This window comes from Lampetra planeri, chromosome 19 (assembly GCF_965212315.1).
Source record: "Lampetra planeri chromosome 19, kcLamPlan1.2.h2, whole genome shotgun sequence".
Classification (NCBI taxonomy): domain Eukaryota; kingdom Metazoa; phylum Chordata; class Hyperoartia; order Petromyzontiformes; family Petromyzontidae; genus Lampetra; species Lampetra planeri.
This window is the reverse complement of record NC_136125.1, coordinates 3,292,091-4,445,523: the sequence shown is the minus strand read 5'-3', so window position 1 is coordinate 4,445,523 and position 1,153,433 is coordinate 3,292,091. Positions and strand designations below refer to the sequence as shown.

The following is a 1,153,433-nucleotide window of genomic DNA, read 5'->3' as shown; positions in this document are numbered from 1 at the left end:
AGAGCAAGAATAATACAAAAAGAAACCCATCTCGACCTCGGCATCTAACACCGACTGAGCAAAATAAATTGCAATCGCGCGCAAAATAAGGTGCAACCATGCGCAATGAATAGCATAAGAAAAGTGAGTATTACATCAAATAAATAATAGGTAAAGAAACAAAGTTTTTACCACTCCCCCCCCCCCCCCCTTCATATTATATTTTTTTTCTTTTATAGGAAGGCAAAATGTTACAAGAAGCTGAGTAAGCAGGGACTCCCTTTTTATATTCCTCTTAGGCTGCAGTGCCTCGTCCCGTCACCCACCCTGCGTTTGAATTACAAATGCAGCAATGCTCTGTTCCCTCTGCCATGATATGAGCTGATACGATCATTGTTATGTTGTTTTGCGAAGTCAGTGGTGCATTACATATTTAATGTATTTCAAAAAGAAGTGCAACCGTGGATACCACTTTGACAGATGTGGGTGTTGTTGTATTTAATAAAATAAAAAACGAGTACCCAAACATCAATGTTGTCATACACGCCTGCCTCAGTACTTGCATAATCTATGCATTTTCTACACATAGCTTTTAAAGCTTTGTATAAGTTCAACAGGGTGATGATGTCTGGTCTGCGTCAACTCGCTTCTGTCTGCCCTAGATTGGTTTCATCAACTTGCACACTGACTGTGTACAAGTCGGTGAAACAATTCAAATTCATTGCAGTGACTTTTACGGCAGGCACAACATTGAATAAAAAAAATAGAGCGGACAGCATTGTCTCCTCAAAATGGATTCATGCCTAATGTCTTGAGATGGCCGGCACCGTGGCAGAACGCTTGACACCCAACTGGAAGGTTGTGAGTTCAAATCCCCGTGTAGGGGCCGATTCAGCCCACCCAGTGGTTGTCCGAGGAGAGACTGGCCCCTGCCTTAGAAATGAGGAATTTCCACCACTGGCTCAGTCCTGAAATGGAGACGAGCAGTACCCCAACGCTCGTTTAATTTCTTGGACATTTTCTTTTTAATTAAAATGGCGTCATACAAGTGAGGAATAAAATATACGCGTATCTTCACAGCAAACTGAGATTCGCACGTAAAAAAAAAAGAGTTACGCTGCAGTTAACTTTCGCCAATTTTTACACCAGCACTGCGGTCGTGTCCACACGTTGACTGGAATACGTGCTCGCCACTTGTCGTGCGCACGAGCAGCTGAACGTGGCGAGTCTGGGCTCGTGGGTCATGATGATGCCGTCCCTGCTGACCCTCTTCGCCGTGTGGCCGGTCTCCATGCTGTACTCCCACGTCCGCGATCAGCTCGCCCACACGCACATCCTGCCCAAGTTCATCATCAATCAGGTGCCTGCGGTTTATGCATTTTATTTTGTTTCCTCGAACCTTTTGCCTTCAGATTAGCATGGTTGGCGACGTACGGTGCGAAAGATGTTCGACATACATACATACAGATAATTATCGGCTCAGACCACCCTGTGGGAAGGGCTTAGCGGAGAGACTTCTCGCTGCTTGACTTTCATGCCGCGGTAGTGAGATGTTAACTACCTCGCCTGGTATGCAGGAGGTCGTGGGTTCAATCCCGATCCTGATGCCTGTATATTTGGAGTTTGCGTGTCTCTCCCCATGGTCGTATGGATTTTTCTCCGGGTCCTCCAGTTTTTCCCTCCACATTTAGAAACACGCGTTTAGATGTTTTTTGCTGCTATAAATGTCCACATGATAAGCCACTTCGTTGCGCTATCATTTGTGGTCAGGTCGCTTCTGAAAAAAAACTATATAGCTCAGTGGGCCTTACCAGGTACAATAAAAAGAATTTAGTTTACTTTTGATGCTGTGAATATACGACTCTATATCAGAGCTACCGATCAAGATAGGAGCCGCCCTTACTACTCGTTCGGGCAGAGATACGCTGATCTTTTGAGAACTATGCCTAAGAGCTCCGCAGTTCAGAGCCTCCTCCATGTCAGCTCTCACGGCTCGGCGCAGTCCATTTCGCCACCTTTTATACTCATTTGATGCTGAAAAGTGTTCAATCTTACTTTGCTTTTCTTTGAAATGTTGGTAAGTCTAAAGCGGTGGACTGCAGTGGCACATGAAGACTAGTGCATGGGAAATCTTGCTCGAGCATGCCGAGATCTTCTTAAAGGATTCACAATTTGCTTCACGATTAAATCACCCACATGCCAAATACCCATTCATGGCAATGACCAAATAATCCAATGCGGGATTCTCATGAAAAAGAGTCTTGAGATGCAATTACGCTTTCATAGGTGAAGGGCATTAATATTGGATTTGGTCAAATGTCCCTATTTAGGACAAATTGGGATGTTTGGATATTCTTTGGTTCTTTCGGTAAAGTCACGTTCTACCTACGTGACTTACCAAGAGAACGAACCAAAGAGTATGTCACGTAGATAGGTTCAAAGAAAATAACAAAAAACTACAAGTCAAGATTGGGATGTTTGGAGCTTGCCAAAAATCCAATTATAGGACCACTGACCGTGGGCAATTGTTATCACTGGCTCTGGCTGCTTTTACGCTTGCCTGTGGTTTACCACACCTCTGTCCGAAAAGTATGCATGTTGCAAATTCGACGATAGTGTTTTGAAATGCAACTTGCATATATGATGCTATATATATGTGTGTATAACGTTATATTATTTCTGGGTTTGATTCCTGATCTAAACCTTTGGTCTGTTTGCTTTCTGGTGTCCCTGTGTGTGCGGCGTACAGGCTGTCCTCATCATCACCACACTGCAGAGCTCCTGCTTAAACTTTGCGGTGCTGTTCGGTGGCATCAAATGTGACGAGTTTCTTCCAGCTCGCAACAAAGGACTCAGTACGTTAACACACGCGCGTGTGAAGACAATAAGGCAGAAAGACGGCTGTTACCTATGTCGTCTTTTCTACATTTAGAGAGCCAAATAATAGTAATTGGGTTACACTACTGTCTTGCCACTGCTGTGTTTATGATAATTAAATTAGTTTGATGACTAAAACTATAGTTTAACTCTTGATGGATTGTTTAAAGAGGTCACCATGGCCAATGCAATTGATGCCGCCATCCTCGCAATTGCTTACTTTCTTCCACACGTGGCCCTCCAAGGTGTACGCTTAGAGCACACCGTGACTAGCTTCAATGTCTTCCCCTTGATCACCAACCTGTGAGTGCCACTCCAATCGTACTACGATTCAAAATCTATGCCTTGAGTTTCCTGGCTGGCTGCTGGCTGGGCTCCTTTCGACCCCAACAAAAACTATGTTGTTGTTGTTAGTGGCTGTGGGCTGTTGCCACTGAAGCTAGCTGGGTAACTGGCTAAATAGGATTTTCCGCGTGACAAATAAGCTTTGAAGTGAATTCAAATGGCAGAAGAAGTGCAGAAGACTTAAAATAATAATAATCTGGATAGCGACACCCAAAAGGTGGGGGTAACGAATACTGGCCACGGTTCATTAAAAATTGCTCTTAACTTTTAAATTTGTGCTTCTCTTGTAATTATTTTGCTAAAATATAATTTAATTCCTAGGGAATATAGAAAAAAACCTCACAATGCATTTGATGAAAAAGAACAAATTCCATTCGGGGGCAAAATATATATTCCCAAACATCACACAATCATAGATTTTTCTTTTAAAGTGGACTTTTTTTTTTATTCCACAAACTTTGTTTTGCCTCGATTACAATGTCTGGGCTGCCTTCCTCCCACAAATGGTCCTTTACTGGCCATGTTCATAAAGATTGTTATCTTTATGAGCTGAGAGAATGTTTAAAGAGTTCTGGCCATATAATAGTCCCGATTGAGAAACGTCTATTTTTGTACCACACTTAGTTATAGATACCTGTTGATGTACGCGCCGACACCTTGCAGATTGAGTCCTGTATATATAGTAATGTAGGCTTTCTTGTGTGTCCTTGAATATATTTTCTTAAGGTGCCAAAATTACGTATCAGAATCCTGCGACATGCAGATAAATTCTCTGCTGTGTCAATAATATTTAGTATATTCTACAATCCTTTGTAGATCTAATTATATACATTGTTTATCTAAGATTATTTTCCATTATCGATTCGCTTCATTGTTGTACTTTTATTTATTTTATTTGTTTTTCTTTTGTCATTTTGCTGATCCTGGTCACTGTCGCAAGTGAGATTTCTCTTGGTCTCCGGAGTTCTCACTTGGTTTAACAAATGAGCTTTACTTTACTTGACTTCATTTTTGTTTGCCTGGGATATCTATTGCAGGCCATCCTTGTGAAAAACTCCGAATGTAATTCACAAATGTTACAATAAAGTAAATACATAGAGAAACAAGAACAATTGTAGTGGCAACTGCACCACTCATTGTGTACACGAAACCTCTCCTCTTTGAAGTCCCTGAATGTCCTGACACTGTTACGAGAGTGCAGTGTTTACTAGGTACCGTAGGCCATTTGAAATGTTAATGAGGCCCTATTTGTCATGTGAATATCAGACAGCCTGTGTTATTTGTTGGTAAGCCTATAGAGTCGATGGCGATTTGGATTGTATAGAGCTTCTAAACGAGGCCTCATCTGAAAGGATCTCCCTGCTCAGATGAGCGACATCTGTTAGTGGCCCTAAGCCAGTTGTACAAATCTCACAACGCATTGTGATGGGTCATTTTCTTTTTAGGATGACAATGCTGGAGGGATAAAGAGCTGAATCGATCGCCCCGTACTGAGATGTGAACTTAAAACCGTCTGATTGTGAGCCAAGCACTCTAACCATAGAGCCACTCGGTCATATTTTTCAATTTTTTTTTTACGTTATTCAGTAAAAGTAATGGGTGTTAATTTCGTTTTTCTGGCTACAATGTCCTTGCAGGGCATCATACATTTCTGGCCAAAACAATACTGCCTAATTGACTATGTATTACATAAATACTTGATTTGGGATGGTGGCTTTTTCACATGAATCCAGCCAGTTGCCCGTATAGATAGATGCTGATATGCTTTGATGCCCTTTGTAGTGGCGATTGTGGAGTTGATGACGATGTATACAATCCAGTGGACCTCACTGCATCGATTGCATTGTCGTTACAGTACTGCACCAGCACCTAATGATCCTGGAGATGTTCATGTTGGCGTTGGTGGCCCGCTTCTACTACAGCAAGACCATTTTAGAGACCACCACAGAAGACGACGCCTGTAAAGTAATTACGCCCTCCCAGCAAATGGAGAAGATGGACGTGTGAGAGGCAATCGGACGTACGTCGAGAGGAAGTCACGTGACATGGTTGGCTTTGGCCCTGGTTGGTGTCCACCTTCTACCCCCACCCCCAGTACCCATTTTGCGGCCCGTTGCCTGGGCCCCTCTGGGGTAGTAGTCCTCGAGTCGGAGTGCAATTGTAGCACCTTCCCACTCGATATATCCGGCACTAATGTCTCGATGCACAGTGGAGTTTTGAATCTGTGTCCGCTGCATTGTAGTTTGGGTAGGCAGACGATCGCCATCTGTAAAATGTAAACTGCTCAGCCTACAATTGTTGGACCAGCCTACCTGACTGCCTTTTCAGATGTATAATCATCTAGATTTGCCATTGCCATAGAACCTCTTCGGAATGTAATTTTACTTGTATGATAAACCAATTATGCAATAAGTCGAACATTCTTGGCCACTTTGTGCAGTTTTATGTAGCATTTTTATATTTGTTCAACTTCTTTTTTTCCCACGGCCATATCACGAAACTGTTTATAAACAAATGACTGCACCTTAAGTATGGTAGATTGTGTGGAATTGGTACAAGTTGGGTCTCGAACTAGAATAGATAATGGAGTTTTTAGAAGTAAGAATTAATAAGCAATTTAAAACATGAACTATGTAATGAATATGTTGGCATTATATTTTGCCCAAGATCTAAATGAGTTATTTATATGGGCCTTTGAAATACAGACATTTAATTGCTCTGTCAATAAAATGTAAAATGCCGTCGAATTAACACATGGGCAGTTTGAGTTCACGATTTACTAAACTTGTCTTATTTAATTCATATTCATGCCATTAATCACTTAAAATGTTTTATGTGATTGATAATATAATGTGAAAACATTTGTATATGCTGTACATAGTAGTTAGGGAAATTATGTGATAATGTAAATGATGTATTAAAAGCAATAAAAGATTGTGTATATTTACCAAAAATTGTGAGACGTATTCCTACTCTTCCCTGTTGCATGTCTACAATAATATTAATGAGTGACCAAATAAATAAAATGCAACATTTGAGTTGAAATTATGCACGCTGGAATTTATAATAGTATAATGTATTGTGTAAATATTTCAATTTATATACTGACCTTATATTGTGCTTTAATTTGTTTGGTATATTTGTAGAGGAGTGAAATGGGGACGTGACGTCAGGTGTGCCGTTCAGTGTGATGACGTCACGTCTCCTAGAGTACTTAAGGGAGACCCCGTGACGAAGGCGGGGTCACTGTGGGAACGGGGAATGGTAGAAGGGTAGAGAGAGAACCAGGGGTAGAGGGATCAAGTGGTGAGTCTGAAGAGAAGCCGGTGGTAGCCGTAGAGGTGCTTCTCTCTCCGGTCGGTGGAGTTGGCAGGGTCCCCGATCCGACACGAGAGAGAGAGACCGGAGCTATCCGGGCTGGGACCAGACAGAGCCAGGGTCGTGTGGCGGGACTCAGTGTAGGACCCCTAACCCGTGGGAAGTTGTATACCCTGGTGTGTGTTGTTGTTATATCCTTGATAAACCTTTGGCGGAAGCCTCTCAACTTACCTGCGTCTCCGAGTGCGTCCGTGGGCACTCCTCAACATATTTAAGATTTTTTTTAATAAATGCGTCAACATGTATTCTATGAAGGCCAGGATAAACAAATGCACACTTGATGATAACGGGTGATGGGTCACTTTAAACAGATGTTTTCTGTTCCTGAAAACTACCGATAGCCAAACACTGACATACACAGCACATTTATAAGCATACAACTCCAAAGATGTGTTCTTCATTATATTTAATGCTGGTCATGCCTGCCGCTGCTTGCCCTGTACTGGGACACTGGTTTTAGTATTTATTTAAAGAGGGCACAAAAAGCGCACCGTGTGAACGTCAAGCATATCAAAAGCCAAAGTGTCCCATGCTCAACTGCGTGCTAAGCAGTGCTGCCAGAGGTGTGGACTCGAGTCATGTGACTTGGACTCGAGTCAGACTCGAGTCATGAATTTGATGACTTGCGACTCGACTTGGACTTGCATAACAATGACTTTGTCCCACCTCTGAGTGCTGCTATCTCTCGGTGACACTGAGCCAGTGGTGGTAATTCCACATTCCGAAGGCAGAGGCCGGTCTGTCCGTGGAACAAGCAACTGCTGACTTCTCACAAAGTGGTCATTTATTTTCTCGACTTCAGAGGGATAATGAGTTCAAATGAGTTCAACTTCTGGTCCTCCAACGATAATGGCTTGAACTCACGACGGGTTTTTTTTCAATCTTTGTGAGTTCGGCGGCACAAACAAAGGGCCACCCTCCCGGATGCCCCAAGGACACGGCCGCTGTAAATCGAGCGCGGTGTCATTCGGACGGGTTATTACAAGGCAAGCGTTAACAGCAAGCGTGACAGTCGCTTGCTTGCACTCATCACGAGCGGAGCGGGTTGGCGGTGGGGTTCACCGTCCTCGGTTTGCATGATGGGGGGGGGAAAGGCGAGGACTTCCGTTTGGTTCTTTGAACAACACGTGTGGACACCACCGCCGATTTGCGTGGTGTGCTGCCGCGTGCCATGCTGCCCGACGAGCCAATAAAAAAAAGTGCCACCACGCTCCTCCAGCGAGTGTGTAGCGCCACCTCGAGGAGGCATGGAGCCTGCAGTGGTAATTCCACATTGCTACTGCGCAGGCCGATCGTTCCAGACGATAGCCACTATTGGTTTCCAACAGAGTAGTGCATTTTTATACAAAAAAAATACAAGTTCCTATCCACAAATGACTCTACAGTAAGATCACTGGACTTATCTTAATAGCAAAGTACAATGAATACATACATTAAGCTAACTTGTAATAGCTGATAATTGGTTTTTTACCCTTTTATCTGGCAACAAAACTGACACCTTTTTTTACAAGGAGTCATGTTTGCATAGACCACAATACCTGCAGTCATAATGCAAACAAAAACATAACTATGATAATGTATGCACTGTCCTTGAAGTTGATTGGTCCATACCCGAGACAGCTTTCCTTAGAGCCTAGTCTCACATGGTGTTAGATCAGATGACGCCAAAAGGCGTCATCTGGTCCAACACCATGTTTATAACTGTAACAGTCAACCCTCTATGCGCAAGTTCTGGAATTGCGAATTTCGCACATTTGCCAGTTACTAAATGTATCTCAATTCCCTATTCGCGACCCGCCGGACTCCATTGTTCGTGAAAGTACGCAGTGCCTACAGACCGCCGACACGGGGGTGGTGCGTGCAGAATGTTGTTACATTTGAAACGGTCTGCGAAGATTCGGCAAGGCCCCGCGCGGCTTCCCGCTGAGTCCTCAGTCTCGCTGTAAATCCGCTCTGAACTTGCTATTACATGTTGGTATAAACTAGTCGACTGCGAGGCTCATTAAAGAGAACGCGGTTTGCATACAGGGAAAGTGTTGCGGCTGGCGCTCTCCAGAGTGCTAGAATAATGATAACAAATGTGCGTTGTTATCAACACCTGCATGTCCCGAGAAGTCATCCTCCGTTACCACCGCCTCAATCGTCGTCAAATCATCATCATCAAAGGTAATACAAAATACACATTGTTATTTATAATGTATTTATTGTAGTAATTTGATTCAACATTTACCATTTCTCCACTATGTTCACTCGTATAAGGAACGTAACCCCATTTTCCGATTGAAGTGAGGTTTCTCCATTCGCGAATTCTGCATTCGTGGAGCATTTTCAAGAACCTAACCCTCGCGCGGATACAGAGGGTTTACTGTAATTGCAATTTGTATTACACAATGTAAACATTGGTTTAACTCTGGTTTGTGTTATTGATTGCTGTAATGTATTTACAGCCATACACGTCATGTGATCTTGAACGACAGGTATATCAATGTACCTTAGGTGATGACATGAATCAGAAACATGTAATACTGACAAAATGAGGAGAAAATACGAAAAGTGTAGCACGAATGGATATATATGCTTGGAATTACACTGGGAGATGGAAGGAACTCTGGGATCAGTGAACAAATATAAATTAGAGACATCATATTGACCGAAATAAGGAAAGTAACCGGGCTTGGATAGGACACATTTCTAGAAAGGATGATAGCCAACTGATGAGACTGGTGACAGAAGGGTAACCGTCGGATCGAGCCTGCCTGAGAGGACAACCAGTTCTTGCGCAATAGCGAAATGGATTGTGACAAATCCGGATCATGAAGGAAAGATGATGATGATTTGAGGTTGCCTTCATCCAGCAGTGGATAGAAATTAACTGATGAAAATAATTATTCAAACTAGGTGGAAGCACATTGAAAGAATTGATCTCTTGTTCGAGGAAGACCGCGGGAAATGGACCAGCGATTATGGATATCGTGACACATCAACACAACAAGAACACGTTACACAATTTACAGGAATGTGAAATTTGCCTATCTAAGGCCATGTAAAGCCAGAATGTAAAGTAAGACTATGTACGTTGTATATATTTACTGGCAGACAGATACATGAACTCAGGAAGGTTAAGAGGACACGGCGTGGTTGGTAATGACTACAATAAAGTTATTGCATTATCTTTGCCCTGATGCTCCACATAGATGCAACATGATTTATGCCACTAGTAGTGGAAATGGGGGCTGTAAAGGGGCAGATTAAATGCAATGATAAAGGTGATTGTGATAAGAAACTGATAAGTGATAAGTCTATCCTTACAACCCATTATTAGCACCATAACGCCAAGGCACCTAAAGTCATGGTTTGAACTTTAATCCCACCCGGTGGTCAGAGGTAAAGCTCGTTGCATAAGTGGCGTGGGCATTTAAACTCAGCAGACAACACTTTTACCAAAGTAAACAAGAAGGGGTGAAAGTCACATCATCGACGTGGTCATCATGTGGACGGTACCACTGTCGTACAACAACATATATGCCAGGGGAATGTGGAATTTACGCCAATGGCTCAGGTCCACCAATAGGGATGAGCACCAATCCATGTCTGGAGCAGGAAAATAGGGTGATATTCGTTTTCTTTAAGTTATGTTGTTTTTTTAGTTGTCTTCACGTGCTTTACGTGACTATTTTTTGCTAATATTTATCTTAACCTTGCAGCCTTCTTGCGTCAATCATTATCTGTGCTTTGTTTCTATTGGTTGGTATAATGACTATGTTACCTGCAAATCTGAGATTGTGAATATTTTTGGTTTACACGTGTTTATGCCTTTAATTCTCAAATCCAATTTTTTTAAAAGACCCCTCCAAATGCCGCTGTGAATAACTTCTGTGAAAGAGTGTCCGATTGTCCAACGAGGCTTCTCAATCTGTGTCGGTGTATTCTTCACACTTTCTCAGTGTAGCTGTTATTTTTTTCTAAATGGTTATTATCCCCATGGTTGTTTTACGTAGTCCGCAATTGGCGAGGGCTTGCATAATTACATCTATTTCCACGACGAAAAATGGCTTTTTTGTGGGCAGCAAGGCTGGCGCTAGGGTGACACTGGGCTACGTCCTGCACCACCAAATGCCCTTTTGGGCCAACAAATCCCTTTTTGGGCCACAAAATGCCCTTTTGGGCCACCCATGTTCACTTTCCTTCGCTGTAACGTCACTGCCTTTTTGGTTTGCATATTGACCACAAGTATTGTGGTTAATGCAGACATGATTCCTTGTAAAAGGTTTCAGTTTGGTGTTTTAACAACTTAACACCTGTTTTGTTGCCAGATAAAAGGGGAAAAACCTATTCTCATATTTTGATACTGGCAAAGGAGGTCCCATGATGTAACGTCACCGTTTATGGTCGTGGCCCAGACAACAGCTGTCCTGGACTAAAATGCCCCGTCCGAAAGGAGCTGCAGTGGAGCCTGCTGGGCAATAGAGGGCAGTGTAGTGAAACCAATTTCTGTTCACTGCTCCCACCTTTACCAACCCGCAATGGTCAGCGTGGTGAAGTATGGTTATTTATGAATGTTCAACTTATTTCGCAGCGTACGCAGCTAACCGCGCCAAGACAATAAACTGAACACAAAAAGTAGTTCTGAAGAAATTAGTTTTTAATTTAAATGTCAAAGTACATCGCTGCAGTGGCTTCCTAATATCGTAAGGAAGAGCGTTCCAGACGGCCGCAGAAGTGCATCTGAAAGTGCGCGATGCGGTGACCGTCTTTGCGAGGATGATCGGAGTTCGCGTGATGGTTTATGCTCCTTGACAAGATAACCGAGGTTAAATGTCCCTCATGGCCCCGGAAGGCATCGGGGAGGCCGTCATCAAGCAGTGGATTGCCAAATGGACCGTACGTGTATAGCGCCTACGCAATATGGTATTTGATGTTCATCGGAATTTTTATTTAAAATATCCTAGGGATTATGAAACTGGAAAACACAATAGATGATGTATCCCTCGGGCAGCTATGGAAGGCAGACTGGGATCAATATAATGAAACTTATAGCTAAATGAGAGCTGGCTGGAGTTCATTTGGATAACAGGCCTGAATAATTATAACAATAATGCTGCTACGGCGAAGATGCGAGCCACCAGCCGCCACTGCACAATTCATGTCCAACGATTCGGCCTCTCAATCGGGCAGCGTTCCCCCTCGAGACGGAGTGACAGGGGTGGCCGCCCCATCCTTGCACCTTGATCGCGAGTGGTTGGCGATGAACGCTCTAAATAAGTGGTGGTTCTCAACCGTGTGTTGGCTATTGCATCTCCCTTGTTGAATTTTGTTTCAACCGAGTACCCCCTCCCCTTGCCTAACCCAACTTGGTTCTGAGAAATACGTGTGAATAAATGAACATCGATATTTGAACCTATTGTCAATTTTCGGAGGTATTCTAACTTGCTAGTAAGTGCAAGCGAATAAAAAGACAAATTCAACGGATGCTCTGCCTCGCATGACCGAATTTGTTCACGCTCGCTGGTCACTCTTGGAAATATTGTTTACGAGCAATGAGTTTAGTAAGGTCTTTTATATCTTTCTAGGTTACCATATGGATGAAACATTTACCGTTGTTATTTTATATTGGCAAATTCATACGTGATTATTTACAAATGGCTCCCGTGTATGATATAATTTCACACATGTATGAAATCACCTCACGTACCCCCAGGGGTCCACGTTACCCCCTTTAGTGTGGTCCCTGATGTACGGCCCCCGACAATACACAACGTGTGAAAACACCTTCCATCATCATCGTGCTGTCAAACCCCAATGGTTTCAAATGTGTGGCGGCCCTCACAATGGTGAAAGTGGACCCCCTCTGAACTTGTGTGAACACGGAACTAAATAAAAAAGTACGAATAAATGTCAACAGGGGGCAGCTGAGGCTTGCACAAAGGGTCATTTCATCGGGTTAAGCGTTTCATAGTCAAAACCCTGCATGAAATAAATTTTTTTTTAAACTATTGCTTAATCATTTTGTTTAAAGGTACAGCTAACAATCGTTATGAACAGAAAAGTTCACCCTTTTGAATCCTATAAGATACTGTCATGAATCCTAATTGCTTGATATTGGTTTATTCTTTACCAAGCCAATATAGCTTCCATTGCATTGGGTGTGTACACAATTGAACACATGAAATGAAAACTCGTGTAACGCCGCTTGTCCAAATATTCCATGCTCTTTCAGGAACAACCTCCTTCTTATGTTACTACTGTCCAGGTCAGTACGTCATCATGTTCAGCACTGTACCACTAATGCCACAACACCTCACATTTGCCTCTTGTATGTACATTATATTGAACTTCTTTCGCACCGTACGTAGCCAACCTCCCCTGGCTGTTACAGAGTGAATATCTTATCTTCGTCATCTGTTCTTACAGTGTCCCACCATCGGGATTCGTGGTCTCTCCCTTGGTCAACAACCTCTGGGTGCAATTCCAAAGCCTGTCTCTGTAACCTGCCCTCCTCCGCCCAGAATATCTCATCCTCCAACTGATTACATCTGCGGCAACAATGTAAGCGTGTTTCCCCGCTTAAAATGAGCCATGAGACAAGCAACGTCCATATCCATTGATGGCAGCGATCCATTGGTGTAAATCCCACATTCTCGTGGCTGGAAACAAAAACATTCCTTGCTGTGGTTGTCACACCTGATGATGATTGCTTGTGTTGCAATCGAAACGTCGTGTTTTATTTATTTCTATTTTTTCACCTACGTGACTTTACCGAAAGAACCAAAGAGTATGGATGCTTGCAGTCACGAAAACTTCAAATCTAGAATGAAAAAAACTCTCTCCCCCATTGAACAGCAACCGTTGAATTCCCAGAACGTAGTAGTAGTGTAAGCGTACTCACTTGCTTTGATCTTGGAGGAATGATCGACTTCGTAGCCCCCCCAAATCCAGGATTTCGAACTCGCCACTTTCTGATTATAAGTCAAAAACGACGATCATGACCATGCCAGCTGGCGATATATAACGATGGGTGTGATAGCAGCAGCAACAACAACCCCATACGTACTTCGCATTTCACGGGGAACTTTACCTATTTATAGCGAAATACCCAAGCATTGGAATCGTACCTCATTCAACGCTCTGAAAGGTAAACAGTTTAGAGTGGGGCTGTGCGGCAGTGCTAATAAAGTGTCACGCTTATCAATGATCGGTTTATATTGGCAGTGTGATTTGTGAGCGCCGTGCCAGCCCTCATTTAAGTTGGGTCTATAAAACTCCCGGCGGTGTATACACGAGCACTGCGAGCGGCACGCTGTTTACACAACCGTATGTAACCGGCCTGAGATGTATATATGTTGAAAGGGAAATTATGTTTTGTTTAAAAGACATAACTGTACCCCAGGGGCCGTATTAATAGCCACGGTGTCTAATGCACGCACATCACGGGCAAGCTGAGCACATTTTAGAGCAAAAATTTCTCTCCCATTTTTGCATAAGACATAAATAAACGTGTCATTAAAACAATTCACGAAATCTGAGCACTTCATGTGATGGCAGACGTCACACGCGCAGTGGACGTGTGACGTCACCGTTGGAGTTCGGAGGATTATGGATCCCGAAAAACATTCCATTCGAAATGAATCCGTGGTGATAAGGCAGCTTTAGTGATATCCCTGTATGTGTGTGTGAGTTTTGGTGAATTCTTAATTTTGGAGCTTTCGTGACTGCAGGAATTATTCTTTGGTTCTTTCGGTAAAGTCACGTATAAAGATAAAATAAGAAATTAAATAATAGCATACTACGACGTTCCTTTAAAAATTACAACATCGTCCTTATTTAAAGGTTATTTTTTTTACTTTGTGAGCATTCATCCCCGTCTTTACTTGGCCGCTACATTTGTAGTTGTGGTTATTGCGCCCTGGTCATGTATGAGTAAAGCTACTGGAGTCAAAAATCTTGCAAACATGATACCCCGAATTTGGCCCAGGATGACGTAGCTCTCCTGGGCGTTTGCCAAATGGAATAGTTTATAACATTATAGTTTATAACATTTATAAACTATGAACGATGTGTGACATTGCATCTTTCACTCTCACAAGGTACACCTCTTCAGGTATCTGCCCGTGTAGATATGTTAAAGTGTGGTGGTGGATCCCTGGTGTGTCTCTACTGAAATGTATGCCGCTGTTTTTTTGTATATGTCAGTGCTCAGAGTCCATTTCTATATATAAAAAAATACGTGCTTAAACAGATAAACTCTTTGACATATATCTGTTTTAGCTGACAGGCATTTACATCGTCTGCAAGTTGATTAAAAAAACATTCGCTTTCTGGTTTATTTTGATCATTAAGGATTGGAATGTACACACATTTTATTCTGACTTTGATTGTAATTGGTTTGATGGCTTTGTTATCGACACCATCTTAGGAGGGTTTATGTCCAAATGCACTCAAACCTCCTCTCTCTCGCCGGCGTCCTTATTTGATCCCGGTCCACCTTTACTACAGTAACGTCCCGAGGTACACGAACTCTGATGGGGGTTACAGCTGCGATACTCCACGTACGGTGCGAAAGAAGTTCCACATAATGCAACGGGTGGTATCTGCCTTCAATTATTTTGCAAATACAATTGAGCCTGCTACCCGTGTCGTGGGTGGAGTTGGCAGAGGAGTGTGTTGGGGCCTTTAAGCAGCAAGAGGGGCCCACGTCCAAAGGATCTCGGAGGCCGCTTACGGCAGCACTGTGCACTGCGTGGGTAGGGATAGCGGTTTCCTAGACGGGGCTGATTGAGGGAATGGCTACCCAGCTCACCATGTGTCCTGGAAAAGCCTCCTTTAAATTTGAGTTCGTGTAATATTAAGTGTTGCATTGAAGAAAACAATTCCAATTCACATATTAAACTTAGCAAGACCCAACATGTCAATAAATGGAAATGATCCATTTGTAGGCAATTTCGTTGAAAGTGTTTGAAAATAAATCAACACGCTGAAAGTAACCAGGCCCAAATTGCGAATAAATGTAAATCACGTATTTGGGCCAGGTGACTATTCCTTGGCAGTTGTCGATGTCACTGCGGGTGTATAAGGCGCAGAGTCAGCTGATGTGGCCCAATCGATTCCGAGTTCAATAACCGAAACATCTCAAAACATTTTAAGTGAAACGTTGTACGTGAATTCAGTCATGGAAGTGTGAAGCCACCGGTGAGGAGCTTTGTCGGTCGTAATTTGATCAATATCGCCTCCATATATATCTACGATAATCACCCAGGAATGTCTGTCCTTAACGCACGTGACGTCATTCCACAACGACCAGCCCCCTCATTAATATTCATGAGCAGGTGGCGTGCTCCAAATGGACACCCCCCCCACCCCCCCCATTATTATTACCTGCTATAATGAGCCAAGAATGTCTGTGTAAAGCTCGTGACGTCACTCCACGTCGACCAGCCCGCCTCATTAATAATCATGAACAGGTTACGTCATCCATATGGACCCCCCTCATTAATAACATTAATAATCATGAGCCGATGACGTCACTACACATGGAGCACCCTCCCCCCCTCAATAATCATGAGCAGGTCTTGACTTAAAGCTTTCGTGACTGCAGGAAGACAGGTTCAGAACCTATCTACGTGACTTTACCGAAAGACCCAAAGAATAATCATGAGCAGGTGACGTCACTCCACATCGAACAGCCCCCCTCATTAATAATTATCATCATTATAAGGTGACGTTCTCCAAATGGACCCCTTCCCCCCATTCATAATAATTAGCGGGTGACGTCACTCCACATGGGGGGCCGAGGCGCCTCCAACCCCCTCCTCGGCGTCAACTCACAACCCTCACGACAAAGGCAGAACCCTGACGTCACGCGATCTCCGTAACGCTGTTGAGACATATAAGTAAAAAGGACGTCATGATGAACAAGGGATTATAACCTTAAAATGAAATAGGTCTGTGTCACCGCGCCCTTACAAATTGCACATGAATGAATGCAATGAATATCACGTCGCGGTCTGCTTTTTGCTTGTACGTTTCAGATTTACTGCAATACACCCGTCCTTGGACGGGCAAAAGGATAGTAAATACTATCTGTGTAAACGTGGAGGGTATTTCATGGGACCTCGCTTTCCAGTATCAAAATATAAGAATATGTTTTACCCTTTCTGGCAATAAAACATGTGTTAAGATGTTAAAACACCAAACAGAAATATTTTGCAAGGAATCATGTCCGCATTAACCACACATACTTGTGTTGAACATGCAAACAAAACGCATGCTCTGCTAGTATATGCATTGTCTTTGAAACTAATTGGTCAACACCAGAGACAGCTTTCTTCAGAGGCTAGTCTCAAACAGCATTAGACCAGAGGACGCCAAAAGGCGAACAGCACAAAGACAATGCAGGAGGGTATGACCTGAATTTTGGCGTAAAACTACCACGTGGCTTAACTCAACAACATATATGTAGATCAAAGGGTATTGGCTACGCAAACTCACGTTTTACATGAAGTGTTGCTTGTTTGTGTTTGCAAAGCAAGATCTCGCGAGTTATCGCCACTAAATTTGATATAAAATGAACGGGGAAGCCAGACACAAGTGGGAACCGAGTAAATATTTGAGAAAAGAGAGAGGGGGGGGGAGCCGAAACACAATTTTTACGGGCTTGTAGCTATATAGTGTTCGTCAATGTCTCATCCATCCCAGAATATATATAATCGGACAGCAGTTTGATCGATGTTGATACAACTAAAAACACACACAGATTTAGAATCAGAATCTTTATTCATCCTGGAGGAATCCGATGAGCTGCGGAGCTCTTTGTCGCAGATGGGCAGGTGAGCAACTTAAAACAGCACACACGCTGGCGTCTACGAACGTCATATTCTTTGGGTCTTTCGGTAAAGTCACATAGATGGTTCAAGAAAATAACAAAAAACTACGACGTTTCGATCACAACACAAGCGGTCTTTCCTCCTAATGACGATCGCTTGTGTTGTGATCGAAACGTCGTAGTTTTTTGTTATTTTCTTTGAACCATCTACGTGACTTTACCAAAAGACCCAAATAAAATGTCCTGCAGTCACGAAAGATTGGAGTCAAAATCTACGAACGTCCAATGGGATTTGTCTCGAAGCCACCGCATGTCCGTCATGGCGTTGATGACGCACATCTTGGTGAGAACTGAACCCCAGGCGTTCGCCAACTTCGTGGCCACGATCGTTGCAATCACTCAGGCTTCTCGGTTTAATAACAATAAAACAAACACACACACAGCTATGGCAGGACTATGTTGCCAACATTGCAACCATGCAGAAAACTGCTGTCTATAATTATTTAATAATATAATGCATGGCCCCTTAATGGACACCTGGTGTTCCTGATATTGGTACTGTATCTAGCTAAAGGTGAAAGTGCTACATCAGCAAAATATGTATGTTGAACTTCTTGCTCACCGTACGTAGCCAACCGTGCTAATCGGAGGTGGTGCAGTGAACATATGTATTACACACTGCAATGCCTCTGCATAGCCCACGAAGCTTCAGTGCACTGTGGAGTGAGCTTAGTAAACGCAACATGTTGATGATGGAGGGGGGGGAAAAATTTAATCTGTGAAAGTAATGCGGTGGTTTTGTTCGCACGCGGATTCAGCTGTTGTGCAACATTGCAAAAGCTTAATTTAAATACGTTTTTATGCCATTTTCAACATGCCCGATAAATCCGGCACTTTGGAGCCGTGGTGTTGGCGCAGCACAATTCTGTCGTGCGCGTGGCACGACCACCACCTGCAGAGCAGCGACACGTGCCAGTACGTGGCAGCACAGCAAGTAGGTCGTCGGGTGACCTGTTCCTGCAGATTTCACGATATCTCTTCCTGTGCGTGAATGTCCCTCTCGGCACTACGGGTTACCTCCGCATGTGCTTTGCAAAAACACGTGAAGATAAATTGCCCGAAATACCCCCAATTACTAATATAATAAGCCAAGAATGTGTGTGTCCCGCGCGTTACGTCACTCCACATGAGACCCCACCTTCATTAATAATCATGAGCGGATGACGTCACTCCACATGCAGCTCCCCCCCTCACCGATAATCATGAGCTGATGAAGTCACTCATGTGGACCCAACCCCCTCATTAATAATCATGAGCGGGTCATTATTTTCGATTGAATATTTCAGATTAAATGCTATACACCCGTCCTTGCACGCGCTATCGGCCAGTAAAAATTAACCCATGAAAACAAAGTTTTCACTATAAATCTTTTATATGCGTGGCATCGGTTTTATTTTATTATTCATTTCTGTTTTTCTTGAGTAAGAGTTTCATTTTTATCACATTGGTATTTTAAATTCAATATGAAATACATTTTTTCCTAAAAAGTGTAACATTTTGGAAAACATTTTTCACGAAAATAAATTGTTACGCACAACGAGTCTGTGTGCAAAATGTCAGCTCGATTGGATCACGGGAAGTGGGTTAAAACACGACCGAAAGATTTGCACGGTCGTAAGCACGCAAGCAAGTGAACTTAATATAAATGATTTTAAAAATTAACCCGTAAAAAAAAGTTTTTCGCTATAAATCCTTTATATGCGTGGCGGCTAGAGTCCTCTCGTCCTCTGGCTTGAGATGGCTGCCACCTATGGGTCAGATGATTGTCTGCCAGCATTAAGCAATTGGTAATTAAATATTTTTAAAAAATTCCCTAAACAGTGTAAAATTTTGGAAACATTTTTTCAGGAAAATTAATTGTCACGCACAACGAGTCTGTGTGGAAAATGTCAGCTTGATTGGATCACGGGAAGTGGGTTAAAAAACGACCGAAAGATTTGCACGGTCGTAAGCAAGCAAGCACGCAAGCACACAAGCAAGCAAGCGAACTTAATATAAAGGATTTAAAAATAGAAACCTCCCGACAATGAGCGTTGACACCCATGACGCTTTCTCTGTTGAAACTAAGAGTTATTATTTTAGTTTTGACCATTATTTTTTTACATGCGTCAAGTTAATTTTCTGCATCATATACACTGACACGAACCCATCCAGACCGTGCCTAACGTAAGCCACGTGGCCTCGCGGTGGGGCTCCTGTAATGAGAGGGCAAGCAAGTATCCATGAAGGCAAAGCAATTCCTTTCAACCGTCTGTGCCTGTCACTGTGCACTCACGCTTCCGAACGCAAATGCAATGCTGCGCGGAGTCTCTGCACTGCGATGCGTCGCTGGAAATATTCACAAACACCCTGGCAATAGGGCGCAACCACCGACGTGGCCGTAAATATACGACGCATGTAAACTTGTTCCAGTCGTCCTATTTCAAAAAGAAAAATCCTTTGGACAAGGCCCCTTTAGTGGCCTGGAAGATTGCTCGCACACCTGTTAAGTCAGACGCCTTGGTGTGTTCAAGAATGTTTCATATCCATTACATCAGTGGCAGAATGATGCACCCATGACAATATACATTACATCAGTGGCAGAATGATGCACCCCATGACAATATACATTACATCAGGGCCAAAATGAAGGACCCATAACAATATACATTACACCAGTGGCAGAATGATGGACCCATGACAATATACATTACATCAGTGGAAGAATGATACACCCATGACAATATACATTACATCAGGGCCAGAATCATGGACTGATGCATGATAGACTGATAAATCTAGATTGAAACTCATTTCTTGAAAACTGCTTTTTTGTGTTTAGTTTGTTGTCCTTCCCCCGCACCCCCCGATTAGCATGGCATGGTCAGCTACACACGGTGCGAAATAAGTCCAACATACATACATACATGGCAATTGATTCTTGAACCAAATCATAAATGCTTTGAATCCCTTCGCATTAACAATCACTCGTTTCCTATTTAATTATCTTTATTTTCGTATAATTTTGACACAGTACGTCAAACGGCCAACAACAAGCAACAGTTTTGAAGGGGATTTTCTCCACAACTCTGGCTGTCGCCTGATGATGCTAGTTGTAATCACCGGTGAATTGTCGTTCTCGAATAGTAAATGTTGTGGGTTTACTCTCCAACACATTGGTGTGCTGAACTAGTAACAAATTGGCGTGCTTGGTTTACGTGACAAACCTTACTAATTGGCTGTGTATGGTGTTGGTGGGTTTAAAGACACATTTATATTTACGCGATCTAACTCAAAACACATCTATTATGGCGTATTTAAGGGTAAATAGAGACACGTTAATACGTTAGTCGAAGTGAGAGAGGTTATAAGAGCTTGAGTCATTAAGCCCTGGTTAAATTTACAATGGAAAGCAAGGCACAACTTCTTCACAGCATTTCATTTCACTGCTCGTTTCACAATTGCTTTATCCCTCGCCCGTTAACAAATACAATGTATCTGCTTATTATTTCCAGTCTTTACCCATCCATGGATCTTTACTTAGTTCTCAGGCATAAATGTGAACATTATAATTACCGTATAATATGATTTTGTATATGAACGGTGGCAATACATTCACGTTGATGCAGATGATGGCGTCTAATTATATGTATATAACATTGACGTACAGTACAATGGCAATGATGAGGATCATTGTTTATGATTATGCCTGGCTTTAAACTGTTGCTCATTGATGTCAGCAGTTGACGTAAATGTCCGTCACCCATGACAAACTGCTCTTGTATTCTTGTTGCTGGATATGCACTCTGCACTGCTATGCACAAGGGATAAAGGCTGCGCGTACGCCATGAAATCTTCCCAACCGCGTGGAATGGTTCTTACACATCCAGCACAACGTTTATATGCACGCCCTAACAAACACACTTCACTAGAAACAAACTTCCCCTCCACATTAAACAGTCACCTTCGCTCACGAGTTTCCCCTCCGCACTCAAAACTCACTTAGTTACCCTGGCTCACCCCACGACCCCTTAACCCCCCTTCCTCCTCATAATCGCCAACATTCCTGTTGCCTCTTCACATTCTCATTATACGACTTTTACTAATTCCCCATTCATTCAATCAAATCATCATCATCATGAACCTTAATCAATTTTGCTTTCACCGAATTCACGCATCGCCACAGATGTGCTCCATTGCTTCCCTTTATCTATTTCAGTCACAAAATCCCCACCATTACATTCACACCTGTAGTGTAATAGCGCCGGCTGGTGGACAACAGCGGCAGCTGTGGTGGACAGACAGCACACACGCCGGTGAGGGTGTGCACGGTGTGTTGGCAGGGCGGAGGAACTACAACAAGGGTCACGGAGGACCCTGTCTGGAGGCCCCTGGAACCTACTGGCCGGTTCTAGAAGGGAGGCGCGGTCAGGGCGGAGCCAGGCGGCGCTGGGGAGCATAAAAGGAGCCGAGAACGGGGGGCTCGAGGCTGCCGGTTCTGGGAATGGACTCGTCCCGTCGTCGCTAAACATCTCCGCTAGATATTGCGCTACGAAGGCTAGTAGTTGGCTATCTCAGTCAGCGCCGTGAATGTTAGACGGCTAGTGTTTTGTACAGGCGAGGTTGAGCTACTGTGGAGAGTGTGTGGGCGAGACCGTGGAAGTTGTTAATAAAAAAAAGTGCCTCCTAGAAACTCTGTCTCTGAATCGTTGACACTACACACGTACGTACCGTTGTTAATTGTAAAGGCTGCACGTACGCTATGAAATCTTCCCAACCGCGTGGAATGTTTCTTAAACATCCATGACAACGTTTATATGCACACCCTTACAACACGCACTTCATAAATCCTTCATAAATCATTTTTAAGATAAGAAGATACGACGGCCTCACTCGCCGCACTACTTTCTTCCTTCAGCCACCACTCACAATCAATCGCCGCGGGGATCCACGCTTCCCCTCTGCATCCCAGCTCGCATCCCACCCCCCGCCGCCCCTACCACATCCACCCCCAACACGCCAAGCACGGCACACGGATGTCACGGCTCATAAATCCCATTTCCCAACGAGTCCAAGGCGAGCTGCTGTTGCCTCTCCAAAGCTGCCTCCCGCGTGATCACAAAGCACCAGCCATGTCGTCTCCATACCTGTCAACCTCTTATCAGTGCCCTACCTTATTACAGACCAATTCAGACTTTATTGGTCACCCCGTGCCCTTATACATCTCAACGTTCATCCTACAGTCCCATCACAAGGGAGAAACACAAACAAATAAAAAATATTTGCCCGTATTGAAACGGCTGTACGCCGTATGGACCTAAAAACTCTATTTCCCTGTACAATAATACAAGTAAACCGGATGGGTTGACAGGGCATGCGTTTTGTGCCTCTGGGTTCAACGAGGGATGGGCCACTTAACGTCGGACATGAAAAGAGTGTGTGTGGCAAGGCGGCGTTACACGAGTACAAACCGATGCACACAAACGCAGAGTTCCCAGTAATGCCATGGAAATAGGAGGAATGTTGGAAGATTTGGTTGCGCAATATCCAAACGTTTTTATGGAAGCGTTGGAAGTGTCAGTGATGTGCACGCGCACATGCAGTTTGTGTGTGTTGCCTGCTACGTGCGTTTGTGTAACGTGGAGATAGAGTGGTGACAGCAACGGTTCGCGCACGACATCGCGATCCAAGGGATGTGAATTCAATTCCTGGCAGTTGCGCAACATCTATCCGAGCGCTATTCTGAGCTTTTGCAAAGTTTACGCAAAGCCGTACTCAGCTCCAAGAGAGTAGCTGGGCGGTGTGTGTGTGCGAACATAAGGATCGGTGAGACAAAGGCGACTGAGCTTGGTGCTGGCCCCACCAACCACTTGTGGATGTGTGCCCTTCCAGGCTCACTTGATGCCAACAACATTTTGGGTAGAGTGGAGGAGCAGTGGTTAGCACACTGTGCTGTGTACCTGGCGACCTGAGATCCATTCCTGGCTACGGCTAATATCAGTGGCAATTGATATGTCAACCGGTCCTGCACACCTCCACACCAAGCACCCACCCCCTCCCTCCCCCAACTGCCACTGATCATCGTGGTGAAGTATGGTCAAACATCTAGAACTTGGGGGAGGCCTTCATCCAGCAGAGGATTGATCAAAGGGGCTGTCAAATGTGGTTACTGCTGTCTTGAAGTTTCAGTGTGACGAGTACCAATGTGTGTATGCATGTGTAGTGTAATAGCGCCGGCTGGTGGACAGCGGCGGCAACTGTGGTGGACAGACAGCGCACACGCCGGTGAGGGTGTGCACGGTGTGTGTTGGCAGGGCGGAGGAACTAGGACAAGGGTCACGGAGGACCCCGTCAGGAGGCCCCTGGAACCTGCTGGCAGGTTCGAGAAGGGAGGCGCGGTCAGGGCGGAGCCAGGCTGCGCTGGGAGCATAAAAGGAGCCGAGAGCGGGAGGTCGAGGCTGCCGGTTCTGGCAATGGACTCTCCGCTAGATATTGCGCTACGAAGGGTAGCAGTCTCAGTCAGCGCCGTCAGTGTAAGACGGCTGGTGTTGTGTACAGGCTGGGCTAAGCTACTGTGGAGAGTGTGTGGACGAGACTCTGGTAGTTGTTAATAAAGAAGGTGCCTCCTATAAACTCTGTCTCTGAATGGTTGACACTACACACGTACGTTGAACTTCTTTCGCACCGCACGTAGCCCAACCGTTTTGCTCGGAGGTGCGGGGCAAGGACTTACGACTTTGGAGCACTTTGCAAACCGAACGCACCGGCTCTGCTTTGGCGTCCCACGAACTTCCCGGCTTATTGCTGAAGGCACGTGGGATGATTCGAGGATCGCTCGCGGATTCTCTCGCGCGCTGCCTGGTAGGGGGGGGTCGGGGGTCTCTCCAAGCCGGTCGGCTCGCCGTGCGGTCGAACATCTGTGGGGCGTTTGCTTGGGCAAGAGCGTTCACGCGACATGTCCATTGCGCCGTGGCTGTCGGAGCGAGTTGCATGGGCGCGCCGAGGAATGGGCTTTGACGTCTCTCGACAAGCGCGCCGCGTATCGCACACTAACGACACTCGATTCGCTAAAGTATTGGCAGCTGCATTTGGCCGGAGCTGTAGCGAAACGCGTCAAGGAAAATTCATACAAATGAGGATTGCGTGTTTCGCATAAATGTGCACGGGTCTCCATGGGTTGCATTGTCCACGTCTAATACAGCACCAGGAGGCCCCCTTTAATAACGTTCGGAAATCGCCTCATAGTGTTACGTTACGACATACTTTTGCGGAAAAGAAGTCAAACAAAGTCAATATGCTTTTTTTTTACGATGCAGATTCTTTGTTTACCGAGGATATCCTCCCCATGTCTCTAAACTTCCTCTGCAGGAGGATCTTGCACGGGACGTTCGATGCTTCCTCTTTTGAGCAAGTATACTACTACTGTAGGCGCACAATTTAAGTGATCGGTAAGTCGCGTGTGATGATGTAAACTCAAGCAGGGGTGGGGAACGTCCGGCCCGCGGGCTGTATAAGGCCCACGAAATCATTTGGTCTGGCCCTGCCAAGGCAACCGCAGGCGGGACTCGAAATTCAATAAATCTAGGAGCAAACCTGGAAAAGCAGTTGCGAGTAGCAACATCAATACCAGCTAACATCACACGCCTCACCAAAGAAAAGCAGTTCCAGCCACCACATTAGGGGTGAGTTAATTAAATGTTTGACCAAATATAACAGGCTAATTTGTATGTTGATAATTTTGTATGGCCCGCGAATCATGTTATAAATATCCAAATGGCCCTTGGCAGAAAAAAGGTTCCCCACCCTTGATATAAAGTGTGGGTACTCCCAATTCTTCTGAGACGTCTTGCCAGTGTGGAAGAGTAGGCCAAATTCTCTTTCTTGAGCCCTCTCCCGTGGAGGCCCATGCGAGATGTTAGCTACCTCACCTGGTATACAGGAGGTCGTGGGTTTATCCCGACTCTTACTCCTGTATATGTGGAGTTTGCATGTTCTCCCTCCCCGTGGTTGTGTGGATTTTTCTCTGGGGTTCTCCGGTTTCCCCCTCCACATTTAGAATCAACGTGCGTTTAGAGTATTTTGGCTGCTGTACATTTCCACATGATAAGCCACTTCGTTAAGCTTTCATTTGTGACCAAGTCGCTTCTGAAAATGAGCTATTTAGCTTAGTGGGCCTTACATGGTAAAATTAAACCAAGTTTAGTTTTTTAGCGACACGACTGATTCTTTTTTAGGCCTGCACCCTACCCTTGTGTACACGTATACGAAGGAAGAATATACAGGCTCTGCACAAATATTTTAGCCATCTATTTTCTGTACTGTCTCCAATGGTACACTCATTGCCCCTAGATGACAGACCTGTGCCACCACACTCGGCATGATTACGGTGGCTGAAACAGTCGCGTAAAATATTGTACTATTATATACCGAGTAAATCAGTGGGGTTTGCAAAGTATTTCGCTTCATCATTGTGTTTACATATATGTAGACTGTGATGTCAAAACAAGTCAATGTGCCTCCATGCTCAAAAGAGTGATTGGGAAGGAGGGTGTGCTGATCTCATTGGTGGAAACCCCACATAGTGATGGCCCTCAATCAGCCTCCCTGTCGGAGGAAACGTGTTGTGTGCTGTCCGAGACAACTGTGGGTTAATAAATAAATAAAAAGCTGACAGAATGTCAATTTCCCTATTTAAAACATGTTCACTTCATTGGCCTGTGGGCTATTCGGCCCATTTTTTTTAAACCAAACTTAATTTGTTGAAGGAGTCAAAATCTGGACCGATTTCAACTTTCTGAGTCGCATCAGCAGCCAACAAATGCTGGTGGGTTCGCCAGATGCTGTAGACAAGCTCACTCCATTTTCGACTATGGGGCCCAGTTTGCCCATGAAACAATCGGCTGATGGAAGTCAGTGGTGGTTCTTCTATAGAGAGACTGACCACTATCATCGAAATAAAACATTATACCAACACAGGCCAAGGGCTACAAGTAGACATGAGAAACTGTGTCTTGACTCGTGATTGTAGCAAACACCATCTAGTTAACGAGGGCACTGCATAAACTTGTCCTGTTTAGGTTCCTACAGCTTACACACAAACCAGCCTGTCGACACCCAACATCCGACACCATTGACCCTGCCCCCTAACACGTCTTTGCCTCTCTTAAATTGGGACGTTCTGAAAGGTTGACAGGTCTTGCCATGGGCAGATTAACTGCCGAGCCACTGACACACATCGTCATGCTGTGAGGGGACCTTTCAGTTTGAAGAGTTATCGTACGATTGCATGCAGGCATTCAAGTAGGAAGAGGCTGAAAACATGTCACCACCATCATCACAGCATTGAGCGTACACATATGATCGAGTTGGCTTGCATTTTGGCAATAACCTCTCTCAATTAAATGTTCAGAGCTGAAAGGATCTCTTCCAGTCTACAAATGTACAAAACTGACAACACATTCCTTAAGGTTTGGTCTATAAATAATGTTGGTACCACAACACATTAACCGTATGATAGAACTACACTCGCCCGCTAGATTACAAGGTTTTCCAATTAGCATACTTTTATTTTTATTTATTCATTCATGCACTATATTTATGTTTTCCAATGCTATGTTCAGCCTATAAAAATAATACATCCAGTTATGATATTCGTCCTGCTATCTGGCCCTGCCAGTTTAACCAATTAATATTTTCAAAGAGAATGCGTGAGAATGATTACCACCAATAACAAAATTAAGTCGTGCTATATTGCGTCCGAGCTGCAGATGCCATTAATTAACTTGGACACTGGCATTGTATTGGACACCACGTGATGTAATGCCGTGCTTGTTATAGTTAACATAGTACATGCACCCACACAATGCTCTTTGAGGAACAATGGAACGTTCTGCGGGAGCAACTTGCACAATGTGGCACACGAAACAATGCGGTCACTACGTCCTGTTATCATGGAAATTTTAAAACGAATTTAATTAATGTTTATCATTATTTAAGCAGGGCGGCCAAACAGCAGTAAACTAACCTCGATATGATGTGCAGGACTTGCAACTTATTTTACCGTTAAGGTTTGTCCAAATTCTGGCACACAATGACCTCCTCTTGTAGCCAATGTCATAGAGTCTTAAGCTGATGGTATACTTTGGCAATTCCACACAGACATTTAAGATAATTCAAAGTGAAAGTAATATCTCAATCAAACAAGCATTGGACATGCCCTTCTCCAATTCACAGTACTGAGCCCAAAAAAATCCACATTTTTGTGGCAAGGGTGAGTTAATCAAAGGGACGACCATTGCTTACATCTCACAAAGTGGTACTCATTTTTACACCTTTGAGAGATTAAGGAGTTGAGTCGACTTCCAAGCGGGATTTGAACTTGCGATGCTGTGATTGCGAGCCGCATGCTTTAACAACTGCCCACCTATTTCACACGCAAGAGTCTCATTTACTATTACAGAAGACCATTGTCAGGAACGTTTCGATGCGTCAATGCTAATGTTATTGTCATGCCTCGACCAATAACGGCACGAGAAGATGGGCAACGTGATAGATAAACAATGAGATGTGGAAACTCGGACAAAAACCACAGGACGTAGTCACTTCATAGAACACTCACTGTTGATTGTTGACATTTAAAACCATGCGTTTAGAGTATTCGGCTGCGATACATTTTCACGTGATGAGCGAATTCGTTAAGCTATCATTTTTTAGCGAGGCTGCTTCTGAAAAATAGCTATACAGGTCAATGGGCCTTAGCTGCTAAAAAAATAATTGTAAAAAAAGCTTAGTTTAGCCTTCCCCACAAAGCAGTAATTATTTTATCAATCCCAGAGGGATGATGGGCCGAGCGAACTCCCAACCAGGCTTTGAACTCACATCCTTCCGCGTGCGAGCTATTCGCTCTGCCTCTGGGCCACCTGGCCGGTTTTGAGGTTGCTAATGAGAAAACACAAATTCTTTACACAGCTGCGCTGACAAGTACGCATTCTGTGGTGCTCAGCCATTATGTTGTGATCCACGCGTGATGGAATGTCTGAAAACAATGCCAAGCAATATTAAAAACGGAAGGCAGCATTAATTAAGCTAGCCGGTGTTGCATGGACAACAACACAAAAGAATAGGGAAACAAGTTAGCAAACTAACCATGCAATCTCTTTAAACAAGCAAACAGCTCGCTTGGAGCATGCTAATACAGCAAGCTGTGTGTTTCAACGCTGTAATTTTATATTTATCGAAGGAACTTCACGTAATATGTCCATACATTATTTAACTTAAGTGCAAAATTGTAACTGAAATGTTATACATGTGTAATGCGAGCGCAAGCGGGGTTCGCTGCTGGCCTTTGGGCCAATCACATGGGCAGGGTTTTGGGGGGCGGAGCCAGTATGGGGGTGTATGTGAAGGTCCCCGCTCACCTCGGGGCCAATCGGAAGCGAGGTGAGTGGGGGCGGAACCTAGGGGCGGAGCCAGCAGGGCGCGATGGAGAGGCGAGATCTGGAAGGTTCGAAGGCACGTGGTGTGAGGGAGGAGACAGGGTCACGTGGTGAAGGGGATATAGGGGGGAGTCCGGAAGGGCTCCGGGTCAGTTGTTGTTGGAGTGAAGAAGCGGGACCACGTTGGGTGGCCGCCGCACCATCAGCCACGTGGCTGATGGGGCTTCGGCACACCGTCGGCCAGCGGTGTGCGGAGCGGGGAGGAGCGGAGCGACTGACAGGAAAGCGCGTGCGGGGCGCGCGTGAGAAGCAGCTGGTCCGCTGTCGGGACCAGCGGGGTGCGAGCAAGGAGCTAATTAAAGACTGACGGAGACCAAGCAGTGCGTGGCGAAGTCCGTTATTACACATGTTTAGTGACATTGAATGAGTCACTGTAGCGCATGCTGCTGGGAGATTGGTAGACAACGGAATTAGGGGTAGCAGCCCATTCTACCAGTTGGACCTGTGAGCAAGGCACGGGGCCCTCTGAGGGATCCAGAGGGGTGCGGGACCGAGGGCCGAGCCTGGCCACGCTGGGCAGGATAAAAGGCGAGCTCCCACTCACAGTCAGGGCTGCTGCGATCTAGAATGGAACGCATTGTGCCGTCGGCGTCGTCATGATCTTCGCCCTCTTCAAGCTGTGGGTCTGGCAGCATGTTGGCTGTCCCGACCCGGTATGTAGTTATCCCCTAAGGTTGTGAGGGTTGGAATAAAAGAGAGTACCTCCTACAAGTGTCTGTGAATTAGTACACTACACATGTGTAGTGGATTCAACTGAGTCGCAGACGTACTTCTTAGAGGCAACACATTTATTTGTACCAACACATTAACAGAAAGGGGTAACTGCCCCTTTACTAGATAACAGCCTATGGTGGTGGGAGTCCAACCCCGCATGGTCCATTTTAGGGTACGCAGCTTGGCCCAGCGACATCAGCGTGCTGCGGAAAGTGAGGGGCGTCTCGGCCTCCCCCTGTCTCCACGTGGCAAACTTGTGTCGCACGTTGGATGGCGGGTCAAAAATAGATGCCATCTGCGCGCTCACAGTCGCCAACATTGTCCTGTTCATTGGGGGAATCGCGTAAAAAGCTCCAAAGGCGTCGTCATCCAAGGTCGTAGGCAGCGCTCGCAGCACCTTGGCGTCAGTCCATATCGCCAACTCGCATGTTGCAAAAAATGTGCCTTTGAAAGGCCGCCCAATCACCCCCAGCAGCCGCGAACTCCCTTGCAAATGGCAGCCACTTCCCCATGGTGGGCACCTCCGAGTACAAAGTCGTGGCACGTCAAATTTGGCGGGAGCGGTTTCCTGCCCCGCCGACAAAATGGCGGCCGCCCAAGTGGGCTGTGGCTCTGCTGCTTCCTGCGCGCGCCAAATGGCAGCGGCGGCGGCCGGGCTGTCCTCACGCCTCTTCCGCCCCGCCGCTTCTTCATCCAGCTCTTCCATTTAAATTTCAGCCACGAGCGCCGCCGCCGTAGACAGCAGGTCCGTGAGGTGCATGCTCCTGATCCAGCGTCACCCTCCGGGCGGCCGCAGCATCGAAGTGCAGTCCTCCTCACGCTGCTCCGCCAGGAGCGCCTCGGCAGGATTAGTCTCCGGGGCTTCCGGTCCCTGGGGCTGTCTGGGGAATCACCTCCCCGCCGTCTTCATCATCCGAAGACACCACGGTGAGTGTCTTCCTCCGCGGCGACATAGACATATTTATTTAACTAATCTTTCCTGACTACTTACTTAAAATGTATCGTTAATACTTCCGACCCCAAATGTGGTGAGTCACTTCGGAACTACTATTTTAGGAGGCAACAACGTTTATTCTACATTGCATAACACCGTTATACACGAGACTACAATACAACTGTCTCTTGCACTTGTTACACACGGGACTATAACACGCCTATCTCTTGCGCATACGGGATATCTATAAACGGGTCAGACCCACGACGATGGAGATGAAGACGAAGACATAGCACTTTTTCCACTTCACCTGCAGACAGCCCCGATATTTTATCGGAGCTCCCCTTTTATCCCTCTCGGCGCGGCTTGGCTGCACCCTCGGCCGCGCCCCCCTCTGGAATATTCCCGAAGGTTCCAGACTACCTTGCACATGCCACCTGCCCGGCTCCGCCCTTAACCACGCCCCCTTCAAGAACTCTCCAGAAGATTCCTGGCTACACTTTCCGTGTCCCCTTAGTCACCTTTTCCCCCCACTCCTCACCCTGGCCCATCACGTGCTTCACCTGATGCCAGGGTGACTCATCCTCACATGCCCCCCTCCACCAGCAGCCCTCACCATGCTCCCCCATGAGTAAGTATATAGCAATTACTCGCTGCGCTGGCGGAGTGGCTGCTATTCCCTATTCTGTTGGTAGGACTCATTTGCCTCTCTCTGCTAGCACCTGGTACCACGCCCCTAGTGAGCCACTGTGTGGTACTGCACAGTGTGCTAGCCTCTGCACCCATATTCCCTTGTTTTACAGCACTTAGCGTTACGCGCCGTAGTGATCCATTGTACATCACTACACATGTATGATGTGAGGATATATCCGGGTCGTCGACGGATCACAACTCGTCACGATGATTTGCTCTGCCGTTCCTGGTCCATAGCCAATGGGGGGAAGCCTAGGGGCGTGGCCCTGACGTAATGGAAAGGTGACGGCTGTAAGTAGAGGATTGGTTCTGCTGGCTTTAGCCACAGCCAATGGGGAGACGAGTCAGGGGCGTGGTCCCGGGAGCCTACGGTGGAGTCTGGAAGATTCCATAGAGGCTAACCAGGATTGGTGGAAACGTACCACGTGGCCCCGGTATTAAATAGGGGTGGAGACGAACAACACGTGGTCAGAACTGGAACGAACGAAGGGAAGGGGCCACGCGAGAGCGGGGGTCCAGGCTGCCACGTGGCTGCGCACGTCTCTCTCTTTCTATCCCTCTCACGCTGTCTCTCTCACGCTGTCTCTCTCATGCTGTCTCTCTCACGCTGTCTCTCTCACGCTGTCTCTCTCACGCTGTCTCTCTCACGCTGTCTCTCTCACGCTGTCTGTCAGCAGCGTGAAGGAGTGTTGTAATGAAAGACGAATAAAGACCGGATTCCAGAAGTCGCTTCAACGACCTTTATTACACATGTATAATAGCTTAAGTTAAATACATGTAGTTATTTCAATGTACAGCTCTTATTCGTATCATTGTTTGCTCATCTTGCCGAGCCAGGCGACAGCCACTGTCAATGTCAAGTCCAGTTAGGGGCCACTTGTCGATACGTGTGACGGGGTCTGTTGCTGACCGCATCCTCAGAATGAATGGGCCATGGTCACGTTGGCCCCAGACGAAGAGATTTGGTTGCACACAGACTCGTGACCAGCGTGGCAGGTGGGAGGCAGAAAGACGAACGATGGGGTCGGCGATGAGGCATTGGTCCTCACTGTCTTGGGTGAGACCATTCCTCATTACGCCACCTTGACACCATTCGCGAGCGGGCTCGTGGACGGTCCAAACATGTCTCGGTGTAGATGGTAAAATTGTATCTGCACGAATCTTCTCGGCCATCCTGGCCGTTGCCACCTTACAAAAGAATGCCAAGAGCAGTGACGTTGCTCGGCACCGGCAGCCAAGGCAGTGGGGTGGGTCCCAGAGTCATCCCTGTGACGGTGCGAGTGATCCGATTCTGGTCCACAGTTAACATCACCTCTTGGCAAACAGTACTACTCACATGGGATGTTTGACGTAAGCAATGCACGTCAATCTATCTTGACAAAAACAGGACTTGTGCACCTCACATCAGCCTATTATTTAATAAAAGAATGTTTGCATTAGCTTCTCCTGGGTATTTCAACTTTTATTTAAGTGCCCAGCCTTGATGCTAATGATTGGTTTGACTCTACTGCTTTAGGGAAAAAAGGGTGGCGACAATGTTTTAAACACACCAGCATGACAACTTTAGGAGAGTGCCTTGTTGGTACTTGGGCCTGCATTACATGAATTGCCACTTGTCTGAATAAATGCTGCCCCATTACAAACATTTTTGCCAAGGTTTCCAACATTTAAAATTGCATATTTATGCACACCTCTTAACATACACTGTACATTAGTAATAACTTGATAAGCAATGGACTAAACTGCAATATTAACTTTCCAAAAAAAATCACCCATATTTAGCAGTCGTACAGTAAGTTGCCTGCTGCACTATAAACCCAGTGACTCAAATTCGATTCCTGGTCACGGTTAACATCAGTGGCAAGTGATGTCAGAACTGGTGCTGCCCTCCCTAACATGGCATGGGGAAACCTTCATCTATCGGTGGATTGAGAATGGCTGGAATTTTTTTTGCAAATGAAACTTTATCTCCAGTGCTAGGAAATGAAAGCTCTCCCCGATGTGTTGGTTTAAGAACAAAATGCATACCACAGGAGCCGGCATCTCATTACAGTGGAGCCTCATAGTCCACTGCTCTTTGTCCTTGAATAACTTAGGTGAATGTGTACTCTTAAAACACAACGAAGCATAATAACACCCTACTGTTTGTGGCTCACTGCCAAACAAGCCCAGTGATTATTACAGGGAAGAAATATTTCCCCCTTTGCACAATCGAACGGAGCACCGCGTGTTGTTGCGCATCACGGTTAGCGCGAATGCACGACACGTCAGCTATTAATGCCATTCGAGAATATTCACACGGATACAGCTCTTTTTTTTTTATTGCCGTATGGCTTTGAACCGTACCCCGTTGACATCACGATTACTGACACTTTACGGGCAGCCAACAACCGAGGGTGCACACACGTTATTCACCTGTGCACACTTCCTTATGCAGTCAATATTGGCGTGGATTGTCGTGGGGTGGGTTTACCGTGCGAACGAATGGTGGAGTTGGGCTGGTTAGCTTATCAGCAGCTGGGTAGCTTAATGGTGGTCCAGGACGCACTTCATTGGAGCAGTGTCCAGGGTGGTCCAGATGTCTTCTGACCCCCAATTAATTGCCGCCTGAATTTGTTTTTTCTTTTCATGTTCATTTCTGTTTGGAATAAACCTAACTTGAAAAAATATAAAGTTTTCGAGAATTAAATGGTGGGCCACACGACATCTAGACCACCTTGCAGATGGAACTCTGTTTCATTACCGCAAACCTCTAGGAAATTTACATGAAAAATTGTAAATTGGACAGAGGACCCCAATCCACTTCATATGGCACACTGCTCCAACGGCACAGTTTTCACCTTAAAATGAACCACCGAAAATGAATGGCATCGTTTAGACTGTTAATAAGGGTAAGTGGGCTTGTTCAGCACATGTTCGCTCGAAAGGGGGTAATTATGGCTCTTGGTCAAGTATCCTGACGGAGCAGCACCCAGGAAAATGGCCCGCGTCCGAGGTTCATCTGCCGGGGAGATGGAGCGATGAACCGAGCTCGCGTGCAGGCACCAGGTGGATTGTGGCAGAGATGGCAGCGGCTTGTGGAGGCCCTTACCCATGCAGCAGATTGACCAATGCTGATGACAAGGAATTGTAAAGGCTGTGTAAGAAACTTCATTTGGAGCTTTCGTGACTGCAGGAATTACTCTTTGGTTCTTTCGGTAAAGTCACGTATAAAGATAAAATAATAAATTAAATAATAGCATACGACGTTTCGATTGCAACACAAGCAATCATCATCAGGTATAAATGAAATAGAAAACAAACCTAGTATACTTAGAAATATAATGTAATACAACACAGTCGGCTAACATAGCAGTCAACACCCGACCTGGTTGATTACGTTCTTCCAGAGAATGCTAAATTTGAGAGAGAGATAAAACACAGAACCGGAAACATATAGACAGACATATAGGCAGAGAGAGATAACACAGAGATACATAGAGAGAGACGCATACATAGGCACACAGAGAAACCACGCCTCTGTGTCGAGGCCTTAAATAGAGAGAGGGGGGGGGGCTGTGTCGACTGCATCAAGGTCTCCCTTGCAACGTAGCGATGTCATGAATCTCTGGTCGCTCACACCTGGTTGGTTAAGCGCATAACGTAAAAAATGCTCCCCGCTATCGTGAGTTTTATTATTGGTGAAACGGGTTGAGAGTTAAAATACTTTTCAGTGGTAAGAGGTTGAACTCGGCCAATTCTGGCGTTTGTGAACGTGTATGCCACTTTGCGGGGACAAGTCAGTAGTATTCCTGGGAATGTAATGTTCCCCTGCCATAAGAATGTGGAATTTCCGCAACTGCTCATGGTCACCAATGGAGAAGAGTGCTCATGGTCGCGTCAGGCCGTGACACTGCGTGAACCCAACAGGACACGTGACCAGAGAAAGGGGGGCGAGGGGCCCCAGGGGGGAGCTTGGGGGTCACGTGGTTGGGGGCCCGGACCTTCCCGAAGGATCGAGAAGGGGGGCGTGGCCTGGGGCGGATCCGGCCACGCCACGGGAGTAATAAGCGAGGCGTGAACAGAGCGCTGGGCTTTCGATTTAAAGCTTTCGTGACTGCAGGGATTCATCTTCTTGGTTCTTTCGGTAAAGTCACGTAGAAGGGAAGTAATACAATAATAAAAATAAAACATAATAAAATAATTATCACGACGTTTCGGCCACAACGCAAGCAGCCGTCCTCAGGTGAAGAACAGGTCTGTCGGGGAGACAGCTGATGCTGACGGTGTTTCCCCGACAGACCTGGTCTTCACCTGAGGACGGCTGCTTGCGTTGTGGCCGAAACGTCGTGAGAATTATTTTATTATGTTTTATTTTTATTATTTTATTACTTCCCTTCTACGTGACTTTACCGAAAGAACCAAGAAGAAGAGCGCTGGGCTGTTCAACCCTGGGATGAAGACGCCATCAGCGGTCCTCGAGTTTCCGATCGTCGTTCGTGACCAGGCAGCCTGTCACCTGCCCTGGTCACGCTGTGTAGTACTCCCCGAGTGTTAGTGAGATTAGGAACGGTGGTCACCACCCTGTATATAATGTTCACGTTGGTTGTTATGCGTTAATAAATAGTGTAGCCTCCAAGTTGAGTGTGCGCCTCAATTGAACCCACTACATCCGTAACACTATTGAGACATATAAGTAAAAAGGACGTCATGATGAACAAGGGATTTTCATCTTTAAATTAAATAAGTCTGTGTCACCGCGCTCTTACAAATTGCACACGGATGGATGCAATGCATATCACGTCGCGGTCTGCCTTCCACTTGCGCGTTTCAGATTTACTGCAAAACACCCGTCCTTGGACGGACAAAAACACATTCCTGCGGAGGGAGCTGGTAGGAACGTTGGGTTGCTCGGTCAATGGCCAGGGTCAACGGCGGCGTGGTGTATTCCGCAAATATGCCCGACTGTGAGGGCGGGCACAAGCCGGCGTGAGGAGGTTAAACGTTGAGTTTTATAAGGGCACCACGGGGTGACCAGCCCCTCCCCACCCAGCCCCTCCCCACCATCCCCACCCAGCCCCTCCCCACCCAGCCCCTCCCTGCAAGACGGACGGACACAATAATCCCCTAAGGGCTGGTGTAACCAGGAGGTTCCTACCAGTATGCTGGTGATCTACAGTATATCACCACACTCACGGACACTTATTAATCATCATCAATAATAACTGTCATCACAATTATTGATCATCATCATCAAAGACTGTATCAGTAACCACAGCTGATAATAAAATCATCACCAAAAATCAAAATTCACAACTATTGCCATAACCGACCCCGATCGTTAAAACTTATCAAAACATCATCACCATTATACGCATCATTACTGACGGAGCACCATCACGAACTGCAGGACCACGCTAATCATCAATTATGGGGCAGACGTCATTCGCTTGGTATCCGAAGTGTGGGGAGAGGGGGGCGAGGGTGGAGGGAGGAAGGTGGGGGGAGGGGGAAAGGGTGGGGGGAGGAGGGCGAGGGTGGGGGGAGGAGGGCGAGGGTGGGGGGAGGAGGGCGAGGGTGGGGGGAGGGGGAAAGGGTGGGGGGAGGAGGGCGAGGGTGGGGGAAGGGGGTGAGGGTGGGGGGAGGAGGGCGAGGGTGGGGGGAGGAGGGCGAGGGTGGGGGGAGGAGGGCGAGGGTGGGGGAAGGGGGTGAGGGTGGGGGGAGGAGGGCGAGGGTGGGGGGAGGAGGCGAGGGTGGGGGGAGGGGTGAGGGTGGGGGGAGGCAGGGCGAGGTGCAGCTCGGCGCGCATGCGTCTGGCAGCGCCGCTTCAGAGAAACTTGGAGAGACGCAGAGGGGAGGCGAAGGGAGTGGAGGAGGATCTCCGCGCTCCGTGCGTGTGTCCCTACAGCTCCCCCCACTCACTCGCCCATCCACTCCACCCACCCACCCCTCCCCACCCCTCCACCCCTCCCCACCCCTCCTCTCAGCGCTGTCTGTCCGGGTTGACAATCCTGCTCTCTCCTTTCCTGCCATTGTAGCGGGACAGAGGCACAGAGCCACCGCGTGCCGAAGGAAACGCAGAGAGAGAGCCAAGGGTGGCAAGACGCTGGAAGGCGCACAAGAAGCATCGGCTTTCTTATTTGCTTCTAAGCACGCGGCAACGCAGAGGAAGGCCACGTGCGAGACGCCGTCAACTTTGACGCCGTTCGAGGAGGAGGAGAAAGTGGCTTATTCGGGTTAGAGTGTCAGAAGGCGCAGGCAGGCAGTCGGTCATCAATCGCAGCAGAGGAGGCATCGCGTCCCGTGGGTGGTGGTGGTGTGTGGGTGGTGTGAGTGGTGTGTGGGTGGTGGTGGTGGGGTGGGTGGTGTGTGTGGTGGTGGTGTGTGAGTGGTGGTGGGTGTGTGGGTGGTGGTGGGTGTGTGGGGGTGGGTGGTGTGTGGGTGGAGTGGTGTGTGGTGTGTGGGTGGTGGTGTGGGTGGTGGTGGTGTGGGTGGTGGTGTGTGGGTGGTGGTGTGTGGGTGGTGGTGTGTGGGTGGTGGTGTGTGGGTGGTGGTGTGTGGGTGGTGGTGTGTGGGTGGTGGTGTGTGGGTGGTGGTGTGTGGGGATGGCTGCCCCCTGTCTCGACATTAGCGAGCCGCGCATCGCCTCTTGCCCCCCCCTCGTGGCCGCGTCGAACGCGTCCACTGCGCGCGTGCCCGTGCGCGCGCGTGCCCGTGCATAAAACAAACAAACAACAAACAAACAACAACAGCAACAACAACAGCAGCAGCAGCGACGGTGTTTGCCGCGGGATTAATGCCACCGGTGGATGCTGTGCTGCGGGAGGGCCCTTCGACTAGCGGCGGTCCCACATCATCGTCGTCTGCAGCGGACACTTGTGGAAGAGAGAGAGAGAGCGGAGACTGAATGAGGAGGCGCCTCGCAGGTTCATAGCGACATCGTCAGTCCGACAGCAATAGGGGACCCGCTGGGTGGAAGTGGGCACTCGCTACAGCCCAGGCTGTGTCATCCAAGCCGTGCCCCCAGCTCCTGCCCTGCTCAGCTCTGCGCCTCTTCATGGAGCCCGGAGGAGCGGGGAGCCCCGAGGGGCTGGCAGAGGTGGCTCTGTTCGGGGGGGCCCCCTGGGGCTTCACCCTCAAGGGGGGGCTGGAGCACGGGGAGGCGCTCACCATCTCCAAGGTGCGGCGCGTGGAGTGTGTGTGGTGTGTGTGGGGGGGGGTTACGGTGGCGTGGTGTGTGTGGTGTGTGTTACTGTGTTACTGTGTGTGTGGTGTGTGTGTTACTATGTGTGTGGTGTGTGTGTTACTGTGTGTGTGGTGTGTGTGTTACTGTGTGTGTGGTGTGTGTGTTACTGTGTGTGTGGTGTGTGTTACTGTGTGTGTGCTCCTGTGTGTGTGTGTTACTGTGTGTGTGTGGTGTGTGTGTTACTGTGTGCGTGGTGTGTGTGTTACTGTGTGTGTGTGTGTGTTACTGTGTGCGTGGTGTGTGTGTTACTGTGTGCGTGGTGTGTGTGTTACTGTGTGTGTGTGTTACTGTGTGCGTGGTATGTGTGTTACTGTGTGTGTGTGTGTTACTGTGTGCGTGGTGTGCATGGAGTGTGCGCCGTCGAGGCTGTATAGTAGACACATGTTGCTGTGTGTAGCACTTGTCTATACTGGATACATAATTAATCATACATGAAAGGTAATAGCGTTCGTCGTTAGGTAACTTCTCACGAACAATACTTCTCACCCTTTGATCAATAGATCCTCGCAGAGATCCTCTATTTATAGAACTACAATGCATCGCTTGCCGTGTTGCTTCAGAACACATTTCAGGCTACAGCGCAACACATCGTTGACAGAAACCAGCCACAGAACAATCCATCACGGTCTAATTCAATAGACTTCTTTTAACACGTCCACATAGCTGCTGTTGGGGTTTGCACTGTTTCTCTATACCTCTGATGCTGTCTGCCGAGGTTAGATTCCATTTAAATGGAACATATATAACACTTGTCTCACGACTGCCCGTCATGCTGTCACATTTGCTGCAATATTTGATGGTGGCCTAAGACCAGATGACCCACAATGCAGAACTACATGAGCTGCTGTGGTTGATTTTTTTGCATAAAATGCACAACGGTCGAGTGCTTTATGTCCACGTTTCTGTGTGTTGTTTGAGACTCGTGTTTTTTTTGCCAGCCTGGGCTATTACTCTGTTTTAGATTGATATTTACGGAGTCTTTTCGGCGACCGAATGGATATATACCATAAAACGGACTATGGTGTGACTTCTGTTTAGATTGAGAAACTGCTTCTTCCTTTGTCTCTTGTATTAAGTGCCAGTACTTCGCTCCCCGAGCCACCAGGCTATTCCTATTTCTTGAGGAATACTCGTCCATCCTCTTGCCAGGCAGGCAAATACATCTGGTGAATTAATGGATGCCTTTACAAGTGCCAATACTGCATCGAATACACGTTTAGCCTCAAAGTGGCTCCTTGAAGAATGCAGCAACCGCTCTTGCATTCCTGCCTCGGTGTTAATATTCTGGCCATCTCCCTCGGCATTCCAGCCATCCCACTGACATCACATCGATCCCTTTCACATTCCAGCCACCCCTTTCACACACTGGCCACTCCATTCAACGCTTTAGCCATCTGCCTGGCTCCCAATTTCTTTTGTTTATGATCGGTCCTCTAACCATGAGCAAGAGCCCTGGTTTTATGATAAGTGTATTAGTGTATTGTTGGTGAATGGTGGCACAGCGGCGTGTGTGCAGTAATTTACGAACCAGCCACCTGAGCTTGATTGCTGGTCATGGCTAACATCTGGTGGTGAAGTCACACACGCAGTCATACCAGATACATTTAAAACATGAATGATAATGATCCAAATTGCTATTTGTCAACTTGTAAGCGAGAAAATCATACATGCCCACTGGAAAAAAACTTGCATATGCTTGCATTTCACATCTAAAATGTTATTACAAATGAGTGACGTTGAGGTTTATTATACATGTGGCCACAAAATCCATTAAATTTACTTCTGCCATCACTGTGCCAAAGGAACACATGCATTGTAGACGCTCATAACACCGTGTCTCATCAATCCCACTCTGGAGAGAGCAAATCGCATAATAATGTTTCTCGGTGCCAAATTTACAGGTGTGCTTAATTTCAAGGTAATGGAATGATTGATAGTTTTTCCTTTTCTGAATTGCCGCAGTAAATTATCACATTTTCTGGAGTTCGCAGTGAAGCAACTGGAGGCACGTAACAAATCCGAGCTTGCCTGGTTATACAAGTGAATTTTATTTACAAGGTGTACATTTTTAAGTGGCACATCCAATGAATTGCCATATATATGAACCCATTTATCTCCATAATGAAGCCTTTAAGGCACTTTATTCAGTTGAGCAGTGATGTGCCAGTTGATTTATATTTTAGTCATTAGTATTTATCATAATGGACATTCAGTGTATTCATGAACTGCATAATTTGAAGGATTCCATTTGTCTGCTGATACAATCTATACTTGAATAATATATATTCAAATGTTTTATTGCAGTTGAGCTGCCTGAATTCGTAGTCTAGCTGATCTCAGCGTTATTGTGTGCATGCTTGTGTCTTAGTGTGGATGTGCTTCCTTGTCTGGGGAGTGGTGGTGTAGTGGCTAGCGCTCTGTGGCACAAGCACAGCGACCTGCATTTAATTATTGGTCACAATTATGATTAATGGAGAGTGATAGCTGCAGTAGGTCTCTGGGCCTCCCTGAGGTCAACTCATATTCAACAAATTAACCTTATGGTGGTATCCGGGGTAACCAAATAATATAAAATGGCCAATGCAAATAAATATGTTATTTATGGGACACAATTTTTTCCAGGGATTTACTTAACTCCGTGACTGGGGTACCAATCAATCCGAAATCAGTGCCACTACGCGATGTCGAAACGCCAAACATGAGCATAAAAAAATCTGTTATCGAAAAATTCCACTTTGAAAAGTGCATCGTGTACAGCTCGTCGAGATGAGTCGATTGCCGCATCGCCGCCCATCAACAGACTAAAAATAAGTAACATTAAAAAATACTTTTTTTTAAACACGCTTTAATGAAATGTACCGTACGAGTAATGGCAGAACTCCACGACTCCAGGAAGTGGCCCCGAAGCGTGCCATAACGTAAGGTGCCGTGGTGATTTACAGCCAACGTGAGTTGAGCGTGGACAATTAGACCCAAGGCGAAACATAACATATAAAAAAAGATGGTTTAAATTTTTATTTTTTATTTTTAATGATAGAATATAGTCTTGTCATCAGTATGACATAAGTATACCAAGTTTGCAGTCGATACCACATTGGGAAGTCGGTTAAAATTGAGTTACAAGATTTGAGGATACGACAACAACAGAGTGAGTTAAATAAAAGCGTGTAATAATAATGAGTGCATCACGGACATTATGCGAGAGCCGGGATACTATGTTTCAAATGAGTACAGGCGGTCCCCGACTTATGAACTCCCGACTTAAGAACATCTGCACTTACGAACGAACTTCCATGAGATATGTATTTCCTGACAATCCGACTTGCTAACTCGCGAACCGAACCGCCAAATTATTTACAGCGCTACATTAAAATTTGCAATATTTATTATTTATGAGTTTAACAATAATTCATTTTGTTCAACCACAACACATCTTATACCATTGAGTGTTTGTCAATTTTAACATAGTACATTGTTGTATTCCGACTGCGGAGGGAGCTGGTAGGAACGTTGGGTTGCTCGGTCAATGGCCAGGGTCAACGGCGGCGTGGTGTATTCCGCAAATATGCCCGACTGTGAGGGCGGGCACAAGCCGGCGTGAGTAGGTTAAACGTTGAGTTTTATAAGGGCACCACGGGGTGACCAGCCCCTCCATACCCAGCCCCACCCCTCCCACCCCCCACCCAGCCCCTCCCTGCACGACGGACACAATAATCCCCTGTGGGCTGGTGCAACCAGGAGGTTTCTACCAGTAACATCAGCACGTGGATAGATAGAGGTGGCCTTGTGTAGTCCTCTCCGTACCGCTCCCTCGTGTGCTGTACTGGTCTTAATAGGTGCTCGCTGACAGTCGTACTTGACGCAGAAATCTATGCAGGCTGCACTCGGGGAACCTTTTGTACACGTGCGAGGAGGATTTATAGCTCTGTTGTTTTTGGCGTGCACGTACGCTGCAAATGTGCAAACCACGTCGGTGTAATTTAATTTTGAGCGAGTGTGTGTCTATAGGCTCTTTCAGTCGGGTTGTCTTTAACACTCTTGTCAAAATATACTGCATACAACCCTACCCATCATAATGATGATTGCTTGTGTTGCGATCGAAACGTCGTGATCTATTATTTTTCTACCCACGTGACTTTACTGAAAGAACCAAAGAGTATGAAGAATTGGGATTAATAATATTCAGAAACTGTTTGCCTTCCCATACTGTGTACCCTTGGGCATAGATGCTGCCTTGTCTGTGTGTAATGATGTCAATATTCCTTATCCGTAGCCAATTGGTTTTCATAGGCATGCGCTGGATTTAATAGGTACGCTCTGACAAAACTCACAAAAAATATACATTTCAGCACTGGGACTACAACTGTGTGAAGCATCGCAGGCAACATGTAAATGAATACTTGTTAGATCCCAAATGACGACACGAAGGTTGATTGGCAGAGGAATTTGCACGTATGCAGCAAGTACTTATGCGAAGTGACGTGAATGTATTGATGTTTCCCGCAGCCTCATGGTGACACGTTGTTGAAGCACGTTGAACAGGTGTGTGGACATTATCGTAAATTAAGTCAGACACAGTTGAGCACAAACACCAGCAGTTGCGTGCGTGTTATTTTTTTAAACAAATTAAATATTTGCTTTCCGTGTGTGTGTGTGAACTCCTTGACGTCCCTGTAGTCCACTGGCTCTTACAAGCAATGAAGAAATTCTAATTTCTAATATTATCTGTAAATTATGAGAGAAACATTGGAGTAATAATTAAGGTGTTGATTTAGACAGTAACAGGGGTAATTGAGACCACTGGATAATTCCTCCCATCATGCCTTGCGTGTCACGTGACATCACCAAACAGCCTCGTTTTAGGCCACCAACTCAAAAGAGTCAAAATTATTGCCATATTATTCTATACTGCAGCAGGGCAATGAAACGACTACATAATTTTGATTTCATCTTTGTTAGGAATCGTCAAGATGGGGTAGCCATTGTTGCCTACTACTGCCTTATGCCTCAAGGCATAAGTCCTCAAGGCACTATGGGGATAGTTTTGCACTGTCTAATGGCGACTGTAACCCAGTTCCAATATATTCTGTAAACGATGAGGAACTCGTCGTACAAAAGAGTGTGTGCAGGCTAGAGACGTAAAAAGAGTAAATATTACCCGCAATTAGGTAATTTAGAGGCAGAAAATGACACAATTGTGACCATCGGATGTGTCGTCCCATCATGCCTTGCGCGTCACGTGACATTACCAATAAGGCCGACTTCCTACATTTGAAGACCAAAATTGCAGTATTTTTTCATCACAGGTTGTTATTACAATTTGTTTATTGTTTTGGATAATGGCTTGATGCTTCAGGTGGCTAAGTGTGTTTTAAAGCAAGAAGGCATCACAGCCATTGCCACTGATGACATCGCTCCCTCCTTTCTGCTAGATCTGCTAGATTCCTCCGATCTGTGACCTACAAGCTCTGATCTTGCATCACCGCACCATCTAGATCGACATTAATGTCCTTGTTGGTACCCTGCCCTCTGTCCTGCACACATTCCCCATCCATCACAACCTCTTCTTTCTGATAATATCCACAATGTTTACGTTGTGTTCATAACTTCCAAGTTGTTTACCCTACCCCTCCATGACAATCCTCACATCTCCCACGTGCACAATTATTCAAAGGGCAGATGCTTATTTTCAAGTTGGTTTGTTGAAGTCCCACTCTCCGACCTGGACAATAACACAGCCATAACTCCATGTATATGCGTCTATAAAGTACGGAGGAAATTCATCATTAACCTTAGTTGGCTATGACTTGTTGAACTAAGGCCAAGTGTGGGCTAGCGACTCATCATGACGAACACGTGTTGAATAATGCAGTAACGCACCATGCCTCTGTTGGCCAGGAATTATATTTAACGTGAATTGTGCATGGCAGGGCGTATCTTTGCACCATATCGTCAGGCAGGGCGTGCACAAGTGAGTGTGAGGGGGGGGTGAGTTTCCCTATGGAAAATCCTCGTCCTCCTTTGCTATTCTTTCCGACCGCCAACTGACAAGACGGATTACAGCGCTCATTATTTGCTACAAATGTAACTATTCGCTTCCCCTAGCGACTCGATAGAATTGTCACGATTTCTGGGTTGTCATGCGATTTAGAGAATCGACTCCTTCGTCTCGTTCTGCAGCCAGGTGCTGGTGGACGGCACAAATGTCACGAAATTGTGACCGACGAAGGTGGCGTAAATTCTAGATTTGAAGTTTTCGTGACTGCAAGGATTCATGCTTTTTGTTTTTTTCGGTGAAGTCACGTAGGTAAAAAATTAAAATAAATTAAATCACGACGTCTAGGAGGCAACACAAGACGGAAGCTTGTGTTGCCTCCGAAACGTCGTGACTTTACCGAAAAAAACAAAAACAAAGAGTTTGAAGGTGGCGTACCCTGGCACCGCGGTGGAAATCGGCCGAGGCTACTCTCAGTGGTGTTTTCCAGAGGTGGGACAAAGTCATTGTTATGCAAGTCCAAGTCGAGTCGCAAGTCATCAAATTCATGACTCGAGTCTGACTCGAGTCCAAGTCACATGACTCGAGTCCACATCTCATAGGTGGGACAAAGTCATTGTTATGCAAGTCCAAGTCGAGTCGCAAGTCATCAAATTCATGACTCGAGTCTGACTCGAGTCCAAGTCACATGACTCGAGTCCACACCTCTGGTGTTTTCAGACACCGCCAGCAGACACACGCACGCTTACAACGTGCAACTAATTCTACTCAAGGGACATTCATTCAGCACAGAGCTGGTACGGTCGAGTGCTTTATTCACATGCCATTTGGGACTTTGCCATGCTGTTATGTAAAAGGGTGGGTCTCTGCTGTGGTACATGACAACTCAAAAGCCATTTCTCGGCAGGGGAGAATGAATTTGATATGATAGTGAAGCGATAACAATTGTTTCTATAAATACATTATTGTTTTGGCTTCAGTGCACTCGTGGTCAGAGAGCGGAAGTGTTATCCCACTCTGAGGGTAGGGTGGTGCTCAGACCTGCGTATGGCCATAACGTTTACATATATAGTACAGTAATTGCTGGAGTCACTAATTGCACAGCCCTTATCGTCATAGACTCATGTATTACAACAGAGGGTTTGTAATGTTTTCAGTCCAGTGTTGGGCTACCTCTTCATTCAAATTTGGAGTGACTTCCCTCTCAAACAAGCGATGGAGTAAGAGCTCATCTCAGTTGGGAACTCTTGAGCCAGTGGTGGAAATGCCCCATTCTGCATTGTGGCCTCTGGAGGAAAACCATTGTTGACCTCCCACAATATGGTATACATTTTATCGACCTCAATAGGGGTGAATGGTGTCGAATTCCGGCAGTCAAAAGGAGGCGACTTCCGGGTGGCATTTGCATTTGACACGTTCTGATCGAGAGTCATGCTTTCTAATTGTAGCTCTGCCCAGCCAGTTCCAATGGATTATAGTCAAATACAGGAGTGTATAACACCGTGAACATTTAACCCTTCTTAAAGTGCTTTACAAAATAGTATCTCAGATTTCCTTTCTCGTAAAACGTGTATACTCCATACGGGATTGTATTTACTAAAATTGTGCAATGAAAAAAAATGCTGACAATATGAAATAGGTATCAGTGTAAGTGTAATGACGGCTTAACACACTTCTCTTGAGATGGCACTTTATTGAAGACACGTTCACTTGACATCAGGCAGAGACCCCCACTGCAACAGCCCCGAGTCTCCCGCGCATCTCCCCCTTATATACCAACACGAGGCCACACCCCCCTTCTCGATCATTCTCGCTGACTCTGGACGTTCCCTCTAGCGGCAGACTCCACCGTCCTCTTCCGTCACCTGACCACGCTCCCTTCTCGAACATTTCTGTAGCCATCAGTCCCTTCACACTCACAACTGATACCCCTGCTGTCATTACCTCCCTTGGCCACTAGTCCCCTCCCACCGCATGCAGGCTCTATTGTCATTACATAAGGATAACTAATTAATAAAAGCATTTTTTATTGATGCTGTTACAAGAATCCATACACGGGGTGCCGAGAAAAAAAATTCACGCAGCCACCTTTGTGTAGCTGTGTGCAGTTTCGATTCGTGGATGCATCCAAAAGGTAGAACTGAACATCACTTGTCCTTTCGAAGCGGTCATCCATCTTTCAAGTTTGTTTTGTTGAACCAAATGAGAACTCAATCGACCAGGATGTAGGGGGTGATGGATTTTTTTGGTCCATTGTCCTTCCCCGAACCTCCGATAAGCACGGTTGGCTATGTACGGTGCGCAAGGAGTTCGACGTACATATGTGAATTGCTCTAAAATCTCAACTGGATAATTTGTGGGTCATTTTTAAGTTTGCCAAATATGGACCCGATGTATGTATGTTGGACTTCTTTTGCACAGCACGTAGCCAACCGGTGCCAGTCCGCAATGGCCTTCTCTCGTGAATGACGTCGGTGGATCGTTAACGTTCACTGTGAAGCGGACGGTGCGTGCTATTATCGTGGTTAGTACACAGCGCAGTAATAACCAGGGTGGCAGGCCGGACTCTGCAACGAGCGGCGATCGCGCTACCTCGAGGCCCTGTCACCACCCAAGAGCCGAGATGTTGGGGCCGGGTCACCAGCTCGCGCATGCAGCGCTCGCGCATAGATTGGCATTTCCTGACCTTCAAATCTAGATTAGATTTACTGACCTGTCCGACAATAAGTTGTGGCGTTTATTTACGAGCCCCAAAAAAGACTGTATCGAGGCTCGCCTACATCTTCGAGGTTGATGGTCGAGTAAGTAGGTGGGTGGCATTTAATTCACTTTGACTTACGGTGCAGAAAGTCCTTTCGGAATCCGTTCGTTGAGTGCCCCTCAGATCGCCACTCAATGGAAGGTCCATTTCGGGCTGCACGCCCACAGCGGTGGTATTGGCGGCGTGTTGAAAGCACTTCCCACACGCTTCTCTCTGGCAGGGTGCGAAGTGTAGTGGGGGGGGGGCTGCTAACTTAGCTCCTGCGTCCCCCACCACCCGGTGGAATGCCTCGCCCCCCCCACCCACGCCTGCTTGATGCCCAATTCAGGCTGATGCTGCTTAATCTAATTTCCTTAATCGGACGATGCGGTGGGTGGGGGAGCATGTAAGCTCTCCCACTGTATCTTGAACTTTGCATTTGCATCGTGCCAAGCGTCAGGCACACACCTCGCTCGCCGCACAGGAGGATGGGTCAGCGTGATTGGGGTCGCCACCTCTTGGGGTACAAAAAACTCAGAACGTACCTTGGGAAGACAAATATCTCACAACGCCGGAAGAGGGAACTACACGTCAATGCGTCGTCTTGCGGTGGCGCATTATTACCCAACTTACCTAAACTGGGACTTTTAACGTCCCGGGGCAGACGCGCAGGTTTCCCAGCAGGACAATAGATTCCTAAAAAAAACTACAGTCTCCTGGGAAAGTCGGGACAGTTGGCAACCGTAGAGGAAACTTGGCACTATGTGCCTATTATAAAGAACAAGAGGGCTCCGAGGCTGTACTGAGACACCGGCCTTGTCCCTGGAGCGTGCGGTGCTGAGCGTGCGGTGCTGAGCTTGCCAGCCTACGGAATATTTGTCGCATGCTCTCTCTCTCTCTGCCTCGTGTACAGCACAAAGGCGTGCTGGGTGATTCCAACAATAACACTCACCTTTGGCATGCACCCTGTGGTTGACGTGGTTCTGGATTGATGTTTACAGAGAACGATGATGCAGCATAATGCTCTAGTTGTATTAAAAGTCAAAGTCGTATTGGCTGCAGTGCAATCCTTTATTCTTAGATACCTACACAACGTTTGTACTGTTCTCTGCATGAGTGTACATTTCCAAAACAAAAAAAATCCAAACTCAAATGGTCTCTCTGCTCAAAAAAGCGATGGGCATTGCTCCTCCGTTTTGGTGGTCTTGAGCCATTTGTTGAAAGTCCACATTTCCACGGTAGAAGTCGGTCTTCTCTAAATACTCTTCGTGACAATGCCCTTCATTTATACAGAAATGGCTCGGCGAATCTCAAGACCCCCTCTTGTGAGGGGTGTACCGTGTTGAGATGCACCGCACACTTTCAGGTGCGTTTCTGCGGCCGTCTGGAAAGCTCTTCCTTTCGACATTAGGATGCCATTGGAGCTATGCACATTTAAATTTAGATTGAAAACGAATTTTTTTCGAACTACTTTTTGTGTTAAGTTTTTTGTTCTTCCACCGCACCTCCGATTAGCACGGTTGGCTACGTATAGTGCAAAATAAGTTTAATACATTGTCCAACTCCATTTTAAATGAATCTTTGGCATGACCATTACTGTTGATTTTCAACAGCGTTACCTATTTTATTGACCTCGAATAAATCATGGGATATCCAACTGGTAGTTGAACTTTCCATCATCCAATTGTGAATTTATTGCCATGGTGACATCTGGCCAAATATAAATATATATCGTTACTCTCATGAAATAATATAAATCAGCATGATGGCGATGATGGATTAGTAGTTAAGTGTTTTTCCTTTTTAATCCGGAGGTCATTCCGTTTGAATCCTGCCGTGTGCTTTTGTGGTTCTGGTGCCAGGGCTGTGGTCTAGAGCTGCGGTCTAGAGCTGGTGTTCTTGCAGGAAAAATAATTAGCAAATATTTAATATATTTAAGAACCTTTGATAGATATTTTTGGCGAGAATACCAATAAGTGATGAATGGTGCTGTGGATGTTGCCATGGTGTAATGGTTAGTAGCATAACGAGCAAGTTTCTTACATTCTCCTGCCTCTGTCCACCCAGCGGACACACCGCAGTTAGTCCATCAGCAGGTCGCGTGTGGTAAAGTGTGGGTACTCCCCACCCTTCGAAGCCATCTGGCCAGCGTTAAAGAGTAAGTCAACACACTCTCCAGCCGGGCTCTCTAAAGCTCCCTCAAGTGGAGGATCTTCCACCAGCAGTGTGCTTGAGTGAGTCAATGAAGGGCTGCACCTTTACCATAACCCGCTTCTAATTTCCACCTTGGCTAGCCTTGTCGAGTTTTTTTCCGCCCAACGTAATAACAGGTATTCAACTGTACTGTGCCCTTGTAAGATTATATCCCACTTGCTGTTCATGCAAAGCGTAGTTTTTCGGAGAGCTTTCACTTACCGGATCCCCTTGTCTCTCGAGTTTCCCCACCTTCTCTCCACCTCTCTTTGATAGAGTTCACGGTCGTGACCTTTCCCGCATTCCAGTCGCTCACTCCAGGGTCCTCCAGAGGACTGGGGACTCCGGGAGGCTGGGAATGGGGGGTTGTAAATTGTCCGTTGTCCACGCTGTTTAATTTTTTGAACTGAGGCCCAGAGCTGAGTGCGCTGGTGGCGTATCAAGCCCTTGCACTCGGCACCACCACCTCCACCCACGGGGCAAACGCCACCGGTGGCATTGCCAAAGGGAGACGCCCTCACCAGCACCTCTTCCATTGGGGGGAATTCCTGAACACTCAATGTCACGTTGTCAGCGGGGGGGGGGGGGGGCACCATGGCGAAACCGTAGAAAGAAATTATTTTCTATTGATAGTAACTTTCCGTACCGTGCAAAGAATAACTTGGGTGACCTCGGTGGGTAAATGTCACTTTGCGAGTGCGACGGTATGTGCACATGGTGCACGTGATAAAATATGTTTTCTAGGTCAGGTCTTATGAACCTGAGACGCGCGCATGCCATATTAGCGTTAAATATTTACAGCAGGTTACATTAACTGCAATATTGACGAGTTAAAACACTTTTTCTGTAGCTCAACAGTGGCATGTGTAATTGTGATATAAAAAAAATCAACACAAATCCAGTCCATTTATTATCCTCTTATCTGGCGCCGTTCTCGCAAATTGCATCTCAAAACGCTGAATATGGCGAACCACATTTTAACATCAATAAGGGGATGTGAACACCACATCCCTTTATTGATGTGAAGGGTACAGAGGTGAAACGCAACACGAACCAGAGAGAACACCACAGAGACACAACGCGAACACGATCACGGTTACGGAGGTGAAGGCAACACGAACCAGAGAGAGCACCACAGAGACACAGCGCAAACCGGGTGGGGGTGACGCTAAACGCTTAAGTGCCCCGGCATCGGGGAGAGTCCAGAGAATGAGCACACACACACTGTAGTGTCCAGTGCACCAGCCCAGAGGCCACTTCCAGGAAGCAACTATAACTCATGGATCCTCCCAGCACCACAGTCCTGCCAGATCGGCACTAAGTCAGATCCTCCAGCACTTGCGAATGTAGCCTCCTGCCAACCCACCCCCCTCCCCCCAAATCTGGTCCATTCGAGTTCAAAATTCTTCCTCTATGTATCATTGACAGTAGACGTTTTGTAATTGTTCCACGTGTCGCCGTGTTCCTCAGATTAGGAGCACTGCAGCATTACGCATCTTTTGGTTCCTCATTCGTGCCGATTTCAGAGGCTTGGGCTGCCGTGGCCCATGCTTGGCCAGATAACCGAGCTTGTTTTACCGCGTAAAACTGGTAATGGATAATCCTGTGGCTACAATGGCAACCAGCACCCCCAGATCCACGGCGCAGTGGGATGTGCACGTGGACGTGGGCGTGACCAGGAGGAGGATCGCAGGTAACAAAGCAGTGTCTCGGCCGTAGAACGGCGATTTGGATCTTGAATGATAGCGCTCCGCTCCAATAGGAAGGACGCGAGCTCGAAATCCCAGTTGGGGTCGACTTGGTGTGACGAGTACGAATTCAGTGGAAGTCGGCAGCGGTTCTATGGAGGAATATGGGAATAATGTGGAATTTCCATCAGTTCAGAGTATCCACTGGAAAAAAATACCACCCCAGTGTTTACATGAGCGGCGGTTTATTTATGTGCCTACTATTGCACGCTGGTGCTGGGTCCAGCAGCTAAGGCCTTATGTCAAAGCTCTCACTCAGTCTTTGCTTGACACGAGGTCACTCTTTCAGTTTTACGTCAGGCTTGTCAATGCTGTGGGTTTACTCTCCAATACGCCGCTGTGCTGAAGTAGTAACTAGTTGGCACTTTTGTTTACGTGACAAACCTTACCAATTGGCTGTGTCGCGTGGTGGTGGCGGGTTAACGACACCTTTATATTTATGCGATCTAACCCAAAAAAAGCCCCAAACCTTTTTAGCGGAGGTCTCTGCTGTTCTTTTACACTGTTTTGGAAGTCTCCCCCTTTTGACCACTGACACTGCCGAGGCCCTCCCATCTGTGCAAGTCGAGGCTCTCAATGCTTTTCGTTTCTGGCTGTGACGAACTCTATATAGTGTGTCTTCATATGCACTCGTGTCATAATGTGACCTTGATTCCCTCCCTTATCTGTGAAAGTCTACCCCGCTGTAAGACAAACCATTTCTCGGGGTTATGTTTACGCTTTTTTTATTTCTTCACGGTCCATTGAGATGCAGGCTCATTTGACAATTTATACATCAAACTTGTGTAATCCACCACATAAGGCAGCAATCAAATTATGAACTGGGACCTATCAAGGACAAAATTGCATCCATTTCCACGAAGCGTTGGTGTATAATCAGTTTTTCATCTTAAATGTATTAAGTCCACGGAAGAAAGATGTTGTGACTATGCATGTGTTCCATAAGATTGTTCAGGTTGGCTCAAGAGTGGTCATTTTCGAAGTAATATTGTCTATTTCTGTTCCATGGTTCCAAGCCCTGTATGCAGACCCGCTGTATTAACAGCTCTCTGTACGTAGCGCGGTGCATGTGCGATTTTCACGTGTGCCTCTGCCGGCGGCGACGGTGGGCCATCCTTTAACGTCCCCTGGAAAATCTGATTCGACATTCCGGTGCGATGTTTTTCTTCGCTAAGTTTATCCTCGCGGTTGGAAGAATCTCCGCGCTTTGCAGGCACGTGTTAAAACATTGCAGGGCAACGTACACAAATGTTTCGAGCGCAGCGGCGATGGAGGGTATACTCGGGCCCGTGCAGGTTTCCAAAGAGTTCGCTCGGTGTTAGCAAAGAGGTAGAAATAACGGTTTGCGTTGAATGAAGTCGGCTTACTTGCACGTCGAATGTTGCTGCTCTCTTCTCTGCAATACCGCCTGCCAGCCCCGCGTCTGGGAGAGGGATGAAGAGGGGAGGGGCATTCCGCCCCCGCGCCCACCTACGGCTTGCCGTGTCATCATCGTCGACGGCTTTGTGCCGCGCAATTCGCAACACGGGTCATGGTGTGCAACCATCGTTGACGCACGTCAACGATGGTTGCACACGCGAGCTGCACGTGATGCTGCTCCGCAAGAGAAACAATGAATTGAATGTAAGATACTGGAGCGAGTTATAGAGTATAAAATCGGTTTATGCAAAAAAAAATTATTCTGTTGGGTTAAAGGCAAAATAAGACGAAGTGAAAAACGGTTAATGTCAAAGGGATTGGCCATTAATGTTCAGGAATAAACATGCATGTATGTTGGACTTCTTTCGCACCGTACGTAGCCAACCGTACTTATCGGAGGTGCGGGAATTCGGAGGTGCAAAAAACACCTATGCCGTTCATGTGCTTGCCGCATTCCCCGCCCTTCCCTCCACGCAACATTTATTTTCACTGCCTCTTCCCGGAAGAAGCCGATGAGCTATGAAGCACTTTATCACAGGTGTCCAGACAAAGCTGGTTGGCAAAAGCATAAAACTAGAGAAAGTTACGTAGATATTTAAGCGTAGCATGGCCCAGTACAGTGTGGTGTTCATAGGAATGCAGGGGTCATGTTCAAGAGTGTTAAATAATGTTGGGAGAAATCGCCTACATTTTCTTCGCAAAACTTACGAAATGTTATACTTTTCGCGTAACCTCTTTGTGATTTTTTACTCCAAATAATGGGAGTTGTCCCTTTTATGCAACCACTGCCATTTTACATTTGAGAAACTTGGAAATCGAGTTTCAAAGTTTTCTTTTCATGGATTCTAAGAATCGTATTGAACCAAGTACCGTATATTGAATTGAGTGAATGGTGTCCAATGTGTAGATGAGCGGTTTTTGTGAAACTCAGGACCTTGTATTCGCCCCTCCCCCCCCGAGCGTGTGGCAGCCTGATTTGTATGTGAATAGAAATAATCAGTAAACGTGAAAGAGCAGAGTGTGGGGTGGTCAAGAGTACTGGAGTTTTGAAATATGTTGCCATAGAAAGACCCGTCTTACCCGTGGGAATGTGGAATGTCCACTGCTGTCTCCGCAGCGATGAGTGCTGCTCCATTGCATCTTTGACTTGACACAAATGCACAATGCTGCAATTTTTTCGCGGTTTCTTACATTATTGCTACGGCCATCTGCACGGACCATAACGTTTGGATTTTATACAGAGAGAGAGAGCAAAGGTCCCTTGTCAGTGCGGTGATGGAAACGAACGTTCAGCAGCGTACAGCGTCGCCGCCGCCAAGTGCCAATCCGGCATTAGACCGTGACGAATGTGGGGACCCTACGTACTTATTCTCAGTGAAAAGAAATCCAATATAATTTGTTATACAGAGACGCTCACTGCTTCGGTGAGTTGCTACTGTGGCTTCGTTGTGAGGGACGAGCTGCGTTGATGTTAACTGAATTTTCACTTGGGATTTCATGCTGTTCCTGTGAGGGTGTGTGTGTGGGTTGTGCTGTGTTTATTGCATTACAATCCCAGTACAACTCTTGACTGCTACCTGTCCTGCACCTCTCCAAGGGCAATTGAGCTCTGTCAAATAACTGGTACCGTGTGAAAACGTGTGCGAGTGTTCGGATTTCAAAGGTGACCAGGTACAGGACCTGGCTAAGCAACACCTATGTGTGCTAATAGCTTCATGCGTTTGGCTGTACCATTGTTACTGCTAAATGAAAGATCTCGGTTTCAGTGCCTGCGAGTAGGTGTCTGTATGCACGCGCGCGCATGTGTGTTTGTGAGACCATAGGTGCTCGCTTAGCAGCACTTGCTCCTACAGTCTGTTAAGGCTATACGGGGTATCTTTGTTTGTGAGACCAAGGTAAGTGGAGCATGACTGCTCTGAGCATCAAAAGATGCTCTGCACACCGGCCAGCATTGTTCGGCGAATAATGGCTGGTGAGGTTTTTCCAGCCTTCACGTGACAGCCGGTCACAGCATCACCCGGACACCACATCGTCCAGACACCCCATCACCCGCTGGGTGCCCACTCGTGCACTCCCGGCGCTCTGTGCTTCTGTCGAGAGAGAGAAGGTTCAGCACTTCTGTGGAGTGTTCAGCGATGATGTTGCTGCCTCTTGCTGCATTGACTGGTATGGCTCCAATTTACCAACTGCAGAAATTGCCCACCATTACCCAATTATGAAAACCTAATAAATACAGTACTTTCATATAATGCTAAAAAGCCCTGCTAATATTTTAAGAGGGTTTCCCCCTTTGGCCAAAATTGGACACAATGTCTTGCAGATGATATAATGATGATGATTATAATAATAATATACTCAATAGTAATTGAATTATTCCTTTTCAACAAGTTCTCGTGATAAAAATGGTTCAACCGAAAATAAAAAAAAGTTTGCTTTTATTTGAAAAGTTAGTGCGTCTCATCTCAAATGACCAATGGGTTGGCACTTATCTTCACTGGCATTCATTCCTAAGTCAGTGATGACAATTCCTACATTCCCGTGGGAAGGACCGGTCTCTCCAGACGACAACCACTGTTACTTCCCACAATATGGTATTTATTTTGTGGTCTGCCTTGGAAATGTGATGGACCAAGTTGACACCTACCCAGGATTTTTTTAACTCACGATTTTTATGTTCTGTTGAAGAGCTCAAAACTTTCCTACGCCCCATTCACAAATGGCTCTGAGCCAGTGGTGAGCCAGTGGTGAGCCAGTGGTGAGCCAGTGCCATTCCTTTCCTAGGGTGGCCACTGTTTAATTTTTTTCCCACCAACTGATACTTATTTCATCAAGCCTGTGAAGATCATAGGATTAATCGACATCCAACTGGGACTTGAACTCGTGACCCCGCACTTTGTGACGCAGGCCGCTTGTCACGTTGCCATCTAGCTGGATATTAACACTAAACCCCATTATGTAATGGGAAAAAGTAATTGTCTTTAACACTGAAAGATGTACGTTGTATTTAAATAAATAAAAACATTTTAATTAAAAGTGCTTGTTGTAAACAGCCCCAAGGTTTATTTTATAATGGCTGAAATTCTTCAATTTCCACTCCAGTGCTCTCTTAAGACTTGAGCTTCTCATGCTCGCTGCTAGAATGGCATTATTCCTTCACCAGTAGTTTGTGGAATACAGTAGCAGCACTGTCATAGACTGCCTAACGCCTTGCCTCGTCACATCAGTGCAAGCGCTACCATAAGCACATTGGCCACCGCCAGACACGATTTCTATACTGGAACATCCACGGATGGTTGTTGGGGGGGGGGGGGCACTGGGGTGCAACGCTTTATTGTTGTAAGATCTGTCGAGAGTCCGTTTTGTCTTCTGCACTAGGCCACCATTGTCTGCTTGCTCAAACGAGCAGTGGGACATCGCTCATCTCTGTAGGCAGCAATTCGTCACTGGTGGACATTGGACGTTCCCACAGTGGTGAGCGTTGTTGACAAACGGAGAGAGTGACCTTTATTTATCCAAGAAAGCCTCACTGAATCCCAAGACTATTTGAGGCGGGTGCTGCGTTTGGGGTGTTCTGCTAATTCCTTTGACGAGTGATTGGCATGTGTGGGATCCCTTGTTAGAAAAACCACGCACGCTCAAGGGCGATTTGGTCATCGCAGGCCATAGTTTGAGTTTTAATGAAGTCGTACTAAATTATCGATCCCAGATGCGTGATGCATTGATTTAACAAGCGACTGGTACTTTTGGTTCTTTCGGTAAAGTCACGTAGGTGAAAATAAAAAATAAAAGATAAGAATAAAAAAATAATAATTAATAAAAAATGTATTTGTATTATTTTGTATTCTTATCTTTTATTTTTTGTTTTCACCTACGTGACTTTACCAAAAGAACCAAAGAGTATGGATCCTTGAAGTCACGAAAACTTCAAATCTAAAGCGACTGGTATTTGAGCTCCCGCATTTCAGATTTTTTTTATTCCGGAATTACAAGCATCGGTGTCTCCCGGCCAGGATTTTTGTGTGCAACATTGTTCCTCTTTGTGCTGCAAATTCGATGCAGCATGATTTTCCATGATTTGCCACGCTGTGCGTGCTGCGTCTCGCCATGCCCTGTGTGTGTGTGGGCGCGCATGCACCACCGTTTTTTTTTACCCACACTGCTCCTGGCAGCCCAGAGCGTCCCTAATCAAATCGACTCTGCGGGGATTGTGGAGGTATGCGGAGTGTCCCGGGATGCTCATGAGCATAGGCCGGGTGCCCAGCCCACACATGTCAAAGATCAGCTTTCAATACCGTGGCGCAAACTCCAACCGGTGTCTGACACGGGCCGCTGAACACACGTCTCCGAAAGAAGTGCGGCAAATTAGTTGCGAGTCACTTGAAAGATGAGTCGCCCAGCTTCCAGTGTAAATATACAGAGTTGTCAAACTCTAAGTTAATTTACATTTTTTTCCCTAGACGTATTTATAACCGTGCGATAGCTTGCTCCAGTGCAGTCTCGCGTGTACGGGACGAATCTGAATGCCCAAACAAGGCAGGTGTCTACCGTTCTTGTTAATTTTTTCTTAATTGAGTTGTGGCCTGTTTTCCTATTTAAAATTTGGATGAAGATACCGGCACAGAATGTTCTGTTGATGCAAATGATTGCACGAATTATTTGTTGATGGTGCGTTGGCAGTGGTCACACAAGCGCAATTAACAAAAACACGCAACGCATCGTCAATAGCGCTTTGACCTTCAAATAAGAAAAATATGCGAAGTATTTTTTGTCAGTATATTTTTTTGTTCTTTTAAGGTCACAGTGTGATGGACAATGTGATTCAACAGCGACGGACAATGCCCAGTTGGCAACACTTAAGCACTGCCCGGCAGAATGCGTGACAGGGCAGTTGTGAAGGGTCGTGCCAATGACCCCTTTAACGTTGGCCAAGTGGCCAAGCGTTGAGGCATTGTGGCGTGTTAAATGAACGTGGAGTGCAGTTGTGTAAACGTTGTATTAGCTATACGTGCGAGTGTGTGTACGGATGTACGTGTGTTGAACTTTTTTCGCACAGTACGTGGCCAACCGTGCACATCAGAGGTGCGGGGGGAAGGACAACAAACTAAACACAAAAAGCGGTTCGAAATAAATTAGTCGTGAGTAGAGAGAGCTACAGTAATTTTGCTGTGGCTGTTCCACCTGATGACGGAAGCTTGTGTTGCCTCCGAAACGTTGTGATTTAATTTAGTTATTTTCATTTTATTATTATTATTTTTCATGTACGTGACTTTACCGAAAGAACGAAAGAGTATGGATCCTTGCAGTCTCAAAAAACTTAAAATCTAGAACATTAATTGTGGCGACATCAAAGTGTGGTTTCCGTACTCAAAAGTAAAAACGGGACAGTGCTCATTTCATCTGGTGGTCCTGAGTCCATGGCGTAAATTCCATGCGTGGTACACATTTTTAACCAATGATATCAACTCCCATCATCCCATGCCAGTATAGTATTGTACCTAACTTACATAGGCAATTTCTACGTAGGGTGTTAGCCTAATTTACACAAATAGAAGTCACGGGTCAGACCAGCTCGTGTAAGCACCCCGAAGCTCCGCCGTGCACGCGCAAACCTTGGGATTGCATTGAACGGCGTGGACCAAAAGAACGCCGTTTAGCAAGAGATGTCTTGGGCGTTACGTCCAATGGCCATGTGGTGCGTGAACAAAGCAGCATCTGGTTCCTTTTTTAAATTCTGGTTAATCCACGTGAAAACAAAACGCAGGCACGCGAGAGCCGGTGCCAGCGCGGGCTTTTGACGAGCTACGCGCAGCGGGAACTAACGAGCGGACGGTCAAACCCGGCGCAAGTGAAATTCAAGAACTCTGCGCCGGGACCACGTGTTTGACAATTGATGTACATCGTTACAATGCGCAGTCTCTTTTCAAATACATCGGTTCACAATCACCTTGTACTGAGTGCAGTGAATTATCTGCGCAATGCGCATTGCGACGACGACAGCAGTTAAAGGTCAAGGCGAATATACAACATCATGTCCATCTTCGTTGATGCCCTTGAGCCATCAATGACTCCACATTATCATGGTCGGGGAAAGTCTGTCCATAGGACAATTGCAACAAGGCAATTTGTTCCAAGTGTTCCAAGTAAATAAACTTAATGGCACTTTATTTTCCATCTCATGTAAATATATACACCACACATTGGACGCCTGCCATGGGAATGTGGAATTTCCCACCGTCAATGTTCTTTTGAACAAGCAGGTAATTTGACTGACTTTTGAAGTATGGCAGTTTTGTTTTGGGGTGGCATGGTAGTGAAATGTTAACTATGTAGGCTGGTATACAGGAGGTCGTGGGAGTCTGCATGTCTCCTTGTGTTCGCATGGATTATTTTCCGTGACCTCCGATTTTTCTCTCCACATTTAGAAACATGCGTTTAGAGTATTTGGCTGCTGTACATTTCCACAAGATAAGCCACTTCGTTCAGCTATCATTTGTGGCCAGGTCACTTAATGAAAGAGAGCTATATTGCTCAGTGGGCCTTACCTGGTAAAATAAAAATAGTAATACAGTAATCCCTCGGTTCAAGTGTTTAATCCGTCCCACGACAACTACTGTTAACCGAAATAACTGTTAACCAAATATAAAAATTACAGAGCTGTTTCAACTGCCAAGAGGGAGAACACAATGTAAACAAAGCCAGTCTCGGTCTAACCGCTAGTAAATGGGCGTTGCTGATTGGCTGAGGGCACAGCTCAGCCCGCTTACGCGCGCTCCTATTGGACGAAATTGGCGCCCGCGTGCATAATGTAAACGTTACCATTGATCAACATTGTTACGTTAGTCGAAACTACAGGGTCCTATAGGAGGCGAAACGTTAACCGAAAAACCGTGAACCGATGTCAACGGTGACTGAGGAACTACTATAATAGTAAATTGTTTACGTTAATTTGCACTCAATTCACGGTTAAAATCAAATTGTGGCCCTCTTCTCAGCCATCTCGAGTAGCCCTGATCCACTGGAGCAGAGCGTACATTACCATGATGGGGGGGGGGGGGGAGGCGCTTTTTCGATGGATACCTCTTTGTTTTTCATGACAATACCAGAGGCGTGCCTCTTCTTCTTGTCTCATCTCACACTTTAGGCAGGAACAGAAACAATAAAATAGAACTTGAACATTGAACCGGATGATAGAACAATGAACAAACAGCGCTTGTACGTAAGCCATAGTAGTCACGACAGGAGTGGAGGGCAAAACCCAAGGACCTGGAGAAAAATCCACGCCATCACGGGGAGAACATGCAAACTCCAAATATACAGCAGGCGTCAGGGTCAGGATCGAACCCACGACCTCCTATATACCAGTCGAGGTAGTTAACATCTCCTAGCCACCGTGGTGCCCCAGTACCGTTGCATCGGTAGCTAATAGCGGTTGTCTTGGAGATAGTCTGCTCCCCGTCATGAGAATGTGGATAATACATTTTTTTACCCACAGCTTGTCAGAGCCACTGCTCACTGAGACACTTTTACGGTTTGACTTTATTCCAATTTTGCTGTAACTTTGCATATGTGACAATGCAACTCCTCGTCATACTGTAGCCATAAAGTTGAAGCGGGCTGCTGGATATGCATGCCGCCTTCAGTTCAAAGGTGGCTGTCGGTGGAGGCAGCGGGGGCTTATCATCGACTCCCTTTGGTGGCCCTAGAGGCCCTGAGACGCTTGCGATGGTGACAACGGACGGCACAACTACGGCCCCCGCCGCTGCTTCTGAGAATTTTCTCAGTGCTGGCGCAGCTGTAGAAATGATCTGCAGACAGCGGCCAGGGTTAGACGTGTAATTAGAAACCCTATCCGGAGCTAACTAGTTCAGTAAATTACTGCGGTCAATCTAATTCTAAGTATTATTTATACACGAGGACATTTGAGAATTAACAGTTTGTGTTCGGGTCCATGAGGTAGCTGCCATTTGTTGGTTGTGCTTCTGGTTAGCTTTTCAAAGGGATTTTGTTTCCTTGAAATTCCTAGTGAACAATGTGAGGGAATTGACACTCGGATAGGATATGACCAGGTCTGGGTACAGTTAAATATCTGAAGGGCATTGGTAGGAAACATAAAACCACTACATACCGATTACCCAGATATTGTTTTTATCTGGTAATTCCGAGTTTACTGTAACTCAAAGGGATTTCTGTTTTTCCAGCACTGTGCTGTGATGTTATAAATTTTGACATATTTGATGTTTTTTTTACTCTGGAAAATCTGCATTGCTTCAAGTTGGATTAATTGTGAGCAGAGCTCTTTCTGCAAGGCTTCATCAGCCGTGCTCGTCAAGTCGAGGCTATTATTAAAAACTGTAATACTGTACTGTGAGACCGACTGCAAAATGTATTCATTGTTCCGGGTTTCTTATTTACACGGATTATTTTATACAGCTGGGTTTGCGCTGCTTCGAATCGCTCGCAGGACGATGGTTTTTTAAACGGGAAAAGCGAGCGTGACGCGGTGCGTCAAAGTCGGCCAGAATGTAGAGGCACAAAGAGCTCGCAACCAATTCGCGTGAAGATGCGCCTGATCTCATCAGATCTACGAAGCTAAGCAGGGTTTTTGAGCCTGCAGAGTGCTCGGAGGGACGGCCACCGCTGCGCCAAAGATGGGTGGGTGGCGGCAACAGGAGCTGCGGGCAGCGCAGAAAAATCCATTGTTTTGGGCTCCCCCCGCGCCTTCAGCAACCGGCACTGACCGACGTGGTGAAGTATGGTCAAATAGGCCACACGCCCTGCAAGGTGTGGGAAGACATTCGTTCAGCAGTGGATTGACAAACCGGGCTGTGTCTGTAAACTGTATTTACAAGGATAAACAGCTCTGTTTGATGAAAGCAATGACAACGTACATATAAAAACATATCATACAAAGCCAGAGTATTAATCAATAATACTGCCTAAGAATGGGAAACTTTCTCTTAGCCTAGCCACGTGGACCATGGAGAAATGTTTTATTTTGGAGTTGGAGACGGAATATTGATGGTTCCAGCTTAGTGCTCTGACACGTTGACACAGCATTGCTCTCACGAGTCACCAAGCCACCGGATTGTAATACTCTTATTTATGTAGACGGTAAAGCTGCAATGTCACTTTGCGCGCTTTTTATATTAAAAATCCATCCTGCAACGCCATTCAATGCTCTGAGACAACACACCCATGTGTCGGTGGTGCGCTGAGAGCACTATGAACGCTGGTAAAAATAAAAAATAATGTGCATTTTGGATGTGATGTGAGTGATGCACCATCAACCTTAATGGTTTCCAGCTTCGTGATGCACCATCACTCACACATCACTCACACTTGTCAACAGTGGCATATGACTGAGACGCAACGTTGACAGACAACGGAGCTGCATGGGGGGCGAGGGAGACCCTAGCCAGGGCCTTCGCACGAGAATTATCCATCCAGGTGGCACGCAATCGAGTTCTCGATTCGGAACACGAGGTCTGCGTGTCGCAATGGTCTATAATATTAAAATATTGAATCTACTTTTATTTTACCAGGTAAAACTGACTGAGCTATGTAGCTCTTTTGCAGAAGCCACCCGGCCACAAATGATAGCTCAACGAAGTGGCTTATTACATAGTAATTTATAGCAGCCAAATACTTTAAATGCACGTTGATTCTAAATGTGTGGAGGGCAAAACCCGAGGACCCGGAGAAAAATCCACGCCATCACGGGAAGAACACGCAAACTCCAAATATACAGCAGGCGTCAGGGTCAGGATCGAACCCACGACCTCCTGTGTACCAGTCGAGGTAGTTAACATCTCACCACCGTGGTGCCCCAGTACGGTTGCATGAGTAGCTAATAGCGGTTGTCTTGGAGATAGTCTGCTCCCCGTCATGTGAATGTGGATTTTTTTTTACCCACAGCTTGTCAGAGCCGCTGCTCATTGAGACTCTTTTACGGTTTGACTTGATTCCAATTTTGGCCGTAACTTTGCATATGTGACAATGCAACTCCTCGTCATACTGCAGCCGTAAAGTTGAAGTGCAATTAAACTCGCACCTTTCCTGTTGGCGTGAGGATTGGCTGTATAATTTAATACCTTGTTTTTTTGTAAGTTTAGCTCATTGGAGCAAGGAGGATATTTAACTTCAATTCGACTGAGAATTTAAACACTTTTGGCGTCCGATTTTTCTTTTAAAATGTATATTTATATATTTCTCACCGCCAGCTTGGCTCTATCGCTCTCTCAACGTTCATTAGAGCTCCCAGCGGGGCGCACATACCCCGGGTGCCAGAGACCCACTGCAGTGGGTCATCTCTGTGCGAGACCTTCCCCGTCCAGCGGCCGTTGTGTCTTCCTCCCAGTAAGTCGATGTACGCACGCGTCTGTGCGTCCTCCCCACCACGCTCGCGTCCAATTGGGCTATTTTCAAACAATCCTCGGTCGTGATGCGATGCTTTATTCGGAGTGGGCCACGGGCGGTCTCGGACGATTGCTGTACTTGGAGAAGCCGTAAAAGCTCATGGTTTGTAAAAGAACTCCCTGTCGACGTTTGCAATGCATTGTTGTTGTGCAATCCCCTTTTGCCTAACCGGGGACCCAAATTGAGGATTTTGGCAGCTTTGCACTTGTTTTTATTTCAGCACTAAAGCAAAGAAAACCAGACAAATGTGTACCCCTGTACTCAGGGGATACTTCGTTGTTGTCACCCATGCTTTTTTGCGTGGATAATTTTGCCCAGGGGGGTTCAAGACTTTCAGAAGTCGCAGCGTCTACCAAGGGCTAGAAAAGGTGGGACGGTGCTCCTCTCCACTGGGTGAGCCAGTGGTGGAATTTCCCCATTCCTGTGCAGGTGCTCAATCTCTCTATTTCACTATCAATGCATACATCATACTTGTCGTCTGACACGTGCCTGTATTAGCTGTTTTCATATGACATTTGTTTGCTTTTTTTCTTGAGCGCTTATGAATGGCGTCTGAGGCTTTTCTTGAGACTAGTCCTGAAGCATTGCAGCATTTGAGCAGAGGGACTCGTTGACTTGACACTCCTGCCGCTGAGGGACCATACATAGTTGTGTAATGAAGATAAGACGGATCTGTAAAGGATATTGGGCACATTGAAGTAATATCACCCCAGGGTGACCCCCGATTGCGATCACATGTTTGCTGGTATTTTGCCCCTCCTCACTGAGAGCGCATACTTGGGGTGAACTGCAGTTGGTACGAATGAGGAAGATCCTCAACGTCTCGCCTTCGATCGGCCTCTCAGATCATTCCCCGTTTGTTTGAAATGCGACAGTTTTGTTGGTTTGTCGTGGCAGGATGACCGATTGCATCGGCAGTTAAGAATCAATGTTATTCAAATCATATATGTGGCATGTAATGGGTTCATGTCACCCTTGTAGGCACTAGAGGTGCTTTCATTCACCAGTGTTACAAAAAGAAAATTGATTCTACAATAAAATTGGGTCCTTGCATTGGTCATTCAAAAAGTTTGAAATCATTATCAGCCTTATTCAATCCGCTCGTAATTGGGATTATTTTTAAAACCAGAAAGATATATTCTACAAAAACAGAGCAATAGTCTTGAAGTAACACTCATTGTTGTATCCTTAATAGGCATAGTTATTCTGTTAATGGAACATTGGTCAGCGTACGGCTGAATAGTAAACACTGCGTGCACTGGTGGAGTGGAGTGCCAACCACGGAACGGCCTTATGTGGCAGCAGGGACATTCTCACAGGGCTAGGATTCCAATAAAATGCGGACTCGTTGTTTTGACCCAAGTTTTACAATGACGTTAAAGACGGAGACATATCCTTGCCAGCTGTGAGCACATAGTTGAAATTATTGCTCTGATAAACATTCTCATTTATGCCCAATGGCCTGTGCACATCCAAAAGATGAAATTTTGTAGCTGGTCCAGGAGAAAATGGTTTCGTGAAAAGTTCTGACCTTGTATGGTTCTGGATTTAGCAGCTGAGCCTCCAATAGTTATTGTTTTAAGATGTGTGTGTGTGTGCGAGTGTGCGTGTGTTTCCACAGCTACATTATATCACATTCAAAAGATGTGACCAAAGTATGTAAACTGCGTATATGTGGAAATACTTTCAACCCACAATCTAAAAGGTGTCCATAAAGAAGTATAATTCGACAGCTGTGTCTGATATGTTGATGAAACTATCGGTATGATGATGGTATCGTTGGGGCTTCATCTCTCTGAGCCTCCACTTGTCCGCCTTGGTATTGGCGACACATTGAGAATTACGGGAATCCCAGGTGTCTTTCATTGTTCTTTAGGAGCGACTGTTTCTAATGTTTATAATATTTGCTCTTGAATATCATCCCAGCTATTCGGTTTAAAAACTTAAGTATACATGTTACCCAGAATTCCACCTCACAGTTTTGAGTGCAGTCGATAATTCTTTAATAACGGACGAGGCATTTTGTGGAAACCCCATGCAACGTAAAGTTCAAACCCTTCTAATAACTTTGGAAAAACTATTCCAGGTGCCTTCGAATAACATCCTTCGTAATTATCAGAATAAGCAACGGATGCAATCCAATGTCAGCTGGGAAGAGCGTTTTTTTTTATCACAGCATAATGCTTTACACAGTGTGTGTGTGCTTGCTGTGTGAGCTTGTGGTTACCCCGTTCTGGAACGTTGTAGATTGCTGCTGCTGTGTGATGTTTATTGCAGACATTAGCCCTACGGCGTTCTCAAGCAACGCCATGCAAAGCGGTGGTACTGGACAAATGCACAGGGCGTGTGCGGGGAGCTGTTAATGTAATAATGCACAATTGTCAGTCGTGGTATTTGGCATCACGTCCCTTTTTATCCAACATTTAAAATGTATCCACAACTCATTATAAATAATAGACCCTTTTTTTGGATTCCAAGTCGCTAATAATAACAATGCGGCACCATGACGTTAGGACTTATTCTGCGGCCAGAATCATGGCATGGCAGGGGGAACATGACTGCCGTTGACAATTTTTGAGGGTGAGGGGGGGGGATCTTGCCATATGCTGAGCCCCCCCTCGATGAACATCTTTCATGATCGTTCCCACGTGTCCGCTCGGTCAGAGTACAACTGCCGACACAACACCTCGGATTTCCAGCGTTCTGAACCGATGGTCCACGTGTACGGTTGCTGGTGGCAGCCAGTCTGAATTCCGCAAGACCCGCTCGTGCGAGCACGGGCACCGTTTACAGCGCCGCGGCATAGAGCCAAGCTCCGCCAAGTGTTTTTAACTTCGCGTGCCGTGGAAACAAACGTCAAGTCTGACCGCTCTGCGAAGGCCACAGCGGAGGGAGCCCACACCGTTTCGGGTGATTTGCCGTGGTGGGGTGCATAAACTAAAACTAAACTATATATTTATTTTACCAGGTAAAGCCCACCGAGCTACATCACTCTTTTTGAGAAGCGACCTGGCCACTAATGGTAGCTCAACTACGCGGAGGGAAAAACCGGAGGACCCCGAGAAAAATCGACGTGAGCACGGGGAGTAAATACAAAGTCTAAAATATACAGGCGTCAGGACCGGGATCGAATCGACGAGCTCCTGCATACCAGGCGACGAAGTTAACATCTCGCCATCGTGGCACGTCGTCCCCCGGGGTCTCAGATGTAACGCAGGCGGCTCTGAACTGCACCCACCCCGGGGATGGCTCCTGCGGTTTCCTGCGATTGGAGCGTTTCAATAACAGCCCCACGGGAAGGACGCGAGACGTAACCGCAGCGGCGGTCGCTGGGTTTTGCTCCCAGGGCGGCTTTTGCCGAGGAGACGTTGACTCCAGGCTGGAATTCTTTCTCGATGTCAACGCTTCCGCGACTTCTCTGTGCGCAGTTTACAAGAACAAACCCCAAAATGATCAAGTTTGTGTTCAGTTCGTGGTCCATCCAAGGTTATTAAAGCGTGGAAAAGTTGTGTTGATTTATTTCCTTTATACACTTGAATACATTTTTATCGGGTTTTGGTTCATGACCAAACTTTGCAAGTGTTTTGTGCATTCGGACTTGGGTGAGACAGAAGTAGCTTAGTTTCTTACAATTACGTCTTTTTTTACATTCCTAGCCTCGTGGTCAGTGCTTGCCTCGCATCCAGAATGGTTTTGGATCAAAACTAAAAAAAATCAAGAGCTTATAAATTTAGTTTTTATTTTGCCAGGCAAGGCCCACTGAGCTATGCAGCTCTTTTTCAGAAGCCACCTGACCTCCTGCATAACAGGCGAGGGAGTTCACATCTCGCCACCCCGCAGCGCTGACTTTGCCTATCATCCTTGATGAACTGTGCTCAACTTGACCTAGCATCCTTGTGTGGTCTATACATTCGGTACCGCTTTGTGTGAAGTTAACGTTGGTTGTCCTCTAGATGAACAGATCCCTGCCATAGGAATGAGTAATTTCCATTGGTGGCCCAGGGCCACCAGCAGAGGTGAATACCAGGGAGACTTTTGACTATTACAACAAAGTATGTTTTCATAGAACAAACATTATCTGTTAAAACGATGACCATTATGTATTTCAAGCTGATTTTGTACAACATTTGTGTCCGCTTTAGACTACCCCCTACACTCAGTTGGGAGGCTACATCAACTTTGGATTGCATATGCCTCACGTGCATTGTCTTCCCCATCAAAAACAGACTTGCTGGGCAGAAGAAATAATAATTGCTGCCAAAACCTATAGGTTCCTGCATAATACAACCTCAGCGTTAAATTGAGCACGCGCGCACGTGTGAATGATTCCACTGATTGCTCAGCTGCCTCGATTCACCGTTATCTCTTTTTCGCCGTCTCTTAATAGGTCAACTGTGAAGTTAATGTTTTTCTTAGGACCATCACGTCCACGCGTGTCATACCCACCATTTAAACGTGCTTTTTTTCTCATGCAGATTCTAAAAAAAAGGCCATAAGTTGAAAACAAAGGCAGCTATACAGAATAGGATTTTCAGGGCATCAAGTCTGCATTAACCACACGTACTTGTGGCAACACATGCAAACAGATATCCTTTGTCTTGGAAACTGATTGTCCTACACCAGAGACAACCTTCTTTTAGGGCCTTGTCTCACCAGTGTCAAACCAGAGAACGTCAGAAGGCGAACAATACAAAGACAATGAAAGTATCAGAGCATCTCGTGATCGGGTTGAGCAGTTCTATTTATGGGACCTCTTTTTTTCTTCCATTGATGATGTCCTGAACCCACCATAACTGTCGACGTATTTTTGACCAGGTGGAGTTTTTGTAGAATCATCTCTATTTTGTAGAATTATCTCTATTCGTCCTATGGCCCCTCATTCTGACCTCCCCTCTTCAACAAAACACCCACCTTTTAATGTAAGTAACGCGTTTTTTTTTATCTATCGGCCAAGAAATGCTGCAAATGTATACAGAGAATATATTCGAAATGTATAGGAAACCCTGAATTTAATTGTCATGTTTTTTTTGTGGGATGAGGTACAACAAAGTTCTAGAGCAGATCTTGTCGATTAAATTCAAACTTCCCACTGTTGTCAGTTGAGTCAACACCCCACCTCGATCATTGAACACCACCGCCATCACCACCTTCACCATCAACTTTACCACTGGCTCTACAATCATGTGCGTGTGTATATGTTGGACTTTTTTCGCACCGTATGTAGACAACCAAGCCAATCGGAGGTGCGGGGGAAGGACAACAAACAAAACACAAAAAGCAATTCTAAAGAAATTAGTTTTCAATTTAGATTTAAAAGTGCATAGTTCCTGTGGCTTCCTAATATAGGAAGGAAGAGCATTCCAGACAGCGGCAGAAGTGCATCTGAACTCTGTGCGATGCAGTGACCGTCTTTGTTCAATGTACTGGCGGAGCCAGTGGGGGGGGGGGGGGGGGGTGGCACGTGCCCCCCCAATGATCCGATCGAAATCCCTAATTTCGATCGGATCATTGGGGTTTATTAGTAATAAATCGGCATTTTGCGACCCCCACTGCCACTGTGTAGCATATTATTACATGCCAGGGACTGAGATGATAGGACAATAGTCTGAGTCCATAATTGGCAATAAGTAACGGCAAGGCAGTTATAGAGTGACTCAGAAGTGTGCGCAGTTGCGTGTCCAGTACACGACTTCCCTGAAGGCATTCACCTTCAGCAAGCGCGATGCCGATCACACAACGCGGTTCGAATTCGACCCTTCATCGATGGCTGCGCCATCGCCGCACACGCGTCGAATAAAAAGAAAGGGACAAGTCCTTACTTACTAACAACTCCTTACTTACTAACAACTCCTTACTTACTTTTTTTTTGATACAGCTAATCTGGCTGTGACGGTCCCACCTGATGACGGAGACTTGTGTTGCCTCCGAACCGTCGTGATTTTTGTTTTTATTTTTTATTTTATTTTACTTTCTACGTGACTTTACCGGAAAAAACCTAAGAAGATGATTCCTTGCAGTCACGAAAGCTTCAAATCTAGAATCCTTACTTACTAACAACTCCTATCATTTTTCATTGGCGTAGGGGTTGCCCCCCCCTACCTGAAAATCCTGGCTCCGCCATTTGTTCGATGGCTATCCAAAAGCCGCTGCGAGGATGACCGGAGTTTGCGTGATGGTTTATGCTCCTTGACGGGATCCGCAAGGTATTGTCGTTCGTTTGTGGCGAGCACTTTGTGTGTGATGAGCGCGACCGTGCGCGTGGTTTAAGCGCCGCAGTAAATACGAGGGTGTTGCTCCGGGAATGAATAACGGCACGGAACTCCTGCTGTGCTCACGTGTGTTGACGACTGACCAAGCTGACCCACATTGAGAACCTTGCAGTGCTGGCCTGAACAAATCCTCATTCTGTGACATAGAAAAATCCTTAATGAAAATGAATGTATTTTGAGGTCTGGAAGGGCCACATGTAGCTTTCAGCGCTAATTTGAGAGGTTTTATTATTTTATTTCGTGTGGCAGGGTGGTGTAGTGGTAACGCTTGTGCCTCACAGCAATAATTTCCTGGGTTCAATTCCTGACTCGGGCGCCTTTGTGGAGTTTGTATGTTCTTCCGCTGTTCTGAGTTGGTTTCCTCCTGGGTTCTCCGATTTTCACCCATAGCTTAAACAAGCACCCAGCGTAACTGGCATTGGCCAGTCACTCCAATGCTGAACATTCCCTACAACGTACTCAACTGGGACTACACAAAGCACTCCGGTGAAATTTTGGCCAGGCCCTCTTAAAACAAAATACTCATGGATGCTCTCCTGAGTAAGCAAGCGCACATAACAAAACGATAATAGCAGCACGCCTTATTCTCCGGCGCCTTCTGAATTATTTTTTGACAACTGTGCTTCCGTCTTTTTTTGTCAATAAGAGAAGTTCTGCCCTGTCTCTGACACCCCGTGCTCACAGCGGAGACACTCAGCCTGGCAGTGGGGTGGCTGCGAACTCGCAACATCCTGGACCAGTTCGAAGAGCTCCACGTTCCTGACAATCATGTCACGTAGCTTTGCAGGAGATAGTTTTTTTGTAAACGTTACAGGATATGACAAAATCAAAGTGTTGCTGTGGTCCCCGTCGTTTAATTTGTCTATGCCGTTGATTTTACTCAGACTGTATTTGAGTTTTTTAAGCAAAGTTTTGCGAGGCACCTTGAGTGTCGCTAACCATTTAGACACTGTATACTTTTAAATTGTATTGTCTTGCAATTACCAATTTGTAATGGATTATTTGCGCCATGTATCTGGCCCGTTAAATGCTTAACTCGACCTGTAATGATTTTGCGGGACGATACTTTGAGTCACCGATTTGCTGAAATCCACAGTGGTAGGTGCTATGGATGTAGACCCATCCCTCCATCGGGGGAGCGTGGGATTCATGCCGCTGGCGCACATCTCCACATTACGGAAGCGATCTACGTTTCGGTTCATGTTCGAATCGGGAGACGATCCGTCTTCGACTCGAATCGCCCGCGGCTGTAATTACGACAAGCCCTTGATTCCCCCCTGCCACGTATTAACCCGGGGCTTAAGGCCAGAACCTCGCGGGTGCCGTCTCGCTACCGTGATATGGGCATTATCCCACTTGAGCCACTTCTAGCCCACCTTTACTTCCATCCATTAAACTCCACCTGTTTGTTCCGCATTATCGCTTGAAATCTTAAGTGGTCCTAAATGGTGACCCCGTTACATTACGTACGACCTCAGAGGGTGGAATGGCTGTTGGGACAACACTTGGCTCTGATTTAAAAATGCCGTGGCTTAACATTCCTTGTAATCTGGCTTTGTGTGGATGCCGTGCCATCTGGGCCTGTTTTTTCCCCCATCATTTCGGCGCCGAGCATAACAACTTGGCAGAAACTGCAAAACATTTTTTTTAAGCATAGTCTTGTTCGTTGTCTTGCAATTGCAACTTACGTGCCCCCCCCCCCCCCCCCCATTGGTATAAATGCGCGTTTATTACTGTGTAGTGGGCTCAAACGGAGACTCAGACGTACTGTTTGGAGGCACATTTATTAATACTAACACCTAACACAAAGGGGTAACTGCCCCTTTACCAGATAATAACCTATGGTGGTGGTCCACCAGGCTAACTACACTACCTACACTGGGAGTAGCTACGATGGACGGGATCCCAGCTTGGATCCAGGTCCCGTGTTGGTCTTGTCTTCGGACGTAGGCGTAGAATGTAGATTCTTGAGGATGACAACAGCAGCCGGTCCCACTGGGGGACCCGGCTTTTATTCTGTGTGGCGGGGCTCGCTCCGCCCTTAGCCACGACCACCTTCTCGAATGCTCCAGGATGATCTCCACTCCACACGTGGTCCCCCCAGCCCCCCCTTTGGCTGGTCCCCGGGCAGACGCCTCCGGTCACGTGTCCTCCGGGGTCAACCAGAGTGCCATGGCCCCTTGAAACCCCGTTCCGGGGCCGGCAACCCCCGCACCCTATCCTGTAGGGGCTGGCACTGCACGCAGCGCGTGGTGCCACTGGTTGCCGTCAGTCCGTGCACCTCGAGCCCCGCTAGGGCCGGCACTGCATCCGCCTTCGGTGGTGTTGGCGATGTCGATTCATCGCACGCCGTGCCGGCTTCACACAGTGACATGCAATGATGTCACTACACCTATACTGTGTTAGCTTCACAAGCGTTCATTTACCTAACGTATTGCCGGCTGTGTATAAGATCAGTGTATTGATTTAGTTGACTCGTGGAGACTTGGGCAGCGGGAATTGAATGTCCAATCCTGCTTTTTAAATGACTTCACTTCCTCGGCAGTTGTAATTAAACTGCGGTGATGCAACGGAGTAGCCCTAACGACGTCCCCTTACAACGGGACACGCATACGCTTGTTTTTCGTAATAATAAGCAAGTTATTTTATATTAAATGAACACCTAATGTGGAGTTGTGGTTATTGTGGTTATGTGCTGGAACATTTTTTTTACCTTCAATTGACAGCAAGCCAGATGGAGTGCAGAGGGTGTTCCAAATATTTTTATACATTGCCATAAAACTGGTTAAACTTTCCAACCGTTTGTTCCAGTTCAATGTGAAACCAATATATGTGTATATCGAGTACTGCCTTACTCAAGTAATTTATTTACAGATTATAATTACATTTGAGGAATAATGCAAATGTATCCATAATAGGTTTTTTTGGGGGGGGGGGGTTAGATCGCGTAAATATAAATGTGTCGTTAAACCCGCCACCACCCGACACAGACAATTAGTAAGGTTTGTCACGTAAACAGAACATGCAAATTCGTTACTAGTTCAGCAAACGGGTGTGTTGGAAAGTAAATCCACAACATTTACAATTCTAATTGTAAATGTTGAGGGTTTACATTTATACGCGATCTAACCCAAAAAGCAATATTATGACTAATATTGGTCGCGAAAGCCTACATGTTCAAATGTAAATATATAGCATATCACAGCAAGAACATCTAATGATAAGTGTTCACACAAAACCGATAGATTCCTTTACACAGCTTCACCCTTGCGTGTGTATAATGATTAGCCAAGCCAGCATTAAACTTGTTTGTCCCGTAGTTGCTGAACGAAGGCATTTTAAGTGTCCAGTTAAGCTTTAATTAATGTCAAAACGGCTGGGTAGTACAATAGCATTCAAGTCTGCAGTGTTTGTTATAAGCAAAGTTATTTTTTTGTTAATGTGGAACAAAAGAAAAGTGCCTGCTACCACATACCATACAACACTTTTAATTAATCATTACACCGTGACATAGAAATTATAATGAGAATGGTTTCTGGTAAACTCTGTCTTACTTTTTTGACAGCGGTTTGGGTTTTCATTCTTTCCACCAGGCCACCTGTGGCTGTGTAAGTTTGAAAACATTTTTGCTGGTTTGATTTTGTTTCTGTCCATCAGCCATTCATCAAACCCATGCAATACCAAACGCAAATGCTGACAGCGGTAGAGCGGCAGTGGCAGATTTCGATGAAAGCGATTTTATTTAAATGTCCTCAATTGTGTGTTTTCATGGTCCATTGAACATTTTCATACACCTTGCGGACAAAATGTTTGATATCTATACTCAAGTGAGATTGTATAACAGGGGATCCATATGCATTATAAAGTGTTGCATATCACAAGCAAGAAATGTCAGCTGTTCCAAAGCCAAAAAGCCACTCATGGGCGTCGAGTGTTACTTCTTGAATTATTGTCATATTTTATTATTACTTTTATCATGGTTTATTATTATGATAAAAGTGGTGACATGGCCAAGTGAGAGCTCACTCGCCGCTCGTTGCAGAGGAACACGGTTCAAATCCAGCAGCCACCCCCGGTTAATACTGTGGTGTGTATTAACCAATACAATACGACTGGTCCATCCACTTCACAGTGGACGCTAAAGAGATCCCCCCCCCAACGTCATTCGCAATACGAGACCATCGTGCGCCCGCGTCTGGATCCAAATTTGGCAAATTCGAATATGATACCTAAAATTGCTCCATTGGGATTGTATAGTACTGTACTAAAACTATTAAACTATTTTTTGTTATTTTACCAGGTAAGGCCCACTGCGCTTTATGGCTCTTTTTCAGCAGTGACCTGTGGCCACAAATGATAGCTCAACGAAGTGGCTTATCATCATGTGGAAATTTATAGCAACCAAATACTCTTAAAAGCATGTTTCTAAATGTGGAGGGAATAATCGGAGGACCCGGAGAAAAATCCACGTGACCACGGGGAGAACATGCAAACTCCAAATATACAGGGGTCAGGGTAGGGATTGACCCCACGACCTCCTGTATACCAGGCGAGGTAGTTAACATCTCCCCCCTACTGGCAGACTTAATGCCCCAGTTCATTGTTGCAACTTTCCTGCTCTCTTGAGTTCTCACCACCTGGTTAAACAAAATGAACTTGAAGTTTGAGATGCATTTGAACTATAAACCACTGGCTCATGTTCACCGTTGACGGCTGTGGATAGAAACAGTGGCCCACGGTCATGCGATGCAAGCATAATTTTTCCATTTACAAGGTCCCTGGCTGCTGCCAGACCACGGGGGGTCGGGGTTTGGGTCCCACGCTACATGATCCTGCCACAAGGTCACACCTGCAGAAGTGCGTGCCTTCCTTGGAACGACACGCTCGAGTTCTTGTTGCAGAGGGCGTTCCCTCTGAGACAAAACGGAGGCGTTAGTGGTATATCTCACGGGTGGGGTAAAGTGTGGGTACTTCCACCACTTCCAAGATGTGTACAGCCAGTGTAGAATAGTCGGCCAAATACCCTCCAGAGGGGCTTCTCTCTCGAGGTCCCTCTAGTGTGTGTATGTTGAACTTCTTTCGCACCATACGTAGCCAACCGTGCTAATCGGCGGTGCAGGGGAGGGAAGGACAACAAACTAAACAGGAAAAGGAGTTCGATCTCGATTTAAAAGTGCCGTAGCTCCAGTGGTTTCATAATATTGGAAGGAAGAGCACTTGGCTGAAAACAACTTACAAATAGTGGAGGTCCTTCTCCCGGCAGTGGCGTGGACATGGAATTGCAGGGCTGCACCTTTACCTTTTTTCAATGTTGCTGATGAGTGGGGGATATGACATCTGCATGCTCTGCTGTACCCAACAGTTTTGGATGGATCCCCCTTATAATGTTCATAGCCTCTAGTCCCAGCGGGTATGGTTTAGTCGCAGAATACGTTTGTGCAACGAAACAACAACACAAAAATCCGTGGCAAGTGATCGGGATTCCTGCGTCAATGAGGTTTTTGCCGTTGGTTTACACGCATCGCTGCATCGCCAGGCTTTCCCCCCTTTTATGTAATACATGCTGCAAGCGCGCTTGGCATCACGTGGCCTCTTAATTGTTTTTTGAAAAATCACGAGGCTTACGTGATCATTGATGTGACTTCTGCTCCGTGACCTACTTTGGGACACCTGATTGTTGCACTTTGCAAGAATTCAACTGGGCCACTGCTGATTGTGAAATAAACTGAGCTTCCTCAGGGGCATTTCAGATATTTTGTAATTGTTTTTTGTGCTCTGTGGGATGGAGCAGTGGTGAATTGGGTATAGCACTGTGCTATGAACCCAGCCACATAAGTTTGATTCCCTGGCATGGCTAACTTCATCAGCGAGTGATATTCGAACCGGTAATGGTGACCAACCTGCTACTGACCAGCATGGTGAGGTACGGTCAAACAACTCCAAAGACTGGCAAGGGACGGGGTGGCCTTCATCCTGCAGTGGATTGACACGTCGCAGTAAATTATTATTATTTAGATGGCTCGGCGGGAGAGCGAGCAGCTCGCAAGGGGAAGGTGGCAAGTTAAAAATCTGGTTGGGGGTTGACTCGGCCCATCATCATTGTGGGGTCAGTTAAATGAGTATCAGCGGTTGGTCACTGGTAGCTCCACCATAGGAACGTGAATTTCTCTGAGAGATAAGCACCACCGCAACGCTCATTTCAGCGGAAAAATAATGTTGCCTTTTTTAATATACATAACTACACTAATTTGACTTTGCAAACATTTTCTGCAAGAAGTCACTTCAGCAAGCGTGCCTGCTGGGCAACGGGTTAAGCTGGGATTTTGTTTCCTGCTATAAAAGTTCTGTTTTCCTGCCGAACGTCTCGGAGCGATTGAGCCAGCGCGGTGAAAAAAACCCAGCCCCGTGAATGAGGCCCCAGCTGGCCCCGTGCGGCACCACGTGGCACCACGTTTCCTGCATAAACTAAACACCTTGCCTGTCAAGCTGTTCATTGGCTTGTTGAGGAGCAATTTAAACAAAAAGTACCTACGTGAGTCATTGCTTTCCTCGTTAAATGAGATTTACACAACCGTAATACCTTTTTATTCGGGCCTTTACACCGAGATTTTTCAGGGTTTAAAAACGAGTAAAAAAAATTAAGAGGCTGACCTTTTTTGACTTTGGACACAGGATATACTCCTGTCAGATGGTACGTCTCTCAACGTTTGCTCTGGCGTTCTGTTAGACGGTGAGCGCCCCAACGTGTAACTTCAGTTGTTGCTTTTTGAAGTGCATCCCCTCCCATTTGTTCCAGATGTGTGTTAGCCACAGAGTAATTACCGACGCCTTGACCCAGTAGATTTGGCAAAGCAGTGCTCGGTTGCAATCTTGGGGGGATTATGGGAATGGGGGCATGGAATTTGGCCTCAGAAACGGATCGTGTTTTTCCTGATCGTGTGGCTTTGGGCTTCAATCGCTCACGCAGAGGTGTTTTTTTTTGTTACACAGGGATGGCCGTGTTAGCTTCGTGAAAATCAAAACAATAAAATAAAATAAACATCTGGGCTCCATTGCCCCACAGGCATTGTGGTCCACAGCGGCAAGATGTTTCTAAATTATTTGCCGATGCCTGATTTATTTGGCATCCTTTAAATGTACAATTCGTAATGAAAAACAGTGGGAAAGCTGCAATTGGCAGCTATTTGACGGTGGGGAAATGATGGTCACGCGCGATGCCAAGAGATTTGGGGAACATTTGAACCGCTAAATAATCTTCATTATCCTCTGACACCCCCACCTTCATTTTCGTACTCCTTCATCAGTACACCTCTAAATGTCAAAGCTCCAAAACAATTGCACGCTATTTTTTGCGTGGAACATGCCAGAGACATACTGCAGCAGTGAACACCGACGACTTTACTGTACCGATGAGTCCATATGAGGGTAAAACCAGTGTACAGTTGTCTCTGGTTCGCTGCTGCTTATTGATTGGTCACATATTAACCAACTTTTGAGTGTGTGGTCTAAACGACAAAATGGCCACACACTCGGTTATTTTAAGCCGATGGTCTGGACAAGGCTGTTGCACATACAACGTTGCGCACCTATGTGTGTTGCTAAATCTGAAGGGCACATTTCGGTGTGATTTCAATCAGATTGAAATCTTTGGCAGCTACTGTGGAATCAGCACACCTTTGACGTACACTATATATGAGGACTGATGTTGGCAATGCCGCTCGCATCACATCCTTCGTCAGCACTTCCTTCCTTCTGCCAGATCTCTCTGAAGCATTGGCACCTGACCTCCAGGGTCAGTCAGCTCTGAACAGTTTCTCACTGTCTGGCTCTCAGTCCTTTCCTGTTCTCGCACACCCATGGGTGCCAATCCAACACACGACCTGGGCGTGTTCACTTAGCAGAGGTTGTGAGCTCCCAATGGGCCACCGAGCTCCCATCTTGTCCCCCTGCCGCTCAGTGCTTCGTAATAATTTGGAGAAGATAAAGGAGCTAAATAATTTTAAAAACCCTAAACTATACACTTTTTATTTTACCAGGTAAGGCCCACTGAGCTGTACAGCTCTTTTTCAGAAGTGATCTGGTCAACGAAGTGGCTTATCATGTGGAAATTTATAGCAGCCAAACAATTTAAACGCACATTGATTCTAAATGTGGAGGGACAAAACCGGAGGACCCGGAGAAAAATCCACGTGACCACGGGGAGAGAGAGACACACACGCAAACTCCAAATATACAGCAGGCGTCAAGGTCGGCATCAAACCCACGACCTCCTGTACATCTCCTAGCCACCGTGATGATGATGTGAGAGAGGCACGCAAACTCCAAATATACAGCAGGCGTCAGGGTCGGGATCGAACCCACGACCTCCTGCAAAACCAGGCAAGGTAGTTAACATCTCCTAGCCACCGTGATGATGATGTGAGAGAGGCACGCAAACTCCAAATATACAGCAGGCGTCAGGGTCGGGATCGAACCCACGACCTCCTGCAAAACCAGGCGAGCGAGCCACAGAGACACCCATAACAACAATACATTGGAAGAGTGTCTTGGAGAGCACAATAAACACTCGGTCTGTAACAGTGAATCGATTCATCGCTTAATATTGTTTCTTAATCTTATAATGCACACGTATAACAATCAACGGTTTCAAATGTCCATGCTGCATGTAATGAGTGAATATGACCCTCCAGCCACGAGTGGCTGACGATGTTAAACATGATAATCAGTTTATTGAATGACCATGCCGATCAAGGCACCCCGAGGGACAGGTGAATCGTTACGCCCCTACTAATCACCGATCTCTACTCGCTCACACGCTGATTCTATTTAAATTCTCCTCTGAGTGATTGAATACAGACTAAGAACTTGTCAGCAAACCTGCAGGATGTTTGGAGCCTGCGAAGCTCACCACCACCACCGCCACCACCGCCATGTGTCTGGATGATTGGGATTCCTGCGTAAAGCCAGCCAGGTCGTTACCCAGCGCTCGTGTGCGCTCCGTAACCGTGCGCACGCCTGCATGGCGGCAACTTGCCGTGCGTTCTCATTGAAGAATGCCAATACTATTCACATGCATAAAAATGCGTGTTAAAACGTCCCATTTTTTTGTTGCGATGGAGATTCCTCCTACATTTTTGTGATTCCATCTCTACGCTGAGTTATAGTTTCCAGCTCTCTGTCTCTAGGGGCCATCGATTTTTGTTAATTTGCGATCGTCAACCTCTGTGTTGCTGCTCATGTGCTTCTGACGCTTGCTACGATGTTTACGCTCGCTTTTGTGTTCTGTTCTCTGATTTCCCAAGTTTATCTTGATCGTGTTATCGGCGCCGTGTAATGAAACGCAGATTTCCGTTCATATCTCCCGGAGAGCAGTGGCAGCCCCTTGTTGTGATAGAACAGCACACAGGAGCCGACATCACAGAGCTATCTAGAGATCCCTTCCAGAAACTTCTGGTAACAACTGGCAAGACTTACATTAATCGATCGTTCAACTTTGAGATCCCCGATTTAAGAATCCTTCGCAAAAGTGCTACGGCATTTTTTTGCGAACAAATTTTTTTATTTTCTTTCGCATGGCTGATATCGATTCAGAGCAACAACTACAATTTCACATTCAGGTGGTAAAAAATGCATGAAATAAACCGAGACGTTTTAGAGAATGATTAAGTGGTAAATAGACGTTCATAAAATTTTACTAGGTTTCGTCATTAAGACCGTCTTACCACAAAACAATCTTTCATGGACTGAGACTTTTGGCAGTGGCCCACCTTTAGCGTACTATCATTTAATAGATTCCCGTTAAAACAAAAATCACCAACATTTACTGAGCAGTTGGGGAAGAGATGATGGAAGATGCGATCTTGAGTTTGCACGACTTTTACTATTACTGGTACACCGTGACATTGGCAATGGCCCGTGGAATTACAATGCGAATATCCCGCACCTCCGATGAGCACGGTTGGCTACGTAGGGTGTGAAAGAAGTTCTGCCTGGGTTGTCTGGTGTGGTGGGATGATTCAGTCGCCCTTGTAATTCGATTAACTGGAGCGATTCATGGTCACGATTGAATACATTTAAGATATTATTCTTGTTTAATTTTTATTTTACAAGAGCCCGTTAAATGGCAAGGACCGTGATAAGGGCGGGGGGTACAGATATCTATTCTTGTTTTTAACATTGCAGGGAATGGTTGCACCTCCAGCGGCTGCGAGGGTGACGTGAACCCATTACATACAACGTGCATGAACCGAAAAGCATGGATCCTTTTGCACAGTATTCAACGTATATACCGTGAGCTTTAGGAGTCGTGATAAAACTACAAATTCATATATTCTTGGTTATTTCGGTAAAGTCACGTAGATAGAAAATAAAAGTAAAGATATAAAATACAAATTACATATTTTTAATAATAAATTGGAAATAATAAAGGGGTTTTTGCTTTATTATTTTGAATTTATTATTTAAATTTTTATTTTAGTTAATTTTATTACCTTTTATTTTCTATCTACGTGACTTTACCGAAAGAACCAAGAATATGAATTCCTGCGGTCACGAAAGTTTTACATCAAAATACAAATTCATACATGGTACCACAGTTATTTCCTGGTCTGAGATGTCGTTACCAAAGTATTATCACTTGTATTATAATTTCTATAATAACTCAACATTTTTTATTTTATTTTCGATGTACATTAAAGTGTATTTAGGAACCAAAGTGAAATTAATTGAAATAGATTGAATAGATATGCGACCACATTGACTGTTCACAGCATGTTGAATACATCTGTTCATAATTAGTTATTACATATTTTCATAACGATGGCTTAAGAATGGTGCAACCAGTTAAATGAAATTGCACCGCAACTATTACATGCAGTACGCTGCTGTACCACATTTCCTCTTTCAGACTGGCCCCTGTCATAGAAATGTGGAATTTCCACCGTTGTCTTAGTGCCATTTGATTTAATTTCTACCGGAGCGCTGCTTGAACGATCATGTAACCCCACCGCTGGTACTGCAGGCCTGCCATGCAATCCAGAAGGAGGAAACCACAGCGTGTCTCTTGTCTTGAGGTTTGGCCGGAATGTTCAAAACCTCATTTTGTTGCACGTGATTCAATTTAAATTCACGTCGGTGGTTGACGCAGCAAGACAGCTGCAAATGATACATTCCATGGGCTATTCCCGAGGCCCGCTGGTGTGGTTTTGGTGTGTTTTGGAAACATCGATGATCGGCGTTAGCTTATAGCTGCGTCGGGGTGGCTCTTAGTCCGTCTCCTGTGTGCGTGTGTCTGTCTCCACGTGTCCATGCATCTGCGGGTGTGCCCACGTGAGAATACCACCAAGTTCTATAACTGCAACGGGCTGTGCATGTGTGCGGTTTGACCTGTTCCATCTGAATTTAGCTAAGGCCGCAGTTCTCCGGTAAAGCCAATCGCAATTTGGATAGAATTTCAGTTGCATTTATCTCTGCTAAAGTGGGTTATTTTTTCTAGATTTGAAGCTTTCATGACTGCAAGGATTCATACTCTTAGGTTTTTTTTCGGTAAAGTCACGTAGGTAAAAAATAAAAATAAAAGAAAAATAAATCACGACGTTTCGGAGGCAATACAAGTCTCCGTCTTGAGGTGGGACCGTCACAGCTAAATTTACTGTATCCCTCCCCTCCCCTTAACTAGTATTTAAGATCTTGTCTTTTGGATTTCTTCTCACTTGATACAGTAAATTTAGCTGTGACGGTCCCACCTGAAGACGGAGACTTGTGTTGACTCCGAAACGTCGTGATTTATTATTATTATTTTATTTTGTTATTATTTTTTACCTACGTGACTTTACCGAAAAAAACCTAAGAGTATGGGTTATTTTTTAATTGTAATACATTATTTATACAGTATTTAAAAAGTAAATAAGCATTGTGAGTCGATCTCACGCATTGTTTCTGAGCAATGTGCGTGATGGAACGATTCTCGTCTCTTGAGTTCTCGCCTGAAGTGTGAAAGAAACCGATCAGACCTCTTGGTTCTTTCGGTAAAGTCTCGTAGAAAGGAAATAATAAAATAATAAAAATAAAACATTACTTTTTTATTTTGATTTTATTATGTTTTAGTTTTATTATTTTTTATTATTTCCCTTCTACGTGATTTTACCAAAAGAACCAAGAAGATGAATCCCTGCAGTCACGAAAGCTTTAAATCAAAATTAAACCGATCAGAATTCAACAGCAGTTTGATTGACTCGGAGCCTCCGAGCCAGTCACGTGAAAAAAAATGGCTTTCATCCTCATGTTTGTTTTGTCAGCACAGTAATAGTTTAGTTTGTCTTCTTGTTATTTGGCATGTCCTGGCGAATACCACATGTTTTTCTTAAGTGTGAGGGTGACGTCAGACTGTTTTTTGTCCTCTAATCAGTGTGTTCCTCATTACGTTTTTACAAATCAGAATTCCTTATCTCAGAATGGATGGTGCTATCTCAGTGCACTTCACCCACCAATGTTATTTAATATCCAATGTATGCATTACGATTCCACTTGGGATGCAACTCCACGGTCATCATTAATCTTGGGGGTAAATACAACCAGCGCCACTTTGTGCACAGTCGACGGAGGTCGCGGGAAAGTGGAACGTCGAAATTCTGCTGCTGAATCAGGAGTGCCACGGTGGCGAGATGTTGACTACCTCGCCTGGTATGCAGGACGTCATTGGTTGGATCCCGACTTTGACGCCTGTATATTTGGAGTTTGCATGTTCTCCCTGTGGCCGTGTGGATATTTATCCGGGTGCTCCAGTTTTTCCCTTCACATTTAGAATCAACGTCACACGTTTAGCGTATTTGGCTGCTATACGTCTCAAAATGAATAGCCACTTCGTTGAGCTATCATTTGTGGCCAGGTCACTTCTGAATCAGAGTTACACGGCTCTGTGGGCCTTACCTGGTAAAATTATTTTAAAAAGTTCAGTTTAGTTTTTAGTTCATGAACGCCGACAGAGATGTGCATTGCCCCCACACTCATTTGATTTGAGGGGCGGGGGGGGGTACCATTTTACTTGTGTATGCCCGACCATTGTGAGCCATCGTTTAATCTTCGTGGGGTGACGATGGCGCGGGGAGGGAGCCGCCCCCCCGGTCGAGCTCCGGGCTGGCGGCTCGCGGCTCTCATTTCTACCGCCGGGCTGCCTGCACCATCACTGCCACCGCCACCACCGCTTGTTTTCTCGCGAGCTTCCCCCGCGCACAGAGCGGGCGACAATCGCTCCTCCGTGCCAAGCGAAGCGCAAACATCCTCCAGAAAAACAACGCCTCGCGATTTCCTGCGGCGCCGCCTCCGTCTCCTCCTCCACCCGACCCCGTGTACTACCCGCATTGTTGGTCATATTGGTGGTCGTAGTAATATTAATAATGACGCGATAATCACACGGCGTGCGAGCACGCACTGACAACTATTATTGCCGTAAAGTTGTGGCGGTGTTGTTCCGAGCAGCTGCTCTTGGGATAATCGTTGGTGTTATCGGCATTCTGATAAAGCTGCTTTGGTTATGACTCGTTTAGAGCTCTTAAGAATGTAATACGAGGCCTAAATCCTTGATGGACATTACAAAACAACGCACAGTCTTCAGGGCCTGTGTTTCATTCTGCATTGCTTGTGGATTCAAACACTGCAATTAATGAACGTGCACAATTTATTTATTCATCGGCCACGCGCTATCCGCTGCTGGATGAAGGCATACGTAAGCCATCGCCACCCTTCATGGCCCTGCGATGTGACAAGCCACCTTGGCACGTGCACACCAACTCATTTCACCCATTCCGATGACGTACATGTACGCCGTCAGTTTTTCTTCCATTTCTGTTCCGATGACGTACACGTACTTAATAAAATAACTTTATCGGTACGTCTTCAGGTCGGAAGACGTCTTCAGGTCGGAAGACGTACCGAGGCTCCCACAAGGCCATGCGGGAGGAAGTGTGGCGCAGTTTGGCGCCAGCTATCATAGAGTGCGATCGTGTCCCCACAGTTATCTGCGGTGAATACAATGTCTTTAAAAACAACGGCGATATGCCTCCAGCAACTTGCAGATGCCTCGGAATGGGAAAGGGTTCATTACCACTTCTTATTCTTTCCTTTGGTAGTGCATTCGCCGCTTGCTGCAGAGATTCACGGTTCGATAGTAGCAGCTGCCCTGGTTAATACCGGTGGGTGTAATAACCGTAAAAAAAATACTACGTGCCATCTGCTTCACAGTGGATGTTAAAGTTCCTGTGATGTTCTTAGCAGGAATAGGCCATTGTGTTCCACCGTCGTGGTCCAAATTTCCCCACACTTGAAAATTTTCCACAAATTATTCAGTTGGGATTATGCATCTTATTTTATATGAGTTTACAAAGCCTGTCTTTGCCACGAAAAACGTTTTTTTATATAAATATAATGATATTTTTTTACATTTTATCTATGATCAGACACTAACAACGACTCCAAAAATGTATCTTTTTCTACAAAAAAAACACGAAAATTGTTGATGACTTGATTCAACTTATATTTAAACACGTACCCATTGGAAACTGCTCAAATGAAAGATTCTGTTCTTTTTTTTATTAGAAAGAACAAAAATGTATGAACGCAATACTTTGTGAGGGGAGTTTAACACATATGCTTGAGGGGAAGCTTCTATCTTTTACCGTTTTCAAATTATTCAGATTTGAACATCATAAAATGCGTATTTTTTCGTTCAAACCTACTTTAATCCGAAATATCTGAAAAACAAAGATAGAACAATGGTTCTCGCTTTCATTTTATTTTCTGTGTAACACTCTATCAAACGAAAAACCCCGCAATCTTATATTTTAAACTGTTTCTGAACGACACATCACAAACATGTTTATGGGGCACATAAAATCGGGATTTGGGTGCTTTAAAATGAAAATTTTCGGATTTACAGATTTTTCTTGTTTCATCCTAAAAGTTACCTATATGCCAAATTTCAGCTTTCTACCTTGTTGGGAAGCACCCCAGATATTTTTGAGACATACAGATTAAGGTCTTTATTTATGTAGATCGATTATTTAGATTTATAGAGAGCCTGAGCTCAAGGCAACCATTGCCCATTGCTGTGAAACTTGGAAGGACAACACCCCCCCCCCCATGCAAAACAATCTTAAAACTCAGTGAGGCTTTCCTGGGGAAAAAAAAAACATCATCATAATCATCATAATATACAGTATTGACATTCAAATCAGTGGCACAGCGTTGTCATTTTTGTGGTGATCAACTGGAACACATTGCCATTACACACTTCCGAGGTTGACGGTGGGGTATAATGTTTCTCAAGTATCGCGTATCCCGTAATTATTTTAAAATCCTGTGCTGAATCCACAAGGGCACGGCATTGGTGCCCTCAGGTGATGAAATGGGCCAGCACTTATGATATTGACGTGATTTAGAATGACGCAACATCAGAGGAATCGTTAAATGGGAGTCATCACGGCGAGTGCGATGAAGAGGGAGGCTTACTCTAATGCACGCGACTTGGCAATGCCTCAAATGCCTCAATGGCCCAGGGGAATTGGAGGAGCAAACAAACACAATTTGGGGTTTTACACTCCGTTAAAATACCGTGGCAGTTGCGGATTCAGAGGCATATTTTTTTATTTTTATTTTAATACAACTTTGGGGTATTTTAAATAGCTTAGAGTGAATATATAAGGTCTATAAACTAATGCTTTTGCCAATAAAATGTGAGTAAAATCACCCGGAATGCCCCGGATCTCGTGGGATTTAAGAATCTCCGTGGGTTTGAGCCAGGATAGCGTTTGGATGGGCGACCACCGTGCATGGGAAGAGGAGTTGTAGGCTGCTGCTATTGCTGCTGCTGCTGCTGTTTCTTCTGATGTTGCTGTTGTTGCTGTTGTTGCTGCGGCTGGTGGTGCTAATGCTGCTACTTTTGTTGTGGCTGTTGTTGCTGCTATTGTTGTTGCTGCTGCCACTGGTGCAGCTTCTGCTGCTGATGCTGTGGGGCTACGTTGTCAGCAGAGGGCAAGGAAGAGAACCCCATAGTTGTGCTGTACTCTGATCCAATGTCTATGCTCCCCACCTTCACTAAAGCCACACTGAACAGCGTGTTGAAGCCTGCTGAAATTAACCTTCATGGCTGCCGTAGGTGGGTTGACAAAGGGTAGTGGATTGAGGAAAGGGCTGTACATGTACAATGTGAAACTATTAAACAAATAGGAAACAACTATTGTTTTCTCTGTGTGAACACCAAGGTATCCAAGTCTCATTGTGCTAAGATAAATTGACTCACAAAAAGAAGGTTTCTAGTTCAACTCTTGAGCGTGACACATCCATTGCTTTGGAGGCAAGGTTTGGTGGATCATGCAGGTTTGTGAAACACCATTGGAACCTCCTTTGCCAGTAGCAAAATATGATAATTTTTGCGTCTTTTGGCGTTATCTGGTCCAACACCATGTGAGACTAGGCTCTAAGAAAAGCTGTCTCGGGTGTGGACCAATCAATTTCAAGGACAGTGCATACATTATCAGAGTTGTGTTTTTTTGTTTGCATTCCGACCGCAGGTCAGATAAAAAGGTAAAAAAACTATTCTCAGGTTTGTGAAACTCTGAAATCTGCTGCGCTGGGGTGGCTAGTAGATGACGGGTACAGTGAGTGTGTGTTTGTAACGTTTTTACCCGCCCCTACTGGACATATGTGAAAAAAGAGCTTTACAGCTCATCGGATTCCTCTAGTATAAAGACATTTTCTGATTCTGTTTGTGAACCCAGCTTCAAGGATTTCATGTTTACTGTTTTCTCCTTGTAATGGCTGGATATTCTCCGGGCTCTCCGCTTTCCTCGCACACGCAAAACGTTCCATTGAAAGGAATCCGAAACACAGACGTTGTAATATCATTAAATCCCGTGCCATGGCCAAGTGAACCATTCCCGCAAGTTGGACGAAATGCATATGAATAAAAGGAAATTTCAGGAAATTACAATTATATTAGTATGACTACAGTATTAATCAATGGGCGATACTATCTGCCACCGAGCGAAAGTAGAATTTCCACGTCTGGCTGAATGTGGAGGAGTCTCCCTCCCCATTACCCTCTTGCACACGGATAGTTTGGAGGACCATTTCTGTTTGTGGAATGAAAGTATATTTAAACGAAATCGCATGGATGTGTTTATTTTTTCTTACTTGACCCGTCGTCTGGTAGCTGTGACACTTGCACCCCCCCCCCTTGTCGCGAGGCAGATGCCCGACAAGGGGGGGGGCTCCATCCGCAGGGGGCTCTGCAAGGGGTTGGGCTTTCATCTCGGTCTATTGATTTGTCTTCTCGCTCACAAGAGCGCAGTTTGGAGCTCTGTAACCCTCTCTCTTGTTCATTCACATTTTCCTTTTCTTTTTAGTAATTATTTTAATGTATTTATCACCCAGCAATAGTCTGTATGATTCGTTTTTTTACATTTTATTTTATACAATCCTGATGTTGGGTTGTCCTTTGGGCGGACTGGTCCCTGCCAGGTGAATGTGGAAGTTCCATCACTTGATCAGGAATGCCAGTAGAAATAAGTATTGCCCGATGCTCATTTAGCATTTGCAGTGTCTTGACTGTGAGATAGTATTCACGTGCTGGCAATGCTATTTTCAACAGCTTTCTGTCTCGGTTGCGTTATAGCCTGTTTTATTTTCCTGTATATTTGTTTACATAGTATTTTTAAAATGATGTATGTGCATATGGGGCCAGTGCTTCCAGAGGACAACCACTTTAGATTTCTCATAAAATAATACTTGTAACCTTGCAATTGTAAACTATAACCAGGTAAGGCCCACTGAGCTATATAGCTCTTTTTCAGAAACGACCGGGCCACAAATGATAGCCCAATGAAGTGGCTTATCATGTGCACATTTATTGCAGCCAAATACTCTCAACACATGTTTCTACATTTGGAGGGAAACACCGGAGAACCTCGAGAAAAATCCACGCGACCACGGGGAGAGGGACGCGCAAACTCCAAATATATAGCAGGCGTCAGGGTCTGAATCAAAACCACGACCTCCTGCATACTAGGCGAGGTAGTTAACATCTCGCCACCGTGGCGCCCCCTATTGTGAGTAGAGCTCTCAAATCGTAAACTCGCCAGAGAGAAGCGAACACCGGACATGAGTTTTTCGAGATGTTTTCAATGCAACATTAGCAAATAAACATCTTCAAATTGTGTTTTTTCGCACGCAATCAAAGCAAGTGACAGCTGCGGTAGTAATAATAGTATCAATGGGCAGCAGCAGCAGTAATCAACTGTAGAAAGTCATCAGTGAATGCCAACAAAAAGCAGAATTGGCCAGGGCGCACAAGCACCCGAATCCGGGCAATGCACTTGCTGCTGCCCGTCTGCTGGCTGCGTTAGTAACCCAGCCCTGGGGTTTGGGAGCGCCACACATGAAGGCAGAGTTTAGACTTCTGTATTTTGGGAGGGATGGTAAATGTATTTGTTCTTAGTGGTAAACTACTGAAGGTAAATTCATTAAGGTGTCTGCCCATGGCCATACGTAACCCATGCGATGCAAAAACCCCTGGCACTGGATTTACAGTCATTTGCCTAGAAAATGAGGATTATAAATCATGGCTCCGAACAGCGGCATTTCACGTCATTCATTCTCTCCTTTACTACTCACATATTAAGTGTAGACTAATTTACATTATATATATATTTGTCGTCACGTTACAAGGGGCTGAGCCATTTCTCTTCCCGCCTTTTTTTTTTGTTTGGGACAGCGAGGAAAGTTGGAGGAGCCTCAAGAACCGAGTCGGGAGTCAGGGCCACGGCTGTTGATATTATTAAAGAGTGTTTTGTATTGTTGTTTGTTATGAAGGAGCATCCTGAGTGCGGTCTTCTTCGCCTCCGCCAAGTTAGTAAGGTGCTGAATTTAGGATGTGAAACGACAGATAATGAGCCCTCAGGCAGCTGATTTGCATTGAGGCCCCTGACTGGGCCTCACCCCCCCGACTCTCACGGCTGCCGAGGCTGAAACGCGGTCGGCACTTTTTTCGTTGTTTCTTTTTTCCACTCCTAGCTCCTAGGGGCTTACAAAAATTACTGTAATTATAATCGTGTAGTTGCGCTGCGCTATAAGGGGGCTTTCGCTGCGATCGGCTTTATTGTCCACTGCAAACGGTTTTTGAGGGGGCGGCGGCGGCGGGAATGAAAATAAAGGCTGCAACGCACGTTGTGTAGACAGGGTTATTGTTACTCTTTGGTTCTTTCCGTCATCAGGTGACGGACGCTTGTGTTGCGCCCGAAACGTCGTGATTTAATTTATTTTATACCTACAAATCTAAAGGGTTATTGTTGTTGTTGTCATCTCGCCCAATTGTGAAACAAGTCAAAAGTGTTTCAAGTGAGCAATTTGGATGGCACTCGCTGCTGCTGCTGCTGCTACCGGTGTCACTTGAGCCAAGTTGTGACAATTTCACATTCGGCATTGGAGGCCGGTGTCTCCACAGGCCCCAATCACCACCGTTGATGTCTCGCAAAGCAAATTCCGAGTATCGCGCTCCAATTCCACAAGCATTGTCTGAAAGTCACTCCCCCCATGAGATGTTGTTGGCGCCCCACCTAACGCGATGCTATCAAGGTCGGCATCATTGTCGATGGCATTTGGGAATAGTTTTGTATATCTCGCATTCAAATTTAATATCCAGATGGCCATGTGGACTGATCAAATGTACAATATATCTTAAAGTATCGCTTCACTTGTGGATATATTCGAACAGAGTAGGGTGGCACTAAATTAATGCCGTTCACAACCCACGATTCTTGAGGTTGTGAGTTCAATGCCTTCTCACACCATTCTTTCCGGGTTGATGTCTCAGGGACAATCTGAATATCTGGCCACTGCCTAGGGAATTTGGAGTTCCTACAGCCGGATTTGGGCCTGCAGTGGAGAAGCGTGCTCACCCAATTGCGTGAGCACGGTGGATTTAACTTTGATAATCGTCTTCCAAAATAATTAAAAACTACTGTTGTAACGGGCCATAAAAGAATGTCCAACAGGATGAATGACTCAGACGTCATAACAATAAAAAAAACCACCCTGTCTCGGGTCACTCGCTGTTATTGTTCCCCTCTTGAGTTTTATTGTTGCAGTCATAAACAACACAATCGTGGAAATACAATATAGCCACTGGCTTATGGAGAACATTACCGACTATGACCCATCCCCCATTATTTCCCCCCAACCTACCTCTCAACCCCTCCCCTCCCCCCCCGGGTGACCGGCTATTTGTACTTGAGTGGACCCTAATAACAGAAAATCTCTGGGGCTGACCTGCTGCTTCCTGCTGTTTTTCAATTCCCCTCCTGGAGTCGCAGACGCATGTTTGCGACTTTGTGTTTCCAGACGGGCGCTTAATTACTGTGCGAGAGCAACTCTGGCTGGAGACAGAAACGAGCTGATTCCAGCAGTAAACCTTAAAGGTCAAGAGGTCGTCATGGCTTATGTGATTGATGCCACCACACCACGCAATCGCTTCCACGAGGCTGCTAGGTCTCTTCACCTGTTGCGTTGACGATATATCTGGGCCTCCAAGGTTTGCGCTTGAAGTCCTTCGGCCTTCACCTTAACGGTCTTCCTCTGTGTTCTGCCCTCTCTGTTTTCTGCTGATAAAAGACAGCGCACAGCGCTTGACTATCAAGTGTCACTCAAGCTGGGCATTGGTTAGTCAACCATCCTCAAAGTGTTTTATGCATGATGAGTATCATCTAGCATTTCCACCAATTCTGCGGATTGTGGGCCACTGGCAGCATTTGAGCACGTGTTGTTATATTTGCCTGTGAAGTCCATGCCATCTGCAAGGATGCCTGCCTGTGCACATTCCCACCACTTTGCCTGTCCTCTGTTTTTATCAATACTGCACCGGTCATCTACCTACCGTGCACTGGCATGCCTGCCAGTCGGCTGCCTGCCTAACCACCGTACATTAGCCACCTTTCTGCCTTGCTTGCAGTACCAACTAATAAATACAGTCAAACATACTAATTGTACAGCTCTTTGTACATTGCAGGGAAGGTTCGACTATACTTCATCGTACTTCGCAGTGAAGGTGTGGAGCCTAGGGTTCCCTCTGATGTTAACCATGGCTGAGTTTAACAGTGCAGTGTGGTAAGCAAGTCGCCAAGCCTCCACGCGGAGAGAACACAGTGTATTCTCATTAATGCATTCCACAGATTGTCGTGTTTGGTAATTGTGAAATGCTGTTAAAGACTCGGCGTGTCTGTACACTGTGTCTGGTTGAGGTTTGCTTTCCACTTGGCTATCACATTCATGTCACTGCTGTGTTCTTATTAATACGCGAATGCTATTATTCAAATGCAATTTAAGACATTCAAATTAAAGTACATTCCTGGACATATGCGCAAAGGAATGGCGATTTTATGCTTTGGCATTACTGATGCAATTATAGAAATTCTATATTCTCAATGTGGGGGTGAGTCTGTATATGGAGACCACGTCTTTTTAAAAATGAAATTCATGTATTTGCTCATGTGCCAGCCCGTCCACCAGCCATCATTTATTCATCCAACGACCCATCTCTATTATTGCTTCCCATTCCAGTCACTCTGCATGCCCACTGTGACTTTGTCTCCCACACGTATGTATGTATGTTGAACTTCTTTCGAACTATACGTAGCCAACCGTACGAAGTGGAGGTGAGGGGGAAAACAAGTTAAACACAAAAAAGCATTTCTGCCGTTCCATATTTTTTCTCTCTTTCCCTCCAACACATGCCCATCCTTCCCCAAACCTATCCTTGCACTTCTGCACCATTCAGTTCCTCCTCCCCATTGAACCGAGAAATCTCGCCCACCAAGCCCCCCCCACCCCGTCCCCTTTGCATTGTTTCTCTGTCCACAATTGAATCGGCTGACTTGGTTAACCGCAGAAGCGCGCTCGCTACACAAAGCTGCCATTGTCTTCCCAAGACCGAGGCAACTGGCCGAGGGGGGCTATGTGGGTGTACGGCGTAGCAGACCCACTTAGTCAGGATACACGCACGCTGCTGGAATGCGTCGGTGTTAGATATACTGCTGTTGCAAGCCTCTTCCGACGTGACCTTTTGAGTCTGCTTTTGTTTCGAGTGAAACTGACGTGGCCTTGTATGCCTTTTTTTATTAGCCCGCCAGGTTTGTATAGTTCACGCTTTTCAAACTTATTAATTTATTGACATTGCTGAAATGCCTTGATATTTAGACGTGTGCACAATTGTGCAAAATGGAAATGAAATTCAAGAAAACATTGCCTGTGTGTGAGCGGAGCGGTGGCCCGATGGTTGACAACAACCGCCGTTCACCACGAAGTGGCGGTGACGTCACCACGGCGCTTGTGCCATGCTAGGTGCACTTTGAGGCGACGTGAAGTGTTGAAGGTCCGTTGGCAGGAGGTCACGGAACAGACTCAAGTGCCATGAGTTGACTGACTGAAATGACTGGCATGACTGGCAGATGCACCAGTTGTGCCGCCTACTGTGCTAACTCTCTCCATTTTAACTGCCGGGCACTCCGCTTGTTGTTGTGAGCGTCGCTCCTCTGCCTTCCGTTGCTGCTGTAAGGCGAATGCCTCCAACTTCCCAGCAGCGTCCTTCACGTACCTCCTCCACAGAGGCCGATCTTGACACTGCTGGTACCAGTCATCGGCAAGTCCAATCAGCTTCACATCGTTCTGTACCACATCAGTCTATTTCTTCTCTCACCCGTGCTGCGCACATTTAGCCCCATTTATCCAGCCGAACAGAAGCTGCTTTGGTTATGCCTTGGCTGGGCATTATGGCTACATGATCCAGCCAAGCAGCCTCGCATGCCGGGGGAGCTCACTGTTGGGACTGTGTCCAGATCTTTCAAGGATCAGTGAGCTCATCCAGTCCAGGATGGATCGTAGGTAGGCTCGCCTGAATGTTTCAAATCGGCAAAGATGTTCCTTTAGAGGGCTCAGCGTTTCGCAAGCATTGAGAAGGGAGGGGCATAACTGTGGCCAAGAAGACCTGGAGCTTTGTATGGAGCGACATCCAAACCAATCTCTCCCATCGCTCCCGGTGTTTAACACACTGCACCACATGCAATCCTGGCCACCTGAACATCATCACTGGGACGTGGCATCTTGAACCTATCAGTGCCTCTGATATGTCCACTCAGCCTTAATTAAATGAGCACCGCACTTGGACATCTGCCTTTGGGAGATGTCCAAGTGCAGTGAGATAAATGAGGTTCTACCCACACCACTCTTTTATGTACCACGCCTGACGTGGGAACCCTTGTGCGTGTGTGTGTATCTGGCACGTATCGTGACGGGTACGGCAAGATCCGACCTTGTCTGTCCAGTGCTTGCCGAGCTGCATTGGCTTCTGGTTGCCGAATGAATACATTGTGAGGTCGCACTCATTACACGCAAAGTGGTTGCTGCAACTGAACCACAATACCTTGCTGATCTCGTCAAGGAGCATAAACCATCACGTGAACTCCGGTCATCCTCGCAGCAGCTTTTGGCTAATCATTGAACAAAGACGGCCACTTTCAGGTGCACTTCTGCGGCCGTCTGGAACGCTCCTCCTTCCAATAAAAGGAAGCCACTGCAACTATGCACTATTCAATCCACATTGAAAACTCATTTCTTTAGAACTGCATTTGGTGTTTGGTTTGTTGTCCTTCCCCACATGTCCGATTAGCAGGGTTGGCTACATACGGTGCGAAAGAAGGTCAAAATACATGCATACATCTGTGGGCCTAGGCGTACTGCGTAGTGTCTATCTAGATATAAATTCAAAACCGTTTTGCACGCTCATTACACACAGATAGAAGGCAGACGGTGAAATGCACGCACGGTGTCGTGTTGTCGAGGAATTTGAGACTTCTTGGAAGTGAGCTCGCGTGGACCTTGACAAGGAAGTATTGAATGATGAATGCGTTTGGCCCGTTAGCGCTCCCTAATCGCCCTCGGTGGGCACGGTGCTCACCACTCTGCTTTTATGTCGTGCCAGCAATGCCCAGACCACCTGGACTACCTGGCTGCGTTCTCATCTCTGCTTCAGTTCCATAGCCAAAGGATATCTTTTTCTTCTTCTTGCACAAAGAACAAAATATCTCCGTTGGCTGCTCGGAGCCAGTGGTGAACATTCCACATTTTCATGACAGAAGACTCCGCCCATAGGATGAATGCTGTCGATTTTCAGAGTGGCCTTGGTTGTAGTTCACAAGAGCCGAATGGCTCACAGTGTAAATCCTAATAAACGAAACTGAAACTGATAACGCTGGTGTGATGTTTGGCTGAATCCACCCACCCACCCTACCCCTCTCACTCCACCCTTCCACGACTCGATTTGAGGTTGCATACTTCCAATTGTGAGTCGAACGCTCTTCACTACAGTGCCAAATCGATTAGTCACGTTTTTTGGGACACACACTTAGACTGAGAGACAGAGAGGGTAACGCACGTATGGATGTATGTTGAACTTCTTCCGCGCCGTACGTAGCCAACTGCTAATCGGAGATGCAGGGGAAGGACAACAAGCTAAACACGACAAGCAGTTTTAAAGAAATTACTTTTCATTCGAGATTTAAAAGTGCACAGCTCCAGTGGCTTCCTAACATCGGAAGGAAGAGCGTTCGATACGGCCACAAAAAGCGCGTCTCAAAGCGTGCGATGCAGTGACCATCTTTGTTCAACGGTTCGCCAAAAGCCACTGCTGCTGCAAGGATGACTGGCGTTCGCGTGATAATTAATGGTTTATCACGCCTTGACGAGATCAGCGAGGCGTTGTGGTTCATTTATGGCAAGGATGGGAGAACGTACGCAAGGCAAGATACCAGCTTCGATTGCGTGCGTCCGGCGTGGCCACGTGTTGCTTGAAGGGGCACTGCCCTTCACGCTTTTTTTTTTATACATTTGTTGTTAATACACTCTGAATATTGTCCGTGTGTGCAGAAAGCATGTTCTACGCACCTCCGATTAGCATGGTTGGCTGCGTATTGTTCGAAAAAAATCTACATAAATACACACATGATAGCATGTTAGGACACTTTTTTAAGCTTGCCAGTTCTCCGCTGGTGGGCAAACTTTGTATCTATTTATAAATGTCAGTACCACAGTTATTTAGTAATCGCCGATAAACGATCAAGCAACGTGACAAAAAGTGGCTGCAGCATTCACACGCCCATGATAAGTTCAGCAGGTTCTGTGCCTCGAAGTAAGATGTTGATTAAACCCACAAGCGTTTTGTGTTGCCTGAGGAATGGTGTATTAAGACCGGGTTATATATATAGTGGAATCCACTCCTGGCCCAGTGCCATCAACGGAAACAGGTATCGTCCGGCTGGTCACTTGAGCAGGGGGAGTGCATTGACTTGACTTCAAATTCTAAACTTTGTTTTATATTACCATGTAAGAGCCACTGAGCTATGTAGCTCATTTTCAGAAGCCACCTGGTTACAAATGATAGCCCAACAAAGTGGCTTATCACGTGGAAATGTATATCAGCCGAATAATCTAAACGCATTTTTATTCTAATTGTGGAGGGACAAACCGGAGGACCTGGAGAATAATCCACGTGACCACGTGGAGAGAGAGAGAGACACCACAAACTCCAAATATACAACAGGCGTCAGGGTCGGGATGGAACCCACGACCTCCTGCCTACCAGGCGAGGGAGTTAACATCTTGCCGCCGCCACGGCCCCGACTTTCGTTCGGCAACAAGAAAATCGCGTGGATTAATGCGCGTTGTCCCACCACGGGAGGAATCAATCATCTCGTGCGCAGGTGTTGGGTGGATTTCTCCATCGCTGAATTGTAAGGGATGCCTGCGGCAGCAAATGAGAGGGGGAGGGGAGAAGCCTTCATCCAGCAGTGGATTGATCATGGCTAGTGCTGATGATGGTGAGCGGAAATGGTGCGTGTTAGCCTCGTTTAAGGGGGGCGGTGCGTGCGGTGTGAGGGTGAGATCGGTGAGAGAGAGCATGCGCACACAGAGGGGCACGAGTGTTTCGATTGGAGTTCGCTGAACGAAGCGTTTTGTTTCTTTTGTTTCGGAGTTTTCACGAGAGTTGTAAAAGTGAAATGGAGGGTGGGGTCTAAAGCCGCTAAAGCAAGGGACCTCTGATGCTTTTGTGCAAAGTGGCCGCTGCAACTCCTTTCCTTGGCAGCGGTGACAAAGAGAGCCTGTTTGCACGCACATTTGCGTGTTTTTTTTCGCGAATATTTGTTTTAATTGATATAAATTTATACCGGTGTGCCCGGCTTGCTCGTTGAATGAGTTAACATAGGTCATTTACAAGATTGATATATATTTGTTTGAACCTCTTTTGAAATACTAATTGGACAATTTTGGTTGAGGACCAAAGACGAAACATTCCGACCTTAATTGAGATGCTGATGAGAGACCACAAATCCCATTGAACATGTACTGCTGCTCTATTATTTTATTACCAGGGAATCATAAGCATTTAAAAAAAAGAGAACACCACAAAAGTGAAAACTGATTAATTTAACTGCACAAAGGTTCCTTGTGTCATGGTTGGAGTTCACTTGCATCTTTTGAGTACACCTAAGCTAACTTGTTTCCTAGAAATATATCAAGTTAATTGCATATGCCCGTATTTTCTTCTTTCAGGGTGTCCTAGGCGCTTTGAACTTTAGCCAGTTTCTCTAAATGTTGGGGACACTACAGAAGAGCCATGCACATTTGTTAGGCAGCCCCAAGCAAAGGCGTTTAATTAGTGGACAGGCACAGTCTATATCTTTAAAAATACGGGATTTGGAATTGTAAAGATGGGATGATTGAACTGAATCGGCTTTTTATATTCCTGATGTGCGAGAGTACATAGTTTGAAGATGCATTTGAAATGTGAGTAGCTGTTGCAAATATCTTCTTCGGAAAGCATTGTACCGTGGGTTCTGCTATATCATGCACACCTCCGCTATCACAAAGGTGAGCTCTATTCTTTTGTCCAACGGGGGACCCATGTTGACTTCTGTTGTTCGGCCAGGAGATGGGCTGTTCCAATTAACATCATATCATTGGTGGATTTTTACTCTTAACTACTGCCAGGTCCATTGGATAAGAGAGACAAATTTGGAGCCATTAAAAGATGTGTCCATTTCCCAGATGTTACTAATGCAATGCATTTAAATCCGTTACATACCCTGGCTCTCCCAGTACTATTATCAGATAATTGGGAACGGACTTTTGCACACTTAACTGCATAATGACACTTATTGGTCTCAACCTCCCAGGCAGAATCTTAATTATGAGTGCTTGCATGTGTGAGTGAGCTGTGTGTGTCTATTGTCTATGTTTTTGTGGTGCAGTAGTTGGTGTAAGCGCAGGGAGCGGTAGTGTAGCGGTTAGCGCGCTGCGCGATGAACCCAGCAACCCGAGTTTCGATTCCCACTCATGGCCAACACCAGCGACGATTATATAAACTGGTCATGGGCCTCCACTAGGTCGATTCGGCCTCAAATGAGTACCTGGTGTGGTGTGTAAACGTCACCACTAGGGAGACAATTGCGACCGGGCGTGGTGTTGGCCACCCACCCACTCGTGTGCCGTGCCGGCCTTCATTGGTGCTGGCTAACACCACTTGCCCCCAACAGCCTGTTCAGGCTATACGGGGGATCTTTGTTTTTGGTGTAACCGCACTAAAATCCCTTTGACATAGGTTACATTCTTAGGCCATGCACAACCACAGTGGCAATGGGTATCTGGAGCTGGCTTCTAATTTGCGAGGTTAGTCTTAAGCGAGTACTTGGTGTAATGTATGAAAATTGCATAGTTGCTGATCACCACTGTCCGGGTGCTCACCTAACAGCCCCTGCTCTGTGGCCTGGCTGGATGCACGTGTGTGTGTGTGTGTACTAGGTGCTCGCAAGCAGTATTTTAATGCTATACGGGAGATCTTTGTATATATCTTCATGTACTAGATATGTACTGATTCACCCTCCCAGTGATTTAGTACATGGTCAAGATTCAGAGCCATGAGTCAATTGGAGAATTTTTAAAAAATGCATCTAATTTTTATCATCTCCTTTGCATTGTTTATTTGGGGGTTTTTTTGGTCCCGTTTCGTTTCATTTTATTTCCTCCATTAGCCCAAATGCAAAATCTACGTATCACATGCGTATCATTTTCAGACATTAAATTATTGATTCTCATGCTTGTTTTTCAATGCATGCGTCGAGAGAATTAGAATCCGTTTTCATTTGCCTGTTTGCCTGTATTCTGTATTTAACTGGGAGATTCAAATGATTTGGTGGCAATGCAATGGCAGTGGTGTTCAAGCACAAACAACAACAACAAAAACCACACACTTGTCTGTTATTGTTGAATGACGCATCATTACATGCCTGGTGCGTACATTGATATGTGTGTGTGTGTATTGTGTGTGCGTGCTACACTGCGGCGTTGTCATTTGGTGCAAATTTTTACCCCCGAAGAAATGCATTTGCTGTGACCCCCTTATTTCACTTTGTTGTTGTAACTGCCTGGTGGCTTGAAAAAAACAAACCTGTGGGTGGCTAACAGAATTGATTGTCTGGCAAAATGAGGAAGGGGAGAAATTGCCGGCCTTGTTTGTTTACCCCAAGCGAAAACAACTTCACTGTGGGTGGTGAGGCTGGGCACAGACGTTCTTCTCTCACGGAACGATCATGTGTGTGGCTCTGCTCATGCTCTGTCCCAAAGAGGGTCACGCAAGTGATGGGAGAACGGTGAATATATCACGAGCGATTGTGCAAACGTCCGGAGAGATTGTCTTCATTCCCGCGTCCCTACGCGGTTACGCCAATGTGCGTGCAATTAATCGAAACGCAATATAGCGTCCCACGAGATGGATTTTAAGTCGTGGTTGCTCATTTCCCATGGAGGAACCATCGTGCCACAGAATTCTGGGTGCAAGTGCAGCGACATTCCTTGATTGTGTCTGAAGGAGTCTTGGTAGCCTCTCTCTGGTGGGCCTCGCCGTGTTAAGTTGAGTGCACTGCGATGTCAAAAATGACACACCGACTCAAATTGCCTCCGTCAATCACACACTCCCTTCATAATTAATATATAAAAATACGTGCGTGTTTGCAAGGCCTCTTGTTGCGTTCGCATGCCCATTGGCGAGTGCGCTCAGTGGCCCCAGGAATAGGCACCGGGGCCTTTGCGGGAGGCTCAGATCCTGTTCCCACACTCGGTGAGTCACGTGACTCCGTGGGCTGGGTTCCTCCAACTCCTCGAACTCGGTATCCCGTACTCCTTCAGAATCGGAATCTTGATTTAGCCGGGAGAAATCCGATGAGCTATGGAGCTCTTATTCACAGATGTCCAGTTGGCGCGGGTCAGAAAGGTACAACAGCAAGCAATACAAAACACACGATCGGAGTGCAATGTATCGGAAAGGTAGGCACATCACTAAACATAAATGAACTAAAACTCGGCAATTATTTTTTATTTGACCACGTAAAGCCCACTGAGCTATTGGTTCTTTTTCAAAAGCGACATGGCTATCAGAAATGATCACTCAACGAAGTGGCTTACGGTGTGAACATTTTTAGCGGCCAAATAATCTAAACGCCTGTTTCTAAACGTGGAGGGGAAAAAAACGACTGCAGGGAATACATTGTGCATATATACACATATACTACTTTAAGTTAACTTTGGGTAAGATTAGTCTATCACAAGGAAAACCTTTTATTGTTCTGTTGGTCCTGATGAACTAAGCTACAGGTGCCCCCCTACTTGCCCATATTAGGTGGTATTCCCCCCCCCCCCCCCCCGATTCTTTTGACTGTGTTCTTGAATGTGACTGACCTTTTGGAAGGATGGCATTCCCCCAACTGGGATCTGATCTCTCGAAAAAATTGCAATTGTGAGACAGTGCCATCATCGCGGCACCTATAAAATAAGACGTGCAGTGAGACGCACCGATAAAATGGAATGCTACAGGGCAGGGAAACCTTTGAACAGCTGTCTGAACAAAAGCATCGCACGGCACATCCAGCCAAAGCTGTAACATACATTAGGCAGGGGAAGGGGATGTGTTCTGGCTGGGTGTGCCGTGAATTGCGAGGCATGAACTTGGTTGTGATTACAGTACATACTGCAACGTTTTGCCATTCCTTATCATCTCATAATTAAGTGGCCGGATAGCCGGCGCTTGAGCCAATGTGCATTTGGGGTCAACAGTTCAATTCGCACGCTAGTTTGGAAATTACTAAAGCGTGCTGTTTTACGCAAAGCTGGTGTATAATGCCCCATGATGAGGTGGAAGTTTTCAGCCCAAATTCGTGTTGCTAGCCCTCCACCACCCAACGAGATTTCAAACGTTTACAGCTGTGTTAAATTCAGTCATGAAGAGTCTTTATCCACCGCTGAGCAGCTTTATCAGTCGGAATTTGATCGATACATCGGCCACGTATAATTAATATCTATCTAAACATGACAATCCAAACCAAATATCGACCGTTTTATCAGCGAAGAAAAACCCACGTTTTAAGTGCACACTGTGACAGTTTCCACAAGAGTGCCCTGGTCGCTTTGTAAATCCTAGGCTGAAACAAACCCCACAAATGAAATTCTTTGTATGTTGTGCTTAACGATTTTGATCTGGGGAGAAGTCGATCAATGAAGACATGATCGATGACAGGGTATTGGCTGCCACTTGGTACACCTGTGTGTGGGAGGGGGAAACGAAACATTTCCCACGAAATTTGGAAGGGATGGAGTGAGTGGCTGCAATGGTTTACGTCTGTAGCCGGGTCGCATGTACGCTGCAGACTGATTGTAACCTTTCCAATCGCCAACAACAGCAGCAGCAGCACCGCGTACAAATTAAAGTCATATTACCTTGGCCACACATTAAGCAACAACCTTGGCAACCAGACTCCGAGGCTTAACAGCTGCCACTGCTAAACAGCAAAACCTAAAAAAAAATACCTTCGTGATTGTTCATTTTATCCCGGTATTAAGAGGATTATATTATACAAAGAATGAAGCGTGTGTGTTTATTTTGCTCTCTGGGTTGCCCGGTACCACTGCTGGCTGTGTGATAAAGGCAGCGAGACGCAGAGCAAAAGTAACAAAGAATAACAGTTTGGCAGCATCAGCGGAGGAGAGTGAGTGCTTGGATTCTTGTTGGAGCTGCCTATGGATATACTGCTCTCTGCATCACCCTTTTACAGGCTCGTAAACACGTTGAGTAGCTTCAGGTCCTTTCATGCACAAAGCAGAGGGAGTGAATGCCTGTCCAGTCGGAGAGACAAACTGGGGCCTTCGATTTCACTGAGGGCAAACAAAAGGGATGTTTAGCAGCGATGTGTATGTGTGTGGTTGAGCCGCATTGCATGAGACCATTGCACCCTTTGCTGTCCGTATTGTCCCCTACATCTGGGCCAGCCCTTGCACGTTAGATCCCACATACCCACAGTACATCCCTCTTTTGAACTAATTAAACAGGTGAATTAAATGTTAATTTCGTTTTGCCTAGGGATGTAGTCTACCAAATTGCCTCAACACTCCCATGTTTGACCTCTGGTCCATATGGTTGAAACCTTGAACGTGACACTTCATCTGCTGGAGTTCCTGGTAAAGTTTTTCCCTGCTCAGGAAAGCAATTGGGGTGGTGCTCACTCCTGTTTGTGCCCCTGCAAGAATGATGGATATTCCACATTCTTATCGTGGGAACCAGTCTCTCTAGAAGACAACCAATGTTGATTTCATACAACATGATACGCAACTTATGAACCCAGGACAAGGATGGATGAGTTGATACCTAGACTAGGATTTGAATTCACAACTTTCCAGTGCCACCCAGGCGCGGATAAGTGTGGTACTTATCATAAATTGTCGTTCGCAAAAGAGAACAATTTAAATATAGGGTCATCTTTGTGAGTGAATGGCACTGAAATTGCAGTGTGCTACGAGGGAAGGGACATGCGAGTGTAGGGCGTGGGCAGAGCAAGAGAGCCAGGGAGAGACAGGAGTTTGGAACTGGTTTTGAGCTCGCTGTTGGGCTGAGCCAAAATACTGCGGTGGGAAGCAGCTTTTTCACCTATCTCGATTTTTGAAAAGGAAGCCGTTCCTCGGCAAGGTGAACATTTACAAAACGGGTCGGAAATGTTTATGGAAGCGGCGACGGATGTGTTGTTGGTTCGAAGCTGATTGATGCGTCCTGCATTTCGCACGTGGCTTGAGGCCACGCTTGTGTGCTGACCGGTCGACAGTTGTACCCAGACCTGTTGTGAGATTTTTCACGGGACACACTGCCCCATTGCACCCCGGCTCTTGTTAAAACATGCAACCTTTTTTTTTAAGCAATAATACATTTAAATGTGCACACCCACACACTGGGCTGTTTAGCAGTCTCTCACTAAATGTGCGTCTTTCCCTTAACGTGAGGCGTTGTATGCAGTCGGGTCACAGCCTCCCTGCTGCTATAAGCGTTGCACAGGTCTCAACGTTGTGGCGATAGCCACATTCGTTTTGATGTGGCCCAGCCCATCAACTACCATAGAACCACCATAGTTAACTTCCCACAAAGTGGTACTCGTTGACTTTAGAGGCACGATGGGCTCTGAAGCCCAATCAGGGGTGGAACTTTTGACCTCTCCTGTTATTTGACGGGTGAGCTCACGGCTGTGCCACCCAGTATTAACATAATCGCCTGTCACTATTATACGTCATTGTTGAGTCCTTTATGTCCTTTACTTGACGTGAAGAAGCAAGGAGAATCTGTCGAGATTAGTTCATGTTTCTGAGAATTTGAAGCCATATTTTTTCATCTGTAATTTCACAAGATAAACTTTTCATATCCAGGTTGAAAGGATTTTTTTGGTTTAAAGTGTCAGTTACTGAGATTTTATTTTAGAGAAAAAAGAGCGTGCCAAATGCGATGAATTTATTTAATGATGTCCATGACTCATCATAAATCTGATAGTCGTGTTGCCTCATGAGTCTTTGCCTTTATTTTAAATTGTAACATTTAGTTACATTTAACATTGTTGAAATGGATCACTAACTGTACAAATATATTTGTATAAATTAGCATATTTTTGTCCATTGTTATACATATATACTGTGTTTATATATATTGGGAATGTGTATTATATTCCTTTATGTATTCCCCGCACCTCCAGTTAGCATGGTTGGATTCGTATGGTGCAAAAGAAGTTCAACATGCAATCATTTATAAATCAAGTTCATTTATTAGGTATAGCCCTGTGAGCCGTTCGGCTCTTGAATCGGGTGCAACCGCAACAAACAAAAAAACTAAAACATGAACAAGAAAACATCTTAAAGTGACTATGTGCAAACAGTAAATCCAAAAAAAGACAGCAAAATATTGCAGAAAAAGCACCTTACACCAACACTGTGTGCAAAAATCCCAGTGGGATGTTAAGGAGAGCCTCTCTCACTCTGGACTTTCCTCAGGAGGGTTTGTCTTGTATGGATGTTATACCAATTCCCGAGTGAGTCTTTCGCAAAAAAGATGCTGCTTTTGAACAGAAAAACAATGGACAATGCTCTTGTTTATTTCATTATCGATGACAAAATTGCCCAATTAAAATTGCTACCCATCACAAAGGTTGTGTGTTTTAAATGCATCTCCAACCATGACGGATTTTTCAGTGTTGAGGTTCAAATGAAAAAATGGAGTTTCAATAAACTTTATTAAATAATGTACGTTTTATATATATAGTTATTATGAGAAATCAGATTTTTTAAATAAATAGCGTTGCTTTTCCTCGGTTCCTTCCAGTTTGGCGAGTAGCAGAGATGAGAAGGAAACTCCATTATTATTGCGTGCTTGGTGTGCTCAAGGATCCAAGTCAAACAAACAACAACAACTGTGTTATTAAAGCACTCTATTGTCAAATGTCTGCCAAAACTGCATTGCTGCAATGTTCATAACATACAAAAAATTCACTTCTACTGGCCACAGTGCTAACGGTTGTCATCCGCTGCTACTGCTTGTACTCTCAGACAACAACAAAAATACACCAAACGAAGTGAAAATTTAAGTTCCTAATGTTTGCGTCAATTTTTTGGTGTCTGGACTCAGCGATTCAAACTCGCTACAAAATAATAATATTAAGGCAATTCACTTTACTATTTATCCACCACCGTGGGTCAACTCCAGTACTTTAGAATTCACCAGTTGTTATTCTGGCATTTGTGTTGATCCGTTGAGTGGAAATCCAGAACTTCCTTCTTAATATGTATTATTCTTGTGTCTACTGTTTGAAGATATCTTTTATACAGTCAGGGTGATGATTATTATTTTACTGAATATTGAGGACAGGTGTTCTAGTATCTGGTTGGGTGAGCGTTCTGGAGAACTAACTTCACAGTCTGACAACGAGTTAATATCCTGGCTGGGTGTCCACTTAAATGATCACCTCTCCAAGGTATATAAAATAAGTACTATTTCGTGCGTGACATTAAAGGTCCTCTTCATTTGAACGCACCAGACCCCACCATCATCATGTGTATTTTTCATCACCATTTCAGAACTGCATAGGGCATCTACCAATACTCAATTAAGCACCAAGTCACTTTGGGCCTAATTCATGAAGAGTGTATTTCCACATGTTTATACAATTTGTCCACTAAATTCTGCAAAGTTTATTTCCGCCTAATTCACGCGGCAGTTATTTGGGATGGTTCGTCAAAAATACCGCATCAGCTCGCTCCGCTGACGTACCGAGCCAACCAATCGGGCGCTCTCATTCATCTGGCACATGCACACTCATATGTTGCCACCCACTCGACACGGCTGGTGGTATGGAAGATGTCCTGTGGACGGCGACACCGACTGTGAAAACAAGTTTTTGACTGCGATACGAAACCTCAGTTTGAGAGTTGCTTTGCTTTTGGGATTCTGCGCTAAGCCAAAGACGGCTTAGCGGTACAAACCGATGACGATGATGATGAAGTCAAAGTTGATGATGACGATAATAATTGCAATGATGGTGACAGCAATGAAGAGAGTGATTATGATGCATGTAGAACACAATGGTAGTAATAGGTGAATATAATAATGATGATAATGAATAATGATGGGGCTGCTGTCACTAATGTTGATTCACCAATCTACAACAATCCCTATCCACTGACCCTCACCTCTTAAAGAACAAACTGAACCAGGCACCCATTTAAGGCTGAGTTACCAAAGGTGAGGCATCAATTATCATCATTTACATCATCACACCATTATCGTAATCATCTTCATGTGCCTGTGGGGAGGAGGGGGGGGCACAGTTCTAAAGTTTCTGTAGAAATTAAGAAGAGAGTTGGGGAATTGAAACAATACAAATTATCGTGGATTTGTGAGTAAGGGGCCACCACGCTGCCTGCAACCTGCAATCGGTGCAATGCCGCACGCTCGCAGATCGTCAGCTCTGCCCTAAACCTCTTCTTCTTGGTTGTTTCGGTAAAGTCACGTAGAATTGAAATTATAAAATAATAAAAATAAAACATAATAAAATAATTCTCACGATATTTCACCCACAACGCAAGTAGCCGTCCTCAGGTGGAGAACAGGTCTGTCGAGGAGTCATTCAGACTGTCATTCAGACTGTCTCCTCGACAGACCTGTTCTCCACCTGAGGACGGCTACTTGCGTTGTGGCCGAAACGTCGTGAGAATTATTTTATTAAGTTTTATTTTTATTATTTTATTATTTCCATTCTACGTGACTTTACCGAAAGAACCAAGAAGATGAATCCCTGCAGTCACGAAATGCCCTAAACCTCTCCCACTTATGGCCATTCAGCGAACGTGCCCATGGGCAGTGACAACAATGGTTGTGTGGAATCGCCCCTTCCGTCAAGTGCGCATTGCAGAAGGGTTTCTTACTTTATGGGGAATTGTCCATCGGCAGAATGATAGCTAAAATAGCTATGACTTTCAGGCATTAGTTCTTGTTTGGGGTCTCAGATATCGATTTAGGCAAGTAAAATTTTCTTATTTCTTTTTTTTTCTCTCTATGGCATGTCCGGATGGAAAACATTTTTGAGTTTAACTGCTGCGTGCCTCTGCGCCCGTGGTGCGAGAGGAATTTTAGCCGATCGGCGGCCACGAAGAGAAATCTGCTGTTCGGTTTATTTTTGAAAAAGTGTGATATAGTCACTTGGGAAAATTACAGGAAAGGAATTTACTTTGCTTCTTTTCAAATCTTTAAATCCCATGTGTGTAGTTCCCATGAAGACGCCACAACTTGGATTCGTTTATTGGTAATAAAAGCGTATTAAAAATAGCTTGTGTATCTAATGTGCAATCTGTACAATTTGTGACATGAGAATTATGCAGTGGCAAAACACATTTTTATTTATGTAAATAAATTAATATGTTGGTAGTTAAATTTGGTAATGTTCCGTTTATGTTGTCAGCATTAATAAACAAACTTCTGCTACTTTGGCATTGACTAATTCCACGAAACATTTCCCGTAACTTGGCTCATCGGCGTTTTTGTTACAAAATCGTGAGAGGCAATGCATTGGAACCGATCGCAAGTTTGGGAGTGTTTCGTCTTGTTGTTTATCAGAACTGACGGTCGGAAATTGTATTGGATGTTGGTTGTGCTACACACTTATGGCCCTGCCAGTTTTTTGGCAGCATTAAATAGCCTGGTTTACGGTTACCATCGACTAATTTGCACGTCTGTCAGTCTTTTGTAGTTAAGCAAATATTCGTTTTCTGGCAACTGTAACTTTAGAATCGTCAAATGAATCGCTGTCAAATTTGAAATCCATTATTACAAAGTTCCATGTGCAGATAAGTAAGTATGGTCTTTAAAACAATAGTGACATACAAGCTCTGACGCAAGTAGAACTGGATTTATGGTCACCAAGAAATAAATAAAATGGCACAAACGCTCTGAACTTTAGAGCACGGGATTAAATGAAAGTATTCTAAAAGTGTGTGGATTGAGGGGACAGGATGAAAGCAGGCAGTCGTGTCTCACAGAAAATTAAATACCTCAAATCATGGAATGATGTCTCAAAGATTTTAGTTAAAAAATGCAGAAATCATTTATAGGATTTGGGTAACAGAAGGATGACCAGTTGTTGTGGAAAAATCTTGTGATTGAGGACAAAACTTCGATTATGTATGCAATTTCAGCCAAAAAAGGGTACATTTTCAGAGGTGCTTGTTGAAGGGCTTGATGGAGTGATGACATCAGGGGTCGTGAGGTGTATTGTTATCTTGCAGGATCGGATGTTGATACGTCCAGCCATTATTGAGTGGTGGATGGAGACCGACAGATGCTAAAGAAGACACAATAGTAATCAATGATACGACTGGATTTGTAGTATTGATCATTGATAATGATTAGTGATGCTGTCACTGGTATCATGGTCAGCACACTGGATGTGGAATCAAGAGGTCGCCGCTTCGATTTCCCTGGCACGGCAGTTGAAACAATGAGGCAAGTTTCTTAAATCCCACGAACACCTCTGTTCACCCAGGAGTATTAATGGGTGCTCTAAAGTTCGTCGATCGGCAGGTCACATCGGGTGAGGCAAAGTAAGAGTACTCCTACCTCTTCCAAGATGGGTGTGGAAGAGTAGGCCAAAAATACCTCCTCTGGAGGAGACCTTTCAAGCCCCCTCTGAACAGAAGCCTTTTCGCCTGCAGAGGCCACGAGCAAGCGATTGCAGGGACACACCTTTGTACTTTCATGGCCGTATTTATTACGAGCCACATTTCACACGCAGGCGGTGGGTGGATATTTGGGCCAACGAAGACGGGTCGCCGTTGTCTGACAGCGCCCAGCAATACGCGTACGGCGCGAGGCGGCAGAGGGGAAGTGGCGGTGGCGGCACGCTCCAAACGTGTCGCGACCTCAAGCCAGGCGCGGCGCGGCGCGTACTTTGCAACTGGCACACCGCTTTTCCACGTCGCTGCGCGGACACTGTTTGCATGCACACAAGGAAATCGGGGAAAATAAAAACAATTGCTTGGCTTCTTCCCTGGAGCACTTACGCTGCCGCGACAAGGTTCGGGGCTTCTCTGCCCGACGGCTCGCCGACGCGTGCGTGATGATTGTGCTGCAATTGTCCACCCACTGCTGGATGAGGTCCTCCCCATATCGCATCTTCCATAGGGGGGTCATACTTCACCACGCTGGTCAGTGCGGGTTGGGGAAGGTGGTGGGGGGTGGAGGTGGTGAGTGCCTGGGTCCACAATCAGCTGTTACTCGCCACAAATGTGTGCCATGGCTGGGACTCGAACTTGGGACATTGGGTTATTTATCCCGCACCTCCAATAAGCACAGTTGGCTACATATGGTGTGAAAGAAGTTCAGCATGCATACACACCAGTGACGTGCGGTGAGGTCAATGGCTGGGGGAGGCACTGGCGAGTGTCGAGCCAGATTCACACACTGAGGGGGGCGTGGCCTCACAAGAGGGGGGCGTGGCCTAATGGAGTGAGGCAGATGTGATTGCTGCCTCCCCTGGTGCTTTTTCATTGCAGTTTCACGACGAGACCAGCGAGCCTCAATATCTTTATACACATACGTGAAATAAGTTACCTGGAGTATGGAAGGCGAGGACATGAAATAAAGGGGTCTACAAACATTAAATTGGTGACATACTGAGATAGTAACAGGCACGCGCTTATTGCCCGCGCTCCATCCAGTTTCTGAGGGGTTGCGCAATCAGAGGGGAGGCTGAGCTCGTCACTGCCTCACCTCTCGTCTCTTCCTGTATTTGCAACGGAGCTCCGCAAAGTGGGCGATTTTGACTATAAAAATTATTGGAATCGTACAGAACTGACATTTATAACACAGATCAGTGTAAAAATCTTAATATTGATTTGATTTGATTATTCTTTTATTTTTTACTTCTCGTAACAGCTATTTTCATTGGAGTATGATATGATAGGTGAGGCTCTGCCTCCCCTGCCTTCCCTGACCGCATGTCCCTGATACACACATACGTAGCACGGCTTGCGAACCACTGCCCGACCTGTCCGCTCGGTGTGTATCCAATAATTCGCTTGAACGGAATTAACAGCCGATAACTGTTGCATGAATCCGTTTTCTTGATGTTATTTATGGAAACGGGCGGTGCTTATTGGGCCAGCAGGAAAAACAGCAGTGCAGCGGTGCAGTTTGGCTGGGCCACGCTTGACACAGCTGTTTGGACGTTTTAAAAAAGAAAACGCAACAACCCCACTTTTTTTTATTGCACACTGATGTGGAAACAACATCGGCATATAGAGCAGCGTTGCCAGGGCAACCATTGCAAGAGTCGTGGTAGCTGTAGGGCCTTTAAAACAAAAGTGGCGTATACAGTGGAGCAATTGAAAAGATCATCTCCATCGCTTCGAGTGGCAGAGACCCATGAAGGATGGGGACTGGGCCCCTGTCATTGTTGGCGTTTTGTGGGCTGTCTGGGAGGAGGCATGACCCTTTTATTTTGTCCAACCCAAGGGGTGGGTGCGGGGGGGTGAGAAATTACTCTGGTTCTTTCGGTAAAGTCACGTAAAGATAAAATAATAAATTAAATACTAGCATACGACGTTTTGATTGCAACACAAGCAATCATCATCAGGTATAAATGAAATAGAAACACAAATCTAGTATACTTAGAAATGTAATGTAATACAACAGAGAGTCGGATAACATAACAGTCAACACCCTACCTGGTTGATTACTTTCTTCCTGAGAATGCTAAATTTGAGAGAGAGATAAAACACAGAACCAGAGACATATAGACAGACATATAAGCAGACAGATATCACAGAGATACACAGAGAGAGAGAAATGCCATCGCATGGAACGAGCGCACGGGAGATTTGAGGGCATCGGCTCGAAGTTGGTGCTGTGGTTCGAGAGCTCAACTTCGCGAAATGGGCTCACTCTGACCTAGGGCTGAACGATTTGGGGAAAATATCTAATTGCGATTTTTGCTGACAGATATTGCGATTGCGATTTTATTTGCGATAATAAAAATGTAAGCCAAGCTTCAGTTCAATATTCAATGTATATAGATTTAAAAGAATGTGATGGAGCATTAGCACATGATACCATTAAAATTGGAACTGCTCAATAGATTATAATGCAAGGATGATAACTTAAAATATATGAATTGCTTCCAACATGTATTTATTAAAATGCTTTAATTGAAATGGAACAGTCAAACATAGAACAATTGTTAAGGTAAATATATAAAGTTATAATAATACAAAAATAAAACAATTCCAATAAGAAAGTAATAGGACTTTTCAAATCGCAAAAAATCGCAGCCTTTGCGATTTGCTAATCGCATTGTTTAAAATTGCGATTTGAAATCGATTAATCGTTCAGCCCTACTCTTACCCCGTCATCTGCCCGCGAGCCCGTCAAACTGCCTGCCACTCTTTGCGAGAGGTCAGAGGCGGTTGTTGTGTATTGAGATCGTCCCCCCGCCCTTGCATGGGTCACACTTCCACGGCTGGACCGGGGATTCCCAATGAAGACGAGCGCGGCTCGATTTGACCTCGAGAAACACTTTCATGATGTCGTTTACTTCATTACGTGTGATCGTCGGCACAGTTACACATTTAGAAACGGTTCCTTAAATGTATTTCTTTTTTTACAAATCCTTGCCTCCAATTGTGATGCTTGCGGCTCATTGATATCGCTCTCTGTGACATGGCTTAATACTCTCCGTCCGTAGCCTGAGACGGTTTAAAGCCTTTGTACTTTCTCTTTGACCTTAACGCTGACCAGTGATCCATTTGCATGTTGGCACAAAGGAGCACTGTGTTCAAAATTGGTGTTGTTGTTGCAGTGTTATGCAAGTAGATATAGTGTCTTTGAGCATGGCACTGTAGTGTTGCATTTCACAGCAGTTAGCAGGCTGGACTCTCGCTAACAAAACTCTGCGCCCACCCTGGAATCATTAAAGAGTTTTACAGCTTTCTCTCATGCCTTGGCAATGATCGGCTACCTCGGTGCTTGGCACTTGTATTTTGCCAGTGACGTCCGTTCATTCCGTACCGTTGCGGCTGCTGACCTAGCAGCCGCAACGATAGGGAATGGACGGAGTTGTTCTGGATAATGAAAGTCAGTGATTTAAAAGCATATCCTTTTTTTATTTCATACATGTAATTTCTGTCGTGGTTAGCACACTGCACTTGCAATCCAGAGGTCGCCGCTTCGATTCAATATCACGGCACAGCAGTTGAAACGACGGGGCAAGTTTCTTAAATCTCCCCACTGCCTCTGTCCTCCCAGGAGCAGAACAAATACGTGCACCGCAGGTTGTTGATCGGCAGGTCGCAATGCTCGTGGTGGGGTAAAGTGTGGGTATTGCCATCTCTTCCAGGGTTGTCTGACCGGTGTGGGAGAGTACACTGAATCAGAACGAGAATCCGTATTTATCCCGGAGAAATCCGATGAGCTATGAAGCCCTGTTTCAACGTTGTCCAGTAGGGGTGGGTCAGAAAGTTTCCTTCTGAAGGGGATCTCCAGAGCTCCCTCTTATGGGTGCCCCTCCACCAGCAGTGGCGTTCGCCAGCAATTGCAGGGCTGCAGCTTTACCGCCTCATTACATTTTGTAGGAAGCTGAGTTGTGGTAACTAGTAGATTGGTGACATAAATTCGTGTTGGTTTTTTCAGTTGGTACGCGTGGGTTTTCTGCAAGTATTCAAGTTTCCTCATACATACACACCAAGCCAATAACGAAATGGCCAGACTACCTGGAAAAATTTAAAGTGGCGTCCCTTACAAAAACGTAGGGGATACACAACAACAATAGCAATGAAATGTGTCAAATATACCGTATCGTGAAGTATATTTTACGACATCTTCACCGCAGCATGAATGTAATGGAAGAACACGCTGAGTGTGGCGAGTCGATGGGAAAAAAAAGCGTTGACCTTGTTTCAGTGCGAAGTCAGCGTTTGGGCAGATTGCGCCTGGGTGCTGCTGGATTCTAGTGAATGATCAACTCTTGTGCAGCATCAAGACCACCGCTCCCCCTTCGCGTGGGGTCCTCGCCTAAACCCTGTTCACACATCGCTAATCTAAGTCACAGCCCCTCCTCTGTGGCATTGGTTCCTCTTGTTCTTTCGTACAACACTTTTGGGGATCGCAACGAATTACAAATTGATGCCGAGATTTGATATCCATTCGACTGCTTCGGGAGTAGCCGCGTGTATTTTTTTGGATCGCCGTTGAATGATCCGATTGGGGCAGTCGTCCACGACACCTTGCACGGCCTGATTTTCCAATCATGGAGAAAGTGTTCACATCTTCCAGGGAGGGTCTGGATCCAATTCAAGGAGGACCAGATCTTAGATCCGGGTTGGAGGATTGTGAGGTCGCTGGTGGTGGCATTAGTGTGAACGTTGCATGATAGTGACGCAAGCACTGACCGTCAGATCGCCGACACTATGCAGGAGGCAGAGCTTGTGGGTCATGTAGATGTGACCATTTGCTCCCAAACCTACGACTAGGCTGCAAGGTGGCATCCCAGCAGTACAGCAAGTAGGATTCTGACCTATCTGCATGTGTTTAAATACTTAAAATTTTTTAAAAAGTGGATTGACAGATATATGAAGGGGACATTGCCTATTATATAAGAATAATCATGAGCTGCCTGGATACTAAGATTAGTAATGCGGCTGCCGTGGGCTCATTATTAAGTTTCACTATTAATGGCGCCGTGGTGGTGAGATGTTAGCTCGCTCGCCTGGTATGGAGGAGGGCGTGGGTTTGATCCAGACCCTGACGCCTGCTGTATATTTGGAGTTTGCATGTTCTCCCCGTGGTCGTGTGGAATTTTTATCAATGTCTTCCAGTTTTCCCTCCACATTTATAAACGTGCATTTAGAGTATTTTTGACTGATATAAATTCTCCGCATAAGCCACTTCGTTGAGCTATCATTTGATTTGTGGCCAGTTCGCTTCTAATAAAAGAGCTATTTAGCTCAGTGGGCCAAGCCAGGTAAAATAAAAATAGTAGTAAAATAAATAGTAAAAACCCGTACCCATAGGGACATCTTGGAACCTTTCTCTCATTATGCATGAACCCCATGGAGAGCTGAGACCTATGCCAATGTGTACGAGGTTTTATGGCTTGTAGAGGCTGGGGTCAGTTGCATAAGGTGGTGGATTTGTCTTTCGGTTCCATTTCTGAAAGGTCGCAGCCCTTCGGAGGTTTTACAGCCATGTCACGAGCAGGCCCTCTAGAGAAGCTCTTTACAGGCTCCGGAGGTTCTCCCTCTCAGAGGAGCTTTTACCAGCAGTGGCGTGAGCCAATTATTGCAGTGCGGCAACTTAACCACCTCCTACATTGCTAGATAATTATCTTGGCATGACCGGTGCTTGCCGTACTAATGTCGAAGTCAACCGCTCACTTGTGGCCATAATTGGAGATGAGCATCTCCCCATGGAGTCACTTAGAAATTGTGACGTCTTGTGTATTTTGTAGCATTTTCACAATGATTCAATGTAATGGGTTGCAAGTGTAGTCTATTTCGTAATTTGGCAGCTTACTAATTACTGTAGTCAAGGATGATCGCACTCAAGATGGCCTTTTAAGAAATAACCTCTTTAATAATGATGAAAAACGCGAACAGCCATAAAGCACGGTCTCACTCCGGCTCGCAGCATATCTCTGTCGCACAGTCCCAAAACGGCCGTAAGAGAATGGCTCTGCCACCTTTAACATGACGACGAAATGTAAGTTGTCTACATCATTAAGTAAAGTAAAACTCAGTTTTATACAGCGACGTTCACACGAGGCCTCTCGGCGCTTTACGACAGATTCTCAGTAAAAAAAAAACTCTTAACATTAAAACTAAGAGGCAAACAACCCTACACGGACGGACACGCGAGAGAAAATAAACGTGGTTTTCAGACGAGCCGTGAAAACCTCGACTGACGGAGCGTCCCCCGCGGTCTGGGACCAGGCATTCCACGAACGAGGCGCCTGGCGACTGGGGGAATACTCGCATGCAACATTGCAGGGCAGCTCCTCTTCAGGGACATCAAAAATGCAATTCTGCACAAGTTGCATGTGGGGGGACTTTTTTTCCGGGGGCACTTGAAGCACGCACTGCCCGTTTACATCACAAGCCCCTGCGGTGCATTCAAGCACCGCCAGCCACACGGTGGAGAACACCCGGCCCAATGGCAGTGGCAGATTCTTTTTGATAGACCCCGATGTGGGCCATGCGACCTTGCCTCAAATGGGCGACGCACGCGACAGCTCTTGAGCGTAACGTTACCAACGGTGTCATCGGAACGCCGCGTGTTTAGTGGATGATGTGCACAATGTGCACCGCTGCGGAATTGTTTCACCGCGTTGCTTTCGTGTCAGCGCTCCGAACGAAGTTCCGTGCATTCACGTGGTGAACGTGGCTCATGGAGGCACTCTGCTGAATGCTGTGCGACCCTGCAATGCTGTTGGTTTGGCAACCCGAAGCCAAGGCGCAGTGGTGTCGTGGCAGTGTGCACCAGTGCACCGCTGCTGCGTGGTACTCAGGAGCACGTGACCATGGCAGTTTCACGGCTTATCTGTCGACAACGGATGCGTGTTCTCTAGTCGTGAATTATTCCACCAATTTTTTCCGGATGTTGTTGCATCTCTTGTTTAATATAATGAAGCAGCGGCACGATTGGCTATTGCCGATTCGTATGAGTTTAGCACGGTGATGCTGTGTAGATGTATTTCTTTGGCCAAGAAAATAATTGTCTGACGTTTTGTGAAGCTGTTGCTGCACTGCTTACTACCCTAAAAGGGGACCTGTGAGTGAAACAAAAAAATGGACTGACACGGCGAGAGAGAAATGATCAAGACGCGCTCGCATTCCGTGCAGTGCCATGGCAAAATGATGTGCTCTTCTTAAAATAACGAAGCTTACCCTGCTGTGTACGGGGTGGGGGGGGGGGTTAATAGTGTGGGCTGGACACAGTCATTTCAGGAAGGGACGTCGGGTGCCGGTATTAACGAGTTTTGGTGTCCTCGCATAACCGCTTGCCCAGTGGTGTGTGACGGGGTGAGCGGGCCCCAGGATATTGGAAAAATTGGCTGCGAGAGACACGAGAATAAAAGTCAATTCGTACGTGTTGGCGCAGGATGTCGCCACGGTGTAAAGGGGTCAGCACCACCGGCCTTGCAAGTCGCCGGTTGGATCTCCCGGCGTGGCAGTTCAAAGGATGAGCACGTTTTTAACAAAAAAGTCCCGTTCTTCTGTCCACCCTGCCGAGTCGATCGGCAGGTTACGTGTGACAGAGTCGAGTGTGGGTGTTCCCACCTCTTTCAATGTGTCTGGCCAGTGTGGAAGAGTAGGCCAAATTCCATCTAGATGGACTCTCTAGAGCTCCCTCTAATGGAGGCCCTGCTGAGAAAAAAATCTACGCGACCACGGGGAGGGAGGCATGCAAACTCCAAATATACAGGTGTCAGGGTCGGGATCGAATCCATGGCCTCCTGTATACCAGGCGATGAAGATAGCATCACGCCGCTGCGGAAAAAGTGTTTCCCTGCTCAAAGGTGCATTGAGCTGTCGTAGAAATTCTAAATTCCCACAGCAGTTGCCAGTCTCTCCATAGGACTGCTCTTTGCACTGAATTTCGTTTTTGCCCTTGAAAGCCAACCTTAATATCCATACTTTTTTTCAGGCCGGTCCTACATCCTGAAATCTTTGGCCAACTCTTTAATTCAGCAGTTTTTTCTTGCTATGGTTGTCCCACCTGATGACGATTGCTTGTGTTGCGATCGAAACATCGTGATCTATTATTTTTATACCTACGTGACTTTACCGAAAGAACCAAAGAGTATGGATTCCTGCAGTCACGAAAGCTTCAAATCAAGATTGAACTCTTGAATGATTTTTTTCTACATGTGGAAGGAAACCACAGAACCCGGAGAGAAAACCCCTCAAGTTCCGTGAGAAAACGCTGCTATCTCTGTGTGGATATGTGGGCCACCTTTACCTTACCACGCTCTCTCGCGGCATGCTGCGTGCTTGAGTTCCTTGCTGGGGGGGGAGAGGGGGACGGGGAAGGTGCCCCCCTAGCGGGCGAACCGCGTCATGCCCCCACTAACAGCAGCAGCAGCAACAGCTCATATTCTTAGGTCTTTCGGTAAAGTCATGTAGATAGGTTCAAAGAAAATAATAAAAAATAACAAAAAACTACGATGTTTTGATCGCAACGCAAGCGGTCGTCGCCCGCTTTTCTGTTATTTTTTATTATTTTCTTTGAACCTGACTTTACCGAAAGACCCAATAATATGAATTCCTGCAGTCACGAAAGCTTTAAGTCAAGCAGCAGCTCAGTGAAAATGTAGACCGGGTTAACCAAACCTCCCTGAGCCTCTGAAGGTTGCGTGAAGCCATCCTCAAATATAGAGTAGTTTTATCGATGGGATATTATTTGCCAGCATCAAAGTATGAAGAATAAGAATAGGTTGTACCCTTTCTGGCGATAAAACAGTTGTTAAGATGTTCAAACACCAAATATATATATATCTTTTGCAAGGAATTAAGTATGCATTCACCACACGTACTTGTGGCAAGGCATGCAAACAAACATGCTGCAATAATAATAATAATATCTGCATTGTCTTTGAAACGTATTGGCCTATACCAGAGGCAGCAGCCTTCTTTATGGCCTCTCCTCACCAGTGTCAGACCAGAGAACACCAAAAGGCGAACAGCACAAAGACACTGCCACACGTATCAGAGCATTCATAGTTCGGGCTGAGCAGCTATATCTACGGGACCTTTTTTGCCAGTATCACAAAGTCTGAAGCACAAGAATAGGTTTTATCCTTTCTGCCAATATTTGCTGTTTGAACATCTTAACATCTCTTTTTTATTTCCATAAAGGGCAACACATTCCTGCGGAGGGAGCTGGTAGGAACGTTGGGTTGCTCGGTCAATGGCCAGGGTCAACGGCGGCGTGGTGTATTCCGCAAATATGCCCAACTGTGAGGGCGGGCACAAGCCGGCGTGAGTAGGTTAAACGTTGAATTTTATAAGGGCACCACGGGGTGACCAGCCCCTCCCCACCCAGTCCCTCCCTCCCCACCCTCCCCACCCAGCCCCTCTCCACCCTCCCCTCTCCACCCAGCCCCTCCCCACCCAGCCCCTCCCCACCCTCCCCTCTCCACCCAGCCCCACCCCTCCCATTTTTGGATGCACGATGGATGGACGGACATAATAATCCCCTGTGGGCTGGTGTAACCAGGAGGTTCCTACCAGTAAAACCTATTCTTATTTTTCACACAGAGTAGTTCAATTGCTGAACTGGCAGAGCTGCCACTGTCTTGACTAAGAGTCCCGTCGTGTCCTAATGCTCATGAGAGCAGCGGTTACAGCACTGCTCCTTGTTGGCAGCAGTGAGAGGTGGACATTTCACATTCGTGTTGCCAGAGGTCAGTCTTTCTGTAAGGTTATCACCGAGTACAATGGATTCGTAAATATGCCAAAGGTACTGCAATCGTAGCACAGTACGTTGTTGCATACAATCTCATCGAATGTGTGTGGTGTTGAACGGAGGTGTAATGATATCTGCCGCATGGCTCGATTGCTGTCGTTTGGCATTGTAATTAAATGCAAGAACGCGTTATATATATTGTTTTACATTGTCGTGAATGTTGCAGCTTGCAGTGTCTGCAGGGGTTATTTGAACCCATTACATGCAACACTTACGAACTGAAAAAATCATCTATTTTTACACTTGATTCGATCGATATATCATGATCTTAAGGATCATTATTGATCGATCAATTGATGTGTAGTTACTCCAATAGTCAATCATCTTTATTTATGTGGGAAAGCCTCACTTAATATCCAGACTTACACAAGGGAGTCCTGCTTGCGGAGGAAGCGGGGAGTCAACGAGGAGAAAACCATCAATGTTCATGGCTGCCGCGTACACATTTACACACTCCCATTTGCTGTGCTGTCATCTGCTGGCCATGAGTACTATCGCGGCGAGATGTTAACTACCTTGTCCGGTACACAGGAGGTCGTAGGTTCCATCCCGACCCTGACGCTTGCTGTATATTTAGGGTCTGCGTGTCTCACTCCCCTTGATCGCGTGGATTTTTCTCCAAGTCCACCGGTTTTTTCCTACACATTTTCAATTAACTTCACGCGGTTAGAGTATATCGGCTGGTGTATATTTCCACGTGATAAGCCACTTCGTTGAGCTATCATTTGTGATAGCAAGGTCGCTTCTGAAAAATAGCTATTTAGCTCAGTGGGCCTTACCTGGTCTGATGTTATGATACAATTTTTTTATGTTAATTAATTTACTGTCGTGCGAAGAACATTACACCAATGCGCTTGTGCAGGTGGGAAACTGCTTCCCTCTACTGTGTGGACCAGAGGTAACTTTGAAGGGATCTCATAGGAAGTTCTCTGATATCTGCTTCCGCGGGATGTTCTCGAACGTGAAGGCGTTGCGCCGCTTTGCGATGGATCCGAATGGGTTCTCTGTCTCGCGACATGACGCCAAGAGCACAATTGGGGGTGGAGGGGGAGAAAAAACACCAAGAGGCCCCTTTAATGTGAGGGCTCTGTTTGGGGGGTGTGGATGATGTCATAGGTCAGAGGTGGTAGCGACATAAAGGCATCTTGCCACCAGCCGCATTTGCTTAGACACTCTCACAAAGATGAGAGCACTTACACATGATGATTAAGCTGTTTTAGGCGCCACAGTGGGGAAGGCTTTTAACATTGTTTACCGTTACAGTTCTTCTCAAACGTGTGGCCCAATGGTGCTGCTTCATTGCATTAACTCAAAATTGTCTCCTTGTTTGTTTTTTGTAATCAAACTTCGTGTCCCCTTTATAGTACGGCACATACTGCGATAGGGTGGAGTGGCGGCGCAGTGTTGCCTGCGCTACGATACACCTGAGTGGTGCCCCTTACCTGAGTTTGATTGCCAACCAGGGCTAACCGCGGTAGGCGAACGCTCCCTCGACTGGTGCTGGCCAATCTCCCCTTTCGCCGATCGGTACTGACCAGCACGGCGAAGTGTTCCGTCAAACACCCTCCATCATAGAGAGGCCGACATTCAGCAGCGCCTCTACAGACGGCTGTCCATTCATCATGCACGCAGCAGCGAGCACTTGGGAAGGATGAACCTGGCCCTTGTCATGACAGTATAACGCGATCAATGTTGGTCACGTGATTTTGTTTGGTCGTTTGATAAAACCACTCCAGACTACACGTGTGAAATGCATAATGATGAAGAGAAATCAGCATAGGCAATACAACAGGAGGTGGTAAGATATTCAAACACCAAATGGATATCTATTGCAAGGTATCAAAGTCTGCGTTAGCCACACATACTTGTGGCAAACATAAACATACTCTGATAATATATGCATTGTCTTTAAAACTGATTGGTCCACACCAGAGATAGCTTTCTTTCGAGCCTCGTCTCAAACGGTGTTAGACCAGAGGACGCCAAAAGAAGTACACCGTTTGAGACTAGGCTCAAAAGAAAGCTGTCTCTGGTGTGGACCAATCAGTTTCAAAGACAATGCATATATTATCAGTGTTTTTGTTTGCATTCTGACCACAAGCAGTGTGGTTAATGCAGGCATGATTCCTTGTAAAAGGTTTCAGTTTGATGTTTTAACATCTTTACACCTGTTTTGTTGCCAGAAAAAAAGGGAAAACCTATTTTCATATAAATCAGTTCAACACTTAGGTTTTCGCGACCAATATGATTAATAATAAAGGTTTTTGGGTTAGATCGCACAAGTATAAATGCATCGTAACCCTCCACCACCCGACACAGCCAGTAAGGTTTGTCATGTAAACAAGAGACAGCCTTCTTTATGTCCTAGCCTCACCAGTGTCAGACCAGAGAACACCAAAAGGCGAACAGCAGTTACGACTTCAGCCCACCAGAGTGTTGGAGAGTAAATCCACAACATTTAAATTTGAGTAGTACGACGTTTCGCCGGTCATTACATCCGGCATCATCGGGCGATTTGCCAGAATAGCGAATCAGTAAAGCCATCAAAAAAATAATACATTCCAAATAAATGAGCAGTGTGTGAGCGCACACTCGGTGGATGTGAAGAAGGACATTCCGTACGATTGTGCACGTCGAAGCCTGTAACCGCATTCGCGAAAGGGAGGAGCGGTGGTGGCACAGCGATGCACGTTCAACAAATGGTAAACAAATAAGTAATAATTAAAAATACTTTTTTTTAAACATGCTTTTATGAAATGTACTTGTAATGGAAGAACTCCACGACTCCAGTAAGTGGCCCCGAAGCTTGCCATAACGTAAGGGACCGTGGCCAATTACAGCCAACGTCAGTTGAGCGTGGACAATTAGACCCAAGCTGAAACATAACATAGAAAAAATATTCTTTCAAAATATATATTTAAATTTTAATGATATAATATAGTATTGTCATCAGTATGACATAAGTATACCAAGTTTGCAGTCGATACCACATTGGGAAGTGGGAAAAATTTGAGTTGCAAGATTTGAAGATACAACAGACAGAGTTAATAAAAAGCGTGTAATAAAATGCAAATTAAAGGTCAGGGTTTGTTAGGAGTCGGCCGCATTTACCGTGCGGACAGCGACGGTACGGGTGTGCCCAGCTCGACGGCACGGCGTCTGACGTCTGCTCCGCACGGTGAAACGTAGCTTACACCGTGCCGGTGTAACAGGCCAATTTATACTCTGGGGTATATTATGGCCTAGGCCAAATTATGCCCCTCTAGGCCAAATCATACCCTCATGATAGTAATAGTGTTGAGCGATATACACATGAATTACTAAATTTTTGCAACATTTTATTTAAAACTGTAAACACATAGACTTTGATTACTTCAACCAGAAAAAACTTTAATAATAACCCTAACCCTAAAAATGCTTCAATTGATCAAATTGAGATTTTTACTTCCATTTGTACGCTTTATAGATATCGATTGAAGTTCGTTGTCGGCTGTTCTCTGTATGGTCTGGCCCAGTCTAGTTTAAACCCCCGGGGGGTATAGTTTAGCCGAGGGCACTTTATCTCCCCGGGTATACTCTGGCCTGGGCCAAACTATACCCGGGTTTAATCGGGACAGGGGTTATTTTATCCTGTTACACCGGACAACGCGGCAGTTCAACCCGAAAAACGTAGCGGAGAGCCGTGCGGCACAACCGTGGAAACCTACGCCTAAGCTATATAGTTCTTGGGTAGCTGCCAAGTGCAGATGCCACTAAATCGTCTGGCATTTGGGACCAAATGTCTTTCATTTTCCAATATTTTAATTACAGGAATCTTCCCTCAACACGTAATATGAGCTGTTCCCAACTCCGCTGCATCAGTGGTTTTTAAATATATTGGGGAAATACAACAGGATTGAAACAACACGAATGGGACGGAAAAAAATGAACGGGTGCACTGTTTCGGCCAAGAAGACCATGACAACTCACTCAACCAGCCTTTATTTAAGCAGGTGAATAAAATACAAAGATGCTGTGTCTGCATTATGATTAAGGAATGTGAGTTTTATTTTTTAAAGAACTTGGTATGCTGTATCATTTAATTGCTTCTCATGTTTTATTTTATTTTATGCAATGCAACGTTTATATGTGTGTGTGTGCTCGATGAGCATGGCTTAGCTCCATGGGTGTCCCAAGGAGATGGTGTTAATTCCACTTGCCCACGGCAAGGTCACTCTATTCATATGATACCTATTAATAATTCCAACACAATCAGTGCGCACATGATCGGATAATATATTTTCTTAAGTCAAAGAGAATGCCGATTCTAATATGTCCAGTTTGTATTTTTTTCAATGCAGTCTGACCTCCACACAGATGTTGTTTAACATTTAGAAGGCCGTCAGTACGCTGGTGCGTTGAGAAGTATTATCTTTGCTCAGAAGTGTAAGGCACACTGTGGCATACGCGGGGACTAATTTCAAAGGAGCCGGAGATTGATTGAAACATAGTGGGTGGTTAATGTTTTAGACGCACACATTGATGACAAGGGCTAGAGGGTTACATCAAGGCTGTGAACCAAGCCTTTGGAAAAAAGCCTCCAGCAGAAGGGAAAAGTCAAGGTCAAGCACCTCTAAGAGAATGAGGCAGTGACACGCGGCCTGGCGGAAGTGCGTTCACCGCTTGTTACAGAGGTTCATTGTTCGAATCCAGCGGGCTGCCCTGCACAATATCGGGAGTGTATTCACCACAATACTACGAAAATAGTACATGCCGTTTGCTTAACAGCGGACCTTAAAGATCACGTTCCGTAATTCGCCATGCTAGGCTCATGGTCCAAATTTGAATAATTACCCGCTAATGATTCATTCGGATAGTCATGTGACTCTGAGGCTTTTATGGGTAAATGGGCGTAATAATAGTAACGCCACAGGAAATAAACAATCGGAGATTTGATCCATATTTGAAAATGAGCGTGTGTTTCAAACACAGACTTACATTTTTACTGCAACACAGAATTAAATTAACTTATTTAATGTTTGACTCTCATGCCTGGAATATAATGTTTTCAAACTGAGTAAAGAAATGGTGTCTTTGCCAACAAGAAAGAACACTCTTGCTGGAAAACCTGTGACTTGGCCAAAACAATTTGGTTAAACGACAATTTGTTTATGGCATTAGGTTACAGTGTTGGCAAAATGAGGGTGACGTTATAAACCCAAATGCGATTGTATTTAATGCATAAAAAGAAAACAAGAAACGTGTTGTACTAACCACTTGTAAATGAAGACATTTACAAACAGAGGTCGATTACGTGAATATACATACACGACTTTGTGTAGAATTGTGAAGGTAGGGGAGGTATCTCGGCCACTAGTTGCATTTGGTACACTGCTGCCACTTAAACCCAGTGGCCCGAGATGGATGTGACTTCATTTATAACTGTTGTTTGTTCGGGGCAGTCACATGTGGCATGTTTCATAACAGATTAGCCCCCAAGCCCCCTTTAGTTCTGCGAGTTTGACCCATTGTTCCAACAATGAATGTGGCAAAAAAAATGTTTAAATACTTTATTTTTTCAAGGCCCTCTACAGCACAGAAAAAAACAACCCATTAGTTAAAAATTCAGGAATGCTGGCTCGGCAAGCGGACCTTGGATCCCTGTGCTCAGGGCGTATGGCGTGTTTGCAAAAAAAGAAAAGCAGCTGGATGTTTGCCCGGCTCTGGCATCCAACTTTCTCTGCCAGAACACTGACCAGTGTGGTGACAGAGGAGCACGGGGCAAGGAGAGAAGGGGGAGGGAGGTGGGGGGCAATATCGTGGGGGTCGGGGAGCTACCCCAATGATATTGTGAGCCTTTAGAACCTGAGCAATGAGCTGGAACAATCTGCAATTATAATACGATGGAAGAATTCCATTTACAGAATCCGCATCACATCGAGCGAGGATTATCTAACACCATTTTTTACTGCTCTGTCTCACCTGTAGCCTCGGTCAATTTTGCCATGTGGGCTGTAGCAGGGAGCCACGTACACGAACGCTATTAAAAACGATTAAAATGTTTTTTTTTATTTTACTAGCTAAGTCCCACTGAGCTATACAGCTCTTTTTCATTAGCGACCTGGACACACATGATAGTTCAATGAAGTGGCTCATCATGTGGATATTTATAGCAGCCAAATACTCTAAATGCATGTTTCTAAATGTGAAGGAAAAGAAACGGATGACCCGAAGAAAAAGCCACGTGACCACGGGGAGAACATGCAAACTCCAGACATATAGGCGTCACAGGGTCAGGATGAAACCCATGACCTCCTGCATACCAGGCGAGGGAGTTAACATCTCGCCACCGCGGCTGGGTGATTACTGCAGGAATCTCAATTCTTCAATGGATTATTTTAATGCAAAATATTCCATTCCTTGAAATAGGGTTCTGCCATGGAAAATTCTACTACAATTATGCTGTGCATCTAGTTTAGCTGGGCTTCGGATACGCATAGCTTAGCTAATTATGCCATTTACAGCTAGTCAGAATGGCCAATGTTAGCATAAACATTTACATATACGTGTCATAAGTCACATTGGATTTTCACATATTTCGATGTATTTATAGTGAACTTTATACAGCGATACCGTGACTTTCGTCCACTTGACTTTCGTCGCTTCGCTCTTTCGGCCGTTTTCAACTATAACCACATTTCAAATTTCATCCACGTCCATTCTTCCTTCGTCCGATTTCATCCCAAACCTTCCACAGCGTTCGCGCCACGCGCCGTCTTTTTCGTTCAGTCTTTGAATAGTAGCTGTTCAGTGAGCATCTCTTATATTTGTGTTCATTAATACTGTACTCATTTCTGTGATTATACTGTAAACAATTCAAATAAAGTCCCTGCTTTGACATTCGTCCATGCTCTGGTCCCTAACCAGACGAAAGTGTTTCTGTTGTCAAACATCCCATGATGATGAATAGGCGTGCCACTACTACATGCCCAATGCCTACACACTGAGAATAAGATTCTTTGGTACATTGTTACAAAGGATCATTGGTAATGACCAGCAGGTTGGACTGAATATCAAGACTCAGAAACGGATGTTGTCTACTGATGTGAGGTCTACAGATAAAATCATTATTATTTACATCCCTTTGTAAAATCATTGTTTAGTCAGGCTGCCATACGTCGTGTCAGCAATGGGGTTGTTTCTTCATACTTCACCACCCTTGTCAGTGCAGGTTTATGAACTGGGTTACAGTGGATTTTATCAAGATATCAATCACCACTCATGTATATCTGCAGCTGGGAATCTAATTGAGGTTATTGGGCTCATCGATCATTGGGACTAATCACTGTCGATCAGCAATATTTATGTCCACATCGCAGTTGGTGAGCCAATAGATGGCATCATGAGTTACCTGGTGAATAGTTTTTGTACGAAGCTGATCCTGGTTTTAGCCTTTCGCTTGACTTTTTAAAGTGGCCTTTAAAGGTCAAGGTCCTGTCTAAGGTCACGCCCAGGTATTTCAGCTTTGTCTCTATTGTTACCTGTTGGTCACAAAAGTTGACATCGGGTGGCTCTTTGATGGCATTGCTGTGAAGGTGGTGCTGATTGTGGCGAAACTTGTCGTCAGCGTACATACGAACCTGTTGGAAATTGTGTTCGGTATATCGCTCATGTAGATGTATGAGAGTAAAGAGGCCATTATGGAAGAACCTTGTGGAAGGTCGCCGATTATGGTCAATGCTCGACCAACGTGAACCTATTCCTTAGACTATGTTGCACACTTACCTTTGTGAGAACGTGAAGATATTGAACGTCCATATTCTAAAACGTTGTCCTTGCAATCACTTGGTAGAGGTCCTTTTCCAGTATGATAATGGCAGACAGCACGTGAGCCTGACAACCTCAGAGGTACATTTTTTAATATTTTGGATGAGAAGTGAGCACAGGCTAAGTGTTTCTACTTTAAATTTAGCAATAACATATTTAAGAATCACCGTTTCCGGACACACATATATACTCTTAAAAATAAGAATTAAAATAACGTGCTATTTTATTTAAAATCTCATTAATGGTCCATGCGCTGTAAAGCCAAGATCTGTCACCTTCAATGTTTTCATTCTTTATCTAGGTCCGCCCTTTGAATCACAGCGTATGTGGGCAAAATGTTGATACTGACAGTGTGGAGGTGGCTGGATGGCTCAGGAGTCAGAGCACTGAGCTGCAACATTGGGATCCTGGGTTTAATCCGAGCAAGCTGATGGTCTCAATCCGGCCGCCAGTGCGCTTTGAGTGACAGGCGAGAAAATACTTGTTGTCGGATATACTCTGCGAGTGGTCTTCGGTGTGGATTAAAAGGGGTCTATTGAAGTGACCTCAGAAGTGGTTCCATGACGTCATCTCTTGGGGTTGTTCTGGCACATCCTGGTGCATCTCATCACATCACGCAGGTGGCATCTTCTCTTCCTCAAGATGTATCTCTTGTCAACAAAAGCATATCCCGCCGCTGGATAGGAAGCGCAGTGTAGTTAAGACTTCCCTTTTTTTCTTCAACAAAATATATATATTCGCGCCATCACAATGCCAAATGAATTATTTGTTTCCGCAATGTATTCAAATGTTCGTATCAAGACATGGAGGCTGTTGTTGGTTGCTTGAGGAATGCTGGAATTGTGGCACAATGGGGTAATTACTTTACCACCATTCCCCCTTGCCCGACACACGCACACTCGCACATTCTGAGTTTATTATTACTACAAAATAGTTTCCCCCTCCTGACACAGCCCACATAAAACTTTGAGTTTGACGAGACAAAAGCACAGAGGGAAGTGATCATAAATCCAGCATCCTTTCCATGTTTGTTCCCCATGGGATCATGTTCGATATTTCGCGTATTTCCAGCATATACCAGTATCACTCAGAATTGCAACAATTTTTTTTATTCAACCAGAAAAAAATGTGCTTTTAGGGGATAATAACACTTTTGGCTGCGATTGCAAAACTGCTGATTGTGGATCAACGTGCAGCAGCGATTTGGAGGAAGCTTATTTTTTTGTGGACTTGGATTCTACTGATTTCTCACGTGATTAATGGCACTGAAATGACCGCAGGACATTTACGGCACATTGTAGAACGCTTCAAGTCAATGTGTCATCACGCTCTGCTTGCTTTCCTCCTCTTTTCCACATATTTAAATTCCCCTTGTGTCAGATTTGTCTGCGGCTCGTTACATGGTAGTCATTACTCTGTCGATCATTAAAAGTGGTTATTGTTGGCAACAACATTGTGTCGAAACAAATAATTGTTCGGTACTCTCCAATCAGTGTCTGCAATGTGGCGACTCTCAACATCCCCAAGCAGCCCAAAGTATTGGCGGTGCGATATTCAACTCCAATGGCATTCTACCTTCAAAGTTCTCAGAACACTTATAAACGTGAAAAAAAAAGTTTAGTGTTAAACATTGATCAGCATTGACTGTTGTGCCCTCTCTGGGTTTTTGCATGCGATCCCCTTGAAACAAGGTCATGCTATAGAGGGTTGTCCAGTAAAGACCTTCATGAAGTCAGGTGATTGACCGTTGTTTTGCTGCTTGACATCAGACTCATTGGCATACTGGACTACACTGCAGTGGAGACGACTTTCGGATTAAAAACACCGGAGTTGGGATTATAAGGAAATGTTCACATCTTTCTTGGCCTTTTCATCGTTTGCATTGTGTGTTAACTTAAAATGTCTTTGTCCTCACCTTCGTGGTGTCACCTAATGCCACTTTTGGCAGAGGAGACAACGCAGACGTGACGTCGTATGAGTGATGTCAATTCTGAAACAATTATCTTTGCTTCGAAATTTTGTATCAAGGCCTGTTTTTTTGTTACGTTTTGGGATCAATCTGAACGCGTCCGTACACATTGTATATCAATGATCACGTGGCCCATCTATCGTTTAAATGCTCTTGTGAGTCATTGCAGTCCTGGTTCATGTGTGTGGGGCTGCATTCATCTCCGTTGGTAGAACTGCACCAGCAATGGTTCATTATTCCATCCTTGGAACTCGTCATTTCCTGCAAAGCGGTATTCATTTCAACAACCCTGAAAGCATGATGAACTCATTTGACACGTGACTAGGATTTGAAATTGCAGCCTTTTGATCGTGAGTCGAGCTCAGTGCCACGTGGCCTAATGTTGAGGTGAGATGAGGTTCACGTGACTGCAAAAGCCCAGTAGGATGGGACTGCAGCGGATTTTGGCTCACCATCGAACAAAGACAGTCACTGCATCCTCTTAGGTTTTTCGGTAAAGTCACGTAGGTAAAAAATAAAAAATTATAGAAATAATAAAAGAAATAAAATAATAAATCACAACGTTTCGGAGGCAACACAAGTCTCTGTCATCAGGTGGGACCGTCACAGCTCGATTTACTGTCTCAAGTGAGACAGTAAATCTATTATTTCTATTATTTTTTTTATTTTTTACCTACGTGACTTTACCGAAAAACCTAAGAGTATGAATCCTTGCAGTCACAAAAGCTTCAAATCTAGAAAGTCACTGCATCGCACGCTTTCAGATGCGCTTCTCCGGCCGTCTGGAACGCTCTTCCTTCCGATATTAGGAAGCCGCTGGAGCTATGCACTTTCAAATCTAAATTGAAAACTCACGTCTTTGGAACTGTTTTTTATGTTTAGTTGACTTCCACACCTCCGATGAGCACGGTTGACTAAGTACATTGCGAAATACGTTCAACATACATGCATACATGAAGTGAGCAATGAGCAATGAAACAGCCTTGTTCGTGACTTCAGGGTCAAAAGGTTAGGCGCTGGGACGGGCTATGCCCGAGGTTGAAGAACAACGTTAACGGAGGCTTCAGCATTAATCAGCGTGCGTGCATTCAATGTTTAGTCCATTTCAATGCTGTGTCAGCACAAGCGTGCGCCCTACTGCAGTTGGTTAACATTGCCAAGTTTTAGATCGTGCACATGCATACATTGTTCCTTTAATGCAAACAGTACACTGTAAGGGAATATGTAGATGCTGAGATACACTTGGGGTGCTGCCGTAGTCTAATGTTTAGCACACTGGACTTGCAATGCAGTTTATTGATATAGAGCTGGACATGCACACTTAAGAAAATGGAGCAACAAGAGTGGTGAATTAATGTTTCATAACACGAGTGTGGAAAACGTATGGTGTCCACCTCTTGTCCACTCCCATCTCGTGAAATGCAACGTCGTCCAAAATTGCTACGCATAGCCGATTGCTTGCGAAGATGAAGTCTCGTACGTGCTGTGACACCTGCTTGTGCCAGATTTGAGCACTTCGACAAATGTGGCAGTGTTGAACTAGAAATACTCTCATCTATAATCGCACTAGTTTCATGATGTAATGAAGTGAGCTGCAATTGTACATTCACATACTATGCGACTGCTAGTTGCATTGTTATTTTTCTTATTTTACATACTTGCACATGTACATAACTTTTTTTATTATTACACGCTTTTTATTTAACTCACTCCGTCTGTTGTCGTGTCCTTAAAAAATCTTGTAACTCAATTTTTACCCACTTCCCAATGTGCTATCGGCTGCAAACTTGGTATACTTATGTCATACTGATGACAAGACTATATTCTATCATAAAAAAAATCCAAAACGTATCTTTTTTTACATTTTACACGCTTTTATTTAACTCACTCTGTATGTTGTCGTATCCTCAAATCTTGTAACTCAATTTCAACCGTCTTCTTAATGTCGTATAGACAGCAAACTTGGTATAGGTATGTCATACTGATGACAATACTATATTCTATCATTAAAAATAAAAAATATATATTTTTAAACGATCTTTTTTACCGGTCTAATTGTCCACGCTCAACTCACATTGCCTGTAAATCACCACGGCCACTTACGCTGTGGCAAGCTGCAGGGCCACTTCCTGGAGTCGTGGAGTTCTGCCATTACGAGTACGGTACATTTCATTAAAGCGTGTTTGAAAAAAAAGTATTTTTAAATCTTTTATTCTGGTGCCTCTTGCTCTCATATTATGTTTGGACGGTCTTGTTTTGATTTACGTGTGTTTATGTCTCTATTAGAATACAATATAGAGTTTACTTGGATCTGCACTTAACTTGTTTCTGGATCCTATTGTCCTCATGTTACGTTTGCACTTTTTTATTTGCATGTGTCATTTATGACCGTTAAATAGCTCCTTTGTTGTGCAATATTTCTTAAGGATTCTGTACACTGCTTTAATAAATATTCCACTTCGTTGAGCTATTATTTGTGACCAGGTCGCTTCTGAAAAAAGAGTTATATAGCTGAGTGGGCTTTACCTGGTAAAAAAAAATAAATGCATTGGCAAGGCATAGCAATATAAAATAAATTCTGCATAAATAATTGCACAGAATTAAATCCCAGTCATTTTAACGATAACGAGCACAAAATCGAGCAACTATTTACATCGAGCTGACCAAATTGGTGTGCAAGCCCTGCGGCAGTTATATTGCGAGAGTTTACAGGGGGAGTAATTTTAGCAATGAAGACGAGCAGTGTTTGGGTCTCCAGGATTTGTAGTTATTGGTAGAAGCCATTTCCAGGCAGCTAATAACTTGCGGAATGCTACACACAGACCGTGCCTTGTATTTCACAACGCTCTTTAGAGAGAGTTGCTTCCTAACAAGAGATCTTGTCTGTGCCGTGCGTTCATGCGCCATCAAAATATATTTGTTTATGCTGGAGCACACATATATCTTTAAATTGGCAGCCTGGCCAGTGGCAGGCTCATAAATAGGGCAGTTTGTACACAGTTTGGAGTGTCTGTGTCAGAAAATGATTGCTTTGATAACATTTCCTTTTAAAAAAAAATCTGGAAAACATTACATGAAAGTTGTAAACAGGATGCATGAATGGCAAGTTCATTTCAAGAGATGTTGAGTTCCTTTTAGGGAACACATTTTATGAAAATTCGTCATCGTTCACATATATAAATCTGGGTGCGGCAGCAGGATTTCACGCGACGCGTCCATTAAAAGTGAATCAGTTGAGGTTGCCCCCGATGCTAACATCATGCACGAGATTTCCATCCTCGAATACTCAAAGTCACGAAGTGATCATGGCCAGTGCTGTTGATATCATCAAACTTCCTTTACAGATCCATAACTACCTCCAACGTCTGCTCGTACCCACCATCGAGCTTCATGTCATTGTCCCAGGAACCACTAAGCCGTATCTCATAAGGAGTATTCAACTGTGTTGTGGATTCTTGCTGAAATAGCAACCTCATAACTTTATGACAAAGATTCCTTATTAATAAGCTACACTCTATATTGACGACTGGGGGCCGCGGTGGCAAGATGTTAACTACCTCGCCTGGGTTTGATCCCGATCTTGACACCTGTATATTTGGAGATTGCATGTTTTCCCCGTGGTAGTGTGGGTTTTTCTCCGGATTCTCCGGTTTTTCCCTCCACATTTAGAAAAGTGCATTAAGAGTATTTGGCTGATGATTGGGCCACTTCGTTGAGCTATCATTTGTGGCCAGGCCACTTCTGAAAAAGAGCGATATAGCTCAGTGGGATCTTACCTGGTTAAATAAAAAAAATAGTTTAATATAGTTGTAATATGCCCAGAAAAGCCTCACTGAGTTTCAACTCTTTTCAGGAGGGTCCTGCCAGGTTTTGCCACTAAGGGGGCGATGTTGCTGCTATGTAGTCCCAATTGAGTAATGTGCAAGTTATTTTTCAGTTGGGATGTTTGCTTGGCCAATGCTCGTCACATTGTATGGGGGTTCTTTTTAGTGCTGGGAGGAAATCGGAGAACCCAGAGGAGAACAGGAGGTGAACATACAAGCTCAACGCAGACAGGCACCTGAGTTGGGAATTGGACCCAGGCCCTTCTTGCTGTGTTAGCGCTGTGCCACCCTGCCACCCATATGCCGAGCTCTTGGCAAAACGCAGCTACCCTCTTATTTCGTAAGCATCGTGTTATTTAAATAGATTTGGAATTCGTAAACAAAGTTATGCAATACTTTGGGCGTCGTTAATGAAATGCTAGGAAGGTATTTTAATTTAAAAAAATGTAAGCTCCTCATTCATCATTGATATGTCCAATAAACACAGCAAATTATCAAAGTTGCAAGAAACTATTATTGGGAGAAGGGAACTAACTTTTTTTTGTAGCACCATTATCCTTTACAGGCTCCAGATATCTCCATAATGCTTTGAGTTTAAATAGCTTTGGTATTTAAAGTCCCATTTGCAAAGTGTCTCCATGCTCAAGCGTGCAGTAGGGTGTCGCCGTTCCCCATTGGTGGTCCTGGAGGAGCAGCACCTGCAGCAGCAGCGGCAGTGCAATGCCACATTCACGTTCACGAGGGCCAATCCCATCCATAGGGCGACCACTGCAGTGTTTGGCGATAAAACAATGCAGTGCCTGCTCTCCCGGACTATTACAATAGCTTTGGAGGGGGGGGGGGAAGGATCATTTGACTGGTAGATACCAAAAACGAATATCTCACAAATATTTACGCTTTACCATCGTCGCCTGCGCTACCGGTAAACGGCACGCCATGCACAATGTATAATCACTGAATGTGGTGGTTATTCTATTGCCCCCCCCCCCCTCCATTGACCGTACACAGCTAAACTTGCTTTGTGTGGCCCTCGCTCAAGGACATTGCCCTCCTTAGTCATTAGGCTCGTCACGCCACCTTGGCGGCCAGAGAGCCCTGGGTCGGCTTTCACGGCAGCGTTCCCGGGAAGGCGACGACGAGTGCGGGCACCTCTCTCGTGTTGACAGTTTTACCGAAAAGACGCCGAGCGATGGAACCGATGACATTCAAGGGGTTTCGGAGCTGAGAGCCTCCATTGGCAGGCACTCGGTTTGTTGAACGATCGAGGGCTGTGTACAGGGGACTCTCTGAAGTGGTCTCCCTGCTAATTTGAGTGCAGGGCAACAATCCTCCGTTTTAAAAGCCCCGAGTCGGCGGTGGAAAATCCACATTCCTTCAGTGGGGGTGACGGACGGAGTCTTTCCATAGAACGACCACGATTGACTTTGCTACAAAGTGGTCCTAAATTTAGTGACCCACCCCCCGCAAAGGGATGGAGGTTGAATCGACCTCCAAAATGTGATTTTTTTTTTTACTTATAACACTCCATATGCAAGTAAAGTTCTTCGTAGTCAGATGGGGGGGGGTGCTCACCCCCCCCCACTCCACCCCACTCAGACCGCGGGTGGTCCAGGTCCAGCTCTCCAATTCTGTGCACGAAAGCCTTGTGGGGGGGGGACGGTCAACGTTCGTGAGGTGTGGGGCCCCTCACTGTGCAGAGAGGGAGATTCTCGCCTCCACAAGAGGGCACTCGCACGCTGTCAGACTTGTCCACGTGGTGCTGCCGTAGTTCGCCGTGACTCGTTCTGAACCCTGTCCCCGTGTCGGGGACGAGCGAAGCAGGAGTTGCTTATTTACAGTTGTTCGGTAAACGATCCGTTTTGTCGTGTTTTGCTACAAACTGAGATATATTTCATTGTTTGTTGATGGGACGTGGGGTGGGGTTTCGGCCTGGCAGTGGACAGTCGTAAATCAACGATTGGGAAGATATTTCCACCAACTTGCTGAGGCATGTTCGGTATTCTGGAAAGGAGAACGGGGGATGGTTCTGCACATGTTTACAACATTTGTCATTGAAACGAATCTGCTGATGGGTCGCAATAAATGCAAACACATTAAGTCACGCATGTTTCTCTCATCCTTCTGCAAGAATCTGGTCTGGTGGTGGTGCTGCGGTTTGAGAACGTTACCTATCATTAGAAGGTTATTAGTTAAAATCGCTGGTGGATGTCAGCTCAGCCCGTCGTCCCTACTTCGTTTGTGCCATCATTTGGAGAATCCTAGGAATGTGAAATTGTAATCACTGGCCTCCGGGCCACGGCAAGGGATGAGTTGCTACCCCATTAAACTAAACTCAACTTTTTATTTTACCAGAAAAGCACCACTGAGCTCTGTAGCTCTCTTTCAGAAGTGACCTGGCCACAAACTATAGCTCAACAAAGTAGCGTATATCGTGTGGAAATGTATAGCAGCAAAATGCTCTACACGCATGTTTCTAAATGTGGAGGAAAAAAAGCAGAGTACCTGGAGAAAAACCCACACGACCACGGGGAGAGAGAGAACATGCAAACTCAAAATATACAGCAGGCGTCACAGGGTCAGGATTGAACCTATGACCTCCTGCATACCAGGCGAGGTAGTAAACATCTCGCCACTGCGGCGCCTAATTGCTCGGATAGGGGGAACACTTTGGATTTTCATTGCAGCAGCCTTGTCTTATAGAGCGTGATGAACCAGTAATTCATAATACAGTAGAGTACAGCGTCGCATTCCCGACCGGCACATATCCGCCCTCACCAATCAAACACATTCCTCCTGCGGAGGGAGCTGGTAGGAACGTTGGGTTGCTCGGTCAATGGCCTGCAGGGTCAACGGTGGCGTGGTGTATTCCGCAAATATGCCCGACTGTGAGGGCGGGCACAAGCCGGCGTGAGTAGTTTAAACGTTGAGTTTTATAAGGGCACCACGGGGTGACCAGATTCCCTCCCCACCCAGCCCCACCCCTCCCTCCCCCACCCAGCCCCACCTCCTCACCCATTCCCTCCCCACCCAGCCCCTCCCTCCCCACCCAGCCCCTCCCTCCCCACCCAGCCCCTCCCTCCCCACCCAGCCCCTCCCTGCACGACGGACGGACGGACACAATAATCCCGTGTGGGCTGGTGTAACCAGGAGGTTCCTACCAGTACCACCCACACCCAACGCACTACGTCTCACTCGTGTGCAGTCAGAGTCGCGTTCTATGGATGTTCACAAGTCGCCTTTAAGACCTTTGACTGGGAGTTGGGGCATTTTGGGGAGATGGATTTACTCGGGGAATGTGGATATTAATCATTGACGCACAAATTACGCCTGGAGGCTTTGCACAGATTCAGTTGTTTTCATGGAATTTTAATTGTTTTAAGACTCCCACGTATGTCGTGGAACTCGGAACAAGGAGTCACGGGACAATTGCCTCGTCATTTCTTGCACAGACACGCACTTCATAAAAAGCGAGTGCACCCCGCAAGAGTCTCGTGCAGCGACAAGGGGAATCGCGTGCTCGCTCTTCCTCATCCTTGCAGCCTTCTCAGGAAATGTGGGCTGCTCGTGTTTTAACCGCAACTATGGCGAGTGTAACGCAAACCCTCGTTCTTTACCCCCTTAATGAGAGGCGGCGATAAGTGAAAGCACACTGTCCAAGATGTTACCTTGGTAGTCTCAGCCATGAAGCAGCTTTGAGTTTAATTTGATATGCGGTGCGGTGTATAATTCACGATGCCCTCGTTTAAAAACGGTGTCCTGCATGGTTGATGAGGGAAAAAAAATAACTGTTCCTTATTTTTAAAGCGTAAAGGTTGTTGCGTTATATTGTTTTATATCGCACACTTTTGCCGAGTCATTAAACAGAATAGAAGGTACCCTCTCCACCGGAAAATCAAATCAAAGTTCAAAGCAAAGGGAGCAGCCCATGGACCTCCTGGGCAAATGTTTACCATGTGCATTTGCTTGACTGCTGATGAGACTTAAAGTTTAAACCAGACCAGGGTTTCTTGCTGAAACTCAATTTTCTCTTCCCTGTTTCATTTTATACGTGGAAAATGTGACTTTTGCTTGTGTATTATGTATTACCCACAATCCTCTGTGGCGGCACATAACAACATTTCGTACACATTTCTGTGCAAACATGTTACTTATTTATTTATACCTTGCTACCTTTCCCATAGTTTCGTGCTACAATGTACGGTATTGATAATTACATTAAATTGACACATCTTCCAAATATATATAATCTGTGCCATCAGCCACAATCTATCCCCTGCTGGATGAACGCCTCCCTACGCAAATGCCATCCCTCAGGCCTGCAACGCCACAATCCATTTGGCTCCCACACGTGAGGTGAGGTGATCTCATCGCTCCGTCTCCATGGTGGCCGTTCTGTTGGGCACGTTCTCTCCTTTGCTTGCCAGGCCATCACCTGAATGGGTCATCATCCCCTCTGGGAGTGTGTTCCGTCCAAGGACACTTATCTTTTCGTGAAAGTCAAGATGTTGCCGATAATTTCCGTGCATTCTCTGATACAAAGATTTCTCTTTTCACCTCCGAAGTGTAAATTCCTCCCCACGTCTCTTCCCATTCACTTGCGTACTTTTGCATAAATCATTTCATTTCCTTCATCTGGGTCCATGTCTCTGCTCCACATTCATAGCAGGTAGCATGCATGAATTGAAGATGCATTGCATTTAAAACACAATTTTGTCTACAATTATAACCTCAAAGCAATAGTCACGGCAGAAGGATATTAAACTTTACAATTTGCATTTCTACATGATGAGACCATATTCTGTATTTCCATCTGCATTGAAACTCCAATTGTGTGCTTTGATGTAACACGATGATTTTTCGCCATGGTCGGTTTGAGTCGGCGTTATTTTTGTCCCGAAGCAGACTTGGCGATGTTTGCTGGCAGGAATTTATCCATGATACATGTTTTTGGGTTATATCGCGTAAATGTACGTGTCGTTAAACCCGCCACCACCCGACACAGCCAACTAGTAAGGTTTGTCACGTAAACAGAACATGCCAATTCGTTACTAGTACAGCACATCGGTGTGTTGCAGAGCCAAGCCACAACATTTACAATATGAGTACGATGTTTTTCCAGTCATTACAACTAGCTTCATCGGGCGACAGCCAGATTTGTGGAGAAGTCCTCCTGTTTCATTCCTTAAATAGAAGCATAGATGGCAGTAATGTATTTGATTCGTTGTGGTTTTACGCAACTAGGTAGGCAATGGGCACTGCTGTGCGTTCAGGAGCCCACAAAATTCTTGGTGTCCCAAGACCAGAGCCATAAAAATACCAATCGTGGTACCACGTGAAATGTTAGGGATAATAGTGCAGAACTTTCCCACAGCATTAAAAAATCCCCCGTTCACAATGGAGCATTAAAGACAAATAAATGTTGTGGTTAGATTTAATGAAGACATTATGTTAGTAGCTGTTTATAATAATGATGAGTGTTGTATTTTGGTGATCCAAAGCTGAGCAAAAATGCAGAGCTCCTTAAGTCGGCAAGGATTTCCCAAGTGGTCTCAAATATCTGGGTGAAAGGTACCTGTGATTTCCATTATACTTCATGCCTATAAACATGTACGATAATAAACTAACTTTTAACCCTGAGGCATGTTTTTACTTTATTTGAATGTATCCAGCCAGGAGTCGCTGTGCTAGCTAGCACACTCGACTCAGACGTAATATTTAACTTAAAAGTTAACTTGTGCCATCCCATCATTTCGCCAGGGTTGATAAATCATTTATAACTTTTTGTAAAATCGTCAGCAACTGTCTCATAGAGATACTTGGGCCCCACCATGACAATGTGGAATTTCAGGCCACTGGCTTCAAACCATTGTTTGAACATGGCAACACTTTGACTTGACTTAAACTTTAGAAGGCGCGCAAATAATCCTGTCTTAACCCAAATTTCAAACAACAATAATCTCTTACAGTAAAAAAAGAGCTTCCACCAATCAGGTGAGTATTGGGAATTTGAAAATGACATTTTACTGTTATCCATCATTTGAATTCTGGTCTCACGGTGGCTGCCTGGTGGACTCTGACAGGTACAGTCATCCCGGGGAATATCTACTTGGTAGAACGATGGGCTATTTTTTGGACTTAACTTACAATTTCGCGGCATTGCACCAATCTCAACAATGAGGCGCAAGTTCATGGTTGTCGCAGCTACGTTTGGTGGGCTGCATAAGAGGGAGGTTGTCTCCACCGGGCCCAACACATTTCTCCCCCTTCTTTGTCGGTCCTCACCTCCCCTTGGGGTAAAAAGAAAAAAAGCGCTCTTTTGTTCTGCACTCAAAACCAGGTGCGAGGCAACGGTGCAGCTGCCCGGCAAAGCGAGCGGATTAAGCCACCAACACTGCGGAGGATTAGCAAGCAATGCCAACGGTGAAAAGTGTAAAGCGGGGGGGGGGGGGTAGAAAAGAAAATAAGGCTGCCCATGGCTGACCGCTGACACCGTACAGAACCGGTGAGGAGGTGGGCTGTTGAGACGTAGGAATTTGGCCTCATTAGAAGAATTTTGGGACGGGGAAATAAAAACGCATCAATGCTTACGAATACATACACACGTGCGCATGTTCACGTACACATGCATTGAACTGTAATCCTGTCTGCACCGCAAGATTTAATTTCCTGTCTCTCTGCTGATAGTTCATCCAGACTAACATGGCCTTTGCGAGTGCACTTCCGTTTTAGTTTCATCGCACGTTAAGACGCAGCTTGCCTTCTTGAGAATGAGTTACTGTTCCATATAAACTTTACACCGGTGATGTGGGCATAGAATACGTCAAATGTGTTCACTCTCGGCCGAAATATTGTGTTATTATTTTCGCTTCCCAGCTGTCAGCGTTTTGCCACTCGGTCAATAAGTGCGTAAAAAATATCCGCTCTACGCTCGCGTCGATCGTCATGGTTAATAAAGTGAACGGACTTCTGTTTTTTATTTTTTGTCACGCAAAAAAAATACAATTTACAGGGTTAATTTTTGTAGCAACCAAATGCAATCCCATTTGTATGTGTGTGTGTTGAACTTCTTTCGCACCGTACATAGCCAAGCTGTGCTAATCGGAGGTGCGGGGGAAGGACAGCAGACGACAAATAATAACACTGCGGGCACGTTGACTTTGGAAAGGAGAGAGGCAGCCAGCCGGAGGCAAAGGGGGAAGTCTTGAACGTGGACTTGAACATGGGCTGGAATGGCGGGGGGGGGGTCACACGATGGTGGAGGCAGCCAAGAAGGAGTAACTCCCCCCCCCCCCCCTATTAAGCAACGGTTGACATTTGGTCTTTGGGTTTCGAATCGGGTTATTCATTGGGTTCAGAGGTGAGTGGGGTGGAGCAGTGGTGCTGGAATGATGATGCTGAAACCAGGTGACCCGAGTTCGGTTTTTGCCCACAGCTAACCCGTCCTGAGCTCCCCACTTCACCAGCCTGCATTGAGCAGCTTGGCATGTATGCACGGTGAAGTTCTTTCACACAGTATGTAGCCAACTATGCTAAATCGGAGGTGCGGGGAAGGACAACAAACTAAACACAATAAGTAATTCTAAAGAAATTAGTTTTCGATCTCGATTTAAAAGTGCATAGCTCAAGTGGAATTTCTAATATCGGAAAGGAAGAGCGTTCCAGATGGCCACAGAAGCGCATCCGAAGGCGTGCGATGTAGTGACCATCTTTGGTCGATGACTAGCCAAACGCCGCTGTGAGGATGACCAGAGTTTGCGTGATGGTTTATGCTATTTGACGTGAGTATGATAATAAAAATAAAAATACCTCGACTGGTATGGCATGGGGCAATGCCTTTGTCCAGTGGTGGATTGACAAAGTCCTGAACATTATTTTAAATATTTTAAAATCAGAGTTGAGTGCACGCTCCTAGAGTTTACGCTTCTATCTCCTAGTTTGTGCTTTGACTCCCGCACCGCCGGGTTTTTTCTGGCCAAGCCTTGTGTAACTTGGACCAACACCAAGCGCACTGGAGGTCCAAAAGGTCACTGTAATGCCATTTCCCAAGTCAAAAGCTGTCCAGGGAAGTAGTTTGAGATGGATAAATGAGTTAAATGATTGCAATAATGTCTTTGGAAAACAACTCCAGCTGGCTGTAGCCGGCATAATAGTTGGACCGTAACTCTGTGCTAGCCACACGTCCTTCCAGGCATGATAAAGAGCTTTTAAATAACATTTGCAATCGCTGCCGCTACCATAAAGAGGCGTTTTTAATCACACAAGCAAGGTTTGTTTTTAAGTGTATTTCAACATTTCCTTCCAACCACTGCAGAAGTAATTTATAAGGTTCATAATCCATGCCACTGAAATAATATCATTGTGTCAAGATGCCTGGGGTGCCGTATGTTTAAACACGTGTATTAAGCATGTCAGCATTTTTAGATTTACATGTATGTAAAGCTTTCCTGTAAAGAAATGTAGTTTTATATAACGTGAAGCTATTGAACAATTGTCATATAGAAGAATGGTTCTAAAAAGGGGAAGGGTCCTGTGGTAGCTGAATGAATGTGATGTCAGGTACATTGCCGTGGGGGGTGGGTCAGTGTCCCAGCGGGGCTCACACCACGGCGGAGTCCTGAGCCGGCGCCGGTGCCGGTGAGATTCTGACTTTCGAATGGACAGCTGCCACCAATGAGATTGATTCTCAAGGGCACCCGAGATCACAGCAGAACCGGAGATCAGAATCTTTGTTTATCCTGGAGGATATCCGATAAGCTATAAAGCTCTTCTTCACAGATGTCCGGTAGTACAGCAATGCATGTACCAGCACAACAAACAGACTTATCGCGTGAACGTTAGTTTGTCACATAATTCAAAGGATTCCAGATCTGAGGATTAAACATTTTGTTTCGATCGCCATGTGACAAACACTGTTTGAAGGGTATTTGAAAATGTGTGTTTACCTAATATGGAGAAGAGTTGTTGAGAAGTGCCATAGTTCTGAAACGTCACCTTTCCGGCAGCTGATTTTTTTTACGTTAGAATGGCTGGGTTGGCATTGCAAGAACTTTATAGGAGTACAATGATTGTCCTTGCATCTTTACAGCAAGTGTAATGCACATTCCGAAATAAACCCCATAGGACTTTTCACTTTGTTAGCCTGGAGACTAGCCAAAGCCCAGAGAAGTTTGCCGGGACATTCAGGTTCTGCTTGTTTTTGACTTTGGCAGTATCCAGCACCACCCCTGCTATGGAATAAGAGAGCCTGCAGATTTGGGCCAAGAACGAGCGGGCGGCCCTTCTGTGTGCCGGAGAGGATTTATGGGCATTTGGGAGACACTGTCATTTATCGAGGTCTGGCCACACAGCACACAGAGGCAGAGGAGCGGCCTGCTGGGAAAATAAACCAGCTTTTTATGAGCGCCATGAGGACTCTCTAACAGATACTATATATATAAAAGAGCCTTCAAATCATGAAAAATTACTGCTGGGCCCGTGGCTATGGAGGGTTCTGTGCAAGGATTGCCTTTGGCGAGTTGTTTCTCAGTGGTTGTTATTATTCAGATGTTAGCCCGGCAAGAGATTAAACAGATCAGGGTGGTTGGTGGAAAATAAAATGTAGGTCGTAGGTGGTAGGTGGTGGGGATTAAATACCAGTCTCCAGTGAGGCTCTCAACAGATTTCTCTATTTAAGATGGAATTTTTCTAAAATAATTACACGAGTAAATTACTGATTTTTTCTGTGATCAGCCTTTTTCCTGGTTAACTCTTGTGTATGTATTTATATATATATTTAGAAAATATTTTTGATTAGCATTACTGCAAATTGTTATTTTTACTGATTTTACTCGGGGTTGTAAAAAATTAAAGTTTGGCACGGTGAAAAAATATATTCAGGAAATGTTAAAACTTTTAAAGCTTATTTTTGGATATTTTTTTAAGTAACTGAAAAAATCATTTGCACCCTATTTTCAATCCACTGCTGGATGAAGGTCTCCCCATGCTGTGTTTGTCCTGGGGCTGGTTTTGCCCGTACTGCACAATGCTGGTCAGTGTGGGTTGGTGATGGAAGGTGGAAGCCCAAATCTTTGCTACAGATAATGTTGTTACCGATGGATAATAATTATTAAACTCAGACATTTGTTTCAAGCCATCATTTTTCTTTCATATTCGGGTATTGCCAAATTTTATATAAAATTGTGAATGTGAGTCTCTACAAAATAGTATTGGGAATTATTTTAATCTTTGGGAGCTCTGAACCAGGGGCTGAAATCCCGCATTTCTATGTTGGAGGTCAGCACAGCCAGGCGATGGTGGCTATGCATGCCTTGTAATCCAGGAATGCGGAGGTGAGAGCTGGTAGATTGCACGAATGTTGCAAAACTCCTTTCCCGTGGAAATCGAGGAGCCATAAGTACTCTGGTTCGCGAGGTGAAGGCAGAATAGCAAAATGCAGCCGAATATCATCTGTCCCTTCTGTATGGGATATAGCGTTGCCCCCTTACATAGTTCTTTTGCTGGTGCTTCAGTTTCCTGCCATATGTGCAGTGGTGTTCACAGAGCCACACACTTAAATTTGGAGGCACTATGTTGATTACAACCCCAACAGGGTAACTACATAAATGTAAACTTTATCCACTTTAACGGGGTAACTTGATAACCGGGTCAGGCCAGCGATGCCTGCCTGACCCACGACGCCGAGCGTGACAACAACCGAAGACCGACGAGATGCGGGACCCAGGCTTGATTCCACAGACGAGCCAAGAATGCTCTCGAGTGTGGCCTCGCTCCGCCTTCGGCCAATGCCCCCTTCGAGACCTTTCCCGAAGGATCTCAACCGAGCATCACGTGCCCCTCAAGCCCCCCTCGGGCCCCCCTCACTACCCTGTCCCGGTCACGTGCCCTCTCGGGTTCACTCGGGCTACCACGTCCTCACTTGCCCTCTTCTCAGGCCATCACCAGGACTATGCCCCCTGGGGCTGGCTGACATGCCGCACTTACTCTGGTGCTAGAGAGATGCTCCAGACGCACAGTTGCACTCCTGTAACAGTAGCTGGTGTGAACACCCCAGTGACACCATCAGTGACACCATTTACGTCACTACACATATATAAACACCCATAAAATGTTCATAATCAACGTTTTTGGGTTTAGATCGCGTTATTTATAAATGTGTCGTAACCCTCCACCACCCGACACGGCCAATCAGTAAAAAAGTGTCACGTTGACAAAAGACAAATAACGCGATCTAAACCCAAAAACGTTGATTATGAATAATATTGGTCGCGAAAGCCTACGTGTTAAACCCATAAAATGGCTGAAAACATCCTAATATATTGAGGACCACAGAGCTTGGGCAATTGTTTTGGTGCTTTCCAACTTTCCTGGCTGCCTTCTGATTTGCACGAACGACATGAAACTTAAAAACACCGTTATGAGTAGTAGTAGTTTATTTTCCCAATTAAACGGATGATTTGCATTTTATACAAAGTGAAACTTCTTTTCCTCCAACCCTGGAGGAACGCTGGGCTGAGTCGATCTGCCAGTGTATATGCTAGGGATTCGAAGTATCGTTGAATCGCGTGCTCTGAAGGATGTTATGTTCATTAGTTTTGTTTTCTGTATATTCATACCAAGATTTCATTTTTTGAGCAAAGCGCATCTCACTGTTCTCTCACAATGGCTCGTGATTTATGAAGACTTCTGGCTGGAAAGCTATGATCTCAGGCGAGTGGGCACCCTTCTATCGAAGCCTGCTCTACCACGCTTCTCTAATTTGGCGTCCAATTTACCCTCCATTGTGGACGTAATTACTCGCGACATGTCCGAGTCCGTTCCCTTGTGCATCTGGTGTGCCTATACAATTACTGTTTTCTCCCAAAAAAATACATTCCAATTAAGCAGCTCTCTCTCTCTCTGTTTAGCCTAATTGTGGTGTCCGATGATTGCCTGGCAGTCCTGTTTCACTCTCAGAGAATTTCCAACCACGGATGCATTGCATAACCTTCCATTCAAGTGGCCAGTGTGCATTGTACTGCTTGCCTCTCAGGGGAGCCGGCAATAGCCCCTCATCATATGAGAATGCAGCCCCAGTAGTTGGACGAGCAGTTCAGGCTGGATTCCGAGTGTATTTATGCTCAATCTAGATTTGAAGCTTTCGTGACTGCAGGGATCCATACTCTTTGGTTCTTTCGGTAAAGTCACGTAGGTAGAAAAAATAATACATCGAAACGTCGTGATCTATTATTTTTTCTACCTACGTCACTTTACCGAAAAAACCAAAGAGTATGTATTTATGCTATTCCATTACATTGAATGGCCTCACGTTCTATTCGGCGTTGTGTGGCTTTTCGCGCCATCGTATCAACCGTTTGCGCTTGGAGCTCAGACCGCCACCTACGTCTGGATTGTAAGTCCAGCGTGATAATCATTACAACACAGTAGCATCCCCCCCTTTTTGTCGTTTTAGAAAGTGCGGCGCTCTAAAACACTCAGGATGCGCGTGTGCGCAAAAAATCTGCAGCGGAGCGGTTTCTCCGTCGTTTTAGCGCGAGTGAGAGCCCACGCGTGCCTCCAGGGAGGGGCCCTGGTGATGAGGATGTGGCCTGGCGGCGCTCGTTGGCTTGCCGACCCATGGTAATCCGCCTCGTGGCTCTGCGGAGACGAGACTCTGCCAGAAATAACCTGTCCAAGGAAAAGATTGAACAAGGAAGTTTTTGCGTGTTTTTTTCACTCCACGCAATTGAGCAGACAGCAGCATTTGCTACGAGGTGTTATTGAGCAGACCTCGGTTAACCTTGAGTGGACTGGAAGGACTGCTACTGCTATCAACTAACTATTCACTATTTTTATTTTACCAGGTATGGCTCACTACGCTGTATAGCTCTTTTGTCAGAAGCAACCTGGCCACAAGTGATGGCTCCAAAAGGTGGCTTATCATTGGAAATGTGTGGCAGCCAAATGCTGGCGATCACGAGACTCCAGCCTTGTGGCACAGCCATTAGTTAGTGGTCTGGTCGACAGCCGTGTATTGACAAAGGGTTTGATTGCGATTATGTGTGTATGTATGTATGTTGAACGTCTTTTGCACCGTACATACCCAACCTTGCTAATCTGAGGTGCAGGGGAAGGACCACAATCTAAACACAAAAAGCAGTTCGCAAAGGAATGAGTTTTCAATCTAGATTTAAAAGTGCATAGCTCCATTGGCTTCCTAATATTGGAAGGAAGAGCATTTCAGACGGCCGCAGAAGCGCAAATGAAATTGCGCGATGCAGTAACCATCTTTCTTCGATGGCTAGCCAAAACCGCTGCAAGGATGACCAGAGTTTGCTTGACGATTTATGCTCGTTGATGAGATCGGAAAAGTATTGTGCTTCATTTGTGGGGCTAAATAATGTGAATTTTACTTTTCACATTCTCTGAACTATCATTGTCAGGAAGACATTTGGCCCATGGCAAGTAATAATAATAGTGATAACAATGGTGTGTGTGACAATGTGAATCAGTAGGCATGTAAAAATTAATTGAGCAATATTATTCATAATGAAAGTTTTTGGGTTAGATCGCTTAAGTATAAACGTGTCTTAACCCTTCTAGATTTGAAGTTTTCGTGACTGCAAGGATCCATACTCGTTGGTTCTTTCGGTAAAGTCACGTAGGTGAAAAATAAAAATAAAAGATAACAATATAAAAATAAAAAAATCACAACGTTTCGATTGCAACACAAGCAATCATCATCAGGTGTGAAAATCTATTTTCTAGCTGTGATTTTCACTACTGATGATGATTGCTTGTGTTGCAATCGAAACGTCGTGATTTAATTTAGTTATTTTTATTTTTTTTATATTTATTCTTATTTTTTATTCTTATCTTTTATTTTTTGTGTTCACCTACGTGACTTTACCGAAAGAACCAAAGAGTATGTGTCGTAACCCGCCACTACCCGACACAGCCAACCAGTTAGGTTTGTCACGTCAACAAAACGTGCTAATTGGTTACTATTTCTGCCCACCAGTGCGTTGGAGAGTAAACCCACAACATTTACAATCTGAGTACGACGTTTCGCTGGTGTTTGCATCGAGCATCATCGGGCGATTTACCAGAATTGTGAATGAACGAAAACCGATTCTTGCCCTTGAGGTTGAGGTAGACGCTTGTGTGCGTGAGAATGTTCGCTTGACAACTTGGCGGATACCTGTGAATTCGATGCAAGTGGAATCAATAGGAGGGACCAACCAGGAGACAACAAATTAGATAATACAGATGAATCAAACAATACGAGATTCTTGAATCGAATTGTGACCAAAATTGTGATATAAAAACTATTGGTCATTATTGTGACTTAAAATTGTGAAATTGCACAAAATCTCGGTGGGTGCGTGATTCTCGACGTGCTGACTAACTAGGAATCTTTGTGCGGTCAGAACATGACCCAAATGCAACAACTAATGAAATTCAGTGCAAATGAGCATCTTTTAGCCCTTCCTGTTTCATTATTTTCCCTTAGAATGGCTTTTCATGACTCTCGAGGATAAATGAATAGTCAGAAAAAGAGCCTTGACATTTCAAGGTAATGTTCACCTCCCAGGAATGTGATTGTGTAGATAATTGAGTGAAATGCACAAAAAACGGTCCCACTGCATTCCTGAAATGTCAAGAGTGGCTGAAGGCTTTGCAATGTGTTCTAGATTAGCTTGGAACAATGCACACAGTTGTGAAGGCTTAGTTGGGGATCTCTGCATGCACAGCATTTCCACTGATCTCGTTATTAAATGTGAACCAGGTGCCACAGTGGTTAGAGCACCCATCGCACCATCCTAACATTGCAATCTCAAATGCCGGTCAGAGGTCAACTCAGCCCACCATCCCTCTGGGGCCGTTAAATGATTTCTGCTTTTTGGGAAGTCAAAAGTGGTTGTCCTGTAGAGAACCTGGCCCTTCCTGTGGGAATGTGGAATTTACATCACCAGCTCAAAGCTGCCAATGGAAATAAACCCAATCCTTGCATGGAGACTCTTGACTTTTTGCAATTGTATTCCACAGAGTATATACATTCATATATAGACACATGTTAAAGTTTACAACATCCCTGTGAACTATAAGACCCATTTTTGAAAATAATCATCATCACATTAATCATCATCATCATCAGCAGCTATCGTTGTCCATCGCCTGCTGTATGAAGGCTTTCGTTCACCCTGATGCTATATCAACGCGAAAAATATGCAAAGCACGGAATACAGCTGTGTTGCAATTGCCCATTGTTGTACTGCACTGTAATTCTATGCGCCCACTTGCATGCCTCCCGCCTTCCCTAACCCGCACTGACCAGTGTGGTGTAGTCTGCTCAAATGACCCCCACGGTCCGCACGGCGTGGGGAGGCTGTCGTGCTGCAGTGGATCGTCAAGAGGGCCGCCGCGCGTTTACGCACCGATGCGTACGATGCATGGTCGGCATGCGGCGCTTGAATCCCCTGCTGCCTGATTGCGCACTGCAGGTGGAGGAGGGTGGCAAGGCGGACCTTGCGAGCGCTCTGTGCGTTGGGGACGAGGTGGTCGTCATCAACGGCATTCGGCTGAGCGGTTTGCGGCAGGAGGCCATCTGCCTCGTCAAGGGGTCCCACAAGACCCTGCGGCTCTCCGTGCGCAGGTAACACGTGTCACACACACAGGTAACACGTGTCACACACACAGTAACACGTGTCACACACACAGTAACACGTGTCACACACACAGTAACACGTGTCACACACACAGTAACACGTGACACACACACAGTAACACGTGACACACAGTAACACGTGACACACACACAGTAACACGTGTCACACACACGGGTAACACGTGTCACACACACAGTAACACGTGTCACACACACAGTAACACGTGTCACACACACAGTAACACGTGACACACAGTAACACGTGTCACACACACAGTAACACGTGTCACACACACAGTAACACGTGTCACACACACAGTAACACGTGTCACACAGTAACACGTGACACACACACAGTAACACGTGTCACACACACACAGTAACACGTGTCACACACACAGTAACACGTGTCACACACACAGTAACACGTGACACACACACAGTAACACGTGTCACACACACAGTAACACGTGTCACACACAGTAACACGTGTCACACACACAGTAACACGTGTCACACACAGTAACACGTGTCACACACACAGTAACACGTGTCACACACACAGTAACACGTGACACACACACAGTAACACGTGTCACACACACAGTAACACGTGTCACACACACAGTAACACGTGACACACACAGTAACACGTGTCACACACACAGTAACACGTGTCACACACACAGTAACACGTGTCACACACAGTAACACGTGTCACACACACAGTAACACGTGTCACACACACAGTAACACGTGTCACACACAGTAACACGTGTCACACACAGTAACACGTCTCACACACACAGTAACACGTGACACACACAGGCCGCCTATGCCGCACGTGGGTAACCTATTTTGTCCACAGGTAAGGTACACTATGCACAGGTAAGGGGTGCCATGCACAGGTAAGGCATGTGGTTATATGCATGAATGCGTATTGTTCAGTGTGTAGTCGACTGCATACTCGGTTTACGTTTCAAATGAATCTTTGCAAGAATTAAAACATTCTCAAGCGGATTGTTTCGTAGTTCACATGAACAGCTGTTAAACTTCCCGTGGAATGAAACAAAAAGAAGGTCTTCGTCTGAGTGGTATACTAACAACTGTTAAAATAACTAACAAACGTAACATTAGTGAGCTACAGCTCTGTTTCTCTGAATCAGCCTTGCACCTGTGAGCGTGTTCTTTGTTCCCTTTGTGAGTGTCCTCGTGCTTGTGGGCATGGGATGTCTTCCGTGAAGAACAAAAAAAACCGCCTTACACATTTGCTCGTGAAATAATAATGAAGATGGCAGGTTTGAGGAAAATGGGAAAAGGCAGTGCCAGGCCTGAAACAAAAAGAAAAACGTTATCTGGCAGATGCGTGTCTGGGGCAGTGCATGATATGATGGTTGTTAGGCCTGCACAGTCGCATAGCGCATCCTACTATGGGTTATATTCCTGAAATAAATAAAAGTTAATTTCTTATCAATCCGTTTTTCTGAAGGTGGTTGCAGGCACTTCGTGACATTGTGACCCGCACCCAGTCACAACACTTCTCTCTTTCCACGATCAATTCACCTTCTATGTTGGCTTGCTCAATATGACAGGTGGGCATAATAACACTTTGCTACAAACCATCCTCGAATTGACTTGTTACCATGTGCCATTACTTCCACTGGATAAATTTAGTTTTGTTTTCATACACACACACGTAAATTAAATTTGGGCCAGAGACGTATACAAATTGGCAGTACAAAGTGTGAGAATGGAGTATAATTGTGGAAAGTGAACAGTATTTGTCTTCTGGAGAGATTGGATCGTGCTAGAGGAATGTGGAATTTCCACAAATAGCTCGAGGCCAGCAATGGAGGGAGGCACCACTCTTATTACTTTGATTCAGCATATTACAACCTCAGCGAACCTCAAGACTACTTCTCGAAGGTCCCGCTTGGGACAGGCTATCTAATTCCTTGGTGTGTGCACGTGGTCTGGGAGGAGACCAGTGTAGCGGTGAGCGCGCTGCGCTACAAACCCGGCGGCCCGGGTTCGATTCCCGCTCTGGGTTAACGCCGGTGACGATAATCTCGACCGGTCCTGGGCCTCTCCTAGGTGGACTCAGTCTCGGTGCGGCGTGTAACCATCTCCACTGGGGAGACAAAGGCGGTCGACCATAGTGCTGGCCACCCTCCCCCCACCCCCACTTGTGTACCTTTCCGGCCTTCATATGCGTTTGCTAACAGCACTTGCCTCAAAGTCTGTTAAGGCTATATGGGGGATCTTTGTCTGACTTTTGGGCGACCTGAGTCCCTTTAAAACACTTGAAATCCATGCAGACAGATCAGAAGCGTACTCTCTGCACAGTCCTCTATGGGATTCTTGTTGTTGGTTTAACACTGCATTAGCGATGGTGCAATGAGTGATTAGTGCACCACACTATGAATCTGGTAAGCGGAGTTCGATTCCCAACCATGGGTAACATGAGTGACGTGCGATATCGGAGCCGGTTATGGGTTTCTTCTTCTTCACCAATTTACCCAGACCAGAATGGTGAAGTATGGTCAAACAACCACCATGAGTGACAGTTGGCTTGGAGAGGCTTCGTGATGTGGCCGAGGGCTGTGCACAGATTAAGTATTGACTATTTTACTACTCTGCGTTAGGAAAAAAAAATATTGGTTTAAATGGTCAACTTAGATTGTAAATGACATTTTACTCTATTAAGATAACAGAGGGAAAATTACAGTTAACAGGTACAGACCCCATTTGTTATACATTAGTTGGCAGGATTACATTTTATTTTGGGGATGCGACGGTGGTGAGATGTTAACTACCCCGCCTGGTATACAGGAGATCGTGGGTTTGATCCCCGACCCTGTATATTTGGAGTTTGCACGTTCTACCCGTATTTGCTTGGATTTTTCTCTGGGTCCTCCAGTTTTTCCCTCCACATTTAGAATAGACATACATTTAGAGTATTTGGCTGCTATACATTTCCACACGATAAGCGACTTAGTTGAGCCATCACTTGTGGGCAGGTAAAATAAAAAATGCAATTTTTTTATTAGAATTTTTTTTATTACATCCTTGCGTTTTTCAAGCCAGGCAAAGAGGAAATCTGGCCACATTTCAAGCATTTTCTGCACGGAACCCACCCTAGGGATGGAACATTTCTAGGAAAAGACCACTGTTTTTTTTACAACAAAAAATGTACCCCATTTTTCCCCCTCTCCTCCCTGTCGAATTTTGATGATTTATTTTTAGAAAACAAATTCCACACCTTATTTTGATTTTGAACCCTGTGGATGAAAATGACAAAGTGTGGATTTTTTGGTTTGTGGTCCAACGATGTCGCGACGACGTTCATTGGGTGCAGGGGGAGGCTGAAGGACAGCGTAGACAACTCGGAGTTGCTGTGTCAAGCGTGGTGGTCACCATTAACATTTAACAACATGACTATTTGGAAACTACCGCCTCAAAGCTCTTCACTCAAAATGCTTCCACCTTCACCCGTGTCTCTTGCCATGTTAAGTGGCTGGCACATCTAGTGTGTGTGTGTCCTTTATGCATATTATTATTATTATTATTCTAACAATATGACCCCTGTCATAGGAACGTGGAATTTACACCACTGGTTCAAAACCGCAAATGGGGAGGAGGGGGCGGGGTGATCACGTCCACCGCAGTCTTTGTCTGTGACTTGCAAACGATGAACACTTTTACACCATTGGTACCTCATTTGGCAGTAAAAAATATGATAATAGTTTTTTTACCCTTTTATCTGGCAACAAAAAAATCTGGCAAAAAAGGTGTCAGTTTTGTTGCCAGATAAAAGGGTAAAAAACCAATTATCATGAACACTTTTGTTTTTTATCTGAATAAGGAGGACACACGCACGCACACTCGGGGCATGGGTGTGGCACCCGTAAGCCAGACACCTTCCCTTCCACTGCCCCCTCTCCAATGCTGGCGCAAAGGGGGGGGCGGGCAGTGCAGCAGGGAGCATCGCGGGGGCCCCATTAAAAAACACAGTGGCTATTGTAACGTGAAGTGCGACGGAAAATCCATTAGTGTGCGCGTGTGCCTCCCTCCACGCCCCCCCCCCCAAGCCACACTTGGTCAATGGCTTCTTCCCTTTTATGAACAGCACTTTTGTCAGCCGTTCGTATCGTGCGCCGAGGTAGCCCCAGATGTGTTTGCTCTTTGCGATTCTGCCGGATCTTAGTGGGCATAATGCCCGTGGCACAGGACGTCCGAAGTTAAAGGAGGCTCGACAGGTTCGCGTTTACATTTTCTATTTAAAATGGCAAGCACATTAAACGGTGACGGTGGCCATTCGCTGATCTCCCAACGCGAAATTGGGCACGGGCTAAACCTTTTGATTTCACTTGGTGAGTGTCGGCTTGTGTGGTTGTGGGCAATGCAGATGCTTACGCACGCGTGAGCTTGCGAAACTAACTCAAATTGTGTTGTCATATATTTATTTTCCATTGACTGCACCTGGGGTCTTCAAATTATCCAAGACTACGGAGTCCCTCCACGCGCAGTGAACATCCGTTTTGAAGCATAATAATTCTACATACTATAGCGACAGCATTCACATTTTCACCACATATAAATAGTATTAATCACCTGTACAGTATTGCCATAATTATGAAGGAAGGTGTGGATACTCCCACCTCTTCCAAGATGTCTGACCGATATGGAAGAGTAGGCCAAGTACCCTCTAGAGGGGCTCTCTAGAGCTCCCTCGATTCCACCAGCAGTGGTGTGACCGAGCGACTGCAGGACTGCGCAGTGACTTTTCTCCGTGTGGATGTAGCCCCGATGTGTCCGTTTAGTATTTACCTCGCTGATCTCGTCAAGGAGCGTAAACCGTAACGCGAACTCCGGTAATCCTCGCAGCAGCGGCTGTGGGCGAGCCATCGAACAAAGACGGTCACCGCATCGCGCGCTTTCAGATGCGCTTCTGCGGCCGTCTGGAACGCTCTTCCTTCCGATATTAGGAATCCACTGGAGCTACGCAATTTTAAATCAAGGTTTAAAACTACTTTTTAAGGGCTTCTTTGTTGTCCTTTCCTCGCACCTCCAATGAACATGGTTGGCTATGTACGGTGCGAAAGCAGTTCAACATAAATACATAGTATCAGCTAACAGGATACATAGCATTTTCAACAGATTTAAATGCAATCGATGTGCCTATAGCAAACCACTGATTATGCTGTATTCGCAATGAATTCAGTAATTAGTCTACGTCACTAATTAAGAGCCAATTCTTGGCTTTATCTTGATCATCGGTGACCTACACCGGCTGCCAGTCTGGGATGGCAGGGCCATGGTCGGCGAGCGTTTGAAGGACGTTGATTTTCGAAAACTCGGCCAAATATTCGGCGCAAACATTGTCGCGAGAGCGGTTCTCGCGGCTATAATGGGAAACGTTTGTTGAGCGAATGGCTCCGACAGACTTTGGATTTGCCACAGTGTAGCCTTATCAGCTGGGAACACACTTGGCCAGGCAGCATTTCATCATTGGCCGGCTTTACAAAACTGTGCCGTGTTTTCTCTGTACATATTATTCTATTCCGGCTGGCCTGGCCAGCTACCTCCGGGCCACAGTAGATTTATTAGTTTGTGGGGTGGCCAAAGAGAAGCAATACCGTGGCATTGAAATATCACTCTCCTTTCGAGTCATTCAATGTTGGAGAATGTGCTTCGGCATTGGAGAGTGCACTCAATACTTGGGAGCTTTGTCTGTTTCGATTTAAAGCTTTCGTGACTGCAGGGATTCATCTTCTTGGTTCTTTCGGTAAAGTCACGTAGAAGGGAAGTAATAAAATAATAAAAATAAAACATAATAAAACAATTCTCACGACGTTTCGGCCACAACGCAAGCAGCCGTCCTCAGGCGAAGAAGTTCTTCTTCAGGCGAAGAAGTTCTTCTTCGCCTGAGGACGGCTGCTTGCGTTGTGGCCGAAACGTCGTGAGAATTGTTTTAATATGTTTTATTTTTATTATTTTATTACTTCCCTTCTACGTGACTTTACCGAAAGAACCAAGAAGAAGAAAAAAAGCTTTGTCTGTTGGTGAGCTGCATGCGCAATGCTGTGAGATCTCGTAAAGGGAAGGAAGCAACGGTGATGTGCATTTGCATCAACTACATTTACCACGATGACCAGCCTGAGAATGCGTCCACTCGTGCCCACGCACAAGCTGATGACATCGCTCCATCTCCCAAGGTTTATGTAACTCAAGCGTGCGTTACCTCCTTTGGCTGCCACTTCATGGTGCAGTTTGTAAACGTCGCCATTCGATGACACAAAGGGGGCCGGGCGTGGTGCTGGCCACCCACCCCCTCGTGTGCTGTGCCGGCCTTCATAGAGGTTCGCGAGCGGCACCTGCCCCAACAGTCTGTTCATAGGACATTCGATTATCACTGTTGGCTATGTACGGCTGGAAGGAAGTTCAACATACATACATACGTAGTGCCGACCCCTGGATATCATCCCCTGTAGCAAAAGTCCACTTTTATTCACAGTCAATATAATATTTATCGTTTGCATTTTTGTTCTCTAATCCATGTGTTCATGGTTCTGTTTCTCGATGTCATTCCAAACCAATACTTCTCCAAGCGTTTTGTACACTTTACATTTTTTGTTCCATTTTCTTTGCCGCAGTCTTCATATTTCTGATCCAGATGTTATAGTAGCACACACACACACACAGCCATTCACGTAGCCTTATAGGCGGGCGGTAGAGGAGGAGGCAGCACTGTGATGACCTGAGTTCGATTCCTGGCCACAGCTAAAGACAGTCAGTGGCGAGTGATCAGAATCAGAATCTTTAATTATTCTGGAGGAATCCCATGAGCTATGAAGCTCTTTTTCACAGATGTCAGGGCGGGGCGGGTCAGAACGTTACAACAACAAACAGTACGAAACATCGATAGGAGTGCAAATGATACGAAAGGTAAGCAAATCACTAAACATAAATGAACTAAAACTCAAATATTTAATTTTACCAGGTAAAGCCCACTGAGCTATTAGTTATTTTTCAGAAGCGACCTGGCCACAAATGACAGCTCAACGAAGCGGCATATCACGTGGAAATGTATCGCAGCCAAATAATAATCTAAATACCCTGAACCCCCTTCACTCGCCCGCATTGACCAGTGTGATGAGGAATGGTCGACAACCCTCATGGAGTGGATTGCAAAACAAATCCGTAAACTATATACAGTAAAACCTTGGATTGCGAGCATAATTCGTTCCGAAAACGTGTTTATAATCCAAAGCACTCGTATACCAGTTGTGATCACGTGACGCTCGGCAGACATAGTGTATACGTACTACTCGTATTGCAAGACCTCGCTCGTTTATCAAATAAATATTTATTTAAAAAATGTCCTCGTCTTGCAAAACACATGCGCAGACCAAGTTACTCGCAATCCAAGGTTTTACTGTATCGTTATTATTACCAAAGGAGTAAGGTAGCCTTTCACTGTCTGCGCTTTGACAAGCGATCTCGGCATGGCTGTTATTCAGGCATGTTGTCTTCGGCTCCTTTCATCATTCGCTGATATACTATTGCTCTAAATTTACAGCCCTTACTTAATCCACTGCTGGTGATCTATGCGCATATATTTTTTGTGGGGAGAGAAGGTGTCAGAGTGGTTCGAGCAAAGTACGTCCGATTGCTGGCCTTGGCACACACATCAGTGGTGGCCCTGCTGAGTCTGCCCTGGGGAGACTTTGCCTGTTACCAACATCTCACTAGGGTTGGTGGACCATCACATGATAAGCATTCTTGTGGATTAGTTGAAACGGTGCTGTTTTTTTTGTCGGAATTATGTTAATTTGTTTTACACATTTATCACTCTCATCATCTTCATTGATTATTACCATCATCCCCATCATATTCATTCCCATTCGAACTATGGTCACCATTGTCATTATCCATCGTGAAAATCATCATCTTCCACAGCATCCACAACATCCACATCATCCATCATCATCGACATTGTTTTTCAGTGCCGCTAAGCGTTAGCGGGGCTAAGCAAAGGTCATGTGCACATTAACGCGTGCGCGTGTGTGCGTGTGTGCGTGCGTGTGTGTGCGTATGTGTGTGCGCTGATGTGACCAAGAAAGTCAAAACTGGTTCAGTCGTCTGCTTAAATAATAATAATGATGCTGCAATTAAATATAGATTAAACTGATGATTTTATTTGAATGTGCAGAGCTGGACTTTTATTTTACTCATTAATATACGCTTTATAACTTCCACCGCAGTTTCATATCACGGCACTCGTGCCGTTGTCAGATGCCAAACGCCCTTTGTGAATTCTCAAAATCTACACGTGGCACTTGGATCAAAGTAACGTGTATGGGCCAGGTTCTGTTATCCATTCAAAATGGCAAAATCCGTCAGGACAGGTTGGAATCAAAGCGGATTTTCCCCCCTTGAGTCTACCCGCATGCTTTTTTAACCCTTGATATTTAACCCCTAAAATTCCCTAAAGCTCACACGCCAAGATTCCTGGTATGGTTTTGCTCCTTCCCCTATTAGCCACTGACTCGCCTGAGTAAAGCTAGCCAGGGAGTTGTGGGGGTGGCTTTGCAAGAGGTATCTATTCTTTTTAAAGGAGAAATGCTGTTTTAGGTTAAATAATGGAAATTAAACATTTAATTGTCCAGACTTGTCCCCATTATTGGAATGTGGAATTTCTACCCCTGGCTCAAACTGAAGCACACCGAACATGCATTTGAGCATGAGGACAAGACACTTGTTAAAGCATTGGTCATGATGGAAATAATGTTAGAGTTAGTGGAAGAGGCATGGCGAGACATTGAATATTTAGTGGGGACTGCAAAAAAAATGAAGACGTTTTCACTTAAGTGGGGCTGAGAGGTAACTGATGCTGCCAGAGGGTATTGAGTATCTGTGGCTTAGTCCAAGAGATAAGCTGGTGCTGACTTGTGCCCTTTCATTCCATTAAACGGGTTTTTCTCTCTCTCTCTCTTCTTCTGTCCTTTGCCATTGTGTTGTCGTAGAGCATCAGATCTTGGCGCGCAGTGCATTGAAGTTCCACAGCTGAGTGGCGCAGTTCAGTTGAAGTGGAGTGCGGCAAGACTTTGTTTTACAGCTCACGAGCGCATGGCCTACAATTGTGAAGTTGCAGATTTAGTTCACATTTGGGGGCGGGGGGAGGGATTGACTCAGCCCCAAGCCTCTCTCCTGTTTGGGTTCGCAGTGATTTCCTTATGCAAGTGCTGGCACCTGCAATGTGGAATTTCCACCGATGGCTTCGGAACGACAGACTGATACGAGTACTGCCCTCTTGTTTGTTTGATTAGGGGAACTCTCGTCGGCATCTGAATGTTTAACATATTGACGAGAGGCATGGAGTGAGGGAAAGGAGAGTGCGTGAAGGCGTTGAGGGATACCGACACCTTGTCCTGCAGAGCAGCCTTGTGGTCCGGAACACAATACAAAAATTCAGCAAACTGTGTTCAATTTAACTTCCAAATTTGGTTTCAAAGTTACTATCATGAGCATTTTTGTAATTAGGTAACAGTGATTGATTTAAAACGAGGTTTGTAAGTGATAAATGTGCTGGGGTTGTCAGATGATCGGTAATCTGACACACCGTCATTTTGAGGCCCTAATATGTGGTTGTCTCGGCTGCCTTTCCACTCTGCCAAGTCCTGCCGGTGATTTACACAAAGCCGCTTTCAAACAGTGACTTGTGGAAATTAATTTGGTCAAACAACCCACTTATTAACGTCCATTCTGCTAAATTAAAAATACCATTTAACCGTTTCCTTTTTTTTAATGTACATGTCATACGCACATCTCAATGACACCGAGTGTAGCTCCGTAGTAAAGGACAAACTGATGTGGCTTGGTGGCTCGGTGTATCGCGGAGATCCCAGCCACCTGTGATTAAATGAGTTCTCAAGTGTAGTGAGTTTATGGTCTCAGCCTTGTCACCAATGGCTGCACAAAAGTCGGCACGTTAAATTTGGGATTTTACTTAATTTGGCTAAATATCTGCTCTGAGAATTGAATTTTTTAAAAATAAATTTGACTGCCATGCGATGAACATTCCTTCGTAGCTGGCAGTGTGGAAAAGTGCATTCTCTGGTCTGTGGATAAAAAGACATTTGGTAAAAAAATAACCTCCGAAGTAGTTTTCTGATATCTTCTTCTGCAGGCCACTATCTAGCACACACGGTATGCACTGGCCGACGAAAATTCCCAAATTGACACTTCATTTCGTAACATTACACTTACTGTACATTTGGAGTAATGAAATACATTTGAGAGCAAGAAATGAAAACTAAATCTAAGTGTGACGACTTATCACTATGTCTGGTCCTGAGCCAGTGGTGGGAATTCCACATTGATATGGGGTGAGGCCAGACCATGCAATGAGTGTACACTACAAAGTATGGTCTTTGAACCTTAATTGGTATAGCTCAGTGTCTTGACAAGCTTGTGGGAATACAATCCAGACACTGACACGCAAGTACACAATTGTGAACCCATGTCAAGTCAGAGCATCTCCCTGGGGTGGTACTCTTTCATCTCTGTTGATGGCACCAAGCCACTGATGAAGTTTATATCCCACAGGACAGCCACTGTTGGCCTCCTATGCAGCGATGCAGTGTCCTTCATTTATCACCGCAGACGTGCCGTTGCGCTGGGTTGTCCCCCGAACAAGGATTTGAACTCGCAATCCTCTGACTTTGAGACAATTGCTCTAACCACAGCGCCACCTGGCCAACCGTTAAACAACAACACCAACAGCGTTGGACTCTGGTGACATTTGCAGTGCGTGCGTTGATGGGGCCAAACTGCTCGTCGTACCGGAACATCCATTCTGTATGATGACAATTGCTGGGATGATTTTCTTAACAACACTGTAGCAATTGGGCACGGTAGGGTTCTTCGGGGCCTGTGACACGTGTGCAACCAGGCTCACCATGTTATGTCTGAGCCAGCATGATAGCGAACTTTTATAAATGTGTCTGTCATTCACATAAACCGCTTGCTGTTTGATGATCGGCATGCAGTAATGCGTTGCAGGCTTCTTCCCTGCTATGTGCAGGAAGACACATGGACGCAATTGTTGCAAATACACTGCTCGACTCTGCTTTCCATCAGTTGTACTTTAGCCTGTAAATTAGTATCTGTTCATCATATAGGGTCTGGCCAAGTGGTGCCATTGGCAGTATACTTGACTTATTGTCAGACGGATGCGAGTTCAAAGCCCATTTTGGAGTTTAACGAATCTGTCATTCTTCCCATGGCAATAAATTGAGTGCCACTCTGTGGGAAGTCGACATTGCTTATTTTCCTGCGCATAGACTGGCTCCTGCCATGGCAATGCCACATTTCCGCCACTTTGACTCGAGGCCATCTACGAAGATGAGTGCCTACTAATTTCTCCTTTGAGCCGGGAGATACTTTGACTCTGCGACATCACGTACTATGCATTCGTTGAGCATGAAACATTTCCCCAACTTGGCTCAACGCAACTTATTCACGCATCGATTCTTTGTGCCGTTTCAAGCGGCGACTCCTCTAATTTATCGCTCGCCCAGGCTAACATTGTCAATGCGCATCACAGGCACATTGTTTGAAGTTGACAAATAAATTAGTTCTCTTGCGTTTACGCCTTTGCTTGCGCTTTTTTTCCCCCGCAGTGTTTTGTGCTCGTAATGAGCCTTTCTAAGTTGTAAAGCATCGGCGGTGCATGTTTTGGCTGCCTTTTCTAAAAAGGCCCCTTCTCTCTCTCTCTCTCCACCCTCCTGCCTTAGCTTGGCTCTCGGATCACGGGAGCTCGGGGAGCTCTGGGTTGAAAAGTTCAGTGCTGTGCCTTGGTATGCGCTGCATTATCTGCCCGTGACCTCAGTTCCTCCCTGTGTGGCAGGCCGCCTCCGAATGGCACCCACGATCTTACAAAAAAAAGAAAATTCCCAACAAAAACATTATTTTCAATAAGAAAGGGCAACCCCGTTTTTTATTATTATTATAAACGTCCATTTAATTTACAACGAAGAGATTCACCTCTGTTTTATGTAACCGTAAAAAAGCACAAATGTGGTGGCGATTGAAAATGAAGTTTAAATGTAATTGTTGTATTATAAGGAGCGCTTTAGGTTTTTTTTGCTACCTCAGAAACAAAAATATCTATTTCAGCAGTCATTAATGCTGTCCGGCATGACCACCCCAGACACATTCAGGCAAACGCAGACTCCGCTTTGGGCCACTTTCGTGGGGCGCTTTTTTTTGTCGCAGGCGACCCAGAATCTGTTGACCTCGAGAAAACAAATAATAATGGCTGTGACCCAGGGAGAAAGACGATGTCGCGAGCCGCTTGTTTTGCAGAAGAAAAATGGCTCCTTCACAGCGGCTGACTTTCCCCCGGTTCGGTTCGGTGCAGTGCGTAAAGAGGTAAGGGGGCGGCCGCATTGAGATTTTTTTTCTTTGCCCCGTGTTTTCACAGCATGTTTGACTTCCCGAGGCCGGGACAAACATCCCGAACAGACGGGAATGCGGTGGCCAGTCTAAACAAGCCCTCGCCCGCTCGCTTGGTCGCATGGAGGGGAGCGCGTCTGTTGTACAAACACTTAAAAGTGGACCACTACGTTTTACATTGTTGAGTATAATTAATACAGTGCTTCCGCTTTTAAATACACCTCTCGGAAAAGAGTTGAGAATTATTGTTTTCGAGGTGTTCTTTATGTGGCTGTCAGTGCTCTTTCCGCAAGGAACTCGCTCAAGATTGCAAACTCTTTGTAGAAAATAAACTTCGTGCGTCCACTTTGCAGATATAATAAGAAAACACGAAGCTAATGTTATTTGTGTTGGCTGCCTGACATCTGCGCATTTGTTAACTTGTGTAGGCCTTTGACTCTATCAGAGCTGCCATGTCCAGATGTACACTTGGTACTTTCACAACAAACTGGCCTGCACCTTTCCTGGAAACAAAAACGATTTAATTCAAAACACTTTTCCTGTGCTCGTTGGTTTCAGACAGCTGTACATTCACATTTTTTTGCACGTGGAGGAAACCTTATTGTCTTGTTTCAGTCAGTCGGTAAACAAGAAAAGCGCCAGACTGTGGGTTATGTGACATGTAGACGAGACTTGTATAATAAATGGCAGTACGTAATTATCCAACAGGGTGGTACTGTGGTCAGACTGACTCACATTTGAAAGGTTGTAAGTTCAAATCCCGGTCAACTCAGCTCATCAACCCTCAAAATCTCCAAAGGCGTTCTGTTGGTTAATCTGCTCCCCTCATGGAAATGTGGAATTTCCATAACCGGCTTCGGCACTGTCAAGGGAGATGACCACGACAGTGTTTTTTTTTCTCACTTGAGAAGCGAGAAACTTTTGTGGCCTTCCAAGTGACCGGATCACACAGACAGGAGGCGCTTGTTGTACACACGTCGCCACACTGTTTACTTTAGCGTTTGCTGTCATTTCTCCGTGTTCGCACCCCCCGCCGCCCAGGCTGCCGAAGGCGAGAGCTGCCCCCTGTGACTGCGTTCGTCCTCGCAGAGGCGCGCCCCTCCCTGTCTGTCTGGCTCTGAAGGGGGCCTCAGTCCGAGACCCCGAAGCAACAAACCTTGACCTGTAAAGCAGTCTCGAGGGTCGTGTCCCGGCAGACCTCGTGCCCGCGCTGCTGCTGTGACGACAGGGCTCTCCCGTCTTATTAACGGCTCACGAAGGCTGGCCGGGTCTCGGCTTTCAAATGGAAGGTGTCTGCTGGAAGGTCTGAAATCTCTCGCTGCGTGGTCTGCAGCTTTCAAATTGCTGTCAAATGTAAATTTGCCACGTTGGTGCCAAGTGTATTGAGCGATTAAATGTGTCCTCGCGTGGCTAGGCAGTGCGGTGGTTCGCAATTTTGTGGTTGTGAGCTCAAAGCCCTGTCGGGGATCGACTCGGCTAATCATCCGACTGAGGTTGAGAAAATGAGTACCGTTTTGTAGGAAGCAAAACAGTGGTCAGCTTTGCTGCGGCTGAGTCCACCATGGGAATATGGATACGAAAAAAATCATTGGCTCCTGGCTGCCGACAGAGATGATCGCTGCCCAACGGTCATTTGATAATATATAGACTCTTTAACTTTAATTATAGGCTCCTACACGACCCAAAGGTCAGTTTTGACTTAAAGAGAATTGATTAACTGATGATTGAACGTGTACTGCTTGCTTTAAAATTATATACCGGGTGCAAGCGACGGAGGATATCCATCATCTTTATAAACTCATGCGAGCGCACGTTTAAGCTGGCAAATATTGATGAGCGACAGTAAAATGAAAGAGACTCGCACCTGAACCGTATTTTCTTTCGGTGCGATTAAACCGGTTGACAAAACTCCTCTGCGCGAAGCCTCAAACGTTCCTGTAGAAGTCTCAAAACCTCTCGTGTGGTCGTGATGTATAGTGGCTTATACCTCGAGGATTACTTTGAAATTGCCTTTTGCGTTTAAAGAACAAACCTCAGCAGGCACCGTGAAAAGGAAACGGACTGCAATTGCAACTTCAAGTGTATGCAAGTGTTCCTGCGCATTGTAGCTGGCAATCACACATGTCAGATGCCTCACCTTTTCCACCCAAGGGACTAAGTGGGATTATTTTGCAAATTGTGCACAGATTTATGATTCCACACTTGCGCGAAATTCCAATGGAATATATGTACATTCCCGCAACGAAAGTACGGTAATGCTCCGCTGAAATTTACTTCGTAGTTGGAGGCCTCATTCCAAAAGAATCCTACAGCCAATCGGTAGGCTGGGGAGCGCCCCGGGGAATCCTAGAACGTCCGCACGCTCCCTCCACCGACGGACCGAGTCGACCAATCGGGCTCCATCCGTCTCGCGCACGAACACCCGCACACACACACGCGCGGCAAACACGAAGGCAAATATACCCCGTATAGCTGTGACAGACCGTCAGGGCAAGTGCTGTTAACGAGCACCTACGAAGGCACTGCACACGAGGGGGCGGGTTGTCAACACCACGCCCGCCCGCCTTTGTCTTCCTAGTGCCGATGTTTGCAAATTGCACGAAGTACTCATTTGGGGTTGAGACGACCTAGGGAAGGTCCAGGACTGGTTCAGATAATTGTCACTGGTGTTGGCGATTAGTGGGAAGCAAACTCGGGTCGCCGGCTTCATAGCGGGGCGCACTAACCGTTTCCCACACACACACGCACGCATGCACATGGTCGTGTAATAATTCTGGCATTTGGCGGGAAGGTTGGAGCACCAATATCTTTGTCAATTTCCTCGAGAGAATATGGATCAAAAGTTGCCAAACATAAACACGAATGCATTTTGTAGGGGCCGCCACATCCCTCCCAGCGCTGCCTGAACAAGATGCACCTCCAAAATTGTGATTTATGCAAATGTGTATAATTTTGACCCTAACCCTGGCCACTTTGCTCCATTCCACAGTTTGTGCCAGCAGTCGCGGCACATTGATTGGTGCTGTCCTTTGGCAGAATCGGCCACGTGGCCATTGGAGGTTGAGAGATATGTTTTTGTCTCCCAATATTTAAGGCGGAATCGACCATCGGTGTGCCGTGAAGCGACAGAATGAAGGTCAAAATACCGATGTGAATCGGACCCTGTGTGCTGTGTGCACTGTCTGTACCGGGCTTGATTACATGAAAGCAGAGCCGGCTTTGGCCGTGAACAAAGCATGGATTTCAGTGGTAAGGTTTTTAAAACGAAATTATTTTTTCTTTTATCAGATAAGGCTCACTGAGCTATTATATAGCTCTTTTTCAGAAGCGACCTGGCTATCACAAATGATAGGTCACGGGGAAATGTATAGCAGCCAATTACTCTGAACGCATGTAGATTCTAATTGTGGAGGAAAAAAAACGGAGCACCCGGAGAAAAATCCACGCGTCCACGGAGAGAGAGAGAGAGACATCCAATATACAGGCGTCACGGTCGGGATCGAACCCACAACCTCCTGTATCCCAGGCGATGTAGTTAACATTTAACCACCACGGCACCCCATTCGACACATTCGAGATAAAACCGAGAGGTTGTGATGGCAGACTATACCGTTGATACAGCCATCGCGATGCCTCTTTTTTTGCTAGAATTAATGACTAATTATTGCACAGTCAATACTCGGCATCTCCCACCATCCGATTTTAGCTCTTTCCCCTCTGTCATAAACCTCTGCGTGACCTCCTAGTGCTAAATAAAGACAGACCAGCCTCCAGTGGGTCAATGGTATCCAGGAATATTGTGAGTAGAGTGGCTACAGTTCCAGAGCTACTTGCCACCCACCACCAGACTGGGCAAGTGGCACTTATTATTTTTAATTTGTTTTGTGCTGATCGCTAAATATGTGAGTTTCATGTTTATTAACTTAACTTTGATCACCACGCGGCTCAGCGGAAGAGCAAGTGGCTCGCAATCGGAAGGTTGCGAGTTCAAATCCAGGTTGGGGAAGGTCTCGGCCCATCGTCTGTCTAGGATCGATCAGATGAGTTCCACTTTGTGGAAAAGTCATGTAAATTGTGGTTGTCCTATGCAAGAGACTTGCCCCTGCCATAGGATTGAGGAATTGCCACTACTGCCTCAGGCTAAACAGAATATGAGTACCGCGTGGATGCTCATTTGAGCAGGAAACCACTGTCTTTTGGTTTTTTTTTGCCACCACACCCTGACCTGAGAAATACATCGGGCGAAATAGATAATTGAGGCTTTGTTTTATGGGTAGTGTTACATGAACACATCCTGTCACGTCACTTATTGCTTTAGCGTGAAACCGGCATTCGGTAATTACTTTTACGGGTTTATTGTTTAAACAATTACATTGTGCAAAGTGGGTTGTTTTCTTTTCTCATGCAAACCAGCCCGATCCTATTCTCAGGACAACGTAAACAATGCCCTCTAGAGATGCAAGTTTTGATCGGCAGATACACATTTGTTTTTTGAAGTTTTATTGCAGAATTCTCTTGAGTTGCACCACAATGTTTTTTTTTCTTCCATCACGTCAAAAAATGACGGTTGAGTTATTCAAGCGTCTTACGTTTGTGCGAATAACTCATGTTATGGTGTTTGCCTTTCTTGTGTGCGTGCGTTCTGACAAGTTTGAATGCACGGCTGAAATAAAACAATAGTCCTTCATTTTACGTGCCAGCCAACCCTCCCGAGTCGCTCTTTCAACAGGCAAGATGGTGTTGTTTACTCTGGCCAAAGTTTCACTTTGCTGTTCATGTTTAATGCAAAAAACTCATTGCCAGTCCTGGGATGTGCTCACAATCCAAACAGCAGTACACTCCATCAAAATAATTTAACTTCAGAAGCATTAATTATCATTACCTCGGGCTCCTTTCTCATACAGCCTTTGGGGTGGCGGGGGGGTGGAGATTACTATGGGCAAGTTTTCAACCTTTGATATCAAGAAATGGAAAGTACTATTGTTGTAGACTTTAGCATGCTCTCTATGATGTTTTTTCCTGCTGTGCGGTCATCATTTCCCCCTTGAGTAATTTTTTTTATCAAAAAGGTAAAAAAGAAAGTTACATTTTAACTTAAAACGTTTCGTGACTGCAGGAACTCATATTCTTTGGTTCTTTCGGTAAAGTCACGTAGATAGAAACATTTAAAGTAAATAAAAACGCTTGCGTGAAACGTCGTGGTTTTTATTTTAATTTAAAATAAAAACTTATTTTAAAATGTGTTTATTTTAAAATAAAAACGCTTGTGTTGTGATCGAAACGTCGTAGTTTTTATTTATTTAATTTACTTTCATTTTTCCTATCTACGCGAACCAAAGAATATAAAATGAAAGTTATTTATTCCTCAAATGAGCATTGTCACGGTGCTCATCTCCTGTTTATAGGCTTGAGCCAGTGGTGGAAACTCCACATTCCTATGGTAGGGGTGAGTATTTCCACAGAGCAATCAATGTTGTCTTCCCTACAAAGTGGTATTCTATCATCACCCCTCAACCAGGCTTTGAACTCGCAACCTTCCGATTGCGAGTCGCCTGCTCTATCACTGACACGTGGCTATTTACTGCACGTTTGTAATCTGAATAACAACTTAAAATGGAGTAATTAAATGGGATTACTTGGTACCTGCCTTGGATAAGCCGATTACATGAATGCTTTACTCCCTGACACTGAATCCACACTCTTCGTATTAATCCTTTAACGATGCACACTCTAACCCTTGCCCCACCGAGGAACACGTCCAACATCTTGATTTTGAGCAGAACTGAATGTTTCTGAAAACATTTCTCAGACAAATAAACTGCTTCTCATCCACTTCGTTTCGGCCAAATGATCCCCACGGTGCGCTTGGGAGCACTGACAGGATCGTTAAAGCCGCAGAGTTTTAACGTGAGCCGTCAGATTTGACGAACGCCTCCAGGCTTCATGTACTTTGGCTCCGGACCCCCTGATTCTTTGAGCAGCTTTGTCTTGACTGCAGATGCGTCTTCCAGAAAAGGCCCACCCATCTTCTCTCCCACTGTGGTGGCATGGTCTGAAATGTGTTTTTTTTTTGCCAAAATGGTCCAGGGGGCAGGTACGGTGGTTTGGAATTCAAAAAGCCCACGGTTAATCCATTCCGAACTCCATCACAGTCTAATTTTTACGTCTGCGTCACACTCCGTTTAAAATGCATGATGTCTTTCACGGGAGCAATTGCAATGGTTGAGAAATTGTCCTGTTGAGTTTTTGCCGGTTCCCCATTGCACATCACCAAGGGAAGTAAATTCAGTCGTGTGCCACGCATGCCAGTACAGTTTAATATCGCTTCTCTACTAAGTCTTTGTATCCATGACACTCATTTAACAGGGGAGCTCTGAAAGCAAGTTACGTCCTTACTTGTTGTTTGTGTCTTTATACAGCGGCACGGTGGTTAGCGATCTAAGTTCAGTTCCTGACCATAGCTAACGTCAGTGTTGGAGTGTCATGGTGGGGAGATCTTAACTACCTCGCCTGGTAAACGGGAGGTTGTGGTGGGCTCGATCCCGACCCTGACAGCTGCATATTTTTAGTTTTCATGTTCTCCAACGTAGTCGCGTGGATTCTTCTCCGGGTTCCTCGTTTTTTTTCCCCTTCTACGTTGAAAATCAATATGCGTTTAGAGTCTTTGGCAGCTATACATTTTCACGTTATAAGCCACTTGGTTGAGCTATCATTTGTGTCCAGGTCGCTTCTTTGAAAAACAGATAAAAAGCTCAGTGAGCCTTACTTGGTAAAATAGAAAGAGTTATTAGTTAACAGTGGCGAGGTATATCTTAAATGGTTCTGGGGACACTGCCTCTTCCTCCTCCTTTTCCAGTCCACACGAAGGCATTGGGAGACCTTCATTCAATGACCACAAAGGGCTTTATATTATGATTAACAAAGAGGCATATGTGACCAATTTGTGTACAATATTGACCACAAAAAATTTCACTTGGCATTGTAAAGTGTGAGATCTGGTTGATCGGCACGATGTGTGCTCGAATTGCGATTGGGAGGTTGCGATTTCAAACGCCAATTAGGGGGCCGACTCGGTCCACCCGGGGTTCAATCAAATTCGCACCGCTTTGTGAGACATCAATAGTGGTCCTCCTGCAGGGAGACACGTCCCTGTCCAGTCAAAGGAATGTGGAATTTCCACCACTGCCTCTCGGTTGCAAGTGGAGGTGAGTCCCCCCCCCTCTCCCCGACTCTCGTGTTTCATGTAAATATGGCCTATAAATATGCTGCGACTTACCATACGTTTCCTGCAGCATATGGAACTTGTTCCAGACATTTTAATTATTATCAACCATAAGTCAAACTGCCTTTACTCCCAGTGTGGAAAGAGGTCTATGGAAGAAAAATGCATAAATGAGCATCCCTTACATGCACCACTGAGCAAATTTTTCTCTGTGCCAATTAATCACGCCCGTCGCCACATTAGTTTACGACTCTCCTGCTCTCTAGACTCTCTCTCTCCCGTTGCTTTTGTGAAACGGGAAACCGATGCTGCTGTGCCCTACGTCACTTGGCGATGAGATCGCGTGTCAAGCGAAAATTATATTTAATTGCGGAGATGGGCCAATATAGCTTGTGTACACTGCCGAATTAAATTCAACGTAAGCCCACCGTGGAGGCAGCAGCAGCAGCTTGCAATAAATCTATTCTTAGTAGCTGCGTGGCCTGCGCGCACACGCGAGAGAATGCTAGCGCAGCAAAAGTGGTAAATATTTGCAAGTGATGTTTTATCACAGTTGACTGTGTTTCAACACGCCCTCGTCATTCAGAGACAAACAATCGACTTAAACATAGAACAGGTAAAGCTGGGCCATGAGGATCCAGAATGCACTCAGAAAATAACTCTTCTTCCTCTTGTGTTGAGCTAGGTGGGTTGTTTATGCATGATTTACTGCAGAGGGCACTGCGTGGATTCACTCTCACATGAATGGCAAGTAGTGGTAATAACGATTATCGTTAGTTTTAGTTTGAGCCTTGGCCAATATGTTATAGACTAGAAATGAGTCAGATGTAATAAGCACTGGCTGATCATGTAAAAAAAAAAAATCAGATTTCGGATCATATCTCGAGAGTGTACAGAGAGTACAGTAATTGTTCTGTCTTTAGTTTGTTGCTCTTCCCCAGTACTGCCGATTAACTATCACGGTTCACTTCATGCGGTGCGAAATATGCTCAACATACATATATACATGTGTAAATAATCATTCACTAACGCCAGTGTCTCCTTGCTCAAACTAGCAGTGGGCAAGGCTTTCGCCCACATTGGCAGCCCTGGGTCTCTGGTGGAAATTCCACATTGCTATGGTGGGATTTAGTCTGCTCCTTAAACGACTGTTAAACCCACACGACATTTTGCTCTTTTTGTTGATGCCAGAGGAATGACGGACTGAGTGAACATTAGAGGGTAATATGGACCCACAGACTTCAGTGTCTGTGATGTTTCATGTAGAGTGATAAACTATGGTGTATGTTTAATCTCTATGTCTAGATGACGAATAACTTTGGTTCATATCGTTTATAAGAATACAAGCCACTGCTTGCTCAAATTGGGTCATCAGCATCATCATCAGCTATGGTCAATCCACTGCTGGAAGACGGCCTCCCCAAGCTGATGCCGCATCGCACGATCCTGCGATGGAATAATATTCCACTTGCACGCAAACTAATTTCATCACTCCATTTCCTCGGATAACGAACGCGTTCCATTCCTTGGCTGCCGCTCCGTTATTATCGTTGATCGTCGTCCCTTCCAGCAACGTGCCTTGCCCAAGCCCCGCTCACTCCTTCCTTATACTTTTGATGATGTCAATGGAGTGAGAGGTAGTGCTGATTTATAGTTCACGGTCCAATGGTGAAAATTCCGCAGGGGCAATCCCTGGCGAGCAGTGAACTGACTTTGTAACGTGAACACTTTGATTTGTGCCATATTGGTCACACTGTCGGTGTTAGGGGTGAGGCGGCGAGGAACGCGGAGTATGCGGATCACAATTAAACCCCCAGAGCTTGCTTGTAAACTGAGCGGGCAGCCAACCACAAGCGAGCGTGTTCCACCGCGTGCCACGTGAACCGTTCTGGCGTTCGTGGCGGCGGAGAAGAGAGATGTAGAAATCCCAGGTGATCAAACATACCTGTTTGCGTTGAGTCACGTATCTCTCGCATACACGGCTCAATTGTTTACAGTTGAATAAAAAAACATATCCAAAGGTACTGAGCCCTAGGCATGAGTTAATGGCCCACATTCTTGTGGCCAGGTTGCTTCTGTATTCATCTACTTGCACAGTCAGCCGACAAAACACGCCCAAGGTTATATCGTCAGCAGAAGGAGCGGTTGTTGTTGTGTTTCAGAAAGATATTTCCAATGTTTTTATGACGCTTGATGTTGGTTGTTTTTCAAAGCCCTTTTGTTATCCAGCTGACTCTGCCTGGAGGTTATTTTTAGGAGACTGGGGGGGGGGGAAATTCCAGTTGTTCATTGAGATGTTTTATAGCCGAGTGAGTGGCCAGTCCCCCACCAGGTCGTCATTCACCACTAAGGCGGAGATGCTTTGCTTAGGGTTTTTATGGCATGGATAATAAAGATGACCGATTATGTACACACGGAGAGAGGCTCAGCCATATCTTGTACTGTTAATATCGAACACTTTCTTGGTATTTCAAGTGAACTTAAATCCATAACATAAAAAGTACTCTCTAGCTATATTTTTCAATGACATGTGATATTGTCAAGGCAACATTTTTTCCCCCCACTGAAATAAGCATGGGGCTGTGCACATCTGGGTTTATACCCCAGAGGCAGGACATGTAAATTCCACATTCGTATGACAGGGGCAGGTTACGCTCAAGGGAAATTATCATTGACTGCTTACAAAGTGGCACTTATTTTATCATTCGCAGTGTCGGCCTCTGGCACCGATTTCAACTCGCAACCCTCCAAATATGAGTTGTGCGCTCAAAGCGCACCACCTCTTGGCGTCTTACATTTATGTATGTATATATATAAAATTATCTAAATTAAGCTTTAACTGAAATAAGGCTGGGCAGTGCGGGAGCACTGGGGCGCCGCGGTGATGTGATGTTAATTACCTTGCCTGGTATACAGGAGGTTGTGGGTTCGACCCCAAACCATGACACCTGTGTATTTAGAGTTTGTTTGTTCTCCCCGTGGTCACATGCATTTTTCTCTGGATCCTCCGGTTTGTACTCTCCACATTTAGAATAAAAATGCGTTTTACAGTATTTGGATGCGACAGATTTCCACAAGCCACTTCGTTGAGCTATCATTTGTGGCCCTGTCGCTTCTGGAAAATATCTAGATAGCTCAGTTGGCCTTACCTGATCAAATAAAAAAAATCTTAGAATTTTTGTTTGGTTTAGCACACCTGTAATCCAGCACATTGGAGGAGAGCACTGGCAGAGCCAGTGGGGGGCGGGGTGGGGTGATACGTGCCCCCCAATGATCCAATCGAAATCCCTAATTTCGATCAGATTATTGGGGTTTATTAGTAATAAATGGGCATTTTGCGAGCCCCACTGCCACTATGTAGCATATTATTACGTGCCAGGGACTCTATGAGATGATAGGACAATAGTCTGAGTCCATATTGGCAATAAGTAACGGCAAAGTGACTCAGAATTGTGCGCAGTTGCGTATAGAGTCCACTACTTCCCTGAAGGCAAACACCTTCAGCGAGCGCGATGCCGATCACACAACGCGGTTCGAATTCGACCCTCGATCGAAGGCTGCGCCATCGCCGCACACGCGTCTAATAAAAAGCAAGGAACAAGTCATTACTTACTAACAACTCCTATCATTGGAGGAGAGGGTTGGTGGATTGCATGAATGTTGCGAAACTCCCTTCCCATGGGCGTTGAGGTGCCATACCTTGGCTCGCCAAAAGAAATATGGACTGGCATTTGTTCCATCTGTTTATCCCCCCCCTCCCTCTGGTATGCATGGGTTTTCTCCAGATGCAGGGCTTTCCTACCACATTGATGGAGTTGGGCAAACATCTCAATATAGAACCACAGAGCTTGGGAAATTGTTGACGCCGCTTCTGGCTGCCTTCCCGCTTGTCCGTGGTTTTCCGCGCCTCTGAATCTACCGAAACTGTACAGTGCGTTACACATGTGTAACTTGTTTGTTTTCGCCACTAGCTTTTAACTTTCAAATACGTGTACATATTAAAATGACAGTTCTGTGGTTAAAGCTACGAGTCACGCAATGTGAGTTTGATTTCTGGCCACGGCTGACATCAGTGGTGAGCGATATCTGAACCGGTCCTGGTCCTCCCCTCTCACCATCCCCCACACGGACCAGCGTGGGGAAGTATAGTCAAACAACCTCCACGCCGAGCACAGCATGAGGAAGCCTTCATCCAGCAGTGGATTGACAAAGGGAATATTTTTTTTTATTGTTCTTATTAATTTACGTTGTTCTGTTAGGTTGTTCAGTTCATATAAAACCTCTACTGGTAGTTTAAGCAGTCTTCATTAAAAATTGTACCCCTATATTATGACTATTTTGTACCTATCTGATAAACGAAGCTAAGCTGAAAAAGAAAAAAAAAATTAAGTTAAGTGAGAATAAATTACATGGTGCTTGTACATGTAACATGTTGGCCCTTGCCATAATAACGTGGAATTTCCACAACGGACTCGTGGCCATTCGAGACGAACACTGTCGTAAGCCCGTGGGGGCGTGGGGACGCTTTGCAAAATTTGACGTCGAACGTTTGTGAAGTTAAAATTAGAAATGCGCTCATGTGCATTTGTCTTAGCAAGCAAGCAGGGCAGGCGATTGTTGGCTATTTCCATTCTACTGTTGGTAACTTGGGGCCTCGGGGGATTTCCACTTGCTTTGCTCCCGTTACCCAGGCTGTGTGTGTGTGTGCTGTGCAGAAGTGGGGAGCTGTAGGGTCGCGGTTAGCTCGCTGCGCTACGAACCCGGCGACCCGAGTTTGATTCCTGCTCACGGCCAACATCAGTGACGATTATTTGAACCGGTGCTGGGCTTCTCCTTGGCCGACTCAGCCTCAAATGAGTACCTGGTGCGGTGCGTATACGTCGCCACTGGGGAGACGAGGGTGGTTGGGTGTGGTGCTGGCCACCCACCCCCTCATGTGCCGTGCCGGCCTTCATAGAGTGCTCGCTAACAGCACTTGCCTCAACAGTCTGTTGCAGGCTATACGGGGGATCTCTGTAGAAGGCCACTCACTGGGATTCCCCGCATTCCCCCTTCTCGCTTTAACAACACAGAGATGTGCAGCACTGCACGTGCAAAAGGCTCTCAGCCCTGTCCAGACCACCAGCACAAAAATAACTGTGTGTGTGGACATTTTGTCGTTTAGAACCACCGACTGAAAGAGTTGCAAAAATGTGGCCATCTCAACAACAGGCAGTGGTGAAACGGAGATGCAGTTGTAGACCGATTTCATCCTCATTAGGACTCATCAATACAGTCCAGTCATCAGTGTTCACTGCTGCCATATACCTTTGGGAGCCCCGTATACGGAGAGGCCTTGTACCTACCGGACCATTCGGAAGCCGACTGTCGATCACGAGACCTGGATGCTCGCTTGTTCAGTAATGTTTACGGTGACCCTGGGCAGAGTATCAAAGTTCAAAATAGCTAAGTTTGTTGTGACCATGCAAAACGTAGTCAGTAACGTGGAAAGCCCGTCATTTTATCATAATCATCATCTACAAACTATCAGATACATCTGCATGCGATGTGCTATCCTCACTCCATCTCCTCTTGCGTCGTCTCCTTGCTTAGATTTCCCATTTTGGCTTTTCATCTTTCACTTGCCTAGGTCTCCATTTAAATGGACAGTAAACAATTTTTGTCTCGTCAAAGGCATACACATCTTAAAACAGTGTGGGTGAATGAGTGACATACAAGACAAGTGTGTACCATCGGAATAATTTACGTAAAATCCCCTCCACTAATTTGCATGGAGGGAGGGGGGGGGGCAATGGAAGAGGGCTTCCTGCACTCTGCTATGAACCTTGGATACCCGAGTTCAACTCAGATTGGGAATTGGGACATATTTCATCATACCCAGTGATGGCCTCTGACACTGATTACAAACCGCAACCCTCCAATTATATTATGAGGTGTGTGCTCTAAACACGTCACCCTTTGTCCCCTTACATTTACGTGTATATAATGATCCAAGTGAAGCTTTAACTGAAATAAGGCTGGGCAGTGCTGGTGCACTGGGGGGCAGCAGTGGCGAGATGTTAACTACCTCGCCTCGTATGCAGGAGGACGTGGGTTCGATCCCGAACCTGATGCCTGTATATTTGGAGTTTGTATGTTCTCCCCCTGGTCGTGTGCTTTTTTTCATCTGGGTCCTCCGGTTTTATCCCTCCAAATTTAGAAACATGCTTTTACAGTATTTGGCTGCTACACTTCCATATGATAAATCACTTGGCTGAGCTATCATTTATGGCCAGGTCACTTCTGAAAAATTAGCTATATAGCTCAGTGGGCCTTACCTGGTAAAATAGAAAGTTTAGTTTAGTTAAATTCTCAGCCATGGCTAACAGCAATGGTAGATAATAGCTGCACCGGTCCTGGGCTCCCCCTTGCCCAGCCCGCACCGAACAGCATGGTGAAGAATCGTCAAGAATGCCACATGACCAACAGGGTATGGCAAAAAAAAACGATTTAATATACACAAGTTTAAATAGTTATCGGTGGTCGCCTTAGTCCTTCTATCCTGCTGTAATCAATAAACCGACCACTGTGGGAAACGAACAGCAGTTGTCCTATGAATAGACTGGCCCCCGCCATAGAAATGTCCAATCTCCACTACTGAGTCAGGGCTGCCATTGAATGTGGGTATAACCCTTTCGCGAAATTGACTTTTGAATTTGTGCAATATCAATTGAATTAGTCGGCCTAAGAAGTGCCCGTCGCCAAATCGTCAGCAATGCGCCTGACCCCATCAGATTCCAGAAGTTCAAGCGGGTTGAGCCTGTGCCGTGCGCCTGCTGGTGACCACCATGTGTTAGAGCCAGGTGCGGTAGGCATTGCGAGCAGCAGAGGGCAGTGGAACAAAATACATTGTTCTGCACCCCCCCTCCCCCACCTTCATTAACCTGTACTAACCAGCTTGGTGAAGTATGGTCAGACATCATCAATGGCCCGCAAGGCATGGGTGGGGTGGGGCCTCATCCAGCAGCGGATTGAAAAGCAACCCGTACGTGTACGTACAATGCCCGACGAGGCGCTGCCCTCTTCACACACAAAAGAAACCCACTGCTCAGGGCAGGTGAGCGTCACTTCTGTTTCCTGCTGTCAACCAACTCGCCAGCTGGCGGGAGGAGGGAGTGTGTGTTGACAGAGAACGAGCGAAAACAATTAGCGCCTGTAGCCAGCGGCGGGGTTTGAACCGTCACCTTAGGGGGAAGGAAGCCCTGTGCCTCCAGGCCCGCCTGCTCGCACCGTGGACTCTGCACCGCCCGGCGGTGACATGCCTGAGCCTAATGACATCGCATTCCTGTCTGGGGGGGGGGTCTCCGCACCCCGGGACCGCACGAGTTCGCTCGCTCCCAATTGGTCACAGCGCAGGCAGCAGCGAAGGGGACGGCAGGGGAGGAGGAGGGGTGTCGTTGTGTTTTTTTTACGGTGAGAAAAAGGTAGCGACCGCGGGGAAGACGGCAGCGCGGCGCGATCGGCACCACTACACCCCACGCTGACCTACACACCCCCACCCAGACCTACACACCCCAACCCCGACCTACACACCCCGACCTACACACCCCAACCCCGACCTACACACCCCGACCTACACACCCCGACCCCGACCTACACACCCCACGCCGACCTACACATCCCAACCCCGACCTACACACCCCACGCCGACCTACACACCCCAACCCCGACCTACACACCCCAACCCCAACCTACACACCCCCACCCCGACCTACACACCCCAACCCCGACCTACACACCCCAACCCCGACCTACACACCCCGACCTACACACCCCAACCCCGACCTACACACCCCACGCCGACCTACACACCCCAACCCCGACCTACACACCCCAACCCCGACCTACACACCCCACCCCGACCTACACACCCCGACCTACACACCCCAACCCCGACCTACACATCCCAACCCCGACCTACACACCCCAACCCCGACCTACACACCCCACGCCGACCTACACACCCCAACCCCGACCTACACATCCCAACCCCGACCTACACATCCCAACCCCGACCTACACATCCCAACCCCGACCTACACACCCCACGCTGACCTACACGCCCCAACCCCGACCTACACACCCCACGCCGACCTACACACCCCAACCCCGACCTACACACCCCACCCCGACCGACACACCCCACCCCGACCGACACACCCCACCCCGTAGCGCCACCTCCGTTTCGCGAGCCGAGCAGGCGAGGCGCGCCGCGTCCGCCTACGGGAGACTGAAGGTCCTCAACGAGCTGCGGCAGCGCCGTGATGAGAAGGTTCTGCGGAGGTGAGTTTTGTGTAGTAGTTTTTGTTTTAAAGAGCAATATTTTTTTTAAAAGGTTGTCTTTGGCTGTTCCATGCTAGTGCCGCGCTCCGTACGGAGTGCCCGCTTGCGTTTGACAGGTTGATTGTGTTTGGTAATTTTTTATTTTTATGTCCGCACGTGCATTTTCACGGACGGGAATTGTTTTTGGTACGAAGCGTATGTTTCGTACTAAATAAAACAAGAGAAAACATGAATGTTAATGCGCGCATCCCGACAGCACTGTGACTGAGTGCTCGAACACATGGCTCGAAGTTTGTGAGTTCAAATCCTGCCCCAGCATCGACTCGTCCCATCATCCCTCTGTGGTAGATAAAATAGCTACCGCTTCATGTAAAGTAAACAACCGTCATCATTAGACTTTGTCCCCCCCCCCCCCCCCTGGAGTGGCATTAGGAATTACCAATCACTGGCTCAGGGCAACCAAAGTAAAGCTATGACCACCGCTCCCGGCGTACTTTTTGCGAGCACAGAGAGGCAACTTTGACTTTCTCACGCGCGGAATAAAGAGAAGCCCTTTGCTCGCAGTGGGACGAGCGCACCGGTGACGAATGCCCTCGTAGTAAACCGCCGCGCAGAGCACTGCTGTGGACATGTCGTATGTGTGAGTGTCGCGGTGCCGACGGCCAAGACACAGGACAGGTGGCACTGTCTGTAGCCCCTGTGACCGTGGCATTGCCTTCGAGTTGGTGGGCGGGTGGTTGGTGGGCGGGTGATTGGTGGGTGGGTGGTTGGTGGGTGGGTGATTGGTGGGTGGGTGATTGGTGGGTGGGTGGGTGGTGGTTGGTTGGTGGGTGGTTGGTAGGTGGGTGGGTGATTGGTGGGTGGTGGGTGGTTGGTGGGTGATTGGTGGATGGGTGGGTGATTGGTGGGTGGTTGGTGGGTGGATGATTGGTGGGTGGGTGATTGGTGGGTGGTTGGTGGGTGGTTGGTGGGTGGTTGGTGGGTGGGTGATTGGTGGGTGGGTGATTGGTGGGTGGGTGGTTGGTGGGTGGGTGATTGGTGGGTGCGTGATTGGTGGGTGGGTGGTTGGTGGGTGGGTGATTGGTGGGTGGTTGGTTGGTGGGTGATTGGTGGGTGGATGGGTGGTTGGTGGATGGCATTCGGTTTTTTTGCGTTGCTAGGGGGGGGGGCTGACTGGCAAGATTGATGTTTTCTCTCGAGCAGACGACCCTGAGACAGACGGGGGTGGAATGAGGGGGGGGGGGCACCTGAGCCCATGAACTTCTGCAATTCGCCACTGTGCAACAGGTGCGCCCACTTCCCGGTGCGCGGCATCCGTGTAAATGGCAACACAAATGGCACGGGATGGGATGGTATTTGCATCTGCGAGAGCGCGCGTGCCTAAACGCATTGCAAACGCACGCCTTGTGTTTTATATAACAAACATAGACAGAGAGACACGTACACACTCCAAGGCCGTCTTCGAATATTGATACTGTATCACAGAGCTGTCACCGCCTCTGGCGAGACTGTAAGGGAAGTGCTGACGAGGGGGCACCTGTTATTAACACTGGCGCAGCGTCCATTGAGATTCGATGACCAGCACCGCACCCAAACAGCAAATTCGGTACTCATTTAAGGCTGACTTGACGCCCACAGAAGCCCAGTACGAGTTCAAGTACCACTTGCCAAGAGCCGAACTTTGTTTTCTGGAATCGTAGCAGAATACACACCAGGTACTCATTTGAGGCTGAGTCGACCTAGAGGAGGCCTACAAATTGGTTCAGATAATCGTCACCGGTGTTGGCCGTGAGCCGGAATAAAACACAGGTTGCGGGGGTTCGTAGCACAGCACGCTAACCGCTGCACTACCGCTCCAAAGACAGCCAAAAATCCCCCGTATAGCCTCAAAAGGCTGTTGGGGCAAGTGCTGTTAGCGAGCACCTATGAAGGCCGGCACGGTTTACGAGGGGGTGGGTGCCCAGCACCACCCCCGGCCACCTTTGTCTCCCAATATTGACACACTGACTAGGTACTCGTTTGAGGCTGAGTCGATCTAGGGGAGGCCAAGGACGGGTTCACATAAAAATCACTGGTGTTGGCCGTGAGCGGGAATCAAACTCGGGTCACTGGATTTATAGCACAGTGCGCTAACACACATATAGGCAGGCACATGCAGGCATGCTTGTACGTACCGTAGTCACTTTTTCACATATCCTTTAACACGCACATGCTGCCAGGTCCAATCTCCGAGAATTTAACCTCGGAGATTGTCTGGACAAATGCTGTTAGCGAGCACCTATCAAGCCTGGCACAACACAATAGGAGAGTAGCAAAGCCAATGCCACACACATCTTCTTTTCTCTCACATGATGTGGTGTTGATGCGGTGCGTGTTTTTTGCTGATAAAAATAATCACTTGCAATGAAATACACGATGTCTTGTGGATAGCGCAGTGTGCCGTAAACCCGGGCAACTAGTTCAATTCCTTGCCACAGCTTACACCAGTGGTGAGTGATACCCAAATCGGTGCTGTGTCTTCCACGGTCGCCAACACGAACTGACTTGCATGGTGAGATACGGTCAGACAACGTGGCATGGGAAGGCCCTCTTGCAACAATGAATTTCCAGAGGGACTGCCTATTATTATTATTCGACCATCAAGCTTGGTATAATGCACGGAGCCCAGTCTGAGAACGCTAAAGTATGAATCGCATAACATTTGTCCGAATTGGGTTGCGTTTTTAAGATGCCTAGAAGCCATTACGTCAGCCTCTTGTGTTGGACGGCAAGTAATGCCACTGCTTGAGCCGGCGCTGAAAAGAGAAGAATGCAAATATTTGAAAACGCATTTTCCCAAATGCAACCTTTATTTTGGCGCTTTAGTCATTTGAATAACCGCGTGCCCATAATTTACACAAGGGGGGGAAAGAGTGGGCGGTAGTGTTTGTCTCTTGTGCCGAGACACTGCGCTCATAAAGGTCGGTCATTTTTCTCGCCCGCTTTACTTTATTGTCCGCCGATCGGGCCCGTTACCAATGCCGCGGCGCGCGGACGTCTAGCCACGCGGTGTGACTCATCGCGAGCGTGTGCTGGACTTGGAACTCGTTGTCCAGGTGACCACCAAGGCGTTGGGTGACCACCGAGGTGACGTCGGGGAATTCGTCGTTGCCTTTTGATTCATCACTTGGCCACAGTAATCTCTAATAATAACGTTTTTTGGGTTAGATCGCGTTATTATAAATGTGTGGAATCACTCTACAAACACACCGGTGGGCTGAAGAAGTAATTAATTGGCGTTTTGTTAACGTGACACTTTTTTTTACTGATTGGCCGTGTCGGGTGGTGGAGGGTTGCGACACATTTATAAATAACGCGATCTAACCCAAAAATCTTTATTATGAATAATACTGGTGGCGAAAGCCTACGTGTTAAACACACTAATCTCGCTCTCACGCCTATAGTTTTAATTTAATACGTAGGCCTGCACAACCAATGTTACAATTCAAACAATTATATTTTTTGGGGGTGGGGGTTCGATCGTGTAGTTTTGACTAAATACAAAGGAAAGTCTCACTCAATCTCAAGACTTTTTCAGGAGGTTTCTGCTGGAAATGTTTACGACCAGTTTTTACGTGGAACAAAGCCAGAATAGCAATACACATTTACACAGACTTGTTGGCAACCTACTTGTTGTACTTTCTCCAACAACCAACCACCTGGTCATCCTACAGGTGGGTATCTCAAAAAGGCTTCATCTCTGTGTCATCCACCAGCCCCACATCTGTGGATTACAGGTGTGTACCACCGCACACGGCCTATTCCCTATCCTGAAATTCAGATTTATACACACTTTTGAAACCATGCTTATGCCAATTTTTTTTGAAATCCATATTTTTCGTTGCATCTTTTGGTTCCGCACACAATGGGAGCCTCTCCGTTGTCAGGAGAGAGCGGGAAGCACCTTCCTGTCAGACGAGCTCAGCTTCACACGAAACCTTGGCTGTTCTCGTAAAGGTGCCGTAACATTCAGTGCCTTGCTATGTACGTACGTATGTTGAACTTCGTTCACACCGTATGTTGCCAATCGTGCTAATTTGAGGTGCTATTTATGTACTGTATGTGGAACTTCTTTCGCACCATACGTAGCCAACCGTGCTAATCGGAGGGGCGATTAGCACGGTTGTTCTACATCACACTTCGTGAAGTTGTCAGTGAACATGTATCTGGCCTTGTGGCACTGGGGCAGACTCCTTGACTCGTAATCAGAAGGTTACGAGTTAAAACCCTGAAGCGGGCGGCCAACTGCAACCCATCATCCATAACGCGTCAATAAAATGTTTACCACTCTGGGAAGTCAACAGTGACCACATCTTGTGGAGAGACGACACCCCAACGGTAGGAAGGAGGTGTGGACCTGCTGTCACTGGTTGGTGGCCATCGGCAGAAAGGAGCACTGCCCGAGAATGAATGCGGGCATGGCGGACACTTTGACTTTGGAAATCTTTTAAGCAAAACTGCTACGTAAATAGTTTATTACCTCTCCGTGGTATGCCACACACAGTAAACTATAAAGACATCCAAAAAAACTCATAATTTTCCACTGGCATTGCACAATACGGAAACGAAAGCAATGAAATGCAAATAATGGGCTGCTTTTACCAGTTCTTGCGCTTCATTGCTGCGGGATGCGGTGTGGCGTGGTGTCTTACTCGTAGAGGTTACATAAAGCACTGCGGGCTCACACACATTGCTGAAACATTAGCCCACTGGGATCATACACAGTTTAACTGTATTGTAGTTTAATTGACTATTTTACTATTTATTTTACCAGGCCCACTGAGCTGTAGAGCTCTTTTTCAGAGGCGACCTGGTCACAAATGATAGCTCACGTGGAAAATTATAGCAGCCCAATACTCTAAATGCGTGTTTATAAATGTGAAGGGAAAAACCGGAACACCCGGAGAAAAATCCACGTGACCACGGGGAGAGAGACACGCAAACTCCAAATATACAGCAGGCATCAGGGTCGGGATCGAACCCACGACCTCCTGTATACCAGGCGAGGTAGTTAACATCTCACTACTGTGGTGCCCCTTAGCAACAGCGATATCACCATCATGAAAAAGAGTCTTGAGACTTAGTGAGGCTCTCCTGGGTAAACAAATGTAATCATAATTATAATAAAATAATAAATCAAAAGGTTGGCATTGCACCGCGTTGCATTCTGTTAACATGCACACATCCTTCAGGACACAGTTATGGAGTTCATTTTGCTCAGTTGATCAGTTGATCATGGAACACGTGTGCCTGTCCGTGTGGGCCCGGTTTGTTTGTAATTGCTAACCTTGCTCACAGTGAGCACGCGCGGGGAAGTATGGACAAGCGTTGACACACGCACGCGCGTGCAAGAAAGCTGACCATAGCGTCCCAGAAGCCGAGTGCCTCCAGCACCCGTGTGCTTTCTCAGGACGCAGGGCGGCAGGCAGTCTGGCGTGGGTGAAGCGGGGTGGGCGGGTTGGGTGCCCTGGCCGCCATCCTCGGAACGTCAGGAATGCCTACAGTGGGAGAGGTGTTTGGACCAGGGCTCTCTCTCTCTGTGCCACTTCTCCAATGCTCCTGACTTTGTCAGTCGCTCTTCAGAAGGGCTTCTTTCCACTGCAGGAACATTCACCGCTCGACAAGTCGTAGGTGCCCGCACGCGCGCCTGCTTCAATGCGGCCTGGTGTTTGCGCACCCACTCCACGCACGCACTGCACTGCGCTGGCTGCTGCGTGGGGAGCGGTGGCGCCGTGGTTCGTAGCGCCGAGTGAGGGCGATTGCCACTGACCCGGCTTGCTCTGCTGTCCGTGCACAGCGGTCGTCTGAAGCTATCTTTGGGCCTTGGGTTGGCTCGGTCTAAAGCGAGGGCCTGACGCAGCATGTCACTGTCAATACCGAGCAAGACGAATGTTGTCGTCGTGCGTGTGGCGTCAGCCACACCGACCGCTCCGTTATTGTGCCAGCTTTAGACCGTGGTCGCTGACGGCACTTGCACTTGGAAACTCTCGCGGCTAAAATTGGAAGCTCTCTCTATTTCTGTGAGCAAGGGCACTCTTCTCTGCTTCTCCATCAACAATTATCTATGTGTTGAGTGAGCTGGAATATGGTACGTGGTGTAAATGCATTGTGTGGAACATGAGCTCTTATTCGTTATTTGGGTTTTTTTTTACACGGAATGAATTCTAACTGTGGCATTTAAGATTGCCTGGTATACATCACGGCTCTGCCACTCGTCTAGGACGCTCGCAAGGTCTCGGATGCGCGTGGGCTAATTCACCACGAAGCTGTATAACATCACATTTGGAATTTCCATTGCATGTCCATCGGGCAAATGTGCCAGCCCTTCCCGTTCCTCTGCTCTCAATGTGCCTGCGATAGCAGTAGAAGTCGCTTATAAAGTGCGCGTGCACGTGTGCCAAAATCAGAAAAAAATGGACCCATATGTTCTGGATGCTGACCGTGACATATCTTGGGTATGACTCTGGATTGTAGCCACAGATTACAGGGTAAACATCCTGCTCTGTTGCTGCTGCTTGTTGAGTCTCGCATGGCTCGTGCCTTGGAATGTGTTTGGCATAAAATGTCAACATTCCAGCAGGGTATTTTTATACCTGCAGTGTGCAGAGCAGGAGATTAGCACATGGCTGGCATGCAGACCTTGCAATTTGCTCTTTTAGATGCCACTGTCATAATGATTCCAACTTTCATCCTTCCAGATGTGTATGTACCGTATTGAATATGCAACGTGCTTCTTTGTTGAACTGTGTTTATGAAGTCAAATTGTCAAAGTAAAATTCCCTGTTCAATTGAGCAATGGGGTGACCATGATCTCCATTGGCAGTTCTGAGCTGATGGTGGAAATTCCACATGGCCGTGGTGGTGCCAGTGTTACCATGGAACGCCAGGATCGCGAGATGTTAACGACCTCGCCTGGTATACAGGAGGTCGTGGGTTCGATCCCGACCCTGACGCCTGGATATATTTGCAGTTTGCATGTTCTCCCCGTGGTCGCGTGGATTTTCTCTCGGTCCTCTGGTTTTTCCCTCCACATTTAGAAACGTGCATTTAGAGTATTTGGCTGCTAGAAATTTCTACACGATAAGCCACTTTGCTGAGCTGTCATTTGTGGCAAGGTCACTTCTGAACAAGAGTTACATCGCTCAGTGGACCTCACCTGGTAAAATAAAAATTGTTTATCTGAAAGGATAATTACTTTTGACGTCCTACAAACTTGTACTAATTGTTTAGCACCCAGAGGGATGATGGACTGCATCAAGTACATCATGGCGTTTTTTATTATGGCACATTTTACATAATGAAAAAGCTGTGTTTATATATATGTGTGTACCAAGTCATGGGGAGTGGTAGTGCAACGGTTAGCGCGCTGCGCTACGAACCTCGTGACCCGAGTTCGAATCCCGCTGACAGTCAACACCAGTGACGATTACCTGACCCAGTCCTGGGCCTCCCTTAGATTGACTCAGCCTCAAATGAGTACCTGGTGCAGCATATTAGAACATTGCCACTAGGGAGACAAAGGCGGCCGGCCGTGGTGCTGGTCACCCACCCCCTTGTCTGCCGTGCCGGCCTTCATAGGTGCTCGCTAACAGCACTTGCCCCAACATTCTGTAAAGGCTATACGGGGATCTTTGTCTTTACAGCCAGTGATGGACATTTCACATTCCCATGGTGGTGTCGAGTGTATCCCATAGGCCAACCACATTGACTTTCCCATAGAGTTGTACTCATTTTATCGACCCTGCAGTGATGATGAGCCAAGTCAACCCCCAGACAGGATTTGAACTCGCAACCTTCCGATCGGCAGTGAAGAGACCAGGGCAACCGGGTATAGTGCTGGTCATTCTCCACCCTCGTGTGCCTTACCGACCTTAATCATACTCACAAATATCATTTACCCTATGGTCTATGAGGCTAAATGGGGATCTTTGTTTTGTCTTTGTGTGTATGTGTGTGTGGGCGCATGTGTGTACATTGGTATGTTTGCGTGGGGAGGGGTAGCGTTGCGGTTGGCGTGCTGCACTACGAACCTGGCGACTCGAATTCGATTCCCGCTCACGGCCAACACCAGTGACGATTTTCTGAACCGGTCTTGGGCCTCCCCTAGGTCGACTCAGCCTCAAATGAGTACCTGGCGCAGTGTGTTAAACTTCGCCACTGGGGAGACAAAGGCGGTCGGGCGTGGTGCTGGCCACCCACCCCCTCGTATGCCGTGCCGGCCTTCATAGGTGCTCGCTAACAGCACTTTCCCGAGCAGTCTATTTAGGCTATAGGGGGATCTTTGTATTTTGGCGCATGTGTGCACATTGGTATGTTTGTGTGCAAATCAGGCTAAGTGGGTAGTGCCTCCAATGTTATTTAAGCTAATTGCCAGCAGATAAGAACTCACTCCAGACTGACTTCTCTAGGATTTTGTATCCTCTGCTTCAGACCCAGCGCTCCACAAACCCCCACCTCCCACATGCCCCCCCCTCCCTTGCCGGCTTGAAGAATTCCCAGCTATTTAAAGTATGCGGCCAAGGGTTTTGCAATCCCATCTATAAGTGTCACCTTTGTAGCCACTCCGAGAGTTCATGCAGTCAGAAGGGGAGGCTTAATCCCCGCCGGTAGAAATCTGCAGAAGTACCAACAAAAACATTCCTAGCCAGGGTTGCAAGCTCCCACAGAACCGTTATTGAATTGTAAATGCAGTTGCCGTTGGCCTAAATCGGAATTAAACTAAGTGTTTGGTGATATTAGATTGGCGGTGGTGTGCAAGCACAAATGGCAAAATCACCACATTTCTCAACAACACTGCCTCGAAGTTAAATTAAACATGAAGAAGGGGTTATTTTCCAACATGCCATCTCATATATGTGATTTTTATATTCATGTTTTTGTTGTTAAAAGTGAAATACGTCACTTAAACAACTTCACTTAAACTGATTGATAATGGCAGCCGATTAACAATGATGGTCTGTCTTAAGTAAAATGAACGCTTCTGCCAATATTTTCCTGGCTTAAAAGTCTAGGAATGTCACGGTGTGTGTGTGTGTTTAAGGGATATTTGTAAGAACTACCTAGTCCTAAGTCTGCAGCGCATCAGCTCTGGAAAAGTTATATTTAAAGTGAAATTGGGCGCCCAACTGGATTAGGGATGTCAGGCTTCACGGCGAGTGCAATCTTTTAAAGAAGCCAGGGCACTTGGGCTGCAGTGTTCCGCCTTCAGGGTTAACCGTGACGGTGCCAGTGCCGTCCTCGCAAAGAAAACCGCCACCTAAATCCTTGCACTGGAATCATGGATTCAACGCAACTTTAACGCATGGAATGTTTGTACACGCTTACCATTTTTCATTTACGTTTAATGAAAAAAACCCTTTGTGTTCTAGTTGGGTCCATTTGGGACGGAAGTATTTCTGAAAACAAAGGTAGCCAGTGCCTGACAGAACGAGATAAGATGCAACGGCAATTTGACGCGAAAGATTTAGCAGCCATTTGCATCGTTGAAAAAAATCTGCCACTTTTGTTTCAAGAACGGCGCTCTCTCTGAATGACACGAACATAATTAAGTGTAAACCAGTTACACCACGATAAGCGGTAAAAACGAGTAAAGAACGTTTGAGGTGTACTGTCGAGGACGGAAAAGGTGAATGCAAGATTTATTATCGCCTGGCTTAGGTAAGGATTGGGCAGTGCTCATCTCTGTTGGTGGCCTGTGGTGGGAAATCCTACATTCCAATGACAAGGGCAAATAATTCCATAGGACAACCACAATTGATGATGGGTTGAGTTGAGTCCCAAGCAGGGCTTGAATGCGGGGCCCTACCAATGTGTGAGTTGAGTGCTCTAACCACAGCAACACCCAACCAGATAAGCCAAGTGGTGGGCAGTAGATTACAATTGGACAAATAAGTGGGGCATAACAACTGTACAATCATCAACCAGTGTGTGTTTAGCCTGCGGCAAGTTACACACATTAAGTTTATCTTCCCATAGGCGTGGGTGTCAGGCAGCTTGCCAGCCTTCTCAAACTTAAATCAACGTTAACATACCAAGGACACAGCCTGGCTAAGGCTTTCCTGCGTTGGCTCGTAATAAAAGGCGAATGTGTGTTTTTTCACGTTTTTATCTCAATGGGTTGTGCAACGCGTTGCAAAAAGTCAACTACGGCAACCACAATGCAGTTTATATCTCGAGTCCTACTCAAAATGATTAAAGTTGGCAGTCACATGGTTTGTGTGAACAACTGTAACACAGGGCACGTCCTCCGCAGTGCCTTGCATGCATGATGTAATGAGAACACCGGGAGACGAACTTTACAATTACTTGAAATGTAGCTCAGGTTGTTTAATGGCCTTGTTTGATGGTGGTAAATTTCATCCAGTATAAACATGATTGGTTTGCTCTTAAGAGATCTATAAAGATAGGTGACGTATAATGTATTCATATATGACCTGATTTGGTAGAATAATGCCTCATCGTTGGTGTCTCCGCTCGAGTGAGATTTGCGAGCGACATTTATTTTTGCTGGCAACCCCTAAGGCAGTGCTGGACATTCTCCATTCGTGTGGCAGAAAAATAATGACTTGGCCAATTAAACACGTGATCAATTAATGCGTGGCTTTTCGTGCTTATATAAAGTCTTAAAAACATCACCCTAACTGGTGATAGAAAGTCACCATTTATAATGCATTTGTATTGTGAGGTGGCATGGTTTTACTTTGTGAGCGTAAACCATTGGCGCTGATGCAATACTTCTCATGGCCACGAGGACTGATTGCCCCACATGGAAACCCAATTCTTAATTTCTCCGGCACGGTGCATCAACCCAACACAAGAAGGCAGACTCACCCCTACGCAATGACACGGTCTTGCGATAGCTGCCGTTTAATATTGCGCTCCGATGTCGGAGTGGAATGTGATGATGTTGAGGGCACACTGGCCATGTGCCCCTCGAGTGATGTATTGTGCCTGCGATTATCTTAAGCAAGAAATACAGCCACTTCAGAGCCTTAGAAGCCACGAGTGTAATGTGGCGGGCAGCCTACATGAATGTTATCTGGAATTACTTGCGGCACAAAGCGAGAATGTTTGGCACGCTGCGTTTTTTGTATTCACGAAGGCCAAATAACCCTTCTCTCGTTTCATTTTCTGACTTAATGAGAAAACTTAGTGACCTCATCAGTCTGTTTTGTTTTTGTTATCTTCGATAACGTCAGAATATCTCTTGAGCCCGTGATGAAAAATCCATATCTCTGTTGCTGGCATCAGTATGTGCATAGGATATGATCATAGTCTTTGGTTCTTTCGGTAAAGTCACGTGACTTTACCGAAAGAACCAAAGAATATGGATTCCTGCAGTCACGAAAGCTTCAAATCAGGATATGATCACTTTACCTCCCACAAAGTTGTTCTCATTTTATCAACGCCAGAGGGTATGATAGGCTCAGTGAATCCCCAGCCACTATTCAAAATCACAACCTTCCATGTGCTTGTACAGTGATACCTCGGTATACGACCACTTTGGAATACGTCGAATTTGGTATACGTCATGTTTTGACGAGAAAAACATTTCTTGGGATACGACGTCTTGCTTGGGATACGATGCGCTTGCTAGAACTTGTATGGGTCGGGATGAGTCACCGCGTACCCGCGTAGACCCCGTTCACGACTCCTCCCCTTCCTCACCACCATCCTCGTAGGCTATCATTTCCTCTCACCAAGGTAAAGTGATGTTACATTTTATTTTTATTTAAATCTATTTTAATTTATGTATGCATTTTTGTAATAAGTAGTGTCTAAATTATTTTATACAACCCCATTAATGTATAATATGCCATATAAAATATAATTTCCTATACTCTGGAACGGATTATTTCCTTTCCCTTTATTTGTTATGGGAAAAATTTGTTTGGTATACGTCATTTTCGGTATAAGTCATACCTTGTGGAACGAATTAACGACGTATACCGAGGTACCACTGTATAGCCATAGTTTTACAGTACAGCCATTTTGCCCATGGCGACCACTGTGGGAGGTGGTTGTCTTTTAGGGAGAGACCGTTCTCCAAAACGGCAACGTGGAATGTCCACCGCTGGCTTGAGGCTGCCAAGGGAGATGCGTGCCGACGCCGTTGCTTGTTCAGGCATGGGGACAATTTGACTCCTGGTCACCCCGTCACAATGACGGGCTTGTGAGAGGCTCCCTTTGTCAAGCGTTCTTCGTGACTATGCGGGGGTAGGTTTATCGGTCGCAGAGACAGAGACCCGAGGCTATCATTCTGTAAGTTATACTCAAACATCCCCAAAACAGCTTAATATTATTTTAATGCGCAAAAATCGCAGGTACATTATGCGTGTAATAATGTTGAGCGTGCAGCATGTTATTTTAGGACTTTCCTCTTAAATGTACGTTACGTTGATAAATTCGTTTCTAATACAAAAGGGAACAAACAATTGGTTGTTTCCTTTTGGCCATGCATGTGCATTATTGCGTCGCATTCATAGAAGTTATTATTTAAAAAATATATCCAGAGGCTTCAATAACCACAGAAGCGTGTAAGCATGTAATGATGCATCATCAGATGGTTTCTTACCCCCATGATATTTGCATTGAATCACTCGCTTGAATCATCGTCATGCAACTTGCATACGCATCGTATGCAAGTTGCATAACGATGGCATGCTAATGTTACTTTTAGGCCAATGCTATGAACAGTCAAAAGTTAATGCTCAAATCAGCATTGAGGGTGTGCTTATCTCCCGTTTACAGCCCTGAGCCTGGAGGGGAATTCCACATTGCTATGGCAGGGGAGAAGGCAATCACTGCTGATTTCTACAAGGGATAATGGGCCGAGTCCAATCCCCCCAACCAGCATTTGAACTTCCAACCTTCCGAACGCAAGCCACTCGACTTGCCGAGCCGACGTGTCCAATGCAGTCTAGGCAATTATACAACAAGAGTCGGAATAGAGCGCATCAATGAGATGGTCGCAAAGAGACGCAACATTATTTATACTCTGAATTGTATCACGACTCCAAATCATAACAGTTTGTCAAATCGCGAGGGTGGTTAATAGTTACATACCGAGGGACGAGGATCCTTCACCTAAGCTTAAAAGTCAACAAGAAAATGGATTTCAGGGCTACGGAATGTGTCTGCGCCCGACATAGACTCTTAAGAAATTCTGCACTGCGGTATAAATACATTCTCACGACCTGCTATTGATGTTTCCGCTTGTGGTGTGGAGCGCTTAGCACCTGCTAATGTCAACGACAAGGTGGCATTTTCCCGAGCGCCAATCCTTCATCTGGTTTAAACTTGTAGTTGATCAGTTCGGAGGCTTTAAGACCACGGCGTGCAACACAGCATGAGAGCAGGTGCCCATAGTAAGCTACCAAACCTGATCTCAGCTCATTGAATATGCGGCAAAGATGAGTAAATTATGCGATTGCCTGTGGCTATCTAACCCACAATGTACTCAGTCCCATCAGATCTCAGAAGCTCAGCAGGGATTTTTTTGAAGCCTGGATGGTGCTTTGATGGGTGACCGCAATGCACAGTCGATCGAGGGCGCTGTAGCGAAATCCATTGTTGTACAGGGTGCTTAAAAAAAAATGTTCACACTTCTGAGAATTTGCAATAATACCACAAGAAATGTGCCTCCGGGCTCTGGAGACCACCTGGAGAAGATTCCAGGCACGCGTTGACAATGATGGCGAACAAGTGGAGGCTCTTTGAGTTTTTGAAGCTATGAACATACATTTGTTATCATGTTACGGTGTATTATCCGTTCTTTCTCCATTGTTGTTGAAGCACCCTGTACTGTACCTGTGTACTCTGGTGGCCGCACTGCACGTGGCCTGTACAATAACCCCGCACTGTGGAGGCAGCGAGGGTCGGTGGATCGGAAGGACGAATGGCACACAATGTTGGGAGGCTCCCTCCCCGTGCGCCTCGAGGTGCAATCCCCTCCTGGCTCGCCAGCCGAACGGCAGTACAGCAAAGTGTCATCTGTCCCTTCTGTACGGGATAGAGCGTGTGCCCCCTCGTATGCCGCCTGGGGTTTCTCCCGGTGTTCAGGTGTTCTCCCACGCGTACAAACAACGTTCACTCATCGGCTGAAAACATCTTAATATATAGAGAACCGCAGAGCAATCGTTGCCGCCGGCATCGCAGTCTGTCAGCCTCCCAGCTCGTGTCCGTGGTTCCTACTCGGCAACTGTGAGATGAATTTTTGCATAAAAGAGGCGATTTAAAATGACTCGTCAGACTTTGAGCTAATTATTGCTCTCGTGTCTATGCTCCCCACCTACACCAACCCTAATTTACCAGGATGGTGAGGTATGGTCAAACAACCACAATGACCCGCACAGTGTGCGGATGCCCTCATCCAGCAGCCGATTGACAAATGGCTGTATATTTGCGGTTCTGAATTAGGGTTAACGTGTTTGTGTTTTGATTATCATCATCATCATCATCAAAAACACCCTGTTGTTAGCCAGTATCTAAATGTGTTGCGGTGTTCATTGAAAGCTGACACTTTTGAGTGGCCCAATATGTAAACTGCCGTTGCTTCCAGCGAGTTCTGTTTAGCTCAACGGACGGGTTCGACCGGGTTCGGCGTGACGAACTCGCGTCACCGGGGACGTCATCATCGGCCCGAGCGGTGAATTTCCACGGTCTCTCGATCGGTGCCCGTGGTGTTGCAGTCGACAAGAATGCGAGGAAATGAAAACAAACACTTATCAAGATAACTTTGAAAAAAACACGCACACAATCTCGGACTCGAAGCCTGCAGGACTGGTTGCCGCAGATATAAATACTTTCCCGTACAATACTTTCTAAATCTTCCCGGCGTCAACATTTCGTTGCGGTTTGTGTCGACAATGGAGAACACGCTGAACACTGCGGGTCTTTGTTCTTTAACAGCAATTGTTACCCATTAATCCTTATCTAATGTAGCCACCTCTGAGTGTTTACTCTGAGAAGAAAGTCATTTGTCTGTGTCATTTATAGTATTTTTTGTGTTGTGTGTGTAGTTACCCAGAAGGGCCTGAGTCCCATGTCTCATTCAGGAGGGTCCATCATTGGGATGTTTCGTCATTTCTATGAATGAGTGTTGGCTGATGTGCCGCTTTGTCGCTAGAGCCAGGTCCACCCATAAACCATGGCAGATGTGGATACCTGATACACAAATTTAACATTAAAACCTCTCCAGTGTGCGACTGTGGTCATCCAGAATAGACCGCATAACGACGCAATGCTCCGATCCACAAATACAGTGATACACACACCACTGCTCCTGACGCGGTTATCTGGCTTGACCACCTGAATGTGAAATTGTCATTGTCGGTCTGCGTCAACATCAGCCGCACGAAACCAGACGACCGCCAGAGCCCTAATAGTTCCCAATCCAACCACCCCAAGATTCTGAGAATTTCCACAATTCAGTTTTGCGACAAAATTCACGCATCTCTGGTATCGGTTCTCTTTTTAAGATTGTGATAAAAAAAAATTTGGACACTTGTTGGTGTAGGGGTCACATGGGAACCCATTTCACGCAACATTTATTCTTACGCACCCAGTTCGATGCACGTACGGTCAGTTCTCGCTTGACGAATGTTCACACAACGCGTTTTCGCTGTAGTGCGGTTCTTTCATTCGGGAACACTTCGTGCAATGTGCCCGTTATGACGCGGGGCGCACGCGTTATGACTTGGTAGGAGCCCGTTATGACGCGTTTTTTGAGCGGTCGACAACGAACAACTTTAAGCTGCGTGGCTGAGCGGGATGGGGATTCTGTGTCTACACACGGAATGAGGCAGTACGCAGAATGATAGAGTGCACCGTGGCGTACCCTCATCTCAGTTCTTTGTCCCACCATCTTACCGCATGTGCGATTCACCTTGTCTTGCCAAACTTGCCATACTTTATCATTACATTATTGCTTAGTATAAGAATAGGTTTTACCCTTTCTGGCAATAAAACAGTTGTGTTAAGATGTTAAAACACCAAACTGAAACCTTTGCAAGGAATCATGTCTGCATTAACCACATATACATGCAAACAAAAAAACGCATGCTCTGACAGTGTGTGCGTTGTCTTTAAAACTGATTGGTCCACACCAAAGACAGCTTTCTTTAGAGCCTCGTCTCAAACAGTGTTAGACCAGAGGACGCCAAAATACGAACAGCACAAAGACAATGCATATACTGTCAGAGGATGCTTTTTTTTGTATTTTCATCACAAGTATATGTGGTTACTGCAGACATGATTCCTTGCAAAAGGTTTCAGTTTGGTGTTTTAACATCTTAACACAGCTGTTTAATTGCCAGAAAGGGTAAAACCTATTCTTATATCTTGATACTGGCAAGGGAGGTCCCATGATGGCTTGGTGTCCCACTCAGGAGTGACACGTACCACACGTACCACGCGGCCGGATGCAGCTGCAGTGTCCCGTCGATGATTGCATTGCACTTTGTTGTCGATCGGCGCACGACGACAATGTATTTCATGAATGTTTCGACATTCCCAAGGTGACGTGTATTAGACAGCTTGTGCGTATGTTTGTTGAACTTCTTTCGCATCGTACGTAGCCAACCATGCAAATCGGATGTGCGAGCAGGTGTTCGATAAAGTAACAAAATATTCCACATTCATCTTTGTGTCTCAATACTGTATGGATTTTTAGTTGCGTTTCACATTCACAGCGTATATGTGCCGGGGTGTCGGCATTTATTGACCCTCCTCCCCCACTACTTCGACTGCCACCCCCACCAAGCGGTTTTCATAAGACACGGACCGGTGAGCGGCCATAGTGGGAGTGATAAGAGAGGGCCCTCTGACTCTCTCTCCCCCGGTGTAATTGCAGGCTCAGCTCCTGCAGTCAGCACTCAGATCCCCGGGGGCAGATTACATTCATTCCCGTGGTGTTCCTTATAAGAGCGATGAAAAAGTGAAAACTTTGATGTTGTCTATTCTCATGACCCTTGACCTGCCCCTCTATAGGAGTCATCAGGGCACAATTTGCCTGTCTTTTTGGGATGCTCTCCAGCGTTCTGGCTAATTGTTCATTCTCTCCGTGGGGGAGGAGAGTCTCACCCAGGGAGTCTCTTACACACGTCCAGTGACACAGAGGAGGGGGATTTCCCATTATTTCGTAACTCAGGTCAATAACTGCCATTTCAGGTGTAATGAAGCTGAAAGTGCCTGCCTCAAGGCAACCCGAGAACACTTTGGACCCTGTCTGCGTGAGCACACCATTTGGTGGTGTTGGTTACAATTATAATTATAATGAGTTCTGTTATATAACGGTCATTTATACAGGAAATTCCGGCCAATTGCCAATGGTCAACTCAAAATGTGAAAGTTGTAAGTTAAAATCCCAGGCGGAGGTTTACTGAGCTCATCACTCCTTGGTGGGGGAGGGGGGCGGCTAAAATGAGAAAGACTTTGTATTAAGTCGGCTATGGATCTCGAATGGGAAGACCTCCACCAGTAGAAGATGGATTTTCTACCGCTGGCTTGGAGTCACCGATGGCAATGAGAACATCTCAATAACTCAGTCCAGCAGAGTTAGACGCTGACCTTTTCTTTTCTCCCAGGTAAACGTCACTAAATTTCATGCATTGCGAACGTTTTTACTAATTCGACGTCAAGTAGTTTGGTGTAAGAAAGGAGACTTCAGTGATCCACAAAGTTTTACTCAAAATGAGCGCATAATGCTCAATAATCCGCAGATCGGTTGCAAACCTACTTTCTATACCCCCATCAACTTTTCCAACATATGGCAGTAGTAGCACAGTGGGATGCTCATAATAGAGGTTTTTAAAAATAATTTAGTTGACAACATCAATTAACCCTCAGTTTAACAGCATTAAGTGCACATTTGCGCGTAATGTTTCACGAGTAAAGTTTTGCGTTTTATGCTCGCGAGCCACAATTTTTATCAGTTTCCCAGCCACGTCGCTCTATCGCCACAGTCAAAAGTGGCCTGGAATGACTCCGTCATTTCCGTGGCGGTTGCTGCCACTCACGCTAATGCCCCCTCACTCTAGACAAACAAGCAACTTGGGGGATCCCAAGACCGCGTATTTGGCAGCAGAGATATGGCGGTGACAAATCGAGCAGACCTTTGCTTCCATTTGGAGATATTTCTGGGGATATTCCGTAAAAGTGAAGGTCGGCCGATCAGTGTCACTTCTGTGTTTGTTTGCTTTCTTTCTCCATGGGCTGCTGGGATTCACGTGTCAGACATTGATTGATTGAGATCCTACACATTTCCAATGATACTTTTTGTTCAACATTGTACCTTTAATGCGGGAGCTGGGGGCTGATTTCGATGTATTGTATTCCCCACTGTGTACCATTCTCTTGATTTTTATGTTTTCACATCGTCCCATGCAGCCCTCAAAGAGCCCCACGCAAAGCTGCCGCTGCCGCGGTGTGGCACTGGCAATCCGAGACGTAAGGAATGTCGTGATGGTTGGGATGAGGGCCAGGCAGGCAATGCAGAGGAAAACCTACAGTATTTTTCAGCCCAGACAAATACAACCGCCTGATTCAACTTGCAAGCTTGGCCTGCGTTATTCCTCAAATGGGTTCTGTATGGATTGGGCGCTGTGGTGTCTCTATTTTTTTTCTTTCCCCAACATTCCAAAAGCTTCGTGTGAGTTTTGACTGGCGGAGGCGAGCCACTGGCTATCGATTGCAGCACGATCTTTCATTGGCGTGGCATCATCGGCTACTATGCGTCACCGCGAGCACATCGGCTTAGGATAATCCTGACAAGCGTTTGCGAAACACCTGACGCGTGGCTTTTGATTTGGGTGCCCAAGAATGTGTTGTTTTATATAACCGTCTTAGAAATGTGCTGCAGAGTAATCCATGGCTTGCTTGAAATACACGCAGCAGTACTTGTTTTATAATGTCTATTAAGTACGAGGTTTTTTATTGCTTTTTGGATCAGGGACACACATTTGTTAATGCGTAAATACAGTGTTCGCTGGTCAGCAACCCCATCCCCCGGGTTCACTGGTTTATCCGCAGCGGTGTGCGAGTGAGATTGAGTCGGGGTGAGTGCCGGTGTGGGTTGAGCAGAAACGGGGGGGGGGGGCACAATGGTGCCCCCCACAGAGGACCAGCCGTGCTGATTGCTTGACGTGACGGTGGTTCACAGCGGCCTTCTCATACCCGAAGGTGACCTCACTTCATCAGAATCTGTATTTGTGCTGGAGGAATCCGAAGAGCTATAAAGCTCTTCTTCACAGATGTCCAGTAGGGGAGGGTCAGAAAGTAACGACAACAAAGAATACAGAAACACGATAGCAGTGCATATTATCGGAAAGGTAAGAAAATCACTGAAATATATAGGTTTATTTTATTCATAATATAGGTTTTTGGGTCAGATCGCGTTATTTATAAAGGTGTCGTAACCCTCCACCACCCGACACGGCCAAACAGTAAAAAATGTGTTACGTTTTTCAAAGGACAAAATAATTAACTATTTTTAGCCCACCGGTGTGCTGTAGAGAGAATCAACAGCATTTAAAAATGTTAGTACGACGTTTCGCTGTTAATTACAATCAGCGATCTGACCCAAAAACCTATATTATGAATAATATTGGTCGCGAAAGCCTACGTGTTAGGTTTATTTTAGCAGGTAAAGCCCACTGAGCTATGCAGCCATTTTTCAGAAGCTTAACAAGGTGGCTTATCACGTGGAGATGTTTCACAGCCAAATAATCTTACCGCATGTTTCACCAGATGAGTGAGGATGGCGTTTTAGAATATCAATTTTGAGCGAGTCAAATTCAGCACGTGTCCTCTTTAAATTGTAAATTGAGGATTACAGCGGGCTGTTTGGTTGCCATGGATGCACTGTCCTTGACGCCCTGTTTGCTCTATGTCGATAAGAGCTTACGGGGGCAGTACTGCATAGGTTTGATTACTTTTAAGTTGACGCATTTTAACAAACATGTTGCTGCGGTGGCGAGATGTTAACTACCTCGCCTCTTATACAGGAGGTCCTGGATTCGATCCTGATCCTGACCCTGACGCCTGTATATTTGGAATTTGAAAATCGCGTGGATTTTTCTCCGGGTCCTCTGGTTTTTCCCCTCGATATTTAGAAACATGCGTTTAGAGTATTTGGCTGCTGTACATTTCGACATGATAAGCCATATTTGCACAAACGTACATGCAACCCTTGCTCGAAATGCCTGCCCAGTGACGTTGAGCGCCGTATTACTCTCTCAATTTTCAAATGATTGAGTTCCCCACCACCCCCCCACCCATTTGTTTTGTAGTCTTCCAAATGTTGGTGCCATCCCTCCCTGCGAAGGATGTGTCCGGACAGACAGGGCTATTTTGGGGCGTCGCTGCCAGACAATCTCGAGACACGGCGAAGCGGGTCTCGTTCCAACGCCCGCCTCGTTCCGCAGCCGCCGATCCGGCTTTGTGAACCTCGTAAACCCCTAAATCCTGATTGACGTCGCGCTTGTTTGCAAGGAGCGCCGATCCACTTTCACCCTGCGACGCACCGAACACATGGGCCCTTTATCACGGGGACGCAATTCCTGTCTCTCCCAACCAAGATCCCGGCGGATCTTAACCTCGCCCACCCCCCAACCCAGCCTCCCCCCACGTTCGCCCCTTTGCCCCCCGTCCTCCTCGAGAAACACGGAAGGGTAGGGAGAGGGTAATTGTCCCATGTGCCAATTAAAAGTGCATTAGCCTGGATTAGAACCCTGTTTTAAGAGGGCACCGGCGTCATGGTTCATTGCCGCAAATGGCCGCAGCTCTGTGCGTGGATGGGTGAACAATGAATGAGGTTTCGTGCATTCGCCCGCCACCGCGTTGGTAATGGACATCGCGATAAACAAGCGGACAACCCCGACGACTCCGCCAAGCACAGATTTACAGCTTACAGCAGCCACAGTTTGACCTCGGTTTCAAGTTTGCGTTATATGATTGTTTGTATGTATGTATGTTTATCCATTTGGGTTTGCATTTGCCTATTCCTGCTTATGTGAATACAAATATGTTTTTACGTATATTTACTATGTGTCCGTGTAATAATGTACCATACAACAAACTAAACACTGCTTTTTGTGTTTAGTTTGTTGTCCTTCCCCCGCACCTCCATTTATCGGTTGGCTACGTACGGTGGGAAATAAGTTAAACATACGCTTGATGTGTTTTCTCACTCAAATAGGCGTGTGGCAGGACTCGTATAGCCATTGGTGTCTCTAAACTACATCTTTTTCAGGCACCAACTCACTTCAGATAACATGTAACCTGTAGATTGCATTGATTCATTGTCAACACATAGTTGACTCTAAGCGTACGAGTTGTTTGACGTGCTGCTTTCTACATTGGTCCATTGGTGATGAGTTCACTCTGCGTAAGCGATGAGCCCTCTGGCTAACGCCGCGAATTATGACTCGTGCAAATGTCATATTTTCGTTATGACTATGGAACGCAAATCTAGCCACATTACCTTCTCAGAGTCATGCGGCATTGCAAATGCCTGAGTCACCTGAGCTCTGTCTCAAGACTGTTGTGGTGCAGGAGGCTGCATCGTGAGACTCATTAAGAGGCAGGTGGCTACTTGGCAGACTGGATCTTCTGTGTTGCTGTAACTTAATATCCATTGCTTAGATTCAAAGTTTTCATCTTTATTTCCGTGGCAGCTGCCTATTGTTAGGTTTCCCGATTTACTGTTTTGTTCAAGTAATGTTTATTTGTTAAAACACAGTTTGATAATTCTACAACATGAAAGGAAAATGTATACTTCCTTTTAACAAACAACATAGCCTAACAAACAAACAAACAGGATACCATGTACGATATATTTTTTGTCCAATAAATGCATCTGGGACACCTGCATGGATCAAGAACATGAAGCAGGAAGCTTGGAGGCTTACGTGCTTTTAATGACACTGATAGACAATTAGAGGAACACATGGATTAAGAGACACATGCAAATTAGAGACGCCAATGTTGACTGTTAAAAGCGCGTGGGCTTGAGCAGGTCACGTGGCTGGAAGGGACGGTGACCAATGGCCGACACGCTTGACAGTCGCAGCCGCAGTGCTGCAGATTCTCTTTGAGAAACTCGATTAACTTTTTTTTGGTATATTTGGGATTGCCCAAGCAACCCGTGCAATGCAGACCTCATTATCCCAGCAAAGTCAAGTTGTCTTCCTGCAGCGGAGAGCTGATTTTGCTGCCGACCTCTTGTCTCACAAGGAGTGCCGTTCGCTTGTTGACTTTGTTTGAGGACTCGCTGAAGCAGAATGTTCCCTTCCTTTTTTTCTTCTTCTCTTTCTCCTCTCTCCTTCACCCTGGCTTTGATCTCCGCTGGCCGGCTCTGGCTTTGAACTTCCACGCCTTTCCGCTTTAGTCGCGTTTAAGAGCGCACTCATCATTCACGTCGGGATGATTTTTAAGAGGGCCCATACGTGAAGAGAACAGCATGAAGGGGACGTCAGCGCTGTGCGCAGAGCAAGATTCCATACCGCAATTTGTTCAGTAAGACAGAAATCCCATGACAAGTTCACTTCCGAGCGGAGTTCACCTGGCGATGACTAAAGCTTACTCGTGCCCCACAGCAAGCAGGACCTGGGTTTCACTGCCTGCCTTGGGCACCTTTCTGTATGTACAGTATGTTGAACTTCTTTTGCACCGTACGTATCCAACCGTGCTAACCGGAGGTGCGGGGGAAGGACAACAAGCTCCAGTGGCTTCCTAATGTTGGAAGGAGGAGCGTTCCAGTTGGTCGCAGAAGGGCATCTGAAAGCGCGCGATACGGGGGCTGTCTTTGTTCAATGGCTAGCCAGAAGTTTGATGGCTGGCCATCTTTGTGCTCTCCCCCTGTTTTGCATGGGTTTCCTCTGGGTTCTCTGGTTTCCTCCCATTTGCTCAAACAAAATTATGCAACCTAACTGGTATTGGCCAAACATCCCAATGCTCAAAATTTACGTGCAAATTACTCCGCTTGGATTATACATAGCAACGTCCCTGCGAACGCTTGGCAGTGCCTTCCTGGAAAGTTGGTGAGGCTCTGTGAGGGTTTCCTGTGTAAACAAGCGTAATAATAAGAGTGGAGTCTGAGCTGGTGAATGTGTACTAAGTCTTTAACATGTAATGACATCAACGCGGTGTTTTGTTTTCTGAGAAATACCTATTGGATTGCGTTATTGTGTGATTTATTGCTCTGTCCATGACCACATCACGTGGAATGCCCTCCGATCCCTTCAGATCTCTGAAGCTAAGCTGCTTTGAGCCTGGATAGTGTTTGAATGGGCGACGACCACCACACGTACAGCAGGTACGTGTGGTGGTCGTCGCGTGGCTACGCGGTGGGCAGCAGATGGCAGCAAAGTCCATTGTTGTATTCTACTGCGCTTCTACGTCTATGCTGCCCGCCTTCACCGACCCACAATAGCCAGAGTGGTGAAGTATGGCCAAATAGACCCCCCCCCCTTTCCACAATCTGGACGGTTATGGGTATGCCCTCAAGCCCCAGTTGATTGACACGTACATTCTCGTTACGGACCTTCATATTAAATGTGTTTGTTGTGATTACAGATCCACGTTGTTATTGAATTCTAAACGCAGTAGAGCTTCACAAACAACAAACCAAGGCTGTCTTGGTTCAGTGGCTCCTCGTGAGTGGGGATTCATCTGCACGAAAACAACAATGCACTGCTGGTGCATGAGGGCCATGTGCATGGTTTTCAAAATCAATTGCCTCCTCCAAGGTTTTTAGAAATCGCCAGATTGTGAACACTCCGGTTTCACCGGTCGATATTATGCTGCATAAAAGATATAATGTTATTATTATTATTCTTCCTTGCAGGTCCGTTCGTGATTAATAATGCATGTGAAACCGCAAGGAGATTGCACATTGTATTTTACTGCGGCAAAATAAATGTTTCGTAGAAGCGTGTGCAGCATTATCAAGTGTGCACATCGTGACTAGGATTACGTGATGCAAACATGCAAAATGGGATCATCCACTGAAAGACATCGCACAGATTTCTGCCGATTGACTGCTGGGAAAAGCCTGTGTCTTACAGAGGAGTGTGAAAATATTTGTAAAGTGATATTAAGGTATTTGAGAGTCGTGCACAAAATAGGCCTTTTCTAAATATGTCGTTTTTTCTATAAAAAAAATAATTCTCTCTTATTTTAGTGGGGTATCCATACATTGCAAACTCTGTACTTGTGCACTGGTTTAATGCTTGTTTTGCGCAGTATATGCATTGTGGCAGAAGTCGAATGGAGATCAAATAATGGACAAGCATGAATGTGTATTCTGCATAGGAAATGGGCTCGTAATCTTCATAATGGCGTCGATGATGCAGTTGCTATGGAACGGGGACATGCCTTGCGTATCCAGGCAACGGGGCCGCCTAAATAAACGTTTTGTGCTGAAAGGTCCAGATGTGTCAATTTAAACGAAGCAAGAACTGTTTGGAGAACTGTGACTGTCACTTAATTATTCACAGCACGGCGTGGCCCCCGAGCGATTCAAAATATCTGCAAAATGCCAGTAGTTTGCACGACAGTAATTGTGCATTCAAATTGCAGCTTCACCATTCAGCGGATGCAGCACTCGGCTACATCACGGCAGCTATACACAGCTGCGTGCAATTTGTTATAATATTTCACCTCGGAGGAGGACAAGGAGGGTTCGCGATGCATCTTCGCTCCGCGCAGAGGAATTCAAGCCGACGTGGTGCGTGGAGTGCGGGGGGGGAGCTGTTTCACATCACAGATTGTCGCTTGCCATCACAAGACTGCGTCTGGATTGTGTGCAAAAAGAAAACTGACGAGGCCAGACCTTTCTGAACATCAATTTTAGTTTGTTTGTTCTTATCAGCGAGTTAAAAATCATTGCCCACACTGTAGCTGATGTAAATAACTATTTATAATGTAAAATTGAATTTAACTCCTGACTGTGGTAGATACAATTTTAAGGCTTTTGCAACAACAACAACAAACACGTAACAGATCTGTTAGCCTTACATTCAATATAAGTGGATCAAATTGAGCCGATAGCTCAGAGTACACTCAACGCAAAATACACCGTATGTAAAGATTGTGTTTGAAGTTTTTGTGCATGGTAAATGCATTTCTGTTGACTTCTTGGGTAAGAACGGTATATATATATTTTTAATGCGCTGATTTATGCTCTTGAAGCTCGGCGAGTTCATTGATCCTTCATGGGTTTTTTTATACGGTCCTACACACTGCCCCCATGTGGTACTGGTGGTGGTCCTTTGCCATTAGCGGCCTTGAGCCAATGGGGGAAATTCCACATTCCCTCTCTTCTCCATAAGACGAATCGTTTTAACTTATTTTGATTGACCCTGATGGTATAATGGGTTGAGTTGTCCCCTAACCTTCGACTTGCCTCTGACACTTCCACTCTGGTATATTAAATGGTGATTAATACTATTTGTTATTACAGTGTTACTGGGATGGAGTGGTAATGCAGTGGTTAGCACACACTGCTGCATAGTTAACCACAGTCGTGAGTCATATCTAAACCAGCACTGGGCCCGTCTTTACCAGCCCACACTGACACTGACCAGCGTGGTGAAGTTTGGTAAGATAAACTCCACGCGACTGACAGGGCTAACGGGAGGTCTTCATCTAGCAGTGGATAGATTAGGAGCTGAAATGTATTATTATTTTATGATAGTATCTTTAATTTGGAGCTTTCGTGACTGCAGGAATTACTCTTTGGTTCTTTCGGTAAAGTCACGTATAAAGAGAAAATAATAAATAAAATAATAGCACACGACGTTTCGATTGCAACACAAGCAATCATCATCAGGTATAAATGAAAGAGAAGACAAACATAGTATTCTTAGAAATATGTGTGTGTCTCTCTCTCTCTATGTGTCTTTGTGTTATCTCTCTCTGCTTATATGTCTGTCTATGTGTCTCCGGTTCTGTGTTTTATCTCTCTCTCAAATTTAGCATTCTCTGGAAGAACGTAATCAACCAGGTGGGGTGTTGACTGCTATGTTAGCCGACTCTCTGTATTGTATTGCATTATATTTATAAGTATACTGGGTTTGTTTTCTCATTCATTCTTACCTGATGAAGGTTGCTTGTGTTGCAATCGAAACGTCGTATGCTATTAGTTAATTTATTATTTTCTCTTTATACGTGTCTTTACCGAAAGAACCAAAGAGTGACAGTATCTTTGTTTTGTAACCATGTTTACAATGGTGTTTTTTTTAATTCCCTGTGGTGTGCACGACGCAGTGTAAATGCGGATGGTGAGTCATGTTTTTCCCGGTACAATAGACACGGCCAAGTCTACAAACTCATTCCAAGTTTCGCATGAATGATTTAGCAAGTACCCACACCCGCTACTCATGGACGCGAAGCTGACACTGATGACAGTACTGTATCTGTGCATTATTCACTCGATTTTATTCCCTGCTGGCTGCTAATTAAATTCACTAACTCAAATGTTTTCGTTTGAAACACTCGAAAACATTTCTGTTTTACAATGTGCAAAGCTCGGAAGTCATGCACTGTTATTGTTTTTTTTAAAGCTCCAAAACATTGCCATTTAATCAAATATACCAGATGGTGCTTGGGGCAAAGATGAGTGATCTCAATGCCTTTAAGTAGAGCTTATCTGGAAAATGTGTGTTTTCCAGGAAAATCAATTACTGTACTGAAGTGATAAACATATTTCATTAGAGTACTTGCCATGGAAATGCTGCCGTAAGAAAGGAGCTTTTAGTTCCTCTCACTACTCCAGGGCTGCAGTGCTTATGTTCACAGTTGAATGTGATTGTTTTGATGCCTGTTGTGGTGGTTTCAACTGTGTAGAAGCTTGCTGCATCTGCAACCTTACTTTGAGACTCATGTACGTGTGTATGTATGTTGAACTTCTTTCGCACCGTCCGTAACCAACCGTGCTAATCGGAGGTGTGGGGAAGGATAACAAACTAAACACAAGAAGCAGTTTTCAATCTAGATTTAAAATTTGCTTGCTCCAGTGGCTTCCATGATTGTGACCTTTAACAGCTTTTGCTCAGCCCCATACTCTCTGACATAGTGTCCAGCTCTTAAAGACAAGTCTGACCTTTACGGTCTTTGCGAGGCTTGGGGTCAAAGGGTGGTGCCATGGGGTCAAGGGTGCGAAAGCTCGCACCTCTGACTTTTTGAAGGAAGTCTGCTCCCAAGGGGTATCGCACACCACCCACGGTCCACTGCCCTGACCCAGGTTCCATTCCACCCTCTGGAGGCCAACATTTGGCAAGAAATTGGAGTGACCTCCGAACCACGGTGAGGCCCTCTCCAGAGCCGACTTCAAAACCGGCAACCGCGTATGCCACAGTTCACAAATGTCCGGCAAGGAATGAAAGCGACTGGACGTTGCATTGTTAGCCACCATCTTCCTCCCATGTGCATTGGGCCATGGAGCAAGTTGTGGAAGCCTTTTCGACCGCAGCAGTCAAATTGCGACCGCTAATGGCAGCACTTCCGTGCACGGGAGCCAATTCTTGTGAGCCTACAATCTTTCTATTGTGAATCGAATGAAAATATACACACTGGTTTAGACCAGAACCGCTATGGATCTGAGTGCAGTCCCATTATGGGGTGCACGCACAGAACGAGTGAGTCTCAGCTTACCTGCACCTTTGCCCTCACTCCAGCTTTCCAATAGAACTTACGTGTCCGTGTCACTGCACGCACATGCCCATTATGTTTTTAAATGGCGTGAACAAAAGTTTTCCTCATTCATTGCTTTCAGTTGTTCTTTTTTGTGTGATTTTACTACAAACATGTAGATGTGTATTTAAAATATAATCGTCAGCCATCCTCAATTCAAAACTAATAGTGAGCCCTTTGTTGACCCACTGATTGATTGAAGTCTTCTCCATGTTCTATTGGTTATGGAGATTTTTTTTACCATTCCTACACCACGCTCGTTAGTAAAGGGCGGGGGGGGGACTGACCTTAGTCTTGGCCAGGAATAAAATTAAGATGGTTGGGTCTGGAGTTGTGTGCTAACAACTGTGTCACCACTCCACCCACCATAGTCTACTGCTGGGAGCTGTTAATAGGATGTTTATTCTTCGTATTTTTTTATTTATTTTACCAGGTAAGGCCCACTGAGCCGTACAGCTCTTTTTCAGAAGCGACCTGTCCACGAAGATCGCTCAAAGATGTGGCTTATCACGTGGACATTTAAACCAACCAAATACTCTACACGCACGTTGATTCTAAATGTGGAGGGAAAAAGCGGAGGACGCGGAGAAAAATCCACGCGACCACGGGGAGAACATGCAAACTCCAAATATACAGGTGTCAGGGTCAGGGTCGAACCCGCGACCTCCTGCATACCTGGTGAAGGAGTTAACATCTCGCCACCACAACGCCCCTTCTGGCTACTGTGGTGACCCAAATGCAGCAACAATCATCTCACTCGTACATATCGCTGCCCCCGTTTGGTCATCAATGCATGCTGTGTAAAGGTCGATTGCCTCACACTTATCCAAGTGTCAAACTTTCAGTTACGTTGAGTAAACACAATCGTAAAACAGACCCGCTTATCACTGGAGCAGGGGACCGGTAATGCATTGCATTGATCCGTGACACCATCATGAGGTTTGTGACTAGCCAAGATTGGTTCTTTCGGTAAAGTCAAGTAGAAGGGAAATAACAAAATAAGATAATTGTATTGTTTTATTTTTATTACTTTGTTATTTCCCTTCTACGTGACTTTACCGAAAGAACCAAGAATATGAATCCCTGCAGTCACAAAAGCTTTAAATCGAAATTTAGCCAGTTACAGTTATAATAAATCATTACTTATATTTGCACAGGTTTTCAGTCATTTAACACAATTCCTTGGAGGTAGCGATGCTTGCCTTGAGACTAAAATAAGAAAACAGTTATAAAATGGTGTGGAAGCACAAACAAAGTTTGGCTGAGCACTATTGTGTGCATTTCTTCCAAGTAAAATTTAAATAATGACCATATTAACGTAAACCCCTTTGTTAATTCACTGCTGGATTAAGGTCAATATCAGTTTTGGGGGTTGTTTGACCATACTTTACCACGCTGGTCAGTACGGATTGGTGAAGGAGTGGCAGGATGTGCGAATCTAGGACCTTTGCAGTCAGATTTATCACTTGCCACTTTGTTAGCCATAGCTGGGATTGAACCAATTATATTATAACACCCTCATGGCATAACTTGCCTTCGCGTGACGGTGCAAACAGACAGTGGCTCAGCGCGGCAACTTGCCAAAGCCCAGTAGCAGCAGCAGCCCACCTAGAGCACAGACGCTGAGCGCAGGCGCTTGGCAACAGATTCAGTAGCGAGCAGATTTACGCCTCCCGGAGGACCGGCGCTCCGCCGCCCGGGCATTGTGCAGCCTAATCCCCATTGTTCCTCCGCATCCTACCCGCTTCGCGAGGGTTTCCTGTAACGTCAAAGGGCAGCATTGTGGTGCCCGGCTGGACTCCACGCGACGCTTACAGTGGGGCGCGTGCACCCTGCCGCGCCGGCAGCCCGGCCACGCACCCGCACGTTCGCTCGCTCGGCCTCGCGCATTTGCACTTGGAAGTTGTTCGTGTCCCTCCTTGCTCGTGCAGGCCCGCCCAGTACGCCCGCAACACCGAAAGTTCGTAGGTGCGCACGTGTGCACGTGTGGTGGTACGCGCGGTCGTGCACAAGGACAGCGATCGCATGCGTGGCCATGCAGACCGTTGAGCAATTATTAAATGCGCGCACGACACACAAGTGCACCTGCCTGATTTGGTCTGTGTATGTATGTACGTTGAAGTTCTTTCCTACCGTATGTAGCCAACCGTGCTAATCGGAGGTGCAGGAGAAGGACAGCGAACTGATATATCACACCAGCTATTTGTTTAAAGTTGAGTGAACCTAACATAGGCCTAGGACAGGTAATGACATCACTGACATGTCATTTGTGGCTGGGAATTAAACAAAGGTTTATGGGTTCTGTGAGCACAGTGCGCTTACCAATGCACCACCACGTGCACACGCGCACAAATATCAAAGTGCCTCCGCTGAAACGATAAAGGAGGCAACGCCCATCTCTGAAACCGTCAGTGGAAATCCCACATCCTCATAGCGGTGGCAAATATCTCCAGAAGAAAACCGCTGTTTACGTCCCACAGAGTGGTTATTATTTTATTGACCCCCCCCCCCCCTTAGAGATGATGGGCTGAGCTGACCCACGGCTGTGATTTGAACTCACAACCTTCTAATTGTGAGCCAAGCCCTCGGGCAGGCACACCTGTGGCATAGCCTGCAGGTGCCGCGTGGCTGGCTGAGACAAGGCTTTGATGAAAGATGCAGTGTGCGGAGGATTACATTTCCTCACAATAGTGTTTGAACAATGGAGACGTCTTTTCAGCAAGCCCAGCTGTTCGCTCCTCCGGCCAAATGACTACATGACATTTGATGTCATTACCTTACCATTCCGTGGGTATAATTTAAAAAAATGTGAACTGCATTTTCCGTTGGCGAGTTAAAGTTGTCGACCGCATGCCCGGAGCAATTATGTCGCTCCCTTTTAGATCATGGGTAGGCATTTGGGCTCAGTGGAAACTGATGCAGTCATCCAAGTTGTCAAAAAATTCGAAGGCCTGAATTAACAAATATATATATGTACATTTTGAAATAAAAGATTACATTCACAAACATAGAATGGCTAAAAGTGAGATTGTATGAAGAAATTAACAAACTCGTATTAGAAATCGAGTCAGACAAGGAGACACAATAAACTATTTGTTTTATTTTACCAGGTAAGGTCTACTGAGCTATACAGCTCTTTATCAGAAGCGACCTGGCCACAAATGATAGCCAAATGAAGTGGCTTATCAAGTGGAAATGTATAGCAGTCAAATACTCTAAATGCGTGTTTCTAAATGTGAAGGCAAAAACTGGAGGCCCAGGAGAAAAATCCACGCGACCACGGGGAGAGGGAGAAATGCAATCTTCAACTATACAGCAGGCGTCAGGGTCGGGATCGGACCCACAACCACCTGTATACCAGGCGAGGTAGTTAACATCTCGCCACCGTGGTGCCATTTTCGACACGTTTTTGCCAAAGTAATTCACAGTGACATCAAAAGCTGTTTTCTGAAAATTGAACTGGATAAATCAAGACTTTCAGGGAAACACATTTTTGTTGTTCAAGAACACAACAAACGAACACCCGCGAGTGAAACACTGGTCATGAACGCGTCACATTTTAGGGTGAAACCCCCTCAGAAGGGGACCTGCTGGAAGCACTTGGGGCTCACAGCCCGACCATCATGGGGATGGCGATCGGGAGTGGCAAATTTAATTGATACAATGTTAACCATCTCAGATTTCACCGACGATATCGTCACAACGACCTACGGTAATTAAGCACATTAGATTATTGAAGTTCTTTATGAATGAGGCTGTAAAGTTGGGGCCAAGATACATGTGGGCAAAAAAAAACTGAATTCACGCGCAAGTTTGCTGAAGAAGTACGTACGCATGTAGAACTTCTTTCGCGCCGTACGTAGCCAACCGTGCTGATCGAAGGTGCGGGAAACTAAGTGAAGGTGTCTGTCGCAGAGACAAAATCCGAGATGGGAACCAATCCAACGCGGATCCCGTGACATGGAGACTTAATCGCGTTGACTTTTCCTGGGCAATTAAATACATCACCTGTGTTTGTGCTCGGCACCTTTGATCGTCGTAAACACCAGAATGTTGACGTCTCTACACGAAATAGTTGTAAGGCTGTGTTTTTTTCTTCCTTTCCCATCACTGCAGGCTACGTTGGGGCACCGACTCGCGCACATCTTTATTGACCTCCCTGCCCAACCCGCGTCAAACCTGCACATATTTGTCCCGCTGTGTAGGAGGTCGGTCCTATGTGACTCATTCCGCAGGTACGAGCTATTGATAGAAGATGACGTGAGCGCCCGAGCGAGCGAGGAGCGCGGCTTGTTTGACTTGAGTGAGGTGTGCACGTCGGCACGTGAATGCGCTTCGTCACCTTCGTCACCCCAGCGAGTGGTAAGGCAGGCTCGTGTGCTGCACTGGCTGGCTCGTGTTGTTTGTATACTCGAGTGAAGTTGTAAAGTTTTACGTTTAGGGGGGGGTTCACGGGTTCCACGACGATTTAGTGTTCAGATATTGTAGAACATCGCTGGCGAGGTGGACAAGCTGGGCTCTCTGTTATTGGGATACTGCAGCGGGAATTTATGTATAGACCACCTTTCTCACGTTTTGGCCTGTTCAACGTCCAATACAGAACCGCTCGCACACATTAAACCCGGGCGTGGGAATGACCTTTTGAAGTACCTGACGTAAAATGCGTGACACCCGATATCGAAGACCAACTTTCTGATCCGTCGTATGATCTTCCAAAGTCATCGTTAGAGCATCAAAATTACAGGCGAGCACCAAGACCAACGTTCTGATCCGTCATATGATCTTCAAAGTCATCGTTAGAGCATAAAAATTACAGGTGAGCACAATGACCAACTTTCTGATCCGTCATATGATCTTCCGAAGTCATCGTTAGAGCATCAAATTCACAGTTGAGCACCAAGCCCCGTGATTAAATCCTCCCCCCCCCACTATTCAGTGAGCTCCACACACAGAGGTAATGTTTACCTTTTTCATACAAAGTAGATAAAGTTGTTCTCACACCTGATTAAATAACGAGTTAAGACAACATGATCCAGCGAGGCGATGCCATTGTTCGAGCGTGTGACTCAATTACCAGTTAAATGCAGGTCATGGGGTCAACTCAGCGCATCATCCAGATGATATTAATAAAGTTGGGTACAACTTTGCAATTCAGCAGTGTTCCTTTTTAAGGCGTGACCAGTTCCAGGCGTACAAATGTGAAATGCTCAGCACGAAGTCAGGGCAGCCGGTAAATGAGTGCCTTCTCCACCCTTTGCTTGAACCAGAAAGCACTCTGATGGAACAATAGATTGATGAGATAAAAGGCACGAATCTACTGGTTTTTCGTAAAATGTCACTCACTATACTATATATTTTCCTTTTAAGGCCACAGTGTAATTGATGAGCTTAATAATAAGGGGTTCCCCTTTTTTCTGGCAACAAAACTGAAACCTTTTCATAAATCATGTGTGCATTAACTACAATACTTGTGGTCAAAATGCAAACAAAAAACACACCAGAGACGGCTTTCTTCGTTGAGTTTTATGTTATTACTGTTCTATGCAGCTTTGTATATTCATTTTATGCCGAGTCCTCGGGGAGTGGTGTGCAATTGAATTAAGATGTGGACCTTCAGTGCACTAGCTTCGTTGCCGTTTGGACGCTGGGTTGATGGAGCGGAACGAAAAAGATGTCGATTGCTTCAGTCTCCCGTGGGCACCCCGAGTGACTCACCCTCACACGTGAACACGCGGGCACGCGCGCTCATTCACACGGCCACACGAACGCGCGCGGAGTCAAAGTAGACAAAGCTGCCCTTGCGAGACCTGCAATAATGTCACTTGAAAGAAGTGTAAGTGCTGTGCCCATAGTTGGGCCGCTCAGCAACACACCCAGCCACCTTTGTCTTCCCAGCATTGGTGGAAAACACTTCTCAGCAGATGCAGTTACCGCTTCCGGGCTCATTTGACCTCAGGGAAGGCCGTGCCGGTCACACGTGCCGATCCCCTGCTGTAGTGGACAGCCGATGTCTCAACGTGTGGGAGCCGTCGTGGGGATGAGTTGGGCTGAAGAGTTCGTGTCCTCACGGGATCCGTTCCAGCAGCACGGTTCCCGTCTACTTCCTTCAGCCGTGCCCCTGGGGGGGGGCTCCCTTGTCTAACCGTAGCCCCCCACTGTCGCCTGGACCAGCCGTGACGTCACACCGTCAACGCAGAATCCAGATGGGTGCGATGTTGGTGTCACTGGCTTAGTTTAAATGACGGGTCATCTTCGTGTTTAAAAAAAAAAAACGTGGGCTGAAGAAAAAATCTGAATGTAATTTGTTATGATATTACTGCCATTCATTTTGTTTCCCAAACTCCAACTGTTCACCTGTAACTGGTAGAGAACGATTGGGGTCAGGGATGATGGAGCAGGAGAGCCGAAGCTCAAGGAGACTCATTGCTCATGAAGCGTGGGAACACAAAACCTGAGCTGTTCCTGGGCCAGCATGGCTTGACTCCCAGTGGTTGTGGCAACAAGGCATTGGAACACACCAAGACATAGAATTTAGAGACTGTTGGAGAAAGTGTTGATCGTGAGCACCAATCTGGGCTAGCGTGGCATGCAAGCGAGTAGCCTGGCTCGCAACAAACTCGGTCACCACTGATATTCACGCACCACAGTTGGTATATTTATTTCGGCTCAATTGACCATTGGGAGGCCCGACCCCAGACCAGGTTCAAATGTCAATGTGGCTGTGGTTGTGCATGGCCAACAGATTTGGCCATGGAATTGTGGCACTGTGTGACAGCAACTGACACCACGATGCACACAGACGCGCTTGGTCGTCGCACTTTCCCTGTCTCAACACGGGACTTTAAGCAGGACCCCCCCCCCCCCCCCCTGTTGTATTGAAGTCGAAATCTGCCACTGTTACAGTCGCTCTATAGTGAGGATCACACCTACTATACCTTTGCTGTCCTAACAAATTGTCATATTGTGGAATTGTAAACATACACTCAAAGGCTATCAAAACAAGTTTAAAATCAACTGTAATTTGTACTCTGCAATTAAAAGTAAACTTTAATCGGTGAGAAAATGCAACATTTCTTTGCTGAAATAACGTTTAAAGCATGCTTAAGCATGTGAGCTTTCTTATCTCGGTCAGCAGTAAGAAATTCGTGAGTGTTACTTTTATGACAGTAACTGAAATGCAATGAATGCATTCATAACCCTGTAGCTAATTGTAAGGCAGTCTTTAATGTGCTGTTGAAGGCATTGTGTTGCTGTGCAACGGTGAAGAGAATATCAATTAAGGCACTGGTATATGTCAACTTTACATCTTACATGACATGTTAAATGAAGCAATTTACCGAATAAACACACACAGGCAAGTCAGACGCATAGAGCAACTCTTTAACCATAGAGCAATTGCAAATCTATGATAAAACAAGAATAGGCAATATCTGTAATTCCAGTATTCCGCTTACAAAATGCATTTGCCCATGAAAATAGCAAAAGAGCGAATAATTACTTATATAACAAAGCATGGCTCTTCCTGCAAACAACGCCGGAGACCTTTGATAATATTTGTAGGAAATAAACAGTGTTGGTTTTGTCCTGCGGAAAGGATTTAAGCCTCCGGTATGCGGAGTTTACAGGATTTCCAAGTTTCCTCGCCGTGGACAATGTCACAGTGCACTCTTATCCAAAGGAGCATTATTATGTTCATAGCATTTGCGTGTGAGTTGTGGCAGGTAAACTGCCCCATTACCGTATCCAAGTGACAAAATCTGTCACTGATCTTGGAGGGGCAGTCAAAAGGTATCGAGACTGGGATTTTGGAAGTGCTCTCGATAGGATGGCCACTGGAAGCTGTCCACAGCGGTACTTTTTTTAGTCTCTCCCAAGGGTTCATGGGCAGTCAACCCCCAATCTAGATTTAATTTCACAGCCTTCCAATTTTGAGTTGGGCTCTCTAACCACAATGCCATCCGGCCAGATTTCATAATCAGTCCATCGACATGTACGTGGCTTAAACACAGTCATCTTCTGAGTTTGCGCGATGAGTAAAGGTTCGAGGCATTCTAACCACTTTAACGCAACAGGCGTTTGCGTTGATATTTCCGCGCGGAAACCTGACGACGCGTTGTGAAGCGCAAGGACACTTGCGTACTGCGGTCGATCGCGGTGGACGGAGTGGCGTGAGCTTCACACACAACCCACCACTTGTTTTGTGCATGACTTTTGCTCATTTACATCCTCCCCATTGGGGGGGCGAGGTTGGTGGTGGTGGCTGCTCTCACGCGCCATTGCAGTACGGAGCCTGCACGGGGTGCATGCAAAGTTTGGCCATCCATCGCGGGCGAAAAAAAGCGCAGCGCGATGTTCAAAACAGCAACTCCTTTTCCTTATGCCGTGCGCGTCAAAGATAAGGCTGCTTGGGAACAAAGCGCTGCCAAAAGAAATATCCAACTCGGAGCAAGGAAAACTAGGGTAAAAAGCTTTTGATAAATTATTTATACAAGAAGCCACTCTCGTTGTGTTTTCGTTACGGATGATTGCACTGTACAACGATGCATTGCAAGGGACGAAAAAATTAGCTTATTACATTTTTTAAATGTTGCTTTCCAAAAATAATCCTTGAAAATTTCTTGTGTTTTGCCATTGTGTTAAAAAAATACGGTAAGGTTTTTATTAGTCAATGAGCCTCTCTGGTTTTATTTAAACAAGTCAAGAATTATATGTTTTTTTAAAGACTGCATTTTGTATTATAGTGTACAACTTTAAACTTCCTGCATTTATTGAGTTACATGTGATTTTAAGTTTTGACCCCCCATTAAAATCAGTTCTTACTCAGCAGGCAGTTATGAATGATTTCTATTCAAGCGAGTTTGACTTTTAGTACTTACAGGGCACAACATCATCTGTGAATTATGTTGAACGCTGCCAATGGGGAAGGGAATTATGGGTGATTGCCAGCTCATGGTAAATTCTTGCTGACCACATCGGTCCATCTTTGAATATAAAACTAAACTAGTTTTATATTTTTGTTTAACCAGGTAAGCCCACTGAGCTATGTAGCTATTTTTGAAAATGCGGCCAGGCCACTAGTGATGGCTTAACGGAGTGGCTTATCACGTGGAAATTCATAGCAGCCAAATATTCTAAACGCATGTTTCTAAATGTGGAGGGAAAAACCCGGAGGACCCGGAGAGAAATCCACACGACCACAGGGAGAACGTGCAAACTCCAAATATACAGGCGTCAGGGTCGGAACGCACAACCTCCTATGCACCAGGCGAGGTAGTTAACAGCAGGAGGGAGCACAGGTTTAAAGTGCCATAGAAGAGCCGTGCACTTGTTTTGCACGTTCTGCATCAGGCTCCCAACATGCTCAATCGAGGATCCACGCCCCCACAAACCTTTGGACTCGCTCGCTCCTGGCTTGCAAGCAAAAGCAATAAAGGCATTCTAACAGGGTATCTCCATTCCGCTCAATCACACCACCTCGTGCCAGGAGTTCTGCGCTTGATTAAGGCTGCAAAGGGCAGGAATTGTCAAATTCGTTTGCAGCAGCAGCTACAACTGCGTGTTTGCTTGGTGCGACGGAGTGGAAACAAAGTGCCTTGGCAGTTAAGGTGGGGCCTCTACTCTTGCGCGATCCAGGGCTGCTGGATGTAAAAACATTTTTTTTCTCTCGCAGGAAGCCACAGCGTGGGTTGTAAGGCCCACCCTCTAGAGCTGCCGGAGGTGCGTTTATAAAAAAAAATGTTATAAGAAAAAAAAATCTACGCTGGCTGGTCGTGTGACTCGTGCCTTCCTTGTCTGGGTTTGAGCTCCACGCTCAAGGGGAGCCGTTAGCACCGAGCCCTTAGTGATTGCACTCGGAGAGAACGTAACGTGCTGAAATACGCAGCGGTCGACATGGAGGCTCGTGTGAAGAGGTGCTCCTCCGTCGTGTGTGTCGCACACTTCAGTGTACTGTAGTAAATACGGCATGTGTTTCGGTGCTCCCGTAGCCGCGACACCATGAAGAACAGTAAAAAGCAGAGGTAAGTTCTGAAGCTTTGCTACAAGCGTGTGTGCGTGTGAAAGAACGGATGGGGAAATGTGATTTCACAGTAACAGCGAAATGTCGATACGACAAGTGTTAAACTTAGAGCTTGCACATAAAGTACTGCGCTGAATTGTTCTATGGTCGGTGAATTCCACAGCCCGAATTCCAATTTTTGTTTGCGCAGTTGAATTGTAATTCATAGCTTTTTTTTTGATGTACAAGGCTTAGCTTATTAGATTGTTTTGAAAATGTAATTTATATATGCTGTAATTTATTCTTCTTTCTGACTGAATTTATTATCTTTTAATCTATTTTGATAAATGGCAAGTATGCATTTGTTTTTCTGTTTTTAGTTTCATATATCAGGGAGTACGTGCATGCAACTTATCACTGAGTTTACTATAAAAACATTTAGAAAATTGGCTTGTTGACATTTGCCCAATAAAACTGCTGAGTTATTTCTTTTCAATCATAAAACGTCTTCACATTTGAATATATATTTGCCATTCCATCATTTGGAATGCGCGTAAGAATGTTGCTGGCTTTCAACCCAGCCCAAGATTCAAGTTTGTGTTGAGACACAGATGGAACTACTGCTGAAACATCAATAAGCAAAGAGGCATTTGTTTCGTCACTGAATTAAATAACCAACATTTATATATGTCGACCAGTAGGGTTTCCTGACCAGTTTTCTTTTTTTATATCGTAGCATTTGTTTAATAAAAGCAAGTCCTGGATAATGTTTTACTTTTCTGAATCTCATCAGCTAGGGTGTGTGACCAATAAAAAAAACGGCTCCTAGATTTGCAGTCGTTGCAGGGGAGAGCTATCTTCAAGCTCCGTGGTGCCGCAATTCGCTTTCAACAAAATGCAACAAAACTGTATAAAAAATACTTTGTGGCAGTGAATCAACACTTCAGCCGAGTCTAGGTCATTGTTGCCGGGAAGGTCATGAATCCCCCAGCCCAGTTACTTTCGCCTGAGTTCATAAAAGCTTAGCGTGAAAAGAGGGGCACTGGAATTCGTGAAAATGGGTTATTTCTTCTGGGTGTTTAACGTTGCCCAAATCTTAAATGTTATTGTTACCGAGTCTGCATAATGTCCCAGGCTAATCTGGAGGCGTACGAATGGAAAAAAAACATTTTTTATTGTTTAACCTTGCTCTTTTCACGGCAGCATCTTGGAGAAGGGGGTCTCATGGTGGGTAATCTCGCGTTTATTGTTTGGTTGCAGGCGAGTTTAAATGTGCAGCCAGAAAATCCGTGCGCTGCTTCAGTGACATTCGCTAATCAGTCCACTGGAGAAATCAGAATATTGAAACAGGAGGAATCCGATGAGCTATAAAGCTCTTTTACCACAGATGTCCAAATGATTAGCGAACGTCACTGAAGAAGTGCACAGCTATAACTGAGCATTGCCCACTGCCAATCCGAGGAAACTCGATGGAGCAAATGTGGCCATTTTCAAAGATCAAGGGGAGACAACTGCTGGAGTGACAACTATTCCGGTTCACTGTGATGGCATTGTGAGGATTACATTGTCTCAGCTTCGATTAACATAAATGAGACGCAAGATGGGTGACTAGGATGCTTTTTTTCTTCTCAAAAGGAATGCTGAATAAAAAACGAAAAACCCCCAAAATCCTTTTGCATGAGAGTGGCACAAAAGTGGCTTTGTAGTGAGGGCGAATTAACGGTACGGTGGGCTGCAGAAAGATTGCAGCTCTGATCTCGTGGGCCTCGGCAACGGAGAGCGGGTGTTTAATAACGTTACAGCGCGGCGATTCTGCGTGTGCGGCCGAGCGTGCCAAAGCCACGAGGCCATGCGAATCGCAGAGAACACCACGCAGCCTCCCTGAGGCTTGAGGGCATTTCAGGAATCCGGACCCCCTGCTGAGATGCTTCTCTGTCCTTCCAGCTATCGCATTATCGCCCCGCTGTGGCCTTCTCAGTCTAGCCCAGGGTGTAAGTATTGAGCGGGGCTAGGGGGGAGGGCTATAGAACTTGTCTGACCCATTTCTGTAGTTTTCCCGAAATTTCATTCATTTTGCATTGAAGGGCATAGCAGCAGCAAAGCAGATGTTAATTAGGGCACGTTTTAGTTTACAGTACAGTATTTTGGTTTCCTAATTTCACAACCAGAAGTCCAACATTTTATGAATAGGAAGCTTTTTTGGGCACTGTTTGGCCCTCTATATTTTTGAAATGGTTTCTAGTGCTAGATCTCGGCCAACACTGCAATTAATTATTCAAACGTGAAAAATTATCCATCAGAAAAAGGTTATTTATATTTGGCAAACTGACTGCTGTATTGTGGATTGTGGGTCGGGAGGAAATCTCTGAAAAATAACAAAAAATGTCCAGCCAGGTGTTATTTTCCGAGCGTAATGTTATATGTCCATATTTGTTTAATTGGCAATGACTTATGAAATGAAACGTAAGTTGTAGGCATGTTGGGACCGAAACATTCATTGATTTAGGACTGAGCCAAATCCTAATGTACAATATTATGATAACACTCCACTCATTGTGTGCAATACATTGATGGGGTATTGCAGACACAACCCGTAACCACGTTATCGCTATCTAATTTCCACTTAAAACAATCAAGACGAGCTAGATAGAGACAAACGATTGCATTTGGGCATTTATGTGCATTCAGACCCCTCACCCGGGGAGAGCTTTGTTGTGGATATACGTTCCCATTACTCGACTGTTGTGCATTCTGTCGGCGGGGCCATTGTGTTTCAAGCGTGGCCCTCCAGTCGTCCAGGTCGCCTCTGGTGCTGTACCACGACACTGTACAGCTGTTGCCGTGGCACCAGCCACTGGCCCTTTTACAAGCAGGGCTGGGACGAGGGGGTTGAAGGGGTTGGGGAAGCACAGTTGGGATTGTCCCCCCCAACATTTTTTTGTGTCCATGGTGTTAGGGTTGCACGCTGTTGTTTGCACAGGTGCGGAACACTGACCTTACATTTGTGCCCGGTAATTCAAAACCAACGCTAGCGCTTTACAATTGCAGGAAATTGTTTCCTGGGTTAATAAAGTCCCCTGGCTGCCTGTCCTAGGTCAGCCTCTCTCCTCTCCTCGCTCTTACCCTGGCATTTTTAACCGGCCCCTAATGCGGCCTGTCCACTGTGGGGTGTAACCCAACGCTCAAAGGGGATCTGCTCGATGTTGACTCGGCATTAGGGCCAGCTGTCCTTTGTGTTATTTCTATTCATCTCCTGTTAGTGCTGTACATGTGGTAATTGGGACATTCTCAAGATTCTGGGGAAATTCTTGTGGCTTGGGAAAACAAAAACATGGTCATTAAAATTAAAAATACTTTACTGTATGCACACGGTGTCATTGAAGAGACGGGCAGACGCCGATGAACTAAATTCGCTATTTAAAGCTTGAAGATGTTTAGGATTAGCAGGAAACACTTGTGGATTAAAATGTTCAACATACTATAGTTAGCTCACAGTTGTTTTTACAATGTCATAAAATGGACACTCTGCTTGCTCTTTGACTGCGCCATTTTATTGCATCTGTTTATTATTGTGTACCGTGGCCTGTGCGTTTAACTACAGCAACATACGATGAATTATATTCTTTGGGTCTTTCGGTAAAGTCACGTAGATAGGTTAAAAGAAAATCAAAAATAACTACGTGACTTTACCGACAAAGAATATGAATTCCTGCAGTCACGAAAGCTTTAAGTCAAGATTTATACAATGAATTAATAACATTTGAAGTATCGTGCAGAATAAATCTTATGATGAAAAAACAAACTCAACACACTTGTCAATAACAGTGTGGTATAAAAAAAATATATTCAATTTTGAACAGTGGCCTCAAAAGGGCTACTGCGATGATGTTTCATCACCGGTTTTATATATATGTGTGTTTTCTTTTAAGGCAGTGATGTTGAGTTTTTTGGTGTTGATACACAATTACGCAACGGATGCCTCCTCCTGTGCGTGCACATGTTTGTGCTATTGTTTCATATTGGCACGTTTACACGTGCATATGTTCACGTGGGAATGGCTGTGTTGTGATACTGCGAGTGTTGATTCCAATGTTGGCATTGGACAGCTACCCCATGGCCCAGGCCCTCCCGGTGAGGCGTACTTGTTTTTCCAGTGTGTTAGAACTGGAGGGAGCCTCCCAATTGAATGCCTCCCACTGCGCCCACTGAACCCTCTCGAGTGCTACTCGATGGGTGCAAATCAAATTTAAAACATCTGTTTCCCACGCTATATTTGAATGCGTTCATCAAAATGTACAATTGCAATGCGAGTGATTGCCTCTCAAACCCTCTGTGGTTGATAAAATACTGCAAGTGCCATCACTCGTAAGTCAACAGTGGTCATTCTATTGAGAGGCTAGCATCAGCTGTGAAAATGTAGCATATTCACTACATATTAGCTTCTGGTCACCAATCAAAATGTTTACCATCCAAGTTTATTGGAGAAGGGAGAATATTTCCCCTTGTGCCAGCATTGTGCAAGTATATTTCTTTAGACATTTGAATTCTCTATATTCTAAATGTTGGTTGCTGGTAGAATATTGATAATCTTTTAAAACTCCCATGCATTGATTATTAAGCTGCACTGCTATAATCACTCTTTTGAAATGTAGCTGCATTTAGATGCTTGTATAATGAAATTTTGTTATGTGGGTGGGTATTTACAGTGGCCGCACATGTCACAAACATGAGGTTACAATTGAATTTGATAATTACCACCCTCACAAGGTCTGCTTCATTGACATTTGACGCATTCAAATGTCGGTTTGGATTTTGTAAATACATTTTAGGCTATTTCAAGTCAAGTTCTTTTCCCCTAGACATATTCCAAGCATGTATGTTTGTTCTCTCTTCCTAATGCCCCATAGTTCAAATGTGTAAAAGATCCAATAATTTTTTTCTTTTGGAATTTAAAACAGTAACCTTTTTTAATACTTTTTAAATGTCATGTTTAAGATCAATTAACCAAGGAATGTAAATAATATTGCAGTATTTTGTATTGGAATGTATTAAAAACAAAGATTATGATACTACTGCAGGATACAGTAGTTTTAATTTGAGCTTAGAACATGTATTTTACCTGCAGTATGAAGATATTGATTCTGCCACGTGAATATAGATTTTAAATTGGCTCCGTGACCCCGATAAAAACAAATGCATAACTATTTAGTTCACCATTGAGAACCTTTTTTTGTTTTACCGGGACATGTCGATAAATTTAAAATAAAAATAATTTTCTTAATAGATTTGGTGGTCGATATTTTGTAAACCCAGGTGAAATCGTGTGTGTGTGTCATGTATTAGAGCAAACAATCCAAGCCAATGCATTTTTGGTCACCTTGGCCACTCTGACACCCAACACACTCCATTCAAATGCGAACCGCCCTCTGGCATTCCTCGCGCATTTCGTCTGAAGGGAAGAGCCGCCGGTCCATTGTCATGTTAAACTTGAGGCGAGCCGAGGGATACAGCCAATCAACAACATGGGCCACGCCACCTGAAGCTCACAGGGGGTGGAACATGTTTTAGAAAGTGAAACCTTTTTTTTCGTTATTTTAAAACAAAACTTATTCCATAAGCTTTATTTATTGACTTGTGCAATTTGTTCCAACCAGTAGATTATTTATTTTTAAAATGCTAAGCTTATCCCAATTGCAATGCAATGTTGGGTTTACAGTTTTTTTCTCCAGCATACCGCACAACCCACCCCACTCCTTACCCACTCCCCCCATGGCTGCCGGCTGTGTTGGTAGCTCCTAGTGGCAAGCTTTACCCATGTGCTTCTCTCGTCCTAGAGCCCTTTGTTTGTTCCAGTAACCACCACGTTTCCTCGCTGGCGATCTACACCATCCACAGCTGCCTGCCAGCCAGCCAACATGTTCTCCTGAAGGCCGTGTGATTTGTATTTAGAAAATTTTTGGTTTGCCATTAGTTTTTGTTCACTCAAATGTAACTCAGGAGTGGCGATGTACCTGCAAGCTGATCCTTTTTGGTGAGTCCTGTTACACGCAGTGCTTTGTTTTCAGACGCTCTCACTGGTTGTGCCATGTGGTGGTGAACACTTTCTATGATGTGGTACAGGAGCATGGCTTTTCCTTTGCTTTCACACCCAGCATCTCTATTGGTTAATGCAGTTAAAGAATACTTGCGTTTATGTTTGTGGTCTTTTGTGACAAGTGCTTCTGATTTCCACAATTGTTTTTACTTTGGTGTGGCATTGTATGTGATGTGCAGTACTGTACATAGTTCTGGTTATGGGGCCAAGCACCTTCTTGATGTGCTAATAATCCCATTTAGTGTGCTTCTATGAATACGTTTATTGATGTGAGGAGTTACCACTGGGTATGTGCGACTTCTTTTACAATGCCATTGTGAAAAGAGTTTGTCTATGGTAAACTTTACATGAAACTTCGAACATGTGGCTTTTAGTTAGAATGGTGGGATAAAATGAGTTTGCCTCAGCTTAATTATAGCAGCAGTTTGTAGGATGTGCTGAACAATTAAAGCTAAGAATGTGGTTTCCTGTTGGAGAATAATTCTTTCATTGTGATGTTGCAGTTCTTACGTGGTAGCTGGCAAAATATCGCGTCGTAATTTGACAATGATCAGTTCTACTGCCGTGTTTATGATTCTTAGTCTTCATCCACTTCTAGATGAAGTCCACCCCACGTTGTGTTATTTGTAGGGCTATTTTTCTTCTGGTCAGTGCCGATTGAATGGGGGTGGGGGGTGCCCAGGTCTGGTTTAAATATTATTGATATCTGATATCTGAAGGAGATATCAATCACCCCCCCCCACAGCTCCAATTTCCCGCACCTCCGATTAGCACGGTCGGCGATGTAGGGTGCGAAAGAAGTTCAACACAAATATTGATTTTAGACTTGATCGGAAAATCAAACTCAGGTCTCGGGTTTCGTAGCCGAATACGGCAAAGCACTGCTACGCCCACAATGATTTAATGAATTTCAAATATCTAGAGTGCATTGCAGTGTGGTGCATCATCACCTTTTCAAGTATAATCTCACCACCCTGATAATTTGATAGCACTCGGCTGCCAATGAGTCACAGAAATCTCCACATTTTTGTCAATGCATTTGCCCAGTATGTGGGCACGCTTTTGGTGGGTGTGTTGTGTGTGGGGTTATAAGGCGCAGTGTTTGTTACACTTCGTTGCTGAATGTAGACGTGATGCTGTGCCTGCTTCGAAACATCTTGTCACGGGTCACTGCGAACCATGGCAGTGCAATTCTGGTGCCACATCGGCAGGGAAAAGGGGCACACATACTCACTGCCCATCCCTTGAGGTGTCATAGTCGGAGAACATACCAAATCGTGGAGGAGTTTGAAATTACCAAACAAAAAACCTCGTAAGAAGACTAGCTTTTTCGTGGAGCGGGGAGTCTCCCCATAGCCAAAACTCCCAATCGTCCGTGATTTTTACCTGATTCTTCGTAGAGAGCAGTTCTCAGCCTAAATTTGCGAACTTCTAGCAAACGTTTTGAGTTTTTATGAAGCACGCAGGCATCGTGAAGTCGCAGACAAGGGAGTTGCACTGCATGTGCTGCACACACACAGTATTAAGGATTTTTTAAGCAAAGGAAGTACAATCTTGATTTGAAGCTTTCGTGACTGCAGGAATCCATACTCTTTGGTTCTTTCGGTAAAGTCACGTAGATAGGAAATTCCTGCCGTGTTTGTTTCACCTTGCTTGTGTTGCGATCACCTGATCACGGTTGCTTGTGTTGCGATCGAAACGTCGTGATCTAATAATTTTCTGTCTTCGTGACTTTACCGAAAGAACCAGAGTAAAGAAAGCATAGGTAAGTGCAGGTAACGGGTCGGTTGAAGCAAAGGAACTCGAGATGCACATCTCAATGACACTATCAAAGCGAGCAGGTTGCTCTGTGGTTTTTAAAAGTTGGGAGTTTAAAACAGTTAAGCAAAGGGGGCTCAAGAACAGCAGATCAGAAGGCATGAACGGACCCTGTCCACCCCACACCTCCACTCCTCCCCCCTGTTCGCACACGTGTGTTTATATTGCAACGGGGTGTGTGAGATATCAGAAGCTTTGATACATTACCGTGTTTGCCCTCAAGTATATTAGGGTATATATTGTATATATAAAAGTGTGTATACGTTATTACTGCGCAAACATGATTACACTGATTTTAAGATTGTGTGTTTATATGTCTCCATCGTGAGTTATGGTTGCATCTCTCTCCCACGGCGGTGACCTCTCTGTGAATTTGCCCATCATCAGCCTCTTTTGCTGCCTTCATAGGGGGCAGGTTATCTCCACGTTGTTTAAGGGCTGGGAGTGTTTAAATACTTCCATTGCACGCGTGTGTTTATATTGCCAAGAGTTTATAACATATCAGTAGCTTGCATTCATTCATTCACTGTTTGCAATCAAGCACACTAGAATATATATGCACTCGTGTATTATCACTGTATAGGCTGTGTGTACACGGGTAATGTGGTGTTTTTGCAGGGAACGTGTTACTGATAACTTACAAAGTACCACATTGTGCCGTTTCTGCATTAAAAATTGTTAGTTTTAGCCACGAGTGGCACAAGTATCACTTTGCTTGGAAAGGCGCTGGTGTTTAATATGTGTGGCTTTTTGTGTGCGCTGGCACTAATGAAACGTGTTTGGTGTCTAAAATGCCTTTTCCCACATGCATTGAGAGCCCCACACAATCCCTGGGTCAGTGCTCACACGGGCACACTGGAAATGGCACTCCCTAGTTTTTAATACTTTCTTATTAAGACCGCTCGCCTAATTAAAATTCAGAAAATATTAAATTGAGCCACGTGAATTAAACCTTAGTGCGAGATCCCGCGAATATCTAAGCCCCCTCCACCATTGACAGAGATTTTAACCAGAGGCAAAAAAAGTTCTAATTTTCGTCTCTTTGAAGGAAGTAGTTTTTCTGCCATTGGCCAGTGCTGTGTAATTGGTTATGCAATTTCTGGCCCCTAGCAATTTATTTATCCTGCTCTGAAAGAACGTTGTCCTTCATAAGGTTCCATAAAGAGGCAAAACGAATCCATTTTGCCAGTTGAAACTGGAGGCTTGAATTGCAGCACGTTTTAGCATTGAACAATGTTTGAAGGCGAATGATTGGCCAATAGATGGAAAGTGTACCTTTTGATAATGCAGGCAAGATACGGATTTGTCATCACTGCTTTACAAAAGTCATCCAGCTGTACTTGTAAAGTACTCTCATGTGTTTGATATTTGTTTACATGGACTTAAATATTCTCACAATGTGCATTTTTATGTGAGTGTGTGTCCATTTACTACTAGGGCTTGTGTCGTCAAGTACAGAATAGCATTGTCATCGGACATTAGATGCACACTGAAGCCAGATTGTATTGAACACCTGCACCATGCAATTTGTTTGAACTGGGTTACATTTTAACTCTGATTCCTAGGGAAAAGAAAACATTGTTATTCTGAATAAAAAAAACAAGTCACAAGGAACTACTGTGCTGTCATGGCCAGCTTTTGTATGTGACAGCTATTGTACAGTACTGCAAAAGAGTAACTCTACTCTACTCAAGCAATGGACTCTAAATATAGAACCAGAATCAGATACATTGCTGTTCAACATTAAGGGATGCTGTAGAATCAGATGCCTGGTATTTAATGAGGCAATTGACTATATATAGTAACTCGTGTGGCTTGTCCTAAGGGGTCTTCAGCCATGGAAATGTGGAATCTTACCACTGATTCAGATTGTAGCATTTTCAAAATCACGATCGACGCATTCACCGTTGAAGGAAAAATAAAGGCTGACAATGTAAATATCCGATTACAGTTGTTACACGACCCATAGTTGCTGAAATTATTTGAAGGATGACATGTGGTGTGAACGTGTAACTTGATCTCGGTAGGTTGATATGGAGTTTTAATACCTTTAGTCCAGCTGTTGGTGCCCAGGTCTTATCATCAGAATAGGCAACTCATCATTGCCCAGAGGCTGGATTATTTCCCCTTTGTATTGGTGATATGCTATGGGATTAAATTAATGTCACGGGACATTGTGACTCGTGCAAACAGCACTTCAGCCATTCACGTAAATTGACAGCTAATGTATAACACACTAAGTATACTGTATTTACGTAGTACTCTAACATATAACACTGGCGAGAGAGACTCGTTGGAGGCCTTCATCCAGCATGGATAGATCCGGCTGATGTCTTGTACTGTAAACTATGCATAGTGAAGTGTACACATGTGATTGCAACCTGGTCGTGATATATGGGTCCCCCCCCCCCTCCTTGTTTGGTACATTGGAAGGCTGTTGGAAATACCAGGCATGGTTGGGGTGCTGCGGGTCCAGATTTTGTTGGTTTACAGGTTACGTCAATTATAATGGGGGGGCATGTTTGTGATTTTCTGAGCGAACGAATGCAGTACCTCCACCCTAGGAACTACAAAAACGCAATCCTACGTGAATGCAAGCGCATGCTTGTTCACTGCCAAAGCAAAATGGTGATTTAAAACAGGCCTGCAGTGCCCAACCACTTTGGGTGACTTGCCGTGTTTACCTTTTTTGAGAGTGCAGACGGCCCCCTCGGGCGGGCGGGCAGGCGGGCGCTGGGGGAGTGCTTTTTTTAGTCGTCACGTTAAACTCCTTTGCTTATTTGGGTGCCGGCTCCAAAAGGGGGCACACCACACGGGTCGGTGGAGGCACAGGGCACGGGGGGCAATCCCGGCCAGGAGCTGCTCCCCTTCCCAATTGACCTGGCTGCCTGTTCGCTTTCAAAGGAGGCTAATGTTTCACGGTCGCAAATGGCTCCTCGCGCTGGCACATGTGCCACACCACCGCCGCCGCACAGACAGGCACGTTGCGGAAATATTGCTTTCTACCGTCGTTGGTAAATGCTGCGTCGGCCATGAGAAATGGTGGCCTCTTGCCTTTATCGTCGTGGTTATGTAGCGATTGCTTTAGATGCCCATCTCTCGTTTGCCTGAGATGTGCGAAAAGTGCAACTATCAACTGCGGTGTATGTTTGAGCTATAAAGCCATTCCATAAGTACATTGTGATTCAAAAGGATTGGGATTGAGCACAGCAGTAATGCTGGCTCAGGAAAGATAACCGCGGTTATATTCATTTGGCCCCATCGTCGCTCATGAGCTGGCGTAAGGGTGCAGATGATGACAGTGATTTGTTTTTGATATTGTGCCCTCCTATACACCGGGATGTCTCAAAGTACTATGCATCACATTGCATCTCAACCCATTTGAAAGGGTACCCCCAGTGGCAGGTGTCACTGGGCACAAGGTAACTCAGCACCTGGCTTTCAAATGGGCATTAATCTGCCAGTAGGAGGTGACCATTGATACAATAATCCCAATTGAGTTATCTGATGATGATAAAGAAGCATGACCTCAATGCTTTTCAAAAGAAACATGGTAACGTTTGCTCATTGATTTCTGCTGTCTTTTAGAGATTGATACATCGTCACTTGAATTATTTTATAATTTATAACATGCTTGTAACATTGGTGAATAACGCGATCTAACTCAAAAACCTTTATTATGAATAGTATTGGTAACGAAAGCCTACGTGTTAAACTGACATTGTCATTTTAATCAATGAAGCATTTGCTGAAGAACAACAAGCACTTGCCTCTAATCCAGCGCATTGGAGGCGGAGTTGGGCTATTGTGCAGATCGTATCGTGTGGGGTGAGACTCCCAAAGCTGTCAGGAGATGGCAGTACAGCAAATGGGTTCATGCCTCGTTTGTGTGGACCACAATAATTTGGCCAAACATTCCATTGCAGCTAATTTCTAAAAGAAATTAGGCTTTCCCGGATACATATATTATATTGTATGCATTGTTAGGCATATGATACCCATCATGGATAATTGCGTGTAATATTTGCTCGGCTATGCAGGCACGTGGCGTATTACAAAAAATAATAATCCTCTGTTGCTTGGTTTTATAAAATGCTTAACGTTCACTCTGCAAGATGAAATTGTTCCACTGGGTTGGGGGTAGTGTGCTTATCCCCGTGCCTCCCACCACTGCGCCATGCTTGTGTCTCTCAGCGCTGGCAGCGGACTCTTCTGGCAGAGGAAATGAACTGTGGCATAGCTCGTCAGGGTTGGGGAGGGCCACTTAGCCACCGCGCGTGACAGCCACGCCGACTCCCTGCCAACCGCCACCCTCCCAACAATCGATTTGTCTCTCATCCTTCCTCTTCTCGGGCACCAAGAGGCGTTGAGGGATGGGACTGGCGCTGCCTGCAGGCTGTGGTTGTGACTGGGATATCAAGCGGTGGGGGACAGGGCAGCCTTGGGAGCCAGCGGAGAGGGAAAAAAAATCGAGGACCTGACAAGCAGCAATGTTGCAAGCCAAACATTTTTCCTGCATTTTCTTTTCCTTCCAGCTTCTTGTTCTGAATGCCTTCGGCAAATTAATCGTATCAGACTAATCCACTGATTATCCAGGTCTCAAGTAGTGTTCTGCGTTGCTTAATTCGAGTTGACGTGTGATTGGCATTTTTGCAGGCTTGAGCATGAAAAAATGCACCGCATTGTGATTTGTCAAAAAAACAAGACTTACGAACGGTGGTTAGGTTCCTTTAATGCTCATTGCTAAAAATGCAAGACTGCCGCAGAAGATTGTCGACCGCAAGTCATTTCAAAACGTTACTGTAATAGGCGATATACCGCCCTTTAAGATGTTGTTAGACATACTGTATCGTTTTTGTCAAAATGTACTATTTACATATTATCTTCACATTGCTGTAGAAAATCACCTGAACTAACAGGCACCGAGAGCTCAAAGGAACTGAAGCCGCTAGCCGCGACTGCATTTAAACTTTGTTTTACATTGCTCTGCATTGCAACATTATCCTGTGGCCTTTTTTTCTCCTGTGGCTTGAATTTTTCAACACAAGCCCCTCGTGGACAATAAGGTTTTGAAACTCTCAGGGTCCACTCGTTGTTTACCTCCATGAACATAATGCACAGTCGTCTCTCCAACCCCCTCCTGCTCTTTGCCTTAATTCCCAGCCGGTCCTGATGTCCCCGCGTTTGTGTCTTGGAGTTTCATAATCCCTGGACAACACCGCTGCTTGTGTTATCTTGGCTAAAGCATTTGGGAATGTTTGTACAGCGCGAGGAAGACGGCAGCTTTTAAGAGGCCATTGTGGAGAAGATAATAGATACTCTGGAATTTTAAGGCTGTCATTTTCCTAAATGAACCTCCATTTGAAAATGTGTGTACAAACAAGGAGCTTACCAGGAGCTCAGTGTAATTGCTGTGGTATTTAAGTCGTTTCTCCCTCATTCTAACTATTGTGCTGTGAAGGCATTTGAAAGATGTGAAACTTGTCACCTTGGATTTATTAAAAAAGACCGTTTATGCATTTTTGAATTGAAAATAAAGTACAAGGCACGAAAGTTACTGTTTAGTGAGAAGCTTTACAAGGTGAAATAATGTCTGCCAGTGGTCTTCATATTTGAGGTTCAATGCGAAATTTATTTTAATGCCGTATCGAGCTACTCATTTATTTGCCAGGTGTGCAAGTGCTTGTGCAAACAACACTGCATTAACGCAGCTTTCCGCTTCGGACAATATAGTATCACGACCAGGGCAAATGTTTGCTGAATTTCAAACAAGTTTTGTTGGCAGAAAGTTCCAAACGGGCACCATTTCTTGCCCATGGGGGTTGGCAAGAACCCAGGCTAAGTCTCTTTATGTCCCTCATTTTCTATGGCCGACCTTCCCCTGGTTAGAGCACTGAGGTGGCTTTTTTTTCTTCTGCCAAATAGACTCGGGGACATTTCCTGCCCTTTGTGGACAGCCTCTGTCCTCTCTTGTTTTATCAGCAGCCGCCCTGCTCGAAGGCCGTGTAAGGGCTTGACTCGGTCTCCTTTGTGCCATAACACAGGAAGGAAGGATTAGCAGAAGGAATAACGCTGAGTTTTGACTACTTTTATTAATGTTTGACTGTAATCGCGTGGCGTTACATTCTCTTCAAGCGGCTTTTATGGATCCCATCGCTGGTGTTCCGAAGTGACCTGTGGATAAGATTTAGCATCTTTCTTTTTGTAAGAAAGAAAAAAAATCGACATTACCTCCGTTTTCTCAGTGAGCCACATCCGGTCAGGCCGCCTGGTGCGTTAACTTAAACCACCTGGACCTTCTACTGTTATGCTGCCCTCAACCCAGATTTATCTCCAGTGTATCCATTTCATTATAGAGCAAGTCTGTACGCTGTAAAACATTCGTGGGATTGCTTTGGTTTGTTGCTACAGCACTGTGTTTGTGAATTAGGCAGAGTGCTGTGTGTTCAGGAAAGTTTTTAAGCTCTCATTCCCTCGGGCAATGCCAGCGAGTGGCGCAGACATTTCGATGGCACGCCGCCTCTCGTCCTTCCAAGCAGAGGATGAAGAAGACGACCTGCAATGTTTTTACTTCGTTTAAAACGTTCCGGAAAGCTTGATAGACGTGTTCAGTATGAAGGCCTCCCTTCTCCCATGCTTTTTTGCGGCCATGGTTTAGAGAGTGGTTCCACAAAAAAGGGGCTCGTCAAATGTGAAATGCTGAAACCGTTTTGTTTAGGGAGGAGTACCATTTTGTAATGGGCCACATATGTGCAGCACATGTCTTGATAATAATACTGTTTTTCTTTTCTTTCTTTTTAGAAGTAGTCCAAAGGTATCAAATATAAACTCGTTAATTTTTTCAATCCTCTTTAAAACCAGGGTCCTTCTCTTCACAACAGCGTCAATCAAGTTAAATTGTGCCACTTTGCCACACCATGTTTTAGACTTGCACAAAAATACTGTAATCCAAGCTGTTATTTGCTATTGTGACCTTTAAAGAACTCAACCGGTAAACATTAACCTAAAAATACAAATTGCTCCAAGCCTTTTGAGCCACTAGAAACTTGAGAAAATTTGCTCAGATCTTCGTGCCGATTTGATTTTGCAGGATGTGCAATACAATACATATCATTTTCAACCCCTTAGACAAAGTGAGTGCACTTCTTTTCAATGCATTTCATACGAGACGCCACTTCTGCAGGTTCTGGCTTTTGTCACGCATTTTAACAGAGAGAGGTTAAAGTAGGAGAAATGCATGGGGCATTTTCAGCATTCTCATAGTGAGAATGCTGAGTGTTGAAAGGTGGCATGGCAAGAGTCAAAAGGCCAACGGGCAGCAGTGACGTCCGTCCGTCGAGGTCGCATTGAACAACGAACCAGGAAATGTGAAAGGGTTATGTCAATGTGTTAATGGGAACGTGTTTTCAAGAAATCAAATAACAGGTTTCTCTCGGCAGCATCCCAAGTGCCAGCTCAAGTAAGATAACTGGCTCAGGTTTGACACTAAGTTGACAAGATTATATTATCTGGCAAACCGCTGAATGTGCGATTGTAAAAATACATTTTTGTTTGTAGTTCTACGTTGTCGTAGAACCACAAATATGGGACTGTCAGCACAATCAGAAATACTGTATACAATGTTTTTGGTCAACATCGCGTCTATTTTTGGACCTCGGAGGTGCATTCTTATCATATTTTGTGGAAACGTTAAATGTTGTAAAGTATCTCAAATTAAATGTCCTGCACCTCCGATTAGCACGGTTGGCTACGTACGGTGCGAAATAAGTTCAATGTACATACATAGACAAGTGCATCAACTACTTTTTTGGTTATGACAGCAATACAGTCGCGCACAAACCTGTGTTATTTATGCAAGTGTGATAATGCATTGCTCTTAATCGCGTTTGATGCTTGCTCATGGCACAAACATTGTCAGTATAATTTAGTTACGGCCTTTATAATGTGCTTTTAGTCTGAGGTGCCATTTCAACTTCTTTTGAAAACGACATTGCCCAAGTGTGGAGCTCTGTACCAGCCGGACGGTGTTATTGAGTGGCACCATCAGGCGCTCAGCCAGTGGAGATTGGATTGAGCTCGCCTGGCAACTTCTTCACGTTAGCTGTAAATGAAACATCCTAAAAATTTGGCAATATATATCGTGCAATTCCCAGAGTGTGCGTGCGTCCGCTGTTTGAAATGCGTGCTGGCCCAAGGCACTGAAGTTAATTCCGTTGGCAGGCGGACAGTGGGCCTTGTTAACTCGGTCATGCTTCAGCTTTCTTTATGTTCGGAGATTGTCCAAACGCGCGATTCTCGTGAGCCGTGCGCGTTGCCCTCCGCTTTCTAAAAGCAGACACCTGATCCCTGCCAAACAACCATTCATTACGGAATTGCAACCCGCCGGATTGATGTGTGTGTTGGAAAGGTTTATGAGCCGTGAGGCTTTCAAAGAATCTGTCACCCACTCCTTTTTGGACCTCTTTCCCCAACCCCCCCGTGCTCTCTGGTGACTACAGATTGTGAGTGCAGTTTGAAAGGTGTTCCCTGGTGGTTACAAGTGGTGAAAAATGGGTGCGGGAACTGGCAAGGAGTCGCGTCGTAAATGTATCCAGCTTCAATCGTGGGGCAATTGGCAGATGTTGGACACCTTCCATTTACTTTTAGATTTGAACAGCTGTGCTTGTACAGACACCTTCAGGTGTTACGTTTGTCTTTGTATTGCCGTGTGCCCAAGGCCTGCAGTGCTTACAGTCTGTAAATACAGGAATAGTCAACGCCCAGGACGTCTGGTGTTCATACGCAGTTGACAAACGAACTCGTCCAGTATTGTTGAGTTAATTTCATTCATATTTTGATTTCACCTGTTGTGCTCAGTTCTTTGTGTGCTCCTGTTAGGTCACTCACAAGCCCTCCTATTATGATGTTGGCCCATCGCCCGCAGGAGGTGGTATGACCTGGTGGGAACTGGTGGCGGTAGGAATGTGCCACACAGTTCTTATAAGTGCAGTTCTTTATACCTCGAAGAAGAATGGCCATTGTTCTGCATTTCTGCATAAATGGCATGCTTACTGGAAATTTAGCGCCTGGCCTTCTTTGTCACGATTGAATGTTTCCTTCATACAATGGAACGTTGTTCAATTATTTGCATGCCACAAGGCACCTGAGGGGGTGGGAATAAAGCAGACTTTGAGGATATTAACGCATTAATTTGTAATAATATGGAGCGGTGGCACAGTGGGTTTGCGATCCGAGCTCGATTCCTCGGTGGCGATGACTAACATCATCGGCGAGAGATGTCTCGGCACCCCCTCCAACCCCTAACCTGCACTCACCAGCATGGGGAAGTATTGTCAAAATAAATCACCCTGACCGATGCAATGCTGGGAGGAATTTTATCCGGCAGTGGATTGACAATATGTAACTACAGGAATAGTCATCGCCCAGGACGTCTGGTGTTCATACGCAGTTGACGAATGGACTCGTCCAGGATTGCATTCATTGTGGTGACAAATCGCTCATCAGCAGGTTGAAATTTCCCCAATGCAATAGGTACAAAATGTGATCGATCCATATAACCAAGTACATGTGATGTCGAATCTCTTTTACACCGAACGAAGTCTACTGTGCTAAGCTGAGGTGCGGAACCATAACAAAGGGCATTGTTGTTATATTTTTAAACACTTTTAAATGTGTTCAAACGCGTGAGTACTATGCTAACAACGTGCATCAGTGCTGCTCTGTGAATTAAGCCCTACGTGTGGGGATTAGGCCTCACCCCTGGAAAATGGAAGTTCCACCACTGGCTTCGAACTACCAATGGAAATATATACAAAACAAACTCCACATTTGTGTGGTGATAAATGAGTTGTTTTGTTATCGGTAACTTGTGCCTCTGTGCACTGCCGCCAATGCAGCAGCATTACCAAATAACTTTCAATAGTAATAAGCGCTGTACTAGGGATCTTTTGAATAAGAAAATCATAATATTTGCAATCTGATGATCAATTCTAGTAGTAATGCGTCAGTGTTGAAAGAATCCCTAATGTAACAACAATTTAAAACATTCTGAGCCAGAAAAAAACAATAATTTCACGAACGTTTACACCATTAGTCTTCGCTGGTCCTTTTTCGGGCTCAAATCAAACGGTGCTGGGCGCAATTTAATAAGTAAACAAACCTGGTCGTGCAATTAAGTGAAGTGTCGCTTTAAAGCGTGCGTCATTGTCACAAGGGATGATACGGCTAGGTCATGGCGAAAGGATTTTAATGGCAAATGGGGCATCTGCTGTTTGCATTCTGCCACGTGTTCCTGTGACCCTGGGGACTGAATGTCGAGTCAATAGGCTGGTGCCTCGGCTGGTGCATTATTAATTCATTCACCGTTTGGTATAAATTATTAACGTTGCCCTCTGCTGTATCGCTGTTGAAGCGTTTCTAACGACGCTGTGCGGTGCAGTTTTATTTACCAAGGTAGCTGCGACTGTACTCTGCACCTTTTTTTTACACACTTTCTTTTAACTCACTTTTTTGTATCCTCAAATCTTGTAACTCAATTTTAACTCACTTCCCAATGTGGTATCGACTGCAAACTTGGTATACGTATGTCATACTAATGACAATACTATATTCTATCATAAAAATATATATTTTTTAAACAATTTTTTTTATAGGTTAGATGTTTCGGCTTGGGTCTAATTGTCCACGCTCAACTGACGTTGGCTGTAAATGTCCACGGCCGCTTACGTTATGGCAAGCTTCGGGGCCACTTCCTGGAGTCGTGGAGTTCTGCCATTACTAGTACGGTACATTTCATTAAAGCGTGTGTAAAAAAAAGTTTTTTTAAATATTACTTTTTTTTTGGCGTCGTGTTGAACAGGGGCAGCGTGTCCGTTCGTGCACTCACGCCACCCACCTGCCTTGTGCACGCTGCAGTCACGGATAACGCCATGGATTGGGCTGACGGGGGGGACCCCTCTTGCGAATTTTTGCGGATTAATAGGTTGCTGTTCCACAAAAAAACAACTCGTCAATGGCAGATGCGGCAATATAAGCCATTTATACACGGGGTGACTGCAGGGATTCATATTCTTGGTTCTTTCGGTAAAGTCACATAGAAGGGAAATAATACAATTATATAAATATAAAACAATAAGAAAATTTGCTGTGGATTTCACACCTGATGATGATTGCTTGTGTTGCAGTCGAAACGTCGTAAACATTTTTATTGTTTTATATTTATATTATTTTATGATTTCCCTTCTACGTGACTTTATTGAAAGAACCGAGAATATAGTTTTACTGTCCTTCAAATAACTCGCATAACTTTAATATAAATACATGTCATCGACTTGTATGTTTGAGTTATTTCAAAATTGTTATGCTCTTGATTCGATATTCTCGAATGATTAATAAACCTCCGCATGTCGTCCATCATTCGCTATCATCAATCGAATTCGCCGTTCAAGCTCTTGAGAAAACAGTTTCCAACACAGCTGCAGGGATGGAGGACGCAGCAGCAGCAGCATCAACAACACGATGTTTACACTCTTCAAGGTCCCTTGGTTTGCAAGTTGCAGACTTTACTTAAAAAAAACCCAGAGACAAAAAAACATCAAATGGCGTGTGGACTTGTCATTATATCAGAAAATGGGATTTCTCCTGAAACAGAAAAAGTACCAATCAATATTCAAAACAACCTGAAACGTATGTCTAATGCACATATTACTATAACATTTGTGTCCGTATCTCGAATAACCATACAAAAATTTCACTTTTGCTGGTATATTTGGCTTTCTAACACCCTGTACATTAGTGCTGTACTATACTGTATGTCTGTACAGCACAATACAGTGTTGTTTATCATGTATGGTGCAATCTTCGCAACTATAAATACAGTGTTTCACTTTGTCCTTTTGGCTACACTCACAGCACATGCAGCAAGTCAACCTTCAGCGCTATACAATAACTTTGCCTATATGCCCATTGTGCGTCTCCATAGTGCCTGCATCATGCCATTGTCCGTAGAATAATGCCAAATCGTGGCTCTTTTCACGCCGTTTTGGTTAAACTTCATAATAGTAATGTCAAGCGCGGCGACCATAATGCAGCGTGAAAGAGAAGCTTTACTAAGCTCCTTTGTAAAAGGAGGGCCCTGAGGAACTGAGCCGACCTGCCTCTGCGTTTTGCACGATCTTGCACTTTGCCATCACAGGGCAAGCAAATTGTGGGAAATGCAACAGGCATGAGCGGAATTAGGTTCGATGTTAGTCTGCTGGCAGTTTCACGCGCCTTTTTCAAATCCTTCATGACCCTGCCCTCGTGCGGTAGCGCGACCACCCAGCCCCCCCACCTCGCTGCCTCTCTCGAACAAATTTTCCCCGTTTTGGAAAATGCATTTTGATTCGAAAGAAAATAAATGGCAGGGTTTGTGTCGCTTGAGGGAGGTTGTAGGGGGCCGGCAGGCTTGCCCCGGCAGAGGTTACAGAGTGAGCGAGCCAGGGTGCAGGAATTCCTGAGCTTTCCCCCAGCACCCTGAGCAAGTTATTTAGCAATAAACGTAATCCCTCTCAATCCCGTTCCTCTGCTGTGTGGTACCCCTACTGGGATTAAACAGGGGGGCTGGCTTATCCGTCAAGGCACCGTCTCAAGAACATTCCTACTTCTCCCTCCCCCCATTCCCGTCGCCACCTTTCCTTGTTTTTGTTTTGTTGTTTTTTTCTCCTCCTCCCGAGGATGTGTTACCAAGCTGTTCATGCCGGGGGCAAATCCCGGCAAATGCCTCCGAAAGACTAAGTCAGTCTCCTCTTTGCCTGGCTTGCGACTTGTCTCGCTGTTTGCGCACGTGAAAGCCCCTTTCCATAATTGTTGTGAAAATGTTGATCTCATTAAGACAAATTGCTGCGTTGTCGAGCATGCAAAGATAAATGTTTGTCGAATGGGTCCGTGTGTCCACACAAATTAGCAGATGGCATGCTCATTCAATAGCCACGGTACTTATCCTCAAGGCAGCCCGCCATGTGGCCTCGGTTGGAGATTTACATCTGCAAATCATCTAAAGCAATAAACTTATCACCAGGCCATCCATGTGGTCACCCCCTGTACACGAATGCGCAGGTATATTCTATAATGTGTACTTCCAGATGGCGCTTAACTCATAATCAGAAGGTTATGACTCGCAGCCTGTCATCCCGCTAGGGTTGATAATTATAAGTACCACTTTGTTGATCTTAAACAGCGGTCGTCCTGTGGTGAATATGGGCCTTGCAATGGGAATGCAGAATGTCCACCGCTGGCTTAGAGCTGCGAATAAAGATGAACATTCGCTTCATTAGTTGTTTCAGCAGTGACAGACTTTCACTTTTACCTGCTCTATTTTAAGGCGTATGATGGGAAAAGGTTTTTGATAGAAGGCTCTCGCACATTTTCACATGTTAATATCTGTCATTTACATCGGCCACAGAATCATAAAGTCGGTTGTCAAATTTGGTGGCTAGGGTAGCACCATTGTCAAGAGAAAATCACAGCTTAGTCAAAAGCTTTTGCATAATGAGGTCCTCATGTATACTCTGTGTAATAGTGGTACATTACATAATCCTGTATTGAGACATAATGGGGGGTTACTGTTGAAAAGTAAGAACAACGAAAATGGTGTACTTTTCGCATCCTGCTTCCAAAACGGTTTTATTGGCCTTGGAAAACATAATGGGATGATTTATTTATTTCTAATAATAAACACAGGCTTTTAAGTTATTTGGAAGGCTCACAGCTAACTGCATTGTGGAACTCGTTACAAAACTTGAGCTTGAAATAATAGTGAAAAAATGTAAGCGAGTTACAACTTATCCAAGCTTTACTTTTGCAGCGTTGCACTTTTGACCCCACCTCTCAAACCAAACGTTTGTTTACTCTTCACGCGATGTTCACAATCGCACATGCAACATGTGTTGGCGATTTTGAAGCTTCAACATTGATTTGCCTTCCCCCCGCCCCCCGGTTTAATTCCAGCCGACACTGAGCAACGTGTGATGCGCAAGTCGTGACACCGACGCTTCGTCTCTTCCCCATGCAGCCTCGTACAACCCCTCGCTCATATTTGGATCTGATAAGTTCAACACGTAGTGGTGGCCTTCCGTGAACAGTATTATCCCTAATGAAGGGGTAATTTTTGGTTTGGATCGCGTAAATATAAATGTGTCGTTAACCCCGTCACCACCCGGCACAGCCAATTAGTAAGGTTTGTTACGTATATAAAATGTGCCAATTAGTTGCTACTTCAGCACTGACCAGTGTGTTGGAGAATAAACCCACGACATTTACAATTTTTTATACGGTGATTGCCATCGCCTGATGAAGCTGGTTGTAATCACCAGAAAAACGTGGGTTTATTCTCCAACACACTGGTGTGCTGAACTAATAACTAGTTGCACGTTTTGTTTGTGACAAACCTTACTAATTGGCTGTGTCGGGTGGTGGTGGGTTAACGACACATTTACATGATCTAACCCCAAAAAACGTAATTCTGGTTAAATCTGATAAGTTGTATCATCGTATCAATCAATGATTGGGGAAATATTTTTCAATATTGGTCACCCTATGGCAGAGGTGGGACAAAGTCATTGTTATGCAAGTCCAAGTCGAGTCGCAAGTCATCAAATTCATGACTCGAGTCTGACTCGAGTCCAAGTCACATGACTCGAGTCCACATCTCAGAGGTGGGACAAAGTCATTGTTATGCAAGTCCAAGTCGAGTCGCAAGTCATCAAATTCATGACTCGAGTCTGACTCGAGTCCAAGTCACATGACTCGAGTCCACACCTCTGCCCTATGGTGAGACTGGTCTCTGCCACAATAATGTAGAATGCATACTCCTGGTTCGGCACCGCCATTGCAGATGAACATGCCCTCTGCACGTTTGAACACTTGTTATAATGATCTCTACATATTTTTTCTCAATGGTACGATATCGATGACTTGCATTTTAATTAAGCCTTAGACTTAATGTCACTGCCTCATCTGCATGCTTCTATGCTTGGTTCATGCTTAAGCATGTAATTACAGAAATGTCTCTAATGATAATGCCCCACATGCACCAATACACCGGTTTCTAGCTTATCCCATTATGTACTAGTAATGAGTTCTATCAGCGGGATTTGTCTCTTCCCTGTAGAGCAATACAATGGCCTCACAGTCTATGGTATCTAAATAAGCCTGCTGTATTGTCTGGGCAGGTGACACTGGTCAGAGCACTGGACTCATGGGGGTGCTCAGTCCATCATTCCTCAAGTGTCGATAGAAATGTGTGTGGTTTTGGGAAATCAACTTTGGTTGTCCTAGCGGTGAAACTGACCTGAATCATGGAAATGTGGAATTTACACCACGAGCTTTCGGCCTGCCAACTTAGATGAGCGCCATGTAATCATTGTTATCTACCGTTTGCAGTTCACCGCTTGATGGAAAGTTCCCAAAATTTATTTATTTTTTCTATATTCTCTTTGACAATCTCAATTAGCACATGTCCTCTTCTTGCCACACGACTATCGGCGAGATAAATTAAATTTTGTGCAACAACCTCAGTTGCCCAAATTGTGCATTTTAGTTCGCATTTCTAAGATTCTGAAAGGTTGACAAACATAATGGAAGCCGGTGGAAGTGGAGATATGAAATGTGGGATCCTTTGTGTTTTTTTGTACAGGGCTGGGATTTAGTTGTAAAGTCAACATGTCCCAACGCTTAAATAATTTTTTAAGTGTTAAATGAACAGGACAGGTGACATGTTATCGTGGAAAGCAACAATAAACACATGAAAAAACCTAGGTTTACAATTTATGCGTGAAACTCTAAACATGTACGTAAAATATAAAAACTTTAATATCTTGAACAGTAGCCAATCAGTTTTAATTGTCATATTTGAATTCAGCACATCAAAATCCATAATAAACAGCACATTTAATCTCTGAAGCAGACGACGTCTAAGACATTTTAGACCAGTGTTATAAATTGGACAGTGCTCATCTGTCTTGGTGGCTCTGAGCCAATGGTGTCAATTCCACATGCCGGGTGTGGGAGCCAGTTTGTCTATATCATGACCACTGATGTCAAAATAGAGGGCCCTAAATAAAATTCTGACAAGTCAGTCTTAGTACAGCCCTTTTGTCAATCCACTTGCATATGAGGGCCTCCCCACACGACGCAGGGATCATGGAAAGCACAGTGCAACAGTTGATTTTTTGCTGTACTGCCCTCTACTGCCTACCACATTAAAGTGCAGTACATAAAAAAACTTTAAAACTAGCAACTTTTTTTTTACGACGTAAGGCCTGCTGAATCATGTAGCTCTTTTTCAGTAGCGACCTGACCACAAATGACATCTCAAACCAGTGGCTTATCGTATGCACATTTATCGCAGCCAAATACTCTCACCGCATGTTTCTAAATGCGGACGAAAAGACCGGAAGAGCCGGAGAAAAATCTACGCAACCACGGGGATAACACGCAAACTCCAAATATACAGCAGGTGTCAACGTCGGGATCGAACCCACGACCTCCTGCACACCAGGCGAGGTAGTTAACATTTCACCACCGTGGCGCCATTACTCCCAAGAGTGCATTCTCTGCTTGCGTGTATGGCATTACATTCCGGAGCTAAATGCTGTGGTCGGCTAGCCACGAGAGAGCTTCAGCAGCGAGTTCGTGTAGCGCTGCTATTCCTCTGTTGCAGAAGTGTAGACTACAGTGGGTTATCTATATATTATTATACATTTGGGTTGCATGGCCGCAATAGCGCAACACTGCAGCTTGTCATTCATTTTCCATGTATGAAGGAAACGCGTGCGTTGCCTGTTGATGTTCTGTCGTGGTTAATGGGTCCACAAGTGTCTTCGACGAGTGTCAAAGCCAGGAGGCGCGGTGTTATGGGTCTCGAATGAGGTGTCCACTCTGAATGTCGGTTTAAGAGTGTATGTAAAAATGTATACGCGTTGCAGCCATTTCTTAAACATGCATCTTCAATGCTGTTCAGCACGACGTAGTCTGTCACTGGTAAGCAGTGGTTTATTGCCGGCGAGGCTGCAGAAGGGGTAAAATAAAAGCAACGTTTAAAGTTCGCTGGACGGGAGAGAGAGAGAGAGGAGGGGGGGGGACCCCCTTTGCGGTTACATTCGGCCTCGCGAGCCGTGCGTGTGATGATGTGTGGACAGTGCGCGCTGGCGGTGTCGACGCGCAAACATCTGGGCCACGGGCACACGGGCGGATTAGTCGGGGGGCGCGCGGCGGCGTTGGTTGCGAGGCGACGAGGCGTCGCTAGGCGACCGAGAGGAGGAGGAGGAGGAGCAGGGGGCTCTTTCGAGGCAGGGGTGACGGCGGCGTGGACACAGGTGGTGGTGGTGGTGTCGGCGGTGGCTCTGCGAGAGGGACGGAGGAAGCGGGAGGGAAATTAAAGAGACGGCGCAAGGCTTTCTTGGACGAAGGCAGGTCGAGCGTGAACGCCCCCCCACCCCCCCAATATGAGGATTGCCTCGTGTACGCAGCCCGCTTAATTGAAGGGAATAAGAATACGGCGACTGGCTGAATGGGTGTTTGTTGAGCTGAGTGTGTGTGTGTCTGTGGCTGCGCGCACGCATGTGAAAGCAGGGTCCAGTGTGTGTGGGATTTTCTCACTCCACTTCCATCCCGGTGAGTTGGGTTTGATGTTGGTCCATGCCCTTCAGTGGCACGAGTAGTTATCTGGGCCTGTGTTTGACCTCTCCCGAGTTCAACGCAGTCGTTGTACGACTACCTGGTGTGGTGGGGGCATTATCAGTGCTTGAGAGAGATGTGGTGCTGGCCACACCACCCTCGTGTGTGCCTTGCCGCCACCTTGGTAAGATGTTCAATAACTGCACTTTAGCCGTATAGATTATGAAGCTGAATAGAAAATGTCGGTATTGTTTTGTTGAGTGCACCCGAATGTTAATTATATAATAATGCGCAGTGTTCGTGTTTTATATTTATGTTTATACTTTACGCGTACAAATGTTTTCATTGTAAATGAATGGGTTCTTCCTATGTCTCCGCACATAAAATCTGTGATGTAATGAATCATCTTTGCACAAACCGTATAAATATTCTATCCACGTTGTGTTTCGTGAGCACGTCGTACTGCCACTCATCATCATCACCACCCGTGATCATCATCACCACTGCTGGATGAGAACTTCCTCAGGCCCTTCACCATCCCCTCGCCTTCGCGATGCAGTGAGTTGCCTCCATCGCTCCCCGTCATCGCGGGCGTGGCCCCCCCTCATTTGGGCTGCCATTCTGTCATTAGTCTTGACCACTCGTCACCGTTCCTGTTCCCAACGTCACCTCGCGGAAAACGCCTTGGTGTTCCTCAGAGGTCTTTGTACCCGATGTCTCTAGCCCTACGCATGGTCGTCGTTCCGTGTGTGCTTGCTTTTTTTTCCTGTCGGTGTTAATTCCAAGCGCGCACCTCTCCACGCGTGCTTTGTGCACCTTTAAGCTTCGGTTTCGTCTCTTTTTGCCAATGTCCACGTTTGCTGACCTATGTCTTTCGTAGCAGGTGACGCACACTGATTGAATCCTCTCTCTGTTGGGAGCATTATCGGTACGTTGCTTTTCATTTTTCAGTTCACTTTTCCAAGAGCAATCCAAGCCACGGCATTTGTCAGAATTTTCATTTCGGTGGAGATTGATGCCGCTAAAACTAGACCGTCACAATCCAAGGCTTAAAGAAGGCGGATAATACAATCCGTTTACAACAGTGGAATGCCACACAGAGGTTCCATGAAGAAGGTAACACCACACGTATTATTAAGAGGGAGGGCATAATTGGTTTGAACCGTGAGCTAAATGTTGCACTTGGAGTGGGAAGTGTTATGTGTGTGGGAGATGGGTGCACGCAGTGTGGGGAAGGTTTTTGTAGTGTGTGTGTTTTTTGCGGATCATGGACACGTAAGGAATACGTAAATGCATGTCCATTTGTCCGTGAAATGGAATAACATTAACTGAAAATAGAGACTTAAAGCCAAGTTGCTTTGCTGTTACCTACGAAGTGACCTCCGACACTGAGATTATGCTAATGGTGCTTTATTCCTCGGCTTGAACAGAAGCCACTGGACCGTGACTGGTCCTGAATGAGGCCGCTGCAGGCAGGGGGAGGCACATGCCCCCCTTGTAATTGCGTTGCTTTGTTATGTTGTATGATCCCAATGCTAATAGCGCATTCGATTAGAGAGCTCAAGCAGTTAAAGTTAGTTCTAAAGAGGAGCCGCATAAAAATACTATTACAGTATTGTGTTTTTAGTGTTAGCCTGATATTATTATGGTCAGTCTATTATTGTGTTGTGTTATTGTTTTAGCCCATTAAGTGTCTCAAATCCGATCCGAACTGTGCTTGATGGGATCGGTTTTGTTGGGTTGGTTTTTTGATACAATTTGTGTGTTTTTGTCAAACCTTTGTCGTACCGTACATAGCCAACCGTACTAATTATGACTTTAGATTCTTGGAGGGCGAATATCCTTTTATGCCACATGCATCGTGTTTGTCATCCCTATGTGTGACCTAGATTAGTTCACCTATTTGCATGACGAAACATTGTGTTTCTCTACGGATGTGGTCACACGAATTAATGTTTCAGTTGAAAAGCGCTCGATGTTGCCTCATCATTCAGTGGTTTGAGATGAAACGGCCTCACCTTGTCTCCAATTAAACCCTTTTTTACAATTAATGTCATCATTGCCTCTGGTGACGTTATTTAACCAGTTATATATGTGTAATTGCACTGACTACTTTGGGCAGCACAATTTTCAGGCACCACCGTAGTGTGATCTCCACTACCTCGCCTAGTATACAGGAGGTCGTAGGTTCGATCCCGATCCTGACGCATGTATATTTGGAGTTTGCATGTCTCTCTCTCCCCGTGTTCGTGTGGACTTTTCTCTCGTTTCCTCCCGTTTTCCCTCCACATTAAGAATCAGAGTGCGTTTAAAGAGTATTTGGCTGTTATACATTTACACATGATGAGCCACTTTGTTGAGCTATCATTTGTGGCCGGGTCGCTTCTGAAAAAGAGCTACATAGCTCAGTGGGCCTTACCTGGTGAAATGAAAATAGTTGAGTTTAGTGTAATCTTGGCCCCCGCCATAAGAATGTAGATTTTTCACCACTCTGGCCCAAGCTGTCAGTAGAGATGAGCACTGCCTCATTGTCCCATTGCATTTGAAAATCACAGTTGAAGTCTCTCTTTTTCTACATCACCTTACTTACAATCTGTGATAATGATTAACAACAATTGTGGCTGTTTGTGTTTTTTTCTGGCTCTCAATTGGAACAGCGTTTTGTATTGCCTGTGCAAGCTGTGAACGAGCCGGGAGATTGCAGGGTTAATGATTGATTAGTGGATCTGCAACCATGGGCCCAGCAGGCCGTTAAAGCTGCCCGTGTCTCTGTTGATGACCTCTGACCTTGGGGCTGCCACACCGTGGCCCTGCTGGGCCTTGCCGTTGTGTCGTCAGGGTCGGGGGTCGATTGACCAGATTTGGCCCGGGCCAACCTTCCACACTCTGGCTTGTCGGCAGGCGTGGGGGTAGCTTGATGGATTACAATCCATCCCCTCTCCCCTGCCAATCCTCCTACCTTCCCCCCCACCTTTCTCTTCCCACCATTCGCCCTCTTGTTCCATCCCTTCCACCCCCTCCCCCAATAATAATCTCGTTTGTTTCGAGACATTTCCACTAGCCCATGGCACGTGGTCGGACAATGTACAATAAAATGCTTATGTTTTTGCCCTGCAGCCTGGGCACTTGGTACACCTGGAGGAGCTACAACGTTAGCCCGTGAACATTTGGGCAGGCTTTCGTTGGCAAAAAGGTGAAATCTCGTCCCTTGATTGCAACGTGTGGAACACTGAAGGCAGCTGTTAACCTCTTCACTTGAAGGCGGTTATTTGTTTGTTCGGATAATTTCCACTTGGACCGTAGTGGCGCTTGCTTATTTTTTGCTTAAATGTTTATTTCTTCGGAAAGCGGATAAAATACTATAGTCCTGTCGAGCTTTGTTTACCTTTATGGAGTTTCAATATACACCGGTTGTGTCATTGGCTAGTACGTTTCCACACGACTGAAATTAATGTATACTCTAACAGCGCATTTTCGCCAGAACTCATTTACGTGTGAACTTCATTTGCAGCTCTCCACGTGATGCACACCCTTTGCCTTTCGCGTGTGGAATCGTATGGTTCATGTTTTATAGCAAAAAATCTAGTGTTGGGTATTGGGAGCCTCGGGGACTGGTGTCTTTAGTACAGTAGATTTGGTCGCTGATAGGGTCACTCAAATGGCTTTCTCTTCCTGTTGCTAATGAGATCCGTGGGGAAGCAATGTCTGGTGTCCTTGGCCTCGCCCCTCATGGAACCACTTGCCGAAGAGATATGCCCCTCGCCCGTTAGACATGAGGCTGTGTTGGAGGGAAATTAGCTCCTGCGTTCTTGAAGTGGTGTGCACCCTCTCAACAAGAAACATTTTACTCTGTAAAATAGCATACAGTTCGGTATCTACCACATGCACACACTTTAGTTGTAAGCACTCTGTTATCGCACATGTTTCGTAGACTGTAGTTGCATTCATAGTTTTTTTTAGCCTTCTGAATTTGAGCTCAATCCAGATGTTGCCACTACGGTTCGATTGCTTTAATTTGTAAAGTTCAAATCGCAATCTTGGGTTAACTCAGCCCATTAGCCGTCTGGGGTCAATGCAACAAGTGACACTTCATAAGAAATCAGCGGTGATTGTAAAGTGGATATACGTTTCCTGCCATAGGAACGTGCAATTTACACCATGGGCCTTGGGCGATGGATGCAGATCGGCAACACCCCTTCTGTATTGGAGCATGGGAGCCACCTTGACTTTGCTCAGTAACGTTGAATCGTAGCATGGGTTAGCATTTCTCAAACCCAGCAGTGCGTCTTAGAACTCGTCTGGCCGTTTAATTTTTCAAAGTGTTTAATCAACGTACAAATTGAGACAACCAATATTGAATGATATTCATGCGTGTGATTACATAAACACGCAAGGACAAGAGCCCTAATTCCTTACCTTGAGTAAACAAATTCCTTCAAAACGAAATCAATCCTAATTTTTCAACAGCCTTGTTCGCCGCGCTAATGTTGTTTTCATATGCTTAACATATATGAAAAAACGCCGTTCATTGTAGGTCAGTGAATGAGGCTTTTCTGGAGGCTGTCGCATTCTACCACTAAATCCATTCCTCAGGACTTCACGTCTAATTTGGATGTCAAATGGTCCCTAAAGTCCCCCTGGAAGACTTTTGAGAGGGGAGAGAGAAAATACATTTCTGCTCTGAAAAGTGCATCGAGTGTTTTTCTGCCTTGAGCAAAACTCTCAGAGTTCCCTTTCTTTGTCTGTGCCAGGCGTTGGTTTAGTTTGGCCCATAAAGTCATCGGCATATTTGACATACGGGAGGGTGTTTGTTTTTCTATTTCATAAACTACAGAATGAGTGCCCTTTAGTCACGAAAGAATTTCCCCAATGGATTTAGAAAATGTTCCGAATGAAGTAACAATAACATAGTCACACTACAGAACATTTGTAATAGTCACCTCGCTGTGAAAAAAATGTAGACCGTAATGAACCATTAATTTGATAATTTTTCCATAAAACGTTTTTGGAAATTCCAACGGCACAGGCTTCATTAGATAAACATTGCACTTTGATGTTCGAACGGAAGGTTTTGTTGTGTTGGGTGTGGCCATAAAAAAAACAACCCAAACATCGTCTTGGGGATTCACTCCAAATGCAGCATAATTTCAATAGAACCGCACGCATTTCCGCCGACGTACACACGCTGCGTGTGTGCGTCAAGGTTTGTCTCTGCGACTCTCCGAGTGCAAGGAAGCGTCCCGGTATTTGTCCATTTAGGTGTACGCCAGCCGACTGGGCAGTGCTCCAGTCAGGGCGCTTGATTTTTCGCGATCGAATGACCGCGAGTCAAAATCTCAGTCGGAAGCCAGCTTTTCTGGCCTGCCATCCTTTCTGGCCTGCCATCCTTTCCGGGGCAAATAAAGTGAACTTCGCTTGGTTGGAAGTCCAACAGCGGTTGGCCCCTGGAGAGATTTTCTCCCACCATGGGAATGTGGAACTGCCACCACAACAAAGAAGAGCACCACCCCACGCTTGTTTGAGTAGGGAGACGCATTGAAACCTTTGGTTCAGAGCACGGTAAGGAGGATGATGTAGGGGAAATGGAGTAGGCGGGGGCTTGTAAGGGGTGGGACGCAGCAAGTGGAGGGGAAAGAGGGAGGTTGGATACTGAGCAGGGGGGGGTACTGAGAAAGGGGGTGGGAAAGTGGAGTGGTGGTTGGAATGGAAGTGTCTGGAGGGGGGCTTTTTCTCCTGTCTGCCTCAGACCCTCCTCTTTCTATTTTTCCTTACTCGCCTCCGCTCGGCTCTTTGCACTGCTGGCCCCCGGGCACCCAGAGCTCTGGGAGGCGAGATGGTGGACGTTTTCTCGAAGCCCGGCGAGCCTCCGTGCGACAGGGCGGTTGGGTCGGCGCGGCGATTTCTCTCTAAGATCCTGAGAAAGTCCATGAGGTAATTCTGCTCCTCGCTTGTCCTGCGCCCAGAATCGCTCGCCCGCGTCTACCGATCAAGCCCCCAGTGGTCGTCGTCTGTGGGGCCAGCCCAGTAGTTGTACCCTCTGCTCGTCCCTTCCGACTCTGCGTGCACCGTAGTGAATGTAGTACGTTTCGGACGTTGCTTTAGTTGCATTTTTATCTCTGCTTCTTGTTTTGGTTCTTGCGTGCCTTTGCTTTGTGATCGTTGTCTCTCCGCAGTTCCCTCTGGTTCTTTACTGCCGCTGCGTAATTTCCTCCCTCGTTCGCTGTTGCCTGTTAATGCGTGATGCAATCCTTAAAACGGCTAACGTCGCATGTCTTTGAAGACGGACGAGATTGTTGATTTTTGTGGTAGCGCTGTGCCATTCCTGTGTTCAGCCGAAGCACTCCCTGACGTGTCCTCCCTCCGCACCACTTGAACGTGTGACATGAATGAATGCTTTTATTGCTCAAAGAAAGTTGTTTAATGTGTCCGTTGATGCCGCGTTAAAAACAACCCGGGCTGTCGGGCACGGCACTCCGTTGGTTGTAAGCAAAGCGATTGTGCCTGCGGAAAGATCAAGCCCGACCTTGTTGCTTTGTTGTCGGCACCGCATCACAGAGTGCCAGCCCGTTGGAGACGGCAGCGTTAACTCAGCCTTGTCCATAGCTTGGGGGACGGCTTGCTCTCGACGCTTGAGTTGTAGTATGCAATATCTCGGTTGACGCGATCAACTTAACCACAGACAGTAATACAGCAAGTGTGACCAGGGCTATGAACAAGAGTGGCACGTGTAGTGGCTTACTGACGTTTACTTGTGAGTTGGTTAAAATAGTCAAAGGGTACCCAAGGCTCAAACAAGTAATGGGACAAAACTCAGCTCCCTCCATTTCGGGGCCTGAGCCAGAAATGAGAGTTCCACATTGTTCGGACATTCCACGTAAGTGACGTCCCTCAAAGTGGGATTAATTTCATCATCGTGAAGAGATGATGCCCTTATCTTAAACATGGAATTTGCATGTATGTGAGTATCAATACGTTGGCGATTTAACAAGACCACGAGCCCTGATCTGGAGATTTATTGTAATTATAATTGGCAATACAATTTTTATTTATTTGAACTCAACAAGATCATTCGCTCGTGTAACAAAGTTTCTTCACAAAGTGTCTCCCTCTCAACGGTCTTCGGAAATCCACTACATGCTGTAAAATTCCACGGTACGGAAATTCACTCTTAATTGCTTTATGGCACGCGCAAGGGATTTTTTTCCGGCGGATATTGAACGTTCTATTTGGCTTATTTTGTGCAAGTTTCTCAGAGGATGGGATGGTTTTACTGCTGGAAGTTAGGGGTGGCCCAAGACTGAGAGAGGAGGCATTTAACACCGATTGTGAGTGTCCATTCCAGCGTCGTAATTTTCGCGAGGGCATTTTTTCCTGTGCATTTTTCCACCATGTTTATGGACGCGAAGAATGCCAAAACAAGGCTTGGCCCTTGCTCTCTTATTTACAATAAACATTTTTTGTTCAGTTTTTCCCCCCCAAAAAACGTCTCGTTCACACCTGTGCACGATGTCTCGTGTTTTGGTACCTTTTATTTGCTTATTTGTGAAGCTCGCATTGAGTTCCGCTCATTTGAATGACCTTCATTTGCGACCGGTGGATCTGGCCATGTTACGGACCTGGCTCAATATTTCACTTAACCGATGTGGCCCCCCCCCCCCCCCCAAATAAAATAAATGTCACCAATATTGGTTGTGTGTGACGTATGTCACATTTGGTTTTGTTCTTGACAATAGTTGATGGGTGTTTGCACGTTACAGAACAGCCCTTATGTTCACTCCATTAACCTACACTTGGTTGGCAAATATAGAAGACTACAAAAATATGCGGCAGACTCCACCAAATATTACTAATATAGATCTACGAGTAATGTTTTTTTTTAAGTTTCAGTTCTGCACTTCAAAGTGTGAAATTTTGTTCCTGGCAGGTAAATAAATGTACCATATTGACCTTAGAAACGCCTCAACGAATATCATAACCATTTTGAAGTCTACTATATATGCTTGGTCATGTCGTGACTGGGTATTCTTACATTCGGGAGGATTCTGAAATCCCTAGAGAATATCTGCATGAAGCCGTAGTTCGGTGACAAGTACTGCTAGCTTCTGGCAACTGTACAATCTTAGAATCGGCATCTTAATTTATCTTTATTTGGAGAAATCCGATGAGCTTTGAAGCTTTTTTTCATAGATCTAGTTGGGGCGGGTCAGAAAGGTGTCTTGCACATATGATCTCTGCTCAAAGCTCCTGCTTGCAGGCAAACACCGCCCTGCCAGGCAAACATTTGTCTTCATCATCAGATTTGTTTTTATCGATACACGTGCAACACACAATTTTAAATCTAAAACTACTGAATTATACCAGACAGTCCACAAACAACACTGGTCTCTTAAAACGTTGCTGTTTTAAATACAATGTACCCTCATTAAATTCAGGCTTTGTAATATTCACGTGGATACATACAAATAATCACTGTAATATATATTTACTGTGCTCTAGTTATTTTAATGTTATGCTTTTAATGCAATAAAGGATTCACTATTGATCTCCAACGAAGTATAATTATTTATCAACCTCGGAGAGTGATGGACAAGGTCAACACCTCATCGGGTTTTCAACTCCTCAGTGTAAATTAATAACTTGGTAACCACGTGATAGCCCAATGAAACACAAAAGTCCGTCTTCCGAGGGAGACCAGTAAAGAATTATAACCACAGCAACAACCCTGTACTTTGTAGATGTGTCAAAATGATTGGCTTTATCATCAGTATCTTTTAATGCATTACCGCATGCTTGTAAAGTGAGTCGCAAAGTGCGGCACAAACACAGAACGTGGGTTTTTCTGTGCGTGGCGAGCGTTCTTTTTTGTATATCCGCACCCGAGTACTATTGACATCTGAGCCGTCCGCTGTCTACACGTTGATTTGCGCTTTACGAACCCCTCTGTTGATTTTCCGCTTCCTGGAAATTGCAAAATCGTTTCGCACGTTCATGAAACGTCTCTCGATTTGACCTTTTCATTTATTCCCCCGCATTGGCTGTTTTTACCGTAAATTCAATGTTTACTTTATTACTATTACGGATCAGAAAATTTCAACGGGCATACACCTGTTTTGATATCTGAATGATGGTAGCTTTGTCACTGCTCAAATGAGTTGCTGAACTTGATAGTGAAATGGACTGGGCTGTGCATGTGGACTACTGGGTCTGAAGCATGAGATTGCGTGGGGCGCCGCAGTGGTGAGATGTTAATTACCTCGTCTGGTATACAGGAGGTCGTGGGTTCGATCCTGACCCTGATACCTGCTGTATATTTGGAGTTTGCATGTTCTTCCTGTGGTCGCGTGGATTTTTCTCCGGGTTATCTGGATTTTTCCTTCCACATTTTAGAATCAACGTGCGTTTAGAGTATTTGGTTGCTATAAATGTCCACCTAAAAAACCTCTTCGTTGAACTATCAGTTGTGGCCAGGTCGCTTCTGAAAACTATCTACACAGCTCAGTGGGCCTTAACTGGTAGTTTTGGTTTAGTTTTCATAGTGTGCCAGTGTAGCTAACATTATATGTGGTTACGGTTGGCAACACGGTGTGACTTGTAACACTTGTAAATATGACTCACGATGCCAAGAAACGATAACTCGTTTTCATGAGCACTGGAGTTGGTAAGCAATGGGTAGCACGATGGATGAGACTGCTTACGGGGAGTGGCGGCCGATGGAGAGAAGGCTTCAGGAGTGAGATGGATGAGTCGCAGCGCTGGTCCATGATGGGATGGTGGCTGTGTGGGGAGGCCTTCACGCAGCAGTGGATAGAGAGCGTCTGTTGATGACCCCTGACCAGCACTTAACATTTCTGATCGTAAGTACTGTAAAGCTTTTTACCAACAGTGCTGTCTGACTGGATTTGCCATTAGTATCACAGCACAGTGATAAATGGGCACAGGAATTTTAATTGAGAGCAATTTTAGAATGAGATGCAAGTCGATTTGTAGGAAGGTGCCTGATGATGACGATGACGGGGAGGTGGCGATGGCGTGCACATGTGATCGTGGGTCCCACGTTGACGCCCTCTCGTTTTGCGCCTCCCCCCGCGTGTTCCAGGAGGAGCGACCCTGTGAGCCGCCCCCACTCGTGGCACTCGACCAAACACGAGGAGGACGAGGAGGCGACGGGCATGATGCGCATCTCCCAGGGCAGCGCCAGCACCGCCTGGCACCCGACCTACCACACCAGGTACGCCGGGTCACTGCCGCACCTTGCGTTGCTCCACTACCGCAGCAGGTACACCATGTCTACCACACGAAGTACTCCCAATCTACCAGACCAATATGAACGGATAACCATATTATACAGCATATGCATTTGGATGTTATCGTGTAGACTGTACCACGCATGTGTGTATATATATGTGTATGTCGATGTTGATTTCATTGTCGGTAGCACTCACTGGGGTGGTTCTTACGTCCGTAAAGTGCGGGGAATTTAAAGGCATTCGCTCCTTTCTGTAGCCCAAATGTGCAAGAGCACTTGGAAGCAAATCAATTTTTTTAATAGACCTAATTTCATCAAACGGAACTAAATTTAACACCATAATTTTTTTAAACTCATTCTACTTATAGCTAATGTCCCTATGAGTCTGAGGCCTCATTTAATACTTTGTGGTTTCCGGCGCAGTATTTACAATTGCGGTTTGTTAAACAATCCCGCAGCGTCCTACAGAATGTGCCGTTAGGCCTATGCTCACTCACAGGGGTTCAAACAAAATCAAATCTCACCCGGCTTCTGCAGTAACGGTTCGCCTTTCCGCAGAGTGACGCTGGATTGACCACTGATGTGCGGTCAACACAATGTGTAGTTGAAACCCAAAGCTATTCTTAGGCACTGCAGATTGGTGATGGTTGAGCAAGGGAAATTTGAATTGTGTCGAGTTTTAGGTTCTCTTCCTTGTACCCTATTGAGCCGGATTAGTGTCACGTATCCTAAGCCATTAAAGGATTATTTTAGGTTGGTTTAACCTTACGCTGTGCTAATAGTAGCCTCGTGTATACAGGAGAGCCTCCGTGGGTGTCGAGGCCCTTTTCGAGATGGGCATGCAGTACAATGTTTGGCCAAATCGTTACATTTATTTGGCATGTGGGAGTCATACGTTGAGAAGCCCTGTAAGGAAAAGTACTGTACAGAAAGGTTCACCAACCCACTTGATGGACCGCCATCTACTGGTCGCCTACTGACACGTAAGAATATATTGCCAAATTCAGCTCAACCATGGCGTGAGGGCTTTTCTCACATACAAGGAAAAGGTGTCGCCCTGCTCAAACGAGAGCTACCTTATGGCTTTACCGTCTGTGCCAAGTGGCCCTGAGTCAGTTGTGGAAATTCCACGTTTCATATTCTGGAGATCAATTTACCCATGACATGGTAATGGTTGACTGTACAGAATAGTACTTATTTTATTGACCCCATAAAAGAACCTGGGCTTCGACGAATTCAACTGGGTTTGAACTTGCAACCTTCCATTTCTGCCCAAGTCCGCAACCTTTCGGTCGTGGTTTGCACATCCTTGCCCGGGCGGTTGGTGGTCGTGCTTGCATGTGGCCCGTAATCCAGCACTGGAGGCGCGAGGGTCCCTTCCCGTGGGTATCAAGGTGCCCGTAACCCTGGCTCGCCAGCAGAATGCAGTACAGCGAAGTGTGGGGACTTAACATCAACTTTCTCTTCTGTGTGGGATAGAGTGTTGCCCCCTCGCATGCGTGGGTTTTTTTCAGGCAGCTTCAGGTTCATCTCAAATGTGTAAGCATTCACTATTTGGCTGAAAGCATCTTAATATATAGAGAACTGCAGAGCCATTGTTGGCACCGGCTCAACGCCTGGCAGCCTCCCCAGTTTGTCTGTGGTTCCTCGGTGATTGCGAGATACAATTTTCATGACATTCCGCTATATATATAAAACTCACCGTTAGATTTGTATCGTAGCGCTAACCTAGTTGCTGCCATGTGACTGTCTCGCAGTAGCTCCTCTACCAGTGACCTCTCCGGATCGTACGACATGGCGGGATATGGGCACCACCTCAGCCCGGACCAGTACAGCTCCCGGGGCAGCATGGATAGCCTCGACCACCCCACGCAGCCGAGCCAGCACCACCAGCACCTCCACCCGCACCATCCGCACCACAACCAGCATCACCCGCCCCACGGCAGCGACGGGCTGCTGCACCCCACCTCAGGGCAGCACCACGGCTTCTATCCCCACGTACAGCAGCAGCACCAGCAGCAGCAGCAGCACCATCAGCACGTCAAGTCGTCCAGCAGCGTGGACAGCAAGCGCGACTCGGCCTACAGCTCCTTCTCTGTGAGCGACCGCTCGGGATCGGCGGAGAATGTGGCGGCCGCTCCTGTGGTGGGCTGCTGGGATGGTACCGGTGGCGGCGGCGGTGGCGGCGGTGGGAACTTGTCACCACCGGCTGACCTGCGCTTTGTGCGGACTGTTTACGGAGAGGCGGGCAGCGTGCGCGAGGAGCCGGAGACACGGGCGTCACGGCGCAGTGACATTGAGGTGCCGAGGAACGGGGAGGCGCGTGGATCCGCGACCGGTGTCGCCGCCGCCACGTACGAGAACGGGAGCCGCGACATCTGTGGAGCAGGCTCGGCCAGGGCCCGGTACGAGATCAGGGAGAACCTGACCAACAGCGCCATGAAGAACTACTACGGCAAGGATGAGCCGGGCGAGGGCAAGTCCCGCGACATTTACGCCTCCGAACTTGGCTACAGACACACGGAGAGCCTCAAGAGGGCGGACCATTACAGCAACAAGGACTGCTTGATGCACAACAGCAAGCAGGCGAACAGCCTCGATTACCCCAGCAGGTACGGCAAGGAGCGCCTCCACTCGGGCTGTGACGAGACGCTCGGCGGCGGCAAGGAGGCCGGCGACAGCCACCAGGGGCAGCAGTCGTCATACAGGAGGTGCTCGGAGTCGAGTCGGCGGAGCAGCGGGCAGCTGTGGCAGCCGCCGATGAAGGCGGCCGTGAGCGTGGACAGCGTGGTCTCCTCGCCGGTGGGGACGCCGCCGCCGCCGCCCATCCGCAGCGTCAGCTTCATCGCCACGCGCAACCACGAGAAGTCGCCGTCCTGGTCGGGCCCCGACGGCTACCTCCCGCCGGCAGTCGCGGCGGTCGCGCCGGGGCCTCCCAACGCCACGGCGCCAACCCCCCGGCCTCCGCCACGCGGCAGCTCGGCCTCGAACCTCCTGGCGCTCTCGGAGCCGCACCCGCTCAACACGGTGCCAGAGCGCAGCCCCGAGGCCAGCCCCGTGGTCCCACGCAAGCCGGTGCCATCCCCGCAGCCCGCACAGGCATACCCCGGGCAGCCCCTCGCCCCCACAGGCGTCTACGCGGCACAGCAGCAGCAACAAGATTCTCGCTACGCGCTGTCGGTATCCGGAGGCACCGGCGGTTATGGCTATCCGGCCGTGGGAAAGCAGTGCTCCGACGTTTATTACAATCAGCCTCCTGTGACAGCCGAGAGCCTGAAGCCTCAGCATGGCAGGCACTGCGAGGATGGTGGCTTCGGCCAAAGCCCGCCCCCGAGATCCTACAGTAGCGGCGGGAGGCAGAGCCTGGGCTCGCCGAGCTCGTATAAAAATCAAGATGGGGCGGCGGAGTCCATCGTCGGTTCGCTCCGAGGGCAGCCGTTGAAGTCGGCCAGCATGCTGGAGCTGAACCAGCCATGTGCTGCGGCGACGAGGTACTACTGCATCTCCATGAACCACCCAACGCAGGTGGAGGTGGCCCCGTGCCCGCCGCCCAAGGGGGAGTACAGGCAGTGGCACGACGAGGCCGTCCAGCCGTTGGCCTACGCTTACGCGGACCAGATCCGGAGACCGGACTCGGCCAGCCGGAAGCGCTACAACAGCAGCGGCAGCAGCAGCAGCAGCAGCAGCCACAGCTCGCAGGGCAGCATCGCCGCACGCGTCGACCTGAAACCCACGAGCTTCCCGCCGACGGATGGCCGCCCCCCCAGCAGCAGCGGCAGGAGGCAGTTGAGCGGTGGCTCGGCCGAGAGCGGCTCCAGCTTCGACGGCCGGCAGTCGGCGCACACCGACTTCGATAGGGGGGGTGGCAGCTTCTACGGCTTTGCAGAGGACCCTCGCAACGGCGGTGGCGGTGGCGGCGGCGTGGCGGACCGGTTGGGCACGCGCAACGTGATTAGTGCTGAGCGCACGCCTATGCTGCATCACCTGACGGTGCTCGGTGCGGCAGAGGGTAGTAGCAGGGCGGCGGCAGCGGCGGCGACCGCCGGTGATCCCGGCAAGCAGGTACGGCGCAGCGACCGCTTCGCGACCACACTGCGTAATGAGATCCAGATGAAACGTGCCCAGCTGCAGAAGAGCAAGAGCTCCTCTCAGCTCGTGGAAGAGGAGGAGGAGGAGGAAGAGAATGAAGCCGCGGAGTCGCTAACGAGCCAGTGGAAAGGAGAGTCCGCCAAGGATGAGCTCAACTCCCCGCTGGATGCTGCGTACGGCGAGGCCTACAAGGAGCACGTGAAGGAGGCGCAGACCAAGGTTCTCAGAGCGACGTCCTTCCGCCGCCGTGACTTGGAAATCCGACTGCCCTTCGACTCGAGCCTGAAGTCGCGGACGCTTGAGAACTCGGAGGGCAATCACAGCAGGTCGAGCTCTCTGAGCAACCCGCCGCTCACTCGGAGCCAACTGGACAGTGCTTTCCAGAGCACAGAGAGCCTGCCGGCGCACCACGTTCCCCGCATATGTGGTCGCAAGCGGCTGACGGACCAGCAGAAGAAGAGGTCGTATTCGGAGCCGGAGAAAATGAACGAGGTGGGTGTGGGTTCGGAGAGTGACACATCCCCGGCCTTTGGAAGCAAGTTGCGCGATGGCGCGTTTGCTTACCCGGAGGGCAGCGCTGCTCTTTGTGGCAACAGCAATGGTGACCGCGGCTCTGTCGCAGACAGACGGAAATTTTTCGAGAAGGACGGCAGCAAGATGTCTCTCCTGCAAAGGGCACAGGCAAAACAGCAGCAGCAGCAGCAGCTTGTCTCAAATTCTTCGAACACTAAATCCGAACGGCACGATGCACTGAAAGATGGATACGGTTGGTACGGTCATCCCGAGCTGTGCTTGGCAAAAATGGAAGCCCGTCGCCACTCCTCGTCATCCTCTTCCAGCCTGAGCTCCTCGTCGGAGCAGCAATGCCTGTGGAGGCCCCACGGAGAGGACGTCAGACCGATGGCCGCGTACTCCGACTTGAGCCCTCCTGCGTATCAGCAACACGCCGGCTCTGAGAGAAAGCTCACGTCCGCTGGCCGTGCCCAGGGGCTGGAGCAGCAGCAACCTTATGGCTCCGACTTGAATGTTAACGACGGCGGCTTCGGCAACTCCGATCATCAGACGGCGACGGGTGCCCGTGGTAGGGAGCGCCAGCAATTGCAGCAGCCGTCGTGGTCGCAGCAGGCGCACCTGCACCAGCAGCAGCAGCAGATGTCCCTGGAGATGCTGCCCCCACGAAATTCCGAAAAGTTTGTGTCCAGCGAAAATCTGACAAGCTGGAAGGCTGACGGGAGGAGACACGTGCACGTTCGCTCGCGCTCTTCGCCTACTTCGGAGGTGTCCTCCAAGGTGAGTCTTCATGCCCCCCTCCCCAGCACCCTTACATCCCCCGTTTGTATGTTTTGACGTGTTGTTGACCTTCTTTCGCACGGTACGTAGCCAACCGTGCTGATTGGAGGGTGCGCCATGGACATCTGTGAAACTACTGGACATCCGTGAAAAAGGAGTCAGAGATCATTGGATTTTTCTAAGAAAGATAATGATTCCGCTAAAGATTCAGATTCTGTGGAGTGGGTGACGCGTGTGGCCGGGGGTGGCCCTCGGCGTTTATTGTACGCTCCCTCCAATTTCAAAGGCAGTGACCCACGCAGTGAACCAACCAACCCCCCCACCCCCTTCTCCCAAAGCCCCCCACTCAAGTTAATCCTGCGGTAATGACGTGCACCCAGGACCTAATCGAATCATTGCTTCCAGCCCTCCCCACCCCCCCAACCCCCGCTTTTGGTGAGGACGCCGCATTGGCCGACCGGCCCCGGTAGCGCTCGGTCAAGGGAGAGGGGGGCCCCTTTGTGAGATGGTCTCGTGGCCCAAAAGCCGCATGGAAAATCGCCGGCAATTATGACATTCTTCTATTATGGAGGGCATGGGCCCACCTCCTCCACGTTAGCCGGTGTGAAGGTCGGCTGAGCTGCCCTGCGTCAACGAAGGAATAGAGGAGCCCTCCCCCGAGTGTATTACATGCGCACGCTTTGAGCCGGGCGTGGTGGCGGGGTACGCCTATAATGCGCAGCACTTTAGGGGCGAAGGGTTGGCGGGTTCGCGTCGAATTTTGGAACACAAAAACCTGGTCTGCGAGTGGTCAGGAGATGACAGCGCAGAGATCGATTTGGTAATGGGCCCAGTATATTCATACCTCCGAATATAACCCTCGTATTTGTGTGTGTGGGTTTTCTCAGAACGCCAGTTTTTTTTCCCCACGTGCAAAACACAACTTACATCGGAGTTGATAGATAGAGATTTTGCCGTAGTATTTGAGCTTTTTTACAGCAGGCCTGTTGCACATCCCTCAGCGCAATATCGAATATCCTCTGCGGTAGTCGTTCACGCTTGCTCTCTCAGTCGGTCCTTTCCTACCCCCTAGTGGGGATATTGAGCAATTGCGGCAATGTTTCGTCAGCAGTGCAGAACCCCTGTGTTCTTTCTGCAACGGGGAAGCTTTAACAATTATCCCTAATGCCCTTCACATCATTGTGCCTTGTGTAGGCAATTTGTCTTTGTGCAATGTGTGGCCAGGCTGTGTACTGGGCGCCAGGCAATTAAATAATCTCGTGGGCTTTTGGTCATGCAGCCTTCGAAATGACACTGCCAAAACAAATAGTGAAACTTTTGCAGCGATTCATTGCCAGCATGTGTTTAAAGTGCTCCATCAATAAACGGCACAAGCTGTTTACAGCTGCAGTCTTCCTTACACCCAGCACCATGGTGGTAATGTACTAAAATATGTTAGACGTGGCTCTGGAATGGCAGTTGCTGACAATCTGGACTTGTATGTAAACAAGAGCGTGACACCATGCCAAGTTATCCCCACAGTACTTCGCCGTCTTAAGTGATAGTGGGTATAATGGATACCACTAAATAATAACGGGGGAATTTTGTGGCATGATGTTCGGGTGGTTGCATGCATTTTCGTGGTTTGTTTTACATGTTCTGTATAATTCTGTATTGACCTGATAGCGCTTCAATAATTTAGCCTCAGAATTTTTATCAGAATGTGTGCTGTGGGCATTGTGATAATCACGAAACTTGTTCAAGGTGTATGCATTGATCTACTTTGCAGATGGTTTTTTGAATTCACAAAGTTACAAACTGTTATTTGTTTTTTTAAATACTTTAATGCACATGTATTTTTTGAAAGACGATTCCTGAAATCTTCTGAATTACGTCTCTACTAAGAAGCCCGCTGTCTGGCGACTAGTTGAGACATTTGATATGCAGAATATTGTACTTAATTTGCAGTGAATCATTATTACTGAGCGAAGTGTTTAAATAAAATAAAATACACAAAGATCAAATTTTATTTTAAGCAATATCACTTATTAAAATGCCGTACCAGCTTACCGAATGTTCTTGGAGTATCAGTGTTCTACATACGCCTAATTTTCAGCTGGTTTAATTGGCCATCGTGCCCACGGTTAACGTGTTTGTTAGCAAATAATATTTGCCGAACTTGCTCACACAAAGGTCACGTGACGCTGAGTTAACGGTTGTGCTGTCGTCAGTATCAAGTTAATGTCCAAAATCAAACACGTGGTGTTCATTCAAGACGCGCTTGGTTTTCCTTAGATTCTTTATTGGGCACGTAACAACGCGTAGTTTCGTCAAATAAAGTCGATTCTTGCCTTCACGGTCGTGCATTTGAGAATCGATAAGTAAAAATGCATACGATTTACCCCATGTGCAAATGGGATACTGTATTACGTTTAAGCTAGCGGGGTGAATTAGACTGTACAAATGAGGCTTGCGACACAAAAAACAGTACGACCAAAGCCTGCAAACATGCCACACTCGATTATAATCGAATCTCCAGTCTCAATTGTGACTGTCAGTATTGACAACTCATTGGATTGTGGTGGGGAGGCAGACGATTGTGTTGTTGCCGGGATTTACGTGGCGTTTCTCAGGTCCGGCACTTGTAGTTCGTTCACATTTTGCCAACATTAACCGATCAATTGAAACCGATTTTGTCCATTTCATTCAAGAAGCTAAAAACTTCCTAAATCCGAGCCACATTATCCTGAACTATTAAGAGCAAGAGCTTCCGCTATTTATTGGCAAATTTTCTTTTATTTGGCAGGTATTATTTTTGGGGGAAAAAAATTCAGTAAATTACGTAACATACACATTGTATATGTTGCAACCCAAACAGCATCGCGTTACATTTTAGCAATACCTCAAATTTCCATTTGGGTTTTTCCATCGACATCAGGAAGTGCATTTGTTGCAGATCTTTCTGAGGTGAGTTTCGGCAATTTGTATGGGGAGAAGCCTAACAATCCAAGAACCAGTCGGCGCACCACTTACACAAGTGGCATTAGTAATGGACTCACGCGGTGGAATGTGTAGGCCTCGCCTCTCAGATGTGGAATGGGGCCTGCCTTGGATGCGGAGGAGCGTGTGCAATGAACGAGCAGCGCGCGTGGAGCGAGCGCTCGCCCCGGCGTGAGTTTTGCTCACGGCTGCCCCCCTCTCCCGTGTGTCCAGCAGGAGCTGTTGGCGCGTCTAGGGAAGCTGGAGATCCGCAGGGATGAGGACCACGCCCCGGTGCACGCCAACCCCGAGCAGCATGGCTCAGCGGCCAGGTACTTACCCCCCCCCACTTCCCCACATCATCGTCACCTTGCCGTGGATGTCGTCGTTGTCGCGAAGGACAAATGGCGCGCCCGAGGCCTCGTCCGGTCAATACCTGTGACCAGGTGACACTCTGACTGTGCTTACGGTGCTCGACACACAAGGGGGAAATGTCCGAGTTCAAATCTAGGTTACGGGTTGACTCATCCCGTAAGCTGTGAAATAAGTACCACGTTGTGGGAATTATTTGCGTTGTCGGATCTCCTGCTAGACTTACCCCAACCATGGAAATGTGGAATTGATACGAATGGTTTAGAGCTGCCAGAGGTTATGAGTGCAACCCCATTGCTTGTTGAACAGGAATGTACTTGACTTTGTTTTTTAAATTGTCTATTACACTATCCATTTATTTTCTACATTCATGTTTAATTGTAATTGTTTTTGTAATTTATACATGGTGTGGTATATCTTGTTTTTGTAACAATTTAATGTAATGAAGCATTTCCTCCATATGATCACAGAGGCTAATTACAGTACTGTGTTTATGAGTAGCGATCGTTAAACATTTTCATCTTGAGATACGGCAGAGTTTGATGTGATCTTTACATTGCTCTAAATTTTAATACCAATCTGTACTAAACCAGTGATGAAAAAGAAAATCCTGGGTTTTAAATAAATTGAAATAACGCACACCATTCGCTGTTAAGTGACCGTTACTTCACCATGGAGCCAGTGCCAGACTAGGTGCAGTCTGAGGCCATGTGGAATGATTAAGGCTCCATATAGCACACAACGTACGACAGACCCAGGTGTTAAGTGTTAACAGAAAACGGTGGCTGGCAGATGCATCGACTGCACTCTTGCTGTGCGAGGATGATGATGTATATTCAACACCCAGCACGTTGTTGTACACATCTCGGCACATATGCACATATTTGTCAGAAAATAATCCACAAGCAGCACACAACTGCTGTACCCATAAGAGTGTACTTGGCACCGTTGCAAGTACAATACCGTAATTTGTGATGTAACTCTGTGGGTAACCTCGTGTAAGAAGGGATCAACTACCACAGATTGTGATGATCATTTCGCATTGGTCCTATTAGCCAGATGTAAGCTGTGACTAATGGTGTGGTGTGTAGTTACTGTTGTAACAAACGTGTTTAGTTTTTCAGAGGTTGGTTGCGCAAGAGGGAACTTGTTTGGAATTCAGTTGAGCTGTACCCACAGCCGTCGGGGGAGTGCCTTTAGTGGACTGGAATAGGCAGTGGTGTTCCGCTGTATTTGTTGCTGCGGGGTTGGGAGTCCTGTAATTGGATGCAATGGCGCATGGCGTGGGCGGAGGGGCGCAGGGTGTGTCATTCGGCTCATTCATTTCCTTAAGTGGTAATTGTAACATTCAAGCAAAGTGTCTTTCCCTTTTGCACTTTCCATCGTGGACATATTGTCGTTACGACCGCAGTGCCCACTACTGTGGGGATTGCGCCCAATGCGTCGTTAATTTTATTTTGTTTCAGCATGCATACTAGAAAAATGCACTTTGAGCCAACGGAGAGAATAAAAACATCAGGTTGTTTTTATGAACCTTAAGTGTTTTTTGTAGTGTTGTCTGGGTCACGTGTGAGGTAGATACTTGCCAGCCCTGATGTGATGAAAACACCACAAATAATAACAACAACAACAATCACGTGCAGTACCCCCACGTCTGCATGTCATCCCTAGCAGCGGAGTATCCGGTCCGTAACAATAACAACTACTGGCTGTCTCTGCGGAACATTCGAGCACATGGTCTGAATTGCAATGTGCAATCTCGGAGTGATGTTCACTCTGAGGTGGGGCTCGGATGCATGGGTGATTCAGCCCTATTTAGTGATGCTCAGCAAACCATGAGTTGTGGTACAGTAAGTTGTCCCAAGCATGAATGTAACTTTTCCATTTGAACAAAATCTTTAAAATGTTTTATTGCACATTCATCTCTGCGTATTGCACATGGCAGATTATTTTTACAACATTTTGAATACTCTTAAGATATATTTTTCCTAGTATGTAGTCTAGGATATTTTTCTGTTCGTGAAAAGGGTGCAAGAAAAATATATATAACCATTATCCGTTATTTTATTCAATTTATTAAAAGTGCATGCAAATAGCTGTGATCAACAACTATGCTTGGGGAATAACAAGGTAAACGTGTTGTGGTGGTTGGCCAATGTTGTGGGAAACTATTTAAGAAAAGTGCCTGGCCAAAAACATTTCACTGGCTGAAATAAAGCTTACAGGCGGAGCAGTCCCTTGTGAAAATTGTGGACGCAACATTTTTGGTGGCATTTCGAGGTTATATAACCATACAATCATTGTCTAAATTAGATCATTGAGTTCGTCGCCTTGATCAGATCCTGTGGCTTATAACCAAACAATCAGTCTTCATGAGCAAATTGAGTTAGTCACTTAGATCAGATCCTGTGGCTTACAATAAGGTCCCTGAAACTATGAAAGGTCTCTGAGATCATGGCACAATCCACATTTTCAAACTTTGCTCAACTTGTGCGTGGCATCTGTACTGTCAGACATTATTTCTCAACACCGTATCTGATCAAATTATCAACTGGTCCCAGTGGACTACGAACTGAAATTTAACTTGCATTCTTCCAAATGTGAGTCCGTGGGGTATTTCTCTGCAGTAACATTCACAGCCATTTACATCGGCACTCCCTTCACCACTATTGTGAAAGGGAGTTGGATGCGATTGTTAACATATGCAAGCAGGCGGCGCACGTTTGTTAAAATCTGAAAGAAAGCCAAGGCCTAAACCTTAGAACTTGGACTTGAGCATTGTTCTGTTCATTAACCGCTTGTTGTAGGGTAGTAAGGTTTATAATAACTCTGTGCTAAGAGCTGATCTTACGACTTTGCCTCTGTGGTCGGACTTGTTATTGCAATCACTTAGAAATCCTTGGACGCTGTTAGTTTAATTCGCACCTCACATTCTGTGTGGTGGGGAGGGAGGAGGGGAGCGGTGGTGCAGTGGTTAGCACACTGCACTGTTACCCAGTGACCTGTTAAAGTATGGTTAACTCACGTGACTGATTTCAGAATGGTGTTGATGCCTTCAGCCAGCAGTGGATTGAGGAAGGGCTATATTTTATTATTAAACCATATTTTGGGCAGAAATGTGGTTCGAGTGCATGACTCGCAATTGAAAGTTGTAAATTAAAATCCCAGTTGGGGGTTAACTCTGCTTTTCATGCCTCCTGGGGTTGGTAGTCAGAGTACTACTTTGCAGGAAGTCATGAGTAGTTTTCCCATCAAGAGACTGGACCTTGCCATAGGAAACTGCAATTTCCACCAGCTGACTCACGCTATGAATGGTGATGATCAATGTCCCATGCTCACTTAAGCAGAAGGTCACTTGGACCTTGTTTTATCAGTATATATGATACTCATAAAACACGGCCCTCCGAAGACAAGTATACAATAGTGCCGTCACTTTGCTCAAGGAGGGAGATTGAGATGTGGTGGTCTTCGCCACCGTTGATGAAATGGCGTGGGTACAGGAAGCCCTCAAGATAATCTACTTCTTACTCATTCCACATCATGGACGGGGTTGGCACAAGGCACTGACACGCAAACTAACGTCTTTTGCGTTTGCCCACACCCTGTGGCTCACAGACCGCTGCCTCAGGTGGAGAGACTCGTGTGCCCGTGCTTGCTGGCGTTTGCTTTGGCGCAGTCTCATGGAGCCGAGTCTTGGTCACGTTTGACTCGCATAGTTCGGGTTTTGGTCGAAAAATCTCAAGCCCTAAATATGACTGGAGCTAATATTGACACTTGTGTGACAACGCCGTTTGGACAGGGTTTTGTGACCTTGACCAGTGTGTTTAATCGGTGCTTGTCTTTGCATTAATAGCCGCGGCTTGGCAACAAACGGCGAGTTGGGTGCTTCAGCTCATTTCTAATTGGCCGAGACCCATTAGGTCCTCAATCTTTCCCTTAGAGGGGTTGGCACCCAAATCAAAAGAACATCCATTTTTTTTTCCATCTGGTAAAAAAACAACGATTTCAAGAACCACAATGCATGTAAATACAAGACTGCTCTTAATAAATAACATCCCAATGCAGCCCTTACATGCGTCTCTCGAGGAGCCGCCGGTTGCCGACCCCTGCCTTTCAGACCACGGGATTATAGAAAGAAGAGTGATGGATAAGATAGCATTTGCCCCGCTTGGAATGTGTGAAGGAAAACAGGGCAGCAGCTCGCGGTGTTGAAGGCGGCTCATTGTCACAGCTGTTTTACCCATTACCTTCCGATTCCCTCCCGTATCGCTTCCTGCCATTAGTCGTGTTCTGTGCAGGGGGCAGCCATATAGAGGCCCTCCCAGTGCACATATTGCAATTCCAGTGCCAAATTTTCACCACTTGACTGAACGCCAATTCCCCGAATGCCGATAAGGAAGCATCATCTGTACACGATTCCTGCTTGTTGTCTTGTGTGATGCTGGAAATGTGTCTTGGCTCTTCCCAAGCGGTAAAACACAACAACAAGCAGTGCTCATCTTTTAAATTTACTGCAACTGACAATTGTGAGGGATTTTTAGAAGCGTTTTGCTCACTTATCAGAATTGTAGAACGATGAGTGAAATTTCGTTTCGAGCTTATTGACAAAATCTGAATTGTTCTCAGAGCGACTTGATTTTAGAAACCCTCTGTTGTGCAAAGTGGTGAAACTTTGAGCTTTGTGGTGAGTTTTCCAATGTTTTTGCTTGTGGTATGGAAATGTCATTACACGTGTCCACCACAAGAAGGGGAGTTTGTGCTTTGAAAAGCTTGGATTTATGTAAACCAGTATGGGTACATGAGGGTGCAAAAAGGAGGCTTTTGGCCCATCTGTGCCCAAGGCTTTTGAAGCTTTGCATGTGAGCCATTAGCACCAGCCGCAATGTGTGAAAGCTCAGGCGCTGTTGAAGCGAGGAACATGGCCCATTCTCCCAGCTGACCATGTTGTTGACCCATAGTAATTACTCCTGAGCCAAAACTAGAGTTGAAATAACATAAATACACCTGTGGCCAATGATGAAACGGTCCCATTTGTTATATCAGTTGTACAAAAATCCAAAGTGTGTCCCCTGTTCAGCCGAGCAATGAGTTGGCACTTGTCTGTTTTCAGTTCTGAGCCAGTTGTGGAAATTCCACATTGCTGCAATGCATCCGGTCTAGCCATACAACAATGACTGTTGATCATAACAGTACTCGCATTCATACGGTCATATGTATAAAAGCACAAATGCATACATTCTTTATGGAGCACGCTCAAGTAGGAATGTGGCAATGGGGAAAAAAGCAGTAATACTTGTCCCAAAACAGAACTGCATTTGCACTAGAATTAGAAATATGTGAAAACTCTACTGCAGAGTGTAGTCCCCTCAAATGCATTGCATACCGTGCCTAATTTAAAAGGCGATGTGGCACATTCGTGTCGGGCCATATAAGTCCTCTTTATAAAAACCCTCCATGAGATGGGTCCAGGAAATGATCTCTCATTATACTGCAGGGTTGTCAGTCTGGGTGATGAATACCTCCCTGGGTATGGCTGCTAAAAACATTTGCAGGACTTGTAGAGGATATCTTTCATCGCTGAGTATCGCCAACAGGGGTGGAGAGACGTGCAACAAAAACAAAACAATGGGATTTTATTTTTTCGGATCGTCGTCACCAGGCCCATTTTATCCGCTGCTGGATGGATCTCTTTCCAAGCCATTTTTATAATGTTTCACCCAGTCTCACAATACAGCACTCCCAACCAACTCCCGCACACAATGAGCGGACTTCATTGCTTCTTCTCTCTGGTGGACTTCTGTCGGACGCTTTCCCTCCTATGGTGGCCAGTCATGTTGTTCTTGACCACTGGCCATCGTCCTTTCTAGCGACATGTCTTGCCCCAAAAACCCACTTGTATTCATACAGAGGCTCCGACTTGTTGGGCGTGTGTTCTCTGAGCCGTGTGTTTGTTCTTTCTCTTGTCTCTCCGTGTAATGCCAAGCATGCAATTTCCATTGCCGCTTTGCACAATTTTAGCTTTTGTCCTCTGCTCTTTTGTCAACGTCCGTGTTTCTGATCCACATGCCAATGCAGGTAAAAATATGCACTGATTAACAAAAAAAAAGATTCAGAAACATTGGTATGTAGCTCATTATTTTCCCCAAAAAGCACTGCAACCTGATCTCAACCACTTTTTATTACCCTTGCTATGCTAACTTTAGCGTGTTTTCCAGTTGGTCCCTCCAAAAAATATTTTTAATCTTTGAGCCAACTGGTTGTACGTGGCTTGAGTTTTGATGATATTTTTATCGAGCCCGACATTTGAGCCTTTCTTGAAAATGTCTTTGATCATTTCCTGCAGTTGGTTTCTGTTCGCCATGTCATGTGCACATCTGAGATGGTTAATACTGTAAAATTGTACCTTTGCCCCGTTATTTCTCCAATATAGCTTTGGAACGTCGTCTTAATTTTACCGTGAAAGAGACCTTCATATCATTCCTCCAATCGGTTTATGATACCGTCACATGCATTATATCTCTGTTTTGGTCTCTAACGCCTACGATTTGTGATTTACCAACCTTCTATGTGCCTTTGCTGTTTTCATCATCTAATAGCCTATTATATTTAAATTACTTTTTGTGGCTGTATGTAATGTCACTGAAACTATGTTTGGAACATCAGAAAAGTGACAGGTCGTGAAAATAAGTCAGTCCACGCGTAACACCCTAAACATTAAATTTGCCAGAAACCCTTTAACATAGGATTCTCAACATAAAATAGTTTTGAGATTCTGTGGGCTTTTACAACGGATATTACTTTAACATCGGTACTTCATTCTGGACACATTTTGACTATGCCTGCCTCCTGTAGTTTTGCCGTGCACTCATTTCGGCGGCACAATCTCATGGAAATATTTGCCCTTTAATTGGCCTGGCCTTCTGCCTTTGTGGCGTTCATGCCTGAGGGCTTACGATAGGTGTGTGTGTGTGCGCACGCACGGGCTGGCCAGAGTGTGTGTGCGTGTTCGCATGTGGGCGTGCGTTTGCCAAAGGGGGGGGGGGAGGGCCCTGCGGAGTTTTCTCTTTGCAAGGGCTGGGCTCGGCAGCCGGTGGTGATCGCAGTTGAGCAGCTTCCTGCTTCGCGCACGCTTCGAGGAGCGCGTGAGCCCTCGCTCCGATAACGTCGCCGGCTCGGCGGTGCTCCGCACGCGGATCTTATTTCTCTTGTCTGCCTTAAACGCCGAGGTAAGGTGGCTTTTTTTTTCTATAAATAAAAATTCCGAGCGAAGGAGAGACATCTTACACTTTGGTTTGGCCAAACTTCGCGCGGTTCGTTTGGCTTGGGAATCTGTAGTTGGCACGGCGTTTGCGCTCGTGCAGAGTGGTCGTCCCTCTAGGGCAGGCGAGGGCTGGCCGATCGGAGATGTAGATAAATGTCACTGCTTTGCAACGTTGTGTTTTGTGAATTGCTGCGTGTTGGAGGCGCTCGCACCACTGCAATTAGTGACTCTGTACTCCCAAGTCACACGAGGCTCGCTGGGGCAAAATATACACGGAGGTCTAACCCAGGTAAACTTGCAGAACTACTTGCATGTATAAAGGGATGGTTGTTTGATGGAAATGCCTCCAGGGGAAGCCTTGCTGTTGAGCAAGACTAAATTGCGTTGTGACTAATTGAACTGAGCTTGCATAATAATAGTCTACGCACGTTTCTAAGGTCCTTTTGAAAAACTATTGTTCATGTTCCATTTAGTTGTGGGTCAAACTTGAATGTATTTCTCAAAGATGTTGTGACGCAAACTTCCCCTCTGTAAAAACGGCACAAAGGAATGGATTCTGTTGTGTACTTTTTGTGTGCAAATAATTGAAGGCCTCTTCTAAACAAATTATTCTAATACAGTATTCCATGCCTGTTTAACTGCCAAAGCAATTTACTGCCCTTTATTAAACCAGGCGCTGCGGTGGCGAGATGTTAACTCCCTCTCCTGGTATACATGAGGTCGTGTTTTCGATCCCAACCTTGACGCCTGTATATTTGGAGTTTGCATGTCTCACTCTCCCCGTGGTCGTGTGGATTTTTCTCCGGGTCTTCCAGTTTTTCCCTCCACGTTTAGAAACATGCATTTAGAGTATTTGGCTGCTATACATTTCCATATTATAAGCCACTTTGTTCAGCCATCATTTGTGGCCGGGTCGTATCTGAAAAAGAGCTACATAGTTTTATTTGGCCTCAAATTTTTGATAATAAATTTTTCTCCTACGTTTTGGCCAATTCCATATTGATTTGATCAGCAATTGTGATTGCTGATCAATTGTGTGACACAGCATGTTTCCTCTTTGGTGCACAGTTGGGATGTGTTCTTGTCGTGTAGCAAGTTTAAATGTTGGTTAAGTAGACACCTTGAACTTGTAGGCGAGTTGGACATACATTCAGTGCACTTTGAAATGTTGAATATCTTGACGTTTTTGAATTTTAGGACAAATAAGACTTTACAGTTATGGTACTCGCCAAAGCGAAGAATCAATTTTTTTCTACTCCATTAAACACAGGGTGATGTTCCATCAACGGCTCTGTGTAATTGGTGGACATTCCACATTCTTACAGCAAAGGCCATTATTTACATTGGATAAATACTTCCTCTGAAGAGGTATTCAATTTATATCATCCTACATCGTGATGGGCTGACTTGACCCCTGACCAGGACTTAAACACGCTCCCTTCCATTTGTGAGTTGAGCAAATAAAAGCCTCATAAAAATAGTGGAATTGTTGCTAGGCTACCCTTAATTGTGCCCCAGCTACATTGCCCAATGCGTTTCATGTCCAGAATTTCGACATTTCTGTTGCCTTTATTTTTCCATGAATATTTCACAGCAACCTGGGTTTTTTTCACCACGCGCATATTTACAATATCTGGTACCAAGTGCGTTGTTTGACTTGGGTCGCATACATCCCCATATTGCTCGTACCACAAATGCCAGGTTTTTGAGTACACTTAAGGTAAATTATCCTCCGTGTATCGATGATGATTATTATTAGCAAATGGGCATCCCCTCGTGGGCAATGGTGGACAAAGCTTTCTGCTATTGTTGTAAACTCAACCTTTCCTTAAACTGAAGCGTCCCAACATCATGGCTTGTTTTCTCTTGTCTACCTGTGTCTAGTTTTAAACACCAGTTGTGGTGTCACACAGTGATTGGGCCACGTGTGCATTTCAATGATGAGGATGCTTTGTATCTAACAAAGTAACCCATTACTGGTTCACATTCAAACAGATCATGAGTGAAAATCCAACTTTGAGCGTCAGCCCGTCAATTTAGCTCCACTTTGTGGGGAAGGCAGTGGTTGCCCTGTAGAGAAAATGGCCTCTGCCATAGAATTGTGGAATTTCCACCACTGGTTCCCAACCGCCAACTGGTTTGGGCCCTGCCCCATGCGTGTTTGAGAAGAAGTCTTGAGTTTGAAAATATTGCTGCGGCAGCGCTGGTGCAGGCCCAATGGGCCAATAAGCAAAACATTCTGTGGGGGGGGGGGGTGGGGGGGGTCCTTTTGATTTGTAAACTCTTGAGTGACATGACAGAAGAGACATTGGCAAGAGAGAGTGATGTGAGATTATCGCAATGTAGACACGATATAACCGTCTTGAGATGAGAGTGTAGGGATACAGATGAGACAAAGGCGTAGAGAAATCAGAGATGTAGAGATACGTATGGAGTGAGATGGAAGAGGCGAACTAGACAAGATATGGGTGAGAGATAATTATTCGATTTTGTTTATGCTCATTATAATTTGAATAAAAATATATATTTGGTTCACCCCTATATTTAAATTCATTCGGAGCCCCTGGCGTTGTTTGGCTGTGTGCATTTGCGCAATATTCATATTCCTAGCTCCACACCAGCCACAGCACCGTTCCATGCGGCATACAGTGCGGCCTAGTTATTTTGGCCCTGGAGTTGAATCCTTATCGGTGAGTTGGGATCACAGGGCAGGAGGCCCCTACATCACATCGTGTCACTATTTGCCAATCGGCCGTAGTGTTTGTAGAATGCACAAGGGTTAGAGAAACGGTACGTAACTCCTCTGTAAATATCGGCTCTGTTACTGGCGTTCTGTCCCCCCCTACAAATGACCCTGCTGCTGTGTATTGGGCGGCGGGGGCTTCACAGTGCGCCAGAGTGTTTAGCTCGGGCACACACGAGTGGCAAAATCCCACTGCTGTTTTTTTTCCCCCTTCGAGTTAGGTGACGGATTAGAGGAGATGGGGATTAATGGGTGCAACTGTGCGTAATGTTATCCTAGGAATTCGCCAATAGACTAAGTGTACTTTTGCTCCGGAGGAAACTGTTGCAAGGTACCCCGATGTGTTGCGGTGGGGGGTGGATAAGGTAATTTACTTTACACCACAGTAATCTCCTTTAACGATTAGACATATCGCAGACTCTGCTGCAATTCATTTTAATGCATTTGCATCCGCCACCGAGGCTATGAAAGTGAAAATGTAAGCTCGCGTATGTCGCATTGCCTTAAGTTGCGGCGCGTTGATCTGCAACTATGACGGGGCGAGCACGCTGTGGCTCAGTGCCTCGAGGGAGATCGTGAAGGTAATCAGCGGCTCCTTGGAGCTGCTCTCAAGCCTCCAGGCTGCCCAGGTGGGAGCTTGGATTGTAAATCTGCCAGTAGGTTATGATGAGGTGTTTTTAAATACATCAACACTCCCTGGAATATTATTTTTGTCATGAAGTCATCATATTGCATGCCTGGCTGACTTAATCAACAGTTTTTTTTTTTATAATTGTTTTGTTTTACAATATTGTTGCCAATTGTTATTGACGTTAATGACGAAGCACATTTCACATTTACACTGGGTGTTGTCCACCTGTGTGTGTGTGTGGTCTGTGTTGTACAAGTGAGATGGCTCGCACTAATTCCGCACGACAATTTTCTCACAATCAAGGATATGTCGCCTCCGATTCTTGTATTTGAATGCGACCGGGTGTTTCTCCTCAACGTTCCCACCAGCGTGTGGAGTTCTCTCGCCACCCTGGTAGAGTCTGGGTGCAAGATTCTTTTCCCACGCTGTGTTGTGTGGTTGCCATTGGCCAAATGGGAGGGCTTGTGTGCATGTTGGTGATTGTTCTACGAATTAAGAGTCCCACAATCCTAGGGCCTAGCATCTTCAACTCCTGGCCACACTCGGATGGCTCCAGCTCATGATACCCACAATCTTTAGCAACGAGAGAGGGGGCAGCAGGTAACGTGTAGGGAGACGGTTGCGGGAATTCGTGGAAAGAAGGAAGGGGAAGCGATGGAAAGGTGTGGTTATGTACTGTATGTTGAACGTATGTAGCCAACTGTGCTAATCGGAGGCGCTGGGGGAAAGACAGCAAACTAAACGGTCGCATTGGCAGAGACGTCGCTGCGATACAACTCGGCTGTTCCTGCCGTGGTTGTCTGGCTTGACCACCTGCATGTGAAATTGTAGTCTGAACTTCTTTCGCACCATATATAGCCAACCGTGCTCATCGGAGGTGCATCTCATGTAGATGCCCTGCATCTCTGCATCTACATCAGCCATACGAAGGAAGAAGTTGCATTGCCGGAAATCTAAATCTTGACCCCAAATCACGTATGGCATTAAATGCAGCGCAGCATTGCATACAGAGTGCTGGGTGGTGTGTGGACATGTTCACGGTCAAAATAATATCTGGTATCCTTAAACACGGCGTGTTGCCATGCGCGGATAGTGAATTTGTTTATTTTGAAAACTATTTTTTTGCAGATGTTAACAAAATGGAGTGAGGCCTCCAAGGTGTATTTGTGTGAGTTATGATTGCACATCATGTACATGGCATGCAGTACCAGCCCATTCGTGTTTTTTTTTACGTTTATCGTTGCTGTGCCCATGCTTCTTCTTTGTAAGATGAAGTATAGTTGTGTTTTAAATGTCATGAAAAGTAACGTGACATATACTATTCCTTCCTATGGATTTCCTGCCAAAAAAGTTTGCGTACAGATATGCATTTTCTTGGCAAATGTAATGGGGTAATTTAGTAATGAGTTCAATTCAATAGCTGGTTTGAGAAAGAAAAATTATACAGTGCGCAAATGATGCGAGAGCCTAGTATGTGTGTGTGTTGATCTTCTTTCGCACCGTACGTAGCCAACCATGCACATCGAAGGTGCGGGGGAAGAACAACTCAACACAAAGCTAGAAAAGTCTCGTGGTGGTTTGCACAACTTGCAGGCCCTTTTAGAACGAGTCTGGTTCACCCTGTCATGCAGTCAGACGCAGGAGTTTGAACTCTGTTCCATGCGACTGGGTCTGCGTGCACACAAGGGCACGCGTCTGCTTTGTAATCAGCCCCTGCAGCAATGGGATACGAAAGCTAAAGGGGGGGTGTGGAGAAAAAAATCCAGTTTTGGCCTAAAAACATCTGTAGCGATTACCCCTTTGGAACATGAACACATAGTTCTTGAATTCCTAAAATAGATTCTTAATTCGGAAAGCAGTGTGGGTGTCACTGCTATATATGTAAGGGTTGAGGTTTTTTCTTTAAACCCTATTTTGGATGTGGTCCCTTATTTATCACTAACTCAAAATCAAGTCAGCGTCTCCCTGTTTCAGTCATACATGTGGTGGTACCCATTCCTGTCCGTAGCCCTTGGCGATTAGTGGAAATTCCACGTTCCTGTGACATGGAATTTCAATTAATTACTAATTATATATTTAAACCTTCTTGGAATCAAATATCTGCTAAGAATGTGGCTCTTCGAAGTTCCTGAAGACCGTTTGTCGACAATGAACGCTCCCACCATGAAACTTTAGACGAATTCTAACTTTTTTGCCAGATGCCACTTTCCTGCTGTGCATGCGAACATTTCTTCCCTTGCCTTGAATACCTTTTCCTCATCCCTAGAGCGAGGATGGACTAACTCCCAGCATAGGAATGTGGAATTATCACTACTGCCTTACTGTCACCAATGAACGTGAGCTCAGTCCATTACACGTTTGAGCAGAGATGGTGACTTGATTTTGACCTATTTATAACCGTGGGTTTTTGTGTGCGGTTGTCAGCCATGCAGCTGAGATCGTTTCACTCCTCCCTACATGAGATAACCCCTTCACCTTGAGTAGTGGCCTGGGCCTTGAACCCCCCACTGTCTGTGTTATGTTCGATCATTAACCTCACGTAGGCTTAATCCTCCCTAAGCTACCCGAACTCCTTCATCGTCTATATTTCGTTCCACTCTAATTTCCCGAAAGAATCTGTGGCTTAGAACGTTGAGGCTGCTAACGCTGAGGCAGCGTTTTAAAGTGTGTGGTTTATCAGAGAGGCTTTTGCAAGTGTCGAGGTGAGTGGCTGACAGAAACACCTGGCTAGGACGCTTACAGAAGTAATTTTATTCACCATATGCAACAGTGCGGGATTGTGTTTTGGAATACATAGTCCTTCACAGCTTGGCCATTTATCAGTATCGAGTGGAGCTGTCATTTGAAAGGAGCCTTATAATATTACCTATGGGAGAAATGGAAAGTTTCAGTGGCAGTTTGGCCATGAGGTGAATAAATCAAATTCTAAATGTGCATTGAAATGAAAAACAGATCAGTTTAATTTCAAACTCTCATGTTTCTTTCAGTCTCAAAAATGAAATATCAATGATCTGTTATTTTATTTCACATCACACTTTTTTTTTTATAATCTTCACGGTATATCATTTGCATTCAGAACGATGCAGCAGTTGTGCAGTGGGATTCGAATCGATTTGCGTGACAGACGATTCGTGGCAGCACGTACGAGTAGGATGCCAACGGGATGAGTGATTACATTGACCGATGGCATCTTAGTTGGAGCGTCTTACACGCGGCTGTCTTGGGCCACTGCCTCTCATGCTGTGACAAGCAGACTTTGTTAACACGACCTCGCACAAGTAGCGCGCTCTGCCTTTTCTCTCCGCTGCTTGTACCGAGGCTACTGCAAGAGCTGTTGAGATGTGTCACAGTAATGCTCACTGTGAAGCCGGTACCAAGGATAGTACGGCTAAAGTTTTCTAAATCATTGAGATCCAGGAGGCGTTCACCTCCCTTTGCTCAATTAGTTTGTTTAGTGTCAAGTATTTTACATTCAGATGTAAATAACATGAACGTGCTCTGCACAGATGTGTTAATTTGAAAATGTATAACATGTTCCTTGGCGACACTTACACGGGCTATGTTATTGTTGTCTGCCTGTAACTTCCCAGTTGCTGCTAACCAGCAGCAACCTTTGGGATCTCCGAATTGTGTAATGTCGTCTTGTTGTTGCTATCTTCTCCACTGTCTTCCTCTGCTTCTCTCCTCCGGAGTTATTTTTGTCTCTCACCTCTTGTCAGTTGTTCCCATGATGTCTTGTGATCCCTGTTATTTTCCTTATTTATTATTTTCCTTACCTTTCCACTTATTCTGAACATTCGTCTTTCCACGGACTACATGTAATTGACAAACGCAAAGAGTCTTTCTGCTTAAGCAAGCACCGTTGTGACGCTTCTGAACATTTCATGGTCTTGAGTCCGTGGTGGGAATATTCCATGTTATTATTGCGGGGCCCATTCTAAGCAGGACAACCACTCTTGATTTTCCACCAAGTGCTACCGGCTTATCGACCGTAAAATAAACTTTATTGAAAATCAAGCGCTCCAATCATAGTACGAACAATTGTATTGAGTCCTATTTCATTTTGCACATTGTTGCCCGTTAGAACGATGAACGAGGTTAATTCCCGAAATGTTTTATTTTTTCGTGCAGGCATTTTCTTCCAGAAGATGTAGTCATGAGTAAAGTTTTGACAGACGTCGTAAGCAATAGTTTTCCAATGTTTTTTAGATGGAGGCGGAAAGGCATATTTGCAGTTTTTGCCACGTTTGTAACCATTAACTTGCAAATAACAGTTTTGAAGAAGGCATAACATGTAAGGATAGCAGAAAAAAATAAAAGCATAAATCCCTCATGATGTTTATTGACAAGCTTTATGGCATAGTTAGAAAGCACTGTAAAAATGCCATCATAAAACGGAAGATGGTTCCAGTGTTTACGTGAGAAAACATGTGCTCCTTTGGTTGCATTATTTGCACAAATAAAACATCAACTCTTCCATTTCGTCACAGTGTGCATTACATTGATGGCATCCTTTATCGGCAATAAATACTATAAGCTGCCTTAATAGTTGCTCTGTTACCACGGATACCATTAAAACATTTTTCTTCATTTTAACCACTCTGCTCTGTATGGTGTGCCATGTGAAATATATATCAGTGGTTGGCTACGTACGGCGCGAAAGAAGTTCAACATACCTAAATGCATTTTAAATACTTGCTGGGACCATCCATGCCTTAGTGTGTTATAGTTTCGAGTGTGTAAATAAAAATATCTGAGTGAAAAAAGCAGGGAAGTGGAAATGATACGCTCTTATATATCCTCGGTATAAACGGCAGTCAAAATGCCACAGCAACCCAATGTTATGCTTATACTGTCAACCCAGTTTCTCCGCTAATTATATAATCCAATAACTGCCTTTTCCATATTCCTATGGTGTGCGGATGAGTCTTTGCATGTCGACACCCTGTCGCCTTAATCTACAATGTAGGTGTTCGTATCCAATATAATCCATATCTAGGCCGGGTAGTTTTTGTTTAACCAACGCTTGTCAAAACCCTCCACCATCTGACAAAATTGCCACCGTCACCTTCCCTTCAAAGTGGTGCTTGTTGTATCTAGCCTGAAGTGATGAATTGGCTGAGTCAACACCCAAATGGGATTTGAACTCAGTATTCTGATTGCAAGCTGCACGTTCTGCTGCTGTGCCCCATGGTCGAGGCCATTATAATACAGTTCATTATCTATATACCACCGCCCAGTGCCAAGTCCCGTATGCAACTCGCAGGGGACTGAGGTGTCGAGAGGATTTGTGGAAAGGGTCATCTAAAGAACGCCTGATACATCTCAAGAAACTGAAAGGTCATTCCACAATAATAAAGCACGAAACGGCTCTAAACATGGGCACATGTTGCGCTGTGCTTGAGAAGTAAGCGAATCTTGATTTGAAGCTTTCGTGACTGCAGGAATCCATACTCTTTGGTTCTTTCGGTGAAGTCACGTAGGTAGAAAAGATAAATAGATCACGACGTTTCGATCGCGACACAAGCAATCGACGATATGTGACTTTACCGAAAGAACCAAAGAGTAAGTAAGCGAAATTGTGCCAGTCAAAATGTAATGTGTGCCAGATTAAGAAAACGACCGTGTGTGAAAAGGTCGTATTTGTGAATGTCGATAGAATGATGACAGTTACGCGATGCACACCCGCACACCCAGTGCACCACCCACACACCGCACTGGGTGCGGTGGATAATTGGCCAATGTGGATTTGTGACATTTGGATATGCGATGTTCTGTGTGTGTCAGTGGATATATATTTTGTAGCTCTTGACATATTAAGATGCCTCTGCGGTGAAACTGTAGAGTCGTTGGGTGCAGATAACCCCTTTGGCCAAACTGCCTCACGTCAATCGTTGGGCATGCTGATGGTTTAACGAGGCAACTGTGCAGCAGCAGCAGTCGAGTTTGTAGAGGTCTGCAACAGCTTTGCACAATGGCAACAATCTCATTAGTCACTGACAGACACAGCGCTTTGATTAAAGCAATTTGAATGCACATCATATCCTTGTGTCAAAGCAGCTTCTGAGCATTTTTGGAATTCACAACAACAGCAGAGCTGGTGCAGAACTTTGTACAGCGTGAAATGCCAACTTCCCATATCCTCTGGTTTTTATAAGGCACTCGGGAAACTAACACGAACCACAAATGTCTCTGTAATGTGCTCGCGCACATTTGTATACCTACCAGATGTTAAAGACACACCCCAAACTTTTGATTCAAGATGCAGGGAAAAAATGCGAGTCTTCTAATCCGAATGTGGCAGGTAGGACTGGATCTCAACACTGTAGATTTATACAAGTGACACTTTTATATCTAACAATGGCATGATGTCGCACCCCCCCCAACCCCCTCACCTAAGTAAATTCCATGCAAAGACGTTAATATTAATATATTTTTTTTCATTAAAAAAATCCAATAGAATTTAATTTCTGTGCTCTTTGGCCGGAGGCGTCGGGCCTTGCCTGGGCGGGTTTGATGCCACCGCTACTGTCCCAGCGATCACAGCCAGGGAATCCGATGTTTTATTTTCAATCCTGCTCAGACTCGCACCGGCGATTCATTAGCTTCTTAAACTAAACTTTAAGCACGAGCACAATTGTACGTGCACACAATTTCTGTTTTCACTGCATACTATTTGCCCTATGTAGTTTCACACCACTGTAGATGTTTTTTTTGCAGCAATGATGCAGTAACAAAAGCCACAGTTTTTTTAAGTAGTCGTGATGTTGTGATAGAAAACAGTCAATGGTAATCTGTTACACTTGCATCTAACTTGAACATGATCAGTTCAAGCACTGCTCTTTCCTTTCCTTTCCTGATGTTCAATAGCAGCGAAATTGAGTGAAATTTGCACACTCATGATAATTTGTGGAGTCCACTTCTGTCAGGGTCGCACAGTAGGGAGGTCCTCCTTTCAAATTGTGGTCTGTGGTCAACTTAACCCATCGGCTCTTGTGAATTACAAAAGTGAGTAAGTAGCACTTTATGGGAAGCCAACAGTAGTCGGTCATCTTGTGCAGAGACTGGTCTCAACTCCTGGAATCAGAAATTTCCACCAGTGGCACAGGGCCAATGGAGATGAACACAGCTTTACATTTGCTTGAACTTGAGACACTGACACTTCACAGTTGTCCCTTTGTGTGTTAAGTACAGGACGGTACTTTGCTCCAAATTTAGCTTTTTTTCTGCAGTTACTAAATATATTCAGTAGATGGCACATGGAATGCTTCCACTGTAAAATAATTGTTGCAGTTCAATGGAAAGACTGTTCAAAAAAATATAATAATTCGGAGTGAACAAGTGGTACATTTATGTGAAGCAGTAAAGTTCAGTTGCTCGAATGAAGAGGCACATTGTTTGGTAATTTTCTTTATATTTATTGACAAATAAGTCATTTCAAATGTGGCAGGCTTTGGTTACAAATGATCATTGATCTGGCATTTTGAAATGCCAGATGAACTATTGAAGGAAAATACAACTCTTAATTCTGGGCAATCTGAGAAAACATAATCGTTCCATTGGAACAGTGTATTATGTATTGAGACCTAGGACTTCGAGCGTAAGACAGGGTTACAGTGTTTTTTGTTGTTGTCAAGCTTTGAATATAGCCTGGGGCAGAGGTGGTGCGCTGAAATGAATAGAATCTTCTGGATCAGTAGTCCTCACGAGTACAAAAAAAAGTAAGAATATAAATAATGTTTTGAAGGTAAAACTCTACCTGCTGAATGTGTCTCGTGGAAGGCGTGCACTCGTGTAAATACCTTCAACTTGTTTTGAGGTTCACATTTCGGATGTAAACACTATCCAGTAGCGCCTTTCAATGCAGCGTAGTTCGATACGAACTCCGTAACTTATTTTAACTGCTGCTCTATTACATCGCTCATACTATGACATTTCCACTTAGTCAGAGAAACTACAATATTGTTTTGATGATTTCCATGAGATTAGCTTTGAGGCTGTGCGAGTTTAATTACAACCATGTTGAGTTTTTTTTCGAGAGATGTGGGGCTGATCCTCAGAGCCGCGCGGCGAGTTTCTCCAGACGTGCACTTTTAGAGATTTTCCGCCCACAACCAAAATACCCATCGGGACGCACCTAACCTTTTCAGTATAAAAAATATATAATTGTGATGTGTCAGCTTTGGATACAGAGCTTGGATAATGATACGCGTTTTGGTGACTGTCTTTGGGGCACCGCGGTGGCAATATGTTATATTTCTCACCTGTTATGCAGGAGGTCGTGGGTTCGATCCCTACCCCTCCGCCTGTATATTGGAGATGGCATGTTCTCCCTTTGAACGCGTGGAATTTTCTCCGGGTCCTCCAGTTTTTCCCCTTTACGTTTAGAGTCAACGTGTGTTTAGATTATTTGGCTGCTATACATATTCACATGATACGCCATTTTGTTGATCTATCATTTGTGGCCAGGTCGCTTTTGAAAGCGAGCTAATAGCTCGGTGAGCTTTACCTGGTAAAATAAAATAGTTTTGAATGTCATCTCTCTCTCCCCCTATATCTCGTCTTGTTCAGTTCTAGTTGGTCGAAGGTCGGGCGCCTGGATAGAGTGAGGGAGCCAGACGGACCCAGCAGAGACGGCTGGGCTGCTCCGGCTGGAGGTGCCCGGTGGGGCCGGGGTACCCACTCCAGTGGCAAGCCTGAGCGTGCCAACCTTGAGGTAAGCCCGTCAACAGCGATCTTCATTTGAGCATCTGCATTTGCTTCTTGAGCAATGCCACACATCTCCATTCTGTACACTGCACTGATAATAGTAATACATAACACAATGGTTACATCATTGCATTACGAGTGTAGGAGGCTCCAGTCAATGTTTAATATAGTTTTGGGCGAGCGGTTATCTCCTGATGGATGGGGTATATTGTATATAGTCGCTAGAATGTCTTCTTGCTTAGTCAATCTTTTGGCGGTGTTCCTTTGCATTTGCGGTACAATGCCAGTGGCTGAAATTCCTCCTGTTGCAGGGGGCCAAGTGTAAGTCTCTGCATAGGACAGCCGCAATTGATGTTCCGCAAGACTCTAGATAATTCGATTAACTCCGGAGAGGTTCTGCACCGAATAGTTCTTCCCATTCATTCGCTCCTCAGAGGCTGTGGCCCCCCGCCATTGCAAAAGTAAAATTTCCACCCTTGTCTTAGGGACCTCGCTGGCAAAGAGCGCCGCCACGTTACTCATTCGAGCGGAGGAGGGCACTTGGAATTTTTAGACTGTCTGACGGCACGACAATGGGTGACGTTGTTCTACAGGAGTTGGAGGGCTCTGTGCGTTTGCGGCGCGAGCGGGCTGCTTCTGCCGGGCTTCTGGACCTGCCTGGGGTCGGCGTGAGCTTCGGGGCGTGGTCAGACGCGCACACGGCAGCGTCACGTCTCCAAGATTCTACGCAGAGGCCCTTAGGTATTCACAATATCTGTTATTGTCGGATCTTTTTTCCCTATTTTCCATTGATCCCTGACGGTGCTGCGAGCGCATATTGCGTAATGTTGCCACAGCGACCGATGCATGCTGATCCGGAAGTGTGATTTTTTTTTAATGAGTTTGCGTTGTATTGAAACCTGCCGTCTTTCAGAAACGTACTTCAAAGGCTTTTATATAATCGGTCTGTAGTTGTTCTTTTAACCTTTTTCCCGACATCGATGCAATAAAGTTTGTGAATTGTACACGAGAGCTCGACATGAAACTTCAAAGAATTTGGGGCACGAATACTAACAAGGACTTAAATAAGAAAGGCTTTTGTGTTGTAACAAATAATGCGAGTGCCTTTGCTGAACGGCGAAAAAAAGCGAGATTATGAGATTAACGAATGTTGATGCGTTGAAAACTATAAAGCGACGTGCTTGGCTGTTACCTCGCGAGCAAAACGCCTGGCGCGCTCTTCCTTTCCAATTAAGGGAACGGCTTACCGAAGGGGATAATTACATTTCACACTGTGAGCCAACCAATTAAATTCTCAAGATGACGGGTCGTCGCGCGACGGGCCGTGCCACCGACCTGACCCCTCCGCCCCGCGTGCGTCTGTTGCCCCCCAGCAGCAGCGACCAAGAAAGGGGCGCCCCCGCAGAGGCCGCCCCCTCCCAAGTTCCTGGCGAAGCGCGACGGCTCCGAGCCCTACGCCACGTCCGCCACCTCGGCAGGAGACGGCGCGGGCAAGCGGAGTCCCGAGGCCAGAGCCACGGAGCACGGCGAGCGTCGCCGAGGGGGCCCCGTGGACGCGTCTGCGGAGGTACGGCCTTGAGCTGCTCCTCCAGCTGCACTGTGGGCCCTCGGGGAGTGGTGGGGGAGGGGTGGAACGGTGTACCTGGGATATAATAATTAGACCTGGGAATTACAATGGTGCATCTGTTAGGCGGGTAAGGATGAAGCCTCTTCTTAGGTTTTTTCGGTAAAGTCACGTAGAAAGTAAAATAAAATAAAAACAAAAATCACGACGTTTCGGAGGCAACACAAGTCTCCGTCATCAGGTGGGACCGTCACAGCCAGATTAGCTGTATCAAGTGAGGCAATGATTCAAGATGTAATCCCTTAAAAGCGAGTTGAGGGGGGAGGGAGAGGGAGGGGGGAGCTCATCAGACTATGGTAGCCAATGAAAGGAACGTATCGGGAGGGAGGGGGGGCGAGGCCAAAAGGGTGGGCGATGGACGTGGAAGCGCTTGTGCCCAAGCGGCCAATTACTGCACACGCCAACACAATGGAGCGATTGTGCGCAAGCGGCCAGCCACTGCACCCGCCAACACAATGGGCAGAGAGGAGGAGGGGGAGGTCTAATACACATGATAGACAAAAGAACGAAAATGATGATGGGTACAAACTTCATCATTTTCGTTCTTTTGTCTATCATGTGTATTAGACCTCCCCCTCCTCCTCTCTGCCCATTGTGTTGGCGGGTGCAGTGGCTGGCCGCTTGCGCACAATCGCTCCATTGTGTTGGCGTGTGCAGTAATTGGCCGCTTGGGCACAAGCGCTTCCACGTCCATCGCCCACCCTTTTGGCCTCGCCCCCCCTCCCTCCCGATACGTTCCTTTCATTGGCTACCATAGTCTGATGAGCTCCCCCCTCCCTCTCCCTCCCCCCTCAACTCGCTTTTAAGGGATTACATCTTGAATCATTGCCTCACTTGATACAGCTAATCTGGCTGTGACGGTCCCACCTGATGACGGAGACTTGTGTTGCCTCCGAAACGTCGTGATTTTTGTTTTTATTTTATTTTACTTTCTACGTGACTTTACCGAAAAAACCTAAGAAGATGATTCCTTGCAGTCACGAAAGCTTCAAATCTAGAAAGGATGAAGCCTGTTTAAGGTTCAGCGTTGCGATTGGCCCAGGCAGCAACTGCAATAATTGTACAATTCTGGTCGTTGCTCTACACCGACGCCAGTCCGTGCAAAGTAGGAGGAGGAGTTGATGCACTCGGGTTACGGGTGACGTGATGGTAAACAGCCCGGACCTGTTGGCGGCAGCTTGGCCGTTAGGTCTTGCGCTAAGGTTAAGAGAGATAAAGGGAAGGATCTAAAGTCTAAATGTCTGCCTGCTATTTTAAGTGTTGGTGGCGACTCTCATCTCTATTGGCACCTCTTGAGCCTCACTGAGGGGGGCTGGGGGGGGTGGATTTCTACAACCTCATTGTGGGAGCCGTGCTCTCCTTAGGGCAGCCGTTTTGACATTCCACACAGACAGTGGCGCTCAGTTTATTGTCCTCAGGGACACGACGGGCTGCGTTGTGTGCCTGTTACCCCCCACCACCCCCACCAACTCAGATTTTTACTCAGGGGGGCCTTTTGATTGCAAGTCGGGTGCTCTGCTAGAGCACCGCTTGCCCAGATGTGTGGGCAGATGGCCTTTAAAGACACGGGAGGCCATTGAGGGGCACGCATCTCCATTGCATTGCCAATCTTGGCGAAGTGCATGGGAAATTACAGGCGAAATGAAATCGTACGCAATGCACACAATAGAAATGCACAAACTTCCAAAGTTAATAAATTGATGAAATCAATACTTCGCAACATAAAAAAAAACAGTAACATCGATTGGTTTTATAGTTTGATTGAAATTAAATTCTACTTGTTCTCTTGAGGGGTGACTGTCATCACAGTTATAGTTTGATAATGTTTTGCCATCACATATGGCCCAATCGAATGTGCTTGATTTTGTCTTCAGCTAAGCCAGGTAGATCCAAGGTATTGGATGGGAGACTGCCTGGGAATACCAAATGTTGTCGACTTAGCCTGTACAATGTCCAGTAAATGGTTTTAGCGGAACGGTAGAATATTTAATCTATCTGTGCGGAGCTTTGAATGTTTTGCCCCCTCGTCGAATCTGGGTTTTTCTCCAGGTATTGTTTTCCTCCCGTTCCTGAAGGGAATGGCTGAATTTCCTCAATGCAAAAAAACTGCTTCTGAAAAAAAAGTTTCAATGAGGCTTTGTTAGGTAAATAAAAGGCCGTTGTTATTGCTACTGCTACAACAACGGCTGACACAAACGACGGTTGACGTCACCCCGATGTGCAGAGCAGCTCACGGTGACCATGCTCTCAACGGTACAGTTAAGAAAAATAACGAAGCATAGGAATACGCAGCCAGCACTTTTAATCAGTTCATCCGTGTGTCAATATTTGCAAATGTAGCCCCGTGTGTTTCATTGTGTGCGCGTTGGACCACTCTCCCTCTATCTGTGCTGGCAAAGTCCAAAACATCGCGCGTGCGTGAACGATGAGGTTATCCTCCTCCTTCGCTTGGTACAGTGAGAATTGGTGAAGCAAATAGAAAGTGTAATGTTCGCTGCTGTTGCTCATTTGTGTGTGTAACCCATCACTTGGGCGGAGGTTCTTATTCCGGCTCTTGGTTGCTTGTCTCCGTGGGCATCCACGGTTCTGAGGTCGATAAAGTTAGTGCCACTTTATGAAAACGCGAGCAGTCCTCGTCACGGTAATAATCGTTATAAAATGTAAGCCACTTCATGAATCCGCTGCTGGATGAAGGCCTCATCCACACCACGTTTCTATCGGGAGTTGTCTGACTTACTTCCCTACTTTGGTCAGTGTGGGTTGTTGGAAGTGGTCGGTATGGGGGTGTCGCAGTACCTACCAAGATAATTCTAAACAATTTTATTTCTCTAGAAAAGCCTCATCGAGTCACAAGGCCCTTTCCTTTCACATGTTTGGACAATCACATTTTGTAGTTCCGCAGATTCAGCAATATAGATTGTCAACCCCCAACTGAGATTGCATCTCACGACCCTTTCGATTTGCGAGTTCCTTTAAAACTACGGCTGTAATTGGCCAAGTGTGTAAACGCTATCCGTTAGGTATTTATTTGCGGCTATTAATCAACAAAAAAACAGAAGTCAACCGTAGGTGATTCACGTCGTGACATTCGATTGTTTAATCTGCCCAGCTCGGCGTGAGCAGCGGCGAGCCCGTGGCACCGCCACCCGCCACGCTGGAGGCGATACCGGGCAACTTCCCTCTCCCCCCTTCGTCTCCGTCCCTGCCACCGCGCCCATCCCTGGCGCCCGCCATCTCCTCGTCTCCCCCTCCGGCTCCCTCGCCGTCCCTGCTGCTGCCCCCCCAGCAGCTGACGGACAGGCCCCCGACAGCCATGGACACGTCCGCTACTCCCAGGTGCGTACGAAAGGGCATTGCAGTCCGTTGCCCTTGTTAAGGGATACAGAAAACTCCCTGGTTTAGCTGGGATGCTGAAGGCTCGTCCTGGTTTTTCTGAAATGTCGGTAAAAATCAGGATGGTCCTCCCCCCCCTGGTTTAATGTTTTTTAACTCACGATATCGCTGATGGGCAACGGTGACTGAGAGTAAGTAGTCGGCGGGGTAGTCGGCGGGGTTGGCAGAGGGATTAGGCGGTGCTTCTGACCAAGAGGAAGGGCCAATGTACAAAGGCGCAAGGCCATTCACTGTGTGGCAGGTGATTGGCTGTGTAAAAGTTGGCGAGTTTGATGCACTGAGGAGGCTACCGGATCATCATGTGTCCTGGCTGAGCCTCCCAGAAATGTATTTTTTACTGTCGTCTTTTGAAACTCATCGTTTGCGGACGTGTGACCCTTTTCATAAAACTTGCAAGTGTGGGGGGAGGGGGGGGCAGATAAAGCTTTCGTGCGATTGAACAAATGCTTCAGGTTTTTACTTTTAAGCTCTTAGGTGATACCATTGCTCTTCTGGTGTTAAATACATTCTTATTAATACGTTTGAAAGTATGCTATTTTTACCTAGGAGTGATCTGGGGCTAAGGCAATTTTAGCGTTTGCACCCTTTCATTCGTGACGGGATACAGCTTGGCTGGATCAAGCTAAATATTATTATAGAATGTAAAAATATTTGCTCGTGTAAGTATTGACTAATTGTGTATTACGTATTCATCAGATATTTTTCCACTGTTCTCTTAGGATTGAAAGCTTCATGGACAACAACAAGGCTGTGAAGATGGTCCCAGTGATGATCATCAGATCCGAATCAAAAGATGGCAGGAGCCACCAATCAGCTGCTGCCCCCGACAGCCTCGTGTCCACCACGAAGCCGGAGCCCTCTGTCGTGGAGCTGCACCTGACGTCCGCGCAGAACAGTGCCAACGTAGAGAGGAGCGCCGCGGAGACCAGCCCGGAGCGCGCTTCCACGGCAAACCAAGAGGCAGAGGAGGAGCTCGGCAAACCGGAGAAGATAGGCGAGAGCTCGGTGTCGGCGTTTGTGAGTTTCCAGCCGTCCAGGAGTCAGCAACAGCAGCAGCAGCAGCAGCAGCAGGTGGTGAACAAGGAGGAGGAACAGAGGCAACAGGAGGACGAGGACCGCAAGACTGAGCAGCTCGCCAAGGAGATCGTCGGCAAAGACCGCTCGCTCGCCGATGTGCTGGCGCCCGGCGTTCGGACGGCGCGCGAGCTCATGGAGGGAATCTTCCCGCACAGCGACCCGGCGCTTGGGGAGGCCCTGCAGGCTCGCCGCAAGTCCCAGCCGCGGGGGTCGGGCGCCGCAAAGGCCGCCAGCGACGGGGCAGAGAGGTGGGCGTCCGCGACGTCGCGCTGCGTGGCGCGGATCCCGCCGATTTGGCTCCTAAACTGATTTGTTTACTTCTTCGAATATGAGGATTCGATGTCTGCGTCTGTTGTGAGCGTTATTTACTGTCGGCGATGCAGATCTGAAAGTGGCAAGTGTAAGCCTAAACGACCAAGTTGTGTTGAGGTGTGAAAGACAAGAGGAGGATAATGAGCGAGTTTAACGAAATGGAATGAAGAAGGCAAAGGGGGGACTGTGCCGCTATGCGGCAAGAAAACGCAGTTTCCATGGTGAGATCAGAAGCACTGGGAATAGCATTTGTATGTTGACGCACAGTTGGAACAATGTGCAAGACAATTAGTCAATTAATAATATGTGCAGGAACCGATCAAGTCGGTGTTGAAATGATTGCTCATTTGACTTCCTGCGCCTGAAAAGGGGAGAGCCTTTGGGAGGAAATTCTAGAAAACGTGAACTGAAAGGTTTATTTTTATGATACCTGGGCGAGTGTTTGTCTGTGGGCGTGTGAGAGATTGTGGATACTTTGAAATGTTTGTTTTCGTGCTGTGCTGGGATCCCAGCGAAACTGTCGCGTTCCCCGATCTGTAAAGGCAGCGGGAAATGGCGTCCGATCTCGAGCCGGTCAATGAACATAGACGCACAGTAGATGAGGCTTGTTGTTTTTTTATGCCCACAATTATACTCCCCATCAAATGCGTCCGTGAATTAATAGGTGCTCGCAAACGGGGGGATATCATTGTCAATCTCATTTGTATCGTTGCTCATTGGTACACATTTGGTTCGGGACATCAGCCTATAAATGTAACCGTGGCATCTTATTTCAACTGTTGCACGCGCAGGAGAGAAGAAGCGGTCTCCCCCACGGCGCTGCCACCGTGCCCGGCCTACTATAGTGTGTCCGCACCCAAAGCCGAGCTGCTCATGAAGATGAAGGACCTGGTACCTTCGGTGGACGACGACGCGGACGAGGAAATCGACCCGGACCTCACAGAGAAGAAGGTACGACACTCGCTCAGGAGGCAGAGCCCGTGATATGGGGAGGTGGTGGAGCGTGTACACCTCTCATCCCGTGGTTGGTAAATCGCGTGGATTTAGTACCGAGATTTCTCTAACTTTCCAGAATGAAAGGTGGGCAGGAGATGCAATGCGGTGGGTGCGTTTGTGTGTTATGGCCTGTGATGGGTTTTTTTTTGGGTACTGCCGTTTCCTCCCACATTCAGAGTATCCTCCCACATTTAGAGTATTTGACTGCGATAAATTTCCACGTGATGAGCCACTTCGTTGAGCTATCATTTATGGCCAGGTCGCTTCTGAAAAAGAGCTACATAGCTCAGTGGGTGAATTTTTTTTCGTAGTTTATTCAGATCATGAGTCAAAGTGGAATTGCTCAAGTGAAAAATTACAGGACTATATGGAGATATAGCTGATTTAGCTTTTCTAGATACGTAAATGATTATTCTCGTTGTGGTACATTAACAGTGTCCATCACAGAAATGTTGTTTATCCAAAACAAGTTATTATGAGTTAATATTTTTCTGATCGGGTGAAGAAAAGGTAGAACGTTGTTCTCACTTTGGCAAATTTAGCTTTTATTATGTTCAGATGAAGGCAATGTTTGATATGGATGTAAGGGATAAAGTGAGACCATTAAAAACGTTATCACCTTCGTCATTTCCTTATAACAGAACACATTGTGGGCTCACCTTTATGAAGTTTTGCTGTGGCTTGGGAGGCACCCGGTTTATTTTTTCCACTGCAGCCGAGCCGTGCCACTAACGTTCCAGATTCAATTCAGATGTCTTCAGAACTCAGCATATCGCAGTTTGTTTCTGGCCCTGTGTGGCAAATAGCTGCTGAGGACCCTGGTGCCGACTCGGCTCAGATGTGCCAGTGGAATTGGCGTTGAGGTGCCACCGATTCTCGGTGCGCGCGCAAACACACTTACACGCGCGCGCTCGCACTCACACGCGCACTCACAAGCGCGGGCCGCTGCCACCTCCGCGTGCGGGCAGGCGGAGCTGATCGCCAGCATCGGGCGGAAGCTGCGCACGCTGCGCGAGGCACGCGAGCTCCTGCTGGAGGACGTGCGCGACAACGAGGAGCTGGGCCGCGAGGTGGAGGGTTCCGCCGAGGCCTCGTGCAAGCCCAACGAGCTCGACAAGTTCCGCATGTTCGTCGGCGACCTCGACAAGGTGGTCAGCCTGCTGCTGTCGCTGGCAGGCAGGCTGGCGCGCGTCGACAACGCCATCAACAGCCTGGGCGCCGACGCCACCGCCGAGGAAAGGGTAAGCGTGGCTCTCGTCGTTGTCGTAAGCGGTGGCCGCGGGCCGCCTTTAGTGCGGTGTTCTTCATTGCAAGGCCCGCGGGCCACTGGCGGCCCTTGGTGGCCTTTAGTGTGGCCCCTGACGTGCGGCCACTGACAATACACAACGTGTGAAAACACCCCCCCCCATCATCGTTGTGCTGTCAAACCCCAATGGTTTCAAATGTGTGGCGGCCCTCACACTGATGTCTTATCAGTGAAAGTGGAACCCCCTCTGTAAATGAGTGAAGAACACTGCTCTAGATGGTGGCGTTGCAGCGCCTCCCTCCGCTGGTCTTTGTCCTCCACTGGTCTCTCCGCATTGCCGATCTGCCCGCCTCCGTCCATTCTCTTGACATCATCTGCCCATAGCCGCCTTGCTCTACTTGGGACCTTGCGTTGAGACAGCTTGCAGATTGCGGAGGAGGTTTCCACAAATCCACGTTTCCGTCTGCATTTGCAATGAACATCGTGCCGTGAGATAACACTTTGGGGTGTGCCCGTTGTTTACATGACTTATGCAGAAGGGCTTTGGAGGTTTTAGATTCTTCAACATCATAGAATACTACAATCTAGAGTGCTATGATGGTGTTCCCGATCATAAGTCCGTTTTTTCATGAATGATTTAGAAAATGTGTGGACAGCGTAGAACACGCAGCCTAGGTGTGTAGCTAGAAGATGAGTTATTTCCCTTTTGTTTACACGCTTCTTAACTCACTGTCTGTTGTTGTTGTATCCTCAAATCTTGTAAGTCAATTTTAACCCACTTCCCAATGTGGTATCAACTGCAAACTTGGTATACTTATGTCATACTGATGACAATACTATATTCTATCATAAAAAATTTAAAAATATATATTTTAAAACATTATTTTTTAGATGTTATGTTTCGGCTTGGGTCTAATTGTCCAGCCTCAACTGACGTTGGCTGTAAATCACCACAGTCCCTTACGTTATGGCAAGCTTCGGGGCCACTTCCTGGAGTTGTGGAGTTCTGCCATTACTAGTAAGGTACATTTAATAAAAGCTTGTTTAAAAAAAGTATTTTTAATAATCAAGTATTGTCTGTGCGCTTCAATGGGTGGAGTTGAACCACACACAATCAATGTTTTTGATGGAGGGATAGTGGGGGGGGGGGTAGTGGGCGTGACATCGAATGAAATCCCTCTTCTACGTGTCCCTCTATTCCCCCGTGTCCCACCCACCCCTCGTCAGCAATCGCTGGTGCAGAAGCGCAAGCTGCTGTGCAGCCAGCACGAGGACGCGCGCGAGCTCAAGGAGAACCTGGACCGGCGGGAGCGTGCGGTGGACGTGATCCTCGCGCAGCACCTGAGCGCCGAGCAGCTGCAGGACTACCGCCACTTCGTCAAGATGAAGTCGGCGCTGATCATCGAGCGGCGAGAGCTCGACGACAAAATCAAGCTGGGCGAGGAGCAGCTCCGCTGCCTGCGGGAGAGCATGCCGCCAGAGTGCCGTGCCGCCACGGACTGAGATGCCAACTGAGACGGGAACCAGCGCCCAGTAGCCACCGGGCGAGGGGCTCACGCACCCCCCCACCGTCCGTTAGAGTGTGGGTTCCTCCTTTGCGTTGGTTTGATTGCTCAGAGTCTTCAAAGTGCTCGAGGGAGCAATGGGGGGGCGGGGGTGGCGGTGGTGTTCGGCTCCATTGCCGGTCACCGAGCCGGCGCTGGAGTTTACACCTTCCCATCTTGGAGGTCCACTTTGTCTGCGGTACAGCTACGGTTGACTTCCCACAATGTGGAGGCTTTTAATGTTACAGACCATCCTGAGAGATGATGAGCCCCCAGCTGGGTTAGGAATCTGACCCAGTTGATGGTGAATCAAGCGCATGCTATGACCGCAGAGCCACCCAAGATGAATTTGATTGTTTTACACGCACTCTTCACATTTTTATTTTTTTCTCATTGGTTATACCCACTCTGTGGGGGGAATTCAACGGTGGTTGACGTGGGAAGCTTGGCCTCCACCGGAAGGAAGCGGCATTTCCACCGCTTGCTCAGATAGGTCGGATCGAGCGAGCGCCGCCGCCCTGCGCTCGTTGAGCCGGGAGTCGATGGACTTCCTCACTTTCTTCGTGGCCCATTTTTGTTTCTTTGAAATGTATTTATATAGCATTATTCTTGTTAGCAGTTTTAATTTATTATTTTAAGTTACAAACAAACCACTTTGATTAGAATTATTCATTCACATTTTTACCATTATCTTTTTTATTGTATTACAAAGCATTATTTTACAGGATAAATTTTTTTAAATGCATAAAAAATACACTTTGTGACATCGCTTTCCACGTAATGCGTTTGTGAAAACTCCTGGGCCTCGAGTTACAGCCTCAGTCGGTGCTTATACAAGTTTTGAATGCACTCTGCGAAAGACGAATAAGCGGTGGCGCTGTGCGGATGGTCATTGGCAGCCCCGAGCCCCTGGTGGAAATTCCATCTGGTCCGGTTGACTGAACATTATCGAGAGCATAATCTTTGTGTGTGTTTTTGCTCTCCTGCAATGTGGATGTGCACCGTCCATCGGTGATTACAACCCACAATATTTTGGCCTCAAGATGGTCTGGGCATATGTGCCGAGGATGGGGGGGGGATGCTTCTAGAATAAGTCACCGCTGCGCTCTGGCATTCCAGCGCAGGGATATTGCATGTTTAAAAAAATAAGATAATGTAAACGATAAAAAGAATGCTTTGAAACACATGTGCTCGCGGTGTAGAAAATGCTCGAATTGTTCAACCCACTTAATATTGGCTGCAAATTTCGTTTTATCGCTCAAGGCCTGCTCTGCTTGTAAAAAGGGTGTGGACGGAGGAAGTGGTCTCTCCGATTAGCCATCGCAAAATCTTCCCCTGAAGCGCGCACCAAATGAGCGGAGAACATCTGCGCAGCGCATCCTTGCAAAGCATGAGCACCAACCATTGACGTGAAAAAAGACTTCCACGCTAAACTTTGGAAGCGGACAAAGGAATTTTCCTGATGAAAAAAACCCCAGAAGCAACAAAACAAACTGCAAAAGTGGATTCGTTCGAGGAAAGTTACCCGGAGACGTTCTCGTGCAAACTGAAGGTGCCCGTGGGTGCTTGGCAGATGTAAAGTTAATTATGCAACGAAATTTGCCACTTTTCTGAAAGTGTTAAAGTAAAACTTTGTGTACAAAACGAAGGTACATTCTCTGCGCGGCAGCGGCGGTGGCAATGGTGGTGGCAGCGGCACGGTGCGTGGTGCGCTTGTAGGAACACTTGGCCGGCCACACCGTGCCCATTGTGTCGCTGTGGTGCCATGGCGGCGGGTTCGTGTGGCGTGCCAGCCGTTGGGAGGAGCGCTGCCTGGCAAAAAAGGACTCGCGGAAGGGAAAGGATGAGAATTGTACAATGGCAATAAACGTGATGTCGTAGAACTACATTAGCAAACGATTAAAAAAATATAAAAAAAAGGAGAGATCGAATTGTATAATTATACTGTAGTGCCTTCAACTGTTGCACATGCATATTTATAGCTGTTATACGTGGCTTCTGTACTGAAACTTTTACTTAATTCACTCTTTGATTTCATTTTCCGCAAGCGTGCCATGTAGGCTTGTGGCTGTGCATAGCATTAGCACGATAGATGACATCGATATAAGTATCCCATTTATCAATAACTCGATAATTCCGTTGACAGCATGCGTTTTAATGTTTAGAGTTCATGATGTGTTATTATCTTTCTGGCCGTTAACCCAAGGCTGTGGTGTTAGGAACCAAAATTATGTTCAGTTTAAATACAGGTGTGGGTGTGTGGAAATTTCTGTGCTTTTTGGAGTTGCATAAAGGATTTATTTTACTTTGCGAGTACTGGGTGGGAAAGTGTTGGAGGCAATATTATGGAGGCAGTGCCGTCTGATGATCGTGTTTTATTGCCTTCTCACATCAAGTGGTAGCCACTTGTGGTTGTGAAGATGAAATCGCACGTCATGGACCCAGCCATTTGCAGGCGGTGTAACAGGGTACAGACAACACTGCATCCCCTAATAGGGTGGCCAACGCAGCAGCGCAAGGTATTGTCACAGCAGTTAGATGGGAATATGCTGTTTTGTTTTTTAAAAAATACACAAAATAAGAGTAAACAAGGAGTCGTCAACATATAAATATACATAAAGGTATATGTTTGGTCAATAATTTAAATTGATTTAATTTAAATGCCTTTTCCTCATTACACAAACTTCGTAAATGAATATACAGTCCATGCGTGGGATTATTATTGGTGATGCGCTGTGTTTTAAACACAGGATGCTATGTTTATCTCTTAGTCTGTATTAAAGATCTAAATGCATATAACTAGAAAACTTTCATCCCACTGCTGCATCCTCTGGTCACATTCTTTCACTTTCGTGAGTGCCAATGTGAGTATCAAGGCACTGTTAGAGGCATTATGATGTTCATTACTTGGGAATGTAACGTGCTATGGTGTGCCTCCTTTTGAGTAGTTTGATTTGGATGTCATAGGAAGGTCATTGATATTTTTTGGTTACATAGTAATGGAGGGATCTGGATTTCTAACTCACGAAATGTGTCGTGTTTCGTTGTCGATGTTTACCAGAGTTGGACACTCGCAAGGTGAAAGGAATTTGTGATTTGAGAGCCGGATGGGCTATGATGGGAAGGTTTCATTTTAAAATGAAAAGCATAGGAGTAATCAAACAACCGAGATTGCTTTTTTGACTCAATCGAAGATGAATTTGCTCGGCAACGTAATACTATTGCAATGCAGTAGAACCTCATTATAATGACTGGAATTGCGAGGGAGGCGGGCTTGAGTAATCGCTACCCCCCCCCCCCCCGCACTTGATGTCTATTTTGGTTGTCTCTTGCGGTGAACATCGCCATGCGTATGGGTTAATGTAGGAACAAGTTGGCGGCATCCTTGCGCGCACTGCATGTTAATGTCGAGCCCACCTGGGTACCGCCAAGCCCTTCAAATTATGCGCGTCTCTGGCTCGGTGTACCTCTTACAACCAAAGGCTCTCAATGTCGTGTTATTAAAATGGAGCTCTACTGCACTCTGATATCATTTGACTTAGGTGTACAGCACGGTGTGAATAATTTATATGCAAACATGGGTCTGCCCGCGTGATCCCCCACTCCTCCCGAAGAGCATTTCATTACACGTGGCTGTATTTATTTGTTCAGCACATGGCCATGTATGCGTGTGATTTGGTCACCGGTCACTGCCACGAGCTTTTTCTCAAGCGCCACTGCATGGTCTGGTTTTTGTTGCTGGCACCGTGAGCTCCGATGAAACGTCGAATGTTGTTCGTGCGTAACAGAAAAAAAAATTCTTCGAAAAATATTTCTACTTTTCCAAAAAAAACCCAGAAAGTTAACGTGCGCTTAATAAATATTCCAGTTTGATAACATCACTTGGCGGAGGTGTGCGGTGTATGGAAATTGTTCGGTATAATTGAGCATTCACCAAAGTTGATATGAGTACCGTTTCTGAAGTAGCAGGCAAGGAATGTAAAAAAAGAATCACTCGTGTTTTGTTGATTGATGAAAAAAAATGCTCAGTTTCTGGCAACGAAAAGCTTTTGACATTAAGCCCTCATATTTGCACACTTCACTGTGACGGGGGACTGAGTAAGGAGTGTAAATGTTCGTAGGTGTAAACATTTGCGCCACGCAGAGTGAGCGCGATGTTCCCCCGCCCCTACAAAGCTCTGCGTGTGATGCTGACCGTGCAAAGATTGCAAGGTTATATATATAAAAGTGCACTCTTGAGTAACAAGCGGAGTAAAGCTGCAACACTTTGATTTAATGTTGAGAATAAGTAACAAAAAAAAATCTTGTTAGTCCTGCTTCAAATAATGCTGTGGGCATTTTACGGTTTTTTTTGTTTCAAAGTTACTTCTTCGTTGACGTTCAGGTGAACGGTGACGACGGCGTGTAATTGTCTTAAACCACCAATTGTTGAAACATGTAATTCCCTGACAAAGTGATATTACCTTTCACGAGATTGCTGCCGCGTCGTGAAAACAGTCATGCCGGGCCCTGCGCTTTCTGAATATCGTACCACAAACTTGTTGTTGCGTTCGTGGTGTTTGGTTTATCACCATTTTGCATTTTCATAGTTTCCGGCGAAATCTGTTGTGCAACTGCGACGTTGCAACCCGCCTCTCCATAGCACGGCGATTACTGCACCCACCAACTTGCTCAGATGTGTTTTTCCCCCTCACTCGTTTATTTTGTTCTGTAAATCTGTGTACATATTGTTTGAAACTGCCAAGCCAAGTTGTATTAATGTAAGTCTTTGCCTTCAAATGCCTGGCTTCGTTTCATTCATTGAGTGCGCGTCAGTTTCAACTTCTTCGGCGTGAATGAGAATATATTAATGTGCGAGTCGGTCCATTTTATGAATGGAGTCACCCCTCCCCCAGTTCCATTTTGTGAATGAAACATCGCCCGTCTCCTCATTGGCCCGAGTCGCGGCGGTGCCCCCCCCCAACCACTAACCCCCCCCTCTACCAACCCCAACCCACCGCTCTCATTGGTCGGCGCCCCCGAGCCAATGGGAGGGCTCTGGTGGGGCGGGGCCGTGCACGACAGACAAATAATATTCTTTGGTTCTTTTCGGTTAAGTCACGTCTAAAAATAAAATAATAAATCAAAATAAAACAACACATTACGACGTTTCGATTGCAACACAAGCAATCATCATCAGGCATAAAAGAAATAGCAACAAAAATCTAACTAGAAAACTATAGACCGACATACAAGCAGACAGACATCACAACGGCACACATAGAGAGGAGTATACAGGCACACGAAAATTAAATAACCTAGTAAAATATTGAAATGTGATGTAATACAACACAGAGAGTCGGTTAACACACAATTAACGCATGGCCTGGTTGACTACGTGTTTCAAAATTTGCTAAGTTAGAATTTTAAGTGTGAGCAACAAATATCTAACTAGAAAACTATAGACAGACATACAAGCAGACAGACATCACAACGGCACACAGAGAGAGGACACAAATCGGCTGTGTGAGCAACAAAAATCTAACTAGAAAACTATAGACAGACATACAAGCAGACAGACATCACAACGGCACACAGAGAGAGGACACAAATCGGCACAAAGAGATGGTCGTTTCTGTGACGGTCCCTTAAATATAGAGAGGAGGGGGAGGGAGAGGGCGGGGAGATCAATGGGTGCACGCCAACGTACTCCTATTGTAAGTGAGATGATAGACGCGGCACGGGAGGCAAACCTGAAAATTAGGACAAACGCGGCACGGGAGGCAAGCCTGAAAATTAGGAGACAAGCACACGAAAATTAAATAACCTAGTAAATTATCGAAATCTGATGTAATACAACACAGAAAGTCGGTTAACACACAATTAACGCATAGCCTGGTTTATTACGTGTTTCAAAATTTGCTAAGTTAGAATTTTAAGTGTGAAATTTCAAGGAGAGGACACAGGCAGAGAGAACAAATAGCCAGAAAGAAAAAAGGATAAGTTTAAAACTTCCCCGTAGAAGTGGTTCAATCTTAATTTGGGAGCTTTCGTGACTGCAGGAATTATTCTTTGGTTCTTTTCGGTTAAGTCACGTCTAAAAATAAAATAATAAATCAAAATAAAACAACACATTACGACGTTTCGATTGCAACACAAGCAATCATCATCAGGCATAAAAGAAATAGCAACAAAAATCTAACTAGAAAACTATAGACCGACATACAAGCAGACAGACATCACAACGGCACACATAGAGAGGAGTATACAGGCACACGAAAATTAAATAACCTAGTAAAATATTGAAATGTGATGTAATACAACACAGAGAGTCGGTTAACACACAATTAACGCATGGCCTGGTTGACTACGTGTTTCAAAATTTGCTAAGTTAGAATTTTAAGTGTGAGCAACAAATATCTAACTAGAAAACTATAGACAGACATACAAGCAGACAGACATCACAACAGCACACAGAGAGAGGACACAAATCGGCTGTGTGAGCAACAAAAATCTAACTAGAAAACTATAGACAGACATACAAGCAGACAGACATCACAACGGCACACAGAGAGAGGACACAAATCGGCACAAAGAGATGGTCGTTTCTGTGACGGTCCCTTAAATATAGAGAGGAGGGGGAGGGGACGGGGGGAGGGAGAGGGCGGGGAGATCATGGGTGCACGCCAACGTACTCCTATTGTAAGTGAGATGATAGACGCGGCACGGGAGGCAAACCTGAAAATTAGGACAAACGCGGCACGGGAGGCAAGCCTGAAAATTAGGAGACAAGCACACGAAAATTAAATAACCTAGTAAATTATCGAAATGTGATGTAATACAACACAGAAAGTCGGTTAACACACAATTAACGCATAGCCTGGTTTATTACGTGTTTCAAAATTTGCTAAGTTAGAATTTTAAGTGTGACATTTCAAGGAGAGGACACAGGCAGAGAGAACAAATAGCCAGAAAGAAAAAAGGATAAGTTTAAAACTTCCCCGTAGAAGTGGTTCAATCTTAATTTGGGAGCTTTCGTGACTGCAGGAATTATTCTTTGGTTCTTTTCGGTTAGAGATCTTTTTGGTCACGCCTGCTATGTATGGTAACGTGATAGTTTTGGTCGGAGTTTCATGTGGCTGTTTCTGTGTGGTGGGAGAAACAGCTTGGCGGATAGTGCGGTCAGAGTATCCGTTCATCCTGAGGGCCCGATGTACATGTCTTAATTCACCGGCCAGGTGGTGTTGGTCAGAAATGTCATGGGCTCTGTGGTATAGCGTTTTGATGAGAGATGGGTGGTGGTGGGAATCCGGTTTCAAGTAGGAATCTGTGTGGGTGGCTTTCCTGTAGACAGAATGTCCCAAGGATCCGTCAGGCCTCCTCTCAAACAGAATATCCAAGAATGGTAGTTTACCGTCTTTCTCCACTTCCATGGTGAATCTGATGGATGGGTGTCTAGAATTGATGTGGTCCAAGAAGTGGTTCAATGCTGGGAGGCCATGTGGCCAGATGACGAAAGTGTCATCCACATACCTCTTCCACAGGGAAGGACGCAGGGTGGATGTCTGGATGGCGTCTGATTCAAACTTTTCCATGAACATATTGGCTATAACTGGTGACAAGGGGGAGCCCATATGGGTACCCTCATTCTGTTTGTAGAAGGTGCCATTCCAGGTAAAATAGGTGTTGGTGAGGCAATGCCTAACCAGCGCAGGTACATCAGAATTCAATCCATGTTGGACTAAGTCCTCAATTATTGTTAGGGTGTCCGGTACTGGGACTTTGGTGAACAAAGATACTACATCAAAGCTGACGAGGATGTCATCAGGAGATAGTACCATGTCCTTAACCATAGAGACTAATTGGGTTGAGTTGAGTACTGCCGAAGAGGTCTTGCCTGTGAAGGGGAGCAGAGTATCTGATAGAAAACGGGCTAGTTTGTACTTACGAGAGTTTATCGTCGACACGATGGATCGTAGCGGGGTGCCTTCTTTATGGATTTTGGGAAGACCATAGAGTCTGGGAGGTCTAGCCGCCGATGGTTTTAGAGAGGGACGTTTGCTTGGTTCGATTAGGGAAGTCGAGCTCGTGATGATACTGTTGGTTTTTGTCGTTAGGCTTTTAGTGGGATCGTTTTTAATTTTGGAGTAACTCCCATCATTAAGAAGGTCCAGGATTTTGTTGTTGTATGAATCTTTATCCATGATGACCGTGGCATTGCCCTTGTCTGCCGAGAGGATGACTATATCATCTCTCTTTTTTAGGTCCGCGAGTTCAGAGCGTTCGTTTTTGCTGATGTTACTAGTGGGTTTCTTAGCATTCTTAAGAATAGTAGCTATTTCAGCTCTTGCTACATCCGCATGGATGTGTCCTATGCCTCTGAGGGCTACATCCAGTGGCGGCTCCTGCAAAATCTCTCAGGGGGGGCAAATGTCTGGATGATTGATAAGGATAAGGTCCACCCATGCAATGGATAAATTAACAGCTTAAGCATGTAAAGGCAACTTCACTTCTTTAATATTAATGAAAAATAAAGTGACTCTTACAATACATCTTGTTTCTTTCTATACTCACTATTATTACAATCCACTCAGTTTCTTTTATTAAAGATTCCACTAGGTGGCGACAAATAATTTTGTTGACTGAAACGTGCTTACGTATGATGACGTAAGCACGTTAATGCGAGCCCTCCCGGAAGCCATAGAGAATGCATTGCAGCGCCCGCCCTTCGAAAAAAACATCTTTGAATGTAAGTTTATGGGACCACACGGGGCGATTCTCAGCCGGAGTGAAATCGCCCAAAAAGAGGCGGTACTCCACAGAACGTGACATGACGCTGATTGGACTATATCCAGAGGCACAGTAACGGCTAGCATAGCTCTGTGGTTGAATGAGATTGTTAATGTGATTGAAAAAGTCCCTTTCACACATTGGTGGTGCGGCGCCCAATCGCCCTAATGAAGAAACCGCCCCTGGCTACGTCAATCTGAGAAATCATATCCTCTACTGGTATATATTTAGAGGTGACGGCGAAATTTAGTCCTTTGGCCAGTACCGTTTTTAGATTGTCAGAAATTGGGATGTTACTCTGATTAATCACGGTCTTGTTAACATCCAGCTTTGCGATGTGTGGCTCTGGTTTCTTCTTAAATAGGTTGAATTTAGAAATCAGGTTAGCTTTGCATTTGGCTGACATTGAGTCAGCAGAAGCAGAAGTCATGTTATCAACGTGGTTCCAATTGGAAGGTGACATTTTTTGTGTTAACATTAAATGTGTTTGTAAGAGAGTCTTGTCTAAATTATCGAGTTCAGATCGGAGTAACCTTATTCTCTCCGAGATTAGTGATAGGCTAGCTTTAAATAAGATATGTTTAGAGTTCGGTGAGGACACAGCAGCGGATGTGAGTGTGAAAGCGATGGGTATTACCTTGTTATCTCAGCATCTCTTGAGGAAGGCCAGCGTCTCGAGGAGCTGTGACTTCTTGTCTCGTTGTCTGTTAAAAACTCTTAACAGATAGGTGGAATTCCTCCCCGTAGAGGGCATTAATTCTAGATTTGAAGCTTTCGTGACTGCAAGGATCCAAATTCTCAGGTTTTTTCGGTAAAGTCACGTAGGTAAAACATTAAAATTAATAAAAGTAAAATAAAATAAAAATCACGACGTTTCGGAGGCAACACAAGCTTCCGTCTTCAGGTGGAACCGTCACAGCCACGACAGCTGTATCAAGTAAATGAGAAATTGCAGTTCGACTTCCCTAATCGAACCAAGCAAACGTCCCTCTCTAAAACCATCGGCGGCTAGACCTCCCAGACTCTATGGTCTTCCCAAAATCCATAAAGAAGGCACCCCGCTACGACCCATCGTGTCGACGATAAACTCTCGTACGTACAAACTAGCCCGTTTTCTATCAGATACTCTGCTCCCCTTCACAGGCAAGACCTCTTCGGCAGTACTCAACTCAACCCAATTAGTCTCTATGGTTAAGGACATGGTACTATCTCCTGATGACATCCTCGTCAGCTTTGATGTAGTATCTTTGTTCACCAAAGTCCCAGTACCGGACACCCTAACAATAATTGAGGACTTAGTCCAACATGGATTGAATTCTGATGTACCTGCGCTGGTTAGGCATTGCCTCACCAACACCTATTTTACCTGGAATGGTACGTTCTACAAACAGAATGAGGGTACCCCTATGGGCTCCCCCTTGTCACCAGTTATAGCCAACATGTTCATGGAAAAGTTTGAATCAGACGCCATCCAGACATCCACCCTGCGTCCTTCCCTGTGGAAGAGGTATGTGGATGACTCTTTCGTCATCTGGCCACATGGCCTCCCAGCATTGAACCACTTCTTGGACCACATCAATTCTAGACACCCATCCATCAGATTCACCATGGAAGTGGAGAAAGACGGTAAACTACCATTCTTGGATATTCTGTTTGAGAGGAGGCCTGACGGATCCTTGGGACATTCTGTCTACAGGAAAGCCACCCACACAGATTCCTACTTGAAACCGGATTCCCACCACCACCCATCTCTCATCAAAACGCTATACCACAGAGCCCATGACATTTCTGACCAACACCACCTGGCCGGTGAATTAAGAAATGTACATCGGGCCCTCAGGATGAACGGATACTCTGACCGCACTATCCGCCAAGCTGTTTCTCCCACCACACAGAAACAGCCACATGAAACTCCGACCAAAACTATCACGTTACCATACATAGCAGGCGTGACCAAACAGATCTCCAAAATTCTAAACAAACATAAGATCCAAGTCCGATTCAGTACAGTGCATAAAATCCGTGATCTGATTCCATCTGTGAAGGATGTCGTTCCTGACTTACAGTATCATGGAGTCTACAAATTGAGTTGCATTTGTGGTGATTGCTATATTGGAGAAACGAAACGTCATGTTTCTGATTGTGTCCGCGAGCACAAGTCAGATCTGAAACACGGCAGAACTGATTCTTCGGCCGTTGCCGATCATTGCTACAACTCGGTGGGCTCTCATGAAATTGTCTTTTCCGAGACCAAGGTTCTCTGCAAACCTCCTGGCTACCATCAAAGGTTTGTACACGAAGCCATACAAATATATAAACACAGACATAATTTCAACCGTGATGATGGTTACAAACTGAGTAATCATTGGAAAGATGTGATCAACCATGCAAAAAAGATTTAACTACACTTATTTGGCCAATCTTATTTGACAGACAAATATTACAGGTTTACCATGTTTAGTTGTTTTCTCCTTGTCACAGGTTGAGTCACAAACCGTACCTCTCCATAACAAAGGCTCAGCCTTTGTTATGCAGTCTATTCTTAGTCTTAAGCCTCACCTTACCATATGAATAAAAAGTGTGCTGTACTTGCCCCCCCCTCTCCAACCATTATATAAGCGGAGTGGTAGCTCCTGCAATCTCTCATTTACTTGATACAGCTGTCGTGGCTGTGACGGTTCCACCTGAAGACGGAAGCTTGTGTTGCCTTCGAAACGTCGTGATTTTTATTTTACTTTTATTAATTTTAATGTTTTACCTACGTGACTTTACCGAAAAAACCTAAGAATATGGATCCTTGCAGTCACGAAAGCTTCAAATCTAGAATTTCATGTGGCTGTTTCTGTATGGTGGGAGAAACAGCTTGGCGGATGGTGCGGTCAGAGTATCCGTTCATCTTGAGGGCCCGATGTACATGTCTTAATAATCCCTGGTGGGCCGTGTGGAACTGTTGTTCTTACCTGTAAGATCCCCTGTACAGCCTTTACAGACTTTTGGAATAAGGGACCATCCATTTAGTACAGGGGTGGGGAACCTTTTTCTGCCAAGGGCCATTTGGATATTTATAACATGATTCGCGGGCCATGCAAAATGATCAACTTAACAATTAGCCTGTTGTATTTGGTCAAACATGTAATACTGATAGGAACCTCCTGGTTACACCAGCCCACATGGGATTATTGTGTCCGTCCGTCGTGTAGGGAGGGGCTGGGTGGGGAGGGTGAGGAGGGGCTGGGTGTGGAGGGTGAGGCTGGGTGGGGATGGGCTCGTGGGGAGGGGCTGGTCAACCCGTGGTGCCCTCTTAAAACTCAACTTTTAACCTACTCACGCCGGCTTGTGCCCGCCCTAACAGTCGGGCATATTTGCGGAAATACACCACGCAGCCGTTGACCCTGGCCATTGACCGAGCAACCCAACGTTCCTACCAGCTCCCTCCGCAGGAATGTGTTTAACTCACTCCTAATGTGATGGCTGGAACTGCTTCTCTTTGGTGAGGCGTGTGATGTTAGGTTGTATTGATGATGTTGCTACTCGCAACTGCTTTTCCAGGTTTGCTCCTAGATTTATTGAATTTCGAGTCCCGCCTGCGGTTTCCTTGGTAGGGCCACACCAAATGATTTCGCGGGCCGGACGTTCCCCACCCCTGATTTAGTAGGTACGCAAACATCTGTCAGAACTTGACCCCTCCGTCCCCTCCCTGTACGCACGTGTACTTTTTACACCCCCCCCCCAAATCCTATAGAACGACCGATATTTAATCCATGCAGAAACGATAAAGGATTAATAATATTAACGTGTTTAAGCAAAAAAATAGTCTACAGCCGGCTGCATTGAAGAATGAAGTTGCGTATCTTGGCCACTTATTTTGCCGAGCTGCGTGATAGCTGCAGTCATACCTCTCCCAGCAGTATTTGTTGTCTGACAGCTGAATAAACTGAACTGTGGCTCATTTGAAGGCGAATGTCAACAAATTATTTCCTACGCGTACGTACAATGTCAGTCGACCCCCCCCCCCCCCCCCATATGCAAGCGAACGCGTTTGGGTTAATTCCCCCCTCCATGCGTACGTACTAAATTGATGGCCCTTAAGTGATGTTAGCAAGCACCGCACCCGGGCCGACTTTGTTTTCCTCGTGGCGTTGTGTACACCAGGCCTCCTAAAACTGTAGATTTGCTATAAATAGCGCCACATATCTACAAACTAAGCCTGGCTGCGTCTACAAACTAGTGAGTGCGCGGAGTGCGCAGTTGCGTAATCCGCGGCAAGACGTACCGCATCGTTATACCGAGCATTGCAGCTGCAGCAACATGGGAGGGAAGAAAGTGGCGACGCCATTCCAATCCTCACACACCCTTCAGTATGGGATGGAGCTCATCACTATGAAGGCCAATGGCGCGCAGTCCTGTCGTTGCTTGTTCTGTGTTCACCAAGGCCGTGATGTGGTCGAGGTGACGGGCGACTCGGGCCGCAAGCGCAAGAACCGCACCGACATCAAGTACTTCACAAAGCCGTTCCTGCCGCATCAGTACCGCCACCATCTTGAAGGGCAGCACAAGGAATCGTGGATGCTCTACCAGACGCTGTCGCCCGATGAGAAGAAGAGCTACTTCAACGGCATGGCCAAGCGCACCAACACGCTCCACAACTACATGGACCTGTCGACCGCATCGATCGACTACGTGATCCAGAACAGCATCATTGAGACAATTATCGGGGACTTGTTCTTTCGCGATGACGACGAGGACAGCGGCGACGACAACGACGACGAGGACGCGGCCGCAGCCATCGCCAAGAAGGCCGCCAAGAAGGCCAAGGAGAAGGTCAACGCGATGAAGCTGTTCGTCAAGAAAGTGAACATCGAGACGGGGACGTATACGTACACGGCAACAATCAAGAACGAGATGCGCTTCGAGCTCGCCATGGACCACGTGGGTGTCGGCATGTCGTTCCGTCAAACGGCTGCTGCCATCGATCATGCCAGGATCCGCACCAACACGCCGAAGCTGCAGGGCATGAACGACCTCATCGTCGCACAGTCAGTCCGTGTTCTGGTGGCCGTCGGGCTGCAGATGATCGCCAGGATAATCGACGATCCATCGGTGTGGGCCTTCTCTCTGGCTGGCGACGGCAGTACTCACCGCGGCCAGTCGTTCTTCGACCTGCGCACCCGCGTTTGTTACCGCGGCTTCCTCGTCAATCTGCACCTGGTCGCGATCCCTATGTTCGAGCGTCACACTGCTCAGAACATCTTCCGCATGCTCGTCAAGTTCCTCGACGCGCTGTACCCCAACTGGCGCGCCAAGCTGATCGGCTTTTCATCGGACGGCGAGAATACGATGACTGGGCGTCATGGGGGGCTGGTGACGCTCATTGTGAAGGAGGCCGAGAACGACGTCATTCGAATCTGGTGTCCGCCTCATCAGATCGATATTGTGGTCAAGAAATCCGCCGAGTGCGTCTTCGATGGCAGCTGGGTAAAGATCGTGTACGACTTTTCGGTGTACCTCCGCGCACAAAACAACCTGATCATCAAGATGAAGGTCAAGTGCCCCAGGAAGGCTAACCGATGGGCCAATCTCGGGAACGTGCTCAAGTTCTACAAGCAGTACCGCCGAGCATTGATCGAGTACACTACTGAGAACAACCCCGCGAAGCTGCCCACCGCCGATTGGTGGGTTCTTACCTACGCGCTCGCGCCCGCCATCGACGCCATCAACGTCACTATCGTCCAGCTCCAGAGCCAGTCGCTGCTCATCGCGCAGCAGGAGGAGCATATTCAGTCGCTTATCGGGTCACTCACCGTTTTGTTCAGTGTTGAGATTGTTGATGGCGTCAACAATCATGATGAGGCGTACATGTCGTATCATGATCAGTCGATGCGCATCGCGTCTGCCGCGATCATTGCCCACATTGAGGACCAGGGATCGTTTGCGCAGGAGAGCTACGAGGGTCTCAATGAGGTCGACAAGACAAGGATCGTCAAGGAGATCTCGATATATGCGATGACGCTGATCGCGGGTCTCAACGACGTCAAAGCAGAGCGTAACGACGCCAATCGAGCTCTCGACCAGGATGCGGCGCCCGTGATGCCCGCTCAGCTCATGAAGATGCGTCCTGGTGTGTTCGTGAAGGACGTGCTGGCAGTGCGTCGCGTGCATGTTACGAAATTCTGGTCAGCTGTGAAGGTCGACATGGTCGAGGAGGAGCATCGCCAACTGGTCAAGCTCTACAAGGAGGACACGATCATTCACGACGCCATCAACAAGCACACCAACACGACGACATTCAACGACGCGTGGGATGTGCTGCCGAGTGGTTTCGACAACCTCCGCGCTTTCAGCGGCGGGTTGGCATCGGTGCTCGCCAACACGACGGCGGTCGAGTCGGACTTCTCGATACTCAAGTGGGAACTCGACGAGTTCCGCAGTTCTATGATGCATCTGTCCCTTGAGGGCATCTTCCAGACAAAGCAGCGTCGCCTCCTGGTGTCGTTGCTTCGTTAGCGAGCATAAATCAATGAAACAATGGGGCTCTATAGATGATCTACATTTATTCTACAAACTAATCCTGGCGGTGTCTACAAACTAAGCTAGTCTGTATAGTTTGTAGATATGCACAGTTTTAGGAGGCCTGGTGTACACACACCTAGGGGAGGCCCAGGACCAGTTCTGACAATCGTCACTGGTGTTGGTGGCCGTGAGTAGGATTCGAACTTGGGTCTGAGCACTGCGCGCTAATGGATGCATCAATGCTGGCCCTAAGAGGTGCTCGCGAAGGGCACTTTCCCCAACAGTCTGTTTGGTTGGCTCTGTCTCCTGGTTGGACGAGCACACTGACATCAACCTTCATGTGCCACAATTCTCCTTGGCATCTCCCTGTCTATTAAAAATGTAAACCGGAACTTTATTAGCAGGAAAATCCCGCTGAGGCTATTAGCTCTTTTTCAGAAGGTGACCACCTGGCCACATAATTGCCCATCTAAGTGGCTTATCACCTTATACATGTGGGATTTAAAAGTAGCAGCAAAATCACCTGAACACGTTTCTAAATGTGGAGGGTAAAAACCGGAGTATACTCGAGAAAAATTTAACCCGTAAAAACAAAGTTTTTCACTATAAATCCTTTATATGCGTGGCGGCTAGAGTCCTCTCGTCCTCTGGCTTGAGATGGCTGCCACCTATGGGTCAGATGATTGCCTGCCACCATTAAGCAATTGGTAATTAAATATAATTGTTTTTTTCCTAAAAAGTGTAACATTTTTGAAAAATATTTTCACGAAAATAAATTGTCACGCACAATGAGTCTGAGTGCAAAATGTCAGCTCGATTGGATCACGGGAAGTGGGTTAAAAAACGACCGAAAGATTTGCACGGTCGTAAGCGCGCAAGCAAGCAAGTTAACTTAATATAAAGGATTTAAAAATCCGCGCGACCACGGGGAGAGAATCCACGATCTCCTGCATACCAGGCACTGCAGATCGTCCCCCCCGGTGTCATTGACTTGGGGGAACGCAACAAGCGTTCTATAAATCGGGCTTCGGCTCTCAGCCTTCCACAAGGCAGCTATTACACAGTCTGTCACCCTTTGAAGTTTACAGCGACACGCGGGTACAAAGAGGCAACATCGGGCCATTTTCTTTATATGACTTTATTCGATTTTGACAATCTACAAACAAAAAAGAAATACACATGATATGTTTCAGAAGACCCTCCTGCATCATACTGAAATATACAGCCAACACTTAAGAGCCACCTTCTCAATGATCACAACAAACAGGATATTATATTAAATGATCCATGCTCCTTAAAATACAGACGTCTACAAGATGAATGAAACAACACAAGGGGCTAACCATATGAAATGCTGCAGGACAAAAATAAGTTAACCCATAATTTTCCTGCCCTTATAAAAATAAAAGCAGGTTTACTACAGTAACCATAAACATTTTACAGTGGCGTTTTGGTCATTGTACACCATGGTACTATTGTGCAATTGCTAAAATTAACTATGCTAATACTATGGTTTACCATGTATTTTTAAACCATAGAACACCACGGTTTAAACCATAGAACCACTAACATTAAAGTATCTCTGTAAAATATATTATGCTTTACCGTAGTATGCCAGGGTACATGTTTCATAAGAGTAGTGGCAGTACACAAGGATGGGTCTCAATGCCCATTCTAAATTAAATGGGCCCTTGAACTCGCAGAAGTCAAGGGAAGGGCATTAGTGTTTGGCTGCGGCATGCAGCATCATGGTCTTGTGATAACATTGAATTCTGGAGTGGCAAATCATCGAGAGAACAGACAAAAAATTCATCGCTTTTTATAGTTCATAAGTTTACAATCTTAATTCGTGATTTTTAAACAACTGAGTAAATCAGAAATCGTGTTCCATCGGTGATCATTTAATTTATTTATAAATTTTAACGTCAAAAACATTGATCATACAATTGTGAAATTTTTAGTTTTGTCTTTAAATACTATATTTCATTAATGCAATTGTTGCAACTGTTTTAAATATAAGCTAGTGTCCCTAATTAATTGACATGTATCTTGCAGTGCTTCACGATAAACTATGACCTTTTTTTTACTCGTTTTTGTTTTTCATGTACAGCGTGATCAGGAATACTTGGCTCAACAACAGTCTTAAGTTAACGTTCTCACATCAACCATTGCTATTGCTCAGGTATTTATACTCCTCTGAGGGAGGGCAATGCACAGCGGTGCCTCACAGGCTAATCTCACAGAGGCATCCTCATTGTCGCTATTTGTGCACATGGAAGAGGGCTGGCCGGGGAGCTCGCGAGCAGGTGGGTGGGTGGGCGGGAATTAGCCATGTGCTCCGTTCAGTACCGGTTTTGGTATTCCAGGTGCCACCGGTTAAAGTCAATGTTGAATGCCACTATGCTGCCAGAAGCCATGCCTGTTATCAGAGTCCTGCGCAGACGGGCAAGGAAGAGAAGAAAACATTGAGATCAGGTTCACTCTCATCAGCAGACGTCCGTACGTGATGGGGAGCGGCGCCGTGGTGGATAGCGCACTGCACTGTGATCGTCACGAGCACACTTCGATCGGTGATATCCAAACCTGCACTGCGCCTTCCCTGGGCTAAATATACGCGTCACAAAGGTCAAAACTTAAAGACTTCAACACCATCATTAAACACTGCCCCATGTATGTATTATGTGGAACTTCTCTCGCATCGTACATAGCCAACCCTGCTAATCGGAGGTGCGGAGCGAGAGAGATATGTGTGTGTGGAGGAGGTTCGTGGATTAACCCAAAATATTAGCAACACGTCCCAAGAGTATCGTGTACTGGCCCACTGAAGAGGCACAAAGCTCAGTGGCTTGTCCACAGGCTGACTTGCACGCACGCTCGCATACACGCAGGCAAGGTGGGTGGCGCGCACCTTTGGTCGTGAGAGATGTCGAGAGCCCGGATGCCTGCGTCGCAGCCGGGGTAGATGTAGAGCTGCTTGAGGTCGCACGCGCGCCACACCTCCACCACGCCGCTCTCGCCGCCCGTCACCAGGTACTGCCCATCGCTGCTCATCAGCATTGCCTGCGCCACGCAGACAGAGACCCACCACAGAGGCTGTTGGGGCAAGTGCTGTTTGCGAGCACCTATTAACCTTTTCCCATTCCGATGACGTACATACACCTCGTCAGTTTGTCTTACCGTTCCATTCCGATGATGTATATTTGCGTCATGGGAACGGAACCGGAATAAAAAGTCAAATAAAATATCTTTATCGGTCCCGAGGCTCCCACAAGGACATGCGGGAGGGCATGGCACAGTTTTGCGCCAGCGATAGAGTGTGGCTATGTCTCTACAGTTCTCTGCGGTGAGTGCAATGTCTCTCTATATAAAATTAATGCTAACCGCTTGCGCGTTCCGAGATTCGGCGGTGAACGGGACGCCACCCTGCAACTTGCAGACATCTCGGAACAGGGAAAGGGTCAAGGCTGGCGGAACAGTTGACTGGGTCGGTGGGGACAGCACCACACGCCTGGCAGTGTTTCGCCCAATGATGACACCAGCATCAGGTGCTCCAAGGCCGAGGTGACCTAGGTGTCGCTCAAGATAGGTGCAGAGCCCACTTGACACTCATGCGCGTGTTTCGGAAACCAAACGCAGGTCACCATGGTCGTAGTTCGGTGCACAATCCACTACGCGATCGCTCACCGAATGCACGCAGACATCACCACGACCAACACCGCACATCAACAAGTGCATCTGCTTTGAAAAATACTGTCAATTTCCTACCATTCATACACATCAAACTATCCATAAAACACCAGTGTTAAAAACCCTGCGCTTCTACAGTAGCGTCATAGGATCTGGAATGATAATGCAGCAGATAAAAGCTGTTTGATATCTAGTGCTGAAAATGACACTGCCTACGACACAGAGTCTCATTGCACAGTGCCGCACATTGATAAAACTTTTACCTCTGAAGGCAGCGATCGCCCAGAGTAATCGATGTGGCCTAGCATCTTCTAAAATCTGCTACTCTTTCACAATCTCATCAAGTCCGGCTCCTCCTCAATTCCCGATCACCCCCCATCGCCGTTCCTGTAGTCCCTTCCCTGTCCACACAGCCCAGTGAGATAAAACCACGTTCTCGTTTTGCTCTTCTCTTCCGCCGCAACGGTCCGAATGGTCTTGCATTGGAAGGGCGGCAACGACTCGGCGAATGGAATCGCGTCGCTCAAGTCCACACGCGTCCGCCACCCACCTTGGTGGCGTCACTGATGTCCATGTGTCCCAGCTCCTTGCCGTTGATGCTGAAGTTGCAGAAGCGTCCTCGCTCGTAGTAGATGACGCAGTGGCCCTCGCTGGAGACGGAGATGAGGCGTGGGAAGCGGCAAGCCTCCGGGCCCTCCAGGGCCCGCAGCAGGTCCCCCGTGATGGTGTGTACCAGGCAGGGGCCCTCTGCGTGCGCGGAAAACACGAGGCGGGGTTGAGCGTGGCTGTGGTGAGCGCGAGCGATGCCGCGTGTATCACGTTACCCCTCTTAACGACCAACGCTGTTAACGACTAATCGTTTGACGGGCCTCCATAGAGCCCAATGTGTTCGCTTACCGACCATTCCCCTGTTAACGACGGGCTGTTGCAGGTACAGTAAATATTTCTGAATGCATTTTTTCGCATGTTTGCTTGTAATATTACGTGTTCATAATATTGTTAGTATCTTTATGTATTCATATTCATTGTTTAAATATAATAAAGTACTTTTTTGGAGTGAAAAAGGTACCTTTCTATGCTATCGGAACGAATTAAGCCTATAAAATATAATTCCTATAAAACTATATTCGAAGCTTTCGTGACTGCAGGAATTACTCTTTGGTTCTTTCGGTAAAGCCACGTAGAAAGAAATTAAATTAAATAATAATAGAATACGACGTTTCGATTGAATCACAAGCAACCATCATCAGGTGTGTTGCATTGCATTACACTTCCTAATTTAACTAAATTTGTTTTCTCAAACTTCCTATTTCTCTCTCTAAATTTTGCTGTGCTTGTTTGTTTATAAGTTCATCGTCTCTCCTCCGGCCGCTATGGGCAGGAATTCCACGCAACTCTCTTATTGTTCTCTACCCCAATTTCCCCCCCCCCCTTCTCTCTCTGCCCCCCCCCCTCTCTCTCTATTTAAGGCCTCGACACAGAGGCGTTGTGTCTCTGTGTCTCTGTATGTGTGTCTCTCTGTGTCTTTGTGTGTGTCTGTCTCTGCTTGTGTGTCTGTCTATATCTCCATGTCTGTGTTTTGTCTCTCTCCCAAAATGTAGCAATCTTTGGAAGAACGTAATAAACCAAGTAGGGTGTTGACTGTTGTGTTAGCCGACTCTCTGTGTTGTATTGCATTATATTTCTAAGTTTACTATGTTTGTTTTCTCATTCATTCTTACCTGATGATGGTTTCTTGTGTTGCAATAGAAACGTCGTATTCTATTATTAAATTTATTTTCTTTCTACTTGACTTTACCGAAAGAACCAATGAATATTTCCGATACTTGCTTAACGACCAAATCAACTAACAACCGGTTTCATGGAACCAATGGCCGTCGTTACGAGGGGCTCTACTCTATCGCTGTGTACAAGGTAAACGTACAGGCTCTGCAGTTGCTTGTTAACACCACGGCTCGTGAAAGGCCTCCACTAGAAGGAGCTCTAAGGAGCGCTTCTAAGGGTGTTCTTTTGATGAGTGTTGTGCCCTATGTATACTGCCGGGTGGGCAGAGGTGCGAGGAATGAAGGACGCGCCGAGAGGTGGAACCGGCAACCCCTGGATTGTATGTCCAGTGTGCTCGCCTCTACACCACAGCGGCATCCACATCCCCATGGACTGACACTTAACACGCTCAGACTGAGTTTTTGAAAGGCAACAGCAGGACTTGACCTCATTATGCCGAGCAACAAACGGTGAATCCCGTGTCTGTCTGAAGTGAGGATTTTGTGTAACTAAACAGTAATGTGGGGCCGTCCATAAATGACCTCACGCGATTTTGGACGATTTTTGACCCCCCCCCCCCCTTCGTCAGACCCCCCCCTCAAATATGACGTCACAAAGCTCTGCCTCCCCCCCCCACAAAAAAGTAAACATGCTTCAAATCGCTTTAAACTATTGTCATTGTAGTGCGTATTTAATATGGCCCTGCACTCTGATGTTGTCGGAGAGAACATGTATTAAAAAGTATATTTAATTAAGGAGAACGTGTTGTCTATATTTATTTAAAGTTTCGCATTTTGATGTGACGTCACATTTCTCAAACCCCCCCCCCTCGTCACACATCGTCACAAATGTCTGACCCCCCCCCCCCCAGGTGCGTGACGTCATTTATGGACGGCCCCTGTGCATACAACTGTATTTTTGTGAAAAGGAGGTCACGATGCATTGCATCAGCAGTTCTGAACACGCAAATTAAACCACTTTGGTCGGGTTACGCAGGTTAATGTTAGTGCGCACAGACCAGTTTGTTTGGCCCGAGCAATGCGTGCGCACGTCACAGAGCTGTCAATTAATTTAGCAACGAGAAGAGGGATTCGTGGTCTCCCGATTAGTGCTCCGTGTGAATGATCCGAGCAATCGCATACCCAGCAGAGTGTAAACGTGCGGCAAGAAATCATCGCAAGCGATGGCGTTTCGGTGGTTGCAGTGGAATGGGCACATGTGGGCGACAGAAGACGGCAGGTCACGGAGACCGGAAATGGAGCGATGCTTGGAGATTTGGCAAGCAATGAGAAGACCAGGAGCCAGATGGTGGGCAAACCCTGAGCGCAAAAATTAAGCTGGGAGCTCTCGCGGAAGGAAGTAAATGACGGCAAGATGTGGGTGGTATGCGGGGGCACATTGGCCACGGAGTCCTCTTTGAAAGAGATTTGGCCCGTTGTGCAGGCGTGCTGCACCTTTAGCGCCGCTGATGACCAGGCCGAGTTCGGCACAAACGGCAACGCATGTCACCTCGCAATCGTGGCCCGTGAGAATGGCTCGCGGAGTGGGGTAATCGCCTGCAGGGACATCACACACACACGAAGACAAAGATCAACCGAATAGCATTAACAGACTGTAGGTGTAAGTGCTGTTAGAGGGCACTTATGAAGGCCGGTACATGCATACGAGGGTGGGGGGGGGGCTGCCAGCACTACGCCCGACCGCCTCTATGTCTCACCAGCGGCTATGTTTACACACCGCACCAGGTACTCATTTGAGGCTGAGTTGACACAGGGGAGGCCCAGGACCGGTTCACATAATCGTCACTGGCGTGAGCGGGAATCGAACTCGGGTTTGCTGGGTTTCGTAGCGCAGCGCGCTAACCGCTACACTACCCGTTCTCACACGCACGTACACACAGTTGAAGCACCTGCTTCATTTGGAATTGCACACAGGAGGGTGGTGAGGCCAGCATCACACCAACTCAGTGGTTGATATTGCTGCAGAATAGATTCAGATGCTACTTCACACACATGTTGTACATGGGTGGAAATTAAATCCAGATTGCGAGAAACAGTAAAGCAGTGTGCTAACTCCGACGCTTTGTGTATGCACATGCACACACAAACACGTTTTTTAATACACTGCAAACCCAAGGCCTACATAATCCGAGTCATCTGGCTCTACTGCAGGGCCTAAAGAAGGCTATAAATCACGCTTTCGCAATAGCAGAGGTCTTTACAGTACTGCATAACGATTTATAAACGGCAGTGAACTGAATTACGAACCCATATTCTGCACTGATGTGGCCCACGAACCTTTGAGTCTTATCCCCTCACTGTGCGAGTTGTATCTGGGTACACCCTTGAACTCCAGCATTCGAGAACCCTCTCTACTTTCGGAACAGGACCCTCCTGAGACAATCTGGGGACTCGCACTGGTTTTTTGAGATACTGCATTGGCGGGCACTGCACAAAGGGAGCAGCATCGGTCAGACCATCTCCCAGCTACGCAGTGGACAGGGCCACTGTCCACAACGTCGCTGATGGCATACGCGTCTCATTTGAGTGCGGTGCTACCATAAATTGTGCTGACCACCTTTTTGTCTGTAAGAAAGTGGCAGTAAAATGATAAACGCCAGCACCGTGCAATCTCCTCCTAAGCATTAGGCCCCGCACATGCACGATTTTAAATAAATTATGTGAATATTAAATAAATGTTTCAAAATCCACTCAAGAACATAAACAGTGCATTTTTAGTTTAAACAACCAAACATTTTATTTATTTATTTTTGCATTGTGGCCTACGTGTATGTACGTGAGCTGGCATGTAATAATTGCTTGTTTTGAAGCCTTCAAATCATGTGGTCATGGGTAGCCAAGGCATGTGCGATGTCAAACCACAGACAGCCACCCTGCAGCAGACACAGCCACACCTCGACAATGTCACGTGGTTGCCAAGCCCACACCCAGAATACCATGCACTCCCGTCTACTTTTGCTGAATTAATGCCAAGTCCTTCCCATTGCTGTTGCATGCAGGCGACTCTCTCAAGCACCGTTAGTAAGCAAGTGTGACACGCTCTTGCAGAAAGGAGAAAAATAACGCTCTTCCGCTCCGTAGGGCTTCGTGGTTGTGCTACACGGCCCTCCGACGTGCTGCACCGCTGTCTTGCTCCAGTTCCTGAAGAAGCTCCCAGCACGTGGAGCGAAACGTCGGACGTCGTGCCAAACGTCATGCCGAGCGATGCGTGACACGACTCTAATGTTCTTCATTTACCCTCAAGACTCATTGTTTTGGAGGGTCCCGTGGTGTTTGACCAATTCTACTTTTGAGTGTTTGCCCTGTGGGAGGAACCGGACTTATCTGGAGAAATAACTCACGCAGACGAAGGAATGACCTTCAAAACTCTATAAGGACTGCTTCGAGAATCCACGAATGATAGCTCAACGAAGTGGCTTAATCATCTGGAAATTTATAGCAGCCAAATACTCTAAACGGATGTTGATTCTAAATGCGGAGGGAACAAACGGGGAGAGAGACATGCAAACTCCAAATATGCAACTGTCAGGGTCGGGATAGAACCCACGACCTCCTGTACGCCAGGCGAGGGATATAACATCTCACCACCACGGCGCCCAGGGGTCTGCGCACACGTGCACCTGCCCACTGAGCAGCAGCAGTGACCGCCACTTTGTGAACAAACGGCGGCTACAGCAGGGGGCAGTGTCAAGCAACCGTCTTGAACTTTGCTGACCCAAGCCGTGACGCCGGCGGCGGCGCCCAAGGGGGCCAAGCCACGTCGAATGTACGTAATTGGAATAAATTATACAATTACAGAGATTAACTGCTGTATTACGTTTTTCACAGGTGTTTGAAATCATGTAATTTGTATGTTACCTGGAAAATGTATAATTGTGGAAAATAATCTTGACAAGGAGTTTATGATCGTAAAATACCTCGTTTGCTCCTTGTGCAATATTCCTTGAGGACCCTGTACTCATTCTCTGCAATGTTAATGCTTTTTGTCTTTGTTTAGTTGTTGCTGCACGCACGCACCCCAGACCTCCCTTGTAAAATAGCCGGACAACTGGCGAAACGACATCATCCATCATGTAACAAAAAAAAAACTTAATGCAGATAAATCTGGAGTAAACCCACACCACGCCTGGCCTCCCAGCGCTTCACACGTGTTGCCGCCGTTAAAGAACAACTTCCAGGGAAAGAAATTTGATGACGGCAGTGAAGAGGCATGTCCTGCGTACGCAGTACAACATTGCCCGTATGGTAACAACATTTTGAGGGTTTCCTTTCAAACCACTTTTGTCGACATAGCTGTAAAACTGCGGCGAGCGGCAGTGGGACATTAATTACTATACTCTTTGGGTCTTTCGGTAAAGTTATAATAATAATAATATTTCTCCTGCCTCAGCAGTTCGCCTGCTGTATTTTTTCACCTGAAGATGATTGCTTGTGATGCGATCGAAAAAGTCGTGTTTTTTTATTATTTTTCTATCTACGTGACTTTACCGAAAGACCCAAAGAATATGAATTCCTGCAGTCACGAAAGCTTTAAGTCATCAATTACTATAATAAGTCGCTTTGTCAAAATGACACGGCCTAAATTTGTAATTTGCATATACGAGCAACACATTTGCAACCCCCCTCCGCCCCCTCCACAACTGTCCCTTGTTTAGCGAAACAGGTTGCCTGTCAAAGAGAACTACGGTATATTGTTTTGATGATGGGCCACCGCCGGAGTCAGACAAACGAGAAGGTGCCACCCTTGCCCCCCCATCCCGACGTACTGTTATTGGGGTTGTCCCCGATGATGTGGTGGCGGCCGCTCCAGTACCACAACAGCAGCGTGGCGTCCCGCGAGCCCGACACGATGTAGCAGTCGCCGCCAATGTAGGACTCGGAGCGCGCCAGGCACGTCACCACGTCCCAGTGCCCGAACACCACCTGCGTCAGCTTGCCTGCACGCAGACGCCACATGCTCACATGCTGACGCGCTGCTTTGCTTACTTGCTTCGTCAACGTTGATACTCTGCAGAACATGCATCGACACGTATGTGTGTTGAACTTCTTTCGCACCGTACACACAAGGTGTTTGCAACAACTGAACCACAATACCTTAGCTGATCTCGTCAAGCAGCATAAACCATCACGCGAACTCCGGTCATTCTCACTGACTTACTTACTCTTCTTCGCTCCCTGTGGAACATAAGGCCGCAACAAGCCCACGCCATGCCGGACGGTTTTTTTGCAGCTTTCTCTGCTTCACCCCAAGACAGGCCCATGGTCTTTAGTTGGTTTTGAAAATGTTTTCTTGTTGCAGTTTCCATAACAACCAGGGGTTGTCCATTTCGTCTGTCCTCTACCCTTTGACCTGTCCGGCATGGTTGGAACTGCTGGGAACCTAGGACTTCTGCCGGCTTTTCTCTCTGGGTCATGGAGGCACACAAGCTTCACTACCACGACAAGGCGACAACCCATCCTCACAGCAGTGGTTTTTGGTGAGCCATCAAACAAAGACGGTCACTGCATTGGGTGCTTTCAGATGCGCTTCTGTCGAAGTCTGGAGCTGTGCACTTTAAAATCTTGCTTTTGGTGTTTCGTTTTCTCTCCTTCCCCCATACCTCCGATGAACACAGTTGGCAATGTAAAGTGCGAAAGAAGTTCAACATACATACGTACAAATACGTGATAACTGCTACGTCGCATGCGTGCGTGCGTGCATGTGCGCGTGCCAAGCTTAATTCCGGAAAGCTCAGGTCTAGTACCCGAGTCCGTGGAGTAGACCCGGAAGCTCTTGTCCCAAAAGCCACAGGCGAGGATGTAGCGGTTGTCGGCCGTCACCACGAAGCAGTGGGCGTTGATCTGGATGCTCTGGTCCACCAGGTCAGTGATCTGCCGCCGATGCAAGCCCGTGTTCGCCGCTGCAGACAAAAAAGAACGACGTGGACACACCAGGTGACGATCTACGCTCAACAGTTCATATCTACGGGAACTTTTTTTGTCAGCTCGGGTTGAGCTCTTAATACTTTCGAAGCTCGCATTGCCTTTGTACCGTTCGCCTTTTGGGGTTGTTCTCCGGTCTAACACCGCTGGCGACACAAGGCCATCAAAAGGAGGCTGTCTCTGGTGTAGGCCAATCAGTGTCAAAGACGAAGCATATGTTATTATCAGAGCATCTTTGTTTACATGCTTCGCCACAAGTGTGTGTGATTAATGCAGACTAGATGCCTCGCAATAGGTATCTATTTGACGTTTGAACATCTTAACACCTGATTTATTGCCAGAACGGATAAATCCTAATTTGTTGTTGGTAACAGTTGATCTACAGTGGCACAAATGGCACCACTGCGTTGATGGGAAGCCAACAGCCACACATCAACTCCAGCTGGCCCTGCGTCACCCAAGTCACTTTGTGTTGCAGTGTCGGTGGTAAATGCAGGAGCTAGGTGGACCTTTGTATCGCATAATCATGATGGATTGCTTGGGTAGGCCTTCATCTAGCAGTAGATTGACCATGGATGATGATGGTGATGATGGAGCTCCATGTTGACAGCTCAGAGAAGTCAATGCTCTCCCCTGCACAAACGAGCATCGGCCAGTGCTGATCTCTGTTTTGTCAATCTTGAGCAAGTGATGTAAATGCCACGTTCATGCAGCAGGTACCAGGCGATCCACAACTGCTGACTAAATTTCCTTCTACACGGAGAGATCATTGCTTGAGTGCAGCTCTGACCATCATTGCAACTGTAATGATTCATCCGCTGTAATGATTTTGACAATTTATTAAATTTTCACATTATGGTGACAAGATTTAATTAAATAAATACTTTTTTTCTCTTTTACCACCTCGTTTGTATTGCTTCTCACCTGTCTGCGTTATGCAGCTTTCTTCACTCTATGAGCCTAAATGTAACGCAATCATATTATTTGCACAAATCGTAAATAATGCCGTGTTGCATGTATGTATTTCTATTTACGGTGAGCATGAGAATCGATATAATCAATTGATTGATTCAATGTTGCATGCTTACTGGAAAGCCTAGTCAATAGCTGGATCTCTGTGCCGAGCTAAAACGGTTAAGCTGTGGTCAAATCGCCTCTGAGCACTAATTGGCACTGAGGTGATGACGTTAGTATTCCTGGGTATGTCGACATTTGAATCTTAAAAGCATCATTAAGACAGGCAAAATCCAAGCATTGGAGACGAATTTACTTTAACCCCAAGTCCTATCAATCACGAGGCGTGTGAAAGCAGGAAATGTCCGATATAAAACACTTTGACAAGGTACAGGCAGTTTGAGCTAGTTTTGTGAACCCATAATTTAAAAGAATCCGGGTACAAACCGATCAAAGGGTCCATTTCTATGGGGAGATGGTGGGACTGCTCGATGGAGTAGCCTGGGGCTCCGCGCAGACCTGACAATCAAAGGGCACGAGTCAGTTACAACACGACAAGCACGGCAAGTAAGAGCAGGTTTCATGGCAGGTGACGATAAACAGCTGGAAGGCTCAATGTCGTTACCATGCTCACACTTCGCTTGCCTGTGTTCGTTTGGAGGTCATCGCATCGCGCGCTTTCGGATGCGCCTCTGCAGCCGTCTGGAATGCTCTTCCTTCCGATATTAAGGAGGCCATTGGAACTATGTACTTTTAAATCAAGATTGAAAACTAATTTCTTGAGAAATGCTTTTTGGGTTTAGTTTGTTGTGCTTCCCCCGAACCCTCTGATTAGCACGGTTGGCTACGTACGGTGAAAACAAGTTTCACATACATACATACAACATTGACAATAACCCACATTTAGCATTCTCCTCTTACTTACAGCAGCATTTCTCACAATGTAGGTTGTGACCTGTGGACCCACCGCCCCCCTGGGGGGGGGGGGGGGTCCCATTGTCACCAAGGAGCGGGGGTGGAGGGGTTCAAGATTCACCAAAAAATAACAGGGCGCCCCTCGTGACGAGATGTGAACTACCTTGCCTGGTATGCAGGAGGTCGTGGGTTCGATCCCGACCCTGACGCCTGCTGTATATTTGGAGTTTGCGTGTCTCTCTCCCTGTGGTTGTGTGGATATTTCTCTGGGTCCTCCGGTTTTCCCCTCCACATTTAGAAACATGCGCTTTAATTTGGCTGATATCAATTTCCAAGTGATAAGCCACTTTGCTGAGTTATCATGTGTGGCCAGGTCGCTTCTGAAAAAGAGCTTAGTGGGCCTTACCTGGTAAAATAAAAACTCGTTAATTTTACGAACAACATTGAAGCCCATCAATTGTCAGAATTACTTGTGCTCAGACGTCACCCCACAAGTCAAGGCCGCTGCGGTCATGAGTATTTTGACTGCATGAATAGATCTCTTGGGTTTTAAAAGTCTGAAAACATCTACCCTACAGTTTGAACTAATGCCTCTCTGCCTGTCACTCATTCGACTCTTCCCCTGCCTTCTGCATCTCCCAGAAATCTCCGTGTCCTTTTCTCCCCCCCCCCTCCACCACCCCCACCGTGTAGTTTCCCCCAATTCAAATGTCTACTTCTGTTCCAAAATGTCTTCCTCTCTGCTGCTTGCTCACCACCGTTAAGACAGCTGCCCTCCTTCTCCGTGTTGCGCCGCGCGCCCCTCGTCCTATGCCCGGCACCGCATCTGCCCACGTGTGTCTCACATTTCAGGCTCACCATCGATCTCCACTCACTAAGTGCCTCTCTACCCAATGGTTCCACACCTCCGGATTAGCACGGCTGGCGACGTACGGTGCGAAGGAAGCTCAGCATGGAGTACGTACATACGATGCTGAATCCCACGTGCTTTACCTAAATTATAACCAAATAAATACTTATTAATCACTATTAAGCAACAACAAAAATTATAATTTGTGTTAAAAATGCAATTGTCTCCTCGCTTTAAGGAGAATACTGCACTACTCATCTTTATTGGCAGCCCTGATCCAGTCGTAATAATATTATTGAGTTTTTATAGAGAGTGTCATTTATGCAACTGCATCAGACAACGCTGCTTATTTCAGTAGTTTAAATATTACATTAGTATGGAAGGGGCCAGACTCACCGTAGAACACTCACGGTTAATTTGTAACGCTCAGGTAAGACTGTCATATGGAGTAGAGATAACATGGCAAGGGGAAAAAAATTTACGTTAAAAAGATTGTCCAAATCCAGCCAGTTGGCACAGCTGCATTTCACTCAAACTCACCAGCAGAAGGATGCAATTTCAAATCTTGTTCATGTATGGTTTGGCCCCATCATCCTTCTAGGGTCAGTGAGTCCAATTTCGTGGGAAATCAACAGCCATTGTCACATCGAGATATGAGACCTTGCCACTGCAATGTGAAATATCCACTGCTGGCTTAATGCTGCCAATGGAAATGAGCACTGTCCCATGCTCCCTGGAGCGGAGAGACAATTTGACTTCAAACAACAACAAACCAGCCACTCTTACTTTCTCTTTCTTTCACTATCCCCTGGCTGCCCCAATCTTTGCAATGCTGCCTCTTCGTTCCATTTCCTTCACTTTCCGTAAAACCAAACCTTCAAATCATCCGCACGCTCGGTATCCTCACGGCGCAAGGCTATCTCGAAGGCGCTACGTTTCACTCGTCTGCAGTAATTTCACTGTGGGGGGGGGGCGATTATTATTGTGTTTTCCCAAATTGAATAATTTTTGGGCAATTCTCCACAACACGGCAGATTGGGAGCGTGACGACGGCACACACGGCCTCCTCACGGGATCTCGAACATTTCCCGTGAAGCGGACTGTGCAGCGTTGATGGTTAACGAGGCTCCTGCAGTATTAACCCTTTCTCCGCTCGGAGACATATGCAGGTTGCAGGGTGGTGGGTGTCCCATTCACCGTCGAATCTCGGAACACGCAAGCGGTTCAGCATTTATTTTATTTAGAGGGGCGTAGCGTCATTGTTTGTAAAGACACTGTACTCACTGCAGAGAACCGTAGCGACACGACCGCACTCTATGATAGCTGGCACGGAACTGTGCCACATGCCCTCCCCCACAGCCTTGTGGGAGGCTCGGTACCTGTAAAGTTATTTAAGCTTAAATTCCTTTTCAGTACCGTTGCGATGACGTACGCGTACGTACACACGCGTCAAGCGGAAGATGCCGCTGGTCCTCGGCCACGACGCTGCCCCCTTCCAGCGGCTGTCTTTCCGCCGCACCACTCCCCACCAACCTACGCACCCGCCATCTCTTCCCTGCTGCGTTTCACGCCCCTCCTGCCAGGCCTTTACCGAGCGTGTTGTGCCAGCGGTTGATGGCGAAGACCCGGCTGCAGGTGACCGTGACGACGGCGGGCAGCGCGAGGTGCGAGAGCGTGTTGGCGGCGACGTGAGTGACGGGCGAGTTGGAGGGGAATTTGAGCACCATGATGACGTCCTGCTGCATCTGGTCCTTAAACATCAGCGGGCTCTGCGGGAGGAAACACTTTCAAATCAAAAAATAAAAGGCAAAAAGGTAAAAAAAAGGAAAAGACAGCGGGAGAGACAAAGAAGGCGCACGGGCATTAGTTTGTGGTCGCACAACGAGACAACGGAGCCAGTTGAGAACAAAAGTGATGAGGTCAGATTTTTTTTTTAAACTAGATTCTCAGGAATGAGAAGGAACGGTGGAAAAGGTGCAATTGATATGGTGAATTACACAGTATCGATATTACAGCAAAGAAGAAGTAACCTGATAAGGGCACATTTAACGTGATTAAACATAAAGCTGGAACGTGTCATAAATGAGACCATTTATATCATTATCGCGACAATAACCAGAATATTTTTTTTACATGTAAAATCCTATTTAATTGTGTTACAATTTAACCTTTATATATCCAGGTAAAAACCCCACTGAATTTCAAGACCCAGTTTAATAACGGCCATACATTCGGATGTTTGGCCAATTGCGCAAAAAAGTTTTTTTTTACAAACGTATAGAATAAAGCAACTGGGAGCATCCAGAAAACAACATTTAACAATCGGTAACAGCAACCAAATCAATGCACTGCCATAACCTATCTTCTTTAAAGTCCAAGGAGGATGGGAATTTCACAACACACGATGCTCTCTGTGTGATCCACCAACTCAGCTTCCAAAGGGCTAGATCAAGTACATATGGTTACGGGTGGATGCCCACGGGTGGATGCCCATGGTTGTACGTAGATGCACCCGGCTTCTCCTTGACTGTGCACGACCGAACAGCATGCATGTGCGGATGTAAGTGGCTGGCGGTGCTTGCGTATGTGTGTTGGAGAGGGGACACTCGGGGATGTTCCCACCAGATGCATGGCAGAGCTGCGAGGCGAATGAGGCTCGATGAGCAGCTGCGATGGCGTCTGCCCAAAGTTCCGGATCTGAGACTCTATGGCCTAAAAGGGAGCAGAGAAAACGATGTGAATCACTCCGCGTTGCTCACCACCGCTCAGAAATTGCCCACCAGCTATTGCTTGTGGTTGAGAGCAAGTTTGTTATCAATTTACAGCATCGCCATATGCAAGACTGCGTAAGAATGCTGTCGAATGTACACGCTTGAAAGTATAAAAATACGGCGCACAGGTTATTGTTATTTGGCGGGTCGCGTCGTTGTGTGTATCGGACCCGCGTGTTACTGGCAGAGATGGGAGAGATGAGCAGTGCGTTATTAAGGCCACGTGCAAAAACCAGCCACCCCCAGGGTAGCACGCAGGAAGGAGACACGCATGCCCAAGTCCAGACTCCACACACCAGCATCATGAGGGTTAGCAGGTTAATACCACGGCGGGCGCATTCGGAAACTCATGAAATTTGCTTTCAAGTGATTTTTTGTGTACATTTATTAATTTTTCGAATGAATTATTGGGAGTGTCATTCACTAAAAACATGTCTATTTTATGGGCACTAGGCAGCTCACAAAGCTCAACCAAGACGGGAATTGTCACTGTTACTAAGAAAGTGACACGAAGTCTGGCAGCATCACGTCTTCTGAACCTCATTGCTGTGTTTTCGATAAATAGAGTGAAACGGTCAACCAATCGAGTTATTGCGCAGCAGGTTCCAGTCACAGTGTCCAGGACTCAATCAAGTCCCTCTGGATAAACATTTTTAAACATTTTAATAATCGTTCATGAAATGGATCTCACCTAAGAGAATGTACTAAGCTCCACAGTTATAAAGAATATAATAAGAAAACAATTACTTGTGCAGTGTTCATTAAGAGAAAACACTGATTTCCACAAATGGTAATTAATTTGTGGGAAAGAGGTCAGTGTCTCTCTGTTCCAACGAGCATCAAGTGGGCTTAATCTCTTTGATACATGTAAAGCATAGATAAGATGGGATATCAGTGTGTTCCAATATAAACAAAGACTAATTTAAGGGCGCCAAGGTGGTGAGATGTTAACTACCTCGCCTGGTATACAGGAGGCCGTGGGTTCGATGCCGACCCTGACGCCTGCTGTATATTTGGAGTTTGCATGTCTCTCTCCCCGTTACCGCGTCAATTTTCTGCGGGTCCTCCGGTCTTTCCCTCCACATTTAGAATCATGCGTTTAGAGTATTTGGCTGCTATAAATTTCCACGTGATAAGCCACTTCGTTGAGCTATCATTTGTGGCCAGGTCGCTTCTGAAAACGAGCTATATAGCTCAGTGGGGCCTTACCTGGTAAAACATAAAATAGTTTCTCGTTTAACTTTAATAATTTCTCTTGGGCACTAAAATATAACTTTATATATACATACACAAAGAGAGAGAGCGTATTAATGCCACTGGCATGGGAGCACTTGCAAAGTCCTTGGTTTCCGATTACGCCCACTGCGGATGGAGTGCAACCACTAAGAATCCAGTAGCCGTGTTAGGTGGATCATAGCTGGGCTTCTCCTGCAGTCGACTAGGCCACACTGGCACAGGCAGAGTGTGCACCTCACAGGGTGTGTACCTCACAAAACTCAGCAGTGGGGAGGAACGTGTAAGAATCTCTAACAAAATACGCGTCGGGGATCTTGGGGAGAGAAGAAACAGTGGTGACATTAAACACAAACGCGCGCACAAGACCTGTCCGCAACCTGTTCCACATATTACAGCGCCTCTGCCGCTAGCCAATTTTAAACACTTGTCTACAGGGTAATTAGTGGGTGCACTACTTCAGTTTTTTTAATTAATGATACCATTAATTATTAACGGAGTTGATTACATTTACAGGGACGTTGACAATTGTGCTTTTTCGGCAGATGTTTTGGGGCAAAACAAGAGATGAAAATTTGGTTCAATTGAAACAATTAGGTGTCAAGTAACCGAGGAAATGTGTTTTGCCTGTTTTGCAAAGATGCAAAATTATGGTCTTTAATGCAAACATTGAAACACTCTAATGACAGTTGGCAGCCCTTTGACAACAGCCAGTACGCCGAGGTCTCTATCTCAGGTGTTTTTTAAACACACGTGTATCCCATCGTAAATTCAGGCTATTTAGTTGACCAAATTCCTTTTGGTGAAGTCACACCAAACCGCTATGCCTTCACTACGGGCTATGTGGTCACGAACAACACAAAATGCGGTCACTTCATTTCGGGAAACTGTCTGCGTGTCTGCACGCTCAGCGTTCACTTCCCCGCCACTACCTGCCCGTACAACGCCACTCCTTGTTTATTTATTTTACCCTTTATTTCCCCCCCCCACCCCCCCGTCGTTCATCCATTGCGGCGTCTAACTTTAATCCGCACAGTAAGGCACACTCTGTGAAGCTCCCTCTTTTGAGATCTCTGTTTAACATCGCGCCACCACTGCGCATGACCGCACACGTGATTAGCAGCTGGAAGGGAGCGCGGTTTAGCCGTGACCGCAATTCCTTTGCTCTGTCCATCATACGCGAAGTTTGAGATTCTGGGCTTGCCCACAGCTGCACCTGCCTGCTGCTAACCTGTACCATGGGGGAAGCCTGATTGGTTTAATCAGCTCGGGTCAGCTCTGAAAGGCAGAAAGCCTCGGCATGTGCTGTGCTCTACTCACAGATTCTCCCCACCAACCGCAGAATTCTGTGAAAGAATTCGGAGGCACCTGTCACAGCTAAACATTTTTTAAAAATCTTGTCCCCAGTTACCCTCTGTCAAAATGAATGTGGAAATTAAATATTCATTAAAGATTCCTGAACAGTCTCTTCCCTGTTGTACTTGACCGGACAATTAGGGGCTCCTACAGTCAGCTGGCATTTCCTCTTGGCCAAAATGTTAAATAAAGATTATTCGTGAGCAAATAGTATTTTTTTTTGGTATATATTGAACAGAATGCAGTGTCAGTGCATGCTGTCCCTCACCAACTGAACCGTATCACCTCTTCCCATTAGCTTTCATTAAGGTGATTGCATTTGGTCCTTGATCCCACGTGTATGGGGAGCAAATATTCAAAGTCCAGCCGGCAGTGAAGAAGGGGATACTTGGATGACAGAGGTTTGGAATGCCTTACTTCCCTTGAGACTAATGTTTGAATACAAGAACTAATCAAAGAGAAGCCCACCACATTCATGATTAATGTTGCCCGACCACAAACGAAAACATATCACAGACCAACATTTTTGGCAATGACTTCTTATAATCTGCAGAAGTGCTAATGCCTGAAATATTAGCCCATTAAACGGTACATTTTTTCTGTTAGAAGGCAATTGTGAGTTTTTAGCCCTACATTATATTTCTTTGCTGTTCTAATCAAGGTACATATAGGACACTGGTGCAGCTACATCAGCCTTGTACCTGTGTGAGTGTTGAATAATTTCAATCTAAGCTAATCATGCTTTAATTAAGCTCACCCGCAGAGGCCATACAGCAAGGAATTGCTTTACATTAAAGAGTTGGGTTCATCTCAGCCGGATATGGTGGCCACATTTTTACATTCGCCATTCGTAAAATGTGGAATGTTTCCAACGTTGCATGAAAACGGTCTCCAGTCTGCCAAAAAGTAGCAGAATTACGGCAAAAACAGCCACACGAATCTGGCCCCCTCCCCGCCCCCCCCGTGACCATTGCCAGGTCTGGACATCCCTGGACTGAGCTCGGGTTACAAGAATATCCCCCTCGGGCACCAACGGCTGCGAGACAATGCCCGGCGTACTCGTGTGTGCACGTGTTGTGGCGGTACCTCGCGGTTTAGCGAGTCGGTGATGGCGTCGAGGCTCACGGCGCCCTCGTACGTCAGGTAGTAGAAGACGTTGAGGGCTCGCACGGCCTCGGGCCCGCGCTGCTTGTAGCCGAACACCAGGTCGATCCACTGGTGCAGCTGGCACGACACGAACTCGCTCTCTAGCGCCTGTGGGCAAAAGCATGGCCACGCGGGGTCAAGGTGGTGAGATGTTAACTACCTCACCTGGTATACGGGAAGTCATGGGTTCGATCCCGACGCCTGCTGTATATTTGGAGTTTGCATGTTCTCCCCGTGGCCACGTAGATTTTTCTCTGGGTCCTCCGGTTTTTCCCCTCCACATTTAGAATCATGCGTTTAGAGTATTTGACTGCTATCAATTTCCACAAAATGAGCTACTTCAGAAATGAAAGCTCAACGAAGTAGCTCATTTTCTGGTAAGGCCCACTGAGTCTGGCAATAAAATGGACGCAGAGAACTCACACACAGGAAAGGGACTCACAACATGAAATCAACGATGGACAAGGCAGAATGTTTTCATTGATCTACTATGCATTTACCTTTCAAGTCTAGGTATCTGCCAACCGAGATGAGCAATAAATCAGGACTCAACTCAATGGCAGCTCGGAGGATGTGGCGGATATTCAACATTTCTTGAGACGTTGATTCAGATGTTTATGGCTCGAGTACAGCCCATCGAGCTATAAAGCTCCCATTCAAGGGCGACTTTTGACCGTCAGACAATATGGAGAGAAGCTAGTTACTCAATAGGGCAGGTCCTGTTGACTTCCATCGAGCAGCACGTCTTTTATTGACCATCAAGGTATGTAGGGCTGAGTCAACCAGCAATCAGGAGATGTGCCACATGGTGACTAATGCCCTCGTATGGCGAATTTGGATATAGAAGGCCTGATGGCAAGGGATTATGAATTACATTGGTATCTTAAACATGTTTATTCAATTTGATTGTTGTTTTATTGAAACAAAATTAGTCAGTTACGAGGCAAATTAAGTTAGACCCCATGCTGTAGTTCTTATTAATAAGATGTTTAAACACGACTATGGTCATTCTCAATTAACGAGTCGGTTATGCACATCATGCTTGGTGGCCGGTGGTCAAAGTGCTTATTTTACATTGTCAAGGTTGCTCGTTCAAACTTTGTTCTGAGGACAACTCTTCCCACAACGTCTTTGGGGTCAAGAAAATTATTTATTTGTGGAAATTCAACAGCAGTCATCCTGTACACCAATGGTGTTTAGGATGACTGCTAGGGGTGCGATATTCCCTTTTTGAGGGTGCGAGACATGGCCAGATTTTTTCGGAAGGTAAATCATCGAAACACGAATGAAGCACGTGCACGCAAGTTAATTACGTGTCATCAAACCTACGTAGTTATTAACATTACACATTTTTCACGATTGCGAACTCAAGGGGTGCAAGGCTGCAGTAAATGTGAAGAACCACTGCTCTACACTGACCCCTGCCACAGGAACATAACACTTCGACAAACGACTCGAGGCCGCACACGGAGATGAGAGCCGCCCTCGTTGCCGATTTGAAATAAATGTTACTTTTACACCGAGGATTTGGTGCCCCATTGGCGAGATGTTATCTCCCTCGTGGGTACGACCCCAACACGAACGGTGCCCCGCTCTCCCCCGTGGTCGCGTGGATTTCTCTCCGGGGGCCTCCGGTTTTGCCCTCCGCATTTAGAAACGTGCATTTGGTTTATTTGGCTGCTATGAATTGCCACACGTGATGATGATGATGAAATACGCCACTCCGATGAGCTACCATGCGTGTCCAGGTCACCTCTGAAAGAGAGCGATATAGCTCAGTGGGCTTTACCTGGTAAATAAAAACATACTTTAGTTCACCTAATCAAATCTAGATCCGTAGAGCACCTTCACTCAAGCCGCTTGATGTAACTTACAGGACGGTGACAGAATAACAGAATGATTTAGATAGCAGGGGTGTACAATGATTGAGGAAGGAGTGACAGGGGATAGAGGGATCACGAAAGGATAGGGGGGAGGACAAGAAGGAGAGGAGGGCGGGGGAGGGAAGACGAAGCGAATGGGTAACAGAAAATAGGTATTATGTTGAACTTCTTTCGCACCGTACGTAGCCAAGCGTGTCCATCAGAGGAGAGGAAAGGAAGGAAGTTAAGGGGGAGGACTAATGGAAGACAGAAGGCCGCGAAGGCCCGGAGGTCAAGGGCACCCACCATGCGGTTGATGCGGACGAAGTCCTCTGGCGTCTTGGCCCAGGGTGGGAGCAGCACGTCGCACACCGGCGTGCCGTCCGACAGCACGCCCAGGGTGTAGCCATTGCTGTTCACAAACATCTCGGGCAGGTAGTAGAACTCGGGGATCAGCTCCTGGGACACGAAACACAAAGGTCCCCCCCCATGTCGCATTTAACAGACTGTTGGGGCAAGTGTCTGTTGGCGAGCACCTGGGACACGGCCCACACACGCACGCAGCAGCAGCAGGGAACTTGGACCACGGTCTTTACGTTCACCTATTTTCACACGCGGCAAAATCATTAGCCATGTTCGATCCACTGCTGGATGAAATCCTCCCCAGGCTGTAGCCATCTCTGATGGTCCTGCAATGCAACAATCCACCTATCACCCATACACGAGTTGATTTCATCGCTCCGTTTTCGTGATGGGTGGCCTCCTGGCAGGCGGTTTTTCCTCATTTGGCTGTCGCTCCATCATTATTTTCTACTGCCAGCCATCTAGTGACATGACCTGCCCAGTGCATATACGTGTATTAACAATGAAAAGTACGTCTCTACCCTGTATAAGTTCTAGATCACATGCAGTAAAATTGTAACAACGCATGTGCGTAAATGGTGCATTGCACATCATTGGTGTAAAGGCTTTATTGAACAACTTTGCACAAAGTAGTAATGTTATAAGGCCCATAGGCTGATGGATTAAAATGCTATTTAACGTTTATGCAGTGACACAGACAATGTGCTGATATGTTCACGTAATACCCAGAATCCACCACAAGAAACACAATGAGTTGTTTACAGAGAGTAGCTCTGTTGTTGAACTGAACGCAGGATCTCGACAATCTGCGAGGGTGAGAGTGGGGTGTGAACCTGGTATCCCGAGTTTAGATTCTTGGCTACGGCCTACATCAGTGGCAACTGGCGAGTGACTTGTATAAACCAGTTCTGCCCCACGCCCTCTATCCCAAACCGCACTGAGCTACGTGACATATTACAACTATTACAAAATATATATATATATATTTTACCAGGCAAGGCCCACTGAGCTATTTATCTCTTTTTAAGAAGCGACCTTGCCACACATGATAGCTCAACTTAGTGGCTTATCGCGTGGACATTTATAGCAACTAAATACTCTAAATGCACGTCGATTCTAAATGTGGAGGGAAAAACCGGAAGACCCGGAGAAAAATCCACACGACCACGAGGAGATAGACCACGCAAACTTCAAATATACAGCAGGCGGCAGGGTCGTGATCGAACCCACGAGCTCCTGCATACCAGGTGAGGGAGTTAACATCTCGCCTGCTTGATGCTCTGACATAGTCAGAAAACCCACTTAGCTTGGTGAGACATTCATCCAGAAGTGGATTGAGAGAGGACTATTATTTATTAACAATTTTCAGTAACTTCTTACAAGAAATATTCTATGGGTCTTTCGGTAAAGCCACGTAGATAGAAAACTAATAAAAAATATCACGACGTTTTGATCGCAACACAAGCAATCGTCTTCTTATCAGAACACCGTGAAGATGATTTTATTCAGCCTCACGATTCGATTAAGCCTCACCCATGCTATATAGTTTGGTGAAGATGTTCTTTACTACCCTCTAGTGGGGAATCTACACTCAGCAGATATTGTTGCTGCTGCTGCACCACTGTTAGAGGATACGTTTTTAAAATGCTCTCTGCACCATACATTTCACAACAATGTAACGAGGAAAGCCAACCTATTTGTCAATAACATTGTGCCTTTAAAAAGTAGATGTATGTATGTTGAACTTCTTTTGCGTCGTACGTAGCCAACCATTCTGATCGGAGGTGCAGTGGAAGGACAGTAAACTCAACACAAAAAGCAGTTATAAAAATGGGTTTTCATTCTAGATTAAAAAATAATAATAGTTGGCTTTCCGGGCAACCGCCCTTCCTCACAGCACAACGCCTCTCTGTGTGTAGTTGTGGATAACTATACACATTGAAGAACACAATAACCTACTTGTAAAAAAAAAACGTCATGAGATCTTTAACATGCGTAAACAAATAACACAACACTTATTTACAAATATTTCTACACAAAGTGTATTGTTTGGCCATTTGAACTATATTTCACGATCATACTGGTGTGTATGATCATATTCATTTTACACCCGTGACTTCCAAGCCTCAGAGTGTATTCAAAATCGCAACGGAGCGTTTCTACGTTGAGGCAGTTACAAACCAAAAACCTTCCTTGAAAAATTCAGCGTTGTATAACAACAACCTTCCATTTGGTCTTTATGTATGCATGTTGAACGTCTTTCGCAATGTACGTACCCAACAGTGCTAATCGGAGGTGCAATAAGGTTTAATCATGAGCTGTTATTACGTAAAGGTCTCCCATCAGTGACGTAGCGTGGTTGGCATGGGCCCTGGTGCAAGGAAGGAAATGAGAGACACCTGCGAAATGTATCCCCCATCTGAGGCCTGGCACCTAGGCCCCGGAAGGCCCATGGACCGCAGTGCAGTTGCACCGCCTACATTGCAAGTTCCGTCACACGCATCTCACCAGGCCCATTGCCTTGCTCTGAACGACGAAATTCTTTCGCTCGTGCAGTCGGCTCGTACCTTGACGTCGGAGGTGTCTCTCTGGCAGTTCTGCCAGGCACGGATGATGGAGGAGAACGTGCGGTCGGAGTGGTCGAACTTTCCTCCTTGCATGTTGAGAAAGAAGGTGGTGAAGGGCTCCTGTAGGACAGGTCACAGCGGAGGCTGAGCACTGCGCCATGAGCACTGGCACCAGGTCAACATCCCCACAGCTGCTACTGCAGTTTGCTCACTTCGTTGTTGATGTTGTTGCTACTGCTATTAAGATGGGCCAAAGATTGGTACAATTGTATCACTTTTTTTGCGTGTGTCACTTTTGGTAATCCAAGTCACTCTTTGCAATGAGACTCCTATCCTGGTCGCTTGAGTTCTCACCCTGGTTAAACAAATAAACTTAAACTTCAACTGGACTGGATCAAGTACAATCAGTTAACGCTTTCATGACTGCAGGAATTCATATTCTTTGGGCCTTTCGGTAAAGCCAGGTAGATAGGTTCAAAGAAAATAAAAAATAAATAAGTAAAAACTACGACGCTTCCATCGCAACACAAGCGGTCGTCATGTCCCTGATGACGAACGCTTGTGTTGCGATCGACTACTTTTTGTTATTTTCTTTGAACGTATCTACGTGACTTTACCGAAAGACCCAAATAATAAGTTAAACATTTGTTCAATACCATACATTGCATGCAAAACGTGGTCGTTATTTATTGATCTCATTCCCCATTGTTTTGCCGTCTGTGCTATCGCCATCGCGTCACAAGACGAATCATTCCGTTCGGGCAGCGGAAGCAAATACCACAGAGCTACCTCCAGAGATGCATTACAATGACCCCTGATTCTCAGAGTAGCAGGCAGCACTTTGACACCTCCTCTGCCACCAAGAGTACTGTTCATCAAACCCACGTTTTTAATTATCAGAGATGGATTTTGTCCACATTAAGTGCGCAACTAAATTTTACGCGATGCTTTTTTGCGCAGTCATTTGGTGAGCATCCTGAGATCATCAACTCACTAAACTTGAGAAGGCGGTTTAATCACGGGCAGCTGTATGTATGTTGAACACCGTATGTAGCCAACCGTGATAATCGGAGGTGCGGCTGGATTCAAACCACAAACATCAGAGATGCTAGCTCTGCACTCTTACTTAACAACATATTGCACTGCCTAGTCAGGGTTAGTTCAGCACTGGAGGGGGGTGGGGGGGCTAATACAAAAAGGGGAAGAGGGATACGAGACAGACACAATGGAAGACATGGAGAGAGAATGACACACAGACGGGCAGAGAAGATCCACAGAGAGAAACAAGACACCAAGGCAAAGATAAGCGAGAGACAGACATACGTGGTCAGAAACTTAGAGAGACACGGAGAGAAACATGCAGGGAGACGTAGACACAGGCAGCCGGGGAGAGACAGACACAGAGGATTCCCCCGATGCCTGCACACGCGTCACCGTTGCGTATGGCGAACAGGCTGGCCGGCGACAAACGCTCAAGGGGGGGGCGTGAGAGAGCGGCGGGGACGCTTCGTGAAAGGGGGGAGGCGCACGCGGAGAGAACGTACGATCCTTAGCAGCCAGGTGAGCGTGAAGCCGGCCGTGGAGTAGTGCGAGCCGTAGTGGAAGGGCGGCACCTGCTCGTCCTCCCAGCTCTCGTAGCGCTCCACGAAAAAAGCGGCACGCTTGGGGTTCAGGGCTCCCACCGGCTGCAACCGGAGAGAGAGAGAGAGAGCAGCAGAGGTGGGACAAAGTCATTGTTATGCAAGTCCAAGTCGAGTCGCAAGTCATCAAATTCATGACTCGAGTCTGACTCGAGTCCAAGTCACATGACTCGAGTCCACATCTCATAGGTGGGACAAAGTCATTGTTATGCAAGTCCAAGTCGAGTCGCAAGTCATCAAATTCATGACTCGAGTCTGACTCGAGTCCAAGTCACATGACTCGAGTCCACACCTCTGGAGAGCAGCAACGGGCGGATTGGAGCACTGGTGCCTTCACCGTGAGATCACAAGGGGGGCAAGCTGGGCCTCATAAGATAGAATAAAATAAGTAAGTGACCGTCCACAAGCATGGCTTCACCTCACTGAAGATACCGCGTGTTCAGCGTTTGCCACGATCACTCATAAAATGATGCCGCCTGTCGTCATATCAAGTCAAAGAAAAGGGGTGTCTCCAAGCTCGAACAAACATTTGGGTGGTGCACTTCTCCACTTGTGACCCTAGAAGAGCATGTCTTATTTGACATACCCATGGTGGAAGCACGTTTCGATAAAAACAACTCTCGACTTCCCACAAGAGTGGTGCTAATGTTAATGAACTCAGAAGAACGGTGGGCTGAGTTGACTTGTGATCGAGATTTTTAATTTGCAACCTCCCCCACTGCGAGCCGTCCATGAATCCTCTGGGCACGCATTGTGGGGGCGGCCGGAGGCTACACGCTGCCAGCATGGATGGAGATAGCTCAGAGGAGTCCTCAGGACCTGTACTCAGTACGTCGAGCACAGCGGGAACCTGCCTCTGTGAAGTGAAAGTGCAAAGCATCACATTATAAAAAATGCTTTCACCCTTCCTGGCACTAAAACACCAAATAGATCCCTTTAGTAAGGAATAAAATCTGCATTATCCACACATACTTCTGGTGAACATGCAAACAAACATGCTCTGATAGTGTATGCATTGTTTTTGAAACTGATTGGCCTACACCAGAAACAGCCTTCTTTATGGCCAATTTTTATTTTTTTATACTTTGATACTGGCAAACAAAATGTCCCATGAAGCATTACATTATAGTAGTCCGCACATTAATTGATTTTCTTTCCTCTTTTGAGGCCGTTACTAATTTTGAGGTCCAATCTCAAACACTCACAGCCTGTGCTAAACCTTGGAGGCAGCAAGTGTGAGACTGCCACTCTCTGAGAAGGCTCATTCTCTGCCACATCAAAACAGATGTATTGTGAAGAAATGAGACTCAAGCTCATGGACATGCTCATTTCTCCAGCCCCCACCCGTCCCTGCACGCAACAAACCCCCCCTCTCCCCCCCCCCCGTGAACTCCTGCAACCACGACTCTACAAACCCCCCCCTCCCGTGCCTATATAAAGCCACAATAGCAGATCATTATTTCTCACCTGATGACGGACACTTGTGTTGCGACCGAAACGTCGTGTTCTTTTATTATTTTTTCTATCTACGCGACTTTACCGAAAGAACCAGAGAGTAAGAAATGAGTAGCCTGGGTCACTCACGTCTTGACTACATGACCATCGCTGCAAACTACTATGCTACGATGGTTACATGGTCAATATTCAAGCGCTCACTTTCCTGAATAAAATGCCAACCGGGTTTATAGAACACGGTGCCTGGGAGCAGCGCTGCTTCTCTGCGCTTCACTTCTGGATATGCGCCGTAACTCACACTCAATTATTAATCTGCCTGGCATTTCTTGTACACGATGACAAAATCTATTCTTAGTGCTGTGAGGTACTCCTATGTTCTACATACAAGTGAATAGCAAATCTAAAGGGCACTGCATGGATAACACGTGTATACACACAAGACTTAACTTTTCAACTGGGCTTAACATTCCACGGTGGAACATGGGGAAAATTGGCACATGCCCCATTCGTCATCTTGTTATCTGCTCTAAACGTACACACGGAGTAGACATGTGCGGAGTTGAGGGGTCTGCTGCCTTCATAAGAGGACTACTAAGCAAACACTTTTGAGATTACGGATTCAAGCCGCGGATTAACAGCCCATGTTTAAGAATGATGTCCTTTATTGTCTAGAAAAGCAATCCCGAGTCTTAAGATTATTTTCAAAAGGTTCCCTCATGGATATGTTTCTGTCAGTGCAGAAACACTACGATGTCAAAGTTGTGCTGTACAGGAGTTGATTTGGCCACATCTGACATAGCAGCATTTTATTTGAGAAATAAATTAATCACACCAACTGCTTAGAAAAATATCAGTTTGTGCGAGGGGTAAGAAAATGTAACGACTGTCTGACAAGCAGCAGAATTATATCTGCTTCCAGATTACTTTCTAAGCACTGTAGTAATACACTGATGACTGAAGGTCTGAACTTAATACACTCCTTAAAATTTTTTTTAACGGTTTTATTCACAACTGGCACCTGAGACACACGTGGCGCCTGCTTCTTGGGCGAGGCGATTCGAGAGTTTAGGGACCGCGGCGTTTTTGACCTACATAAATATATATGTAAATAATAAGGCGTCCATTGCAAAATGTTAATTGCTTTAAAGTAGCGAATGAATTGATTAATTGATGCCGATTTTGATACAGGCATGCATTGCAGCCGGATCTGAATACGTGTGAAAAATTTTGAATTGATTGCACAACAGGAAGTAGACTAAATTTAGGTTGCAAGATTTGACCACGACACAGGAGCCAAGTTAAGTAAAACCGTTGAATGAAAAAAATAAATCCCATCTAGGAACATAGATGTTTGGAAATTTGGCTGTGATTATAGTCAATGAAAAAGCAACATCTAAAAACAGTGCTTCCAAACTTAACCACTTTTCATTCCGGTGACGTAAATGTACGTGATGAGTTTTTCTTCAGATTCAGTCTTCGGAAAATAAAATATCCAACTTGAAGACGTACCGAGGCTCCCACAAGGACATGCGGGAGGGCTTGTGGCAAAGTTTGGCGCCAGCTCTCATACTAACGCAGTTGTGTCACTACAGCTATGTGCGGTGAGTACAATGTCTTTAAAAACAACTGCGCTTTGCCTCTCTAAATAAAATTTACGCTAACCGCTTGCGTGTTCCGAGATTCAGCGGTGAATGGGACACCCACCCTGCAACTTGCAGACATCTCCGAATGGGAAAGGGTCAAATATAGGGATGGGTATAAGTTAGGAGGACTACATGGCTCTGGTTGGGCAAGGGCCAAGTAAATCCTGTAGCGAGGCCGAGCTGCCCCATCTCAGCCGGCGGAGGTGCTGGACTCAAGGCTCCTCGAGGGCTGAATGTACCACGAGGTGGAATGTACCTTAGAGAGGTCACGGAAGTTGCTGGGCAGTGTGAGGTCCAGCTCCTCGGACTCGTAGTTGGTTATGACCCAGGGGAAGACTGGGTATTGGTTGAGGTCATTGTACGTACGGCCTGTGATAAGAAAAAAACATGCAGTTCGTGGCTTATGCAATATGTAAAAGTGCTTTAATATTATTACGTGGCACCACAGATATGAGACGGACGTGTATTGCGGATGAAAAGGTTTAGTAGGATGAAGGCTCACCAGCAATGGTGTTGAGAAATATGAGGTACTCAAAGTTTGAGATTTCTCTCCTTTGCCAACGCTGAGTCATGTTGGACGACTTGAAGAGCTGCCTGGGGCTAGCAAGCGAGATCCTCCTGCCAGTGAGACATGACAGAGTAAAAACAATCATCAGCGTCACAGGACACCACCTGCACAAGGCAATAACACAGAATTACAGAACTATTTCCTTCCAAAATGATTAACATTAAAATTATCTCCCTGCTCAAAAATCGTGCTCAACTCCAATGGCAGCCCTGAGCCAGTGATGAAAATTCAACGTTCCTAAGGCAACGGTGCACCTATCCATTCAGCAACTTCTTATTCAAAAACAGTGGCAATATATGAACAAATTGACGGTGTAGCATGACACACCAGTCCTCATAAAACAGTGTAAAATCTAAATTTGAATCAGCAAATCTGTTTATCGGTCTTTCATTGACCATGTCGCCCAGTTTGACACGATTCCAAGGTTTATTCAGTCTACCGACACTTGATAAAAAGGTCAATATTGACCGTTGATTTGGGTCTGTTGAATCAAGGAACCGTCCGACCAAGTCTTGGGCACGAGGAGTCAAATCTTCGCCTTTGGAATGCGGAGCAGCCAGTCGTCATCAGGCTGGGTGCTGCTCTACGGCAACAGCTTCGTGTTCAGCTGCTCATAACATTCGTCTTCCCACTGCCTCGAAGTCGCAGGAACTGACTTTGACGCACCGCCCTGCAAGATGTTCTAACTGGGGTTGTGAATCGTGGGAAAATAAATAATCATGGGGAAAATTTTGCTTTTTTTATACCGCGCACCGGTGTACCGCCAATACTTTCGTATGACAAGGCAATATTTGTGGTACAGTGGTTACTGTACTGCATTTGGCTAAAAAAATACGTGTAAAACACTCAATTGGGATTACACATCGCAATGTCGACCCCTGCAGTGAAAGCTTGGCAGGAATATCCTAAAAACAAAGAGTCATGAGACTGAGTGAGGCTTTCCAAGGTAAACAGGCATCCTAATAATTACAACAGAGATAACTGCGCACAAACTCTCAATTGTACCCCTTGCGAGCTTCCTCTGACCACTACGATTGTGCTCCGACGTGTCAGTCACTATTTAATTTTTTACTTTGCCAGGAAATGCACACTAAGCTGAGTACCTCTTTTTCAAAGTGACCTGGCCACAAATTATGGCCAAACGAAGTGGTGAATCGTGTGAAAATGCATCGCAGCCAAATACTCGAGACGTATATAGCTAAATGTGGAGGGAAAAACCGGAGGAGATGGAGAAACATCCACGCGGCAACAGGGAGAACACGCAAACACCAAATATACAGGCGTCAGAGTCAGGATGGAACCCACAAACTCCTGAAAACCAAAATATATATTTTAGAAAAAAATATTTTAAAAACAAGTTTTGTTTTGATTAACCCAGCCTAAAATCAATTATGGTGTGCAGACATCATTACGGGTGTCTGAGCATGATGCTGGTCACACCACCTCCTTTGTATCTCCCCAGCCTTAACAGGCAACTCGCTCATAGCAAATGTCTCTTACGTTTGCACGTGTGACACATTGATGCCTCAATGGATGTCTGCATGTGGCCACAAAGTTCACCTAGCCTGACACGAGGATCATGGTCGTGTCATCGTCCCTGACTCAGCGGTGAATGGTCCTGCTGTCGTTATCGCATGCGTGCGCATTTTCGTTGCTCTGTGCGATTCTGTGAGTGTGAGTATATTTGATTGATCATGTTGCGTATGTCTCTGGGGCTTACCTGGCTTGAGGCAGGCCATAGCTGGTACCCACTCCAACACGTGGCAGGCTGTACACCACCTTTTTGACCGTTGCGTGGTCTGGGAAGTTGAACATCACCGAGGCTGGAAATGAAACGATGCAATAAGTTAATACAATTTAGATTTGTAATTCGATATGAAGCACTAAATAAAGCAAACTTCAAAAAAATAATCTAAATTGTCAATTGCAATACACAATTTTTAAAAGTTGTGCAATGCAATGCACAATTTAGATTTTGTTTTATTTAGTGTTTTTTAAAGTTTCAAAAACACTCCATTCAATCTCAATTTGACCTCAGCTAGCAAATGCATAATGTGAACAGCAACTCAGTTTGTTCAATATTTAAAGATCCTCATAATGAGCACTCTTCAAACAGCGATGGATGTGCGTGTGTGCATTTGTATTTGCGTGTCTGTGCGTGTGCACTTCTACGTGTATGCACACATACGTGCGTGATGGTATGCACACTTGTAAATAAATACATATATACGTGTGTGCATCCGCATGCTTGTGTATGCTCACATACGTGTGTGAGTGAGTGCATACATGTGCTCTCAAAGTACACCTAGCCTGGCACAAGCGCTATGGTGACATCAAACCGCCACTTAGTGGCGAATGGCGGCCGCTGTTGTTGTTGCATGGAAATGTGCCGTCCTGACCTTTACAGGTGCCCACTCTCGGCACTTGCCCCAACAGCCTGCGTAGCCTTTATGAAGGATCCTAGTGCATGCATGTGTGTTAATGCGTGACGGTGTGTGTTTAAGTGAGAACCTGGTGCAATGTGTAAACATCACCACTAGGGAGACAAAGACGGCCAGGCATGGTGCCGGCCAACCACCCCCTCGCGTGCCGTGCCACCCTTCACAGGTGCTGCTCGCTCACAGCACTTGCCCCAACAGTCTGTTCAGGCTATTCGGGGGGGCAAGGGGGGGGGGTCTTTGTCTTTGTTGAGTATCTACTTACTCCTGTTTGCCATGAAGATCTCTAGCGCCGAGTTCTGCAAGAGGCATCGACGTGAGAAGACTGCCCGAATCTCACTGAACATCCACTTTCCGTGCAGCCCTTCTGTGTAGGCCAGCACCTGTGGACAGATGAATCAATACCTTGAACGGAGGAGACCTCCGCTGTTCACTGTGCACCTACTTAGCATACGCACTGCAGTGCAATCGTAACATATTTTGTAAATATGATTAACCATGTAAGAACCGAATGAGATCACGAAGTCTCCCTCGCAAGTACACAGACGATTCAAGAACATCAAAGAGCTTTTCTCCCTCGGGAGGGTTAATAAAATAAAGGAAATAACCTCCCCTCATTAAACAGAAGTTTGGGTCTTGGTTCACCCACCGCCGTGTTCAAAGCAGTGCCGAGGGGTTCTAGCCCGGTCCCTGGCTGTGGCCACTCAAGCGAGAGTAACTCAATGAAACAGACGTCAAGCTGCTCCAGTGCCCGTGCAAAGACCTCCAAAGTGGAGAAAGCCGCTTTGCCCATTCATCTGTCTCATTATTAGTGGCCCAGAGAGCCGGTGCAGAATGGCGTACGCTTGCCAGAGTCACTGAGGTGGCAGCTTCTTCTAACGGCTTTCATTTTGTTGTCGGCAAATTTAAACCGGATTAGAGGCGCATTGCATGGGTTTAGCTTCTTGGCTCCACAATACAGAGCTACGTTGGTTTATCAATTAAATTCTGATAATGATGATAATTACTCATTACACTACGAGCAGATTGTTGGATCGCAGAGTCGTGAGAGGTGGCGGCAGATTGGGGAGGCCTTCACCGAGCAGTGGATCGACTGTAGCTGACGACGACGATGGAGACGGCTACATTACGGTGCACGTGCGTTTTAAGTACGGCGCTGTGGATTGAGTGCACGCTCAACAACAGGCAGGTTCAAGTTTTAAACCCCCAAACGCGAGTCAAGTTAGGCTATCATCCCTCTGGTGGTGATGCGATTATTATTATTACCACTTCTACTACTACCACTTTACAGGAACTTGGCAGTGATCGAGCCACGGATGGCATGGCCCCTTTTGACGGGATTGAAGAACTTCCACCACTGGTTTATAGGCCACTCGCAGGAGCAATGCCCCAGCACTTGCGTCAGCAGCAAGACAACTTTTACTCCTTGGCTCTGAAAGATGACTTGAGTATACAAGTTATATGAGAGCGCATTCGGATGTCACGATTACTTGTATTGCGATGTGTTTAATGTACACACACACACACGGGCAACCCTGAATGAGTGGCATGAGCTCATTTTCCCTCTCGACTGGCTGCATTTAGTAATTAGTGATATAATTACAGTGCAAGTGGTGACCGACCAGTAACACCCAATCACTCTCGCCCGTGTTATGAGTGCATAACGTATCCGAGTATGCATTTCTCTTGAATGTTGATAATTGCATGACATTGACGACATCTCCATTCCGTAAATACATCTTTGCTTAGGGTTACTTTGCTGCTAAAGCTGCACCTTTGTTTACTGTTATTACCCAGCCTATGCAATTTTCCAACACACAGAATACACACACGTTGGCTTCCCATATATTCTCAATGTGTCTGCTAATGTCACATTCACGTGCAACAGCAAATATGCCACGCACACAGCCAAGGAAAGTGACACGCTGAGCGAGTCCTCATGATTGAGCCACGCATACTGAATGTACGTGCGAAACTGATTCTTGCTTCTTCTTGGTTCTTTCGGTAATATTATGTTTTATTATTTTATTATTTTCCTTCTACGTGACTTTACCGAAAGAACCAAGAAGATGAATCCCTGCAGTCACGAAAGCTTTAAATCGAAATTTGATTCTTGCTTGTATTCCGTGCAAACAGCTAAACACACACTTTGATGATAAACACGGAAAAAGATGCATTTTCCACCTCAGGGTCATGTAGGGCAACGCTCCACATCTATCAAGGCCAGCACGACACTCAAAGGCGTTGCGTGGGTAGCACCAAGCCCAGACATCTATGCCTCTTCATTTGCCAGACTTTGCAATCACACCAGATTTGGCCTAAAGAAGACGAGGAACAGATTCCAACACCACTTTCCAATGATGCCATCCACGACCAAGAATCAAACGCATTCGGAGTGCTGTGTGTCAGCTACGGTGAATGTTACACATTTCCACGTGCACAGAAGACAAATACCCTCCATGTAGCCTCAACACACTGTTGGGGCAAGTGCTGTTAGCGAGCACCTATGATGGAGCCGGCACAACGCACGAGGGAGTAGGTGGCCAGCACCACGCCTGGCCGCCTTTGTCTCCTGAGTGGCGATCTTTACACATCGCACAAGGTACTCATTTGAGGCTGAGTCGACCTAGGAGTAGCCCAGGACCCATTCAGATAATCGTCACCGGTGTTGGTGGGCCGTGAGCGGGAATCGAACTCGCGTCTCTGGGTTCGTAGCGCAGCGGGCTAACCTTTGCGCCACACACACACATCCATACACACGCTTTACCACACGCAAATCAATAGTTGTGGCCACCCATCACGCGCCATCACTCCACCTTTCAGCCTCTGTCCCCCACCTCCTCCCCCACCCCTTCCCATTCAGCCACTCCTCAGCCCAGAGAGTCAATCAGGGATCAAGCTGGAATAATGCACAATCAGCAGGGAGCTATCATTGTTGAGGCTGATCAAGTGAATCCTCCCTTGGTTTAATTGAACAGTTTTTACTGGTAGGAACCTCCTGGTTACACCAGCCCACAGGGGATTATTGTGTCCGTCCGTCCGTCGTTTATCCAAAAATGGGAGGGGTGGGGCTGGGTGGGGAGGGGAGGGTGGGGAGGGGCTGGGTGGGGAGGTGCTGGGTGGGGAGGGGCTGGTCACCCCATGGTGCCCTTATAAAACTCAACGTTTAACCTACTCACGCCGGCTTGTGCCCGCCCTCACAGTCGGCGATATTTGCGGAATACACCACGCCGCCGTTGACCCTGGCCATTGACCGAGCAACCCAACGTTCCTACCAGCTCCCTCCGCAGGAATGTGTTCACGAGCAGGCTCTGGGGCAGACGACAACTGCGTATGTCTGGCCAAACGCTGCATTTTGGCTTTCACGTTTTATCCAATTTTAACCCCATTAAAATTTTTCACTGCGACGTTTGCTCAGTCACCTTAGAGAGTTTCTAAGATATCTGCTGCTTCTTCATCTGCATTATTCCATGTGAACCGTTAGTCCTGTAGAGATTTTAGAGATGCTCCTAGAATTAAAGCGCCATAGCATCAGATGCGCTTCTGCAGCCGTCTGGAATACTCTTCCTTCTAATATTAGGAACCCACTGGAGCTATACACTTTAAAATCTAGATTGAAAACTCATTCCTTTAGAACTGCTTTTTGCGTTAAGTTTGTTGTCCTTCCCCCCGCATTTCCGATTACCACAATTGCCTACCTACAGTGCGAAAAAAGTTCAACATACATACGTAAATACGTGATAATTGCGACGTCGAGGGCATGTGTGCGTGTGTGTGTGTGCACAACAATTTATACATTTTATCAAACAATTTAAATAGTTGAGAGTAACTTAAAGCGTGTTTTCTATTCAATGAATATAAATAATACAACTATTCTATGGTGTTTATCTCATGTTGTTTTTTTCTGCTTTCAAGATACCGCATTGTAAAGTGTGGTCTGAATGTCAGCGCTGTGTGGCTGCCCTCCGCTAGCAAGGGTCGTTGCCCGACTTGTCAATGCACTGTGAATGTTTCTGTTATTGAGCAGCATTAACGATGAACATGGAAGAGAGGTTTCTGTTTGATTTGCGCTTGTTTATTGCGACCACGCAGTCGCCTGAATGCGTATTCTATTACTTCAAGTGACGCACTTCCCAGCTGACGTTCTTATGCCCTGTCGTGTCGCAGAAGTCTTGAATTTTCATAACGGGGATCGCAACTTGCTGGAAGCAATCGTTCGCCTCCTCTTGTTCCTTGATGGCAACTGGACGCCAACAAATCCAACTGCTTCTTGTGTACAACCAACGGTCGGGAGAAATCTAGAACGTTGGCATTTAGCCGATTGTGCTGCCCCGCCTAAGAAGATTAAAGATCGCGCACCAATCTTAACGAGCGTGGTCCACAATGTCAATGCCATACGCCCGAAAATGTATGGATGCAGGTAACATTTTGGATTCCTTTATCCATGTTATGGTGATCAAAACTCAGCTGCCCCATACGATACTGTCACCCAATTCCAAAATATCTACTCCCACCATCGTAACCTGTGTGGGTTTTCACGGTTGTGCTCTACAGCTTTCCGATGCGTTTCCCAGGCGTACCGCATGCTATTAGGCATGATATCCCAATGTTTAGCTTCACATTCTGGGAGCTTCTCATGGACAGGCTCTGAAGAAGTTTCCTGCACGCTCCTTGAAGAAGCTACCAGGACGATGTGTGAGACGTCAGACACCATGCCGAAAGAAACTATATATTCGTTTAAACTAAACTATTTTTTATTTTACCAGGTAAGGCCCCCTGAGTTATATAGCTCTTTTTCAGAAGCGATCTGGCCATAAATGATAGCTCAACAAAGTGGCGTAATACACGAAATTTATAGCGGCCAAATACTCTTAACGAATTTTTCTAATTGTGGAGGGGAAAACCGGAGGGCCCGGACAAAAATCCACGCTACGATGGGGAGAGAGAGAACAAGCAAACTCCAAATATACTGGACAGGCGTCAGGGTCGGGATGGAACCCACGACCTCCTGTACACCACCAGAGTGCCCGCGATGCCACCACATAGCACGTGGCGAGCTCCACAGCAGCAGCACGACCGTGCAAGCACACGCAGTAAGCTTACAGAACCAGAATCGTTATTTACACCGGAGGAATCCGATGAGCGACAAAGCTTTTTTTTTCTCACAGATGTCCGTCAGCGCATAACTGCCCATCAAACACCCCTGCCCCCCCACACCATAGCCCCCCCCACCCATTCCATTGACCCCGACAGACCTGCCCACTACCTGCTAGGCCCCGCCCAATCCGCAACGGGGGGGGGGGCTTCCCTAGGCTTCATTAGCATGGGGGGGGGGGGTCACAATGAAAAGCGGCTGTGTCCGGAGCCAGGGTGCTCACACAGCCAGGCACGCGGCCAGCAGCGCAGCGGGACCAGTGGCGCTGCTCATCAGGACTGCTGCTGCTGATGATGATGATGCGCTGTTGATCAGCTGCTGCTGCTGCTGTAAATGAGCAGCCTGGCTTGTAGGTTTAAAAGTCGTGCGTCAAGAGCAGGCTACTGTAATTTCGCCGTCTCATGTAAAGTACGTAGCAAGTTGATAAATGGTCAAATATCACGGGTGAAATTTACGAAAAATACATTTATGGTTTAAAATAAAATTAATTAAAGTGTAATATACAATGTTGAGTGTTTACAGGATAACATTCTCAGACAAGTGTATGCATATACGTTCACAAGAAAAGTTGACATTTCTGCTAAAAGTTTAAATTGTACCCTTGATTTGGGTACCACTTACTAACAAAGAGGCGAGGACTTTAAAAGCCTGTGTGTATATATATATACACACACACACGTGTGCGTCTTGAGTCAAGTTAGAAGCCGCATTCCTATGGATGAGAGGGAGGAGGATGAGGAGCGAGCGAGGCTATGCCGTCCCAGTGGAGTGATGATGCCGTGGCAGCAGAGCCTCTCCGTGCGACTCGACGCCTTCCATCGGCAGCACTGCGCCCCGCGACTCGAGCTGCCGTGCGGGGCAGGGCGCGACATCGCCCGAGCGGTCGCCACGGTCCTGCAGGAGGTCGGAGCCAGGGAGCCTCGCTTCGTCATCTCACCGGGCGAACATCACCCCCATCGTAGCCCTCATCGGCCGGCCGTGGATGTTTGCGGTGGGCTTCTGTGGGTGACGGACGGGGCGCCCCCCTCTTCCGAGTTCGAGATGCTGCTCTACCTGAACCTGCAGACCTCCTCGGGAGTTTTCAGCCTCGTGGACGAAGATAACGAGGGCGGCGGCCGGGCGTTGCTCAAGCTGGCGGACGGGTGCAAGAGGAGCATGTCGCTGTGGGTGGAGTTCATCACGGCGTCGGGGAGCCTGTCGGCGCGCAAGCTGCGCTCCCGCCTGCACGCCCTGGTGGCGCAGGCGCTGGGCAGGCGCCTCCCGTGCGGCCGGGACGACGTGCGCCTCGTGCCCTCCGAGGCGGGCGAGGTGCTGATCGGTGTGCCGGACCACGGGGTGGTGAAGGTCACGCCGGCGTTCCGCTGCTCGGGCGCCGTGTGGCCTCGGTGCGCCTCGCAGTGGTTCCCGCAGCAGCAGCCGCAACAACAACAACAAGGCTACTGTGACGAAAGCCTTCTTCATCGGGGCTATCACCAGCACATCCACCATCAGCAGAGTCACGATCGGCAGGGTCACTATCAGCAGAAGAGTGACTATGAGCAAATCCACTATTGCCACAGCCAGCAGCAGCAGCTTCTGAAGCATTACCATCAGCAGCTCCCCCACCATCATCAAGAGCAGCAATTCATGATGATGAAGAAGATGCATCAGTGGCCAGGCCCAAGGCGAATGGCAGAGATCAAAGCGGCCGGCTTTACCCTGCTGTCTGCCGAGGACGACCCATTCCTGGGCAAGGGCGGCGTGGAGCGAGGCAATGCCAAGGGCAGGGCCAAGCCGCCCGGGGCAGCGGGAGCGGGGGACGGTGACGCGTGGCTGCTGCGCTTCACGGAGGCCGAAGAGCTGCTGCTGGAGGGCGGCTGCAGGCGCAAGTGCCTGTCCGTCCTGGCGGCGCTGCGCGAGAGGCACCTGCCCGGCGCGCTGGGCGGATACCTCGTGCGGACGCTGGTGCTGCACGAGTGCGAGAAGCACCCGCGCGACGCGGAGTGGGCCGACGCGTGCCTCGGTGAGCGCCTGCTGGGCGCGCTGCTGCAGCTCGTCTCGTGCCTGCGCTGCCGCCGGTGCCCGCACTTCTTCGTGCGCGGCACGGACCTGCTGCGCGGCGGGGACGGCGCGGCGCTGGAGAGGGCGGCCGAGCAGGCGTGGAGGCTGGCCAGGCTGCTCATCGCCGGCCCGGCGAGCGTCGACACGCTCTGATGGCTTCGGGCGGCGGCTGTGCGCGCCGTGGGTAACGTTCGGCGTACGAGGGGGCGGTCTATCGGCCAGTGGCCTGTCGTCGAGACGTGGGAGAAAGTTGAGTGACCTTGAAGGCACTAGTGTCGGTGGGTGTTTCTTTTTATTTCTTTGATATAGTCCATGGTGGCGAGATGTTAACTGCCTCGCCTGGTATGCAGGAGGTCGTGAGTTCAATCCTGACCCTGATGTCTGTATATTTGGAGTTTGCATGTTCTCTCTATGGTTGTGTGGATTTTTCTCTGGTTAATCCGGTTTTTCCCTCTACATTTAGACAGTTTGCTTAAAGAGTATTTGGCTGCTATACATGTCCACGTGATAAGCCACTTTGTTGAGCAATCATTTGTGGCCCTGTCACCTCTGAAAGAGAGCGATATAGCTCAGTGGGCCTTACCTGGTAAAATAAAAAAAAAAATGGTTTAGTTTAGTCCACTTAAAGTGCAATACACTTGGTTCATCGATGCCCCGATGATGAATTGCCAGCCTGCTCGAACTTTTCATCGCTCACCTTGAGCCACTCATTCACACAGCACAAAGTCACTGGAAAATCGCTTTTGCCCACAAGCAAATCGACACGGTTGACAAGTCACTTGGAGCCAGGTGCAGTGAGTAGAGATTTTCTCACAGATTAATCGATATTCCCTTCTGCAGATGTATACGAAACGTTCAAAGTGATCACATTCCCTTAACATGCAAGAATGCTCTGAACTAGCTGTAACAAAAAATGACAATGTATTGCTTTGGACTCTGATAACGACGGTTGAAAATACGGTCATGTCCTGTAAATTGAAAAGTGGCGCCACTTTTTCTGATATGAGGCCGGCGGGCTTTGCGATCGGCCCTCATGTACAGCTTGCGTGTGAGCAGCGGTAGCTACTCATCAGGGGTGTGATGATACATCAATGCATCACGTAACACAGACTCCTGTGGAAGGATCAACCTTTTCTAAACCGTATGTGTTGGACGTAATGTGTTCACGTGATCCCTCCCCCACCACGAGAGGCTGCTATAATCATAACAGCATAAAATGGAAATTACAAATCTGGACCGTGTCATTTTGAGAAAGTGACTTATTATAGTAATGTATGACTTAAAGCTTTCGTGACTGCAGGAATTCATATTCTTTGGGTCTTTCGGTAAAGCCACGTAGATAGAAACACAATAATAAAAAATAAAAATATCACGACGTTTCGATCGCAACACAAGCAATCATCATCAGGTGAAAACATATAGCAGGAGAGCTGCTGAGGCAGGAAAAAAAAATCTTAATTTTTGTCCTGCCTCAGCAGTTCTCCTGCTATATTTTTCACATTTAAGCTTCAATTTACTTTTGTTTAGTATATGTGAGAGTGGCACATTACACACGTGTGACGCTTGATGAAGGTTTAAAGGCATATTTGTGATTTTCTTGATTTATGTACAAGACCTAAACAAACCGATGAACAATGTAGTAAATTACGCACATTTATAAACAATTATGTAGATGGCATTTCGCTATGTAATGTATCTATAATATTTACCGTGTCTCTCAATAAAAAAATATCTCACCATGTTAAATAGTTACTTTGGTAAGGTTCTTCCAGTGAGTTGAAGATGGCTTGGGAATTCACGTCAGCATGTGAGTGTGGACCACATCGCACGTGGCACTCACAACACCAAAAGCGGTTGGTGCTTGAACCTGTCCTGAGTCGCTTTGAAGTCAACTCAGCCTAAAATGAGTAACTGGGCAAGCTCTGGTCAACATAAACACTGGACAGGCATCAGAGATCAAGCACGATGCTGACCAGGCTGAGTAGGTGCTTTCTCAAAGATACATTAAACATAGCCACCTAAAGGTCCCATGTTCCTCAATTGATTATAATCAATTATTTGACAGTCCTCATCTTCATAGGCAGACCAGAGACATTAGTAAAACCCTCCACATCTTTCCACTCAGGGCCAGCGCATATCCATAAGAACAACCACCGTTCAAGTTCCACAGGTGTATAGCCCTATTTTATCAACCCCTAGAGGATGATGGATTGAGTCGAGATTCGAGTACGTACCCAGCATAAACAGACCATGGGAACTGGGAAAATCATCACTAGCTCAGCGCCACCAATCGTGGTTTGAGATATTTGAACTTTTAACTTTGAGGCAGACACGCGACCGCACACAGCGTACAGACAACCCGATGCAAAAACTGATAAAAACACATTTGGGTTTTCCCTCCACATTTATAAACGCTTGTTGAGAATATTTGGGTGCTATACATTTCCACGTTGAGCTTTCATTTGGGGCCAGGTCGCTTCTGAAAAGGAGTTACATGGGCCTTACCTGGTAAAATTTAAATAGTAATTTTTTTTTTCCTATATGTGTTTGGAACTTCTTTAGCTCCGTACATAGCCAAGCATGCTAATTGGAGGTGCGGGAGCTAATTTAGCATTTATAAATATCACATTTGCGAGTTTACAGTTTTGCAGGGAGCTTACCTTGGGGTTGAGCTTTTTGAAGGCCGGGTCCTCCTCGTCCACCTCGAAGAACATCTCCGTGGCCGTGATGGAGAGCGTCCCCTTGGCAACCAGCCCCGGTGCCACCAGCTGGGCGGGCGTGCTGATCACAACTGGTCCTGCTCACACGCACGCACGAACCAAACCAAACCCACACGTTCATCCGTACGTACGCCAAGGTTTAAGTACACAACACAATGTGATGGGATGTCGGGGGGGGGGTGTGGGGGGGCAGAACCCAGCGGGGGGTGCAGTTGCCAATCGTCGTGGATGTTCGCGGTTCGAATCCAGCGGCTACCCCGGTTATTACTGCCGGCGTGATAACCGGCAATAAAGCTACGACGCGCCATCTGCTTCACGCCGGACGTCGCTACAGATCCCCCCCGATGTTGCTCGCAAGAGTAAGGCCATCGTTGCGCCGGCGTCAGAGTCCCACTTTTCCACGTTCGAGAATTACACCACAGATCACTCAATCGAGATTACGCATGGAAATCATCGCCCCATATCCAGGTTACACCCTTGCAAATGACAGACTATCCCTGGTCTTTTGAGTGCTCACCTGGTTTAAAAAAAACCCAAAAACTCCAACTTGCACAACATATGGAGGGCACAGGGGAATTCTCGAGTGCGGGCACACAATGCACGCGGGTAGGCAAATGCACCACGCACACATGTGTGCAGCCGTACGCACACACACAAGTACACATTAATACATGCATGTATATGCACAAATGCATGCTCATAGTATGCACTACACACAGAAGTAGCCACACACACACAGGCATTTTGTGCATTTATAGGCACACACAGACATACACATTAAGCATACGTGTACACTGTAAGATTATTCAAGCTGAGTTTCATTACAATGCTATGCAGCTTGCAAATGTGATATTTAAATGTTAAATTAGCCATTGTAGGTACATTTTAAGTATCGTCATTTGGGCTATGACCTCAACAACATACAATGGATTCTAAATGATGCCACAGGATATTTAAATTCAAATTCACAGCAAATGGCGAACTTTGATTAGACTCCACGATGGCAATCATAACTGTTAAATGGCAGAATTGACGAGGCAGAGTTGTTGCACAATCAAGCAGTCTTCCTCCTGGAAATTACCCTTCACTACACAACCTCCCTGGAACAAACTAAAACTGAACAATGTTTTATTTTACCAGGTAAGGCCCACTTAGCCATATAGCTCTTTTTAAATCCTTTATATTAAGTTCGCTTGCTTGCGTGCTTGCTTGCTTACGACCGTGCAAATCTTTCGGTCATTTTTTAACCCACTTCCCGTGATCCAATCGAGCTGACATTTTCCACACCGACTCGTTGTGCGAGACAATTAATGTTCGTGAAATTTTTTTAATTTTTTTTTACACTTTTTAGGCAAAACATTTTTATTTTACATTTATTCAAATACAACTCATTCATGGCTTTGGCTGAACGTCACAGTGTAGGAGCCAAGAGCATAACCCCTCCACAGGCCGTGGCGGAGTAGCGCAGTTGGTAGCGCCCTCGCTCCCCATGCTAAAGGTCGCGGGATCGATCCCCGCGTCCTCCACAGGCGAATATATTTTTAAATCCTTTATATTAAGTTCACTTGCTTGCTTAGGACCGTGCAAATCTTTCGCTCGTTTTTTAACCCACTTCCCGTGATCCAATCGAGATAACATTTTCCACACAGACTCGTTGTGTGTGACAATTAATTTTCGTGAAAAATTTTTTCCAAAATTTTACACTGTTTAGGGAAAACAAATTAAATATTGAATTACCAATTGTTTAATACTGGCAGACAATCATCTGATCCATAGGTGGCAGCCATCTCAAGCCAGAGGACGAGAAGACTCTAGCCGCCACGCATATAAAGGATTTATAGTGAAAAACTTTGTTTTTACGGGTTTACTTGTTCAGAATTGACCTGGTCGCAAATGATGGCCCAACAAAGAGGCGTATCATGTGGGGATTTATAGCAGTCAAATACTCTAAACGAATGTTGATTATAAATGTGGAGGAAAAAACCGGAGGCCCAGGAGAAAAATCCACGCGACCCCAGGGAGAACCTACAAACTGCAAATATAGAGCCGTCAGGGTCGTGATCGAACCCACCACCTCCTGTATACCAGGCGAGGTAGTTATCATCTTGCCACTGCGGAAGAACAGGATGAGACAGGATGCCAAAAAATTGCTTTGTAAACTCAAATGCCAAAAGAGTGTTGGTACACAGTGTGACCACCACTGAATAATGTGCTATATGCATTCTCAATGGGGCACGGTGATTCAGTGGTTGGCACACACTGCGCAATGAACCCATCAACACGTTAAATTCCCAGTCACAGCTAACTGCACGTGATGAGTGACATCTGAAATCTGGACACGGTGGTGGAAGCCCACGATCCTGGAGGCAAAGGCTTGACTGTGACGTGTCGCATGAGATAGCAGCACAGCAAGTTGGTTGTGAATCTGCTTGTGTTAAGATCTAAGTTACCTCCGCGAATGCGTGGGGTATTCTCCGAACACTCCAAGTTTGTCCTACATGTAGAATCACCCTTTAAAAATCACAACTTGCCAAAACAATGGAATTTTCTGCATCCATTTCATCCGTGCAATTTCCCATAAATATGGATTTGGCAGATCAAGTTCCAAAAAGCTCCAGTGACCTGCTGTCATACAATTTACCCTCCATAACTAACCACCGCTGATCTTGCAATAAAGATGAGATTAGGCAATTTAATTCACAAGTGTCTTGGATGCCAATGTCTCGTGGTTCTCAAATTTCATAAAACATTTATGAAGACTGACATTAAACACAAACCTGTGCACTGATGCAATACTCGAAGAGTCGTTTCAGGGTGCACTCTGGAGCAGCAGTGGAAACCTGCTCGGAATTCCAGGCACCGTAGATGATGTCTGTTTTTGGGGCAGATAACTTCAATACCCCTAGGCCCCGGGACATACGGCTGCCCCCTTAATCTCTTCAAATGAATCAGCTAGTTACTGTGGGCGTTGATTCTCCCTTATTGTACCTCAATGTACGCCGAGACGGCTGTTCAGGCTTTCGCTCAATCTGAATCCAGGACTTTTTACAACCCATCTGCCTTGCCTTTGCGTGCAAAATGATACTCGTGAATTACGTGACTCCCGTTATAAGGTCATTTAAAATCAACGTTTTAATGTTAAAGCTGCCTCGACACAAAACGATGTACTCCATTGCAGTCGCCTCTCGGACAAACTATTACCCGAGGAAACATATTTCTGCCATGAGGAGTGCCAGTGTTGAAAGTAATGAGTTTTGATGATTGGTGCTTGTCTACTACTGCCAACACAGTTACTTAATTTGTCTTGCCCACAGTGAGCAATACGTGATGTCAATAAATATATCGTGTCATTATTCAGCACGTCAAAATAATAATAATACGTTACATATTGTAATACTGATAAACTTATTATAAATCAGACTTATTATATATTAGTCACTAATTAACTGTAAACAAGCCAATTTGCTTATAGAAATAAAAACAAGAGATGAATATTTGACAAATGCCGCACGATAAAATGTGTTATATCTAAGCCACTTAAACCGCACGTGCACGTATATGAAAACACCCTTGTGTTCTTCATTCTTAAACGTCGGATGCAATGGCTTCACATGTACCCCTCCCCCCACCGCATTCATTTCAGGCCGCTATATTCACCACAATGTAATAAAAAGAGTGCATCTTGAATGGAATCGCAACGCGGAATCACAATAAATCACCGAATCGTAAGGCGAAGGAGGTGGGGTTCAATTGTCACACCCCTAAAATACGTCTCCTGTATTTGAAACAATGCTGCAAATTTATTGAATCGCCCTCACCTCTGTTCACCCAGCAATATAAATGTGCACAACCACGGCTAGTCAATTGGCAGGCCGTGTGTGGTGGGGGAAAGTGTGGGTACTCCTACCGCCTCCTTGTGGTCTGGCCAGAATAGAAGAGTAGGCCAATATACCCTTCGATAGCGGCTCTATAGAACGCCCTCTAACGGAGGCCCTTCCGTGAGCAGTGGCCAGAGCAGGGCATTTCAGGGCTGCACCTTTACCTTAATGCAAAGTAACGTGTTGCTGCACGTAGCATTTCAGTTTGAGCTGTCCTGATCCCTGTCAGGATAGCTGTTGCCTGTCAGCCGCCAGGCCGGTTGCTCTGTCAAACAGACAGATGTACGTCTGGGATGCTTGGAGCAAGAGCTTCAATCGATAGCCTGATTTGGCTCTAAGTCTATCAATGCCTCCTCGTTAGAGCCACCGTCACTGGAGTAGCACATCGTTGCATAAAATTAATTAGGAACTGGATATAAAGAGCACGCTTGTTCAAAGCATTATTGCATTCAAATAACCAAATCCCCTTTGGTTTCATCAATGCAATTCAAAAAGAATGTGTATACATTGATAAACACAATGTGAGTGGTACATTACAAAGATGCAATGTCTATTAATTCTACCGCTATAGATGGTTACATGTGACAGTAAACACACATTTACGAACTACCCATTACATTGTTAAAAACCCTGTGTAACAGTGCAACTAAAGTACAAACATATACTCTTTGTTTTTTTCGGTAAAGTCACGTAGGTAAAAAATAAAATAAATGAAAACAACTAAATTAAATAACGACGTTTCGGGCGCAATATAAGCATCTGTCATCAGGTGGGAAAGCATGGCCTACTGCTGTTTTAAAACAGTCTGCATCTGTTTTAAACACAGTCTGCCTCACCAGTAGGCCATGCTTTCCCACCTGATGACGGACACTTATGTTGCGCCCGAAACGTCGTGATTTAATTTAGTTGTTTTCACTTATTTTATTTTTTACCTACGTGACTTTACCGAAAAAAACCAAAGAGTATGAATCCTTGCAGTCACTAAATCTTCAAATCTACAAACATATAACCAACAGGAGTACAGAAGTAGACCTCAATATGCCCAAACGCGTTGTACACCATTGACCCACGCGACATTTTTTTTCGTACAAAAAAGTGAGACGCGATTGGCGGAAACAAAAATCAACGCTTTGGAAAAACGTCACAAACATGAATATTTTAAGAACGTTTGCGCCCTGCCTGTGTGCTTGAACACATTGGCTTTTGCGACAAATATCATCCATAATATAGGTTTTGTCGGGTTAGATCGCGTAAATATAAATGTGTTGTTAAACCCGCCACCACTCGGCCTGTGTGCACACCTGGATCAAGAGGCCCGCCATCGGTGAGCCTACCTCAAATCTCAACGTCTTGCGCTGTTCAATTGAGGCTGGAGTGACACTTATCTCAGATGGTCACACCTTCAACCAGTCGGGGGATTTCCATATTCCATTGAACGGGGCAAGTATTTCAACAGGATGACCACCGCTGACTTTTACCAAAGTTGTACCCATTTTTTTCTATCAACCCTGTAAGATGATGGACTGAGATAATTCCCATCCGGTATGTGAACCTGTGAACCTTTCAATTGTGAATTGAGTATGAGAATAGGTGTTCCCCTTTTTTCTGGCAACAAAACAGGTGTTAAGATGTTAAAACACCAAACTGAAACCTTTTACAATGACTTTTGGCGTATGCCTTTTGACGTCCTCTGGTCTAACACCGTTTTGAGACTAGGCTCAAAAGAAAGCTGTCTCTGGTGTGGACCAATCAGTTTCAAAGACAATGCATATATTATCAGAGTATGTTTTTTGTTTGCATTCTGACCACACGTATTGTGGTTAATGCAGACATGATTCCTTGTAAAAGGTCTAAGTTTGGTGTTTTAACAACTTAACACTTGTTTTGTTGCCAAAAAAAGGGGAAATCCCTATTCTCATATATTGGTACTGGCAAAGGAGGTCCCATAATGTGAATTGAGTATTCGAGCCACCGTGTCTTTAGATCCTCAACCGGTAACGTAAAAATAAATAAACCTTTATATGAACAAATGTTAAAAACACATAAACAAAAACAAATGATTACGGGTAAGGAAAAAAGCGTAGTTAGTGAAAGGTTATCCAAAGCATTAGAGACTGGTCAAATAAATGAACAGCAGGATGGAGTTGCTTCAGCACAACACTTGCCTGCAGTCGACAACCTTAACATAAAAGCTGAAACAAGAGAAGAAACAATAAAAGTGATGCAATGGCTCACCGACGTAAACAAGCATAAACAATAGCAAGAAGGATGTCACATGGACCACTTTAGCGGATTTATATCGTGATATCAAAATAATACAACACTGTCCACTGTGTTCTCTAGCTGATGACGCACTGCCCCCCTCATGCATTTTAAATCAAAAGCCGAGCGCGCATCTTGTAATGTGGTTGGTGTGCGTGCATGTGTGTGTATGTATGTGTGTGCATGTGTGTGTATGTGTGTGTCTGTGTGTGTATGTGTATGTGTGTGTCTGTGTCCTCTGGCTCCCACATTATTTAACATCTATTTCGACTGCGTAGTTCGTGAAGCCTTCAATAGCTGTACCGGGGGAATTACCATTTGGTACAGATATAATGGGAGGCTGATCGACGCCCGGGTGCGATCAAGGGATGGCTCCCTATTGGTCAACCACGTTATGTATGCCGATGATTTGGTAATAGCTGCTCATTCAGAAGAGGAGTTGGAGACGCTACTGCTGAGACTGGAGTATGCCACTAAGAGGTGGGGCCTTACCATCAGCCCCACCAAAACTAAGCACCTGCCTGGGTATTTTGTACCATCGGGCACTCCGCCCCCACAACTCCCAATCGGTGATGGGGCAGTTGTGGAGAGAGTAGAGAGTTTCCCATACCTGGGCAGTGTGCTCATGACCGGCTCCAGTTTATCAGCAGAGGTCTCACTCCGAATCAGTCGAGCGGCAATATCTTTTCATCGGTTGCGTAACGCTGTGTGGAAGCTACCTGGTCTGTCGCTCCGCACGAAGCTTCAGGTCTTCTCGGCCACGGTCATTCCCTCCCTTCTCTACGCTTGCGAAACGTGGACCCCCCTAGTGGAGCATCTTCGCCGGTTGGAAACATTTAGGCTGGCCTGCCTACGATCCATCCTGGGTTTAACCAGGCTGGATTGTGTGAGGAGCTCACAAGTCCTTGAAAGATCTGGGCAAAGTCCCATCAGTGAGCTCCTCCGGCAGGCAAGGCTGCGTTGGCTGGGTCATGTAGCCCGCATGCCCAGCCACCGCATGCCTAAACAGCTTTTGTTCGGCCGGATCGAGGGGGCTAAACGGGCGCGGCACGGGCTAGAGAAGAGATGGAGTGATGTGGTACAGGAGGACGTGGAGCTGAGTGGACTTGCCGATGACTGGTACCAGCGGTGTCAAGATCGGCCTCAGTGGAGGAGGCTCGTGAAGGACGCTACTGGGCAGTTGGAGGCAGTCGCCCTCCAACAACAACGGAGGGCGGAGGAGCGACGCTCACAACAACGAGCGGAGCGCCGGGTGGCTAAAGCACAGCAAGTTGGCACAGTAGGGGGCACAGGTGGTGCATCAGCCAGTCATCTCGGTCATCTCGGTCAGTCGACCCGTGGCACCTGGGTCTGCCCCGTGACCTCCTGCCAGCGGGCGTTCGACACTTCACGTGGCCTCAGGGTGCACATGGCCTGGCACAAGCGTCGTGGTGACGTCACCGCCACTTAGTGGCGAATGGCGGTTGTTGTGTGTCTGTGTGTGTATGTGTGTGTGTATGTGTGTCTGTGTGTGTATGTGTATGTGTGAGCGGCAGTGTAGAGGTTAGCGCGCTGCGCTATGAACCCGGTGACCCGAGTTCGATTCCCGCTCACGGCCAACATCGTTGATGAATATCTGAACCGGTCATGGGCCTCCCCTAGGTCGACTCAGATTTTAATGAGCACCAGGTGTGGGAGACAAAGGTGGCCGGGCGTAGTGCTGGCCACTCACCCCTCTGTGTGTGTGGTACCAGCCTTCATCGGTGTTCGCTCATGGCACTTGCCCCAAGTCGTTTAGAGGCTATACGGGGAATCTTTATCGAGGTGTTAGTGTAACCAGATTTGTGGAACTTTTTTGGCAGTGGGCACAGGTTTTGGGGTGCGTATTACTTTCCTGGAGCTTGTTATAATCTGGCAAATAAGGCATTACGGTAAAAGTCTGGCTGCCTGCAAACAGCTTTAGCCATCCCGCAGGCCAGATACATTAAGGATAGTGTTCAAGAATAAGAGACTCAGTAATGTGTTGATGGAAATGGTGTATCCACCATTTCTTAATGTACATACAGAAAATAGCAGCAATTGGCCATTATATTATAAAATACTGTAACATTGCAGCATTGTTACACAGGCCCTTTCTGCAGTTGATTTCTGAGAATTTTTTCGCTCAGGATATGTGCTTAGAACCTGTGCTGAAATTAATGGCCGTTCTTCCAACACATCATCTAAGCTCAGGGAGCATCCATAACACGTTAAATTTAACGGTAAATGTGACAGAGCTTGTATGAGGTGCACAGCACTGCAGAAAGGAAGACATATTTAGACGATTGTTTTTATGTACTCCAAATATTGGTTTACAAATCAGAAGCTACGGTCCTTGGACACGCTGTGTTCCCACTTACTGTTGCTGTGGATGATTCCACCAATCCGGCTGCCTCACCTCTCATTCTCCCACTGTGCTGGATTCTCATCACACGCTCACCCATCCACATTCATCAACCAGCTCACTCGCCAATACGACCACGGATTCTACTCAATTCGCATTACTGTTCTTTGCTTACTTGAACACACACAGGCGCAAGCACATCTAACCGCTCACCAGAAAAACCTTCATCCCATACCCACTCACAAATCCCCTCGTCAATACACCATGATGCTGTACCTTTAAACAGGAAATGTATTCATGCATCCGCTTACCTCAGCACTCCCACTACCAGGCCGCATTACTTGTTGACCCACCCACACTGGACATTCGCAAAAAAGAGCTTCACAGCTCATCGGATTCCTCCGGTCTAAATAAAGATTCTGATTCAGATATCCCACTGCTGACACGTTTACTCACGGACTCACCCACATGTCCACTCAGGACGCTCGTCCACACGTGTAATCACTCACTCACGTGCTCGTACAACAATTGCCCGGTTGTCAGACCAGCTACGTGACGTCAACTCCCCACCGCCGTGCCCACTGACCGGTCATGCTGTCGAGTTCCTTCTCCTCCATGAGGCTGAGGGCATCGTCCTCTCCCTCCAAGAGGAGTTCGCTCTCTGAGTTTTGGTTGGCGAGGGCTTGGGCGCGGAAGGCCTTGCGGGCCTGCTTGATCACATCCTCGTCCGCTCCTGCTCAGGCAACGCCACACAGCACAGAGCTCAAGGTGAGGGGAGTTTAGAGTGAGTCTAGGTACCCACCTTCCCGCTTAAAAGGGAGTTGGAAAAGTATTGATAAGATACGAAAAATTCCAACATATACAATCACAAATAAACAATAAACGTGATGCGAGGAGCACTGTGTGTGAAAATTGAGAAATGTTACTCATGCTTAAGTGAAAAGTAGGTTGGTGTTCATCTCTCTTCACTGCCCTGAGCCAATTTCTTATTTTTGGGCTGGGGAATATTCTCTGCAAAGAATGCTGTTTCCACAAATATGGTATACAATTTATCAACCGCAGAGAGACGTTAGGACTGATTTTTAAAAAATGTATTACATTTTATTTATTTAAAAAAAATCGGTGTGCGGTGAAAGGGTTTAAAAATCAGTAGCCTACGCTTAAATCGGTAGGGTTGGCAAGTTAACTTTTGTTTGTGTGTTCCACTACTGGCTCCAAACCCCCAGTGTAGACGAGCACCACATAAATAACCGCGGGATTACGAGAACTGAGGGCACGTGCACTGTGGCTCTGTGTAATGAGACAGCGCCCCCTGCAGGGGAGGCGGCAACTGCCCAACGTCCCGTGGCCATTCCACTGCGATCGTAAATTCCATTGCAATATTTCATCGCGGCGCTGTACTCAATCGTCCCTATACTAGTCGGAGGTCACATTTGTTCAGGGTCAACAAAATAAGTCAAGAGCGGTTCTACTAACGGTAGGGCATTCGTCCCTTGTTGCGGAGAATCTGGCAGGCAGCCCTGGCTATTACTGTGCTTGTATCCACCACTAAATATGTGCAGGCCGATTCAGAGCGGTGCACGTTAAAGATCTCCTGACTTCGTTCAAAATGAGCCGGCCACTGTGTGCTGGCATCATGGTCGGAAGTCGCCATCAAACAATTACACGCAAATCACTTAATTGGGATGACGCACAGCGACATCGCCCCCCCCCCTATAATACTCCTGCAGGCTGTGACCATAAAACACGGCCCCTTCACGATAGCCTCGCGCCGAACGAATGACGCGACCACCGAATGTTCCTTAACTCTGACTTGAACATCACCGCAGCCGAATGAGCGGCCCCGACAGTGGAATATAAATAACCGCAAAGGGATCGCTTAGCTCAAGGTCGGCGCGGCGTTGCCACTCGCCGCTCACCGTGCTCGATGGCCGCTCGCAGGGTGGCGTCGGAGTGCGCCGAGCCGAAGGGGTTTCTCACGAAGCGCCGGCGTCTGCGCAGGTCGTCCTCCCAGTAGTCGAGCCTCCAGAACTCTTGCAGGCGGCTGAGTGGGAGCGACAGCGCAGGGTCAGACCGATGGCAACGCACGTGGGTGTGCAGCGCATGCGGAGTGACCGACAGTTAGCTCCAATCGGAGGGATGGTTGTCACCGTGTGAGAGCATAAAGTCGGCCAGGTTAATGGTGACGTACCACGGTGGTTTGATCGGGTGACTCAGATTTGGAAGGACGCAAGTGCAAAGGGCAGTTGGGGGTAGAATCAGCCTGTCATCCGTTTAGTGTCAACCAAATAAATGGGTACCACTTTGTGGATCTATGGAGACTGGCTTTCACTGTAAGAAAGTGTTTGTGTCTTTTTTTTAACCACAGACCCTAGGGCTACAAATATGGACGAGTACTGTTCCACATCCATTTAAGTAGACGCACCTCATCTCGAAGTGACATGGCATATTAAGCATCTGAAAGCATGACCCTTGCTCACAGTTGGAACACGTTCTGGACCATTTATTTTATACAGGTTAACTCACCGATGTGAATATGGACGTCGGGTATCTTTAGTACGTTTCCAAACCTATTTCACATCGGGATGCAATGTTCTGTCTATAATTTAGAGGGAATGCACTTCCACAGGCATTGCAACCTCAAACGGCTAAGGCATAGCTCATTATTATCTGAGACTGGGCAATGAATCAAATCAAATAAGCGAGCAGTGGAATCAGCGGTCAAGCCACTTTGGTGCAGGGCATCCCGTGGGACATGGTCACAATGACAATAGCCCCCCCCCCCCGCTCTTTTAGCGGGTCACATACACTGCGATGGTTCCAATCCTCCTGCAGTGGTAACACTCAGAATCGTACATAGGGCTGGGGAAATTTAAAGAAAACTGTTGCAGAGGGAAACAAGGACAGACAGAATTCTCATACAGCGTTCAAAATGTTCTCGTGTGGATTTTAAAATTGCTTCGCACACACACACTTACGCACGCGTGCCTGTGGGAGAGAACGCTCCACAGGCGTAGAACATTCGCGCAAGCGACCACGGCCACGCTCGCGCCCGGGCCCGTAATTTGCCCCTAATAAGGCGGCAACGTTAGCCAACCGTGTGGTTAAAAAACAATCTAAAGTGTAAAATAGCAGTGGAAAACGTCGAAAAGACCGGTGCGTGCCTTTCATCCATTTGCGGGGGCTTCGTACTCCACCAACGTAAATTGCGGCCGATTTATTCTTTTGATCGCAGCGCGGCAGTCATCCAGTAACAAAAAAACAATAAAAAAATGTAAAGTGTCGCCCCCCCCCCACCCTGCTGAAACGAATTTTATTGCGGCAATAATCCCCGCCGTTGGCCCCACCCACCCAATCCTGGGGTGGAAATAGGAGATTTCTATAGCATGGGTCAGACTCTCTTGATGGGGGTAAAAATTACCGCTGACTTCCAAAATAGTAGTAAAAATTGTATCCAACCCAGAAGGATTATGTTTTTTATGGGTTTAAAAAAAATCATGGTTGCTGAGGACAGGCAAAAAAGCCCAAAACCAAAAAGCAGCTAGCAAAAAAACAGCACTGCTGACACGCACTGCCATGCTGTATATAAACTGCCGACTGCACACATTAAAGCAGTGTTAGCACAACCATCATGCATTTATTTATTTATTTATTAACATTCCCCCGCCTGCTAATTTCCCCGCATTGGAGACATCGAATCCGGCCATCAGAGAGCACTAGGCCAACCCGATTGCTACAAATGCAATTCGCGTGAATAAATAACGTTAATTTTTTTTCAAATCACCAATCGCAAGCCTATCAAGAGCAATGTTGGCGTGGCACAGAGAGGATAAATGGTTTAACAATCAGGGTTATTTAATCGTACATGAGTTGGTCACACAGATACGCTGTTACATGAGTGTGGTCACACAGATACACATTGGTCGTCAGGGCAACGTGTAAGTTAAAGCACCACACCACAGATGACAGCAACAGCAACCACATTCCTATCTCGCCTGGTAAGCTCAGGAACACACATTGATCGGGAACACCACCGGCTGTGCATGACTTACCCCATGGTTTCCATGGTATCAGGCCACCAATAAGGCGTTGCGAAGTGAGGGCATTCGGACTTTAACTAGTCATGGTGATATATTTCTCATTGCGATATCTGGTATGGGTGGAGCTGGACCCCGAGTTCCATTCCCAGCCATGGACAAAATCAGTGGTGAGTGATCTCAGAACCTGTCCTGAGCCCTCCCACCTTTATCAACCCGCACTGACCAGCATAGTGAAATATGGTCATAAAATTCCCATGACTAACATGGCATGTGAAGGCTCTCAACCAGCAGTGGATTATCAAAGGAGTTTTTATTGTTGTTACTATTTTGTACAGGTGTATGTGGAGGATGCTTTATACTCTCAAACATGTCAACATTGGGGATTTTACCAAAACCACCAATCCATCGAATGTCCAAAGACACAACAAGTAATTGTAAGTGGAGTCAAAGATCATGACATGGCTTGAGAAACGGGCTCTGGTCAGCTGTTACTCAAAGGCAAGGACGATGCTTCCCACAGTACTCCTAATTGTACTGAATGGACACATTCATCACATGTTGCTTCAGAACGCTCGGTGCCAAACAACGAACCAGACATTCACTTTTAAGTCGAGGGTCACAGTCATTAGGGCAGACGTGAACAGGGTGAGCGAGAACCCAGCGTCGGGCACGACGGTGAGAACAATCGTCTGCGTTCCACGCGTCCCTCCGGGCTCGTTGTCTACAAGATCAGAGGACTGTTCGTGCATTGGGGATTTTTTTTCCACCACAACTGCCGCTGCTGTGTGGAGTACAGTACATGTATTGTAAGCCTCGATGTCGGAGCACTGGAACATGCCTTGGATGAATGTCCTGACTAATAGTTCAAGGAGGTGCTTTTCCTCCAGAAGCGTGTTAGGAATGCACAACTTATTTTCAATCCTGTTTTAGCACAGCCAAAGTATTTCCATGTTCAAACGAATTATGGATGATACTTATCTTCACTGATGACCTTGAATCAATGGTGAATATTCCAAATGTGTGTGATCAGGATTAGTCTATCCAGTCGGCAATGACTGATTACATCAAGCAAAGTGGTACTCATTTTATTATGCAGAATGGTTGCTGAGTTGACCTTCGATCATTTTAACAATAACCTTCAGAATGTTAGTCAAGTGATCAGCCACAATCCCACCTAGACAGCAGAATGTGGGTAATATAACCCAACAATGCTTTTAAAATATATCACAACAGAGGGCAGCCTGTCCAAAGGACAGGATGACGTAACCTTTACCAGACGTGCACCACTCACCAGACTCTCATCAGCAAGATTAACACTCACTGGACAATCACACTCAACAGACACCACGCACCACATGCTCACACTCACTTTACACTCACCCGACACTCACCAGTCAACTATTAGGCTGTGTAGCATAGGCTACCCTGCAGTACTGTATATAGGTGGCACAAGCAAGGAGGACGCCACTTGAATGGGGAGCCAATTTGTTGGAAACAAAGCAAGCTACGACAGCTGGTGGTTCGATTCTCTTTCGGGTTGGGAAGTCCCAGCAGTCCAGCACTCGGGGGTGGCACCTTGCCCCAGGCACCAACATGTGGAGCCACAAATCCGAGCTAGCATTATATATATATATTTTTTTATCACGCTTGTTTACCCAGGCATGTGCAGAATGCAGACACCACTCATTGCAAATAGCGGACAGTATTGTTATCGATCAGTAATATGTCGCACGCGGCTACAATTCCATCACGTAGGTCCTTGGATTCTCCTGGCCAGACTAACGTCAAACTGAAAACTGTATGAAAAAAATTAGCGGAGTAAATGGTCTGGCTTGTGTGTTCAACTACTGTTGCACCTATATAGGCAACCGTGATAATCGGAGGCACGGGGGGAAGGACAACAAACTAAGCACAAAAAGCAGCTTTAAAGAAATTAGTTTTCAATCCAGAAAAACTTGACAGATAGATGGCCAGGATGAAAGACAAATAAAGTTGCTTCGGACAAATGAAGGTGAATATGAATTTGCTGATGTAATTTGAGTTGAAGGGTCAGAATTGTATATCGAAATGCATCTCACATTCAGGAAACTTTATGGAAAAAAACCACACAGAATGACACTTGCAATTGGGATTTACGTAATGTTCACATGCAGCAGCTTCTCAAGATAATTCAAGCAGCATGGGTTTCTGCTGCACTCCAATCACTCCAGAGGAGCACAAAGAGGCATAATAGCATAAAATCCCAAGTGAATCAGGTGCAAGTAGGGCACATAGTCTCTCCCTTACATAACATGAATATACAAAACATTAAACTTGAGGGTCAACACCAGTAAATTAATAGTGTGCTGTGCAGGGGCAGTGGCACGGAACAATGTTTAAGTTAGAAGGGGATCAAAGGATGAGTAGCCAAGGTGGCCCCTGAAGGCTGTGAAACAATAATTTAGGTGACACAGCAAAAGGCTTGGCCCCACCATCCAAAAGTTAGGATGGCAGCTCTCTGCCAATCCATCTCCTTTATATTTCCATGCCCAACATGCCCATGGTATTAGGAGTGCCACCACTGATGTACAAAAAACCAGGACATATCATAGATGGCATAAATATCGCACAACACCAGAGGATGGGACAACAACACGAAAATTCCATGTCCTGAGCGATGCATAATTACAGAACTGACAAAAACCTTGTAATGTACTGGGAAACACGCACACACATTTCCAAGGGCAGCGACCTCAAAGAGAGGATGATTGCTCGGCAAGGCAGGACAGTGACACGCGCGTCCGTGGTGGTTGCTGCCGAGCTCTACCTGGCCGTGGCGTTGCCCCACGCGCCGTGCTTGTTGGTCAGGATGTTGACGATCTTCTGCTTGAGCTGGTTCGCCGTGACGTGGTCGCGGTGCTTGGCAGCACCGATGAGGTGGTCGCACATCTTCTCCTCGTCCCGCCGCTCCGCTGCGTACTGGGCACATAGCGACTGGGGGGGAGGCGGTGGGATGGAGGTGGAAGGTCGTGAACAGAGGTAGAGATGGGAATGAAAACATTAAGCCCTTGTACCCATTCACTTCCATATATTCCCCATGTACATACTCTCCATAGATATATTCCCTTTGCACGCCGTAAGTGCATGCACTTCCTATGTACACGAAGTTTACAGGAATTCACAGCGAGAAAAAAAACAACTTCCAGATCACAACTGAAAGCTACACAACTTAAGTTTAATGCTGCAGAATAAACTTTGAAATGTGCATACCGGGTGCAATTGAGTGTGGTTTGATGTGCAAGTTAAACCTTCAATCTGAGAGCCCATAGATCGGGACCGTGTTGTGGAAATTGACTTAAACTTTTCCAAATAGCATCGCGTTTTAAGTATATTTTTTGTTAATAATGGGACTAAAGGAAAGTTAGACAAGTCGCTTGACATTTCAGTAAGATTTGTTGGATGTTTCCAGCGAATATGAGATTCGTAGCTAAATCAAACTTGTGGAGCTGTGCTCCATGAGGTTATTAGTACCTCTGGGCGCATTCACGGAAATGACAATTTTGTCGAAACGCAATTGATTAAATAAGCCTCACAAGGTTTAAATATCTAGCATGTGTCAGTCCAGTGGAGCGGGTACCCCACTGCTGTTGGGAATTTAAAATCGAGTGCTTATTTTGTCATTCACCCAAAGCAATGCCATTTACCGGTTTTCGTCATTAATTTTCAGAGGGAGGCCGCTTTCGCCGGTAATACATCATCAGCGTGAGGGCCGCCACACCACCTGCAAGGGGTGCCTTCACGTGTTGTTGGTTATTGTTGGGGATCGCACGTCAGGGGACGCACTAAAGGCCACGAGGGGCCGCCAGTGGCCAACGGGCCTTGCAATGAAGAACACCGCCATACACAGTGACTCATTCACAGAGGGAGGTCACGGGAGGGACGCACCTCAAACTCCGCGTGCTTGTGCACGTCCTCGGCGCGCTGTCTGTTGAGGATGAACTCGGCCTCGTTGGCCACGCGCACGATGTGGTCCTTCATCGCGTGGCACAGCAGCCTGGCGCCGGGCGTGCGGGAGACACACACGGGCACACGGCGTACCGCAGAGGCGCGCAGATGCTCCTTTTAGCCTCGCTCGCAACGCAAAGGCTCCTACGATCGGTATTGGTGCCATTCCCATGATTGCGCTGTGTTTCAGACGGGAATGATTGGCAGGTAGAGGGCGTCGTTCTTGTGTGGTGTTACCCCATTAAGTAACTTGTTAGCATTTAATTCAAATGTAACTAATTTGGACCGTGCCGAGGATATATGTGACGGGCATTTTATGGTCATTACACTCGCGGTATTAATCAGGGCGGCCGCCGCTGGGAACGAACCGCGAAGACCTGCAACAACAACAAGAAGCGGCGAGGAGAGCACGCGACCGCTCGGCCATGTGCCATACCAAGGGGACGGCTTGCTCAGCATCATGCCCAGTGAGCGTTTGTCTTTCCAGTGCCGATATTTACGTGGTGACAGCAATGACGGCAGTTAAGGCTGCGTCACCTTGGAGGACCGGGGGGGGGGGGGGGGGGGGGGTTCACACGCAATTTGCCAGTTGCGTGCACGACGGGCATTTGAAATGCGCCGTCACTTGGATCGCAGCACATTGTGTTCGGCAAGACAATAACGCTGTGCACACAACGGCACGCGGTGCAAGAAGCACACCGCGGGCAGCTCACTCGGCAATCTGCAGCAGCATAGTGGACGCAGCACCCGTGGCACTGAGAACGAGGTATCGCACAAAGCGACACTCTGCACAGCACACAAGTGGTGTATGTCAGAATGTACTCTGGCTTCAGCACGTGCGACACACGTGCATGTGACGAAGTGTAAGATTTGACTTCACGGAAACAACCTCAGAAAATGTCAGCGTAATAATATTGTGGAGGGTCGGAGCGAATATAATAAGAATATTATAATATATTTTCATTAAAATTTCTTATTCAGAGGTATGTTATCAATAGACTAAAATGGAAAGTATATAACGTTACTTTATCTTCTAATTCAATGTCTAAAACACAAGAAGAGGTAACCAACAATTAAGCTTGACTGAAATAGAATGAGAGCTATCAAAAATATGAGTTTACGTCAAGGATATATCGCTGCTAGCTTCAGCAACAAAAATGTGGATTTAATGTGCATTGTAAATTGTTATGAAAGCATGCGGCATGTACGAGCGCACGATGGCAAAAAGCTGCACTCACCGTCCCTCGTTGATGAGCTCGATGAACGCCAGGCCGGCATTTTTCTGGATGGAGTTCTGCCATTCCTGCACAGGCAATGGAAAAGTCGAGACTTGATGACAACCATAGACAGACGTTAACGACTGACGCTGACATTTTGTGAATTAAACATTGTCTCCAGTTTTAGTGTAAATTCAACTTGGCCATGGCACGTAATTAGTATTACTCAGCGAGGAACGGCAGCACGCCGGTTAGCGCACTGTGCATTATTGAGAACCAGTTTGAAACGTCGAATTGTAAATGTTGTGGGTTTACTCTTCGGCACACTGGTGGTGCTGTGCTAGTAACGAATTGCCACGTTTTGTTTACATGACAAACCTTACCAATTGGCTGTGTCAGGTGACGGCGGGTTCAACGACACAGTTATATTTACGCGATCTGGACCAAAAAAAACTCTATTATGGATAATATTGGTCATGAAAGCCTACGTGTTAAACTGAAGATAATCACTTGTATGTATCTAATCGGCGTATTCCTCTTTCTGTATGTCAATATGATTCCTAGCATGCTTGGCCCAAATCACTTTGAAATTTCAACTGGGATATATCTAACCAATGAACAATTACAGTCACCGAATGTCTATTTGACGTGCAAAAGTCATTTTGTGCATTCCTCCAGCAGACCCTCACTGAGTATTTTTTCTTTCTGTGGGACCGTACAATTTATCAAACGAAGATAAATCCAATCGTAAACATCTTGAAGACTGACAATGAACTCGGACCTTGTTTGCTGGACAATAAAATGTAGTTGATCTAATTTATCTGAGATTGAGTAAATGGAAGTTGCCATATGCCCTGTGGTAAAAAAATAGAAAAAATTAACCCGTAAAAACAAAGTTTTTCACTATAAATCCTTTATATGCGTGGCGGCTAGAGTCCTCTCGTCCTCTGGCTTGAGATGGCTGCCACCTATGGGTCAGATGATTGCCTGCCACCATTAAGCAATTGGTAATTAAATATAATTTATTTTTTCCTAAAAAGTGTAAAATTTTGTGTGCAAAATGTCAGCTCGATTGGATCACGGGAAGTGGGTTAAAAAACGACCGAAAGATTTGCACGGTCGTAAGCGCGCAAGCAAGCAAGCAAGTGAACTTAATATAGAGGATTTAAAAATGCCTTTTCTTGGGCAGCTGCTAGTTTTGTGGAGTGGCCAAATGTGGTGAGGACGAGCAGCGCACAATTACAAGGGGCTCCCCCGAGGGACCCTGCATCAACAAGGCCTGAGGCTGGCGGCGGTCACTGCCCACACGGCAGCCAGCGCAACGCTACGCTCACGTCTCCCTGCGAAGTAGACAACGGCCTAAATACTGCTTGTTTTTTTCGTCAAGTCACGTAGGTAAAAAAAATAAAAAATAAAAATGAAAACAACTAAATTAAATCACGACGTTTTGGGCGCAACACAAGCGTCCTACTTCAGGTGGGGACAACGTAGCGAAAGCACAACCGCTTAAGTGTGTCTTATTAGATTTTTTTAACCTACGTGACTTTACCGAAAATACCAAAGAGTATGAATCCTTGCAGTCACGAAAGCTTCAAATCTAGAATTAACGGCCTAAATATCTTGCCACTTCCCTTGTTGATCAAACCAAAAAAAACCTCCCATCTCTCTCTCTCTCTCTGGCCATCTATCCTGCACGGGCCCTTATACAACAGCCGGTGCGTGAGGAAAGCATTATACTTGGAGTGCTTGCAAGCAACATATAAACAAGTTGGGACAATGATAAAAGGAAATAATAGGTTTTACCCTTTCTGGCAATAAAACGAGTGTTAAGATGTTCAAACACCAAATAGAAACCCTTTTCAAGGCACTGCATTATTATTACGACAAAATACAAACAACCATTAACTATAATTATAATTTTTCTATCTACTTCATTAATTATTTTTCTATCAACGTGACTTCACCGAAAGACCCAAAGAGTAACCATGAACTATGCTTAAGGGTGTGATTGAACAACATATAATTAATACAGTTTTCTTCAAAACAATCTGTTTACGAAGAGTTAATGCTCCTTTTATTGTTTCTCAGTGACGCCTTAAGGAAATAATTATTTGATCAATGAAGGGTTACATGTGAACACCTCTCATTCAAAACATTACTTGTATTTTGCCATTGTTATGTAGATGACATGGCAATGTCAATGCTTGTAGAAGAATAATTCCCTGAATTCTTTATCTAAAAGTACCTTGACCTGACAGATTAAATGTACTTGAAAAAATTCAGAATATAAAATACAAATAGCATCCTATGAAAAAATAAATAAAATACCATTAAACATGACTGATACACCATCACTGGCATCACAGACTGCGGAGCTAAAGTGTGGAAATAAACTGAACCAAATTAACAATCAAATAATAGCGCACACAAACGTATGGCGGCACTTTGGATAATTTAATAATCCTCGCTACACATTACTTTATTTTTCGTCTCTGTGCTTTTTTAGATTACCCCCCCCATTCCTCCCCTTTGCTGAAATGTGAGCGGGAGAAGCGAGCCCGTTCCATTTCCCCTCCAATGATCGATACGGGATGTTCTCGCGCAGATAAGAGCCCTCAGGAGGGAGCAGAGTGCAGCCTCTCGCCCACAGACAGCCCCGGCTCAGATGGTATCATTACCCCTCCACAGCCCCGAGTGGCAGAGGCCACGCTCATACGCACGCTCGTGCACGCTCGTCCTGCCGGTGACTTGCAGTAGCCCGCACAAGTACCCGCTGCTAACTTCCATCACCCACTTGCCCTTCAGCTCATCAGTCCATTTATCAATCGGCAAAGTCCAAGCCCACAATGAGATTTTCCACTTTCGTTGTGCGGGTTTTGGGGGATGTGCGTTATTTAATGAAAACGAGACGCATGATTGCGCACATTTAAAATCGGGGGCGCGGCGGACCCTACTTGCTGTGACGAGACGGGATCAGCTTTTCGTGAGAGGACAACCCGGACAAGAGTTGGGACGTTTCTCAAGAAGGGGGGGCCAAGTGGCGAGGGATGGATGGCTCCACGTGAGAACTGTGAGTGCAACATCTTTTGCATTACAGAGCCCAAGTGCACGCACGTTGTTTCATTACCATAAACAAGCTAAGTGTAATTGCATTGCAAGAGTAGACCGCGATTCTTTTTCACAAACATTAAAGCCAGTCCCCGTGAAATTACATGAACCAGTGTTCTGCTGGTTTATTCAATTCACCGTGAAAATAACCGCGACTGTGATTGACTGCTTCGCCACTGGTGGGCCTGAATTCTTGCACGTCATGTATTCGAGAGATGCCTTAAAGTCAAAGGCACAAGTGATATTTATTTTGGTAGAAGGCACCACGAGTTAATATCTGATTTGCCATGCCCTGCTTGAGAATGAGGGAATGTATGGTGTTTTCCATCACACACCCTAACACAATTCCTCAAAAATTGCAGGAAACATAACAGCTTAGAAAAAAAATACAGTCTATGCAATTTTATTTGAGAGGAAAAACATTCCTAAAAGGGCTCTCTTTATACTCTAATTTTGAAAAGATGTTTGGCTTGGCTTTACCAGTCTTGAAACACCAAATTAGGTTCATATGTGATGCACAGATCTGGCCAAGTTGTGTTGTGGTTCAATCTAGATTTGAAGGCCTCGTGACTGCAGGGATCCATACTCTTTGGTTCTTTCGGTAAAGTCGCGTAGGTAGAAAATAAAATAAATTAAATCACGACGTGTACGTCATCAGGTGGAACAACCACAGCCAGAAACAGCATTTGTTTCTAGCTGTGGTTGTTCCACCTGATGACGGACGCTTGTGTTGCGCCCGAAACGTCGTGATTTAATGTATTTTATTTTATACCTACGTGACTTTACCAAAATAACCAAAGAGTATGCGTGTGGTTGTAACGTATTTTGGAGGTTGCAAGCTTGAAACCCGGTCGGGCGTTAACTCAACCCACCGCTCCCCGCGAGGGTCTCATAAAATAAGCACGTTGTGAGAAGTCAGCAGCAGTCATTCTGTGAATGTACTGGCCTCTGCCATAGGAATGTGGAATTTTCACCACTGAGAATCTTAGTTTAAATACGGAGAAACGTTGACTTGTATATTAATGCTTGAGATATCGTGATAGCATCATGGTTATAAAAGATGCTGTTTCTAGAGCTGTAATGGATGAGCGCAATCCAAATGATGGTCGTGGAGAGAGCATGATTCTATTAAAGCTGATGCAGAGAGATTCAAAACTGGGTGTGGCAGCCTGATGGGCCTTTGTGGGGGCATCATGTCTCCCATGCTGGAGACAGCTGCTCAGCTGAAAGATAGGGCCATCCTTGTCAGCAACTCAAACTTGACCTGATATTTGTTTTATATTGGGTAGAGTATGGGTTAATTGTATTAACGTGAGTGGAATTAATAACGATGGTGGTCAACTCTTTTAACTTTTTTTTTTCCCTCTGACTTCTCATTTTGTTGTTTAAGGCCCCGGCTGAATATTTTATTTTTGTCATTCTGCATCGTGAATTTGCATCAACAAAGCAATGCGTCTTAAATGTTGTATCTTTTCCGGTCTAATAACTAGCAATATTTCATATTGAGGTCTATTTTTTTTTTTTATATTTTCAGTTTCCCAAATATAATTCAAATAGAATATTATAATTGTTATCAGGAATCAACTTCATATGAATATTTCTCTCTCAAACAAGTATGAATAAGTTGTTTTGTGGTTGCTTAAAACCATATTTTACAACGAGCTCTGCATAGTTTTATTAAGTTGACAAATGTTTCTCTGATCAGCAGACCTAGCCAACTTGATTGTTTTATCCGAATTAAATACATTAATTCATCAACCTCGCAATGATATTCTGTAATATGACTGTAAAATAATTGATATTAATGTCTCAATCTGTACACCCATTGCTGATTTTGAGCAGTCTGGCCATTAGAGGAACCTAATTATTTATCATAAGACCTTCCTGCCCCAGCAAAAAAAAATGTGCGTTAACATTAAAATCGAAAATAAGGACCAATCTATCAGGACGCAAGAGCTTATGTAGACGATTGTCACAGCCATTAATGACCACTTTACAGCAGACAAAGATATCAATGCCTCACAGGAAGTAAAACATGTCGGCTCGTGCATCTCCCAGTTCAAATGAGCGAACAGGGCAGTGCTAATCTTCACTGGCAGCACATTCCATATTCAAATGGCAGAGCCAGCGTCTTCACAATGCAATCAATGTTGCCCTTACACAAAGTGGTGCTGATTATAAAAAAAAACCCCTGAATGAACAATTAGCTGTACTGACCTCTGGCCAGGATATGAACTTGTGAGTCAAGCGCTCTAATCGCAGCAACCACTGGCCAGAGACGGTGCCAATTCGAGCATGCTATTTGCTTCGAGCAAATTCTATGATAACGCACGGCACCGAAGAATGTGATTGGTAAAGTTTAACTTAGTTACGTATAATCGTTCATTTGAGTACAAATAAACAGTCGTGATGAAACAATATATAATTGTGGAATGAGTGTTTAGTCATGTTTGAGCGCATAATTTAACACGAGTATTTATTTTTTAGCCAATACAATACATGTTCATTTTGGGTTAGGCCACGCAGTAGGTTTGTGCCACAAGTCTTGTCCAATACATTTGGCCTCGCATAAAGAACATCTCTGTGAACGTAACAATCTTGTCAGTTGGTGAAGTGTCAATGACGAGAATTTGGGCGTAAACCGACCACTCAACAAAACCCAACAACAACTATGATCACCGTCATGAAACGTTCATGATTCAACACGACACGTAAGTTTGTAGCTTAATAAATAAAACTAGTGCACACATATGTCCATTCACCGCTGGAGCAAAGCCTCCCCACAACGTGCGAGTCATGGATTTTGGTTGGCCATACTTCACCATGCTGGTCGTGTGGGCTGGGCGGGGTGGGGGGGGGGGCAGGGGTCGATTCAGATACGAGCGACGTGAGCGGTGGCCGGGAATCGAACTCGCGTCGCAAGGGTTCACATACCGCAGTGCGCAAACCGCGGCGCCACCGCTCCGCCTCAACCCAACAACGTGGGCTCTTATAAACTATTGTGCATGGCTTTGCTCACGGCGCTCGAATTTAGCTCGTGGAAAAACGCACATGGAGCCGTGTTCAATGAAAAGTGCAAAGAAAACGCAGTCACCTGTTACCAAAAACGAAAGAAATGATTATTTTTTAAACATGCTATACATGCCTTAAATATGTCTTACATTTATGACTAAAACGTGCATCATTCAGTTGCTGAAATTGCTTCTGTTGGAGTCAGCTTGGCCAGCTCGCGACCGCCGCTCATGGCACACGTGCGAGGGCTGGCGGGATGGTAGGAGGGCGTCAAAGTTGCAGTCTGGCTCCGATTAGAGGCCTCTTTCCTGCCGCTCACTGTGGCTTTGATCAGGGCTCAGCGTAACGGGATCTGGGAGGGAGGCGCTGCTCCGCAGTTACACCCGTAACCGAATCGCAGACCGCCGTTGATGCACACTCTCTAAAGTCACGACCTTCGGCATCCATCAGCAACGGGCTACCCGGGGACTCCGCGCGGAGGAGGAAATGCCTTCCTCTCGAAACTGGCGCCAGGCAGAACCGAGATGAGGGACCTCGTGCCGCGATAATCCTCCCAGTTATGGGGCGAGTGATGTCCACAGGTCAATTGCCCAGGTGCGTTAATCCTCGCGCAGCTCTCAATCAAATCATCGTGGCTGGAGTCGTCCAAAGGCGATGATGTGAATCAATGTGTGTGCTGTATATGACCTCGAGATTATTACCATACAGGATGCAACTTCTTTTGCACCGTTACATATCCAACCCGTGCCAATCGGGGGTGCGGAGCTTCCATCCCTGCACCAAAACTCAATCAATTGTCAATCAGGTATAGTCCTTTTATTTTGATGCAGGTGGAAGTCAATTGAAGTCAATTGATTGAAGAAACAGCTGCACCTCAAGAAATATAAAACGGTTTTCGAAGCATTTCCCTAGACTTTGGGATGGTGTAATTGCACAACACTTATCCAATTGGGGACTACCCTGGTTTGTAATGTAAAATAAAGGATAGCAGCTAAAGAGAGCTTAAACATACAATTAACTTACCTTGGGTAGTTCGCTCAAGGAGGAGCTATCGGGATGTTATTGATAACTGCGCCATAAAGAGATTGGCGACTGAGACCTCCCAAACGCTTGTGTCCTCCATTGCTCACATCTGCCTATTGCAGAGATGTGAATGATGTGGGAGATAACTACGCAGATGGAAGTTCTGTGAAACTGTGTTGTCAGAGTCAGAATCTTTATTTATCCGGGAGAAATTCGATGAGTTATGAAGCTCTTTTTCACAAATGTCCAGTTTAGGCGGGTATCTGTGTGGTCGGTCCGTAAAGGAAAACATGGCAAATATTTGTCAGCGTGTGTGTGCACTGGGAAGACAATATAAAAATCCTCCGTATAGCCTTTAACAGACTGTTGGGGCCTTCATCGGTGCTTGCTAACAGCACTTGCTCCAAGAGTCTGTTGAGGCTATATGGAAATATTTGTCTTTGTCTTTGCACTGGGAAAAAAAGGAAGAAAAGGGAGTCGTGTGGCAGGTTGAGGGCTCAATTTCTCACTGAATATTGTCCAGGCTCCCGGTAGGCTGGAGCAGACAACTGACCGGTAGCCACAGCTCTAGCAACAGTTACCACGAGGCAGATTACTACACTGCAGGATAGGCCTTCATCCAGCAGTGGGGTGATCATGGCTGTGGTGATGATCATGATGAAAGTGGATGTTTTGTGCCGGACGCGGAAATATTTTCCCATTTGCCAACCCAGGCGAACCCGGCTGAAATTAAGCCCTGGCTAGAGGTCACTGCACTGTGCTACTACCATCACATGGACCTGGGTTCAAACCCCGGTGATGTACATCACTGCAGAGTGACATATAAACCCTGCCGTTAACCTCCTCAATGTGAACTTAGCCTTAAACGAACACCTGATGCCGATTGGTCAGCGTCAGCACTGGGGAGACAAGGGCAGCTGGGTGGTGCTGGCTACACCACAAGCCTTGAACAGGTTCACCGATAGCAATTGCCTCTGTGGTCTGTACGGATAAATAAGGGCGAACACACACGTATATTGTACGGATGCTGCCATGGCGTACGGGTAAGCACGCTGAACTTGTAATACAGGGGTCGCCGGTTCAATCTCCTGGTGTGATAGTTGAAAAAATGGGTCACGTTTCTTAAATCCCCCTGCCTTTGCCAACCCAGCAGTATGAATGGGTTTCACCAGTCGCTCAATTGGCTGGTCGCGCGCAGTGGAGTAACGTGTGGGTTCTCCCACCTCTTCCAAGACATCTGGCCGGCATGGATAAGTAGGCCAAATACCTTCTAGAGGTGCTCTCTGAATCATCCAGTGGAGGCCCTTCTGTGATCAGTGGTGTGACCACACAACTACGACAGGGCTGCACCTTCACAATCAGAATCTTCATTTAGGCTGGAGGAATCCGATGAGTTATGAAGCTCTTCTTCACCGATGTTCAGTAGGGGTGGGTCAGCAAATTACAACAGCAAACAATACAAAAAACGATAGGAGTGCAAAGCATAGGAAAGGTAAGCAAGTCATAAAAAAATAAAAAAATAAAACTTTTCCCTTTAACACAGAGAGTTTATGATGTCATGATGTGCATATGTACACGTGTGTGCGGGAGTGTAGCGGTTAGCACGCTGTGCTATGAACCTGGCGACCCGAGTTCGATTCCCGCCCGCCACCAACACCAGTGACGATTATCTGAACCGGTCCTGGGCCTCCCGTAGGTCGACTCAGCCTCAAATGAGTACCTGGTGCGGTGCGTAAAAACATTGCCACTAGGGAGACAAAGGCAGCCGGGCGTGGTGCTGGCCACCCAAACACTCGTGTGCCATTCTGGCCTTCATAGGTGCTCGCCAACAGTCTGCTAAGGCTATACGGGGGATCTTTGTCTTTGTGTGTGCGTATGTGCACGTGTGCGTATGTGCACATGTGTGTGTGTGTATACCTGGGAGCAAAGCAGCATCACGAGCTCTACCACAGACGTGCTGGACTTCATGCACACCAGACCTGGAGCGAATCGAAACACACACACACACACACACGTGTCAGGGGGCAGCATAAACACCAATACCAACTACCAACTGCACATATTTGACACCATTGTTTTATTAGCCGAAGTCAGATGGAGCCAGGCCCCACACGGGCCTTGGTGATGCTGTACTGTGGCACAGAGGGAAGGGTCAGTCACTGCCAGGGTCAGGATTACGAGTAGTGATTTCCCCAACATGGTATGTATGTTGGTATGCTCTTGATGTGTACAATAGAGAGCAAAACGTTTGAAATTGCACACACAACAAGTCGCGCCAATGTAGCGTTAAGCCTATAAAAAAGATAAGTCATGTTAAATTAAATTGAAAATCATGAGAACATAAGCATACGAAAGCAAATGTTACAACAAGGAAGTCGATGTTTGAAAGTAAAAACTCATAGATCTACCAGCTCAATCGGGGCATTGGGGCTGTGATCATATCGCGGCCTTGAGTCAGTGGTTAAAAGTCCCCATTCCAATGGTAGGGACCAGTTTATCCAATGGACACGTGCCACTGACAAAGCGTACACACGCACGCACTCTCTCTCGACATCAAAATCACCTACAGTAGCCAACCCTCATGAAGCCGTGGTCTATACAAGGCCACTGGCGACAAGAGGCTGCAGGAGGCAGGAGGCAGACATCAGGGCGAGCCAGGCTCCTTTCAAAGCATCCGTATCAGCTATCGGCTTCCACACGCGCACCCACAATCCAATATTCTGTCCCATTAGGAAGCACTCACGTATTGATTTTTTCTCTTGCAAAGAAGCTGCATTATTGATGTGAAAAGAAGCACAGCCTGTGCAGCTGTTGAGAGTCCACAAGGTATTGCATTGCGACTAAATGATATCATCATCGTCCTCATACTCCAGTGTGGTTTACATCGTGCTGTTCACGTTGCATTAAACAATTAATGCACACTGCTGCTGATCTCAACAGCTTCGGGGGAAAAAAATATCCAATGACAAGTTGTTTATTTGAAGGCTCGTCAGCTAAAGAGTATTCATACACGAAAGAATTCGCTTAACTTTACAGTTGGATACATAATGGAATAAAACATTACATGTCTGGACTGAAAGGAGGTGTAACAGTGACTCGTACGCATACGCTACAATGTTGACTGTTGTGTTAGCTTCATTTACTGTGCTGATATAAGTATGCAACTTGATGCGTCCGCATAAAATAAACCGGTGTGCATTTTTCACCCCTATTAATGTAATGATTGCTAGCAGCATGAACGGCTGAGTCTTGGACCCGTACAGAATCGAGGATCTCCTTGCTCAAACAAGCAATAGGATGGCTCTCGATTTCATTGGTGGTCCGAAGTCAGTGGAGAATATTCCACATTCTGATGGCAGGGTTAGTCTATCAAAGCAGCGTATAGCCACTCGTGACATCCTGATTGTATTCACCACAGCAGGGTGTTGGCCGAGTTGACTCCCAACTGGGACTTGAACTCTGAACTCTGATTGGATAGTGATGTTTCCTTCTTTGCCTGGCACTCCAGTCGCTCGTCTCGAACACTGGCTATCAACCCTTCGAGTGACATGTCCTGCCCAAGCTCACTCTAACTTGCTTATGTTTTTTTTTATTTACGTTCCCCTTGCCGTTAATGCAATTCATTGCTGTCAAGGTAATATAGTTAGTATCTCGCCATTGTGTGGCGGTGGTCAGATGTTAACTACCTTGCCTGGTTTACAGGAGGTCGTGGGATCCATCCCACCCCATAACGCCTGAAAATTGGAGATTGTATGTTTTCCCCGTGGTCGTGTGGATTTTTCTGCGCGTCCTCTGGTTTTCCCCTCCACATTTAGAAACATGTGTTTAGAGTATTTGGCTGCGAAACATTTGCACGCGATAAGCCACTTTGTTGAGCTATCATTTGTGGCCAGGTTCACTTCTGAAAAAGAGCTGTATAGCTCAGTGGGCCTTACCTGGTAAAATAAAAAAGTGTTAAAGTTTAATTCCAGGCATGCCTCTCGCTCTGGTCCTTTGTGGATGTTTAGATTGTCGTAGCAAGTAACATTCAATCTCAGATGTGTTCATGGCACACAGTAGTCTAGAACTCCCTCCACCTTCCTGGCCATATGCCCTGCAGACTCACTCCCCATAATCAAGTTCAGCCTCGAGACTTTCCTCCCTTCGCCTGCTGCTCTTATGAATTGTCAACATTCAACTCCCTTTTATCTCCTGACCCTCTCTGCCCTGGCTTCCCTTACCCTCACTTCCTCCCTCCTCTGATAATAACCGCTAAAATAATTCCTCCCCATCCATTGCCAGACGCCCCTGTTTCTGCAGTGTCTGGAGACCCAGGTACATTCATCATCATCATCGCTCGTCATCATCATCGTCATCATGTATGGTCCATGCACTGCTCGGTGAAGGTCTTCCCAAGCCACCGCCATCGCTCGCGATAATGCAAAGTGAAAGGGTTCGTGAACACTCCATAATGCCACATTGCATTGTGGATAAATATACGGTGCGGTGCTGTGTTGTAATTTGACTACTTTATATCAGCCGGGATTGTGAAATGAACCATTGGGGTAACATAACAAAAATAATAATCATAGGGCGATCCATTTACAGATACCCCGTTGTTTCCTAATAATCCGAATATTTTGATAGCAACACACAACAAGGACTGGCTATTTTGTACAAAGCTTATCAGAACAATGGTAAAATATTGAATAAGTGTCGTGGGATTGGTGGGAGACATGCAAGAGGCTTTACATTCCAATATTGTTTTCTCTGTAATTATCTCCGTATTATTTTGGTGGGGTATCTGTAAACGGATCGCTTTCAATCGTTCCGGGATGTGTTCCAACACTGCCGCCTGCTGTTGGACACCAACACGGGCGTCATTGCCGGCGTCTGTGGACGCCTTCACAACAAATGGATCACACGGCGTCATGCGAGCGTCTATCGCGGCAGGAGGCAAGTACGCTATGGATATTTCAAGGTGAAGCATGAAGGCCGATCAACCCTTCGCTTGCAAAGAGAATCCAAGGCTGGTGGCACTACGTGTTCAGTGATTGTAAACACCCAGGCTAGGCTAGACACACAGGAGTCGCAAATGTACACATCCCCTTGTATGTCTTGAGTGGACTTTTGGAGCAAGTGCTGTTAAGTGTCAAGTCAGAATCATAGTCAGAATATGTATTTATATGGGAGGAATCCGATGAGCTATAAAGCTCTTCACAGATGTGCAGGAGGGGCGGGTCAGAACGTTACAACACCGAGCAATACATAAACACGATAGCAGTGCAAAGTACAAGAAAGGTAAAGGAATCACTCAAACACAAACAAATAACACGAAACCATCTCCATCCTTGACTTAAAGCTTTCGTGACTGCAGGAGTTCATATTCTTTGGGTCTTTCGGTAAAGTCACGTAGAACAATTTTTAAAAAAAAATGTTGTTCTCTTAAAAAGAAATGTTGTTCTCCGTGACTTTACCGAAAGACCCAAAGAATATCATCCCCTTCCTACCAGGAAAACCCCACCGAGGTATTAACTTGCTTTTCAGAAGCGACAAAGCTACGAATGATAGCTCAACAAAGTGGCCCATCATTTGGACATTTATAGCAACAAAATTATCTAAATAAACAAGCAATGGGCCTTCCAGAACAATAATTGGAGCAAACTTGACTTGAAGCTTTCGTGACTGCAGGAATTACTCTTTGGTTATTTTGGTAAAGTCACGGAGAGAGAAAATTAATAAATAATAAAATACGACGTTCCGATTCAACACAAGCAATCATCATCAGGTAGGGTGTTGACTGTTGTGTTAGCCGACTCTCTGTGTTGTATTGCATTGTATTTCTAAGTTTACTAGGTTTGTTTTCTACCTGATGACGATTGCTTGTGTTGCAATCGAAACGTCGTTTTCTATGATTTAATTTATTTTCTCTCTACGTGACTTTACCGAAAGAACCAAAGAGTATTCCTGCAGTCACGAAAGCTTCGAATCAAGTTTGAACCACCTCTACGGGGATGATTTAAGTTTGTTTTCTCTCTCTCTCTGTGTGTCTCTGTCAAATTCCATATAACTTATAATTTCGCAATCTTTTAAAGAACGTAATCAACCAGGTTATGCGTTAACTGTGTGTTAACCGACTCTCTGTGTTGCATTGCATTATATTTCCAATTTATTTGCCAAGTTCGTTTTTTCAAACTTCCTATTTCTCTCTCTAAAATTTACCAGGCTTGCATAGGTCCATTTGCTCTTTCTCTCCCTCGGCCGCTGCGGGGTGGATTGCCACACAACTCTCTCATTGACACGCTAATTTCACTGCTCCAGCAGACCCACCTCTCTCTCTATTTAAGGCCTCGACACAGTGGCGTTGTGTCTCTGTGTGTCTATGTTGTGTGTGTCTCTCTCTCTGTGTGTTTCTGTGTTGTCTCTCTCTGCTGTGTATCTGTCTGTGCCTCCGTGTCTGTGTTTTGTCTCTCTCTCTCAAATTTAGCAATCTTTGGAAGAACGTAATCAACCAGGTAGGGTGTTGACTGTTTTGTTAGCTGACTCTCTGTGTTGTATTGCATTATATTTCTAAGTTTACTAGGTTTGTTTTCTAGCTGATGACGATTGCTTGTGTTGTAATCGAAACGTCGCATTCTATTATTGAATTTATTTTACTTCTACGTGACTTTACCAAAAGAACCAAAGAATAATTGTAGGTGACAGAAAATCCTTATTCTCCCGTTGTAAAAACCATCGTTTTGGAACAACTTTGTTTCCTAACCCTCAACACCGCAATCTTCCTTCAAAAATATACCCTGAAGCAGAAGATTTCCACTGGGTACAACCATAATTGCAAATGTGATTTGTAACTTTAATCCTTACCACCCGTGTATCGATATAGTTACATTTTAATGCGCAATTCTATGAGGGACTAGTGCGTGTTGTCTTGGTGTGGTCTGGGACTGTTTTTGCTGGCTTGCCCAAGCTTGCATTTAGTGTTGAAAAATTGGCAGGAAAATATCTACGTATGCAATTAGTACATATATGCTTATTATTGTTTAGTGACTTGCTAGCATATTACAAAAAACTACGACAAGCGGTCGTCATCAGGTGGAGATGAAGTTGCGATCGAAACGTCGTAGTTCTTTGTAATTTTTTTGAACCTATCTACGTGACTTTGCCGAAAGACCCAAATAATATGAATTCCTGCAGTCACGAAAGCTTTAAGTCAAGATTCTACTTGCTCGCATTTTCTCGATTTTGCACCCGTATCGTTTTTCTATTGTTTGTTGATGTAACTTGCTGACTCCCACCCCTACTGGACTATGTGAAAAAGTGCTTCTTAGCTCATCGTATTCCTCCAGGTATAACTAAAGATTCTGATCTCCACCAGAGTCTGTGAGCGAGCGGAGGTAACTCCACATTCATATGGTGGAGGCCAGTCTTTGCTCAGCTAAAGTGCTATGTAGTTAATTGATGCAAAAAGAGTAAGGGGCTGCCTTTACCACAGACTACAATTTAAAGTCACAACCTCGCTATTGTGAGTCGAGTGCTACCACTGTCAGTGAGAACCTATTCATCATCATCACGATCCATGGGCAGATTGCCCGTCGGGTGTCCACTGCACATTTCGTCATGTGTTTCCACTTTCCTCTGTCTTGTGCCAATATGCTCAAGTAGAGCACCTATTGAAGCTACCATAAGTGAGTGGGAAGTTACGGTCAATGCCACGATCAGCACCCGTTTCACCCCAATCGCTGATGTAGACATACAACACGAGGTATGCATTTTAGGCTGAGTCAACCTACGGAATGCCAAGGTCAGGTCCAAGTACGAATGGGCATTGCTTTTTGTAGGCTTGAAATTGAATCTGAAATATTGGTATCATAGTGCTGAGCACTGGCTACTCTTCCACACTACAAACAGCAATGTAAATCAACATGTGCACACACATGTAAACACATGAAGATACACTGATAATGCAACACTTTATATACAATGTAAATCGTATTATTACATAAAAATAGCAGTCGGATGCTGCAAGTTCAAATGCTTGCCAGAGATCGACGGAGTCTCTCCAAGAGGTACTTATTCATTCCCTATGACCACATCCAGATTCGGAAAGTTACTGAGAATTTACCCTGCTGAGTCCTTAGATGGGAGGTATTGTAGGCTTAGACTGCAAGATGGCCATAGATATATAGCTTTCTTCTGAGTACGCTGATTTCCTCCCACAAGCCAAACACTCCTGAATGGAAATGGCCAAACACTGCAATTGAAAACTCTCCTAAAAGAGTCTTAAAACCCATTGGGACTCTATTATAGGTGACATTTTCTCTAGACTTCACTGTCTGCACTCTTGCCAGGTGGTATTATCTGTCCAGGTGGTACAATGGTAGAGTAGGGCATGAAGTCAAATCCCGTTTGGGAGTCCATTCAGACAACCATCCCTCCTCTGGGATTGATTAAATGAATGACACTTTTTAAAGTCAATAGTGATCACTGCCAGAGTCATATGACGGTTCCCCTAAGAACCAAGGGCTGCCAACAGAGAAGCCTCTTTGCTCATATAAAGCAGGGAGATGCCACATTTACATTTTCATGAAGTCAGATCTATTCATGGATGAACGCATTTTCAGTCATGAGAAACACGTAGAGGCGCCGACGACAAATAACAAGGCCTGCTTATCTTACTTCTTAAGGTGTTGTCCGTCATGAAATCGAGACATCTCAAAGCGAAACGTGCGATTCAATTTGCCAATTATCCGCGTATTGCAAAACGTTTGCACACGGACAACTTGTTACAATTTACGAGGAGCCTTTGTTACAGTGGCCAGCGTGCAATACTTCATCACAATTGCTTACAGCATTGCCATGCAGTACCCATGAGGCCAGTGGAGATGATTGCACTCAAGATAAGGTGTGTGCGTGCATTCTAATGAATATATTACGGTGTCAGTGCAGGAACAAAGGACATGATTTAGTACAGACGCTCCCGGGGGCAATATTGCCATGCAATTACATTCCGAGAATCCTTTAATAAATCCTTCATGTGCAATTCGATATCCACTGAGGACAATAATATGTTGCTTGCATACAAAACATAACTGTTACTCGTTGCCTAAAATTCTTAAAATATGCAAAAAAAAAACTCTAACAACGGGCTTTATACATTGTGTACTCACTCACACGAGGAAGCTAGCCTATTTCTGGTTTTACAAATGCTTTCAGAATACATATGTTTGTATGTACCGAGTTAGGGCTAGAGCACTTGCCTCACAGCCAGTAAGTACAAAGTTTGGAGTGACCCAGTCATCCGTCTTGGGCAGCTAAAACAAGGACCACTTTGTGGGATGCCATTTATGTTGTCCTAAGGAGAGGCTGGTCCCTCCTATGAGTGTGCGGAATTCCCACCACTTGGCTCACGGCTATCAAATGTGATGCATTTGGAGATGCTTCATCTTATTCTATATATATAGATGATTTTACCCACCGAACATATTCTAGCCGTGCTATTGGTATCATGTCATCAGACCAAATTAAATTTGAGCTCAATTTATCACCCCATGTTGCAGGACAATCTCTTGAAGATCACATCATCACAGAACTACTTCTGAGGTTTCTTGAATTGCTTCTTAGGCGCCCGCCGTAAAGGATGAAAAACTACAAATTGTCTCGGATTCTCATGACTATAAAATTCCAAATTAAGCAAAAAGCTAAATGAGTATATTTTACAGAGTCAATTGAAATTGAGAGGAGACCATCAACTCACCGCACTTGAGAACTCATTTTAATTATGGGAGGCTGAGACACGGATGAAACCTAGGATCTCACGAGCGTCAACTTAGTGCCGCAAAGCATCATCAGCCCATGGGCCACCTCCCCGGCTCCAACACACTCTGTCCTTTTCAGTGCTTGTGGCGGTGTCGACAAGGATGGCGGCGAGGGTGCTGTGGCAATGGTGATGCTGCGGCTGACTGTTTGCATTGTGTGGAGCAGTAACTTTGGCCTGTCTGGAATGGAGGAAGATGGCACTTGGATTCTGCACCTTCAATGAGCAGCTCCTGGCCATGGCTGCCCAGTAACGTGCGCGACAAAAATTGGGCGAAGTCCACGAAGATCTCGCGCAGCAGAGGAGCCACCTTCTCCAGCGCACGCTCCAGCTTGGTCGTGATGCTGTAAACAAAAACGATCGTAAAGCAGACCAAGATCACCACGTATATACCTCCACTCAAATGTATATATATACACACAACAATCGAGCAATTCGTGTCTCCCTGTCAAAATGAGCATTATAGGGATGTCAGTCCAGAGGCAACAATAGAAATTCCACATTCCTATGGAATGGGCCATCCTCATGGGATAAACACTGTTGAATATCCACAAAGCGGTATTATTTTTTATGCGCCACAGAGGTGTTTCGATCCCCAACTGGAATTTGAAATCGAAAATGTTCCATTGTGAGTTAAGTTCCAACCACAGTGCCACTTTGACTCGGACTCGACTATAATGATCCGACCGCTATTTTACGAATACCATCATCTTGTCACGTGCTGGAGCAGTGGTGGGCAACCTGCAGCGCCTCTTACGGTGGCCTGGTCTAAGTGCATCTTGGGTGACACGTGGGGGTCATGGTTAGTGGAAGAGCACGATGTCAAGCTTGCAGCCTGCTGAGGTTAAGATGGGCTGCTCGCACGACCCACCGACTCGTCTGGGTTGCCCATCGCTGTTTCACTGCCTGGTTTAATAAAGAGTGGGATATACCAGGATTCGAACAAAGGTTTTCAAGGAAGCTGATTCAGTCCTCTTACATGGGCATTGGCTTTGTGAGCCAATCGCCATCTCTGCGGTGCATGGTTCTCAGGTGTGCGAGAGGTGGACAGCTGATTTATCACATGGGGTCAACATTTACATCCTAAGGCCCGTAATTATTCTGGGGAAACTCTGGGGCACTCATTACTGGCCACTTGTTACCGACATGTATTATGGCAATGGAATCCAGTAGCCGAGTTCTGTCAAACCAATGAATTTAATTTCATTGACAAGTTTGCGCATTTGAAATACGTTTGGCCTACAGAGTGCACAATATCGGGTAGTTTGCATTCTGACCACAAGCACTGCGGTGAATGCAGACATGATTCCTTGTAAAAGGTTTCAGTTTGGTGTTTTAACATTTTAACACCTGTTTTGTTTCCAGAAAAAAGGGGGAAAACCTATTATCATTGTCAACGCGCTTTCAAATAATTATAAATGGTACATTTGCATTGGCTGATGGGGGTAAAGGGATGGAGTTTGAGTGTTGGGAAAGGGAAGGGATGGCTAGGAAGGGTGATGATAGGGAAAGGGAGGGGCGAGGTTACGAAAGGAAAGGGGGAGGATGGTTAAGGTTTATAAGACGAGGTGGGGAAGTAGTAGAGGGAAAGATGGCGAGTGAAGTGGCCTGGTCGACTTGGAGTGGGAGTTTATCTCAATGAAGGGGAGCCAGGAGGGAACAGGAGCAGAAACGTGACTGAGCACAGGGAGGGGGGGACATAGTGAGGGACAATAGAGATTGTGAACGCAGGGGCCGAGTTGGGACATAATAATAAATAAGAGAAGCGAGATCGCGTGGGGCAGAACCGTGGAGCGATTTGTTCAGTTGGCCATTCTTGGGAGCAGCAATCAGTTTTGTCCAGATTAGGGCAACTGCAGAATGCTATTTCCTCCCCCCCACATCGAAAGTCGGGTGGCAACTCTAAACCGGCAACTACCACCGGTGACGACGTCTCTAAAGCCGCCTGAGACATTCGTGGTCTTTTGCGCTTGGCCAGAGAGGCAGACAGCCGACGGACAGCAGCAGGAGCGGCAACCTGGTGTTCTCCATGGAGTCCTCTGGGAGCGGCGCCACCGTCTGCACCGCGGGCAGGTTCCGACTCGTCGCTCCGTTCACAAAGCTGGAGGTGGGTGGAGCTGGGGCTGGAGCCACCTCCCCTGCAAGAGACCCAGCGCGCGATTGCTCGAATCGTGTCCCCACCGCCCGCTAACGTTGCGATGCAGCGCTGTGCCCTAGGCGAGGACGGTCGGCTTGCAATAACGAGCATATTTCCCCCGTCAACAAGTCGCACAGAAAGTATGTACGTCTGTACGTTGAACTTCTTTCGCACCGTACCTAGCCAACCGTGCTAATCGAATGGGCCGAGTCTCGTTGCGACACGGAAGGTAATCAATCGTGTTTGAGCCTGAAGACGACTCACATGGGCGGCCACCGTGCATAATGGGTGTTATAGGCTGTGGGCCTACTTGGTGATCATCCATATCCAACTTTATCTCCATAGTGCAACACATTATAAGCAGCCTGGTGCTCAGTTCTTATCATTAATTCGCACGTTCATGGTATTTCGGGTCATGTTTAATGTACCACAACTAGGTTAGCTCCCTTCATAATTTATCAGCCTTGGGGATGTGGTGTGTGTGTGTGTGAGACTGAATGTGCATGTTATGTCTCTTTATCTCGTATTTATGAAGACATTCGGACTTATGAGACAGAACATGACCGTCGTGATCCGCGCTGATGAATTACTGTGCAGCCCCGAGGGCCCATTTTCCTCTTTAGGATGTTCACGTCGTCCAGTACAGGTGATTTGTGATACCCAATACAGGGACGTGCGACGATGACGACGACGACGATGATGATGATTAAACACTGGGGTATATTCGCGAGCAAAGTCGCAGAGCATGGTGGCACACACGTGCAAACCTGGCGCTTTGGAGAAGCGGGATTGAGATATTTCCCATGCCTGTTTAACACGTGACCAAAATTACTCATCAGAAACATTCCTTGTTTTGTGGGTTAGATCGCGTTAATATAATTGGCTGTGTCGAGTGATGGTGGTGGGTTAATGACACGTTAATATTCCCCATCCTGCTGGGTTACTCGGCAATTCATGATGGCAGTACAGCAAATGGGTTCTCAAACAATGTGTGTAGATTTGTATTATCCCTTCATATGTCTGGGTTTTTTCCGCCAGCTCGTCTGGTTTCCTCCAGCATGCACTCAAATAAAATACATTTGCAAAACATCCAAGTTCAGGGCTCTATAATTCAAATTTCTTGAGACCCAGTGAGGATTTCTTGAATAAAGAACACTCATTTGTTTGTTTCATCTTAAAGCCCAAGTTGAGGAGTAATGCGTTACAAGCAGCAATGCATTATGGTAATCAGACTAACAAAGTCAATCGTCGCTAATATTGTACATTAGTGTTCAGCTTGCAATTAGATTATCATTATATACAATGCACTGTTTGATTACTCTCATGTTGTACTTGAAAACAATACATTCAATTTAAATGGAGATATGGACAAAAATGGATTGTACGAATGCATAAATATCAGCAAAGCCGACAATCACAATAGTGTTCTTATTTTCAAGGTAACATCCATTTTAAGGAAATATTTACAGTAATCACAACGTATTTAATTAATAATGTAATTTTTCTGAATGTGATTACGAATTTACATTATTACATTTAAAATGTCAAATGGAGGATTATGCAACATTAATTATTTACCCTCAAGTCATCAAAGTACACTACAAGGATGGTAAAAATTTCATGGCAGAGTCGGGTAAACGACTTGGATGTATGGAACATGATGTGACTCTAAAAAAAAATCCGTAACCAAATATTCTCAACCTAATTTACGACGATGCCTTTCATCGTCACGATCATCGTTTAATATTTATACCTCGCCTCCCATAGGCAGGGCATACAGCACTTGAAAGGTAAGCGAACTAACATGAAGATAAATAATTCAAGTTCAAATAATGCATCGGGTGAAGAGTCAAGCACTGCAGCCGCACTGAGATGTCAGTGATCAGGGGGAAGGAATCCCTGGAACTGGACAGCAGGAACATGTAATCGCCTAGTTAGGAGGTTGGGTGTCAACAAGAAAGTCATGGCAGGATGTGGTAGCATATCGTCGGCATTGGATGTTTGGATTTTGTATGTATGTATGTTGAACTTCTTTCACATCGTACGTAGCCAACCGTGCAAATAGGATGTGCGGGGGATGGACAACAAACTAAACACAAAAAACAGTTCTAAATAAATGTATTTCAATCTAGATTTGTAAAGTGCATAGCTCCAATGGCTTCCTAATATCGGAAGGAAGGGCATTCCAGATGGTCGCAGAAGCACATCTGAAAGCTCGCTATGCGGTGACCGTCTTCGTTCGATGGCAAGCCAAAAGCCGCTGCGAGGTTGACCAGAGTTCACGTGATGGTTTCTAGTAACGTTATGAAAAGTAACTTTGATCCATAGTTGCGTTTGGCCACGTAAATGTTCGTTCGTTTTTAACGTGCCAATTCCTATCATTCAGCACACCAGGGCGAGTTTTTTTTAGGAACAACCAACTCTAGCAGAAAGTGGCCTTGCTGATGGCACTGGGTCCAGCAGAGGGCAGGCAGGTCACAGCGTTTCACCGGTGGTGTTGATCATGGCACGCTGGGACGCCGCCGAGATGGTGCTGGCGAATCCAGAAGCGGCGCTGCCCGGAGCCCCCTCCACCAGCAGCTCCCCGGTGGTGGACACGAGCCCCCCAGAGCTGCCCTTCTTGGCTGGGACCACAACACTCCTGAGCAGACACGCACGTGCATAAACGCGTGAAAGCAAAGTAAATTAATAGAACTCAACACGTTCACAGTGTGGCCTTAAAAGGGAAAAAAATATTACGTGAAAGGCAATGTTTTGAGCAATGGCCTTCCTTCATGGGCATGGACGGGCCAATACCCAAAATGTCACCATAATTATATGTTTAAGGCCACAGCGTTGTTGACGAATGTGTTGGATTTTAGTTGTTTGCGCTTGTGTACCATTGCCTATGCAGTATCACGAAAAAATTTACTTAGATTTGAGGAACAAGTTTAGATGAACTTACCCAGTTAGGTAACATTCATCATTACAAAGAGGGCTCTCCATTTAATTGCTATCATATAAGCTAATTTATGTGACAATTAAACAAACTACGGATGCATATTGTGCAAAAAAAATATCTGGGCTAACTAAAAACAAGCACAACCTAGGGTCATCACACTCACGACTGGGATCGTGAATTTCTAGTTTGGATCGTAAAGAGGATATATGAGGCTGGAGTCAAGCAGAGGGCCGCCTGTGACGGCAGGGCGTGCGGCGTTGGCGCGCGCACCTGTCGAACGAGTGGAACTGCATGGGCAGCATGAAGCGCGGCTCCACCACCTCGCTGCTGGGCGCCGGCTCCGCGGGTCCCACCAGCTCCCCGGTCGGCGCCGCCACCAGGCTGCGCAGGATGTCCTTCACGCTGACGCCCTTCCCCTGCGGAGGGCCGCCCGCCGGCATCCCGCCGCCCGGCGCAACGCCCGCGCCGACGGTCACCTGCGGCGCGGCGACGGCGGCCTGCTGCGCGAGCCCCTGGGCGCCGTGCTGGAAGCCGGGGGCGTACACGGGCCCGCTGCCCGTGCCGTTGCTGGTGGCCTCGTCGGCGCAGGGCGCGGGGGGCGGCCGCCTCACCTCCCCCGAGAGGCTGCACAGCAGCTGGCTGACGGCGTCGGAGCCGGCCGACGTGGCCGCCGCGCCGCCGCTCGTCGCCACGGCGCCGTTGCCGCCGTTTCCTCCGCCGCCGTGTCCGCCGCCGCCGTTGTTGTTGTTGTTGCCGGAGTCCGGCTGCTCGGGGGAGGTGAGCAGGCTGGGCGCGCTGCCCGGTTGATCGTCGCCGATGCCCGAGTCCGTGCGCGGAATGCACAGCTCCGGCCGGGACTCGGCGGCGGGGGACGTGACGTCCCTGCTGCCTCCGCTGCTGCTGCCTGTGATCTCTCGCAGGGCACCGGCATCTAGCAGAGTCGCGCGGACGTGCAGAGTCACGTTGACGCGCGTTTTAACTCGGACGAATGTAGTCACGCGGACATACAAATCCAGGTGTGAAGGCAACTCAGATGAAGCAAATGTGTTCATGAGTCCATCTGTGTCGCCCCTTGAGTGTTATCACCTCATTTCGTGTGGGTTTTCTCCGGATACTCTGGTCTTCTCCCATACAAAGCAAAACACTTCTTAAATAGAAATTACCAAACATTCCAATGTAACATCTGCTTCAAAAAAGCCTCGACTCAGGGAGGCTATGCCGGATAAAGAGACTATATTATTAAGACAAGGGTCCCCTTATAGCTTATATACATAAGGTCACAAAAATGCACTCGCTACAATAGCACCAAGCTGGATTAAGTGCTGTTGGCATCAACATGCTCATGTCAGCACGACACAGATAGTAGATGTTGTGGCCAGCGCCACTCCTAACAGCAGCCTCTCCTGCGATGGTGATGATACCACACAAGGCACTCATGTTAAGCACAGCTGACCTAGTTGAAGCCAATGCTTCAACTAGGTCAGCTGAAATATTAATGTTGTCTAGCATATCCGGGGGCATGTTTTAATTTTGGATTTTTGAGGCTTTGAGGGCCACGATGTTTACTCAGTTCTGACAATAAATCACAGTTTTTAATGGCCACTTCACATCAGAACATGTACTTTGATAATGCACCACAAAGGGGGATTCAACTGATCAAAATCACACACTAGCTATGTGGCACGAGTACTAAATTACTAACCACCCTGCAGCATAACCTCAATGCCTAAAATAAATATCCTTGTTTAAGTGAGTGTATATACGTATGTTGAACTTCTTTCGCACCGTACGTAGCCAACCGTGCTAATCGGATGTGCTCGTTTAAATGAGACGCCCTCACCCGGGCAAAACATCTTAGCGTGTGATGCTTTTGAGCGAGATGCCCTCGGTTCACGCGAGTTGCCCTCGTGCGTGTGCGCACACGAGAAGAGATGCACTTGCTGACATGGGGGAGCCACGGAGCGCATGGGACGAGGACGCGGGGAGGCCGGTACCTGCGCTGGAGGGGGAGTTGAGGTCGGGTCGCGTGCCCTTGCTGCGCTGGCTGTCGCGTCGGCCCATCTCGCGCTGCGGTTCCAGGATGTCACGGTACTTCGACACCATGAGCACAGAGATGAAGTAGACAACAGCCAGCGCCAGGAACTGGGCCTGCTTGCTGTCCTCCTGCAAGCGTCGCAACAAGAACCAGACGGCACGTTCGCCACTTGCAGCTCGCGTCTCGTGAGCGCGGCACGTTGAGCGGAGACCGCGCGGCTGGGATCACCCTAGAGCCAGACCGAGTCAAGTGGCCTTCCGTTCTGACCCGCCTCGAACTCAACACGTCCACCCCATTGTGTTCCGCTGCTCCCCACGGCCGAGTGTCTCATGCCAGGAAGGTTCAGTTTCACTAGATGCAACATCTTGGACAATCTGAACAACATTCCACGAAGGAAAGTGATGCCACTCATACAATGTCACATTCCTCTGTTTTCCCACCAACAGTGGTGTTACATGGCATTGAGTAACGTCCATTTTGTTAGCCCAATGACACACACATATATATATAGAACATAACGAAAATGATGCAAAAGTATGAATGTCATTTTTTTCGAACAATCCGAAATCAGAATGTATTTTTAATCCGATAAACGCATCCGTACTATTGTACTGCATCAGAACTCTTCAGATCACAGCTCTTCAGGTAAGCACGCACATACTCACGCCCCGCCACTAGGTGGCACTCAACACTGACAAATCTGCATCTTCACAACTTGCAAGATGCAGATGGTGGCGCTTTAATTCGATAACATATAACACGTTTTATTACACGTCTATGTCACTGCAGACGCAACCCCCTTGTATCATTAGTTGTGTATGATTACAGAAACGTCCAACAGTATATCTTCTCGATCTGGAAGGGGCATTATGGCATGATATGGAACATATCATTCAATACAACATGCCACGCCTGTAAAAATGCAGTGATGCTGCGTGTGCATGTAACGAGTGCCTGGAGAGAGATTTTAACACTGGCAGTGCGTGCGGTCACGTAGCACAAGCTTGTATCACGACCAGTATACCAGCTGCGAACCATAAATGCAAGGTCAAAGAGTTGTACAGAATGATCCATTGTAGGGTTTCCACCTGTCTGGGTTTGACTTGCAGAGTTTGAGAATTGGCAACTAAAGTGTTCGGGTGGCAGGAATTCATTTGTACCGAGATATGGTACCGGTCTTGTGTTAAACTTTATTACATTGTGTGTGTTGTATGCATGTATGGGGGAGGGGTCAACATATTACACGTAAAAAACGCAATTCTAAAGAAATGAGTTCAATGTGTAGCGCACTGCACAATTTTGTTTTTATAATAGACCTAGGCTAACTGAGGAATATGTTCTGGGTTTAACTCTTTGGAAAAGGTGACTCATCACATTGGAATGCGCCTTGTGGCTTCAACGGTCACGTGTGCCAATTGGTGCCGGTCGTGAATAAAATTGAACCGGATTCGATAATGATCAATTCCGTGACTTTGGGATTGATAATGAACTCTGAAACCGATTATAGGTGTATTGATGAACCAGTGCATAACGCAAAAATAATCAGTTCTGTAAACCTGATGGGCGTTACAATTATTACACGATCATTTTTGGGCTCGCTCTTATCCTCAATGGAGACTTGGATTGTGCCCCGTAGCCCAAACGGTCAGTCCACTCCAGCTATGAAGTTAACAAAGTATGTTTTAACATTTTTTGGTTATATATATAAAAAAAACTACTTATATTATGAATATCTTCTCCATGGAATGTTTGGACTATTCCATGTAAAATTACAAACACCGGTATATTGCCATTCATTCTCCCAAAAGGTGACATTCTCAAACCCATTTATTCAACGTGGCGTATGCAGAGTTTACATACAGCATCGCGTCACCAGAAGACATGGCATTTTCTTGTACAATTCAACAAGTTCCTCCTCGTGCTTGAACCCCGCAATACTGTACAGGTCAGAACCATCATTTCCATACAAACAGTGCTAGAAATGGGCCGACATGTGCACTTGGCAGAACACCAAATGTGTACACCGGCACTTTTCACAACGACTCCTGCTCCTACTCTACACGATGCTTCCACAGGGCAGTGAACACGGGCCCACACACTCAATTCGGTTTGCACGATGAATACGTCTCACACCAAGACTTGTGCATTTATATTGCAACCACTGTATACAAACAGCTTCCAAAAATACCAGTCCACAGCAGTTCATCAGCGTGCACACAAAGCTTCTCTTTAGACCAGAACAAATCTGCACGGGGACTCAAATTATTTAATGCAATTCCCCCCTGATATTTATTCCCTTCATTCACTGACTAAATTACATTTGCTTTGTAGCTGCTGCCGAATAAAAAAAAGTGTCCAGATTAATTTAAATACAAATACTATTGCCAACTTAATTACACTTCCAAAAAAAAACAAGTTAATATGGCAGCTCCAGTCGCTGCTCACATTGTTAATTGTTTCAGGCTTTCGCTGAAGTAAAAGAATGCGAAAGATAATTGACTCATAAGAGTGCACTTTCTGAATGACTCTTCAATTAATTCCCGTCATGCGACTCTCACTGAATACTGGCAACGCATCTGAAAATGAACCTGGGTGGCACTGTGTAGCTTCAGAGCTAGACTTGCAATTGAAAGGTTGAGATTTTCAATCCCAGTCAATAATTTGCGTGGCCGAGTGGATTTTTCTCCAGGTCCTCTGGTTTTTCCCACCACATTTAGAGTCAACATGTATTTTGCTTATTTGGCTGCTATACATTTCCACGTGATAAGCCACTTCGTTGAGCTAGCATTTGTGGCCAAGTCGCTTATGAAAAATAGCTATACAGTTCAGTGGGCATTACCTGATAAATTAAAATAGTTATATTTTAAGTGATATTTGTTCGTGAATCAAGTGGTCATTTGAATGGTTAGTGAAAGATGATGATGGTTTGGGGAGGCCTTCATCCAGCAATGGATAGATCATGCCTGACGAGGAATTATAACTGCTGCCAAAGGTTTTATGAAGCTACATTTCTACACACGTAATAACGTTTTTATATTTTCTAATTAACAAAAACAACTTGTCGTGAGGAGCTAGCCATCTGCAGTTCAACAAAATCAGGCTTCGTGATGCACATGTGGTGATCAATACTGGTCCCAAGTGGCCTTAACATCTCAAACACTGCGCAGTACAGCCACAAAACAGAGTTTCCCTGCTGAAAGACACAATAACATCGCTGAATAGTGTAGTAGAGGTTTAAGGATTGTTGCCGCAATGGTGAGATATTAACTACCTCGCCTGCTATACAGGAGGTCGTGGGTTCGATCCTGACCCTGACACGTTTATACTTGGAGTTTGCATGTTCTCCCCATGGTTGCATGGATTTTTCTCCGGGTCCTATGGTTTTTCCCTCCACATTTATAAATATGCGTTTTTAGTGTTTGGCTGCTATACATATCCACATGATAAGCCATTTTGTTGATCGATCATTTGTGAAAAAGTTGCTTCTGAAAAGAGCTATATAGCTCAGTGGGCCTTACCTGGTAAAATGATGAATAAATTGTTGAATAGTATATCGTTTTTTTACATCTAACCATAATAATCATAATATCACCTTTTAACTCACAGAGTATTCGCTTATTCTCGAAGAACTTGGAGGCGCAAGAAACCACAAACAAGCGGGAAGGCAGCCAGGCGGTGAGTCTGCACCAACAATTACCTAAGATCTGTGGTTCTCTACATATTAAGATGCTTTCAGCCAATTAATGACTCTTTATACATGTGGGCGGGAACTGGAGCACATGCAGAAAACCCGCACATGCGAGGGGACAGGACTCCATCCCATCTGATGGAATGGGTGGGCACGGCAACTCAATGCCCATAGGCAGTGAGTTTCACACCATTTTTGCGTAACTACATAGCCTGGATTATATATAAAATCTGATTTTGAATACAACTCATCCGACCTACAGTTCCATGGAATCAATCAGAACCAGTCACTCAATCCTGCCCAGTATAGTCCGGATCATATTTTACAAAGAGGACAATATTTGTTTTGTTACATTATATATCTAAGTGAATGTGACATGCTGCACTCTGAAGCCAATATGAATGATACAAATACAAATTCTTAATCTAATAAATGTAAAACAATACTAAAGCTTATTGTATAACATACTGTACATAACGCATAACAACAAAATATGTATACAACGTCATGTGATCAATCAATTTTGATTGTAGCCAGAACCAACATTTCACATGTCACTTTAACACGTAGGTCACACGTGTCGGGGATCGTGCAATTTCCGCTTGTGACCCAATATGACGGTACATCCCGACTGAATACTGAGTGTCATGTTATCCAATTTGGGGTCTAAACACTGAGGGCGATGCCTGTCTTCATGACACCCCCCCTCCCCTCCCATCGCCGCACATCCAACAACCCAAGGCCATAATTATAATATAATTATAATATATAATATTGAAATATGCTCAAAATGTCCCCCCCCAATATATTGCTATAAAATATATTTATGTTTATATGATTGTGGTTATGGTTGTACTTTATTAATCACTAATCTCTGCCATTACATACAATGAAACAAGAAAAGGTAAAAAAAAGAAAAAAACAGAGCAATGTAATACAATACACTATTAGACATTATTGTAAAAAATAAATAAAAAGTCCATCCTATGTGTTAATTAATTTTTAAATATTTTAGGCAGGAAATTTGTTTTCAAATGTAGATTTTTTTCTGGGGGGGGGGGGGGGACCTCGTGAAAGATTTGGTCCTCCCCAATGTTAACTCCATGGCTACGGCCTTGCAACAACCCCTCTGCTGAACACGGCTCCATAGAAAAAAAAAACCCATTGCTATCTCACACCGACTTTGAAGCTCAGTTGATCGCATTGCAGCACAGCCGTCCGTCTATCAGGCAGAATAGCATTTTGGATCACAAAGGCGGCGTGCAAAATTTTTGGTGAGCAGCAAGCGGCGGCAATCTGCTCGGAGTTAGTTGACCGACTGCTTTCCAATGTTCCAAGGCCTTTCGGGCTTCGGTGTCCCATTACCCAAATCCATAAATCTAATGCGCCAGCCTGTCAACATTGCTTTTTTATAGGCCGCTCTCCTGCTAGAGCTGCAAATTAAAATTTAACGACAACTTTTATGCAAAACTGCATAAAATTTCTTTTTTTTATCGTTTGTTTTACTTTGCAGACAGTAATAGTGAAGTTTGCAAAAAAACTATTCATAAAACTGAATGATAAACTATGAATGATTTAGCATTGTTGAGCAGCTAAAAGGCGCTATATAAAATCTAAATAGAATAGAATTTAAAACTATTTATGGAAATGCAAAGTCAATCAAAATTTGAAAGGATTAGTGGCTTTATAAAGAAAGGACAATCAGCACTGCATAGATTATCGCTAGTTCCGGGAATGATGTTAGTCTTTGAAGAAAACTTAATCACACCGTACTGTTGACATTTCTTATAGATCACAGTTAAATTAAATTCCATATTGCCCTAATAATAATTTGTATCCATATTACAAGTGGAAGCGGTATTTAGACCACGGAGAAATCTACGTCATATATTATGGCCTACTCCCACAATATATGCAATTTACAGGTGCTGTGAATGATAACTGTTTATTAATGTTTATAAAATTACGTCTCTAAAACGATAAGTCAAAAGTGTCTTCCCACGCAGGAGAGTGTTGGGGTGGCACTCACAGACAGCCTTATGCGAATAGTAAACTTACAAATTGGTAAAGTCCTAACTATAACGGCGGCAGTAAGTGGCTGAACACTGTTTGACGTCATCAGATTGGAGATGTGTCTTACAGACCTCTGTTATTTTTTATTAACACTAGCAAAGAACATATGAGAGCCTGCCTTGAGAAGTGAAAAGTGCCTAATAGTATTCTCAAGTGTTTGGATTGTTTGGTTGTTTGATGCTCATCCATTAAGCACGTGATCATATACAGTGATGAACTTCAAAAGTGCCTCCCTGCTCAAAATAGAATTGAGGCCGTTCTATTAAACAATTTAAATTACTAATTTGGATTCCTGCAGTCACGAAAGCTTCAAATCACAATTGAATTTGTTTTTTGCAGGTAAGGCCCAGTGAGCTGTATAGCTCTTTTTCCGAAGCGACCTGGCCACAAATGATAGCTCAACGAAGTGGATTATCACGTGGAAATGTACAGCAGCCAAATACTCGCATCGCATGTTTCTAAATGTGAAGGGAAAAACCGGAGGGCCCGGAGCAAAATATACGAGACCAAGGGGGGAACATGCAAATTCCAAATATACAGCAGACGTCAGGGTCGGGATCCAACCCACGCCCCCTGTATACCTGGCGAGGTAATTAACGGGAGATGGTCCCTGGTTGGCATGACTTATGTTAATTGCACGAAAAAAAGTAATCTGCAATCGTCACAAACAGTCAAAACTTCAACTCTGGAAAAGCTGAGTGCTTTTTGAACATCAGTGTCCATAAATGATTTAATTGCAAGATTTAGTTATTGAGATAAACGATTAAGTAATAGTAGGTGTTTACCCTTCTAAACTGGTACAAAACTGACACCTTTATACAAGGCATCATGTTTGCAATAACCACAACACATGGAGTCAAAAATGCAAACAAAAAGAAGCAACTCTGATAATGATAATAATATGCACTGTCCTTGAAGTTGATTGGTCCACACCCGAGACGGCTTTCTTTATAGCCTAGTCCCCATTGGTGTTGGACCAGATGACACCAGAAGGTGTACAACTCAAACACAGTGCAATATCAGAGTATTGAGAGCTCGGGGTAAGCATTTACACTGCCATAAAGGTGTCAGTTTTGTACCAGTTTAAAAGGGTAAAAACATACTACTATATTTTGCCACTGGTAAAAGAGGTCTCATAGTATAAACGATAATTTTTTTTTTAACCCACACCACTTAACGGCACAAAAAACACAGTGCGTTCATTGTGCCCCATTTCTAGAATGCTATGGGTAGTAGGGTATCCAGTGTGTACTGTATGTTGAACTTCCTTTGCACCGTACACAGCCAACCGTGCTAATCGGAGATTGTGGGTGAAGGACAACAACTAAACACACAAAGACAGTTCTAAACAAGTCAGTTTTCACTCGAGATGATTTCAAATTGCATAGATTTCCAGTAGCTTCCTAACATCGGAAGGAAGCGCGTTCCAGACGGCTGCAAAAGCGCTCTGGGCCTAGAAAATTAAGCATAATTTGTCATTCATTCTGTCGCGGATTCATTTTATCCTGTTGCAGCACATATCTAAAAGCGCGCGGTGGTGCAGTTACCCGTAAAGCGACATGGTCCAGTTCACAGTACGGCTGCGATCTTGTAGACACTGAGGCCTGACAGCTGGCGAGCGGGGCTCTGTAGTAGTGAGAATGAATGCATTTTATATCGAATTACGTTCCCTAATTATGTTGGCAAACGTTATGGTTAACGTAAATAGCAGCAGCGTATAGCTGAGGACATGTTGGTGGTGTATATGTCATAAGTATATCCGTGTTCATGTAAAATGTGTTTTTTTAATGATAGCCCTCATGAGTTTCAAGTTAAAAACTAAAACGTATTCTTCACAAAGGCATCTCAAATACACTATTGTTTAATGAATTATTACGCGAGAATGTTGATTCAAAATTTGTATAACATAAATCCTTTTTGCATCAAAGATGATTCCCAGTTTGCATTGACTTACCAATTACTATATTGACGAAGCAACTGGTGAATACACTACAGATAATTATATATATATGTATAGGACATAACGGAATTCTAACCAGGGTGGTCCATTGACAATGGCACCCAATACAAATGGGATCAGAGGGACACTTAATCTTAGTCCACTCTTCCCCTCTTTAGCATCATCATCATTATTATTTACATTCCACAAATAGCAAATTAGCGTTCGGACAAGAGGGATTTTAATTTTGGAGCTTTCGTGACTGCAGGAATTATTCTTTGGTTCTTTCGGTTAAGTCACGTCTAAAAATAAAATAATAAATTAAAATAATAGCGACGTTTCGATTGCAACACAAGCAATCATCATCAGGCATAAAAGAAATAGATTTTTATTGCTATTTCTTTTATGCCTGATGATGATTGCTTGTGTTGCAATCGAAACGTCGCTATTATTTTAATTTATTATTTTATTTTTAGACGTGACTTAACCGAAAGAACCAAAGAAGAACAAGAGGGATTGGTTCCCATCCGATCGGAGTGGCGCGTTTTGGCTGCGCCGAACGTGCCAAGCCCGGGGGCTGCATATTGAGAAGCACAATCTGTGCCGATCTTGGGTGTCGTAATGCTACGATGGAGTAATCGAAAAGTCTGTGGCCTGAGTAAGAAAGCCTCGACTGGCCTTGATGAAACTGTTAATACTTTTATAGCCAGTCTCCTTGAAGCGAAATGCTCTCCCCGTCTCTCTGTTTCAAGGCTTCAGTCCCCGTTTGAAAAAGAAAAAAAACTAAAACTCTATTCACAGCACGAGTAACTTTATTGTCGATATAAAAATGATTTCCCCACAAGCGATTGTTCAAAGTGGAAAATTCCAGATAACGCTGAAGTTTTTCAGATTTCTCCATTTTACAGTCAACACACGCACATGCACGGTGATTCATGTACATGTAAAATAAAAGAAAGTTCATAAACTGCTTTGAAAATTCCATAATCTCTAAAAGTAAAGCATTTTCGGTGGCTGGGTGGCCGAGTGGCTCAAAGGTGAAAGCGCCAAGCAGGTAACAAATGCTCATATCCCGGCCTCAAATCTGGACAGCCATCTATGATTAAACCAGGTTCTTAACTGTGTAGTAAGTTGGTTATCTAAGCTTGGTCACAACTGACTGCACAGACAAACACCACCATTATGTTAAATTTGGGTTTGCACTTCAGTAAGCTAAAGTCTAGCTTTTGAAATTAATATTCGTTTTATGGTCACATGGCAAACAATCACATGGTAGGTGAGAAGTGCTGCCCCTGAGTGATAAGGAGTCACGCGAAGATTTTTCAGAAGCAGTTCTGTGATATCTCCTTCTGCAGTTTGTTCTCTGTTATGAGGGGTGATGCATTACTCCAAATGGATTCTTCATCTGAAGACGTGCCACAAACAAAACGAACTGGGAATAGTACACTTATAACCGACATTTACCTTTGTTGTTGTGTCCAACTACATTCTTCACCTCCCTCGCCAGCCCATTTCAATGCCTGGCTACATAATTTCCAATCACACTCGGCTTGCGCTGGCCGCCACGTGCCGCGACGGACGAGTGCATGCCAAACAGAGAGTGCCTCCCACTGTGTTGCCGTGTGTGCCGCCCGCAGCGCGCTGCCCTACCACATCACGGAAGACGACGGCACGCAGACGGCCAATATCGACATCCTGCAGCAATCGGTCCGTGTCCTTCACCGGGGAGATGCAGCTGCTCTCCACTGGGCTCTGCAGAACGACACGACGAGTCACGGCGCACAGCGGTGCACACCGATGTCACTTGGCCAGCGGCACTCCCTGCCATCTCCCTGCCCCTGTTTTCGGGTCCAGGCTTACGTATGCGTGTATGCATGTTGAACTTCTTTCGCACCTTACGTAGCCAACCGTGGTAATCGGAGGTGCGGTGTAAGGACAACAAGCTAAACACAAAAAACATTTCTACAGAACGAGTTTTCAATCTAGATTTCACAGTGCATAGCTCCAGTGGCTTCCTAATATCGTCGAACATCTGAAAGTGAGCAAAGAGTGGCGGCATTTGTTCGATGGCTCGCCAAAAGCCGCTGTGAGGATTACATCTTTCCTCTTCTCCTATAAATGACTGTCTGTCTCTTAACACGTACATCTTTCCCAGCCAATATTATGATTCATAATGGATTTGTTTTGGTTAGGCCACAAGTAACGATCTGGCAGAATTTGTGTGGTCATGAGTTTGTGTGGTCAATACTCTTTGGTTATTTCCCACCTGATGACGGACGATTGTGTTGCGCCCGAAACGTCGTGATTTATTTTATTTTATACCTACGTGACTTTACCGAAAGAACCAAAGAGTGTGGATTCCTGCAGTCACAAAAGCTTCAAATCAAGATTGTGTGGTCAAGATTGGCTACGGACGGTACAAAATAAATTCAATATATATACGTACATGACACCAATTTAAAAAGTCGGGAAAGATGACACGGTAATTCTACTTCCTGGGATTTCCTAAATATACCTGACCGTTTGAAGAGAAACGTCGTAACCAATTGTTCAACGTGGTTGGAAGAATTGTTCTTTAACTTACTGGTGAGCTGAAACCATAATAATTGGCACATTAAGCGCTCATACGTGGGGAAAATTAATTTGCTTGACTGCACCGGGAGTCTGCCTCTTTTTGTTCTCGCTTTGTGTAGAAACTCGTAAGTCAATGTCCATGACTGATAGCCAAAGCACGCCCTCGGGGAGCGCTCAATGGATGCCTTCAATGCCTCCACTGCATTTCTAAGGTTCACATTGCTTCCGTTTGTCTCGAGGAAGGGTCGTCATTTCCCCCTGGCATGCTGCTGGTGTCTCTGTTCCATCTCGGCACTGTCTCCTTCTACACCTTATACTTCCCCACTGAATGTAGCCACGAGAGAATGTCCCTCCTCTTTTTACCACCCAGTATTTACAAGATATTCACGCGGCCATTTTGTTGCACAGCGTAGGGATGCAACATCATTTAAACATTCGATGAACTCCAATGGTGCGGCACGATGCAATCTCACATGGCAAAAACATCACGGGAGGCACTGGGGAAGAGCTTCACACAATTATGATTTAACGTGAAGATATATTAATTTATTTACAGACTACACAACGCCCTTTGGTTAAAATTTTATGTAAATATGCCAGTAACTAAATAATGTCTGTTTTTTTGTTTTACAGGTCAGTGGACTCTGAGAAATTTACTCAAAAAGAAGCATTGGCGTGTTCAAGAGGTATGCAACTTGAGAATTCAGAATACAAGTTGGCGAGTAAGTTCGTGGACATAACCTGGAAAGTCAGGGTTGTGATGGTGAGAACAGAGGATGGCTCGTTACAGAGGCAGCCACAGGAATTGCACTTAAGTGGTCACCAATTAATGCAGCCAGATTTGGCGATTTCACTTGCAGTGCAGACTATCCACGGAGGTTGAAGCTAAACTGTAGTACAAAGACACGGACTCCTTGAGAAGGGAATGAGCAAGAGGTATGGTGGCACCGGTGACCTATTCCTCTTGATCTCGATCATGCAGCGTCGTTTGACGATGAAATGTTATAACTGCTTCATTCACATCATTAACAGGCTTAGAACAGTTCCAATGCCCTGCTGCGGTCTAGTCGAAGGAACGTCATTGGCAGCAGTTCCCGTGTGGCAGCACAAGATCTACCCAGCACCGGGCCTGAAAATGGGTATTAGTCTGCCAGTCTGCCAGTACGGGGCTGTGCTCCTAATTTGCGAGTAACTAACCGCGACCCCTCTCGCAACGAACGGGTGGCGAACTCGGCCACGTCGCCGCCCCCGGCAGAGGTGTGGCCTGTGAGCTGCGTTGCAGTACCTTGAGCGAGCTCTGGGCCGTGCCCACGAGGCTGTGCACCGTCTCCTGCGACTTGGTCCGGGTGAGGCCGCCACGACCGCGCTGCCGGGACCGGCAGTCCAGGCAGTTCCGCACGGCCACGCAGCAGACTGGGCGCACGACGATACCGACACGCACGCAGACACGAAGATCCCCCGTGTAGCCTTAACAAACTGTTGGGACAAGCGCTGTTGTCGAGAAGCACCTATAAAGGTGGGCACGCGCACACCAGGTACTCATTTAAGGCTGAATCGACCGAGGGGAGGCCCAGGACCGGTTCTAATAATCCCCACTGGTGTTGGATGTGAGCAGAAATCAAACTCGTGTTGCCGGGTTCGTAGCACAGCACGCTAACCGTAGCACTACTGCTCCCACACATGCACACACACACACATACAAAGACCCCCCATATATCCTTAACAGACTGTTGGGAAAAGTGCTGTTAGCGAGCACCTATTAAGACCGGCAAGGCGTACGAGGTGGGTGGCTAGCACCACACCCGGCCACCTTTGCCTCGCCAGTGGCGATGTAATTGTCCACAGGTTTTAAAATTTGCACCATCGAATTGCAAGTGGATATTTATTTTAAAATAAAGGACACCACCCAGAATCCCCATTTATATACAGCAGCATCCACATTAAAACATTTATATCCCATAGAAGGTGGCTTCCAGGTAATTGCTAATAGATTTCAAGCATTATATATGGTGCTGACACCTACTTCCAGGTTACGTGTTTATTACAGGATGAAAAATGATTTTCCACTGGGAAAGCTGTTGCCAATATTCTCTGTGGGCTTCGTAAATCAACACACCGACCCTGACCTCCTCCATCTCCGTCACCCGTCAATGGCTGTACCCACGCGCTAAGGCTTAGCAATGGGCAACGCAACACTCTGGAGGTGTGGGTCAACTCGTAACACGCAAAGAGCCGCCACCGCTGCATCCACGGAAACCGAGCACCAGTGTCCACGCTCGGCCGAGCGTTGGGCTCTGCTGCTCATCTCCACTGTGCGAGAAGGAAGGGAGTGATTGTGAAAAGGTGTTTACGTTGCTATGTAAATTGCAACATTTGAAAGAAAAAAACGTTAGTCCTCTGGTTAAACGTGCTCAGCTCAACAAACAGGAAACTACGAGTGCAAACCCCAACAGGGGTTTCAACTTAGCCCATCATCCCTTTTAGGGACAATAAAATGAATAGAGGTGTTGGTCCTATGGAGTTACTGGCCCCCACCAGTGAAACTTGAGATGTTTAGTACTGGCGCCAAGGAAGAGCACCATTACCGAAACCTACGAGAACACGCAGACGTATCGCCATACGCGTGTAGAATTTGGTGTCGCGCTCGGTGGAATTCCACCAAGAGGTGGGGATTCTGCAGATGCCATTGTACCACATCCATGTCCAGGCTTTTGGCCCAAATTATCAGGGTGGACTAGAAGGCATCCCATCCCGCAGCCAAGCAGCAGCAGCAGAGGAAGGACTGCCGAGGGGAATCGGGGCAGTGCGGCTGCTATTGGCAACCCTCGCCCCACCGGCGGCCCGAGCCAATCAATCGGGCTGCGTCCGTCACACACACACAAACACACAAACGGTGGGGGAGAGAAGACGCGGGTGTGGGAGGGTGCCTCTCACTGAGCCGCAGACATTGACGCAGGAGACCCCCGGAGGACATGTTCTTCTCGGCCTCGATCTCGCTGAAGTTCAGCGAGGAGGCGAGCACCAGCACGTCCACCATGGCCATTAGGCGCTGCAGGAAGCCCACAGCCGTCTCCACCGACATGCCCTGCGTCGGCTCCATGCTCTCCACCTCGCCCTGTGCACAGGCCGTGCGCAAACACGCACAAGATTAAATCTATCTTCCCTCCATCCATCTCTCCCTCCCTCCAACAAATTCCTCCATCTATCCCGTCAGCCCTCCATCCATTCCTCTCTACATTACTTTTCAAATTCATTCCTCCAGCCCTCCATCCAACCCTCCCCTTCATACATTCCCCCATCCCCTCCGTGTATTATTCCATCCCTCTATAATTGCATGTCTTTCTCCATCCATCCTTGCACCTCATCCTCAAGCCAGCCATCCATCCATCCCACCCGCCATCTTTCCCACCATCCCCCCCAACGCTCAGGTGGTTCGGCTACGCAGGGGATTAAAATGCCGGGTCAACACATCGAACTAGCCGCACTGCAATGCCAGGTTTCAATCGGAGCACGTGCGTGCACGGGATTATGTCGAGCATTCAACTGTAGTGAGTGACGGTCACAGCCCAGTCGCTGATGACCACACAAACAAATGTATCGTAGTAAAACTGGTATATCCCTTAAATTGGCACATGTCAGCTCTGAAGATTATGAAGTCACATTTGAGCCATTGATATTCAAGGAACACTCTTTCCAGGACATACAGAATAGGCCGCCCCACAAGTTGTGGAAAGGAGGCATAGTTCTTTCACATTCTCCCGAGGTCGTTTTCTAAAGCAGGATGGATCACTGATAGCTGCCAGAGTTTGGAACGGGAAAAAACGTTAGTCTCGTGACATCACACGCAGGGCACGATAAAAATATAACTGGGATGGAAAAGAAAGCAGGAGAGAAAAGTTCCAACTCCGAACGACGCCCGAGATTTGATTAGGTCAAGCTTCAAGGCAGCGGCAGCCATACCCGGACGCAATTACTTTTTTACTCACTGCTCTCCACGGAGGCCCTTACAGCCCCAGGGAGTGCGTTTATGATTCCGGCATAACGCTGTAATGGGATGACGGTGCTTACTTCAGCGCAGAATTCAAACAGATACCATTCCCTCTGATGCAATGTAGTAAATCCTTGTCATATTTAAAGAAATCTTATTTGTTTTTAGACTGCCATATAGGCCAGGCATTTTGCAAAGAACACAGCAGCTATCTGCACAACGATTTGGTTAAAGCAAGATGATGATGATGATGATGATAAAGTTGCCACGGCAACGCACATTTAGTTGCTCGGACCTCTGATTAACATACATTAACAAATCAAAGTGGTTTCCTGCTCCAAGGAGCATGGGATGGTGTTCATCTCCTGTTCACAGTCCCCAGCCACAGGACAACGTATGTCATCAATGCATTATTCATTTTATGGAATGAGAAATGGCTTCTGAGCAGCCTTCAGGATATGTTGAGCAATATACACTAAACAGTTGCGATAAGGATAAGGCTCAAAGCACAGAGGTGTACACCGCACCAACACTACAGACTTTGCAGCTATAGAATGAACATACAAAATAATCATGGTGCTGTGAGGGAAAAGATCTGCATAACCAACGTCTTACATGAACACCATTCGCTTTTTAAATGCGCATTAACTAACCATCTTTCGTTTGCATTCCATTCTACTGTATGAAAAATATGCTTATCTTGTATTTTCTTATTCAATAACACTAACTATATTAAACCCTAATGTTAGGGTTACATCATTGCAATATATAAAACACACAATAGAATGTTACGGATACTGATTTAATACATCTCAACATGAGATCTTATATTATCCTCTTCTATGGAAAGCCGTATTAAAATGAGTATCGATGGATTCGGGATATTAAATTACACAGATATGCTGATCTCTGCCTTGGAGCTCCAACACCAAAGCTCACCACCACCTCTGAATTTCCAGCGCATATTTTGGCTGATGTCACACAGAGACATCTCATTAATCCGAGAGCAATTCCAGTGAACACGCGGACAGATGGAGCTGCTGCGCTTAAGAGCACGCGTGTATGTATATTGAACGTCTTTTGCACCGTACGTAGTCAACCATGCTAATCAACATCCCAGAGTCAACTCGGTCTTTCACTTCTCCACGGTCAATAAAGTGTGAATTCACGTGTAAAAGGTTATCGGTGGTAGCGTTATGGATAGGCTGGTCCCTGTCAAGGACTAATGGAATTTCCAGCAATAACTCGGTGCTGCCTTTGGAGGTATAAGCACACAAATAATTTGAACAGAGGAAAAAATCTTGACTTAAAGCTTTCGTGACTGCAGGAAAACAAAGGGGAGGGGCTCTTTTTTACCTCCTGATGACGATCGCTTGTGTTGTGATCGAAACGTCGTTTATTTTATTTTTATTATTCTGAACCTATCTACGTGACTTTACCGAAAGACCAAAAGAATTTGAACAGAGGGAGTTTGGCTTTCTGCTATGTCCAGTATCTTGTCAGTTATGTTATTTAGCACAATTGCATCGAATGGTGTGTGGTTCTATCTTGATAACAAGTTCAAGAAAACTTCACAGAAATGCTGCATCCTTACAAATGCATTGCTTGCAATCATTCTTGGATATACGATGCGCAAGGTGAGTTTCCCCGCGGTGACATTGAAGTGACGTACTCATTATAATGCAATGGCAGAAGCAGTTAAGACCTAAAGAAGACATCCATCATCATTAAAGGGTCAATGGTGATACCGAGTCGTTGACAATCCGTCTTGAGTGTGAAATTAGTGTCCCACACATGTCAGGACATTTTCGGTAGAAACGGGATGAGAGGAAGATGACGGTACTGATGAGAGCACTAAATGCGAGTTAATTGTTTGGCGGAGGAACAAGGGTAGACTGAGTTCGTACGGCGTTTTCAAGTGGCATGTTAATGCTGCAGTTAAATACATGGCATTGCAAACTTGTACAGCACAGATGTTCAACCCCCACTGAACAGCCCCCAATCAAACGATGCAAGAACGAAACTCCATTTCAAACTTGTAAATGACAACCATCAGAGCTTAAAAATAACCACACTGATATATCCAATGATAAGAATCATGTGCTGGTCACAATGTTGCACTGCTTCTGCTCACTATTTACTCTCATCAACCATTTCTGGCCATACATATTCAAATTTAATATCTTATACGTTAACCCAATTAACATTACATCAGTCAATGATTATCATATGGGGCAAAAATGAAGAAGAAAAATAATGATAATACGAAACAAAACTTGCCCTCGACTTGAAATCAAATCACACGTGTCCGTATTGTAATCACGGCGTGGGATCCTCTGTGCGATGGTGATCGGAAGCTTTAATGCTCGCACCTCTGATTAGCATGGTTGGGCTACGTACGGTGTGAAAGAAGTTCAACATACATACACACAAGCGTCTCAATGCATCGTTCTGCTCTGAGACCGCCCTTGGCCCGGTATATTTGCATCCTGCACTGTAATGCAGAGGGTCGCAAGTGGCCACACAGGATGCGCCGTATAATTCAACCACGTTTAATACCTATTTCCCTTGGCCATTGTGCTATGCTAAATTGGTTGATTTATGAACCCATAGTAACATCCCATACATCCTGGAATAAAACTATGATAATGAACATCTCCCAAAAAGCCCATGCATTGATTGCCTGCGAAGATAGGTGCACGCACGACTGGATACGCATTCATCATACGATGCCTCTGAATCTAACAAATCCGTGGGTATTATTTTAAAGCAGTGCTCAAACCCTGGATCCAATCAAAGTTTAATCACCTACACATAATTCCTGATTACTACTGCACGGGCGGATAATGTTCTGTTAATTAATAACAATATTCTCTGGTGAACTCGAGGCCCACTTGGCCTCAATAAACGCAGGCTAAATATAAAAAGAGCAACTGCAAAGAGCAAGCTTGTGTAAATAATCCGGCTGGATGGCACTGCGGCTGGAAGCGCTCGACTGACAATAAGGAAGTTACGGGTTCAAATTTCGGTGAAAAGTCGACTCGGCCCCCATCGCGTTTTCTGGGTCACTAAACTCTGTAACACTTTGTGGGACATCTTATGAGGATCGTGGCCTCTGCTTCAGCAATGCAGAATATACATTGACAGCCCAGGTCAAGCAACGAGTTGCACGCATTTTGAAACACATTCCTGCGGAGGGAGCTGGTAGGAACGTTGGGTTGCTCGGTCAATGGCCAGGGTCAACGGCGGCGTGGTGTATTCCGCAAATATGCCCGACTGTGAGGGCGGGCACAAGCCGGCGTGAGTAGGTTAAACGTTGAGTTTTATAAGGGCACCACGGGGTGACCAGCCCCTCCCCACCCAGCCCCACCCTTCCCACCCCCCCACCCAGCCCCACCCTTCCCACCCCCCACCCATCCCCACCCAGACCCTTCCCCACCCTCCCCACCAAGCCCCTCCCCACCCTCCCCACCCAGCCCCTCCCCACCCTCCCCACCCAGCCCCTCACCACCCAGCCCCACCCTTCCCACCCCCCACCCAGCCCCACTCAGCCCCACCCTCCCCACCAAGCCCCTCCCCACCTTCCCCACCCAGCCCCTCCCCACCCAGCCCCTCCCCACCCAGCCCCACCCCCACCCAGCCCCACCCGCCCCACCCAGCCCCTTCCCCACCCTCCCCACCAAGCCCCTTCCCACCCTCCCCACCCAGCCCCTCCCCACCCTCCCCACCCAGCCCCACCCTCCCCTCTCCACCCAGCCCTTCCCTCCCCACCCCGCCCCTCCCTGCACGACGGACGGACACAATAATCCCCTGTGGGCTGGTGTAACCAGGAGGTTCCTACCAGTATTAAGCCCTATTATGTGGTGGGAGACCCTACTTTGGCTTCACCAACATAAGGATACAATTGTACTGCTGTATAAATGCAAGTCTTCTGACCAGGTAAATCAAAGAAAATCGAGCAATCAGAGTAATCAAACACGTTCCTTCAGAGTGGGCAAGTAGGAACTTGGTTGGAAAGCGCATTCGTGCACAACAGACAAATATGCATGACAGACAGACAAATAATCCCTGGTGGGCAGTGTGGAACCTGTTGTTCCTACCTGTATAATCAGGATCTAACAATTTTATATAATAGTGTATAAATAATAACCACAGAAAAAAGTACACAATGCTAAATGATAGCTTTAAATCATTGCTTTATGAATGGAAATTAATTCTTTCGAATCCAAATATGGGTACCCACTAAGCATGTAACAATGCATGCATTCATAGAATACAATGTATTATGCTCACGATGGAGTATACATATCGTGAGTGAAAACCAATTATTTGGACTTTCTATTTGTTGCACGCAAAGGCTTCGTGTAACTGAAGCAGTCATTTTAGGCTCTAGATGCACCACAACTGAAAACATGATAATAATGATCAACAACTTATAATACTAAATAATCAACAATTCATCATTATTATTTAATGGAATCTTGACCCCGAATCATAACAACGCATTGTCACGCCATCATGCACAAATTGCACCACATTCTGAGAGTGGTGAATTGCCACACGCCCATGTATCTTCCTACGGCTTAAAGATGGAGCCATTACTGCGAAGTAACACAACTAAGACACGTTTGGGAATCGTATTGGAGTGTTGAGTAAAGCGGTATAATCTGGATTAAAACAGACCAGATGACATACCATGGTGTCCTTTTTATTTACGTAAACGCTGAAAAAACACTGATACACCTGGACCTTGTTGGCTGTGCCAACCTTGCTCAACAACGCTTCATTTCAATTCTAAGCAAGAGAAAAAGTCGTACATTCCCGCTAGGCTGCCATGAGAGTGTATCCAGAGCAGCACGGTTAACATGCCAACGTATTGTCAAAGACTGCGATGGGATGCGTGATATCCACATCCTGGTGCTATACGAAAGAAAGCACTGTGATGAATCGTTATCATCATCGTTGGGTATGGTGAATCCACTGCAGGATGAAGGCCTCCCCAAGTCGTCACCATCCTTCATGGTTCTATTTCTATTTTAGCAGGTAAGGCCGCACTGAGCTACGTAGCTCTTTTCCAGAAGCGACCTGGCCACAAATGATAGCTCGACAAAGTTGCGTAAAGTGTGGATAATTCACAGCAGCCAAATACTCTAAACGAAACAACACGCCGAGCGAGTACACCCGACGAGCTGATCTCATCGCTGCATCACCACAGTAGATGTCATCCCGGACGCGTTGCAGCCGTTGCCTGCCAATCCACCACTACTCTTGACCACCGGCCATCGTCCCCCTCCTTGCCACGTGCCCTGCCCAAGCGATACACGTGATCAAAAGGACGCACAACGTAAACACAACCCTCAAAGGAATATCCCCCTGCAGAAAAAGTGACGACCTCAAAAAGACACCACTTTTCAGCCCATACCAGCCAGTCGAGCTTCTCATCTCTGACGATGACACAACGAGCTAGAACTACGGCCGTGATTACCGTCGATGCATATGTAAGCGTGAAGACAACATTATTTGAGACAATTGTCAACGCTTACACCTTGAAACTATTCAACATTATGTACGTAGAAACTGTTTTAGATAGAGGACAATTTTTATTATATAGCTTCCCTGCCTCGGGCCCAAACCCAGGATCAAAGAGCAACTTTCTCTGTTCTGATACTGGTGCCTCTGTCCCTTGGGCCCCACTGCCACCTTTGCTGTTATTAATTCAAAGAGTTAAAAAAAATAATACGCGTATATATTATTCAGAGCAGTGAATAAAATGCACGTGGGAAACGTGTACGAAATTAGGCTGAACTTTTATAGTTGAAAATGTATTCTAAATTTCCATAATGCGCTCCCGAAATTAATTTGCAGTGCAACGCGTGTGGACGAAGGCGCGCACGTCAACAGAATGCTCTGCTTTCAGTGACGGCGCACAACATGCTAGTGTGCACACAAGCACGCGTACAAACTGAGCACGAATATGCACACAAGGCTGAGGAATGTATAACCGGAGGGACATGCAAGACGCTCTCATATGACCAAGGGAACATACACACTCATGTGAGCTTTACACAGCGACACTTGGACCACACGGTTTCAGTCACTCATGTCAACTGCAGACTGACAGGGGTGTGTGTACATATTCTGCACGCATAGGTATGAGCATACATGGATGAATGCTAAATTCATTTTGTAGACTTTGCCACTGAATAATTCATGAACCTAATATGCATGAGGAGGTGCTACGAAGAACAGAACGTTGGGTCAGCGGAGGGAAGAAAAAGAAACGGACTCACTTTTGTAAACATCCCACTGCAGTTGTTGCTAACACAGGTAAGAAACACGTGATCCCGTGGGGTGGTGCGCTGTGCAAAGGGTATCCGACTCACAACGGAAAGGTTGCGAGTTCAAACCCTGGTTGGGGCTCCACTCTTGTCTCGCCTCGCATCCTTCCAGGGAGAATATAACGAGTACTCGACATATTTTATGTACGTACAGATTGGTTTTGAAAAAATACTGGCTCTCCCACCACTGAGCTAGGACCTTGAATGTATTAGAGTGCACTGCCTTTTTGTTAGGTACATATAACATTCAATGCTTACACATGCGGCATGCAATAAGGCACCAATTCACCCATTGTAACAAACCCTTCAGTTCAAGATGCAGGCATCTAAACAAGCACGGAGGAGGGAGGGAACCCCAATAAACAATACAAATGAGACAGTAAAAATTTAACAAAAAGGATCGATTCTTCCGATTGGATCGTGATGCTAAATTGTGACGAAAATTAATCTTCTTGGTTCTTTCGGTAAAGTCACGTAGAATGGGAAATAATAAAATAATATGATGTTTTATTTTTATTATTTTATAATTTCCCTTCTACGTGACTATACAGAAAGAACCAATAAGATGAATCCCTGCAGTCACGAAAGCTTTAAATCGAAATGTGACGAAAATTATTAATCGAAGCACTTGGGTTGGATTGTTGAATGTCTCATGGTTACACAAGGGCCATTGTCACACATTCATGCAAACCGCATGCACTCTAGCTTCTACGAGGTGGGACTGCATCGCCTCTGATTAAAGTTGACAGTAAAAAAAAAACTCGTAAAAATATTTGATGACCCAGAGTCTTGTAAACACGAAGAGTGCAATTTTCGTTTCCACGGTATAATATTCCTAGCTTAATTGTATCACGGTTGCCAGTGAACCCACAAATTGAAATAGTTATGCAGCAGGAACTACTGCAAGACAAAGTACACATGCTGTCAGAGGGTCAATTACAGTTTAATCAACAGAGACGTGCAATCCATGTCCACCTGATGGGGGAATCTTATGGGAATAGGAAAAGTTTAATGTAAGCATCGTGCTGGAATGCAAAGGAGATGAGGGTGGCATGGGCTGGGTGGGCTGGCGTTGGGTGAGGCGAGGGGGGGGGGTGAGGAAGCAGGGTGGGTAAAGGGGCTTAGTTATCGAAGAGAGCGCTGAATAATAATTCTCAGCCTTATGCATACATGTGCAGACACAAGTCATTGCGCCATTATTGGCTTTTAAGTGGGTTAAATGACGCACTGAAATAGCAATGCCAAATAATTGTAAAGCGATTCTGTTACAAATGCATGATTTCTCATTATGATTCCCACACATGCATGCGCATGTGCGTGGATAGCAATGAACAATTAAGCACAACAAAAATTTAACTTTCGAGGCGAGCTGATATTACTACAGCGGCAAATATGACATTTGCGCTCGATTCGTGAATCACAACAAGAGTGTGTGCAAGTTTGCTTTGACGGTAGCAGGAGATATCACGCAGCACCACGACGACGAGATAATGTAGACAAATGAACGTTGCAATGGTAAGTATGAAAATACAATGCACAATGGAGGAGGCCACTGTTTCAGGCAGGAAAGTGGAGGCGTAACACCGATGAAAACAGACCGTTTCACTGTTATTGTCGAGCAAACTTTTTCTCCGTGACTTTTGTTTCGCTCCCATTCGTCTTGTCCGGTGACATTTATCTCAGACGAGCCAACGCGGTATCAACTGTTGCACTCTATTACACGCAGACTCTCGTTTCCTACTCTTCACGACCGGCAGGAAACATTGAGAGAGTTATTGCGATGCAGAGCGGCACGTTTTCAATGGCAATTAAGTGCACTTTAAAGCCGATTTAAATGTTCAATGTAATGAGAAATTACGACGCTCACACACACATTACATACATTACAGAGATGCAAATATGATTTCATGAGGAGAGGACGGAAAGGAACAGAGCAATTGTAGTCAGAGAACTCTGAGGTGAAATCAAAGAAGACAACGTGATCCCATCAGGGTTTGCATATTTGTGACAGGAGCTGACGCACAAAACTCACTGGGAATTACAAACTCTCTTGGATGGATCGGAGATCCAGCATTCACTGACTTGCAGTGGCCAAATTCTGAACAATGTATGGATGAAATAACAACACAACTATGATTTAGTGTAAGATATATGCACGCTCGGGATGTTTATCCGATTTTTGGATTAATCATTTCAGGCCTAGATACATTTGAATGATGCAATGTCCATCGCATTCGCAGCACCACGTCTGTTGACCACTCATTGATATGCTAATTTTTTCTCTAACCCTCCTCCCTCTCTCTGCCTCCGCCCCCCTCTGTCTATTTAAGGCCACCACACAGAGACGATCACCCCTCTCTGTTACCTGTGTTGCTCTCGCTATGTATCTTGGTGATATCTGTCTGCTAATATGTCTGTCTATAGTTTTCTGGTTAGATTTTATATCGCTATTTCATTATACCTGATGATGATTGTTTGTGTTGCAATCGAAACGTCGTATTCTATTATTTAATTTAATTTATTATTTTATCTTTAGACGTGACTTAACCGAAAGAAACAAATAATGATACACGATGTCAATCCCATCGCTTAGTTTGAACTCACTCTGCTTACAATATAGTGCAGCGCTCTAACCATACTACCACTGACTTGATTAATACATTTTAATACATATTGGATGGTAAAAGTAGACTTTTTGTTTTGTTTTAGAGCCACCACACATTTACGTCTATTGGAATTAATACAATGTCATCATTCGAGGTCTGCATGGTTGACAATTGTTGTGAACAAAGGCCATGCGAGTCACATGGCAATCAAGCTCATAATACAACTAAAATTCCTGGAAGCACCATTATGGTATTAATTTGAATTCGATGAAGTGGCACACAATGAGAGACAACATTTGCAACGCTGATTGCAGCACAAAGCGTAACAATGTATGTAAATGTCAACAAGCCTACTGGTCTGAAAGATGACAAGATGATGAATAGAGAATCGTTACTGACCTTTGAACCCTGAAAAAGGCAAAAGACAGGAGAGAACACGCAATCGGATTAATTCAAAAACAAGCAGTAACTGAATACCATTTTTTTTTAACACAGTCAGTGATTTTTAGAAAGACCGAATGCTATACGAGGCAGTGTGAATGTTAAAGTTTTGTCCATGCGCCATTTTGTTCCATTGTAATATAGAATATTTTCTTGGTTTTTTCGGTAAAGTCACGTAGAAGGGAAATTATAAAATAATAAAAATATTAAACAATACAATATATTTGCTTTACTTTATTATTTCCCTTCTACGTGACTTTACCGAAAGAACCAAGAATATGAATCCCTGCAGTCACGAAAGCTTTACATTAAATATAGAATATTTTGTGAAATTTACACAAACATTTTGAATCTTCATGAACCACGTGCACGTGTGAGTTTGGAGTAAAGGGTGCCTAAATTTGTGATGCAGTGCATGCACTTAAAGCAAAGTGCTTGATTTTAATTGATGAATCTATCAGAATAATTTCATGCGCATCATTAATTTCAGTAAATATTCTGGCTCCGCCATGAGCTTTTAAACTCTATAATCGGATTTCAAATTGTATCAATAGATCGTATTTAGAGTACAACAATTATCGTGCACTGTGTGGTGTGGGCTAGGTGGCTGTGTGTTTGGTCGCCTTGCCGTTTTTTGTCTGGTGCACATTCTCAAATCCAGCCTCTTGACACGAGCAATGCATTTCATTATCATGCAAGCACACACTCAGCTACCTCGTGTGATAATTAAACGTATTGTTCCCATGACACTGTTGGGTGAGGTAACTATGTCCTTCATTCTGGGTCACCCATCCCCCTTTCAGCCAAGCTGCTGTCCTATAAAATAAATCAGCAGACAAGCCACCGCCTTCACATATCTGTCTCTAGATATACAACAACAACAACAAAAAACACGCAAGGATTTCTGACACGTCCCATCAGGTGAACAGCCTTCTGGGAATGCATAATTTAAACAACACAAGCAAACTCTGGGCCAGTTATATTCTTTGGTAGAGGGACAGATATTGTAAGGAGGCACATCGACTGCTTATTTATTTTGTGTCTCGTGTTCTCCACAACATAAAATACAAAGCGCTGATGATGATGATGCTTCTGCATAATACCTGTGATGTGAAGTCCAGGACTAGAGTCTTGGGTAAGAGGTGAAAGACATACATTTGGAGTTTGCATGTTCTCCCCGTGGTCGCGTGAATTTTTTCTCTGGTTCCTCCGGCTTTTCTCTCCACATTTAGAAACTTGCATTGAGATTATTTAGATTATTTTGGTGCTAGAAAAGTCCAAATGATGGACCACTTTGTTGAGCTATCATTTGTGGTCAGGTTGCTTCTGAAAAATAAGTGAATACCTCAGTGGGCTTTGCCTGGTAGGTTGGGGATGGTTGAGTGTTATTTGTTTGTGTTTGGGTGATTTGTTTACCTTTCTTGTACTTTACTCTACTATCGTGTGTTTTGTATTGTTTGTTGTTGTAGCGCTCTTACCCACCCCCTCCTGGACATCAGGGAAAAAAAGCTTTGTAGCTCTTCGTATTCCTCCAGTCTAAATACATTTTCTGATTCTGATTCAAGGTGCTTCATGCGCAGCTGTAAGGCAGGAGGAGGAGGAGGGGGGATGCTCACCGAAGGGGAAGTTGCCGCAGACAGCAGGGGCAGAATGCCCCCACAGGCGATGATGATGTTATCCACCATTTGGGAAATGAGGTGAATGGTGTTGTGCACAAAGATGATGTTCTCGTTGCTGTTGACGAAGTCCATGATTGTCTTCGTCGTGTGGCTGAAACAGGAGGAAGCAATTGATGGCACCCTCCTGGGGCAGTACACGAGGAGCACACACAGAGGCAAACATCCGCTCTCATAGCCTAAGAGACTGCCGCAGCATGTGCTGTAAGCGGACGCCTATGAAGGTAGGCACAGTCCCACAAATTGGCGGATTTTCTAGAAACCCACCACATAAAATGCCTTGTGGCCACAGAGACTGCTGGGGGAAAAGTACTTTGAATGAGCACCTATTAAGGCCAGCATATCACCCGACGGGGTGGTCAGCACCATGCTTGGCCACATTTGTCTGTCAAGTGCTGACATTCACAGACTGTATCAGGTACTCATTTAAGGGCGAGTGAACCAAGGGAGACGTTGCGATATCGCCCGCCTCCGTTATGTTACTCATGGAACCGATTTCAAGTCACCGTTTTTTTTGCGGCAGAGAGGTGATGATAACCGCTGCACCGCAGCTCCCACCGCACACCGCAAACAAAAATAACACTGGCGCAGGTGTTATGAATGACACATCACAACACGCTGCAGTTCAGATTATCCGAGATCGTCGGCCACCTTTGATCACGTGTCATGAAGGTGCCGTAAAACGTGGCCCCAATCTGCCGAGGCCATACAAAAGAGAAGCCCTCATTGTGTTTGTTTGCGAGACAGCCAGCTCGGGACGAATGCGGCGCCTCTCAAAGGAGCCGTTGATAACTACGGAGAGCTCCAGCACCCGAAACAAGGTCATGATTTCACAACACGGGTCGATGAAAGCCCGAACGCTCACGAGCGTTCCGGTCTGGTGGTAGCTTCCGCGCCTCCGAGGTCAAGGTTCATTGGTTAGAGTCCCAGATCTTTCAGCCTTTAAGGCAATGCCTTGATTGCAAGGGAGGTGAGACCTAACCAGACAGAAAAGAAAGGGCTCCAGCCGAGAAACCTTAAAGAATGCTAGCCTACGGGGATTTTTGCTTTATCTGGCAAAAATGAGAATTTCTGGCCGAGTTAAAATTGAATGCAGCATTGCAGCGGGAGGTGGCCTCAAACGTCGCTGACAAGCTCCCGTTCCTTAGAGAGATTTTAGAGCGATTTTAGCCTTGCGATTAACACGGTTCAACATACATGGGCATTTCATTAAATTTGGACTTTTACTTTTTTCAATCAAGCTAATGCCACACTCAGTATCAGAAACATAGCCGGGAATCTCTGAAGCATCATGATCTATGTATGTTGAACTTCTTTCGCACCATACGTAGCCAACTGTGCTAATTGGAAGGGCCGGGGAAGGAAAACAAACTGAACACAAAAAGCAGTTATAAAAAAAATTAGTTTTCAATCTAGATGATTTAAAAGTACATAGCTCCAGTGGCTTCCTAATATCGGAAAGGAAGAGCGTTTCAGACGGCCGCAGAAGTGCATCTGAAAGCGCGTGATGCAGTGACCGTCTTTGTTCAATGGATAGCCAAAAGCCGCTGCGAGGATGACCGGAGTTTGCATGATGGTTTATGCTCTTTAACGAAATCATCAAAATGGTGTGGTTTATTTGTGGAAAGCACTCTGTGTGTAACGAGTGCAACCTGATGGTGCATAAGACACTACAGTCAATTACGGGTAAAATAAATGAATGCAATGCAGTGACCTCTACTCCACCCAACAACATGGTGGGGTTCAAATCGCCGTGTGTCACGTTTCGGTGGCTTACGAAGGGCTGAGTCACAGCCAGCACAGGGTTTGACTTGTATACACAATGCTACTGGCAGATCAGGAAGTCCCATTGCTTTCCTGATTAAATCTTCGTTCATCCAAACAAGTAAATACACCTATTTAACTGTTCATTTATTTACAACGATTTTCCAAAACAGAGCACAATTATTGCGAGCACTTTTCATACAGCAGTACAAATGGGTACAACACAGTGAGACGATCGGAAGGCCTTGCATAGTGGAGTAAAGTGTGTGAATTCCCCACCTCTTACAAGACCTCCGTCAGGCAAAATATCCTCTGGAGGGGCTCTCCAGAGCTCACTCGAGTGGAGACCCTTCTGCCAGCAGTTCCGTGACAAAGAAATTGCAGGTACTGCCACCTGTACCTTTATCCCTTACGATTGTGTATCTCCAAACAACCGCTCACTGAGGAATCGCATGTTTTTCTTGATTTCACCCACCTCCTCCAGATGTGGATGTCTGTCTCCAGGGCGAAGAGTAGGTCGTTGAGCAGGCGCTGGTGCATGGCCGACCATTTGAACTCTGGGATGCGGAACATGGTGGTGCGGGGTCCCGGGCTGAACTGCCGACGCTGCTCCTCTGTCATGGGCATCCCGCGGAATCCCAGGTCCACGCCTAGATCCCGCTCCTTCACCAGGCCCGCCTTGCCCTGCTGCATCGACTGCGTGCGGGCATTTCAAACGAGCGTGAACCGCTATGAACTCTCAGAGTCTCAAGCTGTAAGCCGTTTCCCATGTCCAAATAAATCCGAGACAGTTCTCACATACGGTCAGCGGTGACAATTCAGCATTCCTTAATGAGGTGGGAGTAGATTTCTCGAAAGGATGATCACTTTTAGTGTCCCGCAGAGTGAATTGACTAACCCCAGAGAGATGGTGGGCTGAGTTGACCCAGAAAGGAAATTAAATTTACGGAATTCCAACTGGGAGTCAAACACTCGCTCTGCCAAGAGCACCACTAGACGTGTTAAACGTTTACTCACTCTCCTATAACATATATTGTTTAAAGGCCATAGATTATTAAATATAGCTTAACTCACGAGGAATAACGTGCTTGTGGGAAGATTATGAAAACATAAGCTTAAACAATGACATGTTGGTTGAAACACAAAGTCCATCATTGCACTTCAGGGAAAAAAAAACTTTAGGAAGTTCTATCCACACCAAAAGTATACAACTGGATGGCACTGCAATGAGAGCGCTTGCATCACGAGTGGCAGTTGATTCAATAAATAAACAGTGATGATCCTATAGATGATCTGGCTCGAGTTGTAGGAATGTGGAATGTGTCCCACTGGCTCTGAGCCACCAATGTAGGCATGCTCTGTGTACCACTAATCTGAGACAAATTAAATTAATGCTAAAACATGAATACAATCTAAAACCTGCGCAGCTCAAGAATTCGATCTGCCATAATATGCGGATGAATGCGTGCGGACTGCCGGTACCTGGGTGGAGGTCGTCTGTATTTTCCGGAGCTCCTTCCCGACCTCCTTCCCATCGTCGGACTTCTCGGCGTCCGACGTGACGCTGGCAGCGTCCAGGTTGGAGATGGCCTTCACCGTGCCGACTTCCACATCTGCACACTCTACCCCTGCATCAGAGGACAGCGACGCCTGCTTGGTGACATCAGCCACCGCCCCCAGCTGCTGGTCAAACTCCTCCGGAGGCTTCAGGTCGGAGCTGGGGCTTATGGTGCTGAGGGGACCCTCCAAGATCTCATCGGTGTCAATGAGCGGCAGGTCCGGCTCAGAGTCGAGGATTTTCAAGTCTGAGCTCGTGCTGTCGGGGGGAGGGATGCAGGGGAATTCAGATGTTCTTTTCTCTACCAAAAACTCGCCAGGGATCAGCAGGTCGCTTGAGCCCTGCACCATCGTGGTGAGGGTAGACTCGCCCAGCTCGTCCAGCTTGCAGATGTCGTTGCCGTCCACCGCCGAGGAGGAAGGCAGCCGAGGAGCCGGCGCGTCGATGTCGTTGAGCATCGAATTGGGCAGGAGGATGCCGGCCATGGGCGTCTCTGGCGTCAGATCCGCCTCATCCATCTTCACCTCCGTGGCCTCCACCTTCTCGGCACGCAGGTCATCCCCGCCCCCGAGCAGGTCCTGCAGCTCCTGCGTGCCGCTGCTCACGGCCTGCACCGCCCCTCCGCCCTGGGCCACACCCACGGCCACGACGGCCGCCCCCACCGAGGCCGTCTCGCTCTCCGCCAGGAAGTTGTGCACCTCGATGGGGGGTGGCCGGAGGTCGGCCTCGCCGTCCGAGGGGCTGTGCGCGCGCGCGTCGGCCCCTTCCTCCAGCTCGCGCAGCTGCGGGCCGTCGAGCGCGCTGCGCAGCTGGGCGGCCGACAGGCCCGAGATGGTGCTCACCGTGCCCTTGTTGCCACGCTTGATGTTCTCCTCCTCCTGCCGCTGGTACTCCTCGTACATCTTGGCCAGGTACTCGCGGTGTGCCTCGTAGGTCACCTGACCCCGGGGGGCGGGGGGGGAGGGGGGGACACGGGGTGACGCGAGATTGTCATGAGCTCCGTCGGCCAGCCCGGCTTGTTGCTCGTTTTGCACGTGACGCGACGATCGTTGCCAGCGCGCTTGTCATGGGACCCAAGTAAACTGGTGGGAATTGTGAATTCCTACGGATTGAGCCGGCCACTTCATAATAGAGCATTTATGAACGTCCAACAAAGTGGTCCTTGTTTACTAATGCCAGATATATTACTTACCGAAATGACCATCAATCATTATTTTAATGTAAAATATCACTAAGTGGCTCGGTCTATACGCCTTGTATTTATTTTCCACATTTCACCAATATTCATTATATTCTGAATTATTTCACTGGGTGGTGGCGGTGGTGATGGTGGTGGTGGTGGTATTAGTGGTGGTGCTGGTGCTGGTGGTGCTTGTGGTGGCAGTAATGGAGGTGGTGAAGTGGAGGTGGTGCTGGTGGTGGCAGTGATAGAGGTGGTGGTGGTGATGGTGGTGGCAGTGCTGATGGCAGTGCTGATGTTGGAGGTGGTCGGCTGGCCTAGTCAACAGCAACGGTGATGTCAATGATGATGATGCCTAGGCAGTTGTAAGATCAGAAGTGATAATGGTGACATTTCTCCATGGACAAGTGTCTCCCAGAGGTGGTCACTGCAGGCACGACTAATTCATCTCTATTATCCATGCAAACGCAGGAATAAAATGAAAAAACGCAGAATTGGATGGCGAATTCGTCCTAATTTGCATGCTTTTTTGCAGACCTAACCCACAGCTGACGTGAAAGTTATCTCCCACGAGGATATAATTCATTATCCATGCAAAATCACAGCCAAGATGAGTGACCGAGATGTTGCTCCCAAACGTCCTTGTGTTTATCCACGCATTTCCAAGTGGACAAGGTGTATAGTGTGTGGATAAACAGAGAAATAGGGTCTGCCAATCGCATCCCCTTTTCAGTTTAGACATGAGGAGTTCTACTGCGCTGCATTAAATACGAATGTAATCTCGTACTCTCTTGCAAAGACAATTATTAAAACTTCAAAAAGCCACAAAGGAGTAGAGTGCAGCATTAGCAGATATACACAAATACAGATAAATGATTTTTGTAAAAACGAATCGGCTGGTTAAGGATGAAGAATGAAAACGAGTACCGCTTTGTGAAGAGTCAAAATTGGTTGCTCTCAGGATATATTGGCCCCAGCACAGGAATGTGGAATTTCTACCAATGGCTCACGGCCACAGCACAAAGAAGAGCAACACTGACTGCTTACTGGATCATGAGGACCAATGTTCTGGATGTCATTCGATCATTACTTGTGTCCCTATACTGTGTTTGCTCACGATCTAAAGAGGACCACTAGATCGTGAGCAAACACAGTATAGGGACACAAGTAATGATCGAATCACATCCAGAACATTGAGCACGTCACATATTAAAGTCGTGACGATAGACCAGCCGAATTGACACAATCGAGGAATATTTCAGAATGAACAATTTCTGAAGCTGTACAAAGCAATGGAATGAGATTGGCCTACAACTTCTATACAGCCAGACAAGTGGTTGATATTAATAATGGGACTCCCGATGCTGCTTCTCAGCAAGGTAGGACAATAATTGTACCTTGCTGCTGAAGCTCTGGAGGTTATTATAAGAGCCCATGTCAGTGCCAGGGCCTTGAGGTGCCAAGCTGCAAGCAGTAAAGAGCAATGCGCTCCCTGTTTTCTGACACTCATGGCTTATTTAGCAAGTAAACTACATTCCTGCCCTCCAGCTCGGTGTAATTACCTGGGCCCCAAGAATCCCCGGCACAAACAGCAGCCGGTCGATGTGAAGTGCTACGAGGGCAAGGGGCATTGTTTCTACACTTGCATGACTCAAGATTACCGCTGTTTCAATATTTCATGAACGTGTTGCGTGCTTCTTGACTGGAGACCATTGGCGTTGTGGCGTTGCTTATTCTAATCGTACAGCAGTGACAAAAAGCTTTTCCTAATAAAGTGAAAGATGGGTGCTCATGTCCACTACAGACCATAAGCCAGTGGTGAAATTGACACAATGCGATGGTGGGAGCCAGTATATACAGAGGACAACTCGTGTTACCATTCCACAAATTAGTACTTATTTTAATCTGCCCAGAATGGCTGTGGGCTGAGTTGACTGGAACTTGAGCTCACAGCTTTGAGTCAAGCACTCTAACCACCGTGCCACATTACATGGTGAGAATTTAGATTCGATGTAAAAATGTGCTGAGAGCATGTCAAACATGAAAAATGTGGAAACCGCTGGCATGCACTGAGGTTTCGAATTCAAGTTTATTTTGTTTAACCAGGCGGCGGGACGCGAGTCAACTGGGAGGGGTTGATGATTGCTATAAACCTAAATTAGTAATTTGCGGGTGATTTTCGAGGTGTGGAGGATTGCGCAAGTTGAGTGATGCAATGCAATGCTGCACATGGCAGCAGGCTTGCCCTGTTTTGTGACATGAGCATACTCGCGGATGATTTCACTATGTAATACTGTTCCCAATACTGCCAATTCATCCGCAGTTGTACAATTAGTTGGTCGTCAAAGAGACTTAGAAGGAGGATGCCAGGAATTCCATGACAGGAGTAGAAGAAGGAACTTGGAAGTTCTGATGAGAATATAACATGGCAAGATAGGGTGATGCTGCAGCTGTGACCAGGAAGGTGAAGTTCCCATCAGTGAGGCACGTGTGCAGAAGGAATGGTGCAGGTCAAACTCAACTCAACTATTTTTTTTATTTTACCAGGTAAGGCCCACTGGGCTATGATAGCTCAACGAATTGGCTTATCATGCGGACATGTATAGCAGCCAGATATTCTAAAACGCATATTGATTCTAAATTTGGACGGAAAAACCGGAGGACCCGGAGAAAAATCCATGCGACAACAGGGAGAGAGACATGCAAACTCCAAACATACAGAAGTCAGGGTCGGGATCAAACCCACAACCTCCTGCATACCAGGCGAGGTAGTTAACAGTTTACCCTGACAGACGTTGGAGTGACACCCGGAGGTAAGTGAGCAAGGGAAAGATGCAGATAAATGGTGGGATACTTGATGCAGCAAATCTGGCTGTGACGGTCCCACCTGATGACGGAGACTTGTGTTGCCTCCGAAACGTCGTGATTTTTATTGTTTTATTTTTATTAATTTCATTTTTTACCTACGTGACTTTACCGAAAGAACTAAGAGTAGGGATACTGGAAGTGCGGATCTCGGAGGTTAGGCAAGTATTGAAGAAACTTTCCGTGATGAACGCAGGCCACAATTACTTATTTGAACCTCGACCTTGGCTTCAGTGACATGAGCAAGTATCAAATCGGCAAAGCGGTGTTGCTTGAAATGACCGCGTTACTTGTCGGGACCGCGCTAGGTTATAACAACACCCACAGCCCCCCGAGGCCGATGCCTTTTCAGACGGGTGGGCCCCCTCAAGCTGTCGTGTAAACAAGGCCTTGTGGATTTCCACACAAATCTCTCTAAAATGTACCAGTCCTGTCTTGTTGATTCTTTCAGTGACATGCTAATTTATTTGCTCCAGCAGCTGCTCCAGCAGACCCACCTCTCTCTCTGCCCCCCCTCTCTCTCTATTTAAAGGCCTCGACACAGAGGCATTGGGTCTCCGTGTGTCTATGTTGTGTGTCTCCCTCTGTGTGTCTCTGTGTTGTCTCTCTCTGCTTGTGTCTCCGTGTCTGTGTTTTGTCTCTCTCTCAAATTGAGTTCTACCTGATGACGGCTGCTTGTGTTGCAATCGAAACGTCGTATTCTATTATTTAATTTATTTTCTTTCTACGTGACATTACCGAAGGAACCAAAGAGTAAGGCCTTGCCGTTTCACGTGCCGGGAAAACGAGCCGTGAAGGAGAACTGTCCACCACCCCCCTTTGTCTTGACGTCCTCCGTGTCGAGCAGCGCTGCACTTCTCACAAGGAGGGGCGCTCCCCCCCCCCCCACCCTCCTCTCCCCCCCCCACCCTCCCCCCCCCCCCACCCTCCTCTCCCCCCACCCTCCTCCCCCCCCCACCCTCCTCTCCCCCCCCCACCCTCCTCTCCCCCCCACCCTCCTCTCCCCCCCCCCACCCTCCTCTCCCCCTCCCCACCCTCCTCTCCCCCCCCCACCCTCCTCTCCCCCCCCCCCACCCTCCTCTCCCCCTCCCCACCCTCCTCTCCCCCCCCACCCTCCTCTCCCCCCCCACCCTCCTCTCCCCCCCCACCCTCCTCTCCCCCCCCACCCTCCTCTCCCCCCCCCACCCTCCTCTCCCCCCCCACCCTCCTCTCCCCCCCCACCCTCCTCTCCCCCCCCACCCTCCTCTCCCCCCCCCACCCTCCTCTCCCCTCTTGCACTGCGTGGCGTTCCCGTGCACTGACCTTGGAGTGGGCAATGGAGAGCGTGTCGACCCAGACGCGCCAGCCACCCCACTCGTACTTGATGGCGTGGTAGAGGAGGATGCGAAAGATGGAGTACACCATTTCCGTAACCTTCTGCTCCTCGCTGCTGCGCGGGTTGATATAGCCGAGCGAGAACATCCAGTCCTGCCACACGGAGCACTGCAGCAGGCACCTGCGCACCGACGTAAAGCAGTCACGTCCGTGCCCCCCCCCCCCCGCGTGCAGACTCACTTTCAAACATATACCGGTAAATACCGACAATTTTTTTTTATTGTACCAGGTAAGGCCCACTGAGCTATATGGCTCTTTTTGAGAGTAAAACTTTTCGAGAGTAAAACTCACAACATTTACAATTCGAGTACGACGATTCGCCAGTAATTACAATTAGCGTCATCCGGTGGGCAGCCCGAGTTGTGGAGAAACCATCCTGTTTCGGTCTAAAGTAGAGAGATAAACGTGATGTCGTCACTTGTGAACCAATCAGGTGCGAAGGCAGGTGTGGGGGTTTAATCTATGCCAAAAGAAGAAAAAACCTCGATTACTATTATAGGTAATGTTGGTCACAAAAGCTTATGTGTTAAACTGACTATCCCCATCTGCATGATTTGGAAGAAACATCATGCACTAGTGGATTGAAATGTACAGTATATTATTTACTGCCTTGCTTTTATCAATCACTGAAAATACACAACTCCGTTGATTATATCGCGAGGGAATGTTTTAAATATTATTATAGTCCCAACGATAGCGTGGAATTATTAAACGAAGCCTAGAACCAACATTAGATTCAATTGGGCTCATATTCACTCTAAAAAAAATCCAATCCCTCCGCTTACCCAATAAGGCCAGTACATGATAGGGCAAACATAAGCTGGAGAATATTTGCTCTATCCCTGTGACTAAATATAAAAGCAAAGTCCACAAAGCTGGGTGAGCCAAATCGACTGGAAATAATACTTTTTAAAAAATGCATATTTTTGGGCTTTCGATGGTGCAATGGTGTGAAACCATTAAAGCTTGTTACACATGGGAACCATTTTGCCCGAAGAAGTCATTGCCTAATTATTCACGGCCAACGATGGGAATTAAATCAGGATCTCTGAGGCCACTGGCATAGGATGAGTGCTCCAGTAGCCCTGAGCCTCCTAGGTTTCTCTTCAGTGAACGATTTTTAAACACAGATATATGGAGCAACGTGCACAATGGAATGGTAACAGAATATTAAAAAACTTATTTTGAAGATGAAGTGTAAAACTTTGTTGTAGTTCCCTCACAATTCAACTTAAACCACGCAGAGTAAAATAAAAACTACACTCTGTACTCAAATGAGATACAAATTGGCCACAAATCTGAATTTACCTTCGTAATTAACGTACAGCACAACTAATTAAGGAGATAATTTTCAACTCTTCGCTAATCTGCTGTTGGATTAAGACCTCCTCACTCTGGGCTTATCATGGGACGTTGTTGGCCATACTTCTCCATGCTGGTCAGTGTGGGTTGGTAAAGGGCAGGGTCCAGGGGTAAGTTCAGATGTTTCCAACACAGATGGCACAACTACTTTTGCAAACATCGGTCACAAGTCTTCATGGTGTTGTCCACAGTTCCCAGTCAACTTTTTTTGGCAGTTGTGGAAAATCAACAATTGCAAATGCACCAAGTGAAAGTCTAACAAAAGATCATAAACAGTGATAGTAGCAGCAAATGCTGGATACCACATGTTGAGTTTAGATGTATATTATTACGTGGCCTACAAGAGGTGCCAAAAAAAAGTCACATTGGGCCAACATTGGCATGTGATTGGAAGCATTGGACCACCGTTGGCCTAACGATCCCATGTTTGCTGGATGGTTGGGTGGGTTCAAGAGTAAATGATGAAAGTGTCATGAACCGCCAGCTCTGGGTGCCTTTGTTCTTGTCACAGGTTATCACTAAATATGGAAAATGACTTAAAGATAACTTTATCGTGAAGTAGATTTCGGCTCAATCACGAACACCCTCCAACCCACATTCGGCAATTCTAAAGTGGCTCTGCATCAACCAATCTGAGCTCTTCTGTGAGGTAGCCACGAGGAGAGTAATACCCCAACAGAGCAACGAGCTGACACCACTGAGATCTTGCATTGCATTCGAGGAAACCACCTAGAATGAAACCACATTCTCACGTGCAGAGAGGTAATGATCTGAGCCAAGTCAAACAAAAACTTCCCTCATTAAATATGGTTGTTGACTTACTTCAGCCTCTGTTTGATTGCCACGTGAAAACAAGCCACTTTCGCAAGGCATGTGCAGCAATCGCGCAGTGTGGACAAGAGGCGACCGTAGCAACATTAGAAGTAGTTCTCTGACAACCTTTTCGAGAGGCCGTTCACTGGCATGAAGCGAGGATAAAATGATTTTGCCGATAAACCCAAGTTAAAATAAGATAACAGCGGTGACAATTGAAAGAAAATTGAATACGTATTTAAAACAGATTCCAGAATAAATAATGCATTATATATATCACCCAGGCAAAAAACATCTCCTGAGGGCACGTACACAATACAATTAACAAGATACTTTGAGAAGCTTGGTTGTTGTGAATTTTAGGAATCAGAAATGGGCTCATTGTGTGTTTGCGCGCGCGTGCAGATTGTGTATGTCGATGTGTTTGTTTTATTCTCAACACATTTGCACCGCACTAAAATGTTGTCTCATTTTTCAAGCACTCAGATAATGCCTGCAAAAATCAAGGTCCATGGACGTTGCTGCGGTGTTAAACGGTGCAATAAATCACATCCCCAACACGACCTTTAATTAAACAAATGGACATGACTTTGGGGGAATCATTTTGGTCCAAGTCTCAGGGTCGACCTTATAACCTTAACCATTTAATTAACCTGAATGTCGTTAGAGATGTGTTTTGTAAAAAAAAGCCTTCAATTCACAGCTACATAGAAAATTAACAAACAAAAGATATATATATAAATGTTACGATGTGATTAATAAGAGGCTGCGGTTTTATTGGTGAAGGGTCAATTATTACAATGCGGGCTGTAGTTGTTGTAGTTGTTAAGGCTAGAAGGGGAAAAGGTGACTTGCAGGGGAACGGCATTTGCACTCTGGCAAGTGCAATTTCCAGAACCACCTTATAATTACTGTACCCCGGCCGGCAGCGTCGAATCGCTGGTTCATCAACAAGTGGCGTTAATTGCAATACCGCTTGTTACAATACCTGCATTTATCCCTGCAAACCCTATGACGAACCTGCGGTGGTCACCCATCCAAGCACTAACCATGCCCAAACCTGCTGAGCTTCCGAGGTTTGATGATTTCGGGTGCATTGCGGGTAAATTAGCCCTATGGCTACATGTTGAGCAGTAGAGGGGGTAGTGCATCAACATCCGTTGTTGTACTGCACATCTATGCTCCCCATCTTCATCAACGGGCACTGACCAGTGTGGGGAAGTACGGTTAAGTAACCCTCATGACCTGCACGGCATGTAAATTACATTTCCTTCAACGAAGTTGATAACACCACATTTTTGAAAGGGTGGTCAAAGTCAGTGTCATGTGACAAACACATTTTAGGTCAGTGGTGGACATTCCCTTGTACACGGTCTTTGGTGATTTGCAGTCTTCCAATCGCTGTTCACTTCCACAAATTGGCCTACTTTAATCTCGTAACCCCACAATTTGAACCCGAAAGAAACCCTTCCAGTTTTGAGTCGAGCACTCTAACCGCAGCACCACCTGACTGCCTACAAACCATAACAGACATCACAATATTAAGCAGAGGAAATCTCGAGACAGTTCAATCCAGCTAGGGACCAGGGATACCAATTACCACCGACGTTTATGCATTTAAATCAAACCTGGCATTCTGGGAATAGAGGTCAGTGTAGTAATCAGTGTTAAACTCCTACAAAGACAAAGACCCCCACATAGAGCCTTAACAGGTTAGTGGGTAAGTGCTGTTAGCGAGCACCGATGAAGGCCGGCATGGCACACGAGGGGATGTGTGGGCCAGCACCACGCCCGGGCTGCCTTTTTCTCTCTAGTGTCGATATTTACACACTGCACCAGGTACTAATTTGAGGCTGAGTAAACCAGTTCAGATATTCATCACAGGTGTTGGCTTTGAGCGGGAATCAAACTCCGGTCCCTGGGTTCATAGAGCAGCGCGCAAACCGCTACACTACCATTACAAACACACACATCCACACACACATATACACACATATGCATGCGCAAGCACGCAACAATGCTGCCCATATTTTATCTTCGAAATGGAATTGAAATTGGCTGTATACAGCTAAGTGACTCAATGGGTTAGCTAATTCTAAACCTGGATTGTAGCCAATAGGAAACTAATGAGACTCACTAAGTGGTGCTCGAATCAATCAAGCCGGCGCTAACCCTGACCACCACCTTTTGTTCTATAAGAATCCATATCGCAGGCACAATATGTCACGATGCAAATGGGTTCACGCAAATACAATCAGAGCAATCCGAAGGGGAGTTGGTACAGCAACAAGCATAGTAACAAGCGTGCGCTTGTTGCTGTGCACCAGCCAATTAGCACGGGTGGCTACGTGGGGCGCAAAAGAAGCTCGACACACATTCGTACGTACACCGCTACCGTCAGGTTTTTTTTATATCCAGGTGCACAGTGGAGGAAAGTGACACGTGTGATTGGGTGTTCCATTGGTACAGCAACTTCACCTCCCAGTAGCAGTGTCCATGGGTTCAAGCTCTGACCTCGGCCCACACACGCGGTCATCTCTTCTAAGCCTTGAACATTTATCGCTTGGTTTCCAATGAGGTGACACACTGACGTACGCTGGTAAATTTATGTTGCAGGAGTGCATGCGGGAATAATGCCCCGCACCTCTGATTAGCATGGTTGGCTACGTGCGGTGCACAAGAAGTCGAACATGCGTACGACGCAGAGGCACCGATGGTCTGATGAACAGGGCTGGGCAATGACAGATAGTCATTCGAGGTTCAGAAAGACAAACGCAAAGATTGTAATGACAGCTGGCCAGTGGAGACGTAATGATTCGCCCTGTGGCGATTCATCGAATTGTCTTAAATCGATCAAATTATCGAATCTCTCTATGTACTACCATGGTGAATGTAGCCGTCACTAGAGGCTGCAGGGGTCACATAAACTCGTATCACACAGCAAATACAAATCTAAAAACACTGATCCTTATATATGCGTTGTGATTCATGCATAGAGGGCATAACAATTGATATTCATCGATGAATTGATGCCCTTCCAGCGGGATGTATTGTCATAATAGAATGGGCAACCTCACGGGAATGTGAGTAGATAGGCAGGCAGTCAGAATTTAAGGGCTGGTTTCAGACACATTTATGAATTCAACCATTTCACCTGAAAAATCCCTCGAGACTCAGCACCTCGTTCGCCGCGTTGCCCAGCGTGCCATCTGACGCGCACGAAGCGAACCCGGAACGACGCGTGCGCAAGCATTTTAAACGCGCCACTTTTAACGTGGACGAAGGTGGCATGAGGTGTGATGATTCCGGGTGAGCTTGGTGGAGCCGTGGGGGCTGGGTGCTCACCGGCGGTTCTCTCGGCTATTGTTGAACAGCTTGATCATGTCGGAGAGGAACGCCTGCCGCACCTCCATGAGCTCTGCACTTGGCGCCGAGCTCTTCAGCAGCGTGGCCACCACCTTCAGGATCACTGTGGGCGCGGCAGTCGGTCACACGTGCACAGCCACGTGTGTCAGAGCTCCTTAACAGAGGGTTTTGACAGGTGGGCTCACAGCGTCCTCGTGTTGCTCAAACCTCAAACACGCACGAGGAAGACATTTATCTCTGCTGCCAGCAGTGCACGTTCTACATCCCATGGTAAGTGGCGGCCTCGCTTGTATAGCGAGCACTGTGGAGAGGTTTCTGTTGTCGATGACTCTTACGAGGGCTCAGTTCATGCGGACATTGTTTTCGTACGTTCGTGGAATTTATAGCAATTGTTGTAAAAGATAATACACCTAATTCACCGCTGAATGGAGCCCCAAGCCGACCAATCAGACTCCGTCCATCTCACACACACGCGTCCGCTAACGTGAGTGTCGCGGATTCTCTGCCCGACACCGTGGTGTGGAATGTAGAACGATGCAAAAGATGGCCAAATGCTACTTCAAAACAATTATGGAGGCAATGGTGATGATGACACAAGATGATAATAAATTAAGATGATATATGATTGAAGTTACAAATTAATGAATCAACATCGTACACAGCCAACCGTGCTAATCAGAAGTTATGATTATAAAACGTACAGTATCATCAGCAGTATAATCCATGTACAGAATCATCATTAGCATGTATTTTTCATAATCAGCGTTATTACATTTATCACTGTCATCAACTTCAGCAATATAATTCACTATTACCATCATCTTCATCAATATATTTTAGCTTCATCATCATGATCATCTTCACGTACATTTGCATTTGCACAAGCATTTCACTCCTTTCAGGAGCATTCAAAACTCCATGAATGAAAAGAAAGTTGCGGATTGCACACGAGTTTGCAGTATGATTTCTACCCTAACCATGCCCAAATGTTGCCAATTTAGCAAATTTTGTAAATGGTGCAAATGTGTGCGCTTTTGGGTGGAATTGGCTGCACATGAATTACAAAATGCTAATGTAATGCGGATTTTTGGCCCAACATGGCCACATGAATTGGGTCGAAAGTGTCTGCCTGTGCAAGTGAGCGTTGGGGGTGGCACTCAGCTCCATTGCCAGCCTTGACTGATGCCACATCCCCAAGGTGGGGGGGGGGGGGCAGTTTCTCCACAGGACAACTGCCGTTGACCTCCCCAACAACGTGAGACCCATTTTAATGACCCCCCAAAAAAACCGATTTGCTGGGTCGATCCCCGACAGTAGGATTAACTAGCAGGTGCTATGCCTGACCGAGAATTCTAACCACAGGACGCACTGGACATATCGCATTACAGTATCAAAGTTGTGATGTTTGGTGTTGGTGGTCGTAGAATTCATTAGCAGTACTCTTCCAGCCAATTCAATGTCTCTCCCATCACAGTAAGATGTACATTTAAAAATGTACATTTACAATAACCTTGCAGAATAATGATATCGAAAATGCAATTACCTAGTGCTTAAGTTTCCCAATCACCATATTCAGCAAATGATAGAGCTTTGATGTAATGTAAATATGGACACAGATTGAGACTTTTTCATCCATTAAGTTTTAATCCATACCTTGTGATCTACTCAAGGGAACGTGAAATTGTCTCCCTGCCCAAACAAGATTGGGGCAATATTTATCCCCATTGGAGGTCCAGAGTCAGAAGTGGAAATTCCATATTCCTATGGCAGTAGCCTGTCTCTTGACAACAGCAACATTGTTGCTTTCCCACAAAGTGATATCATGTTGCTGATCCTGGGTGGGATTTTGAACTCACAACCTCCAAACTCTTGCAACTGCACCATCTGGCTTGACATTTTTTCTTTAGTAATAATAAGAATCTACATCCCTCTAAATCAGCTGCCAGATGAAGGCATCCCCATGTTATTTTCGGTTATGGGGCTGATCACACTTCACCATGCTGGTCAGATAAAGTTGGTGAAAGGGCAGCCAAGGACCAGTTCAGATTTCACTCACAAATTATTTTATTCATAATCAACGTTTTTGGGATTAGATCGCGTTATTTATAAATGTGTCGTAACCTTCCACCACCCGACACGGCCAATCAGTAAAAAAGTGTCACGTTGACAAAAGACAAATAGTTCACTGCTTTAGCCCACCGGTGTGTTGAAGCGTGAAACCACAACATTTACAATTTGAGTTTGACCAGGAATCGAACTCAGCTGATAAGGTTCGTAGATCAGTGTGCGAAGCCACTAATGGCTGGAAAAACGCGGTCATTATTTTTTAGGGACACAAATAAACCACTGTGCACATAGCGCACAAAACGTCTTCAAACACAGACCAGTGGGATCCTGGTATACAAAAAAAAGAGCGCCTGATATAGTAATCGCTGTCTTTTGGACAAATACCACCTGCACAGAGCACGGCCAGGCACCTGCCCACCCTTCACTCGGTGATTCATGCAGGAGAAGCAAGTGTGTCAATTACACAGCGTGACAGAGGGCCAGTATGTATTTTAAAACGCCGCAGCCAAGGAATATACGAGCAACACATCAGCCTAGAAAGAAGATTTGTATGTGAAAACTGATCCATAATATTGACCCAGAGTGGTGAGAAATAACCTTTATATAAGGGGCTCGTCTAAACAATCAATAAATGAAATCTGCAGTAAAACATGTTGCAGTTATACGGATATATACGTACACATTCAGTGTAAAAATGATGTAAGGCTTTGGCCCTCAGTCCACGACCAGTGGTATTTAGAAGGACATGAGCAGAAGAGCTGTAAATTATAACCTGATAGTCCAGTTCCCTTGCAACGGAAATTAATGTGAAGTTCATGACGACAGGGTTAGCAATCTTATGCCATTTAGATAATAAAGAATTGAGGAATATAGCTAAATAATTTTCAAATTAGTTTAACCAAGGGTGCTGAAATAATAAACATTGCATAGCACGCATACAGTTGTAGTAAATCTTAACATTATGTTAGAGGTGGGGCACACATTTAAGATCGACAGGTTACCAAGACATTGGAGGCGATGGAGTGGCAAACAGAAGTCAAAGAGCTCAGGGAAGGCTATTACCGATGGTAGGATAATGTTTGAACAGATTTTATAAGACCCAGGTGTTGATTGTGCAACAGTGGAAGTTATCTTGAAGAAGGCAGGAAGCAAAGGTATGGTGCGGAAGCACCAATACCACTGGCTGTGATCACCCCCTTGGCCATGACTTCAGGTTAGAGTAGAGGAATTCCACTGCACTTAGCACAATTTCTTTTGAAACAATCACGGTTTCCGAACGCAGGCCCCAACGTGTCAGGCAGCACAGCAACAAACAGCACCATTGTAAGCGTACTCGGCGAGAGATAAACATGATTGGTGCAGGGGAGGAGACACGTACTCGGATTTTGAATCTTGACAGACGAGTCGGGTTCCGGGTGCTGCTTGTGAACCACCTGGGTGCACACCTGCTCTGTGAGGATCTGCACGCACAGCAGCACCACCGTTTGTAATCGGACGAAGAGTCAGTACACTCGCTGTGCAATGCTGTACACAGCGATACGATGAGAAATGTGCGTTTAGAGTAGAGTAGAACCCCTCTTAACGACGGTAATTGGCTCCACGAAACCGGTTGTTATGTGACTTGGTCGTTGAGCGAGTATAGAAAATACACGTTAAAGGCTTAATTCGTTCCGACAGCATCGAAAGTTACCCTTTTCCACCCAAAAAAACGTACTTTATAATATTTAAACAATGGATATTAATACATTAAGGTACTAACAACATTATAAACACATAATATTAAAAGAAACATGGTTAATCAATGCATGAATTAATAGTTACTGTACCCACAACAGCCCGTCGTTAACAGGGGAATGGTCAGGAAGCGAACACATTGGGTGGAGGCACTACACTACTATACACTACACTATACACTACACTATATACTACACTACTATACACTAATATACACTACTATATACTACACTATACACTACACTACTATACACTACTATACACTACACTATACACTACACTATACACTACACATTGGGTTCTATGGAGGCCCGTCGTTAAGCGATTCATCGTCAACAGGGGTGGTCGTTAAGAGAGGTTCTTCTGGTTTGCCCGTTATAAATGTCCACGCGATGATAAGCCACTTCGTTGAGCTATCATTTGTGGCCAGGTCACTTCTGTAAAAGAGCTGTAATATAGCTCAGTGAGCCTTACCTGCCAAAAATCCAACACATATGCCCAAGTTTTAAAACAGTGTCTGAATTATGCACCTCCCGCATGACTGGACTAACGCGAAGGCACAATGTGTATGATTTATATCAATTACCGGATGTTTACGAGTCCAAAAGCTATGCTGTGAGGTATTGAGAGCCACCATGTGAATAAGCAACATCTAGCCTGGAAATGTAAATATTTTGAGTGCAACTGAATAAACTCCACCTTTATCAATAAATAACGAATCACTTAATAACCGTACAACCTTCGTTTACCCGAATGAGAGAACACTGAGATTCAGTGCAAGCCTGTGAAGATTATCAGAAGATCTACCATCATTTAGTGTCTCCAGTCTGTGTAAATCGACTGCTGCCTGAAAGCCTCCCGACGCGGTGTCCATCACGTGGGTTGTGTGACTGTACTTCACTACTCTGGGCAGTGCGGGTTGTGTCACACGTCTATAATGGCCAAACTCCTGTAATGTAATTGTTTGGTCATTTTGGCCAGCAGGCTAAGCACAGTTAACCAGCCGTACCTTCCGTCAGCTAGATCTTGGCTTGGTGTCATGTGTGCTACGCGCTAGGCTACCCAGCCTGCTTTGCAGCATATCATGGCCAAACCATTGTAATGTAATTGTTTGGTATTTTTTTGTCAGCTAGCTACAGTAAGCACTGTGAACCAGCCTTAGCGTCATGTAGGAGACCTCTGATCAAGTCTCGCTAATTTGCATACCTCGAAGAGAGTGTTGTAGGTGGTCATGGAGAGCGTGTTCGTGTTGAGCATCAGTCTCTCCCCCAGCAGTGCAAACAGGCTGTGCGTGTGCATGATTTCAACTTTGCGCCTACACACCAAGGCACGGCCGATGCAGAGACACAGGCACACATACATACACGTACTGGCGTCTTTACCTCGATCGAAACTCGAATGTGAAAGTTTGATTTTGTGTAATTCGATATTTGCACTTTTGTACTCAGGAATAGGAACCCTACCCTTGGGTTTGAATCCAATGGAGGGCAAGCCTTCCTCTAATTTAGAAATTGTTTGAAATATGCCGGGGTATTCTCACGTCTATTAAATAGACATACAACTGTAATGTTAACTTATAACTTAGGATTGCTGCATTCTTATAATTGTTAATATTATTTTAATCACAACAACCAATTAATCAGCCAAACATAGAGCCCAACACACCGTCACAAGGTTGTCAAATTCAATTCACAGTTGGGGGGTTCACCTCAGCTCTTTATGCCTTCAGGCTCAACAACATGAAGCACTGTTTTGCAGGAAGTCGACCGAGTCGACTCTTCACTAGAATTAGAATTGGCAACCTTCCGATTTTGACCCGAGTGCCCTTCCAGCGGTGCCAGCTGGCCACAGTGAATGCTTAAACTGAATAAAAAAAACAAGATAATAATTCAGAGCCCTTTGGAATTTGACTTCCAGGTGGAAGCAACCCGACACTGTCAGTTCTGAGGTTTTGTTTGACCGTATTTCCCCACGCTGGTCAGTGAAGGTCGGTGAAACGTGGAGTCACGATGCCCAGCTACTTTTGTTTCCCTCGTGGTGACACCACTCATCATCGATGATAGACATGGACAGTAATACAACTCAAGTTGCTGGGTTCATAACACAGTGCACTGACCACTGCAACACTGCTCCAATTAAAAGTCAGAATCAGAATATTTTTCATAATCAACGTTGATTATGAATAATATTGGTCGCAAAAGCCTACGTGTTAATCAAAATATTTATTTCTCCTGGAGGAATCCGATGAGCAATGAAGCTCTTTTTCGCAGACGTCCAGTCGGGGCGGGTCAGCAAGTTACAACAAAACAACACAAGAAACGATAAGAGTGCTAAATAATCCTGGTACGCTTGACCACTGAGACAGACACAATGCGAGTGATGGCTACGGTGGAATTATTTAGCTCGTAAGTTGGTCCCAGGCACAGCCCACGTGGCACTCACTTATGGGCCAGGTGCTTGAGGAAGTAGCCCAGGACCTTGAGGGCCTGAACCCGGATGCTCTCGCTCTTGGAGGCCAGCAGCTTGTACACAACCCTAGAGCAGCACGAGGCGGCCCGAAGACAGCACACGCACAGGGCATTGGCAAGAAACGCACGGCAGCTTTCCTTTACAGCGGTCATTTCAGGCAGCTTTGTTCATGGTTGTGGGATAATAGTTTAGTTTCCTCGCCAGCAAAAAGCAAAAAACACGAAATAGTTTACACACATCGTCATCACTGAATATTGACACCATGCCTCCCATATAGTAACTCGCGAGGCAACCTGTGGCAGGGGACCCACCAGCGGCAGGTGTCCCTGTGAGGTACAAGGTGAACACAGCAGCAGCAACAGCCAAAAAATGGGAATTAGAATGCCAGGAGGGGCCGATGCTGCGATGCGACTTTCCAATTCAGTAATTTGTGAGAAATGTATCAAAATAGGCAGTCTTGAAGACACATTAGCTCTCGGCAGGTGGATGAATTAAGAGAAAGTAATTTTCCACTTTATACATTCATATATGTTCAACTTCTTTCACACCATACATAGCCAACTGTGCTAATCGGAGGTGAACAACGACCCATGTTGAACAAGCATGGGTCGGTGTTCATGTTTATATCCCGGAACAAGTGGTGGAACTCCACATACCTGCAGTTGGGACGAGTCTATCCACAGCATAGCCACTGCTGACTTCCCACAAAGTGGTACTCTGTTCATACTCTTTGGTTCTTTCGGTAAAGTCACGTAGGTAAAAAATAGAATAATAATCACGACGTTTTGATTGCAACACAAGCAATCATCATCAGGTGTGAAAATCACAGCTAGAAAATGTTTACTAAAATTTTTACTAAAATTTTCTAGCTGTGAATGTTTACTAAAAACTTTTCTAAAAATTTTCTAGCTGTGATTTTCACACCTGATGAAGATTGCTTGTGTTGCAATCGAAACTTCTTGATTTAATTTACTTTTATTTATTTTTTATAGCTATATTTTTTTACCTACGTGACTTTACCAAAAGAACCAAAGAGTATGGATCCTTGCAGTCACGAAAACTTCAAATCTAGAATGGAACTACGTTGTTTTGGCCTTTGAAGAATGTAGGGTGGGACACGCAGCCTCCTAACTGTGAGTCACGGCCTTCCAATTCTCACCATTGTGCCACATGACGTAGTTACATATTCAATCCCTGAATAGGGCACACGGACAGCTCTTCATTGTTTTAAGTGTTATTAAAAATACACTAAACGACTCCACGCATTTCAATCAAATCTCTCTAAAAGCTATTGATGGGGGGCGGCGGGGTGTTTGATGGTACTTTACCGAGCTGGTCAGTACAAGTTGGTGAAGGGGTGGTGGTGGTGGGATGGATCGGTTCAGATATCGCTTGCCACTGGTGCTAGCCGTGACTAGCAATCAGATTAAACCCAATAACAGTGACTTCAAAGGGACACTTGCCTACCGGAAATCAACATTTCATGGTGAAAGTTGCAGCGTGTCCTTTGCTTACAACCGATTACAAAACAAGCCGTCACATCACGATGCTGCGAAACATACAAAATACGCTGCACTGCAATATTTCATGGAGGCGCGGGTAGACATCAGTAACGCTGTGATGTGAGCTCATATTTAATGCATTTTTTTGACTCACATGAGTGAATTATCAAAATAAATCCATTGTTATAATTTCACATGTTTAATTTATTCAATATATAATGATTTTACCACCTAAAAATGTTTAACTGAAATAAGACTAATTTGTTTTCATGTAAGATGTGCAAGATCTTTCCGTTTTGGTGAACAAAGTTCTGTTGAGTGCCCTATTTAATATTGCATTTGGGAAAGAATTGTCAGAGACTGATACATTCATGAAAATGTTTATTTCTACAGGCACTTGTGATCATTTTGCTTAGAACCCTTGTAGTAGAACACAAAACAACTTCGAGTGCCATTTCTGGGAACCTTTCTCACCAATATAAAACATTGTTGTTCCATAATGTGCCAAAATACATATTAGGTGAGTTACTCATGGTTTTCTGTATTTAAAAATCAGCTTCACTAAGAGTATATGTATATCTATATATGAACACATTACAAACTAAATATAGCTAGAGCGGTGCTGCCCATCTAAGATCTTGGTCGTTATATAAAATTCAATCACGTAAACTTTATTTTAAACAAATGCAGTTTAAAAGAACATAAAGAAGACACATTACATTTATGGTGACGATTAATCTGTTTTGGTAAATATCCAGTAAGCCCTTGTATTTGTATCACAATCAGGTTTCCTCTTGTTTGTTAATGTTGAAAATGATTGACAAATCCAGGGCTATAACATTTCAGACATCAGTTAGCCTTGTTTTACACTATCGGTCTGATGTATTATAAAACTACAATGACAACTTTGGAAGAAAAATAATCCATTGTAAACTTGACACTATTTTGTAACTTTTGAAGAAAAGAAGGGGTATCATTTTTTTTGTTCATAATACTGTTTCCTTTTAGGAAATGGCATCTTAAAATAACTTCGGTAAAAACAGCGTCTAGACCCATTCCCGCTGTTTTGTTATGGCTTTCCTGTGAACTCACAACAATATATATTAATAACGGTTGACATTTCCCCACAAACACAGCAAAAATCCAACAAAAGGAGATGCAATGCTCCCACTATTTTATATCTACTTTCCAGACAGGCATTTTAAATAGTAGTCATACATTATATAATGAAAATAAGTTATAAATAATAGAAAAACTTCCTGAGAATAAAGCTTTACCTATGTAGGTGTGTGCTTATGTGGTCTGACCCTATGTGTAAGCTATGGAAATACATTAAAACACATTACACTAATGGCATTGATGTTAAGAGTATGTGAACTGGAATTAAGTTGAGCTCATGAGCACGGTTTGCAGGATGACACATTATGTTAAATTACATTAAATTAATTGACAACCCGGTGCATTATGATTGATGGATATGACTTTCAAATGTTTAATTTCATGTCTTCACCTCTCTACCTCTGTATAAAGCTTAGTCGACATTTATTTAGTGCAACATCCCAAAACAGGCTGCCACATTTTGGTCTGATATCCAAAAATGTTTACCTTTCTCCAAAATAAAAGCGAAAAATAAATCGTACCACCTTCGCCAATGACACTGCCTTATATCAGAAAAGTATATATAGTAAACTCATTTATTTTGCAGAGGCCAGTTTTGAGTAATGGCTCTGTTTGAAGAAAGACCATTGTAATCAAACAGTCTACTATAAATATATTTGTTAAGACAGCGATTCCTTTTGACAAAGGTGGCACGTTTTCTATCTTTTAATCTGTAGACAACTGCTAACTCAGTCCCTTGATATGTATATTTTAATCCAAAATATAAACCAAAATAAGGTTTAAAAAATAAGCACAGCACATGCAATCATTAGCCACATGGTCAGTTTAAATGTACAAAGCTGTGTTCAGTTTCAGGGAATTTTCAATGCCCTACATTTGTAGCTGTAAAAGCACTCAGCTATTTGCAACAATCGTTGTTAAAAAACGTTATTCAAACCAGACTCTGATAGCGTTTAAAACATGCTCAACGTTCACTCGAAAGCGTTTTCCCCGTAACGTGACGAAAAAATATCGTTCACAAAAGTAAGCGGGGATGTGCGTTAAGTACCCATTGACCACTTTAATTAAGAGAACTGAAGCGGAGAGAGCATGCGGGTTGTTTCCTCGGGATCTTTGCCAAATATGACCACCGGTAGCACACATGAGTGGCACGGCACGGAGCCACTGCCGGAAAAGAGTTGAACAACACACGGCCAAAAAACCGCCGAGCATGCGTGAGCTGTGTCCATACTCTGCAAGAGAGGAGCCCATACAGTGAGGGCCCAGTCGCAGGGGGAAATGGACGTCAGGAGCGTCGGCATCGACATCGCCGATGCTCAAGAGCACGCTGTAGAGCACATGGCGAGGGGAAGATGACATGAACGCGGGAACCCGCGTGGTGAGCGCAAGGGGAAACCTCCTGGAAATAAGGGCAGCAGTAGCATAACGAAGTGTGGGGGTGTCTTGCACCCCCCCACCACGCTGGTGGCCGAAGCTACGAGTTGGGGCCCCCCTTGACAACCACCATGAGAATTGTTTTTCAACAGCAGTGTAAAAAAACAACAAACTTGTATAAAACGCGGTTTACATACATTTTTATGAAAATGTTTTCATACAGTAGTGGCGGCATTTTGCGAAGACAGAGCGCCCCCAACGGCGTTAAATGTTCGAGACCGTGAACGTAACGATGATGTGATTAGGCAAGAGGTGCGACCGTGCGAGGATGCGAGGCAAATCAAATATTGGGGGGGGTCCCACCTGACCGATTGTCGCAATCCCTTAAGCTGAATAATGTCGTTACTACGCCACTGCTGGGCCGGGTGGCTCCACCGGCTCGGACCTCTGTTGAGGTTGTGAGTTTTTAAAAAAAACTGAGCAGCCACCCACAGCTAAAGCACGCTCTCCAAGTGGAGCGGAGTGTTGCCCCTTCAGCCCACTCGGTGGCGGTTGTACGAAAGACATCGCGATGTTGGATGTGGGTTGTCACAATGTGAATATCTTTCAGTGGTCGGAATATAAATGCTACCCCTCTCTTTTGCCATGCAATGAACACTCTCCCCGGGAGCCATGGCAAAAAAAGGTGCAACACCGTAGTGCAGGGGTCGGCGACCTTTCAAAAAAGAAGTAGAGCCATTTTTGTTTTGTCTTTGACCAAAATAGTTCGAGAGACGCATCATACACAGGGCTAGTTGTACACAAACACACCAGCAGGTAAACAGCAGATGACAAACAAACTCTCACTTGCATAAACAAAATAGGTGATGGAATAAACTGCGTCTATTTAGTTTATCCCCCCCCCTTAGTTATTCTTTAATACAGTTTGACTGTTGTACATTTGTTGTCACAAAGATATTCCATAGTGACCCCCATTCCGTGTCATATTTAGGTGAATTCATATTTAAGATTGAAGGTTGTTTTTTTTTATAGAAACAGCTGCCCACAAGGGGACAGCCAGAGCCAAAGAGCCCCCCCCCATGTGGCTCCGGAGCTGTAGGTTGCCGACCCCTGACCCAGTGAATCGAAAACCGACTCGAGATTTCTTCTGAACTAGCTCCTGCAGAAATATATCGCCCAGAAACCATGTGCTGACACGAGGTGATACAACTCCATACTGTGAGACATCTCAGCACAGATGTCCTTGTTTCTGAACGTGATGCCAGGATCATAATTAAAATATAATTCTAATAAGAACATTTAAAAAAAATATCCCGATCTCACACTTTTGATTGTATCTTCGGCAGTAGAAACAAGCTGTCTCAAGAGCCATGGCTGATAACTTAAAATATCAACGACACCACATGGTCCTTCTCTGTCTCGCCCAGGGGTCGGCAGCCAAAATAACAACAAGCGCCATTGTTTTGTTCAACATCGGTAAATAACACTCAACATTGCAAGAGCCGCAATGCACGTGAATACGAGGTGGTGGTCCTCAATAAATGACGCCATGAAGCGGCCCTTGAAAGAGCCGCAGGTCGCCGACCCCCTGGTCCAGCCCAACGGGTGGCTGCTGCACCCAGGGCTTACCGGATGCCGTTGCGCTGGTCGAAGGCTGGGATCATGGAGGCAGGGTGCTCCGACATGAGGGCAACCAGAAGCTGCAGGACATCGTGCAGGTTTTCATCCTGATGACACAAGGACACAACAGTGGCCTGGTTTATAATAGTTAACACCCGCCAGCACTGAATGTGTACAATCAGCACACGGCGGTTAACGTTAACGCGCACAATGGCACAGCGAGCGGTAATAATTATCATTCGGCAACCATAGGTTTTGCCGCCATTCTTACAGCGCAAGGCTAACGGGAAGGCGTTATGTTTCACAGACGAGTATAGTCTACCAGTGAGGTGCGATGTTGCCGTGTGGTTTTACCCCAAATGACCAACTTGCGAGTTGTTCTTAAAAATTCGGACCGTGACGCCGGCACACATGGCCTCCTCTCGTTTGAATAATGTCACGGGATCTTCAACGTCTACCTATTAAGCAGGCGGCGCGTGGCATATGTGGTTAATGCACCCACAGTATTAACCAGAGTGGCCAGTGGGTTTGGACTGCGACCCTCTGCAACAATGTGGCAAGCGCACGCAGCCACTCAGCCATGCCAACGTCCATTGACAGGACTATGTTAGGCCTCCAGGAATTTGGAACATTCCCTCCAAGGGGTTCCCACTTGCTTGCACAACCAGTGTGCATCTTCTCCAATGCATGCCGTCAATTGTTACCAAAGGATCCTGTTCGTCGTGAAGTGAAAGATATCATATGATAACAGTCAATAAGTAAAAGCCATCAAAATAGAAAAATGAATGTTAAATATGGTGAGGTACACAATATTTACTATCAATCTCAGGCATATATTTATTTAATTCCCATTATAATTTGCACTTTGTTGATGCTCTAGTTTTAGTAAGCAAAGCAATTATTTTTGTAATCTGTAAACAGTAAATTCAGTTTCCATCAACTTATCTGAGACTGGGTTTCTAGTGATGTATGTTGCAGTGATGGAAATGGGCCGGAATCTGTTGGAACGCCGTGGTGGGAGTGAAAAATGGAACCTGACTGCGTTTCGGAAGGAATTAAGGATTCATCTTTTTTTAAATTCACTTGACTCACAGATAGACTCCTAGACTAATAGAGAAACCCACAGACACACATAACCCCACAGACACACTCAGAGACCCACAGACACACACAGAAACCCACACACATGCTCAGAGACCCACATACACACACAGAGACACACACATGAAGTGATGCTCATCCTCCTCCCCCTTCTCCTCAGATCTAGTGGGGGGCTGGGGGGGGGATCATTTATGAGTTCCCCCAGTATTTTCTTCCAATTTCCAGCACTGGTAAGTTGTGAAGCAATGCCTGAATCCTCTACAGTGTGAACTACAGGTGTAAATATTTCATCATCAGAGAGTACAGGATGGGAAACCTGTTTGCATGAGTGCCTGGAATTCTACGATAGATATAGGGATGTACACTCGTACCCCCCCTACCTACCCCGTGCCCCCTGCGGTGGAATGAATCATCACAATTCTGTAAAAAAAATCTACGTGGAAAATGTGTTTCTAGTGGCTGCAGATCTCACATGACCCTATTACATACAATACACACAAATAGAAAAATAAGCAATTCTTCTATGCACAATTCAACGCATGCAACGCGAAACTGAATAATACATATTGCTGTTGATGCCATCGATGCATCATCACTTTCCTAGCGGGCACTACAACACATCCCCCGTCTGTTGCTAGACATTCATTCTTAGTAAGCAAACAGTTGAAGCGATTCTCTGTGAAAGTGATGGCAGAGTGGAGGAAGGAGCACTGCCGGTTCCATACAGAACACGCTTAATTCAAACAGAGTGCAGGAGCTTATTTCCTCGGGGGCAGGAGGTGAAGGAGTAGCTAAGAATAGCCGGCTCTTTGGAGGCTGTAGATGATGGGTAAAGATGCACAGGGAGATCTCAGGTTGTTGTATTACAGAATGAGAAAACAAACCTAGTAAACTTAGACATGTAATGCAATACAACAAAGAGAGTCAGCTAACACAACAGTCAACAGTCTACCTGGTTGAAAATAGGTACATTTCAAAATATCACTGTCCTGGTCACAAAAGCAAAGTTTATGGGGAATAATAGCGATGTTCTGTACTTTTGAGGCATAAGCAATTAGATAATAACACTTACTACCCAGGAACAAAATGATTTTTTTTGTTACACAGTGATCAGTGCAAACATGGACCTTGTTTTGGTGATCCACAAATATGTTTTATTTTGATAAAAGGGCAACACGAGTAAAAAAAGAAAGTGTTTACAAATAAGCCCACGTAAAATAAGTGGAGGCATTTCTATTTTTATCGATATCAGAATTATAGAATTGAAATCTGCTCTCCCAACTTGCCACCCATTTCGATCGGTGAGCTTTACCTGAACTGCAGGGCTGAAAACAATGTCAAATCAAATCAGTGTCTCACCGCTCAACCATGCATGGGGAGGTTTCTATTCGAGCGTATGGCAATACATTCGAGGATCTAAATGCCAGCCAATGTCGAGGTCCACTAGCCACGACGAGAGGGCTTCAGCAAAGACTCAGTGTAGTTTTGCTAGACCTCCTCCTCCGGTGAAGGTGCGCAGACTGCAGTGGTTCACTGTGTGGTCCATAGTTTGAGATCCATTGGGAGGATATCATCTTCTGCAACACGAATAAGGACCAGTTTCTCCACAGCAAAGCCACTGATGACTTTCCACCAAGTGATACTAATTCTGTTGACCCTGGAATAATGACGGGATGAGTTGACTACCCACTGCTCTTTCCAAAGTATTGGTAAAAACAGTCTTTTAAACATTTTTATATACACACACGTGTTACTGTGTAAATTAATTGATTTGCTTCAAGGAGAGGAAGATTTGTGAGGATGGGATGGGGCTGTGAAAGCTTGAGCAGCATGCAGACACTGTGGTTGGCTTAACCGAGGTCACAGGAGGCGAATGAACATCTCATAAAGCATGATAGCGATGTAACAATGAAGATGCAATTCGTGTGCAATGCAGTGAATGTTTGTGTCTTTGCCCCGGCTGTTTTATAAATTTCCACATGATGGGCCACTATGTTAAGCTATCATTTGTGGCCAGGTCGCTTCTGAAAAGTAAGTTAATACCTCAGTGAGCTTTGCCTGGTAGGATGGGGATGGTTTAGTGTTATTTGTTTGTGTTTGAGTGATTTGTTTATCTTTCTTGTACTTTGCACTGCTATCGTGTGTTTGTGTTGCTCGGTGTTGTAACGTTCTTACCCGCCCCAACTGGACATCTGTGAAAAAAGAGCTTAATAGCTCATCGGATTCCTCCAGTCTACATACATTTTCTGATTCTGATTTACAATGACGAGGCGGTGGCGTGACAGCGTGCTTTGCTATTATCTGAAGGTTTCTGTCCAAATTCTGGTCATAGGTTGAATCGGCCGTTCTCGTGGGTTGATCAAACAAGTGCCACTTTGCAAAAAGTAAAATGATGAACGAGGGTCACGGTCCATTAAATACACGCACGAGGAGCAGAGGAGCATGAGGCGGGAGAGAGTCAGAGGAGGGGTAACTAATTATCAAAGGGAGATCAAGCCTTTGCTAGAACCCTGCTCAAGACACAGCCTTCATGGGTCCCCTTGGCTCCTCAACCCGGTTTCCCACGACTACTTAGCCCCCCCCCACCCCCCCAAAATAAAAAGCAACTACGTGCCTGACATTCTCAGACATATATATACAAAGATAAAGACCCCCCCCCCCCCCCCCGTACAGCCTGAACATACTGCTGGGGCAAGTGCTGTTAGCGAGCACCTATGAAGGCCGGAATGGTACACTAGGGAGTGGGTGGCCAGTACCACGCCCGACCACCTTTGTCTCCTCAAGTGGCGATGCTTACACACCGCATCAGGTACTCATTTGAGGCTGAGTCGACCTAGGGGAGGCCCAGGACCGGTTTAAATAATCGTCATTGGTGTTGGCCGTGAGCTGGAATTGAACCCGGGTCGTCGGGTTCGTAGTGCAGTGCGCTAACCGTTAATACTACTGCTCGCAACTGATTTATATATACACACACATATGCATGATCACTTTACAGATTCACAAGAAATATTTTACATCATCACTGAAATTAACTAAGCTCCAATCTTGACATCAAAACACAAAAGTGTATTTACGAAATAGAATGGAAAATAACTGCCAGTATCCTCTGCACCTGCGAAAAGCCGAGAACCCTTCAGCTAACAGACGGCTTGGCAAAATGTTTTCCTGGCATTTGAGGGCAAGAATAAGCCTTTCCAAGACATCTGGAGCCTCTCCATCAAACCCTTTCTGGGCGTCAGGCAAGAGTGCCCATCCCTGTTGTTACTGTTAACCCCTCGCAACGCGATAGGGGAAACGTTTAGAGTTGTTTATTTGCAAGTGGAATATATTCATCCTTGCAAAATGTACTTTAATGCGGCTATTATTTTGCTTCTGTACCCAAAATGTGATTTCTTGTTTAAGGACTCAACAGAGGTTATTGTCACAATCGCTCACTTTCATCTTTTTGAATTATCATTTTTATCCAAAGAGTTGGGGCTCTTGACATCCACCTCAGACCTGTAGCATCTTTGCAACCGTCAAACAAAACGCTTTTAAATCAGAGTGAGAAAATTCCTCGAGAAAGAGCTCCCTGCACTATACTATCCTCGTGAAATAGCAAAAACGCACAAAACGAATCACTTTCTTGCCCCAGCGGGAGATCAAAAGTCCCATCTTAACGTAGACAGCCTCCCGCTGGTGTCAATAAATAGGCAACAACGGGTCTTAGACAAATTATGGCAGCTTCTCTGAGACGTAGAGACCTGCAGGATATATCAACAGAGAGGTGGCTCCTGTAATTGTATCTCCACACACCCTGAACGCCGTTCATTAACAGCGGGTTAAATAAGCAACTGTGCCACGCAGCTGCAGGTTTCAAGTCAACAGCTAGGAAGGAGCCAAATGGCCTGTATCATCAGTGTCCCACTGACACTCAACTGCTAATTATGCGGCAGCCTGTGGAGGAAGTAAAGGCCCTCTGCACTGTGGTTAAAGAAGATTACGGACCTTTTTTTTGCATTGGATAATTACAGAAGCTCTGGTGCTCATGTATTTTTAAACTAACAATAAGTTACGCCTTTTGCTCCCAATTTGATCTTAATTTCAGTATGCATATATGTCTAGCGAAGGTAGCGAAGACGTTAGGATGCTTGAGACAAAAAATTACAATGATGGTTATGACTGAAGACGTTAGTGATGGTGATGTGAACACTGCGACTGCAACACCAACCCCCATCCTGTGACGACCCACCAATCCATACCTCCTAAATGCACACTGCCCAAGTTAAACGGTTAAGGCTGAGTTAACCTAGGGTAGGCCCAGACAGGTTCAGAGTGAGACATGAGCACTGAGATGTGACGATGGCCACATCACCATTCTCATTTCGTGTTTCACTCTTAAAATTGCATTTGTCAACAGCAGGTGGCTTAACAGTCGACATTGCGAAACAGAGAACGCCTGTATTTTTTATACCATGGGCCCAGGCATGGGAGCATTGGAAAAAACTATGCATTCCATTTTCTGAGTCATTAACCTATAAGTATCTTATGCAGTTTAGGCATCATTGGAGAGACATGGTGTAGTACTGAAGCACATATGGCTGCCTCAGGCTATGGCCACATGCAGATATATGAAGGAAAAATTAATTTCTATGTCCACTAATATTGGAAAGTGCACATTGGGAGATGATAATAGGGCAATAACAGTCATTGCCATATTTGTTTACACCATAAACAACCTCAACAAGGCAGTTATAGTCACTTTAAATTCATCCCACAATGGAAGAGACCTATTTTCTATGGCTGTCCCATTCATTAACCTCTCCCTGTTAATACACGAGCACCGATGCATGTGACTGCTGCGTGCTGTGAGCGACCATAGAGAGGACCCCTCTTTCTTAAAGTGAACTGAAACTATAAACTAAATATTTTTATTTTACCAGGTAAGGCCCACTGAGCTATATAGCTCTTTTTAGAAAGACCTGGCCACAAATGATAGTTCAGCAAAGTTGCTTATCACGTGGAAATTTTAAGCGGCCAAACACTCTAAATGTGGAGGGAAAAACCTGAGGACCTGGAGAAAAATCCACATGACCACGGCGAAAGAAACATGCAAAATCCAAATATACAGCAGGCGTCAGGGTCAGGATCGGACCCACGACCTCCTGTATATCAGGCGAGGTAGTTAACACCTCGCCATCGTGGTGCCACTAGACTGCTCAGTAGAATGCCAGTATGGGAGTATCACAACGCTGTCGATCCCACTGTCTGACAGAGCCTGTCATTGTCGTCACGTGACTGGCAGTTTACAAGCGCCGAGCAGTGCACCAATCCACCGAGGCCAATGGTTTATTGACTTGCTGCCAATCTGTGGGAAAGTCGCCTTTCAAGTTGTCCACACTGACTCGTGGTGGTGTGTGTCCATGTTTTACATGCATATCCAGCGAGGTAAAATTCGAGGGATATCAAGCAGGTGTTAAATTCACGGTGTGCACAGAGTTTGAGAAACCTTTTCGAGAATGTGTGCGGGGGTCTCCCTCGGGGCATTCCAGTTTAATTTTGCTTTTGCAGAAGTTGTCAAAACCCAGAAAAAAAACTTCTCTTGGTAAATATACTGTAATATTTTATATACGTGAATACATCTTGCGTGACCAATGTGTAGATGTTGTGGCTGCGTTGTGTACCTCTCTGATGTGCTTTAAGGTTGTACTACGCGTCGTCTGCAACGATGTATAACATTTCGCATCACGTTCTCGAAGCACCTTCAAGCGCTGAATACCGAACGCTCAATTAAGGAGTGGAATACACACCCAAATTAGTTCCTAATGAAGCTCCCAGCACGCAGAATGAAACTTCAAACAGCACGCTGACGACACCCGGTACGACCCAAAAGCACATCGGAGGGCTATAATGTGTGCATTAAACATAAACGTATCACACAGAGGCACGAGCAATCCCAGTCAAGGTTGTTGCAGTGTAAGCCTTGGGCAGAGTACACCAACACTCGTGGCAAACGGGTCCCGAGGACACCACCACGTGGGAATTGCAAATCCCATCAGCCAACTCGCCACCATGCTGGCCAGCCATCTTTAACAGGGAAACGTACACAGCTCTAACTGGTCAGTGGGTATCTGTGGTCACTCACGACTCCCAGAATAGAGTCTGACCAAACCTTAGTTCAAACAGCAATTTGAGACGATTGTATGCACTTAGGAGCGACTGTCTAGTAGAAAAAGTCATCACCCATGATGTCACATTCACACAAATGAATGTGCCATCCCCCTCTTATATTAATTATTAGTTTGTATTTTTTTTGTCATTATGATATAATTTTACTTCATTTGGCTGGGTAACTCTGTGGTTAAGAGAGCTCAGCTCTAAATCGGAAGATTGTAAATTCAAACTGTGGTCAGGGCAGGCGGCATCTTATCATTTATCCTGGGTGGATGAAATTAGTGCCACCTTTACTGCTACTTTCACCATAGGGTTACAATAAAAGAGGACTATGAGCTTTTCAATGCCACACATTCGGGTCCAACATATTTATATGACCATTTTATGCACTCGACAACATATCTTGGTCAGCTGCCAAAGGCAATACATCCGTATTTATTTAAAATTATGTCACATGGAATGGAGTGCAGGAAAAGCAAAGATTCAGGAATTAGGGTTAGCAATGCTTCTGATGTATGGCTAATCTGCCTTGACCCAGTTCTTAGAAAAGCTATCTGTAGCTTAAAACTTTTTTCACAATGTATGCTATTCACACTGTTGCAGTTAGTTCCCACTGAGATAGAGATGCCATATCAAATACCAGTGCAATCATTTTCGGGATGCTTCAATCTCTGTGAAATAATAACCGCGGGCCTTAGACTATCAACTTTCATGGCGTTTCCTTGAAAAGCCAGCCGGTTTGCCGGGCTTGCGCTAGTTTTCTATGATGGGTTTTTCTCCCGTCATTTACAGATTTGAAAGCCAAGAGAGCAGAATTTTCTATCCGTGCCATCAGTCAAGGGCAGAAGTTAACCGTGACTTTACTCGCAAACTCAGAAGCAGATCTGCATAGCGTCTTCGAACATGACCGGCTCATCAGATGGATCTGCCCATTAGGCTGTGTAAAAATGTTATCATGCATAGTTGCATCGCATTTTCGTTTTTGCTATTATTTTAATCGTCGTATATCTTCCTGCTCCAATGTGCATGGGGTTGTGCTCTTGACTAATACTGCTTCCAAGTTAGTGGTGGAAATTCCACATGACTATGGCCAATCTGTGAAAAAAACAGCCATGGTTGACTTCCCACAAAGTGATAAGAATGGACAAAATCAAAACTATTTTGCTAGTCTTGCTAAATTGCCAATCAGGCAAAAGGCTAGAGTGGAATACACATGTAAAACATGTAGTGGTAAACACAGTTTCTAGGTAGAAACCAGAATGGATTGCATATATGTGCCTGTGTGCATGCGTACACACAATTCACGCATACACACATACACATATATAGCATATCGCAAACTGATGCTTCCCGTCATGTCTCTTAATACGTCCCCTTACATTGTTATTCGAGATATCAGAGCGAACATATACTGTTTGATGCTAGATGCAACCAACCTTGCAGCTCTTTCTGCTTGTCTGTTTTTGGCACAAGAAAGTTGAGGGGTCCAGACAAAGAAAAAAAAAGAACACAAAATTAGGAGTCAACATCCCTCCGTGGCAACGGTGGAAATCTGCGAGTGCGTGCGGAGAAGGGACGGCAGGGACCGGAGCGGGGGTGAGGGGTCATGGGGCTCATGGCACCTCGTGCATGGTGAGCAGGTAGTTGAGAATGCTTTGTAGTTCGTCGTCCTTGACTCCCCGATCCTGCGCACGCAGACAATACACACACACACACGTGAATCCTCGGACGTGCGCGTGCACGCACGCACGTTACGCTCCTCGCAAAAGCATTTTTCTCTGTCCTCTTTTGCATGCCCGGCCGAGCCGGTGTGCGCACAAGCACGCTGCATTTCGATGTGACGAGCGAAACGTCTCTTTGCTCCGCTGATCACATCCCGTTGGTGCGTTTTATCACGAGACAGGGATATTTTACGTTCAGAATCCCTGCGTCAAACTGCACGTGCCGTACAACAGGCCTCCAGAAAATGACATGAGAGAACGACTTCGAAATTCGCGTGAGTAGGCTTTTTATCCACAATGGTTGACACCTATTGATGTGCACCACAAAAATGTGTGTTGCATTGCAATAAAAAAAAAATGTTTTTTCACTTTACAGCTGAAATTTGCGAAATTAAGTGACAGGGCACGTTTAATATGATGGAAGTTTATTTTGGTTATTTTCAGTGGCCATTTGTGACCAGCCTGAAACAATCAGATCTGATTTCAGAATTCCGATTGATTCAACCACTTCTGCTAAACCTTTTAACTTGCTCGCATCACTTACACATGCTCTTCCATACTCTGTTAAGGAAGCTAATTTTCAGTAAAACTATAAACACAACGAACACACAAACTAGAATGAAATATTACTACTGCGTTAGAGTGACATTGAAACATATTTGTCTGCAATAACGTGACTGAATGTGCTCTGAAAAAGAACCATTGCCCAAAATGGGACCGAAACGTCACTGAAACGTCACCTGTTTTTTTATTTTAAGGCCAAGAAGAGTTATTGCCGAATGTGTTGACATTATTTTTTTTGTGAACTGTGCCTGTTGTACCACTGCTGACGAAGCAGCATCGCCTCAAATAATGTGTCTGCAATAATGTGATCTTGGAAGTTTTATTTATTTAACACTGTGGACGTTAAGCTTCTTTGGGGCCCTGGTGATGACTGTGGCTATCAGGGGGAAATGTTTTGTTTTGCACTGAAGTGGTGTTTGATTGCCCAGTGCGTGGACTGGCAGTACTGTTTTCCCTTAAGCTAATAGCCTAAAATTAAGAGACAATAAAGATAATACTGCACTGTAAGAAATGTTGACGTGTTCTGAGTTCTGTGAAGCTTTAGATCTCTTTACTCGATATAATGGATATGAAAGATCCTGCAGCGGCGCTCTTCCGTAGCAGAAAATGATGGCCCCGGTTTTTTGTTCACAAATTATATTACAAGTCTTTGTTTTTCTCACTGCAACAAAATACCCCCTACCTGGCTATTTCTCATAAACTTAAGTCTTCTTCTGTAAATGGGGGCTGGACATCCCTGCAAAAGAAATGTTTGCATTTCAGTGGACTATTTCAGCATAGGTATCTCTAAAATGAAAAAAAAAGAAATGTTATGCTGGGTTATTATTTATAATAAAAAATAAAGGCTAAGTTATTTTTTACAGGAATAAAATTACATTTTGATTACATCATTAATAAACAGTCAAACTTTATATCCTAAAACTTATTTCTGGATTTTAATGAGGTCACTGGATGTCAAGAGTTGTTGGCTCAGTAATTTGACATTGTGCTAAAGCCCGACAGAAGTTCATAAATGGGCAACAACAGAAGACCACAAAATCCGTGTTAATCATTATAGACCACAGCTGCAAACGTCCTGCGAGTGAGCACCTTCCAAAGGGACAGCACGACGGACAAGGGCGTGCTGTGGTCAGAACCACAACCGGCCATCTTTGTCTCTCCACTGCTAATGTTTACAAAGCACCATTTGCAGCTCGTCATTTGAGGCTTAAATGACAGAGTGGGAGACTCGGGGCAGGTTCAAATTCCACGTGCAGGGCCAGGAATCGAACCCAGGCCACGGGGTGGATGAGTTCATAGCGCAGTTCGCCAACGATTACAGTTGCTTTCACATGCGCCAATAATTTGTGACGCTTCCGATGAAACGTGTATTTAACCTTGTACACTACTGTCTTGCAGCCGACAGAAGTCAACCAATACTGCCAAATAAGCGAATTAGTTATGGCAAGACTGCTGAGTGGTCATGAAGTTATATAATTCGCTTTTTGAACATCACATAAACTATATATTATAAGGAGTTGATATTAAAGGAATATGTTATACTGTATGTATGTTGAACTTATTTCGCACTCTACGTAGCCAACCGTACTGATTGTGTTGGCTGATTGTGTTGTTTTGAAAATGCATGGTGTTGAATCATAACAGTAAATCAAATATAATAATGCAATCCTCAGTTATATGCTAGTTCGCAAAAGAGTGATCGTAACTTATTATTTTGAGAAGTATTATTAAGATTTACAGAAGAAAGCTGGAGACAGCGTGCAGAAAGCGTACATAACACTGCCTTGTAATGCCCACCCATGCTGACAAATGCACACGCATGCATGAGCTCGCAATTAAACTCTCCCCAAAAATTGCTTCCCCTTCCATGGCAGAGTTCACTTCTTAAATGTCAATCTTGTCCAAGCCATTCACCATGGGGAAAAAAACCAACATATTCCAGACAAACAACCAATGCATCCGCTGAACTTTGTTATTTTCAGGAGCTATCCAGCTGGCAGTAATTTTCATAACGCACGAAGAGTGGCACATCTCATGCATACTCGCGAGTCTGAGCAATGCAGTGGAAGAGAATGAAGTTATCCACAGGTCTAGAGTGCAGATTGAAATGCCGGAGGAACATCCAGAAAAGCAGAGATCATACACGGGTAACCCACACAATGCCTGCACTCGCCATTTAACAGACACGTATGCATGTATGTATGTTGAACTTCTTTTGCACCGTACATAGACAACTGAGCTTATCGTGTCCATGAAGCAACAAGAGCCTTTAAGCTGCACCATGCCACTGCTATGGTTTCTTGCAATTTAATCAAAGGCTACGCGTACTGCATCATGCAGTGTGGCTTCTTGCTGTTCCACTCTACGGCATCTGATTTAGCAGGGGAGCATCCTCTGATATCTGACTTAGCAGGTGCCCTCTATGGCATGGGATGTATCAGTGTATAGTTTGTACTAAGACAGAAATTGCCTGCCGCTGTTGATAGAAAAAAAGAATGCCTGCACGTGGTGGGAAAATGAGAGGCAGCGAAAGAGATGTTCAAGTGAAGAAGCCTCTCCGTTCTCAAGCCAGAGTGGGTTGGTGCACATCTTTGTTGGCAGCCCTTAACCGGTGGTGAGCTTTTCACGTTCCTCTGGCTAGCGCGAGCCTCTAGTCAAGGGTAACCTGTGACGACCACTCACAATGTCGTCATGAATTAATAATGGCAGGGGGGGGGGGGGGATCAGCCTTTCCAGTAATGTGGTTTTCCAGCGTGTTGAAAATTATTTTCAGCAAATTTACGTTTTAATTAAATGTAATTATCACTTACCACTTAAATTGCATAAACATGCAATTAATATTAAGTAAATATTTACAATTTACCATCAGTGCAAACATCACCATGGCTTAAATTTAGTCTCTAACAAACACCAGAGTGAGAATTCTGAGGTTCACTCTCTCGTTTTCGGAATATTGATTGTCGCAATAAATTGAGTGCAATGATAAAGAAATATATCTCGTTAAAACCTTAAACACATTTATAAACGAGAGGACGCAAGGTCACCAATAGCAGGCCATGTGATAGACTGGGGCACTCAACGGACACGTGCCCTTGGGCGCCGCATGCCAAACTAAACTATGAATATTTTACCAGGTAAGGCCCACTGCGCTATATAGCTCTTCGTCAGAAGCGACCTGACCAGAAATGACAGCTCAATGAAGTGGCTTGGCGGATAGTACGGTCAGAGTATCCGTTCATCCTGAGGGCCCGATGTACATGTCTTAATTCACCCTCAGGATGAACGGATACTCTGACCGTACTATCCGCCATGCTGTCTCTCCCACCACACAGAAACAGCCACATGAAACTCCGACCAAAACCATCACGTTACCATACATAGCTGGCGTGACCAAAAAGATCTCCAAAATTCTAAACAAACATAAGATCCAAGTCCGATTCAGTACAGTGCATAAAATCCGTGATCTGATTCCATCTGTGAAGGATGTCGTTCCTGAATTACAGTATCCTGGAGTCTACAAATTGAGTTGCATTTGTGGTGATTGCTACATTGGAGAAACGAAACGTCATGTTTCTGATCGTGTCCGCGAGCACAAGTCAGATCTGAAACACGGCAGAACTGATTCTTCTGCCGTTGCCGATCATTGCTACAACTCGGTGGGCTCTCATGAAATTGTCTTTTCCGAGACCAAGGTTCTCTGCAAAGGTTTGTACACGAAGCCATACAAATATAAAAACAGACATAATTTCAACCGTGATGATGGGTACAAACTTAGTAATCATTGGAAAGATGTTATCAACCACGCAAAAAAGACTTAATTACAATTTTTTGGACCATCTTATCACAGGCACTATTTTACTTTACTTTACCGAGTGTTAACATCCCCAGTTATTTTTTAACAGTACTCTCTTCATTGTTCAGCCAGCATTGGTATAAACATGGGCATTTTCGTTATTTTGTCTATCATGTATATCAGACCTCCCCTCCCCCTCTCTGTCCATTGTGTTGGCGTGTGCAGTAGTTTGTCGCTTGCACACAATCGCTTCCACGCCGTCGCCCACCCTTTTGGCCCCGCCCCCCCTCCCTCCCGATACGTTCCATTCATTGGCTACCATATTCTGATGAGCTCCCCCCTCCCTCTCCTCCCCCCTCAACTCGCTTTTAAGGGATTACATCTTGAATCATTGCCTCACTTGATGCAGCTAATCTGGCTGTGACGGTCCCACCTGATGACGGAGACTTGTGTTGCCTCCGAAACGTCGTGATTTTTGTTTTTATTTTATTTTATTTTCATTAATTTTGATGCTTTACCTACGTGACTTTACGAAAAAACCTAAGAATATGATTCCTTGCAGTCACGAAAGCTTCAAATCTAGAATTAAGAACATGCAAACTCTAAATATACAGGCGGGATCGAACCCACTACACATCCTGCATACCGGGCGAGGTAGTTAACATCTTGCCACCGTAGCGCAAAGTGGTGACAAGATGCCGCATTCGCCTGCGAGCAGCTTCATGAGTGCACCCACGCCGCTTGTGCCGTTGATTTTTTGTTAAGGGGGGGAGGAGCCTCACCGTACATGGATTCAAAAGGCTTTACTGTACTCACTTTATCGATCTCAGAAAGATGATGGGCTAAGGCAACCCCAAACCGGGATTTAAAGTGCCAACTTCCAGAATATGAGGCAAAGTGCACGAGCCAGAGCATCACCTATGCAAGGAGGGAAATGAGGGTTGGATATCTATATATATAAAAAAAGGTAAATTTGTGAATGTGTGTCTGTTCGAAATGTTTAGCACACTTCCCAACATGCAACAAACTTGAAATTTGGCATGTGGACAGCTTCCAGACTGTACACAATGCAAAACGTATCAAAATAGACTTTTGTATTTTGGGGAGGGGGGGAGGCGCAATAATGGATATATTTTGCACGGCAAGTGAGCGGTGACATCACATCTGTGATGTCTGTGATGTCACCGCTCACATCTGTGATGTCACCCGCATGCGGCAGCGTCACGCAGTGTGCCCGCTGACGTCACACAGTGTGCCCGCTGACGTCACGCACCCCCTCCCCACCCTCTGCGTAGGCCGTGTATTAATCCAACACAAGAATCCAAGTCTGGGGCGAAGCCGGGTAGTAAAGCTAGATAAAAAAAAATAATCATGGTGTGCATTCGTCATTGCATTTCAAGAAGCTACAATCAACAAATATCAAACAAGAAGATAACGATATATAAAAATCCATTGTAACAACATCTATAATGAGTACAGAGTAGGTATTTTTTTTATTATGTTAAGGAAGCATTTACTTATTCCTAAAAATCGCTCCCTGGCCAAATTTCACCAATTTAGGTAAGCTTACATGTCAATGCAGGGAAATCAAACGGCGCGCTCACTTTTCCAGGCAGCTGTGGGCTAAATGTAATGAATCACAGCCAACTCAGCTGGCACTTCAGAAGCCCTGGGTTCACAACTTAGCCTGTAAGGAATGTCTAAATAAATCCTCAGATGGCAGCTCCAGTTTGAAGTATTCATGCCAAAGCATTGACTGTGAACAATGGCCACAATGGGACACTGCACAAATGCATTTTGCAAACCTGGCTTTCAGAGCCATGATGATGTAGCGAAGTTGATACTATACTGTATATAAAGAGTGAGAGATGTAAGTTTGGATTAAAATAACGTTACCTATCTATGTTCTACACTTTTAGGTTTAATTTGCTACACAATAACTAATGGCATCTAAAACTTTCGATTTAAAGCTTTCGTGACTGCAGGGATTCATCTTCTTGGTTCTTTCGGTAAAGTCACGTAGAATGGAAATAATAAAATAATTCTCACGACGCTGTCTCCCCGACAGACCTGGTCTTCACCTGAGGACGGCTGCTTGCGTTGTGGCCGAAACGTCGTGAGAATAATTTTATGATGTTTTATTTCATTATTACCATTCTACGTGACTTTACCGAAAGAACCAAGAAGATGCATCTAAAACTGTTTGGTGAAACCTAAAATCTGACATCCAAACTGTAGCAGGGCACTCCTCAGATGTTCAGAATGTCCCCAAAAGATAACCACGCTGCTGATTCTCTACCCTTCTCTGAGTGTAGACTTGAGTCCTCCTTTCTCTCCTCTGTCCCTGCATACTCCATTATAGTTCTTGCAAGAACGCGTCAGGTTTGAGTCTGGGGGTCACGAAAAGGGCACGGGACCACGCCCAGAGAAATCATTCAAGAAGGGCGTGAGGGGATTTGGGGGAAAAACTAAACAAATTTTTTTATTTTACCAGGTAGGGTTCACTGAGCTATGTAGCTCTTTTTAAGAAGCCAACTCGCCACAAAAGACGCGGCTTATCATCTGGAAATGTATAGCAGCCGCAGACTCTAAGCGCGTGTTTCTAAATGTGGAGGGAAAAACCGGAGGACCCAGAGAAAAATCCACAAGACCATGGAGAGAGACATGCAAATTTCCGAATAGGCAGGCGTCAGGGTCGGGACCGAACCCACGCCCTGCTGCATACCAGGTGAGGGAGATAACATCTCCTAGCCACCGTGGTGCCCCATACAAATCCAGAAACATACAGATTGACGGGAGAGAGGAGAGAAGAAGAGAGCGTTTATAAGGAGGTGCGAGACAAAGACTCGGGGCACCGGGGAAGAAAAGGATGGACGTCAACAATAGGGAAGGTGCTCTCCAAGTGTTCACGTTGGCGTTGAGCGGAACAATAAAATTCCCTGAGTGGCACGACTCGTGTGCACTGCCTTTCACTTCCACCCTCAGGACTCCGTGACTATGATGCGCCCTTCCCCTTCCATCTCCTTCCACATCATCTCCCCCTCCTGGTTTTGCTTCTGATTGAGTAAATGGGAGATCTTCTTGGTTCTTTCGGTAAAGTCACGTAGAAGGGAAATAATAAAATAATAATAAGAAAGCATAATAAAAAAGATTTTATTATATTATTTTATTATGTTTAATTTTTATTATTTCATTATTTCCCTTCTACGTGACTTTACCGAAAGAACCAAGAAGATGAATTCCTGCAGTCACGAAAGCTTTAAATCGAAATTTAAATGGGAAATATTGTGGCCTCGATCATTACATCTCACCGTGAAATTCCCCGACTGCGTGAGGTTGCAGTGGTCGAGATGACAACAGTGCGCTGTGTCTCGCCACTGACTGCTCAATCTGCGCAATTTGTGTGTTTTTTCTTTTTGTTTTCAGCAATGACTTTGAACGTGTTGTATACGTGCACGCACTTGCCCTGTGCAGCATCTTGAGATGCGTACAATCTAGATGCAACATGAATTCAAATCATAATTGTTATTATGACCGCAGCTCTCTTCAAATTTCCAAGTGTTTTAGAGGCACTGCATTACAGTATGCTGTCCTCTATCAATTCTGAAGGTTAAGGCCTAATATGGTTGTTTACTTACTACCGCGTGTGTCTCTGTTATAAGACAATGTTGAAGATGAATTTGGTTAGGTTTAAAAAAAAAAGGTGCGATTTGCTAAAAAAAGACTAAGTGCAGAGAGGTGTATAGCTAGCACCATTGGTATAAGCAAATACAAGCTTTGAGAACTTACTTTTATTAAGTGACCAATTAAATCACGTGAAAGATAACTACATCGAAGATATTTCAGAATAATTTATGTGGCCCCGTCTTAAGGGCCCATCCCCATATCTAATATGATGTGCTGTTGACTAAAGACGCTTTGGAATAAAGGTTGTCTCATGACAAAACTCGTATACTGCACCTCACTTGTGCCATAAACGGCAGAATACGCTTGTGATGTACACACACCTTGAATGTGTGTTGCTCAGTAAGACCCCCCCCCCCCCCCGCACTTTGGTTTATTGCTTTACCTACCTTTCAATTGAACCTGTATTGCAACCAGTGCACTCTTATGTTTTCATCATTGCCTCGAAGACACTCATGAGATATCCTGCAATTGATCAATTTTGTAGCAGTTCATCCGCATTCAATTACGTTGTCCCCTTGTGTGCTGACCGTTACACGGTCCCTGCAAACAAACCCCTGAGTCGTTGCCTGACACTTTTTTTTGTTCGGCTCAAATTGAATGGGGCCTGAGCTCAAATGCTACTAAGAACAGGGCTCAAGACGTGAAATGCTTCCAAATATTGCACTTAAATTTTGCCGTCTCAGCCACAGGACGCTTTTTAGCACGCTTGCCCAAAGTGGAAATTGGTTATCTTATTCAGCAAAGGGGGAAATCGCGGTCTGATTGTGAGGGGTGCAAATAGGTAATTGTGTATTTGGAACTGTCAAAAACTATCTTGGTAAGTCAAGATTTTGCTTTGCCTTCCCAAGTCTCGATCTGCAATATTTTTCCAAGGCAATCCCTCTGCTTACAACCAGGTGAGAACCAATAACAAGTCAAACCTTTTTTTTACAGCAAGACCTGCGAATCAACACGAGAATCAATCTCGTTGGATCATAGTAAGTGACAAGATCCGTTAAAGTGTCATTCCAGGATGCAATCGCCACACACAACAATGGACAAAGTCAAATGTCAAGCGTCCCCCTGGTCAAATGCGCGATGAACGGTGCTGAGCTCTGTTGACAGCTCTGAACCAGTGGTGGGAAGAATTACATTGTTTGGGGACGCCATGGTGGCGAGATGTTAACTACCTCGCCCGGTATACAGGAGGTTATGGGTTTAATCTCGACCCTGACGCCTGCTGTATATTTGGAGTTTCCATGCTCTCTCTGTGGTTGCGTAGATTTTTCTCCGGATTTTTTGGTCTTTCCCTCCACATTTTGGAATCGTGCATGAGTATTTGGCTGCTATAGATTATACATGATAAGCCACTTCGTTAAGCTATTATTTGTGGCCAGGTTGCTTCTGAAAAAGAGCTATATAGCTCAGTGGGCCTTACCTGGTAAAAATAAAAATACTAGCAAATAGTAATAGGAGAATTCCCACAAAATAGTACTAATTTTAATAGCCCTATATGGATTTTATGATGATGAGCCGAAACATTGTCAAATTCAAACTTGCCATCTTATAATTTTGCCACATGGCATTATAAATAAATCAAGGTTGCTGAATATTTGTATGATACTTTAAACACCTATGTATGCCAAATTTGATATATAATACATTTTAACGTGAACATTTCAAATTCTATATGTATAAAATGTAATGTTGTGGTTCATAAGATGCTGAGCTTATGACACATTTTGTGGTTGTTGGTATAGATGCAACAAAGATGACAGCGATGATAGCCACAACTCAAAAACCCACGCCAATTTCTATACCAACCATCAGATATCCATTTGTATTCCCCACCATGTTGCATTAACCAACCAGAATTTTCTTGCACTTAGCTCTTGAGATTGGACAAGATCAGGCTCTAAGGCTTAACAGTGGAGATATAATTTTCTGCCTACTTTAGATTTAATGTCATTGGATTCTGGATACTTTGCACACGTAATTTGGCTCAGCTGTTCCACGGGAAGAAGAGGGTTCTCCAATGGATTGCGGGCTACACTTACCTTGAGAATGAGTTGCTTCAGGAACAGCAGCATGAAGGCTCGGAGTGACACCACCTCCTTCTGGGTGGGCCGAGGACCGTCTGTCGATCGCACGCATCGCACACATAGCACACATAGCACACATAGCACACAAAGATCCACCACTTTAGTCAGAGACCGCTGCTAGAGCAAGGTTTGTACGCGAGCACATATGGAGGCCGTCGTGAAATGCGAGGCGGCCAAGTGGGGCCATTGCATCCAGCCAATTCCCAGTGCTGATACCAATCACACCAAACCAGGAACAAGGTTGAGCTGACTTAGCAGGAGCACCAAGCCTTGTTCAGATAACAATTTTACTTGTAGGAACCACCTGGTTCCACCAGCCCACAGGGGATTATTGTGTCCGTCCGTCCGTCGTGCATCCAAAAATGGGAGGGGTGGGGCTGGGTGGGGCTGGGTGGGGGGTGGGAGGGGTGGGGCTGGGTGGGGAGGGGCTGGTCACACCGTGGTGCCCTTATAAAACCCAACATTTAACCTACTCATGACGGCTTGTGCCCACCCTCACAGTCGGCCATATTTGCGGAATACACCACGCCGCCGTTGACCCTGACCACTGACCAAGCAACCCAACGTTCCTACCAGCTCCCTCCGCAGGAATGTGTTACTTTGTAAATGCACATGGCCAGAAATCAACCGCTGTTCGTTGGCAGTCTAGTACTTTGCCTACGCCATTATTCCCCTCCGCACAATCACACCCCATCTTTCAAGAGCATAATGTTCCTTGCCACGGTCGGGTATCTGTGCGGTGTGATGTATCGTACTGCCACGGTGATGTGCACTAACATTGTGGTTTGGTGCAGCAGCATTGCGTGACAGTGTGTTCTAACTCCATGGTGTGGCAGTACTGCACGCGAGATTGCCACAGCAGCTTTGCACAACAGCAATGAGCAGCAACGCATTCCAGAATGGTGAAAAAAAATAGGATTCAAAATAACGAAATGAATCCTAAACCACGATTTAGTTTGCATACAGAATGGCTGTGAACTATTTATCCTGGTCCAATGATCATAGACGATGGATTTATTACGGTTCCATTGGGTTTTTGGATATGTTCGCCATTTATTTCTACACTGTGATGTCCTCATAATTATTAACAAACTTCCCCGCCATCCTTATTTTTGTCGTGGAAACGCCATTTAAAAATAATGCAACATCCATCCAACCCATGCACCCCTGCCTCCCTTCTCCGCTATTTATTACATGCCATCCCCATCAAGGTTCGCGACTACATTTGTCCCTGCTTGCTTGGCAGAATGTTTTCCAATTAATCGTGGTGTGATTTTCTCGCGCTGTACCACTAAATTGCCTCTTCATCATTGTTTCCCTTCTGTCAGTGCCAAGGCTCCAGGGAAAGCATTCTGTCCACACACCTACCTCACGGACCCATACGGTGTCTCCAACATTCATGTTTGTAAAAACGACTGTTGAAAACTTATCGGCATTATTATTATATGCAGAATGAATGTATGTATTTAGAATTTCTTTCGCACCATATATAGCCAACCGTGCTAATTTGAGTTGTGTTGAATAAATAATGAATGACAATCCACGGGTTAATTCCATCATCCACACTATTTAAAATAAATAAGTTAGATTGGGCATGAAGACATCACTAGAGCATTGCTGGATGATGGTCAAGTGTGGCAGCCAATGATTGTAAAGCACCCGAGAGAAGGAGATGGAGTGATGAAATCAGTTCATGCACAGTTGCTGGATCGATTGTTGCATTAAAATAATAATGCAAAGGAACCTGCCTGTTCAAATGAACAAGGGTCAGTGCTCACCCACGTTGAAAGGAGTGGGAAATTACAAAATTCCATACAGGCCTTCAGTCTCGACAAAGGATCAGACCTGATTAGTACCAATTCTATGGACTCGTTAAGGATGATGGGTTGAGTCAACCTATTGCTGGTATTGAATTAAAAACCATAAAACTGCAAGGTCAACAATTGAATGGCAGTGGCAGCATTTTATTTCATGCGGTATTCTCATCATCATCAGCCATGATCAATCCACTGCTGGATGAACGCCTCCCAAGCCATCGCCATTCTTTCACGGTCCTGTGATGCAACAAAGCACCCCGCCCAGCAAAAAAAATGAAGAATGCGAAGTTCCCTTTAACGAGCGCACACATTGTGCGTGCAAACTCGACCGCTGCCCTCTGCTACTCGTGTTAATGTAACACCGCTCAGGTAATGTTCTCAATCCTGCCAGCGGCAGCATCTCTCTCTGCAATACTCGGAGGGCCTGGTTGTAAATGACAAACAGCAGCAGTTGGACAAAGCGTTTCAGACAGCACTGCAGGAGCCAATATAATAGCACCCTTTGGCTGTAAATTTGTATCATGCGCTGTCAGAGACGCCGCTTGAATTCAAGCCAAGCATGTGTAGGGGTGTTAGAGAGAGAGCCCGTTATGCATGGCAGCTTATGGCAAACAAACAGTGGGCGGGGCTACGTGAGTGCACGGGGAGGTGCTCTCTACGACGTCCGCGCCAGGCACCCCGGGGGGGCCCCACCCCTCAGCGGGGGGTTGGGTATAAAAGGGGATGTATCGGAGGGCTCGGGGTTCTTGTTAAGCTAACCAGTGAAGACTGAAGACGTCTTAGCTAGAGCCCTGGACTCCCCTGGTTCGCCGTCCTTATCAGGGCCGAACAGGACCGAGCCAGCGGCGTGGTCCCGAGATCCAGAGCCGGTGCTCTTGTCAGCGCTGGTCTGGGACTCAGGGTACCGGGCCCGACTTACCAGTGTCGGGCCAGATAGCCTCCCCTAGCCCGTTAGAGGAGGACTAGGAGGCAGGCTAGGAAGTAGCTAGCGCGTGTATCCCCAGCTAGCCGGGTGAGGGGGCCGACACCCCCTCTAGTGTTGTATGCCAGAACCGTGCTGTGTGAATAAAACCCGTGTGCCTCCAACTCCGGCGTCCAAGAGTCGTGAACTCTATTACACATGTGTGAAAAGCATTCTATGTGGCAATTTTTATTCACGTATTTATTTCTTGGCCTGGAGAAGATAAGACGCTTCTCAAGCGTGAGGTATAGGTAAACAATCCACAGCCCTCGTGAGGTGATGCAAAGGAACCTCAAATCATTCCTCTTAAAATGTCTCCCAGCACAGAGAGCAATTGGGAGGCACTCATCTCCATCAGTGGCCCTGAGTCAGAGGGGTGAATTCCACATTTCCCTGGCTCAGGCTGGTCACTCCGTAGAGCATGAAATAATGTCATAACATAGCCAGAACTGCATACCAAATAAGTCAAGGAAGCACTGCATGTACGAGTACAACGAACAATTACATTTTGATGTCAGAGTATGCGGTGTAAGGTTAAGCGGACATCATAGCAGTTACTGATGTTAAAGTATTAATTACAAAGTGCCATATGCTTTCCACATCAAAGGCATGGAAGACCCATGAAAGACCCATGAAAGTTGATAGATAAATAGTGTATATTTATAACATCTCATATGTTATATAAATTACACAGAGGGCCTGAACTCAACTAATCGCACCCCCCAAAAAAAACTTCGTGAATTATAATATTGGTTGCGAAAGCTTCCGTGTTAAATGTCACATTTCTCACTTAATGACGTTCAATGCAGCACATTCAAGCCACCCTTCAAGAGCGTCTCTCTGCTCGAGTGACCGTAAACGAGTGTGCGCTCATCTCGACTGACTCGTGGCCCAGACCCAGTGGTGATTTGTTTACCTTTCTTATACTTTGCACTACCATCATGTTTTTGTACTATTTGTCATTGTAACGTTCTTACTACTGGACATACTGAAAAAGAGCTTAAGAGCTCATCGGATTCCTCAAGTACAAATAAATATTCTGATTCAAGAAGCAGCCCTCTCCACGAGACAACTGTTGTTCGCGATAATAAATTAAAACGTGTCCGATTTATAAGGCGCGCAGGATTCATTGCAGCGAGTCGCCAACACATGCCAGAGGGTGCGTCGGGACAAAGTCCGAGCGTCGCCCGAGTGCTCTTCCGCGCGGATAATTCTGCAACTGCCTTGAGCAGAGTGCGTCGGACCGCTCGCTCGTTGTGAAAAATCTGCTGGAAATGAATTCCGTGTGCGGGGAGCGGAAAGGGTGAAGCGACGTGTGTTCGTTCCAGCGTCGGGGATCAGCCTTAATGACGTCGATTTCGTTTGGCGCTTGTCAGGTTCGGGCATCGTGGACGGCAAGTCGTGTGGGCTGGTGGTGGATCAAGTTCTGTGGCTGGTGGTGGATCAAGTTCTGTGGGCTGGTGGTGGATCAAGTTCTGTGGCTGGTGGTGAATCCGCAACTCATGGCACAGGAGAGCAGCCATCTTGTACACTTCCCACAAAGCGGTGTTTGTTTTAGCAACTGCATAAGGATGATGGGTTAAGTTGACAAACTCAATCTGAACATGAACTGGCAGCGTTATTTACGTTTTGATTTTCCGGTGGAAAAAAATGCATCCTTCTGCTACCATTGAATATTTCAGTGAACAGCGAGCACATGAAAATATAATAGGCCTCTAAAACGTATTATCGTCAAACTCCTTGCATAATGCCCCAAATGACTTGCATATATATTTGACATATAATATAAGGTATGCAGGAATAAATGAAATCATTAATTTCTATCCCAATTATTGTGCTGAAAGCATAGGATTATTACGTGTTTATGTTTCTCAATTTTAAAATTGAGTACACTCATTTTAAATGTCTAACCGTAATCTTTGGAATACAATCGTCTCGTCTTACAAATATGTAACGAGGTCTTAAACAGCCACGGTATGGAAAAATTATATTTAGCAACTGCCCTAATTAATGACCAGGCAGGATTTGAATGGCACACAGACGGAAGCAACAATGATGAGACATTATAGAGGAGAACCACCGTAATGGGTATAATTAAGCACAATTCATACTTTTCCTTGAGGAATTATAAAGCATGTGAAACAATAACAACCAACATTGTGGTGTATATTTGTTCATGGCTTTAGCAGCACCTGATTCCACACTCAACTCAACGTGTTGATTCAAATCTCTCACGAATCTACGTAATGAAGGCTGTGAGTAAGTAAGAAGTCACAGTGCGGAGCTGTTGGCTGAGCTCTTGGCTCACACACTTGGAAGATTGCAACTTCACATCCCAGTCAGGGGTTGACTTGGTCCATCGGCCCTCCAAGGCCGATAAAATGAATACCACTTGGTGAGACATCCACAGGAGTCATCCTATGAGTAGACTGGTGCCTACCATAGGAATGTCGAATTTCCACCCCTGGATCTGGGCCGACGACACAAACGAGTGCTATCATAATGCTCTACTTTGGCTTGAAAACTCAAAGGTACATAGCTAAAAAAACATTTTAAAAAATTGCATATTTTGAAAGCAGATGTCTGCTTAGGTAAAATGCCAGCACCTACAGCATAAATTCCTGCTGTACGAGTGTTAAAATGCCACTCATGTGTCTCGTGCTTTTGATGGTTTGAGCCCAGGATTAAAAAAAAAAACATTGTATGGAAACCCCATATTAAATTGGTATGCGTACGAATTAAGCTATATCCAGCTGCTGAGGTTAAGATATGCAGTGTCAACGAGAACCAAATGTAAGACTCCTGTACAGATGAAGCAAGCATACTTAGGGACGTTAAGATCTCCTTGAAAAGACAGTGGGGAAAAGGCCCAAAGGCGTCCTTATCCATGTAAGTCTCCTGCCAGGATGCATCCGTGCTGCTGGCAGGATGCATTTCTCTCTCTGAGTAATGACGTAACGCCCATAATTAAGCATAGCCCAGGGGTGCTGAAGCAGAGCGGTGCGACTTGCCGTGTGGAGATTGGGAAGTTTCAAACCCGGCTTATCATCCCCTCCAGCATTGCGGTACAATAAGCGGCCACTCTGTGGCCAACGGACAGACGTCGTAATCCCACACAGAGACTGACTGCTCACCGTACGGGTTGCGGGACTTTCCACCGCTGCCCCTGGGACCATAAATAAGAGATGAACGCTGATAAAAAAAAACGTTCGTTTGTGCGGTGGAGACTATTGCACGAATCGACATTGAAATAAAATCAAACAAAATTCAACTGCCATGCTTTGAGGAGCAGTCCTGTCAAATGTGGCTGGGACAGGTGGCTACTCGGCTTCCTGCAGCTTTGAGGGCTGAATGGTTTGTTCCGTGAAAGTGACTTTGGAGTTAACGATGGAGTGACACCGGGAGACTGGACCCCCCTATGGTGACAGGTCTGTACGTGCAGACAGACTGACAGCTGCTCCGTGTCTTCATCAACCCGTCAGCTCACTCAGCCGCTGGCTTCATCACAGTCGAAGTGCGGGATGTGGGGGAGGGCGGTGGCCTTGCCGTGTCAGCGGAGAGCAATAAGTCACGACTACCTCGACCCCCAGAGCATCCACACCTGCGCCACACATGCACCCCATCCTGCATCGGAGCCTTCTACATATCTCGACCTGTTGACCCCCCCGCAGAGATTCCCGCTAGCAGGGATACGAGAGAGAAGAATTGCAAGCAGGTTTTCACTCTACGCTCCGTGCAGAGGTAAGCATGCACTTTGCAAATATTAATAGAGTGCGGTGTTGCACACCTGTGGATTCGCGCAAAATGTAATCACACGTGTGGTGATATGGCGAGCATGCCTCTTTCACAGTCGTAAGGTTGCGAGTTCAAATAGCGATCTGGAGTCAAGCCAGCCCATTGTTCCTCTTCGACTGATTAAAAAAAACGAGTACCGCCCCATTAGAAAGTCGAGTGGCTGCCCTTTGCAGAGGTTGACCTCTGTCATAAAGACGTGCAATTTCCAGCACAAGCGCACGGCAACCAATTGGACTTGGCAATGCCAAAGTCGTGGTTAATCATGGAGACCTTGAAAAGCCTCCACAGCTGGCCTGTGCACATGGCGTGCACTTACATGCAAATAGCGCATATAGATTAAAACCTTGAATATCGAGGCTGGGATGGCCATTGCAGCAGATTTAGCATGTGGCAGATCAAATGTCGACTGTGAATGGCCAGTTAGATAACCTCGCGTATGGTCCGCAAATGTAACCAGTAATTCTGGCCGAAACATCTGCCGGCACCGCAAGGCAGACGATACGCAGGGTGTGTATACCATTGGTGCTAAACTGTTAACAACACAGAAATAACATCTGATGATACCCGAGTACTGTATACAACCATTGCCAAGACACTTGGGGCTGCACGCATTCAGCCGGGGAGAGCAGTGGTCACAGTGTAACGACTCCGACACGTTGGTTGAGTTCAAAAGGTGTGAGAAGCTTTATCTTCTGCAGCGTGCATTCACTTCAACTTCCACCATCTAAAGCGCCCCGAAACACTCCTCTCTTCCCCGTTATTTTCCTCTCGTTTCTCTCTATCCGATCACTTTTCTCCTCCCGTCCCTCGTCACACATCTTCACGTCTCCCATACGCTGCTGCGCACACCTTCCGACCTCTCACTTTCTGCGTCGGGAGGTACGTCCGACGTCATTTCGTCTCCCCTCCACCAACGGCGAGTGAGCTACTCATTCATGGATTGCGCTCTTTCAGCCGATAGGGAGACACGCTGCTCGTCGGCTCCACGTGTCCACAATAATGCTCGCGAGCACGTGTCTGCCCGCCTCTCTGTTAGCCCAGGTAAATACTCTATAACAGTACTTACCCCGAATGTCTAACACGTCACCCCTTCCTCCCTGGCGATGCAATGAATGTTTCTATCCAGGGTTGTGGTTTCATTGTAGAATTCATCCTTTTTTAACACTGCGGCCAATTTAGTAGCTAATTATAGCTTCCGGGGAGCATGTACAGTCAATAAATACAAAATATATCAATCGATTAAACATATTTTCAGATGCATGATCTTACGTGCATACAATGAGCTTAAATAACACTGGTCAACAAAAAAAAAATATTCTGGCCTGGACTTTTGCAGCTGTTTTAGACTAATTTCAGGGTGTTGATTCCAAATCTGATCTCAGATTTGCTCTATCACATAATTGTTATGCTATCGGCATACCCCATTTTAATTGATTTTACCCGAAATTAACTCTGTCACTTATGATTGCAAGTTGTTGCGAGTCAGTGACTGCTTTAGTGTTAAAATATGGTGCTATATTTTTAGGATAGTGTGTTTATAATATCATTTAATGTAGATATCCACATTTATTTATTATTTTTCTTCTGCAGTTTTTATTGAAAATGCAATATTTGATATCTCAAAAAACCTGATGTGATAGACTGATGCCAGATTTGGAATCAGCACCCCAAAATTACCTTAAAACCGTTGGAATACCTTATGCCAGAAAAGTGTGTTGACCAGTGTAATCAATATTAATTGAATCAGTGCATCATTACACTCCTAAGACTCTCGCAATCAGACGATTATAGGTCCAAATTCCATTCAGAGATCTATTGAGTCCATCATCCTTGCAGAGTAATGAAAAATGAGCACCACCACATTGTGGGAAGAGTGGTCCTTGCACAAAGTTGTGGATGTTCCTCGACTGCTTCAGGATCACAGATGGAGATAAGCGCTGCCCGTTTGCTCATTCTGTGCGAGGAGATGATGCTGACCTTTTGACATTGGATATATTTGCTCAGATACTCGCTCTGTAAACGTAACCTGCACGCTTGGTTCACTCTCGAGGTTCGTCAAATGTCTAAGTCCGTCTCAATGGCCTGAAAAATCTGTAATAAATGGACCGCACATCAGCTCTGTACTCTCAAGCATTTGCATCGAGCATATATACTGCTCGCCTCTATCCACGTCCTGTGTGCCAGGCATGCACAGCTGATTGCACAACTCCACAAGCAAGTAGCCAGATGGAATATGGTCTGGGGGCCATATTACCACTACAGAGAGGCAGCACCAGTGTTGGAAGCCCCATGATGTACTCCTGGTGTCGGAGAAACAGGATGGTGGTGAGCGAGGGGCAAAGATGATATATTTACATACAAGCAGGGAGCAGGGAAGGTATTCTCATGCAGGCACACAGAAAACATATACGTACACTTTGGCGAGATGTTAACTACCTCGCCTGATATACACAAGGTCGTGGGTTCGATCCCGACCCTGAAACCTGTAGATTTGGAGTTTGCATTGTCTCTCTCCCTGTGGTCGCGTGGATTATTCTCCGGGTCCTCTTTTTTCCTCCAAATTTAGAATGAACACGTGTTGATAGTATTTGGCTGCTATACATTTCACACGATAAGCAACTTCATTGAGTTATTATTTTGAGCCCTGGAATTGCTGTCGAATGCCACTGCTAAAGGAAAAGCTTTCACTGGAGGGATCTCTTGAGAGTCCCTGGAGGGGGTATTTGGTCTACTCTTCCTCACTGACCATGTGTAGGGCTTTTAAGAAACTCGGACCACCGTTTCCAATGCCAGGAGAAGTGATGAAAATGCAACCACTGGATTTCAAACCAAGTGTGATAATTAATACCCCATTGAAGCACCTGCGGTACATGAAAAGTTGCTGTGTTTCAGTCAAAGCAGTACAATGTATTTATTATACACGAGGCATTTAAGGAAGGATTGGGTGGGAATTGTTATGATCAATATCTGTTTGTATGTTGGTATAGCATCTATTTTTGTGAATAATTTCCTACTTTAAGATCGGGTGCCACGGTGGCGAGATGTTAACTACGTCACCTGGTATGCAGGAGGTCGTGGGTTCGATCCTGACCCTGATTACCGCATATTTGGAGTTTGCGTGTCTCTCTCCCCGTGATCGTGTGTATTTTTATCTGGGTCCTCCAGTTTTTCCCTTCATATTTATAAACATGTTTTTGCAGTATTTGGCTGCTATAAATTTCCACATTTAAAGCCAATTCGTTGAGTTATCATTTATGGCCAGGTCACTTCTCAAAAAGAGCTACGTAGCTCAGTGGGCCTCACCTGGTAAAATAAAAAAAAAATTGTTCAGCTCATAGTTACATTTTACTCTTCACTTTTCAGCAGGTTGATAATACCTTCAAGAATTACGGAGCAAAAGTGAAATTTGAAGCGGTGAAACCCTGAAATCTGGAAAGCTTTCCAACTACTAACCACGCAGGTCAGCATCATTATCAGCCACCGCCTATCCACGACCATCCCTCACAGTCTTGCGATGCCGCAATCCATCTCACCATTACACGTGAATTTTTCTCCATCTCCTGAGTGGTCACCCTGACAGGCACGCTCATTCCTTTGTCGACCGTTGCATCACCAGTCTCATACGTCCATTATGGTCGCTTCTAGTGAGGATGTCCTGCCCCAAGCCCACTTACTTATCCAAACAGTTAATATGATTTTTATTTGTCCACTGACCAATGTGTTCTTTTTTCTGCCTGGTTATACAATTCTCATAATGCATCTCTCCATTGTTTGTTTGTGTACTTTTCAGCTTTTGTAAAATTTTATATGTCAGTGCCCATATTTATATTCCGCAAGACACAGTCGGTAAAAGGCACTTGTTGAAAAATGCTTCTCTTTAGGCACAATAGGACGCTGCTTTTCATTATCAAATTCAATTTAAAAATGCTAAAACTAGAAAGTATACGGTTCATAAAAATCTCACTGTTATATACTCGCTTATCCGCCTCCTGTGCATTGCGTGTGGATTTACAAACAGCATGAGCCAGCAACTGATGCACCGATCCCACATCTGCTCCTGAAAATACTGCCTTTTGTTGTTGAGCAAGCGGCTATGCTGTGTGTTTTATTGCACTCATCACATCTGCAGCTATGTATAAACAAACCCTAGGTTTCCATGTCCCGCTAAGCTATAGCAACAAATTAATGAGATAAAATATTGCCCGGGCCCGAGGGATGTTATGTTACTACGTGGCAACGCTTGGCACTCTCATCAGATGATAAAGACAATGGCGAACAGTGCCAGGCCGATTATAATGTTACGTGAATTTAGTTGAGACAGCAAGGACTTTGGAAAGAGGTTACGATTAAAATAATCAATCATATCCCAGCAAAAAGCCCACTGGCTTCTTTAGGAAAGATCTATGATGTACATATACCGTCAAGACCCAGAATTGAAACAGCTTTCATCATCCAAGGCTGATCCTTAAGGCAATAAACCAAATTATGTTCGTGTAACGTCCCTTTTAAAATCACTACAATTAATGCCTGAAGGCACAAGCATCTGTGGATATAACCATACAATACTCCGACGTGCGTTATATTTGCAGCAATCAGAAAAAAAACATTCGCTGAGGCAGGCAATGATTAATTGCTATCTGTCAATGCCAAAATTAATTGGAAAAACACAGAGGTTTTTAAAGATTTCTTGCATTGCAATAAAACAGGAATGATTATTTCACAACAGCTGATTAGGTCATGGCAGTTTTGTTAATGGCATTCCTTAATTTAGAGTCATATTCACAATATCCTTTTCCTGTCACAAAAATACGTGACAATTACAAATCCTCGTGAAGCATTTTTCCAGGTAATTTAAACACATTTGACACAAAACGAACCCAATGCGGCTCGACAAAACAACACAACCCGACATTAGGCGCATTCCTCTTCCGGAACAACGTGGGATATATCGCTTCGAAATAACCCGGCCGATTGACCAAGCCAAGGAGACCAGATCTATGGGAACAAAAAGGGCCACGCGTTTACAAGTTCAGAGACTTTAACCTCGGTCTCCCTCGAGCCAGCCACACCCGCACGCAGAGCATGAGGGCACAGGACATCAGACAACGCACGAGGGGGCCATCCATTTAGTAGGTATGCAAAAAATCCGTCAAAACTTAACCACTCCCCCCCCTCCCTGTACGCGCGCGTACTTTTTACACCCCCCCCCCCCCGAATCCTATAGAACGGACGATATTTAATCCACGTAGAAACGATCAAGGATGAATAATATTAACGTGTTTAAGCAAGCAGATAGTCCACCGCCGGACTATCTAACTCGTTTGAAGGCCAATGTAGACAAATTATTATCAAGGCTTCACCCCCCCCCGTTTCCTATGCGTACGCACATTGTCAGTAGACCCCCCCCCCCCCATACGCAAGCGAACGAATTTGGGTCAACCTCCCCCCTCCATGCGTACGCACTGAACGAATGGCCCTGAAGCGGCATGAACAGAGAACGCGACGGCCACGTGCCGTGACGAGAGAGCCACACTGCCGGTAGGTGGCGAGAGACACTGGGACGGAAAGTCAGAAAACAGCTCACCGAGCTGAGAGGTTGAAACCGTCGAGTTTACAGCTCAGATGACAATACAATGAGTTGGGGGGGGGGGGGATCACACAAAGCAGAGAGGCAAGCGATTTTTGCGTTTGTCCGGTGCATAATTTGCATTTCGAAACCATTACAGCGGAGCAAAAGGCCAGAAATAATAATTTAATGAGGCTGCCAGTGATAAGCTGGGGTGACAGGTACCAATTTTACATTTTGTTCACACTGAAAGCAAAGTGAAGCAAGATGAATGTGTTTGCCAAATTAATTTCACGATATATATTTATTTGTCATGCAAACCACATGTGCGCGAAACTTAAAAGCTGATATATCCCATTAGAGGTCTAACAAGCCTGAATTAAACTGCTGTTGTAAAGATGGATTTTTACTCACATAATAAGAGATGTGCTTGGCACAAAGAAATAAATGATGAAATAAATAACAATGCAAAATAATAATGGTCACAATAGGAGTTTAACACAATCAGCAATACGATTTCTGGTTGCTTAGCAATTTTCTCTTTTGCTGAATTGCCAAAACGTACCAACTGGTTTAAAAAGGACATCAACACGAGGAATTGTATTCAAGTGCGAGTGGTTGCTTGCAGATGTCATAGCCAAACCCGAAGTCATAATTGAATACGTAACGTTCTACAGTTTAACTAGTGTACTATTAACAATAATATCAATTAGTTGGAAGAACATTGGTTTAAATGTAAATGTGACGTCTAATGTTAAATCAAATTTAGAATTATCAACAAATAATGACTGGCATTAAATTACGTTTCACGGTGCTTAAAAAATATAAATAAAAAAGTAAAAATTAGGTGATGTGTTTTACATGTTGTAAGTATAATGTATGTAATGTTTTCATCCAATGTACAATTGTCTCTATACAAGACGTATGTATCAACACAAAGACAAAGAGTGTGATTGCTGAGAGGCTATGAGAAATTAATAAAATTCTAGACATTGTGTACTCGGATTAAAGCTTAGACAGTTGTTTGATTACATTAACACTTACAAATTAGACAATGCATTTACACGATTACAGAAAATGTATTGCGTATTTTTATCGCAAGCATGCCACCCCGACATTAAGATGATGCAAAACATGTCCTGTCTGGGAAAATTTCAGGGCGATTATTTAAATAACTAAACATATCTTAAATTTCGATTTAAAGCTTTCGTGACTGCAGGGATTCATCTTCTTGGTTCTTTCAGGAATAGTCACATAGAAGGGAAATAATAAAATAATAATAAAACATAATAAAATAATTCTCACGACGTTTCGGCCACAAAGCAAGCAGCCGTCCTTTTATGACAAAAAAAAGACGCTGTCTTTCCGACAGACCTGGTCTTCACCTGAGGACGGCTGCTTGCGTTGTGGCCGAAACGTCGTAAGAATTATTTTATTATGTTTTATTTTTATTATTTTATTATTTCCCTTCTACGTGACTTTACCGAAAGAACCAAGAAGATAAACACATCTTTCCACCAACTTTAAGTCATTAGTGACTGCAACCATGCAACCTTGCAGCACCAAACCTCACACACGAGGCCAAACGGGCAGATTTAATAGCACTGTCAACTCTTAATCAAAAGCGAGCTCGACAGTATCCCAAATTTCACTGTAACAGGCCAATTAATGCACGACTATTTACAATTTAAAACCAGCACTGGCATCCTGATACAGCCTCATAACATACTGTTACGTACAATAGCGTCCCTGCTTACAAAAAAAACGATTCCTATACGTACCACAAATGTGTTGTGTGAGAGAGCTCAAACATATGTAAATAAAATATTCATTAATCAAATGGATAATGGCTGTTAGTTTTCGTGTGTAAATGGTACGGGTCACACAGTTGCCGGTGGAGTTGGGCTGCTCATTACGGCAGTGTGGGATTAAATGGGGCCCCAATGGGAGCAATTACACAACAGAATTACCATGCGGTGGCCTGAGATGCACCAATGACAAAAAAAAAAGACCAACCCTTTAGCATGTACTGTGCATATTGTGCCAGCATTCACTGGCACACATGATACAAAACAAAGATCCCCCCCCGTATAACCTTAGCATAAATTTTGATTTGAAGCTTTCGTGACTGCAGGGATTCATCTTCTTGGTTCTTTCGGTAAAGTCACGTAGAAGGGAAGTAATAAAATAATGAAAATAAAACATAATAAAATTATTCTCACGTTTCGGCCACAACGCAAGCAGCCGTCCTCAGGTGAAAACCAGGTCCGTGCTGTTTCATTCAGACTCTGTCGCCTCGACGGACCTGGTTTTCACCTGAGGACGGCTGCTTGCGTTGTGGCCGAAACGTCGTGAGAATAATTTAATTATGTTTCATTTTTATTATTTTATTACTTCCCTTCTACGTGACTTTACCGAAAGAACCAAGAAGATGAACCTTAGCATACTGTTGGGGAAAGTGCTGTTAGCGAGTATCACCGATGAAGGCCGATACAGTACACGAGGGGATGGCCAACACCACGCCCGGCCGCCTTTGTCTCCCGAGTGGCAATGTTTTACATACTGCACCAGGTACTCATTTGAGGCTGAGTCGACAAAAGGAGGCCCAGGGCCGGTTCAGATAATCATCACTGGTGCTGGCCTTAAGCGGGAATCGAATCACAGAGTCAAATGGATTGTCTAAGTCCACAACGTCGAGGATCAGAGTAGTTTATTTAGTATATTTAATGGGAAAGTATACTTGAGATTTGCATTCAAACTAAGTCAGTGCATTCAATAATGCCATATTGTTGCAGACGGTTACTTGGGAGAACTCATCATACCATGCAAGCATGTGTGTGACTACCTCCTTTTGAAAAAAACAAATTTAACAATTTCTCAGAAACATGTGCTTAAAGTTTCACCAAGTCGTAAAATAGCAAAATAAAGAGTGACGGGCTGACGGGTTATCTCATGGTATTATGCCCCCAAGTATAGGTATATAAGTAAATGTGTGAGTTTTTTTACAAATACATATTACAGCCATCATAACTTTTGACTGCTTATAGAAGGTCCTGATTTAACAGAAACTGCTGTTGCTTTACGTCGGAAATCGCAGCGTCTGCTCGCTTACAGGAATGTTGAGCGGCACTCTTCTGCCATGGCAGTTCTGAGCAAGTTGCGGAGATTCCACGTTCCTATGGAGGGGCACCATTCTCTCCACAAGGCAACCACCCTTGACCTGCCGCCTGATGAAGCTAGTTGTAATTACTGGCGAGGCATCGCACTCAGATTGTAAATGTTGTGGCTTTGCTCTCCAACATATTGGTGTGCTGTACTCGTAACGAATTGGCATGTTCTGTTTACGTGACAACCCTTACTAAGTGGTGGGTTTAACGACATATTTATATATTTACGCGATCTCACCCAAAAAAACCTGTATTATGGTGCTCATTTAATCAACGGCCAGGGGGATGATGAGCTGAGTGTTGATACATAGAAAATAAACTACCAAACCGTCGATGAAATAAAAAATGTCTCATTGAGCTTGTAAACTACATGAACTACTATGAAGACAAAGACCCCCCTCTCCCCCCGTATGGCCTGAACAGACTGTTGGGGCGAGTGCTGTTAACAAGCACCTCTTAAAGCCATAATGGTTGGCGAGTACCATTACCGACCGCCTTCTTCTCCCCAGTGACGATGTTTATACATTGCACTAGGTATGCATTTGAGGCTGACTCGACCGACGATAGGCCCAGGGACTGGTTCCGATAATTGTTACTGGTGTTGGTGGCTATGAACGGAAATAAAACTCGGGTCCCTTGGTTCATAGCGCAGCGCGCTAACCGCTGAACTACTGCTCGCCATGAACTGCTGCACGCATTCCTGTACAGACACAAATATTTTTATTTTACCAGGTAAATCCCACTGAGCTATATACATCTCTTTTTCAGAAGTGACCTGGCCACAAATGATAGCTCAACGAATGGACTTATGATGTGGAAATTTATAGCAGTTAAATAATCTAAAAGTATGTTTCTAAATGGGAAGGTAAAAAAACCGGAGGACCTGGAGAAAAATCCACGTGACGCAAACTCCAAATATACAGCGGGTATCAGGGTCAGAATCAAACCCACGACCTCCTGCCTACCAGGCGACGTAGTTAACATCTTGCCACCATGATGCTACGTATATATACATATATTTTGTTTTGGATAAAACCAAGAATAACATAACCAATAAACAGAAAACACTGGAGAAAAGCAATCCTTGACTCAAATAGATAAAAAAATAAATGGCTTCATATTTTGAAGAGAACCCTTGCCGGTTTGTTTTGGCAAAATGCACACTGCAGTTGTGAAAAATCTGCAATCAAACACTGCATATTGCTCATTCTATCTTGTGTCCTGTGTCCCAGTCATTTCTATTTTTATAATGAATTCACACGACACATTTCCCGAACACTTAATGTCCAAATGTGCCACAATTTCTTCCAAAGTGTTCCCTAGGTGTGCAATTTAAAGATATATATAATTATTCACATGCCTTTTGTTTTCATTCAATGGTGCACAGATATTGAACAAAGGCCATTCAAAAATGTCTCTTTAACTGACAACGATGTTTTCTTCACAGCAGGGCTTCTCTTCCCAATGGCCAGAGCCAGACGCCCTCGGTGGCGATTAGAATCCTAGGGCAATTACAAGAAAGTCATGCCCTCTACAATTAGAAACTCTAATGTTGTGTATTGAGTAAACTATCCAATGCGCCAGAGGAAACGTCAGTTCTCTCAACGACAACCGTAGCACGCGAAGGCCAGGACTAGGGTTGTATTCACCTACATCTGGCACGATACTCTGACAGACCACTTTCTGCATGATGTGCAAAGGTAATTGTGACATTTTGCAGAATTGCTTTTAACACAACCATCGTTGATTTAGGTTCTCATTATGTTTTGTTACGAATAAACTGTGCTTATTGGGGGGAAAATGAACGCCGAGACAATGCAATGAGGCTGGTCCAAGAGTAACCAAATTTTTGTTTAACCAGTGGGCACACCTGAACAACATTACACAAAAGCATACATAGCAAACTAATCTACAAGTATATAGGGTGTCCATGAAGGTAGTGAGGATGACCAATAATACACAAACTTGGTAGAAAAACATTGGACGAGTTTCATCCGTCTAAACCATCGTATATCTACCATGGCATTGACTGAGACGCATCACATTGTGTGTCCCAGGTGATTAATATTTACTACTCTGGTGGAGTGGGCCTGAAAAGTGCTGTTCAGGATCACCTACACGTCTAGGTCAAAAACAATTAACACATGAGTATAAGAAATAGCCTACCAACATTTGAACTATGCAGATCAAACTGCTGTCTAATTATACATATTTATCTATTTAAAAAAAATAGATTATTTATTTATGGACACCCAGTGCAAGACATTGTTAATGATAAAGGTGCTGCATTTTTTAAATATATAGCTTTCCAACTAAGGTTTTAAACATTAATACATTACTCTTTGGTTTTTTCGGTAAAGTCACGTAGAAAACAAATAAATGAAATCACGACGTTTCGGGCGCAACACAATCGTCCTTCTTCAGGTGGGGACAACGTAGCGAATGCACAAACGCTTAAGTGTGTCACACTTAAGTGTGTCTTTACCGAAAAAACCAAAGAGTATGGATCCTTTCAGTCACGAAAACTTCAATTCTAGAATTAATACATTAGCCCTGTGTGTAGCAGGGGAAGGGCACTGTGTAACTCTCGAGTTTAAAGTTGTGTTTCAATGCGGGACTTACCCTAGAAAATAAGAACAAATGTGTAAAATGGCTGCCCAAACCATGGAGACAAAAACAAAAAACCAGCGCTAAAAGTAATCACAAAGCCAGTGCTGAAAGTAAACACCCCCGGCCACTGCCCTCCCGATGATGTCATTAAATGTGACGTCATCTTGCATCGAGACGCATCAGGCGCCAAGCAGCATCACCTCAGTGTTGCCGGCTTGCATTGTAACACGGTCGCGAATGCAACGCTTGTGAGAACAAATGCACGTTGCAAAGCATTAAGGAACTCATTCGTGTGCAACGTTTCTTTCCCCCTTCTTTCAGTTGTCTGCACACCACCGCAAATACATCCCCTAAATGCAGAAGACAGGGAGTTCACACGGAGGCTTTGTTTACTTATTAAATATCAGAACTGATAAGCTTCAATAACGCCGCACATTATTTATAAGTGCATAATGTATTCTTGGTTCTTTCGGTAAAGTCACGTAGAAGGGAAATAATAACATAATAAAAATAAAACAAAATAAAATTCTCACTACGTTACGGCCACAACGCAAGCAGCCGTCCTCAGGTGAAGAACAGAGCTGTTGGAAAGACGTCCATTAGGACATTGCCTATTAACTCACGAATTAGGACGTCCATTAGGACGCTGTCTTTTTAGACGCTGTCTTTCCGACAGCTTTGTTCTTCACCTGAGAATGGCTGCTTGCATTGTGGCCGAAACGTCGTGAGAATTTTCTTGTTTTATTTTTATTATTTTATTATTTCCCTTCTACGTGACTTTATCGAAAGAACCAAGAATATGAATCCCTGCAGTCCCGAAAGCTGTAAATAGAAAAATGCATAATGTTTGCTTTATGCATTTTATTCGATGCTGTATATGGCTGTCAGTGCTGCAATGCTGTACTATTATTGTCACAGACTTTATTGATCACCTGAAGATGACTGACAACCACATTACACCTTCCCCTTGCAAAATGCATCGTGCACATACTTTGTAATTTCATCAATGTTCAAAACCAGCGATAGAAACGGGCAGTCCGCTTAGCTTATCTTCATAAGGACAGCTCACTTACGCCGTACTGTTAGTAACACGCTGGAAATGAACAAAGTATTGTGGTGAAATCATTGTAGATCAAATACTCACAATATGTGAATATCCAAAAGGAGTTTCCTGCCTTTTGTGCATGTTACATTTATTTTCATTGTCAACATATATTTATAAATGCCTAACTATGATATTAAATCAACCATGGCCCATAATAAGTAATTGCATGGTTCATAATCGTATTGTGTTCAATAAACAATTTTGCAGAACATGTATATCTATAAATCAATGTAATACATATCACAAAACTTATAACTGCTTCTAAACCCATACAAATAGTGAACTGGATTTATCCAAGAAAGCCTTGCTTAGTCTAAACAGTCATTTTTTAGATACATCCTGCAATTGGATGTTTGGCCAATTCCTTCATGAATACAGTATATTAACCCATGCTGATGTAATCATTATCAACCGAATAATGTTGAAGTTAACCCATACTGGCATGCTCTAAACATGCCCCATGCTGTGAATTCATGTATCCACTCTAATTGCAGGAAAACCCTTCACAAACGAAGTAAAGGCGTAAAACAACCACAAAATTATTCTCACAAAATTGTACACTATTTTAACAACCAAATAAGGATGATGGGCTGAATAAACCTCCAGCCAGGATTCCAATTTGCAACATTCCCATTGTGAGATGGGCACTTTACAGTGTGAAAAGACCAGCAAAATACCCGCATACATTTGCAGAATACAGGCGATGTGAATACAATCTGGCCACATTTGGAAGTTCTTTCAAAGCAGTGACGTCAATCATCATTGGTGGCATTGCCGACAGCTCTACACTCTGGCCCTTCACCGACGATGAATCACCTGCCACTAAATTGCAGGCTAAAATCAAGAAAATGTGAATCTGGCTTAACACTAAATTAAATGAACGCATGGACTAAATCTGACTCATATACCACTCGTTACTAGATAATTAATCAATAATCTCTGACCCTTGCTCAGTGTGACTTATGTTGAGCCATCTCTTTGTTGTGAAAAACAGCTATCTGGAAAGTTATCGTGACCTGAGGTCAATCCGACAGATTGCAAAGACTAACAATTTCACATTGTGGCGCACAATATAATTACAGTGTGCGGCCACACATGTTTTTGCGCTATAATAATTATCAAATGTATTTTCCTGTTCAAATGGCCAGAGCCACTGATAGAATTTCCACACAAGTATTACAATGCGGAGCTGCACCTGGTGAGACGAGTTTGATTCCCAGACACAGCCAACATCAGTCGTTAGTGGGGAAGCCTCTTCCAGCAGTGCCTATGGTTATAAATGACTCATTATTGCAATGTCTAATCTCTCCATAGCACAACCACCATCAGCTTCCCAAACAGTGGTAATTATTTTATTAAACCAGGAAAAATTAAGGGGCTGGGTCGATTCCTACCAGGATTTGAGCTCACCACTTTCAGATTACAGTGCCACCCACCCAGATTATGTTGACATGGTGAATAATATTACATACGTTATACTGATGGGTCAGCTATATATATATATTTTCAATCCTTAGAAAACAGTGCAGTCACTTACTTGCTGATGTGCACATTATTGCACGAAGGTATCTATTCCCATTACATTTATTTATAGCCATATCAAGGTTGAAAGGTACAGTCTTTCCCATCGGGCATTCATAACCAAGCTCATTGAATAATAAGAGGGAATAAACAGTCAAATATTAAAAAAAAATCCACAACAACATCGATTTTACTTTAGTTATTGTCAAAGCACAACATGGACACTGTGATGTGCCATAAGACCACATCAGGCCGGTGATCCTGCAGCAGGGTACGAGACTTGCAATCAGATGACTGTGAGTTCAGCTGTCAGCAAGAGGTCAACTCAGCCCATCATCCATCTAAGGACGATACATGGGTGCAATTGTAGGAAGGCCAAGAGTGGTAGTCGTTATCATAGATTTGCCCCTGCCAAATGGATGTGGAATTTCTACTGGTGGCTCAGGGCCACCAATGGAGATGAGCACAACCCTATGCATGTTCGTAAAGGTGAGATACAAAAAAAAACACATTTTTTATTAAAAAATCTGAGAATATTTTCTTTTTAAACACATCAATGAAACGTCGAGCAGTGGTCATATGTTAGACATGAGGATGAAATATTTCATTGGAGGCATGACCCCCATAGTACATCTGAGATGCATGCAGCAGGCAGCATTGAACACAGGCTGGGTAGAAATAAACAGATCAAATAAATCAGCACAGAGGTCAAGGTGACTTGACATGGGGGGCAGTAGATCTTACGGCTATGTAAGGCATTCCATATTTCACTACTTGAATTTATATGGCATAATACGGCTTTATTTTGGATTAAAATAAATCCATGTTTCCTTCAATTTATTAAATAATAGATGACTGCAACAATATCCACTGAACCTCGTGCCTTTTTAGAATCTGCACAAGCCAGGTGGTACTTGAAATTACATTTTTTAAATCAAATTAATTGTAAGCATTTGTGATTTACCAATTATCAACCTGTTTTTCTGCTATCATGCCCCCACTATCATGGAACATCTTCAATCGGTTTTGATATCACCAATTCCTATTCCGATTCTTTTCATTCATAGTTTTTGCAGAGTTCTGTGCATTCTATATTTCACGTGGACATTTTCATCCATTTTCATATTATTTAATGTTTTCATCATTATTCTCTTTGTGGGTGTAAATAGTTTCTTGAATACTTTTTACTTTAGCCCCTGCTGTGAGTGCACTGCCGATTGCATTTCTAGCTTTTTATTCAGGGTAAATATATCAACATCTATTCAAAGCACAGCTATTATTATGTATGACTGCTAAGGATGCATTATTATTATTAAAGTTCATGAAGGGACGGTGCAAAAAGATGAGCAATTGAGAACAGAGAGACACACAGGGGCACTTTAACGCCTGTCTTGTGTACGATAATGGCTCGGCCACTTGTGCCAGACAACATGGTAAGCTGGAATAGCAAGTGGATGGCATTTTAATTGAAGGGAAACTAATCCGTGGAAAGGTGACGTGATACAGGTAGAAACTGAACGCACGGCAGTGGAACGGCTGAACGCAATGGAATGATTTGAAGTTTTGTAAGGAGAAAAAAAATGAAAGATTTGGAAGTAAAATAAAAGACAATCGGCTCAGAGAGGAGAAGCAGTGTCGAGATACAAGCTTGAGTGTTGAAATTAGATGGTCTGCGGGCTGGGAGTTGATAAAGAATCAACACATCAATACCATCCATTATACAGGTTTTTGTGGAGGGTTAGATCGAGTAAATATATAAATGTGTCGTTAAACCCGCTACCACCCGACACAGCCAATTAGTTAGGTTTGTCACAGTAACAGAACATGGATGATATTTTGATCTAAAGCTTTCGTGACTGCAGGGATTCATATTCTTGGTTCTTTCGGTAAAGTCACGTAGAAGGGAAATAATAAAATAATACAAATATAAAACAATACAAATTCTCACTACATTTCGACTGCAAGACAAGCAATCATCATCAGGTGTGAAATCGACAGCAAGAAAATTTAACAATTTTCATCAGGTGTGGATTTCACACCTGATGATGATTGCTTGTGTTGCAGTCGAAACGTCGTGAGAATTTTTATTGTTTTATATTTGCATTATTTTATTATTTCCCTTCTACGTGACTTTACCGAAAGAACCACTAATATGGATGATATTGGTCGCGAAAGGCTACGTATTAAACATCAATACCGCATTACCAAAACCATTCACCCTGCAATTACCATGGAAGCTGCACACTTCAACATCTGTGCAGTGGGTTTCCAAAAATAAGACGTTTGTGAAAGACAAAAAAAACCCATCACAATGTAAACAAACAATCTCATAACATGCTTGAGGCTATAAAAATAACAGGCGATGGTGTGAACATACGTGTTGGCAACCGACATTAATACATTTGCAAATAGCCCGGGTGTGAATGGGATAACTTAACGGCAGCTGGCTAAGCCAAATTCAAACGCAGCATCCACAACAGGATGTTGTCTCTTGGCATCTCATGATCCGGCTGAGTAGTCTCAAATTCACGAATCTACCTATATTTTCATTCACACCAATTAAGTCGTTCACTTGTGGTGTTTGCTTGTTATACAGTATATCTGAGTGTGGAAAAAAAAGCAAACGTCTTAAAATTTTCCTGAATTTCCTGGAAACGATTTGATGAAGTGCAACTGCAAGGCAACCTGATTACCATTATTCTGCCCTAAAAGATGGGCCATTCCAAAAATATTACCGTGCATTGTACATCTTCTGTTAGAAATCAAGATGATCCACAATAGAGATGGGGGTGGTGAGATAAGTTCACATGCAGGAGTGGATTGTGGCATCGCAGGACTGAGGGTTCGTTACAGCATCGTGAAGGCCTTCATCCAGCGGTGGATAGACAATGGCTGATGATGATTATGAAGTCATCGCGAACGGCGATGAAAAGGTTGTTTTTATTCGAGCTATGCAAACTGCCTCAAAGTCAGCGATCACCGACGGAAAAAGACCTCATTATACTGAAATTTGGTGTCAGTACCGTATTTTCCCGCAAAAAGGCGGCATACGCATATAACCCGCAGACGCATATACCCCGCAAAAATAGCGTTTCGTGTAAAACAAATTTCAGATAGCCCGCACCTCCATATACCCCGGATGCATTCATATATTTAACGTCGTTACCGCAGCTTAATTCCATCATATTAATACAAAGTTTACATTTGTAATACATTCCACTATCAATTGTTAATGTTAAAATCATAACGTGCAGAAATAAAACAAACTAACCAGAAACGAGTTAACTTAAAACGGTAAAAAATTAACAAAAGTAAATATCCAATAAATAAGTAACACATAACTGGTAGATAAGTATCATAAGTAAGCGTACTGTTAGGCTTACCAGCATTCGACCTCATCATATTACAGCTACTGGATCAGTAGTTACCCCTGTACAGTTTTAGCACTGGTAGATTGCGCACAGCACAGGAAATAGCGTCACTACGGTAACGACATTGCCTCCTGGCAATAAAGCCATTGGTACTTTGAAACAAAGCTCATGGTCGCGACTGTATAGTGCTCAGCTAATAGCAGCGGCCGAAGTGACTCCGAAATTCTGATTCCGCGTCTGGTAGACGCTTGTTAAGGCCCTTCCCATTGTGCAATCCATAGCCTCAGCTGAAACATTCGCACCCCCCTACAACTACTGAAAGTATTACGGTAAACAAAGTGCGCCCACTTCAAACATTGTCGTTTCATTGTACAAACAATTCGAATAATTTAAAACGTCATAACATGTGCAATTTTAGTGTGAGTGGTTTATTCAGCAGTGCGTTAGTCAAAGGTAAGTGTTGCATAGTGGATAGTCCTACCATGAAACAATTAAACGAGTTATGACATGTCAGACGTGTAAAATATTTTTGGGATAGCCCGCACCTCCATATACCCCACAGGGTCTTGTTTTGTTTGTAAAAAGTGGTCTACCCCGCGGGTTATATGCGGTACTTTAAAAAAAATAACCTGCTTACAGTCGATTCCTGTGGAAGCTCTGCACCCTTGGAACGCAATGAGATGGGGTCACTGTGGTGGATGAGCCAAATCTAACGCCTCCAATTTTACCAGCTGTAAAGTGCACATATCGTCTAATGCATGACAATGGAATTCCAGTACACGACACAATCTGTGACAATCGCAAAGCTTTTTTGGTGTGTCGTTTTTCTTTTACAATTTCTGAATGTTCCTAACACAGCAGGTTTGTGCGATTCATAACAGCCTACTCCATCAATGTGCCCAGTATGCCTGCATTGATCTTGTCATTCCATTAATGTGGAAATTCCCATATGCTTATTAGCGTTATCTTCTCTTCCACATCCCATCCACTTCCATACATTATTGCAGCACGTTTGTACCTGATAGCAATGTCCAGAGTGCGCCATAACATCTTCCTACAGTCATAACATGGTTACACTTCAAAAGGCTAATCTTTTGACAAATAGCCCTGTTTCTTTAGATAGGTACTGTAATACTACCCTCAATCTATATCTGTTGCTCAATATTATACTGCAGCAATTTTTTTTATGTTTGCAACACCTCCAATTCCTCAAGTGATACAGTGGCTTCGTATTTTATCTAATGTTTTATTTGCTTTTTTTCGTTATTTTGGTGACCCAGGAGGTCACTCTTGCAAATGATGCTATCCTGGTCTCTAGAGTTGCAACCTGGTTAAACAAAAGTTGAACAAGCAAACTGGTTATTATTTGAACTGGAGGGGGCACCAAACAAAACATTATTTTAGCAACATAATGTCTTGGCAAATTACCAAGAGACTAATAAAATGTTGGCAAAAAGGCAGTTTCTGCCAATGTTTCCACAAGTATAAGAAAAAATGGTATCAGTTAAGTCCTTTCAGAGTCACGTAGTATCCTGAAGACAAAAACATATCTCTGTCATAGTCAACGTACGGACATTGGTTCAGCTCTGATGCAATCACAACCCACATCCGATTCCAAGCTGATTGATATTTAAGTCTCGGATTCCAACCCTCAACAGCATATAACAATCCTCATCGTATACATCTCTTAGAATATTATTCTCCTTTCACAGGACACATATTACTAGGTCTCCACACAGCTGGGAGAGCTAATATACCAAATGAACACTGACTAAACTGTGATTAAGGCCGGCAGAGCCCATGAGGATGGGGGTAGTTTGTCCAACTCCATGGCTGGTCACCTTCGTCCCTCTAGTTGCTCACGTTTACCCATAATACCAGGTACTCATTTAAGGCAGAGTTGACCGAGGGGAGGAGCGGGACAGGTTCGGGTTACCACTCGTCACCGATCTTATTAGTTGCTGGGAAGCAAACTCTGGTGGCTGCGAACCGACTAAGAATGCCTTTGCGGAGTTAGTTCAACAAGTTGCACGGATGTTTCTCGCTCATTTACAACATCCTCCTGGTTGTTTCACAGTGATGATATAAAAAATACAACACTTTTTAGACAACTTAAATGACACGATTGTTTTTATACTAAACATGTTTCGATTATATTAAAGATAAATTCATCCCTCAATGGCAACTCTAATACAACATCTATAGTAAATAAACGGATTTCTAAAATGTTTAAATCCTTTAGAATTGTAACCAACTACAATAGTTAAACCTATTACCAATGACAGATGCAGTATGTTCCTATAACTTTATATGTACTTCAAAATGTGCCTTTTCAATGTCACAGGTCATGAGACATCATTATCCCTGTAAAGCCCCACTAGCCATGCTGAAACAAAGTAGATGCGACAACAACTTCAAGACTTTGGTGAACAATTCCAAAAATACTTGTTTTTGGCCAGTGCATTTATGTTGCCATCTTCTGACTCTCCTACAAATCGTTCGAGTTAAATTATGTCACTAGCTTAACTGTCAGTTGCCAACACATGTTGTTTTACTTACTGTCCGCTTGTCAGGAAGGTGCCCTAGATTTGAAGATGGTCACAATATATAACCACTTTATGAAAGAGGACCACTGCCCATCATGGCATGGACATTTAGTGTGGTGCCGACTGATAATAATTATTAAACGTGCTGTGAATGTTGTGCAGATTTAATATCTCATCATGGTGCCGAGATGTTGAAAACCTCGCCTGGTATGCAGGAGGTCGTTGGTTCAAGCCTGACCTGTTTTGTCTCTATCCCATGCCTGTGTACTTGGTGGGTTTTTTCCATTTCTGCCTTGCAAAGAGACCGACAATCTTCAAAACACACACCGACTGACGTAAATGCACTCGGCGCAATGGCGTACAGGCTGGCATTATTAAAAAGGTGTGCAATAATAAACAAAGAAAGTTCTCTGAATGTATGATTTCAAAAGCTTTTTGACTGCGAGGTAACATTTAAAAATGGCAGAATTGTTTAAATACATTTTCCTGTTTACAAATCGATGTCGACAATGGTCCCGGTTACCGAAGCCGTGGCGGAAGAATTGGCGGAGCCAGAGAGGGCGGGACCGGCGATAGCTTCTCTGCGGCAGCAGCTTGAAATTGGATGGTGCGTGGTGTCGAAGCAGTTGGAGCTCCTGAGGGCGAAGGTCTCGCAGATGGTGGAGCTCATGACGGCGACCACGATGGTGGAGCTGACTGCACGGACCTCGCCGGGGACACAAGTCCGACCGCCGGAGGACGAAGCGTGGGCGGGAATGTCCATGGACGGAGCGGCCGCCATTACGAGTGGCGTGGAGACCACGCAGCCAGAGGCCGCCATTATGTACAGCGCGGGAGAAGCGCGGTCGGGGGACGCCATTTTAGGACACGGGGGTGATTTGCCGGAAACGACGCCTACTGCTGTCGACGCTGGAAGGGGGACTGAACGAACCCGCCGACTGCCTCCTGTCAGATAATTCGTCGTGGCAGGGGGTTACTGGAGTGTCTTCACCTGGCACTTCTAGGCGGCTTACCAGTCGGTGAAATGGACCGAGAAGGTGGCACTGGGAGCTCTGCCGACGGTGTTAGATGACGACGCTGTTTTTCGGGCCATACCCGCCGGGAAGAAGACGACACTCAATGAAGCATATGCCGAGATGGCCGAAGTATACGAGCCGCCTTCCGATACCCATAAGAAATGTTTGAACTGGAGACGAGGGGAGGCCGAGACGCCCCTCGCCTACCGCAGCGCGTTGTTGGCTCTGGGAGAGGCTGTGTACTCCGCAATGGATCCGAAGTCTCTGGACTCTCTGGTGATGGAAAGGATGATTGGACTAACACAGGAAATGGGGGTCGTCTTGCTGGTCATTGACGACAACGAGCAGATGTCCCGATGGGCCACCCGATGTCTGCAGGCCCACGAAAACTTGCGCCGTTGGTCCCAGATGGCGGTGTGCACAGGGGAACCGAACCTGGACGCGACAGCGAGCCAGTTGGGTGGTCGCCACAGAATGCCGCGATTCAACCAGCCGGGAACCTGCCGGCGGAGGGGGACGTCGCAGCCGCTGTCCCGACGTGGAGTCGCAGACGGGGAGAGGTGCCGCGGCGGACGAGGGACTGGAGGCCACGCGAGGAGTAGGATCGCCTGCTACGAAGGGCCTCACCTGCTTCCGCTGCGGACAGCCGGGGCACTTCACGTGGAGATGCCAGAGTCTGCATCGAGCCCCGACAATGTCTCCAGTGTCCCCGGCTCCATCGACGACTGCTCCCCAACCCCAACAGGCGAGTCGCGACACATCAGACACAATCTCAGGCATCTAGGCTTACGGAAGTCATCGCCACCCCGCATCGCACTAATTTTGCCACCAGGCGGCAAGGCTGAGTTACACAGAGGTGGCCTAGCTGAGGACACAGTGGGGAAAGTTAGCATGTCGGGTGATCGCTGCCGCTGCGGGGGCCTCGGCGGTTTCGGGTTGTATTCCAGGAATTGAGGTGCGTGTGTTCGTTGATACGGGTGCTTCCGCTACCATTATATCGGACGTAATTTTTGACCTGTTGCCGATCAGGGGACAGGCTTGTTCGGCCGGTACTGAACGCGTGCGTTGCGGCAAACGGTGGTAGTATGGGAATTATAGGGCAAGTAGAGGCCCGCGTTGAGATTGGCGAGATTGCAGTTGTTGTGCCGGTACTGATCTCGAGGACGCTGGCGGTGCCCTGCCTTCTGGGCATAGATTTCTTGAGTAAAATGCCCCTTAAGATCCTCATTGATCAGAGTTGTGGGGAGATGCCGTCGGGCTGCAAACTATATTTTTTTACGGTCCCCACACAGGAGTACGGTCGCTAATGTTATGGTCCAGGCTCTTGCCAAGGACTCGGTGCAAATCCTGCCAGGATCGCAGATGTTGGTACCGCTGTGCTATCACAAGCGGTTACAGGTAGCGGATCCTGATTCAGGCATCTTGTTGACTCCGTCGAATGCGGTGACTCGGAGATTGGCACTGGTTGGTGCACAGACAGTCGTCCGCCTCAACCAGGGGCCGTTTTTGCAGGTGCTCAAAATGCGGGCCCGGAGATGGCTGTGGTTCAGGCAGGGACAGTGTTGGCTCACACGACAGCCGCGTTCCACGAAGGTGATGGTGTTGTGCACGACGAGGTTGTTGGCTCGGTGGAAAAGGATGTTACAGAGGACGAGACGTGGGCGGAGGTGTTGTGTCATGAGAACCTGCAATTGTCTCCGGCGCAGCGGGGGGAATTACGTTCGCTGCTGCGCCAATTTTCGAATGTGTTTAGTAATAATAAGTTCGATATTGGCCGTACCTCCCTGTTTCAACATCGCATTGATACAGGGGAGGCCGGCCCCATTCGTCAGAACCCGTAGTGGCTGAGACCGCTGGAGATGGAACATGTGCAGATGAGATGTTAGCCGCCGATATCATTTCAACTTCTACCAGCCCTTGGGGAGTGCTCATTGTGCTCGTTAAGAAACATGATAGCAGTCTTCGATTTTGTTTGGACTTTCAAAAATTTAACAAAATCTCGGTGGCCGATGCATATCCGCTCCCTCGTATGGACGATTCCCTGGACGCATTATCCAGAGCACGTTTTTTCTCTACTCTTGACTTATTAATGAGGTTTTGGAAACTTCCCCTTGACGAGTCGTTGAAGCCTAAAACTACATTCCGTATGCTCCAGGGACTCTTCCAATTTAACTGCCTTCCGATGGGATTGCACTCGGCCCCGGCCACTTTTCAGCAGTTGATGGAACTTGTTTTGGTTGGCCTGCAGTGGGACTCATACCTTATATACTTAGATGACATCATTATGTTTAGCCAAACGTTTTAAGAACACCTCCTGCGACTGCGAGCGGTGCTCATTCGGATGCGATCGGCTAATCTTAAATTGAAGTTTGCTAAATGTAATTTGCTGAAAACCTCCATGCGATACTTAGGCCACATTGTCAGTGCAAATGGGGTAGCCACGGACACCGAGAAAACGGCGTGTGTGCGGGACTGGCCGGCCCCCAGGTATGTGGGGTAGGTCCGAAGTTTTGTTGGGTTTGCGTCGTATTACCATAAATTTGTGCCACAATTTGCTACAATGGCTGCGAAGAATCAGAGGTTCAAGTGGGGGTCAGAGGAAGAGACCGAATTTATAGCTCTACGTGAACGCTCAGCTGTCGCGCCCCCACTCGATTACCCAGATTTATCACTGCCCTTTATTCTTGACACAGACGCTAGCAACATGGGTATAGGTACCGTCTTTTTCCAGGTTATAAATGCTGTGGAAAGAGTGGTCGCGTAAGGTAGCAGAATCTTGTCTATGGCTGAGCTGCGTCATTGTGTCACCCGTAGGGAACTGATGACCATTGTATATTTCATACAACAGTATAAGCCTCATCTTTATGGCAGGGAATTTGTGGTTCGCTCATCATGCGGCCATTCAGTACTCCCTCGGAGTAGATCAGCCCTCCGGGCAGCTCTCGCGGTGGCTGGAGATTCTCCAGGAGTACTCGTTCTGAGTGATGTACCGTAAAGGAATACGGAATTTGAACGCTGATGCATTGTCCCGCTTGTCTCTAGGCAATAGTTGTGCGTGTGAGTCGGGCACGGGTCATTGTACACCTCCAGCGGTGAGGCACTTGGCTGTCATGGCGGCGCTGGAGAAATTAGAGCCCGCTGAAGAGATCGTGCCGGAGGATAGTGTTTTGCACCTTGCACGTGCCGAATGGGGGGGGGGGGGGGAGGGAGGGGTTGCGGCATAAAGCAAAAGCAGGACGAAAGGGGCCCGCTCCCTCCGACGGCCTGCGACCGATCCTAAGGGACTGTCTTTTGATGATGGATGAGAATGGTTCTTGCCATCACCGTGTTATAGTTTCCACTGCCCTCCAAGGCAAGCTGACTAGGGGGGTGCAACGCAATTATTATTGGCCGGGGATGTCGGGCGACGTGCACCATTTCATTCAGGGTTGCACGGAATGTGTGCGTAGGAAACCGCCGTTGAGAAAGTCACAGCCTCCATTGCAGTCTATCTCGGTTTCGTGCATCAATGAGTTGGTCGCACTAAAATTCCTCAGGCCATTTCCTGCCACACAGGGGGGAATAAGTTTCTCTTGGTCGGGGTTGAATATTTTTCGCGATGGCCTATGGCCTGGCCGCTGCCCGACCAGTCGGCAGCCTCTATTGCGGATGCATTTTTGCATGGATACATGTTGGACAAAGGTGCCCCCCAGAGCAGCTTCTCATGGATCAGGGGCGGAATTCTTCCTCTAAGCTGCTACGAGAAGTTTGCGAAGTGCTAGGAACTAAGAAAATTGAACATCCCCGTACCATTCCCAGACAGACGGGATGGAAGAACGGCTGCATCAAACCCTGACATATATGATCAATCAGGCAGTCAGCACATCCCAAACCAATTGGGATCTGCATGTTCGGGGAGTGTTGGCTGTGTACAGAATGGCTCCCCATGCTTCCACTGGATTTTCGCCTTGTTTACTCATGTACGGGAGGAAGAGTGAACTTCCAATGGAGATTCAATTGTGGTTGTCTGAAAAAAAGGATTGCCTGCGCCCTTGGAAATTACTCTGGAACGTGTCTCGGCAGCTCCAGAAGCAGCAAAATTAAACACGGCCAAAGCGCAGGCGGCCAACGAATAGAATTCGGGACAAAAGGACCATGAGTTGCATTGGGCTGTGGGGGATCGGGCATGGTTGCATTGCCCACAAGTGCCATTGGGAACGTCCCCTAAACTGTACCATCCATGGCAGGGTCCTGTGGAAGTGGTGGAAGTCAAACAGCCGCAGTGCGTGCGCATACGATTGGTTTGTTCATCCGTCGCCTCATATTCCTCCTCGGACTGACACCTCATCTCCAAATTGTGTACGGCCGGTGTCTGTTGTGTCCGACCAGCCGGGGGAGACGCCAATGGAGAGTGTGCATCAGGAGAACTGTATTGTGCCGCCCACAGCTTCCGAACCCCTAACCGACGTGGCCCGTGATCTCGCTAAACGCGCGGAGTTGCTTACTGAGATAGAAGCCGCGACACCTGCGAAGGATATGAAGATTGTTCCCATGGACGGACCGGCTTCGAGGATTCGGTCCAAATGTTTCAAATTTCAATAACACCGTTGGTTGTGTGTGTATGTATGTGGAGATTGAGGGGGTTGCTCTCTTGTGTTTTATTGAAGGAATGTTTTTCTTCTCTTCTTCCCCTCTCTGTTCCTATCGTTGTTCTCTTACCTCTCTGGGTTGCTGGTTGAATCCTTTCCTTTTATTGCAGATGGTTCAGAAACGAATTTTGTTACATTGTTCCAGTTATGGCGGAATTTTTTCTACCTTACGTGTGTTTGGTTATTGTTGTTAGCCGGGACGGCTATCTGGGAGTGGTAATTACGGTCATAGCTACATTATATAATGCCTTATTATAAGGGGGGCGTATCTGGGGTAAAGGTGAAAGGCGGAGTCAGTCGAGAAGCTCCGGGAACCAGCTCGAAGGTTCTGGAAAGCGGGCGTGGCCAGAGGTGGAGCTTGGCCGTGCCGGGACAGATATAAGGGGGATCGAACCAGAGGTTTGTGGCTGTTACGGGTCCTGGGTCCTGGCTGCGTCGCTACTCATTGTCATCTCTTCGTCTCCGACCACGTGGTTGATCTTCTGAAGACTCTCTCCGTTGCTGTCGCTGGTCCAACAGCTTGCATAGCGAAGCCGGAGATGGGGCTACATGTTAGGATCGCCTATGTGTAGCTGTGTTACACAATGCATTGCCCAGTGTGCTCTTAATAAATAAGAAGCCTTCTTCTACTCGACGCGTCTCGGAAGCCGCTTACTACATATGTATGAAAAGAGCACAATACATTGTTATTCTTTAAGCAAATGGCGACAAATGCATCCATATCCATTGTAGTTAAACTCCTCCATACCAGAAGCAATTTACCGCAAACTTTAGTATAACACATTTTACGTAACAATTGGTACATGTAATACGAGTCCTTGAATTATAGCACACTTGCCACCTGTTTGAGTGCGATAACATCACTTTAAAATTACAGTACATTTTTCACGGTTGTCAAACTTTACAAAGGTATTTATAATTGGACTTGTATTTTGCACCAAAATGTGAAAATTTAATTGTGCATGTAAAAATAAGTGAGTGCAATCAAGTAGTTTTCATGATTAAAAACCAACACGTGTGAAATTATACTAAATTAAAGGCACTCTTCCATTGAAGAAAATCATCCAAATTTGTACAAATTGAAGTTGGTATTTAGTAAGCATACTCATGGGATAACCACTGATATGACTTCTTCCTCAGTTTAATTTCTCCGCTCACATTATTCTTTAATGATTTTATACACGGCAAATGCTGATGGGTTGAGTCAATTTTCCCCATCAGTATTTTGAGTTGAAAGCTGTAAGCAACCACAGGTCACAGGTGTAAGAGATGGAAATCTCCTGGACGTAAACATTCGATGCTCTTCACAAGCATTACTGAGTTGATCACATTTGCAATTTGCTTTCTAAATATTCATCAGATTAAAAATTATTATAATTATTGTAATTATTAATCTCGATCAATAAAATGAATGATATACGAGATAAATTAATCTGTGATTTTAGACAATCTTAAGCATAATTTAAGGAAATTCATGCAGGCTCTGTAGAATGACATGAGTACAGACAGTCCCCGGGTTACGTAAAAGTTAGGTTCCCAAGAATGATCCATAACTCGAATGATCCATATGTCGGAAACTGAACAATTTTCCCCCAAAATCAAGATAAAATTCCATACCCAAGTGCTAGCACTTGCTCGCTTTCCAGTCATTATGGTAATGCAATTGAGGGTGATGTTACACTGAAAGCAACGAGACGATGTGGCAGGTTTACGCATTGGAACAATGTCGCAATGTGAGTGCAGAGTGGCTATACACCACCGCAATGCTGCCCGCCTTATGCCTCACTCCACGGTATTCATCCGCAATCTCACCGCGTGTATGTAACTAACGCAAACATTTTCACATATTGACATTTTCTAAAATATGATTAATGGGAGCATTTCCGTAAGGTCTTATTTCCATAAGTCGGGTCTTCCGCAACCCGGGGATTGTCTGTACGCCTACTTCTCTGTGTGATGGTAAAATGGGCCACTCTGAAGAGGCTGCACAGCTACCACGGGCCTTAGCCGTTGCGTCTTCACAGGAGATAGGACAGATGGTCTCTCGCCTTGCTGCATCTTATGCATCTTGCATGAGTCACTTCTTCTTAAATAATGAGTGGCTCTACAAAAAACAACCAGGGCCAATAAGATTTGTTTACTGGAAATAACTTTCGATACTGGGCTGTTGAAAAAAACCTAGCAATGTCAAAAATAACTCTAAAAGATGATTGTTTTTCCTTTTCAGATGGGAAGAACTTTTTCAAAGCTCTATGGACGTGATAGAAATGCTACAACTTTATTGAAGTGCGTAAACGAGCACTGTACATGAAAGGTAAGCAGTGGCTTTGTGGCATAGACCTTTACGCTTGTAGGATCCGTACGTTCATTACCGAATTCAACTTTTATATCTGTCAATCCCAAGTTTAAATACCAACTTAGTTATAAAATGTATTGGATTGCAAAAGCACCTTTCATCAAGGAGCTCAAAGCGCGATAGACACAACGGCGGATACTCAGCACCACAAAACCTCACGCAACTGAAAAAAAATGCCAAATAATTATTAGCTAAAATAATGAATGAACAAAATGTACATGCATAATATTCAAGACGAGTTTTTTTTTTATGTCCACAGACTTTTTGTGCACGGAGCACACATGACAAATGAGAAAAGGGCGAAGTTTATGGAGAATCTCGACTGCCGACTGGCCACGGGTTTGCCTGCCGGGCATGATACAAACAAATCTCTCCATGCCTTCCGGCAACTGCCCAGATTTCGCGAAACTCCACTTGGAAATGTCGCGTTATTTCAATGACTGATGCGGCACGAACTTCTCTCTCCTCAACGGCGACGAGACCTCTACTCCAGGACCTTTAACATAATAGGTAGGAAGACCTTCCCTGGATCATTGGAAGGACGACGAGCACCCCCCTCCCCTTCATGGAAACAGTGGCATAACACACTTCTTGCGCATTTGGGCATGTGGAATATCTGAGCCACAAGTTGATGGGAAAAGGAGAAGGACTTGGAGGCGAGGTGGTGCCCCCCTCATGGCGAGGTTGAGATGAGCAAGTCGGATCTGAGAGCCGGAAGACAGGGAAAGGAACTCGGCAAGGAACATGAGCAACAGTCAAACGTCGCATGTACGTTGGCTGCTTTTGGGTTGTTTTCTTTATCCCCCCCTCGCTTCCCCTTAGCCCCTCCACCCTCTGCCATTTCTCCCGTTTCTCCCCCCCCCCCCATACCCTAATCTTGCCACGTTAGGTTGGTTATACTTCCCTTCTCTGGTCGTCATCCCCCATTTAAAGATTCACCTAACCCCCCGGTCTTGATGGCCTCACTCAGCTGGGGCAGCAGGGGCCCCTTTCCACCCTCCCCCCTCTTCCTACTACCCCCCCCCCCATCTCCTATGTACGGTTCAGTTGCGTCGGGATGGCTCTTCGCGACTTGCTGACTCCTGGGCTTGACTTTGTGCGATGGGTTGTAAACGGGCTCGTGTTTTGCTCAATAAAAACATAATAACAATAAAGAAAACATTTCCACAGACTAGGAGATTCTGAAATCTCCTGGAACAGGGTTCCAGAGTCTGAGGGCTGCACGGGAAACAGCTTACCCGCAATTCTCTTGCGCATTGCATAGTTAAGACAACCCACAGTTATCACTGTTATCTTATGCATGTGTAATCATCCTTCGCATACATTCCATTGCATACTTAAGACACTCATAGCTATTCTTGGTTCTTTCGGTTTTGGTAATGCGGTATTGATGTTTAATACGTAGCCTTTCGCGACCAATATCATCCATATTAGTGGTTCTTTCGGTAAAGTCACGTAGAAGGGAAATAATAAAATAAAAAAATATATAAAACAATAAAAATTCTCACGACGTTTCGACTGCAACACAAGCAATCGTCATCAGGTGTGAAATCCACAGCTGATGTCGAAACGTCGTGATAATTTTTATTGTTTTATATTTTATTTTATTATTTTCCTTCTACGTGACTTTACCGAAAGAACCAAGAATATGAATCCCTGCAGTCACAAAAGCTTTATTCAAAATTTACACTCATAGCTATTAATTGCACTTTCGTGGACTACCTATGGCTACCATGATAATTCGTACTTAGTCACCCCAAGCTACAAATCTCATTCATATTTAGTCACCCTCATTCATAGTCACCCTTTGCTAATATGCTCCTTCATAGACATCCACAGCAACCATTGTTATTCATACACCGTCTCCCATGCACTGCTGTGGATTTTGCTAATTAGGCTATAGGGCCGCCTACATTAACAGCTGGGGGTTTATTTTTAGATATAATCAATGGGACACAATTACATTTGAAAAGGCAATGACATCAGCTGCAAATTGAGTTTTCACGGCCATAAAAAACCCATCTGAAAATCATAATGATTCAGAGGGAGCAGCTCAAATTAAAATCATATATGAGGAGAATAACAGTTTGCTTGAACTGGCAAGAGTAGGGTTGCCATTGGACAGCAACGTCAACCTGGATAATCTACCCGTGGGCAGATTATCCAGGTTGCAGAATAGCAATGCTCGCCAAATCACCCAAGGCACATATGTTCAGAAAGTCGGCCGGTCCCACGATGAACTGCTCATCACTCGTGGAAGGGTCAGTGACTTGTGCCCCAAGTGACTGCAGCCATCTCGGCACGTGGGGGCGATTGTTTCACGCCAACGACGACGTGCTCTGTTCTAGGTAGGTAAGCAAGAGACGCGTTGTTGCAACGGACACGACGTACCACTTTGCATTTGCGAGAGATAATTGAGAGTTAGCTGTTCTGTACTCCTACGCAGCTCGTTAATCTTGAATCGCTGCACTTTTATGACAAATGCATGAGCCACTTTGTAAAACACACTTAAAAAGTCAAAGTTCTATACAAATAAAAACGGTTAATTGAAAATAAAGGTGTAATGCCTTCTACTCCAAATTTTGGAGAAATTAATGTCCTAATAATTCTGTAGGAATTACATTAACCCAAGTAGAATATTTTATTGTTTCAAAATAAGTGTTTTAAGAATAATCGGGCTGCACGGTGTGTTGTGTTTATGGAATGTGACTCACAATTGGAGGTTTGACAGTTGAAATTTAAATTGGGCAAAGATTCAGCCCGTCACCCCACCACAGGCAGTAATACAATCTTTACCACTTTGTGAGAAGAGGTCACCAGCGGTTGTCTTCATGGAAGACCGGCCTCTGCCACGATCATTTGGAATCTCCACCACTGACTCAGAGTGGTCAATGGACAAGGGTGCTGGCCCATGAGTCAATTGAGCAGATAATTTCTGCATTTGATACTTCCCTCCTATATTAAAGGGATGTGTAGTACTCGTTATTTTGGTCCTCACAGTGAATAGTACCCATGGGGCATCACACAATTATGAAATAAAGAGAACAGCAAGAGCAGGTTTTAGTGTTTTTGTAAAAGTAAATTTGATGATGCAAAACAACTTACCAACCAGTATCAATGCAGTTCATGTCACCTGCCATTACATTATGGATGAAAAACATGTGAAATTCGATAAAGAATGTAGAAGTAAAGCTGAAAAGTATGGAAAGACGCATGGAGATATGCATGTTGGCATTTACACTGATAGAGATAGGTGGGTACACGTGGCTCGGAGAACAACTTAAAATTAAGATCTTGTGTTGCGCCCGAAACGTCGTGATTTATTTTTATTTTATTTTCTACCTACGTGACTTTACTGAAAGAACCAAAGAGTATGGATTCCTGCAGTCACGAAAGCTTCAAATCAAGATTCAAATTAAGATCACGGCTGTTTAGGAAAACTCGTGGACTTGGGCGAGATGTATTGTTGGTAGCAGGTGGAAAAGACTGGTTATGGAATGACAGCCTAAAGAGGGAACGCAGCCGAGAGAGAGGGATGGCGACCATGGAATTGACTGACGAGAGGCAGCTCTGTAGCAAGATGGAGTTTGGTATCGCTGGACCGTGCGGGATGCCGATGGCGCAGGGAGGCCTTAATCTAGCATTGGATAAAACATTACTATTGACTACAGTCAGGGTGGCAAGGCTCCCTTTAGTGGAGGCCCTTGCACTAGCAGTGGCATGAGCAGAAAAATACAGGGCCACACTTTTATTTTTACCTAAGAATATTTACTGATATTTGTTGTACATTTTTTGAAGATGTACCAGGTAAGGGCCACTGAGCTATAAAGCTCTTTTTGAGAAGGGGCTTGGCCACAAATTGATAACGATGCAGCTTATCATGTGGAAATATATAGCAGCCAAATACTACCAACGAATGTTTCTAAATGTGGAGGGGAAAACCGGAGGACCCAGAGAAAATCCACGTCACCACAAGGAGACCATGACATGCAAACACCAAATATACAGGCGTCAGGGTCGGAATTAAACCGACTACCTGCTGTGCACCAGGCGAGGAAGTTAATATCTTGCCAGAGCAAATGACGCAAATGATGAAGTTGGCAATGGAAACGAATGAAGTGTGCATAGTAGGAGCTGCGTTTTTGGAATGTTTTGTTCACACCTGATGGCACATTGAGTGAATGCAGATCGCAATTTAAATACCCGTCTCTGTAAAGTCCCATCGTGCTCGGTGTGCTTACCGGCAAATCCCCTTTGGTGCCAAAAGTAAATTGCCATTTCTATTGAGGCTGCATTTTGTTTTTGTATTCATCATGAACAATCTCAATGTGACGACGGGCACATTCATTTGGTGCACCATAAATATTCATTAAAATTGTAAGACAATTTTTTAAAAAATCAAATTGCATTTTGGAGGAACGATGACATGATAATCAACCCGCTCATTTGAACTGAAAATAAATATCTTAACGTGGCATATACTTGGAATATTAATGTGTACACCATTATGCAAGAGCTCAAGACCATGTAGCAATATGCTTGTTGGACACTGGCCGTACCTTCAGGAATGGGGAACGTAAGCGCAGTGTTGAGCGCATTATGCTATGAACACATCGACTCAAGTTGAATTCCCACTCGCAGGCAACATGAGTGACAAATATCTGAACAGCAAGGCACAAGAGATACCACTGTGCAAACCTGCCGCCCGGGGGGGGAAGATTGGCTGAAGCAAACCCATACCGCAAAATGAAATCATAATCTTCTGATCGTGATTCCAATCCCCTATGCATTGCGCAATCCCTCATCATGAGCAATATCAATAATGGGGAAATAAGGAAAAAACGTGGCTGTACAATAAAACAACATTCTTTGTATAAAATAATAATACATCGCTGTACAATTTAACTCTTTACCAACTTGATGTATCATTCCTGAAAGAGACAAGTCAGTGTGAAAGGGACACTTTGACCTGAATGTTGACTTTGTATGCATGCCTCACGGAGAGATGTGTGTGCCTGTATGCGTGTGCATGCACTGGGGATGCAAAAATCGGGAACACATCCCGAGCACGTGTGCATGTGTGTGTGTGCATGTGTGTGTGCATGTGTGTGTGCATGTGCGAGTGCATGTGCGAGTGCGTGTGCATGGGCAAAGTCCCATCGGTGAGCTCCTCCGGCAGGCAAGGCTGCGTTGGCTGGGTCATGTAGCCCGCATGCCCAGCCACCGCATGCCGAGACAGCTTTTGTTCGGCCGGATTGAGGGGGCTAAACGGGCGCGGCACGGGCTAGAGAAGAGATGGAGTGATGTGGTACAGGAGGACGTGGAGCTGAGTGGACTTGCCGATGACTGGTACCAGCGGTGTCAAGATCGGCATCTGTGGAGGAGGCTCGTGAAGGACGCTACTGGGCAGTTGGAGGCAGTCGCTCTCCAGCAACAACGGAGGGCGGAGGAGCGACGCTCACAACAACAAGCGGAGCGCCGGGTGGCTAAAGCACAGCAAGTTGGCACAGTAGGGGGCAGAGGTGGTGCATCAGCCAGTCATCTCGGTCATCTCAGTCAGTCGACCCGTGGCACCTGGGTCTGCCCCGTGACCTCCTGCCAGCGGGCGTTCGACACTTCACGTGGCCTCAAGGTGCACATGGCCTGGCACAAGCGTCGTGGTGATGTCACCGCCACTTAGTGGCGAATGGCGGTTGTTGTTGTGCATGTGTGTGTGCATGTGTGCATGTGTGTGTGTGTGTGCGTGTGCATGTAAGGGAGCGGTAGTGTAGCGGTCAATGTGCTGTGCTATATGAATCTGGCGACCCAGGTTCGATTCCCGCTCACGGCCAACACCATTGTGACGATTATCTGAACCGGTCCTGGGCCTCCCCTAGGTCGACTCAGTCTCGAATGAGTACCTGGTGCGGTGTGTAAACATCGTCAAAGGGGACGATGTGCGTGTACGCGTATGCCCCCGTGTGCCCGCGTGTTCGTGCGTACGCATGTGCGCGCACACGTGTTCGTGCAGGCTCGCGTTTCTCCCTACCGAGGCCCTTGGGCTGGATGCCACTGCGGTCGGTGGGGTTGACCACCCAGTAGTAGTACTTGAGGGTGTGCATGAGCTGCAGCACGGTGCTCACTCGGCGGATGGTGCTGTAGATGGTGGCCGTGCCGATGAACTCCGTTGACAGGTACGTGTACAGGGACAGCTGCACCTGTGTGAAGCGAAACAGAGCAACTTCACTGTGTCGCCCTGCTGCGTAGAGACGAGACACAGGGAAGAGATGAAGGGCAGGACCGTGCGTGTCTCCAGTGGCGGCTCCTGCAAAATCTCTCAGGGGGGGCAAATGTCTGGATGATTGATAAGGATAAGGTCCACCCATGCAATGGATAAATTAACAGCTTAAGCATGTAAAGGCAACTTCACTTCTTTAAAATTAATGAAAAATAAAGTGACTCTTACAATACATCTTGTTTGTTTCTATACTCACTATTATTACAATCCACTCAGTTTCTTTTATTAAAGATTCCACTGGGTGGCGACAAATAATTTTGTTGACTGAAACGTGCTTACGTATGATGACGTAAGCACGTTAGTGCGAGCCCTCCCGGAAGCCATAGAGAATGCATTGCAGCGCCCGCCTTTCGAAAAAAAACATCTTTGAATGTAAGTCTATGGGGCCACTCGGGGCGATTCTCAGCCGGAGTGAAATCGCCCAAAAAGAGGCGGTACTCCACAGAACGTAGCATGACGCTGATTGGACTATATCCAGAGGCACAGTAACGGCTAGCGTGACTCTGTGGTTGAATGACATTGGTGGTGCGTCGCCCAATCGCCCTAATGAAGAAACCGCCCCTGCGTGTCTCTATGCTACCTGCATTTTTGGAGTTTAGCGGAGCTCTACATCACTCGGAGTCGTTTTGATTCACCCCGCGCTGTATTTACGTTTACAGGGTGGTTAAAAAAAAACGTTAACACTTATATGGGACTATTGTTTTTAATGAAAAAAGAACGGATAATACACTATAACATGATAACAAATCTATGTTAATTGCTTCAAAAAGTCAGTCTCCACTTGTTCGCCATCATTGTCAACACGTGCCTGGAATCTTCTCCAAGTGGTCTCCAGAGCCCAGAGGCACATTTCTTGTGGTATTGTTGCAAATTCTCTGAAGTGTTCACATTTCTTTTGAAGCACCCTGTATATGCATATATACATTTATCTGTATTTGAAGAGGCTCTGCAAACAGAGGGCATACTGTTAAAATCGCAAAAGTCCTCCCCCTACCCCCTCCCTCATTAACTACCAAATGCATCTGAATACAATTGACCTTTAAACACGTGTTAATTTGTAAATTCTATGGTGTGAAAAGGAAGGGGTCACTGCATAAATAAATAAACACTCGCATTACTCACGGAGCCAGTCGCTCTTATGTAAAAGCAGAAGGTGGCTGGCATGAGATGGTGCATGAGACCAGCCACTTAATTATTATTTTGACTTCCCTTGCTAGCTCATTAACATCCATCGTGTCGCATGCACACAACATCAATCTTCGTGGAAGTGTCGAAGGATAAAGGAGCAACATAAGGTAAGTGCGAAAATAGCAGGAGGTATCTCCTGCGCAAGACTAAACCATTACCTGAGCAAAAGATTAAGAGTAAAAACTATAAATAATGGAAACCAATTCATACGGAAACATTTTTTAAGTTTAAAAGTTGTAAAATGAAAAATGCAACAATAAAAATTAGATTAAAACGTACTTTAAGCAGTAATTATTGCCTGCATTATTAGGGTCCTGTTATACAGACATGAGGACATTTTAACCTCATTCTAAATATTTCACATTTTCTCACTTTAATATATTTTAGAGCAGTACTATTGTTTTCCATAAAAAAAACATCTTAGAAGAATATTATTTGGGTCTTTTGGTAAAGTCACATAGCATAGAAAAAATTACAATAAAATTTGAAAAATAATAAATGAAAATAAAGTGAATACAAAATAATAAAGATATCACGATGTTTCGATCACAACACGAGCAATCGTCATCAGGAGAAAAAAATTAACCCGTAAAAACAAAGTTTTTCACTATAAATCCTTTATATGCGTGGCGGCTAGAGTCCTCTCGTCCTCTGGCTTGAGATGGCTGCCACCTATGGGTCAGATGATTGCCTGCCACCTTTAAGCAATTGGTAATTACATATAAAAAATTTCCTAAAAAGTGTAACATTTTGGAAAAAAATGTTCACGAAAATTAATTGTCACACACAACGAGTCTGTGTGCAAAATGTCAGCTCGATTGGATCACGGGAAGTGGGTAAAAAAACGACCGAAATATTTGCACGGTCGTAAGCGCACAAGCAAGCAAGCAAGTGAACTTAATATAAAGGATTTAAAAAAAAAATCGCGACGAAGGTGGGATTCGAACCCACGCGTGCAGAGCACAATGGATTAGCAGTCCATCGCCTTAACCACTCGGCCACCTCGTCTCACGCACTCACACACGCAAGCACATACAACCAGAACCAGGATGAAGACTTGCATGCACATACATACAAACAGACCCCCCCCCACACACACACACAATCATACCATTATTTTTTCCTAAAAAGTGTAACATTTTGGAATTTTTTTCACGAAAATACATTGTCACGCACAACGAGTCTGTGTGGAAAATGTCAGCTCGATTGGATCACGGGAAGTGGGTTAAAAAACGACCGAAAGATTTGCACGGTCGTAAGCGCGCAAGCAAGCAAGCAAGTGAACTTAATATAAAGGATTTAAAAAGAGGGGGAAAGCTGCTGAGGAAGGCTGTTATAAAGGTTTGAAATGGGTGTAGCCCAAGGGTCATAAACGCAGTGGGTGGGGCTAGTGATGTTAAAGTGAGAAATTTGCATGTCAATGTAAGATCGGAGAGCCGCCGACACAGAGGACACGAGCGACGGCGGCTGTGTCAGTGCGAGACATTTAACCTGTTAATGTAAAATCAGAGATTAGCATGTCAATGTGTCGGCGGCTCTGCGATCTTACATTGACATGCTAATTTCTCACATTAACATCACTAGCCCCGCCCACTTCATGTATGACCCTTGGGCTACACCCATTTCAAACCTTTAAAACAGCCTGCCTCAACAGCTTTCCCACTTGTTTTTCTCCTGATGACGATTGCTTGTGTTGCGATCGAAACGTCGTGATATTTGTACTATTTTTTATTTACTTTATTTTCATTTAGAAAAAACTAAACAAAAAAACTTCTATTTACGTGACTTTACCGAAAGACCCAAATAACATTAATTCCTGCAGTGACGAAATCTTTAAGTCAAGATGTTAGAAGAACTAAGACTCTCACTTTTAAAATTATCCACATAAAGCACATACAGCCACACACATGACATAATTGGGGCACTGCGGTGTAGAGATGTTATCTCCCTCGCCTGGTATGCAGGAGGTCATGGATTCGATCCCGACCCCGAAGCCTACGTATTGGGTGATTGCATGTCCTCCCCGTGGTCGCGTGGAGTTTCCTCCGGGTCTTCTGGTTTTTCCCTCCACATTTAGAAACGTGAGTTTAGATAATTTGGCTGCTATAAATTTCCACATGATAAGCCACTTTGTTGAGACATTTGTGGCCAGGTAGCTTCTGAAAAAGAGCTAATGGCTCAATGCGCTTTATCTGGTAAATAAAATAGTTACATAGTTTTAATTGCAAAGAACACACAACTCAAAATCAAAAGATTGCACATGATTGTATGAAAATGCACGTCCTAGCCAAACCAATGTGGAATTTCCACATCACAAGTGCTGAACACTGCCCCATCGGTCATTTGAGCACGGAGACACGCTGACATTTCGATATGAAGTACACGCGACAGTACAGAAGCTCTGTGTTCATTTTCTTTCATGGACATAACCATTGTCATTGGGATTACATCGCATAGAAGTAATACCCACCGTGGTCATCATCAATAATCAATAATACCACTGATACCACTTTACTTTTGCATAATCACTCTCAACTACATAGCCAACAATAACACCAGCCGCCATCTCCATAACAATCATAACCATTACCGGCAATGCAAATTTGCAATGCAAATTATTCATTTTGTTGTTAAATGTCTTTAATTAATTGGCTCAAGTATGTTATTTGGAGGATTGTTTTATCTCAAAAGTGTAAGAGTTTATTTAGTAGCTGAGACTGTTGAGTGAAATTCGGTCATACTCCAACTTACTGATCTGTCGTCATGATATTACCCAAAGCATTATAATCATTATCACCATTAATGCCGTAATCATTTTCATCATTAGACATTACATTTATAGCCATTTCCAACAACAATCATTCAATTATGACTCTAAGGAAGCTAACGTCAGGAATGAGTCCCAAATCTCCTTTCCTCTATCATAATCTGCCTACACTTTAACAGAGGGGACATCAGGTCAATTCCCAACCTGCATTATGAATGAATTATTTCACCACAACGTCCCAACACCTCCCAGCAGGAACTATCGAGAGTCCGGGACAGCTGCTGGAATATAAATTTTAATCCCAATGGTAATATTCACGTTGCCATTGGACGTTTACCAAGATTGTAGAATTACCCTGAAGTGGTCAACTTGCACCTGCCTTTAGCCACCATGGCCAGATAAACTCAGAATCTGACCAGCACAAAAACACCACTAATTATTTGGAATTTATTTTTAGACAAAGAAATGTATAATTGGAATGTCATTGGTAATAAGTGAATCAGGCTGTCTCAAATAACGGCCTCCAGAAGATACCAATAAACCACTGCTAAATCACATTCAAAGGCTTCTTATAAAGACTTAGGTGGTGCACCTTTACGTGCCCTGAAAAGATGTTTATTAAACAGTAAAAATTGCACAGTCACAAGATGAACATTGAAGAAATAGGGCAGGCTCTGTTCACTCTTCCAATGATCAAATGGAATTTGTCCATAATACTTTACGACGGAATCATAATATTGGTGAATTGAGAGGTGCGAACGTGGTACAATGAGCTTCCAACGCCACGCAAGTAAGAGGCCCGAGGCACTGTCACTGTTCTGAAAGGGCAATAACCATATCATACCGCGAAAAGTGAAAACTATTTCTCTGTATTTCATTCCCACATACCAAACCTTCCGCAAAACGCCCACCCCCTGTGTCATCAGCAGTCAATGAGGCATGCACCGACAATGAGATCAATGGCTCGCCTCCCCTTAGAGGCACTGCGCCTCATTTGCTCTCATGCGCCCTGAATGCAGATCGCAATGAGAGGCAATGTCCTGAAATGAAGTTCCTGCAGGACCTGCCACTGAGTGCAGTTTGAGAGGTCTCCCACTGCTAAATGCAGGTTTTTTTCCCAAAGCCAATATTGCCTGCAGAGCACTTGTTCAGATCTCTCTGTAGCCAAATCGATATTTCAAATAATGCCAGAACTTGAACGAATGTTCAACCTTTGCAGATTCAACTGTCAGTCAATTGACATAGCATCTTATGGGGAATACGGGGGAATGAATCAAAACACCAGAACAAAGCAGTTACACCTAATCTATCAAAAAAAGTGCCAAATCTGAATTAAGAGAAATTAACTGTCGTACACTGTTGGTGACAGTGTTTAACAGCAGTGTCTGCTACCTGGCATCTCTTTGCCTAAAGACATATTCCACTTCGCCGAGCTCTTGCCCAATTCAAAATAGCCGAAATGTCAAAGGGTCTGCCTGCTCCAATTCGTGTGGGGAGGTTTTCATTTCTCTCGGTGGCACTGAGAGTTTTGTAAATTCCTCACCTGTGTGGTGAGGGAGCCAGTGTTTCTGTAGGGTGAATACTGTTGCAGTCTCTTGAAGTGTTTCTCATTAATTTGACCCCAGAGTGATGATGGCTCCTAACCAGTGCAACACACAGCCAGATTCCGATTGGTCATATTAATAACGAATTGCCCTTTGTCAATCAAGTGCAAAATTTGAAACTTATTTATTTGGAATAGATTTTTGTGTTTAGTTTGTTGTCCTTCCCCCGCACCTCCGATTAGCACTGTTAGCTACGTGTGGTGTGAAAACAGGTCAACATACATGCATACACATAGATGAAGGCCTCATCATAGGGGTTGTTTCACCATACTTCAAACTAATCAGCACTTGTTGGGAAGCCAGAAGCAGTTCAGATATCATCGCTCGCCACCAATGTTAGTTGTGACCAGAAATCCAACTCAGTTTATGAGAATAATCATAAATAGCTGTTCTTACTCTTTGGTTCTTTCGATAGTCACGTGGGTATAAAATAAAATAAGTCACAACGTTTCGATCGCAAGCTGTTCTTCTTCAATGCGCATATTAGTGTAGGAAAATATGCACAATATTTTAGATACAACACATCATTAGTACGCAATGGCCTTCAACTAAGTAGAGGGCATTTAAACGTGCTTTAAAACTTAGAAAGAAAAAAACGACTTGCACCATTAAATGCTCAGAGACTTTCAGAGCCACCCACAAAGAAGAGACACGCCCATTCCTAAAAACCTGGTTCACACAAAGCGGCTGTGATAAGGAGGTTGCGGATTCAGGGCCAAATTATGTCAGGAGCCTTTAATGCCACCTTGATTTCCTTAATCCTCGTGACATTAAAAGGACCCAAGGGACACCTCTCAGTGGCACAATTGCCCTGTTTACCCTGCTAAGTCCAGCCACCGAGCCCGTGGTTCAGAAAGGATTTGTCAGATGGAATAACATTCTGTCGCCAGTGTGTAATCCGAAATAAAGCCGGATTAACAATTTTAATGGGGATATTGTGATGGTACAGTGATTTAAGGTGTATTCACAAACACGACACCTTGGACGCATTTACTTTACATGTCCGAATCCACCACGCCTGTCAACATTGGCTTAGGACTGTGAAGCGCTCTGAAGCGACAAATTGAATCTGGCTTTGCTTGGATCCATTGCTCCTGCAACACAGTAATGGGCTTCAGTCGTAAATCAACTGGTCATTATTAATAATGCTATTACGTTATTGGTTGCACGCTTGCAACAGGCAGGCGCTGTGCTTAGAATGCTCGACTCATACTTGGAAGACTGCTGAATTTGAATCCATTTGAGTGTCGCCCTCAGCAGTTCATCTCTTTGGGGTAGATAAAGTGAGAAGCACTTCAGAAAGTGATTAACCAGAACCTGGAATGGGAATGCGAAATTTCCATCACTGGCTCAAGGACACTTGCACGTTCATGTGAGCATAATACCGCATTGACTTTGCCTCTCCATAGGGGAAACTACCATCCTCATCTCCCTCTCTGCTCTCCCACTACCATCTACTTACGCAAGAACGGCCTTCTGTCAAAAGCTTTGATCAACATCCACTCAATGGGAGGTCGCACCTTCCCTACTGCTGCGGCCATAGCCGTTTGTAGCTATGTATGTTGAACTTCTTTCACACCGCACGTAGCCAACCGTGCTAATTGGAGGCGCGGGGGAAGGACAACAAACTAAACACACAAAAACAGGGAGAGCCTGCACTTGTTGAAGCTCAGGCCTAAGACCTTCCTCTTCATCTTTGCTGAACGACCATCTCTCTCTGTCCACTGCCTTCCTTTTCCCATATTCCAGATTGCGATCTTCTTGTCACTCTGCGACATGCCCTCTCCCTCCCTCCGTCCCTCCCTCCCGTAAAAATGTCTCTTATTCAGCTCATAAATACGTGTCCCCTAAATACTTTCAAATAATTTAAAATGCTAAATATATTGCATTATATAATTTAGGTTAAAACAGTGGCACATGACACATTATTATTAGAAAGTGCATTACATTACAGTTACAGTCATACGTGGCCAGATGGAACTGGTTTATTAATTCTCTGCAGGCCTGCATGCTCTGTGAATCCATCTCACCATGAGGATTACAAATCAAATCCACGGACAGAAATTGGCAATACATTTCACAGCACAGGTTTGTTATATTTTAGTTTTTGCAGGGAGAAAAAAACAAGAACGTTCCATTGCAGCCATAAATCGTGAACCGTTACACTACCACTTACACACACACCACTGCTCCACATACGGCTTTATACAATGATATGCACAACATTTGCAGTGGTTAGCTGGACATGGGAAGATGCGACACATTCACAGCGAATTGAAAGGCGCACATGCCACCAGGCAATCCATGGAACGCGCCGGCAGCTGGGCCATGTCCTGCAGGGAGCTTCGAGCTCGCGTGGGAACCCCAAGCGGGTCTCCATTGTGTGTTTTTTTTATAAAACCAGGGAGGTCTGTACATCTGCAGCACTGGGGAAAGGAACCCCTGGGGAAGGTGAGCATTTGAGAATGGGGTTTTAAAAATATTGGGAGCTGTACAGTGCTGTATTTGGAACTCATAGCAATTGCTTTTCTGTTTTCTCTCTTTTCAGTTGAGGAGAAAAAAAATTTGTACATTAATCGTGTGTTGCTTCTGTGGTGTTGTGATTTGCTTTTCATCTGCAGGAGAGTGATGCTCTTTAACCATGTTCGAGCCTTTGATATTTATTTTCTCTGTGCCTTGGATAATGCCTTGGATAATGCCTTGGGTAAGGAGGAAATTACTATATGGACATTGTGGTTAAATCTGAACTACTTTGTAGAAAGGCTCCAGCCACGGGAATGTGGAATGGCTCCCAATGGAAAGGGCTAGCAGCCCCCATCGCTAATGCCAGGAGACGTTTTCCCCTTTCGACTACCAACAGCAACCATAACACACGAGGATTTGTGTCTGTTGTGTACGACCGTGTGAATACACATCTCTTCACTCACACGCAACTTTGTACCACACTTGCCCTCTACCCTACATAGCATGAGCAACAATGCTCAACATATTATTGAAGGAAATGCATTTAATTGAACATGTATTCATGCCTGAAAATGTGGTCCGGTTGTTTTTTGCTAAGATTAATATTTGTGTACTTTGTGTCATGGTATTGCTTCGGTAATTATGGTGAGCTAAGTCGCTCTTGCAAATGACAGACGCTCACCTGGTCAAATCAACTTCGGGTGTCATGGTGGCGAGATGTTATCTCCTAAGCTTGGTATGCAGAAGGTTCGTGAGTTCAATCTCGACCCCGTCCGTATATTTGGAGTTTGCGTGTCTCCCTCCCCGTGGTCGCATGGATTTTTCTCCGGGTCGTCCGGTTTTTCGCTCCACATTTCGAAACGTGCATTTAGAGTATTTGGCTACTATACATTTCCATGTGATAAGCCGCTTAGTTGAGCAATCAATTGTGGCCAGGTCGCTTCTAAAAAAAAGCTACAGAGCGAAGTGGACTTCACCTGGAAAAAAAAAAACTTTAAACTTGAATGGCCTGCATGGGAACAAAAAAAGTCTGAGACCTTACACAGACTTCAATTGCCTGCTCACAATTACATGCTGCACCCTAGCTTCTCCCAGAGCGACCTTTGCTACTGACCTCCGTGGCCCAACTGAACTTCATTGATTTTACAGCTAAAACTGATTAAAGAGGTTGTCAAGGATTCAATGACGCAATCTCCGAGATTGCTAGGAGGAGCCTTTAACCTTCCTGATCCTCCAGATTCTGCCATGCTGTTCTCTGAGTATGAGAACAAGATCTCATTTTGAATCCAATCCTCTTTAACCATTCGGACATATTGATGTCTGTGTGACAGTGGATACATATACCCACACTGAAGTCTCAAGGTGCACAGATTAAAAGTAAAATATAACGTGTGCCTGTGGGTGTGTGGAGAGTGGTATTGTAGTGGTTAGCGCACTGCGCTACAAACTTGGCGACCAAGGTACGATTCCCGCTCACGGCCAACATGGGTGACGATTATCTGAACTGGTCCTGGGCCTCCCCTAGGTCGACTCAGCCTAAAACGAGAATCTGGTGTGATGTGTGTAAACATTGCCACTGGGGAAACAAAGCCGGTCGGGTGCGGTGCTGGCCACCCACCCCCTCATGTACCATTCCGGCCTTCATAGGTGCTCGCTAACATCACTTGCCCCAACAGTATGGTAAGGCTATACGGGGGATCTTTGTCTTTGTTTTTTGTGAGTGAAGCATGATTTAAAAAAATGAGGATTGGGATGTGGTGCAGTTTCTCCATCATGGCAAATGCTACGTAGAGTACACATCAAATAATACATTATATTTACAATTAATATGTTTTGACAGCATGAGAGGAATGTTTCTATTTCATTAATGTATCCTTGAAACTTTTCAACGACAAAAACATTGTCTCGACAGTGATGTGTGAAAAGCTTGGATGACCGCATCAGTGTACACCAAGTTGAATTCCTTCCCACAGTATACCAAGCCACAATAAATCACTGTTGGCGTCTCAAAAGAGATATTTTATAATCCCGGAGAAATTCTAGCCTGTGTTAACCCCAAACCGGGATGCGAGGCATTCCTCATGGCACTCAAGTACTTTCACCACAATGCACACGGCTGCTTCGAGAAAAAATAAAACTGATATTTGCATATATGTCCCAGGCTGTGGCATCCCCTCTTCATTGGCCCCACTGGTGCAAAAGTAAAACATGAAAAAAATGTACTTCCCTGCTCATGATACAGATTCTAAAGTGCCACTTCATCCTCCTCATACCCCCCCCCCATCCCTGAGGGTTTATGTGGCCCGCTAATATATATACCCACCGGCCACCACTGGTACGAGGCCACCTTACAAGATACGTTTCTTCATGGGCTTTCATCCAGTTAAATAACAAAATGTATTTCGTTATTTGTATTTATGAGACCCAAAAACAATTGAGTGTGCAAGGCCCACACTTTTACACATTCCCGCATTGCCAAATCCACTGGCTGCGTGGCAACGTTCTGCAAAGCTCGCTCTGCTGGAGAAGACAAACGTGTCATAACTTATACGTGTGTTCTTCTGCAGCCGTTCCAGTCCTCGGTGGTTTATTGGTTCCAGGTTTGTAAGGGGGACAATAAAGTAGTGGAACAGAAAGCCACGGGCCAAGCATGGCACGGTGGTGTAAAGATACATTTGTTTGTGCACTCTCCCATTTTTCGTAATGAATGCCATGGTGAAGCAGGATGGGTGCTCACATGGTCATTTGTATGCATGAATGCACAATTTCAATATTGAGTTTTGTTTTTTCAGTAGTTTTTTCCCCAATGGCAAAAGTTGCATCTGCAATGTGGAAATAATGTCATATTGACCTTCACTATTTTCCTCCCAATCAATCATCAGTGACTTCATTATTTAAATTAATAGTGATTAAGTTTAGTTGCTTATCCAAAACTAATCCAGCAGTATTTAAAGAGTAAATAAATTCCCATATTCTCGAGGTAATTTTGGAAAGACCGAAGCTACTTAGTTTTAAGTCGACATCTAGGGCATTTATCTTAAATACTGAACCATAATCATCTTTTCTAATCTATTGGAATAATTGTAATTACAAGTGCACAATATTTAAAACATCTGTTGGGTCGGTGCTGTGGTTTGACCACGTTACTCGCAATTCACGTGATTTCACAGATAATCTTATGACCCTTGAAACTTGTAAAACCTTCCACAGTACTGCTTCTTCATTCTCTGTGCTCCGATGATTTCTATTTAAAAATAACTTAAGGTGCACATTATTTATACTATCAACTGTCAATAACTGGGCTGATGAATAAAACAAATCGAAGAAACGCTCTACATTGGTGCATTTCATTATCCGGAACAAAATTGTGTATACGGAGCAGGACAGTCTTAATTAAAATACAGCGACTCGTCTATTTACGAGCATTCGACTTACAAACTTTCAGAGATACGAACAAACCTGTACGTATGTCCAGTTGCCTGTTTGGACCGAGAGTTGTAAGTTCAACCGCCGCGCAATAGATGGCGATGGCAGCATCTACATCTGCAGAACGTGAAGAACCAGTGGCATCTACATCTACAGGAGATGATACAACTTGTAAAGCCATTCCCCGTGTTTAGTGTACATGCCGTACAACACATTTGGAATCGACAGGAGTAAAGCTGGATTTGCAAGCTGGCATTGATCTTGACAGATCTTAACTGATGAGCACGGTTGGCTCCGTATGGTGTGAAGGAAGTTCAACATACAAAGTGGCTGAAATTAATGTTAATATTTGTATATAAGCCTTTGAGTAGTAATGAATGTGATATTCAATGTTGCTTCATGAGCCTCATTAATTTTGGCCTTTTGAAATGGCAGCCTTGTCAACATTTCTAATGCAAGTGCAAATATCTGCAAAGCCATCATTTTTGGTGTGCTGGTAGCAACCAATTAATATTTTTCACAGGTGGCATGGTGGTAGGCCTACACAGGTGACTTTTTAATGTGACATTTTCCATGGAGATTCAGGTCAACATGACAATTGCAGAAATGAATACTCCCTTTCTCCTCACGCTCTCACAGAAATGCACAGTGCTGTTATTTTTCAGTATAAGCTATGGGGGCAAGTGCTGGTGGCAAATTCCTATTAGGGCAAGCTCAGCACATGAGGGGTCAATGTGGTCAGCACCATGCCTGGCTGTCTTTTTCACCACATGCTGCGGTCATACCGGACAAATATAGGCTGGGTTGACCTAGGGGAATCCCAGATCAGGTTGATATCGAAAAACGTATTTGGTGCAATACGTGGCCAGAAATTAGATCGATATTGCTGGAATGTTAGAGAAGTGCAACATCCATTAACGCCCATCTCACTTCACTTCATGCACAACAAAGGATTTGTACTCCCATGTTAAAGATCAATGGGCAAGGGCTGTTGGCAAGCACCTAATAAGGTTAGTTTTTCACCCGATGTGATTGTGTGGTCAGCACTAGTGCTGGGCAATTCAAACTAGAATCAGATCTAAATACAGTTCAACTCTGGATGACTCAACCAGGTATCATTATGCCTGTGCGTTCCCATTTCATACAGCATGTCGATCAATTCCAAATGAATGGGATTCTTTGAAAGGCTCGGAATGGCTTCGTAGAATCGCCATTGTTTTCAATGGCGATTCCTGCATCTTTAATGAAATGAGTAGGAATTCTGAGAGCTAGCCTAGAGATCATCCAGTTCAACCATCACTCAATTGAATTGGCGCTGCTCCATGGGCCCTCTCCCTCCTTGCCCAAACATCACGCCAGGCTCCACACGGCACAGCTACTCCATGATTCCACGAGTCCACCATTCCCACAATCGCACGAGGAATCGTATTCTATTTTAAGAATCGAGTCACAATTCCAGGCTAGGAACCGTGGGAATCGCCTAGCTTTTAGTCACCCCCATGGCCATTGTTTATGCGCAACCCCATTGAAGGCTGGGTCGACCTAGGGCAGGGGTCGGCAACCAAAATAACAAGAAGAGCCATTTCTTTCCAATTCGGTACAAAATTCAGTATTTCAAGAGCCGCAATGCATCTGAGTACATACTGTACATACGTACATATCGTCAAGAAGCAGCCCGTAAAGAGCCGCATGCGGCTCCGGAGCCGTAGGTTGCCGACCCCTGACCTAGGGCAATAACTGGACAGATTCAGAGACCACTTGCCACTGATGAGTACGGCCAATAATCAAAGGCTTACACCACCACATTGCAATGACGGCAACGACTACAGAACAGAGATGACCTGAGGTGTTGTTGGCCTTATTACTTACTCCATGGCAGACGGTCGCTAGTTCTATATTAAAGCTCAGTGAATTTAACTGCATTCGTGGCCACTGGAATTCATTGTTCCACACTCAGGTGAAAGGGTGCACGCATGGGGACATGTGCAGCTCTCAGCAGTAAGAGCCCGATGACTCGCTGACCTTTTGTTAATCATGTTAATTTTATGATTACTCCCCATTAGACAGCGACTATTCTCAAAGGGGGCAATCATTAATGTTAAATTAGCAATTGAAATATTCCATCCCATGCCTTTTAGATTGTATGCATTATTTAAATGCATTTCAAGTGGGAAAAATCACAAACTACACGTTTCCTTGCAAAAAAATATATGAAAAGATTTAAAAAATCAACTTCCCTGCAACAGAGTGCATTACAAGCAATTACTAGGACATCTACATGGGGAGGATTTTAAATCACCTTTATCTTGATAGTGTCATAAAATCTGAGGTTAAATAAAGGAAAGCTGGCGTGTGGTGCGATGTATGTTGAACTTCTTTCACATCGTACATAGCCAACCGTGCTAATCGGAGGTGGCGAGGTCAGTGCCGTTGTATGAGGTAGAGACGCAGCCCCCAACATTGCTGGCTCTTGCCACCGCTGGGAGAAGGGCCTGGACTAGAAAAGTCCACTGGAGAACCTCCGAGAGCGGTGGTCCTTAACTATTAGTGCCGCCTTAAATGTTTTATAATGTTAAAATATACGTAGGGGTTTGATGAAACAAAGTAGTTGCACTTACATGCCCGTGCTGAAATTTGTGTTTCGATGACTTACCTTCTAAAAAAATCTGGCCATGTCTCTCACCCCCAGAAAGGGCATCTCGAACCCCAAGGGTTGCGTGCGCCCCAGGTTAAGAACCACTGCCCACCCTCGAGGGTATTTTGGCCTTCTCTTCCATGGTAGCCAAATGTATTGGATGAAGTGAGAGTTATCAACACTTTACTCCATCATGTCACCTGCTGATCGACGAACTGCGGTGCCCCCCCCCCCCCCCATTTTTAAACTTCTGGGTGGACAAATGCGGGGGGGGGGGGGATTCATTAACTTGCCCATTGTTTAAACTGCTGTGCCAGGAGATTGTAATGGTGAGCTCTAAATTAAAAGTCCAACATGCTAACCGTTACGCCAAAGCAGCATTCCATTATAAAAAAAAATGTGTTTGGACAGAATTCACACTTGGAGTGACCATTTGTATAGAGATTGCTATTCAGTGTTACTTTAATTTCCCAAAAAAAACATTCTGAAAACAAAATGAGAATATAAGCAGGAGCTGAAGCCATGTAAGTAATGCCAATGAATGTGACGGTAGTATAATTCCGGTTCTTCTTGAGTCCGGTGCTTCTAAATATGATATGAAGACAATAATGATTCAAGTAATCAGATTACCTTGGCTAGGCGGTCAACAGTAACCTTGAGTGATCAATAATCCACAACACTAAGAATATCTGATTCAAAGACAATCTGATTCCTTTCCAAAATTATCCCCCCGACCAACAATGGCAGGACTACAAGGTGCTCCAAATTGCAGGAGATGTTATGCAAGGGCCTGGCCTGAGTACCTTTTGAGATTCTTTGATAACAGAAGAGGATAACCCGATGTTTTCCAATCTGACCTTTTAATGTAAAGTTAATTAACATTCACCTTTATAAGGAAATGATACGTGAATATTAAAACTTATTACGAGCGAAAAACTTGGCATTTATGTTCTACGTGTTATTAAATCGTAAGTGCGTCTCATAAAATGTCTGTCACAACCAATATGCGGAGATAATGGGACGATTTATGTTTGCTTTAACGGAAGATATTCTAACTTTACATGGTATCTGCCAAACACTTGAGGCAATACAACGCGTCACTTTCTCTAGACGTATTAATCAATGACATGGAAAACGTAAAAAAAAATCCTGAGGGACTGGAAGCAAATGAATTCACTGCCCAGTGTTTCCTTAGGCAAAATCTCAATCCCACTCTCACCGTGGGTATTGTGTTCACGAGTGTTGCACTGTGGCAGGATTATTTTTGTATGAGGAGATTAGCACCTGAGCAGAGTCAAAACCTGCATACAGCCGACAAATCACCCCCATGTTTCGCAAAAGACCTCATGAGGTACTCCGTGTCAGAGCCGCGTGCTCAATAAAACCGCGTTGGGCAAGGTTTTCCTGCACTCACGCTTTTCAAATTGACATTTTTATCGTACCCCCGCACTTCTGTCGAGCATGGCTGGCTACGTACGGTGCAAAAGAAGTTCAACATACATACATACATCATTGTGTCAAACTGGTCGGGCTAAATTATTTGAAAATATACAATGTGTGTATTCTATTTGTTACACATGAAACACTTAACCACTACCCACCGAGCCCCCCACCTCATAATGATTCAGCATCTGTCAGATTTTGAAATCTATCCTCCTTTGTCTAACTGTTATTGTCTGTGTTTTTATTTTATTTTTGTCTAGGTTTGTACAGTTTCGTTCACTCCATTGGAGCAAATAGAAAATTAGTGAGCAAAGTGTTTACATTTAATGTGCGTAAATCTCAAACAATCGATTCCCTTATAATAATAGGTTTACCCCTTCTGGCAATAAAACATGTGTTAAGATGTTAAAACACCAAACTGAAACCTTTTGCAAGGAATCATGTCTGCATTAAGTGTAAATGGCACCTTATCAAAAATAACTCATCACTATTAATTTTTGGTGCACGTGATTCGATGCATGTATCACGAGCGTAAGAATCCATTTTACTTTGTGAATCGATGGATATTTACAGGCCTAAAATGCTGTGCCTCTCTAATCTCCATCAGTCCTAATGCCACCACATTTGGGATCGACCTCCTGGTACACATCTGGCTCTGAGGGAGAGAATTGAACCCGGAGGAAGGAGTCTGTCTGATTGATCGATCATTCTATGTTGGCTAATTCACCAAAACCTCTCCTTACCTCTCGATCTGTCATCTCTTTGTGTGCTTCTGCATTGCTGTTTTCCAGGATGCAGTTTCCACGCTTGACCGACTGCGCTCATCTGCGCTGCGAGCAGCTTCTTCACCGCATGACAGATCATTTCTCTCTCTCTCCTCTCTTCGCAGCTTCCCTTTTACAATTCCCTCAATTTTTGTCTTTCCAACCTCACACAAACCGACTCGAATTCAATAAGCTTGTAACCTTCCTCGAATCGAGGCATGTACTAACTCCTATCAATTACAACTTCGACGGTGCTGTTTGTTACTGGCTGCTACTTTTGTTGAGCCTCAAGGGACTGTGCTCAGTAACCGTGATAAACAAAAATAAAACCCTTAAATATAAAGAAATACTCCCACAGTGATACTGCCATGGTTTTGTGGCTCGCACCTCCAATCCGAGAGATTCAAACTTTTCCAAAGTCACACAGCACTCTCTGTTATAGTTTCACCTTCAATCCGGCTTGCTGATTGATTATAATAAAGCCTTTTGGATATCTGTACCTGCTGTGCTGGAGGCACACCCAGCCTCGTGGAGTTCCCGTTGTTATCCCCAGTTTTATACCACAATGTAATCCATGTTGATGCACTAATATTCATCGTCGTTATCATCATCATCTGCCATGGTCAATCCACTGCTGGATGAAAGCCTCCCTAAATCATCTCCAACACTCACAATCCTGCGATGCAACACCTAGCATCCGAATACAGGATTGTTCCATCGTGAAACTCCGCGGTAAAATGTCCTCTTGATCACATTTCCACCGTCGACTGCCACTCCATCATTGTTCTAGATCGCTGGCAATTATCCCTTCTGGTGACAGGTCACCAACAAGCCCACTTTGTTTCGTAATCACTAAATTGTAGATTGTGCCCACAGTACAGTGGCATTAAAGTTATCTATTTAGACAGCACACTGCCAACTCTTTGGCCAGTCTACCCTCGACTTAATAAATCGTCTGTGCTGGCTAGCGCCGCAGCTGCATGTGGCTCAGAATACTAAGCAGCTGCTAAGTAATCTCCACAATGACAATGGGGCCACCCGATAGCTATGCGATCACACCTGTGTCCACGAGGCCAACCTCTTTGTTAAAAAGAGCAGGCGTTGACGGGGGATTGCGAATAAGTCGAGGAGCTTCAAGGAGCTGTTTTATAGCCACCATCTACCACTCAGTGGCAAGTGCTGTCATCGGCAAAACTTTTGCCAGGCTAGTCTACCCACAGGACAACCACCGTTGACGTTTCAAAAAGTAGTATTCATTTTATCGACCTCCGTCAATCTGGAAGGAAAAAAAACACCAAAACAAATACAGCTCATCGAGACAGAAAATGTAGCCCTATACCATCCAGTAATAGGCACGGCACGGTAATCACGTGTATGGCGATGGAGGCAGCACAATACAAACACCCGGGTAAGCAAGACAACATGCACTGGAAATGGTGCAATTACATCAACAAGTGATTAGCACAGGTGGATGGGCTTCAAGGAATTAAACAATTAAACGATCAACTCTTATAACCTCATGAAAAAAATCTAATCCTTTTCGATAAACAAACTCAGAAGAGGGGACATTTGCGGCTCTATTACTTTTTAATTACCGGTGTGCCCCGGGTTATTTACCGCAATTACAGCTGCTGCCTCGTGTACTCCCAGAGCCATGCTTGGTGCAATTACGCACGCGACAACGGTGACAGAGGGGGGGGGGGGGGAGAAGCACGGCAGATGAAACCACGTACATCCAGACATCGCACGCAACCACCTCCTCCTCCGCTCACGCTTTACAAACGATCCGTTTAATAAACGTCGGTAGAATGCAAAAAAATGTATGCATATACTTTCAGAAAAAAAAATGTGCCGATGTCTCCACAACTAACAATGGACCTTGTTTTCATCCCTGTTGAGCAGCGGTGTGACGTTGACGCCACACCGTGTGGGCACAACCATTGGGGAGGTCAGTGTCCTGCAATCTTCACGTCAGGGCTCTAACGACACACGCGTTCGACCACTGCTGAGTCGTGACATGGCCAAGATAGTGGCCGCGTGGTGTAACATCGACGAGGCTCGAATATTGCAACTCAATACTCGACTGGACGTCTTCCACACAAAAAAAAACCACATTAGCAAGCTGCAGAGTTGTTACAAAATCCTTCAGCATGTGCCGTGACGGGCACTGCAAGATCCGACCTGTGTCCGTTCAGTGCTCGCCGAGCTGTGTCGGCTTCCGGTTGCCGAACGAATACATTGTAAGGTCGCACTCATTACACGCACAAAGTGCTTGCCGCAAATGAACCACAATACCTTGCTAATCTCGTCAAGGAGCATAAACCATCAGGCGAACTCCGGTCATCCTCGCAGCAGCGGCTTTTGGCTGGCCATCGGACAAAGACGGTCACTGCATCGCGCACTTCCAGATGCGCTTCTGCGGCCGTCTGGAACGCTCTTCCTTCTGATATTAGGAAGCCACTGCAGTGATGCACTTTTCCATCTAAATTAAAACTCGTTTCTTTCTAACCGCTTTTTTGTGTTAGTTTGTTGTCCTTCCCACGTACCTCTGATACGCACGTTTGGCTACGTACGGTGCGAAAGAAGTTCAACATGCATACATGTGGCACGTACAAAGTCGCAGGTCAAAATAAAGGTCACAACGGTGGCAAGTTTATGTATGTTGAACTTCTTTCGCACCGTACGTAGCCAACTGCGCTTATCGGAGTTGCGGGGGAAGGACAACAGAAAACGCGGCGGTGAAGACTGCTCGACTTACATTCAGGGAGGTTGCGAGTTCAGATTTTTTTCAGGGATCGACTGAGCCCATCACTCCACTGTATTTTAGGCAGTGAGTACCGGTCTCTTGGAAGTAAACAGTTGTTGTTGTTGTCCTATGGAGACAATGTTCTCTGCCACCGAATGAAGGTGCAGCTCTGCAATTTGTTGCTCATGCCACTGCTGAGGGAGCTCGGATGGACCCCTCTATAAGGTAAGTTGGTCTACTCTTCCATTCAGGGCAGACGTCTTGAAAGAGGTTGGGAGTATCCACATTCAGCCCACCGCACCTGACATACTAATTTACTAACTTTGCCGTGCAAAAAATGATAATAATAATAATAATTGACAGCACTTTGTCAACCCACTCATGGATGAAAGCTTCCTCAAACCACGTCCGTTATGGAGCTTGATTGACCATACTTCACCATGCTGGTAAGTGCAAGCTGGTGAAAGGGGGCACACCCAGAACGAGTTTAGAGTCACCGCTGGTGTTAGCCATGGCTGGGGATCAAACTCAGATTTTTGGGTTCAAAGTGCAGTCCACTAATCACTGTGCTACACCTCGTCATAAAACAAATCTTTAAACCTGATTTCAAGCACAGCATTTCAGTCCCAGAGCAATTGGCATGGACATTCAACATCAGCTGTTAAAAGCTGCCATGTCATATGAACCAATATCATGAAGCCCTCCCCCCGCCACCACCCCCCCAATGATCTGGTCCACATTTGCAGACTGAACAATACTCCACGAAGGAAACTCTACATGAGTCGGTTCAGTATAAAGGGGGTTCACATTCACACCGCTACCCAAAGTAATTACCTGATGAGGTTTTCCATGAGAGGCGGTTTGTGACCGTATGTATGTTGAACTTATTTCGCACCATACATAACCAATCGAGTGGGTCAAGGGCAATAAATTAAACATAAAAGCAGTTCCAAAGAAATTCGTTTTCCATCTAGCTTGGAAAATGCGTAGCTCCAGTGGCTTCCTAATAACGCACCGGGCCAGCGTTAAACTTTAGTGGTGCAAATTCTGCAGCCTTCCACAAAGTGACGTAAAAATAAGCGCATATCGTTTGTGAAAACAAAATTAGCAAATGGTTCTGTCACTGGGAACAATAATTGGGTCGATGGACGTATGAAATTGCCTAATTACCTGCATTTATTTATCAAAGCAATTTCTGTGATTTCCTTTGCTTTCAATATGTTTTAATGAAATGTCCCTGCAAACCAAGATACAATCATGTTGCACTACTTCAATCCGAATAATTAGAATTATAGCCAGTGTTGTCTAATTGCACTCCTATGTGCATGACGCAATTTAGTTAGGCAATTTCACGTTGCTATGCATTAGGATCCGTCTAATAGCCGTATCCAACCCACAATGCCGCTCTAGATACGGACAATTGTTTGCAAAATTCAATTTAACGAAGGCCACTGCAGTGTCTGCTACCGAACTCATCGATAGCCACCATTTACATCCAGAATCAGAATATTTATCCTGGAGGAATCCGATGAGCTATAAAGCTCTTCTTTTCACAGATGTCCTGTGTGGTGCTGTCGTCACGACATCGCCCGCACAAAACGAACAGCTCCAAGTTTCACATCCTGTTCAGGGCTTCGACACGGCCGATCACTAATTCAGAACTCAATAAAATCGTCGCAGTACCAATGAGAGTGGAGTCAACAGTTTGTTTTACCGTCCGGAGAGAGTGGCACGGGCCATGTCAGTGTGGGGAATGTTCACCGAGGCCCCCTGGGATGGTGATCAGGGGGATGTGAAGGGGAGGTGTTGTGGACCGATTGTGATTTTGCAAGCGTCTCTCAATGTTATCATTCGAGCAGGGCTAAGAGCTTACACGTGTACATATAAAGTCGATATATAAACTATCGAACCTCAAACACTCGGTGGCTGGAGAAGGTGCGGGAAGGGCAAATGCTCACGCGGATTTTGTCCGCATTAACTTGTATGTAACTGTGAAAGTCATGCAGCTTAACAATCACCTTTAAATGCTCTTTAAGTCGTGCCCTTTGGCAAGCGTGCCTACCTCCATTATTCAAAGTAATGTCAAAACCCAAGAGCCGTGCCATTGTTGGCTATGGCGTTGTCAACAGCGCGACAGCCACTGCATACTTCACGTGTGTGACCGCACACAAGGGAATTTCCCTTTATATCAAATAACTCATTACAGAATATCGGGGCAGTTTAACAAGAACTCTTTCTGTGTCAAGATCAAAGGGTCACCACAGTCAACGCTGACAATGCCACGATACCTCACCGTCGCTTCCTTCCTTCTGCCAGTTCTGATCGCTCTTGTGCAGTTGACACGCGACCATCTGCCTCTTGATTTTCCTTTTGTTTACCGACTTCTGAGTGCCACTCCAATACATATTACGCGAACTCCGGTCATCCTTGCAGCAGTGGCTTTTGGGTAGCCATAGAACAAAGACGGTCACTGCATCGTGCGTTTTCAAGGGCACCTCTGCGGCCGTCTGGAACGCTCTTCCTCTGGGTATTAGGAAACCAGTGAATCTATGCACTTTAAAATCTAGATTGAAACCTAATTTCTTTACAACTGCTTTGCGTGTTTCGTTTGTTGTCCTTCCCCCCGCACCTTCGATTAGCGCGGTTGGCTACGTACGGTGCGAACGAAGTTCAACATACATGCATACAGCCCTGAGCTTGCTGTTGAAATTCCTTATTCCTATGGCGGGGGTGAGGCTATCCATGGGAAAACCGTACGGATGCGAGAGCTGCTCCACTCTACCGCTGAGCCACCTGTTTCTTCGCGTCAATTTCTTGCCGCATTCAAATTTGCATTCCTCGCAGTGATTGGGTGCATAGTAGGTCTGGCCTTTTTATTAGCAACTTTAAAAACATTTAGATTGCTCCTCCAACGAGGGTAATATTCAGTGACAACCCAGTCACTCGGTAAGCTCTTGTTTATCAGTCTTCACGGCAGTCGTATGATCAATGTTGTTAATTAATTGAATTATATGCATGTTAATTTGCCGTCTCAATACGGGATGTTAATCCGTCTGACAAGCGTTGCTTGCCAGCGGCATGACAGGTATTTAACACCTGTGGTGGGTGGACGTAGTTTACAAAATGCAAAAGCATCTGCACGCAATTATTCCTCAAAGTGATACATTGAAAGTGCTCGGGGGCATTGCGTTTAAATTATCGTTGACTTTGATGATAAACAATAATTCAAGTTAAAAAGGTCCTTTCAGTGCCAGTAATTTGTATGTATTGTTAAGGAATGTCATTAGTCACTGCCACAAAGATATAATGAAAGAGAATACATTATTTTTTTCAAGATATGATAAAGTGCTAAATGCAATTTGAACACACGAGTGTTTATCTCCTTAACAACCCCGAAACCTGATCTGAAATTTCAGAGGGATGTTCCGAGTTTTGTGGTCAAATATTAATTGTGCACAATATCTGTCCTCGCGTCACGCAGGTGGCAGCACTTGGCTCGCATTGGGAAGAGAGAGAGAGAAAGTTCAAATCCCAGTTGGGGATACACAGCCTATCATTTCTCTATGGGGGGTCAATAAAATGAGTACCACTTTGTAGAAAGTCAAAAGTCGCCAAAGAAATGCCACCAAACTCTCTGCAGCACGAGTGGTAGGATTGTGCTGTGCACAACTGTAGATTGTAGGTTGACACGCGCCTGCAATCTAGGCATTAGATATTAGAGTTGATTAATTGCTCTGAGGTCTTATACATAATGCGCTCATCTGTAGGGGTCTGTGCGGTACCAGCAGATGACAGCACGGCAAGTCTGATTTTGACAAAGTGTTACTCCTTTTATTGATTCCCAGAGTTATGATATGCCGAGGCTGCCAACTTTCCTGTTGTGAAATGAGCTTCGTTGAAATAGGCCAATAGGAGAGAGCACATCTGAAGTTTGTTCTCAAGATGTATTTAACGACTCAACTGCAAAAACACTTGCCAAATCATCGTCAAGCACTGCGTGTAAATGGTGAAGGTGAATATTCCCTGAGCGTGTGAGTGCAGCTGAATCAATCACTGCAAAAACAAACCCAGCCCCGTGCGTGCGTGGAGCAGCAGCCTGAGTAGTGATCCGAGGTAACACCGGTGCACCTTCTCCACGTCCCCTGGTCAAGTGCGTTCACGTGCTCGCGTGTACACACACGCAGCCTGTGCATGCGCTTGTGTGTGCCGTGTGTATGTGCGTGTGTGCAATGTCCAGTGTGTAGAGCGGAGAGCTAACGGGTTCGTGCGCTGCACTATAATCCCAAAGGCCTGACTTTGATGAGCAACCATGGACAAATATCGGTGGCAAGTATCGTATTTTTGACCTGTCCAGCATCTCCCCTAGGTCAACTCATGCATGGTGCTCACTAACATCGTATAATTCTGCTTTGCTGGCCTTCGTAGTTATTTGTTGACTTGCTTCTAAAACCTAAACAACTAAACATGGGATATTTGTTTTAGAATGAGTATGCGTGCGTGTATTTTTGTGTGGATGAGTGGGGGCGACACGGGTTCGATTCTTGCTTAAGGCCAATACTGGTGACCATTATCTGAACGGGTCTTAGACCTTGCCCAAGGTCGACTCAGCCTCAAAAGAGTACCTGGTGGGTGTGTAAACATCGCCACGAGGGAGACAAAGGCAGACGGGCATGGTGCTGGCCACCCACCCCTTCGTGTGCCGTGTTGGCCTTCATAGGTGTTCATGAACAGCACTTGCCCCTACAGTCTGTGAAGGCTATACGGGGGGTCTTTGTATGAATGTAACAATGCTTATGGCACTGCCCTCTATTCCCAGAATGCCAGGTTTGATTTAAATGCATAAACTTCGGTGGTAATTGGTATCCGTGGTCCCGAGCTGGATTGAACTGTCTCGAGGTTTCCTCTGCTTAATATTGTGATGTCTGTCGATTTAAAGCTTTCGTGACTGCAGGGATTAATATTGTTGGTTCTTTCGGTAAAGTCACGTAAAAGGGATAATAATAAAAGTGGATTTAAGCACAAAAACAACTCCAGTACTAATGTAATGGACAGAGCGTGGCTCTCCCTCAGGGCAGCAATGGACCGAGCACAGCTCTGCCTCAGGGCAGCAGTGGAGAGAGCGCGTCTGGCTCCCTCACGGCAGCAGTGGAGATAGTGTGGCTCTCCCTCAGGGCAGCCGTGGACAGAGCACGGCTCTCCCTCAGGGCAGCAGTGGAGAGAGCACGTCTGGCAACCTCACAGCAGCAGTGGAGACAACGCGGCTCTTCCTCAAGCCAGCAGTGGAGAGCAGGGCAGCAGTGGACGGAGCACGGCTCTGCCTCACTCGCACTCAGCCGTCTCCTCACTCTCACTCACCCGTCTCATCACTCTCAATCAATGGTTGGTTCGCTGCTTCAGCAGTTCCACTGCTGGATGATATTTTTTCCGCTTGTGTTGCGATCGAAACGTTGTGATTTATGTTATTTTATACCTACGTGACTTTACCGAAATAACTGGTGGCAAGACAACAGAACGCAGTGCGAGCCCTGGCACCGTGGAGGGGACTCGGTCTTAGCTGTTTACGATAACAGCTTACACCAACAGTCAAACCAAGCCACGAAGGTAAACTGTGTGACGTTACACGTATGTATGTACGCACGTGTTCCTGGTTGTGTGCGTGTGTGTCCCTGGTTGTGTGTGTATGTGTGAGGGTGCCTGGTTGTGAGTGTGTGTGTGCCTAGTTATATGTGTGCGTGTGTGTGTGGTTGTGTGTGTGTGAGTGTGCCTGATTGTGTGTGTATGTGTGTGCCTGGTTGTGTGTGCGTGTGTGTGCGTGTGCCTGGTTGTGTTCGTGCGTGTGCCTGGTTGTGTTCGTGCGTGTGCCTGGTTATGTGTGAATGTGTGAGTGTGCCTGGTTGTGTGTGAATGTGTGAGTGTGCCTGGTTGTGTGTGAATGTGTGAGTGTGCCTGGTTGTGTTCGTGTGTGTGCCTGGTTGTGTGTGTATGTGTGAGTGTGCTTGGTTGTGTTCGTGTGTGTGCCTGGTTGTGTGTGTATATGTGAGTGTGCCTGGTTGTGTGTGAATGTGTGCATGTGCGAGTGCTGCTGGGAACAGTGGTTTAGTGGCCATCACACTGCGCTTCGCTTCTCTTGACTCACAATCAATTCCCATCGCCACAAATCAATGGCAAATGGTGTCACCATCCGATCACGGAGCTTGTTGGGGGTCCCCCTCCGCTGCTCCTGCTCATGCCCGACTGGCCACGTGCTCTGTGCTTGCTGCGTTCAGAAGTGCCGGAGGAGGAAGCCCTGGGACTGGGCGAGTGAATTCAAGGCGCCATTCACCGACCGCACATTACGCGCCACACAAACACAAAACTAAGCGAGCCCGCATTTCTGTACGATGTACGCATGGTTGTGATGTTGGCGAGCAACTGTTGTGGCCAGTATGGCACAAAAGAGTGCAGCTGCTGACTATCACCATTCTAAGCCAACTCACGAGTGTAACCCCCCTCCCCCCACCCCACCCCCCAACATAGTTCAATGTATAATACAGTTTTTTTGGGGTTAGAGCGCTTACATTTAAATCCTTCGTTAAAATACCGCCACGACCCTGTGTGTGTAGGCTTTTTCAGAAACACTGTGACTTCCTCCATCCTAAAATACAGGGAGTCTTAAGACTCAATGAGGATTTTGTTGATAAAGTAATAAAGTCGACGTATCTCCACGTTGAAGAAAGCGTGAACCTGCGCTCATATCTGTCGGTCACCCTGGGCCGGTGGTTGAAGTTTAACATTATTTTGTTGGATGTTGGCAGTCATTTCATGGTAGGTTTGACGTCCTGGAGTACAGGACAAATTCAGACACCCCTGTCACTGTTGTTCACAGCCACGCTTTGAACCTGGGTCAGTGGGGTCATAGCGCAGTGCTCTAACCGCTGTGCCGCCACTCTCACAAACACAAAAAGGCACAGATCGCCCTATGCAGGTTGCAAGTACTGTTAGCGAGCACCTATGAAGGCCGGCACGATACTCTGAGTGGGGTGGGTGACCAGCACCATGCCCGTTCGCCTTTGTCTCCCCAGTGGCGATGTTTATACGCCGCACCAGGTACTCATTTGACGCCGAGTCGACCTTGGGGAGGCCCAGGACCAGTTCAGATAATTGTCAGATAATCGTCACCGGTGCCGTCCATAAGTGGAAGTCGAGCACAAGTCGCCAGGTTCGTAGCGCAACATGCTAACCGTCACACCACGACCACTCCCTGTAACAAACACAAAGGACAAAGAACCTCCCTATTGTCTTAACAGACTGTTGGGGCAAGTGCTGTTGGCGAGCACATATAAAGGCCGGCATGGCACACGAGAGGGTGGGTGGTCAGCATCACGCCCGGTCGCCTTTGTGTCCCCAGTGACGATGTTTACACACTGCACCACTCATTTGAGGCTGAGTCTACCTAGGGGAGGCCCAGGACTGATTCAGATATTCGTCACTGGTGTTGGGCATGCGCGGGAATCAAACTCGGGGTGCCAAGCATGCTAACTGTTGCACTACCATTCCCCCACACACATACACACAGACACGTTTATATTGGCAGCAATCAACACAGTCCATTGACAGAATTCTCCACGGCAGAGGAGACATCCGTCAAGTGCGGGGGACCCTTAAGCGGCTACTACCCACTGCTGCGTCGCACGTGTTTAATGGGCTGCATCAAGCGGTTGTGAAGTTCTACAGTACATCTCGGCAGACAGCGTTTACGGTCGATGAAGCTTTATGTAACAATCGTTCTTCCGCCGCGCGAGTCGCTTAGCCAGCCCTCCCCCAGCGGACCTCGTGTGGCCTGCATCGTATCACGTGCAACTCTGGCTTCAAGCCCGCATCTGGCCGCCGAGGGCAGTGACACAAGAGGGCCCATTTCGGACGGAGGTACTGGGCCTTGTTCCAATTACGGCGGCAGAAAAGCACCTGCGAGCTACGCCATTAGCGGAGTGAAATTCGCTCACATTTGAGCGTGCACACGTGATACTGTGAGTGGGGAACGGTAGCCTGACGGTTAGAGCGCTGGGCCACAATCCTCAAAGGGTCTCTCCGCGCTCTGACGAGCAAAAGGCTGGCACTGTGGTTAGTACACGGGACTCGCAAGAACAACTTTTTGAGCACACATCTCGGTCAGGGATCGACTCAGCCCAACATCCATTTAAGGCTCAATTACATTTAGGAGCAATTTTGCAGAAGCCAAGAAGTGCGATACTGGTCCCTGCTACAGTTCATAATTATCATTATGTCCTCCCAAATTGCCTAAGCCACGTATGCACCTTAGTTGCATGCATATGAGCATGTGACGCCTTCCATCCGGCTCAAGTGCGGGTGCGATAGCCCACACGGTTGCCGAGCACAGGCTGAAAGGTAAAACGCCAAACGGCCAGCAACAAACAGAACTACATTGAAATTATCGGAGGGAAGCGTTAACACGTTTCCTGAATTGATCAAGGTTGTTGCGATAAGCGCTTGAGACAAGAGACGATGGGGGTGGCAAAATTACATGAGGAGAGCAGTGCAAGTGGTCGAACACGGTACGGGTGACATTTTCACGCCAAGCGCAAAGGAGGGTCCCGCATTGGGATATTTGGACGTCAGCCACGTTCATAGACCCGGGGGGGTCCTCAACGAGGGTGGAGGTAGTAACGGGCGAAGTTCACGGGGGGGTGGGGGGGGGAGTACTGTGTTGGGGGTCAGCCCTACCTTAGCCGGCGTGTGTATCCAGATGGCGGGGTTGAAGAGCACGTGGTCGCACAGCTGCTTGAGCATGGGGGCGCCGTGGGGCAGCGCGTCCAGGTACTTGGCGAACGACAGGAAGTGCTCGAGCACGGCACGCGACACGTGGGCCCTTGAGGACTGTGCGTCGCACGGGAGGCGTAGGGGGGGCACAGAACATCAGCTGGGCGCAGGTTCGGCAGCACGCGATGACCGGGCTGGGAACTCGTTTAAGGCCGAGTTGACCTACGAGAGACCCCGGACGCCACTTGTTTCCGGTGTGCGCGGCAACGAACATCATTTTCATAACACTGTTCAAAACCGTGGTTTTTTTGTCGCTGTTGTACTGTTTTCTCATTGTGATTGCGCAAAATTATTCTTGTCATGGGAAGAATAACATTTTGTGTGGAAGTTCCACGCTGCCCAGCATAATCTCACCGTGTGTCAGAGATCTTCACCCTGTGTTGAGGATATTACGGCAGAATTATTTATGAAGTCACTTCAATAGACCTCACATCCACGCCAATTGGCGTACTTTGTGTACGTCCTGCATGCTGTGTTTGCCGCATAGCAATCCAGTGTTTAGTCTAATTTATGCTTCTACATTATGGTAAAATAGACATTTCTCGGTGATTTTCCACATTGTATCGATTTCCAATTTATTTGAACCCCAGCGACTGAAAAACGTATCAGAGCAGTGAATTTGAACAAATTCAAGGTCAGTTATATACAGTGCTGCAGTGACATGAAGTGAGATGTTTTATGAAAGTTTTGTGCAAGAATCACTGCCATTAATACAGTGCTACAGTGAACTACAGTGAAGTGTTTTATGACTTTGTTTTGTGCAAGATTCACTGCCATTAAATTTACACAAGACACAATTATACTGGCTCAGAGTCACCGACTGAATCGCGCAAAGCTCCTGTGCCTGTTTGAGCAAGGAGAAACCTTCCCTTGACCTCTGACTTCGATAAAACTAACGGCACTAATAACAATGAAGCACAAGCAGCTCGCAGTACTCAGATGTTAACGCCGCAACCACTGGGCAATGCGTGCCCTAGCATGCATCCATAATATATATTACGTTGGCAGGCATCAATACTGGCATGACAGGGGAAAGCAAGACATATATATATTTGGAGTTTACATATTCTCTCCATCTTCGCGTGGAGTTTTTCTCCGGGCCCTCCAGTGTTTCCCTCCACATTTACAAACATGCATTTCGATGGTTTTTTCGGTAAAGTCACGTAGGTAATTTTTTCAATTAAATAAATGAAAACAACTAAATTAAATCACGACGTTTCGGGCGCAACACAGGCGTCTTTCTTCAGGTGGGGACAACGTAGCGAAAGCACAACCGCTTAAGTGTGTCTAAGAGATGGCTGTGACGAGGAATTATATTGTCGTGGGGGATGGAGGGAGGGGAGGGGCCATGGTGAGTGTGTGGGCGGGCTGTGGACTGGGAGGCAACGTTGTGAGGCACGGGGGGGGGGGGCACTGGGAGGCAACGCATGGAGTTCAAACTGAAGCTTTGTAATGCAGGGAGCGGAAGTAGATAAGAAAGCTAAGATTAAGCAGCCTTTTGTTATGCTGCCGTGACTATTTAAGCGGTTGTGCTTTCGCTATGTTGTCACAACCTGAAGAAGGACGCCTGTGTTGCGCCCGAAACGTCGTGATTTAATTTAGTTGTTTTCATTTTTTTTTTACTACGTGACTTTACCGAAAAAAACAAAGAGTATGAATCTTTGCAGTCACGAAAGCTTCAAATCTAGAATGCATTTTGATGATTTAGATTATTTGGCTGCTATACATTTCCACATGATACACTATTTCGTTGAGCTATCATCTGTCGCCAGGTCTCTCTGAAAAAGCAGTAAAATAAAAAGTTTAGTTTTATTTTAAATGTATTCGTGATTTGCTTACCTTCCCGACACTTTGTACGCCCATCATTTTTGTGTATTGTTTGTTGTAACTTTCTGACCCAACCCTATTGGACCTCTGTGGGAAATGAGCTTTATAGCTCATCGGATTCCTCCAGCATAAATAAAGATTGTGATTCAGATTTTGGGCACGGTACTGCTGGTTCAATACTGTGGATGGAATGATCAGTTGTATTTGTTGTGCCCAGTAGAGGATTTGGCTGCGGTGCCACTGAGCCTGTGGGCTTGTGGATCAAAATCCATGGCATTTTGTGGGCTTATGCCATGTTGTCAATAAATTACTCTTACTTTGGATCCCAGTGTACCCAGTAAAGCTGCCACCACAATATACATCTGTAACCACCTCCTGACAGTATTGAAAGTAGGAAAGAGGGCTGAGGTTATTTTAATTCTCTGCTGCACAGACATTTCCTTCTCTGTTAACCTTGCACCCATCACCATGAGGTAGAAGAGGTTGCTCCTTCTGCTTGTCCCCTTCTGGAGAAATATTTCCCTTGCCGCACATACCTGTCTCGAAATAAATGAGGGGCCCCGATTTATGTAGCTATCTTGGCCATTATTCCGCCACTTTTTTGCCGGAATGATGGCTGTTTTAGCACAAACTCAGAACGTTCAGAATGTATGTGCATGTCATGATTGTTCCCATAAAACGTAGCCATTCGACCACTTCTTTTGCCATGAAATGAAACATTTCCACCAATGCGTGGAATCGTGTCCATTACAATGTTCGGGGCATGGCTTCGTGCAGGAAGCACTGAGAAGCTGTGATCGTCTTCAACTGGACATATCTTCGTTGAACATTCTGCCATAAATTGGAAAACTGATCAAATTTACAGAATAATTGAAGAATTTAATTCAACTACAGTGTACAGCTCATTTTGTGAAAGTGTGTCCACACATGCACGTGATTTTGTGTAGCAGAGAGGGCAGTGAAGGAGTGTTTTTTTTTTCCCCACTGCATCCCAGCCACCTTCAATTCCTGGCTATACACACCGGTGACCAGTGGCATCTGAACTTGTCCTGGGCCTCTTCTAGGTCAACTCAGCCTTAAATGAGTACGTGCATCTGAGTGTGTAACCATCAGCATTGGGTAGACAATGCTGGGCATAGGAGCGGCCCTTGCGCACTCTGCAGGCAATAATGGCGTGCTTGCTAAAAGTGCTTGCCTTGACAGTCTGGATAGCTACACACTGAAGACTTTTACCATTGTGTGAGTTTGTGCCAACACATGCGTTTGTGTATTTTTTAACATCTGTAATTATCGCCAGATGCTCTGGCAAATGCTTGCATTGAACAATTATCTCCAGAATGATTCACAAAGCAGCTTTGCACTGACGATGAGGCACATTGCAATAAAACAAGTTTTCATTTTAAACAAGATATGTTTGCTAGTGAATGAGTTGGAGTGAAAGTATAGACTGAATACCCCATTTGATTTACCTTTCCAAGCCTAAACATACAAATGTGTTCTCATCGGACAACAAAATTTGCAGATGGCAAAAAAAACGAAACAAGGCGTCTCGGTGATGTTCGCAGTGTTGGGCACTGCTAATCTAAATTAGTGGCCTTGAGCCCGTCGTGCATAGAGAAACTACGAAGTGATGCACGTTCTATTGAGCTCTGGGAAAAGATAGGCTGAGTTGACCTCTGACTTTGCAACTTCTGCTTGCTGCATGGAGCCTTCTTTCGCTTTGCCACTCCACCAGAGTGTGCACAGCAATTGGCGACACTGCGAGCCCCTGACTTGTGATAGCTACTATCTCACTTCACTGGAAAATGTTCACAGTGATTAAAATAATTAAGAGTGTTGTATTTGATGACCACTCTATCCCAGAATTCCTCTCCACTGGTTCATGTGCACAGTGGTTTGTGATAGTAGGAGCATCTCATATTCCATCGCTACTATTACATCCCGTAACATTTCACTTAACTGAGAAAGTGAACCAAGATTTGTAACAAGGGTCTATTATATTTGATAGCTGCTATATCCCATAACGCCTTAATTAATGAGAGAATGTACACAGTTATTAGTAATATAAAAAATAACCTCTTGTGTTTCACTGCTATTCGATGCCTCGCTAACCTGGACTACTTTAAAGTGATTTTTCTACGACCTATTTCATGTGAACTCCATAACACTACTGTCGAGCTCATGAAAATAACAACGCCATTTGAGAATGGTCTCATAAAAATCACTATCCAATTATGAATTAGAGACATTGCAATAGTTTCCAGTTCCGCAAGCCATATTTAATTTAAATACTTTATTTCGATTCATGTCATTATGTCCACATATTACTGTTAATCAACTTTTACCTCCAATTGTGGTCTCAGCTCACTCAATATCATTCTCAATATTCCAATTGTTTGGTGAGTGAGACTCGTATATTTCAGAATTTTACCAAAAAGGTTTCTTTATTATTTGTACATGGCAGCTTGGTTGACCTTTGCTAGACTCAACAGACCTCTATTACTTCCCTTGAATAAGGGCAGCGAGTATATACGTATTTATTTCATCCAGGGAAATAACCTTTGCCTTGAGCCCAGCATCTCAAAGATTCTGGCTCATTACATGAACACGAGCATTACCCAAAAAACCGCCAAAGCCTCCTCCTTTGAATACATATAGAAACTGAACGTTGGTTTGAATAATTATATATCTTTGGTTCTTGACGTAACTTTGATATAAAAATTGGATATAATTGCGGATGAGCCTACATTATACAGACAAGCATTGCGCGGGTGCTTCATCAATGCTATTGGCCCGGAGCCAGTGGTGGAGATTCATTATTCCTCGAGCCAGGGCGAGGCTGTCCATAAGACAACCGCTGCAGCCTTTCCACACAGGGTTTCGTCGTTTTATCAACTTCGGTTGGAAGATGGGCCACGTCAATTCCCGAATAAGATTTGAATTCACAACGATGAAATGATTGCGAGGCAAACGCTCTGATACAGCACCACCCAGGCGGGTAATAAAACGGCAAAAAAAATCAATATTGTTTTGTATCTCTGGCAGAAATTATGGAAGGAGAGATGTTTTCTCAGAAAGATTTCACATTGCTCATTACAAGACATGGCATGCATTGGAAGAACTAAAGGGATCATTAAAGGCACTGGTGCAGAGACATCCATGCGTCCAACTTGTACAGATGCCATCAGCTAATCAGCCCTTCGATTTGATAATTTGGGTAATCGTCCCAGTCACATGGCTACTTGCTTAAATCACACGTCTTCTTAAGGTAGCTATAGTGGCTCTTATATCAATCTGGCCAGTTGGTTGGAGCCCTCTATCCACAACCTAAAGTTTATGAGTTTAAATCCCAGTCAGGGTCGATTTGTCCATAATCCACCCAGAAGTGATACATGTAATACCAGGTCAGCACTGATTGACCGAAGGAGCTCTGTGGGCCCGCACAAAAGGAGGTCAGTACAACAACAGGAGCCTTCAATTAATGAAGTCTGGGGACAATTCCACTGGATGAACATGATGCCCTCACAGCATCCCCGGTGTTCACTTTGACTGGTGGAATAGGCACGGCTGGCACATTTTGTCTGTCCTAAATTTTAACCTAGAGTTCAACAAAAGCTGGCAATGCATTTTGACCTGATGTTCCATGATTTGTGCTTTAATGAGAAGCCTACAATGCTTGCTCATGCATTGTGTTCCATCGTAATTCTGCAGTTATTTTCATGGAATTGTCATGTTTTGTAAAAAAAAACATTACACAGAAGAGCCAAGCTAACCATCAAAATGTCGTTTTACAAAGAAAGAATTGTGGGCAATTTTTACAAACAATGTTTTGGGCCATAATACAAGCATGGACCACCACAAATATAATTTATCGAAGCATATACGTTCATGCAACGGCAAATCGGACGTCTCCTCTGTATGAATTATTGTTGCCACAGCACAGTATCATCGGAGGTGATATTGCAGAGGTTCATGGTTCAAATCCGGTAGGCAACTATAGTTATTACGGCGGGTATATTAACCATATCAAATCTGTCGTCTGGTCCAGATTTACCAAATTCGAAAAAAATATTCACAAAATTCTCAATTGGGATTCCATATGACAATCGTTGCCCCTTACTAGCAGACTCATGGCAGCTTGCATGAGTCTGGTTGCTCATTTTTTCAACTCAACCAAATGTGTCTCACAGGGCTTTCCAAAAGAAACCATCTTCTCGTAAGTAGAGATCTGGCCCAGACTGAAACATATTTTTTTTAATCTCATCAGCTTCCTACCTGCTGTGATGCACATTATTATTAATTATTATTAATTCTAGCTACCACTCTGATGCATCTGTCTTACTGCCATTGGCTGTAGAGAGCACGTGTCACCACCTCCCTCAAGAGTTCCACACCCCCCCCACCATCGCTACTATTTCACATTGATGCGCAGGCCCTGCTCACAATCCATCCTCATTAGCGGCAGGCTGCGATGACTGCCATGGAAACGTGTCACTAGTCCGCGCTCGCCATTACGTCAAGGGGCATTAAAGCAACCTGAAGATGACAAATCAAACCCCATTACTGTTGCATCTTAGCTTATTCCCAGGGTTGCTGATTTGCGATGTTATCAGCCAACACGTCCTACGGAGCTGCTCTTTGAGGAACTTCTGTGCGCAATAAAAACTGAGGCGGGCTCTTCCCGCAATTGTAAATTTTTGTTGTACGTTCACCCTATTCCTTCGCATAGCTAAGCTCCATTGAAATGACGTGGCCCCGTGTGGTGTACACAGAGGACTTTTGTAACCGGCTTTAGTACGCACGTGAAAATGTGCAATTTCCTCTACGACTAAAGGCCAATTTACCCATTTGAACGAGGAGGGGTACTGTTAACTTTTATTCGGTACATTTTCACCCATTCGTTCTGTTCACCCATTCGTTCTGTTCACGCATACGAACGTGAACGCGTGTTCACGCAGGCAGTTGTACGACACGTGCACGCACGTGTGTGAGCGCTCATGTGCGAAGCCACCACACCTTCTCAAGCAGGTATCCGATGACCAAGAAGCCTTTGCTGGCCAACATCTGTTCTTGCATGGCCACAGAGCTCTTGAGCAGGTCCAGCAGAAATGCCAGCAGGGTACCGCTACAGGACACACACAGAGCAAAACACAGCAACGCCATTATCATCACAAGCTTGCAATACAGACGCGTCTGTCAATAAACATGGTTTGCATTTAGCGTTCTGTAAATACACATGTACACAAAAACAACACATCTCCCGTTTATATAGAAATTTGCATTTGTTTAGGATATCTTGGTTCAGAACAGGGCCCAGGGGCTCAGTCTACGCTTATATGTCTATCCCACTGACTGATCCAACCCAGCACACCAAGTTACACACCTCTACATGGATCAATCTTGGAATCAGTTGTGATGCCAAAGGGTAATCGTTGATAGAGTGCACGTTGTCCGTGATGGTACTCACTGGATTCAACTTCAGGCCCAGTTTCGTGTAAAAAATGTTAAACATACACATAGAGCAAGACATGAAAATTAAATAGACACTCAACATAGTAAAGGCTAAGCTAATTCACGCCTACATTAAACTTAGTTATTCTCTCCGCTATCTAGCCCTGGCCATAGAGGGTAGAGAGGGCAGGGCTAAAGGAGATGGCGCCGCAGGACTCGTGATGAGTTTCCACGCGGATCCAGGTCGTGCCGCTGATCCTAGGACACTGGAAACTGGGCCTTTTTTGGGCCACCAAGCTCTGTGTTCCAATGTTTAAACTTACGAAGGCCAGCTCACACGTTGGGGGTGGTGTGGCCATAAAAAAAATACACATATGGCCACCTTTTATTTCCCGAGTCTTGATGTTGATTATACATCGTATCAGATACTCATATTGGGCTCTTACCATCAACAGTGGCATTGCGCACAATGTTCGAGAAATACGACGTGGATTTCTGTGGTCGTCGTGTGATGAGCAATGGGTAATTGCTCATTTAGAAACAAGCGTTTAGAGTATTTGCCTGCTATAAATTTACACTTTATAAGACACTTCGATGAGTTATTATTTGTGGCCTGGTCACTTCTGAAAAAGAGCTAGATAGCTCAGAGGACCATACCTGGTAAAATAACAAATAGTTCATAGTTTTCTCTTATATGAAATTCCAAATTCATGTGCGTGCACACCCACACACGAACAACACACATACTTTATCCCGAAAGTGAAAATTTCTTTCAATAGCGTTATGGGATGCTATTAGCAATAATGGCGGTATATAAAATGAAAATATTATTATTAACTGCAATTACAGTCACACAATGGGTTTGGTAGGCAGCTGTTGTCTTCATCAGCTGCGGTCAATAAGTATGGCACGTAAGTATTCAACAAAGACAAATCACGCCAGAAAGGGGGACACATTAGCCATTTCCATTGCCAATACGTCCATCCAGTCGTCAATAATAAGAATAATCACAGCAGAACGAGCTGTGCATTATCAACCCCGCAGCTGATAAAAGCATCTTTCCTCAAATTGCCAGGGGGGTGAGCAACTGTTCCCCCCACCATCCCTCTCCCCCCCCCCCCCCCAGTGGGGGGGTTGAAGCGGGCAGCTGGGGGCACGCGATCGCGCGTCTTAAATTTTGGTGTGCCGCTGGTCGCGGCGTTAAATCACGGCGCTCTTCGGAGGTAACCCGGGGGGGAAGCCTTCTCGTGGCCCCTCATTATTGCGCCGTTTGGAGTCCATCAATCGCCACTGGACGTCATGCAAATGGGTGCACGGCAGGAGCCGTCCTCGATGGGGCTAGACATGCAGGGCCGAGGGTGGAGGGGGCTCCTATCAAACAGTCAAAATCGAGGGGGGTCTGGGAGACTGAACCCCGGGGACGCAGAGCATCAGAGGTGATGAGCAGTCGTGCCACAATTACCACTGCCAAATAACGGAGCCGCTGCCAAACTCCACTGGACTCTTCGTTATTTATATCGAGGCGAAAGTCAAAAGTGTTCCACCGCCCAATCGAGAGCGGGGTTTGTTCTTCTCTACATTTGCAGCCATTAGTGGGTGGTATGAATTCTAGAATACTCTGAACAGGGGAAAATCACTCCAAAAAACCGCTGTTGACATGTGGTACTCTGTTCATCATACTCTGAGAGATGAAAAACTCAGCCAATCTAGGAGCAGCCAGTACCAGTTCAAGTACAGTGAGAGAAAAAAGTATTTGATCCCCTGCTGATTTTGAACATTTGCCCACTGACAAATAAATGATCAATCTATAATTTTAATGGTAAGTTTATTTTAACAGTGAGATACAGAATAACAACAACAAAATCCAGAAAAACGCATGTCAATTTTTTTTATAAATTGATTTGCATTTTAATGAGGGAAATAAGTATTTGACCTCCTCTCAATCAGAAAGATTTCTGGCTCCCAGGTGTCTTTTATACAGGTAACGAGCTGAGATTAGGAGCACACTCTTAAAGGGAGTGCTCCTAATCTCAGCGTGTTACCTGTATAAAAGACACCTGTTCACAGAAGCAATCAATCAATCAGATTCCAAACTCTCCACCATGGCCAAGACCAAAGAGCTCTCCAAGAATGTCAGGGACAAGATTTTAGACCTACACAAGGCTGGAATGGGCTACAAGACCATCGCCAAGCAGCTTGGTGAGTAGGTGACAACAGTTGGTGCGACTATTCGCAAATGGAAGAAACACAATAGAACTGTTAATCTCCCTCGGTCTAGGGCTCCATGCAAGATCTCACCTCGTGGAGTTGCAATGATCATGAGAACGGTGAGGAATCAGCCCAGAACTACACGGGAGGATCTTGTCAATGATCTCAAGGCAGCTGGGACCATAGTCACCAAGAAAACAATTGGTAACACACTACGCCGTGAAGGACTGAAATCCTGCAGCGCCCGCAAGGTCCCCCTGCTCAAGAAAGCACATATACATGTCCGTCTGAAGTTTGCCAATGAACATCTGAATGATTCAGAGGCCAACTGGGTGAAAGTGTTGTGGTCAGATGAGACCAAAATGGAGCTCTTTGGCATCAACTCAACTCGCCGTGTTTGGAGGAAGAGGAATGCTGCCTATGACCCCAAGAACACCATCCACATCGTCAAACATGGAGGTGAAAACATTATGCTTTGCGGGTGTTTTTCTGCTAAGGGGACAGGACAACTTCACCGCATCAAAGGGACGATGGACGGGGCCATGTACCGTCAAATCTTGGGTGAGAACCTCCTTCCCTCAGCCAGGGCATTGGAAATGGGTCGTGGATGGGTATTCCAGCATGACAATGCCCCAAAACACACGGCCAAGGCAATAAAGGAGTGGCTCAAGAAGAAGCACATTAAGGTCCTGGAGTGGCCTAGCCAGTCTCCAGACCTTAATCCCCATAGAAAATCTGTGGAGGGAGCTGAAGGTTCGAGTTGCCAAACGTCAGCCTCGAAACCTTAATGACTTGGAGAAGATCTGCAAAGAGGAATGGGACAAAATCCCTCCTGAGATGTGTGCAAACTTGGTGGCCAACTACAAGAAACGTCTGACCTCTGTGATTGCCAACAATGGTTTTGCCACCAAGTACTAAGTCATGTTTTGCAGAGGGGTCAAATACTTATTTCCCTTATTAAAATGCAATTCAATTTATAACATTTTTGACATGCGTTTTTCTGGATGTTGTTGTTGTTATTCTGTCTCTCACTGTTCAAATAAACCTACCATTCAAATTATAGACTGATCATTTCTTTGTCAGTGGGCAAACGTACAAAATCAGCAGGGGATCAAATACTTTTTTCCCTCACTGTATGCATTACTCCTGCTGGCCAGAAGCAGGAATCGAACTCAGGTCGCCTGGTTCGTCGTGCGGTTCGGGAAACACTCCGCCACCAATCCCACACACAAAAACAAAGATCCCCTGTAGATTCTAGATTTGAAGCTTTCGTGACTGCAAGGAATCATCTTCTTAGGTTTTTTCGGTAAAGTCACGTAGAAAGTAAAATAAAATAAAAACAAAAATCACGACGTTTCGGAGGCAACACAAGTCTCCGTCATCAGGTGGGACCGTCACAGCCAGATTAGCTGTATCAAGTGAGGCAATGATTCAAGATGTAATCCCTTAAAAGCGAGTTGAGGGGGGAGGGAGAGGGAGGGGGGAGCTCATCAGACTATGGTAGCCAATGAAAGGAACGTATCGGGAGGGAGGGGGGGCGAGGCCAAAAGGGTGGGCGATGGACGTGGAAGCGCTTGTGCGCAAGCGGCCAATTACTGCACACGCCAACACAATGGAGCGATTGTGCGCAAGCGGCCAGCCACTGCACCCGCCAACACAATGGGCAGAGAGGAGGAGGGGAGGTCTAATACACATGATAGACAAAAGAACGAAAATGATGATGGGTACAAACTTAGGGGGAGCTCATCAGACTATGGTAGCCAATGAATGGAACGTATCGGGAGGGAGGGGGGGGGGCGGGGGGGGGGCGAGGCCAAAAGGGTGGGCGACGGACGTGGAAGCGCTTGTGCGCAAGCGGCCAATTACTGCACACGCCAACACAATGGAGAGAGAGGGGGAGGGGGGGTCTGATACACATGATAGACAAAAGAACGAAAATGCCCATGTTTATACCAATGCTGGCTGAACAATGAAGAGAGTACTGTTAAAATAACTGGGGATGTTAACACTCAACCGTGATGATGGGTACAAACTTAGTAATCATTGTAATCATTAGAAAGATGTTATCAACCACGCAAAAAAGACTTAATCACAAATTTTTTGGACCATCTTATCTGACAGGCACTATTTTACTGTACTTTACCGAGTGTTAACATCCCCAGTTATTTTAACAGTACTCTCTTCATTGTTCAGCCAGCATTGGTATAAACATGGGCATTTTCGTTCTTTTGTCTATCATGTGTATCAGACCCCCCCCTCCCCCTCTCTCTCCATTGTGTTGGCGTGTGCAGTAATTGGCCACTTGCGCACAAGCGCTTCCACGTCCGTCGGCCACCCTTTTGGCCTCGCCCCCCCCCCGCCCCCCCCCTCCCTCCCGATACGTTCCATTCATTGGCTACCATAGTCTGATGAGCTCCCCCTAAGTTTGTACCCATCATCATTTTCGTTCTTTTGTCTATCATGTGTATTAGACCTCCCCTCCTCCTCTCTGCCCATTGTGTTGGCGGGTGCAGTGGCTGGCCGCTTGCGCACAATCGCTCCATTGTGTTGGCGTGTGCAGTAATTGGCCGCTTGCGCACAAGCGCTTCCACGTCCATCGCCCACCCTTTTGGCCTCGCCCCCCCTCCCTCCCGATACGTTCCTTTCATTGGCTACCATAGTCTGATGAGCTCCCCCCTCCCTCTCCCTCAACTCGCTTTTAAGGGATTACATCTTGAATCATTGCCTCACTTGATACAGCTAATCTGGCTGTGACGGTCCCACCTGATGACGGAGACTTGTGTTGCCTCCGAAACGTCGTGATTTTTGTTTTTATTTTATTTTACTTTCTACGTGACTTTACCGAAAAAACCTAAGAAGATGATCCCCCGTAGAGTGTTTAAGACTATTGGGGCAAGTGCTTTTAGCGGGCACCTATGAAGTACGCACCTGACCGACAGAGGGAGGGCCAAGAACTGGTTCAAATATTCCCCACTGTAATTGGTTGTGATCAGTAGTGTGCTAACCATGACATAACCGCTCCACATGTACAAGCACATATGCACAAGACGTGTGCACAGACACATACACCATACATGCAACATTGTTTACCGAATCCTGATGTGAAGTCAAATAAATAAAAACCTGCATCAAACAAACGGTGTGCGAGCGACAGAAACCCCAGAGAAAGGGACATCAGTAGGGCACCTCTACAATGCCACACTATCACAACACCAGCTGCAGGCGCCCTACCAATTACCACGTGTGCCGCTATTGGCTGGCAAATGGCTCACCCAACATGAAACATTAATTTTATTTATTCATTTATTTATTTATTTTAAATGCGACCTCCAAAAAAACTGCGAGCCGTAATTATACACAAATTTATTCCACGGAAGACACGTGACGACTAAAAATGTTGCGGGATTTTTGCCAAGCACTATTTAATTGGGCGACAGATTGCACCACGCATATGCAAAGCTACAACGACAATGCCTTGCTGGGCCAGTTAAATCGTTCAGAGGAAAAATGCCTTTCGTGAGCTTCTGTTAAGCTTGGGGGTGGGGGGATTGACTCTGGCAACATCTCCCAGGGGACCGATATAATGATTACCACTTTGTGGTCAAGTGAACGGTAGTCGTCCTATGGGGAAGACTCGTCTCTGCCATAGGACGGTGGAATTTCCACCAGTGGCTCAGGGCTGCATAAAATGAGACGAGCACCAACGCCTAAATGTTCACATCGACTATAAACATCAAAAGTGACGTTGACTACTCAGGACAATACAGCACACGAGGCATTTGTGTGGCCAATAACCCGTCCAGCCGTTGTCTATCAAGTGCGAACGTTGATAAATCTCAAGTGGCATTTACTTTCTACTGGAGGCTATGTTGACCAAGGTGATGTCCTGGTGGGTTCAAGTGTCAATTTCTACCAGTGTTGTTTCTTCAGAGTGATTGAACCCGGGTGACCATGCAGAGCGCTAACTGCCATGGAATGGGAACCTCATTTGCCAGTAAAAATATGATAATTGGTTCTTTACCCTTCTATCTGGCAACAAAACTGACACCTTTTTACAAGGAGTCATGTTTACATAGACCGCAATACCTGCAGTCATAATACAAACAAAAGAACATAACTCTGATAATGTGCACTGTCCTTAAAGTTGATTGATCCACACCCGAGACAGCTTTCCTTAGAGCCTAGTCTCATGGGTTGGATCAGATGACGCCAAAAGGCGCACAACTCAAAGACAATGCACCATCAGAGTATGAGAGCTCGGGGCAAGCATCTACACTATGGGAACCTCATTTGCCAGTAAAAATATGATAATTGGTTCTTTACCCTTCTATCTGGCAACAAAACTGACACCTTTTTACAAGGAGTCATGTTTACATAGACCGCAATACCTGCAGTCATAATACAAACAAAAGAACATAACTCTGATAATGTGCACTGTCCTTAAAGTTGATTGATCCACACCCGAGACAGCTTTCCTTAGAGCCTAGTCTCATATGGGTTGGATCAGATGACGCCAAAAGGCGCACAACTCAAAGACAATGCACCATCAGAGTATGAGAGCTCGGGGCAAGCATCTACACTATGGGAACCTCATTTGCCAGTAAAAATATGATAATTGGTTCTTTACCCTTCTATCTCCCATAGTGTAGATGCTTGCCCCGAGCTCTCATACTCTGATGGTGCATTGTCTTTGAGTTGTGCGCCTTTTGGCGTCATCTGATCCAACCCATATGAGACTAGGCTCTAAGGAAAGCTGTCTCGGGTGTGGATAAATCAACTTTAAGGACAGTGCACATTATCAGAGTTATGTTCTTTTGTTTGTATTATGACTGCAGGTATTGCGGTCTATGTAAACATGACTCCTTGTAAAAAGGTGTCAGTTTTGTTGCCAGATAGAAGGGTAAAGAACCAATTATCATATTTTTACTGGCAAATGAGGTTCCCATAGTGTAGATGCTTGCCCCGAGCTCTCATACTCTGATGGTGCATTGTCTTTGAGTTGTGCGCCTTTTGGCGTCATCTGATCCAACCCATATGAGACTAGGCTCTAAGGAAAGCTGTCTCGGGTGTGGATCAATCAACTTTAAGGACAGTGCACATTATCAGAGTTATGTTCTTTTGTTTGTATTATGACTGCAGGTATTGCGGTCTATGTAAACATGACTCCTTGTAAAAAGGTGTCAGTTTTGTTGCCAGATAGAAGGGTAAAGAACCAATTATCATATTTTTACTGGCAAATGAGGTTCCCATAGTGTAGATGCTTGCCCCGAGCTCTCATACTCTGATGGTGCATTGTCTTTGAGTTGTGCGCCTTTTGGCGTCATCTGATCCAACCCATATGAGACTAGGCTCTAAGGAAAGCTGTCTCGGGTGTGGATCAATCAACTTTAAGGACAGTGCACATTATCAGAGTTATGTTCTTTTGTTTGTATTATGACTGCAGGTATTGCGGTCTATGTAAACATGACTCCTTGTAAAAAGGTGTCAGTTTTGTTGCCAGATAGAAGGGTAAAGAACCAATTGCCATGGAATGATTTTGCTTTGAATTATACCACACAACAGCACTCGTAATAATTATCATTTAAGTTTATAAAGCGCACTTAAACGATCGTTCTCAGGGTGCTATGCATGGAAAAGCGGAAATACTTTAACATCAACCAAGGAAAGAAGAAGTGAGAAAGACGATTAAAAATATCTTAGAGAAAGCCATTTAAAACAGATACGTTTTCTACAACCCGTGAAAACTAACCACTGCTAATCTAGTGTCCAATACAAAAATAATGCATGCAAGTCTAAAAGAAAACTCGTAATGCTTCAATACTGCATTTTAAATGTGTAATCTGGCCAGATAAAGTTCAAGTCACAGATGGAAATTTGCAAGTTCAAATCTGGATCAGGGATTGATGCAGCTCATCATCATTCCATGGTCAATGATATACGGCTAAAGGATAAACTTCATAGGTATGTGGAATTCCACCACTGCCTCAGAGCGACCAATGGAATGGCTCCCTGCTCATTTGACTACAGCATTTTTCGGTTTATTGTGCCTGATACACACCTATGAAACGATACGCGTAACATCTGCTGTGCCCTGATTTACTGCAGACTTAAGTATTTCTGTATATATATAAATAACAGCGATGCCGTTCATGTTAAAATATGCACAAAGTTCAGTGTATATTCCCAGCATGTATATTGTCAAAATAAATAAATAAATAGACAAATACACATACAGACAAATACGCAGAGACCCTTGCAGCCTGCAGGCAAGTCCTCTTAACGTGGGCCTCTGAACTTTCCCATGGTTGCCGAATGTACCAGAGGGTGACAATGGTGTTAACTTGAATATTATGCCCTGCAGCTCCCTTGCATTTGTCTGTACGTCCGATTGTATCTTGGTGATGTGTGTGCCCTCCTCCCACAAGCCCATTTGGCTGTGACCCCGTCAGGGGCGGTTTCTTCATTAGGGCGATTGGGCGACGCACCACCAATGTCATTCAACCACAGAGTCACGCTAGCCGTCACTGTCAGCCTCTGGATATAGTCCAATCAGCGTCATGTCACGTTCTGTGGAGTACCGCCTCTTTTTGGGCGATTTCACTACGGCTGAGAATCGCCCCGAGTGGCCCCATAGACTTACATTCAAAGATGTTTTTTTTCGAACGGGGGCGCTGCAATGCATTCTCTATGGCTTCCGGGAGGGCATGCACTAACGTGCTTACGTCATCATACGTGCTAACGTCATCATACGTAAGCACGTTTCATCAACAATATAATTTATCGCCACCTAGTGGAATCTTTAATAAAAAAAACTTAAGTGGTTTGTTTTAATAGTGAGTATATAAACAAACAAGATGTATTGTAAGAGTCACTTTATTTTTCATTAATATTAAAGAAGTGAAGTTGCCTTTACATGCTTGAGCTGTTAATTTATTCATTGCATGGGTGGACCTTATCAATCATCCAGACATTTGCCCCCCCTGAGAGATTTTGCAGGAGCCGCCACTGGACCCCGTTAATGTATTTTAACATCATGAGGTGCAACGCTTGTGGGGTTTAAACGTGTGGTCTATTTAAGCTTGCGCCCATTTAAAATTTTTTTTGTAACTTTGAAACCTTCAATCCCACCTCCCCCTCTGGGTGCCATGTTAGAGTGACGGTATTTAAAAAGCGTGACCTGTTTTTGGTAATGCGTGAAGTCATTAGAGTCCTCTGTAGGCGGGTGTAGTCGTAACAGACGTCGTCTGCAGATTTATTTTGTTCATATTCGAAAAAGCTTCATTGATCACAATCAGAATTGAGACTTGCAAAGGCCTGTAATTGCATTAGCTGAATGAAATGGACTACCGTAAATTGAAGTCTGCAAGTGTGCAGGTGCTATCGGTGGTTTGTTACATCACAGGGCTGTGAGAGATGGCGATGGCTTCGGGAGGCTTTATCAAGCAATGGTTTCATCATGGCCATCCAAGAAAGGCGGTGACGCGTCACGTGGTGCTTTCAGATGCGCTTATTCAGCCACCTGGAACGCTCTTCCTTCCGATATTAGGAAGTTACTTGAGCTGTGCACTTTCAAATTTAGATTGGGAAGCAAATTTCTTTAGAGCTGCGTTTTGTTTTCAGTTTGTTGTCCTTCCCCTGCACCTCCGATTATCATGGTTGGCTACGTATGGTGCAAAAGAAGTTCAACATACGTACATTTCACGAGCAAAACGTCTGGTCCAGCACGAACCACATTGAAAAGGAAGGGTTCCAGCACAAATGCATTATTCAAGAAAGCAGCCCCCTCCATGTGAAGTGATGCATCTCAGACTGTCAAACTGATATAGCATTGAGCAGACCCATTTTTGTGAAAGTGCCTTTTACACAGGGAGTGGCTGGATGCATGGATGGATAGCTGGATGGCTGGGATGGGTTGCCTTCTTTTACGGTCCACCAACCAATGAAAAGTCCTCGAAAACTGGAAATAGCATCATGCAGACCAGGTGCAGCTCGACAGATACACCTGGCAAGAGGCTGAAGTCACGGCAAAGGCACAGCTGGGCTGTTGCAATCCAGTAACAAGGACAGCAGCACAGCCTCCAGCCACTGCACATGCATAAACACCGGGATATTATGAATGAGACTTCATGCACGGTGGGGATTGTGTGTTCCACATGACATTAATGCACACCGACAGGAGTTTTGCCATACAGTTAAGGGGTTCTGAGAAATGAGCTTGCAGAGCCGGTAGTACTTCAATAACCTTAAATAGTAGCATGATTCAATGCATCATAAACCGATGCATCAAGCAAAGTCTATAACTGTCCTATATATAATAACCATCAGCATCAGGTGCAGACAGAGGTAACTGCTCACACACATATACAATATTTATATAGTACATGCAAGATAGTGGAGTGGAGTGACTGCCATGTGTTTTACGACCATGCCATGTGTGGGGAAACGGAGTCAAGGTATAGACAGTAGTATTTACATTCACAGCGGCCAAAACAACATCTGGTTATGCTGCACATGAAGCCAGCAGAGCGTAGATTTTAATTTAAAGACACCTGGCATTCTATTCCAGTGTAAACGCAACAGCCGGGCAATGTGCACTCATGTTTACACACGGTGCAACGTGTGCAATTACGAAAGCGCTCGGCAAATGTCGGATAACTTTAACATTAAAAAACGATGACAGAAACCTTGGTCCTCAATTCTATCCGTTTTAAAATAACGAATCTAAGTTGGTACCCCATATTTACTATTGTAATAATCAAAAAGGTGAAACATATCTAAATCACAAATATAAAACCAATCAACTCAAACTGCCCCTCTACACATGTGTGGTGCACATTCCACATTAATGTGGTGGGGCCCAGTCCTGCCATAATATGTTTATTGTTGACTTCCCACAAAGCACTACTCATAATATCGAACCTGCAGGAAAAGTAGGCTTGCAATTATTTTGTTGAGGTGAGTGCTCTAACCACAGTCATGTAATTTGTAAATTCTGCAGTTTTGATGTATTGGTTGCCTATGGAGTAGCACAATGTTCTTTATTGCAAGGCCCGCGGGGGACCACTGGTGGGCCCTGGTGGCCTTTAGTGCCGCCCGCGATGTGCGGCCACCGACAATACACAACGTGTGAAAACACCCCCCCCCCCCCCCATCATCATCATCGTGCTGTCAAACCCCAATGGTTTCAAATGTGTAGCAGCCCTTACACTGATGATGCCTTATCGGCGAAGGTAAGTAGCGAGTCTTTCAGATTTCATTGTCAACGCCGTCGTTCAGGAGCAACTTGAACCAGAGCAAACGTCGCCAGAGCGTTGAGGCCCTGCGTCTAGGTCATGCGCCGATGCACGAAGTACTTACAATCATGATTTATGTGACTTTAACTTGCCATTAACGATGGTATAATGAGATCTGCTAGTCAGACCCAAGTATCGTCTATTTAATTTCATTCAATCTGTCATTTTCGTTTTATTCCCGTTGAAAGCCGATTACTTTAATTTCACGACATAACACCGTGAGAAAGCATACATACAAGTGGGCTAACATCTGTGACGAGGCTTCAAGACAAATAGTCAATATGCAATCGTACATCCGTGGTGACAGAGTTATCAGTGTAATTGCCTCGTGAATGGAACCCAGCAACAACATTGACATTCAACGCCGGTGGTGGCTTTGCACGTGGCCTGTAATCCAGCACTATGGAGGTAACGAGGAGTTCGTGGATCACACGAACCTTGCGAAACTCCCATCCCGTTGGTGTCAAGGTACCATATCCTGAATCGCCAGGATCGCCAGGGGAAGGCAATACGGAAAAGAGTGGACTCGTACAGTATTTGATTACGTGCAAATGCATCTACGCATTGCAATCGTTGAAGTATTTTATTTGCACGGCATTGTGCATCGACTGTGTGTGATCTTACGAACCGGACAATGACAAAATTAGCACACTAGGAGCCACGGTTTAATTATATATATGTAAGCAACTTCGATTCTATGCGGAGCATTTATAAGAAAAGTTATGGTTTTAATAGCCTTGCTGTGCAGATTATAAGAGAAAGACATCACATGCTGACAACATAATTGTCCACCTGAAAATAAAGACCGCTAATGCACGTGCATTTTAAGAGAGAAACAATGTTTTTTAGATCCAAGATTAAACAGTAGGTGTGCTATCCACATAAAATGGTGGCAAATTATGCATTGGTAAGCTATCGCAACGTATTGTTCAATTGCAAAGTCCCCTAATCTTGCACCGCACTAGATAAAATTAATGTAGACCTTGCCATCTCACTTCATTCTTTCTGCTATAAATCCCACAGATTTTTTTTTTACAGTTGACACAGACTCCCAACAATGACTACCCCCTTGGTCTCCGACCGCTGGGTGTCAATGCTACTTCAATGCCTGTCTCATTAACTGCTCCCCCCCCCCTCCATCCTGTGCAGTGTCATAAGCAATGCAACCTAGTCTTCAATATTCCTCTCCTTCCACAGTCTAATTTGAACTTCCAACTTGCTTGGCAAAATTCCTCGCTCTCTGCATACACCGATTCAAAGCAGAGGGGTCTCATACATATCTCTCATAAACGAGTGAGCGAATGTTACATTCATAACACATTCCTGCGGAGGGAGCTGGTAGGAACTTTGGGTTGCTCGGTCAATGGCCAGGGTCAACGGCGGCGTGGTGTATTCCGCAAATATGCCCGACTGTGAGGCCGGGCACAAGCCGGCGTGAGTAGGTTAAACGTTGAGTTTTATAAGGGCACCACGGGGTGACCAGCCCCTCCCCACCCAGCCCCACCCCTCCCACCCCCCACCCAGCCCCACCCTTCCCACCCAGCACCTCCCCACCCTCCCCACCCAGTTCCTCCCCACCCTCCCCTCCCCACCCAGCCCATCCTCCCCACCAAGCCCCTCCCCACCCAGCACCTCCCTGCATGATGGACGGACGGACACAATAATCCCCTGTGGGCTGGTGTAACCAGGAGGTTCTTACCAGTATAATTTCCTGATTGACGTTTAAGGTTAAGTACATTCACGTTAATGCAAGCACAGCAAATTTGTTTGACCATACATTTTTCCCAAAAATGTCACATCCAGGGTTTTCACAGGCGTTTTCCTCTGGCATGTGCAAACTGGCTGTTGTTTATACCAGACATTGCAAACCAGCTGCCGATGCCGTATCGACAACGTAAGCGCCAAGCAAACACGATGACATGTTGGCCTCATTGCTGGCCCTGGAAAGGGGAAAGAAAATAATCCAACGATTTAATCATTCCATTTCTCATTGAGGTACTTTTTGCAACAATACCTCCCTAACTATACAAAATCAACACACCTTTCATTGTTGGAATTCAGCAGAGGGAATGTTTCACATGGGAAATAATCACAACAAATGATGAAAGTTTTGATATAGTGCAAATTGACATTTCTGTTCAGCTTTATAGGATTTTGTCACATCCAATGTAATACGTATACGACTAGACAGCCTGCAATTGATTTTGTTATGAAAGGAGTTACTGCAATGGTGTGACAATTGCCGTGAGGGATAAAAGGAAGTCGTTGGTTACCACGGAATTTCTTGTTACAGCCGTAACTTTTCTTTCTTATTGAAAAGAAACAACATTTGCGCTGCTTTTCTAAAATAAAATAAATCAATCCTTTACTTTATTAAAAGTTTCCAAAACAAAGGCCGAGACCAATTGTAAACCTAATCAGCACTGGGGAGACTGACTCTGGAAATTCAAAGATTGCTCGATAGGTCAAGTGGGAAGACAAAACAATGGTCACGGGATTCCAGAAGGAGTGTGACAGCGCGCGGAAGGTGAATAAAAGTGCTCTGTGCCACAGGTTGCCAAGGAACCAGAGCACAGAAGAGGCACGTGGAAACGAGACGTTGGCGTTTGAACGGAGGCACAAATGAAACGGAATCATCAAAATAAGGACAGGATATTTATGTGATGCTCTCCAGATGTTTTAGTATGGACGGCAACAATCTACTGCCCACAAGTGGGGGTGGTGCTGTCTCCTCCACCCTGGGGCAGGTACACCGCATACACGCGTTGTGCTGTGAGACCACGCGGAGATGGGATTCACGAAAAGGGCTGTTGTCGTTTATTCAACACTGTTAAACTCAACGTTCTAACTCACACCAGAGGTCGGTGTTCTCTATCCGAGTCCTCACCCTGAACTCTCAACACAGTGCCTGGTCCTGCCTTCGGCTATCCTTTAGGGCTCTTTCACTCGTCTGCCCAGAACGGGGGGCTCTTCTGACACCGTCCGGCGACGAGGAGAGAGAAACCCTCTCCCAGCCGATCCCAACCAAATACTCCGGACCCTACTCTCTCTCTCCTTCCAGCCGATCCTTTCCCTGGCTCCCCACGACGACCCCGCTTTTGTGACGGGGTCCCGCTCAAGTAACCCCCTTACAGCACCCGTGACGTGACGCCATCCTCGGCTGTCAACTCGCCCGCACCTCCCTCTGTTCGCCCCTTCATGGTTGCTCACACGAATCCTCGACACAGGGACCGTGTTAGGAGCTGCTGCCAACTAAAGCTGCTGTGTCACACAGATAAAGATTCTACCCCCTCCACGTGCAAACTATAAACTATATAAAACATTGTTATGTTACCAGGTAAGGCCCACTGAGCCATTTTTTTCATATGCAACCTGGCCACGAATGATAACCCAATGAAGCGGCTGATCTCGTGTGGACGTTGATAGCAGCCAAATACTCGTCCGCGCATGTTTCTGAAAGTGGAGGGAAACACCTAGAGGCCAATTTCTGGCAATTGGCCTCTATTGCAATCGCCTTTCAGGCTCGCGTTGCGATAAGTTTGTAGAGTGTCGGAAATGTAGAAGTTGTGCTCGACAGCACCACCAATATTTTCACTGCGCTCGAGATTCCTGATAAACAATTCATCGCAAAGTAGCGATTGTTTCTCATTCTCTCTTGCTTAACAATAATGGCATCATGTGGATACTAATTGTGCTGTACACACGCTATATACATCCATGTGTTTACAAATAATACCCTGCTTAAGCTTGTCCACATGTGTGCTGGTTTGTGTCCGTCTGGTTAGCACAATGCCCTACGAAACCAGTGATCTGAATTCAATACACAGCTTCAGCTAACATTAGTGGCAAGTGCCATAAGAATCTGTGCAGGGCCCCCTCTAGGTCAACTGAGCCCTAAATGAGTGCATACCTGGTTGCATGTGTCAAGATCAGCTCTGGGGAGACGGGCCGGTTGTTACTCTGACCATAGCAACCCTTGGTCCACCGCTATTGGGCAAAATAGGTGCTCGTTAAAAAACAGCAAACGCCAAAATAGACTCTATGGGTGTTATGGGGGAACGTTGTGTATATGTTACAGGAACAAAGATGAATATTGTGTGCATGTATGCGTGTGTATAAGTGTCAATGACAAAAGAGAACAAAGATGCATTCATAATATCATGACGCAGGTGACTTTTTTTAAAGGGTAGAACTACAATGTTTAAAAGTTTTTTGAAAGAATGCCACCCTTGGCTTTAATTATGCATTATTGAGCCATGGACAGGAAATATAAATAAGGGAACCATGGTCAAGGGCATACATACAATGAAGCATCTAAATGTGTGAAATGGGTCAAATTCATTTCACCACCTGACATTTTAATCGCTGTCAGTTGCCAAAAAGAGCAAAGCCTGAGATTTTTTGGTGGAAACGTGTGAATGCAATTTTACCCCTCTCCCATCTAAGCAAATCACATGCACCCCCTCCCCCCCAGTGATGATGAAAATTCCACTCCATATATTGCACTTGCATCTCAACCATCAACTTCGTGATGATCAAACCCTCGCTCCTATGCCCTTTTCCATCCAATGCTAAGTCACAGCCTGAGCAATTTGGCTTCTGTTGTTATTTGTATCGCTGCAAATTTTAATTTTGCTTCCAGAGTAACATGACCATATACTTTAATATTGAACGCAAAAAAAGTATGATAATAAAATAAGCAAACTTGTATTCATGTCTCTCTCTTTCTCTGTGCATAAAAGAGAAAAAAATGTATGCCATCAGCTGATTCACCTTCTGAATAAAAGTTTTCTTTTTTTTATCTTATCCTCCAAAATACTCCACAGACAGTGCATTATTTTCTTGATGCAAATCTGTATCACCCACGCGAGACCAATGTGAAGTCTACACAGTCACAAATTATTATTGTTATTACACGATATGAAAATGTGTTTCAATTCACATTTAAGAGCTCCTACAGATCGACTGTCCTCCACAATGGCAATATTGCATTTCCATTGCTAGATCAGGGCCATCAATGAAGGGCACTTTCACTTGGGCTGTGTTGCCACATTCTGCGACACTTAAAAAAACACCACAAGCTATTGGAGCTAATAGACTCGTATTCACAACGTTCCTGGAGACGGCGCTAACGCTTGACACGAATGGGATTCGACAACAGAGTTAATCTAAAACGGTTCCAATGCCTCGATGCCAAGTTACTCTTTCACAATAATAACAAGAGTGATACCAACTTGACAGGTATTGAACAATTATCAGTGCAGTTACGTGTGTTGTTATATTCATAGAGCTATACTGTCAATGTGAAGAATCCAGCTGCCTGCCTATATTGTCTGTTAGTATTATTTTAATGGTATTGTCGAGAGGCATATAGCAAAGTCTACCAATCCGAAAGTCATTTCCTCTTATAGGGGAATTCGACCTCTTCTTACATTGCGGCCCAATTACTTTATCTTTGCACAACAACAATCAACCTCGTATCACCATCAGTCATGAACACACACACACTCATGCACTGATTTGATCACTCCATCTCAGCGGCGAACACTCTACGAGACGCATTCCCTCCTTGGGCTGGAATTCTGACGTGAGCCGTGACCACTCACCATTGTCCCTTAGAGAAGATGTGTTCGGCCCAAAACCACATATTTTTTCTCAGTGCTTCGTAAATGGATGAAATGGTAGATCGAGAATGTTTGTCCGACTTTCAACTGCATTCATCGAAATGAATGCCCGGTGCTTTGAAAGTGGAAGGTAAGCAAACAGCCGAAACTTCAATGTCTTAGTCAGAATGATTCCTACACGTATGTATATTGAGCTTCTTTCACACCGTACGTAGCCAACTGTACGAATCGGAGGTGCAGGGGTACGACAACACACTTCGCGTAAAAAGCAGTTTTGTTTAGCGATTGCGACTACATATGTCCTATTACGGGAGCAGGTCCATCCATACATTGACCAATATAATCCAGCCAGTTCCGAAAAGGATTATGAACTATGCTAAAATGAATTCCCTCAAACATGCATGCATGTATGTATAATTGTCAATCAATGGTATTAATTACATTAAACTTATCGTTTAAAAAAAAAAAGTGACCCCGACTGGTGTAAACTGGCCTGACATTAAGTATAAATTATCGGTGTTGAGTCGCTGCAATTTTCCCGATTAGACTGAGGGAATGAGTGCTCTTTATAAATAAATGAAAGCACTGCGGCTCTTGTATCAGGACACAATCAGTCCCCACTTAAAAGTTCATCCGAATTCATAAATCACGAGAGAGAGAGAAAACAAATCACACGGCATCAATTAACATTTAATAAACTGTCCCAATGTTGACACTTAAGAGTAGCAGGGAGAAGACAAATTCGTTCGCTTGATGTGTTGCATGCAATTTACCACCTGAGCTGTCACACTTCTATAATCACAGCATTAGCAATTGGCAAAAATTACCCTGGGGTAGGCACATTTCTACCCACAAGCCCAAGGGGAAAAGCATGGGTACTCCTGGAGTGTGCAGTTCATTTAAGCACCAACATGGCTGCAAAAATGTGAGTGAGTGGAACCTATACTCTTAGGTGTTTTCTGGTAAAGTCACGTAGGTAAAAATAAATAATAATAAAAAATAATAAAATGATAGAAATAATAATAGAAATAAAATAATAAATCACGACGTTTCGGGCGCAACTCAAGCATCCGTCATCAGGTGGGACAACCACAGCAAGAAACAAATGCTGAAGTGGGCAAAAGAGCTGCTGTAACAAGGGGCTATATAGGTCAGAGACGGGGGAGGAGCCAGGGAGGAGAGATCGAGGAGGGGGGGGGGGAAGTGCGCGGGGCTGGGAGTGGGAGGAGGAAGACACTGGAGATGCGGATATGAAGGGGGCTTTTGGCTGAATTTAGGGGGCTTTTGGCTGAGTTTAGGGGGCTTTTGGCTGAGTTTAGGGGGGTTTTGGCTGAGTTTAGGGGGGTTTTGGCTGAGTTTAGGGGGGTTTTGGCTGAGTTTAGGGGGGTTTTTTGGCTGAATTTAGGGGGCTTTTGGCTGAGTTTAGGGGGGTTTTTTGGCTGAGTTTAGGGGGGTTTTGGCAGAGTTTAGGGGGGAACCTGTATCCTAGCAGAATACATATGGCTGAGTGACACTTACTGCAGGGAAAAACCACAGTCGGATCACTGGAGGTTGAGTATCGACTCTACAAGACCATCAGCAGCTGACAGAAATGATGCCAAAGTGCAGTGGTATCAACAGTTTTGGTCAAGGTGACCTTTTGTCCTCTGCTTACATGACGTCGGAATCTGATTATCACCCATATACACTCAGGTGTTCGATGGCTTTTTAGTTTCAGATAAGATGCGGCTGTCTCGAAAATCTTCTGGATGACTAGAAACAGACACGACGGGGTGATTCCATCAATTCTCATACACAGGCAAGACAATATTGAGATGCAATGTCCATTCTGCAAGTGAAAAAATACCCAGCTATACAAAGAATGAAATCCACACTCAATGGGGTGGTGCTCATTGCTGCTTGTGGTGGTTTTCAGCCAGTGATGGAAATGTAATTGGCGGGTGCCAACATTTGCTTCCCACAAAGTGGCACCTTATTTTAATGACAAAATAGAGATGATAGGTTCACCAGGATTGGAATTTGAAAATGTTGATTGCGAGTTACAGGTAAGACTTATTATTGGCGTGTGTACCCAATCAGTTGCATACGGTCACGGCACAAGCACACAGTTTCTCACTTTGGTGACTAGCAATGGCTCTCTAGAATTCGCATTGCAGCGTGGAGCGTGTGTGTTGGTAATGCCCTGCAACAAACACAGGCAGTGGGGGGTTCTAACTATATCACTTGGCACAGTGACCACTGCACTCTCCGCGAGTCTACCCAGCCGTGCCTATATCACGGCACTCGGGACGACTCGTACATATTCGACATAACTTGGTGCCCTTACCAAGAATGCCATGTACACTGTCAGACTTTAAAATTAACTTTTGGCTTCTGCGATTAAAAACACAACCAACCAACACTCTAGACTGTTGCGCATAGGTAGGCAGAATTATTTAAACACTAAACACAGAACCACCAAAGCAATCCGTCCTATGGCCACACATTCTGACATGAGAAGTCCTTGTGGGGATCAGTCCCGTGATATTCTGAAAACGGCCAAATAATGATACACTTCAAATGCACGGATTGGGTGGACCATCGAGGGCCTTAAGATGTTCTGATCTCCAACTGCTCAGCACTCCCAGGTCCAGGTTGCACTCTTTTGGTTATCGCTGCTTTCGTTAGCGTGGCACCCAAGCTATGGAACGCCTTGCCACTTGAACTCGGGCAATCAGAGCCGGAAGATATATTTAAGTCTGATTTGAAAACCCCATCTCTTAAAAGTGGCCTTCACTTTTTAGTTTGGTAGGTTACCCTGGTTCTGTTTTTTGTTTTCTGCATTTCATACATTGCGCATTGGGATCCTAGGATGGAATGCGCATTATTTAATTTGCATTATGTACACTGGTTTTACACGATTACAAAGTATAGTCCAGCTGTGGCGAGTGAAGCACTGCAACGTTACGAGTTGAATGAAGCGATGTTGAGAACGTTGTGCTGGCATTGCCTCATATGACGAGGAATGGCTCCGTGGGATACAGAGCTCTCCTATACACAGTATTCAGCTGCTATGTGTTGATATTATGATAGTTGCTTTACATATCAGCATTGAGAGCGATGATAGGCTGGATTAAATAAATACCGTACACAACAATCGACATTAGAGGCTTTTTTTCAAGCAGCGATAGTCCATTCAGCAAAATCCATCAACTCACGCTATGTTATTACATGGTTGAAATAACGGTTAGACGATGAGGTGCTTGAATAGGTTGGTCATTATCTGAGAATGTAAAGAGAGGGAACACCAAAAACAGTGCGTGGAATGGGTTCCACTTGTAGGTATGTTGAACTTCTTTCACACCATACGTAGCCAACAGTACTAATCGGAGGTGTGGGACCTAATCGGATGTGACAGATGAGCATCGGAGAGACCAAGAAAACGATGACAGGACACCAACTAAGAAGACTTCATGGAGGAAGACGCTCTGTCACTGAGAGGATGTTGACATAGAACCAGAGAAAGAGAAGGAACTGGATCACTTCGTGTGCCATTAGGTGATCAAGGGCGACAGCCCAGCTTCGGACCCAGGGTCTCAGCAGTGCTGGATCAGTGAACTGAGATGAGCACGGTGAGCTCCTGAAGCAACCCATTCAACCATCTGCCTCCACTGCCTCCTACGTCGTGAGCACGCCAGTGGCCGGAGATTAAATGGGCAGGGGAGGAGAAGCAAGGATGTGTGGATTCACACACGGAGACACAGACAGGAGTGGACAGGTGCATGGAATTCAGGCACAGCCCCTGAACCCATCACTGCAAGCAGCAGCAGCAGCGGCTGCTCCCTGCAGTGATGGACATTTCACCCGCGTTGGGCAAGCGATCACGGCCACCGCCACATTGCGGCATAAGCAGCAAACAACAAAGTGACAGATGCCAGCGTGCGTTACACTTCACAATATCTATCGAGCTGGAAATATACTGAACGAAGCATATGCAAATGAGATGTGACATATGGTCCATACACGTGAAAGGACGACAAACTAAACTATTTTATTTCATCAGGTAAGGCCCACTGAGCCATATAGCTCTATTTCATAAGCGACCTGGCCACAAATGATAGCTCAACGAAGTGGCTTATCACGTGGAAATTATAGCAGCAAAATACTCTAAGCATCTATATATATAAAATCGCAAATCTGTCTGTCTGTGTGTGTGTCTGTGTGTCGCCGGACCATACGCAGTTTCATTGGACGGTGGTTGCCCCTGGCAACGGGTAGCGACGCATTCGCTGCGGGGTGGACGCCATTTTTAATTCCCGTTAAAAATATGCGCACGCATTAACACGCGACTCTGAGGTAAATTCATCAAAGTTTCACGTCCTCTTCACTCCCCTCCCACCCCAATGTGTGCAATTACTATTATAGGGTCGGTAGATAATAAAATTATAGCGATTACACACTATTATTGTAGCGCGGGGGGTGGGGGGGGGGGAACGGCACCCGTACCCAGCCTCAGCCGGTTGGGCAATTTAGGCGAGGCCGGAGGCTCTGCACGGTACTAGGCCTCGACACCCACCACGCGACTCTTGAGGTAAATTCATCAAAGTTTCACGTCCTCTTCACTCCCCCCCCACCACAATGTGTGCAATTACTATTATAGGGTCGGTAGATAATAAAATTATAGCGATTACACAGTATTATTGTAGCGCGGGGGGGGGGCGGGGTAATGGCCCCGGTACCCAGCCTCAGCCGGGTGGGCAATCTAGGCCAGGCCGGAGGCTCTGCACGGTACTAGGCCTCGACACCCCACCCGTGTCAAACGACGACTTTGTGGTATAAACTCGATATACCCAGCGTTGCCCGGGGGGAAAATACATTTAAAATCTTATGAAAACTTTCAAACATTACATACCAATGAAAAAACAACTGTGTAATTACTTTTAAACCCGACGCGCCAAGAATCGATTCTTTGAATCGCGCAAAGGAATCGAAGGTTGTAGATTCCTTTAGATTCGGACGATTCCCGTTTACTATAAGTTGGTTAAAGTCGATATAAACTGCTACGAACGGGAAATATCCGGCGTTGACCGGGGCAAAAATGTAATTAAAAACTCCTGACAAAATTAAAAAATAAAATAACAATTAAAATGAAACTCTATCATTCTAAATGTAAACCCCCAACATGCCAGGAATCGATTCTTTGAATCGCACAAAGGACTAATCGAAGGTTGTAAATTACTTTAGGATCGCGCTTCCTGTTTAATATACGTTGGTTATAGAGTTGATATAAACTGCTACGAATGGGAAATATCCGGCGTTGACTGGGGCAAAAATATAATGGTGAGGGCGGTTGTGAGTGGCGATTGTGAGTGGTGATTAGTGAGTGGTGAGGGGAGGTTGAGTGGTGAGGGTGAGTGGTGAGGGTGAGTGGTGAGGGTGAGTGTTGAGGGTGAGTGGTGAGTGGTGATTGGTGAGGGTGTGATTGGTGAGGATGAGTGGTGAGGGAGAGTGGTGAGGGAGAGTGGTGAGGGTGAATGGTGAGGGTGAGTGGTGAGGGTGAGTGGTGAGGGTGAGTGTTGAGAGTGAGTGGTGAGTGGTGATTGGTGAGGGTGTGATTGGTGAGGATGAGTGGTGAGGGAGAGTGGTGAGGGAGAGTGGTGAGGGTGAATGGTGAGGGTGAGTGGTGAGTGGTGAGGGTGTGTATATATGTAAGGTTATTAAGAAATATATTTTTCACCCGGGCAACGCCGGGTACTACTGCTAGTATGTTTATAAATGTGGAGGGATAAACTGGAGGACCAGGAGAAAAATCCACGTGACCACGGGGACAGAGACTCCCAAAATCCAAATATACAGTAGGTGCCAGGGTCGGGATCGAACCCACGACCTCCTGCATAAACAGGCAAGGTAGTTAACACCTCAATACCATGGTGCCCTAATGGAATAAAACAGAAAAATTTTGATTGAGTAAAATTATGAGTAAAAAAAACAGATGAACGTGTACTCCATTAACAATCACAGTTGTTACACAAAGGCTACAACGCTTGTAATACAATTTATGTGAGCAACTGTGGTGCCACAGCGACGGGGCTGCTCTGCCGAGCCAGGGAGCCGCCCGGCTTCCCCCACCGCACTGCCCCCCATCACCCCCCTCACATAAGCACACACCCGCACGCATTCCCCCCCCCCATAGAGCTGGAAGGGAAGGTCACCTGATCGACCGGTTTTTATCCGAGAAACCCTTATCGGGAATAACTCTCACGGTTTCCGGCGATCAGGGAATTGGACGACCTCCCCCGTGCTACGTTGCGCCGCGGCGCTGCGACCAGCTTTAATATGGTGTGGTCGCGGCGTGGGGCATTCGGCCACCGCGGTTGAGGCGCATTTCCCCTCACACACACCCCCACGGGTCGACGAGACAGATGGAGGAGGGAGGGGACAGCATGACTAGCGGGACCGCAGGGGCTCTTGCGCATAGTCATGGAGGGTTGGGATCATTACGCTTGAGCGCGCAGGCCCCATTGTTAGGAAGGGTAAGGGAGTAATTAGGATGTACGCCGCCAACGCCGCTCACTGATTAGCATATCAAAAGCGCCCGGAACCGCCGTGCGCGGGCTCGAGGTGCACGAGCCGATTGTTCAGCGCAGCATCCCTTTGAGGTAGAGAGGATAAATAGGGGGGCGCAAAGGGGAAATCGCTCTCTTACTCCGAGAAGCCAGCGTCCAAGACGGCCCCCAGCTCTGCCCTCCGGACGTCCGTGCGACGTGTCGAGGCAAGCAGCGAGGAAAACCCACGGAACGTCGAGTGCCTCAAACCGTGAGTAAGGAGGTAAAAGTATTTCGTGAACGATAAATAGGGAATAGGTCCAGGGGAAGTAGGATAGGCCAGCCTCGTCGACTCACACTGATCTTAACATCTAGTTCCAGGTAGGGCTAATAAAATCTCGAGCGTAGTAACAAAACCGTGTTGTTGGGTGTTTTTGAACGTGGTATTAGCGTGCACTGCATTCGCGGGTGTGTGGTCGTTGTATGCGTAAAGGCCGTGGTCTCTGTACGATTGTGCGGGTACGAAGGTGTGTGGGTTAACGCCCGGGGGGAGCACTTTTGTGTGTTGGCGTGACTACGCAGCCGTGTGAGAGGAGAATCGTCCTTGTACGATACTTGTGTTGACGTGCACGCGCGAGTGCGGGAGGGGACGAGTCGTCGTGTCGGCGTGCGCCCCGCTCGCGTGTGCGGAACCGCGGTGCGCAGTGAAGCTGTTAGCTTGGTGCGAGATTGCGTGTGTTCGTTACTTGCGTAAGCTCTCGGCGTGCGTAATCGGCGTGCCCCAGGTGCGCGATCGTAACGTGAGCGGCCAGCGCGGCGCAGAGCGGCGAAAGAGTGGGTGTCGCGTGTGGAGCTGTATGTGGGTGCGCGCACGTTCACGACGTGTGTACTACAGGTGCGCGATCCTAGCGTGAGTGGTCAGGGTTGAGTGAGTGCCGCGCAGAGCTGTGTGTGGGTGTGCGCGTACGTAATTGACCATGCCTGCTACGCGGACCCGCGGTGGAGGGGAATCCTCGGGCGACGGCTCCCACACCATGGGTGAGGAGCCTAGCAGCGGTTCGCTTAGCAGCGGGGGGGCGATTGATGATGTTAGCCCGGCCGTTAGCATTATCGAGGGAGGGATCTCGGGGGCTAGCGACCCCCACAAATTGGTGTCAGAAGTGGGATGGACCCCCGCGTTACCTCACGCTAAAATAAGACTAATATTTACCGGCCGGGGGGCCCCTTCGTGGAAGGCATTCGCCCGCAATCTCTTAGGGGCCAAGGAAATTAATGGATGGACGGACGCGCAGGCAGTACGTCAACTTAATATGAATCTTGATGGGCGGGCAGCCGATTTTGTAGAAGCGTTACCCGCGAGCGCACAGACACAGCTAGAGGAGCTGATGCGCCGACTCGATCAGCGTTTTGGCACGCGTGACGAGGAGGAAGCAAAATCGGCCTTAGAGGCGCGCCGTCGCCAACCTGGCGAAGATCTACGTGATTACGCCGAGGATGTGCGCGAGTTAACAAAGATCGCACGCCCGGGGTACGCAACTGATGTTATTGAGGAACTGGCCGCCGAGAAAATCCAGAGGTACCTGTCTCGCACGGCGTGGTGGCAGCCAGACGTGAGCTGCCCACGTCTTCCCTTTAACGCCCTTGTCGAGCGCGCACGTAAGTGTGAAAGAATTCACAGCGAACGCGCGCAGCTCCGGGGACTGGGACGAGAGCGCGCCATTGCGAGCCTGCTCTCGGAAGACGAGGAGGAGGAACAGGAGCTCGCGAGGACGGTAAGGGGCCGGGAAAGAGAGCCTCCAGTGTCCCGCGAGACAACCCCGGGATGGGTTGCCGGTATACAAACGGGTATAAAGGATGTCTCCGGCCAGGTAACCCAGATAGACAACAAGGTAAACCAGGTAGGTGAGAGGATAACCCAGGTACGCGAGGAAACGAATAAAAATATGACCCAACTGCAATCCTCCGTTGAGACCATCCGATCCGAAATGGGGGACCTAGACTCCACGGTAGGAGGGCTAACTGGAAGGATAGCCCGACTAGAAGCAGAGTATGAGCAACAGCGCACGGGGGGAGGAGGGAGTGGGCAGAAAGTTCGCCACAGAGCCGCCACCCCTCCCAGGACGTGTTATGTGTGCGACCGTCGAGGGCATCTCATGAGGGACTGCCCTCGGCTCGCCCGTGCGAGGCCGATGCATAGGTCAAACACTAAGCCCCCCCTAGAGAGGGGACCACCGGGGGATGAAATCGACGTAGACCCGACCCAAACCAGCTGTAATAATAATGGCGAGCGAGTGATCCATAAACAGGTTACAACGACAACACCCAAGGGCGCAGGGACCTCGGGCGATTGGCTGCGGGAGCTGGTGGCAGGGATAACGGGAGCCACGTCGCTGGTGGAAGGCCAGGTGAACGGGCAGCGCACCCGGATCCTGTTGGACACGGGCGCCGTGGCCTCTCTCATGAGCGCCGCGCACTGCAGCATGCTCGGGGTGGACGTGGGCTGCCTGCAGGCCCCGGATCGCGCGCTGCACACGGCAAGCGGAGCCGGGATGGGGTTGCTGGGGAAGGTCTCCCTCGAGGTCCGTCTAGGAAACCAGGTGTGCACACAGGAATTCTACGTTTCGAGTGTGTTGTGCCACAAGTGCATTGCAGGAACGGACCTCCTGGAAAAGTTGGGACTTAACGTACAGCCCCGGCAACGATGCGCTACGGTGGAGGGCAGCGGGGAGCGGATTCCGTTCCTAGGACAGGAGCCGAATCGCCCACGCTTCACACCCGTGGCCGCTACGCTGGTGTCGGCCGTCACCATCGGGCCTCTCGCCGAGATGCTGGTGCCAGTGGCAACCCTCTCCACCGACCCAACCCACCGACCATCGGGCGAGGTAATGCTGACTCCTCACCCAGAGTTGGCATCGCGATACGGGGTGGTAGGGTCAGCCACACTGGTAAACGCAGATGGGGGCCGGCTGTTTATACGTGTGTTTAACCCACACAGTACCCCGGCAATGATACGACGACGCACCCCGGTAGCCACCGTACACCCCCTGCACGCTCGCCACTCGAACGACTCGGTGTTCGCACTCTGGGCGGAGGACCCTGGCCGCCCCGAGGACAGCCAGGATCTGGCCTGGCGGGTTGGCCCGACCCCCCGAGCCGAGATTGTTCCCCTGCAGGATGCGTTACATGTGCCTTGGGCAGCCTTACCTAAGGGGGAGGCCGATCAGCTGCGCGGGTTATTGCGGGAGTACGCCGACGTGTTCAGTGAGCACGATTCGGACGTGGGCCGGACCGACCTGGTCAAGCACCAAATTGACACAGGTGCAGCCCGACCCATCAAACTCCCCGCATACCGAGTGGGCGCGCCTGAACGGACCCAGATCAAAGAGGCAGTCACGGATATGCTACGCGATAACATAATCCAGCCCTCCGCGAGCCCCTGGTCAGCCCCAGTGGTACTAGTAACGAAAAAGGATGGGTCAACCCGGTTCTGCGTCGATTACCGTAAACTAAATGCAGTCACGCTCGGAGACGCTTTTCCCATCCCACGCATCGACGACACCTTCGACAGTCTCGCAGGAGCGCGGTATTTTTCCACCCTCGATCTGGCGTCCGGTTACTGGCAGGTGGAGATGACGGAGGAGGATCGGCCAAAAACAGCATTCACCACCCCGATGGGCCTGTTTGAGTTTCGAGTGTTGCCGTTCGGACTCACTAACGCGCCCGCGACGTTCCAGCGGTTGATGGAGTTGGTGATGCGGGGCTTGCAGTGGGAACAGTGCCTGATTTACCTGGACGACGTAATAGTGTTCAGTAGGTCGCTGTCCGAACACTGGTCCAGGCTGCGGGAAGTATTCCAGCGACTGCGAGCAGCCCATCTCAAGCTCAAGCCACGTAAGTGTTACATTGCGCAACGCGAGGTGGGGTACCTCGGACACCGAGTCAGCGAGGCAGGGGTGAGCACCGATCCCGAGAAGGTGCGTGCCGTAGTGGATTGGCCGCGGCCGAGGAACCTGACGGAGATCAGGTCATTCTTGGGACTCGCCACTTATTACCGTCGATTTGTAAAGGGATTCAGTGAGATTGCACGCCCCCTCACCCAACTCACCTCCCCTAAGAACCCCTATCAGTGGTCGGAGGCCTGCCAGACGGCTTTCACCATACTCAAAGACCACCTCACCCACACCCCCACCTTGGCTTTCCCAGATTTCACCACCGATTTTATTTTGGACACTGACGCCTGCAGCAGTGGGCTGGGCGCGGTGCTGTCGCAAGTGCAGGGTGGGACGGAGCGGGTCATCGCGTACGCCAGTCGGACCCTGAGCGGGGCCGAGCTGAACTATTGTGTAACCCGTCAGGAACTGTATGCTGTAATTTTCGCGTGTAAACAGTTCCGACCGTACTTGTACGGCAGGAAATGTCGTGTGCGCACCGATCATTATGCACTGCAGTTCCTCCTTACATTCAAGGAACCGCGGGGGCAGATGGCTCGATGGCTGGCGCAGCTGCAGGAGTACAACCTGCAGATCGAGTACCGAGCGGGGCGGACACACGCGAACGCGGACGCCTTGTCAAGACGGCCCGCGGTGCGCGCTGAGACGAGGGAGGGAGACGCCTGCCCGTGCTTCACGGGGGGACGCTGCCGCCAGGCAGCAGAACCCAAGGAGCGCGCGGAAACTAAACTCCCCCCCCCGAGAGAGAGTGCAGTGTGCGCCGCAGGAACCCCTGCAGAAGGAGCCCGGGGACAGACGGATCATCCCACCCCAACCGGGCGGATCCAAGAGGATGTCGGCTGCGCCTTCCCGGGCTTGGACGACGAGCAGCTGCGACAAACCCAGCAGCGGGATCCGGATCTGGCGGCGGTGGAGGCGGCACTGCGAGAGAGGAAGGATGCACTACCAGGGCCCTGGAGCGGTTTGTATGCCCGGTTGTGTGTAGAAAACGGGGTGGTGAGGGAACTGGCCGACGCTGGGCAGCCGGGGTGCATCTGCGTTCCCGCCCATGTGCGACCCCAACTACTACGACTGGTACACGACCACCCGCTCGGGGGCCATGATGGGGAACGGCGCACCCGGGAGACTCTGCGTCGCCAGTATCTCTGGCCTAAATTGGCGCAAGATGTGGCCGCCTGGGTGCAGGGCTGCCGGGCCTGTCAGCAGTGTGGGCAAAAGCCGGCGAGGTACCAGGTACCCCTGGGGCCGTTCCGAGTCAGTCGGACGAATCAGTTGGTCGGAATCGACCTGCAGGGGCCCTTTCCACGATCCCACCGGGGCAACCGATATATTCTCGTAGCGGTGGAGTACTTCACCCGCTACCCCCGTGGCGGTGGCTATCCCGGATAAAACAGCCCTCGTAGTGGCCCGGGCCTTCGTGGAAAACTACGTACTTAAGTGCGGGATCCCCGAACGAGTCATTACCGACCAGGGTAGTGAATTCGAGGCCGAACTATTCCAGGCGCTGTGCCGAGAGTTCGGGATCCAGAAGGACCGAACCACAGCGTATCACCCCCAGGCGAACGGGATGGTAGAGAGGATGAACCAGACTCTGGCCGGGAAGCTTAAATGCATGGCGGCCGCGAATCAACAGGACTGGGACGAACACCTCCCCTATGCCTTGTTCGCCTACACCACCGCCGTTCACACATCCACAGGACAGACCCCATTCCTAATGATGTTTGGTCGCGAGTCTCGCCTGCCCGCAGATCTGCTGTTTGGTGTCCCTCCGCCGCAACGGGAGGAAGGGAGCCACCCCGTGGAGCACTTGCTGGAGACCCTGTGAGGGACCAGGGGCCGAGCCTACCCGCACGGAGAGGCCGCGCACCAGCGGCAAGAGCAGAGCGCCCGACCCCGTATGGAGCCCCCCTTCTACACTGCGGGCTCCGAGGTGTGGCTGTACACTCCCCGCGTCGGTGCCGGACAGGTGGGGAAGCTGACCACCTACTGGCGAGGACCCTGGATTGTGAGACGGCAGATCTCACCATGGACGGTGAGAGGGGCCGGGAGATGGTGGTCAACATCCGACGACTGAAGCCGTGGCGAGCAGCCCCCGAGGGGGGGAGCCCCGCCGGCCAAGTACCCTGAAACCCCGGGGTCCCCCCACCCCCCGTGCCCGGGGGCCTTGCGCAGTATATGGGCCCCACGGAGCCCCGGGCTCCGAGGGGCCCCGTGCGGGGCCGGGGGCGACGAGGACGGCGACCCTTAAACCCCACCGCCTCTGAGTTTGTTCCCCAGCCCGCAGGTGCCAGGGGCAGAGGGGAGCTGTTGGAATGGAGGAGGAGACCACCGCCGGAGCCCCAGGAGACGGAGCCGCCACCCCCGAGGCCAGCCACAAGGGCCGGGCGAATCCCGCGGACCCCGCGGCGATACCTCGTGGGGGCAACCCAGGCGAGGTGCTCCAGTCAACCCGGGACGGGGACTGGCACCCCGGGGGGCTATGTGGTGCCACAGCGACGGGGCTGCTCTGCCGAGCCAGGGAGCCGCCCGGCTTCCCCCACCGCACTGCCCCCCATCACCCCCCTCACATAAGCACACACCCGCACGCATTCCCCCCCCCCATAGAGCTGGAAGGGAAGGTCACCTGATCGACCGGTTTTTATCCGAGAAACCCTTCTCTCACGGTTTCCGGCGATCAGGGAATTGGACGACCTCCCCCGTGCTACGTTGCGCCGCGGCGCTGCGACCAGCCTTAATATGGTGTGGTCGCGGCGTGGGGCATTCGGCCACCGCGGTTGAGGCGCATTTCCCCTCACACACACCCCCACGGGTCGACGAGACAGACGGAGGAGGGAGGGGACAGCATGAATAGCGGGACCGCAGGGGCTCTTGCGCATAGTCATGGAGTGTTGGGATCATTACGCTTGAGCGCGCAGGCCCCATTGTTAGGAAGGGTAAGGGAGTAATTAGGATGTACGCCGCCAACGCCGCTCACTGATTAGCATATCAAAAGCGCCCGGAACCGCCGTGCGCGGGCTCGAGGTGCACGAGCCGATTGTTCAGCGCAGCATCCCTTTGAGGTAGAGAGGATAAATAGGGGGGCGCAAAGGGGAAATCGCTCTCTTACTCCGAGAAGCCAGCGTCCAAGACGGCCCCCAGCTCTGCCCTCCGGACTTACGTGCGACGTGTCGAGGCAAGCAGCGAGGAAAACCCACGGAACGTCGAGTGCCTCAAACCGTGAGTAAGGAGGTAAAAGTATTTCGTGAACGATAAATAGGGAATAGGTCCAGGGGAAGTAGGATAGGCCAGCCTCGTCGACTCACACTGATCTTAACATCTAGTTCCAGGTAGGGCTAATAAAATCTCGAGCGTAGTAACAAAACCGTGTTGTTGGGTGTTTTTGAACGTGGTATTAGCGTGCACTGCATTCGCGGGTGTGTGGTCGTTGTATGCGTAAAGGCCGTGGTCTCTGTAAGATTGTGCGGGTACGGAGGTGTGTGGGTTAACGCCCGGGGGGAGCACTTTTGTGTGTTGGCGTGACTACGCAGCCGTGTGAGAGGAGAATCGTCCTTGTACGATACTTGTGTTGACGTGCACGCGCGAGTGCGGGAGGGGACGAGTCGTCGTGTCGGCGTGCGCCCCGCTCGCGTGTGCGGAACCGCGGTGCGCAGTGAAGCTGTTAGCTTGGTGCGAGATTGCGTGTGTTCGTTACTTGCGTAAGCTCTCGGCGTGCGTAATCGGCGTGCCCCAGGTGCGCGATCGTAACGTGAGCGGCCAGCGCGGCGCAGAGCGGCGAAAGAGTGGGTGTCGCGTGTGGAGCTGTATGTGGGTGCGCGCACGTTCACGACGTGTGTACTACAGGTGCGCGATCCTAGCGTGAGTGGTCAGGGTTGAGTGAGTGCCGCGCAGAGCTGTGTGTGGGTGTGCGCGTACGTAATTGACCATGCCTGCTACACGGACCCGCGGTGGAGGGGAATCCTCGGGCGACGGCTCCCACACCATGGGTGAGGAGCCTAGCAGCGGTTCGCTTAGCAGCGGGGGGGCGATTGATGATGTTAGCCCGGCCGTTAGCATTATCGAGGGAGGGATCTCGGGGGCTAGCGACCCCCACACAACAAAGAGAACTCGGGTAAGGATGGCAATTGAGAGCCGACACATTTCTCAAATTAATGATGTGCTGTGCGAGGAATGAAAGGTGAGACACTGAAGTGATGCAGCTGCGTGCACTGTGTACGAGACGCATCAATGTGCAGATCACGTCGGAGAAGTCAAAGGCAGAATCAAGGCACACATCTCTTAAAAAACGACTATGAAAGAAGCAGCGGCAGCAAAGCAACAATGAGGAAACAGAACGACGATGAGAGAGAAATTGTCGCGGGTCGCTGAACGTTAAATCGTAAAGCAGGTGGAAGACTTTCCACTGGACTCTGTCGCCAATATGACCGCTCAACTCCAAATGGCAGTTCTATTCCAATCTCAGCCAAACTTTGTGCTTTACATATTTGCTATAGACGGATCTACAATTCCAGGGTGAGAAATGTGACTCGGTGTTTCGACACGGACATTATCCACCCTGATCCGACCACGCTCCCACCTAAATGTCCACTTGTTTCGTTTGCTGTCCTTCCCCTGCACCTCCGATCAGCACGATTTGGCGACGTACGGTGCGAAAGAAGTTCAACGTACATACGCACACGTGGTGTGTGGCGCTCACCAGACTGTGGTGTCCGTGTGCTCCTCGCTGTGCTGCCGGTAGTCGAGCTGAGCGAAGAGTGGGAAGAGGACCTGTACTCCACCAATGGAGTGGATGGCGCTGTGGATCGAGTAGGTGATGATGGCCTTGACATCCTGTACAGGCAAGACACGCGAGCATGGAGTGCATTCGCTTGTTCAGCTCTTCTGTGCATCTGTCGTCGCTGCGCTTGGACATGACAACAGAATGATCCGCGCCAGGTGGGTCGCGGCGTTTATGTGCGTGGTGGGATGGAGTCGCCAAAAATAAATTAATTAATTTCGATTTTGACTTCCGTTTATTCGGGTCCCCGGGGTCCTGTCATAAGGTTCATATTAAGAAAGAAAAAAAAAACTGCCTCTTGTCAAAGGCATGTGGAAATTCCACCACTGTTTCAGGGCCATGGGTGGACAAATCACAATCCATAATGTCCAGTTAATGGTATAACATTATTTATATGTATGTCAAACTTGTATCTTTGAACCATGGTTAGAAATGCTGTTTATGAGTGCATGGAGCTGCACTCTGCTCAATGATCCAGGCGAAGACGTCCTGTTGGCACGATGACATGCGGGGTGAGAGCCCCAATCTTTTAGTGTTATGGAGAAGAGGTGAACTGGTATCTCGTGAATCTCGTCTGGCATAATGCAGACGAGTGAAGTACCTACAATTCGCTGATTAGGAAGATGAGTGGAAATTACCAGGAGGCAGATTCAAAATATATATTTTTTACATTATTTTTGGAGCCTGCAGCAATCATATGGTGAGATGAATGCATTGGACAGTCAGGAAAATGACTGAAAACGCAAACCACGGCTTTCTATTTAATCATGTGCAATTGTGCAGTGCAGGAGCATTCAGATATAAGCGAGCAATCAAGAGAATTACATAATTCCACGTGTGAAAAGGTGACACCTGTGAGAAATATCAATTCACTGCATCCTTCTGCTGGTTGGTCTTCATTTCTCTCTGCTATAATCTCTCATATCATTGCTTTTGTGCTTCCCACCACGTATTATTTTCTGGGTGATTGCCTCGCCAGATTATCCGAAAACAGGAGACAGTTCAACCATGTGACAGAGGTTTAAGTCCATTTTTCAAAAGCCCCGTATCAATGGACTGCGTTTTTTGTGTTGTGCTCCAGTTAGATGTGCATCGGACATGGATTCCAAAATACATTTTATTAACTGACTGAATGGTAGTATATACACAAGGCTACCAACAAGTTCTTGACAAATACAGGAATGTATTTTTAAAAAAAAATCGAAAAAATGACAAGGAGAACAATGGAAGAATGGCAGTTTTGCAGAAAGAAACGCAACAATCTTCGGGATCATCGATGGCAATGATAGGGCATCTTTCGTTATGAATCAGGCTCGGTGACACAGCCCAGCGGCAGCGCAGTCGCCGTTTGTTGCAGAGGTTGACGGTTCGATTCCAGCAGCCGCCCTGGTGATTGCTGCGGGTGGAATCACCGTGATGGTGCTACGCACCGTCCACTTCACTTCACAGTGGACGTTAAAACTCCTGGTGATGTCATTCACAAGAGTAGGCCACCGTGTTCCGGTGTCAGGGTCCACAAATGTGCCAAATTCTAGAATGACCCGCAAATCTCTCGATTGGGATTACACAGTACGCAGCAATCATGGCCCACTGCTGGCAGACCACCAACACCCCAGGTCGCTCTTACAAGACGAGACCATGCCGACCCCTTTTGAGATCTCACCCGCGCCGAAACAAAACGAAGCCGAACTTTACATTTCACGGCACGGCAGGCAAATAGCCTCTGGAGCGGCCACACGGTTGCTCACCTGCAGCATGAGCGCGTGGGGGGAGTGCACGAAGATGGAGGCGTTGTCCCGAGGGGATGACTCCAGGCAGAGCTGAGCGTCGGTGGCCGTGGGGTTGTAGGTGAACACGATGCTGCTGGCCAGCTTGCCGTCGTACAGCACCTGCTTGTGATGCTCAGCCAGCAGGATGTCGCTCTCGGATTTGAACTTGAAAGTGCTCTGAAATATATATGGGGGAGGGTGGGGGGGAATAACAACACATGCACAGCGATAAGTATATTTTTATAATTTGCCTTTTTTATTTATTTCATACGAGTAATGCTGCCAGCATCACGTCCTCAGACAAAGTATACATTGAGAACTGTCAAGGAGCAGTCTGCCGCCCCGGGTGTTAGAGACCATCCCTGCAAGAGGAGACATCGTAGAACATAGATCCACATATCGACACTAGGAGGGGCACATGGTTCGACTGTTACGTTCGTTGTTTGACAGTCAACCTGAACTGGAACTTCACCATATTCAGTGAAAAACCAAATTAAATATGATGGTATTTTCGTGCAGTCATTCATGACTGGACCAAGACCATTAACTAATCACATTTGAGAATCCAGTTTAATTCTACTGTAGATGTATACCTGGATTCGAACCCAGGATCTAAGTGGTTGGCTTCGTGCTCCGCACACTGAGATACCTGATGAAGAATCACTAATTGCCTTGGCTGCCTGGACAGGTGGCACTTTGGTTTGAAGCTCTTGCCTTTTAAGAGGAAAGCCACAAATTGAAATCCAAGTCGAGGGTTTATGAAAACGAATACCACTCTGTGGGTTGCCATTAATGATATTTATAAAGACTAAGATTGATCTCTGCCATAGGACGATGGCATTCCCACCACTCTCTCAGGAGCACCATAGGAGGAAAGTAATGCCCAATACATATTTGAGCATCGAAACACTTTTTTGGGATATGAATTGGCTTCATTAATAACACAAATTGAATAGAAAAGTATTAATTTGAATAACCATAGTACCACTCGACACAGCCGATTAGTAAGATTTATCACGAAAACAAAACATGCCAATTAGTTACTAGTTCAGCACACCGGTGTGTTGGAGAGCAAACCCACAATACTTTACAATTCGAGTACAACACATTTATATTGAAGCAATCTAACCAAAAAAAACCCTCTTATGGATAATATTGGTCACAAAAGTCTACTACGTGTTAAATTCGAAAAACATTGTCAAATACTTAGGTGTAATCAAATGAGCCTGAGCAGCATTTTATTGGATGGCCAATGCTAATAAAGCCACGACCTATACAATCTGGAACAGAGGAACCTCGTGCTTGAATGACAGGCTTAAACGACTCATTCTGCGCTCTTAACTATTATTTGGCCTTTTTCAAAAGCTTCTTGATAGTATTAAATTAGCTTTGCGACAAAGATGGGCAAGTAGGAGCTAAGTATTCGAGCCTTATGAAGCTAATGAGGGGGCATTATGCAGGTGGGTTGGAAGCCAGTAAATGGATCTGATAAAACAGGATACATGGTTATAAATTACATGAGCTGTTTTAAATTACTGCTGAACTGCTAAAGCAGGAAAGACAAACACCCTTTCGCACTTGTGAATTATCTAACTCGGCTGTGCGGGGGCAAGTGGAACCAGGCGAGACGTTGATTAATGTTCCTTTTATTTACAACTTAACATTCATTTAGCATGCTTGAAATGAATTAACTCATGACTGTAGCGTTCTATACGGTACTGATAAACAAGTTGAACTTTAAATAGAACAAGTGATCAAGTATCTCCATGCTCAAAAGATTGGTTGTTTGCTGATAATCTCCATTGGCTGCACCCTGAGCAGGTCACGGACATGTCACATTGCTATGGCGGGACGAGTCCGTTAACCCTTTCCCATTCCGATGACGTAAGTGTACATCATCATTTTTTCTGGAACGAAATCGGACGAAAAACTAAAATAAAATAATTATATCAGTCCACCTTCAGGTGAGAAGACATACCGAGGCTCCCACAAGGCCACGCGGAAGGGGGTGTGGCACAGTTTGGCGCCAGCTATCATAGAGTGCGGTAATGTCACAACAGTTATCTGCGGAAAGTACAATGTCTTTTAAAACAACGGAGCTATGCCTCTCGAAGTTTAATTAATGCTACCACTTGCACATTCCAAGATTTAGTGGTGAACATGACTCCCACCTAGCAACTTGCAGATGTCTCGGAATACTGGTGCCTTCAGTGACTCTCGAGAAAGGATGGAATAGGCTGGGTGGATTCACAACCAGGATTTAACGTGCGATATTTTGTTTGTGTGTTGACCACTCTGTGACAAGCTTCTACCCACCCAAGAAAATACCAACTCAAGTCCACTTTAAGCAAACCAATTATCCCACGATTTGTGGATGTCTCAAATGTTGGCCAGATGGTGACAGGGTTTGTTGAAATAACTAGGCAAATAGTCACAAACTGAGAGTCAACTAGGTCTCAAACAAAATCGGAGATACATTTTGTATAGTAATAAATTAAATTTAAGGTATAATAAGTTACATAAAACTTTGCTGGTATACTAAGATTCACAATTTTTCATTATTAGATAGAGAATGTGATTGTTTTTGCTGCTTCGACCATTTTACAAATTGCTTATTTTCTGCAGTTGTTCAAGGGATTTGAGAAGCGGCTACATGTTCATATTTTAAAATGAGTACATCTCAAAATCCACCAACAGTGGATGAGTACAGAAGCACAATCCACAGAAATCTCCTCTTTAGCCTCAAGTGTGGGTGCAAGTACGATTTTTTGGTCACGAATTAAAGCTGACATTGCAAACAACTGAACTAAACTATGAACTAAACTATTTTTTATTTTACCAGGTAAGGGCCAGCTCTTTATTTTACCAAGTAAGGCCCAGCTCTTTTTCAGAAGCAACCCGGCCACAAATTATAGCGCAACGAAGTGGCTTATCGCGTGGAAATGTTTCGCGGTGAAATACTCTAAACGCACGTTTCTAAATGTGAAGGGAAGAACCAGAGCGCCAGGAGAAAAAATCGACGCAACCACGGGGAGAACATGCAAACGCCAAACATACAACAGGTATCAGGGGTTGGGATCACAACCCTGAAGGTGTGAGTGGTACGGCGTGCAGTATGCCCAACCACCTTTATATCCCAAACCTTCATGTGTACTCTAATAGGTACTCGTTTAAGGCTTTGTCAACCTCGGGAAGACACAGGATATTGGTGCTTTGTAGCGAACCCACTCTCCATGTATTACAGACACATGCTTGGGAAGCATTTATTTTTTACTCCCATTTCACTTTGGGTACACACTGCAGTATGACGTAACTCTGTTATCAGAGCCTTGAGCACTGCTTCGGAACCACGAGCGTATCTGATGAACGGAGTTATCTTAGAAGATCTCCAAAGTAAGGGGCAATTTTCCCTCTTCTTGTCTTTTCCGCTGCATACTTCTCAAAAGTGAGAACAACACACTGGTGTTCAGAGTTTACTCTTGCAAGCCTTTTATTTTTGTTTCCATGCAATTACATTCAATTGTGTCAAGACCCATCAGATTCGTAATGCATCTTCCAGACACACAATGTTTTTTTCTTTGCTCCATGCTTTGTAAAAAGTTATATATTTAAAATGTATGGTCCTTTGTCATTCCACTTCTGGTCGCCGCCACGTTAGTCACGAATTCATTTTTTCTAAACTTCACCACGCTGATCGTTGCGGATCGGTGAAGAGGCCCACATCCAGCTCAGGTATCACTCGGCACCGATGGTAGCCACGGCCAGGAATTGAACTCAGGCAGCGGGGTGCATGGTCCAGTCTGCTAACTACTGCTCCACCATTCCACCCATATATATATTCTGTATAAAACAATTACACCAGCAGAACATAGAGCCTTAGTAAAATATTACTGTTTCTATGATACTCATCTGCACGTAAACTTTGTCTTTGCAGTGCGACTGGATAATCGAGGGGATTTGAAGCCACGTGACTCTTTAACTACAGAAGACGACCATGCATTAATGTGTTCATAATATTGCTCACATTTCCACTCATTTTTTTTTACAGTTTTTGTGCAATAATGCAACATTCAACACGCGTACGCACAACACAAATGTGTACACATTGCCACAGTCGTCCACTCGTTGAGGACATTAGACAGATGCCTAGATGGTGAATCATTAGCGTTCGAGTGACAGCCTTATGGGCGAGAATCGAGCTGGGGATTGAGTGTCAGGAGCGAGCGTTGGGCTTGAGTGCCGGGGTGCAGGAAGAGGAATGAAGATGGGGATTTTATGTTTCGGTGAAGTTTAAAAATCAAGAGCGTACACATACACAGAAGAACTTAAGAGTGACTCAGCATCTTTCTATAAATGATGAGATTGTAAATCTTGAAGAGTTGGTCAAACAAAGAGAGTGATCATTGTGCCCCTGCCACAATTGCCAAGACGAGGCTCTCCCCTAACACTGTCACTTGAAAGTTAACGATTCTCCTTCGAGGCGTCCGCATGATGTACCTGCGCTGGTTAGGCATTGCCTCACCAACACTTATTTTACCTGGAATGGCACCTTCTACAAACAGAATGAGGGTACCCCTATGGGCTCCCCCTTGTCACCAGTTATAGCCAACATGTTCATGGAAAAGTTTGAATCAGACGCCATCCAGACATCCACCCTGCGTCCTTCATTGTGGAAGAGGTATGTGGACGACACTTTCGTCATCTGGCCACATGGCCTCCCAGCATTGAACCACTTCTTGGACCACATCAATTCTAGACACCCATCCATCAGATTCACCATGGAAGTGGAGAAAGACGGTAAACTACCATTCTTGGATATTCTGTTTGAGAGGAGGCCTGACGGATCCTTGGGACATTCTGTCTACAGGAAAGCCACCCACACAGATTCCTATTTGAAACCGGATTCCCACCACCACCCATCTCAAAAGAATTCTCTCATCAAAACGCTATACCACAGAGCCCATGGCATTGCTGACCAACACCACCTGGCCGGTGAATTAAGACATGTACATCGGGCCCTCAGGATGAACGGATACTCTGACCGCACTATCCGCCAAGCTGTCTCTCCCACCATACAGAAACAGCCACATGAAACTCCGACCAAAACTATCACGTTGCCATACATAGCAGGCGTGACCAAAAAGATCTCCAAAATTCTAAACAAACATAAGATCCAAGTCCGATTCAGTACAGTGCATAAAATCCGTGATTTGATTCCATCTGTGAAGGATGTCGTTCCTGACTTACAGTATCCTGGAGTCTACAAATTGAGTTGCATTTGTGGTGATTGCTACATTGGAGAAACGAAACGTCATGTTTCTGATCGTGTCCGCGAGCACAAGTCAGATCTGAAACACGGCAGAACTGATTCTTCGGCCGTTGCCGATCATTGCTATAACTCGGTGGGCTCTCATGAAATTGTATTTTCCGAGACCAAGGTTCTCTGCAAACCTCCTGGCTACCATCAAAGGTTTGTACACAAAGCCATACAAATATACAAACACAGACATAATTTCAACCGTGATGACGGTTACAAACTGAGTAATCATTGGAAAGATGTGATTAACCATGCAAAAAAGATTTAACTACACTTATTTGCCAATCTTATTTGAGAGACAACCATTACTGTTTAACCATGTTTAGTGGTGGTCTTCTTGTTACAGGTTGAGTCACAAACCGCACCTCTCCATAACAAAGGCTCAGCCTAACAAAGGCTCAGCCTTTGTTATGCAGTCTGTTCTTAGTCTCAGACCTCACCTTACCATATTAATAATAAGTATGCGGCCCTTGCCCCACCACCTTCTCCAACCATTATATAAACGCAGTGGTAACTCCTGCAATCTCTCATTTACTTGATACAGCTGTCGTGGCTGTGACGGTACCACCTGAAGACGGAAGCTTGTGTTGCCTCCGAAACATCGTGATTTTTTATTTTTATTTTATTTTACTTTTTAATGTTTTTACCTACGTGACTTTACCGAAAAAACCTAAGAATATGACTAACGTCCTCAACGAGTGGATGACGAGATGCACACGGCGATGTGTGAACAATTGTGTTGTGTGTGTGGAGTGTGTTACATTATCACACGAAAGGACATGCGCGGTAAATAAATTATTCTCACAGTTGATTCATTAACACCGTCCAAACGGATGCAGCACTCTCACGGCACTACTTTGTTCGACGTGGACAGGAGAATCTTAAGAGCGTCCAACGGCGTACAGACACAGCATCACTGCCCCCCCCCCACCCCAAAAAACCTTCCTCATTAGGTACAACGTGTAGGGCCGAACACACGTTCGGTAAACCGCGTTGGGCAAAGCTTCCCTGTACTCGGATTACAAGCAGGCAGTTCTTGTGTTACATCCCAATGTGTACGATTCGTTTGGCATCACGCACATCCTTTACGTGTACTCACAGAGGGCACTTTGTGATTATCATACACCGTGCAACAGCGCTGCATAAACAAAAATACCGAGCGAAAGGTGACATTGCCGCCATTATTTGTGCGTCTAGTTTCACGGTCATGTAGCTGCAAGGCAAAGTCCAAGTGTCTGCCTACTCAAACACTGTAGTGATCATCTCCATTTGCAAACATTGATCTGTGGTAGACCTTTTACACATTCCTGTGTCAGGAGCCGTGGACATTGACCGTCGCTAATGATCGTGACAGTAGGAGCCGGTCTATCTTTAAGAATAATTACTGCCCAGTGTAATGTCAGATTTAAAGGGGCATGCCTTGAGCCTAAGAGTTGATCTGTCCATGGCATAAGAAGCCCTCAGCTGTCTAGGCACAAGTCACAGTTTCTTTTGTCAGAACCAACCTCAGCAGTTCGCCGCAGCTCCCCGCCCCACCGTGGCCACGAGCCCTAAACTTTTCCACATTGATTATTCGTAGGGCGGCAACACCTCCTAGAGGTACCAGACTGCTGTGCCAGGCAAGCCGGGAATGCACACAGCGATTATCAACACAGGGGAGAACAAAGTTCCCCCGTATAAGTCTTCACAGACTGTTGGGGCAAGTGCGGTTTGCGAGTAGCACCTATGAAGGACAGCACGGCATACGAGAGGGGTATGGGTGGCCAGCACCACGCCCGGCCACCCTTGTCCCCGCGTCGTGATATATACACACTGCACCAGGCACTCATTTGAGGCTGAGTCGACCTAGGGGAGGCCCATGACTGGTTCAGATAATCGTCACTGGTGTTGGCCATGAGAGGGAATTGAACTCGAGTCACCGGATTTGTAGCACCGCATGCGAACCACGAAACTACTGCTCGGCACAAAGCCTATGTGGTAAAATATATAAATTATATATGCACTATATACACCCACATGCAAATGTGTATCAACACAATGAGAGTCATTTTATTTCGGTCACGTAGGGGAACTAATGACAGACCCTAAAACTGGTGCCTATGTGCGAAAATAACTCCTGACATGGGCATGATAATCTGCAGGTAAACACAGATAGACGGGTTGATTTTGCCTCCAGTTCTGGGACTCTCCTTTTACCTGTGAAAAAATACAGATAACCAGATCATTTAGCAAAACTGGAGACCACTTTCAGGTGACATCATGGATAAATGCAGGTAAAATAATCAATTTGATACATCATTTCCATTATCCTCCAAAATTAGTGGATAATATAAATAATCCATCCACGGTTAATAGGATTACTGCCAATCCATTGGTGCCACAACACATATCGAGTTATCAAAGCTTTAGAGAACCAGTGGGATCCATAACTGAAGTGCAGGTCATTGCTTGGACGGATTGGTCATTCAAATATATCGTTACATAAAAGTTTAATAGTAACCAAGCCAAACCATGTATTGCCAAAATGCATCCTGTGTAATTATTGCACATATAAATGGCTGTTGTCCACATAATTAGTTTAAACACAATTCTATTCTATATAATGGGAATAAATAAACACTGATGCAGAAATCGACATCCTCACTCTCATGTCAATATTGAAAAATGGATAAACCTTTCCTGCAACTTAAAGTCATCAATCTCCCATCACCCCACCCACCCTTGCCCCCACTAATAAAGTGCACTAATGAGATACTTCACAACCAGACTTCCTGCACAAGTGTGATTGTGTCAGTTTCACTATAAACACACATTGCATACATCAGTTCAGTAAAACCATGAAACCTTGTTTTAATATAATATGTACTTATTGCCTATGTATGTTGTGCCCAAGGACATTCATTCTATTAGAAAACATCGTTAATTCGCGATCCACAGCTGCTACTGTATGCTATCAATTTACAGCATGTACACCAACAATTTGCATGGTTGGTTACGTACGGTGAAAAATATGTTCAACATGCATACATTTATACACAAGGTGAAATCAAGGTCATCATCATGGCCAACATTACTTATGCCACCATACTTGGCCACCGCTTTCCTCCCTTCCTCCCTGCGGCCGCTAGCTCAGTCGAAACCTCACCTCCAAAATCCGTCCTCAAAGCATCTAAGCAATTAATATACATCTGTAATCAATTGAAATGTAACGTCTTCTTCCTCAGTGAAGGTAATTGGGGTGCGGCCCTGTCAATGTGATGCTCTCTTCACTGCTGGCAGAAGGGTCTCCACTAGAGGGAGTGTCCCTCTCACGTCTAGAAGATGAAACAAACCCAAGGTTGGAGTGAGGAGGAGGAGGTTTGAGTAGGTTTAAGACTTTAAGTAGTGCATTCGCTGCTTCCAAATTTCCAAATCAGAATTCTGAAAAAAAACTGCTGAAAACTCAATGAGCCTTTCCTGAATAAATTGTCCATAAGTGGGCATCGCCAATGATATTGTCTTCCTAATAATGTATTTATAGTCATCTCAACATATTAAATTATGATCGATTATATTTTAGGGCTTTAATATCTCTTTTTTTTTATACCTCGATAACATTCTCATGCTCTGGTTAGGCGACACTGATGGTAAACCACTTGACTAACATATTTAAGACTGAAACAGGAGTACTCTGGCTGTCGCTTGGTGAGGCTGGTTGTAATTACGAGTGAAACGTCACGGTACTCGAATGGCAAATGTTGTGGGTTTACTCTCCAACACACACCGGTGGTGCTGTACGAGACTCTCCAACACACACCGGTGATCCTGTACGAGTAGCGAACTGCCACGTTTTATTTACGTGAGCAAACATTACTAATTGGCTTGTGTCGGGTGGTGGCAGGTTTAACGACACATTTATATTTACATGATCTAACCCGAAAACCTCTATTATGGATGATATTGGTCGTGAAAGCCTAGTACGTGGTAAACTGACATTCAAATGGCTGCGAGGTCAGATTACAGCGGCGGCATAGCTGAATTAGCCCATCATCCCTCCTGGACTGATAAAATTAGTACTCCTTTGTGGGAGGTCAGCAGTGATCTATCGATGAATAAGGGGACTGCTCCAATGATCAAAATGTTGAATTTCCACCGCCGGCTCACGACTGCCAACGGAAACTGGTACCATGGATCATGGGGACACCACTTAGTATTAAATAAGTTACATATGATATCAGCAAAGAGATGAATACATTTTAATTCATATTATTTACTCTCACTGTAACAGTAATCCAACAATAACTTTACATATCCCAGAGGCTGATCATTCTACAGCGTTTTCACAACGTGATGCTTCCAAGGGGAACTGACTCTTGGAGAAAATTAACTTATGACACGAACGACAATCCTCCTCGCAGGACTAAAAACAAAGACTCACATATAAATATTTAAAACTATAAACACTAATACAATGAACGACAGAATGAATAGAAACATATAAAACACATTCTTAGAAATTATAAATCAATGAGATCATGATGATCAATGACAAGAATGTTCTCACACCCAACCTTTGCATCCTTCCAATATGTTTTAAGTATGTATTGTGGAAGTTGGAAGCCTTTGCAACATCAAAGTCACCAAAGTTACATGACTTGTGAGCAAGGTTAATAAACACGCGCGTTGGATATTTTCCAAGACAAAATGTCCCCGACAGCACTGTAAAATGAGCTGACTGAAATTGTTGCGTGCAAGGTGAATTATTGCCACCATGCATTTTCTTAACTTTCCTTCAAAGTTTAGGCAGTTTAAATCCATCATACCGCACATGTCTAATTAACAATGAAGAAGGCCTGACGTTTAATCATGGGTACTTGGTCAATATACCATGACACACTGGGGTACATTTGAAACTAAACATCATTAGGTCGACGATGTTAAGTCAGTGTATGGGACATTGCTCCAAAAAATATTATTTGTAAACATTTGGCCATGAGACATGATTGCTAGAATGCCTCCAACAATGTAGAAAATGTCACATCCCAGAAGCCACCTCTCATCTTTCTGAGTTTGATAAGTCAACAGAGGTCATCTTATGAAGATAATTGTTCCATCATAGAAATGTGGAATATATATCTCACTAACTCAAAGCTGCCAATGGAGATGAGCTGGAGAAGATTACCTTTGTTACCGCAACAGCTCTATTTACATTGCACGAATTATATTAGCAGATTGCTTGTAATGTAATAAACAATGAGCACGTAGGCTTAATCTAGTCTGCACAGCCGCTATAGGTGGAAGAGCAGAATTTAATTTACAGAGAAAATGGGATTTTTTCCTTGCCACCGGTTTCTCGGAAAATATATAGTGTGCCTCGCCAAAAAGTGTGTTTCTTTTAGAGATGGAATTCAAACCTGACAGACAGCCTCTTGCAAGTGAACTCTTTAATGCCATAGGAATGGAAATGCATAAACATCGTCTCCTAGGCTGGGCCCAGCAACAGCATTACTGGTTGTTACAATTTTAAGAATGCGCTCATACGTACATTTAATAATGGAGGCCTGTCTCTACTCAGGCCAACCACTATACCGTTGAGAGTGGGTGGACGATGGAGTGAGCTGACCCCAACTGACACTTGGATTCACAGCATGATGGTAAACCTGGCACAAGCAGCCAGATCATCGAAGCAAGTTTAACAAACCCACCCATGCCCAGTCTGCCCTCCAAAAACAAAGTGGTGCTACTTAAAGCACACGATGCATGTTACTGCTTTTACCACTTCACCCCCACAAGCTGCAAATGGGTGCCGAGTGTACTTGCACACAAGGAAACCAAGGGAGATGCAGCGTTAAACATGAAGCACTGCACTTAAACTCAGGAGCAGAAGGTGACCCAAGGGGAAATTCTACTTTTCTGAGGGGGTTTTGGAGGAAAGAGAAACAGTTGCTTGTACATTTTGCAACGCTAAAGTCGAGCTGCCGGGCAATGCACATGCTAAAGCAACGTGTATCGTAAATTTCTCTAACCCCCATCACAGAATGTGGAAGTCCAATGACTCTCACAGGGTGGTAAACACGAGATGGGCCTCGTTCCGGATTCGCTTCTCTAGGAAATGACTTTGACTGCACTAAGAGATCGACACGGGGTTTGTAGCGTGACATTACAAGTGATCCAATTGCAGTGACTAACCACTTAGAAATGAACGTGGTCAATGGGAAAGGAGCAAGCAATGCTTCTTCCATTAGCACAGCAATAAGGCAATCAGGATGAACGAGATGGATACATTGTAAAAAGTCTTGTGCAGACTCTAACCAAGCCTTGGCTATGGGCATATTAAATATAAGTGTAGATTTTCCTCGTGTTTTTGGAACCTGGAAATTGCATTACTCAACTTAATGAGAAATTAGATGAGTTGGTAAAGTGGAATAAGAGCACCGAGAAACAGGGGTCTGATGATAAGGCAAGCAATATTAAAGAGTAACACGTTTTGGAGTGTCGAGAGATCTATCATGTAGAATGGTCAGAGATCCCTATTTATTACTGGGTTTCAGAAAGAGAGATACACAGATGAAAGTGCTCTGTCGAGGCCTTGAGATAGGCCAATCGCCACTGGCCTGACCAACACCACATGCCTACCCAGTATATGATAAATATTCCTTGGAGTGTCAAATGGCCTTTTCAGGTTATAATGACTTTATGCGGGATTTTACGTTGCCTGCAGAATGGAACTGCTATCACAGTGCGTATATATTTGCCAAGTCATATTATCGGAAAAAAGGCCCTCTGAACTCTGTCCGGTTAAGCGAGGTGAAGTGAGGTTATGGTTCTGAATAATAGTGGAACAGAAAATCTCTCACTCAATAATACATCGCCAAGCCAGTGCTATCATTAAAGCTGACATGGTAAGTATGACAGTTCCATCATCATTCACAATATGCATGTGTTTGCATTACATCTAACAATGTATCTGTCTGTCCATAAATTAAATAAAGATGCTTCAATTGTATATCCATTATTTGTTGATCATTGCTATTTTGATATCATATCTGGCAAAGTGACACATCCGTTAAGGCTGCTTTATTCACATTTGAATGGTCTGGAGGTCAAATAATGGTCAGAAGACAAATCAGCCCTTCTATCCATCTAGAGTTGTTAAAACGAGTAGCACGTTGTACAAAGCACACAGTCTTTGTCAAAGGGTTGTCTGCCCCCCATCATAGGAGTGTGGAATTGCCACCATTTGCATAGGGCTCTCCAGAAAGGAGAGCAATGTCCCCATGCTTTGCTTTGTAGGGAGCATTCTGACTGTGACCTTTGACTCTATGATTTCGTAAAATGGAACCACTGGCTTGGGGCAACGCGAGTAGTAGTCGGCAACCTGGGATTTGCTTGATTCAGTGCAAATGCCTGAGGCAGCCTCACAGTAAACCTAAAGCCACTTAAACCAAACACATTGACAAACTTGTGATACAGCGCACAATGGGAAAAAAATGGGGAAAAATCTCCCACATAGCCATTCCAGACTGGCTGAGCAAGTACTGTTAGAGAGCACCTTATGAAGGCCGGCATGGCACACAAGGCTGTTGTGTGGCGACACTGCGCATGGCCACATTTAAATCCACAATAATGATGTTTACAGACTGCACCAGCTACATATTTAGCACTTAAGTCCGAGTCGACCTACCATTTGGCAGTTAGCCATGGCAGTGAATGGAACCGAGGTTGCTGGGTTCATAGCGCAGTATGCTAACCTCTACAGCACTGGTCCTCACATACATTGTAGATATATACACACACACAGATTTCCCATTGTGCTTCTAGAAGGGGGTGAAGAAGTGTCTGACACCACACGAAGTCACCGTCATTCTTACTGTGAAAATGTTCACACACGGCACCGGGCACTTATTTAAAGGTGAGATGATCTAGGGAAAGCCCAGACCAGGTTCAGACGATACTTGCCACTCGTGTTGTGCAAAACAAGTAATCAGATACATGCAAATAAATTGGAATTACTTAAACAGGCATTACGTAAACAACTGTTCAGACAGACCTGCTTTGCAAAAATAAAAGATTATAACACTGTAACACATTTTATTTGTTTTGTTCTTGGGTAGTAAGTGTTATTTCCTAATTGCCTATGCCTCAAAAGTACTGAAAATGGCTATTCCCCACAAACTTTGCTTTTGTGACCAGGACAGTGATATTTAGAAATGTACCTATTTTCCAGAACATTCCAAATAGATTCAGTGCTGAGTAAACTTGGAGTAACTTCTAGAACATTCGAGAAATTTCCAGTAATATAAATAGTAGTTTAAATACAGGGGCCTTAAGCCCACCAGTTCAGTTAGTTCCAGCTGCCTTAGTGGATACATCTGCATTTTTCTGAGATGGCATCAAGAGGCTGCAAGCATCTGGCAGACGCATTTTGCTATGTCGGTGGCCAATTTATCAAGACAAGAGCGAAAAAGTACTCTGTGGAAGCATCTGCTAAGATGTGTGAGGCCTACAAGGCATATTTTGGCATGTTTGTCGGGGATCAAGACAAACCCTGGGCACCTAATTTCACCTGCGAGCAATACAAAAACACTCTTGAAGGTAAGATGGACAATTGTTGCTCGGATTTTATGTTATAAAATGTGTTCAAATTTTTTAATTATGAAAGTTTTTAATTTTAAAATGTTTTACAATTTTCAATGTTATTGAAATAATGTCAAAGATGAAAAATGTTGCGAGAATCTCTCACACATTAGTCATGGGTGAAATAAATGTATTTTTGTAGGATGGTACAGAGGGGAAAAGAGAGCCATGAAGTTCGCTATCCCAAGAATTTGGCGGGAACCCACTGACCACTCAAGTAACGGCTACTTCTGCATGGTGGACCCTTCCAAACGTCGGACTGGCAAGAATGCACCTGCTATCACGTATCCGGACCTTCTTTCATTCATCGCCCCGGTGCCACACTGCCATGATCTCCATGTACCCAATCCTCCGGAGAGAGAGCAGCATTCTTTAGAAGAGAGCAGCAAGTCAGAGAGCGAGGAAGACGTTGTAGATCCAGATGACAATTTCAGAGTTGGAGCTGAGGAGAAAACCCCATACTACCTCAACCAAAAAGACGTTAACGACTTGATCAGAGATCTTGGTCTCACCAAGTCCAATGCATAGGTTTTGACATCTTAGCTCAAGCAGTGGAACTTGTTGGATGAAAGTGTGCAATTCACAGATCAGAGGAAGCGTCACCAACCTGCTTGCAGCTTCTTCACCAGTCAAGATGGGCTCTACTTCTGCCACAATGTGACCAGTCTGTTCGAGGCAATCGGAATCGCCTGTAACCAGAATGAGTGGCGCCTAATCATTGACAGCTCGTCCAGGAGCCTCAAAGCCGTGCTGCTTCATAATGGTAACAAGTACCCGTCTCTTCCCCTGACTCACTCGGTGCACCTCAAAGAGGATTACAACAGCATTAAGACCTTGCTGGACGCCTTGAATTATGATGAGTATGGCTGGGAGGTCATCGGAGACTTCAGAATGGTGGCATTCCTGATGGGTCTCCAAGGCGGTTTTACCAAGATTCCCTGCTATCTTTGCATTTGGGACAGCAGGGACACCAAGGCGCACTACCATCGGCGGGACTGGCCACAGCGGACCGAGTTCTCTGTGGGAAGGAACGTCAAGTGGAAGCCACTGGTGAACCCCCGGAGGGTGCTGATGCCACCACTGCACATCAAATTGTGCCTTATGAATCAATTTGTCAGAGCTGTAGATAAGGAGTCGGCAGCCTTCAAGTACCTTCAAACGTCTTCCCTAAGCTGTCTGAGGCAAAGGTGAAAGCCGGTGTATTCGTCAGACCACAGATAAAGAAGATCCTGGAGTGCAATGAATTCCCCAAGAAGCTCACTTGTAAGGAGAAAGCGGCTTGGAACAACTTTGTCGCAGTGGTTTGTGGCTTCCTGGGCAATCACAAGATCGAAAACTATGTGGAGCTGGTTCAGACTCTGGTGAAAAACTACGGCACAATGGGCTGTAGGATGTCCCTCAAAGTCCATATCCTTGATGCTTATCTTGATAAATTCAAGGAGAACATGGGAGCGTACTCGGAGGATCAAGGCGAACGCTTCCACCAGGATATACTGGACTTTGAACGCCGTTACCAAGGACAGTATAACGAGAACATGATGGGAGACTACATTTGGGGGCTGATTCGTGAAAGTGATTTGCAGTATAATTATAAACCTCGAAAAGCGACTCATTTCTAAATCTTTTGTAGTACATTTTTTATTACTTTAATATAAATACAGGTTAATTTTGATTCATATGTGTTTTTTTTTGGGACTTTCGATGATGTTTTATCATTGAAAATAGGTCAATTTCAAAGTATCACTGTCCTGGTCACAATAGCAAAGTTTTTGGGGAATAATAGCCATTTTCTATACTTTTTAGGCATGAGCAATTAGGAAATAACACTTACTACCCAGGAACAAAAATTGTGTTAAATAGTGTTATGAATGAGCCCTAGCTTGGTATAATAAAGGACATTTATTGATGCATGTGTATTTTTTGCGAAAAGTGTAAACAAAAGCCGGATGATTTAAAGTGTTTGGATTGAAATTGAAGGTATGCAGGTGTGTGAAAGTGAGATTCAAAATTGTATGTTAATCAATGACTTGCATGTATTTAACAAAGACGTATGTTCATGCGATTGTAACAGCTTTGGAATACATTTTTTTTTACAAAATAGGTCACTAAAGAATTCCAATACAAACATTTTGCAATGAACTAAATCCACAAAAAAGGAGCATAAAACAAATGTACACTAAATTGCACCTTCATCGTGTGCTATTTTTTTTTTAAAGCATCAAAGTGAAATATGCGCATTCCACTTAGCAAGCTTATTTGGGCCACAATTGCCCTTCCAAAAGCCGCCGACTGCAGATGTAAATTGAGGAATAAAATGTAGGCAAAGCGATTGGATGTTCGGGATTGCATTTGGCCATTTTGTGAACGTTGGCGCGACTACAAAGGTGGCACTCCGTAAAAGACGTGGCTTGCAGCGGTGCAATCTCATGAACGAGAGGACAATCGCAAAATCAGACGAGCAAAGGTCAGGATGGCTCCACTACTTCCACACGACTCACTGCACGTGCTGCTATTCCTCATTTGAACGCGGTAGACATGGTGCTAAAAAATCTCCGCATTCAACGAAAATGCGGTTAAGCAAGGAATTACTGTATTAACATTAGGGGGCATGAATAATAAAAAAACAATGCAAATTCGAATCACCTTTGGACTATAAAGTAAGCCTGCAGTCATCCCATGGCGGGTAGGCTGCCGCATGCTGTATCATTCAGTGCGTATAGAGTACCCAGAATTCCCACACCGCTCAGTTCAGGAAAGTAATTAGTCATCGGGCGCTCATAAAACCGCGTTAAAAAGGGCGCATTCGACGTTATAACAGTGCACGTTTCATGTTATAACAGTACACGTTCCGTGTTATTACGGTGTGCATTACGCATTATAACTGACGCGTTACACATTATGCGAAAAATGTTCCCGAATAGAAGGACCACGTTGTGGCGAAAAGGCGTCACGTGAACACACATAAAGCTTACCGTATAATCATGATATTAATGACGCTTTAAATTAATTCTAAACAGACCTCTATTAATGTTTTGCAAAGGCGATAAATTCACATTACCCTTCGGGGAAGTAGGGAAAGTGATGATAATAAAATCGTGATAGGCTAAGGACACATGCGATACACATGTCAGCACTTCGTGCTCACCTTTCTAACGTCCCTGGTGCCTTCAAACACAGCACTAGACACTCGAATTGTGACGCTCCAGTTTCAGCACTTGACTCGCAACAGGTAGGTTGCCGGTTCAAATTCTGGTCAGAGATCAATTCAGCCTGGACTGATCAAATATAGACCACGTTGTGGTCAGTGAACAGTGATTGTCGTGCGGAGCAACGACTCCCTGCCTCAAAAGAACTTGAATTTCCACCACTGGCTCAGGACCACAATTGCTTATTAAAGTCACTAAATTAGCGTTTCAGCGGGGAGGCACTATGTAACAGGAAGCCTCTTACCAAGTAACAATACCACCGCTGTCAGACAAAAACGGATTTCAACTGTTCTGACCAAAGGGCTCCACACCAAATAATAATGTCATGCTCTTGCCTGGTACTGAGCCTTGCAATGCTGGATAATGAACAAAGAAATATTGAGGCTCTGGGCCCAATGCTCCTTTGTAAATAAAGCAGTAAAATACTGGCAAATGCGATGTGGCATTATATTAGCTCTCAGCCCTGCTCATGAAGATGGCAAAAAGTGGGCATTAACTCTGGATTAATCCATATTTAAGGTGACTTAACCTAGCGTCTTTTTTCCCTCCTATGGAAAGGCATCCGTGCAAGAAAGACATTGCTGTGCTGGCCTAGTTTTTATGCCTTAGCCGCAGGCATGTCAAGTAAATCCCACAATCCCCCAGCAGTGCTGCAGAAGATAAAACGACTGGGTGAAATGTGCTTTGCTCGTGTAACCGTTGGCTGCTGCCATCGCCGCCGCCGCTGCTGCTGCACAAGCTCGCAGCCATCCAAATTAACATTTAAATAATACATCCCGTGGCTCAGTAACCTGTAAGAGGATCCCTATCGGGCATTAAGGGTAGTGACTTTAATGAACAAATGAAGACAGCTATGTAATTAGCGTAGGCAGTTCCAATAGCGGTTTTTTTAAAGCCAAAGCTAAAATGCCAGTCTGGGCCCACCTTCTCCCGGGGCTTGAGGAAATTAGCACGATCTTCATGGATGGTAGTCAATGGTCGTCATTCTATGGAGAGAACGGTCATTCTATCGTCATTCTATGGAAAGAATGACCGCTGCCATAGGAGTATGAAGTTTCCACCAGTACTACACTGGTTGGAATAACATAAACACAGACAAACCCATGTTTATGGTTACAAAATAATAAATATATGAAATTCGATCTCTGCAGCTGATTAAACCCCACATATTCGCTCACAAAAAGCATATCTATGGAAAGTGAGCCTTGTTTATTAAAAAAAAAATGTCGATCGTCAGCACCACCGATTATAATTCAATGCCTTGGATTTAACATCCAAATAAAGCAAATGTGTGTAGATTCTTGCTGGCAGGTTATTGGCCTCATTTTCATTTCCAGCCCAATTTCCAATTTGCAGTTGATGTATTTATCAGGAAGGACAAATCCCATTTTTATAATGCATTGTAAAGATGAGATTCAGATAGCTGCATAATTTTACGACCGGTATTCATGACCCAAATGTTCGATAAAAACACAAATAAAACATTAAACACATTTTAGATGATGTCCTGTTGCTAGTGATAAAATGTAGGAATTATGCCCACAGCCAACAGCCAAAATTTCATATCACCATGGTGATGACTGCTATTGTAAATATGTGCTTATAAGTAGGCGGAGTATTATTAATATAGTTTCAGTTTATTTGTATTTGTTACACGGATGCGGGCGCCATAGTGACGAGATGTTCACTATCTCACTTGGTATGCAGGAGGTCGTGGGTTCGATCCAACCCTGATGCCTGTATATTTGGAATTTGCGTGTCTCTCTCCCCGTGATCGCGTGGATTTTTCTCCGGGTCCTCTGGTTTTTCCCTCCACGTTTGGCATCAACCTGCGTTTAGAGTATTTGGCTGCTATAAATATCCACTTGATATGGAACTTTACTGAGGTATCATTTGTGGCCAGGTCGCTTCTAAAAAGGTGCTATATAGCTCAGTGGGGCCTTACCTGGTAAAATACAAATAGTTGAGTTTAAATCCCGTTATTTTGGATGAGAAATCCGTGATGCGCGAGCACAGCAACACAAAAAAACAAAGACAACAACGTTGCAGAGAGCTAGTGCACGGTCCTTAAGGAATATTTCACAACTCCTTCATGTTTCCCAATTTATATACAACGCAATGTGTAATATAATCCTAATTTCATCCACTTCCCTATCCCAGATTAGGCCCCTATGAGACTGGAACGTCGCGTTTTCAAGGGAGACCTCGGGCAGAAAATCGATGAGAAAACAAATTCTGTAAACATACGTAAAAAAACTGGATTTTAAGCATTCATGGGGGGAAAAACATTCGGAATAGAATTCAACAATAATGAACAAAAGTACAGGTAAAAATAATCTAAACAAAATGAATAATTTAAAGTAGGATATATTATCAGATCGTATAAAGTGTATTTCAGAACAATTACATTCATTTGGTCCAAGCAACTGTATAAAAAAACACAATAAATATTATAAAAACAACAAGTTGATGCGCGTTCCCCTCAGTCAGTCACATTTGCGAAAATGTAATTTGATGGTGACCTCAGACACGATGGGACCTTAATGCAGTTCTTCAAGAATCGCTGATGGTTTTTTGCATAATGTACATATGCAGAGTCATTTTGGATACGTTTTTGTGTGTTGTTTGAAAATTGTGCTTTTTGGCCTGTGCTACATTTCTGTTATGATGGATTGTCCCATCATTTACAGAAATGATTTACAAACAGCCAAGAAACCATTACAGTGTAGATTTGGAAAGCCATGCTACAGTGAGTCCGAAGTCAGACTCATCGATGGGAGACATTTGAGTCAGTCTCCCACATATCCACTCCCTAAGATAAAAGCTTAGAAGGCTCAATTATAGAACACAATATATTCATTCGCATTGCTGTGGAGGATATATCTAGCAACATACGCCTGCACGTACCTGCCTCTCCACACAAACAATGTCAATATTTTTCAGGTGTCCCATCAGCCACACGCCCTTCTGGGAGTGCATAATTTCAGTCGCATTAGTTCAACGCAAGCAAACGCTACACCGGCATTGGCATTCAATGTCTCATCGGCAGTCAGGCTGCTTGAAATTATGCTTGTAAATTGCCAAACGTTAAATATCATTATAGAGTTGTGTGATTCCACCAAAGCCCTCCGTGGCAGACATCGGTTTTAACAAATGCCTCGTTTTGCGAGATAAAAAGGTGTGCAATACTAATACACGTGCACAGACAAGCACTGGTTTCATGGGCAGGGTCCCTGTTGAATGCACCAGACTATGGTGGGGGGGGGGCGTGGGGGGCCTGACTCGTTGTGGCAATTATATTATTAAGCCAAGGGTCGGTGATTTAAAGACAATGCCGGCAGGTCTTACTGAAACAGCAAGGTTTTATCGAAAAAATGCCCTGTAGAAAAGCACAAGGCTGAGCTTACCGAGAATAATTGTGGAATGCGGAGGGACGAGGATGTTTAATTAAGAATGACTGCCGTGTATGAACAAATGCTTATTAAGCCAGCGCCTCTCTCTGCTTAAATGAGCATTGTATGGCACTCAGCTCCGTTGGTGGCCCTGAGCCAACAGTGGACATTCCAGATTCCTATTGCAGAAGCCAATTACCATTTTACAGTCACTTATACTGGTAGGAACCTCTGGTTACACCAGCCCACAGGGGATTATTCTGTCCGTCCGTCCGTCGTGCAGGGAGGGGCTGGGTGGGGAGCGAGGGGCTGGGTGGGGAGGGGCTGGATGGGGAGAGTGGGGCTGGGTGGGGGGTGGGAGGGGTGGGGCTGGGTGGGGAGGGGAGGGGCTGGTCACCCCGTGGTGCCCTTATAAAACTCAACGTTTAACCTACTCACGCCGGCTTGGGCCCGCCCTCACAGTCGGGCATATTTGCGGAATACACCACGCCGTCGTTGACCCTGGCCATTGACCGAGCAACCCAACGTTCCTACCAGCTCCCTCCGCAGGAATGTGTTTGACTTCCCACAATCTGGCACTGGTTTTATTATCCACGTCAGGATGAAGGGCAACATCATCTTCGGACACAGGACTTTGCAACCTTCCGATTGTTAGCCAATCATCATGCTACAGCGCCACTCAGACAGGTAATATATGGGCATATCGCAACCCTTATTTGTACATCTACGCATGCTCCAGTGCAATTCATAAATAGGTGACTCAGCTAAGTGAGTGGCTCACAATCAGAAAGTTGCAAGTTCAAATCCTGGTTTGGGGGAGTTGACTCAGCCAATCATCTCTCCAGGGTCGAAAACAAGAGTACCACTTCGTGTGAAAGCCAGCAGTGGTTTTCCTAATTGATGGACTTGTCCCTGCCAAAGGAAAGTGGAATTTCAACCACTGGCTCAGGGCTGTAAACAGTAGACGAGCACTGTCTCAATGTTCATTTGAACAGCAAATCACACTGACATCACTCTTTACCGTGTGTAGCAACCTACAAAAAACACGAATGGAAATCGCTTTAATGTAATTTCACGGACGCAGTTTAAAAAAAAAAGGTTAAGAATGTTGATGAACCAAACTTTTCCAGTCCACCCATATTAAACAAAGAAGGACTTTGTTTCGTCGTTGCACGACTGCTCATGCCACCCAACGAAACATCGCTACTGCACCCTTAACGTACGATTCACATTGCTACATTCGTCGAGTCCCGCTGCGTGCAATCAGCCTCACTATTTATCACAATTATGGCCGACAGTGATTGCCTTTCATAAGGTAGTGTATTAAAACAGTGTCTGTTAGAATTCAGGCGGATATAGATAAGTTTGATGGATGTGACAGCACCACTTATGCATTCCCATTAAACCAATTTCAAAATATTTGAAGAAAAAAAACCCATTTGTAATAATTTACCCTGAGGAATTGCCACACTCTGGTTGGTCGCTAGAGCTGGAAAATTTGTGCCGGGATAGCATTCCATTTCAACAATTCTGCCCGAGATCATCCCTGCAAAAATCACAATTCTTAGATGGGTGATTCCAATGTTTGAAATAACATTCGTTAGAAATTCTGCCCTGTGAAAATGCATGCACGAGAAATGGAAATGTTTTTAGATTGCATTGCGAATATAGCTTAGCTGAGCCTCCGATTTCTTTAGAATTTCAGCTATCCAGATAATTTTTGGCCAATTCAAGGTGGTCGATATAAACCAGAATTGTCCAGGACATTACGTAGGCATTAGCCATACATTGCGATGTTGATTAAACGAGGCCTACCATGTCCCCATGAGCCTTCTCTCTTGCCCGCTTGGCCAACTGGGCTTAGCACGGCTCAGCCCCACCCACGGTTCCAGGGTTCCACCAATACCCATGATACAATTTCTAATAATATTCTACGTGAAAATGTAATCATCATGCCAGACTAGAAATCGTGAGAATCGGGCCAGCTGCTATTATATTGAGTTGTGACATTAAAACGTCATCATGCAGTGTTGTATGCTGCTTAGTGCTCCGTAAATCCCTGCCTGTGTCCACTGTCGATGGCCCACATTGTGCCCTTGAACTGCTGCTACAAACTGCCTGTAACGCCCACTGTGTTGTCTATAACCAGATTTGTGTGAATGTGTGCTCGAGTATGACAGTTTAACAGACCGAGAGTTTGTGAGATCTATGCATATGGCACCGTGACATGAGTAGCAAAAAAAAATGAAGAGTTATTTATCCACTGTAATTCTTCAGGTCAGCTTTATCACCGTTTTCTGAACTGGAAGAGTGGTTGAGGAAGCCTTCATTCAACGATTGAAGTGTTTCGTTTTTGTGTAGGCATTTAGTAAATAGGTGTCATCATTTTTATCCGACAACTAGTCTCATTTCTTTGATAATGCTCGTAGATATTCCAAAGAGGCCGGGCAGTGATGACCTCTTCAGATGTAACATCTAGAACAGGGATGGGGAACGTCCGGCCCGCGGGCCGTATAAGGCCCGCGAAATAATTTAGTCTGGCCCTGCCAAGGCAACCGCAGGCGGGACTCGAAATTCAATAAATCTAGGGGCAAATCTGGAAAATCAGTTGCGAGTAGCAACATCATCAATACCAGCTAACATCACACACCTCACCAAAGAGAAGCAGTTCCAGCCATCACATTAGGGGTGAGTTAATTAAATGTTTGACCAAATAAAACAGGCTAATTTTTAAGTTGATAATTTTGTATGGCCTGCGAATGATGTTATAAATATCCAAATGGCCCTTGGCTGAAAAAAGGTCCCTCAACCCTGATCTAGAACAACCTCTTTACCTCAAAATATTGTTTCCTGGGTTGTGTATATTTTTTTCATATAATTTCCACATTAATTTCATTTGAAATTCCATCTCCATCATCCGTTATGACTAGATCATTCTCTCGAATGGCTACTCTTTGGGAATTAACAATCATAAAATTCCATTTTGCTTCTCTCATGATTCCACGTGTTATGACATCGTTCATCATCGTTATGTCACATTCTCTAATGTGTTGTCATTTTCTTCCTGAATGGTTGTGTGTTCTATCTATTGTGGAAAATTTTCATCCAATTCACATCAGACATTTTGCAGTTTCTGCTAACTTGTCTTCTCTGGTTTTTTTAATCTTTTTATTTAAAGTGGTGATAATTATCTAATCACTTCATCATGGTAAAACTATAGCATTTATTCTTGAAACATTTTCCATACATTAACTTTATCTTAACCTTATGCACGCCCTGACTTATGTAGTCTCTAAGTACTAATCAACTCTCTGGCTGTCCTGTTAACATAGGCTCAATCCGCTATAAGTATTCACTCGATAAAAATCCATCTATTTTGTGCCCTACTGTTCATTATATGGTTGGGTGTCGATGAGGTAAGAGTGCTTGACTTGTAATTGGAAGGTTATGAGTTCATATTAAACCCATAATCTCTCCCTGGTTGGTAATAAACCTAGCTGTGTGTGTGTGTGTGTGAAGATTCAACAATCGTCGAATGTAGACCCTGGCTCCTGTCACAGGAACATATCATTTCTACTACTCTACTAAGCACTGTAAAAGTAAATAAACACTGAGTTTAATTAGATAATACTTTCACTTATTGACTTGTGACTCAGGAGATAGACTAAACTGAATTGTGGGAGAAAAAAAATCCACTTTTTGGCATTTGCTGTTGTTGGCAACCATGCTAGGACTACCAAACTCCCCTTGACAATCAGCTGTAATCGTGGGTGGCTGCCCCCGTTTCTAACCGAGGATCTCAAGCGGTGCTGGCTCAGTGCACTGATCCGGCCATAATGAGCCCCTTGATCCGCTCAACCACCTGGAAATTGATGTCCCGAATGCAAGTGGCATCCTTAAAGCATTTTACTCCAACTGTTTGAATGAATTAGCTGGTGTTAAGACCCTTTTTTCTCCTTCTGACCATAGTCCTGTGACAAGATAAGCTTGTCATTTCGTGGATTCTCAAGAACGACCTGTAATGGCGCTCGTTTTCAAATGAATACATCTCTACGAGGCATCCTGATTCCCCTTAACGTGGCAAAGCAGCTACGGTGACTTTGATACAGCAAAAAACATTAGCAAAGAAATGTGCTGCCCGTGTTTGCATTGTGTGCAAAAGTTATCGCCCAATTAGGTAGCATAAATAAGCGGGCCGGTCTATCACCTGCGCTCACATGGAAGCCTGGTGCTATATTCACAATGAAATTCCAATTCCAGTGAAGCGCTGTCTAATTTTCGTTCATGATTTGGTTGGGTGGCCACTGTGGTTGGAGCATTCAATTAAGCAAGAAGGATGTACCTCCAAATCCTGGCCTTTTTATTCAAAATAAGAGCTGATAGTTTAAATGCTGTTCCGGGGTAGACTGGTCTGATGATCAACTAGAGGTCAATAAAATCTGTACCGCTTTAGAGGTAGGTATAAGTGGACGTCCTAAAGACAGAGTGGCACTCTCTGTGGAGATGTTGGATTTCTGCTAGTGAATCCTATCCTCTGTACTGTGCTATTATATTGCCCCATTCATCACAACCTCCTTAATCTGATTGGGTGTGCAGTGCTCACCTGCCACAATCTCTTTTGAACATTCGAGTTAAAAATGCTGACATTCAAATAAAATAGTTAGATCATGACAGATGCACCAAATTGTGCTTCAAGACTGTTTCTGATTGGATTTAGATAATAGATAATCGCTTTCTTGCCACTATAAAATAGATACGCACATCTTATTTAAAGTATACATGCATCGCATAGGCAAAGAATGAATGGTGTTGTGAATCAAAAAGCATGTGTGAAAATGCGTCAAATCGTTACAGCCATATTTCTTCCTCTAGCTTCCTTCAGATGCAAGCTTATTTTCCACAATTATGGCCAACGACAAAAGAAGACTAAGAGGCTAAAATTATTTAAAATCCCAGTAACATCCCCCTGTACGTGTGTCCTGGCTGTGTTGACAACCAAGTTTTGGAATACTCTGTTTCCGCTTGTCTTTTAATTTCAATAATAATTCACAGCCCTTTGGCAATCCATTGCTGGATGAAAGCCTCCTCCTTAACCCCCCCCCCCCCGCTGTGTCAGTTTGACCATACTTCACCACACTGGTCAGTGCAGGTTGGTGAAGTGGAGGTGGGAGGGAGTCACCAGATTCATTTATCAAGCACAGACATCAAGCCACGGCCGCGAATCAAACTCAATTCGCTGGGTCCATAGCACAGTGTGCTAACCACCGTGCCACTGATCTACTCCATCTGACAAAATAGGTGCCCATAATTCCCGGCTCAGCTGGGCAGCCCGTCTGTCATGGCAGCACGATGCGTGACGGAGCCCTGCATGGCCTCGGTGTCACGGTCACGTTGCGGGGACGGCTTTATTTTAGCCGCGTTATTTATGACCGAGACATGCCTCCACATTTACCACGGTCAATCCCTCCCGTCTCATGCGCGCACACACACACACAACAAAGACAAAGACCCCTCCCCGTATAGCCTTAACAGACTGATGGGGGTAAGTGCCATTGGCGAACGGCACCTATGAAGGCCACCACGGCACACGAGGGGGTGGGTAGCCGACACCATGCCCGAGCGCATTTTATCTCCCGAGTACCAATGTTTACACACTGCATCAGGTACACTGTTGAGGCTGAGTCGACCTAGGGGAGACCCAGGACTGGTTCAGATAATCTTCACTGGTGTTGGTGGCCATAAGCATGAATCGAACTGAGGTTGCCGGGTTAACTTGAGCTCTCCATTCAGAGCGCAGACACTTGCGTGAGATCACGCACAGTGGACTTCACAGCCTTCTTGGGATCGATGTTGTTTTGAGCAACCCCAATGTCAACACCATCTGTGGGCACCAAATGGGGCAAGGTCTATGACCACAGGGTAGAATGAATAAGACGCACTGGGATCTACGGGTGAAATGCGCCTTAAAAATGTTCATTATTATTTATTATCATATTCTTGGGTCTTTTGGTAAAGTCACGTAGATAGGTTCAAAGAAAATAACAAAAAATAACAAAAAAAACTACGACGTTTCCATCGCAATACAAGCAATCGTCATCAGGAGAAATGTTTTTTTACATGATCATTTAGGTTAAGTTGAAGATCACCATGACCGAATTAAAACAATGTTTCGTCCATAAAAGCTAGGTGGCGCTGTTGGCAGGATACACAACTACCAATTTGAACGCTGCAAGTTAAAACACAGGTGAAGGACGAAGCCCACCAACATTTCTGGGGTCGATAACTGAGTAACACTTTCTGCAGTCAGCATTGGGTGTCCTTTCCAGAGGCTGGCCCTCACAACCAGAATGCGGAATTGTCACCACTCGTTTAGGGCCTGCCGTTGGAAGATTGCAACACACCAATGCTCGTTCAAGCAAGGAGACTGAAGTAAACTGGCCTCTAGATTCGTGTTTCCCAGCACCAGTTGTGTACAACAAGCCAATTCCAGTTTCTATTCAATTGCATCTCATCAGCAGGGAGTGAGCTAATCTTAAAACGATGGTACAGGGGTAGCCAAATGATTTTGGCAGGAAATCGCAAACGTTGCCCACTCAATGTTTCCATTGGAGGCACTTTCCTCAGGCAGGAGATCCACTATTAACTTCCCACAAACATGTACGAACTTTATCCACCAGTAACAATGATGGACAAGGTCAACCTCTGACCAGAATTTAATCTTGCAAGCTTCCAATATTAACTCGAGCTCTCGATCCACACCGCGGCCCAACCTCACTATAGTACTGCCTCGATAAATCATGCTGAATTTATTTGTGGCAGTATCGTATGAATTCCGATTCCATGTGGGCCATAAAGAGATTGCGCCGTGTCGAGAAACGTGAGATTCTGTATTGTGTGCTCTGTAATGTAGCGCGTTTTTATAAAGCAAACCATATTTTCCTGCCACTCAAGTGCAATGAGTTCTCAATGCAAAGCTGTACACAAGCTACCTCGACAATTAACGCACGCGGCTCAAGTGTGATACAGCTGCACGGTGAGGTGAAACGTATTTTAGAAGAACCTTCTACTTGATAATGGCATGGAAATTACAATGTAACAATATCAAAATCAATTTGGGAGAAACATCCTTTTCATTGCAACAGTGCTTCACACACACACCTCTAAATTGCCGCTATAAATGCATTTCTGTTCTGCAATTTTATTTATTTAATGCAACTCAAGCGAAAATTGCCTGCCACTATAAACTGGAGGCTATTTAGTGGAAGTGCCATGCTAGCCACGAATGAAACGTACGGATGTCTTTTGACATGCTCTGAAACATTTCCCTAAAAGTATCCAACTAACCAGCCAGCATTCATTGCCAAGAACATCAGACACTTGAACATGTTGTGATGGATTCCAGCTGTGTCTGACATCATGCTGATGCTTCTGGCCCCCTATCTCTCGCTGACTGCAGAGGCAGTTAGCAAGTGCTCTGTCACACTCACACACGCACACACGCACACACGCACACACACACGCACTTTACTGTGTGCCATCTCCAAATGGATTACTGGCCAAGTTGACCGAATAACAGGGATCACAACTTGCAACCTTCCAACCGCGAGCTGTGGCCCTCTATCAATAGCCCCACCCATTGAGATGTGGAGTCAGCAACCAAATTAACAAGAGCAATTTTTTGTTATTAGAATTCGTAAAAAAAAAAGACGACTAAATATTTCAAGAGCCGCAATGCGCGTGAATAAAGTCACGAAGCAGTCCTTGAAGAGCGGCACGCGGCTCTGGAACCACAGGCTGCCGACCGCTGTCTGTGGGGGATGAGACTGGCGGCGGAATAGCAGCCATCAGACGGAAACGCGCCTGAGAGGAGGACCATCTGCGGAGACGTAGCGGTGTTTTCTGTTAGATAGTCAATATGGTCAATTTTCCATTGCACATAGCCTTCTGTATCAATAATGCGTTTGTGTCGGAGCATTATAATGCATAAAACGTTAGACCATTGTTTTATTAAACACATCGATTATGATACAGCATTCATCTGACGCAGCTTATTTACATTATTGCTCCAAGGCCAAGATTAATTTTCTTGGCAAAACTCATCCTTTCCCTATTACGGGCACAAGAAACTGTTTTAGTTTAACCGTAGAGAAATATAAACATTAACATTTCATTTTTTAATACCACGAGTAATTGTTCACCTTTGCAGCATGCTCGTTAAAATTTTATGACCCGTTAACATTTTTTGGAACGCTTTCTCTTCTCTGCCTCCAGTTTACAGGCCAGCATTTCTGACGCTATTTATATACAGAGTGCACATGCGGTACGTTGCACAATAGCTCTTGGTCACCTCGAAAGTGCAAAGTAATCAATTGGCTCTGCTTGGGTTAAATTTATCAACAGCATTTGTTACTTGTGTAAAAATAGATACAAGGGAGGCTGTGTTACATGTGGCTTTACAGCCTTTACCGTCGAATATTAAAAAAATCGCCGCCCGTGATTTCAAAGTCTTATTCGTTGTCAGTAAAACAACAACACACAAGTATGCCATTTCGTAAACAGCGGTGCCAAGCAGAGAGACTTGCTCTCACTGCGGCAGTCTGGAATTTGTTGCACTGCCGGCTCTGGGCTCCCGACAGAGATGAGCACGGCCCAATTGTACAATTTGAATGTGACATTTCATAAATGTGGATTTCAGCAACGCATGTGTTATCATTTGGTTTGAAAACTCACAAGCAATGAAACACTACACTATTAACGGGGCATTTTCCTTTACACAGTTTAGTTACACTCATTGGGATGCAAGTGCCAACTCAAATAATGAATGCATGTACATGGTTAAACATGGATGGTATCAAGACAAATTGTGGTGTGCTCTATTTCATTGGAGGCTTCCCAGACTGTAGGAGGATGTTTGCCTATTCTTCAACTTGCTGGTAAGTGCAGGTTGGTGATTCAGACATCACTTACCACTGGTATTAACCGTGCCTGGGAATCCACCTCAGGTCGTCGGTTTCAGAGCGCAGTGCGCGAACCACTGAGCCACTGCTCCTCCCCAGCGAGTTTTCATTAAAATAAAAAGAACTGACAGCACAAGAATGATTACCGTGTTATAATTTACTCTGCCTTTTAAAAGTGAGCTCTTAACATGGAATGTGTGCCGTGTGCTCGTGCCTCACTCTAATCTTCGGGCTGCTTTTATACGAGGTCGAACCAGCACTCCACAACAAACAGCACTTTCCTGTGGGCTTATTAGTATATACTTTGCATTTCAAAGGCATCGGATGAGTGTTAAGTTATTAAATTATACAAACATTAATTACAATATCATTATTTGCACTTTATTGTGAATGAGTTTGGCTCTGCGCGTGCGTGTGCCGGGAGTGTATGGGGGAGTGGCCGGAACTACGAAGAGACGCGCGGCCCAACTTCGATTCCCGTGTAACATTGGTGATGAATATCTGAACCGAATACATATATGCTTTAAGTTTTTGAGTGTGCATAGACCTAATGGACTTGCATTTTCAGCGAGTAAATTGAGATCCTTTATTAAAGACGAAATGTGAGAGCTTATTGAGGAATATTTTTTTTGCAACAAAAAATATGAAGGATATTTCACAAATCATGCAATGGTTTAATAGGAAAACTTAAAGATAAAAATATAAACAAAATAAAACAAATATCAGTGTAACAGTTATTCAATGAATACATTGAATGGCTGTATAATTATTACTCAAATAGATTAGAATCAGAATCTTTGTTTATACTGGAGGAATCCGATGAGCTATAAAGCTCTTTTTCACAGACGTCCAGTATTCTTAGGTTTTTTCGGTAAAGTCACGTAGGTAAAACATCAAAATTAATAAAAAATAAAATAAAATAAAGATCACGACGTTTCGGAGGCAACACAAGTCTCCGTCATCAGGTGGGACCGTCACAGCCAGATTAGCTGCAGTACTGTATGTTATGCGCAGGTTGATGGCATCGCCCTATTAAGTAAAGTAGCTTTGGTTTGGGAAAGACAGGTCGCTCGAAGGGATGATGGACGATGGGCAAGAATCATGACGGAATGGCAACCTTGAAATGGAACGCGTCCGAGAGGACTTCCACTCGGGAGATGGAGCAATGAGGCAAGTCCGCGTGCAGGTGATGGGTGGATTGTTGCATCGCAGGATCGTGATAAGTGAAGGTAACTTGAAGAGGCCTTCATCCAGCATGTTTGATGATGATGATGCGTTACTTATATCATGTTTGATGATGATGATGCGTTACTTATATCATGTCAAAGTTGTTTCCATGCTCAACTATGCATTGTTGCGGTGCTCATTTCAGGTTTGAGTATCTGAGCCGGCGGAGGGCATTCTTGGTTCTCTCATTGCATGATCCAGTGACTCCTCCACAGGACAAACGAGTGTTGACTTTCCACAAAGTGGGACCCATTCTCATCGACCTTGGAGGGATTCATGAGCTGGCTCAAACCATAAACAGTATTTTGATCTCGCAACCTTCCAAACGCGAGTTGAACAGAATAACCACAGCACCACCTGCTCCGATTACATGGCTGGTCACACGTTATGTGCATCCCGCACTGCAATCACTGCAACATTGTCTCTGTAAAACACCACGAAGTGTGCACTAATTCACGGTGACGAGCCATATGGTAAATTGAGAACATCTGTTTTGCACAGCATGGACAGCATTGTGGATGGGCTGAACGTCCTATTTTCTCAGCAGGTAAAAAAAACATGTCATGCGGCATCTCTGCTTACAAACTCATGGCGTGGTTTGATGAGATATTTTCCCCATTATTTTATTTATTTATACCAGATATGGAGCGCGTTATAAATCCATTATATTTCATCACGTCGCACAGTGCTGTTACTTCTAGATTAATTGGGAATGCGTTAAAAATAAAAGTGATAATACGAAGGGATTATTTTACTCTGAAGATACCGGTCACAGCATTACATCAAATTACCTCTCAAAACCGCAAGCAAAATAAGTTCATCGGCATTTCGTGTGGGTGGATGGAAGTGGAAAACTCTCCTGCCCGTCAGCAGCAAACGACTGCCGCCTGTTCGTATCACCAAACTCGTCTGAAAACTGCTTCAGTTGTTGCGTTGGTTTCCATACGTATGGCAGCCCCCCTCATTGCTATTCCTGCTCAATTTAAATTATATATGTTTATATATATGAAATATATTCATACCAGGTAAGGCCCAATTGCATAAAGGTAACTCCTCGAGACATGCATAAGGTGGCTCCATTAATATCACACCTAAAAGTTTGTGTTATTGGATGGCTTAATCACCTTGAAATCCCGTGAGATTTCAACGGCTGCAATCCGCTGGCGAGGCTTAGACATATCAGCAGGGGGGCACGAGCTGACGTGTCATTAAAACTCGTGAATTAGAATTTTATCAGCATGAGCAACTCAAAAGGCAGCTGTGGTTGAGAAAATTCACGACAACAACCACCCCAGAGATCGAGAAATGGAATGTCACTCCAATGTGCAGGTGATGAGAGCGATCGTGGCACCGCGGGACAATGTCGAATGGAAACGACATGGCAGAGGCCTTTATCAGACAGTCTATAAACTGTTAAACTATCATTATTTCCATAATGTATTGTATCTATTTTTGTTAGTTTACAAGGTAAGGCCCACTGGAGCTATATAGCCTTTTTCAGAAGCAACCTGGCCCACAAACGATAGCCCAACGAAGTGGAGACATTTATAGCAGCCAAATACTCGAAACGCGTGATGTTGATTCTAAATGTAGAGAAAAAAACCGGTTAAAAATCCACACGACCACGGAGAGAACATGCAAAGGCGCCAGGGTCCGGATCAAACCCACAACCTCCTGTAAACCAGGCGAGGGCGTTAACATTTTCTCGCCACCACGGTGCCCCCGTGGTGGTCAGTCAACAGACAGTGGCTGATTAATTATCAGCAACAACAACACAAGCATGTCAAGGTGTACAGTGAGGAAAAAAGTATTTGATCCCTTGCTGATTTTGTACGTTTGCCCACTGACAATGAAATGATCAGTCTATAATTTTAATGGTAGGTTCATTTGAACAGTGAGAGACAGAATAACAACAAAATCCAGAAAAACGCATGTCAAAAATGTAATAAATTGATTGGCATTTTAATGAGGGAAATAAGTATTTGACCCCTCTGCAATACATGACTTAGTACTTGGTGGCAAAACCCTTGTTGGCAATCACAGAGATCACACGTTTTTTGTAGTTGGCCACCAGGTTTGCACACATCTCAGGATGGATTTTGTCCCACTCCTCTTTGCAGATCTTCTCCAAGTCATTAAGGTTTCGAGGCTGACGTTTGGCAACTCGAACCTTCAGCTCCCTCCACATATTTTCTATGGGATTAAGGTCTGGAGACTGGCTAGGCCACTCCAGGACCTTAATGTGCTTCTTCTTGAGCCACTCCTTTGTTTCCTTGGCTGTGTGTTTTGGGTCATTGTCATGCTGGAATACCCATCCACGACCCATTTTCAATGCCCTGGCTGAGGGAAGGAGGTTCTCACCCAAGATTTGATGGTACCATGGCCCCGTCCATCGTCCCTTTGATGCGGTGAAGTTGTCCTGTCCCCTTAGCAGAAAAACACCCCCAAAGCATAATGTTTCTACCTCCATGTTTGACGGTGGGGATGGTGTTCTTGGGGACATAGGCAGCATTCCTCCTCCTCCAAACACGGCGAGTTGAGTTGATGCTAAAGAGCTCCATTTTGGTCTCATCTGACCACAACACTTTCACCCAGTTGTCCTCTGAATCATTCAGATGTTCATTGGCAAACTTCAAACGGGCATGTATATGTGCTTTCTTGAGCACGGAGACCTTGTGGGCGCTGCAGGATTTCAGTCCTTCACGGCGTAGTGTGTTACCAACTGTTTTCTTGGCGACTATGGTCCCAGCTGCCTTGAGATCATTGACAAGATCCTCCCGTGTAGTTCTGGGCTGATTCCTCACCGTTCTCATGATCATTGCAACTCCACGAGGTGAGATCTTGCATGGAGCCCCAGGCCGAGGGAGATTTACACTTCTTTTGTGTTTCTTCCATTTGCGAATAATCGCACCAACTGTTGTCATCTTCTCACCAAGCTGCTTGGCGATGGTCTTGTAGCCCATTGCGGCCTTGTGTAGATCTACAATCTTGTCCCTGACATCCTTGGAGAGCTCTTTGGTCTTGGCCATGGTGGAGTTTGGAATCTGATTGATTGATTGCTTCTGTGAACAGGTGTCTTTTATACAGGTGTAATGCGAGCGTAAACGGGGTTCGCTGCTGGGCTCTGGCCCAATCACACGGCCCGGGGTATTGGGGGACGGAGCCCAGTATGGGGGGCGTATGGGAGGGGCCTCCGTTCACCTCGGGTCCAATCGGAAGCGAGGTGAATGGAGGTGGAGCCAGCAGGGCAGTATGGGAAGGCCGGATCTGACTATCCGGAAGGGGAGGAGTCAGGATCACGTGGTAAAGGGGATATAGGTGGTAACCCGGAAGGGCTCTGGGTCAGTTGCTGGAGTAAAGAAGCTGAGCCACGTTGGGTGGCCGGAGGGGATCCGCGCCATCAGCCACGTGGCTGGAGGAGCTTCGGCACGCCGTCGGCCAGCGGTGTGCGGAGTGGGGAAGCAGAGGAGCTGACGGGGGAGCGCGTGGGGGGCGCGCGCGAGGAGATGCTGGTCCGCTGTCAGGACCAGCGGGGTGCGAGAAGGAGCGGAGGAGCTGACGAGGGAGTGCGTGCGGGGCGCGCACGAGGAGACGCTGGTCTGCTGTCAGGACCAGCGGGGTGCGAGAAGGGAACTAAATAAAAGAGCAACGGAGACCAGCAGTGCCTGACGAAGTCTTTTATTACACAGGTAACAAGCTAAGATTAGGAGCACTCCCTTTAAGAGTGTGCTCCTAATCTCAGCTCGTTACCTTATTAAAAGGCACCTGGGAGCCAGAAATCTTTCTGATTGAGAGGGGGTCAAATACTTATTTCCCTCATTAAAATGCAAATCAATTTATAACATTTTTGACATGCGTTTTTCTGGATTTTTTTGTTGTTATTCTGTCTCTCACTGTTCAAATAAACCTACCATTACAATTATAGACTGATCATTTCATTGTCAGTGGGAAAACATACAAAATCAGCAGGGGATCAAATACTTTTTTCCCTCACTGTACGTGTGTCAGTGGTGAAGGGCATTAATTAATTCGTGGGCGCATATTATTCCATTGCATTGTAATTGGTTATTGTTAAGAAAGGTCACAAATGTTACTTTGTCTTCACGGGTTGACTTTTGCAGTCCTAAGGAAAAATCCTTGCCAGTTTGTTAATGATCTCGTAAAACTGCACATGCAGTTTCCAGTGTTGAAACAGGAAAAAAAGTATTTTGCTGTAAATAGGAAATGAAATGCATTTGAATATGAAGAATGCATCTCAATGGCTCCTTATACTGCATATGGAATCTACAGATAAAATGCGAATTACAAATGTAAATTATTATTATCTTAAAAAACTAAAACTGATCCCATTTATCACGACACAAATCCATAAAATGTATTGAAGTCGATTGCTCTTGATCCATACAATTGTGCACACCACATTAAATAGGCACAGAGGCGGATCTTATCAACTGGAAAGCAGACCAATACCAATTAAAATTGACACACCCTTATTAATATAGAAGCATTGTGTTCATCGTAATGGTGTAATTTTACAGACTCCTCCCCTTGGAGCATTTTCACCAGCGCAAGTTCTGTGTGAAATTATGTAACTTGTGGACATCATTATTTATAATAATAATAATCACCACCACCATTATTCTCATCAGCCATGCTACATCTCCCACTAGATGAAGGCTGATTATACTACAAGACACATTATTGCACGTGTCTTGTACAAAGACTACACATTATTATTATTAAATTATATGACAGTTCTAATATTGGGGCATTTTAATATCTTTAAATTATACTCCCGCTATGTTTATATGCTGGTGTGTATTTATATAGCGATGCACATGCACGTAGGAGTACGGTTATGCAAACGTCTTTTTCGTTAAACTTAAAAAACGTACAGACACACAAGCAGAGAGACTCACACAGAAACAAACAGAGAGAGACACACACATAGGCACACAGAGAGACAACGTCTCTGTGTCGAGGCCTTAAATAGAGAGAGATGGGGGGGGGGGGCTAGAGGGGGAGTTGTGTGGAATTCCTGTCTGTGTCTCCGTGTCTATGTTTTGTCTCTGTCTCAAATTTATCAATCTTTGGAAGAACTAATAAAACAGGCGGGGTGTTCACTGTTTTATTGGCCGACTCTCTGTGTTGTATTGCATTATATTTACAAATTTACTATGTTTGTTTTCTCATTCATTTGTACTTGATGATGGTTGCTTGTGTTGCAATCGAAACGTCGTATTCTAATATGTTTTTATTTTATTTCTTTCGACGTGACTTTACCGAAAGAACCAAAGAGTAATTCCTGCAGTCACGAAAGCTTCGAATCTAGTTTAAACAATAATATCAATTCGACCAAAGCCATTGATGCCACCACACCTGGCCAAAACTCTCTACCAGGTCATGCAGCAGCTTCACAGAGAATGCATGACCTTCAAGATCTGCCCAAATAGTCTCGCGCCACCGTCTGCTCCCAGGTATTCTCTTCCCTTCAGTCACCAGAGTCGTGGAGACTACTCAAATGCCTGCCTTGGCAATCGCTACCAAATGCATTATTTTTCAGCACCATATCTAAAAATGTTGCATGAATGTAACCTAATTGTATGATTACGATGTGACGGAATTTCAGGGCTGCATTTCATGTCATTGTGGTGAATGTAGAGCTTCTATTCACTGCAGGGATGAAGTGAACCACTCACAATCACCGTATTCAAATGAAAATGTTTCAATTCTTACACTTGCACAAGTTGATGCACATATCGTGAGATAAAGAGGATTATTTTTTCGAGAACATAATTGATGGGATTATTTAATGATGAAAAAAAACTTTTGCGATTGCTTTTTATTAAAAAAAAGTTATAAAGTTATTGCCCGTACATTGACCTCAGAAGCGTTAATTTAATTTGGCAAATTTTTAGTGAGCAAGGTTAATGAAACAGAAAATAAGATGTTGAAAATAGTCTCCATGCATTGGAGTGCAAGCCTTCCTCTTCATTAACCTCATAAGGTAGCGCACGCGACCGAAGCTACTGGCTGCACAGATATTTTGGATGCATAGACACAATCACAGAGCAAGCATCATGATGTGTATTTCAACATTTAGAATTTTTTTGGGACAAATAATTTGGTGATGCGACCGAGTTGGCAGTGGTGCACAAGCACACGAAACAAAAAAAATAACCCTCAATCCGTCCGTCAATAACACCGTGGCCTTTAAAGGAAAAATCCACAAAAGGCGACCTTTCGGACAATGGCCCTTGGATTTAAATACTCGGATGTTCATGCCGACTCCCTATATCTTGTCCCCATAATGTTTCGATGTAGTTTCAAATTATACGTTGTATGTTATTGCAACATTTGATTGTGTGAATCGTTCTTCAAATTATCGGTGAACTGAAACAACAACAATTGTCACGTTGTTCAACACTTGTACGCGAGGTAGTCTAATTTGTTTGGCACCTGTCAGGTGGTGGAGGATCTTAGGAACACAAATGTGGTCAGATTGTGAATCGTAATATTCGCTGGGAAAATCTACGTGTTAAAAAGTACTTCAAAATATTACGTTTTCACTTGTATGATGTAGCCCCACATCGAACATAATTCTTAACAATTCTTGCTTCAACACAAATACATAGAGGGCATCATTCATCTTTGTTGGGAACCCATGGAGCCACTGGTTCGAATTCTACATATGCATAAAATTGTCCATTCAATCTATAGAGCAAGCACCTGACTTGCGAAAAGTGGTATTGTATTGCCATAGAAGGAATGTATGCTGTATACACAGCATACATAAACACCCTGGGTTACACATGTGGGCTGGAATGCAAGCAGATTCAACCAACTTCACACCAACAATTGGTCAAACACATTATCCAGTAACAAAAGACTCAGACCTCATGTTCGTCTGTCCTTGGACAACCATAGCCTGTAACAATGGTCCATGTGTCAATGGTCCACGGTAGATTTGAATATAAAAATCTGCATTATGCTTTCACCCACGACAAACGCAAAGCTCCACTATTTAGTATACGAGAATGCCATGGCTAATGGTGTTAGTGAGTGTTTACATGCCGTGCCAGGTCCAAATATTAGGCTGAGTCAACCTGGGGCAAGCCCAGGACAAACACGTTCACAGCAGAGCAAGTGAGGAGATACCAATATATGCTGATGCGACGTATCCTCAGGAATGGAATCATTGTGAGGTGTTCTATACAGGATTAAAGGCCCTGAACCACTCCACCGTCACATACACACGAAACGACTAAAATGCCTTGTTAGTCTTTTCTTGCAACCAGGGGTTTTACATTACTGCACAAAAAAGCTAAATAACACGAGGACACTTCCTCCTCGGGTGATGCCTGTGTAGCTTTCGGGATAAGAACCACGGCACGTCACGGTGCTGTTGTTGTGCCATATTTTAAATACCAGGAATTTAGGAAGGACGTGGATTTGCCATCAATGCAAAATACATCACAAACGGCAGTATGCGGTGTTATGCGAAGACTTGCGCGTGGGACAGCTGTTGGCGATACAGTGGGGATGCTAGTGCAGCGGTCAGCATGCCACGCTACGAACCCGGCTTCCCAAGTTCGATTCGCGCTCACGGCCAATACGGGTTGCGATTATGCGAACCGGTCCTGGGCCTCCCCTAGGTCGACGCAAGCCTCAAGCGAGTACCTAGTGTGGTGCGTAAAAATATCACACTGGAGAGACAAAGGTGGTCGGGCGTGGTGCTGGCCACCCACCCCCTCGTGTACCGTGCCAGCCTTCGTAGGTGTACTCGCTAACTGCACTTTCCCCAACAGTCTGTTAAGGCTATACGGAGGTGTTTGTCTTTGTTTGCAGATGGTACAGCCTTCCAATGGCCCGTTCAACCGACCGGTTATTATGGGGCCCTCGAATGACAGAGCCACGCAGAGCAGGAGCAAGTTGGACAACGCATGTGCACTGCCGAACTTTGACAATTTGATTTTGTGCGATGATCACGACATGAAGAACGAGAAACGCTGGGCACGGGTTACAAGCGCGAGAGAGGTTCACCACACCAGTGCTCCACATCGGGGTAAATCAATTTAAAAGAACTTGTGTTCAGTCCAACTCTTTCATGCGTGAATGTGCTCTATACATTTTAATTAGATTAGATGACTACAGTAGTTTAAACGTATGCAAAATAAGAATAGGGTTTACCCTTTCTGGCAAAAAAACAGCAGGTGTTAAGATTTTCCATCACCAAATAGATACGTTTTGCAAGGAATTACGTCTGCATTAACTACACGTACTTGTGGTGAACATGCATACAAACATGCTCTGAAATGTGCATTGAGTTTAAATGACCGACTGGGAAAACATCTACGGAAAGCCAACGTAAGAAAATGTATGAGCGTGAGAAGACTGATTGTTGCAATTAAATAGAATGAGACAATGTTTTATATAATAATGAGAAGCCAGTTAAGCTACAGGAAACTTTTTTTCACGAGTAATTATGCTGGTGTCTTAATAAATTTCAATGAGCAACGCAGTGCTTTAAAACAGATTTGTTTAAGATGTTTTCTCCGCCATGTTAAACATTTCCCAGATTTAGTTGAATGCGAGGGCATTTGTCACAGGGGGAAAACCCGAGGATATTAATGATTTGCAACGAAAAAATAAGAATAGCTTTTACCCTATCTGGCAATAAAACAGGTGTTGAGATCTTCTTGGTTCTTTCGGTAAAGTCACGTAGAAGGGAAGTAATAAAATAATAAAAATAAAACATAATAAAATAATTCTCACGACGTTTCGGCCACAACGCAAGCAGCCGACACTGTCGCCTCGACAGACCTGGTTTCACCTGAAGACGGCTGCTTGCGTTGTGGCCGAAACGTCGTGAGAATTATTTTATTATGTTTTATTTTTATTACTTTATTACTTCCCTTCTATGTGACTTTACCGAAAGAACCAAGAAGATGAATCCCTGCAGTCACGAAAGCTTTAAATCGAGGTGTTGAGATGTTCAAACACCAAATAGAAACCTTTTCCCAGTAATAAAGTCTGCATTAACCACACGTACTTGTGGTGAGCATGCAAACAAACATGCTTTGATAATATATAAATTGTCTTTGAAACTGATTGGCCTACACCAGAGACAGCCTTCTATAGGGCCTCGTCTCACCTGTGTCAGACCAGAGAACGCCGAAAGGCGAACAGCACAAAGACAATGCCACTCTCAGGGCATTTATAGCTCGGGGTGAGCAGCTACAAAATGGGATATCTTAACACTTTTTTTTATTGCTAGAAAGGGTAAAATCTATTATTATTATTTAATTTTTTGATACTGGCAAAAAAGGTCCTATTTTTATTTGCAACGGATAGATTTTGTCATCATGAAATATTCTCAAGTCACAAAACCACGTGTTTCATTATTTACTTTTACAAAACTCAATTTTTATCTTGTCTAAACAAACATTTTGGAACGTTTTCAAACGTTTTATAAGTAAAACTGGTTGAATGAAGACGTGATGTACTCTGGTGGCTGGCTTCGAGAATCGAGGAACCCAGATAACCTCAAAACACTTGTGATTTAAACATAGCTCCTAAAAAAGTTGTTTTTTATACACATAACATATCCTTAAATTAATCAGGTCATACATGCTTGTTAATATCTTCTGGAATGGAAAGTGTATTGCTGTGGGAAAATGAAATTTCCTTCTGTGGTAACAAGAACAAGACAAAGACCCCCCATATAGCCTTAAACAAACTGTTGGGGCAAGTGCTGTTAGCGAGTAGCACCGATGAAGGCCGGCACAGCACACAATGGGGTGGGTGACCAGCACCACGCCCAACCGCCTTTGTCTCACCAGATACTCGTTTGAGGCCAAGTCGACCTAGGGGAGGCCTAAGACTGGTTCAGATAATCGTCACTGGTTTTGGTGGCCGTAAACGGGAATTGAACGCAGGTCGCCGGGTTCGTAACCCAGCGCGCTAACCGCTCTAGGGAGCACACACATATATACAGGAACACCTTGCACTTTCGTCTAGTCAGGGACCAGAGCATGGACGAATGTCAAAAATGGACAGATGTCAAAGCAGAGCCTTAATTTAGCCTACAAATTTATTATAACTACAGTAAATATATAAACGTACATGCAAATAAATACAGTAAGTATAAAAACGTACATGCAAATAGCTACAGTAACTACATAAGACATGCGTGCGAAACCTAAATAAACATAAATAAAAGAAAAATAAACCGAAAAATAAATAAACAAAACTAAATAAATAAACAAAACTAAATACATAAACAAAACTAAATACATAAACAAAATGTTACCTTTAAATATTTGTATTCACCAATTAAACTGTGACGTTTTCTAATGAGTTTGATATGCACTGGCGTAGCGTTTTTAATTTCCTCTAACACTTTAAATTTTTGCGAGGTACGCCTAGCTTGCTACTTATATCAGCATGGGACATGCCTTGCTCATTAAGTTTGACTATGTCAAGCTTTTCTTGCAAATTGAGAACCTAAGGTTATTTTAGCTTTACTATCACCACACTTAGGACCCATTATGAATATATGAAAGCACAAAAAGAAGTATTTGACAGTAATCACAAAAATAAGCACAGTATGAATACTGTACACGTGTTTTATAATCACGAAAATAACTATGAACACCGTAGTATTATACGGTTATCACAAAAATAACTATGAATTGTTTACAATATAATCACATAAGTATAGTATTAATAATATATGAATAAACACAAATATAAGAGATGCTCACTGAACGGCTTCTATTCAAAGACTGAACGAAAAAGACGGCGCGTGGTGGGAACGTCGTGGAAGCTTTGGGATGAAATCGGACGAAAGAGGAAAGCCGCGTGGACGAAACTTGAAATGTGGTGATAGTTGAGAAGTGGACGAAAGTCAAGTTATCGCTGTATATATAATGCAGACACAAACACACTCGCTCACATTGTAAAGTTCATTCACACTCATATATCATTGAACTTCGGTCTTGGTAATGGGAAGGAATAATGATTGCAACGTGCTCTTTAATCAACTGTTGCGACATTATCCTGCACCCCCCAATTAGTGTGCTTGGCTACATATGGTGCGAAAGAAGTTTAGCATACATACAAATCAATATGCCTGGCCACCTGTAACCGACAAGTATTTATTTTTGTAGCTTTAGAAATAACGTATCGTATTGTAATAAGTAAATATGGATGACTGTAAGCATAGGCATGGATGAAAACAAGGGATGGTGCTCGGACATTGTTTCTAAGAAACTAAATATCAGTGACATTGGCTAAAGCCTTCGACAAGTCTAGGTTCTGTTCAAGACATGTTACCAACCACACAGATTGACTTCATCGACACCCGTGGGAGATTTATCCAGGTCTTTCCAGTTACGCTGAGCTCCACGTGCAATCTGCACTGGGGAAAGATCCTGACGAGCCAGCGACAGGTCAATAAGCGGGCGTAAATGTTCTTACAATAGTAAGCAAACACGGTTATTTACGTCACATTATCTGGCCAGTCAGCACTGTGGCACAACTTGCGTAACTTAATGGTCACAAGTTTGGATCGCAGCGGGTGATGACTTTTAAGCGCTGCTTTGTTGAAAGCAGTCCTCGGTTGTCCTATGGGGAAGATGACATCTCCGCTCTGTGAATGCCAAGTTTTACACCACTGGCCGCGGGCTGCCCATCGAGAGAAACATGGCACCGATGCTCGTTTATTCTTGTAGATAATTTCGGCCCAATTCCTGCAGTTTGTTTTCACACTTCAACCGAATTGCAGCGTGAGCCGGCAATTGATTGATGAGATTGTTGCACAACGGCAGAAAGTTTCTGCAATGTTCTTCCTGAACATAAAAACAATTCTGCCACTGTTGGGTACCCCCCCTAACCATGCATTTACTTTCATCCATTCCATAACTGTGGCAAGAGAAGTGGCAGAACGTGTGCCATTTTTATTTTGAATTAACTACACGTGCATTACAAAAAGCGGGAATTTGTTTTTTTCCGAATTTGTACGAAAATGTTCGTCGTTTTGTCCCTGACTTGACAAGACGACGATCAAAACACCACTAGCAATGCATCAAAGAAATGCCCTTCATTCCTATGTGTCCATAAGGCAAGAACAGCCATTCTAACCTACAATAGTATAGTACTTGTGTTTATTTTTTTATCAGATAAGAAGGCGAACACTTTTTAAAACAATTTATTGTTACAATACGTGCCTTGAATTTCACAAATCGAGATTTTCTTGTTGTTAACCTTGTAGCTTACCAAAGTATACAGATATATGCACGGCAATTCCTAACTTTCTTTTTCATAGTTTAACTAACAGAAGACCGAACATTTATTTGTGTTCCTATTTCTGTGATGGTGTACAATTACTTTACAAGTTATCCGTACATTACTCATCACGCAAATGTGTGTTATAGCATTATTGACAAAAAATACATATTGCAAGCAGGGGCGGTTTCTTCATTAGGGCGATTGGGCGACGCACCACCAATGTCATTCAACCACAGAGTCACGCTAGCCGTCACTGTCAGCCTCTGGATATAGTCCAATCAGCGTCATGTCACGTTCTGTGGAGTACCGCCTCTTTTTGGGTGATTTCACTACGGCTGAAAATCGCCCCGAGTGGCCCCATAGACTTACATTCAAAGATGTTTTTTTTCGAACGGGGGCGCTGCAATGCATTCTCTATGGCTTCCGGGAGGGCATGCACTAACGTGCTTACGTCATCATACGTGCTAACGTCATCATACGTAAGCACGCTTCATCCAACAATATAATTTATCGCCACCTAGTGGAATCTTTAATAAAATAAACTTGAGTGGTTTGTTTTAATAGTGAGTATATAAACAAACAAGATGTATTGTAAGAGTAACTTTATTTTTCATTAATATTAAAGAAGTGAAGTTGCCTTTACATGTTTAAGCTGTTAATTTATTCATTGCATGGGTGGACCTTATCAATCATCCAGACATTTGCCCCCCGAGAGATTTTGCAGGAGCCGCCACTGATTGCAAGCAAGAAAGCAAAGTGGAGGGTAATGGACAACGTTAATCGGATGAACAAAGGTGGCTCCACATTGTGGCACGTGCAACAAGCGCGACAGCAGCCATCTTGAGGCATTTGGGCCACAGTCACTCTACAAGAACAATAACAGTGTCCTGCAGAGTTAAATTACAGGGTGTTTGAAAAAGATGGACCAAATTTCAAAGACTTAGCGATTTCAAATCGGGTCCATCTTTTTGGAACACCCTGTATAATTAGCATCCGTCCCTGGTGCCATCTCCACAGAGCTTGTCCATCACCCACCGATGAGCTGTCACTGCTGTGCACCGGGCATATAATGGCGTGCTTTCCAATGAACGTTAGGCCCACGTTTGGATTTGTAGCAATTGTATCTTAAACGAACGGTGAAAAGATTAAAGCAATGGATAAAGGGATTTTATCTTGTTGAATGATTGGTGGAAAAACAGTCCTATCCCTGCAAAATTTGGGTGGTTATAGCAAGTCCTCCTACATGTCTGAGCTACACCTACGAGTGCGATTATTCTGCTGGTTCCGTGAGCATTGCAATGATACAACATAATAAAAATGCTGTCACTTACAATGCCAGATAAATTGCGCTAAGTGTCAAGGCGTGAGAGACCGCGGACTTTCTTGTGTTCCACAGTTATTTTCATTAGGCTGCTATTTCATCAGCAATCTTTTTGACAAAATGGATTTTGATTTCCTTTATGAGCTGCTGCCTTCCATCTGCAACGCTATTGGCTGGGTGGCATCGAGACAAGGCACTCAATTTGGAGACAAGGCAGTGTGACGCTCAGTTTCCTTGTAAGGTACAAAATCAGGCTGACAGCCAGAGTGTAATGTAAAAACCAATGTGGATTAACACACTCTAATCAGCAATGGGCAGTGCTCATTTGCATTGGCAGTCCTAGATCATTGTAAATTCAACATTCCTCCTGTGGGAGCCTGTCTTACCACAAAACACACTACCTACTACTAGAAATTATATCCCACCAAAAAATCAAAATGTCTTTCTGATTAGTAAAACAGTCATACTAGATCCAGAGGTATTAATTCCACACTCCTTTGTCAGGGTCCAGTTTCTCCACATGACTATCCCTGATAACTTACCCAAACATAGTAACCACTGTCAAACCCACAGAGATGACGGGCTGAAGAATATGAATCTGAATAAAACTGTGACCAGAATTTGAAACCGAGCACTCGAAGCAAAGCACCACCCAGTTGAATTATTACATTTTTTATGCAATGTGCGAAGTATTTGCCTTCATAGTGCAGAATGTTACAAACATATAGTAGTGAGCATGCACGGACAGAAACAAAAGTCAGAGGATGGGATCGTTTAAGAGCAGACCTTGGAGGTTGTGCGTTGACTGCACAACAACTGAAGGGTGTACAGTACAGTAAAACCTTGGATTGCGAGCATAATTCGTTACGGAAACGTGTTTGTAATCCAAAGCACTCGTATATCAAAGCACTCGTATATCAGTTGTGATCACGTGACGCTCGGCAGACAAAGCGTATATGTACTACTCCGTATTGCAAGACCTCGCTCGTTTATCAAATTAATATTTATAAAAAAAATTGTGCTCGTCTTGCAAAACACTCGCAGACCAAGTTACTCGCAATCCAAGATTTTACAGTATAGGAGAAGGTGATGGCGAGTGTGGTGGCTACAACAACGTAGACCCTGACTACTGATGGCCTCTCTTGACCTCAGAATGCAAGACAAAACCTCAGGCCCTTACAGACAACCGCACCACACCGTGTGTGTCGCAAAAACATGTTCATCGTTTACTTACTTCGGACTAAAGGAAACTGAAACTTGGAACCAGACCATGGAAGTGCTGGGATTCTCTCTCTCACGACGGCTGTGGACCACGCTGTACTGCACTTGGACGCAGCACGGGAGATGTGCGGCTTGCACATTATTCCATAAAAGCGAAAATTAAAGTCACCAAAACATCAAACTCATCACCGAGGAGTGCACCCTGGTGGTATCGCTGCAATCAATACACCATCTACTGCCGCCTTGGATTGGTTGAAGGACCTGAACATTCAACTATGACATCTATACAAATTGTAGCATGCATGCCATATGAAAAAAGAAGAACCTGGGCTCCACAAATTTCATGGCTGTGCTCACCTCTCTCAACGTAGGTTTGACTTGCTCACTCACTACTGCAACTGCATACTGGCTTGAATACTGTAGAACAGTCATTGAAAACGAATGTGCGTGTAATGTGGCTATGATGACAACCACATAAAGAGGTCTGTATTGCTGGGAGTGCTGCATTACTGCATGCAGCCAAACCTTAGGGACTTATATGGCCCATTCAAAATGGCTGGTCAGTAGACAATACAAAAAATATTTACATGATTGACTTTCAATTTCCAACAACACCACATTATTTCTAGAATAGCAAGTGAGTTTGCTGGTTTGCATTCGTAACCTGTAGGGAAAAAACTTCCGAAATACAGTTTTTTGCTTCTCACATAATCTGTTAAACGACCTTTAAATATGGAGCAAGCTTCAGCCAGCTTATTGTGAGTGGAACAGTCGGACGCACATAATATGATAGCTAAGGGACAGGATTTAAGACCTCTCAGTGTTTCCAGCGTATTATTCGTGGTGCAAGTATTATTGGCTTGGCATTCTTGGAGTCCGATGAATCTCAAATGACAGATGCTTGGAAAAGAAATACTGATTTTCAACAAGCCATTTGCATTACTAAGAATAAAACAATTAATTTACACAACAACAAAAAATCTAAGCGGTTCCCCAGTCAAGAAGCGTGGAGCGGCGTTTATCTCAGTTCATGGCCCTAAATAAGTTGAATAAATTCCACATTGCCATGGCATGGACCATGTTCCCCAGCAGAATAAATGGCTGAGTCACTCTCTGACTCGCGTAGTTGGTTACGTACGGTGCAAAAGAGGTTCAACATACAAACATATAATAGAATAGACGTCACATTACTGTAGTGAGTCTCACCTACACCATCAAGCATGGTTGAGCTAATCAATCGTACAACAAACATCTGTGTGTGGCACGTGATATTACATCTGTTCGAATAAATTCGTTCAGTCTTGCAGGTTAACCCCAAAACTACTATCAAGCCAGCAGTGATGTGCTGGCGTGAGGGTTGCCGCAATCTCAATTTTGATGGTACGATACGGTAGCAAACTTTCTGATATGATGGTTTATCGTAATATAACTTTCCCACAACTTTGTAGTATGTATTAATTTAGAGTGTTTGTTTGTTGTGGTACATCCGCAATGAATAAAGATCACTTAAAAAGTTATTAAATTGTGGTTTGCTAAACACAAGCCTGCCAAGTCTTCTAAAAATAACAAGTTTACAACCCATAATGCTTATAATGCACGTACAAACAGGAATAGTGGACTACCAACCACTGAATGATGACGTTATACAACCCCCATGTCATCAATTACTCAGAAATACCTCTTGCAAAGCATTGATTTAATGGTGGATAGCTATGGAGTTATAACTTTAATAAATAATATTGTTTTCTCATAAACCTAAAAACATTTAAGAAGTAAAAAGAACGATGATAACCCTGAGAAAAGTATACGATTATTCTGCAGCTTATATCGTACGATGTATTTTAGTATCGCCATAATCACAGCTTGCAGTGCATGACGCACGTCTAAAAATTGGGCCTTAAGCAAAGCTTCTGCACTAATTGACTCTTCGCAATATGAAAAATTAGTCAAGCGACAGGTGTAAAGTTGTCCATTGGATATCAAAAAGTTGTGACATCTGTCAGAAGGGAAAAAGAGCAGCTGCCATGGTTTCATAATGAAGCCAAGGGAGAGCTTTCAGATGTGACCGAACAATATTCCTGATAGCAGCCTTTCTAGCATGCAGTGTCTCACTGATGCAGATGCTTGCATTATCCTGTTCGCAAAGAACCCAAGGAGAGCTCACATTTTTACAGAGACTGCTATGGACATTGATCTGCTGTTGGCATATCACCACGAAGTGACAGCTTATCAAAGATTCAAGTGGTAAACAAAATATATTTGGCCCAGCATAGGAATGATACAACAAAAATATATGAATGTTATGTTCAATTCAAAGCATATTCAAATCAAGATCAATGCATATTATTTTTAATGATTACCAAACTTCTTACCTATCAGTAGATTACATATATATAATAATCAGCAGTTTTTACGGGTAGTTGATATCGTCTTGTTTTTGTTAATGGGAAAATGTAAACAATTCAAATAATCCAGTGAAAAATTATATGCAGATATGTAAGAAGAAAATCTACAGGAAAAACCATGCACATCAGAACTAGCCCATATAACCCTTCACGTGTGACCACAGCTAAGGAATCTTAACTAAAAAAAAAGCTTTTTATTTTACCAGGAAAGGACTACTGAGCTTTTTAAAGCTTTCGTGACTGCAGGAATTCATCTTCTTGGTTCTTTCGGTAAAGTCACGTAGAAGGGAAGTAATAAAATAATAAAAATAAAACATAATAAAATAATTATCACGACCTGAGGACGGCTGCTTGCGTTGTGGCCGAAACGTCGTGATAATTATTTTATTATGTTTTATTTTTATTATTTTATTACTTCCCTTCTACGTGACTTTACCGAAAGAACCAAGAAGACTACTGAGCTATTAGCTATTTTTCAGAAGCAACCTGGCCATTATTGATAGCTCAACGAAATTGCTTATCAAGTGAAATTTCACAGCAGCCAAATACTCTAAACGCATGTTTCTAAATGCGGAGGTAAAAAAACAGAGGACCTGAAGAAAAATCCACGTGACCACGGGGAGAACATGCAAACTCCAAATATACAGGTGTCAGGGTCCGGATTCGAACCCACGACCTCCTGTATACCAGGTGAGGTAGTTAACATCTTGCCAGTGCGGCATCCAAAATCACCATCGAGGAAGCAATCTCCTCGTGAGAAAAGCAGTGGATTAGTGGTTTGAGGAGTCTCAAAACGATGGTCCAAGTGCACTTCACGTGTACCATGTGAGGAAATAACCAGTTGCAGCAAGGTCACTAATCATTGCTTTTCAAGTCAAGCGGGGAACCTTTTCAGCCATCTCTCATGTAAACATTAGCTTTCATGAAGAAGCACAAAAGGCTTGAACCCTCACTTTGAAGAGTTGGGCCGGTGCACAATACTAGCAGACCGTGGTCTTAATGTCTGGATGCTCACAGCCAGGCTCAAAGCATACACGGGCTTTAAATAGCAGTCACCCACAGAAGTCATGGGGAGACTCCGGCTGCCGTAAAGCTTTGCGAGGAGGGTGAGTGGAAGAGGCTAGTTAATAGTTGCACGGGAAACAATTAGCAAATGTTGCGACAGGAAGTGTCTCTCAAGAGCCCTTTCAAGGAGATTAAATAATCACACACTCGTTACTGCCTTCTGGGAACACGAGGTCAACGCCTGCCGAAAAGCAACTTTGCAACTTTGCTTTTCGGCAGGCCGCAACACAATGAATGTCCTTTGTAATTTCATATGCAAATGAACATATTCATAAACTGACCAGATAGAGACCGTCTTGATAATAGTGGGACATTCTGGCATTGGGCACAGCATTGTCCTTTGCTGGAGACACATTAAGCCGTGTGTAAGAGGAGCGATCTTGTTTAACATAGTGTATAGAGAGCAAACATTTATAGATATCTGGCAGAGAAGCTGCTTCACAATCACAAGGCTGCATGTTCAAGTCATGATTGAGCCTCGATTCAGTGCATCATTTCCACAGAGTTCATAATATGACTGTCGCTTTTGTGGAAGTTAACTGGCCCCTGCCATAGGAATGTGTAATTCCCACCACTGGCTCAAGCCCACCAATGGAGATGATCACTGTCCAACACACACTTGAGCAGGCAGACCGCTTTCACTTGATTTAAAGATGTCAACTTAACTTGAAACAATGTTCCTGTTTTACAGCTACGTCATCTCCATTGGAGGCTCTGGGCCATGTGTAAATTCCATATTTATATGGAAGGAACCAGTCAGCAAATATATTTACCACTGTTGGCTTCCCAAAAAGTTGTACTCATTTATTAACCTTAGAGAAATGTGAAACAAAGTTAACCCATGACCAGGATTTGAACTTACAACCTAATTGCAAGCAACACGCTTTTACAAATTGGCACCCAGTTTCATTATCCCCTTCTGTTGCAACAGCCATGTTCATAATAGCTTGGCATTAAGGAAGGGTGTTTATAGAAGAACATTGGAACACATCTGTAAACAGCTTAAAGATACTTGATTAATTTGACAAATTCCACTCGGAATGGACAAATTCTGATATTCTTATTTTTTACTGCTAGTTGTGGAGAAGCAATGTAATTCTGAAACATAAATAAATATACCTGCATGTATGGAAGGCATGGCATATTCCTAGATGGAGGCTGCTCATATTTTATGACAGCTTGACAGACTTAATGGTAGGTGTCATAAACGTGTTGTTTCGTGTTTATCGCTGGTAAAAAAAAAACACAACTCGCGGTTGGGATTTGTGCTTTATTATTGCACTTGGCCGACAGGAGATGATGGAGGACAAGGAGCTTCTCTCCTCCACAAACACATTTTGCACTTTTGAATGGGGCCATATCTCTGGAAGAAAGCCAAGCGGCATGGTAATACATAAGCACAAGTCACAGGACCCTGGGACATTCGTGTCGATACTGTGATTCGAGAGAAATGGGGCTGAAATGGCTATTGACACAAAACAGACTATATACATATCATTACGTGCTATTCACGCACGGAGATATCTTAGACCAGTGGTTCTTCTTAACCTGGGGTGCACTCACCCTCTGGGGGTGCGAGACGCCCTTTCTTGGGTTGCGAGACATGGCCAGATCTTTTTAGAAGGTAAATAATCAAAACACAAATTAAGCACAGGCACATACTGTTTGGTTCTTTCGGTAAACTCACTTAGAAAGAGGCTTGTATTAAATATATTAATGCAGACAGAAAGCTCTACCAAGATAGTAGTATGGACTCATTATTTTCCCAAAAAGACCACCACATAATATCCTTAAATGATAAGTCAATGAGTTGATCGAATAACAAATATAATTGGATAAGGTTCACGAAGACAATATAATTAAATGCATCCAGACTCACGCTAAAATGCAATAACAGGGAACAATCTTACGTGTTCAGAGCAACGCGGCTACAGTTTTGGTGGTATGTTGCGCTCATTAGGTGGCTGTGAATGCAGGGGAGATAGTAACATCCCATAACAACGTCCATGTGCTAACGTGTATAAGAAAAACTCGATGGAACTTTTTTTCTTAAAAAGTTGACGAACATGTCTGGCGAGAAGGTATCTTTTCTCACCACAACCCTTTATTGTTGCTGCTACATGAAGCAGGAACTGGCTGCATTTGATTAATTTTAAATCTCGATTGAAGTTACGGCAATCCTCCAATGACTGAGAAACAGGAGCCATAATTTCAAACGCAGCTGCACTTGGTGCAATGAAAGATGATCAAAAGGACACACCCTAACAGGAGGATTCAGTGTTTGCTCAGATAACTGTTTTGTATCGTTTGGTGAAATAATGAACGACAAAGGGGCCGTCCATAAATGACGTCACACACCTGGGGGGGGGGTCAGACATTTGTGACGATGTGTGACAAGGGGGGGGTTGAGAAATGTGACGTCACATCAAAATGCGCAACTTTAAATAAATATAGAATTGTTCTAACAACACGAATTTTTTATTAATTTCATTATTAACTATTTTATTATTTCTATTTACTAAGGTCACCTTTTATTTATTCCATGATGGAGCATTTTGCTTCCACATGGGAGAATGGAGAAGAATACACTTTGAACATTGCTTTAATGATTATTATTAAACATTTTGATTCTAATGATTCTACCAGGACTTTTCATTCTGTGGAATGAATATGTGATTGTTATAATTTCACTCTCCATTTTGCTTCGTTCTACTACGAAGTTTCAAGTATTTTTTATAGTTATAATTACTTTTAATATTTTATAATTATAAGATAATTTCAATATAATATTCTGAACATCTGCAGTTTTAGTTAGACGTTGAATATTTCCAAGTTAATTTTATGCTACATTTAAGCTTTCCAACGCCTTTTTAATACGTGTTTTATCCTACAACATCAGAGTGCAGCGCCACATTAAATACGCACTACAATGGCAATAGTTTAAAGCGATTTGAAGCATGTTTTATTTTCAAAATGGAAATATGGTTTTGGGGGGAGGCAGAGCTTTGTGACGTCATATTTGAGGAGGGGTCTGACTTTTTGTGATGCCGTGTGACGAGGGGGGGGGGTCAAAAATGGTCCAAAATCGCGTGACGTCATTTATGGACGGCCCTAAAGCAGCAGGGAGTGAGGCAAAGGAATTAGAATCTCAGAGAGGGCAGCGAGCCAAGCAGATCAACGTTTGGTTGCCAATTATTATAAAGCCTCGTCTCCCAACGGAATCTCAACTCACAGCATACAAAGCCAAAACCGGTATTATTATATCCCTGGCTCAAAGCAAAGAAGGAGACATGCAACTTTCTGAAACTTACCATTAATACTGTAAACAAAGAAAATGTATGTTTAAAAAAACATGATATATTCTACTGTACAGTATTAAAATAAAAAAATTACGTAAATAAAATAAACAGTGTACTGTAAAATATATTCACGCTCACCAGTGTGGTATTTGGTGCAGTCACAAGGTTACATTTCCCATCAGACACCACTTCTCCATAACATAGTACTTTGCTGCACTCTGATTGGTCGAGACGAATGTAAACCAACATTTTATGACCTATCACCATGTGCAACGCTCAATAAACGTATCTGATTATAATTTGATTCTTATTTATATCTTGCTATTGATGTATACCTGCATTAGTTATTAATTTCAGCGCATTTATTTGTTATTTTACGTTATTTATTATTCCATTAACATAATGGTAATATCGAGGCATTACTGTAATGCACGTGGCCCATGTTAGTAATTGCTATCTGAACACTCTTTATATGAATAGCTGGCATGCTGCATAAAAACCAGGTCAAATGTGGCTAAGTGTGGTGCTGGAAATAGCCTAATTCACCATCCAATGACACATTAATAGGAGTTCCTATAAACCTCAATATGAACCGCTAACCATTAAAAATTGTTGGCACATGTATGCATGTGCACATATACATGCAAGCGTGCACACACAGAAGCATGTGCATATGTTGTGATAGGTACATTCACGACGATATATTCACACGAACACACGGCTAACCAGTGCCTTCAACTACCCTTCGCGGAGAGTAAACCAAACTGTCTTTTCCGTAATGGGCCCATTAGTCAACGTTACCTGCGTTTGCACTTCATGCACAACAAGAATCTTGTTATCCAAAAGCTACGATGCACTGGACCGTAAACCTGACAAGCTACATCACAGGATCTAAATCTTCATTGAAGAGCTGGCTTTGACCAAACCCATTACGGTACTGATGCCAACTTTCAACAAATAATGCATTTTGATTGATTCAGCATCCAGGTGGAGAGAAGTGAAGGAGTGTGCATTATTTTATTTATTTATTAAGCGTAATGGGCACTCACCCTGTATAAATGTAGTCAATAAGGCTAAAATTATGTCTGCCACGACCCTCTGATGTGCAGGAAAGATCTCCTACATAAGTGTACCATTTTAGCTGTGCCACAACGATTATTCAACCAAGCAGTCATTATGCTCTGACAATTCAATGAACCGTCACGATTTGTCCTCACAATTCAATTCAATGATACATTTTTGGCACATTTTTTGTTCCTACTCTCTGCTTTTTGAAATGTTGTAAAAACAACCACAGACTTTGCATGAATCGTAAATATTAATTCCTCAAATGCGCAATTCAGTTTGATAGGTAATGTCTCAAGTGTAAGAATCGGTTGAGTAAGAATCAGTTCTGTGCATAACGTGCACGCATAATGTACGTTGACTACCACATAAATAACCCAGCAGCCTGATGAGGCTGGTTGTAATTACCGGCGAAACGTCGTACTCCAAATGTAAATGTTGTGGATTTGCTCTCCAACACAATGGTGTGCTGCACTAGTGTAGTGAAATAAATTGGTCACTACGTGGCATAGCGCTGGCTGCTGGCAGGGTAGGGGATCTGCAGAGTGAAGCAGCCCTGACAGCAGGCCACGTGATAGACTCGAGAGGCATCTAGGGGAAAGGTTACAAAGGGGACGCGTCGAGAGCCCCGCTCGCAAGTTCCAGAAGGCGGGCGGAGTGGGGGCGGAGCGAGGCCACGCTAACAGGATAAAAGGGGACCCCGAACGGGGGATCGGGGCCTTCGTTGGAGTGGGATCCCCTCGTCGTCGTTGTCGTCGCTGTCGCCTTTGCCGCTGTCATCGTCCACTGGATAATTGCGCTGCTAGCAGTAGTTGGCTGTCTTAGCTCAGTGCCGTCAGTGTCAGACGGCTAGCGTTTTGTTGTAGGCTAGCAACCAGTAGAGAGTTGTGTTTGAGCGAGAGAAACAGAGCGTTGTGTAAGAGCAGAGAGTGTGTAACAGTGTGCTCGGTGTTAAATCAAAGAATTGCCTCAAAGATTTACGTGTCCAAGACGGTCACTACACTGGTAACGAATTGAAATGTTCTGCTTACGTGACAAACCTTACTAATTGGCTGTGCCAGGTGGTGGCGGGTTTACCAACACATTTATATTCCCACGATCTAACCCAAAAAACCTGTATTATGGATATTGGTCGCAAAAGCCTGCTATGTGTTAAACTGATAATCAGTTCTAATTGATAAATCGACGCATTGTCACCCTCCTAATAGCAACGAGAAAACTTGCAATATAGCATGTGGAAAGGATTGCTTTTTATAGGTATTTAATTCCACAGATGTTCATTGTGCAGTGGAACATTGTCTCCAGCTGGGTCACGTGGTGTGCATCAATTGTTTCAGAGCCCTTGGCTTCACCCCCTCCCCCCTTTTCGAGCCACCCAACCATGGTTGGCTGCTGGCCCACACAACCTTCTAAGACCATCTTGACTACACTGAGCTGCGAGCCGTGACCTGCCACTCAAACCTCACGATACACCTGGAACGCAATTCATGGAGAATTATACCAACGACCACACGCACGTGGGACGTAAACCAATCAAGTCCATTGTACGTACAGGCCTCGTGGAAGAGGCTTCTTTAAACGCAACTTCCCAACAACTTGAGCAGACTTTATCCTCTCTTGCTCGTCAAACATTGCTTGCCCGATCGGATGGCTTTCACGCGAGGCGACACACGGGCGTGGTGTGAAAAACCGTAGCCGCGGTGTCCTATTGTTAAATGTAACAGCCCAGCTGCAATGACCTGCGGCGTCCTGCATCGGGGGTAAGTGATTTACGGTAGCCGCGGGCGATTAGCCGTGCGGTGAACTTTTCACTTCGCGCAACGCGCCTGGGAATTTACTGCGTGGCCCGAATCGCCGCGCACGTTCAGAGGCCTGCAAAACCGACGAACCGTGAGCCACCATCAGAGCCACGCCGATTGGAGACGCAAACTTGATTTACATTACGGCGAACGCAGGGTCAAAGTAATCAATAGGCCGCATGGCACTGCTGGCAAGAGCACCCGACTCACAACAACAACCGCCATTCGCCACTAAGTGGTGGTGACGTCACCGTGACGCTTACGCCAGGCCATGTGCACCTTGAGGCCACGTGAAGTGTCGAACGCCCGCTGGCAGGACTCACAATCACAAGGCTACAGAAGTCCTTATCCTGGACGGACGTCAAGCCAGCCAATCCTCCGTAGTTCACGAGTAACTCACTCCCTTGAGAGAAATCAACAGTACTCATCATTTAAAAACTAATCTAGATAGAGAACTAATTTATTTAGAACTGGTTTCTGTGTTTAGTTTGTTGTCTTTCCCCCACACCTATGATTAGCATGGTTGGCTACATACGGTGTGAAAGGAGTGAATAGCTTCCACTATGGAGAAATGGAATTTACACCACTGGCCCAGAGCTGTCAATGCAGATTCGCGATACACAATACTGGTTTGATCGAGGAGACGTTTTGACCTTTTATATTTTACTCAGAAGAGCCTTGTGGTTCTTGTCGGGGTTGTTTGGCCAATTTATTTTCGAGTATGTTGTGTGTGTGTGTGCAGGGTGAGATAAGAGTACCTGGAGAAAATCCGCACAGAAAAAGAAAAGTAAACTACAACTGTGAAAGTAGGTCAGCGCCAAAATTGCTACGAGGCCTCCTACAGGCGTCTCGTCAATACCCGTTTCAGATAAGCGTCTCAAGCGCATGATCTCAGTGCGAGTCGCACTGAGCCCTGAGTCATGGATTACAGATGTGCACCCCCCCCCCACCCCCCCAAAGAGCGTGGCCAAACAAAAGCTTGTACGCCGCGTGTTAAAGAGGTTCATACTCTCTATCCTCCCGAGCTGCCCTGGTTAATACTGTGAGTTTATTCGCCAAAAAATATACACCGTCTGCTTCACAGTAGACGTTCAAGATCCCATGATGTTTTTGCAAAAATAGTAGCCCACGTGTGCTTGCATTATGGTACAAATTTTCTAAATTTGAAAAATAACTCAGGAGTTTGAGGAAAATCACAATGCAATAGCGGCCGCTACTGGCATGCGATACCCATTGGCAGGCCACGGTGCTGCATACACCTTGTGCCTTATAATAACAGTTGCCACTGAAGGGCCCCAGGCTAGCCTGCCATTTAGCAACGGAAAAGTTGAGATGCGATGGAAGGTTATTTTGGATGCGGAGACATTGCAGCACCCTATAAATGCAAAGCATTACACAAATTGTCTTTGTACTCATATGAGTTTGGTTTCATGCTCAATTTTCATGAGCCAGTCGAAGACATTCCACATTTCTATGACGGGATCAGTCTCTAAAAGTGTTGACTGCCCACAGATTTCAAGTCATAAACCTCAGATGCGTGGTTACATAATCAATCCATAACCAGGATTTTAACGTGGAACCTTGTGACTGTGAGCCGAGTTCCCTGCCACAGACACCAGCCAGATGATTACAGGGATCTGTTACGCAACGTATCTGGCATGTGTTCCGATTTCCTGCTGCTCTATTCGAGAAACAAGAAAGCAGAATGCCAACAGCACGACCATATATGCAGGCCACACAGTTCGAGTAAGTAACAATTAGCAACATTGCAACACTCAACATAATGAGAATAAGGCATGCACTGACAAAAAAAACACCACCGAGAAAATAAGCATCCTATTATCAGCCAAATGGCACTGGTTTTTTTTCTTTAACATTAAAGGAAATCTAATTGAGGCTCAGTGGATTAACTATTTTTTCATGCATTTCTAACGTTTCAGTGGCAATCGCAGGCAGCCTTTTCTCCGCAGTAAATAATTGGGCAATGGCTGTTACATTGCGCAGCCGTAATTGAGGCAGCACTATAATTTCAGATCAATTTATTAAGAATATACTTTACCCCTATAAATAGTTCGTGAGCGAGCAAAAGCCAGTCCAATAAGGGAGCCTCCACTTGATATTGAGGGACTCGACTGCGCACGAAACAATGTGATCGCAGTATTAGGCAAATGGATGTGCAAACGGCCGCACACATTGGAGGTTCAAGATTCACACCACATTCTATTATATACTGTAGGCTCACCGTGTTGGCGTGCAGCATCATTTCCTTGACGTTTGTTAAAAGTATTTCATTGCCCAAACATGATACCCATCTTAGCAATTGGCAGCTGTGCGGTAGGTGTCATTGCGATTGACTCAGGTGTTGTTGTTTTCTTGAAAAGTAAACTGTTTTACGATGGACAGAGGCATTTCCTTGGGACATTATGAGGTGCATTATTGACCTGAAAATGTATGATCCTATAAACTGCCTAATGTTCACTGTAATATACAATGAACATTAGGCATTGCCCATTCCTGTCTGTGGCCTTTCGCCAATGATGGGTATCCCAAACTATTGTGGCAAGTGCCAGCCTCGCCACACAGTGCACGAGTCTAGCGGTGGCCAACTGGCGTCTTCTGAGCTCTGTGCGGCTCTTTAATCCTCCACACGCGAATAATGAATGTATCCCGTGCTGTCAATATATACACACACACATATATATACTTGGCTCTTTGCAGAACTCATGGGGTACCTTTTGACTCTTGGTTTGTTACAGGTGTTTGCCACCCCTGCACTAGTCCATGCTCAAACAAGCGTGCGGGATGGTTGGTGCTTTTCTCTCTCTCTTGGTGGGCTTGAGCCAACGGTGGAAATTATACATTCCTATGGCAAGGGTAAAGCGTGGGTAACTCCCACCTCTTCCAAGGCATCTGACCAGTGTGAAGAAGTCAACGAAATACCATGGAGCGTGTTTCTAGAACACCCTCTAGCATAGGCCCTTCTGCCAGCATTTCGCAAGAGCACGATGCTATGGAACTGCAGCTCTTCCCTTACATTTTTTTTGACAAAACAGCCAATGTTGCTTTTCCACAATGTGGACAGATAATCCTTGATTAGGATTTTAAATCACTACCTTCCCATGTTAACCACACGCATCTCTTTAACGGACAACTTAGGAGGATTGGGCGAGTATGTTAGCCACACGTCTAAAACTAGATAACTTAACAATATAATTGGTATTGGCCAAACATTACAAAGCAGAACCTTCCTGAAAGAGAGTCTTCAATCTCCAAGTAACTTTTCGTTATTATTATTCAGAACCTCTCATAGACAACTTTCTGGCAGTATAAATTAAAAACGGAGGCAATGACAACTCGGATAACACGGCTGGGCATTGCTTGCTAATCTGTTTTATTTACATGGTTATGCTTAAACTATTTGTTTAACTATTTATATTTTACCAGGTAAAGCCTACTTCAGCTATTAGCTCTTTTTCAGAAGCGACCTTGCCACAAATGGTAGCTCAACAAAACGGCTTATCACGTTGAAATGTATCGCAGTCAAATAACCTAAGCGCATGTTTATAAATGTATACAGTATTGTTTTCCTGTTGTATGTATGTTTAACTTCTTTCGCACCTGTACATAGCCAACCGTGCTAATCGGAGGTCCCTGTTGTAGAGCCGGGGGCATCCCAACAAGCTGCTTAATATTCCACTTTGCTGAGCACAATGCATTAGAGCCAGATTTTGCAGAACTCTCAGGGTGCCCATGGATTTTATGTGAAAATGAACCTTGGTTTTATAGAAAAGCATCAGCCACGACCGACGTGAGATGCCCGGCTTTGCTAATCAAAGAGTGGGTTTAATAGTGTGCTTCAGCAGATAAGCCTCCAACCATTTTTATTCATTCGTTGCATTAGCACATTGATCTTGTGGGGGTTTTAATGCATCGGCTGGCAGTGTATTCCATAACCTCGAGTAATTAAGCAACCTCTAAATATGGAACCAAATATAAATTGTCCCACGGCAGGCTTTCTTGTTGGCAGATGCCCCCTATGTAATTGATCAGCTCCGGGAAGCGTGCGCTCTTTCTGCCTTTATTGTCAATGGCAGCAGTTGCAGCACTAGAGAGCGCTATGGCATCTCACACGATTCTCACTTGATTGTTCCATTACATCTTTTTCGAAACACAACCTAACAACATCAAATAGCGCTAACTGCCGAACCGCCTCGTTTTCACCATGGCCTGCAAATATTGATCACGTCCGCTAAAGTACGATAATCATTACATTTACATCGATATTAATTCATACGGTTTGTATTAATAATAGCCAGCCCAATAGGACTGCGGAGGAGTGATAAACTATCCGAAGGTTGCGAGTCCCATGTGGGGCACGACTCAACTGATCATCCCTCTTTATATAATTTCATTTTAAGGTCACAATGTTCGTGATATACGTGTTGAGTTTTTGCTATTTGTGCTTTGTGCACCACTGCCAAAGCGGTATCACAAAATAGTTTATCTTCGCTTCGGCTTTGATGAAATCACCACCAGTTCTGTAGGACATCAAGAGTCGTTTTACATTGCGGAAACTGTGTTCCTGCCATTAGATTGTGACAATTCTACCATTGGCTCAGAGCCAGAAATAGAGAAGACAAATTAAGCAACGTTCATTTGGTTTTAGAAACACTTATGACTATTTCTTACATCAGATTAATTATTGTAATGATGAGCAATGGGACTGCACACAGCACTTAGCTACAAGAAAAATACTCAAGAAGACAAAACTAATTGAAGGAACTGTGACCAATGGGATGACAAACGACAAGATTGAGAGATTAAGTGAGGACCCATATAACAGTAAGATACCACAAGCAATAGCCATTAGAAGGGAAGGAGGCCTTCATTCAGCAGAGAACCACGGGAGGCAATGACAACTCAAATCCAATGGCTGAGTATTGCTTGTTATTCTTTTTTATTTTCCAAGAATACTCCACGTAGTTATGCTAAAACTATTCATTTAACAATTTTTTTTATTTTACCAGGTAAAGCCCACTGAGTTATTCGCTCTTTTTCAGAAGCGACCCTGCCACAAATCATAGCTCAACGAAGCAGCTTATTCTGTGGAATTTCAGAGCAGCCAAATAATCTAAACACGTTCAAAATTTTGGAGGCAAAAACCGGAGAACCCCGAGAGAAATCCACACGACCACGGGGAGTACACGCAAACTCCAAATATATAGGCGTCAGGGTTGGGATCGAACCCACGTCCTCCTGCATACCAAGCGAGGGAGAAAACATCTCACCACTGCAGCCACTGGAGTGCACCCACACGACCACAACTGTACAAGATGCAAAATAGGTTCCAGGTGTCACAACTGCTCTGTGAGGCTTGGAAGGTGGTGGAGGATGCTTTACAGGAGCACAAGACGTTCGTGGAGCATGGTGTCCATCGTAACGAGTGCATGTGTTCGACAGCAGTCAGCAACTTGCAGGAACATCCGTTTTTGTTGCCCGAGCCAGAGAAACAACATACAATTATACCTATGCCAATATGGTTGCTGAAAGTGTTGTTAAATGATAGAGACCATGAGCGCTCAGACAGCTACAGGCTTAGTGCGGCCTGGAAGCGTATTATTAAATAAGATGCATTACAATTCCTTATAAGGGAAACAAGCACTAACTGATTATTAATGTAGCATAATCACAATAGAACACATTCCAAATGATTACTAATCTACAACTCGCATCGTAACAATAGCCTTATTACTAATCAAGTATATAATTACAATAACCCCACCCTCAAATCTTTGCACCTGATGAGTTAATGATGACGTCACCATGCTGCTGCTCTATATAAGAACGGGAGACACAGCAGAGCCTCACCATTCTGGCGAATTGCCCGATGATGCTGGATGCAATTACCAGCGAAACGTCGTACTCAAATTGTAAATGTTGTGGTTTCACGCTTCAACACACCGGTGGGCTAAAGCAGTGAACTATTTGTCTTTTGTCAACGTGACACTTTTTTACTGATTGGCCGTGTCGGGTGGTGGAGGGTTACGACACATTTATAAATAACGCGATCTAAACCCAAAAATCGTTGATTATGAACAATATTGGTCGCGAAAGTCTACGTGTTAAACTGATATTTTATTTTCTTACCTATAAAAGGCATTTTTTGTCTGTCTGTGTGTGTGCGCACGCTTGCGAGGCATTTGGCTCTCAAATGGTGCAATTTACGTGAAAAAAAAATTGCCAGGTACCACGCTGTAAGCCCCGTGGTGATCAAGCGCTATTCCGTTTTCCCATCCGTCAACTTTTGAGTACTTTATTTAGCGATTGTGTGTGATATTTATTTATTTATTACGCGACTCGGGGAAACGGGGGTTGCCCCTAGCAACGCACACGCGTCATCGGTGGAGGGGGGGGGATTTCTCTTTCACCTTCAAATAAAATACAAGCAATGCTGAGGTAAATTCTTCAAAGTTTCATGCCCCCCCCACCCCAATGTGTGCACTTACTACTATAGGCTCGCTAGATACTAATATTATAGCGCTTACATAGCATTATTGTAGCGCGGGCGGGGGGATGGTGGGGGGGCGGGAGTAGCAGCCCAGCCCCCAGCCTGCCAAGGTGCCACCTCGGCCGGCTGGGCATTCTAGGCGAGACCGGGGGCTCTGCACGGGACTAGGCCTCACCACGGCAATGTTAAGTACAATTTTCTTGCTTCTTTCGCTAAACTCACGTTGATAGAAACCAATTATTTAAATAATCACCTTGCAAATATTACATTAATAGTGTTTGTGTGCAGACAACTAATATTTCTATTCCTTGCTTCTTTTGCTAAACTCATGTACATAGAAACCTATTATTTTAATAATCACCTTGGAAATATAAAAATATTTTAGTTTGTGTGCTGACAACTAATATTTCTAAATTTACTTGGTCAATATATTATTGTTTCTATGTCCTTGTGTGCATGTGAGTCCATGTGCGTGTCTGCCACCATGTGTGTCTATATCCGTGTGTGTGTGTATCAGTCGGTGTGTGCGAGTCGATGTGTGTGTGTGTGAGAGGCAAAAACAACCCCCTACCTCCTCGTGGTGCCGGACGGGCAACGTTGTCATGGACAGTGCCATGGGGGGAGGGCCAATTCCGATTGGCCTTTCCCCTCAGGGCGTTTGTAGCCACCACAGCGGCTAAATGGAGGCTCTGGATGGGTGTGAGGGGCTGGTACCCCTCCACCTTCAATAAATTACCACTAAACCACGTCTAAAATATCTAATTAATAAGCTTGTGCCGGAGGCCCCGGGGGGACAGGCGTCTATGTCTCCTGGCCAAACCCCATTTTGAAGAGCCAGGAGAATGACACCAGGACCTACCGTGGAGCTGATCTGCACTCTGACTATCGACTTGTCATCTGTAAGATGCGCCTGCCATTCTCCCACTCCGGTGGTGGGTGTACACCCAGGACCCCATTCCAACCTAAGGTGGCCTGGTCTCAGCTAGCTGATGGAAGTTGCAAGCGAGAATTTCATCATCGCTTGTGGCTGGGGTTGGCATCGTCCCACACTCCTCCAGATGTTGAGGGTAAATGTGCGAGGTTTAGGACTGTGACTCAGGCAGCTGCAATGGCTGCTTTGGGTATGTGGTCCAGACCTCCCCAGAGACCCTGGCTGACAGAGGAGATGTTCAGGCTGGCTGAGAAAAACCGACAGGCCCACTCTCATCGTCTACAGCATACTACATCAGAGAATGAGGAGGCTTACCGCAGCCTTCGCTCGGAGGTTCGGAAAGCCATGAGGCGCTGCAAGGATTGGTGGTGGTAGTGGGTTGCTGAGGAAATGGAGTCGGCCGCGGGTTGCTGAGGAGATGGAGTCTGCCTCAATGGCCCGCGATCACAAATCCCTATTTAACTCCATCAAAAAAGTAACCTGCAGCACCACACCTATTACCATCATTAGGGGAAAGAACGGTGATCCGATCTCCGACCCCCAGGAACAGGTTTGCAGATTTGCTGAGCATTTCTGTGAGGTCCTGGTGGTGGAGAAATCCGTCAGCAAGGAAGACAATATGGGACAAAGTAGGGATGACCCTGCTTAGGCTGCGTTACCTTAAATATTGGAGGAGGAAGTCACCCCCGTGGTAGTGGCTGGCTGACGTGCCATCTGTTGAGGAAGTACTGAAGGCGATCCAGAGTCTGAGACCAGGAAAGGCACCGGGCAGAGATGATCTCCCAAGCTAAATGCTGAGGGAGGGTGGCGTTTGTGCACAGACTGCCCTACATGACATCATAACAACAGTCTGGACCGCTGGACGGGTTCCGCAGGATTGGAAGGATGCCCTTGTGGTCCCCCTCTTTAAGAAGGGAGACCGCACAGACTGTAACAACTACAGGGGCATCTCACTCCTCAGTGTGCCGGGAAAGGTCCTAGCAAGGATTATTCAACATTGCCTTGCTAGGCACGCTGAGGAAAGGCTTGCGGAGCCCCAATGTGGCTTCAGGAAGGGGCGGTCCTGCACAGATGCCATATTTTCTGTCTGTCTCCTACAGCAGAGGTGTAGGGAATTCCAACAAGACCTACATCTCTGCTCTATTGACCTGGTCAAGGCATATGATACCATCAGTATGGGTTGTTCTTCGTGCTTTTGGAGTCCTTGACCCTCTGCTCATGATCATTAAGGACCTTCATGATGGTGAGCGGGCCCGGGTAAATCTATGTGGCTGGGAGCCAGAGCCATTCCCTGTACACCTTGGGGTGCGACAGGGATGTCCTCTGGGTCCCACATTATTTAACCTCTATTTTGACCACGTAGTTCGTGAAGCCTTCAATAGCTGTGCCAGAGGAATTTCCATTTGGTACAGATACAATGGGAGGCTGATCGATGCCCGGTTGCGGTCAAGGGATGGCTCCCTATTGCTTAACTACGTTATGTATGCCAATGATCTGGTAATTGCTGCTCACTCAGAGGAGGAGTTTGAGGTGCTGCTGCTGAACCTGGAGCTTGCCACCAAGAGGTGGGGCCTTACCATCAGCCTCACCAAAACTAAGCACCTGCCTGGGTATTTTGTACCATCAGACACACCACCTTCACAACTCCCAATTGGTGATAGGGCAGTTGTGGAGAGAGTAAGAGTTTCCCATACCTTGGCAGTGTGCTCATGACTGGCTCCGGTTTAACAGCAGAGGTCTCACTCCGAATCAGTCGAGCGGCATTATCTTTTCATCGGTTGTGCAACGCTGTGTGGAAGCTACCTGGTCTATCACTCCGCACGAAGCTTCAGGTCTTCTCGGCCATGGTCATTCGCTCCCTTCTCTACGCTTGCGAAACGTGGACCCCCCTAATGGAACATCTTAGCCGGTTAAAAATATTTCGGCTAGCCTGCCTACGATCAATACTGTTTAACCAGGCTGGATTGTGTGAGGAGCTCACAAATCCTTGAAAGATGTGGACAAAGTCCCATTGGTGAACTCCTCCGGCAGGCAAGGCTGCGCTGGTTGGGTCATATAGCCCGCATGCCCAAACAGCTTTTGTTCGGCCGGATCGAGGGGGCTAAATGGGCACGGCATGGGCTAGAAAAGAGATGGAGTGATGTGGTACAGGAGGACGTGGAGCTGAGTGGACTTGCCAATGACTGGTACCAGCGGTGTCAAGATCGACCTCTGTGGAGGAGGCTCGTTAAGGACACAAATGGGCAGTTGGAGGTAGTCGCCCTCCAACAACAACGGAGGGCGGAGGAGCGATGCTCACAACAATGAGCAGAGCGCCGGGTGGCTAAAGCACAGCAAGTTGGCACAGTAGCGGGCACAGATGGTGCATCAAACAGTCGTCTCAGTCAGTCGAACCGTGGCACCTGGGTCTGCCCCGTGACCTCCTGCCAGCGGGCGTTCGACACTTCACTTGGCCTCAAGGTGCACATAGCCTGGCACAAGCATCGTGGTGACGTCACCGCAACTTAGTGGCGAATGGCGGTTGTTGTTGTTGTGTGTACGTCGATATATGTGTGTAAATCCATTAGTGTGTATCTTAAGTCGATGTCTGTGTGTGAGTCCATATGTGTGTATGTAAGTCGATGTGTTTGTGTGTGTGGGTCAATGTCTGTAAGTGTGTGTAAGTCGATGTGTGTGTGTCTTTTTCGCCGGGGCAACGCCAGGAACATCCCGCTATTGGGCGATATATAATCGCGCCATTAAGTGTTCATGCAGAGTCCTATTCTGAATGTATAAATACTGGAATAATAATTGTCTCCACTTGTTCAATTAAAACAAATACAAATCACAGTTATAATACATTTTTATAATTAACCATTATGACAACTGACATATGATGGAGCACTCGGCTATCATCGCTACGACATGAGGTAGTGAATTTCGCACAGGTTCCATGAATTCCACAGGCTGAATAAGTATACAGCTTTATCGTTGTCAGCGACCACACGTGCTATATTCTACCACTCGTTAGCTTGATTAGAATTCATTGTTAATGTTTACCTGTCTATTTATGTATCTATCTATTTATTTTGTGTAGCTTCGGGAATATATTTGGCTCACTCGTGTATGTCTTATTAAACACGCTTTGCTGTAGACATTATAAACAGTGCACATAACCGATACACAACCCACGCATTTGTTACGTTTAAGGTCACCCCCCCTACCACTGTGTCAGTCAACTGTGGCAGCGAGCTACAGCTTGCTCTGGCACGATGGACTACCCGCCTTGCTTTGTGGGCCCCTCATTTGCAAGCCGGGCTTGCGCGAGCACTGCATTGAAGAGCAGGTGCGCACAGTTTAAAAACACAGGACAAGGCAGTGTGTTTAGTGTGTCGTCCTTCCCCCATTTGTCCGATTAGCACGGTTGGCTACGTATGATGCTAAAGAAGTTCAACACACATATGTACATTATACCATTCAATGTATAATTTGTTCAACATGCATAAATTACGTACATAATGTGTACGTAATGCAGAGTGTAGGAAGTGCCTAGTTTTGTTTCTAGACAGAGGTCACATTGACAACAGGTCGTGCAGTCAAAAGATAAAGAAGCATTCTTTTCCTACAGTTTGCGGTGCACCCAAGCAACTGAGCGAGCGAGTGCACGGCGAGGGGTTCCCCCCCGAGTGCGGTTTGACACGTTGGCAAATGAGGCTTTATCAGAGGTGGTTAACATGGCGTCACTTGTTTTGACGTTAATACAAGTGGATCGGCAATCCGTGCATGGCAAGGGGACGTATACGCGGTCAGAACGCAGCCTTGGTGCAATTGGTTAGAGTTTGCGTGCAGTACGAGCCAATTACGGCCTGGGAGGGATGGAGGGCGGGGGAGCAGAGAAAAGGAGAGTGCTGGGGAGAGAGATTAAAGAGAATTGGACAGGCACCTCAATGAGCAAGTACTGAGCAGATGGAGAGGAGAGGAAATAGGCAAGGATGAAGCACAGCCGAGGAAGACTGCGAGAGGCAGTTTAAGGGAGAGAACAGATGTAATGAGGGAAGGATGGAACAACACAGAAAGGGGAGGGGACAAAGGAGCCAATGAAAGAGACATGGAGGAGACGCACAGCTTGAGCAAGACGGAGACAGTGGGGAGTGATAATGTTGGACATTACAGAATTCTATGTTGGGTCAAGATCAAGAGGTCATGACGACCATCGCTGCGGATGTCACAACACCTCGGCATTAACTTCAGATCTTTGGCTGTTGTGCATTCAACACGCAATCCCCAACGTCTGCGCAATAGAGTTGGCTGTTGGCTTTACCCCGAGTTACTAATATGTGCATGCCCAGTACAATGCCTGCCTCAGTCACCTGCCTTCTTCCACAATGCACGCGTCCCCCCCAGCCACAACCTTCTCTTCCTCATCAAATCTGCAAACTAACTTTAAAGTTGGTCACACTATTAAGCAACTCCGATTAGCAAGGTTGCATATGTACAGTGCGAAAGAAAGTCAACATACATATCTACATACAGTTCTGCCATAAAATCACGAGCATCCTCTGAATTAACCACATTCAAAGGTCAAACATTTATTTTCCATTTGCTTTAAACACAGACGTGCAATATTAAACAATCCAACACCTCCTACTTCACCAGGTATGTTATATTGTTCTTCTGCAACATATTTGTCCATCCTACGTTCTGATTTTAGGGTTCGTATCACGACCGCCATGTGCGGCGTCTGCTGCCGCCTCTTTCTTTCGACGCAGGCTGCGGGCACACATTTGGTATCCGCACCGTTGTTACAGCTCGAGGCTGTCACGAATGCGGTCTGCACCAACTTCACAGGAAAGGCGGCGATGCTGCTCTGCGTTTTCCCAATTTAGTAATTTCCCGGATGTTCCTACGACTCGGCAAACATGTACCCCAATGCCGATACACAACGGCCTTCGCGTTTCGAATAACGCTTATGGTTAATACACCCCCAGTAATGACCAGGGCAGCCTGCCGGATTCGTGCCGCCAATCTCCGCTGGGCCGCGCCACCACCCCAAAGCAATATTCACGAAGGGGTCGCGGACGGACGACACAGCACGTGTTGCACTTAGACCTGGGAAGGGGGAGCTGAACGTTGAAGGAGCGAGGTCTGGGGGAGAAGGAGACAGGGTGAGGAGAAGGGGAGACGCGCGGTTACCTTGTACCCGGGCCCCAGCTGGTGGATGGCGAATATCTGTGCTGGGTTGAGCGCCTCGCTGAACACAAACACAGCGCCCAGCTGCCCGCAGAAGACCCGGTTCGCATCGGCCGTCTCTGATGATCCCAGGAAGCATTTGTCGAAGGTCTAGAAGCAAAGCACACATGGTAGGTACGAGCAGAAACGGAATCTTTATTTGAACTGCAGGAGAAGGAATCCGATGAGCTATGAAGCTCTTTTTACACAGATGTCCAGTAAAGGGCACGAGGTCAGCAAGTTACACCAACAAACAAACGATAGGAGTGTACCTCCTATCCGATTAGCATGGTTGGCTACATATGGTGCGAAAGACGTTCAACCTACATCCAAAATAGAGAAAAGGTAAGCAAGTCATGAATAATAATACAATATTGATCTGCATTTAAGCTTTCAATGTCACGAGTGGCAGAAGTCGCGTCCACAACGCTGATCAATGCTCAATGCGGTGCTAGCAAGGCGTTCGTATCGCCTTGTCTATTTCCGAGTTTTGTCGCGACGATGTACATTGAACTTCTTTTGCACCGTAGGTAGCCAACCGTGCTCAACGTGGCGCTGATGTTCCCCGCGCAAGTTAAAGATTGATCCTGCATGGCATCAATGCCACAACCCGCGACCCCTCTGAGACTGTTTTCGACATTCACCCAAGGGGGGCCGGTACCCCCAAAGGCTGAGAACCGCTGAGTTACAGCGAAGTTAAACTCGAGGGCCGGGGCCACAGGCCAGGTTAAGCTGACGTACAGAAAATATCCACTACGCCTTCAGTCTACAAAGACCCCCCATATAGCCTTAATGGACTGTTGGGGCAAGTGCTGTTAACGAGCACCTATGAAGGCCAGCACAGCACACGAGGTGGTGTGTGGCCGACATCACGTCTGGCCACCTTTATCTCCCTCGTGGCGATGTTGACACATCACACCATGTACTCATTTGAGGCCGAGTCGACCTCGGGGAGGCCCAGGTCCGATTCAGATAATTGTCACTGGTGTTGGCTGTGAGCAGGAATCGAACTCAGGTCACCGGGTTCGTAGCGCAGCGGGTCAACCATTACACTAACGCTCGGCTGCATTCTACAGACACACACACACGCCTGTGTACACTAGGAATGTCACAGGGTCTCATTTTCCCTATACATTCTCTATTCGTGGTAGCTGTCCTGGGAGATCTGTTTATCAGTTGCGTAATAATACGCCACTCGATACAACGCACGTACTCTACATGTATACTTTTCCCCTTTTGCGGTGTCGTGAGATAGTCTTCACCGTGATACAAGCGCAATGTCGAGTATCGGAGGTGGTAACCCTGGTGCACGTGCACACTTACACATGCACAACCACACATAATAAGAGACTTAAAATGATTGGAGCAACAGAAGTGCCCTCCTATTCCTTGTCATGGACTACAAACGTGTACAAATATTCGCCATTGTAACTGTTAAAGTTCTGCATTCGTCTGCGTTAATGCACTCTTGAGCTTAAGCCTTTGACTGGTGGTTAACACTGATGGCTCTACGCCATCAATGGAGATGAGCACCGTCAAATAACGATCATTGGAGCCGGTGGACTCTTTGACCCGTCTTAGAGACTGTGATTCTCAAAAGCGTAAGTTCTAATATAATGGAATATTGATGTTTGGGCCTCAACAATTGTCTCTCGGGGAGCAAAAAGTGCCCCAGATTGTTTTAACAATGAAAAACTTGGCGGAAATATTTAACCACTTATTCCCATGTAGCATAACACGTAGACAATGGTGCACAATAGCGAGAGAGAATAAGAGCACAGAGTTGTTATAGCAAGCAAGTCTTCGAAGAGATTTTCAGCCTGGAAGTTCCGCAAGAGTAAAACTAAAAAAAACTTTTTTTGTTTCCTAAAGTGCACGTACGATCGTGAAGTTGGCTTTCCTGCAAGAAAAGTAACATCGATGTCCCTGTCCAGTTTCAACGCTTGCACTTGACAAGACGTTTATCGTACATGCACATATAGCAGTGAAGTGTCAGCATGATTAAGCACTGTTTACAACTGCATGTCAGTGCTATGAAGCTAATCTCCTAAATTTACCCACTGAGCTAAGTATTGAACAAATGAATAAACTTTGCTATATGATGAGAGACGCAACTGCTACAATTTTGTATAAAAAAAAAATGTCTGAAATATTTTAGGGCAGATCCGAGGTTTTGGGGCAACGGTCCTTCTTCACACCACAAGAAGAGGTCACCTCTCTGGCCTCCGTATGCGCTGAAGGGAGGGTTGCTGCCCGAAATGTTGTCTATGACAGACTTTTTATTTTTAAGGCAGTGTTATTTATGAACGTGTTGCGTTTTTTTTAGTTTTTGCTATCTGTGCTTTGTGGACCACTGCCAATGCAATAATCACCAAATAATGTGTAGGTTTTGTACCAGAAGAGTGTAAAAGCAAATTTGAAGTTCGGACTCCGAACTTGGAAAGTCAAGAACTGCAGACGAAAATCAGGAAAAGGAAGACTGCAACGGGGTGGGGCCCTGCGTGCTGGAAGGAAAATGGGCAGGTTGGCATCGGCAGACATTTGAGTGGTGTGCAGAGGTGAAGGGCAACAGTGAAAAAAATCTGGCAAAAGAGTGGCGGAGGAGGCTATGGCCCAGTCGTGATGGCATCAAAAGGCACCAGCCACAACACATTCTTGGCCATGATCCTATGAAGTGGAGGTTTTTTTTTAGAAAGTGGCAGAAATGCAAAAAAATGTTTTCCCTAATAGAGATATTACAAGTAGGGCTTCTAAGATGATATTGGACGGAATTGGCTCAATCAGTAGTTGCTCAGACCTTATCACAATAACTGACTTTTACTAAATGTAATCAATTATCAGGACAATCATTTAGATAATTTATCCTAAAGTTTAGGTTTTCACAGTTCTGCTGGATAACTCTCTGATGCGTTTTCGGATTGCGCCGCTTGTCGTTGTGCGTAATGTCGTTCCTGAAAACTTCTGCAGACCCTGAAGGAGCTCGTGCAGCGAAACGTCGGACATCACGCTGAATAACACTCACGGTACAACCTGACAACACGTCGCAGTGCACTGCAATTTGCGTGCTCCCATGCCCTCGCTTTCCTCTTGCTAATTCGCGGTGACAAGTAATTTAATGTCGAGCTGAGGGATTTGCCCAACTTCAACGACGACTATACATGATGTGCAGCCCATGTAAAAAAATTCAGGGCGATTTTTATTACTTTATCTGATTATGTATTCGCATTAAGACCAACAACACTCTGCACGTGTAAGTAAAAAAAAAGCAAACACAAGCAGTTGAAAACAAACAGTGCAATGTTAGTTTGGAGCTGCCATTTCGTAAACCCGCATGGTTTATAGAATGAGGCTTTTGGCCAGATGCAGTAACCGCAGGACGTAATCCCCAATGACACTGCGCAAGGGCCGCAACCACAAGCCCTGGATTATCCAAACATGTGAAAACACTAATTAACTGTGGGCTTTTAAATCTCCCTCGGGATAACAGCGTGGTTTACTTTGCTTTTAAAAAGTTTTGCTTTAAAAGTCGGAGGAGATCCTCATGGGTGAGACTTTGATGGTGGCTATAAGATCTGATATGTTTAATATGTTTATGTAAATGAACTACACCACAGCTATATATATGTGTGGTTAATGCAGACTTGATTCCTTGAAAAAGGTTTCTATTTGGTGTTTGCACGTCTTTAACGCCCGTTTTATTGCCAGAAAGGGTAAAATTTATTCTTATTTTTTTTTATACTTGATCCATTTTGTAGCCGCTCACCCCGAACTATAAATGCTTTGATACACATTTCGATCGGATCATTGGGGTTTATTAGTAATAAATCGGCATTTTGCGACCCCCACTGCAATAGTGTAGCATATTATTACGTGCCAGGGAGTCTATGAGATGATAGGACAATAGTCTGAGTCGATAATTGGCAATAAGTAACGGCAAAGCAGTTATAAGTGACTCACAGAATTGTGCGCAGTTGCGTATACAGTACACGATTTCCCTGAAGGCAAACACCTTCAGCGAGCGCGATGCCGATCACACAACGCGGTTCGAATTCGACCCTCGATCGATGGCTGCGCCATCGCCGCACACGCGTCGAATAAAAAGCAAAGGGACAAAGTCCTTACTTACTAACAGCACCTATCAATTTGCATTGCTGGAGGGGTTGCCCCCCCTACCTGAAAATCCTGGGTTCGCCATTGCTCTGATAGTGGCATTGTCTTCGTGCTGTTCGCCTTTTGCCGTTCTCTGGTCTGACACTGGTGAGACTAGGCCCTAACTAAGGCTGTCTAGTGTAGGCCAATCACTTTCAAAGACAATGGATATATGAAATAATGATCAGCGGATGTTTGCATGTTTACTGCAAGTACGTGTGGATTCTAGATTTGAAGCTTTCGTGACTGCAAGGAATCATCTTCTCAGGTTTTTTCGGTAAAGTCACGTAGAAAGTAAAATAAAATAAAAACAAAAATCACGACGTTTCGGAGGCAACACAAGTCTCCGTCATCAGGTGGGACCGTCACAGCCAGATTAGCTGTATCAAGTGAGGCAATGATTCAAGATGCAATCCCTTAAAAGCGAGTTGAGGGGGGAGGGAGAGGGAGGGGGGAGGGAGAGGGAGGGGGGAGCTCATCAGACTATGGTAGCCAATGAAAGGAACGTATCGGGAGGGAGGGGGGGCGAGGCCAAAAGGGTGGGCGATGGACGTGGAAGCGCTTGTGCGCAAGCGGCCAATTACTGCACACGCCAACACATGCAGACTTGATTCCTTGCAAAAGGTTTCTATTTCGTATTTGAACATCTTAACACCTGCTTTATTTACAGAAAGGGCAAAATCCATTTTTATTTTTTCATACTTTGATAATGGGAAAAAACGTCCCATTTTGTAGCAATATTGAAATTGTAATGGATAAGCATTAATACATTTCTTGAATTAAGCATGGATATTGTATGCATTTGGTATATATATATTTTTTAAAAGATGACGGAAGGAAATTCAAAGCCGAGGTGTACTAGGAATGAAGCAGAAAGAGAAGGGTGCTGATCTGCTGGGTGGGTGCACACAGCGTGGCTGAAACAGTCTGTCTGGCAGACAGAGGCCCTCGACATGCAAGTTAGAATCAACGAGTGCAGTTCATGGGAACAGTAACCATGGAAGTCGAGAAAGGACAGTGATAAGGAGATGACTGATTAATTACCGTGGGCAAGTGGCTGGAGTGATTCAGTGAGTCCTGGATCATCAATCACCCTGGACTGCTTGAAGTTGAATTATATCGAGTAGAGTGTGAGGTAGTCACTAAGTACACTCCACCCCAGACATGAAAACAGGATCCCAACTTTGACTAAATGTATGATTTTCATAGCATTAGAAATTTCCAGAGTAAAAAAAAAGAAGGCTTTGGCACAGGAAAGAAGACAACTTCTTTGATGCCTTCTTAGCCAGATTAGTGATACAGCTATACTTTGTGACAAAAACGATATAGTGACAGCTTGTACAAGTCAATCTCCTTGGTTTTCTGCAAGTATTTTTAAATATATATGAATATATACCCGGCATGAGTGTTCCAGTGTACCGTTCCACTTCTAAACATATCTTTGACAGACAGGACAGAGTGTACTTTTCACATTTTTACAGGATTATTGACTCATAGTTATGAAAGCCTCCAGTGGAAGATTACAGAAGGGTCCAAAAACTGAGGTCGTGATGGGTTTCTTTTTTTCATTCCTGTTGCTCTGTGCCCCCGGTACAATGTCCGTGCTGCTTTAATGTGCACTGATGCCTACTTTACTGAGGGCGATATTGCCACTTAAAATAAAGGATTGATTGATTGTCAGAGCACAGAACTTTGGTTATGAGTTCTGAGACTATTTCTGTGCAGAGGAGTCAAAGGAATGACATTGAAATGTCAAGTCGAAAACTCAAAACGTCTCCGCAATAATTAAGCTTCTGCAAAACACACAGTCACACCCTGATAAACAGCCTCTGAGACTACAAATCGTGAAAGTAATAAACTCTTTAAAATGGAGCGTCGTTTGTCATGCTGTACTCAAATTGTATTTTATTTTTGACTGAGACAACTACGAAACATCTAAGGGCGAGAAGTCAATGGCAGATGAACCTATACGCAGACTGGTCCCTGCCATAGGAATGTCGAATATCTGACACTAAACCTGGGGCTGGTAATAGTGAAGAGCACTGCCGCCTCACTTCCTTGAGCCAGGGGACACTCCCCTTGCCCTGAATGTAAAAGAGCAGCACTGCAGTAGCTTTGCTCAGGCCACTGCTAGCAGAAAAGGCCCTCAAGAGAGGATTTGGCCTCCTCTTCTACGCGGACCGAAATGTATGACTGTAAATGCCGTGAATCACAAACGCTATCAATTGTAATGAAGGCCCTTTCAACCGCTTGCTTTGTTATGCAGTGACACTAATTGCTGGTGACGATTAGGTAAGTGAAAGGATGTTCCCTGTACCTGCACTCAAACTCTTCGTGACGTACCTTTACCAAACGCATGTACCGTACATGATAATAACCTTCCCTAATCAAGCAACATTAAGCATATCACTCAGCCGAGACAAACACTGGCCAGAAAAGCACTTAATCAATTAAGCGATGATTGCATGAATCACACGTTAACAGGGAAAGGCCTGACCATAATGGGCATTTATATTCGTCGTTGCTGAAGTTTACAAATCACCAACTGTCATGGCAAGATTCACGTGTTGAAAAATGTTCCCTTTATATATCTGCTTTTTGGAAAAATGCGGCAATGTCTCCAGGAACAGCAATGTGGCAGACTGCTACAACAATGTGTTCGGCGATTTAATGAAACAAAAATGTGAATCTAGCTCTAAAAGTTTAACCTTCACCAGTGGGTGATGTGACACCACGCTGTAAGTATCTACAACACTACCCCAGCCAGGAAATAAATAAGGAAAATAGTAACTGCAGTCGTTGAAAGGGGAACGGGTATGTGGTTCAATGTGGAAAAAATGAAGTAACCTTTAGTCGTTATACCGATATGTCCTCTGGACCAAATACTTGTTAAAAAATTCAAATCCTGAGTTTTAGCTTCATGGTGTGGCCATAAAACAAACAACGGGGAATATGGCTCTCGCCTAATTAATGGGAACCCAATGGAATTTGTTAGAACAAGATAAACCATTAATGAGACTGATAAGCTGAGGCAGGGTTTGTATTATTTAATCAAATTCTAAGACAGTGATTCGCAAGACCCTAAAACTATTTTTTTTAATAGCTCTTTTTCAGAAGTAATCTGGCCACAAACGATAGCTCAACGAAGTGGCTAATCAAGTGGACATCAATAGCAGCCAAACACTTTCAACGCATGTTGATTCTAAATGTGGAGGGAAAAACCGGAGGACCCGGAGAAAAATCCATGCTACCACGGGGAGAGAGAACATGCCAACTCTGAATATACAGGCGCCAGGGGTCGGGATTGAACCCACGACGTTCTACATACCAGGCGAGGGAGTTAACTTCTCGCAATCATGCAACCCACTCGCCCACGTGGTTCAACTAACCGAATGTAATTTTATTTTGGTAATGATACAGATAGTTTACCTATTTGATTAACTATTGCTTTCTTAAATCAATTACAACAATTTCTGTAAATGATGAGAAGCTTAGACAGAAAAGTGCATGTAGGCTAGAAAGAACCAAGGGTAGTAACACAAGAGTGATCAGTCTGGCAAGGATGCCAATGGGTTATCATTGTTCTGCTGCTATCAGAAATAATATGGCCACAACAAATTGAATCACGGTGCTCGCAAAAGAAACGCTGAGAATTTAAATATGCAGGATATTCCGCATGGTAGTCACGTGACATGCGAGGAGTGATGGGAGAATCGGGCCAACGGGGCACATCCGAGCCTCTTTCTCGAAATTCACCGTGTGCGCGCGTCATTATTTTTATTCCATAAGTGGCCAAGACAGCAAGAGGTCAGCAACTTAGAGGAAGACCCCGAGATGCTAAGGCACTGCAGGAGCAGGGTTTGGAGATGAGCTTTTGTTGAAATTGGCATGAGGAAGGAAGTGATGGCAGGGTGTGTTGGCTCTGATGCATTGCTCCCAGTCGTGAATGTGTTCATAGTTTTCAGAGTGCACAGTCTGGAGAGCAGGCTCAGTAAATTTCCCATAACCCAGGCTGTACAATGAGCCTATATTCTAAAATGTATAGAGTATGTATCTTATAACTATAATAATATGACCTACTTCTATGCCTGCCATTTTGGCTGAGTACATGCCAGCATATGAAAAAATTTAATTTCAAGAATTAAAATGAATTGGGTCAATAGGGCTCCCATTCATTATGTGATCCGTTTAATTCCATTTAATTCCTATCACACTGGATCACTACGTCCTGATTTCTGACAGCCCTGTGCGCAGTGTTTGAATGGCACTTCGGGTGGCATTATAAGGAAAATGTGTCCTTGCACGTGAGGTTGGAGCACACGGCTCACTGTGCACAGGGGCCCTGAGGTAAACGTGGGGATTTTTCAAACATTTTCCTCCGTGCGGGATCGGAGGGGGAATATAACCTAACCTCACTGGCAGGCGTGAGGCAGAATTACGACCTTGTTTAAATACAATGCACCAAAAAAACCATCACCGGTCGGGAAGCGTGTGATGTCACTGGATACAGAGTCAATCCGTCCATTTTACAATTCCGCGAGGGCGGATGGTCGTCACAAAGTTGAGAGTTTAAACTCCGATGGGAGGTCGACGTGGAAAAATGCTTGGCGGGAAGTCGACGACGGATGTCCGACAGAGAGAAGGGCCATCACGATGTCAAGCTACAATTTCCACCGCTGGCTCAGGAGCGATGGCCCCACACTCATTTGACATTTATATTATACACACACGTTGCATAATTCTACGTATACCATGGCATTAAAAAAAGAAGAGTGATCCTCATGAGCTAATTAAACCCTCTAGGCCCACTGGGACAAACAATAGCCCTAGTTGGCTTCCACCAGCTGCTCCCACCACAAGGGTTTCTTTCACGGTCACTCCAGAAATTTTTAATTTTCTCAAATCCATCTCATTAGGACCACGTATGCCATAGCCTTTCCTGGTCTACGCTAGGAAGAGAGTCAGGGGGTGAATATGTCTCCATGCTCAAGTAAGCGTGGGACAGCATTCATGATCCGTTGGTGCCGAATAGCCAGGAATGGAAATTCCACATTCCGATAGCATGGTACAACTTATCTATTGCAGAACTACCGTGAAAATATTTATATTACAAAAAAATCACGAAGAGTTTTGTTGCTCAAATTTACACGTGGCCGCGATTATATATCTGCATGTGTCCTTGAGCCACAATCCTGGGCAAGGTTTAGTTCCTATATAGGGCAACCACTGATAAATATATTCAAAGTATTCGCAGTGCCACTCTGGAAGCATCTGGCAGTGGCTCACCCCCTCCCTCCTTCCACTGGACCACCACGATACAAATCGGGCAAAAAAGCGTCCTCAAGGCTGCAAAGCCCGTACCACCGGACCACCCCCTCTTTTCCAACCTCTCATATTCAACGTTTTTTTTTTGGTATGTCCACGTACAAAATCACATGTATCCCTTAATTTTACTCGAGGTGCACAATAGTCAGCGTTTGCCAACGTGAAACACTCGAGACCCAAGTCCTGAAAATAGCACAGAAGTCGTATGTAATGTAACAACGTAGAGCCAGACGGTGGCAAAGTGCATTAGATAAGCATGCATATTCACATCCATTTTCATTAGCTCGCTAGCTTATGTCGTTTGGATGGATTCTGTTCATATTAGTGCTGGTTTAGAGCAACTGAGAAGTAGAGATGACTTTGTCGCTATGTACTCTGCATTAACCAAATAAAATGAGTTGGGGTGGCGCACATCTTCTGTAGTAGCCCTGAGCAGTGGCGTCACTAGGGTTGCAGTCACCCAGTGTGGTGACTCATGGTGTCACCCTCCATGGACATCTGCCCATACTAGACCATACAGAATCCTTAGTAATGTTTTTTGTACTAATGTTAATCGTAAATCGTAATTCCCATATATCACTGAATGCAATGGCAATGGTAGTGACGTAAACAACCAACAAAATAAAAATTACATCTTTAAATTACAATATCATACGTACAGCCTAAATGTTTTTACTTTTACGTAGTTTAACGTGGTTAAAGGGAAAATTCGGTAAGAAAACAATATAATTCGAAGTAAAAAACGTAAAAACATTTAAGAACTACGTTAAAATCAGATATATATTTGCAAGACAGTGATGTTTTTAAAGAAAATTTAAAAAGACTAAAATAAAAAAATGAATTTAAGATTTAAGTTATATTTCTCAACATGTATCAAGAAATGTAGCAATTCCCCCCACTTCATGTTTTCAATTGTCAATTTCTCTATTTAGTTATCAAATAGTTATATAATCAAAAATTGTTCTACGTGTAAGTTTATTAATAATTTTAATCATAGACTAATACGTGATATAGTTGTAAATTGCTTAAATGTAATGTTTCTTAGATTATATGAATACCAACAACATTCTTCTTGGTTCTTTCGGTAAAGTCACGTAGAAGGGAAGTAATAAAATAATAAAAATAAAACATAATAAAATGAAATAATTCTCACGACGTTTCGGCTACAACGCAAGCAGCCGTCTTCAGGTGAAGAATGAGACACTACCAAGCTAGGAGCTTATATCTAAACTGGGTTGGAGGTGGAAGAGCGCCTTAACAAAAAGAATGTGCATATGAAGAGGAATTTTGCATATTCATGGCAAATGCGTAGGAGGTGGGTGGGGGGGGTTTCAAAGTCATATTATGCCCATGCATTATGCAGGATCAACAGCACCAAGGGGGGGTGCAGGGAGTAGCATTAACAAAGGAAAGGAATCATTAACATTCCTTTCCTTTGCACCAAGAGGGGGTGCAGGGAGTAGCATTAACAAAGGAAAGGAATGTTAATGATTCCTTTCCTTTGTTAATGCTACTCCCTGCACCCCCCCTTGGTGCTGTTGATCCTGCATAATGCATGGGCATAATATGACTTTGAATGTTAATGATTCCTTTCCTTTGTTAATGCTACTCCCTGCACCCCCCCTTGGTGCTGTTGATCCTGCATAATGCATGGGCATAATATGACTTTGAAACCCCCCCCGCCCACCTCCTACGCATTTGCCATGAATATGCAAAATTCCTCTTCATATGCACATTCTTTTTGTTAAGGCGCTCTTCCACCTCCAACCCAGTTTAGATATAAGCTCCTAGCTTGGTAGTGTCGTGAGAATTATTTCATTTTATTATGTTTTATTTTTATTATTTTATTACTTCTCTTCTACGTGACTTTACCGAAAGAACCAAGAAGATGAATCCCTGCAGTCACGAAAGCTTTAAATCGAAACCAACAACATTGTTTAGTAAAATCTTTCTACATTGAATTACAACATTATTACAACATTATTAGTAACGGAACGGAAGCCTTTTTAGATTTTTATCCTTTTCCTTTAATTGCTACTTCATTCTCAAAAAAGTTATTCATATATGTTCACAAATACTAATTACCACAATATTGTAGCTAAAACACCAGAAAACTTGACAAAATCAGCGACTATAAAAACACGACCAGCGCGTATTTGTAGCGCGTGCAGACGAAACCACGTGATTCGAAGCGTCATTGTAATTGGTTAATAATGACACCTCTGACCACATTAGAAGGTTCAAAAATAAAATTAGCATAGAGTTTTAGCCCTGTAGGTATATTGATACAGTACATGTAAGCTGGGCTTACGAAAAATGTTTCTGTTGTTATAACTAACTACAGGGATATTTTTTTTTATATATAAAAAAAAATACATTTCTGTTGAAACACTGCACAGAAATTGTATAGACAGTCATTTTGGTGTCACCCCTTCTGATGGTGTCACCCGGTGCGGCCCCCCCCCGCACCCCCCTAGTGACGCCACTGGCCCCGAGCCAGCGGAAGTAATTCCACAAGGCTATCGTGGCACCAGCGTCAACAAAAAGGTGACGACAGAAAACTACCCACAAGGTAGGCCTCGGCAAGGTAAGGTAATTTACCCTTTTTACCGGGTAAAAGGGTAAAGGTAAAGGGTAAAGGTGTCGACATGCCAAGGGGTAAGGTAAAGGGTAGGGTAAAGGTAGCTCAGAAGAATTACCCGGTAGGGTAAAGGTAGCGTGAAGTATTACACGGTAAATACGGTGCCTTGTTTACCGCTAAAAGCTCTGTGGCGCAGTCCGTGGCCTCCATTTAATAAATAATATTTTAAAAAACGTATTTAAAAACACACTTTTATTAAATGTGTAGTGGTGATACGCGCTGGGTGTATATGTCGTGTGCCAGCGCGTATGTACGGGTGTGTGTGTGGTGACGCGCACTGACGGGGAGGAGCAGGCGTCAGTGCGCGGGTGGGGGGTAGTGCTGCTGATTGGCTGTGTGCCGGTGACGCGCCCAGAGGGAGTGATCGGGTAGCAGCGCGGTGTGATTGGTCGGGGAGTGGAAACACGCGCTGAGCGGAACCGGATCGTAGGGATAGCGCGTGGGGATTGGGTAACTGAGGAGCGGTGCCGACGTTGAGGTCCGCATCCGCTCCGTCTCCCGGGAAGAAGGGGTATATAAGGTGATGCACAGAGGAGCAGGGGGCAGAAGTGGAACCATCTAAGAATGAAGACGAAGGTGCAGAGATAGAGCCCGGAGAGGAGAGTAATGGAGAGTAGAGGAGAGTAAGGTATAGTGTGTAGCCAGCGAGAGAGAAAGGTCTACACGAGCTGAGTAATGTATAGTGTGTAGCCAGCGAGAGAGAAAGGTCTACACGAGCTGAGTAATGTATAGTGTGTAGCCAGCGAGAGAGAAAGGTCTACACGAGCTGAGTAATGTATAGTGTGTAGCCAGCGAGAGAGAAAGGTCTACACGAGCTGAGTAATGTATAGTGTGTAGCCAGCGAGAGAGAAAGGTCTACACGAGCCGAGTATGCATACGGTGTAGCCAGCGAGAGAGAAAGGTCTACACGAGCCGAGTATGCATACGGTGTAGCCAGAGAGAGATGCAAAGTCTACACGAGGCGAGTGGAGAGTGTAGCAGAGGCACAGAGTCTACACGAGGCGAGAGAGGAGTGTAGCCGAGGCGCGGAGTCTACACGAGGCACAGAGAGCCGGCAGCACAGAATCCAGAGTCAAGAGAAGCGCATTGTGAGAAGAGAGGCCACGCGTTGTATTGTTACAAGTCAAGATTTAATAAAAGAAGTGTGTTCCCGTCAAGGAGTTTCCTGCCGTCATTTTCCAATACTTCATCTGGTGTCAGAAGTGGGGTCGCGGCCAGCTGTCATTCCACAGGGCACCGTGCTGGCTCACGCGGCGCGGGTCCCTGTGGATGATGGGTTGGTTGCGCAGGTGGGCTCGAGCCCCGCGCGGAACGTTGAGCCAAGGGAAGACCTTGAGTGGGTCCATTCGCTATGCGCCGCCTCGGACGATTTGTCGGCGGCGCAGGTGGGTGCGCTGCGCGAGTTGCTCATTGAATTCTCTGATGTATTCAGTAAACATAAGTATGACATTGGGTGCACGGATTTGTTGCACCATCACATTGAAACGGGCGATGCGGCGCCGGTCAGGCTAAATCCCTTCCGACTGAGTCCCGTGGAGAAGGAACATGTTCAGTCGGCTGTTAACGATATGCTAGAAGCCGATATTATTTCGCCCTCCTCTAGCCCGTGGGGAGCGCCTATTGTGCTGGTTAAGAAGCAGGACGGGTCCCTGCGATTCTGCGTTGATTTCCGTCGCCTGAATAAGATCTCTGTGGCTGACGCGTATCCGCTCCCCAGGATGGATGAGTCCCTCGATGCATTGTCTGGTGCGCGATATTTTTCGACTCTTGATTTGTTATCGGGGTTTTGGCAGTTGCCGCTCGACGAAGAGTCGAAACCTAAGACAGCATTTCGGACTCCAGGGGGGCTGTTCCAGTTTAACCGGTTACCCATGGGACTTCACTCCTCTCCAGCGACGTTTCAGCGACTTATGGAGCTGGTTTTGTCGGGCTTGCAGTGGGATACATGCTTGATTTATATGGACGATGTCATTGTTTTCAGTAAAACGTTTGAGGAACACCTCCGGCGATTGAGAGGGGTGTTCTTGCGGATGCGATCGGCTAAGTTGAAATTTAAACCGGCCAAATGTCACCTCCTTCGTAGGTCCGTTAGATACTTGGGTCACATTGTCGATTCTTCGGGGATCTCCACCGATCCCGCGAAGACGGATTGTGTCGGTTCGTGGCCGACACCTACGTCCGTTTCCGACGTGCGTAGTTTCATCGGGTTTGCTTCTTATTATCGGCGGTTCGTTGAGCACTTCGCCACTATTGCAAAACCCTTGCACGCTCTAACGGCGAAGGGAGTGAAGTTCAAATGGGGACCGGAGGAGGAGGCCGCGTTTCGCTCCCTCCGGGACGCCTTGGTGGGTGCCCCACCCTTGTGTTATCCCGATTTTGCCAGTCCCTTTTTGCTGGACACGGATGCTAGCAACACGGGCATTGGGGGGGTGCTATCCCAAGTCGTTGGGGGTGTCGAAAGAGTTGTCGCCTACGGTAGTAGGGTGTTGTCTCCGGCGGAGCAGCGCTACTGTGTCACCCGTCGCGAGCTGCTTGCCATTGTTTTTTTTGTGCAGCAGTTTAGGCCATATCTTTATGGTCGTCACTTTACAGTCCGAACGGACCACGCGGCGCTACAGTATTCATTGAGGGTCGCCCAGCCCTCGGGCCAGTTGTCGCGTTGGTTGGAAGTCCTCCAGGACTATCAGTTTACGACTACGTACCGTAAGGGGTTGCGACACACGAATGCCGATTGCTTGTCGCGGTTGTTGCCTTGTGATGAATGCGCGTGTTTGTCGGGATCGGCGCGCTGTAAACCGACGCTTGCGGGGGAGATGGGGGCACTGGCTGCGACAGCGGGCGCACCGATCGGGGATGATTCCACTGCCTCTCAGGGTCGGGACTCGCTGCTCTCGCTGTCGCTCAGCGAATGGGGCCGCCTCCAGATGGCGGACAGCTCGCTGCTAGCATTGCGCCGCAAGGTTGGGGGTCCCGAGGGGGACCAGGAGCGTACCGGCTCCTATGTACTTGAGCGGGGCGTGTTATTGAAATGGGACAGTTTGTCCCGGCGGAACGCACTCGTGGTGCCTTCCGCTGTGAGGGGGAGGGTTGTCTTGGCGGCACACGAACGCCTCTTGCACTTGGGAGTTAACAAGACGCTTGCCCTGCTTCAGCGTGACTATTACTGGCCGGGAATGGGAAGTGATGTGGTGCATATTCTGAAGGGGTGCGTTGAGTGCGCCAGGCGTAAACCACCGGCCGTGGCAGCTAATCCACCGCTGCAATCTATTCAGGTCTCGCGTACCAACGAGCTCGTTGCATTCGATATTTTGGGGCCCTTCCCAGTCACGCCGAGAGGGAATAAATATTTGTTAGTGGGGGTCGAATACTTTACCCGATGGCCTATGGCGTGGCCTCTCGCTAACCAGTCGGCAGCGGCTGTGACGGATGCCTTCGTCCAGGGCTATGTCCTGGACAAGGGGGCTCCCGAACGCCTGCTGACCGACCAAGGTAAAAATTTTTCGAGTAAATTGTTGCAAGAGGTGTGCGATCTGTTGGGTACCAAGAAGGTGCGTACCTCCCCGTACCACCCGCAGACTGACGGGATGGTGGAGAGACTCCACAAAACCTTGACTTCCATGCTGTGCCAGCAGGTGTGCGAGGCACATGTAGATTGGGACCTGCAGGTCCCGGGAGTCCTTGCCGCGTATAGAATGGCCCCCCATGCAGCTACGGGGTTTTCCCCATTCTATTTGATGTACGGTCGGGAAGCTGACCCGCCAATAGAAACGCAACTTGGCCTGTCCGCTCCACGAACTAATTCTAATTTGGCAGAACATATTAAGTTTAATATTCACAAGCTGACAGAGGCGAGGGAGGCCGCGCGGCTTAATTCGCGGGCTCGCCAAATTGCTAATGAACGGTTGCGGGCACGGAAGGTGTCCATGCACGAATGGAAACCAGGTGACAGGGCCTGGCTGCATTGCCCTCAGGCACCCTTGGCTACGTCGCCTAAATTGTTGAGACCGTGGAGGGGACCCGTGGAGGTCGTGCGCGTTGCACGGCCCCAGTGCGTTCAGATAAAGTGGGGAAAGCGCCGGTGGTACGTTCACCCCTCCCGACTGAAACCGTTCTCGCCTCCATATGGCCTCCCCTTGTGTCGTGATGGCCGGGCGTGTGACGTGACCGGCGACCCAGAGGGGGAAATGTCTCTGCCTGATCCACACGTATTTTCGCCTGATCTGCTCCCAGGTGTCTCGGAACTGACAGCTGCCGATCACCGGCGGCCGGATCTCCGCGGCGGGGCCGGCCCTTTCAGGCCCGTTCCGCGCCGTCTGGAGCAGCCGGAACCGCCGGACGGTCGTCAGTGTCCCGCCCCATACGATGGACCAGCCAGACGGACTCGCGCCAGGTCGTGCTACTTTGCATGACCTGCCTCGTGAGGAGTCGGGGCAGTTGGAGCGCCTCGTCACTGCGTGTAGTCGCAGGGACGTGGGGCGCGTTCGTTTCGAATTTGCTCGTATCGTGTTATTGTTGACTTTTCGGGTTCATTGTCAATCTGTACATAGTTATTCTTGTTGTTGTTGTTGTTGTGTTATGTTACGGGGCACACTCGGGGGGGTTACGGGGTTTTTTTTTGTTGGTTGTCGTTTTATCGTCGCGGTTGGTTGTTGTTAGCAGCCGGGCCGGCTGCGAGCTATGTGGGAGGGGGTGATGTAGTGGTGATACGCGCTGGGTGTATATGTCGTGTGCCAGCGCGTATGTACGGGTGTGTGTGTGGTGACGCGCACTGACGGGGAGGAGCAGGCGTCAGTGCGCGGGTGGGGGGTAGTGCTGCTGATTGGCTGTGTGCCGGTGACGCGCCCAGAGGGAGTGATCGGGTAGCAGCGCGGTGTGATTGGTCGGGGAGTGGAAACACGCGCTGAGCGGAACCGGATCGTAGGGATAGCGCGTGGGGATTGGGTAACTGAGGAGCGGTGCCGACGTTGAGGTCCGCATCCGCTCCGTCTCCCGGGAAGAAGGGGTATATAAGGTGATGCACAGAGGAGCAGGGGGCAGAAGTGGAACCATCTAAGAATGAAGACGAAGGTGCAGAGATAGAGCCCGGAGAGGAGAGTAATGGAGAGTAGAGGAGAGTAAGGTATAGTGTGTAGCCAGCGAGAGAGAAAGGTCTACACGAGCTGAGTAATGTATAGTGTGTAGCCAGCGAGAGAGAAAGGTCTACACGAGCTGAGTAATGTATAGTGTGTAGCCAGCGAGAGAGAAAGGTCTACACGAGCTGAGTAATGTATAGTGTGTAGCCAGCGAGAGAGAAAGGTCTACACGAGCTGAGTAATGTATAGTGTGTAGCCAGCGAGAGAGAAAGGTCTACACGAGCCGAGTATGCATACGGTGTAGCCAGCGAGAGAGAAAGGTCTACACGAGCCGAGTATGCATACGGTGTAGCCAGAGAGAGATGCAAAGTCTACACGAGGCGAGTGGAGAGTGTAGCAGAGGCGCAGAGTCTACACGAGGCGAGAGAGGAGTGTAGCCGAGGCGCGGAGTCTACACGAGGCACAGAGAGCCGGCAGCACAGAATCCAGAGTCAAGAGAAGCGCATTGTGAGAAGAGAGGCCACGCGTTGTATTGTTACAAGTCAAGATTTAATAAAAGAAGTGTGTTCCCGTCAAGGAGTTTCCTGCCGTCATTTTCCAATACTTCAAATGTACTAGTACTGGCAGAACTCCACGACTCCAGGAAGTGGCCCCGAAGCTTGCCATGAAGTAAGGGACCGTGGCCAATTACAGCCAACGTCAGTTGAGCGTGGACAATTAGACCCAAGCCGAAACAACATAAAAAAGATTGTTTTAAAATATATTTTTTTAATGATAGAATATAGTATTGTCATCAGTATGACATAAGTATACCAAGTTTGCAGTCGATACCACATTAGGAAGTGGGTAAAAATTGAGTTACAAGATTTGAGGATACAACGACAACAACAACAATGACAACAACGACAACAACAGACAGTGAGTTAATATAAAGCGTGTAAAATTTGAATCATCGAGAGTATTCTATATGAATTAAGCGCTCTACCTAGCATTTACCATTATAAACCTTGTTCATGTGTAGTTCCCTAGTAATTACCCTGTAATCGGGTAATTTGTATGGGGTAAGGGTAAAAGGTAGGGTAAAGGTAAGCTTGTTGCTTTTTACCTTACCTGCTAAAGGGAGTGATTGTATTGTGGTAAGGTAAAAGGTAGGGTAAAGGTAGGCTCGTTGTTTTTACCTTATCAATTTTACCTTACCTTGCCGAGGCCTACCACAAGGGTTACTCGCCTTCATGAACCTGAAGGGAAGATGGGCTAAGTCAATTCCCAACTGTTGTATGAATGGGCAACCTTTTAGAAATCAAGACACATTTAATAGCTTCAATAATTCTAGTATAATTTTCCCAATGTCTGGCAAGACCATCGTGTGGTTGGACCACTTGACTTGCAATTCGAGGTTTGCAAGTACAACCATCCCATCCCCACTGAGGTCAATCATATAATTATCACTTTGCAGGAAGTCAACAATAATTGATCTGAGGAGAGTCCATCCCCCCCCCCCCCCCCACTATTTAATTATCACCACTGGCTCAGTTTTGCTCATTGCTCATTTGTACAGGAAGACTGCTTTCATCTTTGACTTTTTGGGTTAGTCATAGTTTTTTGCCAACTAGGTTAGAGGCCTATATGTACGTTGAACTTCTTTCGCACCGTACGTAGCCATCCGTGCTAATGGGATGCCTGAGCGAGGCCCATGGCTTTGCCTAAAGGTATAAAGCTCACGTAAATTCTACTGCATAGGATTTCGCGATTGTGCCGCTGTAGAACTCTGCGATGTGTTTTCCAGTTGTACCGCATGTAGTTCGGGCACGATGTCCGACGTTCTGTTCCATGTGCCGGAAGAGCTTTTGCAACTCAATTCCCCAGCGAAGCTCCAAGCACGTGACGCGAAACGTCGGACATTCGAGCCAAACGACACGTGGCGCAGCCCGGAAACAGGGTGGAGAGTGGTGGTACAAAACATTATCTCAAGCGACGCGGGAGGGTGCCGGAGACTCACGTCGTTGGCGTTGACGTGCCAAGCCATGTCTCCGTAGGAGACGAGCTGCCCATTGACGTAGCAGCGGATCTCGCTGTTCCGCCAGCGGTTGTACACGTGAACGATGGTTACCATGTACCACTGCAAAGGGAGAAGAAGAAGCAGCGCAGAGCTCGCATTAGACAAGTAAAAGTTCCAACCACATACGGCTTAACGCGAGTCCAACGCCCCACCGTGCTGTCATGATCAACAGCAGCAGGCTAACTAAACGTTTTGGGCAATGGCTCTTAATAAGGGTAGAGATAATGGGGCTAGTAGACTATTTTACCGATGTAGCTTTCCGATTATTAATGTTTTAATCACCGATGTGATTAGCGAAACGAACACCACCACCGCTGGCTCAGAGTCACCAATGGCACAAGTGGTTTCTCCGAGCGTGGAGGCGCTTTGAGTTGGGATGTGGTGGTCATGACCCGTGGCACAGTGGTCAGAGTGACTCAATGAGAAGGCTGAGTTCAAATCCCATTGGAAGACTGACTCGGATTTTCCCCTCGCCAGGGTTAAGAAAAAGGAGGTGCCAACTTTGCGGAAAAGGCCCACGAATAAACTTGGCCCTTGTCATGGGAATGTCCAGTTTCCACCGCTGGCTTTGGGAATTCCAACAATACGTGAGCACTACCTCTTGATTTGTTCACAATTTGCAGTTCTCTTTAAAATGTTACACTAACAATTTCTGCAATGTTGATTTTAAAAACAAATTTAATAAAAATTTAATCTGCAGACGTGTGCTTGTTTCTGCAGAACACAAGGTTTCTCTTTTCAATGTTTGGCAACAGCACTGCAGAGGCCACACCAAGGTGCAACCATTTCGCAAACGCACGGAGCACAGTGCTAATTTACGTGAGACGTCGATGCCAACTCACGAAGGAAGTTGCTTTGAAAGCCTAAATGGATGGCCAATTTGATTCAATTTTAAAATTAATTTACAACGCAAAGGGTTCCCTTCTGCAAAGCCGCACTCACTGGAAGGCTTACTTTTCAATAGTCGCCCTGAATACACTGATTATGTGAGCCTTCAGAAGCAAGGTGACATCATTCTATATTTGGTATTTTCAAAGCACTGTAATTATGTAATCCGACTACTTGATTCATTTTACTGTGAACTTTACTCAGATTCATGTGTTCGGTAGAGACGTGAGCAGCTGATGAATCTTTAATGCGATGCATTGGCTGCTTGATGTTTCCACATCAACCGAAGCAGCCAACTTCGATCGCTTTCAACATTGACCTGTTTTCAAAATGATGTTGTAATTTTACAAACATGAACGTAATAACCAAAAGTAATCAACTAGTACACGCTAAGGTGCGGCTATCTTATTGCACGCTAACAAAAAAAAAACATTGTGAAATTTACCAGTGCAGGTTCCTAGTTTTGGTATTCTGATTGCACTGATTATACATATACTGTATGAAACAAAACCTTGTGACAACCTCGACTGCCTTGTGCATTTAAACACAACTAATGTAATATTTTAAAGGTCCGAAAAATGCTCAATGACACGATTGTTTGATTTGACATTTCCCGCATCTCATTGAGTTTGGCTGGTCCTTTGTAAGACGTTATATAAATGTGTCCTCTTTATATAAACGCACACATGCAGTGATCGAGTTATAACGACATTAAATGCAACGAATCAGAGACTTAATCAATTAGTCATTTCAAAATAAACAGGGATTGTATGAAGCTGGGAAGGAATTAAAAGTGAATTAAGAATTCTCCAGATTTGAGTCACTGCAAATGAACTGGTATGGAAAGTACAGTACAAGATTGACAAAAAAATGTGTACCATGCACAATTTGAGATATTCCTCTGTAATGTTTCATTTGGTTAAACATTGAGAGCTAGAAAAGCATTATTACTTGAAACACAGCGAAATAAAAAAGTGCAGCATAACAGAAACACATTTAACAATAGACATGTAGATAAGTAAATCATATACCGCACAGAATGAGACATTTATTGAGTTTATTTTTAAATTCATAAATACTGCGGTAATTGAAAGGATCACCATAAAACATACTTTTAATTTGTCCGATGGTGTAAACCACAGATGCATTTAAACATTCTATAATAAAACGTAAACTTTACAACCATAAATGCTGATCATATTTACAACCAGAAAAGATTTTTGAAAGAGAGCAAAAAAAAGCTATCGAGTTACACAGAGCGGTCAAATTCCAGTGATGAGCATTTGAAGTGTGCACACAAGACGCCACGGAGTTGAATGAATGGGTTTTCTCTTAGTCCTTCTGGTCCCGTTTCGGTAAAATTTCGATTCGTCGCGGGAAGTAGTCATGTTAATTACGAGTGTCCTCACGTATGATGTTATTTCAATTTTTTTTCTCATTCACTAAATGATTTGACCACCCTTTGTATCGCACTACAAGGAAGAGACTAACAAAGCTCACAAAGCAAAGGTAATTATTGTAAACAACAAAAAAAATACAGCACCAAATTTTCAGTTGCAGCACCGGCAGCTTTAAACCTCTGAGGAGAGGGTTTAGACAGGGAGACATGTGGAGACATGAACAAATAATTACTAATGTATTTTTCAGACCGTGCTCTTTAAAAAAAAAGATGACTCGCACAAAAAACACAGATGGAGACACAAAATCTCATTTCTGTCGGTTCATATCACAAAACAGATGAAATGTACATTATGTCATTAGGTGATGATTTCGCAGATAACATTGATTGATGTGGTAAAATTACGATGTAAACTTAAGTTTTTCTTGAAATGCATGCAAAAAAATGGTATTCGCAACCCCAACTGAGTAATTTATCCAATGGGTAGTTCATTTACTAATAAAATATAAATTCTGTAATTGAAGAAAAATGCTAAATTCAGTAAGGACTGGTTATCTAGAGGGAAATGCATTGTATAATTCTATGATGACGGCTGCACCCGCAGATCTGTTGAAAAACACCGCTGTTGAAAACGATGCCACATCTGGCCATTAAACATCTTGTTGCACTGATGAAATTGAATGGCATTAAGAGTCACGTCACGTCACAGCTAATACAACTCAAATCACTCTCTCGCAATGCATAATCCAACCATTGATCACTCACACACTGACGCCGCGATTACATTGCAAGCACGCTTGTGTATGAGTCACATCAACATATAAATATACGCGTGTGTACGTGCGTTCGGAGCGATGCTGCTGCTTTGGTAGTGGTTGCTATCACACTGGACTTGCAATCTAGGTCGCCAATTTGATCTCCCGGGCAGGTTGCATGAACGTGTCGTCATGTGGCAGTTGAAACAACGGGCAGGTGGCATGAGCGTCTGTACATGTGTCCCCATGTGTTTGCCCAACACCCTTGAATACAAAGGTGCCCCCCATTTCCAAGAATTATCCAGTGGAATTTCTTTCAGGAGAAATAAATAAATAAACAAGTCTACAAACAAATTCCCCCTGCCTTCGCGCACCCAGCAGTGTAAACGGGCACACCCCCACATCTTCCAAGATTGTCTGGCCAGCGTGAAAGGGTAGGCCAAAGACCCCTTTTGAGGGGGTGTCGCGAACCACCTCTTAGTGGAGGCCCTTCCACTCAGACAGCGGTGGCCAACCGGCGTCTCCCCCGAGCCGCATGTGGCTCTTTGATCCACCACATCGCGGCTCTATCGAAGGGGCATAACATCGAATGCACTATCACAGTTGCAGAGAATAATGAACGTCTCCCGTGCGGTGCCAAAGACTATCGAGAAAGCAATTGCAGGGACACGCACCTTTACATCTATTGGTGAATTCTAAGATGCAATGTACAGTAAAATGAGTGTAATAAGTTGAAACTGAATAGTACGATTGTGGAAAATACAGTCGTACGTACAGAAATCTAGCTACGAACAGATATATATGGCTGGATTGACTGCTGTTGGAGTTTTCCTCACAAGAAGGAAGTTCACACATCCAAATTGTGGTGAAATATCCTGCAAGGTTGATCAAGTACCCTACCACGATGTAGGAAGTCAACAGTGATTGCCATATAAAGAAACTGGGCTCTGCCCCTTAGAATGTGGATTTTCCAGCAATATTTCTGGGCCATTAATGCGGGTTAGTGCTGCCCCATTGCTTGTTTGAGGTGGGAGACGCTTTGGCTTATTTGGCTGTCTCTGCTCATGCACTTTTAAGTGTTCATGTGCATGTAATAAGCGCGATAATTAGTAAAGGAGACCCGTAACTATTCACCGGCCTCACAGTTCAATGCATAATCACTATTCAAGGGCCATGATTCAACTGAACAGTCAATTGCTTGTTTAACCACGTGGTAATATGAGCCGATTAAATACAACAACAACCGCCATTCGCCACTAAGTGGTGGTGACGTCATCACGGCGCTTGTGCCAGGCGATGTGCACTTTAAGGCCACATTAAGGGTTAAAGGTTAAAAAACCACATGCATGCACAGTACGCTTAGTTAAACCACTACTGGATGAGGTCCTCCCCTCGTCGCACAGTCCCAAGTACAGAACAACAATGGATTTTGCTGCATTGCCCACCACCCCACCTGCCTGCCACGCCTCTCTCGTGTGCTTGGGCGGCCACCCATCCCAGTACGACCCAAAAAACCTACACACCTACAGAACTTACAAGCACGCACACATACGTACAACAAAAACTGTTGTGTGGCAGTGCTTTCTTGTGTAAGTGGCTAAACTTGTGCATGCATAAAGGCAAACTCCCGCCGTCTCCAACGGGCTTGGCTCCACAACCGGTCCCTTGGCAGGTGCCGGTGCTGACGAGCAACGTGGTGCAACCAACAAGGATTTGTGCAAAAGGGCCGGTCATAAAGATGGTGCCGTCGCTGGGGAGCAACCCACCAACAGGACGCAGGGTTTCGTGGGACATGTTGTTAATGTCGTTTATTGTGAAATTTCGGTCACTGTTCCAATGATCACTGTTACATTGCTTTTATGGCTTTATTTTGGTGATTTCGAAAAGTTGTAGCATGGAGTGAAACTGATGGCTTTCATCTAAGTTGTCTTGTGGTTGTTGTTGGACTTGCATTCCACTGGGATTTTTGCACGCAGCGTTGGTGTACGGTGCTTTTTCTGGAAGATTTAGCTGTTTTTATCTGGATTTTTCTGTTTGCGCATAGTCACTTTAAGATGTTTTCTTGTTCATGTTTTTGTTTTTTGTTTGTTGCGGTTGCACCCGATTCAAGAGCCGAATGGCTCACAGGGCTATACCAAATAAATTCAAACTGAAACTGAACAGGAAGCATATTTTTTTCTCTCCCTGTGGTTTATATAAACGCACACATGCAGTGATCGAGTTATAACGACATTAAATGCAACGAATCAGAGACTTAATCAATTAGTCATTTCAAAATAAACAGGGATTGTATGAAGCTGGGAAGGAATTAAAAGTGAATTAAGAATTCTCCAGATTTGAGTCACTGCAAATGAACTGGTATGGAAAGTACAGTACAAGATTGACAAAAAAATGTGTACCATGCACAATTTGAGATATTCCTCTGTAATGTTTCATTTGGTTAAACATTGAGAGCTAGAAAAGCATTATTACTTGAAACACAGCGAAATAAAAAAGTGCAGCATAACAGAAACACATTTAACAATAGACATGTAGATAAGTAAATCATATACCGCACAGAATGAGACATTTATTGAGTTTATTTTTAAATTCATAAATACTGCGGTAATTGAAAGGATCACCATAAAACATACTTTTAATTTGTCCGATGGTGTAAACCACAGATGCATTTAAACATTCTATAATAAAACGTAAACTTTACAACCATGTGTTTGCCCAACACCCTTGAATACAAAGGTGCCCCCCATTTCCAAGAATTATCCAGTGGAATTTCTTTCAGGAGAAATAAATAAATAAACAAGTCTACAAACAAATTCCCCCTGCCTTCGCGCACCCAGCAGTGTAAACGGGCACACCCCCACATCTTCCAAGATTGTCTGGCCAGCGTGAAAGGGTAGGCCAAAGACCCCTTTTGAGGGGGTGTCGCGAACCACCTCTTAGTGGAGGCCCTTCCACTCAGACAGCGGTGGCCAACCGGCGTCTCCCCCGAGCCGCATGTGGCTCTTTGATCCACCACATCGCGGCTCTATCGAAGGGGCATAACATCGAATGCACTATCACAGTTGCAGAGAATAATGAACGTCTCCCGTGCGGTGCCAAAGACTATCGAGAAAGCAATTGCAGGGACACGCACCTTTACATCTATTGGTGAATTCTAAGATGCAATGTACAGTAAAATGAGTGTAATAAGTTGAAACTGAATAGTACGATTGTGGAAAATACAGTCGTACGTACAGAAATCTAGCTACGAACAGATATATATGGCTGGATTGACTGCTGTTGGAGTTTTCCTCACAAGAAGGAAGTTCACACATCCAAATTGTGGTGAAATATCCTGCAAGGTTGATCAAGTACCCTACCACGATGTAGGAAGTCAACAGTGATTGCCATATAAAGAAACTGGGCTCTGCCCCTTAGAATGTGGATTTTCCAGCAATATTTCTGGGCCATTAATGCGGGTTAGTGCTGCCCCATTGCTTGTTTGAGGTGGGAGACGCTTTGGCTTATTTGGCTGTCTCTGCTCATGCACTTTTAAGTGTTCATGTGCATGTAATAAGCGCGATAATTAGTAAAGGAGACCCGTAACTATTCACCGGCCTCACAGTTCAATGCATAATCACTATTCAAGGGCCATGATTCAACTGAACAGTCAATTGCTTGTTTAACCACGTGGTAATATGAGCCGATTAAATACAACAACAACCGCCATTCGCCACTAAGTGGTGGTGACGTCATCACGGCGCTTGTGCCAGGCGATGTGCACTTTAAGGCCACATTAAGGGTTAAAGGTTAAAAAACCACATGCATGCACAGTACGCTTAGTTAAACCACTACTGGATGAGGTCCTCCCCTCGTCGCACAGTCCCAAGTACAGAACAACAATGGATTTTGCTGCATTGCCCACCACCCCACCTGCCTGCCACGCCTCTCTCGTGTGCTTGGGCGGCCACCCATCCCAGTACGACCCAAAAAACCTACACACCTACAGAACTTACAAGCACGCACACATACGTACAACAAAAACTGTTGTGTGGCAGTGCTTTCTTGTGTAAGTGGCTAAACTTGTGCATGCATAAAGGCAAACTCCCGCCGTCTCCAACGGGCTTGGCTCCACAACCGGTCCCTTGGCAGGTGCCGGTGCTGACGAGCAACGTGGTGCAACCAACAAGGATTTGTGCAAAAGGGCCGGTCATAAAGATGGTGCCGTCGCTGGGGAGCAACCCACCAACAGGACGCAGGGTTTCGTGGGACATGTTGTTAATGTCGTTTATTGTGAAATTTCGGTCACTGTTCCAATGATCACTGTTACATTGCTTTTATGGCTTTATTTTGGTGATTTCGAAAAGTTGTAGCATGGAGTGAAACTGATGGCTTTCATCTAAGTTGTCTTGTGGTTGTTGTTGGACTTGCATTCCACTGGGATTTTTGCACGCAGCGTTGGTGTACGGTGCTTTTTCTGGAAGATTTAGCTGTTTTTATCTGGATTTTTCTGTTTGCGCATAGTCACTTTAAGATGTTTTCTTGTTCATGTTTTTGTTTTTTGTTTGTTGCGGTTGCACCCGATTCAAGAGCCGAATGGCTCACAGGGCTATACCAAATAAATTCAAACTGAAACTGAACAGGAAGCATATTTTTTTCTCTCCCTGTGGTTTTGGCGCAAACAACAGCCCAGGGGCCCCAACCTGAACGGAATCCAAATGGCTCACTCATTAACAAAGTGAACCAGGACAAACGCTTTGAAGGAAGTTGATCAAGAGGTGAATCGTTACCAAGGCAGCTGACTCTACCAACCCATATCTCCACTCTTCCACCAGATCCTTCCATCGTTGTTGCACCGTCTACACCAAAACTCCCCCTCCAGCCATGGGCTCTCGTAGTTTCCCACCATCTGGATTTTGGTCCTTCCTCTCATTTCCACCACACTCTGCATGCCACCAAACGCCTCTCTCGGTCACTCGGCCTACTCAGTTCTGCGCAGATACTCCACGTACGATACAACCTCATCTTCCTCACGTCTACCGTTCCATCATTCCACATTATATTCCAAACGTGTCAGATCCTGAAATCATAAAAAAAGGGAAGAGGCTTCCTTTCCTGCAGTTTTTATGGAGTTCACGTCTGTGTCGTGCAGCCCTTTAGCTCAAACAAAGACAAAGATCACCCGTACAGCCTTAACAGACTGTTGGGGCAAGTGCTGTTAGTGAGCATTTAAGGATGAGTCGACCTATGGGAGGCCCGGGACCAGATAAAATAATCGTCACTTTGGTGATGGCTGAGCAGGAATCAAAGTCTGGTGGCCGGGTTCTCAGCGCAACGTGCTAACTGCTACATTACTGCTCCCCACTTAGCTTAAGCACAGGCACACACACACACCTACCGAGGCTAAAGTTGACAGTAATGCTTCTCCAAAGTGGTTCATGAATTCCCGTCCAAAACTCACTGGACGAGCAGGGTGGGGCGGGAGCAGCAGAAGGAGATGTGAAAAGGAGATCCAAATTACTTTTCCATTCAGAGAGATCTATGCAAATGCTCAGTGCCAACTGTAAAGTGACGATGAGGGACCATTGCTGCAGGAGGTTTCTTTGTGCTCACCTCCAGATAAGATGTATGTCACTTTAAGACACTACGCTATGGCCTCCAGTCTTATTAAAATGAGTACTTGGTCACAGAATGGCGAAGCTTGCTGTTCTGCCAGCTTGCCCATAGGCTTTCAGGATTGCACGAGGTTTAGCAGGATTACGTTCTGTCACAGACCAATGGAATGAACGGCAATAAACAACATTCACACAAACATGAAGAATGCAACATAATTTAGGGGCATGTCCAGGATACACATTTAAGGAATAAAGTCGTGCACTCTAAGGACCTAAAGCTGCCCTTATTTCCCCTTCCCAATTGTCTGTATTCTTAACATCCCAACATTCCCATCAACCGAGCTCGTGGAAAGAACGAAAAGAGAAAGGCAAAAAAAAAGATGTCAAATGTTTCCATGCAAACCATTGACAATGTTTTCCCAATCAATATCTGATAGGGTATCATCCTTTAAAAATCAACTGACATCACTGTAATTTATAATTGGTTGTACCATTGATTTCTCTTTTCAGCTCAGAGACCGGTATAGCCCTATTCTCCCTACTCATCTCCATTGGAAGCCTTGAACCAGTTGTGGAAATTCCACGTTCTTATGGTGGGTCCAATATTTCCATTGGTTAATGACAGTACTCACTTTTATGATGCAGGAGATGATCGCCTGAATCAACACCTGATTGAGATTTCAATTTCAAACCTTCTGATTTTGAGAAAATACCACCTGGTCAGTTGCAAGAATGGGATGCATAATATTAATAATACCATAACATCATTTATTCAACCAAGCCTCACTGAATCTGAAGAGCCCAGTCTATTTTAACGGCATCCTATATTGGAACATTTGGATAATTCCTAGCTAACGGGAGAAATACACGATTGTATATCAGTTCAAATTGAGGCCTGGCATTTTAACAATGAAGATAACAAGCGCAGAAAGACATACGATTACAAATGCCACGGCAGGGTCAGTGATGCTCACTGTGTAGCAGATGACACTATTTTACAGCGCTCCACAGCATCTGCCTGATGGAAGAGAGACTTCACATGCCATGGCAAGTGCATTAACCACTATGGCAATCCAATTCATCCCAGCAGGCTCCATGGGTTTGAGCTATGCTATTGCCACTCAGTTGCGAAGACAAAGGAAATTATATCCATTGTATTGTCCCATAGGCATGCGCTTAGCCATTAGTGTATAACCTAATAATTTTGGTTACGTTTGACAGTGATCTATTTTACTGGCTGCACGGTGCTGTGATTAGAGCTCCATCAGAAGAGAATGCGAGTTCAAAATCACAGTCACGTATTGCCTTGGTCAAGGAGTACCATTACAAGAGACACAATTGGTAGCAATGGTCATAATAGGCAGTGGTGATTGGTACGGAACAAAGTAACGTGGAATGGCTACCACTGACACAGGGCTCGCCAAAAGAGCTCACCGTGTTATTGTCATCAGCAATGCTGCTGGTGCCTTGCGTTTCTACTCCTTTCCTGCAGGTGCTCATTGCCTGGCTGGTGCAAACTGCCGTCTAACGCATTCTCCGGATTATAAGATGCTCTGGAAAGTAAGATGCGCCCCCAAACCTGTGCCGGGTGTCATTAAAGGTTATACAAATCTTGTCACACACCAACCGGATTATAACCCCCTCCCGCCTCCCCCAAATAAAATGTGCTTATAATCTGGAGAATACGGTACCAGCTGGGCCTATGACAGCAAAGCCTTCATAGCCTGCCCCAGCAGCTGCGTCATTAAACAATGAGTAGATTACTCAAATATGTTCAATAAATGAAACCCAAGACCAAGCTGAGCATCCACTGAACTTGCATAATGTAGGTGGTGTGTGCATCACGTAGAGCAAACCCGTCCATGTGCCTACACAAGGCATCAACCTCAAGGAGCACAACGCCTTTCACAAATAGCGCGACAAAGCAACGACTACACCGAGCAATCAGCCTCATTAAAGCAGCCATGCTATTGCGAGCTCCTGATCAAATAAGCGAATAACCATTGCTTGTGCTATAACGCGGCCGTTCACCCCAGAGCTGCTGCGGATTGAGAGCGGTGTCAATGGTACACGAACCGTTTTTTTTGATGTTCAAAGGGAGGTGGAGGAACCACTTCTGGCGCTTCCGCGGATTTTTCATCGAGCGTGCACTTCCCGGTGATTTCTGCGTCCCGTCATCAAGGATAGATCGGGGCATATCCCCTCGACGTTGCACCGACGTGCGATGGCACAACTAATCCTTTTAACATTTTTATATTCGTGCGTGTCGTTGCATAGTTTGATTGCTTACTGCTGGCTGCAGCCTGGTGGAATATAGTGGCCACAACCTGAAGGGAAGACTGAGTATAATGGTACACCCTCAACCAAAAGCTTAATTAGAGTTTGATGACGTTAATATACAGGATGCTTGCCATTCACTATTCCAAGGGGAAATAAGTGGTTACTCTTAAGTAATTGGAGTCGATAATACAATAAAGTGCATCCCTGTATTCCGCCAACACGGTTCCCAGACCCCCCTCGGGATGGAGTAATATTGTTCCTTTGTAGTGTGGATTTATGCAGATTAATTACCATCTGCCCAACGTATTTATTTCTCGAATAAAATGTTTTGTTTTAATAAAAACATTTTTTAGTTCAACACGTAGGTAAAAATATGTTTTATTCCACATCCTCCCTCATATCTTACATTGCAACATCCTGACATTCTGGACGGCAGGCGGAGGGGGGGGGGATTTTCTTTGGGGGGGGGGGGGCATTGACATTCTGGGCTCAGGTATGTAAGACTGTTCTAAGGTTTAGGAATGGACCCCATGCACGTGCTGTATTCTTCTTCCTTGTCGCTGAGCTTATAGCTCAGATGCTCCAGCGCTGAGATTGGTCCTAATGTATACAACAATTGAGCATGGGACGGGGGGTTCGTGATTGTTTCACGTACTCAATATGGTTTTCTCTAATAACATTTTTTATAAATATATTTTTGCCGTGAATGGATGCTCGGGTGTTCCGTGAGCGTGCCGACACATCGGAGTGACATATGGAGCGGGTAAGCCGAGGGTAATAGTCGTGGGAGTTCATTTGGGAGACCCAAGCCCCCGGTCATTTACATCTCAACAGCGGTGGGCTTTAGCCATGCTAATTATAGAGTGAAAAAATACCATTAAGCAATCGTGTGATGTTGAATAATTACATAAGAAATGCAATCAAGTGATCATCTGTTCAGTAATCACAGCCATTCCTCACCATCCTGAGACACGATACTGTATCTTGTTCCTACGCATAATCTGAACTCATCGCTCTACCTCTGCAGTGATCATACTCTGATGCGTGCTCTCCAATTTGGTGGCATTTCCATCACCAATATCGCTCATCAGCGATCATCTCCCCTCGTGACGGCTCCTGGCCAAGCCCACTTACATTTATTTACAATAAATATGGCATCTCTAATAAGCGTTTTTGTTCCTGAACCTGTACGTTTTGGTCTAAAAAATTTGCTACTCATCAATTGCAAAAGCTTACCGTTAATACAATTGAGTAAAATCATACAGCAACGGTAACTTGCAGGCAAACATACACAAAATAATTCAACATTGACATGCAATCAGGAAAAGCGGTGTACAATGCATAACGTGTCAACCTACTTAATGCCACTGTCGCCTCTGACCTCTGAATAAATACACGTGACTGCAGTGAAATGCATTTATGACGAGCTCACTTTGTCTCAGATACAACATGCGGCTGTGAACCAAGCCGTGTTCCAGAAAGCCAAGTGAATATGAAACGTATCAAAATGGTTTCCAAAATTCTTTGTTTATGTTTTTTTTTCAAGCTTCCATTATTTGCTCCCTTGGAAAAATGGACGCAAAAATATATCCGTGCCAACAAGCGGTACATGAGCGGAAATAATTTCAACACGTTTAAAGTGCCAAGTTCATTTTGTTGACCCAGATGAGAACTCAAAAGAGAAGGGTGAGTCTCATTTTCAAGAGTGACACTGGGTCACCAAAATGACAAAAGAAAAACAAATAAATCAGGGCAAAAAATATATTCTGTGTAAAAACCTGCGTCACGTAACTAATTCTAAATATTCTGCAAAATAATAGAACGTTAAGAAAGTATTTTTAGACTAATCGTAGTATAATTACAATCAAGTTACGGAAATGTTATACGGTCACAGGGTGACTATTGCACGAAGATATAAAGAAGGGTGTACGAGTCGAAAGCGGTTGTAATCGACAGCTCGGCATGAATTTGTGAATTTATATGGGGAGGGTAAACCATGGACGTTTTGGAAACGATGGACATCCATGGGGTTTGGAGCATTTGCAGAGAATAAGGGCATGTAAGATTTTTTGGATGTTGGTCCTGATTGAACACTTTGGGTAGGCAAGGGACTAATGTACTTTGTGCGTGCATTATAGATGAACTTGGCCCAGTGAATCGACCCCCCGATCTGAGAGAAGGTTCAAATTCACGGAGTGGCCGGAGGCACCGTTCTGCCAGTAATGGGGCGATGGTTGCTCTGAATAATCCTCAAGTGAATAAGGGAGTTAGTTAACCGGTCTTGGAGCGCAGATCGCAGTGATGAGTGGAATGGTCAGTTTGTAAGATTAAAGCATTACGCAGAAGGAAAGTTAGGATTTTGTATCTCCATTGTGGTTGTAGAGGTTGCTTTTTTATACAATACCAGCATAGTCTGGGAAAGGTATCGAAGCAGCAGCTATGGAAATGTGGATAATGCGAATCAGGATTTGTTTTTTTACAAAGTCTCCATCTTTATTCTTAATTTATCAAAATGTTTTCGACGTGAGGTCTGGGTTAGGCCACAGGATTGTCACGTTTAAAGATAGTATTTATAGGTGCCAATCTATTGATTCAATTCTAACCATTAAAGTTTTTACGACTGGATTCAACATCAACGCACCTCGTTCACGGCAAGAATTTTGGCATAAATCTACCACGTGGCCTCAACCAAAAATGAATATGGAGCATCGCATTGGTGACGAAAACCTGTTGGAAGCTAAGAACACATCAAATTTCTGTTGTTGTACATTTCATTTTGCATTGCCAGCGTATCAATCACATAAGCAAGCTGTGTTTATATGTGGTGTGGGAAATGTTTATCGCACAGAGCAGAGAGGGTGTGTGTTTATCAGGAAGCAGCGTTAGCGACACTACGCTACATTCATTTGCCGGCAATGAATTTGTATTGTTTTATATTTATTTATTTTTGTCCGAAACTCCATTTTCACGTGAAATGAGTCATTCCAATTTGAAGTGATGCTTCAATTTCACAAACTATTGTTCCCATTATGCCAGAATGTTATTTGGCCCAAATATAGAGGCACACAATAGAAAATCACTGCCTTAAAATTGGCCCAAGAGCTACCAGATGTGAAAGCCTCCCCCATTGCTTTCTTATTCCATTCCCTCTCAAGCAACAACTTGTCCACACAATCTTTATTTGAAGCTTTCGTGACTGCAGGAATCCATATGCTTTGGTTCTTTCGGTAAAATCACATAGGTAAAAAATAAATTAAATCAGTGTGATTTATTTTATTTGTCCATACAATGTATGCGACGTCACAAATAATAATACGCGGTGCCAAATGCAGTTCTATCAGCAATCCTGCTGTTATCATATCCATAATTTCGTCTCAAAGAGGCAATAGCATCGTTCATCCGTCAGCTTATAATTTAATTCTAAAGAAAACGAAAAAAAATCCAGAAATATTCTGTGTATCTCTGACCCCGCGACGCACCGCACCAGCGAAACTGCACCTCGGGGTTAGGTGTTTATTGCGACCCCCACCCCCCACCAAGCTCCAAAGTGTGAACCTCGGAGTTTCAATTAAATTACAGCAAGTGGCAGCTTTGTTGGATCAAAGGACTTATGGGCCATGTCATGGACCTGAGCCAGCAAATCCAGGAAACAATGAGTTCAGGCAGTGAAGCAGATAAGCCAACTAATGGTGAAAGTTTTCTGATTATTCTTGAAAGGCCGTAACTCTGTGAGCATGACAGGAAGAGGCAACAGGGTTTCCAAGCTGGTTACACAAGGACAGGAGAAATTTTGACTTAAAGCTTTCGTGACTGTAGGAATTCATACTCTTTGGGTCTTTCGGTAAAGTCACATAGATAGAAAAAGAAAAATTATTATATAATAACATAGGAACTATTATATAATTATATACTTATTTATATATATATATATAAATAATGAATGTTTTTTTAATAAATCTATCTACGTGACTTTACCGAATGACCCAAAGAGTATGCAGACAGGATAAACCATTGCTGTAGCCCATGCCCAGATAGTAAGTGATGTGAACAGATGCGTTTGTGAAAACTTTCCCTGTAGCTGGGAAACTAAATTGCATTTCGACAACTAAGAGTGGCTTGAGTATATCGGATCTCTTATCGAGACATGTTACATCCCGCTGGGTGCCACTGTGCTTTGAGCCCTTGACTCACATCTGCAAGATTACGAGTTTAACACCCAGTGGCGATGGGTTGATTTACCCTGTGCCTCCCTCCTGGATCAAGAAGGTAAAGGTGGAGCCCTGGAATATGCCAGCTCACGCACGGAGGACTGAAGTTCGGAGGGTATTTTGGCCTACTCTTTCACACCGACAAGACTTCTTGGAAGAGGTGAAAGTACCCAGACTTTAACGCACACCACCCTCAACCGGCAAATAGGATAACTCTGATGTACCCATTCATACCACTTGGGTGGACAGAAGCCAGAGGAATTAATAAACACGGCCACTGTTTAAACTGCCACACCGACAGATTGAGCTGGCAACCTCCAGGCTGTAATTGCAATTCTAATAACCATTACTGGTACTAAAGTGAGTAACAAAGTCAACAGTCATTTTCCTAGGGAAAATGGCCCTGCCATGGGAACGTGGATTCCACCGCACGCCAGTGGTGGGCGCCAGGAGAGAAGAGCACCCACCTTGATGATGATGGGGTTTTTTTTTTACATCGGAGAGGTAAGGACGCCCGCAGACTGGGATTGCTGCCGCGCACCGAGCTCGACGCTACGGCATCACTCGCGCAGCTTGCCTGCACGCAAGCTGCAAGGCGCAATATGCGCAGACTTTGTAGATCAAGATGAGGTCAGAGCCAGCTCATATATCCAAACAGCTAGACTCGCGGCCCCCTGATCATACACGGGGCCAGCCTTGATTAAATCACCTTATTTTAAAAAAGAGGCACAGCTCTCTGGTCACGCTGAAGTGATGTTAATGCAACCAACCGAAAAGACCCCCTCAGAGTGTGCCTCTGCTGCAACGGTTTATTGCCTTGCCACGATTGCAGCCTTTCTTTTCCGTAATAACACCGTCGGTTCAAATGCTATGACCTCTGTACAGCAGACGCATGTTGGGCGGAACTTGCTGTAGGAGCAATGGTGTACCATTGGTGAGGGTGAAAGAGGTTCATACGGTGGATGCACAAGACCCCTGGAATGGCTCTTTCCATTGAAAATCCTCACGCTTTGTTCGCCCTCACGTTTAAATGAGAGAATATTTAATGTCGCGTCGCGGCTGTGAGCACAAAACGCACGAGCGTATGGATACTTTTCAATTATACCGGGTGAAAGCTGACTGGGAACTGAGTTAAAGTCTCTCCACGCTCAAACGCGCATTTGGGTCAGCGCTCATCCCCGTTGGCAATCTTGAGCCGGCGGTGGAAATTCCTCATTGCTATGGTGGGGAAGCAAGTCTCTCCATGGAACCACTCATTTAAGCAGCCTCAAAAAAAAAAATGACCAACGTGAGATCATCCTTGATTGACATTTCAATAACGTGAACAGTGAAGGTGGGTTCACTCTGGGTTACTCAACGCGCCACGTCCCACCTACATCTCGCTTAAGTGAAGTCACGGGCGTCCCAGATTCTCAATGGTGTACATTTTGAAATGTCGCGTGAACGGGCAGGCCAAACGGGGTTGAGGTGGCGTGAATAAGGGTGGAGCCAAGAACAATGTTGCTCCTGTGTGCTACCCAAATTGACTACTTTGCAGGTCATTTATCAGCATTGGGATGTTTGTGTGCTTTGAGAGGAACCCAGAAAACGTGGAGGAGACCCGTGGAGAATAAACTTCATCCTGAAAACCACCCAATTCGGGAATCGAACCCTAGCGCTTCTTGCGACAAGGCACGAGTATTACCACTGCGCTGCCACCCTACCGCTTCGTTTTTTGTTGTTTCTTAATGTTTTTATTGAACCCGCAACATGATCACAAAAGAGGGTATACAAATTCGCGAGCGGCAAACGTGTGAACGGAGGACGTGCCCCTCTGGGAAACTCTCCCCCGAATGGGGGGCCACGGTAAGACCCTGCCGCTTGGCTAAGTTGCGCCGTGGCGGAGTGAGCACGTTCTAAGGTCGCAACGAAAGTCAAAAAAGCGGTGGGAATCCATCCTAAGTCGGGCACCACCCAGTACGACACACCTACAATCCTTGCCTGAAAAGAGAATACGATCAATAGATTGAATTATGATAAAGCCTTCAGAATACACACGTGGTGTTCCACTACTGTGCGACAACAGCTCGGGCAGGGTGTGGTGTTATGCAATTGTCATGGGCATCCAATATATGTACGGTTGGATCGACTGAACAACATACAATAAACTTGAACATTGTAAATTAAACTTCCACGTAAATTTCTCAGGTTTGGCAATGAACACACGGGAGCCCGGCTTCCTGGTCCTATGGTTTGTCACCACACTGATGAGATGTGAATTCATGCCAATGCTGAAATAAATGTGGGAAATCGTATAACCGCACATTACCTTCAAATAAGAAACTCAAAATTATGTTTTATATCAATCAATAATAATATCAGTGCAATAAGGCCATAATAGCAACGAATTATATGAAGACTTTGAAAAATACATCTGCCAAATTGTAGTTTTTGGCTGTTAGATCTCGACACAAGCGACGTGTCTGAGCGTTCCTCACCTTCAAACGAGCAATGAGGTATATAACCCAGCTCCGACTGATGCCAGCAGCCAATGTTGGAATTTCTACATTCCCATGGTAGAAGACAATCTTTGCATAGGACAACAACTGTTGACTTCCTACACAAGTGTATTATTTTTACCCCACGTGTGACGGTGAGCTGAGCGTTTTTCACTGACCACAGCCTTCGGACTCATATCACAACCCCATTCTCTAACCATAGCACTGCCCGGCAGGACAATGAGCTTCAACCAACGACAAACAACACTGGCGGCTGAAATAATCTGCTACTTGATGTCACTGGCACGGAGCACAACCATGCATCTCAATGCACCAGCAAATTCCACCTTCACACATCCTTCCTACAGTCAAGGCCGAGCCCATTGCATGTTGCCAACAGGCTGAGCGGAGCCCCGGTGGATCACAAACATAATGATGACCGAGTGTCCAAGCGAGTGGCTTAAGTGGCTGTGGGTGCGCGCTTGGGTCGACCTCTGCTCACGCGTTCGTGAGCGCCGGCCCTTGCTGCAGATTTAACGCCAACAGGGCTTTAAAAATGTGTGGGTGGAGGGCGGGGTTAACGAACCATAGATGTGGTCTGAAGGGGGATGCAGTTACCTTTCTGGGCTGGAAGTCATACTTGACACAGTGCTGGAAGCCCTTCCCTTTGGATTTGAGCGATGTGACGATGAGGCAGTTCCCGACGAAGTGGGCCGAGTAACCCACGCCCTTACTTGTCCTGAAGCTAGACACGAGACAGAAACAAAGATCACCCGTTATAGCCTCACCAGACGGTAGACAAAGACAAAGATTCCCCGTATAGCCTTAACAGACTGTTGGGGCAAGTGCTGTTAGCGACCTAGGGGAGGACTGGTTCAGATAATCATCACAGGTGTTAGCCATGAGTGGGAATCAAACTCGGGTCGTCGGGTTTGTAGCGGAGGGCGCCAACCACTAGATGACCGATCCCCACAAGCACGCGCGCGCACACACACACACCGCTTTTCGTCATTGTCATCATCCTCGTCAATCATCACCATCGTGTCACAGATAATGAGATGTCTTTGCAATTTACAAAGAAGCTTCCACTGCGTCTCAAGACACGTTTTGAAACCAGAGTCCTGCATTGGGATGTTAAGAAAGGTAGGAGGAAATCAATCAATCGGTCTTTTTTCATATCGTGCACTCGGCACATCAAAAACAGTCATCTCACGGCTCTTGACATCAAATAAAATTTACTTCAATGAAACCCAAGTACCCAGAGAGAAAACACACACACGAAGGGATACCACTGACAACTCTGCACAGAAGGCTCTGGAAGCTAATTTATGTACCGCCATCTCGTCAACTCCCATCCACCTCATGTTTTTATGGGTGGCCCCTTCCCCTGAAACAAGGCAACTCAACGTGTTCCTCAATAACACTGCCCTAAAAGGATAGACATATACGAATAATATCCATCAATACACAATAGGGAAGGTTTTGGACAATAGTGAAATTTCGAGATCATCATTTACTGCGAAGAAGAGAGGCCAATATATATATTTTTTATTTTAGTGCACTGATGTTATTGACAGATGCGTTGAGCTTTCTGTCAATTGATGTGTGCTTGTGCACCACTGTCCATGTTGAACTTATTTCTCGCCGTACATAGCCAACCGTGCGAATATGAGGTGCGGGGTAAGGTCAAACTAAACATAAAAAGAAATGAGTTTTCAATCTAGATTTAACAATGTATATTTTCAGTGGCTTCCTTATATCGGAAGTAAGAGAGTTCCAGACGGCCGCAGATGCGCATCTCAAAGTGCATGATGCAGTGACCGTCTTGTTCAATGGTTAGCCAAAAACTGCTGCGATGATGACCAGAGTTTGCATGATGGTTTATGCTCCTTGACGAGATTAGTAAGGTTTTGTGGTTCATTTGTGTCAAACACTTTGTGTGTAATGAGTGCGACCTCACACTGTATTCGTTCGGCAACCGGACGCCAATGCAGCTCACCGAGCATTAGATGGACACAGGTTGGATCTTGCAGTACCCGTCACAGTACGTGCCAGAGAATGTTGTGCACGCTGAAGCTTGGTTATGTTTTTGCCAGACGTCCCAAGCCTTGTGGATACCATTCCACACAAACAAAAGTGTGCGCGTGGAATAGTGGGCCGCACGTACCAGTACAGGTAAGGCTTGTCTTTGTCCACGTTGATGTTGTTGAGCGGGTCCATGCGAAACCACGTATTGAAGGTGAAGCCATTCTGGTAGGGCCACTTGGCAATGGGTGGCAGGGCGATCGCCTGTTGACAGAACGGGATGCGCACAGCGAGCAACAGAGACTCGTGGTCTCATCCCGTATGGGACGACATTATTTTAGTAGTGCTGCCGCTGCTGTGAAGCTACGTAAAATGTTTCACATAAAAGGTTTTGTGTAAAGTCTGCAAGCAAAAAAGGTAAATTTTGCGATTATAAAAACACTACTGTTAAATTCCCAGAAGTCGACAACAGTGGCAGAAAATGGGATACGTTTATCCTTTGAATAACAGACATTTTCTACCGGTAAAATATTCTTGCTTTGCAACCATGCATACCTTTCTAATGATGATACAGCAATGCAGCAACGGAATTACACGAACTATCAGGAAAGATGAACGGTACTTTAACCAAATCAAAGCGTACAAAAAATTATTTCCTATAATTTCATCATCTCTCCCCCTTAATCTCGATCAGCCACCCTTATCTCCTTATTCTGGTATGGTATTGAGTTTTGCGAAAGGTCTTTAAATGGTTATGTGATCATTTCCAACAATAATTTCTTTCTCTTCATTTTTTCTATCACGTAAACATGGATTCCTTATGACCACGTTATCGAAAGCCATTTTTCGTAAAATATGCAGTCATGAAAAACCACGACTGCTTAGGAATGCATAACCCGAATACATAACCTGAAAACACGATTCATATGCGCCTAAATTTAAAATCAAGCACATACCAGACACTTTGAGCTTCACTTTGACTTGCATTAAAAACAAACATAAAGTATAACTTTTGTTGTACACATATAGAAAATGTGTTATGCATGTCTGTGTGTCTGCAAATTAGAGCTATACCACATTCCTGAGGGAACAGCATGGAATGTCCGCATATGAACTACACAATTTTAAAGCCACGCTTTCTGCTCCAGCCCACCGATTACCAGGCACAGTTGATGCAAGACAAATAAAATGGTACCTCACACACACACATTTACGGCACGATGCTCCGATGCATTACGGTATTCAATCCATTTGCAAATGTCACCAAATCACTTTGGAGAAACTCTTTGTTTAGTACAAAGGGTTCTGGTCTAATTGGCACACAAAAGGGCATTTTCAGAGTTATACTGTAGATGTATTTAATACAATTATTACAACTTCATTAAATGCAGCAATAGGAGGGAATCAGCAGCCCGGGATGTCCACGAAACTGGCCAATTATTGAGGGATTCCACGCCCTAACACAACTCCATCGGTTCCCTTCTACCAGCAATGGCTAATAGCAGTGATACAATGGACAATATGCCCCCCCCCCCGCCATAGGACTGTGGAAATTATTTCACTGGCTCAAGACCACTGAGAGAGAAGTGCACAGGCCTCATCATCATTTTGGCACAGCGCCACTGATTTGATTTGTTTTTTCTGTTGCAAAAATCTTAACCCAGCTAAGATGGCCCTGTGCCTAGAGCCCTAAGCTCTCAATGAGTAGGTGGCATGTTCAACTTCTGGTCAGAGGTTCACTGTAATTAAATATTTCCCCTCTCCCTGTTCCAAATCCCATGGTCTAGCACATTCCAGCCATTGAAAATAATAAAATAATGGTGCACAGTTTTGGTCAAATATTAATTAATTAGTATCATTATTAAGTTAAGGGACCGAATATTTTGCAGGAAAGCTCTCCAGATATAATTAGACAGAAAGGTTTGCGGGGGCACGGGTGCAGGATGGAGGGGCACCCTGAGGCCAGTATAAAAAACTAAAGAATAAAAAAATGTTAACCAGGTAAGGCCCACTGAGCTATATAGCTCTTTTTCAGATTATAGCTCAATGAAGTGGCTTTTCATGTGGAAATATATAGCAGCCAAATATTCTAAATGCATGATTTTAAATGTGGGGGGAAAAACTGGAGGACCCGGAAGAAAATCTAAGCAGCCACGGGGAGAACATACAAACTCCAAATATACAGACGTCAGGGTCAGGATCGAACCCACGACCTTTTATATACCAGGCGAGGTAGTTAACATCTCTCCACCATGGCACACAGTGACCAAGGGGGAAACCGGAAGCCAGATGTTGGACTAAATTCAGAGTGAACCGCTTTTCCCATGTAAGATTGGACCTTTAGGAGGTCAGATGTTGACCATTCAAAAGCCGTGGGATCTGGGAAAAAAGAAAGCAAGCCATCGTAAGATGTGGTGCCATCAATACCATTGACTGCGGTGACACGCTTTAATAGCAGCGAGCTCAAGTGGGTCTGGCCAGTTTCTTCACAGTACTCAGTTGTTGTCAATGCCAGCATGTAAACAGCAGTAAAGCCCAAGTAGCCCCGTTGCATAATTGTAAATTTCAATGATACCCAGCCAGGGAGCAATTGTGTTCGCGACAGCAGGAGAGTGTCAGGAAAAACATTCTAGGCAGGGGTTAATTCAACTCAACATCCCTCTGATGCCAATAAGATAGATACTAGTTTCTTCTTTTTATAATACAAAAGTGGTTGTCCTATATAGATACTGGTCCTTGTCATAAGAATGAGGAGTGTTCACTGCTGGGTCGTGGCCACCAATGAAATGCGCACTGCCCCACATCTGATGCTTATGTGATAACTGGAGATGTTTGACTTTCACTTTTAATTTTAGTTGTAAGCAGGTTCACGAGAGGGCATTTGGACCACTGAAAATTATTACGCAGTACAGTTAATCTGCCACTATGCAAATTCATTTATTATCTTCTTCAGATAAATAAGTGGTACTCCTGTTGAAATACAGCATCTACTTTATAAGATAATGATATATACAATTAGATTCAGTGAGCAATTTAACGCCAACACATAATCCATCAAAGCCAAAGCAGATTGGTAATTTGACAAATGGAAGATTTGAATTATGACATGGTTGCGGACGGTACGATTTATAGGCATTTTTATGTATCTACCAGTCAGTCACCCCAACAGCTAAAAAAATGTGGGCATCAACTATTACAGCAAAATCACAAATCGCATAAATGTTATTTACCATTTTTATATTTTACACAAGTTCCTAAGCTCAGAGGAGCAGTGCATATTCATAGGACGCCATGGTGGCGAGATGTTAACTATATCTGCTGGTATACAGGAAGACCTTGACGCCTTTATATTTGGAGTTTCCATGTTGTTCCCGTGGTTGCATGGATTCTTCTCTGCATCCTCTGGTTTTTCCCTCCATATTTAAAAAACATGTGTTTCGAGTATTCGGCTGCTATAAATGTCCACATGATAGGCCACTTCTTTAAGCTATGATTTGTGGCCAGGTCGCTTCTGAAATAAAAACCTTTCTATCTCAGTGGGCCTTACCTGGTAAGATAAAAAGTAGTTATTATTAATAATACATATCTCTCGTGATGATTTGTCACGGTGGATTGAGAGGTGTAGTTATATAATTTAATTGTGTTTGACTGACAACACTAAATTTATAAAGAAAAAAATTGCCGCTGACAGCACGATAGGGTTGAGCATTTCTTAATAATTAATCATTTGTTGGGAGCGTCATTTCTCCCTACTAGTGTGTCAAGTGACACACTGCAAGCTCCTTGCACGTACACAGTGGGATTCCCACGAGGAAAGATGGAGGTTGACTTAATAGAATAAGATAGGCCACATCCGCAGGGAGCAAGGAGGGACACAAATTAACAACGAACACGAAGACCTGGCCTCGATTGATTCGCAACTCTTAATTGTAAATTCTCAGCTTGCACGTCAAAACAACAACTCATTGACAATGGCAACTAATACAGCGATAATGGAATAGAGGGAGAAAGAGATACTAAGGAGATTAATTTTTAGTCATATTTTGATGTATATATTTAGTTTCAGTGGTCTCTTATGCTGAATTCTCAACACCCTAAAGGGTAATGAGATGGCTTTGCCTGTGCCAGTCCACTTGACTTTTCTCGTGAAGTTGCAAGGGTTCACAAGCCATATTAGAATTTCATTTAAAGTCAAGCGTTCTCCTGTCTCAGTGACCTAAGTTCAATTTCATCTTCAGCACTAAGTTAAGGCTTCTGGGGTAACTCGATAGGGGCAAAAGTGAGTGTTCCGTTATAGTCAAACTAACCAATGTGGATGTGAGTGTACCACTGGCCACACATTTATGCGCGATATTTCTTCACAACTTAAAACAAGGAATGTTAGACTTTTTTCTTCATAGTGTCTCCATCATCTTGAGAAGTTTGGCAGAATAGGAATTGTAAAATCAAAAATCCCTTTAATACATACAGCTACTGAACCGTAGATACGGGGATTATGAATCCTGTTTTGCTCACCCGCATGACAAAAGTCGACAATTTTGAAGTGAACCAAAATGGGGATGCAATTCTCATCGTGTGCTATGGAGCGTAGAGCAGCAGCCCAGTGGGGTGTTAACCCTTTCCCATTCCGATAACGTAATTGTACATCATCGGAAAAAATTCTAGTAAGGGGTTAATTAAACTCAACATTCCTCTGGTGCTAATAAGATAGATATTACTTTTTTTATGAGAAAAAAGTGGTTGTCCTATATAGATACTGGTCCTTGCCATAAGAATGAGGAGTGTTCACTGCTGGATCGTGGCCACCAATGAAAGGAGCACTGCCCCACATCTGATTCCTTTGTGATAACGGAAGATGTTTTGGCTTTTAATCTTACTGTAAGCAGGTTCACGAGAGGTCATACATCATCGGAACGGAATCGGAAGAAAAACCAACAAAATAACTTCACCAGTCCCGAGGATCCCACAAGGCCATGCAGGAGGGCATTGGGCACAGCTTGGCGCCAGCTATCATAGAATGTGGTCGTGTCACTGGAGTTCTCTACGGTGCGTGCAATGTCTTTAAAAACATGCATCTCTAAACATAGTTAATGCTAACCACTTACGCGTTCCCGAGATTCAGCAATTTGCAGACGTCTCGGAACGGGAAAAGGTTAACATCACCAGGGACAATCTTCAGTAACATTATAGCATAGATAAGGTATCCATCTCGGTATCCATCCATCACCACAATCGTCAATATGAATCATTAATTACCAGCATAAATAGACCTTGCTCACCATACAGTGAATGTCTTCATTACTGTATTGACACCAGTGCTTCAAATCTATTTATTTGGGATAATTAATGATAAAATGTAGATTGTATTGTACCGATGTGAAATGTTCATATTTTAACATCGTTCAGATGTAAAGAAAAAAGCCCAAGTTCATGATTATAGTTTTTATCACGTAACTTTAATATGGTACCAATGCTTCTTTATTACCAGTCTAGCACATATGCACATTGATTCATAATTTTACATTATATAAATTTCAGGCCCTTTAAACTCCCTACGATGTTTCTGCTACCTAATCAACGCGTACCAATCACATTACTCCTCACACCCTTGCTAGGGGAGAATGGAATAGCTATGATTGAGGTCCTGCAAAATTCCAGATAATGTCACTTAGAATCTCAGCTGCTAGCTGAGAAAATGATATTTTCCAAGTTAATGTGTGTGTGTGTATATCTAATCTCACATGTACCGTGTTCACTCACCACACTGCAGGTCACCCCACCTCTCTTTTTCTGCTTCTTCCCTCGCACTGCTCCACATATGAATTGCTTCCCATCGTACGTTTTGTCCAAGTGCTCTTTTTTCACCTTGCTCAAATTCTATTACACCTTCGATAGTGCCGTTTATTACTGGCCTGCTTGATGTTTGGGGCCCTCTCAGCCCGACCCTCAGCGACCGTGAATTTACATACAGAAATGCGGCAAATCTGGGGCCATAGCAGAATGATCAACTCGCAAAGGACACATTAGATTTAGTCTATCCCTCTGTGCTCACAAACATGGGTACACCGCTTTGTGGGAGATCAACAATGTATGTTGAACTTCTTTTGCACAGTACATAGCCAACCAAAAATGAGTGGTTCCTAGAATTCGGCAAGGTCCCACCGTAGAAACGTGGAATTTTCACCACTGGCCAAAGGCTACCAAGATGGAGATGAGCCACTACCTAATGCTCACGTGAGCAGGGTGGCACGCAGACTTGTTTTTGGTGGGCGTGCAAATCCTATTACGCTTGGGCATTCTCAAAATAAATCAACCGAAATATAATGAACATTTCTGATTTACATAATTGTATTCATTGAAATGAATACAAATGTTTAATAAACAATCCCTCTTAGAGTTCCATGTAAATGCATCCTACCATACATGAGAAGGGGGGGAGGAATGGAAGAGTAATGGTGATTATCCCACACAACCAGGTCCAATTGTTGGACATGCAGAACACCGATACTTGTTGTGTGAACCTCACCTGAGCCTCCCTCAATACGGGTGAGACACAAGTGTCCCAGTGTGGTGTGGCCTACACTACCCCTACATATACTGTACATGCCAGTTCACAGCCTTAATAGGTGCTTGCTGACAGCCCTTGGTCCAAATTTATAGGAGGCTAATAGGGGAATTCCATCATGAATACACAGTGCACAGCATGTCCACGAAACGTATCGGCAATAGTTTAATCATGAGAATGAGACAGCAGCTTGAACTGTACAGTTGAAAACTGGGTTATGGAAGATAAAGGGTATATGCTACAAAGTGTAAAAGCTTCAGAGATTTTCAACTGCACAAAATACATACCGTGCATATTGTTAACACATTCGTGCATAACACGGCCTTGAAGGAACACATATGCAATGGGTGACTTCTTCATTGCACAGTCAGGTGCCGAAACATCACTGATAATATATATATTTTTACCCTAGGCAGTGTTAATTGACTAACGTGTTGAATTTTTGTTATTATCTGTGCTTGCGCGCGCCACTGCCAGTACAGCGTCACCGTATAAACAGTGAGGGAAAAAAGTATTTGATCCCCTGCTGATTGTGTACGTTTGCCCACTGACAAAGAAATTATCAGTCTATAATTTTAATGGTAGGTTTATTTGAACAGTGAGAGACAGAATAACAACAAAATCCAGAAAAACGCATGTCAAAAATGTTATAAATTGATTTGCATTTTAACGAGGGAAATACGTATTTGACCCCTCTGCTAAACATGACTTAGTACTTGGTGGCAAAACCCTTGTTGGCAATCACAGAGGTCAGACGTTTCTTGTAGTTGGCCACCAGGTTTGCAAAATCTTAGGAGGGATTTTGTCCCACTCCTCTTTGCAGATCTTCTCCAAGTCATTAAGGTTTCGAGGCTGACGTTTGGCAACTCGAACCTTCACATCCCTCCACAGATTTTATATGGGATTAAAGTCTGGAGACTGGCTAGGCCACTCCAGGACCTTAATGTGCTTCTTCTTGAGCCACTCCTTTGTTGCCTTGGCCGTGTGTTTTGGGTCATTGTCATGCTGGAATACCCATCCACGACCCATTTTCAATGCCCTGGCTGAGGGAAGGAGGTTCTCACCCAAGATTTGACGGTACATGGCCCCGTCCATCGTCCCTTTGATGCGGTGAAGTTGTCCTGTCCCCTTAGCAGAAAAACACCCCCAAAGCATAATGTTTCCACCTCCATGTTTGACGGTGGGGATGATGTTCTTGGGGTCATAGGCAGCATTCCTCCTCCTCCAAACAGCGAGTTGAGTTGATGCCAAAGAGCTCCATTTTGGTCTCATCTGACCACAACACTTTCACCCAGTTGTCCTCTGAATCATTCAGATGTTCATTGGCAAACTTCAGACGGGCATGTATGTGTGCTTTCTTGAGCAGGGGAACCTTGCGGGCGCTGCAGGATTTCAGTCCTTCACGGCGTAGTGTGTGACCAACTGTTTTCTTGGTGACTATGGTCCCAGCTGCCTTGAGATCGTTGACAAGATCCTCCTGTGTAGTTCTGGGCTGATTCCTGACCGTTCTCATGATCATTGCAACTCCACGAGGTGAGATTTTGCATGGAGCCCCAGGCCGAGGGAGTTTGACAGTTCTTTTGTGTTTCTTCCATTTGCGAATATCGCACCAACTGTTGTCACCTTCTCACCAAGCTGTTTGGCGATGGTCTTGTAGCCCATTCCAGCCTTGTGTAAGTCTACAATCTTGTCCCTAACATCCTTGGAGTGCTCTTTGGTCTTGGCCATGGTGGAAAGTTTGGAATCTGATTGATTGATTTCTTCTGTGAACAGGTGTCTTTTATACAGGTAACAAGCTGAGATTACGAGCACTCCCTTTAAGAATGTGCTCCTAATCTCAGCTCGTTACCTGTATAAAAAACACCTGGGAGCCAGAAATCGTTCTGATTGAGAGGGGGTCAAATACCTATTTCCCTCATTAAAATAAAAATCAATTTATAACATTTTTGACATGCGTTTTTCTGGATTTTTTTGTTATTCTGTCTCTCACTGTTCAAATAAACCTACCATTAAAATTATAGACTGATCATTTCTTTGTCAGTGGGCAAACGTACAAAATCAGCAGGGGATCAAATACTTTTTTCCCTCACTGTAACCTATATATATGTTATATACATATAGTGTATGTGTGTCGGCATATGTGAGCCACTCACGGCAGCGCTGCGGCCGGGGAAGTTGAAGAAGGTATCCGGGCCCTGACGTTGCGTCATCTGCGTGAGCACCGTGAGCAGCTTGATGGCGTGGCGCGGCTGAGCGAGCAGGTGGGCGGGCGGGCAGGAAGACGCGTTCCACCACAACGAGGATGGCAAAGCCCCACCGTGAGACCATACCGGCACAACGGGACACACGACGGGAGGCGTGGGGGTGAAAAGAGCGAAAAAAAAAAAATTTGGCACACGCGGTTCACCACTCCAAGCTGATACAAACTGGTGACGTTGTGGCCATGGGTTTAAGTTGTGTGTAGGTTCAGGGACGATGCAATCGTCAGATCGGAGTCAATAAAATAGGTACCCGTTTTGTGATTAAATCAACTCCTGGATCGGTGGGATTTCCACAACTGGCTTCAGGGCCGCTCGCGGAGATGACCACCGATCCAGTGCTTACTTTGATGCAGGCTTCCAATGTGCACATATTCCCCTTCGGGCACGCATCCACACGCACGCTCCTCTGTGCGTTTGCGGGAATGCCTGGACACGCAGTAACCAAGCGTTGCTACTACTACCACTCCCACCCACCGCTGCACTGCCCCCACACTGCTACTGCTCCCACCACCACTGCCCCTGCCCACACTACCCCTGCGATAACCTCCACAAGGGCATCTGCACACGCAGCCAGCAATGCCCACCCGCGTCCACCCGCACGTCCCTCCGCGTGACCGTACCCAGACTCCATCGTGCCCGTGCAGCATGCTGAAGAGCAGCTTCAGCTCCCGCACGGTGATGCTGTAGCTCGCCAGCACGCCCAGCATGTCCACCAGCAGGTCTGCCGGCACGGCAGCAGGGAGAGAGCGCACGGTCAGGCACGCGGCGGAGCACATTTCAAATCGCTGCATTGACCGACACCACTATAAACAGAGAAACAGCAATGTTGGTGGCGAGGATTGATTTTAATCTGCGTCTCAATCCCGTTTACCGACATGGTGTAATGGTCAGCACAGAGGGCTTCAGTGACTTCCCACAACACGGCAGGCCTGTTTGTTAGCCCGCACCCCCAATGCCAACCCCACCGCTACCCCCACTGCCACCCCCACCGTCGACCGTGGGTACTCCAAACGCTTCCAAAAACATCTAGCTAGTGTGGAACAGGAGGCCAAAAAAAACTTCAAAGGTAAACTATAAACCACGAATGATAGCGCAACAAAGCGGTTTATCATGTGGAAATGTATAGCAGCCAAAATACTCTAAATGCATGTTTTTAAATGTGGGAGGGAAAAACCGGAGGACCCGGAGAAAGATCCACACACGACCACGGCGGGAGAGAGAGAGAGACCATGCAAACTCCAAATGTACAGGCGTCAGGGTCAGGGATCGAACCCACGGTGGTCTCCTCCATACCAGGCGAGGGAGTTAACATCTCGCCACCGCAGTGCCCACCGGTGGAGGCCTTTCCGCTAGCAGCGGTGTGCGCAAGTAATTGCAGGGCTGTGCCACCCCAATTCTACGTAGACCCCCCCACAATGCACAGTGGGCCGAATCCTGAATGAGGGGACAGGCACGGCCCATCTTCCCACCGGAGTCATTAAAATGTGGAGCACAATTGTGTACCAGTAAGCGAGAGGTCAAATGGTTGCAGTCGTAGATTTGGAGGCGAGGGTTTGTGGACTACATGTGTGCATGTCAAAATTCTTTTTTTACAAAAAAAGCTGAGCATGTCGTGGAAGTGTATTACGTGAACTGTACACGCTACCAATGCAGCCAACTCCACTGCCAGTGGCTGCATTGGTTTTGAGCGTGATTGATCAGCGCTGTTTTTTTCAGTCATGTTTACTCGATCCTCTTTACTGTTTAATGGCACCGTACAACTGATTCAGACCATTACTCTAATTTATTTGCCTCACGCTTTACCGTGGGGTTAACCATCGTAATCAGCATGTAAAGCTGAAGGCAATGCATTTCACTCGGGCCTGCTCGTCAACCGCAACGAGACAAACAAACAAACACGACCAATCAAAGAAGCGTGCCGCTTAAATTTCCCCCCCGCATTCCGCTGTAGCGAGATCGCCGAGCTCACGGGTGTGAAATTGGCTCCAACAATGTTCGAATCCATCCATCAAACCGTCCATTCCACAGCGAGAGTAATGAGCACTGTAAATAACGCGTGCAGAAATCTACGCCCCGCACGACGCTCATACGCTGCGACAAAAAAAATGGCACTACCGCCTTCCTTCCTCCGCCCGCTCTGAACACAAGCTCCCGTGCGGAATTCAATGAAACCCGTTACGCAGAAGCCACAGGAGAGCAACGGTCAGCGTACTGGACTTTGCAATCCAGAGGTCGCCGGTTCGATCTGCCCGTGCACGGAAGTTGAAACAAGGGAGCAGGCTCCTCAAAATCTCCCCACCTCTATCCACCCGGCAGAGGTGGGACACTACATTTGGTTTGGTCAGCATGCCAGTGTGGAAGAATACTCTCTCCAAGGGCTCGTGAGAGCTTACCTCTATTGGAGGCTCTTTTTTAAATCTAGATTGAAAACTCATTTCTTTAGAATTGCTTTTTGCGTTTAGTTTGTTGTCCTTCCCCCACACCTCAGATTAGCACGGTTAGCTACGTACGGTGCAAAAGAAGTTCAACATTCATACATACAACAATGGTGTGAGATGGAAATTGCAGGTTGCACCTTTATATTTATTTATGGGCAGAAGATATGGATTTTTCTTTGGTTTCTCCAGTGCACTCATCTGCCCTCGGCATGTGTTGTGACTATTATTATTTGCTCAAAAAGCCTCGTAGGATTTTAACCGCTGGGGTTTGATGGAAGGGCAAAGTATCGGGAGCCAAATTGAAGCAACCAAATGCAGCACAGATGCCAACTTAAAAGCAGAAAAGAAAATACATCAGCCATGGTCAATGCACTACTGGATGAAGGCCTGCCCAAGATGCCACTATCTGTCACAATTCCACGTTCAGACAATCCCTTGCTGCATTCCCTCGATGGCTTTGCTCTGGGATGCGTTCTATTTCCTGCCTGCCACTTCACTGCTCTTCACCATTGGTCAGCATCGCTTCTTGACATCTCCTACCCAAGCCCACTTACTTTACTTCACGGTTATAATGATGTCTTGAACCTCATGTTCTCTAATTCACGTGTTCCTCTTTTTGTCACTTAATGTATTCACAAGCATGCAACTCTCCGTGCTTCCTTGCACACTTTAATGTTTTTCCTTCATGACTTCATTCATGTTATATATTATATAGCAGTAAAGTCACGTAGGTATAAAATGAAATAAATTAAATCCCGACGTTTTGGGCGCAACACAAGTACCCGTAATCAGGTGGGACAACCACAGCAGGAAACAATTGCTTGCTGTGGTTGTCCCACCTGATGACGGACGCTTGTGTTGCGCCCAAAACGTCGTGATTTAATTTATTTTATTTCATACCTATGTGACTTTACCGAAAGAATCAAAGAGTATGGATCGCTGCAGTCACGAAAACTTCAAATCTAGATTATATAGCAGGTAGTATGCACAAATAAAAAAAATATATAAAAACACGCATTATTCATTCAGTTTATTAATTAAGAATAGAACTGGCCCAGGTGGCACGGAGTGCCTGACTCGCAATGGGAAGGACCGGAGTTCCAATCCTAGTCAGAAGTCAATAAAATAATTATTCTCCAAGACCACTGCATCGGAAGTCAGCGGCGGCAGCAGCTTCCTCTATGGACATTGTGCCAGCCAGATGAACGTTGAATTTCCAGCAGTGCGTCAAGGCCACCAATGAACAACATCACACTTTGGAGATGTTTAAAAAATATATATATAATAGGTTTAATATTTACATACAGAATATAATTGTTCAAATGTATACACGTGAACCCACGACGTAAGTTAAAGAGATAAACTGCAAAGTGAAGCTTCAGGCAATGTGAAAAAGAATTACAAAGAGAATGGACAGTATATTCCATTGTTTAAAGTCAAAGTCTTCCAGTGGTTATAAATGCCAAATTAAATATACTATTTTTAGTTCTCCACCACCTATCCGTTATACTGTACTGTACATGCATACATCTCCCCCAACCATGCTGCTCCTCAAACGTTAATAAATTCAGGCAATCGTCCATCAGCTCGTATAGATGCCCGCATCGCTCACCAACACAGTCAAGCCACCAAGACATCCGTCCACGCTTCCATTTCGCTCGCAGCCATTGACCAACGCTAAAGCGTTACGATGAACCTGGTCCGTCTCGCATCCATCTGCGGATTTTTTTTATACGCACAGGACAGCTCTCCATTACTCCAGACTCAGCTCAACGGCAACACCCTCCTTGCCCTGGCCACTGTGAATCGCAGCGGTGCCGTTAATCAGACCGCGCCGGAGCGTGCGAAGCGCACGGCGACCACAGCGAGAGGCAAAGACAGACGTATGAAGCGCAAAGTCGTTCGACGAGGCTGGGCCACGCTGATCGCTATAAATGTAATGGACAGCGGTGAGGAGTCACATTGTCAAGGCACATTGCAGAGACTCACAGCGAGAACACGTTGCCACCCTTAATGAAAAAAAATATGCAAAATTACTGTATTTTATTGCCGTTTATGATCTGGCCCAATGGCACAATGGTGAGGGAATGTGACTCGCAATCAGCAGCTTGCAAATGCAACTCCCCCATCATCCTTCTGGCATTGATAAAAATGCGTGCTAATTTTGGGAAAGTCAAGAGTGGTAGTTGAACAGTGACTGCTCCCACCATATAAATGTGGAATTTCCACCACTGGCTTGGGTGCATTTTTTGACTTGTACAGTATTTTATTTTTCAGTCCAGCAATGCTCTTTTAATATGCGGAGCATTGACATTCCGGGAGTGGTATCGTTCTGGCTCACAGATGGGGCCCACCCTTTTGCTGTGCGAGCTACAGGAATGTAGAAATTAATCTGACAAATCCCAAAGGAAAGTTTTTTTTTTACCGAGCTCCAGAACAAAAGTGGAATAATAAGATTAGAAAAAAAGACAACTCTGCCGTTGCCCTCAAGCTTTTAGGATTCTCATGGGTCCCAATTGATTATAGGGACTTTTCGGTTTTTCTTTTTCTGCTATTCTATCCCCCTGCTCCTGTGGATAAATGATCAATCGAGAGATCGCAGATCCGATCACCTGGCAAGGCAGTTGAGGCAATGGAGCAAGCTTCTTCAATACCCTGGCCTCTGTCCCACCCAGCAAAATGTTTTATGGGTACACCAGGCAGGTCGCTAGTGGTGGGGTAGAATGTGGGCACTCCCACTGCTTCCGAAACATCGAGCCAGCGTCGAAGATTACCTGCACAATTAGCACCTCTTTATCACCACTGTTCACTCCGGAAGCAATGTTTCCACAATGCATGCTATCCCATATCGCAAACATTAGCCAGGCATGGCAGTACAAGCCTTAAATCCAGCGCTTGGAGGCAATAGTTGGTGAATCATGTGGATTTCTGAAACTCACATGATCTGGCCAGAAGATGGCAGTACAACAGGTGGGTCCACGACCCCATCTTATTATCCCCTTATATGTGTAATAATTCTCCGGAGACGGATTCGGAATCGGTCTTCTTTATTTTCACTTCACGGTACACTTGTTCCCACACGCTCCGTTGCTGGCAGACAACGGAGAGCGGCAGACTCCCACAACTCCCACCGCGCACGTGGCACCCGGAGCCCCGTTCGCGCGTGGCTCTCACCCCGTTCAGTTCCCCGTCTCCCCCTCGATCATCCCTCTCCCCCCTCTTAATCCCTTCGTCACGTGGTCCCCCCAGCCAATCCTCCATGGGCCATCTCGACCGTTCTCGATGGTTCCCTGTCACTCCCGGGACCACGCCTCTTATCCGGATCCCCATTAGCTGGGGCCCCAATGGCTGGGCCAATCACCCCTGATGACATGCCGTGATCACGCCGGCCCCACGCTCCCTATCTCGACCCTTATTGGCTACAAGCAGGACCGGCAAGCCAATCCCCCACGTGAACCCACTATAGCTGTTATTACATATGCATGACTTTTCCACAGGTCCTCTGGTTTCCTCCTACATACAAAACTCCTTAAGAATGGAATTGACCATACATCACAATGCAGGCCTCTCATAAAAGTATCCAGCCTCATTGAGGAATTTTTGGATGACTCAAGATTACAAATTCATTTAAGTATACATACTACGCAATGACAAACAAACAAATAAACTCACACCATCGTGGGGATATGCTTATCTCCATTGGTGGCTCTAGGACCGTGAGTGAAAATTCCACATTCCTGCAACAGGGGCCAGTCCCTCCAGAATACAACAAGTCCTTCACTCCCGTACAGTGAGCGTCATGCTCGGATGTTGCATTTTTAGTATCCATACGTAATTAGTACGATTATTAACCCCAGAGTAATGACGACCTTAGTCATCTGCTGTCTGGAATTTGGATGAAGGAACCAAGCGACCTAACCACGGAGCCACCTCACCCCCAGTTCGGGTATTGTTGACTTCTCAACAATTCGTAGGCAATAAAAATTGCCTCTCTTCGTTTTGCATTGCCTCCGGTGACGTAAAAAAACTAATCAACTAAGCTGAAATTTGAAAAGCTTTCAGACTAATCATTGTATTAATCTTTCACTGCATAGAATTGTCCCCGACGAATAATAAAATAATTTCATACACAATCCAACCGGTGGCTCTGTTGTTGTTTTGTCAATGTGCAATACACGAAATTGAATGCAAAAAAAAACACATGACGAACAAAGGAACTGCGTTTTGTACACATTCGTGGTTCAGTATATAAACTGTGTCCTACCTTCATAAATCATCAAACAAATACAATGGGGGCTTAGAACCCGTTCATTCCTTTAGTCGATGCAATGTCACACTTACTAGGACAACCTTCAATTTGTTCCCACTTTTAACATGGCTCCCAACTTGCTATGAAATACAGGATTCTTGCTTGCTTATTTCATCAACAGTTCTCCAAACACTGCACTGTTCTTCCATACAATCGCACACATTAATATGTATGGTACTTGGAAGTAAAAACAACGGTCCAGAGTATGTTTTTTCTTTGCATTCTGACCACAAGTATTGTGGTTAATGCACACATGATTCCTTGTAAAAAGGTTTCAGTTTGGTGTTTTAACATCTTAACACCTGTTTTGTTGCCAGAAAAAAGGGGAAAACCTATTCTCATATTTGGGATGGGCAACAGTCCAAATTTGTGAAGAACCCAATTTGATTTTGTTGACACGCAACGTGGCTTTACTGAAACCTGGGCCTCAGATGACGTGCTTCGCCAGTACATGAGTTCTTCATCAGCAGTCATGATCTATCTAGTCCTGGATGAAGGCCTATGCAAGACACCACCATCTTGAGTGGTGCCACAATTCAATTATCCCTCTACCTAATAAGACTAAGAATTCTCAGTTTTATGAAGAGCCTTCTTGCACACAAGCTAATTCCAGGTTAACACGTAGGCTTTCGCAACCACACAACTCTGGCTGCCGCCTGGTGAGGCTGGTTGTAATTACCGTGGAGACATCGTACACGAATTGTACATTTTATGGGTTTACTATCCAATACACAGTGTGCTGAACTAATTGGCATGTTTTGTTGGCAAACCTTACTAACTCGCTTTGTCGGATGGTGGCAGGTTTAACAACATATATATTTACACGATATAACCCCAAAATACCTCTTATGGAAGCTAATCCGATCATCACTCCATCTCTGTAGTGGATGTCCTCTTGGGCTTATTCTCTTTGGTTGCGACTGTTCTTAGTGTTGACCACTGGCCACCATCCTTTCCAGCAGCATGTTCTACCCAAGGCCACTTACTTTTTTGAACGGTTACTATTATGATTCTAGCGTGTATGTGTTCGCTAATGCATCTTCCTCTTTGTTTCTCAGTGAAAATCCCAATAATGGTGATTGATATTCACTATTCTTTTCCAGAATCCGATTGATATTATGGATGTGTGCTCGATGGAGACACGTTTCATAACCCCGGCATACTCGTCGTCTTGGTTGCATTATTAATTGATGCGGACCAGTTGTTGGAGCAAAATTAGTGAGCCTATTTTACTAAATGTTTACACAGAAATTAAACACTTCAAGATTTGAATGATCCCTTGATCATTCTTTTATGCAAAAACGGTGATAAAACGGACTTGGAAGAACTATGCACCCATTTTCTTTTGATCGCGTTAATATAATTGGCCCCCAATGATCGTCGGGAACACTATCATGGAAAATTTGGCGGTTTAAATCCACCTTGATGAAATTGTTTATCTTGCTCTTCCACCACAAAAATATGATGCTTTACAAACCGCTGCAGTCATTGGTGACATTGACGTGTCATAACTGCCTGTAATCACAGTGACAGGTTCAGGCCGGCCTGTCGCAGTCTGTCCGTACCACGTCATCAGCGCAGATGTTGGACGCGTGCCGCCTTAAGTGCGTCGTGGGTTGACTTCTAGAACCTGTCAAAGGTGCAGCCAGGGGAAGGGTGGTGCACGTGGTCACATGATACCCCCCTAACCTCACCGCGAGCGTGCAGCCCATAGGCCTTCTCCAACGTGGCGTGCTATTGGATGGGGGGTCAGTAGGTCACGTTGCACCCTAATATAGACCGTGCCACACGGGTATACACAGAGCATCTGCATTTATTTTTTTGCATGCCTAACCCACAAACAGAAATATTTCATGCTAAGGCAGGATCCTCGTTCTGAAAACCACTAGCGTGCGTGTGTTTATGCATGAGTACTGTATAGTGCGGGGAGCGGTGGCATAGCGGTGAGCACGCTGCTCTATGAACTCGGCGATCCGGGTTCGATTCTCGCTCATGGCCAACACCAGCGACGATTAGCTGAACTGGTCCTGCGCCTCCCCTAGGTCGGCTAAGCCTCAAATGAGCATCTGGTGAGATGTGTAAACATCGCCACTAGGGGGACAAGGGTGGCTGAGCATGGTACTGGCCACCCAATCCCTCATGTACAGTGCCTGCCTTCATTAGGTATTCACTAGCAGCATTTGCCCTAACAGTCTGTGTAGGCTATACGGGGGAACTTAGTATTTGACAATTTGTGTTATAATTTATATTGAACTTCTTTCGTGCCGTACATAGCCAACCATGCTCATCGGAGGTTACCGTATAATAAGGAGTTGTGGAAATTCTAAAATGGCCATCCTGTGGACAGACTGCCTCCTACAATGGAATTGTTGTATTTCCACCGCTGGCTCAGGACCAACAGCATAGATGAGCATTGGCTTTTGCGCATTTAATCAAGGAGACACTGGCTTGACACAATTGTAAAAGTGATGACGGGCGCAGCCCGTACTCAAGGAGATTTATTAACGCATTACATCCAGCTCAGAGATTTCCTCCATCATCATCGCTATTTGAAAAAAAAAGCATTGGATGACTGCTTGACCCAATCTCATTAATGTTTTTAATATGTAATGCTCTGGGTTGGTAATGGTTGGCGGGCTTGTGGCATTTCAAATGTGATCATTCCCACCAGGACTTCACCTTGAATATGCCGTCTCAAATCCTAGGTCATGAGAGAGGGACTGGTGCATGAACGAAATTACTTTTCCAGAGAGAAGGCCCTGGGTTCACATTTTTCCCCAGTGCCCCTGCTCTTCCTTCTAAAGGTGTCCCATCCAGAAGTGATTATGCATTTTTTATGTAAAATCATTTCAAAAAGAGTCCGTGCCCCCACACCGAAGCTAGCACTAGGTAGCATCCATCTTTATTATATCTTTATTAGATGGATGCCACTAGGGTAGGGCACCGCGGTGGCGAGATGTTAACTAATTCTAGATTTGAAGCTTTCGTGACTGCAAGGATTCATATTCTTAGGGTTTTTCGGTAAAGTCACGTAGGTAAAAAATTTAAATTAAAATGAATAAAAGTAAATAAAATAAAAAATAAAATAAAAATCACGACGTTTCGGAGGCAACAGAAGCTTCGTCTTCAGGTGGAACCGTCACAGCATGCTTGCTGTATCAAGTAAATGAGAGATTCCAAGAGATACTACCCCGTATATATACTGATTGAGGGGGGAAGGGATGAGCCATGACAGGCCCCCTTTTTATTATTATGGTAAGGTTGGTGCGGCTTGAGACTACGGCTAGTCTACATAACAAAGGCCTGAGCCTTTGTTATGTAGACTGGCTGAGAGGGGGGGGGGGGTGCCAGAGTTGTTAAAGTGCAACTGCTGCTAATGAGACTGAGACTGAGCCTCTGCCATGTAGATGGTAAAAGCACAAAAACAGGTTAGGAAGAAACAGCCTCCTGCTATGTTGCTTGGTGGGTAAAACTTATACAAACACAGACATAATTTCAACCGTGAGTAATCATTTGAAAGATGTGATTAACCATGCAAAAAAGATTTAGCTATTCTTGAGTTACTGTACAGTTTACTGATAGACAGCCAGTTTTGTTTTACCATGTTTAGCTTCTTTTTTCACACGCTGGTTTCCTGCTATAAGATTTACCCACCAAGCAACATAGCAGGAGGCTGTTTCTTCCTGACCTGTTTTTGTGCTTTTACCATCTACATGGCAGAGGCTCGGTCTCATTAGCAGCAGTTGCACTTTAACAACTCTGGCATCCCGCCCCCCCTCTCAGCCAGTCTACATAACAAAGGCTCAGGCCTTTGTTATGTAGACTAGCCGTAGTCTCAAGCCGCACCAACCTTACCATAATAATAAAAAGGGGGCCTCTGTCCTGGCTCATCCCCCCCCCTCAACCAGTATATATACGGGGTAGTATCTCTTGGAATCTCTCATTTACTTGATACAGCAAGCATGCTGTGACGGTTCCACCTGAAGACGGAAGCTTGTGTTGCCTCCGAAACGTCGCGATTTTTATTTTATTTTACTTTTATTAATTTAAATTTAAATTTTTTACCTACATGACTTTACCGAAAAAACCTAAGAAGATGTTAACTACCTCGCCTGGTATGCAGGAGGTTGTGGGTTCGATCCCGACGTTGACACCTGTATATTTCGAGTTTCATGTTCTCCCCGCGGTTGCGTGGATTTTTCTATGAGTCCTCCGGTTTTTCCCTCCACATTTAGAATCAAGGTGCATTAAACATTTCCAGATGATAAGCCACTTCGTTGAGCTATCATTTGTGGCCAGGTAGCTTCTGAAAAAGAACTACATAGCTCAGTGGGCCTTACCTGGAAATATAAAAAAAATTGTTTAGATGGTAGTAGTAGTAAATATTCTGCAGTCTTATGATGGGGCCAAGTTTATCCAAAGGACCCTCACTGGTTATTTGTCATGAAGTGGCTCTTACTTCATCACTCAACGAAAAATTAACCTTCATCCTGGATACAAACTCTGCGAATGGGTTTTAATAAATCACACAGTAAGCTACGTTTTTGTAAATACCACTGGGCAGAAGTCACCGATCTCCATTTTACTGTAAACTGTAAAAATTAGAAACAATTATAATTTACAGCCCTTTGTCATTCCACTGCTGTATGAAGACCTCCGTGTAGGTTGTGGGGTTGCTTTAGACCATACTTCACCACGCAGATCATTGCAGGTTGATGAACGGTGGCCCAGGACCAGTTCAGATACCACTCGCCACTGATGTTAGCCATGGTCAGGAATCAAACTCATGCGTACAGGTTCATAGAAGCAATGTGCTAACTACCACGCCATCTATGTAAACTCCTCAATAATATATATTTTGGGTGAGATCGCATATATATAAATGTGTCGTTAAACCTGCCACCACCCAACACAGCCAATTATTAAGATTTGCCACTTAAACAGAACATGCCAATTCGTTGCTAGTGCAGCACAACTGGTGTGTTGGACATCAAATCCACAACATTGGCTCTCCAACACACTGGTGTGCTGTACTAGTAACGAACTGGTTTGTTCTGTTTACGTGACAAACCTTACTAGTTGTCTGTGTCGGTTGGTGGCGGGTTTAACGCAACATTTATATTTATGCGATCTAACCCAAAAGCTATATTATGGATGATTTTGATCGCGAAAGTCTCCATGTTGAACGATATAAACTCCTCTACAATATGGTTGTTTAAGTGAGTGATGAATGGACCCTTAATATACTGGAAACGGTGTATACCATGCACTGAGTATGCTATACAATATGTGCACATTGTACGTTGAAATATGGTCAACAAAACCTTGTAATATCTGTTCAGAAAATGTGGAGTCCCTCCAATGAAAGCTGCACCATTTAACTCACCACAGAGCTCACTCTTTTACCATTTATTACAATGACACCTAATCAGCCCCTCTGAAAGGGACATAAGACACCAGAGGCAGTTAAGTTCCATATCCCGAAGAATAACAATATAGGAGGGAGGACAGAACAACGATTTTCTGGCTCATCGTATTAATCTCCCAAACATTATCGTCGTGACATGAACAAAAAAATTATTCAAGCCTCTTCGAAAAGAATGGAGCTAAAAAACAAAACAAAAAAGCACTTATTTTGCAAAAAGGCGCACACCGACACGAATCCCACATACGTTGAATTGTCGTGAATGAGAAAAAGGGGACTTGTCGGAAAGAGACAAGCGACTTTTCAGTCGCACCATAATAACGCCCTCAAAGTGACATAGCACCACACCACCCTGGAGTCCCATCGCATCCACCATCCATCGTGACCCCGCGCAGAGTCACAACGTCGAGTGAACGTTAGCCTCCGAGGGCTCGGCATTATTGCGTAATGGAGGCCCCACTGTCGTCTAGCCACCAGCTGGGATTCGCGAGGATGATCGGCAGGATTTAACTTTTAAAAGCAGCTTTCAACTGCCACTTTGTCGTGGACAGTGTTTTGATTTTAGGTTTTTGCTTGCTTTACTATTCGCGTTATCTAAATCTACGGTTTACATTAATATTGTTATTCTGTATAGCATTTTCAGATGCTTGTAATATTTTAGAGAGCAAATACATTCCAATTTCTGTTACTTCTCAATTATCAAGTGCGCTTCTGCAGACGTCTGGAATGCTCTTCCTTCCGATATTAGGAAGCCACTGGAACAATGCAATTTTAACTCTAGATTGAAAACTAATTTCTTTAGAACTGTGTTTTGTTTGTTGTCCTTTCCCTGCGCCGCTGATTAGTACGGTTGGCTACGTATGCTGCGAAAGAAGCTCAACATACTTAGACATAACGGGAAGATTATCCAGGTTGTAGATTAACTGTGCTCGCCACAGAATGCGAGCTTTCCGCTGTTATTCAACAAAGAGGAGCACCACCCAAAACTCAAAAAGGATTCGGAACACCTGCACCTTTTTAATACAAGTTTCTATGTAGTATTGAATAAGCTAAATTCCACTATCTACATTAAATCTCAACATGTCTACAAGATAAGAATGTTTCATTGGAGGTTGAATTTTTTGGTCTGGGTATTAAATTATCCCCACGGTATGAACATCTCTGTAACTCCCAACTCTTTTCACGTCTGCTCACCCATCTCTTGTTGTGCACAGATTTAGATAAATGTGATTCTTATTTCAGGCTGGCAATTACAAAAAACTATTATTTTTATTCGCTCGTCTGTGTGCCATTATGAATACATAAAATAAAACATGCAAGTCAAAGAACAAACGGGCCTTATTTATTATCATTATTACTGCATTCCAATTGTTTACCCATGAAAGCCTCTTCCACGTTTTCTCAGTAGGGGGCGATGTTGCTGCAGTGTGCCATCCCAATTGAGTAATTTGCAGGCAATTATTCAGTTACACTGCGTGTTGGCGATCACGTACATTTACCGCGAAGATAGAGCAATGAGATCAGCTCGTTTGCAGTTGCTGGATGAAACGTTACATCACGGGACCATGTGGGGGTGGGGCGTGGGCGATGTGCGGAGGAGGCTTAGGGAAGCCTTCATTTAGCAGTGGATCGATCATGGCTGATGATTAACATTCTTGTCAGAGTTGCACGAGTCGATGTCGCGTCACGTCGCACGCCGTGCGGCCATCTCCTCGCCTGTGGGGGCACTTTCTCATCTACAATGGCCACCTCCCCCAAGCCAGTGATGGTACTTCCATATTGCTATGGCAGGAGGAGCATCCGCTTTTCCAGCATATCCCGCCATAAACATGCACGGAACTACGTTTGTATTTCCCTGAAGCGGTTGCAATCGAAGTATTGATTTGTTCGTGGCTCAGCCTTCTCTGAAGCGGTGTTGCAAAATGCCACTGCATCTGAAGCGTCTGTGAAGCTGATGAAAGCAGGAGCTGGTAAAGACCGTGAGGGTGCAACATTGATTCGAATAAAGACGCAGGCTTTGTGAAACGAAGCTTGAATTAGTTAAACACTTGGTTTGCGTTATTTAAAGAAAACACTGGGCCTTTCATAAAAATTCAACAAGGTGCACTAACAGTCGTGAGGGTGGAATGGTGGCTCTGTCGTTAGCATACTGCACTGCGAGCCCGATGACCTCAGTTGGATTCCATTCAACTACCACGGCAGGAGGTCAAACAGGTGACCTCCAGATCGCAAATCCAACGGCGCTAACCATTACACCACGGCAGCATTAGTGGATTGGGCTTCAGCATATACAGGCACATCGTAAGTTAAACTCGGAAGAGCGTGCGAAGTACCGTAGCTTGATTGAGGAAGGAAAATCGGCATGGGGCCTGTCATCACAGGGCCTGAGAGAGAGTGGCTGCTGCATTGCAGGGCGGCTCGACGTGCCCGTGCGGGTGTACGTATGCTAATCTTCTTTCGCATCATACGTAGCCAACCGTTGCTAACCAGAGGTGCGGTGCGACACAGCAGGCGGTGCGACGCGCGTGGCGCTACCTGCGATCATGTCGTCGGTGGAGGCGAGTCGGCGCAGCACCAGCTCGATGAGGCCCACCTCGGTGCACGCCTGCAGGTTGCGCACGCTCTTCCGGAGGATGGCGGTGAACATGCTCCAGATCTCGGCCTGGCACGTGGCATCGCAGTGCTCCAGCAGCTCCACCATGCAGCCCACGCCCTCCACGTCCTGGATGATGAAGTTGATCTCCAGGTCAAACTCTCCGCCGACGAGCTGTTGGCGCAGGGAACAAACGAGTGCGGGTGCCGCGTCAGCAAAAGTAAAAAAAAGACAATTGGGCAGCACTTGTTTCAGTTGAAGTCCCTGAACCCAGAGTAGAAATTCCACATTCCCATGGCAGGAAGCAGTCTCCTTCAAAAGACAACCACTGATCAAGAGGACATCACAGCCAGGGCCAACAATGCTGCTACATCTTGCAATCACTTCTGTAATTCTGCCAAATCCCACATGTGTCCAACGTTGGCACCCAACCTTCAAGATGTGTTCTGATGGTAACAGCAACATCTTCTGACTGTAGGCCGCCTCCTTGGTCACCAAACGCTTGGCACCAATGCCTGTCTTGGTAAGCTGTCCTCATCCAGCCTGTACGTGCGCTCCACCTCTTGCAACAACCCTCTATCGATTACACCGAGAGTGGTTTTCCACACTTTCTATTCTGAACTGCAAAGTTGCTCATCCCATCCTGCTATGAAACTCCTGGCATCCTCTGCATGTACACCTCCGATTAACACGGTTGGCTATGTACAGTGGCGAGAGAAGGTCAACATATGTGCAGTACCTGCATTCAAACAACAGCAGTTTCTTAACAGTTGCTTGCATCACTGGCCCAAAGGCCAACGGGGAACCGCATTTTAACAGAGCTACCATTCAATCGAAGTCTAGACTCCCAATTTAATAATGCAAACACAAGAGTAGATTTATTTTAATAAGATTTCTGGATATTTCACACATGGGAGTAGGCACCGTATGTGAGAGTAAAATATATTGCAGAACTAGGGACGATCGCATTGTCCAGCTGAGGGGCTTTGTGGCTGGAGTGCTCAACGATCAAATCGGAAGGTTGCGGAGTTCAGATCCCATTCATGGTCACCTCAGCCTATTGGTCACAAACGTACTCATTTGAGAAAGGTCAACAGTGACTGTCCTATTGCTTCCATATGAATCTTTGATTTTACCAAGGTCTGCAGGCCGCCAATAGAAATTCAGTGTTCAGCTCTGCAATTGCTTGTTTGCACCACTGCTGGTAGAGGGGCCTCTGCTAAAAGGGAGCTATGTAGAGCCTCTTTAGATGGATTTTGACATACTAGTCCATGGTATTAAATGTTTCTTAATTTCCCATTTGAACAGTGAGACACTCTGCCTTGCTTCTCGGCAGTTGGACCGATGCATCTCTCCCGCTACAATGGCACAGGCAGGTTGGCATTGTCAAATATTAAGCAGGCCAGAGTCAATGTTATTATTAAGCGAGCACAAACTGTGATGATCACCCAATTCCCCCAACGCCTAGCGAACCGCTGTAATGAGCCCCAACTAAACGTGGTGTTTTTCCCGGGACGGTAATTGTATGCCACACGAAGGCACACTGGCACCAGCCAGCACATTAATATGGCAGCAATCAAAAGGAGGGGTGGTGGGGGGTGTTGGCCGTTTACTAGTTTTGACAAATGATTCAACTCCATCAGAGGCAAATGGTCAAAAAGCAGAGAGTCCTCCTTCTCAAAGAAACAGAGTGGGGCAGAGCTCATCTTCATTGGCAGCCCTGAGCAAGTGGAAAGAATACTCGCATCACCTTCAAAGGGAACTATGTTCTCAACCTCAGCAGGGATGATGAGCCAATCAATGTGCAAACTTCAGAATAATATAACCGCAGTGCCACCTGGCAATATTCGTGAGAGAAGTTCACCAATTGTTAGTTAAGGTTGCACAGTATGTTTAACAATCATAAGTGCACAATAATGAATAGTAATTTACCTCTCTTTCTCAATCCATTGCTGGATAAAGGCCGCATCCACAGTGTTGGCCATGGGAGCTGTTTGACCATACTTCACCATTCATTGTCAATGTGGGTTGGTGAAGGTTGGTGAGGACGGTGGTGGGCTGGACTGGCTCAGATTTTACTTCCCACTGATGTTAGCTGTGGCCTGGAATTCGCGAGTTTGAATACAACAGCCTTGAAACACCAACCAGGTGGGTAACGAGACCTGGAAATCACTGTGCCCTGGGATTCACTTTCACCCCTATGGGACACGGTGCAAGGCAGTAGGATAAAACCGGATGCCATGCTTGTTCATGGTAATGCTCATCAATTTAAGGTAATGGGATGCTTATTCTAATCCGATGTTAAATGCAGGGCTGTTAATGTAATGCGTACTTTGCAGAGGGAAGGAAAAAAAATACCTATTACGGACAAAAACATTTAATTTTCCCATGTTTTTTTGGGACATTACCATTAGGAAAAAGCCTTTGACTTATCACTGCGGTTTGGTGGCCCTGACAGATTTGACAGACATAGCAACGGTTGCTAGGCAGCATCGCAGTCAGGAGTAGCTTATCGAGAGGCCAATTACCAGTGCGCTTATAAGGCTGATCATTCATGCCGTTAACACCCTGTCATGGCTGTTCACCGGCAAGATGTTCATCGGCTCCTCTAAATCAAATTATATGGTGGATGGGCATGTGGATAGATAGTCCAGATGGATATACAGTAATGTAATGCACATCGAATCCCAAGTGCACAAATAATTCAGATGTTGGGATATATAAACAGACAATAATACATACATATATATAGCACCACACACCCAGAGGAATCGACACGTGCAGAACAAGATCCTGAGACACACGTGCGTATACTACGGTATATAATAAACACGTCAAATTGCCTCACCGCTTAAACAAATATTGAGTGGTACCCACGATGCAGTTGTGACCCTGAGCATTGGTGGAAGCTCCACGTTATTATGGCGGGGGTCAGTTTCTCCGGAGGACAGCTACCGTTTGCTTTCAACAAAGCAGTGGGTACTCATTTAAATGACCGTGAACCAATCATGGAGTGAGTCAAATATTGACTCGACATTCTAATCAGCACAATACAATTGTCAGTTGATGTCCTGAAGCACTGCATTGCCTGGCTATATACGCACAGATCAATGCATTTTTTTTATAAATACGGCAATAGTCTCAAAATATCAATGCAGAATATGCACAACAAACATATATTTACGAGTTCATGAAGCTTGTCTTCGCAAGGCAAAAGTTTTCAATACATTTAATAATTAACCTGACATGATTTTTTACAATTTAATCTACGTTTAGACACGAAGAACTACACAAAAACATTTGTATTTTTCCACACAAAAAAATTAAAATTGTTGACTTCATTGAACTTGTTATATTTAAAGACGTACCCCATCAAAAACCGCTCAATTTAAATATTCGGTTCTTTTGAATTTGAAAGAACAAAAATAATGAACTTAATACTCTGAGGGGAAGCTCCTATCTTTTACCGTTTTCTAATTATTCAGATTTGAACATCATAAAATCAGTTTTTTTTCCATTCAAAACCGCTTTAATCTGAAACATTTCAAAAACAATGAAAGATATAACAATGGTTTGTACTTTAATGTCATTTGCTATTTACGCTCTATCAAACTCATTCTTATATTTTTAACGGTTTCTGAATGACACCACGCTCAAACATATTTATGGGCACTTAAAATCGATATTTGGGGGCTTTAAAATGAAAATTCTCGGATTTTTTTTATTTTTACTGTTGTTTGTGTCCTAAAAGCTACCTATGTACCAAATTTCAGCTTTCTATCTTGTACCCCAGAGGTTTTTGAGACATACATACATACAGATTAAGGTATTGATTTATATAGATATACAAATCTCTCAATACAAAATTAGGTGTTTCGGAGGTCAAAGTGCTGAGTTGGCACTGCTGTGAACCTGTGTTCAAATCCAGGCAGCTGCATGTGATTAGGCCAGGTCTCAAGCGTAATTAATGTATGGTCTCAACCCAATCTCCAACAACAGAATGGAACGTCATAATAAACCTGGTTTGCACTTGGTATGGCGACAATTCCAGCTGTGACAATGAATAATAATAATGGTTTGAATCTCATGAGACAATCGATCTCACAGCAGAGTTTGTTGGAAACTGCGACACGTGCTGTGTAAAATATAAAAAGTCTTAAGAAAAATCGTCTTCCCTGGGCAGTTTTCTGACATGCGAGGTGATCCTATCGGTGAGATTTCGGAATAGATTCTCCGTCTTGAGACATGACACCGCACAACTATAATACATTGGCGGCTGGGAGGGGGGGGAACCCTCAATACATATCGAACAGTTAGATATTCAGCATAAGGGAATATTTGTTTTGACACGCAACACATTAATCCGTGCTCCTTCGAATCATTATGAAATTGCGTGACCTTTAGGCGACGCTTAACTTTTGCAATCGCGGGACTGCCAACACCCTCGCTGCGTCTCCGAGTGGTGACCTTTCCACCCAGCACAGAGGGGTCCCAGTGTCTCGTCCCGAAACCCGGGAGAGAGAGAGCCAGCCTTTGATCGATTGGGCGAAGGGCTTTTACCTCCCGAGTCTACTGTGCTGCCCGAACAAGGCTGGTCTTTGTGTGTGTGTGCCCGCTGACAGCCGACCCCGTTGAGATTCGTAAATGGGTCCAGCAACCCCAAGTGACAGGAAAGAGGCTCAGTGTCGCATTATAGCGTGGCTCTTTTGCACCCCCCTGCTTCGAGGTAACGGCGTGCCAGCGCTGGTCGTGCCATCTAGTGACAGACACTCACACCGCGGCTTAACGGGGGCTCTGCCACGCAGGCGAGAAAAAGGCGGGGGCTGCACAGGTTGGGTCAGGGGCACATTTCACGCCAGTGGGGAAAAAAAAAAAGAAATCGCACGGAGAAAGCTTTCGAACGCAGCCACTTCCCTGGAAAACATTTGAAAGCTTCTCGAGCTGGCATGGATGTCACGATGACACCGTGGGGTATAATGTCCCAACTAACAGTTGAAGCGACCCGCACAGTGGAGCTGTTCTTTGTGCGGACTCAAGAGCATCATAACTGCAAACTTCAGGCAGTTAAAAAGTGAAGCACTTTGAACGGTCCAGCTAGCCCTCGTAACCTCTGCTGAACACTTACCTAATGCCTGATAATTCCCAGCGTTCAACACGGAACAAGGCATGGCTAGCTGACAGGTGTAATACCATAGATTTTCCTCGCCGTTTTAGTGTGTCCGACCCATTCATACAACTCCACCGCCAGTGTAACAGCCTACGCTGCCACGAGGGCAAGCCGGAGAGGGTGATTTGTCAGTGCTGAGTTCATTGGGCTGGTGCTCATCTCCTGTTCATGGCTCCGAGCCAGTGGTGGGAATTCCACATTGCTATGGTGTGGACAAGGTTATCCCGCTCCATCACTCCTTGTTGGCTGAGTGGAAGGTCATGATTGGATAAATGCTACATTTAAGCTGCCTTTACAAATGAAGGTAACTATTTTTTCATGCAAGTAAACTCGAGATCTTCTGGATCTCAACAGCAGAGCCAGGCCTGTTGAGTACCAGTGTTATTGGCAAGAGCACTCCACCTAACTTTGCTCGCTTAAACCAATTCTGCTGAACAATCTTGGTTTGCAAAGCCCATAGCTCGATGAACTAAAAAAACATGTTTTGGAGACAGAACAAAGTTCTGCTCATACATGATTTTAGAAGTTGTTTTGCTTTTAAAAACAAAAATAAAACTAAATTGCTCCTCTCGTCACATTGTGCCTTAAACAAAAGTTCTCGACATGAAAGTGCAATTGCATCACTTTGGATTTCCATTGAGAGATCGACATCAGTCCAAATGTTCTTCCGTGAGAAGTCAGTCAAGAGAGCTGGCTCAGTGGCAATGTTGATCAGAGGGCACGACTCACATTAAGAAGGCTGCGGGTTTAAATTTCAGTCTCCGGTTAAATTTACACTGTCATTCACATGGGGCCTACACATTTAGTAGCACTCTGTGTTTATAGGTTGATCATTAATGGGTTCTCACGCTGACCCTCCCCCCCCTCCAAGGATATGTGGAAATTCCCACCGCACGCTTTGCAAAAGCAACTGGAATGTTTATTTTCACGTGGACACATTTGACTTGGGTGCAAAGGTACTTCCAATCATTGTTAAGATGCTTGTCAGATGTTGAGTGCTAGATTACCACTGCTGATACCTTTATGAACGTAAAACAAATTGTAAAGCATCTGTTATGATGGTGAAAATGATACATGTGACTGTGTGCTTAATGTGCATAAATGCTTTTAATATGTTTCTCCACAGCAATAAACATCTTAAGCTTTCAATGATGTCGTTTTAAAAATACAGATGGTCAAAGATTTATTTTTTCCTTCCCCCCCACCTCCAAACACTTCTGCCAGAAAAGCTGCATGTCATCAATAATTCCTGTTAACTCTCCCCTTTGTCATAGTGATCAGGCAAGGTCACTCAAGTTAGATGTTACATTGAACCACAATGAGTGGTTAGTTGCTTCGTTGTATATCGGGGCCCTACATTTTTTACATCACGCATCTATCATCTTCATTTCGCTCGGCCAGATTTGTGGGGCATTAGCTGGCATACGTGTTACGATAGGTATTACACTCAGCATATACGTCTCTTTTTTTGCTATCAACAGATAATATAATTGCAATTGCTAGTCAAGTAATTATATAATTGAATGTTCATCCTAAACTAAACTGAAATTTTAAAAATTTTACCAGGTAAGGCCCACTGAGCTATATAGCTCTTTTTCAGAAGCGACCTGGCCACAAATGACATCTCAACGAAGTGGCTTATCACGTGAAAATTTGATGCAGCCAAATTCTCTAAACGTATCTTTCCAAATGTGGAGGGAAAAACTGGAGGACCCGGAGAGCAGGGAAACACCGGAGGACCCAGATAAAAATCCACATGACCGCGTAAAGAACATGCAAACTCCAAATATACAGGCGTCAGGGTCAACCTCGCATGTACACCAGGCGAGGTAGTAAACAAAGATGTCATACAAGGGGAGACGAGCTGACTTCAGTGGCTAATTCTATATCAGGCACTAAGCTGGCACCAATGAGGGCCTGGGTTCCAAAGCGGGTCACCGTTCTTGATTATAATGGCTTCTCCACAGGAGGTAATTCTGTCGTACAAGAAGGCCTCTGGCCGGCGCTGTGGATGAGTCCCAATTTCGCAATAGAAGTTTTATTCCACCATCCCCCAATGGTTGATCAAAAAAAAGTAACCATTTGTGGGAACTCAGCAGTGGATGTCCTGTAGACGTATCCCTGTCATAGGAGTGTGGAATTCCCCATCGCCATCCAATGCTCTGCTTTGAGTGTTGGAATACTTTGACTTCATGGCATCAACTGTAACAAATGTGTGCAATATTTTCAAGACCACCTTCAACCATTCCAGCTGAGTATTAATCATTGAATTATTTTTTTATTTTTAGAATAAGCAGACGTTTCTGTATTGTTATATGCGTATATGTGCTTCTCAATAAACCTACATTTTCCATGCCAGTTGATGAGGGTCAACAAGTGTCTGTATACAGCACATTCAGAGTGTAGCATGTACAGTAAAACCTTGGATTGCGAGTAACTTGGTCTGCGAGTGTTTTGCAAGACGAGCAAATTTTTTAAATAAATATGAATTTGATAAACGAGCGAGGCCTTGCAATACGAGCAGTACGTATACGCTTTGTCTGCCGAGCATCACGTGATCACAACTGATATACGAGTGCTTTGGATTACAAACACGTTTCCGGAACGAATTATGCTAGCAATCCAAGGTTTTACTGTATGTATGTTGAACTTCATTCGCACCATACGTAGCCAACCGTGCTAATCGGAGACAGCATACAGATATTCTGTCTCTGCATGTGCTTTCGAGATATCCTGTCAACATGCAATTACCAGCATGTTGTAGGACAAAAGCTTTGGCTCATTTCGTGATGAAGTCCCGTATAGCACCCCCTCTCAAAAGCCATGTGGTTTTGATTTGTCAAACTGAATCTTGTTACAGTAATATAAAACAAAATCACACCGATTAATTTAAACACAGAGTTTATATTACCACAATGATTTGTTTGAAATTTGTTTAAAGCGATTCACTTATTAAAAGTCCCCATGGGGAAGAAGCTCTAACTCTGCTGGCAGACCAGGGCCTGTAGTGGAAATTCCACATTCTTATGGTCAGGTCCACCTCTCAATATAAAATTACTCGATGGTATCATCTTCCCGGTGAGAGCAGTGCTCATGTTATGGAGCCCAGAGACGGTGATACGACAATGACTTGACAACATTCTATAAAGTGTGTCAATTCACACATTGTTACAATGTACTGTACTGTAAATACTTTGACTTAGCTTAATCCAAAAAAGCTGTGTGCCATGTACAAATATACACATCCTAAGTGGCACTATTTCAAGGATGCCAAGTTGTGCTTACACTGGCACACGGCACGCACACTGGCTCAACTCCCAATCCCTTTCCAAACTCAAGAGTATCGTTCACAGTCTAAGCGGTTATTCAAAAGACTATACTGAAATCCATTTTCGATAAGCTTTTCAAATAAGTTAAATCCTACTGTCAAGTTCTAACTTTTTGATCCATCTCGAATAGGCATAATTATTCGTGTTAAAGATATGTCAGACTTTTACACTATGAGATCTCTTTTACCAGTGGCAAAATATAATGGTAGGTTTTTACCCTTTTAACTGGTACAAAACTGACACCTTTATTCAAGGCATCATGTTTGCAATGACCACAACACAAGTAGTTGTACGCCTTCTGGTGTCATCTGGCCCTACACCAATGCGGACTAGGCTCTAAAGAAAGCCGTCTCGGGTGTGGGCCAATCAACTTCAAGGACAGTGCATATTATTATCCTTATCAGAGTTGCTTCTTTTTGTTTGCTTTATTGACTACTTGTGTTGTGGTCATTGCAAACATGATGCCTTGAATAAAGGTGTCAGTTTTGTACCAGTTAAAAGGGTAAAAACCTACCATTATATTTTGCCACTGGTAAAAGAGATCTCATAGTGTAAATGTTTACCCCGAACTCTCAATACTCTGATATTGCACTGTTTTTGAGTTGTACGCCTTCTGGTGTCATCTGGCCCTACACCAATGCGGACTAGGCTCTAAAGAAAGCCGTCTCGGGTGTGGGCCAATCAACTTCAAGGACAGTGCATATTATTATCCTTATCAGAGTTGATTCTTTTTGTTTGCTTTATTGACTACTTGTGTTGTGGTCATTGCAAACATGATGCCTTGAATAAAGGTGTCAGTTTTGTACCAGTTAAAAGGGTAAAAACCTACCATTATATTTTGCCACTGGTAAAAGAGATCTCATAGTGTAAATGTTTACCCCGAACTCTCAATACTCTGATATTGCACTGTTTTTGAGTTGTACGCCTTCTGGTGTCATCTGGCCCTACACCAATGCGGACTAGGCTCTAAAGAAAGCCGTCTCGGGTGTGGGCCAATCAACTTCAAGGACAGTGCATATTATTATCCTTATCAGAGTTGCTTCTTTTTGTTTGCTTTATTGACTACTTGTGTTGTGGTCATTGCAAACATGATGCCTTGAATAAAGGTGTCAGTTTTGTACCAGTTAAAAGGGTAAAAATCTACCATTATATGTCAGACTATTATTCAAATATACCTCACAAATACTGAACAATACAATCCACCCAGATCAAAACAATCCATCCGGTCTAGTGACACTTGGTAGCGAATACAAGTCAAGGGTCAACTTGGCCCATGATCACTCTACGGTCGTTAAAAGTGCCACTTTGTAGGAAGTTAATTCCCCCCTATCAGAAATAAAGTGGACTTCATATAAATGTATTTACCCAGACAAGCCCTTGTCATGGGAATGTGGAATTTACCTGAAGGAGCTCAGCAGCCATCAATGAACGACCCCAACCCAGTAATATCTTGAGCTTGCAGATAGCGTGAACGAGAGGATTTGTGAAATATTAAATATCCATAATTAATATCCAATTAATGCCAACTAATTAACCAATAGAGCATCACAAGGTCCTTGCTCTCAGACGTTGGCATGGGGTAGGAAACCGGAGTGCCAGGTGAAACCCCACGACTCGTACGAGGGGTGACAACTCAGCAATGTCATCTCCTGGCCTCCTCAATCCCATGCCAATAAACTCCTGCCAACCTCTGGATGGGTGGGGTGGTGTCACCCACCCGACTACAGGACCTAAACAGGCTCAACTCTGCTTAGCTTTCCAAATCTGGCGATATTGGGCGCATTTAGATCACAGACATTTGTTTGTGTTGCTTAACATTCAAAATGAACGACGCTTCGTTTATTGGACGAACGTTGGGGTTAGTTTTTGGCCCAATGAATAACCACAATGCTCATAACGTGGACTGATCAGCAGGGTTGTTGGTTCTTTATATCCCCGTTGTGGCCAGAAGGGGGGGCTGAGTTGCTGTCATCTCTCACGAAGAGCCCAAAGCACATCATTGCAACTGCAGGAAAAAACTTGTTGGATACATAGTCTGTGAGTCAATGTTCATCTGGCCGGTTGGGCATGTTGATAGAGCATTCAACCGGGGTAGCCACTTGTCCTGGCTTTCCCCGAGAAATTCCCTTTCGGAGGTGGCTGTGTCCTTGGAAAATATGTCAGTCTTGCAAAACGACATGCACCACTCAAGCCAATGCATTTACAGCAGATGCACAGTTCACCACTCTACTGGTATTGATATATTTTACTTACTATCATTTGTCCTGTTTTTTATTACCTTAAGGAGGTGGTCACCCTACTACGTTTAACTCACAAATCGGGAGGTTGCGAGTTCAAATCATCCCGGCTTGTCAGAAAGTAAGTAATCATCCGATGTACAGCCTGGCACCTGCCATGTGAATTTATGATTCGTCAACCACTGGCTTAGGGCCTCCAATGGAGGAGGAGCACTGCCCCAGTGCTCACTTTGGAATGTACTTCCAATTATCCTTGACTCGAAACTTTTAACCCCTTTCCCGTGTGCAGTGGGGAGCCCCGTTCACCGCTGAATCTCGGAACACGCAAGCGGTTCAGCATTAATTTTATTTAGAGAGGCGTCGCGTGGCCGTTTTTCAAGACATTGTACTCACCGCAGAGAACCATAGCAACACGACCGCAATCTATGATAACTGGCACCAAACTGTGCCACACGCCCTCCCCCACATGGTTTTTTACTTCGGATTCCATTCCGATGACGTACATCGAAATTGAAAAGGGTTAGTACGAATTTTACAGCCCTTTGCCAATCCACTGCTGGATTAAGGCCTCTCCAAATGGAGTCAGTCATGAGGACTGTTTGAGCATACTTCACCACACTGGTCCGTGCAGGTTAGTGAACAGCCAAGGGTGAGAGGAAGGGCCCAAAAATTGGTCCGGATGTCACTCACAAGTGATAGTCGTGACTGGGAATCGAACATGGGTTGTCGGTTTCGTAAGTCCGGTGCGCCAACCACTGCATGGCCACTCCCACTCATCGATGGGCCACACTTTACCCCCCATGGGACCTGCCGATCGACTAACCACAGTGTACACATTTATACTGACGAGCGAGACAGTGGCCGGGGATTTAAGAAACTTTGCTTCCATTGTTTCTACCGAGAGACTATATCACCTTGCTCTCCGTCTTCGGCAAATCGATCACACGCAATAGTTTGCGGGCAATCGCAGATCGAAGGGAGATAAAAAAGAAGTTTCTTAAGTTGAATTTGGGTTGCGGACTAATTGCGCGTCGGAACAAAGAACAACTGCATGTGAACACGCGCTCTTCCACAGTGTCCGAGTAACCTACAGCGTCCCGAGAGATAATAAACACTGTAGATGTAATAATGTCAGCTGCATACAGTAGTAGTCGTGCATGTGCTTGTATCAACACAACAGCTCAGATACACGGCGCAGTTAAGTGGTGAATGTAATGTAAACATTACGGAAGGTAAGTACCAGAAAGCTCATCATTACCGTAAATTCCTTCTCAAATAGATTAGTGTATTGCATAGAGTTTCTACCTTTTGACTACTTTATATGATTGCTGTATTAAAAAAAGACATTTTAATGTTCCCAAAAAATGATCATGCGAGCAGATTGGGTTGGTGTGAAAATGGCAGCACCAATTTGCAGACTCGTGTATTATCATCAACTACAAAGGCGTCAAATGTTTGTCTCTTAAGAGTACAAGGTGGGTGCTCTACTTGCTGTGAGAGTTCCAAACACAGTGCAGGGCTGCACCTTTACCAAAGTAATGTTACTTGGTGACCTTGAGGGATCAAAAATCGATTACAGTACTTTTATTAGGAAGCCACTGGAGCTATGGCACTTTGAAATCTAGATTGAAAACTCATTACATTAAAACTGATGTTTGTGTTAAATTTGTTGTCCTTCCCCCGCACCTCCGATTAGCACGGTTGGTTACATACGGTGCGAAAGAAGTTAATAAAACATACGGAAAGTAATTACCGCATCTCACTGGACTTGAGACAGTATATGCAATTAATGCCAAGCAAATAAAAAGCAGCAGTTTAATACATAAACACGGGCGTTAATTTTGTTTAATCTGTGCTTAACAAATCATCTCTTGACCACGTGGTGTTTATACCAAGTGTCAGATGAGAGAAGGTGGCACGCGTCTCTTGTGTTTGTTTTTCACGGGAAAACAGACGCTCAGAAAACACCTCTGTTGGTGTCCGTGTACCGTGTAAGTTCCGCTGTTGATACCGGTAACTATTTTCTTTCTTTGGCCACAAGTTAATTTTTATCGACTAATTAAAATGGTAATTGGGAGTGAGAGCATTTTTCATTGGATCAGTGCAAAATCCCTGGTGGATAGGCATCCAGTGATCAAGGCAAGCACCTCATGTGTTGTGAAAAAAAAGTGTGTCGTATTATGTAATATGAATACAAGGTGGAGCGGTGACGCAGAGGTTAGCGCACTGCGCTATGAACCTGCAACCCGAATTTAACGCCAGCGCCGAGTGATATCTAAACTCGTCCTGGGCACCAACCCCATACTAACCAATGTGGTGACGTGCGGTGAAACAGCCCCCCATAGCCAACAGAGCATGAGGAGGCTCTCACCCACCCAGCGGTTAACTGACAAAGAACCTCAACGCGGAGTGGAGCGGTGGCACACAGTGGTAAGGGCACTGCGCTGAGTCCACTTACTTGAGCTTGATTCTTGGCCACAGTTAACATTCGTGGAGAATTATATCTGAACCCCCCACCGCTTCCCCCGCGAACAAGCATTAAGATGTATGTATGTTGAACTTATTTAGCACCGTACGTAGCCAACCGTGCTAAGATACGGTGAAACATGGTCAAACAACCCCCAACACCAGTGAGGGAAGGCCTTCGTTCAACATTGGTTTGACAGACGGCTGCAAATGTATTACATTAACGTAATTAAATTAACGTAACAGTAATTGCACATTGAATAAACTAAGCTATTAAAAACCAAACAATTTTTTTTTATTTTACCAGGTAAGGCCCCATGAGCTCTGTAGCTCTTATTTTAGAAGAGACTCGGGCCACAAATGACAGCTCAACGAAGTGGCGAAATTGTAGTTGTTGCTCTGCATCTACATCAGCGATTCGTGTGGAAATTAATAAGCAGCCAAACACTCTAAAGGGCCATCCATTTAGTACGTACGCGTGGAGGGGGGATTAACCCAAATGCGTACGCTTGCGTATGGGGGTCTACTGACTATGTACGTACGCACAGGAAACAGGGAGGGGGGGGTGAAGCCTCGACTATAATTTGTCTACATTGGCCATCAAACGAGTTAGATAGTCCAGCGGTGGACTGTTTGCTTAAACACGTTAATCGTATTAATCCTTGATCGTTTCTGCATGGATTAAATAGAAAAACCCGAAAGAAAATTCACGCGACCACGTAGAGAACACCCAAACTCCAAATATACAGCAGGCGTCAGGGTCGGGATTGAAACCACGACCATCCTGTATACCAGTCGATGAAGTTAATATCTTGCCACCGTGGTCTCCCTCCCTTGGGAATAAAGAATATATAATACTGGCTAAAAGGCACCAACAGAAATGAACACTGCCCGAAGTTTGTTTGATTAAAATCAACAATCAATGTTTTTACTCTGCATTAAAATCAATTTCGCGTACATCAGAGGAAAAACATAATAACAGGCATTAAAAAAGCTCCAATTTAGTCGAGAGGCTCTTGACAAATGCGATTTTTTTTAGCAAACACAACGCCCCAACTTTTAATACCGTTATGTTGTTTATTGCACGGGGGCGGGGAGACCGCACAACCGGAAATTAAAACAATAAACACTTAGCCTGTGCTCCATCTTAAAAAGCCTTTGTTGTCAAAACCCTGGAACCCCCGCCCCGCCCCCACCCCCGGCGCAATATAAGATAATAGACGTCTTGCAATGACACGCATGGAAAGCCATGCGTATCAGTTATGTTCATAACTCTGGGGGTCTCTTGCAGCAAGCTACCTACCGTACGCCTTAATAGTTACGCTTCGCATTTACAATGTCAAACTACAGTCGTTGCATTGTTTCCATTGTACACAATACTGCAGAGGCACTTTTAACTTGCTTGCGAATAACAAACACCCTACATCTCAAACCGAACATGTCGCAAAAAACGCCATTAGGTCTTTCGTGACAGTGAGCCGTAGCCATACCTCAAAATCAAGAAGTGTTTCTATACTCGAACGAGCAACAAGGGTGAAAAAAATACCTCCCTTAAAACAGCCCATTGCGGGGGGGGGGGGGCCCGGTCTGTTCGCGGGATAACTTCCGTTGGACTTCTCAAAAGTGATATTCTTTTGACGTTTTACCACAATTAAATTCAGCCTCGTTTCACGAGATGAAGAGGTTTCCACTCAAACTCTGTGGGGTAACAATGCATCATCTTGTTTTGGAGAAACGGCGTAACAACGCTGCACTGAAGTCACCACTTCACATGAGTAGACCTCTTAATTCGCACTCTGGGCTCACATTTTTATCCTCGGCTAATTCCGTATTTTTCATTGCCTGGCAATCAAACCAAAATGTTTTAATTCTTACTGCTTCGCCCAAATTTAGCCAAATTAATTTAAAAAATAGAATTCACAGTGGTTATTTTTTGCGATCATTGGTGAATAGGGCTACTACAGCTGAGAAACTGGTTTCATCGTGGGTGTCTTATGTCTGCTTTCAAAACCAGGCTCTCAATGGTGCCGACTTGCAGCCACCTGGCCTCACTCAGTGGTAATCACTGTATCGACCCCAGGGAGATCATGATGAGAGCAAACCCGTGACTGCATTTGAAACTCAACAATCTTCCCATTGTGAATTGAGTGTTCTAACCACAGACCAACTCCATAGTTGTAGAAATAAATAATAAGTGCTTTGTGGGAAGTTATAAACCGGGGTGGAATGTGGAATTCTCACCGCTGGCTCAGGATCACCAAAGAAGACCATCGTTGCCCCATTTCTCATTTGACCAGGGAATCGCTTTGACCTACAGTCTGTTCCCCTATAACGCCACATGTTTTATAACGCAAATTTGATAAAACGCGCTGAATGAATGAGGGAAAAAATTGTGTAATGCGTATGCGAATTGGATATCACGTGATTTAGAAAACAGAACTATGTGGCACAAGTAGCAATAAGCGGTTGTGCGGCTGCCTCGGCATAGCATCACGCAAGATGGGATGTTGCTGGATGCTTCTAGATGCTACCCACGCGACTCAGTATTTGTTAAGCCTGCACATGCATCTCACGTGTTATCGCGGACTGTGTTTTACCCTATATATATTTTTTACATAACGCAGTGTCCATCAAGAACGCAACTACCGCGTTATTGGAGAACAGACTGTATTTGACTTGTATGTACCGTCTTGCCTCAGAGGTGCACTATTTGTTGCCAAGATAAAAGAAGGACCCAAGTTCAAATACTGCCACATATTGCTTTGGCCATTGTGTAGCGATACATAGGCAATATTTCAGTGGCACCAAAAATTACTACAATAATATCCAGACTACACATTGCTTGAATGAATGAAAATGTGAAAAACATCCCGTTCATTGTGCTGCAGGAAAAGGTTGGGTCAACGTCAGGTATAAGCACACATTACACAAGGCAGGCAAATAAGTACATCATGAGGGCTTGCGTAAGAGGGATGTTTAATTAATGATGTGGGGATGGAAAGAGAAATGGCTGTATACCGTAGTGTAGCTGACAAATTAAGACATTGGAAATAAGTAAATAAATGGCCAAGCAATGGAGAAGCGCTAAATCTTGACCCTGCATGTGAACTGCTAAAGGGATTCAGCATTAAAGGAGAACACGAGAAGGGTGTTCCAGACCGTGAGGGCAGCAGTGGAGAAGAGGAGCACTCCCATTAAGTGGAGAGTGAGATGAAGTGGGAGAGGAAGGCGGCAGAGTCCATGGAGGATCTTGATGACGATGAGGGCGATGTTTTCAGGGGGTGCCACGGTTAACTCCCTCGCCTGGTAGGCAGGAGTCGTGGGTTCGATCCCGACTCTGGCGCCTGCTGTATATTTGGAGTTTGCATTTTCTCCCTGTGGTTGTGTGGAATTTTCTCCGGGTCCTCCGGTTTTTCCTTCCACATTTAGAATCAACGTGCGTTTAGAGTATTTGGCTGCTGCTAAAATTTACACGCGATAAGCCACTTCGTTGAGCTATCATTTGTGGCCCGGTCGTTTCAGAACAAGAGCTATATAGCTCAGTGGGCCTTACCTGGTAAAATTAAAAAAAGTTTACTTTTTAGTTCACTGAGTTTTGTATAAAAAATGCTCTTTGGAGCAAGTGGAGGAATCCCGAGGATTGGAGTGAAGCGGCCTCATTTGTGAGGGTGGCCCAGTGGTTTGCTGGTGGCATTTCTAAACACTCTAAGCGACACCGTACTAAAACTTCCAAGTCGAGCCGGTACCACTGCAGAACACAGCTTGGTCGTGTATAAACGCAGAGGGGAACACACGTGCGCGCCAACAGCCCAGGTAATCTGGCTTGAATGTCAATGTGCCTCTTCGGTCAGCAATTCAACAACAAACAACCGTCACTGGGACTCCCAGCTGTGACTTCACCTAAAATCGCAGGTTTCCTGGCAACCGGCAGAGAGAATGGCAGCAGGGGGGTTCTTGGCTGCGTGACTGCATGCAGGGGGGGGGGGGGGTAGCGCGGTTGGGGAGTAAATCCGTCATTAGATAAGGGCCAACGAGGCAGCAGAATTGTGAGAGAGAGAGAAAAACCCAGTAAACTTGTCCAATGCCGACACTGGTTATTTAAGAGCAGGTAGATAGGAGTCCATGGTGCTGCGGAGGCCGTGATGTAATGGCGAGCACACTGCACTTGCATTCCAGAGGTCAACATCCTGGCGCGAAAAGTGTTTGACATAGCCCCCGACCTCCATCGGGTCCATCAATGTTTGCACAAAATGAATCATGTAATATTTTGTTTTTTCAAAAAATATATATATATTATATTTTTGTGACTACAATGCTGGCAGAAAACACTTGTATGCAGGGCAAGAAAGGTGTGTCAAATGTTTGTTCTTATTATGATTGTCGTCAAAATATTTAACCTGAGAAAGGGTGTCCAGGTGACATACGGAGCAAAGAATTGGACGAGCGGCATCATGAAGTGGCTCCAGAATAGCTTCATGAAGTCTTCTTCGGGACAAATCTCCCCATGCAAGGTAGTGCCCTTCTCACTGTAATGATTTCCATTGCACCAATGGAATAGGATTGGTAATAAAATAGGATGCTGACCTAAATAATTAATATGCATGCTATGTAATGTTTGGATAATAAAATAATATTTTTCGACTTAATTTTTCGTCGGGTTTCTTGTTGTTGTTCATGATAAAACGAAGGACCTCTTGCGATGGATCAAAACATGTTGTCTCCATGGTGTCTAACAACGACAGATCGCCAGTTCAACATCCACTGCGGTCATATTTTCACCGACTTCACACACTTCAGGGCCCTGGCAGCCGACAGCTTCGGCTTGCTGCATTATTGGCGTGGGCGGCTCCGTGCTGCTTACACACCGCTTGTAGCGCTCTCCGTGCAAGGTAACACAAAACTCACAGTTTTTTTTTAAAGCGTCTGGGAATGAGCCAAGACCCAACACCATTCTGCCAAAGGTGTTTTTTTTTAATTAAGGTGATGGTATGCTGTGAATCTGAGCCTAAAATGCGATTTAAAAAAAAATCAAACCCGTTTCTTCATTTCCTGTGTAAAATCACATTCACAGCAAGGCCATTCGAGCGTGGAATTCGATGCGTTACCCGTGCGATTCACCTGTTGCTCTAATTCTAAACGTTGCATCTCGTTACAGTATTTCCTTCACACGTTTGTCTTTGTGTTCACGTCTACAGTTGCAAGCAGATACCCCACAATGAATAGCAGACGCGAATGAATGAGTTCGGGGGCCTCTATTTCCTGCCATTACTTATCAAGATTCGTTTCCCGTTTATCACTCAGCCTCTCAGTGGACCAATGCCTCACCTCTGCATACTTTTTTCCCCTCCTCCTGCTGTTGCCCACGATTTAATGGATTACAAAACCGTGCACTCATTAGTAGACAGCACAGCGGTCTGCTCACACAAGCCTACACAGTACAACCACGTTTAACTCGCACGCCGACACTACAACGACAGCGACGCGCGCACAACGGAGGAGGCACAACAAAGAGCCCGATTCTCATCTCCGTGTGCGGGGCGTTCTCACCGCAATGGTGTCGTGATCAGGCGGCGGCGAGCTATTAGCCACGGCCGCAACAACAACAACAAACCACGTCGCCGTGACGATATATACGAGCGATGGCCATGGAACTTCCTGCCTTGTACACACACACACACCTGGGTGACACAATGAGTGACACAATGGGCTGGGGTGCTGAGCTCGCAATCGGAAAGTCGCGAGTTGCAATCCCGGGTGTGTTGGTCAACTTAGCCCATGTCTCTCCGGAGTTATTATCGGTCGGTCTTGTCCCTCGCCAAAGGAATGTGGAATTTTTAACATGCGTTGCCACCCCATGCAGTGTGTTGTTGTTGTTCGGGAAAAATGGAAGGAACCAGAAAGAGAGGAAGACCTCAGGGAATGGCTTGAAGACGACATAAGAGGAGATTGGTGCCAGAAAGGATGTGGCCACTACTTGAGCACACTGGCACAAGACGGAGGAAAGTGGAAGCAAATGACGAAATGTGCAGTGGACACTTACAGACTATCTTGGGAACAGTAGCCAATCATCATGGGACCTCCTTTGCCAGTACCAAAATATACTAATATGGTTTTTCCCCTTTTTTCTGGCAACAAAACTGACACCTTTTGCAAGGAATCATGCTTACATTAACCATAATACTTGCAGTCAAATGCAAACAAAAAACAATACTCTGATAATGTATGCATTGTCTTTGAAACTGATTGGTCCACACCAGAGACAGATTTCTTTAGAGCCTAGTCTCATATGGTGTTCGACCAGATGACGCCAAAAGGCGCACAGTTCAAAGACAACGCACTACCAGAGTAATGAGAGCTCGGGGTGAGCAGCTACATCATTTTGGTACTGGCAAAGGAGGTCCCATGATGTAGCTGCTCACCCCGAGCTCTCATTACTCTGGTAGTTGCGTTGTCTTTGAACTGTGCGCCTTTTGGCGTCATCTGGTCGAACACCATATGAGACTAGGCTCTAAAGAAAGCTGTCTCTGGTGTGGACCAATCAGTTTCAAAGACAATGCATAAATTATCAGAGTATTGTTTTCTGTTTGCATTTGACTGCAAGTATTGTGGTTAATGTAAGCATGATTCCTTGCAAAAGGTGTCAGTTTTGTTGCCAGAAAAAAGGGGGAAAAACATATTAGTAGCCAATCAATTGTTTTACTTGTCCTGTTTGAATTCAGCACATCAAAATCCATGATAAACAACACATTCTCTGAAGCAGACGACGTATAAAAAAATTGTAGACCAGTGCTATCTTCCTATGGATCGTGATGATGACCGCCCCATGCCCATCGGAGCAGGGGGGGGGGGACACTTTAATGTGACATTAAAAGCCTAAGTGCATGGCCACATTATCTAAATAACGCACGCAAGTAATCTCCATATACGTATTGCATTTGGGGCACGAGGCATAGATGCTATTTTTTAAAATATATATCCGAGTTTATCTATGTGCATTTTCTTCCCCGCAGCAAGATGCGAATAAACATTGCAAACACGATGGGATTGCTGCGGGTGAGTCACTCCGCACATCTGCGTGATTGTGCAGCGTCATCATTGCCATGGCGACGACTTCCAGCGGGGGCAATGTCACTGGCAATACCATCATCGACTTGCTGACAGTGTTGCAAAACTGATGATGATGATGGTATTGCCAGCGACAGCACCATCACCAGTCAGAAACTGTCACCATCGTAACCATCACCATGATTATTATCACCACAATCACTACCATCGTCATCAACTCCATAATCACCATCATCTATCCACCATCAATACCACCATCACCACTAGCACCACCAGCAGGTGAGAAGCATCATCAACAATGCGTGATGTGTTGGTGACCACACATTTTGCGTGCAGTTCGCATCTCTGTGCGGATATTCCCCCGCTGTGGCTAAGCGCAGATAATATCAAGGATTTGCCAACACCTTTGGGACTCTCTTATTTTGGGTAAGACCTTCGATTTGCTGACGCTTCTGCACGCCATCCTCTTATCCACGCGATTACCCAAAAAGTGGGGAGAATGCAGCACACAGATATTGGGAGGGTGTGCAGATAGTGTAGGTTGAAACAGATAAGAGGAAGAAGCATTTAGAGTCTCGGATAAGAGAAGTTTCAGTTGTTGTATTCGTACAGCCAACAAAGTTAACTTGGCTTGCTACACTTGGCTAGACTCTTGTTTTTACATTTAGTTGTTCAACCGTTTTGGCAGTTTCTTTTTTACGGCAGAGTAAACAAAACATTACACAAAGTAAACTGCAAATGATAAGCTATGCTAACTAATATAGTTCCAAGAAAGTGGGAAAATAGAGACTAATGTACCTTGACCACTGCCACAACATATTCGTGTCTGGTCACGCAACCAATGTTAAATAGTGAAATCCATCTGCTAGCCAGCCCATGAACAATTAACATTCTATCCTCCAACCATGAACAATTAACATTCTATCCTCCAACCAAGGATGACTACTAGGGTCCAGGCGATGTGTTTTCAACATTATATTCTACTCCTAATGAATCTGAGCATGTTCACAATTGAAAAATAACATTATGAGTAACACAAGCAGTGGAATCTGGGCCAGGGTCAAAGCAAAGAGCGTTAATTTTCACGTCCAAAAACTGTAGTGGTGCATTATATGCTGGAGCGACTTTGTAAGATTCCCAAGGTAATGAGAAAAGTGGGTTCTTTACATGAGATATAGACTGTGGGTAGTTATTAGGTGGCCAAGGTTCGGCATCAATACCTGTTAAAAGTTATTATCTAAAAATGGCAGCACATACGCACAAAAATCTGCTGCTGCTGAAATTAGTAATATTAAAAAAAGTTTTTTTAAACACGCTTTTACGAAATGTACTAGTAATGGCAAAACTCCACGACTCGAGGAAGTGGCCCTGAAGCTTGCCATAACGTAAGAGACTGTGGTCAATTACAGCCAACGTCAGTTGACCGTGGACAATTAGACCCAAACCGAAAAATAACATATAAAAAGAATGTTTAACAATATATATTTTTTATGATAGAATATAGTATTGTCATCCGTATGACATAAGTATACCAAGTTTGCAGTCGATACCACATTGGCAAGTGGGTTAAAATTGAGTTACAAGATTTGAGGATACAACAACGACAACAACAGAGTGAGTTAATAAAAAGCGTGTAAAAAAGGCACCCGTTACTTGGGGAATTTAACTTCTTGCCATCCAGATTAACTGTCGTGAATCCGTAGCTTTAGTGGCACTTTAGTGGCACTCTACGGTCTTCTGCAGAAGTTAGTTTATGTGCACTGGTCCTCACAAGCGACTGGTGTCACAAACACACGACTTGTGCCGTCACCATGATGTGCATCACACCACCAATGGGCTGTATGTACCAGTGCTGCCCTCACTGCCGCCACTAACATATCCATTGTATGCATGTATGTAGAACTTTGGGAACCTCATTTGCCAGTAAAAATATGATAATTGGTTTTTTACCCTTCTATCTGGCAACAAAACTGACACCTTTTTTACAAGGAGTCATGTTTGCATAGACCACAATACCTGCAGTCATAATGCAAACAAAAAACATAACTCTGATAATGTGCACTGTCCTTGAAGTTGATTGGTCCACACCCGAGACAGCTTTCCTTAGAGCCTAGTCTCACATGGGTTGGACCAGATGACGCCAAAAGGCACCCATGTGAGACTAGGCTCTAAGGAAAGCTGTCTCGGGTGTGGACCAATCAACTTCAAGGACAGTGCACATTATCAGAGTTATGTTCTTTTGTTTGTATTATGACTGCAGGTATTGCGGTCTATGCAAACATGACTCCTTGTAAAAAGGTGTCAGTTTTGTTGCCAGATAGAAGGGTAAAAAACCAATTATCATATGTAGAACTTATTTCGCGCCGTACATAGCCTACCAGGCTAATCGGAGGTGTGGGGGATAGACAAACTAAACACAAAACAATTTTCCAAAGAAATTCGTTTTCAATCTCTATTTAAAAGTGCATAGCTCCAATGGCTTCCTAATATCGAGAGGAAAAGTGTTCAAGACGGCCGCAGAAGCGCATCTGAAAGCACGCAATGCAGTGACCTTCTTTGTTCGATGGCCAGCCAAAAGCCGCTGTGAGGATGACCGGAGTTCACGTGATGGTTTATGCTCCATTATCACCAAAATCGTCAATACAGTACCATCAGAGCTAGAGTCAAAGCGTCTCCCTGCAAAAAAATATGCAATGGTACAACGCACATATCCATTTGCAGCCTTGAGCCAGTTGTATAAATGTAATACTTCTATGGCAACAGCCAGTCTCTCCATTGGAGATCACTGTTGACGTCCCACAAAATGGTGTTCATAGCCACCACTACAAAACTGCTACCAAAGCGATCACCACCTATCATCATCGTCGCCACCACTACTGCCATTACCAACCAAAACCAACACCACCGCAACCACCGTACAACTCAAAATTAAGTCACAAATTAATATCCCGCTGAATACGAACTCGTGCACTGCCTGCATATTCGGTATGTACGTGGAGCTTCTTTCCCACCGCACGTAGCCAACCATGCTCATCTCTATTGCAGGCATACAGCGTGTTCCCTGGAAGGAACACACAGCAGAGCTCAATTGGGACCAAAATAAAAATGATGATCCGTCTTTGCCAGCTATATCTCATGGGAAACAAAGAGCGACAGCATGTATCATACCAGCCCAATTTAATGTTGTTCAACTCTGCCAAACGATTTGCGCTCAATTACTGTTCCACAAACACACATCGACCTGGCGACCTCATGCCTTCTATGCCCAATACGAAGAACGGACTGCACGCTCAAACTACTGTGCAGCTGCACCTTTGGGTCGTTGGGCAGCATGTGTACATCTTTATGTAGGCGCACACGTGTGCGTGTGTGTGTTCCTGCGTGAAAATAAGAGCTGAGCTCCCCCCCCAAATAGCACTTCACCTTTGTCAGGGGGCTGTAAAAAGATACTGTGCACGAGTGCATCATTAGGACGAATGTTTTATCAGTTCCAGTATTAGTTAATACTTGGAGGTTCCACGAAGGTAAATGTGGCTTGATTACTGAAACCAATTTCCCAAGCTCTTGTAAATGAGAGTAGCCTCGAGTGTTTTGGAAAACAGAATGATGTGTGCACTCACTGACATCTTCCCATGCAATTACAGAAGTCTCCACCTTTAATGGACTGGCCACCCTTTACAACCACCATAACATCAGACTCTGCTGCTGGGTGAACCCAGATATCAAGATGGCTTGCAAGCTCCTGAGCCTTTTTGCAGCCCTTCACCGTGGTGCGGCGATAGACCTACAAGAACCCATCGTTGAGAACCTCTCAGGTTCAAGAAGCCAGCACGGCTAGCACCATGAATTGCAACACACCTTTGCTGTTTCATTCTTCCTCCTGCCAGACCAAAACACTCGCTGCACCTAACCTCCAACGGTCTGTCCTTTCAGTCAGTATCCAACCATTCAGCTTCAGTTCTTCCCCATGGCCGCTATCATTAGGGTGCCCACAATAACGCCTCTCTCGATCGCCATGCCACACCCTGCCTAATTCCGCCTTCCTAATTTCACCTGCTCTGCTCTACTGCAACGTTCTGTTCCAAACTTCTAAGCTGCTTTACTCCTTATCCTGCCATGAGATGCTCAGCATCCTCCGGATGTACCCACGCTCAAAAGCCACAAGCTTCTCCGCTCGTTGATTTGCTGTGCGTGGTGGTGCACACCCAGGTAATCCAGTGCTTTGAAGACACGCGTCGGTGGATCAGAGATTTGTGAGACTTTGAAACCCCCTTGGGCTATGGGCTGGCCAAGCGATGGAAGTTTAACAAATGGGTCCTTGAGCCCATCTGTTGGATCTTTGAAAGTTACCCCCTCGTATGTGTAGTGGTGGTATTGACGTGCGCCGACTGTGACAGTGATGGATCACGGGGCGGCGCGGGGTGCGGGGTTGGGCACGCGTTGTGGGCGTGGTGTGGACGCGCGCGCCGGGAGTGACAGATGACGAGGCGGCGCGGAGTGAGTGGTGAGGCACGATGAGATGTGGGAAAAGAGGATCGTAGCCAGCACCCGGCGATTGGTCGAATAAGTGGGTGCTCGCAGCGACGTCCGCAGGTGGGGTATAAAGGGGGACGCGCGAGAGCACTCGGGGAGAGTTACCCAGTTGAAGACCCGAAGACGGAGCTGAAGACCTAGTGAAGCCGAGTAGCTCAGTGGCGTTAGTCGCCGAGTAGCTAAGTGGATGTTGGTCATCCGAGTAGCTCAGTGGCGTTAGTCGCCGAGTAGCTAAGTGGATGTTGGTCATCCGAGTAGCTCAGTGGGCGTTAGTCGCCAAGTAGCTAAGTGGGTGTTTGTCACCCGAGTACTAAGTGGATGTTGGTCATCCGAGTAGCTCAGTGGCGTTAGTCGCCAAGTGGCTAAGAGGATGTTGGTCATCCGAGTAGCTCAGTGGGCGTTAGTCGCCAAGTAGCTAAGTGGGTGTTTGTCACCCGAGTACTAAGTGGATGTTGGTCATCCGAGTAACTCAGTGGGCGTTAGTCGCCAAGTAGCTAAGTGGGTGTTTGTCACCCGAGTACTAAGTGGATGTTGGTCATCCGAGTAACTCAGTGGGCGTTAGTCGCCAAGTAGCGAAGTGGGTGTTTGTCACCCGAGATACAAAGTAGGTGTTAGTCACCTGTAACCAAGTTTGATAAAATAAAGAGTGTGTTACCCGTGAAGTCGTCTCCCGTGGAGTTACTACATTACATATGCATGGGAATTCACTTGGTATTCTGATTTCTTGCCATGGAACAAAAAAACTCCTTCAAAAATATTCAAACATTTCAATGCAAAACCCGACTGAAAAATTTGTTGTGAGATTCCCTTTTCAATGGATTTGCATTATATTGGCAAACCCCTGCTTGCATGTCATGCCGAGGATAAAACACAAATAAAGATCATTTTTAGAAATGCTGTGTGAATTGAGTTACATGATCCATGCGTCAATCACCTTGGCATTATATGCATAACACATTGACCAAAGAGCTGCAGGTCGAATGCTATTATGAGGAACAACGTGAAAGAATCCCTCCTATCCCAGTGAATAAAGATATTTAAAAAACACTTTTTTGATACACTGTATTTATTCATCTGCAATAACCTGATCACACAAAAGCTTGTGTTTTGTGACTCTGTAGTGACTGGAATGGGTTTTGAATCGTGACTAAGCTCAGACAAATATATTTAGAGACACAACATTTCTCCTGCAAATGTAACATCGTCATCTGTCTCTGCTAGATGCAGCATGGCGATCAGATGTGCATCGATCCATGATACAGAAAATCCATCCATTTAAAGTGCACTTCAACATGCCTGAATGGAAAATCAACAGGTGTGAACGTTTGACGTATTTAGACTTAATTGGCTGGCGGCCCACTGATTAGTCAACCAGGACGCATCACACACTACCATGGCTCCCCCTGCCACATCAATACGAGTCAGTGTGGGTGCCTCACAGTACGTGGTGGGTTTCCAATGGCTATTTGACAAACAAGCCAGATACGCTGGCCCCTCACAAGACATCTGGAGCTGACTTGGGGCCAAACAGGGCCAGGGGTGGCGCAAATGTGATGTCAGTCAGGACACTCAGCAGGGGCACCACGGTGAGGTAAGCATCGTTATGCGACGCGTAGGGGCCCAGTCGGACACAAGGGGGACCTAAATCAATAGATGAACAAGTAAAACAATTAAATAATATATTATACTTTTTATTTCAACAATTGACCACGAATGCTAAAAACAACATTGCTACAAATATAAAAAGAATATTTCAAAAAAATACCTACGTAGAACATACTAGCACTACTGGTGTTTGTTACTAAACACCCAGCTTTTTTGATAACACATGCGCATGAAAGCAAAACGCATGATAACTTAATTGTGAGTTTTGTACCTTTACATATTTGTATTAATACTGTCACTGTAAGACTGTCTTCCACGAAACCAAATACACAGTGCAACTAAAATAATGTATATAATTCCCTCATCAAAACACTACTCCATCGGGCCCGTTGCATCTCCGACCAGCACCACCCAAGCCAGTGAGTTGTTGAGTTGGAGCATGTACACTAAGCCCTCAGGATGAACGGATACTCGGACCGTACAATCCGCAAAGCTGTCTCCACAGCCATGGGGTGTCAACCTTCTGAGGATCCAATCAAAACCATCACTTTACCGTACATAGCAGGGGTTACCAAAAATATTTCCAAAATCTTAAACAAACACAAGCTCTAGGTTCGTTTCAACACAGTACACAAAATCCGTGATTTTATCCCATCTATAAAGGATGTGATTCCTGACATGCAATACCCTGGTGTCTACAAACTGAGTTGTGGTTGCGGCAGCAGTTACATTGTTAGAAACGAAACGACATGTCTCGGACCGCGTTCGTGAACATTGATTTATCCAAGATGGAGGTACTCTGCAAACCTACTGGCTACCTTCAGACATTTGAACATGAAGCAGTCCAGATAGAAAAACACAGACACAACTTCAACCGCGAGGATGGGTACAAACTGAGCAATTATTGGAAGGACGTTATTAACCAGGTAAAGTCTTAACTGACTGTGATGTTTCCATCCTACCTGCCTATGTCAGCTGTTATTTCCGACTCTCCGTGTGTCTCTCTCTCTATGCCTCTCTCTTAGATCTCTCATGCTCACATGTCCTTTGCATTGCACTCACATGCCTGTGGATTGCACTCTCATGCTCACGTGCCCTTTGGATTGCACCCTTTGGGTTGCACTCATGCCTTTGGATTGCACCACTCTTTGATTTTACATTAACATGATAATCTCTCGCATTAACATAGCCACTTCCGTGCCCTCGTTTCTCACATTAACATCACTAGCCACGGCCACTTCTTTATGACCCTTGGGCTACACCCATTTCAAACCTTTTTTAAAGCAGTCTGCCTCAGCAGCAGACCATGCTTTCCCACCGGATGATGAATGCTTGTGTTGCGCCCAAAACGTCGTAATTTATTTTATTTTATACCTACGTGATTTTACCGAAAGAACCAAAAAATATGGATTCCTGCAGTCATGAAAGCTTCAAATCAGGATAATGTATATAGTTATATCCTATGTATTATTGTTTATGGGTTAAAGTCATCCGTAGCTATTTCAGTAAAAGTGAGTCAGGAGAGAGTAGTGGGGCCCACCCGTTGAAATAAGTCGTTATGCCCCGAGTGTCAGGACACAGTGCCACCTGCACGCATCTCGACTCATTCATAGCATGTGACGCGAGCGGCACGGCTCGGCTCCTGCAGTGGAAAAAATTAACCCGTAAAAACAAAGGTTTTCACTATAAATCCTTTATATGCGTGGCGGCTAGAGTCCTCTCGTCCTCTGGCTTGAGATGGCTGCCACCTATGGGTCAGATGATTGCCTGCCACCATTAAGCAATTGGTAATTAAATATAAAAAAAAAAATCCTAAAATGTGTAAAGTTATGGAAAAAAAATTTCACGAAAATAAATTGTCACGCACAACGAGTCTGTGTGCAAAATGTCAGCACGATTGGATCACGGGAAGTGGGTTAAAAAACGACTTAAAGATTTGCACGGTCGTAAGCGCGCAAGCAAGCGAACTTAATATAAAGGATTTAAAAATAGCCTGGTGCCTTCCTTAGATGGGCCAGGCTGGCTCGGCATGGCCTCAGTCTCAGTTGCGCAGTGGAAAAAGAGGCACCGTTTAGTTCGGCACTACGTGCATTTAGGATGCACGGAAGTCACACAGCGAGGCACACAACACCAACGACAAGAGCACAAACAGGTCAGTGAAATGGAGAACTCACAGGATGCATTGCTGCTAAAGTTGCATGACAGCCGAGTAGGATAGCACTCAACTAACTCTAATAAAGGTTGGCAAAAGTTCAATTACTGGTCAGGGGGTCGACTCAGTCCATCATCCCTCTGAGGTAAATAAAGTGAGCACCGAGTTCTTTTGTAAATCAACAGTGGTTTATCTATGCCAGGGGTCAGCAACCAGTCGCTCCGGAGCCACATGTGGCTCGTATTCACGTACATCGTGGCTGTCGAAATACTGATTATTTTTTTGCGAAATCGAAGAAAATGGCTCCTGTTATTTTGTTTGCTGGTCTATGCAGAGAATGCCCCCCACTGCAGGAAAGTGGAATTTCCACCAATGGCTCCAGGTCGCTTGCAATATTTAGATTTTTTGTTCAGATTTTATTTATTTCAGCAGAAAGGGCCAGAATGAGCTGTTAGGCTCTATTTCACCAGAGTTCTTGTGTAACGAATCATTGCTTAAAACCTCTCGCTTTAAGTCCTTCACCTGTCATGTGTTCATTTCCACAATGTTCCGTGAGCAAAATTATATCAAATAACAGCCGTGTGTATATGTAATGAGCAGAGGCAGATCGAAAAACTTCCCAAGCGGGGTGGGGGGGGTGGGCGGTCCCAGACTCAGGTTTATTAAAACAGTGTATTTCCTCTGGTAAAAATTAATTAAATGCAAATTTTTCGTGATGTCAAGAATATAATAACAATAATTTTAACTTGAAACGTGCACATTTGCTCACTCTCGCAGAGAAGAGAACAACTCAGGAGGCACAGGGAACCCAGACAGCAAGCAGCAAGGCAGCAATGCAACGAGCCTGCTCCAACAAATTGCCCAAGCTCTGTGGTCCTCTGTATATTAAGGTGTAAATCTGCCAATTAGTGAGTGTTTACATGTGGCAAGGAAACCGGAGCACTTGGAGAAAACCCATGCGCTAAAAGGGGGCAACACTACAGTAGAACGCCTCTTAATGACGGCAATTGGTTAGTATGAAACCGGTCGTCAAGCGATTTGGTCATTAAGAGAGTATAGGAAATACATTTTGAAGGCTTATTTCGTTCCGATAGCATCGAATGTTACCATTTTTCACCCAATAAACGTACTTTATAATATTTAAACAATGGTTATTAATAAATAAAGATACTAATATTGCATAGCAGATCACTGCAAATACGGATTTGTGACATTGGTTGCTCAAAACCAACGCCTCAGGACAACGTTATAAAAAAAAAACATCGGTTGAAGGAATGCTACCGGAAAAAAGCAATATTTTAGAAAAGTTACCAACAGACAATCTTATCTGTGTACAGCAAAGATGATTTGACATGACAAAGGAGTGCACCACACACTTCTTGTCACTCTTATTTGAATTTCTACAGAACGTCAATCCTTCCACTTTGTGGTTCGACATCCCTGTTAAAGATATATACATTTTATCCAAATGCTTGCCGCATGAAACATCTTTAAAAAATGATGCGTGCTCGAAGCATGTGTGAATGTAAAGCATTCTAACCATACTACATTATACAGCACATAATGCGTTTAAGCTTGTTTTGTGCATCCCAGAACAATGTCAGTTTTGTAATACAATAATTGAGCGCCGTTGTTTAAAATGAAAGTTACAACATAAAATCAGAGAATGGCTCCTTCCCAATTGTGTATCTCCGCATAAAAAAATCTAAAAGTCTTTTATTTACATCCATCAGCCACACGGCAATCTCGGAGGGCATCTTTTCAGAAGCGTCGGATTTTCAAGTCAATAAACATTACATGATTTATCTTCTTATTGTATTATTCATTCTGATCATACAAACTGGCCCAGAAAATTTAGAGCATCGATTAGTCTGTTCTCCGGCAGAGGCAATACCCCATCCTGTGTCCGAATGTCACGCTCCCCCAATGAAAGGAATGCCAAACTCTCCTTTCAGAAATCACGAAATATTTATCTTATTAGCCCGTTATTATAAAACCAGTGCTTTGGTTGTCTCTGTCCTGCAATGTTCATTCCTGAGTTATCATCCAGATGTTAATAGTTGAGACGTATCTCAGACTTGCAGATCATTCATGCACAGAAAAGCACTTTTCACAAATAAATAAATAAAAGACAATGCCCACAATTCCAATGAATTGCCTCTTAACTCAGAGACACGAGAGTATTCAAAGTCAACGTCTCTTCTTGCATTAAGACATGTGTAAAATATGACACTGCTCATCTTCACTGGAAACCCGGATCCAGGGGGAGTTATACTTTACACTCCATGGCAGGAATATGTGCATCCACTGGACAAACCAACTGGTGACCTCACGCAAAACGTTAACCATTTTATCAATCGCGAAAGAAAATGAGTGCTGTCGAAGGCGTCACCTTCCGGCTATAATTATCGTTAATAATACAAATCATACAGCATGACAAATTGATCGCCGTCAGCAATAGCCGTTTTCTTCCATTTTAACATGCGGTTGAGTGCACCACGTCAACCCCAGACTGTGCACATTTGTATTCCCTCCAGCTGTTGCACGTTGCTTCGTTTCATTCATCTCTTCTTCTTCCCCTTGAATATCCCCTTGCCGCATGTCACCCGCTTTGGTTTTCACGTGACCTTTAAGTTAAGTCCACTGGTGTGTCCACCCCCTCCCGCCTTTTGATACAGAATCAGAATTTGTATTGATACTAGAGGAATCCGATGAGCTATAAAGCTTTTTTTCATAGATTTCCAGTAGGGGCGGGTAAGAACATCACAACAACAAATACAGAAATATGATAGTAGTGCAAGGTATTAAAAAGGTAAACAAATCACCCAAACACAAACAAATAAAGCTAAAGCATCCCCATCCTACCAGGCAAAGCCCACTGAGGTTTTCACTTATTTGTCAGAAGCCAACCTGGCCACAAATGATAGCTCGACAAAGTGGCCCGTCATACGATGTCCACACAATCGCCAAGGAAACTTACTTTGAAAATCGGATTGATTGTTATACGTACATACAATGGGCAGAAAAATATCAAACGAATTAAACATGCGTATCGTTATTTTTTTTATTTAGGAACGCTTCTTTTTACCGGGGAAAGCCCGAGGAACGCCTGACTGAGTCTTGAGACTCGTTTTTGGGGCGCCACGGTGACGGGATGTTAACTATCTCGCCTGGTATACAGCAGGTTGTGGGTTCGGTCCCACCCCTGACACATGTATATTTGGAGTTTGCATGTTCACTCTCCTCGTGGTCACGTGAATTTTTCTCTGGGTCTTCCGGTTTTTCCCTCCACTTTTTAGAATCAACGTGTTGCTATAAATTTCCACTTGATACACCACTTCGTTGAGCTATCATTTGTGACCAGGTCGCTTCTGAAAAAGAGCTGCATAGCTCAGTGGGCCTTACCTGGTAAAATATAAAATAGTTTTGTGTGAAAGTTTTCACAGCTGCAAGATACCATTAAAACGTACCAAAAATACACCACGTGAGGCCTATCTTTTTTATCACAAATGGATGTGTTTTTTTATTACAGTAAAAAAAACTTACAGTGCATGTGTGTAGCCACACACTGTACCTTGTATATGTATAAAACATGTTTTCACAAAGTGGGATGTGACCCAATTTTTATCTCTGCATCCGCTTATCCGTGGACAGAAATCAACCACTAAATGGATTGGTTTCTTCAGTCGTGGCAAACAGGGACTTGGTCAGCCCATCAGTGCTGCGAACAATTTTAATTGGAATCATATTTGGGAACTGCTGCTGATAACTGACCACAGAAAATAACGGATTTAAATGTCTGCACGGACTCTACTCGCTGATCGAAGAATGGGCTGAAAGGCTCGAAGTTGTTGTGGACTGCTGACAAGATGTTGGTTCATTAAAAGCCGAGAGGTTTTCATTTAATTCAGTCACCTGCATTCCAATTATCGTTACGCAACAGTCTGGGCAAGGTGAGGCAACCTTTGTAAATTGCTTATTTATTTTCGTTATTTATTCTGGCCAATTTTTTTTATCTGCCATCCCCCGTTCAAACACTGGCTTGAGCCGTTCATTTCCCTCAGTCCGTGACTGCCTCTATATAAAGTAAATACTTCCACCGTTTCTGTACAGCATCTCGAGATGCTGTCGCGTTTGAATGCGATACGAATCCAAATGTTATTGTACGAACTGTTCTTATTTTACTCTCTATGTAATCAGTAATCGGAGGTTTTGTGGGCGGTGCACGAGTGTAGGATGGAAGGGGGCGGTACTCGCACTGAGACAGGAAACCAGAGATTGAGCGGAACCGAGTCACTTGTAGAGTATTAAGCATGGTCGAAGCTTGATACTAGGGTTTTCCCCTTTCTGGCAATAAAACTGTTGTGTTAAGAAGTTAAAACACCAAACTGAAACCTTTGCAAGGAATCATGTCTGCATTAACCACATATACATGCAAACACAAACAAACATGCTCTGACAGTATGTGTGTTGTCTTTGAAACCGATTGGTCCACACCAGACAGCTTTCTTTAGAGCCTAGTCTCAAACAGTGTTAGACCAGAGGACGCCAAAAGGCGAACAACACAAAGACAATTAATATACTGTCAGAGGATGTTTTTTTTTTGCATGTTCACCACAAGTATATGTGGTTAATGCAGACATGATTCCTAGCAAAGGTTTCAGTTTGGTGTTTTAACATCTTAACACAGCTGTTTTATTGCCAGAAAGGGGAAATCCCTATTATCATAATTGAATACTGACAAAGGAGGTCTCATGATGGTTGAAGCTTCTTTAACAATTGTAATTATAATTACAGATTGTAAAATAATAAAAAACTTGTGGACGTTGATTCTTGACATGCGATTCAGTTTTGCTTTTTAGTGGGAGTCGACCGTTCAAGTTAATATACAACACTGCAGTGATATACATGACTTGGTTGAGAGCTTATAAGTGCAGCACAGACATAGCATGTCTCTGGCTGTGCATACAAATCCATTGTTATAACTATTGTCCCACCCCGTAAACAGTTTGAGCAAACCATGTTTGTGTACACATCCAAATAAGATACATCGTGAAGGTTAGCTTACAGGTCAGCAGATACCGTGTGGTGATCAACATAAACCGTGCTCGCTGAGTATTTAAAACTAATTCAGAAACCAATACCCACCATTTGCTACTAAGTGACGGTGACGTCACCAAGGTGCCTGTGCCAGGCCAGGTGCACTTTGAGGCCACGTGAAGTGTCAAAGGCTCGCTGACAGGAGGTCACGGGACAGACCCAATGGCGGAGCCAGGATTTTCAGGAAGGGGGGCAACCCCTCCAGCAATGACATTTTTTTGGGAGTTATTAGTAAGTAAGGACTTGTCCCTTGCTTTTTATTCGACGCGTGTGCCGCGATGGCGCAGCCATCGATCAAGGGTCGAATTCGAACCGCGTTGTGTGATCGGCATCGCGCTCGCTGAAGGTGAATGCCTTCAGGGAAGTCGTGTACTGTATATGCAACTGCGCACAATTCTGTGAGTCACTTATAACTGCTTTGCCATTACTTATTACCAATTATGGACTCAGACTATTGTCCTATCATCTCATAGAGTCCCTGGCATGTAATAATATGCTACACATATTACTGATAAACCACAATGATCCGATCGAAATTATGGATTTCGATCGGATCATTGGGGGGGGGGGGCACGTGCCACCTCCCCCCCCACTGGCTCCGCCAGTGGACAGACCCAGGTGCCATGGGTTGGCCGACTGAGATGACTGGCAGATGCACCAGCTGTACCCCTTACTGTGATTAAATTCAAAAATCACACAAAGACACGGACGTCTCAGCTGTGTAAAAGTGCCTATTATCACTTTCACAGCATATGCCACCTCGACCTTTTCAATTGGAAACACTCAATCCTACATGAATTTCCTTCTGCCTTCGTTATTTCAACATCGGAATTTTCAACAACGTAATCACTCGGACGCACGCTTCAGGTGAACGACTGTACGATACAATTATGATTCCCAATGGAATGTACAAAAGAGCAACACTCTGGCCCTCACTCGTGCTTCTTGTTCACCGGAGGAGCAACCATAAATTCAATTTCTGGCTGCGATATCTTTCAGGGGTTCCTCTGGCTTACCTCTCCAATGCCAGCTATCTCTCTCCGGATCCCTCTCCTCCATAAACCAATGAATTCTCTAAAGCTAAAAACTAAACAATTTTTCATTTTACCTGGTAAGGCCCACTCAGCTAGCTATACATGTCTTTTTCAGAAGTGACCTGGCCACAAATGGTAGCCCAACGATGTGGCTTATCTCGTGGAAATGTATAGCAGAAAAATACTCTAAACATTGATTCTAAATGTGGAGGGGAAAACTGGAGGACCTGGAGAAAAATCCACGCAACCACGGGGAGATAATGCAAACTCCAAATATACAGGCATCGGAGTCTGGATAGAACCTACAACCTTATGCATTCCAGGCGAGGTAGTTAACATTTATCTTATTCACACATCAGTTTTTGAGTTACAGAATATGTATTATTCTACACGGATGCTTACATCCCCTGTATCGGCATTCCCGCTGTTCCCCATTCATTTAAACCATCATGGTTTCAAATCCAGACTCATGACTTCCGTCGACTTGACTGCAAATTAATGACTTTGTAAAAGCCACCACTTCATTTACCTACTTTATCTTTCTGGGGCCGTCCATAAATGACGTCACGCGATTTTGGACGATTTTTGACCCCCCCCCCCCTTCGTCACACGGCGTCACAAAAAGTCAGACCCCCCCCTCAAATATGACGTCACAAAGCTCTGCCCCCCCAAAAAAAAATTCAAACGTGCTTCAAATCGCTTTAAACTATTGTCAATGTAGTGCGTATTTAATGTGGTGCTGCACTCTGTTGTAGGAGAACACATTTATTAAAAAGTCGAATTAAGTAGAACGTGTTGTCTATATTTACTTAAAGTTGCGTATTTTGATGTGACGTCACATTTCTCAAACTCCCCCCCTCGTCACACATCGTCACAAATGTCTGATCCCCCCCCCCAGGTGCGTGACGTCATTTATGGACGGCCCCTCTGCAGAAACAGTCAATGCTGAGTAAAATTTTTAAAAATACAGTGTACTGTATATACACCATTAAATTAAACCAACATTTAAATAAGTAATACGTGTCATCAAATCAATAGTCAATATTTAAACAAGCTTGGGTGCAGTTTATCCCCACGGATGACATATAACTAATTGTGCAAATTAAACATCCCCATGATAGGGATAAGTCCAAAATCGACATTACCCGCTGCTGACTTCCCACAAAGTGGCACACACTTTATTTAATCCAAAAGGTTGATGAGTTGAGTCAACCTTCAAGCAGGATTTGAACTAAAAAAAACACTGCTTTGATTAGCACGGTTGGCTTCGTACAGTGCGAAAGAAGTTCAACATACACACGTGCATACTTCATGGGATGAACACTGCTCTGTAGCAGGGTGCCCCGCTGGATGGCATCTCAGAAGTTGTTCTGCTATACCCATTTCCGCAGGCTGTTCCTCTTGCACTTCTCTGACACTGATCGCACAAATCGTGATCAATTTGGGGGGGGGGGAGGAATGTGTCAATGTCATTCCCCACCCATATGCTCCATGCTGTATTTACATACTCCAGTACGCTCATGTAGCCACTCTGCCACGAGGCTATTATCATATTCCCATCCGAAACTGCGACAAAGCGGCTGGCGATGCGGGGCGGGGTGGAGCATACAAATACCCCGTGCTTGTAAATGCCTGTCGTGCGCATATAATCAGCCTGCTGCTGCTGGCTGTGCTGTGTCAGATAACCTTTACTCAATGACACAGGCGAATAACGCAACCACCCCCTACCCTCCCCATTATTGCGTGGCGATGTGCGGGCGGTTCGGTGCAGGCGGCCTCCGCAGAGCGAGCGCAGTGAACGGCAGCGCCGTCGCTCCCGCATTAGAGGCAAAATGAATGAAGAAAATTCACGGTAGCAGGGCACGCTTTTACACGACATGCATTTAACGTGTCGTGTGTACAGTGTAGTGTGGCCAGCGGTGGTTGTAGCGGTCAGCGCGCTGCGCTACGAACCCGGCCACCCCAATTGGATTCCTGCTCACGGCCAGCAGCAGTGACGATTATAATCTGAGCCGGTCATGGGCCTTCCCTAGGTCGACTCAGCCTCAAATTAGTGCATGGTGTGGGGGCTGTAAACGTCACCACTGGGGAGACAAAGGGCGGCCGGGCGTGGTGTTGGCCACCCACCCCCTTGTGTGCCATACCGGCCTTCATAGGAGCTCGCTAACGGCACTTGACCTAACAGCCTGTGCGGGCTATATGGGGGATCTTTGTCTTTGGAGGGCTTTTTTGCGGATTTTTGGAATATTACGGTGCGTCTCCATTAATTTGTGGAAAAAACTGCAGATTACGAGAGCAGCCAGGCCCATATTTAACCACTCGAATAATGTGTGAAGGATTGTCAGCGGTTAAAGGAGTTTTGTTTAGTTTTTTCCTCAGAACCCACAACGAAGCAAATCTGAAAGTCAAGGAATTCAGCATGTTTTTAGACTTAATATCCAAGTAAACAAAAACCTCTACTATTCAGCAGGTCACGTCAGCACGTGGACCTGTTGGATAGCAAAAAGGTTGTTTCTGTATCTCCATTTGTCTGCGCTGCGGGGGTTCTGAACAGATTCTTCATCTCATAAACTGGCACCGGCAAGCACAATCGAAATCACATTGAGGTAAAGGGGCAAAACAAATATACCCAAATCCATGTTATGCAGTTTTTTTTTTCCATATTATATCTCAACAGCCAATAATAAAACTCATAATTGACATGCGAGTTTGTGCCGCGTAATGATCTGGCCAAATTTTCGCCACCCGCCAGTTAGCATTGTTTTAGCTCGCCCACCGCTCAGTTGAAGAGCAATACTCACAGACCAATTTGGTTGTGAAAATGCACAATGCTATACACCAAGCCCCACGCGGCTGCATATCTCGTCACGGATTTTTCGGAATATTTCCAGATGACATGGCCCGCAGGAAGGTTCCCCTCCGCCCCACATGACCACGGCGTTTTGAAGTACTGCATATCACATACACACACCTGCGGATAATAATATATTGCTTCTGACATGATTTGGCATCTCACCAATGCGGGTGAGAGTTAAAACTGCAATGAGCTCAAATTAATCTCACATTTTGGATATTTAAAATAGAGTACGGCATGTCCACAAATGGCAGCGGTTGTACAGTGTCGATAAGCGCTCTGCGCTATTAACCCAGCGAACCAATGAAAATTCGTAGTCAGGGCCAACACCAGCGGCGAGTGATGTCCGAACCGCTCTTGGCCAAGCCTCGCAAACAATGTGAAGGGTCAAACAACCCCCGACAACCGACGCTTCATGGAGAGGCCTTCACCCCCGTCGTGGATTAACAACAGGCCCATTCATAAGCCTTGTGTATAGATTGGGCTGCTTTACATACCTTACACATCTTCTCCGTGTCGAATGAAAAAACCAGGCCTTCAAATAAAGCATTCTGCCACAGTTTAAAGAGTCAATGATGTCCCTGAAACCTGGATTGTCTGGTGAGTGACACAAACCTGAGGTAATAATCCCCAGACGACTGGCTTACTTTCTCACCTTTCAAATAGGAAAACTCTGAATTAAGCAAGCCCTATTCTCAAGCAAGGCATCCCTGGGGTGACAAACGGCTGTAAGGCATCTAGCGATCCATTCCTTTAACTTAAAGCTATCATTGGAGCTGCAGGGGAGGGGGGGATGTTGTTACATGTCATCTCACAGGTTGAATGAGAGCTATCGTTTAGCCAGCGGTCAACATCAAGTTTCAACCGTGAGAGAAAAGGGTACAACAACCGGTTGAGGAGGTATCGTAGGAATGCCATGGAATGCCAAGGTACATTCATTACAGGCAGCTATTCATTTTCGGGTGCACCATTTACAGTATATATAGTATTGTATTACAATAGTGCTCATCCGATTAGCACGGTTGGCTACGTACGATGCGCGAAAGGAATTCAACACACATACTAAAGGACAAATCCAGGTTAAAACGATGTAATGCTATAATAAGGACAACACCATTGGCTCAAGTGATTCTTAGAAAAGGAAACGTCACTTGTCTCTTGAGGTTTGACCTGGTAAAAAAAAAATAGGCCACAGGATTATCGTTTTTATCTCACAAAAATGTGATAAACGATGCAAATTTCCCAGGAGTTTAAAAACCATTTATTGGTTTTCAAGAACGTATTATATTTACGAGTTTTTTTTTTTACATAGCAATTAGAGAACTTCATCACTTTAGATGGTAGTTGAACGAAAAACATCCTTAATAACTCGTGACATGAAAAGTATTACAGATGTGCAATTGCTGGTAAACATACATATTTTTCTTCAGGAAACAATTATGTAAATGTATGACCAGGGCTGATATACCACAAAGTGGAAAGGATTTGCCGTGTTAAGGGCCACAATCATCACTCCGATTGTATTATTTTGCTTCACGTATTATTAACACTGCGGTAGCTAAACTAGAGTATGTGCAATACTACTTTAAAGCTCTTATGATCAACTTTGCATTTCATCATAAAGAGGGCCTTGTTCTTTGCAGAAGATGTGCAAAGCTGTGAACACAACTCGCCCGTATTTTGCTTCTCTTGCAAACTGCTATGCCGATGAGACAAGCGCTGGTGAACGAGCCCTTGATGAAAGCGTTAAAAGCAGGCCGCCGCAACCTAGCTTTGTTAGCACAAGTAATAACTTAGAACGTTATAATGGTTGGCCGGGTGCCCAGATGCCTGCACATGACCATAATAGCACACAGTGGTGCAGTGGTGCTGCATTGAGTACTATATCAGCATGAACAAAGTAGCCATCGAGAGGAGACCGCACCAATGTCGTCAAATAATTGTCAACGTCACTAACCTCACCGAGTAACTCTGGTCACCTCACGTTGTGCCATTATGTGGTTAATACAGACTTGATACCTTGTAATAGGTGTCTATTTGGGTGTTTGAACATCCTAACGCCTGTGTTCTTGCCGGAAGGGGTAAAGTCTACGACTTTTTTCATCATCTTTAGGACTGCGTTTTGTCTTTAGTTTGTTGTCCTTCCCCCGTCACCTCCGATAGAATGGTTAGCTACGTGTGTATGGTGCGAAAGAAGTTCAACATTCAATACATGACGTTGACCAACTCGATTATTCCTCACGGCTGTCGATGTTGATGACAGAACTCCTTGCAGGGTTGGGGGTCGACAACACCGAGCAGGGAGAAGTTGCAGTGTACGATGCAATCTCAGCACAATACGTCACATATCCCACTCACTGGGGACTCGGGTTAAGGCAGACGTGGAAAGGTCAGCTATGTGAACATCTATTTTTTTTTAAAAATGACATTCACTCCGTGCACGAATTCTGCACTCGATGCAGGCAGTCAATTGGTCATGGCAGCTGTGTGATGGCCGGATGTGCGACGTTGTCCTGTCTACACTATATATTGCAGATATTATTTCAAATGCTGTATTGAATTACAATCGGTTATATAGTACATAGTTAACACCGTGTAGCCACAGCCAATGCATTCAGAAATGCTGTCTCTAGCCTTCTAGGCCAAGAGAGAAAGTGTATCCCTGCTCAAATGTCATTGTGGACAGCACACATTTAAAGCTGGCAGTCTAAATTCCACATTCCCATGGTGGGAGCCAGTTACGGAGCGATGATGGGTTGAGTTGACTCCCTGCCTGGAAAATGCACTTTAATTCAGTAGCAGAATTTCAATTAGGTTTAATCCATGAATGCTCAGCTAAAAAACACAAACCATTTTGAAAATGTTAAAGTAAAGAATCTCAAACATCGGTTTAGAAATGGGACATTAGTTTTAAAGACTTTCCAGTATGGTGCCTGAATTTCATATAAACCTGCAGCATTTGAACCATATTCTGTAATTTATGTCACACCCAGCTTTTCTTATTGGCTTGACTGTAATACGTTTGCTTAGAAAAAAATCAATGCGCATAACATACTGGGCGGGCAGTGTGGGCGCTCCACAAGGGAAGGCGGCAATGCCATTGAACTGGCTGAGAGAATACTCTTTACATCACACGGTGGAAGACTTTCATGTTTTATTTTATCTTACCAGGTAAGACCCACTGAGCTATAATAGCACTTTTTCAGAAAATAATCTGGCCACCAATGGTAGCCCAACGAAGTGGATTATCACATGGAAATATATAGCAGTCAAATACTGTAAACGCACGTTTATGATTGTTGAGGGAAAAACCGCAGGACTGGAGAAAAATCCACGCGAATACGGCAAGAACGCGCAAACTCCAAATATACAGCAGGCGTCAGGGTTTGGATCGATCCCACGACCTCTTGTATACCAGGCAAGGGAATTAACATCTTGCCACTGTGGTGCCCCCCCTTTACAAAATATCTGACACATTTCCAGACCCACTTGGAAATAACAAAAAGGTACTTGGATTGAAATTGTCATCAATGCACCTGCGCAACTTTGTTTTGAATATCCATACAGTTTGTTTGGACAGAGGCGATGCTATTGCATCACCAGACAGGTTGCCTTTACTGTTTTGTCATCACGGTTGTAATGGCAGATAAGGAAGTGCAAACACATTCATGGAATTACACAAAAGCTCCTCGAAGGTAGTCATAACGATGGGGCCAATGTTATTGGGGACAAAGTTAGTGGGCGCCTGATATACAGGAGGTCGTGAGTCCTGACCCTGACAATTGTATATTTAGAGTTTGCATGTTCTCCGCGTAGTCACGCCGACTTTTCTCTAGGTCCTCCCCGAGTTTTCCGTCCACATTTAGAAACGTGCATTTAGAGTATTTGGCTGCTATAAATTTCCACGTGATAAGCCACTTCGTTGAGCTGTCATTTGTGGCCAGGTCACTCCTGAAAAAGAGCTACATCGCTCAGTGGGCCTTACTTGGTCAAATAAAAATAGTATAATTAGTTTAGTTATTCTTAAACGGCTATATTGACCCTGTAAATATCTTAAGCAAAAGTGCATCTCCTTGTCTGACTGTCTTTCAATGCATTTTTTTACTTTTAGTCATGCAAACTCAATGTACATGTTCCACATTTGTAAACGTTTTAAATATGTTTTAACGTAGTTGCAGTTCTCGGTTTGTGACAGTTTGGACGACTGAATCAGCTTCCACTAAGTTATATACTTTCAAGAATCTACAAAGGCTGGGGCATGCAGTAATGGTGTTTGATGGAACACGATTTTTGTTCCTATAGTAAGTGCTATTTTCTAATTGCTTATGCCTCAAAAGTATAGAAACTGGCTATTATTTCCCACAAACTTAGCTTGTGTGAACAGGACTTTATGCACACGTTTTATCATTGAAAATAGGTACATTTAAAAATATCACTGTCCTGGTCACAAAAGCAAAGTTTGTGGAGAATATTAGCCATTTTCTGTACTTTTGAGGCATAAGCAATTAGAAATAACACTTACTACCCAGGAACAAACATCAACTATTCTCTGGGTCTTTCGGTAAAGCCACGTAGATAGAAAATAATTTTAAAAAAATAATAAAATATCATGTGGTTTCGATCGCAACACAAGCAATCGTCATCAGGTGAAACAATATAGTGGGAGAGCGACTGAGGCAAGAAAAATATATAAAGCGGGAGCGCTGCTGAGGCAGGATGTTATAAAGGTTTGAGATGGGTGTAGTCCAAGGGTCATAAGCGAAGTGGGCGTGGCTAGAGATGAAATTTGCATGTAAATGTAAGATAGGAGAGCTGGGATACCTCCACGACGACGAAGCTGTGGAGGTGGCCATTGTATTGTGAGAGATTAGCATGGCAATGTAAGAAAAACGAAGAGGAGGTGGCCATTGTATTGTGAGAGATTAGCATGTCAATGGAGGAAAACCGAAAACCAACACCACATCGAGGCCAATGAGCAACGGTGGCTGTGTTAGTGAGACATTTAGCCTGTTAATGTAGAGGTATTTAACCTGGTAATGTAACTCAGAGAGTCGAAAATAACTGCTTATAATCAACTATTCTTTGCCAGAATCTGATTGATACTATGTGTGTTGTCCTGCACTGTTCAAGACACATCGACTCAGACTTGCCTTCTCATAAAATCGAAATAAAAAAAACAGTTTCTTGACTTGTTTTATCTGTATTCACTACTTACCTTTCTTTTATTATTCGTTGCGCACGGTTGCACTTTTATTTTGCGTGCGGCCGCAGTTTACTCTGCTCAGTCTGTGTTAGCCGCTGAGGTAGCGACGGGTTTATTTCTTCATTCCTGTTCCTCTATGTCCTCTGTACCGCTCCCGTTCCAATGTAATGTGCACTGATGCCAACTTTATTGAGGGAGACATTGGCACAGAAAATAAATATTGATTTATTGATTCTTGGCAGAGAGGAATCCTCTCCTAAACTGTACTTGCTCGTGTGATTGGTTTGCCTGCGCTAAGCAAAATTACATAACACCGTTCCCAATTACCTTCGTGAAAGAGTTATTTAAAGCATCATGCGGATGTTCTCCATAAGGTGTCTTGGACAAATGACTAACGTAGATGGAGAACTTATTCACCATTTCAAATTTGCTGACGACAGACAAATTAACAACCAATTTCAATTAACCACGGGGAAAGTTGGGCTCACGATAAAAAAAAGTCCAATATAAAAGTCAACACAAAAAATGTGCTTTAACGATTGACGATATGGAGACTGGAAAACACAGAGTCTGTATACATAAGGTAATTATTTCACGTGGATCAGGATCAAAATGATGAAATAAAGGTGGACAAGAGGTGACTGGAGAACTTTTGGACAACTGATATCATGAATTAAACTTGAAAAGCATAGCAATGTGTGTATACCACCCTCTGCGTTTCATCCTAACAGTGGGCATTGACAAAGATAATTAAACAGAAGCTGCGAAGTGAACAATACAGCGTGGAGAGATAAAATGTTTGTAATTACACTGAGAGACAGAAAGAGAAACACGTGGATCTGAGAACATACCCAAGCTAGAAACATCAGGCTTATTGTCAAGAAAAGTAAGTGGGCTTGTGCAGGACACTTCGCTGAAACGTGTGATGGCCAGTGGTCGAGACTCATGCTGGGGAATGGTAGCCAGAGGAGGAAAGGAGGCGCTGGAACGAGATGGTTTTTGCATCACGAGATTATGAAAAGGGTAGTAGCCTGGAGAGGGCTGTAATCCAGCAGTGAGAAGATCGTTGCTGAAATGAATATGACTCGTTCCACTCGGAAGCATGCGGGGCTGGTACCATAGATAGCAACCGTTTTCCAAATTACAGTGTCATTAGGAGTGCAGCACTGTGTGCTAATAACCACTCCGCCGCTAATGATCACGTTGACACATGCACACCACAAGCTTAAATATGAACAAAACTGCCTCCGTCACTATTTTCGTCATGAACACTGCCTTAAAACAGGTTAACGGCCCCTCTTAATTAAACTTTACCTGCTGACGGGAGCAATGGAGTGGCACTCATATCCAATGGAGATGCAGAGCTGTAAATTCCACATTCCCATGGAAGGGCCAAGAACTCCGTAGAATAACAACCGTTGACTTCTCTTTTATCGACCCTTCAACAGATTTGAAGTTTTCGTGACTGCAAGGATTCATACTCTTTGGTTTTGTCGGTAAAGTAACGTTGGTAAAAAAATTAATCAATAAAATTAAATAGAATGAAAAAACTTAAATAAATTTAATTTGAATTCATTTGATTTTATTTTAGTTGTTTTCATTTTATTTTTCACCTACGTGACTTTACCGAAAAAAACAAAGAGTATGACCCCTCAACAGTTTAAATAAAGCCTAAGTCGGGCCGCAACTAGACCGCATCCATCCCATTGTAACGCAAACAATAAAAATACACCATGCTGCTCCAACTGATAACACATCATCAGCTGTTGAATAATCACCATCAGCCATGGTCAATCCTCTGCTGGATGAAAGTATCCCCACGCCGCCACGATCTTTCACAGCCCTGTAATTTATCAATCTACCCAGTACCTGCCCGGTGAACGTACTCTGGAACGCGTTCCAATCCTTGGCTTCAATGCCATCATTATGCTTAACCACCAGCTGTCGTCCCTTCTAGCCGTGGCGTGTCGTGGCTCGAGCCCACTAACTTTTCTGAAAGATGATGGAATAATAAACACGCCGATGAGCAGTTGCAATTAATGAGCAAAATACTACTGCGCAATGCGAAATTGCGCGTCTGCGCACAAATCCACACTGCCTCCTAATTTGCCGGAAGGGCAGTAATCTCTGCGGGACTGGCCGTGACGCACGCACGCGCGCGCGGTAGGTTGAGTGAACCACGCGAATGGCTCAGCGTGGTTCATGTCACCTTGCCACGAGGAGCTCCCCAGTGGGAGCAACCGGCAGACTGGGGACGCCACAATCTCCTGCAGACTGTCGCTTGGGCCCCCCCGCTAATCATCTACGTGGCACCGGCCCCAGTGTGTATCGAGGGAAGAGCCCCCCCCCCCATCATCAATGCAGCTGGGCTTTTCCACCAACAGCATGTAAACACACAAGATCCCCCGTGTAGCCTCAAACCGGTCGGGTAACTGCTAGGAGCACCGATGATGGACGGCACGGCCCACAAGCGGGAAGTGCGGTCAAACGCACGCATGCCCCCCCCCCACTTGCCTTCTTTGTCTCCCCACTGCCGATTATTCTACTCCGCACACCAAGTACTCATTTTAGGCCAAGTAGACCTGGGGTGCAGCCCACAATCGGTCCAGATATACGACAATTAAGTTTGCATTGACTGGAAATCGATCCCAGGTCGCAGAATTCGTAGCGATCGTGCGTCAACCACAACACTGCCACTGCTAACAACAGCCACCGTTTGCCAAGAAGTGACGGTGACGTCACAGCGGCCCTTGTGTCAGGCTAGGTGCACTTCAAGATTAACACATTGAGAGAGCAAAAAATCTGCGTCGCATGTCATGGCACATTTTCAATAAATGTCAATTATAAGTGAAAAAACAATCTGGGTATGGATCCACATTTAATTGCTGGGCCAGTCCTCTTTTCTTCCGGTAATGGTGGACATTATACATTTCTATATCGCGACCAGTTCTGCTAATTTCATAAAAATTGGCATTAATTTTAATTACCCTGGATAAAGGGCTGAGCCGATCAATGAACACATTACATGTGATGTTCCACAGCACCACCAGGCCGGGCGTGCAATGCAATTATGAATACAGAATGGGCACTTCTGAAGCTGAGAGATGTGTTCACTCACAAGGAATAAGGGAGTGGGGTTCAAATAGCCCAATCACTCAATATGCTGTTCAAATATTTTCTAACTGCAGTGCAAACAAAGAAAATATCAGTTCCTCCAAATGGGACCATAAACCCTTCTACTGCCATACTACCAAGTACCCATTGTAAATAAAAGGCAGCCCGCACATGATTTGAACGTGACCCTCTGTCCGTGACGTCCTGCCAGTCAGCCAGTAAAACTTTTTTCTCAACGAGTATGAAGTTGTTTTGTGGTGGTGCATTGGCAGTGGAGCACAAGCACAACCAACAAATAAACTCGCATTTGGCAAGATGATGAAAAAAAGGGTCCCATACATACATTCGTCACTGCCCCAAATGAAAATAATATACAGTCGACATTTTGGGCAATATTCTTTTTTTTTAGGGGAGTGTTGTTGACGAACATTTCAAACATTCCATAAGAGGTGTTTGGGTTAGATTGCGTTAATATAAATGTGTCGTTAAACCCGCCACCACCCGACACAGCCAATTAGTAAGGTTTGTCATGTAAACAAAGCATGCCAATTCGTCACTAGTACAGCACACCAGTGTGTTGGAGAGCAAAGCTACAACATTTACAAACTGAGTACGACGTTTCGATGAAGCTAGTTGTAATTACTGGCGAAACGTCGTACTCAGTTTGTAAATGTTGCGGCTTGGCTCTCCAACACACCGGTGTGCTGTACTAGTGACGAATTGGCCACGTTCTGTTTACGTGACTACCCTTACTAGTTGGCTGTGTCAGGTGGTGGCGGGTTTTAACGACACATTTTATATTTACGCAATCTAACCCAAAAACCTCTTATGAACAAACACATCAAATGATTCTGGCCAGTTTTTCATAAGTACAGTACTCCACGTGAAATCTGCGTCGCATGTCATGGCATTTCTGATACAGGGACTCGTCTACTTGCGAACGTTCGACTTACGAACTTTCAGAGATGCGAACAGACTTGACTGTATATCCAGTTGCCTGTTCGGACCGAGAGTCGTAAGTTCAACCGCCGCGCAATAGATGGCGGTGGTGGCATCTACATCTGCAGAACGTGAAGAAGCAGTGGCATCTACATCTACAGGAGATTATACAACTTGTAACGCCATTCCCCGTGTTTAGTGTAAATGCCGTACAACGCGTTTGGATTCGACAGGAGTAAAGTTGGACTTACGAACAAATCGACTTACGAACAGACCTCTGGAACCTAACTCGTTTGTAAGTAGAGGAGTCCTTGTACTGCATAAAACCGGGCTCATGTATGCGGTGACAAGTTTAAGCGAAAGTGTGTGCCTGTTTGAGCAAGCCGTCGGTTTGCACTCCTCTCCAATGGCCCAGAGTCAGTCGTGGAAATTCAACATTGCTATGGAAGAGGTCAGTTTCTCCGAACTTCCTCCAAAGTGATGATAGAATGAGTCGACCCTTGACGTGTTTGCAAATGTGCAGCGTGTGAAAAAAAAACTAATACAATTAAAAATATTCTTTTTTATTAAAGCTTCCAAAATCGAAAAAAGAAACTAGCATCCAAAACATAAAAATACAGATATATTAAAAAGTAACAGCGGCCAATGTCAGCATGGCCCGAGTCCTTGGAAAGCCAAGAGAAGTGATGCCATGCTCGTAATGGTGTGTTCGGTATGCCAAGCAGACAGAAAAATCAAAGTAAATTGATGGCCAGTGACTTCTTTGAAGGACGTACGTGAAATACCAACAGAAATTACAATTTCAAGTCACAGACTTTGATCACAGCGAATCAATGTGACATTAAAAAAAGTATTTCTTGTATAAATAACTTTAAAAATTACTATAATCATGAATCCAGAACGTTAGGGGGGAAAACTCATCACGATTACGTAATTGAATCTTGGTATATTAAAATTCTAATTCTTTATCACAAATATTAGAATGACACTGAAAGTCCCCGATGAAATTAAAATGCCTTATACATACATACTATGCATATATAGTCAGAATAGGATTGTGTACAGTATTAATCTCGATACAATATAAATTTCGTTTCTGTTCAAGTTTTTAGGACGGTATTCTTTGGGTCTTTCGGTAAAGTCACGTAGATAGGTTCAAAGAAAATAACAAAAAACCACGACGTTTCGATCGCAACACAAGCGGTCGTCATGCTGATGATGACCGCTTGTGTTGCGATCGAAACGTCTATCTACGCGACTTTACCGAAAGACCCAAAGAATATCAATTCCTGCAGTCACGAAAGCTTAAAGTAAAGATTTTTAGGATGGTCTTAACGTGTTCGTATCATTATTTGGCGATTTGGGTTGTCTTGTTTACAACTCACCAGTACTCTCATGAAATAAGTATAATGTATTTACTTTCAAGCTATTTTGTATTTAGTTCTGAAATGGCAATGGTTGTTGTTATTATGCAGGACAGTTATACCCCGCTTTACATCGGGCTGATGCGTTCCTGAAAGGTGCGACGACGGATATCGAATCGGCGTAAATCAAAGCGATTTACAGGGTAGTAGTAGGTGGAGGTGAAGTTTGAGAGGCCACGGACAACGAGAGAGGACGAACGATGCCGTCAGCGACATAAGCGTGGGGTTGAGGCAACGCAAATCGGATCGTGATATTAATAACAAAGTGACGACGTATTTGTGAAACGACGGGGGGTATGATTGTATTTTTAAAAAGGCAAAGGTGCGGCCCTTGCTTGCTCGCACCATGACTCGTGGAAGGACCTCCATGAGAGGGACCTCTCGGAGAGCCCCCCCAGAGAATATTTGGCCCACTCTTCGAGGCTGGGCAGACGTCTTGGAAGACACGGGAGTTCCCACACTTTACCCCACCACAATTGACTTGCCCGACTAACTGTGGTTGAACCCAAAGTTGCACCGTTGCTTCAACTGCCACAATGGGAGATCGAACCAGCAACCTCTAGATTTGTACGGCATAAACAAAGTAGTAGTAAGGATGATAGTAATAAGTCAGGATTCGGGGTCGCAGGTCAAATAAAGAATCGTTTTTACGGACTCGTGTTATAGCTCTCATTTGGAGTCTCGTTCCTTGAATTCCCATAAATTCAACCGTTACATAATATTTATAAAACATAAAAATCTGACTTTAAAAAGAGTCACCGATTCCTCCACACACCGAATTTAATCAACCTTTTCTAAATGGTGTTAAACGGTAACTTGTTACATGCCTATCATGCAATATTAGCCAATAATCATTTACCAAAAGAAAGCTGAGTCAGATTATCCTTGCCTGTGCCTGGTAATACTTAAATGACAGTATCAGTGTGGAAAATCGACAAACATTTGTGCTCTTGAAACACAAACTTAAAGGTTAACTCTTGCCAGCAACAATGCTTTTAATCCTGTATTATATGCCCAACATTGTAAAACCGAGAAAAAAACGACAGGCAAATAAAACACGATATACCCGAGGGCCAAAGTGATTCTAATGGAGTTGAAAATACCGCAATGATGTCCTTTTTCTTTTAATTTTATATCCATTTATTTATTTATTATTAATGCATAAAAAAACTGTTAAAGGGAGACTTGCTTAAGGCAATGTATGCCATAATTTATGATTAGCCAGCAAATACAAAACTGAACAAGATAGGATTGTGTGAAATGTTTGTCTTCAAGGGAAATTACACGGCTCCTCATTCAGACAAAACGAATGTTCCCAACTTGCCGCATGTTTGCCAAAAAATCTTTGTTAGTGTCTGTGATGTAGCCGCTATGGTATATTTGGTCAACCAGGCCACGAGTGCTCCTACGGTGGCTTAAGCCGTGTGAGCACGAGGCAAATTTTCACCTGAGGCTGACACATCACTCGGGTTGACCATCTTTAATAGTAAGCCAGTCATCCTCCACACTTGTACACCATAGCGCAAATTCAAAGAGCAAGGTCACACACACACAGTATCTTATGAGCAGTTACAACCAAACATACACCCACTCACACCGATGTCCTAGCACATTCCAGAACTCGTACACTCACGGATAAGGCGACCTTAGCCACCGTTGGCTCTTAAGACTGTTTACCAATCCGTCCGGATATGGGGCACCCCCACTATCCGCCACAGGAGCGAGCATCACGCTGGGTTTTGCACTTTCACAATTCTACTCTCAGTGCATCTTCAGAGTTGTTGGACCCCCCCCCCCACTCCGCTAGGATCTCCAACACCTCCACTTTTAATCCGACACCTCCTTACACCGAGGTATTCCCACTGGGTGCTCACACAGTGACCGGACCACTCTGGTAGATGGCACTCCTCATCATCACTAACGAACTCGATGTTGATCTCGAAACGGTAAGCCAACTCACCACAGTTTCGCTCTTCTCGAGATGCAGTCTACAACAATCCCCGGACTACCCCTTCTAATTCACATGCACCACAATTACCGGACTGTGAACGGCACGGGTCGGGCAATGACAGCAGATAATTATTGGCTTCTGTGGGCTCGGCTGCAACACTGCCGCCCCTCCGCCACCCGCATGATGGTGCCAGAGGCGGCCTCCTTGCCCTCGGCCCACTGCTGAAATTCTGACCTCCGCGCGGCTCTGCTGCTCCCCTGACCAGATGACACCGCCTGAGCCCTAGACAGGGGACTCTTCATTTACGACCCTGCTCTGCTGCATACAACCATACTTTCACCACCCAGCCTCGTGTGACGCAGTGCCACGGCTTGCAGAATTCAGCTCGGCTGTTCTCCGTGGTCCACTCCTCTCTCGTGGTTAGTGTCCTGCTGCTGGTGGTCTATTCCCCGAAACGCCATTGTGTGGAAGGAGGGTTTCCCGTATCTATGAAATGTGGGCTGGGTTTGGAAAGTTCCATTGGTTAGTTTCCTGCTAAAATTAAGCCATGCACCGGTTCTGAATACAACGATACACGCACACCCTTTTCTCCACGCATTCTGAATTAATCTCAGCCCACGCGGTTCAACCCTCCGCTCATGATTTAACTCACCAAGCATGCTGCACTGCTGATAAATTGGCGACTTCACTGAAGCTCATCAATTCCGTAATCACACACAGAACCTGCTCAGGTAAGTGTAAATGTGTCTTATAAATGATAAATAAGACCTCCACAAATTTCAGTTAACTTTTGTGTTGTTCGGGTGGTCAACTTAATTTCCAAAACAGCAATACAAAGTAGGAACAACATTCCTTAAACCAATCAACTAGTCCTCCTTTTTAGGGGTACCACAGTGGCGAGATGTTAACTACCTCGCCTGGTATACAGGAGATCGTGGGTTCGATGCCGACCCTGATGCCTGTATATTTGGAGTTTGCATGTTCTCCCCGTGGTCGCGTGGATTTTTCTACGGGTCCTCTGGTTTCTTCCTCCACATTAAGAATCAACATGCGTTTAAGGGTATTTGTCAAAAAAATGTCCACGTGATAAGCCACTTCGTTGAGCTATCATTTGCGACCAGGTCGCTTCTGAAAAGGAGTTACATAGCTCAGTGGGCCTTACCTGGTAAAATTAAAAAGAGTTTGGTTTAAGTTTAGAGTCCAGGATAAAGATGCAGCCCTTTAATTGCTTCCCCACATTACTGCTGGCAAAATGGCCTCCACTCGAGGTAACTTTCGAGAGTTCCTCTTGAGAAGGTATTTGGCCTACTCTTCCACACTGACTGTACATTTTGAGACAGGTGGGGGGGGGGGGTGCCCCCACACTTTACCCTACCACGCGCAACCTGCCAATAAATCATGCACTGTGCACCTCACTCGAGACTGGCTCTCCGAGTCTCAAATGTTACCACTGAACCATGGGGATCTAAACCGTGCTGTGTTCTGGCTCTCGGCGCACAATCGTGTCACTTGCAAGAGATACTGCATATTTGGTCACTATGCGTGCCACTCTGTGGTTTACAGAATGTCAAGATGAAGTGAAAATATAACCATTATTAGAATTTGTTTCTTATCCTTGGTTCTTTCGGTAAAGTCACGTAGAAGGGAAATTATAAAATAATAATAAAACAATATTATTTCCCTTCTACGTGACTTTACCGAAAGAACCAAGAATATGAATCCCTGCAGTCACGAAAGCTTTAAATCGAAATTTGTTTCTTGTTGTGCCATCTCCCCCCACATGCCGTTCAGTTACCAACAACAGATTCAACCTAATAATGTGGACTGTAAATTTAAACGACAGTATGAATAACTGTATGACATGTTACCGATTGAGTTAAAAAATGTGTCACATGACAATTTTATGCCAGATTAGCACAGTTTAATATTACTATCGTAATAAGATCACTCTGACGATCTTGGCTTTAATCATCAGAATACAACTAACAGTCGATCATTTTACAACGAATATTGTATCGTCTCCCCTAATGATCCATGGACCTTGTCACACAATGTTTCGAGTCAAAGCAATGGGGAGGAGGCAAATTTCACACGAGCGGGTGATGTGTGGACAAGACTTTAAGCCAGGAAACCAAAAACCCTCCAGGCAGTCGTAAAACCATCACAGCATCTACTTCAAATTCCATTATGTGAGGAAAAGTTTGGTCTGTTGATTCTCTCTCTGTTGTTACAAATCAAGTCATTACGAGAAACTCATCCAGACAATAGCTATCAACTATCGACTGACCTTTTTTTCAGCGTTTTTTTCTACTTTTAAATCATGAATAATTTACTTAGTTTGATTTGGCGTTCAACTAGTTTTGTGTATATGCACTGACGGCGAGGTTTCACAGCCGTTCATTTGCCTCTCGTTCGAGAAGGTTGCACCCGTCATTGTTGGTCTAATCGACCCATAAAGTTGGAGTTTAGGCACTGCGGTGCATAGATATTTCACATTTTGCACAGGACTGCAGCTTTGCTGCCATACTTGAGATTAATTAAGACCCATCATGTTTGTCTAAAAAGCTCTATTTGTCCCTGGGCCATAGATGAAGTACGTAGATGTACAAATAAAAAAATTAGACATTAATTTATTTGAGTGAAATTCTTCTTTAAATATCAATGGTTCGGCTAAAATGTCAAACTCAAAATCTCCAAACTACATACCTGGAAAAAATCTAAAATTACAATAAAAAAATACTTTCACAGCATCCTAAATCTTTAAAACTTTTATAATACTGTAATGGCTTTCCAGAACGAGCAAAGCATGTATCCAATATCAAGATCAATGACAACTTTTAATCTCAATAAACTTCACATTGCAGTTATCAGGTCACAAGATTAATGATCTGGCCTTTTCCAAAGTGACTTCTTGATTCACCCGCATTTAGTCATATCAACAGCACAGTCCAGTCATAATTAACCTGTTTCAACTTTACAGAAATTATAACATCAAATCAATACGCACAATTATAGGACGGGTCAATAAGTGAACAGTTGTCTATTATTAAATGAGCATTGGGGGTGCCACATCGATGATACTGGAAATGCCTCATTCGTATGGCAGTGCCATTGTTTTCCACGAGTAGTATACTAGGTATTTAAGCGATGCCAGGGGAACGGTCAATTAGGTCGACCCCCTGCATGCCGTAGTAAGCTAAAGGGTAGGTAGAGGTGTGGTCTGGTTTGGGGCGCCACGTTGGCAAGATGTTAACTACCTCGCCTGGTATACAGGAGGTCGTAGGTTCGATCTCGACCCTGACGCCTGTATATTTGGAATTTGCATATCTCTCTCCCAGTGGTCACGTGGATTTTTCTCTGGGTCCTCCAGTTTTTCCCTCCACCATTAGAAACATGCATTTAGAGTATTTGGCTGCTATACATTTCCACATGATAAGCCACTTCGTTGAGCTAACATTTCTGATAGCCAGGTCACTTATGAAAAAAGCTATAGAGCTCAGTGGGCCTTACCTGGTAAAAAAAAAGGTTGAAATAGCTTTTCGTCTTTCTTAAGGAAAAGATGTGAGATAGTGGAACACGCAATGCATCCTTGCCAAATATTTCTTCACAGGGGACTCAACTGTCCATGCTGTGTACACATTTGATCCGTCCTTCGGGAAACATTTGTATACAGACGTTTCCAAGGCGACGTCTCCCTATAGGCCACTGCATGCTACAAGGACTTTTCACTTTTTCCTTCCTGATTTAGAATCCTTTCCACTGGGAACCGGCAGCAGAATCGTAAATGTTCTTTACAATCCCCAGGCCACCGGAGGCTGAATTCGCTGACAACCTGCCCGCACGATCATTTGAAAATGTGTTCCCTCAGTCCTTTACTTGGGGAGGCATACAACACTGCTATTTGGTGCTGCTATTTTAGTGCAGTCTCATGGTGCTGTACAGTAGTTTTACCATGACTCCCAATTGGAAGGTGGAAGGACAATTAAAGTGAGGGGTCATCTCAACTAATCATCCTCCTGGGGTTGACAAAATTCATACCGCTTTGTGAATGTCAACGGTGGTTGTCCTTTGGAAAGACTGGACCCCGTCATGGGAATAGTCAACTGCCATTACTGGCCTAGGGCCATGAAGGCAGATAAGAGCGCCTCCCGATTGCTCGTTATCACAGGGGAGCGATGTGACCTTTTGACCTGTCTGCATTGTGCCACTGGCTTCAGAGATGATTAGATTGTGTGAAGACAATTTATAAATCCAAATGTATTTTCATTATGGTATTCTACTCGAGGTACAGGACGTAATACGTGTTTTAAAGAATGTATTCAATTAAATCATGATCCCGTCAGACCTCAGAAGATCAGCTGGTTTGAGCCTGGACACTGATTGCTTGGATGGGTGACCAACCGGCATAAAACAAGTAAAACGCGTGGAAGAGTAGGCCAAAAATACCCTCCAGAAGGCCGCTTTAGAGCATATTCTCATACAGGCCCTTCCGCCAGCAGTGGCAGGAGAAATTGCGGGGTTGCCACCTTTGCCTTGTACTGTACTACAACCTGTATAGCCATTACTGGCCTCACATTCAAAGATCTTTCATTTCCTTTCTCAATAAATTTATGAAAAGCACCAACACCTATAACCGTAGCACGGCATTGCATGCTGTTTTATAATTGCAGAATTATCTGGCTGCGCAAGGCTACGATACTCTTGGAACTTATAAAGTCCCACTCGCATTGACGACGAACCCTCGCACTAGCTTCGGGGTAGTCGGCAACTGTCTGAACTCGAGGAGTCCGAATGGCACCTTGTACTATTCTCAAGACGCATGAGCGAGCGATTGTAGATTTTCTCATGGCAAAGCGGAAAAGGGCCCGGAGCTCACATGGCTGGCCAGCTCAGCGTGTGCGCCGGAAGGCAATGCCGTTAAGCAACGAAAAATATAAGCGACCCCTGCCCCCGGCGTTGTTAGTTGCTTATGTGCAACGCTGTAAATAAATATTCTGACAAAGCATTAACCTGTTAAAACGTTAATACGCTACCCTATGGCAATGCACTTTATTAAGGTCACTTTGGAGGGGAACTGACAGTTCTGGTTAAAGTGCTTGATGTGAATAAAACGATGGCTCCGCTTCTGGGCCTCGCATACAGCTCGGCTGACAGCACAGAATGCACGCTTGTGCACACCCACGACTCCAAGGCGCAAATCGTTTTGGAGATGAGCACGAGCCGCTTGCACGGGTACAAATACATCGCAGGTGCAAGGCCATGATAGCAGCCAGCAGTCCTTGTGGCTTCTAGACACCTTAGCATAACGCAACAGCTCTATTTTCTGCCCGACAAAGACGTATAAAGCCATCAGCCAAGTGGGCGATGCCTTCTGCCGCACGTAAGCAGTGCGGGCAACACTTTTTTTAATATTCTTCCAGATGCACAAACGAGCAATGCGTGGTACGTGTCTACCGGTGGACTTAAATCAGCGGTGAAAATTCCACATTCATATGGCAGAGGTTGGGGTCTCCCCATGCCTTTCCATGCCGTGCGGATCGTAGGAGCCATTTGATCATACTTCACCACGCTGGTCAAATATCTGATAATAGTTTAGAAAGGTCAGCGCGCGTGTTTATATTTGCATTTGCACGCGCAAAAGGCACTCCATGGGAGCAGGGATGATCGTTTAAAGCAGTGCTTATTTAGCAGCGTGTATCAGTGGAAAAACATTGAACTTACAGTTGTTCATCAACACAAGCAGCTGCAGGCATATTACCATATAGTCCGGGATTATTACTTTAAAAACCATTTTCACCACCGATTACCGTTCACTTCCAACCGAATCAGCATTGCCTTCGTTTCCACGGTGGAATTTGCGCGTGTAGCGTACTGCACACGCGAGGCCATGCATTAAACAACGATTCATAATTCATGAGCACACTTTTGGTAAAATTTCCCCCCATAACGCTGTATAAAACATGGATTTTCTTTCACAACGTGGGGTCCCCTTCTTGCTAAAGAGGCACAGGGATTCTAAAGGTGGGGCCGAGTGCGGGATTAGCGCAGGCGCCAGTAATCACGCACGCCCTGTGTGGTGGGTGAAGGGTAATTGGCCACCGCTGTTTAATAGGAACTGCCCCCCCACCACCACCACCAATTAGTGGGTAGGGGGTGTAACAATGCAGTCTTGAGCTCACGCTAAATAATGCGTATGTCTAGTGACATGACGTCAGTCCTGTGTTGGCTCTGTACGGGTACTGGAGGCGGGGTGTCACGGAGGTCGCGTCAGGCCGTGACACTGCGTGAACCCGACAGGACACGTGACCGAACAAAGGGGGGGCTTGGGGCCCCAGGGGGGAGCTTGGTGGTCACCTGGTAAGGGGCCCGGACCTTCCCGAAGGATCGAGAAGGGGGGCGTGGTCTGGGGCGGAACCGGCCATGCCACAGCAGTTATAAGCGGGGTGTGAACTGTGAACAGAGCGCTGGGCTGTTCAACCCCGGGATGAAGACGCCATCAGCGGTCCTCTAGCCTCCGATCTTCGTCCGTGACAGCCTGTTAACCTGCCCTGGTCACGTTATGTAGTATTTATCCCGAGTGGTAGTTAAATTAGGAGCGGTGGTCACCACCTTATGTATAGTGTTCAAGTTGGTTGTAACGTGTTAATAAATAGTGTTGCCTCCAAGTTGAGTGTGCGCCTCAATCGATCCATTACATATTCATTGAATTGCGCGCGTTAAATTCGATGATTTTTACACTTGCAGTGTACACCTTTGTATGCGATGGATTCATGCGACCACTTGCTGCCACTAGAGGCCGCTACATTCATCACAATAGAAAAGCAATTGTTGAATAAAATTGTGGCCCCGCCAGTGCAAAATGTCTGTTTTAGCACAGTCGTGTAAAGCATTTACTAATGCAGTATTTTTTCGACATTAGGAAGCAAATGGAGCTATGCACTTTTAAATCTAGATTGAAAACTAATTTCTTTAGAACGGCTTTTTGTGTTTCGTTTGTCGTCCTTCCCCTGCACCAAGGAAGTTCAACGTACATACATTCATGTAATGCAGATATGGTATAAACACAAAAAAGTACTTAAGACTTAACAATTTTTAGAACTGCCAATTACTTTTCACAATGATCCTTCAAATAAGCGTTTGCACATTTACATAGGCTTCCATATATACATACTGCATAGTATCTTAAAATGTCACTTAAACTGGACCCAACATTATTGACTGGACTCGATTAGAAAATGGGTTGATTTTAGCACTTTGACACGATTTCCATGTATTCCATCTGAAACATTCTGTACACAAGATTCAAGGCTGACGTCAGTGGCTCCCACATTGTCAAACAACGCGCTTATTAACTGCCGTAAATTACAAGTTTATTTACCAAAGTAATGAAAACGTTTCAGTCAAGATCATAGCATGTTCAAGTAAATCTGATTAAACTTCCACGTGAGTTTACATTCGGATGAATGACACGGTGCGTGGATCCTAACGGAGTTTCCTTTCTAACGTCACTCCCGCTCTGTTTTCGGGTTGCACTCGAGAGTATGTTGTTCGGCATTCATGTTTCGTATTGCACCCAGATCAGTAATCCTTGGAGTTTCATTTCCAAACTCGCACCAGAGACCGTAGCGATGCAACGTCATTGCAGACTTTAAAGGTTTGAAATTCTACGGAGGGGGGGGGGGGGGTGAGTCACTTATGCAAATTTAGTTTCTTTACCATACTCCCAAACTCACTTTAGTTAAGCGTACGGCGTTATACGATGATAGAAATCTGGCTAAGAATTAACTAGAAAAGCTGTAATCATAGCAATTAAACTGATGCGCACGAGTTATTTATTAACAGGTTTCATTAAAGTTAGAATATTTTACCCTGAGTTAATGGTTCTGCTATGCAGCTTCTATGACAACTCCGGCAGTCACATCACAACCGACCATTTTACTAGAACTGACTACACTTCAACAGAGGGACCTACACAGCGCAGCACGACACAGCCTACATATTTGGAGTTTGCATGTTCTCCCCGTGGTCACGTGGAATTTTCTCCCGGGTCCTCCAGTTTTTCCCTCCATATTTAGAAACATGCGTTTCGAATATTTGGCTGCTACAAATCTCCATGCGATAAGCCACTTCGTTGAGCTATAATTTGTGACGGCCAGGTCGCTTCTGAAAAAGAGCTACGTAGCTTAGTGGGCCTGACCTGGTACAATGCAAGATTGGTTTAGTTTATTGTTCATGAAATATGGAATCTATGAATATACATAACAGTGGATAATTCCAGCTGTGCAAAGGAGAAGTCCTGTGCAGTTTTCCTGTGCAGTTGTAAAGTATATCCAATGATGCCTGCAGCTCAAAAAAGTGTTCAGGTCAAAGTGTCACCATGTTCATTGAAGCGTTGGCCAGTGTTTAACAGTACGAGTGAGTAGACCACAGCCAAAAAATGTCTGGGAAGCATGGAAGAGTAAGCCAAATACCCTTTAGAGGGGCTCTATATAGTCCCCTCGAGTGGAGCCCCCTCTGCCAGCATTGGAGTGGGAAAATAATTGCTGTGCTGCACATTTACCTTTGTACAAAAGTACGCTATCCAGTGGTGGTGTTTTCAATTCACAATTGCATGGTATGGAGTTCAAAGCCTTTACAGGCGTCCACTTATCCCATCATCCCTCTGAGTACAGGGATGGCTGTCATGTAGCTTTAGTATTTCCAGAGAAGAGGACTGATCTATGCTTCTTAGAGCATGGATACACTTTCCACTCAAACGATGTAAATACGAAAAACAGCACACATTCCTCATACACCTTTCCCAGCATGTGCATATACGTTTTGCTTGTCAGTGCACTGCTGGATGAGGGCCTCCCCACCCCTTGTGGACTGTGAGGGATACTTGACCGTACTTCACCATGCTGGCTCGTGCAGGATGGTGAGGGTTGAAGGTGGGAGCACAGAACAATTGATTTTCCTGCACTGGCCTCAACCGACTACAGTGCCTATTAAACCCGGCTTTTGTGAATGGTGATCAACCATCCTAGCACTAACCTAGGCTCAAACGTCTGCTTAGCTTCCGAGATCCGACGAGACTGCGAGCATTCTCGGTGATTTGGTGATAGGCACACCTCTCGTTAGCAGTGAAACTAATTTAACAACATCAGCTATCAGGGTTCAGGTTCAGGCTTATAGTGTATAATAGTGCAGATTTTTCAAATTAATTATTTAGTATTCTTCTTTCGTATGTCTGATGTGGATGCAGAGCAACAACTACAATTTCACATTCAGATGATCAAGCCAAACAACCGCATCAGGAGCAGCAGAGTGGCATCGTTGTGATGATGTCTCCTTCGTATTTTTAGATCGGTGCATTGCATCCATATACGTCTGTTCTGGATGACTACAGTCGCACACTGGATAGTTTTTAATTTTTGTGCACCAGGTATTCACATCTACTGCCATGATTTGTACGGATACGGTTTAGAGTGGACCATGAGCTTCGTAGAAGATCAAACCCTGGGATCTTCTCCGTTGAGTCTTTTTTCAATTAACCCCAGCTGATTAGCTCCAATTGGATACATGCATAAACTCACACTGGGTACATAATAGCGGTGGTTTTATGTAGTCGGGGGGAGGGGGACTGTAAGGATGTGTGGACAATATTCACCAATGCATATGACATGGCTGATGGGGGACCCCCAGCGGAGATGGTTGCTGGTGAGAACTCTGTAATACCGCCTCTCCGTTTTACATTAACGGCACATTTTGTAAGCAAAGAGTTTAATTGAAAAAAAAAGCAAGCAAAAGACCCTTTAGCAATGTTTAAACTGGCCCTTTGTGAATGCCTCGGAGCTTGATAACGTAATGCATTTTTGTTGGGAGGAAATATGTGCTCCAATTTGGATAATATAATCATTAAATGGTTTGGTTTTACAAATGGCGTAATTGTAGAATAATCTCGTGATGCCATGCATATCTTACAACTGTGTACAAGAGACGCTTACAATGAAATGGAAAAGGTAGTAAAGTTCATCCTTAAGCCTCGTGTTGATATTCATCGTGGCACATTCATTACACTCACAAAAACTACGACACGCTTAATCCATGCATGTTCGTATTTCTTCTGATGCACCTGAAAAATATTTGACCTTCGTAATGTCATGGAAAGAACAATACATAAGCTTAATGAATTAAGAATAGATGCCAAACTATTCAATTGTTTTAATATCGCCTCGAGTGAATGTGAACTCTCCCGTCAAGTGATGGAATTTCCCAGAGCATTATGCACGAGATTAAAAAAAAACATTTGCTTATTCTACTTCACCACAGTGACATTGAGGGTTGTTAAATGTTAGGCCCTCTCAGCAAAATGTGCTTCATTAAATTAAAGGGGGCCATTAAAATGTTACACAACTAATACCAATGCAGATAAAAAAAAACTATGCTTGTTGTTTTGCTATTAAGCGTGAAGGGAATTTTTACCTCAGGAGTAATTAATTGTCGTTCAAAATCGCGCCACGTTAAATCACGCTGAAGCCACGTCAATAAGACAACCGTGAGCACGAAAGAGGATCACAAACTCGTTTATTCCAGATCTTTTGTGTCACGCTTCGGCGTCTTTTGAGATGCGGTTAGATTTATATGCTTTAAACGTTCAAACGGTGCTGTATATCTATAGCTCCTATGTTGATAGGTGTTGTTAGTGGCTCATGTATGAGATTTAATTATATTGTGAGCTCAGGGAGATAATACAGGAGTAGGGCCCCAGATTCCAAACTACTCCAGGTTTTGCAAGTACTGTAACTTGGGGCGCAGTGGCTAGAGCGCTGCACTATGAACTAGCTTCCCGAGTTCAATTCCGGGCCATGGCTCACATTGGTGCTGAGTGACATCTGAACTAATCCCGGGCCTCCCTCTTCACCAACCCGCACTGACCAGCGTGGAGGAGTATGGTCAAACAACCTCCACGACCAACACGGCATGGATTGACACAGGGCTGCAAATAATTATTACTTATTCAGAGTCATGTAATGTGCAGTAATATCTCATATTTGCCATTTGCAAGGTGACGTAATTTTGTTTGGTTTTTTATATTTCATCTATCACAGTTGACCCCCCCCCCCCCCAGCCAGTGGATTTGACCTCATCACTTTCCTGCTGTGGCACGCGCAGAGCTGGGACGAGGACAACGACAAAGCTCCACTTCGTGTACGCCGTGCGCCTGGCTCCACCGGCCAGGAAATGGGCCAGGAAATGGACGCAGCCGACGAGGGCGGTGGTGGGGAAGGACAGGAGGCACTCTCACTCGCTCTCACTGCTCCTCGGTGGGGGGGGGGGGGTTATTTTGTTTGTTTTACGCCACGACGGTTGTCACCCTGTTCTGGTTTTTCACCAGAATTTCGATCTCCTTGAGATACCTGTTCGGGGAGAATATGTAAGTCTTTCCTGGAGCAATTGGACAATTTCATAGCACCCAAGAGACAAAGCGTTCACATGCAACTTGTGCTTCTGCGGCCGTCTGGAACGTTCTGCCTTCCGATATTAAAAAGCCACTTTTAAATATAGATTGAATACTAATTTCTTCAGAACTGTTTTTTGTGTTTAGTTTGTTGTCCTTCCCCCGCATTTCTAAATAGCAGGGTTGGCTACGTACAGTGCGAAGGAAGTTCAACACACATACATACTTCTCCTCAAACCACTTCCAGTGATGTAAGATATTATTTTTCCCCCATTATAATTCTTTTCATCTCAGAGGTGCCTGGACCAACAACGTACCAGCACCAGCTGCTTTCATTTGCACCTCTCATGCACGCCACAACGCTGGCTGCACTCCCCACCCACCCCTCCCCACCCCTCCCCACCCATCTCTCTCCACCCCTCCCCACCCACTCACTCCCATTAGCTGCATCATAATGGGGCCCCATCTGCCCCGAGTACAGAGCCACATCTGCGATTCCCTGCGTTTAGTTAAGGCTCAAGCAGAGGAGAGAGCAGTAATTATAACAGTCTTAGCGGAGACCAGAGTCTTCGTGAATCCTCCCTGCGCACCCGAATCATACACGGGTGCAGTTGTTTGGCACGGGGCAATCCATAGACACGAAATTATGTTGCCATCTCTATGAGGAAAATTATTTTGTAAAACTGAAAACCTCAACGTGAAATAAAATGGGAGTCTATCGACCAGTTCACAGTGTAAACAAATGCTACTGGTAAATTAGTCCAGAAGTCGTATATTGGTCAAGGGACCTACGTATTATTCTATTTCTCTTTTTAGATTACATCTTATCCACACCCCACTAAAAACGGTGTAATAAATTTGCATGCCTCTAATTTCTCCAATATGGGATCAATGTCAATTATGCAAAGAAAATGTTTCCTTTGACCTTTTACATAAAAATATAGACATATTTACATTATTGCTATACCATACTTTGCTGTGGTGGTACCTTTATATTATGTCTGCTTTTCCTTGCATGATCCAAAATGATAAAACAACATTTTGCCCAAACGTTTGTCTTAGCACGATACATAACGTTTTACTCTGTCTACAACATACTTAGTGTTTACCGAGTTATGAACATGCCAAACATGGCTGTGCTTTATAAGGATAATTCCTCACATAGCTTATTTGATTTCACCCAATTAAGGCCTTTGTAGAACAGCATAATAAATGCAGAGCTGTATTCCTCCTTCCCCGTAACAAAACATCTCATGTAATTTAACAACTTCACAAGATGAAAAAAAAAATTCAAAATGTTTGATCGGCAGTCTTGCATGCTGCATCTTAAACATAAGTGGTCAAATTACTGTACAAAACACCTCAATTGTAAACCTCGCAAATTAAAATATTCCTCTTGCATTCATGTCCATTCAATGGAATTAAAAGTTAATACAATATAAACAAAACACATTTGCCTACAATCACAAGGGAATATCGTCAAGCCCTTCAATAAAAGCTTGAGATGTTCCTTCTTTAATGTGGGAAAGGAAATAATCAAGGGGATCTTACACTGATCTGATGCACGAGTAGCAAGCATTCATTGGAGCAGGCAAACATGAATGGGTCCTTTAGCTGACAACAGATCCTCCTGTGTGTGGCCGTGTAAGTATCGGTGACTCAGCCAGGGACCCGGTTACTACCTGACATCCGTCAAACGGCCGCTGGAGAATGTTTTGTCGCAATGCCGAACGACTAGAAATGTTTTGACAGATATTCAATACAAAGTCGGTTCTCCTCCACTTAGCCACGGTCTGAGAAAATAATTCACATCTAAAGCAATGTGCAATACCGTACAGAAAGCACAATACAACAAACATGCGACTGTCGTATGCTGTATGTCACACATCATCTGTGCTATTACGGTAAATAGATGGCCTTTTCATAATAGTACTGTGTGTACATGAGCGCTACCATGGGGTAATGGTGAGTGCATTGGACTTATACTCCAGAGGTTACCGGTACTGGAAATCTGTGGACACCTGTGAAAAGAGCTCGATAGCTCATCGGTTACCTCCAGTATAAATAAAGATTCTGATTCTCCTGGCACAGCAGTTGAAACAGTGGAGCAGGCTTCTGAAATCGCACCACCTCTATACACCCAGCAGCATGTGGGTACACACCACAGTTCGTCCATCAACAAGTTGCGTTTGGTGGGGTAAACTGTAGGTACACCTACTTCTTCCCAGACGTCTTACCAGTGTTAATAAGCAGGCCACAATAGCCCCCCCCCCCCCTCTAGATGAAGCTCCCTGGTGCTCCATCTAACTGGAAGTAGAACAGAAGAGAATCACAATAAAGTGCAGGCCCTTGTCAATGCGCCGGTGAACGAAGGCCTCTCCCCCCTGGGCCACGTCAGTCATAGGGAGTATTTGATCGGACATGACCTCGTTGTTCAGAGCGGGTTGGCGAAGCGGGGGGGGGGGCGTCCAATTCCAGTTCACAAATCAAACAAAAACTCAACGCATTACAATAAAAAAAAATATTAACTGTATATTAAGGCGGTGTCATTGAAAAATGTTGTTTACGTGTGAAACCACTGCCAACGCGGTAATCACTAAATATAACCCATATCATTCACTACGGCTGTTAACCACGACCGGGTTCATGGTGTATAAGCACGTCACAACTGTTCGTGTGTTCGTGGGTTTACACCGCCAGCGCTCTAGATCACTCCGTACTTCGACTGATGAACGGGATAATTGTTCCGACACGATTTTAAGCAAATTACGGTCATTTTGGTATAAATTGAAAAGTGGGCGCCTTAAATGCTGTCATTGTCACTTAATCTCTCCAGTAAATTTGATAAAAGCGGTGGTCACATTGAACAAGTGTCATGTTAGTACTTGGCACGGTCACGAGATGTTAACTACCTCACCTGGTATACAGGAGGTCGTGGGTTCAATCCCAACCGCCTGTATATTTGGAGTTTGCGTGTTCTCCCCATGGTCACGTGGATTTTCCTCCAAGTCCTCCAGTTTTTCCCTCCACATTTAGAAACATGCATTTAGAGTTTTTGGCTGCTATAAATTTCCACATGATAAGCCACTTCGTTGAGATATCATTTCTGATAGCCAGGTGACTTCTACCTAGTAAAATAAACATTGTTTAGTTTAGTTTCAACATTGCCTATTCACCCGCAATGTGGGATTCACACCTAACTATGCATTGACACACACACACACGTGCCCACGCCACACTGTGACTGCTGGGGCAACATGTTCTGACGGATGTGTCTCTTCATGATGTAGTGGCACATGTTTCCCTCTTTAGGAGTTCTGTTATCCTCCACGGCACCTCTGGGAAAGGCAACCGCGAGCTCCACATTCAGAAACGCCGCAGGCTCTATCGATACGGAGTGAATGATTTCATCTGAGAGGAGGGGGGACAAAAACATCTAATTTTCACATTTTTAAATAGGAAACTAGTATTTGGATAATTTAAAAGCAAATCATGTGCCCTTTTCTAATGTTGCAATTCCATTACCATGGAAATAACTGACAAAAAAACTCGTGCTTACTTTGAAATGTCATTTTGAACATTTCAGTAAACCACACACATTTTTCTTTAATTGAAAAACTTTGCTTTTATTCCACCTAATAACTCCTATAGAACGTGTTCCCAAGTACCCGGGGAACAGGCAAAGCGTGCGCAATTTTCAATATGTGTTCAATGTTTACGTCAGGTCAAGCACGTGAATGCTAGGAAACATTCTCAATGAAGGCCAACACTGCTGGAGTTGCCTCGTCTTCACTCAGCCACAGAAGCAAGGCTTTGGCATAGAGGTCAGATTCAGAATCAGAATATTTCTTTATACAGAATCAGAATATTTATTTAAAGTACAAGAAGGGTAAACAAATCATCCAAACACATACAGATAATACTAAACCATCTCCATCCTACCAGATAAAGCCCACCGAGGTATTCACTTACATTTGAAAAGCGATCTGGCCAAAATAATATAAATAGTCTAAACGCATTTTGCTAAATGTGGAGGGGAAAACTGGAGGAACCGGAGGACCCGGAGAACCCGGAGAAAAAAGAAAACAACGCGACCACGGGGAGACGTGATAGGAGCCATACATTATTATCAATGGCACAAGTCATGGACTGGATGGCGTTGTAATGGCTGCTCAACTCTCGACCCAACAGGGGGCACTCTCCATTGCGGGCTGGAGCTCAGTCGAGAAACCAGAAATTGCTGCAGCTGCGACTTCATGCGCTTTAGATATAAAAATAAGATCCTATATTTATTCTCAAATTTGAATACCACACTCGAAAACATTACATTCATAGACCGATAAATATAATCTACCCACAACTTTATCAGATCAGTGGCCGTACAAGGTGATCCGTTTACAGATATCTGACTAATATATCAGGGATAATTTATTCAGGGCAACAACACGTAATTTAAAAGCCTCTATATGTCTCCCAGCAATAGCAATGTCCTTATTGATTCTCTAAACACAAAAAAATATTATATAGCCATCCCTCTTCATACAGGACTAAATTTGCCTTTTGAAAATACAGCGGAGTCAGTAGAATTAGTGGTGTATTTCCAAATGGATCACCCTGTATTCCATAACTATCTTGCTGTACGTTATAACAAAAATTACCAAAAGATGCTACTTGGGTCAGGTGGCCCAGCAAATCTTTCACGCAACATTATTTGAAAAGGAGTATTGGGACATGTTTTGAACCACGCCCCATACTATCACACAAGTGCCTAACAGTGGTGAGTGGGAGGCTCGGCTCCAGAATTTGCTGACGAAGCAACCCTGAAGACCTGAACATGCCTTTAGCTTCTGGCTGAAATTTAAAATGGAGAGGCATGGAATAACCAAGCAATCAATCAGCCACACGACTTACGACAGAAACGCCATTGGCAGTGATGTGTGAACATACAGAAGGCAACTACACAAGCAGCAACATTAGCGTATCTTGTAGCAAAAAAGCCAAACATATAATCGGCCGATATTTTATATTCTGTACACAGTCCCTTGTTCTGCTATGAAAATTAGGCTCATATATTTATATTATCATCATCGATCACGATCAATCCATTGCTGGGTCAATTTCCTGCAGTGCAAAATCCACCCGGCACCCTTCTTGCAACGTTCAAAATGATGTCTTCGACCGATGTATGCTTTCTAATCCACGTGTTCCTGTGTCAGAAGTGTAATCTCTTGGAGCAGCTAATGTGTAACGGTTAAAGACTTTCCTCTGAAGACACATTGGTATGCTGCTTTTAACGTCAAGTTATATGACAGGAGGATTACGGTGAGGGAATTTTTTTGGTTCGTTGATACAAAATTCTAAAGAGTAGTTTTATTTCCAAACTCAAACAAGCAATGGACGCTCATCCCCATCTGGTTACCTTCAGCCAGTGATGGAAATGTCAGATTCCTATGGCAGACACCAATCTACACAAAGGATAACTGTTGACGTCCCACAATTGGAACTCATTTTACAACCCCCGATGGACGATGAGCTGGATGGAACCCTTGGGTCAGGATTTGAAATTCCGACCAGACAAATGCGAGAAAAACATCCTGGAACAGCAGCAGAACAAGTGTTAAAAAAAACCCCGAGGATGATTACACTATGTAACACAATTTTTGTTCCTGAGTAGTGTTATTTCGTAATTGCTTATGCCTAAAAATTATAGAAAATGGATATTATTCCCAACAAACATAGCGAAATTGACCTATATTTTTGTATTACTGTAGTATAAATACATGTCAATTTTGATTAATGTTGTTTTTTTCTGACTTTATGTGACCGAAAAGACACAAATTCGCCTGCATTCTCATTGAAAATAGGTACATTTCTAAATATCACTGTCCTGGTCACAAAAGCAAAGTTTGTGGGGAATAATAGCCATTGTCTGTACTTTTGAAGCATTAACAATTACGAAATAACACTTACTACCCAAAAATAAAAAATAAAATTTGTTACACAGTGTTATAATTAGCTTCGAGGAGCGTGCAACTTTGTCGTCTGATGTTTACGGTCAACTCTCGATTTCCTGAGATCATGGGAGGGTCGAGAGGTGGCCCAGATAAAACAAAAACACAGGTTATGCAAAACACATGTAAATTAAGCGATGCATAAATTATTATTTACTTACGACAAATTGGGGGGTGAAGACATACAACGGTCGTCGTCTGTGTTTATTTTTATGACTGCACAACGTTTGTCGGACGCGTCTGCTGTGGTCACGTGAGCACACCGAGTCGCTGACCCACGACGAGTGAGAAGCGGCTAATAATTGTGAAACCGGCGTGACCCGCGCGACCATTTATTTTTCGGAATAACATTTTTATATGCAACAAGGAGTCGACTCTATCTGTCCTTGCGGCGTCCAACTGTAGTTTGACACACAATACATCAACGTCCAAACAATGGCATTTGTGTAAATCACGCGGTACTTCTTGTTACTGCTATTCAGAATCTCTGAATCTTTTCAGGTCTCACAATGCCCTCCCTCCTACATTACCACGAGCTCCCAAACCACAGTTTGGTAAAGAGAATGCTCATCGCGCTCAATGCCGATGTTGTTACCCCCCCCCCCCACCAAATCCCGCACCTGTTGCACGGTCAACATTTGGTGTCCAAAGTCAGCAACTGAGAGCCTTCCGCAAGTCAGGTTTTAGATCTTCCCCGCAGAACTCTGGGGGCCACTGCGATTTCTCAGCAATCTGCCTCTCTCCATCACGTATTCACTCCCCATCCATTGTAACCCTGCCTTGCTGATTGCATCTACAATGATTTTCTGCCGCGTTCTATTATAAACTTCGAAGTTAGCTATCTCATCTTGCCATGAAATTGTTAGCATCCCCTTATATATAGCTTCAAGCCAAAGGCTAGAAGCTTAGTTTTAGCTGCTTCGTTACAAGTCAAGACGGCTGACCATTATGGTAACGAATATATTACTCTTGCCCGGATCCGATACCCACATCTAAACACGAAAGTGAATGCTTGTACTCATCCAAAGTGGTTGTGTATTAGTGACAAATTTACTTCCATACCCATGCGCATATGCCCATATATATGTAGTGGTGGTGTTGACGCGCGCCGACAGTGATAGATCACGGGGCGGCGCGGGGTGCGTGGTTGTGCGCGCTGACACAAGGTGGGAAATAGGATCGTGGGCAGCGCGCAGTGATTGGTCAACTGGGGTGGGTGCTCTCAGCGACGTCCGCATGAAGGACTATAAAGGGGGACGCGCGGGAGCACTCGGGGAGTTGATAACCAGTTGAAGATCGAAGACGGAGTTGAAGAGGTAGGGCCCTGAGACCCCTAGTCCCGCTGTCCTTGTAAGGGCCGGGACCCTGTGTGGCTCGGAGGCGAGACTGTGGGACCCGTGGTCTGACGTCCATGTGGGACGAGGCTGTGGGACCCAGAGTCGAGACGGACACCCCAGCCGGGTGGGTTCCGAGAAGCTACGGGGCGTAAGAGCCCGTGTGGGTGTAGCCAGGGGAACCCCGTGGGTTAAGGCTGCAGTTAGCCACCCGTGTAATATAAGTTGGTGTTAATAAAGAGTGTGCTACCCGTAAGGTCGTCTCCCGCCAAGTTACTACATTACATATACACCAACTTGGAAACATCCATTGAAACTCCGCATCATACACCGTAACTGAATGATTAAATGTTGAGACTCTCCTTGTTGTTGATTAAGATGGTCACTCAGAAAAGCACTGCAAACAGATATATGTATACAAGCATAACTCCGATTCTGTCTCAATAAATAAATAAACATGTTTTGTATGTATGGTGAATTTATTTCACACAGTACATAGCCAACCGTGCTGATCGGAGGTTGTAGTCCATCAGTCTGTTGGGTTTCCAGATCAATATTATCAAGCAGGATTTGTTTAAGCAAGGAAACCCAGAACCGGTTTTGAGCTCCTGGGTCTCATCAGCGGCGTCAGGCTCGTTTAACGAATGCTGCTGTATTGCCAGATTGCAGCATTGAGGCATGTTTGTTTTCGTCCACATAGAACTAAAAAATGAATGTGTTTTATGGTTTTTACTTCATGTTCTGTGTCAATTGCCCTGTTTGCACTAAACTCTTTGAATGCTTTAGATTCCATGCGAAGCATCTGGAGATGCGGTCGCATTTGGATGCTATAGAAAATGTAAATGGTATAATTATTTTGTGTTATTGGCAAGAACGCTCCATTGAAATTATGGCAGTGGATCCATTCAGCACGATGAAGCTGACCCTTGTCCCTTTAGAGCCAAAAAGTCAATTAAACGAAACATTATGCACGCACCGCGTGAAAAGTTGAACCACACGCCACAACACCTGCTCAACACGTTTACCTACAGACTCGGGTGTCATCTCAGGGAATTAATTTAAGCATCAGGATACCCGCGAGAAAGACGTGATGAAATGCGAACCGAGTCTGCAACACTCTGAGACTCAGGGCAACGTTGATTACTGGAGACGAGACTCGATGCCCATGTTGGAATGCAATGTCGAGCGCCGAACAGGTAAAAGTGAGGAGCCACACAAGCGTATTCTCATTTTCAAACGAGCATTTGGCTGTGCTCGTCCCCCTTATTGATCTGAGGTCAGTGGTGACAATTCCACATGCCGATTACGGGAACCAGTCTCTCCACTGGACGACCGCTGCCGACTTCGCAGATAGGCCAAGCTGACCTCGAACCGGAATCAAAGTCACGGTCATGCAATTGCAGATGAGAGCTCAATCACCGTAAAACTGCCACGTCCAAAACTACAAACTGATACAACAATGAGAGTAATACATACAAAATATATACTTAGTAAACAATTCAATGAACTCGTGTCGAACACGTAAAGCAGAGTTTCCAGAATTGCAACACTTGCCATGCACCGTGATGGTGCACATGCGTGCTGTTCGTAATGAGCGGTCTCTTCTAAACGGAGGGAGATTGGCAGACCACGAGGAATGCACTTTATGAAATCTCGCTGTAAAGATTAAGGCCGAGGCTGCCAGACAGATTTCACCTCCATTAACGTAATTGTGAAATGCAAACAAATGCCGTTTTTATTTTTGCATCACTCAATTCCAATAGGAATCGCCATGTGTCAGAAACACCTAAGCGAAGACACAAAAAGGACGTCGACGCTGTGTGTCAGTGTGTCTGTGTGTGCTGTTAAAGCCACATTGTGAGTGAGGCTAATGGATTGTGCATGCGTGTGTGCACGAGGCCTGAAAAGACCGGATGGTGTGCGACTAAGTGAGTGGTTCCTATTATGTGAAAATCATGTATTCAAAGAGAGAGGTGCCTGGGCATGTGATGGTCACCGCTGCACACAAACAAATCATTTGTGAACCAATTTCTGCTCAACAACTGGAGACAAAAATGGAGTCCCCTTTTTTTGGGCCAAGGATGGCTTCCATAATCTGGACCGGGAGTATGAACTTTATTTTGACCTTTATCAATAGTACATTGACACAATTGGAACCTCATTTGCCAGTAAAAATATATGATAATTGTTTTTTTACCCTTCTTTCTGGCAACAAAACTGACACCTTTTTTACAAGGAGTCATGTTTGCATAGACCACAATACCTGCAGTCATAATGCAAACAAAAAACATAACTCAGAAAATGTGCACTGTCCTTGAAGTTGATTGGTCCACACCCGAGACAGCTTTCCTTAGAGCCTAGTTTCACATGGGTTGGACCAGATGACGCCAAAAGGTGCACAACTCAAAGACAATGCACCATCAGAGTATGAGAGCTCGGGGTAAGCATGTACACCATTGGAACCTCATTTGCCAGTAAAAATATGATAATTGGTTTTTTACCCTTCTATCTGGCAACAAAACTGACACCTTTTTTACAAGGAGTCATGTTTGCATAGACCACAATACCTGCAGTCATAATGCAAATAAAAAACATAACTCTGAAAATGTGCACTGTCCTTGAAGTTGATTGGTCCACACCCGAGACAGCTTTCCTTAGAGCCTAGCCTGCTTGATTGTGTGCCTTGAGTTGTGAGCCTGTTGGCGTCATCTGGTCCAACCCATGTGAGACTAGGCTCTAAGGAAAGCTGTCTCAGGTGTGGACCAATCAACTTCAAGGACAGTGCACATTATCAGAGTTATGTTTTTTGTTTGCATTATGACTGCAGGTATTGTGGTCTATGCAAACATGACTCCTTGTAAAAAAGGTGTCAGTTTTGTTGCCAGAAAGAAGGGTAAAAAAACAATTATCATATTTTTTACTGGCAAATGAGGTTCCAATGGTATAAATGCTTACCCCAAGCTCTCATACTCTGATGGTGCATTGTCTTTGAGTTGTGCGCCTTTTGGCGTCATCTGGTCCAACCCATGTGAGACTAGGCTCTAAGGAAAGCTGTCTCGGGTGTGGACCAATCAACTTCAAGGACAGTGCACATTATCAGAGTTATGTTTTTTGTTTGCATTATGACTGCAGGTATTGTGGTCTATGCAAACATGACTCCTTGTAAAAAAGGTGTCAGTTTTGTTGCCAGATAGAAGGGTAAAAAAACAATTATCATATTTTTTACTGGCAAATGAGGTTCCAATGGTGTAAATGCTTACCCCGAGCTCTCATACTCTGATGGTGCATTGTCTTTGAGTTGTGCGCCTTTTGGCGTCATCTGGTTCAACCCATGTGAGACTAGGCTCTAAGGAAAGCTGTCTCGGGTGTGGACCAATCAACTTCAAGGACAGTGCACATTATCAGAGTTATGTTTTTTTGTTTGCATTATGACTGCAGGTATTGTGGTCTATGCAAACATGACTCCTTGTAAAAAAGGTGTCAGTTTTGTTGCCAGATAGAAGGGTAAAAAACCAATTATCAATAGTACATTGGTCTGGGTGGCGTAACTCTTAGGGTGCTCGACTCACGTCTGAAATGCTATAATTTCAAAGCTGGATTTAAGGTCAACTCAGCCAATGATCTTTCCTTGCGGAGTTAAATTTGCACCAAATTGTGGTTGTCCTGAAAAAAGTCGTATCCCTCCACGACACGGTGGAATTTAGAGATGGGTGCTACACCACGGCTTGCTTGAGCAGATTTGATATTTTCACATCGAAATTTAATACTATCGTGGTGTAATGGTCAGCACACCGGACTTGCAGAGATCACTAGGTTCGATCTGCCAGCACGGCATTTGAAACTACGGTGCAGGGTTTATTTAATCAGCTCCTTTTTTTTCCCACCCCAGAAGTATGTATGGGTACACCACAGTTGGCTAACCAGCAGATCGTGTTTAGTGGAGTCAAGTGTGGGTTCTCCCACCTCTTCCAAGACGTCTGGACAAAGGGAGACCAAGTGCCAGCGAGTACGAGATCTCTTTGGCTCTCTCTAAGGAGGCCCTTCTGCCAACAGCAGCGCAAGAGAGCAATTGCAGGGCTTCATCGTTACAATCATGATTTACAAAGCTAGCCGTGTGTCAATTGCCCTGTATGTACCCAACTCTTTGAGTGCACCTCCGATTATCACGGTTGGCTATGTACGGCGCGAAAGAAGTTCAACATACATTAAATTGGGCGAGAAGCAATACTGTAGGCAAATGAAGTCTCTCCACCTTTGCTTCGATTACAAATAACTTTCGACGACAATTACAACTCGACGCTGTTCAAATCCTATTCCCGTAATGTGGCTTCAGCGAGACGCACGATTTTTGATTAGTTTTGGCACAGCTGCCCAACCAGAGTTCGATTTAAAACTCCGCAGAGAAGTCGGCGCGCCATGGGTTTGCTCAATACATTTTAATTTCACGATCGATACGTCTGCGGTGCAGCTCACGTCGAATCTGGTCGGCCACGCTTGACCTGCGCTCTAACTCAGCCACCGCCTTCCCCGGGAGGTGTCGCAAAGCCCCCGAAGGCCGGCGGTCACTTAGCCCAAGACAAGGCTGAGAAGCAGTCTCTGATAAAATGTGAATTCGTATTAAAATACATATATATATGATTACCGCGGCGATTCATGAGAACAGGCAGGGAGTCTGTGGCAGGCAAACAAACGGAGGCCTGTGAGGTATAATGCCGATGTGTCAGCGGTTTGCAGATTACTGCGTTCCTTGGATTTTCTTCGAGCGATCCTCGGTTTAAAAAAAATGAAAGCCCTGCAACAGGAATGTATTAATTAACTTCACGATGTGTAGCTCTGCTGAGATTACCCTATTTTAATTATTCCGATTTCCAGTTCCATTGCATTTGTAAAAAAAAAAAGCGAAGTCTACATCACACACCCAGGTGGTCTGAATCTTAAACTCATATTTTGCCCACACACGAGCGCGCGGTCTGAGTAGCGGCAGGACAGACAGCGCTTTTGCTTACAAGGCAGCAGGGCTTTTGGAACAGTCGTGCCAATTGGCCCCACTGCCGTCCTGCATGACAGATTAACAATGAGGGGGGCCCTATCGATTAACACACCTGAGTTTCCCAATACGGTGTAGTAGGGCATAAGGGAGCTCTGCAAAAAAAACTATTACGCTTCAGCGATTCACAACACAATTAGCACTCAGTGTAAGCCTACTGCAAGTCCTTATGCTAATATGATATGGCCTTGATATTTTTGAGGGTTCGGTTCTTGAAATCTGCGCAAAAGTAGAATTTGTAAATGTAGATACTCTATTCATTTTGGTTAGTTTCCCGTGTCAGACTGAATATACGGGAGGAGAAAATGAAAATGTTTCCTCACACTAATCCTGTACTGTACACACAAATAACACCCATATACTTAATACAATTGTACAATAATAATGCAAATAGATAATAACACAAATAATGCAACAAAATAGAATGCATAAACCACATCAATAAATTACATTGTAAACTTATCGGTTTAATTTACCTCAACACAAAACGTCATGGTCACTCGAACGTTAACCACGCCAACGTTAACCATGCGAACGTTAACCACGCCAACGTTAACCACGCGGCCACCTAGGCGCCTGAATGACCGACGTCCTCAACGTGCTGAACAGCTCGATGCACACACGGCGATGCATGTGCAGATTGGCGCCGTGGGTGAGCAGCGTTCCTTCCACACGATGGCTTGCGTGGGCACGCATACAACACACGCTGCCAAGTCGCGACCGGTTGAGGGGAAAAGGCGCAAAACTTAAAACCGGTATAGCGATGTGAAAACGCGAACAGGCGAATTTCGCAAAAGCAAAACAAATCCAAGAATGAAAGAGGTTTTACTTTCACAGCCCTTTGGTCATCCACTGCTGGATGTGCGTTTAACTTCTTACCGCGACATCGTCAACCACGGCAATCGGATGAAGGCCAACCCCACGAACATTGGGATCGTCTGACCATACTTCACCATGCTGGTCAATGCATGCTAGCGAGGGCCAAGTCCGGTTCAGATATCGCTCACCGCTGACGAGGCCACGACCGGGGCCTTGAACGGAGCGACGTATAAATTCGACAAAACTAACGACAGGAGTCGCATGACGCATCTTGCATTTGAAATAAAGTGGCTCAAATAAAGACAAGCACAACCATCTCTTAAAGCCTCAACCTTCTGAAGGGCACATTAATCCAACCGATTGAGACAGCTGAAGCAACCAACTGTTCAGATTTTGTATTCAACTGCAGCTGGATGGCCCTGTGGTTAGAATGCTAGACTCGCAACCATTCTGTTTGTTTGCGAGTTAAAATTCCAGTCGGGGTGGTTGAGTCAGCCCATCATTCAACTGGTGTCCTTTAAAGAGCACTACTTTTTGGTAAGTCAGGAGTGGCTGTCCTATGGATAAACAAGTCCCCACCATGGGAATGTGGAATTGCCACCACTGGAAAGAGAAAAGCATTGGACCGATTGCTCACTTGTGCATAAATATTAGAATTTTAGTCAAGGCTAAACAAATTGTACGGTGTAACGTTATCCTGAGGAAAACTATCTGACAGCATGCTATGGTATCTGCAGAATAATCTAAGCGTATTTTAAGGAGGTTAAATTGCTTACCGTAATTAATGTAGCAACATGTTGATAATTGTCACATCTTTATTACTCCACAGTTAAGTTTGTGGTGAGGTTATCGTGAATCCATTACAGCTACTTATAATCTCATTCAAAAATGGATAGTGGATATATTCAGCAACTTTCCAGAGAATAAAAGATCACGTAATAGTACAATACTGTAAACATTTGGGTCAGAACGTTCAGTTACCAAACAGAACAATCACGGTCAATACATGGAAGTGATAAGCGAGTGTAATATTTCATGCAGTTTACAGTTTCCTACAAGAGAAAGATCACCCGTATAGCCTTAACAGACTGTTGGGGCAAGTGCTGTTAGCAAGCATCTATGAAGACCGCAATGGCACATGAGGGCGAAGGTGACCAGCACCACGCACGGCCGCCTTTGTCTCCAAAGTGGCGAAGTTTACACACCGCACCAGGTACTCATTTGAGGCCGAGTCAATCTAGGGTAGGCCCAGTACCTGTTCAGATAATCGTCACTGGTGTTGGCCATGAGCGGGAATTGAACACGAGTGGACGAGGGCCGAGGGGCGGTCACGTGGTCCCGAAGAGCTCTCGGGAACATTCGAGAAGGAGCTCGAGAAACCTGGAAGGTGGGCGGGGCTAGGGGCGGGGCTAGGGGCGGAGCCAGCCCTAGCCCGGGAGCATATAATGTGAGTTCCGTGAGGAGCTCAGGGTTCTTCAAGTGTTGGTGTTGGAAGATCCACGTTGGGGAGAAGAAGCCTCTAGCCACGCAGTCCGGGACCCAGCTTGTGGTCCGGACCGGGATAGCGAATCGTGTCTAGTTCAGCCGTAGCGTGGTTAGATGGGCATTCGAGTCCCGAGTGTAGATTGTGTTGTTTTATGTGTTAATGCGGAATAAATAGTGTTGCTCTCGAAGATAATGTCTACAACTCAGTTGGACTCACTACAATTGTAATTATCAGCACTGGATGAAACCCAATCGGTCAAATGATGTGCACGGTCTTCGTTTCAATTCACAATTAACGCCATAACCAGAAACAGGACATATTTAGCAGCAGCCTTCCCATTATTGCCAAGGAAATGCACAACCTCCTGACTGTACAGTGGACAATAATTTCACGGATAGGAAATGTGCCAATAAAGATGTATTAGATTATTGATGCCTTCCCTTCGCCCCCCGGGGTTGCCATTAAGTTGATTAATTCCCTGGTAGGTTGCAAGGTTTCTTTGTGTAAAATACTAGTAATTAATAAATGCGCAGAGCTTTTTATTTTTCCTTGTGGCACCAATGAATGAGACTTGCCCCCCACAGTATCAGCTGCAGCCAATCGGACGGCTGCATTCATAATCCAAGCAAGCTGCCCGACAGCTGCTCCCTGAAGTGAAAAAAGGGAGCACATGTGGGTTGAGGAGGCCGGTTGAAGAGGCCGTATTTTTTCATAGCGGATTTGACAATCTTCAGGTGCAAATTCAAAAGGGGCTCTATTTTTTTGTGTTTTATGGAGGGGGCGGTGATGCTAACCATTCTCGCAACTATGGCAACCAGCTGGATATGTTTTATAAAAAAAAAGGCCCTCCACACGTATTGCGTTAAGCAGCACCGCCGAGATGCGCTGACAGCCAGAATAGTCAACTGCGCAACGGTATGAACTGTATTCGTATTATCCAGATTTGCTTTAGCTGATCAAACCATGAACGTGTGGAATTTGCACTGCTGGCAAGAGCAGTATTATCCAATAGGCACAGTGCCTACTGGGCCTACGAAAACTAAAGGGGCCTACGAAAAAAATATGACTTTAATTGTATGATAAAAAATGTAACCAAGATGTATTTTTGAATAAATATATTCATATAGCAAGAATAGGCACAGTGTATATACAAAGAAGCAGGGTCATATCAATGTCAATCGTTTTTTGTTTTCGTAAGTTGAGAGACATTAGCACTGGAGATTAACTTTTTAGAGATTTTACATTGCAAAATTATCAAATGACATTTTCAAATGGTATTTTTCGCACAATCTCGCTCTCAACAGAGAGTAGTTAGTACAGGGGAAGACAAGGCCTTGTTGTCCTATGGTTGATTGGAGACAGCAACATGGGGCAGCAGTACCAACTGGAGAACGCTATCACTGATGGCCTACGATGCAGAAGTGCCTAGGGCCCCCACAAGAACCTCCACCTGGCCCTGCCGCTGGCTCAGGGCTATCATTGGAGATGGCCAAACCGGCCCGTTGCACTTTGGAGCAGCGAGGGAGATATTTAAGCAGTGAACTACGACAGTGACCTAAGCGCTGTGGACAATGATGAAATATTAAGCTCTCGATGTGGAGGCTTGTGCTGAATTGTACATCGACTTTGGTTACATCAAAATAATACAGCCGATACTGATGCGACCAAATATTGTAGGTTTTTTTTAATTACGTGTCACAAAAACAGAAAATGGTCTATCAGTTCCTTGACAACATCTAAATGATGCAATATATTTCGGTTTGTCTGACATTGAATCACTTTAGTTTATAATATAAATAAGGCTTAAAGATGCAATTTTAGTCGGCTAAAATGGCTGTTGTAATGTTTGTAGTTGATTCACTCCAGATATTCTTATGCAAACATTATTATTCCAAAAAGGTCTTAGGTCATCCAATTTCATTGTCAGATAATCTTCTCACGGTCATTCTTGTTGCAGTGGGACCCGCATTTGTCATTATATGTTCATTTCTGCAAGAGTAGACTCTTGCACACAAAAACACATTTTACGCACGTATATATCAATTGATTTTAATCTCTTGGGATTCAGTGGAAATGCTTCAAGCTTAGAAAGTCAAACGCAGCTACGCGTGACAAAATAGCACAGCTGCGGTATACAGTACTTAATAATTTTATTTGCGCCAGACACTCAAGGTTACGAATGGAACCAACACCGCACAAACACTGGGAGACCTTAGTCTGTGCACTACCATCCACACACTCGAATTCAGTGGTTCTTAACCTGGAGTGCACACACCCCCCTGGGAGTGCAAGATGCCCTTTCTGGGGGTGAGAGACATGGCCAGATTTGTTTCGAAGGTAAATCATCGAAACACAATTTCAGCAGGGGCATGCAAGTTCAATTGCTTTGTTTCAAACCTGCGCATTTATTAGCATTATACAAATGTTAACGATTTAGAAACAAAGGGATTCAAGGCTGCACTAAAGGTTAAGAAACACTGCAGTATAGTTGGATTTGTTTGGTGGGAAGACGTTGTCATCCACTCAAAGGGTACCATACTCAGTGCAGTGGAGAGTATCTATTGGCACAAATCACAGCGTCATACAATCATCAAAATCCATGATCAATCCACTGCTGGATGAAGGCCTGCCAGCATGGCTGCCATCCCCCATGGTCTTGCGATACGACGATGCGTCTCGCGACTGCTCTCGTCACTCCGTCTCCACGGTAGTCGTACTCTCAGCCTGCGTTCTCTCTTTTAGCTGTCATTCTGTCACCAGTCTCATTAATTTACCATCATTTTAGTGGCGTGTAATACCAAAGCTTGCCAACACTTCATGTCGGTCGATAAGATGTGCTTGTTCTCTCCCGGCTCTGTGTTGCGACCTCATTTTATGTCTGTTGAAGGCGAAGGATAGGGCAGTCTATTCCTCTCGACAAGCTCTACACGATGCGCTATTCAAAGTTTCAAAGTTTTGTTTCTTCTGCACATTCGTCCTCGCTGTGCTTGGACGACATGACAACAGAATGATCCGCGCCAGGTGGATCGCGGCGTTTATGTGCGCGGTGGGAGAGTCGCCAAAAATGAATTAATTCATTGCGATTTTGACTTTCGTTTATTCGGGACCCCGGGGTCCCGCTATAAGGTTCATATGTCTGTCTCAATGTAATTCCCATAATGTATCTGTCTATGCTTCTTTGTGTACTTTTCAGCTTTTGTTCAATCTTCTGTGCCAGTGCCCCATGCTTCTCATCCTAATGTCATAGCAGAGAATATTGATTGATTGAAAACTTTTGTTATTAGGCAGATTTGTATGTTGCTTTTCATTATTAAACTCAATGTTGCAAATGCACATCATATTGACCCTTGCTTTGATAACTTGACAAATCATTTTAAAACTAATTTCTTTAAAACTGCTTTGTGTTTTTTAGTTTGTTGTCCTTCCCCCGCACCTCCGATTAACACGGTTGGCTCACATGATGCGAAAGAAGTTCAACATATATACATTGAAGTTAATATCTCAGAGGGATTTACTCCGTACCAAATGCTGGCATTGTGTTTAGTTTATTGTCCTCCCGCACCTACGTTTAGCACTGTTGGCTAGATACGGTGCGAAATAAGTTCAACATACATACGTACGCAAGGCAATGGCTATGCCCCAGCTCTTGGGCAGAGACGAGCCTGCATGTCAGTGAATGTTGTACCTCCAAGCCGCAGATCCACGTCAAGCAGTTAATGGTGAATCCGCGATGGAGGTGCGTCCTCCACGTCTCGGCCCTACGATCGTTGCCTCCGTCCAAACAAGCGTCAACGTGAGCCACATGAATCACCTCGGAATTTTGCTTGGAATTTCGGCTGGTGACGCGGCCCAGCGGTAAGAACCGTTTGTCAAAGAGGCTCGCTTTTCAAATCCGACAGGCCGTCAAATTAAAAATATATATACTGCCCAAAGAATTATTGAATTGTGACAATACAAAGCAACATCGCACCTCCGATTAGCACGGTTGGCTAAGTACGGTGCGAAAGAAGTTCAACATACATGCATACACTGCCCCGTACTATGAAAATACTGCAGATGCTACCTATCTGATAAACACAGCAGCTTGGCGATAGTCTTGCGCCTTAAGAATCGCCGGAATACCAAATGTAATAAAGTATTATTATTTACTGGGTGGCTTACGTCAATCGTGTCCTCGACAAGTTAATGGGAATTGTATGAAGACTATCAATCATTCAATTACCTGTATTGAGTGTACCTGACGGGCGTGCTTTGGGAATGCCTGGCCGTGTCACTTTACCGCAGGGGGGGGGGGGAGTAAAAATTTAACCTCTGTGACCTTATTGGGTACGAGAGCTCTCTCGGCAAAAAGCCCAGTGACTGAAAGAGCCAAACGTGCAGGATGTATTAGCACTGCAGCGGCAGCTGCAGCATCAGCAGCTTTGTGCCGTCTCCTGTCTCAGTGTTTGCATAAAATAGCGGCCCGCACAACAACATACGTGCTGGTGGGAGTTGTTTCATGGTTTTACCACATTCAGTGTTCATTCACTTGATGAAGAAGACTGCAAAGTCAGACTCAAGATAATACAGGCGGTCCCTCCTCTCCATGACACAATGCTTTCCTTGTCGTAAATAAGACCCTGCTTTCCCATAGACAGCAGAAACAGCAGAAACATCACTTTGCCAATGTGTTTCATTTCCTTTCATCAGCCATATTTGACATAGTTTAAAAGGTAAAAGCCACTTCAGAATAACAAAAGCTCCACACAAAGTCGCATCAGAAACCAGATTAACTCTGTTAAAATGTGTTCGGAGTCGCATCGTAAATCAAGTTTCTGTGTCGCAAATGGAACCATGGTGGCATCATATAAACGTCGTAAATGTGGATCGTTTTAAATCAGACTGGTCGTAAATGTAACACCGCCTGTACAGAATACATAAAATAGTAACGTATAAAATTAAAGCAATGTACATTAAAACAAGTTTGCCAGATAGTTGTTGGTATTTATTGGTGGAATACGACTGGAAAACACAGCTTAGTGAAGGTTGTCCAGGATACCAAATGAATACAGGTGAATGAGAGTAGGTTGGATCTTTTTTCATTCTGAACTTAATAATGAAAAGCAATGTTCTGTATCAATGTGCATAAAGAAGAAATGCTTTAATCGATGGATATTATCTGATATGACGTACGTATGTGAAACGTGGCCATTTGTAAATATAATGGAACAAAAACTCGTGAAAATTGTCAACAGAATGGAATGGTCCATGCTGGAATTATACTAATGATTAATGTATAAATACACATAATGTACAACTTTAAACCACCTGCAGATACTGGGGCAAGACATTTTTTTCCTCGTTGAGTGTTGTCGTATGGCATCAGGAGATGTCACTATTGTTAGCACGAAGACATTTCACATTCGTAGAGAATGTGGATCAGAACATCTGAAAATCTGAAAAACGTCCAAAAATTGTCCATACAAAACTGAAAATCTCAAAATACTTTTTTTTACTTAAACACATAATTAATAAGCACCACAGTGTTATCCCTAAGATCTAACACCTTACCTTAAACCCTAATTCCAAACCTCTGAACTGAAAGCCCTCACACTTAAACTTAACCCCCGACCCGTGAACCCATAACCCCTTTTACTTTTTTCATACATTCGTACTGTACGACACCCTAACTCTAACCCTACATGGAGACTAGTGATGTCCTTTCAAAATGTCATCAGCTGAAGGTTAAAGAAGTGGAGATTAGAAAGAGCCGTTGACGGATAAGCACAACCCAAGGAAGGTGTGTGATTGGCTGAAAATCTTTTTTTGAATATATAATTGGATAACCCTCTGCAGGGATGGGAGTACCACACTCAAACCTCTCTTTCCTAGGATGTGTGGGGACAGTACAGTAGGATTGTTGTATAGAACATTATTACAGTTCTGCATATCTGGCACCATGCTCAAAATGAAACGGTTTACTGTACCAGCCCAGAGTACATATTTCACGAAATCAGTAATAAGTCGGCCAATGTGCTAATGTAACCATCGAACAAAACGGTCACTTTATTGTACGCTTTCAGATGCGCTTCTACGGCCGTCTGGAACGCTCATCCTTCCTATATTAGGAAGCCTTTGGAGCTATGCACTTTTATAACTATATTGAAAACGGATTTCTTTAGAACAGTTTTGTGCTTAGTAAGTTATATTTCCCCTGCACCTCCAATTAGCGTGGTTGGCTACGTACAGCACGAAAGAAGTTCAGCATACATACATACATATATGCATGCCTGGGCTCATTGTGTTTAAAGTTTAAATAGGTTACAAAGCATAGCCCCTAAGTCACCTATGACAATCTGATGTGCACGGTGGTCACCCATTCAAGTGCTATCCAGGCTCAACTCTACTTAGCTTCTTAGATCTGGTGAAATTTAAACGAATTCCAGGCGATTTGGTCAGAGGCAGCTTTACTCACCTATGTGTATTACACTTCCATGAATTGATAATTAACCAACAGGATGGCTGAGGAAATACCAAGGCTCTTTTTTAAAGTATGCCTTATCCTCATGCTTTGGCTTAATGGAAACAAAAACAGCCTTTGTTCTTGTGAGCACAATCCGGATTTCTATAAATGCATGACTTCACTTAACAAAATTAAGGGGAATGTTGATACGAAACAAACCCTCACATATATATATAACATACTAATTACTATATTGCCTCGCTGCAGTTTGGTCGAAGATCTAAGCTTCACATATGTGCTGTTTAATCTACAATGCATGGACGGGGCAGTTGTCATATTGTACAGTGTGGAGAGGCCACCATCCAGCAGTGGATTAAACAAAGGGCTGTGCCTTATCACGTAGTGTGTTGTGGTTGAAGATTACTGTAGCCCGTGTAACATTTAGAACACTTTGGCGGGGGGGGGGGCTATGTTTATACACTGTACAGGGTGGTGCAGATGTCTCATGACCCCCAAAAAATTGACCCCTAACATTTGTTTTCCTTCGCTTATTCATTTCTGTTTTCTCCACTCATTGGTATACAAAAAAAATAGTTTTAGAGAATTAAATGGGGGGCGGGGGTCGCAAGACATCTGGACCAACCTGTACTGTATAGAGAATGACTTTGCATGAAGTGTCCAGAGTGTGGATCATGGCCTACGTGAGTGAGACAGCACCGAGCTAGCCACTGCAACCACCAAATGTCCCTTTAGGCCATACAAATTCACTCTCCTGAGCAGCTAATCACTATTACAAATGAAAAAAATACATTAAATAAAGCAATAAACTATTTTTATTTCACCAGGTTAATGCCCACTGAGCTATATAGCTCTATAACAAATGATAGCTCAAAGAAGTGGCTTATCGTGTGGAAATGTATAGCAGCCAAATACTCGAAACGGTCAGTGCCCCCCACATATAACAGTTTTACCCCCCCCCCCCCCATCTGACAGGAGCTGCACTTGAAATGAATGGTAACGATTGGATCGCTTACCTCGTACATTACTGCACTTTACATTGAAATACTGACCCACTGTAGCGACCCCCGTTTTGAGACACGCGGATTACTGGCCTTAAAATAAACCTGACACTGGATACTGCGTGTCCCCAGGCCTTGATCTCAAAACAGCAGCGGTGATATCCTTGCTTTGTTTGTACAGTTTAATGTACTTTTGTATAGATTTTAGATGGTGTGCAAAGCATTACGACATGGGCCAAGGTTGTGAAGGGTGATGAGTGTCAAGACCTGTTCAAAAGAGGTATTTTGAGGATTGAGGTTGCATCACATTTCCATCAGTCTGCGTTTTTATCTTGTCCATCCTCAGGGTTTTAAAACTTTATATCTGCATCTATGGTGCTGACCAAACACAGGGTTATTGGGGTTTCCTCTCTTGCTCGATTGGGATCATTGGGAGCTTGACTGCACAGAATCTTGGGGCACCTCTGAGATGAATGGGTCTCCAACTGTAAGCTAATGTGGCAGAGTCTGAGACCGAGATGAAAGTTGCCGTCCAGACTCTGGGGAGGGGGGGGATAGGACGGGAGCTGTCTTGGAGGCTTTTGCCAGGAGGTACAACCAAGGAAGGGAACTAATTATGGGAGGGGGGGGATGTTTGGGACCAAGAGAGACCCCTATAAAGGGGGTTCTCGCTTGGGCGCTTGGGCCCAGGGAAGGCCCGAGGACCTGCCACTGGAGGGTGAATGCTGTTAAGATGCAATCGTGAGGTACGCTCCCATAATCGACTTGAACTGTGACGGCTAAGATATATTCAGCAGTCATGTGAAAGTGGCTCCCTGCTCATCTCCTCCTTGATGGAAATTACATATTTCTGTGCCAGAGACCAGTCACCCCCAGGACAAACAACCCTACTGTGCTACTTTTTAAAGCCCAGAGAGTCCAGCCCTCACTGAGATTTGCAGTAGCAAGCTTCCAACGGCAACATGACAAGATATTAGTTAATATTAGTTACTTTAATTCACTATTCATTTCAAACTCAATCATTATAACACGGTGTCTAAACGTGCTTTATAACTGTAGAGAGGAGCCGACACGAGATTGCAGGGGTCTCGTCCTTTATTCCTTTCCTTCCATTCACACCTGTCGCCAGCCGTCCCAATCCCGTTCCCGCCAAAGGCCCCCCTTTCCCGCCCGTTCTCCCCTTATATCACCTCGATCACCCCTCCCCCTAACCCATCTATTGGTGGGAATCCTTCCCCTGACACCCCTACATCACCCCCCCCCCCCCGGAGAAAAAATAACCGTCCTCGGTTCTGCCTCCCCCATGGACCATTTAAGTCTCCCCATGCCTCCCACCACTGACAGTGACGACAGCCCTTACCCCCCCCCACAACCCTACAATGCAATATAACACAACAAATCAATTGCGCGGCCTGCCCAGGTCTCCAGCCAGCATCCCGTAACAGCCCGGACATCCACAGGCAGCAGATGACCGTGGCGGCCCCCTCCTTCGAAGGCCCTCTCGTCGCGGTCCCTGGTTCGGTGGTGCCGGTGTCGCCTTGCCTGGCGCCGCTGTCTCTCCGGCCCCCGCTCGTGCCGCCGCTCCGTCAGGCCTCACATGGGGTGCTGTAGGTGACAAGGGAACACAGGGCACCGAACCCCCTGCCGGTCGGCGCGTGGTGGTCGGCGACCTTGGCCTGGGTAGGGATGATGATGATGTTGGCAGTGATGTTGGTGGTGATGTTGGTGAAGATGACGGTGGAGAGATGTATGGCTTAAGGCGGGTGGGGTGTACAAACCATCGTCGCTTACCCAGTTGGACCTGGACGCACTGCGGTCGGAGTGCTTTGATGACCTCGACCGGCCCTTTCCAGGGTCGGTGCAGCTTTGGTGAGAGGCCAACCGGCACCTGAGGACAGTGTAGCCATGCCTGGTCCCCAACTTTAAAGGGCTTGGCTGTCACTGTCCTCTCCCGTATCCGTACATTACTCTCTTGGCTCGCGGCCGATGCGGCCTCGGCTGCTTGGCGGGCCTCTCTCAAATAAATGAGGGAGGTCTTTAGTGCCTTCGGCCATGCGTCGGCTCTTGCCGGAATGTCCGTCAGCTGCACCTCAATAGGCGGAACGGGATCCCGTCCGTACATCAGGAAAAACGGCGAGAACCCCGTCGCCGCGTGTGGGGCCACCCTGTACGCCGCTAAGACCGATGGAATGTGGAGGTCCCAGTCGGAATGGTTTTCGTCCACCACTTGGGACAGCATGGCCGCTATGGTGCGGTTAAGCCGCTCTACCATCCCATCGGTCTGGGGATGATATGGAGATGTTCGGACCTTTTTAGTGCCCAGGATAGAGCAGACGTCCTTCAATAGCTGTGAGGAGAAATTCCTGCCCTGATCCGTGAGCAACCGCTCCGGTGCCCCCTTATCAAGGACATAGCCTCCCACGAAGGCATCGGCGATGGTCTGTGCCGTTTGGTCCGGGAGGGCCCACGCCATCGGCCACCTCGTGCAGTACTCGACTCCGACCAACAGGTATTTATTTCCCCGTGGCGTGACCGGCAGCGGTCCCAAGATGTCCAACGCAACCAATTCGTTGACCCTGGTCACCGTGATGGGCTGTAGGGGCGCCCGGCTTACCCGGGGTGGCGGCTTTCGCCGCGCACATTCGACGCAGGTAGCGACCCATCGATGCACGTCAGCGGTCATACCTGGCCAAAAGTACCGACCCTGTAATGTGTGCAGTGTCTTCCGCCCTGCCAGGTGCAGCAGCTGGCGGCCGTGTACGTCCATAACCAATTGTTGACGCAGCGACTCCGGAACTACCAGGCATCGCCGGCGCCCTGTCGGGTCCCATCGCATGAGGAGATCCTCCCATACGATGTACTCCTCCCCCCCTGCCTCTGCTGAGGCGCGTAGTGTTCGCAGTGGGGCTTCCTCCAGCTGTAGCCGTCTCCAATCGTCCAAGGTCAGCCCCAGGTCGTGGTCGGTCAGCTGGACCTCACCCTGTGCGCCCTCCGCCGTGCGTACAGGAGCGATGACCGTCCCCTCCGGCCTCGCCTCCTTGCAGCGTGCCCCGCCTGTGGTGCATGCACAAGGGCCCTGGGGCACCAGTCGGGACAATGCGTCTGCGTTGGCATGTCTGGTCCCTTTGCGATGCACTACTTGGTACCTGTACTCCTGCAGGCGTTCTATCCATCTGGCCAGCTGGCCCGAAGGCTGGTCGATGCGGAGCGAATACTGCAAGGCCGCGTGGTCAGTGCGGACCGTAAATTTGCGACCATACAGGTAGGGTCGGAATTGCTGCACAAAGTGAACGACTGCCAGGAGTTCCCTACGTGTGACGCAGTAGCGCTGCTCCGCTGATGAAAGCACGCGACTACCATAGGCGATAACCACCTCCCGACCCTGCTGGACTTGCGACAAAACACTGCCGATGCCCACATCGCTGGCGTCCGTGTCCAGGATAAAGGGGAGGCCAAAATCCGGAAAGGCCAATGGTGGTGCATCTGTCAGACGTGAGCGCAGCTGCTGGAATGCCTCTTCCTCCAGAGGGCCCCAATAAAACCTCTGGTTCTTCGCCGTCAACACGTGCAAGGGCTTGGCAATGGTTGCGAAGTTGGGCACAAACCGGCGGTAGTAAGAAACGAAACCCACAAACCGGCGTACCTCCGGAACCGTTGTGGGAACAGCCCAGGCCCTCACGCAGGCCGTCTTTTCCGGGTCTGTAGCCACTCCCGACTCACTGACGACGTGGCCCAAGTAGCGTACCGACGACTGCATAAGGTGGCACTTCGACGGCTTGAGCTTCAAGTTCGCGTTCCGGAACCGCAGGAACACCTGACGCAATCGGTCAATGTGTTCCTCGAATGATCGGCTGAAAACAATGACGTCGTCCAGGTAGATGAGGCACGTTTCCCATTGGAGGCCTGCCAAGGCCAACTCCATTATGCGTTGGAACGTTGCCGGCGCCGTCTGGAGGCCCATAGGCAGGCAGTTGAACTCGAACAGGCCCTGTGGTGTCCGGAATGCTGTTTTAGGCCGGGAGTCCGCGTCTAGTGGGACCTGCCAGAACCCGGACAACAAATCCAGCGTACTGAAAAATTTTGCTCCCGCCAGTGCATCCAATGAGTCGTCGATACGTGGTAGGGGATATGCGTCGGCCAGCGTGACGGCATTGAGGCGTCGGAAGTCCACACAGAATCTCAGTGACCCATCTGACTTCTTGACTAGGACCACCGGTGCCCCCCAGGGACTCGAGGATGGAGAAATTATGTCGGCCCGCAGCATCTCCTGCACCGCTTGTTGAATGTGCCCTTTTTCCATTGGGCTCATTCTATATGTGTTTTGGCGCAGGGGTGCGGCATCTCCCGTGTTGATGTGGTGCTGTGACAGATTTGTGCGCCCTAGGTCGAACGGTCCCCGGCTGAACACGTCCGAGAACTCCTGCAATAACGAGTGCAGCTGCTGTTTCTGGTCGGGCGGCAATCCCGGCTCAGGCCCCGCCAGCTGGTCCATCCACGATTTGGCCCCTCTGTCCTCGGACTGGCCGATGCTGCCTACAAGCTCGGGCTCTGTCCCTGGGGCTCCTAGTGACAAGGGACTAACGTGGGCCAGAACTGTTCCCTCCTGCACCGTCGCTGTTCTATCGGAGGTGTTCAGCACCTGAATGAACAGATGCTGGTTCCTCTGTACAATAGTTTCGGCCCCCACCAGCGCATGACGATCCATGGCCGCTGACGCCGGAGACACCAGGATGGGTGAGTCTGGTCGGGCTGTCACGAGGGGGGACCGATATTGCAGCGGAACCAGCATCTGGGCTGCCGGGGGAATGGAGACAGACTTACTGACCAGAGCCTGCACGTAGGGTACACCCCGGCTGGCCCCCTCCGCCTTTAGGAAATGGAGATGCGTTCCCTGGACTTCCACCCGCCCATTGGCCAGATCGATTTTCATTGGCATCCGCCTCAGAAAGTCCGTCCCCAACAGGCAGGGTACGGGCAACGTTGCGGAGACAAGGATGGGTCCTGCTACCGAAAGCTGTCCAATCTGTATCGGGGCTTCAACCTGGCCCAGGAAGCCCATGCTGCCTCCATTTGCTGCAATGAACGTTGTCTTGACGGGGACTAAAGGTCGGATTTTATCCGGCAGCATCTCATGCATGGTGCTCGAGATGATCGTGGCTGATGCCCCCGTATCGACCAAGATACGTGCCGACACTCCCGCGATTTCACCGACCAGGACCGAGGTTCCTGACGTGGCCGCTACCACCCGCCTTGCCAGCTTCCTCCATTGTGTGGCTGAGTCCGGCCACTGACCAGGCGGCGTCTCGTTATCCTGTGGTGCATGGTGAAATGATGGGGGATGGGTGTGGATGGACTGAAGATGGGGTTCCTCCCTTTGGAGTGCGTCCCAGCAGGGTGAACGCGCCCTTGTTACATAGTGTGGGCTTACCCCTGGGTTGCGGGCTGGGCTCTCTGTGTAGTGCAAATTGCCCCCCCTAGGTGACGTAGGATGGGCCCCCCTTGTGGTGTGGGGGGGCCCCCCCATTGCAGGGGGCGGTGGGGACTGGGGGGTGGGCCTTCCCGTGAGCCCCTCCCTTTCCTTTGTCACGGGGGCGTGGTCCCCCTGGTTCCGTCTCGCTCTGTCGCAAAGCGGTGGTGAGGCGGGTCGTGGAATTGCTCCAGGGCGCAATGTCAATCGTGTGGGCTGCCTCCGCCCCCGGGCCGTTGCCCCTGGCAACTCGCCGGCGTTGCAGGTAACTGGTGACGTCACGCCCGCCGGTGACGTCACGCCCGCCCGCGAACCCACGCCCGCCCGCGAAACCACGCCCACCCGCGACGTCACGCCCGCCCGCGAAACCCCGCCCGCCCGCGAAACCACGCCCACCCGCGACGTCACGCCCGCCCGCGAACCCACGCCCGCCCGCGAAACCCCGCCCGCGCGCGACGTCACGCCCGGCATCGACGTCGCTGCCGGCCGCGACGTCACTTCCGCCCGCGACGTCACCTCCGCCCGCGACGTCACCTCCGTCCGCGACGTCCCTCCCGGCGTCGGCGCGACTCCCGGCGCGGTCCCCGGCCTCGGCGCGATCCCCGACGCGGTCCCTGGCCCCGGCGCGATTCCAGGCGCGGTCCACGGCCCCGGCGCAATTCCCGGCGCGATCCGCGACACCACTTCCGACCGCGACGTCACTTCCGGACGCAACGTCACGTCCGTTCGCGACGCCACTCCGGGTCGCGATGCGACCACAGGCCCCGGCGCTATCCCCTTCCCCCGACCAGAACAGCGGGGACCGGGAAACGACACCACCGGCGCCCACCCCGAGGAGACTCCCGGTGAGTTCGCGGCGTCGGAAGTGTAATTACCCGGCCCGCCCGAGAGGCCGGGTGGGACGGCGTCACTCGCCTGGCTCCTGTCGGCGTTCGGCCCCGGCAGGTTCCAGGTGACGTTGGCGGCCTCCGGCTCCGTGCGGCACCCCCTCGCCACATGCCCCTCGCGACCACAACGGTGGCAGACCCACGGGGCGTTGCGTCGGGGGGGCTCGGCGCGATGTTGTAGAGGCGGCTGCCAGCGACGCGGCGGTTGGTCCCTCTGCTCCGCCAGTCCCCGGATCGCCGCGTACACCTCCCGCAGCGATGGCTCCGTCTCAGACGTCGGCGGTCCGTCCCCAGATGCCCCACCGGCAGCCTGTGGTGACGGTGCAGGTTCGGCGGTTAGTGTCGCTGGACCAAGTAGCGCCGCGGCAACGGCTGGGCTGTTCCCCCCCGCCGCGCCAGCCACCGGGCCCACGGGTGGCGCCCGGCCCATGACCTGCTCGTGGGCTTGGATGGTCCGGGCAGCCCACAGCGAGGTGCGTTCTTCCGGCGTCACTACGGGCATTACAACGCCGGCGCGGCAAGCGTAGGCGATGAGGTGCTCGACCACGAGGTCCTCGAGCGCTTCTTCAGCCAGGCGAGGGAAAGCTCTCCTCGCCAACACGAGCAGCGCCCCCCTGTAGGCTAAAGGGGATTCTTTAGCCCCTCGCTGGCGATCCTGGAACCGTTTAAAGGCTCCTTCCGCCGGGCAATAGATCTCCCCCAAAGCCTCGTAGGCCGCCTGTAGCGTGGACTTGCTGTGCGAGGGAAGGGAGGTGTAAGAGGAGAGTGCTTCTTTGCCCAGAACAGATGGCAGCGCTCGTAGGGCCTCTTCGTCTGTCCACTCGAGAGCGTGGAAGGCAGCCTCGAATCGGCGGACAAACTCCTCCCAATCTTCTTCCTCAGCCACAAACTTGTCGACGGGCCCCAGCCGACGCGGCCGTCCGGCCACCTGCTCTCCGTGTTGGGTGTTTAGCCCTGGGGGTTTTGGCGGGAGCGGCGGCGGCTGGCGTGACGAGGTTGGTTGCGGCTCCTGCCCGGCCGGCTGGTCGGCGTCCGGTTCCCGTGGCCTCTCCTCCCGTAGTACGCGTGGGGGTGGGGGTCCCGGTGCCGGCGGGCCCCCCATAGGGAGCCTCTGCAAGAGCTCCTGGAGCGCCCTCTCCACGCGGGCCATGCGGTCCTCCATGCGATCCTCCAGGCGATCCGGGCCCCCTTCTGCTGCTTCTGACAGCAGGCCCCCTTGTTGCCCAGGATGTGAAGGATCCCCGGCCCCTGCTTCCTCCTCCCTCGGCTCCCTCCCGCGAGGATTCTTCTTTGTAGCCATTAGGATCCCACCGCTGCCACCAAATGTAGAGAGGAGCCGACACGAGATTGCAGGGGTCTCGTCCTTTATTCCTTTCCTTCCATTCACACCTGTCGCCAGCCGTCCCAATCCCGTTCCCGCCAAAGGCCCCCCTTTCCCGCCCGTTCTCCCCTTATATCACCTCGATCACCCCTCCCCCTAACCCATCTATTGGTGGGAATCCTTCCCCTGACACCCCTACATAACCACAAAGATGATTAGCCTTATCTTGCCAACACATTGATTAATATTGGCTTTCACTTCAAATCAGTGTTTCGAATACAGTTTGTATGCAGTGGTGCTACATTGTTGGAGGTTTATACATCGTGCTGTGGATCTATATTCCTCCTTCAATGTTCCCATATCTAAATTGCCTGCCCTCCCTAACGTGCACTTATGGAGTATGGTAAATAAAAACACCCTTCATAACCCATACAATGTGGGGAGGCCCTGAGCCAGCAGTGGATATGTATATAAAGGTTAATTGGCGTTAAGAGGAGCATATAAGGGAAAGGTCTTGGCATTTGCCCTTGTAAAAGAGAGCATTTTAAATGCATCGCCCTTTGTTCATGAATGCCGTTAAAGTGTGCCATCCATCAAAATTCAAGTTAGAATAACAGTTGTCAAACCCACGAGATAAAACATAGACACCCCTACGTAACACGGCACATTGCACTTCAACTGACTCTCATGCATGTTTTGTCAGGACGTCTGTCTGTGCACATATCTATCATCTGCTGTGAATACGGCAATGCACAGCACTGAAAAAGTACAGTGCTACACCACAAATGCACACATTACTTTGATTCATTGTACTTCAAATAATTCAAGTTGTAAACGAAAAATATATTAAATGTCCAATATGCACATTTTTTTTACGAAATAAAATGGGAGACCAATTTTGCAGATCCTATTATCCACGACGTTATTCTCTATTTTACTCTTCTTATCTGCGGGATAAAAAAATATTATTGTGAATGATTGACTCATCTTATCAGCAGAAAATTCACGAGAGTTTGGAAGCCGCTTCACTAAGCATTTTAAGTAAAATTGTTGCGGGTAATGGGGCCGTGGTTAAGAGCAGTTCTATAAATCAAAAGGAGGGAGCAGTGGCAAAGTAGTTAGCGCACAACACTATAAACCCTGTGACCTAAGTTCCAATACGGGTCCCAGCTAACATCAGTGGTGGGCGACACCTGAACCGATCCTGGACACCACCTCCCTCCGCCTCCTTCACCGATACGCATAGGTGAAGTATGGTCAAACAACCCCCCATTAACGGCACGGAACGGGGACGACTTCATCCAGCAGTGCATTAACCATGGGCTATATGGGGTTTCATTTTTTACGATCGAGTAAAATAAAGTATTCCTCGGGAACTATTTCGATCAAATGTAACAAACAGGAGGAAAGGCAATTCATCTTCCTCTAAGCCGCATACTAATGTAGCCTGGACTTGAGCCAGCACTGTATAGAGTAAATAGGTGACACTTGTGACCTATTGAGCATGCATTTCTCATTGCTAACAGCACGTTTATAAACGCAGAATAAAGCGGCCTCCGCTTATCCGATCAGGTATTTTTCCGAGTAATTGCAATCAATGCCATTGAAACTACAGCGCAATAGTAATCTTGGAGAGACACCCAAGTGATCGGTTGATTTAGAAGTCGTTAATAAGTAATCGTACAGCGATGTGCATTCTCCTTTCACCTGCTGTGCATCTCAAAACCAAGGGTCAATTGGGAGGAGCGGGCAGGCGCGAGACAGGTTAATAGCCGATGACAATTCCCATTATTGTGTGTGCAGCGAGTTGAGTCGAATATGAGTGTGTGCCGCATTGTCGTCACGTGTCTATGCTGAAGTGACTGCGGGGCTGTTCAGTCCTAGTCATCTTTGTGGGAGGCCCTGCGGTAATGGTGTAGATTACACATTGCTATGGTTGAAGGCCCAGTGTTGTCTGTAAGACGATCACTGTTGACGTGCCACAAAGTGACAACAACACCAACAGCAAATTGGATTTATATAACAACTCGAGATGCTGTATAAAAACCAGTGGTGAAAAATACTCGTTCAAAAATATAAACAAAAAACATGAAAAATAATGCATATGCAAGGTGTGTGACATTATCACCTTGGCCGAAAGGGCTTTTGTATCACTTTTTTTTTCATAACCAAGGTGTGGGCATACCTTTGATGATGTGGCTATATAGCAAGTCCTCAATCGCAGTTGGAAAGTCATCTGGGTTTAAGCAGAGCAAGAGGGATAATGGGCTGGTAGTTGAGGCTGAAAAAGTGGCAGCCAACCTCGGGGAAACACCCAAGAAGGCATCCACTGCAGAGGTGGAGCGAGATGGAGAAATTAGATGCATGGGGTAAGATGGATTGCGTCATTATAGAATCATGAGGGATTGCATTGACAAGGAAAAACTTAAACCACCAGCGAATAGACGGTGGCTAATTATGATAGTAGGAAAAATATAACAGAATCATCACGTGACTCCTTTTAATGTGTTTCCGCTTGGTCCCAAAGCTCAATCACTTTTACGTAACATTTGCATTTTATCCCCAATATTTTTAAATTACCCCGTAAATTACAAAACATTGCTAGTCCTGAAATAAAACTTAAAACAGCATTTTTTCACGTTGAAAAATACTGATCAAACATTGTTTCCCAATGCTTAATTCCTGACAACAACTTCAGAAGAATGTCCCCTTTGTTGCTGTTTGTCTTGGATTCAGCAATTCAAAAACCCTCCGAAATTCTACTCAAACCAATATCTATTATGACATGATGGCGACAAGCAACGTAATTCGCTCCACGAAAAAATGTTTGCTCCCAGTTCATCAGTTACGGGACCGAGTAGACATGTGCTGTTTATAAATAACAGAAAAAAACACGTGGGTCATGAGGGATTGTTTGATGTAATTCACCACACTTGTCAGTGCATGCTGGTGAAGTGAGGGAGCTCGAGACCAGTTCATAGGTCACTCGCTACTGATGTTTGCCGTGGCCGGGAATGGAACTCAGATTTGGAACTAAAAAACAATGTTTTACATTTTAGCAGGTAAGGCTCACTGAGCTATACAGGAAAATCTTGGATTGCGAGCATAATTCGTTCCAGAAACGTGTTTGTAATCCAAAGCACTCGTATATCAGTTGTGATCACGTGACGCTCTGCAGACAAAGCGTCCACATACTACTCGTATTGCAAGACCTCGCTCGTTTATCAAATTAATATTTATTTTAAAAAATGTGCTCGTCTTGCTAAACACTCGCAGACCAAGATACTCGCAATCCAAGGTTTTACTGTGTTGCTATTTTTCAGAAGCGACCTGGCCATCACAAATGATAGCTCGTGTGGAAATGTATCCCAGCCAAATAATCTAAAAGCATATTTTTAAAAGTGGAGGGAAAAACCAGAGGACCCGGAGAAAAAGGTATGCGACCACGAGGAGAGACACATGCAAAAAATATACATGCGTCAGTGTCAGGATCGAACCTATGACCTCCTGTATACCAGGCAAGGTAGTTAACGTCTCACCACCGTGAGTCCAGAGTGCAGTGTGCCAACCACACCATCACCGCTCGCCCCTCTTTGCTATTCATATCTTTTTTAAAGTATGCTGCCTGAGCACATGACTGATTATTAATGCCGAGGTATAAACAGAAGCTCAGGGTAAAAAAATGTGTAAATAAAATAGAGCGTACATGCTCAAAATGTGCAGCATAAATAAGACAACATTTGATGGAATAAACATTTAATGGAATCCATCTAACAAGGTAGGCATGTGTGTATATACATTCCACAAAAATGTAATGGTCTATCGTATGCACATGCATAAGCAATCCAATGACTTCTTACGTAGTTCCCCTCTGTGCGCACACCACCCCTTGCCCCAGGTCACATGTCGGCGAATATTTTTCTTTGTTCAATAGTTGACAAAAATCCTGCAGACTTTCCAATGACCAACAATGGGAGAAAATGCGATGCCATTGTGTTTGTGCACTTTCATCAACATCTGAATATGGCCTTACGTGTCAAGTTATTCAGCCCCGGTGACTAGGCCCGAGCTCAAACCCTCGTCAGGGCCCACTCAGGAAGTCACCCTTTTTGGGGGTTGAGAAAATGAGTACCGGTTTGTGCAGAGTAAACAGCGGTCTTCCTGTAGGTATTAATTCTAGATTTGACGCTTTCGTGACTGCAAGGATTCATACGCTGAGGTTTTTTACCTACGTGATTTTACCGAAAAAACCTAAAAGTATGAATTACTGTAGGTAGCCTGACCACCACAGTAGGAATGGGCAATTCCACTGCTGGCTCAAGGCCATCATGGTGACGAGCACTGAGCAATGCTCACACGAACAGAGAGGTGCTGCCACGTTTTGACTCCAATATGTATGTGTGGGCAGGTTCGCTCACAAGTCTTTATTTCCATCATCTTGAGTTATCACTCAGTCGAGCATTGGGCTATCTCGAGGCGAAATCCAGGTCACGGTAGACTCATCCCAAAATATGCTTGGGAGTTCCCACTTGGTAGAAAGTTACAGTGGCTATCATACTGAGGCTGGTTCCCACCACAGGGATAATCGAATTTCCACAACTAGCTCAGAGAGCTGCCAGTGAGAGAGATCACTCTCGCTGTTCATAAAGTCACGGAAACCACGTTGTGGAATTAAAACAAAGTTTGTCTACGTGCAACACTGCACACGTATACATATATGGGCTTTCCTTGGGACATAAACTTGTGATCGTGATATAACGTCTGTTTTCCTATAAGGCGTGTTTTCATAACGCTAATTGGATATAACGCGATTAATGTATTAGGGAACATGTTTTTAATGACGCAGATACGAATTGGAAATAACACAATCGAGTGAACAGAACAACGTTACGCGAGTAGGATTAAGCAGTTTTATGGCTGCCTCGGCGTAGCATCGCACAAGGCGGGAGACTGCTGGATGCTCCTCGATGCTACCCACGTGCTCCAGTCTTTGTTCAGCCTATGTACGCATCTCACGTGTTTTTGCGGTTCTGTGCTTTACCCTATATTATATGTTATTTATCATAACAAGATTTTCCATAACGCTGTGTTCTTCAGGAACGCAACTACCGCCGATTTATAATAGAACAGACTGTACAAGTGTCCAACAAGCTCAAATAAGCATTGTTAGGTGGTCCTGGGTGGCCTCGAGTCAACGGTGGAAATTCCAACACTCCAATGGTGGACTTTATGACAATCCATGATGAGTACTCTCATCTCCCTCCAGTATTGAGCCATTCCCCCTGCTGTTTCTGCATTCATTCCCATCTATTATTGAGTGCCGTCTTCCCAGTCTCCCCAGCTTTGTTGATGGTAACTTTAAAAAAAATCTGCCATTGTATGTACGTATGTTGAACTTCTTTCGCACCGTACGTAGCCAACTGTGCTAATAAAAGGCGCTATGTGTAGTGCATGAAGTCAATGATACCATTTGGTCATGTTTTTTTTATTGAGATGAGATTGTCAGGTGGGGGAATAAGCGGCACATCATTTAATTTTGATTTTGACAACAGCGATAAGAGTGTCTTTATGGAACCAGGGATTTTAGGCAGCACATCAGCTGTGATTGAACACAATGCGGTGATGGATAGGCCTGTAACAGATGCCAGGTAGAGGTGTGCGCACTATGTACACTAGAAGGCGACAGATTGCTCATAAACAGAGTAAACAGAATAGCAGAGATTGCCACCCATAAGGCGTTTTAAACGTTTGTGCATCAGATGGCAATCGCTTTGAGACTACTCATTAACAGGCTGTGCAGCTGAAATCCACGTAAGGTAGTTTCCTTAAACACAAGCTTTGTTAACTCGTACGGATCATTTTGTTTGTGCACTTTTACAAACGAAAGTTTTGCTTACACATTACCATCCCCAATGCTTTCTCACGTGCTCAATCAACATCGGAGTTGCATCTCACCAAGTTGTCGGAGTGCCCATCACAGATGCCCAGCTTCCAAAATATGTACGGTTAAACGTGTGCAATGTTAAATGCACGACTTGTGAGTTTTCATAATAATGATGATACGTGGCAGTCTTCAGTCATCCTTCTGCTCCGTTTCAAATGCTGGCAGGAGAAGACAAACATGCCGGCCGCAAGCAGCTGTCCTCATGAGCTGATGAGCTGCACAGCATGATTTGCTATTTTAAACATTTACATTATACGCCATGCATTTATTATTGACGATGGTTACATTGACCATCGTTAATGCCATTAAAACACAACATGCACGAGAGTATGATATTAATCGATGTTTATCGCATGCCATGCTTTTCCTCCCAATTTCCTTTATTTAAGGAAAAGTTAAGGCCCTTATTTATGAGCTGGTTTAGAGGGGTTCTTTATATTGCATTGCAAAATGGCAGCCAGTGGTTGTGGATATATTGGGCAGATTTTCTATCATCTTCATAGCTCTGCATGCATTTCTTTAATAATACCATTATTTAATGGGGACTACTAATACCATTGCACAAGGTCTGATGTATTTGGTGCGAACCCATGAGGGGCAGCACACACAATATACAGTGCTGTACGTACATAAATAAAATCTGCAGCATCATTGCCTGCATCCAAAGGTTAATCCCTGGGTCTCTGATCAAGTATCCATATTGGGCACACGATAATACTGCAAGCATTATGTTGTCAGTCAAATTAAAGTGCCTCCCTATTCAGAATGAGCAATGTCAGCAGTCGTCTTTGTAAGCGTCCCTGAGCCAATAGTGAAAATTACATATTCCCATCACAGGTTTCAGTCACTCTCTAGAAAGACTGCTGCCGATTTCCCACACACTGGTACACTGCTTATTGACCACAGAGGGACGATGAGCTGAGTTGGACCCCAACATGAATTTGAACTCTCAACCTTCTTCTTGTGAATCAAGTGCACCAACCACCACATCACTCTGGTCTGATATTGTATATCGTGCAGGATTTAATGAGAGTTTTCAATTAATACGTGCAAGGAGATATCCCTGCTTCCTGTTAATAAACTGGAGGCACCAGACCACATATTCTACAATACATTTAACGCATTCGCTGTCTCAATCCAATTTTCAAAATCCACCATTCAACTCGCAACACTTTAGTGTCACAAATTTCCACTGCAAACATTTCCAAATTATAAATGTTCTGACCATGGTGTCATCTCATTCAATTAATTTTGATTTCAATTAAATGAGGCTGAAAGAAATGTTTTATTATAATTTCAAAACGCAATGTTTACCAAACGCAATGTTATGGCGGTGATGCCATTATGGGGTGACGTCAGCTGTCACATTGTGTGAGCGTTTCCCTTGTGCACAATTTTAAAAGCGTCATTTCATTGCACAACCCTCTAAAATGGCGTGGAAAAAAAGTAGTACAGTACAGTGTAGCAGTGTGCTACTGAATTTCCTCCAGCACAAATCATCGTTTGACCCCCGAGTGCATAGGCGACGGTTCTACGTGCATACACAATGCTATCCTGTATTCCAAATGTGACGATTAGAGCAGCATTGTCATACACTACCTACAAGCACGTGTCGGAGAGCTACTGCAGATACAACACGTCAGGGACAAGCGAGCGAAAGCGCACACACACACACTTGTGTTCAAAAATAGACCTCTGGCCCTTCACGTAGTCAGTCGTGAGAGAAGTCCCTTGCCCTTCATTTCTGGTGGCAGAGAGATTCTCTCTGCATCCCGCGCGCCTTAATGTCACGCCACAACTTGTCACTGCAAGGAGCGCGAACGACGGTCTCCGGATGAAACGATTCTCGACTTTCCAACAAAGGTCCTCTCCTGCCCGGTGTGGCGCTGAGGCTGCGACTGTGAATAAGATGAAATCACTTGCCTCACATACTCACTCACGGCGCTCACATACTCACTCACGGCGCTCACAATGTACGAAAAACGTAATAAATGCGCGCATAAACAAACGGGGATCTGTGGATGGGGGGAGCAGTGGCAAAGGTCAGCCATCGCTTCGACACAATGGCCAGAAAGAGTGGTGCGTGTAATGCAATGAGTCTGATAACTCATGCGGGTTGTGCACTGTAAAAACAAAGCACTGGACAATGAGCCCTGTGGCGCAATGAACGGTGGGAGCAATGCCAGCCCTCGTGCACGTATATGTGTGCTGAACTTCTTTTGCACCGTACGTAGGCAACGATGCTAATCGAAGGTGTGGGTGAAGGACGACAAACTAAACACAAAAATCAGTTGTTAAAGAAATGAGTTTGTCAATCTAGATGTTTTAAAAGTGCATCGCTGCAGTGGCTTCCTAATATCGGATGGAAGAGCGTTCCAGACGGCTCAGAAGCGCATCTGCAAGCGCGCGAAGCGGTGACCCGCCTTTGTTCGATGGCCAGCCAAAAGCTGCTGCTGCGAGGTTGACCGCAGTTCACGTGATTGTTTATGCTCCATGACGAGATCAGCAAGATAATCGTGGTTCATTTGTGGCAAACACTTTGTGTGTAATGACTGCGACATCTGCCAGCACGGAATGCGACCTGCGCTACTTGATCATATTACTGAGCTTTAACAAAAATGATGTCAGGATAATAAAATAAAACAAAACGTGACAGACAGAGGGTTCTTATTCATATTCTTTGGGTTCTCTTTTACAAATAGCGTAGTATGTGCAGACGTCCAGTGCAGACGTGCAGTAAATGCATATTGGGTGGAGTGGTGGTTAATTGGTTTGCGCACAATTGGTGGAAATTCCATATTCCTGAGGTAGGGGCTAGTCTGCAGAAGAAGACAAGCCCTGCTGATTTATATTTTACCAAACCCAGCGAGGTGAGTTGAAGCTTTCGTGAGTCAAGCACTCAACTGCCGCAAACAATACTTCCAGCAAATATCCGCCTCCCACTGAATATACCCCACCCGTGTTTTTGTTGTGCCGGCGTCGATGTAGATGTGATCATGAGGTTTTTTGTATTTGTTCGGTTTTTTTTACTGGCGCCAACTACCAAAGCAGTCCCTCGACTTTTTTCTGAATTCGTTCAGATATCATCGAAAGTTACTAATTTTCACCCAAAAAAAACTTACTTTATAATATTTAAACAATGGATATTAATACATGAAGATACTAACAACATTATAAAACACATCATATTAAAAGAAACATGGTTAATCAATGCATTGATTACTAGTTACTGTACCTACAACAGCCCATCATTAACAGGGGAATGGTCGGTAAGTGAACACATTGGGCTCTATGCAGGCCCGTCAAGCGATTGATTAGTCATTAACAGGGGTGGTTGTTCAGAGGGGTTCTACTCTACACTATGCACTACTATACACTATACTATACATTGGGCTCTATGGAGGCCCATCGTGAAGCGATTAGTTAACGGGTGAGGTCGTTAAGAGGGGTTCTACTGTATTCCGTGCCGGATTATCCTCGTAGCAACAGCTACAAATGCTACGGGCGCCGCACCTTCAAGGGCCCCGTGTTAAATTCTATCAAGCTATCAATTCCGGTTCAGTGATTCTGCACTTGCTCTATTACTATAGTACTATACTGCCTTCAACTTTTATGAACGACTGTGTGTTTAAGGTTAGCGATTTGTCGTATTATCTGACTGTATAGCAAATTTTAAAAATACAATTACTTTACTATGCAAGTTAAACATTTATGTTTTAATATTGATGTGTTTTTTTGTTATTTATGGCCCCCTTAATAACATATGCTACAGGCCCCGCACTAGCTTAATCCGGCACTGATTGTATTATGTAAGTCGTGGGTTAGTTGGAGGTTTTATTCTTTGTGTTCCATTTCATCATACGTGCCATGTTTAAAGGTAACGGTGGCTGCCCTGCAATGGCTACCTCACACACCGCTGCTGGTGGAAGCTCCTCCACTGGAGGGAGCTCCAGAAACAGACCGTCGTGATTTAATTTACTTTTATTTTTTTATTTTTTACCTACGTGACTTCACCGAAAGAACCAAAGAGTATGGATCCTTGCAATCACGACAAACTTCAAATCTAGAACGTCTATAAGGTATTTTCGCCTATTCTTCTATACTGGCCAATATGTCTTGGGATATATTTTCACATAATGCACGTATAGTCATTATAGGGACAAGTGGCAGAGAGTATTGACCATGAATATTGGTTTATTTTTTTTATCCTTTAATTCTTAACCCCAACAAAATAACGAGGAACATTTTCACAGTAATGCAAAACTGCCAGGAATGAACTGAAGATGAAACTGCATCACACAAATACAAATTCACCTCTCAATTAATCACCATGATTCGAGATTACTATTCGATTCACTTATTTATTTTTAACCAATATATTTTTGTCTGGTTTGTAGATCCTCATTTGTGCCGTCTGAATAATCCGTGATTTATTCCATGCTCTCTCTCTCTCTCTCATTTAGGTCCTTCGCCTAAAATGTAACATTTAGATTAGAAAAAAAATGCATAAACTCTTCGCTTAAAACAAACAAACAATCAGGATCACAGGTGAAAGAATACATTTTATTTTGCAATACCTGCTTAAGTAACATTTAAATTCATTATTTTTTTTACAACTCTTTCATCAAACTGCAAAGTATTTCCTTACAAGGTCATTATTGCAACAGCAGCTCAGTTGCACTATCGGTGTGTCTGTACAAGTTCTCATTTTTACAAATGTGAACACAATGCGTGGGCAAACTTTATTAGCCTGAATAGTGGTTGCAGTCGGGAATATGCCTTTTTACTATTGGCCATTAATTTGTTCATTGCTCCACCAAACTATAGGATACTTCACAGGCTTCTCAAGGGACCTTGAATGCCTTTGAACAGGCAAAAACCGTGTTCCTCCCAACTGCATTGCATTAATGGTTTGGCCCTTTTGAGCATTGGATGTTTAAGCGGAATACAAATTATGCTAAGAAGTACACTTGCCTATGAGACAGAAAGGAGGTGTGTGCAAGTTATTATGCAAATTATTTGTCAAAACTGCGTTTCCAGTGGTGCAAGAGCACGGATCACAAAACAACAAAAAACTCCACTCGTTCATCAATAACAGCAAAACCTCTGCTGTCCAGCACTTTACCATCAGTAATGCTCTATTAACCGGCATCTGTCATAGACAGGAACACACATTTTCTTTCACATATCCGGGAAAAAGATTTCGACAGCCATCTGGCATCTTGCCGTGCACCGCTCATAGATCCGCTGTTGTTGTTTATGGGAACTTCAAGGGCGCTGGCAAGTGGTGGTGCTAAGGGCAGTCTGTATCCACAGTACTGTGCTACTGCATACCGTACGGTTTCTCTACAATCAACTGAGAACGCTCTAAAACTGACTGGTAAGTGCCTCTGTAAAATTGTATATTATTTCACATATCATAGTTAAAGTGTAGGCTTAGTTTCTCTTGAAAGGTGATCCGTGCTTGGAAAATGTCGTGAACCATAAGTATAACTCTCATATTTGATCAACCAAACCCCTACATCCCTAATGGAGAGCCGGATGGCAGAGCTTTTTCTGTACTGTAATAGGCGACGTTTCATGTAATGGCCCTTCTTCATAGCAGAAACCATCGCCAGTAATGTCACCAATTGTCGTTTTCCACGTTAAGGTGGTGTTATTGACAAACGTGCCAGCTCAAAACCTTGATGTGCAATTTCTGCATAATAGCACAGCACAGCCCTATTGCACTATAGCTTTCTTTAAAAAATATATAAATTTTAGATAGCGTCGTTCCGGTAAATTGCATCTCACAATCGCCGACTAACCACAGACACGAGCTGGAAGGCTACCAGGCAGTGAGCCGGCGCCAACGATTGTTCTGCAGTTATCTATATATTAAGATGTTCTCTCATATGTGGGAGAAAACCGGAGCACGCAGAGAAAGCTCACGCATGCGTGGGGGCAACGCTATTTCTCATACAGAAGGAACATATTATATAAGTCCGCACCTCCGATTAGCACGGTTGGCTACAAATGGTGCGAAAGACGTTAAACAATCTTGATTAGAAGCTTTAGTGACTGCAGGAATCCATACTCTTTGGCTTTTTCGGTAAAGTCACGTAGGTATAAAAAAAAATCACGACGTTTCGGGCGCAACACAAGCGTCCGTCATCAGGTGGGAAGCATGGCCTGCTGCTGATGCAGACAAAACAGTCTGCATCAGCAGCAGTCCATGCGTGAACTTAACCGAAAGAACCAAAGAGTATAGACGTTAAACACACTTTGCTGTACAGTAAACCCTCACTGTGCGCGAGTTCTGGATTCGCAAGTTTCACATATTTGCGAGTTACTAAATGTATGTCAATTCCCTATTCGCGACCCAGCGAACTCCAGTGTCCGTGAATGCCTACAGACCGCCGACACGGGGGAAGTGCGTGCAGAATGTTGTTACATTTGAAACGGTCTGCGAAGATTAAGCCTCTTGGCTGCCCGCTGAGATATCAGTCTCGCTGTCGTCCTGCTCTGAACTCGCTATTGCGCATTTGTACTTTACACGTACTTGCAGTCGACTCGTTTATACATGTTGGTATAAACTAGTCGACTGAGACTCATTAAAAAGATCGTGAATGTAATCAGGGAAAGTGTTGCGGCTGGCGCTCCCCAGAGTGCTAGAATGATAACAACTGTGCGGTGTTATAAACACCTGCATGTCCCGAGGAGTCATTCTCCATCACCACCACCTCCATCGTCGTCGTCAAATCATCATCGTAAAGATAATTTTAAAAAACACATTCTTCTTTATAAATGATTATTTCTTTATTGTAGTAATTGTTATTAAACATTTGCCATTTCCCTCCTATGTGCATTTGTGCGAGGAACGTAACCCCATTTTCCCCATTGCATCAAGGTTTCTGCATTTCGCGGTTTCTGCGACCGCGAATTCTGCATTTGCGTTACGTTTTCAATGATGTAACCCTCGCGGATAGAGAGAGTTCACTGTACTGCATTCTGCTGGCAAGCCAGGATATGGCAATTCAGCAAACCATGGGAAGGGAGTCGCACAACATTTTATAATTTGTGTGATCCACCAACCCTCACCTCCTCCACAGTGCTGGGTAACAGGCATACACAGCCACTTGGCCACGGGGTCTGCAACCAAAATAACAAGAAGAGCAATATTTTTTCCGAAATCGGTGAGAAAAAAAACCCTCAACATTTCAAGAGCCGCAATGCTTGTGGTGAATACGAGACTGTGATCCTGAATAAATAACGTCCCGAAGCATTCCCTGGAGAGCCGCATGTGACTCCGGAGCCCCAGGTTACCAACCCCTGCACTAATGTTAACCTCTTAATAAGAAGTACAAAGACCTCCTGTTATCAGTGACCCTATTACATGTGACTCATATGATCCGCCGGAGCTGTATGGTCCACAGAAACTCCTATTATCCGTGGCCTATTCTTAAAATTACAAACGATTATCCACATTTTTTACCCATCATTGCAGAACTTAAAATGATTTGCATAAAACATTATGGCTAAGTGGTGTAAATTCACAGATAACCCAACGGATAACAAGACCCACTATGTTCATCCCCGCAAATCACCATGGATAAGATAAGTTCAACTGCAGTCAGAGTCCAGACAGATGGTTGGCGGAGTCGACCCCAAAACAGGACTTGAACTCATACATTTATATTGAGGTCAGGCATTTTACCTGCAGCACAACCTATCCACATTGTGTCAATTGTAACAAGGTGCATTTATACACAAAAAATACTCCACTTACATTTTACGAAACCTCTTACTCTTACACTCTTATATATTAGCCTTCAGCCAGTGGACCAAATGACAAAATAATGGCATTACATACACAATGTGGACAAATCAACCATATTAACTGGCTATCACATACATACCCTCATCTGACAGCATGTGGACTTTGTTGCAAGCCAGTTTGTATTGGCATTGCAATTACCCATTCTGTATATAGTCTTTGACGCAACGTACATTTTTCCATGAAAATAACGGATCTTGGTGCACCTTCGCGGTTATTTAATTTAAAAAACACACTATGCGGTTGCAAGAAAATCTAATTTGGCTCCGCAAAGACCAATGCAATACTTTATAGACACATTACTCTAAAAAATAAGTCTTCGTCTACGTCTCATGGGCACCACATTGGCGAAATATTCACTACCTCGCCTGGTATACAGGAGGTCGTGGGTTCGATTCTGACCCTGACACCTGCTGTATATTTGGAGTTTGCATGTTCTCCCCGTGGCTGCGTGGATTTTTTTGCAGTTTCGCCCTCCACATTTATAAACATTCGTTTAGAGTATTTGGCCAATATCAATTTCCACAAAAGCCACTTCATGGGCCCTCATTTGTGGCCAGGTCACTTACAAAAAAAACTATGTAGCTCAGTGGGCCTTATCTGGTAAAGTAAAAATATTTTTTTAGTACCTTTACCATTTCTCTCGGGAGTGTGAAGTTTGAAAAGCGTAGCCAAATAGACCCCGACTGCACCCGATTTAACCAGGCTGTTTTCAAAGACATAACGCCCTTTTTATGGTTGACCCATTAATTTTTTTTCCATACGAGCTCTTCTCACCAGCAGAATGTGTACGTTCCTCTTGGACATATATCACTCCATTAGTTTGCTGAACCATGTATGTAAAAAAGACATAACTGCAAAAATATTGTAACGCGTGTTTTCATAACACGAATTGGATATAACACGATGAATGTATCAGGGAACACATTTTTTTAATAACACGGATGCGAATTGGATATAACATGATTGAATGAACGGAACTAATGCTTTAAGATGTTACCCATGCCCCTCAGTCTTTGTTCAGCCTGCATACACATCTCACGTGTTTTCGCGAACTGTGTTTTACCCTATATTATGTATTAATATAACACGATTTTTCCATGACGCGGTGTTCTTCAGGAACCCAATTACCACTGCGTTATAGAACTGACTGCAATACATTTTATGTCCAGCCACATGGCCCCATCTGCGGCCTTGATATCATCAGCAGACATCGCAGATACATGATCTGTAGGTAATGTGAATCTGTAATTATATTTATGCTCCAAGAGGGATTTTGGTCATCGTCATGAAGCCTACTCACCCCTACCTCTACTATCCCCACTCAGTGCTCCCCCCCCGCCTTCCACAAACCCAACCACGAGCCAAACCAGTCCCAATCTTGTGCCCGGCGGAAGTGGCGAGACCTAAAAAGAAAGATGCAGGGCCTAAAGAAGAGTCCTAAGGAGGAAAGAGGCAGAGCTGCAAGTGAAGGGCCTGATCAGAAAGGGGTGGAGCCGAATGAATGAGGGGGTGGAGCCTAAAGAGGAAGGGGCGGGGCCTACAGTGGTTGAACATTCCTAAATCTTTCATTCTTTCGGTAAAGTCACGTAGGTATAAAATGATTTATGCGATTTCTTTTATACCTACGTGACTTTACCTAAATAACCAAATAGTATGGATTCCTGCAGTCACGAAAGCTTCAAATCAAGGTTGAACATTCCTATTGATTTAAGGTAAAAGCTTAACGTCGAATACGTGGCAGCAGGCGGCCAGAGCTTTAGTTACCGCAGATGCGGCCACAGGTTAACAAGCGAAGGCGGATTGTGCAGAAACGTTTTCCGGTGGCGGCGCCAAAATCCTATTACGTTCATAGTGAAGGTTTTTGGGTTAGATCGCGTAAGTATAAATGTGTCGCAACCCTCCATCACCCAACACAGCCAGTAAGGTTTGTCACATAAAAAACACGCCAATTAGTTACTATTTGACAAACCTTACTCGTTGTGTCGGGTGGTGGAGAGTTACGACACCTACTTACGCGATCTAACCCAAAAACCTTTATTATGCGTGAAAACTATCCTATTACGTTTCAACCACTTGTCGTGCAGTACTGTACTGTACTCGACAGTCATTCTCCATGTGAAAGTGATGTCTAAGCTTAAATTGGCATTGAGACAGTGCTCACCTTCCTGTTTGCAACCCTGAGCTGGAAATTCCAAATTCCTATGGCAAGTGCAAGTCTCCCAGCAGCAATATCACAAGCTGTTAATTGGTGGCCGAATGGTCTGGGTGGAAATAACAGGGCTTTTGTAGAGAGAAAGCAATAAACTGATATACCAGTGGCAACCCATCCCTGAATTAACCTGGTATAGTATTTAGCTAATACTCTACAGTATTCCAACAGCCTGAATGCACATTATAATATAGGGCATGACATCACTGTTTATGGTTTGTCGAGTCAGATTGTCTTCCTGCCCTCATCAAAGAGCATAAACCATCACGCAAACGAATACATTACAAGTTCACACTCATTACACACAAAGTGCTTGTCACAAATGAACCACAATATCTTGTGGATCTCATCAAGGTGCATAAACCATTATGTGAACTCCGGTCATCCTCGCAGCGGCTTTTGGCTGGCCATCAAACAAAGACGGTTGGTGCATCGCGCACTTTTAGATGCGCTTCTGCGGCCGTCTGGAACCGTTTTTCCTTTCGATATCAGGAATATAGTGGAGCTATGCACTTTTGAATCTAGATTGAAAACACATTTTTTACAACTGCTTTTTGTGTTTAGTTCTTCTTTCCCCGCATCTCTGATTAGCACGGTTGGCTATGTACGGCGTGAAAGAAGTTCAACATGCATGCATACGTACATACAAGGAGGCCCGGCGCTAGGGATAAAAATGCCACTTCATCGGGTGGCCCACTTTTGTTTAACAAGAGTCAACAGGTGCAATGCTGCACGAAGACCATGTCGGTCACGTTGCCATCTTTCCCAGGAGACCAATCCCAGTCACATTTCTCAAATCAGCCTTGATCTATCAACACCAGATCTCGCTCCAAATCAATTGCTGCACTTGAACACAGATGCCTAATCCTGGACTCTATGGCTCAAACAAGCAAATGTTGGTTACATACAGTACTCCAATATTTTAAACCGCATTTTTCGGTAAAGCTTATGTTCGGCGCCAAAATTGGTTGTGGTCAAAGAGTACCTATCTCTCTGTCTATGGCTTGGCTCAATACTGTGTGTGCAACCCAATATGGTAACAGTGCTAGCCCAAACATGCCCCCGTGGTGTCCTTTACTGTCCCATGACCATTATACCAGCAATGTAATATCAAGACCTTTGTATTCATATGTATGAAGGCCATTATAACAATATTTGACATTTTGCAACTTTGAGAGAGAAAACAACTTGAAGCAAATCATTTGGAAATATCAAAAACTCTAAGAGTTGACAAGGAAAGTTTCCCATTCTGTTGGGGAACAATTTTAACGAGGTTCCTTATTGCTAGACATGCTGTACAGTAGTACAATTATTGCGTGTACAAGACAAAAACCTTCAAATTTCAAGCAGTCCTACATGAGTTGGAAATGCCCGATATATTTAGTGGTGCAAACGTATCCAGAACACTCGCACACAGTTATGGGCGGGCAGGCAGGCGTCTGTTGCTAGGCAATTCTAAATGGTTGGTTGAGCAATTTCCAGGGAGCAAAACCTGAGCTCTCATCCCACTAGGGTCATGATGACCATCAAGCTGAAGGGTCGTAGTCTAATTGCCTATGTATTTATAGCTGTGCTTATTTAGATTTTCTTACAGTCGTTATAAATCGCTCCACAGTCGATGACTCCAGTTGGTGGGAAGTTAACAGGAGTATTTCTATGGAGATACTTGCCCCTGCCAAATAAATGTGGAATTTCCACCACTGGTTCAGGGCCAACGAGATGAGCCCCTACCCTGTTGCTTGTGTGAGCAGAAGCCCAAACCCTTTTTAGCTTTATTCTATCGATGAAATTCTGGAAAAGACAAATTAATATAAACACCACTGCGCCTGCATTTTGTAGATGACTAAAAGCCAAATGATAAGGGAGAAAGTGAGGCAGTTATCCAAGCTTTCACAAACTAAAGCCCTCAAAAAAATATAACAGAATCATCAGAAACGTTTAAAATGCAACGGCTGCATCAAGTTATAAAATACAAACCAGATGTGGAGTTAACAACCCAATACATGTATCTGCTTGAATAGCGTTGGTGAAATCTCACCAAGGCCATTCGCAGGGACATCTGAATACATTTTCTGAAAATTGGATTGGCGAAATTAAGTATTAAATATAAACGGAGAAAGTATTAACAATCTCGTGTTGAGCTGACAAGTCATTATAACAACCGGTGGAAATTAACTGCAGTAAATTACTGAAGAAATTAACAAATAAGGCTGCAAATGTTGGGCTACGGATAAAATGTACAATACAAAAGTCATGGACAATAAGTTTCTGGAACAAAATAAAATAATTAGAAGGGGAATCCAATGGGAAATAGTGGAGTGTGTACTGTATACCGAGGACATTTGTTGAAGGTGAAATTGAGTGAGCAGGATATGAGGTACTTAAAAATAAAACTGAATTTTATCATGAAAAGCAACATACCAATGTTCCTACAGAAGTTTTCAATCAGTGTTCATACTCCACTATGAAATGTGGATTAGAAACCTTGACACTGACAAAGAAGGTGGAACAAAAGATACGAAACATTTAAGAAGCATGGAGGAGATGAATGCTTGGCATTACACAGAGACAGAAATGGGAATATGAAAATCAAATGGAAGTCATCGTACTTCCCGTGAAGAAAAGTAAATGGGCTTGGGCAAGACACATTACGAGCAGGGATGATGGCCAATGGATGAGACTGGTGAGAGAATATTGTCCAAAGGAGGGAAAACGCCTGAAGATGGCACCGTGGACATGGCACGACAAGATCTGGTCATGTGTATTAACAAATACAAATACTGTACTAGGTAACACATATTATTTGTTAGAAGACAGTATAATTAATGAAGATTGTGAAAAAAACTATTGATTATGCTTGTACAGCATTAGCTTCGCCCTTCGTGAATGAAAAAATCCATCAATTTCCCATCTGGTAAATTATTTAATTTGGAAAATAAATAATCAAGTGAATGGCATCATCTTAAGAATGATGCCATCTAGTGTGCAATGTTATTCTATAGAGATTCGCAGCTCTGCACTATGCATCTGTGCAGCCATGGTGGTGAGATGTTAACTACCTCGCCTGGTATACAGGGGTCATGGAGGATGGCAAAAGTACGGGAAGGCCTTCATTCAGCAGTGCCTAAAACATGATGACGATGATAGGGTCAACCGTTTTGCTGCGGTTTTTCATTAAAAACCCTTCACCACACCTAGAAGTGCTTGACATCCTGGGTACAATCCCTGTTGGAGAGAGACAACTTCTTTTTGCCATTAAGACCACTCGAGAAATAGCAACTGCCGTCCACTGTCAAGTGGCTCAGCACCTGTACCCTGTCTTGATCCATGGAGAGAAAGATCTAAAGTGATGAAAGTTCAAAACAGCTCAGGAACAAAGCCCTGAGGTTACGAGTGTCTACGCCCTCATGGCATCACGGGGATTTCAGTCACCTGTGTTTACTAAACATTTTTACTAGTTATTTTATTTTACCAGGTAAAGCTAGTTATCTCGTTTTCAGAAGCGACCTGACCACGAATGATAGTTCAGCGAAGTGGCTTATCTTGTTGAAATTTACATCAGCCAAATACTCTAAACGCACGTTGATTCTAAATGTGGAGGGAAAAAAACTGCAGGACCCGGAGAAAAATCCACGCAACCATGGTGAGAACATGCAAACTCCAAATATACAGGTGTCAGTCGGGATCGAACCCACGGCCTCCTGTGTACCAGGCGAAGTAGTTAACATCTCGCCACCGTGGCACCCCTATTTGGCCTGTTCATCGCTACATTTGACCAGGTTGCACAGGTGCGAAGAGGCTCGTCTCAGAATTGAAAGTTTCGAGTTTCAAAATTCACCGTAATTATTTGTCAGCTCGACCGTCTACCCTACACGGTTGATAAATGAATAACCCTACGTGGTAGGTTAATGGTTGTCTTATACATACTCTGACCCAGCAACAGAGCAGAGCCACCAACAGAGACCAGCGTCGCCCAAGCTCACTGAAGCAAGAGACGCCATGTTTTTGAATTCCCCATTTACTACTCCACCTGCTGTTGCTGGAATGCGGCTGTCACCGGCTGCCAAGCAGCATCACTCACATCCCTCCTCCACCGAGCCTGGCCCTGTCTCAGCTGACGTGAGTCAGCAAGTCCCATTAGTTCTCTATCTTCCTGCACAGGACGATCCAGCGCTTCTCCAGCCATTGCTGTACCCACTATTCCATCTCTGTTTAACACGTAGGCTTTCGCGACCAATATCATCCATAAGAGGTTTTTTTGGGTTAGATCGCGTAAATATATAAATGTGTCGTTAAAACCCGCCACCACCCGACACAGCCAACTAGTAAGGGTTGTCACGTAAACAGAACATGCCAATTCGTCACTAGTACAGCACGCCGGTGTGTTGGAGAGCCAATCTGAGTACGACGTTTCGCCAGTAATTACAACTAGCTTAATCAGGCGACAGTCAGATTTGGCTGTCGCCTGATGAAGCTAGTTGTAGTTGGCTGTGTCGCGTGATGGCGGGTTACAACGACACATTTATATATTTATGCTATCTAACCCCCAAAAAAACCTCTATTATTCCATCTCTATCTGGTGAAAGATAATTATAATCTAATTTTAGCTGGGCACGAAGGCTACATGGTTGAGCCATCTCTTTTGCTGAATAAAGGGCAGTGTAAGTACATACTCCTCCCCAATCATTATTCTAGTGTCTTTAATCTGCTCGCATAATGAAACCTAGAGAAAAAAAGACTCAGAACGATGGGCAGGCAGAGCAAGTCTGCTTCAAGCCCTTGTAGTTGTACTTGTAATGGGATCCATGTCTTGCAAACATTGTGAAGGGAGAGCATGACTGCAACCATGACAGTTAGCCAAGACTCAATTTAAGAAACTTTACCCTGTGAAGGCCTTCCCGTTCAGGTCAATTCAGTCTGAAACCAGACCTAATCGTGCAGCGCCGTGATGCAGAAGAGGGAATAAAGACGATCCAGCGTAGAGTGCTGCTCACCCACCCTCCTCTAGTGCCTGAACAACAAAACAAGTACAGCCCATGATCCTTAAAGACTTTCAGCATGGGGGTGCTTTATGTGCCTCACCAAGGGGCTGTCACACTGCTCCCGCTAGCTCTATTTAGAATGGTTATTAGCTCAAGCCGGCTTCAATATTTCACTGTGCAACCCCTACTTTGCACTAATCCAGCTGTTTGCTCGTTAGATCACGCACGTCATGCTCCCTCCGCTATAAAGGAACACGAGCTTTTATACGAGACTCCAAGTCAACAGTTGGTTTGCTTTGGACTGCCGTATAAATATGGAATTTGCTAACCACAACATCTTGCTTTGAAGTAAACCACCCTAAATAATACTGCCTGCCAATAAATCATGTGGTTTTCATTCACAAGAGCGGGCTGTTTGAAACATGAATCGGGTCCATGCTGCAAATAGCTTCAATAAATACATGAGGCTACAGTTTTACCCACGTCTTCCTTTCAAACGGGATCATCCGAGTGGGCTGTCACGTGTTTAAATAGGGACCGTTAAAAGTAATGTTATCCACGTGTAAATTGTAAAAATTCCCAATGAAAATACGAAAGCAAATACATTCTACAGAAGGTAGTGAATCAACAGTGGTGGAGTGGTGGTAGCACATTGTGCTATAAACCCAGCGGCCTGAGGTTGTCTCCCAGCAATGTCTAATATCAGTGGCGAGAGAGATCTGAACTCTCCTTCACCGACAAGCACCGACCAGCGTGGTCGAGTATGGTCATACTAGCGCCATGAATGACGTGACATATGGAGGGCCTTCATTCACAAGTGGATTGACAAAAAGTTGTACATTATTATTCCTAATATTTGAAAAAATACTAGGTATTGTATATTGTTATAAGACAGTCTATAATTTATCAAGATTGTAATGCAACTATTGATTGTGCTTGTACAGCATAAGCTTTGCCCTTCGTAAATTTAAAAAAAGAATTCTGTCAATTTCCCATCTGGTTAAGAATTTCATATGGAAAAATCAGGTGAATGACATCATCTTAGGAATGATGCCATCTAGTGTACAATATTTTCCGATGGAAGCACAGCTCTGCACTGAGCATCTGTATAGCCACATTGGTAAGATGTTAACTACCTCGCCTGGTATATAGGAGGTCGTTGGGTTCGATCCCAACTATATATTTGGAGTTTGCGTGTCTGTCTTCCTGTGGTCGCGTAGATTTTTCTCCGGGTACCCTCTGGTTTTTGCCTACACATTTCGACAAATGGGTTCAGAGTATTGCGTTGCTATAAATTTCCACATGATAAGCCATTTCTTTAAGCTGTCATTTGTGCCCAGGCTGCTTTTGAAAAAGAGCTATATAGCTCAGTGGGTCTTATCTGGTAAAATAAAAAACAATTGTTGATAGTTTAGTTTTATGTGCTTAAAGATTCCATGTCACGGTAATTATTAAAATTTTGTGAAACAATGCTGAATGCCGGATGTTGTCCAGGAAGCATCGCATTCTAATGGTGCTACCTAGCGAGGGATACCGTATTGTAAATCATGATATACAGCACGCTAAATCAATCCTTCTAGGGAGTATGATAGTCTGTTAATTCGTATAGATAATGGTACCTTACACCAATACCAGCAGCCCCTTTGATGAGCCAATGTCAAAAAGTCAGAGAAAGACAGAAAACCACCCGGTAATTAAATATTTATACATCAGATTCGTGGTTAGGGCTAAATGGATTGAATAATGACAACAGGCCACAAGCACACAAACTGATCAATTGATCTTTTTCATTGTTGTCATCAAACACTTGCATCACTAAAACATCGCCTCGCCACAACGCATATCAGTTTGCAATCAATGTGTCTGTGCCCCAAAGGAATGCTTTTTGTTTTTGGTGGTTGATTCTCTGGGTTCAGCAGAGTTTGTTTCTCAATTTTAATGGGCGAAATTAAACATGAATAGCATTAATAACCTCCGAGATGCTACAAGTACATATATTTGTGTCCTACATGCACATTTTTTATATTGCAGCTAAGATTCAGATACTGTGAGGTAGGTGGCCTCCCTCTACATTCTCAATTTTGTATTCCAGTAGCGCCCGATCGATGTTATCACATTAAATGTAATATATTATAACCACAAAGATTAACTACTTTAATCAATCGACATTTTTCAATACGCCATTATTTAACGGACCATGTTGTGAAGGAGCTTTCAACTAATAACTACATGGTTGGAAATTACCTACTTGGTAGTCAACTTTGCCCTTTTACCTTTCTGTTTTCTCCCCTCCCCCATAAATGTGTGCAGACACTACTGACTGACTATAGTATGTAGGGTGTGTAGGTATATAAGCCTATGAAACAAATATCTATTTGGGGGGGGGGTTATATAATTTTTTGAAGGGGGGGGTCGCGACAATTTTTTGCACCATGTTGGATTAACTTTTTACCCCCACATCTGAGAGGGGGGGGGGTCTACTTTCTATAACTTTTTGATTCAGGTCTTCTGAAAGGCTCTTATCATTTAGTTGATGGACAAACAGAACGCCGGGCTTTCATGATAGATAGATATGTATAGTCCCACTTTGTTGCCAGCTGATGGTGATCATACGAAGGATGCCACCGCTGAAGTAATGTGGAATGTACACTGCTGGCTCGGAGACAGCAATGAAAGTATGGCAAACAAATTCACCATGGAAACTATTTAGCGATACAGTATCATCCCATATGTTTAAAAAAAACGTTTGAAAGGAATGATATAACTATCTTTCTAAAAAAAACAATCGCCAAGTTATGTCTATGACAATGAAGGTCCCCACTGACCAAAACTTTAAACTCATCTTTTTTCCCAGATGATACACATCTCACTTACATTTAAAAATGGGGGAGATCCATTATTTCCTTGCTTGTCATCACCATCATAGCCCGAATGGGGCAAGAGCTAACAAATCTCACCACACGTCCATCCGCATGGCGTGACTATTGCCTCCGAGCGAACCATAATCACAAGAGGTGTGACATCGAAGCATTCCCATCGCTTTGTACAAAATGCAGCTAATATCTACCTACCTCGGGGAGTGGGGGCACTGTTCATGTGAGCAGAACCAACCAACAATGTCTCACCCTCTCCTTTAATAACGCTTTTCATGCCACCTGTTAGGGAACGATAGAGTTCAGTTGTCTTCTTACTTGGCCACATGATATCTGAGCAGCTACGATATCTAGATGTCCCCCACACACCTCCCCCATACGTTTGCTCTAAGGGCTCATGAACATCCTGGCACTTTGCCAACGATGCACATGCCGGTGCTGTTCCACATGCTCATACGAATCTCCTACAGTATATACGGTACAGCATATATATAAAACAGGACAATACTGATGATGATCCCAAATTACTACATGGATTGGGCATTTGACGTGTTTGGAATACTATATAGCACGCGCATATACAACCTCACATTCCAAAATAACCTCATGACAGATACAGTACATCCACCAGAAGTCTAAATATACGTAGTTCATTTTTATACAATGGGCACAAGTAAAATCAAGTTTAAATAAACAAATTGCATTGGTTGATTACGTATATGTTACGCTCTCAAATCTAATTGCAAGTTCTGTGGAAAATATATAATTCAACACCATGAAATAATAAATTCCCAATTATTGTCCAAAATTGCTTTCTCAAACACAGGCACCATCAGACCCTACAATGCATGCCACAATAAATAGACGAGTGGTTTTAAAATGCAGGACTGTGTCCAGTTTCATTGAAAATGTATACACAGCATCACAACGTACAGTTACTGTGCTACAGTTGACTATGACCAATTCACCTGCAATGCATCCAATCTCATCAGATCTTAGAAGCCAAGGAGGGTGGCGCCTGGCTAAGCGATCATTATTGGTGTTGATGTAAATTGAAGGTAGGTCAGCGAGTGTCACTGGGAAAGGAAGAGCAAGACATCCATATCGATTGCAATGCACTTAAGTTACGTCCCACGCAAATTGCAGGGGCAGTGCTCGTGACGTTTTCACACCTGGATCTACGTTGTCAGCAGGGGGCAGTACAGCAAATTACAACACTGCACAGCCAAATATAAAAGTTAAACCCTCTACCACCCGACAAAGCCAATTGGTAAGGTTTGTCACGTAAATAGAACATGCCAATTCGTTACTAGTACAACACACCTGAGCAAATACACAACATTTACATTGACAATCAACATTTCCAAACATTTTCAATTTGGATGTGCTCTCCAACTGTACTGGTAACGAATTGGCATGTTTTGTCTACGTGACAAACCTTACTAATTTGGCTGTGTCGGGTGGTGGCGGGTTTAACTTATGCTATCTAACCTACAAAAAAACTGTATTATGGATGATATTGGTTACAAAAGCATACGTGTTAAACCGACTGCACATGCAGTCCCCGAGATACGAATTTTCGATTTACAAACATCTGCACTTATGAACGAACCGCCATAAGGTGCTATTATTTTTAACCCTCCAACTTCTAGACGTTCGGTCGTGCTTCCAGACCAGAGTAATCCTGCACGAGTCCCAGCATTACACTTGATGCACAATGTCAGTGAACCGTTCGATTCAAGGTAAGTGTATTTTTTATTCATTTACTAGACACTTTAACTAGGCTTCCTTTTTTGTTGAACCATAACACATTGTATAACACTGACCGTATGTACAATTAAATATTGAGTTCCGAGATGCGAACTAATCGACTTACGAACGGATCTCAGGAACGTAACCCGTCCGTAAGTTGAGGACTGCCTGTACACTTGTGATGTATTATGCCCCAAAAAATATGCTGCCAGAATTCAACAACCAGTACTGACCAGCGTGTGGAGTGCCATGTAGTCAAATAACCCCCATGACCTCCACAGTGTGGCCAAAACCCTAACCGTCCAGCAGCGGCTTTACAAACGGACTGCAGCCGACAGGTACAGCCACACAATGCATGATTCACCATTGCAGTTAAGTATTCAGAAAATGAGCCGCATTCGCAATACCCCCCCCCCCCATACATCTCAGCCACTCTATTATCGTTATGCGTACCATCACGTTGAACGTAACCTGCATTGCGTATGTAATGCCGTGCAGGCGCAACTCACGCGGACACGCTGGCGTGTGTACGGTGCAATGTCTTTGGCAGCGAGGTACACAAGAGGAATCTCGTTTATTTTGCATGCAGAAAAAAACCAGTGAACGGCACCACGTCCGCAGAGCATTAGAACGTGTCTGGCATTAAGAGCGTGGAAACAAACGACGCCTCGTTTGCTTGGCAAGGTCAGCGCGAAATGCTAAGTAGATACGGATGCTATCGTTACCCCCGGAGAAAGCCGATATATACCTTGAGAGAGAGAGAAATGTGCCCCTTATTAGTGAAAGCCGCCGATACTGAACCCTCGAATAAAAGCAAGTGGCGGTGTCAAACGCATGGAACTCGCGGGGTTATCTGTGGAAGGAACAAGACGCGACATCATCCTGTTGTTATTAACGCTGCAGGTGAATGAGACGGATGGCGAGAGAGAGACAAGAGAGAGATGGGGAGGGGGGCTTACGAGCGAGATCGTGCTTCGAGACCCGCAAAACCATCCATCTGCACTGCGGAGTTGCTCATTTCAGAATGCAAACGAGCACACGCGCACAGCGGCATGAGAGTCACGATCACCACCATCAACCACAGAAGAATCAACATCATCATGGTTAGGACGCTGCTGCCCCCCCCACCCACCGCACGACATTAACTCGCCCAGTAACAAGACGACTCCCGCGGTGCGATACCTGCCGTAGTCGTCGTGCATTGGCGAGGCTCGCGCAGCTGCCGGAGATTTCTAAATCGCGTATCTGCGCCCCCCCCCCCCTACTACCAAAGTTAAGGCACAATGGGGGGGGTAGGTGGACAGCTCCCACGCATCACCCCCACCGCGCCGCGAGGACAGGGAGCAATGGTGAGCGGAGCGCGACAGACACCGCGGCTCGCCGCGTCGAGGCGTTTTGTCACAGCGAGCTCAGAACCCTTTGTTGTTGCCGCATCCGCCGCTGCTGCCGCTATCGATACACCCTGTGATTGTAGCGCTGTGTCAGAATCCGAATGCGTATTCATCCCGCAGGCATCCGGTGAGCTATGAAGATCCTTTTTCACACTAAGTGCGCGCGTAGCGGTTACTGTCGTGTACAAGGTGGTCAAGTTGTATTGTGACCCCCCCCCCCCATTTAATTCTTTAAAACAGAAATTGATAGACAAAGGGGGGGGAAAACACATTAGGGGTCAATGAATCGGGTGGGGGGTGGTCAGGAGACATCTGGACCACTACCCTGCACACTGCAGGTGACCCCAGGCAGCACGTGCTGTGGAGCGAAACTGGACTGAGCCAGTGGCCAAACACAGTGGCGCGCACGTGGCACGCACGTGCTGTGGAACAGGTATGGTGTAGACTGTTGAAAGCATACGCGGTTGTAGGTGTGCGTATACTGTAATGTTCATCAACCACCGCAACACCAGTACAAGGATACTCGCATTGGACTCCAGCACATACATCGCAAGCCAAGCAGGGGGACAATGTCAGGCCTGGATAAGTGCTTGCATTGGGGACGCCCACATATCCAAGAGGACGGTGCAGCAAACCCCCAATGCCGTTCTGCTCCCCCCCCCATCTCACCAATCTCCGCCGACCAGCGTGGTGAAGTATGGTCAAGTAATCCTCACGGCTTGGGGATGCCCTAATCCAGCAGTGGACTGATGAGCAGGGGCTACACATATATGCACACGTCGTCGTGCCATACACTGGTGGATGTGTACTTTCATACTGTGTGTGTGTATGGGGTGGGCGGAAAGACCCTATACCCCTGTTTGAAACGCGCCTCGAGACTAAACAGAACCAAAAAGGGGATTTGGGGACTTTCTGTCCATTTTATAATGTACATCGTCGGCATGGTGTAGTGTAGACAAAGATCCCCCGTATAGCCTGTAACAGACTGTTGGGGCAAGTGCTGTTAGCGAGCACCGATAAAGGCCAGAACGGCACACGATGGGGGTGGCTGGGGCCACAGCAACCACGCCAGGTCGCCTTTGTCTTCCTAGTGGCGATATTTTTACGCACCGCACCAGGTACTCATTTGAGGCTGCGTCGACCTAGGGGAGGCCGGTTCAGATAATCGTCACTGGGCGTCAGCCGTGAGCGGGAATTGAACCCGTGTCACCAGGTTCGTAGCGCAGCAAGCGCTCACCGCTACACTACCGCTCCCCACAGTGTAGACACACACACCACACAACCAGCAGCAGCATCCTCCCGTTGCTCTGCACAGTCGTGAATAATACATTGGGGCCTCGGTGTAGGATCGGGTGATTCGGATTTCTGTGGGGAAGGTGCCCAATCTATTTTGTGTACATGTATTCGCATTATTTTTTTCCCAGTTACCCAAGTCAAGTAGTGCAACGGTGTTCCATTGGCAGGCAAATCAAACTACAATCCGCACCTTGTGGGCTCATTCGCCTATTTAAGTGTGGGCTGGCGCTATGGTGCACAACATTCAACCTTCAAACGCCGTGTTAATGAATGAATCCAATATTCTAAAAATACAATAGCCTAAAGGCATTGAACTGCTGTCACTCAAGCCACAAGTCCAATGCATCCAACACACATCGTCATCTTACACACGACAGTATTGTGTACAATATACAAACAATACAGCGGGCGAGAGGAGGACACGTTGATAAAACGGATCATACATAGCTTTTGGTCAAACAAGAATGACGGAGTTGCAGCCAAGGAAGCGAACGCGTGTGCGGTGTGAGAACGTCCGCCGACGAGATGGAGCGATACAATCAGCTTGCGTGCGGGCGATAGGTGGATCATCACGTCGCCGAAATCGAGAAGGCCTCCCTTCATCTAGCAGTGTATTGATCATGGCTGACGACTGTACAAAGTGGGCAAGATGTCGTGGGTTGGATGCTATGCAAGGCGTCTCCACACGCACATTGAATACAGGACTGCTTGCATTCCGTACAGACGTGGAGTCTACGAGCTTCATCGTCCCAGCTAAGCGCTGGCGGCGGAATGGACAACGGTTTGGATCACAGCTTCATTTCAGCCGGAGCTGACCGGTGCTGAGCTCCGGATGATATGTATTCCCCTCCACCCCACTATCAGGGAATATCTTCCAAAGCGAAATTAATCCCTGGTTTAAATGTGTTGGCTATTCCTGCTGTCTTGATGCAAGTTGATGTCACCATGAACAGGGGGGGGTGCTGTGTATGTGTGACCGGAATCCTATGGGACCAGCTGTCCCAGACCCCAATGCAAATGAGAGAGCCTGAAATCACACACACACACGACCCCACTACCAACAAAAGCCCAATGCCCCATTCACATTGACAATACACAATTATGGTGCACACGAACGAGAATAATAACAGAATGACAGCAGGCACAAAAGAAGAACAATTCTCCTTTATGTGACATATGCCGCACTGCATTTAATACCCTGTGCCACTTACATTATATATATAGCAGTTCCATACAACATGACAATGGATTATGCGCATACGTGGCAACACGCGTGCATTAATAGTCCCCTATTCACGATTTGTAACAACGTCGCGTTTCCCATGCAATTGGAAACAAAATGCTGCGATAAAAAAAAACACAAATTTTATATCCGCTGCGCCCACTGACAGCGGCATCAAGGAGTCCGTGCCATTCAACAACCCATTCGAGTCTGGGCCAATGCGCTCCACTAAAACAAACACATCGCGCGGACACAAACACACACGACTTTCGGGCACTATAAGGGATGGCCGCAAGGTGCACCGTTGTAACCACAACAACGCTCCAGTCCGCCTGGATTCCCGAAATTCGCATGGTCACTCTCCACAATGATGCACGTGGGCATTTGCGTGCGCGGCGCTCGTCAATCTCGTATCCGTGCCGGGTGCGCGCATCTATTCAGTGGCTCGAGGTTTCCGTATAGATAGGGGAGATACAAAGACGAAGATCCCCCGTATAGCCCGTGACAGACTGTTGGGGCAAGTGCTGTTAGCGAGCACCGATGAAAACCGGCACTGTGGCACGCGAGGGGGTGGGGTGGCCAGCACCACCTTTGTCTCCCCACCAGCGATGTTTGCACACCGCAGCAGATACTCATTTGAGGCCGAGTCAACCCAAGGGAGGCCCGCGACTGGTCATAATAAGCCTCACTGGTGTTGGTGGTGGCCGTGAGCGGTAATCGAACTCGGGTGGCCGTGAGCGGTAATCGAACTCGGGTGGCCGTGTTCGCAGCGCTAACCGCCGCACCACGACAATCTACGTAATCACACGCAATGTCAGAATTACAGCCGGCATCATCATCGTCACTGTCACATGCATGGTAAACCTCCATACACAGTACTGTGCCCGTGCTCGTCTGCTGCATGTGCCGCGTGGTTGTTGGTCCCTGCCGTTTTCAAGACGCACCCACGAGACGTGTCAGCTGCGTACGGGGCTCGTGTGTAACGCGGGTGGGTGGTGCGAAACGAGCACACGACCAAATCCATAGGACACAATGATCCCACCAACAACAGTGACAATGTATAGTGCCCTACCCAACACGCTCTGCTGGACGTACCGCGCTGGACAGTTATGATGTGTCCGTTATTCGTAGGGAATTCCCTGCGAGCGAATGAATGAATGACTTTTACACGCGAGATGGGCACGCGTGTGTGTGTCAAATATGGAGTAAAGGTGGATGGCGGTGTTATTCACAGTCGTCGGTGAATGAAGGACAGCCGTGATATCAATAGCAGCTCCCTGTACAATGGTCACAGCTACAGCGGGGACTGTAACTCGTCGTGCATGCGCTGTTGGAACACTCTCCAACGCGGGAACTGGCCAAACATCATCACAATGCACGACCGCTCCTGAAAATGAGCAATGAGACTCGGCGATCTCTTCCGAGATGAGTAACTACAGAAGAGGGGGGGAGGCGAATAGAAACGTGAAGTGTCCATCACACACATGCGTACCGCGCCTCGCTATATGACACAGAATTTGCAAAACGACACAAAAAGATCCCGAGCCAGAGATGCCCATTGTCACTTGAGTTGTACCGTACTGGTGATGGGGCCGGCGGATGGGCACGGACACATCCAAATCTGCCGCTACGGTATAATTGGAGGAATAACAACGCAACAATAACAACGCAGACACGCGGAGGAGTGTGGGGAGAGAGAGGTATGGGGGGTGTGAGTACGTGGGAATGAGCTCACCAGGTTGAGCACGGTCTCCACGATGTCGCGGGTGGACACCTCTCCGACCTGGATGAGCCCAATGAGGACACCGAATTTCATCCGCATGTTGCGCAGCGGCAGCGCCGGCGCGAGGCCGCCAGCGGCGGCGGCAGCAGCAGCAGCCTCGGCCGCCGCCATGCCTCGGTGTCTCTCCCCCAGCCTCCCTCCGTGTCTCTCTTGAGTCTCTCTGTCTGTCCGTCTGTGTCCTTCTTCCAATCCTCCTCCCGCTGCTCGTCCTCCTCTTTATGGTTGCGCGCAGCCTCGCGTCACCGTCGTCTCCAGGCTACGAAGCTGTGCGATGTCCGCGCGTCTCGTGTAGGGCTCCTTGCGAGAGTCAGACCACCCTCCCTCGCACTCTCGGTCCCCTCCTCTCTCTCTCTGGATCTCTAATCCAGGCCTCCACGCTGCGGCTTGAATGGTAGTTGGCAGGCAAGGCAGGTGGGTAGGCAGGTCGGTTGGCAGGTAGATGCCAGGGTCGGCTGGGAGGTGTGGCACGGTGGGTGTAACTCGGGGCCGATCCGGCCGGATTTGCCCGTTAGGGCAGAGTGGAGGGAGGGAAGGATGGGCGGTGGTGGTGGTGGTGCTTCTGCTGCTGGTGGTAGCAGTGGTGGTGATGATGTTGATGGGTAGTGGGGGTGGGATGGTGGAGGAGGAGGAGTGTGGGAGGTGCAGGTGCAGCCCTCCCGGCCTTCGGAGCAGCAGGAGAGGAGGCTTGGATGATGTGCGCAGGGAAGATTTTTTTTTCTCTCCCTGCCTCATCCCGCCCACGAATCACGCCTTGTGCAGCTGAAAGCCAATGAGAGATGGAGGCTACAGAGTCGGGGCTGGGGGCTCTTTGTTCTTAAGGATGCCTGTGCCTCGTTAATGTATACGTTATGACACGTGCATTCAGAATGCAAGATGGACCGCAGTGCTAATCCATATGTCATTGCGGATAACGCACACACTGATTACACACTTCATTATTCGTACACTTGGGTATGTTGCTTTTCATTATTTAATTGAGTCTTTCAAAAGTATTCCAATCGGCTCTTATCCACCTCTCTGTTACGTAATTTTTATCCAAATCAGCCTTCAAAAACTCCCCTCGGAATACATACTCCGGTGTGTTTTACAGCTGTTTACCTCTCAACAAATATCTTGTTAATCATACCTGTTGTACAAATTAATTTTCAGAATAAAACAAACCACTTTAATGTGCTTAAATAAAGATTTAATCTTACATTTAACCTTCTATGGCATGGATCAGAAACAGTTGTTAATGAAAAATGTAATTACATTAAGACAGAAATAGGAACACATAGATGAAATAACATACAGGTTAAGGACATCATTCAAATTGTTAATTTAAAAAAGGTAAGTAGATTTGGACAAGACACATCAATATAAAGGATAATGGCCAATGAACAAGACTGGTGATGGAATAGCAGTCAAAGGACAGAATATACCCCAGAGGACTTTCACTGCAGACATTGTGTTATGAGCTCAATTCATATCCAGATAGCATAACAAAACAGTGAGGTGTGACATTGGCATCCAGCAGTTGATAGATCATGGCTGATAATGATTGAGTATTTTTTGCAAAGAATTGTACATGTACTATCTTTGGGAATATAATAATTACGTTTAAACAATACATATTACAATTAAGTATGCTAATTTCGTACCCCAGCTATTTTGCATGAAATAATTATGTAACAATATATCCGTTTTCACCACGTTATAAAGTGCACTGTTTTCCCCTGTATTGAAAAGCAAAAGTTGGTGGTGCATCTTAGAATCCGGTATGTGTGAGACAAGATTTGTTTAACTTTATTAACACTGGGAACGCAGGTTTTGGGTGTATCTTACTTTCCAGGGAATCTTATAATCTGGAGAATGCAGTCCTCTTCGTTGCAATCATTGCCCTTCCTAACTGTAATACGTAGTAGTTATTTGTAGATAAGTCAATTAAATGAAGTGATAATATACGCATATATATCTTGCTTTTATGCGTTACACCTAATATCAAAACTCAACAGCCTAAGTACCATATGGGCATTTTGGAACATCGTCGAGACTGATGCTGGGAATGATTGTGAAAATTCTGCAATGCTGTGCACATGCAAAAAAATTCAAAGATAAAGCGTTCCCATAACCAAATGAACATTCAGCATGTCTCATCATTGTTGCAGGTCCTGAGCCAATTGTGGAAACTCCATGTGCCTGGACTGGGACCAAGTATAGCCTTAGATTAAGTGGTTCTTAACCTCTACGGCAGCCTTGCACCCCTTTGGTTCTCAACCGTTACAAAAATGTACGTTAATAAATCCATAGGTTTAATGAGACAGGGTAGTTGTACTTACGCGCGCATGCTTAATTCGTGTATTGATGATTTACCTTCTAAAAATTACTGGCATGTCTCGCACCACCAGAAAGGGCATCTCGCAATCTCAGGAGGCGCATGCACCCCATGTTAAGAACCATTGACATTTCACAATGTTTTCCGATTAACACTTTATCCTGGTCCTCCGATTTTAAGAGCTCCAAAAATACATAACGCTTTATAATGGTTTAAACGTGATACTGTAACATTATTATGAATCTTAGAAGCCATTTGGTCAAACAATATCCTCACTGGTGTTGTGCTGAAATATAAGTTTAGTTTGTTTTAACTTTCATTTATCTTTAGAATTCGTATTCAACATGTAAACGCATTAAAGTGAAGTACGTGAATATACAAACAAGGGCCCCCAAAACGAGAACAGCCCCAGGCCCATATTTAACTTAATCTAGCCCTGGCCAGGATTTGAACTCACAACTTTCTACATGTCCGTCAAGCATTCTACAGCAGCATGGTCCGGCGACAGACTCGCACTCACTTACATTCACTCCACAATATGCATGCATAAACTTGTTTGCAGATGAATGGAAAAGGAAATGCAATGATATCCAGTCAAGGCATGCTCCATTCACTCTATCTGCAATCAAAAGGACGTGTTTGAGCTGCTCTCTTGAATGCAGTGCCTTGCATTTCTGAAAGAAAGAAAACCCTGCACAATTTGTATATTGTTGTTTATTGAGAAACTTCTCTTCATGCAACTCTTGTTGAATGTTCCATTGATGACACTCGTGATTAGTTTTTGATACGTTACCTTTCATGCCAGTGGCACTTCAGAGTATTTTACACGTGTTCAGCGACTTACATCTCATCTCAACACATTTGAGGGGGTACCCCCAGTGGTACCTATCCTTGTGGGCAAAAAAGTGATTTAGCACATGGCCTGCAATTGGGCATGGCTGTCCAGTACGGAGCTATGATTGCTCTGAACATCCAAATGTAGTCATTTATGGGTCATTTTCGAAATTTGCTAAAATATTGATCATAAACACCGGCATACAAGTAGCCTACTCATTAGAAATGACGTCACTGCCTCAATTAAATTTCCTCCGTATGCTCCTGCAGGTGGAGCCATAATTTGTATCCTGCGGTATGATTGATGCTGTATATCAGGGGTTATTTGTTGCATTGACTTGAATCTTCGGAAGTGCAATATCGACCCATGGAACATGTTTCACTGTGACCTATGTACAACCTGTGTAGTAGCCACTGTGAAAAGTGTATTGCCTAAACCGTGACTGTTTTCCAGCAGCTAAATCCATTCCCCGAATAAAATTCAGCAAGTGAATATCTCATTTTGATGTTTTGGATTGTGACCAATGGAATACTGTCAACCACTGCAAAAAGTCACGTCAAGAGTTATGCGAAACAAAGGAGATATCTCAAGCAAAAGCTGGGCGAGAGCACAACCCCCACTCACTGACATGCAAAGACAAAGATCCCCCGTATAGCCTTTTTGACGGTTACTGAGCTGCATTGGCTTCCGGTTGCCGCACTAATACATGAGGTCGCACTCATTACACACAAAGTGCTTGCCAAAAATGAACCACGATGCCTTACTGATCTCGTCAAGGAACATAAACCATCACGCGAACCCCAGTCATCCTCGCAGTGGCTTTTGGCTAGTCATTGAACAAAGACGGGCACTGCATTTCACGCTTTCAAATGTGCTTCTGTGGCCGTCTGGAACGCTCTTCCTTCCGATATTAGGAAGCCACTAGAGATGTGCACTAGTCAATCTACGTAGAAAACTAATTTCTTTTATAACTGTTTTGTGTTGTGTTTGTTGTTCTTCCCCCGCATCTCCGATTAGCACGGTTGGCTACGTACGGTGTGAAAGAAGTTCAACATACTGTACATACAACATACTTTTGGGGCAAGTGCTGTTATGGATCACCTATGAAGTCCGGCATGGCACACGAGGGGGTGGGTGGCCAACAACCACGCCCGGCCGCCTTTGTCTCCCCAGTGGCGATGTTTACACACCTCACCAGCTACTCATTTGAGGCCGAGTCGACCTAGGGAAAGCCCAGGACCGGTTCAGATAATCGTCACCGATGTTAGCCGTGAGCGGGAATCGAACTCGGGTCGCCGGGGTTCGTAGCGCAGCGCGCTAACCGTTGCACACGCGGAGACACATACAAAGATAAAGATCCACCGTATAGCCTTAACAAACTGTAGGGGCAAGTGCTGTTAGCGAGCACCTATGAAGGCCGGAAGGGTACACGAGGGGGTGGGTGGCCAGCACTACGCCCGACCACCTTTGTCTCCCCAGTGGCGATGTTTACACCGCACCAGGTACTCATTTCAGGCTGAGTCGAGCTAGGGGAGGCCCAGGACCGGTTCAGATAATCGTCACTATGATGTTGGCCGTGAGCGGGAATCTAACCCGGGTCGCCAAGGTTCATAGCGCAGCGGGCTAACTGCTCCACTGCCACTCCACACACTCACTATGTAACATATTTAGTGACACACTGTTGAACAGTGAACAATGATTAAACCAAAATATAACATCATCACATTGCTGAAGAAAAAAAATCTTCATTCCTATTAGCGTTTATTACATTTTCTTTTTGGCTAAGACTGCATAATGCTTTACAGCACATTTTCATTATGCAATGAATTTTGTTTATTTCCAAGGAACCCCGGTTGGCATTAAAGGTTTTACACGCATAAAAGAAACAGCTCCTAGTGTCACAATTTAAATACTTTTTTTGCGCACCTAATTTGTTGATGCATTAATACCTTTTTTTCTCAAAATATGGTGGTAATGTAGCCACTCAGTGAGCGTTTCTCTTGTTATTTCACCATGTTTCAGCGGTCATGGAATTGCACGATACAATAAATTTCCCCTGCATTAAACTTGTTAACCATGCGTGTAATATTAATTAACTGGGCTGTGCAAGGTGGTGGCAAAAAACACATTCACTGTAAATGTAGAGTCTATGAAAGACTTCTCAATGAACGCTGTTAATTACACTGTGTAACAATTTTTTTTTATTCCTGGGTAGTAAGCATTATTTCCTAATTTCTCATGCCTCAAAAGTACAGAAAATGGCTATTATTCCCCACAAACTTTGCTTTTGTGACCAGGGCAGTGATATTTTAAATTGACCTATTTTCCAGAACATTCCAGATAGATTCAGTGCTGAGTAAACTTGGAGTAACTTCTGGAACATTTTAGAACTTTCCAGTAATATAAATAGTAGTGTAAATACGCCCACCAGTTCAGTTTAGTTCCAGCTGCCTAAGTGGATACATATGTAATGCGAGCAAGAATAGGGTGGGTGCTGGCCTCCGCGCCACTCACGCGGGCCGGAGTATTGGGGGGTGGAGCCTGGTTGACGGAGCGTGTGGGAGGAGCCACTGCTCACCTCGGCTCCAATGGGAGTCGGGGTGAGCGGGGGCGGAGACGGGGGCAGTACGGGAAGGAGGGGTCAGGGAGGGGTCAGGGTCACGTGATAGGGAAGATATAGGGAGAGAGCCGGAAGAGAGCCGGAAGAGATCTGGGAGTTGGAAGAGAGTGGAAATAGGGGAAAGCCACGCTGGGCGGTGGCGGAGGAGTGGCGCCATTTGCCACGTGGTCGGAGTCCACGGCACCGTCGACCAGCGGTGTACGTGGGGTAGCCATAGCTAGCGGAGTGTGAGGAGCTAGCGGAGTGTGAGGAGCTAGCGGAGTGTGAGGAGCTAGTGGAGTGTGAGGAGTTAGTGGAGTGTGTGGGGCACACGGAGCAGCGGTGTGGCTGCGGGGTGTGCGGGGCACACGAAGCGTGCGCGGGGTGCACGGCAGAAGAGGCGCGGGTCCGACCGTGGACGCCGCGGGGTGCGAGACAAGAACCCAATAAAGGACGAACGGAGACCTACATCGCCTGCAGAGTCCTTTATTACACATATCTGCATTTTTCTGAGATGGCATCAAGAGGCTCGAAGCATCCAGGCAGACGCATTTTTCTATGTCTGCGGCCAATAAATCAAGACAAGAGCGAAAAGTACACTGTGGAAGCCTCTGCTAAGATGTGGGAGGCCTACAAGGCATATTTCGGCATGCCTGTCGGGGATCAAGACAAACCCAGGGCACCTCATTTCACCTGCGAGAAATGCAACAAAACTCTGGAAGGTAAGATGAACAATTCTTGCTCGACATTTGACGTTATAAAATTTGTTCAAATTTTTACAATTGTAAAAGTTTTTTTTATTCTTCTTCTTGGTTCTTTCGGTAAAGTCACGTAGAAGGGAAGTAATAAAATAATAAAAATAAAACATAATAAAATCAAACAATTCTCACGACGTTTCGGCTACAACGCAAGCAGCCGTTTTCAGGTGAAGAATGAGACACTGCCAAGCTAGGAGCTTATATATAAGCTGAGTTGGAGGTGGAAGAAGAAGAGAGCCTTAAGAAAAGAATGTGCATATCAAGAGGAATTAAATTCCTCTTGATATAAATTAAATTCCTCTTGATATGCATATTCTTTTCTTAAGGCTCTCTTCTTCTTCCACCTCCAACTCAGCTTATATATAAGCTCCTAGCTTGGCAGTGTCTCATTCTTCACCTGAAGACGGCTGCTTGCGTTGTAGCCGAAACGTCGTGAGAATTATTTGATTTTATTATGTTTTATTTTTATTATTTTATTACTTCCCTTCTACGTGACTTTACCGAAAGAACCAAGAAGATTAATCCCTGCAGTCACGAAAGCTTTAAATCGAAGTTTTTTTATTTTTAAATTTTTACAATTTTCAATGTTATTGAAAAATTTAAATAAAATTAATAGAAGTAATAATAGAAATAAAATAATAAATCACGACGTTTCGGAGGCAACACAAGCTTCCGTCTTCAGGTGGAACCGTCACAGCACAATTGCTGTATCTCTTTACTTGATACAGCAATTGTGCTGTGACGGTTCCACCTGAAGACGGAAGCTTGTGTTGCCTCCGAAACGTTGTGCTGTGACGGTTCCACCTGAAGACGGAAACTTGTGTTGCCTCCGAAACGTCGTGATTTATTATTTTATTTCTATTATTACTTCTATTAATTTTATTTTTATTTTTTACCTACGTGACTTTACCGAAAAAGCATAAGAGTATGAATCCTTGCAGTCACGAAAGCTTCAAATCTAGAGTTATTGAAAAAATATATCATATATGAAAAATGTTGCGCGAATCTCTTACACATTAGTCATGGGTGAAATAAATGTATTTTTGAAGGATGGTACAGAGGGGAAAAGAAAGCCATGAAGTTCTCTATCCCAAGAATTTGGCCGGAATCCACTGACCACTCAAGCAACTACTACTTCTGCATGGTGGACCCTTCCAAACGGACTGACAAGAATGCACCTGCTATCACGTATCTGGACCTTCCTTCAGCCAGAGCTGAGGAGAGAAACCCATACTACTCCAACCAAAAAGACCTCAACGACTTGAATATTTTTCTATCTACGTGATTTTACCGAAAGACCCAAATAATTTGATCAAGGATCTTGGTTTCACCAAGTCAAATGCCGAGCTTTTGACGTCTAGGCTCAAGCAGTGGAACTTGTTGGATAAAAGTGTGCAAGTCGCAGATCAGAGGAAGTGTCACCAACCTTTTTGCAGCTTCTTCACCCGTCAAGATGGGCAATCGGAATCACCTGTAATCAGAATGAGTGGTGCCTCTTCATTGACAGCTCATCCAGGAGCCTCAAAGCCGTGCTGCTCCATAATGGTAACAAGTACCCGTCTCTTCCCCTGTCTCACTCGGTGCACCTCAAAGAGGATTACAACAGCATCAAGACCTTGCTGGACGTCTTGAAGTATGATGAGTACGGCTGGGAGGTCATCGGAGACTTCAAAATGGTGGCATTCCCCTGATGGGTTTTTACCAAGTTTCTCTGCAATCTTTGCCTTTGGGACAGCAGGGACACCAAGGCGCACGACCACAGGCAGGACTGGCCACAGCGGAGTTCTCTGTGGGGAGGAACAACGTCAAGTGGGAGCCACTGGTGGCCCCCGGGAAGGTGCTGCTGCCACCACTGCACATCAAATTGGGCCTTATAAAACAATTTGTCAGAGCTGTGGATAAGGAGTCGGCAGCCTTCAAGTACCTTTAAGACTTCTTCCCTAAGCTGTCTGAGGCAAAGGTCAAAGCCGGTGGCTTTGTCGGACCACAGATAAAGAAGATCCTGGAGTGCAATGAATTCTCCAAGAAGCTCACTAGTAAGGAGAAAGCGGCTTGGAACAGCTTTGTCACAGTGGTTCGTGGCTTCATGGGCAATCACAAGGTCGAAAACAATGTGGAGCTGGTTGAGACTCTGGTGAAGAACAATGGCACAAAGGGCTGCAGGATGTCCCTCAAAGTCCATTTCCTTGATGCTCATCTTGATAAATTAAAGGAGAACATGGGAGCATACTCGTAGGAGCAAGGCGAGCACTTCCACCAGGATATACTGGACTTTGAACGCCGCTATCAAGGACAGTATAACAAGTACATGATGGGAGACTACTACATTTGGTTGCTGATTCGTGAAAGTGATTTACAGTATAATCGTAAATCTCGAAAAACTACTCGCTTCTAAATCTTTTGTAGTAATTGTTGCATTACTTTAGTATAAATACTAATAATTTTGATTCATATGTCTTTTTCTGACTTCATGTGAACGAAAACACAAATTCGTCCGTTTTTTCATTGAAAATAGGTAGATTTGTCGTGACATATGACGTCACTACCGTGTTGGGTCAGTACACACATGACGTCACTGCTATGTTGGGTCTGTACACACATGACGTCACTGCTATGTTGGGTCTGTATGTGTGACGTCACGGCCGGAGCAGTATGGAGGCCTTGTATAAAGGTGTCAGTTTTTGTACTAGTTGAAAGGGTAAAAACCTGTTTACTATATTTTGCCACTGGTAAAGGAGGTCTCATAGTGTAAATGCTTACCCCGAGCTCTCAATACTCTGATAGTGCGCTGTCTTTGAGTTGTACGCCTTTTGGCGTCATCTGGTCCAACACCAATGGAGACTAGGCTCTAAGAAAAGCTGTCTCGGGTGTGGACCAATCAACTTCAAGGACAGTGCATATCATTATCATCATCAGAGGTTTTTTTTGTTTGCATTTTTGACTGCTTGTGTTGTGGTTATTGCAAACATGATGCCTTGTATAAAGGTGTCAGTTTTTGTACCAGTTTAAAGGGTAAAAACCTATTACTACAGTATGGAGGCTGTTGACGAGTGCCACGGGAGTCGTGTCAGGCCGTGGCACTCTGAGTGACCCCGGCTGGACACTTGGCCGGATCAAGGTGGGGGCCAGGGGCCCTCGGTGGACCTTGGGGGTCACGTGGTCGGGGAGTGGAGCCTTCTCGAGGGTTCGAGAAGGGGGGCGTGGCCAGGGCATGGCCGGCCACGCTAAGGGGCTTATAAGCCGGCTCAGCACAGAGAGCTGGGCTGTTCCTGCCTGGGATGAAGACGCCTCATTAAGAATCTGAAGAAGAAGCCTCCACTCATCGTAGCCAAGTAGCAGCCCTCCTGGCTTGGCCACGCCAAGTACAGTGAGGGAAACAAGTATTTTAACCCCTGTTGATTTTGTACGTTTGCCCACTGACAAAGAAATGATTAGTCTATAATTTTAATGGTAGGTTTATTTGAACAGTGAGAGACAGAATAACAACAACAAAATCCAGAAAAACGCATGTCAAAAATTTTATAAATTGATTTGCATTTTAATGAGGGAAATAAGTATTTGACCCCATCTCAATCAGAAAGATTTCTGGCTCCCAGGTGTATTTATACAGGTAACAAGCTGAGATTAGGAGCACACTCTTAAAGGGAGTGCTCCTAATCTCAGCTTGTTACCTGTATAAAAGACACCTGTTCACAGAAGCAATCAATCAATCAGATCCCAAACTCTCCACCATGGCCAAGACCAAAGAGCTCTCCAAGGATGTCAGGGACAAGATTGTAGACCTACACAAGGCTGGAATGGGCTACACGACCATCGCCAAGCAGCTTGGTGAGAAGGTGACAACAGTTGGTGTGATTATTCGCAAATGAAAGAAACACCAAAGAACTGTCAATCTCCCTCGGCCTGGGGCTCCATGCAATATCTCACCTCGTGGAGTTGCAATGATCATGAGAACGGTGAGGAATCAGCCCAGAACTACACTGGAGGATTTTGTCAATGATCTCAAGGCAGCTGGGACCATAGTCACCAAGAAAACAGTTTGTAACACACTACACCGTGAAGGACTGAAATCCTGCAGCACCCGCAAGGTCCCCCTGCTCAAGAAAGCACATATACATGCCCGTCTGAAGTTTGCCAATGAACATCTGAATGATTCAGAGGACAACTGGGTGAAAGTGTTGTGGTCAGATGAGACCAAAATGGAGCTCTTCGGCATCAACTCAACTCGCCGTGTTTGGAGGAGGAGGAATGCTGCCTATGACTCCAAGAACACCATCCCCACCGTCAAACATGGAGGTGGAAACATTATGCTTTGGGGTGTTTTTCTGCTAAGGGGACAGGACAACTTCACTGCATCAAAGGGACGATGGACAGGGCCATGTACCGTCAAATCTTGGGTGAGAACCTCCTTCCCTCAGCCAGGGCATTGAGAATGGGTCGTGGATGGGTATTCCAGCATGACAATGACCCAAAACACACGGCCAAGGCAACAAAGGAGTGGCTCAAGAAGAAGCACATTAAGGTCCTGGAGTGGCCTAGCCAGTCTCTAGACCTTAATCCAATAGAAAATCTGTGGAGGGAGCTGAAGGTTCGAGTTGCCAAACGTCAGCCTCGAAACCTTAATGACTTGGAGAAGATCTGCAAAGAGGAGTGGGACAAAATCCCTCCTGAGATGTGTGCAAACCTGGTGGCCAACTACAAGAAACGTCTGACCTCTGTGATTGCCGACAAGGGTTTTGCCACCAAGTACTAAGTCATGTTTTGCAGAGGGGTCAAATACTTATTTCCCTCATTAAAATGCAAATCAATTTATAACATTTTTGACATGCGTTTTTCTGGATTTTGTTGTTGTTATTCTGTATCTCACTGTTCAAATAAACCTACCATTAAAATGATAGACTGATCATTTCTTTGTCAGTGGGCAAACGTACAGAATCAGCAGGGGATCAAATACTTTTTTCCCTCACTGTAGTACCCGAGTGTTAGTGAGATTAGGACTTTGGTCACCACCTTATGTATAGGGTGTGTTACAGTTGTGTTGCAGTTGCAATAAATAAATAAATAGTGTTCGCTTCTGTCGAACCATTACACATTTTTAAATATCACTGTCCTGGTCACAAAAGCAAAGTTTCTGGGTATAATAGCCATTTTATATACTTTTTAGGCATAAGCAATTACAAAATAACACTTACTACCCAGGAACAAAAATTGTGTTACATAGTGTAATGTGCCTTACGCGTTTGCATGAATGCTCTTATGCATTGCTTAACAAATGTTTTAATACCTTTCCCTGCGCAGCCCATCAGTGATGTGCTTCCAATTTACTTTATTCACAATTTTATGCAATTAAATTATTCAGTTTAGTGAGCACGGGCTTATGCAGAGTAGTTTAAAACGCATTGAGAACGGGACATTAACGGCATGCAGTGTGATGTGTGTGGCAACGGGAAATGTCTGCTCGATACAGGAAGGGAAGGTGACCGAGACAGGCGCCAGAGTGGGCCAGCGCAGGTCAGTGACCAAGGGATAATGTTCGAGCAGACTTTGGAGATTTGGTATTGACTGCTCAACAGCTGTGGGCAGAGGCAAAAGGAAGTCAAAGTAAGGTTTAGTGGGTAATGGCCACTTGATACAGTCATCAGCCATGGTCAATCCACCGCTTGATGAATGCTTCCCCAAGCCGCTGGCTTCTCTTACGATACCGACACGGGGTAAGCCACACTGCACCCCCATACGACCAGATTAACATAACTCCTTCTCATCGGTAGACATCCTCATATACGCATTGCCTTATTTGGCTGCCACTCTTGTCATTTATATCGTCCATCATCCCTTCGAGTGACGTGTACTTTGAAAGTCCACGTAACTTTCTAAACAGTTTGAATCATGTCATTAACTTGCGCGTATTATCTAATTCAGATGTCCCTCTGTCTCTCATTTTATTTCCAAGCATGTATTTCTTCATGCTGATTTTTGCACATTTCATTTTTTGCTCCATGTCATAGCCCCATGGATAAATACATGCTTTAACAGTGTATATAACTGTTAAATATGTATCTGCTACTAGATTTTGTATTCGCTTAGATGTATCTCACTAAAATTGAGGTAATGTAGTTTATATGAGTTTGTGGAAACAATCGGCATTAAACCACTGCACCTGTTGAATGCCAGATCACTTTCTTAAATGGTTACCTGAAGCTCAAGATTTCAAATGTGGTGGTCAGTCTTAAAAACTCTCAACATTAATTTTCACAATCTTCATTTAATCTTAATTGACAGTGCAGTATGTAATCCATAATAAGACGGCACTATAAGCAGAGCACTTGACTCATAAGACAGAAAGCTCCAAATATAAATTCCATTCAGGGTTTGACTCTGCCCGTCATTCCTCCAGATGTGCCAAAAAAAAAAAACCCATGACAGACCCAAGCTCCTTTGAGGCCTGAACCCTATCATGAAAATGAGTGTCCACCATTGATTCAGGCTGTCCAAACGACAATGAGCGCCACTCTAATTATGGCCTTAGTCATGGGGGCAGCCATGGGGGGCACTTATTTTCTAAATTTCCCTCATTCTGTGCATCACACTGATCATCGCATTCACGGGACACCATTTGCATTAACAGTTTGTACGTAAGGGCTGGTCGAAATTCTCCCGCTGCAAATAAAAATCATTTTTATACATAATTCAAAAACGGTATCTCATTAAACAGGACCTCTTCTAAATTGATAGAAACAGTTCAACATTATAAACGAGCAAAAAATTCCAGTCACTGCATTGTGATTGTGTGAACCCCTTAAGAACCGGCATCAGCTGTGCGAGCCGAGTGGGCGTGTTAGTATTGGCTGTTGGGGCTGATGGAGGGGCGAGGCTTCTCCGGGATGCTGATACTGCTGCTGCTGGTGGGTGCTGGTGGGTGTGCTCATGCCGGCTAGAGAATATCATCCTCCCCACCCCTCACCCTACGCACGTCTCCTCTCTTGATCCCTTCCACTCAGCCATCTTGGCGGCCGCCGGCCCGCTATGCCCATGCGCAAGGGGCCTTGTGTCACCACACCCACCATCCACCCACACCAACCACTCCTCCCTGCCTTTAGCAGCCAACCAGCCACCGTAATGTGAATTAAAGAGGCCTGGCAAGCGTATACATAACGGGGAAAACCATGCTGAACACGAGGCATTTTGCCCATTTGAGATTTTTTTTAAATGACATTTCACAGAGATATGGGCATTTTACATAGTAATGAAATGTTCAAAACGTGCAGAATTCTTGTGTAGCTGTGTCACAGTACACGTCTCACAGTTGGAAAGTTGGGGAGCTACATTCGGGGTCAGGGGGTTGAATCGCCTGGCCAATCGGCCACCTGCAGCAAGCACCACAGGCACTGTTATATAATCTCGGGAGAAAGTGAGCTTGCTGCTTAGTTCAGTTCCTGAAGAAGCTTCGGGCACATGCGGCGAAACGTCGGACACCGTGCCGAACAGCCAGACAACTAATCGCAGAGCGCACTTGCAAAGGTGACCACTATTGGTGTCCCACAAAGTGCTACTTAATTTTATTGACCCCAGAAAGATGATAAAATGATTGGACCCGACTACTTATGGGGAATTGTATTCCTGGCCCATTAATTTGAGTCCTCTAATCACCCACCGTAACAGTGACACTCAACGTAACATTGCAGTAATATGACAATGAATACTGTATACGTATCTTCCTCAACCCTGTAGCATGACCTTGTTTTAAGGGGAGACATACAACAACCCACTGGTGGGCAAGACAGCCAATGTTCATTAAACTTGAAACAAATATTAATATTAAAAGGGCCCCCCAAAATTCCATGGGGTTGGTCTGCCCTCTGGAAGACCCATAGAGAGTCCTATTTCACTCGTGTCATCCTAAACCTGTTGGGAATTGAGGAAAACATTCTGGTGAGTGGAAAAATCCTTCAATTTTACCCATGACACCAGCAGACAATGCCTTTTCTTGTGAATAGTGTCATGGGATCTCTGTTGACAATAGGACTGATAAAAGTATGAAAGGATAAGCGGGTTGGCTGGCTTTAAAGCCCTTATCTCATTGCTATACACAGTAAATGATCTGGGCCAACATATCTTATCAGCTCTGGTCAATTTTTCAATCTGTTATCTGTTAAAACGTGTTTTTCTCTTGTCATGGAAATAGAATGCCATTTTAAAATAAAGAATATCGTTCATTACCAAAACTTTAAAATTATCATCTGGATCATGTAAATTTATACTTTAGAAATTTTTACATTTCATAATTTAGCACTAACACTGTATTATATATAAACATAGCATTAGGATGTTTTTTAAACGCGCATATGCTGTCTGTGTAGCTTGTTATCATGCCTGTGCAAGTTGAAACCTTATGGATAGCTTTGTGTTTGTTCGGTATTTGCAATCATAGTTAAAATCCTTTAATGTGACACGTTTGTGAGGTATGTGTGTACACTTTGCAGCGCATTTTGAGCAGGGAATTCCAATTATTTACCTCGTCGATTCCTGTCGCCGTCATCGTTTCGACGATGACTCACCTCTATTCCCGCTGGTCGGGAGGTGATCGGCGGGACTTGGTGACATCACTGGCATCGGCAGGTGAGCACAATGTAACACTGGGGCCTCACAGCATGGACCTGGGTTCGATTCCTGACTTGAGTGTTTAACACGTAGGCCTTCGCGACCAATATTATCGATAAGAGAGTTGTTTTGGGATTATATCGCTTAAATATAAATGTGTCGTTAAACCCACCAACACCCAACACAGCCAATTAGTTAGGTTTGTCACATAAACAAAACGTGGCAATTAATTACGAATTCAGCACACCAGTGTGTTGTGGCCTGATGAGGCTGGTTGTAATTACTGGTGAAACGTTGCACTCGAATTGTAAATGTTGTAGATTTACTCTCCAATAAAGCGGTGTGCCGAACTATTACCTAATTTGCACGTTTTGTTTACGTGACAAACCTTACTAATTGGCCGTGTCGGATGGTGGCGGGTTTAACGACACATTTATATTTACGCGATCTAACCCAAAAAAACAACCTCTTACGCATTCTGAGTTTGTATGTTCTCACCCCGGGTCTGCATGGGTTTCCTCCGCTGGGAACTGACAGACACGCGAGTCGGTGGCGGTGACACAGATGATGCTTTCGAACTGGAGTTGGAAGTGTGAAGATTTATAAACTGAAAGTCTCAAGTTATTTTTTTTCAACATTTGATTTGTTCAAACTCCTTATTTTCACAATCAATCAATCAATCTGTATTTTACGTGCCATTATCGCCCTCAATAAAGTCGGCATTAGTGCACATTACAAAGCAATGGGGACGGTGCGGGGGCAGACAGCAACAATCATGAGAGTGCACTTCAACATTTTCACAAAAGCAAATATAACCACGTCTTAGGGATAATCAGCACCTTACTAAATATAGCGTGCCAAACATTATTTTCTTTATAGCATTAGCAAATAACTAGTTTACTCTGCATCTATATTGCAACGAATAATCGTCGGGTATCATTTACTCCAATGTGGCCCAGCCCCTACTTCATACAACGGAGGACTGACAAAGGCTGTAAGTTGGGATTATTGTATGCAGTACGCTTTATCGTACGGAGCATAACACAATGTCATATACTATTAATCATCATGAGCCACGGTCAATCCACTGCTGGATGAGGGCCTTCTCAAGCAGCCGCCGCCAGCACCCCCTCACCATTCTGCGGTGCAACAATCCACCTGCGCCGATTTCGTGGCTTCCAATTATGTTCATATATCAGCACTAAAGGTTTATAAAATATTAACATTCGCCAAATGATTTCGTCAATGCAATCGAAGGGATGTGGCTGCTGTGAGCCCAGAGAAACTACTCTTAGCGCACTGTAAACAGAGCACCATTGACATCTGCTGACACATACAAGTTACTACAGACGCCACGACAGACTGACACAAATGCCTCAAGAATAAGACATTTTACAATAATTGTCTTAACCGTTATTGTTCAGTTCTAATTCATCATCATCGTCATCCTCATCACCATCCATGGGCAGATATCCCCTAGGTGTCCACTGCACATTTCGTCATTTGTTTCCACTTTTCTCTGTCTTGTGCCAATATGCTAAAGTAGTGGCCAAATTGTTCTGACATCAATCTCTTACGTCGTCAAGCCATTATCTGTGAGGTATTCCTCTCTTTCCGGTTCCTTCCATATTTCCGAACAAAACACTTTTAATTGTCCTGTTGTTGTCCATCCCATACGTGTGTCAAAATAGTGCCAGCTTCTTTCTCATCACTACCTGCATCATCAGGTCATCTTCTGTGCAAAACCTTTCCCTTACTTCGATGTGGCAGTGCTAATTATAGACTAAATAACATGATTACGCGAGATTATCCTTTGTATTACTGTACTATATATGTGTAAAGACGACTTGAAACACTTTCTTGAGATGGTTTATTTTATTGAGGACACGTTCACTTGAACAGGTGGAGACCCCACTGCTACGGCCACGAGTCTCCCGCGCATTTTCCTTATATACGCCCGTGGCCACGCTCTCATTCTCGAACCTTCTCACTGGTTCTGAATGCTCGCTCTACCAGCTAATTCGACCATCCTCTTCCGTCACCTGGTCACGCTCCTTTCTCGATCATTCCCGTAGCCACCAGTACATTCGTACTGGAAGCTGACTCCCCTGTCATTACCTCCCGTGGCCACTAGTCCATTCGCACTGTAGGCTGACTCCCCTGTCATTACCTTCCGTGGCCACTAGTCCACTCACACCGTAGGTTGACTCTACTGTCATTGCATATGCAAGCCTATGACCAACTCACCCGGACTGTGCCCAGTCTCGTCATATCAGCGAAGCTTTAGCAAGTTTGAGCCTTTACAGTGCTCTAATGGGCAATTACCGTGCAATGAAACAGGCGCCGTAGGTCGCAGAGGGCAGTTCAGCAAAATTCATTGTTGTTCTGTGCTTTGCTCTAACGTCTGTGCTTCCTGCCTTCATCAACAGGCACGGGCCACCGTGGTTAAGTATGGCAACAAAACAAACAAAAAAAGCCCCACCAAGGCCGACACGGTGTCGAATAGGCCCCTGTGCAGCAGTGGATCACCCAAACGGGCTGCAAATGTACATCGCAGTGTCTACACGTTGACGATATCAAGTAGAAGGTGGACACGTCAAAATGTGGACGTTGAGGAAGTGGTGGAAATTGTTCAAGTCTTGACCACTCTGCAGCCTGTCCCTTATTCACTGGCTGATAATTAACTACTGCTTGCCAGATTTCACTTGCAGAAAACACACCATACATTTCACTGTTTGTATGTAAATGATGGATACTACAAACTAAAAGTCACACTAAATGTTGAGTTTATTTGCGAGCCTTTTATCACACAAAGTTGCAGGATCCCTTTGTAGAGACTTTGCATGCTGCGTTGTTGTGGTCAATACATGTGCAGAGTTGCATCAATCCTCTGCTAGATTAAAAGGCCTCCTCGAGCTGTCACCATCTCTGATGGCTGTTGCCAAGGTAGTAGACAGTCTCTGTCAAACAACCTCTGCTGATCTCGAACAAAAGTGATAATGGGGTTGTATAAAATAATTATTTACGCAAGAGGATGATAGGTTGAGTTGCTAGTACGCTGGAAGGTTTTGAACTTACAATCGCCCAAATGAGCCAAAGAATGCTATGATCTGAGAGCCACCAAGTCAGAAACAGAACTACCGCCATACCTTGGTATACGACCGCTTTGGAATACGTCGAATTTGGTATACGTCGTGTTTTGACATGAAAACATGCCTTGGGATACGACATCTTGCTTGGGATACAACGCGCTTGCTAGAACTTGTATGGGTTGGGATGAGTCACCACGTACAGTACCCGCGTACACAATACTGTTACGGCTCTAACAAGCTGTAACAGTATTGTGTGGAATGACTAGACAATGTCACACTTCAGGAACATTCTTAGAAGAAGGAAAAAAACAAACTTTAATGGACAGGTTTTTAGTAAAACTCAAAACTGGTGAGCCTCAACCAGGTCCAAGTCAAGAAAAAAGACAGAAAAGAGAAAGAGAAAAAACCCCAGAATTTCAGCTTCCTGAAGTTTTAATGGAAAGGGACTCTCCTTCCAAAAAATAATATCTCCTCCTCCCCTTCCTCACCACCATCCTCGTAGGCTATCAACGCCTCTCAGCAAGGTAAAGTGATGCTAAATTATTTCAATTTATTTTAATTCATTTATGCATTTATTTTAATTTATGGATTCATTTTAGTAATAGGTCGTGTCTAAATTATTTTATACAACCCTATTAATGTATAATATGCCATAAAAAATATCATTTCTTATACTCTGGAACGGATGATTTCCTTTCCCTTTATTTGTTATGGGAAAAATTCTTTGGTATACGTCATTTTCGGTATACAGTGAGAGAAAAACGTATTTTATCCCCTGCTGATTTTGTACGTTTGCTCACTGACGAAGAAATGATCAGTCTATAATTTTAATGGTAGGTGTATTTGAACAGTGAGAGACAGAATAACAACACAAAAATCCAAAAAAACGCATGTCAAAAATGTTATAAATTGATTTGCATTTTAATGAGGGAAATAAGTATTTGACCCCTCTGCAAAACATGACTTAGTACTTGGTGGCAAAACCCTTGTTGGCAATCACAGAGGTCAGACGTTTCTTGTAGTTGGCCACCAGGTTTGCACACATCTCAGGAGGGATTTTGTCCCACTCCTCTTTGCAGATCTTCTCCAAGTCATTAAGGTTTCGAGGCTGACGTTTGGCAACTCGAACCTTCAGCTCCCTCCACAGATTTTCTATTGGATTAAGGTCTAGAGACTGGCTAGGCCACTCCAGGACCTTAATGTGCTTCTTCTTGAGCCACTCCTTTGTTGCCTTGGTCGTGTGTTTTGGGTCATTGTCATGCTGGAATACCCATCCACGACCCATTCTCAATGCCCTGGCTGAGGGAAGGAGGTTCTCACCCAAGATTTGACGGTACATGGCCCCGTCCATCGTCCCTTTGATGCAGTGAAGTTGTCCTGTCCCCTTAGCAGAAAAACACCCCCAAAGCATGTTTCCACCTCCATGTTTGACGGTGGGATGGTGTTCTTGGGGTCATAGGCAGCATTCCTCCTCCTCTAAACACGGCGAGTTGAGTTGATGCCAAAGAGCTCCATTTTGGTCTCATCTGACCACAACACTTTCACCCAGTTGTCCTCTGAATCATTCAGATGTTCATTGGCAAACTTCAGACGGGCATGTATATGTGCTTTCTTGAGCAGGGGGACCTTGCGGGCACTGCAGGATTTCAGTCCTTCACGGCGTAGTGTGTTACCAACTGTTTTCTTGATGACTATGGTCCCAGCTGCCTTGAGATCATTGACACGATCCTCCCGTGTAGTTCTGGGCTGATTTCTCACCGTTCTCGTGATCATTGCAACTCCATGAGGTGAGATCTTGCATGGAGCCCCAGGCCGATGGAGATGGACAGTTCTTTTGTGTTTTTGACATTTGCGAATAATCGCACCAACTGTTGTCACCTTCTCACCAAGCTGCTTGGCGATGGTCTTGTAGCCCATTCCAGCCTTGTGTAGGTCTACAATCTTGTCCCTGACATCCTTGGAGAGCTCTTTGGTCTTGGCCATGGTGGAGAGTTTGGAATCTGTTTGATTAATTGTTTCTGTGAACAGGTGTCTTTTATATAGGTAACAAGCTGAGATTAGGAGCACTCCCTTTAAGAGTGTGCTCATAATCTCAGCTCGTTACCTGTATAAAGACACCTGGGAGCCAGAAATCTTTCTGATTGAGAGGGGGTCAAATACTTATTTCCCTCATTAAAATGCAAATCAATTTATAACATTTTTGACATGCGTTTTTCTGGATTTAGTTGTTATTCTGTCTCTCACTGTTCAAATAAACCTACCATTAAAATTATAGACTGATCATTTCTTTGTCAGTGGGAAAACGTACAAAATCAGCAGGGGATCAAATACTTTTTTCCCTCACTGTAAGTCCTACATTCTGGAACGAATTAACGACGTATACGGAGGTACCACTGTATTAAAATACTTTATATACTGTATATCTATGTAGTGTCGTTGGTATGAGTTCCGTTGTGTAGAGACAGTATAGTGTGGGTGGTACTGTAGGGGTGGAGCCTCTCCCCGAACACCAGATGGACATACCAGGGGAGGCTGGGTAAACAGGAAGGGGCACGTGACTGGAGGTGGTATGTATGGGGGGTGTCAGTGTTGTGTAACACATGAGGTGGGCCTTGAACCCTCATGATGGATTGGGAAAAGAGGCGTGGCCAAAGGCGGGGCCTGGCCACACAATAAGGATAAAAGCCAAGCCCTGGGGGGGGGGGGGGACCGGGGTCGATGATGCTGGAAGAAACCTTTGTCATCGTCGGGTCTTCGGGTCTCCGGACGTCGCGCACGTGGACCAGGCAGCGCGTTGGCTGACCTCGTCCGGTTTGTCGTTGCCCATCCAGAATGTAAATAGCCATCTACTCCAAGTGTATATAGCTAAGTGTAGGAATGGTGGGTTACCACCGTATGTTGTTATTCCATTAAGGGTTAGGTGATGTCAGTTAATAAACCGTTTTGCCTCCAAGTTCTAGTGTGCGCCTGATTGGACCCACTGCATCTAAAAAAAATATATATTTTAATAACCTGTTCCCAAAGTGTGTGTTTAAGCATCATTCATTGCTTTGCAAATCTGCATACCTTTTGTGCAAAGCCGATCGATCGAACACAATACCACTCCTGTGTATGTGAAGTTTAATTTGTATTCCATCTATGATTGTTGTACACGCTTCACCGATACAAATTACAAAGGGAATACGGCGATATCGTATCTCTAAAGTTAGACATAATAATTTTTTATGTACGTGTAGTGACATAGATTCGGTCACTTAGCAACATAGTGTTGGTTTCTGGCAGGGAAGGGCATTTGCAGCTACAGCAGCCCTGACTGACAGCAGGTCATGTGATAGACCAGAGGGGGGTGTAGGGGAAAGGTTACGGAAGGGACACATTGGGAACCTGCTAGTAGGTTCCAGAAGGGGGGCATGGCCAGGGCGGAGCCAGGCCATGCTGACAGTATAAGAGGGGCCCCGGGAGGGTACCTCGGGGTTGTCATTTGGAATGGGATCCTGTCGTGCTGCAGGAGTCTTCGCTGCCATCTCCGTCTTCACCATCTCGGTGTCGCAGTCTGCCAGCTGTCCTGACTGGGAACCGTCATTACTAAAGTGTGAACTGTGAAGGCTGTTAATAAACAGAGTGCCTCCTACTCTTAGTGTCTCTGAGTCAGTCACTACATATGTGTAGTGTCAATGATTCGGAGACAGAGCTTATAGAAGGCACCTTTATTAACAACTTCCATGGTCTCCTCCACACACTCTCCACAGTAGCTTAGCCTAGCCTGTACACGACAATAGCCGTCTAATGTTGGCGGTGCTGACTGAGATAGCCAATTACTATCCTTCATCGTGCAATATCTAGCAGAGACCTTTAGCGATGACGGCGACGAGACGGCAGCAACGGCGAGACGAGTCCATTCCCAGAACCGGCAGCCTCGAGCCCCCGCTCTCGGCTCCTTTTATGCTATCAGCGCGGCCTGGCTCCGCTGTGACCGTGCCTCCCTTCTCGAACCTGCTAGCAAGGTTTCAGGGGCCTCCAGATGGGGTCCTCCATGACCCTTACCCTAGTTTCTCCTCTCTGCCATCATCAGTTCGAAGCAGCTTGCATGTCTGTCGGGTGGACAGAACAGGAAGCCCTGCGAGCCCAACCGACGGCCCTTGACGACAATGTGTTGGCAGCGTTCTGGGCCATCCCGGAAGGTGATCGGTCAACTCTCCAGCGGGCATATGCCCAAATGGCGGTAGTCTTCGACCCGCCATACAACGCCCCCAGGAGATTTTTGCAGTGGCAGCGGAAGCGGGGGGAGGCCGAGACACCTCTCGCTTTTTATAGTGCTCTGCTAGCGTTGGGTCAGGAGGCGTATCTCCACATGGACTGGACGGCGCTCGACTCCTTAGCAGTGGAGAGGCTGCTATTGTTGGCACTGGAGTTGGGGGGTCGTCCTGACAATCATGGAGGATGAAAAATGTACGTCCTTGAAGGTGGCCCGGTGGATTCAGGCCCATAAGAACAGGCTGCAATGGCTGAAGGTAGCGTCTTGGACGGGGGATGCCGAGGCACAGGGGCCCACGTGCTGGGAGGTAGAGATGGTGGCTACAGTGTATGACTATGGGCCGTGCCAGATGGGCCACTTCAGAAGGCCGACGGCAAGGGAGGCACGGTCACGGCGGAGCCAGGTCGCCTTGCTAGCATAAAAGGAGCCGAGAGCGGGGGCTCGAGGCTGCCGGTTCTGGGAATGGACTCGTCTCGCCGTTGCTGTCGTCTCGTCGCCGTCGTCGCTAAAAGTCTCTGCTAGATATTGCGCTATGAAGGATAGTAGTCAGCTATCTCAATCAGCGCCGTCAGTGTTAAACGACTTGTGTTGTGTACAGGCTAGGCTGAGCTACTGTGGAGAGTGTGCGGACAAGACCGTAAAGAAAGTGCCTCCTAGAAACTCTGTCTCTGAATTGTTGACACTATGTATGTATTTTGAACTTCTATAGCAGAGTACGTAGCCAACCGTGCTAATCATTGGTACTTCACCATGAAATATATATATAAAATAAACTTTTATTTTATTACAAAAGTTAGCTTCTTTGGTAAAAAATTTCAATCGCAGGCAAGTAACAATTCAACATGCGATGATCATTTGATTACATATGTGAAGATTGGGGGGCGCTGTGGCCAGGTGTGAATTACATGCAGCTGTTTAAATCCATCGATCCACTGCTGGATGAACGCCTCACCAAGCTATCGCCATCTTTTATAGTTCTGCATAACAACTCCCATCATGCCACAGCACCCTAGCCGAATTCATCAATCCATCCTCTTGGCCATGTTTAAGCCCTTTAGCTGCGACTCCATCTTTAGTGGTTATCTGCCCTTTGGGTAGTAATGTGAAAACGGGCTTCTGGAAGATGATTATAAAAAGCTAGATTTATAACATGTCTTCTGGAAACCGGTGCAGTCTCTGGGTAAAAAAATATAAATTACAATGTTTAGTTTTATGTACAGTAACATCGTTCGTGTAAATTTGCATTTCACAATCACAGGCAAGCTGGTAGTCAGCTCGGTAGTGAGCTGGCATGAACAATTGCCCAAGTTCTGTAGTCCTCTCTATATTAGTATGTTTTCAGCCAATTAATCAGTATTTATAAACATGCATGCCACACATTTGCATTCAAATACTGTACAGGACAAAACAAGCGTCTCACCCTCACTAAAAGTGTGCCTGTTGGGGTTGAACCTTTAAGGCCTTTCCAGCGAGGAAATACGTTCTTCCAAATGTTCTATGTTATGGCAAAATGCACCATTACAGCCAACTGGAAAGAGCACGTTCCCCCCAACACTGCAGGAATGGGCCAATAAATTGTCAAAAATTGCCACTCTAGAGCATCTAAGTGCAAAACTAAGGGGCAGGAAGGAGGCTTACCACCCAACATTGAACCCCTTACACTACCTCTTTCAGTGGGCATTGCTTTTTAAGAGCATGCATTAGGGCATTTAGGCACTCCCCCCTCCCTTTATTTTCTTCTCCTACAGGGTATCAAAGCTAAGGAAGACACCAGGGGGTTGTAGAGTTTATTGAAGCAGTTTATTGAAACTTGCGGTTTAGACAAGTTTCCATTGCACTGTAATCCGTAATGTGGTGTGGTGTCAACCTCCTTTCATATCCTGTGTTGTGTACCTGATTTCGTTTTGTTAATAAAATTATTTTGGAACAAAAAATAGTGCGGAGGGGGAAACGCGTGCCTTATCGTCATACAATCTCAGTGTATCCATAAGAGGTTTTTGTGGGTTGGATCGCGTAAATATATAAATGTGTCATTAAAACCCACCACCACCCGACACAGCCAACTAGTAAGGGTTGTCACGTAGACAGTTAGACTTCTCCACAAATCTGGCTGTCGCCTGATGAAGCTAGTTGTAATTACTGGCGAAACGTCGTACTCAGATTGTAAATGCTGTGGCTTGGTTCTCCAACACACCGGTGTGCTGTATTAGTGACAAATTGGCCACATTCTGTTTACGTGACAACCCTTACTAGTTGGCTGTGTCGGGTGGTGGCGGGTTTTAACGACACATTTATATATTTAAGCGATCAACCCAAAAAAAACTCTATTATGGATGATATTGGTTGTGCAAGCCTACGTGTTAAATCTCAGGTGGAGCTGGTATATGTTTGTGAATTGAGCAGAGCATACTATGTTAAACTCAATCTCGACTGGCACTTGCATTGCATTAATCGAGATTGGGGATCACTATGGTCACATTTATTGGGTGAATCCACATGGCTGTTGAAATTAAATAGTGTCAACATATTTTTTTTGCACAGGATATAACAATGGCATTATGTTAATTGCTACGTTAGTGGTAATTGACAATGCATCTAATAGTTGTAGACAATAAAAAAAAAATACTTTGTGCAAAGAGCTGAACAAGCCGAATGGTGCCGTCTCTAATTTCTTCTTTTGTACGGCTGATGTAAATGCAGAACAACAACCATAATGTCACATTCAGATGGTCAAGCCAGACAACCGCGTCAGGAACAGCGAAGTGTATCACTGTGATGTCTCCTTCGTATGTGTCCATATAGTGCCAGCGTCGTAATATATCTGTTCTGGATGACCACAGTCGCACACTGGAGAGTTTTTCATTTTCCATTTGTGCATCAGGTATCCGCATCTGCTGCCATGTGTTGTACAGTGTATGCGGTTTAGGGTGGACCATGAGCTTCGTGGAAGATCAAACACAGGGTTCTTCTGCGTTCGGTCTAACTACAAACGTAAGCCTTGATTGGAGATCAACGGAGTCCATGGACAATTAAAATGGACTTGGATCATCAAGGGTCGTGTCCTCACGATTGAGTGTAATTATGATATCCAATGCTGAAAGGTGGATACAATAATAATAATAATTTAAATTTTAAGGCACATTTCATCCGTAGATCCCAAGTCGCCATTGCTTGTTGGCTATTCATGTGGATTTTAAATGAGGTTGAGTGTTTTCGCATATCTTAACTAACTGGTAAGTATCCAATGTATTGCTTCTATACAGAGTATATGATGTATATTCATATCGGTGTTTTGTTGCGTTTGCAGAAATTCTCTGTTCCGTTGTGATATGGGGGACATAACGATGGATCATATTATCCGCGGGATTATCCGCAAATCTACTCCACTTTGTCATGGGACTCCACTTATCTCTGAGAAATGTACAGGAACAAACAACTTTTTTTGCGTACCGTACAGCTCCCGCTGATGAGAAGAGTTGTGGGTAATCGGGTCGCGGATAAAAGGAGTTCTATATTCACACAACTCCTGTTCAGGCTTGCACGGAAATATATTAGTGGACATAGAGAGAAACGGTTACACAATGACAATTAATTAAGTGTATTTTCAGTCGACTTTACAACAGCAAAAATTTAATAAATTTTGTGAGTGGTTAAAAACGCACAACAACAATGAAGAGGAGTGTTCACAAGTCCGCAGGGTGAGAGGCACCGAGGGAAGTTTAAAATGGTAAAAAGATACGTAGCCAATGTCACGTCAGGGACAACACGACAAGGTTTTTTTTTACCTTAGAAAGTCCTTGAGGCAAGTGTGAGGGGCCATTTGTGATATTTCGTGAGACTGGAGGGAGGGCGAAAGCACTCCCGGAAGCCTGCGGGGCTCATGTAGCTCTGCCATGTTTACCCAATTTCACTTTACCAGCTGCTCTGCCAGCAAGTACAATTCCGCATTCCTCGCTGAGGAAAATTACTGTCTCGTTGGGTTCTCTGTTGCTGACAAATAGAGTTTGAGCAGTTGGTTGGTTGATTTCAACTGCCATGCTGTGCAACCTACACACTTCCATAACCCCATCTCACAAACCAGACTAAACAAAAAACATTGCGTTAATGGTCTGTAGCATCACCAACGTAAAATAGCATTTTAAGTCTATTAAAGAGTGGGCCATTGGAGTACTGTATGTTTCCCTGTAGCAATTGTTTATACGATGCAAACCCTGTAACAATTTCTGAATCTCAAACAAGTAGAAAAATGTGGAGATTGCTTCGTTAAAATAAATATTACTTGGAATCATTGGTCATGAAGGCCCATTGATGGATGCAATGAAACACGTGTCTTACCTGTCTTCTCATGACCTTGAGATATTTTTTTTGTTACAACAACAGTTTACATTTTTATAACTTTATATGACACTAAATATATGAAATGCTGTTTGGCTATGGCATGGATCTGGGTGGTTAGCACTAGAAAGGCTCTCTATAGCTGCCTCTAGTGGAGACACTTATGCCAACAGTGGAATTTGGGTGGCAGGGTGGCGCAGTTGTAATACTTGTCATCACAACAATAAATTCCTGACTTCGACTCCCAACTAGGGCGCCTATCTATGCAATGTCAACTAGCATGGTGAGATATCATCAAACGTTACCATTAAAAACTGTAAAAAAAAACTATTAAACTATTTTTTTTATTTTACCAGGTAAGGCCCAATGAGCTATATAGCTGTTTTTCAGAAGTGGTCTGGCCACAGATGATAGTTCAACCAAGTATCTTATCGTGTGGAAAATTATAGCAGCCAAATACTCTAAACGCATGTTTCTAAATGTGCAGGGAAAAACCAGAGGACCCGGAGAAAAATCCACATGACCACGGGGAGAGAGAACACGCCAACTTAGGTGATAGAGTCGGCAACGAACCCGCGATCTCATGTATGCCAGGCGAGGTAGTTAACATCTCCCCACCGTGGCGCTCTGATTTACGTAGTTTCGGTATTCATCGTTGCACCTTTCAGGAACGCATCAACCCGACGTTTTACAATAGTTAGGCGGCAATCTACACTGAAAAGAGGTGGAGATAAAAGGGTGGCGATATGGCGTTTTGTCGATTCCTGCGGAGGCTCGTGAATTGAATCCAGAAGGCAGAGCCCTTATTCATGCCTGGGGTTGTGTCAACCGTAAAAATAAAAAAATAAAGCCACACAAGCTGTCTCCTTCGGATTGGACGTTAAAGATCACTCGACATTTTTCGGAAAGAGCAGGCTGCTGTGTGCCGGCGTTAGCTTTCAAATGTTGCTAAATTACCGCCAAATTACTCGATTGGCATTACACAAATCTCTGTGAAACAGAGTGCCGTTATTCATGATAGCCTTGCGCGATAACAGGGGGCCGGCAACCAAAATAACAAGAAGAGCCATTTTTTTTTATTCGGTATATATTTAAAAAAACTCAATATTTCAAGACCTGAAAGGAATGTGAATACGAGACGGTGGTCCTGAATAAATAAAGTCACGAAGCAGTCCTGAAAGAGCTACATGAGCCGCAGGTTGCTGCAGGTTGCCGACCCCTGCGCTATAGGAAAGGCACAAATACCAAATTGTACGAAATTAGTATCATTATTATTAAATGGGATGTATTTTGACCGACATAAGGGCTTAAACAGTTAAACACTGCTTTATATGCAGGAAGAAGGAATCCGTTCTGTGCCAATTCTCTGATCCAAGGCCACGACCCGATAAGTCTGCCAGCTACAAGAGCCATCACACCCATAGCTAAGCACCAATGCATACGGCTCTTCACCAGGGAATGCATATCCCTGAGTAACCAGTGCTAAAGAAAAAATAGACCAGAGTAAATGGCATTATGTAGGGCACTGACACGTATTTGTGCTTATTAAACGTGACAAGTGTTTGTATACGATTATTGCTCACATCTGATAACAAATGAGCACGTTAGTAGGCAGCAACAAATCAGTTTAGTTGGACCAGTGTTGTATTTTTGGGCTCTGCCATGGGAACATGGAATTTCCACCATTGGCAGACATGGCCAGAGTTCAAATGTCCAATTTAACTGGCCTCGGCACCTCTTTCTCCTCCTCCACCACCGTGATCCTCAGAAACTTATTCACCACTATGGCCTCAGGCTCATCCTTCTCCACATAGTTTTCCCAATCAACACCTCCTCCACCGAGGCCTTACCATCAGCTCCTCCTCTACCATGTCCTTGCCCTCAACACCACCTCCACCATGGCCTTACGCTCAGCTCTAACATAAATACATTTCAGCAAATTCTCTGGTAATGCTGAGAATACATTCGAAGAGGGAACAAACTATAAAATAAAAAAAATAAACAACACATTGTAAGCTATTTATTATTGCTGTAAATATCAGTTTAACAAAGCACCCGTTGCATCATTTTTTTAAAGTAGAGATTGTATGCCAACGGTAAGAGCAAATCTTGTTAATCATATGTAGTGACTTGGAGCGTCACTACCATGTGGGCCTACACACACACACACACGCGCGTGACGTCACTACGTGGGGGAGCGTCACTACCACGCGGGTCCACACACACATGACGTCATCACGTCTGGTTGCGGGAATGACGTCACGACAGGTTCGTGTAGGACGTGAGTCAGTACCGCGGGGGTTGTGTGAGGCCGTGATACTCTGGGTGAACCCGGCTGGACACATGACCAATCAAGGTGGGGACCGGGAACACCTTGGGGGCCACGTGGACAGGAGAAGAGAGTTCTCGAGAGTTCTCGAAGGTGGGCATGGCCGGGGTACGGCCCGGACACGTCGAGGCGCATATAAGCGGCCTCCGCACCGGGTTCGAGGCTGAAGATACCTCGTGAAGAAGAGTCAAGCTTCAAGTCAGCGTGGCCAACCAGTAGCCCTCCTGGCTTGGCCACGCTAGTCGTATCAGAGCGTCAGGGTTAGTGAGTGTTAGCGAGTGATGGTGTATGTTAGTGAGGATAGGTCGGTGGTCACCACCCTATGTTAAGAGTTGCCCGTTGTGTTAATAATAAATAGTGTTGCCTCCCAAAGTTCCTGTGTGTGCCTGAATTGAACCCATTACACGTGTAGTGCCTGAAATACGCGCCACACGCGGGAGTGGGTGTACGCGCACGCAGAGTACAGTGGGAGCAAACGAGGTCGAGGTTATTGTCGTTAGGGGTGAGGAGGAGGCCAGAGACGGGTAGGGGGCGATTAAGGACACAGGGCGCTGATTGGCTGAGAGGTTGTTATTGTCAAACGGGGTACAACACTGTCTGGAGAAGGTAACAGGTGGTAGGGGGCAATTAAGGATACAGGGCGCTGATTGGCCGGGAGGTTGTTATTGTCGCCAAGTGGCGCCGCATTGTCTGGAACATGTGGCGCCGCATTGTCTGGAACATGTGGCGGGTGCCAGCGGGGGGTGAGGGGCGTCTCGGGGGATGCCACCTGACCTGATTAATTAGAGATTAATTGGCTTGGGGATAAAGAGAGGGGGTTTTGAAGCAGACGAGAGTTCGCGCCTGGGAGGAGAAGAAGAATGTTGGAGCGGAAGCAGCGGAGCCAGAAGCATTGGAGAAGTATAGGGTAGCAGTGAAGAGGTATAGGGTATCAGTGGAGGAGTACAGGGTAGCAGTGAAGTATAGGGTAGCAGTGGAGAAGTATGAGGTAGCAGCGGAGAAGTATAAGGCAGCAGTGGAGAAGCCAGCAGAAGCGGCTGGAGTGTGACGGCGAAGCCGATAGAGACACGGCTGAGTGTGACGGAGAAGCCGATAAAGAGCGGCTGAACTGTGACAGAGAGAGTGGAGAGGAAAGTCGACAGAGTGAGAGAAGCGGAGTGAGCGAGGCCGGCGGAACGCGGCGAGCGAGCGGAGACCGCGCTGGAGGAATGTTGATTGATGTTAAGCGGAAGGAATGTTGATCGGTATTAGCAAAATAAAGTGAGAGAGAAAAGCAATAAGCTGTCGTGTCAAGTTCAGCACTACACATGTATATCCATGTAAGATGGGTTTTATAATTCCATCGTCAGGTGCGAATTAATCACAAGCGCCGTGTGGATCAATTAGCGCACCTGTTCATCTAGCCATTCCAGTGACCCGGTGCAACAATGACCCAATTAAGTCGTGCAATATAAATAACCAAACAAAATTGCCAGCAATTATAGATAAACGATTCCTCAACTCGCTGCTGTGGATAATCCACACATGCCTGCTCCAGTGACAAAACATGAAGGTTTATCACTCCCTTTGCTACTTGTCTGGGATGCTGCCGTGGTGTGAACGGTGAGCACACTGGACATGCAATCCAGAGGTCACTGGGTGACCTTTATCCACGCATCAATATAAATGTCTTGTACCACAGTTAGTCGATTGGCAGGTCACGTGTGGTTGGATAAAGTGTGGGTACACTCAACCATTCAAATATATCTAGATAGCGTGGAAGAGTTCAGCCAACATTTATGTTTGTGCACACGTTCATACCATCAAGTGTAACTGGCACATCATACATTTAGTGTACAGAGGTACAAAAAAATGGAAAAATCTAAATAAAACATGTAGTTAAAACAATGAGTGCATGCATTTCACCTACCCATTTCTGTGATCAGATCAGATATGAAAAAACAGGCTCTGATTCAACTGCAGTTAACGCTCTGTCATATGCACTGGACATTGACAGCTGTCGCTTCAATTTTACAGTTTTCCAATGTTGAATACATCTGTGTTGCATTATGAGCCTTGGTGCTGCTATTAAAAATCTCCTTCGCCCAGCTCACTCACTGCAACGCGGGTGTTAATACTTGAGATGCTTACTCGCTTGCTAAATAAATGCATCTTGCATTCGAGCAGGTTCTTACGTAAGTAAAACAATGAGGTGTTAAGGGTGCAGGGGGAAGCTTTTGAGATCCGTTGAGGGCGTTTGGTCTCGAGAGGTCAAACGATACAAAATGTTCTCATTTGGAAATTGATGCAAGCAACGTGGACTTGTCAAGAGAGAATATTTAAGCAAGGGCCTTCAGCAACCGGGGGGGGGGGGGGGGAGGCCTCAATTGACGTTGCAGCTTCAGATTCATTCAGTGGAGCATCAGCTTGGGGGCATGATGGGACGGGTGCCCATATTTCCTCAGGGGCTAGAGAGATCCCTCCAGGGATGCTCATAACAACTACGGAGTGGCTCTGCTTGTGAAATCGTCTGCCGCTTAAACAATTGGTTCATATCGCTCCACTTCTCTTCTGACACCAGAAAATCGTCATATCTTCAGGTCGCTATTTTTAGCCACAGATTACCTCATCTGTTTCTCAAACCAGTGCACAGGTTTAGAGCTGTGCCGCATCGGTCCCCATAAAATGTAATAGCTGCAAGGGAGCTTTTATTGCATTGTAAATGTGTTGTTTTTAAGCTGCTGCGTTTCAGGCATCACGTATGTATTTTTCATTACTGACCAAAGGTTACTCTTGGGTGTGCGATTTCGTTTAGAGAAGAAACTTTACCGAACGCATTACAGCTATGGTTTGTGATAAATGTCAGGAAAATTAACGTGCACGTCTTAAAAAGAAAGCACGAAAATTCGAGTATTTCATTGGTACATGTAGAAATGTATTTAAATTATTAATGATCAAATGCTATATCAATTTATGCAGATATAATAGTTTGATTACAATTATCAATTATCTTGATTTGAAGCTTCATTTGATTATAAATTACGTTATTAAGTTGTGTTAATTATCAATTACGTTATTAAGTTGTGTTAATGATAACGAAAACACTAAAATAGATATCTATAGCAGTTTGGTATTTAAATTATGCACTTAAATGCTGCACTACTCCATCACATTATAGAATGTAATTTCATCACTTTTGAAATTACAGCATGTACCATAAAAATATATATTACGGAATAAAACTTCCATACTGAAATGTATTGTGTGGAACATACCCCAGGCAAATATGTGATGTCTCTGAGATATAAAAAGCATTGCATTCTTATGGACATTTCGGGGGATACATTTTTTACTTTAAAATTTCATTTATTTTTAATTAATTTTTTACTTGCTTTTATTATGACATGTGTAAACAAGCAAACATTGTTATTTTAACGTAATTCTAATTTGCAAGGGCAATATTCATTCGAGATTTGAAGTTTTCGTGACTGCAAGGATCCATACTCTTTGGTTCTTTCGGTAAAGTCACGTAGGTATAAAATATATAATAAATTCAATCACGACGTTTTGGGCGCAACAACCACAGCAAGACACACTTGCTGAAGTAGGCAAAATAGCTGCTAGTAACAAGGGATTATATAGATGAGGGAGGGGGAAGAGCCAGGGATAGAGAGGGTGGGGGGCGTGGGTCAGATGGGAGTGGAATGCTGCAAGATCGACAAGCACGGCAAATTTACAAAAGACTGGAATGAGCAGGGCTGGGCAAAAGAAACTGGAATTGTGGATATGAAAGCAAACTATAGAACAGCTAAGGTTTTACATGGTTAATAACAGCCTTCCAATGATTGCTCAATTTGTATCCATCTTCTCGATTGAAGTTATGTTTATGTTTATATATTTGGATGGCTTCATGGGCAAATCTTTGATAGTAGCCATCGTTATAACACCGTCAGAGACATGACGTTTCGTTTCCCCAATGTATAAACTCCATACACCCATCCATCAAATTCACCATGAAAGTGGAGAAAGATGGCAAGCTACTATTCTTGGATGTTCTGTTTGAGAGGAGGCCCAATTGCTCTTTGGGATATTCTGTCTACAGGAAGGCCACCCACACAGATTCCTACCTGAAGCCTGATTCTCACCACCATCCAGCACAAAAGAATCCTTCATCAAAACACTATACCATAGGACCCACTGCATCTCTGACAAACACCACCTGGCCAGTGAGTTAAAACATGTACATCTGGCCCTCAAGATGAACGGATACTCGGACCGTGCTATCCGCAAAGCTGTTTCTCCTACTGTGGAGAAACAACCCCCCCCCCCCCCCCCCTGAGACTCCGATCAAAATCATTACATTGCCATACATAGCAGGCGTTACCAAAAAGGTTTCCAAAATTCTAAACAAACACAAGATCCAGGTCCGATTCAGTACAGTACACAAAATCCGTGATCTGATCCCATCCGTAAAGGATGTCATTCCTGACTTACAGTACCCTGGTGTCTACAAACTGAGTTGCACCTGTGGTGATTGTTATATCGGGGAAACGAAATTACATATTTCTGACCGCATTCGCGAGCACAAGTCAGATTTGAAACACAGTAGGACGAATTCTTCGGCCGTAGCTGACCACTGTTATAACCCTGCGGGTTCTCATGATATTGTGTTTTCCGATACCAAAGTACTCTGCAAGCCTCCTGGATACTACCAAAGATTTGTCCATGAAGCCATCTAGATATACAAACATAGACACAACTTCAACCGAGAGGATGGATTCAAATTGAGCAATGATTTGAAGCATGTAATTAACCAAGTTAAACTTTAGCTGCTGTGCAGTTTACTGCAAGGCAGCCAGTTTACATTTATTTTCATATTCATATCCATATTCCCAGTCTTTTACTCCCAGCTTTACACACTACCATCACTATGAAATTTGACTCCAAGCCTGGCTTACTCCCAACACTTGGGAAAAAATTTGCCACACGTTGTTTCGAGCATGCAAGTTTAGCTTGCACAACTCCAATTTACTCCCCTGCAGCATAACAAAGGATGTCTTTAATCGGCTTAACTTACCTTTCTTATATACTTCCACCCCCTGCATCACAAAGCTTCAGTTTGAACTCCAGGTTACCTCCCAGCCCACACCCCGCCCCCACACTCACCATGCCCCCTCCTCCTTCCCCGCAACTACATAATTCCTCGTCACAGCCATCTCTTAGACACACTTAAGCGGTTGTGCTTTCGCTACGTTTTCCCCACCTGAAGACGAAACGTCGTAATTAAATTTAGTTGTTTTCATTATTTATTTTATATCTCACCTACGTGACTTTATCGAAAAAACCAACGAGTATGTCCATAACATGTTCATTCAAAGTGTGCTAACGGTGTGGGAAGGCCTTCATACAACAGTGAATTGAGAAGGGCTGTCAGCACAGGTTATTGTTATGCTGTATACATGTGCAACGTTATTACGATATATTGCAGTGGTTATTACCTTTTACTGCAGCCTTGCACCCCTTTGGTTCTTAATCGTAAACAAATTTGAATGTTAATAAATACATAAGTTTGCTGGAACAAAGTAGTTGCACTTACGTGTCTGTGCTTAATTTGTGTTTTCGATGATTTACCCTCGAAAGAAATATGGCCATGTCTCACAACCCCAGAAAGGGCATCTCGCACACCCAGGGTGCGAGCACCCCAAGTTAAGAACCACTGCTCAAGAGTGATCTGTTCCAGTGCTGCACTACTCCATCACATTCCAGTGCGTGATGAGTGAGAGATTCCTGTCTTCAGAAAACCTAGTGTGGGCCACTTCTATCACGATTCGATGGTTACAACTCCACATTCCTATAACGGTTCATCAAACGAGCGGTCACATTTAATTTCCGACAGCGGTGGTGTTGTATTTGTGTCGGGTTATGAAATTTTGATAAAAATAATAAAAATTAATAATTTTCCGAAAAATGCGCAAATCGCATTAATTATGTTAATGTGTGTATTAATATGCATAAACTATGATGATGCGTGTAATGATATGCATCAATTATGATAATCGCTGAGATAATCGTAGTAATTTATGCGGATGCTTGCGACGATGTTAATGTGTGCAGTTGTGATAATTAGGCTCAGCTTCGTTTATCCAGAGTTGTCAATCAGGATAACACGATTATCATCGATTAAACGTTTACCGATTATCCTAGTGTGTGTTATGATATTTAAGGTCACCAGTTCAGATCTCATCAGGATACAGCTCTTATGAATAAGACAGTTTTGCATGGACTTGGAAAGAAGCACTCGAACAGTTGGTGTTAAGCAATTTTATTCTAACAAGCATGTGACATTCTATCATGCAGGTCAAACATGCGTCAATAATTCATGAATAACCAACTCTTATGCATTGCGATACTATGCATTCGATTAATATGAATAACTAAAATTCTTATGCAATTACGAGGTTATGCAATTACCTAATATGAATGACTAAACATTTTTTTTTTATTCATTGGCGAAATTATGCAGTTAACGAAAATGAATGACTAAAACATTTCTTATTCATGTAACTCGACGGCAGCACCGCTTTGCACGATCAGTTGATATTGAACGCACCACCTCGAAATGGCAACCCTTTTTGAAACGCAAAGACAATATTTTTTTAGACTTATTCGTGTGCGTGCTGTGTGTGCGTTGTCCCCTCGTAATATTAATTGTGTCGTTAGCTTGTGTGGTGTAGGAGGATACAACCAGCGGCCAGAAGTTTTCTCTGGCTTGGGCGTGGCCGCCGCGAGCGCCTGCGTGTCTCTGCTTCCTCGCTCAGCGTGTCGCTCGGCTTGTGCGCTCTCTCTCTCTCTCTACCGCTGGATGACGAGTTGGCACGACGCTCGGTGACGCCCGGTGACGTCCGAGTCGTGCTGCTCTTGCGCGCTCTCTCTCTCCACTGCTGGTTTGACCAGGCTTTCTCCACTGCTTCGCGCTCTCTGCTTTGCACGCTTGGTCGACGCTTGGCGATCTCCGCCCTTTTACAGGTTGATTGCTTGTCGTCGCTCGTCACTCTCTCTGCTCCGTGCTTTCTTTGTTCGTGCAGCTGCCAGCTTCACTCGCACTTAACTTCGTTCTGCGAGAAGCGACACCTGCTATCGGCATCGGTGTTTCGTTTCCTCACGACGCTCCGCCAGCCGGAGCACGGCTGAAACCCAGCCCCAACTCAGGTTGAACTCAGACTTCTGCGACTCGAACGACTCCTCCTCGTTCCATCACTTCTCGAGGCACAACCGCCCCAGCTCTCTTGCGAGCCCCCGTCGCAACGCTGCGTCGCAAGCCGAGTTGCGAGACCGAGCGCCTCGGACAGACTGCTCTCAGACTGTTACTTTAACGAAGTCTCGTCGTCCCATCTCTTCTCGAGGCACGACTGCCACAGCTCCCTTGCGTGCCACGTCGCAACGCTGAGCTCGACTCGGACTGACTCAACCCAGACTGTCCTCAGACTGTCACTTTAACGACGTCTCGTCGTCCCATCTCTCCTCGAGGCACGACGCGCCTCCGCTCTCTTGCGAGCCCCGTCGCAACACCGCGTCGCAAGCCGAGTTGCGAGACTGAGCACGACTCAACCCAGACTGCTCTCAGGCTGCCACTTTAACGATGTCTCGTCGTCCCATCTCTTCTCGAGGCATGACTGCCACAGCTCCAGCGTGCCCCGTCGCACCGCTGAGCGCGACGAGTTGCGAGACTGAGCACGACTCAACCCAGACTCAACTAAGACTGTCCTTTCGCGGTGTGCGCCCGTGCCTAACTCAAAACGTGACTCCCCTCTCTCCGCGTCTCTTGCGAGAGAAAACAAACAAGACAGAGTGAGAAGAAGCAGACACCCCCCCCCCCTTGTGACCTTTGCTCCCTCCTTGCCCGTCAGACCCCGCTGGAAGACAAAGGTGGCTGAGGAGATGTTTGTAATACATTTATGTGGTCCTGTGTGTTACATTTATTCTTGAATTATATTTTATGAGTTCCTTCGGTCTTAGTATCGTGGTAATCATTCGTCTATGTTTAATGAATATTCGTAATGATTCTCGTCACATTATTATTTTGGCTTCGCCAAGTTTAGTTCTCCAGAGATTGGTGTTTATTCTGAGTTATATTTTAATGTCCTGAGGTTAAGCGTAATTATGTTTCCACTTAAGCTTTCTGGAATTCGTACTCTTTAGTTTGTTTTTTTTGGAAGGTCGTGTAGGTAGGAAACATATAATAATAGAAAAAAATATTATTGTTTGTTGGTTAATTATCTTTGTTAAGTTTCTACTTTTCGGTAAGGAAAACGTTAAGAAAACGCGAAGTTTCAACCGTTATTTATTCTGCCCTTATCTTGTACATCTCCAGATGTCTTGGGAGGCTAGTCCATACATCTTTTGTCCATCTGGATGTCCATGACCTCTTTGTGACCGAACTCTCAACATTTTAACCGCCCTCCATGTTTCATGGATTCCTGGTGTTCTTGTGAGGAGAAGTGAGTTGTTTTCATTAATTAATTAAAAAAAAAGGTATATATATAGATTTAAAAAAATTATTATATTTTTTTGAATTGTTCTTAATTAAAAAAAGGGTATAGACACAACAATCCGCCCGTTTGAAAATTATCAGGGGTCGATTTGGCCACTGGCGAATTTTCAAACCAAGTAAATGCCCTTTTTTTGTGTTATGAATCTATAAGCCGCCCTCACTCTCGGCGGTTATTTCTTACGACGCGCGCATATGTATCACAATCGTAACATGGTTACATTTGAAATAAGCAAAAGAAATAAAACACAACGTTAAACATCGGTACTAATCCATAACGCATTCCTTCCAAAGCGCGCGCATATGTATCACAATCTTAACAAGGTTACATTTGAAATAAGCAAGGAAAATACAACAAAACTTTAACATCGATATCACCAGTTACATGGTTCTCATACATCATAACTCCGACGGATATTAATTTTTTAGTTTTTGTTAAATCCTGGGAAACGCTAGGTAGCGGTTTCGAACGCATTTTTGCGTTATTTTCCTCCTGTTACATCCTTGCAATCTTTTTACCAAGTTCCGAGTGTCTGGTTTACCACTTATCACTTTGATCATTCCATCACGGTTTTCCGGTTCGTTTTTGTAATTTCCCCTCTCACTCTCTCGCGTCGTGGGAGTGTGTGGTGTAAAATTGTGCTGCACATAATCAGAATTCGCGCACACAACCAACTTCTGTACTCCGTCATCACTGGCATTCGCTCTCTCTGCGATTACATGCACATTTGCCGAGTCAGTGTGTCGATTTAATTCTGTCCCTCGTAATGTTGCCCTCTTTGTTTTTACGAGTGTGTTGGATTTCAACACCATTCCCGATACGTCATGGACATTCGTCTCTATTTTAGCACTCCGATCCGTCATCACTGGCATTCGCTCTCTCTGCGATTACATGCACATTTGCCGAGTCAGTGTGTCGATTTAATTCTGTCCCTCGTAATGTTGCCCTCTTTGTTTTTACGAGTGTGTTGGATTTCAACACCATTCCCGATACGTCATGGACATTCGTCTCCATTTTAGCACTCCGATCCACATAAATTTTGGTTTCCCTTGGATATTTTCCATTCAAAGGCTCATGCCTGCGCTCCTCAGGGCGTGTCCCTGCCAAAATCGGGAATTCTGACTAGAGCCTTGTCCATCAATTTAAGGGTTTTACTGTTGAATAAGTATTCCGAAAGTTGATCGCCGTCAGCGTCATCATAAAACAAGTTATCATCAGGCAATCTGTCACTTTTATCTGTGCTGTGTCGCTTGTGTTTAAGTGGCGTGCATTTTTTGTGTGCGCGCCCGGTGCTGTGTCGCTCGTGTTGCCATTTCCCTTCAGTTTTTGCCTCTGCCCTTAGTGGAGCATGTCCAGTCGACTTTACTTTACCATTTTGCCTCCCTCTATCTGTGAAGTTGTCAGTCTCACATGTTTTTGTTTGCATATGTATCTCTCCCTCCCTTCTCTCGAATTGTGAGGGTTTCCCTTTGTCAAGGATTTTTTGTTCGATATCCATAATTTTTTTCCGATCAGTCCCTGGACTCTGTCCACGTACACAAGAGTGTGATTTACTGTTACTTTCATATTTATTCTGTGGATCAACGTCTGTGAGTTTCGCTGGTGTCGCGAGCACTGATTTCTCCTCCCTTACGATGGTGTGAGGACATTTTTCCTCGTTTATTAGAGACGATTTCTCTCCTGTTTCCTTTCCGAATTTTCCTTCATTCCACAATCCCTGTCTGTATGCCTGTGTGAAAAGGAATGAGTCCTGTCCTGCCTTCTCTGCAGTTTTTGCATCGTGTTCGCCTTCGTTACATTTTATCCAGTCAATTAGTTTCCCCCGAGGTGTGTTCGTGTTATCGATACAGCTCCCTTCCCATATGTCTCTCTGACTGTACTGCTTTGTAACAGATTGGTCGGTACGTTTTAATACGAGCTCGCAGTATCCCGTAACCCATTCAAAAATTATTCTTAATCCAAGCATCTTAGGTATGGCAAGAGTTACTTTGACATTTCCTTTTAGAGTGCATATAAAACAATTATCTCACAGAGGGTAGTCAGTTTGGCTCGAGCTATTCTTATTTTCCGATTCAGAGTGCGTACCTCTAACACCATTTATCACAGGATGCAATCGTTTTGATACGATATTATCTTAATTCAACTGTCTCTGTTTCAACTTGTTATTCTGGGTTTTGACCTTGGAGGGCGTTTTTTTTTGTTTTACGCCCGTTTACAATCACAATGCAATGTTTGGTCACGATATTATGGTTAACAGTAGTGATTCATTCCATCATCCATGCAAAACACTGTCTGTGAGAGATCCCGGACGAGCCCCCATTATGTTGTATTTGTGTCGGGTTATGAAATTTTGATAAAAATAATAAAAATTAATAATTTTCCGAAAAATGCGGAAATCGCATTAATTATGTTAATGTGTGTATTGCTATGCATAAATTATGATAATGCGTGTGATTATATGCATGAATTATGATAGTGTGAGTAATCGTATGCATAAACTATGATAATCGCGGAGATAATCGTAGTAATTTATGCGGATGCTTGCGATGATGTTAATGTGAGCAGTTGTGGTAATTAGGCTCAGCTTCGTTTATCCAGAGTTATGTCAATCAGGATAACACGATGATCAATGATTAAACGTTTACCGATTATCCTAGTGTGTGTTATGATATTTAGGTCTCCATTTTCATATCTCATCACAGGATACAGTTATCAAGAATAAGATGGTTTTGCATGGACTTGGAAAGAAGCACTCGAACAGTTGGTGTTAAGCAATTTTATTCTAACAAGCATGTGACATTCTATCATGCAGGTCGAACATGCGTCAATAATTCATGAATAACCAACTCTTATGCATTGCGATACTATGCATTCGATTAATATGAATAACTAAAATTCTTATGCAATTACGAGACTATGCGTTTGACTAAAATGAATGAATAAACACTTATGCATTTACTAAATTTAATAACTCAAAACTCTTATGCATTTTCGATATTGTGCATTCGACTAATATGGATAACTACAATTCTTATGCAATTACGAGATTAAGCATTGACTAAAATGAATGAATGAACACTTATACATTTACTAAATTGAATAACTCAAAACTCTTATGCATTTTCGATATTGTGCATTTAACGAACTGAATGACCAAAAATTATTATGCAATCGTAACCTCTACCTCTCCACCAGGCATCTCATTAGTTCGTTTTTGTATTGATCACAATCGGCGACTGGCCGAGTTTGAAAACAAGCATGACACATTTCGTTTTGCGGTAATAAACAGCACTTATTGTATCCCAGAGGCGAAGGTATATGTCAATAGATTCATCGGCAAGTGTGAAATCCTTTTAACGGAAGGTTGGAGTCAATGGTGGGTGAGGCGTGTTGCAGGAGAGCGAGTTTGGCTCGGTTTTAATTAATTCTTCCGCGAGACTCTAAGACAAAGAAAACTGGTTTGACAAGATTTCCTCTGTGTTTCCTTGAGTCTGTATGTGGGGAGCGATACAACCTCTCTGCCGTCTGTGCGAGTTGCAGCTGACACTTTCTCCGCGATGAGGTGAGCGGCGGCGCTTGGCGGCGCTTGGCGGCCCTCGGTAGCTGACGGCGCGATGGCGCGTTCTTTGTAGCTGACGGCGCGGTGTCGCGTTCTCGGTAGCTGACGGCGCGGTGGCGCGCTCTTGTAGCTGACGGCGCGGTGGCGCGTTCTCGGTAGCTGACAGCGCGGTGGCGCGCTCTTGTAGCTGACGGCGCGGTGGCGCGCTCTTGTAGCTGACGGCGCGGTGGCGCGCTCTTGTAGCTGACGGCGCGGTGGCGCGCTTTTGTAGCTGACGGCGCGGTGGTGCGCTCTCGTAGCTGACGGCGTGGTGGCGCGCTATCGGTAGCTGACGGCGCGGTGGCGCGCTCTTGTAGCTGACGGCGCGGTGGCGCGCTCTTGTAGCTGACGGCGCGGTGGCGCGCTCTCGTAGCTGACGGCGCGGTGGCGCGTTCTCGGTAGCTGACGGCGCGGTGGCGCGCTCTTGTAGCTGACGGCGTGGTGGCGCGCTCTCGTAGCTGACGGCGCGGTGGCGCGCTATCGGTAGCTGACGGCGCGGTGGCTCGCTCTTTCTCTCCACTGCTGGATGACGAGTCGGTTCTCGTTGGTTGTCGCTCTGGCGATGAACGATGCTTTCGTTCGTTGCTGGTATTGACGTTGGGTTGAAGTTGTTGGCTCGAGAGTGATAGCTGGAATCTACGGCCGTTTCACTCGCAGCTCGGCGGCTCAGTGTAGTAATTCTTCTTAGGTGGTGCAGACCTCAGCTTGTCAATGCACGTCGCTACCCCGCGAACATCGTCATTTTGGATGACGGAAGAGCTCCTTCGTTGTTGGCGACGAGATGGGGCTCAGAGCTCTGGCGATCTGTGATGGGGCCAGAGGCCCTGACGATCTGTGGTGGGGGGCCAGGCCCCTGACGAAGTGAGTTGAATGGATTTTTCCCCGGCTTATATTGAGAATATCCACTCAATCTTCCCGAGTTGTTTGAAGGCCGTCATATATCTTTCTGTGGGTTGAACACATCTTGTCCGTGTGTTTCGTGTGTTTATTAGTGAAGACACAGTTGTGTGACCCTTCTGGGAGGAGGGGTGTGGAATATTATTTGCTTGCGTGTGCAAATCTTGCTGTTTGTGCTCAAAACGTGATCACCCTCTTCTCTCTTTTGCGAGAGAAAACAAACTAAAACAGAGCGAGAATAAGCAGACACCCTCGCAATCACTCCTCGCGACCTTCCTAACCCTCCAAGCATTCATGGGCCATCTGTTTGTGCTGCGGGGAGACAAAGGCGGCCGTGCTTAACTCAAACACGCGAGCACCCTCCCTCTCTCCGCATCTCTTGTGAGAGAAAACAAACCATGTCAGCACAAACCCCCCCCCGCCCCTTTGCTACCTCTCTGCTCCCTTCTTGCCCGCCCCGCGCGGGTCATTCCGAGGCCAGACCCCGCTGGAAGACAAAGGTGGCTGAGGAGATGTTTGTAATACATTTATGTGGTCCTGTGTGTTACATTTATTCTTGAATTATATTTTATGAGTTCCTTCGGTCTTAGTATCGTGGTAATCATTCGTCTATGTTTAATGAATATTCGTAATGATTCTCGTCACATTATTATTTTGGCTTCGCCAAGTTTAGTTCTCCAGAGATTGGTGTTTATTCTGAGTTATATTTTAATGTCCTGAGGTTAAGCGTAATTATGTTTCCACTTAAGCTTTCTGGAATTCGTACTCTTTAGTTTTTATTTTTATTTTTTTTTGGAAGGTCGTGTAGGTAGGAAACATATAATAATAGAAAAAAATATTATTGTTTGTTGGTTAATTATCTTTGTTAAGTTTCTACTTTTCGGTAAGGAAAACGTTAAGAAAACGCGAAGTTTCAACCGTTATTTATTCTGCCCTTATCTTGTACATCTCCAGATGTCTTGGGAGGCTAGTCCATACATCTTTTGTCCATCTGGATGTCCATGACCTCTTTGTGACCGAACTCTCAACATTTTAACCGCCCTCCATGTTTCATGGATTCCTGGTGTTCTTGTGAGGAGAAGTGAGTTGTTTTCATTAATTTAAAAAAAAGTATATATATAGATTAAAAAAAATTATTATATATTTTTTTGAATTGTTCTTAATTAAAAAAAAGGGTATAGACACAACAGTGGGTTGAGTCTCCCGTCAACCTTGCTGATTGACGGGGTCAAGTACAGCAACCATAAGATTATCGAGCCAGAAGTTAATGTACAGTACATTAAATTGAATCAATCTGGCCAGGTGGATCAGCGCTCGAGTGAGCGGCTCGCCATTAGAAGGTCTGCGAGTTCAAATCCTGGTTGGGGGTTGACTCAGCCATCATCCCTCCTGGGTTGATAAAATATAAAATATGTATTACATTTTGGGGAAGTGACCAGTTGTATTCCTATGAGGAGACTCTCCCCTGCCATACCAATGTAGAAATTCCACAACTAGCTCAGAGCTGTAAACGGGAGATGAGCACTGCTTCAATGCGAATTTGAGGAAGAAATCACTTACATTTTAAATTGGCTTAATATGAATGTGTAATGCGAGCATAAATGGGGTGGTTGCTGGCCTCCGCGCCAATCACACGGCCTGGAGCATTGGGGGGCGGAGCCTGGTCGGCGGAGCGTGTGGGAGGAGCCACTGCTCACCTCGGCTCCAATGGGAGACGAGGTGAACGGGGGGCGGAGACGGGGGCAGTATGGGAAGGAGGAGTCAGGGTCACGTGATGGGAAAGATATAGGGAGAGAACCAGAAGAAATCGAGGAGTCGGAACGGAGCGAGAATAGGGGAAGCCACGCTGGGCAGTGCGGGAGGAGCGGCGCCATCTGCCACGTGGTCGAAGACCGACGCACACCGTCGGCCAGCGGTGTGCGTGGGGTAGACGGGGCTAGCAGTGTGTGAGGGGCTAGCAGAGTGTGCGGGGCACACGTGGCTAGTGAGTGACTAGCGGAGTGTGTGGAGCACACGGAGCGAGCGGTGTGGCTGGCGGCGTGTGCGGGGCACACGGAGAGAGCGGAGCGGTCACCAGCGAGTGCGGGCCACACGGAGCGTGCGCGGGGCGCGCGGCGGAGGCGGCACGGGTCCGGCCAAGGACCAGCGGGGTGCGATACGAAGAACCTAAATAAACGACAACAGAGACCAAGAGAGCCTGACAGAGTCGTTTATTACATTGGTGTCAGAAGTGGAACGTGATGTCTAAACATCTCAAGAAAAAGAACATACCGGCACCATCTTCAGAAGACGAAGAGGATCTTCCTCCGGCAGTAGCAGTCCCGACCATGGAAGGCGTGGGCGAAGTGGCGGCGAGCGACACGCCAGGAGTACAAGATGTCATCGGGGCGGCTGGGCCGCCTGCGTCAACGGGCGTCGAGGACGGCTGGCGACACGTGGCAGTCCAGCTTGATTCACTGCGGGCCGTTCTGCTGCAATTACTCACCCTGGTGGCGCCAGCGACGATGCCGGATCGCCCAAGCGGGGAGCCTTCGAGTGGGGCCGAGCCGTCCGCCATTAGGGCCTGTGCGATGCTTCCCGCCCTCTCTGACACGCGGCAAGACGCCGCCATCTTGGGTGTGGTCGGGGACGAATGGCGGGAAGCCGCCATCTTGTCGCCTCCACCGCGGGAAGCCGCCATCTTGCCCCCGCCGCATGGTGACGCCATCTTGTCGCCACCACGTGGAACACCTGCAGCGGGAGACGGCGACTCGGGAAACCGCAGCCATTGTCTGACGACGGTTAAGGAGTTCTCAGTTGGCAGGGATTGGAGTGCATTTGCCTGCCGTTTTGAGGCGGCGGTCCGATCCGCCAAGTGGACGGATGCGGATGCCTTGGAGGTCCTGCCGACGCTCCTGGACGACGAGTCCGTGAGATTCTTCCGCTCCATCAAGGCTGCGAGGAAGACGACGCTGAAAGGAGTATTCGAGGAAATGGCGGAGGCTTACGAGCCCCCAGACGACGCACATCGCAGATTCGTGCAGCAGCAATGGGCACCAGAAGATTCGCCAGTGGCTTTCTGGGGCGCTGTGTTAGAGCTGGATATGGCCGCATATCCGGACACGGAGCCCGACTTGCTGGAGCCTTTAATATTGGGCAAGATGTTGGAGCTGTCCAGGGATTTGGGCATCCCCATGCCGGTGTGCGGCCATGAGCAGCTGACCTCCCGGATGGCGGCTAAGTGCATGGACGCGCAATTCAACCTACGCCGGTGGAAGCAGGTGATGGCCTGGACGGGGAGCCCCAACATCGAAGGTGGTGTCACCGGGTGGGATCCGTCCAAAGCCGTCTACGTACGGGACGAGAGGGGGCCTGAGGAGCTGACAGTAGCATCGGCAGAGTGGGCTACTCGAGGGGGAGCGGAGTTGCACTCGGGCCCACCGCTGCGGGATCGGCGAGACAAGAGGGGGAGCCGGACGATGAGCCGACTCGTCGTGCTTTCGCTGCGGCCGTCGGGGACACTTCGCGAGGGAGTGTTGGGGTCGCTCTCGGCCGCCTCTCCAGTCGGAGGTCCCTGCCAAGGACGCGACGCGGGAAAATCAACCACGTCAGACGGACCGGCTGGGATCCTGCCGGACACAGGGATTTCTGCACCGGGTGGGCCTACCACGGCGACGGGGACACTTGGCCCCGCTGCCCCTTCAACCCCGCCGCGGGTGCAGTTGCAGGAAGCCCCGACGACGGGCCTCTCTGGGGAATGAGACGCTGGGATTGACAGGCCTCCACCAGCGGTGGGCGGTCCCGGTCCCGCCGCTCCTAAAACCCTGTCAAGATCACGGTCTGTGCGGGGGCCGCCCCCCGTGCAGGACGGGCCGGCGACCCGCACTTGTTCTAAGTCCCTCCCCTTTCGTTAATTGTTGTTGTTCTAATCTCCGTTATGTCTTGTGATTCCTGATTGTCATGTTGTTGCTCGCATTATTATTGTTCTGCTGCAGCCGGGGACAGCTGGCTTTTTCATCAGGGGGGGGGGGTCATGTAATGCGAGCATAAATGGGGTGGTTGCTGGCCTCCGCGCCAATCACACGGCCCGAAGCAATGGGGAGCGGAGCCTGGTCGGCAGAGCGTGTTGGAGGAGCCACTGCTCACCTCGGCTCTAATGGGAGACAAGGTGAACGGGGGGCGGAGACGGGGGCAGTACGGGAAGGAGGAGTCAGGGTCACGTGATGGGAAGGATATAGGGAGAGAGCCGAAAGAGATCGAGGAGTCGGAACGGAGTGAGAATAGGGGAAGCCACGCTGGGCAGTGCGGGAGGAGCAGCGCCATCTGCCACGTGGTCGAAGACCGACGCACACTGTCGGCCAGCGGTGTGCGTGGGGTAGACGGGGCTAGCGGTGTGTGAGGGGCTAGCAGAGTATGCGGGGCACACGTGGCTAGTGAGTGACTAGCGGAGTGTGCGGGGCACACGGAGTGAGTGGTGTGGCTGGCGGAGTGTGCGGGGCACACGGAGAGAGCGGATCGGCCACCAGCGAGTGCGGGTCACACGGAGCATGCGCAGGGCGCACCGCGAAGGCGGTGCGGGTCCGGCCGAGGACCAGCTGGGTGCGATACGAAGAACCTAAATAAACGACAACGAAGACCAAGAGAGCCTGACAGAGTCGTTTATTACAAATGTATAATGTACCCTTTCCACCACGTGATGTAAAAACTAAAAACACTCCCGAAAAAATATACATAAAACTACGAATATTTTAACACAAATGTAGTGGTGATACGCGCTGGGTGTATATGTCGTGTGCCAGCGCGTATGTACGGGTGTGTGTGTGGTGACGCGCGCTGACGGGGAGGAGCAGGCGTCAGTGCGCGGGTGGGGGTAGTGCTGCTGATTGGCTGTGTGCCGGTGACGCGCCCAGAGGGAGTGATCGGGTAGCAGCGCGGTGTGATTGGTCGGGGAGTGGAAACACGAGCTGAGCGGAACCGGATCATAGGGATAGCGCGTGGGGATTGGGTAACTGAGGAGCGGTGCCGACGTTGAGGTCCGCATCCGCTCCGTCTCCCGGGAAGAAGAGGTATATAAGGTGATGCACAGAGGAGCAGGGGGCAGAAGTGGAACCATCTAAGAATGAAGACGAAGGTGTAGAGATAGAGCCCGGAGAGGAGAGTAAGGGAGAGTAGAGGAGAGTAATGGAGAGTAGAGGAGAGTAAGGTATAGTGTGTAGCCAGCGAGAGAGAACGGTCTACACGAGCTGAGTAATGTATAGTGTGTAGCCAGCGAGAGAGAACGGTCTACACGAGCTGAGTAATGTATAGTGTGTAGCCAGCGAGAGAGAACGGTCTACACGAGCTGAGTAATGTATAGTGTGTAGCCAGCGAGAGAGAACGGTCTACACGAGCTGAGTAATGTATAGTGTGTAGCCAGCGAGAGAGAAGGTCTACACGAGCCGAGTATGCATACGGTGTAGCCAGAGAGAGAGATGCAAAGTCTACACAAGGCGAGTGGAGAGTGTAGCAGAGGCGCAGAGTCTACACGAGGCGAGAGAAGAGTGTAGCCGAGGCGCGGAGTCTACACGAGGCACAGAGAGCCAGCAGCACAGAATCCAGAGAGTCAAGAGAAGCGTAGGGTGAAGAAGAAGAGGTCACGAGTTGTACCGTTGTATGGTGACCGCATTGAGAAGAAGAGAGGCCACGCGTTGTATTGTTACAAGTCAAGATTTAATAAAAGAAGTGTGTTCCCGTCAAGGAGTTTCCTGCCGTCATTTTCCAATACTTCATCTGGCGTCAGAAGTGAAACGGGCTTCCAAGTATGGAGACAAGGAAGACCCGTAGGACCCACGGGATTGACCGCGAGGAAGACCTGGACGACTCGGGGCCGCTGGTGGCGGGGGGTGAGGAAGAGGACTTGCCCACGCTACAGGGTCCGTCGACGGCGCCGGCCGAGCGACCGGGGACCGACGCCGGGCTTCGTGAGGCGCACTCCCGACTGGCGGAGCTGCTGCTCGCCGCCGCGTCCATCTTGGCGGAGATCAGCTCGTCGGGAGGAGCGGGGACGGTGGGGGACATTTTACAAGGTCGCCCCGCAGATTCCCGCCAAAACGAATGGGGGATTCCCGCCATTGCGCCTGGGCCTACTTTTGGCGGGAACGGCGAGCGCCACGTGGTGGTGGGTTCCCAAGCGCGCGCATCGACGTCATCAGCGCGAGAGGGGGTCCGCCATCTTACGTCTGCTGCTGGAGCCGCCATCTTAGACACCGACGGACAGGCGGAGAGGAACCACGAGGCGGATGACTTCATTTTTCAGCAGCGCCTGCCCACGTTGTCAGCCTTCAAGGCGGAAGGCGGAGACTGGGGCCAATTTCAGCGAAGGTTTTTGGCGCATCAAGAGATGTCAGCGTGGTCCGATGCTACGGCGCTGCGGGCATTGCCCGCCATGCTGGACGACGATGCGCTCGCGGCCTTCAGGGCTGCACGGAAGTCGGACCGCTCCATGCTGAAGGATGCGCTGGGCTTGTTGGCCAGGGTCTACGGACCTCCCTCTACGTGCCGCCATCAGTTCTACGCAAGACGGAAAGCGGCCACGGAGACCGCGCTGGCCTATCGCACGGCGTTGCTGGCTCTTGCTGATGCTGCGTTCCCTCGGATGGACGAGGAGGGCCAAGACGCGATGGTTTTGGAGCAGCTGCTCAAGTTGGCGCAGGACCTGGGGGTCCCTATCAACACAGCTGACGAGATTGATATTTCTTCTTTGAGAGTCGCCACGAGTATTCAAGCGCACGAGGCCCTACAACGGAAGCAAGGCGTTGGTTGCAACGCTGCTGTCGTCGCAGCCCCGGGTTTGGTGGTCGCCGAACCCCAAGTCGTCAGCCCACGAGAGGAGGCGTTCGCCACGGGACGACCAGGGGACTGGAGGCCGGGGGCCCGGTCGCCTCTGCGATCGGGCCGAAAGTCGGAGCAACCAAGATCTACTCCGACCCTCGTCACGTGCTATAACTGCGGCCTCCGGGGCCACGTGGCGTCCGGGTGCCGCGCTCCGCGGCAGCGCGCCATGGGAGCTCGGCTGGACGACGACCGAGAGCCCAAGCCATCTCTACAATCCCCGGCAAGTCGCGGCACCTCACACGCTCGGCCTGTTTATTCGGCACACATGGGACGCCGCGTTGCGGCGGAGGAGGGCCGGTTAAGATTCGGGGATTCGGTTCGGCGAGGGGGGTTCGGCCGGGACCAGGGCGACATTGAATGGGCGGAATTGGGGCATAGAATTGTGGCTGCTTCGGCGGGTTCGTCCGTTGTTACGGGATCTATTGATGGGGTTGAGATTAGGGTGTTAGTGGACACGGGGGCATCGGCAACTATTATATCGGACCTCATTTATAATATTCTTCCAGTCCAATGTCGTCCGCTGCTTCCAGTGGATGTGCCATTTTACGCCGCTAATGGGGGATCGTTGGGCATTATCGGTCAGGTTAGGGCGTCCATTTGCATTGGAGATATCAAATTGTCGGGACCCGTTTTCGTTTCGTCTTCTTTGGCAGTTCCGTGTCTTTTGGGCACTGATTTTTTGGCTAAAATGCCTATTAAAATTCTTATCGATCAACGATGCATTGAACTGCCATCGGGTCGCCGGATTTCATTTTTGACGGGCCCTACTGACATTCGGACGGCGTGCGCTACGATACAAGCGGTGGCGACGCAGACAGTGCAAGTGCCCCCGGGTTCACAGATGTTGATTCCCCTCCGGTTGCAGAAACCATGGGTGAGGGAGGCTTCGGGACAGAGTATGCTTTTGGGTCCTTCTAACAAGGCTGTCGGGGGTCTTGATTTATCGGTGGCTCACACTTTGGTGCGGGCTGATAGGGATCCGTTCGTGATGGTTTTGAACGCGGGGTCGCGACCAGCTGTCATTCCGCAGGGCACCGTGCTGGCTCACGCGGCGCAGGTCCCTGGGGATGATGGGTTGGTTGCGCAGGTGGGCTCGAGCCCCGCGCGGAACGTTGAGCCAAGGGAAGACCTCGAGTGGGTCCATTCGCTATGTGCCGCCTCGGACGATTTGTCGGCGGCGCAGTTGGGTGCGCTGCGCGAGTTGCTCATTGAATTCTCTGATGTATTCAGTAAACATAAGTATGACATTGGGTGCACGGATTTGTTGCACCATCACATTGAAACGGGCGATGCGGCGCCGGTCAGGCTAAATCCCTTCCGACTGAGTCCCGTGGAGAAGGAACATGTTCAGTCGGCTGTTAACGATATGCTAGAAGCCGATATTATTTCGCCCTCCTCTAGCCCGTGGGGAGCGCCTATTGTGCTGGTTAAGAAGCAGGACGGGTCCCTGCGATTCTGCGTTGATTTCCGTCGCCTGAATAAGATCTCTGTGGCTGACGCGTATCCGCTCCCCAGGATGGATGAGTCCCTCGATGCATTGTCTGGTGCGCGATATTTTTCGACTCTTGATTTGTTATCGGGGTTTTGGCAGTTGCTGCTCAATGAAGAGTCGAAACCTAAGACAGCATTTCGGACTCCAGGGGGGCTGTTCCAGTTTAACCGGTTACCCATGGGACTTCACTCCTCTCCAGCGACGTTTCAGCGACTTATGGAGCTGGTTTTGTCGGGCTTGCAGTGGGATACATGCTTGATTTATATGGACGATGTCATTGTTTTCAGTAAAACGTTTTAAGAACACCTCCGGCGATTGAGAGGGGTGTTCTTGCGAATGCGATCGGCTAAGTTGAAATTTAAACCGGCCAAATGTCACCTCCTTCGTAGGTCCGTTAGATACTTGGGTCACATTGTCGATTCTTCGGGGATCTCCACCGATCCCGCGAAGACGAATTGTGTCGGTTCGTGGCCGACACCTACGTCCGTTTCCGACGTGCGTAGTTTCATCGGGTTTGCTTCTTATTATCGGCGGTTCGTTGAGCACTTCGCCACTATTGCAAAACCCTTGCACGCTCTAACGGCGAAGGGAGTGAAGTTCAAATGGGGACCGGAGGAGGAGGCCGCGTTTCGCTCCCTCCGGGACGCCTTGGTGGGTGCCCCACCCTTGTGTTATCCCGATTTTGCCAGTCCCTTTTTGCTGGACACGGATGCTAGCAACACGGGCATTGGGGGGGTGCTATCCCAAGTCGTTGGGGGGGTCGAAAGAGTTGTCGCCTACGGTAGTAGGGTGTTGTCTCCGGCGGAGCAGCGCTACTGTGTCACCCGTCGCGAGCTGCTTGCCATTGTTTTTTTTGTGCAGCAGTTTAGGCCATATCTCTATGGTCGTCACTTTACAGTCCGAACGGACCACGCGGCGCTACAGTATTCATTGAGGGTCGCCCAGCCCTCGGGCCAGTTGTCGCGTTGGTTGGAAGTCCTCCAGGACTATCAGTTTACGACTACGTACCGAAAGGGGTTGCGACACACGAATGCCGATTGCTTGGCGCGGTTGTTGCCTTGTGATGAATGCGCGTGTTTGTCGGGATCGGCGCGCTGTAAACCGACGCTTGCGGGGGAGATGGGGGCACTGGCTGCGACAGCGGGCGCACCGATCGGGGATGATTCCACTGCCTCTCAGGGTCGGGACTCGCTGCTCTCGCTGTCACTCAGCGAATGGGGCCGCCTCCAGATGGCGGACAGCTCGCTGCTAGCATTGCGCCGCAAGGTTGGGGGTCCCGAGGGGGACCAGGAGCGTACCGGCTCCTATGTACTTGAGCAGGGCGTGTTATTGAGATGGGACAGTTTGTCCCGGCGGAACGCACTCGTGGTGCCTTCCGCTGTGAGGGGGAGGGTTGTTTTGGCGGCACACGAACGCCTCTTGCACTTGGGAGTTAACAAGACGCTTGCCCTGCTTCAGCGTGACTATTACTGGCCGGGAATGGGAAGTGATGTGGTACATATTCTGAAGGGGTGCGTTGAGTGCGCCAGGCGTAAACCACCGGCCGTGGCAGCTAATCCACCGCTGCAATCTATTCAGGTCTCGCGTACCAACGAGCTCGTTGCACTCGATATTTTGGGGCCCTTCCCAGTCACGCCGAGAGGGAATAAATATTTGTTAGTGGGGGTCGAATACTTTACCCGATGGCCTATGGCGTGGCCTCTCGCTAACCAGTCGGCAGCGGCTGTGACGGATGCCTTCGTCCAGGGCTATGTCCTGGACAAGGGGGCTCCCGAACGCCTGCTGACCGACCAAGGTAAAAAATTTTCGAGTAAATTGTTGCAAGAGGTGTGCGATCTGTTGGGTACCAAGAAGGTGCGTACCTCCCCGTACCACCCGCAGACTGACGGGATGGTGGAGAGACTCCACAAAACTTTGACTTCCATGCTGTGCCAGCAGGTGTGCGAGGCACATGTAGATTGGGACCTGCAGGTCCCGGGAGTCCTTGCCGCGTATAGAATGGCCCCCCATGCAGCTACGGGGTTTTCCCCATTCTATTTGATGTACGGTCGGGAAGCTGACCCGCCAATGGAAACGCAACTTGGCCTGTCCGCTCCACGAACTAATTCTAATTTGGCAGAACATATTAAGTTTAATATTCACAAGCTGACAGAGGCGAGGGAGGCCGCACGGCTTAATTCGCGGGCTCGCCAAATTGCTAATGAACGGTTGCGGGCACGGAAGGTGTCCACGCACGAATGGAAACCAGGTGACAGGGCCTGGCTGCATTGCCCTCAGGCACCCTTGGCTACGTCGCCTAAATTGTTGAGACCGTGGAGGGGACCCGTGGAGGTCGTGCGCGTTGCACGGCCCCAGTGCGTTCAGATAAAGTGGGGAAAGCGCCGTTGGTACGTTCATCCCTCCCGACTGAAACCGTTCTCGCCTCCATATGGCCTCCCCTTGTGTCGTGATGGCCGGGCGTGTGACGTGACCGGCGACCCAGAGGGGGAAATGTCTCTGCCTGATCCACACGTATTTTCGCCTGATCTGCTCCCAGGTGTCTCGGAACTGACAGCTGCCGATCACCGGCGGCCGGATCTCCGCGGCGGGGCCGGCCCTTTCAGGCCCGTTCCGCGCCGTCTGGAGCAGCCGGAACCGCCGGACGGTCGTCAGTGTCCCGCCCCATACGATGGACCAGCCAGACGGACTCGCGCCAGGTCGTGCTACTTTGCATGACCTGCCTCGTGAGGAGTCGGGGCAGTTGGAGCGCCTCGTCACTGCGTGTAGTCGCAGGGACGGGGGGCGCGTTCGCTTTCAAATTTGCTGGTATCGTGTTATTGTTGACTTTTCGTGTTCATTGTCAATCTGTACATAGTTATTCTTGTTGTTGTTGTTGTTGTGTTATGTTACGGGGCACACTCGGGGGGTTACGGGGTTTTTTTTTGTTGGTTGTCGTTTTATCATCGTGGTTGGTTGTTGTTAGCAGCCGGGCCGGCTGCGAGCTATGTGGGAGGGGGTGATGTAGTGGTGATACGCGCTGGGTGTATATGTCGTGTGCCAGCGCGTATGTACGGGTGTGTGTGTGGTGACGCGCGCTGACGGGGAGGAGCAGGCGTCAGTGCGCGGGTGGGGGTAGTGCTGCTGATTGGCTGTGTGCCGGTGACGCGCCCAGAGGGAGTGATCGGGTAGCAGCGCGGTGTGATTGGTCGGGGAGTGGAAACACGAGCTGAGCGGAACCGGATCGTAGGGATAGCGCGTGGGGATTGGGTAACTGAGGAGCGGTGCCGACGTTGAGGTCCGCATCCGCTCCGTCTCCCGGGAAGAAGAGGTATATAAGGTGATGCACAGAGGAGCAGGGGGCAGAAGTGGAACCATCTAAGAATGAAGACGAAGGTGTAGAGATAGAGCCCGGAGAGGAGAGTAAGGGAGAGTAGAGGAGAGTAATGGAGAGTAGAGGAGAGTAAGGTATAGTGTGTAGCCAGCGAGAGAGAACGGTCTACACGAGCTGAGTAATGTATAGTGTGTAGCCAGCGAGAGAGAACGGTCTACACGAGCTGAGTAATGTATAGTGTGTAGCCAGCGAGAGAGAACGGTCTACACGAGCTGAGTAATGTATAGTGTGTAGCCAGCGAGAGAGAACGGTCTACACGAGCTGAGTAATGTATAGTGTGTAGCCAGCGAGAGAGAAGGTCTACACGAGCCGAGTATGCATACGGTGTAGCCAGAGAGAGAGATGCAAAGTCTACACGAGGCGAGTGGAGAGTGTAGCAGAGGCGCAGAGTCTACACTAGGCGAGAGAAGAGTGTAGCCGAGGCGCGGAGTCTACACGAGGCACAGAGAGCCAGCAGCACAGAATCCAGAGAGTCAAGAGAAGCGTAGGGTGAAGAAGAAGAGGTCACGAGTTGTACCGTTGTATGGTGACCGCATTGAGAAGAAGAGAGGCCACGCGTTGTATTGTTACAAGTCAAGATTTAATAAAAGAAGTGTGTTCCCGTCAAGGAGTTTCCTGCCGTCATTTTCCAATACTTCACAAACATCTAATTATAATCGGCATAACGGCATTCATCTTAAATATGTGGGTATTTATTTACCTTGCTGTTTGTTCATTTGCATATCAAACATACTTTACATGCATTACTATGATAGCGGATTACACATCCCAGTGTGACGGCGGCACTACCCATGCATCTGAAACGAGCTTAAATAATTTAGTCCGCATTGTAAATGTGAAACAGCCGGCGAAAGCACCGTGTGTGACTGTGGTGTGCTGCAGCCCCTGCCGTACGTATATATATATCACTATCTGTGGGCTCACGCAGACAAGGAATCTGCAATGACGCTTGCGTAAGGCCCGTTCACCACTCTGCATTAACAGCACAGCGTTGGCACTCCTTCAGAGGGGGCATCAACAACAACCGCCGTTCACCACTGAGTGGTGGTGGTGACGTCACCGCGGCGCTTGTGCCATGCTAGGTGCATTTTGAGGTGCATTGTGACGCTTGCTGACCTGCACCAAAAAAAATATTCACCATTTTCATTCCTTCAATCTGCATTGTACATCTTTACAACAATATATTACGGTACTTTATTCATGATGTTTACTCTCTCGCCTGGTATGCAGGAGGTCGTGGGTTCGATCCCGACCCTGACGCCTGTTGTATATTTTGATTTTACATGTTCTCCCTGTGGTAGCGGTTTTTCCCTCCACATTTAGTATCAACATCATGCTTTTATAGTATTTGGCTGCTGTACATTTCCACATGATAAGCCACTTCGTTGAGCTACCATTTGTCGCCAGGTCGCTTGTGAAAAAGAGTTGTACAGCTCGGTGGGCCTTACCTGGTAAAATATTAAATAGTTTAGTAATAGTTTAGTTTTAAACAATCTTAGCAGGGCACAGAAATACCAGGGGGGCGTGCGGGGCCGAGCAGGGAAGGGGAGGAGAGAAAATAATAAATTACAGGGATCTGAGAGAATGATTTAAGAATAGTCTGTAGAGATACAGTACTTGCAAACAGAGAGAGTTGCCTGGAGTTCCACAGGGTGGGAGCGTCCTCTCCTAGATCAATGTTCTTCATTACAAGGCCCGCGGGCCACTGGCGGCCCTTGTGGCTTTTAGTGCGGCCCCTGATGTGCGATCTCCGACAATGCACAACGTGTGAAAACACGCCATTGCCGTATTACTGTAGAACCCTGATGGTTTCAAATTATGTATCATCGGCGAAAGTGACCCCCTTCTGAAAATGAGTGAATTAACACTGTCCTAAAGAGTGGCGGACCTTGGAAGCCAGGAGAATTTATCCAGATAATTATATCTGTGGAGCGAGCCACCGGAGGGATGGGTCGTGGCGGGGCGGTGCAGAAGAAGATTGCAGAGGTAGGGAGGGGGCCGTCGGTGGAGTTGAACGTGAGGACAAGGATCGTGTAGTGGTTCTTAACCTTTACCTTTATAATTTAAAAAGTATAATGTTAATAAATACATAGGGTTTGATTAAACAAAGTAATTGTACTTACGTGCCCGTGCTTTATTTGTATTTTCGATTATTTACTTTCTACAAAAATCTGGCCATGTCTCGCAACCCCAGAAAAGGCATCTCGCACCCCCAGGGGGTGCGTGTACCCCAGGTTCAGAACCATTGCGTGTGGTGCAATACACTCGTGCGGGGGGGGGGGGGGGACTGGCACAACGTATTCTTCGCGTGGCTCCTGGTGGTAGAGCAATAACTGCCGGGGTGACGGGAGAGCAGGATTTGGTTTGGAAAAGGACCCAGGCTGGAATGTGCATTATGGAAACCATCCTGTTATTCTGGACGTAGGCTCAATGATGCTTGATTAAATAATCAGTGCTTGCATTTTCAAAGGAGACACGTTGTTGATATACCACTTGTCTCAGGCTTCAACGTGTTGTTTCATAGAATGCTAAGTGCTGGATGAATCCTGGGCCGCGTGCGTAGCGGCGAGCAGAGTCCTCTTGTAACGACGGGTGGTGGGCAGGGTGCATTACAGCACATGGTCACGCCATTAGCAGAGCTCGGTGTTTGTAGCCATAGTGATGTTCGATGAGAGCAATAATTATTGACAAAATACACTGGAATCTGGGTGGGGAGGCAATTTTCTCATAACATGCACTATCTGCTTCTTTTAAATGTCATACAGCGGCCGTATTTGAGAAGACTTGGCGAGCCATAAGTACACTTTTGGCAGCTGCATACAAACTAAACACTGCGAAAGAGTGACTTGGTTTGACGGTCTGTTGTCTAAATACTTCAGAGGTCTCCATTTTCAATTGAGTATGCTCATCTCCGTTGCGTTCATTTTGCAAGCGTTGAATTCGTTTGTTTTCTGTCCATGCCAGGTGGCTCGTATCTCGGCCTCGCCGTGCGCTGCGTTGCACCGCTAGTCGAGTAGATGTGTTCAATAAACCCTCGGAGCCAGGATGACCGTCCAACTCCGATCGTCATTTATTGATTGTAACAGGTAAAACTGGTGAGAAAACACAGATACAGCATCTGTTATAATTCGGAAACACCCACACAATGAACACCACAGCATCAGAACATTGTCTCAGATAACAATAGATCCTGGAAGGACCAGGCCCCCACATTACCCCTGAACAACTAGACAAAGGCACAAGCTGGTGCGTTGCATACAGGCACATAATGTATTCATCCCACTGCACCCCAAATGTACAGCATTACACTTAACACTAAATTGTGGATGAGATACTTCGTCATCACTCTCAGGATCGCAACATAGGCACAAGTCTGACTCGACCTACTAAATCACAAGTAACATCCACAATAAGGAAAGTCACAGGCTTCGTTACTAACTAGGCCTCGTATTTACTACAACAACTTAACGGCACCATAAAGGCATTTACATTGCTATAACGGTTATTCCAACATTACAACAGCATTTCCAATATTATAGGAATATAAACAACTTACAGATAATGCTTCTTAAGCTCCCACAATGGACAAGTGCGGCTGTGGTCTCACTGAGATGCGATGCGTGCCAACATCTTGACTTATCAGTCTCCATTGACGTCTGTAGAGGTCTGCAGTGCTGGCCTCCTCGGTAGGTGCTGTGAGCACATCTGTCTTCTGGGTAAGAAGTGTAGCAGGAGTCAAGATGAATGGTGACTCCGGGTCGGTTGAGACGAGGATCAGGGGTCTTGAGTTAATTATGGTTGAGACCTCGGCCATGAGAGTGGTCAAGACCTCGTGAGAGAGCCGTGTGGACCCGACATCACATAGCATGGAGTCGAGAATGCGTCGAGCAATCCCGATCATGCGTTCCCAGGCTCCACCCATGTGCGAAGAGTGGGGAGGATTGAAGATCCATGTGCAGCCTTGGTCACCAAGGTATTTCCTGACAGAATAATCTTCGACATTCTCCGTATTGATCTTAAGCTCTTTACATACTCCTATGAAATTGGTGGTTCCACAATCAGAACGGAGTTGCTTGGCTGGCCCTCTGATGGCGAAGAACCTCCGGAGTGCATTTATAAAGCTCGAAGAGTCCATGGACTCGATGACTTCGATGTGCACTGCTCGTGTACTCATACAGGTGAACAGCACTGTCCAACATTTGCTGTTCGCGAGCCCTCCTCTGGTGCGGCGGGAGATGACTGTCCACGGTCCGAACACGTCAATCCCTACAGAGGTGAAGGGAGGTTCCACACTGAGTCGATCGGCTGGGAAGTCTGCCATTTTCTGTTCTTCCTGTTTTCCACGTAGCTTGCGACACCGGATACACTTGTGGATTGTGCTGGCGATGCACCTCTTTGCTCCAACGATCCACAGCCCTGCAGATCGGATTGCTCCTTCTGTGAAGTGCCGACCTTGGTGCTTGACCTTCTCGTGGTAGTGGCGCACGAGTAAGATTGCGATGTGGCTCTGGCTTGGGATTATGAGGGGGTTTCGTTCATTCTCATCTAATTTTGCATTCCCTAGCCGACCACCGATCCTGAGCAAGTCGTCTTTGTCCATCCCGGGGTTTAGCTTCCTGAGGGTGCTGACCCTAGGAAGGTCTTCTCCCTTGTTAATGGCCTTGATCTCACTTGCATAAGCTGCCTGTTGCACACAGCGGAAGATTGATTTCCTTGCTCTGGAAAGCTCGTCTTCAGTGCGTGGCACTGTGCAGTAATGCCATCCATTGCAGCTACCAGTGGTGCCTCTCATCGGGCGATAAAAGCAGTCTGCGATATGCGTTAAATGTGCTATCGCTCGCACGAGCGTCGTGCATTTCGAGAAATGTTCAAAATGGTGTGGACTCAGTGGACTTCTCGGTCGCACATTTGTTACGAAAGTTGTCACTAGAGGACGAATCTCCTTGTCGGACTCGGGCTCTAAGAGTCCAAAGGTCTCCTTGGTAGTACATGGGCCAACGTCACGTCGTAACAGGAACGCTGGACCCGTCAGCCAGATGGTTTGATTCAGCAGAGATGCAGGGACGGACCTAGTTGCGAGATCTGCTGGATTCTGGTCAGTTGGAACGTAATTCCATTGCTCCGGCTGCGTCGATCTCCTGATGCGCTCCACCCGGTTGCTGATGTAGGTGTAGAACCTTCTGGTTTGGTTGTTTATGTAGCCTAGTACGACCTTACTGTCCGTGTAGAACTTGACCGCGTCCAGTTTGACGTCAAATTCGTCTAAGATCAGTTCCGCCACCTCTGTAGCAAGAATGGCTCCACACAGCTCGAGCCTTGAGATGGTATGTTCCGGTTGTGGGGCCTTGCCATGGAACTCCTTCCAGAATTCCCACTCGGACGAAAGCTCCGAGTCGAGGAACGGAGAGGCCACGGTCACAGCGGCCACCGCCACGACCACCAGCAGAGCGACGAGCAGCGGCTTCACCTTAGTCTTCTTCCCGTCAGTCAGGACTGGCTTGGAGAAACGTGGAGGAACAAACTCCAACGAAGACGGTGGATGCACAAGCGAAGTCATGGTGGTTTCTTCATAAGTCTGCACGGTACAGCCTTGACTTCTCTCGCCGAGTTCCTCTTTCAGCGTGAAGTGGTAGGGGCACGGTTTGAAGAGCGACGTGCGTCCATTCGTGAGCACACTCTTTCTGAATGTGCTAATGTGGTCTGGTTTGTGGGTCCCACCGAGACAAACGTCACCCACGATGACCCATCCTAGATCGAGTCTCTGGGCGTAGGGAGCGTCGTGAGGTCCATTGCGGTGGTCGCGAACCTTGTGGACTCTCAGCATGTCCCTGCCGAGCAGAAGTAAAATCTGTGCCGCGTGATCCAATGGCGGGATGAACTCTGCTATGGGTTTCAGGTGTGGGTGGTGACGTGCAACTTCGGGCGTGGGAATCTCACTCCTGTCGTCCGGTATCTCGTAGCTTCATGGTGCTATCTATGGTTTCCACCATGAGGCCGCTCGCTCTTCTTCCCGCTGTCTCCATCAGTCCTGAGTATGTTCTGAGCGTGTATGGAAAGGAATTCCCACCTACACTTAGCTGATCAAAGAACTCTGACCTTGCCAAAGACCTGTTGCTCTGGTCGTCCATTATGGCGTACATCCTTACTGCCCTTTCAGGATGTCCTTTGGGATAGACTCGGACGAGGCATATCTTTGAGCAAGATCTTCCTTTGAAGCCTTCTCCACAGACTTCTGTGCATTTGGTTGTGATTGACGAAGTGAGTGCGGCGGTCTCGCCTTGCTCCCCGCCGTGCTCTGCTTCGGGATCGGAAGCCTTAGTGCTACTGGGTTTCGAGTAAAATGTGTGCAGAGCAGTTGCGTGTTTGTCGCTGCCACATTCCTCGCACTTGATATCTGCCTTGCAATTCCTTGCAAGGTGGTTAGTAGAAGCACAGCATTTGAAGCACACTCCAAATTCTTTCAGCATGTTCTTCCGCTCTTCCAATGGCTTCCTCCTGAACTCACGTCATTTCTGGAGGGAGTGAGGTTTATCATGCAATGGGCATTGCTTCTCTGGATCCTCTATCTTTTTCTTTGTGGTGGTTGCCTGGACGGAGTTTGCGAATGTCGCAGGAGAGACCTCAGTCTTGTGTACGGAAATTGTCACTCTCGCTGTTCCTCGTTTCGCCGTTGTCCTTTCCATTTTTGGGAGATCTGGACTGGAAATCCCCGTGGTGCCAAACATGAAACTCGGGTCATTTCTAGTCTTAGCCAGGTTGCGGATAAACTTTGAGAAAAAAGAGAATGGGGGGAATGCAACCTGATGCTCTGACTTGTATCTTGAACCCGCTGTACTCCATTTTTGCTGCACGTCAAATGGCAATTTCTCTACGATGGGGTTCACGCCATGGTAGGTATTCATGAAAATGAGACCTGGTAAGTAGGGATCAGCCTGGGCTGATTCAAGCTCCATCAAAAGATCTCCAAGCTCCCGTAACCTTTAATTGTCTCGACCAGAGATTTTTGGAAAGTTCTGCAACTTCTTGAAGAGAGCCTTCTCAATGGTTTCTGGGCTACCATAGCACTCCTCGAGCCTCTCCCACACCGCATGCAGGCTTGAGGCGGGGTCGTCAATGTTTGCTGACCGGATCCTCTTTGCGTACTCTGCAGATTCATTTCCTAACCATTTCACCAACAGGTCGAGTTCTTCACTTGCAGGGTGTCTGCATTTCGGATTGCATTCCTGAAGGTAGATCTCCAGGCTCGATAGTTTTCAGAGTGGTCATCAAACTTAACGAGTCCTGTGTTGATTAGTTCGCGGTGAGCCAGGTACCTAGCAAAGTCTCCTAGTCCTGCTGATCCAAGGTGTGTCCATACTGGCGCTTGTGAGGCGGCATTATTGACTGTATTGCCTAGCATGCCGTCATTTGCGATGGCGTTGGACTGTGGGCCCAAAGAGTTTCGATCACGTTGGTTGGATCCCCTTATGTGACTGTCTGGAATGTGGGTCTGACTTGGTGCATCCACGTCTGACCCCACGTGCGCGACGCTGAGTTGGCGACTAACTGCCAGGGCAGGATATGCATTTCCACCATTCCTGTAGACAGCATTCATGTTCATTCGGTGTGGAGATGGCGATGCCTGAACGTCCACCCTTTGTTCATTATCGTTTGGTGGAGGAGCATTGATGCATTGTTCAGACCAGTCCAAAATATGTTTTCTGGTGAGTTGATCACGGTCCTTGACAGGTATCTGAGTGCCAAACTCACTCCAATTCTCTTCCTTATCCAGGTTGGCTGCTGCCTCGAGCACCTCTGCCTGGGCCATTGCAGCAGCTGCTTCCCTTTTGAGTTGTAGGTTGCTTAACTTAGCATCCAGCTCAATGTTCTTCCGCGTGGCGGTAGCCACTAATATACTCTCTTGCTCTTCAAGCTCTGCTTTCTTCCGTGCAGCAGTAGCCACTAATATACTCTCTTGCTCTCATGCGGCAGCAGTTGCTAATATACTTTCTTGCTCTGCTTTCCTCCGTGCGGCAGCAGTTGCTATGCTTGCTTCTTCTTGTATGTGGGCCTTTTCAATTAGCATGGCTTCCTCTTCAGCCATGTAGGCAATACGGGCGTTTGCTGCTTCTGCTGCTGCGCGTGCCTGAGCTGCTGCCATACTAGTAGATGATGTCTTTGAGTGTGCTGATGCTTTAGATTTTGTGGTGGACCTGGATGAGACAGAGTGCTGAGATCGTGTCTCTCTTAAGCCCTCCACACGGTCCATTGCATCTTGTATCACTGCCTGCACATTATCATCGAGCAGTTCGAGGAAGTGCTCTTGTCTGCGCACTCCCTCAATGCCCTCATCTGTTTTCACCTTCATCAGGAGCGAGATGTATTTATTTTCCAGGAGCTTGTAGCTTGAGCTGCTCACATTCACTCGCTGGATGGCCCGCTGAATTGAGGCCACTGTGTCTGAGGCGTTTGAAGCTTCAGATAAATCTGCTTCGACCCGGTTCCATGCCCGTTGTATCCTGGCATCCAGGTTCTGTTTCTCAGCCTCATAGCTTTCCAAGGCCCGTTGCGTCAACCTGACCTCCCTCTGGGGCCTTGAACTCCCTTGGTCCTCTTGAGGCAGGATGGGAGATCCTGGATTGCTTGGTTCACCTTCTTCAGCATCTCTCCCTGCTGAACTGTGGCTTTCCATGCTGCGATGTTTGCAGCACGATTTTAATGTAGACTCGTTGCAGAGCTCCTTGCTTGTTGCAGGCTGACTGCAGGGCTGGCTGCAGAGCTGGCTGCAGAGTTGACTGCAGGGCTGGCTGCAGAGCTGGCTGCAGGGCTGGCTGCAGAGCTGGCTGCAGAGCTGGCTGCAGGGCTGGCTGCAGAGCTGGCTGCAGAGCTGGTTGCAGGGCTGGCTGCAGAGCTGGCTGCAGAGCTGGCTGCAGGGCTGGCTGCAGAGCTGGCTGCAGAGCTGGTTGCAGGGCTGGCTGCAGAGTTGGCTGCAGAGCTGGCTGCAGGGCTGGCTGCAGAGCTGGCTGCAGAGCTGGCTGCAGGGCTGGTTGCAGGGCTGGCTGCAGAGCTGGCTGCAGGGCTGGCTGCAGAGCTGGCTGCAGGACTTCTTGGGAGCTTTAAGAAGAGTATCTTTTTACTTGGCTGCAGAGAGCTGGCTGCAGCACTGGTTGGGAGCTTCAGGAAGAATATCTTTTTACTATCTCGGCCTCGCCGTGCGCTGCGTTGCACCGCTAGTCGAGTAGATAACCATGTGTTCAATAAACCCTCGGAGCCAGGATGACCGTCCAACTCCGATCGTCATTTATTGATTATAACAGGTAAAACTGGTGAGAAAACACAGATACAGCATCTGTTATAATTCGGAAACACCCACACAATGAACACCACAGCATCAGAACATTGTCTCAGATAACAATAGATCCTGGAAGGACCAGGCCCCCACATTACCCCTGAACAACTAGACAAAGGCACAAGCTGGTGCGTTGCATACAGGCACATAGTGTATTCATCCCACTGCACCCCAAATGTACAGCATTACACTTAACACTAAATTGTGGATGAGATACTTCGTCATCACTCTCAGGATCGCAACATAGGCACAAGTCTGACTCGACCTACTAAATCACAAGTAATATCCACAATAAGGAAAGTCACAGGCTTCGTTACTAACTAGGCCTCGTATTTACTACAACAACTTAAGGGCACCATAAAGGCATTTACATTGCTATAACGGTCATTCCAACATTACAACAGCATTTCCAATATTATAGGAATATAAACAACTTACAGATAATGCTTCTTAAGCTCCCACAATGGACAAGTGCGGCTGTGGTCTCACTGAGATGCGATGCGTGCCGCCATCTTGACTTATCTGTGCAATGGCTGACGCCCGCGTGGTACAGTGGAAATCTAACATCGTCACTTCCTGGTCACGTGACCAACATTAGCATAAAAAAACAGGAACTTCCTGTGAACGTACGCTCCCCATCTGCCGTGAGGCAAGACAGCTCGGCATTGGAGCGAGCAACTCGCAAATGAGAAGGTTCTGCGAGTTAAAATCCTGGCAAAGGGTTGACTTGGCCTATCCAGGAGCGGTGAACGACAGTGGTTGTCCTATGGATATATTTTTCCCCTGCAATAAGATCGTAGATTTTCCACCACAGGCGTCGGGGCTGTAAACGGAAGATTATTGTCGCCTCAATGTACATTTGAGTATAAAATCACTTTATATTTTTTTTTATATCTGTTCCACTACGTTGCATGTGCAACAACAGTTAATTAGGCATCAGTCAAAGCCTGAACATTAATCGTGCTCCAGCCAATGGTTAGGCACTGCACAGATGCACGCATAATTATTTTCACGAGATTCGTCCTGAATTCCCAAATCACGAGCCTTGTTAAGAATGCACAACGATTTACATTTCCCTAAACGTAATCTCATCTCATTTACTGAAATTTTCCATTTTTCCATAGATATTAAATACCGTATTGTTTTGGCTCTCATTCATTAACTTGTTATTATAGGGAGGTGCATGAGGTCAAGGTGTCACATCTGCTCCAAATGATTAAACAAGTAGCGCTGCTAAAGACAACGCTGTCGACAAACTCAATCGGAATCTTTATTTATACTGGAGGAATCCGATGTGAGATGTAAAAAAAAAGTCTACACTCACTATCATTCTAATAAAGGTTTATAAAACAAGGAATTGTCTAGGGATTTGCTCGTAGTTTATTAATTCCTCTTGAAGATATATTCTTTATTCGTACAATCAACCGGGCCATAAGGTTTATTTTACCATATATGACGACACCAGTCAGTACGGGTTGAAGGTGGTGGGGGGGTGTAGAAGAGCAATGGATTTTGCTGCACTGCTCTCGACTCAAGTGCAAGTTCAAGTTAATTTATTAGGTATAGCCCTGTGAGCCATTCGGCAAAAAAAAACATGAACAAGAAAACATCTTAAAGTGACTATGTGCAAACAGAAAATCCAAGAAAAGACAGCTAAATATTGCAGAAAAAGCACCGTACACCAACACTGTGTGCAAAAATCCCAGTGGGATGCAAGTCATACAACAACAACCACAAGACAACTTAGATTAAGGCCATCAGTCTAACTCTGTACCAGGGGCGGTTTCTTCATTAGGGCGATTGGGCGATGCACCACCAATGTCATTCAACCACAGAGTCACGCTAGTCGTCACTGTGCCTCTGGATATAGTCCAATCAGCGTCATGTCACGTTCTGTGGAGTACCGCCTCTTTTTGGGCGATTTCACTCCGGCTGAGAATCGCCCCGAGTGGCCCCATAGACTTACATTCAAAGATGCTTTTTTTCGAACGGGGGCGCTGCAATGCATTCTCTATGGGTTCCGGGAGGGCTCGCCCTAACGTGCTTACGTCATCATACGTAAGCACGTTTCATCCAACAATATAATTTGTCGCCAAATAGTGGAATCTTTAATAAAAGAAACTTGAGTGGATTGTATTAATAGTGAGTATAGAAACAAACAAGATGTATTGTAAGAGTCACTTTATTTTTCATTAATATTAAAGAAGTGAAGTTGCCTTTACATGCTTAAGCTGTTAATTTATCCATTGCATGGGTGGACCTTATCCTTATCAATCATCCAGACATTTGCCCCCCCTGAGAGATTTTGCAGGAGCCGCCACTGCTCTGTACTACAACAAACAAACATAGCCAAACCGAAAAACTTTTCGAAAATCACCAAAATAAAGTCATAAAAGCAATGGAACAGTGATCATTGGAACTGTAACCGAATTTTCACAATAAACGACGTAAACAACATGTATTACCAAACTCTGCAGCCATAGCTGGCTGCATGAGTCACTCCACAACAGCAGGAGCATCAGTTGGAGTGTCAACATTTTTCAATGCACCTTTAAGATCAGCACACTAAATCAAAACACAGATCATACTTTGCAGGGATCATCCGGAGCGAAACATTGTATTTTAGGCCACTGAATTGCAGTGGCAGCTAGGGGTGTACAACTCCTGTAAAGCAGTTTTGAGTGAAGATCTCATAGGTAGTGACTCAAGTTTCAGTTTATTGGCAATAGCATTCCAGACTCTGGGGGCATCAATAGCAAAGGCCCTTCCTCACAGTGCCTACTGCACTCGTCTATTGCGTGCGGTGGTCAACCATCCAACCAGTGTCCAGTCTCACACCCGCTTAGCTTTCGAGGTCTGTCGGGAGTGAGGGCAGTGGCCAACCTCCTGCAGATGAAAGTATTACATTAAGAATCCTCACCGATTATCAACACTCTCGTGAGGATTCTACATTGCTGCTGAAGCTTTCCTCTTTTCTGCCTCAGCAGCTTTTCTCTTTTCTCCTCCTGATGACGATCGCTTGTGTTGTGATCGAAACGTCGTAGTTTTTGGTTATTTTCTTTCAACCTATCCACGTGACTTTACCGAAAGACCCAAAGAATATGAATTCATGCAGTCACGAAAGCTTTAAGTCAAGATTGAATGTTTGGGCAGTTTCTCAAATATAAATATTTCTGTACATGGATGGAAAATACAGTACCTGGAGAAAATGCACATTTCTGAGGTGGCAACACTAAAACAAATTACGGTTAGGTAAGTTTTACAAAGGAGACCACCATGTTCTCTTGAGTTCTTACCTGGTTAAACAACTTAACTTACCTTATTCGCTTAACTACCATATTCTAGCCACCTCCAAGGCCAACAGATGGAAGCATTAGCACGCGATCCACCAACCCTGCCTCCAAGTGCTGGACTATAGGTGAATGCTCAATATGAATCAAGCACAGCTTCGTCATCAGCCTTCGTCAATCCACTGCTGCATGAATGACTCCAAATATCGCCACCCCTATGATTCTGCAACACTTTCAGCTTTGATAGTTATATTATTAATCAATTTGCTCTTCTCTTTCACTCGTGCAATATAATTATTCTCCGCAGCTACGTTTGTTAATATGAATGGTTTAAAATTGGCCGTAACCAACAGAAATGCAGGATATTACATTTCCTCAGGTCAGTAATAAAACTAGCATTGTGAACACAATAATATAAATTGTAAGCAATAAAAGCAACGATAAATGTGGCTCAAACATCATCTTGGCATTGCCATTTTATTCAATTGACATTTTTTTCACGACCACACAAATTTACTACCAAACCCAGCATTTACTGCAGACTGTTTTGCCTCATTAACAAGTAAACCCGTAAAAACAAAGTTTTTCACTATAAACCCTTTATATGCGTGGCGGCTAGAGTCCTCTCGTCCTCTGGCTTGAGATGGCTGCCACCTATGCGTCAGATGATTGTCTGCCACCATTAAGCAATTGGTAATTAAATATTTAATTTGTTTTCCCTAAACAGTGTAAAAATTTATATTTTTTTTTCACGAAAATTAATTGTCACACACAACGAGTCTGTGTGGAAAATGTCAGCTCGATTGGATCACGGGAAGTGGGTTAAAAACGAGCGAAAGATTTGCACGGTCCTAAGCAAGCAAGCGAACTTAATATAAAGGATTTAAAAATATATTCGCCTGTGGAGGACGCGGGGATCGATCCCGCGACCTTTGGCATGGGAAGCGAGGGCGCTACCAACTGCGCTACTCCGCCACGGCCTGTGGAGGGGTTACGCTCTGGGCTCTTACACTCTGACGTTCAGCCAAAGCCATGAATGCGTTCTATTTGAATATATGTAAAATATTTTTTTTTGCCTAAAAAGTGTAAAATTTTGGGAATTTTTTTCACGAACAATAATTGTCTGGCACAACGAGTCTGTGTGGAAAATGTCAGCTCGATTGGATCACGGGAAGTGGGTTAAAAAACGACCGAAAGATTTGCACGGTCCTAAGCAAGCAAGCAAGCACGCAAGCAAGCAAGCACGCGAACTTAATATAAAGGATTTAAAAATAAATTTAAATCACTTTTGATGAAGACTTTCTTGAAAACTAGACTAGAATATGTTGCACTGTAAGCACAATAATACATATTTTTGTTCATTAAATGTAGCCATTACAACATGGATATTTTTTAAATAATATATTTCATGATCTGAGAATGAGCATGCACATTGCTTACTTTAACGAAACGTACCAACAAAATACTTGATGCGGCTACTTGACGACCCAACATCATTCTTCTGGGGTGAATACAATAAGCGCCATTTAATGATAAGTCAACGGTGATTGTCTTAAAAGGGAGATTGGCCTCTCTACACGAATGTATAATTTCATCCACTCGCTCTGTGCCATTCAGGCCATTCAGGGAGCTAACGACCTCTCTCCCGATCCCGCCTCGTTTGAGTATGGAGACAGCCTTTTACTTTGAATAGCTGCAGATGCTCACAATAGGAGGCGATTTGTGCGAGCTACATTCAGCAACATACCGTGTCCGTCCCCGGCCCAACGAAGGAGCAGTGCAGCGTACAATTTCCGCGAACAAACAGATTCCACGATCAAACAAAGGCGCTAATTGAACTCGGCATTAGATTATAATTAAGGCGCATTTGTTCGCCTGCTCGTCTGTTTCACTGGGGTGTAAAAATCTGTAAGGGCTGCAGCGTTGGCCCAGAAATGCAGCCACGCAGGTAGCTACAAGCACTGGTGTGGCAGGGATATGTGCGAACATTCTTTATCAGTCCAATCTGTAATCCTCATTGCTAAAACATGACAATCTGGAGCGAGTGGTCACTTACAATATCCAGACACCCCCGATATCAAGGCAGGTCGTTTATTATTGAATTAACGGTCCTGTCCCGTGAATAATGATGAGGCTGGGGAAGCGTGTGGAAAACACGGTAGTAAGAATCTGGCTTTAGGTTTTAGTTCATCATATCGGCGCATTGATCTAGCTGAGTGGCACTACAGTATTACAAAGTGCTTGACGTGTAGAAGGGAGTGCTTTCAAAATACACGTCGGTGTCTTGCTGCGTTGACATTTCAAATCTGAAAAGGAGCTCAGCGGAGCCATACCTGGTAAATTCTGCGAAAGCAAATGCAGTGGAGAATCGCGAGAAAATGCGAGCAGCAGCTGAGGCTGGAGATTTATCACAGCATACTCGAGTGGGCAGTAACATCTCCTGTAATCCTGAAACTTGGGAGATGGGTGGGGTTAGTGGAACACAAATAGATGTAGATGTTTGCAGCTGCCCGTCCCTACTCGACATCTGTGAAAAATAGCACAATAGCGCAATGGATTTCTCCAGGTTAAATAAAATACAGTATACTGATTAGTTATGGGAAATAGACAGCATCTAATCGAGATCATCACTGATCCAACATACCAGATTATGTAAAATAGAGCCCGATCATACACAACCATTATTGTACAACCGATTAGCACGGCTGGCTACGTACGGTGCGAAAGAAGTTCAACATACATACTGTACATATGTAGTGGGTTGGATTCAGGCGCACACTGGAACTTTGGAGGCAACACTATTTATTAGCTAAACACAACGGGTAACTCTTAACATTAACAGGATAACGACATAGGGTGGTGATAACCACCGTTCCTAACTTAGCTAACACACGGGAATACTACATTACTGGACCGGAGACCGAGGATCGTGGATGGTGGCTTCAACCCAGAGTTGACCCAGCAGAACAGCACAGAACAGCCCCGATCTCTGTCCACGCCCCGCTTATAACCACTCCGGCGTGGCCGGCTCTGCCCCAGGCCACGCTCCCCTTCCCGATCCTTCGAGAAGGCCCGAACCCCAACCACGCGACCCCCCTGGGGCCCCTGGCCCCCCTTTATCCGGTCACGTGTCCTGTTGGGTTCACGCAGAGTGTCACGGCCCGACACGACCCCCGTGACACCTGCCTACAGCCCCCATACCGAGCCAATACAGTAGTGTCGTTCTACTACACTACACATACATTATGCTTGTTTGTCCAGGATAGCTTCACTGAGTCTCATGACTCCTTTTCAGGAGGGTCTTGGCAAGTTTTCGCAGTAGAGGGCGATATTTGAGTAATTTGAGGGTAATCTTACAAACGAGACAAAATGTGGAACATGATGCCAGTACGCAATGAAGGCACTACCGCTTAACCACATCACCGCCCTTGCATTCACATGCAGAGCCCAACAGGCACCTGTCATAGTGAGTACAGCAAGTCGTTTTCCCCACCGATTTCTCGCCGGCTATTCGTGTGGATGGATAGCAGAGGCGAATCTCGATCGGGATTTGAACTCCCAATCGTCGTGCATTATCAACAGTAGCACTCTGCTCGGTCATATTATGTATCTCAAGGGCACCAGTGGTTTTACGAGTTTCTGAAAGAAAATTATGGACTCCCAAACAACAAGCATGTTAATTGCAACACGCATTTAGGATGAAGAAGTGAGAGACAAACCCCGTGATAAGCAGAAGGTGCCTCCCGTCCTTGTAGATGGCACCAATCCTGGCATGCATCTGCTGATTGGATGACAGTTAAAGATGATAGACAGCATTCTAGCTCCTGTGGGCTGGCATGCCTCATCTGTTATTCAAGTCGACAGCCCCCATTTCTGTGGTTAGAGGTCACGTTGCAGCTGAAGTCATGCACGTCAGTAATCACACCCGCACCTCCGATTAGTACGGTTGGATACATACGGTCCGAACACACAGATACATACACCTATCCTCCCAGGAGACCCACAGTTGGGAAAGGGCGACTTTCCCATTCGCCTGGAGAGCCTCCCAACTGAAATATTTGCGCCTTACAACCGCCTATGAATGGACTCCTACAACATAATGTCCCACCTCCCCCGAGGCTCCATCTTTCATCATCTCAGATAATGGGAAGCAGTACCACTCTCTCGCTTATCGGCAAAATAAATGGCGTTATGATGACCATTCTCCATAAGCTGGTGTAACTGTGTTCTACGCCTCTTAATGTTTAATCCAAAATGTATTTAGTATTTACAGTACTCACCTTTAATAATTGATTTCCTATTTCATTTGGCACCACGGGAAGCTACATTGCATTGTGATTATCTAACGGCATCAAAGAAGGCAGGTGGTCTAGCAGTTCCCGATTTACACAAATATATCACAGTGAGCTCACAGTATCTATTTACAGTATTTATTTACTGATGGTCGAATAGCTTTAAGAATAGCTTTAATGACTCAGTATGGTTGTACTGGATGGTAGCTCAGCATAGACGAGTAACGTCATTGTTCCAATGCTTTATTTTGACGAATATGTAGCATATTCTTGGTTCTTTCGGTAAAGTCACGTAGAAGGGAAATAAGTAAATAATACACATCTAAAACAATACGAAATAATAAAGAACGAAGAATATGAATCCCTGCAGTCACGAAAGCTTTAAATCAGAATATGTAGCACTTCAGAATCGGAGAGCTTGTGTCCGATTCAGTCGCTGCGCGTGCATGTTCCACCTCGTATTGATTTGACCTCCAAACCGTGAGTACAACAACATGCAACTGAGTGCAATGCTGGTATCGTTGAACCCCACATTAGACTTTCAGGTGAGCAAAACCGTCAACAATGGCTAGCCTCTCTATTCCAGTCTCATAATATGCAACATCCTGGATTATTAAGATGGCTATTAATTCCAGGAAAGGGATTTTAATAATTCATGATTTACCTACATTAAATATTAAGGGATTTGTGAAGCGGCGCTATGATGTAAACTTAAATATAATTAGAAATTGTCCTTGGTCTAAGATTTATTGCACGTAAATATGTTTGATTTGAAGGTGTCAAATTACATGTTTATGCTGATGAAGAACAGCATGGAGGCGAAGTTATATAGATGAGTAACATTATCATTATTGTGAATACACTCGTGACATTTTTAAACATCAACTGCAGATCCAGGTTTTGTCCTAAAAACTGAGAATTATATTTGAGTAATCCTTAAGTTATTTCCCAAGGTTTTGATGGCAGGGTAATTACAAATTAGGCTGTACTCATTTCTGAACCAAATTGTTCAATGCAATAGTTTTTTAATGAAAAAATTTAATCTTAAAAATATTGATGCCACATTCCTCATAACCTGCAGATAGCATGAATAAAATATCACACGAAATGAGTGCATTGTTAGCGGTGTGGAAAGTGCAAGTGAATACGTACTCCATGAAGGCATAGGTCTGGTGGCACACACACATCCTGTCTCTGGGGCTTGAGAAATCTTTTGTAGGAGTGCCTCAATGAAGTTAACAATAACATTCACACACAGGGTCATGTCCCCAAACATGATCATGCTTGGGGACATGACCCTGCCAAATGGACACGCAATGATGCATCACCTAGCCCTGGCATGTGCCATGAAACAGTCCATCATGTGGCCATTGCTTGTACTATATGTATGTAGAACTTCTTTCGCACCATACGTAACCAACCGTGCTCAAGAAGTTCTTACTTGAATGAGTTTTCAAAGTACATTTTAAAGTGCATAGCTCCAATGGCTCATGGCCAAAAGCACAGAGAATGCCCGTGACTGGCAAAGGGAGATGATGCAGAATCTTTGATCTTTAACTCTAATTTTACTGGCCATGTCAGTTGTGGTAGAATCCAGCTGACACCCCTGCGTTTTAAATGCTGTGCAGGTTTTCACAGCTGTGCTGTAGACCTCGCGGATGTGTTTTGCGGTGTTGTTTAAACTATTAAAAAAATATATATATATTTCACCAGGTAAGGCCCATTGAACTATGTAGCTCTTTTTTTCAGAAGCGACCTTGAAACAAATTATAGCTCAACGAAGTGGCTTATCACATGGAGATGTATAGCAGCCAAATACTTTAAACGCACGTTGATTCTAAATGAGGGAAAACCAGAGAACCCGAAACCCACGCGACCACGGGGACACAGACATGCAAACTCCAAATATACAGCAGGCGTCAGGGTCGGGATCGAACGCACAACATCCTCCAAACCAGGTGAGGTAGTTAACGTCTCGCCACCGTGGCGCCCATTGTTTGCGATGATGTCCGACGTTTTTCGCCACGTGCCAAGATCGTTCTTCAGTTACAGCGGCCACAGCTGACGTGCGGAATGGATAAAACACAAAGCGCAATATTGTTGTTTCCTCAAACCGAAGTACACTTCTACACTCCTTGAGAAAAGTGTCCATTAGCAGTACTCGTCAAAGTGCTACAGCAGAGGCCTGCCTCTGTTGTTGATATTTTGTCAAGTAAATAATCAATTAAAAGGTTTTAGGAGGCGGATTCATCCAAAAATTTCAACGCAGGAGTTCGGGTGTCCAAATGGCATAGTGGACGGGGGGGGTGGAGGGGAGGGGCGAGCGGGGGATAGTGGAAAGGGGCGAGTGGGGGGGTAGCGGGGGATAAAGTGGAGGGGCGAGTGGGGGGAAGTGGGGGAGGGGCGAGCAGGGAGTAGAGAGGGAGGGGCGAGCGGGGAGGAGAGGGGAGGAGGTGGAGAGGAGAGGAAAGTGGGAGATAGTGGAGGGCGAGCGGGAAAGGGGGGTAGAGGGGGGTGTGGGCAGGGGGGGGGCAAGCGGGGGATAGAGACCCTCACGTCCTTTCGCTTCCCGTTTCTTCCCCCGCCTAAAACCCACTCCCAGTGCCCCGGCCCTCTTCATCATACGACCCTAATTCCTGACCCGGCTCTCGCTTTCTCCATCTGCACCTAACCACGTCTCTCCCCTAGCTCTCCGCTGTGCTCCTCATTCAGCTCAACTATCCGGCCACCAGACCTCTGCCCCTACCACCCTTCGCCTACCCTCACCCATGCCCAGCCACAGCACCTCTCGTCCACGTTTCACCCATGTGTCACCCTCACTCACCATCGCACTCCACCGTATTCCTCCTTCCCTACTCCTGCAACATAAACAGCTCCATTCCCAGCCCATGTCCCTCCATCTCTTCCGTCACCTCCCTCACTGACAGCCGCTCAACCCTACCCGTTGCTCCCCTTTTGCCCCCTGTGTGTACCGCCGTGGGCCTCTGTTGTAAAGTGCCCTGGAAAGAGGGCGAGATAAATCCAACATAGAATATGAGAGAGGGAGGTGCGAGCGGGGGGTGGGCGAGTGGTGGGTAGAGGGGGCGGGACGAGCGAGGTGTAGAGGGGCGGGGCGAGCGGAGGAAAGAGGGGTGGGGCGAGCGTGGGTGAGAGCCCAGCGGTAGCCAGTTAGCCGCCAATTGAGTTTCACGGTTCGATTTCCAGAGGCCGCCCTGGTTATGACTGCGAGTGTATGGACCTTACTCTGTGTGCACCGCCTGCTTCACGGTGCATGCTGATGATCCCGTGACGACATTCAAATCAAGCAAGCCACTGTGTGCCGGCATCTGGGTCAAAATTTGACAAACCTGAAAAATTGCACCGCTAATTATTAGCGCTATGTATGGTGCGAAACATGTCCAACATACATACACACAGCAGCAATCATTTCCCCACATGCTGGCAGACGAATGCCTGCTCGCAGGGTAGGTGCTGCCACTGGGGGTGCCCCCCTTTCGAGCGAGTTGAGATGCGATGGGAGTCTCCGCCTGTGAAGCGCTCCCTAAAAAAAACATCTCACGATCAAACAACGTGGGCATTCTAAATATATATAAACGAAAGAACTATTTTGGAATTTTAAAAAATACAACTCATAAAATGTCTGTTCAAACACTTAAAGCAGAATCACGGTATGAGTTACTGGTGCCTGCCTTTTGTAATATGAATCCCATTGGAAGATCACTTGTAATACGTTAACCTTTAACACTGCTCGCTGATCATCCTTCTTACCTGCAGAGTCGGGTGGGGGGGGTTAGGAATGTTTTCAAGTGAACTGCTGTATTTCGAGGAAGCAAGGTCATAAGCAAACATCAGCGTCTGTAAAATGCAAGTATCCTTATCCCTGTGTGTGTGTGCACTACGAACACGGCGACTCAAGTTCGATTCCCGCTCACGGCCCACACCAGTGACCATTATCCGTACCAGTCCTGAACCTCCTCTAGGTCGACTCAGCCCCAAGTGAGTACCTGGTGCGGTGTGTAAGCATCGTCACTGGGGAGATTAGGCGGCCGGGTGTGGTGCTGGCCAACCCACCCCCTCGTTCCGGCCTTGATAGGTGCTCGCTAACAGCACTTGCTCCCAACAGTTTATGGCTATATGGGGGTCTTCGTTGTGTCGCCACCCGTGAGTTGTGAACGCAGTTTCTCTCGAAGCGTGCCACTCATAAATCGGAATCATCTTCATGGCCCCCACCCCCCACCACCCCCTAAGTGAATCTGTCAGCGTGACAGCATCGTAGGTTGGGGCTCCAGGAGTATTCAAAGGGCACTGCCCTGGGTGAGACCAGTAAAAAGTAATTGAACGGTTGAGACACCTGAGAGGCGACGGAAGGGGCAAAGTGAGCTTAACCTCCGCATCAGACGCCTGCTCACAACATCCCCAGGGGTTCCAAGTTCAAATATTACCCGAGGTCCAATGAACGACTCATTCACCTATGGCGCCCTCAGGAGTGCTGGAGAATACAAAAACCTAATCAGCCCAGAGGAGGAGTCATGGACACTCACAGGACTGCTGCTCTGGTCACCCTAGGAGCTTACGATTTTCTATCCCAGTGTAGTGCCTGAGATACGCGCCACACGCTGAAGTCGGTGTACGGTCGCACGGCGTATAGTGGGAGCAAACGAGATCGAGGTGTTGTTTTTGCTAGGCGTGAGGTCAGAGACGAGTAGGGGGCAACTAAGGACACAGGGCGCTGATTGGCTGGGAGTTGTTGCCCAAAGGAGGTGATGCGCTGTCTGAGGACAGTAGCAGGTGGTAAGGGGTAATTAAGGACGCAGGGCGCTGATTGGCCGAGAGGTTGTTGTTGTCGCTAAGTGGCGCCGCATTGTCTGGGAAAACATGCCAGGTGCCAGCGGGGGCTGGGAGCGAGTGGCGTCGCGGGGGATGCCTCAGATTAATTTAAGATGAATTGGCTTGGGGATAAAGAGGGGTTTTCAAAGCGGACGGGAGTTCTCGCCTGGGAGGAGGAGCAGGATGTCGGAGATGGAGCAGTGGAGCCAGAAGCAGTGGAGAAGTGTAGGGTAGCAGTGGAGAAGTGTAGGGTAGCAGTGGAGATGCCAGCAGAAGCGGCTGGAGTGTGACGACGAAGCCAGCAGAAGCGGCTGGAGTGTGACGACGAAGCCAGTAGAAGCGGCTGGAGTGTGACGACGAAGCCAGCAGAAGCGGCTGGAGTGTGACGACGAAGCCAGTAGAAAGCGGCTGGAGTGTGGGAGAAGCTGATAGAGTTACGACTGAGTGTGACGGCGGAGCCGATAAAGAGTGGCTGAACTGTGACAGGGAGAGGGGAGAGGAGAGTCGATGGAGAGATGCGGAGCGAGCGAGGCCGGGGGAACGCGGCGAGCGAGTGGAGAGCGCGGAGGAGGAATGTTGATCGGTGTTAGCTGGAGGAATGTTGATCTGTATTGGTGAAATAAAGAGAGAGAAAAGCAAGAAGCTGTCCTGTCAAGTCGAGCACTATACACCAGCGTCAACACTATTTATTGTCGGTTTATGGGAGGTTTTTTTCCCCCCCCAGAACCTATGGCTTCCGAATTTGGTCAGACTTTTCAACCTGATGGAAACGTGTGTTTCCAGATAGCTAAGAGCAGTGGCGTAGTAACTACGTCTTATCATCCCAGGGGGTGCAGCAATCGGCCACGTGGGGCCTCAATATTGTTGAAAACATCTCATGGTGGTTGTCAAGGGGAACCCAACTCGTAGCTTTACCCCCCCCCCACGCAAGTTATTCTCCTGGCACAAAGAAAACAATGTAAAATCCGTTCTCCTATACCACGTGTTTTAATAACACGAATTGGATATAACGCGATGAATGTACAGTAGAACCTCTGGTCACGACCATAATTCGTTCCATAACATTGGTCGCAACCCGATTTGGTCGTGACTCGAACCTAATTTCCCCATTGGATTGTATGTAAATACGATTAATCCGTTCCAGACTCCTACTAACTGTATATAAATATTGTTTTTTAAAGATTTGTAAGCACAAAAATAGTTAATTATGCCATAGAATTCACAGTGTAATAGTAAACTAAATGTAAAAACATTGAATAACACTGAGAAAACCATTGCCGCGTCAAGGTTTAGAATCGTTCAACAAAATGATTGTTTCATCTGCTACATCAGTCGGTCGATTCTGAGAGAGAGAGAGAGAGAATATTCGTATGAGCAATTCATGTTTCTATTGAAAGAAAGTTAACAGTAATATTTGGGTACAGTATTGTTTTTGGAAGCATATCGTATGAACGTTTACTTCACCGCATCATCGTATGAATGATGCGATAAGTGATTCACGGGTTCTTATGTTAGCGATTTACGAACTCAGCGCTTTCGCTCTCTAAATAACGGCTTGAATGAGGGGTATGACTACACTCACAAAATTAATATCTTACCGAGACCGATTACAAACAAACAACAGCGACCCACGTGTGGCCGCTTGCTCAGTCAGTCTCGCTTGTAAACAAACAACAGGAAATTTGGCGCTTGCAAAAAAAAATGGCGAGGAAGGGGAAATCGGCCGCGGCGGTGTTTGATCACCACCCGAGTTTGTGTTCGTGACCAGATGAAAGATTTTTGTGAATTTTTTGGTCGGAACCCGATTTGGTCGTGGTCAGAAGCGTTCGTGACCAGATGTTCTACTGTATTAGGGGAATTTTTTTTATATGTAACTTGGATGCGAATTGGATATTACGGGATTGAGTAAATGGAACTACGTCACGCGAGTAGGAATACGCGGCTGTATGCTTGCCTCGACGTAGCATCACACAAGATCGGATGCTGCTAGATGCTTCTAGATGCTACCCACGCGCCTCAGTCTTTGTTCAGCCTGCATACTGTAAGCATCTCACGTATTATCGTGGACCTGTGCTTTACCCTACACTACTATGTATTATTTATTAGAACGATTCTTCCATAACGCGGTGTTCTTCAGGAACGCAACTACTACAGCGGTGTTATAAGAGAACAAGACTGTAGTGGTATACAAGAGCTTGTACACGGATAGACATGATGATTGCTCGTAGGAAGTGCAGTTGGTGGACACTTGCCTGCAAGCCCAGCAATATAAAATTGTGCCGAGCACAACACCCTTTATTGAATGAATCCAACAGTCATGCAAACAAGTGCTGTCTTTCAAAGGCATAATGTTTATTTTAATATTCTACATCTTACACCTAACGTATTGGTAATGTGCTCTCTATTTATGTTAGCAGCTTGGTAGCTGCATGCGGAGTCAAATACCCAAGCAGGCAACAGCAGACTTCAGAAAGATTTTTAAAACAAAAATTAATTTTGATCTTTTTTTGTGGGGGGGGGGGGGGGGGTAACATCCAACATATTTAAACATTTATATACCCGTGAAATAAATCAAAACAAGAACACATCACAACCTCCTGGTTATTTCAGGAGACAGAACACGCAGTCATTTATTTACACATTCATTAAACGTGTGCATAGAGAATGTGTAATGAATATACTGTTGATACGTAAGCATGTGTTACATTTAAATGTATTTACCTTTTTATGTTGGATTGCATATGGTATTATATGTATCAATAAGTAGAAAATTAAGTATGAACTTGCTTTGCCGATGCATATGAACAGTGAGTGACTAATTCTACATTCATTACATAACAGTGCATATGCGTTTGTGTTCGATTACAACCATTTGAGTATCAGAATATGTATGTATACTGGCGGAATCTGATGAGCTATAAAGCTATTTTTCACAGATATCCAGTAGATACTGTGACAAACATTGCACTTCATTATGCGTTTCCAGTCTCTAAGCTGAGCAATAATGGCACTGGCTTCCACGATTGGCTGTTCTAAAATAATATAGTTCCCTGGAAAGCTTACAGAGCGATCCACTTTTCAATTGGAACATTTTGCTTAAGTAGTCATCTCCGGTCCGGGGTAAAACACAGCCAATTGAGGTCCGTGAGAAATTGCACCGTGACTGTGGGATAGTTTATTTTGAAGGCTATTGAACTTTGTGAGGACACCGCAGAATATACTGACACACTCCATCTGACGGAGATACACTTTGGAGAACAGTGTATGGTTTGCGCAAGGTAGAGAACATACATTTTCAGAATCCTTGGCAGCTGGTGCAAAACACGAATATTTGACATGCCACGGCGTCTTCTCCACGTTGCGCTCAATTGTGCAAGGCCCCATGATAACGTCACAATTCCAAAGGATTTGTTTAATATTAGCAGCAAATACACAGCAAAAAAAACATGAGCAAATATACAGGTAAGATAAAAAGCCAATACAAAGGTACGATGAAAAAGCAAATACACATTGTAAGATCATGTTTTAATCTTTTACTTTCGTTTTGCAAATGCGCACGTGAAGACACGGGAAAATTATTTCCACAGAATCCATTTATGATTTGACAGTTCTGTCCAGGTCTGCCCCAGCACACCCTCCGATTACCGATTGACGATGCCCAGGCCACGGGCCACAGCAATGTTGCTGGGGCCACATGCAGTTGAAACCAGGAGCAGGGACCTTGGAGCACTTTGATGGTGAGGGCTGACATGTTGTGCCCCCCAGGAGGTGGAGGGGGGTGCAGTATGATTTGTCAGGGAAAAAAGACGTGGCCACAGAGGTCCCCTGTAGTTGTTAGCAGCCCAGAGTGTGATGTGAAATGTCAGGATGACTAATAGTTGGTCTGACTACAACTTTTACCCAACCTTCACTCTCACTAAGAATCTAATTCAAATGTTTATATTGTTTTACCACCACCAGATAAGGTGCACTGAGCTATGTAGCTATTTTTTTTAGAAACGAACTGGCTACAAATGATTGCTCAACGAAGTGGCTTATCACGTGGAAATTTATAGCAGCCCAGGTGGCGCTGTGTTCAGAGCAACCGACTAAAACTGGAACTGGAAGGTTGCGAGCCCATTTTCTGGTTGGGGGTTGATAAATAAGTACCACTTTGCATTAAGTCAATATTGCTCGTACTATATAAAATGTGGCCACTATCATTGGAAAGTGGAATACCTCCCCCCCCCCCAATTAGGATTACAATTTAGATGAGCACTACCCCATTGCTCATTTGAGCATGGAGGCAGTTTGACCTTATCTTTGACGTTTCACAAACTTCACTGTGCCTTGTAGGGGTAGATGGTGAATCTCCATTCTCCGTTCACCACTGTCAAGAACGCTGGCATGTCCAGAATCCCCAGGCAGGGCAGTTGAAATATTGGGCAAATGTCTTAAATCTCCAGCCCCTGCTGGCAGTGGCTCTTCTGCCAGCAGTGGTGCGAGAAAGCAGTTGCCGGGCTGTACCTCTACCTTCAAATATCCTCTATTTGCTGGGTTTCTCTACGGCATATAAGCCGACTACAACCACAACCGGTGAATGAGTGCACACGTACCTCTCGATGGGGTCGACGGAGACGTGGCGGGGTAGCAGGCCCTACAGAGCAGGTTTCCGTCGCGAGAGACCGGGGAAGGGGCGTGGCCGGAGGCGGAGCGAGGCCACGCTCGAGGGGATAAGAGGGACGCAGGCGGAGCGATCGGGGTTGGTCTGGCGGGAAAAGCTGACCGTGCGGTGTTGCTTCAGGGGTCTTGGAGCGTCGGTCGTCGGTTTATGTAGAGACCCCTTTTGGGGGTCTAGAATAACCCCAAGTATTGTTAACCCATAGCCCTGTTAAGTTGTTAATAAATCGTGGTGCCTCCAGACTTCTGCGTGTGCCTCGTGAGACGCACACATCATATGTTATGTTGAACTTATTTCGCATTGGACGTAGCCAACCGTGCTAATCGGAGGTGCGGGGGATGGGAAAACACACTAAACACAAAAAGCATTTAGTTTTAAAGAAATGAGTTTTCATTGTGTACAGCTCCAGTGGCTTCCTAATATCCAAAGGAGTAGCGTTACAGACGACCGCAGAAGCGCATCCGAAAGCACACGATGCAGTGACCATCTTTGTTCGATGGCTAGCCAAAAGCAGCTGCTGCTAGGATGACCGGATCTGTTCCTTGACCAGATCAGCAACATATTGTGGTTCATTTGTAACAAGCACTTTGTGTGTAATGAGTGCGACCTTGTAATGTATTCGTTTGGCAACCGAAACATCTGGAATGTGGAGGTTGCATTATAGTTCTGGGAGACCAATCCCGGGGATCTGAGCCAGAACTCGAACGCTACTGTTTGTGATCTCTTGAGGTGAAACGTGAGATTCCACTCGAACCAATGCCAAAAATGACTGTCCAGATAATAACCTTTTTCCGAACAACAACTTGTGCACATACATCACTCTCGTTCGGTTACGTCAGCCTCTTAGAGCCGATTAGATGGACAAGGTGAACGCAAATTACACCCAGCATTGTTGGGAAAGATTGGTGCCATTCGGCACAATCCATTATCCAAAACAAATGGGCAATTGTCAGTGCATTCCGTCACCACACTCGTGGTATTGATCTTTAGCCCAAAATTATTCTTGGAAAGGCAGCGTAAAAGTAAGGGCACTGGAGGTCACGGGGACAACCAGTTTAACGCGTAGGCGTTCGTGACAAACCTTAATAATTGACTGCGTCGGGTGGTGGCGGGTTAACGACACATTTACGCAATTTAACCCCCTAAAAAAACCTTTTTTGTAGACGAGGCCAACCACCCTATTTCCAGAAAGGACAATTTCTACTTTGCATTACGTACACAGAAGACAACACCACGGTACTGTATATAGACTCAGCCACTATTATTGATTATGTATGGAAAAGGGAAAATGAAATAACTTGCTCTGCTCAAGTGAGCATGATGCACCGAGGCACTGAGTCAGTGTTGAATGTTTTACATTCCTATGGTTAGTGGGGTAGCTTCTGTATTCAACAGCGTTGGTCCTTCATCGTGTAGGCATGCCCCTGCAGAGATGATGGGCTGTGTTGATCTCAGACAGGATTAAAAAAAAAGATGTATTGTTTTTTTTCGACAAGAGCCCGGGACAGAACGCGAGCAATAACAATTGAGAGGGGTTGGGGGGGGGGCACAGAAATGTTGTGGACAGAAGCCCGAAAACAGAGCCCATGGGTTGTATATTTGGTACATTTTAATGGTAACTCGCAGCTGTGAAAACTATAAAAGCTAAAATCTTTTTTTCATTTGTACCAGGTATGGCCCACTGAGCTATTTAGCTCTTTTTCAGAAGCGACCTGGCTATCACAAACGATAGCGCAATGAAGTGGTATTATCGTGTAGACATTTATAGCAGCCAAATACACTTAACGTGTGATGTTGTTTCGAAATGTGTAATCTTTCTAAATGTGGAGGGGAAAACCGGAGGACCTGGAGAAAAAATCCACATAACCATAGGGAGAACATGCATACTCCAAATATACAGCAGGCGTCAGGCTCGGCATCGAACCCACGACATGTGGTGGGGTAAAGTGTAGGCACTCCACCTCCAGCGTTGGTTAGCAAACAAAATATAATTTGTTTAACACATAGGCTTTCGCGACCAATATCATCCATAATACAGGTGTAATAGCGCCAGCTGGTGGAAAGCAGCGGCCACTGTGGTGGACAAACAGTACACACGCCAGTGAGCGTGTGCACAGGTGTGTTGGCAGGGCGGAGGAACTGGGGCAAGGGTCACAGAGGACCCCGTCTGGAAGCTAGTGGGTTCGAGAAGGGAGGCGCGGCCAAGGCGCAGTTAGGCCACGCTGGTAGGATAAAAGGAGCCGAGAGTGGGAGCTCGAGGCTGCCGGTTCTGGGATTGGATTCATCTCGTCGCTGCTGTCGTCTCATCGCTGTCATGGCTGCCGTCTTTGCTCGATATTGCGCTGCTAGATAGTAGTGGGCTGTCTCAGTCAGCGCCGTTAGTGTTAGACGGCTAGTGTTGTGTATAGGCTAGGCTAAGTGACTGTCGACAGTGTGCAGACGAGGCCGTGGATGTTCTAAATAAAAGGTGCCTCCTTCAAACCTCGCCTCCGAATCAATGACACCACAACTGGTGTCAGAAGTCGTTGAAATTATACGACTGGCGTTATAAGTTGTTAAATCGTCACGTCGAAGTTAACCAAGAAGAGGAACCCAAACTGTAGTGTCATCGGAGGACGAGGACGGCGAGATGGTCATCTCTCCGATAGCCCCGGGATCCAGAACCCCGGTTATGAATCACCGATTCTCTGCAGTCACGTGCCGAAGATGGGTGGCACGAGGTGGCCAGCTGCCTCGACCTGCTCCTTGTCACCATCGGCTAGCTGGTCACACAGCTCTCCGCGTCCACACCTGCCATCTAGGGGACGGTGTGGGAGCCGCGGGGCTCACCGGAGCTTCCGTCTGCAGCGACGGTTCCTGTGGCAGAGACCACGTGGCCGTCGCTCACCATTTTGCCTGCGGGGGGGACGGCATGGCCGACGGCTGCCATTTGGAGTGTGATGCAGGACGACGCTAAAGAGGCGCTGCATCCAGCGACTGGAAGGAGCCACGTGCCAACCACGGTGACTGTTTCCAGTCCGGGAGTTCGTGGCGGCAGGAGGCGATTGGACGGCGTTCCATTGTCGCTTCAAAGCAGCTTGGTTGTCCGTCGGGTTGACGGAAGAGGAGGCCCTGTGAGCCCTACTGAAGGCCCTCGATGACGATGTGTTGGCGGTGTTCCGGGCCATCCCGGAGAGTGATTGGTCAACCCTCCAGCGCGCATACGCCCAGATTGCGGCTGTTTTCGACCCGCCATTCAACGCCCGTATGAGATTTTTTGCAGCGGAAACGAGGGAGGCCGAGACATCTCTCGCTTTTCATAGCACACTGCTGGCATTTGGGCAAGAGGCGTATCCACACATGGACTGGACAGTGCTCGACTCCTTAGCAGTGGAAAGACTGCTATTGTTGGCGCAGGATCACGGAGGATGAGTAGTTGACGTCCTTGATAGGGGCCCGCTAGATTCAGGCCCACGAGAACTTAAAGCAATGGCCCAAGGTGGCGACTTGGACGGGGGACGCCAAAGGGGCATAGGGGCCCACGTTGCGGGAGATGGAGCTGGCGTTTGCGTTGTATGGCCAGGGGCAGCACGGGTAAGGCTCCAGGGGACGGTCTCCAAATTGGAGTAGGCGGGAAGAGGAGCACCCTCCGCCCTGGAGACCCACGGCCACCTGCTTCAGGTGTGGTCGGCTGGGCCACGTCGCAAGAGAGTGCTAGGGTGCCAGCAGGATGTTGGCGGCACCACCAACGCCCTCCACCCCGCCGGCAACTGCTCCCGAAGCCTCACAGGATTCGAGCCTCAGAGGCATAGGACACATCAAAACGCTATGCCACAGAGCCCATGGCATTTCTGACCAACACCACCTGGCCGGTGAATTGAGACATGTACATCGGGCCCTCAGGATGAACGGATACTCTGACCGCACCATACGCCAAGCTGTTTCTTCCACCATACAGAAACAGCCACATGAAACTCCGACCAAAACTATCACGTTACCATACATAGCAGGCGTGACCAAAAAGATCTCCAAAATTCTAAACAAACATAAGATCCAAGTCCGATTCAGTACAGTGCATAAAATCCGTGATCTGATTCCATCTGTGAAGGATGTCGTTCCTGACTTACAGTATCCTGGAGTCTACAAATTGAGTTGCATTTGTGGTGATTGCTACATTGGAGAAACGAAACGTCATGTTTCTGATCGTGTCCGCGAGCACAAGTCAGATCTGAAACACGGCAGAACTGATTCTTCGGCTGTTGCCGATCATTGCTACAACTCTGTGGGCTCTTATGAAATTTTCTTTTCCGAGACCAAGGTGCTCTGCAAACCTACTGGCTACCATCAAAGGTTTGTACACGAAGCCATACAAATATACAGACACAGACATCATTTCAACCATGATGAGGGTTACAAACTGAGTAATCATTGGAAAGATGTGATTAACCATGCAAAAAAGATGTAACTACACTTATTTGGACCATCTTATTTGACAGACAACTATTACAAGTCATTGATAGACAGCCAGTTTGTTGTTTTACCAGTTTTAGTTTTTTACTTGCTTTTCTTTTTTCACACTTTTGTCATGTTTGCCATGTGTTAGTTACAAACCGCACCTCTCCATAACAAAGGCTCAGTCCTTTGTTATACAGTCTACTCTTGGTCTTAAGCCTCACCTTACCATATTAATAAAAAAAAGTGTGCCGTTCCTGGCCCTTCCCCCCTCAACCATTATATATACGGGGTAGTATTTCTTGTGATCTCTCATTTACTTGATACAGCTGTCGTGGCTGTGACGGTTCCACCTGAAGACGGAGGCTTGTGTTGCTTCCGAAACGTCGTGAATTTTTTAATTTGTTTTATTTTACTTTTATTAATTTAAATTTTTTTACCTACGTGACTTTACCAAAAAAACCTAAGAGTATGAATCCTTGCAGTCACGAAAGCTTCAAATCTAGAATTAATGCCCTCTACGGGGAGGAATTCCACCTATCTGTTAGAGTTTTTAACAGACAACGAGACAAGAAGTCACAGCTTCTCGAGACGCTGGCCTTCCTCAAGAGATGCCGAGATAACAAGGTAATACCCATCGCTTTCACACTCACATCCGCTGCTGTGTTCTCACCGAACTCTAAATAGATCTTATTTAAAGCTAGCCTATCACTAATCTCGGAGAGAATAAGGTTGCTCCGATCTGAACTCGATAATTTTGACAAGACTCTCTTACAAATGCATTTAATGTTAACACAAAAAATGTCACCTTCCGATTGGAACCATGTTGATAACATGACTTCTGCTTCTGCTGACTCAATGTCAGCCAAATGCAAAGCTAACCTGATTTCTAAATTCAACCTCCTATCTAAAAAGAAACCAGAGCCACACATTACAAAGCTGGATGTTAACAAGACCGTGATTAATCAGAGTAACATCCCAATTTCTGACAATCTAAAAACGGTACTGGCCAAAGGACTCAATTTCGCCGTCACCCCTAAATACATACCAGTAGAGGATGTGATTTCTCAGATTGATGTAGCCCTCAGAGGCATAGGACACATCCATGCGGATGTAGCAAGAGCTGAAATAGCTACTATTCTTAAGAATGCTAAGAAACCCACTAGTAACATCAGCAAAAACGAACGCTCTGAACTCGCAGATCTAAAAAAGAGAGATTATATAGTCATCCTCTCGGCAGACAAGGGCAATGCCACGGTCATCATGGATAAAGATTAATACAACAACAAAATCCTGGACCTACTTAATGATGGGATTTACTCCAAAATTAAAAACGATCCCACTAAAAGCCTAACGACAAAAACCAACAGCATCATCATCAAGTTCGACTTCCCTAATCGAACCAAGCAAACGTCCCTCTCTAAAACCATCGCCGGCAAGACCTCCCAGACTCTATGGCCTTCCCAAGATCCATAAAGAAGGCACCCCACTACGACCCATCGTGTCGACGATAAACTCCCCTACTTACAAACTAGCCCGGTTTCTATCAGATACTCTGCTTCCCTTCACAGGCAAGACCTCTTCGGCAGTACTCAACTCAACCCAATTAGTCTCTATGGTTAAGGACATGGTGCTATCTCCTGATGACATCCTCGTCAGTTTTGATGTAGTATCTTTGTTTACCAAAGTCCCAGTACCGGACACCCTAACAATAATTGAGGACTTAGTCCAACATGGATTGAATTCTGATGTACCTGCGCTGGTTAGGCATTGCCTCACCAACACCTATTTTACCTGGCATGGTACGTTCTACAAACAGAATGAGGGTACCCTTATGGGCTCCCCCTTGTCACCAGTGATAGCCAACATGTTCATGGAAAAGTTTGAATCAGACGCCATCCAGACATCCACCCTGCATCCTTCCCTGTGGAAGAGGTATGTGGATGACACTTTCGTCATCTGGCCACATGGCCTCCCAGCATTGAACCACTTCTTGGACCACATCAATTCCAGACACCCATCCATCAGATTAACCATGGAAGTGGAGAAAGATGGTAAACTACCATTCTTGGATATTTTGTTTGAGAAGAGGCCTGACGGATCCTTGGGACATTCTGTGTACAGGAAAGCCACCCACACAGATTCCTACTTGAAACCGGATTCCCACCACCACCCATCTCAAAAGAATTCTCTCATCAAAACGCTATACCACAGAGCCCATGACATTTCTGACCAACACCACCTGGCCGGTTAATTGAGACATGTACATCGGGCCCTCAGGATGAACGGATACTCTGACCGCACCATACGCCAAGCTGTTTCTCCCACCATACAGAAACAGCCACATGAAACTCTGACCAAAACTATCACGTTACCATACATAGCAGGCGTGACCAAAAAGATCTCCAAAATTCTAAACAAACATACGATCCAAGTCCGATTCAGTACAGTGCATAAAATCCGTGATCTGATTCCATCTGTGAAAGATGTCGTTCCTGACTTACAGTATCCTGGAGTCTACAAATTGAGTTGCATTTGTGGTGATTGCTACATTGGAGAAATGAAACGTCATGTTTCTGATCGTGTCTGCGAGCACAAGTCAGATCTGAAACACGGCAGAACTGATTCTTCGGCTGTTGCCGATCATTGCTACAACTCTGTGGGCTCTCATGAAATTGTCTTTTCCGAGACCAAGGTGCTCTGCAAACCTACTGGCTACCATCAAAGGTTTGTACACGAAGCCATACAAATATACAAACACAGACATAATTTCAACCGTGATGAGGGTTACAAACTGAGTAATCATTGGAAAGATGTGATTAACCATGCAAAAAAGATGTAACTACACTTATTTGGACCATCTTATTTGACAGACAACTATTACAGGTCATTGATAGACAGCCAGTTTGTTATTTTACCAGTTTTAGTTTTTTACTTGCTTTTCTTTTTTCACACTTTTGTCATGTTTGCCATGTGTTAGTTACAAACCGCACCTCTCCATAACAAAGGCTCAGTCCTTTGTTATACAGTCTACTCTTGGTTTTAAGCCTCACCTTACCATATTAATAAAAAAAAGTGTGCCGTTCCTGGCCCTTCCCTCCTCAACCATTATATATACAGGGTAGTATTCCTTGTGATCTCTCATTTACTTGATACAGCTGTCGTGACTGTGACGGTTCCACCTGGAAGACGGAGGCTTGTGTTGCTTCCAAAACGTCGTGAATTTTTTAATTTGTTTTATTTTACTTTTATTAATTTAAAATGTTTTCTAAGGACTGCTTTGTGACGTTATTTATTAAGGACCACCACCTCGTGTTCAGATTCCTTTCGGCTCTTGAAATATTGTGTTTTTTTAACCGAATTCGAAAAAAACTGCTGTTTTTGTCATTGAATTTTCTGACCCCTGCCCTAGTTCAGGCATCGTCTGCCAGCAGTACGTGAGCAGGAAATTCCAGGTCTGCACGTTTACCACCCTTAGCCTCGGAGTCTAAATCTCCAGCAAGCTGGAGATAACTATGTGTGTTGAACTTACGTACGTGTTGAACTTTTTTCACACCATACGTAACCAACCGTGCTAATTGGAGGTAGTTCGAAAGAACTGATTCAAATTAAAAATTAGCTTTCAATGTAGATATATAACTCGTGTTGGCACATTCTCTATTCATAGCAGTTCACCAGTTTATATGCAGCACCCAGCCAATGTACGACACATTAACACTTTACGTATGTGGCACATTAGGAATGGACCCCTCTTTTAATTATTTCCTCTGGCAGCAATGGAGTAAAGTGTGGTTTTATGAAGGTCCTTATGTGCTATGTAGTACATAAATGCACGTGTGTACACCAGCATGCGATACTGAGTCGAGCCTGTAGGTGGCTGGCAGGGTTATTGAGTAACCTGACCTGTACGTCACGTAGTTAATGGCGGCTCGGTTGAGAATTGCTGTGACACGTGCTGTTGTATTTTACAGGTAAACGATCCAAATGTTGTTTTTAATAGTTATATAAATGTTCTAGTCTTTAGGCTTGGCTTGAATTGGTAATTTGTGATATATTCAATAGGAGGGGGTTTAACACTGTAAAGGATGACGTACTGTAGTTAATACCGATAATTCTCTAACCCTAATACTGTTTGTTCTATAACCATGCCCATGCACCCACAGTATGACTACTTGCAATGCTATTAAGAATAGAACACCTGTACAGCAGTAAGTTGTACAATGGTGACAAGTACAGTACATATACAGTACAGATAATGGGTGTAAGATATCAATATAAGTGGATGGTATAGATAGACATACAGCTTAGGATTAAAGTAGAATTCGAATAGTGAAATGTAAAGGTTATGATTAAATACAAAAATGGTGTATCAGTAGTGGAATTGGGTTGAAAGGAAACGTATTGAGTAACCTGACCGGTACACCAGTCACGTGGGTAATGGCGACTCGGTTGAGAATTGCTGTGTGTGACACACGTGCTGTTGCATTTTACAGATTACCACAATAAATGTGTTTGCCCTCGATTTGGAGCACCTGCCCACGTCCTTCATTTCAAGTATGAAACACGTAGATAGTTTCTTATACTCATTGATCTCAGTAGATGAGCTCAGAAGCTAAGTATGGTCAGATTTAATTACTGCATCAAAAGGAAGATGCAAGCAAAAATACCATTTTCTGCCACCAATTATGTTTTTAAAATAATACAGATCCAAATGGCAATTGGGCAGAAGAAATCTGCTTCTGTATTGGCGATTCCCTTGTCAAATCCTGGCTCCTGCCTGTAGTGCATTGGTGCTGGCATTACGGATTTAAAATCCGCTGGGTAGACGGAGAGGACTCCTACCATGCACCGTACATCATTGCATGGCCAGAGGTCATGGAGTTCCCACCTTGTGGATAGTCGAGGTGAAGGGGCTGCATAGTGGTTGCGATGTTGGCAGAACGTCCCACGGATGTGGATCGCAAAGGCGCATCCCCCCCCCCCTCTCTCATTAACGAGGTTTCAAGCTCGTGATAATTGTCCTACAACATGCGCATGCACAGCCGTTTTGTCAACTCACTTCTGGACGTACGCCTCCCCACGCCACGTTGGGTCATGGGGGTTGTTGTTTGGCGATCCTTTAACAAGGCTTGTCGGTGGGGGTGGGTGAAGACGTAGAGAGTTTGACATCGGCTATAGTACAGTACAACAATGCATTTGGCAGCACCGTCCTCTGCTGACAACATAGCGGCAGCAGCAGCCAACGACACCTGTTGATACAGCACGATCGTCGTCCATCCAAGCACTCACCTAGGCTCAAAATCAGCTTAGCTTTTTAAACCTGACGGGCTCGGGCACATTCAAAGCCTACCTACAAAATAGCAGCAAATCATTTTGGGGCTGCATCATCCGTCAACGGAGAACCATCCTAGGGATAACACGTGCTTGCATGGGGTGGGCCTGGGGCTGATGTTTTACGTGAAGGGGACCAGTTTGCTGCCTGGGATTAAAATTCGACTTATGCCTCTGATTCGCGAGAGGAGGATCCCATCCTTTATAAGGCGTGTGTTTTTAAGGTTAAATAAAGGTCCCGACTTGTTTATGGATATGTAATATGTAATATTGCACTTTGACAGGTTAACAGTTACCGATTAAATTCCGGAGGAAAAAAAATATTGATGCAGTTCTAAAGTTCTCAAGCCTGTGACAAAACGTCCTTTAGCATCGACATTTCTGACAATAAACGGCACCTTATGGGATTCGGACGCTCCCCGCATATGAGACAAATGCATCTCGGTCGAGATATATCCAGTGTGTTACATTTATAACAAATTCTATCCAACAACCGGCGTGCGAATTTGTCAAATTCAAAACGTGACAAGTGAATAAGCACGTTACTGTATCGAGTGGAGTGGTGGCGCACTGGTTAGCACACTGTGCTTATAAAGCCGGCAACCTGAGTTTCATTCCTGGCCACGGTTACCATGAGTGATATCCGAACCAGTCCTGGAGACCTTCCTCTTTACCAACTCGCATTTGACCAATATGGGAATTATGGTCAAAACAACCAACACGACTGACACTGAGGTGAGTAGTTAAACAGCTTTTCCAAAAGCAAAGATTATAGACAATGAAAATAGAACCCCCAAATGGTGAAATTTAGAGTAAATATTATTGACTTGACTCTCGTGGACACAACCCCCAGATTGTCAGCTGTCTCCGCACGGAACAAACGCAACACAGGAAGTGATCACAGGCTGGTGCAATGCAACACGTCAGATTCAAAAAAGCGAATTACTGTAGAGGAACAAATAAGATAGTCACCAAAACAATCTAGGTAGGAGGTAATCAGTATACAGACTAACTCTAATTCACAGATTCACATGCTAAGCGAGACAAAATGAGGAAATATAACTGATCACAGTGTGTCAAGTGTAGAGAAAACAACTTGGTAGTGAAACCATGCATCACAGACCTCCACATTTAATACCATTTTAAACAAACGTGTTAAATGTTATTTTTATTATTATTGTTACTGTATTTAAACGAGAATGGATGGTTGGCTCAGTTGGCTAAACCACCGTCTCAGTTCCATGAGAGGGACCTTCGAGATCCCGATTTTAATTCCACCGTGGCCCTGGGGAGCAGCGATATGAAATGTATTCCACTCTGATGGCAGCTGACAAGTTATGTGTGCAGCGAGTTGAACAACCTTGGCCCAGTGACCCATGGATACTGGTTAATGACAAAAAAAACTATTTGAAAGTTGTGGTTCGAACACCAATATGTGTCCTCGTCTCCGAGGAGCGTAAGATGAGTGGCGGCAAATAGGTAAACTCAAACGACAGGATGCCATAAACGAGGATTTGGAACGATGATGGAGCATTGCATGCCCTGGTCATGCTTTGTAAGAAGGTTCATATTTTTGGGGAACTCAATCATATCGGTGTGTCTCTTCTCAAATGAGCAACGGGCAGTGCTCATCTGTCACGGTTGCCCCGAACCAGAAGTGGTAATCCTTATTCCTATGCTAGAGGACAGTCTCCCTATAGGACAACGACTTTATATCCCAACAAAAAACAGTACTCATTGTATTGAGCATGAAGGGATGATGTGTTCAGTCAATCCCCAACCAGAACTTGAAGTCACAATCTTCTGAGTGCAAGTGGAGTCTTTTTTCCACGTTGAAACTTAGCTGAATTTTCAAGGGTAGTGGTAACCCCTACTAATGTACGGTAATGGCCATGGTATTTATGTTGTTTTTAATTGCAGTCAACGAGCTTTATTTTAGTCATGTGATGTTCCAACCAATTACGCGAACCAGTCAAATCGACCCTTTATTAACCAGACATTTTATCAAAATGTATTAAAATAACGTAAACAAAATGCTAGATTGAAATGCACATTCATAGTTTTTCAACTCATAACTTTGAGCAGATGTGACATTTTTTATCAATGTCAAATGTAAATCAAAAATGACTTTTGTGTATTGGTTAAAAAAAATACATTATGCGATGGAGTAGCCCAAACGCAGTCGTGGGAAAAAAATCGACATTCCTATGGCAGAGATCAGTCTCTTAACAGGACAACCATTGTTTAATTTAAACCTAGTTATTTACTGCATGCACAGTATAATATATGTGCTCCTCTTCAGTCTACCTATATTTGTTCCATGAAATAAAAATGAATTGAGGAAAGGGGTGGCATGAAGCGTGGATTTAATATTTAACGAAGGTTCCAAAAAATTTACAATTTATGATCGGTCAAGAAAGGATGATGGGTTGTCCGAGACCACGTTGAGAAGGTGTGGCCTGCACAGGACGTGATGCGTTGCATTGAAGGGGATCTGGATCACATGCCTCACAATCGGTTTCCCGAGTTCAAATCCTGAACGGGGTCAACTGAGCCCATCATTAGCACAATTAAAACCATGTAACAAGCAATTACACTTTAAATATCTTAAATATATATTTAATTTTCAAGATACAAATGGCCCTTGCAGTCCACTACATATTATATGTGCATACTTACACAGGCTTGTATATACATCTGCTTAATCTGTGCCATGCCATTGTTATATTTAATTCTCCCATTAATATACATCAGCTAAAAATAACGTACATGAAATGAATGTAGATGAGATAAAGCCAGATTGCACTGGACACCACAGAGCATAGGGAGACAATGCCAATGAGCATCCGCTGACCGAGATATAAGGGACAAAGAATAATATGAATAACTATATATAAAATATTTTAGCTCTAGAATTTGTGAAGAGCGAGGATATACAGAGAAGTGGGAAGCAAGCCAGTATTGGTTCCAATAATTGCCAAAGCTCTGTGGTCCTATATTTGGCCAACTCCATTCATGAGTGTTTATATATGTGGTAGGAAACCAGAGTACCTGGAGGGAACGTTGGGTTTAGTTTGGGGCAGTGAAATTGCCCAGCGGTAGTGCAGTCGCCACTTACTGCCGAGGTTCATGGCTCAAATCCAGTGGCTGCCCTGATCGTTACTGCGGTGTGTCATAGCCGAAATAATACAACGCGCTGTCTGCTTCACATTGAACGTTAAAAGATCCCCTGATGTCATTCCCAAGGGTAGAATATTGTGTTTTCCAAATTCAAACGCTACCCACAAATTACTAAATTGGAATTACATGTAACAATCATCGCTCCCCCCTGCTGGGAGACTAATGCCCGTTTTCAAACCAGGTGCCGAGTCTGTTTGTGCCCACAGGGACAGCTGCCATTGGGGGTTGTGCCCATTTCATGTGTTTGGGGAAGAGATACGAGATGCAAGTCGCTTATCGCGTGCAAGGCGTTCCGAGACGCCCTGGCATCAAGAACGATGGGCTGTATCAAAAACAAAGCCTTATCATTCTTAACATCTATACAAGTATAGGGTGGTCTACATTTCTTGTGACCACCATTTAATTCTCTAAAACGTAATGTTGTTGAAGGTTTATTTAAAAATTAATGAATATGCAAAGGAAAAACAATGTTACGGGTCAATTTAATTGGGGGTCCCAAGTCATCTGGACCATGCTTTGCGGTGGTGAGATGTTAAATACCTCGCCTGGTATAGAGATCGTGGGTTCGATCCCAAGCCTGATCCCTGCTGTATATTTGGAGTTTGCATGTTCTCCCCGTGGTCACGTGTACTTTTCTTCGGGTCCTTCGGTTTTGCCCTCCATATTTAGAGACATGCATTTAGAGTATTTGGCTGCTATACATTTCAACACGATAAGCCACTGCGTTGACCTATCATTTATGGCCAGGTTGCTTCTGAAAAATGGATGTATCGCTCAGTGGGGCCTGACCTGGTAAAAAAAGTAAAACGTGTATATGCAGCTGCACAACACCTGGGTGGTGTGATTGTGCACCAAGATGTGCACAGAGCACTGATGCTATACTTATGCGGTTCTTGTGATGCTCGAATATGAGAACACCACAATCCTTGCTCGCCAGAGCAACTCCAATTCGACTGCAACTTTTCTTTCGTGATTTTGGCCAACGCTTTGTGGAGGGGCATCTGAGAGTGAAAAAAACTAATTTAAGTTCATGAATTGTACAATTGCAAAATCTTACACCGTATGTATAGTAATCTTGTGTGCTGACAACAACTGAAGTATTCACAGTTTGGATGGGTACCATCGGAGAGAAAGCTTTCCGTGATTACTTCAGTTTTCAAAAGTGGCAATCCAATATTTGGAATTTCCAGAGTATGGTCATGTAAACCAATGTTTTGACTTATAAGATTGCAACGAATTAAGATGTATTCAGCCAATTTCACGTTATAAAATAACAGTCCTGAGCATATTTTACTTTACTTAGACACACGTTAAATTATATTAATAACTTGATGCAATATACGCTTGCAAATGAATGCATGTAGACACACGCCCATGCACATTAGGTGCTCATGGAAAACAGCTAGAAATTCTTAGTTATGATTTATGTAAGAACAACACAGTGGTGGTGCAACCTGGGCTGTTTGTGACATTAACCAAGCATTCATATCTTTGGCGCTCTTTTAGTTATATTTCAGTGAGTATGACTTAGAGTGAGATCAATACAATATCGAATGTTGCATTTATATACCGGTGACGCTTTTTATAGGCCCACATACCTGCATGGCACAAGACAAAGACACATATCTCCTATATAGCCTAACAGACTGTTGGGGCAAGTGCTATTAGCGAGCACTTATGAAGGCCGGAACGGTATACGAGGGAGTGGGTGGCTAACACCACGCCCGACCGCCTTTGTCTCCCTAGTGGCGATGTTTTTTACACACCACACCAGGTACTCATTTGAGGCTGAGTCGACCTAGCGGAGGCACAGGTAATCGTCACTGGTGTTATACGTGAGCGGGAATCGAACTCGTGTTGCTGGAGTTCATAGCACAGCACACTAACCGCTATACCACCACTCCCCACAAACACACACATGGCACACACACACATGGCACACGCACACATGGCACACACACACATGCACCTGCCAAGCCTTACAGAGACTCTAGGGGCACGTGCTTTTAGCGATTTCCAAGGAAGCTGGCACGGCCCACGTGTATCCAGCAGCTGATCCCATCCGCCTTTATCTCCCCAACGCCAATTATTACCTATAACACACCAAGGCCATCAGGTGTTGTGCATGGCCAGCAAATTGAACCCAAATCACCGAGATAAAAGTGCACTCACCATGACTACCATTGCTCGGAGCGCATCATTTGGCCTTCGTGGACAGACTGATCCATGCCAACTGAATGTGGAATTTCCATTCCGTGCATATTTTCACCAGAGAGACACTTTGAATTGCTTTGAACATTGCCTTGCACCCGGTTTCAGCTCAGAGGACACAAACACAATTTGTGTGTTGAGAAATGTCAAATGCAGTAACTTCACTAGACATGACTAGTTGGTTGATCATTTTCCACCACGCAAGCGACCGATGACCTATTCTCTGAAATAATGTAATTTGATCCTTTATATCGCCCCTTATTACAACACACCATGCTGATTAGACAACATATCACGGGCGAATGAACAAGTGTCGACTGCGTGTTTAGAATGGTGAATTCAGATCCAAGGAGTAAACATTATTTCTAACCGTCCACCAACGCATTTTAAAATATGCGTAATTGTTACAAAACACGGTGGAGCGGTGGTGCATTGGTTTACCCATCGCACTGTGAACGCAGACAACTGAGTTCAATTCCCTGTCGCAGCTAACGTAAGAGGCAAGTGGCGACTAAATCAGTTCCGGGACTAATTTTCACCTTAGTCAACACGCACTGAGCAGTATGTCGAAGTATGGTCTAGCAACCCCCATGACCGAAATGGTGAGGACAGGCCTTTATCTGTCAGTTGACTTCGCGACCAATATTATTCACATACTTCTGGCAAATGCCTGATGATGGCAGTTGTAATCGCCAACGAGACGTCGTGCTCAAATTTTAGATGTTGTGGGTTTTCTGTATAACACACGCATCGGTGTGTGTTGAAGTAGTAATGCATTCTCTTTGTTTTTTTCGGTAAAGTCACGTAGGTAAAAAATTAAATAAATGAAAACAACTAAATTAAATCGCGACGTGTCGGGCGCAACACAAGCGTCCGTCATCAGGTGGGAAAGCATGGCCTACTGCTGATGCAGTCTGCATCAGCAGTAGGCCATGACGCTTGTGTTGCGCCCGAAACGTCGTGATTTAATTTATTTGTTTTCATTTATTTTATTTTGTACCTACGTGACTTTACCGAAAAAACCAAAGAGTATGAATCCTTGCAGTCACGAAAGCTTCAAATCTAGTAATGCATTCACACGTTATGTTCACGTGGCAACACTACTCATTGGCTGTGTCTCGGGTGGACACTATCAAAGTTGTAATAAATAAACATTAAAGACGTTTCTTGAGTTGAACAAGGTCATAAGAGTTTGGGGAAAGGGATGGGGGACGGGCATGGGGGGGGGGACTGCGGGGGGGGATTTCAACATGCAGCAGCACAAGAGAATAATCAGACAGAGAAATGTTGGAACCTGCAGTGTGGTGGTTGAACACAGTGCGTATGAGACGAAACAGGTAGACCAAGTCCTTGGCATGGGTAGAGGAATCAGTGTCATTATGTCAATGGTTGGCTACGTACGACGCAAAAGAAGTTCAACATACGTACAATTTTCAGGTGTAGAGATCCAGAGAGCTTTCATCTGAGGACGTGTTATGCTCATAAAATAGCAGCCTCAATAGCAATGTATCTTCCATTAATAACACCCAGGACAAAATACATCCACAGCGTTATAACGTTTTACCATGTTGGCAATGAAGCTATAATTGCAAGCCCAAGGCTGGAGGGCGTTTTTACAATTCTGCTAATCGCCTGATGATGCCGGTTGTATCTCCTGGCGAACCGTCAGACTCCCCACTTGTTAAATGTTGTGGCTATCCCTCCAATACACCGGAGTGCTGAGGCAGTGATACATTAGCACGTTTGTTCTCGTGGCAACTTTCATTATTGGCTGCGTCAGGTGGATTAAGGTTGTAGGACACGCATTTCCCTGACGCGATCTGACACAAACATCAATTACGAGTTGGTAACGAAAGCTTGCTTATGTGTTAAATAAACGCGTTGCCAGCAACACGAAGTACCATCATAACATTTGCATAATATGTAACCTAATTTAAGAAACGAATGCGCTTACTAATTCAAGCCTGCAGAATTTAGACACGAAGAGATATTCACCGTTTGCCTTAATTTAACGGTATCATCAAAAATCTTTTGGCTATTAACTGAGAAAACACAAGAAATTATTTATACGGAGCAATCATTCACAGTCCCATTGCATATTAACTCAATATTGTCGAAATGTCATGTCCCTTACAATGCGGAATTAATTATAAAATAAAAAATTACGACGTGGTTATAAACGTCTTGTTTAAATATATTTACTTAGGTACAGCGGCACGCTGAGAGTAGGTTTCCCCCTTTTTTCTGGCAACAAACAGGTGTTAAGATGTTAAAACACCAAACTGGAACCTTTCACAAGGAATCATGACTGCATTAACTACAATACTTGTCGTCAGAATGCAAACAAAAAACATACTCTGATAATATATGCATTGTCTTTGAAACTGATTGGTCCACACTAAAGACAGTTTTCTTTCGAGCCTAGTCTCAAACGGTGTTAGACCAGAGGATGCCAAAGGCGTACAGCACAAAGACAATGCACCATCAGAGTAATGAGAGCTCGGGTTGAGCAGCTACATCATGGGACCTCCTTTGCCAGTACCAAAATATGAGAATAGGTTTCCCCTTTTTTCTGGAAACAAAACAGGTGTTAAGATGTTAAACAGCCAAGCAAGGCACTCTCATGTGCAGCTGCTCATAGCAGCGGTTCCATTCTTGTTGTACAGAAGACAAGCACCACCTTGGAACACGTGGGGAAAACCAAGTTGAACTCTTTTTAACAAAGGACTTACACAGTGTTTAGATACCATGGTAGCTGTCCTTGTGTACAATGTACCATCGTCACTTAAATCTATGGTCATATGTTCAAACCCGTAAGCACAAACGTTAAAAAAGCATTAATTTCCAACGAATATTTGTGGTAAAAGAAACTGGGACGGAGCGGGTTCCAGTTCCCCAGGTACTGTCGGTGCACTGCTGTCGCCGATAGTCAGAAGTTTGCCCACCCACCTGCAATTGGCATTGTGGCTATGCCCTTGCCTCCAATATTTCCCCAGATGGCGTTTTTACAAGGTATTAAATCTTTCTCTATTTCCTATTTCCTCCCAGACTATACTTCAGTGGCTTCGTATCTCAATGGGTATTTAATTATACAGCGGTAATGGGTGTTGCAAATGTGTCCTTCCGACTAGCCCCACTCATCTGTTCCACCTGGACGATCACCTAGGTTACTTACAAACAATGTCACGGTGGCGAGATGTTAACTGCCTCACCTGGTAATCAGGAGGTTGTGGGCCCGATCCCCACCTGTATATTTGGAGTTTGCATGTTCGTGTGGATTTTTCTCAGGGACCTCCGGATGACGAACGTGTCATCCACGTCCACCCTACGTCCTTCCTTGTGGAAGAGATACGTGGATGACACGTTTGTCATCTGGCCACATGGCCTGCCAACACTGAACCAATTTCTCAACCACATCAATTCCATACACCCGTCTATCAAATTCACCATGGAAGTGGAAAAGGATGGCAAGCTACCATTCCTGGATGTTTTGATCGAGAAGAGACCTGATGGCTCGTTGGGACATTCGGTCTACAGGAAATCCACCCACACGTATGCCTATTTAAATCCTGATAACCACCACCATCCATCCAAGATGAATTCTCTCATCAAAACACTACACCATAGGGCCCGTTGCATCTCCGATCAGCACCGCCTAGCCAGTGAGCTGGAGCACGTACACCAAGCCCTCAGGATGAATGAATCTTCTGACCATACAATCCGCAAAGCTGTTTCCCCAGCCATGCGGAGACAACCTTCTGAGGATCCAATCAAAACCATCACTTTACCGTACATAGCAGGGGTTACCAAAAAGATTTCCAAAATCTGAAACAAACACAAGATCCAGGTTCGTTTCAACACAGTACACAAAATCCGTGATTTAATCCCATATGTAAAGGATGTGAGTCCTGACATGCAATACCCTGGTGTCTAGTCTACAAACTGAGTTGTGGTTGCAGCAGCAGTTACATTGGGGAAACGAAACAACATGTTTAGGACCGCGTTCGTGAACACAAGGCAGATCTGAAACACGGTAGGACCAATACCTCTGCCATTGCCGATCATTGTTTTAACGCTGTGGGCTCACACGAAATACATTTTTCTAAGACCAAGGTACTCTGCAAACCTACCGGCTATCTTCAGAGATTTGTTCATGAAGCCATCCAGATATATAAACACAGACACAACTTCAACCGAGAGGATGGGTACAAACTGAACAATCATTGGAAGGACGTTATTAACCAGGTAAAGTCTTAACTGACTGTGATGTTTCCATCTTACCTGCCTATGTCAGCTGTTATTTCCGACTCTCTGTGTCTCTCGCTCTCTCTCTCTCTATGCCTCTCTCTTAGATCTCTCATGCTCACATGTCTTTGCATTGCACTCACATGCCTGTGGATTGCACTCTCATGCTCACATGTCCTTTGGATTGCACTCTCATACTCACGTGCCCTTTGGATTGCACCCTTTGGGTTGCACTCTCATGCCTTTGGATTGCACCACTCTTCGATTTCACATTAACATGCTAATCTCTCACATTAACATAGCCACTTCCGTGCCCTCGTCGAGGAGGCCGCTCTCAGTTCTTACAGTTACATGCTAATTTCTCACATTAACATCAATAGCCCCGCCCACTTCTTTATGACCCTTGGGCTACACCCATTTCAAACATTTAAAAACAGTCTGCCTCAGCAGCAGACCATGCTTTCCCACCTGATGACGGACGCTTGTTTTGCGCCCAAAACGTCGTTATTTTTTTTATTTTATACCTACGTGACTTTACCAAAATAACAAAAGAGTATGGATTCCTGCGGTCACGAAAGCTTCAAATCAAGATTGAACTCTGTATTGATACAGGAGTTATTGACAGTTCAGTAGTGCTACACTCTGAAACGTCTCCAAGGACTGCAATACATTTTTACTTTCATGTAATTCATTAGCACTGAGAACGCAACACGATCACTTGTTACAAAATGTTTAATTATCTTGTAATATCGTTGTTCATTGCCAATTATAAGCTCGGATCACATTGAATTGATCATGGACAGGGGTCGGCAAACACCAACAAAAAGAGGCATGTTTTTTATTAAACGGTCAAAGAACACAAAATTTCAAAAGCCACAATGCTTGTGAATACGATACTGTGGTCCTTAATCAATGACGTCACGAAGTAGTCCTTAACGACGTCATCAGGTGGGACAACCACAGCAAGAAACAACTGCTGCAGTGGGCAAAAGAGCTGCTTGTGTTGCGCCCGAAACGTCGTGATTTATTTTATTTTATATTTTATACCTACGTGACTTTACCGAAAGAACCAAAGAATATGGATCCCTGCAGTCACGAAAACTTCAAATCTAGATTAGTCCTTAAAGAGCCACCGCATGCGGCTCCAGAGCCGCAGGTTGCCGACCCCTGGTCGTGGATATATGCGCGCTATGCTACGATTGCATTTTAACAAAACCGAAAAACCCTAACCCATTGTGCAATAAGCACATCAAGCATAACCTGATGGAAGTTAGAAAGATCAAAAGCTTTCAGGCATTAGAAATTTCCACAGCCTATCATCCCTTCCGGGGATGATACAATTTGCACGAAAATGTAAAAAGTGAAGAGTAATTACCCTTTGGAGAGTCTGGCTACTGTCATAGAAACGTGGAATTCCCACCACTAGATATGTCACTTTATGCTAATCTAACTTTGAATTCGCGATGCATTGAATATTGGCTTCACTTTCGAATTCAACCAGATAACGGACGTTATTTTTTAAGTTTAACACGTGGGCTTTCGTGACAAAAGTTATCCATAATAAAGGTTTTTTTGGGTAAGATCGCGCAAATTTACGTCATTAAACCTGATAGGCTCACAGTGATGACATTACCATTGCTCTATTTGAGACAGAAATAGTAGGACTTCACAATTCTGGCTAATCGCCTGATGAGTGAGGCTGGTTGTTCTAATCACCAGAGAAACGTCACACTACTCGAAATGTAAATGCTGTGGGTTTACTCTCAAACACAGGTGTGTTGAGGTAGGAATTCATTTCCATGTTTTCCTTACGTGGAAAACCTTACTAATTGCCTGTGTCAGGTGGTGGCGGGTTTAACGACACATTTATATTTACACGATCAAACCGAAAACAAACTTTGTTATGAGTTATTTTTGTATTTGTCCAAAGTGAAGCTCCAATACAGTGAAGCCAAAAATATGTTCACTGAAAGACAGAGCGAGTGAGATACTTTTTTTAAAGTACATGTTCAGTTTTGATGTTGCATTTGAAGTATATCAAGGGGAGACGTACAATGTATTGCTGTAGAATAAAACGTTCTAATTGGCATGTTTACTTTGTTTAAATATATATCTTTCTAACCCACATTTCCCACACTGCTTTTAAAGTATATTTGCACATGTTTAAGTTTCCATCGAATCAGAATGTTTATTCATATGCCGGGCCCGTCTCCACTATCCGTGCGTCTACATTGCAATGCAGGGGTGCGCACGTATTGTTGCCATGATTGTAAAATGAAGCGAAAACAGGGGCCTTGTAGCTTGTGGTTATTGGAGAAATCAAATATTAACACAAAGGGCAGCTGGATGGCTCGGTGAGCTGGACCTTCTGATTGCATTGTCACGCAGTCGTTTCTCTTGCCAATGGGACACCGAGGTGCAGGAGACAACAGAAGAAACCCATTTCCACCCGAGCATTCCTTGTGAGTATCTCAGGCACTACAGCAGGCTCCACCATCTTGGTGTAATGGCCTGAAGAAACTCGCTCAAAAGTTCAACTTTCTGTCCTTTGTCCTGCAACCCGAACAGCAGGCCAGAGATAAATGCACGTGCGGGTGGCTCAGTGGAAGGGGACCTGCATGCTAAGTAGGAGAGAAAACGAATGTGATTCATACTGCATTTCCTCAGCTGTGGACTACGCCCCTCCGTTGATGTGCCTCTGCTAACACGTCTTCCACCCAGAGACGCTGCTATCGCACAGCAGCAGAGAATTGTATTTAAAATATAGATGTGAGATTCACGGTAATGAATGAATACATATTGCAAATATTGGGTGCCGATGACCCGGCCTTTTCCTGAAGCCACGGAATCGCCCTACAATCGTCAGATTAATAATGATCTATCCGTCATAGGGCACAAATGAAAAACAATTCCAGTATTTTGCAGCATGGATAATACTTTTTTAATGAGTGTGGAGAAGGAGTTGCAAGCTATAATTAGTGGCTTATAGGTTAAAAACTCTTAACTGGTACAGATTTAACACGAGCACAATCCATTAGTGAGGATGTGATGCCGCCGCCACGAAGCCGTTCGGCAGGCGCCCAAACCCCCGACTTCGCCACCACCAAGCAACGGAGCCAACCCCGCGTCCCCCTCACCTCACCTCACACGAACACACCCGCACGCATCCCCCCCCCCCCATAGAGCTCCGAGGGGAGGTCACCTGGCCGACCGGTTTTTATCCGAGAAACCCTTATCGGGGTTAACTCTCACGGTTTCCGGCGATCAGGGAATTGGACGACCTCCCCCGTGCTACGTTGCGCCGCGGCGCTGCGACCAGCCGTAATATGGTGTGGTCGCGGCATGGGGCATTCGGCCACCGCGGTTGAGGTGCATTTTCCCCCCACACACACCCCCACGGGTCGACGGGGCAAGCAGGGGAGGGACGGGACAGCACGAATAGCGGGACCGCAGGAGCTGTTGCGCATAGTCATGGAGGGTTGGGATAATTACGCTTGAGCGCGCAGGCACCATTGTTAGGGGAGTTAAAGGATAAGGCTATTAGTATAAATAATTGGGAGAGGGGAGGCGCGCGAGGAGCCATGCACAGCTTCCCACGACGGGCCTTTGTGATGGACACCGCCGCATGAACCTCGATGAGGGGGGGCCTGCGTGAGAAAAGGATTGATTGGAATTTGCGCCGTGCAGGCCGCTCATTGATTAGCGGAACAAAGGCACCGCGGAGCTGCCTGGCCCGGGCGAGGGGGGCGCGTGCCATTGTTTGGAGTTCACGCCGCGCGGACAAAGGATTAATTAGCATAGCGAAGGCGCACGGTGCGTGGGAAGGGGGTAGGGGTCCGGGAATCAGGATAAATGGGAAGCGCAAAGGGGAAATCGGACGGTTCTCTCCAGGCCAGCGGACCCGTAGCAGCTCCAGCCAGCGACCCGGACGTCCGTGCGACGCATCGAGGTGCGCTGTTAGCACCGGGAGCAGCGAACCACCGCGGGCACCAAACAGTGAGTGGGGAGGTGAAGTAGGGTAGCGTAAGCCGATACATAGGGAATAGGTACAGGTTCGGGTGGAATAGGCCAGCCTCGTCGACTCACTGATTCCACATCAATTCGCAGGTAGCATATAATAAATCATTAATAGCGAAGCGTGGTCTCGCGTGATCTTGTTGAGCAGTGTGTCGCGTGGGGAGCTGCGCGTGTGTGCGTGCGACCACCCCGTGTGCGATACAGGTGCGCGATCATAACGCGAGTTGAGTTGGAGTGCGCGGAGCGGCGTGTGTGTGTGTGGGCGTGCGTACGTTCGCTCCGTGTGGGTTGCAGGCGCGCGATTAGGACAGGGAGGTATCGTAGTAGGGAGGGGCAGAATACTACTCGGTAATTAGCCATGCCGGCTACGCGGACCCGCGGGGGAGGGGAATCCTCGGGCGATGGTTCCCACGCCACGGGTGAGGAACCTAGCAGCGGGGGGGCAATTGATGATGCTAGCCCGGCCGTTAGCATTATCGAGGGAGGGATCTCGGGGGCTAGCGACCCCCACACAGTGGTGTCAGAAACGGGACGATCCCCCGCACCCCCAAGGGAAAGAGGCCCCCCAACCCAGATTAAAATCAAATGCACATTTACGGGCAAAGGAATTCCAACATGGAAATCGTTTGCCCGCAGCATCAGGGGAGCGAAAAAGGTTAATGGGTGGTCAGATGAGGAGGCGTTGCAGCAGTTAGAGCTACATTTAGATGGGCGGGCAGCAGACTTTGTAGAAGCGTTGCCCGCAAGCGCACAAACCCAGTGGGAAAAATTAATGTGCGAACTAGAACGGCGCTTCGGCGCCTATGACGAGGAGGATGCGCAGACGGCCTTAGAGGCACGCCGCCGCCAACCCGGCGAAGATTTACGAGATTACGCCGAGGATGTACGCATGTTGACCCAGCTCGCGTACCCAGAGTACGAGGCCAAAATAATTGAGGGCCTCGCCGCCGGTAAAATCCAGCGATATTTGGCACACACCTCGTGGTGGCAGCCAAATGTCGACGGTACACGCCTCTCCTTTAACACCCTCGTCGAGCGCGCGCGCAAATGCGAGAAACTCTTGGGTGAGCGCGCGCAGCCTCGAGGGAGGGGACGAGAGTGCGCCGTAGCGAGCCTACTTTCCGACGAAGAGGAAGAGATCGCCATCGCAGTAAGGGGACGGGCAAGGGAGCCCCAGAGACCCAGCGAGAAAACCCCGGGGTGGGTAGCTGGGTTACAAGCCGGTATGGGAGATATGATAAACCAAGTAGGTGAGAGGGTAACCCAAATAGACGATAAAATGAGCCGAAATATGGTTAAGCTACAGTGTACCGTTGAGACTGAGATGGGGGAACTACGCTCGACAGTAGGGGGACTAGCCGGGAGGGTGTCCCAATTAGAGTCCGATTTGGGACAACTGCGTACTGGGGGAGGGAGAGGGAGCGGACAGGGGACCCGCTACGGAACCGCCCCCCCTCCCCGGGCATGTTATATGTGCGATCGCCGAGGGCATTTAATGAGGGACTGTCCTGAAATCACCCGAGCTAGGCAGACGCGGGGGTTAAAACTCCAACGCCCCCTAGAGAGCGGACCAACTAGGGGTGCAATCGACGCGGTCCCGATACAAATAGACGATGATGAGAGTAATGGCGAGCGAGTGATCTCCACACAGGTTCCAGCAACAACGCCCACGGAAACGGTGACTCCTGGCGACTGGCTACGGGAGCTGGTGGCGGGGATCACGGGGGCCACGTCGCTGGTGGAAGGGGAGGTAAACGGAGTGCGTACCCGAATTCTGCTGGACACGGGGGCGGTGGCCTCGCTCGTGAGCGCAGCGCACTGCAGCGCGATCGGGGTCGACGTGCGTCACCTGCAGGCACCGGACCGCGCGCTGCACACGGCGAGCGGAGCCGGAATGGGGCTGCTGGGGAGAGCCACCCTAGAGGTCCGCATAGGCAGTCAGGTGTGCAGCCAGGAGTTCTACGTGTCGAGTGCGTTGTGTCACGAGTGTATCGCAGGTACCGACCTCTTAGAACGGCTGGGACTCAACGTGCAACCCCGCCAGCGATGCGCCACCATGGAGAGCAACGGCGAGCGGATACCGTTCCTGGGACGAGAACCAACGCGCCCCCGCTTCGCACCTGTGGTCGCTATCCTGGCGACGGCAGTCACCATCGGCCCGCTCACCGAGATGCTGGTGCCGGTGGCAACATCCCCCACCGACCCCGCGCTCCGACCATCAGGAGAGGTAATGCTAACTCCTCACCCGGAGTTGGCAAAACGGTATGGGATAGTGGGATCCGCCACGTTGGTAAACGCAGATGGGGACCGATTGTTTATGCGGATGTTTAACCCCCACAGTACCCCAGCGATACTGCGGCGGCGCACCCCGATAGCCACCGTACACCCCCTGCACGCACGCCACTCTAACGACTCGGTGTTTGCACTCTGGGCTGAGGACCCCGGGCGTCCTGAGGGTGACCAGGACCTGGCCTGGCGAGTCGGCCCGACTCCCCGAGCCGAGGTCGTTCCCCTGCTCGACGCGTTACATGTACCATGGGCGGATTTACCTAAGGGAGAGGCCGATCGGCTGCGCGAGTTACTGCGGGAGTATGCCGACGTATTCAGTGAACACGACTCGGACGTGGGTCGGACCGATCTTGTTAAGCACCAAATTGACACCGGTGCAGCCCGACCCATCAAACTCCCTGCGTACCGAGTGGGCGCACCCGAACGCGCCCAGATCAAAGAGGCAGTTGGGGACATGCTTCGCGATAACATAATTCAGCCCTCGGCGAGCCCCTGGTCAGCCCCAGTGGTACTAGTAACGAAAAAGGATGGGTCAACCCGGTTCTGCGTCGATTACCGTAAACTAAATGCAGTCACGCTCGGCGATGCCTTCCCCATACCCCGCATCGACGACACCTTCGACAGCCTCGCCGGAGCGCGGTATTTTTCCACACTCGATCTCGCGTCCGGGTACTGGCAGGTGGAGATGGCGGAGGAGGATCGGCCGAAAACCGCATTCACCACCCCGATGGGACTATTCGAGTTTCGAGTACTCCCGTTCGGACTCACCAATGCGCCTGCGACGTTCCAGCGGCTGATGGAGTTGGTGATGCGGGGCTTGCAATGGGAACAGTGCCTGATTTACTTGGACGATGTGATAGTGTTCAGTAGATCTTTGTCTGAGCATTGGTCCAGGCTTCGAGAGGTGTTCCAGCGACTGCGAGCGGCTCATCTCAAGCTCAAGCCACGTAAGTGTTACATCGCACAACGCGAGGTGGGGTACCTCGGGCATCGCGTCAGCGAGGCAGGCGTGCACACCGATCCGGAGAAGGTACGCGCCGTAGTGGAGTGGCCACGGCCAAGGAATCTGACGGAGATCAGATCATTTTTGGGGCTCGCCACCTATTATCGTCGATTTGTAAAGGGATTCAGCGAGATTGCACGCCCCCTCACCCAACTCACCTCCCCTAAGCACCCCTATCAGTGGACGGGGGCCTGCCAGACGGCCTTCACCACTCTCAAAGACCACCTCACCCACGCCCCCACCCTCGCTTTCCCCGATTTTACCACCGATTTTATTTTGGACACCGACGCCTGCAGCAGCGGGCTGGGCGCGGTGTTGTCACAGGTACAGGATGGGGCGGAACGAGTCATCGCGTACGCCAGCCGGACCTTGAGTGGGGCCGAGCTGAACTATTGCGTGACCCGCCAAGAGTTGTACGCCGTGATTTTCGCATGCAAACAGTTCCGGCCGTATTTGTACGGCAGGAGATGTCGCGTACGCACTGACCATTATGCTCTGCAGTTCCTTCTTACATTCAAGGAGCCGCGGGGGCAGATGGCCCGGTGGTTGGCGCAGTTGCAGGAGTACAACCTGCAAATCGAGTATCGGGCTGGCCGGACGCATGCAAACGCGGACGCCTTGTCGAGGCGACCCACGGTGTACGCCGAGACAAGGGCGGAGGAGGCCTGCCCGTGTTTCACGGGGGGACGCTGCCGGCAGGCAACGGACCCCCGAGCGGCCGCGGCCACTGACCCCCCCCCAGCGAGAGAGAGTGCAGTGTGCGCCACAGAGGCCCTCACAGGTGGCACCGAGGATCCCGTCGACCGCCCGGCAAGCGCGGGACCCGCGGCTCGGGACCCGATCGGACGGATCCAGGAGGACGTCGGCTGCGCCTTCCCGGGCCTGAACGACGAGCAGCTGAGACAGACCCAGCAGCGAGATCCCGATCTGGCGGCAGTGGAGGCGGCCCTGCGGGAGGAAAAGAGCGCCCTACCAGGACCCTGGAGCGGTTTGTATGCCCGGTTGTGTGTGCAGAACGGAGTGGTACGGGAGTTAACCGAGGCCGGCCAGCCGGGGTGCATCTGTGTTCCTGCCCAGGTGCGACCCCAGCTGCTTCGGCTGGTGCATGACCACCCACTCGGGGGCCACGATGGGGAACGACGCACTCGAGAGACCCTGCGTCGCCAGTATCTCTGGCCCAAATTGGCACAAGACGTGGCGGCCTGGGTACAGGGCTGCCGCGCCTGTCAGCAGTGCGGGCCGAAACCGGCACGATACCAGGTGCCCCTAAGGCCGTTCCGCGTCAGCCGCACGAATCAGCTGGTCGGGATTGACCTACAGGGGCCATTCCCGCGATCCCATCGAGGCAACCGATATATCCTTGTCGCAGTAGAGTATTTCACCCGCTACCCCGTGGCAGTGGCCATCCCTGATAAAACGGCCTTGGTGGTGGCCCGGGCATTCGTGGAACACTACGTACTTAAGCACGGGATCCCAGAACGAGTCCTCACCGACCAGGGTAGCGAGTTCGAGGCCGAGTTGTTCCAGGCACTGTGCCGAGAGTTCGGAATCCAGAAGGACCGAACCACAGCGTACCACCCCCAAGCGAACGGTATGGTGGAGCGCATGAATCAGACCCTAGCGGGGAAACTCAAACGTATGGCGGCCGCAAATCAACGGGATTGGGACGAACACCTCCCCTACGCCCTTTTCGCCTACGCCACCACCGTACACACGTCGACGGGACAAACCCCGTTTTTAATGATGTTCGGCCGTGAGTCTCGTTTACCCGCAGATCTGCTATTCGGCGTCCCTTCCCCCCAGCCGGAGGAGGGAAGCCGCCCCGTGGAACACCTGTTGGAGACCCTGCGAGAAGCCCGAGGCCGAGCATACCCGCAAGGGGAAGCCGCGCATCGGCGGCAGGAACAGGGCACCCGACCCCGCATGGAACCCCCCTTATTCCTGACAGGTGCTAAGGTGTGGCTACACACCCCTCGCGTCGGGGCCGGGCAGGTGGGGAAACTGACGACCTACTGGCGGGGACCCTGGACCGTGGTGCGGCAGATATCCCCCTGGACGGTACTAATCTATGGCGGGGAGAGGGATCGAGAGACGGTGGTCAACGTCCGCCGCTTAAAACCGTGGAAAGCGGCCCCGGCGAGAGAGGACCCCGTCACCCGAAGGCCCCGAAATCCCGGAGTACCCGCACCCCTCGTGTTGGGGGGCCTCGCACACTACATGGGCCCCGCCGGGCCCCCGAGACGCCCCGATCCAGTCCGGAGAAGACACGGACGACGGCCACTAAACCCTTCCGCTGCTGAGTTTGTGCCCCAGCCCACAGGTGCCGGAGGACGGGGAGAGCCGCTGGAGTGGAGGAGGAGACCGCCGCAGGAGCTACAGAGGACGGAACCACCCGCCCCGAGGCCAGCCACCAGGTCCGGACGGATCCCCCGGACCCCGCAACGTTTCCTCGTGGGCGCGGCCCAAGCGAGGTGCTCCAGTCAACCCGGGACGGGGACTGGCACCTCGGGGGGCTATGTGATGCCGCCGCCACGAAGCCGTTCGGCAGGCGCCCAAACCCCCGACTTCGCCACCACCAAGCAACGGAGCCAACCCCGCGTCCCCCTCACCTCACCTCACACGAACACACCCGCACGCATTCCCCCCCCCCCCATAGAGCTCCGAGGGGAGGTCACCTGGCCGACCGGTTTTTATCCGAGAAACCCTTATCGGGGTTAACTCTCACGGTTTCCGGCGATCAGGGAATTGGACGACCTCCCCCGTGCTACGTTGCGCCGCGGCGCTGCGACCAGCCGTAATATGGTGTGGTCGCGGCATGGGGCATTCGGCCACCGCGGTTGAGGTGCATTTTCCCCCCACACACACCCCCACGGGTCGACGGGGCAAGCAGGGGAGGGACGGGACAGCACGAATAGCGGGACCGCAGGAGCTGTTGCGCATAGTCATGGAGGGTTGGGATAATTACGCTTGAGCGCGCAGGCACCATTGTTAGGGGAGTTAAAGGATAAGGCTATTAGTATAAATAATTGGGAGAGGGGAGGCGCGCGAGGAGCCATGCACAGCTTCCCACGACGGGCCTTTGTGATGGACACCGCCGCATGAACCTCGATGAGGGGGGGCCTGCGTGAGAAAAGGATTGATTGGAATTTGCGCCGTGCAGGCCGCTCATTGATTAGCGGAACAAAGGCACCGCGGAGCTGCCTGGCCCGGGCGAGGGGGGCGCGTGCCATTGTTTGGAGTTCACGCCGCGCGGACAAAGGATTAATTAGCATAGCGAAGGCGCACGGTGCGTGGGAAGGGGGTAGGGGTCCGGGAATCAGGATAAATGGGAAGCGCAAAGGGGAAATCGGACGGTTCTCTCCAGGCCAGCGGACCCGCAGCAGCTCCAGCCAGCGACCCGGACGTCCGTGCGACGCATCGAGGTGCGCTGTTAGCACCGGGAGCAGCGAACCACCGCGGGCACCAAACAGTGAGTGGGGAGGTGAAGTAGGGTAGCGTAAGCCGATACATAGGGAATAGGTACAGGTTCGGGTGGAATAGGCCAGCCTCGTCGACTCACTGATTCCACATCAATTCGCAGGTAGCATATAATAAATCATTAATAGCGAAGCGTGGTCTCGCGTGATCTTGTTGAGCAGTGTGTCGCGTGGGGAGCTGCGCGTGTGTGCGTGCGACCACCCCGTGTGCGATACAGGTGCGCGATCATAACGCGAGTTGAGTTGGAGTGCGCGGAGCGGCGTGTGTGTGTGTGGGCGTGCGTACGTTCGCTCCGTGTGGGTTGCAGGCGCGCGATTAGGACAGGGAGGTATCGTAGTAGGGAGGGGCAGAATACTACTCGGTAATTAGCCATGCCGGCTACGCGGACCCGCGGGGGAGGGGAATCCTCGGGCGATGGTTCCCACGCCACGGGTGAGGAACCTAGCAGCGGGGGGGCAATTGATGATGCTAGCCCGGCCGTTAGCATTATCGAGGGAGGGATCTCGGGGGCTAGCGACCCCCACAAGGACCAGTGGTGTTGTGGTCAGCATGCTTGACTTACAATCGACAGGTTGAAAGTTAAAATTCTGATAGGTTGACTCATATCGATAGCAGTGATTGTTGTTAATAAAGGTCCTGGTCACGGGGTTTTATATATAACCAGTAATACGTGTATATCCAGATTAATGTCAAATGATTCAGTCAAACAAGTCTGAACCTCGCCTCTGCCGTGTTAAGATGTTTATTTTTTTATCATGAGCAAGTAAGGGGTCATCTGCTATTCTATATTTGCATAACTTTTCGTCATTGCTTGTCAGTTTGAAACTTATATTGACCGTGATTATATTTTGCAAGAGAAAGAAAGCACTTTGTCGGTATGAACCAATTTAAAACAATCCTACATTGGTATCTTCCAAGTTTTAAAAAGTAACAAAGCTCATGTGTCCCTACTGATATAAATGGGACCACGTTAACCCCTGTCGATGGCTCTGAGCCAATGGTGAAACGTTCATAATGTATATGCAGACATTACTCCCCCCACCCCCCAATCTGGCCTTCACACCTGATTGGCTCACAAGTGACGACTCACATTTATCCCCTCTATTAAGACCGAAGCAGGAGGATTTCTCCACAACTCTGGCTGCCGCCTGATGATGCTGGTTTTAATTACTGGCGATACGTCGTAGTCGAATTGTAAATATTGCGGGTTTACTCTCCAACACACCGGTGTGCTGTACTAGCAACTAATTGGCATGTTTTGTTTACATGACAAACCTTACGAATTGGCTGTTTCGGGTGGCGGCGGGTTTACAATCTCTTTGCGGGAACAATTATTGGCATGGAATGATCATCGTTGACTTCTCGTTAAACGCTGTACTCAACGCCCCACAACTAAATGATTAAAATGTGATACGAACATTCGTTAGAACGTGACGCAGTACACGTCCCACCGTGCTTCGGATGGAGACTGCCACCTCCTTGTGCGGCTGATGGTAGCAGAATTTAGCTCATTGGTGCCACCTGCCGATGTCAAAAGACATCGGCAGGTGGCACCGCTGTCAAGATCGACCGTCTGTGGAGGAGACGCGTGAAGGACGCTCCTGCTAGGCAGTTGGAGGCAGTCGCCGTCCAGCAACAATGAAGGGCAGAGGAGCGACGCTCACAACAACGAACAGAGCGCCCTGTGACCTGCCAGCAGCGAGCCTTTGACACTTCACGTGGCCTCAAAGTGCACGTGGCCTGGCACAGGCGCCATGGCGACATCGCCGCCACTTCGTGGCGAATGGCGGTTGTTGTCTTTTGAGAACTTTGTATTGTGAGATTTGCGACGCCATTTAATTAACCGAAATGATTCGCTGATGGTACTATATATGCACTTCACTGTGCAATGGCACTTTGCTGTGTTTTAGCTGTCAGGCGCTCTGCTCGTTGCTGTTGAGCGTCGCTCTTCTGCCTTCCATTGTTGCTGGAGTGTGAGAGCTTCCCAACAGCCTAGGAGTAAATCTAGTTTGAAAATTCATTTATTTAGAACCGTCATTTTTTGTGTTTAGTTTGTTATTCCCCCGCACCTACGATTATAGCACGGTTGGGTACGTTACGGTGCGAAAGAAGTTCAACGTACAGGAAATACATTATAGGCTTTGTGCATTGGGCAGGTATTACAAGCGTGCCGCGAGAAAGGTAAAAAGGGGAGTCACATCCCCTCATTAAACGCAACCGTTTTTTGTTTTTTTGCACTTGCCTCTGCAGGCAGACACACAAAATGTCTGTCACTGGTGCATTCCCATCTTGGAGAGCCATTTACAAGGCGTTTCAAATAATTTACAGCAGTGGTTCTTAACTTTTACTGCAGCCTTGCACCACTTTGGTTTTCAATCATTTTTTTATGTTAATGAATACATAAGGTTTGATGAAACAATGTAGTTGTATTTACGTGCCGGTGCTTCATTTGTCTTTAGTTATTTAACTTAAAAACAGATCTGGCCATATCTCGAACCCCCAGAAAGGGCATCTCGCACCCCCAGGGTGTGAGAGATGCACCCCAGGTTAAGAAGAACCACTGCTTTAGAGGGTTGGGCAACAACGTCGCCTCCACAGACGATGCACCCAAGTAGAGTGATAGCGTGGGTCGCCATGCGTGTTTGTGCGCTTAACCCTCGTGCGAGTGAACTCAACTGTCAATCACACATCTGCGTTTATTGCACCACAGTACACTTTATTAATTCACCACTCACTCCCCTCCCCGCACTACTTCTCAAACTGTTTTTGGCCCGCGGACCACTCAGCCGATGAAGCACGGTTTGGCGACTTACGGTGCGAAAGAAGTTCAACGTACGCACAGGACGTACATACAGTAAGGGAAAAAAGTATTTGATCCCCTGCTGATTTTGTACGTTTGCCCACTGAGAAAGAAATGATCAGTCTATAAATTTAATGGTAGGTTTATTTGAACAGTGAGAGACAGAATAGCAACAAAAAAATCCAGAAAAACGCATGTCAAAAATGTTATAAATTGATTTGCATTTTAATGAGGGAAATAAGTATTTGACCCATCTGCAAAACATGACTTAGTACTTGGTGGCAAAACCCTTGTTGGCAATCACAGAGGTCAGACGTTTCTTGTAGTTGGCCACCAGGTTTGCACACATCACAGGAGGGATTTTGTCCCACTCGTCTGTGCAGATCTTTTCCAAGTCATTAAGGTTTCGAGGCTGACGTTTGGCAACTTGAACCTTCAGCTCCCTCCACAGATTTTTTTATGGGATTAAGGTCTGGAAACTGGCTAGGCCACTCCAGGACCTTAATGTGCTTCTTCTTGAGCCACTCCTTTGTTGCCTTGGCCGTGTGTTTTGGGTCATTGTCATGCTGGAATACCCATCCACGACCCATTTTCAATGCCCTGGCTGAGGGAAGGACGTTCTCACCCAAGATTTGACGGTACATGGCCCCGTCCATCGTCCCTTTGATGCGGTGAAGTTGTCCTGTCCCCTTAGCAGAAAAACACCCCCAAAGCATAATGTTTCCACCTCCATGTTTGACGGTGGGGATGGTGTTCTTGGGGTCATAGGCAGCATTCCTCCTCCTCCAAACACGGCGAGTTGAGTTGATGCCAAAAAGCTACATTTTGGTCTCATCTGACCACAACACTTTTAACCAGTTGTCCTCTGAATCATTCAGATGTTCATTGTCAAACTTCAGACGGGCATGTATATGTGCTTTCTTGAGCAGGGGGACCTTGCGGGCACTGCAGGATTTCAGTCCTTCACGGCGTAGTGTGTTACCAACTGTTTTCTTGGTGACTATGGTCCCAGCTGCCTTGAGATCATTGACAAGATCCTCCCGTGTAGTTCTGGGCTGATTCCTCACCGTTCTCATGATAATTGCAACTCCACTAGGTGAGATCTTGCATGGAGCCCCAGGCCGAGGGAGATTGACAGTTCTTTTATGTTTCTTCCATTTGCGAATAATCGCATCAACTGTTGTCACCTTCTCACCAAGCTGCTTGGCGATGGTCTTGTAGCCAATTCCAGCCTTGTGTAGGTCTACAATCTTGTCCCTGACATCCTTGGAGAGCTCTTTGATCTTGGCCATTGTGGAGAGTTAGGATTCTGATTGATTGCTTCTGTGAACAGGTGTCTTTTATACAGGTAACAAGCTGAGATTAGGAGCACTCCCTTTAAGAGTGTGCTCCTAATCTCAGCTCGTTACCTGTGTAATTAACGACTCTGTCAGGCTTTCCTGGTCTCCGTTGTCGTTTACTTAGGTTCTTCGTACCGCACCCCTCCGCGCACGCTCCGTGTGGGCCGCACTCGCTGGTGGCCGCTCCGCTCTCTCTTTCCGTGTGCCCTGCACACTCGCCAGCCACACCGCTCACTCCGTGTGCCCCGCACACTCCGCTAGTCACTCACTAGCCATGTGTGCCCCGCACACTCAGCTAGCCCTCACACCCCTCTAGCCCCGTTGACCCCACGCCATGTGGCAGATGGCGCCGCTGCTCCCGTTCTGCCCAGCCTGGCTTCCCCCTATTCTCGCTCCGTTCCAACTCCCGATCTCTTCCGGCTCTCTCCCTATATCCTTCCCATCACGTGACCCTGACTCCTCCTTCCCGTACTGCCCCCGTCTCCGCCCCCCGTTCACCTCGTCTCCCATTGGAGCCGAGATGAGCAGTGGCTCCTCCCACACGCTCCGTCGACCAGGCTCCGCCCCCCAATGCTCCGGCCCGCGTGATTGGCGCGGAGGCCAACAACCCCGTTTATGCTCGCATTACATGACCCCCCCCCCCCCCTGATGAAAAAGCCAGCCGTCCCCGGCTGCAACAGAACAATAATAATGCGAGCAACAACTTAACAATCAGGACTCACAAGACACAACGGAGATTAGAACAACAACAATTAACGAAAGGGAAGGGACTTCGAACGAGTGCGGGTCGCCGGCCCGTCCTGCACGGGGCTCGGCCCCCGCACCGACCGTGATCTGGACAGGGTTTTAGGAGCGGCGGAACCGGAACCGCCCGCCGCTGGTGGAGGCCTGTCATTCCCAGCGTCTCGTTCCCCAGAGAGGCCCGTCATTGGGGCCTCCTGCAACTGCACCCGTGGCGGGGTTGGAAGGGCAGCGGGGTCAAGTGTCCCCGTCGCCGTGGTAGGCCCACCCGGTGCAGGAATCCCTGTGTCCAGCAGGATCACAGCCGGTCCTTCTACAGGAGGCACGACAGGCGCGTTTGCAGGTTGAACAGGCAAGGTCAGTCGCGCGTCGGCCGCGACAGACACCGGCAAGGCAACATTAGGAGATGACGCATCCACCCGCGGGGCCACGTAGGGTTTCAATCGAGACGTATGAATGTACCAGCGCCGCGGTCCGAACCGAACACGCACAGACTGCGGACTGGGAACCTCAATAAGCACAACCGGCCCCTGCCACGGTTTGTGCAACTTAGGGGAGGTCCCCACCGGTACCTGTGGGCAGTGCAGCCAGGCCATGTCCCCCATCCGCCAGAGGGACTCACCATGCGAGCGCCGTGCACAACGTTCGTTCCGGGCCTGGGTCTTGGCCATAGCCAATCGGGCCGCCTCCCGCGCCTCTGCCACGCGATGAACGGTGTCCCGAATATACTCAGGGAGAGGCTTGACAGGACCCTTCGCCCGCGTGCCCAGTTGCACTTCCACCGGCAGCACGTTCTCACGGCCATACATCAAAAAGAAAGGCGAGTACCCCGTCGATGCATGTGGCATCATCCGGTATGTGGAGAGCACCCCAGGGATATGCAAATGCCAATTAGCCTGCTTTTCGCTAACCGTTTGACAGAGCATGGTCGACAGGGTCCGATTCAGCCGTTCAACCATCCCATCCGTTTGCGGATGGTAGGGAGACGTCCAAACCTTCTTGGTCCCCAGTGCAGCGCACACGTCGCTCAACAATTTGGAAGAAAAATTTCGCCCTTGGTCCGTGAGTAACCTCTCCGGTGCCCCTTTGTCCATAACATATCCGAACAGGAAGGCCTCCGTGATAGACGCCGCTGACTGGTCGGCCACGGGCCAGGCCATCGGCCAGCGGGAAAGATATTCCACCCCGACCAACAAAAATTTATTCCCCCGAGCGGACGGCGGAAAGGGCCCCAAAATATCCAATGCCACCAACTCGTTAATCCGTGACACCTGTATGGACTGCACTGGTGGAACATATGGGTGTTTAGGCGGCTTCCGCCGGGCACAGTCGGAGCACGCCCGAATGTGCCCGACGACATCAGTCATCATGCCGTGCCAAAAATAATCCCGCTGTAACGTCAACAAGGTTTTCTGCACCCTGAGATGTAACAACTTCTCAGAGTACAGAGTCCGAATCAACTCATATCGCAACGACGACGGCACAACAAGACGCCAGCGATCGTGCAAGCCTTCCCTCCACATCAACAAGCCATCACGGAGAGCAGCTCCCGGCCTCCCATCGGACAGCGGCCCAACCCTCTCCTTCGCGGCCCGACCCCGCAAGGCCCCCAGTGACTCATCGAGCAATTGCTCGTGAACCCATACAGAACGCGGCAAATTCAAAACCCCATCAGCTGGTTCCGGACACGCAGGAGCCTCAGGCACCTCTACAGCGGACATAACAGGCCGCGGGGGCTGCGGAACCAGCATGCACATATTCGTGCCCGAAGCACAGGCACAAGGGGGCCCCTGCGGCAATCTGGAGAGCGCGTCCACGTTTGCGTGACGCGATCCTTTACGATACTAAATCTCAAACGAAAATTCCTGCAAGGTTTCCAACCATCGTGCCAATTGGCCAGACAGTTGGTCAACCCTCAGGGAATATTGCAAAGCCGCATGGTCCGTGCGCACAATAAACTTACGGCCGATATTGACGAAGAAAATGCACTATTGCCAAGAGTTCCCGACGAGTAACGCAGTAGCGGGTCTCCGCCGGAAATAGCACGCGGCTACCGTAAGCCACCACGCGTTCGACGCCGCCCTTAGACTGGGACATAATGGCCCCAATCCCGGTGTCACTAGCGTCAGTATCCAGAATAAAAGGCCGAGTAAAATCAGGATAGTCCAGCGTCGGCACCGACGCCAAACGATCGCGTAGGCCCTGAAACGCCACCTCCTCCGTCGGCCCCCAGCTGAACCTCCGTCCCTTTGCCGTAAGGAGGTGCAACGACCTAGCGATCGTGGCAAAGTTTGGAATGAACCTGCGGTAATAGGAAGCGAACCCAACGAACCGACGCACGTCCCCCACCGTGGCCGGAGTCGGCCAGTTTCAGACGCACGCCGTCTTCTCTGGGTCCGTGGCCACGCCGTCCGAACTGACTATGTGGCCCAAATAGCGCACGGATCGTTGGAACAAGTGACACTTTTTAGGCTTAAATTTCAAATTGGCGGAACGCATCCTAGCAAATACCGTGTCCAATCTCCGAAGATGTTCCTCAAACGTGCGGCTGAAGTCACGAAATCTTTAAATCGAAATCATCTAAATATATCAAACACGTGTCCCACTGTAGACCGGTCAACACAAGCTCCATCAATCGCTGGAACATCGCGGGGGCGGCGTTCAAGCCCATGGGAAGACAATTAAACTGAAACAAGCCCTGCGGCGTACGGAAAGCCGTCTTTCCCTCGAGGACTCGTCCAGGGGAAGCTGCCAGAATCCCGACGAGAGATCAAAAGTAGAAAAAAATTGCGCCCCAGACAAGGCATCGAGGGAATCATCCATACGCGGCAGGGGGTACGCGTCTGCAACCGACACCTTATTTAACCTGCGGTAATCGATACGGAATCGCAATTTCCCATCCTTTTTCTTCACAAGGACCACCAGAGCGCCCCACGGACTGTTGGACGGGGAAATAATGTCAGTGGCCAGCATATCCTCCACTGCACCGCGTACGTGGTCCCGCCCTGCCAGACTCAACCGGTGTGGGTTCATCCGAATCGGAGCGGCATCCCCCGTATCAATATGGTGGTAGAGCAACGAGGTACGTCCCAGATCGAAATCGTCAGAACTAAAAACATCCGAATACTTCCCCAACAGCGCGCGAAGCGCGGACCGTTGGTCCATAGTCAAAGACGCATTTTCCTGGCACAACTCGGCAATCCATCGATTATCCTGTGCCGTCGAGGCAGAGACCCCCCCTATGAGGCCCCGGTGGCCCCGATCGTCATGGGCCGTAAAAGCAGTCGTGGCATGTGCCAAAACTGTTCCGGCCGGCACGATGACATTTTCCCCGCTCCCATTCAACACTTGCAAAAACGGAGGCTGACCTGGCCGAACAATCGTCTGTGCTGCGACCAGTGTCAAGCCACCCGTAATCACTTTGGACGACGACAGAAACACGCCCGCTGCGCCCTCGATTCCCGGCACTGGCTTCTGATACCGCAACGGAATAAGCATCTGCGAGCCAGGTGGAACGTCAACGGAAACCTCGGACAGCGCCTGCACCTGGCAGTCAGGAGCGGACCGGCCCCAGGGTGACGGCAAGAAGGAAATTTTCTGGCCCCCCGGCAATTCAATACAATTCTGATCCCCTCTTATCGGAATGGGCATTTTCGCCAGAAAATCGGTCCCCAATAAGCATGGCACCGCGAGGGACCTGGAGATCAACACTGTCCCTGAAGCCAAAACACCCCCAACCGATATACTCGCGTCCACCTGACCCACGATGCCCATACTCCCTCCGTTCGCCGCTATGCACGAGTCGTAAACCGGTCGTACCCGCCACGGCGGAATGGACAGGAGATGGAATATCACGTCGGAGATAATGGTCGCGGATGCACCCGAGTCCACCAAAATGCGCACGTTGACCCCTTGGATCGAGCCCGGCACAGTCGACGACCCAGTAGCGGCCGCAACCACCCTCCGTGCCAATTTCCGCCACTGCGGCAGCAAACGACGCGGATTTCTAAGCGCCCCCCCCGTTAGGAATGTCTCCCGGACCACGTAGTGACGGTGATGGATGAGATGACAGGCCTTGCCGGGTGTCTGATGCGTACCGACTTGCCTGTCGTGGTTGATTTTTCCACGTCGCGTCGCTGGCAGGGGCCTCCGGCTGGAGCGGCGGCCGAGAGCGACCCCAACACTCCCTGGCGAAGTGCCCCCGACGGCCGCAGCGGAAGCACGACAAGTCGGCTCGTCGTCCGTCTTGCCGATCCCGCAACGGTGGGCCCGAGCACAACTCCGCTCCTCCTCGAGTAGGCCACTGGGTCGATGCTACCGCCAGTTCCTCAGGCCCCTTCTCGTCCCGTACGTAGACGGCTTTAGACGGATCCCACCCGGTGGCACCACCTTCGACGTTGGGGCTCCCCGTCCAGGCCGTCACCTGCTTCCACCGGCGTAGGTTGAATTGCGCGTCCAGGCACTTAGCCGCTATCCGGGAGGTCAGCTGCTCATGGCCGCACACCGGCATGGGGATGCCCAAATCCCTGGACAGCTCCAACATCTTGCCCAATATTAAAGGCTCCAGCAAGTCGGGCTCCGTGTCCGGATATGCGGCCATAGCCAGCTCTAACACAGCGCCCTGGAAAGCCACTGGCGATTCTTCTGGTGCCCGTTGCCGCTGCACAAATCTGCGATGTGCGTCGTCCGGGGGCTCATAAGCCTCCGCCATTTCTTCGAACACTCCTTTCAGCGTCGTCTTTCTCGCGGCCTTGATGGAGCGGAAGGATCTCACAGACTCGTCGTCCAGGAGCATCGGCAGGATCTCCAGGGCTTCGGCATCCGTCCACTTGGCGGATCGGACTGCCGCCTCAAAAAGGCAGGCAAATGCACTCCAATCCCCACCGATTGAGAACTCCTTAACCGTCGTCAGACGATGGCTGCGGGTCCCCGAGTCACCGTCTCCCGCTGCAGGTGTTCCACGCGGTGGCGACAAGATGGCGTCTTCATGCGGCGGGGGCAAGATGGCGGCTTCCCGCGGTGGAGGTGACAAGATGGCGGCCTCCCGCGGTGGAGGCGACAAGATGGCGGCTTCCCGCCGTTCGTCCCTGACCACGCCCAAGATGGCGGCGTCGTGCCGCGTGTCGGAGAAGGCGGGAAGCGTCGCACAGGCTCCAATGGCGGACGGCTCGGCCCCACTTGAAGGCTCCCCGCTTGGGCGATCCGACATCGTCACTGGCGCCACCAGGGTGAGTAATTGCGGCAGAACGGCCCGCAGCGAATCCAGCTGGACTGCGACGTGTCGCCACCCGTCCTTGACGCCCGTCGACGCAGGCGGCCCGGCCGCCCAGACGACATCCTGTACTCCTGGCGTGTCGCTCGCCGCCGCTTCGCCCACGCCTTCCATGGTCGGGACTGCTACCGCCGGAGGAAAATTCTCTTCATCTTCTGAAGATGGTGCCGGTATATTATTTTTCTTGAGGTGTTTAGACATCACGTTCCACTTCTGACCCCAATGTAATAAACGACTCTGTCAGGCTTTCTTGGTCTCCGTTATCGTTTATTTCGGTTCTTCGTACCGCACCCCTCCGCGCACACTCCGTGTGGGCCGCACTCGCTGGTGGCCGCTCCGCTCTCTCTCTCCGTGTGCCCCGCACACGCACCAGCCACACCGCTCGCTCCGTGTGCCCTGCACACTCCGCTAGTCACTCGCTAGCCACGTGTGCCCCGCACACTCGGCTAGCCCTCACACCCCTCTAGCCCCGTCGACCCCACGCCATGTGGCAGATGGCGCCGCTGCTCCCGTTCTGCCCAGCGTGGCTTCCCCCTATTCTCGCTCCGTTCCAACTCCCGATCTCTTCTGGCTCTCCCCCTATATCCTTCCCATCACGTGACCCTGACTCCTCCTTCCTGTACTGCCCCCGTCTCCGCCCCCCGTTCACCTCGTCTCCCATTGGAGCCGAGATGAGCAGTGGCTCCTCCCACACGCTCCGTCGACCAGGCTCCGCCCCCCAATGCTCCGGCCCGCGTGATTGGCGCGGAGGCCAACAACCACCCCGTTTATGCTCGCATTACACCTGTATAAAAGACACCAGGGAGCCAGAAATCTTTCTGATCGGAGGGGGTCAAATACTTATTTCCCTCATTAAAATGCAAATCAATTTATAACATTTTTGACAAGCATTTTTTTTTATTTTGTTGTTGTTATTCTGTCTTTCACTGTTCAAATAAACCTACCATTAAAAATATAGACTGATCATTTCTTTGTCAGTGGGAAAACGTACAAAATCAGCAGGGGATCAAATACTTGTTTCCCTCACTGTACACACAGCCGGTGCATACATTTCCGCAGACCGCCGAACCCCCCCCCCCCCCCACCCATGGTGACAAAACACATTCACTCATACTCTTTCACTCATCTTTCTTTCTCAATACCAGTCATACCAAATTATTCGTATTACCCAATATTTTTTTATTGTTAAACGCAGCTATAAGGGTGTGCTGTTTTCTGGAAGCGTATTTAGATGTTAGGTCGTTTACCTATCTTAGTTTTTTGTTATTAAATCTCATAAGTTAAAATGTTGATTATTGTCCGAAACAAAAGGGTATAATTAACGTTGTCATGATTGTCCGGATCTATATGGGCATTTGCGTCACAGCCCCCGTACTCCACCTGGAGGATCGTCTCGGACCACACTTTGAGGAACCACTGGGATAGTGCATCAGAAGGATCGGGCAGTCTCAATGTAACTGCGTTTTAAAACGACGAACTCCTCCTCCTCTTGTATCACACACACACATATACACTGCACACATTTCAGCGCCACACGTGTGTCACACTGCATTGACTAACAAAGCAATTGTGGCGATTCACAACATTATCCACAGACGGTGTTGCCTCATTCCCTTGAATTTGATGCAATTTAATTTTCGCACGCGTGACATTCTCCGTCGTGACCGAGTCTCCACACGAGTCACAGTCATATTGAAATGTTCAGGGGGCACCTCAGTTGTGGGGGTCAATGCGCGTCACCGTTACCCCTTCGCTGGCTGTTGTTGGAGACCAAATGTCGTGAGCACAAGAATACTGACAGAAGAGATGAAAACCACTGGGTGGGGGGGGGGGTGTCAGAACACGTATACGCCTGCGTAGCTGGAAACAACAGGCCCCTACTGACGACAGACTAGGTCAAGATATCACCCTGTGAACGCACGCAGAGGGGTCGTGCGGGGAGGGCACGTTTAGATTAGATATGGGGGGGTCACGTGCAGGGGACAAGGGACCACGTTCAGGGGTAACAAAAAATACTGAAGTAAAAGCGACGAGAAGAAATGTGCTAAAAAGTCGAAAGGGGATTGGTGGGACAAAAGAGGACAATGAGAGATGGTTTATAAAGAGGTGTAGGGCAGAAAAGACTGGAAGTCAAATAGAAGTGTTCGTGCCCTGACCTGTCAGTGCTCGTGCCCTGCCCTACAAGTGTTCGTGTTGGTATCAACAGAATAATATAAGTTCCCCGACCAGTACGACTCACGTGGACTCCCTTTCCAAAAGAATGCACACAAGACTCATTCTTCGGGTCACATCTCTCGGGGCCGATGCAAATGTAAGGCTTGAGAAACACGCGTCACGTGCTGGGTCAGTATGCGTGCACGTGGTGGACAGTGAGGGCAAACGAGGCCACAGGGCGCTGATCGACTTACTGTTATTGTACTTATTAAGGTGGTGTGATAGTTAAGGGGGCTGCAGGTGGCCGGGGGTAATTGAGGACGCAGGCCGGTGGTTGGACGAGAGGTATTGGTGTCTGGAATTGGCGCCGGCGTGTCTGCAACAACAACGTCACGTGGCACCGGGGGCTGGGGGCGAGTGGCGTCGCGGGGGATGACCCAATCAATCAAGGGTAATTGGTTCAGGGATAAAGGTGGAGAGCGTGGAGTGAAACGGGGAGTTGGTGCCTGGGACGAGATACGAACGGATGGAAGAGACGGAGCAGCGGATAGAGTGAGTATAGCATAGGGTAGCAGTGGACAGAGAGAGTCCAGGATAAGGTAGCAGTAAATAGGAAGAGTGCAGTATAAGGTAGCAGTGGATAGAGAGAATACAGTATAGAGTAGCAGTGGATGGAGCGAGTACAGCGTAGGATAGCAGCGGAGTAACGGACCTTAGTGGAGAGAGAGATGACGGAGAGTTACGACGAAGTGGGACGACATAGTTAACAAAGAGCAGCCGAGCTGGAGAGAGATAGAGAGCAGAGATGAGAATCGCTGGAGGAGCAAAGGAGAGCGAGCGAAGCCAGCGGAGCGCAGCGAGCGAGCGGCGGGACATTGAGTGATGTTGACGGGGAGTTGTGAGTTGGAGTGTATGGAGGAATGTTGAGTGATCTCGACGGAAGAGATGTGGAACTATATAAGTTAATAAAGAACCAAGGAAAGACAAAGAAGCTGTCGTGTCGGTACGAGTCCTACACAAGCATTTATTCATCAACGTCATTGCCAGTTTGTTTTCTGTCATCGGACTGTTGGCTCATGCAATGAAGAAGCAAGTGCATCGGTTGCGTTTGCCAATTTATATTTTGACGAACTGATTTAATTTGCAAAACAGTTCTTTTTACCAGGTTGCGGGCCATTTTTTAAAAAGTTTTTACAAGTATCCCCTTGAGTTGAACTTCATTCTTGATTTGAAGCTTTCGTGACTGCAGGAATCCATACTCTTTGGTTCTTTCGGTAAAGTCACGTAGGTAAAAATAATAATAGATCACGACGTTTCGATCGCAACACAAGCAACCGTGATCAGGTGTGAAACAAACACAGCAGGAGGACTGCTGACGTAGGAGAAAGAGCTGCTGCAACAAGAGTTTATATAGGACTAGCTTATATACCCGGCGTTGCCCGGGCCAAAAAAATATTTCAAAACTACTCTTAAAAATCTAACAGCAATGCGTACTGACTGTGGTGGTACCTGCTATGATTACAGCAGTGCATATCAACTGAACTGTGGTGGTACCTGCTATCACTACAGTAGTACATGCTGACTCTATAGCAGCATTTATCGACTCTATCGCACAAAGTACTCACCTGACAGAGTGACGTGGTGAGGCCTTGTCCCGTGCAGAGCCTCCGGCCTCGCCTAGGTTTTTTGGTGGGCCCAATCCAAGGGTAAGTGGGCGGAGCTAGAGAAGGAATTTGTACGTAAATTTTGATTTGAAACTGTAAATGTGAAAGATTAGCATATCAATGTGAGATGGCCCAGCCACCGGAGGCGTGCCAATGAGAAGATGAGACAAAGTTTAGATGTAGTCTCCCTGTTCACCAAGGTACCTGTACCTGAGACCATTGCCATCATTGAAGACTTGGTTCAACAGGGACTGAATCCAGATGTACAAACTTTGGTAAGGCATTGCCTTACAAACACTTACTTCACCTTGAAGGGTACATTCTACAAAAATAATTAGGGTACCCCAATGGGTTCTCCCTTATCACCAGTGGTAGCAAATGTTTTCATGGGGAAATTTGATACAGATGCCATCCAGACATCCACCCTACGTTCTTCCTTGTGGAAGAGATACGTAGATGACACGTTCGTCATCTGGCCACATCGCCTGCCAGAACTGTACCTTTTTCTCAACCACATCAATTCCATACACACATCTATCAAATTAACCATGGAAGTGGAAAATGATGGCAAGCTCCCATTCCTGGATCAAGAAGAGACCTGATGGCTCGTTGGGACACTGTCTACAGGAAAGCCATCCACACGGATGCCTATCTAAAGCCTGACTCCCACCACCATCCAGCCCAGAAGAATTCCCTCATCAAAACACTACACCATAGGGCCCGTTGCATCTCCGACCAGCACCACCTAGCCAGTGAGCTAGAGCACGTACACCAAGCCCTCAAGATGAATGGATATTCTGACCGTACAATCTGCAAAGCTGTCTCCCCAGCAATGGGGAGACAACCATCTGAGGATCCAATCAAAACCATTAATTTGCCATATACAGTAAAACCTTGGATTATGAGTAACTTGGTCTGTGAGTGTTTTACAAGACAAGCAATTTTTTTAATGTAAATTTTAACTTGATAAACGAGCGAGGTCTTGCAATACGAGTAGTACGTACAGTATACGCTTTGTCTGCCGAGTGTCACGTGATCACAACAGAGCTGATGATTCTTCTCTCTCTCTTGCTGCGGGATTGTGGGTAATCATCTCCCATGCTCGGTCTCAGTCGGCGTGCCTCACTCGTATATTCAACATCCGTGCGAGCGTATACTGTTTACTATAGTGTTGTGACCACGTGTGTGTGCGTAAAGCATTTTTTTAATTTTGTGTCCAAGTGTAGTGACTGTTCTTTAGTTACTGTACTGCAACAATGGCCGCCTCCTCCTCTCCTCTCTCTCGTCTCCCTCACACCAGCCACGATTAAATGTAATTAATACATTTGATTACTTTATAGTAAATTTAAATAATAAAAATATAAAAAGGTATTTTGTATTAAAAATGCTTATATGAATATTTTTTGGGTTGTGGAACGAATCTTCTGAGCTTCCATTATTTTTTATGGGGGAATTCGCTTTGATATACGAGTGCTTTGGATTACAAGCACGTTTCCGGAACGAATTATGCTCGCAATCTAAGGTTTTACTGTATAACAGGGGTTACCAAAAATATTTCCGAAATCATAAACAAACACAAGATCCAGGTTCGTTTCAACACAGTACCCAAAATCCGTGATTTGATCCCAGCTAACAGGCAATACCCTGGCGTCTACAAACCAAGTTGTGGCTGCGGCAGCAGTTACATTGGGGACACGAAACGACATGTCTTGGACCATGTTCGCGAACACAAGGCAGATCTGAAACACGGTAGAACCAATACCCCTGCCATTGCTGATCATTGTTTTAACGCTGTGAGCTCACACGAAATAGATTTTTCCAAGACGAAGGTACTCTGCAAACCCTATCATCAGAGATTTGTTCATAAAGCCATCCAAATATATAAACACAGACACAACTTCAGCCGAGATGATGGGTACAAACCGAGCAATCATTGGAAGGACGTTATTAACTAAGTAAAGTCTTAACTGACTGTGATGTTTCCATCCTACCTGCCTATGTCAGCTGTTATTTCCGACTCTCTGTGTGTGTGTCTCTCTCTCTGTGTTTCTCTCTCATCATGTGTACCTCTTGCTCTTAGGTTTTTTTTTTCTATTGCCCAGCTCTCTGACATTGACATGCTAATCTTTCCATTGGCACACCTCTGCTGGTTGGGCCGTCTCACATTGACATGCTAATTTTTCACATTTACAGCTTCAAATCAAGATTTACGTACAAATTCCTTCTCAAGCTCCTTTCACTTACCCTTGGGTTGGGCCCACCAAAAATATTATATATATAAAAGTAAAAAATTGTCTGTTTGTCGGTTTGTGGCTTTGTGTGTGTTCGCGCGCTTGTGAACGATTTCGTTCTCCAATGGTGGGGTTTACATAAAATAGAAATAGCCAGGTACTACACCGTAAACCCTGCCGTGAGCAAGCGATATTCCTTTTTCACATCCGTCAACTTTGAGTTAGTTTAATTAGCGATTTAGCGCGATTTTTGTGCGCTTCACATGCATTTATTTATTCATGACACATGCACGACCATACCAACTCACGTGCCTTTGGTGGGGGGGACAGGCCATGACAAGTCGCACACCTTCGGTGGGAGTGAGGGGGACATTTTCTTTCGCGTTAAAATGCTATAAAAATACAATAAACGCTGACGTTAATTCTTCACTGTGTGATGTCCCCCCCACCCCGATGCGTGCAGTTATTACTACTATACACTCGGTAGATGCTACCACTATAGGCCGTAGATATTGCTGCAGAGCGGCTGGGGAGATCGTGGCTGGGGGGGGGGGGGGGGGGTCAGGGGTAGCAGCCCAGCCCTAGCCTGCCAAGGTGCCACCTCGGCTGGCTGGACAACCTAGGCGAGGCCGGAGGCTCTGCACGGGACAAGGCCTCACCACGTCACTCTGTCAGGTGAGTACTTTGTGCGATGGAGTCGATAAATGCTGCTATAGAGTCAGCATGTACTACTGTAGTGATAGCAGGTACCACCACAGTTCAGTTGATATGCACTGCTGTAATCATAGCAGGTACCACCACAGTCAGTACGCATTGCTGTTAGATTTTTAAGAGTAGTTTTGAAATATTTTTTTGGCCCGGGCAACGCCGGGTATATAAGCTAGTCCTATATAAACTCTTGTTGCAGCAGCTCTTTCTCCTACGTCAGCAGTCCTCCTGCTGTGTTTGTTTCACACCTGATGACAGTTGCTTGTGTTGCGATCGAAGTGTTGTGATCTATTATTTTTTTAACTTCATTGGGTCAGCTATAAAAACGTATTATGTAACACAGAGTAGTATTATTAGGTAGGATATCATGGACAGTAGGACAGTAGTAGTGGGGGTGCAAACCAATTTGGCCGGCGAAGATCCCCACAGAAAATCTGTCTTTACAAAATTCCAGTGAGATGACAGAAGTGATACAGACAATATATCGTATTGAGATTTACATAGGGCCTTATTCCAAGATGCTTTGCAGCAATCATAAATGTATACAAATGGTACATATGATGAATGTGGTTGAGATAAAGGGTGGGCCTATTAAAAGTAGTGGTGTAGTTACGGTGAAAGTTGGGAGAGATTAGGGGGAGGGTTTAGGGTAGTGATATGGGTTGGGGTTAGCTTTGTCGTAGCTGGGGGTGTCAGGGAGTAGCAGGAGGATGGGCTAGGGAGAAGAGATGAGTTTTAATGGAAGAAAGGAAGCAGGTTAGTGACGATGATTGATGTGCAGTGGGAGTTTGTTCCAGTGAGGGGGAGCAAGAAGGGAAATTAACTGAAAGCAAGACTGGGCGCAGGGCGAGGGAGGCCTAGAGAGGGACATTCGAGCCTGGGAACGAGATAGAGTGAAGATAGACATTCAATCATTTCATGAGAGATGTGGTGGGATGATAGATGATTCATACAGGATGGAGATCATAGCGATATATGGCGTTTTTATGTCAATGAGCTTGTTGTGTTTTTAGGATTTTCATTTGAGCTGATATTTTACGCATCCCTGTTTACTAATTAAGCGGAGGCCATTTGAGTTTCTTCGATCCCGATATGTCTGCATCGGTTTACTTTATGTCTACCACATTAATTTTGTCAGTGTTGCTGATGGAAAAGGGCGGTCACGGTGGGAGTGGCAATGATGCCAACGTCAATTTTCCCAAAAAGATCAATCCAAGTACAGGTGTCCTTCGAATTACGAAATGGAATGCGTTCTACAAAAAAACACAAGTACCACTAAATTTCGTAAATCGGAACGGCTCATCCCATTCATGTAATGCTAAAAGTCAGGCATGTGTTTCGAACAGTCATTCTAACTCTACTTCCAAGCTAAAAACATACACCTGTATCATTTTTCACATCACAAATTACAATTGAAAACATAACTATAAAAACGATTGAATAGTTATTAATTTAAAACTAAAATAATGAACGTTTTCAGGGAACTCGCCAAAAGATCTGCTGCATGTTGGAATGACTGGCAAGTCGATGTGGAGGCGTTACTGTTGCACTGCAGGGACACCGTGACGCTGTTGTGAATGAATGACAACGCAGCCTCACGATGGCTTCTTGTTTGATGATCTCGTGCCGTAGTGAAATTTCGTTCACGTGGAAATTCTATTTCGTGAATCGAAAAGTGTCCATAATTTGTCAATTGCGTTCACGCAAAATTTCGCAAACCGGACCTTTGTAAATCGAGGATTGCGTTTACAGTACTGTATCAACGCAGATGATTTATGGAACTTTAACCAGGACTTGAATAATTTTGAAACGACTAAACAACTGAAAGGCTATAAATACCGCCCATTGATTTGTGAGAATAAAGAATTAAATATATATCATTCGTAATTAGACGGAAATATTGCACCTCACTAACAAAAACACTGCAGGCTTTGAAAAATAATAATAGCGAGATAATACTGTAGTTTTAATTAGTTCCACTGTCAGCTGATTAGGGCAGGATGGGCTAGCTGTGAATGCTGAATATTCAATAACACTACTTCCCCCCTCAAATACAATTTATGAAATGAATAACTTCAGTAATTCACAAATGGCAGCATTAAACAAATGGACGTTGCAACCAGGCAATGTTCAAGGAAGAAATACCAGCCATTGTCAATCCACTTGCTGTAATGAAGTCCTCGCCGTGACGTGCGCGTCATGCGGGTTGCTTGACCATATTTCACCACGTTGGTCAGCGAGCGCGGGTCGGACCGGTTAACACATCACCCGGCGACGGTGCAAGCCGTAGCCAGGAGCCACGCACGACACCTAATGTTTGTTTGGGCCGCGGACCACTCAGCCGATTAGCACGGTTGGCTATGTACGGTGCGAAAGAAGTTCAACATACATACGACCATACACACAGACGATACATACCTACGTACATAGAGCGATGCAAATATTTGCGCGAACTGCCCAGCCATCCCAGCACTGGTGACAAAACGCAGTCGTTTATCTCTCTAATTACCAGCAAAACAAAATGGTTCATATTGCCGGAACATAAAAAAGCCAGCTAGAATTTTTATTCAGGGGGGGCATTTAAATCTTAGGGATTTGTGTAGTTTAATCAGGGTAGTTTACCTCACTTATTTTTTGGTATTATTAAATACCGTAAGTACAATATAAACATCCGCTATAACCTGCGTTTGCATCACAGACCGCGGACCACTGGTAGGTCAGGTCGGACCACACTTTGAGAATCACTGCACTCCACCCATCACCAGCAGTCATCCCAGTCACCTCTCACCTGTAGGTGGCGATGGAGGATAGCTGGGGGACTATTTTAAGTGCCAGTCACATACTTGTCAACCCATACGGTTTATCGCTATTCTTGTACAGGGAAATTTAGTTTTCAGGTTCATACGGCGTAGAGCCGTTTCAATAAGGGCAAACATTTTTTGTCTATTTGTTTGTGTTTCTCCCTTGTGATAGACTTGGTAGGATGAACGTTGAGATTTATACGGGTACAGGGTGACCAATAAGGTCTGAATTGGTCAGTAATAAGGTAGGCACTAATAAGGGGTTGACAGGTATGCACATACCAAATGGGCCTCAAAGCGCACTAAACCCCACACAAGTGCTACGGTGACAACGCTACCATTTTGTGTTTGCGTTGGTGGCTGTTGTACAACTATACAAACCCAATGGGTATATTCCCCATCATGATGTGGACAGAGATATGAAGCACTTTCTAAATGAGATCCATGAATTATGCAACACAAATGTGGTGTGTGTGTCTGTACATGATCGGCTCCGGTTTGACAGCAGAGGTCTCGCTCTGAATCAGTCGAGTGGCGTTATCTTTTCATCAGTTGCATCACGCTGTGTGGAAGCTACCTGATCTGTTGCTCCACACGAAGTTTCAGGTCTTCTCGGCCACAGTCATGCCCTCCCTTCTCTACGCTTGCGAAACGTGGACCCCCCCCCGTAATGGAACATCTTCGCCGGTTAGAAACATTTAGGCTGGCCTGATTACGATCCAACCTGGGTTTAACCAGGCTGGATTGTGTGAGGAGCTCACAAATCCTTGAAACATCTGGACAAAGTCCCATTGGTGAGCTCCTTCGGCAGGCAAGGCGGTTGGCTGGGTCATGTAGCCCGCATGCCCAGCCACCGTATACCTAAACAGCTTTTGTTCGGCCGGATAGAGGGAGCTAAACGGGCGCGGCACGGGCTAGAGAAGAGATAGAGTGATGTGTTACAATAGGATGTGGAGCTGAGTGGACTTGCCAATGACTGGTACCAGCGGTGTCAAGATCGGCCTCTGTGGAGGAGGCTCGTGAAGGATGCTGCTACTGGGCAGTTGAAGTCGCCCTCCAACAACAACGGAGGGCAGAGGAGCGCAGGGCGGTTAGAACACAGCAAGTTGGCGCAGTAGGGAGCACAGGTGGTGCATCAGTCAGTCATCTCAGTCGACCCATGGCACCTGGATCTGCCCCATGACCACCTGCCAGCGGGCGTTTGACACTTCACGTGGCCTCAACGTACACATAGACTGGCACAAGCGCCGTGGTGATGTCACCGCCACTTAGTGGCGAATAGCGGTTGTTGTTGTACACACTGTTTACACACTGCACCAGGTACTCATTTGAGGCTGAGTCGGTCCTGGGCCTCCCCTAGGTCGACTCAGCCTCGAATGAGTACCTGGTGCAGTGTGCAAACATCGCCACTAGGGATACAAAGGTGGCCGGGCGTGGTGTTGGCAACCCACCTCCTCTGACAGCACTTGCCCCAACAGTCTGTTACAGGCTATACGGGAGATATTTGTGCTACGAACCCGGCGAACCGAGTTCGATTCCCGCTCACAGCCAATATCAGTGCCGAACATCTGAACCGCTCATGGGCATCCCCGAGATCGACTCAGCCCTAAATAAGTACCTGGTGCGATATGAAGGCAGCTGGGCGTGGTGTTGTCCACCCAGCCCCTCGTGCGCCGTGTCGGCCTTAATAGGTGCTCGCCAACAGCCTGTTCAGGCTATACGGGGGATCTTTGTCTTTGTACACAGTGCGGCACTTAGTCTAAGCTGTATCCTTGCTAGTTCCAGGCAGGCCTGGCTTGTTCCACACGCCCAGATGAGGCAACGTTGGGGAATCCATCAGAAGCTGACCTCTTGCCACAGCCCTGTTGACCTCTCCATCTGGACGATGGTAGCATGCCCGCCTGGTATCCAGCGCAGCGGAGGCGACGGTTGACGGATCGCACGACTGTTGTAAAACTCCCTTCCCGATAGGGGACGAGGTGCCACACTACATACACCTGGCTTGCCACGAGAAGGTTGCGCACCAAATGAGGATCCACCAGCTCCATCTGTATAAGATCGAGTGTTGCCCCCTCTCGATGCGTGCGGTTTCTCTGGGCGCTCTGGTTTTTTTTCTCCCACATGTAAACACTCATTGATTTTCTGATTAAACCCCTTGATATATAAAGGACCACATAACTTGGGGGGGGGGGGGGGGGGGAATTTGGCGCAGGCTCGCCGCGTGGCTGTGGCTGCCTTCACGCCTGTCTGTGGTTTATCCTCGCATCTCTTATCCTCGCGATGTGAGTGAGCAAATACTCTACGGATTACAAGTTGAACGTATCGTAATTTATTTCCTGCATGACTTTGTTGATGTATCTGGAAGGTGAAATAGGTGCCACGGTGGCGAGATTGTATCTCCCTCACCTGGTATCTCGAAGGAAGTGGGTTCGGCCCCGACCCTGACATCTGTATATTTGGAGTTTATGTGATCGTGTGGATTTTTATCCAGGTCCTCCGGCTTTTCCCTCCACATTTTAAAATATGCTTTTAGATTACCTGGCTGCAATACATTTCAACATGATACGCCACTTCGTTGAGCTATCATTTGTGATGGCTAGGTCGCTTCAGAAAAATAGCTATGAAGCTCAGTGGGCCTTAGCTGGTAAAATTAAAAAAGTTTTAGTTTTATTATGTGCTGGTTCCATTATTTATTTGTCATACTACACTTATTGCAAGGTGTTACCTCCTCTCATAAAAATTATTCCGCGTACTATTATACTTGACTTCCAAATGAGAATGCAACATTCGACCTCATACTTAACTTGCAAATGCAATTTTTTTTAAATGTTAACCTTCTGATTCCGAGTCAGGTACTTTACGACAACCACCTGGCTCGATATAAAATGCCGATTGACCAAACAGAAGCAGACTGGAGCAAGCCAGTGGAGGAGATGGCAAAATTAAATCAAAGCATTCTCAGCCCACAACTGGGGACGAGAACAGCTACGGAAACAATGTTTGGACAAAGAGAGGCCTTTGTCCAGCAACGGGAGGTTACAGGCTGATAACATTGGTCCCAAAGCATTGCTTAGAGCAGTGTTCTTCATTACAAGGCCGGAGGGCCACTGGCCGCCCCTGGTGGCCTTCGGTGCGGCCCATGACGCGTGGCCCCCAACAATGCACAATATATCAAGAGCATCCCCTGCAGGTGGTGGTGGCGACCCTCACACTACTGATGGCTTGTTGGCGAAAGTGGCCCCCCTCTGAAAATTAGTGAAGAACAGTGGCTTAGATTCATGAAATAATTTCACTGGAAGTTCTTTTCCCTCAAAATTTGGTGACATTTATGCAGAGGGAAACGTAGAAAATACTATATCATACTTGATTTGAAGCTTTCGTGACTGCAGCAATTACTCTTTGGTTACGTAGAAAGAAAATAAATTAAATAATAGAATACGACGTTTCGATTGCAACACAAGCAACCGTCATCAGGTAGAACAAAATTTGAGAGAGAGACAAAACACAGACACGGAGACACACAGACAGACACGCAAGCAGAAAGAGACAACACAGAGACATACAGAGAGAGACACACAACATCGGCACACGGAGACCCAATGCCTCTGTGTCGAGGCCTTAAATAGAGAGAGGGGGGGGCAGAGAGAGAGGTGGGTCTACTGGAGCAGCTGCTGGAGCAGAGAAATTAGCATGTCAATAAAAGACCCAACAAGACTGGTACATTTTAGAGAGAGTTGTGTGGAAATCCACCCCGAAGCGACCGAGGGAGAGAAAGAGCGAATGGACCTATGAGAGCCTAGTAAATTTTAGAGAGAGAAATAGATAGTTTGAGAAAACAAAATGTAGCAATTTTTTTTTTAAATGTAATGCAATGCAACACAGAGAGTCGGCTAACACACAGTTAACGCATAGCCTGGTTGATACTATAACATACATTAAATCAAGATGTGTCATTGGTGGTGGGAATGCATAGATTGCAGTGTGGAGTTTATCTACAAGAGAACACAAATAGCATACATTGTGTAGTGGCGTGTATAGTGTCTCTGTGGTATAGCGCCAGTACCGAGAGAAGGGCGGTACTGTAGGTGTGGAGTCTCTTTCTAGCACCGGGATGAGTACAGAACGGAAGGGCCCGTAGGGGGCATAGTTCGGGTGACAGTGAGAGAGAGGTCGGGTGAGGACATGGTAGTCTGGGTGGACCCGAGAAGGCGCATTACCGGATGAGATAGTAACGAGGGCCAAAGAGGTGGTGAGAGGGACACATGATGTAGGCCTAGAGTCTCTGAGAAGGATCTGGAAGGGGGCGTGGCCAAGGGCAGAGCCTGGCCACGCCGTAACCCTTAAAGGCTGAGTCCCGAGAGCGATCTTGGCTCTTCGTTTCTGGGAATGGAATCCGCCGGCTACGTCTTCGGTCTTCAGTCTTCGGGCTTCATGCACGGCATCATGGACCAGGCAGGGTATAAGCTGACCTGGTTCAAATATATAGTTATCCCGTCGAGTGGTTACGTAGCTAAACGTGGTGGTCACCACCCTAAGTCATTATCCTGTCAAGTTGTTATATGGTTACCCCATTATAGTAAGAATAAACGTGTTGCCTCCAAGTTCGAGTGTCCACTTCTGTGGAACTCACTAAAATTGTATAACTACTGTTTGATACTCTTTGGTTCTTTTGGTAAAGTCACGTAGGTCGAAATAAAATAAAACAAATCACGACGTTTCGATCGTAACACAAGCGATCCTCATCAGGTGGGACAACCACAGCAAGAAAATGCTGAAGTCGGCGGGAGAGCTGCCGTGGCAAGAGGTTATATAGGTAAGAAAGGGGGGAGGAGGCAAGGGGGGAGAGAGAGAGGGGGGGGGGTATGGGGTAGGGGAAGGGGGGGGACGTGAGCGCTAGGGGAAGAGGACGTGAGGCTGGGGGGGGGGGGGATGTGGGCGGGGCTATAAGTGAGAAGTTGGGGAAGAACAGATAGAAGACGTGAGGCTGGGGGAGGGCGTGGGCGGGGCTAGAAGTGGGAAGCTGGGGAAGAACAGATAAAAATGTGCTAGTAAACCGGCAGGTAATGATGGAAACAACAAGTTAAGGCATTACCTGGTTGATAACATCCTTCCAATGGTTATTCAATTTGTATCCATCTTCTTGGTTGAAGTTTTGTCTATGTTTATATATCTGGATGGCTTCATGAACAAACCTTTGATAATAGCCCGAAGATTTGCAGAGTACCTTGGTCTCGGAAAAAAAACAATATCATGCGAGCCCACAGCGTTATAACAATTGTCAGCTACGACACAGGTATTGGTTCTGCCATGTTTCAGATCTGCCTTGTGTTCGCGAACACGGTCCGAGACATGTCGTTTCATTTTCCCAATGTAACTGATATCGCAGGTACAAATCAGTTTGTAGACTCCAGGGTATTGCATGTCATGGGATTAGATCACAGATTCTGTGTACTGTATTGCATCGGACCTGGATCGTGTGTTTGTTTGAGAGTTTGGAAATCTCTTTGGTAACACCTTCTATGTATGGTAAAGTTGTAAAGGTGTTACGGAGGGCTTAACAAACACACTGGGCGTGGTTATGCCCGTACACTGAGAGGCGCTTACATCGACGTCCGCACCGTTCAACCTGGGGGGCTGACAAGGAGCTGGGATCCCCCACGGCCCTACCCCTCAGAGGGGGAGATGCTATATAAGGCGGTGAGCCGGAGGGCTCGGGGTTCAGTGTTCAGCCTTAACCAGTGAAGCAAGAAGACCTGCTAGATAGGCCCTGGGACTCCCCTGGCTCAGGACCGACCAGGGCAAGCCAGTGGCGTGGCCCCGAGAGCCCAGATCCGATGCTCTTGTAAGAGCCGGTCTGGGGACTCAGGGTGCCGTAATCCCAGCTTAACCAGGGCTGGGTTAGCTAGCCTCCCCTAGCCCGGTAGTGGAGGACCTAGGAGTAGGCTAGCTGTGACATAGAGTGTTGATCTCCCAGTTATACGGGTGAAGGGGCCGATACCCCTTCAAGTGTTGTACATCTCGGCCTGTTATGTACTTTGTGCTTAATAAATAAGTGTGCCTCCAACTACGTCGTCCAAGTCTCCTGGAACCTACTACAAAGTGATGGTTTTGATTGGATTCTCAGGAGATTGTTTCTCCATGGTTGGAGAAACAGCTTTGTGAATAATCCGGTCCAAGTACCCATTCATCCTGAGGGCTTGGTGTACGTGTTCCAGTTCACTGGCTAGATGGTATTGGTCAGAGATGCAGTGGGCCATATGGTGCAGTATTTTGATGAGGGAATTCTTCTGGGCCGGATGGTGGTGGGAATCAGGTTTTAGATAGGAATCTGTGTGGGTGGCTTTCCTGTGGACAGAGTGTCCCAACGAGCCATCAGGCCTCTTCTCAAACAGAACATCCAGGAATGGTAGCTTACCATCCTTCTCCACTTCCATGGTGAATTTGAGGAATGAGTGTATGGAATTGATGTGGTTGAGAAATTGGTTCAATGCTGGCAGGCCATGTGGTCAAATGACTGTTTGATACACTCGTTGCATACAAACCAGATGTGGCATCGCCGTGTCCTATGTTAATGTGAGAGATTAGCATGTTAATGGAAGATCTCAGAGCAGCAACGTCGAGCTCGGTAAGCGATGTGGCTGTGTTAGTGTGGGAAATTTAACCTGAAAATAATAAATAACATCGGAAGGTGGTAGGATGGGAACATCACAGCCAGTTATGACTTAAACTGGTTGATAACGTCCTTCCAATGATTGCTCAGCTTATACCAATCTTCTCGGTTGAAGTTGTGTCTGTATATGTGGATGGCTTCATGAACGAGTATTTGTTGATAGCCAGTGGGTTTGTCAAGTTCCTTCGTCTTAGAGAAATCAATTTCGTGTGAGCCCACCGCATGAAAACAATGATCAGCCACGGCCGAGGTATTGGTCCGATCGTGTTTCAGATCTGCCTTATGTTCACGAACTAGGTCCAAGACATGTCGCTTAGTTTCCCCAATGTAACTACTGCCGCAGACACAGCTTAATTTGTAGACGCCGGGGTATTGCATGTCAGGGATCACATCCTTCACAGATGGGATCACGACTTTTATGTACTGTGTTAAATCGAACCTGGATCTTGTGTTCGCTCATGATTTTGAAGATCTTTTTGGTGACCCCTGTTATGTATGTCAAGGTGATGGGTTTGATTGGGTCCTCAGATGATTCTTTTCCAACGGTTGGGGTGATAGCTGTACGGATTGTGTAGTCTGAATATCCATTGGTGTACGTGTTTCAATTCACTGGCGAGGTGATGATGGTCGGAAATACATAGAGCTCTATGATGTAGAGTTTTGATGAGGGAATTCTTCTGGGAAGGATTGTGCATCTGTATGGGTGGCTTTCCTATAGACAGAGTGTGCTATTGAGCCATCTGGTCTCCTTTAGATTAAAACATCCAAGAATGGTAGCTTGCCATCCTATTCCACCTCCATTGTGAATTTGATGGCTGGGTGTATGGAATTGATGTGGTTGAGGAATTGGTTCAGAGCTGGTCGGCCATGTGGCCAAATGATGAACGTGTCATCTACGTACCTCTTCCACAAGGACGGACGTAGAATGGATGCCTGGATGGCATCTGTCTCAAATTATTCCATGAAAACATTGGATACAACTGGATATAAAGGAGAACCCATTGGGGTACCTTCAATTTGTTTGTAGAAAGTTCCATTCCAGGTGAAGTAAGTGTTTGTGGGGCAATGTCTCACCAGCATTCAGTCCTTGTTGGACCAAGTCTTCAATGATTGCCATGGTGTCAGGCACAGGAACGTTGGTAAACAAAGAAACTACATCGAAACTAACGAGTGAATCACCTGGAGATAGTGAGATGTTCTTAATTAACGATACCAAGTGAGCTGAGTTAAGTACAGCTGAGGTGGTCTTACCAGTGAATGGTTGTAAGGTCTCAGACAGAAATCGGGCCAACTTGTAGGTGGATGAGTCAATGGTGGAGATGATATGATGAAGGGGTGTACCCTTTTTATGGGTTTTTGGTAAGCCATACAATCTGGGTGGTCTAGCAGCAGAGGATTTTAAGGAGAACCGCTTGGTTCGTTCGATTAAAGATGTCGAATCGGTGATATTGTTGGTTTTCGTAATTAGGCTGTTGGTGGAATATCTTTGAATTTTTGTATAGCAACCATCATTAAGCAGGTCCTGAATTTTGTGATTGTATGTGGTTATGCCCATGATAACTGTGGCATTGCCCTTGTCGGCTGAGAAAATGACAATGTCATCTCTCTTTTTTATTTGGAAAGCTCAAAGCGCTCATCATTACTGATGTTGCTAATAGGTGTCTTAGCGTTTTTGAAGATTGCAGCAATTTCCGAACTTTCCACGTCTCCAGTGATGTGTCCCAAACCGTTGAGGGCTACGTCAACCTGGCCAATGATATCATCAACTGGGATGTGTTTAGGAGTGTCTGCGAAATTCAGCCCTTTAGATAGAACCGATTTTAGGCCGTCGTAAATTAGAATGTTATTCTGATTAATAACAACCTTGTCAATTCGATGTAAAGCTTTCGTGACTGCAGGGATTCATCTTCTTGGTTCTTTCGGTAAAGTCACGTAGAAGGGAAGTAATAAAATAATAAAAATAAAACATAATAAAATAAAATAATTCTCACGACGTTTCGGCCACAACGCAAGCAGCCGTCCTCAGGTGAAGAATGAGACACTACCAAGCTAGGAGCTTATATATAAGCTGGGTTGGAGGTGGAAGAGCGCCTTAACAAAAATAATGTGCATATGAAGAGGAATTTAGCATATTCATGGGAAATGCGTAGGAGGTGGGCGGGGGGGTATCAAAGTCATATTATGCCCGTGCATTATGCAGGATCAGCAGCACCAAGGGGGGGTGCAGGGAGTAGCATTAACAAAGGAAAGGAATGTTAATGATATGTAGCTGCAGTTACTAAACAACTACGCAGAAAACTAAAGTATAAACTACATACAAAACTAAAGTATAAACTGCATAGCACCATCAGTATACTTACTATACTCTACAATAAGCTGAGTTACTAACAGCAAGTAATACATTACAATTCTACGTCGTAAAAATTATATAATATGCTTCCATCTAAACTTTATTCTCTTACATCACACGAGCATATACCGTACTATATACTGCCATAGATAAACCCAACATTAAATTATATACTGTATTGCTATAAACCGCCCTATACCTTATACATTTTAATATAACACTATGTATTATTCTACCCACCCTAATGTGTATCGAAATGGTTTATTACGTCCTTCCAATGATTGCTAAGCCAGAATCCATCTTCTCGGTTAAAATTGTCTCTGTGTTTGTATATGTGGATCGCCTCATGAACGAATTTCTCATGATAGCCAGATGGCTTGCAGAGAACCTCTGTCTTGGAGAAGTCAATGTCATGTGAGCCCACCGAGTTGTAACAGTGATCTGCCACGGCTGAGGTGTTTGTCCTACCGTGTTTCAGGTCAGCTTTATGTTCACGGATGCGGTCCGAGACATGTCGTTTGGTTTCCCCAATGTAACTGCTACCACAGAGGCAACTTAGTTTGTAGACGCCAGGGTACTGTATGTCTGGAACCACATCTTTTACAGACGGTACCAGATCACGGATTTTATGTACTGTGTTGAATCGGACCTGGATCTTGTGTTTAATCAGGATTTTGGAGATCTTTTTTGTGACCCCAGCAATGTAGGGTAAGGTGATGGTCTTGAAAGGCTCCTCAACAGGATCCTTCTTGATGGTTGGAGTGATGGCTTTGCGGATTGTGTAGTCGGAGTAACCATTAGCCTTAAGAGCTTGGCTTACGTGTTTGAGTTCACTGGAAATGTGTTCATGGTCGGAGATGCATTGGGCTCTATGATATAGAGTCTTGATGAGGGAATTATTCTGGGATGGATGGTGGTGGGAATCCGGTTTTAGGTAAGCATCCGTATGGGTGGCTTTCCTGTAGACAGAGTGGCTCATTGAACCATCAGGTCTCCTTTTGATTAGGACATCCAAAAAGGGTAGCTTGCCATCCTTTTCGACTTCCATGGTGAATCTGATGGCTGGGTGTATGGAATTGATGTGGTCGAGAAATTGGTCTAGAGCAGGCCGGCCATGTGGCCAGATGACGAAAGTGTCGTCTACGTACCTCTTCCATAAGGTCGGGCGTAGAGTGGCAGTCTGGATGGCGTCTGTCTCAAATTTCTCCATGAAGATGTTGGCTACAACCGGAGATAGGGGGGAGCCCATTGGGGTGCCCTCAGTTTGCTTGTAGAAAGTTTCATTCCAGGTGAAGTATGTATTGGTTAAGCAGTGTCTCCCCAGGGGGGGTACCCCAGCATTCAGTCCTTGATGAACCAAGTCTTCAATGATTGCGATGGTGTCAGGTACAGGAACCTTGGTGAATAAGGAAACCACATCAAAACTGACAAGCAGGTCGTCTGGGGACAGGGCAATCCCCTTGATTGTCGATACCAGGTCAGTAGAGTTTAGTACCGCAGAGGTGGTTTTTCCAGTGAAAAAGCCGTAGGATTTCAGACAAAAAACGAGCCAATTTATAGGTGGGGGAGTTGATAGTAGAGACAATGGGACGAAGAGGTGTATCTTCTTTATGTATCTTTGGCAAGCCGTATAATCTTGGTGGCCTGGCTGCAGAAGGTTTCAACGAGAACTGTGTGGTCTGATCAAATAATGCGGTTGAATCAGAAATGATTTTGTTGGTTTTAGTGACGAGGCTGTTGGTGGGGTCTCTTTTTATTTTTGTATAGCTGCCATCGTTGAGTAGTTCTTGAATTTTGTTGTTGTATTCTATTTTGTCCATGATGACAGTGGCATTGCCTTTGTCGGCTGAGAGGATGACAATGTCATCCCTCTTTTTTAATTGAGCTAATTCAAAACGCTCATCTTTGCTGATGTTGCTAGCTGGCATCTTAGCGTTCTTGAGGGTTGCAGAGATTTCAGATCTTGCTACGTCTGCAGCGATGTGACTCAAGCCCTTGAGAGCTACATCTACTCGAGCAATTATATCATTAACTGGTATGTGTCTAGGTGTGACTGCAAAGTTTAGTCCTTTAGCTAAAACGGATTTCAGACCTTCAGAAATAGAACTGTTACTGCGATTAATTACGACTTTGTTAACATCTAGCTTTTCAATGTGTGGGTCCGGTTTCTTGTTTGAGAGGCGGTTTAATTTGGAAATCAAGTTGTCCTTACATTTAGTCGACATAGCGGCAGCTGAAGAGGCAGTCATTTTTTCTACATGTTCCCAATCCGATGTGGACATTGTTGCACTCAAAAATAAGTGTGATTTGTAGAGTGTCTTGTCTAACTGATCTAGTTCGGTGCGCGTAAATTTGATTTTCTCTGAGATAAGAGCTAAGCTAGTTCTAGACAGAATTCGTTTCGCATTAGAAGAAGTTACAGCAGCAGATGTTAGTGTAAATGCGTTTGGTATTACCTTAGAGTCGCGGCATCTCTTCAGAAAGGTGAGAGACTCGATTAGCTGAGCCTTCTTATCACGGAGCTTGCTGAAGGATCTCAAAGTTATGTGGAAACCCTCCCCGTAGAGGCGGTTAAATTTCGATTTAAAGCTTTCGTGACTGCAGGGATTCATCTTCTTGGTTCTTTCGGTAAAGTCACGTAGAAGGGAAGTAATAAAATAATAAAAATAAAACATAATAAAATAAAATAATTCTCACGACGTTTCGGCCACAACGCAAGCAGCCATCCTCAGGTGAAGAATGAGACACTACCAAGCTAGGAGCTTATATATAAGCTGGGTTGGAGGTGGAAGAGCGCCTTAACAAAAAGAATGTGCATATGAAGAGGAATTTAGCATATTCATGGGAAATGCGTAGGAGGTGGGCGAGGGGGGTTTCAAAGTCATATTATGCCCATGCATTATGCAGGATCAGCAGCACCAAGGGGGGGTGCAGGGAGTAGCATTAACAAAGGAAAGGAATGTTAATGATATGTAGCTGCAGTTACTAAACAGTTTTGATGTGGTTTCCTTATTCACCAAGGTTCCTGTACCTAATCAACGATTTTTGGGTTTAGATCGCGTTATTTATAAATGTGTCGTAACCCTCCACCACCCGACACGGCCAATCAGTAAAAAAAGTGTCACGTTGACAAAAGACAAATAGTTCACTGCTTTAGCCCACCGGTGTGTTGAAGCGTGAAACCACAACATTTACAATTTGAGTACGACGTTTCGCTGGTAATTGCATCCAGCATCATCGGGCAATTCGCCAGAATGGTGAGGCTCTGCTGTGTCTCCCGTTCTTATATAGAGCAGCAGCAGGGTGACGTCATCATTAACTCATTAACTCATCAGGTGCAAAGATTTGAGGGGGGGGGGGTTATTGTAATTATATACTTGATTAGTAATAATTCTATTGTTACGATGCGAGTTGTAGATTAGTAATCATTTGGAATGTGTTCTATTGTGATTATGCTACATTAATAATCAGTTAGTGCTTGTTTCCCTTATAAGGAATTGTAATGCATCTTATTTAATAATACGCTTCCAGGCCGCACTAAGCCTGTAGCTGTCTGAGCGATTAAAGTTATTTCTGTTTCTCTCAATCTCAATGGATTCTCTAATTAGTCTTTGCCAGTAGTAACTAGTTTTACACAACACTTCAACGTTGTCAAAATCAATTGAGTGTCCCTGTTGGCAAGCATGTTCTGCCACTGCCGACAGTTGTGTTTGCGATAGTTTAATATTTCTCTGGTGTTCTTTTAGTCTTACACTAACGTTACGCCCTGTCTGTCCAATATAGCATCTGCCACATACACAATTAATCCGATATACACCTTCTGTTGATAATTTAGGTAATTCGTCTTTAGTGCACGTTACTAGTTGTTGAATTTTGTGTACTGTACCAAATCTTACTGTAATGTTTTGCTTTTGCAAAACACGGGCTAATTTGTCAGTTACTCCTGAGATAAATGGTATTTTTATTGTTTTAATAATCTGATCGCTTTCAGCAGTGTTGCTTTGCGATCGTGATTTGGCATTTAGTGCTCTGTTAACTTGAGCATTATTGTAGCCATTCTGTCTTAGTGCTTCCTTAACATGTTTAATCTCTCTCACTAGACTTTCATTATCTGACACTGTTTTAGCCCGATGTATGAGCGTCTTGATTAGAGAGGATTTCTGAGCTGGGTGATGATGCGATTTCATCACCCAGCTCAGAAATCCTCTCTAATTTACGACGGCCTAAAATCGGTTCTATCTAAAGGGCTGAATTTCGCAGACACTCCTAAACACATCCCAGTTGATGATATCATTGGCCAGGTTGACGTAGCCCTCAAGGGTTTGGGACACATCACTGGAGACGTGGAAAGTTCGGAAATTGCTGCAATCTTCAAAAACGCTAAGACACCTATTAGCAACATCAGTAATGATGAGCGCTTTGAGCTTTCCAAATATAAAAGAGAGATGACATTGTCATCCTCTCAGCCGACAAGGGCAATGCCACAGTTATCTTGGGCATAACCACATACAATCACAAAATTCAGGACCTGCTTAATGATGGTTGCTATACAAAAATTCAAAGATATTCCACCAACAGCCTAATTACGAAAACCAACAATATCACCGATTCGACATCTTTAATCGAACGAACCAAGCGGTTCTCCTTAAAATCCTCTGCTGCTAGACCACCCAGATTGTATGGCTTACCAAAAACCCATAAAAAGGGTACACCCCTTCATCATATCATCTCCACCATTGACTCATCCACCTACAAGTTGGCCCGATTTCTGTCTGAGACCTTACAACCATTCACTGGTAAGACCACCTCAGCTGTACTTAACTCAGCTCACTTGGTATCGTTAATTAAGAACATCTCACTATCTCCAGGTGATTCACTCGTTAGTTTCGATGTAGTTTCTTTGTTTACCAACGTTCCTGTGCCTGACACCATGGCAATCATTGAAGACTTGGTCCAACAAGGACTGAATGCTGGTGAGACATTGCCCCACAAACACTTACTTCACCTGGAATGGAACTTTCTACAAACAAATTGAAGGTACCCCAATGGGTTCTCCTTTATATCCAGTTGTATCCAATGTTTTCATGGAATAATTTGAGACAGATGCCATCCAGGCATCCATTCTACGTCCGTCCTTGTGGAAGAGGTACGTAGATGACACGTTCATCATTTGGCCACATGGCCGACCAGCTCTGAACCAATTCCTCAACCACATCAATTCCATACACCCAGCCATCAAATTCACAATGGAGGTGGAATAGGATGGCAAGCTACCATTCTTGGATGTTTTAATCTAAAGGAGACCAGATGGCTCAATAGCACACTCTGTCTATAGGAAAGCCACCCATACAGATGCACAATCCTTCCCAGAAGAATTCCCTCATCAAAACTCTACATCATAGAGCTCTATGTATTTCCGACCATCATCACCTCGCCAGTGAATTGAAACACGTACACCAATGGATATTCAGACTACACAATCCGTACAGCTATCACCCCAACCGTTGGAAAAGAATCATCTGAGGACCCAATCAAACCCATCACCTTGACATACATAACAGGGGTCACCAAAAAGATCTTCAAAATCATGAGCGAACACAAGATCCAGGTTCGATTTAACACAGTACATAAAAGTCGTGATCCCATCTGTGAAGGATGTGATCCCTGACATGCAATACCCCGGCGTCTACAAATTAAGCTGTGTCTGCGGCAGTAGTTACATTGGGGAAACTAAGCGACATGTCTTGGACCTAGTTCGTGAACATAAGGCAGATCTGAAACACGATCGGACCAATACCTCGGCCGTGGCTGATCATTGTTTTCATGCGGTGGGCTCACACGAAATTGATTTCTCTAAGACGAAGGTACTTGACAAACCCACTGGCTATCAACAAATACTCGTTCATGAAGCCATCCACATATACAGACACAACTTCAACCGAGAAGATGGGTATAAGCTGAGCAATCATTGGAAGGACGTTATCAACCAGTTTAAGTCATAACTGGCTGTGATGTTCCCATCCTACCACCTTCCGATGTTATTTATTATTTTCAGGTTAAATTTCCCACACTAACACAGCCACATCGCTTACCGAGCTCGACGTTGCTGCTCTGAGATCTTCCATTAACATGCTAATCTCTCACATTAACATAGGACACGGAGATGCCACATCTGGTTTGTATGCAACGAGTGTATCAAACAGTCAATTGGCCACATGGCCTGCCAGCATTGAACCAATTTCTCAACCACATCAATTCCATACACCCTTTCCTCAAATTCACCATGGAAGTGGAGAAGGATGGTAAGCTACCATTCCTGGATGTTCTGTTTGAGAAGAGGCCTGATGGCTCGTTGGGACACTCTGTCCACAGGAAAGCCACCCACACAGATTCCTATCTAAAACCTGATTCCCACCACCATCCGGCCCAGAAGAATTCCCTCATCAAAATACTGCACCATATGGCCCACTGCATCTCTGACCAATACCATCTAGCCAGTGAACTGGAACACGTACACCAAGCCCTCAGGATGAATGGGTACTTGGACCGGATTATTCACAAAGCTGTTTCTCCAACCATGGAGAAACAATCTCCTGAGAATCCAATCAAAACCATCACTTTGTAGTAGGTTCCAGGAGACTTGAACGACGTAGTTGGAGGCACACTTATTTATTAAGCACAAAGTACATAACAGGCCGAGATGTACAACACTTGAAGGGGTATCGGCCCCTTCACCCGTATAACTGGGAGATCAACACTCTATGTCACAGCTAGCCTACTCCTAGGTCCTCCACTACCGGGCTAGGGGAGGCTAGCTAACCCAGCCCTGGTTAAGCTGGGATTACGGCACCCTGAGTCCCCAGACCGGCTCTTACAAGAGCATCAGATCTGGGCTCTCGGGGCCACGCCACTGGCTTGCCCTGGTCGGTCCTGAGCCAGGGGAGTCCCAGGGCCTATCTAGCAGGTCTTCTTGCTTCACTGGTTAAGGCTGAACACTGAACCCCGAGCCCTCCGGCTCACCGCCTTATATAGCATCTCCCCCTCTGAGGGGTAGGGCCGTGGGGGATCCCAGCTCCTTGTCAGCCCCCCAGGTTGAACGGTGCGGACGTCGATGTAAGCGCCTCCCAGTGTACGGGCATAACCACGCCCAGTGTGTTTGTTAAGCCCTCCGTAACACCTTTACAACTTTACCATACATAGAAGGTGTTACCAAAGAGATTTCCAAACTCTCAAACAAACACACGATCCAGGTCCGATGCAATACAGTACACAAAATCTGTGATCCAATCCCATGACATGCAATACCCTGGAGTCTACAAACTGATTTGTACCTGCGATATCAGTTACATTGGGAAAATGAAACGACATGTCTCGGACCGTGTTCGCGAGCACAAGGCAGATCTGAAACATGGCAGAACCAATACCTGTGTCGTAGCTGACAATTGTTATAACGCTGTGGGCTCGCATGATATTGTTTTTTTTCCGAGACCAAGGTACTCTGCAAATCTTCGGGCTATTATCAAAGGTTTGTTCATAAAGCCATCCAGATATATAAACATAGACAAAACTTCAACCAAGAAGATGGATACAAATTGAATAACCATTGGAATGATGTTATCAACCAGGTAATGCCTTAACTTGTTGTTTCCATCATTACCTGCCGGTTTACTAGCACATTTTTATCTGTTCTTCCCCAGATTCCCACTTCTAGCCCCGCCCACGCCCTCCCCCAGCCTCACGTCTTCTATCTGTTCTTCCCCAACTTCTCACTTATAGCCCCGCCCACATCCCCCCCCTTCCCCAGCCTCACGTCCTCTTCCCCTAGCGCTCACGCCCCCCCCTACCCCATACCCCCCCCCTCTCTCTCTCCCCCCTTGCCTCCTCCCCCCTTTCTTACCTATATAACCTCTTGCCACTGCAGCTCTCCCGCCGACTTCTGCATTTTCTTGCTGTGGTTGTCCCACCTGATGAGGATCGCTTGTGTTACGATCGAAACGTCGTGATTTGTTTTATTTTATTTCGACCTACGTGACTTTACCAAAAGAACCAAAGAGTATCAAACAGTAGTTATACAATTTTAGTGAGTTCCACAGAAGTGGACACTCGAACTTGGAGGCAACACGTTTATTCTTAATATAATGGGGTAACCATATAACAACTTGACAGGATAATGACTTAGGGTGGTGACCACCACGTTTAGCTACGTAACCACTCGACGGGATAACTATATATTTGAACCAGGTCAGCTTATACCCTGCCTGGTCCATGATGCCGTGCATGAAGCCCGAAGACCGAAGACCGAAGACGTAGCCGGCGGATTCCATTCCCAGAAACGAAGAGCCAAGATCGCTCTCGGGACTCAGCCTTTATGGGTTACGGCGTGGCCAGGCTCTGCCCTTGGCCACGCCCCCTTCCAGATCCTTCTCAGAGACTCTAGGCCTACATCATGTGTCCCTCTCACCACCTCTTTGGCCCTCGTTACTACCTCATCCGGTAATGTGCCTTCTCGGGTCCACCCAGACTACCATGTCCTCACCCGACCTCTCTCTCACTGTCACCCGAACTATGCCCCCTACGGGCCCTTCCGTTCTGTACTCATCCCGGTGCTAGAGAGAGACTCCACACCTACAGTACCGCCCTTCTCTCGGTACTGGCGCTATACCACAGAGACACTATACACGCCACTACACAATGTATGCTATTTGTGTTCTCTTGTAGATAAACTCCACACTGCAATCTATGCATTCCCACCACCAATGACACATCTTGATTTAATGTATGTTATAGTATCAACCAGGCTATGCGTTAACTGTGTGTTAGCCGACTCTCTGTGTTGCATTGCATTACATTTTTAAAAAAAATTGCTACATTTTGTTTTCTCAAACTATCTATTTCTCTCTCTAAAATTTACTAGGCTCTCATAGGTCCATTCGCTCTTTCTCTCCCTCGGTCGCTTCGGGGTGGATTTCCACACAACTCTCTCTAAAATGTACCAGTCTTGTTGGGTCTTTTATTGACATGCTAATTTCTCTGCTCCAGCAGCTGCTCCAGCAGACCCACCTCTCTCTCTGCCCCCCCCTCTCTCTATTTAAGGCCTCGACACAGAGGCATTGGGTCTCCGTGTGCCGATGTTGTGTGTCTCTCTCTGTATGTCTCTGTGTTGTCTCTTTCTGCTTGCGTGTCTGTCTGTGTGTCTCCGTGTCTGTGTTTTGTCTCTCTCTCAAATTTTGTTCTACCTGATGACGGTTGCTTGTGTTGCAATCGAAACGTTGTATTCTATTATTTAATTTATTTTCTTTCTACGTAACCAAAGAGTAATTGCTGCAGTCACGAAAGCTTCAAATCAAGTATGATATAGTATTTTCTACGTTTCCCTCTGCATAAATGTCACCAAATCTTGAGGGAAAAGAACTTCCAGTGAAATTATTTCATGAATCTAAGCCACTGTTCTTCACTAATTTTCAGAGGGGGGCCACTTTCGCCAACAAGCCATCAGTAGTGTGAGGGTCGCCACCACCACCTGCAGGGGATGCTCTTAATATATTGTGCATTGTTGGGGGCCACGCGTCATGGGCCGCACCGAAGGCCACCAGGGGCAGCCAGTGGCCCTCCGGCCTTGTAATGAAGAACACTGCTCTAAGCAATGCTTTGGGACCAATGTTATCAGCCTGTAACCTCCCGTTGCTGGACAAAGGCCTCTCTTTTTCCAAACATTGTTTCCGTAGCTGTTCTCGTCCCCAGTTGTGGGCTGAGAATGCTTTGATTTAATTTTGCCATCTCCTCCACTGGCTTGCTCCAGTCTGCTTCTGTTTGGTCAATCGGCATTTTATATCGAGCCAGGTGGTTGTCGTAAAGTACCTGACTCGGAATCAGAAGGTTAACATTTAAAAAAAATTGCATTTGCAAGTTAAGTATGAGGTCGAATGTTGCATTCTCATTTGGAAGTCAAGTATAATAGTACGCGGAATAATTTTTATGATAGGAGGTAACACCTTGCAATAAGTGTAGTATGACAAATAAATAATGGAACCAGCACATAATAAAACTAAAACTTTTTTAATTTTACCAGCTAAGGCCCACTGAGCTTCATAGCTATTTTTCTGAAGCGACCTAGCCATCACAAATCATAGCTCAACGAAGTGGCGTATCATGTTGAAATGTATTGCAGCCAGGTAATCTAAAAGCATATTTTAAAATGTGGAGGGAAAAGCCGGAGGACCTGGATAAAAATCCACACGATCACATAAACTCCAAATATACAGATGTCAGGGTCGGGGCCGAACCCACTTCCTTCGAGATACCAGGTGAGGGAGATACAATCTCGCCACCGTGGCACCTATTTCACCTTCCAGATACATCAACAAAGTCATGCAGGAAATAAATTACGATACGTTCAACTTGTAATCCGTAGAGTATTTGCTCACTCACATCGCGAGGATAAGAGATGCGAGGATAAACCACAGACAGGCGTGAAGGCAGCCACAGCCACGCGGCGAGCCTGCGCCAAATTCCCCTCCCCCCCCCCCAAGTTATGTGGTCCTTTATATATCAAGGGGTTTAATCAGAAAATCAATGAGTGTTTACATGTGGGAGAAAAAAAACCAGAGCGCCCAGAGAAACCGCACGCATCGAGAGGGGGCAACACTCGATCCTATACAGATGGAGCTGGTGGATCCTCATTTGGTGCGCAACCTTCTCGTGGCAAGCCAGGTGTATGTAGTGTGGCACCTCGTCCCCTATCGGGAAGGGAGTTTTACAACAGTCGTGCGATCCGTCAACCGTCGCCTCCGCTGCGCTGGATACCAGGCGGGCATGCTACCATCGTCCAGATGGAGAGGTCAACAGGGCTGTGGCAAGAGGTCAGCTTCTGACGGATTCCCCAACGTTGCCTCATCTGGGCGTGTGGAACTAGCCAGGCCTGCCTGGAACTAGCAAGGATACAGCTTAGACTAAGTGCCGCACTGTGTACAAAGACAAAGATCCCCCGTATAGCCTGAACAGGCTGTTGGCGAGCACCTATTAAGGCCGACACGGCGCACGAGGGGCTGGGTGGACAACACCACGCCCAGCTGCCTTCATATCGCACCAGGTACTTATTTAGGGCTGAGTCGATCTCGGGGATGCCCATGAGCGGTTCAGATGTTCGGCACTGATATTGGCTGTGAGCGGGAATCGAACTCGGTTCGCCGGGTTCGTAGCACAAATATCTCCCGTATAGCCTGTAACAGACTGTTGGGGCAAGTGCTGTCAGAGGAGGTGGGTTGCCAACACCACGCCTGGCCACCTTTGTATCCCTAGTGGCGATGTTTGCACACTGCACCAGGTACTCATTCGAGGCTGAGTCGACCTAGGGGAGGCCCAGGACCGACTCAGCCTCAAATGAGTACCTGGTGCAGTGTGTAAACAGTGTGTACAACAACAACCGCTATTCGCCACTAAGTGGCGGTGACATCACCACGGCGCTTGTGCCAGTCTATGTGTACGTTGAGGCCACGTGAAGTGTCAAACGCCCGCTGGCAGGTGGTCATGGGGCAGATCCAGGTGCCATGGGTCGACTGAGATGACTGACTGATGCACCACCTGTGCTCCCTACTGCGCCAACTTGCTGTGTTCTAACCGCCCTACGCTCCTCTGCCCTCCGTTGTTGTTGGAGGGCGACTTCAACTGCCCAGTAGCAGCATCCTTCACGAGCCTCCTCCACAGAGGCCGATCTTGACACCGCTGGTACCAGTCATTGGCAAGTCCACTCAGCTCCACATCCTATTGTAACACATCACTCTATCTCTTCTCTAGCCCGTGCCGCGCCCGTTTAGCTCCCTCTATCCGGCCGAACAAAAGCTGTTTAGGTATACGGTGGCTGGGCATGCGGGCTACATGACCCAGCCAACAGCCTTGCCTGCCGAAGGAGCTCACCAATGGGACTTTGTCCAGATGTTTCAAAGATTTGTGAGCTCCTCACACAATCCAGCCTGGTTAAACCCAGGTTGGATCGTAATCAGGCCAGCCTAAATGTTTCTAACCGGCGAAGATGTTCCATTACGGGGGGGGGGGGGGGGGGGTCCACGTTTCGCAAGCGTAGAGAAGGGAGGGCATGACTGTGGCCGAGAAGACCTGAAACTTCGTGTGGAGCAACAGATCAGGTAGCTTCCACACAGCGTGATGCAACTGATGAAAAGATAACGCCACTCGACTGATTCAGAGCGAGACCTCTGCTGTCAAACCGGAGCCGATCATGTACAGACACACACACCACATTTGTGTTGCATAATTCATGGATCTCATTTAGAAAGTGCTTCATATCTCTGTCCACATCATGATGGGGAATATACCCATTGGGTTTGTATAGTTGTACAACAGCCACCAACGCAAACACAAAATGGTAGCGTTGTCACCGTAGCACTTGTGTGGGGTTTAGTGCGCTTTGAGGCCCATTTGGTATGTGCATACCTGTCAACCCCTTATTAGTGCCTACCTTATTACAGACCAATTCAGACCTTATTGGTCACCCTGTACCCGTATAAATCTCAACGTTCATCCTACCAAGTCTATCACAAGGGAGAAACACAAACAAATAGACAAAAAATGTTTGCCCTTATTGAAACGGCTCTACGCCGTATGAACCTGAAAACTAAATTTCCCTGTACAAGAATAGCGATAAACCGTATGGGTTGACAAGTATGTGACTGGCACTTAAAATAGTCCCCCAGCTATCCTCCATCGCCACCTACAGGTGAGAGGTGACTGGGATGACTGCTGGTGATGGGTGGAGTGCAGTGATTCTCAAAGTGTGGTCCGACCTGACCTACCAGTGGTCCGCGGTCTGTGATGCAAACGCAGGTTATAGCGGATGTTTATATTGTACTTACGGTATTTAATAATGATTCGTTCATGAGGCGATCCACATATTCAAACACAGAGACAATTTTAACCGAGAAGATGGATTCTGGCTTAGCAATCATTGGAAGGACGTAATAAACCATTTCGATACACATTAGGGTGGGTAGAATAATACATAGTGTTATATTAAAATGTATAAGGTATAGGGCGGTTTATAGCAATACAGTATATAATTTAATGTTGAGTTTATCTATGGCAGTATATAGTACGGTATATGCTCGTGTGATGTAAGAGAATAAAGTTTAGATGGAAGCATATTATATAATTTTTACGACGTAGAATTGTAATGTATTACTTGCTGTTAGTAACTCAGCTTATTGTAGAGTATAGTAAGTATACTGATGGTGCTTTGCAGTTTATACTTTAGTTTTGTATGTAGTTTATACTTTAGTTTTCTACGTAGTTGTTTAGTAACTGCAGCTACATATCATTAACATTCCTTTCCTTTGTTAATGCTACTCCCTGCACCCCCCCTTGGTGCTGCTGATCCTGCATAATGCACGGGCATAATATGACTTTGAAACCCCCACGCCCACCTCCTACGCATTTCCCATGAATATGCTAAATTCCTCTTCATATGCACATTATTTTTGTTAAGGCGCTCTTTCACCTCCAACCCAGCTTATATATAAGCTCCTAGCTTGGTAGTGTCTCATTCTTCACCTGAGGACGGCTGCTTGCGTTGTGGCCGAAACGTCGTGAGAATTATTTTATTTTATTATGTTTTATTTTTATTATTTTATTACTTCCCTTCTACGTGACTTTACCGAAAGAACCAAGAAGATGAATCTTGTCAATGTCTATTTTTTTAACGAGTGGATTTGGCTTCTTCTTGGAAAGGAGGTTGAACATGGAAATCAGGTTATATTTGCATTTAGCTGACATTGAGGCGGCTGAAGAGGCTGTAATGTTATCAACATGTTCCCAATCAGATGTAGACATTTTTTCCCGTCAATGTTAAGTGTGACACGAAGGTAATACCGATCGCCTTTACACTGACATCTGCTGCTGTCACTTCTCCCAATGCTAAATAGAGCTTGTTCAGGGCCAGCATAGCCGTGATCTCAGGGAGAATAAGATTGCTCTGATTTGAACTAGATAATTTAGACAAGACTCTCCTGAAATCACACTGATTGTTCCTGATGCACCAGAATCATTCTCACTTGAGTCAGACAAGGAAGAGGATGAAACATCTGGTCCTGAAACATCAAGGTCACATGACCCATATTTTCTCCAATCCTCCTCCTCCTCATAACCACACCTCATAACACAAGGTGAACTGAAAGACCTTGTCAGGGATTGGGAACTATCCAAGAGTAAGGCAGAGCTGTTGGGCTCCAGACTGCAGCAGTGGAATCTCCTGGCAGGTGATGTTAGGGTTTCCATGTTCCGTGACCATCAACAGGATCTTATCCCATTCTTCTTCATGGAAGGTGATCTTGTAGCTTGCAACAACATCGATGGTGTGATGGCAGCCCTTAACATCGTTCATGATCCAGATGAGTGGAGATTGTTCATTGATTCATCAAAAACAAGGCAGACAACTACAGGGAGTTGGTGGAAAACCTCCTCAAGGCATACAAAAGCCTTGGTTGCAACATGTCACTAAAGATATATTTTTTGCATTCTCATCTCGATTTTTTCCTACCGAACTGCAGAGCAGTGAGCGACGAGCATGGCGAGTGATTTCACCAGGACATTGCAACAATGGAGAAACGCTATCAGGGCAAATGGAGCCTATCAATGATTGCAGACTATTACTGGATAGTGACAAGAGATGCTCCATTTAATGAATACAAGAGACAAGCCAAGAAGCGCCGAGTAGACATTGAATAAGGACTAAACTATCTACTGATTTTTTTTAAGTGTTACATGAACAGTACCGGTGACATGTTATCATGCAAAGCAACCATAAACACATGAAAACACCTAGCTTTACAATTTATGAGTAAAACTGTATCTACACAATATAAATAGATGTAACATGTAAAAACTTAAATATATTGAGAACAGTAGCCAATCAATTGTTTTAATTGTCATATTTGAATTCAGCACATCAAAATCCATAATAAGCAGCACATTTCATCTCTGAAGCAGACGTCTAAAATATTGTAGACCAGTGTTATGGGGCTGAGTGGCCAGCACAATGCCCAGCTGTCTTCATATCCCACCAGGTACTTATTTAAGGCTGGGTCGATCTATGGGAGGCCTATGAGCAGTCAAGATGTCCGTCACCGATGGTGGTTGTGAGCGAGAATCAAACTCGGGTCGTAGGGTTGGTTGTAACCACTCCACCACTGCTCTCCACACATCCGAATCAGAATATTTATTGAAACTAGAAGAATCCGATGAGCTATGAAGCTTTTTTCACAGATTTCCAGTCGGAGCGGGTCAGGACGTTACAACAATAGCCGCGGTGACGTCCCCACGTCGCTTGTGCCAAGGTATGGTGCACTTGAGGCCATCGCTTGAAGTGTGAAAGAAGGCTTGCTGCTGGCAAGCGCGAGGTCACGCGGGACAGGTCAATGTGCCATGGGGACGACAGAGAGGGCCAGAAGATTGATGCTGGTGAATCACAAACAATGATCCTTCTTCCTCCCGGCCGGCCATCGCTCCTTCAGCTTCTGTGCCGATCCTCACTCTCTTCAACCCTGGCCAATTAAGTCTCCAACAATCCCTTCCCCTTCTCTGCACCCCCCACCCCACCCACCACCACCCAGTGGGCCCCCACTAATTGCGATTGTGGCCACGCAACCCAAACGTATGGACCGCATAGAGTAAAACCACTGAAGTCTTGCGCTGCTCCAACGGAGGAGGAACACTGCTGAAGCCCTCTCGTCATGGCCACCAGCAGACTTCTGTTGTGTACTAGCCTTCTTCCAAAATTGATATTTTTTATATATTATCTTTTTACTTGTTATATAATGAATGAAAACACACCAAAGCGCAGCAAACTGCAAAACACCAGGGGTTGTTAAGTAATGAACTGGAGGGAGCAAAGATACCCAAAAAGGCCAAGGAATTAAATTATTAAATAAGTGGGTCAGCTCAAGGCTGTGTGCACAGGGGAGGGAGCTGATTTAAACAACCCTGCACGTCTGAACGTGAGGGGGCCTTTGACCTGAAATTAAGAATAACACTCCCAGAGCAGAAGGTTGGGTGGCCACAGTGAGACGAATAAGAGGGTTGTATATCTCTCAAGGATGCAGACTCAGCAACAACAAGGCTGCGGGGGTCACCAGAAGTTCGCGTTCGCCTAGTTAAGACAAAAAGCTCAATTATTCTGTATTGCTATTAAAGTAACGTTAAAGTCGGAATTTAACAACAGGGTAGGCTAAAGTTATTGATATTCACACCCACTCCAATTAAACCAGGCCACAAGTTACGCCTACTGAACCATCACCATCATTAAGTCAATATGAAATGTTATTTCCATACTTTAATACTTTTTATACAACTCGACCCGAAGCATATGACAATCAGAACCTTCCTAAGTCAAAATTGAATCGCACCCAGACAGGAGCGAATAGTCGATATAAGGTTGAAGAGGGAAGGAAATTAAGAGCACGGCGAACTGCAAACGTAAGCAAAAAGCCGGGAACGACACCAACCCAGAGACCCACCAGCCCAGCAACAGCGAGTCGGGCTTCGACAGGCCATAAAAGTAGAAATAATAACTCCCAGGGTCAGGGGACATCAGAAGAAGCAGGCAGACAAAAACCAGAACTGACTCCAAGGTTCAACCGCCCTCACCTACAAGGAGTGACGGAAATTAATGAGGCCTTGAGTTAACGGCGTCAGCTGGACAGCAACAACAATGGCGAGCAGAGACAGAGTGGGGCAAAGACTGCGGGGCTATGAAATGCAACTTCATGTCAGTAAAGCCCTGATAAACAAGTTAAGTTAAAGACATCACAATACATAATATCGTACATAACATCAATGTTAACGCTATTCACCGTAAACTATATTCCGCTTATATAACCATGCAGACACCAAGGAATACGAATTCCTAGGATCAAGAAACTTACCCCTTAACCTAAGATATCGGAAATAAATTAATAATAATAAGCCTATGCATGAAAAGACAAAAGTAAAACTTATGAAAAGCCAGGATAACGGGATAAATCACCACCAGGTCGAATATAAAATACATAATAAAAGAGCGATGTTAAACCCAGGGTCGGAGAGAAAGGGAGATCCTGGCCGTCTTTGTATCCCCGCAGCGCGGGATATGAGTGTGTATACGCTCGGGGAGGCACCTCCACTTGGGTCAAGCACCACGATGGGAAACGGCAGACCTTAGGTTACATACAGAATCATAACTGTGAAATGGTAAGGGACAAATGTTAACTTAAAACTTTTTAACCATTTCTTTGTGCATCGGTGAGGGTCGGAGGGAGTGTTGCCCTCCCTCCAGGTCGTGCAACACGGACAGAGACGCCTGTGAGACGATTTGTAATGTCTGTGTTTTGGTTCATGAAGAAGGCCAGACAAGAGATAATATCGCACCCAGACAGAGAGACGACTGTGAGGCAATTTGTAACATCTGATTGTTTGCTCGTGGATTTTATGGAGGGAGTATGACAACGGAATATACCGTGGGTGATGCACACAAGGACATACGGACGTACGGACACACACATGGACACACCTACCTACGGACAGATCCTGACACAGCAAAAATCGAAAGAAACCCCGCCTTGTGGGCAGGACCCAAAGGGATTTTTCGGCATAAAAGAAAGGACCCTGAGCATTGGAAACCAGCTCGACCGGGAGGGTCGACTCAGGAGCGAGCTGCGACCAGCGGGTCGGCTCGACTCATCTTCAGCTCGACCGGGAGGGTCGACTCAGGAGCGAGCTGCGACCAGCGGGTCGGCTCGACTCATCTTCAGCTCGACCGGGAGGGTCGACTCAGGAGCGAGCTGCGACCAGCGGGTCGGCTCGACTCATCTTCAGCTCGACCGGGAGGGTCGACTCAGGAGCGAGCTGCGACCAGCGGGTCGGCTCGACTCATCTTCAGCTCGACCGGGAGGGTCGACTCAGGAGTTCGACCGGGAGGGTCGACTCAGGAGCGAGCTGCGACCAGCGGGTCGGCTCGACTCTTCAGCTCGTCTGGGACTCAGCCGAGTTCGATCGGCTCACCGGAGCCGGCTCTCGGGGCTCGACTCAAGTGGCTCCCCATCTCCTCTGCAGGCGGGCAAGACCCGCTTGACAGCTCAACTCGGCCTGCGTGGGTCAACCTCTGCCGAGTCGGAGGTCTCTGCTGCCGCCGGAGTGGCGAGAATCGCGGTTTGGCGACGAGGCTTCGTGCTCACCCTGGTCGACGACCCAACACTGCACGCTGCGAGCGAGCTGTGGGCGCCACCTACCGACCGGGTTCCGAACGGCGACAGCGTTTCAACGGGCACCACGGTGACAGGGGAGCGACTGATACGTATGACGCGCACCGCCCTTTCACCACACGACCACCAGGCGTCTGTTTGACATAAAGAACCGACTCCGAACACTGACTATTCAAGACAACTCTTACCACTCAAAAACACTCGAACCCATAAGCCATCCGTGGCTGTGAAGGCATCACAACGAGACCGAGTGATGGCCATCCGTCGTTTATAAGAGTGTTCGTAATTTTTATCTTTAATATTTAGTGGGCTGTACTCTTAATCGCATAAATTCCCAACAGATCCATCAATACGAATTGATTCTTGGCACCTCCTTCCGCCGAGCCACGCTCACGTGGGGAGTGGTGGCCCACCAGATCCTTATCAGGTGATCTGGTCCCCAATTAGTAGACTCGGTATAAGATAACGATCTTCGGAAAAGGAGCACCGTCGCAGGCCCTTACTCCGAGCCATTCTGTTGTCAGATAACCTGCCGATGTATCTGTTGAGATTGGTGCCTTTAAGAAAATAACTGTTTTTGATTGTGTTTTTTTTATCGCCGTATAATCTTTCAAGTATCTTTCAGTCATAATCGCCACACGTACTCGCATCCTCTACAGAATATTCAACTGTCCCGTGACCCAAGGTGCTAACAACGTGATAAGGGTTGCGTATGATCAATAAGGAGTACGGTACTGCGTGAACAATATTGAGTAATCATTCATTAACGTTAAGGTTTTTCTTAGCATAGTATTTGCATGTTTTAACGACTCTCTCTCACTAACAACCATCGCGTTATGCGGGATCCATGTGCCATTGTCAAAGTGAAATCAGACAATCGTTGATGATACTGTATTGATGCTGTGTTGACGTTCCGGGATTGAGAGTTCGCATACTATATCATAGTTGAGGTTGAATTAGTAATAAATTGATTAATACAGAAGTGGTTGTGTGATTCTTTCCTGAAATCTATGCATAAGATCTGCTTCTGCGTTGAGATCTGAACTTGGTGACCTTAATAAACACACTAATACATACTCAGTAAATGTTAAAGCGATAACGGGGTGAACCGGGGACCTAAAATATAAGCGAGAATGAGACGAACCTAGACAACGATGCCGAGTTAATCTAAGTTAATCTTGCATACTTACACCACACCTGCATAACTGCATACGATTAATTGCCTTATTCCGATCGATAACCCACCCTCGTCACCGAGGCGGGGTCTGGTTATCATAACGACTTGCATTATCATAATTACACCCACTCGCATAATTACTACGATTACCTCTCGAATTGGCATAATTAAATGTGCATAATTACATAAATTAACATATTTCCGGATAATTACACATTTGGCCAAATTTAATTTGATTATTATTATTTTCACTGAATATTCATAACCCACATATACAACATAATGGGGGCGTCGCCCGGGATTTCTCGCAGACAGTTTATGCATGAATTCAGGAACGAATCACTGTTGTGTTAATCAAAGTGTGGTGAACTAACGTTGCCTTGTGATTGTAAACGGGCGTAAAACAAAACAAAAAACGCCCTCTAAGGTTAAATACCAGAGTAGCAGAGTATAACAAAGACAGCTGGGCTGAGATTATTTGCTCGAGTTGAACTGACGCATCCTGTGATACAATTGTTTATACGTGCTCTGAAGGGGAATTCTAGAGTAACTCACGCCGCACATGAGATGTTAGAATTAAGATACACTCTTAAGTCTATTAACCACACTACGTAATAGAGATGGCACAGGATCCACAACGTTCTGAGTTTGACACACCAACGCATAACACTGATACAGAGTGGACCTCTGAGGAGGAGATGGAATCTATGGAAAAACAGTATCCGGAATTTGTGTTAAAACGTACTGGACGGACTGCTAGCCAGCAGACGGAGCAGAGAGATATATGGGAGGGGTGTCATACAGAAGATGTTAAGGCCCATAGAAGGAAACTACTTAAGGACGTAATGAAATGTGGCAAAGCCAAACGTGACGTAAAAATTGCAGAAATAGCGAGGGTAGACTCGTATCTCCTCGCACAGACAGACAGAGAAAGATTATGGAATGAGGAAAAATTTGAAAGGGAAAGACAAGAGAAACTGTCCTTAATGGAGCAGGTAGAGAGTCTGCACGCCCTCGTGAGAGAGAAAGAATCTGCACTAAATGCACCAGTGAAACACCCAGACGCTGATACACAGAACACATACGGGAGTAACAATTTACCACACTCCGAGCCACGTGGACGTAGCCCAGGGCCAGATCCCACAATGAGTATGGCTACTGTGCAAAGCAATTTTGATGAAGTAACACCCTCGCAAATCGAGGAGAGAGAAGAGGAAATAATAATACAAACGGGAAAACATGAGGCCGACCACCCCAACGTTAGAGAGAGACAAATAATTAACCCTAAGTCATCAGGATACACTGTAATGATAGGGCGGAAAAGGGCGGAGCTGGTGCAAGACGGGAAACATGACATAAACAGCACACCAGGCAGACGCACGCTATGCAAGTATGACCAACATGATGCAGATGACAGAGACAGCTCACCAGAGAAACGCACCTCGCACAAACACGACCAACACGACACGGGTAACAGGAGCTCACCAGAGAGACGCACATCACACAAGCATGAGCCATGGGATAAGCAGAAATCACCGAGCCAAGTTGACCCACGTTACAGGTGCAAAAGGCACTACAAAAGTTATGTTAAGCAGAGCCACCGTGATGGTGACGGCTCATCTGACACTGACTCCTCTGACGATGACCAACACGACACGGGTAACAGAGAGAGCTCACCAGAGGAACACACCTCACGCAAACATGACCGACATGATGCAGATGACAGACACAGCTCACCAGAGAGACGCACCTCACGTAAACATTATCAACACGACATGGGTAACAGAGAGAGCTCACCAGAGGGACGCAGGACCCGTAAAAATCACCCACGCAAAACCACCCGCACCACAGATGACAGAGACAGGAATCCCGATAACCATGAAGCACGAGACAAACATAAATACAACACCTCACCTAGCAGGCACCACACACGTAATAGGCAGCATGAAGGTCAAGGACAAAAACACTCACCACATAGACACCGCTCAAGGAGATCACGCACACCAACCCACAAGCACGAATCACAAGACCCACGTAAGGAAAACAAGAGACACAAGCAACGGGACAGATACGAATCCTCGGACAGAGGGAGATCACGACACAGACACGGGAAACATGACAACAGTGATAGTAGAGACAAGGGTAGCTCAAGTGAGCACTCCTCAGGAACCGACACCACTGATGACGAACAACACACTTTTAACAGTAAGACACTAAAACTAATGGACAAAGCACTCGTGAGAATTCCCTATTTCGATCCACATAACAAGAACAGGGACATACACACTCACATAGCTACCGTAGAACAGGAGGCTAAGATCCGGGGTCTGGGTAAATCAGCAGAAAAGGCATGTTTATTATCAAGGAGCCTACATGAACCCGCCAGACCATGGGTAGCCTCCCTGCCAAATAGGGTGAAGAGTGACTTTAAACAATTGAGCCGAGCAGTAGTTAAGAGATTTGGGGAATACTCCACACTATCCGAAGGATTGAACGCGGCAAAGTTGATGACCCAGCGTGTAGACGAAGACCCACGAGATTATCTCCTACGCCTTAAGAAAGCATATTACGCAGGGGACGTGGACAATGCCCAGGGAGATAAGACAGTCTTAAAAGTGATGTTCTTTCAATCATTGAGACCTGAAATAGTGAGAATAGTAGGAATGATGTTGGACCCCGAGACTGCCTCCCTACGCCAGATTGAAAGCAAGGCCCACACGGCCTGGGTGAACGGACGGAAAACCACTAGCATAGCCAAAACCCACATCGTCACCAGAGATAAAGAATGCCTCGATCTGGAGGGAAGCGAATCTCCAAGGAATAATATTAGCGCCACACGGGGTGGACATGAATTCCCCCAGGAGAGGGCGCCTAACCCAATAGAATCAACACCCGTCCACAACACGCTGAATAACGTTCCACGTGGGGGGAGGAACGAGACCAGAGGAACCTGGCACCCACAGCCGCCACCACCATGGAATGCAGAAGAGGGCGGAGGCTGGAATTATGGAGGAGGAAAAGCGAGTGACGGGCCATACCTACCCCGCGGAGGCCGACGCCCACCAAACCAGTCACCATATCGTCCCCCACTGCCGCCTCCACTAACAATAGAGCATAGACCACCGTTAGCTAACAGGAATCGATATGCTCACCACATTAGGATGGAAAAAGAGCTCCTAGGGAGTATGAAGACTCCCATGCAAATAGCGAAGGGAAGAATACCAACTATACCCACACAGGAGGAGGACACACCCAGCGCAAAGGTAGCCCAAGTGAACGTAGGGAAGACAAGAAGCCCCGAAGCAATCACCGAAGTGGTACCAGAGGGAAAAGGGTACCATCTGGGGGAATTGATTCCCGTAGGACCAGTCGGACGAGTCCACGTGGAAGTAATACTGCAAGACACCCTGACCAGCCAGGGCCTTTGTGATACTGGAGCAGAAATATCCATGATATCCAGAGAATTATTTGACGAACTCCAGACTGCCCTCCAGAGGAAGAATGAAACACTACAGATGATGCCAAGTAAACTTACCTACTCAGGATGTGAAGGGACCCACATGCGACCATTGGGCAAAGTTATGACGAAGTTGACGTTCAACAAAATCAACATGAACCATCCCCTATATGTCGTACGGAACCCCGGAAAAGAGCTGATCATTGGGATAGAACTACTGAATCGCCTGAAACCCATTATGAACCTTGAATCCCGACAAATTTGGGCACAGTCAATGCCGGAGCAACAAAGGGACTCAGAAGATGAAGACGTTATGAGAGACTCCACGGGAATCCAAGTGATAACACAAGAGCTCAACGACCTATCAACGACAATCAGGAACGAAGACGAGCTCCCAGCAGGAATTCGAATCACTCAGCTAATGACTAACAGACTGAGAGAAGACCGAAAGGAAGCCGACTTAGAGTCAGTATCACCAAATAACCGTCCCCTCATGGAGTATATACCGCCCCCTGGAGGCCAAACCGACGAACTGCAAACCGATGAAGGAGAACACAAGGGCAAGAGCGTATTACCCTCGGATGAAGCCAAGGCAACTCAACCGATAGTAACGCAAAAGGAACTTTCAACCGAGCCGCCCGAAACCACGAAGGCCTTGGACCCAGACCCAGGACAAGGAGTCTCCATAATAGAAGAACAAATCGAACAACAAATTGAAGCAGCAGACGCCCTCGAGAACGACACTCAACGAAGTGAGCTTCGTCAACTGCTCCACAAATACCACTTCCTGTTCTCAGAAGACCCCTATGATTGCGGCAAAACCGACCTACACGTGGTATCTATTCCCACCCTGGAAGGAGCGCCAGCGGTATATGTGAAACAATACAAGATTCCACTGGCTGCCTACGAATCAATCCAAGAAACCTTGGAGAACCTACTCAAGAAGAATATAATTCGAGAATGCAACTCAACCTACAACTCACCGATTTGGCCTGTATTGAAACCCACAGGCAAGTGGCGACTCACCATCGACTATAGGCAACTCAACAAAACGGTTCCCCTATCTCGATGGCCAATGGCAGAGATCGACCAGAATCTCAACCAAATAAAAGGCGCAAAAATTCTCACCACCATGGATCTATCAAATGGCTTCTGGACCATGCCCGTGAAAGAAACGGATCAATACAAGTTGGCATTTACATTCAATGGAATACAGTATACTTGGAACCGATGTCCATTTGGATACTCAAATTCACCTGTGGACTTTAACATATTCCTACACAAGGCAATGGACGACGCAAAAGAGCGAGGTACCATCGTCTATGTCGACGATATACTGGTCAAGGACTCCTCATGGGAAGAACACCTCGAGAGCCTCCAGCATACCCTCGAGCAGTTAAAGGAAGCAGGCGCAAAGATTTCAATACAAAAAGGACAGTGGGCACGCAAGAGGGTGGACTACCTCGGGCTCCAGGTCGGCACTGAGGGAATGTTATCCCAAACCAAAAGACTTGGAGCCCTCCTCGCACTCAAATCGCCCACCACAGTCACGACCCTTCGGAGCTTTTTAGGGATTTGCAACTACCTTCGACAGTTCGTGGACGACTACGCAGGAATCGTTCGACCCTTAGTCAAACTACTGCAAAAAGACGAACCATGGGAGTGGGGACAGGAACAGGAAGCCGCAGAAAAAGAATTAAAACGACAGATCACAGAGGCATCCTGCCTAGCATACCCAGAGAAAGGGAAAGAATACTACCTGGAGACTGCATACTCAGATCATAGTATCAGCTCGGTACTGTACCAGAGACAGGAAGCAGAGAAACGAGTTATTGCCTATGCCAGCAAAGCCCTCCGGGGAGTGGAGATGAAGTTCTCCGAGTGTGAGAAGGCGATATTTGGAAACATCTGGGCCATACAACATTTTCGGAACTTGTTGAACGGAGAGAAGATCATCCTGGAAACGAATCATGAATCCTTGGCATACCTCAACAGTAAGAAGATTCGAGAGGGCCGCGTAACCAGCAGCCGAATAGCCAGCTGGGCACTGACACTCCAAGGCCTACCAATCACAGTGAAATACGCAAAAAACAAGAAAAGTCCAATGGCCCAAGGTCTTGCCGATTTACATGATTGTACCTTTGACAGCGTAGAAGCAGAGGACGAAAAGATACCTCCGGAGGACAACAGGTACCTGCCCTTCAGGAAGGAGACATGTGCCGACCTACCAGTGGTATACATCGATGGATGCTCCCAGATGAGGGAGAACAAGCTTCACGCTGGGTCAGGAGTCATTTGGGAAACTGGCCCACTCACAGGGATTCAAGAGGGATTTCAGCTGGGACCAAAGTCAAACCAGTATGCAGAGTTGGTCGGGGTACACATCGCTGTCCAAATGGCATCCGATAACCAAATACGGACCATGGTGGTGTGCACTGATTCCAACTACGTACAGCACAGCTTCCTGCACCACCTACCCATATGGAAAAAAACGAGATGAAGAACCATAGGAATAAACCAATTCACCATCGAGAACTATTCGAGGCCATAGATAAGATGGTTCAGAACAAGGATATGAAGATATTTTGGAAGAAAGTCAAAGGGCACTCCAAGATACCTGGTCAAGAGAAAACTGGGAACGACCAAGCAGATGCCATAGCAAAAGTGGGAAGCCTGGAAGGTACCCCGTGGAAGCTAGAAGACCAAACCGACAGAGACGGACAACAAGAGTCGACGAACCAAGACATCGCCGTGATAAGACTGGTCACAAGAAGTGGGAAGAACCCGGCAGAAGCTGGAACCAGAGCCCAATTGAACAGTGCCCAGCCTTCCGAAGACCTGATCAGGATGCAACAAGAGGACGAAACACTAAAGACACTCGCCGATCATATCCAAGATCCAGCAGGAAAACCAATCACTACTGACAACTTGAATGACAACAAAGAGCTCGAGATCATGCATAGCCAAATCAAAAGGTTCTCAATGCGGAAAGGGCTACTGGTATACACAAACGAAAAAGACGGTCGACCTAGATGGGTAGTCCCCTCTCAATATCAGCGGCCACCGATGCGAGGTGAATACGGGACAGATGCTGCGACAGGTGGCCTACTGGCCAAAAATGGGGGAAGACATACACAAACATGTGTCCAACTGTCTCGTGTGTTGTAAGTACCAGCCAACGACCTCACAGCATAGGGCACCCCTACAGAGGAGGGGAACAGATTATCCTTGGTCCAACCTACAAATCGACTGGATAGGACCTGTCAACCGATCAACCAAAGGGAACAAGTACATGCTAACTGTGACCTGTGCATTCTCTAAATGGACAGAGTGTTTACCAGCACCTAACAACACCGCGGAAACGACCGCTATCCTACTGATCAACCAAATATTCAGTAGATGGGGCCTACCGTCAACGATCGATTCAGACAAAGGAAGCCACTTCACAGCCGAGGTCATCACAGAAGTGTGGAAGATGTTTGGAGTAAAAAGACAATTACATGTCGCATACCATCCACAATCCTCAGGACAGGTGGAAAGAGCCAACAGGACCATCGTGAGCCTCCTAAAGAAATATGTGTCTACCACGGGCCGCGACTGGGATACGAAACTACCCCTAGTCTTGATGGCCATGCGAGCCACACCCAACCGAGCTACAGGCAGGACACCCTTCGAGATCATGACAGGGAGGCTAATGACCCTCCCAGTACACCTGTTATATGTCCCAGCGGAGGACGAGACCCCGACGGCAATGACGCCAACTGAATACCTGACGGGACTCAATAGTCACCTACAGAGCACATTCGCTATGGTCAGGGACCAGTTGCAAGTAGAGGCTCAGGGGAGCAAAGCATACTATGACCAAAAAGCCAGCCACGCAGAATACCAGCTAGGAGACCAGGTGTGGTACCTCAATTACGAGAAAAGAAAACAGAAGTGCAGGAAATTCCTGCCTTCCTGGACAGGACCACACGAGGTTGTTGACAAAATGTCCCCAGTAGTATATCAGCTAAAAATCACAACGACAGGAAGAGAGCAGCAATACAAGTGGGTGCACATCAACCAAATCAAACCGTACCCTGTGCTGGTGGAGCAAGATGAGGAATAAAGGTGGAAAAAGGGGGGGGGGGGGGAACTAAACTAATGGGCATATCACACTACAATAATGTGTAACATGTTTTCCAGGAAATGGCAGCCCTCCTGCTCACGCTCCTGCTAACGTACCTTGCCAAGCTAGAAGGGAGCCAAGGCCTGATGATGCCACCCAAGAATAACCGTAGAAACTATATTTTTAACGATATCTCCTATAACACGTAGTCAATAGAATAATTTCTCCCTCCCTTATCGTTTTACCTTCCTTTAGAATATTTTTTTTTCTCCTCTCTCTTGTCACATATAACCATGTTAAGTTGTGACACGTACGCGCGCGTTGTAAGGAAATAGCAGCAAAACTTGAGGACAATCGATGGTTCATGATGGAAGAAGGGTATATATTTTTTTTTAAAATAACCCGTGGCCATTTGACCACTGGTCATTTTTAAAAGGGCGGAATGTTGTGTACTAGCCTTCTTCCAAAATTGATATTTTTTATATATTATCTTTTTACTTGTTATATAATGAATGAAAACACACCAAAGCGCAGCAAACTGCAAAACACCAGGGGTTGTTAAGTAATGAACTGGAGGGAGCAAAGATACCCAAAAAGGCCAAGGAATTAAATTATTAAATAAGTGGGTCAGCTCAAGGCTGTGTGCACAGGGGAGGGAGCTGATTTAAACAACCCTGCACGTCTGAGCGTGAGGGGGCCTTTGACCTGAAATTAAGAATAACACTCCCAGAGCAGAAGGTTGGGTGGCCACAGTGAGACGAATAAGAGGGTTGTATATCTCTCAAGGATGCAGACTCAGCAACAACAAGGCTGCGGGGGTCACCAGAAGTTCGCGTTCGCCTAGTTAAGACAAAAAGCTCAATTATTCTGTATTGCTATTAAAGTAACGTTAAAGTCGGAATTTAACAACAGGGTAGGCTAAAGTTATTGATATTCACACCCACTCCAATTAAACCAGGCCACAAGTTACGCCTACTGAACCATCACCATCATTAAGTCAATATGAAATGTTATTTCCATACTTTAATACTTTTTATACAACTCGACCCGAAGCATATGACAATCAGAACCTTCCTAAGTCAAAATTGAATCGCACCCAGACAGGAACAAATAGTCGATATAAGGTTGAAGAGGGAAGGAAATTAAGAGCATGGCGAACTGCAAACGTAAGCAAAAAGCCGGGAACGACACCAACCCAGAGACCCACCAGCCCAGCAACAGCGAGTCGGGCTTCGACAGGCCATAAAAGTAGAAATAATAACTCCCGGGGTCAGGGGACATCAGAAGAAGCAGGCAGACAAAAACCAGAACTGACTCCAAGGTTCAACCGCCCTCACCTACAAGGAGTGACGGAAATTAATGAGGCCTTGAGTTAACGGCGTCAGCTGGACAGCAACAACAACGGCGAGCAGAGACAGAGTGGGGCAAAGACTGCGGGGCTATGAAATGCAACTTCATGTCAGTAAAGCCCTGACAAACAAGTTAAGTTAAAGACATCACAATACATAATATCGTACATAACATCAATGTTAACGCTATTCACCGTAAACTATATTCCGCTTATATAACCATGCAGACACCAAGGAATACGAATTCCTAGGATTAAGAAACTTACCCCTTAACCTAAGATATCGGAAATAAATTAATAATAATAAGCCTATGCATGAAAAGACAAAAGTAAAACTTATGAAAAGCCAGGATAACGGGATGAATCACCACCAGGTCGAATATAAAATACATAATAAAAGAGCGATGTTAAACCCAGGGTTGGAGAGAAAGGGAGATCCCGGCCGTCTTTGTATCCCCGCAGCGCGGGATATGAGTGTGTATACGCTCGGGGAGGCACCTCCACTTGGGTCAAGCACCACGATGGGAAACGGCAGACCTTAGGTTACATACAGAATCATAACTGTGAAATGGTAAGGGACAAATGTTAACTTAAAACTTTTTAACCATTTCTTTGTGCATCGGTGAGGGTCGGAGGGAGTGTTGCCCTCCCTCCAGGTCGTGCAACACGGACAGAGACGCCTGTGAGACGATTTGTAACGTCTGTGTTTTGGTTCATGAAGAAGGCCAGACAAGAGATAATATCGCACCCAGACAGAGAGACGACTGTGAGGCAATTTGTAACATCTGATTGTTTGCTCGTGGATTTTATGGAGGGAGTATGACAACGGAATATACCGTGGGTGATGCACACAAGGACATACGGACGTACGGACACACACATGGACACACCTACCTACGGACAGATCCTGACACAGCAAAAATCGAAAGAAACCCCGCCTTGTGGGCAGGACCCAAAGGGATTTTTCGGCATAAAAGAAAGGACCCTGAGCATTGGAAACCAGCTCGACCGGGAGGGTCGACTCAGGAGCGAGCTGCGACCAGCGGGTCGGCTCGACTCATCTTCAGCTCGACCGGGAGGGTCGACTCAGGAGCGAGCTGCGACCAGCGGGTCGGCTCGACTCATCTTCAGCTCGACCGGGAGGGTCGACTCAGGAGCGAGCTGCGACCAGCGGGTCGGCTCGACTCATCTTCAGCTCGACCGGGAGGGTCGACTCAGGAGCGAGCTGCGACCAGCGGGTCAGCTCGACTCATCTTCAGCTCGACCGGGAGGGTCGACTCAGGAGCGAGCTGCGACCAGCGGGTCAGCTCGACTCATCTTCAGCTCGACCGGGAGGGTCGACTTAGGAGTTCGACCGGGAGGGTCGACTCAGGAGCGAGCTGCGACCAGCGGGTCGGCTCGACTCTTCAGCTCGTCTGGGACTCAGCCGAGTTCGATCGGCTCACCAGAGCCGGCTCTCGGGGCTCGACTCAAGCGGCTCCCCATCTCCTCTGCAGGCGGGCAAGACCCGCTTGACAGCTCAACTCGGCCTGCGTGGGTCAACCTCTGCCGAGTCGGAGGTCTCTGCTGCCGCCGGAGTGGCGAGAATCGCGGTTTGGCGACGAGGCTTCGTGCTCACCCTGGTCGACGACCCAACACTGCACGCTGCGAGCGAGCTGTGGGCGCCACCTACCGACCGGGTTCTGAACGGCGACAGCGTATCAACGGGCACCACGGTGACAGGGGAGCGACTGATACGTATGACGCGCACCGCCCCCTCACCACACGACCACCAGGCGTCTGTTTGACATAAAGAACCGACTCCGAACACTGACTATTCAAGACAACTCTTACCACTCAAAAACACTCGAACCCATAAGCCATCCGTGGCTGTGAAGGCATCACAACGAGACCGAGTGATGGCCATCCGTCGTTTATAAGAGTGTTCGTAATTTTTATCTTTAATATTTAGTGGGCTGTACTCTTAATCGCATAAATTCCCAACAGATCCATCAATACGAATTGATTCTTGGCACCTCCTTCCGCCGAGCCACGCTCACGTGGGGAGTGGTGGCCCACCAGATCCTTATCAGGTGATCTGGTCCCCAATTAGTAGACTCGGTATAAGATAACGATCTTCGGAAAAGGAGCACCGTCGCAGGCCCTTACTCCGAGCCATTCTGTTGTCAGATAACCTGCCGATGTATCTGTTGAGATTGGTGCCTTTAAGAAAATAACTGTTTTTGATTGTGTTTTTTTTATCGCCGTATAATCTTTCAAGTATCTTTCAGTCATAATCGCCGCACGTACTCGCATCCTCTACAGAATATTCAACTGTCCCGTGACCCAAGGTGCTAACAACGTGATAAGGGTTGCGTATGATCAATAAGGAGTACGGTACTGCGTGAACAATATTGAGTAATCATTCATTAACGTTAAGGTTTTTCGTAGCATAGTATTTGCATGTTTTAACGACTCTCTCTCACTAACAACCATCGCGTTATGCGGGATCCATGTGCCGTTGTCAAAGTGAAATCAGACAATCGTTGATGATACTGTATTGATGCCGTGTTGACGTTCCGGGATTGAGAGTTCGCATACTATATCATAGTTGAGGTTGAATTAGTAATAAATTGATTAATACAGAAGTGGTTGTGTGATTCTTTCCTGAAATCTATGCATAAGATCTGCTTCTGCGTTGAGATCTGAACTTGGTGACCTTAATAAACACACTAATACATACTCAGTAAATGTTAAAGCGATAACGGGGTGAACCGGGGACCTAAAATATAAGCGAGAATGAGACGAACCTAGACAACGATGCCGAGTTAATCTAAGTTAATCTTGCATACTTACACCACACCTGCATAACTGCATACGATTAATTGCCTTATTCCGATCGATAACCCACCCTCGTCACCGAGGCGGGGTCTGGTTATCATAACGACTTGCATTATCATAATTACACCCACTCGCATAATTACTACGATTACCTCTCGAATTGGCATAATTAAATGTGCATAATTACATAAATTAACATATTTCCGGATAATTACACATTTGGCCAAATTTCATTTGATTATTATTATTTTCATTGAATATTCATAACCCACATATACAACACTTCGACATTGGCATCGAGCTCCTGAACATTTTGCTGCCAATCACGAGCGGCAACAGAATTGCCTCTTCCGGCAAGAACCACCCCCTTTTCTGCCTTCAGAAGCACAGCCAGACTCAACTAGCTTAGTCAATGCACATAAGAGTATTGTAGAAATATACAGGCCAGCTGTGCTTTTAGCGCCACTCCATGTCTCTCTCTGCATGCGTTTCTTTTTTTATATATTATTTGGGTCTTTCGGTAAAGTCACGTAGATAGAAAAAATAATAACAATAAAATGATAAAAATGAAAATAAATTGAATAAAAAAATAATAAAAATATCACGTTTCGATCGCAACACAAGCAATCATCATCCTCTGTTTTCTCCTGATGACGATTGCTTGTGTTGCGATCGCAACGTCGTGATATTTTTATTATTTTTATTCACTTTATTAAAATTAGTATTTGGATTATTTTATTATTCTATCTACGTGACTTTACCGAAAGACCCAATGAATATGAATTCCTGCAGTCACGAAAGATTTAAGTCAAGATACATTTTTATGCTTGTGTTCCACATCCGACTGCATCTGCCGACCCATCTCTTTAATCACCCGCATTAGCTCCCCTGCAACTTACAGACTCCCTCTTATCCCTGATTAATCGGCTGCTACACAATAAATTAATCGGGATAATTTAGTCTCCTATCCCTTAACCCCTTGCCTATCCTTCCAACTGTGATTGACCTCCGTGCAAGAAAACGTGGGTCGTGTTTGTGTGTGGCTTTCTCTATATGTGTCTATCTGTTGCGTCAATTTGTCTGTGTTTCTCTGTCTTCTTCCTTCGTATGGATTAATAACAGCAGATCAAACATGTAATTTTAGATTTGTTATCCACTCAATTTCTTGTTCAGAAGCAGAGTGGATCTAGTCCATTCCGCCTTTAAAGGAGTGCTTATGTAGTGCCTGAAATATGCGCCACACGCGGGTGTGGATGTACGCGCATGCAGAGTACAGTGGGAGCAAACGAGGTCGAGGTTGTTATTGTCACTAGGCGTGATGAGAAGGCCAGAGACGGGTAGGGGGCGATTAAGGACACAGGGCGCTGATTGGCTGGGAAGTTGTTGTTGTCACTAAACGGCACCGCATTGTCTGAGAAAACATGGCAGGTGCCAGCGGGGGCTAGGGGGCGACGGGCGTCGCGGGGGATGCCTCCGATTAATTGGAGTTTAATTGGCTTGGGGATAAAGAAAGGGGGTTTTTGGAGAGAGAGGGGTTCGCGCCTGGGAGGAGAAGAAGGATGTTGGAGCTGAAGCAGCGGAGCCAGAAGCAGTGGAGAAGTATAGGGTAGCAGTGGAGAAGTATAGGGTAGTAGTGGAAAAGTATAGGGTAGCAGTGGAGAAGTATAAAGTAGCAAGGGAAAAGCCAGAAGTGGCTGGAGTGTGACGACGAAGCCAGCAGAGAGCGGCTGGAGTGTGATGGCGAAGCCAGCAGAAAGCGGCTGGAGTGTGATGGCGAAGCTAGCAGAAAGCGGCTGGAGAGTGGCGGAAAAGCTGATAGTGATACGGCTGAGTGTGACGGGAAAGCCGATAAAGAGTGGCTGAACTGTGACGGAGAGAGTGGAGAAGAGAGTCGACGGAGGAGAGACGAAGAGCGAGCGAGGCCGGTGGAACGCGGCGAGCGAGCGGAGAGCGCGCGGGAGGAATGTTGATTGGTGTTAGCAGGAGGAATGTTGATCGGTATTAGCGAAATAAAGTGAGAGAGAAAAACATGAAGCTGTCGTGTCAAGTCGAGCACTACACTTACAATGCGGTCATTGGTTTGGGATTGGTGGCCGCACTAGCAGGCCGCCGTATATTCGGTTGATGGTCGGGCCATTGCGGTGTGGAAAGGTTCAAACGGGGAGGTTCGACGGTAGGGTCGCTGGACGAGATGCTCATTTTTGACGTTGGCCACAGTCAAGACTTGCTTCCATCTCTCGCCTTTATTGGCATTTGTGGCGTGGAATGATGCTGCTGTGATCCAGAAGGGGTGGCGTGATTTTAGGCGAAGAGGCGGCGCTGTGTTTATGTCCCGATGTATCGGAGGGTGCGGGTTAACGAGAATTTTGTGGTACTCCCGGACGGCTGATGTTTCACGATGGATATGCGGTGGCGCGATGTGGGGTGAGCACTGGGAGCCACTGGGTCGGCATCGACTTCAGTGCACGCATTGCAATGTTCAATCGCGTGTCGTTAACTCGATCAAGCAATACTCTCCCGTGGAATATGGGAGGGCGAGCGTGGCAGTCCGGAGCGTTCGCGCATCACTATCCCAGCTGGTTCCAGTAACCATCTCTGTGTGCATGTGTAATGTGAGGGTACACCTGGGTGATTAAGTGGTCACACCTGATTGATAATGATTGACTCTACCGGTCCCGACCCATAACCAATGGGGAGAAGAGTAGGGGCGTGGCCCTGACGTAATGCAAAGGGTACACCTGGAAGGAGATGATTGGCTCTGCTGGCTTCAGCCACAGCCAATGGGGGGACGAGTTAGGGGCGTGGTCCTGAGACCGTGGGATGGGATCTGGAAGGTTCCAGGGCGGTTGCCCAGGATAGGCTGAGAGGCACCACGTGAGCCAGGGATTAAAAGGGGTGGAGACGGACAACACGTGGTCAGAGCTGGAACGAACGAAGGACGGAGCCACGCTGGAGCGCGGGGTCCAGAGACTGCCACGTGGCCGCGACAGTCATCTCTCTCACTCTCTATCCCTCCCTCTCACGCTGTCTGCCAACAGCGTAAAGGAGCCAGATAACAGAGGAGCCCGTACGATGAGAGATGTGGAAGAAAGCTAATAAAGAACACTGATTCTCGAAGTTGCCTCCGCGACCTTTATTACATTGGTGTCAGCACCTCAAGAAAGCACCTCAAGAAAAGAAACCCACCAGACCCTCTATCGGAAGAAGATGACGATGCGGACGGAGATGAGCTGCTGGGAGCAACAGGACCGCTGCCGCCATCTGCCGCCCTCCCCGACGCCGCGCAGAAACGACAGGCGTGCGCGGAGACGTCTCCAGCTGCGGACGAGGGGTGGCGTCGAGTGGCGGACCAGATAGAGTCTCTCCGGGCGGTGATGCTCAACCTCGTGACAGTGGTCGCATCGTCCGCCGCCCTGGGTCGGCCTCGTGCGACGCATCCGAGTGCGGACGACCTTGATCTCCAGCGGGTGACTGCGTCCGCCATTGCACCTGCTGTGGAGGGGGATGCCGCCATCTTGGGCGGGGCCGCTGCCACGCTGCCGGCGGCCGCCATCTTGGCGGAGCCGCGTGCTGCACGGGTGGCGGGAACGGACACACCCAAGGCCTCCGCCAGTAGCCGCAGCCATCGCCTTCCTCAAATTAAAGATTTCGTCGCTGGAGGCGACTGGAGCGCATTCACGTGGCGATTCGAGTCCGCCTTCCAATCTGTGCGGTGGACGGAGTCAGAAGCGCTGGAGGCTCTACCTACGCTGTTGGACGACGTGTCCTTAGCCGTTTTCCGCTCCATCCCGGCGAGTAGGAAGAAGACGCAACGGGACGCCTTCGCTGAAATGGTGGTATTTTACGAGCCACCCATCAGCTGCTCATAGTAAATTTATGCAGCGACGTTGAGGACCGGAAGAATCACCTTTGGCGTACCGCGGTGCGCTATTAGCGCTCGCTATGGCCGCCTACCCCGAGTCCTCCGCTGATCTCCTAGATCCTCTCATCCTTGCAAGGATGATTGAACTATCCCAGGAATTAAACATCTCGCTACCGGTGTGCGGCCACGAGCCACTGACGTCTCGTTGGGCTGCGCGCTGTTTAGACGCCAAATTCAACCTCAGATGCTGGGACCAAATGGTGGCATAGACGGGAGACCCCAAGAAAGACGGTCAACCGTTGGGATGGGCTCCGCGCCGTGTCGTCCACATCCCTGACAACTCCAGCGACGACGATTTGATTGTTGCCGCTCCTCGCTGGGTCCCGCAACGCCGGCGGGACGTGCAGCACGACGGGGCCGGACGCCCACGGGCGGGGCCCGAGGCGACCGACCGCCGGGCGGCCGCCACATGTTTCAAGTGTGGCTGACGGGGCCATTTCGCCCGCGATTGTCGGCGCCGATTCCGATCTCCTCAGCTCCCATCGGGCCTCTCTCCATCTCTTCCACTGGACGCAGATCCATGGCACCCTCGGGCAAGTCGGCACACATCGGACACCCGGCAGGTCCAAACACCTCACGCATCCACTCGCACCCCTGGTTGTATTTCTGATGTTAATTGTGGGCCAGCTGGGTCGGTGCCGCACACGGTTACTCAGTGGAAAAAATTGGCTCGGAGGGTGGTGGCAGCCGCAATGGGGTCCTCCACGGTACCAGGTACTATTGAAGGGGTTGATGTGCGTATTTTGGTTGATACCGGTGTGTGATTTTTCATCTTCTATCCATCCCTACGTCGCGGATCCGACCGACTGATGATGCATGCATTGCTGCTAATGGGGGTAGCATGGGTATCCTGGGACGAGTGGATGTACGCATTGCTATAGGGAATATCACTGCGTCAGGGCCGGTTCTGATTTCGCGTTCGTTGGCTGTTCCATGCTTGTTGGGCACCGATTTTCTTCGCCGGATGCCCGTTAAAATCCTTGTTGATCAGGGTTGTTTAGAAATGCCTGGGGGTAGTAGGATGTCCTTCTTGCCGTCCCTGTTGGGCCGGTCACCCCCAGGGAACACCGTTAACGCGATTGTTGATGTCACCTCGGGTTCACAGATGCTCATCCCGCTGCGTTACCGGAAGCGGTTGGAGGCCGTGGACGGGGTGGCGGGTGTGTTATTGTCCCCGTCGTACTCCGTGGCTAAAGCCTTCTCCCTTGTTGCGGCTCAAACTATCGTTCGGCCTGGGCAAGCCCCGTTCTTACAAGTGTTGAATGGGGGCCAGGACCGAGTTGTCGCTCCGGCTGGTGCGGTATTGGCCCATGCCACTACCGATTTCACTAGCTTTGATGGCGGCCAACCGAGAGTAATGGCCGCTGGCGTGTCACGGCCCACTTATTCGGACGATCGATGGATCGCCGAATTGTGCCGTGAGAATACGTCTTTGTCATCTACGCAATGGAACGCCTTGCATTCACTATTGTCGAAATACGCCGACGTCTTCAGTAAAGATGATTTTGATTTGGGCCACACCTCCCTCTTGTCACACCATATCGACACCGGTGCGGCAGGACCGATTTGTATGCACCCGCACCGCATGAGCCCTGCGGAAAGGGAACACATGCGTGGCGCGGTGGACAACATGTTGGCGGCCGATATCATTTCGCCGTCCAACAGTCCTTGGGGCGCACCGGTGGTGTTGGTTAAAAAGAAGAATGGCGGGATGAGGTTCTGTGTGGATTTTCGCCGATTGAATAAAATATCCGTGGTGGATGCATACCCCCTGCCACGGATGGACGATTTGTTAGACGCCTTGTCGGGGGCGAATTTTTTTTTTACTCTTGACCTGTCGTCGGGTTTTTGGCAGCTCCCCCTCGATGATGTGTCCAGACCGAAAACGGCGTTCCGCACGCCGCAAGGCTTGTTTGAATTTAACCGCCTACCCATAGGCTTCAATGCCGCACCGGCGACGTTCCAACGTCTGATGGAACTGGTACTAGCAGGGCTGCAGTGGGAAACGTGCCTCATAAATTTGGACGATATTATTGTGTTCAGTTGCACCTTCGAGGAACACCTTCAACGGCTGGGGGTTGTCTTTCAGAGGATGTAATTGGCTGACCTCAAATTTAAACCGAAAAAATGCCATCTATTGCAATGTTCTGTCCGTTACCTCGGACACATCGTCAGCTCTGACGGTGTGTCCACTGACCCTCACAAAACGTCATGTGTTCGTGAGTGGCCGATGCCCACTTCAGTGGGCGACGTGCGGCGGTTCATAGGCTTCGCATCCTACTATCGCCAGTTTGTTACGCATTTCGCGATGCTGGCAAAGCCTCTGCATGTCCTGACAGGAAAGAATCAAAAATTTAAATGGGGCCCAGAAGAGGAGCGTGCTTTTCAGTCTCTCCGGGATCACTTGGCCACCGCTCCGACACTTGACTACCCTGATTTTTCCCAGCCATTCATCCTGGACACGGATGCTAGCGACATCGGCATCGGGGCCGTTTTGTCGCAACAGAAATACGGGGTTGAGCGAGTGGTGGCATACGGCAGCAGGGTTTTGTCTCCTGTCGAAACGCGCTATTGCGTGACTCACCAGGAATGGCTGGCGATCGTCCATTTTGTCTGCCAGTACTGGCCATACCTGTATGGGAGGAAATTCCTTGTGCGCACTGACCACGCTGCCTTGCAATACTCATTAAAATTGGAACAACCATCCGGTCAATTGGCTCGATGGTTGGAATTGTTGCAGGAATTTTCCTTCAATATCACATACCGTAAAGGTACTCGCCACGGCAATGCAGATGCTCTTTCCAGATTTCCCTTGACCGCTCCCTGTGTCTGTCTGACGGGTACGGACTGCTGTGCAGCGCTGCCTACTCCGCCCTGTCCAGTTTTGGGTGCGATGTCGAAGGATGATGTCCGGGGTACGCCCGTTGGGGCCAACGGGACGCTGCATTTGCCACACTCGGTGTGGCTGCGTGAACAAAGGGCTGATGCCTCTTTGGCTCCACTGTGGGATCTGGTCAGGAAACCGAGATCTCACTTGTCGGGGTGGAAATGGCAGTTGTTTACTGACCAGGCTGGGTTGCTGATGTGTACGGATGGGTTGTCGGACCGTTCACGCCTGGTTGTGCCTTCATCCTTTCGCCATGATCTGATCCGCGCGCTGCACGCCGACATGCATCAGCATGTCGGCGTGCTGAAGACATTGCTCGCGATGCAGCAAGATTTCTTTTGGCCAGGCATGACGGCGGATATCACCAGCTTTATCCGGTCATGCCAAGATTGTGCGAGGCGGAAACCGTCATGCCAAAATTATGTTCCGCCCTTGCGATCGATCGAGGTATCTCGTATCAATGAGCTGGTAGCTCTAGGTATCCTCAGCCCGTTCCCTCCGTCCGCTAGGGGCAATAAGTACCTCTTGGTCCGGGTCAAATATTTTTCTCGTTGGCCCATGGCCTGGCCTCTACCCGACCAAATGGCCTCATCCATCACCGAGGCTTTCTTGAATGGATATGTAATGGATAAGGGAGCGCCAGAGAAGTTGCTCACAGATCAAGGACGTAACTTCTCTTCTAAATTGCTCCGAGACGTTTGCGCTGCATTGGGTACGAAGAAAATCCGCACTTCCCCTTACCACCCGCAGACGGATGGCATGGTGGAACGATTTAACCGCACCCTTTCGGCCATGCTTTGTCACACAGTGAGCGAAAAGCAGACCGACTGGGACTTACACATACCTGGCGTCCTATCGGCGTACCGCATGGTCCCGCACGCGTCCACAGGGTATTCGCCATTTTTTCTCATGTATGGGCAAGAAAAATTGCCCCCGAGTGATGTGCAACTTGGTGCGGCGGGAAAGGAACCTTCCCCTTCCTTGCCCGACCACGTGCGGGACTCGCTTCGACGGGTTACGGAGGCGCGGGAGGTCGCCAGGAGTGCAACGGCCCATACGCAGGCACGGAACGAAAGGTACGCACGTCAATCGCGACGTGACATGCCTTGGTCGGTGGGCGATGTAGCGTGGCTCCATTGCCCTCAGGTGCCTGTGGGTATGTCCCCTAAACTGCACAGGCCTTGGTGGGGGCCTGTGAGGTTAACGGAAGTTTGGAATCCCCAGAGTATTCGCATCCAGTACGGAAACGTCGTTGGTATGTTCACTCGTCGCGTCTCAAACCGTATTTTGATCCACGCATTGGCCCTTCATCCCCACTTGCTGACCTGCCGGGGTCTGACGTGCCGGATGTGCCACTTGCCTCGCCAATTGATCCCCAGCGGGGTCGTGTTCTACCCCCCGCAGACACACAGGTCCTGAAGAACATCGAGGCCCCTGACGACCTACCTCCAGTGACGCCTGTTCCATCTACGGAGGATGCCGAAACCACTCCTTCTCCGCTGCACCCCCCCTTTTGAACAGTCGGCGAGGCAACCACGCTCCATGGAGGGAGAGGGACCGGCGTCGCGTACGCGATCAAAGTCCCTCCCGTTTCGCTAACACCGTTGCCATTGCTGTCTGTCGCCCTGTGGTTACCGCGCTACAGGGGCGCCTTAATGTTGTTCTTCCATCGCACATCGTTTCGTGCCCTGAAAAGTTTTAATTCATCTGTGCATTGTTTAGCGCCCTAGTCACCTTACCTTGTTACGCGTCATGGACGCCCTAAACGTTAATCACAGGAATCGGCCCATCACCCTTTTTCCCAGCCGAGACGGCTGGCTTTTTACACCAATGTTCAATCGCGTGTCGTTAACTCGAGCGAGCAATACTCTCCCGTGGAACATGGGAGGGCGAGCGTGGCAGTCCGGAGCATTCGCGCATCACTGTCCCAGCTGGTTCCAGTAACCATCTCTGTGTGCATGTGTAATGTGAGGGTACACCTGGGTGATTAAGTGGTCACACTTGATTGATAATGATTGACTCTACCGGTCCCGACCCATAACCAATGGGGAGAAGAGTAGGGGCGTGGCCCTGACGTAATGCAAAGGGTACACCTGGAAGGAGATGATTGGCTCTGCTGGCTTCAGCCACAGCCAATGGGGGGACGAGTTAGGGGCGTGGTCCTGAGACCGTGGGATGGGATCTGGAAGGTTCCAGGGCGGTTGCCCAGGATAGGCTGAGAGGCACCACGTGAGCCAGGGATTAAAAGGGGTGGAGACGGACAACACGTGGTCAGAGCTGGAACGAACGAAGGACGGAGCCACGCTGGAGCGCGGGGTCCAGAGACTGCCACGTGGCCGCGACAGTCATCTCTCTCACTCTCTATCCCTCCCTCTCACGCTGTCTGCCAACAGCGTAAAGGAGCCAGATAACAGAGGAGCCCGTACGATGAGAGATGTGGAAGAAAGCTAATAAAGAACACTGATTCCAGAAGTTGCCTCCGCGACCTTTATTACACATGCACGTGCATCAGGGCTTGTGAATTTGTCCGTGTCTCTCTGTTTATGTCTGATGGAAAATAAGTGCACAGGTATAAAGTGGCAAGCAGACTGCTTTCATGAAATCTGATAGGTGCTGGGGATGGTGTGTGGCGTGGACAGGGCGAGCCAACTCGATGGTGAATTGCCAAAGCCGAGGACAAGCAATTGAGTGGATAACAGTTTAACTTGTGCCTAATTTGTCATACGTGTTCAATTAAAATTTGGAAGGATGTGATTCATGCACAAGTGATAATGGTGAACAGATGAAGCACATGCATCACCATCTCACTACTGACATTATTGCAAAACCACTCAAGTAATTGCCTTTGATTCATTCATATTATTTGTGCACTCTGCACGATGCATATTACCTGTGTAATGAGAGAGCGCCATCCAGTGGGGGCCAGAGGGTAACTGGATACAGGCACTATTATGTAATCGGCATCCAATCCTAAGAGAGAATAACATCTGGGCCAAAGGTGACGGGAGGAGTCGAGAGAGATGCTTCGGGAACCATCAGGAAGGTTCCACGAGGGGGCGTGGCTAGAGGCGGAGCCTAGCTCCGCCGGGGGAAATATAAGCAGGGGCAGGGGAGGACTCGTGGTTGGTGTGGGAAGCCTGGATTCCGGACTGCGTCGCTGCTCTTCATCTCCTCTCTTCGCTACCGACCACGTGGCGGGTTCCCCAGTGAAGCTCGCCTCTTCTCTCCGGCATGCCGCCAGACAACGGCGAGACCGGGGGAGCGGAGCGAACCTCGCTGATGGCCCGGAAAGAGACGCTTCGTCCATGGTGTTGCGAGAGGGAAATTACCCGGAGAGGAAAGGAGAGGAGCTGTGCAGTGCTACAGTTAATAAAGAAGCACCCTTGCAACAATCGCTGTGGAAGTCAGTTATTACACCTGTATGCCACATTCTTCCTTTTATCCGAGCATTCACGAAATGTGGGCAAATACTTTCTATTATCCCAGGACAACACTTTGTTAAAACCATACAAAACAAGAATGAGGCATAGATCAGAGTTTGTTTTTATTTACGTGTATAAATATCCTAACATTACAACAAATGTTACGAAAACAATGTTTGGACAAGCTGGCAATCACATTCTCATAGCGACATGTATCTACTGTACTTACATTCAAAATAAATGGGATGAACATTTATTGAAACTACATGCAAATAAATTAAAGGCTCAAATGACAACATATGCTCATCTATACACACCGCATGCTGAGCAAGCCAACAGTATACAGGTATAAAGTAACGATACAAACAAAAGATAAATGTCAATATCGCAACATTCAATGAAAGTAATTCCTTAACTTATTGACGTCAACGTAGAATTTAGCTAACGATATCGTCTATGTAAACACTTGACACACTTGTAACGCCGTACACAGGGCTATGTATATTCAAGCAATGACTGATATAAAAACCACCAGCTGCAAAGTAAAGAAGCGAGAGGACACTTCGAACAAGATGGAAATGTGTGTGACCCGGCATTATGAAACATGACATTGGAAACATAAGTTCGTCTTGTTTTGATTCAAATACACAACTTCATGGCAATATTGGTCAGTCACCTAAGCAACGATTCCAGTGTATGTGTGGCACGTGTGGGTTGAGTGTGGGGTGGCAACTGCAGGAGAAAGCGTTACCGGCAGTCTTTCCCACGGGTTGTGTAAAATAGATTCCTGAGGTTAACACTAGAGCCACCTGATATCCACAGAGAATATTCGAAGCGCATGATTTATGTAGTCATATTTTTTTATCCACGTGTCCAGATGCATGTTTGTAGCTAGATTTCAAGTGGAGCAAATGTAAAAAATTTGCGTGCTTGCTGGATTTACCTGCTTAGGTGTTTTTTGCTTTTATCTAGAAAAAATATATTATTTTTAAAATATTTATTTTGCAGTGATTAATTGTTCTCTGAGAATTTCATCTGGCTCTAGTTGTCACTAATGCCGTTGGTATATGTGGCACAGTAAGGCAGCGGTTTTCAACTCAAGTCCCCCCAACCTCGTCACCTAGAATGCAGTCTAACAACAAACAACAACGCGTTGACCAATGTGACAATCTTCCTGGAGGTAGAAAGTAAAGGTCGATCCTGCACATACTGTGAACGCCACAATCGAGAAGGCAATCGTTTCAATGGGCATCAATCTGCCAGATGGGTCACAAGTAGTGAGGCTACCCACACTTTACGACAAGAAAATTACCATTCGTCAGAGAGAGTTGTACGGTACTCTGTTTTGAAAAGCATGGTTTTGCGATCGGGCTGCGGTGTGGAGAAAATTCTTCCCTCGAGCAAATCGCCACGCAAATACTGCGGGCATCCTCGACTTCAACCCATGAAACAGCCAGCGGCAGTACTCGCCGAAGGCTCGAGCGAAGAACTACTCATCATGCAGCCTCTCCTCGAGAAAACCAAACTCGCCTTACAAGTGGCCGCAAAAACCCCACGCGTTAAAATTAAGTTGCTTTCATATTGCTGGCTGGACGGTGTGCTCCAAATATATCGACGCCGTTATATATATCGTTACGGATCGGGGAACAAAATAGGTTGATGTGCACGGCGTATTGCTGTTGGTAGGCAAACACGACACGCTGGACTGCGTGGCAGCGTCAAGGGGACTGTAGCTGAGAACCATGGTCATTGAGGGGCCATGGGGACTGAGACGCAAACATGCATGTGGCACCTGTAGGCACAAGGAGCCATCCTTGAGGTTTTAACAGGGCCCTGGCATCAATGTTCTGCCAGGACCAAGTCATATACTTACCCTTATAACTTTTGAGGCCTGAACGGTTGGAGTTGTAAACACATTTAAAAACATAAACGCGATTCCGTTTATAATGAAAAATAAAAAAAATACTGGATATACTGTATATAATCTTAGTTTGATAAACTTAAGTAACCTTGCTCAAATACACCATGGCTGTATTTAAAATAATAGTGTTGGCACCTCCCAAAAGTGACTCAAGCATAAAATATTGAAAGTCCACGTTTACATGCAGAAGACGTTTTCCTTGGTAGTGGGTGCTTTGTAGTCCGACATACACATTGTTCACAAGCAAATAACACCAAGATTACCCCAACTGAATTCAGATATATATAAATGGGGGGAGACTATCCGTCGCTATGTGAAACTGGATAAAAGTCAGAGGTGGAATTGGAAACCCTTGAGCACTTTATTTAACTCTCTTGTTAATGATGTTACAATGATGTTGTTAAATACGATATTGGGGTATTTGAAACAGAAATACACAATACAATGTTGTGCCCCCTATAAGACCGAGATCACAGGGACCGTTAAGTCAAAACCATTTAAAACTATTATGACAGTTTGCGAAATTGATTAGGGGCTGTCCATAAATGACGTCACGCGATCTGACGATTTTTGCCCCCCCCCCTGTCATACGGCATCACAAAAAGTCAGACCGCCCCTCAAATATGACGTCACAACGCTCTGCCCCCCCCCCCCCAAAGAAAATAAAACATGCTTCAAATCACCATTGGTACCTCATTTGCCAGTAACAAATATGACAGTACATACATTATCAGAGTTATGTTTTTTGTTTGCATTATGAATGCAGGTATTGTGGTCTATGCAAACATGACTCCTCGTAAAAAAGGTGTCAGTTTTGTTGCCAGATAAAGGGTAAAAAACCAATTATCAGAGGTGTGGACTCGAGTCATGTGACTTGGACTCGAGTCAGACTCGAGTCATGAATTTGATGACTTGCGACTCGACTTGGACTTGCATAACAATGACTTTGTCCCACCTATGAGATGTGGACTCGAGTCATGTGACTTGGACTCGAGTCAGACTCGAGTCATGAATTTGATGACTTGCGACTCGACTTGGACTTGCATAACAATGACTTTGTCCCACCTCTGCCAATTATCATGCTTCAAATCGCTTTAAACTATTGTCATTGTAGTGCCTATTTAATATGGCGCTGCACTCTGACGTTGTAGGAGAAAACATTTTTTTATTTAATTAAGTAGAAAGTGTTGTCTATATTTAAAGTTGCGCATTTTGATATAACGTCACATTTCTTAACCCCCCCCCCCACCTTGTCACACATCGTCACAAATGTCTGACCCCCCCCCCAGGTGCGTGACGTCATTCATGGACGGCCCCAAAGTCAAAACCATTTAAAACTATTACGACAGTTTGCGTAATTGATTACACTACTTTCCTGTGATGAGTACAAGTGGGACGCAGAAATAACCAGCACACACTCCCTGTGCCTCTCTTTCGCACGAGTAGTTGTTGACAAACTGCTTCACGGTGAATGCAATTATCCTGCCGTCACCCTCCGCCCTCACACCCAGCCTCCCTTGTCCACTGCCACCTGTGTGCACTGCTTTACCCCCCCCCCCCCCCGTGGCTCCAAAAAAAACACCAACGCGTGCGACGCATGGCGAGGGAGTGGACAGGAGGGCGGCATTGCGGGACCACTACTAAACCAAGCGACGCAGAAAAACACGACGAGCAAAACTCGGGAGGCCAAGCCGCAAACGTCAAGCAGCGCCGCGCACAACAAACACCAGCGCTGCGTGTTGGTAAACTACAAAAGGGCTTGACTCATTTGAAGCTGTTGGGATTCAGAGGATCCTTGTGGTGAGTCCCAGCTCATGAAGCAATACCATTTTTATCCAGACGCTACCTGATATAAAAAAAGAAAGTCTGCCTGCAGACTCTTGTGTGTTTTTGGCGAGCGAAACAGGGGTCCGGCCGAGCTGTTATTGTGAATCGATGCATTGCGATTGTAGAGTTCTGCACCCGGCAGGCCGTTCCGTGGCTGGCTGGTGGGGGAGTGCATATTGCGCAAGAGGCAACGGTCATCTCAATCCCCCTCCTCTGACTATTATACAAACCACATGACAGAAAGCAACACTGGCGGTGAGCGCAGACCATGTGCGGTCTACACGGACAGCGTGGAGGCTGTATTACTAACAAATGAATTAACTCCATGATTTGAATTGTTCATTTCACACACCCCCCACCCACCCCATTTCTTTTGTCTGTTTGACTTCATTGAAAACTGTAGGTCACGCAGGTTCAAGAAGCGGGGGCTTTAAGAGGGGCCTGCTATTTCTGGCTGAGCGTGCGATCTAAACGTCCGCGGTGATGAAACGGAACACAGTTTTGGTCTGCCGGTCCTGTATGTGGAAAAGCATTCGTTTTACTCGAAAACTCCAGACGATCTTAAGACACCACACAGTGAGCACAACACCACCGCAAAAAAAGAGACATCCGCAGCCGTCCTGCATGTACCGCAACAAGCTACAATATATCCTGTCTGCTTAGCAGTCAGTTTAAGTGGAGAGAGGGTATTTTCTAGATTTCACACACACACACAATATGTTCTACTGGTGGAGGCCATTTAAAAAACTGATTTTGTTCAATTCAAAACCCCCTCTATATTACACAAGTGATTAAAATGTATCATCAGTGGCCGCGTTCGGAGCATCTCATTGCTTTCGCTCGGCTGTCTACAAAGTATTCGAGCAAACGCAGGGTCGCGTACAGAATGTGTATTTAAGCGAGCGACTAGTTGCAACTCGGGTTGCTGCTATTTCATTTTTCACGATGCAATATTAATTGTAACGGTTTGACTATTGTGATGTCAGTATCCAATAACTTTGCAATTGTATTTCACAATTGTATTTTCTATTTATGTTTTGCTATACTCCCAGTGCGAATAAAGATTAGTAAAAAATTTTTTCCGAAACTTCAGTTCACTGCACATTAGCCTGCCGTAACTTATCTAATCATTACGACCATAGATCTATCATGCTCATAACACACGTGATGGGTTACAAAATAATTAATTACACGAACCATGCGAATGATGAGGCCATATAACCTCCATGCTAATCAGTTATTCTGGAATACATTTTGCAAAGGACCGATGTCATGGTTAACAGCAATTTACATAGATGTTTTATTTAAAAAATTATTGCACTTGTTCAATATTTAGTTTTGACATACACTTAATAAAAAACGTGCACCGATTAATTATCACGTTCATCAATTTTGTTTACAAAATGGACGATGCAATCATCGTAGGGTCTTACGTCGCACAATATCACAGTATCGGCATACTGCAGAAACCCGAGTTGCAGCCCGTTCGCACGCGAGTCCCTTTAGCGGGAGACTGCAACGCATCTCATAAAGTGCAGACAGCGGGTGCAGCCACGTTTGGGTCACTCCGAGAAGCGGCTTGTTGCTCTTTACACACAAAGTTCTCTCCTGGGCGGCGATGTTCACCTTCGTGAGGAGGAGCGAGCGTGCTCCGAAAGTTACTCCTGTGTTCACGATCAACTCCCCTCGGCCGAAAACGGTGAGTTATACCACAAAGCACAGTTAAGTGGTAGCCCAAGGTTTGCACTGAAAATAGCAGTGACCTAATGTACATGAGGGCAAGAACTCGCATCAGGGAAAGCCAGAGAAGACCTGCACATGGCAACAAAGCACTATTATGCAAATTTGGTTGCCAATTGAATGAATTGCTTAAGAGTTTGTGGAGTTTAAGAAAAAACGGAATGAGAACGTATTGAACCAATGACACGTGGAGTCGCCAACTAAATGTAGCACCCCTATATTGCCTCGGCTGCGCTCGATATTTCTATGTTCCCTGTTTTGTACCTGAAAGAATCTCGTTACATTATCTCAGTCCACTTGGCTCATAATCTCTTGGGATTGTGAAATGTGAAGTCAACAATGGTTGTCCTCGGGAAAGACTGGCATGACATGGCCATAAGGCAAATGCCGAATTTCCACCATGACCTCAAGGCTACAAACTGTTTCTTAAGCAAGCAGAGATGTTTATACTGTGAAGCCAACCTGGTAAGGCTCATTGAGCTATATCGCTCTTTTACAGAAGTGACCTGGCCACAGCCACAAATGATAGCTCAACAAAGTAGTTTATCAAGTGGAAACGTATAACGCACGTTTCTCCAATTTTTACTTTACAATCTCTAAAGGAGAGTCAAGTTAATCAACGGTTGCCATGCAACTCGGAATTGTTATTTTGTCCCCCCAAACTAGAACTTCGCATGAACAGGAAGTCGTACAGAATTCAAGGGTTTCCTGGGAAATTTCACCCGATATTGCAATGCGACTCCCGGTCTGTTTTGTGAGTCACGCATCTCACCTAAGCTTTAACAACAGCAACAAAAGCCCTGCACAAAAGCCAGTCCCCTTAGGGCATTGGTAGTAAACCAAAAAAATATTGCTGCTTTCCCAAGAATTTCTATCGGATGTGGTGCAGGGCCAGATGTTTCGAGTGTCGGGGTAAAACTATTTTTTTATATCACAATACGTTGTCAGTATCGTGCACGGCGGGAAAAAACTCACGTTATGAAAATCTACACGTTTAAAATAAATGCACTGTAATTGGATTGTCGTTTAAAAAACAGATTTTCTCCATCATATGAAAATAATTACCTACTTTTACAGTTCCATTAAGACATCTTCAAATTTACTTTTTCGTTTTAACGTTTCAGTCTACTGTGGCCAGACACTGCAATGGAACAATGTCAATACAAATTAATATTGGTAAAACTGCCACCATTTCATTAACTGTTTGTACCCTTTACAAGGCATACAACTATTCTGAATGCATTCATTTAAGTTTCCATTTCCTATATTATTATGAGTGCTCCCCTGATTTAGTTACTCACCATTCGAGTTTATGCAGAAATGCAGTTTCTTCCACGCGAGCCATACAATAGCTCTCGAAAATGCGAATCTGAACGATGCACAAGATTGCGGCGCATTATTTATTTGAGCCTGGGCAGGTGACTTCCCACCCAACTTTTAAGAGCTAGGAACTGCGCCCATTAAAACCAGATGCACAAACATGTATTTTCACGTTTAGTGACACCAATAAGCCTGTAGTCCACACGGACATTGCAGTTTCACATTTGAGCGATATGGCCTGTAGAGTAATGCCAGTATGCAGACTACTGGGCCATGTGGCCTGCAGTGCCAAACCGGCTGCCCACCTCTCGCTCCCACACAACCACCTCACCTATTGCGTGAACACCTAACCTTCAGCCCCTCCAAACCAACATTCTGCCAGTGCCGCCGCCGCCACCACCACAACCTCGCATTATAGATGACAACCGTGTGGTTTCTAGGGTGTTGGTACACGACCTCTGTGGAAATGTGTATGGCGGTGGTATATCACCAATTTGTACAGGGTTTGGACCCATGTGTATACGATGGTAAAATGTATAAATGGAGTGGTACATTACCTATGTGTGTGTGGGTAGCATATTAACTATACGTATGGGGTTTTTCATGGGAGATTTACATGGGGTGCGCAATGGCCTGTGCAGTTTGGGGTCTAGGTCTATCTATGCATGTTTAACTTCTTTCCCACCGTACTTAGCCAACCGTGCTAATCAAGACAATACAGGAGGTACATTTTCAAATGCAGTAATTATCCTGTCCTTCAGAAGGCCATTCTATTTGCCAATTTGTGAACATGAAAAAAAAATCGCAATATTTTTCATGACATTGCTGCTTCCCATTACTGGAATTAAATAAGCAAATATATACCTCTATTTGTATGTGGAACTTCTTTTGCATCATACGTAGCGGTATGCAAGTTGCGTGCTGATACCCTGTATCAAGATGGAATATAAAAAAGTATTTTCACACTATCAAGGAATTATCATAACTAAACCATGGGCAACGTTTAACTATGTTTTACTTTACAGAGAGAGCAACCTCCTCTGGATGTGAGTGTGCCTTTAAGTGCTGCAACCGTTGGTCTTTAGCCAATGGAGTTTTTGCAGATTTTGACAGCAACATTCAACGCTGCGCAATTCTTTTTAGCCGATTTTGTACAACGTTATGCATTCACCCAAAGAAAAGTAACTTAACATGAGATCATTTTATTTATCGTGACTGCAATTTCTCACCGATATCACAAATGAATGTGAGTTTGCTGGATGCAATGGTTTGATTTTTAGCACAACTGTCGGCTCGTATGCTTGTTATGAAATAACTTGATTTGGTTGTGACAGTTCCCAAATCAATCAGCAATTGACAATTTTTTCCACGAAATAGAATTTGTCCCTTTGTAGCACAGTTTTGACCCTTAACAAAGAAATCTCATTCCCAACGCAATCGCTGTAGAACTCAGCTTTGTAAGACGTGTTGGAGAACTTAATTTGCCATGACCGTCACACAAGCACATGGCAAAATAAGAGCGAGTGCAACACAAGTACGCGGTGCAGCCAGGACTTATTTGCACTTGTTGGGCTGCAATGATCATATCTGCATCATGATATCTGGCAGGCAGCGCTGGAGTTACAACATTCGACTCGCAACGAGAGGGTTGCGAGTTTAAATCAGTTAGGGGTCGAGTTATCCAACTTGTGTCGATCGTATGATTTAAGCGAACGGTGGTTGTTCTATGAATATGCTTGTTATTGCCACATGACTGTGTAAGTTTTTGTGGCTCAGGGCTGAAAAAACCAATCTGATTTCTGCACCATTGCTCGTTTGAATAGCAAGACGTGTTGATTTGACCTCACTAGAGTCCAATGTAGCCACAGCGTGCTTGGCTGTCTGGTTTACTAGCTGCCTTATTTTAAACGATAGGAACAGAGGACACGTTTGTTGTGTGAAGGGACAAGGGTTCAATCCATGGAACAACCACACAATGGGGGACTTTGGGTGCATTTCCAATTAACTGAAAACCAAGGCATTACATCTTTTACTGTCTCATCATTGATCATAGTCAGTGGAGATTACTGCAGCATTCCGTCCATAAATTTGCATCACGATACCAATATAAATCCAGATTTGTATAGAGCCAACACCCTAAGTCACTCTAGTATGGCAGATCAGGCATGATTTATAAAAAGGTTCGTTACTTCATTTTATAATTCAGGAATCTGCTCATAACTTCATAAAAAAGGGAAATCGGCTTTTATCCAAGGAACTAGCTTGCAAACCAAGTGTATTAGTCTTCTCAAACCAAATTTAAATTGTTAGGTTCCGACTAAATTTGCCCCACATTCTCAACTTTTGGCGACATTCAACAGTGGGCTGTAGTAGGGTTTCAAAATGTGTTTTTATAAAAGGATCTGATGTGTCAATTACAGACATTCGCATACTATGATTCGCTGCTTTGTAATACCCATTTTACCCTTGCATCAGTGGGTCAGGTGAGCTGTGTGTACAGGGCTGCAAAGTACAGAGATTGTGAGTCCCATCTGTAACACAATGAAGTAAGTAATTACTCCTAATCACCCCACCTTTTAAATCAAATTCTACACATTCATTACCACTTAAATGTGTCCCATCAAAACAAGAGCTTAAACGCCATCATAACTCCACCGGTATGCAATGAGCCCACATTTAACACGTGACCAATTCCAACCCACCACACGCAACTGCAATAATTGCACGGGCTTGGCTTGGCAAGCTGAATGTACCGCAGCTGCTTTAAGATGAAATCGCAGCAGGCGAAAATGAGAGCAACGCAAGCCTTCGGAAAAAAATTGCTGCATAAAATGTAATTCCAACACTTATAGCGTCATCTTGAGATACTCTTTCTGCAGGACTGTTTATTCACAGCACATATTTTCGCAAGAGTTGAGATACATCACACATGCAGTCAACGTTCAACGAGTGTCATGTCCACAGCACTTCCTGGCTGCATTTTCTCTTAGAAAGAGTGAGGCATGGAATAGAAAAAAATATGCTTCACATTGCATAAAGACAATTTTGTCACTTGAAGCCCCCCTCCTCTGTGTTCAATGCTCGTATTTAATTGTGCCAGAGCTTGCCACGAGAGGCGATACAAAGCACACCTAAACACACGTTTAAATTAGACGCATACTGGATTGTCAAAGAGACACGGATGTGTTTGTGTGTGTGTATCTCTTTTAGTGTGTATATGTAATGTGACGATTATCTGAACCGGTCCTGGGCCTCCCCTAGGCCGACTCAGCCTTAAATGAGTTCCAAGTGTGGTGTGTAAACATCATCACTGGGAAGACAAAAGCGGCAGGGCGTGGTGTTGGCCACCAACCCCCTCATGTTCCGTGCCGGCCTTGATAGGTGCTCGCTAACAGCACTTGCCACAAGTCTGTTAAGGCTATACGGGGGATCTTTGTATGTAATGTTGCCTGGTCTTCCCTTATGTTGACTCAGCCTAAGTTGACTCGTGCTATGTGCCGACATCGGCTACGGGGACACGAAAGCCAAGTGCGATGCTGGCCACGGCACCTTATTTTTCAAAAATGTATCAATCGGCCTTACCACGTGCGTGTGTGCATATTACTATTACACTAAAAAAAAACGCACACAAAATCCACGGCTGTTACTTTGAGCATCTGCGTTAAAACTACTGTACATGTGTGCGAGAGTTTATTGCATAAATAAGTGTCACATAGACTATGTCCAGCATCTGATCTTGTACATCGAGGATGTGTTTGTGTAGGTCAGTTGGGTGCAGACTCAAGTGCGTGTGATTTGTGATGTCTCTTGTTAGCCGAGTCCTGTGTTCTCAACGTTGCGTAGTTTTGCATTCCGTTTCAATTTGTCCCATTCATTAATCACAATGACCATCTAAGACAATCGGGAGATCAGTCCAATCCCTATCAGACCAATGTGTTAGCTAACAGAGGCATATCTACTGGAGCTGTACAGCCCATGCTTTATTTTTTCATTGCACCTGAATGTTTTATCTATACAGATACTTACACACACATGTACACATTTACAAACATATATATACACACACACACAACTATATACAGATATATACAATTCTTGTGTACATAAAGAGCACTCTATTGCCTACGAAGTAACAGATAAAACGGTACATTTATTATTCAACCAACCGAACTAGCAAATACCTGCTCTCTGCATAATCAAGAAAACTATAGAGCCACTTAAGATCAGTAGGCATCGATGGTTGGGTACGGCAAGTGACCATTAGTGAACTTGGTGATGCCCATTGGAGAATTCAGTATCCAGGAGGTGATCTGATTGCCCCTGCCTAGTCACCGAAAGGCATTGTTTTTCCCTCCCACCAGTGTTCTGCATAAGTACAACGCAGTCATGTTACCAAACTAGACGCCGTGCCCAGCGACTACATCATGGCTATTTGCATAAGGGTGAGGAAGCACTGATGTGCCTGGCGTGCAGCAATCCGACACCGGTCCCGCGGAGGCGACTGCTGCCTCATCACATGTTCGTGCGCGATGCAGTCTTGCCTATTGCGCACGTGTGCGGGTCATGAGTATGAGGATGCGGCGAATCGCCACCAGCCTCTCCACGAGCCTCGTCATCGACGTGATGGACATCTGGGCTCGGATGTCCAGCGGCAGCACGGCCAGCATCCACCAGCACCAGCTGGGTCCGTCGGGGCCCAGCTTCGGTCAACATAAAAGACACACACGTATGCACAAAGATACCATGTTTAGCCACACATTTCTAAGAGTGGTGATTTGTCGGTAGTAGCTGTCAAGGCTTGCTACTGCGTGGGGTTTTCTCAGATGTACTGTTAAGCTATCCGAAGTGATTTTGGGTTCCCAAGAAGCTTCCAGCATGTGCTGAAAAACTTCGGACATCGTGTCGAACAGCACACTGGAGCGCCATTAAGGGTTGTATGTCACACGATGGACTACGAACCCGGCGACCCAGGTTCGATTTACGCTCACGGTCAACACCAGCGATGATTACCTGAACAAGTTCTGGGCTTCCCCTAGGTCTACTCCGCCTCAAATTAGTACCTTGTGCAGTGTGTAAACATCGCTGCTTGGGAGACAAAGGCAGCCGGGTGTGGTGCTAGCCATCCACCCTCCTTCGTGTGCCGTGCCAGCCTTTACAGCTGCTCGCTAACAGCACAGCACTTGCCCCAACAGGCTGTGAAGGCTATACAGGGGGATCTTTGTCTCTTCGTCTTTGGTATGATCAGCACCACATTTGACCACCTTGCACTGTGAAAACTCCCCGTCGCAGGTCGGCACAGCATTGGAGGTCTTCTCAATGCCCGATGCGTATCTTCTAACGTCATGGTGCGTTCCTGTGTAAAGACATTGCCAGTGAGGCAGCAGGGTACCTGGGGATCGGGTTCCTTGCCCGGCATGGGACCAAAGTGCTGCAGGATCTGGTGGCGCATGTTTTCCTTGAGCATAGAGAACCAGGAGCTCGCCTGGCTGTACACAGACTCGTGCAGGCTACATAGGTCCGTGAGCGCAGCTCCTTCCACCTGCAGTGAACACAGAGAGGACAGACAAAGACAAATATCCCCCTTATAGCCTTAACAGACTGTTGGAGCAAGCACTGTTGGTGAGGACGTATGAAGGCCGGCATGGCACACGAGGGGGTGGGTGGCCAGCACCATGCCCGACCGCCTTTTTCTCCCTCAGTGACGATGTTTACACGTCACACCAGGTATTCGCACACAGAGATCCATACAAAACAAAGATTCCCCGTGTAGCCTAATTCATTGACTGCTGGGGCAAGTGCTGTTAGCAAGCACTAGGCAGGCCGTAACAGTGCACAAGGGGGGTGTTTTGACCGTCACTGCGCTCGGTTGTCTTTGCTAATATTTACACACTGCACCAGGTAATCATTTATAGTTGAGTGGACCTCGGAGAGTCCCCAAACCAGACACTCATATTTGCACGAGTTGACATAGTGGCAGGTCAGGCCAGGTTCAAATAATTATTCCAAAGGGATTGGACATAGCCAGCACCTAAATATGTTGGACATGTAACGACACATCAACTTGTACATTCTATTACTTATGATACAAACATTAAATTGTCCATAGAATATTTACAATTTATGCAAATTACATGCAAATTGTTCTCCAAGATTAACGAACAAAAGTGAACAAAGGTGGGGGACCATATAAATGACCCTGAACGAATAATCAATTAACATGTCAAACCGTGACCTCCAAATCTAGGCAATGCGTGGAATCGCAGTGATGGCGAACTGCCATTGCGTGCGCCATTAACAAGCCTGCGTGATTCATGCGTTTCACCTTGGTGTCCTCCAGGTACTCGATGTCGGCTGTGCTGTAGCCATCCTTCTGCTTGCGTGCCAGCACCCTGAACCGCCGGAGCCCCTCCGTGTCCAGCACCGAGCGTCCGTCCGGGAAGAACTCCACACTGCGGATCTTGAGCACACATCCGTATTCCGCAAACCTGTTCTCGCACACGCATGCACCGTACCATACACACGCAAGGTAAAGGTGCAGCCCTGCAATGAACTTCTTCGTTACACAGCTCTAGAGAGGAAGCTGTTGACAGCCCCATCCGGAGGATATTTTACCGCCTACTCTTCTGCATTTAAGCTGGACCCAAAGAGTGACCAACGTAAAAGTAAGAAAAAGGTTGCACATATAGAAGACCTGATGATGCAGGCAGTGATGAAAAGGAAACTGCAACTTTTTGGACAAATATGTAGGATGGACAACAGGAAAATTAAGTGTGTTGTTCAGAAAAATGGAAGGAACCAGAAAGAGAGGAAAACCTTACAGAGAATGGCTTAACGATGACATAAGAGATTGGTGCCAGAATGATGTGACCACAGAGGAAAGTGGAAACAAAAGACGAAATGTGCAGTGGACACCTACGGGTTATCTGCCCACGGATCGTGATGATGATGATGGACTCTCTGACTGTGGTCCGATATCTCTGAATAGGTGGGAGTACTCCACTCTTTACTGCACGATACACAACCTGCTGATCACCCATTTACACTGCTGGATGGACAGAGGTCGGTGCATGTCAGAAACTTGCACCTGCAGCTACAGGAGATGCATATTGAAGTGGCCACCTTTGGATCGTAGGTCCAATGTGCGAACCGTGAGACCACGGTGCAATCTCTCACATGCACGAACAATACACACTGTTTATCTATATGATCTGTGAAAAAAGCAGGGGATTCTATTGAGTGCCTATGAAGGGCAGAGAGGCACATGTAAGGGGCACAATGGGGCCCAGAGAAGACCCGAACCACGTCCCTCTTGTGTATGCGAACATCAATGTAATGCGAGTTGCTAACTACCATTCCACTTCACACTACCACAGTAGACAAATGTCATCCTTTTTAGCCGACATGGGCCACTCGCTTGGGTGTGGGCCACTAGCAAGTTAACACCTCCCAAGGTTGAATGGTGCTTGAGGCAATGATGAAGACGGAGCCACACACAGCCAGTGAGTCAATTATTGTTTCCATAATGCATTCAGATGACCCACGAGCCACCTGAAAGTGTTAACCGGACTATATAGCCATTGCAACAACAAAACTAAACACACGTGCAATCTGCAATCTACAAATGGGACAGACAGCTCAACTGATTATCAGCTCTGATCCCCAATATTCTTAAGATAAGGTTATCACTGCATCCACCCCCCCTCGTAAGACTATAATGCGCAAAGTGCTTCCTTGCCAGTGTCTGCCAAATAGGGGCTCTATAAACACACAGAAGCCAGGGAATGCTTCATTATACACGTCCTTGTTTCCGAGAGGTCAAACAGACTAAAAAAATAAACACAGATGCAGGCGGCCCATTAGCAACACGATACAACTGCAATGTGTCACACACGCACAGAGAGGATAAAGATCCCCCATTTAGCCACGTAAGCTGTTTAAACAGCGAGCGCTTACGAAAGCCAGAACAGGCACAAGAGGGAACGGGATGGCCACAGCACCATGGCCTGCAGTTTACGCCTCTCCAGTGTGAACGCTCACACACTGCATGCAGTACTCATTTAAGGCTGAGTTGACCTAGGAAGTCATAGGACTATATTCAGATACTGCATTCCACTAATGTGCATGTACGGATGTCTATATGTTGAACTTCTTTCGCACTGTACATAGTCAACCGTGCAAATCGTAGGTGCAGGTACTATTCAGAGGTGCAGAATATTGAAACCTATAAACATATACCACTGTCCACACATTGGGTGTACACACTCAAATACATACTTGAGAAAATAGCAGGATACCTATTTCATCTTCAATAGACCGACTTTTGTGGAAGTCCTGTGAATCGGTGTATTTTAAAGCTCAAGTATCTTAAAGGCCTTTCACATGGAAATACATATATGTATATATATGTATAAATGTAACTGTGCCAAAATGATCAAAACCCAGCCAGGTGGTAGAATATTTACAGTATTTGAATCTTAACTCTACATTTGCAAGTTCAAATAAAACAACATGGAAGATGTCGATAATTTTTGTGTGTGTGTGCATGTGCAATCGTTGGTGACCAGGCAGTGACCATCAACTCACTGCGCTCGACAACTCAGTTGATGTGTGCAAATGGAACACCCGGGGTGCCAACTCGTGCGCACAATTTAGCGGTACCATCTCAATGTCCGCCCCCGAGCCAGGGGTCACCTCTCCTTCCCCCATCTCACCCCTGCACGTTGTCGGCAGGGCACATGCCGAACTGCTGCGTGCCGGCCTCCACCACCCGCCGCACCATGAGGCGGTAGCGCGGCTCAAAGATGTGCAGGGGGCACGGCACGGTGGGGAATGCCATGGTGCACACGAAGATCGGCACGTCCTTGTTGAGGCTGCAACCCGCAAAGGGTGGGGGGGACACGCACGCACGCGGTTACACACGAGCACACGGCGCAAGAGTTGCGGGCCACCTGTGTCTGCGCGATGCTTTCTGCAATTTCAATCATTCAATGTTTATTGTATGTGCCAATATCGCCCTCAATAAAAAGTGGGCATCCCGATGCACATTAGTGGAACGGGAACTGTACAGGGGCATAATTGGACTTAAACTATGATTGGTCTAAAATAATCTGCTGGAGCAAGACTTACGCCATAAGAGGGAATGTATCATTTAACGTTAATCTGTTTGCAATTTTTTTTTACTTCTTGGGTGAAATTGTATTTTTTTCTCCGATTTCTATTTGCTTCATTGCTGTACTTTTTGTTTCGTCTTGCGTTTGTCATTTTGGTAACTCGAGTCCCTCTTGCAAACGAGACTCATCCTGGTCTCCTGAGTTCTCACCTGGCTAATCAAATAAACTTGACTCTTCTTGTGCAACGACGATTGCTACTGTTCCCGTAAACTATGCTCGACGATTCCTCCACCCACACCGTGGACTTGGTCTAGCAGCCTGACTGTAGGTCATGACACTTCTCCTTCTGCTCGTTTCCTCACAATACGCCACTTTGGAATTTCCACCAAAACTTAATTTTCCCAACTTCGTATATCGCCTTGCTCAATTTAAAAAAGATAAGATCGAACATCTGTTACATTTTCAATCGTGCCGTTTGTTGCTGGATGCCCTGATGTTTTGGACCTTTGGGGCTGTGCAAAGCAACAATGATATATATTTTTTAAACCCAGCAAGATGTTTGCAAAAGCCAGGCAAATTTTCATTTATTTATCCAGTAAGGTTCGTTGGGCTCATTCAATGTTACACAGAAAAAAAAAATCTTGAGAACAGCGTTTTTGTTTAGTTTGTTGTCCTTCCGTCGCCACCTCCAATTAACACAATTGGCTACGTACGATGCGAAAGAATCTCAACATACATACATCAATGTTATTCACAATCATAAACATCATGCCAAGGAGGTTTTATGTTTTTTTAAATACTAAAACATGAAGTTGGCCTATCGGGTATTCATTTCGTGTCAAATAGTTACTACTAATAACTGTAGGTGCCCTTTTTTAAATTGGAAAATGTGATTCCAAATCCATAGGTGCTGTATTTGCCACACGAGAGCTATCCTACTCGACTGCCTCGTATTTTTCAACTTATGCAAAAGCAAACTATCATTCCTTGGTCCCTGACAGCGCATCTCTTATCCTATGCACGTTGTAGTTTCGAGTGTGTCAATGCTGTGTGTATTGTACAGACAGCCGCGGGGGCAGGCTTTTCACTCTTAACGTAAAAATGAACCAAATGAAAGTCACTGCTGGCACGAGGGCGTTGTGAACCGCCAGAGCCAGCTGTGTGCCAATGGTGCTCCTCTTGCTGCTGCCGCTCCTCCTGCTCTAGCTGCTGCTGCTCCTGCTGCTGCTTCAGCTCCTGCTGCTGCTTCAGCTCCTGCTGCTGCTGGACAGCGATTGCGCGTGTGGGGTTTTGGGTCTTACTTGGCGAGCTCAGCGAGCTCCTGCTCGTGTGTGCTCTTGCGCTCGGCCAGTTCGTTAGGGAGGCAGGTAGAGATGATGTCCTCGAGCAGCACAGTCTGGGGGAATGTCCGCTGTGCCAGGTACTGCGGCGCACACGCACCATGCCCGCCACCCATGCTCTTGTTTAGTCTCAAACCAATTTTTTTTTTCAACTGTGCAACAGGGTCACGCCGGAGCTGTGTCTGGCCTGCACAGCGTGGCTCAAGCGATGCCAGGTGGGTTTTTCCACTGCAGAACCTGAGCCACATTTGATGACGTCACATGCAATGAACGAGTCGAGGCGCGCCTACGACGAAAATTATTAACCTCGCCCCTGGACCTGCTTCGGCCCGAGCCAGACTCAGATGTCTTGCGAGGCCAGTTTCATGCTTTGGCTCTGCCTCGCCTCGACAAATAGCCAGTGGAAAACCACCTGCACCTGGAGGGCACCTCCCTGGTGTGGCTTTGATGTGCCAGTGGAAGAGGGCTGTTACAGCCCACAGGGTGAAAAATGCTGAGAGAGAGCACTTTTTTTAAGGCTGACGTGGCGCACGAAGCCGTCTTGTGACCAGCACCACACCTGGCCGCATCCGTCTCCCTCGGGTTCATGTTACACGCTGCACCAGGTCACTTGTTAAAGGCTGAGTTGACCTACACGATGTCACTATTTTGTGTACGACTGTAAATTTAACCCAGGTCACTGAGTCAGTAGACGACAGTTGATTATCCCTCTGGGGTAGATAAAATGAGTATCACTCTATGGAAAGGCAACAGTGGTAATTCTACCCAAAACTATTTCCTGCAATGGCAGTGTGGAAATTACACTCCTGGTTTAAGTCATTGACTTTTCACGAAACGGAAACCAATTTTCTTCACCCCAGAGTCGTGATGAGTCGAGCTGACCCCCCCCCCCCCCCACCTGGGGCAATGATTTGGAAATCTGTGAAAAAGAGCTTTATAGCTCATCGAATTCCTCCATTATAAATATTCTGATTTGAATTCAGTGCCTTCTGATTTCCCGACTGCGAGTCGGGCGGAGTCACCTCACCTCAGCCAGTGTCTGCTTGCAGAGGGGGCACTTGGGGGTGTGGTCAAGGCAACGTTCCAGGCATTTCCGACAGAAGCTGTGTCCACACGGGGTCGTCACCGGCTCGTAGAAGAGGCTGCAGTGGGAAGAGGAGGTGGGGGTGGGGAGGTAGGGGGGATCCGACACATAGACGAGCAAACTCAAAGGACGGTCATTTACGACGCACCATGATCCACTCCAAGGCACTACTCACTGGTGGAATCTTCTCCCATGTTTAATAGATGGGGATTTCATATTTCAATATACCCCTTTTTTCTACAACCAACTTACCCAGAATACCTTCCTCGGTATGCACAACTTTGTTAACCATGGATTCTTTCCACTTTCATAAAAAGATATAATTAAGACTATATACATGTGGTACATAATAGACTATTCAATCAACCAACCATTAATCCTGGGTGAATAAAATTACTACCACTTTGTGATAATTCAGCAAAAGTGATCATTCTATGGAAAGCCTGGCCTTTGCCATGGGAAAATGGAATTCCACTACCGGCTCAAGATCTGCGAACAGTGTAGCTCCATTTCTCGAAAATGCCGAGGAGAGATGCTTCACCCGGTTTTGTTTAACTATTAAAATAAAGCTCTAGCATAAAAAATAAGGGCAAGTCACAATTGTTATGCATTGATGTGGGTTTTGAGGAGTGACGCTATCATGGTAAGCCATTAAGCGGTGTTACCTAAGCGGTCCGAATGCTCAGAGTCCTAGAAAATAGTTGCGTAATGCGGACACAGGTTGTGGGCTTAAGTAAAAGGGCACAGCACCGTCTGGCGATCAGATGAGACCGATCACCATGATTAGACAACCGCACAACCTTTGGATCAGCTGTGCATAATTCGATTCTGGAGGATTAATTCAGCCTGTCTTTGAACAATGTACAATATCGCCAAGTGATCTAGATTAGACGACAGCATCAAGAATAATGTTCACATTTAATTTTCAATGCAGTTCACATTAAATCAAAAGCATTGGGTGGTGCTTATCATCCATCGGCAGGCTTCAGCCAGTGGTGGAAACTCCACATTCTTCGAATAGGGCACAGTCTCTGCACAGGACAACCACGGTTGGTGTCCTACAAAGTAGTCCTCATTTTACCAAAAGTTGAGTTTAATTTAAACTCGCATCCTTCCATTTTTTAGTCAAGCACTCATCGATTCCTCCACCCATGCACCACGGTGGCGAGATGTTACCTTGCCTGGTATGCAGGAGGTCGTGGGTTCGATCACGACCGTGATGCCTGTATATTTGGAGTTTGCGTGTTCTCCCCGTGGTCGTGTGGATTTTTATTCGAGTCCTCCGGTTTTCCCTCCACATTTAGAAACAGGCATTTAGAGTATTTGGCTGCTTTAAATTTCCACATGATAAGCCACTTCATTGAACTATCATGTGTGGCCAGATTGCTTCTGAAAAAGAGCTACATAGCTCAATGGGCCTTACCTGGTAAAATATATATTTTTTTAATGTGTTTAGCTTATAGTTTAAATACCCTACCAGACTGACTGTTTAATCTCACCCACACTGCGTTCAACCACCAGATCACAACACTTCTCTTTCCGCGTCTTCCCTGGGCTCAGTGCAAGACGATAATTCAACAGCACCAGCAGGAGGACACCTGGTACTTCATGCCCTGTCCAGCATGTGACCCCGAGTGTGTCTGTGGCTATGAGTCCCAGACACATCGAAATAAACCTTCCCACTGAGATCTGGTGTGAGAGGCACTTCGTTTCTCCACGTAGCATATCGGGAAGCAATTGAGGGGATCGCCATCCTAGACATCACATTCTAAACTTTTCCTGTCATACGCAAAAAGACGATGCCACGCTAAGGAGAAATTCTATGGAGAGCTCCCACAAAGAACATTAACTTACTGCAATGACAAGTAGCCTGTTTTTCCAGGCTTGAATGCGTTCTTTTAAGACACGCGGAACCAAAACCACGGGGAGTGAAATCCAGGATGGCTCTTGCCGATTAAGCACCTGCATAAAATACTGACCAAGACTGCAAGCTGCAAGGCACCATCAGGACCGGAGCACCAGCCTCCCATGGCTGGTGCTGACAGAGAATTGGGGGAAAAAATGCAAAAACGAGGATAATCTCCTGGCTTTTTCTCGATGAGCCACGAGGAACTTTGTAGCAAATAAGCCCTTTTTTCATTGTACCAGGGGTAAAAGAAAGGCTATGGAAAATTCATCCAATAAAATTTCACGTTCACTCGCGGTGAATGTGTGCACGTGTGTGTAGCCCTTTTGTAAATCCACTGCTGGACAATGGCCTCCCCAAGGCATGCGGGCCATGGGAATTCTTTTTACCATACTTCACCATGCTGGTCAGTGCTGGTTGTAGGTACTACTGGAGCAAGTATACCACAACAATGGATTTTGCTGCACAAACACAGCCAGCAGCAGCCTCTGAGGCCTGTTCTATGCATGGTGGTTACCCATCCAAGCACTTTCCAGTCTAAAAAACTGCTCAGGTTAAGATGTGATCAGGTTGGGCATATTCTGGGTGCTTTGGTGATAGGATTAACTAACTATTTTAGAGATTAACATTTTTTTAATTTTACAATGTAAGGCTCACTGAGCTATATAGCTCTTTTTCAGAAGAGACTTGGGAAAAAATGATAGCTCAATGAAGTGGCTTATCACGTGGAAATTTACAAAAGCCAAATAATGTGTTTATATATAAATAAGTTACATGACTGATGGAGATGACATGTCTGTGGAATTGAATAAAAACGAGAGGGTGAATAATATAATTTTGAGCATGAGGAACAGAGCTGGAAAATCATGCAAGACGTTTTTACATCATGACAACTGTTGACACTTTAGTTAAAACTCCTGATTCACAGTCATAAGGTTGCGAGTTAATATCCTGGGTAGGGGTCAACTCAGCCCTTCATCCCTGTAAGGTCAACAAAATGAGTATAATTTTTGAGTATCAAATGAGTATAATTTTGTGAAACATCAACCGCGGTTGTTCTCTCTCGTGAAAGACCCCTGCCACAGAAATGTGGAATTTAAGCCAGTGACTCACGGCCATCGACAGAGATGAATGCCACGCCACACTTTTCAGAGGAGAGGAAACATTTTGACTTTGTGTCCGGAAGCTCCCACGTTCATTCTCATATGTCCTGCGTACGTATATCTCATGGGGTTGAGTGGCAACCCCAACTGGGATTGAACTTGCAGCCTAACAATGTTGAGCGGACTGCTCTCATCACAGCTAGATAGAGGGGAAACAGGAAGGCAGTAAAAAAAAGGTAGTCTCCATATATATAAAAGGCAAAGTTGTGAATATGTGTCTCTGTTCAAAATGTTTAGCGTACTTCCCGACATGCAACAAACTTGAAATTTGCCATGTGGGTACTTTCCAGACTGTACACCATGCAAAAATTATAAAAATACACTTTTTTTTTGGGGGGGGGGGAGCTCAATAATGCATATATGTTTTGCACGGCAAGTGAGCTGTGACGTCAAATCTGTCACGTGACCCGCGCATGTGGAAGCGTAACGCATTGTAGTTTAGTGGTTAGCGCGCTGCGCTACAAACCCGGCGACCCGAGTTCGATTCCTGCTCACGGCCACCACCGGTGACGATTATTTCAACTGCTCCTGGGCCTCCCCTAGGTCGATTCAGCCTCAAACGAGTAACTGCTGTGGTGTGTGAACATCGGTACTGGGGAGACAAAGGCGGCCGCGCGTGGTGGATCCAAGTCCCGGGCGAAGCCGGGTAGTACAGCTAGTTTAAAATGAACCAGTGTTCAGACTGTCACTGCATCTGGCACAACTGTGGTGCCCTCGTTCTAATTCATCACAGGAGTGTTGTACGAAATGAATTGCGTAAGAAGCCCATTTGTCTTGTATTTCCTGGCGCGACAGCTGCATCGCAGCAGTGCGGAGAGGGATTAGTGGAAGTGAACACAATATCTCCACAAGATGCAGTCTTAATTAGCTTGAGACTACCTCCTGTAAGGTTATCGTCCTCTCATGCTGTCGAAGTAAATTGGTCAAGTTTATGAATTGCGGAATTACCACATGACAAAAATCAGCTACATATTTCTGAGATATAATGAGAATTAGTTCAAAGAAAAAACCCACATCAGTCAAAGAATCAAGTTGAATTTTCTCCTGCCAAAAACATTGATTGGTGCTCAGGGTCATTGGTGAACCCGAGCCAGTGAATACAATTTTCCATCCCTATGGCAAATAATGTAGCACAGTCCCCGCTGACTTTTCACATAATGGGATTCATTCTATCAGCACAAAATCGGGTAAGAGCTGAGTCAACCCCCAACTGAAATCTCTCAATCTTCCAATTCTGGGTCAAGAGATCTGCCACAGCATTACCCAGTGGTCATTTCATTTTCTTGCGAGGACCTCTATGCATTACGCTGAAAATAAATTACATTCCAGGATTAATGGGGATGACCGTGCCTACAGCAGAACCTTACACTGAATCATTCAGCTCAAAGCCAACTCTATAGATGTGGTGACCCATATCTGTGATGGTCGGTCTCTTCTGCATTCGAGTGTATTTGGAGGCAGGGCTGTCGGGATCGTTGATCTATTGGCTGCTACATTTCCATGCATTTCCATGTGATAAGCCACTTTATTGAGCTATCATTTGTGGCCAGGCTGCTTATGAAAAATAACGAAGACATAGTTTAGTTTATAAATTGCTTAATTTTAAATAATGTTTTAGTAATTTACGTAGCTTTGCTATACTTTGCACTTTTATCGTTGTTTTGTATTGTTTGTTGTTGAAACTTTCTGACCTGCGACCACTGGACATCTGTGAAAAAGAGCTTCATAGCTCATCGGATTTCTCCAGGATATTCTGATTCTATTTCATGAGTGAGACTCCCACTGGTTGCACGACGCTCTGGTTCAGAGTTATCGGCTCACCATTGCAATGTTGCCATATATTTAAATTCGGTCAATTTCATAACAATTACTATTTAGTACATTTGGTATTCACACCATTCGTATAGCTTAGGGCTATCACAAAGGTGCTGCTGTGTTTCATAGACATCATCTGCAGTCGTTCAGCAATTTAGCCGAGAATAAATTCCAGATCAATAAACTGAGTACCGCTTTGTGGAACATTAACAGTCGCTTTTCTATGGAGAAACTGGTTCCACAGGTAGAAATTCCACGTGAAAATGTAGAATTCCACATGAGAATGTGGGATTTCTACGAGACAATGTGGAATTTCTGTCATCCAGAGATATTTTCAGCTGGGAGACCTTTTCACGTTTTCTGATAGAAACGGTCAGATTCCGCAACCTGAATGAAATTATTTTGCGATCTTTCTTTCCCATTTCAGGCTAGACACCTAGAAACTGACTTACACATGCATACACGTAGATTAATTTACCTTTCATTAATTTACAAATTGCTGAGTGATAAAGGAACCCAAGAACTCAACTGAAAGGCTGTATTGGTTTGTGCTAATGAAGAGGCAATCAATTAAAGTAGACGTACCTCACCGAAAAAGAGAGCAGTATGAATCAAAGAATAATTAAAGTCCAGATTAATTTGTTTCCTGAAATACTGTTTTTGTTTTTCATAATAAACAATACACCAGCACATTTAACACCGTGATTTACATACTCTACGCATGAGAGCACAGACGCCCAACACTTAGAAACACAAGCATTTGATCTCAATGGTCTTTTCCTGCAATTTAAACATTGGCACGGAAGTAACGTTGCACTACACACACCATGGATTGTATTAGCCACCAAAAGGAACCATTGCAAACAATAACAAACCTCATCCAGGAGAAATAAAATGAATGGAAATATCATGAGCCTCTTTCATTTAATCCCCGCTTTCCTACAAACTGAACCTTGTTGAGATAATTAAATCAGTTAACAAGGATAAGTAAGAGAGGGCCGCATGGCGAGCAGCGCATTAAGTGTGGTCGTAATCCAGCAGATCGACCCTGTGTTTAAACAGTCCACTCGGAACCCATTAAGAAATACGTTATTCAACAGACTGATGATTCACCCATCTGTTCATTTCGTGTAATCGCCCTTGCTGTCACATTCATGTCTTGGCAGAAACCAAATTCATCTTCTTGGTTCTTTCGGTAAAGTCACGTAGAAGGGAAGTAATAAAATAATAAAAATAAAACAAAATAATTCTCACGACGTTTTGGCCACAATGCAAGCAGCCGTCCTCAGGTAAAAATCAGGTCTGTCGGGGAGACAGCGTCTGAATGAAACAGCACACGAGCTTGGAGCATATATATAAGCTGGGTTGGGAGGGGGGGAAAGGGTGCTTCGACAAAATAATTTGCATATCAAGAGGAATTTAGTATATTTATGGGAAATGCAGGAATGTGATTAGTACTACATATGCCCGTGCATTATGCAAGATTAGCAGCATCAAAGGGAGGGGATATGGGAAATGCAGGTATGTGAATAGTACTAATTATGCCCGTGCATTATGCAGGATTAGCCGCATCAAAGGGAGGGGTAGCATTAATAAAGGGAAGGAGTGTTAATAGTATGTAGCTGCAGTAACTAAAACCAACACGTAAACAACTAAAGTATAAACTACATAGTATCATCAGTATACTAACTATACTCTACAATAAGCTGAGTTACTAACAGTAAGTAATACATTACAATTCTACGTCGTAAAAATTATATAATATGCTTCCATCTAAACTTTATTCTCTTACATTACACGAGTCTACACCGTACTATATACTGCCATAGACAAACCCAACATTAAATTATATACTGTATTGCTATAATAATATAACACTATGTATTATTCTACCCACCCTAATGTATATCACACTGGTATATATTCACTATACAATTACGATACTATATATTACTTTGAACATTGTATTAAGCATATGAATGTTATACTATTTGTTATTATACACTGTACCATTGACCGTCGTGTCAATGGGTGAGTAGTGGGAGGAAACTTGCAGCGGAGCAAAGAATCCATTCCCTGCGGAGAATACAATGCCAGTGAGTGGAACGCAGTCTGAAAGTCACCGTAAACGTGAACACAATCAGTTAAGATCCGAAATGGTTTATTACGTCCTTCCAATGATTGCTAAGCCAGAATCCATCTTCTCGGTTGAAATTGTCTCTGTGTTTGTATATGTGGATCGCCTCATGAACGAATCTCTCATGGTATCCAGATGGCTTGCAGAGAACCTCTGTCTTGGAGAAGTCAATGTCATGTGAGCCCACTGAATTGTAACAGTGATCTGCCACGGCTGAGGTGTTTGTCCTACCGTGTTTCAAGTCTGCTTTATGTTCACGGATGCGGTCCGAGACATGTCGTTTGGTTTCTCCAATGTAACTGCTACCACAGAGGCAACTTAGTTTGTAGACGCCAGGGTACTGTATGTCTGGAACCACATCTTTTACAGACGGGACCAGATCACGGATTTTATGTACTGTGTTGAATCGGACCTGGATCTTGTGTTTAATCAGGATTTTGGAGATTTTTTTTGTGACCCCAGCAAGGTGATGGTCTTGAAAGGCTCCTCAACAGGATCCTTCTTGATGGTTGGAGTGATGGCCTTGCGGATTGTGTAGTTGGAGTAAACATTAGCCTTAAGAGCTTGGCGTACGTGTTTGAGTTCACTGACAATGTGTTCCTGGTCGGAATTGCATTGGGCTCTATGGTATAGAGTCTTGATGAGGGAATTCTTCTGGGATGGATGGTGGTGGGAATCCGGTTTCAGGTAAGCATCCGTATGGGTGGCTTTCCTGTAGACAGAGTGGCTCATTGAACCATCAGGTCTCCTTTTAATTAGGACATCCAAAAAGGGTAGCTTGCCATCTTTTTCGACTTCCATGGTGAATCTGATGGCTGGATGTATGGAATTGATGTGGTCGAGAAATTGGTCTAGAGCAGGCCGGCCATGTGGCCAGATGACAAAAGTGTCATCTACGTACCTCTTCCACAAGGTCGGGCGTAGAGTGGCAGTCTGGATGGCATCAGTCTCAAATTTCTCCATGAAGACGTTGGCTACAACCGGAGATAGGGGGAGCCCATTGGGGTGCCCTCAGTTTGCCTGTAGAAAGTTCCATTCCAGGTGAAGTATGTATTGGTTAAGCAGTGTCTCACCAGGGGGGGTACCCCAGCATTCAGTCCTTGATGAACCAAGTCTTCAATGATTGTGATGGTGTCAGGTACAGGAACCTTGGTGAACAAGGAAACCACATCAAAACTGAAGTTTTTTGTTGTAAAATAAAATCCGTACAAAAGTTTGACAACTTTACCATTTTGAGCTCAACACTGCTGGAAGCTGTCTTTCCCAAAGATGAACGAATGAATGAGGCTCTCAGTCATTGCTTTCCGAAGAGAACTTTAACTCGGAAGTCCCATACACACAGACCCTTGTGTCACCTTTGTAACAGGTTCCCATTCACCTTTTGCCAGAGGACTCAGGCTCTGTCCTTGTGCAAATATGTTTATAATGTAGCTCGATGGCTCCAAGTTAATTCTGCTCTGTTGCACGAGCCAGGCTGGGAGTCCCTATGCTTAAAATGATGCAAGGACAATGCTCAACGACCCAACTAATGTTATGAAGCACAAGCGGGACAAAGCGTAACATAAAACCTGTGTGGTGGGCTGATGTTTATTGTACGTGTGGACTGTATATATGTAATGCGGGTGTAAACGACCTCCTGGAAGTGACGTCGTGGGGGGAGGAGTTACGTCACGTGGGGGAGAGGGTAGAGGTCTATAAGGGGGGTAACCGGAAGCAGTGGGGAGTGATCGGAGACTGGGAAAGTGTGAGGCCACGCAGGGCGAAGGGTGAGAGAGAGAGTGGCGAGATCGCCACACACCCGGGCCACGAGGATCGGCACCGTCGGCCAACGGTGACCGACCCCCGGGCAGCAGGAGCAGCGAGGAGGCTGCAGAGAGCAGCGGGTCTGCAAGGGAGGAGTTGGGCAGCAGGGGTCTGCGCGACGAGACAGCAGCGGGTCTGCTAGGAGGGAGTTGGGCTACGTGAGCGACAGCAGCCTGGGGCTGCAGAGCAGAGAGTATATAGGGGAGTGCCGTGAGGGAAAAGAGATCGAACCCAAATAAAGGACACAGGACAGAGAGAAGCGTCCGAGTCTTTTATTACACTGGTGTCAAAAGTGTAACGGCATGGCTAAACAACTGAGAAAAAATAATATTCCGTCTCCGGCATCGGCTTCATCTTCCGACGACGATGACCTTCCTCCTGCGGTGGACCCGACTCCGGCAGAGGAGGAGATCCATGCTGGGACGAGTGCGGGTCCGGGGGTCCAAGATGTCGCCGCGTCGGCGGACCAGTCTGCACCAAAGGACGCGGATTTAAGATGGAGTCAGATGGCGGAGCAACTTGAAACTCTCAAGAACGTACTTGCACAGTTGTGTGAGCTTGTTACGCCGAGAGCGGCGTCGGAAGGAGATGTTGGTGGTCCGCAGGAGCACGGGTTGTCTTCGATGTCGACGCCATCAGCCACGCGGCACGAAGACGCCATCTTGGGCGTGGCGCACGACGAAAGGCGGGAAGCCGCCATTTTGGGCCCTCCGCGACGGAAGGCCGCCATCTTGTCGACACCACGCTGCGACGCCATGTTGAACATGCCACCGGATGAGTCAGCGGCTGGAGGGAGCGCGCCAAGGAGTCGCAGTCGTCACATAACGACTGTCAAGGAATTCTCCATCGGGGGCGATTGGAGTGCGTTCGCCTGCAGATTTTTGGCAGCGGTATGCTCGGCGAGGTGGACTGACGCCGAGACATTAGAAGTTCTTCTGACTCTCCTTGATGACGAGTCCGTTAGATTCTTTCGCTCTATAAAAGCCGCGAAGAAGAAAACATTGCGTGGTGTGTTCGACGAAATGGCAGACGCTTACGAGCCGCCGGATGATGCTCATCGCCGGTTTGTGCAATGACAACGCGCACCCGAGGAGTCTCCGGTGGCGTATAGGGGCGCGGTACTGGAGCTGGCAATGGCCGCATACCCGGAGATGGAGCCTGACTTGTTGGAACCTCTCATCCTGGGGAAGATGCTGGAGTTGTCCCGGGATCTCGGCATTCCCATGCCGGTGTGCGGTCACGAGAAGCTCACATCCCGGGCTGCGGCTAAGTGTCTGGACGCCCAGTTCAACCTGCGCCAGTGGAAGCAAGTTACGGCGTGGACGGGGGGGCCCATCGTCGAAGAGGGAGCCGTGGGTTGGGACCCCAAGAAGGCAGTTCATGTGCCGGACGACAGGAGCCCGCAGGAGCTGTCGGCTGCCGCTGCTTCGTGGCCGGGACCGCGGGCTGCGCCGCCGACACGGCCGCGTCGGGACGGGGCGCCCGCAGCAAGGCGCAACAACATCGACTGTTTCCGCACATTTTTGACATGCGTTTTTCTGGATTTTTTTCCTGTTATTCTGTCTCTCACTGTTCAAATAAACCTACCATTAAAATTATAGACTGATCATTTCTTTGTCATTGGACAAACGTACAAAATCAGCAGGGGATCAAATACTTTTTTCCCTCACTGTATGTATGTTTAACTTCTTTCGCACCGTACGTAGCCAAACGTGGTATAAAAAATTGGGGGGGGGGGGGGTGCGGACTAAAGATCTCGTCCAACTGTGTACGCACCGTAGAGCGCAGAGTGGCAGCCACAGGGGGGACACTCTTGATAGGAAGACCACAGCGGAGATGCAGTGATCAAATCAGCCCATATGCAGGAGGAGGAGGTGAAGACAAGATTGTGGCACAGCAAAACTATAAGCGGTGTTAATGACTTGGGGAGGCGTTTATCCAGCAGTGGATAGGTGACAACGACGATGATGAGGATGCAAATTTTGGGTCCATTGTGTCCACAACAATTGCATATGGGTTAATCTGGCTCCGAGAGTTTGGCAGCCTCAGGTGAATGCCACTTTGTTCAGCTATCATTTGTGGCCAGGTCACTTTTGAAAAAGAAGCTAATAAGCTCAAAGGACTTTATCTGGAAAAATACGAATTTTTTTTTTGTATATATTTTTTAAGCGATATGTTTACCTTTCCTATACTTTGCACTCCTGTCGTGTTTTCCTATTGTTTGTTGTCGTAACTGACCCGCCCCAACTGGACATCTGTGAAAAGAGCGATGGGCTCACCGCATGCAGAGGGAGCACTCCAGGTCAGAGGCATCGATAAGGTTGGCTTGCACCATCCACCTCCTGCCCGTGCTGACCCCCTGCTGCAGGTCGGCTCCCGGTTCACCACCTATGACGCAGAGACGGTCCATCAGAAGGGCGCACACACCCCCTCCCCTCTGCACACAGGCGCAGATCCACGCGGCAGGCGAGAAGACGGCAGCACGGCACACGCCCCACCAATCTCCCCCCCCCCCGCGTCTTTGTCTCGCCATCTGGAAACGTGTCCCCGAGCTCCACCGCAAAAAGCCAATGTCACGCATTGGCGCGTGTCCAATTTTGAACTACAAGAGGTGTCACTGTCTCCGCCATCGTCGGTGGGGCAAATCACCCACGTAAAAGTGAATTTTGGACGTTTAAGATGTGATTCTGGCCCTCCATGTCATTTCCCCTGCACATTCATTACGGTCTGAGCCAAGTCAATTCTCGTAGCATAGTACTTTCTACATTTTATTTATGCTAGTTCCGACGTTTGCCATTTATATAATAATTTAGAAAACACATCTATTTAATAACGTAACTAAGATAGCTATCTTAATTTTGGAGCTTTCATGACTGCAGGAATTATTCTTTGGTTCTTTCGGTAAAGTCACGTATAAAAAAATTAAAGAATAGCATATTATGCCATTATTTAATTTATTATTTTATAAATTAAATAATAGCATATTATGCTATTATTTAATTTATTATTTTATCTTTATACGTGACTTTAACGAAAGAACCAAAGAATAAGATAGCTATGTATCACAGACTTATTAAACAACTTTAAAGGGTCACCACTTCCCTGGGGTACCGCTAAAGCCTCATTATAATTAACTCTACGAATGCGTACCAGTCTCTAAAAGTCTTAACACTGCCACTGGCAAATACAGAGAAGTTATTCATAAAAGGCATTAGTTCTTAAAAAAACTGACAACACATGCAAGCGACACAGTGAATGTGTTTGGACAATGGAAGAGCACTTATTGGGATCGTTTATTGTGCCTTCACTCGCTCAGAGCTGTGCTTGCTCCTTGATTTTCAGAGTGATGTTAATGTCAGGGACTGGACCAGTCCCCTGATTTATTTATATTACATATGACCTTGTGGGTCTTCCAACAAGCACACGGCGACAGACAGGTGCACAAACATGCTCCGCTCTTGTTTGGCCACATTCACTCAGCAAAGCATTATTCAAGTGCAAACTCCAAAGCAAGGTCATCCCATTCTTCATTTGCACTGCCTCATGACAGAAATATTTTGATAGACTAAGGCTTTGCACAATGGCTGAGAACAAAGGCCATAAACGAATCTCAACCCCATATATTGATGGTGATTATAAGATAGTTACAGGTGTTAATGGAGATGAAAATGATGGAGGTTATTGCAGTGGTGCTTGTGTTTGCATTTATTTTTGGTGGTAATGATCATGATGATGTTGACCAGATTATAACGATGGCGACAACGTTGCATGCGATGATGAGGATTCTAAGACGAGGATAACCATGAAAATAGCGCGACTTAAGCAGACGATAACAACAACGACGATGATGGCGGCGAGAGCAGCGAGGCCGCTCACCTTCCGTCTTGAGCCGTTTGGTGATCTCGTCTTTCGCATCGCCGAGTTTCCGTTTGAACACGACACGGGCGGTCGACTTGGCCGCCCTCTCCCGCTCTGCTGGCGCCGCTTTGCCGTGCGCTGCGTTGACAGCTGCCACAGGGGCCTGGGCTGGGCCCTCACTGCACAGGGACCCTGCTCGGGCACTGCACCCAGCTCCCTCCTCCTGCTCAGTCCAACTCTCCCCATCTTGCTCAGAACAGATATTCTTTGGAGGGAGACACAACCCAAACAAAAAAAAACTGATTTTATTTTGTACGTTCATAGCTGGCATGTGCATCCGACGACAACAGCCTGGGAGCTTGCTCAACAAACCACCGTGACTTTCTGACACGCTGCTATCATGACCTCTGGTGATGTCCCGGCCAAGCTAGAGTCCTTGAACTTCCACCGCAAAGTGGAGATGTGTGGCTTCAGCTATGTCGTGATGCAGAGGACACAGAGGGAGTTGTGTCACTTAACTCTTATAAAAGCTTGGCTTGTTAGAGGAAATCTGAACGTCATCCAATGGACAGAAGGTGAGATTTGAGGGGTGATATATTTAAATTCACAGAAGCAGATTTCAATTATGGCACTGACATGAATTTATACTTTTGTAGAAGAGTAGTGTGATGACGTCATATCATGGGCGCTGTAAGGTGTGATGGCGTCATGTCATGAGCGCTGTAAGGAGACACCTTCGAGAAGAGGGGCGGGTCCGAGTAAAGGGGAGGAGCCGCCCAAGGGGTACTTAAGGGGGACCCCATGACGAAGGCGGGGTTCATTGTGGGAGCCCGGAGTGTGGATCGGCTGAAGGAGGTCTCTCCCGCTCGTGACCGGATGGTGTTGGCTGAACCCCCGTCCGGGATCGACGAGTGGGAGAGCCGAAGAGATAGTCGAGAGTAGGGCTCGAAGAAGACTGTGAGAATCGGCTGAGAGTGAGTGGGGTTCTTTTCTCCTCGGCCAGGCGGTGTTGGATGAACCCCCGTCTAGGCCCGAGTGAGAGAGCCCAAGGCATAGCCGAGGTTAGGACAAGTAGAGCTTGTGGGTCCATGGGAAAGACCGAGTATAGAGAACACCTACCCCTGGTGTAAGCCAAGTGTTTAAACCGTGTTAATAAACGGCGAAAGCCCTTACAAGACGTTCTGTCTCCGCGTGGTTCTACGACGCAACGCTTTGACAGTAAAATATAAATGCCATACACTGGCTTTTCATTCAAATCTTTGTTTTAACACCACTGGTCCCTTACAACTGATATTTAAACAAATCCACAGCTTCAAGCTTGTACCAAGCCAGTGGCACCGCAGCAATGTTCGACTTTTATTTAAACACTGAATGAGAGACTCATCTGAACAGTTTTTTTACATCCGTGCATAAAGTTTAGTCATAAGGTGAATTGTGATATCGATAATACACAGCAAGCTACATTCCACTAAATTTAGACGAAAAAGAAATGGTTGATTACAAGTTAAAAAGTGTGGAAAGTTTCTGAATAACAACTTGTTTGCACTGACGCTTTAAAACTCATGTACCAAGATATTACAGTCACTAATCAACACTATCCAAATATTCCCACATCCTCAACCATAGCACCAGATCATGGACCGTGGAATCAAAATTTCATGATAAACATGCCAAACCAATGGTGAGATGTTACCTCCATCGCCTGGTATGCAGGAGGTTGTGGGTTCAATTCCGACCCTGATACCTAAATATTTGGAGTTTGCATGTTCTCTCTCTCCCCATGGGCGTGTGGATTTTTCTCCGGGTACTCGGGTTTTTCCCTCCAGATTTACAGTGAACATGAGTTTAGAGTATTTGGCTCAGTGGGCTTTACGTGGAAAAATGAAAAGTTTAGTTTTAGATCGAGAGGTGTGGTGATGGTATCATCCACATGACCAAGTGTGCAAGTACATAGTTCATCTTCATGACTCCATAGAGTGAAGCCAAGATCTTTTACGGTCGCTGTGCCCGGGTGACATGTGAGACTTTGGACTTTGAATACTTGGCTGCTTAAAGTTAACGCGTGATAAGCCACTTCGTTGAGCTTTCATTTGTGGCCAGGTCGCTTCTAAAAAAGAGCTATAAGTGGGCCTTACCTGGCAAAATTAAATTAAAATGTATTGTTTAAATAGTTTGCATTTATAATACAGAAACAAACACCCTAATACCAACAAGCGGTTCTCCTGTGGAATGGTGGGCGGTTTAGAACAGGGAGTGGTGGTGTCAGGTAGGGAACCCAGTTCTAGTGTTCGTACCAGTTCCAATGCTCGTGTTCATTTTCCCCAGCGAGATCACTGCCACTCGCACGAATCAATACAATATAAATCCTCGCCAGATTTTACAATGTACAAGATGGTCCTCCATCCGTTCGTTGAGATCTGGGGGGTTCGTATTGTGTTAAAATAATGGTACATTAGCGATGATCTACGCAGGGAAATTCCACTTTCAATGAGTCCTACTTTGTGGCCACTCGACAGAAGTTTCTAAAAGAGACAGGCCCTTGACATGAGAATGTGTAATTTCCAATGACAGCCCAAAACTGCCAACAGATGGAAGCAATGGCCCAATATATGTTTGCGCAGGGAGACACTGGTGGTTGTCCTATGGCCTCTGCCATATAAATATAGACATGACATCACTGGTTCAGGGTCATCAATAGAGATGAGCAATCAGGCAATTTGACTTGGTTTATGACAATAATAAAACTCGACGTGATGAGCACTCGCTTTCAACTGCTTTCTATCTGTTTATATGATTGCTGTATATCTGTTTTTTGTTTTTACAAACAATAAAGCTCAACAGCCACGTATAAACCAAGGAGTCACTTAATAAATGTAAATTTGAAAATAACAGAAAGTGTAATTTCCAATGACAACTGTTTATGCCCCATTTCGTAATTTTCGTAATTCTCATTCGTCAAGCAGATGAAAACCCATGGGTAAGCATGATGGGTGTCTTCAATCCCACAATTGTGGTTTGTGCTGCTGTTAATTTGTCTCTTCTGGAAAACACGCTTCAGTATGGGCGCCTCTTCTTCTATGCATAGCCCTGATACCTCGTGACAACAGCCCCACCATCACATCCTGTTAGAAATAATCGGCTTGCACTGTTACATAAGGGTGCTTTCATTTTTGAATACACAGTGACAGATTTGCACACATGGTCAACGAGAAGGCTAGGACCCACAAAACAGGTTCAACTATTCGGCCACGTTCGCAGGTCAAACCCTATACTGTTTAACAAGCAGTAAGCTTTCACGACCAATATTATCCATAAGACGATTTTTAGGGTTAGATCGCGTAAATATAAATGTGTTGTTCAACCCGCCGGCACCCGACACGACTAATTAGTAAGGTTTGGTCACGTAAACAAAACATGCCAATTTGTTACTAGTACAGCACACCGGTGTGTTGGAGAGTAAACTCACAACATTTACAATTCGTGTACTCTGACATTTCGCCGGTAATTACAACCAACCTCATCAGGCGACATACTATTCTCCGTGCTCCACCTACAGGACCAGGTATATGCAGTTGTGCTGTAACAGTTCCCCGACATGCGTTCGGGTTATGCCGTGTGTGTTGTCCGGCACGAGGTCCGACATTTCATTCCATGAAACCGCGAGCTTCTCCAGCAACCGAATTCGAGTTCCTGAAGTTTCAGTGACTTGATTTACGCACGTGGTGTAGCAAAACGTCAGACGTAATGCCGAACAATGCGCAGCACAAGCCGAAAATTAAAAACATCGGAGAGCCCACCATGGACACGTGCGGAACCCACGCAACCGGGCTCAGTGGCACAGGTACTGACCGCGCTGGTTATCCAGCCACCCTGGAGGGTGTATAATTGTACCCAGCCAGTATGGTTGACCCACATGAAGTACAGGACAGATTTCTCCATAGGATCACCACGATTCACACAAATTTACACCGTTTTATCAACTCAACAGATGCGATAGTCTGAGCTGAGCTCTCACCCGGACCTGAGTTAAGAACCTTTCAAACTGGAAATTGGGTACTTTTATCAGTGTAGAATTGGTCAAAAGTCAAATCCCGTGCCGTGTGAGATGCAATGTCATTTCCAGGTCACCATTTCCAATCGGCAATTGGCTGTCAATTTAAACAGCACATGACAATCAGAAGGGGATCAGCGACAGATCGCAAGCCGCATCGATTAACGCTTCTGAACCCAATGGGCAAACAGCAGGCAGACTTCACGATGTGCTGAAAGCACTACGGTCACGTGACACTTAGATCATTAAAATCTTCAGATTGTACATTGCTCACTGTCCCACGATCGAGGTTTCACACTTAGGGTGATCGTGCCTTTGCAATTGCGGCACCTGAACTTTGGAACTCCTTGCCCATTCCAGGGCACGAATACAAAGCACTTCCAAATCTTCAAATCTCAACTAAACACGTATCTGTTTAAAATAGCTTTCTCTCTTTAGTTATTTTCAGCCGTCTTTCTCACTTATTCTTTACGTGGTTGTTGTTAACTATTTCCCGCCTTTACATGCATATCACCCTGAGAACGATTGTTTAAGGGCGAATTACAAATGTAAATAATTATTATTACGGCCACGCGACACTCACCACCTGCTAGGTGTCACGCATGCGAGTGAGGGTCTCACAATGTGACGTGCGGAGGCGAAGGGGGGGTCCCAGTGGTTGTGGGCCAGAGGGAAGAACAGCGTCTCCTTGCTGCGGCTGTGCGGAGAGGGGGGCCTCAGCCCCTCGCACATGCTCTCCGTGTTGGGGGCGAGCACCTCCCACAGAATCTGGCAAAAAATTCAAAAAAAGAGATTGCATATGGAGACACGACAGGTCAGGCCTCTTTTCCTTTCCACATTCCCACGATGAATTCTAATCCCCATTTTCCACTGGCACATCCGAGCAGAGCCAGCGCGCGGGCCCTCCCGTTTATGGCTGGTTTTCCACTGGCTACTTGCGTGCCAAGCCGAAACCGAAAAGCGATACGACGGCCTTACAAGACATCCGAATCTGGCTTGGGGCTCATGCAGGGCGTGTGACGCGAGTACACAACTCAAACACACGGCATCGCCGCGTCCTCTACGTGCGTCTCGACTCGTTGATTGCATGTGATGTCGGCGGCACAGCTCGGCTTCTGCAGTGAAAAACAACCTGGCGCCTCCTGGCCCACGCCGGGCTGGCTCAATACAGCCGCAACAGTGGAAAATAGGAAAGAACGGGCCACAAACGACGCTGGTACATTGCATTAATACAGACTCATCCCATTCGCCCCATTAGAATCAGAATATGTATTTATACTGGAGGAACCCGATGAGCTTTACAGCTCTTTTTCACAGATATAGAGTAGGGGCGGGTCAAAACGTTACAACAACAAACAATAAAAAACAGAATATGAGCGCAGAGTATAGGAAAGATAAACAAATCACAAATATAACACATATAAATCTATTTTAGCTTTCCAGGTAAAGCCTGGTGTCCGATCCCAGCAGGCTGCACCTGCACCTGTAATTATAGTTGGACAGGAGTCTGCCCCACTATCATTGTTATTGGAGTGATTTTTTTCCCAAAAAAATAATTAAAGCACTCACATCCAAAGTGCTTGCCAAAAATGAACCACAATACATTTATGATCTCGTTAAAGAGCATAAACCATCACACGAACTCCGGTCATCCTCTCAGCAGCGGCTTTTGGCGAACCGTCAAACAAATACGGTCACTGGATAGTGCGCTTTGAGATGCACTTCTGCGGCCGTCTGTAACGCTCTTCCTTCCGATATTAGGAAGCCACTATGCATTTTTGAATCTCTCTGGTTTATTTTGCAGCTTTCATTACATTAGGAGTCTGTCCCACGAAAATTGTCATTGGAATATTTTTTTTGTTTCATAAAATTTTAGGTTAAAATTGGATTTAAAAAATACTAGCATAGCTCGTGACATGCACAACGAGTTTATTGAACAAAAGCAATAATTGTTGGAGATGTAATGGGTTCAGAGTAAGCGCACACACAACTTATTGGGAGGCAACACTATTTATTTAACACAACGGCAACTCTTAACATAGGGTAGTGACCACCGATCTATCCTCGCTAAAACACATCATCGCTCGCTAACACTGACTCTCGGATACAACTAGTCTGGCCAAGCCAGGAGGGCTACGGGTTGGCCACGCTGACTTGAGGCTTGACTCTTTTTCACGAGGCATCTTCATTCCGGACACGAGCAGCCCCGAACCCGGTGCGGAGGCCGCTTATATGCGCCTCGGCGTGTCCGGGCCACACCATGGCCACGCCCACCTTCGAGAACTCTCGAGAAGGCTCCTCTCCTGTCCACGTGGCCCCCAAGGTGCCCCCGGGGCCCCCAGGGCCATGGCCTCACACAACCCCTGCGGCACTGACCCACGGCCTCCAGATCCCCCGAACCGGCCGAGATGTAATTTCCGCATCCAGACATGATGACGTCATGTATGTATGTGTGTGGACCTGCGTGATAGTGACGCTCCCCCACGTAGTGACGTCACGTGTGCGTGTGTGTGTGGGTCCACACGGTTGTGACGCTACAAGTCACTACAGAGAGACAACTGGAAAGCACATTGGAGTATTTGTATCTCAGCCAGTTAGGGAAGGCAGTCCGGGTTCCGAATGATGAAACAAAGTGGCGTACAAGAGCAGGTTGGAGTGCTTTTAGAAAACTCTGAGAAAGAAGATATCACGTAACAAATTCTAAAATTCTCAAAAAGGTAATTTACCTCGTTTACATGATTGGAGATAATTTTTACCCTTGCTCTACTAAAGAGATACATGTTTGTCGCATGGCAGTGAAAATACTACTTTAAATTAATTGCAAAACAAAACTTAAGCACGATTCTTCCATGCACAATTGGTGTCCGGGATGACGCCATCAACTCTCTGTGCACTTGAAAGCCAGTTTAATCACGAGGGCTGCCTGGATTTGATTCTTGGATCTCAGCAGGGCTCAGCTCATCACTCTTAAGATGCCCGAAGCCACCTGGATACCACCCCAACGCTGCGATTTGAACCACAGTTGTCACAGGTCAGGCTGGGGATTCATGAAAGTGCTGAGTTGCGTTTCTCTGCAATGGATCAGGCTGCATAAAATGTTATGGTTCACTACAAGCACGCTTTGCATTAAGAACTCTCCAAGGGAGGCCTTGACGGCTTGTGAAATGTGCGTACTGTGTGCACGCGCAACATGCACAGCAAACCAAATGTTCACTTCTTTCGAGCACGCTTTGCGGTCAAACACATTTTACAAACTCGTGGTAACCGTGCAAAAATGTGAGAATTAAACGGTCGCCGCAGTCACTAAACACTTTTAGATTTTGCTGGCAAAACCCGGGGAATGGCACAGCGCTAAAAAAACACTTATGTGCTCATATGCGACAGCTCCGCGGTGGTGTAGTGATTCACGTGTTGTGCCATCATTCCCCCTTATTGGCTATGCACAACATTCCCGGCAAATTAAAACTATACTAAAACTAAACATTTTTTCTTTTAACAGGTAAGGCCCATTGAGCTGTATAGCTCTTTTTCAGAAGCACCCTAGCTATCACAACGAAGTAGCTTATTACGTGAACATTTATATCAGCCAAATTAAATGAAACCTAAATCTCTACCCCCGAGGTCAATTCACAAATAAGCGAGATGTTTTGCAGTGGAAAAACAAACTGGAGCCTCTGAAGCCGTGACGAGCTGCCTCGGGATGGCCCCGGCATGGCACAGTTGAGCAGTGGAAAAAAGGAAAGGGAAATGCAACATCCCGTGTAGCACTTATTTCAAACAAAGGGTAAGGCTTGCCACCCCACACCCCCCTCCAGTAGCCATGAGGGAAATGGTGGTGCTCGGGACATGGGCCACCTACTCACCTTCTCCGCTTCGGTGCGAGCAGCACGGAGGCCAGGCTCCAGCGCCGTGCACGTGAGGAACGCCGTGAGGGCCCGCTCCACCTGACCCAGGCCTCGCAGGGCCTGTCCCTTGCGCAGGTAACCCTGCACGCATGCACATAAACATCGATATTTAGCCTCAAACGATCGTAGGCACAAGTGCCGAGTGCTCGCGGTCATGTGGATGTTATCAGAACCGGCTGTGATATTCTCCCCTATGCTGATGTTTGCACACCACTCCACATAGTCTCAGGGTTCAACACAGGGCCAATGTCAGTGATGTTACCAAAGCTGCTGTTGTGAAGTGCACATTTACTGCACCATAGCTCTCCATACACACAAACTCCTGTGTCTGTACATACAGATGCATGCACACACCCAAAACACATGCATACGCCAACAAAAAACCCTAATTGCCAGTGATATACTTCGAGGCCACGTGGAGTAGTGAAGTCTCCCTGGCAGGTCACAGAACACACCCAGTTATTGGTTAAAAGACATGTGTTCCTGGCAGATGCAGCAAACCTTTTCGCCCAGTGAGCCAAATTGATGCGCATAACCATCTAGTTGCCCTGCGTGTTATTACGAGCAGCACTTTCCTGCCTCCTGTCGTTTTTAGGGTGCAGCTGCTTTCAACTGCCAGGCGGCAGTGTTATTCACGGACCTTTTGCAAAGGCTAATCTTGCCACCACTAGTAGGCCAACAAGTGTTTTACCTTTTGAGAGAATGGCTACCTTGCACAAGAATGTGGATTTTCTAGCATTGCCGCGAGGTCCACTGGTTGAGATGGCCATTCGCAAAAACTTGAGTATGGGGAAACTTGTACTTTAATGACAGCATGAATTGCAAACTCGTAAACATGTTTTGGTGAATATAAAATAAACGTTAAAACTAAACTAGATTTATTTTACCAGGTAATGCCCACTAAGTTATATAGTTCTTTTTCAGAAACGGCCTGGCCACAAATGATATCTCAACAAAGTGGGTTTTCGTGTTAAAATGTTTTGCTGCCAAATACCCAAAAAGCAGGTCACTTCTAAATGTGGAAGGAACAACCAGAGGACCCGGAGAAAAACACACCCACGGGGAGAGAATATGCAAACTCCAAATATACATGTGTCAGGGTCGGGATGGAACCCACGACCTCCTGCATACCAGGCGAGGTAGTTAACATCTCGCCACCATGGCACCCCATGTAGCTTGAGGACATGAGAGAAAAATCCAAGCCAACTGCTAAAGGACAGCACAGAAGGCCGCAAATTTAAAGGGGTGAGGTCAGAAGCGCGATTATAATCACTCACTAAAGGATTTTTTTCACGGTGACAGAACAGTTAGGATCTAATATTGCTACATACAATCTGGATGAGGCAAGTGTTGCAAGTGTGCCACGAAGAGTATATTATTGCCATCTACGTATGCACATTACAGAGTGAATGCCCCGCAGCAATATATGCCGAGTGGGCATTGGAAGTGGACCCGAGCTAATGTGCTCTGCCGCACCGGGTGCAGGCGAAACACGCACTAGGCCACCCTCCCTGGGGCCTAAGCTCGGAGAGGCTTCCATCCGCTCGGCGGCAACGGGTCGACTGGCTGCATACCACTGCTACCTCTAAAGCCCCCTCCGCAGCCAAATACCCCCCATTGCGAGCCCTGCCAAGCACCACTAATGATCCTGCAGCAAGTAGTGTACTCTTTTAGAAATGTCTTTACGAGCAACAATGTCAAATGACCCACATCATCCAGCCCCGTTTGTTCGAACATTAAAATCCGTCCGCCGACGGTAGTCTTAAATTGACATTGAATTTGTTGCTTGTTTTTATTTAACCAGCACGAGCAGTGCTGTGTTCTAGTAAAGCATTTCACTTACAAAAAATCCTGGTCAGAGATCAACTAATTCTACCATTTCTCTGATGAGATCCTAAAGGTCGAAATCGGTCCAGAGTTTTCTTGTTTAACCAAAAGCCGTTGTAAAATATGGATCCGGAATGCCATGATGGACTAAAATGTGTTTTATTTGTATGTGGAGAGATGAAAGGTCTATTATTTAAAATACCGTACAACATTGGTGCTCTTCAGTTTCAGTTTCATTTTCAAGAGCCATGCGGCTCTTGACTCGGGTGCAACCGCAACAAAACAAAAGCATGAACAAGAAACATCTTAAAGTGACTATACACAACAGAAAAAATCCTGGAAAAAACAGCAAAGTCTTCCAGAAAAAACACCGCATTTCAACGCTGTGTGCAAAAATCCCAGTGAGATGCAAGTCAAACACAAACAACCATAAGACAATGTAGATTAAAGTTATCAGGCCAACTCTGTACTCCAACAAACAAACATGGCCAGACCAAAACGTCCTCAAAATCACCAAAATAAAGCCACAAAAACAATGTAACAGTGATCATAGGAACTGTGATTCAAATGCAACAAACGATATACATAACATGTACGACCAAACCCCGCAGCCATAGCTGGCTGCATGAGTCACTCCATAACAGCAGAAGCATCAGTAACAGAATACAAATATCTCAATACACCTTTAAAGATCAAGCACACCACAATCAAAACTCAAGATCATACGTTGCAGCGGTCATCCGGGATGATACATTTGATTTCAGGCCATTCTGAATAGCAGTGGCAGCTAGGTGTATACAACTCCTCTAGAGCAGTTTTGAGTGAAGATCTCACAGGTAGTGATCCAATTTGCAGTTTATTGGCGATAGCATTCCAGACCCTGGCGGCATCAATAGAAATTGTACGGCAATAAGGAATGTAAGCTGGTAAGTGAGCGAAGACCTTAGGTCACATTTGTTCTTCGAAACAGTGAGGAGATCCAGCAGGTAGTCTGCTGATTTTTTTGTAAGTACATCGTGAATAAATAAGATCTGATGCACAAGCCATCGATCATTAAGGGAAGTTAAGTTTGACCCAATGTAGAGATCGCAGTGGTAGGTCCTATATGGGCAGTTCAATGCAAATCTTAAGGCCGAGTGATGAATTGAGTCAAGCTTTTTCAGTAAAGTACTGGGGGCTGATTTATATACGATGTCACAATAATGAAATCGAGGCATTATGGTAGCTTTGATCAATTTCAAGCGGAACATATGTGGGAAGCAGTGCTTGTGTCGATACAGAAAACCAATTTTTAATTTTGTCTTTTTACCAATATAATCAATGTGATCTTGAAAATTCAGTTTTGAATCAAAGATGACCCCAAGATACTTATAGATATTGACTTGCTCTATTTGATGATTACTTAAGGAATATAATTGGGGAAAAATAAATTCCTGCTTTAGTCCTGGTGAGAAGCATAGCACCTTGGTTTTGGAGGTATTCAGGACCAGTTTAAGAGCAACTAGCTGATGTTGTAGTTTGTTGAAATCACCCTGGAACTTAGCAATCACGTCATCTGGTGAGCGGCCAGCAGTAATCAGTATCGTGTCATCTGCAAACAGATTTACCCTGGAATGATCCAGGTCAGTGCCCAAGTCATTGACATAAAGAGAGAACAAGAGGGGGCCGAGGATGGAACCCTGTGGAACCCTTTTTGTTATCTTAACACTGTTTGACCTCCAACCATCTGTGAATACAGTTTGGGTGCGAGAAGAGAGGTAATTTTTAACCATTCTACTGCGTGTTTGGAGAAACGGAGGCAACTTAGTTTACTAAGCAGGGTGTTGTGGTCGACTGTATCAAAGGCTTTGGACAAGTCAAGAAGTACTACTTATTATCAAGGCTACTGTAAATGTGATTCAGAGAGTCTAATGCAGCAGATGTGGTGCTGTATTTTTTTCGGAACCCAGATTGTTTTGGATGTAATAGATTGTCGGACAGGAAACTGCTAATTTGGTAGTTCAATCATTTTTCAAAAAATGTAATCAATGGGGACTAAATTGAGATAGGTCGGTAATTATTTGGATCATCTTCAGAGCCCCCTTTGCGAATTGGACGAACACAGGAATGTTTCCATTCTAGAGGTACTGATGCTTCTTTGATGGACAGGTTGAAAATATGGGCTATAGGGTTGTATATTAGGTGACCAACAGTTAGCAGAGCAAAGACGGGAATACTATCTGCTCCGGTAGAGGAGGACCCTTTGAGGTAGGACAGTTGTTTCAGAACATTACTTTCATGGATAGGCTGGAAACTAAATTCGCGTAATGTTTGGATAGGGGTGGAGGAAATTGCATGAGCAGGGGTGACTCCCAATACATTATCAAAAAGGTCATCAGCTTCAGAAAAATGAAGGTTAAAATTGTCAACAATTTTTGGGGCTGTGAAAAATAGTCCCCATTTTGGTTAAGCGCAATGGGCAGATTATCTGTGTTGGATGCCTTTTCAATACATTTGATTGTTTTCCAGAAGATCCTGGCATTTCCATGTGATTCCAGGAGAGTGGAGGAAAAGTAAGCATTTTTTGCATGCCGTATTTTTTTGACGCATCTATTCCTTAAAATCCTGTATTCTAGCCAGTCATTGACCAAATGACTTTGCTGAGCACATGCCCAATCCTTGTCCCTAGTTTTCATGAGCTTAGTAATCAAAGGTTCAAACCATGGTGGGCGGTTGCCTTTAGTTTTAAATCTAACCAACAGAGCATGTTTGTTAAGAATTTGGAGAAACGTGTACCTGAAGGTCTCCCAAGCCATAGTCAGGTTGGGGATATCACAGACCTTGTCAATATCCGAGTGAAAAACATCATTTATAAATGCTTGAGAGCTGAAGTGTCTCATGGAGTGCTTCTCAACCAATTTAGGGGGGGGCTTTGGGTCTGGCTGATGATCTCACCCCAAATATGAAGGAGTGATCACTCAGGTTATTACCCAGAACGCCAGTCAGTGCTAAATTGTGAGGGGCATTTGTCAATAGGACGTCAAGCAGAGATGACTGTCCTGGATTTTTTTAGGTTAGGTCTTGTGGGGACGTTTATTAATTGAAATAGGTTAAATTAATCTGCAAAATTTGTGGGTTAGCCAATTCCCATTTAAATCACCCACTAAAACTATTTCACCTTTAGGGAGGCCACCAAGAAGCTCTCTCAGTGCAGACACAGCTTCTACATCCTTACCACTAGGCGGTCTATAGCAGCACACTACCAATATCTGTTTATTATTTGGGAGAGTTATTCTGAGAGCCAGACCTTCAAAACAAAATTGTTTTTTAACAAGGAGTGAGCTGGTGAACATGCAATAGTATTACGAACATAGATTGCAATTCCACCTCCTTTAGACCCTCGGTCAAGCCGAAAAAGGTTGTAGTTGTCAATCGTAATCTGCTAGTCATTTACGGCAGGAGTGAGAAATGTTTCTGCTATGAAAGTCTAGTCCTGGCGGAACCAAATATAGTACCATATGTAATGCTTTTATGAGTTAAATTCCACTTCTACCACATTATACAGTACAGAGAACATTAATAGAAACATATGCACTTTAACATTGAGGGGAAAGACCAGTGATATATTTTTGTCTTTTGGTACAACAGGCCAAATCCCAAATGCAAAAATGTTATCTCAACTAAATGTACGTTCTTCAATCATAGAATAAGTATCTGCATAGGTGTGCTTACAAACAGCAAGAAGGTATGACTCCCATCATGCCTTGCATGAATGCCATGTGATCACCACATAGCATATGTAATGCTCTCAGCCTACTCTAGACCACCAACTCAAAAGAGCTGAAAGTGTGGGCATATTATTATTTGAGACCAACAAAAAGAACCTGAAACCCAAAATAGCAAAACAATGGTGAAAAGTACACTGGCTCAGAAGATAAAATATTTCCTACATCCTATTGCTTATTGAATAACTTGAATAATATCAATAACATATTTTTAGACTGAAAAGTCCAAGCTAGGGAGCTCTCAGGCACTCTGGACATTTCACCCTTGCAGTCTTGTTCTTCTTTCGTTTGGCTGATGTAGATGCAGAGCAAAAACGACAATTTCACATTTAGGTGGTCAAGCCAGATAACCACGTCAGGAGCAGCGGAGTGTATTGCCGTGATATCTCCTTCATATTTGTGGATCGGGGCATTGCGTCGTTATATGATGGATGGTCTGTTCTGGATGACCACAGTCGCTCACTGCAGAGCTATTAATTTTCCATTTGTGCAATTGGTATCGGCATCTACTGCCATGGTTTGTGCAGTGCATGTGATTTAGGGTAGCTCATGAGCTTCGTTGAAGATCAATCTTCTGCGTTGGATCTGTCATAAGGCAGAAGTGACAGTTGGGAGGGGTATTTCACTAGGTGGCGCTATGGGTGGCGATGTACCGCAAACACTAGGAAACGCATGGGTTCCGACCATGAATGTAGGACAAATATGAAATAACATGTAGAGTAGTGGGAGAGGTGGATCTAGAAAATGATCAGGGTGGAAGTGGGCGATTGCCCCCACCGCCCCCTCCCTTAGGTAGGTATGTGGCAAAGGGCAATCGTGGGACAGAGTGCGATGTGGAGGCACTGTCACGATTGGAGGCAACTGTGGTGTTGACAAAGTTATTCAACTAGGGGCAGACTCAGCAGGGAATGGAGATCACAGACAACAGGTGATCACCCACAGAGTGGAGTTGATTTGTGGTGCTGACATAAATCCCAGCGTCCTTGAGCAGAATGTACAGAAGAAGAGACCAACATGTGAGAAAAGAGTTGTGTGAGGACGAATCAATGAAGGATTTTAAATACAGTGTGGGTGATCTTTGTTATATCAATCCGTGATTGGATAGCGAACCAGTTGAGAATTCTCTGGATTGGTGTAACGTGTCCTCACACAACAGCAGGGACAAATCTTGTACAGATTACATGCAGGCCAGCAATTTCTGACTCATGGAATATTTTCAGTGCCTCTTACACAAAAGCTTTATGCTTATGAATTGAAAAGATTCCATTTTCAGAAGTCATTACACTCTTCCAGCATAACATGAACCCTTGCCTCTGCTATCCAAAAAAAAACTATAACAGTTTGTGCGACGGGGGAAATAAATGCAATAACTTATTCACTCTCATACACGAGGGTGATTAATGAACTGTTCACAGTGGTGAATTACAGATTTCCAAATCGGGGATTGTACAAATGGCAGCATACCCGCGTTTGACAAAAATATTCTAACCGAGTATATTTAGTCGAGAAAGAACCCGGCTGAACCCACCGAGATAAAATAAAATATTCACGAGACAGCCCCTTGCACTGCAGAGGCAGTGGCAATACAAAACAAACGTTACATAACAAGTTGTTGTGGATTGTTTTAATGTGAAGTGTGCATGGAAGGAATGTGTAAGGACTGTAGTCCAATATTTTTTTGTTGCAAACGTGCACGTTGTCATTCAAGTGCCGTATCCCGATAGCGGTGCGATATTTAATCCTAAAGCCCATTTGAGAACGGTGTACTAGATAGACAGACCCACAACACATGGACCCATAACACATGGACCTATCCCACAATCTCCTGCCAGAAAGCCCTTGAAACTTCATGTGGCCTCAAAGTGCACCAAGTCTGTCACAGGGAATGTGGAACCATCACCTCTCCAAGTAATGACAGAAGGCAGGTGTTGTTGTTGTGTGTGTTAAATATACTGTGCTCGTATAGTTTATGTGCATATATACAATACGTTTGGAAATATGGATGAATTGTAAGCATAGAGAGTACACTATCCATGTATTGTTTATGTGTACTCAGACTAATGATAATAATTTATGCCACTTGTTTTATTTATCTCAATCATTTTATCTCGTGGTTAAATGCAGGATGCAACAATCAATCCAACTATGAAAAAATGCCTCACCACACTCTGTCCATCATGAAAGTCGTTTGACCAATCAGATCTGGCATTGTCGGATCAACCAGCCTCTAGCAATTGTCATGATCGCTGTGACCTTCCACGGAATATGAACCAATTGGACGCCGAGACCCTTTACAAGAGCGATTATTGTTGCCCTCCGTTTTCACCTTTCATAATGAGCAGCTACGTGCCATTACTGATCCTGCTCCAGGGCCAGATTCCAGCTGCTGAAAATAGAAAGCTGGCACATTTCCCAGGTTACTGTCGCATCAGATGCTGCTACGGTAGTGGCACGGTTGGTGCACTGGGCTTGCAATCTGGAGGTCGCCAGCTCAATCTCCCGGTGCAAGTATCTTAAATCCACCCCCCACCACACCCACTCGCCTATGTCCAATATACGACAGATATCCATTGACAGGTTACGTGTGTTGGAGTAAAGACTGGGTATCCCCACCGATTGCAGTGAGTTCTGACCCTGAATGTTGTCTGGCCAAAACAAAAATCATCCTCAATAAAGGGAATTCTGCCACTGCTCCAGAGCCCCCTCAAGTGGAGCCCCTTCTGCCAGTAGCGACGTGAGCGTGCAATTGCAGGGCTGCACCTTTACCAATTAACTTTACGAGTCCAACAAGCTTGAGAGGGCGCAAGCTCAAACGCACAAATCCATAATCTGCTTCCCTTGAGGCTTCTTCTCAAAGAAGGTTATTTTCGATGACATAACTTTTAGCGGAATGCACTTATTCCACTGCTGCAATTACCTAAGAATAGCACAGCAGCACACACTCGAGGATAAACACTTCACCAAAGTCAATGCGGTTGATGCGACTACACCGCAATTTCCCTTCCTTCGGCTGGACCTCCCACAACTGACCTGCAAAGTTATGTTTATAGTGTCCCACCATTTGCACCTTTGATGAGCACAGTTGACTACGTATGGTGCGAACAAGGTTCAATTTACATACTTACCAACTTCTGGGTTCCAATATAATTTATGTTTTCGACAGCCTCTCTTTATCCTGCATACATGCCCCACCCAACACAGCGCTTCTTCGTTGCTATACCTACACACGGCTTGGTCACAACTCAAAGACTGAGACCCAGCAATGGTGTTTTCGTCTCCTGTGGAATGAAACACTCATATCGACCCTGTAAAGAGAAATATTCACTTGCAAAGGGCATTGTGCATTCTTGCATTGGATGAAGAGCACCACCTGAAGTTCACAAACATCAGCTGTTCATGTTTTCTCACTTTTTTGTGATGCACGTATGCACTTTTATGGTCAATTGGCACCACTGGCATTGAACATAACGGGCCTCTTGTTTTTAATTATCTCACGAGATCCCTCTTGAGGCTCAAGTCTCATATCCAAATGGATGCTGCGACCTCGGTTGTTTGGTAATTGCCTTTTTGAATAGTTTTGTGCTTTTATGAGGAAACCAGAGTGCCTGGAGAAATCCCACATATATTTTTTTTTTATCACGATTATGTTATCCAGCAACAACCTCACCGAGACTCTTTACCAGGAGGGTCCTGCCAAGTTTGTCACAGGAGGGAGGCGATGCTGCTGCGGATAATCCCATATGAGTAATTTGGAGGCAAATTTTCAGCGTTGGGATGTTTGAATGGGTTAGTTAGGAACGCCATTATGGCAAGATGTTCATACGTTGCCTGGTATACAGGAAGACATAGGTTCGATCTTGACCCTGATGATGCCTGTATATTTGGAGTTTTCATGTTCTCCCCGTGGTCATATGGATTTTGAAAAAGAGCTATACTGTATAGCTCAGTGGGCCTTACTCTGTAAAATAAAAAGTTTAGTTTAGATACATACGAGGGGACTCCACTCAAAGTTTCCTCACAGTTCAGTGACCTAGTTACTGTACTACCTCAGAGGCACCTCGCTGCTGTGCTGTAGGAAAGTGATATCCGCATCATCGGCCCACCCTCCCTCAGAACCAAAGATATACCGAATCTGGTGTAAAATAGATAACATTTGCAAAAGCATAAGTTGCGTTGGGGAAATGGGTATTTGAATGTTTGACAAATGATCACAAGCTCTTGCAGGCAAACAATTCCTGAATGGTTATCCAGAAATTCAGCAAAATTTGTGCTTGTGTTTTCATAATAAAGACCCATCTGCAGGTGAGTACAAGAAAAAATATATATCCAATACTGTATGTACACTGTCGTAGTGACTTTCCATCAAGTCCTGAAGGGGGAAAGCACTTTCAGAGAGTCCGAGTGTCGTGTGTCCCAGTTACGTAAAGACCACTTGCTGCTGGTTTACGTGGTAAACAACTTTCATCTGAATATAGCCACTGACCCGAGAAAAGGGTAGGAAGAAAACAGATTACAGTCGAGCGTGGACGAAATTGAGATGGCAGATACAGAGACAAGTCGGTTATAGGAAGAGCAAATTAGTAATGTCTTCAGCCCGGGTTTGAACAGATGGAGGAGGCCACCAGCCCAGATGACCAGGGGAAGGGATTTCCAAACTAAAGGGACAGCCGTTGCGTGAGCAATGCAACAACTGTCCCTTTTAGAACTCTCGTCACTTGCGGAAAAGGGTTTCTAGCTCTGAGGTATAAAACTCCAGGACAAAGCTCAGGAAGAAGAATATCTCACCATAGCAGAATAAATGAGCATTATTATGTTACAGATAAAAACAATGAAAACAGAATCATGGGTACAATTGGTATTCGCGACATTCTTGTGACGGAGACAAGACCACAATACTTTTGGGCAATAACTCCACAGTATTAATCAGGGCGGCCGCTGGCCTCGAACCATGAAACTCTCCAACACGCGATAAGCACGTTACCGCTCGGCCATATCACTGCCCCGGGAAGAGGATGATATTATGAACTAAATTAAACTATTTATTTTACCAGGTCATGCCCACAGAGCTAAATAGCTATTTTTAAGAAGTGACGTGGCCATAAATGAAAGCTCAACGACGGGGCTTATCACATGCACATTTATAGCAGCCAAATACTCGAAACACACGTTTATTCTAAATGTTTAGGGAAAAAACCAGAGACCCCGGAGAAAAATCCACATGAACATGCAAACTCCGAATATACAGGTGGGGATCGGACCCACGACCTCCTACTTACCAGGCCAGGCAGTTAACATCTTGCCACCATGACATTGCAAGACTGCACCTTTACCTTTCATGAAGTCACGTGCACTGTTTGTAAGTAACCTCGGTGGTTTTGCAGGTGGAACAGATGAGTGGGGCTCGTTTAAATGTGGAGGGAAAAAACCGGAGGACCCGGAGAAAAATCTACACAACCAAGGGGAGAACATGCAAACTCCAAATAAACAAGCGTCAGGGTCTGGATCGAACCCACGACCTCCTGTATAGCTAGGCGAGGTAGTGAACATCTCGCCACTGTGGAACAGCAGAACAGGTGTGCGTGTGTGTGAGGCTGGGTAGGGTATGGATGATGCCCACGCACCTTGGACCAGAGCGGCTGGAGCAGGCACACGAGTTCGGCGTCGCACAGTGCACCCTCGTAGCTGCGCTTCGCCACCTGCACCTGGGCACGGTTGCTGAGCAGCAGGTGGTCGTGGGGCACTGCAAATCGTGCGCAGCACAGGCACAGCGGCTCCAGCTCATTCCACGTGTGGCAGCACAACTCCTTGACTGTCGCCTCTCAATGTTCCACTCATTGGCTCTCTAATGTGTTAGTTTGGGGGTCGTACCACGTGCTATTCGGCACGATGTCCAACATTTCGCTCCCTGTGCTGGAGGCGCTTCTGCGGGAATGATATCCAGGAATCGGTCGGTTCCGAAAGAAGCTTGCAACACGTGCAGCGAAACGTCAGACATCATCGGACATCATGCGTAACAAGACACGGTACAGCCCAAAAACAGCAGTAATAACACTTGTGCCTCGCACCGCAAGAAGGGCCTCAATTCGATTCCCGACTCGGACACATTTCTGAGTGGATTTTATAAGTTCACCCATGAGCTTCCTCTGGGTTCCCAGATTTGTATGTTTGTATGTTGAACTTCTTTCGCACTGGACTAGCCAAATGTCCTAACAAAAACCATAAAATTTCATTGGTATTGGCTAAATATCCGAATGCTCAAAAAGTACCTGAAAATTACTAATTAGAGATTGCACATAGCAAAATCTCCCCCGACTGTGAAAACTTTACAGGACTGCTCTGAAGTAGTGGTACTCAGTGAGGCTTTACTTGGTAAACAAACACAAACATAAATTACTTGATTATTTCAAGAACTGGGTAAGGCGTATGATTTGTTGCTGTTTGTTGTATCCTTTCCTTAATCAGCAGATGAAATAAACCCATTGATTCCCATGAAACAACATTGGCTCTTGTGCATCGGTGACCTGGATAACATCGACGACAATCAACATGCAATGCCGTTGCCGCATCAACGAGAAACACAGGCAGCCAGCGGTTTGTCCACTTGACCACTATTGACTTACCATGGTTCACAATTGTACACACATTTGATACACACACGACACATTGACTGCAATGTTTACCAGTAACATCCGGCCACGTGGTGTTTTGGCAGAGTGCTCAAGACCAAATCGAAACACCACGAGTCAAAATCCCGCTTGAGCATCGACTCTGCTAAGCATCCCTGATGTACCACTTCATTAGACGATAAATCCTCGGTGATAACAATCAGTGACTCAAATTCTTAAAATGGGACCAGTGAAGTTTTGCAGTTAAGTAAACCACTACTGCCACAAATTCACTTGAAAAGCCTATTTCTATTCTCATGGACCATGAAAATCGGTTAGCAATGGGTTATTAAGAATCAAGTAGTGCTCAGCGATGAGACAACATAGCCATATCTGTCATTAAAACCACACATCAATACACACATGCTCATCCATGCAACGCCATGCTGAATGCCCAACATGTATTACATTGTGTATATGCCCGAGATAACCAATTGCAATGTTGACAATAGACTCTATCGTTTAACCATACTTGCAATTGAACTACTCACAAATGAGAAAGCGTATGTCTTCGCACTGAAAATATTCTAACACATTTCATGCTGTATATTAGGTTGTAATAATTTCATTCTGCATGAAATTTAACAATTGTATACATACTGTATGATCGCCCAGCACCCTTGCAGTCACGAAAACTTCAAATCTAGAAACAATGAAGATAGTTGGCTTATTTGATGCCCTACCAGTATCTGAACTCACAATCTTTAAACTGTGAGTGCAGTGCTCAATCCACTGTGCCACTCTGCTAGATGCGAACAGTCTGCATCAAACTGTATAAAGGAGAACACATCAGAAGTAGTGACTACGCACTGTATACACATTTCTTTAAAAGTGAACACAGAAAAATAAACCACAGCAGTTTACTCCCTTACAAAACATGAGCATCCTGCACTGTCGATCAGCATACCATCTGAAATCACGACAAGTGGCAGCCCCGCATCACATTTACAGCCACAATTTTTCTCTCTCTTTCTCAGCTCAAGGTTTCCAAACTTAAAAAAAAATCTAAATTACTTTTCGCGTGTGGGTGGCGAGTGTGGTTTAAGCCGCGGCTGGTAACCAGCGAACGCAGGGCTACACTCACAAACAGAATGTGGGGCTGTTACACAACGCGCTTAGACTGGCATAATCCTTCCTGGGCGTGACCCATTTACTGCAGCCAATAGACATGCACGAAGCCAGTGCAGTGAAGGGATACAAACATGGACTTGCTGACCTCTATGACTGACTTTAACTCGCAACAAAGCAGCTGGAATTCTTGACCAAACCGAGTAATCAACTTAACTTGCATTCATGCGTTTGCAGCAGTCAAGGCAGATAAATGCTTGTTTGTGGTAGAAGAATATGCAGGTATCTATCTGGCTGGGCTGAGTTCGATTCCTAGCCATGGCTAACACCATTGGTGAGGGCAGGACACTTCTGGCAGGTATGATGGCTGGAGGACGAAACTGCTGATGGAATGGCAGCCAAAATGAGGGAATGTATCCAAAAGGCTAATCACAGAGAGAATGAGCAATGAGATCGGGTCAGTTATATACGGGGCAATATGGTTCATGGCATCACAAGACCTTGAGGAATGATGATAACATACAGAGACCTGAATCCACAGTGGATTGATCACGGCTGATGACAATTAAGTTAAAGCTTAAATATAATTTTCTCTAAATGTGCCCAATGCTCATAAAATCATTCAGCCATGATTTTCCCCATTGGTGGCCTTGAACAAGTGGATACAATCCCACATGCCTCTGGTTAGGACCAGAGGATCCATCGGACAACTATGGAGCAGTAATGAGGGTGTTATTTATTGTTTAAATTATTATTAGTTGTTTACCGAGGGCAGCACCACTGAGTCTCATGATTATTGTTCAGGAGTATCCTGCCAAAGTTTTTGCAGCAGGGGATTGACAATTTATCCGTGTAGAGTAAGTCCAATTGATTAATTTGTCGTCATTGGTTATAATTGTTGAATCATAAAATGCCCAATGTGCTTGTTCCATTTTTCAATTCGTAAAGGCTGCAGTGTAACATTTTAAACAAAATATTTTCCTAATAAGGGAAATAGAAATAATGACGGTGTTAAAAATATACCGCTGTGTTATGTAGACAAGGACCAACTAAACCGAACAGTTTCATTCACACGAAACATTAACTACAGTGCACCGTTTGAAATACGACAACATCACAAGGTACACATGGGACATTATGCGGCACAGTAGTTACACAGTGTGGAATGAACCCAGTGCCCTGAAATTGATTTCTGGCAAGGGTGAACATCAGTTGCAGCAAAACAAGCGAAGATTGGCATAATCCTTTTTGGGCAAATCCCATTTACGACAGTACTCCCCCTTAGATGAGCATCAAGCCACTGTGGTATTGGCCTATCAGAATAGGCTCACACATCCGATTAGCACGGTTGGCTACGTACGGTGCAAAAGAAGTTCAACATACATACATAGCTGACCTCCATGAACGGATTCATTTCTCAAATAGAGTGGTTGATTTCTTGAGTGAACTTGACAGCCAAATGGGTTGCCTCCAGCCAAGGTGGATAACTAATGTGACTTCCCTATCCACTCTCCATCAACCAGCACTGGCCAGCACGGTGAAGTATGGTCATATAACCCTCACAACTGGCAGCGCTGTTAAAGTCTCCACCTAACAATATATTGACAAACAGCTGTAATTGTTTTAAATTATTATAAAGTACCTTTATAGATTCTCTTTGGTTCTTTCGGTAAAGTCACGTACGTATAAGATGAAATAGATCACGTTTCGGGCGCAACACAAGCGTCCGTCATCAGGTGCTTTCCCACCTGCTTTCCCACCTGATGACGGACGCTTGTGTTGCGCCCGAAACGTCGTGATCTATTTTATTTTATTTTCTACCTATGTGACTTTACCGAAAGAACCAAAGAGTATGGATTCCTGCAGTCACGAAAGCTTCAAATCACCTTTATAGCTATAAAAAAAATCATTCTACCTTCCATTTGCACCAGTTATAACACAGAACAGCATTTAAACAGAGCAAACTACAGCTTTAAATAACCAGATAAGAGCTTAAAATCTGCCACAATGACATGAAAACTTTCTACGGAACTTGTATGGGTGAGCTGCAAGGCACAAAGACTCGATGCAATGAACGAGAACTCCATTCCGTTTCTCCACACACACATTAAGTACTGCAAATATAATAATATTTGTTTTATCCATGATGCCCGTGACGCATAATGAGTCTGTTTACGGGATTTCTTTTTGCGTGGAATGGGGTCCGAGAAGTTTTAGAGTGGACTCTTGCCAATAACATCTGATCATTCAACAGCAACGCATCGGTCACTGTTCATGAGCAGGTTCTGGGTAAATTGTTGCATCGCAGGATCGTTAGAGGTAGCAGTGGCTTAGGGGAAGGCCTTCATCCAGCAGTGGAATGATCGTGACTGATGATGATTACGAATGTGTTTAACAAAGGAAGTAATTCTCGATTTAAAGCTTTCGTGACTGCAGGGATTCATCATCTTCGTGGTTCTTTCGGTAAAATCAGGTAGAAGGGAAATAATAAAATAATAAAAATAAAACTTCATAAAATAAAATTCTCACGACGTTTCCGCCACAATGCAAGTATCCGTCCTCAGGTGAAGAACAGGGCTGTCGGAAAGACAGCGTCCGAATGAACACCACCAAGCTTGGTAGCCTATATTTAAGCTGGGTTAGAGGAGCAGAGTGCCTTGACAAAGAAATTTACATATCAACAGAAGAATTTAGCATGTTTATGGAAAATGCAGATATGGGATTAGTCACTACTTGTGGAATGTGTAGGTGGTGGGGAGGGGGTCTCCAAGTCATATTATGCTCGTGTATTATGTAGGATTAGCAAACCACCACGTGGTGGTTTGGCTGCTGCAGCTCCTTACTATTAAAATTTCCCTTCCCTTTATTGCTGCTAATCCTACTTCCTCCCTTTATGACTGCTTGATTGATTGCTTCTGTGAGCAGGTGCCTTTTATATAGGTAAAAGCTGAGATTAGGAGCACTCCCTTTAAAAGTGTGCTCCTAATATCAGCTCGTTACTTGTATAAAAGACACCTGGGAGCCAGAAATCTTTCTGATTAAGAGGGGGTCAAATACTTATTTCCCTCATTAAAATGCAAATCAATTTATAACATTTTTGACATGCGTTTTTCTAGATTTTTTTGTTGTTATTCTGTCTCTCACTGTTCAAATAAACCTACCATTAAAATTATAGACTGATCATTTCTTTGTCAGTGGGCAAACGTACAAAATCAGCAGGGGATCATATACTTTTATCCCTCACTGTATACAGCCTTCATCGCCGTCGTCACTATATAGTCAGCCAGCTATATAGTTGTACGTCGCCGATATCGCTGTATGGATGGCTAAGCTATAAGTCAGTCAGCGCTTATGTTACTCTGTGATCCTATCGTTAAAGTATTAAGAAATAAATAAGAAACCCTCTACAGTCGTGTCTCCCAAGTCGTCTGAATACACTAGCAGGTGAGATTGACAATGGTCACCCGCCAAGTAATGCCGATCACTGAGTCCCACACATTGGCCATGACAAAATTCGAGAGCGCTCCGAATATTAAACTTGCATCGCATATTCTAGGCCGACGATCGAAACGATCGATGTCCCCAAGTGATGCTTTGAACACCAAGTGCAATCAATAAATTAGGTTATTTTACAATGCCCTCATATCCCATAAATATCTTTCTCATAAATATCTTATGAAGATCACATCAGTATTTTATTGTACAAACTGAAGTGAAATGATCAATGTCCTTTCGTTTCTGCAAGCGATATTTGCTTTGCTACATGTCTTCTCGTTTGGAGAGTTGTTTCTTATGTACGTACGTCGAACTTCTTTCCCGCCGTACCTTGTCAACTGTGCTAATCGAACTGACTGCGCAATTAAATTACGCAGGCATTCGTGCTGTGATCAAGAGGACCAAAATGTCATGTTCGCACGCTGCAGCTCACAGCGAGGTCACCAGCCAGCCTTCCTTTTTTACGCATCTCTATCTGATACGGTCGACCCAGAACAAGACCTATAAATAACAGTCATGAAAGATGCCAAATCGAAAAAAATACAAAAAATATATGCTTGAAAGAACCAATTATTGTATTGTCTTCATTTATTGTTTAATTCCCAAAGAGTTACATAATCAGTTATATCCGACCCACATTTGGTTTCAATATCCTATCAAAAAGTGGATAAATTACAAACGCAAGATTAAATGAGCAAGTAGGACGACCCTTGAAGACAAATTAAATATGAGCATTTACTTCCGAGCGACCCTCTTAATTCACCATCTCCTATCCTAGTTTTTCCAGTAATAATACGTAAGGCTCAATAATAGTCACGGCTCTGGCACCTCAACTGGGGCAGAGCACAACTGTTATGGTTACCTCACAGGTTCATTGTCGGTCAGAATTTAACCATTACAAAGGTTTGGTAATAAAAAAAACAATATTCGATTTTTGCTGTACGTTTTGGTGATGTTTAAGTGTGATGGTGTAAATATCTATCTTCTCTTATTAGTATACATTATTATAGTAGTAATTTATTACAAAAATCAAATTATTTCAGTCAACAATTAGTCCGGAGATTGTTCATCAAGGGGACACACGTAATAGACAACAAAAGAATAGTCGATTGAGATTTTTTGTTAATAGAATTGACCAATCCACCCAGCTCTACAGCCAATAAACCTGCTACTCCAGGGCACTGCTTCTCTGACACCATGCCGACTCAATGAATCACAACACCGCTTCCTTGAAAGCAGCTTTGTGTGCTGCCCAAGCGGTGGCTGGATTCCTGAATACGACACAGCAGCGTTGGCAGTTAAATATCTTTATAAGCAAAATGCCTCTAGGTACGGAAAATAATTTACGGTGGCTTCATGCCACGGTGCTCAAATTACAATCGAAAGGTCATGATTTTACATGCCCAGCCTCGAATGACCCTTGCCCATAATTCCTCCAAGGTCAAAGACGACCACTTGTGAAATTTCTCGTAACTGGCTCAGGGCTGCTGATAAAAGATGAGCACTTATCCAACGAATTGTTCAGAGGACACCAATTGTCACTTGGGTGCTGCAAATGGGTAAGAAGGAAATGAGACCTCCAAGGAATATAATGGTGGCAGAGGACAGCCAATACTTCTCACAGTGGGACTGTCCGCAACCGGGAGTGTCAAATAACTTACGCACACATTCGTGGAGCCAATCAGAGGCTGTTCTGTGCTTTGGGGTTGACCACTCTAGCCCCGTGACACATTGCCAAAGGACATGCCACATCTGTATACAAAAGTTGAATATACAAAAAAGACGAGAAACTAGGTTTGAAGTCACCCCAAACCTTGTCTTCCGAGGCAGCCTTCAGCTGTAAGGAGCTGCAGCAGCCTTTGGCTGCTGCAGCTCCTTACTATTAAAATTTCCCTTCCCTTTATTGCTGCTAATCCTACTTCCTCCCTTTATGACTGCTTGATTGATTGCTTCTGTGAGCAGGTGCCTTTTATATAGGTAAAAGCTGAGATTAGGAGCACTCCCTTTAAAAGTGTGCTCCTAATATCAGCTCGTTACTTGTATAAAAGACACCTGGGAGCCAGAAATCTTTCTGATTAAGAGGGGGTCAAATACTTATTTCCCTCATTAAAATGCAAATCAATTTATAACATTTTTGACATGCGTTTTTCTAGATTTTTTTGTTGTTATTCTGTCTCTCACTGTTCAAATAAACCTACCATTAAAATTATAGACTGATCATTTCTTTGTCAGTGGGCAAACGTACAAAATCAGCAGGGGATCATATACTTTTTTCCCTCACTGTATACAGCCTTCATCGCCGTCGTCACTATATAGTCAGCCAGCTATATAGTTGTACGTCGCCGATATCGCTGTATGGATGGCTAAGCTATAAGTCAGTCAGCGCTTATGTTACTCTGTGATCCTATCGTTAAAGTATTAAGAAATAAATAAGAAACCCTCTACAGTCGTGTCTCCCAAGTCGTCTGAATACACTAGCAGGTGAGATTGACAATGGTCACCCGCCAAGTAATGCCGATCACTGAGTCCCACACATTGGCCATGACAAAATTCGAGAGCGCTCCGAATATTAAACTTGCATCGCATATTCTAGGCCGACGATCGAAACGATCGATGTCCCCAAGTGATGCTTTGAACACCAAGTGCAATCAATAATTTAGGTTATTTTACAATGCCCTCATATCCCATAAATATCTTTCTCATAAATATCTTATGAAGATCACATCAGTATTTTATTGTACAAACTGAAGTGAAATGATCAATGTCCTTTCGTTTCTGCAAGCGATATTTGCTTTGCTACATGTCTTCTCGTTTGGAGAGTTGTTTCTTATGTACGTACGTCGAACTTCTTTCCCGCCGTACCTTGTCAACTGTGCTAATCGAACTGACTGCGCAATTAAATTACGCAGGCATTCGTGCTGTGATCAAGAGGACCAAAATGTCATGTTCGCACGCTGCAGCTCACAGCGAGGTCACCAGCCAGCCTTCCTTTTTTACGCATCTCTATCTGATACGTCGACCCAGAACAAGACCTATAAATAACAGTCATGAAAGATGCCAAATCGAAAAAAATACAAAAAATATATGCTTGAAAGAACCAATTATTGTATTGTCTTCATTTATTGTTTAATTCCCAAAGAGTTACATAATCAGTTATATCCGACCCACATTTGGTTTCAATATCCTATAAAAAAGTGGATAAATTACAAACGCAAGATTAAATGAGCAAGTAGGACGACCCGTGAAGACAAATTAAATATGAGCATTTACTTCCGAGCGACCCTCTTAATTCACCATCTCCTATCCTAGTTTTTCCAGTAATAATACGTAAGGCTCAATAATAGTCACGGCTCTGGCACCTCAACTGGGGCAGAGCACAACTGTTATGGTTACCTCACAGGTTCATTGTCGGTCAGAATTTAACCATTACAAAGGTTTGGTAATAAAAAAAAACAATATTCGATTTTTGCTGTACGTTTTGGTGATGTTTAAGTGTGATGGTGTAAATATCTATCTTCTCTTATTAGTATACATTATTATAGTAGTAATTTATTACAAAAATCAAATTATTTCAGTCACCGATTAGTCCGGAGATTGTTCATCAAGGGGGCACACGTAATAGACAACAAAAGAATAGTCGATTGAGATTTTTTGTTAATAGAATTGACCAATCCACCCAGCTCTACAGCCAATAAACCTGCTACTCCAGGGCACTGCTTCCCTGACACCATGCCGACTCAATGAATCACAACACCGCTTCCTTGAAAGCAGCTTTGTGTGCTGCCCAAGCGGTGGCTGGATTCCTGAATACGACACAGCAGCGTTGGCAGTTAAATATCTTTATAAGCAAAATGCCTCTAGGTACGGAAAATAATTTACGGTGGCTTCATGCCACGGTGCTCAAATTACAATCGAAAGGTCATGATTTTACATGCCCAGCCTCGAATGACCCTTGCCCATAATTCCTCCAAGGTCAAAGACGACCACTTGTGAAATTTCTCGTAACTGGCTCAGGGCTGCTGATAAAAGATGAGCACTTATCCAACGAATTGTTCAGAGGACACCAATTGTCACTTGGGTGCTGCAAATGGGTAAGAAGGAAATGAGACCTCCAAGGAATATAATGGTGGCAGAGGACAGCCAATACTTCTCACAGTGGGACTGTCCGCAACCGGGAGTGTCAAATAACTTACGCACACATTCGTGGAGCCAATCAGAGGCTGTTCTGTGCTTTGGGGTTGACCACTCTAGCCCCGTGACACATTGCCAAAGGACATGCCACATCTGTATACAAAAGTTGAATATACAAAAAAGACGAGAAACTAGGTTTAAAGTCACCCCAAACCTTGTCTTCCGAGGCAGCCTTCAGCATATAATGTTATATAATGCACATGACCTTGGGCCGAGCTCCACTACAAGTCCTATTTTTTTAATGACATCTCACCATGGGGGCATAAGCACCTCTCCCCTATACCTCTTATAACTAGCTATAATCCTCTGACAAATCCCTGATATCCACATGTAAATTTAATCTAAATTCCCTTGGCTGACGCTCCTTTCATCGTTCTGTCACCTCAGACTGGAACTTCCTTTCGCTCAGTACCTGTTACACCGACACCCTCCCACGGTTCTCTTCTCATCTTAGGGCACTGCCGTGGCGAGATGTTAACTACCTCACCTGGTATACAGGTGGTCGTAATTTCAATCGCAACCCTGAGGCTTGAATATTTGGAGTTTGCGTGTTCTCTCGTTTCGTGGTCATGTGGATTTTTATCCGGGTCCTCTAGTTGTTCCCTCCATACTTAGAATCAACATGTGTTTAAAGTATTTGGCTGCTATACATTTCCACATGATAAGCCACTTTGTTGAGCTATCATTTGTGGCCAGGTCACTTCTGAAAAAGAGCTATATAGCTCAGTGGTACTTACCTGGTAAAATAAAATAAAAAGTTAAGTTAAAACCTTCCTCTTGCCGGTTTTCAAAGGCAGTACCACAGGCCGTACTGTGGTATAGTCCCTGGTAGAGTCTCCGGGAAACTTTCAGTCCCCTAAATATATTCCCACACCTTTGTCTCTCCATCCCCATTGCTCTTCTCCTGCCCTTTATATTTGTATATGCTTATAACAAGTTGGCCGACGGATCCTCTGGAATAAAAGGCTAACGAGAGAAGTGCCTTAGAAGCCATCGGGTTGTCCTACACAAATGGACGAATGTAAATTTCAACTTGGCGACCACGTAACTACTTGGCTGCCTTTTGCTGCTGCTGCTATTATAGAAGTACAGCCATCATGTGGGCCATCATGTGAGGCCACGCATTTAAATGAAGAGTGCCCTCAATTCATAACTTGTGGGAGTGTTTCACCTACTACTTCTGAACTTTCTCCTTAAGGGGGGACATCAACTTAATAATGTTCCGCACCTCCGATTAGCACGGTTGGCTACGTACGGTGCGAAAGAAGTTCAACATACAAAATCATAATCTGAATATTTATTTATCCTGGAGGAATCCGATGAGCTATGAAGCTCTTTTTCACAAATGTCCAGTAGGGCTGGTCAGGACGTTACAAAAAACAACACAAAAACACGATAGGTGTGTAAAGTATACAAAAGGTAAACAAATCACAAAAAAACATATACAAATTAAATGAAAGTATTTTTTTTATTTCCAGGTAAAGCCCACAGAGCTTTTAGCTTATTTTGCAGAAGCGACCTGGCCACAAACAATAGCTTAACAAAAGTGGCTTATCATGTGGAAATGTAATGCAGCAAAATAATCTAAATAATCTCAATGCATGTTTCTAAATGTGGAGGGAAAAACTGCAGGACCCGGAGAAAAAAATCCATGCGACCACAGGGAGAACTTGCATACATTCCCTTGGTGAAAGTCTCTCATGCTGCTCTCTTTCTCAGAGTCCGATGAGTGAGAGCATACTCTTGGGTCTTTCGGTAAAATCACGTAGATAGGTTCAAAGAAAATAACAAGAAATAGCAAAAAAACTACGACGTTTCGATCGCGATGCGGTCGTCTTCAGGAAAAGGGGGGTTAGCTTCCAAAGCAGACTTTATAAGGGTTTGGAAATAGGCGTAGCCCAATTGTCAGCAGCCAATGATAATGTAAATGTAAATGGTGGGCAGCCAACCCGACGGTGGTTCGTTTCCACCAATGAAAGGACTGCCAGGTGAAAGTTTGCATGTTAAAGAGAGATTAGCATGGTAATGGCAGATCGCAGAGCTGCAACCAAGGGGTTGGCGCGCGAAGTGACTGTGAAAGCGCAAGTTTGAAATGAGCGTAAAGCACAACTAACATCGGAAGGTGGTAGGGTGGGAACATCATAGCCAATTATGTCCTTCCAATGATTGCTCAGCTTGTACTCATCTTATCAGTTTAAATTGTGTCTGTATATATGGATGGCTTCATGAACGAATCTTTGTTGATAGCCAGTGGGCTAGCAAAGTACCTTCGTCTTAAAGAAATCAATTTCGTGTGAGCCCACCTCATTAAAACAATGATCAGCCACGGCCGAGGTATTGGTCCTACCGTGTTTTAGATCTGCCTCATGTTCACCAACACGGTCCGAGACATGTCGCTTAGTTTCCCCAATGTAACTACTGCCGCAGACACAGCTTAGTTTGTAGCCGCCGGGGTATTGCATTTCAGGAATCACATCCTTCACAGATGGGATCAGATCACAAATTTTATGTACTGATCTTGTGTTTGCTCATGATTTTGGAAATATTTTTAGTGACCCCTGCTATGTATGGCAAGGTGATGGTTTGATTGTATCCTCAGATGGTTCTTTTCCAACGGTTAGGGTGATTTACGGATTGTGTAGTCTGAATATCCATTCATCCTGAGAGCTTGGTGTACGTGTTCCAGTTCACTGGCTAGGTGATGACGGTTGGAAATACATCGAGCTCTATAGTGTAAAGTTTTGATGAGGGAATTCTTCTGGGATGGATGGTGGTGGGAGTCAAGTTTTAGGTAGGCATCCGTATGGGTGGCTTTCCTGTAGACAGTGTCCCATTTAGCCATCGGGTCTCTTTTCGATGAAAACATCCAAGAATGGTAACTTGTCATCCTTTTCCACCTCCATGGTAAATTTGATGGCTGGGTGTATGGAATTGATGTGGTTGAGGAATTGGTTCAGAGCTGGTCGGCCATGTGGCCAGATGACGAACGTGTCATCTACGTATCTCTTCCACAAGGACGGACGTAGAGTGGATGCCTGGATGGCATCTGTCTCAAATAATTCCATGAAAACATTGGATACAACTGGAGATAAAGGAGAACTCATTGGCGTACCTTCAACTTGTTTGTAGAAAGTTCTATTCGGTAAAGTAAGTGTTGGTGAGGCAGTGTCTCACCAGGGCCGGTACATCACCATTCAGTCCTTGTTGGACCACATCTTCAATGATTGCAATGGTGTCAAGCACAAGAACTTTGGTAAACAAAGAGACCACATCAAAACTAATGAGCAAATCACCTGGAGAGAGTGAGATGTCCTTAATTAACGATACCAAGTGAGCCGAGTTGAGTACAGCTGAGGTGGTCTTACCAGTGAATGGTTGTAATGTCTTAGACAGAAATCGGGCCAGTTTGTAGATGGGTGAGTCAATGGTGGAGACGATAGGACGAAGGGGTGTCCCTTCTTTATGGATTTTTGGTAAGCCATACAATCTGGGTGGTCTAGCAGCAGAGGGTTTTAAGGAAAACGGCTTGGTTGGTTCGATCAAAGATGTCGAGTCAGTGATATTGTTGGTTTTCGTAACAAGGCGGTTGGTGGGATCTCTAAGCCTCCCCTTTTCCAGTCCCAAGGGGGAAGAGAGGCTAGGTTTACTGTGATAGTGAGCACTACAGTGTTCATGTCCAGTCACATAAAGTATATGCTCAACATATTCTTAGGTTTTTTCGGTAAAGTCACGTAGGTAAAACATCAAAATTAATGAAAATAAAATAAAATAAAACAAAAATCACGACGTTTCGGAGGCAACACAAGTCTCCGTCATCAGGTGGGACCGTCACAGCCACTTGATGCAGCTAATTCGGCTGTGACGGTCCCACCTGATGACGGAGACTTGTGTTGCCTCCGAAACGTCGTGATTTTTGTTTTATTTTATTTTATTTTCATTAATTTTGATGTTTTACCTACGTGACTTTACCGAAAAAAACCTAAGAATATGATTCCTTGCAGTCACGAAAGCTTCAAATCTAGAAATATATGCTCAACACATGTTAAATTGGTCTCTCCATCGCCCTCAATAATTGCATGCAAGTTTGCAAAATTCCAGACATATTACGTATACCACGACGCGTTTCCAGTGAGCTCATAGATTGCCCACAGATGCCTCGTCATGTGACTACAGCATGGTTGGCATGGATCCAGCTGGTTCTCAACACAGCCTATTTTCATTAATCCCAGGGGCTCGCACTCAAGTAGGAGCTTTATACTCACGTGATGAATCCAACAGGATTCTGTGGTGAGCAAATAGAAAAATGCTGTTTTCCATACCAACGATAGAAAGTGGAATTTTTTTTTTAATAATGGAGAATATTTACAACATAGGTGCCCTACACCTATTTACTCCAGCCATCAAATTGTTGAAAGTTGTTCCGCAAAAAATGTCTGTCCGAGACAAGACCTGTGACCTCTTAAAAAGTCAAAAATCTGTGAACTCAACATTTTAATTTTGAACACATTTTTGTAAAATCAAGACAAGCTGAAGTGTATCCATGCTCAAAAAGCAGTGTTATCTCCAGCTACTAAAATAGATTCTGAATTACTATGGCGCTTGCCAGTCTCTCCATAGCATCCCAAATACTACTCATGTAACTGACCCAAAAGAGAGATGATGGGAGGGGTCAACCCCTAACCAAGAAGAAAATTTAACTTGCCACCTTCTAATCATTAGCCTAATGCCCTGCCATAGCGCCCCACTGCTGCGTATCAGTTCAACGGCGCACGCACACGTATGCTGTAGTGCACAAACGAGTGTTGCGGCTGAAACCGAAGCAGTCAGCCACCGTCAGCTGCACACATTGGCAACCCTGGTGCCATTGCAGCACGTACGCACTTGGCTAATGAAACCGGTAACATAAGAGCACACTAAGGGAGCAACTTCATAGGCAAGCGGTAACGCATAATCATACAGGTGGGTGCCGTGTGCACAATTCCCTTGTGTTTCCCTCATAACGGCAGTGCTTTGTTCACGATGCGTTTCGCGTCCTTTATTTTTGTGACGAATCTCATCCTTGTCCCTCCCGCTCCTCCTTCCCTGCCTCCACTTTTAAGTCTTCTCCAATTCAATTTATGGATTCATTCTTTTGACAACTGAGATGCTCCTTCTTGGTTCTTTCGGTAAAGTCACGTAGAAGAAAAATAATAAAAATAAAACATAATAAAATAATTCTCACGACGTTTCGGCCACAACGCAACAAGAACAGGTCTGTCGGAAAGACACCGTCTGAGTCATTCAGACGCTGTCTTTCCGACAGACCTGTTCTTCACCTGAGGACGGCTGCTTGCGTTGTGGCTGAAACGTCGTGAGAATTATTTTATTATGTTTAATTTTTATTATTTTATTATTTCCCTTCTACGTGACTTTACCGAAAGAACCAAGAAGATGAATCCCTGCAGTCACGAAAGCTTTAAATCGAAACTGAGATGCTGCTCGTGGTGTAAAGATGAGCAACAATGGACTTGAAATTTATAGGTTTCTGGTTCGATCTTCCAGCAAAGGCAGTTGAAACTGCTGCAAGTTACTTCAATCCTCCCTTGCCTCTGTCCATCCAGCAGTACGAGACTGGGTGCATCAGCTTGCCGATCGGGTACTCACACCTCTTCCAAGACATCTGGCAAGCGTGCAAGAGTAGGCCAAAAATAAACTTCAGAATATAATGAATAATTACAGGCATATGCTGTTTGTAAAATTGTGTAGCCATACCTAATAAATAAATAAATGTCTAGAGTGCCCAAACATGGCAAGGCATTACAACAGCACTGAATTTATGACGGAAACATGAGTCATTACTTCAGTATAATAAGAAATAGATGCAATACCGCTCATGGCTAGTGACAAGGGGAGTAGTTTTGAGTGAATTTTGATTGATGACCACAACTCAGCAGCTTGCATGTGCAGTGGCAGGCTGTTCCACGGATGTGGGTTGGCAACATGCGATCACTGAACACTGGACATCTGTGAAAACTACTGGACAACTGTGATAAAGAGCTTCATAGCTCATCGGATTCCTCTAGTATAAATATTCTGATTCTGATGTTTTTATCTTTAGAAAACTCTGGTCGCCGTACACCAGCAGACCTCAAGCGACGTCTGGGCCCATTGGTGGACACTGGTACGCAGTGCAGCACCTTGTAGGTCAGCAAAATGTAACTTGACACCGGAGGACCAATTGTCTTCGTCGCGCAGAAGCTGTGTAGCGTGGTCAAGATTCTGGTTGCTACGATCAAGTTTGCAGCAGCATTCATGTCCGACTGTAGGCGATCGAGTAGTGGTTAAGGCTCCCAAACCATCAGACAAATTAAGGATTCGACTCTAGGGACTACAAAGCTATTAATAGTCTATATGGCTTGAATAGGCAGTGCAGTAATACAGTTATTAATTCGCCGTAGTTCATAGAAGCATCTGCTGACTTGCTGGCTTACATGCGGCCTGAATGAAAGCTTCAAAACTAGTATCATGCCAAGGTGATGGACTGAGAGCGATGGCATGACAGATGCACCTCTGAACAGGGGCAACACTGTGTTCAAGTTGCTGTTGGTGACATGCAGTGGCTGTTACCACATGAAGCCAGTTTTCAATGGGATCAGTTTCAGTCAGTTGGACTCCATCAAAGGACAATGTCACCGATTCAGACAAGTAAATGGCACTGCACTGCATTGGGGTTGACACATCTGAAGGTCCTTAGCGTAGAAGTGTGAGCCGGTGCCGTCTCTTGATGCAATACTGCCGATGTTGGCAGTGGAGAACAGGAACTCTAAGTCACAGACTCTGCGTGCTGTGGATGATCAACCGAAAAGAAACTGGTTGACTGTGGTCGGCCAGTGGTCGCGCTCAAGCAAGATCTCGTGGTCGACAGTTGTCAACCGTTGCCGACAGATCAAAACGAACAAGCAAATCATGGGTTGCCTCTGTCAAGTGGCGTCAATCAGGTCAGCGCATACCTTGGCGAGAGCCATCTCCTTCGAGTGGTTCTTTCTGTAGGTGGATTGATGCAGCAGGACACTGGCCTCAACGAGATAAACTTCCATCTGGCGAAAAACGTTCCGTTTTGGAATCTTCGAGAGCACCGAAAGATTTAATGCTGGTCTGTAATTTCCCGCAACAACATCAGTAAGCCCAGGCTTCTTGAGTAAAGGAACGATGTGTGGGTGTTTAAATGCTGTCGGGACAAGTCCCGCGGCGAGTGACGAATTTAAGAGATCTGTGACATGCGGTACCATCAGGTCGATGCAGTCCTTCGGTAAGCTGTTTGGAAATGGATCAAGTTTTTGTTGCTTTGGCTGGAGCAGCGAGTCATTTACTAAACGTTTTCAATCCTCTACTGTGTTCAAACAGTATTGTGTAGATTTTCCTCAATAATGTAGAACAGGACATCTAGGGAGCCACAGAACCCTAAAGAGGCAATGCTATCACTATGGTGGTTATCCTACGCAGAGACTGGGCCGAGACATATAAATGTAAAACTTCCTCTCACTAGCTCTGGGCTTTGAGAAATAAAAACTGCTATATGCCGATTCAAATGGTGAGATACTTAAGACTTGTAAGTCATAGGCGTTCATATATTGTCTCTGAAAGCAATCTGCCATCCCACCTGTGTATTTCGGTCAGGCTTCAACCACGACAATTGTAAAGTATTTTCCATTACTTCTGTATTGACGACACCGCTGCTCACTATAAGTGTGAGCAGACTCGCTGAAAAGGCGACAGCGTATCTGTGGGGGACTCCACTGCGAGGGTATTTTTGTGAAGGGTGGCAGTGCACCTCCAATTAGCATAGTTGGTGCGAAATAAGTTCAACATTCATACAGTGCAGCCCCTCTGTCACACTGCATGTCCAGTCACGTCCGGTCACCTCGACCACTGTAAACTGAGGCAAAATAAACCCACATCTGCAAGAGAACCTGGCCCACATTCTCACACTGATGGTGCTTCTTTGTTCTCTCCAAGTCAAATAGGTACACATTTTCAAGACAAGATGAACTTGTCCACGAAAGCCACGTATGTTGATGTCTTAAGACAACATGGTGGGTGCTTTGTAAATCTTTCAAAGTCCCTTCTCTACAGCCTGACCAACGAGTCCAACTTGTCCCGTATGGATGGTTATGTCACCAGGGGATGCCCTACTTGGGCGGTCAGAGAAAGGCCTCGGCCAAAAAGGCCGTTTTGAATGCAAATTCAAACAAGCAAAAATACATGTTATCATTTAATAATTCATAGTATTATTGATTTTCGTAAGAACATATGGTGTTACTGTGGAGATGGGATTGAAGGCTCTGGGAGAGACGGGAGGACCATGAAAGCGAACCCCACCGAGTGAGACAAATCCTCGAAAGAAATGTCTCTATTTTCTTTCACGAAAATAAATAAAAAATAGACCATTCAAAGAACCGGTATTCGTGGCTAACTTTTAAAAGTTGTTTTCAGCGGTAACCTGGGCTACTCCGCCACACTCAGTTAATGCACATGAACAAATAGCACCAGTTAGCTAAATAATGTTAATTCCTAAGCTTACGACTCCTCTTATTTTCTTTATGACTGAGCACAGGTGCGGACCCGTGTGGGCACCAAGTGGAGATGGGTATACCAACTCATCTTACAGTTGCTGTGCACACACACACACTTTGTATGTATGTTGATCTCCTTTCGCACCGTATGTAGCCAACTGTGCTAATCGGAAGTGCGGAGTGAAAACATGTCGTAAACATGTGGACACATTTACCTGCGATATGTGTATGTATTTGGCAGACGTGGAGGTGACGTCGTAACAATGTTAACCTTCCATGCAGAAAAAAAGAAACAAACAAATGTGATGACAGGATATGTTTTCTTTTTTTTTAATGTATAAATACACTTTCAAGGCTTAATTTGCATATTTATATTTTATATTCAAGGACATATTCCATAGACGGTAGTCGAGAGTCCAACCCTTTATTGTGGTGAATGCCATTCCGTTTTTGGCACCATGCTAGATATCCTATTATTTCTACATTCGTAACTTCGCATTAAAATACATAAACACAAAACAATGTTTGTCGGGCCTCACGCCAAACAGCCCGCTCTCAAGAAACACAACCGATCCTGGCGACCGTAAAATGGTTTTCCATCTCTCGGGGAAGTTGCCAACAAGATAATTTTATACCCCAAGTGACATTACAGGGAGTACACAACACTGTTTCAAGGCACTGTACAAATACATCCTAATTTATAATTTGAACAAATACATTTTTAATGCCTGTTTTAGGTATTTTGTTTCAATCGATCGAAAGGTATTTCCCCTCAATTGCGTAGAGCTATACCGTATATGCAACCAGAAACAAATATTTATTCATACTGGAGAAATCCGATGAGCTATGAAGCTCTTATTCACAGAAATTAAAGGTTAATTGTAAGCGTCCCCAATGCTCAGGTGGAGTGTGGGAGGGACATCGCTTCGCTTCGTCAGTTGGCACATCCAGTGGGAATTAAAAACCAAACTTCCACGCGAGCGCCACGCTATCCTATAAACCATTTTTTTTATTTACCAGGTAAGACCCCCACTGAGCTATATAGCTATTTTTCAGAAGCGACATGGCCACACGTTTTAGCTCAACGAAGTGGCTTATCACGTGGCAATTTATAGCAGCCAAATACTCGAAGTGCGTGTTTATAAATGTGCAGAGAAAAACCGGAAGAACTGTAAAAAAAATCCACGTGACCACGGGGCAAGAGACATGCAAACTCAAAATATACAGGCGGAATTGAACCCACAACCTCTTGCATACCAGGCGGGGGAGTTAACATCTCGCCACCATGGTGCCCCACTGACTACATACTGGCCAATATGTTGCTTCACTCAACATATACTGTGGACTACAGCAGATATAGTATACAGAACTACTCTTATCTGAAACTATATTTACCCATCCTGCTTTGTGGAATGGCTTCCTATTTCATTTTTTTGCAGAAAAAAAAGGATCTGAGTGGCAAATTCATATTATCCACGATTTTCCGTGATTATTTCCCACGGATAAGTGGAGTAATATAACGAAGAGGATCAGTTAATTTGGTCCCCCACATCCGCATGGATAAGATTGGGTGGTGACTGCCTCGTGCAGTAGCGCATTCATTGCTTCTTGGAGAGGTTTACGGTTCGATAGCAGGGGCAGCCCTGGTTAATATTACGGGTGTGACAACCATAAAAATACAGGCCGTCTGCTTCACAGTGGACATTAAAGATCCCGTGACGTAATTCACAAGAGTAGGCCATGGTCAAAACGTGCCACATTTGAAAAAAATGTACCCACAAATCACTCACATCAAAACCTGGAAGGACCCTCCTGAAAGGAGTCAACAAAAATATGCATTCTGATGTACATACAAAACAAATTCATATTAGTGGAATCGTCACAGAGCGATGAACAGACTTTCAGTGGTTGACAGTTCAAATGATTGCCAACACTGATGCATCCGTCTACTTGGTTCCATAAAATGCTTACCATTTTATAGGAGGTCAACAGTGGTTGTCATATGGCTGCTGCCATAGGAATTTGGAATTCTTTCCACTGGCTCGGGGACACCAGGGGAGATATATAGATTTTTTTTTTACCTGAGATATAAAACAGATATTTGTAGGAAACTTTTCAATTATAAATGTTTTATTCAAAGCAATTGGCACTTCATCAATATCACATATCACATGCCCCAAAGCAAAATAAATTAACAGGAACCAACAGCGAGTTCCAAGAGAAACTAACATCAAACCTGATAAGCTAGCGCCATGAATAAGCATCAGCTTGGCGCAGACGGCGGCATGCTGTGCTTAGTTTTTCAATGATTTCAAACTTAGCTGGTGGTGCAAATGTTATTGTTTCTAAATCTCAGCAAATCATAGCCGACAGTTCAAATGTTATTTTTAAGTCAGCTTTGGCTAAACCTGAACAACCATGACATTCAATCACCTCCAAAACACACAGCACTGGCCACACGGGGAGAATCGATGCTCCTCTGTTTGTGGGCAAGTAACCTGCACTGAGAAATTGTGTTATCGAACCACAAGAGGGTAGAGTCGAGTTGTGTTTGGATCAATCTCGAAAATGTACCGCTAATTTACTTACTGCAGCCAGTTAACAGCAACATTTGCATATTCTTTGGGTCTTTTGGTAAAGTCACGTAGATAGATTCAAAGAAAATAACAAAAAAAAATAACAAACAAAAAACGACGACGTTTCGATCACAACACAAGCGATCGTCATCAGGAAGAAAAAAGAGGGGGAAAGCTGCTGAGGCAGACTGTTTTAAAGGTTTTAAATGGGTGTAGCCCAAAGGTCATAAACAAAGTGGGCGGGGCTAGTGATGTTAATGTAAGAAATTAGCATGTTAATGGAAGATCGCAGAGCAACAACGTCGAGCTCGGTGGCTGTGTTAGTGTGTGAAATTTTACCTGTTAATGTAAATTCAGAGATCCAAAAATAACAACTAACATCAGAAGGTGGTAGGATGGGAACATCACAGCCAGTTATGAATAAAACTGGTCGATAACGTCCTTTCAATAATTGCTCAGTTTATGCCCATCATCTCGATTGAAGTTGTGTCTGTATATGTGAATGGCTTCATGAATAAATATTTGTTGATAGCCAGTGGGTTTGCAAGTACCTTCGACTTAGAAAAATCTATTTCATGTGAGCCCACCGCATTAAAAAATTATCAGCCACGGCCGAGGTATTGGTCCTACCTTGTTTCACATCTGCCTTATGTTCACGAACACGGTCCGAGACATGTCGCTTAGTTTCCCCAATGTAACTGCTGCCACAGATACAGCTTAGTTTGTAGACACCGGGATATTGCGTGTCAGGAATCTTTACAGATGGGATCAGATGAAATATTTTGGTTGCCCCTGCTATGTAAGGCAAGGTGATGATTTGATTGGATCTTCAGATGGCTCCTTCCGCACGGTTGGGGTGATGGCTTTGCGGATTGTGTAATCAGAATATACATTCGCCTTGAGAGCTTGGTGTACGTGTTTGAGTTCACTGGTTAGGTGTTCATGGTCGGAGATACATTGAGCTCTATGGTGTAGCGTTTTGATGAGGGAATTCTTCTGGGATGGATGGTGGGAATCAGGTTTTAGGTAGGCGTCAGAATGGGTTACTTTCCTGTAGACAGAATGGTCCATTGAGCCATCTGGTTTCTTTTCGATTAAAACATCCAAGAATGGTAGCTTGCCATCCTTTTCCACCTCCATGGTGAATTTGTTGGCTGGGTGTATGGAATTGATGTGGTTGAGGAATTGGTTCAGAGTTGGTCATCCATGTGGCCAGATGACGAACGTGTCATCTACGTACCTCTTCCACAAGGACGGACGTAGAGTGGATGCCTGGATGGCATCTGTCTGTTTCCATGAAAACTTTGGCTACAACTGGAGATAAGGGCGAACCAATTGGGGCACCTTCAACTTGATAATTGTTGTTTTACCCTTTTATCTGGCAACAAAAACTGACCACTTTTTTTTTCAAGGAGTCATGTTTGCATTGACCACAATACCTGCGGTCGGAATGAAAACAAAAAACACAACTCTGATCATGTATGCACTGTCCTTGAAATTGATTTGTCCACACGTGAGATAGCTTTTCTTAGAGCCTAGTCTCATATGGTGTTGGACCAGATGACGCCAAAAGGCGCAAAACTCAAAGACAATGCACCATCAGAGTATGAGAGCTCGGGGTAAGAATTTACACCATTGGAACCTCCTTTGCCAGTAGGAAAATATGATAATTGTTTTTTAACCTTTTATCTGGAAACAAAACTGAAAAAGGGGTCAGTTTTGTTGCCAGATAAAAGGGTAAAAAAACAATTATAATATTTTGCTACTGGCAAAGGAGGTTCCAATGGTGTAAACACCTTCAATTTGTTTGTAAAAAGTTTCATGGTGAAGTAAGTGTTGGTGAGGGCCGATACATCAGCATTCAGTCCTTGTTGGACCAAGTCTTCAATAATTGCAATGGTGTCAGGCACAGGAACTTTGGTAAACAAAGAGACATCGAAACTAACGAGCAATATCACCTAGAGATAGTGAGATGTCCTTAATTAACGATACCAAGTGAGCTAAGTACAGCTGTCCATGGGCAGATATCCCATAATAGGTGTCCACTGCACATTTTGTAATTTGTTTCCACTTTCCTGTGTTGTGCCCAATATGCTCAAGTAGTGGCACATCTATCTGGCACCCATCTCTTATGTTGTCGTCAAGCCATTATCGGAGGTATTCCTCTCTTTCCAGTTCTTTCCATTTTTCCCGAACACACTTTTAATTTTCTTGTTGTCCATCCTACACGTGTTTCCAAATAGTGCCAGTTTCCTTCTCATCGCTACCTGCATCATCAGGTCACTCTTTGTGTAACCCTCCTCAAACAAGCATCAGCACTTGTTTCCACAGGCAAAGCCTGAGCCAGGGGTGAACATCCGCATGGTAGACACCGCTATCTCCACAGGGTGACCACGGTTTCAACTTCCTACAAAGTAGCACTCATTCTCGGCTATCCCTCTACTGCGTCAATGTTTTCTTTTCTTTTTTGTAAATGCCGCATGTGTTTATGAGTCTGGGGGCCTGATGGTGAAAGGGAGTCGGCCTGGGCTTCGCTGCTGCCTGCGGGCCCCGTGCTTTGGGGTCACGCGAGGCGAGGCACTCGTAATGTGGGCTGCCGCACTGTAAAGTTTATAAGAAAAAAAGGGCTGACCGCAGGGAGACGTAAATCAGCTTCACGGCAGAAGAGAACGTGTTTTGAGGGGCGGTTGGAATGAAGTGTCTTGTCGAGAATACTGCAGAAGTTATGCTTCAAATGCTAAATCTTGTTGATTTCACTCCATCGCAGGATACTCGGATATCTGTCTATAACCAAACCTCCCCAGACTGATTAAACTGTAAAAAATGCATGGCATGACTCTTTCCTTGTACAAGTGGTAACTTATAAAAGGCACACCCTTTTTGTTGGTATTCATAGCAATGTATTCATACTCAATTTCAGATATAACTAGGACCCACGTAACTATACTTGCATATATTTTGTGTGCGTCTCTAACCGGATGCACACTTCACACTCCGCATGTTCTGCCCCAGGAACGGTGAGAACCCTTGCTTTTTAAGTGTCAGACTGACCGGCCAAAGAATGATTCATAACAAATTCATTCAAATATAAATACAAATTGACATTAGGCTCAAAGGTTGGTCCTGTGCTAATGTTTTGCTACAATCTCTCTGGCACAATATGGCCAGGCTTTGGACAATAAGAGGCACCAATCTTGTTTGGTACAAGAGCATGGACATGAGTGACTATGAATGGCATCGCACACTGTAACGTCTCCACCTGCAGAAGCACTGGTTCTGGAATGCAAGTGCAAGTTTCAAATCCTGGTTGGAGGTTGACTCGGCTTTCCAATCGCCTATGCCTAACAAAGCAAGTACCGCTTTGTTAAAGAGTCAACATTGCTTGTCCTATGGACAGAACGGCCATTGGCATAATAATTTGGAATGTCTCAACAGAGAGGATCACCACTCCACGCCTGTTTGAGCCAGGACAACATTGACAGTTATTTGAGTATCGGTTGCTGAGTTTTACAGGGATAAAAACTAATCACGTATGGTAATAGAGGGGAAGGAAAAATACGCCATTTTCTGCAAACGGCCTCGAACAGCAAAAAAAAAGATCATGGCCGGCACGGGGGCATTTGAGGACAAGACGTTATATATTGCGAAACTATGCTTGGCACAGAGCCAGAGCATTATTAAGATTCAGTGGCTGTGCCTGAAGACTGAGCCAAGTCCTGGTCACACTTAAGATTCATTGGACATGCCAAGGTCCACGTTTACAGTGAATCTGGAAGAGTACACATATCGTACAATGGTGGGTTGAATTTTTCATGCGATTGATTAAGTATTTTTTTATTACGCGACGTATATATCTTCAGTAATCACGACTGTATATACGAGCACATATTATGGCAAAGTCACTCCGGTGAAAGGTTCGTGGAAGAGGGGTGGTATCCAACGTTCAAAAGTCAAAGAATCTCCCTGCTCCCATAAGCATTTGGGTGGGCTCTAGTCTGCTTGTGGCCATGAGCCAGTGGTGTAGAGCCATCATTAATTACGTCTCTTTCCAGGATACCCACTGCAGGAAAGTATTTACTTGCCAAGTTGCAATCGTTATACCACTCCCAGGTGACTGGGGGGGCCCCCCCCGCCCCCCCCGCCCCCCCCTCCGCCCGGGATTATAACTCCTCATAGCCTTCCGAATGCAAGTTTTCCGATTGCAACCCACAGTTCCCATACCATAAAACATAATATGAATATGGGAAATAAGACTGCATTTGCAATCATCACGAGCAAAAATGCCATAACATAAGTCATTAAGACATCGTCTCTTTCAAGCATTTCTCCAAAGTAAAGTCGAAAATATTTTTTTGCAATTGGAATGTGGCTGTTAAGACCTTGCCAGCATAACACTCTTACTCTCGTGAGAACGTCCTGTTTATTATGTTTAGGTAAAATAAGCTGTAGACCCCCCCCCCCCCGTTAATTATACAGCATTTGTTTGAGCGTTTTTATTTTCCATTCCGTAGATAATATTGGCATCTTCCAAAAATAAATTCGCAATATGAAATGGGACATTAAACTTGCTAAATGTAGGGCACGGATTGATTTTTTTTCACATTGCAAATGGAGAAAAAAAAATGAAACACGGCTTCATTTTCTGCATCTGTAGACGATTCATTTCTGCAAACTCGCACAACGCTCCCGGGAAAGCACAGCTTGGGTTTCATCTGCACCTTTCGCGCGAGGACATCTCTTGCAAGCTCAAACACGGAAGCTATAGAGTTTAGTGAAGAGTGTTAAACTGAATATATGTAATTCTATAAAACTACATTATTACAGTGTAGTGCATGACTCATACCTCAGGATTGTTATTTGATTTTATAACAAATACAAAGATCCCCGTATAGCCTAAATATACTTTTGGGGCAAGTGCTGTTAGCGAGCACCTATGAAGGGTGGCACGGCACACGAGGGGGTGGGTGGCCAGCACCACGCCCGATCACATTTGTCTCCCTAGTACTCTAGGTACTCATTTGAGGCCGAGTAGACCTTGGGGAGGCCCAGGACCAGTTCAAATATTCCTCACTGGTGTTGGCCGTGAGCGGGAATCGAACTCGGGTCGCCGGGGTCGTAGTGCAGCGTGCTAACCACTATGCCACCAATTCTATAAGAACTCATCAGTTTGGCATACTTATTAGACTGTTAATGCAAGTGCTGTTCGCAGCCACCTATTAATGTCATTGGCAAGCGAGTGGGTAGAGTGGCCAACACCACTTCTTTGCTGCAGCGCTTAATGTGGAAACAATACCACGTATTATTTTAGGCTGAGTGTACCTTGGAGGCATTCAAGCATGGTTGGGACAAATATTTTCAATGGGTATTGCACTTGGCCAGAAGTCTGCCAAGAAAATGGCGTAATGTGCTAGCCACTAATTAACTGTTTCCATTGAGTGCTTTATCCAACAATTTTATCCAGATAACCACAAAAGTGTAGCGAGCACAATAGAATGGGCATTGTTTGCAGATGTAGAGGTGTAATTGTGTATGGGAGCGGATGGCAAACAAACACAAGGGGCGTGGTTAGGGCCGTACACATAGGAGGTGGCCACACCGACGTCCGCACCTGCATCCCCCACGGGCCCCTCCCGGGGGGGCCGCGGACTATAAGAGGGGGCGAGCCGGAGGCCTCGAGGTCGAGGTATCAGCTTTAACCAGCGAAGACGGAAGACCAGCTAGAATAGGCCCCGGAGCTCCCCTGGCTCGCTGTCCTTATCAGGGCCGACCAGGGCAAGCCGGTGGCGTGGCCCCGAGAGCCCAGACTGACGAGCAGGTCTGGGAACTCAGGGGGTCGGATCCCAGCTTGACCAGGGCTGGGACAGGTAGCCTCCCCTAGCTCCCTAGTGGAGGACTTGGGCTTAGGTTAGCGGGGCTTAGATGTTGTGTCTCCCTGTTAGCCGAGTAAGGGGACGTTACCCCTTAGGTCCTGTGTATACTCGCTAACTGTATACAAGTTGTGTTAATAAATAAGTGTGCCTCCGATCCCGTCGTCAAGCCTCCTGAGTAATTACTACATCTGGTGTCAGAAGTAAAACGTCCAAAGATGGACACACGAGGGACGACACGTACCAGGGAGTCGGAGAGGGAGGACACCGCGGCCGAATCACCACCAGAGATGGCCGAGGTCGGATCGGAGCAGACGGGGCCGAGTACACCCGCGCCGCTACGACAGGAGGGGGGGATGCGTCGGCCGAGGGACTTCGGCTGGCTCACTCCCGCCTGGCGGAGCTGCTCTACGCCGCGGCCGCCGTGTTGGAGGAGATCACGCGGCTGGGAGCTGGAGGGGCTGCGCGGGAAGACGGCAGCAGCCGACGCACGCCGGCATTTCCCGCCACCCCGACGCGGCTCGCGGTTAAATTTCCCGCCATCACTACAGTGCGAGCAGAGGGCGGGGCCGGCCTGCGTCAGGTGACTGCTGAGGGCCAAGCACGAGCCGTGACATCATCAACGCCGGCCAGCGCGTCAACAACGGAGCGACCGGCGATGCCATGCTCACAGCCCGCCCACACTGTAACGTCGGCTGGGAACGAGGGAGCGAGATCCGCAGCCACGGACGTCGCCTTACAACAGCGACTGCCGCCTCTCAAGGAGTTTGTGGGAGCGGATGGAGATTGGGGCGGCTTCAAAAGGCGGTTCATCGCTCATCAAGAGATGGCGAACTGGACGGACGCCGAGGCACTATGCGCGTTGCCGGCGATGCTGGACGACGACGCCCTGGCTACCCTCACCTCGGCGCCTAAGGAAAAGCGCGCCACGCTGCACCTGGTGCTGCAGCTGCTGTCAGCCGTCTATGGGCCGCCTTCGGACTGCAGGCAGCTGTTCCACGATCGGCATCGGGGCGCCAACGAATCGCCCCTGGCCTTCCGAACGGCTCTCCTGGCCCTGGCAAAGGCAGCTTTCCCGCGGATGGACGAGGAGGGAGTGGACGCCATGGTGGCTGAAAAGCTGCTGCTACTCGCCGATGAGCTGGACATCGCCGTCTTGGCTCAAGACGACGGAGAGATGTCGTCCCTGCTGGTCGCGCGCCACATCCACGGGGGCTTGCGGTCCCTGCGTCGCAAGGCTGCCAAGGGGGTGGCCGGCCATGCCATGGCGGCCACCGCCCTCCCATCAGAGGAGGTCTGCGGGGTGGAGCGGCGGGGGGAATGGAGATCGGCGGCACCGCAGGCTCGGAATGGACCGAGCCGCCAGGAGCAGCCCAGGCCATCTGGGGCGCTCACACGCTGCTACAACTGTGGCCTGCAAGGCCACGTTGCGTCAGGATGCCGGGCTCCCCGTCAGCGCGGAGCGACACCTCGTCAGGACGCCACGCCGTCTCCACCCAAGCTCCAGCAGAGAAATACGGCGAGTCGTGGCACCTCACACGTTTGGCCCATGCACACATCCGACACACACTCACGCGCTCAACTGAACAGGGTTCGAAAATCGCCGCCCATCGCGCGCGATTGTTCGGAAATGCGGCGAGCGCTCCAACCGGGTCAGTGGTCGGAGCTCGCCCATCGTGTCGTTGCTGCGTCGGCGGGATCATCGGTTGTGGTCGGTCATATTGATGGGGTAGAGGTGCGGATTTTAATTGACACAGGGGCATCGGCGACCATTATATCTGATTTGATTTATAACATCCTTCCCGTTCAAAGTCGTCCCTTGCTCCCTGTTGACGTGCCATGCTATGCTGCTAACGGGGGCTCGCTGGGCATTATTGGGCAAATCCGCGCCAAAATTTGCATTGGAGACATTAAATTATCCGGGCCTGTTTTGGTTTCCTCCTCACTCGCGGTTCCGTGCCTGTTGGGGACGGATTTCTTGGCCAAAATGCCCATCCGTATCTTGATTGACCAGGGGTGCATCGAGCTCCCATCGGGCCGACGTGTTACATTTTTGTCTTCCCCCACCACGGAGCGTCGGGTGTTTGCCACCGTGCAGGCGCTCGTGACAAAAACTGTGCGCGTACCCCCGGGGGCTCAGATGCTCGTCCCTCTTAGGTTGCGTCGGCCGTTTGCTGAAGGGGTTGCGGATCGGGGGGTCTTGTTGGGACCATCTCGAGCCGGGGTCAATGGACCCGATTTGCTAGCGGCTCAGACCATGGTGAAAGGGGATGGGGACCCCTTCATTGCAGTCCTTAATGTAGGATCGCGAACGGCCGTGGTTCCTCAAGGGACCGTGCTTGCACACGCAACGCCGGCGCCCTATGAGGAACCACTCGTGGGTCAGGTAACCACCGATCCTCCGTCGCGACCGCATTCGGACTGTGATGACGGATGGCTGGATGCACTTTGCGCGGGATCTGTGGATCTGTCCGACACGCAGCGTGCGCAGCTGCGAGTTCTCCCGAAAGAATTTGCCGACGTTTTTAGTAAACACAAATTTGATATTGGTTGTACTAAATTGCTGCGACACCATATTGACACGGGTGACAGCGCGCCAATCCGCCAAAATCCCTTTCGGCTCAGTCCCGCCGAAAAGGATCATGTCAAATCGGCTGTTGATGACATGCTAGCCGCCGATATCATTTCCCCTTCCAACAGCCCGTGGGGCGCACCGATCGTTTTGGTGAAAAAACACGACGGCTCACTGCGGTTTTGTGTCGACTTTCGGCGATTGAACAAAATTTCTGTGGCAGATGCGTACCCGCTTCCTCGAATGGATGAGTCGCTCGATGCCTTGGCGGGGGCGCGATTCTTTTCCACCCTCGATTTACTATCTGGATTCTGGCAGCTTCCTCTGGATGACGAATCAAAACCTAAAACTGCTTTTCGGACACCGCAAGGTCTCTTCCAATTTAACCGCTTGCCGATGGGCTTACATTCTGCGCCGGCAACTTTTCAGCGGTTAATGGAACTGGTCTTGGCAGGCTTGCAATGGGATTCGTGTTTAATTTACTTGGACGATGTCATCGTCTTTAGCAAATCCTTCGAGGAACACCTCCAGAGGCTGCGTGCTGTTTTTCTCAAAATGCGGGCTGCCAATTTAAAATTTAAACCGCAGAAGTGCCATTTGCTCCGCGAATCGGTGCGGTATTTGGGTCACATTGTTGGGCGCTCGGGGATATCCACTGATCCCGCCAAAACGGAATGCGTCAGCTCCTGGCCGACTCCCACCTCGGTGGGAGAGGTCAGGAGTTTCATTGGGTTCGTGTCGTACTATCGACGGTTTGTGGCTGACTTCGCTACGATCGCGAAACCATTGCATGCCTTGACGTCCAAGGGAGTCAGGTTTCATTGGGGGCTGGAGGAGGAGGCTGCTTTTCACGCCCTCCGGAATGCCCTGGTGGGGGCTCCGCCGTTGAATTACCCCGACTTCTCACAACCCTTCTTGCTCGATACAGATGCAAGTAACACGGGCATCGGGGGCGTGCTGTCCCAACTCATTGGGGGCGTAGAGCATGTGGTGGCTTACGGTAGTCGGGTACTGTCTCCAGCGGAACAACGGTACTGCGTTACCCGTCGGGAATTATTGGCAATTGTTTATTTCATTCAGCAGTACCGCCCATATCTGTACGGTCGGCGTTTCACCGTCCGTACAGATCATGCGGCCCTACAGTACGCTCTGCGGGTTCAACAACCATCGGGCCAGTTGTCTCGATGGTTGGAGATTCTCCAGGACTACGACTTTGTCACCACATATCGTAAGGGCGTCCGCCACACGAACGCTGACGCCCTGTCACGGTTGCCACCCACTTCGGAGTGCGCTTGCCTCCTGGGTTCGGGGCGTTGTAGGCCCCCGAACGTCACCACCGATTCGGTCCTCGTGGCCGCCGCCGATGCGCCTTCAGCTTCGGGTCCTATCGAGCAAGAAGGGAGGGATTCGTTGCTGGGGTTGTCGGTCGCGGAATGGGGACGCCTCCAAATGGAGGACACCTCCCTCCTCGCTCTGCGCCGTCGCGCAGGGGGGGTTGGGCAGGGGGTGGCGAACATTGACTCGTGGGGGTTGTTCCAGGGTCTTTTAATGCACTGGGACGGAAAAACCCGCCGCCAGCAGCTCGTGGTGCCTGCAGCATTGAGGGGTAAGGTGGTATGGGCTGTTCATGAGCGGCTTCTGCACTTGGGGGTTCACAAGACCTTTGCCACGCTCCAGCTCGATTTCTTCTGGCCGGGCATGGCAAAGGACGTGGGGGATCTCCTGGGGTCGTGCACGCAATGCGCGCAGCGAAAGCCACCAGCTAGGGGGTCCAACCCTCCGCTGCAGTCCATAAAGGTTTCCCGGGTTAACGAGCTCGTTGCGCTAGACATACTCGGGCCATTTCCCGCTACACCCAGGGGGAATAGGTATTTATTGACAGGGGTCGAATACTTCACGAGATGGCCTATGGCCTGGCCCCTGGCCAACCAGTCGGCAGCAGCCATCGCGGAGGCCTTTGTCCAGGGCTATGTCCTCGACAAAGGTGCTCCGGAACGGCTGCTTACTGACCAGGGTAAGAATTTTTCGGGAAAACTCCTCCGCGAGGTGTGCGACCTCTTGGGTACGGAGAAAATTCGGACCTCCCCGTATCACCCTCAAACCGACGGGATGGTGGAACGGCTGCATCGGACCATCACGTCTATGCTGTCCCAACAGGTGTCCGAATCCCAGACAGATTGGGACCTTCGCATAGCCGGTGTGTTGCAGGCCTACAGGATGGCTCCCCATGCGGCCACCGGATTTTCCCCTTTCTTTTTAATGTATGGCCGCGAGGCTAACCCCCCTGTGACGACCCAGCTGAAGCTCTCGGCGCCTCAGGCGAAGTCTACCTTGTCCGAACACGTTAAATTTAACATCAGCAAATTGTCTGAGGCGCGGAAAGCGGCCGTGCAAAATTCTGAACTCCGCCAGAAGGCGAACGAGAGGCTTCGGCTGGGGCGGGTACATGTGTTCAAATGGAAACCAGGGGACAGGGCATGGTTGCACTGTCCCCAGGTGCCACTGGCAACCTCGTCAAAGTTGGTACGGCCGTGGCGGGGGCCAGTGGAGGTCGTACAGGTCTTACGGCCGCAATGTGTTCGCGTCAAATGGGGGAGGCGTCGGTGGTACGTGCACCCCTCAAGGTTGAAACCGTTCATTGCGCCGGCCCGTGGTTCACACACACACACGCATGGCCAAACGTGTGAGGGGTCCGCCGACTCCCCGACGTCGCTGCTCTCGCCTAACATGACATCAACTGTTCCATCTCCAGGTGCAACAGGAGTGACGGGTCCACGCCCGCCAACCCCTCCCGGAGGGGTCGGGGGTCACTCGGCAGCGACGCCAGACTCTCTTGCACCCGGACCGTCACCAACCACCACTGAGCGTGCCGGGTCGAGCCCTTGTGACGGGCCCGCCGCGAGAACGCGCGCCAAAACGCGCAGACTATTGTGAGGTCGGCCGTTGGGGGGCCCTTGCGGACAGTGGGGGAGGGGCATCCGGAGCGCGTGCATATATGTTGGGTTTGCGGAATGGGGTATTTATTCGGGAGGGTGCGCCGGGTTATTTTTATCTCTTTCTTCTTCTACCTGTTTCCTGTTGTTGTTGTTGTTGTTGTTATGACTGTTATTGTTCTTGTTAAATTTACGCGAGGCACACACGGTTTTGGGGAGGCATGCACCTTTATTCTGATTTTGTTGCAGCCGGGGACGGCTGCGAGCTGTACAGGGGGGGGTGATGTAGAGGTGTAATTGTGTATGGGAGCGGATGGCAAACAAACACAAGGGGCGTGGTTAGGGCCGTACACATAGGAGGTGGCCACACCGACGTCCGCACCTGCATCCCCCACGGGCCCCTCCCGGGGGGGCCGCGGACTATAAGAGGGGGTGAGCCGGAGGGCTCGAGGTCGAGGTATCAGCTTTAACCAGCGAAGATGGAAGACCAGCTAGAATAGGCCCCGGAGCTCCCCTGGCTCGCTGTCCTTATCAGGGCCGACCAGGGCAAGCCGGTGGCGTGGCCCCGAGAGCCCAGACTGACGAGCAGGTCTGGGAACTCAGGGGGTCGGATCCCAGCTTGACCAGGGCTGGGACAGGTAGCCTCCCCTAGCTCCCTAGTGGAGGACTTGGGCTTAGGTTAGCGGGGCTTAGATGTTGTGTCTCCCTGTTAGCCGAGTAAGGGGACGTTACCCCTTAGGTCCTGTGTATACTCGCTAACTGTATACAAGTTGTGTTAATAAATAAGTGTGCCTCCGATCCCGTCGTCAAGCCTCCTGAGTAATTACTACACATACATTGTGCTGTTGTGAGAAGATCTGTAAAAGACGAAACCGGAAACATGTATTGAAACTGCAATACACTATATTCTTAGGTTTTTTCAGTAAAGTCACGTAGGTAAAAAATTACAATTAATAAAAGTAAAATAAAAATCACGACGTTTCGGAGGCAACACAAGCTTCCGTCTTCAGGTGGAACCGTCACAGCCCGACAGCTGTATCAAGTAAATGAGAGATTACAATAGATACCACTCCGTATATATAGTGGTTGAGGGGGGGGAAAGGCCAGGAACGGCTCACTTTTCATTATTATGGTAAGGTGCGGCTTGAGACTACGAATAGACTACATAACAAATGACTGAGCCTTTATTATGGAGAGGTGCGGTTTGTGACTACGCCTAGCCTACATAACAAAATGCTGCATATGAGACAGAGCCTCTGCCATGTAGATGGTAATAGACTACATAACAAATGACTGAGCCTTTATTATGGAGAGGTTCGGTTTGTGACTACGCCTAGCCTACATAACAAAATGCTGCAAATGAGACCGAGCCTCTGCCATGTAGATGGTGAAAGCACAAAAACAGGTCAGGAAAAAACAGCCTCCTGCTATGTTGTTTGGTGGGTAAAACCTATAGCAGGAAACCAGTGTGTGAAAAAAGAAGCTAAACCTGGTAAAACAAAACTGGCTGTCTATCAGTAACCTGTAATAGTTATCTGTCAAATAAGATGGTCCAAATAAGTGTAGTTAAATCTTTTTTGCATGGTTAATCACATCTTTCCAATGATTACTCAGTTTGTAACTATCATCACGGTTGAAATTATGTCTGTGTTTGTATACTTGTATGGCTTCGTGTACAAACCTTTGATAGTAGACAGGAGGTGTGCAGAGCACCTTGGTCTCGGAAAAGACAATTTCATGAGAACCCACAGAGTTGTAGCAATGATCGGCAACGGCCGAAGAATCAGTTCTGCCGTGTTTCAGATCTAACTTGTGCTCGCGGACACGATCAGAAACATGACGTTTCGTTTCTCCAACGTAGCAATAACCACAACTGCAACTCAGTTTGTAGACTCCAGGATACTGTAAGTCAGGAACGACATCCTTCACAGATGGAATCAGATCACGGATTTTATGTACTGTACTGAATCGGACTTGGATCTTATGTTTGTTTAGAATTTTGGAGATCTTTTTGGTCACGCCTGCTATGTATGGTAATGTGATAGTTTTGGTCGGAGTTTCATGTGGCTGTTTCTGTATGGTGGGAGAAACAGCTTGGCGGATGGTGCGGTCAGAGTATCCGTTCATCCTGAGGGCCCGATGTACATGTCTTAATTCACCGGCCAGGTGGTGTTGGTCAGAAATGCCATGAGCTCTGTGGTATAGCGTTTTAATGAGAGAATTCTTTTGAGATGGGTGGTGGTGGGAATCCGGTTTCAAGTAGGAATCTGTGTGGGTGGCTTTAATGTAGACAGAATGTCCCAAGGATCCGTCAGGTCTCCTCTCAAACAGAATATCCAAGAATGGTAGTTTACCATCTTTCTCCACTTCCATGGTGAATCTGATGGATGGGTGTCTGGAATTGATATGGTCCAAGAAGTGGTTCAATGCTGGGAGGCCATGTGGCCAAATGACGAAAGTGTCATCCACATACCTCTTCCACAGGGAAGGACGCAGGGTGGATATCTGGATGGCGTCTGATTCAAACTTTTCCATGAACATGTTGGCTATCACTGGTGACAAGGGGGAGCCCATAGGGGTACCCTCATTCTGTTTGTAGAAGGTGCCATTCCAGGTAAAATAGGTGTTGGTGAGGCAATGCCTAACCAGCGCAGGTACATCAGAATTCAATCCATGTTGGACCAAGTCCTCAATTATTGTTAGAGTGTCCGGTACTGGGACTTTGGTAAACAGAGATACTACATCAAAACTGACGAGGATGTCATCAGGAGATAGTACCATGTCCTTAATCATAGAAACTAATTGGGTTGAGTGGAGTACTGCCGAAGAAGTCTTGCCTGTGAAGGGAAGCAGAGTATCTGATAGAAACCGGGCTAGTTTGTAGGTAGGAGAGTTTATCGTCGACAAGATGGGTCGTAGCGGGGTGCCTTTATTTTTATTTTACTTTTATTAATTGTAATTTTTTACCTACGTGACTTTACCGAAAAAACCTAAGAATATGAATCCTTGCAGTCACGAAAGCTTCAAATCTGCAATACACTACCTAATGTAAATTACTGTAATCAGTATTCATGTGCCTACATACCATTTATGGAACTTTCTTAAGACAGCATGAAATCAACCGAGTACCTTGTCATATTTTAGATTTAGTGTGATTTTAGCTGAACTGTTCTCTCTTCTTCATCCTGACAATCGGAAGAGGCACTAAACGGCTTTAAAGCAAACCTGGATTAGGCACCGGACAACAGGTTTACACTTAAAAACTGTAACTGCGGGCTCTTGGTAATTGGCCACCGTACAATTATAACACGTTGTGATACAGGAAGCTATCAGAAGATTTGTGAGCCAACAAAGAAATACGTGCATTTTTCTGCTTTGTCACCTTAGAAGAGCAATGCTCTTAGTTTGTCGTTCTTCTCCCACACCTCCGATTAGCACGGTTGGCAGCATATGATGAGAAAGAAGTTCTACATAATACATACGTAGATCGATGTTATTTCTTTCTCCTCAAATCACTCATGCACAGCACACACTTCATAATCACCTAACGTTTTGCTATGTTCACAAATAGTTGTTTTTAAAAATGCAAGCATGTGGAAGTCACTCGCAACCAGATATAGGTAGTAAGGGTTGTTGTCTACATTTGGATTTTAGAGATTTTCAGATTTTATATTTTCTATTGTTCAATGAACACCGGTAAAAAATAGCAGCCTTAATCTGCTCCAAGAAAATTTGGTATTCCTTCATAAAAAGTATGTACTTTTCTGTCATAATTTTGGAATCTTTGGTGACTGTAGGTTTTCTGTGAGCCATTGCATACAATCTATTCTTACGTTAATGATTCGACCCATTTATTGTCGTCGCCATAAGAATCAATTTTCACTGCCGAATCAATGCATTGTTACATGTGCACTGGACGTCTTTGAGAACACAATCAGACCTCCAGAGATAGTATACATACTCGGTTGGCAGGCCTGCTTATACACCACTTTCACAGCAGAAACGTATTGATGAGCTATGTATTAATGTGAAGGCACAAGGGAAACATAACACCTGCAAAGATCAATGTCGACAAACAAACAATGCTGCTGCCACATGCAAACTACCGTAGCACTTGCCACTGCAGTATATTTGGCAGCTTAGAGCACGTTCATTTTGTTATTAACCTTTTTAAGCCGTGTTATTATTAGTCTGTGCAGTAGGCTACTCCTTTCAGTAAAGCTGTGGCAATTCTTAAATACTGCAGATCATTTTCAGTACCTATACTATAATTTAAAAGAGACCTGTGTGCTGATGCCTTTACCCTGGCAAAGACGATGCAAAGAACCATACGAATATTTCTTCCAACTGGAAGCTAGTATGTTTGCCAATAAGCTGGACTACAATTCCTATAGATGTCCAATAAGAAGATGACAAGCTGCTCGCGGTCTTCCCTGCTACGTGTGAAAGCACAACGAATGTCATCACACCGGCGGCCGAATGCCCGACAAAGGTATCCCGGCCTGAAAAGCAACAGCAAAGAGAGAAATGTGAATGTTGGCCCATCGCTGAAAATCATGCAGCTTAACATTGAGGTCTCTCCAGTGCAAAATACGATTACATCGCGAAATTTCTCCAGTTTCAAGACGTCGACGTCCTTGCACTGGAAGAAACGCATCTGGATCGACAGTGCCCTCGATCAAAGATAAATATCGGATACACTCTCATTGCTGCAAGCCACCATGCTAAACATGTCCTTGCAACATACGTAAAGAACGACCTGAAGGACACGGTCCAGGTTGTGCCACACACCTCGCCACACTACATCGTCATCAAGATCAACGATGTGACAGTGGTCAATGTCTACAAGCCTTCAAGTTTGGAATGTCCATGTCTGGCATTACCACAGCCAAGCCACCCTATCATCCACATAGGTGACTTCAACAGCCACCACACCTTGTGGGGCTATAGTGCCAAAGATAGAGCTAGTGAACAACTGACATCATGGGCAGCGGCAGAAGACCAGCACTTGCTCTATGACGCAAAAAACTATGGTACTTTCAAGTCAGCGAAGTGGAAAAAGTGCTATACGCCCGATTTATGTTTTGTGTCTAGGGACCAGAACGGAAACCTGATGCCGTCGACGAGAACAATCCTAGACGACTTTCCAAATAGCCAACATGTAGTAATCCATATCAGTCTTTAGATTCCGCTCTTCCGCTGTGCACCAAAACTGCGTTGGAATCGAAGATCAGCTGAATGGGTGAATTTCACTGCGGACTTGGAATAATTAGTTGGAATGATACCTCCACGCGCATTCAACTACCATCGCTTCGTTGGTCTCATCAAGGCAGTTCCCAAGGCCAACATTCCAAAAGGCTTCAGAAAGGTCTTCACTCCATGTTGGACTCCAAAAAGCGAACAGCTTTTCCGAAAATTCAATGCTGATGAGGAGCAGGAGACTGCAAAAGCCTTACTCGAGTCACTGAATTTGCAAAGAAGAGAAAGGTGGCGCGAAAAAGTTGAGGCACTTGACTTTGCAAAATTGAGCCGTAAAGCCTCACGCCTCCTGAGGTTGATGGGAGCTGCCGCGATGCCAGCCTATAAACCTCCGCAAGTCAGTCCTGAAGAGATTTCTAGGCAACTTATCAACAATTCACGAACTTCAATCGACAAAAGCATAAGACGGCAAGTCTACAAATAAGTTTATTGCACACTCCCGTCCATTCTCAGTGGAGGAAGTAGATGCCGGTATTGCCCGGTTGAAATGCGGGAAAGCCTCGGGTCTTGACGATATTTATCCAGAATTCATCAAGAACTTGGGACCAAGAGCAAGAAAATGGCTAGCCACATTCTTCACTGACATCCATTGCACAAGCATCATGAGTGAATATTATTCAGAAACTTGCAGGAACAACCTGGGGAAGCGATGCCAGCACGTTGACGATATCGACACAGGCCCTTGTTCACTCCACTGCGGAGTACTGTGCCCCGGTGTGGGGTGGAAGCCCTCACACGAACCTTGTTGATGCCGAAATTAACAACGCGCTTCGTATCAGCAGCAGTTCCCGAAAGTCTACTCCACTCCCGTGGATTCCTGTGCTGGCGAATATCGCTCCAGCCAACATCCGACATGATGATGCGACGACACGGGAGTACGAGATAATGAAAAACTTCACTCTGCAGCTCCATCAAGATCTAAAGGAACCCCCACGACCAAGGCTAAAATCCAGTAAACCATTCGGGATACGTGCCTCCACTCTAGCAGCCGAAAATAAAGATACCGCCACTCGGTGGTCTGAATCATGGATGGCTATGGACGTGGCAAACAAAAACATCATTCACGATCCGACGGTGGAAGATTCTCTCGTCCACGACGACTATGGACCACATTGAACCGCACTCGAACACAACACGGCAGATGCACGTACACATTCTATAAATGGAAGATCAAAGAATCGCCTAACTGCGACTGTGGAGAAGTCCAAACCATCAAGTACATCACCAATGAATGCTCCATCCATGCACATCCTGACGGTATCGCTGAAATCCACACTGCGTCAACCACATCATTGGACTGGATGAGGAAGCTTTGCATTCATTTATGACGATAATTAAGAAAAAATTTAAACTGTTGCTTTTCATAATGCTATACGAAGAAAGAAGAAGAATATTGCATTTCAGTATGAAAGCCAACCTTGTGGTGCCAAGTGGTCACTCAAAGAACAGTTAACATGATTTGCCAAAGTAGGGCGTTGCGTACTCATATGAGATCACAAATCTGCACATTATATAGAATTAATCATGACTTAAAGCTTTCGTGACTGCAGGAATTCATATTCTTTGGGTCTTTCGGTAAAGTCACGAAGATAGAAAACATGACGTGAAGACGATTGCTTGTGTTGCGATCAAAACGTCGTGATTTTTTATTATTTTTCTATCTACTTGACTTTACCAAAATACCCAAAGAGTATATATAGAATGACTAATAACAAAATATGATTCGTATCTGGAGGCTGAATATTCTCTTCAATGGGAAGCGATTCCATAATTACATTAACAACCAGTTGCTTTGACCAATATTTCTGTCACAATATTAAAAGTTAGTCGTATACATCCTAACCACACTTTAAATGCAGTATTAGTATATACCTGTATTAAAGTATATAACTTTGGTTTAGCTAGTTTGTTTTTAACTATTTGTCTACTCGTGTTTTTTTGCACAGCATGTTCTTCAGCAGTACACAGGAGTATAATTGCACATCACTGGTTCCTTGCCTTTGGGACTCATTATGATAATTACTTATTTAGAGGGGAATAAACAAATATTACAAGATTGAGCCAAGGCACATTGGGTCACCCAACACACGTTGCTCTAAAAACAAAATGCATTACCAGATTTGCTTTGGTTCAACCCACAATGTGCAATTTCTCAGTCCAATCCATGGCTGGGGGTTGGCTCGGTGGATTTTAAGATGTCCAACACGCTCATTTCAAAGTCTTTTTGTTCTTTGAATTTCACACCTCTCCTTTTTGTGAATTTTAATGACACACTTTTTCAGTGCCACTGTGCCGAAAAAGTGGCCAAATTCGTCTGCAAAGCTGCCAGCGACGACTGTGTTTTGATGTTAAAAGAGTGCACTGATCTCCTCCGTGCAAATACTGTGAAGTGCTTGTCATTTCATGGGGCGAGGGGGGAAACCGTTTAAATTTCTAGAAAGAGTGCTGATGACTATGAGCATGCTGATGCTGGTGATAATAATGACGATAACAATTACAGGTGCAGAGGTGTATGGCAATCAAATAAGATAGAGGATTACATCGGTGTAATTTGGCAAAACTGCTCCTCTAGACACTTTGGGCACCTACCTTCCAACACACATGTGGGTTGGATAGGGAAGGAGGTGAGGGGGTAGGGGAAATTGTGGGGGGCACCATATTTGTCTCCATCCTCGCTGTGTCCTGCCATGCTTTCGGCTTCCCTATAAAAACACCCCCACTCCCCCCCGGTTGTATACATGACTCAGTAAGCAAAACAACGCTTCGAACGAGAAGAACATCAACACATTGTCCATTATTACATACGTAATTAATTCATCGAGTATTGGAACAAATTGTATTACTTTACATGCTCATGATGAAAGTCTTCAAAACCATCAACCGAGCATACCACCCCCCCCTCAATATGCCTCCGAAACACCGATAGCCCCCCCTCCCCCCACAGTTTTTCTGTCACCCACTCCCTCCAAAAATCATTGGCGCGTTCTACCGGGCTCGTGTTCTTACAACAATATAAACATTAAAAACAACTCTTCAATACCTCAGAGCATTACAATTTTGACCCATTACTGAACATTTTGATGTTTTTAAGCTTTTATGAGGTTTTTATATGTTTAAAATGTGTTAATAAAACAGAGTAACCACATCATACAGCATAGCATATTTGTAAATTTAATTAAAATTCGTAGAAAACTATCATAGTGTTCAAGGTCGAATCCAATTAATCATATTGTCTTGTATAATATGTAATACAAAACAACAGTAAACGCTTTAATGTAATGCCAGGTTCCCAGTTATGCTTTTCAAAAGATATAATGAATCTAATGGTTTCTCACAAGGTTAATAAAAAAAGATAAATTATCATCCATTAACTTTTGCACTATCCAAATGTGTAAATTATTAGATACATAAGGTTTGAAAAACCCCTGGACTTTAGGGCCAGATCCTTAACTGAAATGGAAAGTCAGCTTTTAATATCCGGACTGAATCACATAATTGCATACATTTTGAGTCACATTTAAGGATATGCATATTGATCTGCTCAATACGTCATGGGACCTCCTTTGCAGTAACAAAATGATAATAGGTTTTTCCCCTTTTTTCTGCCAACAAAACAGGTGTTAAGATATTAAAACACCAAACTGAAACCTTTTACAAAGAATCATGTCTGCATTAACCACAATGCTTGTGATCAAAATGCAAACAAAAAACATACTCTGATAACATATGCATTGTCCCAGGCGCAGAAGCCCACAGACTCGCTGAAAAGGCGACAACATATCTGTGGGAGGCTCCGCTGCGAGGGTATATTTGTGAAGGGGGGCACTTACCTCCGGTTAGGACGGTTGGTGGCTACGTACAGTGCGAAAAAAGCTCAACATACATACATATACATACATAAAGTGAAAAACGACATTTATGCCAATGGCATCAGAAAACTCACCCACCACTGGGAAAAATGTGACACTGGCACAAAACTACACCGAATGAGGCTCAGATCTATGGGGTGTTTTGCTGTCGCAGAACCCCTACTTCATGGTCAGAAAAACACATTCCTGCGGAGGGTGCTGGTAGGAACGTTGGGTTGCTCAATCAATGGCCAGGGTCAACGGCGGCGTGGTGTATTCCGCAAATACGCCCGACTGTGAGGGCGGGCACAAGCCGGCGTGAGTAGGTTACACGTTGAGTTTTATAAGGGTACCACGGGGTGACCAGCCCCCCCCCATCCAGCCCCTCCCCACCAAGCCCCTCCCCACCCTGCCCACCCAGCTCCTCCCCTCCCCACCCAGCCCCACCTTCCCCACCCAGCCCCTCCCCACCCAGCCCCTCCCCACCCTCCCCTCCCCACCCAGCCCCTCCCTCCCCACCCAGCCCCTCCCTGCACGACGGACACAATAATCCCCTGTGGGCTGGTGTAACCAGGAGGTTCCTACCAGTAAAACGTTTCGACTGCCTGACCAGAAGAGGATGAATTATTTAATGGCTTTTGGTCACACGTCTATTGCAGTAAAAGCTTCCCCAATAAGGCTGCACAACCAAAGCCACTGCAAATAGAGAGTAGATGCAATGGTCTTGAGTCAGGCTAAGTGTGACATTTCTTCGTGCACTAATTTAGAATTTTAAAAGAAAGCCAAGCAACACATTCCTAGTATTTGAACACAAAGGCAGTAAAAACATGGTCACTCCGGTTTCCCCATTTGCCTTTCTATGTAGCTAATTACTTGTGCATTTATGTAAAAAGAACATTTGACGTAAATATATGAAGCGATAATCTTAATCTACAGTCCCTTGTCAATCCTCTGCTGGGTGAAAGGCTCTCCATCCTCGGGGTTGCTTGACCATACTTCACCACGTTGATCGTCATAGTTTCTTGGAGGGGTTGTCCAGGACAGCAGAGCATTCACTCGCAACTTATGTAAACAGTGGCTGTGAAATGAATGGAAGTCCTGGGTTCATAGCATTGTGCAAGAATCAATGCGCTACCTCCACTATCTCCACCCCCGATTACATAATTCGAATTATATGAACACACACATGTCGAATTATATGAACACAGATAGGTAGAAATACAATTACATAACAATTTGCTAAATAAACCCATCAACTGTTTACACATTAAGGCAAATTTAAGCTGTTTGCCTTTCAAAATTAAATTGATGTACAATTAATCAAACACTAAAAAAAACGAACCTTACGAAAATTATGTTGGTCAACCCATCCACAACGTGACACAATGCAAACAAATTTACAATGTGGGTGCTGGGCACAGCCAATGGTCTGATGTTATCTATAATGTAGACAATCTAAATCTAATCAAACCATTTTTTTCAATGACAAGTGCATTGGTGTATTAGCACAAGAACCAAAAACACGTTTATCAATAACATTGGCCCGATAATATGAACAAAAAAAATAATAGGTGACATGCTCAGAAATTGTCCTTCATAGCACACAGACCATGTGCTCTTCTTTGTGCGATGAAGAAGGGCTGTTCCCCAAAACTAAACTTATACAAAAATACTTTTGGGGCAGTGTCATTGACCAATGTGTTGAGCTTTTGTAAAATGTAATTTAACAATCGTACAATGTTAAACCACACTGCACAGTATTACAATGCACAAAGGGCCAAAATAATTAACCATGCATGCTTAAGTTAATTTTGACAAAGCAGAGACCAAGGGCATACATTTGTTGGCAGAAACGCAATTTGTATCAAAAATCGACATAAAAGTGGCTTGTACCAGCAGGCAAATCAGGCCCCAAGCTCTCCATAATTGCAAGTGATAAAGAGCAGCATTGAGATGAATTTAATCGACAGCTCCCACCACAAAGGCAGAGGTTGAAGCTCAACAGACCATCTCACCATCCTCACGAATTTTTTTTAAAACCTACAGTCCCCATTCTGCAAAGATTGTGAGTTAGTGGGATATCTTATTTAACACGTACGCTTTCGCGACCAATAACATCCATAATAGAGGGTTTTTTTTGGGTTAGATCGCGTAAATGTGTCGTTAAAACCCGCCACCACCCGACACAGCCAACTAGCAAGGGTTGTCACTATACAGAACATGCCAATTCGTCACTAGTACAGCACACCGGTGTGTTGGAGAGCCAAGCCACAACATTTACAATCCGTGTGCGACGTTTCGCCAGTAATTACAACTACTAGCTTCATCAGGCGACAGACAGATTTGTGGAGAAGTCTTACCGTTTCGTTACAACACATCTACGCCTCTATATAAGGAACGAAACAGACTTCTCCACAAATTTTAAGAAAACGGTCCAATGCTCCGAGCCATTTATGTTAAACTTTTTCCGCACCGTACGTAGCCAATCGTGCTCATGGAAGATGCCATCTCGGAATCACAACTCTAATATTGTCCCTCTTTTTGAATTCTTTGTTGGTGCATCGTTCACCTTTCAGCACAGCAGGACCACGCACACTGCATAACTTCATTAAAAAAAATAGATACACACACACAAAGATCCCCCGTATGCCCACAACACACTATTGGGGCAAGTTATGTTAGCGAGTAGCACATATAAAGGCCAGCACCACACCCGGCCGCCTTTGTCTCCCCAGTGGCGATGTTTACGCACCACCCCACGTACTCACTTGAGGCTGAGTCGACCTAGGGGAGGCCCAGCACCGGTTCAGATAATCGTCACCGGTGTTGGTTGTGAGAGGGAATCGAACTCGGGGCGCAGGGGTCGTAAGGGCAGCGCGCTAACCACTACACCACCGCTCCCCAAACACGCACTGACATACTGACACACAAAACCAAGCAGAAACAAACCAACGGAGCGACGACGCTCACCGAGCTTCAGCGCCTCTGTGTAGGTGGCCAGCGCCTCGTCCAGCCTCTTGAGGCCACACAGAGCGTTGCCCTCGTAGCGCAGCGTGGCCGCCTTGCTCTCGGCCGGGAAGAGCTTCTGCAGCAGTGCGCTGACCAGGACGTTCACCCGCCACACCGCCACGTCCATGCGCCGCAGCTCCGCGCCGCACACGCGGCACGCTTCGGGGCCCTCCCTCTCCAGGCAGCGGCGGCAGAAGCTGTGGCCGCAGGGGCCGGTGCTCGGCTCCACCAGGAGGCCACGGCACAGCGGGCAGCTCAATGGGTCCCAGCAGCCGCCGCTGGGCTCCTGGAGGAGCTGAGCGCGGCTGCTCGTCGCCCCGTGCGACTGCCCGATGGCTGCACCGGCGCCCGGAGTGCCGTGGCACGGCCACACAGCCTGGCCGGCTCCGTGACCAGGTCCCAGGAGAGGCCCCAGGACGGACGAGGGCACCTGCCCAGTGCCCAGCTTCATTCCCTGCTCGGCCGCTGCGCCAGAAGCCATCTCCTCCATGTGTCCTACTGCCCCCCCAGTGCCCAATCCTCCTGGCCGCGTGTAGCCGGGTCCTGTACCGCTCTCCATAGTCCCACCCGCCCCCCCTTTGCCCGGCACGGCCTCAGCCCCCGGCTCAGATCCCGACCCAGTCTCAGAATGCGTTTCAATCGGTGCCTCTGGGCTACTTCTCAACGCGGTTCTCACCGGCGACTGAGTATTTGCGCATTGCCCCGCATCGAGGCCAACCGCATTCCCAATTCCGACTCCGGTGGCAGCAGCCTGAGGTTTCGCTGCTGACCCTTGCCAGGAGCAGGTCCCCGAACCAGACCCAGAGCCGGCACCGGATTCCAAACTTGACAGGTGACCGCAGCAGGTCGGGGACGCATTCCCCGACACGTGGTGGGGGGGCTCCTGCCGAGACCCGGACACGGCAGAACTCGACTGAGAGCCGGTGTCCAACCTCGACTCCGCTCCGAACGCAGACACGGATCCACTCCGAGTCGTCTCTGACCCTGACCCAGACGCGGGCCCCGTGGCGGCCTCGAGTCCCCTGTGGGCCCGCAGGCGCTGCGCCAGACAGTCGATGAGCGCGTCGAGGCGGCCGGGCTGCAGGCGGCCGAGGCGCAGCGCGGCCGCGTAGTCGTCGAGGGCGGCGCGGAGGCGGCCGTCGCCGGCCAAAGCGTCAGCGCGCCGCAGCAGCAGCTCCTGCGTGGCCGGGCAGTGCTGCTGCTGGTGATGCTGGTGGCAATGCTGGGGGTTGCTGCCGCTGCTGTTGCCATCGCCGCCGATGTCATCGGGACCGGGACTCGAACCGGGCAGCAAACGCCTCTGCAGCTCGCAGCCGTAGATGTCCGCCGCCAGCTCGAAGTTGCCGGCGCTGGACGCCTCGGCTGCCAGGAAGAGCATGTTGTTGGTGTCCCTGGCAGACGGGGAACCCGGGGCAGACGCGGGGCCCGCCGGAGCTGTGGCCATTTCGCCGTGCGTTGCTGCAAGTGTTGATGTTGTTGTTGTTTGTGTAGAGGCAAGTCGGCTGTTCTCCCCCCCTGCCACCCCTGGCTAGGGGAGCCGAGCGAGCCTCTCGGACCCGTGTGTTACCGCGCCATGCTGAGGCTTTTGTGAGTGGGGGTGGTGGTGCTGCGTGCGCTGGGGGTGGGTGAGTGGAGGGGGTGGGGTGGGTGGGGGTGGGTGATGAGGAAGTGGGTGGGAGGGATGTGTGGGGAGGGGAGCTCTACGAACCCGGCGACCCCCCCCCCAGCCCCCGCTCACGTCCACCAACACGGGTGACGATTATACTGAGCCGGTCCTGGGCCCTCCCCTAGGTCGACTGAGCCTCAAATGAGTATACCTGATGCAGTGTGTAAAATCGTCGCCACTGGTACTGGCAAACACACCTCTTCGTGTACCATGCCGGCCTTCATATGTGGTTTGCTACTCGCTAACAGCACTTGCCCCAAACGTCTGTTGAGGCTATACGGGGGCCCTTTGTCTTTGTGGGAGGGAGGGACCACGCTGGGCATGGGAGGAGGAGGCGAGAGCCCGGCCCACAGCCGCTGACTCACAAGCCAATACTTTCTCAATTCCATCGCCCACGCTCCTCAACACCGTTCCCTTTCACTCAACACAGACAGCAACAGATATTACAGTGGCAGTGTTCACGAGTAACTCTGCCATAGCAACGCATTATCAGCAGCACCCTTATCCTGGTCTGCACGTCCAATTATACACACCCATGCGTGCTCACATTTACATCTTTGCCTGGCTAACGTCGACCTCCCATTATTTATATTTTTTATTCTGTCTATGATCACCAACCCATCGATACCCCTGACCCCATGCATGCCACATTCGTATATGTACCACCGCCAATACTTTCTCAATTCCACAGTTCCATCCCCACCCATGCCACCCCCTTGCCAATCCCACCTCCCGTCTACTTTTTCTTGACTCTTCTATTTAGCAGCCATCTTCCACCCGACCTTGCTGTCAAAGCCAAGCCCTACATTTCCACCTCACTAGCCCTACCGCTCCTGTTCACCCACTTCCCCATTTCCTGCCATCCTCTGCCTCATTCCCCTCACCGCATCTGCACCCTCCCTCCACTTTCCACCGGCATATCTCAACCCCCTACGAGTGGCCACAGTGGGGTGGGAGAATTCGACTGGCCTGGTGGGTGGGTTGAGGTATGTGGGAAAGAAAGGGATTGAGTCGCATACCCATAAAGAGAATGAATCCACATTGGATTTGTTCTCTGCCTCCATCGGACGAGGAGAAAGATTGATGGCGAGATGTTTCCTGCACAGGGGGAAGCTATGCCACCATGCAAGTCTTCTTCACCAGAGCCATTGTACAGGGTGGTCCCAATTTTTTTTCTCCTTTGCATATTCATTTCAGCTTTAAAAACATTAAGTTTTTGATTATTAAATGGGGGTCACAAGACATCTGAACCACCCTGTAGAAAAATTGAAAACTAGGAGAATCACTTCTACGGGGAAGTTTTAAGCTTATCCTTTTTCTTTCTGGCTATTTGTTCTCTCTGCCTGTGTCCTCTCTTTGGAATTTTCACACTTAAAATTCTAACTTAGCAAATTTTGAAACACGTAATCAACCAGGCTATGCGTTAATTGTGTGTTAACCGACTCTCTGTGTTGTATTACATCACATTTCGATATTTTGCTGGGTTATTTAATTTTCGTGTGCCTGTCTCCTAGTTTTCAATTTTGCGTGCGCGTTCCACATTGTCATCTTACTTGCAGCAGCAGCAGTACGTTGGCGTACACTCATTGATATGCTAATTCTCTCTGCCCCCTCCCTCTCTCCGTTCTCGCCCCCCCTCTCTATATTTAAGGGACCGTCATAGAGACAACCCCTCTCTTTGTGCCGATGTGTGTCCTCTCTCTGTGTGCCGTTGTGATGTCTGTCTGCTTGTATGTCTGTCTATAGTTTTCTAGTTAGATTTTTGTTGCTATTTCTTTTATACCTGATGATGATTGCTTGTGTTGCAATCGAAACGTCGTAATATGTTATTTAAATTTATTATTTTATTTTTAGACGTGACTTAACCGAAAAGAACCAAAGAATAATTCCTGCAGTCACGAAAGCTCCTAAATTAAGATCCTACTGCACACTTTTCAAACACATTGGAGAGTTCATTGACACTGAAGACCATGGCTAATCTCATTGTCTGCAGTGTGACGTGTTAAAAGACAAAACAGGTATGGATGAACACGAGGCTGTCAATGAACCTGCATGTGTTTTTGTTGTGATGTAATGGGAGCACACCTATGGCCTGATTCATGGACACGATAGAGTTTGTTTACCCGGAATTTTGCGTAAAATCCCCTAAAAGTAATTCTGCCTTAAATCTTGACTTACAGCTTTCGTTACTGCAGGAATTCATATTATTTGGGTCTTTCGGTAAAGTTACGTAGATAGGTTCAAAGAAAATAACAAAAAATAACAAAAAAAACTACATTTCGATTGCAACACAAGCGCTTGTTATTTTCGTTGAACATATCTACGTGACTTTACCGAAAGACCCAAAGAATATAATTCTGCCTTATTCATGTTTTTGGCCTCCACACGTAGGTTTTCTCGACCAATATTATACCATAATAAAGGGTTTTTTTTGGGTTAGATCACGTATGTTGTTTTCACATGATAAGGATCACAGTGATGAAATCACCTTTACTTTATTTAAGACTAAAAGATAAATCGCCTGTAATCACCAGCAAAACGTCGAAGTCAAATTGCAAATGTTGTGGGTTTACTCTCCAACACACCGGTGTGCTGACGTAGTAACTCATTGCCACGTTTTGTTTACGTAACAAACATTACTAATTGGCTGTGTCAAGTGGTGACGGGTTAACGACACATTTATATTTTTGCAATCGAACCCCTCCCCCCATAAAAAGCTTTATTATGAACTCTTCTACCTCTCTCTTCTCAACTCACTCCAGTCAACTCACTCTCTTTGCTCAGTGAGAGGTCGCTCATTCTCCCCTACTGCCCCTTATTTGTGTGGAATTCTCCTGTCCCAGCTACACGGTGATGATGCCTCCTTGAAACAGCACCTTAATTTTCTCCTCTGCCGATAAATTGCTGACTTTTTTCAGTATACAGGTCTCAATCTTGATTTGAAGCTTTCGTGATTGCAGGAATACATACTCTTTGGTTCTTTCGGTACAGTCACGTAGGTCGAAAAAATAATAGGTCACGACGTTTCGATCGCAACACAAGCAATCGTCATCAGGTGAGACAACCTACGTGACTTTACCGAGAGAACCAAAGAGTATACAGGTCTCATTTCCCCCACCACCACCCCCTATAATTAAAGCTGAAAAAAATATTTTTTATATCATATGTATAAGTACGTTACAACTTCCGTACACGACACTAAAACATGTTTTAAGCAAATAATTTAATCGCATTGATAACGCCTTAGTTTAAATTAATATTATATGTTTCTATCATATCTGTGCATTCCATACGTCCCACCTACAGCTATAGCAATCAATACCATTGCCCATTGGTATTTCTTATGGGCCAGGGGTTTGAGAATGCTGATTGTAGGATATAATTGTAACGTTATCCATTTCACATATTGGTGATGTCATTCATGGGAAACCAAAACATCTTAAACATATCATGATGATTTTTCATATTATAGTAGTGTCAAGCAAAGGGATGATGGCTTGGTGGGCTGTGTGGCAGAGAGGCTGTGTGGGGATGACGTAACACGCCATGGGAGGAGGGGGTGGAGCACGCGCAGTGGGGGGGGGGTCCCGCCCACAACGGGTGAGGGGCGGGGCATGTGTGGGGAGGGCAGGGGCGGGCATGTGGGGGGAGGGGGGATGCGCGTCACCCTGACGCTCGATGTGGAGCGTCGCCGTCTCGCCCGTGACCCGCATTGGAGTTGCGGTCACGTGACGCTCGGTTACCTTAGACGACCCCGCGCGCGCGCATGCGTGTGTGCGCATGCGCGCGCGCGCGCCAACCCCCCGCCGCCCCTCACCCCTCCCCTCGAACTGTACCGCGCAGACTCCTCCATGGCGAGACTCGAGATTGCTGCTTTCAGCAACAACAGCAGAACACTTCACTGGGTTGGATCTTCCACGAAGCTCGTGTTCCAACCCGAAATCGCATACGCTATGCACAGATCACGGCAGAAGATGCGGATACCCGAGGCACAAATGTAAAATAATAAAAACAACTTTTCCCGGGCAGTGTGCGACCGTGGTACAACGTAGAACGGCGCAATGCCCCCCCCCAGCCCCCCGATCCACACATACGAAGGAGGTATCATCCAACAGCGATAAGCTGCGGTTGTCTGGCTTGAACACCTGAATGTGACATTGTAGTTGTTGCTCTGCGTCTAACATCGGCAGCCTTACGAGAGGGAGAAGAAGCAACAACTTCCTTGTTGATGCTGCTATCACGGCAGCTATCAGCAGATGCCGTGCACCCATTCACAAATATATGAGTACATCATACGTTTCAGTACGTGTACGAAGCTATCCCCCCTCCCGAGCCCGTCGCACTCTCAGCGTCTTTGTCCTTGATGTCGTCATTGAAAATATTGTCGGGGTTTTTTCCCCTTCTGTGGTTTCCTATCTAAATTGGGGACGAGATCTTCGCGCGACGTTTCACCCTCGTTTAAAAGTAAAACAAACCATACCATTTACACCCTCCCCTCTTCCTCTTACTCCTCTCTCTCTACTCCGGGGGAAAAGGAAAAAAACATTTTCGGGGAAATACTGCGTACAGTCCGAAGTTACGTAAGCCGAACCCCGTGTTTGTGCATCCCCCAGGGCTTGCTGTCGCAGTGCGCTATGAACCCGGCGACCCCTCTCAGTTTGCCATTCATGGCCACGGCGAACGCCATTTGGCTTTTGAGTGCTGTGCTCTGAGCACCAAACCCACACCTGACCGGCCTAGTGAAATATGGTCAATCAACCACCCCAACCCCCCGCTGTGACAAACACAGCGTGGGTTGGGGTCCTTCATCTAAAAAAGCCATGGAAATGTAATTTGACCTAATTCTAGATTTGAAGCTTTCGTGACTGCAAGGATTCATACTCTTAGGTTTTTTTCGGTAAAGTCACGTAGGTAAACATAAAAAATACAAATAATAGAAATAATAATATAAATAAAATAATAAAATAATTTTACCTCATTTGTGAGCACGTGTATCGATAGCTGCAGCAGGTCAAAACTGCCTCGTCCCCGAAACGTCTTTGTAGGTAAATGAGTTGTGGGTAAATGAGGCGGAGTACTTTCATAACGTTTCATAATTGCAAGACAGCACCTATGTATCTCACACGGTACTCGTTTTACATACGTGGCACATCCTGCCATTTACTGTACATGGGCTGAACACTAGATTCCCCCCCACCCGCGCCAAATAGTTTGTTTGAGAACCCCGTGTGTACATTTATAGACAAAAATTATATCACACCCCGTGCATAAGCGGCCTACCCTCCCTACTCCCTGATTTGCTCTCAGGCCGATAGAAAATCAGTAAGACAAGGGAGATACACAAACAATTCCTTCCACACGTCGGGTTGCAAACACTCCCGGATTGGTATCAATCTCCCGGTGACTATTTCAAATCAATGCAGGAAATGTTAATAGGATATTTGTAAAAAGAAAAAAAACTCCCGGAATGTATGTTGAAATTCTTTCGTACCGTACGTAGCCAAATGATTCAGATTCCAAGAACACAGGATGAGATGTTACTATCCTTTGTGCAAGCACTTCCAAGAGTTCATGAACAGTGAGCCTGGTGAAATTTGGGGAGCGCATCATCAGAGTGTACCTTTGGTTCCTAGGGTGTTTCGGCCTTTCACACTATACACCCTCCCCAAAGGCGGCCAGCGACAGGGTGATCAATCCTACGCTTGCGTCCCATTCCCAATTAGTCATAGGAGTTGCCTTGTTGTTGATAGCCAACATCCCATAGGACTATGCACTATGTAACACAATTTTTGTTACTAGGTAGTAAGTGTTATTTCGTAATTGCGTATGCCTTAAACGTATATAAAATGAGAATAGGTTTTCCACTTTTTTTTCTGGCAACAAACATGTTAAGATGTTAGAACACCAAACTGAAACCTGGACGGCGTCCTCTGGTCTAACACCATTTTGAGACTAGGCTCAAAAGAAAATTGTCTCTGGTGTGGACCAATCAGTTTAAGAGACAATGCAAATATTATCAGAGTATGTTTTTTGTTTGCATTCTGACCACAAGCATTGTGGTTAATGCAGACATGATTCATTTTAAAAGGTTGCAGTTTGGTGTTCTAAGATCTTAACACCTGTTTGTTGCCAGAAAAAGGGGAAAACCTGTTCTCATATTTTGGTACTGGCAAAGGATGTCCCATGAAGTATAGAAAATGGCTATTATTCCCCACAAACTTTGCTTTTGTGACCAGGACAGTGATATTTAGAAATTGATCTATTTTCAATGTGAAAACGGGCGAATTTGTGTCTTTTAGTTCAAATAAAGTCAGAAAAATACAACATAGGAATAAGTATTTACATATATTTATACTAAAGTAATGTAAGAATGACTACAAAAGATTTAGAAGTGAGTAGTTTTTCAAGATTTAAGATTATAATGTAAATAACTTTCACGTATCAGCTCCCAAATGTAGTCTCCCATCATGTTCTCGTTATACTATCCTTGTTAGCGGCGTTCAAAGTCCAGTATATCCTGGTGGAAGCGCTTGCCTTGCTTCTCCGAGTACGCTCCCATGTTCTCCTTGAATTTCTCAAGATGAGCATCAAGGATATGGACTTTGAGGGACATCCTACAGCCCGTTGTGCGTAGTTCTTCACCAGAGTCTCAACCAGCTCCACATAGTTTTCAACCTTGTGATTGCTCAGGAAGCCACGAACCACTGCGATAAAGCTGTTCCAAGCTGCTTTCTCCTTACCAGTGAGCTTCTTGGGGAATTCATTGCACTCCAGGATCATCTTTATCTGTGGTACGACGAAGAACACCGGCTTTGACCTTTGCCTCAGAAGTCTTGAAGGTACTTGAAGGCTGCCGACTCCTTATCTACAGCTCTGACAAATTGTTTCATAAGGCCCAACTTGATGTGCAGTGGTGGCATCAGCACCTTCCAGGGGTCCACCAATGGCGCCCACTTGACGTTGTTCTTCGGTCCGCTGTGGCCAGTCCTGCCTGTGGTAGTGCGCCTTGGTGTCCCTGCTGTCCCAAAGGCAAATATAGCAGGGAAACTTGGTAAAACCACCTTAAAAACCCATCAGAAATGCCACCATTTTGAAGTCTTTGATGACCTCCCAGCCGTATTCATCATACTTCAAGGTATCCAGCAAGGTATTGATGCTCTTGTAATCCTCTTTGAGGTGCACTGAGTGAGCCAGGGGAAGAGACGGGTAAATTTTGACTTAAAACTTTCGTAACTGCAGGAATTCATATTCTTTGGTTCTTTCGATAAAGTCACGTAGATAGAAAAAAAAAATACTAGATATAAAAACAAAAACTCACGATATTTCGATCGCAACTCAAGCGGTCGTCATCAGGCGGAGAGAAAGGGGGGGGGGGGGGGGGTAGGCCTCTAAGTGCTGTTTATATAGGTTTAAAATGGGCGTAGCTCAAGTGTCCGAAGGAGTGGGGGACAAGAGCTGTGGAGCAGCATGGACGTACAAGCTAGAGCTGAGCAGCAAGCAGTGTAGTCCAAGTGTGTCAGCAGCATGGGCGGGGCAGCTAATGTTAATGTAGAAGAAGACAACGGGGAAGAGTGAAGGGGGTAGAGATAGGGAGAGAGAGAGAGAGGGAGAGATAGGAGGAAGAGAGAGGGGGTAGAGATAGGGGGAGAGAGAAGGGAGGTAGAGATAGGGAGAGAAAGAGGGGGGGGGGGGTAAATATAGGGGGAAAGATAGGGGAGAGAGAGGGGGAAGAGATAAGGGGAGAGAGGGAGTAGAGATAGGTGGAGAAAGAGGGGGTAGAGATGGGGGGCATTGCACCTCGCTCCACACATCCACATTGCTGACGGTGGAGGTTGACAAGAAATTACAAGTCAAGTCATGACCCAAAATGGTTGATGACATCTTTCCAATGATTACTCGGTTGAAATTGTGTCTGTGTCTGTATATATGGATGGCTTCATGACCGAATCTTTGTTGATAGCCAGTCAGCTTGCAAAGTACCATCGTCTTCGAGAAAACAATTTCGCGTGAGCCAGTCGCATTAAAATAATGATCAGCTACGGCAGAAGTATTGGTCCTACCTTGTTTCAAATCTGCCTTATGTTCACGAACACGGTCCGAGACATGTCGCTTAGTTTCCCCAATGTAACCACTGCCGCAGATACAGCTTAGTTTGTAGACACTGGGATATTGCATGTCAGGAATCTTGTCCTTCACAGATCACAAATTTTATGTACTGTGTTAAATCGGATCTGGATTTTGTGTTTGTTCATGATTTTGGAAATATTTTTGGTTACCCCTGCTATGTATGGCAAGGTGATGATTTGATTGGATCTTTAGATGGCTCCTTCCTCACGGTTGGAGTGATGGCTTTGCGGATTATGTAATCAGAATATACATTCGCCTTGAGAGCTTGGTGTACGTGTTTGAGTTCACTGGTTAGGTGTTCATGGTCGGAGATACATTGAGCTCTATGGTGTAGCATTTTGATGAGGGGATTCTTCTGGGATGGATGGTGGTGGGAATCAGGTTTTAGGTAGGCGTCAGTATGGGTTACTTTCATGTAGACAGAATGGCTCATTGAGCCATCTGGTCTTCTTTTTATTAAGACATCCAAGAAAAGTAGCATGCCATCCTTTTCTACCTCCATGGTGAATTTTATGGCTGGGTGTATGGAATTGATGTGGTTGAGGATTTGGTTCAAAGCCGGTCGGCCATGTGGCCAGATGACAAACGTGTCATCCCTACCTCTTCCACAAGGACGGGTGTAGAGTAGATGTCTGGATGGCGTCTGTCTTAAAGTTTTCCATGAAAATGTTGGCTACAACCAGAGATAAGGGAGAACCCATTGGGGTGCCATCAGTTTGTAGAATGTCCCATTCCAGGTGAAGTATGTATTAGTGAGGCAGTGTCTCACCAGGGCCGGTACATCATCAATCATTCCTTGTTGGACCAAATCTCTCCACCGTTGTCTTCTCCTACATTAACATTAGCTACCCCGCCCATGCTGCTGACACATTTGGACTACGCCGCTCGCTGCTCAGCTCTAGCTCGTACGTTCATGCTGCTCCGCGGCTCTTGTGCCCTGCCCACTCCCAACTTTAGCTCGTCCATTCATGCTGCTCCATGGCTCTTGTCCTCCATTCCTACTGACATTTGGATTACGCATATTTTTACAACTTTACCTCGTCCATTCATGCTGCTCCATGGCTCTTGCCCCCACTTCTTCTGACACTTGGGCTACGCCCATTTTAAACCTTTGTAAACAGTTGCATTTAGAGGCTTAACCCCCCTTTTCTCTCCGCCTGATGACGACCATTTGTGTTGCGATCGAAACGTCGTGACTTTTTGTTTTTTTATTTAGTATTTTTATTATTTTATTTTCTATCTACGTGACTTTACCGAAAGAACCAAAGAATAAGAGATGGGTACTTGTGTAGTGGATTAACGCGCGCCAAGAGGGGAAATTGGAAGCACGTGTGGGTTATGGACAGTGGGGTCGCATCAGGGCAAGCAGGTGTTGCTGGGTGGATAACGGCCGGAGAGAGACGGCTCATTAGGTGATTATGGGATGCAGGGCAGTGATTGGCCGGTTGTTGTCAGGGACAAGGTGGCACCAGCAAGTTTGGGGATGGGAGCAGGTGGTGGCAGGGGCCGTGGGCGCGCGGCGTCGGTGGGGACGCCGGTTAATTAATTGGTAATTAATGAGGACGGGGATGAACACGGGAGCGTGAGAGTGAGACGGGGAGTTGTGCTGGGAGCTGGACGGAGACAGTCGGGGGGAAGAATAAGAATTGGTTAGCAGTAGAGACGGAGAAGAGAAGAATAGGTTAGCAGTAGAGACAGAGAAGAGAAGAATAGGTTAGCAGTGGAGACAGAGAAGAAGACGATATGAGAGATAGAATAGGTTAGCAGTGGAACAGGAGAAGAAGAAGATATGAGCAATAGACTAGGTTAGCAGTGGAGCAGCAGAAGAAGAAGAGATGAGGGATAGGATAGGCTAGCAGTGGAACGGGAACAGAGAAGACACGAGAGAGAGAGAGAGTGAGACAGAGAAGCCAAGAAAGAGCGACAGTTGGAGCGAGATGGAGACGAGAGGGAGAGACAGTCGGAGTGAGACGGAGAAGCCGAGAGAGAGCGACAGTTGGAGTGAGATGGAGACGAGAGGAAGAGACAGTTGGAGAGAGACAGAGAAGCCGAGAGAGAGCGAGACAGTCAAAGCCGAGACAGGCGAAGCAGAGAGGAGAGTCGGGGAGAGAGAGACGGAGAGAAAGAGAGAGAGAACGGAGCGAGCGAGGCCAGTAGGGCGCGGCAGGTGAGCAGAGAACGCGCTCAGTTGTGGAATGTAGGCCTCGGCAAGGTAAGGTAATTTACCCTTTTTACCGGGTAAAAGGGTAAAGGTAAAAGGTAAAGGTGTCAATATGCCAAGGGGTAAGGTAAAGGGTAGGGTAAAGGTAGCTCAGAAGAATTACCCAGTAGGGTAAAGGTAGCGCGAAGTATTACCCGGTAAATACGGTACCTTGTTTACCGCTAAAAGCTCAGTGGCGCAGTCCGTGGCCTCCATTTAATAAGTAATATTTAAAACAACTAAAAAAAAACACGCTTTTATTAAATGTACTAGTAATGGCAGGACTCCACGACTCCAGGAAGTGGCCGCAAATCTTGCCATAACGTGAGGGACCGTGGTGATTTACAGCCAACGTCAGTTGAGCAGTTGAGCGTGGACAGTTAGACCCAAGCCGAAACATAACATATACAAAAGAATGTTTAAAAATATATTATTTTTTTAATGATAGAACATAGTGTTGTCATCAGTATGACATAAGTATACCAAGTTTGCAGTCGATACCATATTAGGAAGTGGGTAAAAATTGAGTTACAAGATTTGAGGATACAACAACGATGACAACGACAACAACAACGACAACAAGCGTGTAAAATTGGAATAATCGGGAGTATTCTATATTAATAAAGCGCCCTACCTAGCATTTACCGTTATAAACCTTGTTCATGTGTAGTAGTACCCTAGTAATTACCCTGTAATCGGGTAATTTGTATGGGGTAAGGGTAAAAGGTAGGGTAAAGGTAGGCTCGTTGCTTTTTACCTTTTACCCTTTACCTTACCTGCTAAAGGGTAAAATGTAGGGTAGAGTGATTGCATGGTGGTAAGGTAAAAGGTAGGTAAAGGTAGGCTTGTTTTTTTGCATTTTAAATTTTACTTTACCTTGCCGAGGCCTAATTGCAAGTATTAACAGATGCTGTATTTTGTGCTGTGTTTTCCCATCAGGTTTACCTCGCTCAATTCATTAAATACATTTGGAGTCGGATGTTCACCTTGGCTCTGAAGGTTTATTGAATGTGAGGTTAACTACTCGGATCGTGGTGCAACGCAGCGCACAGCGAGGCCGAGACAGTAAAAAGACACTCTTCTTGGAGCTCTCAACCAGCCAGCTCCTCACACTTGGAACTCTCAAGCAGCCAGCTCCTCACACTTGGAGCTCTCAAGCAGCCAGCTCTGCAGCGAGTCTACATTAAACTTGTGTTGCAAGCATCGTAGAATGGAAAGCCACAGTTCAGCAGGGAGAGATGCTGAAGCAAGTGATTTAAGCAATCCAGGACCTCCCATCCTGCCTCAGGAGGACCAAGGGAGTTCAAGGCTCCAAAGAGAGGTCAGGCTGACACAACGGGCCTTGGAAAGCTATGACGCTGAGAAGCAAGACTTTGATGCCAGGATACAAAGGGCATGGGACCGGGTTGAAGCAAATATATCTGAAGCTCAAAACGCCTCAGTTCTTCATGAAAAACATATTTGACAGTGGTCACGCTGAAGCAACCCCTCCTATAGAAGGAGATGAATACTTGTACTTACCAATCTTTGGCGTTTATCACCCGAAGAAGCCGGATCAGATCAGAGTGGTGTTCGATTCCAGTGCTCAATTTAAGGGCGTTTCCTATAATGTAATGCTCACTGGACCAGACTTGACCAATAGTCTCCTAGGATTACTCATCCCTTTCAGAAAGGAGTCAATCGCTGTAACAGCCAACATTCAACAAATGTTCCACTGCTTCATTGTCCGAGAAGACAACAAAAATTATCTCAGATTTCTGTGGTACCGCAATAACAACGTTGATGATCGAATTGTTGAATACAGAATGAAGGTGCATGTCTTCGGCAACAGCCCATCCCCAGCGGTAGCCACCTATGAACTTAGGACTGCGCAAGCAGGAGAACAGGAATTTGGGGAAGACGCCAAGCGATTTGTAGAGCGAGATTTCTATGTTGACAATGCACTTAAATCAATGCCCACGGCCTCAGAAGCCATCAATCTGCTCCAAAGGATGCAAGGAATAATAGCAACTGCTAACCTGGGACTTCACAAGATAGCATCCAGCAACGCAGAAGTGATTAAAGCATTTCCTTCAGACGATCGTTCAAAGGACTTGAAAGACTTGGACCTTATCGTCGACAGACCACCAATCTAACGCAGCCTTGTACTGAGTTGGGACCTGAAAGCGGACACATTCACATTCCGAGCATCAATTGAAGAGAAGCCTTACACTCGACGTGGCATCTTGTCGATGGTAAACAGCCTGTACGATCCACTAGGATTTTTAACGCCGGTCACCATTCAAGGCCATTGGATACTCAGAGATCTTTGTGCTGATACACAAGACTGGGATAGTCCGTTGCCTGAGGAAAGGCAACAATAATGGGAAACTTGGATAAATTAATTACAGGTACTTGACAGGCTACAGATTCCGTGTTCCTACACACCCACATCTCTTTCCGTAACCCAATGTAAGGAGTTACATGTGTTTGCAGATGCTTTTATGATGGCCGTGGCAGCCGTAGCTTACCTAAAAACCACAAGTGCAGAAGGGATCCAGCACGTTGGGTTAATCTTAGGCAAGGCCAAATTGTCCCCACAACCAGAACATACCATCCCAAGGCTCGAGCTGTGTGGAGCCATTCTCGCTGCAGAAGTAGCGGAACTGATCTTAGACGAATTGGACGTTAAACTGGACGCGGTCAAGTTTTACATGGACAGCAAGGTCGTACTAGGCTACATAAACAACTAAACCAGAAGGTTCTACACCTACATCAGCAACAGGGTGGAACGCATCAGGAGATCGACGCAGCCGGAGCAATGGAATTACATTCTAACTTAACAGAATCCAGCAGATCTCGCAACCAGGTCCATCCCTGCATCTCTGCTGAAGCAAACCATCTGGCTGACGGGTCCAGCGTTCCTCTTGCGACGTGACGGTGGCCGATGTGCTGCCAAAGAGACTTTTGGACTCGTCGAGCCCGAGTCAGACAAGGAGATTCGTCCTCAAGGAACAACTTTGGTCACAAATGTGCCACCAAGAAGTCCACTGAGTCCACACCATTTTGAACATTTCTCGAACTGGACGATGCTCGTGCGAGCGATAGCGCATCTAATGCATATTGCAGACTCCTTCCATCAACCGATGAGAGGCACCACTGGTAGCTGCAATGGGTGGCATCACTGCAAAGTGCCATGTACGGAAGATGAGCTTTCCAGAACAAGGAAATTAATCTTCCGTTGTGTGCAACATGCAGCTCATGCAAGTGAGATCAAGTCCATCAACAAGGAAGAAGACCTTCCTAGGGTCAACTCCCTCAGGAAGTTAAACCCCAGGATGGACAAAGATGGCTTGCTCAGGATCGGTGGTCGGCTAGGGAATGCAAGATTAGATGAGAATGAAAGAAACCCCATCATAATCCCAAGCCAGAGCCACATCGCCATTCTACTTGTGCGCGATTACCATAAGGTCAAGCAACAAGGTCGGCACTTCACAGAAGGAGCAATCCAATCTGCAGGGTTGTGGATCGTTGGAGCAAAGAGGTGAATTATCAGCACAATCCACAAGTGTATAAGGTGTCGCAAGCTACATGGAAAACAGGAAGAACAGAAAATGGCAGACCTCCCAGCTGATCGACTCAGTATGGAACCTCCCTTCACCTCTGTAAGGATCGACGTGTTCGGACCATGAACAGTCATCTCCCGCCGCACCAGAGGAGGGCTCGCGAACAGCAAATGTTGGGCAGTGCTGTTCACCTGTATGAGTACATGAGCAGTGCACATCGAAGTCATCGAGTCCATGGACTCTTTGAGCTTTATAAATGCACTCCAGAGGTTCTTCAGCATCAGAGCGTTGGCCAAGCAACTCCGTTCTGATTTTGGAACCAATTTCACCGGAGCATGTAAAGATCAATACGGAAAATGTTGAAGATGATTCTGTAGGGAAATACCTTAGTGACCAGGGCTGCACATGGATCTTCAATCCTCCTCACTCTTCACATATGGGTGGAGCCTGGGAACGCATGATCGGGATTGCTTGACGCATTCTCGACTCCATTCTGTGTGATGTCGGGTCCACACGGCTCTCTCACGAGGTCTTGACCATTCTCATGGCCGAGGTCTCAGCTATAATTACCTCAAGACCCCTGATCCTCGTCTCAACCGACCCGGAGTCACCAATCATTTTGACTCCTGCTACACTTCTTACCCAGAAGACAGACGTGCTCACAGCACCCACCGAGGAGGTCAGCACTGCAGACCTCTACAGACGTCAATGGAAACAAGTGCAGAGCTTCGCCAACACGTTCTGGCGTCGCTGGAAAAACGAGTACCTTACAACACTTCCAGTGCACAGCAATTGGCAGTCGAACAGACCAGGCACCCATGAAGGTGACCTCGTCCTACTGAAGGACAACCAAGTCAAACAGAATGAGTGGCCAATGGGCCGCATCCTCAAGACGATTCCCAGTGCCGATGGAAAAGTTCGAAAGGTTGAGGTTATGATAGCGAAGCAAGGTGTCGCAAGAACTTTCGTCAGGCCTATGGCTGAGACAGATATGGACAAATAAGTTGACGCATTGAAGTTTGTTGTACATTTGTTTATGAGATAGGAAAATAAATGGTGGTATCTCCTAGATACCACATGGGGAGTGTTTTGCCTCGCGGCAGGGGGTGTACGTACACAGGAATTTCCTGATATGGTGTTGAGGTTGGTCACGTGACCAGGAAGTTACGATTTAACATTCTCTAAGCCATGAGGCAGGGTGTTACACAAGGAGCAGTGTAGAATTCCAAACTACAGTGGCCAGAGGAGAGACAATGGTTGAGAGCAATACAATCGACAGTTTGAGAAAGCAAATTGAGTAAAATTAAGTGCAATGCAATGCAACACAGAGGGTCGGTTAACACACAGTTAATGCATAGCCTGGTTGATTAACGTTCCTCCAAAGATTGCTAAATTAGAAGTTAAGTGTGGAACAGACAAGCAAGGAGAAATTTGACTAAATTTGCATTCTTAAACTTTCAAATTTCTTGCTCTAAACCAGTCTCTCCCCCGACCACTGTGGTCCGGAATTCCACACTGCTCCTTGTCCCCTCGTTTGTCCGCCTCCCCAGTCCTCTCTCTGCCCCAGCCCCTCCCCCCTCTCTCTATTTAAGGCCTCGGCACAGATTCGTTGTCCTTCTGTTTGTCTTGGTGTCTCTCTGCATGTGTGTCTGCCGATGTTGTTTCTGTGTCTGTGTTTTATCATTCATTCTTACCGGATGATGGTTGCTTGTTTTGCAATCGAAACGTCGTATTCTATTATTATTATTATTATTCGATTTTATTTTCTATGTGACTTAGCGAAAGAACCAAAGAATAATTCCTGCAGTCACAAAAGCTTCAAATCTAGTTTGTTACTTGTAATTGAATAAGTCGAGCCAGACTTGTACCCATGTAACTTTAATGCGTTCTTGAGAGCAAGGATGGAGAAGTATCTCATCCACAGTTCAGTGTTATGTGCAGCGCTGTACATTTAGGCTGCAGTATGGTGATTACACGATGTGACCTTATTGAACACAGTAGCTTATTCTCTTGTATTGCTATTCAGTTCTAATGTAGGTGTCTGGTCCATCCAGAAACTATTGTTGAGTTGCATGTTCTCTAAGACAATGTTATGATGCTCCTTGTGTTCATTGTATCGATATTGCAAGTATTAACAGATGCTGTATTTTGTGCTGTTTTCCCATCAGTTTTACCTCGTTCAATTCATTAAAAACGTTTGGAGTCGGATGTTTACCCTGGCTATGAAGGTTAATTGAATGCGAGGTTAACTACTCGGATCGTGGTGCAACGCAGCGGACAGCGAGGCCGAAACATCGCTTCCTCTGATCTACGACTTGCACACTTTCATCCAACAAGTTCCACTGTTTGAGCCTATACGTCAAAAGCTCGGCATTGGACTTAGTGAGACCAAGATATCTGATTAAGTCGTTGAGGTATTTTTGGTTGTAGTATGGGTTTCTCTCCTCAGCTCCACACTTCTGAAATTGTCATCTGGATCTACGTCTTCCTCGCTCTCTGACTTGCTGCTCTCTTCTAAAGACGGCTGCTCTCTCTCCGGAGTGGGTACGGGGAGCCCATGGCAGTGTGACACCGGGGCGATGGATGAAGGAAGGTCTGGATTCGTGATAGCAGGTACATTCTTGCCATTCCGACGTTTGGAAGGGTCCACCATGCAGAAGTAGCAGTTGCTTGAGTGGTCAGTGGGTTCCCGCCAAATAGCGAACTTCATGGCCCTCTTTTCCCCTTGTACCATCCTACAAAAATATACTTATTCACCCATAATAATGTGTAAGGGATTCTCGCAACATTTTTCATATAAATTTTTAAAATAACATTGGAAATTTTAAACCATGTTAAAATGAAGAACTTTTTTACAATTTAAATTTTTTGTTTACAAATTTTCTAACATAAAATTCCGAGCAACAATTGTCCATCTTACCTTTCAGAGTTTTTTTGCATTGCTCACAGGTGAAATGAAGTGCCTAGAGTTTGTCTTGATCCCCGACAGGCATGGTGAAATATGCCTTGTCGGCCTCACACATCTTAGCAGATGCTTCCACAGAGTAGTTTTTCGCTCGTCTTGATAAATTGGCCAGACATTTCAAAATGCGTCTGTCGGATGCTTGCAAGCCTCTTGATGGCATCTCAGAAAAATGCAGATATGTATCTACTTAGCAAGCTGGAACTAAACTGAACTGGTGGGCTTAAGGCCCCTGTATTTATACTACTATTTATATTACTGGAAAGTTCTCGAATGTTCTAGAAGTTACTCCAAGTTTACTCAGCACTGAATCTATCTGGAATGTTCTGGAAAATAGGTAAATTTAAAATATCACTGTCCTGGTCACAAAAGCAAAGTTTGTGGGGAATAGCCATTTTCTGTAATTTTCAGGCATAAGCAATTAGGAAAAAACACTACCCAGGAACCAAAAAAATTGTTACAGTGTAATTGGAGGTGCGGGGAAAGACAACTAAACACAAACAGCTTACGTGTGTGTTGGCAACCCTACCGACACCTATAACAACCCATCCACAATACCCACCAACCACCCCCAGTCACAGAGAAGTTCAACAAGATGGAAATCAATCAACTGATAACTTCTTGTCACATTGAGCTGCGCATGCATGGGTTTCTCATACTCTACTATTCACGGGGCTGCAAAGCTTTGGGTGTGCATACAACAGCATGGATATATTTAGTGTTTCACTAGTGTTGTCTACTCCACGATATTCGTGACCGTATGAGCTGTTAGACTCTACTGATCTAGCCTTGGATGTTTGATCAGTTCCTGTCGTATTTTTTTGCATGTCGAAGAGTGCAAGGAAAACAGAGTACTTCATTGCGAATGGTTGCATAACTAAGTTGAACACATTACAGGAGTGCTCTCTCAGGTGCCGCCGTGCCCATCAGGTGGGAAACATTTCACAATGTGTCACGCCTCTTGCTGAAACCTGCAATTCAAGCGTGACTTTCTGGCGTGATCCTCACACCAATAAACTCAGTGGGCTTTGCCTGGTGGCACTGACAGAGCCAGTGGGGGGGAGTGGGGTGGCACGTGCCCCCCCAATGATCCGATCAAAATCCCTAATTTCGATCGGATCATTGGGGTTTATTAGTACTAAATTGGCATTTTGCAACCCCCACTTCCACTCTGTGGCATATTATTACGTGCCAGGGACTCTATGAGATGATATGACAATAGTCTGAGTCCATAATTGGCAATAACGGCAAAGCAGTTATAAGTGACTCAGAATTGTCCGCAGATGCGTATACAGGACACGGCTTCCCTGAAGGTATACCTTCAGCGACCGCGATACGGTTCGAATTCGACCCTCGATCGATGACTGCACAATCGCCGCATACGCGTCGAATAAAAAGCAAGGGACAAGTCCTTACTTACAAACAACTCCTCTATCATTTTTCATTGCTAATAAAATTGCCCCCCCGACCTGAAAATCCTGGCTCCGCCATTGCCTGGTAGGATGGGGATGGTTTAGTTTTATTGGTATGTTTTTCAGCGGTTAACCTTTGCTGTACTTTGCACTATCGTGTTTTGTATTGTTTGTTGTTGTAACGTTCTTACCCGCCTACTGGATATTAATGAAAAAGAGCTTTATAGCTCATCGGATTCCTCCAGTATCTAACCTATATAATTCATTTTTTGTCTGTCCGTCCGTCTGTCTGCGTACGCTCCCTTGCGGGGGATGTAACTCTCGGACCGTGGGGTTCGGCGAGATTAAATTTTGCAGGTGGGCACGCCCCCGGCCCCGCGATAAACTTAGGCATTTCCGATTTTTCGTCTCTAAACTTTAAATCGGACCGATTATTGATTTAGTGCGATTTCTATTTATTTATTTAACGCTTTATTTATTTATTTACTCTTGCCGGCCGGCGCGGACCACGGCGGTTGCCCCTGGCAACGGATAGCAACGCGTTCGCTGCGGGGTGGACGCCATTTTGAATTACCATTAAAAATATGCGCACGCATTAACACGCGATTCTGAGGTAAATTCATCAAAGTTTCACGTCCTCTTCACTCCCCCCCACCCCAACGTGTGCAATTACTATTATAGGGTCGGTAGATAATAAAATTATAGCGATTAGACAGTATTATTGTAGCGCGGGGGCGGGGGTTAACGGCCCCAGCACCCAGCCTCAGCCGAGTGGGCAATCTAGGCGAGGCCGGAGGCTCTGCACGGTACTAGGCCTCGACACGCAACTCTGTCAGGCGTCGACTTTGTGGTATAAACTCGATATACCCAGCGTTGCCCGGGGGAAAAATACATTTAAAATCTTCTGAAAACTTTAAAACATAACATCCCAATGAAAATACAACTGTGTAATTAAAACTCTAAACCCGACCGCGCCAAGAATCGATTCTCTGAAATGCGAAAATGAATCGAAGGTTGTAGATTCATTTAGAATCGCCTTATTTCCGTTTAATATTAGTTGGTTATAGAGTTGATAAAAACTGCTACGAATGAGAAATATCTGGCGTTGACCGGGACTAAAATATAATTAAAAACTCCTGAAAACTTTAAAACATAACATAAGAATGAAAATAAAACTCTGTAATTAGAAATGGAAACCTCCTATGCGCCAGGAATCGATTCTTTGAATCGCGCAAAGGAATTATCGAAGGTTGTAGATTCCTTTAGGATCGCCCTTAACATGTGGTGAGGGGGAGAGTGGTGGTGGAGAGTGGTGGTGGTGTGGGAGAGTGGTGGTGGTGTGGGAGAGTGGTGGTGGTGTGGGAGAGTGGTGGTGGTGTGGGTGAGTGGTGAGGGTGAGGTTGAGTGGTGAGGGTGAGGGTGAGTGGGGAGGGTGAGTGGCGGTTGTTAGTGGTGATTAGTGAGGGGTGAGTGGTGAGGGTTAGTGGTGAGCATGAGTGGTGAGGGTGGGTGTTGAGCGTGAGTGGTGAGGGTGAGTGGTGATTGTTGAGGGTGTGATTGGTGAGGATGAGTGGTGAGTAGTGAGGGTGAGTGGTGAGGGTGAGTGGTGAGTGGTGAGGGTGAGTGGCGGTTGTGAGTGGTGATTAGTGAGGGGTGAGTGGTGAGGGTGAGCGTGAGTGGTTAGGGTGAGTGGTGAGGGTGAGCAGTGAGGGTGAGCAGTGAGGGTGAGTGGTGATTGGTGAGGGTGTGATTGGTGAGGATGAGTGGTGAGTGGTCAGGGGGAGTGGTGAGGGTGAGTGGTGAGCGGTGAGGGTGAGTGTTGAGGGTGAGTGGTTAGGGTGAGTAGTGAGGGTGAGTGGTGAGCGTGAGTGGTGAGTGGTGAGGGAGAGTGGTGAGGGAGAGTGGTGAGGGAGAGTGGTGAGGGAGAGTGGTGAGGGTGAGTAGTGAGGGTGAGTGGTGATTGGTGAGGGTGAGTGGTGAGGGTGAGTGGGGAGGGTGAGTGGCGGTTGTTAGTGGTGATTAGTGAGGGGTGAGTGGTGAGGGTGAGCGTGAGTGGTGAGGTTGAGTGGTGAGCAGTGAGGGTGAGTGGTGATTGGTGAGGGTGTGATTGGTGAGGATGAGTGGTGAGTGGTCAGGGTGAGTGGTGAGCGGTGAGGGTGAGTGTTGAGGGTGAGTGGTGAGCGGTGAGGGTGAGTGTTGAGGGTGAGTGGTGAGTAGTGAGGGTGAGTGGTGAGCGTGACTGGTGAGGGTGAGTGGTGAGGGAGAGTGGTGAGGGAAAGTGGTGAGGGTGAATGGTGAGGGTGAGTGGTGAGGGTGAATGGTGAGGGTGAGTGGTGAGGGTGAGTGGTGATTGGTGAGGGTGAGTGGTGAGGATGAGTGGGGAGGGTGAGTGGCAGTTGTGAGTGGTGATTAGTGAGAGGTGAGTGGTGAGGGTGAGCGTGAGTGGTGAGGGTGAGGTTGAGTGGTGAGCGGTGAGGGTGAGCAGTGAGGGTGAGTGGTGATTGGTGAGGGTGCGATTGGTGAGGATGAGTAGTGAGGGTGAGTGGTTGTTGTGAAGGTGAGTGGTGAGGGTGAGTGATGAGGGTGAGTGGTAAGAGTGAGTGGTGAGGGTGAGTGACGGTTGTGAGAGGTGATTAGTGAGTGGTGAGGGTGAGTGGTGAGGGTTAGTGGTGAGGGTGAGTGTTGAGCGTGAGTGGTGAGGGTGAGTGGTGATTGTTGAGGGTGTGATTGGTGAGGATGAGTGGTGAGTGGTCAGGGTGAGTGGTGAGGGTGAGTGGTGAGGGTGAGTGGTGAGAGGTGAGGGTGAGTGTTGAGGGTGAGTGGTGAGTAGTGAGGGTGAGTGGTGAGCGTGACTGGTGAGTGGTGAGGGAGAGTGGTGAGGGAGAGTGGTGAGGGTGAATGGTGAGGGTGAGTGGTGAGGGTGAGTGGCAAGTGGTGAGGGTGAGTGGTGATTGGTGAGGGTGTGATTGGTGAGGATTAGTGGTGAGTGGTGAGTAGTGAGGGTGAGTGCTGAGCGGTGAGGGTGAGTGGTTGTTGTGAGGGTGAGTGGTGAGTGGTGAGTGAGTGGTGAGGGTGAGTTGTGAGGGTGAGTGGTGATTGTTGAGGGTGTGATTGGTGAGGATGAGTGGTGAGTAGTGAGGGTGAGTGGTGACGGTGAGTGGTGAGGGTGAGTGTTGAGGGTGAGTGGTGAGTGGTGAGGGTGAGTGGCGGTTATGAGTGGTGATTAGTGAGGGGTGAGTGGTGAGGGTGAGCGTGAGTGGTGAGGGTGAGCAGTGCGGGTGAGTGGTGATTGGTGAGGATGAGTGGTGAGTGGTCAGGGTGAGTGGTGAGGGTGAGTGGTTGTTGTGAGGGTGAGTGGTGAGGATGAGTGGTGAGGGTGAGTGGCGGTTGTGAGTGGTGATGGGTGAGTGGTGAGCGGTGAGTGGTGAGGGTGAGTGGTGAGGGTGAGTGGTGAGGGTGAGTGGTGAGAGAGTGGTTAGTTTTGAGGGTGAGTGGTGAGGTTGAGTGGTGAGGGTTAGTGGAGAGTGGTGATTGGTCAGTGGTGATTGGTGAGGATGAATGGTGAGTAGTGAGGGTGAAGTTGAGTGGTGAGGGTGAGTGGTGGTTGTGACGGTGAGTGGTGAGGGTGAGTGGTGAGGGTGAGTGGTGAGGCTGAATGGTGAGGGTGAATGGTGAGAGTGAGTGGTGAGTGGTGAGGGAGAGTGGTGAGTGAAAGTGGTGAGGGTTAGTGGTGAGGGTTAGTGGTGAGAGTGAGTGGTGAGGGGTGATTGGTGAGGGTGAGTGGTGAGGGTGCGTGGTGAGGGTGAGTGGTGAGGGAGATTGGTGAGGGAGGTTGGTGAGTGGTGAGTTGTGAGGGTGAATGGTGAATAGTGAGTGGGAGTGGTGAGGATGAGTGGTAAGGGTGAGTTGTGAGTGGTGAATGGTGAGGGTGAATGAGTACAGTCAATATGCACTGCTGTTATCATACCAGGTACCACCACCACAATATGTACTCCTCTCATCATAGCAGATACCACCACAGCAGTATGCACTGCTGTAATCATAGCAGGTTCCACCACAATATGCACTGCTGTCATCATAACAGGTACCAACACAGCAGTATGCACTGCTGTAGTGATAGCAGGTACGACCTCAGTCGGTATACACTGCTGTAGCGATAGTAGATACTGCTATCGAGTTGGTAGATACCGCTATAGTAAATACTAAAACAGTCAGTATATACCGCTACAGTCAGTCAATACTGCTACAGTCAGTATATACTACTATACAGTCAGTACATACTACCACGGTGAGTAGCTACTAGAGTCAGTAGATACTATTATAGAGTGAGTAGATACTGCTATAGATTTTGTAGTTACTACTATAGTCAGTGGATACAACTATAGAGTCAGCAGATACTATACAGTTAGTCGTTACGAGTATATAGTCGGTAGATACTACTGTAGGCCCAGTAAATACGACTATGGTCAGTAGTTATTACAGTCACTAAATACTACTACACAGTCAGTAGCTACTACTGGCTCAGTTGATACTACTGTACAGTCAGTAGATACTACTACAGAGTCAATAGATACCACTTCCTCTGTTGTATGTAAGGTGTTGTTAGTATATATACCTACGAGGGGTAAAGATATTTTTTGAGGGGGGGGGGGGGGGAGACCACAATTTTCGGAAACCTTTTGACATCAACTATTTACCTCACACTTTCTACAACTTTTTGGACTTGTGAAAGCCTCTTATATATTTGTTGGTGGAGAAATGTACAAACAGCCCACCGGGCTTTGACAATACCTTAGTATCTGTGTATATATATGTAAGGTTTTTAAGAAATATATTTTTCACCCGGGCAAAGCCAGGTACTTCCGCTAGTAAATACATATATTGTTTCTGTAATTACCACGGCAGCCGCTGGATTCGAACTGTGGACCCGTGCAACAAGCGGCGAACATGTTACCGCTAGGCCGTGTCATCACAAATAAAAACTTTGCATTGACCAATGTACTACCACCACACCCAGTATTAACAGCTGCAAATATAATTATTGGGGATTGTTTAAATAAACATTGATGCATGCACTCTGTGGTGCTCTGTGAATGATTGTTTGGCATGCCAAATGTGCACATCATGCCAAAATATTTAAAAAAAAATAATTTACAGCCCTTTGTCAATCCACTACTGCTGGATAGAAGCCTCCCCCACACCATGTCAGTCATTAAGGTTGTTTGACCATATTTCACCAATCTCTTCAGCGTGGGTTGGTGGAGGGAATTCCTGGTTCCAATATCACGTACCTCTGGTGTTAACTGTGACTGGGAATTGAACAATAAAAGGCCTTTTATGGTTTAAATTTGATCTAATTACATTTTAACCCATCCATTGGTGATGTCACGACAGGTAAATGAGAGCAAAGGCAGCTGAGGCAGCACACTCGATTCCAGAGTTCACTATCTGAAGGAACTCGAAGCAGTTTGAGCTAAACGTCGTATGTTGATGTTAAATCCAGCCATGAAAAGTCTTAAGCCACTGGTGAGCTTTATTGGATCAGAATTTCATCAAAACATTTGCCTGTACAGTTCAATGGATTTCCACAATGCGCCCTGCTGCCCACCACGTGGTCTATAGCAGAAGTACTCCAGAATATACAATGGTGAATTCAGAGTTCATTAAGCATTAAGAGTTAAGTTGGCTTCAGTAAAGTGAAGTATAATGGACAGTATATTGCAGGTGATGGATAAGAGATTGGGAAGGTTTGCGAACGGGATGTTGGAGGGTAGATTGAAGAGCTGCGGTGGTTAGATGATATCTCCTTCACCTGGTATGCAAAAGGTCGTGGGTTTGATCCCGACCCTGAACCCTGTATATTTGGAGTTTTAATGTTCTCCCCATGGCCACGTGGATTTTTATTCTGGTTCTCTGGTTTTTCCCTCCACATTTATAATCAACGGGCATTTGGAATATTTGGCTGCTATACATTTCCACATAAACCACTTCGTTGAGCTCCAATTTGTGGACAAGTTGCTTCTTAGAAAGAGCTATATAGCTCAGTGGGCCTTGCCGAGTGAAATAAAATAATTTAGATTAGATTGTGATTGGGACGTTAAGGGGTGCAGTATTTTGAGGCCGGCGGGAACTCAGTCCTGGATGCGGAGGATGCTTCGTTTTTCCAGATCGGACATCTCCTTGAGCAGCTGTGCCACATTGTATCGCAGCTCCTGGAACTTACTCACGGGGACCTGGTGAACGTGGAAGAAAATGCAAAAAATATATACAAAATAAGTTAACTCTGTGATAGGTCTCACTCTTGATGTAACCGTGCATGCCAATCTTGCATTCTGTCATGTCACATTTTCACATCATTTCTATAAAAAAAAATCCTGAATCATTAGAAATGTTATATCTAGGCCCGATTTTTCATATTTCTTTTAAATACATGTTTACAAGTTAGGTATGTATGTATTTGTACAGTATTCCTTCATTATTCGGGAGGGATACATTCAAGAGATGCTTGAGAACAGCACATTTCGTAGATAATGATATAGGCCTACGAAAACAAATATTTTTAATGAATTACTTTAAATACGTAAACAAGCTCTTAAATACGTTAAAATGATCATAACACAATTTTTTAATTATAGACAAAAAGTTAATAAAACATGGTTATTAAAGTATTAAATATCCACCATACAGGTGTTTTGATTTAGATCGCGTAAATATACGTGTCATTAAACCCGCCACAGCCAATTAGTAAGGTTTGTCACAAACACAACATGCCACTTCGTTACTAATACAGCACACTGGTGCGTTGGAGAGCAAAGCCACAACATTTACAATGCGAGTACGACGTTTTGCCAGTAATTACAACTAGATTAATCAGGCGACAGCCAGATTTGTGGAGAAATCTTTCCTATTTCATTCCTTAAATAGAGATGTGATGACATCACTTGTGAGCCCTTCTTGAGCGAAATGGGGGGAGGGGATTAATGAATGCATTTAAATGACAATGGGTATCCATTGCCTGTTAGGTTACTTATATGGTAATAAACCAGTTTATGCAAGCCCATTGTTCTTGTACCTCTATTAAATAATAGTTTAAACTATTATTCATCACTTTATCTAATCAGTTTCTTTCTCTGTCTCTCAATGCAGTCGTGTAGAGTTCCAGGTACGATTCACGGATAGCCAAAATCACGGATAGTAAATTCGTGTAGAACGAAGGAATACTGTACATTCATTTTACCTCAAATTGGTGTGTGAAGCCATCGGTCAATGAGACCTGCATCAACACGGAGGGACGCAAGGCACGAGCCAGAACACTGCGTACACACACATTGGCAACAAAGGCTCATGTGAACGGTTGGCTATGCACGGTGCGAAAGATTTTCAATGTTCATACATACAAAGGGCCTCAGGATCCATTATATCAAGCACAATTTAATACAAGGGAGCTGCTTGATGAGTACGAACAATGTGGACAAAGTACATTTACTTGCAATTCAAAACTCTAATATTTACTTGTAGGCCTAGAAACTGGAAAATTTTGCAGCAATTTTGAAGATCAAGTTGGTACAGCAATTTATATTCTTTGGGTCTTTCGGTAAAGCCACGTAGATAGAACAAATTATAAAAATAATAACAATATCACGACGTTTCGATCGCAACACAATCAATCGTCATCAGGTGAAAAATATAGTGGGAGAGCGATATTTGTCACCTGATGACGATTGCTTGTGTTGCGATCGAAACGTCGTGATATTGTTATTATTTTTATTATTTGTTCTATCGATGTGGCTTTACCAAAAGACCCAAAGAATATGAATTCCTGCAGTCACAAAAGCTTTAAGTCAAGATTTACAGCAATTTATTTAATGAACAATAAACTAGCAGCAATAGATATATATTACAGTTATTACATAGCCACAATTGGCTTTGCTTAGCAATTGAAGACATTTACTGGATGGATACAACTAGATATAATATCAGCATATGCTGCTTAGGGGGATCAAGATAATTTAATTAATATGCAGATGAAAGCAAGTTGGAGTGGTTTTTTAAATGTTAACTTCATAAAAAAAACAGCATACCAATGTGCCTAAAAAATAGTTTTTAATCAGTGTATTTTACCTGCTAAGACAATCAGAAATGTGGCCATTGACAAGAGAAAATGGAAAAGCTGAGAAGGGTGCAAAGAAGCATGGAGTGGTGCATGATTGGAATGACAGCGATTAGAGGAAGAAGGAACATACGAGTTAGAAAACCTAAGCAAGGTCACATTTAACGTTACATTCACTGTTAACAAAGCTACGTGAGCTTGCTGCAGGGCACATTGCGAGAAGGGATGATGGCCTGCGGTCGAGGCTGGAGTGGCAGACAAAGCAGGCAGCACGCCAGAGAGGATGTCTTGCCACTGAGATGGAGAGATGAGATCATCTTGTGTGCTACAGCCAGATGGATTGTTGCATCACTAGACTGTGTGAGATTGGGTTGACAAAATCGATTTTTTGGAAATTACACTGAAACAATGAATGGTATCAATCACATACCATAATTCCCAGTTTACAAATTTAAATTAGATCAATGATTTTTTTAAATTGTTTTAGATGGCTTTTTCTGCTTGGACAAACCATGGCAGAATAAGTACTTGGCCCACTGGTGAAGGGTATTTGTCAATGTTTAGTATTTGACTTAAATCAGTTTAGTCCTTTGGGCTAATCCAGTTCTACGAGTGAAACCAATCAACCTCTGGACTGCAATATCTAAAGGCCTAAATTATAATATTTTGGGTTTCAGATTGTTCTAGTTATATATCCATAGATGACTATATTTGAGACAATTTTCAGCTTTACTGTATTTTCCCGCATATAGCCTGCATACACATGTAACCCGTAGATGCATATACCCCGCAAAAATAGCGTTTTGTGTAAAACAAATTTCAGATAGTCCGCAACGTCATATACCCCCGCATGCATTCATATCTTTAACGTCGTTACCGAAGCTTAATTCCATCATATTAATACAAAGTTTACATTTGTAATACATTCCACTAACAATTGTTAACATTTAAATCATAACGTGCACAAAGAAAACAAACTAACCGTAAATGAGTGAACTTAAAACAGTAAATAAGTAACAAAAGTAAATATCCAATAAATAAGTAACATGCAACTGGTAGATAAATAAGCGTACTGTTAGGCTTACCAGCATTCGACCTCATCACTGGTAGATTGCGCACTGCGCAGACAATAGCGGCACTACGGTAACGCCATTGCCTCCTGGCAACAAATCCATTGTAAGTTTGAAACAAAACTCATGGTCGCGACTGTATGTGCTCTGCCAATAGCAGCGGCCTAAGGAACTCCGCAATTATGATTCCACGTCTGGTAGACGCTTGTTAAGGCCCTTCCCATTGCGCAATGTAAACATTGTACAAACAATTCGAATAATTTAAAACGTGATAACATATGCAATTTTAGTGTTAGTGGTTTATTCAGCAGTGCTTTAGTCAAAGGTAAGTGTTGCATAGTGAAAAAATGTAACGAGTTATGACATCTTCTTGGTTCATTCGGTAAAGTCATGTAGAAGGGAAGCAGCCGTCCTGAGGACAGCTGCTTGCGTTGTGGCCGAAACGTCGTGAGAATTGTATTTTATTGTTTTATTTTGATTATTTTATTATTTCCCTTTTACGTGACTTTACCGAATGAACCAAGAAGATGAATCCCTGCAGTCACGAAAGCTTTAAATCGAGAGTTATGACATGTCACACGTGTAAAATATTTTTGGGATAGCCCGCACCTCCATATACCCCGCAGAGTCTTGTTGTTTGTAAAAAGTGGTATACCCCGTGGGTTATATGCGGGAAAATACGGTATATGCCTTCGACCATAATTAGAATTTACATTACTTAATCGCAATCTTATATATAATATATAATGTAAATAGTATATGCAAATGTACCTCTAAATGCCACCATTTACACTGGCAAATAAGTGAGTTCAACACACGTAACTTAACTGGCCAATTAGAGAATGAACGTATAACCCAAATGCCACCTTTAATTAATGCTTCAGATCCACTCACAACTACACACTGCAGTAAATAAAACATGGATTTCCATGGCTCATGATATCACTCATCGTGGTTAAAGCACTGTGCCTGCTTTCAGTGAAACGACAAAATGATTAGGATGGTGAACATGTTAGCACATTGGCTAGAGTGACTGTGCTTAGTTGGAAGTGATTCATCATTAGTTACCCTGCAGCACATAAATCAACCACATGTGGCTCCCCCTGTAAGTAACAGCACGAGAAAACACGTGTTCCTCCTCTACTCCAAGCAAGTCTAAACATCCGTCCAACACCTTACAACTGTGGCGTCACTGGGAACCTCGGAGGTGAAGAGATATCAAGATGAAACCAACAGTTCAGAGGCCAAAACTGGACAGAAGCAGCTAAGCAAAAGAAGGAATGGAAGACACTGGTGAGAGAACTTGGCGGAGCAGTGGAATGTATGTTGAACTTCTTTTGTACTGTACGTAGCCAACCATGCTAATCGGAGGTCCAGTGGAAGGACAACAAACTAAACACAAAATGAAATTAGTTTTCAACTTATATTTAAAAGTTCACAGCTCCAGTGGTTTCCTCATATCGTTAAGAGCGTTCCAGATGGCCTCAGAAGCGTATCTGAAAGTGCACGATGCAGTGACTCTTTGTTCGATGGATATCCAAAAGCCACTGAGGTAGACCGGAGTTTGTGTGATGGTTTATGCTCCTTGACGAGATCAGCAAGGCATGTCGTTCATTTGTGGAAAGCACTTTGTAATGAGCAGGACCTTATCATTTATTTGTTCAGCAGCGGGAAGCCAATGCAGTTCAGCGAACACCAGATGGATACAGTCGGATCTTGACATTACAGGTGGCTCACAACAATAAAAGTACAGCTATGGGAGGTGTAAGCACCTGGTAGAGATTGCCACATCCACTCGCCATCGGCAGCTCTCCAGCTGCGGCAAACTCCTCTGCGGCTGCAGCGATGCGGCATCCAGGGCCTCTCGCCTGGATCAACACAGGTGGCACAGTTGGTACATTCCTATTCCATCATTTCCATGATACCTAGCATGTTGCTATGCACTCCGCATAGCATTTCACATGCAGTAAATGATAAACTACGTCAAAGCTGCTTGGTTTATAGTTTAGAGGTTTTGAAATTGACTCAACAAATAGTTTTAAGCAGCCAATATGATTAATAATTAAATAATGTTGCAGCTTGTATGGCGCCTTTCGTAAAATCTCGAGGGGCTTCAATTCACATTTAGCTTAGGCTACGTAAAAATGGGCAAGGTCACGTGAAGATGTTTGTGCAGATCATTAATTTTTTTTTCAATGTTGGTGGTGAACGGTCCTGACATGGGTGCCACTACAATGCCTTTACATCTGCATATCTACCCCACGTATCGCAAACTCCTGAGGGCAAATTACATCTGCACCACTTTAACGTAATTTTTCTATTCTAAAATTAAAAGTTGATTACCCTATTCTTCAATGAACTCAACAGCACTATACTTATACGTACAAAAACATAAGATGCTTTATAGCTGCTTCGGTAAAAGCAAAGCTCTCATACCCACACTGCAACGCACTCCTGTTGCCTTAAACACCCATATGTTAACACTAAAATATGGCCACTTGCTTTGTTGACGACTCTGCGTAACATAAACCATATTGCGTAACGTAAGACGTGAAAAAGATACCAAAACGGCGACGTTAGATAAACTTAACGGTTCATCCGAATCAAGATGCGATACCATAAAATGCCAAGCTAAACATGTCACATTTGGTGTCCCCTTTTACAAGTGATCTGCTGACAAACTGGTAAAAGTGTAGAGACAGTGTGGGTGTAGAGACAGTGCGTGCGTGGAGATAGTGCGTGTGTGGAGACAGTGCGTGTGCAGGAACAGTACGTGGCCCAGTGGTCATGAGGGGTAATCACGGAAGGGAATCATCTGGGAATTTTGGGAATGGGCTATAAAGGTCGAGAAAGGGCGCATGGCCGGGGGTGGAGTGAGGGCCACGCCGGGAATAAAAGGAGGCGAGAGGATCAGGGTCGACTGTCTTCATGCCATCACTCTCTTCGGGCCGTCGCTATCTTCGCGTTGCCGCTGCCTTTGCGTCGTTGCTACTTGCGTGCCATCCCTGGCCAACGTTACCTGTGCGTTATCCCTGGCCCAAGTGATCTGTGCGTTATCCCTGTCCAACTTCAAGTTATCTGCGTGAAGCGCCTAAATAATAAATAAATACACCTCTATAGTTACAATTGTCCGAGTCACTGCAAAAGAATATCAAATTTCAATTGAAAGCTTTCGGGACAACAGGGATTCATATTCTTGGATCTTTCGGTAAAGTCACGTAGAAGGGAAATAATAAAATAAAACAATAAAATTCTCACGTTTCGACCACAACACAAGCAGCTGCCCTTCTACGTGACTTGACCGAAAGATCCAAGAATATAAAAGCATATCAGTAACGGCATTAGCATTCAATGAGGTGTTGGTAAGTCTGGCCAGTGATTTAATTTAGGTGGTACGGTAACAATATATTATTGCAGTTGTCATCTCACGCAAGACCCAGCATATAATTACTGTTACCATACTGGTTTAACACGTAGGTGTTCGCGACAAATATCATCCATAAGAGGTTTTTGGGGTAGATCGCGTAAATATATAAATGTGTCGTTAAACCCGCCACCACCCGACACAGCCAACTAGTACATTTACAATGTAAATGGCTTGGCTCTCCAACACCGGTGTGCTGTACTAGTGACGAATTGGCATGTTCTGTTTACGTGACAACCCTTACTAGTTGGCTGTGTCGGGTGGTGGCAGGTTTTAACGATATATATATATATTATGCGACCTAAGCCAAAAAAATATTTTATTGATGTTACCATACTGTTTGGAAAAGGTAATTTTGACACGTAAAAAAAAAAAAATGCTATAAAAAAGATGCGTAAAAAATAAGATTTCTTTCAAGTAGTAATGAAAACCACAACGTTTGAACAAAGCTTGAAGTTTCTGGTCCACAACCACAACATAATTGAGTACTACAATATTTTTGCAGGACCTTGGCAAATAATTAAGTGTTGAAAATTGTTCAGGATATCATGTTTGGCTGTGTTACGTAAAGGCATAACCTACAATCGTAATACTTACACATCACCATTTGTACGGAGCATGCAGAGTATACAATCTGCACTGTGTTATGTGGCATCCAACAATGTGGGCAGTGCCGTGTGATGTGAGCCACGTTACGTAACACGCACCATTGGACACATGGTCCAAGTGACATAACTGCCCTGATTTACATTTAATGGCTTTTGCAAAACATTGCACAGAAATCAGACAAGTTATCGGTAGGCCTTGTTGTGCATCTCCTAAAAAAGTATGTTTTCGAGCCACGAAAACGAGGTGTCTTTTTAAGTCTCTAATTGCACTCACTTTTTCCCATAAAGGACATTCACAAACTCGGCCAGGTGTTTTTCAGGTATTCTGAAATCATAAAACAACACAGAAACAGAAGATTGTGTTAATCTACATGCAACCTGAAACAAAACATTTCAAATGAATGTGGCAATAATTATAAAATATCTTGTTTTCTAATTTAATAGTTGAGTTTTTAACTCGGGAAATCCACAATTTTGAATGGGCCAAAAGGCTTTTCGGCCGATTCTTGTGTCCAAGGAATAACAACCCATACGTAACATGAATTCTCATGTGCAATTAATATCAGTATCAGCCTAAAATCCAAATGGCCATGCAACAAATCCAATTTACAATTTGGTAATGGAAATTCATTAGCAAATATGCAATATTTACAATCACTCAAAGTATTTGAACAATGAGAAAAACACAAAATATCAAGTCCAAATCAAGCAAAATTCCATCCAACCTCGAATAGTGAAAATGCCATCCAACCTCGAATAGTGAGTCACCACAGTCATCTCATACTGCTTAGTCTCATCTTAATTTGGTTCAATCTTTCCCCAGCTAACATGACTAAATCCCTCCTCTCCAAACGGCCCAATGCACCAACACAAGACTTCACACCCACACTGGCAAATTAGACCACACCACCCCCCAATCCTCCTCCACTGGGTCCTGATGCACTCCTGAGTAAAATAAAATAAAATATGTTCTTCAAAGTTTTCAAGGAACTGGCCCCTTCATATCTCCTCCCTATCATCTACTGTCCATTATGTGCTCTTCGCAACAGTAACAAAGCTGTTTGTCTCTCGAAAACCTCCGTCAGCTGCTGGTTGACTTCTGTCTCTGCAGTCTGGAATTCGCACCTCCTGGCCAACTATGCTGCCAACTGTGCTGCGACCCCCCCCCACTTACTGGGCTAAACACTCTCTGCCCTTCCTGCACGACTGCATACACACTCATTATACACACACTCATTAACAAGACATCGGCAACAAAGATAAGCAGATAATGAGGCAATCGCACTGACATCCCAAATTTCATGGACATCTACATGGAAGTGAGGCGGTCGAACTACAGTCCTGTGCTTCATGAAGTGGCTTATTTGTGTATTATGAATCAGCAGCGTAATAGCATGCTGTAATAAAGAAATATAGCAATACAACATAGATCGTAAAATACAAGGTCCTTGATAATCGTATTGTCCTCTGAGCAAAATATTGTTATATCAAAATGATCTGTGGCAATTGTACGTTCTTTCACATTTTATTTAACGACAGCATATTCAGGAAATAACGCAAGTGAACAAAAACAATTCATGTTTTTTGCCTTGTAAAAAGTACTCAGGAGTAATTAATGGCCTTCCAGTAATGACAGCACATTTTCTGTTGGCATATTCAATCTCGCAACAGATTGTCATTTTCAATAATTAGAAGACATGACAGGATGAATGAGTGAAACACAGTTGAAGAACTGTAACGATTTGGAATAGTAGGTTTATGAGGAGTGTGATTCCTTGGGGAGAGATGTAACACACCAGGCGGGTCGTTTTGACACTTTTATCGATGATACTCTTTGGGTCTTTCGGTAAAGTCACGTAGATAGGTTCAAAGAAAATAACAAAAAATCTACGGTGTTTTGATCGCAACACAAGCGGTCGTCATCAGGAAAAGGGGGTTAGTTTCTAAAGTCAAACTGTGTATAAAGGTTTAAAATGGGCGTAGCCCAAATGTCAGCAGCATGGGCGGGGCAGCTAATGTTAATGTAAGTGGTGGGCGGTGACCGCGACGGTAGTGGGTTTTCTACCAATTGAAGGGCTGCCAGGTAAAAATTAGCATGTTAATGTAAGATCGGTGAGCAGCCTCCACGGCCAGCACGCTGAGGTGGCTATGTTAATGTGCGAGATTAGCATGTTAATGGAAGATCGCAGAGCCATAAGCTCTTGGTCGGCGCGTGAAGGTGAGCGTGTAAGTGTGAGAAATTTAACCTGTTAATGTAAAATCGGAGAGCCGAAAATACCAACTAACATTCGAAGGTGGTAGGATGGGAACATCACAGCCACTTATGCCTTAAACTGGTTGATAACGTCTTTCCAATGATTGCTCAGTTTGTACCCTTCTTCTCGGTTGAAATTGTGTCTATGTCTGTATATATGGATGGCTTCATGAACAAATCTTTGTTTATAGCCAGTGGGGTTGCAAAGTACCTTCGTCATAGAGAAATACATTTCGTGTGAGCCCACCACATTAAAACAATGATCAGCCACGGCCGAGGTATTGGTCCTACCATGTTTCAGATCTGCCTTATGTTCCACCAACACGGTCTGAGACATGTCGCTTAGTTTCCCCAATTTAGCTATTGCCGCAGACACAGCTTAGTTTGTAGACGCCGGGGTATTGCATGTCAGGGATCACATCCTTCACAGATGGGATCAGATCACGAATTTTATGTACTCTGTTAAATCGGACCTGGATATTGTGGTTGCTCATGATTTTGGAAATCTTTTTGGTAACCCCTGCTATGTATGGCAAGGTGATGGTTTTGATTGGGTCCTCAGATAGTTATTTCCCAAAGGTTGGGGTAATAGCTTTATGGATTGTGTAGTCTAAATATCCATTTATCTTGAAAGCTTGGTGTACATGTTTCAATTCACTGGCTAGATGATGATGGTCGGAAATACATCGAGCTCTATGAGTTTTGGTGAGGGAGTTTTTCTGGGATGGATGGTGGTGGGAGTCAGGTTATAAATAGGCATCCATATGGGTGGCTTTCCTGTAGACAGTGGCTCATTGAGCCATTTAGTCTCTTTTCAATTAAAACAGCCAAGAATATTAGCTTGCTATCCTTTTCCACCTCCATGGTGAATTTGATGGCTGGGTGTATGGAATTTGTGGTTGAAAAATTGGTTCAGTGCTGACAGGCCATGTGGCCAGATGACGAACGTGTCATCTACGTATCTCTTCCACAAGGAGGGACATAGGGTGGATGTCTGGATGGCATTTGTCTGAACCTATCGGGGTACCCTCATTTTGTTTATAGAATGTACCATTCCAGGTGAAGTAAGTGTTGGTAATGCAGTGCCTCACCAAAGTTGGTACATCAGGATTCAGTCCCTGTTGGACGAAGTCTTCAATGATTGCAATGGTGTCAGGTACAGATACCTTGGTGAACAGGGAGACTACATCAAAACTGACAAGCAAATCATCTGGAGACATTGAGATGTCCTTGATTAGAAAAACCAAGTGAGCTGAGTTAAATACAGCTGAGGTGGTCTTGCCCGTGAAAGGAAGCAGGGTTTCAGACAGAAATCGGTCCAGTTTGTAGGTGGGTGAGTTAATGGTGGAGACGATAGGATGGAGCGGGGTACCTTCTTTATGGATTTTTGGAAGGCCATATAACACCTGGGTGGTCTAGCAGCCTAAGGTTCTAGAGAGAGCTTAACTGGTTGTTGATGTTTACATCCTACCTGCCATTGTCAGCAGTTATTTCCGACTCTCTGAATTGCATTACCAATTTACATTAACAAGTTAAATGTCTTTACATTAACGGGCTAAATGTCTCACTAACAAAGCTAACGTTGCCCCTTTCCCTCGATGTGGCGGTGGCTCTCGTTTTTTAGCAGACGATAACTGGCTGTGATGTTGCAGTGTGTCTCTCTCTGTATGCGTCTCTTTGTGTGTGTCTCTTGGTTTGTGTGTCTCTCTCTCTGTGTCTCCCTATATGTCTCTCTCTCTCTGTCTCTTTGTGTGTGTCTCTCTCCGTGTGTTACTTTGTGTGTGTCTCTCGATGTGTTGGTGTCTTTATGTGTGTGTCTCTCTCTCTGGGTGTGTCCGTCTGTGTGTCTCTCTGTGTGTGTTTCTCTATGTGCGTGGGTGTGCCTCTCGGTGTGTCTCTCTCTCCTTCCCTCGATGTGGTGCTGTCCCTCGTGTGTTTTCCTCGTTTTCTAACGAGCTGGATGTCTCACTAGCACAGGCACCATTGCGTTGGTTCGTTTACATTGACATGCTAATCTCTCACAATACAATGGCCACCTCCACAGCTCTCGCATCACCCCCCCCTTTCCCTCCCATCTCGGTTACGATCTTTGCATATCCCACTCGCTTAGGCACAATCTCTAGCCCCCACCCTTTTGCCCGATGCGGCAACCCCTCTCCCTCCCCCCCTCTCGGCTCTATATATATAAGGACTTGTTTCAGCAGCCTGTTTCTCTCTTCCACCTGAAGACGATTGCTCGTGTGGTGATCAAAATGTCGTGATATATTATGTTTTATACCTACGTGACTTTACCGAAAGAAACAAAGAGTAATAGCCATTTTCTATACTTTTTAGGCATAAGCAATTATGAAATAACACTTACTACCCAGGAACAAAAATTGTGTTACATCGTGTAATCTATACAGAACCGATTTGTCGGTTTTTCACTAGAACAACTGGACTAGCATAGTCTGATTCGGTTGGTTCGAAAACACCCATGTCAATCATATTCTCTATTTCCTTATCAATTTGGTTTTAAATTTCCAAGGGCACTGGATATGGACGTTGAGGAATTGGTTTTGGATCAATAAGTAAAATTTTTAATTCGGCCAAATTAATCTTACCGGGCTGGTCCGTTAGAACAGCTGCATGTTTCTAATATGGAGATCAATTGTGATTTTTGGTTAGTGGATAAATCATAATTCGCAATGCCATCCTCCCAGGCCTCCCGAGGTCCTGGAGATGGCATGCTAGTCATTTCAAGCTCTCCAGCCTTTACCTCAGCATCCAGCAATATATCGGCATTTTAACAATTTCCATGTGGACTACTCCACACACGACTACTGTTAGCTGCTCAGTTTGGTTTTCACCCTCAAGTTTCCCGTTCGACAAATTTCTTGAGTAAATTTGCATGATACATGCGTTCTGTCCCATTTACATTCACGACGTAGTCAGCCTCTCCAATTTTCTTTGTTATTACAAGTGAACCCTTCCATCCCATTAGTCATTTGGTGTGATCAGTAGACAACAGCAACAACACTCTGTCCCCGACTTCCACCCTCCTGTCCTTAGTCCGTGGGTCGTAGTCGCTTCTGTTTAGCTGCTGTGTGTTGAAGGTTTTGCTGCGCGAGCTGAAATGTCTCCTCCAACCGATTCCGTAAGTCAAAAACGTACTGATATTTTGGTTAGATCACTTAAGTATGAATGTGTTGTAACCCTCCACCACCCGACACAGCCAATTAGTAAGGGAATTGTCATGTAAACAAAACGCCAAATAGTTACTACTGTAGCCCACCAGTGTGTTGGAGAGTAAATCCACAACATTTACAATTTGAGTACGATATTTCGCTGGTAATTACATCCAGCATAATCGAGAAATTCGCCAGGATATTCTGGCAAATCGCCATTTATGGCAAAAAGCATATATCTCGAATCATTACAAAAAAATAATCCAAACAATCTTGCATTCCTCAAAATGTGGTAGTTTAGCTTGTATCACAGATGTTGACTCAAACCCTTGTCCTCTCTGTGTCCTAGTCAGTTGTCATAGCCTCAGACTTTATTTTCAGGACTTACAATTCCACTCTTGCTGTTCTCTCCTCTCTTCTTCTCTCTCTTTCTCTCACTTCTCTCTGTAATACTCTTTCCTCCCATTAAAAAAAAAACTTCTGGAGTTCTGGCCCTTGATATCCCAGTAATTACACCTATTTACGCAACTCTTCAAATTATTTAGGTCTTTCGGTAAAGTCACGTAGATAGGTTCGAAGAAAATAACAAAAAAATAACAAAAAACTATGACGTTTCGATCACAACACAAATGGTCGTCATCAGGAATAGGGGGTTAGCTTCTAAAGGTAAACTGTTTAGAAAGGTTTGAAATGGGCATAGCCCAAATGTCAGCAGCCAATGTTAATGTAAGTGGTGGGCAGTGACCGCGGCGGTGGTGGGTTTTCCCACCAATCAAAGGGCTGCCCAGTAAAAATTAGCATGATAATGTAAGATCGTTGAGAGGCCTTCACGGCGGGTGCCCTAAAGTGGCTATGTTAATGTGAGAGATTAGCATGTTAATGGAAGATCACAAAGCAAAAACCTCGAGCTCTGTGAGAGAGGTGGCTGTGTGAGCCCATCGCATGAAAACAATGATCAGCCACGGCCGAGGTATTGGTCCTTCCCTGTTTCAGATCAGCCTTATGTTCACGAACACAAACTCTTCAAGTTCCATAATTTTTCTCGCAATCCATTCTGTGGTTTTTCCCAACTCAAGGAATCACACTTCTCTGAAGCTATGCCTCTGAATAATTACAAACGGCTGGACAAATCCTGGACCTCCCCCCCTTAAATCTGGAGTGACGTAGCGCTGACTGCTGGACAGCAGCGGCGACTGCTGGACAGCAGAGGCAACTGCGGTGGACAGTTAGCGCACACGCCGTTGAGCAATTACACGGGGGTGCTGGCAGGGCGGAGGAACTGGGGCAAGGATCACGGAAAACCTCATCTGGCAGCCCCTGGAACCCGCTAGTGGGTTTTAGAAGGGAGGTGCGGCCAGGGCGGAGCCAGGCCATGCCGAGTAGGATAAAAGCAGCGGAGAGCGAGAGCTCTGGGCTGCCGGTTCTGGGAAGTGGACTCATCTCGTCGTCACTGTCTTCTTCGCCGCCTTTGTCGCTGCCGCCTTCACTCCATAATTGCGCGGACGGATAATTGTTGGCCGTCTCAGTCGACAGTGTAATGCGGTCAGGGTTGTGTCAAGGCTAGGCTATACGACTTGGAAGGAACGAGGGCGAACCTGTGAACCTAAGAGTGTTAATAAAGAAGGTGCCTCCTCAAGAATCCTGTCAGAAGTGGGGTGTACAAGGAGCCCACCTGTGGTGTCGTTCGGAGGACGGGAGCGGCAGAACATTCATCCCTCCGGCAGCCCCGGGACCCAGTTACAAAGCCTGTGGGCTGCGAAATGGCGGGAAAGCGGCTGCGAAATTGCGGGAGAGCGTCTACGCAATTTCGGGAGAGCGACTGCGCATCTGCGGGACAGCGACTGCGCATTTGCGTGAAAGCGACTACGCATCTGTGAGAGAGCGGCTGCGCATCCGTGAGAGAGCGGCTGTGCATCGGCAGGAGAGCGGCGCAATTTTTCCGCGGTCGCACGCCGACCACGTGGCATGGTCTAGGACCGCCGTGTCAAGGGCGGTGCGAGACGTCGTGGGAGGCACGCCGCAGTTAGCGGCGCGGACAGGAGTCACGGGGAGACCCAGGCTGGAGTTTTCGTCGGAGCAGGAGTGGAGGAGCCCGGACCGGAGACTGTGCATATGGTGGGCGCCATTTTGCCTCTGGAAGACCATTTTGAGGCGAACGCGGGAATGTGAGGGAAGGGCGCCGATGTCGGCGGCGCTGCAAGGGGCAATGTTTGGCCTGCCACAAGATGCCCACACAAGGTTCCTCCAGAGAGAGCGAAGGGAGGCCGAGATGCCCTACGCTTTCCGGGAGGTGTTGCTGGCGCTGGGACCAGAGGCATACCCACACTTGAGTGAGGGGGCGCTCGACTTACTGCGGTGGAAAGGCTGAGGGCGCTGGCACGGGAGTTGAAGATTGCCCTGCCCTTCGCTGCCGGTGCAGAGATCTCATCCTTAACAGTGGCCCGATAAATTTAAGACTACGAGGGCCACCAGCATTGGCCAAAGATAGAGGCTGGGCCATGGCGGATTGAGAATATGATGGCAAGTGTTGGGTGGCCGGGGGACACGCGTGAGAGGGTCCCCGCGGGTGGATTGGCGGCCGGGGCGACCCTCTCCGCCCTGGTAACCCACGGCTAAGTGTTTAATGTGTGACCGGTCAGGCCACATCACTATAGTATGCCGGGGTGTCAGCGGGGCGCCGGCAGTGCCACCGACGCCCTCCGACCCGCCGGCAACGTCTTCCCAAGCCCCACCAGACCCGGGTCTCTGAGGCCTTCCGAGGCCGCCATGTGTGAGGTGTTGGGGACCGGATCAGGACAGGTGTGGCAGAAAATTCAGGGAGGGGCCGCGCCCTTTAGGCCATTATTTTTCTTCTTCCTGCTTCTCTCTCCATTCCTCGGAGTCCAAGGGGTGCAAGACCCTGCTAAGGCGGGGGTGACCGGCTTACGCGAGCTACGTTCCGGTAAAATCAGACTCTCCATTGCACGGTGGGATTCGGGGAAAAGAGGGTGTTAGGGGTAAGGGCCTGTGTCAGGGGTTGTGTTGGGTATGTTGTCGGTTCGCGGAGAGCGCCGTGTTGTGCTGTGTGTTGTCAGTTTGCGGGGGCCGCCGCGTTGTGCTGTGTGTTGTTGGTTCGCGGGGGGCACCGTGGTTGTGTCACGACTGTTATTTTTCTTCCCTTTGTGTTCAGTTGATTCGGTGTTAGGGGTGTTTGTTGGGTTTAGGGGTTGCTCTGCCTGTCCACCGGTTTTTTTTAACGGAGGGAGGCGTGATGTAGTGAAAAAGCACCAACTGCTGGATAGCAGCGGCAACTGCGGTGGACAGCACACGCGACGTTGAGCATATACACGGGTGTGCCGGCAGGGCAGAGGAACTGGGGCAAGGGTCACAGAAGATCTCATCTGGAAGCCCCGGGAACCCGCTAGTGGGTTCGAGAAGGGAGGCGCGGCTAGGGCGGAGCCAGGCCGCGCCGAGTAGGATAAAAGCAGCACAGAGCGAGAGCTCCAGGCTGCCGGTTCTGGGAAGTGGACTCGTTTCATCATCACTGTCATCTTCACCGCCTTCACTCAATAATTGCGCGGCCGGATCGTTGTTGACTGTCTCGGTTGACGCCGTCGTCAGTAACGCGTGTCAAGGTTGTGTCTAGGCTATATAACTTGGAAGGAACGAGGGTGAACCTGTGAACCTAAGAGTGTTAATAAAGAAGGTACTTCCTCAAGCATCCTGTCTCCCGCCCCATCGACACTACAAATGTAACAATTCGGAATAGTTGGAAGGAGTGTGATTCCTTGGGGAGAGACGTAACACACCAGGCGGGTTGGTTGTTTCGTCACACTTTTATAGATAGGCAGAACGCCACAAGTGGCTCCCTTTGGGTGGTTTGTTCACCCTGCAGCAGTAGATAAGAGCAGGTAAGCTCCTTTGGGGTGGTGTATCCACATCAACAGTATTTAGAGCAGGTGGCACCCTTGGGGTGGTGTCTCTGCACTCACAGTATGTCGAACCCTGCTGCCTCCCTTTTGTGTGGTGTTTCCACACTCCAGCAGTAGGTAGAGGCGTCCGGCTCCTGGCTGCTGCAACCACCCAGCCCCCAAACCCCTTCTTTGTTGCCCCTTTTATAGCAGGTAAATCTGCATAATCAGGTTTCTCCACACTTATACTCATAAACCACTGTCCCACCAGCTAGAACTACCACAGAGGGATGTTAGGGGTGTGACTCTTAAATGTCACCTCATCACAAGAACTTTTAAGCATTCTTCATTCAAACTTCAAGTACACCAAAGCAAAAAAAGTGCTAAGAATGTAAAATACGATAGCAAATTTAAAGGCAACTGATATAAAAATTGTTATTGTTAAATTTTACATTATCTCGTATTGTGACGATTTCTATAGTAGTGGCTCCCAATGCAATTTCTAGAATAGTATTGTGAAAACGATATTGTGGTACACCTCTATATTAACATCCCACTTATCTTATCTAAATCATGCCAACAACTTCCTTCGGAATATTAAACAACTCGTTAGTAGCGTTAAGTTGGTGTGCCCTCTTTAAGCCAAGACCTGGCACAAATTCATATTACTTAACCCTGATGACATTTATTGATAAATAAGAATGTCAAATATTAGTTTCCTCCAGGGCTCCCCCCCCTCCGCCCTCACAATGCGCTTGTAAGGTAGGCTTCGAGGAGATGATGCATAACAACGTGAAGCAATGAACTGACATCACAAGCATAAGAAGTAATTACCGGAGGTGCTGCAGGTCATCTTTGAACATCTGTAAAAAAAAGAAAATAGGTGAATGAATCATGGGTAATGAGACAGGCAAAATGAATTGTGACGCATGAGAGCGAGAGCCAGAGCAGATTACGTGGCTTCTCCCTAGAGATGGTTGCATTTACACCAAGCACTGGGAGCCACTGCTGTAAGCCAGTGGTACCTGAATGCTATACCATACATTCGATGCACTACTAGTGCAGTGGTCGACAACCTGCAGCTCCGGAGCCGCATGCGGCTCTTTTAAGGGCTGCTTCCTGATGTTAATTATTCTGGAACACCACAAGCATTGCGGCTTTTGTTAACGAAATCGACAAAAAAATGCATTATTTTGGTTGCCCACCCCCGCACTAGTGTTACAACAGCGCCACCGTATGGTCGTATCTCATTAAGTGGCACTGTCAAGCGGATTGGTGGAGGGTGTACCGGGACAAGAATTATTGAAATTAAATTGACAAGCCAAAGTTGACATTATTTTCAATTGAAGTAGGTTTTGCATCTCCAGTTACATTGCACAAGTTGAAAGCATTATTCTGAACAATCCAGTAAGGTAGTACTGCAGCAGAGCACTCAACTCTTAAATCTGAAGGCTGCAATTGCAAATCCCGGTCAGGGGTTGCTCTCTTGAGAAACTGCTTCTTTCCGTAGAATTGTGAAGTTTTCAACAGCTCAGGATACCAAATGGAGATAAGCACGACTCCAAGCTCAGTTGAGTAGGGAGTTACGATGAGGAGGGAAACAATTCAATTTTATTTCTTGGTTGTCTTTTCCTAAAGAAAGACTTTGTACCCCCAAGGCAAAAACCAATGAATCTCCTCTGAACTGAGTTCATATAACCTAGAGTGTCACTCAAGTGCTACCAGTATCCACGAGGGCATTGCTCTTTTCCACAGGTCCTTGTTTGTTCAGTTTCTCGTTTGTTAGGCGCCACAGTGACAACATGTTAATTACCTTGTGTCAAGTATACAGCAAGCCGTGGGTTCAATCCAGACCCTGACGCTTACATATTTGGGGTCTGCATGTTATCCCTGTAGTCGCATGGATTTTTCTTCGGGTCCTCCAGTATTTCCCTCCACATTTAGAATCAACATGCATTTACGAATATTTGGCTGCTATACATTTCCATGTGATAAGCCACGTCGTTGAGCTATCATTTGTGGCCTGGTTGTTTCTAAAAAAGAGCTATATAGCTCAATGGGCCTCACTTGGTAAATAGTTTATAGTGTATGTCATGCTTCCATAATTAACCTCTTGTTTGAGCGTGGAGAGTCGCAGAGCGGTCTGTAGGATGGTGTATGTCCCCGAGATGACATGGCTCAGGTGCTCACGAGACAGCGGCAGTGAGGAGGCCAACGCCTGCACATCTCGGGAGCAGTCGCGCCCCTCCAGAGATGCGGCCACTACTGCAAAAGCACCCAACGCCACGCCAGCCAATGGGAGAGTCTCTCACACACAGGACTATGGCCTGAGAATATAATTAGGGTTAAGCTTAATATCTTTAAAGAAGTGCTGCAAATGAACGGTTACAATGATGCACAAAACAGGGCATTGAATACCAAAACCAAATCAAATAACATGAGCATTGAAACTGCCTAAGTAATCAAAACAAACAAAATACCGTACATTGAGGGAGTAACTGATAAACTAGCCAGATGTTTGGAAAAATAAAACATCTGAGTCAAATCTTAATTTTGGAGCTTTCGTGACTGCAGGAATTATTCTTTGGTTCTTTCGGTTAAGTCACGTCTAAAGATAAAATAATAAATTAAAATAATAGCGACGTTTCGATTGCAACACAAGCAATCATCATCAGGCATAAAAGAAATAGCAACAAAAATCTAACTAGAAAACTATAGACAGACATACAAGCAGACAGACATCACAAGGACACAGAGAGAGGACACATATCGACACAGAGAGAGGGGTCGTTTCTGTGACGGTCCCTTAAATATAGAGAGGGGGGGGCGGGGACGGAGAGAGGGAGGGGGCAGAGAAAATTAGCATATCAATGAGTGGACGGCAACGTGTTGCTGCTGCGCAAGTAAGATGACGACGTGGCACGGCACGCAAGCTTGAAAATTAGGAGAAAGGCACACTAAAATTAAATAACCTCGCAAAATATCGAAATGTGATGTAATGCAACACAGAGAGTCGGTCAACACACAATTAACGCATAGCCTGGTTGATTACGTATTTCAAAGATTGCTAAGTTAGAATTGAAGTGTGAAAATTCCAAAGAGAGGACACAGGCAGAGAGAACAAATAGCCAGAGAGAAAAAAAAGATAAGCTTAAAACTTCCCCGTAGAAGTGGTTCAATCTTAATTTTGGAGCTTTCGTGACTGCAGGAATTATTCTTTGGTTCTTTCGGTTAAGTCACGTCTAAAAATAAAATAATAAATTAAAATAATAGCGACGTTTCGATTGCAACACAAGCAATCATCATCAGGCATAAAAGAAATAACAACAAAAATCTAACTAGAAAACTATAGACAGACATACAAGCAGACAGACATCACAAGGACACAGAGAGAGGACACATATCGGCACAGAGAGACGGGTCGTTTCTGTGACGGTCCCTTATATATATTTAAGGGACCGTCACAGAAACGACCCCTCTCTCTGTGCCGATATGTGTTAAATATATATAAGGGACCGTCACAGAAATGACCCCTCTCTCTGTGCCGATATGTGTCCTCTCTCTGTGTCCTTGTGATGTCTGTCTGCTTGTATGTCTGTCTATAGTTTTCTAGTTAGATTTTTGTTGCTATTTCTTTTATGCCTGATGATGATTGCTTGTGTTGCAATCGAAACGTCGCTATTATTTTAATTTATTATTTTATCTTTAGACGTGACTTAACCGAAAGAACCAAAGAATAATCTGAGTCAAATTTGGCATAGTACATAAAAACAGAAATTAATATCTGATACAAAAGAAGTTATCAACAGAAGGTGTGTACAGGATTAACCGCACGTGTGGAAAATGTTATGTTGGGCAAACAGGACGAATGATCAGCACGAGACTAAAAGAACATCAGAAAAATATTAAATTCTCCCAAATACAACTGTCAGCAGTAGCAGAACATACGTGCCTACAAGGACACTCAATTGATTTTGATAATGTTGAAGTTCTATGCAAAACTAGCTACTACTGGCCAAGTCTAATTAGAGAATCTATCGAAATTGAAATAACTAAAAATAATTGTAACCGTTCGGATAGCTACCGCCTTAGTGCTGCGAATCATCAAATAATACATTATTTGAATGCATGCCGATAAAGGGCAGTATACTTCAATAGGGATTACCGTTGGTAGGCTATTTTAATACACACAATAGACAGGAAGGACACGTTCAAAGGGCTCGTATCATGCACATGCTTAATGTACATTGACTCAGTAATCCCCCCCCCCCACTTTGTGCAAGAGTGTAGAAGCGTGGTCCTCACATATAAGGAATGAAACAGTTAGACTTCTCCACAAATCTAGCTGTCACCGAATGAAGTTAGTTGTAATTACTGGCGAAAGTCTGATTGTAAATGTTGTGGCTTGGCTCTCCAACACACCGGTGTGCTGTACTAGTGACGAATTGGCATGTTCTGTTTACGTGACAACCCTTACTAGTTGGCTGTGTTGGGTGGTGGCGGGTTTTAATGACACATTTATATATTTACGCAATCTAACCCAAAAAAAACTCTATTATGGGCAAAACAATGTCTTAAACCTGTTTATGTTCACTAATCCGTACTGACCAATGGAGTGGAGTATGGTCACATATCTTTCCCCCCATTGATATCCTTACAAATTAGACCAAAACATAATTCTTGAACTGAATTGCAGTGAATGATTATGCCACTGCTGTGTTCCCTCCCTCAATTAGAAAGCCAAGGACTTGCTTGTAACTCCACTCAACTGGAGACAAAATACATCACTAGTGCAATCAAATAACCTGCACAACTGGTTAATTTACAGCCATATGACTCAGATATGGATTGCTGGGTTTTAACTCTGTCTATTAACGTAGTTAATAATTTCAAGATAACAGGCTGTTTGAGTGGTGCCAGGTACAAATGGGTCAATGTAATGGAGTGTGATGTACTGTCGCATAATGTGCACTCTAAACAGGATAATACGATAAATACAAATATTGTGACTCTTCGGTTTATCTTAGAAATCAATTTTGGGGGTTAATGCTTTTAACAAGCAACAATTATATTATGTGATGCACATGGCATGGAAAAGATAGTAAGGGCTTCGTGGTGGAGCAGATAACAAGCCCCCAGTGATTCAAATTCGTGCCAGCAGACGAGGTTGTGGTGATTGGGATGCGTATGCAGGATATAGGGAAGGTTAACGACAAAGGCACCGCAGCCATCAAAGACTAATCATGTAACAATTATTTAACATTTGGTATTCGCAGCATTCTTAAAGCGCAAGGCTATCACAAAGGCGCTATGTTTCACATAGTGTGGAGTATTTCTTAGTCGGTGGCAACATTGCTATGTATAACCCCAATTGAGCTAATTGGAATTTAATCCCAATTAAGACATTTGCAAGTAATTTTCAAATATGGCTAAATTGGACCATGACGCCATTACAGAATGGCCTCCTCTCTTAGAATGCCATGGGATCTTTAACGTTCATTGCAGGGTTATTAATCGTAATTTACCGTTCATACACTCACAGTAATAACTGCGGAGGCCTGCCTGATGCGAACCACGGACCTCTCTAACAAGCGTCGAACACGCCACCAACGGGCCACGTCATCGCCCCATAGAGAAAACCTTGAGCCACATGACGGAAAGATTGATTCGACCCGGTTGGCAAAATTCGACTAAACGGTAATCACACTACACCAAATGAGCAGGCACCAGGTGCTCGTGCGCAGATCCCATTGGCACGGTTGGCTATGTACGGTGCGAAAGACGTTCAACATACATACACATACACAGCTCACCATCGAGTATGGAGCAGAAGCAACTGGCGTCCATATCTCGGACAAGGCCCACCATGACCTCCACCTCTCGGGGTGGCTTCAAGCCCAGGAAGGAGATGCGCTGCTCAACGGCCACAGCCATGGCCATCTGCAAGAGCGGTCACCAGCCTGACGAGCTCACAGAGGTGGAAAGGGAATGAGCAGCAGGAGGGTGTATGTGGTGGGGGAGGCAGCATTCAGAGAGTTGAAGACGTGGATAAACCAGCCATAATTTATTTGTAGGATTCACCTTCACACCATTCAATGAATTGTCATGAATTTAACTCGCACTTCAAACCAAAGACGGATTATTTTTTATAGTTTCGTTTATTTACCGTCTCGTTTGTATTGTATTTTATTCAGATTTGTTGGTCACATTAGCAGTAATGTAAGCCATAAAATTAGCATAAATAACGAATACATTTCTACCAACAATGTAATGCTCACATTACGGGTATACACATTAACTAATCGATGAGTCATATGCGTAGTCGTTTTTCATTTCTCTATTTTGATTTTGACTATGCGGTGCAAGAATACATATCATCAAGAATCATTCAAATTTAGAATGCGCATTCCATCTTAGGATCTCAATGCGCAACGCATGGAAAGCATGAAACAAAAACAGAACCAGGGCAACCGACCAAGCTAAAGAGGGAAGGCCAGTTAAAAGAGATGCATTTTCAAACCAGAGTTAAATACATCTTGATAGCACTAAATATCATCTCAGCCCTGGCTGAGACCCCAATTGGGACAGGATTTTTCTGCAGCCCACGAGCCACCTAACCCTCAGCACTGCCAATTTTTTTCGAATTGTCAAAAAAATCAAGAGTCTCAATGTACGTAGTGAATACAAGACGGCCCTAAATAAATAACGTCACGAAGCAATCCTTAAAGAACCGCAGGTTGCCGAACTCCCTGCTCGAGAGCGTGTGTTTGCTTACTCTTACACCCTGGCCACGCGCGACTGCACCCAATGTAGACCGCTCAAGTGCGGCTCTTCCCACTACAATAATCCCAAAAAACCACGGTAACGAAGCTGCCGCGCGTTGTGAGAGAAGCCGGTACAGCCCCACGAACGATACTCGTCACGTCGCCCCCCCCCCCACATCCCGTGAGCAAAGGCGACCCTGAGCAGCGCACGACGTTCAATGATGCTTGTTGCTGGCCGCTTGACGTTTTAAAATAATTTAAACACAAAGAAGTGGATACCAGAACCCGGTGATAACGACCGCACGGAGAGAGACCAGCCGGGACCAGCTCAGTGGCGGAGATACGATGCTCAAACTCACAGACAAGAGCGGCACTCTCGCTCGCCCCGCCTCGCCTGGCCGCGGATAATTCACCGTGAGATCGTGGATAATTCACCGTGGGATCGCGGATAATTCACCGTGGGATCGCGGTGAATTTACCGCGGGATCGGGGATTTGAGGGACGCGCCGCTTCGCCTCCTGCCGTCGACGGAAGGGCGCGTGACGCGTCACGTGACCAAGTGCACGCGCCCTCAGCCCGGTGCCAGAACAGAGGGAGAAATCCCTCCGAGTCTCATCAGAGATTGGATTCACAAATCTCAAAACTAAACTGTTAAGCAATTTTTTTTGGGGCAGGTCAGACCCCCACTGAGCTATGCATAGCTTTTTTTCCAGAGGCGACTTGGCCATCACATATAACAGCTCAACGAAGTGGCTTATCACGTAGAAATTTCCAGCATTTTGTCTGCTCGTCCTCTAAACGTTTTCGCAGCACTCCCCTCTCCCTACCCCCCCCTCTTCTATCTCTCCAACCCCTTGCTCCTCCCCCCTATCTTACCGATATAGCCTCTTGTTACAGCAGCCCTTTTGCCAACTTCAGCAATTATTTCTTGCTGTGGTTGTCCCACCTGATGACGGACGCTTGTGCTGCGCCCGAAACGTCGTGATTACATTTATTTTATTTTATACCTACGTGATTTTACCGAAAGAACCAAAGAGTATGCATGTTGATTCTAAATTTGGATGAAAAAATAAAGGAGTTTTCATTCTTAACACGTGGTTGCTAAATGTAACCCAATAACTATACCTTTTGGCATTTAAACTAAAACTATTTAAATTTTCCCAGGTAAGGTCCACTGAGCTACGTAGCTGTTTTACTGGTAGGAACCTCCTGGTTACACCAGCCCACAGGGGATTATTGTGTCCGTCGTGCAGGGAGGGACTGGGTGGGGAGGGGCTGTGTGGGGAGGGGCTGGGTGGGGAGGGTGCGGCTGGGTGGGGAGGGGCTGGGTGGGGCTGGGTGGGGGTGGGAGGGGTGGGCTGGGTGGGGAGGGGTTGGTCACCCCGTGGTGCCCTTATAAAACTCAACGTTTAACCTACTCAAGCCGGCTTGTGCCCGCCCTCACAGTCGGGCATATTTGCGGAATACACCACGCCGCCGTTGACCCTGGCCATTGACCGAGCAACCCAACGTTCCTACCAGCAACCATGTTTGCATTAGCACGATCCATGAGCAGATAGTCCGTAAGTGTACACTGCACATTTTGTCATTTGTTTCCACTTTCCTCTGTCTTATGCCAAGATACTCAAGCTGTGCCACGCCTTTCTGGCACCAATCTCTTATGTCGTCGTCAAGCCATTCTCTGTGAGGTCTTCCTTTCTTTCTGGTTCCCTGCAGAGGTTGGGTTCACATTTCTTCAAATCACTGCCCTTTCTCTATCTAGACTGTATCTCGGAGTGTACCTAGGGAAGCCCCAAGTCGTTCACAAAAACTGGACCGAGATGAGCGACGTATTTGATGCTAAACTGAGAGCGTGGGCACATCTTGCCCCACAAATGTCCTTCAGGGGGAGAGTGCTCATAGGGAATAACCTGGCAGCCTCGGTGCTGTGGCACAGAGCCAAGGCCCTCCAACCCCCGGGCTGGTTACTCACGAGGGCGAACAGGTCGCTTGCCCACTTTGTCTGGAACGGCAAGCACTGGATGAGGCCAGGGGTCCTCTGCCTGCCGGTGGGTGAGGGCGGCCAGGGCCTGGTAGACGTCACTGCTCGAGTGATGAGCTTCAGGCTCCAGGCCGTGAGAAACTTGCTATATGAACAAGAAGAGCTGCCCCGGACGTCGCTGGCCCTCGCCCTGCTGAGAAATGCGGGCGGGCGGCTGGGATATGGGAGGGAGCTCTTCCTTATGGACCTGTCCCTAGTCGATTGCACCGGACTGCCAGGCTATTACCAGAGCCTGTTGGAGGCGTGGCGGAGCCTGGAATGGAGCAGGGCGAGCCCGCACCACGGCCTTAACGGCTTCATGACCGAACCCCTGTTCCACAATAGCCTCCTCGATGGAATCAGGGAGGAGGGAACGCTGGCCCTCCGTTTCGCCTCGGCAGGAGTGCGAACGGTTAGGGATCTTGTGAAGAGCCAGGACGGCCGCTCCAAATGGAAGAACGCAGCTGAGGTGAGCGGCGCCGCTGGGCTCCGCTCCATGATGGCCGGAGAAAAGTTGTTGCGAGAGGCGATCGCGGCGATGCGGAAGCTGCGTTTGCAGCTAGAAACGCCAGGAGACAGCGGTGCCGCACGGCCGCCGCCCTCCTCCTCCCCCCCCCCCCTCCCCTCCCCCCGCTTTCCAGGAGTTGCGCGTCTCCTGCATCCAGCCCCCCGGGCGCTGTGAGGCAGGGAGGTTGCTCAAGCTCGCGAACTGCAGAGACGTGGCCCTCAAGGGTGCCTCCAAGCGGGTGCTGTACGACTGCTGCGTCAAAACACTGCGGTGTCGAGAGCTGGAAAACCTACCGGACACGAAGTGGAGGGAGTTCTTCTCTCCCTTGATCGACACCACCCCCCAGTGGAAACAGCTCTACAAGGCCCCCGTGGCAAAGCGCAGCGGGGACCTCCAGTGGAGGCTGGCGCATTGGACGCTGCCCTCGGCGGCGTGGATCAGCAAGGTCACCCCGGGGGCATCAGACCTGTGCGTGTTCTGTGGCGCGAGGGAGGACCTCGCCCACCAGTACGTGGGGTGCTCGCGGCTGGACCCACTGTTCAGACTCCTGGGAGCCGTGTGTAAGAAATTGGGGGTGCCCTTCTACAAGAGCGTCTTTATATGCGGGGTACCGTACCGGGCGGACAAGCGCCACATCCTGGCAAACTTTGTCTGCGCGCAAGCCAAGATGGCAGTATACAAAACGCGAAAAAAGAAACTGCGAGGTGACACGGACGATAGTTGTTCAGCGGAGGCAACGCTGAAAGGTCTGCTGAAAGCGAGGCTCCGGCTGGAGCACGCGTACTTTTCCCAGGTTGGAGATGCGCACGCCGTGTTCCAGGAGCGGTGGGGGGCCGGTCAGGCCCTCTGCACCAACACGAATGGTGAACTGACCTTCACTTTTTAATGATCGAGTCGAAACGGGCGTTAGACGCGGCGACGCGGGCAGGACGTATGCGGCGGTACAGCACGCGTGGTGGAGCGGAGCGCGTGACAGTCCGGCCGTGCGGCGCACGCGCCTGGCAGTGCGGCACATGTGCTGAGGTGTGGCGCACGCGGCGGTCTGAATAATGTGGTGTGTGCGCGGCGGTGTGGCGCGCTTGGCGGCGCGGGACACGCGCCGCGGTGTGTCACGCGGAGTGAGGCGGCGTGACGCACGTGGCATGGTGTAGCGCGCGCGGTGGTGCAGAACTCACTCAGCGGTGTAACGCACTTGGCGGCGCGGCACATGTGCTGAGGTGTGGCGCACGCGGCGGACCAAAAATGTGCGCACGTGCGCGGCGGTGGGTCGCACCAGGCGGTGCGGCGCACGTGCCGCGGTGTGGCGCAGGGCGTTGTGGCACGCGTACCTGTGGCGTGACGTGCGCGTCGCAGTATGGTGCATGCAGTGGTGTGACACATGTGTCGCGGAAATCTCGCGGGGTGGTGGTGCGTGCGCAGCGGTGTGGCACATGTGACGTGGATGAATGTGCACGTGGCGGTGTGGCTCGCGTGGTGGCGTGGCGCACGGGCCGCGTTGTCTAGCGGTGGTGATGTTACCGATGACTGTGACCTCGAACCATCAGGGGAGGAAGTGTGGAATAAGCGGGGGGGCCCTGCCAAGCAAAGAGGTGCCAAAGCTAGAAATGACACAGCGCGTCGGATGCTGTTGCGCGGCCGGTGCGTGGGGATTGTAGTGCCGGCGTTGCGTGTCGCGGGGCGGCGGTGGGATGGTGAGCTGTGCTTTTTGGTGTGGCCATTAAGGCTTGAATATTGCAAAATTCCAGGGCATTTTGCCGCTGGTGAATAAACTTATAAAAAAGTCTATCTAGACTGCAACTGACCAATAACCAATAACACTGGTCCTGAAAGGTTATACAGATACAATAGGCGACGTTTTGGGCAATGGTCGTTCTTCATAACATATGGATATAAAGGCCAGAGAGATGTTTTGTTGTATTTGCTGCCTTGCCCAATATTGATACAACGGACATATTACTGGTAGGAACCTCCTGGTTCCACCAGCCCACAGGGGATTATTGTGTCCGTCCGTCCTGCATCCAAAAATGGGAGGGGTGGGGCTGGGTGGAGAGCGGAGGGTGGGGAGGGGCTGGGTGGGGAGGGGAGGGTGGGGAGCGGCTGGGTGGGGAGGGGCTGGGTGGGGAGGGGCTGGGTGGGGGGTGGGGCTGGGTGGGGAGGGGCTGGTCACCCCGTGGTGCCCTTATAAAACTCAACGTTTAACCTACTCACGCCGGCTTGTGCCCGCCCTCACAGTCGAGCATATTTGCGGAATACACCACGCCGCCGTTGACCCTGGCCATTGACCGAGCAACCCAACGTTCCTACCAGCTCCCTCCGCAGGAATGTGTTTATATTGTTTGCTGTTGTAACTTGCTGACCCGCCCATACGAGACATCTGTGAAAAAGAGCTTCATAGCTCATCGGATTCCTCGAGTCTAATACTGATTTTGACTTAATATACCATTTCGAGAGGTATAGTGCATCCTAATTTTTAGAGCTTCACTTGCAACGAGATCTGATCACCACGACGAAGAGGGCTTTAGGGAGAGTTTTTGTAGGCTTGATATCGGCACATGTAACTGCAGGGGGCAATATAACACCACTGAGCAGTGATTATCACTTGGCGTTTATCACTCGGCGTTTACGACTGTGTGACATGTTACTAACGTTAGACACAATGAAGCTGAAAATAAAATATCATTCGATAATTGTATTTCATAAGTGTTGTTACGTGTTATTAAATGGGCACACACACGCTCCACAATCTGAACCTACGAATGCAGGATGCATTCTCCCAGATCCACACGTCCTTCAAACAGCCAGTGGGCCGCCACCACCACCACCACATTGGCCATCCTTGCCAAGTGCCTTCCAGCATCATTCAAACTTCCATGATCAACGTGGCATGATGAGGCCTTCATCCAGCAGTGGACTCAAAAACGGCTAGAATAATTTGTTAATTTGATTATTAATATATTAAACACAAAGGAATGAAAACAGCTGTGAATGAGATGAAGAGTTCAGTCCCATTGATACAGTTGTTCAAACATAAACACTCTCTTAGGGTGTGCATTGCAGTTTTACCAGTGTGGTTGCGTTACGGATAAATGGTGCGTATATTCGCACTACAATATAATTCGTGGTTGTTAAACTTTCTGAATGTTGCTGGGTCACGGTTGGCTTAGGATACATGGGTGGTACGGTAGGTATCTTGGCCTCGCTGTGGGCTGCATTGCACCGTGGTTGTTAAACTTTCTGAATGTTGCTGGGTCACGGTTGGCTTAGGATACATGGGTGGTACGGTAGGTATCTTGGCCTTGCTGTGCGCTGCGTTGCACCGCTAGTCGAGTAGATAACCTTGCGTTCAATAAACCCTCGGAGCCAGGATGAACGTCCAACTCCAGTCGTCATTTATTGATTGTTACAAGGTAAAACTGGTGAGAAAACACAGATACAGCATCTGTTATAATCCGGAAACACCAACACAATGAACACCACAACATCAGAACATTGTCTTAGATAACAATAGATCCTGGACGGACCAGGCCCCTACATTACCACTGAACAACTAGACAAAAGCACAAGCCAGTGCGTTGCATACAGGCACATCGTGTATTCATCCCACTGCACCCCAAATGTACAGCATTACACATAACACTAAACTGTGGATGAGATACTTCGTCATCTTTACTCTCAGGATCGCAACATAGGCACAAGTCTGACTCGACCTACTAAATCACAAGTAACATCCACAATAAGGAAAGTCGCAGGCTTCGTTACTAACTAGGCCTCGTATTTACTACAACAACTTAACGGCACCATAAAGGCATTTACATCACTATAACGGTCATTCCAACATTACAACAGCATTGCCAATATTATAGGAATATAAACAACTTACAGACAATGCTTCTTAAACTCCCACAATGGACAGGTGCGGCTGTGGTCTCACTGAGATGCGGTGCATGCCGCCATCTTGAATTATGAGTAAGATGGCCCATGCCCGTGTGGTTCACTGAAATCTAACATCGTGACTTCCTGGTCATGTGAGCAAAATTAGCATGAAAAAACAGGAACTTCCTGTGAACGTACGCTCCACATCTGCCATGAGGCAAGACACTCCCCGTCTGCTATCTAGGAGATACCACCATTTATTTCCTATCTCATAAACAAGTGTATGACAACTTTAACGGGTCAACTTATTTGTCCATATCTTTGCGAGAGAGAAGTAGTACTATCTCGACTATGGGCCTGATGAAAGTTCTTGCGACAACTTGCTTCGCAATCATAACCTCAACCTTTCAAACTTTTCCATCGGCACTTGGAATCGACTTGAGGATGCAGCCCATTGGCCACTCATTCCGTTTGGCTTGGTTGTCCTTCAGAAGGACGAGGTCGCCTTCTTGGATGTCTGGTCTGTTAGACTGCCACTTGTTGCGCACTTGGAGTGTCATAAGGTACTCGTTTTTCCAGCGACGCCAGAACGTGTTCGCGAAGCTCTGCACTTGTCTCCATTGACGTCTGTAGAGGTCTGCAGTGCTGGCCTCCTCGGTAGGTGCTGTGAGCACGTCTGTCTTCTGGGTAAGAAGTGTAGCAGGAGTCAAGATGAATGGTGACTCCGGGGCGGTTGAGACGGGGATCAGGGGTCTTGAATTAATTATGGCTAAGACCTCGGCCATGAGAGTGGTCAAGACCTCTAGAGAGAGCCGTGTGGACCCGACATCACATAGCATGGAGTCGAGAATGCGTCAAGCAATCCCGATCATGCGTTCCCAGGCTCCACCCATATGCGAAGAGTGGGGAGGATTGAAGATCCATGTGCAGCCTTGGTCACTAAGGTATTTCCTGACAGAATCATCTTCGACATTCTCCGTATTGATCTTAAGCTCTTTACATGCTCCTATGAAATTGGTTCCACAATCAAAACGGAGTTGCTTGGCTGGCCCTCTGATGGCGAAGAATCTCCGGAGTGCATTTATAAAGCTCGAAGAGTCCATGGACTCGATGACTTCGATGTGCACTGCTCGTGTACTCATACAGGTGAACAGCACTGCCCAACGTTTGCTGTTCGCGTGCCCTCCTCTGGTGCGGCGGGAGATGACTGTCCATGGTCCGAACAGGTCGATCCCTATAGAGGTGAAGGGAGGTTCCACACTGAGTCGATCGGCTGGGAGGTCTGCCATTTTTTGTTCTTCCTGTTTCCACGTAGCTTACGATACCGGATACACTCGTGGATTGTACTGGCGATGCACCTCTTTGCTCCAACGATCCACAGCCCTGCAGATCGGATTGCTCCTTCTGTGAAGTGCCGACCTTGGTGCTTGACCTTCTCGTGGTAGTGGCGCACAAGTAAGATTGCGATGTGGCTCTGGCTTGGGATTATGAGGGGGTTTCGTTCATTCTCATCTAATTTTGCATTCCCTAGCAGACCACCGATCCTGAGCAAGTCGTCTTTGTCCATCCTGGGGTTTAGCTTCCTGAGGGTGCTGACTCTAGGAAGGTCTTCTCCCTTGTTGATGGCCTTGATCTCACTTGCATAAGCTGCCTGTTGCAAACAGCGAAAGATTGATTTCCTTGCTCTGGAAAGCTCGTCTTCAGTGCGTGGCACTGTGCAGTGATGCCATCCATTGCAGCTATCAGTGGTGCCTCTCATCAGGCAATGGGAGCAGTCTGCGATATGCTTTAAATGTGCTATCGCTCGCACGAGCGTCGTCCATTTCGAGAAATGTTCAAAATGGTGTGGACTCAGTGGACTTCTTGGTCGCACATTTGTTACGAAAGTTGTCACTTGAGGACGAATCTCCTTGTCGGACTCGGGCTCTATGAGTCCAAAGGTCTCTTTGGTAGTACATGGGCCACCGTCACGTCGTAAAAGGAACGCTGGACCCGTCAGCCAGATGGTTTGCTCCAGCAGAGATGCAGGGACGGACCTAGTTGCGAAATCTGCTGGATTCTGGTCAGTTGGAACGTAATTCCATTGCTCCGGCTGCATCGATCTCCTGATGCGTTCCACCCGGTTGCTGATGTAGGTGTAGAACCTTCTGGTTTGGTTGTTTATGTAGCCTAGTACGACCTTACTGTCCGTGTAGAACTTGACCGCATCCAGTTTGACGTCCAATTCGTCTAAGATCAGTTCCACCACCTCTGTAGCAAGAATGGCTCCACACAGCTCGAGCCTTGAGATGGTATGTTCCGGTTGTGGGGCCTTGCCGTGGAACTCCTTCCAGAATTCCCACTCAGACGATAGCTCCGAGTCGAGGAACGGAGAGGCCACGGTCACAGCGACCACTGCCACGACCACCAGCAGAGCGACGAGCAGCGGCTTCACCTTAGTCTTCTTCCCGTCAGTCAGGACTGGCTTGGAGAAACGTGGAGGAGCAAACTCCAGCGCAAAACGGTGGATGTACAAGCGAAGTCGTGGTGGTTTATTCGTAAGTCTGCACGGTACAGCCTTGACTTCTCTTGCCGAGTTTCTCTTTCAGTATGAAGTGGTTGGGGCACGGTTTGAAGAGCTACGTGCGTCCATTCACGAGCACACTCATTCTGAATGTGCTAATGTGGTCTTGTTTGTGTGTTCCATCGAGACAAACGTCACTTACGATGACCCATCCTAGGTCGAGTCTCTGGGCGTAGGGAGCGTCGTGAGGTCCATTGCGTTTATTGCGAACCTTGTGGACTCTCAGCATGTCCCTGCCGAGCAGAAGTAAAATCTGTGCCGCGTGATCCAATGTCGGGATGAACTCTGCTATGGGTTTCAGGTGTGGGTGGTGACGTGCAACTTCGGGCGTGGGAATCTCACTCCTGTCGTCCGGTATCTCGTTGCACTCTGTCACCGTAGGAAGGGCTAGCTTCATGGTGCTATCTATGGCTTCCACCATGAGGCCGCTCGCTCTTCTTCTCACTGTCTCCATCAGTCCTGAGCATGTTCTGAGCGTGTATGGAAAGGAATTCCCACCTACACTTAGCTGATCAAAGAACTCTGACCTTGCCAAAGACCTGTTGCTCTGGTCGTCCATTATGGCGTACATCCTTACTGCCCTTTCAGGATGTCCT

General features: G+C 45.8%; 7 protein-coding genes and 1 non-coding gene across 24 annotated transcripts in view; 3 read left to right on the top strand and 5 right to left on the bottom strand.

Annotated features, from left to right (window-relative positions):
* LOC144723971 (organic solute transporter subunit alpha-like) overlaps positions 1–6,246 on the top strand; it is a 13,251-nt gene extending 7,005 nt beyond the window's left edge. The window contains exons 6-8 of one of the 2 annotated variants that reach the window (XM_078602780.1): positions 1,193–1,339; positions 2,729–2,834; positions 5,057–6,246. In XM_078602780.1, the coding sequence (XP_078458906.1) occupies positions 1,193–1,339; positions 2,729–2,834; positions 5,057–5,208 (405 nt within the window). In that variant the 3' untranslated portion in view covers positions 5,209–6,246. The remainder of the gene's footprint in view (positions 1–1,192; positions 1,340–2,728; positions 2,835–5,056) is intronic. The other variant, XM_078602781.1, reaches the window with a different exon arrangement.
* A 31,631-nt stretch (positions 6,247–37,877) lies between these two features.
* Positions 37,878–290,553, top strand: SHROOM2 (shroom family member 2). 9 transcript variants are annotated; one of them, XM_078602774.1, is made up of 13 exons: positions 37,878–38,432; positions 145,818–145,969; positions 247,380–247,511; positions 249,290–252,908; positions 256,101–256,198; positions 275,445–275,589; positions 276,176–276,323; positions 276,956–277,149; positions 280,316–280,542; positions 281,319–281,924; positions 282,780–282,939; positions 283,953–284,225; positions 285,458–290,553. In XM_078602774.1, exons 1-13 carry the CDS (start codon positions 38,310–38,312, stop codon positions 285,731–285,733), a joined length of 6,153 nt encoding a protein of 2,050 aa, XP_078458900.1. In that variant the 5' UTR covers positions 37,878–38,309; the 3' UTR covers positions 285,734–290,553. The 9 variants fall into 9 exon arrangements, with proteins under 9 accessions (XP_078458900.1, XP_078458899.1, XP_078458898.1 ...); XM_078602773.1 differs by having other exon boundaries at positions 249,287–252,908; positions 256,104–256,198; XM_078602772.1 differs by having other exon boundaries at positions 249,287–252,908; positions 276,959–277,149.
* An 11,622-nt stretch (positions 290,554–302,175) lies between these two features.
* LOC144723968 (neurobeachin-like) lies at positions 302,176–820,229 on the bottom strand. The gene is made up of 58 exons (XM_078602770.1): positions 819,474–820,229; positions 696,747–696,978; positions 682,660–682,760; positions 681,932–682,027; positions 673,356–673,477; positions 671,807–671,933; positions 653,528–653,647; positions 634,306–634,452; positions 566,493–566,690; positions 564,664–564,797; positions 531,937–532,045; positions 524,998–525,150; positions 496,992–497,160; positions 456,460–456,539; positions 446,281–446,343; positions 437,414–437,511; positions 431,763–431,855; positions 430,527–430,635; positions 428,965–429,046; positions 425,499–425,622; positions 419,907–420,099; positions 414,484–415,497; positions 413,477–413,697; positions 411,178–411,331; positions 409,520–409,528; positions 399,123–399,303; positions 397,474–397,601; positions 395,265–395,366; positions 385,874–386,042; positions 384,150–384,810; positions 383,428–383,579; positions 380,819–380,939; positions 379,018–379,145; positions 370,926–370,987; positions 361,887–361,951; positions 360,589–360,697; positions 359,471–359,637; positions 354,544–354,668; positions 353,211–353,357; positions 344,063–344,199; positions 334,473–334,590; positions 333,490–333,592; positions 331,704–331,819; positions 331,458–331,570; positions 328,008–328,148; positions 326,464–326,583; positions 323,840–323,992; positions 321,612–321,779; positions 319,423–319,485; positions 317,788–317,877; positions 316,757–316,949; positions 313,848–313,919; positions 312,269–312,424; positions 311,291–311,461; positions 307,959–308,060; positions 305,291–305,487; positions 303,962–304,113; positions 302,176–303,486 (listed from the first exon to the last, which is right to left on the bottom strand). Exons 1-58 carry the CDS (start codon positions 819,630–819,632, stop codon positions 303,396–303,398), a joined length of 8,880 nt encoding a protein of 2,959 aa, XP_078458896.1. The 5' UTR covers positions 819,633–820,229; the 3' UTR covers positions 302,176–303,395.
* Positions 339,849–342,799, top strand: LOC144724166 (protein mab-21-like 2). The gene is made up of 2 exons (XM_078603088.1): positions 339,849–341,097; positions 341,149–342,799. Exons 1-2 carry the CDS (start codon positions 340,077–340,079, stop codon positions 341,553–341,555), a joined length of 1,428 nt encoding a protein of 475 aa, XP_078459214.1. The 5' UTR covers positions 339,849–340,076; the 3' UTR covers positions 341,556–342,799.
* Positions 499,355–499,436, bottom strand: TRNAS-GCU (transfer RNA serine (anticodon GCU)). Its single transcript has one exon. It is a non-coding gene; the product is annotated as a tRNA-Ser (tRNA).
* On the bottom strand, positions 781,848–788,413 carry LOC144723967 (uncharacterized). Its single transcript, XM_078602769.1, has 2 exons — positions 786,958–788,413; positions 781,848–782,180 (listed from the first exon to the last, which is right to left on the bottom strand). The coding sequence occupies exons 1-2, from the start codon at positions 788,227–788,229 to the stop codon at positions 782,169–782,171; spliced, it is 1,284 nt and encodes a 427-aa protein (XP_078458895.1). The 5' UTR covers positions 788,230–788,413; the 3' UTR covers positions 781,848–782,168.
* A 179,948-nt stretch (positions 820,230–1,000,177) lies between the features above and the next one.
* Positions 1,000,178–1,096,288, bottom strand: LOC144723965 (LON peptidase N-terminal domain and RING finger protein 3-like). The gene is made up of 12 exons (XM_078602768.1): positions 1,094,636–1,096,288; positions 1,050,261–1,050,379; positions 1,039,007–1,039,129; positions 1,035,765–1,035,911; positions 1,031,111–1,031,357; positions 1,029,514–1,029,622; positions 1,018,354–1,018,468; positions 1,017,288–1,017,409; positions 1,015,588–1,015,746; positions 1,013,199–1,013,361; positions 1,012,266–1,012,415; positions 1,000,178–1,011,576 (listed from the first exon to the last, which is right to left on the bottom strand). The coding sequence occupies exons 1-12, from the start codon at positions 1,096,116–1,096,118 to the stop codon at positions 1,011,418–1,011,420; spliced, it is 3,096 nt and encodes a 1,031-aa protein (XP_078458894.1). The 5' UTR covers positions 1,096,119–1,096,288; the 3' UTR covers positions 1,000,178–1,011,417.
* Positions 1,096,289–1,120,101: 23,813 nt separating this feature from the next.
* Positions 1,120,102–1,144,697, bottom strand: COMMD5 (COMM domain containing 5). 8 transcript variants are annotated; one of them, XM_078602762.1, is made up of 8 exons: positions 1,144,353–1,144,697; positions 1,142,923–1,143,069; positions 1,139,220–1,139,374; positions 1,137,944–1,137,972; positions 1,128,073–1,128,123; positions 1,125,539–1,125,634; positions 1,121,824–1,121,899; positions 1,120,102–1,120,819 (listed from the first exon to the last, which is right to left on the bottom strand). In XM_078602762.1, the coding sequence occupies exons 2-8, from the start codon at positions 1,143,047–1,143,049 to the stop codon at positions 1,120,718–1,120,720; spliced, it is 636 nt and encodes a 211-aa protein (XP_078458888.1). In that variant the 5' UTR covers positions 1,143,050–1,143,069; positions 1,144,353–1,144,697; the 3' UTR covers positions 1,120,102–1,120,717. The 8 variants fall into 8 exon arrangements, with proteins under 8 accessions (XP_078458888.1, XP_078458889.1, XP_078458887.1 ...); XM_078602763.1 differs by having other exon boundaries at positions 1,144,309–1,144,457; XM_078602761.1 differs by having other exon boundaries at positions 1,142,923–1,143,077; positions 1,144,233–1,144,438.
* Positions 1,144,698–1,153,433: the final 8,736 nt, after the last annotated feature.

Coding starts and splice junctions, on each gene's coding strand:
- LOC144723968 (XM_078602770.1), bottom strand. CDS start 819,632: ATGGCGGCGGCCGAGGCTGCTGCTGCTGCCGCCGCCGCTGGCGGCCTC. Junction 634,453..653,527: donor GGCACGTCAACGCCAACGAC/GTGAGTCTCCGG, acceptor CTTTGCTTCTAG/ACCTTCGACAAATGCTTCCT. Junction 525,151..531,936: donor TCGGATACCTGCTTGAGAAG/GTGTGGTGGCTT, acceptor TGCGACGCACAG/TCCTCAAGGGCCCACGTGTC.
- COMMD5 (XM_078602762.1), bottom strand. CDS start 1,143,049: ATGGCCATGGCTGTGGCCGTTGAGCAGCGCATCTCCTTCCTGGGCTTG. Junction 1,128,124..1,137,943: donor GATGACCTGCAGCACCTCCG/GTAATTACTTCT, acceptor TTATGATTTCAG/AATACCTGAAAAACACCTGG. Junction 1,125,635..1,128,072: donor AATGTCCTTTATGGGAAAAA/GTGAGTGCAATT, acceptor GTGTTGATCCAG/GCGAGAGGCCCTGGATGCCG.
- LOC144724166 (XM_078603088.1), top strand. CDS start 340,077: ATGGATGAGAGGGAGGAGGATGAGGAGCGAGCGAGGCTATGCCGTCCC. Junction 341,098..341,148: donor CGACCCATTCCTGGGCAAGG/GCGGCGTGGAGC, acceptor CGCCCGGGGCAG/CGGGAGCGGGGGACGGTGAC.
- LOC144723967 (XM_078602769.1), bottom strand. CDS start 788,229: ATGGCTACAAAGAAGAATCCTCGCGGGAGGGAGCCGAGGGAGGAGGAA.
- SHROOM2 (XM_078602771.1), top strand. CDS start 38,310: ATGGAGCCCGGAGGAGCGGGGAGCCCCGAGGGGCTGGCAGAGGTGGCT. Junction 275,590..276,175: donor CTGAGCGTGCCAACCTTGAG/GTAAGCCCGTCA, acceptor GTTGTTCTACAG/GAGTTGGAGGGCTCTGTGCG. Junction 281,925..282,779: donor GCCAGCGACGGGGCAGAGAG/GTGGGCGTCCGC, acceptor TTGCACGCGCAG/GAGAGAAGAAGCGGTCTCCC.
- LOC144723965 (XM_078602768.1), bottom strand. CDS start 1,096,118: ATGGCCACAGCTCCGGCGGGCCCCGCGTCTGCCCCGGGTTCCCCGTCT. Junction 1,039,130..1,050,260: donor TCCAGCCGCTCTGGTCCAAG/GTGCGTGGGCAT, acceptor GCATGCGTGCAG/GGTTACCTGCGCAAGGGACA. Junction 1,011,577..1,012,265: donor GCAAGGAACCCGATCCCCAG/GTACCCTGCTGC, acceptor TGTTGACCGAAG/CTGGGCCCCGACGGACCCAG.